The 1,127,722-nt window shown below is 43.4% G+C and overlaps 2 protein-coding genes, 11 long non-coding RNA genes and 1 pseudogene across 23 annotated transcripts; 8 read left to right on the forward strand and 6 right to left on the reverse strand.

Annotated features, from left to right (window-relative positions):
• Positions 1-122,132: 122,132 nt before the first annotated feature.
• LOC146895606 (uncharacterized) lies at positions 122,133-140,355 on the reverse strand. The gene is made up of 2 exons (XR_015000549.2): positions 139,904-140,355; positions 122,133-128,649 (listed from the first exon to the last, which is right to left on the reverse strand). It is a non-coding gene; the product is annotated as an uncharacterized LOC146895606 (long non-coding RNA).
• Positions 140,356-145,896: 5,541 nt separating this feature from the next.
• On the reverse strand, positions 145,897-149,589 carry LOC146895605 (uncharacterized). The gene is made up of 3 exons (XR_014997484.1): positions 149,391-149,589; positions 146,688-146,824; positions 145,897-146,519 (listed from the first exon to the last, which is right to left on the reverse strand). It is a non-coding gene; the product is annotated as an uncharacterized LOC146895605 (long non-coding RNA).
• A 2,539-nt stretch (positions 149,590-152,128) lies between these two features.
• Positions 152,129-156,506, forward strand: LOC125413199 (uncharacterized). Its single transcript, XR_007235882.2, has 4 exons — positions 152,129-152,172; positions 153,579-153,779; positions 155,697-155,768; positions 156,358-156,506. It is a non-coding gene; the product is annotated as an uncharacterized LOC125413199 (long non-coding RNA).
• Positions 156,507-163,792: 7,286 nt separating this feature from the next.
• LOC146895604 (uncharacterized) lies at positions 163,793-168,803 on the reverse strand. Its single transcript, XR_015736689.1, has 3 exons — positions 168,605-168,803; positions 166,698-168,198; positions 163,793-165,577 (listed from the first exon to the last, which is right to left on the reverse strand). It is a non-coding gene; the product is annotated as an uncharacterized LOC146895604 (long non-coding RNA).
• A 12,772-nt stretch (positions 168,804-181,575) lies between these two features.
• LOC125412953 (uncharacterized) lies at positions 181,576-182,456 on the forward strand. The gene is made up of 2 exons (XR_015735203.1): positions 181,576-181,911; positions 182,139-182,456. It is a non-coding gene; the product is annotated as an uncharacterized LOC125412953 (long non-coding RNA).
• Positions 182,457-213,873: 31,417 nt separating this feature from the next.
• Positions 213,874-811,624, reverse strand: Lpp (LIM domain containing preferred translocation partner in lipoma). 11 transcript variants are annotated; one of them, XM_087901836.1, is made up of 13 exons: positions 811,489-811,624; positions 750,394-750,489; positions 651,759-651,823; positions 602,364-602,565; positions 542,149-542,261; positions 522,579-522,653; positions 519,880-520,002; positions 444,878-445,564; positions 364,946-365,072; positions 322,550-322,719; positions 235,666-235,844; positions 230,251-230,371; positions 213,874-227,813 (listed from the first exon to the last, which is right to left on the reverse strand). In XM_087901836.1, exons 4-13 carry the CDS (start codon positions 602,554-602,556, stop codon positions 227,685-227,687), a joined length of 1,917 nt encoding a protein of 638 aa, XP_087757962.1. In that variant the 5' UTR covers positions 602,557-602,565; positions 651,759-651,823; positions 750,394-750,489; positions 811,489-811,624; the 3' UTR covers positions 213,874-227,684. The 11 variants fall into 11 exon arrangements, with proteins under 11 accessions (XP_087757962.1, XP_087757965.1, XP_085541494.2 ...); XM_087901839.1 differs by lacking the exon at positions 811,489-811,624 and adding an exon at positions 811,313-811,396; XM_085685368.2 differs by lacking the exon at positions 811,489-811,624 and adding an exon at positions 807,981-808,047.
• LOC146895603 (uncharacterized) lies at positions 264,676-266,753 on the forward strand. Its single transcript, XR_015000545.2, has 3 exons — positions 264,676-264,814; positions 265,233-265,564; positions 265,722-266,753. It is a non-coding gene; the product is annotated as an uncharacterized LOC146895603 (long non-coding RNA).
• On the forward strand, positions 803,111-812,547 carry LOC125412951 (uncharacterized). Its single transcript, XM_087897836.1, has 4 exons — positions 803,111-803,229; positions 804,614-804,798; positions 811,038-811,736; positions 812,053-812,547. The coding sequence occupies exons 1-3, from the start codon at positions 803,111-803,113 to the stop codon at positions 811,697-811,699; spliced, it is 966 nt and encodes a 321-aa protein (XP_087753962.1). The 3' UTR covers positions 811,700-811,736; positions 812,053-812,547.
• A 2,017-nt stretch (positions 812,548-814,564) lies between these two features.
• Positions 814,565-858,801, forward strand: LOC148123005 (myosin light polypeptide 6-like; annotated as a pseudogene).
• A 91,024-nt stretch (positions 858,802-949,825) lies between these two features.
• Positions 949,826-952,618, forward strand: LOC125412949 (uncharacterized). The gene is made up of 2 exons (XR_007235765.3): positions 949,826-949,927; positions 951,597-952,618. It is a non-coding gene; the product is annotated as an uncharacterized LOC125412949 (long non-coding RNA).
• Positions 952,596-959,956, reverse strand: LOC125412948 (uncharacterized). The gene is made up of 3 exons (XR_015000543.2): positions 958,341-959,956; positions 957,761-957,915; positions 952,596-957,601 (listed from the first exon to the last, which is right to left on the reverse strand). It is a non-coding gene; the product is annotated as an uncharacterized LOC125412948 (long non-coding RNA).
• A 12,115-nt stretch (positions 959,957-972,071) lies between these two features.
• On the reverse strand, positions 972,072-976,839 carry LOC146895602 (uncharacterized). The gene is made up of 3 exons (XR_015000542.2): positions 976,670-976,839; positions 975,300-975,418; positions 972,072-974,661 (listed from the first exon to the last, which is right to left on the reverse strand). It is a non-coding gene; the product is annotated as an uncharacterized LOC146895602 (long non-coding RNA).
• A 64,314-nt stretch (positions 976,840-1,041,153) lies between these two features.
• On the forward strand, positions 1,041,154-1,058,864 carry LOC146895600 (uncharacterized). The gene is made up of 2 exons (XR_015736705.1): positions 1,041,154-1,041,291; positions 1,058,123-1,058,864. It is a non-coding gene; the product is annotated as an uncharacterized LOC146895600 (long non-coding RNA).
• A 55,006-nt stretch (positions 1,058,865-1,113,870) lies between these two features.
• On the forward strand, positions 1,113,871-1,114,599 carry LOC125413236 (uncharacterized). Its single transcript, XR_007235896.3, has 2 exons — positions 1,113,871-1,114,160; positions 1,114,390-1,114,599. It is a non-coding gene; the product is annotated as an uncharacterized LOC125413236 (long non-coding RNA).
• The last annotated feature ends 13,123 nt before the right edge of the window (positions 1,114,600-1,127,722 follow it).

Genomic DNA, 1,127,722 nt, shown 5'->3' on the forward strand with positions numbered 1-1,127,722 from the left:
GAGACAGGTTCTCTGTATATCTTTGTTCTGAAATAACTTTGTAGACCAGGCTGTCCTTGAACTCAGAGATCCATCTGTCTCTGTCTCCCAGGCAAATCCTACTGGCGTGTGACACCTTAACCGGCTACTCTCCTTCTTTCTTTTTTATACTACACCCATATTCCCAAAAATGGACTATGGATATTTTCTTTTTTCCTTTTTCTTTTTTAAAGAGTGTGAATTGGTGCAGGAGAATTGTCTGTATTCTGTCAATCATGTTTTAAATAAATGCTGATTGGCCAGGCAGGAAATATAGGCGGGAAAAACAGACAAGAAGTTGAAATGATGCAAGGAGAACAGGAGAATTCTAGGATGGAGGAAGCTGATTCCTCCTACTCCTGCCCAGATCACAGAAGCAGCAGGATGTGATCTGCCCCACTGAAAAAGATACTGAGCCACATGGCTAACATAGATCAGAATAATGGGTTAATATAAGCTACAAGAGCTAATATGTACCCTGACCTAATGGGCCAATCAGATTTATAACTTATAGAGATCTCTGTGTGATTTTTCTTTGGGGCTAAAACAGCTGTGGGAACCAGGCAGGACATAAAACACAAACAAGCAAGCCGCTCATGTTACACAAATATGAAAGACTGGCATGAGGCAGTGAAGCAATATTTTCCAAATGACCAATTCATAGTGTTACAACACTATGTATGGAGGAAATACTCATTTACAAGGCAAGGTGGGCTCATAAGCTGCAATATAACAAATAGGAAATGTTCTCCAGTCTGCCTGGCTCCAGATAACTCAATGCAGCCAATACTTATGTGGCTCTGTCTCATGGCATTTTAGTGTAACAAAAAAAACCTTGCCTACAAATACCTCAAAACATTACTAAAAATTCTACCTTTTTTCAACTACAAACATGTATAAAGCAGCAGTTCCTTTATTGACTTAAACTAAACAAAACATGGCTGCAGACTGAATATCAAAGAAGGCAAGAGATTTGTCTTAAATAACTCAGATTTCAAGAAATTTGCAAAACGTAATATAATGCCATGATTAATAACAAAAATAGGTAACTAGTCGATTTCCTCCTTTTCTCAAAATTTCTGATACATTAAATATGAATAGGTACAAAATGGTAAGAAAAAGCCCCCTGGCATCCAAAATACTTTTAAAGTTTCCAGGAAGACTGAGGCAAGAATATTTGAGCTTAATGTTATAGACTGTTGACCTTGTTTTGCTTTTTTTTATTTTTTAGATTTAATTATTTTTATGTGAATGACTCTTTTGTCTGTGTGTATGTACATGCACCATGTGTGTGCATAGTGCTCTTAGAGACCACAAGAACGTGCTGAAAAGACCAGAATTGAAGTTATATATGGTTGTGAGTCATTTTGTGGGTACCGGTGCAAAAGCAACTAGCACCCTTAACCACTGAACCATATCTCTAGCCCCTGTAGACTGTTTTTAGAAGAAGGAAGGATACTAAATGTGATGCACATTTACCAAGCATCCAGTGAATTGAGACCAGTGACAGACACCATGAGGGATCACACTCTGAGCTCACCATGGGGTGATGGGAGGTAGGACATACCTAACAATAGCCACTCTGTGCACAGGAGTGCCACAGGAAGTGACAATCTGACTGCTCCTAGAAATCCACCTCAGACGACATTAGATAAAGAAGCGTTCCACTGGAGGGAAATGAGATACGCACTGAAGTCTCCTGAAGGAAACCTCTCACACCGACGGTCTTCTGTAAATGTTTGCCAGATGAATACGCTTATGTAAGCAATGAATTGGTAAACCATGCGTAGTTTTAGCTCTGTATTGCCCGTTTTCTGTAGTATATAAGAAAAATCAGGTAACTTATGTCAAGTGCAAGTCAGATACAGACTTGGACCCTGACCAAATGCCATTTGCTGACTCTACATCTTCCTTCACCAGACAATTTCCTCTCAAGTTCAGTGTGTCCCGACATGAGAAGGACACTGGATGAAAAAGGAGGGATCAGACTCAAGTCTTGAGATTCCTCCTATAGATAGCATCTAGATCCTCACTCTCTGTTTACCTCAGTGGGGATTCAGAGCTGAAAAGAAGCCAACTGTCCTTTCACCAGGAGCAATCTGGAGCCTGATATAGGAAGCACAGGTCTTCCCTAATGCAGAGCACAGCGCAAAGCCCACCCATAGTTGGTGAGTTTTCCCAGAGGAGAAAGCGAGAGAGCCTAGCCAGTTTTAAAGAACGGATGCTGATGGAATAGGAAACACTCAAAAAATTAAAGGCTCCTCAAGAGCACTGGCTGTCTTATTTCCACCTAGGTCTCCAGCAGTCAGCATGGCAAAAATTTTCCCTAAACATCTATATGATAAGCTACTCAGAACACAAAGACAAGGAAAGAATATGCCACCAAGTCACCAATGTCTGTGACTCCACACTCATTTGCCTCAATTAGAAATCATGTCAGTCATTGGTGCAGAACCTGCCTATATCAGGCAGCTGCTCCTAGGACTGCAAGCAAAAGGTAAGGGAGTCGAATCGCATTGCTCAGAGAGACTTGTAGGCGTCCATGACAAATGAGGCAGCAGCCAGTGTAGATCAAGTCTCTGTTTCACCTTGATACGGCCTCTCTTCCATCACCCTCTCTCAGCAGAGAATGCCCAGAGGCGTTGTATTGGTACCCTAGTCCCAAGCTAGTTTTACTGTATGGAAGGTACAATCAATACACATGACAAGACTAATATGTCTAGGAAGTGAGGGAACATCTACGCAACCGATAGAAGTCATTTTCTGAGGTTTCCCAGCCTGTACTCCCACCACCCAGAATGTCCACAGTTGCACCCACCTCCAACTTCAAAGGGAAAGTTTTGGGACTGAGTGACAGCCTAAGGGTTCTTTTCCTTTATAAGGGATGTTAGGTAGGTCTCACACCTCTCCGATCTCCAGCATCACTTCTCATCTCTGAAAGCACCCAAGTCTAAAGCACTTCCTCTTTGAGGGATTGACTGCCAGTAGAAGTGGCATTGAGGAAAAAAAATTAATTATGCCTGGGTGGTCCTTTGTACCACTGCTGACAGACCTGCATCAGACAAATGATGCAAGCCAAAGATGCAGACAGGGTGGTAAGGAGGTGGCAGGCCTTCAGGATGATCAACTGAAAGTCCTGCTCCAAGCTCAGGCTTTAGGGCACCTGTGTCAGCCTGGACCTAACTGAAGCAGCATTTAGTAGAGAATCATCGAGCAGGGAAGATGATGTCATATGCAACAATGCTTTAAATATGGGATGCAAAGGGGAGGGTAGAATGGGCTGGGGGAACAGTTATGGAATATCTCTGGAAGTCTAAGAAAGGCCAAACGGTACTGGGAATTGCTCTTTATCTTGGGTGGTCTGGAAGGAGTGTTGCCTCCATCATGGACCCCAAACAACCATTCATTCAGAAAACTCAGGCCCAGTGAGGTCCACCTCTGCTAATCTCATCCCATACCTTCCCCGCCCCCACGTAGTCCATACCATCGATTTCAGTAATCTATTAACTCTGATGGTTTTGGGGTCCTGAGGTAAAGCCTATGTCAAAGCATACAGTAGATGGAGCTCAGCACATTTAGGGGCTATATTGTTAGAAAAATTCAAACGTTAAATTGATAAAATGAACATATCACAGAAGAGAGAGGTAGACTGAAGGACAGAATCCCAGAGCTGTCTGGACCCCATCCTTTCTCTCACTGTTTCTTTTGCAGGAAAAGGTTTTGGTGAATTCGGACAACTAGGACTGCATGTCCTTTGCAAAACAAATACCTCTATTAAAAGGAGAAGTTGCTTTTTAGAGTTTGGGCTTTGCTTTCCCAAATGTAAGTAATTAGAAATCAGTAACATGAGTCCTAACGCAGAAAGCTCCCCTGTCTTTTCACAATTTATCCACATCCCCAGGGGAAGAGACCATGTGAAGTTTACATCCAATTCAAGTATTTAAATGATTGTTTCTGGGCATCTGGATAAAGCTTATTTACTAAAACCCTGACCACCCACAAAATAGGAGATAATTTTATTCAGCTCACAGAAACAACACACACAACAGGGAATGGGAATGGAGCATTTCTTCAATAAACTTAGGAAACTCCACTTCTTTGAAAACCAAAATTAATATTCTCCCTGTTCACTTGGCTCTTATCTGTAAGGTCACCTCGGCCAGAACTCTCTGAATGTTAAAGCCTGCTCAATTAATCTTGTTTGTAGAGCTCCTGAATCCTTTAAGGAGGGTCAAAAACTAAAACTGAACTAGCTGCAGCTAAATTTGCCATATGGAAATTTTACCTTCACTCATTTCGCCATTGTCTGTTTACTCAGCTTGCCTTTGCCAACTGCCTACCCCCATGTCCCTCTCTTCTCCTATGTCCCTTCTCTTCACTATACAGCTTGGCTCTAAAGCACAATGTGTTTAGACTGTAACATAAGGGTTGCTGTCTCTAGACTGCCTCTTGTCTGTGACTTCATCATTCAGCTTACTCAGGGATGTAGAGAAAGAAAGTGTAGTCAGCAGAAATAAATTGCGTCCATCTATTTAACAAAAGTAGACCAAAACTGAGAAGGAGAAACAGAAAATAGAAGTAAGATGTTAAAAAACGTTATAGTGGTTGATGCACTTAAAATGTTGTCTTGCATGAAGTGATTGTGGGATTAGCAATTTTGTTATTTTCATATTAATTCTTATGGTTTATGTAGGTTTCCCTCCATCTAAATTGGGATGGGCCTTTATTACAACTGCTTTAAACAAAAGCAGTATAGGCTATGAAAAGAGTTGGAGGATTCATAGGAACAGACAAGCTCAAACATGCAGCCAGGCAGAACAAGGGCTGCAAGTTAGTTCATATCTATACTATGATTTTCTATTTCTCTTTGTAGACACCGAGGAGTTGAAAGTAATGGTTACAAGAAAGTTACTTCCCTTTTCTATCATCACAAATTCCTCTGTTATAAACAAACAACTCTGGAAAGCAAAAACGTAGAAGAAAAGAAAAACATGGAATCCATGCCACAAATGGCAAGCATGGACTTATCACTGCCTCCAGCGTCACAGGGCTCAAAGGGAATTCACTGCTGACTCTGTGGTGTGAAGCATAAAGAAAATAAGTCAAACACTAAGTAATATATAAGATACATGAATGCAGGTAAATAGAGGAAATAGAAAATCTAGATTATATATAGCTCCTGCTGCATGATCCCTACATATTTATATCCACAATCCCAGGTTTACCAAGTGAAAGGAAAAAGAAAAAAAAAAAGAGGATAGTTTTACTTTACTAACAGGAGTTAAAATTATTGGATATATGTAGATAGTTGTGGCAAATATTATACCACAAAAGATCACAGGCTATGGTATTCTATTCACATGAAACTCCAGAGGAGTCAATTCTAAACCATATTGACTATTCTCTGGCAATGGCCACTGGGCACTGGAGAGAGGTGGGAGGTGAGTTTTGGGATGTTATTGAATAGGACATGGTTTGTGGGATTTAAAACTAGAAATGTTCTTCACCTCAATCATGGGATGAATCTTAGAAAAATTTATTAAAATATGTCATTTAAAATGACATGTGAATGTTACATGTAAATGATACATTAATAAAGGTGATTTTTAAAAAAATGTACATCAAAACCAGTAAGATTGACAAACCCCATCCAAATTAACTAAGAGGAGGAAACAGAAGATACAAATTAACAAAATTAAAGATGAAAAGGAGGACATTACAACAAATGCTGAGGAAATCCAGGGAATCATAAAGATATGTTTAAAAAAAAAACCTGTACTTCTAAGTGAACAGTAGTACCACATGCCTTTAGTTCCAGCACTAAAAACACAGAGGCAGGTGGCTCTCCGAGTTTGAGGCCAGCCTTGTCTAAAAGGCCTATTCCAGGACAGCAAAGAATATACAGAGAAATCCCATCTCAATAAAACAAAACAAAGCAAAAAAACTGTACTTTACCAAATCAGAAAATGTAAAAGAAATAGATACATATCACCCACCAGAGATAAATCAAGGTAAGAGAAGCAATTTAAAGAGACAAAGAATCCCTAGTAAAATAGAAGCCGTGATTAAAATTCTAGCAAAGCAAACAAAGCAAAGCAAAAGGGCCAAATGGCTGTTATCACAGATTTCTGCCAGACTTGAAGGAAGAGTTAATGCCAATATTCCTCAAATTATTGCACAGAATGGAAACAGAAAGAACTTTGCCCTAATTCAATTGACAAAGCCACAGTTACCCTAGGACCAAACCACACGAAGACCCAAAAAAGAAAGAATTACAGACCCATTACCTTTATTTACCTTTATAAACAAGGTTGCAAAACTTCTCAATAAAATACTTGCTAACTTAACCCAAGAAGACATCACAAAGATCATTCACTGTGATCAAGAAGGCTTCATCACAGAGATACAGGCATGGTTTAGCATACATAAACTAATAAGTGCAATCTACCACATAAACAAGCTAAAAGATAATAACCACATGGTCACCCCATAAGATGCAGAAAAGGCTGGTGTAGGAGTTCCTTCTTTTTATGTGTTGCTTTCACTGGTTAATCAATAAAGAAACTGCCTTCGCCTAGTTGATGGGACAGAACGTAGGTAGGCGGAGTAGGCAGAACTGAATGCTGGGAAGACGGGCAGAGTGGTAGATGCCATGGTTCTCCTGCCTGAGACAGACACTGGTTAGAATCTTGCCCGTAAGCCACAGTCACATGGCGATACACATTAATGGAGATGGGTTAAACTAATATGTAAGAGTTAGTCAATAAGAAGTGAGAGCTAATGGGCCAGGCAGTGCTTAAATGAATACAGTTTCTGTGTGATTATTTCAGGTGGAAGCTAGTCGTGCAGCCAGGAAAAACAAAGGGACTCCACTCTCCTTGTAAAAAAGGCCCTTGACAAAATCTAACACTACTTCACGATAAAAGTACTGGAGAGATTAGGGATAGAAGGAACATATTATCACATAATAAAGGCAGTTTACAGCAAGTCCATAGCCAACATCAACTTAAGTGGAGAGAAATGCAATTCCACTAAAATCAGGAACAGGAAAAAAATGTCCATTCTCTCCATACATATTCAATATAGCTCTTGACACCCTAGCTAGATCAATAAGACAACTGAAAGAGATGAAGGGAGATACAAATTAGAAGGGAGGCTGTCAAAGTATCTTTCTTTGCAGATGAAACTACATCTACATAAACTACATAAACTACATAAATTAACTTAGAAATGCCAGCATGAAACTCCTGCAGTTGATAAACACTTTCAGCAAAGAAATATTTTTTAAAAAATTAACTCACAAAAAATCAATAGGCTTCCTATATTCAAATAACAAATAGATTGAGATAGAAATCAGGAAAACAACACCCTTCACAATAACCACAAATAATATAAAATAAATTTGGGTAACTCTAACCAAGCAAATGAAAGACTTATATTATGTAAAAAAAGCTAAGATTTAAGAAAGAAATTGAATAAGATATCAGAAGAAAGAAAGATTTCCCATACTTAAGGATTTGTTGGAGCAATATATTAAAATTCTCCTCCTACCAAAATATATACAGATTTAATGCAATCCCCATAAAAAAAATCCAGCACAATTACTTACATCTCTTAAAAGGACAGTTTTCAGCATCATATGGCAACATAAAACACATAGAATATTCAAAATTTAAAAATTCTGAATAATAAAACAGCTGCTGCAAGAGTCACTATCCCTGAACTTAAAGTGTAATACAGAGCTATAAAAACAACCTGGTATTGGCACAACAGATACTCTGATCAATAGAATAGAACTGAAACCCCAGACATGAATCTACATGCCTATGGACACCTGATTTTTGATAAAGAAGCCATATATACACACTAGAAAAAAGACAGTGTCTTCAACAAATGTTGCTGGCAAAACTGAATGATTCCTTGAAAAAGAAGCCAAATAGATACTTATTTAACACCCTGCACAAAACTCTGAATAGATCTAAGACCTCAACATAAGACCAGATACACTGAATCAGATAGAAGAGAAAGTGAATTCATTGGCACAGGAAATGACTTTCTGGACGGAACCCTGTTGACACAGGCACTAAGATCAACTTCCATAAGTGTCTCCACAGCAAAGAACACAGCAATCGGACAAAGTGGCATCCCACAGAATGGAAAAAGACTTTTTTACCAACTACACATCCAATAGAGAGATAACATCCAAAATATATTTTTAAAAACCTCAAAAACTAGATACTGAAAAGCAAATAGTCCAACTTAAGAATGGGGTTCAGATATAAACAAAGAATTCTCAAAAGAGGAAACTCAAACGACTGAGAAGCACTTAAAGAAATGTTCAACATCCTTAGCCATCAGGGAAATGCAAATCAAAACTACTTTGAGATTTTAACTTACACCTGTCAGAATTTCCAAGATTATTTTTTTTTTAGAAAAAAAAAGATAGCTCATAATGGCAAGGACATGGAGTAAGTGGAACACTCATCCATTGCTAGTGAGAGTGCAAACTCATGCAGTCATTATGGAAATCAGTGTGGCAGTTCCTCAGGAAGATGGGATTCAATCTACCTCAAGATTCAGCTGTACACTCTTGGGCATACATGATTCTTCATCCTGTCACAAACACACATTCTCAGTCACATTCACTGCTGCTCTGTTCAGAAGAGCCAAAGATTGGAAACAGCCTGGATATCTGTCAAGAGATGAATGGATAAAGAAAATATGGTACATTTACACAGTGAAATATTACTAGTTATTAAAAAATGTTATCATGAAACGGGTGGAACTAAAAAAAAATCATTCCAAGTGAGGCAACCCCGACCCAGAAAAATAAATATGGTATGCATTTGCTTATATGTGGATGTTAGCTGTTAAGTCAAAGATAAGCTACAATACACAGAACCGACAGAGGTTAGTATAGAGTAAGGGACTAGAGGTGAGAGACAGCCCTCCCTAGGAAGGAGAAATAGATCATTATGGATGGAAGCGGGAGAGACTGGAATGGGAGGGTCAAGTGGGGGGAGGGATAGAATATGGGGATGGACAGCTAAAATTAAGGGCTATTTGAGGAGTCATATGGAAACATAATACAGTAGAAGCTTCCTAAATTACATACACATATAAAGATGATCTAAATGAAAACGCCAAATAACAGGGGAGAGACAGCCCCCAAATGGGCATCTCCCATCAACAAATGAAGTTTCAGTACTGGGAATAGATGACACCTAACTGTGTTGTTGGTAATGGGGAGTCACATGTATACCCCCAAACAACCCAGCTGTTGCAAAGGCTATCGGTTGCTCTCCACACACTAACAGCAAGGCCCTATTGCTGAAATAGACACAACAACTCATTGGACACAAAGAAGTCAGGAGCTGATGCCTGCCTAGACCTTAACCCCTGTGGGATAATGCTCTTAGTACCAGAAAGTACTCTATACACTGCCAAAGGAGGAACATAAGCCCCAACCCAGGCACTGAGCCTCTGATCCCTAGCAGTGGTTACTTGCCCACTAGAAATGCCAGTGAGATGGTCGCACAAAGCATGTGGGAGTAATCAACTGATACCTGATTCGATTGAAGACAACTCCACGGAACCCATATCTGACACTACTTGAGTGACCAAGAACCTGAGACTAGAGAGCCCAGAAACCTAGAGGAGAACCAAATACTAATGGTCTGCAAAAAGACTGTAGCAATGCAATCACTCCTAATGACAGTCTTCTAGATTCACTGAGGCACATCACAGAAATCACAGGGATGGAGACAGCACACACAAGGCTGCACGAGTCTGCACCAGATGGTGCCCCAGGGCTGACAGGAGACATGTCCCCATCCCTAACTCAGAATCTATCGCCATTTGGTAATCACTTACAAATGAAAAATAAGTTTTCTCCAAGAGAGTCTTATTGAGGAAACAAACTACTTTAAAGTGTAGGCCTCATGCCACTGCAAAGAGCCAAGAGAAAAGAAATAAAAATGGAGTCTTTGGAAGTTCCTTGTCTTATAGTGTTAGATCAGGACTTTTCTTTTTCTTAAAAAAACAAACAAGCAAACCACACATTTACTTATTTGTTCATTTATTTTGAGCACCAGGTTTAGGGTATATGGGTATATGTTATTTATTTGCTTATTTATTATTCACTTTGCCAGCAGGGTGTATATATATATATATATATATATATATATATATATATATATATATATATATCTTTCAGTTTTATGTTTTTACAGACTACTGAAGGTATAAAGGAGTATATTTCTACATCTATATCTATATATTGTTCCATTTGGGGGCTCTTTACTTCTGCTTGTTTTGTCCTATTCCGATTTTTTGTTTTTGTTCTCTCTTATTATATTTTATTATCATTACTTAATTGCCTGTTAATTTTCTAACAAGAAACGGAAAGGGATGAACCTGGATGGGAGGAGAGGTGGGAAGGAGCTTGGAGGAGTACCTCGAGGGGGGAAAAATAACCTGAATATATTTTACAAAAAAATCTATTTTCAATAAAAGAAAAACAATATACCTGATGTACACCGGAAATTGCTATAATAAAAAAATTTGATGCACCATTTCCAAAAACCTTGAAGAAAAGGGATAGAAATAAAGATTGGTTCAACAAACAGGAGTGGAGTGTCATGACGATATAGCCTTGGTGACTTGGCTCACTCTTTGCCAGCACTTATGGCTAGTTCACATGTAATAATCTCCCAGATCCCAAAAACAAATAAATAAATTTGGTAAATGAAACATCATTACAGTCACTCTTATTCTGTTGACGAGAAAACTGAGACTAGAAAGTTAATGCAGCTTCGTAATATCAAACAGTGGGCAAGGGCAAGTGAGGGTTTAAGCAAGGCCATACCACAGTTATCACGCTGCCTCTTGTCATAAACAGGAAGTAATTTTGAGACACAACTGCAAATGCCATTTATCAAAGGAAAGGGATTGGAACCCCTAATCTTACAATAAACCAGAGACTAAGAAGGCATTAATGAAAGGTGAAGTTTAATTATGTGTTATTTACAGAAGAGGTATCCAAGGCAAAAAGACCCAGAAAGGTTGAAACTGGAAACACTATAAAAATATGCCTGGTTAATGTCTAAAATGGCAAATGTATTAATGTTAATATATGAAGAATAATTCATGGCACCTGAAAGTATCAAAGAAGAATAATTTAAATTGACAACATAATTAACAAAGAAAATAAAACTATGATTACTGTACGTTCCTAATTAACACAGGTTCTAAACACAGAAACAAAGACACTGAAAGATTTTAATTCATCTCTGTCAGTGACATTTTAAGTGTCCCAAGGCAAACAAGGACCTGAATAATTTAACTAATAAGAAATATGTATTTGCATACATATATATTATTTTAAGTGTTTTTCATACTCACAAAAACATGACCTTTTGTTGAACTACAAAGAAATGGTAATATATTTACTAGTACAAAAGAAAAAATGACATGAAGATCAGAATTTTTTTGATACTATTAGTAACTAGTAACAATGGATGACTGTCATCTCCAAGATGATCCACTTGGAAATATTAGGGTCCTCTATAATCAAAAGCCAGTTATAAATGACTGACTTCAAGAGTTTTACATGTCAGAAGTGATAGGTTGTAGCCAATGTAATAAAGGGCATTTGCATGTTCTTAAAAGTAAAGAGTATTAAACAAGAAATACTGAAAACAAATTAACTATTAATCTCACTTAAAATGCTTTGAAATCACAGTGAAAACAGACTAAACAGGAAATAAGCATTAAAAATGCAAAATGATAAAAATAAAACCCTTAAGAAGTATTTCTTTGAAAAGACTAGTAAGTTGAAATTTTGGGGAAGAATGGAAGAGTAAATCAAAGCATGTGAAAAATAATGTGCTTTTTTTTCTTTTTTGTTTGTTTGTTTGTGTTTTGGCTTTTGGGGGACAGGGTTTCTTTATGTAGCCCTAGCTCTCCTGGAACTCGCTCTGTAGACCAGACTGGCCTTGAGCTCACAGAGATCCACCTGTCTCTGCCTCCCGAGTGCTGGGGCAAAAGATGTGGACCACCACCACCTGACATGGATTTTTATTACCAACAGAAAGGAGATCTGCAAAATGTTAAGATAATACTATTTATAAGTTCTAACAATGGATTTGGAACTCTGGACAAAATTTATAATATCCCAAGGAAATAAAAAGAGTTCAGAATTTCACCATTAATCTAATTTCATGTGATTTTGCAGATGACTTATTCTAAATCTTAGAATAGTACTGTTATTTTATTGTTTGTTCTGGTGCTGAGCATTGACTCCAGGTTCTTGGACACTGTAGGCAAGGACTCTACCACTGAGCTACAGCTCAAGCTGAACCATGTCTTCAGTAGATATAGCATCTGATACGATTGTATAGCAGCAAATACTGATATCAAGTCAGATGGCTGATGTGGGAGTCCCCTCTGTGTGTTGTTTGTATTGGTTACTGAATAAAGAAACTGCCTTGACCTGATAAGGCAGAACTTAGGTAGGCTGAGAAGACAGAACTGAATTCTGGGAGGAAGAAAGCAGAGTCAGAGAGACGCCATGGATCCACCAGAGAGAGACGCTGGGAATTTTACCCAGTAAGCCACTGTCATGTGGTGATACACAGATCAATAGAAATGGGTTAAATTCAGATGTAAAAATTATCTAATAAGAAACTAGAACTAATGGACCAAGCAGTGATTTGAGTAATACCGTTTCTGTGTGGTTATTTAGGGTCTAAGCTAGCCAGGCATCTGGACAAACAAGCAGCCTCCTTGCAACAGATGGCAGCCTAAGTGTGAGTCCTCAAATCATTCATTTGAGCTAATGGACAGAAATCAAGGGTCCTAAGTCAAACACCTACATCGTGTGCTTTATTCAAGTATTAGGTATATAAATTAAATTCTAGTAAGATCGAGCAGTGCAGCTCTTTACAGCCTTGGTTTACAGCTAAGTCCTCTCTGACAGGCTTCAGGTAATGCCGTATATCTAAGTACAACAGAGAAGAGCTGGCAAGACTGTAAATGCTAGGCATGGCGGACAAATCCTAGGCAACAGCATCGTCCTTGGGGCTGAAACATAAATGAACTCACAGAGATTGTGACAGCATGGACAAGGCCAGCAAAGGTTCAACCAGACAAAGTCCCAGCACTGAACAAGGAAAGGAGACACAAAATTCCACCCCTAACCAAAAAGATATTTGCAACTAATACATGCTGGAAAGGGAAAATCAGTTTTTGCCAACAGAGTGCCATTTGAGTATATCAACAACACTCCCCATACCCATTAGTTAGCCAACACAAAAAGGACTCCATGTTTTTCTTTGTGTAGTTATTTTTTTTTCTTTTCTTAGTTTCCATGCTTTGATTGATTGGTGTGTGTGTGTGTGTGTGTGTGTGTGTGTGTGTGCGCGCGCGTGTATTTTAATAGAGGGTGAAGAGTACGTGAAGTTGGGTGGGGAGGAAGATAAGAACCAGGGAGGAGTTGAGGGAGGGGAAACTACAACAAAGAAAGAGAATTTGCAAAAAAATTCTGGTAATTTTTTAAAAATGTGACAGAAAATATAGTGTTAGACCCACATCTGAGGAAAAGATGACAGTTCCGGGAAAGACAGGAAGTTTAGTTAAGGAATAGCTTTCTCTAGGGGCTGATTAGGAATGAAAAAAGTTATATTTAGCCTAATTAAAATTAAGCAAAAGTTGCTAATTAGGTTGGAATTTTTGAGCTGCAAAGGTAGGGAAGACCTCTGGACTTTCTTCAGATTCCTGTCAGAATGACGCAGGAGAGGGTGCAGACTGGAATGGAGGCATGGCGGAGCGTGGCAGCTACGGAACATCATGTCTTCAGACCTTTCCTGGGTCTGTGACAGCCAATACCTTGAGGAGAATTTGGTTCCCATCCTTTTGGTAGTAACCGTGTGTAGTTCTTGATATTTCTATTTGTGTATTTTATCGAATGACTTTTTTAGGCACGAGTTGATGGCCTAGTAGAATACCCCCCTTGGATCCACAGTAAGAGCTGATGTGGTCCACAGTGGGCCTCCCATGTTCTTAAGCTGACCGGAGGGTTTCTGTGCCCATCCCATGAAGCTGCGGAGCGCAGTGGAGGATGGCGTCGAGTCACTCAGCTAGAGAGAGACAAAACTGCCATCTGCAGTTGGACCTGCCAAACCCCACACAGACTATGGAAGCAACTTACCATTTCATGACTAGACATTAGCCATAGAAATTAGACATAAGCTCTTGAAAATGTTTTCTTGCTTGAAAATGAAGTACTAACTGTAGGGGTTTAATACTATTAGAGTTAGGAGGACCGGAATGCAAAATATAGACCTAGAAAGGGAAAATCACTTGCTCTAGGCAAACATCTCGGGTTTCACGGCAAAGGCACCTAGCTGTTCCCAAAGTCAGACTGTGCCCAAGGTGAACAGACTTTCAAGTCAGCTGCAGTGATCAAGAAGCTACAGTCCTGGTCCTCCGTCTCCTCCTTGGCTTCTGTTAGGCCTCTGGCCCACAAACCCTTAGGAGAGGGCTCTTCTCCCCACTGCTGCTATCCACCCTTAGACGGCAACATTCAGGCTACAGCCATTCAAACTTTCGAGTCCTCAGCCATCAAGGCTGTGCTGGCTTCCATTGCTGCAGCAGTGGGAAGCATTTTCCCTCTCCGACTACTGCCAGCCTGGCTCCTCTGTGCCCCCAGGGTCTGTGCATATGCCACGGAGCTTACAAAATATTTTTGAACAGGTCTGCCAGGTTCCACACCTGCCCCACCCCCACGAAAAACAGGCAGCCACACCCTACCAGTGGCAAAGACGAAACCCAGCCATGCACTCTTTTTTTCTCTTACCCTTTCTCATAGTCTCTGTCTCCGCCCAAGCCTTATCTCTTTCCCAAATGTGAAAAGGCTCAATTCTCATGAACGGGCACAAATACGGACAGCTCCTGTCCACGCATGCGTGTGCACGCACGTGCTCGCCCACGTGAAGATACACCGGGGAAGGACTAACCAGGCAAAATAGTCTGCTGTGTTTGGAATCGGCTTGCTGGCCTTTAAAGTGCCAGTCACAGTTTATGACTGCTCCAGCTGCATTTATAAAATTCTAACCGCTGGAATTTGCCTCTCGGGACTTGAGAAATTCAAGATAAATTGTAATGCTTGAAATGGAATCAATCGGTTTGAATTGCAGAGAGCGCCGGTCATCATAGAAATCGGTCTCTGGTCCTCGAATGTCAGGCGTCACAGGTCTTGTCTTGGACACGGAGTCACTTGTGAGGGGCTCTCTTAGCAGCTGTGCGCAGATAAAGTCCACAAGAGTGTGCACAGACTTTAAGAGGTAGGCGTCAGAATTTGCAACACTTGCCTGGCCTCTTGACAAGATGCCTAGCATAGTTCTACGTTTTCATCCTCCCCAGCCCCCCGAATGAAATATGCCTCTAAAATTAAGTCAAACACTTCTGTACTGAGCCAAGCATATGTGTGCACACTTCCGATTTCTCTTGGTTAATCTGCCTCAAAACCAGAAAGGTTAATTAACACTCTGTCTAAAGTCACACCCCCAGGAAATGAGAATGCCAGGCAAGGACCGGGTCTCCTAACCCAAACAGCATGCCTCTCCAGGACAGGTACTGACATGCAAACCCCCTTCCCGTGTAATAATGCTCCTTCTATGTTTTCACCTGTATGTCCCCTCTGTCACTCATCACTGATGGATGGCCTTCTCTTTAGAGAGCTTTATAGTCCATTGGTTCTACTAAGCAGAGGCAAGCTATGTCACCTAGTACCAAACAGCCACCAACTCCTCCCCAGGGAGGTTTGCCTCCCCCTGAATTCTGCTTTGCTCTTCACACAGAAATAAATCAAGCCTGTAGAATTCTAGGCAAATCCCCATGCTACTGTAGGAGGAGATTCATCCCCTTAAACTTAAAACCAACGGGACTCTCTAAAAATTTAATGTCATTAATGTTCTAGGAAAGATTTCTGATTTATGTTCATGTGCATTTGTGTTTTCTCAAAAATTTTATCTTGCTCCTTCAAATCTCAGAATTCAAAGTATCCTTTAAGACTTACTCTCTTTGTTTTGGGAGCCCACCCATACCCGCCCCCAATTTCCTCTCCTTCCCCTCCACTCTATAGGATGACTAGGAAAAGAAGCTTCCATGCAGTCTAGAGCAGTGTGTGAAAGGCTCAAGAGGAAGAGAAGGGGGAGCTTCTAGATGCGTGCATGAGTACATAGAGGGTGTGTGGTTGGTGAGTTAGTTGGTGGGTTAGTTGTGATGTTTCCAGCAATGGTCACATCTCCTTTACGTTACTGGCCATTGTGAGAGTAAGCTTGGCTTCTGAGCTATCTCCACTCTCTCTTCCAAGAGCAGTTCTTGTTTCCTGTGTTGCTTTAGTGAGTGGTTGCTGTTGGATTTCTAAGCTCTCCTTTCATAGTTATGACCCTCTTGAGGCTCTCTCTATTTGAAAATCTACCATAGTATCTGTCTCCCTGTCCAGACTTAAGGAGTTTGACACAGAGAGCATTCACATCTTTTCTAGCTCTGATACCATGTAGTATGTTACCGCGAGTCACCCTTTATTACAGACTGGCTGCAACTGCATGATGATTTTTTTCTCCCTTATTAATTCAGCATGTATCTTCTTTGCTATACAGCACACACACATAGGCACATCCAAAACTGGACACTGGAGGAAGACTGAAAAATGTCACATATAAAGTATTCATAATCTCAATGACAGGGAAAGGACCCACACATTAATCTAAGGTAATCAGACCCAGGTTGAGTGCTGCAGCCCTGTAGACAACACCTGATGCTTCACATCTAAGTCTTCAGCTTCAAAACTGAGCTCTTCAAATGTGACTAAAGGACTGAGTTCACAAACAGAAAACCAATAACAAAAACTGGCTGATTCGGTTATTCTTTTCGTCTCTCTCCAGTGATTACATGCTCTAATACCCAGACAAGGAGCATATGTGTCATCAATTAATGTCAAGAGAAGCCAAAATGTTTTAAAGACCAAGACTCAATCACTAAATGATTCTGTCTTAAATTATCGTATGTTTTTATTGTGTTAACACTGAGAAAAGATCACAAAAGTAAAAAAAAAAAAAACACATTTATTTTTAAACTATGCTACTTCTAGTTAAGAAATACAGACATTATGGGGAAGTTAATAATCTAGCTTGGGAAATAGACAAGAAAATAAGCAATAACAGCACTGCCTTGCAATAATAACTGTGCCTGCTTGCTGCTGAACCGCCCCTCTTGTTGAACTATTTAATTTATAAACACAAAACTTCTAATGTATTTTTTATTACCACATACAAATAAATAAAAATAGACCCTGAGGTAATAAAAATGTGTTCGATGTGATACTTAAACCCAAATCTAGCTGACTTCAGAGCCAGGAACTCTTAGCTATGTAACACTGGCTAATTTACCTGTAACCCCAGATCCCTGCCCTTCATACATCCCTAGACTCTCACTATTGAAAACAAAACTGCGGAGAAGTAAGAAAAAGAGCAGAAAAGTTTAGACTATACTTTGGCCTTGCTAGTGTGCTTGTTAGGAAGCTGCTTTGCCAGTTTCAGGGTTCTGCTCCTCCCTCTTTCGAAAGGAAATACATAAAAGCCCCAAAATGCATTTTCAGGACAGCCTAACTACAGAGCGTATTTTTTTTTCAAGGCAAAAGATTTTAGGCAAAGTAGTCCTGGGAGACCAACAGAACTCTTAAAAGCACGCTGCTTGGGGCATAGCAGTGAATCAGCTAGGAAGAGCCAGTGGTTTTACCTCTGGCACACTGCATTTGAGTCCTCTTACCCTGGGGTCTGTTTATATGCAGAACAAAGTATGACTTCTCAGTCCACACACACACACACACACACACACACACACACACACACACACACACACACACAGACCTTAAGGAATCAGTACTTTGCATTTCAGTGTAGATATGGCACTATAAATCACAGTTCCAAGCAGTGGACACAAACTATACCTTCCAGATTCTGGAATGCATCCATTGCTCTGTTGATAACTTTTAACTTAGGCACAGTGAACGCACAATAAACTGCACAATTAAGGAACTACAAGGCATGTCAACAAATAGCACACTTGCCTCCTCCCTGAGAATCTGAGTTTGATCCTCAGATCCCACGTTGCAGGAGAATGGAATCCCTCATACTGTCCTCTGACCTCCATATGTGCACCATGCACAGACATTAATTAATTGAACATTTAATCCATAGTTCCTAACTGTGCAGTTCCACGAGTGTGAAAACCCTTATTCATCTGTATGCCCATCGTCATCACCCCATAAGGTCCCTTGTGTCCTTTTCTAGACAGCTGTGTGGATTAGTCCTGTTCTTAACCTTCTAATTGAATATGTTCACAGTATATATTTCTGTTGCATCTACTTTCTCCAGCTTGCGTATCTTTGAGAGTCGTTCATGCTCTCCTATGGACATTCACATTGTTTCTAGGCTTTATTTCTCCTTAGTAAGACAGCTAGAAGCAGTAAAAGCCTCCTGGAGAGCTTTCATATGTGCTGAATAAACAGATAGTAGAATTGCTTGGTCACGAACACACTTGTGTTTATAAGAAGCTGCAGAGCCCTTGGTGGCTGTGTCCTGTCACTCCTCCCAGCAGTGAGTGACAGTCCTAGTTGCTCCATGCCACCACTAGCATTTGGTGCTGCCAATCTTCTTGATTGCTATCATTGAGAGTGCATCGTCTCCTTGCAGATGTGATTTTTCAGCATGAATTTTTCTCATATGTGTATTGGCTATTTGTATATATTCTTTTGTAAATTTTTTTTCATTTTGCAAAACATAATGTAATTTATTTTCCAATTAGCTCATCAAGTGACTATGTTTAGCTTCTTATTTGAGAATCTGATACTAACTGTGACAGGTTTGCCAAGATGCTGTCTTCCAGAATGTCAAGGACCACAGTTTCCTTAGTTACAGTGTCTTGCCCTTCTCAGCTACACTCTACAGATTTCAAAAGCTGAGGAAGAGATCATCAAGCCTAGGCCTAACAATGTCACCTATGGGGCCACCAAGTCATTGAACTTGCTGGTCTCAGTTCATGGCCAATAAACCCTTACTGTTCTTATATGGAGGCTTGACACAGTCTTGCATATTTTTTCAAATATGGCATTCAATCAACAGCCAGCGGCTTGATAAGAATGGAACAAACTGAAGTTACTCTTAGATGACCAGGACTGAAAAAGTGCTTAAGGCCACAGAGTGCAATGTTCTACTGAGATGTAGGATAAAACTTCTCCTGGGAGGTGCAGCATGCACGTCTACTCACCCCAGTTAGGGAGCCTAGAACAAACCAAACTATGGATACTACCAAAGCCCAACTTGGTGAGCCAATGAGTTTTATTGGGGTACCTCCAGGACTATGTGAAAGAACCCGAATCGGCACAGGGCCACCCAATACCAAATTCTCAGCATAATGAGATTTCTTTCCTCCAGAGGAAAAAAGGGCAGGGAATAAGAGATAAAGACAGGAGACAGAGGTCAAGGAAGAAAAGTAAGGAACAAGGGAGAGGAGAAGGGATATTTGCCCCAGATGGACAAAGGACTACCTCTGGATAGAGAGGACACAGATGTGTCCCATAGGCGAATCACAGTTTATAAAGGGAAAGGGGCAAACCCCATGTTTGAATGGGTTGGTTAATTTTGATTGAACAAGTTAATTAGGTAAGCCAAAGGATGCTTTTGACTGCTGGATCTTAGATCTTAACCCTTTGATAGCTGAACCTTTGTGGTCAGCCTCAGGAGGAGGTAATCTACAGTGTTTAGAAAGGGAAAGAAGGATAAAAGGCCAACTCTGTCAGCACCATGTTTGCCATGCTCGGGGCTGCTAAAGCCTTCAGTGTGGGTAGGAGGGTTCTTTACGGAAGTAGACATGACTCACACCTACGTCATCTGGGTCCACTCTAGTATGGGTGACCGCTCACAAATGCTGGGAACCTGGAGCTCGGGGCACAGCCTGCAGGCAGCACAGCCTGAAGCACAGGTTGAAAAGTGTCCTTTTCAAGTGACTCTGGCCTAACCCTGTACCCGGCAGCTCAACTGATTTCTGCTACTTCAGGGCAGCTCGTCCAGAGTCCACTTTGACGCTTCTCTCCTCCAAGAATCTTCTTCACAGCTCAGCTTCCTTCTGCCTATAGAAACGAAGTCTTTCTAACTAGAAAAACACAAACACCAATAAAATTAGTAGGAGTAAATCTATGCCCCTGTCCATTCTAATACATGTGCAAAGCTTCAAGAGAGAAGGTGGAGGGCCAGAAGGAAGACGGTTCGGTCCATGAACTGCCCTGTCTACTATGCAAGCCTGAGAACCTGAGTTTGAATACCCAGCACCAAAGCAAAAGGCAAGGTGTGTGGCTTGTACCTGTAGTCCTAGCTGTGGAGGGCGGGGCACAGATGCGTAGATCCTGCAGCTCACTGGATAGCCTGTCTAGTCAATCTGTGCACCTACGAGCTCAGAGTCAGGGTCTCAATAAATCAGGTGAAAGCTGTAGAAGAAGATGTTTGAGATTATCTCTAGCCTCCATGTTTACACGAACACACATGCATGAGCACTTTTAGCTTTTACACACACACATACACACACACGCGCACACACAGAGAAACAACACAGACACATAAACACACAAAACATTTTAATTATTAAATTTTAAAACCGAGAAAGCAAGATTCTAGAAAAAAAGATAAAATCCTACAAATTAAAACAAAACAAAACAAAACACTGATTCATCATCAGCAACAATGGGTTCTAAAAATACTAGTGAAGGATTTTTTAGCATATTTTTTATTGATTCTTTAGGAATTTCACATATGCACTTTGTGTGTTGAAATCTGAGGACCATGCTGAGGCGGTGCCACCCTTCACAGGCACTGGGAGAGACAGCTTCCCCCCACCCCCACTGGCCACTATAGGAGGATCTGGTTCCTATGACTCCCTGTGGTGACGTGGGCCAGGTAGATCTACACAGACACTAGCTGGAGCAGAATTTTTAAACCACTAAAGGAAACCCAATGCACAGTTTGAAATCCAGCACACTGTCTCAAAAATCAAAACAAGAAAATAATAAAAATAAAAATTAAGGAAAAGACCTGGGGATGAAGTTCAGGGACAGGATACTGAGTCAGCATCTGCCTGAGTTTGACTCCCAGCACCTCAAAAAGAAAAATGCATAAAAAAAATAAGGAGAACCTTCTGAACTCACCCAGAAGCATAAAAAATTAATTGCAAAAGATTATTTGGACCACATATATTGACACTAATGCACGCACACACACATATCATGCATAGCTTTGTGTGTGCTTTGCATTGAAAAAAACACATTTTTGCTTATTTTTCTTTAGAAATATATTGTAAAATTATCAAAAAATGAAATAACATACCTGTACAGAGTGAACACGGTAGTAGAATAAGACAGTTCTTGAAGCACACACTTTTTTTTTAATGTTTTGACATGTGGAAACATGTTAATGATCTATGCATTCAAAACATAAAATTAAATCACAGAGATAAGAAAGGAAACACAAACACCAGAACTGAGTACAACAGAAACAATTGAAAATCGTCTTCCTTGTCAGACACAACCCGCTAGGTGCTGGGGAGAACGACTCAGGTAAGTCCCAATCCTATTCTTTCTCTATGGACATTCCATCTAAAGAAACACAGATGAGTTAGGAGCAAATTCTGATTCTTCCTGGCTGCTGCACTGTCACAGGGCCACAGAGAACCCTGAGTGTGGCACTGACGTGTGCTTGCTGGGACCTGGGCTCTTGGAGAAAAGAAGAAATGGAGAGAAACAAGCAAAGCACCTATAAGGCTGGAATGCAGCTCAAGGCAATAGTGAAGCTCAAGGCTCCGCATAGATACCTCCTTCCTAGGACTGTGTGCTAAACGCTCATGAAAGTGATGACACTGTTGCTCACCCAGCAGGGATTAGGTTAAAAACTTGGCAGTACAAGAAGAGCATGGAAAATGTTTGTGACAGAGAATAATGAAATTTCTTTATACCCTTGAGAGCATGTAAGATACATAAAGTTTTAAGAAAGTCACCAAATTTAAAAGAAAAAATGTTAGGCACAAAGAAAAAATACTGAGAATGAAAGCCAAAGGGGCATCATGCGCCTCAGGATGTGGAACTTGTAAAACATACACTATCATTTAATGGAACATGTAACCCATAAAGGAACAATACACATTTTTATCATGAGAAACTATCAACAAATGCATACAAAGAAACTATATTTACTGCAACTGATTCAAGTCACTGGGAATATTTCTTAAAGCACTGTGTAAGTCAGTGTGAATATTCTTTAACACACTATGGATAGAACTATCCTGTGGCCCGGCTGTACCATTCTTGAGTATTTTCCTGAAGGAAGATCAGCAAACACAGAGATACTTGTCTATTCACGTTGATTGCTTGCTTTATTCACAGTGGCTAAGAAAGAGAACCAACCTAGATGCCCAGCAACTGGTAAATGGTTAAAGAAAATCTATTACATTTACACAGTGGAATTTAAAGCAGCTGAAAAGCAAGCATGACGTTTGCAGGAAAATACATGGAACATGACTCATTATGCGAAGTAAAATAACTAAGACTAGGAAAGATAAATACTGCATAGTTTTCACTTATGTAGACTTGTGTGTGTGCATGTGTGTAGGTGGGTATTGTGTGTGTGCATGCGCAAATATGTCTGTGTATATATGTGTCATGATAATAGAAAAGGAACTGTGGAAAAGAAGGAAGAGATCTTAAGGGAGGAGAGAACACAAGAGGTGAAAGCAGAAAAGAGGCCTACTTGGGGAGACAGGTGGGCCAACAAGCAGGAATCAGTAGAGGAGGAAGATGAATACAAAGTATAATGGCACACATGTATGAAAATGTAGTAACAAAACTCACTATTCTATATGGTAACTTAAATTTAATAAAAAATACAAAAATTAAAGGGCAGATTTTTATTTTCCAAAATTGCCTGTGACATGAAAAGCAAAACAAAAGTGTAGGTACCATAGGATAAAAAAGAGAAATGATAAGTAAATTCAGCTCAAGGGCCTGAACTGGATGTGAAGTGGGGGTAGGGGAAGGGTTTGGGGGAGCATTGCTGGGCAAGTTGGCTACTCTGGGTGATGACCTGTATTGTGCCAATGTCATCTTTCCTCAAGACATAATGAGACAAAGCAAAACCTTGAGCAGCGCACCATTTATTATCCTTCTTCCTCCATATATTTAGGACCAAGTTCAGCAGGAATATTAAATGTTTTTCCATCACCATTCAGCTGCCTTGGTTTCACATTCCCTGGTCACCAGTCCTCAGCTAACTGAGACTTCGTGTCATCCTCCAGGCTTATGTCAATGGGAGGAGAAAACCCGAGTCCCTAACTGTCTGTAGCCTGCTGAACCCAGCTCCATGGAGACTCCTTCACAAGCATCTAGGTTATAGACTGCATTTGTGGAAAATAGAACAACATAGAACTGAACGCATATGTCAATAAGCAGATTCTCAACCTTAGAACCCTTCATTATGTTGTAATCCTACATCATCTTCTGACATCAAAAATAAAACTCTGGTCATCATTTTTTTCAATGAACATATCATTCCTGTCTCTTAATAGCCTCAGGTCACTGTATGACAAAAGGTATCTATCAGGGGATGAGTCATAACATTTTTGTTCAACAGATTATCCATGTACATGCATATGCCACATAATGACTTTTCTTTACCTCTGATTCTCTCTCTCTCTCTCTCTCTCTCTCTCTCTCTCTCTCTCTTGTAAGTATAGATTTGCTCTGGAGCTCACTGGTATGAATTTGAAGTATGTGGACAGCCCTATATCTCTGTAGTTAAGCCTCATGGTTGCTATAGTACTGTGTACGTACACTGATAACCATAAAATGGATGAACAGGCATCTCTTTCTTGTGGATGGATGCTTAAAAGAAATTCCACGCTAGTTCAGAATTGAGAAATAGATGGTTATTTATTTAGGGCTAGACCCACAAATCAGAATCCTCTCTTTGAATGGAGATCAGAAAACAAATCCCAAAACTAAAACAGAGAAGTCAGAAAAGAGGCAGGACATATGTTCTTCATTGGCATATATAGTATAGGAGACCATGCCCCAGTGGGCAGGTAATCACTAGCTGTAAGATTTCCTACAGACCTCCCTATTTTGTTTAAATAAGAGAGTTTTAAGCCTAATAGAAAATTATATACAATAAGAACAAATATATTTAATAATTATCCTATCCTAACTAGTTTAAATCTTGTATAATAAATAACTTGGCCACGTCATGAGAGGAAAGTAAGTACAACTATCTATCTTCAACCCCATCGAAGATCTGAGAAGGAAAATAATATTACTTGAGTAAGCAGGAAGTGCAATCAAGCAACTTCCAAAATTGTGAACAAATGACAGAGACAACTGGCTACCCGGGCAATCACCCAAAGTCTCATTTGCATTATTGAAGAAACCAACTTTGGCTAAGGCCTAGAAATAACTGAAGTGCCATTTTTAGAGGCAGGAAATTTTTCAAACCCATCTTATCCTGTCTTCGCAAGATTTGACAGTCCTGCTTATCCATTTCCAGATATCATGTATCTTGTCAGTGGTTGAGGCATGGACATTTCTTTACCCAAAGGCCAGTTTTGCCAAGGAGAAAACAAGTTCCAAGTGAAGTGTCTTGGGTGCTCAACATTTACTTGGGAATAGATCAGTGCTGTGAGGAGCAATTGTGTCTCACTTTAACAGAACCCTAAGTTATTTAAATGCCATACTCTACAGCTCTTTGAAGTGGTTGAAGATTACCTATCTATGCAGAATATAAGCTCTATGTATCTAAAGAACCTGATTAGTCTAACTATAAGTATGACAAACATAGATGACTATTGATCTATAACCCTTAATACCTATATAACTTAAAAACTAAGACTCATAGTAGAATATTATACAATAAATAATTGTGCAACAAATGAGGACAATGACCTCAAAATGTAAACAATATGTAAGTATCTTGATCAGAGGTAGAAATGTACATTGCAGTATGATAAATACATATCAATGTATAAAAAATGTTTTAAGCAGATGTTGAAGCATGCATGTATATAATATTGAATGCAATTTAACTTTGTATTAATATATAAGAATCTATACCAATGTAATTACCTATAAATAATAACTTACAAGTATTTACTTTATTACTCACTATTATTATTATTATTATTGTGAGTAAGCAAGGGGCTTCTTGTTCCTCTTGGCTGCCCAGAACTGAAATATACATGCTGGTTTAGTTTAGCAGCCCATATAATGAAATGTCTCTCTGTACTTAACTCCTTTACAGTCAAAAAATGTAAAGAAAAAACAAGAATATACATAATACAGATTCTCTGTGAGTTTTTTTTATTTTTATGTGGCTTATTATTTTTTACTCCTCTTAATTTATGACTATTTTTACTTTGTCTCTTTAAAGACTTTTTTTTAAATGATTTACTTTTTTTTCTTAACTTTTTATACTCTTTTTCTCTCTCTCCCAAGCCTAAGTACATTTATCTAACACTGTGACCCATCTAGAGTTCTTTTATGTCTGAATCTGTCCTACTGTGAATTTGTAATCCTTTATTGTCCAGGAGCACTTCTGAAAATGTTAAGTTCTTCTTAAAAACTTAAATTGTGTCAGTAGTAGTGGTCTGGCCCCACATTGGGCGCCAAACATGGATGGTCACTTAAAAGAAATTCCACACTAGCAGAATTGAGAAACAGCTGACTATTTATTTAGGGGTAGACTCACAAATCAGAATCCTCTGTTTGAACGGAAATCAGAAAACAAATTCCACAACCAGAACAGAGAGGCCAGAAAAGAGGCCTGACACATGCTCTACATTGGCATATATACTATAAGAGACCATGCCCCAGTGGGTGGGTAACCACTAGTTGTAAGACTTCGTACAGCAATTTCTTACTAGATAAGTCTCTTTAACTGCAAAAGGTTGTTCTAAGATAAAAAAAAAAAAACGTATTCATTCATCTACCTAACATTTTCCTGACTAACTTAAATTTCATATTGGAAAGGGGGAAATAGGCAGCTATGCATGGTGAATAACGTCTAAAAGATATCCTTTAAAAAACACACACAGGTTGGGGATTGGTTTCTGGCCTCTGAATCCAGACAAGTTCTGTAGTATTGTGCATATACTCTGTACATACAGCCAAAACTTGTTTACAGTCAGGAATGCTCCAAGTACTGTGTTAGAATCCAGAAACTGATTTGAAAATTTCATCCTTCTAGCACTTTAACTTCAACTTTGTGCCTGTCATGGCCAAAGGACTCACAGAAATAGCTACAGAAGGATTCTCTTAAGTTCTAGTCAAACACCTCCTTTGTGTCTTGGGTTTACATCTTTGACCACAATATCTATAGACTGGGGAAACTGATTTTTCAACAATATAAAGTTCTAGACTATCTTAGGTTTCAAGCCAAAAACACAATGAATGTCTCTCTGTGTGTCTCTTCCTCTCTTCCCTTCTTCATTCTCTATCCCTCCCTCATTAAATGTCACTTGGCTTTAAAACCCATTACTTAGGCTGCTATTGATTCATCTGTAATCATAAAAATAATGCAGCATATCGCTGTGACATTGCCCCATTCCCGCAGTGCAAATACTCTGAAAGCTATATCATAATCTGGGTATTTACTTTGATATATTATGCTGAACTTAACTAAATTTACTGATATTAATTCATTCAATAAAAAGTTTTTTCTTGCACTCATCTCTGTGTGCACTCATTTTGTTCACACATGTGTGTATCTGTGTGCTTAGTTTTAGTCATTCTGTCAACACAAACTCATAACCTACCACCTCACAGAAGATACTCAATTGTTACATCCCAAAGCATGCTTTGTGTTAACACCTCAAAGGCAGTCCTTATATAATAGGACATTCCTGTCCACCTAATTTTAAAAAAGAACACTTACAGAAATCTGTAGCTAAAATCATCAATGAAAAATTAGACGTTTCTCTTTATGCTCATGAACAACACAAAAATACCACAACACATCACTCTTTTTTAATGTCATACCAGATATCACAGGCAATTTAAAAAAACAAGAAAATGAATCAAAAGTATAAAAACTAGCAACCAGTCATGGTAGCAAATGCCTGCAATGCTGGTGTTTGGGTAATTGAGTTAAGAGGCAAAGAATTCAAGTCAGCCTGAGTTACACAGTAAGAATTTATCAGAAAGAAAAGGTGCATGGAGGAAGGAAGGAAAAAAGGAAGGAAAGAGGAAAGAAGGGAGGGAGGGAAGGAAGAAGGGAAAGAAAATAACAAAAAAATGAATCAGATAAATGGCAAAGATACCATCATGTTCAAGAATGACATAATCAGCTTTGTAAAAATCAGAAACAAATCAGCAAAATATATATATATATATCCTGGAACTGATAAGGAATGAAGCAAGGTTGCAGGATAGAAAGTTAATACACAATAGATGTAAAGTTAATGTAGCATACACTGTCAATAGCAAGTGAAATTTAAAATGTAAAGCACATAACATGACTTGCATTTGTGCCCTAAAAACAACATACTTAAGTACAAGTCTAACAAATTATACACTGGAATTTTATGATGAAAATCACAGAAACTGATGAATCAAAGAACTCTGATGTCAGAAATCAAAGAACTAGTAACTATGAAACATTCTTCCAGATTTAAGTATAGATGACTCAATGTTTGTGAGACCTGAGTTTCTTCTATTTTGATCTATAGAGTCAACATTCCATCAGGTCTTTTTGTGAAAAGTAACAAACTTTTTCTAAAGCTCATATGAAGAAGTCAGAAATGCGGAGTAGCCAATCATAATCTTGAAGGACGAAGTTGGAGAAGTGGCACTGCCCAACTTCAATTCTTATCAAAAAGCTGTATTAATCAGAGTGAGATGCTGATAGGGCAGAAAATTCAGTTGGGGGAACACAATGCAGAGCTGCAAAGCAGGTCCAACAAATATATTCAGCTGGTATCTGGGGGAGAACGGCAAAGACGATTCAACCAAGAAAGATAGTCTTCTTCATGAATATCATGATGCCTAAACACCAGGAGAAAAGAAAAGAGGGAGGAGCAGAGGGAGGGAAAAGAATTTAGGTGTAGATCTTGTACTAACACTAATATTATCTCAAAGTAGACAATAAACAATAAATGTAAAACTGTACAACTCCATAATATAGGAAAGATTTCAAATGGTTGGTGATGAACATGAGACAGCAGGTTGTTATTGGTATTTACTTTTTAGATATGACACTAAAAGCAACATCATGTATGTTATAATGAAATAAATAATAAATTAGACATCATTATAACTGAAAAGCTGTATTCATAAAAGACACTGTCAGGAGAATGAAAACACAAGACTAGGCTAGGAGAAACTATTCCTGAAGAACATATTTGATAGAAGACTATTATACAATATATACAAAGAATGCTTAAAATCCAACAATAAAAATGAAAAAAAAACCAAACTTTAAAATGAGCAAAGATGTTTGAACACACACCCCATCACAAAGATACAAATCTGGCAAGCATAACTATTAAAAAACATTCAATATCATAATTATTAGGATAATTACAAAATTAAACTGTGATGAGAAACCACTGCACATCTGCTATAATGACCAAGCTCCAAAATGCTGACAAGACAGCATTTTGGTGGGTATATGGAGCCACAGGGTTTCTCATTTCTTGCTTGTCGGAAAACAAAATGGTACAGCCGCCCTGGAAGACAGCTTGGCACTTCCTTACGAAACGAAATGTACTCTACCATTAGATCCAGCCGGCATCCTCCTTGGCACTTGCTCAAATGAGTTGAAAACATATGCGCATACAAATGCCTGCACAGAAGTGTTCATAATAGCTTAAGTCATCATTGCCAAACCTCAGAAGCAACTGAGATAAGCTATAGTAGGTGGATCAACTGTGCTACTCGATGCAAAGGACTATCACACAGGTTACAAAGAAATGAACTACTGAGTCACAAGAATGGGAGAAAAAACTTTCCATGCAGTCTGGTGAGTGAAAGAAGCCAAGGGAAAGACAGAGTAGTCCAACTCCCAACAGACAACAGTGTGGCAGAGGCAAAGGATGGGAAAGATCGGTGCTTCCGGGAGGATTTCAAGGCAGCCAAACTCCTCATCATTATATGTAACATGATGGGGGCTGGCTTGTTTGGATTTCTGTCCTGCCCGGCCCCCCAGCTGTTTAGTCCCAGAGAAAAATCACACATGAGATCTCTATAAGTTATAAAGCTGATTGGCCCTTTAGGTCAGGCTTCTTATTAGCTAACGCTCACATCTTGATTAACCCATTTTTCTGATCTATGTTAGCCATGTGGCTCAGTACCTTTTTCAGTGGGGCAGCTTACACCCTGCTGTTTCAGTGATTTGGGCAGGAGTGGGAAGAATCAACTTCCTCCTCTCCAGAATTCTCCTGCTCTCCTTGCATCAGTTCCACTTCCTGTCTGGTTTCCCCGCCTACACCTCCTGACTGGCCAATCAGCGTTTATTTAAAACATGATTGACAGAATACAGACAATTCTCCCGCACCAATTATACGCTTGTAGAAGCTTAGACGGTGAACTCCTAGACAGCTCCCTACCATAAACTCTTCATGGGGGCATGTAAAAGATGTGTCAGTTGGTTACACTGGTCAATTAATTTCAGTGACTAAAGCAAATTGCAACAGCGGTTTGGAATGCTGACTTGAACTTCGGCTACAAGCATGAGTCAGAGAGCAAGAATATGAAGACTTCTGCTCAGCTTTGCTGCGCCCATATTTAGGTGGTTGTTTCTAAGTTCCCTGTTCCATTCCCTTGACCTAATCTCATCATCAATACCACACAGTCTTGACTACTAGATCACATATAAAAATAATACGTGTGGTGATTGCTTTTATTTTTTTCTCAATTGTTTACACAATTTTAGGATCTATTATTTTCCATATAACTTTTGGAATGAGCTTATTTGTGTCCCCAAAGTAATCGTTGAGATGCTGACGGAAATGATATTAAGTCTACAGATATCATCCTTAGCATGCTGACAGCCTGCAGGAGAAATATCTTTTGGGTGTGTGGTAATTGAGGCACTCATGACCTTACTGCAGCTGTTCAAGACTGGGACCACCATTTCATCATGGATGGGTGGGAATCCATGAAGCCCTACCCCTCTCTGAGAGACTATTTGCACTCAGCCGTTGTTGTGGGAGGGGGCATCATGGTCTTGCGCAGTATGACCATTGACGAGCTGCCATTACTCCAGTAAATAACATCCTACCCACCCTCAGCAAGAAACCAGTTAAATTCAGTGGCCCCCACACAAAAAGAATGCGTGAAAATAGAAGAACGCCTTGTTGAGAAGAAGGGTTCCACTGGGGAAAGGGGATGAAAACACTAGAATTCATTACATAGATGTAGGAAACGGTCAAAAAATGTCAAAAAATATTTGATATTCCATTAACATATGTATTAACATACTTATAAATGGAATTTCAGAACCAGATAGGTGGATAAAGCATGAGAACCTGAGTTTGAAATCCGCTACACAAGTAATGCTGGGCATGCTCATGGCTCACCTGTAATTCTAGTACTGAGAGAAATCCTGGTCTAGATCCCCTCCTGTAGAGGTCCTGGCTTGGAGTTGGTCTTGCAAAGGTCTCTGGTTCTGGTCTCCTCCCTCCAAGTTCTCAGGCTTGGGTGCACCCAAACCCACAAAAGACCTGGCTTAGGCTTACTCCCTCAGAGGTCCCAGACACACACACGGACCCACAGAGGTTCAGGCAGTCAGGCTGAAAAGACAGCCCCAGGTTCAGTGAGAGGTTATGTCAAAAGAAGAAGAAGGATAAGGAAGAGGAAGAGGAAGAAGAAGAAGAAGAAGAAGAAGAAGAAGAAGAAGAAGAAGAAGAAGAAGAAGAAGAAGAAGAAGAAGAAGAAGGAAGAAGAAAGAAGAAAGGAAGAAGAAGATGATAATGATGACGGGAATGAGGAGAATGTTCTGTGTTTAAATTGCTTGCTGTGCAAGCATGAGGACTTGAGTTCGGGTCTTCAGAACTTCTGAAATGATGGGTGGATGTGATAGACTATTTGAGTTTATTATTTTTCATATAACTTTTATAACAAGTTTACCTGGTCACACATGGTAATGGTTGAGATACTGATAGAAATGATACTATGGTGTCCTGGGGGTGAGCTGGCATCTTTAGCATGCTGACAAGCTTGCAGGAGAAATGTCTTCTGGATATGACAGAGCTGTTGCACAAGAAATCAGAGGAAGGGGATTTCTAGAGCAATCTGCCTAGTGTGAATAGTCAAATCACAGAGCTCTGGGTTCGGCGAGAGAGCCTGCCTTGAAGAATATGGAAGAAAGGTTGAGAAAGATTCAGGATACTAATTTCATGCCTTGTCTTTGTTTGCTTCTTTTTATGACTATTATTTAAAAAAAAAAAAACACCACAACCAAAAACAACTTGGCAAGAAAGGAATTTCTTTGGTTTGCAAATTTGGATCACAGCCCATCATTGAGGGAAGCTTGCTGTCAAGGGAAGCACCATCCGCAGTGAGTTGGGCCTTCCATATTCATCATCCGCAGTGAGTTGGACCTTCCATATTCATCACTAATCAAGAAAGCACCCACACATACTTGTCCACAAGCCAATCTGATGGAGGCGTTTTCTCAGCTGAAGTTTCCTATTCCCAGATGACCGTAGCTTGTGTCAAGCAGACAAAAACCTACCCAACACAGGGCCTTCACATGCATATGAATACAAATACACATGTACTCCCACATTCATGTAGACATACCACACACATGGACACATGAGAAAATAAAATTTTAATAAATAAATAAAATCAGAAGCAGAATGATGGAAGAAGACATCTGAAAGCCTGTAGCCTCCATTGTCTGCACGAGCAAACATATTTGTGCACATGCAAGCTCACACATGCATAGCATACACACATACATAAGTTTAAAAATAGCTAAATAAAAGGATATGTCTCATCTTGGCACCTCTCTTTCCTTTTGTACTAATCAGATCATAGATCGCTCCCTACTGGGGACCCCCTAGCCTCCTACATGCCACAGAAACACAGGTAAATCACCTGTGCTCCTCAATAACAACCCCTCCCAACTTTAGTCCCTGCAGCTGCATGTGCCAAATCCAGCCTCCAGACCCAGCCAGGTCTTTTCGTCCTGTGTTCTGACTAGCCTATTGAGCCCTCACCCTGCCTGCCCTCTCTTCACCCCTAGATGACAGTTTCTGTTGAGAGAGGAATATAGTTAGTCTTTCCCAGGTCTAACCAAATCATTAATACTGAAAACATAAACATGAAACCACCGCTAAATGGACTCACTTACATATTTATTCCCATATCTATGCAAATATAAGCAGCATATATATGCACCCAAAATAATTCAAGAAAAACAAAGGTCGTGTAATTGACAGAGAGTAGAGAGAGGTTCACGGATGGGGTTGGAGTGGAAGAAGAATAGGGGAAATGTTATGATTACATTTTTAGTAAATATCCTGTGACTTTTATAGATGATACGCCATCTTGAAGTAGGAAGGGCAATAGAACACAGGTGATATGAAGGAAGAACAGGAATTAAAAGTAAGGGGATTTAAGTGGGGAGAGAGATGGATGGGAGAATAGGGCAGAGGAAGAAGGCAGTAGGGAAGGAGTAACTAAGGCTAAGGAAGTTTGCAAAAAGCCATATGAAAGCATACTATCTTATTAGCTTCCTAAATATACATTTATATGGGTTTTTCAATAAAAGAATTTAACTGAAGTTACTCTACTCAAAATTGTAGCCATGAGGCAAGCAGGCCTGCTTTTCATCCTGCCCGGCTCCTGCAAGGCTAGTTTAGTCCCAGAATAATTACATGGAAACTGTAGTCATTTAAACACTGCCTGGCCCATTAGTTCTAACCTCTTATTGGCTAGCTCTCACATATTGATTTAACCCATTTCTAATAATCTGTATCTCACCACGAGGTTGTAGCTTACTGGGAAAGATTCAGCATGTCTGACCTGGCAGATTCATGGCGGTGGCTCTCTGACTCTGCTTCTTTCTCCCAGCTTTCTGTTTTGTCTACTCCGCCTATCTAAGCTGCTGTCCTATCAAAGGCCAAGGCAGTCTCTTTATTAACCAATGAAAGTAACACACAGACAGATGACCCTCCTACATCACAAAATGATTATGCTCATCCCAGAATCCTCACATTGCCAGATAAAAGCCCTATTGACCAGGTATGGAATACTGCCTGAAGTTGTTGCTCTCAGAGATGTCCCAGAGACCCCCAAAGTAATATGGACTGGTGCCTTTGCTCTTTGATGGCCAGTAGGACCTAATGGTAATATCCTCTTGTTGAAGGTGCCTCACATATCGGTCACAGGACACGGAGAATTTTAGTAGTTACTGACCAGAAAACTTCCTCCCTGCTAGGTCTCATTTTACTAGAAAGTGATATGTGGGCTATTGGTGATGAGGAAGTCAATAATCTCAGTCATCTGTGAATTCTGAGAACTACAATAAGGACCGCTATGACAAGGTATGCTTATGGGTACAATTGTGGCATGAATATTATCCTGGTAACCAGCCAATTTCTGATTGGCACACTCAATAGGAGGAATCATGGGAATTAGGGTTACTGAAAATTTGGCCAATAGCCCATGTTTGGGGTGTTCACAGACCCAAAGAGAAACTTGAAAGTAACTGTTAGTAGCAGCTAGATGCTAAATTCACATCTCTCTGTCTACAGATTGGTGCTGTTATCCGACCCTATCGGAGAAGTTTCTTTGTGGAGTAGGTGGTTGTGAACACAGAAATTCATAGATGGTCAGCGTCAGGAGAAAAAGTAACTTCAAAGTACTCAGCCACAAATGGGATATCTAGATCATACCCTTCCCCAAGGCTCAGGGATCAGTGCAAATGAGGGTGTAAAGAGTGTAAGATTTAGAGGCTAGGAGGACATGACCATTGACGGCATCAGGAACAGGGAGAGTCAGTTTAAGGGTACAGATCCTGATAGGCCAACCACACCTCAGTGGATGGCTCACATTCAAATAAATAGATGCTTTCAAAAGAGAACATAGCCACAGCATTTTGGGGTTAGTAGAGAAGTGGGTGGTTCCTCGAGGAGTAAAGGGGAGGCATTCTTGGGTGAAAAGAATAAAAATATGAAAATTCTCAAAAAACTAATAAAATACTTTAATTGGCATTAATTTCCTTTCAGTGTTTTATATTATACTATACTGAAACCACTCTGGCATCAAGATAACTTGATTTTCATTGCTGTTAAAGTAGAAGGACCATTTTATCTTGGTTAAGTTCTGGCAGTGTCTGTGTTTTGGGAACCAGTCCATTTATTTTTAGCTGTTGAACAGCTCACGGTCATAAGGTTTTTCCTGGTGTCCCCCCTTTCACAGTGCCTCCTCTGATGTCTGTGATGTCTATGCCTGTTGACTTCTACTATGTTCTCTGTTTCCTTCCTTGTACTTTATTCTCCCCCTCCTCTTCCTAATCTTGCTCCTCTTCCTCCTGCTCCTCTTCCTCCTCCTCTTCCTCTTCCTCCTCCTCATCTTTCTCCTGTTCCTCTTCTTCTTCCTCCTCCTCATCTTTCTCCTGCTCCTCATCTTCTTCCTCCTCCTCCTCCTCCTTCTTCTTCTTTTCCTCCTCCTCTTTCTCCTCCTCCCTTTCCTTCTCCTTCTTCTCCTCCTTCTTTTTCTTCTCCTTCTCCTTCCTTTTTATAGTCCCCTGGTATGAGAATTCATACTACTGATTGGAAATTTTTCCCTGTATGCAGGAAAGAGTTAAATTAACAAGCCTGGGTTGTTTAAATTTTGCAAATTTTCATTAAAAACTCGTATTGTGATATTTCCTTCACCAGGTTCCTGGGGGTTGAGTTTGTAATATTCTAACTGTTAAGAATGTTCTAAGCTCTTGGGACTTTGAACCACACTGTGCCAGTTTATCTAGTCAATTTCTGGAAACAATGCCATTTGTAATGAACTGCTATCTTTCCCCTGGGGCCCCAGGGCTGTCTATGGCCAACCACAAGAAAGCTTTGGACTCCTGGACTTAGACAAGATAATATTTTACTCCTGTCACAGTTCATTGCTGGATAAATTAGGTAGATGCAGTGTAACTAGTAAGCAGACGTATCCTTGAAGCTTGTGTTTAGCTCCTCTAGACTTTCATCCATTCACTTATTCTTTTTTTCTTATTCTGATTTTGCTTGAGACCTTTTCATCATCATAAACCATGACCATGCATATAATAACTCCTAAGTTCTATGATCCCTTCTAGTAAATCACCAACTCAAACATGGTCTTGCTTCATAGTATTTAATGCACTAGACTTGCCTCTCAAAACTGCTTTATGTATTGTATATATAAAGCATATGTATATAATTAATGATATATGTATACATATTACTTTATATATCCTACACAGTACTTTATATAATACAATAATTAATATTTACAGCCTAATTTGGTTTAGTGTGTTTTATATTTCATTTAAAGTTTCCTTTCAGAAGAATGAAATATTTAAAAATGTGTCAAGTACTTACTAAATAGTTAATGATTTTCCCATTGACTACTTGTGTATCTCTAATAGGATTGCACTGTGATCTATGAACATACATGGGATTATTTCAATTCTTATTAATGTGTTAGAGTTCATTTTATAGACTGTGATGTGGTATGTTTTAGTAGATCCTCCATGGACACTTGACCTGCTGGCATATATCTATTTATAAATGTAGAAAGAAAATAGATAAATATTGCAAGGCCTTGCTGGCTAGACAGAGGTTGAGGTCTATCATGGTCTGGCAGCTTTTTCTAAAAGCTTGGCAACATGGAGACTCCCACCCTTCCCAGCAAAACTTCATGCTCTCTACCCACCCTTATCTGGAGAATGTCTCTGGGCCCAGAGGACTGACCTTACCTGAAAGCTGTCGCTAAATCAGATGCCTGATTTTTCTTTAGCTTGGCCCTTGGCACCAGTTCCTATTAGAAGACTCGTGCTAGGAGCTCTGTTCTAGGAGCCTACAGCCACATACAGAGCCATGCCACTTAATGCAAATTAGGGTTTGTCCCTAGGCTCCCCAGTCCTATATATTCCTTATACTCTAGAATAAAACTGACTTGATTCACTAAAGTCTGTCTCCCAGAAAGCTGTCTCTGTCACACCAATGGCCGTCTGAACCCTGTTCCCTGCTTCTGCCCCTTCCACCCTCATGGACCAATGCAACTCAGGATCTAGAGCAAAAAGAAGAGACACAGATAAATAGATAATAGGTAGGTAGGTATGTAGGTGATAGAGAGAGAGATGAATATATAGATGATAGTCAGGTAGGTAGGTAGGTAGGTAGATAGATAGATAGATAGATAGATAGATAGATAGATAGATAGATAGATAGATGTAAATGGAGACTGCACTTTCATTTCCCAGCAACCCAGACCCAAATAATCACACAGAAATTATATTAATTACAACACTATTTGTCCGATGGCTCAGGCATGTTCCTAGCTATCTCTTACACCTTAAATTTCTATTAATCTATGTATTGTCACGAGGCTATAGCTTACCAGTAATATTCTGGCATCTTTCTCCTTTGGTGGCTACATGGTATCTGTCTGACTCTGCATTCTTTCTCCCTGTGTTCAGTTTGGTTTTCCTGCCTAGTTATATTCTGTCCTGCCATAGGCCAAAGGAGCTTCTTTACTGACCAATGGTAATAAGATATATTCATAACATACAGAGGGGAATCCCACATCAAATAGATAGATAAATAGATAGATGATTGATAGATAGATAGATAGATAGATAGATAGATGATAGACAACATTGATTGATTGTGTATTCTATATCTTTTGTATACTGTCAGAATTTCTAACAATAAATTTTACTAGTTGCTAAGAGGGAATGTTAAGGTGTTGGGCTATAATTTAATGTTTGTCTATTTCCTCCCCCAACTCTACATCACGTATTTAAAAGATCTGTTATGTATTATATGCACATTAAAAAAAATCAGAACACCACCCTAGTGAATTGATCCTTTTATCATGAAATAGTGAATTTTTTACCCTAGCAATTTTTCTTGCTCTGAGGCCTGTTATTAGACATCACATTCACACTTTTTAAATTTATTGTTTACATAGAAACTTTCCAATTCTTTCACGTTTAAAATAATATACCATCGAGCTTGAAGCAAATCCTTCTAAACAGCACCTCTGTGTAGCTTGATTACTTTTCACTCTGGGAATCTCTGCCTTTGCTTGTGTGCTCAGAACAAGAAAACTTTTGCTTTGAAGGAGTCTGATCTGTTAACTCTTAATAATGTTAGTGTGTCATGTGCCGTCCTGCTTCTGATTTTTGCTGCTCCTTTTCCTCTTCCCATAACCCAATTTTTAAAAGCAGTTTCCTCTTATTTGAGGATTTATTCTTTAGCCAGTATTTAAGAATAGATCCATCAAAAACAAATTACTCTATAGTTTCCTTGCATATGAAAATGCCCTGTGTCTTTATTCTTCTCTATAGAGGGTACTCTCAGAGGTCATTGTTACATAAGTCTTTGATAGATTTTTCCTTTAATACTTGAAGGACTTAGTTCCTCTTTCTCATGATCTCAGATGAGCTATTTACTGCCAATCAAACTAGTGTCTCCCCACGTGATATACTCAATTTCATTCTAACTGCCTCTAAGGCCATTATTTAGACTGGAACCCGGAGTGCAACTTAACTTTAGAGCACTTGTTTACCATACGCAAAGCTAAGTGTTTGATTCAAGCTCTGTGCACACACATCTACACATGCATACACTCACGTAAGCAAACACACACAAACAAATAAAGTACTTAGTACAGACTTATTTGTGAAGCACATGTTCATTTAGCTGGTGATTTTGTTTGGTTGGTTTACTTATTGTAAAATGGTCTGATGTTGCCTAGGCTGGACTCAAACTTTTTATATAGCTGAGAATGATCTTAAGTTCCCCATCCTCATCCCTGATTTGAGGGCATTCATTTAACAGTGTTTGTGTGGGCTGGAGAGATGGTTCAGTAGGTAAGAGCACTTACTGCTTTTCCAGAGGTCCGATGTTTGATTCCCAGCACCCACAGTCACTCACAAAATACAGACATATATGCAGGCAAATACACATAAAAATAAATTTAAATTATTTTATATAATTCTATAAAAATAGAAATTTAAAAGTGTTTCTTCTGATATTCTGCTTTTCAGTTTTATAATTCTATTTGATTCCTTTTATGAAATTCTGTCTTGTAGAATTTTTTAATTTTTTTATTTGTTTCAAGAGAATTTGTGACTGGTTGTTGAATCATTTTTATGTAACTTCTTTAAAATCCTTGACAGATATTCCAAATGTGATTCATCTTATTGTCATTGAGAGTTGATTATCTTTTCTCCTACAAGTTGTGATTTTCTTAATTCTTGGTACAAGTGATTTATTATTATACCCTAGGCAGTTTTCTATTGTGCTGGAAGAATCTGTGTCTTGTTTAATGACTTTGTTTGGATTTAGCATGCTCAAAGACTTTTATTCTGAGCTGTGATTCGGTGATAGGTTAATGTTCAGAGCTTTGCAGGGTTATGATCATCAGTTTAGTTTATCTAAAATTATTAACCTTCCCACCTGTCTTTGATGCTGCCACCTGATACTATGGGCCAGTGAAAATCTCTTACTTGAAGAGGGGAGTCAATTGTGGGCCTGCGGCCACAAAGAGGCTCCCCTAAGCAAGAACTTATAATGTATTCACCATTTTTCTAGAATATAGAAAGTGCCTCACAGTCTGGGAGTCTTTGTGATGGGTACGCCCTGCAAGTCACTTGGTGGCTCTGGAGACACCAGAGATGCTTCCTAAGTTGGCTTTTCCTTTTGGGCCAGTCATTCTTGTTTTTCCACACACCCACTTGATCCTGAGGGCAGGAATGGAAGTGCACAAACTGAGAAAGAAAGAAAGAAAGAAAGAAAGAAAGAAAGAAAGAAAGAAAGAAAGAAAGAAAGGAAGGAAGGAAGGAAGGAAGGGGGGGAGGGAGGGAGAGAGGGAGGGAGGGAGGGAGGGAGGGAGGGAGGGAGAAAGAAGGAAAGAAAAGAAAGAAAGAAAGAAAGAAAGGAAGGAAGGAAGGAAGGAAGGAAGGAAGGAAGGAAGGAAAGGAAGGAAGGAGGAAGGAAGGAAGGAAGGAAGGAAGGAAGGAAGGAAGGAAGGAAGGAGATCAGGCTCTCGTTGACCAGATGTCATCAGAGTAATTCTCTTTACTTTGAGGATAAAGTAGTCGACATGGATTTCTTGCTGTCCCCTAAGTTGGAGGTCGAGAATAGAAAATCTAGGCATAGGTTTCACTTTTCAATTGTCTTTCCATAGAGCTGCCCCACCAGTCACAGGGGTTCTAAGCCAGCCTGCACTATCAGTTTCTTTTCCCTCTTCTTCCTTTCTCCTCCTGTCCTTTTCTCATTTCTTTTGCACCTACTGTACAAAACAGTGGGTTTCCTTCTGGCATTTTTATGTCAATATTATTGTTCTTTGTTCACACTCATTTCTGTTACCATCTCCTATTTTCCCTTCCCCTCCAGCTGGTCCCTGCACTCTTGGTTTGTATCTAAATGTGTAGCTAAATCTAGCTTGCTCGTATCAGGGAAAATCTGATGCTCATCATCCTGTTTGCCCACTAGTCTTCCTCAGTCCCCGTCTCCCTCGTACACCATGGCCTCTATTTTCATGTCCTATTCCAGTTTCCTCATATGGAAGGACATATTTGACTTCAGCATCTGGCTTAGTTCACTCACCGTGATGATCATTTAAGCCTGTCAATGTTTTCCTGCCTTTTAGAGCTTTCCTTTGCCTTCCTTTTGTCTTAGTTATGTGGTCTCCAGCTATGCTTCGAGTGTCCAGGCATCATTCTCTTTTCAGTCAGTTTTAAACTTGGCTGTTTTCTTTCTTACTAAGCTGATAGAGGCCACACAATAGAACCAATAGATTCCTGATTTGTTCAAGTATTCTACGTATCTTAGAACAGTATTGGGGCCCTCTCTGCCTTTCATGAAAGTTCCTCACTCAGGATTTTGTGATGGGTCACTTGCAACATCTAACTCCCTGGATTATTTCAATATGTCCTAAGACTATTCACTGTCAATGAAATAATTAGCTCTTTTTTAAATCTTCTTGTAATAAAGGGGTTTACTCACAGACTTGAAGAATGATATATTAAATACACAACCCCAGACGTCTCAAAACTTCCCCAAGAGATAAATCTGCCTCACCCCTGAAACAAATAGACAAGAAACATTTTTTCCATTCTTCATTCACATTAAAACTCAAATTACTGGAAAAATGAGATTTTAATGTTCAAGAATGCATCTCTCAACCAATAGAAAGAACAACTCTTTGAACAATGATCTTCAGAAGATTGCAACTGGTTAAGATCTAATTCTCAAAAATAGTTTCCCAGTGTGCTATCATCTCTCTTGCACACTAAATTGTATTCTGTCTAACAGTGATCAACTGTGCAACCATTACTCTAAGTTACAGCTTCATCTTCTCATACCTTAAGTATTACAATATTCCAACTGATGTCAGCCGTCAAGGTTCTTTACATTGGCCATGAGGGTAATACAACCCAAATCAATATATACAAAATATACCATTACTTAGATAACAAAGAAATAAAAGTTGCTAGACCTAGGCCTTCAAATGACGTGATTGTAGCCTAACCCTTCTCCCATCGCTTGCCTCTTTTGACTTATCTTCAGTCTGTAGGATATGAACCCAATACTTTTCCAGTGTCGTATTCTACACTCTGTGACTCCTGCTTCATATCTTGGCATCTAAATATATGCCCCCCCAAAATGCCTTGAACAAGATGTCTACCTATTCCTATTCACACACTCCTCTAATGCCCACTTTCCTCCAAAGCTAGATGCAGCTTCCTGTCTTTGATGAATATTTCTTATTATTTACTAAATAAGAAATGTCGGACTGTTTCCTAGTTTTCCCTTTGATGTTGTTCTAAGCATCCCATAATAGTAAATGCAATGGCCTCTGGAGTATTCTTCAAAGTTTGAGTCCCGTGTCTAAAACTGCTGGCTTACAGGAATTTGAGCAAATTACTTAACCTTCCCACCCCCTTTGTCTCAAGTTCTTCATCTTCAATACTGAAACCAAAGTATTGCCTGTCTCACAGATTTTTCTATCAAATTGAGTTACTCTATGTGCAATACTCAGAACCACGCTGGTAAATAGAAATGTCAGAGTTAATATTTGTTATTATTACTGTTATTGGAGACCTCCATAGAAACAGATACACAAGACCACTTACTACCTCATAGAAACCTCATCGCAACCTTAAGAATTAGATATCATTGTCTATATAGTCAACACTAGGAAACTGAAATTTTAAATATTAAATAATTTGTCCAAGATCACTGAACTAATAGGTAACAGAACTCATGCTGGTACATATTTGCCATGAGACATACTAATGACTATTTGAGACTTTATGCTAATATTCAGGGGCATAAAACTAGGAATACTTAACAAAAGAACTTTGAATGGCACATTCTCAGGCTGAAGTGGCTTAACCTTGCTTGATAAACCATTTATGGTCATCAGGAACTCTCTTGTCCTTCTGAGGATGGCATGTAGAAAATATATTTTGAAGTATATTTTATCAGTTCAACATGAATAGCAAAAATATAAATCACACATCTCCCCAGCTTCCAGGATAAAGGCCAGTGTGTGTATTGAACACAGATGCTATTGGTTAGCCTCATCCCACACAAATCAGCCTGCAAACGACCTAATGCTTTCCCAGAGAAACAGCTTTAAAAACAATATTAAGGATTATTTTTCTTAAATACATTTTCAATGCCAGATTCTTGGTTGGGAATATTACTCATGGAGACTATGTTAGTCCTAAGCATGCCTTAAACCTTCAAAATCTTTTGATCCATCTTTGGGAGTCTCTCCCCATAAAGAGATAGCTTCATAGTTATAAAATAAAAAGATAGGATCAGAATGGTGCCTCAGTGGGTAAAGGATGGTTTTCACCAAACCTGATGATCTAAATTTGATCCCTGGCATCCATATGGTAGAAGGAGAGAACCCACAAGTTGTCCTCTGATCTCCACTGAGCTCCATACATATGGACATGTATGCACACAAACACACAAAAGTAAATAAAATTAAACAAATGCAATACAAATTTTAAAGATAATCAGTTATTTGGTGAATGTGACAAAAACCAACTGCAGTGGTCTAAGTTAGAACGGTTGCCATATTTGAATATTTGGATCTGTTTAGGAAGATTAAGTTAGGAGGTGGCCTTGCTGAAAAGGTTAGTCACTGGGGGTGGGATTTGAGGTTTCAAGAGCCCAAATCAAGTCCACACTGCACTCTCTGCCCACTTCCTGCAGATCAAAATGTGAGCTCTCAGCTACTGTCCCAGCACCATACCCACACTGCCCGCCATGCTGAGCATGGACTTGCCCTCTGAAACTATAAGCAAGCCAATACTAAAATGCTTTTTTCTATAAGTTGCTTTGGCTTTGGTATGCATCACAACAAGAGAATAGTATTTAAGGTACCAACTTCTTTTTTTAATTCCTGTCTATGATGGTGTCAGTTAAGGCCAAACTATACTATGAGGACTTCTATGTCCCCTCTATAGTCCTTGATCACACAGAAGGTTAAATCTGTAGAAGATGCTTCAAGAGGGCAAAACAGGGTAAGAGGAAGACTTAAAGAGGCTGCTTCAATGTCTAGTCCCTAACAAATGTTTAACTACCTGTCCTCTCCGAGCCTCACTCTTCCTTCATGGGGCAGGTGGTAAGGATGTAACAGGTGTCTTCAAGGCCCCTTTCCCTGCTTGTACATCATAGCAGGCACAAATTTCACTATTCAGGAAAGGCAGCGCAAAGTGGCTTCTATTAACACAGGGCCCAAGCAGATTGTGAAGATCTGGAAAAAACCTATTTTGGCATGTCAACATATACAGAATCATATAAGGTTTATTTCAGGAGTACATATTGTACCTTGATGTCTAACATGAGCAGGGCATTTTCTTCTGATAATATATACATATATATATATGTATATATATATATGTATATATATATGTATATATATTGCTTCAGTGAAGACTTTACCCACAGCTGTCAATACTTTCTACCTTGGGCCACGAATAAAGAAAAGATTGGGTGAAGAGTCTACAAAAGGTGATGGGGCTAGAGGAAGCAGGCTAGGACATGTTTTTAAAAAAGCAATGATGCCTCTGCACGAAGTGCATTCTTAGCACGTAGTTTCTTATTATCATCTCTGATGATTCTTCTCCTTTTTATTGCCCTGTGTCTAGACAAAGTAAAATTTCCAAGGATTTAGAAAATGATTTGGATTGCCAAAAAAAAAATCTTCTTTTGCATGGTACAGCCTGGAGGGGTTATTTTCCACTTTAGTGACTTAGACCTGAAGAGATTGGGTACCAATATAGATGCAAGCAGGCGTTTCATGGCTGAAGCATACATCATATGCTAGCAACATGAGCAGGAATAAGCCTAGGGCCCCAAGTGCTGCTATGGATGAGATATTTTTGGATTCACTCAGTGATTCGCAAGGAGGATTTTCTTTCTCAGCATGCACTGTGTTGCCAGCAACTCCCCAACCCTAATGGGCCTTAGAAATCCTGGAGAAAACATGATAGATGTGATGTCAAGCTATTAGTCTAGGGGTGCTTCAAGTGGGGAAGCAAGAGTGATAAATTCTGAGAGTTCAGGATTTTCCTCCCAGGGATAAAGGGAACCTCAAGATATACTTGAAAGAGTAAGAAGAAAAAAAACCTTAAAATTGTATATTCACATACTTTTGGATGGTTCCCAAAGTTTTAGCCATTATTTAGATTAGTCACATGAAGCAGTGTAACCCCAAAGGGGTAGGTGTGAACGAGAGGAGGACAATGAAAGCCACACCCTGCATCAGAACTAATCGTCAAGCAGCTGATCGGTCAGCATTGAAAGATTTTCTCCTGATTACAATTAACATTATCTGAACTGCCAATATGTTTGAAGCTTCCACTAATCCCTGTTACGAGAAACCCAACATGATTCTTGACCTTTCAGAGCTTGCGATTGATCAAGAGAATTAGAACATGCATGTAAGCAATTACGATTCAAGGAAAATGATGGGATCCGGGAGACAGGGATGGAGCCTTGAAGTTCTTCTCATTGATTCACTCAGGAGTCACTAAAACTGTTCAATGGGCCCAGCACTCTGCCTGGCAGATGTCAGAGACAGACAGAGAGGGGGAACAAACATCTAGAACGTTTCTGACAATACCACAATAGAAGCTGATACGAGATGATTTGGGAACTCATGGACTGAGGGAAAGTCATGGTGGAGATTTCCTCACACAAAAGGTAGCAGTGAGCAGACCAAGAAATAAGGGGCAGCAGGGAGGAAAAGGAAACCATTGCATACAGAAGAACCAGCTCCTGTGGAGGCAGAAGGCAGGTGGGCCAGAGTTCAGCAGAGCAGGAGATGTTGGACCAAATCAGAGAGGTGGCATTTTACCACTGAACTGCATTAAGACACCAAGCATATCCACTTAGAGCTCTCCAAAGTCATGAACTGCAGCTTCCTGATGGCCCGGCTCGCACCTGTCACCTCACAGTTGTGAGAACTGTTTTCTTGCAGAATTTAATAAGGAAGTGTTTGCCTATGAGAAAACTCAGAAGTGCCAGGCACTTACCATCCTCCTGTCTTGATCTGGACCCTGGTCTGGAGGCGAGGACTGCCTTTAGCAATGACTGGTGACTATAGATGGATGCTGCAGTTCTTTTGTACCCTGTGTAGTCAACTCCGAGGATCCGTGTACATTCTCCCAAGGGTATTCCTGTAAAGATGAACTTGACCTGTTCTTCAAGGCCCCCCTGATATCAGTTGTCCGTTCCTCCAGAGTCCCACTTCCTTTCTGCTCTGCTGGAAGCCTTTCCTTAAGATACAGTTCAGGGCCTCATAGTCTACTTCTAGAAAACTTAATATAAAGATCAAGCACTGGACTTAGAAAGAAGATAGAACAGAACGGAGCTATGGATGAAGACAGCGGACTGACCACTGGGAGATCACTTCCTTCAGATAGTAGGAAATTTTAGAAAAATACTTAGTTTCTAAACATGCCCAAAGGTGAGCCTAAAAGCACACAAACAATTTGGTGCAGAGGAAATATATAACAATTAGATTTCATATGTAAGGTAAGTAAGAATAAATACATTATCTAAAAATAGGATGATAGACCAATGCAAACATACAGACAGACACAGAGACATATTTAGAAATATGAATATATATTTAAACAGCAGAGAATGCATAGTGCTAGTCACTTACTTTGGTTTCTATTTTTATAAAATTGTTTTTTCTACTTGGCCAAGGCAGGAACCATTCCAATAGTTTCAGGAAAAGTCAAAAAGTTAATTGGATGCCGAGATTTTTGTCTACATTAGACAAGGGCCTATTGCAATATGTTTCCTCTTTTCCTCTGTGTTTAATAAAGACACATATATTTTCCTATTAGTCTTTAAGGTGGACGAAATAGGTCAGAGAGGCACTTGAAAATGTTGGCTAACCAACTTAACATCAAAACTATCTTCTCTATCTGGGCAATTTCCACCACAAGCAGAGCACAGCGGGAAAGTCCCTTCACCCTTAAAACTTTACAACACAAAACCCAGTAAGTCTTCTAGAGCGGCCTTCAGACTTCTCTTGTCCTCATAAATCAGATGCATCTCTTTTCCTTCAGTCACATTTTAACTAGGTTCTGGGCTTAAGGAGGTCTCAAATACTTCCTCCCTATACCTCAGGCCTGGAAATGCATTTTCTAGACACCTCCCAGGAAAACAGCTGTTCAGTGCACCTCAGACTTCACCTGGAGGATCTCAGGACCAAATTGTAAGAAGTGAATCTGATGATCAGAACCACTGAAGTGGATCACACTGGCGAGGTATATTGTAGAGGAGCAAACAAAAGAAACAGAGAATCTACCAGGAATCTGTCTAGGGACCAGAGAACTCGAAAGGCAAACCCTGCTATGACTGATGTAACAGTTGACTACAGGTATGAAGAAACATTGATAGCTCCCCCGACACACACACACACACACACACACACGCCACCACCACCACCACATACACACACAACTTGGGACGGGGGGGCTTAGTCAAATCTCGGTGTAACAAGCACCTGAGATCATCAACTTATCATGAGAAAAGGCCTGTTTGGGCTCATGACTTCAGAGGTTTCTGCTAACGTCTGGCTGACTTGACTGCCTTGGGAAGACAGTGTATCCTGGTGTAGGCATGTGACACAGCCGTAACACACACCTCATTGCCAGGAAGCCAAAGTCAAAGAGAAATAGTTTACAGATATACCATGCTGATGGCACCCCACCCCATCTGATCTCAGAAGCCAAGGGCAGTCAGGTGGGCCAGTGTTTGGATGCAAGAGGGGGGAAGGGTGGTCCCCACATTCTCCATCAGGGTTGTATTCTGAATTGACCTAAAAACCTCCATTAGAACCCACTTCTTCAAGGTTACGGTCTTCAAAGTGCACTATCCTGAGACAAAGTCTTTATCATATGAGCTATTGGGAGACATTTGGAACCTAAAATATAACCAGGCTTTTTCTTAGTTCCCTCGGCTCCCTGGTACCATGTTCTGCCTCTTAGCTAAGAGTCGAACTTTGCTGAGCACATCCTTGTCCATTCTCCTTCTCAGGACTGTCCCGTCTCTACGGCCCTGCAAACTGCATCTGCCTCTGCCTTGAGGAGGCCAGACAGCCCTATTGTTAGGCTTCTCCTCCTCTCCCCCACCCTTCTACTCAGACTCTCCTCTCTGACTCCAACCCCAGGAAGACTGTGGAAGAGATATTATGCATTCAAAACCAGACCAGCACCTGTATAAACACCAGGTACTGTAGCCAATCCCTTCAACCTCCAGCCTAGTCAGTCCAGGCCTGTCTCCTCCTTCAGTCTGTGTTGGCATTACATCCAAGCAAGCATAAGAGCCCAATGCTGTTACAGCTATAGTGAAAGTATTTTATCATATCACATATATGTGTGTATACAGCTATGTGTGACTCATATGTGTATAAGTGCATATATACATATGTATATATGTGTGTGTATGACACACATAAATGAATACATTTTACCATATGACATATGTATGCACACACTTTCTATATCTAGAAGGAAAATATAATATCAATAATAGGAATTATTAAAATAGAAATATTTTACACTTTTTCTGTGCTGGCATTTATTACATATTGAATTCAGCTATTTTCCCTAGCTTGCAGATTAGAAGGCAGAGGTTTAACCTACTAATTTAAAAACAGAATTTAACCAATGGAGGGCATAGTTAAAGAAATTCTACAAATAATCTTTGCTGGTGTTAGATAAATTAGCTCTTCCAAAGTAGAAGGGTTTGAGCCAGACATTTTCCAGAAATAATAATAAATGTTCTGATCAGCTGATCTTTCATTGTCTTCCCCAAATTAAGCAGTACATTGTAACATGAGGGGAGCTGGGCCTGCTTGTTTGTGGGTTTTTCTGTCCTGCCCGGCCCCCACCACCAACTGTTTAGTCCCAGAGAAAAATTACACAAAGAAATCTCTATAAGTTATAATGCTGATTGGTCCATTAGGTCAGGCTACTTGTTAGCTAACTCTCACATCTTGATTAACCCATTTTTCTGATCTATGTTAGCCATGTGGCTCAGTACCTTTTTCAGCTGACAGATTACATACTGCTGTTTCAGTGGTCTGGGTAGGAGTGGGAGGAATCAACTTCCTCCTCTCCAGAATTCTCCTGCTCTCTTTGCATCATTTCCACTTCCTGTCTGGTTTTCCTGCCTACACCTCCTGCCTAGTCAATCAGCGTTTTATTTAAAACATGATTGACAGAATACAGACAATTCTCCCACACCATTTCCCCCTCTTTTTTAAAAAAACAAAGGAAAATATCCATAGTCCATTTTGGGGGAATGTGGGCGTAGTATTCCAGGCTACTTCCAGCTGGTTGGGGACGCTGATAATCTTATGGAGACCTAAAGAAAATTTAGAGTTATGATCAAGTCCTGTAAGTCTTCATCATCTCAGGCAGCAGTCTTGAACCTGTTCTGTATGAAGAACTCAGACATCTGGGTCATCTGTTCCTACTGGAGATTGCTCAGGTGGTCTCCCTTGGTCAAAGTTGATTTTTCTTAACTCCAAATAAATCCAGAGCCTCTCATTTTCTGTGGAAACAAAAGCAAAATCTCTTCTCCAAAGTAATATACCTTTTGACTTCAATTCTGAAGCCAAGGTATTTTCAAAATACCTATCTTGGATTAATTCTGCAGCACTTATAAACAAATATCTTTTAGCAGCTCTTGCTCCTTCCTCAGCATTCAAACAATTTAAAGAGAACATAATAACATACAGTATCAAGATTCCCTGTGTATTTTCCATCTTTATGTGGCTTTATTTTAACCTCTATTTCTTTTATTTTTACTTTTAACTTTTGGCTTTTTGAGACAGGTTCTCTGCATATCTTTGTCCTGGAATAACTCTGTAGACCAGGCTATCTTTGAACTCCCAGAGATCCGTCTGTCTCTGCCTCCCAGGCTACTCGTTCTTTTCTTTCTTTCTTTCTTTCTTTCTTTCTTTCTTTCTTTCTTTCTTTCTTTCTTTCTTTTTTCCTTCCTTCCTTCCTTCCTTCCTTCCTTCCTTTCTTTCTTTCTTTCTTTCTTTCTCTGAGAACTTTAACCTTTACCCTGTATATATTTTTAACACAATGTAAACCATTTAGTGGTTTTCTTACTCTTTGAATCTCTCTTTACTGTAGTACATTTCTAAAAGAGCTAATCAGTCCTTCTTCTAAAGCAGAGGTTCCCCACCTTCCTAAAGCCACGATCCTTTAACACGGTTCCTCAGGTTGTGGTGACCCCCAGACATAAAATTATTTCTGTTGTTGCTTCATAATTGTCATTTTGCTACTGTTATGACTTATAATGTAAATATCTGTGCTTCCGGATGGTCTTAGCAACCACTGTAAAAGGGTCATTCACCTCCCAAAGGGGTTGCAACCTACAGGTTTACAACAGTGACTCTTAACTAAGCCACAACAATCTTTTCCTGTTGTACTGTCATAGGTCACATAAGTCAGTATCAATCTGCTCTTCCCATAGCACGCCCCTCAGAAACTCCAGCAGCTATCGATTTTCTGTAGTTATCAAAAGTTCATAAAGTCAAGTGTCTTCCTGGAAATTTTTTTTTTTTTGCAAATTTCTCCCCCACTTTCTAGACCATTCTTCTTTTCTAAGCCAAAATGTTGTCTCTCTGAATTTGCTAATGTGAGTCTGAACCTTCACATCCCCCACACCAACTCTTCAAGAGTAACACTAGAGACAGCTGTCTTTGCAGATGCTGCTGAAATTCCTCTTTGTTCCTGGGGACCCATCTGACCTGGAGATCTCTCAAGTCCCTAGGACACTTATCTCTTTAATATACCACAGGCTGATGTCTCCATCGGGTTTATGAATGTACATTCCTGTTCTCTGTGTGTGTCCTTCCCTCCCCTTCTTCCCCTCTCTCTCTCTCTGTCTCCCTACTATGCTTCCATGTGTTTGGCAAACACAGATGCCAATAAAATATTCATATTGGATTACTAGGTAGAAAAAGACAATGTGGAAAAGGTTAAGCTCTGCCTCATAGTCCCAGGCAGAACTCAACCACTGTCAACAGCACTCAGGATTCAAAAGCCTCATGATTCCAACAGACCCAGGCATGAAAGCCACGTCTCCTAATGACATCCTTGTGGAAACTTTTGGGTCCGGTCAGTTGCCATCTCTGGATCATAACCCAACTGTTAGTTTCAAAGGGTGACTCAACCACTAGCCCGAGGCAAAAATGTCAGAGTCACCATGCCCTTAATAAGTTCAAAGGGAGTCAAGGAATTCCAGCACATCACAGTGTGCAAGCGGAGGTGGCGAAAAGTGTGTGCTTCACAAGCCAGACCCTAAGGCCAGTTGTCACCCAAAACGTTCAACAGAATGAACCAGAGGATTCAGCTTGGTCACGGTCTGCTTCCTAGTAAATCAGAAAATTATTCTACCCGAGGGTGACAATTGGAAAGGGAACACTTAGTCATGGGAAACCAAATCTATAAAGAGGCTGCATAATATGGATTCCAACTGCATGAACATTTCCCTAGCTAGTTTAACTTGTATAACACAAATTGCCCTGGAACTCACTGTGTACTCTAGGCTGGTGTCGAACTCATGATCTTTCTACATCAACTCCTCAAGTACTTGGATGACAAGCCTAGGCTACAAGATCTGCTCAACTTTGCAAATAGAAATAAAGAGCCTTTTTTTTTACATAAGATCACAAAATATGTCAATCAAAGTGTTGGAAACTTTTATTCTAGTTGGTGTCCCCGACCCTTATTCTCAGTATTAGGACCTTTGCAGCATCTCTGTACTCGTCAGCACTCCATCTGCATTGCTTCCCAAAGGAAAGAATTATGTTTTTCTAAGTACTCAGATGCCGTTGTGTTTGGTGTTCAGGACAGTATTTTGTGCATCAGGATCGCCTGATATGTGTTTTGAATTCTGTGATAGTTAATCTTGATTGTCAATTTGATGAAGGCTGCAAACAACTAAGAGACACCTCTGGGTACGGGAATTTCCAGAAAGAATTATCTGAGTGAGGAAATGGCTCCTTGCTTCTCTGTTGCCACCCCCACTGCTTCCAGCATTCTCCACTGACATCCTATTACCGTTTCTTCTCTTGAATTTCGGTTTTTAGTTATGTGCATTTGTGTGTAGTGGTGACCGGGTGTGTGTATTTGACTGTAAGTGCCTACAGAGGCTGACAGAAGGAGTGAGATCTCCTGGAACTGTAGCTACCGCTGGTTAGAACCACCAAGGGTTACTGCTCGGAACCAAACTTGACTCCTTTGCAAGAGGAGCTAAACCATCTCCCCAGACTAAGAGTCCAGCTTCCCTGGCCTTCTAATGTGAACTGAAGACCAGAAACTTCAGCTCCAGAATGGGACTACTTGAAACATCCAGCTCCAAGAATTGGGGCAGCTACTGGATTCTGGTCCTCCCCTGCATGCTAGTGATCATATCAGACTACCCAGCCTCTATTATGTAAGTCAATTTAGTGAAGTCCCTGATAGAATATGTACCCATTCTATCAGGCCTCTTCTTCTGGATAACTGTGTCTAATACCAGGGGTGGTTCTAGAGAAACTGGCTTGTAAGGATGAATTTCTCTATTGAGTGTGGTGGTATCTGGATCTGGCTTTCCAATTCCACTGCACTTGAAACTGCTAGAGTGTTCCGGAGGAATGGAGAGCACATATTTCATGATGTGAGCTTTTAAAAGCAGTGGTTCTTAACCTGTGGGTCACAGCGCTTTGGGGGGAATCAAATGACCCTTCACAGGGGTCACCTAAGACCATCAGAACCATCGATATTTACATTACAATTTATAGCAGCGGCAAAATGACATTTATGAAGTAGCAACAAAAATAATTTTATGGTTGGGGTCACTACAACTGGAGGAACTGTATTAAAGGGTCCCAGCATAGGAAGGTTGAGAACCGCTGCTGCAAAGGGTTATTCAAGTTGAGTGCATTTGATATTCTTTATTCACCCCAGCCTGTGAGAAGTGAAGAACTTAGTAACTCGTTTGAACATTTCTGGAAAGCTAAGGACTATAACAATGCTGATTCCGCTTAGTTTCTCTGAGCAAAGTAATAAAGAAAAAGGAGCTCAAAGATTAAATTTCTCAGCTCCAGATTCATAAAGTCTACACTTTCTAAGGGTGACCCGGAAGAAACTCTCTCCAGAAGCTGTAAGACTCAAGTTGCCAGAAAAACAAACCCAAGCCCATAGCAGAAGTCTGTAAATTCTGGCTGACTTTACAACCTAAGTTGAAGTTTCAGCCTCACAAATGTTCTCCAGACAAAGTGAGGGTACTGATAACTTAAGGATGGGATTTGTAACTTTTGGTAGAAATGTGTGAGGGAACCCTAATGAGACAGAGAATACTGAGCTCTCTGATTCTCATGGTTTTATTTTACCTTAGTAGGGACATCTCACCACCCTTAATGGCAAATTCAGCTCCACCACTGACTCTGCATCGTGCAGTATTGCCCTGTCCTCTCTCGTCAGGGGGAATTGACAGTGATAATCTTTGAAAAATATGTCATGTGAGACAATGGTGATGTCCCTCAGCAGACACCCTCAGCACCTGTCTAAGACCTGCCACCAGGCTTAACCCTCAGTAGACCCTAGAAGCTAACAATGACAAGAGGTGCTATGCCTCTTAAGAACTTACCCAGTTTTCTAATTCACTGAAGCAGATGTCTGGAGGATGCTTGTGGGGATGCGGTTCAAGGGTAGGAAATAATGTTAGAAGGGAAGATAAAGCTGTAACAATATGAATCCATCAGCAAGAGATTCTGGGTTTAGTTTCGCTTCACACTGTTTCAAAGGATCTTAACTGTTTATTTGACTGATTAGCTGAAGTATGCATGAAAAAAAATGACCTTCATTAAAAAACGGCCTTCTATGAATGAGTGGGGAGTACCTGATATCCCTTGGCTTAATGTTGATGAAGACATTTAAAGGCTCAGGGGAAACTGGCATGTTGGAATAGATTTGTAATATAAAACCTCCAGAAGACGTGCCCGTCAATAAATCCCTAGGGAATGAGCTCGTGCGAGGAACACCAGCAAAACTAAATGGTCGTTGCTCTTCATTATATGTCAGATCTTCGAGTGGAAACCACAACTTCTCAACTTGGTAACGTAAATGCAATGTGTCTGACTGGTTACCGGTGGCAGCAGTGAATCACAAAAGGCAAGATGCGCACACTTTCTGTAGCGGACGACATAAGCCGAACAGTGGCTGAAACAGTCTGACTCGTGTAGACCTATGGCAAGGAGAAATCAATGTTCCTTGTTTGCGCACCTTTGCCTGTTACAATGAGTGTTTCCACCCTATTGTTGCTACTGCTATCCTCCACTGCCATCAGAAGCCAGATTCTTCAGCCTTCCAACACACTGACAGCCAGCAGCCTGTCACAAATCCCACAGGGTCTTCAGCACCGGGTAGTCTGCTGTGCATTCAGTCTTGTGAACTGAGCAGCAGCTGGCTTCTAGCCATTGTTGGACAATCCAGACAATACAGTGCAAGCCGATCTAAGAGATACACACACACACACACACACACACACACACACACAAATATATATATATATATATTTGTGTGTGTGTGTGTGTGTAAATATAATTCTATAGGTTCAGTGCCTCTAGAGAACCCTGGCTAAGATATAAGTCTAACCTTTATATAATCTGTTTCTCTTCTTCATTTTCTGGACAGCACTCATTTCATTGGGTTCCTAACAATTCAGATAAAAGCAGAAAGTCCATCAATTAGTATTACCACAATAGTCGCCATTGCTTGATAAAGTATTTGGAGACTGAAGAGCAGGTGACTACTATGGTAAGTATCGCTGAGTTACAACTGATGGCTTGATGCAGCTGCTTCCCTCAGCAAGGCTGGAGGTTGAAACCACAGTTTTGGTGTTGTACCAGCTGGTATAGCACCGTGCAGCCTCACGCATGTAACAGTATGACTCTCACTCTCCCCGTCTGGAAAATGAAGTTCCTCTTAGGATTAATAGATTCCATGTTATAATATAAAACTTTACCAAAGCCCCTAAAGAATAGTGTCCTATCCTGCAGCACACTTTTCCTCAAGCCTGATTGAGTTCCTTTTGACCAGACCCCAAGTACACATTATAAAGAAGCATCAGAAAATGCTTGTGAGGGCCGGTACTGACGTTGGCTAGACCAGGGTTATACTACTGCTCCCAGGCTGTATTCATCAGCAGACACAACACAGCACTTCCACTGCTCTTCATCTCAGACTCCCACTGAAAAGCTATCATAGAGCTGGGCTGGTGTGAGACATGGAGAATGCGACAGATTTCTACAAATTACCAACCTCCTAGAGATGGCAAATAATAGCAACACTTTTATCTACCTCTGACTTAAAACTTCTTGCTTATCAAACAGGTCTTATATTCATTTCCTTTCTGTTGTCATAAAACACTTTCCAAAAGCAAGTGGGGAATGGTTTACTTCAGCTTACAGGTTACAATCTATCATTGAGAGAAAGTAGAGCAGGAACTCAAGAAAAACCATGGAGGAACATTGCTTATATAGATCAGTACCACCTGTCCAGGGAACAGCATCACCATTAGGCTGGGCCCTCCTACAGAGGTTAACAACCATGACAATCACTTACAGATATGCCCACAGGCCAGGCTAATCTGGGCGTCCTCCTCAGGTGATTCTAGGTTCAAGGTGTCAAGCTGACAGATAAAACTAAGTAGGTAAGATTGGTGTGTTTCAAAGGGATATAAAACACATTCGAGCAAACTATAAAACAGTAAAAATCAAAAAAGAAAAATAACAAAGATATTTATTCATGACAATTCAAATATCCTAAAATATAGTGAAGGTATCATCCTATGGAGATACCCATCTTTTTTCTGATACCAATTTTATAATTTGGTATTTTTTCAATGTCTAAAGATGATGGTATTTTAACTTTTCAATATTTTAGGCTCCTTGTGGATTCAGAAACATCATTCAGCAAAAATAATTTACCTTAAGACCTCCATGTAGCACTCCCCATTGGTTCCAAAGTGGTGTTGGTCTCAACCATACAAGATGTCAAGAGGGAAGGAAAATTGATGATTGCATCAAAATCCTAGCTGAGGCTCGAGGGATGACTCCATTCTGGTATTTGGTACTGGGCATTTGGAAGAAGAATGTGGACCTACAGCACCAGAGTTTTAGCACGAAAATCTAAGCTCCTCCCTGCAAGATGACGGCAGAATCCACTGTGCTTTCTCCATCCTTTTCCTCATTCATTCTACTCCCAGCAGAGGGCTGGGGCAAAAGCTTCTGCCCCTTAGAATACAAGAGGAAACACATTGGTTTAGGGAGTGGCAGTGGTATGTTCTCTGTGGTCCATGATCACGGGTATTTGACTAGGTTCACACTAACAGGCATGACGTCCTTCCTATGAAGCAGTCTTAAGTATCATTAGACATTTGCTGGTTATCCCAAGCTACAAAGACTGCAATTGTACCCTTAGGTGTAGTTCACAGAGCTGGTATGGCTGTTGTTCTCAGCCATGGCAGCTGATCGGGTCTATTGGTGGCTTCCCCGTTCCCCTTGACATTTTCAGATACTAATCAAGTTCGTCCTTGGGGAGAAGACTTCCAAGTCAGTTCCGGTTTGCTTCCTCCAAGTCCTGTGTCCCAAGTATGTGGTGAGTTTAGAAATAGTCTTTCTTTGGAGTTAGGGGAGGCATTCGCGTGCCACCGTCATGACCTATGTTGTTTGGGAGTCTCTTGAGCTTCCCTGGTCAGGAACTCTAAAGAAGAATTCCCATGCCTGACAGTGAGAATTTAGTAAGACAGTCTATGGCTCCTGGTGGTGGAACTTCATCAAAACCCTTTATTACATAAATATAAACTACATATTATAAAATAAGGAGAATTTTTTTTTCTACACTATGGCTTTTTCAAACATCCTTAGTGTTCTAGTTCCTTCCTCCCTTCCTCTACTCCCGATCTTCCTCCCTCCCCAGTTGAAATTTCCCCATATTTTCCATTGATGCTTTCATAGTACCTGTGTCCCAATTTGACGTCTTCTACAGCTCTTTCTGCCGCTCTCCACTCACATAGCCGCTCTCTTTTTTAATTCTTCTCTCATATATTACATCCCAATCACAATTTTCCCTCCCTCCCCTCCTCCCAGTCTTCTGCTCCCACTCCATCAGATCTACTCTAACTCCAGAAAAGAACAGGCCTCCCTGGGACATCAGCCTAAAAGCAGCCAAGCACATAGTGTCACATCAAGACTGGACGAGACAACCCAGTAGGAGGAAAGGAAAAGGGTCCCATAAGTATACAAGAGTTAGCAACCACCCCAACTCCCATTCCTGCTCACACTGTTAGGAATATGAAAGGAACACCAACACAACCATAACATATATGTCAAAATGTAGAGAACAACCAACTGTTGGGTACCCAACCCAAACTGATGTATCTGCAATATAATCCTGTTGAAGGAGGCTGCTTGTTCACCCCAGCTGCCCAGAACCAAAATAACAACACAGAAACTGTATTAGTTAAATCACTGCTTGGCCCATTAGCTTCTTATTGGCTTGCTCTTACATAATTAATTAAACCCATTTCTATTAATTTGTGTATTGCCACATGGCTGTGCCTTACCGGCTAAAGTTCCGTCTGGGTCAGGTGGGGCTATATGGTTTCTCTCTCATTCTGCCTTTCTGTCTCCCAGCATTCAGTTTAGTTTTCCCCCACCAATTCTGTTCTACCCTATCAAGCCAAGCCAGTTTTCTGTATTTATTAATCAATCATATTCATAGCATAGAACGGGGAATCCCACATCACAATCCCTATGTGTAAGGCTCAAGGAACATCACAGCCTGGAGACAGAAAGATTGTAAGAGCCAGATGACTCAGCTGTCTTTACAAGGTCATGTGTTCTACATATGACAGAAAAGTTCACATCAATAAAATCTCAAAAGTGTGGTCACCTAAACAATAACAGAATGATGTTAATACCACTGACGTGACAGCAAGAATTGGAAAATCTCACAAAGCTGCATTCCTAGATGGGGGGCACAGGCAATTAATGGTTACTGAGACAGGGAAAGACAATTTTCCCCAGGGACAAGCCCTCCGACAGGCTGTCCAATCCCAAGTGGTTAGTCCTAAACACATACACATACAGAAAACACTAAATGGATTTGGCAGGTGTGTGTGTGTGTGTGTGTGTGTGTGTGTGTGTGTGTGTGTGTGTGCGTGTGTGTGTGTGAATAATAAGAAAGAGGAAAGAAAAAGAAGTCATGAATTTAAGAGGGGGTGAGGGAGACATAGGAGTTGAAATGAGAGAAAAAGGGTGGAAATTATGTAAATATAATACATATGCATTCTCAGAAAATTTAGATATAGAAAATAATTAAGAACTATCTTAATACATAAGTTGAGTATTTGGCTGTTGATCAATATGCAATAAAGCACAGGTACAGATCAAGTAGTTAATTTTTGATAATAAATTAAAACTTAACCTTTGTTTTCAGTGAACTCTTGTAGGTCATACATATTAAGTAACATACATAATAAACATCTGTTAACTGATGAACCAATATCAGCATGCTAAGTAATGTTGCTGAAACATGAAGAAAGGTGTTAAATTGAGAAACATGCTCTACCTCCCAACAGAAGGTAGAAAACCAGAACACATCTCTCTCCCCCTCTCCCCTTCCCCCCACCTCATCCCCACCCCTGTGCTCCCAACTTTTGCCTGGAGATCTTGTCTGCTTCCAATTTCCAGGAGAATCTATTATTCTTCACCTTATTACTTAGGTTCTCTAGGACCATGGACTATAGGCTCAATGTCCTTTGTTTATGGCTAGAATCCACTAAAGTGTGAGTACATACCATATTCACAGTTTGGGATCTGGGTTATCTCACTCAGGATAGTGCTTTCTATTTCTATCCATTTGCATGCAAAATTCAAGATATCATTGTTTTTAACCTCTGAGTAGTACTCTAATGTGTAGATGTGTCACACTTTCTTTATCCATTTTTCCATTGAGGGGAATCTAGGTTGTTTCCAGATTCTGGCTATTACAAATAATGTTGTTACGAACATAGTTGCACAAATGCTTTTGTAGTATGATTGGGCATCTCTTGGGTATATTCCAAAGAGTGGCATTGCTGGATCCTGAGGTAGGTTGACTTCCAATTTTCTGAGAAACCGCCAAACTGATTTCCAAAATGGTTGCACAAATTTGCATTCCCACAAGCAATGGATGAGTGTTCCCCTTAGTCCACATCCTCTCCAGCATAGGTTATCATTGGTGTTTTTGATTTTAGCCATTCTGGCAAGTGTAAGGGGAGAGGGGGAGAGAGAAGGGAGAAAGGGAGGGTTGGGAAGAGCTTGGGGGAGAGGGATGGTTGAGATGGAGGAAGGATGGGTATGGGAGCAGAGAAGCAGATATCTTAATTAAGGTAGGCATTGTGGGGTTGGCAAGAGACTTGACTCTAGAGGGGTTCCCAGGTGTCCACAGGGATGTTCCTAGCTAGGACCCTGGGCAGTGGAGGAGAGGGTGTCTGAACTGGCCTTGTCCCATAGTCAGAGTGATGGATGACTATCTTGTATATCACCATAGAACCTTTGTCCGGCGATGGATGGAGATAGAGACAGAGACCCACATGGGAGCACTGGACTGAGCTCCCAAGGTCAAGTTGAAGAGCAGAAGCAGGGAGAACATAACCAAGGAAGTCAGGACCACGAGGGGTTGGTCCACCCAATGAGACACAGTGCCTGATCTAATGGGAGCTCACCAAATCCAGCTGGACTGGGACTGAACAAGCACGGAATCAAACTGGACCCTCTGAATGTGTCTGACAATTGGGGCAGACTGAGAAGTCAATAATAATTACACTGGGATTTGTCTCTACTGCATGTACTGGCTTTTTGGAATCCTAGTCTATTTGGATACATACCTTCCTAAGCCTGGATATAGCGGGAGGGACCTTGGACTTCTCACAGGGCAGGGTACCCTGCCCTCTCTTAGGACTAGAGGGGGAGGGAGGAGGATGAATGGGAGAACAGGAGGGAAATGGGAGGAGGGGAGGAAGTGGTATTATTTATTGGTTTTGATTGGTATTATTTATAAAGTAATAAAAAAGCAGAAAAAAAAGAAAATCATAGCACAAACATAGACCATGGCTGACATGTGTTTCAGGATTGAATTCTTATGGGCTAATGAAGAAGATATGCCTACATACTAACTGCTCTAGAACATATATAATGTCAGCTTCACAATAGTCTTGTGAAATTGGTAGTATTGTTAGTCTCACTTTTAAAATAACAGAATGAAGATGATAATAGTTAAACCATTTGCGAAATTGTATAACTGGAAAGAACATTCAGGGTTTTCTTCTGAAACTTTTACTTCATAGGTCAAATTCGTAGCTACATTGCTGCATGTTTCCTCTTATCTGTGTTATGCCCACAACTACTTGTGTATTGTCCTCACCATGGTGGTGAGCCTAGAGAAATGAAAGGCCCATGCTAATCAGATTCCAGCTTAAGAAGTGATCCCCTTTGAGGGTGTAAGATGGGCCCTTCTTAACCAAGAGGGGAGGAAACAAGCGAGAAACAGAGGAGAGCCGAGATAGGTGGAATTGGAGTTATCCTAAACAGCCATGGTGGTGAGCTTCAAGCAAGCCCCAGCTCTGTTAGTCTTCATCATATTTAGAGCTGGGGGTTTATGCAGACAACGTGTCAAAGATCCTCAGTTCAACCTTCAGTCTCTTTCACCCTAGAATTTTGATGAGCCAAGGAAATCCCAGAATATCCAGAGGCATGAGAGGCCCTAGCGAATGAGCCAGTTTGGGGAATAATTGCCCAAAATCATATGGAAAATGTCGGAAATAACACAGAAAATTACCGCAAAACTAAAGAGAAGAAGACACCAAAACCTTCACAAGTACTTCACCCAGCTTAGTCTCAAGCAGCTTGGGCCCAAATTGTGGGGAAAGTGGATATATGGATTGGGGTATCTTTATCCATTCCTTCTTCGATGCTTAGGGAGTAAGGGGTCATATGACTCAGGGCTCAGTGTAACAAACAAGTACTCAGACTTGTGATAAATGGAAGCATCCTAGTCCAGAAGACATCAGCAAAGTTAACATCAGGGCCAAGGCGGTACCAGTTTTAGCTGGCAGACGTAGCTGTTTTCTTAAAGGTAGAAAAGAATGTTATGTGACTCTAATGACGGGTGCCAAGAGCATCGCCACAAGGCAGAGTAGTGGCCGAAAGTGGTCTTCTTAGTCTAAGACAGTGGTTCTTAACCTTCTGGACGCTGCGACACTTTAACACAGTTCCTCGTGCTATGGGGACTCCCAGACATAAAGCTATTTCATTACTACTTCATAACTGTAATTTTGTTACTGTTATAAATAGTAATGTAAATATCTGGCATGAAGGATATTTGATATGGGACCCCTGTTGGGGTCTCAGCCCACAAGTTGAGAACCACTGGTCCAAGAGCTATGTGATGACCTTAGCACAGCTTCCTGAGGATGCTGCAGCATATAGCTTCCGGGAGCCCCAGCTGCAGTAACAGGAGTGAAAGGCCCAGGACAACGGGCACTTTTAGCAGCCCACACCACTTATCCACTCATAAGACCTGAAAAAAAAATTCCCTGGGATTTTTTTTTGTAGGATAATGGTCAAGAATTTCTGCTTTCTTAAACTTCTGGTGAAAGAGAAGAGGCTATTTAATTTTTACTGAAATTAATTGGTTTTAATTAAAATATGCTCCTTTACTCCCTGCCATGAGTCTACACAGGAGAGGACAACACTTTAAAAGTGCATTTATTCTATATTTTGCCCTTTAGGTTAAGCATTGTGTCTGCTCTTTGGTAATACCTACTCTTTAAAGTGTTAGAAATCCATTGACCTTTTATCTTTTTTTTTGAGACAGGGTTTCTTTGTGCATCTTTGGAGCCTGTCCTGGAACCAGCTCTTGTAGACCAGGCTGGCCTCGAACTCACAAATATCCGCCTGCCTCTGCCTCCTGAGTGCTGGGATTAAAGGCGTGTGCCACCACCGCCTAGCAACCTTTATCTTTTATGCACGCATATTCCCACTTTTGGTACAGGCCACTGATGATCGGGTTTCGCCTGGTACAAGACTATACCTGGGACTTAGCAGTATTCTGAGATTATTGCTGCCTGGGCAACCATGGCTCTCACTTAAAATTCAGTGAAGACTCCTGAAAGCCCAGAGAGCGAGCTGTGGCTTCGCTGTGCCCTGCTGTCCTCTGCGTGTTTCCATAGAGAGTCCCTCACTGCCTGTGCACTGCTGTCCTCTGCGTGTTTCCATAGAGAGTCCCTCACTGCCTGTGCACTGCTGTCCTCTGCATGTTTCCATAGAGAGTCCCTCACTGCCTGTGCCCTGCTGTCCTCTGCGTGTTTCCATAGAGAGTCCCTCACTGCCTGAATGCAAATGCTCTGATTCTCCTCCATTAGGCCATGCGCGGTCCTGGGCAAGTTCCTCTGAGTCCAGAGCTAGAGGACTGATTTGCTGATTTCCCGAAGAGCTCACCAGCTTGCATTCCCACAGCTGTGGACAGGCAAACTCATTTCTCCACCTCCGTCCCAACACGGCACCTTCTGACTTTCTGGCCTTTATTAATCCTGTGGGTGGAAGTCGAGTCTAATTCAATTGTAAGCTGTATCGACCTAATTATCTTGGTGTTGAGGATCTTTCCATGAGCATCTAAGAAGCTCGACTTCCCCTTCTCTGAGCTGCCTATTCAGACTCTGGGCCAGTTGCTCTCCTCTCATTGATTTGCTGTTGGTTGATTCATTTGGGGCTGAATTCACAGCAGCCACTCGTCCTCATCACTCCAACCAGTTATGAATGTCTGCATTAACCTAAAGCTAAGGGCAAAAAATTAAATACTCAAGCAAAGAAAACCAGCCTACAATTCACAATCCCAGAGAACTTAGACAACAATGAGGATCCTAAGAGAGACATTCGTGGATCTAATCTACATGGGAAGTAGAAAAAGACAAGATCTCCTGAGTCAATTGGAAGCCTGGGGACCCTGGGAGAGGGTTGAAGGGGAGGAGAGAGGAGGGAGGGGAGCAGAGAAAAAAGTATTAGCTCAATAAAATCAATAAAAATGTTAAATACTCAGAAAGCCAGTAGTAGTTCATTTAGCACATCAGCACTAGACTCTCTTGCTGACCAAGTTTGCTGTGCCAAGGCATGTATTCCCCACTCCGGAGAAGGCCTCGAACACAATGAGGAAGTGATTTGCTATCTCCCAAACAGTCATGCCACTATTGTGTCAGTAGGCATACCTTTACTGGAAGATCAGTATTACATGCTAGGTCAACATCTAGGTAAGAAGAATGCTGTCTCTCCTATGTCAGCCTGCATCAGAGTGACAGAAAGGCTTTAGGGGATGGAGGATGGAAACAGGGGTATGAAACATTATCTTCTTGATATGACCTGAACATTGCAATCATGACTTCACAGTAACGGTGGTTACCTATGAATGAACTGAGATTGTGCGCGCGCGCACACACACACACACAAACTCACCAAAGTTGAAAGGGGACAAGGTAGAAATGTCATCATCAGGAGTAGGAGAGGAAATCATAGGAGTAATGGGAGGTGACTATCACAACCATGCATTGTATAAATATATGAAGTCATAAAGAAGAAAGAACTATACTAATTTCATATGATGTAGTGGAGAAGATCATACTCATCCCGTAAATGATTATATCATCTCACTTCTCTCTTCCAACGTTAATAACACATTGTGTTTCTTATTTAATTATAATAATTATGTTTTCTATTAGATTAATTAGTAGAAGTGATACAAGCTTTCATGTCTTATATGAAATATACCTAAAACTTCTTTGCTTAAAAAGATGCTTTGTGGTCCCTACACCTCTCCTGGGCAGCACAGGAATGCTGACCCTGCTGGACGGGCACAAGTGAGCCTGCCCTGAGGTCATATGAGTGGGAGAGCCGACTCTGTACCCCGTGTCTGCCATGTGTTAGTCTGGACAAGGGAAAGGATGCTTTCTGCCCTTGTCCCCTGCTACCTGTGGTGGGCACGAGATCTGAGCCTGCCCCCCTCAACTGGTTGTGGTGCTCACTCAGAAGAGTGGGCCCTGTACCTTGGCTGGCAACACAGTAGCGCTGAGCCATTGATGGGGCGTGGGTGAGCTGGCCCCAGGAATTTGGGCATGAGAGATCTGGCCTCATCCCACATCCCACATCTGCCATATGGAGGTATGAGCAACCCACCCACCCGTCAGTGTCCGAGGCAGGAGGAAGAGCTGGCCATGAGGTTGTGGTAGCTGCTGAGCTGTTCCTACCCCTCACCAGCTACAGAACCCTGGAAAGTTGAGCCCTGTACCTCACCTGGGCAACACAGGAGAGCTGGCCCTGGTGGTGTAGGTGAGGGGTAGCAAGCCCTGAGGGTAGGAAAGCAGGAGAGCTGGCCTCACCCTTTGCTGCAGGCTGCATTGAGTAGGCTGGTTGAGGCAGTACTGGAGAGCTCACCAGGTAGTGACAATGAGAGAAACCTGGAGGGCTGACCAACCCAACAACCATCCAGGCCCAGAACCAGGCCATGAGTTGGCCCACCCCAACATCCACCCCACCTATGATCTGGTAGAGCATGTAAAGAGCCAGTCCTGCAGACTCAAACTTGCAGGATCTCCATGACACATAGCAACAACAGGATATCCAAGAGGATTCCCAGCAAGGGCCCAGTGTTGATAATGTAGCAGAAACCAGAGGCCCAACTCATTGCAATGAACACTCACAAGTAAAGACATACAGACTAAAGTGTATACTGTGGGACTCACTGTAACATACTACAGCTTCCACAATGAGATTTTTCTTCCTTTTATTCTTTTATATTATTTTTTAAATTTCATTTTGCTTTATCTTTGGGGAGTGTTGCAAGGGCAGAGGGTAGATACAAAGGGACAGGGAGATGAGTGGGGTCAAGGTGCATGATATAAACTCCATAAAGAATCAATAAAAAGTTAAATTTGGGGGAAAAGATGTTTGGAAGTTTGTTTTTTTTTTGTTTGTTTGTTTTGTTTTACCATATGTTTTAGTTAGTGAAATTCTCTTCTAAGCCTAGTTTTGGAAAAATTGTATAAATGTAAATTAAATTTTACCAAAATAACTTCCCACTTCTGTGACATGAGGGCCTGCTTATTGGGATTTCTGTCCCACCCAGTCCCCCAGCCATTTAGTCCCAGAGAGAAATCACACAGAGAGTCTGCATTAGGTTATAAACTGATTGACCCATTAGCTCAGGCTTTGTTTTAGCTCTTGTAGCTTATATTAACCCATTATTCTTAACTGTGTTAGCCACATGGCTCAGTACCTTTTTCAGCGAGGCTGGTCACGTCTTGCTTCTTCAGTGATCTGAGCAGGACTGGGGAGGAATGGGCTTCCTCCTTCCCAGCATTCTCCTGTTCTCACTGCTCCACCTTTACTTCCTGTCTGGTTGTCCCACCTATACTTCCTGCCTGGCCAATCAGCATTTATTTAAAACATGATTGACAGAATGCAGACAATTTTCCTGTACCACACCTCTATTAAATTAGGCAGGATTTATTTCCTTAGTGAATTAACATTGTTAAATTATTGGTTGTCTGATATGGAAGCCTTCTGTATAATAGGACAAAATCATACATGATTGTAGTTTGCTACCACTGACTTCCCTAAGATTTTCATATGTATATCTGGATATAACAATAGCCTGTCATTTTCTTCAGGGAGAATATTTCATATAGTAAAAAAAGATCAATATGAGACAATGTTTAGGTATGTTGACTTATCAGTTTTTTCACTGCCTGAGAAAACATGTTAAAGAAAGGGATCACTGGGCAACCATGAACAAAACATATCATATGCATGTATGAAAATGTCAACATGAATCCCACTGTCTTGCACAATTAGTGCACACTGGCTATAGGGATGGATCATTTTTTAAAGTGACTTTCAAGATGGGCTTGGGAAGGTTGATGGTAAAAACAGGAAGGAAGATTTCCCTGACAACTATATCAACTTATTTTATACTTTTCTTATACTTTTTAACCCTTAAATTCTTTTCTGTTTCCTGCCAAATATAGAGCTTCTTACAAATACTGATATGTTCTATCTAGGATTATCAGCTTATGGATATTATTAATAACATTTGCTGTCCCCATCATATCTGAAATCATTATCCAGTGTCACTCCTTAAACACTGCACATGTAATCACTACCTGTAGTCCTGCCTTCTCCTGATTTCTGTTGTTTGATCATATGCTTGCTCTTCCGCTTTTGTATCTTGACAGATACTGCCAGCGTCATTTGGTGGCAGTCCATCATATTTATCTTTCCAGCTCACACCTACCTGTTTCTTCTTTTGTACAAAATGCTATTATTTTTTACAGCATTAGCTTCTTCTCGGTGCTTTAATGTCCCCTAAATTGTATGAGATAGTGCTGTACTGTTGATGTCTTATAAATTCTTCTATTGAAAAATCCTTCATTTTTATTAGTGAAGGTGCATTTAAAGCCCCCACATACCGTTTTAAATGCTTTCATTTAAATCTTTTATGTCTTTTCTCTCTATTTGAGCTAATAGTTTTTTATTTATTTATTTATTAAAAATTTCCGCCTCCTCCCTGCCTCCCTTTTCCCTCCCCCTCCCCACTTCCCAGTCCCTCTCTAGCCTTAAGAGTAGTCAGGGTTCCCTGCCCCGTGGGAAGTCCAAGGTCCTCCTCTCTCCATACAGGTCTATAAAGCTGAGCATCCAAACAAACCAGGCTCTCACAAAGTCAGTCCATGCAGTAGAATAAAAACCCAGTGCCATTGTCCTTGGCTTCTCAGTCAGTCTTCATTGCCAGCCACGTTCAGAGTGTCCATTTTGATCACATGCTTCATCACTCCCAGTCCAGCTGGCCTTGGTGAGCTCCCATTAGATCAGTCCCACAGTCTCAGTGGGTGGACGCACCCCTCGTGATCCTGACTTCCTTCATGTTCTCCCTCCTTCTGCTCCTCATTTGGACCTTGGGAGATAAGTCCAGTGCTCCAATGTAGGTCTCTGTCTCTATCTCCATCCATCGCCAGATGAAGGTTCTATGGTGATATGCAAGATATTCATCAGTGTGGCTATGGGACAAGGCCAGTTCAGGCATCCTCTCCTCTGCTGCCCAAGGAACAATCTGGGGACCTCTCCTTGGACCTGGGAACCCCTCTAGAGACAAGTCTCTTGCAAACCCTAAAATGGCTCCCTTAATTAAGATATTTACTTCCCTGCTCCCATATGCACCCTTCCTCCATCCCACCCATCCCATTCCCCCAAGCTTTCCCCAATTCTCTCCTTTTCCCCTCTCTCTACCCATCTCCCCTTACATCTATTCCCCACCCACCCCCCCTGTGCACCCAAGTTTTGCCTGGAAATCTTGTCTACTTCCAATATCCAGGAGGATAACTATATGATTTTCTTTAGGTTCACCTTCTTATTTAGCTTCTCTAGGATCACGAGTTATAGGCTCAAAGACCTTTAACTATGGCTAGAATCTACTTATGAGTGAATACATACCATATTCCTCTTTTTGGGTCTGGGTTACCTCACTCAGTAAAGCGTTTTCTATTTCCAACCATTTGCATGCAAAATTCAAGATGTCATTGTTTTTTACTGCTGAGTAAAACTCTAATGTGTATATAGATCTAGGTGTTCCACACCTAGATTTTAGGTATTGACTTATTCTATCATAGTTCAATTGGTTGTATTTCATATATTTTGAAGATACCTTGGTATATTAGAAAAAATATTTGCAATTGTCTTACATAGTTGGTATGTTGTTTACGTATTAGTTTGAAGATAGAGAATATTAATAACATTGGTCTTTGTTGTTCCTAATGATAGTTTTAATCTTGTCAACTTTGAAAATGTTTTACTGGCTTACTGTCTGTTCATACTGTCTCCATTTTATTGTTGTTTACTTTATTCATATTTACAGTAATAACTAGCTTGCTAGAAATTCTTTATGGTGGCGTTTAGATGAGACCCAGGACTCCAGACACGTCAGTCAGTGATTCCTTCGACTGCTGAGCTCTTCCCTAAGTCTTGTTAGAACTTGCTTCTACCAACATATTTTATGTTTCCTGTTCATAAAACTCCTGTTCTTTTCTCCCAGTACAGCTTTCATTTGCAGAAAACAGACAAACATTCTCTAGCTACTTGGAACTCATATTTTCTGTCATTGATATCCTATGGCGATTCTGACATTATTAATATTCATCTCTACATTTAAGTCACCGACATTGTAAAAGTGAATAAATGCCTCCGCCTTTTGTCAACCAGGCAAGTGTTATCTGTGTGACTTTTATCGTTCCTTGTATCTCCCTCACCTCAGCATCACTAGTCTTCTGAGCATAAAGCACACGAGCGCTGCTTTTCTTTCAAGAGTACCAAGTTGGTAAGATACTAGCTTAACTGTCTCCAGTTCCTTCTCAGCCCTTCTTTGATCAACAGAGCTCCTGGCTTTCCATTTGGCAGAATGCCACACAAGAAAAGAGGTTTTCCAGTTGCTCACCTCCCCCATAGCATGGCCATGTGATAAGATTCTGCTCAAAACTATGTGAGACGTGATGTGTGTGATATCTGGAATATTTCCTAAAGAGAAGAGATCAAGCTTTTTTTTTCATCTTCTTTCATCCATCTGCTTGAAACATGTGTGCTTGGGAGACATTATGGACCACAGATAAAAGCAACACCTTTCGAGGGAAAGATTGCCAAAATACAAACAGTCGGGATTCTTGGCAACCAGCAAAGCAAGCCCTCAGAGTGGCCCCGGACCACCTATTATTTCATCCACATGTGAGAGAGAAATACATCAATCTATGACTATTTGTTTTCCATGTTTCTGTAACAGCTTAATATTAGTGACCTAAGTTAACTCTAAATGAACTTTACACAGTTCTAAGAGGGTCCTTAAATTCAGGGTTTAAACCAAATTTTATTTACACCAGAGTTCCCAGAGAAGACTCTCTTTCACTTTTTACAGCATATAAAAGTCCCCTGCCCCCTTCATTCTGTAACTTCAGCCTTCATTTCAACATTAGGGCTTCTTTTCTAAACCCTGGCTGCTCCTCCTCCTTCCTAAAGACACTTGTGACTATATTAGGCTCAGAAGATAGTCCAGGACAATTTTCCTATCTCAAAATCTAATCACGTAAGCAAACTGCTTTTGACATGTAAGGTCACATATTTCTGGGTTCCAGAGATTAGCAGTGGATGTGTTGGGGGGGCATGATTCTACGTACCACACCTTGTTTAAAGCACTGTTCCTTTAGCTAGTCTCATTAATAACTATTCCTATTACACTAACATTCTCCTGTTCGCCATATGCCATTATTTTCTTTTCATTGCTCATTTTATTACTGTTATTACTGCTGTCCTCATTAATACAGTTCTTTGAAGAGTGTTTTCAAAGAAAGTCTTTGCTTGAAAAACATTTCAACATGCTGTATATACTCTTTGTTTCCTTGGTCTGTGAGTAAGTATTATGTTGAATTTCTTTTCTTGTTTTCAGAGACTCTTCCACAAACACCCAGCACAGTGCCTGGAACACAGTGTGCATTCATCAGAAGTTAGCCCATGAAGCCCTCCATTGGCATTTGTGTGATTCCGCAATTAAAAAAAAAAATAGTACAGTCAACCAGGGAAAGGGTGTGGAGAAAACGGTACAAGACAAAACGCCCAACCTGCAAGATAGTGTCGCACATCTTACCGACAAAGAAATCCACATCTGCTTAAGTTTGTCCTAAATTTATAATATTTAGAAATATATGTGGCATCTGTCACACACAGATCATGTGCAGATATGATATGTATCCTATAAGATGCAGAGGAGTTACTGTGCCCAATTTTCACCTTACAGATGTGACAGTTCCTTTTAAGTCTTTATTGAGGATTTGTTTCCAGGCATTGCTAATAGAGCTCAACACTGAAACTAAACACTCTATTACTGTGGCAAAACACTCATGCTGCTGCCGGATAGTTGGTCTTTTGGTCCTGGCTTTGCCTCTTACAGGCTACATGATCTTACACAAATTATTTAGTATGTCTATGCCTTTATTTCCTCATCAGTAAAACAATAACAGTGATAATGTAAGGCTGTTAACAAGGCAGATGAATAGGAAAAATGATTTGTTTAGAGCAAAATATGTATCCAATACTCAGTAATTAAGAAACTGTATATGTGCTACCTATTATATAAAATAATTTAATATATAAAACCTAGAACCAAGATTAAATAACAAGTTAAATCTTCTTTTTCCTTTATATCACTGTGCAGTGTGTATAAGCAACAAAAATATTAAATGCATGCCTCCCTTACAAAGAGAGTCACCAATGGTAGAGGCCTGTCTGCCATTGCCCCTGGTACAGGATCATCAATGATGAGAGACCTGTCCTTGTCCCAGAGTAAGATTACTGTTGGTAACCTGAGACTGACTCTGTCCTGGTTCTGAGAAGGAAGGTCTACTCCCCCCCTGGAAGGAACACATAGAAGTTGAGTAAAATTTCCTAGGCCTCTCGTTTTTCTTTGAATTGACTACCTACATTTTACTTGTACCCAACTTCATTGGGTGCTGGGACGAACGAGAAAGTGAATTTGGCTTTACCTGAAAGCAAATTATTCTCTGCTCTTGATTAACTGGGCTGGAAGGTGTGATTTTCTGGTTCTTGAGTCCAAAGACTAGTCAAAACTTCTGAGATCAGCGTGTGAATAAAGCTGCAAAGATAATGTCACCGGAAAAAACACAGGATTTCCACTCATTTTACTTCCTGGTTGCTGTGATAAAATATCCTGTCAAATGAAAATTTGAGGGGCACAGGGTTTATTTCATCTCACAGTTCTAGGCTACAGTTTATCAACAGCATGGAGTCCAATAGCAGAAGCGTAAAAAATAAGATAACATCACATCCATAATCAGACACAGAAAGCAAGGAATGCATTCATGCTTGTGATCAGTTTGCCTTCTCTATCTCTATAGATTTCAAAATCTGCTTCCTACAGAATGACATCACCTATAGTGGGCAGCTCTTCCCACCTCAATTAATGTAATCAAGATGATCTCCCATATGCATGTCCCAATATACAACTCCTCATTGAGATGCCATTACCAGTGATTCTAGGTTGTGACCACAATGAAAGCTAAGCCAGGAAGACCCTTACCTCTTGTCAACAAAACTTCTAAAATCACTTCTAACCTGTTATGGTCCAAAGTCTCAGGCTTACCTCAAATATAAAACACAGTATAACTTTAAAGTCTTCATATTCTTCAAAAGCCCAACATGTGAGACTGGAGACAGAGTTCAAGAGTTTATATTGTTTACTGCTCTTGCAGAGGATCCAGTCTCATTCCAGCATCTGCATAGTGGCTCCCCGTGACTCCAATTCCAGGGTATCCGATGTCTTCTCCTTGCCTCCATAGACTCCTTCATGCATGTGCTGCACATTCCGACATGCAGAAACACACCCATATACATGATATCTTTATTACAATACACTAAAAGTACAAAGGCTCGTCGTTATGAGCTCCTATAAAATAAAAATTAACTTAGATACTTCTAACATGTAACGAGACAGTAAATATTAGTATCTCAAAAGAGAAGAATCAGGGCATACACACACACACACACACACACGCACACACACATACACACACACACCCAAAAAACCCACTAAAACAAAATCAAAGTCTAGTACTGAAAACACCAAGTCCTGGAGCTCCATGTTTGGTACCTCCATCTCCAGTATCTTGGAATCTCTATTGCAACTGAGATTTCATCTTTTTCTTTTTTCAAGACAGGGTTTCTCTCTGTAACAGCTGCGGCTGTCCTGGAACTCAGTCTGAAGACCAGGCTGGCCTCGAACTCACAGAGAGCCACCCACCTCTGCTGAGGTTCCATTGCACAGCTATGACAATGACCTCACAGGGCCTCTTTTCAGGGTTTCAAAGCCCTCTGCATAATACTTGACCTCAGCTACTCTCCTTGATGCCTTCAATCTTGCTTCCCTGCCTTCGAGTTCAGCACCATGTGGATGAATCTTATGACATTGTCCAGTTATGCTGCCAATTCAAAACATGTTCAAAAATGGGGCTGGGCATGTTCAATTTCATCCCAAGTTCATCACAGTGGCCCCACTTCTTGGTACCAATATCTACCTCTGTTTTATTTCTTGTTGTTATAAAACACCTTGACAAAAGAAATTTAAGGGACAAAGGGGTATTCTAGCTTGCAATTCTTAGTTACTTCTGTAATGGTGAAGTCAACATGGTAAAAACATTAGTCTCATGACATCCATAGTCAGGAACAGAGGGCAATAAATTATTGCACGTGTGCTCATACTTAGAGTTGTCCACTTTACACAGCTAGAGATCCCCTGCCTGTGGAACAGTGATGCCCACTGTGGATGGGTCTTCAGCTGTTACAGCCCAGGTATGTCTCCCTATGCTTGGTCTCAGGCCAACCTGATCTGGAAAATTGACCAGCCATTGACTCTTACTAAGTGAACCTAGTTGTAAGTCGTCACCCCAGCTGAACGGAAATGTCTGTTTCACAGAGTGTTTTGTTTCTTCAGGTTAGCTAAATTTTGGGTTTAGTTGTCTTTTGCTAAATTTGAAAGACCCATTCAGAAGCCTGAATAATTCTCTCTCTTAATTCTTTCACTTAATGGTGGGAAGCAGAAATAAATGATGACATAGTCTCCCTCCTTTAGAGAACAAGACTCGGGCCTGACTTCTCTTCTTGGGTGAAGCATAGAGCACATCAGGAGCAACAGAAAGAGTAAAAAGGAAGAAGAAGAAGGAGGAGGAGGAGGAGAGGAGGAGAGGAGGAGGAGGAGGAGAAGGAGGAGAAGAGAAGGAGGAGAAGGAGGTATCAGGAACATAGTACAAAAAATAAAAAACCTTCTTCAAATTTAGAATGAAGCTTCCAACCCATATTCACAACTCTACATTACCTTTTTTTGTCTCTCTTCCTAAAAATCATTAACCAAAACAAACAAACAAAAAGTCATTAACCCATTAATTAAGATTGTGTGTGCCTGTCAGGAAAAGTTACTGAATTGCTTTTGTCTGTTCTACAATGAGCACCAGCAGGGTGACAGGTCGGCATTAATTATGCTAGAGCCTTGCTTGTGTCTATTGATGTCAGCTCCCATTGGCAGGTTTCTGCCATCGACATTCAATAGTGTTTATTCCGTGCTCTGTTTATGAGCAGCGGCAGTGGCAGCGTGAAACCCTGCACCTCAATATGCAATCCATTTCCAGGCGCCTGTGTTTAGCAGTGGAAGTCACATCTCACCCACTGTTTTGTTGGTGGTGGTTTGTTTTGTTGACCCCTTTGAACCAATTTAAATTTCCAAAAGAGGGGATATTGTTTCCTTAGCTCTCTTATTATGGGGAGTAGAAATTATCATATTCATAACTGTAGAATGAACAAATGAAGCTCAGTGTGCATTATACCTCCTCCCAAACTGTGTACTGCACCTAAAATAAATCCTCCCATCCAGCTTACCAAGTCCAGGAGAAAACGTTTACTCAGTTCCACCTCCAGTAAGAAATAGACCATGACTAGAGACAGGGAGAAAGTTAAGTCTGTTCCCTGGCTCCTCTGTTTCCAGACACTTGGCGCATTCACTTAGTTTAGCATAATCATCTGTGGGGGAAAGGTGTTTATGCATTTCTAGCCTTGCCTGCTGGACTGGGGATTCCTTGAGGGTGGGCACAATGCTGTACCGTGGCTATTACAGGCATAATAAGTCGCTACCATTCATTGAGTGTTCTGCTGCCTACAGACACTAATGATCATGATACCAATTGCTGGGCTTGTCATACTTCAGGCAATATGTTCCTCATCATACCCCGGTACATGACATCAGTGCTGCTGTGAACGAAATATTAGCACACCATATTTATGGGTAAAGTAAACACGAATGAGGCTTTCAAGGGAAGGTGGCTATAATCACAATGGCTGGAAGTTGCTTGGAGTGAAAAGTTCCTTAGCTGTGAGTTCAAATTAGGAAGATCTCAAAACAGCAACCAGAATCTTCTTTTCCTCTAGCCACCCTGGAAAGAGTTAACTCATGCTTGGGTGGACTTAACCAGCTGTCCTTCGGTGACTCTTTCCACCTCTGTAGGTTGATCAGGAAAATATTGAAGCCTGCTTCTGATGCTATGACTTCCTGACACTGAACCTCAGTATCCCCTTTTGTAAAACCGTGGGTCGGATTTTATTATTAAACCTCTTAGCTGTAGCTTTATCTAGCTTACGAGTATGTGAAGCTCCCGAAGTACCACAGAACTGGCACACACCAGGTTCTTAGTTATAAATAGTTAATAACATGATGAATAAACAAAAGCTAAAAGGCCCTCTCTTCACTGCCCAGGATCCAGAAAAAAAAGGTGTTCCTTCACTTTAAGACAGGAGAGAGGATGCAAGCTCACTGTTCACAATGCTAGCACTTTAAGCTTTCCAACACACATCCATCTGGCCCTGATTTTCCATTTTCCCAATTTGGAACAACTTTTCCCATCCATTGGAATCACTTTCTTTTTCATGTTTACAAAACACACGATTTTGGGATTTTACATAATTCATCCAAACACAGACTCACTCAAACTGAGTCCAAATACCATCCACCGAAAGCATGGATTATTGCCGTGATTATATAGAATTGTGAGTCGCTAAGTTGAAAGCTTCATGAAGAAGAACTTCAACTTGACAATATTTTCAATCACAATAATAACACCTCTAATGGCTTCTTCTTGCATGCACTGTGCATGTGTTTATATTCATACACAGATTTTATAGTGTTTTGGTTCATTACAGTCTAGTTGTTCAAGTGAATGTACAAAAATGAGACTTTTAGTATAGTTTCAGCATTCTATTTAAATACCTTATTTAGTACAGATGTAAATGTGTTGAACAGCTGCACGCCCTAGTCAAAAAGATTTTATTGATTACCTATAGGTATTTTTGAATACTGGAGGGTTATTCTAGTTTCTCTTGACAAGGTCAAAAAGAGTCAAAGCAGGACAGTCTGTGTGGAAAACCAATTGCTAACAAAAGGGGGAGTGTCCGAGATATATAGTGGAAACCTCAGGATTCATTGGTAAAAACTTTTATTTTAAAGTTGGTCGAGACAAAAAGAGCATGCCAATTTCACGGTTTTCCGTTGTGATTCTCCACCTTCACTATATAAGCAAACAGCTCCACATCACTGCATGCCAGTTATTTCCTAAATGCCTTAGGTATCTGGGCTCATTCAGTCATATCACTTTCACCAGCCCATGTTGCTCTAAAAGAATCAAAAGCCCAGAGAAATAGTCATTTTCCTCAAGCTACTTGGGGATTACAAGTGGCACAAGTCATGTTTAAACTCACACAACCTGAACCTGAAGTCAACACACTTGGGAAGAAAAGCAACTGCCTTTGGAGGAACCTATCTTTGATGACTCAGTGGCCTCCCCACTGACCTCCCTGCCTCTTGTCTTGAACCCTCCTCCTCCAACACATCCTTCAGTAGGATGAGCTTCTGCAGGGCATATTTTGCCCATGTCATTCTCTAGACCAAAAAATTTCAGCGTCTCTTAACTACTCTCAAGTCAGGTGGTCCTCATGCTGTTTCTTTAGCCATGAGTTTTTCCCTAATCTCTCTTCTCAACCTGCTTTCCTAAATCTCTCTGTGAATCACATGCTCTGGCTGAGCTTAAACACAACTCACCATTCCCAAAATTTGGTTTTGATTCTCTTGTCTCCATGCTTTTGTACATGCCCTAAAAACATGTCCTGATACCAGAGCTTGGTATCCACCTCTCTTGCCTCCTAATGGCAGCATGTGATCCTTATTAAGAATTTGACCATATATTTCCAAAATTCATATGTCAAAACTCAATATCCATGTGTCTATACTGAGTTGAGCTTTTAAAGAAGTTTGAAGTTGAATGGGGTCAGAAAGAGGGTCCATCAGTCTGATAGGTCTAGTGTAGAAGACCCACCCTTTGAAGAAAAGAGCTCATGTTGGGGAAGGGCTGTTCATTCATTCCTGGCTGCTCAGACCATGAAATAATCACTCAGAAAGTATATTACTTGTAAAATATTGTTTAGTCAATAGCTTAAGTGTACTGCTAGCTAGCTCTTATATCTTTGGATAACCAATTTCTATCAATCTGTGTATCATCACGTGGCTGTGGCTTACCAGGTAAAGTTCCATTGGTCTCCAGCATTCGTCTCCAGTATATGTCTTGGGCAGGGCTACATAGAATCTCCTTAACTCTGCCTACTCTCTCTCCATATATTTATTCTGTTAAGACATTGGCCAAAAGCAGCTTCTTTATTAACCAATAGCAATATAATATATTCATAGCATACAGAGGGGAATTCCACATCACCTCCCCTTTTCTGTCTAAATAAAAAGTAAGGTTTTAAGTTTAACATAGTAAAATTCATATAACAAAACAAGTATCAAGCAAGAATTAAAGTTACAATATTTATATCTACTTTATTTTTTATCATAACTAAGGAAAACTATTATGATAACTATCTATTCTTCAACTCCATCAAATACTCCAGAAGGATATAATATTACCTAAGTAAACAGGAAGTACACTGTAAGCAACTTCCAAACTCTAGAATTGACAGAGACATCTTGCTACCAGGACAGTCACCTAAAGTTCTTCTGTAACATTGGGGCATCCATCTTCAGCCTAAAGGCCCATAAAATCCAGCAGATTTTCCATGAAACAGGAAATTTCAAAAACAGTTCTGCCTATATTGGCAATTTGTCAGTAACTTTCTTCTGTGTCCTTCAGAACATCTGGCAGTCTCCTTCATGAAGCAGGAACTCCAAAGGACTGCCTCACCTTTAGGCAAGTTCAGCAGTCAGTTTTTTTGTGGGCCCTGCATGTCCAGTTCATACAGCATACCATCAAGCCGTCCAGGCAACAGCAATTTCTTGCTCAGTTGGCTAGCAAACTCCATAAGGAGCCTCTTCTATGCCCATCATCCTCTTGAAGTAGACTGGTGCTGCCAAGAGCTTATGTATCTTCATTGTTATGAAAAGTCCTACGTCCTTAAGAATTTTAAATGCCATATTCTGAAGATCTTTGAAAGATTTGAAGAATCCCTGTTGATCTGAAATATATCTCATACATCTAGAAAACCTAACTAACATGACTACAAGCTTGACTATTATAGATGACTATTTACTAACCTTAATTATACATTACATTTTTAATGAGCTGTACAAAAACTATACATAAATCAAGAGTAGAAATATACATATTACAAAATTAACCTTAAATTTGTATCAATAAACCAAGATCCATACCAATACAGATTCATCTCTATGCAATTAATCTCCATGCATATTCATCTCTATACATATCCCCCTTTAAATGTAAACAAACATTTATAAACAATATTTGGGAATTTGGGCATAGCTCTCTCCAAACTGCTTCCTGATTTTTGTTGGGCAAAGTAATTTTAGGGGTATTCACAGCAACCTTTTGGGAGGTGTTGGTCCATCAAATCTCTCCCTTGGTTGACAACTGACTGATACACTCTCCTTTGTTGCTTGATATAGGGATTCCCAGGCTTGTGTTAATGACTATTGACCTATACATTTTAATGAAGCACTAAACTATAAACCAAAATAAAAATCAAACAAACCTCTGCCACAGATGAGCCTTGTTAGGAAAAACATAATCTATGTTTCAACATCTCCCAGCCATTAAACTCTGCTGGCTGTCCAGCATGGTGTTACTGGTTTAGGTCCAGGTACAAAGATAGGTATGGTTGACAGAGCTGTCATTAACATTGCAAAGTATAGTTTACACTCCGAAAATGAACCCGTGCTTGATTGTGTCCTGTCTCTTCCCACTGTGTCAGTTGACTGTCCCGGGATTTTCTCCTTTGTTCTTAAGAAATACAAGTTAGTGGAGGAAACCCACTGTCATACCACAGTTCACTGTGATAGTCTCCAGTTTCCTCTGAACTCCAGAGAGGGAATAGCAGCCAACTATTTTAGTGCTGACACTCTGAGAGTAAGAATATGATATTATAGATGAATAATAGGAATAAATACTAAGTGTATTTCTGTTCACAAAGAACCCAGAATTTTATTTATTTTTTCATTAATTTAATATTTTAATTTATTTTATATCCTGACCACAGTTTCCCCTCCCTCCCTCGTCACTTCCCATTCCATATCTCCCTTCTACCCCTCCCCCCACTCCTCCTATTTTGCTGTTCAGAAAGGGGCAGACCTCCCAGGGATGTCAACAAAGCATGGTATATCAAGTTGAGGTAAAACTAAACTCCTCCTCCCTTTGTATTAAGGCTGGGCTAGGCAAGCCAGTATGGGGACTAGAGAACCCAGAATTTCAAATGACAGAAACAAAGGGCAAAGAGGTATTAGTATAAAGAGGAAAGACTGCATTCTCTATTACCGGGACTTCTATGATGAGAGTTGAGAGACACACTAATCTCTAGGAGTCAGACTAATACTGTGTCCATTCCACAGAAGAATAGTACTGGGTTCTCCTCCCCTGAGGCCTGTGATCTGTCTATCCACAGGCTGTTGGCCCTGATAATAGTGTTGGGCATAGGTTTCATTTTTGTGGAACTAATCTACCATCAGGACATGGTAGGTTATGCGGAGACCTACAACTGTTCCAGGTGCAGATATTAAGAGCCACAGGCAGTGGGTGACTAAAAGGAAACATATATTCCAGGCATGACCGCACGCTTACACAGAAGAATTCACAGCAGTTGAAACGGCATGCATAAGAGCTGGGCAAACTCAAGCCAGACAAAATCCCAGCACGGAGGAAGGAGGTGGGTACAGAGTTCCACTCCCTGTTAAGGATATCTTGGCAATTGATAGATTCTGGGAGAAGGATAGTCAGTTTTCTTTAAGGGAGTGACTCTGGTAGGTCAACCAGGTTCCTGTACCCACATATTCAAGAGTATATGGGCAGCATAAACTGTGAATTTGTAAAAACCAAAAAAGAAAGAAAATGGGAGCCGTTGGGGTGAATATGATCCACATGAATTGTCTGAAATTCTTAAAGAATTAAGAGAAATATTTCTATACATGAGAAAGAAAAGGAAAGCAAGCTTATAGAATGATTGTAGTAGAGTTGGTTTCACTAAATGTTTCCCTGAATTCTCAGGTTTTCTCTGATAACCCAGAACCATGTTTAGATTTGGGGTGGAAAGCAGGAAGGAAACTTGCAGAGAGTGGAACCCACCCTATCTATGCAGTCTCCCAGATTCACCCTTAAAATATAGTAACAGGCCTGCCTTCCCCTGCAAGCTTCAGTCTTGTTCTTTTTCTTCCTCTAGTACCTGACGCCCCCCCCACAAGCATCATTTAAATCTACATGTCAATTTCCTTTTCTTCTAAGCAGTCAAATAAATTGAACATATTAATAGGAGCTAGTAGGTTAATAGGGTTATGAACTCTCTAACTTTTTAACAATATACTGGGATTGTAACCAAGCTGTCAGAAATCCTGAAAAGTTTTGAACTCTTCATCTCTGGTGACTAGCCAATGGAACATAAAAGATGACTGTGACCAGACTAGCCTTCCTACTTCTATCAAAAATACTGTCACTGATTCAGTGGCCTTACACTGAGTGCTGGAGTAAATAAAATTACTCTGGGGCTGTCCCATGGAAATCCATAGCTCAAAATCAAATGGCAGAGGCCTCATTTATTCCTATACTCCTCTCTCAATCACCTCTCTGGCTCCCTCATTCTCTATCCAGGAAAAGAGATACTTATCTTAGAGATAAGGCTGGGTAGCAAGAGGTCTAAGAGGACAGTGTGCATCAATGCCTGGGGGCTCTATTCAAACAAACCTGACATTTTGATTTGTTTCATTGAGTTCTACTTTGTAGACATTCAATCCCAGACTGCGTTGTCCTGTGCCTATTCTCTTTTCCATATCATTTTCATTTTCTCGAGTTCACAAACTCTACACTTCACTGCGGATAGTCTCCCACGGCGGTCTCCTATGCAAACAGCAAACCCAAATTAGAATAAAATGAGTTTAGAGCCTTCCAGGCATTTCACACAACCCAGAACACACAGGAAGGGAACAGACCGCACTGATGACGTCTCATTGAAACATTCCAGTGTTTAGTTCAATAATGCCAGAACTTGAGTTTGGAGTCATGTTTCAAGCACCCAAGTTAGAGTTCTTCCCATCACTTATTTGAAATCACTTGTAGCATTTAGCAATTACTAATGTTTGGTTGAACCCATAAATTTTCATGTAATGAGTTGGGAATTGCCTGGACATCAAGAGTTCATGAATTGCTTCCAAGTGGTTTCAAGATACAGCCATGCGGGCAAACTACTGATCATGTAACACTGTCTTTTCTTTCCTAGTGACTACTGGTAACAAACTAGACTCCACCAAGAGTAGGGAAGGGAGTAGATGGTGCCCACACTGGTCACCCAGCCTCCTCTCCCTGACCAACACACATGAAAATATATACTTAACATAATTCATATATAGCAGATGGTTGCAACCAGTTGAGAATGACTGCACTTGGGTGTTAACAATCTGAAAGTCATAGAGTAACATTGTTGTTTTTTAATATTAAAAAAAATGCTAAATACATTTCTGTTAACAAAGACGTCTGCGTTAAAACTGAGTGAAAACGTGGACCAGTGAAGCTCTTGCTACACAAGCCAGAAACTCAAGTTAAAGATAAAAGGAGAGAAACAGCTTCACAAAGCTTTCCTCGGGTGCATGGGGGGCGGGGTGGAATGGTTGTTGGAAGGGGAGAGGGTTAGAGAGAAGGGAGTAGGGGAGGAATGGGGAAAGCTAGGTGGACTGGGATCGGGGGAGGGAGGAAGGATGGATATGAGATCAGGGAAGAATATATTTCAACTAAGGGAGTCATCTTAGGGTTTACAGGAGACTTGATTATAAATGGGATCACAGGTCCAAGGAGATCCCCAGACTGTTCTCTGGACAGAAGAGAGGGTGCCTGAAACGGCCTAGGCCCATAACCATACTGATGAATATTTTGCTTATCACCATAGAACCTTCATCTGGCGATGGATGGAGATAGAGACAGAGACCCACATCGTAACACTGAACTTAACTCCCTAGGTCCAAACGAGAAGCAGAAGGAAAGAGAACGTGAGCAAAGACGGCAAGATCAGAGAGAACCTTCATCCCACGATGGAAGGCGATACAGATGGAGACCCACATTGGAGCACCGGATTGAGCCCCCCAAGGTCCAAATGAGGAGCAGAAGGAGGAAGAAAATGAAAAAGGAAATAAGGACTGCGAGGGATGTGATCACCCACTGATACAAGGGGACAGATCTAATGAGAGTTTACCAAGGCCAGTTGGACTGGGACTGAACGAGGACGCAATCCAACCAGATTCTCTGAATGTGGCCGGCCGGAGTCTTTCTGAAAAGCCATTGACAATGGCACTGGGACTTGTTTCCTCTGCATATACTGGATTTTGTGGATCTAGTCCATCTGGACACTCACCTTCCTGGACCTGGAGGGAGAGGGGAGGAACTTGAACTTCCCACTGGGCAGGAAACCCTGACTGCTCTTAGGGATGGAGAGGGAGGAGGAGAGGGAGTGGGGGGAGTGGGAGGGTGGTGGGAGGAGGGGCGGAAATGGAAACTTTTATAATTTAATAAAATTACAAAAAAAAAGCTCTCCTCTGACCTGCACTGTAGCATGCAATTGCACATCACACATGTGGAGGGCCGGACCACATTCTCCATTGCTTCTAGGAACAAAGGTAGAGATTGACCTCTGTGACCTCAAGGTGTGGCGGTACACGCCTTTAGTCCTGATGCCTGGGCGGCAGAGGCAGATTGACCTCTGCAACCTCAAGGCGTGGTAGTACACGCCTTTGGTCCCGATGCCTGGGAGGCAGAGACAGGCAGACCTCTGTGAGTTCAAGGTGATATAGCACACGCCTTTAATCCCAGTAGGCTGCGTCCCTGCCTACTTCCGAGGCATCACCTGGGATAATGGGCAGCGGACCAATCCAAGAGTGACACGTCAGAAGCGAGGACTGTTTCCTTTATAAGGGCTGGGTTCCCCTCATTCTGGGTCTCCGCTTTGGAAGCTGATGCTCTCCCTCTCAAGACGTATTAAAGCTTTACTGCAGAAGTATCCTAAGTGCCCCGCGTCGTTCTTGCTGGCGAGAAGGTAGCGTGGGACACACACACACACACACACACACACACACACACACACACACATGCATGCACGCACAAATGTATGCATGCACACATGCACATGTACACACACAATAATAAATTTATTTTAAATGAGTAAAAAGAAAGGACTCAATAGACTCGGCAGTAAGAGGAAAGACTACAACGATTTTAGTTGAGTTGTTCCTTTAAAAGATAATTTTTCTGTATTCTCAAATTTTCTCTAACAATGTAGCATTCATTTTCAAAGTGAAGAGGTAAGAATTGAGAATTTCTCTTCATGAATTATCTTTTTAAGGAATTGTCAAATTTCCCCTTACCTTGGGGGACATTTCATTGCTAAATACATATCTATATACCCAAATCAGTCAGGTAATTGGATTTACTCCACGTTAATCCAGTACCTGTTAGCTTAAAGGCTCCATGCAATGCGATGAAGTGTGGCACAGCGAGCAGACACATGCACAATGGAGAGACTCATAAATACACGTGCACAGACGCAGAGGATCCTGGGTAATCAACATTCGTCATTTATAAACACGTGTACAGACGCAGGGGATGCTGAGTAAACATAGCCTTAGTGAGACATGATTCTACAGCATGTTTGTTAAAGAGCAGTAGTAAAGATGGCGGGTGGGGGGGGTAACAATATAGTCTGTTGCAACTACTCAATTTCTGTTGTGGCAGACCAGAAATCATTGAAAGTATGGAAACAATGTTTCTGGCTGCAGTCTTACAAAGCATTATTTTAAAAAAAAATGCTACCTAACCTAGAGACTTAAGTTTTCTCGCCCCAGTGTAGACTCCCATACACGTAAAGCAATTATTGGGACATGGATAAATGTGGTTCTGCCATCTTGAAAATGTCACTAGACTGTCTACTCATCAGTAAAGACTGTTGATATAGGATGCTTTTTCTCCTCTTCAGTTGAACAGGTCCTCCCTTGAGGCAGAAGCCGTGGCTGTTCTCCAGGTCCATTTCCACAAACGTTTAGTTCTGTCCCAACTCCCCAAAGCCAATGCCATTACCTGGTGGACACCTCCACCTTCTCCATTCTTGAGGGGCATCATCTCTTGCCTTTTACCAGTCGTTTGGTTACAACACCTGTGATGATCGTCACTCACACCGTCACTCACACGTGCTAAGATGGAAATGCTAAGACTCCACAGACACCCCCAGGCACATTCTAGACACTTGCCTAGACCCTGGGGTGTACAAGAGTTTGGGGTGGGGAGCTGTGTAGGAATTCAAAGAAAACAATATTCAAATCACATGGCAGTCTGTCTTGCAATCTTGAGCAAGTCATTTGGCTGCTCAGAATTTTTATTTCCTTAACTATAACGATGTCGCTCCTTTACAGGGTTATTTTCAGCATTGACAATAATAGAGTTAAGATTCTAGACATTAGCAAGTAGTGGATAACGGCAGCTCATTCTGTTAAAGCTGCTCTGGCAGATTCCCTAGGACTCTCTCCATTTGCCGTATGTTTCTGCTCTATGGCTACAAGTCTTATCATACTGAGCACAGCACCTTTACTCTAATAGGCATTCAATTAATGTTGAATTAATTTAATGATTGGGTGACATAGGTCGGTATTTAAAAGTTCCTTCTACCATGAACCTATTTTGAAACCATGAAAATATCTCCTAAAGAAGAGGGAAATGAAACGATTCCTCTTTTAAAGGAAAAAAAAAACTCACAGAGAGAATTCTTAACTCAAAGCGATTTTGCTCAGGCAAGTGTACCTGCTCAGAAACACTTTGGTACCCTACTTTGAGCAGAAGAACATCTCGGCCTGGTGTGCACTGTGAAATCCCAGACACTCAAAAGGTTGAGGCAAGAAGAAAGAATATAACCCATAGGAGATGTATCTTCCTGGTAGAATAATAATTGTTTAAAAATCAAAGAGCAAGCTGTAGTGCTTCAACACTGGGAGATCGAGACAGGAGGATCAAGAGTTCAAAGCCATCCTAAGTTACATAGTGCTCTTGAGGCCAGCTCAGGCTAAATGAGAACATGAATCCAAAAATTAATTAAAATTAAAAATAGATGTACTCCAGGATGCCAGCATGAATTTTATTTTATGTTCAACGGTGCTTGAGACGTCAGACATACAGCATAACTTTCTCCATACTGTAAGTTTTGCTTCAAGGGCACCTCAAGTGCTACGAGAAGATGTTCTAATACACCAAGACCTCAACCTCAGAATGAGTTTTCTCGTCTGTGTTAAGGAACACTACCCACATTGACTTCTCATCTGCTTGACTAAGAAATCAATGACGTGCTAAATGAAGATGTACTGTACACCCAGGCCATACTGGGGTTTTCTGGGCACTGAAGTAATAAAAAAGACAAACTGATCTGCATGGTCAAGCAACTGATCGTCTGTTGAATGGGGCTGGGGTGATCGTCTATTGAGTGGGGACAAATGCAGGATCTTGAAATGCACTTTAAATACAGTAGGTGATAAACTAAGAAAAGATGGAGAACCCTTAGGGAAGCATATTAATTAGCAAGCTAATTTCAAAACATGACTTTTTAAAAATGAGTTCAAACAGAGGGACATTCTATGGGTGGACAGTATCACTCCCAGAAGACATGGGTTATTAAAAAAAAAATCACAGCACAAGGTGTGGGACACTGTCCTACGATTTACTGGCAAGGAAGGCTCTAAACAGCCCAGGTTGCTGCCATGGCTCTTAGCTTCCCACAGTCACTACATGATGAGATTCTATCGCTGAAGTCACCACGTATTTTGTTTGCAGAACATACAGTTATCAATTCCACACTGACAGAAAAGCATCCTTCTTCTTAGCTAGCTTTCATAGTGATATAAGTTATACAGGCTTCTGGGTGAGAAAGAACACCAATAGTCTTACCCAGCACTGGACCAGGCATGCCACAACACCAATTTTTCAGGCAAGAAGTGCCCACTGACACAATAGTGACATGGCTGTTATGGGGTGATAACTGCTTTCCGATTGAATTTGAGGCCTGTGCACAGGAGGGAAAGCCATGCCCTCTACTATAATACTGATCAAATATCCATGGCTATAGAAATCATAGACACTAAGTTAGAACTTGGTGTTATTATTTTTCTAAATGACCATGTAGTCAAATTTATTTCTGTATGTATATTTTAAAGGCTTGCCTTCTTTTTTCATTTTATTTTTATGTGTAGGAGTGTTTGCCCACAAGTACATATGTGCCCCACGTGTGTGCCTGGTGTTCACATAGTCAAAAAGAGATCCCATGGATCTAGACTTACAGAAGGTTGTGAGCAGTCATAGGGGTTCTGGGAACTGAACCTGAGTCTCTGCAAGAGCAGCAAGTATTCCTAACTGCTTAGAGTCACAAAACTTGTCAAAGAACTGAGAATAAGACACTGAGTGCTCAGTCCTATACGCAACAATTTTATCTCTTGCCCAGCCCTACTAAGACTTAGGAAACATCATATAAAGAGGGCAAGAGAACATAGGATCAGGAAGGGGAGGAGCAGAGCTGTGAGTGTTGCCTTTTGGTCACAGCATGGCTATTTCACTCACGCAGCTGCTGTTACCTGCCTAAGGCCTACCCAAGATCCAGACAGCCAAAATTCCAACATACAGAAGGCAAACGACCTCTAGTCCCACCCCTTACTGAGGGTCTAATGGTAATTAACAACCAATGAAGAAGGGAAGACAGTTTTTATTTGAAGGTATGGCCACTGGCCAGTTTCCAACATTCCAGTGTGAATGAGCCAACACCTAGAAACACAAGTGCACCACTAATCAGACTTAGGGAAAGAGGAGGAGGAGAAAGGGAATGATGAGGAGGAGATGAAGTTAGAAGAGAATGTGTTGGAAGAGATATGGGAAGAGACAGGAGGGAGGAAATGGAGAGGGACTGTATATGGTCATATTTCATTGTACACGTGTGTGAAAGGTTGAAAGAATAAAAAGGGAAAATGTGTTAGGCGTGGACTTCAAAGCAACCAGTGTGGGCTGCAATGGGAATGGAATGTTTCCCTAGGTAAATCCCAAGTCAGGATTTTGAGTGATTCTTATAGCTATGTTGAGCACCAGTGACCGAGCAGGCATGGAATAAAAAGGACTAGTTGGTAGACACTAGAAGAGAAAGCCGCTTTAACCATCGAAAAGGAGGTCATTAAAGTATGTTTGTGAAGGACTGTTTGTCATCCAGCCTAACCTATGACATTCCTGTCCTCTAAGCCAGGGGTTTTCAACCCATGGGTTGACCCTTTGGGGTCAAGCAAGTCTTTCACAGGGATTACATATATATCCTGCATATCAGGTATTTACATTACTATTCATAGCAGTAGCAAAATTACAGTTATGATGCCACAACAAAAATAATTTTATGTCTGGGGGGTCACCACAACGTGAGGAACTATGTTAAAGGCTCATGGCATTAGGGAAAGTTGAGAACCATTGCCCCAAGCCCTTGGAGCTCTCTGCATACAGCAGCAAGTACTGAAAAAGGAGCTGGTCATATGTGAGGAGACATGATCACCACAGCACTGTAGAAACATCCTAAGAAAGGGATCGTGTGAGGACCGAGACAGTGTGAGGACCGAGATCATGGACCATGCCCAGGCAAGGGCATATTACTTCCGCTCCTACTTCACTGACCATAATTTAGTCATGTGATAACTTTTATAACACTAAAAATACTGCTTTGGGTGTATACCCAGAAAAAGTGAGAAAATCTATATTAAAAGGAACACTGGTAGGCTTTGCTATAGTGAGTCATTTTGGTCTTTGGCAAACATCACTGTTTTATTTTTAGCAGAATGTTGGTTAATAATGCAGCATAAATCATAAATGTCTAATCATTGCACTAAACTCAAAGCCCGGGTTGTCCATGTAACATCCACTCAAGTGTTTCACTTGGGCTCTCCAGATGAAAAGAATCATGTGTATGCGTTTATGTTTATCTATTATGTAATATATATGTATCTATATGTAATCAGAGTTTATTAAGTTAGCATTAAAATAACGACAGTCACATCTGGGATGTTGATTACTTGGTACCCAATACTTAAGGCTGAGTGCCTCAACAGCTGCAGCAGTCCCAGAATAACTGTCTCTCACTGGGGAGCGATGACCAGCAGTTACTCAGTTCAAAAAGTGGGTTCATCAGTACTCCCAATCTGTCAGCAGGAGCCCAGGAACATCCTAAAACATCACTGGTCTAAATTCCACAATGGTAGCTGGGAAACCGGTTCCACTGTCAGGGAAGGAACCACCACCAGCCGCAGCAGCAGAAACAGGGAAAATCAATCCTTTGGCAAGGCGGAAAGTCAAGCAAGTAAAAAGCAAGATTAACTTTCTTCTGAAATAGCCTTTTAATCTGGCTGCTACCAGGGGTGCCATCCAAAGCCTTGTGGGCCTCCCACATCAATCAGGACAATGCTTCAGATGATGCTCTGTATTCAGCTGATTCTAGTTTGAGTCCAGATGACATTAAATCCAAGTATAGTATTACTCTAAATATGTATCTTCTTTAGTTATGTGCAACGCATTATGATGAAATAAGGAAATCTTACCAAAACAGAAATACCAACCAGAGATGGGAAGGAGAGGTGAACAGAAGGTGATTGGTCTATATTGAGTACTATATCTCTTGAGGGGCATTTTTGAAGGCCTTCTTCTAAAGATGTTGAGGAAAGGGACATCAGTTATCACAATGGTGCTCCTTCTGCTTTTGCTCTTGTCAGGGGTCTCTTTATTTAATTTATTTATTTTATCTTACCAACAACAGTTCCTCCTCCCACTCTTCCTCCTTACCCCCCTACCCCCCGCCCACCCCCTACACCCACCCTCCACCTGCCCTTCCAAAAGAATAAGGTCTTCCACAGGGAGTCAACAAAGCCTGGAACATTAAGTTGAGGCAGGACCAAGTTCCTCCCCCCACCATGACAGGGGTCTCTTGTCTGTTCCCATGGTCCCTCACTCCATCTCTAAATGGTTCTTTGTCCACTGTCTTATGTGCTTAAATCTCAAGTCAATATCATGCCCTTCTGGTAAACTCCAAATTGTGTGCCAATATCCTGTAGTGCAAATCTGAGGTCACTGAGAAAATGCAGCGTCATTTCATTCTGGATCAAAGTCTTTTAGACAGTAAAGTGCACTTGGCTATTCCTGGGCAGTGACCAGTTTCCTCAAGTAAGAGCCCAAAGTCCTTTGTAGATGGAAGTCAGCGTATCAGTGAGCCCAGCTGAGACCCACTTAAATACCCATTGCACAAACATGTGGAGAGTTAAGAATGTGCATTTTTATTTGCATGTTAAGTCAAAAAAAAAGAGCACTTGATGGTTGGAGATGTAGCTCCATGGTAAAGCCCTTATCTAGCGCACTTGTCTATTATATGTGCAGCCTGCATTTAAGTTCCAGTGCTGGGATGGAAAAGGATGGAAGCAAACATAAAGAACAAGGGAAAACAGAGTAAATGGGAAAAGGGGTGGGAGCTAGACCTTCAGTCTATGTCAGTTAACATTGGTTATTTGCAACATAGATGCAAAATGCCATTTCCCGTGTTTGAGGCATAGTGATTGTTCGCACAAGCTTGAGGAAAAACTGCCATGCACACACATTTAAATACCCTGTCTTGTTTTGTCACCTCGGTAGCCTTGGTTATTCTTCTGCTTTTTCTCACGTCGGCTTTCACCAGATTCTATTCTGCCAAAAGTGTTAGCAGATTGAAGCAGTCAATAGTCACGTGATCTCACTCATCCCTGTGTCTTCTTCATCTCAATGTTTAAGTCTCCCGGAGAGTAGATGATAAGAACTAAGCTCATAACTGTCACAGCTGAAGAGATTATCATGGCAAGGACTCTCTTAGTGAGAGTTTCTATTAAGGTGATGAGACATCGTGACCAAAAGCATGGGAAGGGTTTATTTCACTTTACAACTTTCAGCCCACACTTCCCATTACAGAGGTGAGTCAAGACAGGAACTCAAAGTAACAATCTGGACGCCTGAACTGAAGTAGAAGCCGGGAGAAATATTGCTTACTAGTCTACGCTCCCTGGCTTGCTTGGACTATATTTTTACAGCACCTAGGACCACCTGCCCACAGGTGACAGAGCCCAAAGTAGACTGGGCCCTCTCACATCAATCTCTAATTAAGAAAAGGCCCCCACAGGCTTGCCGATCTCATGTGTATGTTTTCTCAGTTAAGAGTCTTGTCTTCTCAGATATGTCTAGATTTGTGCCAAGTTAACAAAAACCAACCTGGACAACAACATTAGGAAGAATTGGATATAAATACTGAACGATGGTACTCTCTAGCACAAACACACACAAAGACTTTTAAAAGGCAGCATTGGATAGACAGATAGACAAAGGATTTCTTAGACAAATCTACACGAGCAATCTGTAATCCAGTCCACCTAGTGATCAAACTAAACCTCTATCATGTATCTGGTCACCAAAGGTAAAGAAAGAAATTGCATATCACAACTCAGCCTTTGAAGTGAGCCAGTTTAAGACACACAACTCTACAACTGCACTCTATAACTGTCAGATGCAGTAGGGCTTCAGAAATCGGAAACAGGATCTCAAAGAAGAGAAACTCAACTTTTTCTCTATGCTTCCATAGACCAGAACTGGAACACTAGGCAGATGTTCCAAAATTGGGTTTTGTCCTAAGTTAATAAGGTTCCAACACAACTGGCTGTGGGCATGATAGATTGGTTTGCCACTTTGAGGAGAGCATGCTATAGGTTTCTGAAGTCGTCCTTGTTGGAGATGCCATAGGAGGTCCTGAAGCTAGTTTCTACGTCCTTTTCTAGCCCAAAGCCCTGTAACTCCTTGCCCCCTGAGTGACTTTGATACACTTTCATTTTCCCTTTCTTGGTCCCTTGATCTCTAGCCCAAAAGTCATGGTATGGAGCAAGCTCTAAGAACATAGCTCTCTTCAGCAACAGTTGACAGACACACATTGGGTGGGGGAATGACACTTGAAACACCTCTAAGCTGTAGGGTGCTTATTTTAGATTTCGTTTCAGGCTCAAAAGCCATAAAAATTACCATCTAATATTTATTGAGTTCTGAACTATATATAAGCTAGATGTGGCTTAATGGTTTTTATATATTAAATCGCATTATCCTCCCAAAGAGGTAGCCTTTAAGTAAGTGCGCAGACAATAAACAAGGCATCAACAGGTCAGTAATGTAAAGAGGTATAAGACAACGCCTGCATTCAGGTCCCTGGGGAGGCCAATGAGGGTTTACAGCAAAGTTCTCATAATGTCTTCAAGTACTCTATTATTTTGGAGGATTCTGGCTCACTACTCATCAGATGAAGAGCAGTGTCTATAGACATGAAAGATGAAGATTCATAGAAGCCCCCAGGATAGTCATTTATCAGCACACAACTCCAGGGAGAATAAAGTGAGCAGATTTTCTTTAAAGTTATAAAGTTTACAGATGAACTATGAAAGCCTCATAATAAGCATTCTGTTTCTTAGCCACGATGTTAACCCTTTTTAGGATACACCTGAAGTCCTTAGTTCTAGCGATTAAAGCTAAAGATAAATGTGATACTCTCTACAGTTCAATGGCTCATAGCTAAAAATCACAAATAACTTCAAACCATCAACTCTTAAGCAAGACTTTAGAAACTAAACAGAAAAGAAAGATAACAACAAGGCACAAAAATCAGAGATTCACAGCTTCAAGTCAACGCCTTGCCACTTGTAAGTCAATAGTCCATGATAGTCAGACTTCCTTTGACTTGCCAGTTCCCAAATAATGACATGGAGACTTTTTATTAATAATGAAAGCTTGGCCTTAGCTTAGATTTGTTCACGACTGGCTCTTAAACCCTAAATTAACCCATTTATATTGGTCTACATTCTGCCATGTGACTCATTGCCTCTCCTTGATACCATATATCCAACTTCCTCTGAGCTGCCTGGCTGGTGAGTCTCCCACTTCAGATTCTTTCCTAGAGTTCCTATCTCTCCCCCGGAAGCCTCGCCCATTCTCTTCTGCCTAGCTATTGGCCATTCAATTTATTATTAAACAAATCAGAAGGTGCCTTCGGCAGGTTAGGAAGTACAAAGATACATCTTCATGGAGTGTATGAATAGATAATCCCAGTAGCCCACAGACACAGTATTCAAAGCCTCAGGTGAAGGGTGTATGGAACCAAAGCCTTGATCCTTCTCTGAGAAAGATCCTAACAATCCACATGCTGAGATTTATTTCACAGATGGCTTTGAGTTGTCAGATGCTTGAGATTTGGAGCTCTTGACCTAAAGGACTTTCCTCTTGGTGTAACTCACTTCAAAGAAACCATGGACACTCTGCTATAAAACTGTACTGGTTTGGGTCTCATGAACTAGAATAATTCTGATGGACCATTTGGACCATTTTGTTTCCAGAGCTTCTCAGCCTTTTGATCAAAGACACCAGGAAATAGTATTTCCTTGCTCTGGCTTCCTTTCCTTCTCTATGTATTTCGCTGCCTGCTTCATCCTGTCCATAGGCATCAACCCTAAAGCTGCTTCCCAGTAAGCATCTTCCAAGCTAACTTGACTTTCTGAGCTTCACCATTCAATAAAACTAAGACTCATACATTAGATCAATCTTAGATGTACCTCTTCAACCATCCTTTCCATGTCTATGAAATGGAGATGCTGCAGATAAAGACTGTTCTCTGCTCCATAGAATCTACCCAGTAGCCTGGCAGAAAAAGTACTTCCTACAGAAATAGTGTGGATCCAGAAATCAGAATATTTACCCTGACTAAAACATTACCTTTCAAGCTATCATATTTCTGTTCCATAATTATATTTCACATCTCTTAAGAGCAGAGATATCAGCAAGCCCATGTGAAATTTATAGCTTTGTCAGGTCTTTTCAAAAACATTGAATTTCCTTCTAGATAAGGAAAATAGAATCAAGAATCAAGAATATTCGCCTTTATAGAAGAAAAAAAAAGTTAAGAGTTCTGGAAGGTGTGTCCACAATAGAACAAAACTAGAAATCAGTAACAAAAAAATAACAAAAATTAAAAGACATATGGGTATTGAATAAAACACTGTTGAATTATGTATCATTAAAAATGCAAGAAGGAAATTTTTGAAAATTTCAAGAGTTGAATAAAAATGAAAGCACCACATATCCAAACCTATAAGATATAATGAAAGCAGTTCTATGAAAATTTATAGTTATAAGAGCCTACATTACAACCCAGATGGTGCAGGAGAATTGTCTGTATTCTGTCAATCATGTATTTTAATAAAATGCTGATTGGCCAGTCAGGAAGTATAGGCAGGTCAACCAGACAGGAAGTAGAGGTGGGGCAATGAGAATAGGAGAAGGCTAGGGAGGAGGAAGCTCCCTCCACCATTCCTGCCCAGACCACCGAAGAGGAGCATGCAACCTGCCCAGCTGAGAAAGGTACTGAGCCGTGTGGCTAACATAGATAAGGATAATGGGGTAACAAAAGTTATAAGAGCTAATAAGTAGCCTGACTTAATGGGTTAATGGGCCAATCAGTTTATAACCTAATGTAGACTTTGTGTGATTTTCTTTGGGAGTTGCCGGTTGTGGGGTACTGGGCGGGACAGAAACCCCAACAAGCTGGCCCTCATGTTACAGATGGCGCCCACGTGGATAACTGCATCCACAGAAAACCTGAGAAAGCTTGGGAAAGAATAGAGTAAAGCAGGTTTTGTTGGTAGCAGCAATTTCTCGGGTCTGCTCTGCTTGCTAGAGGCAAGCAAATGCTCTCATCTAAGAGAGGCTTCCTGACTCAGCTTTAGCTGCAAAACCCTTCCGCTCTTTTAAGAGGTCCTGCCACGAAACACTTAAACGGTGTTGATGAAAAGCTGAACGCATGCTTTTCGGATTTCAGCTGTAGCAGGAAAAAAGCTGTGCTGCTGTTTTAAAATGCCGGCTTTCTGGGCTGTCCTGCCAGGACAAACTCTGACTCTTGCAGGCAGGCCGTCCAACTGAGTGTGGTCTGTAATCAGAATGCTGCAGCTTGCTTGCTGGCAGGGACCTTGAAACACTGTAGAGTTGTGATGATAAAAATGGCTCTGGCGGTACCTCTGCCATGAGGCTGGAAAGCTAAGGAGTGGGCTGAATCTAGCCGTCAAAGCCACAGCTCTCCATATTGCTTATTAAATTAAAGACTCATGTGGTCAGAAAAAGAGAGATATACAGTAAAGAGAGATTCAAAAAGGAAGAAAACCTCTAAATGGTTTACAGTGTGTTAAAAATATATGCAGGCTAAAGGTTAAAGTCATTAAAAATAAAAAAGAAAGAAAGGAAGAAATTGGGTGTGGTGGTACACACCTTTAATCCCAATGCCTGGGAGACAGAGGTATGTTGACCTCTGTGACTTCAAGGGGCAGAGATAGATTAATCTCTGTGACTTTAAGGTGTGGTAGCACACACCTTTAAACCCAATGCCTGAGAGGCAGAGACAGACAGATCTCTGAGTTCAAGGTGTGGTAGCATACACCTTTGAGCCCAGCACTGGGGAGACAGAGACAGAGGGATCAGAGATCAGAGTTCAAGGACAGCCTGGTCTACAGAGTTATTCCAGGACAAAGATATATACAGAGAACCTGTCTCAAAAAGCCAAAAGTTAAAAGAAAAAGTAAAAGAAATAGATGTTGAAATAAAGCCACATAAAGATGGAAGATACACAGAGAATCTTGATACTGTATGTTATTATGCTCTCTTTGAATTGTTTGAATGTTGAGTGAGGAGAAACAGCTGCTAAAAGACTTTTGTTTATGCTGCTGAACTAACCCAAGATACGTATTTTGAAAATACCTTGGCTTCAAAACTGAAGTCAAAAGGTATGTTACTTTGGAGAAGAGATTTTGCTTTTGTTTCCACAAGAAATGAGAGGCTGTGGATTCATTCTGAATTAAGAAAAATCAGGTTCAATCAAGAAAGACCACCTGAGAAATCTCCCATAGGAACAGATGGCCTGGATACAAAGTTCTACATCCAAAACAGATTCAGGATTGCTGCCTATGGTGATCAAGACTCACAGGATACTCCAGTCAGGACTTGATGATAATTTTCTTTAGTTCCCCACAAGATTATCAGCACCCCCAAACAGCAGGAAGTAGCCTGGAATACTACGTCCACATTCCCAACAAATGGATTATGGGTATTTTCCTTTGTTTAAAAAAAAAAAGAGGAAAATGGTGCAGGAGAATTGTCTGTATTCTGTCAATCATGTATTTTAATAAAATGCTGATTGGCCAGTCAGGAAGTATAGGCAGGTCAACCAGACAGGAAGTAGAGGTGGGGCAATGAGAATAGGAGAAGGCTAGGGAGGAGGAAGTTCCCTCCACCATTCCTGCCCAGACCACCGAAGAGGCAGCATGCAACCTGCCCAGCTGAGAAAGGTACTGAGCCGTGTGGCTAACGTAGATAAGGATAATGGGGTAACAAAAGTTATAAGAGCTAATAAGTAGCCTGACCTAATGGGTTAATGGGCCAATCAGTTTATAACCTAATGTAGACTTTGTGTGATTTTCTTTGGGAGTTGCCAGTTGTGGAGTACTAGGCGGGACAGAAACCCCAACAAGCCGGCCCTCATGTTACACCCAGAGACATCAAACAAATAACAATTCGCTTTAGGGACATGGAAAACCAAGAAAAAGTCAAACTAAGAGTCAGCACATGTAAAAATATAATTAGGGCAGAAATTAATGTAATAGAAATCAAAATATGTAAAGAATCAGCAAAGAGTTGGTCTTTGAAAAGAAAAACAAAATCCATAGGCTCTTATCTGAACTAGCCAAAGGAAAAGATCTAAAAAGGGGGAGAAGATCTAAAATTAATAAAATTAGAAGAGAAAAAAAGGGGACATTACAATAAAATTTGGATAATCATTAGAATTTTTCTTTAAAATTAACATTCCAATAAATTGAAAACTAAAAAGAAATGGATGAAATTCTAGATATGGGTCTAACAAAAATAAGCAAGATGTTATGAATAGCTTAAATCACTCTATAACAAGCAATGAGACTGAAGAAAATAAAACAGCAAAATTCTCCCAACTAATAAAAGTCCCACTCTGATGTATTCACTGCTTAACTTCATCAGGCTTTGAAGTAACACTAATGCTCCTCAACTATTCATTAATACAAAATGCTGTGAAATAATCCTTCTGTACATTACAAATATGCATTACCCTCATTGGTTAATAAAGAGCTGATTGGCCGGTACCCAGGCAGGAAGTATAGGTGGGACAGCCAGATTGAGAATGCTGGGAGGAAGAAGGGTTGAGTCAGAGGAGTCCTCAGTCAGAAGGAAAACTAATCAGACATACAAAATGGGTTAGTGGTAAAAGTCACGAACCTCAGGGCAGTACATAGATTAGTAAAAATAGGTTAAGCTGTAAGAATAAGTTAGTAACAAGCCTGAGCTATTGGTCAAGCATTTATAAATATTCTTAAATTTCTGTGTTGGTTATTTGAGAGTGGATGCTGGCACAGGAAAACTCTGCCTACAACAAAACTCTTTACAGATCCAGTAGTGGGAAAATTAGGTACGGACACAATCAAAACAACAAAAAGAAAATTATAAGCCAATTTCCTTGGCGACAAGAGGTGAGAAAACTCTCAATAATATACTTTCAAACTGAATACAAGAACGTTCCAAGAATTCAAGATCATTCACCATAATCAAGTTGACTACATTCCAAAAATGCAAGAACGGGTCAACATACTCAAATCAATAATATGCATCACATTAAAAAAACTCAGGGACAGAAATCCTATGATTGTGTCAACAGAAGCAGAAAAAGCTTTTGTTAAAAAAAAAAAAAAAAAAAAAGCACATCCCTTCATGGTAAGCACTAGGAAACTAAGTGTCTCAATTACTTTTCCTCTCCCTGTGATAAAATACCCTGGTAAAAAGCAATTAAAGAAAAAAAGGATTTATTTTATTTTGATTCCATCACACCAAAAACACCCTGGTGTCAGGAGTTTGCAGAGGCTGATGACATTATGTGCACAGTCAGGAAGCCGGGAACTATGACGGCTAAAGTTGGTTCCTTAGAATGGTACTTGTATGTGTATGGTTTCAGGACTGAACACTTGCAGGGTTCTTCCCTGGGAACACTATTTCTCCTCTCAACATTCCTGAGTTGCCTGTAGTTCTTTGTCTGGGGTTGGGGTTCCCTGAAGTTCCCCTTTCCATCTCACCGTGTCTACTGGTGTCATTCTTGTTTGGGCAACCATGTTGTTGAGACATAATGGATGTAGCTGCACTAAAATTTGTTTCTAGGAGACACAATGTCACTGAAGACGTCTTGTTTCTTTGTCTGTTACAATATCTTTACCCCTTCTTCCATGATTCATTAGTTGTGTTTGGGCACCAAACAAACACTTGTTCTCTGAATTTTGTTCAATTGTAGTTTTCTATATTGGACTCCATCTATTGCGAAGTGAACTTTCTCTGGAAAGAAATGAAGACTATAATTATCTGTGGGTAGAAGAACAAATAAATATTTTAAATGTAGTTAGGAATTATGTTGATTTAGTAAAGAGGCAGTTGTGGGTTCTCCTCCAAAGTCCGTAACCTCACTAGCTTTGTGTAAACTGGCAAGGTTTCCTATACCAGGCATGATTCTCCCCATCTTGTTGAGCTGCTCTTAAGTTCAATTAGAGAGCTGTTGATTACTGCCACTGTATACATACCACTATTCCATCCTCAGGAACATTGTACCATGCTCCTCATTACTGGAGTTCATAGGCACCATAGCTGGGTAGGACTTCTGGTTGCTTCCCTCCCTTGGAAGTGTTCCTGGTACCTTCCAGTACCAAGAAAGGCAACCAGGGGCAACAGAAATAGACTATAATGTTTTAGGAGTCATTTGAACTCCCCTGACAAACAACTCATTATGGGGGTCTTCTGTGCTTGATGCTTGTAAAAGTCTTTTGCATTTAGAGGTAGCAAGGTCAGCCAAGATGGAAAATTTTCATTTAAACTATAAATGCATATATGTGTATTATGTGTAATTCTAAGTAATTAGGCAGCAACATTATTCCTTATGACTTCTTTGGAATCCTTGTTATTTCATCTTCCTCCCTCTTTCTCCTTCTATATTGGACCCCTTTTCTAAATAAAGGCCCCTTCGTTTTCCCATTTCCCTCCCTTTTCAAACCATTTTCACCCTCTCTATTACCCCTCCCACGTACTGCTGTCATGGTCCATTTTTACTTGCCTGACTTATGTGGTTACTCTAAGCTATATACTTATACCTGAAGGTATAGAGACGGAAACCACAGATAAGAGTAAGCATGTGGCATTTGTCTTTCATTTGGATTATAGGACTCGATGGTTACCTTTTCTGGTTCTATTTCATTTACCTGTAAAATTCATGATTTGATTTTCTTTACCAGTGAATAGTATTTCACAGAAATCTGGAGAGAACATCCCTATTGTTTGTTCATCAGGGTCTTCCCATTTTCTAGCTATGGTGACTAGAGCAGCCACGAACACAGATGAGCAAGCTATCTGTGGGGTAGAATGTCCAATCCTACGACCATAAGCTAAGGAGCGGGATAGCTGAGTCATATAGTAAGTACATTTGTTTTAGCTTTTTAAGTGTTCTCCACATCTATTTCCAGAGTGGCCAAATCAAGTGTGAATGAGGGTTTCCTGCTTTTTAATCTTCTTGATTGTCACCGTTCTGACGGGAGTACAAAGAAATCTCAAAATTGTTTGGATTTTCATTTCCCTAATTGCTTGGCATAATGACGAACATTTTTTGAGACAATTCTTAGCCACTTTATATCTTCTTTGGAGAACTCTCTGTCCAAATTCATGGCCCATGTTTTGAATGGGTCTATCTATCAATCATGTTTGTCTCCTCAATGAACCAGATCTTAAATTCATTGGTCCTTGGTTCTTTGTATTGCTTCCTTTCTTTCTATTCCACTAATTTCTGATCTGATTTTTATTATCTTTTGCCGTCTACTGGATTTGGGTTTTGTTTGTTCTTCTTTTTTCAAATTTTTGAGTTGCAACATTAAGTCTTTTATTTGGGCCCTTTTAGATTTTTTTTAATGTGGGCATTTAAAGCTATAAATTATCATTGCAGAACTGCTTTCAATTCATCCCGGAGGTTTTGTTGTGTTGTGTTTTCATTCTAATTTAGTTCTGGAATTTTTTGTTTCTTTCTTGATTTCCTCTTTGATCCATTCATGATTCAGTAATGAGTTGTTTAATCCCCACGAGTTTGGATACTTATGAGGAATTTGTTTGCTGTTGATTTTAAGATTTACCACATTATGGCTACATAGGCTATACACAGCAATTTCTATTGCTCTGAAATTAAGATTTGTTTTGTATTCCAGGATATAGTTTAACTTAGAAAAACTATTATGGGGTACTGAGTAGAATATATGTTCTTAGGTGTTTGGGTGAACTCTATGGATATCTGTTAACTCCATCTGATATACGATGTCATTTAATTCTGATGTTTGTCTGCTTAATTTTTGCTCAAATAGCATGCAAATTAGAGAAAGCGCAGTATTGAAATCGCCTATTGTCTTAGGGTTTCTATTGTCGTGAAGAGACACCATGACTATGGCAACTCTTAGAAAAGAAAAAAATTTAATTGGGCAGCTTAAAGTTCAGAGGTTTAATCCATTATTATGAGGGTGAGCCATGACAGCCTGGACATGACAGACATGGTGCTGGACAAAGAGCCAAGAATGCTACATCTTGATCCAAACTCAACGGGGAGTTGAACTGAGACTCTGGGCATGGCTTGAGCCTATATGAGACCTCAAAGCCTGCCCCATGGTGACACACTTCCTCCAACAAGACCACACCTACTCCAAAAAAGCCATATCTCCTAATAGTGCCACTCCCTATGAACTTATAGGGGCCAATTACCTTCAAACTACCACATTCCACTCACTGGCTCCCATAAGCTTGTAACCATATCATAATGTAAAAAGCATTTAGTCCAAACATGTGGCAGAAGCTGCCAAGTTCTGCTGCCGGCTGGAGTTGGAACACTGTCCTCTAGTTCAATTGCGTTTTTTTTTTCCAACTTCCTGTTTTTGATGGTTTCCTTCAGTGCCTGAGCTTGACTGTTCTGGAACTTGCTCTGTGGTCCAAGCTGGCCCTAAGCTCAGAGATCTGCCAGCCTCTGCCTTCTGAGGGCTGATTTTAAGGGTGGGCGCCACCACACACAGTTCTAAACTTCTCTTTAATTCCTTTTCACAGGCTGGAAACGTAGCTGAATGGGATCTTGCCCTAAGGTCTGTTTTGTTTTGTTTTTGATTTTATAGGGATTGCAGTCAAGAGATTGCATGAATCTCAGAAGAGATTTTAAACTTTGGACTTCAAAACATTGTTGAGACTGTTATATACTATGAGGACTTTTGAAATTTGGGGACAGTTGTATTCAAATTACCACACCTATAACAAGTGGGCTGATGTTAATCTATGTCTTTAATTCTAGCAACACACTTTTTAATAAAACTGGCTGTACCAGAGTTTGGTACAGATATGTTTAGAATAGTAATGTCTTCTTAATTTTTCCCTTGATTAGAATTAAGCCTTCTTTCTTATCTTTGCTGGCTAGTTTTAATTTTGAGCCTGTTTGGTCAGACTTCATATAGACTACCATATTAGGATAGCAACACTTGCTTGCTTTCTGGTCCCACTTAATTGGAATCCTTTTTCCATCCTTCTTAGAGACAACAGATAGGTAGATTTTATTTCTTGATCCATTCAAACAGCCTAAAGCTTTTGATTGGAGAATTGAGGCCACTAACATTTAAGTTCATCATTGAAAGTTGTGGTGATTGCCGTTGTTGTGGTGTGTGACTATTGTTTATTTTCAGTGGTACTTTGCTTTGAACAATTATAGCTTCATTTGTTTTCTTTCTGTAGTCTCTTGGTTCTACTTCTTCCTCTCATCAGCCTCAAATGTGTTTTCTGTATTTTCTTAAGGTTTGGTCTACTGGGCATAATTGGTCTTTTTTGTTTGTTTGTTTTGGGTACTTGTATCATTAAAAGTTTTCCTTTCCCCTTCAAGTATAACAGATGGTTTTCTTGGATACAGTCATCTAGGTAGGCAGTCATGGTCTTTTAGAACTTGGAGTATATTGCTCCAGGCTCTTCTGGCTTTCAAAGTTTCCACTGAGAAATCAGCTCTTAGTTTGATGAATTTTCCTGTATAGTAACTTGGTTTTCCTCTTGAGGCTTTCACTACTGTTTCTTTGTATGTTTGATGTTTTATCCATGATGTACCATTGGGGATTGTCTTTTCTACTCCTGGCTATTTGCTGTTTTGTATGCTTTTTGTATCTGTATAGTTACATTCATTAATTTCTGGGATTTGTCTTCGGTGATCTGGTTGAAGATCAGAGATCTGGTTGACCTGGGATTTCTCCCTCAGCCATGCCTAAAATTCAAAGGTTTGGTCTTTAGACAGTTCACCTCATTTTCTGCATTTCTTTCCCCGTGTTTTACTTTTTAAAAATTTTTCATAGTCTTTGCTTGTTTATTTTACTTACTCTACTTATCTTCCAGTCCGGCTATGTTATCTTCTGCTTGATTCATTACGCTTTCCCTTGGGTTATTAAGGTTTTCAATTTCATCTTCATTTCGGTTCAATTTCTCCTCAATGTTTCTATCTATGGAATTGTGCTTTCAGATCCTAGATTGTCTTTTATCTTTTCCATGAGCTTATGTTTGTGTTTTCTTGATCATCATTCAGGCATTTATTATATTTAAGTTCATTCTATTTCAAGTTCATTGAACTATTTCTTTTGTTTCTTCTTTAAGCTCCTTGAATTCTTTGATGAAGCTTATGGCTGTTCTTTTAAATTTTATGTCCTGGAGTTTGTGTAGATAATTCTCAATGGAGATCATTTCTATAGGACTAGAAGATTTGAGGATAGGAAACACTGCCTTGATCATTCATGCTGTTTATATTTATATCATGAGATTCAGGCACATGGACTTCCTTGGTTAGTTCTGTGTTTATGGCCAGAGCACTGTGATACAGAGAATAGGAGGGAGGAGACGGGGCTGGAAGCTAGATGTGGCTTAGGTGGAATGAAGTTAGGTGACCATAATGGGCTAGACTGGAATGCCTAGACACAGAAGCCTGTGCCTTCTGCTCCAATCCTGGAGTCGGGGGATAGATCTGGGGTATAGGAAGTGTGGGGGTGGATTCACTTGGCCAAACCATGGCACAAGATATTGAAGACCCGAGGTGACAGAGCTTAGATGTATCACAAGAGAGGTCTGTAGGTTGTTGGCAGGCAGTAGGGTCCTTGGCAGAGCCTTGAAATTGGGGGTGGCACAAGCAGAGATGGCCAGACTAAGTCAGAAACAGGATGTGGGACCCTGGCTACATCTGGGGATTGGAAGATGCATGGAAGGAAGGATCAGTGGGACTAAAGTCTGGCATAAGATGTACAGACCTGGCTGAGCAGAGAGGTTAGGTGTGCTGTGAGAGGGTTTCCAAAGCCTTTGGTCCCTTTAGTTGTTTCTATTTGTATTGGTTTTTAAATACAGAAGCACCATATTCTTACTCCCACCTTGTTTAATATTCTCTTATCTCAAAATATGTTATTTATGATATTTAAATCAACTTCTGCTATGTTTGCTTTGTCCAAGTTCCTGTTTACTAAATTTATTCATTCAATAAATAAGTTATGCTTTGTGGCATGTTTCCTAGCCTCCCCCTTCCCCATGTGGATTTGGACATTTCTTTTGTCAATTTTTCTTTTAGTCTGAGAGTGTTTTGCTTGTTGATATAAAATAGTTTCTTGCCTATTAAGGAACCGTGCTCTTGCCCGGTGTTGGTGCGCTTTTAATCCCAGTACTCCAGAGGCAGAGACAGATAGATTTCTGTGAGTTGAAGGCCACCCTGGTTCATTGAGCAAGTTGCAGGACAACCAGGGATACACAGAGAAATCCTGTTTCAAACCATTCACACACACAAAGAAAAAAAAGGAAAATGAGCTCTCTGCCTCGCGATGGCAATTGTGTTCCTATTGATTAACCGACTGTTCTGTTTAGACAGATGTGTAGAAGAAATACAATTATTACATAGTTAATTGTAGGAATTATTTTGTCTTGAAAGTTTTTGTAATACACAAACTTTCTGAAACACAAGGTTATATTTTTTAAAATGTATGGTTTTCTAGAATTTTAGCACTCTATTTTTGCATTGATCTCATTAGTCCATCTGGAATTAAATTTGGTGTAAAAAATTAACTGAGGCAAATGTTCCACTTCATTTTTCCCAAATAGCTAGGCACATGTCTGAATATAATTTATTGAGAAATTCACTAGATTAAAATGTCATTGGTATCAATTAGGAATACATTTGCCTGAATATCTTAGAAACATTAACAAAGTTATTGAATCAACGATTTTGCACTATAATTAAGCACAGTGTCAAAGATTTAAAAGTTCCAAGCTTCCCTTTGCAATGTTAGGACCATCCCAGACTCTCATCTTCTGAGCCTTATGACTTTATGGGATCATCAGCTCGGAGTGCATTAAAAAATGCTTGAGCCTGTCACATAAACTCCACACATTCAATGAGAAATAAAGCAACAAAGAGGACAAAGAAAGGGGGAAAAAAGCAGAAAATGGTGAGGAAAAGGAAAATGTGGTGGGACAGAGTGACGAGGATGGTTGCTCTGCCCTAAAGACACAATTAACCGATCCCCAGTAGATAGGTACACACATTTTCTCAGTCAGACTATGTAGTGGTTTGAAAGAAAATGGACTCCCAAAAGAGGTGTCACTATTCAGAAATGTGGCCTAGTTGAAGTAGGGGTGACCTTGTCGGAGGAAGTGTGTCACTGTGGGGGTCAGCTTTGAGGTCTCCTACGCTCAAGCTTACCTCAATGTAACACTCAGACCTCTTCCTGTTGCCTACAAGATATAGGACTCTCAGCTACCTCTCCAACACCATGTCAGCCTGTGCATTACCATATTCCACCATGACAATAATGGGCTGAATTTCTAAACTGTAAGCAAGCTACCTCAATGAAATGTTTTCCTTATAGGAGTTGCCATGGCCATGGTGGCTCTTCTCTGCAATAGAAACCTGAACTAAGACACACTGTTTCATGAACAGTATTTGTTATAAATAATGTAAGGTGATAAATAAATAGGTTAACATTTTAAATTTCAAACATGTTGTTGACCTGGTTAAAAAAAAATACCAGGCTTTGATTAGCAAAAAGAGAAATGAATGATGGATTTTAGGATATAGATCTCTTGGTAGGATAATAGAATGTTGTGTTTATACCTGGTGGATGACCTTGTATGCTTGACTGTACATGAATTATGCAGGGTATTCTAAAAAACTGTTGAAGCATCCAGGAATTGATTATTTAAAGTAAATTTTCAAGTAAGGCAACAACTATTGAATCTCTGGAATACAAAACTCTGAACAGCAATTCACGAAATAAGGGTACATATTATCTCAACAAAAAGTTTGACTCCTATCATGGAAATCTAAACAGTGATGTCTTTTTGACTTAAGAAGAAAGGCCATTTCATATATTACCAGTTAAGTTCCATTTAAGATCCGTTTAGGATCCAGATTACAATATATCAAGAAACTAATAATGGGAATAATATCACAGACACTTTGAAATTAAGTGTCATTACACCAATTAGAACGAATCTAACTCAACTCTTTCCTCCAATATTCCTGGCAAGTGAGTGCTTGACTTGCACTTGAGCACGCCCACATATAGGGAGCTCACGGCTCCTCTTGACAACCTCGTCCAGCCTTGCATAGCTCTAATCAACTGCTGAGCCATTCTTACGATGAGGTTAATGTCCATCTGTTTTGATTTATTTGTTCTTTCCACCTAAAACCTATAGAATGCACCCCATTCCTCTTCTATGAAAGAAGCAGACATCAGTTTTTGAACAGCATTATCAATGATAATACTCTCTGTTAAATCATTTTCAGGCCCACTGGTCACTTTTAAATGATGCACTCTCTTATTCTGGTGATATGTGGGACACCTTGAAGGTACTTCACCCTGTTTGTGTCCCTCTTAAAACATGGCAACATAAAAGAAATGAATGCCAGGTGATGGGGGAAATATGTGAGAAACGAGGTTTCCAGATTGCATGTAGGAATCATGATATAGTGAGAGCATCCTTCCTTGTCCTCTCTTCAGCCTTTTTGGCAAAAGACCTTGAGGGAAACTGTGCATTCGATCCTCTAACTTTCTTTAATTCTTTAAAACTCTTATTAGTTCTTTAAAACTTCATGCAACGTATTTTAGCATGTTCCCCACACTTTCTGACATCTTCTCAGATCCAATCTTCCTTCCCTATCCACGTCCCAGTTATGCTGCTTAGATTTCTTTATAATGTGTAGCCTTCTACTGGAGTGCAGTCAATCTGACAAGGGTTAGTGCTTTATCAGACACATGTCCCCATCCTCTATCTATACAATGTGCCAAAGTCGAGGCGTAAAATTGGAGAGATAGGACTGAATGTCCCTCCCCCTCTTTCAGGAGTCAAAGAGGAACCATAAACGAAGTCACTGTCCCATGGTCCCGAACATCAAATAACTACTGGATGAAGCCACTTTCTGACACCATATCTTAGTCACAAGGAGAAGGTCTCTCAAGTCTCTGGATTTTTTTTTATCTGCAAGCTCTGTCAGTATTCTTTCCTTCCTATCTCCTCATTTCTGCTTCTCTGCTCTCATTCAGAGCACACTGATGGAAGTAGCCCGCCGCGTGGCTTTCCTTTTTGCCACTCCACTCTCTCTCTCTCAGGAAATGTGATTAAAGAACTTGGAGTGGGATGTTTTATGCACAAATATTCAGACAGTCTCTTAGCAGTAAATGGCTGTCGCTTCTATTATCTGTCTGGCTCTGAGTTCTATTATCTGTTGTGAATTGGTGCAGGGCTCTGTAAAAACCGTTTTTAGGCAGCCTCATTACTCCCTTCCACACATTCTGCTCCATCTGAGAGCGCTGCTGCTGTGATTGCTGGGTAATGTTTGCCATTAGACAGGGCACATAAAGGAATCAAGCTATGACTAATTCACTTGATGGCTGTGTGCCCCGTGTCATACTCATTAACACATCTCCACTCCGTTATTAAAAGGAATCACAGAGCAGACCTCACATTCAAGTTACAGGCTATCTTTTTTTCTGAGTCACATTCTTATTGTCGACTTGCTCCAAGAACCCTCACCTTCGACCCAAGTCCTCAGCATTAAGGCTGAGCATGGCATCCCACCATAAGGAATGGGCTCCAACAAGCTGGCTCATGTACCAGGGTTATATCCTGGTCCTGCTGTCAGGAGTTCCTCAGAAAGTCCAAGTTTCACGATTATTTCCCACATAAAGAGGGCCTAGTTCAGGCCCAGAGAGGCTCCACAGCAGTTAGTATAGAGTTAAAGAATGGCCATGAGCTTGGTTCAGCTGTCTCTGTAGATTTCTCCATCCTGATCTTGACCGCTCTTGCTCATATATTCCCTCCGCCCTCTCTTTAATTGTATTCCTGGTGCTTGGTTAAGGATCTCTGCATCTGGTTCTATCAACTACTGGATCAAGGCTCTATGATGATAGTTGGGGTATTCACCAATCTGATTACAGGGTAATTTCTTTAAGGTTCTATTTCCTTTGTATTGTTCGGCCATATTGTGTAGAGATGGAAGTCCAGAAATGTCAGTGAACACACATGAAAATGTATATATAACATTCCACTAAAGTCTTTTCTAGCTAGCCTAGGGTCTTGATAGTAGAAGACAGGACACTTTTGATGCTAACTATTTTAAACCATCCACCTAAATGTCATAAAACAAAGTACGCCCCTTTCTACCCTCACCCAGCTTTAATAAGGTACCTCATAACTGTGTGGTTAACATTTGACAAGGCCAAATTGGGGCTGGAATTTTAATGCCTCCATTAGCTAGCTCCATAGCTAGACAGTACTTTTCACAACCTCAGCATCAAACATTCATGGGAGGCTGGGCTTCCATACCTGTTCAGTAGAAATGCTGGACTGTTCTTATCCTGTTCTGGAGTCAGATAACAAAAGATCTACTAGAGAAAAGTACTGTCCCTTCCCATGGAGCTAAGAACATTCTCATCCTCACGACTGGCCAGTGGGGCAACTAAAATCAGTAACATGTCACTCTTGCCTCACCAAACCAAACAGGTAGCTCCAGAAAATCTCACAAAGGAACTGGACTTCTCAGCTCATTCCTCACCAGAAAGAAAAGGCCGCCCATCCTCTTTTGTGTTGATGGAAGTCCACCTGGCAAGGAAGCAGCCACTCTCATCTACCCAGCAAAGTGTCTCAAAAGCAAGCTGGAATTAATTTCAGATACAGCTCCTCTTGCTCGATACCCTATGTGTCCAGAACGCAGGATGAAGATGCTCATACCCAAGTACCAAGAGATCTTAAACTGAATGCAAAGCAGAGAATACAAAATGTCAGCACCAATGTGGTAGCGATGTTAGAATAATCTGTCGGCACTGTGAGGCAGCTGATGTGAAAGTGCTTAGAGAATCATTGCAAACATTTCCTTACAGGCAAGGGAGAACGGGAATGAACTCTCACCAAGAAACATAAAACCAATCCAAGAGTTTATAAAAGTAAAAGCCACAAAACACTGGAAACCAAGAAGGAGTAACAATGCCACATGTCCATGAGAGGAAAACATTCCACGAATAGTGGACTGCTCATCAGAAATCAGAGGCCAGAAGAAAAGCTGTTTTGAATACTAACGGAAAACCATCAGTCTCAAAGCCAATAGTCAATGAAAACTATCTTTCAGAATGATGCAGGAAAATTAAGAAATTAAAAAAACCTACAGCAGAATGGCTAAGGGAGTCACTAAAGAAATAATCTTCAAACATTTGAAAAGAAGGAAGTGCATAAGCTTAGAGAACTGTATCTACATTAAATAGACTTTTCTTTTCCAAGTACTCATACTATGTTAGTTGATAAAATATAAAATATTATAGCAGTGTCTGATGTAAATATAAATGAATGTAGAGTAAATATTTCTTAAAATTATGACACAAATGATAATGGTGAATAAATGCTAATGAAGCTATATTATAACATATTACTATATATTAAAGATATTAAACTATAATGTAGCTTCTAGTCCTCACTTGAACTGGCAAAGTAATGGTACCAATAAATAGCAACAAGTCACACATATATAATATCCAACATGTAACAACTGTATAAAGACTAAAGCCAAAACAATTCCATACAGAGTTTAAGATCTCCATAGGACAGTAGGAATAAAAAAATAACAGAATTAACTAAAATCTAAATCACAGACTTGATTCTGAGAGGTTATCATATTAAATATAAATGATCTAATATATCAATTTTGAAAACTGAATCTGGACAGACGAAGAAAAAATCTAAATATAACTATTCTCCCTGATTCTGAGACTTACATTTTATGTGTACAATAATCAAGACAATATGATGCTAGCAGAAGAAAAGACACATACCAATGGGTTAGTTAACTACAGAAACCAAAAAAGGCTCACAAATATACATAGGTGAATTCTTAACAAAAATGCCAGAGCACTCAATAGAGGAAAGATAGTCTTTTCAAACAAGTGTTGGAATAGTTGGATATCCACAGACAGAAAATGTACCACAACCTAATTTTCATGCCTTGCGAAAAAATTAACTCTAAATGAATCAGGGACTTGAGGAGAACCTCAAAACTATAAAACCTGTCCAAATAATCATTAGTAAGCATCCCTTGAGTATCTTAGGACAGACAACATTTTTTAAAATGGGCGCTATCAACCTTCTTTTAAAAATGTTTTTATTTTTTCTTTTAACAAAACATTCATATCATATTTATTCCCTATTACCATCTCTTTGATTTGGGGGGCTTGGGGTTTGATTTGTTTGAAACAGGGTGCCACTTGGGCTACAATTGTCCAAAACTCACTCTGTAGGCAAAGATGCCCCTGAAATTCTGATGTGCCTTCAGTCTGGAATTCAGACTCAGTTGGTGCTGTGCTGGAGACCGAGTCAGAGCTTTATGAGTCCTGGGCAAGCATGTCATCAACTGGGCCACAGTCCAGACCCCCAAACCTCTCTTATCCCCCTCCCCCTCACACTAAAACCTTTCATCTTCCCATCAAGTCTCCCATCTGCTTTTCTATATTTTTGTGCTTTGTGTGTGTACATGTGTGTGCATGTGTGTGTGTACATGCATGTGCGTGTGTGTGTGTGACCCCGTGGATTTCATTAGGGTTGTCTGTATGAGTACGAGTGTAGGGTGATTTCCTAGAGCACTGGCAATTTATCAGTGGCTGCATCACTGATGAAAAGATGATTCCCACTCCTCCAGAATTCAGTCATTGCTAGTGGCCCTTCAAGGAGAGGTAAGACTTCACAAGTTCCCTCTGCACCCATGATGGGACATTTACAGGGCCCATTTTACAGAGGTCTCATACAAGAAACCACGGTTTCTGCGAGTTTATGAGTGTAACAGTCATGTCATGTCCAGAATAGTATTTCATATTCCTCATTCCTTCCTCTGGCTCTCCCATAATGGTTTCCTGAGCCTCACAGTGGCCGACAGAGATGTTCTGTTTAAGGCTGAGCGCTTAGGACTCACTCTCAACATTCTGATTAATTATGAATTTCTGCACTAACTATAAACTCCGTCAAACAGCAGCTTCTTTGACCAGGGTCGAGAGCAGCACTAGTCTATGTGGGAATAAACACAAATGTTTAGAAGTCAGTTTGACAACATGTTCATACATTTCCCCACAATCCTTATGACCTTCCCAGCCATTGGCTTTTAAGCAGGTTTACAATACCAGGCATGAATTCACTTCTCTGGAGCATACCTCAAATCTGGTCAGAAAATGGTTATGCCCATAATAGTCATGCTATTATTGCACCATTAAACACATGCTGGCAAGTTGCTATTGTAGCACACAGGGTCCACGGCGTTCTGTGTTCTGTATGTTGTCTTTAGCAGGAGGGTCCAACCATCGTTTATGATTGGCAACAAAAAACAACAGCAATATCTTTCATTCCTTCAGGGGCCTCCGAAATTCCTAGACAGCATCACATTGGGGAATACCCACATCTAGCATCAAAATTTTCATTTAATAATCAATGCTTTCTCAAAGCAGCATTGTCTACCCATGCAAGGTCCCTCCAATTAAACCCTTATTTTTAAATTATATTTTAATTAGTTTACAATATAGTAGATTTTCCTATGACTTTATCATATATCCTTAACTTTGATTAACCCCTCATCCCTTCCCACCATACCCTTCCTCCCTAAAATTTTTTATCCCAGTATTTCTCCCCTCTACTCTTACGTCACATGTATTCTGTTATCCACCCTCCTTCAAGACTTCGCCACCACCATCATAGGCCCTTTCCAACGCCTTGGCCTCTGTAGACATTCTAAGTTAAACACTAGTTTAAAGTCTCAAAGCTAGGATCTTATATGAGAAATCATGGGATCTTGTCCATTTGGGCTTCTTTCAGCATATTTTCCAGTTCTATGCATTTTCCTGAAATTGTCATATGGTCACTTTCCTTTACAGACGAATACAAGTCCATTGCAAGCTCCCATCCCAGCTCCCATCCAGGTAAAAATTCCTATATTTCTCCCTTCCCCCGGGGCCATAAAATTTCCCCAGCTCAGCTGCCTTGTGAGCTGGGCCTGGGCTGTAGGCGCATCCCGGCAGGAGGCAGTTCCTGGGTCTTAAAGGCCTCCCTGAGGACAGGTGGACCAGGTGCCAGCTCAGTGATATTCCTGACCAGCAGGGGCCCTGACTTCTAGCAGAGGGCCATCGGAGGGGTGAGTTTGCTTCAGGCCCATGGCAGGGGCCCGGTGAGGAGGAGCTCAGGCTTTCCCCGACTCCATAGACTCCCAGGTCACCCTGCAGTGCTGGCTCCCCCCTCCCGCCTGCCATCCCAGCTCCCATCCAGGTACAAATTCCTATATTTCTCCCTTCCCCCTGGGGCCATAAAATTTTCCCAGCTCAGTTGCCTTGCTAGCTGGGCCTGCATTGTAAGCGCATCCCGGTAAGAGGGAGTGCCTGTGCTTCAATAGCCTGCCTGAGGAAAGGTGGGCATTCTGTCAGTGAAGTCCCTGCCCAAGAAGAAAACCTGACCCGGTACCAGAAATTCCAATAGAGAGCATTTGAAGTAAGAGATGGGCAGACGCCAAGGCAAGATCTCCTCCAACAATCTGAAAAACAACATGAAAACACCAGATCCCAAGGACCCTACAATAGAAGGACTTGAACATCTTAACCCAGAAGAAGTGGAAAAAAGTGCCATTATGAAAGCAATAGAGTCCCTTAAACAGAATATGAAAAACTCCCTTAAAGAATTGGATGAGAAATATAACAAAAAGTTTGAAGAAATGAGTACAGAAATGGATGAGAAATATAACAAAAAGTTTGAAGAAATGAGTATAGAAATGGATGAGAAATATAACAAAAAGTTTGAAGAAATAAGTAAATCCGTGAATGATACCCTGAGAAACCAAGAAAAAACAATCAAACAGGTAAAGGAAACAGTTCAAGAATTGAAAACTGAAATGGAGGCAATGAAGAAAACACAAACCGAGAACCGGCTGGATATGGAAAACCTAGGTAAACGAACGGAGACTACAGAATCAAGCATAACCAATAGAATACAAGAGATAGAAGAACGAATTTCAGATTCTGAAGATACCAAAGAGAAAATAAATGCTCTGGTCAAAGAAAACAGCAAATCCAACAAATTCTCTTCACAAAACATTCAGGAAATCTGGGACACAATAAAAAAACCAAATCTAAGAATAATAGGGATTGAAGAAGAAGAAGAACTGCAGATCAAAGGCCCAGAAAATATATTCAACAAAATTATAGAAGAAAACTTTCCCAATCTAAAGAACGATATTCCTATGAAGGTTCAAGAAGCATACAGAACACCGAATAGAGTGGATCAAAAAAATTCCCCTCGCCATATAATAATCAAAACACAAAACATACAGATTAAAAAAGAATATTAAGAGCTGCAAAGGAAAAAGGTCAAGTAACTTATAAAAGTAAACCTATCAGGCTTACACCGGACTTCTCTATGGAAACCATGAAAGCCAGAAGATCCTGGATAGAGGTACTACAGAAACTAAGAGACCATGGATGCAAACCCAGACTACTATACCCAGCCAAGCTATCGTTCACTATCAACGGAGAAAACAAAATATTCCAGGATAAAAATAAATTTAAACAATTTGTAGCCACAAATCCAGCCTTACAGAAAGTAATAGAAGGAAAATCGCAACCCAAGGAATCCAACATTGCCATCACTGCCTACAATAACCCAAGCATTTAGCGACCCTTCACAACCACAACTCAAAGAAGAGAAACACACAAACTCTACTACACACACACACACACACACACAAAAATAATAACCGGAATCAACAACCACTGGTCATTAATATCACTTAATATTAATGGACTTAATTCACCTATAAAAAGGCACAGACTAAGAGATTGGATACAAAAACAGGATCCAACATTCTTCTGTTTACAAGAAACACACCTCAACCACAAAGATAGACATCTACTCAGAGTAAAGGGTTGGGAAAAGGTTTTCCAAGCAAACGGACCTAAGAAACAAGCAGGTGTGGCGATTCTAATATCTAACAAAACTGACTTCAAACTAAAATCAATCAGAAGAGATGGAGATGGACATTTTACACTCATAACAGGAACAATTAATCAGGAGGAAGTCTCAATCCTGAATATCTATGCCCCTAATATAAAAGCACCCACTTATGTAAAAGAAACACTTCTAGAACTCAAGACAGTCATCAAACCACACACACTAAAAGTAGGAGACTTCAACACACCTCTCTCACTAATGGACAGGTCAATCAAACAGAAACTCAACAGAGAAATAAGAGAATTACTAGAGGTAATGAATCAAATGGACTTAACAGATATCTATAGAACATTCCACCCAAAAAGGAAAGAATATACCTTCTTCTCTGCAGCTCATGGAACCTTCTCAAAAATTGACCACATACTTGGTAACAAAGCAAACTTTCATAGATACAAAAAAATATTAATAACCACCTGTGTCTTGTCAGATCACCACGGAATAAAGTTAGAATTCAATAACAATTCTAACACCAGAAAGCCTACAAACGTGTGGAAGTTGAACAGTCAACTACTGAATCATCCCTGGGTCAAGGAAGAAATAAAGAAAGAAGCTAAAGTCTTCCTTGAATTTAATGAAAATAAAGACACAACATAGTCAAATCTATGGGACACAATGAAAGCAGTGCTAAGAGGAAAGTTCATAGCACTAAGTGCCCAATTAAAGAAAACGGAGAAAGCACATATTGGAGACTTATCAGCACACCTGAAAGCTCTGGAAAAAAAAGAAGCAGACTCTCCCAGGAGGAGTAGAAGACTGGAAATAATCAAACTGAGGGCTGAAATCAACAAAATAGAAACACAGAAAACAATCCAAAAAAATCAACGAAACAAAAAGTTGGTTCTTGGAGAAAATCAACAAGATTGACAAACCCCTAGCCAAACTAATCAAACGGCAGAGAGAGAACACTCAAATTAATAAGATCAGAAATGAAAAGGGGGACATAACAACAGACATAGAGGAAATTCAGAGAATCATTAGATCTTACTATGAAAGTTTATATGCCACAAAGTTGGAAAATGTATGAGAAATGGATTGGTTTTTAGATAAATATCATTTATCAAAGTTAAATCAAGACCAGGTGAACAATCTAAATAGACCTGTTAGTCGCGAAGAATTAGAAGTGGTTATCAAAAACCTCCTGACCAAAAAAAGCCCAGGGCCAGATGGTTTCAATGCAGAATTCTACCAGAACTTTTAAGAAGAGCTGATACCTATACTCCTTAAGGTATTTCACAATGTAGAAACAGAAGAGTCATTGCCAAACTCTTTTTATGAAGCTACAGTTACCCTGATACCAAAACCACATAAAGAAACAACCAAGAAAGAGAATTACAGGCCAATCTCACTCATGAACATCGACGCAAAAATTCTCAACAAAATCCTGGCAAACTGATTCCAAGAACACATTAGAAAAAATATCCATTATGATCAAGTAGGCTTCATTCCAGAGATGCAGGGCTGGTTCAACATACGTAAATCCATCAATGTAATCCATCATATAAATAAACTGAAAGAAATAAACCATATGATCATCTCATTAGATGCTGAAAAAGCATTTGACAAAATCCAACATCCCTTTATGATAAAGGTGTTGGAGAGATTGGGGATACAAGGATCATACCTAAATATAATAAAAGCTATTTACAGCAAGCTGACAGCTAACATCAAACTGAACGGAGAGAAACTCAAAGCCATTCCATTGAAATCAGGAACAAGACAAGGCTGTCCACTCTCCCCATACCTCTTCAATATAGTACTAGAAGTTCTAGCAATAGCAATACGACAACATAAGGGGATCAAGGGGATTCGAATTGGAAAGGAAGAAGTTAAACTCTCGTTATTTGCAGACGATATGATAGTATACATGAGCGACCCCAAAAACTCTACCAAAGAATTCCTACAGCTGATAAACACCTTTAGTAATGTGGCAGGATACAAGATCAACTCCAAAAAATCAGTTGCCCTCCTATACACAAAGGATAAAGAAGCAGGGAGGGAAATCAGAGAAACTTCACCTTTCACGATATCCACAAATAGCATAAAATATCTTGGGATAACTCTGACCAAGGAAGTGAAAGACCTATTTGACAAGAACTTTAAGTCTTTGAAGAAAGAAATTGAGGAGGATACCAGAAAATGGAAAGATCTCCCTTGCTCTTGGATTGGGAGGATCAACATAGTAAAAATGGCAATTCTACCAAGAACAATCTATAGATTCAATGCAATCCCCATCAACATCCCATCAAACTTCTGCACAGACCTTGAGAGAATAATAATTAATTTTATATGGAAAAACAAAAAACCCAGGATAGCCAAAACAATCTTATATAATAACGGAACGTCTGGAGGTATAACCATCCCTGACTTCAAACTCTATTACAGAGCTACAGTATTGAAAACAGCTTGGTACTGGCATAATAACAGAGAAGTCGACCTATAGAATCGAATAGAAGACCCAGATATTAACCCACAAACCTATGAACACTTGATTTTCGACAAGGGGGCTAAAGGTTTGCAATGGAAGAAGGAAAGCATCTTTAACAAATGGTGCTGGCATAACTGGATGTCAACCTGTAGAAGAATGAAAGTAGATCCATATCTATCACCATGCACAAAAATCAAGTCCAAATGGATTAAAGACCTCAACATTAATCTGACCACTTTGAACCAGATAGAAGAGAATGTGGGAAGTAGTCCACAAGACATAGGCACAGGAGACCACTTCCTAGGTAGAACCCCAGTAGCACAGACAATAAGAGAATCAATGAATAAATGGGACCTCCTGAAACTGAGAAGCTTCTGTAAAGCAAAGGACACCGTCAGTAAGACAAAAAGGCTACCTTCTGACTGGGAGAAGATCTTCACTAACCCCTCATCAGATAAAGGCCTGATCTCCAAAATATACAAAGAACTCAAGAAACTAGACACTAAAACTCTAATTAACCCAATTAAAAAATGGGGTGCTGATCTGAACAGAGAATTCTCAACAGAAGAACTCCAAATGGCAAAAAAGACATTTAAGGTGATGCTCAACATCCTTAGCGATCAGGGAAATGCAAATCAAAACAACTATGAGATACCATTTTACACCGGTCAGATTAGCTAAAGTCAAAAACACCAATGATAGCCTATGTTGGAGAGGATGTGGAGAGAAGGGAACTCTCATCCATTGTTGGTGGGAATGCAAACTTGTGCAGCCACTGTGGAAATCAGTGTGGCGGTTTCTCAGGAAACTGGGAGTCAACCTCCCTCAAGACCCAGCAATTCCACTCTTGGGAATACACCCAAGAGATGCCCTATCATACCACAAAACATTTGTTCAACTATGTTCATAGCAGCACTATTTGTAATAGCCAGAACCTGGAAACAACCTAGGTGCCCCTCAATAGAAGAATGGTTAAAGAAGGTGTGGAACATATATACACTAGAGTTTTACTCAGCGGTAAAAAACAATGACATCTTGAATTTTGCATGCAAATGGATGGACATAGAAAACGCTTTACTGAGTGAGGTAAAACAGACCCAAAAAGAGGAATATGGTATGTATTCACTCATAAGTGGATTCTAGCCATAATTAAAGGTCTTTGAGCCTATTATTCGAGATCCTAGAGAAGCTAAATAAGAAGGTGAACCTGAAGAAAATCATGTACTTATCCTCCTGGAGATTGGAAATAGACAAGAGTCCCAGGTAACCTCGGGTGCATGGGGGGGGTGGGTGGAAGGGTTGTTGGAAGGGGAGAGGGTTAGAGAGAAGGGAGTAGGGGAGGAATGGGGAAAACTCGGGGGACTGAGATGGGGGGAGGGAGGAAGGATGGATATGGGATCAGGGAAGAATATATCTCAACTAAGGGAGTCATTTTAGGGTTTACAAGAGACATGATTATAAATGGGATCCCAGGTTCAAGGAGAGATCCCCAGATTGTTCTCTGGACAGAGGAGAGGGTGCCTGAACCGGCCTTGGTCTATAACCATACTGATGAAGATTTTGCTTATCACCATAGATCCTTCATCTGACGCTGGATGGCGATACAGACGGAGACCCACTTTGGAGCACCGGACTGAGTCCCCCATGGTCCAAATGAGGAGCAGAAGGAGGAAGAACATGAAAAAAAACTCAGGACCGACAGGGGTGAGATCACCCACTGATACAAGGGGACTGATCTAATGAGAGTTCACCAAGGCCAGTTGGACTGGGACTGAACGAGCAAGTGATCCAACCAGATTTTCTGAATGTGGCTGGATTCTCTGAATGTGGCTGGCCCAGAGCCTTTCTGAAAAGCCATTGACAATGACACTGGGACTTGTTTCCTCTGCATATACTGGATTTTTGGGATCCAGTCTGTTTGGATACTCACCTGCCTGGACCTGGAGGGAGGGGGGAGGAACTTGAACTTCCCACAGGGCTGGAAGCCCTGACTGCTCTTAGAGATGGAGAGGGAGGAGAAGGGGGAGGGGGGAGGGGGAGGGTGTTGGGAGGAGGGGCGGAAATGGAAACTTTCATAATTTAATAAACTTCGAAAAAAAAAAGAAGTCCATTGCAAGTATGGAGCAGATGTGACGGAAGCAGACGTGGACATGGACGTCTCTCTGTGGTGGAATAAAGAGTCTTTAGCGTGGACATCAAGGAATACAGTCACAGCATAAGATAGTTTCATTTTTGCTTTCTGAGGGATTTCCATACTGATTTCCATCATGGCTTCAGTAATTTGTATTTACCAAACTGTAAATAAGAACTCATCTTTCCCCCACATTCTAGCCAATGCCTGTTCTCATTTGTTTTCTTGATGACAGCCATTTTGACTTGGGTGACATGAACTCTCGAAGTAATTACAGTTTACCCTTTCATGGTGGCTAAGAACATTGAATGCTTTTTAAAATACCAAATGGCTAGCCCTGAAAATATACATACAGATATCATTATACAGACTGAGCAGGTCACATTTAGGAATATATGTCTGGGGGTGTATAAAACAAAATAAAATAAAATAAAATATGCCATGAATTTGAGAGAGCAAGGAGGGATAGAATATATGGGAGGGCTTAGAGGAATGAAAGGGAAGGGGAAAATGATGTAATTACCCACTCAAAACATAAAAGAAAATCGTATGCTTATTAGTATACATTCTTCGGAGAGCTCTCTGTTCAGTTCATAGCCTATTATTTGATTGAGTTGTTTGGTTTCTTGAAGCTTAGGGTTATTTTTAATTCTTTGTATATTCCAGATACGGGTTCTCTATCAACTGCACATCTGCCTGACAGTTTCTCCTACTCTATGTTCCTCTTCTCTCCATTGACAGTTTCCTACGCTGTACAGATGCTTTTGTAATTTTATGAAGCCCATTGTTCAATTGTTGGTCTCTTTTCCTGAGCAATTGAAGCCTATTAAAGTAGCTACTGCTAAGCTCTCCATCTTGGAGTACACTCCTACTTTCCCTCCAGCTGTTTCTGAGCTTCAAGTTTTACACCAAGGTCCTTGATCCATTTGGAGCTACATTTTGTGCAGGGCGAAAGATAAAGATTAACTTTCGTTCTTCTACATGTTGCCATCCATTTTGTCCAGAACATACTTTTCTCCAACTTTGTTTGGTGTTTGTTTTACAAAAATTAAGTGGCTGTAGCTGCATGGGTTTACATCCTGGTCATTTATTCTACTCCATTAGTCTATGTATCTGCAATATGCTCTTTTCATTACTGTGGCACTGAAGACTAACTTGATAACAATGACCGTGATATCTCCAGCATTATTCTGTTTGCTCAAGCTAACCAAAATCTTCTGTGCCTCCATAAGAATTTCTGGAGTTTTTTGTCTATTTCTGTTAAAAAAAAAAAGCATTGGAATTTTTATTTGGATGTCATTAAATCCACAAATTCCTTTTGGTAGAATGGTCATACTCAGAATATTAAATTTTCCACTTCAAAATCATAGGAGGTCTTTCCATCTTCTACGGTCATCATCAATTTCTTTCTTTAGTGTTCTAAATTTTTCATTATAGAAGTCATTTACATCTTTGGTGAAGTTTCTTCCCCCGTGTGTTTTTCAGGCTGTTGTGACTGGAATTGTTTGGAATTGTTTCGCTGACTTCTTTTTCTGGTGTGTTTGTTCATGGTATACAGAAAAACTACTACTTTTTGTATGTTAATTTTGTATCCTGCAACTTTGGCAAAATGTGTTTGAGTTCTAAGAGTTTGCTGTGGACTCCTTAGCAGTCACTATGCATAGAATCATATTATCTTCAAATAAGGAACCTTGAGTCCCCTGTTATTTCCGAATCACCTAAGTGTGCTAACTAGGGCTGTAAGTACTATAGACAGTAAGAATGGAGAATGTTTTGAATTTTTCCCCATGTAATATAATATTGGCTAAAAATTTTTATATGAAGCCTTTATTATGTTGAGATATGTCCCTTCTGTCCCAAATTTCCTCAGACTTTTTATTGTGAATAGGTGTGGATTTTGTTGAAAGCCTTTTATTTATGGAGTTGACTATGTGATTTCTATCTTTGGATCCACTTACATAATTTATATAACATTTATTGATGTGTATGTCTTGAAGCATCCCCAAATCTCTAGAATAAAGTCAACTTGGTCAAGTTAAACAATCTCTTCAGAGTGATCTTCAATTTGGCTTGCAAGTATTTCATTGAGAAACTTTGCATGTATGTTCATAAGGAAGATTGGTCTGTGATTTTTCTTTTATGTTAGTTATTTATGTGGGTTTTGGTATCAGGATAATACCAGATTCATAAAAAGAGTTTGGTAGCATGTCCTGCTTTGTGGGATACTTTGTGGGGTTCTTGGAGAAGCATCAATGCTAATTCTTCTTTGAAGGTCTGGGAAAATTCACCAGTGAATCCATCTGGACCTGGGTGTTTTAGCTAAGAGAACTTTAATTATTGCTTTACTCTCACTGTTGGTCATATACTGTTTAAATTGTTCCCATTATCTTGCTTAATTCTGGTAGGTCATATCATCTAAAAGCTTAACCATTTTTTTTAGATTTTCCAGTATAGTGGAACACGCTTTCAAGGCATGATCTAATGATTTTCTAAACGTTAGTGGGCAGCTGTCATAATAGCTCCCTTCTAATCTCTAATTTTACTTACTTGAAATCTTTTCTTACTTCCTTTTGATTAATTTGGCTAGGGTCTGTCAATCGTGTTCATCTTTTCAAAGAAATGACTCTGTTTTTTGATTCTTTGCATTATTTTGGGGGTTTTTTTCATTTCATTTATTTCTGCCAAGATACTAATGATTTCTTCAATGTCCACTGACTTGGAGCTTGACTTGTTCTTATTTTTCCCAGACCCTAAGTTGTGTCATGAAATTATTCGTGACGAAACTCTGACTTCTTATTTTAGACACTGAGAGCTGGGCACTTCCCTCTTAAGACTTTTTGTTATACTCATGGATTTGTATACCATGTCGTCATTTTATTTTCCTTCTACAGATTTTTAATTTCAACCTTGATTTCTCCAATGTGTTCAATTTAACCTCCATAGTTTGCTTATGTTCTACATTTTCCCTTGGTGTTAGCTTGTTTTATTCCTTTATGATCAGATGGAACGAAAATTGTCCTGTGCTTGTTGGGATAGTTCTGTGCCCGAATATACTAAAGAAAGAAAGTCCGTTAGGCTGCTGGGAAGAAACTGTGCTCTGGACTATCTCGATGGAATGTCCTGTAGATGTCTTCTAAGACCATTTGGTTTATGGTGCAATTTAATTCAGATATTTCTCTGTTTGTTTTTAGTGTGAATGACCTGTCAGTTGGTGAGAGTTGGGCACAGAAGTTATTTGTTACTACTGGGCTGGGTTAATCTGTGGCTTTGCATCCAGTAGTATTTGTTTTATGAATTTGGAAGCACTTGCGTTTGACTTATAATCCTCACTTGGCAAATTGTTCTCCTAATCAATATGGAGGGACCTCCTTTATCTGCTTATCCTAATTTTTATTCAAAATTTATCTGGATTAGAAAATTGAGATAATTAATATTCAAAGTCATTCCTGAAAGGTGTGTACTGATTTTTGTTCTTTGTTAATATTGTTTGTTGTTGACCTCTTCTTCCCTTGCTTAACTGTTTCTTTACTCTGGTTTATTCTATTCTTCTGGGAAAGAATGGATTTCTTTTCCATTTTGATCTGAAGAGTTCCCTCAAGTATCTTCCATAGAGCTGATCTAGTGGTCACAAATCACCTTCATGTATTTTTATTATGGAATGTTTACTTTCTCCTCCAATGATGACAGATACTTTGGCTAAGTGGAGTCATCTGGGTTCATAGTTGTCTTTCAGAATCTGAAATCCAAACTTCCAAGTGTTCTTTGCTTTTGCCGTTTCAGTTGACAAGTCTGCTATTGCTCTGATAGACCTGCTTTTATGTGTTACTTGATGTTTCTCACCACTTTCAATATTCTTTACTTGTTCCATCTATTTAGTGGCTTCATTATGATGTGTTTAAGTATGAGGGGAGTTATTTTCTGGCCTGTGGGTTTGGTATCATAAATACTTCTGCAGCTGGATTGATACTTCTTTTCCTACTGTGAGAACCATTATGACTTTCTAAAACGTCTTCTATATGTCTGTAGAACTACATTCTTCTCCTTCTGTGCTCATCATTCATGGATTTGGGCTTTTTGTGGTGTTCTATTTATTTTAGAATTCACATTTATTCTTCCTCAACATTGTATCTTTTTCTTTGTGTGATTTTTTTCCCCTAACTCCTCCACCTTATCTTCAAACTCTGCTCTTCTGCCCTCTCTTGGATCCATTCTAATACTGAGGCCCTCCATGGAGTTGTTTGATGTGACACACTGTGCTTCACTTCCAGCACTTCCGGTCTGTGTCTTCTTCAGTATTTCTATCTCTTTCGTATCTTGCATCGTGTTTCTTATTTCACCCAACTGTTCTAAATAGTGTGTGTGTGTGTGTGTGTGTGTGTGTGTGTGTGTGTGTGTGTCTGAATCCCACGTGTGTGCAGGTGTCCACAATGGCCTGAAGAGTTACTAAGGTTAGATATGGGAGGGAAGTGGGACACTTAAAGCTAAGGAGTAATTATTAAATCAACTTTGAAAGGAAAAAAATCTACATGGGAAAAGTAGCTGGGAGGGGAAAGTTGAGATACTGTTGGACTCCACAGAATTTTAGAGACTGTTAAAGCTATGGGTGATTACAATTAAAAAATAAAAAGAGGAGACAATAAGGATATATCAATGAGGAAAAGACATAGGAAGAAGAGAGGAAGTACATCCCATCTAATCAGGAACTTGACACAGGAGGGTTATGAGTTCAAGAACAACCTGAGCTACAGAGCAAGATCCTATTTTAAAACTGAAAAATAAATAATAAAAATTAATCAAATAAAATGCTTTTCCCAGGTACAACGGTGATATAAAGCTTAGAAAAGAAATGTTATATGAAAAATGTTTTTTAATTACTTATGAACTCAGCATAAAAATGGGTTGATGTTACAATGCATGTGTAATTTAGGCGATAGCTATGGTCATCTGGCTCCTTCAAAGTTTGCTAAAATTGAGTCAAACACACACTCCCCTCTCCCTTTCAATGCCACGTGAAGACTCAGATTACTCTGGTCTCTCTATGTACCTGGAGGTAAGAGCAGGGAGTGATCCAAGCTCTCCAGCTTCTGCAATCCCGCTTGACTTGCATTCATGGCTCATCTGCCAGCTCTTCTCATGGGTGGAGTCCCAGCACTCTATTCTCTTGGGATAGTGTGTGCCATCGAATCATGAACAAAGGAGGCTGCATGAGGACAGCACTCCATCACATTAGAAAAAAGATATCCACAGTGTGTGGGCGGAGGCCACTCAGTTCCCATCCGCCCAGACCTGAAATAATCACTCTGAAATTATATTAATTGCAATACTGTTTGGCCAATAGCTTTTCTAGCATTTCTAGTTAGTTCTACATCTTAAATGAGCCCATTCCTATTATTTTATATTTTACCGTGAGACTTGTGGCCTACCAGCAAGGTTCCAGCTGGCAGCTTGTGTCCTTTTTTTAAATTTATTTATTTTTCATTGAAAATTTCCACCTCTTCCCCCTTCTCCCACTCCCCTTCCCTCCCCCACTCCCCTTCCCACTCCCTCTCCAGTCCAAGGAGCAATCAGGGTTCCCTACCCTATGGGAAGTTCAAGGTCCTCCCTGCTCCCCCCAGGTCCAGAAAGGTGAGCATCCAAACAGACTAGGCTCCCACGAAGCCCGTTCATGCAGTAGAATCAAAACCCAGCGCCATTGTCCTTGGTTTCTCTGTCCAGCTTGTGTCTTTCTCCTCTGATGGCTGCATGGCTTCACACTGACTTCACCTGCTTTCTCCCAGCAATCAGTTTAGTTTTCCTACCTAGCTCTCTTCTGCCCTATCACAGGCCAAAGCAGCTTTTTTATTCATTAACCAATAAAAGCAACACATACACAGAAGGACTTCCCACACTATTAGTGAACACCAGACTTCCCTATTCTAGGAAGCCCTGTGATCCTTCCACAGCTAGCTCTATTGCAGTCTCTTTTTCTCTGAAGTCTTTAATTTCTCATCATTACCTCTCTCTCTCTCTCTCTCTCTCTCTCTCTCTCTCTCTCTCTCTCTCTCTCTCTCTTCTCTCCCTACACACTAGATTAATCCTCATGACTCAAAGAAATGTAACCTTCTCTTGTTACCATGGCTCTTGGTAACCTACAACCTTGAACATAATTATTCTAAGAAGATGTAAAGAATCATAGTGAACAAAGAAATTTTCTTCCTGTAAAAAAGAATAGCTGTTGTGTCATTTGTCAACCATACCCATTATTTGTGTTGCAATTCACCTGCTACCAAACAATATACCCTCACTTGGTACAGCCGCCTGTGTCAAGAGACCCATCTAGAGGCTGAACTGAAAAGTTGTCTTGATCTCTCGGCTTATCTGCATCATTTCTAAAATTGTCCTCTTCAAAAGTGGACATGTCTGGGGAGAGTGAAGATATCTCAACAACTGATCCATCAAAACATCACCATCACCAGTAGGACTCTGTACATCATCATCACCATACAAGACAATTATGCACCAATTTCCTTCACTGTTGCCTAAGTGGCAATATTCCAAATCTCAGTAGATTGCTAATGATGGTTATTCTGGAGTGAACTGTATCCCCATCTCACTCTCTAAAAACCAGGTCACATCCTAAGTCCCACTACCTCTGAATAATAGAATGGAGTCGCTAGTATGAGGTTTCATCTACTAAGACTGGCATCTTTATGAGAATACAAGATCAAGACACCGACATACACAGAGGAAAGATGAAATGAAGAGACAGAAATAACAGCTATTGTGTGATGTTTTATTCTTTTGGCTTTTTGAGGGGGCCCGCCACCCTGCTCCCAAATAAATCACACACAGAAGCTTATTCTTGGTAATGAATGTCTGGCCTTAGCTTGGCTTGCTTCTTGCCAGCTTTTCTTAACTTAAAATATTCTGACTACCTTTTGCCTCTTGGCTTTTATCTTTCTCTGTTTCTCATACCTTTCTTTACTTCTTTCTCTGTGGCTTCCTACGGAGCTGGGTGACTGGCCCCTAATGTCCTCCTTTCCTTGTTCTCTTGCTCCTCTTCCTCCGTTCTCCTTTTATTTACACCCTCTGCTTGCTAGCCCCGCCTATCCTTGCTCCTGCCTCACTATTGGCCATTCAGCGCTTTATTAGACCATCGTGTGTTGTAGACAGGCAAAGAATCACAGCTTCACAGAGTTAAACAAATGCAGCATACACAAAAGTCACACACCTGAAAATAGCATTCCCCAATAGACAGCCACTTGCAAGGTCTCAGAGGTCAACCTCAGCAACTCCTGACTCTAATGCTTCTAGCATCCAGAAACAAAGAGAGAAACTGTTATTAAAGGCACACATTTTGTTATGCACGTCACAGCAGTACTAGCAAACTTAGACAATGGCTCTAAACAACCATGGCAATTTTGGTCTTTCAGGGTTTTCTTTGTGGCCTGTTACAGAGAATGAGATATAAAGGAGTCTTTCATCCTTCAAACGTGCGTCTTCTAGTGGGGCAGTGGTGGAGCACACCTTTGCTCCCTGCATTCTGGAGGCAAAGGCAGGCAATCTCTGTGAACTCTAGGACAGTGTGACTTACAAAGCAAGTGCCAAGTCAGCCATAGCTACACAGAGAAACCCCATGGGTGGGGGAACCTCTTCTGTTTTGCTATAGACATTATTTTATGAAGACATGTTGTCTAGAGCTACAGAAACTGTCTTGAAACTTGAAGGAAAGAAAAAGAAAATCTCAGAAACATTGACTTTCACTTTGGATTGTGACAAGTGATTAACCCAAAGCCCAGAACTGCCTTCCTCTTAGATATCTTCTTATCTGCCCTCTGATTAGCAGGTCAGACCATCAGATCTGTTCCCCTCGAAGCATCACACTCGTCATTTTCCTGTGAGGTCAATCTACTTCTCTATCTGAAATATGGAAGCATCATTCTAAGAGGTACACAAGTGAATTTAACACTACAAGAAAACTAAAAGGAAGTGGATGGCAGGATAACCGGGAAAAAAAAAAACCTATTAGATGGTACCTAAAATCATCCAGCAGAAAGTACTCTTTCTCCATGCCCTGGTGTCTTCATTCCTTTAATCAAAAAACATTTATCATCACAGTCTATATGCCTGTCAATGTCATTGCCATGAAACAGAAAAGAAATCACGAACCCGAATCTTGTCCTTAATTACTTACTGTAAAATGGATACTGCGATCATTTCCCTTAGGATAGAGTCAATGGAATAAACTGTTACCTCTGGCCCCAAGTGTGCCAAGACATTGTACTTTCAACTTTCTGCCCCATACCATATGTCTTAGTTAGGGTCTCTATGGCTGGGAAGAGACTTCATGATCATGACAACTCTTATAAAGGAAGAACATTTAGTCGGGGTGGCTTACGTTTTCAGAGGTTTAGTCCATTATCACCATGGTGAAACATGATGGCATGTAGACAGACATGGTGCTGGGGAGGGAGCTGACAGTTCTACATCTTGCAAAGGCAACAGGAAGTGATCTGTCTCACTGGGCATGGCTTGAGCATATATGAGCCCCCAAAGCCTGCCTCCACGGTGACACACTTCCTCCAACAAGACCACACTTACTCCAACAAGGTCACACCTCTCATTAGTATCAGATTCGGGTGGGGGGGAATCCTTTTTTATTCAAATCACCACACCATGAGAGTGAGCCCTCTTTCTATATGATTAAACAACGCTTGGGGGAAACATCAGTAAATGCCACTTGGTGGCCACAGGAAGCCTATGTTCTGTATCTCTCTGTATCTGCCTGCTGGTACAGGGCATTTCCTGTGGGGTCGTCACAATGTAGGAAACTTCTCTGGTATCAGGGGGCCACAATCTATTGCCCCCTTTCTCTTAAGCCTTGTTGCTCCCAGCTTGACTGAACAGGAGCAACAGCTGTCGTGATTGGTGGCAAAGTAAAGTCACCTGATTGCACCACACAATTCTTAACTAGCGTGAGGAGGAGCAAGCAAAATAAACCTTGAGTTTTGGGGGTTTTTTTCTTCTTCTTCTTTCTATATTTGTGTTATTTACAAGAGAGCCAAGAAATCAGTATTTTCCTTCCAGGTGCCCACTAGCTGAAAAGCCACTTTGGAGGGTGCCAATGCCACCGTCTCAGTATTGTTTTTGCCTCATTGGAGGGTAGGTCGGGACTGGCAGTTAGACAGACTGTGTTTTAATTGGCCTCCTCCTAGAAGTAGAAGAGCCAAACGTTTTTCGGGCTGCTTATTCAAGCCAGTTTCAGAGCAATAAAAGTGCATCTTTGATACGCAGAGTTTATGCTCTTCATAAAAATGCTAATTGCCATCTTCACTGAAAGCACTGGTGAGAATGCTTCTCCCCTCGGGCTCTTTAATATGAATATGGTTGTGCTGTGGCTGTGACCTTGTATTCTTTAAGGGGGGCAAAGCTTAAGGAAGCCCTTGCAGCCCCCACACTAAAAGTTCTGCCACGGGGATTCAAAAACATTCATCCGCTTCATGGAAAAGTGGAGAGCAATGTATTTGTTTCTTCCTTTCTTTTTAAATCTCTTACTACAAACACACAGAGGGAGATTACAATATTTTTTCCTTCTGTGTGTTTTTCCAAGGTCAGTTCGGAGAGTCTTCCTATTTGGCTGAGAAAAACTGAAGCCCCAGTAACTAACTGTGTTCACAACCCTCTCTGTGGCTTGGAAACCTTCCCCACCTACAGATGCTACAAGAAGTGGCTGATGTTTTTCCAGGGCCCCACTGTTTGCTCCTCTGCTACAGACAAGGGAGACAGAGTGATGAGTGAGGTTTTATTTGTCCTGTGGGATGACTCAGGCAACAAGAGTTTCCAGCGCAGAAGGCTGGGCTCTCTTTGCTTTGCCTGCCCCACCCCCATCCCTTTGACATTTAGGTCCTTGGGCTGGTTTCCACTCACCCTGACAATCCCCTCACTCAAATCTCAAACTATAACAAGACTCTTTTTTTTTTCAAAGCTTCAATTGCACTCAATTTACTCTGGGAACGTGTTTAAAGGGCAAGGGTTTTGAAACATGAACAACAAAATAATCAGTTCTGGATTACACTAAAGAGCATCCTTCCAGATGGAGCCAAGCCTTAAGAGGAAAAACAGCTTCCTGCAACCCTCCCTCCGTGAATGTGAATCTGTGTCTCAAAACTTTTTATTGAATATTTCCCAATGATGCCTGTCTTTCCAGTAGGGGAATGTGCAGTCTTTCTCAGAACTGAGACTGACTCTTCCTCGGTCCAGCTGTGGCCAGATGTTGCGCAACCGTTTGCTCTGTTCTCTGATGAAAAATGGCATCTCTAGAGCAGGCATTCTGCATTCCTACAAATGGTGTGTTTTTGTTTGTTTGCTTATTTGGTTTTTATGGGTAGGGTGAAAGAACAGTTAATGTGAAAGAATAAAAACATAATTGAATAAACCATGATTTTCAGGGCTTGGGAAATGGCTTAGTTGTTGAAGTTCCTGCCAGGCCAGCATGTGGATTCAAGTTCATATCTGTATTACCTACCTAAAAATGAGGCCCTGCAGCACACCTGTAATCTCAATGCTGGGAAGTTAGAAATGTGTGACTCTCCAGGGTCCACTGAACTAGTCAGCCAAATTGGTAAGCTCCAGGCTCAGTATGAGACCTTGTCTCAGAAAATAAAATGTAGAGTGACTGAGAAAGACAGTCAGCACTGACCCCTGGCCTCCACATGAATGCAGGCATGTGTACCTACACACTCATATGCGTGCACATGTGCCACACACACAAACACACATAGAAAGAACCCAGGATGTCTCCTGTTCCTGTTATCTTTTCTGTCTCATTGCAGCATAGACAACGCTCAGTCATTTTGCTCTTGACATTCCAATCTACAAACCGAAAGAAAAAGAATGAAGGACTAGAGAGACGGTCCTTGTTATAGGGTTGTTACACAGTACTCTGCTCTTTGATTCCGGATCACCTAAGAATCCCCTACAGGAAGCCGTCTCATCTGACGGCTCTGCGAACTGCATCTTAAAGAGCAACTGTTACAATGTTCCTCCAGAGGTCTGAAGAAGGAATGGTTACTTGATGGGTGGAATGAGGGGGACAGAGAATAAACTAGCAGATGGGGTCACAAAACCTTCTAGGAAAAGTAGAAAGGTCTTTCCAGTGGTGTTGATCTTCATTAATCTTCATTAATCAAGATGCCTCCCAATTAACCCAATAAAGTACAGCTAGGTAAGAAGAAGGATGCATAGAAGAGGGGACAATCTTAGAATAGGGAGACAATAAGTAGCATTATATGAAGAAAAAGTGCCACATTACATCCAGGTGAAGAATGAATCCAGTCAAGCATGACCAGTGCCCGGAATGCAGCCTGAGAAGACACCATCCGGTAACTTTATCCTTGCATGAACAGCACGGCAATGAGCCATATACTCATAGAATGGGACAACCACAAGGCCACTTAGGTGACATCAAATCATACCATGGTAGTATCCACAGACCATAAGGGACCAAAATATTGCTTTGCGACACAATTTAACCATAGATGACACGGAATTAGTAGACGTCAGTGAAGGACACTGAAGGAATTTGAGAAGGGAGGTCACACAATCCAGTCGATCAGCATCGTGCAGCATGACCTTGGAGAGTCAGAAAGGAGAGAGAACTAAGACTCCCCTTGGTTTTCTTCCCTATGGTCACACCCAAAATGTTAGTTTATCATTAAAACTTTTGGTGTGTTTCTCCCGTAAGAATAAGTGAAAATTCTTTTGCATTCTTTTTCTCTTCTCCGTCTCTAGGGCCTGCTAAATGTTCAGCATTCTCTAGATATGCAGTCAGTAGAGAAGCTAAGTGAATGCGTACATGGGTCAATGAATGGGTACCGTGTAAAGAAGCCGGGGCTGATGATAGCAGGAGTAGAAACAAAGACATGTACACAAAATTATCACGAGCTATTAAAAGCAGCGGCACTTGACAGTAAGCTGTATTGTGGGCATAGGAGGGTCTTCAACACATGGAATAGATTTGGTGGTCGTATGTCTGGGAGAATGATGTAGATTTGGGTGGGAATGGAAGAGTCTATTTACAGAAGCAAGAGTAGGTCTAAGTCCAGAAGAGGATTGACTAAGCTAACTTTCACCCTGTTGAATTAAGACAATGGTAGCAGTCTTGTTTAAAGGGTCTAAAAGAGCGGAAAACACAAAATGGGATTTGGAAAAGAAAAGAAAAGAAAACTAAACAGGAAGAGTTTACCTTTGAGAGGTGTCAGGTAAAGCTGTGGGCAAGGGTGAACATGCCCAGGATGGAGGGCAGAGAAGAATGAAACAAAGACTGTGCCCTTAGGGAGGGAGGCAGAATGAGTGCCATCTCTTTGGAAACCGTATCTTAATCTCCTGAACCAGTCATTTAAGCTCTTGTTTGTCCAGATGGCCCAGAAAATACTACAGATCCTTGTCCTGTCTGGAGAGAGGAACCTTTAAAGGCGAGCTGTGTCCCAGCCATTAATCCGGATCACCAGTTCCTGTATGAGCCATCAGGAGCTCATGAGTGAAGTGATCCAGGGATTGCCACTCAGCCTGTACACAGTAAGCTTATGCTTCCCTCTGATGCTATTTAGTTTGTGATGGTGTTATTAAAATGAAAGGGCTTTCTTTAATGAGCTGGGAGGGAATCCACTTAACCAAACTGTTCGTAAACGACATAAAGCACATCAAGACTTTGCTTTACACCAGTCTCCCAATGCAGGATCCGGCCGTCGCAAGAACCTTCTCATATAAATATTTACAAGGAGAAAGAAAAAAGGAAAGTGGTTTGGGGAGCTACCAGAAGGAATAATACAAGAATAAACTTGAATGCAGTCCAAGTGGGCTCCACCAACAACAAGGGAAACCTGCCAGCACCTGGGAGTCAGGGCGACAAGAGAATCCAGAGTTCAGAGTCAAGCAGCTCATGAAAAGCCTCTCTTGGGGCTCGTTTCAGCTAACCTATAAAAACTAGATTTTTGGGTTTATTAAAATCTTCAAAACCTAGCTTGCCATAAACTCCCAAGTGATATTTGTGATTAATTCATTACCCATTGCTTTTCTCTCAACCATCAACCTTCAGTCTCTTCCAGGCCCTTTCAAAAGATGTACTGTTGGCGCTTCGAGCTTGTCGCACAGAGAGGACGCCTTCTCCCAGGTTGTCCCCAAGCTAGTCACTTTGCATTTCATTTCTGAAGCTGCAGTGTCTGCTTATGTTGCTATGCGTGGAGCCTGTGCATCGCCCACCATTTCTATCTCTCCATCTGCCTCGCGTATCCTAAGTACAAAGAAAGGCACATTAACAGAAATACCAATTATATAATGTTTTGCAATTGCTCTCCAGCCCTTCCCTCCACTCTCACTGGCTCCCCTATGCAACCTTCCAACTCAGAGCAAGTTTGAAGCAAACTTGGCTCACAATGCATTTTGCAAATAGACCACAAAATAACACGATTGTAAAAATGTTAGCTGCAAAAGTAATAAATAAGGAAATAAATAAGTGTATAACCACAGAGCCTTGTCTGACTCCTCCACTCCCTGACCACAGTGGCCCTCTGCTGTCTGTCCTCACTAGGGGACTGAATGAGAAGCCAAGAAAACAGGAACACACACACCCCTTGCTTGCCCAGGGCCCTCATAGGTGGAAGTGATATTTCTGTCCTTGCAAGACAGAAAGTTCTATACCAGAACTATCTAACAACAAATAAAGTAGAGAGGTTTGGCTCTATGCCACCCTGCATTTAGATGGTCTATCATTTTGTAAGCCTAACAGGGTCAGGCTCTGTGCCTAGATACATTTATGGGACACCTCATTTCCATCCTTAGCAACTCTAAGAAACAGACATAATTTGTTCCCACTATGCAGATGAAGAACGTGAAGCTTGCAAAACAAATAGCAACTGAATCACATTTCCCAGATGCTATGGAAGCTCTACAATTATTGGAATGGAAGGAGAAAGTAAAGGAGAAACATACTATGCCTCCTCCCTGCCTCCTTCTGACCACTTCTTTCAAGCCTGGCTAACATACCCTTGTTTTAAGAGAACTGGGGACTAAAACGTTAAAGTCTAAATAGCAAGCTTGTCAGTTCCTTTGCTTATTTTCTTTGAAACCTTAATAGCCCCAAACCCTTCTTCATCAGAAAATCTCTGGCTGAAAATATTCTCCCCAGTGTGTAACTAGTGCTGCCCAATCAAAGATGGAACAAGAGCCTAAAAGCTGGACCCAGAGTTCAGTAACAGTGCAAAGGCACCAATTTAGGGCTAGTGGTCAACAGTAGTTTATGTGCAGGATAGGACTTGAATATCAAATGTGGAAAAGAACCAATGTATACAGACAACAGAATTGTAGACCTTTGAACAGGGCCCACTACATTGCCCAATGTTAGAGGAACCCACTTACACCGTTTCATCTATGAGCAGTAGATACATACCCTTCTCCAAAGGAACCTGCTTACACCATTTCATCTATGTGCAGTAGATGCATACCCTTCTCTAAAATTGCAAAGTGCATGTGGCCTACGGAGTCCTTCAGAACAGCTTATTTTCCAGAAGAAGAAAAGTGAGAAGAAATTTGGGACAGGAGAGAGAGGAGGAGGGGGGGAGAGGTGAGCAGATTGACGCATATACAAAGAAGGATGATCAGAGGTTATAAACACCATGCATGGGTTAAGGACATAGCAGCTGCCTAATATCCAAAGCTTTCTTCCATCCACTCACGTCTTTGGTTTTGGAAACATCTGCATAAATAAGGGTCATTATCACCATTTTCCCAACGAGAAAACAGAGGCTTCTCAGAGACTGAGCCCTGACTTTTCCAAATGTCATGGGAAGCCAAGACCAATACCCAGGTTCCTAGCCTCCCCCTCAGAGTTCTTCATGTCCTTTACTGCCATGTTGGAAGTTCTGGAGAAGAAGTACCGCAGATGTCAGTGTGAAAGACTCAGGAGAAGCTCCTGAAAGCCACAGTCAGGACAGAAGGAGGAGGACATTCAGGAATATGGGTGGAAGAGAGGCATCGAGGACAGTGGAAAGTGCAAAGGCCTGGAAGACAAATGAAATCTTTTCTTCTCTAGGACATAGCATTCCAAATGCCGGAGTCCTGTGGTTCGAACATAAACATTATTTTAATTCAGTAGGAATGGAACTCCTTCTAAAACTTATCATGCATTTGTCTATAGTCTAAAACAAAGTACAAAGAATCTAATTTAGCCTTTTAGGGAGACTAGACTGTATCCATGATGCTTGCCATTCTAGAGGACTCTAAATTTAAAGGAGCCATTGGACTCCACACTCAGGTTGAGTTGCTGTGGCCTCATGGCTGCCAGGGATTTGTGGTAGAGTTACTGCTTTGCTTTGTTTCCTGCCTCATCTTTCCTCATCGGGCCTATGATCTTGTTCATCTTCAGCAGGCCTGCCTATGGCAACCCCTCCCCTCACTCTTAATGTGGTGTTTGGAAACGCACATGCGTCTGGAGCTAGCTGAGCAACCCAAGTCTGAGTCTGGAACCTCAGTCCATTAGCAAAGCGGACAGAACTGAGACCAGCTTGTAACTTTGTTCATGTCCTTTCCTCAACCAGGGTCATTTATGCTTTTTCCAGTTTGTTGTCCTGAAGACTTGAATCAAATAAAAATCTCCCTGAGGAAATAGCCTAGGAGTACCAAGAAACGGCCTTGCTAAGAAGTCTTCAACAGAGGAGGCCATGGTGGGGTGGGGGGAGGTGGTCAACACTGTCTTTCTTGGTTTGATACTGTGAACATTTAAAGACAGGATTTGCCTTTTCACTTGGCTTTACGTGTGTGTCCCTCAACCCGGACTTTGTCAGTAAGGTTAGAAATGCTGCCCTCAGTAACATTCTTTCTGGAAGGGGGCAACTGTGAGAAAGAGAAAAGGGAGAAAAGGTTGGTTAGAAGCCTGGGAAGGAAGTGGGGATGAGGAATATGAGAAAGGGGGCAACGGGAGCCGGAAGGCCCAGTGTTTCTTAGCCCCACCCATTTTCTCGTGGCAGCAGTACAATCAGGATCCATTTCTGAAATCCCCCCAGCTTCTCCCTGGATTCTGCCAAGGAAAGCAGAACCAAGACTGAAGGCTCCAACAGGGTTTCAGATGAGCCCTCTTCCCTGTCCACCCAACACACACACTGATGATGCCCCCAGAAAAAGGCACCAAAGGTCAGCGAACCTGGTGCCTGAGTCCTGTGGGAGCAGGGAGCAACCCAGCTGGCAGGAGACAATGTTCTCCTGTGGCTGCGGGCCCTGCCCCTTCCTGCTCCCGGCAGCCTGGCTCCAAAGCACCAAGCGTGTCCTTGGATGAACCCTTGACGGGCCCTCCCGCTGCTAGACAGGTATTCAAATGAATGCAGGTTTTATTTTAAAAGACTTTGTTTAAAAATATGGTCTCAGAAAGTTCTCTGTTTCCCTTGCTCATCAATGCCAGTATAAAAAAACCTTACAGTCAGTCTGAAATGAACAACATGAAAGCAACTCAGCGTAGGTTGGACTCCCGATAGATGACCGTCCCTGATTGGAAATTACTAGTTTTTCTTCATTTGGACCTCCTGTTGAGTCCTTGGCGCCCCTCACAGGACACAGATCACCACAATGCATAGCAGCCTTGACCCACTATGTGTATCCCTAAAGAGACACATAGACTGACTTTTTCAGCTTCTGTATGTGTGTACGGTTACACATGGTGTCAGGTATGTGTGAGATATGCGTACAGGGATATGGTAATATCTATGCACATGTGTGCCCATGCACATGGAGGCCTGGGATCAACAGTGGGTGTTCTTCCTTTATCACATTCCACCTTTGCTTTCTGAGACAGGTTCTCACACCGGACCTGAAGCTAAACAGTTTGACTAGGCTGGCTGTTCAATGAGCTTCATGGATCGATCTTTCTCTACATACCTCGCATGCTGGGGTTACAGGCCCCACCATTGTGCACAGCTTGGTAACTGTGTTCTGAGCATCCAAAATCATGTCTCCACACTTGCTAAGTAGACAACTGACTGACAGCCATTTCCCCAGTCCCTAAACTTACATTGTTGGTAGAAATGGAGAATCAAATCCGGGTCCTAGTTCATGCTCGGCAAGCACTGAACTATAGTCTCAATCCTATCTTAAGTTCTTAAGGTTTTGATTGAAGAAGCTGCCGAGACAGGTGAAGTAATTTGGATCTTTCCAGCATATTCTGAAAATAGTATCTCACTTTTTGTTCAGGAAACCATCCAGTCTCAATCAATGTGGTTTTTGAGGGAACAATCTTGATCTTGTGGGCTTCAATGGTAGAGCAGGTCCAGGCTGGCTTTTGAGAACATAAAAATAGCCCAACAGCCAAAGTGGCTGAGTGATAGGCACATACCAAGTCCATGGAGAGTTAATTCTAAGATAGCCATCAGAATTACTTGGACCAAAACACCAAATTTGTTGTTACGTGGATCAAACTGAGAAGTTAAACCTGTGACTGCTGAGAGACCCCAGGAAAAAGGCATGTTTAATAAAGAATTCATGTAGAAGAAAACCCGATAGGAAAGAAGTGTAATTCTGTTCTCTTGTTTGATATATGCTGTAATCATTCAATGATGTGCTCCAAAGGCTTTTCATAGAGCCAACTGACACAGGACTTACCTTAACTGAAATCAGGAGAGTCCCGCTTAATACAAATACAAACAAAAATCAAATGTAATATGAAATCGCAGCTTTGGGGTTTTATAGCTTGCCAAGTGCCGGCATAGGCAATGTCTCATTTAAAAACACAAGCATTTCAAGAAGTCCCGTTATCATGTTCACACATACTTTAGTGGAGGTTAAATAGTTTAACCATGTTCCGGTGACCTATGAGTACCTGCGCTAATGCTAAAATCTCAGATTCTGACTCCAAGTCTAATGGCACCATCCCACCTGAGGAATTATCAATCCAGTACATGAGACGAGTGAAGGCCAGGGATAAGCTTAAAAGCCACCCAGGCAGGCAGGCAGGCACTTCATATGAGGGTGAGATTCGTCAGCACCACTGCTGGTTACTCAGGGTGAATGCTTTGGGAGTCAAGGGGGAAAGCATGCTGAGACTTGGTCAACAAGGGAAAAGCATAAGAGGGGCTGCACTGTGAAATTTCCTCAGGGGATAGTAAAGTGACATTGCATGTCATATGAAGAAAGGCCTTTCTAAAAAACCCAGGCTAAGGATTTCAGAGATGGCTCGGTGGTTAAGAGCACTGGATGTTCTTCTAGAGGACCCAAGTTCAATTCCCAGCACCCAAATGGTAACTCAAACGATCTGTTCCTGGTGATCTAACACCCTGTTCTGGCCTCTTCAGGTACCAGGCATGCTCATGGTGCACAGACAAACATTTGGGCAAAGCACTCATACACACAGAGCAATAATAATACTTTTATACTTTTTTGAAAATCCAAGGATAACCCCATCTTTTTTCTAAGAAAGAAAACAACATGGGGTGGGAAAGGGCTTGCCGTAAGTGCTGGCTATTAGTTGATTATCTGCCAGTGACCAGGCTACTCATATGCACCCTTGCCAGTGCTCACAATGGCTTCCCAAGCTGGATATTGTCTTTATTTTTAAGATTTGGAAAGTAAAACTTAAATTTTCTTTCTTTGGTTCCTTTTAGAGACTGTACTCACATTTCAAGGGCTCTTCCGTTCTCAAACAAATGAGGAGGGCCTACTTGTCTCTCAGATGCCTCCAAAGGCACCCAACTTTTCCACCCTTCTTTCCTGTGCTCCCTACGCTCAAACATCAAGTTCATTCGACTAGGAAAGTCTCCTTTCTACATCCGTGTGAGGTCTGTGAGTTCCTTGTGGAACCGGAACAGATGAGAAGAGAGAGAGAAAGCCGAAAATACAGAGGGCAATGGTTTTGACTTAGGCATGTGGCCAAAGTTATAAAGAAAGCAAGGAAGGTGCTTAAAGAGGCAAAGGCCAGTCTAAGCCATAGCCAGACTAAGCTGTGGAGAAGAGGCCACAGCCTGGGTACGGCCAGGCTGATTTGTGATCTGCTCTGAAGTCCTGAGAGGGAATGACCAGGAAGGGCAGGTGGAATTTCTTGTGAGAAGAGCTGTCCTTTTCCAGGACTAGAGATGCCCTATGCTGTTGAGCAATGATGGAATTAGATTTCAATGTCTAGTGTTCCTAAATGACGCGAGTCGGAAGATCGGCGTGGTTTCTTGTTTCCATCTTCAGAGCGGGGACTGGTTGGGTCAATTTCACTCTCATGAGGAAAACCTAGCTAGCGCAATGAAGGAATATTTCTTACACTAGAAATATTACAATTTAAAAGCGAAGCAGAGGCTGGGTCACTAGCAAGCTTTATGGAGATTTCAATTTACGGATGATAAGTTCTGAATGGAATACTAGAAGAAATGTCTATCTCCTGGCCTTATCTCTTGCAGTCAAGGCACCCAGGCCATATAACAGCTTGTATTCTACTATCACTATCCAAGATGGAGGTCTGGTGGACTAGCCTTGGGCCTGTCCTCACAGCTAGAAGAACAGTTAGTAGAGGACCAAAGTTCTCATCTCCGCACTTCTCTGTACTAGATGTTCAGCAGGGAAAAAGCTTTTGCTACTGTGAATCTCAACTTATTTATCTGTGAAGTAGGTAGAAGAAAACCTTCCCGATGGTTGGTGTCTGAAGCAATAAAATACTAATGTGAAAATTTTTTTTGAAGACTGTAATGCACTATACTAATACTGCAATCTACCTGAATGATAGAAAATTTCTTCTTCTCGATAAAGATAAAGCATAGAAATAGACCCAAAAAATTACAACTCCAACTAACTCACTTTTTTCATTTTCTTAATGGTTAGTGTTCATTAACTCAGTGTAAGTATCTTCTGGGATAAAAACTCCTTTTATAGCCCTGCCCAAAGATGCTGAATAAATATGATATACTCAGTGTTCTAGATGCCAGTGCCATGAAGCAAACAGTGACAATGGTGATGGTGATAAATACCCAGAATTCCTTGGGCACTTTCCATGTACCATATTCGACATACTCTAGATCTCCAATCTCTTAACACCACTGTGAAGGAGACATATTTGTTACCTCACACCACCAATGAGAGAAGATGATTTAATGAGACTCAATAATTCCCCAAATGTCACACAGGGACTTATTAGGAATGCTGCTGGTCTCTAACCCTCCACATGTTAATAGTGTTCTACTGCAACAGAGACCATGGTCCTTGCTCTCACAGAGCTTACAGATTCATGAAGGATGCAGACAGAGTACAAGATCAGTATGCTAAGATGAGTACCTTCAGTCTTCAGAGAACAGACATCTCCTAGCCTGTGGGTCATTTCCCAGGAATCCAGGCCAGATGTGTATCTGTACACCAGGAAGACACAGATAATTTTCTCTGGACCACTGACAGCCAACCTTAAGTATACCTACTCATAATATCAACCCTCCCATTCATCAGCGCATGTTTTCAAGATTTTGGACAGCCATTGTCTCATTTGATCCTCCCGACAGATGCTTGAGACAAGTGTGTAGGGGCTATTATACCCAGTTTACCTGAGGAAACTGAGGTGTTAAATAGAAGGCCTTGCGGTAGATAATTAGACCCATGCCCGGACCTCCCTAGCATTTAACCTCAATGACATGTCCTCTAGCGTAGAATCCCACAGCTTTACTAAAACTGACTTCTCTCCTAGACAAATGTGTAAGTGTTTCCAAGGACACCTTGAATAGGACTGTGAAGACCTTGCCTTCCACAAAGGTGGTTTTCACCCCCAGTCAGCTACTTTGGATTTACAATAGTGGTCTTTCTCCTTCATCTCAAAGTACATTCAGCTTTGAGAATTTGGTACCCTCGGACCTTTTTAATCACTGGATTATGCTGTACTTTCCCTTGTATAATTTGAGCATCTAATGTGATCGTTTTGGTCATTCAAACAGCAGTTTAAAACACAGCCAGTCCCAGTTAATATTGCTTAAGCATGCCCGGTCCAGACATCCTGTTGGTATCGGATACACACCACACCTATTTTCAGGGACAAGGAAAGCCGCCCACACACATTCTCTGCTAGTCTAAGGAATTGGCATCCAGGTACTGTGAAAGTCTTCAGAGGCTATGACATTATTCCCCCTGCCACCTATCGCCAACATGGCTGTAAACACTGGGAGGCACTTTTGTTTGTTTTCTTTTTTGTTTGTTTTTATGAGGTTGGCGATTAAACCCACAGCCTTACTTATGCTAGGTTAGCCCTGCACTTAAAATCTTTGGTGTTCTGAGGCAGAATCATGCTAGGTAGCCCAGGCTGCTCCTGAATTCACTATGAATTCAGGCTACCCTCAAATCTGCAATCCCCAGTCTCTTGTGTGCTGAGATTAGTGGTATATGCCTCCATGCTCAGTCCCAAGGATATTATTTTATTTCTCCCACCAGTCTTTCTTATTTTTTTTCTCTGCTTCTCCAGAAGGTACCCTGTGGGGGCCAACCTTCCTGTCGAATGGCACCTGAATAGGGGAGTAAAGATAAAGAAAGAAAAAGACAGAGTGTAGAATCTGGAGGGCTCTCGGTGAACACCGCATCAGCTCCGAGTTTATTTCCCATAGCCCTTTTATACCCAAAGCAAAAAGGGGAGGGAAAAAGACTTCTTTACCATGGTTCAAGGAACAAGCAAGAATAATCACCTCCTTAATTCTCAAAACATCTTGTAACTATGCCTTTGGCCAAACATCCTATTATTTGACCCTGAGGAACAAAAACAAGCTTGAACTCTCTGACTCTAAGTCAAGATAGAATGGAGTCCCTGTGGTCTCCCCACAGTACCCAACTTTCTAGCCAGGGACAACTCCAGACAGGCAAAGACTTTTAGCATGATTATCAATTGGTAAGGGACCAAAATGGTTACAGCTGACTCATGTATGTCTCAAGTGGTCATGAAGGGTAAGAAGGATATAAGTGATGAGATTCTGTACAGTCCTGGAAACTCAGTCACTGACTTAAGGCCCATTCCTTGCTAAGTTTCATCCAGGGTTGCTAATGTGACGCAAGCATCCTTGAGTTTGGTTTCTGGTGTTCCAGGACAGAGTAGAAGATTTGTAGAAATAAACAATGCATACCTCTTTTGGGTATACCCAGGTGGAAATAGGTTTTGATCTTACTGATCAACCTCAAAATTTGTAGATGTGACTTGACATGCCTTGGCAGGCTCAGCAAATCAGAAATCCAGTACAACCTGTAAACTCTGGTCATGTGATTATCAGCAAGAGGAAAGAAGGGCCGAGGCAGGGAGACTAACCCCATCGCCATTTGAATAGACCTCACTAGAGAGTGTCAGGGCAAGCCGCTGGACATTGCAACTGTATTGTTACATCTGCCCTCCACGGGATGCTTCCAGAAACACAGCTCAGACTATGCCACTGTGCAGCGTATAATTCATCCTTGTCGTCTCCCCACTGAGTAGTCAGTGTTGCTCCCTGTCTCCAAGCTGCTGCATCTACCAGACCTAGAATTCCCTGCTCACATTGTCTCTCCCTTGCAAACTTGTACTTGGAGTTTGCTGACCATGTTTGCTGACTACACGTTTGAATAGCTGCTCCTTCCTCTGTACTTTCCTAGGGTTGCAATAAACATGTTGCTCTGCAGCCATTTTTATGGTCTCTCTGCTATGGTGTGGATCTAGAATGTTCTCCCTAAAACAAATGAGTCAGAGGCTTGGTCCTCAACTTAGCTATTAGAAAAGAGTGGAAAGGTGGGAGGTCTCCTTACAGAATGATGAAAGGCTTGCAAAATGGTAATCTATCCTCTCTCGTTGCTTCCCAGCCACCAGGAGGGAAGCGGTTTCTTTGGCTGTGCATTTCCCACCAAAATACACTGTCCTGCCACAGTCCCAAAAGCAAACAGACCACTGAGTGTGGACTGAGAGCTCTGAATCCATGAAGTAAACTATATATAAATCCTGTTTTCGAGTTGCTCTATTTCATGTATTTGCTATACTAGCAGAAAGCTAGCTAGTGCATTTGCTTTCCAGGCATCTGATAGCAGACACGCCCCCAGACCTCAGTGTCTTATCCAGTGCACAGCTAAACACTCGGGTCCAAAGAAAAATGCTAAGAGAAGCAGAGGAGAGAAGGGAGGTGGAAGATGCAAAAGAAAGAGAAGGCAGAGGGAAGGATAGAGAGGGGAAGAAGAGAAGGAGGAGGATAGAAGGGTGGGGGGGAAGCCAAGGGGAAATGACAGGGCAAGGAGACTTTGCCAAGTGCTAATCCTGTAGGAAAGAGGAATAACCTCTCCACCATCTCCACTCACAGGACACTCATATTCATTCCACAGCATCTCAGTCAAAGTCCTTACTTGGATCTGATAAGACATATACTGACACTTGCTTTTCTATTGATTCCGAAGAGCCTCCTAAGAAAATTTAATAAGAGTAGGAAAGATAAATAAATGTACAGGTAATAAACTCTAGATTACATAAGCAAACATTACTCAATTACATTCCTATTAATATATTGACTCTGTGATGAATTTTTGAGGTATTTAATTATCAATTTGACAAGATAATCTAGGAGTAGTTAATGATTATACCAGTAAATTGTTTTTTTTTAAAAAAAATCACTGACAATTATTAAGTCTCATAACAGACATCAAATTAACTTGCTAGAGCTGTCTGGTTAAATAGACAGCCGTTAATTATGAGGTACTTACACATGCTTCACATTTTAATATGCAAGTCTGTTTAATGGTGGAGCATTGCCGGCAATGTGAAAAGGAAGAGTGTGCACGCGAGGCATTTACAGATTCCATGTGGTGTGAGCCCTGAACAGCCAAGAGCATGGCCTGGCACACCGAGCCAGCTTCTGCTTTTCATCTGAGATCAGAAAACTAGGAATTCCTAAACAAGACAAACTGTCCGGGCTATGTACTCTCCGCCCTGTCTTTCTCTGTGAGTAGTCAAACGGTAAATAATCTCACACCGCTATTCAGGCCTTCTTTAAAATGTTTGCTGAGGGGAGTTGGTCTGTAGTTTTGTTTTGTTTAACTCTTTGGGGCCCATCACCCAGCTCCCAAATAAATACATGGAGACTTATTCTTACTTACAAAACTTTAGCTTGCTTCTAGCTAACTTTTCTTAACTTCGATTATCCCATCCTCCTTTTTACCTTTCTCTATCCTATGCTTCTTTCTTTCATTCTTACTGTGTGGCTGGTTGTGTTGCTGGGTGGCTTTCCCCTGGACTCCTCCTCCCCTCCTCTTCTTGTGCTCTCTCTTTTCATTTCTTCTCCTATTTATTCTCTCTCCCTGACAACCCCGCCTATTTCTGTCTCCTGCCTAGCTGTTGGTCATTCAGCTCCTTATTAGACCTGTCAGGTGTTTTAGGCAGGCAAAGTAACACAGCTTCACAGAGTTAAACAAATTCAGCATAAAAGAAAGAAACACATCTTTGCGTCATTAAACAGTTATTTGACAGAATAAATGAATGGAACACATCTTTAACTAATATTCCACAATAGGGGGCAGCAGGAAATTATACCACAAAGCCCAGGGTGACTTCATCTTACCTTAGGATGGCAGCTGAAGACTGGTGTCTTAACAAGTTGAGAAGAGATTGAGGCCAACAGGCCAGTCTTGATCCATTGGCTTCTCGGGGATCCGGAATACCTTTGCTTCAGCTCAAGGCCCACCTGGAACCTATGGTTCCAGGTACTCCCTACCTGCTCCTGGACAGACAAGACTCCATTCCATAAACAGCTAAGAGAGGTTTCACAGTCCCCTTCTGTTAACCCTTAAAGCTCTAGATTTTACTTTTCTCTGGAGACAGCTTCCCCATCCCCTATCCACCATCATTTTTGTCCATGACTTACTCTTCCTCATCACTATCTAAATGCCCTGGCTCCTGCCCCCTCTCCGGTAGCTCTTTCAGAGCTACACATGGTAGCTGTCAGCACAAACAAAATGTTCAAGAAAGTATTTCTCCACTTGAGATGAAGTAAACTGTCTTGGGTTGGATTGAGTCCAACTGGAGTGAATGGGCCCTCGTAAGGAAGAACAACAGAAACCAGAACTCCTGACTCTTTACTTTTGATTCAAGCCCTTGAACTTACAATCGAGCAGGAGAAGGGTCATTGGTGGACTCTGCATCTCGATGACTGCGTCTGAAACCTCAGTGCCGTTACTTGCTATCTCCACGATGTGAGTTCTACTGTTCAGCCCGGCTGTACCCCCTCTGAGAGCAGGTTAAGACAGCCTGCCTCACATGACCACTGTGAAAGTGAATTACTAGGTGCTGACTTGGCCCCTGAGAGAGCGCTCGGTCCCCGGGACAGGCTGGACGTGTTCAGGAAGACAATAACTTCAGAATACAGTTACCACCTTGGATCGCTGCCCTCTTTCACGCGCAACAACTTACATCACAGCCTACAAAGTTTTGTCACAAGAAAACTGTCCCATTTATTCAATAAGACACCTGAGGGCCTGGCAAGATGACTCACTGACCAGAGGCGCTTGCTGCCAGGACTGACAGCCCTTGGAAGCCATGTTAGAAGAAAACCAACTCACAAAACTGTCCTCTGACTTCTACAGATGTGTTGCGGTGCAGGAGCACACATGCTTAAAATAAGTAAATGTGAAAAAAAAAAGAGAGGAATATGAGGCTCTTAAAACAAGTGAAGACAAGAGCTCAGGTAGGACATATGAATTTGTGGGATTGAGCCTTCCCAGGAAGAGGTTAAGTCAAAATTTCAGTTTAATCTATGCCCTGAGAGTAGTTCAGTTATGTGATCCTGTTAGCAGTATGCGCCATTGGCCACTTGACAGGCAAGACTGAGGCAAACTTTATCTTTGACACTATTACAATTGCCTTTTCTTACCCACTCCTAACCAAAGCAAAGGGTGCCAGCATGAAGCAAGCTGAAAGACCTGCGTCGGAGTGGGCGAGAACTTGCCCTGTGGGGAAGTCAGGAAGTCAGAATCCTAGCCAGGATTCAAACTCATTATAACATCAGCAGCTAACACTACTGAGAACTTACCTTGTGTCATGCGCTGCCTCTACCTCACTTAAAATCCCCGACAAACAGCAGGCCCGGCTTCTCTGATCATCATATTTGGCAAGAGACTTATGATACGGGTAAACAATTTATTCAAGGTCAAATTGCTGATAAGTTGCGTTGCGCATCTCAATGACCTTAAACACGCATCTCCCTGAGGCCGTCAGAAGTGTACTCTTGACTAATTTCACTCCTCGAGGGGGAGATAAAGTGGTTTTAGGCAGCTCAAAGTCAAACCCCAGACATTTCAAAGTATTCCAAAGATAACAGACAGCAAATCATTGAGCATGGGAAGTTTTGTAATAATTACATAAAATAAACGCACAGTTGGCAGGAGACAAAGATCCAGCTCATCAATTTCGCATCTTCATTTGTTCTGTTTGTCAACATGACGTTCACGCCACTTTATAACTTTCTCTCTTCACTTCATAAATTATACTGATCATCTTTCCTTATCGCCACTATCCGTAATTACAATTTTCACAACTGTATAAACAACCAGCAATAACTACCGAGTGGTATTTGGCCAAAACATCAGAATAAAATAACTTCTCTGCCACTAAATGCCTAAGGAATGTTTGGTGTGTTTGCTGCCGATGAACCTGCCAGAAGCACGCTAGCACATGCTAGCACAGCGCTCCTGTTTCAATTGCACATACTACCCAGAAGATAGGAAAAGGAAAGCGTGAGGCCCATGACAAGGACAGCTCAATACCGACGCAAAAGCAGGCGTGCCGACCAGAGAGACAGTAGCTATCCCAGAGAAAACCTGCACGGTACGATTACCTCAGTTTCTCTTGTTTTCATTTCATTTTGTTTTGTTTTAAGACAGGGTCTCTTGGCATAGCCCTGGCTGTCCTGGAACTCACTAAGTAGACCAGGTTGGCCTTGAACTCATAGAGATCCACCTGTCTCCACCTTCCCAGGGCTGGGATTAAAGGTGTGCATCACCTAGGTTTCTGAGAAAAATGCCAAAAACATACACAAGGAAGAAAGATAATCTCTCCCACTTGTAGAAAGATGGGATGAGACCTGTATCTCTCACTCCACAGGAACCATTTCAAAGTGGCCCAGACACCTTCGTATAAAACCTGAACTGCTGAACCACGAGAGGAACACATAAGGAATACACTTCAAGCTGCACTTAAGGGCTAGACCTTTCTGAACAGAATTTCAATAGCACAGGAAATAGCTCTAAGAATCAGCGAACGTGACTACATGGAATTTCAAAGGTTCTACACAACAGAAACTTTACAGTCTACAGAATGAGAGGAAACATTTGCCAATCATACCTCAGACAAAGCTGTTGATACTGACTATAGGGAAAATAACTGTAAAATCAAACAACAAAACCCCCATCAATAATTGAGCTTATAAAATAAACAGCCGGTTCTCGAAAGAAGAAACACAAATGGCCAGAAAGTGTTTTTAAACCAGGCTCAGCTTCTCCAGCCGCCAGGCAGATGCAAATTCCAACCACTTTGAGATTCCATTTCACAGGATTTGGACCGCTAAGATCAAAACTCACATAACAACAAAGGCTGTCAAGGATGTGGGGAAAGCGGGATCCTGATTCACCGCTTAAGGGAGTGCAACGTTGCCCAGCTGTTATGGAAATCAGCACGAGGAGTCTCGAAAAACTAAAAATGTAATAACCATATGTTCCACCTGTATGATTCATGGACATATAACTGCATATCCTAGCACAGAGATACCTGCACTCCATGCTTATTTCTGTGTTCTGCACAGTAGCAAGGAACTGGCTGCTTACAGACACAATGGAATTTTATTCGGCCGTTAAGGGAAATGCAATCGTGGAATTTACAGGCAATGGATGACAATGAAAAGTATTATGTTAAGCAAGATTCAGAAAGGAAGAAATGCATATTCTCTCACGTCTGTACATCCTAGCTAGCAACGCTTAAACGGATGCCTGATTGGGGGACTGTAGAGTGTATTGGCTAAAGAACTAGAAGGAAGACCACAAGAGAGGGAGAGAAGTATTGAAGAAGGGGCAGGGTACAGGTGACATCGGAGCAGAAGAGAAGAGATTGCCGTGGGTGGAGAGGTGCAAAGAAGGCAGGAGGGATGAAAGAGAAGAGAAGAGAAAGAGGACCCCAGCAAAACAAGTTGTGTTTGAAAATGCCATGATGAAATTAAATCTTGTGTAAGCTAACTGAAAAAATAAAGATTTAAAAAAAGAGAGAGAAAAGAACGTGATGCTGGGGCTGACCTCATATGTTCCTGCACTCTTGAATTCTTAAGACATCAAACATTGAGAGTTTGCTAAAGTGAACAAGCATACATTGCCTGCTCAAAGCTCAATTTTGGTGTCTGGTTCTGGGGCAAAGTTTACATGATGTCAAGAGGTCAGGGGTCTCCTGTGTGAAATGGCTGTGAACACAAACCTCCGAGGAGAAGAAAGAAAGCAATCAAAGCTCCAGGGAGTAGAGCTCAGGAGGCGCTGAGTACCACTGGGATGTTTGGCTCTCAATATTAAGGAAATACTCTCCGTGAAATACACCCACTGTCTACCTGTCTGTGTCGGCGAGGAGCTGACTCTGTGGTTCAGATGCTAAAAGATAATGGGATCTGGAACTCAGAATGCCTGCAAGCCTCCCGCGCTGCACCTCAAACTTTATTGCAGAACCGCTAGTGTGAGGGCAACACATTCAACCATTTGGCTCAAGTTCTGTACATGTAAAATGGATAACTTGTCATGCATGGCGGCCCATGTCTGTAACCTCAGATCCCAGGTGGCTGAAGCAAGAGGCTCAGGAATCCAAGATCATCCTTAGCTATAGACTAAGTTCCAAGCCAGCGTAGATTATAAAGCAACAGAAACAAACCTATAAGCTGATTTAACTAGAAAATTTATAGTGTTGGCTTTCAGTTTACAAGTGAAGTCTTGATTTCCTTATTTTCTTGGCCTTTCCCCCTTTAGTCCAACACAAAGACAGGGACCACTAGAGATCAGGCTTTTTTACATTGTTCTCCTTGAAGAAAGGAATTAAAGGCTTGTGTTAATTGAGAAAACAGGGGAGTCATCTATCCTGGCAAGTAGAGCCACACTTAATGTCTGTTATAAACTGTCCTAATCTCATAGATTTCTAAGAAACAAATGTTTCATAATTCTCTGTCATTGCCTTGAATGTCTTCTCAATCTCTCTCCTATTGCATTCTCCCAATGGAAATGGCTAATCATTAACTGTGCCCTCTGCACAAGAATCTGCTGGAACGCCATTCCTACAGCTGCAAAGTAAGAGTCTAATTCAATAAATAAGCAAGGGAGAAAGACTCCAGGCTAAGTAACCCGAAATCACATGGCCAGGAAAGCCTAGGATGGGGATAAAAACTAGACATTACATAATTCCAAAGTCCATACTGCACACTCCACAAAACATCAACTCTTGCATACTTCCAGATTTGACTTACTATGAAGAACCATCATTCACAAAGGAATGGGATCTGGAGGTGAAGAGAGATTCCCCCAAGGATATCATGAAGGACTTGACTTGGCCATGGGCTAAAGTTAGCTCAAGAAGCCCTTGGCTACTCTCAGGGCAAGTTTCAACACTAAGTCGTAAGAGCTAAGGAGTTGGAGGACAGCAAACCCCAAAGCAGTAAAAATTAAGAATGTTCTGATGTGTTGAATCAAAACTTGGGAGCCTCATATGCTCCACCCTCTCCCCAATAACAGCTGCAAGTGTTTGTTTTATTCCACTAACATCTGGACGGCCCGCGTGTAAACAGAATGGAGGTCAGCGTAGGGAAGGGTCTGAACGGTCTATTTCTAGGTCTCCTAAGGATACGATGAGCTGGGACCAGAGTCTGCGATCGGGAAATTCTTCTGTGCTTTTCTGACAGTGTCAGCAGCTGTTTCCAGCGGTGACTGGCGATCTCTTACTGCCAGCCCGTGACTCCACAGAATGGGTTGCTTGCAAAGAAGATGCATTTATTCCTCACAGTTTGGAGGCAGAGGGGTCCAAGGTCAAGAGGCCACACGTGCTGAGGACCTTGCTGTTGATGGAGTCCCAGGGTGGCACTGGATGTCACATGACATGACAGAGAAAGCTTGCTAGCTTGAAATTTCTCTTCCTCGACTAGTGAAGCTGGCTCCGCAGTCATAGCCTCCGCCCCGAGAACCTCATCTACCTATCTACGTTAACTCTCATCAGCACCACTTGCCAACACAATAGACATGACTTAAAGGATGGTTTCAATATGAGGGTTGCCTGCATCTGATAGCTACACCTTAGCATTTACCTGTAATGCCCTTTCATGCCAACATGGGAAAACCAAAGGTATGGTTGGGTGATGGCCAGTGCTCTAAACAGTCCAGATTCTAGTCTGGGCTTCACCAATGACTGGTCATTGGCAATATCATTCTTTTGGGGTCTCATTTTCCCATGTGGGTCTTGAGTTTCATTGAGATTGACTATTCAATTTTTAGTCATAGCTCTAGCAACTAATGCACAGGAATATGCTCACCCTATGAGGATGTCATTAGTCACTGCTTCTCTTGGTCCCCTGGACATGACACTTTAATGATTATCAGCCCTCCTAGTCCCTATTTTCCTAACACTACCGTCAGTGCTAAAGACGGAATTCTATCTACTAGTCAAGGCTTGTCTTCAGAAGACTACTGAAGGAAGGCTCTCTCCTTACTCAAAATCACACACAAAAAAAGATCATCGGCCCAGCCATGCTTAATGTAAAACATGACTTAGATATTCAAATATACTTTTAAGGTTCTTCAGTGTATTTTCTTCTTCTAAAAAGTGCGTTGAGGTTATGGTCTTATTTGAAATAAATATACTTAAATGAAATGCAAACACAATAATGAGTCACTGAATTTATAAACACACCTTGAATTCCAAAGTTCTTTCCTCAGTGTGGAAGACAGTGAATCGCTGATGAGGAGTGTAACCGAAGGAGGCTCAAACATGAACATAAAAATTGAGCTATTTTATGAAATGATTTTAGTAATCCATCAAGTAAGCATCAGTAACAAGGAACGTTCTTAATTTATTCTTATTTCAGTGGGCCTTCATCCTCTCCTTTAATTCTTATTCTTCTTATTATTTTCTTTTTAAACCATGTGATGATCTTTTAGGGTTAAGTGAACACACTGAAACAGAAATGGAGAGGCATTGTGACCTCGTGGATTGAGCGCATCTTATTTTAGGATGGTGTTTAAAGAGAGGTGGCTCAGAGGTCCCCAGTGTAGAAGTCTCCCCTCTCCCTCTCTTCCTCCCCTTGCATTCCCTCCCTCCCCTATTCCCCTTCCCCCTCTGACCTTTTTGGGGTTTTTTTTATTGTTGTTGTTCTCTCAGAACTCCAGTTGGCTTCCAAGAAGACTGAGACTGTTGGGGGTCTGATGTCATCCAGCAGAGGGCGCTCTTGGAGCAGATTTGGGTATGACCATGGAAAACTCTGGGAGGGCAAGGAGGACAGCTTTCTTTACCAAAGGGTGACTTTGTACTATCTGGGTTTCACGCTGACCCAAAGGACAGCTCATTGATCCTCCTTGAATTGTCTGAAAAAAAAAAAAAATCCTGCTTGTAGTCTTCACAAAACTCTCTGAAGATCGCCTGTTTCAGTTCTACATTCAGGAGGACGGTGTGGGGAACTTATCGTTTAAACACAAAAACAAACAAAAACAATAGAGTCAGAGGCACACCAAGGCAGCTGCACAGAAAAACCACCGAGGATGGGGAATCCCACAAATATCAATCAAGGTAGAGGAATGTGTCAGAGACAGCCAATCTGCTCAAGCTGACCCAGTCTGCTTCTCCCTGTCTCCCCAGGCACTTGACGGCTGCTGTTCTCTTAAAGGCAACAGCAGACATTATGAGCAAGAGTTCAATTAACAGCACACAATCTACACTGGGTCAGGAATGAATAGTACAGATCCACAAAATTGTCAGAGTCCAAGAACACGCTTAGCAATGCTCTAATCCAGAAAAGATAGATAGATAGATAGATAGATAGATAGATAGATGGATGGATGGATGGATGGATGGATGGATGGATGGATGGATGGATGGATGGATGGATGGATGGATGGATAGATAGATAGATAGATAGATAGATAGATAGATAGATAGATAGATAGATAGATAGAGATAGATAGCGAGCCAAGGACCAAGCTCCAACATGTAACATACAAACCAAACTGAGTACGAGGAAACAGTGGGCATCTGGGACGTGGCCTTGGCTCTAAGACTTCCTGGCTCTGTTATTTGGTCAAGTCCCATGGGTAAGCTTTCGTAAGCCCCATTGTCCTTGTCTAAGTGAACAGAACTGTAGGATCTATGAAATGCCACTCATGTGTTATGTTCTAAGCTTTGAGACTTTAACATATTGAATTGAAATTGAAAATTTCCTTGGGAAAGCCATACAACAAAAGGCTTGGCTAGCCATTGACATGTGAAAAATATGAACATGGAGATGAAGACTTTCATCGGAGACCTCTACCACACCCCCTTCAATCTTTTGCTACCCTTTGGGTCATCAACAGTGTAAGGACATCGTTTCTTGCAGGGCACATCATTTCTTGCCTTGTTGGTAGACTCCAGGATAGAGTGGCAGACTGTCACCCGTCAATCAACAGCAAAGCTGACATTTCTGAATGAAGAGCAGAATGAAGGAACCAGGAGAAACTTCAGCACCTGACTTCTACACATAATTTCCCAGTACGTAACGGACCTCAAGGTCATAGAGTAAATGGAAGAGTGAACCTGGGACACAGGCTAGATGGACCTTCCACCCTGCCCCCTCCTCACAATCCCCATGACCTGAATGGCGCTTCTTAGGTTGTCTTTTTCTGGTTGACCTTGGTTTCATGTGCTGCGTCCTACAAACACAGCTCTCCAAACACAGGAACAATACCTGAATGATTTCTGTGGAAGCTGATAGCCATTGTCAACCCATGGTTGGTTGAGGTTGGTTTCAGGTCAGTTCAATAGCCCATAGAATTCCTTACTTGCTACACTTACTTGGGTCCAGCTGCCATCTATTCATTCCCTTGCTTGTGTATGTAAGCCTTCTGGAAACGATACTATCTAAAGCACAAGTGGTTTTGATGCCAACTCTAAAGCAAGTCGGCAAGCGCAATCATTCGTAAACCCAAGGAAACCAGCGTAAACCAAACACTTCCATGACATTTTTACATGAATCTTTACCCAAAGGCCTTTAGGTAACTCAAGAGATTCTCTCTCGACAGCACCTTTACAACCTCCTACATAGGATCCCCGACAGACTTAGGACATCAAGATGGACTTCCAAGAGACAGTTTCAAGGCCCCCAACCCATGTAACTATAGTTTCCTGGGACTCTAATGCAGAATGTGGTGCTAAAGAATGGTTGGTTAGAATGGAGGCACAGCAGTCTTTTCAAACATAACTGTCTCAGATGGACTAGGAAGTAGATCATAGGCAGGCCAAGACAGGTCAGTGGCCAGGCCTTGAAGTGCAAATGTGCCGTGCCTCGGCCTAGGTAAAGATCTCCATGCTCCAGACATCCAGCCATTCTCCTAGATCCACCTAAGATCTTGAGCTCGGCCAGGCTTCCTCCCCAAAGAGCAAGGTCCAGGAGTTGGTTTTGTGCCTAACAAGCCAGTTACCTCTTTCCTAACTCTGCTTCTATCCAAGGACCATGCACATATGCAGTTTCCCTGTGGTCTTCACTACATAATAACGCCATGGCAAAACCACCAGGGATCTATCGCGCACTGTAAAAAGGAGGAAAAATAAAGTTCAAACGGAGCAAAGTTGCTTGGGGTGACAGTCTCCAGACAATGGCTGCCCTGCATCCAAGATCCAGCAGCTCACTGACACACACTACAGATCTTGCCACAGCCCAGTTCAATGACCGGTGTTGACATCCCATAACCCTCAGGAACAACTTGTTGGCCCAGCCTAGAGAGAGCACTGTGGTCCTCCGCACTCTTCCCGCATCCCTATCCCGTATTTCTCTTCTTGACCTTCAGGCTCCTCACCTCCTCCGTTTCTTGCTCCCAGCCAAGTAGCCCCGATTCCCTCTTCCCGCCTCCACATGCAGAGCGACCCTCATGACCATATCCGGTTCCTAGGATGTTGCTGCCAGGGAATCAGGCGTCCAGAGGTGACAGCAGTAGCCCAAGGGAACCTCCCCTTCTAGCTGTGCCCTGCCAGAAAGCAAAAAGGAAAACATACTCGCAGCTTATTTTTGCTTTAATAATATTTTTGTGTAATTATCAAGGACTCTCAAAGCCTCTTGCCCCTCCTGTGTGGTAGGAATAATAAACACGCCCATTTTATAGGGGAGACGGGGGAAGTGTGGCCTAGCACGCAGGAGGGAGCATGACTCATGCCCAGCAAGCCGTGAGTCAGATGAAATGACCCAGGCCTTCTGACAGCGGAGCTGGGGGCCCATTCACAAGGCCAGGCATCCTGCCTACTGTTACTTCCAAACATTTAGTGTGGTCCTTGGCTTCATGTTCCATGCCCTAGCTCACTTCTGATTAAGTGTCTACCATGATGCAAAACGGGCCTTGGTCTTTCCTGAGTTCTAGCAGAACCTGTAATGTTTTACTAGGAGCCTTAAGCATCCAAAAAGGTGGGCTTCTTAAGCAAACTTGCCATGGAAATTTGGAAGAGTGGCCCTGTCTGAGAATATTGGGCAAGGCCAAACATCCAGCTGAGGTTGGAGACCGGGTGATGCTCTTCTCTGGTGGCTGATTCCCTCGCTCTAACACCTGGTAACAATTTTGCTCTGTAGGGACTGAGAAGCATAAGAGGTGCTGTGATGAGCTACTTCTTGTGCGATCAGAGTAGTTTGAAATCCTGGGAAGACCTGTCACAAGAAAGTGGTCATGGGTCTTCCTGCAGGCCATCCCCAGGGAAGAAGAAAAGGAATAAATGAGAGCCTGCCTCCAGAAGGCCAGTAAAAAGGGTAGGGGTAGGGTTGGCAACCTCAGGACACCCTTTAAGGCAATCCACCACTTTTAGTAAGCCAGGTACTTATATAGAGACCTTCAGTAGAGTCACTGTATAATATATAACCCAAACCAGGCATTTTAACTAGTGGCAGAAGCTACTCATGATTTATTTTAAGATGATACGTCATTATAAGAGGATAGAAGGCGTAAACAAAGAAGGCGACTCAGTACAGGCAATGGACGGACGGCCTTTGCCATCAGTGTTGAGGATGACAAGGAATGACTTCTGCCCAAGGAGCAACAACTCCATGTGAAACACGGGCGCAAAGGATACAGAGGGACATAACCCAAGCCTGCCTGGCTATCCGGAGACATTAGAAGGGAAAAAATCTCTAGGAAGAACTGAAAAAGAAAGCGAGATAGAGGTGTGGGCACCTGAGCTGGCATTTGAGGGCTAGAGGGGCATTGAACTTGTGGTAATAAGAAGTCAAATGGAGCCCATCAAGGGCAGAGAGTATCAGGAGGCTCAGGTCCTCTGTAGGATGCTCAGAGAAAGGCAGAGTCAATTTGATGTGACTGCAGTAGACCAGGGCAAGAATGACAAGAAGGAGGTCCAGGGCCAGGTCGGTTTCGGTTCTAATTACCAGACACCGACATGGACAAACGATCCTCCGTTTCTAAGCATCGTTGACCAAACCAGCGATTCCTGCCCAGGGTTTGCTTTGTGACCAGCCACCGCTGGTTTCCCCAGGCCAGTGGTCCTCGCCCTCCCTCAGTAAGGGTCGTCTGAGGAAGCGGCCACCACTCTGGTCACTTCCAAGCACTTTCTCTCGCTAACCACTGGAGAAGTGGGTTTGGATTTTCACAGGATGTACCATTTTGGCAGTCCAAGAAGCCCAGAAAACTGAAAGAGGTGGCTTTGAGGGGCTCTCTCCTTTTACATATTTCACCTTAGAAGCATCCTTGTGAGACCTCTCCTCTTGCCTCCCAGCGCGTTCAGCCTCCCTTTAGACCTTGGGGGCTTTCGGAGACCTGAAGGGTCACGGGATTACAGAGGGACTTTCTCCTTTGGTCCGTAAGACCTCGCTGTTGGTGAAGTAGGTTAGGAGCGAGTAACAGGAATTGAAGAGCAGAGAGATGATTGACAGCTGCGACAAGCACATATCAACCAGGCCCCGTATATGGAACGCAAAAAAAAAAACGTTCCATCCAGCTCTCTGAAAGGATAGAGGGAAAGAGGGGAAGGGACGGAGTAGAAGAGTGTCCAAGGGCTTCTTCAGAACTTTCTTCTACATCCCACCTCCAGCCTTACCCCCTCTCTTATTATTTCCTCGCAGCCCTAGAAAATGGGTCTAAGGCTGTGCGGTAGGGAAGGGCTGCGGGTGACATCTCCACAGACGCTGTAGTTTGGTCCTGCAGGATTCCTGGACCTTTAAAGGGCCACTTGTAAACTCCTGGTGCCAAGCAGAGGCAGCGGGAGGAGCTGGGGCGCGGACAGTGGGGAGACTGGTCTGCCTTCAGTGCCTAGAAATCAAAGCAGCCAACCTTGGGCTTTTTCTTCCCTTCACACTGAGGCACTTTTATTGGCGAGATGAAGGGAGGCAGAGAGGGCCTACAGCCCTCGCTTCGCTTTTGGAGGTTAATGACCCAGTTAGCAGCTCTTGGCTGAGTTTCCGACATTTTGCAGACATCAAGCCCCGCGCCTCTGCCAAGTACATTCTGTTCCCTGGAGCTCGTCCAATGCATCTCAGATTACTATGTAATGCGACAAAGAGGGAGAGGTGGCTGGGAGGGGCCCGGAGAGCTGGGCGGGGTGAGCGGGCGGTAGCCGCGAGGGCAGGACGCAGAAGCCGGCTGGCGGGTAAGGGGGACGACTCTCTAAATAGAGCAGCTTCCCGGGAGTCGCATCCCTCGAGGGGCTTCTTAGCAGGAGATGAGCCCGATGAGGGTGGATAGGTCCTGTCCTTCTGGAATCCTGCCCCGCGGAGCCCCGCAAGCTGGGGGTGGGGTGCAGGAGACGGGGCGGGACGGCCCGAGGAGGAATCCGAGGGGCGGGCTTAGGGGTTCGACTCCGCCCTCGAGGCTGCCCCACTCCCACCCCAGCAGCTCCAGGGGTGAGCAGCCTGCGAGCTAATTATAGACCTGAATGGAAAGCGGCGCTTTTGAATGATCTTGTTGCTCCCACTGCCTTTCGAGGCTGAGGAGCAGGTGCGGCCCTGCTAGATACAAAGTGATTCATTTAAAAGCCCTCTGTCACGCACGCTGGCTTACTGACACACAGGAATCCTTGTGCGCTCCACCACCCAGAGGATTCCAGAACTGGCTTAAAAGGATTTGAGCCCAGGCATGCAGGACAGAGACCAGGAGACTTCTCAAACCTCCTCATCACTCTTTGGTAATCTCACCGAGTATATGGGAGAGTCCTAGGCCTTCTCAAAATCTTTAAAAGGAGGGTCTTGTTTTACATTCACAGCTGGAGCAATGGAGGCAGGGACATCGTCTGAGAAGTGTCTGTGGGAGAGCCAGGGAGTCAGTGTGAGGCCAAAGGGAAGTCTGAGGTCCTGTCAGCCCCTTTCTCTGTCTGATCAGATTGGAGTCTGAAGTCTCCAGATCCGAACCTCTGGCACAGCATGGCACTTAAGAGTACCGTTTCTCCCCAGGTGTGACACCTACCCATTGTACCCCCTAGACCCAGTCCTCCCAGTAATCCAGTTGAAGCCAGCCGGCAGTTAGGCGATCTGGGAACAGGCTGGGCTGGAAAGTGCCCATTTCCCGGTGTGCTGTGTGAGTAAATCCCATAAGGCTCTGCCAGCACAAACCCAGATGAGGAACTACAGAGGGGGCAAAACATAGCCATTCTTCCATGTCAGCATCTTATGTCCACCTTGGGTTCATAGCCACAGTTAGCCAAGACTTTTCATGACTGGATGACCTACTCCAGTCTGCATAAGCCCCATCAAGCCATGTTCCCATTTGATGGAGTCCTTGCAGAAATGGAGTCTTGCAGGGAGGAACTGACTGGCTCACAGTCATCTGACGATGAGTGTCTGTGGAGAGAGCCCAAAACAGGCCTGACTGGATCCTGGGATGAAGTCAATACATTTCTTTCTTAGGTCAAATTGTAAGCCCACTCAGTCACAGAGAAAGATTGATGGAAGCAACCTGGGTATTTGCTCTCTGGCCCCCAGCCTTCCCCCTCTAGGTCTTCCACATCCCCATCTCCCATTCTTGTCTGCGTTGGGCTCAGAGAGCTGTTGCTTTCCCTAGGTGAAAGTCTCTAAACTCAGTCAGTGCGTCTGACTTTAAAAAGTGAGTCCACTGCATCACCTGTACCAACCAGTGCCACCTCCCCTTTGCTGACCATCTTGGACCTAACCTCCTTCCCACTGGCCACTCCAGGACTTCCATCAGTGCCAACGGATCAAGAGGCAGCGTCGAGTCGCGTACAGAAAGAAACAGAAACTGGGGGTAGAGATTATTGTAATTGCTTTTCACTTGCTGCTTACAAGTTCTAGATTGCGGGCTTTGTACGTACCCACCCTCCCCAATATCCACTCAGTTCCATCCAATCCTTTGAACACAGCAAATGAAGAACTACAATGATAAAAATCTCACATGGCAGCGCAGTACTGTATGTGTCTAAGCTGGCAGTGGTGGCGTTTCTCTGAAAACAGGCGAATGTGAGTGTTCTCGTACCAGTCCAGGTGCCGCTCTGATCTGCAATAAGCACTGTTCAATCTGTCCAGGTCTTGGCTTTGTTCTCTGTGGAAATGGACATAGCATGCCTTATTGAGGCAGAGCTTCAGGGCTGACTCAGGAAGGAACAGAGGGCTCAGAGAGTGTCTTCAATAGGAGTACCCAATTGAGGGTCTGAATTCTATTTTTTGTCTTGGATACACTTTTAAGGTTTTATGTGTCTCGATTCCGTAAAGTTCAAGAGGATAACAATAGTACCCACTTTGGAACTATGTGGATGAAATGAGTTTAAATGTAAAGGGCTGAAAGACATGCCTGGCTCATAGTTAGTCAGTAGGATGAAGATGAAACGTATATAAAGGGACCTCCAAGAATAAAGCCTATCAGAGAGAGAGAGAGACCATGCTCACTAAATAGCCTCTGTGTGTTTTTCTTGTTCTTAGAATGGAATTCCCCCAAGATTAAATTTGAATATTGTATACGAAAAACACGTGGGGCTCTGTAAGATGGCTCACAAACTACAATATTAACTTTGTAGTTAGTGCACTGATTTAGCAAATATCATGCATTAAACATGTGTGATCAAACTTGATATGTAGAGGTAAATAATGTCCATACCTTCAAAGGAACAATAAGCAAGTATGGACCTGCTATTAATATACAGATATCTAGTACCAGGGAAACCTGGTACTCGCTTTGACTAGCACAAAGCGCCAAGTGTCGTAAAGCATCCAGAAGCAGAAGCCTAGAGGTGGGATGAGGATTCAGGAGGAAATGCAGTCGTGGTAGAAAGAACACAGTGCTTCCTGGGGGAATTACCATAATCTAGGGGACTGAAGAGATGGCTCAGCGGTTAAGAGCACTGCCTGCACTTCCAAAGGTCCTGAGTTTAATTCCCAGCAACCACATGGTGGCTCACAACCATCTGTAATGAGATAGGGTGCCCTCTTGAGGAAGAGATCTGGTCAGTCATCCTCATGAACTTAGACCATGAAACCCAATATGGACAAGTTCAACAGAACCGCCACACATGGGCTGCCCATGCCTGCTGCAGCATTGCCAGGGCATAAATTTCTATTTCAATTTTTAGACACTTAGAGATGACAACAATTCCCAGTTTTAGAAACAAAAAGTAGAACCCACCTAGGAATGGGAAGAGCACATTCGCCACACCGCATGATGGCCAGTGTTAAGAGAACACAACCCAATCAAAGAAGGGGCAAAATAAAGATAGCAGACTAAAGAGGGAAAACCGGGAGACTGAGTGCTCCAAAGAGACCAGGGATAACCAGGAGGGTCCCAGAGGGCTTCCTTGTAGCACACTGTTTCTGTATGCCTCTGTTTCTCATCTGTGAAAATTTTGGAATAAAAAAAGCTAGGCATGTTTGTGCATGCTTGCAATCCCAGCGTTTGGGAGGTGAAGGGAGGAGGATGGGGAGCCTGAGGTCGACTATTACTTTTATAGAAAGTTTAAGGTGAATCTGAACCCCCAAGAACAGAAATGAACAAAATAAAATGTACATACTACAACACATAGTAGGTGCTATATGAACATTCACATATTATTTTGTAGAAGACATTTTGAATGTGGTGTGTGCTATTTTAGATCACACCATTCAGATTATATAACTTGAGAATGTGAGATATTATCAATCATCTTCACTATATTTTTCTGCCCTGCCCTTTTAGTCCTAGATGTCTTTGACATGCTTTCTTCTCTCAGAGTGTTGGCTTCCAACCTGGAGAATTCAAGCAGAATAGGTAAGGCAGGATGGGTACTGACTCTCTCCATTAGTGTGGGAATGCTGAACGAAACAGTTCAAACCCAACAAGAACAACTCCATGAGCTCACAGATCCAGTCCCAGGGCCTGGGAGGCTGTCCCAGCCAGGGACCAGGGCACACGAGTTGGTGTTGGAAATACCCAAGGTAGGAAGCTCACGCAGTGCTGAATCATCAGAGCAGGGTCCACCCGGTTTCTAGCAAAGACAGACCAGACTTTAGCTAGGAGGATAAGACTGGGAAGGTAGATCATCAGGAGAAGAACATAAAAACCAGGGCTTAGAGCAAAATCCAGGTAGAAAGGAACAGAGATTACAACAAATCTAGGGGTTCAGAAGAGGATAGACGTGTCTTATTCACCTCTAATTACAAAAGCCAATGAGCAGCACAATAAACTTGCTTATGGATACAGTAGGTTGGGGGGAAAAAGTACAAAGCCATTCATCGGGATGATGTCACCATATTCAGGAAAGCTATCTCCTGTGTAGACGGTGCGAGGTGCCAAGGAGAGGACGGGGACACGGAAAGAGGGGGCTCTAAGTCTGTGTGTTATGTTTGATTTCCTTCAGGAAAATGGAGATCTGAGGCAAAGAAGAAAAACTGTGAGCATCTGCTCTTCCTGATGATAAATACATGGCATCTGTTATAGCCTTTCTGTATGATTACTATTTAATAATTTAAAATAAAGGCATAAAAGTAGTAAATATTTAAAATCTAATACATTTTATTAATATCTGTCACTGTAGAAAAATCTGGGGATTTTATGAATAAAAACATAGGGAGGTAATGTCTTTTAAGTGCTCCAATGTTGGCTACCGTGCATGGTAGTTCCAAGCATGGGAACTGGTCTGGCTCCAGTAGGACCTTGGCAGAGGGTTTGTATGCTGATGCCCACACATATGTGGAAGGAGAACTTCTGGTTTCTTTCAGTCATTTGGCCAGCCATTCCCTAACTGACCTTTCTGGCCGGAAAGTCCCATCCCATTTCTATTTAGGAATTGGGATCTTGCATTCATACATACTTACACACACGAGGTGGGGGGGAAGAGAGAGAGAGAGAGAGAGAGAGAGAGAGAGAGAGAGAGAGAGAGAGAGAGAGAGAGAGAGAGAATTTGCTAACGGTCAAAGCTTAACGCTACAAATTCTACACAATAAAATTTATGGATTTTATCTGGGCAGACCAACAAAGCTCAACCAGCACCATCAACCAGGGCACCTAGCGGCATTTATAGAAATTACCCAGCAGCAACAGCACCCATCCCTTCCAAATGTGCATGGGGGCGCATTCACCAGGAGAACCTGTCCTGAGGCCCAACAGCTGTAGCTCCCTTGAAGCAGAGCTCCTCGGGTCCTCCCTCAAAAATCAGTTTCTTTTCATAGAAAAGTTTGGAGACCTCTTGCCTCAGACTTCAACATGACAAGAAAGAAGGCTGAATTGTGATGTGATAACAGAAACCCATCAATATGGCTAACGGCCAACCCATTTGACAGCAGGCAGAAGCAGCAACATGAGGGCCCGAGTAGAGCATTCTGGGACCATGTAGTTATGGGGGAAACAATATCAAGTCCAGAAAGACCTTGGAGAAATGTGCATTCTATGCTAGCCAGCTTCATAGAGAGAGGCTTCAGAGGCTTCAGCTGAGGAGGGTTCTGCCTGCTCCTTACCCACAAGAGGCTGTGTGTGAGGCTGTTTCACTTCCCCTTCCTGGAGATTGACTTCCTCTTTGGGCAAAACTGAGTCACTAGAATCTAGTAACTCGATCTCCAAGATAATTTCCATTTCTACCTCCCTGTTACTATTTTTGTGTTCCTTCTAATTGCCTGGGCCTTCAAACAAAGGGTACCAGACATCAGAGGCCTACAGAGACTGAACTGTTTTCCCCCACAGTCCCTGGATATGTTCAGACATATCCCAAAGGGTTTCACGAGGACATATTTACAAACAGCTTCCAGCAGGCAACAAACTGATAGAATAAGCCTTGCAAGAGAAATCCTCTATAGCAGACAATTTAATTCTGAACAATAGACCACATGAGGGGGTATAAATAACTAATTATACTACCCAACATGAACAGTTTTTTTGGACGATTGCAAAATTGGGGAGGAAGGAAATGCAATGGTATTTATATATTTGGGCTTCAGTCAAAGATTTCATCTTCACTCTTAGGCAATTTTACATACAAAATTAGCTCAGACTAGAACATGGTCAAACAGCCCAAAACTGGCAGCAGTCTGTTAGCCTGGGGAACAGTTTGTGTCCAAGCATCAGGGAAATAGAATGGAAGGTTGACCGTGTTTTCCTGCAGTTCCTATGGGATGCTCTGAAGGTGGTACCTTGGTCCCTGCAGTGACCTACAGAGGAGACAGCAGTAGAAATACAACATATTCCAGGATGAAGTCCAGCTTTGATATACACTCAGGCATACTCAGTTCCACCCTTTTCCCTGGGTTCTACTGTCATCCATGGCTATGCCAACCCTTCCAGATGCAGAAACTGAGGTGTTCGTGTGTCACTGCATGCCCAGGGCCTACTTCTAAAATTCATTGTTGGGCCGATTAATAAAATGAAAAAGTTATGGCCTACCCAGGTATAATTCCTTGGCCTAAAGGATGGCAGTTTACCACAAACGATGTCTTATACATATCTTTACGGAGATACAAGGCTCTTTAAGCACAGAGGACAGAGTTCATTTTAACCGTGAAGACTGTCAAGGGCCTTTACTTCCTGCATGCCTTTGCATACCCATTTTCTCATGCCTGGCTGTTCCTTAAATCCTAGACATAGTGGAAAGGGGAAAGATAGCTATGAAGACAGACGTTCTCTCATAGTCTCTTGCAGTAGCAATTTTTAAACAAGTGAATATAAATATTAATGCTGAGTTGTGTTATGGATTTTGAAGAAAAAGAACATGTCATTTAAGTTAAAATGAGGCCAGGTCACGGAGGAAAGGATGGTGTGAACTTACATCTAGGGACTTAGGGATGGCCTCTTTAGAAGTGGCATAACAATGAACAGGGTCCAGCTATGATCTTCGGGGTATATTGCAAGTGCTTTGCACTTATTGAATAAATGAATAGATCTTTATAAATGGAGTATGACTTAAGAAGAAACTTGAAGATTCTGAAAAATAGAGTTAGGGGAGAAGAGATTTCCAGGAGGACAGAACAAGTAAACCAGAAGTAATAGGAGGGGAAAAAACCAGTATAGCTAGAAGCAGCTAAGTAGATGTGGATCGCTCAGTGTGTACCCCAAGTGACATGCCAAGGGGCAGCAGCAGGGGTTGACCACGGGTCCCGAGAAGAGGTCAATGAGCAGAACTGCCTTGCGGAAAGGTGTCTCTGGAACAACTATAAGGGATTTATGGGTGGGAAAAGAGAGTGGGGAAAATAATAAAGGGTTAGCGGACTGCAAACCTGGTCCAGGGTCAGCTAGGAGAGCGGCGGGGGAAGCAAAGTGGCCTGACGGCCTAATGATTTACAGTTGAGTGGGAGGGGGAAAGAGAAGCCAAATTCAGCAATACATCTCAAGTCTTTGACTCGAAAGGTGTGTGAGGAGGGAGAAGCTCGTGGTAAAGATTACATGCAGAAAAAAGGAAGAAGACTCGGGGCGGAAGGGAGCATGGAAGATACACCTGATACTTGAGGTTTGCAGAGCCCCCAGTGAGGACTATCCAGGAAAGAACGAAATACCCCAGAATGTCCCAGGTCAAACTCTTCTACAGGTTTCCAGCACAGAAATTCAACTTGAACCTGAATCAGTGCAATGGTTCAGAAGACTAATTCTAGAACTCTTCAGGCTTCTAAGCCCCTGCACCTGCTGGCAGAGATGTACTTTGTATAGTATTAGACTACCGCGACAACCATGAACATTGCTATCGGGTCATCATGGTGATTGGGCCAGCATTGTTCAATCACTTCTCTGCTCTGAATACGTTCCCAATCGTCCTTCTACTGTGCCCATTCTACTGTGACATGAAATTTGAGCTAACTCTCTCCCACTCCATATCCCCAAAGAGCCAAGACAATTCTCCCCTGCTCCACTGAATCTTGCAACCAAATTTAAAGCCCAGTGAAACGTGGAGGGGGGTGTTCACACAGAGATCTAGGGCAGGAAATGTAGTGAATGCAGAAACCCCAGTTTTGATGGATAGAAAAATGGCACATCTAAGTGTTTCTGAACATAATTAATGAGGGCCCCCGGCCAAGCCTGCTATGGAAGATTACTCAGGATAAAGGGTTAGTTGGCTAGGCAACCTACAGAGGGAACATTGTTCCTCAGCAACCCTCTAGTCAAGACTGAGAACAGATGAGGCTAGAGTGATATCGCCATGCTCGGCTCTCAAAGACTTTTTCCTAGAAAGCGGAAAACAAAGGCAGGATATGGGCCTCGCTGCCTGCTTCCTTGGGAGCCCTGCAGCAGAACTGGCCCCTCACATAAGCCAAGAATGAAGCCTTCAAATTGCTACCAGGGAGCGCACAGGGTCAGAAGTTCCTAGAAGCACTTCCTATTTGAATCAAAGCCGCGCGGGGTAGAGCGAAGTCTGAGGTCAAATGCAAAGTGGTTTTTAACTCTGACCTACACGCTCATCCCCTTGATGAAACACTTAACTACTTTGGGGTGGCTACAGATGGTACGGCAACAGCCCGCAGCGCCGACAGGCCTTCAGTTCCTTTAATCTGTCAGAGGGTGTTGTCTGAAGCTTTCTCCTCTTTGGTTAGTTTGTTTGCTTCTTTCGAGAACAGGATCTCTTGAACCCAGGCTAGTCTCAAACTCACCAAGTAGCCGTGGCTGGCCTGAAGCAGACTAGTTCTCTTCTCTCTGCTTCTGAAATATGGAACACCAGGAGGGCACCACTATACCTGGCTAGAGTCTGAGCCTTCCTACAGAGCTAAATAAATATATGACTATAAGACAAGCAGTCCCAGAACAGACCACATCCCTCACCTACACTTCTGAAAGATGTACATAGTAGTTTTTTTACTTTCAAAGTTACTCACCTTGTTTGTTCGTTATTTTGTTTTGAAACATTACTGTGCAATTCAGGCTGGCCTCAAACTGAGGAGTCTCCTGCCAGAGCCTCCTACATGTTAGAATTACAGGCGTGTTCTACCACACTGGATATTTATTCTGTTTCTACTGTTGATATTCTTTCCTTTCCATTTCTTTTCTTTTCTCTTCTTTTCTTTCTTTTTTTTTTTCTCCTTACAGGATTTTTCTGAATAGCTCTGGCTGTCCTGGAACTCACTCTGTAGACCAGACTAATCTCAAACTCAGAGATCCACTTTGCCTCTGCCTGAGTGCTGGGATCAAAGGTGTGCACCACCACTGCCCAGCTTGATTTTATTTTCACCATTAGAGACGGCAGCACTGAACAAGAAAAGACCCAAGTTCAAAACCAGCCCCTGGGCCTCAGCCAAGTATCAAAATAAGAGGGTGTTCCTAAGTTATCTTGGGTCTTATGATAGATGATAGATGATAGATAGATAGATAGATAGATAGATAGATAGATAGATAGACAGATAGATAGATGATGGATAGATGGATAGATGATAGATAGAAAGATAGATGATAGATAGATAGATAGAAAGATAGATAATAGATAGATAGATGATAGATAGATAGATGATAGATAGATAGATAGATAGATAGATAGATAGATAGATAGATAGATAGATAGAAAGATAGATGATAGATAGATAGAAAGATAGATGATAGATAGATAGATAGATAGATAGATAGATAGATAGATAGATAGATAGATAGAAAAGGCTTTATGACCAATATGTCCTCCACAGTGTAAGAGTGAAGTCTTCACTGACTAAACCTGTCAGGTGGATTTTCTCCAGTCCCAGTCACTGCTTCATTTCCCAGAGGACCATGAAGCAGCTGCTAAGATGCTATTCCTTCCACTTCTGTTGTCTACTATCTGTCTCTGTCTCCATCGACAACGAACTAACTGTGAATCGTATCTGAGGGACACAAGGCAATTCAGCACTGCCAGTCTGGGAAAGCCTTTTGTGTTAGAGTAAACACAATAGGAAGAGAATGCGGATTTAGCTCTTCATTAATAATCCATCAGAAGGTATAGCCAAACAGATACAGAAAACTGGATCAACCAGCCTCGTCTAGAATGTTCTCAGTACAAGGGAGTGTTTTTATACCTCATTTGAATTTGGGGCTCGATCTTCCTAGGTTTCTGTCCTGACTCAGCAAGGTCAGCTAACTTTTCACATTTGCCTTCTCAACCTGCTATAGCTAATAAGGACAATTTATGAAAAGGTATTAATATTAATTAGAAGTGTCATAGAGTAAGCCCTTAAACATATTTGGGCTCTTTCCTTCAACGTGAGCAAGAGAAATGAAATAATAATAACAATAACAGTAATAATAGTATCTTCACAGTGTGAGTGCTCTTCAGTTAGACCCTGTTCTAAGAGCTTTGCCACTTTAACTTCTAAGTCTTTCAATAAGACAGACCAGTGTTTCCATCCCCACATGACAGGGCTCACCCCAGGCCATCTGCCAACGAAGCACACTCACCCAGCAGACAGCAGTGTGGCCATGATTGTGGGCATTAGCTCATAAAGCCTTTCAGCTTTGTATTCTGAAGCCTGACCCAAAGGCTTTTATCCCCTTATTACTGTGCAATGACTTCCTAGAAAACATTCACTTTTGCAATATGGTACAAGGTTTTTCCTGTCGTTTAGGATGATTCACCTTCCTAAAAGAACCTGGTAGTTGAATGCTAGTTTTCCCCACCTAAACTGCCCTTGAGAATCCCCACACACACGTCACACGGTTCTTTGTGCTCTGAGAATAAGTACCATAAATAGACACTGGAGTTATAATGCACAGGGATAGACTTGATTTCATTGACTAGGTATGGGGAAATAAGAAGGTGTTTGGGCATTCCGAAAGAAGCCCAGGGCATGGTGAGATGGCTCAGATAGTAAAGGCACTTACTGACTGGCCTGGGAACTGAAAACGGAGTTCAACCCCCAAAAGTGCATATGGTGGAAGAGGAGAACTAACTCCCCAGGTTATCTTCTGATCTTCATATGTGGTGGGGGGTAGACATGCACACACACACACACACAGAGACACACACACACACACACACACACACACACACACACACACACACACACACACACACTGGGTGAATGGATGGATGGATGGATGGATGGATGGATGGATGGATGAATGAATATTTTTATAAAACCAAAGTTCGGAACTGGTTCTGGGGAAGCTCGTGTGTCTCTGTTCTGGAAGTCTATAATCAGCCTTTCTTCCCAAGCTGCCCACATGTGGAAGAGAAAAGGGAAGTGCCCCGTGTCTGCTTGCTTGTGACCATTTCATTTCTTCCACAGGTGGATCCTGGAGACATTATTGTCTACAGAACTAGACAGACCTCAGGGCTTCTGGCTTCCGCTCTGTCTGGTGCTGGTCCTCTTCTTTGTGGCTTTTTTCCGTCAAACTTCAGGCCTGTGGCTCTTCCCTCTGTGCTTAGTAAGCTTCCCACTGCAGGGAGAGGGGTCTGTCTGCAGGGAGAGGGGTCTGTCTTCTAATCCACCAAGTCTTCAGGACTCTGGTTTAGCTGTCCTTTCTCCAGCTGTATGTCTCAGATAACCCTCACTTCAGAATTACCCCTTTCTTAATGGGTTTTCTACACCACAAAAGAATCTTTCTACTTTAGAACTCGGTCCCTCATCATCTTACATAAATTTTATGTGTATATCTCTGTGCCAGCAGAGAGATTACCTAATTGGTTCAGTGAAGGTCACGTTAATTTCTGAACAGTCCTCCCAGAAGATGCTGTTACTGAATTTTGGGTTGCTTTGATTGCGTTCTTATATAGCAGGCTAGAAGTATTTTGGGGTCTCCATTTTGACTTGTGATCCTACCCCAAAGACTAAGCCAGCCAATGAGTTCCTTTCACAGTGACTGTATGGCAGCACAAACTCAGAGCCGGGAGGGAAGTTCAGTCATGAGCATTTCAAAGTTTATTCAACTGAAGAATGCATCCCACCAGAAAGCATGACTGTGATTTTTTTTATTATCCAGCATATGAATAGGAATTACTATAGTGATTAATTAGTGGCAGGAATCATTTATTTTTAGAAAGGCACAATGAAAACATTATAGAATCCCATTCAAGCTTTCTTTACACATACACTCTCCTAATAGCTTGATGGTGCTTTAGAGTTGATGGATTTCTTCATGGCTTACTCTTTATATTTTCATGGAAGTTAGGCTCATTGCCAGTTCACAAAGAAGAAAGCCGAGGTCTAGCAAAGAAATGTCTGGCGATTGGGTGCTACATCTCATTCTCAAAACCTGGACCCCTCACTCCATCGCAAAATCTCTGCTTCCATACATTGTTAATGGGCACAAGAACCTCCCAGATGGAGTCTTCCAGGGGAACAGGTTCCTCTCTGGAGCTGTCACTGCCCCGTGTGCTGCCCCAGTCACCCTTGAACAAAGGCTTCTTGGGGTCCTCAGCGCTGAAGAACTGTGGCTCCAGCAGGATCCAGTGTCCAGAAACTTCCAGACCTCTCAAGCCACTCCAAAGCCTCGCTTCCAATATCTTAACTGCTTTCTCTGCCTTCAGAAATACCCTAGGTTCTGTCTGTTCACCTCCTCCCCATCACCTTGGTCCTGCCTGAGAAAGTGCCTTACAGATTCTAGATGAAATGAGTTAGATAACCGGATTCACAGGAGGAGCTGCTCTAAACGAACTGAACCCTCATCTATTTCAGTTGGGCTTCATGACTACATGCCTTCCCAGTGCTTCTAACCCAGCTCGGCACGTGCAAGGGGGTCCATACACACTGCTGCAACAAGTTATAGAAGAGGAAGTAACAGCGAGCATACTACTGAGAGTGATGGAAATCTAGAACAGGAACTATCGGCAGGCCTTCTCTCTGAGGTAGTGAGAGGGGCTGGAATTGGGAAACAGACACTGCCGCATGCATTCTGGACTATATGGCTTTGTGTCAACTGAACCCAAACTGAAGCCTTTGCTTATCCGTTCTACTTGAAAATGCCACCCACCGTAGAGCACAAAGGTACTATGACTGTTTTTATCATGTATCTGTGGATTATTGTAATAAAATTCAAGCACTACATGCTTGGCAAATGGGTTTTGACTTCATGGCATCTGGGCTGCATAAGCAAAGGAATCAAAGTCCCTGGCAAGAGGCTTCCCCTCCCTTCTAACTGTAGCCTAGGACGACCTAGGTAAAAATAACAGAAACCCACAGCGCGTAATTAGCAGGGAAGCCCATTCCCCCTCCACTCAATACTGTCTTTCCGAGTGACTTCTCGATCCACTCTTGATCAATTCTCTCCTGAAATCGTTCCCGGAGCACAGGGAGACTACCGACTGACCACACCACGTGTCCTTTGGTCAGCTGAGTCTCAGGTCCTCAGATGCTGGGTAGCACTACCCAGAGCAGGGGGTGCAGGGAGAGTCAGGGCGGTCTACTCCAAAAGGCACCTGTGTGACAATGGGCTTGTCTGGTCTCTGCTATGAAAGGCAAAGACTACTGGACTAGAGCCGACATGCTTGGACATGATTGCAGCAACGTTCACTGCCCGTATTCAAGCTTCCGTTGAAGGAAAGGAAGCAGCAAACAGTGGATGAAGCAAGGTAAAGAGTGCTGTGGGCTTGCCTCCGTGGCCAGGTGACCTGGGTCATCAAACAAGGCACTTCTCTGGACCCCACGCTGCTCCGCCACGAGATAAAAATAACCGTGTCTTGTCAGTTACGTAGAATACTCGGGAGGCTAGAAGGAGATCATGGAGGTGGGAAAGACTTTTTAAAGAGTCTGTAGCTTTGTCCACTCTGAGCAATTTTTGTTAGCATGCTTTGGGTTGGAAAGACAGGGAGAAATTGTTTTGTCTCCTTCATCTGGAACTTTGAATCATAAAACAGCTAAGTCAGCAGCTTTGGGGCACACCTAGGGGAGGAGCCCTGGATCCCTGCCTCTTGTCCTAGCTGTTAACCATCAGCCCATTGCTCTAGAGTAAAATATATCACACAGATGGGGCCTGGAAAGCCAAACCGGAGGGCCATGTGTCACTCTCTGTAGCCACTTCGCTCCAGACCCCAAGGACTTTAACTCGTGCTCTCTCCTCAGGCCTGACCTTCAGAAGCCGGCTCGGAAAGGAGGCCTTGAGGCCTGACTGCTTCTGGGAAATGCTTACTGGCATGTAGTTGAGCCTAGCTGTCTGTTAGGGGACGTGTTCACACTGTGCTTTGAAGATGAAGCCTGGGTTGGGAGAGGTAAAGTGCATGGTCCAAGGTCCAGAACTCCTGTCTGACTAAGCCCATTGTCCTCGTGGGTACTGGAAGTGAGATCTTGCATGGCCATGGCGATGTTAAGAACTTAGCTATAGATTAAGCTGGTCCAGAGGGGTAGGCCCACCAAGCCTCACTCTCTAAAGCATTTACCCCCTAGTAAGGTTTTAGAACTCTCTCTCTCTCTCTCTCTCTCTCTCTCTCTCTCTCTCTCCCTCCCTCCCTCTTTCCCTCCCCCCTTCCTCCCTCTCCCTCCCTCCTCTTCCTCTTCTCCCTCTCCCTCTCTCCCTCTCTGTCTCTGTCTCTCTCTGTCTCTGTCTCTCTCTGTCTCTGTCTCTCTGTCTCTGTCTCTCTGTCTCTCTCTCTTGGTGTGTGTGTATATGTGAGTGTATGCGTGTGTGTCAATATGTCTCTATAACCCAGTAACTACAGTGGGACACCAGCAGTGACAGATTGAATAGTGAGCCTGTCAGGTTTTGCCTTCTCGCATCCACGCTTAGCTAGTCTACTCCAGGGCACTTCCACAGGGGCCTGCCAGACCCAGGATGAATCTTCACAATCCCCCATAACAAAGCTTTCCCACGAGTACCACACCCACCGCTTACCTCAGCCTTGCTGAGGCATTGTGGGGGAGACAGCCATGGCTTCCTCGAAAGGATCATGGTTCCTCGTGTCTTCTTTGAACAACTATGGTAGGTTCCAGAAGGGATGGCGTCTTGGTCTATGGTAAGGGTGGGTCACAGAAGAAAAGGTCACAGGGCAGAAGAGGACCATCTAGGCTCTCCGAAGCTGTGTGGGTGGTCTTTCCGAACCCCTTTTCTATCTGCCACAGTGGGAATACTGGCCTCAGAGCCCCCGTAATGTAAAGATCTCAGTGCTAGGATCGATATTCTAAATGGGTGTTTCTAGTGAAGTACTCTGTTCTTTGATGGAAGCAGATGTGCCCCATGGGCCTTACCTGCAGCTCTTCCCCCGCTTCCCCAGGTAGCTGCACCTCTTACAACAGTGTGCTAGGACTACCCCAGGGTCTTCTTGTTCCAACTTGGAACTTCGGGGACCTACATAAGTTCACATTCCTCTCTGGCCTCCCCACCTGTGGCGTGGGGAGCAGGGAGGCTGCTGGTGTGAGCTCTGGGAAGTCTGGCTCCTTGGTTGTAAGAGATTTAGGCCCGTAGGCTAGCCTATTCTGACCTATATTAGTCACAAAGACCTGATTCTTTTTCTGTGACCAGTCTAGGCTGCCCTGGAGGAGGAAGTGCAGACTACTGCCTAGCTGGCTCTTATGCTTCTCTCTTTCAGGAGAAAAGCTCATGGCCTCTCTTGGCCTCTGGCAGCAGCCAGGGGGATGCAATCCTGGCACTTGTTATTCTGAGGGGGCAGCTAGATAAAGTAGGGCAGACAAGGATCCTCTTTGGGATTCTATGTGCTGAATCTAGGGTGCCTCTCTCTGGAGCTGGATTTGTTCTTCAGCAGGGTGATAGTCACAGTCCTGGGACACGGGGAAAAAAAAACATAAAACAAAACAAAAAACATGGTCCTAGAAGTTTAGATCTCAGGGTATTGAGATGCCCTGGAGCATTCTTGGCAAGTGGTGGTTTGGTATGGATTTTGTTGCATCCAGACAAAGGGAAAAGATTCAGCTATCCCTGTGACATGACTAGACTTGGCTAGACAGCTGCAGTCTGTGGAAACAGACCAGTGTGTCTCATCTGACGTCTACCGAATCAGACGAGCCTTGTCCAGCGAGCTTCTTCTGACGGAGAGTCTAGGAGCTCACAGTTGGAAGGGCTGTGGGACTGGCTTAGAGCAGCTCTCCTACACGGACCTGAGAGCCTGAAATATCCAAGCACAGTTAACCCTGCTACCTCCACGCCACTTCTCCAAACACTTGTGCACATAAGTTTGTCATGGGAACAGCTCTGGACAAAAAGCGGAGCTAGTAGTTTGGGGCAAGACTGCCCTCGTTGGGTCCTGAGTGATAAGCAGAGCATACGTGGTCAGCATAGTTGGGAGCAAATGAGATTCAGGCAGACGTGGGGTGACAAGAGCCAGGAGTGGGTACTCATCCTCATGACTGGATCAGACTCAGAGGCAGGGCAGGTCCTGCTGGTGTAAAAAATAAAAGTGAATTCTCTCTTCACTTTATGTCAACAAGAAGGCAGGAGCCCAGCCCTGGAGAGCTCATACATGAAGGGGACTCAGGCACAAGGGGATTGGGAACTAGGGTCCCAGGTCTGAAGAGAAGAATCACCCCCCCCCCTTTGGACTGGGAGTTGGGCTAGCAGTCTGACTGTTGATTTCCTTGAACGGTAAACCTAGTGCTTCTAAAGCCTTTTTCCTTGCTGAAAATGAGATTTACTTGGTGCTGAACCTAAAGCAAGACAAAGTCTTTCCGGGGCCCACATGGAATCCAAGACAGACTAGGAGAAGGGGAAGAAGAAGAAAACCAAGGGGGTCTCTAAGCGCCCCAACTCCTCCCTGGTTTCCTGCCACCTCCCTGAGTATCAGTCACCTCATGTGTTACATAGTGGCATTAGATCACAGCAGAGGTATCCAGTCTGTGTTCTGCGAAGTCCAGAGACCCCCAAGCAGGGGTCCACAGGCTCCATGGGAAACTCATACAGGCGGAACAGAACCTTGATCCACAGGAGCCTGGAGCAGTTCTGCTTTTAAGTTTAGTGTGTTGGGTTTCCCTATAAGATTTTACTTGGAAGTCCTAGTAAGAGGGAAAAAAAATAAAAAGGTAAGAACAAAAGCCAAGGAGGACAGGAGGTTGGAGCATCTCCAGCCCATTCCAGGCCGCTGTTTCCTGACTCACCCTGGTGTTCTCCTCCGCACACTTTCGAGAACCATTTCTCTTCCTTTCTGCCATCATCTCAAGGAAGAATCCATACGTAAGCCCAGAAAAAGCAGCTGCTTAGATCACATTTCCCAGCGCTGAAGCGTGCTGGCTCACAGAGTAGAAAATTGGGGGTTTTTGTGGGCTGAGCGGGAGGAGCTCTGAGGCCCCGTGGCTGTAAATCAGGCTTGGAGGTTTGGATTCCCAGCAGTGTGACCTTCAGACACCCTCCTCTCCCCCCAATACCTTCACGCTCACACCCAGGCACGGGGAAGCTTGCCCAGCTCCTAGCTGCCCCTGGAAGCCAGGCCCACGTGGAGGAGCTGTTTTGATTTTTCAGGAAAAGCTGCTCATAGCCAAACCTCCCTCCCAAGAACAACACCGGCAGGGATTTCCTACGTGCTTGAAGGAGGAAGACTCTGGAAGACTGCTAGCCATTGCCCGGCCCAAAAGGCCTGTACATAACATCCCCATCAGAAGTAGTGAGGGCCATATATAACTCTATTTGTGTTTCCCTAAATATTTCCCGCTGCTGCCAGCCTCTGGTCTTCATGACATAGACAGCCCTGCTCTCCCATTGCCTGCTCCAGGTGGCACTTCTCTCAATGCCCACAAACACAGGAATTCCACAAGCTTGGGGAACTGGCACACCAGAGGAACTGAAGGTTTCCATTGCACTCACAGAATTACCCTATCCAGAGAGTGCATCTCTCTCACAGGGAAGGAGTTGGCTGAAGCTACCGTCGTGTGGGAGTGTTGCTATGGGCGTCAAGGGTGTCCCAGCCTAGACTCTCCGGCTATGTGGTCTCCAGGAATCACTTCCTTCTTATTGGCTGATTTGAAGAAAAGGACTCCTCCAATCAGGCAGTTCAGGCCTGGAGAGATGGCTCAGCGTTTATGAGTACTGACTGTTTTTCCAGAGAACCTAGGTTCAATTCCCGGTACCCATATGACGATTCACAGCTGTCTGTGACTCCAGGATCTAATCAGCCAGTTTGTATTAAGGATTTTTCTTGACCAAGGTCTTGGGGTTTGTTTGTTTGTTTGTTTCATTTTGTTGTTGTTGCTGTTGTTCATTTTGGTTTTGGTTTTTGGTTTTTGATTTTTCGAGGCAGGGTTTCTCTGTAGCTTTGGAGTCTACCCTGGAACTAGCTTTTGTAGACCAGGCTGGCCTCAAACTCACAGAGATCTGCCTGTATCTGCTGCCCAAGTGCTGGGATTAAAGGAATGCACCGCCATTGCCTGGGTGACCAAGGTGAAGGAAACATGGAATTTCCATTTCCCAGTAGAAAATGATTCTGGAGGTCACTAAAACATCCATTGTCTCTCTGTAGTGGCGGCACACACCTTTAACCCCAGTCCTTGGAACGGAGAGGCAGACAGATCTCTGAGTTCAAAGCCAGCCTGATCTAACAGAGTGAGTTCTAGGAGAGCCAGAACTACACAAAGAAAACCTGTCTTAAACAAATAAACAAACAAAAAAAAATCCATTGTCAAAGCCAGTCTTGCTTCTGGCAGCAGAACAATGCCCCATTCCCTGAAATCTCAGGTGATGAAACAGAGAAGGTGAGGTACGTGGGGATCAACTTAGAAGGTGAAAACTCTCAGCACAGTTATCCAGCAGGTATGGGTAGATCTGGTCGTGGAGCACAGACCTTGGAGGGCAGGTCTAGGAATGGCTCCCAGGAGAGGTCCCACCTCAACTGGGATTTAAAGGCTATCAGCTTCTTTGACAAAGTGGAAAAAGAACACAGAGGAAGGAATATGCAAAGGAGAGGATTGGGGGAATTTCAGAAAGTTTTCCCCTGATGACTAGACACTGTGGGATGATGGAAGGGGCAAGAAGTGGGATTCCCCAGAAACTTGCATGCTAAGCTGTGACAGTGATTTTCATCCTCCCTAATGCTGCGACCCTTTAATACAGTTCCTCATGCTGCGATGACCCCCAGCCACAGAATTATTTCTGCTGCCATTTCATAATTGCGAGTTTGCTACTGTTATGAACTGGAATGCAAATATCTGTGTTTTGCGATGGTCTTAGGTCACCTCTGTCAAAAGGTAGTTTGACCACCCCAAAGGGATTTCAACCCAAGAGTTGAAAACCGCTGGCTTATGGGGTTTACATTCCCCCCTGCCCCAGGGAAAGCAATGAGGAGCTACTACTGGGAATCGTGTAAGCAACCATGTTTGTATTTTAGAAATCTCACTCTGGCTGCCTTGGAGGACATGATTTTGAAAAAGAAAAAATAGCAGACTAGAAGGCAGAGAGATCCTTGGAGAGGCCAGAAGCAAGAGGGGACAGCACCCTGTGCCCAGCACAACCTCAAGAAGAAGAGGAAATGAAATCAAAGTGTGTAGTAAGGGCTGTTCCTGAATGAGCTTGCTCATCTCTAACTTTCTAGGACTCGGCAGCTAAAGAAATCTGAGCAGGCATCTCACCTCCCACTTTTACCCGTCCCTCCTCCCACCTCCCACATTCTGTGAAGTCTGGCTGGCCCCTCCCACTCCTCCCCTTCTCAGGCGGGAGGCTTAGATAATAGGTGTGGCATCGGGCCCAGGCCTTCCCACCATCTTCCCCACCATCACATTCTGCTGCTCGAGCAGTTGGCCGCCTCCATGAGTGTTAATTGGAGAGACATCTGAAGTGACCAGACTGGTTCTGCAGCCGCCATGATAGACACGCTCCATCTGCTCCAACCAGGCACTTCTCAGCGCACAGGGAGGCCGGCCCGATTCTTTGGGCCCAGGGCTTGTTAGAGTTAGATTCCAGGGCTGTGAAGTGGAAACTGCTTTAAAAAAAAAAAAAAAAAACAAAACCAGAAAGAAAGAAAAGAAAAAGAAACTTTGAGTACACACCTTTTGGCTTGGTAAGGAGTAGGTTAAGGCCCAGTCTTGTCCTGGGTTAGGCACAGAGCTCACTGTCAGATTTCCTGACCAGTCATCTGCCTTTCGGTATGCGTAGGGTGTGAAGCTGCCACTGCACCGCTGTATCATGAGCTGGCCGATTTAGATTCCTTCTCAAACCATCCCTTATCTATGAAGCCACGGTGGCTTGACTTTAGAATGTCATTTTCCCCCAGCAACTATTAATTTCTCTAGCTTTTTAAACTGAAATCATTCCATTATGTAACAGGGGACAGTAGAAATCATCCGGTCTAATCGCTCTGGCATGTTTTAAAAATGTGCTTTGCTTAGTCTTGCTTTAGCGGCAGAGCGTTTAGCAGCTAATAAGACAGAGGCTAGGAACGGCCTGGAAAGGAGACCGCTTGGGTGGTCGGAACTCTGAGCAAGTGATACTGACAAGGACAAGCTCCCCTAACTTCCCATGCATCGTCTGCCCCAACCGTTCTCACAACTCCACTGCCACCCAGCCCCCTCCTCTGTCATTAGTAGGGTTGACTAATAAAAAATAATGAAAATATACCTTCCTTGTTTCAAGCCCTAAAATCTCCTAGTAGAATCTTCTACCATGACCTAATCTTGGTACAGAACTCCCTAGTTACCAACACATATGATACATATGCTGCAAAGCAATTTGTATACGCCCATTTTGCAGAGAAAAGAGAAATAAATCGCCACACGGGCAATAAGTGGCAGGGCTGAGACCCTCATCTCCAGGTTGTGTTGCCCATTCCAGAAGCAGTCATCCACTGAGCCTGGCAGTAGCTGTTCATCCTGGAAGCAATAATGCAGGGTCAGGTCATCTTCTGAACTAATCATGACTAACAGAGAAACCCCGTTGCTAGGCTGCAGCATTTACAAATAACACCGAGCCGTTGTTGATTGTAGTTCATCAACAGGGGAGATGGGAGTCATTAAGGAGGCCAACTCGGGACTTGCAATTAAGTAGGAGCAAAAGTACTTTGAGGAACTAACAACAGGAGAAAGAAGTCGGACTTTTGAAAGTCACAATCTACTTCCTCGGAGCCTGAGAAGGTAAATATGTTTAGTTAGACCGGCCATGTCGAAAGGATGGAGACATAACCGTGTATGACCGACAGTGAATTCTAAAAAGGTCTACAGATTGAATAGCATGGGATCCAACAGCTGATCCTGGTAGGACCTGGTCGCCTACTGCACAGAGGCAGATCCTCTCCACCTATGTGAGAGCGATAAGACCATTCCTGCAGAAGGCTCAGAACGAGTCATCCCTTCTGTGCTCCAGTGAGCACTTTCACAGTAGATAAAATCTGCTATCACGGTCCTGATGGGAAAGATGTACTGTTTATAGGAGAGGGCTTTGAGTGCATCCTGATGGAGCCTGGTTTTTTTTATATTGTGGCAAGTAAATCACTTGACAAATGACAGCTGCCTCGTTCTTGGAAGCAAATAACAACGTTCCCATGTTAATAATAGTGAGAAGGCAATAAGAAAAACAGCAATAATTATTCATGTAAATATTATATTAAAATAACTATTATTACTTTAAGGGCAGCACATAAAAATAGCTTTTAGTCTGCAGCATCCCCATACATTATTATCACGTTTGTTTCCACAATACTCCTAGGAGGTAGGCAGGAATCAGAAGAGACTGGGCGGGCATGTGCTAAATCATACAGTGAATTAGCAACAGAGCAGCCATGATTTGTGGTGAAGAGAGTTTAATGATTTGGACCCACTAAGTGCCAATGAGAAGGGATGCTGGCTTCCTCTGGAAGGGTGACCTTGTGTTTGTCTAGCTAGACCGATGCTCCTCAACCTTTCCTTTGATATAGGCTATCATGGTGTGGTGACCTGCAATCATAAAATTATCCCATTGCTACATCATAACTATGATTTTGCTACTCTTATAAATTATAATGCAAATATCTGATATGTGACCCCGGCGGGGTCGTGACCCACAGGTTGAGAAGCACTGATCTAGACCATTACACTGAAAAGTCACACTGTTGTATGGGAAGCCCGAACCCCACCAGTACATTTGTACGGGTTGAGTGTAGCACCTCAAGGGGAGAAAGCCTGGGCCTTGCATATAAAGCAAACAGCATTCATAGTTACCTCAGTCTTGCCTATGCAATAGAAGTTACAGAAATGATGAAGAAGAAGATACATACTTCTGAAATGTACAGCTTAGCATAGATCTCTGAGGGTTGGTATTGTCAACAAAACAGAATCTAGAATCATCTAAATGATGGGCCTCCTGGACACAACTGTTGAAGGATTAACTTTTTAAATTATTTGTTTATTAGTTATTTTGGATTATCTTGATTATATTATATTAAATGAGGTGGGAAGACTCACCCATATTCCATATTGGGTTTCATGGTCTAATTTGATGAAGATGACTGACCAGGTCTCTTCCTCAAGAGGGTACCAGATCTCATTACAGAGGGTTATGAGACACCTTGTGATTGCTGGGAATTGAATTCAGGACCTTTGGAAGAGCAGGCAGTGCTCTTAACCTCTGAGCCATCTCTCCAGCCTGGGAAGATTGACCCACTAAATTGAATTTAAAGCAAACATCTTGTTTGTGGGTATCTGAGTGAGGTCTCAGAGCTAGATTGAAACATTACACATGCAGATCCTCATGAATTTGATAATACCACAGAAGGGGTACAATGCCCTGCCCTGAGATCCTGGACTGTATTATAGACAGAAAAAGAGAACTGAGCGTCAGCAGGCATTCATTTGTTTTGTTTTCTGGTTGTGGGTGGATATGACGAGCTGCTTCAAGTTCTGACTCACTTGACTTTCCCACCACAAGGGACTATACCCTTGAACTATGAGCCAGAATGAGCCCTTTCTCCTTTAAGTGGCATTTGTCATAATAACAGAAAAGATGACTGAGGCAAGATCTAAGGTCATAGTTACCCCTCCACCTTGTCTACCTTCTCTCCTTTTTCTGATGCATACGCTTTGATGTCCAATACATTACCTGTTTCTTCTCTGATTCCTTATTCAAGCCATAGAAAAGTCTTGATAGTTGTTGAATTTGTGTGTGTGCGTGCATGTGCATTTGTGTGTGTGTGTGTGTGTGTGTGTGTGTGTGTGTGTGTGTGTGTGTGTTGGGGGAATGAGTGAATGTATTGAGAAGACATAACTGATGAAAGACAGGAGACTCACTGAAGGTAGCTCATAGTTGAGATAACCAGTTAAGACCATGGTCTTCATTTTTTCTGACCAGGATACTCACATATATTTCTGTGGAAAATTAAAGAACAAAAAAAAATACAGAGTATCAATGAGGTAAAATAACAAGCCCCAAAACATCATCACTTTAAGATGCTGCTTAATGAATTTCTCACCACTGCTGAGGCCTGGGTCTGGCAGCACTGCCCATGGAAAGACAACCAGCTGAAAGATGCCCATAATGTGTGTCAGCCAGCCTGGGTTTGCAGGCACTACCATTTCAATCTAGTTATGGAAGGTCTGATTTTGTTCCAACTCAAATATCCCAAGTATGCCATTTGCTTTACACTGAAAGGCATATTAAGAATCTCCATGTGCAGATCCTTGGGGCAGGTACCCAGTGGGCATGGCCATCAATCTGATCGATCAACCTCATTCTAGAGGTGTTTATTGTTTAAAGAACAATATAATAAAATACAAATAAGCAAATACAACTCGAGTATATTAGTTGGCTATTAAAGCGTAAACAAGCTACTACCCAACTTAAAGCAACACCAAACGGCTACCATATTGTTCTGGAGGGTGGCATGGCTTCCTCCTTCCAGAGACGCCAGAAGGGTATATTCTGCTTACTTCTCTCATCTTCTGGGGCCACCCACCTTCTCTGACTCCTATCACCTTGTCCCATCTTCAAAAACAGAGGCAAAGCATCCCCCTCTGACCTTCTGCCTTCTACCTGTAAGGACATTTGTGATTGCACTGGGCCTATCTAGTAATGCAAAGTAATTTCCTCATTTGCAGATCCTTAACCTAATTACACCTGCAGATCTTTTTCTAGGTATAAATCACGTATTCAAGGTTTCAGGGGATGATGATGCTTGTGATAGCGGGTGTCATTATTCTATTTACCACTTAAAAGAACAATTAGTGGCTTGGAAAGCCCAATAGAGGCAGTTGTGAGAGACTTTTCCTGGGAACACACACACACACACACACACACACACACACAGAGCCCCACTCATCACAGAAAAGGAACCCAAGACAAACTAAAGTAACAATTACACCAAAGTCTGACTTGATGAATCAATGAGTTTGTCGGGACTACTTACAGGAGTATTGGTGAGGGGTTATTTGTAGAACCAGGAATGACTCAAAAGCAGCTGCATTCACGAGAAGCGCATCCCGATACCAGAACCTCACTAAAGTCGCAGCCCTGGAGATCTCTGCAGGGTTTTAAGGCAACTCAACAAAGCCAAGGATCTCCTTTCTAGCGGCTGGAGTGGTTCTAGAGAGTCTTGACACCCCACATTTGTTACTGCCTGTATAACCTCTCTGGGGTCTTGTGAATCTTGCATATTTTGTCTTTCTCAGATGTATGAAGTTCATATGCTGAGGCTCAGTAGCCTCTCCCCTCTCCTCTGGAGGGAATGTTTTACTTGGAAGGAAGCTGAGAATTCCAGTGCAAGACTTGGGATCAAGAAGGTTGTCACAAAGAGTGTGACACTTGTACTACCTTGAAGGATCGGTAAGATTTGGTTGGGCAGTTGAACAGAGGGAACAGATCCTGAAATGTGAAGAAAATACAAAACGTGTGGGGATTGTATCCAGGCAACAGTGAGGAAGACCGTGAGTGCCCTCTGAAACCATTTGTATCCTGTGGCCCTTTGAATGAGAATGGTCTCCATAGGCTTGTACATTTGAATGCTTGGTCACAGTGGTGGAAGTGTTTTTGAGGATTAGAAGGATTAGAAGGTGTATCACTGGAGCAGGCTTTGAGGTTTCAAAATCCCACATAGTTCACAGTCTCAAGATACAAATTCTCAGCTACTGCTCCAGCACTAGGCCTTCCAGCCTGTCCGCTGTCATGGACTCTAACCCTCTGAAACCATAAGCCCCAAATTAAATGCTTTCTTTTATAAGATGCCTTGGCCATGGGGTTTTTGTCACAGCAGTAGAAGAGTGACTAAGAAATGTTCTCTGTACAGAAGCAATGTTATGGGAATATTTCATCTTTCTGAAAAGTCATTCCAGCAACAGCGAAGACAATGTCCAAGAGAAGCAGGTAGGGCAAGATGGCTATCTGGAAGTTGCGTAATAGCCCGTGACAACCCTAGCAATGGGACAACAAATGTGGGAAAGATTTACACACTGAAGCTATGAGTGTGTCAGGCTCTGGCAAGTCATTGCCTGTAGATGGTGAGAAAGCAGGAAAAGGAGTGAGAAACCAGATATGCAAAAGGAATAGCGTGATTTGGTGCCCTAGCTTCAGTTGCTAATTGGATAAACAATTAGTTAAAACTTGCATGGGAAAAGGAGCGGATCTGGGGGAAGAAAGTGAATGAAATAAACTTAGCACATCTGCTGGGCCCAAGCAGCAGAGCAGGGCTGGGGTGGGGGATGGGTATTGAGAGGGAAATGCCAATAAGAAGGTGGAGTTTTAGATCCTAAAGGACCAACATCTCGATGAACCTGAAGATGAACCTGAAGAGATCAGAGCCTTCATCTGGCCGTCTCCTGTTTTGTTTTTTGTTGGTTTGTTTTGTTTTGTTTTGTTTTGATTTAAGGGTTATGGCTCACAGCATCTCTTAGATGAGTTGCTGAGAACAAATATCATCCTTTGGCCAAAGTTCTGGCTGTTAGGTCTGAGCCGAGTTTGACAAGAGAACCAGACCCCCAAACATGACATTTCCTTGTGTAGATCAAGGGTGCCATTGTGGGTGCTATCTTCAAAGAAATCCCCAGCAGTGCCATCTGTGTCCTTGTGCCCAGAGACAGCTTGTGCAGGACTGAGGCCTATGGAGAGAGGCACAGAAGAATTTGTTAGAGACAGAGACATGTCCCTGCATGTGAATGCATGCGGACTCTGCGACATCCCTGCCTCAACCACATTTCCTTCCACTTAGAATTTGCTAGCTAAAGGGGCAAAGGAAATATTTACTGGAATGTTAACAGAATATAAGATATCTTTAGAGTGGATATCTGAACCTGTCAAGATTTAGACAAATGCTATCCATCTGAAAGTCTCCCAAGATTCACCTTCACGAAAATAGCATTCTTTCCTTCTATTGCCTTATTTCTTCTGTGAGTCTCTGCCTGTAGTGACGATTATTTGCATTATAATCATATGCTTATTTGCATTATAATCACATGCATATTTAAAGTCCTGTCCTCATCACACCCGGAATTTCCTGACAGCACAGATTCCATATGATTGATTTCTGTGATCCCAGTAGCATCATTCACCTGGCTATATACTGTCATTCTCCCATATATTCGTGATGACGCAAAAAAGATACTTGATGAGTACTTAAAAGCTGTCTATGGGTCCTTTCCCTACATCTTAACAAACAGACTTTGTGGGACATTCTCAAGAGTGCACATTAGCTATTACTGACCTCACCAAGGGTCTCCCCCGGATACTTTTTGAGTAGTCAAACCCAGTCACTGTTGAAGTCAGGGGAGGTACTGTGTAACTTCCAGTATGGACACTTAGAATAATCAGTCTTGGGATATGATTGTTCTGAACAAATACCGAAAAATGGGCCATGAGAGCTTGCTGACAAGTTGTCTTTGGCCCAGGTTAGACGTGGAGAAACTCCCCTAGACTGCTAAGAAAAGAAAATCTGAGCCTAAGCAAGGAAATCTGGGTTGACTGAACAGACATGTGAGTCCTGGCTTCAGGAGAAAAGCAACTTGGTTCAGCGGGTCCTGCAGGGGAAGACTCTAGGCCCCGTTACCAGGCATCAAGGAGTGTCTGATTGTCTCAGAGACCCTTTCCCCATGGCTCTCATTATCTTCCTTCCAGCTTCAGCTAGCGCCACCTGCTCAGAGAGGTCTTACATCACCATCAAATCTTTCAAAGCACCACGCCAACCCGCATGATTTGCTACACCCGTGGAGAACATGAATCTACAGGTTTGTTTCTATGCTTGCTTCTTGGTTCTCCCATCACAACGTAGGCACAGCGTGGGGACTCTGTCTGTCTGGTCGCATTCTTAGTCAAAGACCCATAGCCTTTTATTTGTGACAGTCCATGGAGGTGACTATTATTACCCCTCTTTTGGAGGTGAGTCACATGACTGTGCTTGGCAGAGCCAATGCCCAGCTCCAGGTCCAGCGATATCGAAGTGCATTCTTTCCCAAAGACTCTCGTGCATGCTGTACACAAGTATGACAAAGTCTTGCCCTCGATGAGACATGGTTGGTGAGACTTATTTTCTGCTGTGATCCTGGCCGATGAAAATGGGTGAGCTGGATCATTTAATTACTTTCTCCTTATTCATGAAAATTTAATGTAGGTATACAATGAAATATGATCACATCTACTCCCAACATTCCCCCTACAAACTTCGTGTGTGTGTGTGTGTGTGTGTGTGTGTGTGTGTGTGTGTGTGTGTGTGTTTAATAACCCACTGTGCTTGTTTTTTGGTCAATTTGATGTTAGAGTTGGGACAAAGGAACCTCAGTTGAGAACATTCATTCATAAGACTGGACTTTAGACATGTCTGTGAGGCCTTTTCTAGATTGCCCACCCCATTGTGGGTAGTGTCACTTCTGTGCGAGTTGTATGAGACCAGGAGAGCAATCTTCCCTCTGCCCATTTGAAGGGGCTCATTTCTGTCACCTCCTCAACTCAGGCTCACCCCCACGAGATTACCGGGAGTCTGTAGAGCCAAGCTGAGAACAACATCCATGAAGGACCTACCTTGTGAACCCCAGATGTAAACAGCACCCGGGAATGCATGGTGCAGGAGAGTTTCTCTAAACTCATAGAGAAAATGAGCCCCCATCCTACCTCTCTGTCATCTGTAGAACAGGCCAGACAGCAAGAAAAGTCAAAAGTGACTTTGTGTATGGTAGACACAGGGATATTAAAGCAATGTTTTATTTGTACTCCATAAAGCAAACTTCTTTATCCATAAGGCAAGGAAAAGTCTGTGTTGTGCTTGGGTTTTTGGTTTGTTTGGGTTTTTTGTTTGCTTGTTTGTTTCATTTTGATATAACTAGTAACTATTATTTTCTCCCTTAGATTCCAAGGCATTTTATGGAAAATCCATGCTTCCCAGTTTCTTAAAAGTATCCAGGGTCATCCTATGGCCTCATATTGTGTGAACAACCCATGAGGGAGACAAACCAGGCTCTCCTTTGTTCTTTCAAGAAGACTCCACTTTCAACAAGGAGCTGAAGAAAAATTTTGGGTAAAATTTTGGCAGACGAGAAGTTAGGAGCCCAAGAGATGCCCACATGCAGAGGAATGTGTGAGTGGAGACTGAAACTCAAGCCCAGCTCTCCAGAGACTCGGGCTTTCCCTGGTCTGCACACACCTCCTCAGCCATCCTACCACATAGAAATTCGCAGCAGCGCCTGCTCTTCTGCCGGGGCTCCTTCCTTCTTCCTTTCTTCTACCGATTTACATATTGCTAAATGATGAAATTATACAGCACATAATTCCACAGCAACTCCGCTGCTTTAAAAAAAATTTGGGAATGGAGTAATTAGCCAGAAAGGATTCTCAATTAGACCGTGGGTTCTGTTTCTAAAGCAGTAAGTGGGGGAAAGATTTAAAAAAAAAATTGTCTCCTGAATATATTGCCATAAGACGCTTGCTGCCTGAGAGGGCAGAAAGAACGGCGGGAGCTGGGACACCACACCGACTTGTTCTGGATGTCAAGGCTGAGAAGGCAGCACCTCCAAAGAAGGGCACCTTGCTAGGCTGAGTATTCTGAACTCTTTAGGAGCCTCAGAAGCAGGTTTTTAACTTTCTCTTGTCTTCTGTCTCTTCTCTTTCTTTCATCACCAGGTGACTCAGAGAAACCTGGTGTCTGTCCCTAAGGTGGACCGTGGAAACTAGAACCCCTTCCCTTCAAAGCAAGACACAGAAGCTAGAAAGGCCGTGTTCTTGCTGTTTCCTTTCTCTCTGAAGCCCCTCCTGTGACAAGTGTCTTGTCTGCACCTGCAAAGAAGGAATGGTACACAGAGCGACCTAAAGGAGTCTGACCAAGTCCAAGCCCAGTTTCCCCTTCAGTCTGTGACGACTCTGTCAAAGTCTTTTGTCCAGTCACGTTCCGACGTGGTTGTCCATTCTTCTTTGAGTCTGTATACGAGAGTTTTTTTTCTCGGCATTTGGTGTTCACTTCCAAAGACTCCCACAGCACAGACACACAGAAATGTTAAGTGTTCTTGCTGTGTTTGTCTCCTATTACCTGTCATTTGTCAGAGCAGTGCCATTCTGCCCCTCATGACTGACAAGGAAAGGCTGACCCCTTAATAATTTGAAGCTAACCTCCTATGTTAGAGTCTCTAGCACCAGGGTGGAGAGTCGAGGTCCCTGTTTGATCCTTGTCCATCTTCTGTTTCCTTTGCTGTTAGGAGCTGGAGTATGTGGATTTGCAACTGAACTCTGAGTCAGTTCAAAGGAACTCCGGCATGAAAGCAGACCGGATGGTAGTCTGGAGAGAAGAGAGACCACAATAGGGGGCGGGGAGAAGGGTGTACAGGAAGTTGGTGAAAAGGCAGGTGGGGGAGACAGACAAGAATAGGGTATGCATGAAAGTGGCAAAATGAAACCCATTACTTTATCCGTGAACTTTAAATCCGATTTTTAAAAACCTAAAATGAACTCTGCCCTCAGCCGGCTTCAGAAGGGATTTTTGTTTACAATAAGAAGTTGATATTTCAAAAGTGTACAGTCTTACAACCTCCTGCGTATGGACCAATTACTTCTCTTCTTTTCCTTCTTCCTTCTCTTCCTCCCCTCCTCCCTCCCTTCCTTCCTTTTCCTCCTTCTTTTCTTTCTTTGCTGTACTAACCAGAAATTCTTTCTTTTCTATTACCATAGGCAGAGCAGAATGTGTTGGAAGGATCCTTCTGAAATATGAGTTCAGCTGGTGTGGGATACGTTACTTTGCAAGGTAACATTCCATGGTTTCTTCATATGCTGGTATTTCTATGTGCACGTGAAGAGAGTTCTCATTTCCCCTGAAGGTGAAAAGAAGCGGCACTTAGTGATGGAATCAGAGAAGGGGGTGTTTGTGGAGAGGATGTAGTATGAGCGATTCCTGCAAGGTGGGCACCAGCCAACTATGTCAATAACATCTGATCTCCAGATCTGATGTATCTGCTATTCCATATCTCTTAGAGCCTTTGTTAGCAGAGAGAAAGGATGCCAGGCTGACTTCATGCTGAATGAAGACATGTAGAAGGATGAAATCATCCTCTGGAACTGGGTGACAAGGAAGACAGAAGAGAAAACGGAAGTAGGACTCTCGAGAGTCAAGTGACAACTCAGAAGCATAAAATTTGTTCTTCCTCTAAAATCTTGCAAAGCAGTGTATTTATAATTCTATGAAGGGGTAGAGACTTGGTGTTCTGTTTGATTGTTTGTTTGTTTTGAGGTACATAGTCCAGAGCAGCATTTTATTTTTTCCCTTTGATTGAAAATAGATTCTTGTCTCAATAGTGTGTCCTGACTGCAGTTTCCCCTCCCTCTACTCCTCGCAGGCCCTCCCCACCTCCCTTCACATCTGGATTCCACTCCCTTGCTGTCTCTCATTAGAAAAGAACAGGCTTCTAAGAGATAACAACCTAACATAACAAAATAAAATTCAGCAAGATAAGAACCACTGAAGTTAGACAGGAAAACCAAAGGAAGGAAAAGAGCCCAAGAGAGGGCATAAGAATCAGAGACACACTCGCTTACCCACTCAGAAATCCTAGGACAACATTAAACTGAAAGCTATAGTATGTATACCGAGGACCTGGTGCAGACCCACGGAGGTCTTGTGCTTGCTGCTGTAGTCTCAATGAGCTCATAGGAGCTTTGCTCATTTGATTTACAGGGCCTTGTTCCCCTGGTATCTTCCATCCCCTCCGGGTCTTCACTCTGTCTCCTCTTCCATGGTGTTTTCTGAGATGACATCCCATTTAGAGTTTAGAGTTCCAAGCTCTCTCTCTCTCTCTCTCTCTCTCTCTCTCTCTCTCTCTCTCTCTGTCTCTGTCTCTCTCTCTCTCTCTCTCTCCTCCCTCACTCTCTCTCCCTCTCCCTCTCCTTTTCTCTGTCTCTTCCTCTCTCTCTCTCTCTCTCTCCTCCCTCACTCTCTCTCCCTCTCCCTCTCCTTTTCTCTGTCTCTTCCTCTCTCTCTCTCTCTCTCTCTGGGTAACATCTGGCTGTGGGTCTCTGTATTTGTTCCCATCTCCTGCAGAAGGAAGCTCACTGATGATGGCTGAATAAGGCACTGATCTAAGATTACAGTGAAATAGCAAAATATCCTTAGGAGTTTTATTAATGCTTTTTTTTCTTCTTCTAAATACTACAATATTTTGTATTGCTCTAGATCTGTGGGCTATCTAGTCTCTGGTTTTTGGTCACCCAAATAGTGCTAGGTATGGGCTCCTGTAGTGGTATTTCATTTGTATTTTAATAAATAAAGCTCACCTGAAGTTCAGAGAGTAAAACAGCACTGATCAGCCTTACAGACCAGGCAGCGGTGACACACACCTTTAATCCCAGTAGCCACACTAGTTTGCCATAAAATCTGGGAGATAGTGGTACATGCCTTTAATCCCAGCACTAGAGAGGAATATAAAATGGGAGGAGTCAGCTCTCACACACAGACTCATTCTGCGACTCCTGGAGGCAGGATCACTTTTTTTGAACTAAGGTAGAGGTAAGAGCCAGCGGCTGGCTGCTTTGCTTTTCTGACCTTCAGACTGAGTCCCAGTTTCTGTCTCTGGGTTTTTAATTAATTATGCTAAAGGCTCCATCTCCTGGAATGGGTCTTAAGTCGAATCAGAGATTGGTTGGTTACTCCTACAAGTTTTATGCTACCATTGCCCTGGCATATTTGTAGGCAGGATAGCATTGTAGATCAAAGGTTTTGTGGTTGGATTGATATATACATCCTATATGTGTATACACACACACACACACACACACACACGCACACACACTCTTTTTGTGTCTTGAAAAGTAACTGCCCATAACAAAGACACTAGAACCACAGGGGTGAACGTTCTATGTAGGCTTGGCGCTTTATTTGTATAATAACACAGGGCCAGTTAGCCCTTCAAAGATCCTGATGCTTAATTTCAGCCTTGGTAAAAGTTCATAGCAGTTGATCAGTGTTATCCTCTGAGGGCTTGCCAGGTTCCATAGTACTTGGAAGCTGGAGAAAATTCAAGGAAGTAATTGGCCTTCCTAGGGTTGGTCCTGAATCCCTTCCAAGGTACCTCCAAGGTGGGTGGCCTTTCAGAATTCCATCTTTCTAATTCCTGATGGTTTAAAGTACGTGGAGGTGTATCTAATCCCATAGCATAATTGGAGGATGAATGGGAGGTTAATATAAACTGTAGAAAAATTGAAAAACAATTTCTTTAAAGAGTATTTATCTTCTACTTAGCTTCACCTGTTAACTTGACACTGCCCAGAATTATCTGAAGGAGTCCCAGTTGGATCAGACCAGCCCGAGGCGAGTCTGTGAGGTATATTCTTAACTTCTAATTATTATTAGCGTGCCTAGCCCACTGTGGGTGGTGCCATCCCTAGGAAGCTGTGGGGGAGGGGAGGAGAAGAGAGTAGGGGGAGGAGGAGAGGAGCGGAAATGAGAGGGGAAAGGAGAAGAGGAGTGGGGAGGGGAGGGGAGGAGAAAGAGAGACTGCGCCAGTAAGCACTATTCTTCCAAGGTTTCTGTTTCATTTCCTGCTTGAGTTCCTGCCCTGACTGCTCTCAGTCACAGACTGTGGCCTGGAAGGGTGAGCCAAATTAAACCCTTTCCTCTCCCGGTTGCTTTTTCCCGGAACATTTTGCCACGGCAACAGAAAGAGAATTAAAATAGTTTACCATGTTCAAATCAAAAAAAAAAAAAAAAAAAGTTGCCATGAAAAGAAGGAGCCAGATTTGTTGATTTCGTTTTTTCCTGTGTGGCATCAGAGGATGCAACTAAAATGAGTGAGTTGGAACTGTAAGTCAAATATTGCACAGGGGCAAAGTCAAACTATTTTAGAGATGCCAACGTTGAATTTATCTGGGACGGGAGAGGGCACGGGGTGAATTGCTTGACAGTAAAGATAGTCGAGCTTGGGCCTCTTGGGAACCAGTGTTTCAGAAGGATTCCAGCTGCTCATGAAAACCGAACGGTTTGATCTCCTGTTCTTTTCTCAAATGAAATGCTGTTTAGTGTGGTCACTGTTTTTGCAGCAGGGAGGGAGAACAGTAGCTATCATTTGGCATGTGCAGGCTTGAGTTTGACACCAAGGAAAGAGCCATTATACTAAAGCTGACGACGCCGTCTTCCTCCTTCAGCATTGCCACTCATTGCGTCAATAGGAGTAAGGTTCAGTTTTGTCTCTGAGCCTTCAGTCCCAAGCAGTTGTTACAGAGCAAAAAATCATGAGGCAGATAGAGATTGAGGGCAAAGCCATGGATTCCGTGGAAAATAAGATCTTATGAATGCAATACAAAGTCTAGAAGCCCACCATAGCTTCACAAGGGAGTGCCGGCTTTACTAATGTTTGCTTACTTGGTTGCTCTCCGGAGAGATGAATCTTTAGTGTGAGCACCCGTGTGAGGTCTCTGCTTGCTTTCCTAGATTCTGTGTGTTCTATGAGGGGCTCTGCCTTTGCCATACTTGCTGGTTAAATTTGACAAATGCCAGGTTTAATGATTAAATGCCAGAGAACCCAGTGTATGCCTGTCGCCAGTTACCAACCCTATGAGGTTGCCATAGCTGTACCTTCTCATGCGAAGCAGAGTACATGATGTGAAAACCATTGACAAGAGCTCCCGTGGGGGCACAGGCGGCATAAATTTATAACGTGGCTAGTTAAACATGTATAATGTGCTGTTTTATAGTTCTCTACATTTCTATGATTCCCCAAGAAGGGATCACAGAACCCATATGCAAGACACTAGGCCAGTGGTTCTCAACCTTCCTAACACTGCATCCCTTTATACAATTCCTCACGTTGCAGTGACTCCAACCTTTATTTTCATTGCTACTTCATAACTGTAACTATTTGCTACTATTATGAACCGCAATATAAATATCTGATATGCAGGATATCTGATATTTGACTATAGGTTAAGAGCTACTGCAATAGACATTGTTGGAGCTTTGCCGAAAGTGGTTCAGTCCAAATGGTTTTAAAAACCATACGTGTAATCTTATTTTGAGTTATTTTAGTTTTTTGAGACAGGATCTCGCTAAGTACCCTGGTTTGTCCACCTACCTCAATGCCTTGAATACTGGAACTATATACATGTGTCAAACCTGGCTAAAACACACCAGCTTGTCCTGGTACTTGCCAGTGGAAGACCAGAAACAACCAGGGGAAAAAACCTAAGGCAATGGCACTGGGGTTGCTGTCCTCTGGATGTGGCTTGAGTGTCCCTCTAAGGTCCATGCTGTGGAACTTGATCTCTAGGCTGGTGAGACTGGGGCAATGGACATTTATGCCTCGCCTCTTTTCTTCACAAGTGTCCTGTTTTGAGTATTTCCTCACAGTCACGAAACACTGATGATACAGGACATGGTTCACTTGGGGTCATGCAGTGGGAGAACTGAAACTGAGGCCTTATCCATTTAGGCGGGAAAGCCTGAAAGAACTGACAAAAGAAAACACGGGAGGGAAAACCCTATCTTTGTTCCCTCTAGAAGCCCTGAGAGTGAACCGTGACACACTGCAGTGCTCGAGCCCTGATCCGGGACATCGGTTAGAGGACAAAAAGATAAAAACCCAGAGCATTAGATGAGGTTTAAGTACTGACGTGGTCAGACACGAGAGGAACTGGATAGGAGCAGAAGCACAGCAGCCGTAGGGAAGGAGGCAGCAGGCGACAGAGGGGACCAACAGATCCTCCGCGACCTCTAAGAGAGGCAATCAGCTATACTTTGCATGCATTTGAGTGGATCTACAGCTTCCAAATCGTCCACATTCTGTTGGCAGTTGAGATTTTTTTTTTTTAAGTGAACAGGGATGGTGCCATTATCCTTACTTTACAGAAGGAAATCAGGCATGGAAAGGCTAAATCACATGGCTATGGGCACCATTCATAAATGCTAAGCTCTCGTATGATGGCTACGTTGAATCTGATGTGGGAAATAAAAGGGAGGGTAAGAGAACTCCCTGAGAGCATGCACAGAGGTGACTCTGGACACACTGGAGAGGTGAGTGGGGATAGGCAGAGGTCCACCATCCTCACGGTGCCCAGACACAGAGTTCTAACATTTCTCCTCTGGCTCTCACACATCACCCAAACAGCCATCAAAGGGCTACTGCCTTCCGTACCATAGCATATAACGACTTCAGAACATACAGCTATATTGAAAATCTAAAAAGTGGATAATAGATATTACATGCAAATATACATGAGCAATACATTCAAACATTTTACAGGGCAAAGTAAATAAAATGTCTTATAGTTTTAGATGAAACAATCAACAAATTTAATATATGTCTTTTTTTCAGTTCTATAAACAAACTTAGGCTCTTGTACCATGTCAATAAATAAAAATTTTATGTAGTACCTGTGAATAATTGCTAAGTGCTAGATACTAAACAAGCATTGTACTCATTAATAATCCTAACAGTTATTGTTCAAAACAAGTCCCCTGTTTGACACATATCACACAGCCCCATCTTAAGTCTGGGCCCATGATTTCTGTCCCTCAATGGTCTTTTACTTATCTTTGTCCAGTTCTCATTTTTCATCCATCAGCCACTATCAGAGAAGCCGACAGGGATGACTCACTTCTGCCCCGACAGACAGTACTGTCCCGGGTGTCATCGGACATATTTCACTTGGTTCCACACAGTTGTACTGACCCTGGCAACAGACTGAGGCCAAATCCTCAAGCTGCCATCTCAAGCTCAAGCGAATATAAGGTGTCAAGAGCGCAGACACCATTCACGGATTTGCTCTCAAGGCGTCAGAGATACTTGGTGCTGCTTTACCTAGGTTAAGGTAGTATAATTTCCATGGGCCCCAAGGTAAAGTGACATGGAGCTCCTATACTTGAAGCCACCACTCCTTTAAGGACCTGAAGCAGCAGGATGATCAGAGGCAATTAGCTGAGAATGAACATCCCTTTGCCTTTTACCATTGTCTGTGGACATGCGTTGGGAGCTTCTACTCCCAGTCCATAGCAAATCTTCCTGGCCACCATGGCACACAGGCACCTGCTGACCTACCCCCAAGACTTCCCTGTTTGTCTCACCTACCATCCACTCAGCCTAGCTTTACAGCAATGTTCTTACATCGGGCAGGAGGGGGACGATTCACAGGTAACATACTGAGAAGTTACGCAACCTGGACAAACTGGGAATGCAGCGGAAATATGAATTAACTAACTGTGGGGCAGGATTTTAGGCTCTCAGGTCAAAGTAGCTTCCTTTCTGACAAGCAATGTGCAAGAAAAAAGTAGGCTGCTTCAGAAGCTCGCAAGAGGCGTGGGATGCTAGTACTGCATTTTCCAAAGATGAAACGTGTGGATGCCACCGAAGTCGAATTCATTTCCGTGATTCAGATGCTCAGGCCAAAGGCTAACGAGGCAGCCCAAATCCTAACTGCGCTCCGGCCTCTCTGAGGTGAATCCTCTGACCTCCTTTTGCTCTCACAACAGATGCACTTACAGGCCCATTCCCAGAAAATTGGCCACCAGCCCAATCCCACAAAATGTCTATGGAATTCCGAATGGAGGTTATGCTCTTGGAAAATTAAGAGGGAAACTCCTTAAATAAAAAGGGCCAAAGAGCACTAGATCACTTCCTGTGTCCTCTTCACAGAGGAAGGTGATATTTCAGGAAAATAGACACTTTACACGGACATTTCCCACTTAACCTCTGACCCCCTGCTGCTGTAAACCTGATGACTATGCAGGCTTGTCAGCCCCCAAACCTCATTCTGCTGCAGCGTCCCACCAGGAACGGGAAAAACACACACCCCAGGAAAAGAGACTCTTAGGCAAGGCCTGTGTCCCCTCTGTTTCTGTGAACAAGGTGTCCACCGTGGGTTAATGAGAAGCTGTAGAGACGTGGAGAGGGTGGGAGTGCACCGACAAGTACAGATGTGCCCACCTCCTGAATTACCATCGCTCCACTGAACACTTCTTTGCAAGGCCTTTAGAAGAGCAGACATTTCTCTTTAAGAATCAGGTCTGTGGTTGAAATGATAAAGACAACTTGGTTTAACCCTCTGTTCTCTCTGCCTTAATCCTCTGTTCCAAGCTCGACTCCTTAAAGACCTATTCAAAACCAACACACTGGACACCAAACCAGAGTGAACCTAGTCACTACTGCTATCTGGAATGTTCTTCTCTGGTGCAAACCATAAACCAGAATCTACAAAGGGACACTGCCTACCTGATGGAGATGGGATCTGGGCACTGGAATTGATGACTACAGCTTGCTAGCCTGGGGTCAGCCAGCAGAAGTGTCCTCTGGCAGTCGCCGGGCAGAGGTGGACCAGAAACAGATGTTCTGATTGCAGAATAGACTACAATGTTCTGCGTTATGGCAAAGGCATGTTGCAGGATCCCAAGTGTCCCACGGGCTCCTTCCTATCATTTGCATCCCATTTCCAAGTGAAATGATACATCTCTAATGTTTGGAGCACCTCTTATAGAGTCACCCAATTGTCCCTGTGCTGTGCAGTGAAGTGTGTTCAAATGAACCCTGGAATGATCATTCGTTTTATGTATCAAAGTGTTTTGGATCAGTGATGTCCAGCCAAACAGTATTTTAGGGCATGTTTGTGACCATATGCTGTGGTTTGGATATTAGATTAGCTATTTTTGTCTTTACCATGATAAAAATACCTGACAAAGGAAGCCTAGGGAAGTAAGGGCTTGTTTGGGCTTAGAATTTGAGGGTCCATTGTGACAGGGAATGTAGCGACAGGTGCCTGAAGGGGCTGGTCATATTGCATCGATAGTCAGGAAGCAGAGAGATAAATGCCAAAGCACAGCTGACTTTCTCCCTACTTATTTATTTTTCCTTTCCCTCCCTCCTTTTCCTCCGTTCTCTCTCCCACCTCTTCTTTGCACCCTCACCCTCCATCCATTCCTCCCCTGTTTCTGTTCAGAAAGAGCCAGGCCTCTCATGGGTATCGGCAAATCATGGCATATCAAGTTGAGGTAGGACTAAGCTCCTCTCCTTGTAATAATACTAGGCAAGGCCACCCAGTATGAGGAATAGGTTTTCAAGAGCCAGCCAAAGGGAACCTTTTAGGGATAGTTTTTGACTTTCTCCTTTTTATTTAGTCTAATGTCCACATTTAGGGTGGGCTTTCTCACCTCAATGAACCCAATCTAGAAGCCACTTCACAGCTAGGTCGAAAGGTGTTTGTTTTATAGGGCACTCTAGAAACTGTCAAGTTGATCATATTCATGATTAAGATGTGTTCCTTTAAAAGTATCGTTGGTGCAGTATTACCAAATAGCATTCTTAAGCAGCGCTGAAGTCATGAGGGCTCAGCTCTCATTAATGGGATTCAGAACACCTATTAAAGGACATCACCAAAGGAGTTGAGCCATTCCTGTCCTACCTTCTGTGATGTAGGAGCTGAGGTACCCTATGAAGACACACAGCATCCTTCGGCAGAAGCCAACACCTTGATTTCAGACATCCCACTCATTATAACTATGAGAAATAAATTTCCGTTCTTTCTAAAATGTTCATGTCTTTAGTGTTCTGTGGTAGAAAAGGAAAGTGGACTTTTGGATAAGCATAGTGTTCCACAGTGGACAGAACTATCCTCCCCAGCATGCTTGAGGTCATTTGATTTGCTGTGGTCCTGACTGGGAAAAAAAAAAAACAAAAAAAAAAGGCCAATTGCTCTTCTTTCTACTTGAGCTGCATCTTCTGCCCTTGGATAATAGAGCTTCTGAGGCTTGGGCCTTTGGAGTTAGACTAAATGGTGCTACTGCCTTTTCTGATTTCCCAGCTCACAGACAGCAGATGGCAGGACTTTTCAGCCTCCATAATTGTGTGAGCCGATTCCCATATATATATCTATCTCCTATTGGTTTTGCTTTTCTGGAGAAGTCTGACTAATACACTCAGCTATAAATCATGCGCCAGACTGAAGGATGGTGAAATGGAGCGAGCCCCACTTGGACTCCTATAGTAAGCCTGTGCTGAGTGAATGGGGTTTCTGGACTCTTTCCTTCGCTCTTTTATGTCTTCCCTCATTCAGATTTTGACTAAGATCTCAGGCCACCAGCATAGACCTAGGCTTGGCCTCAAGATACACCCACTGCCTAGTTGTGTAGGATACACGGAAACAAGAAATGTAGCATATCATAAGCTGTACATATATTGGATATTGAGACAGCCAGGAGTGGAATTAATAAGCTCCTCATGTTGGAGAAGCACTACTCACCTCCAGGAAGACCCAGAAATGAAGAGAAAGACCAAAAAAAGAATGCAGATGTGGATGGTAGGGACTGGGAGACTAGGGGTACAGCAGCAGATGGCTAAATAGGACCAAATATTAAGCAATATTGGCACACATGCGTATTTTTTTTTATAGAGAGAAGCAGTCCGGGCAAAAAGGAATGTACAAGAGGATCAGAGTATGTACGACCCAGCTAGGACCCTGGTAACAGTCTGACCTCAGCAGCAAGCCTGCAGCCACAGTTGTAACCCTCGGCTGGACTTCATGGATGCTGCTGGCCTCGTTGTTGACTGGACTTGATCTGGTGCTGTTGTCAAACTGCCCACATTTGGGGCACATCTGACTACCTCGCTTTAGAGCTTACCAAGGCACATTTGTGGCTACGAGGGGACCACAGGACTCTACAGCTCCCCTCTGTTGTCTGAGGACTCCCAACTCTGCAGATGGAGAAGCCAAGGCAAAGAGCTCCGCTGAGTGTGGTAGGGAAGTAGAAACCAAGCCGACATTTGGTGTGCGGTAGCAATCCCAGCTCTGGTTTAACACAAGCGATGTGTTTCACTCACAAACTGGCACCGAGAGCTCATTTACATTTAAATAAGAGGCTTGTTAATGCCAGCAGGAGGACGCTGTCAATGCCAAGCCTGGCTCAGGATTCCTGCCAAGGAGTTTCTAAGAGCATCGCTCTAGGAAACTCCCCCAGAAGAGAAGCAAGCATGCTTTCTCATTAAGACAACTCTACCACGGTGACATTTGCCTCTGAGCGGCAAGCCTTTGGCTGGGCAGGAAGCAAGTTGTTGAGTCTTGGAACATTGTCAGTTGCTAAGACGGTTGCTTAGTTCATCTTGGCTCCTCATATACCCAAAGACCACCTGGCGTGAGGTGATCTGATGGGGATCACAGCAAATTTCTGCCCTCTGGCACCTCCCAGTCGTGTGGGCAAGACTGAGGTTACTAAGAAGTGTGTGAAGAAGAAAACTGTGTTGCAACGTAAAGTCAAGGTCAAGGTCAAGGTCATCACCAGGCAATTCGCTGCTGGGAAACTCTCCTCCCGGCATAAGTCAAATTGTTTTCTTTCTACAGATTCTGTACCCCAATGGCTGCAGATGCTAAGTAGGAAACTAAGCATTAGTGAAACAGGCTGTTGCTAAAACCTGCAAACATAGCTAAGATTCCAGTAATCTGGAGTATGCCTGTCTATTCGAAAGAGGACAGACTACTCAGCAAGAGCTGGTCCTGGGTTTACAAGTTAATTAGGAGTGGTGCCCTGTTTTCCCCACGGATGACTGGGGCAGACAGATAAGGAGACACATCTGGCAACACAGTTTGTACGTCCTGCTTGGCGACGTGGAAGCTACAGTGGAGGCACACAGAGTTGTGACAGTTTGTCGCTGTGACTAAACCCTTGAGAAACCCAATTGGCGCTTTCAGAGGTCTCAGTCCTCGCCTGTGGGAAGGCAGAGTCACATAGTGGGCACACCACGGCACAGCAAGGTGGCAGTGGGAAGCAGGAGGCAAAATGCCCTTCTCATTGGCTTTTCGCTGTGACCCAATCGCTCCAATGAGGCCCCACCTTCAAAAGTTTCCCCTCCTCCCAATGACAAATTATGCTGCGAGCATCACTTGATCACTCCGTGGATAAGGTCAGAACCCTCTTGGTCTAACCACTTCCACAGGGTACCAGTGCATTTGGATGAAGACTTGAACAAATGAACTTTTAGAGAGCAGATCAGAAACAAACTCAAACAGAAACAATGGGGTCTCATACAACAGAACTTAAGAGTCACAAGGGAGTGGCATTTAAATTCAGTCTGAAGGAAGAGCAGAAGTCACCAGACGAAGATGGCGGAGAAGAAAAGGCATAGAGCATCCAAAGACCCTGGGGTAACGGAGCAGACAACTTTTTATTATTTTCAAATGAAACAGTTAAGACTATATGCTGAAAGGAACTATCCATTCTGAATAAGGGAAGATGGAGATATAAGCAGAGACCAGATTAATAAGAACTTTCCAAGTTTTGGCTTTTAACATCTGAGCAACGAGGTTGCCTACATCTCATAATAGTTATGTGCCCTAGTTCTGATAAAGGGAGTGGCATCACCAGTTAAAAGAATATGGGATTCACAGTCAGAAAACCACGGGCTTTGATTCTTCTCTACTACCCTGTGAACCTTGGCGAGCCTTATTTCCCATAGAAATGGGAAGAGCATACAGCATGCTGGTGAACTAACAGAAAAGGTATCTGTTATCTCTGCTGACTACATAATAAAACAGCAAATTATTACTAACGATTTCTTAGCCAGCGTTTGGACAGTACATATCAGAAGTCGTCAGAGCTCTGTTGACTTCTACTCTGCAATTCCGTTTTCAATGTTCCGTCTTAGAAAAGTGAAGGATATGTGCTAATAACGTGCTCCAACAGTGATCCATCCAGCATTGTTTCTAAGAGCAAACCTGAAAAGGTCAGTTTTGCTTGCCTGATGACTAGGCACTCCTCAGATGGCTTGTCCTAATGAAGTCATTCTGGCCTCTCGTGCAAGAGTCCTTGTGACCTCAAACTCAGGATCTCTGGTGACTCTTGTTCTGCCGGCAACTTCTGTTCAGTCCTCCATTTCTATTCCGTGTCTTTCCTCACTTCAACCGTCTGTTTTCTGCAACGTGCCCAACCCTTAAGAGCCCACCCTGATATGTCCCCTCGCCCAGGTACCCAGGCCATGGGCAACAAGTGTGCTGAGCTTATAATGAGGGTGTGCGCAATGGAGATGTTGCCATCCTACCAGAGAGCGAGCCACCTTGATCTTCTCTCACCATCCACTCAGTCTAAACTCACCCCTTCCCAACTCCTTTGCCCTTTACTTCCCAGGATTCCTCATCCTTCGCTTCCATTTTCACTGCCCATCTTTAGTTGTTTCTCTTCTCCTGGATTTTTTTTTGATGTTCTTCTGACTTCCTATTCTTGACTCCTAGCCACAAACTCCCCAGCAGGTTCCACTCAGGTTCTCACTGCCCTCCTGAGAGCAGAAGGAGGGAGCAGCAGGTTTTGACTAAGGAGTCTTCCCGGCTTCAGGCTCCCAAGGACCTTTGGAGGCAGAAAGCAGTAAAAGGGTGTACTTGCTTATCCCTATGAGCCATGCTAACCTCCCTTCCACCATGTAAGAAAATTAGAAGTTCTTCTTATGACTCTAGAGAGAAATGGGTCAGAGGTTAAGAGCATCGGAAGCTCCTCAGAGGACCCAGATTTGATTCCTGACACTCACAGGGTGGCTCAAACCTTGGCGTCTGTAACTCCAGTTCCAGGGGATCAGACCATCTATGCACAGGGTACACACATGCATGCAGGCAAAACATTCTTGAACAAAAATAAAAATAAGTCTGAAAATATGTGTCTGTGTTTTAATGCTGTAACTGACTGTGACGTTTTTCTTGGTGGTCACTTTGGCTACCTCTGAGATCAACCAAACTGTAAGCAGCAGAGCACCCCTGTGAGGGATTTTCCTGATCGGACTATTTGCGGTGGAAAGACCTGTCCTAAATCCTGAGCGTTTAATATCAGGAGACCTATAGTAAATGTGGGTCCTGCTTTCTGGTAATAACCTACAAAAAAAGAACAAGGGACCTTTTGAGTTTTGACTGCTTGCTCTCACTCTTCCACTGCTGAGGAATTCCTTTGCTGGTATGGAACGTAATTTTTAGGATTCCAATGAAATGTTGTGGTCCGAGGCTCCAAGTCTACCCAAGCAGGCACAAGTGGTTATGCAAGGCAAGACTGAATGCAGGGCAGCACAAAAGAAGGAGGGAAGGAGAGGGGGGACTGATCAATCAGGTCGGCGGAGCAGACTCTCACGCTGAACTGCTACCCCAAATGTCACTTGAAGCCAGTTTTTAAGTACAAAAATCACAAACGTTTGTTGCCAGGACACAGCTACAATTTTCACTAATCGGGATTTAGAGATTAGGGGCTTCCTCGAATGTTCCATCATTGTCAGTTGACATACAACCAATCAGATTCCTTTGTTCCTTCTGCTGTTAGGAACTGCTATGTTTCTAGAGAACTAAAGATGCGTAACAACTATTTCTATGGTTTAAGAAGGAGGTGGGTCAGCTACTGGAAGGTTCCCAGATCCTCTAGGGCTTGGGAACCTGAACTTTGTTTCACCCTACAGCTAAAATGGAGTCTGAAGATCAAATGGGAGCACTCAGGGTAAGGTGCTTTTTGTCTGATCCCAGCAGTACACTGAAGACCAGCTGAGACATCCAGACTCAAGGACTAAATAACCACTGGGCTCTTAAAACAGCCATTGCTAGGCTAGTGAGACCACTGTAAACCACTCTAAAAATTCCCATACATGTACATATGTGCACATACATCTGTTTATGTGGGGGGGTGCATGTGTGTCACAGTGAGCATGCAGAAGCCAGAGGACAACTTGTGGGAGCCAGTTCTAGTATTCCACCAAGTGGACTCTGAGGACTAAACTCAGGTCATATATGTTATATATGTACATGTACATATATACTCATTCATTCTGTCATTTCTGTTCCTCTAGAGAATCATGACTACTACATTGTCCTTGGACATAATGTCCATCACTGGATATTAAATAAACTATGGCAGAGATGTGCAATGGAGCAAAACAGAGCCATGAGGCTGATGTCATAGAGCAGATGTGGTTGAGAAACTGTTGAGGGAAAATAAAAATACAAAATAGCAGCTCTACTCTAGATTGTTGTAGGCTGGGAGGGGTACGGGGAGGGGCAAAAATGGCATCACTGTTTCTGTCTAGACTCTGGTGGTCAGTGAGCATGCTTTTACCTAATGACTTTTGTGTCTGGTGACACATTTTGGTTGTGGAAAATGAGAAAGAGTCTACTCACTGTACCCAGGGAGTAGAGGCCAGGGGTTCTGCTAACTGTCTGCCAATGTAAGACAGTCAGCCTATGATCTAGTCCAAAATACCAACACGAGCCTGTTGAAGTTGTTACTGTAGATGAGGAAATCACAGAAATCTACAACTTTCTTTTTGCTGGTTTGCGTTCTCTATTTTTCTATAACAAGCAAACATATTTGGACCATTTTTTTTAAAGGTACATGACATATTCTGAAAAGACTGGGTAATCACCTGTAGTTTTGCTAGGAAATAAGTCATGGGAAAGAGCTCCAGCCCTCACACAGGTTTTTGTGCCAGGACAATATGTCTCCAAATCTATTTAACTCACTGACTGTGTTCCTACTTAGGCTCTCGGATGAGGCCTGAGCATTTGGACATAGCCAGGCTGTCATAAACCCAGTGAATTTTCTGTTACACTTTTCCACATGTGGTGTCACATGAGGTCCTGTGAGGTGTCTTGCCACAACCAAAAAGGTAGCTCAGGTGTCTGGCCGGAGGACACAATGTGTCTGGGTATTGTACATCTACAGTCCTAGGCTACAGATCTGCCACAGATAGTGGCTCCTCTTCGTTGTCTCAGAAAAGCTTTGTAAGAGAAGGGCTCCTGTGGTCACTGAAGTTCAGTCACTGAACTTATCACCCCCACCAACTTATCACTGTGGCTTATCACCCCCCCGCAACTCATCACTGTGAACATTAGACCTAATTTGTAGCTGCAATAGGAATGACTTGGTGGAGCATCTGGATTTGATGGCTGTGGTTTCTGGGCCACCAGTTACAGTTGAAACACAAAACAATCATCTCTGCCTTGAAACGAATCCTTTCTCCCAATGCCCAGGGAGCTAAAAAGTCCTATGAGGGCTAGATTTTCCTTTGACCCCCCAAACGATTGAAAATTCAGATGTTTTAGATATGGCCCACCATGAGAAAAAGAAATTCCAGAGCTTCAAGGGACTTTTGGTTCATTTTCTGAGGTGTGTGCATGCGGGCACGTGTGTGTGTGTGTGTGTGTGTGTGTGTGTGTGTGTGTGTGCGTGCGTGCATGTGTGTGTGTGTGTCCCCTCTAGACCACTTTTCTTTCTGAGAGAATGAGAATGGCAGAAGTCTCAGAGAGAGAGTTCCCCCTTGTCAAAGGATAACAAGCTTTCTATGCCAGTAGCAAGGAAGAGTTGAGCCTGGCTGCTGCTGGATTGTGAGAACCAAAGGGGAGCTGAGGCTGCTGCTAGTTTAGAAGAAAGCTTGCTGCAGATACCGGCAAAGGTAGCAGGAAATGGGTGATGTATAGATGCACATGTGTATGCATGTATGTATATGTTTATGTGTGCATGTGCCTATGTGCTGGTGGCATTCAGAGGAAAGCTTGTGGGCGCCAGTTTTCTTCTTCCACCCTGTGGACTCTGGGAAATAATTCAGGCCATCAGTTTTAGAAGCAAGGACCCTTACCTGCTGAGCTACCTTGGTGCCTTCTGGCTATATTTTTTGTTTACCTGTAGCAGCAGTGAATTGAAAGAAAGAACCCATGACCCATGCAATCTCCCCAAGGCAACTTTGAAGAAAGGCAGCCTCCATTTCTAACCATGAAAGACATTCCCACTGCTATGGTTTGGCTGATTCCTCCATTTTCTGGACAAAGTCGTTCCTAACCACATCTCTAGTGCTCTAGTCCACAGGGAACAAGTGTCCGCGCCTCTTCAGAGTCCGCAAACATCCCTATGTCCCAGAAGACAAAACAGAGACGATCTATAAGGAGGACAGCCCAAAGGCATGAGGATTTGGTTTTGAAGAAATAGCTGTTGGGAGAGAGAGAGAGAGAGAGAGAGAGAGAGAGAGAGAGAGAGAGAAAGGGAGGGAGGGAGGGAGAGAGGGAAGGAGGGAGGGAGGGAGAGAGAGAGAGAGAGAGAGAGAGAGAAAGGGAGGGAGGGAGGGAGAGAGGGAAGGAGGGAGGGAGGGAGAGAGAGAGAGAGAGAGAGAGAGAGAGAGAGAGAGAGAGAGAGAGAGAGAGCTCATTCACATGCAGCCTGAGACTCCTGGATCAATGTCTTCACAATCCTGCAGATCTCAGGATGAAAAGCGAAGGTGCAGAACCCTCACCAGTCCACACAGGCAAAGTCTGCTCCAATTTGGGTTTCATAATCGTTTACTGCTTTTGTGCATATCTCAGAACAATGAAACTCAAGAACCAGCATCTCATTGCTAAACTTTAGAGTACCCTTGGAAGCTTGGATACCCCACTCTCACACCTACTGTTTTCAGTCTTTGGCAGCCGTGATGTGAGGAAGTCGTTTTGTGCAGACAGTGAACTTTTCCATGGTGCTGAGGTAGAAAAATAAAATGCCAGAGGAAGTAATATTAGTCAGTATTTAGTCATGTTGGGAACAATGGGATAGTTTAGATTGGCTTGACATCACTCGTTTGCATTTGCTATGGCCAACAGGAAGCCAGTTCTGTTGTGCAATTTCCTCCATGTTTGAAGAACTCGAGAGCCCCTTACACTCCCCACCCATTACAGCACAGCCAAGACCCCTATCTCCCATTACAATGCAGAATATAACACAGTTCTTCACAGCCACAAACGAAAATACTTTTGCATACAAATTAACAAAGATTAGGGGTCGGGTGGGGATAATGCAGCAGAAAATATCTCAGAGGTGACAAAAGACAAGGGTGTATTGATCCATCTTGTTTTCTTCCTGCGAAAATGTAATTGACTTCTCTCTGCTTAGTGACTTCACAGGAGATAGCGTCCGGACCATCCTTACTCATTCATACATTTATTTATTCATCCACATATCTAGTAGCACATGATAATTCAAGACCTCTTACGTATCTGGTGTACAGGGTTGATTAAAACACAGTTAGTCTAGATGGAAGTTTAGAAGTAGAAAATAGTTTAGTTTTTTTCTAAATATGAACAGGCATACATAAGTTGCAAGACAATATGTAAGAGTTACAATACTGCCATGGGTTAATATATCTATCTATACATGCTGTAAGCCACGAACATTTTCTCATGTAAAGAAAATGCTACAAAAAAAACCTGGAAGATTTCAGGCCATGAGGAACTTCCATGAGGAAGTTTTTTTCTTATACTCTAAAGAGGGAGAGAGTGAGACAGAAACACAGTACACATATACATACATACACATGCAAAGGTGAGTCATTAATAATAGGAGAGCAGCTGGGCATGGTGGTGCATGCCTTTAATCCCAGCATTCAGAAGTCAGAGGCAGGAGGATCTCTGTGAGTTCGAGGCCAGGCTAGTCTATATAATGAGTTGCAGGACAGAGAAGCAAAATAACACTAATGCTAAATAAGAGAACAGTGGTTTCCAGTTCGTGCCTTGGAAATTCCAGGCTGGAATTCTTGTATAATATGCCAGAGGCTGAGGAGCATGGGGAGAGTTAGAAAAATGCAGAATTTTGTGACCCACACTGAAAGCTTTGCTTATTTTTTAATTGCTCTTATTCTCATTTACAAAAGCAACTGCTTGTAGGACGATATATATATAATATTCACAGAGGTTAGGTACCTAAACTCTGTGAATATTCTAAATGAAACACACATATTTAAAGCTTTAAGTGCTAACGCCCACATATAAGAGAAAACATGCAATGTTTGTCTTTCTGGATCTAGGTTACTTCAGTCAGGACCAGGGGGAAGAGGGAATCTTCCAAGGAAGGAAAAATAAAATATAGTGTTATAAAGGGAAAATTAGAATAGGGAGGTTAAATGGGGAGGAGAATGGGGGAGGTGGGTAGAAGAGGGAAAATTGGGAGGGACAACTAACATCAGAGACCTTTTGAAAATCTATATGGAAACCTACTATTGTAGAAGCCTCCTAAAGAATACACATACATAAAAAAGAGCTTAAATAGGGTTGCTATATTGGAGGAGGGGGCAATATCCCAACTAAGTATCACACGCTACCCAAAATCCAAGACCAGTAATTGGAAACATATTTTTGAGTTATTCGCCAACGATGTCCCAATTGACACCCACCCAAATATTATAGGCTACTGCCAGTGTAATTGGTTGTCTTCCATAATCCCATAATTGGTGAGATGTTAAGATTCTATAGTTGAAGACATCTTATATTTATGCCACAATTATATCACAGAACATGGAGAAACAAGCTGGTACTCATCTGGAATTTTAACCCCTACTGACTAGCACTCATAATGCTGGAAAGTGCTATCCACGACACAGGAGGAAAAAATTAATCATCAGTACCACTAAATTATAAACTCTGTGAGTGACAAGAGTGACCCACCTGCAGGATATACACACTGGTGCAACAGTGACAACAATGTTAAGGAAGTCGTTATCTTAGTTACTTTTCTATTGCTGTGATAAAACACCACAACCCAGTAAACTTTTTGCTTATTTATTTTAGATTTTCAAGACAGGTTTTTTTGTGTAGCTTTGAAACCTGTCCTAGAACTCACTCTGTAGACCAGGGTGGCCTTGAACTCAGAGAAAGTCACCTGCCTCTGCCTCCTGAGTGCTGGGATTAAAGGCATGTGCCACCACTCCCAGTGACCTAGCAAACTTGTAAAAGAATGTGTTTAATTGGGCTGATGGTTTTAGACGGTTAGAGTCCACGGTGGCAGAGGAAAGGCGTAGTGACAGTTACTGTGGGACAGTACCCTGTAAAGATTTGTTGCTTGTATTGGTTTAATAAAATGTTGATTAGCCAGTAACTAGGCAGAAAGTACAGGCCAGGCAACCAGAACAGGAGAATTCTGGGAAGAGGAAAAGCTCAGTCTACAGTCAACACCCAGATGCAGAGGAAGCAAGATGAGAATGCCTCACTGATAAAAGGTACCAAGCCACATGGCTAACACAGACAAGAATTGTGGGCTAATTTAAGATGTAAAAGCTAGATTAAAAATATGCCTAAGCTATTGGCCAAATACTGTTGTAATTAATATGGTTTCCGTGCTATTATTCGGGTCTGGGTGGCCAGGAAACAAGCAAGCAGTCTCAACTTATAGCAAGTAGGATACAGGGAGGCAAACTGAGAATGACACTGAGTCTTTTGAAACCTCAAAGCCCTGTCCCAGTGACTCACCTCCTCTGACAAAGTCACACCTCCTAATCCTTCCCAAACTTTTCCACTAACTAGGGAGCAAGTATTTAAACATATGAGTCTATGTGAGTTACTCTCATTCAACCTACCACAGTAACTAACCATTCCATGTGTGTAATCCATACCAGACACTGCTAAAATGCCCAAAAATTGTTAAGTCATGAGTCCTAGGAGAAAACCTTCTACTGTTATTCTGCTAGGTGAATGAAGAAGTAAAATGACTCCTAATGACATATTGTTATACACATAGATCAATGTACCACTCAGCCTTTAACACAGAAGCTTCTAGCAGCAGATGGTAATTACTATTGAAAGCCACACCTGGACAATGTGTAACGTGTGAGATACTTTGGAGTTTTCAACTCTAAATGGAATGTCTTCATCAAACCCATCCCCTCAAGACTTGGGGATCTGTGCAGAAGAGGAGGTGGAAAGACTGTAAGGGCCAGAGGTGGAGGATGACTCCAAGGAAACTGTCTTCCAAACGTAGGAGAACTGATGCACATATGAATCAAAGGACCCGTGATAGTACACACAAAGCCTGCCTAATTTTAAGCCAGACAAGATCCTGAGGAACATTAACAAGAAATAAAACAGAGACAGAGCAAATATTTGGGATAAGGTTTTTTTTTCCTCTGAATTTGATTACTATAAAATAGCAATTCAATTAGTTATTTCATTACTTTACTTAAATATTTTACTTACTATTCTACATACAGGTAATGCATTTGGAGAAAACCTGCCCATTCAGACCTCCCCTATTCTCCCAGCTCACATTAGTTTTGACTCCATTTTCCCAAAACTGGCTTCATTTTCTTTCCTCTCTCAACTGGCGATGTATGCTGCTTCTCCCGCAAAGTCTTTGTGGCTATTGTTCTATTGAATTTTCTTTGTCTTAGATATTTATTAATTTAGTTAATGAAAGGACAAAAGTTATTGACTCCTTTCATTAACTAAATTTCTTACCTTTCATGGAGTTTAAACTGTACATTCTCTCGTCTACAGCTTTTGTAATTTATATTTTGTTTAAGAACTCCTTTGTGACCCGAAGGTCATAATGATTTTTAAGCCAGGTCTTTGATTTGTTTACATGCGTTAAGCATTGGGTATGTTTGTTCCCAGGCAGACACTCTCATTACCTGCCCTTTCCAGGGCTCAGGAATACCTTCCCTGGGAGTGATGAGACTCATATCAGAACTACACTAAGTTTATGGATAATTTTATGGAAATTATAATCTTGTGGTGTTGTCTTCCTGTCCTTGAACATGATGCACTGAACTTGTTTCTTTAGTTCATTTCAGTGTTGTTTTATCATTTTCTCCATTAATGACTTCTACATTTAAAAAAGATGTTGATAGGTACTTTACATTTTTGTTTCTTTTGTATATAGTTCTTTCAAAATGCATAACAAGGCCTGTAGTTGTTTTGTCCATAAAATTTTCACCTATATACTGACATGGTTTAATTTGCATACATTGTATACAGTAAACTTGATAATCCCTTTTAAATAGCTCTTCCATATAAATATTTGTAAATTTTTCTACAATAATAACACCTATAGTGAGCAGGGGTTTGGTTTCATGCATCCCATACATATTTGTGCCTCTTACAGTGTTCACAGATTATAGTATTTAATTCAAGATTGAACTTGTGTGTGTGTGTGTGTGTGTGTGTGTGTGTGTGTGTTTTCTGAGAAAGGCCTCCTCACCCATTCCCAGCTTTTTTCAGTTGCCTACAGTTCTTTGCCTAGGGCTGAGGCCTTGTGGACTTTTCTTCATCTAGTTTTGGCACCAAATAGACAAGTCACAGAGATCCTGAGGCTGTATTTCCACAGGACCAGTCTCATCTGGCCCTCCAGCAGGTCAGAGATGGGGTAGATGGTGGGGTAGGCCAACTCAAAGCATTGGATGTTGGCCTGACTGGCAGCTGAGGTGGTCAGGCTGGGCTTCCACTGGGACCACCTCCTTTTTGGCAAAAGGCAGAGCCAGCTCTCCAGGGCAAGCCATTAGGGTCAGCTCTCCTGTGCCTGTGGTGAGATGTGGGTGGAGCTGCTAGCAAGTGGCAGGGAAAGATTAGCTCAGCAAGGACCTTTAATTTCAACATGCTTGGTTTGCACCCTCTCACTGCCCCAGACCCCAAACCCTTTGTGCTGTAGGACCATGGACCCAGATGTGGCCCTCAGCAGCTCAGGTCCAGATGACACCATGGCCTGCAGGGCAGGCCACCCAGATCTGCATAGCCCTGGAGATGGCCTGTCCCTCAGGCACTAACTTGGCCACAGGTTGAAGGTGCAGATCCTGGGCCTTCCAGGGTAAAAGGAGCCATGGGTAGCAACGAAGACCCTGGCTTCTGTAGAGCCATGGACTCAAACATGGATGGCCCTTGTCAGCAATGCAGACCTGGATGTCACCATGGTTCCTGGTGGCATCACAGGTCACTTAGAACAGCATGACCCCGGAGGCAGCACAGTTCTCAGACACCAACGTGGCTGGCAGCCCAGACCTGGACATCTATGTGGCCTTTGGTGGTGACACAGGCCATTGATATCCATGCAGACCCTGGCTGTGGCAAGATCACAGACCCAGACATGGCCCTCGGCAGCAGGCCAGACCGGATATCACCAAGGTCCTGGGTGGCAGCCTCAGCCACCCACATTAGCCTACTCCTCACCATCTTCCCTTCTTCATTTCTGACTCTACAGAACAAAAACCACTCTGCTCCTTTCTCTCCCATCTCTCCACCATACGTTTGCTCATGAAAATGGAACTGGCCCCCTGAAGGGCAAGGCGAGCCTGAGGGTGCTTCTGTAGGTGTCTTCAGTCAGACCTGGCCTCAAGGCACTAACCAGCCTGTGGGTGTCTCCTGGGTCGGTCTGTGAGCGCCGTCCACCCACTCAGGCTGAGCAGATTTCAGGTAGGCCTGATTTATAAGTTTTTAATCTACATACTCATAAATAAGTCACTTACATATTATATATTAGGTAATAAACCTTTTTCTTTTTATCTTTTTTTTTGAGACAGGGTTTCTCTGTGTAGTCCTGAGTGTCCTGGAACTCACTCTGTAGACCAAGGTTGACCTTAAACTCAAAGAGGTCCATCTGCCTCTGCCTCCCAAGTGCTGGGATTAAAGGCTTTGCCACCACTGCCCAGCTCTCCTTTTTTTCTAAAATAATTCTAACTTAAAAGACATGACCAGTAAAATTGATAGCTAAACTCACATTTCACATTTTTTAGGTTAAAAAAATTATCCACTAAAATGCAAATAAAATGCACAAATATAACTATATTTACTAATACATTTTGACAACCTGAGTATGGTTATAAAAATAATTGAGGTTGTGAAATGAAATATTTCTAATGCAAAGTTAACATTTCCATAAAGCTTTCCACCTTCTTCCTTGCAGACAATAATGATTGGGAAGATAGACTAAAAATATTTTATTTATGAATGACTATTTATATGTGCATGTGTTTGTGGCATGCGTGTGTGTGTGTGTGTGTGTGTGTGTGTGTGTGTGTGTTACACATGCGTCCACCGGTTCATGCATGCCATGGAGCACATGTGGGGTCAGAGGACAGGCTTTGGTTCTATCCCTCCACCCTGGTGGGTTCAGGGACAGAACTCACACTGCCAGGCTTGCCCAGCAAGCATTTCTACTTGCTGGGCCATCCAGCTGACTCCACTTTTGATAAGTTTTAAATTACTAATACAATTCAATGAATTGTAATGCATCGTCCAAGTTTGCTGTGGGAGCACATTCTGCTCCTTCAGCCTTTAAGATTCCAGCCCACTTGGGCATGGTCTCTTATACTCTAAAAGCAGCTGTAAATGTGCGCCCTCTCTCTTGCTTCTGGCTGCTAGACTCTGTTACTGTTCATACAGAGGACTGTTATCTAGGACAGTGATCTGTAAGTTTTCCCCTTAAATAAATAACCCTTTTATTATTCATAATTCTGAACTGGTGTGGGATTGTTTTGTGACTTACATACATCACAAGTTGTTTGTTTTTGACTCATTTTTGCTCAGCTAGTTTCTTAGGATTTTTGTTTTATCTGTTTTCAGATTGCTCATGATTCCCTCCTGTATCAGCTTGTTGCTGCATCTGCAAATAAATATTGTTTATTTATGGCTCCTTTTTTTTCCCTTGTTAAGCATTTCTTGACACTTGTAATTACTTTTTTGGAACTACCTGATTTAGATTTATTTTACAAACCCCTTTTCTGTGGTGTTCTCAGCTCTGTAGTTTTTATCTGCCTTCTTATGTTTGGGGATTTTGTTCTATTCTTCTTCTAACCTGTGAGGAATGACAAACTCATTCATTTTCACTTTGTGTTTTTTATTTAACCACTTAAGGATTATATTCTTCTAGAAGCCATTTGAACTAATGGCTCCAAGTTTCCCCCTCCATAGATCTCTTATTCAGTTAGGATTTCCTTAAAATAAACTATTCCAAGGATATTTACAACTTTTTTTATTAATTAATGTCGTTTACAATTTTGCAGATATAGTGAACCTGACCACCCTCACCCCAACTCTCTATCCCCCTATTTTCTGTCCACCCCACCCTTCTTCCCTACAAATGCCTCTCACATTCCCGTTGGCTAGCTTTGTTTTGTGACTCCCTGAGTTCTAGCAGGACCATTTGCATGAAGGTGGGTTTGGAGCTCTCTGTTTGCTCCAGCCTAGTGGGCTAAGCTGTGGGTACACAATGGAAGACAACAACGCCTCTCACAGAATCGATACAGCCAAGAGTTCAGCAGTGAAAAGTAGGACCCCATGAGCCCCTCAGTCATCCATAACAGTCTTGTGTGGGCCTAGGGTAGGCAACTCAGTTGCTGTGATTTCATGCTCGCAATGGTTATGCTGAAGTCTAGAAGATAGAGTTTCTTAACATATCATTTTATCAAACCCAACAAGAGAGTGATTGGTTACGTCATTGTTGCACATGTGGGCCCATTTGCCCAGCAAGTTGATGTTGCAGTTTTCGGGGTCCCTAGTAGGGTAGGACCACTGGTGTCTTCACTTCCCAAGTAGCCTGCACAGCATCTTCTGGCACTTTGAAAGCTAGCATACAGGGAATATGTTTACAGCTCAGTTGCAGCTTACCTTTCTCTATATCTTGCAGCCAATGTACATCTCCTTGGCAACAGTGTTTAAGCTTCTAGTTACAAGGAGAAACCACACTGATAAGAACCTCCACTGTTTAAAGCACCTCTGTCCCATTGCCCCCCCCCCACCAGCCAACTAAGTCCTGTGGAGGTATTCCATACCTGGGACTGGAAATTTTGTTCAGTAAAACGCCTGTTTCTACCTCAAGGTTACTGTCTTTAGTCTCTTTTGTGTTCTTTATTTGGAATACAAGAAGATTTCCATAAGACTTGTCCATAAACCCTTGGTCTCGATTAGTCTTCAACCCCTTATTCCCTCCTCTATCCAACTGCCCAGCCCAGCATCCTCCTTCTCTACTTTCCTTTTACCTGTGTTCTCCTGACCCCCTCTTTCACGGCAACCCCTACCTCTAATAGTTTCCTAGACTTCCAAGATAAATAAATGCCACTAGGATCTGCAAATGAGGGGGGCACTGTGTTCGTCCTTCTTGGCTTGGCTTGGCTAACCCCACCCCAGATATTTTTTCAGTTGTACCCATATAGCTGCTAATTTCATTTTTCTTTATAGCCGGATTGCATGTCTGCTCCATGTTTTCCTTCTGTATCCCCCAGCTGATCGCAGCTGAGCTGCTTCCACTTGCTCTTGGGAGCAGAGCAGCAGTGACGATGGGCGTCCGGATATCTATGCAGCATGGTACAGAATCCTTTGGGTGTATTCCCAGGAGTGGTATGGCTGGGTCACACTTTACTGTTATCTCTAGGTTTTATAGAAAGCTTTAGACTGATTGCCAAGTTTGCGGAACAAACCCATACTGTATAAAGGTTACCTCCCCCAACATCCAGTCCAGTTTATTGTCATTTGTACCCCGGATGCTCACTGGGGTGAGATGGAATTGTAGAGTGATTTGAATCCGTGTTTCCATGATGGTGGAGGTTATTGAGTACTTTTTAGCATACTTACTAATTATTTGTATTTCTTTTTGAAAACTCTCCGCTTAGTTACACGGCCCATTGTTATTTTAATTGTGTTGTTATTTGATGTTTTTTTTCTTTTAATTCTCTGTCTAGTTTAGATATTATACCTCTCCCAGAGAGGTTTTTCTCCCATTCTGTGGATAGACACTTCTGACTGACAATCTCTTTTGCTTCCTAGAACATTTTCAGTTTCATACCATCCCTTTTGCTAATTCTTGGTCTTGTTTCCGGTGCTGCTGGAATCCTATTTAGCAGGTCTGCGCTTGAGCCCACTTGCTGAAGGTTGCTCTTGTTCCCCTAGCACTTTCAGAGGGTCGGGTCTTGAGGGCCCAGATTCATTTGGAGTTGGGTTTTTGTTTAAGCTGAGAGACACAGCTTCAGTTTCAGTCTTCCATGTGCATCTAGGCAGACTTTCAAGCAGCGTTTGCTGAAAATGCTGTCTTTTCTTCAATATCCACTTCTAGCATCTTTGTCAGAAACTCTGGTAGCTGGAGTTATAAGCACTGTATACCTTGGTCTTCTAGTCTGGTTCATTGACCTACGTGTCTTCTTCAGGCCAGGGCCATGCTGATCAGTTATGACTCTCAGACATAGCTTCATCTCCAGAATGGCAATGCCTCTTGCAGCATTGATTTAGGTTTTCCAATTTCATGTAATATAGGCTTCTAAAAGTGTCTCATTTTTTTCTCAGTGCCATTGGAATTTATTGTAATCTCTTTTGCATCTCTAATTTTATTAATTTGTATATTTTCTATCTTTTGGACATCTTGGATAAAGGATTGCTAATTCTATTTTCCAAAGGAAGAATTTTTCATTTCATTCATTCTCTGTATTGATTTAATTAACTTTTGCTTTGATCTGAATTGTGTCTCCTCACCTATGGTTTTGGTTTTGGATTGGTCTTGGCTGCATCATTATTTATTTGAAACCTTCTATAACTTTTTTTTGTGGAGGCATTTAGTACTATGAAATTCCCTCTTAGAACTGCCTTCATAGCGTCCCATAGATTCTGATATATTGTGCTTTCATTTTTATTCAATTCTAGGAAATAAAAAAACTTCTTAATCTATTCAGTCATCTACTCATCTTTCAATAATGTGCTGTTTAATCTCCATGCTTTAATGTATTTTCTATAGTTTCTGTCGCTATTGAAATCTAGTTTTATTCTGTTGTGTTTAGATAGAATATAGGATGCTATTTCAATATCCTTATATTCATTGAGGCTTGCTTTGTGACATAATGTGTAGTATATCTTGCATAAAGTGAATTTTTATTGTGTGGATGGAATTTTTTATAAAAAATATGCTAGGTTCATTTGATTTATGGATTCATTTAACTTCAATGCTTTTTTCTGTTTACTTTTTGTTGTGCTGACCTCTGTATTTGTGAGAGCGGGTTGTGAAAATCGCTTGCTATTATGTGTTGGGGTTATCTGTGACTTCATATACAGTAGGTATGTATTTTGTTAAGTTGGGTTCACTTGTGTTTGGGGCAGAAGTTTAGAATTTTAACATCAACCTGATGAATTGTCCTTTTAATGAGTATGAAGTTACCTTCTTTAGTTCTTCTGATTATATTTGAAGTCTGTTTTTTTTAAAAAAAACTATATTTTATATGTAAATATATATTTATGTATTCAGCTATATAGAATACAATGTTATATAAGTTATATGGAATATTATATATATGTCTGTCTGCTTGCTTTTTAGTCCCATTGCTTATAGCAGCATTTTGTTCTTTTCTCACAGATGGTGTCCATCTTTGACGGTGAGATAATTCTTGGAAGTAATGAAAAGTTGGAAGTTATTTTAAAAATCTAGTCTGGTAGTGTGTGTTTTCTTATTGGGTAGTTCATACCATTAATACTCAGAATAAGTTTTGATGTTCATTAACACCCATCACTTTTTATTTTCTACTATTCTTTTTTTGTTTTGTTTTGTTTATCAAGACAGGGTTTCTCTGTAGCTGTGGAGCCTCTCCTGGAACTCACTCTGTAGACCAGGCTGGCTTCAAACTCACAGAGATTCGCCTGCCTCTGCCTTCTGAGTGCTGGGATTAAAAGCATGTGCCACCACCACCTGGCTCTTAAACTTTTGATTAACTGTGCTGGCACTGCTTATCTCCTTACTCCCCCACTGACTTTTGAGATTGTTTATTCTCTTTTCAGTCCAAACTGTTTCCTCTACTATGCTCTGTGAAGCCGATTTAGTGATCATATATTCTTTGAGTTCATTCTTATCACGGAAAAGTTTTATTTTTCCTTCAATTTTGATAGATAGTTTTTCTAGGTTGATAACTGCTTTTGTTTGCAACTTGGAATCCATCTTTTCAAACACATCAAATTTAAAGACCTTCTATCAAAATCTTAACTGTTTTCCCGAAACTCTGTCTTATATGAGATTTTTGTCTTTCTTCCTTGCAACTTTCAAATCCTTTTTGTTTGTTTTTAGTATTTGGTTATAACACATAGTGGACTATCAGTTTTCTGGTCCTGTCTGTTGGATGTTTTGTGGGCCTCATTTACCTGTATGGATCTCTCTTTCTATTTGGGAAAATGTCTTCTATGATTTAAAAAAATATTTGCCTTGGAACTTGTGTTTATGCTCAGAACTTATAATAGTTCCTGCACATTCTGTTTTTAGATGCTTTTACTGTATCATTTCTTTGGTTGTGTGACCCAGTCCCTCTACTTTGTCTCTTGGCCACAACAGTCTCTTGTCTTTCTGTGTGTTCCACTTTTTTGGTGACACTTTCACCTAGCTTTTTATTAAATATATTGAATTTTTCATTTTCTGTTCCAGTTCAGTTTGGGTTTTCTGAAGTGCTCCAGCTTATTGATTAGATTTAATATTCATTTCCTGGATTGTCCCATTTATTTCATTTACTTGTTTGTGTTTTCTTGGATTTCAATAATTTTATTACTATCCTTTTCAAGTTTATTCAGGTGTTTGTGTTCTTTTTGCAGGCTTTGAGCTCATTAAACATGTTCATAATGGTTTTGAATTTTGTGTCTTTCCTAAGTTGTTCTCCTTCAGGAACATTATAACGGGACTTGTGATGGGGAAGAGTGTATTGGTTCGATTTAACCAGACTGTGTTTTTGTGATGGGACCCACACACCTGAATTTAGGATATTGATTATCTTATTAAAATTGTAATTTAAATACTATTAAATCACTTCACTTCCTTTTCCCTTTTCTAACCCTTCTCATGTCCTTTCCCACTTCTTCTCAAATTGATGACCTGATTATTCACACACACACACACACACACACACACACACACACACACACACACACAGGCCTATATTTCTTACAATCTTTCCACTCCCTCTTCCACAGTATTTCCTTAACCTTAGGTGAAAGAGTTGTGTTGTGGAAACATTTTGGGCCTGGGCTCTCTATGATCAGTTGTTCTCTCCATGATGACAGTTGTAGCTTTTTGTAAAGGTCTCCATGCAGGTTAGCTTACTTGCACATCCGTGAATATAAAGTCTTTAGCTTTCAAGGGGCTAGGGGTGGGATCAGTGCTGTGCAGTTGGCTTCTCGGCTAGGGTAAGTGTTGAGGAAATGGAGATCAGGTGAATGTGTCCAGGGTGGGGCCAGGGTCTATTATTGGGCTTGGAGCAAAAGTCCTAGAGATCTTGTGGAATAGCTGGAGTGCAGATGTCGGGACCTCTTACTGGTGTTGTCTTTGGAGGTGGAGTTGGAGGTACAACTAAATCATGAGAGTCTGAGATGGGCTAGGGAGGGGCCAGTGTTCACTGCTACTGCAAGAATGTTAAAATCTTACAGCTCAACTTTATTAAATTGGAACTATTATAAATCTTATAATATTTGACCTATATGACAAGGGTTTGAGCTTACTGATACCCAGCCTAGAAGGTAATTGGTGGACACGTGCACTTCAAAATGGAGGGCTTCATCTTAATGTGTGTGTGTGTGGGGGGGAGCTTTTTATCCATTAAGGCAAGTTTTAAAATGTTTAAATCCTCTATGTCTTTAGTGATTTAAATCTTATAGATGCTGAGGGAATTCTGTTAAAATCCTGTGAGGAATTTGAATTCATGGGTTTTCACAGTAGTTTTATAGATATTGAAGTGATGTCATTAGACTCAGTCAACTCAGAACATGTGTTCTTGAACAAGAGAGGTGGCGCAGCAGGTGAGGGTGAACGCGAAGCCACTCCGAGGCCCTGAGTTCAATCCCTGGAACCCACAAAATGGAAGAAAAGAACTGACTTTCTAAGTCTTTCTCTGACTTCCATTTGTGCACAGTGACAACTGCCTTCCACAGAAAAAAATAAAATAGAATAAAATGTAAAAGAGTATGTATTTTTTCATGAAATTAAACTTTCTTACCAGAAATTAATACCTCAATCTAAAATTTTTCTTTTGTGTTAAGATTCCCTTTTCTTCTTTTTCTGTTTCTTCTTCCTTTTCCTCTTCTTCCTCCTCTCCCTCTTTATTCTTTTCTTTCTCTTCCTCCTCTTTCTTTTTGATACTAATATGTTTATTCTAATTTATTTACTTTCTGGAAATACGTATTGATCAGGTATCCATTCTTTTACTTTAATCTGTGTCTGGCTCGTATTTAGGCATGAAGCAGGATTTCTACTATTAAAGAATGACATTTAATCATAGATTCTAAACCATTTCTATGTATTAGAGTTATCAGTACTTACAAATTCCACGCCTTAGAACATATTATCTCTGTGTACATTTCTCTGAATTCCGGCTTCCACAGCTTCGCATGTCTTCCATGTGTTTCTTTTGCCTCTTTAGAAATTTTACTTTGAGGCAGAGGATGGAGTTCCATTAGTTGAGCATACATGAAAGTCTGGGTTTAGTATTCCACATCGCATAAACTGCCTATGGTGGTGCATGCATGTAATTATAGTACCCAAGACACAGACAGAGGCATCTGGAGTTCAAGGTCATCTTTGGCCACATTGAGAGTTTAAGACCAGTGTGTTACCATTTTTTTTCTTTATCCCTGCCTTTCTCCCATTCCCCTTTTCCTATTGATTTTTATCTATACATACTTGCTTTCTTTACATGGTAGCTACTGAAACATCTACGTATGAATTTCATTTTAAAATCTGGTTAACCAAGTGCACCATTTCCCTAAATCTACAAAAATCTCAAAGTTTGAATTCTTGTTCTCTCAGCCTACATTCTAACATTGTCTAGTACTTTAGCTCTGTTGGTTGATCCCCTCAAGTAAAAAGATTTCTCAGGCTAACAGTTTGCTCAGATTTAACTACGTGGTTGCTATTTTCTCCACGAACCATTCGTTTTATACTGCCGTTCTTCCATGTTTTTTCTTTCTTCTTGAAATATAACTTCTTGATTCTTTAATTGGGGATCTAGTGACATTATACTCTCTAGGTTTTGTTCAACCCGTGGTGTCGCACAGTATTAAAGAATCTGTATAATAGCCCTGGAGTAAGACAGGTCTCAAATCCGGCCTTATCCTTACTCTGGACCTTGGGAAATGCTTTAATATCTCCGGGACTTAGTGTTCCTTGTCAGGCCATGGTAACTGATATCCTAGGACCCTTCTAGCTTTCATGTTCTATGTGCAGGACAAAGTATATGACCTACAACACTAGACAACAGAGAACAGAATGGGGTTGTCAAAGATTATGGGTGACTGAGAAAATGAAGAGGTGGGAATGCAAAATTATATCATACATGCCCTTTTTGATTACAACGTTCCAAATTTCCCCGAGAATTAGTGCCATTCATATAAGATATGCCTTCTATATGGCTGCTTCATAAACAGCCATCTCTGGGAGCCTGGGGGAGACCGCACTCACAATTCTCAGATGTTTTACCTCTGCAGGTGCAAACCAGATGCTGGAGAGAGGACTGAGGCCTGAGTGCCAGAGAGAAGCCATCAAACAGGACTAGGGGCAAAGTTTGAAAACATGGGCACTCTTTCTTGTATCTGATTCTCCCATCCCTTTCTCACAGCGATTTGTACACGCTTATGCATTCAGCCCCATCATTATACCCGCATTCCTCAAGGTACCCAGCAAAGAGAGGACTGTGACTGTTTGAGAAATAGAGTACAAGTGGAGAAAACGTGAGTTGTTGAATGAAGACAGAGACCCTACCAATCCCACCTCAAAACTGGAACCGGTATTAAAGGGGCCCTCCGACACACACACACTTTCCAGAGTCCAGAGGGTGCTGAAGAGGTTTGAGAACATGACGTCAGAAGTTGAGCTCACCTGTGTTGATGGGGTGGGGCGCTGCATGCTCTTGTGGCATCTACGCTCTCCCATGAGGCATTCCCGTTCTCAGAGGACCATATGGAGAGCAACCGGTGAAAAAAATGAATCGTCGTACCCGGGCTTACGAGAAAAGGAGACAGAGATCATCTGACCTCAAAAGAATTCCACACATAGGCAAGGAAGTGGAATGAGAAGTTTATTGGATATCTAAATATAGAGTAGTTCTTTTACAGAAAATAAAAGAATGTGATTTTTGAATTTATTCTCAGAGAGCACTGGGAAGACATGATCAAAACTTATAGAATGTCAATAAAACATGATCTAATATAATTGAACAATATGTAAATACAAAAGCAATTACCCAAATCACAGTCTTATAACACAACTTCTTCTCCCTTTCATTAGGAACCACGTGTGCTGCTGTGGGGATGTCAGGGGTAGTTGATGAGGCAGTGCACCCATACAGTTTGCTTACGCTGTGGAAATGGCATGGCACTATCAGCATCACACGAATGAAAAATATCCTATGCTATATGCTCTCGTGTAGCTTTCCCTGTTGGAAATATTGCTGCAGCTCCCAGGGGCTGCTGGTGGGGCTGCAGTTGTGATCAGCTAAGAGGACGGGCCTGCTCCCAGTGGGCACACAGGGCACCAGAGAAAGCTGACTGCTCTGCTCCCCTATCCTTGCCCTGTACCATTAGACAGGACTTAGTTCTCACACACAGCTATCTCTTGTGGGCACGAGTCACAGGGACTCAAACCCAGAGAAAGGCCACATTGGGCCCATGTCAGTTTGTCTGTCCGTTCCCAAGGAAGAGAACCTATGTATCCCAAAGACTTGATGACATCACACAGACACTTTGGCATTCTTTTCTAGCACTTGAAATCTGATCACGTCAAAAAACAGAAAACCTACTAGTGTTGAAATGAACAGAGATAAAAGGATTGGCAATGGGAGAAATATTTTGGAGGGAAGTACCGCCCGACTCTCTTTGCAAAATCCCCTTGGCTCCAATCACAGGCTCTTAAAGCAGCAGGGACATCCTCCTGGGGCTGCCCCCAGGGCCCTATTGCTCCCTCTGCTCCTATTTGGGTTGCTGGGCTCCTCTATGGAAAGTGGAGCGGCTGATGACCATGGTGCTATCAAATGTATCTTCCACAGCTCGTCACCTTTACTATCCCTTGGCAAAACTGCGTGCGAGTGGTGGCATTTCTTGGTAACTCTGTGACCAAGAGAACGTCACTATGTGTCATTTCAGAAAGGCTAAGTGGACACATCTTCTTGTCCTCAGAGGCGTATCGGCGGGAATGCAGAGCCAAGTGACTTAGAAGGAAAGGAAGCGACTTGGCAAGTGCGATCTGCCAGCTGGTTGAGTCAGACGACACATTGAGAACAATCTTTTTTGGAACCATGTCCTCCCTTCAACCCTTCTACAATCATACAGTATCTCTATCCACCTCAGCATATTTACCTGGCTCATCTCCTGTTGCCACCACTAGGCAGAAACCCACCCTTCCGGGCTATGCTGCGGGCCTCATCACAAACACCTAGAGCTCCTCTGTCGCTGACAGAGCTCCAGGAACAAAACCCCTCAAATAGCACGCGCTAGTATTCTTAGGAGCTGGAGGGAAAACGCTTCAAGGATCTGGCAGGGACACTTGGCCCCCGGAGCCTACATTCCCTATAGCCAAGACTTTTCTTTAGTTTTCTCTGTTAGCCCGAGAGAGCAAAGAAACCTGCTGACACGCTAAACTTAGCAATACTTAGTTTATAAACACACTCATGACATATATTAATTGCCTTTTTCTCCCCCTGACTAAATGTTTGTGAGCAAATTATTTCCACGGAGAACAAGTTCCTCGGCAGTTTGCCTCCATCCCAGACATGTAAGCGAAGAGAGGCTGTAGGAAGTGCCGGGGACTCTGTTTCGGCCCCTTTCATGGTAGCCACGGTGGGGGAGGTCGGAAACGAGCCAATTCCTCCCCTATCCCAGCACCTACTCCTTTGGATGGTGTTTCCGAAAGGCTGCACAGCGTGACTCCGGGTACCGTGTGTACATACATATGTAGGAATAACGTTTATGTTTCTCAGAATAGGCACTTTTTGAAGGCAGTACATCTAAAAGTAAAGTTAATAGAGCCTATATTTAGCACCCATATTCTCACTTTGCTGATGTGTGTGCTGAACAGAAGATCACAGATTTGAATCAGTCTCACAGAGGCCGGAGTCGGCAAATGGCTATATTCAGAGCTAGGGAAGTCTTGCCAACTCAACAGTAGCTGTTAAAAAGGCAGACTCGGAGAAGGTGCAATCATTTTTTTTTTTCTCAAAGGTGATGGCACAGAAGGAGAAAGGCCTGTGACAAAGCCGTGAAATAAGAGCCCGTGTGTGCAGTTCAGGCAAAATTACTATCCGTGGGCTCTGCCTTTGTGCCACAACTACTTGGTGGCACGGGCTCAGTACTTAGAAAGTTCAGCTCATAATTGCACACATTCCCATACTTAGCAGTAGAGGAAGAAAAGCCCTGAATCTGTTAAGGAATGATAAAGGCGTAGATTCAGACAACCCGGAACCAAACCAAACCAGGCTAACTATGTACAGAGCCAGAGTTCAGAGTTCCCAGCAGCCAGAGTTCAGAGTTCCCAGCAGAGGTACAAACTTGGCTTCTAAGTGTAAGGTTTTGTGAAAGACACGCAATTTCATGTGGCAATCTTATCCATGCTCAAGAAGCAGATAGTCACGTGCCATGCTTAACTCTATTTTCCTCCTTGACGTGTTTCCGGAAAGAGAGTGCAGAACACAGCCAGCTGATGGTGGCTCAAGCCTTTAATCCTAGCACTTGGGAGGCGGAGGCAGGCGGATCTCTGTGAGTTCGAGGCCAGCCTAGTCTACAGACCGAGTTCCAGGACAGGCTCCAAGACTACAAAGAAATCCTGTCTCTAAATAAACAACAACAACAACAAAAGAACAAACAACCATACAGAAAAGAACAAAGAGGGAAAAACACAATTCTGATCCTCAGAGGGAACTATTCCACCTTTCGTTAGTGAGAAGAGAGATATTGGATAATTTGCTTATCAGGTATCCCCAGTGACACAGTGGGTAGTAAAGGCTAGTCTCTGTAAGAGGATTTCGCTACTACGTCACTGCAGAACATTTATGATCAGACAGTTTCTGGAGTCTACATCTCCTCTAGGACATTTCTCAGGTCAGACTCTTTCCTTGAGGTAGAAGGAGGGTCCAGGCTAATTCAGTTTGCCACTGAGTGAATGAGGTCTATGGCACTAGGACTTTTGATGATGTAATCCCACACACTGATGATAGATTTGACACTCTTCTAGAAATCAAGAAGAACATACAAGATTACTATAATGTACATATCACCCAAATACCAGTGCCCATTTTACTATTTGCTAGACAAAATGAGACCATTCCCATGGTTAGTATTTAAATGGTGAAAAATCCCTTTCCTCCCAGACACTTCACAACCTGGCCAAGTTCCAGCCCTTTAATTACTAAGCAAGCATCCTGGCTATCCAAAGGCAAAGAGAAATGAGGAGGAACTAGGTTGTTTTCCTTCCACAGGATTTCCCCTAAGAAAGAAAGCAAAAAGCGGTTGAGAGGGGATGTAGATGTGAAAGCCAGCTCTGCCTGTTTTACATTTTCTGACTGAGAAACGGAGTGAAATAGTTTGGTAAGCAAAGATATTCAGGTTTAACATTTACTCCTCCGTGATGGAGGATGTGGGTTTAAGAAAGCAGATATGAATTCCTACAACTCAATACGGAGCAAAGCAGATGTTACGGGAAATGGCAACACGGTGCGTCAAGAATGCTGGTGCCTTATTCTTTCCCCTTCCCTGGCAGAAACAGAGAGACTCAAGGAAGGGCGATAAACAGCTCGCTCTCCACTCCTGCATCAAATCGCTTTGACATATTTTAAGAGGTAAATAGATCCACACAAAATTTAAGTGGCTTTCTGTTTCCTTTTTGGCAGTTATGGAAATGGGTCAGGTCTATAGGAATTTATTAATTTCCTGGCCTGAAGAGTTGAAATGTTTTAAAATAAGATTTCTTTTTGGAGAATCAGCTTTCTTGGTGAAGACCTGTGTGTGTGTGTGTGTGTGTGTGTGTGTGTGTGTGTGTGTGTTTCCAAGACAATTTGCTTTTTCTAAATCTTTGGGTCAGGTTTATAGGAATCATTAATTTCCTGGCCTGAGGAGTTGAAATGTTTTAAAATAAGATTTCTTTATGGAAAATCAACTTGCTTGGTGAAGACGTGTGTGTGTGTGTGTGTGTGTGTGTGTGTGTGTGTGTGTGTTTTAAAGACAACTGTGCTTTCTCTAAATCTTTAGGACTATAGTATATAGGGTGGAAGAAGGGAAAATTTCATCCCTCCCCCCCTTCCCTTTCTTTACATTATATGAAGGCAAATCAGGATTTGTGAAGCTATCTGAAAAGTATTTTCATGAAGGAGCACCCTTATACCTTCACCCCTTTACTGCCCCGTTGTCTAATGAGACGGGACAGCTCGACAGTGGCAAGTCTCTCCTCCAGAAACTCATCTGGGAATTCTGAGAAGAGCTTCAAGGTTTCACTAACCTATAGCTTGGGTGGGCTCCCCATCTGTGCCAGAGGAAACGCTTCCCAATCTACCGGCCATAAAACCCATCTAATCACTCCGAGAGTTAAGGCACCTTTCTTGCATAGGGCTGTGAGTGTTCAGGCAATGAAGCCAACCTTCTGGTCCTCTCAGTGTCCTATAGTTCTCCCATGGGAAGACTGGAAAAGGCAGGACGGCTATCCGCTGGTTAACTTGCCTCTTCCTAATCTCAGGGAACAGGCAGATGAGTGGCTAGACGGAGCAGAGACTTTCGGGAGAAAAATGTCGAAATTACAAACTAGGACACTTGAAAGGCTTTCTAGATTTAGTGCCGATGTCCTGTGGAGAAAGGATATTTTAATTAATCAGTGGATTTCCACTTGTAGCACATAACCAGAAGGTAGACAAGACAGAAAAAAAGAAAGCCCTGACTGCACATGGGATGAACAGCTTCTCAGTGAGTCAGCCACAAGAGGGGATTTTTTTTTTTTGTAAGCTGTGATGTTGGCCGACTTGTAGAAGGTACCTGGGGTCCTCCTAGTAGGATTGTTGTTAAACACAGTGCTAAGCTCCCTGTGATGAGGGTATAAGAAGTACCGCCTATCAAATGAAGAAGGCTAAATTTCAGAAAGGTCATTCACTCAATAGCAATGGTTTAGGCATTTCAAGGCCTTTTGGGCAAGGGTTTATTGGATCAGAAATTCCTGTTGTGTCAGCAGACTCTTGGCAGGCTCTACATAAATGTGAGCAGACAGAGAGACTAGTATGTTTCTGTTTTTTTTTTTTTTTTTTTTTTTAACTTATAGCAGCTTCTGCCTCTGTGGAACGTACATCATGGCCCACAGGACAGAGGGCTTTCCTAAAACTCAGGTCACCTCTGCACATCACTGTACTGTAAATGACATGGTCTCAGTTGATATGCCGAACCTGACAGGCCCAGAGAGCTTTGTGGTTAAGGGAAACCAATGCCCTCTGGGGAAATTTGCTGCAGTGTGCTTTCTGCACAGCGATCTGCTCTCGGTGACCTTTACACCACAGGCTCCCTCCCAGGGCTGGTCACGAAGACCCAGGGCTTCCCACAAGATGACATTGACACGGGCAAGCTCTTCCTGATGTACAATACTGTAACACACATGTACACCTGCCACAGATAACCAAACGGCCCCTGTGAATGTCCATGCTATTTTTGAACAGGGCCTTCAGTAACCTGTGAGATGTGTTGGACAAGGGCTGGGTAAATGCCCAGATCTCACACTTACCAGCTCTATTGCTTCTGGCAAGGCACTTAATGATTCTCAACCTCAGCCTTCTCTTCTAGGACAGGGCTATTAATAACCATCTTCCCAGGGCTGTTCTATGTGTGAAAGCAGTTTGTAAGCTCTCTCAGGAATTTTATTATTTTACAGCTCAGAAATTTACCCATAGGTGCTCCCTACCCAGGGGCGGAGAGCAGGCTCTTGCCACAGGGCTCTCAGAGTCAAAGCTGGTGTAGAGGGGACACAAGCCTGCCCTTCCTAAGACTAATGATCGCTAGCTAAACTCTAACCCAGGGCAACGGTGAGAAAATTTTTATGTTTTTACATAAAAGGCACCATCACTATGGTTAAGGATGGTGGACTTTTGTGCTGAAGAACTGATCAGAAGTGGTGAGTTTGCATCGCTACCACCGTATTTTCCTCTCGACTTTTTCCTTCTGCTAGCGGGAGGTTACACAGTGAGGTTTCCCAACCTTTTTAAGGTCATTGTTATCAATGGGTCACATAAATGGAGCAAACTGTTGTCACTAAGGGAGGACACGAAGCTACCTGACCGCTGTCAGAACAGCGGTGCTTCGTGAATAGAAAAGACAACCGACCGCACTCAGGCAACATCTAACCCGTGATTGTCAGAAATCATTTTGGTCGTTTTTGTGGCTGGGTAAAGCATTTCTGCTCCTCAGCTAAAAACGGAAGTTGTTTTTAAAATAATACATGACTGAAAAAAAAACAAAACAAATACAGTGGAGGTAAAAACAAGGGGAAAGCCGGCATTTTATTATGTTGTGTAGGTTTGTTTTATGGACCCAGGAAAACATAATCCCCAGACTGGTTCTGTTTTAATGACAAGGACAGCTGGCATGAAGGGACTTCCTCACTGGGTGATAAGTTCCTTGACACAGGCACTACTTAAGCAAGCTTCACTGTGCAGGAAGGAGTCCTGATAGAACGGGAACACTAAGGACGACAGATGGCGGGGAGCCCTAATTGTGTTCCTAGAAGAATGGAAAAGTAGACAAGGCCTACTTGTTCCTTTTAGAGGGCTCAAAAGACAGGCACATGTGCTGCAAGAGCCGAGGATGTAGCGTGCTTCAATAAGAATCAGAGTGACTTGTTGCAACAAAGCCCACAGGAAGCTGTTCCCTACCCATACTGTATGGGTTGGGTGTGTCTGGCCAACCAGCCCCTCCTCCAACTATAATGCTGATGGGGGGGATTAGCAGTTCAGTTTTCTTGGATGCCTTTCCTCCTTCACTGAGCCTGAAGATATAAAAGCTTCTCCTGCTGTATTAAGGCTCCAGAATCCATGCATCATGGCCAATGCATCTATGCAGGAAGAAGCCTATGCTGTCCAGCTGGGTCTTAAGGACTCTTTCCTCCAACCCCCAAATGAAACCAGTGGATTAGGTGCCCTCACACGTCCTCCCCAACCCCCACAAAGGCCATTGTGAGGAACTAGTCTTTCCCCGGGCCACACGCCTTTCTAGGAAGAAATACAGACTATTTGATCTTATTGCAGTCAGCCTGACTCTATAGAGTTATTAAACAGTGATCAGTAACCCAAGATCAGTTAAGGAATAAGAATATTAAGAGGACAAAACGAGATAAATCATGAACTCTAAAAAAGAGGATAAATTCATCATGGAGGGAAGCTGCTTGCTTTAGACACAAATATTAGAAATGAATGGAAGAGTTTCAAAACCAAGGCTACAACTGATGCAGACCTTACCAAGTGTCAAGAAGCTTTTCCTCTATCCGTCATGGGAATACAGACAAGTGAGCTCTCTGAGAAGACAAGCATAAAAGAAAAGGACACAAGATACTTTATGAGGCCAGACAGCAGGACTCTTGTGGATGGAATCTCCCTTAGTTCACTTCCTGCCTTCTCAATGACTTTGATTCTGTCCGCATCAAAAGCAACAGCAAAACAAGCTAAACAAACAAACCAACCAGCACAGAAAATAAGAGGGCTGCTTTGTATACGTGGCCCCACCACTACTGGGGACTTCCTTTCCAGGGAGGTCTTTGCTTACCTTTGAAGGATTCTTATTTCCTTTCCTTTCCACGCCAAAAAAGTGCTTTCTCCCACCCCCGCAGACAGCCATTGCTGAGCACAGAGTGGATAGGAACAGAATTAGGAGACATTGGGGGTAATGTGGACACTGGTAGCGGGAGAGTGACAGGCACTGTCCTTGTCAATCAATGAGAAGTTGAAGGACTCAGTGAGTCAAACCACAGAGAAGAGAGGAAAAGTCCGGAATCTACAATGGTTTTATGTGGTTTTCCAGCTAGCCTGGGTTGTGCTGAGTAGTATTCCACACTGGCTGTACCCAGGAATAAATATTATGGTCTTGGGCACGAAAGCAGGAGGAGGCAGATCTTTATAAGGACGCTAACACTGTTCACCCAGGCACAGCATCGGGGTATGTCTGTGTTCCATAAGACCTCCCAGCGCTCAGGTAGAGCACGGGGTGACATGGTGACATCTGTATTCTTGGCAGAACATTCTGCTTCTCGGATTGAGAACGAATTTAGAAGTTCTGTTAAAAGATAAGTTCATAGAGTGCATTTGTGGCTATTTAAACAATATTCGATTGGATCACAGGAGACGGCTATCAGAGTCTGATAAAGGAAGTTTTCGCTTGCTGTAAGTGGATGGGCATCTTGGAAAACTTAACTTAGCCATTCACTCTAAATATTATAAAAGAATTGTAATATTTGTAGTATGCTGATTTTTAACAAATGCTAGAAGTAGAGATACTTATTCTGCTTAGATAGTGCTATAAAAGAAACAACAATCAGAAGAAGCAAAGAGCAAAGATTGGAGCATTTTCTTTCAATCAGAGGGATAAAAGTGTGTCTTTTACATAGCTCTCCACAATTGGTCATCTGCATGGTGGCTAACTAAAATATTGTCTCAAATTTTTGCATAAGGAAGGAAAAATTAGAACAGAAAAGTAAATTAGTATCTTTCTCCTCTGCGCTAAGGGACAATATGCCTGCAAAATAATCTACATTTTAAGGAAAATCCTAGTGTTAAACTATCCCTTGCAACTAGAGTCAATGACTATTATTTAATATGGACCACGGGCTAAGCCCTGCAATGTTCAAAGTTAGTAGCTTCCCTTTGCCACAAGGAAAATTATCAAGTTCATTTCAAAGGGACAACACGGTGTTCTATCACTAAAAATACAAGTATTTTCTGGTCAAAACGTGCGTGCATTAAAAAGAAATCCCAGCCTAGCTTTAGAAAGATCACTTTGCATGCACATAAGCGAAAGCACTGGGTCCGTTTTAAAGGAAGAACTCTACTACCGAAGTCCCCCCCCCTCCGATAAGGACCGATTAAGTTATCGTGGAAAGATGGCAGCTCCCTCTAGGAACAGACGCAACGGAAGGAGTACGCACTGGTAAAACAAGTTTTGTCTGGGTGGTAAGCATATGTTCTGGTAGCCTTTCTCCTTTAATGCAATTGCAAAGTTATAGTGTCCTAACTAACGAGATGGGCCAACTAGGGCAGCATTAGTAGGTACAAGGGAAAGAAGGAATGGAGGGAGAGAGGAAGGGAGGTGAGAGAGGAGAGAAGAGGAGAAAGCAAAGCCTAAGCACTTGCATAAATCGCAGTAGCTTTGGCCAGGTTAATCATGAAAGATCTGAACTACAGCGATGCTAGCCAAACCTACTGCACCACAAGCACGCCCACCCCAATTATCAGTCAGCTAAATCACTTGCCTGGAAATATCCAAGGTTGTCCCACAAGCATAACTTGCTCAATAATCAAGGCTGCTCCTTATTAATTCCAACAAATAATCCAATTTAAAGGTGTGTGTGGTGAATGGGTATTATTATCCTAGCAAAGCAAGAGGAAGATCCAATCACAAGCACTTAGGACACCCAACATAGCCCCTTGGCAGGGAGCACGCTCTCACAGACGCCCATGAGGTCCCTCCAAATGGAAGACAGTACACTAAGATGGAAGTACTACAATTCTCCCTCTCCATTCCCCTGTGTCTGTGTGTGATATTGTGAAGCTCTGGGGTTTAGTATTTCTATCACTGAGCAACAGTCATAGTAGTGTAAACAGATTATTTAAGAATAAGGCACACTTACGAGTGGCTTCTGATTGTCTCTCACGAAAGTGCACCCGAAGCGCCATCCCAGGACATGGACCCAAGGCACATTTTGCGGAGGTATCTTTTTCGGTTGCTGGCTGTCTACAGATGGCTGAGGCAGGGGTATGGGACATGCTGTCATATTTCATTCATAACACACATGTACTGTAGCTCGAGGCAACAGATGGACAATCACTTGTTTAAACTACAAATGTGAAATACTAAGGTAGAATGGCAATATTTCTAGACATGTATATATATAAAAAGGGCCTTTCCAAGCCAAGAGGGATGGTGAGAGGCTGGGAGGTGGCATCAGTGTTTCCCTGATCTCCTTAGCAGCTGCCATAATTTTTCCGACACCCTTCAAAACTTGATAATGGAAGGATCAGGGGGCAACCGACACAGAGCTGACAGGAGAAGCCCAAACCATATCAAATAGAAATAACACTGTTCTTCCCGACTGGTTCACATTAATAGGATTTGTAGTAAGTAGGGAGATGGTTGACAGTTGTGTTGGCGGAGGCCTGTCTCTGGTGCACCAACCGCTCTATTGCAGCCACATACAGAGTGTGTTCCCCCTCCCCTGGACCCAAATACAAAATAGCTGTTCATCGTCATTAAGGTCCGTATGTTTTTAACAGCCCACCATAGACATATCTGCAGACTTTCCCATAGAAAACAGTTAGTGTTTTTAAGTTCATTTCATTAATCAGCATATAAACCATGTTGTCATTTTGATTAGAGAAGTCATTCCGACAGGGACAACAATGTGCTGGTGACAGGGGTAAAAAAAACCCCACATCTTTGAGCTGCAGAGATGGCAATATTTCATTAATGCGGAGGCCTTGAGTTAGGACTCGTGATGACTTATTTATGAGTTTTAAAGGCGATTTTGTTTGCCCAACTCCATATTGAGCCAGTCTGAGATGGGATTCCAAACAGTTGCAAAATCTTGTTCTGGATGGGAGGCTTAGCTATGGTAGAACACTCGTCTGTCTCATGCAAGGCTTAGAGAGCCATCCCCACCACGCTAGAAATAGAATTTTATTTTGAAATGTTCTCTGCAGAGCCCATGACAGTGGGGTTTTTTTTTTCCCTGTCCTATGTATCATGCTTTATAAAGAAGAACCAAGTGTTAGTGCTCTCGATATTTAAACAATTCAGATAGCATTTTACAAGTTTTCAGTTATAGACATATTTTTTCTACTTATGTGTTTAAATGATAGCAAGGCAATATATCAAAAGACAGTGTGTATAATCATTAAAGTAATACGATTTTTATATCTCTACAGTAGGCAAAACTTTACGTAGCTATCAGAGTAACAAGTAGAATGACTTGGTATTGCTGAAATCAAATGCAGAGTCAAGAAAATATGAAAGCAAGGCAAATCATATATTAAAGAAACTGCAGAGTGAAGTTGTAGGATCCTTTACATTGGTTAGACCTTGTGAAAGAAAAACATCTAATTCTAAATATTTCTGTATATGTGTATGTGCACGTTTGTTATTATAAAAGTATACGTCTATATTAAAAAGAAGTTCACTTTAAAAATCTTTGGTAAAGCTGCTCTGAGCTTACGTGGTGAGAAGGCACGGGGAAGGCTGTGAGCAGGCAGAGCTCTGCCCTACGACCTCAGGGGAGAAACTGGCGGCAATCCCTGTAACTCTTGCACGGAAACATCTGGTTCCAGAAGTAGGTAATGATGTTATTGCTCTATAGTATAAATATTACATAAATTCTTCCTCTGGTGTCTAAACTTATAGCAATATTACTGCATTTCTAGACATAATTCCTGCCCTCATTAAACTGGACCCTACTTTTGGCATCAAGACAATTTCCTGAATTTCATATTGAAGATTTTGGTCAGTTCAAGCAGACAGTATTGCCGCCTCGACTGTCCGACAGTCAGAGTTCTCCAAGGTCACTGGCACAGCTGAGCCTCTGAACTGGAACACGGGAATTCAGGGATAGAGCCACCACCCACCAGATCCTGAAATCCACAAGCTGCCCTCCGTGCATCTCCAGAGAAGAGAAGCAGGTAAGAGCAGGCAGTAGAGGGTGCCCCCTGAAATCCAGCTTTAGGGGTTCTAGCATGCAAACTGTTTGGCGAGGAAAGTAGAGAAGCCCCACATTGACCCAGACGAGCTGAGTGACAAAGGCTTAAGGGATTCTCTTAATCGCTTTTCTGATGACTTCTATTCAAGTAAAATCAACTTTATAAAAAATTCCTGAGGCATGGGTTTGCAATTTGAAACATGCACAAGCAATTAAAAATTTTTTGGCTCTAAATGTTAAAATTAAAACTGTCAGACTAGAAGATCATCATGTCATAAAGATTTTTAAAAAATAAAATAAAAAGACACAGAAGGGCTGGGGATGCGGGAGTGGCATGGTGCTTGCCAACACTTGAGGCCCTAGCTCAACTCCCAGCACCACATAAAGAAATAAAAAGGTATGTTGGGATTTAAGGTGGCTATATTTCTATATTTCTAGGACTGGGTGTTAGCTACAGAGGGATTCATTATATTATTATTTATACCCTTCTGTATATTTAAAGTATTCCATAATTTAAAAGTATATATTTGTAGAAGATTTAAAGAAAAGGTTGAGAAATCTCACCCCAAGATAGAGAACTGTGAGTTCACAAGATGGCCAGCTGCAGTTGCTAAGCGAAGTGTCTCCTCTCCACCAAGCAAACTGGCTCCAGTTGGCAAGCAAGCGTTTCACTGGCTAATAAGAGTTCGCATAAAGATTCTAGTCAGCCATTCTGCGTATTTTTAGCTCAGAAAGACAATTTTGTTTTCAGGGATTGTCTTTGAAAGTGTGGTGTAAATGTCACGCTGAAGATAGGAAAATGTCTCCTGCAATATGTACTGGAGCTACAGAAGGATTATAAGAATAATAAAACTCTGGTTTCGCAACCTTTTCCCAGCTTTTCCTTCTTTTTCAAAGAAGAGGAAACGTGGTTACGTAACTTCATTTTATGGGTCCAAATTTGTAGTTTTCAAAAAAAATGGATTTGGGTTATTATAAAATGAAAGAGAATAATGTGATTCCTTTTAATACATATCTTTCCGTAGACAAATTTTAATTGTAGTAACCATGCGTGTGTAGTAGGGGAAAATGCACAGTCCTTGTAAGATGAAGTGTCAGACAGAATTGAAAATGCACCAAAAGCAAGTCTGTCTCTCTTATGTCCAGATAGCACAGAGACGAAAAGCGCAAGGTAGAATTGTTGGAAAATATACTGGGCTTTTCAAACGCTTTGAAATTGCTTTCAAGCAGTCCTTTGGCTAGCATTTCCCATGTGGTTTCTTTAATTCAGCAGTGAAAGGTGCTTCTATCACTTATTAGATATTGGCTAAAAAATACCTTCAAATGACTGCTGACCACAGGGCACTGCACATCTTGAATTTGGATAATGGCAAACTAAATTCGGGCTCCTGTAAATTTATGTATTTTCTTCAAGTACATTCTTTCTAGCCTAGCAGAAGGATGTGCACTCCACCCCACCTTTGTTTGTACCAGGAGACACGAGTGGTACAGTACAGTGGGAAAATCCACCTTTCCAACCCCTGGCAACAGAACGGCTTGACTTCTGTGGCCACGGCCAGAGGGAAAGGGGACAGGAGGAGACGTCAAGCTAAAGGTACCTGCAGGCTGGCACATCCAGCCAGGAAAAATCATGTGACAGCAAATACCACATTAAAAAATCTATTCAGCCAGATGAAAAGTGAGACCAACACAGGAATGCAGAAGTGAATGGGACGGAGCATAATCTGTGCAAAACTGTGGAGGTCCTGACAACAAAGGCTCATCAAGGCCTTACATGATTAAATGTGAAATGTGTATTTGGTAAGAACTTAAATCTCATCCTGCATGTGCTTCTAAAGAAAAGGTTAACAGCAGATGAAGAACAGAGACCATCCCAGGGGTTGAGAGCTTTGCCTCTATTTTTCTATTTCTTCTCTTATCTTTGTCTTGTGTTTCATTCTTCTCAGCAGCCAAGCGGGCAGCGGACTCTACAGGTCAGTGCTTGCCTTCGCGGTCAACACCCTGATGCGGGCGGAGTTGCAGGTCTTGCAGAGGATGTGTCCATCCAAAGGGTAGCAGCCTTGGTTGTCTCCTTCAGACAGAAGACCACCACAATCCTAGAGACATGAAGGCAGAAGGAATAGGAGTGAAACTGTGAGTCATCTTGACAAGGCTTCTGTCTTGTGCCCGCTGTCCTGCACCCTCAGTACGTGACATAGCAGATCGTGAAGGACACTGACTTAGAGGTTAATCACATAAGGGCAAATGGGAGCCAGGAGCGGTGGTGCATGCCTCTGATCCCAGCGTTCAGGAAGCAGAGGCACGTGGCCCTCTGTGAGGTCGAGGCCAGCCTGATTTACATAGCAAGTTCTAGGCCAGCGAGGACTATAGAGACTCAATGTCCAAACAAAACAAGCAAATTCAAATAGTAGAAAATGACTTTTCTAGTTCCTGAATACAAAAACATGGTACAAGGAGGAAAGAGTCTCTAGCTCTCAGCTCCCAGGGGTTAATTTGCTCTCCTAAGCGACAGCAAGGGAAAAACATGGTCCCTAATGCACACTACCCTTCATCAAAAGAATGAACAGGGGTAAGAATGGAAGTTTATCATCGCTATTTAAATCAAAGAAAGGTGATTTCTATCATGTAGCAAGGCTGCCAATGGCTTTTGCATTATTTACTCAATTGTAGCAAGGGCACAAAAATATGAGGGCTGGGAGGACTAAGACTTTGTCATTTTTTCTAAAAGGGCTAGCATGGTGGAGAGGGATGGATCACATAACTGAAGACAAGCTCCCCGGGTGCCACTGTTAGGTTTGTCACTGTCTGTACAGGCTACACACGAGACTGAATGCCATCCCCAAAATAATTAAGGCGATTTCTGCCTAATCAAGCTTTGGGGATGGTCAAAGTTGAGAAGGGACATGAACACACTCTGTAACCAACGCAGGGTCGCCTATGTGCAAAGGTTCGCACTAGTGGTGCTACCAGGGAAGGCCCGCTCTGTAAAACGTTAGGTAGCACTGAAAGGCAGTCCTGGCCTTTAAAAGAAACACGGCTTTGCTTGGAAAATCAACAGAGCCATAGTTAGCACTGTGTGCCCGGTTCACTTTAGAAGTTGTCACAGGTCACAACGACCGCAAAGCTCCCCACTCTGCTCTCCAAGAGGAGCGAGGAGATGAATGAAGCCATGACTACAGCCGACAAAGAATAAACTTCCTGGTATAAACAGGGCTGACCCAAAGTACCGTAGCAGACACAATTATGATCCACAGGAAGTTTGGCCTTGCCCAAAGGAACCAGTGATATATTGGACTGTGAGATGTCTTTAGGAACTGAGTAATGGAACTCAACAAAAGAATGATTTCAAATCACAATGACATCATTCATAGATGGGACAGTTTTAAGTCTCTGTATGTGTGTGTGTTGGGGGAGGGTCCTTGGAGCCTCGGTGCCCGCTGTCAAGTGTCCTCGAAAGGATCTCTACACCCAGTGGCCTCATCACTGGGGCACTGGAAAGATGACGGCTGAACACTGATGTCCTCTTTTCCTCCCAGGTCACAGAACTCACATTAGTCAGTTATTGTATTTCTTCGTGTTGAGCTTGGAGAGGGGCCAATAACCTGGGCTTTACGGAGGAACAGAACACAGGGCAAAAACAGGTGGTCAGTTATAGACCAGGAAGTGAATAGTGTGGACACATTTTCTGGGGGCCTCAGAGCCTTGACACTCTGCAACCTTTGGCATCATTCTGTTGGGCTGTGAGGATAAGGGAGTGAATGAGGAAGCCTGCATCCCACATGGATAAGGGGAGGGGCTGGAAAAGGGGCTGTATCCAGAAGAGCTAGTAACGACAGAGAAAACTGGAAGGAGGGGCCTGGGTAGCTCACAGCAGACGGTAAAATATTTTCAAACCACTTTCTCAACGCAGTGTCCTTTAAAACTCAAACGATGAGGGGAAGGACCTCTGCCCTTTGCTGGATTATTGCTGCATATCCCCCACACACACAGTGTCAGCGAAGCCCCTCTTCTCACTTCTAGGCTGGTTCTGGGTCTGGGTTATGGATTCTCACAGCACCCTGCCCTGACTCTCACATAGCTCTTAACAGTTGTGACCCCTTAAGCGACTTGGAAGCCAACTGCTATATAAATAAATCTCTTCCTGCACCTCTGAAGTGAACGAGTTCTTGTCCTTCTAAATGGGTGATAATGGTCCCTCTGCCCAAAGAAGCAGTTAACTACAACATAAACTAAAGATTCATCACCACCACCACCACCATCATCATCGTCGTCGTCACCTTTCCTCTACTTTAATAGCTTACAATACCCCAGGCTAGGTAATTGTGTGTTCCAGTCTCATAGCTACATCTGGAGGGGTAAGAATTTGAGGCATTTGTACAGAGACAGGGACTGTGTGGAGTGGGGTAAGCTGTGTGACATTGCTGCGTTAACTGTCTGTGTCCGAGCTGGATCCTGTCTGTTAACGCTAGGGTCTTTGTGAGGCACCAGGGTCTCCAGGTTTCAGGCCTGTCTGACTTTGGGGATGCCACTGACCTCACAGCGGTAGCAGTGCACGTGGAAATCACGGTCCAGGGCCACGATGCGGACAGTCTCCTCCTGGCCTGGGGCGGGCATGATAGGCTCCTTGCACACAGAACAGCGTGGGGCAAATTTCCTGAAAAGAGACAGAAAATGATTGAGAGGTCAAGCACAGAGGCAGATGGAGTGGGGCACAGGCTGACACCTGGTCTGCATTTCCTGTGTGACCTTGACCTAAAGACTGTGACAGTAGAGGCCTCCACAGGTGGTGCGTGATATGTATGTGACAGGAAAGAGGGTGGGAACTGAGAAGAGGGTGGGAACTGGTTTTTATAGAGACCCTTCAAGGAACTCTTTAGCAGACAGCATGTGCTATGCAGGAGTCCTGTGTAGAGAACCACACTATTCCCTAGGCATGACCTAGCTGAACACAGGAGACAAGGTCCTTCCTGAACATGGATGGACAAACGTCCTGGTAGGTTCCAATTACCTTCTGACATGCTTCTAGATGTTAGGGTGCCTCCCTTCTGCCCTAAACAAATCCTGAAATTAGGAATCTATACAGCTTTCTCATTTAAAAATGTGTCTTCAATTTCACCAAGAAGCCTCAAACACACAGGTTTTACCAATTGGCGGAGGTTGATGCTTTTACTATATATTTTATGAAAAACTCACAAAGGCAAAGTCCATGTTATCTATATTTTGTCTGTATAAGAAATTTTAGCATGATCAAAGTCTAATGTACAAGGGATTTTAGTATGGTCAAAGTCTATATAAACACACATGTATGCACACATGTAAGGTTTCGAAGCTACTGGTGAAGAACTTTAATATATTTCTTAATTTGTTGTTATTTGCTAATAGAACATTTTGTCTTATCAGATTAGGGGGCTGAAAAAATGGGTTATGAACCCATCTGAATTTTCTAGAATTGAAGGATAGCATTTGTGAAGGTGTGAAATAAGACATGATTTGGAATGGATACAGATAAGAACTGAAGGAAACCGTTAAAGGACACAGCAGTATGTCTGAAATCCTAATACTAGAGAGGCTGAGGCAGGGGGATCACCCCAAGTTCCAACCAAGCTACCGAGGGAGCTCCTGTTTAAAAAAAACTAAAAACCAATGAGAGAGAGAACGGGATATAGAGAGAGATACTGAGCAAGCTACTAAAGCTTCTCATGGAAATGGTTTTAAGATTAATGATGTTAAAATCTACTTGTAGTAAGACTTAAAAGAAAATAATGATAGTCATCTAATCCTCTGCAGAGCACTTCCTGGTTGTCAAAGCATTTTTACATACATTATACTCTCTATGTACATTTTAATTTTCCTGGCGGCACCCAAAAGGCATCTGTATGGCTGTAATCTAAATAAATATGAATTAAGTAGCAGATCGATTGATTGCTGTGAAAGAAAAATTAAGAGGATCATGGTACAACTGCCGTGGTAATCAGGGCTGTTAGAATTGATATTTTATGCAAGAAGTTTATATTCAGTGGCAAAAAAAATTGCTTTGGATTACCTGATTATTTTTGAATCTGGGTCATCAGTAGTGAAATGCACAGGTTTCTGATATCAGCTGCAAGACTTCCTTTTCCCCAGCTCCTAAGACACTGTGAGGGCAGAAGCAGCCTCAGCCTCTTCAAGTTGTCCGGGTAGATGTATTCCTCTGCAGTACAATTTCTGCTTTTCTTTTTTTACTTTACTTATTTAGTAGTAATTATTTCTGTCTTTGGTGACAACTATATTGGTTCATACAGGAAGAATTTGAGCAATACTGAATGGCATGAACCACCTGCTATATTTTTCTATGAAATAGGCATTATTAGATTTTATGTCTGGTCTCATGGTCCCTCTCTAGACAGTCTGAAGCTATGTTCTCACTAACCAATCACTCTCCCTCAGCAAAGTAGAGAGGCAGGAGCTGTCACTGTGGTCTCATGATCTAGGTGGTATTTTCCAGTGTTTAACTCGCCAAGTGGAAAATAATAATAATAATAATAGTAATAATAATAAATAGGGTGAAAACAATTTTGATGGTTATTGTTTACTAAATGCTTGTTAACTGCCAAGTTCTGTTAGGCACTGTGTACATGTTAATATTTTCCATTGATAGCCATGATATTAGGAAGTATTTCTATGATTTCTAGTCTCCAGTCAAGGGAGCCATGAACCCAGTCATTTCATAGCCAGCATATTTTTTGGCAATTAACAAACAAATGAATGCTAAATTAAACAACCAAATGGATCAGTGCTACGGTTCAGATATGAAATGTCCCCTTCAGACTCATATACTTGGTGCTTAACTGCCAGTGAATAAACCTTCGGGAGGTGACGGGATCGTGGCAGCTCTGACTCCAGCAGATTCATTCATTATTAGAGTCATAGTGCAATGGTGTCATTGGGGTGCAGGGGAGATGTAGAAGGTGAGCCAGTTAGAGGAAGCAAGTCAAGACAGCATACTGTTCAAGGGCACATCTTGTCCCTGGCAGTCATGAGGTGAATAGCTTTGTTCAAGCATGCCTTTCTTCCACTGTAGACTGCCTCACCACAGGTCCAGAAGCCGAGGACCAGCTTACTATGGGCTAAAAATTCTGAAAACCATGTGCTCAAATAGACCTTTCTTACTCAGGGATTTATCATGGGGCCAGGAAGCCTGCCTATCACCACAGATGACACCTCTGCCGGGAAAGCACAGGTCACTGTATATACCACACACACTAAGAAGACCAGTGCAAGCCCACTATCCCCGGCACAAGGAGGACAGATTCAGATGTCAGCACAGACCTGACAGGGGATTCTCCATGCTTCTCTATTTGCTTTAAACTTTTATATATAGCTTACCTTCTTGCAAAGATGATTTAAGTTGTTTACTGTAAAAATGTATTCACATGTATAGGTCAAGACAAACCAGGCAACACCATAATAGACTTACAAAATTGCTCAAACATAGATTCAAAAATAAATTCAGAACTGGGGATGAGGAGAGGCAAAATTAAAGAAGTCTTACTAAAATAGTAAGTTTAGCCTTTAAAGTGTGTACAGGGCCAAAAACAGTCACCCTACAGGGAGTTCTCAACAGTTACTGGTGAGCATGTCTGTGAAGGAGGTCAACCTTAACCAAAGGTATTTATAAGGAAACGGCCCATTGGCTTAGCCTCAAGGTTCAGCCCTTCAAGTGACAGGTTCTGAGATGCCATTGTAGAGACTTTGCCAGTGGCCAACCCCATAGCCTCTCTATCCGCAATCCTCCTGCTTCTCACTCGGCACACTTCCAGTCCTGCTTGCATGAGGCCTGCCTGGATCCCGGAGTCAAAGGACCCGCTCGGAAGCAGACAGAGCGACTTTCCTTGTGCCTACCTCCCCTCCCAGCGCCACCCTGTCTGCCCTGCGTCCCTGTGATGCTGGCGTATTCTGCCTCCCTCCCACAAACCCAGCACCGACAACTACCTCCGTCCGGCTCTCTGTGTCCAGTGTCTCCTTCAGCTCTCAACACAGATGCTGGCCCATAGACGCCTGTGAACGTGAGAACTGAAGCAAAATGTGTTTCCTAAAAGCCCGCAGTAGAGACCCATTCAGGAAAGCCAAAGAGAGAAGCTTTCCCACAGTAGAGAGGCAGGCTCTGCCGCTCCGTTGGTCCCCCTGGCTGTGCAGTATGCACCCCGGACTGGAAGGCTGGCATCCTGAGACGCAAGACTAGCCACTCTCTATCCTTGTACTGTCCAAGCTACACGATGAGAGCTCTGCAGAAAGTTCTTTTATTTTCCTTCTAAAACTCCCCGCCCCATAGCTGCTAATCATGTAGATAACATTTTTTTTTTAAAAAAAAAAATTAATGTCTTTTTCATGTGCACTGAAAGGAAGAGAGAGTTGGGGCTTGAGATATGTACCCCCCACACCTTGCAGTTGCTCAAGGCTGCTTTTTTAGAGGGTTTAGACCCACACGTTCATGCCACCCGTTGCCAGCCTCTAATTACGCTCCCCACCACAAGAAATGAAAGGTGAGTGGCAGAGACACAAACTTCCTCTGTCAGCACTGATTTCCTCTTTTAATTGAGGGGTGTAATGGCTCAGGCTTTCCCGGCAGCACAAGAGTGTGTGCCCTGCTTACATCTACCTGTCTTTCTTAGACGGGGAAACTCTTAAAGAGGAGAGAAACGGTGACAGAAAACCACTCCTGTTGGTATCTTTTCGCTTCCCTTAAATAGATGAGGGTTTTTTTTTTAAATGTGTAATTACAAGCTAAAAATAGCAATAATGTGAAGTACGATTTATGCTGTGACTGCCCTTTAAAAGCAAGCCTTTTCTTGTCGAATTCAGGTTGAAAATTTCTGCTTCTGGGGTTTTATAATTCATTCAGCCTCACGTCTTTTGGTGAGGTTTATTTTGCTTTCACTGCTCCTTGGGAGAGTGGTCAGGAAGTTCATTTTAAAAATACGAATCTCAGGTCCCCAAAGTGCTTGTGGAAAGTCCCTTCTGGATGTTGACAATCAACAGCGGTGAAAGAAACCCACAGGCCCATCCTGAGCCTCAGAGCAGAGCCCAAAGTGGTCAGCAATGTGCTTCATCTTTTGAGAGCCTTACAAAGCCCTCTTAAAGCGAGTGCCTGGCAAATGGAAGCAAGGAAGCCGCCCTGTCTCGCGTTAGCAAGCCGTACCTGCCACTTTCTACACAGACCGTAATAAACACGGGCACTGATGCCACGAACCAGTTAGCCAGCAAGCCAGCACAATTAAGAAAAAATACAAAGCTATCGTTTTCTCAAAGCCTCCTATAGCGGAAGAGAGAGGCACTGTAAGATCGGAAACACGAAAAAGAAAGGCATGTTTCTAGGCCTACCTGTGGTTTAGTAGACTTGACCCTGAGAGTTTTCTTTCCAATCCTTCGTGCTGCACTAACCACTGTCATTAGGAAGCATACGGAGGTACCAAAGCCCTTGGTGGGGAGGAGAGGTACCAAAGCCCTTGGTGGGGAGGAAGCTAAGGGAGAATGCGGATTTGTTGGCTATGGCATGAGGCTGCCTCTCATGCTGGACCTGTATGACAGAATTGCTGTCTGCATCCCTACACCTATCTACCAGCAGTGCTTCCTACCCGTTCAGTAACCAGGGTGCAGAGGTTGCAAGAGTTAGGAGACCATTACTTGAAGTTAACTACGCAACGTGTCAAACGCCATGCCCCTTGTTGAACTGAGTAAACGGTTCATTCTCTATAACTGCACAAGGATGTCATGATCGATTGCAGAGAAGAGGCTAAGCTGGATAATGTCGGGGATCCCCAAATATCAAGCCCATACTGGAGACAGACAACTCTTGGAATACATCCCTAGATCCTGGGGTATGTCTCTCAGAAAGAATCATGGCTAGTGGCAGGCAATCGGAGCAGACTTCAGAGGGCTAGCAGGCTGGAGGTGAGAGCGGCTGCTTACTTGTGGAAATCCTCAATGCAGTGGATGAGACCAGAGGCATCGACGGTGAACGGGATGCCATCCAGGCTACGGTGGCACATCACGCAGGTGAAGCAGTGAGGGTGGTAGGCCTTGCCGGTGGCACGGAGGATCCGCTCCATGATGGGCTTTGAACACACGTTGCACTGCTCCAGAGTGTTCTGAGGAAAGAAAGAAAACTGCTCAGCACAACACCGTGGCTCTGGCGTGTATCCCAGCCCTCCAGGGAAGGCGGTGGGCAACAGTGAGAGACGCACACAGGCAGGTCGAAAGGGATCACCCAGGCAGTAGGCAGCACACCCGTGTTTTTCAATACCCGCTGTCTGCCTTCTATGGCATTCCTTGCTACTTCACCAAGAGTGAAGACACATTTTCAATAAAGGCTCAGATAGCAAGGACCCTTGGTACTGACCACTCAATTTGCCCACACAACGCAAAGGCTACCTCTGAGCGCACACAAGCAGAGGGCCTGTAATTCAGTAAAGCTTTATTGACAGAAAGAGGGGTAGGCTGGATGTGTTTGCTGAGCTATATCACCTAGGTTCTTTACTTAGAAAAACTGCTTTTTGTTACAAGTAAAACTCGACTCAACACTAAAGACCTAGTAAGGGCAGTGAGGCTTCTTTGTTTATATCACCTCCTGAAATCACCTCTTCGGCCTCTTCAAGGATGACCAATCTGCTTCCTGAAACACGGATGGGACCAGGTGTTTTTCCTGACAGCACACCTTCATGGCACCGTAATGTAGAGGAAATTCCCTCGAGGACATTTTATTCCCTTCTCTAGGCTCAGCTCCTCATCACTCCCAGGCAGGGTGCTTCACTCTCATTCAACCCTCAGATTTTCTGCCTTGACTCTTGACCGTATGAACTGTTGCAATTTGCCATTCTGACCTTCTCATATACACAGCTCAGAAGGCTCTCTGATGACCCACCTGAATGCATTACTTCTTTCACCTTTCTCCCCTGCTTCTGTTTAATTTTTTTAAATAACACTAAACTGTATCTACCTCATTACGTTACAATGCTGTGATTTCACAGAAGGAAGGGATTGTTTCTTAAGAATATATTTCTCTGTTTCAGTAGATGGCTTGGGACAAAAACAAGCTGGGGATGAATGCCTACAGAAAGAATGAATGGCAGACAGCACTGGTCCACTGTCTCCGACAAGCCATTCCCAAGATGAACTGGGAAATCCATCACCACCATCCTCCACTATGAGCTGTGGCTGCCTGAGGTTCTGTAGCGGCCTTCGGTCACAGTCTAAACTCACGGAAACTATTAACCTACTTTCCCTCCATTTTGAAGTGGTGAAATTAAAATAGCAGAGGCTCACGGGGCAAAGGTCCGGGGCCAATGATGGTCTGGAGAACGCAATCCCGCCTCTTTTCTCCTCTGCTGATTGGAGCTAATGTACTCAAACCATCTTCCTGGGGCTTCTGCTTTGCTTCTCTGGAGGCTTAACATTTTAAATCTTTTTTCTTCTTAAGCCCAGTCTGTAATGGAGTTGAATAAGCCAGAAAATGCCAGACCAGAGAATGTATTTGTTTGCACTGAGGCTTGGCTCTGAGCAACATACAAAGCTTAGTTTCTAAGGGAAAGCATTATGGTCTGTGAGTGCTCTATTCACAAAATGGGTAAACTGGATAGTTCAACAATGAAGAAAGCTTTAAATATGCCTAAAATTAGCCTCACGAAAAATGTCCCCAAAACAGGAAAAAAAACAAAACAAAACAAAACAAAACAACATTTCCAAGAAAGTAGCTGGCTTCGGCACAGGCCATGGGCACCTTAACCTCCATTAAACAACTCCCTTTACCGTACACATCTGTCCCCTTTTCACACTGTCAGGATTAGGGTGCTAGCACTCCCGCCAGTCCAGGCTGTCATTTCTCAGGTGAGGTTCCAGACTCAGAGCTGTCTGGCTAACTGGGTCACTGAGCTTATGAGGGTGCTGAGGCTGGCACTTCTGCTTTTTTGACTCCGGCCTTTCAGAGGGGCCTGACAAACTCCTGTGTAACCATAACAAGAGCAATGTAGTATATAGGAACATGCCACATTGTCCTGGCTTTGACAACACCTACAGTATGATCTTATGGACATCATATTTTAGAACAATTTCTTCTGCGCCATTGCTTTGCTCCAGATTTCAGGTTTCTCAAACAAAGGTAAATGATTAATCCCAATTCTTCAAATTTATAATTATTTATTAGTACCAACAGCACAATTTAGATTTAGACCAATGTCCTTTTGGATCCGTACTAGAAACAAAGGGAGAATCCCTTGAAAGAGGTTTGAAAGCAGGGCTCCCATGTCTGCTCTGTCTCCCCACTTGAAACTTTTAGAATTTCTAATCATAAAATTTTAAGCACAACAATGGAATGCTTTATATCTTTTTATACATGGCTATTTTTAAACAAAAAGCTGGGCTCATCATGTATATATTGAGCTTTGCTAAAGTAGGGTAGAGTGGAATGTGAAATAACAGTTTTGAAGAAAACAGACTTCAGTAGAAGCAGTGGAAGAGATGCCTCTAAGTCTGTCCAGGTCACATCTTCTATGCGGAGCAGGCACCACGTCTGTCAGGCAGGTAGGCAGCAGAAGAGCACACTACAGCTTGGGGACTCCTGCAGGCAGTGGTGTGCCTTGTGACTTGGCTCCTCCTCATCCTCATTCATCTCACACGTGGGCTTGATCTTTTAGCCACCACACTGAGTTCATTGCTACATCTTTTAGAAACAGTGCCCATGCCCAGGACACCGTATACTTTTCCTTTCCTAGAAAATATTTTATTTTTCCAAATCAATCTCAAAGACCGCTTATTCCAAAAAAAAAATTTCCTGATCTTCCTTCTGTTATGCTAAAATCAGTCACATTTTTGCTACCATTGGATTTCTTATGAAATGTGTTCCCTAGGAGATCTACATGGCCAAATAGCCATCTTTCTTCTCTTTCCCCATGAAACTCCCATCCGAGCATGTGTTGCCTGTGAAATAGATTCTGAAACAACTTCGCACACAGGAAGCTACTGAGCAGTACCCTTGTGTTCGGCATCGATGTGGGATTTAAGGAGCAGCTCACTGAGATCTATAATGTCGCTACCACAAAAACCAAGTGGGGCCACGGAGGACGTGACAGCTGGGAATGACATGCACAACTGTCTTTCCATGAAGCTAATGATGAGAGCCTTCATCGCTGCACCTATCAGTCAGTGGACACAAGATGATCGCCAAGAAGTACATGTAACGGTAACTGAAGTGGTTTCCTTCTGTCGATGAGCACAGAGGGACCTGGCTATGAGCCTTCGCCAGTCCACATTCCCAGCAGCTGGGGCAAGAGAGCCTCAATGTTGAGGAGCCATCTGGGCAACACACACTATACCATCCACACAAATGGTCTTCCTTGCCCTGGGCCTGCATAGTTCATGGTACCAGGTAGGAACTGGTACTGAGCCACAGGAGACCTTGCCACATAAGCTCCGTGAAGAATGCCTATTTTATTAACTTTACAACAGACACGACTTTGGGCAGTTACTCCAATCACAGTATGGTTAAAGATTTGAGAGTAGCAGAGAAGAAGCAGGGGCTAGGTGGTGGAAAGGCGCAAATGAACTTCCCTGAAAGGATGAAGATCCGGCTGTGATTAGAAACCGAAATTTAACTGAAGATTAAAGTACAAATCACAAACAAACTTGTACTCAAAACTCTCCAATGCAACTGTTTTTAAATCTGAGATCCAATCTGGTTGTAGCTTTTATATCCTTGGGTGTTATATAAATAACTTCGCTAATTCCCAAGCAGAAGAGCTGGAAGGAGCAGCTGAATATAAATGAAGCACCCAGGAAGCACAAACACTAACAGCCAGTGCGGGAAGCGGGAGTGTTATTACAGCTAGCTCGGCCGACAGCAGCATACTGGTCAGTGTGCGCACGGTCCACCAAGAGACGTGAGTGTAAGACGCGTTGGAAGACTAGGAAGTTTTGCTAAAACTTTTAAGCTTGTCAAGTTAAAATGCAGTCTTCCATTTTTTTGGCTAAATGAGCAGTCTCACGAAAACAGGAAGGATTTTAAGATGATGGGGTGACAGCTCATGTGTTAGAGGAAGTTTTGGTCTTACTGTGATAAAAGGAAAAAGATAAGGAGGGTGAAACTAATAGAAGATGGTTGTCATTGTAAGTTCTCCGGTCTAGACTTTACAACCTTCCGTGTCTGCCTCCCTTGAAATTTCATGTTTAGAGAAGAGATACCAAGGGGCCCATCTAAGAGAGCTCAAACTGACTGGCAGATGAGGAGCGAGAAAGGACAGAGGCTGGGAGATGCATACTACACTGTTTACAAAGCACCAGCGGAATCAAGAAACCAAGGCCTGGATCATGAACGTGGCTGGAAGCAGATTCACACCTCCTGGTTCCCTGTGCAATGGGGAACGGTTCCAACGTTCAGACTGTACTTAGTCTGTATTTTTGTACACACACTTTCCATTGCAACCAGAAGGCATTCGGGCTTACTACCTGCAAGCTACATGCAAAAGAAGTGAAATCAGGAAACATCGCGCTCTTCAGACCATCTGTCCCCCCAAACTCCTCCACTAGCAGACAGAAAACTCATTGTTGGATCCCAACACTTACAATAGTGTTTCCGCATAAAATTGATGCTTCATGAATTTTAATCAGATGACAAAACCAACAAACTGGGGAGCATTTATTTAAAATAAAATTATTTTATATAACCAAGTAAAACCTGCCAGACCGTGAACTCCCAGTGAGTTTCAGGTGTTCTGTTTTTGAGAGGGCTGTGAGGGACCAGAGGGTTTCAGTTGCCCTGAGGCATCAGCTGGTTAACAGAGTTTCTGTTCCTTCAGTGTTCTGAACAAATGCCATCCTTCTCTACCTGAATCGCCGGTGAGGTGGGAACTCGGGAAGCACACTTCAAGTGTGTTGCCCACAGAACGGCAATGTGGTTCGGCAGAAAGGGTCTTGCTGTGACTCAGCAAATTTCTCTGGAAGCGTCAATGTAATTACTTAAGTTAAAATAATTCTATTGTCTAGCTCACTCATGGACCGTAAATCTGTTCTTGAGTCTGATGAACAAAAATGCTTCAAGAAAATGGTTATGCTTTAGGGTCTCATAGGCAAAGAGGACTAATCTCCAACATATACGAGGAACTCAAGGAACTTGACATCAAAAGATAAATAATTCAATTTTTAAAAAAAATGGGCTACAGACCTAAACAGAACTCTCAACAGATGAAACTCAAATGACTGAAAGACACTTAAGGAAATGCTTGACATCCTTAATCATCAGAGATATGCAAATCAAAACAACTCTGAGATTCCATAGTACACCTGTCAGAATGGCCAAGATCGAAAACACTGAAGACAATTTATGCTGGAGAGGATGTGGGGTAAGGGGAACACTCTTCCATTGCTGGTGGGAGTGCAGACTTACACAGATGCTTTGGAAATCAGTATGGTGATTCTCAGAAAGTTAGGAAACAACATACCTCAAGACCCAGAAATACCACTTTTGGGTATATACACAAAGGAAGTTCATTCATACCACAAGGACATGTGTTCAATGATGTTCATAGCAGCATTATTTGTAATAGCCAGAACCAGGGAATAACCTAGATGCCCTTCAACCAAAGAATGGATAAAGAAAATGTAGTACATTTACACAATGGCGTACTAATTAGCGGTAAAATATAATAACATCTTGAAATTTGCAGGCAAATGGGTGGATCTAGAAAACATCATATTGAGTGAGGTAACCCAGAATCAGAAAGAGAAATATCATATATACTCACTCATAAGTGGCTCTTAGATATAAAGCAAAGAAAAACCATCCTACAGTCCACAACCCCAGAGAACCTAGGCAACCATTAGGACCCTAAGAGAGACATACATGGATCTACATAGAAAAGTGACAAAGACAAGATCACCTGAGTAAATTGGGAGTATGGGGGTCATGGGAAAGGGTAGAAGGGGAGAGGGGAGGAGGGATGAGGGAGTGGAGAAAATATTTAGCACAATAAAAACAATTTGAAAAAATTTCAACTTTCATTATTTTGTATGAAATTCTGGGTATAACCCTTTGCATTGTTGCCTTCAATTCTTCAAATTACTTACCAAGTCTGTTTAAACAAACGCTTCATATATTTCCTCTAATAAACCGCCTCCCATTTACCCTACCATTGCAGAAAGCCCAGGGAGCAAGTGTCTAAAATCCTGGGTGGTGCAGAGTCAAAGAGAAGTCTGAGATAGCACTCTTTCATTCACAAATTTCCACCACAATAGGAGAGATAAGCACATCTACAAACAACTGATTAAAGGCAGAAGATGTAGTACGTTGCTCTCAAGAAGAACTGAGCAGACTGTAGTGGGACACAGAGAGAGGGGTTACTCGAGAAAGGGGGAGAACAGGCTGATTCCTGCAGTTTATGACTGACTAACCCATCTCTTTTTCCCGGCGTTTAGATTGGCACTTGAAAGAAAACTTATTTTAAAACTCTTTGACATTGATGTTACGTTATAACAAGAATTTTCGTCATTATCAAAGCCCTATTGAGAGATGTCTCAGATAAGCCTGACTTCAAACAAAACTCACTCTACCGGTAGAAGACTAGAGCAAAAAAACCTGTGAACTGATGTGGGAGAGGCCAGTATTTTCAGGGATGAACATGCATGTGAACAACTGAACATATAAAAGGGACACAGAACTATTAGCGTAGAATTATGAGGTAGAAAATAAGAATTTTGTTTATATTTCGACTATATAAATTGGCTTTAAAATTAAGAAACAAGAGAGCTGGAGAGATATCTCATCTGGTAAGGGCTTGTCAGGCAAGCACAGAGACCTGAGTCTAATTACCAGAACTCACATTAAAGAGAAATAATAAAAAAAAAATAAATAAAAAGGCCAGGTGTGCTGAACCAGAGTCCGGAAAGATAGTTCACCGATTAACAGCACTGGTTGTTCTTCCATAAGACCCAGGTCCAGTTCCCAGAACCCAGATATCACGGCTTACAACCTTACATAACCCCAGTTCCGATAATCTAACACCTACTTCTGGTTCTTTGTGGGCACTGCTGGAGCGTGGTGCACAGACATACACAGAGCTCAAAAACCATCCACATAAAATGAAATATAAAAAAAATTAAAATGAAAATCCCGGTGTAGTGGTACATGCTAAGGGAGAAAGAAGTGGATTCTTGGAGCTCATTGGCTAGCAAGTCTAGACTACTGGGCAAGATCCAGGTCAGGGAGAGACCTACCCAGACCTAAAATCAGCAGACCGTTTTGGTTAAAAGACATAGGTATGGCTACACAAATTCCTTCTGGGTCAGGGAGGTGACTTTCACCTGAAAACATGTAAGCCATGTTGATTGGCAGGCCTTCCACGGTACTTTTCTTGGATGTATCAGAGTCCTTGAGAAACAAGAGGAGGTGATGCTGCTGACATTTATGTGTCAGACCTGCATGCCAGGGGCAAATGACAAGAGCACAAAACTCCAGTGAGACTATCGTGAGAGGGAAATAAAGACAAAGATTCCTCTTCTTCCAAGCAAAGTTCCATCAGAGATCTGTCTTTACAACATGAATAAGTCTTATTAGGGCTTATTCAGGTGAGAGCCATAGCGGGTCTGTCATCAGGTCAAAGAAATGGTGATGAATTCGGGAGGCGGGGTTTCAAGTCAAAGAATTAACTGACTTTTCTGGCTTTTGGGATTCTCACCTATTAAGACTACGTCTCCATTGACGTGTTTCGATAGTTAAATAATGTCCCATGTAAGAAAGGACGCACTTAGCACCTGGTATGTTGTGCTAGCTTAAACATTAGTATTAGATAACATTTATTAATTAAAAATTATTTTCATTCCTTTATCTACCCCAAACAAAACTTGGCAGACACCTGGACGCGTTAAGTGTGCATACACAAGACCTCAGCTATCTCCACGACAACAAGGCACAGGCAGGCAGAAGGTGGAACTTCTATGCTGCGCCTCAAAACGTTGGATTTGAATTTATGTCCTCCGAGTCAAGGGCGAACAAGCTTTGCTCTAATTCACACTTTCTGCTACACACTAAGTTTCTGCTAGTTCCCTGTAATGGCAACCCCACAAAATGCCCTTGCTCATCTCTGGCATTCTGCTGTTCCTTAACACCTCAAAATGAATTTGGAGCTTCCTGTCCCCTTTCGCCCTATGTGTCAGGATACTGCATCCAGTGAGGTGAGGTGGGTTTTCCCAATATTATCCCTATTCGATGAAGAGGTAATGGAGGGGGTGTGAGGACTGTTACACACTGATGGAGTGGAGGGGTGTGAGGACCGTTACACACTGAGGGAGTGGAGGGGGTGTGAGGACTGTTACCCACTGCTGGCAGTGGATTGTCTGGCCTGGAAGTATTGACTCTCCTGACACGATGTCTAAATTCCTGTCTCATTCCTGCCAGTTCAGGCTGTATTGTTATTAGCACAAGGCTATTGAAGACTGCTACACCTGCAGCTTCCATAGTAGTAATATGTAGTCAGAACAGACTTGGAATAAGTATTTGTTGTGTGAAGAAAAAAATGAATGCCATTGAGTCAAGTAACATCTGAGTGTGTTTCGGACCTGCGCTTCATTGTTTTCATCTCAGCAAGAGTATTTCTCAAAAAAAAAAAAAATTGATAAAAACTTCCCTAAGACCATAAATGATCTGAAATTATTCACACACACACACACACACACACACACACACACACACACACACACCACACAGCCAGTAGGGCATTTTACTTAACATCACTTGATTATCAAGGGCAATTGACCCATCTAAGGGACATTCTTAACCATGAATCTAAGCAAGAATCCTCCAGCTTTGTGTACACACAGTAATGACCACCTACCTGGACATCAGATCAGAATTAAACCACCCTGAATCATCCATTAGATTCGGCATCTGCAAGCAAAGACTAGAACTTTGTACCACTCTGCTCACGTGTCTGGTTTCTGAAACTCAGCCCCGCCCCAATCCTTCGTGTCTACCTGACGTTATGGATTGCAATTACTTACACCACAGCAAGCCGCAAGAGGCCAGAGCCAGTAACCAGGGTCGTGGAAGGTTTCTCCTTGGATTTATGCATACGACAGAAAAGCGTCTTTGAACTAAACTTGATCGACTTTCAAAAGAAAGGGAAACCTGTAAGCCTCTAACTCCTGGGAGTGGCAATGAGAACAGCCAGAGGGCGGTGAGCTCGCTCTGAACTTCTGGAGATCACTTGAGCACATTTGGCAATCATTTGGCTTCTGCTGCAAACAAGGCCTCCTAATTGCGCTTCTGCCAATGGAAGACAAAAGACAGAGCTATGGTTTAGAAAGGTCACGATGACACGCTAGTGCCGCGAGAGTGATTGTGGTTTCTTCTGAGGACAGGCCTGCTGATGGGTCTGCCATATACCCGGCTGGGGAACCCATTCACGAGAACGGAATCGCACGAGGACCGCAAAATGATTTACTGTTCTCCTAAGCTGTCTCTTGCCTGTAATATTTTCTGACACTAGAAATAAAATAATAACATGTTTTGGTTCTTCTTCCTGCACTTCCCACTACACCAAACGTGGTTTAGACGAACTAGGTAGGACAGGCACAATGCGTACAGGGTTTTTCCAAAGCCACAGGGTTTTCCAACCGCCTCAAAGACAAAAGAGACAGACATACAGATGTTTGCGCCCCACCGCGCAGAGTTGTGGACTGACTCTTTCAGTGTCTCTGGAATGCAAATTTTCTTTCACAGTTTAGCAGTCTTTTTTGGATTTCAGCACAGTGAACTAACACTTTCCTGGATTCCAAGACCTCCAGAGAACCAGATGGATGAGAGGAACTGGGAAAAAGAACCCACACTGTTTGAAAAAGGTATGAATTTCGCACTCTGCATTTAGCCAAAAAGCTCTGAAAACTAGAAGAGTGAAATCACTTTTGGTTTGTTCAAATGCATGCCATCCCAGTTGTTGGTGGGGTGTAAGAAGAAAAAAACTCCAAAGTGATTCGATGGTTCAGAGTCTGCGTTCAGTTTTAGCTGGGAAGCCAATTTTAATAGAGATGGTATGTTTACTATCAAAGGCAGGAAGAAAAGTAGAGAAGGGAGATTGCTTAACAGATCATTCCGTGTGTCGTGTTTGTGCTCGGGAGCCAGGGATGGCTTCCCACAGCCAGCTCTCCTAACTGGCCATCGTGGTCCTTCTGAACACTGTGAGATTTTTCTCTTTGCAGACACACATCAGGTCAGCGTTCACGCCTATCAGCACAAACTTTTGCACACTCAGGATTCCTGCTCCTCAATCACTGAGACCTTTGCCTTGAATATTTTCTTTTTCCTTCCCACCAGCCTTAGATTTGGAGGTTCGCGGCTTTGGATGTTACCTCTGTGACTGGTTTTATCTGCCTATCCTTCTGCCTGTCCCACAGTGGTCATACAATCTTTATGGCAGGGACCTGTAGAGAGTTTCCTGTATGTATCCCATAGCAAACGGAAATCTCAAAGAGGAACACGTCACAATGGACTCTGTCCTCCCATGTGAAAAGCGGCTAAGCAGCAAGAGCTGGATGAGCCTAGCAAATGGAGTTGTGGGTGGAGTTTGGATGATTCTCTGTGGCACACACAGAATATGATAAGATTTTCTCTCGAAGTTCTACACCAAAGTTGTAATGATGGAGAGACCACATTTAGTAGAGGGGGGTGGATGAGAAGGCCCACTTGTTCCACACGAGCTGACCAGTAGTCTAGGCCTCTGAGAGACCTCAGTTTAGAGCCCTCAGAAGTGTCTCCCAGCTGGAGCTGGCTGACAAACTAACAGATCCCTGGTCAACTAGATGTAGAAGACAAAAAAAAAAAAAGATTGCTTTACAAGCCCAAATTTGTTATCAATTAATTATGGTGGCAGTCATATTATTAAAAAGCACAGCTCCCATATGTTTAAGAGCTTTTCAAAGATAAGAAATTTAAGCTTATTTTATGTTGGTAGCACTGTATATGTTTCATAAAACACAGTAGAGATTGTTTTGGAAGTCCCTGAATGAATGATTGAATAAAAGAATGAATGAGTAAGATATTTTGGACAGTTTCTTCACCAATGTACTGTAAATTCCAGAAGAGAGCTTTATTCAAAATGATTGGGCATGCTGAGTGAAAATAATGACAAGACCAGAGAGTAAGAATACAGAATAGATTTTCCTTCTCCATAGAGTAGGCAATTTTCAAGTCCTACATTATTTATTCCTACTTGCCACACGGGCGCATAGGAAGGCACAGAAAGATGTACACACATGGATGACGGATGCACAGGAAGGCACAGGAAGATGCATATATGTGGATGATGGACACACAGGAAGGCACAGAAAGATGCATATATGTGGATGATGGACACACAGGAAGGCACAGGAAGATGTATATGCATGGAAGATTCATTCTCTTCCTGAGTAGCCATTGCTATTCTTGCCACTTCTATATGAAAAGACAAGTTTCTCTTGTATGATTTTTGATTAACAAAAGCAATATATTTCCTTAACCATATAATCAGAGGAATTTATAACAGCTAAAACTTTAGAGAGGATCATGGAGAAAGTATTGAAGTAAGATATCGGTCCCAGCCAGCATGGTGGGTAAATTCCCTATACAGCATCCTTAGCTGGTCAGGGCTTATCCAGCCAGGAACTATCATTTCCAGGGACAGTAGACTTTCTTGGAAGGTATCCATTCTACTGGCCCACTTAATTGTTAGAAGATTATATTTAATCTTCCTTCTGTCCTCCATAGGCAAGTCTGTTGCCTTTTCTATGCAACAGCCCTAAAGAGTACTGAAAATATTGTCCCTTCTGAGCCTTCTCTTGGGATAACTACCTGGCCGCTTTCCATCCTTGCTTATGAGCTATTTCTGTCTCTTATCCCCCCCACCACTATTCTCAGCACAAGTTCCAGTTTGTCCTGGTTCCCTTCAAGGCATGGGGCCCAGAATAGAACACAGCACTGTAGTCTCCGTAGCTTCTGCGAGCCCTGCATACACCTTCCTAAAGTAGTGCAGTCAAGGGCATCATTTACTTTTCTGTGATCTGATATGTTGTTACTATGGTTATTGATTTTCTGGTCAAATTTCTTCTCTTAAGGATTTGATTTATTTTTGGCAAACATGTTGAAAGTTGTTTGACACGAGGTCAGCATCAGTTTTCCTTCTCCCTCCAAGTACCATTAATTTTTGTCAGAGAATATGTAATTTGCTGTCACTGTCTATTTCCCACACGTTATCCCCCCATCTCCTCGGAGATAGCCAGAGTAAAGGCTAACATGTCACTCAGCCTTCCCCTACTGACACAAACCTACTACACCAGACACATCGGGACAGCGCTAAGATCTGAAGATTTCATTTGAAAACAATGGTTTGTGAGCCTATTTAGTCCTTACTTTGGGGTGAGGAAGCCAGGCACCTCCAGCACAGTTCTCTGATAGTTTGACAGACTGGAAAATTCCACTAGGGATTTCAGAAAGGTTAAGGGGCTGGTCTCCCTTTAATTTCCTTCAGGGAATGTTAGATTGTCTTGGGGTTGAGGAGAGAGATTTGTAGTAATAGATGCCTGCTCTATTTTAAGTACAGGGTGTGGCTCTTTTTACCAAATCAACCCATTAAATCCTCAGAGGAACACCAGGATCAAATATTGCTAAAATTTTATATAAGAAAACAAAACATAGATTCTTCTTTAGTTACACGTATCCAAAGTCACAAGTTGGTAGACAGGAATTGGACACAGTCCCGCCTGACTCGTATCTCCATAACTGGTAAAAAAACAAATATTTCACAAGAGAAAGGAAACACTGAGAAATGTGGACACACATGATGACTCTGTATGTATGAAGTGTTCGTAATTAAAGACTGCATCTTTGAGATGTCAAAGTCCACAAAAGAATAAAAACCTTAGACTTGGGTAGGACACGGATTCCGTCCTGGAAGTGCTACTCATTTGCTAGAGTGTGTCTGAGTAAGCGCTGCTCTCCTTTCTTCAGAAACTGGAAGTAGCTAAGCACACAGCTGCCTGGAATAATATGTACTTCCTGCTGCCTTGTATCAAGGAGACTTGGATAAGGGCACGAAGAAGCATTCTCTGGAGGAAGGGGCAGGATGTCAGCACAGCGGGAATCCGGAACCGGCCTGCAGTGCCCAGGGGCATCGGCTTCCTCACCAAGCAGAAAATGAACATGCCTATTGTCTTCTCCTTCTCGAGCTGAACCTTGTCTTCACAAATGCATGTACCTCATGGTTGGAGTCCAGTTATTCCCCAGCCTTCGGTGTTTAATGTGCATAACAAAGCTTGGATACAAAGAACCTTGGATACATTCCAAATCTTCTCCAAGAATGAACACCAAGTAGGAAGGATTGCATGTCTTTCCTACTGAGGAGCCACACACAGGCTTCCCTGTGGCAAAGCGGCACCGGTGCTGCCGGACACACACCCTTTCCCCTATGATCAGCATGTTCTCTAGGTTCCAGCCAGAGACTCCCAGGGGTTCTCCGGACTTGTCTTACACATTGCCCTTCTCAGCTGCTCTGTTAATGTTATTCTTCTCACCAACATCTGCCTGGATGCTTTCATACTTTGATTATGAATCCTCCCCTCTAGATACTTTTTTGGACAAGTCTCTCTCTGATAGAACCTACTGTTCTTTCTTTATTTATTTATTTACTTATTTATTATGTATACAATATTCTGTCTGTGTGTATGTCTGTAGGCCAGAAGAGGGCACCAGACCTCATTAGAGATGGTTGTGAGCCCCCATGTGGTTGCTGGGAATTGAACTCAGGACCTTTGGAAGAGCAGGCAATGCTCTTAACCGCTGAGACATCTCTCCAGCCCAAACCGACTGTTCTTTAATTTTATTTCATTTTAGTTGTTGGGCAAGGTGGCAAGGGCAGAGGGCAGATAGGAAGGGGTGGGGAAATGAATGGGATAGAGAGGCATGATGTGAAAGAAACAAAAGAATGAATAAAAAGAAAGTTAAAAAAAATTGTTTTGCAGGTAGAAACATGCCCTTGCAGTCTGTTTCACTGTATTCTTGGTTTTGTGAGTGCTGTACTTTGAACTTTTGGGTCCATGGCTTAAATTATCTTTTCAGTTTCATAGCTTGCAAAGTGTCTGTCATCAGCGGTAGATATATAGTGAGTGACCTTGGACGATGAGTGAGTAAACAAAATGCAAAGAGTTGACTTTGGTGAAGTTAACAGGGAATCCTCACCTCATTTAGGAGACACTAAACTTCATGGGCCAATGCAAGTTTCACCGGGAACAGGGATGTCTCGGTCAATTGCTTCTCCTCATCAAGGGGACATGGCGTGTGCACAGAGGAGAATCACAGAAGAACCTGGCTGCCAGCTGTCTTCAGAAATGCTTGCCACTCAGTCAGGTCCAATCAAGGAGAACAAATCCCAGACACTCAAGAAAACTTGAGGACAGGATTATTCTAAATTTCTAGGTAACTATGTCTCTTAGAAGGGAAAATGTGTTTTCCTGGGTAGGTTCTTTTGCAATTCAATACTATGATTGCAATTCATGCTTCTTAGAACTCATTGGGTTTTCAACCTCTCTCAAGCTTTTCCTATTACCCCACAGCCTCTAGTTCTAGAATTTCTAGGTCTGGGGGAGGTGCATGCTCTCCCTGCAGCAGCCTAAGCCCGCACACACAGGCTGCTTCTGCAATGCCACTCAGTGGGCGCGCTCTCCAGCAGCATTCTGATTATGCCTTTATGGACTATGGACTGGAGAACGGTTTGTGTGAGGCCTTTGAAACACAGATTGCTGGACCTAATCATAACTTGATAAGGCCCCGTGTGTCTGAGGATGAAGTGCACACTTGTTTTATAGTGCCAAAGTTCGTGTTTAAAGCTTAGCACGTCAGTAACTATTAAACGATATGGTTTTGGTGCTATAAGTAACACACATTGCAGTCCCCCTGGGGATATATCACCACTCAGCAGCTTTTAGAGCTTGCATATCATCAATTTACATGTATTATCTAAGAAACAGTAGAACCTAAAGGGCTTCATCATCTCCGCTTTTAAGTCTGTGTTTTTTTTTCTACCCCATTGTGCTGCGAAGAAAACGTTAAAACGTGAAGTTCTCTTAAGTCATCGCAAAATTTATCTTTAAAGCAAACAAGCCAACAAATAGCACAGAAAACCTGCCCTCTGTGTCGAGGGAGGGCCATGGCTGTGTGACAGAGGCCTTTTATTCTATGAGAAGGAATATTAGATACGCCAAGTCCTAAAGTAGAATGGATATTGCCAAACGAGTATCAACCGATGCTACTCGATATGCAGGTAGGTCAGAATGATCCACTACTTGGTATCTAAATACAGATTATACAAATTCCATAATAAACTAGAAGGAAAGAAAATAAACCGATGGCTTAAGCGGTGCCTGAAGCAGCAACTCAATAAGGGAGGGAAACAGGAAGGATGGACTCATCATGTAATTCTGGATTTTGGCAGCAAGTACAGTAAAGTACATTGACCACCATTGGTTTTGCAAGTTAACAACATCCTGAGAACTTGAAAATATGAAAATTTAGGAACTTAAAAGTTTTCCTTGACACATGTTCTTCAGACTCTGAATGTAAAACACAGGCCTGCAATGTGGGAGATGAAGAGGGACCAAAGAGGCTATCGTCAATAAGATCCTAGGGATGCCTCACCATAGAGATGCAAAGACGGATGGCAGTAGCAGCTGTGAAGGGTGTGGTGTTTGTGGGAGGGATTTTTAGAGGCCAGCTGGATTCCAGAGATGAAAAACCTGAAGGAACATTCCAGTCCACAAACGCAGCAATCGAGCTGGTGACAGGTGATAGCTATACAGGTGATAGGGCTGCCATGTGAACGCAGGTCTCTCTCCAGTCCATGGTCTACCTACATTTTCTTTTCTTTTTACTGTTGTTTTTATTGAGGTACATATTTTTCTCCGTTCCCCTTCCTTCCTCTCCCCACCCCTCCTACCCTCTCCCACGGTCCCCATGCTCCCAATTTACTCTCTACCTACATTTTCATAACACCAGGAAAGGAATCAAACTGCAGGGCCTCTTGGGACCTGAGGAACACGGAGAGAAGATGCATTTATCCCCATATTCAGTACTCGAGTTCCCGTGTTTTTCCTTAAGTAAATTCACGATATAATAAAAATGGGAAAAAAAAGTGGAGAAGAATGGATAACCTAATTATAGCACAGTGTGGAATTTGGCATATTCATGGAATACTAGACAACAAAAAGAAACAGATGGCTGATACAGCAACAGGGATGAATGAATCTCAGAAATACAGTCTGAATGAGAAAAGGCAGATTACTGAGAGAGGGAGAGGGGCAGAGACCGAGACTTATCGGAAGTAAAGAAATACCATAAGAGAAGCTGAAAATCAGTGCCTTCTGAGGGCAATAGGTGGGACTGGATTTGAAAGGGGCAAGAGAGAATTTTCTGGAGTGATATATACAATAGTCGATTCTCATCAAACTGAGCACTCATGACCTGAGTATTTCCTTTGTGTAAAATTATGTCTTAATAAAAACGAGGACATTGTAAGAAAAAGGGAAGCAATACTAGAATTGGTACCATTAATAAATATAACATGAATATACAAAACAGAAGTAGACATATTCAAAATAAGCCGAGAAAAATGCTGTCTAGAGTCCATTTGACGCAGGTAAATAAATGGGTTAGCTAAGAAAAGGCGTGACGCCTTAAATGAAGACAAATGAAAATTTCACTTTTTTAAAAAGGCATTGTTAGAAACGGATCTATTTCTTTGTCGCTTAAGTAATTCCTATTCACAACAGACGTTTAAAAAGCCCTGCGATATGCAGTTGTTCAGTTAGCTCCTTTCACAGAGCAGCGGAGAAAGCAGCCTCTCGAAGAGCGGGTGAACTCATCAGGAAACCCGAGTGGGCTATGGGTTTCTGAGTTTCGGGACGAGCTCTGCTCTCACACTGGCCCACGTTGTCAGGGTTGCTCACATTTACCCCCTTTACATGCCCACGCCCACTAAGCCCTGCCACTAGACCACTGGAGGTGGAGAGGTCCTAGTTTCCGAGGCTGGTTTCTTAAGGTACTTTATCAAGTTGTAACTTCATGGGCTGCTCTGTGAAGGGCCCACAGTATAGCCAGGGACGTTCTGGTCACTCCTACAGAGGAAACAAAGCAAGTCCCAAACAGAGCCGTGTGTTTGCAAGCAGAGCTTGGGATGGCGGTCGTATCACATTGCTCCGTCATTAGTACCGAAGGAGAGACTGAGCTTGCTTAGGAGAGCGGAGCGCAATGGAGGAGGAACTGCTTGGTTACAGGGCAGGGGAGGGCATTAGCCCTGCCTCATGGATTTTCTGGCACAGACTGATCACTCTGCTGACCCTCTCCTCGCCAGTGAAAGGAGGTGTCGATGAGTGATGACATCCCTTTGGTGAGGCTGAGAGAATTAGATGTCTCGGGGGCAAGCTCAGGTTCTCCTGCTCTCAGGGCCCGAGATTCACTGTTCTGAGGTCAGGCATTCCACACAATATGGCCAATGTGGCTTCCCCTTGCATTTTCAAGATTTGGCCCTCTAGATCTGAGTTGTGAATGTACACAATTCAGACTACTCACGTTCCAGCAAACCCCAAGGGATACAGATCCATTCCTGAATACATGTGTACAACAAAGACTGGAACATATCACTGTGTCTCTTCACCAGCATCTGCAGGAAGGAGGAAGGGAACCCTGGGAAAGAGGAGAACAGAGGCCGCGCTGCAGAACACCTCTGATGAATGTGGTAGCGCCGAGCATTGTTATGCTGGCACTCAGAAGGCTGAGGCAGGGGATCAAGAGTTCAGAGCCTGCCTAGCCGCCTCTTTCTGGTGATAAATCTGTCTCTGGATATTTTGAGACTGGGATGACACCGTCTTCTATGAGAAGCTGCCATGTTTCGCGGTTTATGGATATTGCAAGTGAAGTTCATTGAAGGATGTAAATGGCTGAGCTGTGTGCTCCGACTGCTCTGGCTCGGTCCTCCCTGGTCCATACCCTGCCCTGAGTCAATGTACTGCTTAAATAGCCCCTTGCCCTGATTGCCACATTTCTGCTTGTCTCAGGATGAAGTGCAGAGTGTCTGTGGGAGAACAATCAGTTATTCTTGTTGATAAGACAGGGAGATGTAGGCCTGGAAGCCTAACTTAAAGTTACAATCGGGGCTTAAAGGGAGCTTTTACATATTTAGATAAGGTGCCATTAAAGCACCCATGCAGACATTTTCTGGTTTATGCTGGCTACTTTGGAGTCTAAAGTGGCTGAGTGAAGCTGCCATACCGTTTGCTGCTTGCAGGCCCAGCTAGGGTCTCTTTCCCAGAGAATCTTAGTCTAGAGGGAAAATGTCCCTGATGATTCTCAGCCACGTAAAAGGTAAGAGTGAGAACATCACTGAAAACTGTTGCTCCCCATTCTGACTTCAACGTCCAGCAGCGGAGAACAAGTTAGATTTCTGATTTGTGAATGAGGGATGAGAGCCACCAGTATGGATAGAACTGCTTCCATCAGCCAGGCTGCTCGCTTTCGGCCACCAATGTTGTTTCTAGATTATTCTGGAAGAGAAGGCAGTAATGGGTCAGAACTGGCTAAATCAAGCTCTTTGGCATTGCCAGTTGTGCTAGATGACTAGGATCACCATAGCCTTAGAGGAAAGACATGGTTCAGAAATGCCAGAGTGTGTTCGTGGGTGGTCTTCCATAGAATCTAACCTACGCCCCTAAATCCTTTATCCTCCTAAAATCTCTTATTTCCAGTTATAAAGTAAAATATACCTGGAAACTAGTCACAGAATAATAGAGTTAGAATACCAAAACAAAAATAGAGACCTTATCATCAGAATAAACAATTTAAATAGCTAAAGTTATGATAGTATGCAAGTGTTTCACAAACCTGGTCAGCTAAAACTATTGAGCATCCTTTGAAGCTGTTACTAACCAAAATATACCTGACCATACAAAGTTTGACCCAGACTTCTCGAGATAGTGCTTTACAGAAGAACATTAGGGAAATGAGGCGGTTGCCTAGAACAATCCCTAAGCTGTTCCACCTCTTCCCATTCCAGACACAAGGCTTCCAGCTCTCCTGAACTGCCAGAGCTAAAAGCTTGTACTGCTAGGATCTCCTTGGCTTGTTACATCCCGATTTCCTGTCTTAATCCTTAGGCAATGATGTCTTTGTATTTCCTAACTCAGCCTTGACTGGCTTCTTTTTTCCAAAGTAGCGAGTCTGCAATGTGAAGAGTGTACAGGACTTAAACAATAGGACAGGAGCTCAGAAGCTAGTGACCAGGCAAGGCCATGAAATCTAGAAACAGATGCTTCGTGAACTCAGTGCCATTTGCGCAAAGATAAAAAAAAATATATTACTCTATAATTAGAAATGATTTAATTTCTGTTGATTTGGGTTCTGCTGAATGTATCAGAAAACATTTGTAAAATACTAAAAGGCATAAGTAGATACAATTGAAGTTTTATGAAAACCTAGGCAATACATCTGATAGAACTAAGGTACTCAAGGAGTCAAACCAGAAGATTCACCTATGCATTCCTTCATGCATGTAGCCCGTGTTGTGTAGAAAGCAGGGTGCAACTGGCAGGGGCAGAGTGAAGCCCGGGATGTGGATGAGCCCCATGTCGGGTGGCTCACACTGCATGGGAAAGCTGTACAGCATTGGAAGGGTGACAAGACTGAAAACTCATGGTACACCAAATACTTGTTATGTAAGGCCACGGCAAGCATGACAGCTTTAAGACCACATCAATTATTGTCATAGAAATATGAATACCCAGGAATGTTTCATCACTGCCCTCCTTCAAGCCTATAGACTAAAGATAATAATCTTTCACTTTATGCCTAAAGAGCAACATCAAAGACTGCAAAGCTCAAGGGTATAGGTGCCAAAGCACACACAAAGAGAGCTCCAAGCAGCAGGCTGCCAGCGCAGGCTTCTTCCTCCAGTCTCTTCTCAAAGAAAACTAAAACAAACATTTCCTGGAGGTTTGCAGAATCTAACTTGATCCGACAGAAGTGGCTCATGGAGTTTTTGTGAAATAAAAGGCAATGAATGTTGCCTGAAAGTGCTTATAGATCCCTGCAGACAAATGTGTACATCAAATAAAGTCACGGACTCTTTGTCAAAAGTAAAAAGAATTATGTAGTAAGAAAAAGTGCGCATGAGGCAATTAGAAAGGCTCACGTTCTTTGCTCTGATGACAGGGCAGAACGCTAGTACAGTGTTGAGTTCCTACCTGCTGTCTTACTGATGGCTGATGTCCTGTAGTCAGGCTCTCTGTCCTTTCCCCACTGGGTCACAACTCCTGTGCTACCTCTACCACAGATGCAGTGTACCCTCCCCTGGTTTGCCACTGTCTTCATGTTTTATTTTGCAATGGCACTGTGACCACATGAGCAATCACGGCTCGTGTTGGATTCTATCTGCCTCCGTGGGGGTCATTTCTGCATACAGATCATTAACGGGTACGTCTGTATTCAAATGAGGGGGAAAAGTACAGAAAACACACGGAAGTAGGCGGGAATCAGCCTTGTCAGAAATTCCTCCTAGGATACTTGGCTCGACAGGTCTCCCAGGGCTCAGTTGCCTCATCTGCAAACTGGGAAGGAAAAATGAATCTGTCCTACTTTGGGAACTGTAGTGCGCCCATTCATCTGTGACGTGGTAGCTGCTGGCACAGGGTTCCACTGATTACACAAGCCCTCTTCCTGACAGCCGTGTCAAGCACTAGGACTGTAGTATCTGACTTACGGGAAAATGGAACTTAGGCACAGCACTTGCTTCAGGAATCAGCAGCTAAAGAAGGCCACTTTCCCTGAGATCCGTGTCATAAGATGGACAGAGCCAGAGGTCACCCTCCAGTCGGCAGACGGAGGCGCCAACCCAAGAAATCCTCAGTAGGACGTTACCACCATTGTTTGGGGGTAATTCCAAGGTCACAGATGGGGATGCAGGTGACTTCCCTGATGAACAAGGCTGGCTGATACATCTGAACTACTTGGGTATTTGACCACTGGATGTCCAAGGAACCATGCTCACATAGTTCACACATAAATTCAAGGTCAGACCTAGACGAAAAAAACCAAAATGCAACAAAACCGTAAGTCCTACAAAACTCAAAACCAACCCAACTCAACATAGAGAACAGGCAAACAGCTCATAGAAACCTTGGATAAAAACTAGGTTTGGTGAAGGTTCAAATTATATTACCTGCTACCACCATCTATTATCACTAAGACATGTATCATACTAACAACAAAACAGGCTATATGCAAAGGAGGATAAAAACCAGACCAATGGAGGTAACCTTTGCATAGGACCAAATACAGTAACAGCTGGATGGCTATGGAAACTTCCTTAACGAAAGCTTGTAGAAGACTTTGGTTTTAACAATTGGACATTGATATGGTCGTTTCCTGAAGTAAAATAAACCTTCAGTGAGATGGAGAAACATTTAATATCCATGTGAAACATCCGTTGGAAAACATATTCATGAAAGCATGCTTTTCTCTTCCCAATGAGGAGAATGAGAACCTTGGAACAGCCTACGTTGAAAGAGTTAGTAAGCCATGCTGCTGGGCATCCCTGCACAGATATGTCAGCCACCCTACATCTTCTCATGTTCTTGGGAATTTAATTCTTTCTGGGTTGTGGTCACAGAAAGGACGAGAGAGAACGAGATGAATTTGGAATGATGGGGCGTGAAGAGTGGCTGGGTTCGTAGCTGAAGACGAAAGGCTCAGTGGAATCTTTCGTCAGAAAACTGCCAACGCTCTAGCAGCCTTCAAGGGCGCAGGAACATGTCCAAGCGAGTTCTGCCTGCAGACAGAGGGACGTTAATTGCTTTCCCCAGATTCTCTTGAACCTTCTCGCATGCAGAAGCATAAAAATAGCCAAGCTGTGTACACTGCCTCTAGGATCCAACCCTCCACCTGCAGAGAGGAATTCGTGTCTCAACGCTTGTCTCTGCCACAGGTTTGCTTTGGAGCCTAATTACCAACTAAGTTTGATGACAACGTAACTGGCTCCAGGGGCTTCTTGTTCCTACCAAACAAAACAGAAAACAGATTCCTGAAGCAAGTCCTGCCAGTTCCTCTGGGAACCCTGAGCCAGTGATGCAACAACCGAACTGGGGCTGCTTCCTTCCTTCCCTTCACATCGGCAGATCCCTGGAGAGTCCGTCTCCATCTAAGCGGACCAGTTTCAACAAATATTTACTGACAAATGACTATGATTTTAATAATAATAATTTCCAATCATTCGTTGATTTGCAGCCAACAAACATGCTCATAGATGCTATCTCCACATGATGGCCACAATTCCATGAGGAAAGTACACAAAACAGGGCTCATTAACTTATTTAAATAGATGGAAGTTTACATTGCTGGCAAGATCTAGTGTAAGGGACTGGTTACATGAATTATCCTCCAATCTTCCTTCCAAGGAAAAGCACTTGGGACAACCTCGAAACACAAGAATGAAGCGCTCCTCACTAGCCTATCCGTGAAGAGTGTGCTATCCAGTAATTCTGGACAACATGCAGACCTGTTTAACACAGAAATGACTGACTGTCCCATGAGAGCTCCCTGTCACTGGAGGTGGTCCAACAGAACCCTGAAAGCTACTAGAGTATGCAGAAAACTATAAAGGGGGTGCTTTGTCAGGGCCGTGGCCATTCAGAACAGAATTTGTTTAAACGTGGTAGCATTATATTAGTGTTTATTGCCCATCTTACCTTATCTTACGGAGTGAAGATAATGGGAATCTGTCATCTCAGAGCTTCTAAGGGTCTTTGGCTGTATCACAGGGTGTGTCCCAAGGTGCTGGGGAGATGCATTCTTACGCTCTTCCGACTACTGTCACAATCTATTTCCCTACAAGTTTACAACTCCGGGCCAAGAGCTTCTGCTGGCTAGTGACTGAAGGTCAGTCTTTGGTCCTGGAGCCCACGCACATCTCTGTGCCTGGGGGGCTACTCTGTCTTCGATCTGCTGAGGTGGACCCTTAGATATGTAATGTGCCCATGGTGAAATCACACTCCACATGTTCATGTTCTAGTCACTGGACGCAAATACAGGCTCACATGTCAGGACAGTACACATATAAAAGTCTAATCACTAAGAAGGACAGACCACCGCCGTCTGCCTTACAGCCTGTCCTGTCCAACAGCCAACTGTAGGAGACTTGTAGAGAAAGGTCCTTGCCATTTTCTCTTCCAGTCTCTCAGAGTAAACACTATTCCCACCTATGTGGGCGACGAATATTTTGTACCATTTTCCTGAGATCCTCATTTTATTTTATTTTCTGGGATGACAGGCACTAGCAATGCATATACAGATGATGGAGACGTATTAGCCCTCAAGGTCCCCAGGCACCATTCTTATGATGTATAGGAAGATACATGGAGCTTGATATATTACACAGTAGAGGGAGACATTACTAATTCATCACAGAGGGAGAGTCTGTACTGGCGACTCAGAAGGCATCAATTCTTACATGAGCTTATTGTATGATCTTGGGTGAGTCATACCTAGAATACTATAATCCCCAATTTCATTCTAGAAAATGCCATAACAGTAGGGAATCTATCTTGCCTGGGTCACAATCCAATTCACACAGTGTATGTCTAAAACCAATTAGAGGTGTTAGGCAGTAAGGCCCATGGGGTTGGCTCCTGTGGGATTCCCCACGTGGGAAGTCTGTCTGTCCTTGATGGTTGACAGAGAAGGGAACGTACTCATGTACTTAGACAGACATCAAAAATGTTATTTTCAATCCTGACAGAGGGAACTGTGGTCAGTCTTGGCCTCCAGGCCTAAAGGATTCAGGAATCTCTAGCAGTTAGCAGGGCGCTCGTTTATCTGCTTAATACTCCAAGCACTGTCCCTTGAATTTATCCTCCCACCCGGTGAAGATCCTAGGAGTCTCTGCAGACCACGGGTCCCAGAGAGCTGCAGTGTCTGCGGGGATAGACAGCTTATTTCCCTCAGTCCATTCTTGTCAAATCGGGAGAAGCTTAGCACTGTTTCCTGGCAAATTCTTGTGCTTTCTGGGGAGCATAACAGAATGTCAGTAGAGAAATCTCGATAGCTGCTCATGAATTATTGTTTTCTGTAATATAAACTCTGTAAGTCCAGTGGGCATTTATTATTCAATATGAAACACCGTAGGATTGATATTTCACAAAATTCAAAATGATATCATTATTTCCAGTCACAAAAAAAAATAGTTAATTTATAGAGTAACATCCAGTTCAGCAACAGTTCAAGAAAATCATGGAATGTGACTAGGTCCCTGAAATACATGATTCCCTTGGCCCATAATACCAAGCTCCCTATCATATAATATAAGTTTATGGGGCACCCTTTAACATCACTGAGTTGTATAAGAGGATCCAGTTGTATAAGGCTGTCCCAGTACACTGGAAGTTTCTCAAAAAGAAAACCTTCTTCTCTATTTTCCTAGTATACTTTCTACAAGGGGGCTACTGAAAATAATATTTAGATGACAGGAACTATAAATATGCCTAATTTTTAGCTACTTAAAATGTAACTTCTTATTTAAACCTATAGGTTTAAATGTGACATGTTCTGGATTATTTGCAATCAATGTAATCCATTATTCAGTTCTAAAATTATTAGAGAAGTCTTATTTTTGCAGTATGTATGTGAAGTATGTGAAGAAACAGCAAAAAAATAAAAAATAAAAAAAAAATCATGTCTATCCTCCAAGAACAGGCTGCCCACTGTTTACTCTCATAGGCCTTATTCATACCCTGTGACTTTACACACGACTTATACTTTCTGAAATTATTTAACCGGTCTTTTAGTCATGAAACTAGTCTCGTGAATGAGGAGGGCAAGAGCTTCTTAATTTTACAGATGTGGGGGCTGAGGCTTTAAGGCCCCGTTAGGTCATACAGTGGCACAGCTGGGTGGAGAACTCGGCTCAACTCAGTGCACGAGCATTTTTGAGCCATTCTGCCACTTCAGGGAACACAGAGCAGGTGCTGACTCTACCATTTTTAGTTACAAATACTTTGACTTCTCACTTCACCTTTTTGACCTTCTTTTCTGCGACAGCGATACAGATCTAATTTTAAGGGACGTCTGTAACTGACATGGAGGCTCCGAAGATCAAAGGCGAAAGCTTGGCTTCAGTTAGGAAATGGTCATGGAGAAGGATACAGCTGCTGGTGAATGTGCGGAGATACATGGAGAGGGACACAAACGGTTAGGATGGTGTGTGAGCAGACAGCTATAGAAGCTAAGTGGATCTGAGAAGCTCCATGAAGGAGCAGAGGGGAGGAGGAGCCAGTGAGACAGGATGGCCATTCTCTCCGAGATGTGGCAATCATGCTAAGTAGGAGGGAGAGAGACCAGGTAAAGGAGAATGTAGCCTCCATTTAGAGGCGACACAAGAATCACGAGGTTCAGAAGAGGGCTCTACAAATCGCCATGCATATACAGTTACTGTGCCTAGAAAAGAAATATCCCAGCATCTTCTGTGTGCATGCACCACGGAGGGTACTGAGTCAAATGGGATGTGGCTCCTGCCTTCAAAAGTTCACAGCCGATAAACCTGTAGAAACTTTGCAAAAAATGGGAAGGCAGCAGACACAAGATTAGATGGTAAACCTATAAACAAACAAATATATAATCTTAGATGTAATTTAACATGTTAATAATAAAAACAAACAGGATAAAATTATTTGTTGAACATGTTACCACATCATTTAATTTGCATAAGACAACTCAAGGAGATATCGGCATCCCTTAGGATTCTTGATGTACAAATGAAAAAAACCCAGGGCAAGTGAGATCTTAGCCTTCCAGGCCACTCGTGACTGGAAAGGATAGTGCTGGGATCTCAATTTCAGCAGAGACCCTGAGCCCATTTTCCCCTATCAGATCCTATTTCCTCCTGGACTAATACCAGCTTCCAATATTCTGTGCATACTACACACAGATCATTCTGCTTGGCACCTCCTCCCCAGGCTGTAAGTTAGAGTTTCACTACAGTCTCCTCAACGATCAACAATACAGTTGTGGACAACAAGACCTAGAAGGCGATGGTAACAGTTGCCTAGCAGAGCAGTGAGTGTTGCGATCACTTCACCTTGCTGTGGAACATCGGGGTCAGATGGAAACCCTCAGAAGAGGGCCGAGGTAGACCAAGGAAAGGCAGGCAGAGGCAGGAGGACAGAGAAAGCCCTGTAGAGAAAAGCAGGTGTTCCGGCAGCAGATGGCAGAAGGGGTTGGTTTGCAGGTCAGGGGAGAAGAGGAGAAGGGATTTACAGTCCACATTCCAGCAGATACTCAGCCTGGACCGCACTACAGGCTCCGAATTCACTCCCATGACGTTGCTCCATAGTTTCGGAGAGGAATCTTCCCCTTGCCCTACCACTGGCTGTGTACCCATCTCCTAGGCCGAGGCAAGGGACTTCTCCTTTCTCTTTCTCGCTGTTTTCAGACTCGTGGCCAGCCTTCAGTCCAATTTTCCTTTTGCACAGTTAATGGCTTGTCAGCCATTATGCCTTCCACAGAGACAGAGCAGAATTTCTCTGCTCGCTCAGTTTCCTGCTCTTCTATACAGAATCACCACATAAAAGAAATAACCATGCTTCCCTCTTAAGTTGACATTATTTTGTCTGAACTATTTATACCAGCAGACAAATAACTCTATAGGACTATGCGGTGGGAGATTGCCCCCTGGGATGTGTCTGGGCAATGGAATGTAAACATCACATGATCGTGATCTTATTTCAAAAGGACATGCTGGGCTGGTGGCAGCTCTGGGGTGCAAGTCTTAGCTCTATTATCTTAACTCATGTTATGACCCAGCAGACCCGTGTCTGAATCTTACTTGAAAACAAAGAAGGGTTCCTTGAAGCGGCAGTACCTGATTTGCTCTAAAGTTCACACCAATTTTAATATTCAAATCTGTTAAAATTATTCCAATCCCGGAGATAATCAGCCTACTTTCATTAGTCTCCGCCAAGGGGCCTGTCTGCTATTGCATTCTACATTTGGTTTCTGCCGTTTGTTTGTTCCCCCACCCAGTAAGCACTCTTCAGCCAGATGTAGTGTGGGAGGAACTGTCTTCAGACCAACCAGAGGGGGACAGGGCAGAAAGGACAACACCTTAACATTATGACAGAATTCTGACAGCTAGTGTTAGATCCAAGACAGCATCAACTACACAGTGACCAGGAAGTGACCGAGAATGACTCAAGAGGGAGAGAGTGGGGAAGATGTTAGGAGGAAGATTTACCTTCAGCGGGGGCAGGCGGGGCCGACCTTTTCAGAGAGAGAGAGAGAGATTTGAGTTGGGTCACGAAGGGTCGGTGCTGGTGATGAGGAATTCCAGGCAAAGACAAAACATTGAGTGTCTACTGCTGACATGAAGGAAGGGCGTTGCCGAGGCCATTAAAAGTGAGATCACAGTGAGCCTGGTGTGCCAATCTAAGCTCTCTAGACAGGCCTTCTTAGATAAGAACATCCTGCACCATACACTAAGCCACATTCCTCTCCATCGATACTCTTCTGCCTATTAAAATTCTATCCTAAACACACCGGAGAGGAGCCCTTGAACTTGAGGGTGGCAAGATGTCTCTGGTAAGGACATCTAACCGGAGGGCCCTGAATGCTTTCTTATCTGTCCTCATCTGAAGAAAGTTTAAACTGGATCCACTTTTGTAAAGTAAAACACAATACTAAACAAGCACCCGAAAGACCTTCGGTGTTTCAGGGCGCTTGAGCGGCATGCTCTCTCTGGAGGCAGCCTGTCTACTGGCGCACCGGGGAGTGTCTGGAGTGGAGTGTTTTCTTCAGTCACTCGGCTGGCAGCTGCTCCTGAGACAGAATAGATGAGAGCCTATAGAGGACAAGCTGTACGCTCTATAGAGCAGCGCATAAAGACCCAGGGGAGGAGAGGGTGAGAGGAGAGCTGAGGGGGCGGAAGGAGGGAAAGAAAGGCTAGGTATGATTATGCCACCAGGTATCCTTGGCAACCAGAAAACATCTTGTACATTCTGTCGGAGAGATCAGCAGCACATGGAAGAAAAATGTGCCCTGCTTCTGTCAACATCAATAGCACGGGAACAGGACATCTCTGAGCCCGAGTCAAGGTAGGAACAGAGGGACCCAAGGTCCTTCAATATAAGCAGCAGGCAAGAAAATAAATATGAAGTTGGGGAGTGTGTGCTGTATGAATATTGAGGAGGATATTGGTGGTTTAGAAAGCTTGCACAGCACAGGCATTCAGTCAAAGTACTGTGAAGCACCGGGCATTGCTGTGAACTTGTTCTGAAGGATACATCTGATTAACTAAATGATTGGTGACCCACTTAGAAGGGCAAGACTCAACCCAATGCCTAGAGTCAGGAGGACGCATGACTATAATGAAGACACCTTGCCATCATACTCAGTTAGGCAGTCTATAGGAGTCTGGGAGAAAGTATAACAGAGTTTGTACGTCTTTGCTCAGGAAGATGCAGCGGGCATCTGGAAGAGATACCTTCTGAGCCTGAGTACACACAGGCTCAGCCCACTGCCTCCTTTCCCATGTCTTTGCCACATGCAGATATTCCCCATAAAGCACAGCAAGGTTCCCTTCAGTTGCTGAAGAATTTGCACACCTCATAACAACTATATTTAACTATTAGCTCCCTGTCAGTGACCAGTTACAGCTAACTTAAAGTTAATTCTTAAATAGCACCTATGAGGTACAAGAAAACCATTTTAAGTGACATATATGTATATGATCTGCTCTGCAGTCATGTTTTTTTATATATAAATATATGCATGTATGCTCACTGGCATATATGCATATGTAAATGTTTATATCCACACATACTAGAATTCCAATTTTACCCACATTCCAAGTCTGTCGTAAGAATGCTTACTATTCTTGTTTTAGGTAAAAGTGCTAAAAAGTAATGCATGCCAAGACTACCGAACCCGTTCACGGTGAGACTGCAGTTCGAAAATAGCCGTCTGTGGTGCAAAAAAAACAGGAAACACTGCCGTGCAACAAGGAAAAAGTCCTACCCGCAAGTGAGCAGAACGTGTAAGCATGCAAACATATGTGTGTGCATGCATGTGCCCAGGCTGAGAGAAAGGCTGGGGCTTCTGCATCTACTCAGGGCTGAAAGGTAGACGAATAAGGGTCCTAATCTATGAGTGTGTCATGTCACTAAAACCAGACATGATAGTTCCAGTAAGTACTCCAGAATGTCATGATGTTGCTCATCATAGACTTCCACGGAGACCGATGGGCAGCAAGTCACAAGCAGAGTGAGCATCTTCTGCTTAGGCTGCAGCTGCTCCTGGCCAGGCAAATTGAATTTCTGCCAATCCACAATAGTCACGTGATTCTTACATGTTCCTTCTCCCGCCCCCATTCCCAACACTACTATCCCATTCGACTTCAGGCTTCTAAAGCTTTGCATGTTATCACCTTTGCCTTTGACAGCTAGATCTACGATGACGATGTGAGGTTCCACTTTGGAACTGAGATGAGGACGTAAGAATGTATCAAGGATGACATTGGACATAGGGCACTTAAAACTAATTGTAAGAAATTTCAGAAAAAGCATGCATACCCGGTGGCTCCACATCTGTGCCGATATGCCATTTGGCAGAAAATAGGCACCACTTCCAAATACCGAGTCCACAGTATTGCACACACCCAAAGGGAAGACAGGAGCCTTTGAGAGTGGGAGTGTTCCAGAAGTCTCATGTCCATCTCAAGGAGAAACTATCCAAACTTCAACCCCGGGTCTTTGGAAGGAGTTGGTATTCCAGGTCAGTACCAATTTGAGTTCAGTTCTCTCCAATGATGAGGCCGTTTCTTCAGGCAATATCCACCGGGGCACCCACCAGCAACACCTCATTATGGAGGATGTAAAATACAGCTAAAGAGCTTCATTTCAAATGTCATTTGCTTCTGTTTATCTTACAGTTAAATAAACCACAGGAGGACCCATTTCAAGATCTTCCTTTTACTACCATCAGGAGTCATCTCACTTAAGTCTGCCACCAAGCAGGTACATGCCTTTTCAGAGAGCATAGGTGCTATCTGGGAATCCTCGCTGCTTATAACCATCCAGCCAGTCAGACAGCATCCACAACACATGCGGGTACAACATGGCCTTCTCCATTCGACTCCTTCCACTTACATCCACATTTCCGGGATGACGGTGGGACCCCAAACAGACCCCGGAATCAAATCATGACCATTCACTTCTTATTATGGTACACTGACAAGCCAAATAACTTCAGCAATCGGCAACAGCAAGGCTCTTCCAGAGGCCGGCCAGATGCACACTGGGCAAGGCAGCAGAGCTTTGGGCCTAACAAACAACGGGCTGATTGGAAACATAATTTAGAACCCCATGTTAAAAATTATTAACAGTACATTTTTTTTTGACTCATAAAAGCCATGCCAAAGCAAATCCCATTAGAATCTGTGGCGAACAACTAATACAACTGTCCATCATCCTCCTGTCGCCCCTGGGATTTCCTTTGCTTCCCTTTTTCTTTGTCTTTTTATACTAAAGCCGTTATAGATTGTCATAAAATCTAAAAGTATTCTGGAGTCATGGGAATGCAAAAAAGCCTCAGCAAAACAAAACATTTTAATTTGTTTTACTTGTTCTTTTTTATTAACATTTACAACATAGTTGTTGTGTTTGTTTTTTCTTACCCGTTCCCGCCCCCCCCAATCTGTACCCAATAAAAAAATGTTTCCAAATTGGGACGCCAAGTTTCCATCCAAATACCATTTTGTTTAATATCCCTGGATGAACCCTCCCTAGAACAAAGATTTGTACTGCCACTCAGGGGACTTTATGGTTGAAAGAGTAAGCTAAATCACACTGGGGCCACAGGAGTCCCCCATATATACCCTGCTTTAGAAGGAGACCTCACAAAGGATGAAGGCCTGCTCAGCAGTCAGTGGTACCCCCTCTTGGATACAAGGGGAGATTTCTTATTGACCCCGAAGCCATTCATTTTTATCTGTATCTTCCAGAAGAGATGGAAAAAAGTCTATGTCCGATGACTTTGATTGGGACCCAGGCTTGGTCTTCTGCGCCTTACAGATTGGCTGGAACACTAAATGAGATTCTTGCAAAGAAGTAAATGAATGGTAAAGGTGCAAAGCAATCTAGCCTGTGCCCAGCTTTCTGCAAGGTACGGTCCCCTCCCCAAGCAGCTACTCTACTCCAAAGTTTACTATTTTCTGTATCAAAAAATAAAACAACAACAAAGGATGAAGGGACTTACTTTGGAGAGATTTCATGCTGACATAGAAAAGATTTCCTGTACATATGGTACCCAATTTTAGACACAATGCGTTTCTGGAAATTGTATCATAAAGCAGATCACTAGACAGGAAAGCTGGGATGGCCCATGCTGCTTTCACTCAGCAAACATATCCCAAGTGCCCACTGTGTCCTAGGCAGAATGACAAGGTCTGCCCTGTTTGTACAGTCTAAAAAAACAATCCAAACTAGTAAAAGTGTAAGGGAGAAATTAATGTTTACAAGGCTGTGCCAAGCGAACAGGGCAGCACCTGAGGAGAGAGTAGAGAACTTAATCACATTGCCCCCAGACCGAGACAGAGATGATCACTCCTGCCTTACTTTCTGCGCTGGTTTAGACTGTAGACATCCCTTAATGACCCATGTAGTAGAAGCTGAAGGTGCTTTGCTGGTAAACAGCACTGCCTGTTCTTAAAGAGACTTGGTTTTCAGAACCCCATGAAAGTCTACAACTCCTTGTAACTTCAGTTCCATGGAATCCACAGATGCTGGGCATGCACATGGCACACATACATGCATGCATGCACTCATGACTACATAGAAGAAAGTAATATGAATATTAAGGGGAAAAAGACTTGAGCTCGCAGGGTGCACTAAGGGGAAGTGGTGGAACTTCTCTACTGCAGTCCGCACGTCACAGAGGACAGGTCCTGGAAGAGGAGCATGGGACCCTGCTCACATTTTATCCTCATTTTCTTTGTGAGGTGAATGGTTTTGGGGCGTTACACCATGTCACCATGACATGTTAGAACGGGCCTTCCCGGCCAGATCAAAAAGCAATGGGTCAGCTTGACATGGGTTGGAATTATCAAGCTTGTAGGCCCTTTGATCTCTATTAAGTGATTAGCTTGGGCATCTTGTTATTAAGACTAACCATGCCATCCTATCATAACATGTTGGTTGGGTCTTCGCTGCCAGACCAAAAAGCAATGGGCACAACTTAGAGGCCCCAGATAACCTTACATCCCTATTAAGTGACTACCTTTGGCATCTTGTTGTAGTGATTAACCTTCCTTCCAAACATATTGTGTGTAGTGAAATCATACCAGTCTGGGATTAGGCACTCTAAGTCTCCATGGAGTCTCAGCACTACCATTCATGAGCTACTACCCCATCACTCTCCTGTCCCCTTTTCTCGGAGTTTATATCAGATCTTCGTGACCTTCAGACACCTAAATCGGGATTATTTCAAGTAGCCCGAGCAGACAGTTTCTACTTTCTGTATGTGAGAAGAGAATGCTCTGCCATCCTATTTGTCTACTCCAAGAAGTCCCTGCCACCCTATCAGGACCACTCTGCCTGTCTCGGATGGACCCAATCCTTTCCAGGAACACGTGACCAAGTAGCTGTGGCCGTGTCACTCCACAGCTCTTTCTTATAAACTGAGGTTTCAGGAACAGAGAAAAGAACCCTATTTCACAGGTCAGGAGAAATGGGACACCAGGAACAAGCAACACCATGAGGACTACTTGTTCCTTTGTGTGGACAAAACTCAGCCCAAAGAGAAACAAAGAAATCAACTATGTCCTCTCACACGAAGACAGTTGCCTATGAGTGCTTTCAGTGTGTAGCAATCAAGGATAGATTAAAGAATAGTGCCATACTAAGAAACATTACACTACTACTAAAATCCAGAGAATGTTATACACAAATCTATAAATAGGTCTAATATATGAGTGAATGTATAATTGGATATATTTTATATATGAATATATAACCGCAGTATTATTTTCAAAAATTAAAAAGATGGGCTGGAGAGAGATGGCTCAGTAGTTAAGAACACAGAATTGTTAAATAAACACTGATTGGCCAGGCAGGAAGTATAGGTAGATCAACCAGACAGGAGGTAGAGGCAGGGCGATGAGAACAGGAATATTCTGGGAAGCAGGAAGCTCCCTCCGTTGCCCAGACCAGACCACAGAAGAAGCAACATGTGACCTGCCTCACTGTGAAAGGTACCGAGTCATGTGGCTAACAAAATAAGAAAAATGGGTTAATATAATTACAAGAGCTAATAAGTAGCCTGAACTAATGGGCCAATCAGTTTATAAGTAATGCAGACTCTCTGTGTGATTTTCTTGGGGGCTTCCCGGCTGTGGGGTACCAGGTGGGACAGAAACCTCAACAAGTCGGCCCTCATGTTACAAACGCTTACTACTCTTCCAGAGGACCCAAGTTCAGTTCCCAGGATCCATGTCAGGTGGTTCACCACCTATAACTCCAACTCCAGGGAATTTAACATCTGCTTCTGGTCTCTAAGGGCACCCACCCAAAAGCAGCATAAACACACACACACATACACACACATACACACACACACACACACACACACACACACAAAGAGAGAGAGAGACAGACACAGAGAGAGACAGAAAGAGAGAGAGACAGAGAGAGAGATAAAAATAAATAAAGCTTTATGGGAAATGAAGAGGATGTGTTGGCTATTTATTTTAAAATGCTAATGATTCAAAGTATATGATGAGAAAACACATGACTTGAAATGTATCCTCTCAGAAATGTCTACTGTATCCATGAAATGTATCCTCTCTGGAATGTCTACTGTATCCATGAAATGTATCCTCTCTGGAATGTCTAATGTAACAATTATGGAAACCACACTGGAAAATACTGCAAACAATACATTTTTGGGTTGGGATTACCCAGAGAGCTTTAAAAAAACGAAAGTAACAGGCTAGATGTGATGCCTGAACATCATCTCTGAAAAGGGCAAAACCTAAAAGGGAAAGCAACTTCAGCGAGTAGGATGTGGGGAATATGTACATCCTGCTGACCAGAATGATGTGAGATTAAAAACATGAATGACGTGGGATTACAAGCATGTTCAAGAATTAGAACAGCTTGTGAAACAGCACTGGTGAGGTGAAAATGAGCCAGAGCTTCATGGGAGGCTGGAGAGATGGGTCAGAGGTTCAAAGCACTCTAGAGGACTCGGGTTCAATTCCCAGCACCCACATGGAGGCTTACAAGGGTTTCCAACTCCAGTCTCATGGAAGCCAACACCCTCTTCTGGTTCCCATGTGCACAAAGCACACAAGTAGTGCACAGACATAAAGGCAGACAAACACTCAAACACACACGGGAGATAAAGAGATCACACTTTTCTCAGACCTACTCTGCTGAACACTTCACAACTTGTAGAGACATTGTTTATCTAGGTTTGTTTGTTTGGTTCTGGTTTTCGAGACAGGGTTTCGAAGCCTAGAACTCACTCTGTAGACCAGGCTGTCTCTGCCTCCCAAGTGCTGGTATTAAAGGCATGTACCACCACATCTGACTTGTTTGTTTGCTTAAACAGAAATTTAGACTTCTCATAAAAACTAATGGAAAATTGTTAAATTTGAATTTTGTGATTTCAGTTTAGTGGTCTAGATTCGCTCCAGGAGAAGCTAAATTTACTACAACTACTCCTACTACTAATGCTAATAAATGAATCCTTCAAGAATACAGGAAATAAAAACATAGTCTTTTCACTGGACAGCTGTACACATGAATAATGGAATTCAATCCTGACTTTGGGACATTCTAATACGTCAATTCTAGGAAAATCAACTTGAGATCTCTTGGGGTGAGTGCATTAGTGAGAAAAAACAAACGCGATCAGAAAGTATAACAGTCACATTGGCAAATGTGAGCACAGGCTCCATCTTTTATACTAGCCAGCACACAGCCTTGCCCAGACACAAATAGAAGATGTGGGCACTTTGCTTCTGCATACTTCTAAAGTCTATTTTATAAATATTTGACTTAATGTGATAACACGGAATCTTCTGTGCCTCTTCTGGTCTTGTATCTGTTGAATTCACATACATTACACACATGAACATGCAAATTTACAGGACAGCCAAGCTTTCCAGTCAGCATAATAATGAATTTCTAAGGGGAAATTTTTTGACCTTTTAACACACAAGCAATGATTCACCGCTGACAGCACTCAGTGGGATGGATTTAGAAATGTGATTACCACACTTCCTTGGGAGAATCTGCTCAAAACAAAAACTCACCCCATTACACAAGAGTGAAAATAAGTCCCGCTTCTTGTGGAATTGCACACACAGCTGAAATCACGATGCGCAACCTCCTAAGACCTTTCATCCACTGCAAGGGGGACACAGAAACTTCCTTTTCCGACAAAATGCCTGAAGATTTCACCCTTCAGTTTGACCTGCTTACAGCTTAGCTGCTGCAGGTAGACTTCTGTTCATGCCTGGCAGTGTTCTCGAATGTCACCATTGAGTTTGCCACTCAAAACCCACTGTTAACCGGTCCTTGTAGGCTTCCTATGTGTGTCTTCCATTCCCTCTCTCCATTCTTGTCCCGCAGGTGGATTACTACTGCCTACACGCCAGTCTTCTCCATCTGCATGTCTTCATTCAGGTCCTTCATCCTTGTCTCTCTTTCCCAGCAACATCACCTGCCAAAGACCCTGATCAGTTTTAAGACCCGGCTTCTTCTACCCCAAAGAATTGACAATTACCCAGTTAGAATAAATGCCTTCTGCATGGAGTTTCTGTATCTACTATAATTGCCCTCAAAGCCAGCTTTTATTTTTATAATCTTTTAAAATGGGTTTCCATCTGATAAACTTTCAGAGGGCCAGGTGTGGCTCGCAATAGATTTTCAGGTACCTTAGAAAATTTCCAAATCAAATGGTTATTTAAGACAACAGAGAGAGAGAGAGAGAGAGAGAGAGAGAGAGAGAGAGAGAGAGAGAGAGAGAGAAACTGAAACTCCTTAGTGATAAGAAAGACACCTTAAAATTAACATTAGCTGAATTTCATCAATGTCCGAACTCATGGCAAGTTATTTTTTTTTCCTTGTCAAAAGTCAACCGAACTGAATATAGACATAACCCTTTGGGCTGGGAAGAAGGCTGGCACACAGTATTGCTCACAAGGATTTGGGTGCTTCAAGGTCAATACAGTAATATGTCTCTGCGATGGTAGTATAGTATATTATCTCCCTTAACCTGTTGTCTGAAGAGAATGATTCTCAACAGGTCAAACAGTCTGCCCAAGGCACACTATTCCAAACAATAAAGTGGGTACTTAAATCCCAGGGCAACAGAGCAAGTAACTCTTCCATCCCACTAAACTGCCTCTCACATATAACAAGCTTAACAGTTTCACTGCAGACAATAACCAAGTGATTCCCATACTAGTTTCTATTTTTTTAAGCCCTTTGGAATAATATCTGTCCAGCTAGCAGGAACTCTGAAACTCTTGACAACTATTGGGAGGTTCAAGAAAAGAAATAACGAAAGGGAGAGAAGTAGTCATTGAAACTGTTACAGACACAGATGAAGACGCACGACCCTGTCAGCTACTAAACAGTTGTCATATGCTACACGCATTATTATTCATAAGAAAACGATACTAAAAAAAATTAAGGGACATTTGTTAAAAATTAAGAAATTTGATATTCAGTAGAGTAGGCAATGAATCTGCTGTGGTATTTTCAGCAAGTCATCCTGCGTGCTCGGCTGTCAGCTGTGTCTCTCTGCTCACTGAGTACAGGGTTGGACAGCAGGGCCGCTCTAAGGGTGAGGCTAACAGCAGACCCGCGGGACCTCACTGGTTATTAAGAAAGGTCATTCATGTCTGCAATGTTACCTCATGTGTATCAAATCATGATCTGTATCATTTTCCTAGAAATACCAATGGCTTACTGAAAAGAAGGAGGAGGAGGAGGAAGAGAGAGAGAGAGAGAGAAAGAGAGAGTCCAAAACCCAGAACTGGTACTCTCTTCTGGGCTTCCTTTAAAGTGAGTCTGGACACCGTCTTGCACTATTGTGTGTTCCTTCACTTCAGATTAGGTTTTTGGAATTTTAGTTCTCAGACAAACACATGATCTGGTTTTCCATTTTTGTTCTGTCTACACAGCAACCCTGCAGTCTTTTCAGATGCCTCTCTCTTACCACAGCCCACAGGAATCCCAACAGGATTGGGTGTCGTTTGGGGGGTAGGAGAGGCAGTAGCAGCACAAATACTTGTAAAAAGGAAGAAGGTGTGATATTCTTCAGAGAAAAGGATGCGCTGCCAGAGGCAGGAAGAATGGGACACTTGGCATCTTACTTGGAATGGCCGCAGCAGCGGATTCAGCTCACTGTATTCCCTCGAACATCTCTATCCAAACAGAGCTAAGCGCTTTAATAGCCCAGTAGAAATCCGGGGATAGATTTTTGCTTTCAGAGCTCGGAATTGGCTCAACCTAAGTCTTGCTCAGAAGGGTTATCTGGCAGGTTATTACCCACTGTGCTGTGTAGTGTGGATGAAAGCTTGACAAGGCTGCACAACACCACACAGGCTGCCAGGAAGCAGAGCGGACCCAGTCTCTCTTCAGCTTCGCTACTTTGGCAGCTGGTGCCCTTACCGCACGTACTTCTATAAGCTACCTCAAAGAGATGACCTGAAGAGGGCCCAGTGGCTCCAGAAATCCTGTGCTGACCCACAGAGACTTTCCATGTAATAAAGAGGCCTGCCTTTTGAAGGTGTCACATTCCTTCTCCTCAATTTATAAACAAGCATTTCTATGCAAAAATCAAAAAGGGTTTCTCTCTTGTTTTTTACACAGGAAAATAAGGTATCACTTCTTGCTACTTGAGGAAAGAAATAGGGTATCATTTCTTGCTAATCTTGAGAGAAGAAAAAAGAAAAAAATTAACCTTTGTTGATGTTTCCTTTGACAATTATTACTGTTTTGTAAACAACTTAAACTGTAGTAGTTTTATATTCCTATTAGCTGCTCAGTGCTATGATAAATTTGGGGACTCATACAAGATATTTTATAGCAATCGGGAAAAGAAATTAGTTTTTTTCATACAACTTGATCTATTTTTGCCCAACACTTCTAACTTCTTTTTACTACTTAGCAAGAAAATACAAACTAATTTGTTTGGTACTCAGTCTGCATGGCAGAGGATTTCAGAAAAGATGGAAGGGAGGTGGGAATAAGAGGTAAAAGGCCACATTTCCCTAAGAAAATGGACTTGACTGTGATGTATGTCGAAGGACATATATAGGCTCTGCCCTAACTTAGGGACTGAGATCGGGAGAACCCATCTGGAAAAGCCCCAGAAGAGCGCCACAGGTATTTAAAGTCAGGCGCAGATGAGGGGGAGAAAGCAACAGCAAGTATCCACACAGCCTCTCAGTTATAGCTTCTGATTTCTTACCAATTATTTCATTGGAAAGAAGTCAACCAGGGGCAGCAGTTTTACACAGGGTAAAAAGAAAGCGTGAAAGAAACAAAGCACACGAGCCTGATCCGTGTTCATTGTTTCCTCTATAAAGTTTGCATGTGGAGTCTCCTAAGAGAAGGAAAACAAGACCAGCGACTTGTTGACACAAACACCCTCAGCGAGAACTGCTTCCTCACTGCCTGCAGGAGCCTGCCTGCAGCCCAGTGCTGGCTTCAGGTAGAGAAAGCAGTTAGTCTACACTCAACAGTTGCCAAGGGAACAGCCAGCGTTTTATGACATTATGGTCAGATTAGGAGGAAATAGTCTGACCCTGTAATAACGCCTGGAGAAGACCAGCTGCTTTGGAAAATTACAGTGTTTACCCAGAATCTTCTCTGGAAACACATGCACAGCAGCAGAACGTCCAATGGACACACATATCCATAGAACAATTGTTTTTTAATAAACAAATCTTCCATGGAGTTTTAGCCCACGTGTGAAAGTCAATTCCTGACTCTTTTTTTTATAGGCAATTAGAATCCCATTACTGTATCTCATGCAGCTATAGTTCCAAGTTCAGAATGACATTATTTTCACCAACCATCAAAAGGAAACGCGTCAAAGTTAAAGTGATTCAAAAACAAGCAAACACATAGTGTTATAGTACTCCAACATCCTTCACTGCAGAATACAACCACAATCTGGACCATCTAATCATGCCTGTATAAGTGTGTTCACTGCCATGCCAGGCACTTCCCTAGGTAGTCTGGGAGCTGACTTTAACATAGGAGGATGGGGCTGGCTTTCAAATTAAGTCCAAATGGTATAATAAAGTTTTCTTACCCACATGGTAAACAACAGTACTGTATTGGGGATACTAAATCCTACTCAGCTCCAATGGGCTAAGCATTTATTCTGTATCTAGGTCTTTGGAGATACTCTACGCACATTAGTGGTCATTAAGCTGCTACTCTGTGTGAGTCACTGTGATGATTGACACACACTTTCCCATCTAATCACAAATACTCATTATTATTGTCTCCATTTTAGAGATAAGAAGACCGAGCCTTGGAAAGGGGGAAGCAACTTGACCAAAGATACCCAGTTTAAAGTAGGGCAATCTTCTAGACTCTGCCTCTAACCAATCACTGCAGTACCTCTTAAGGCTGATAAATGAGAGCAATGTAAGGTTTGTCTTGGAATGGTGGGTAATAGATGAACCACACATTTGCTCACACAGAGCTTCTGTAACCAGTTGTCTTGAGTGTGTACATGTAAGTGTGAAAGAAAGAACGACAGTAAGTGACCTGTAACATGAGGGGGCCTGCTTGTTTGGGTTTCTGTCCTGCCTGGTACCCCACAGTCCGGAAGTCCCAAAGAAAATCACACAGAGATCTCCATAAGTTGTAAAACTGACTGGCCCATTAGTTCAGGCTTCTTGTTAACTCTTGTAGCTTATATTAACCCATTATTCTCATCTATGTTAGCCACACTGCTCAGTACCTTTCTCAGCAGGGCAGCTTACATCTTGCCTCTCCAGTGGTCTGGGCAGAACTGCGGAGGGAGCTTCCTGCTTCCCAGAATACTCCTGTTCTCATCGCCCCATCTCTACTTCCTGTTTGGCTGACCCACCTATACTTTCTGTCTGGCCAATCAGTGCTTATTTAAAACATGATTCACAGAATACAGACAATTCTCCCGCATCGGTGACATCATCCAAGTCTGAACAAACATTGTAGCGCAGGAGAAAAAAGACTAGTTTGTGGAACAACAAAAGAAGTTCTAACTCTACTTGACCCAAAAGAAACTCTTTAATGTACTTGAAGGAAAATACAAGATAGATAAGGTCCACATAAGAGAGACACTTGGATGGAATCTCAGTTATTCAGATTGAACTGAAGAGGTTAAACCCCTCAGATCCATTTCTATGTTCTCAAAGGTATAAAAAAGAGAAAAAGATTTTATTCTATGCCTGGAATACCAATTTTCTAACATTGTTTTTTAAATTGAGTTGGTATCTTGTAAATACTGATAAAGTGAAAGTTGTGAAATTTCTTCCAACTTGACTCCTTTCTTTCTTTCTTTCTTTCTTTCTTTCTTTCTTTCTTTCTTTCTTTTATTTCTTCTTTGTCTCAGATACTGTCTTTGTGTTTCTTTGGGGCAATCTTCTCATCTTCTAAACCAGATGACCCATAGATAATTGCTCTTTAAGATATCCTAACACAATATTGCAATTCATTGGGTAGGACAGATACTAAATGAATGTTCTGCCAACATAATTCCCCTAGAATTAGTTTCTATAAGCTAGATTTGTTCAAGTAGGGACTGAAACTCCTCAAAGGCATTCATTGTCTTTCTGAAGTATGACAATTCCAAAAAGGCATGTTAAGATGTCATGTAGTATGCACTATTATTTAGCCAAGAACCAATAATGATCATAGAAAATATCTTACAACTGGCTGACACATAGAGTTTATCCATTAAGAGACTCATTAAGCATGCGCTAATGAATACATAAGTAACCCAATTCTGTGTTTTGGGTTTTACTGCTTGGTATAAAATTCTGTCATGTCTTATTAGCTTTCTCAACTTTTAAAATATCAATTAACAATAATAATAATCATAATTCCCTTACTAGTTTCTCTTGATTTGGGTCATTTCTCTTCCTCTTTCCCTTATTTAACTGATACTTTTTAAATAACACACAACAAGACAATAAAGAAGTATAAATATTTGCTTCCGAACAAACTCTTCTTAGATGTGAAGAAGCACAGAGCAAGCACTTGGCAAAGCTGTCAACAAGGGGGGAAATGACAACCTGAAAGTAGAACAGGATTGATCAGGAAAGATGAAGTTGAAGGGCTGAGGGTGAAGAAAGAGGGGGGAAGGCAAGAAAAGGAGGAAGACAAGAATGATGTGTCTAGAGAACACTACCTGCTTGTTACAGATGTTGCAGGGAGACCCAGTAACTTGTACAATCATTGTATGTTTATAGTCATAATAAAAGAAGTAAGATTGATTAAATATTCCAAAAAGCTGGGATAGTATAGTTAGCTCTTTGGTAAGCGGTAGAAGTTTTCATTACTGATGGATAAAGGGGAAAATGCCACACTGGGGTTAGTCCTGTAAATGATTTAATGCCCATATCTACAAAGATCACGGTGATGCAGTCCATCAGTGAAGATTTTGGGAAAATATTTATTTGGTTTTAAAATATAATCTTTTGAAAATCTCCACTATGCACAAGAGAAGGGGAAAAGTAAACACAGATGTGAAAGAAACAAATGGAATTGTGCTTTTTTTTGGGTCCTCCTTGTCAGTTTAGCAAATTCCTTCAAAGCATGCATTTAGATCTTTTTATGTTTGGGTTACATTCATCACTAAAACACAGGGTAAAACCCACCAGTGCTATCATTGTGGAACTGGAGGCTGGTGCTAGAGGTCTGCCTCTGGAATTCTCTGGTTGCATGAAGAATGCTGTCTGCCCACTGCTCTGCAAGGCAGAGAAATGAGGATGTCCCTGCTTGCAGTCTCCTCATCATCACCCATATTTGTGTAACATTTGTATGACCTCATTTGATTTTTATTTTGAGCTGAAAATTTCAGACACAATGGTCCTCAAGGATGCAATGCACTAGACATGCTTAATGAATAGTTATTTATTCTAAGGTAAAAGAACCATATATCGGTAATCACTATAACACAAGGTTAGACATTCTATTTTTTTAAAAAAAAAAATATGGGCCTGAGTATAAATATGTGCGTCACTTGCATGAAGATGGGTGGAGGCCAGAAGAGGACACAGATTCCTGGGAACTGGAGTTACTCTGACATCAGCCATCTGTTATGGGTTCTGGGAACTGAACCGGGGTCCTCTGCAAGAGTAACAAGTTTTCTTAACTGTTCCAGCCCTTACTACCCTTCATTCTTAATAAGGATGAAGTTCTGTGAAATCCCTGAAATGATTCGAAGGCAAAATTGATGTCAGGTGAGAACTGGGATGGTGGCGCTCACGCTAATGCTTACCGAGAACTGACGAGATGCATGGTGCTGTGAGGGTTTCTTTGCGGTCAGTGTTACTGTTATTCTTTTAAAGAAGGAAAAAGTGAGTGGTTTACCCAGCTGGGGAGCATTGGGCCAGACGTCAAGAACACATTTTTAGATTCCAGTTCTCAGCTACCTTTCATCAGACTGGTAGCTGTACTTAACAATCCATATAGAATAACTCTTTCTGCTTCGTGTGCATGTTTCTCTTTCCCTTCCTTCTTTCTTTCAGTTTCTAGTGGCTGTGTTCCATCTTTCAAGGTTTTCAACAGACATGGCTTCTTTTGCCTTTTGCTTCTTAACTGCTTACTCTAATAACAGATTCTCAGCTGCTTCATTTAAATTTTAACATGAAACAATCTGTCTTAGACAGGGAATAAAGCTCAATGTAGGGCACCTGCTTTGAGTGTGTAAGCTCCTAGGACCAATCTCCAGCAGTGCAAAACAAATAAACACGCACTGAAATTGTGCATACATAAGCCACACGTATTCTATAGCTCACTGATTCTAGTCTATGTTAACTCTGAGAAATATTTTCTGAGTGCATCAAAAGACATACACTTTTAGAAACATTCCCTGCGGCACTGGATCCAATCCTAAGTAATTCCTCAATAATTTCTCTCTCTCTCTCTCTCTCTCTCTCTCTCTCTCTCTCTCTCTCTCTCTCTCTGTGTGTGTGTGTGTGTGTGTGTGTGTATGTATGAGAGAGAGAGAGAATCATGTACATGCACGTGCGCTTCTGTGCAGCGTCACCATGTTTGGGCTAGAATGGCTGGCTAGTGAGCCTCTGAGCTGTAGCTCACCTCTTCTATGTACTGAGGCTATAGATGCCCGCAACTTCACATACAGGCTCTATGTGGGTGCCATGGATTTGAACTCGAGATCTCATGCTGGCAAAGAATGAACTTTACTCAATGAGTGATTTCCCCAGTCCTTGTCACCTTTTTAACAAATAGCTGGAAATGTTATGGTATTTTCTTTTGAGACAGGGTCTGGCTGGTCTCAGATTTACTACACTGAAGACTTTCGGGCCCTCCTGTAATATGCTAAAGCATGACACGAACTGAAAATTGAATGACTTCTACATAAGATGGAGAAAGATGAATGCGTACAAACTTATGCCAGACAGTTCAGAAACCCACAATTTGATTCCAATTCTATGGAAAGCTGGGGCTGCACAGCTGAGTTTTAATTAAAGGCCAATACCTCTAAGAGGGGAAAGGCTGTATTTGCTTATATGAGGAAAATGACTCCAAATGCCATATTATCGGTAAAAAGAGGAAGTCAACTAACATTGACACAAGTCAGCTGCAGAAGGTCGCCTTCGCACAAGTCTCAGGAGATCGGACCCTTTCGCACGACAGATAAAACAGACATTCAGTTTATACTCTTCACTACAGCCCCCATCCAACGCAATCAAACGGTGCCTGGCAGAGGGCAGGAACCTTGACAAAGTCTCTGCTGCCATGCATGTTGAGAAGCTAGAAAGAGGCGGTTACAGGGAAGGCTCGGAGACACACACAGTCCTTCTACACAACACCGGAAAGGTCTAATAGAGGAGAACGCATGGCCAGTTCTAGGCACAAAATATATTTGCCATCTATCTGTTTTCTATGGAAGATATCCGGCCTTTCAATGAAGATTAAAAGACATACAAGAAGGCAAATATAACAAACAGGGAAAAAAGCAGACTCAGAAAGACCACAGATGTTGGAACCTTGGAAAAATAAATCAAAATAAGTGTGATTAATGTTACAAGCTTTCACAGAAAAGGGAGAAAACACACATTATCATCAGAGACAGAGTATGTCTTATTATATCAAATCACAGTATGTCTTCTTACTGCTTTATGAGACTAAAACGGAAATGCTAGAAAAGAAAAGCGGAGTCATAAGAAGACTGTTTCCAAAAGCCACCCAAGGTCCCATCATTCCTTTCACTTTGGACATGCAAACACATAGCAATCTGTGGGACTGTCAGATCACAACTGCGGATGAGAACATGATGGAGACATTGCTCATCTCTGGTGAGGGCCTCATGGAAAATGGCATCATGAAAAACCAGAGAGATCATGAAAAGGAAAGGAATGGCAAGAAGATGAACAAGAAAAAAATCTCAGGGTGGTTCTAAGCCCACATAGAACAATAAGGTTGAACAGAGCCATAATCCTAGGCATTACCAGGGACATAAGTGTGGACTCTGGTGGTTTCCTTTAAAACCTAATTACCTCCCACTAGGCCCAACCTGGAAGGTCCCACCTCCTGTCAGCATCACACCGAGTCCCCGGCACGTGAGACTTTGGGACACACTCAAATCACATCCAAACCGTAGAAACACTCTTCATTTGTTACTCTGCACATCTAACTCTCAGGCTGTTGTCACGTCCCTCCTGCCTGGAAAACATCTGCCTGATACTTCTTCTACAACAGTCTGCTAGAAATGAATTCTGTCTTGGCTTTACTGGCCTAAAGGGGCTCTAACTTCTCCTCCACTTTGGAAAATACTTGAAAAAAAAATACCAAAGAGAAAAACAGAAAGGATGGAAGAGTAGAAAAAGCCTGTAGAAGATGGTGAATTTTATCAAGCTCTATCAATAATAACATCAAACGTAGTCTAAGTAAACAAATAAAACAAATTGTCAGAATGAATACAAAAGTAAGGCCTTGCTATTACTCATTTCCAAATAACTCACTTCAAATACAAAAACAACAATAGAATAAAAACAAATGATTTGGAGAAAATACTATGTTAACTAATCAGAGAAAACTACATTAACACCAGAGTCCAATAAATGAGTATTTTTAGAGTCAAAATGAGTACAATGTAACACTGGGGACACCAAGAAAGTACAACCCGTTCAAATGTGTATTCATTTAATAGCAAGGCTTCAAAGCTTATTAAAATAGACAAAAACCACATAATTAGAAGTTAAACAATAATGAACTTACAGTTATAACTGAGGGTCAGCAATGTGTTCTCAATAACAGACAGAAATAGGAGATGAAATTAGTGAGGAAAGAAAATCTGCATAATATGGTCATTAAATTTAAGTTTCCTGACATTTACTAAACACGTCCTTTGAAATAAACAACACAACTTACATAGTTGGGCATTAACACAAACCTTAACAAATTGAATTTGGAAGAAACAACACAACTTACATAGTTGGACACAACACAAACCTTAACAAATGTAATCGAATTGAAGTTATACAAAGTGTGTTTTCAGACCTCAAGGAAGTATGCCGGAGTTAATGACACACAGGCATTAAAAGTGGTCAAAATGTGGTAATTAATGATCCATGGGACAAAAGGAGGATTAGACAATATTTAAAATAAAAGCAAAGAAACAACATAAGAGTTTGGTAAGATAAAGCAATCTTTAACTATATTTTTATATTAAAATGATCAAAGATCTCAGGTCAACAGTTTAAGCATGAACCCTCAAAAGCGAAGAACATATTAATCCTAGAGCAAGCTAAAAAAAAAACAAAGCATGAAATAAAAGCCACAAAACTAGGAACTGAGTTTAATACAGAAAATTCAGTGAGAAAGAAGGCTGACAAAACTGAAAGCTAGATTCAGATTTTGATTGGAGGGGGGAATACGACTCAGGGCATCAAAACCTGAATGAGGTAAACACCACAACCATACTTACCTACATTCAATGACAATAAGGGAACACTGTTAAGTTGGATGAAATCAACAATTTCTTGACAAACACAAACTCTCCCAGCTCTTAAGAAAAAGTCTATAAGCCTGTAATCCCAACTGCCACAGAGGGCAAACGCTCACAAATCCGAAACCTATCTGAAGCACACAGTTAAGGATGTAACTCAGTGGCAGATCACTTCCTAGTATGTGTGAGGTCCTGTATTCAATCTCAAGCATGTAAATTCAACAGATTGAATCTGCACCCAAAAATAAAAGCCTTCTGATAAAGAAAATTCTTGGTCCAGTTAACATTGTCAGCAAATTTTACCAAGCACTTAAGGAATAGCACTGATTAAACAATGTTTCTAGAACAGTCTGAGAAGAACACTGCCAACTTCTTTAACAATGCCAGCACTTCTCTAATACCAAATAAAGTCAAACATATCAAAAAAAAAATCTGTGAACCAGTGTCCCATGACACACACCCAATCCCTTAAAAATGATTAACAGGTTAGATCCAACAATAGTTGAACCGTCCAGTCAGCTCATTTTAGGAACATAATGTCCCTACTGTACTTAAAAAAAAAGTGTGTAGTCCTTCATTTTAGGAGATCATGGAAGGAAAATGCTATTTAATCAACAACTGATATTGAAAAGCATCTGACAAACTCCAATCCCTTATCATGACTAAGATTCTTAAGAAAAATAGAAATAAAAAAAGAACTTCCTTGCCATGATGAGATTACCTATGACAATCCCACATCTAACACAACAGACAACAAATCCTTAGTGTTTCCCCAAGGCTGTGAATGAGACAAGGAGGTCGTTCACGCCTCCTTTGGTCCCTGCCTCACTGCAGGTCCTAGCCAAGGCAAATGGAACACAGAACAGACATGGCTCAGATTTAAGAGGAGAAAGAAATAATAAAGAAGGAAGTCTTACTTAGAGAAAGTGTTCATAAACATCTTCCTATTTTTAAGTTAGAACTTCTAGGGGCTGGAGAGATGGCTCAGAGGTTAAGAGCACTGCCTGCTCTTCCAAAGGTCCTGAGTGCAATTTCCAGCAGCCACATGGTGACTCACAACAATCTGTAATGATACCTGGTGTATATGCAGGCAGAACACTGTATATATAATTAATAAGTAAATCTTTTTTTAAAAAAAGTTAGAGCTTCTAGGATAAATAAATTTAATAAGTTCACAGGATACTGGTATGTAAAAACTAATATTAATTTTATATAGTAACAATTACTATTTTGGAACTGATTTTTTTTAACCCAATTCTGTTTACAAAATCCTCTGATCATAAAACACTTACTAAAAATCTTACAAAATATGTACAAGATTTCCAAGCTGAAATAGAAAACAGTGATTAAACAAATTGAAAATTCAAGGATAGAAAAAAAAATCAGTATTGTAAATATCTCATCTCTCCTTAGACCAATCCCTAGATTCAACACAATTCCAGTCAAAATCCCAGCAGGATTTTTTTTTTTTTAAAATTGACAAACTAATTAAAGACAAAGTAATCCGAACACCCAATATAATTTTTTTTTTAAGTAAAACACAGTATAGCACTGGATTTCAATCTTTCCTCCACAACTACCGTGAGGACAGCATGAGGATCCGAGGGTGGACAGATACACAGGCGGACGAACAGGACCGCGAGTGCTGAGACACACACACGCTTCATACGGTCCACATGCTGGTACCTAATTTACAAATGGTGCCGAAACAATCTGGGATCCATAAGGAGAAAAACAGGCAAAAACTGAACCTTGTTTACTATATAAAGATGAACATGACATGAGAAAAATCTTCCAAAATCTACAATTATAAAACATCTACAAAACAAAACCAAAGCAAAATTATGACTCTACCTCAAGTCTTAAAAGGACTTAACAACACAGAACAACCGAAAAAGAGAGAGAGAGAGAGAGAGAGAGAGAGAGAGAGAGAGAGAGAAAAGCAACTGCTAACAAGCCAATGCTCAAGTGTGGTAAGCATATAGGACAGTAGCCAGCACTAACATGTGGTTAGCAAGTACAGCAGCAGTCAGTGGTAATGTGTGGTAAGCCTATACAATAGTAGCCAACGCTAAAGTGTGGTAAGCATATGTAACAGTAGCCAACACTAACGCAGGGAAAGCGTATACAAAGGTGTGGTAAGCAAACACAATAGTAGCCAATGCTAACGTGTGGCACTGTTAGGTATGAGTGCTGGTCTTCTAGGTACGGAAGAAAGATATAAAGTCAGACTAGCAAGAAGGAGGCACTGATGTACGGATAGCGATATCTTCTCTTCAGAGCTGTTTCTAGAGTATATTCACTTTGTAACAGCTGAGCCAAGGATACACTGATACAGAAATTTATTTATATTATACACTAAAACTATCATTTTAGATACTCACTGGTATCATTTGATAATTGGTTTTTTTTCCTCCTATGCTCAGTCCTTTGTGAGGAGGTTCAACTACAATATCTTACTGCTCTTGACGAGAGTGGAAGCTTACTGAGCATTTAAGTGGAATTTAGTTGGTCAGTAGCCATTAATGGACTGGTAAACAGTCGGTATTTCTGCCACTGAACTCTGCCAGTTAGGACGAAAGTTCAGCTTCACATAAAGTGCACCCTCAATGACTGCGGAGTTATTATTGAATGAATAATTAAAAATACTGAAATTAAAATAGGGTCACATAGCTTTTCCCTCTCCCTTTTCTCTTTTCAACCCTTCTCATGAATCTTGTCTGTTCTCGCTCAAATTCACTGCCTCTATTTCTTAAATTTTTGTTACAGACACACACACACATATAAATATATAATCCAACATGTTCAGCCAGTGTAAAGTTTTATATATACATATATACATACATATATGTGTATATACATACATACATATAATCCAACACGCTCAGCCAGTGTAAAGTTATATACATACATGCATACATACATACATGTGTACATACACACATACACACACACACACACACACACACACACACACACACTTATTTATTATCCAGGGATGACCACATAGGATTGACTAACCAACTGGAGGCTCTTCTTTGGAGAAGACTACTTCTCCCACTCTCAGCCCCACGTGATCCACCCACAAACACAATGCCTGCACTTAAGGCTTGGGAATCACAAGACAAGGGGATGTGGGTGGGAAGAGTGGAAGAGCCAGAAGAATAATGAGTCTGCCTGAATGACTCTACCTAACTGAAAATTACAAGTTAACAGGAACTCGTGGCGTGCTATGACAACCTATTATTACATTTTATTTTACAATAATCTACTGCTTTCCCATTTTTTAAAACCCATTTTAATAAGTCTTTGGCCCACTTTATTATGCCTTATTTAATGATTGAGCCAGTACGAGGAAATCTGTAGACGGCTGCTGAAACTAGGACCTTAAAGGACAGAACACGGAAGGAAACATTTGGAAAACTGTCCCCGGGCTACCCCACCTTGATCAGTTAGCCATTCCTTGGCTTTTTGTGGTCATGACTTTTCTTATTTCAGAGAAAATGAAAACATTAAACCCACAGCTATTTCTAAAGAAATGATCTAAAACTGGAAAAAAGCAAGCCCACAAAAGTAGAGACTTAGAGATGAACCATCAACACGGTTCTACATGATAATTTAATATGCTAAAATAAAAACATTAATTGCTGCAGTTACAATTGAAAGTGATCCTACTGTTACTACTGCAACAAAGGGCTAAAGCTATTCAGATAATCACTTGGTTTTTTAAAAAATACTAAAGCTTATTCACAAAAGTAGAAACCATCATTTTCGGCTAATCTCCAGCCCAGTCAGGATGTCAACACACACATGATTACTACAATTGAAAAAGAGAAGGAAAAAGTGCAAGCTCAGGTAAGATGACCTGCCCCCAACTACCAGCAGTGAAGGGCCGAGAGGAAAAGTATACTGCTCCAGGGGTCAGGACACTATGGCTGTGGGCAACTCTCCAGTATTAACTGCTTCGACATTCACAAAAATTTACTCAACCTAAAGAATGGAAATCTTCAGTCAGATAAGCTATACAGAGCTGTAACAGATCTACAGGCCCTGAGGAAGCAATGAACTCAAATAAATATATCATGGATGCACTAAATAAAGTGGTACATAAAAAACACACATGCAAGTATCATCATCTTAATCATAAGCCCCAAGAATTGCTTATGGACATGGGAGTATGTCATGGTTTGAAATACATGTTGAAGCTGTGGTATTAATCACAGACCTGTATTATAAGCATATCAACTTATATTAACTATAGTTTATGTTCTATTGGTGCTTGTAATAAAACAGGAACTAAATTAAATCTCTAAAGTGTCCTCCAATTTTTAACACTGAGTTGTAGAGCCTGGTCTCGACAACATCTCTTCATGAGAAAAAAGTGACATTCTTTCCTCAAAAGCAATGCTCTCAGACCCTTTTAGGCTCAGAAACTTTTGTTTAATCTTAATTTTAAAGGCCATTAGGAATTAGAAGGGGGAAATGGAATATTCTGCTTGAACAGGGTTTGTTTGTGGCTGCAGTAGAGAAAAGGGTTTAGTTTATGTTTATGGAGAATATATCAGCCAAGCTGTCTCTCCCTACCCAGCTTGCTCTCCAAGGAACTTGCAGCTCTGAAAAGGGTTTCAAATTAACCATTAACAAAATGTTAGAATTCATCAAGCTTCCAATACAAGTCATTAGGGAGGCATGAATAATCCAACCATAAAATGGAAAAAGAGTGGAGGCAAGTGTCTACTAAACACTGAAAATGGCACACACACACACACACACACACACACACACACACACACACCAGAATCTTAAGATTTCACTTTCAGGTAAGTTTTCTGGCAGACGTTTGAGGTCACAGAGAATGAGGGGAATCAGACATTGTCACACACTCTTGAGGACAATGAAGTGAAGTCTCTTTGTAGGTTCTATTGCAGTAGGCAATGAAAAGGAAGTACGCGCGCGCGCACACACACACACACACACACACACACACACACATATTTGACTTAGCAAGTCTACTCCAAAACTCAACCCCGAAGAAAGTTTTAAAATCCAATGTGCATAATTGCATAAACCCTTAGAGGCAAAATCAGAAATGCAAACTCTTATCAGGAGGAAAAGGACTTAGTGATGTGGTCCAAGCAGCCAACTGAATGACGTGCCGGCATTAAAAGAAAATATTGCATTGCCTTGTAAACAAAGACACTAAGCACACGCTGTTGGGGTAAAAGCAGAAGCAAGACATATAGTAATATGCATTTGCTGCATGTATTTTATGCAAACACACATGGTTTTATAGTATATATAGGATGCAGGAAGTAAATACTTAAGCTATCAACAGTGACTTCATCTAGAGAGAGTTTTGCAAGAATTTTGTTGTTTATTTTCCATACTGTTGTATGATTTGATTTTGGACTACAAGCTGAAGTACTTCTATAATAAGGAAATTTAAAAAAAAAATCAAGACACTACTGTGTCACACGCTGAGGTACATGGAAGTTGCTTGAAGGAGGAAAGTGAATCCCAAATTACAAATCAAACTTCCGTGTTCAGATCGGCACTTACACACCGTTCTTCTGGGAAGGCCTATAAAATTAGGACAGCCAGGAACACTTTATAGCCAGTCAGACATTTAACGCATTCCAAAGACTAAAAACATGAAATACTTCTCATAGTGGAAAGAATTATTTCAACCATAAAAAGGGATTTAGTGGCATTAATAAAGAACATCCTTAAAACAGCAAGTCACTGTTAAAATAATTAATAGACCCCAGTACATGGCAACGGAAAGCAGTCAGTGGTAGAGGGGGGAAGTGAGTCGGGACCTGCGTGTCATGCATGCTTCAACAACTGCAAAGAAACCTCAGAAGAAACGAATCTGCACAGCAGTCCATAAAAAAAGAGCTTTAAATTTTAAGTGGCTTTGGTATTCACTGTGAATAGAAAGGTTAAATGGGTATTAAAAGAGCAATAATTCTTTCTGATTACATTTTTTTTTTAAAATTCAAGAATAGAGTGAAATGTTCAAAATGAAGTCCAGACTTCGTTAGCAGTTGCTGGAGCCGCCGTGCGAGTTAACGATCTAACCGGCTGAGTGGGAGACTATCTGCAAAGCAAGAGGCGATACTGTAACAGATACTGTAACATCGGCATCTCCTAGCTGTGGCGGGCTGAATGGCAACGTTAAAAGGCAGCGGACGCAATCTGGATTATTTCTTTTATTATCGAGACGCACTGGCTGACACTGGAGACAAGAAACCAACTACACACTGTAGGGCCCTGAGCTACAAAACTCACCAGTGGAGAGGAGGTTCGTGTTCATGAGATCAAAGCCCAGAACCTAGAAGGAAACTCCCCAATTTGAAACCTCCCTTCTCTCAGTTGGCACTCACCGTTTCTACTCAGCACCATCCCAGGCTCTCGTCCCCCAGCTGCTGTGAGTGCTTGACCAAGCTGACATGTGGTACATTCAGGCTCACAGACATATTTCTCAACACTAGGAACTATGTATCACTATTTTTCCCATCTCCCTAAGTCATATCTCCAAGAACCATATCCTGTACTTTATGATGTACATAAAAGAACTGGATCCTGCCCAGGACCAAGCAATGGCGATGCTCTAGGCATGGCTGTAAAGCTGATGCGGAAGGAAAAGTGGAGTGGACTTGGATGATCAGCCTGGAGGGGAAAGCAGCTTGGGGATCCTCAAAGGGCTGGGAGAGCAAACAGAGGCCACTGTCCTCCTGTAGAGTGCCAGGTTTAGGATCTGCCTTATCTGCTGAGCTGGGAAACCACCAGGAGGCAGTGTCAAGCAGGCAGGTCCCAGAGACTGAGGCCAGTTCCAAGCTTCTTAGAAGCTATGCCAGGGACTACAGGGAAGGCTCAGTGACGGAGAGCACCTGCTACTCTTGCAGAGGAATTGGGTTTAGTTCCTATTACCTACATGGTGGCTCACAATTGTTTGTAACTTCAGTTCCCGGAGATTTAATAATCTATTCTGGTCTTTTTGGCCAGGTGTGAGACAAATGAGAACGTGTGTGTGTGTGTGTGTGTGTGTGTGCACCCACATGTGTGTATAGTTGCAGGCAAATACTCATAAAATAAAAATAAATCTTCAAGAAAAAACAACCAAGTTAAATGGAAAAACGATCACTCAATCTAAGCCTCGGTTTTCTGCTTTGTTAAGTAAGAGGATGCAATGTGAGCCACAAGCCTGTGTTCACGCCGTATTATGGTGAACATTGTTCCTTATGCTTTATGTGATGTGAATATGAAAAGCTAAGCACAGGGACATAGGTGCATGGAGGGTGTAGAATGCTATTTCTGAGTTGAAGCACGATTAATAAAAACTCCAGAGTCAGAAAGTGGGGTTCACCCTGAACATCTTAAAAGTAAGAGGGCCAGCACTGGCTCTTAACCTCGACCTCAGTCTACAAAGGGCGATCCTGCCTCTGGGAGTCTCCGAAGGAGACTGCATCTGAGAGCTGTCTCGCTCTGTCTTATATTCCTCTCTAGGGCTGGGATCAAAGGCGTGCACCACCCAATTTCTATGGCAACTAGGGTGGTTACTGGGAATAAAGGTGTGTGTTACCATAACCTGGTCTGTGAGGCTGACTAGTGGGACTGTTTTACTCTTAGACTTCAGGTAGTCTTTATCTATCAAAATACATTTGAAATGCCACTGCACTGAATACTTAACCTGAATTAAGTACTGGAGCATATCCTCACTTAGTTCATTACTACTGAGATAGCTCCACTCTCTTGGAGTAGAATTTATGGGGCTCAGGGAGGGTAGCACATTTGTCCAAGGGCATAAGGACAGTAACAGGTCTGTCTAAGTCCATAAGCAAATGCTTCCATCAGAGCTCAACTTGACCTCGGTACCTTCTGACCTTGGCATTATTTTTCCCACCAGCAAGAGCTCTAGGAAACAAACACAAAGCGAGTTACTGGTTCTTCCCTCAAAAAATACGTTCTTAGGGGGAGTATGTAACACAGACACAAATGTGTGGGTTTGTACAATAAGATAATCTGTGTCAGCAGGAAACTACCAGGCTGCAGCCATGCAACTTCAGTAGTAACCTCAAGGGAGGACTGAGATCTCTTTTGTATCACCGAGTGGTACAGAGGGACAATCAGTTTGAGGGGCGAGGAGTTAGACCGAGAGAAAGGCTATAACTAGGTAATAAAAGGTAGCAACATTCCAAATGGCTTCTTCCTCTCCAAGATGGCTGGCTTCTTCCTTACCTCCTTGACACAAAAACCTGGGAATGTAAAACAAAGGGCTGGAAGGCTGTTTCTCTTTAGTAGATCCTCAGGACATGCTGACATACCAATTGTGGGCCAGTCACCCTGATTATACTGACCAGCCCTAAATTAGGGAGGACCCTTCAAAGACAAGATCTACCCAGTCCTAGAGGGGAGGCTGGGCCATTCAGGCTCCTGAGTTCCACTCTGCTTTAAGCAGGATCTCTCGCACTCTCTTCTCTTCATATGCTAGCTGTGTGTGTACACATAAGTGTTTCCTTACCCTTAAAGGAGTATGTCCCCATCACGTGACTCTGTCTTCTGTGTTTGCCGTTCTCCTCAGGGTTATTGCTCGCTGCTATGCTTTTGGGTGTGCTCTGAGGGTTTTCTCTTAACTCCTAATAAAATAGTCTTCAAGTTTGGGGCGGGGGGAGGAAAGGAGGAAGGAAAAAAGGAGGAGGAGGGAGAGGAGGGAAAACAGGAGGAAGAAGGAGAATAAGGAGAAGAAAATAAGGAGAGGAGGAGGAGAAAAGAAGGTGGAAGGAGAAGAAAAGAAAGAGGAGGAGGAAGAAGATGAAGATCGATATCACAGAACAAGCAGGACAGAAAATGATCACTTTGAACAAAGGGGAAATTCAAGGACAAGACAGCACTGGAATTGTTCACTTAACAGTTAGACATAAAAATGTGACCAGGGTATCTCAGTGCCAGGCTCAGAATGCGAAAGGCAAGGTTAGACATGACCTCTTGGGGGAATGTGAGCAAGGTCAGCATGGGTGTAGCAAAGGATACATATGGTCAGACAATTTGGATCAAATTCAAGCCTTCTTTTTTTTTTAATTAATTTTATTGAGCTATACATTTTTTTCTGCTCCCCTCCCTTCTTCTCCCCTACCCTTCAATCCTTCAATCTTCTCCCATGGTCCCCATGTTCCCAATTTACTCAAGAGATCTTATCTTTTTCTACTTCCCATGTAGATTAGATCCACACATGTCTTTCTTAGGGTCTTCTTTGTTGTCTAGGTTCTCTGGGACTGAACTGTAGGCTGCTTTTTTTTTTTTTTTTGCTTTATGTCCAAAAACCCCTTATGAGTGAGTACATATGATATCTGTCTTTCTGAGTCTGACTTGCCTCACTCAATATGATCCTTTCTAGCTCCATCTATTTGCCTTCAAATTTCAGCTGTCATTAATTTTCTCTGCTGTGTAGTACTCCACTGTGTAAATGTACCACATTTTCCTTATCCATTCTTTGCTTGAGGGGCATTAAGGTTGTTTTGAAGTTCTGGCTATGACAATCAATGCTGCTATGAACATAGTTGAGCACATGTTCTTATGGTATGATTGAGCATCCTTTGGGTATACACCCAAATGTGGTATTGCTGGGTCTTGAGGAAGGCTGTTTCCTAATTTTCAGAGAAATCCTCATACTCATATCCAAAGGGGCTGTGCCAGCTTGCACTCCCACCAGCAATGCTGGAGTCAAACATAAACCTTCTAATTCACAAAATTTCCACATGTAGAGGTCTAGATGTTTTAATGATTTTAATCTGTGAGCAACATTTAATCTGTAGGAACAGTCACTCATGAGGCATCATGGGAGAGACAGATAGGACTGTCTTATACACCTTATGGCTACTTGAATTATCCCTCAGTCCCATGGAATGTGGCAGTCTGGGGAGGAACAGGCTGAGAGCCTGAGTCCGGCTTTCTAGCAAATTATGACAAAGATAGACTTCATGCCCTGCCGACTTCTGTCCTGCTGGGCTCTGCCAAGTCACCAAAGCCCACAACCCTCGGCTCTGAGCCCAGAATTGTGTCTGTGTTTCCAGGACAACTAGTTAAAGACAATGCCTCTTGAAGTTGCTCTATTCCTTGAGGAGAAAACATGACCAACAAATTTGTTGTAAGGGCAGATGTATGAGGTTGGCAGTTTTGAGATCCAATTTGAAAGCTTGGCCAAATTTTGGAGAGGAAATCCGCCATTTCATTGGGAAGAAAAGAAAAGAAGATTAAAGAGATCTAGTTCAGTCAGGAGGGATACTTTTAAGATTATGAAAACAGGAGCCCCATAGCTCATCCTGTAGAGAAAAGTGGAGAGTGTTCTGACCTAAGCACCGAGAGGATTTACACTGGACCTCTTTCTAGACACAGGAGCCAGAAAGCCATCTGTAATAAGAACTGGCTACCAGACGAGAAGAGAGATGGCTCCAAGTTCAAGGTGCCTCTCCTAAATCATGTGGTAGGAAATGGAGCTGTGTTCACATCTGGGACAGGAAACACGGCTTACTCTTGAGGTGGCGTCTGAGCCGAGCCATGTTTAATCTGAGCCCGGCTTCCTTTTCTCTTAAGAAAGTAAGGCGAGCCGGAGAGATGCGAAATACATGGTGTGTGGCTAGAAACCACAACACTTAGGAAGATGATTCCCTGCTCGCTCACTTACTCACGGGGCTGCTTCCCCCTCGCCCCTGCTGCCAAAGACCTTTCAGGAAAAGCGGGTAATGGATGAGTGTGTAAGGAATAATGAAATAGCTGAGCCGTCTTTTCCTTTCGGGAGAAAGGCCAACATCCTCAGCAAGCCCTCTATCCATCACAAAACCTATCTTCCTTCATGCCGCTCGCTCCATCTCTGACCACACTGGCCTCTTTCAGTTCCTCAAGTCAGCATGTTCCACTGTCTGAGATGTCTCAGTGCTTGCTCATTCCTCAGAGCTCAGTAGGGTATCACTTCCTCAGGAATGCCTGCCTGACCCTTCTATCTAGGTCAAGATCCTTTGTCCTAAATCTTTTAGGACAGCACCCGCCCTTTTGCTCTGAAAAGCTCTGTGCACCTCCCTTATTAGAAAAGAAAACCCCCAGTCCCTAGGTCCTTTGTCTCTACCCAGTCAACATCCAGAGTGCACAAATGTTTAGCAGGCCTCCAGATGAGTTTTGTTAATAAAGTAATAATACATATTTTAATAGACACTTTCTTCCTCCAAAGTAAGGTAACCCCCAATTTCCAAGCGAAGAAATTAGAGGTTAAATTACCTAATTGGGTAAACCAAGTATATGTTTTAGTCATTAATCCAAATTAGATCCTTATAAGAAAGATATATAGGAACAAAAACAAGCTGTCCTTACACGTGCTTATTTTCCTTGGAGAAAGCTAAATAAGCCACAGAGCTTGCTCTGCAGATACCGGGAGGGTTTACTGTTTCAGACTGAACTACACAAGCCTGGCACGGAAGCGATGACAGACAGCATAGCCAAGACTGGCGAGCCATGCATCAAAGGACCCTGCCTTTTGGGCACAACTCAGGCACGTTGCCAACCCCTTCTCGGAAGCATAGCCTTCGTCCCAGACTATGGAATCTGAGCAGAAGGAACTACATTACTCTTCCAGGTTGACAATCGGCAACAGCACCAGCTCTTCGCAAGACCCTGGCTACTGTCTTTCCTGAATCTGCAGCACAGGCCTTAGGGCTCTAGGGAAAATGGTGGAGCTAGCAGCTAAGTGGGGTCGAGTGCCTGAACCCACAAGAGGAAGGCACCCGGGGGTCATGACTGAAAGAAGCAAAGTGAACTACGTATTGTGTTAAAGCACCAAGTTTCTTAAAAAAAAAAAAAACTGATGATGATATAATATCATAAACACATATACATGTAAATATAGGTTATGGAATACACTCCCTTTTCACAGTTATGTGGTTTAAAAGGTAAAATTCAGACCACCACATTTTGCAGCAAGAGCATTTACCTGTTGAGGCATCTTGCTGGCCCCATCACTTTTTCTTTTCTTTCTTTCTTTCTTTTCTTTCTTGTTTCTTTCTTTTCTTCCTTTCTCTTTTCCCCTCCCTCTCCCTCCCCCCTCTCTTTCTCTCTCTCCCTTTTTCCCTTCTTTCTTTCCTTCCTTCCCTTTTCTTAGTTAATTTAAATCAATATTACTGTGTTTATATGTACACATACATACACACACGATGAGCGTGTGGCGGTCAGGGGATAACTTTTGGGAGTCTGTTCTCTCCTTTACCACGATTCTGACCCTGAGGTTATTAGCCTTGTGCAGCAAGCACATTAACCTACTGAGCCCTTAGGCAGGACCTTGCTGGCTATCTAGTTCCTTTCTAATATAAAGGTCTCAGCCAGATCATCAACAACCTAAGGCTATGATTCCTGTGGGGTATCCCCCCCCCCATAGATTAATTACTGTCACATTTCTTCTTGTGCAGTGCCTCAAATCTCTTCTGTGCTTTTCTCTGATGAATCTTCTTCTTCTTCTTTTTAATTGCACATTAAAATGCATTTGGAAAGGTTGCTTTCTTTTATTTGCCCTCCTTGCCCTATGACACGAGCCCGGCAGAATATCAACTGGGAGTCAGAGATTGGTGGGATACAGAACCAGAGTCACCCAACCTCTGCTGGAGAACATGCCAGAACGTTTGAACATTCGCTTTAAACTAGTGATGTCTGGGGACTGGAGAGTTATGTTCTCACAAACAGGCCGCTAAGAATTTATGTGACATTGTTTCTGATTGTGTATCCTGTCATCTCAGCACTCCAAAGGCTGAAGCAGGAAAATTACCACATATTTTGAAGCCACACTGTGAATTTCTCAAACAGGGTTACACTGGGAAACCCTCAATCAACCTTAGCCCTGGTGTGGGAGGTCCCTCTGTCTATGTGTTGTCTTTATTGTTTAATGACTAAAGAACTGGCTTGGCCTATAGCAAGGGAGGAGGAAGGTGGAGTCAGGGAGACACCATGGAGTCGGATATGCCGAAACTTTGCTGCTAAGCCACTGTCATGTGACAATATACAGATTAATAGAAATGGGTTAAATTAAGATGTAAGAGTTAGCCAATAAGAAGCTAGAGCTAATGGACCAAACAGTATTGCAAATAATATAGTTTTCTGAGTGGTTATTTTGTGGCTGGGCAGCCAGGGTGAACAAGCAATCCTTCCCCCAACATAGCCCTCCAAATAACTTTTGTATAATATTTGATTATTGTGTGATTCAAAACAGTAATAAAGTGCCAATGTCTAGGCCTCACTTTGGGAGATGATTTTATCATTCTGAGATTCAGACCTGGACACCAGAATTAAAAAAATAAAAATTCTCTTGGTAATTCTAATACACAGCTAGAGGTCAGAAACACTGGACTACACATTCAAATATCTATCAACTATTAATAGCAAATATCCACGTGTGAGTGATGTAGAGGGAATCCCAGGCTTACAAAGACTACCCAAAACCATTCTTAGAAAGCAGCCTTAATGTATTTCCTGAATGAAGCTGCCTTTTCTTGTGATTTCTGCCCATTACATATTCTCAGCAGGAGGCTCCTAAGAAGTCTCTGAGAAGGGCCTGGCTGGGTATCCATTAAGACAAGGACGCCCATCTGGGTACTGGGGTGCATCCCTGTAATGTTAGCATCCACTGATCTGGGCTGAGGAAAGAGGATTCTGAGTTCTAGACCAGCCTGTGCTACTTAATGAGACCCTGTCTCAAAAAACCAACAACAACAAACCAACCAACCAAATAAGTAAAAAAACAAATTAACAACAACAACAAAAATCAATATCAAATACAACAATAAAACGGAAGAAAGGAAGGGAGGGAGGGAGGAGGGAGAGAAGAATGTCTCTCCTGTTCTGCAAAGGAGCATGTACTTTGTCACTTTATCATGCAAAACAAGAGGAAAGTCCCTAATGGGTAAAGGAATCTAAGTTCCTTGAAGGCTCCTGCTGCGCTCAGGATCTACCAGGTTGCCCCTGCACCCCAGGGTCTCCAGCTGTGCCCAGGATCTATCACATTGCCTCTGCAGCTCAGGGTGCAGCTTCACAAAAATTTCTCGACCTGATTGGATGGGAGGCTTCCAGGAAGAGGGCAGCTTTCATGAGAGCCCTAACATCCCTTTGCAAATTAGTGATCTACATGCCGCCCAGGATGAGGCGTCCGTGGAGTGGACTGCTGGTCACCACTGCTTCACAACAGCAGTGACTGACTGGCTACTCCGCCTGTGAGTAGGCTGTGTTTCTCTCTGGAGAATGAAGTAAGGCCTGAGTTTTTAAAATTTGCTGTTCCATTCCCCGCAAAAGAAACGTTAAAGTACCTCTGTCAGCTAGCCCCTCCAAGGAAGCCAATGGCCGCTACAGCTGGGCTGTTTGTGATGTGGACCTGTGCCCACCAGAGGGACTAAAGGCACATTTCACAAGCAGTTCCTTACTTTCCCTTCGTGATTCACGGCTGGCACTATAGAATAGATCTTTAGCTCTGTTTTCTTGATGAGCAGCTAGCCTCACACCAAAAAGTGAGGGAGTCTTAAATGTCCTTTATTAATAAAGTTTGATCTTTAGTCATTGATTTATTCTAGTCTACACAATGTGGGAGAGATGGAGAGAATATAAAAGCAAACTGAAAACAATTTTGGCAACGTGTGTGGGAAATCACTAAGATGCTGGGAGCGCGGGTTCAGGCTGCAGTGTTGTGAAGCATTTGCCAGGCACAGGGCCACTTACCTCACAGCCTCTCCTCGGGATCATGTGTGTGTGTGCACGTGTGTGTGCCTGCATGCGTGCATGCCTGTGTGTGCGCACACGTGTGTGCCTGCATGTGTGCGTACATATGTGTGTGCGCATACGTGTGTCTGCATGTGTGCGTACCATGTGTATGTGCACATGTGTGCCTGCATTTGTGCATGTGTGTGTGTGTGTGTGTGTGTGTGTGCACGTGTGTGCCTGGAGGGGGTAGGGGATGTTCTAGTTCGTCAGTTCATATTCTTTCAAAACTCCTCACTTCTTACCCCTTGTAAAACAAACAAACAAACAAACAAAACAACCCACTGAACTCAGGGGTAGAGTGCTTGCCTAGTATGCAGAAGGTCCTGGGTTTGATCCCCACTACTGCCCAAAGGAAACAAAACAAAACCTGAGTGCTTCTGCCCCAGGGGGAGTTCATTACTGACTGGGTACGCGGCAAACAAATAGGTAATTTAAATAAAGGCTCCTAGGTACTTGGATGGGACCTGAGACAATTGCTGTTCTCTTCTCCATTTCTATAACGTCAGGTACAGAAATCACCAGAATCACCAAGCATGAAAGCTTTCTGGAGTTTGACCTTTCATTCAGCATCACTTTCCTTGGTTCCTTTTCACTCCCGGGTGAGAAGGCTGAAATATTCACCTGTTGAAGAACTTACGGAACGGTTCCCGGCTGGGGCTGTTAGGAACAAAGCTGCGATGAACATAGTGTTGAGGAAACACAAGCCTTCGTTCTTTCCTGAAACAAATGTTTTGAAGTATAACTTCGAAGTCAGGCAGTAGTGGCAGATAGAGTTCCAGAAACAACTCCTGACTGATCTCTGAAGTATCAAGCCATTTGACACTCTTCCTGCAAAGCATGAGCTACCCAGTTTTCAACATCCTTTCTAGCACTAATGTTTAACTATACTCACTACTAGACAACTGCAAACTTAACCTCATCAGAAAACTATCATAAACCTATCAGAAAGGCTAAGATAAATGCATAGTACCGTTAAGGTCTTTATTTGAAACAGGTCAGCATTGTGAGTGAGCATTGCAAAGCTGGGAAAGAAATAAGACTAACGAGACAAATGGAGTCAATAAGGAATCCACAAGAACTGATAACCCAGTACATAAACCAGGAAAGGAAACTAAGGGGAGAAAATATGGGAACCAGGAGACGGAGAGTGCCAAGACGCTGGGAGGAGACCTTGGATGAAATGACCATCCATCACGAAGATCTATCGTAGTAAAAGAACACTGATTTAGATCTATGTCTCAGCAACACGAGAGTCACAGATGTCCTCTCAGGCAGTGTAATCATGTGGGCGTGACGGGGAGGGAACTAGGAAGGAGGGAAGATATGGGACAGATTTTTAACAACCTACTTTTAAACGTTAGCTGTGAAGGAGTGCGAAGACGTGTAGCCAAGAGAAAGTCATGAAATCGGTGAAGCAAAATATAGGTCATAGTAGAACACATCTGGACATCATTGAGAAGAATTCAACCGAGGGAGAAGGAAGAAAACACAGGATAAAGAATGGATAATATGGGGAGTAAAAGGCCTCGGAAGGCAGAAGAGAATGGCCTCGAAACACAGGCTAATCCAACAAGCAATAAGGAACAAAAGTTTGATATCAATGGCTGTGGTGGTTTGAATGAGAATGGCCACCATAGGCTCATAGATTTGAAATCTTAGTCACTAGGGAGCAGCACTATTTGAGAGGATAAGGAGGTAGAGCCTTGGTGGAGGAAGTGTGTCCTTGGGGGTGGGCTTTGAGGTTTCATAAAGCCCATTCCAGGCCAGAGTCTCTCTTGTCCTGCTGCCTGCAGATCCGGATGTAGAACTCTCAGCTCCTTCTCCAGCAACAAGTCTGCATACATGTTGCCATGGTCCCTGCCATGACAATGGGCTAAACCTCTGAAACAATAAGCAACTCCAAATGAAATACTTTCTTTTAGAAGAGTTGTTATGGTCAGGGTGTCCCTTCACAGCAAGAGAACACTGACTGAGACAGTAGCTGAGGAAGTTCCATCTAGAAGTTACCGTTTCCACGGTGACAGATGACATCAAACCATCTCTTGAGCAAGGAGTAGGGACGGGACCGGCTAAAACTGGGCAAGACTATAGAATCTACCAAACGCTTGGGAGCAGAAGGCAGGAATGCGGAGTGGACTGAGGCCCAGATCTAGGGTGGTCAGAATGTACAATGACATCATCATGCTTGGCTGTGTGGTTTGCTCTCACAATAGTCAGCTGCTTTGGCAAGCAAAGGACAAGCAGTGCATTCATCCAGACTGAAGTACTGCCAGGAAAGTGGACCAGGGAAGAAAAGCAAGGGAACGAAGGAAGAGGACATAATATAAATGCTCACAGTGTACTTACAGTCCACTTGCCAGAAAATAGACGTTGTGACAGGCATCTTCAGGGCCAAAATCAATACAGGGAGTCATCCAGGAGGGTGACACTATGCTAGGCACTTAACATAGATGAGTTCATGTAGTATTTCTGATACCCTAACAAAATTAGAACCTCTTTTTTTTTTTTTATCAGCCTCCCTTAGTAGGCATAAATACCTGCTTTAGGAAGCTGAAGGACCTTGGTCCCTATCATTTCAGTTTAGAAATAGGAAGTAGCAGGGCGATGTGTCTCCGATGTAAATGCTGGACCCTGTATACTACCAGTGAGTTTTAGGCTAGGGAGACTGATTCAAGTGCCAAGAATGATGCTGAGTATCACAAGCTACTGATTTTGATATTTACTGATGGGGATTTCTAATTGCTGGTAAAGCCAACCTCTCCCTAGATGTAAGAGGCACAGGCTGGTTTGACTGTTTCATTTCTGCCCAGGATAAATTAACAACTCGGACCCTTTGCTCAAAATTCAGGATGAAACACTGGTAGATGGCATATTATTTCAAAAAGGTTTTGTTTCCATTTTGTTACCAGCCAGAAAGGCCAGCCCTGGTCCTTTTATTCAGCACCCATCCTTGAAAACACTGTCTACAGCATCTCTGAGGCATATTCATCTTAACTCTTCTTCTTTTTCCACTGGCAGGATAGCAGGGGTCTTAGAGTTTCTATTTCTGTGAAGAGATACGAGACCTTGGCAACTCTTATAAAGGAAAGCATTTAATTGAGATAGCTGCTTACAATTTGTGAGGTTTAGTCCTTTATCACCATGGTGGGGAGCATGGCAGCTTGCAGGCAGACATGGTGCTGGAGAAGGAGCGGCTAGATGCTGATATGCAGGCAACAGGAAGTAGACTGTGATATTGGGTGGTATCTTGAGCATAGCAGACCTCAAAGCCCACCCCCACAGTGACACACTTCCTCCAACAAGGCCATATCTCCTAATAGTGCACTACTTCTTATGAGATTATAGGGGCCAATGACATTCAACCTACCACAGTGGCTTACTCATAAACCTATCCTTCTTTGAACACAGCACAAATTGTAGGAGGCTAATGAGCTTACACTACTGACACACGTCATTATCCCAAATTTAAGTCTGTTTGATATTCAGAACACGTCTGTAAGTATAGTGCTATAGATAATATACATCAGGAAGAAAGTGAGAACTCTGCTTATTTTTCCCAGTAGGTTCTGACAACAGACAAATGCAAGATCCCTTTTACTCCAAGGCTCTCCATCGTCTACTCTCAAGAGTCCCGGAGGTCCTTTAACAGCTAGATTGATGCTCTAAATACTTGATAAGAAGATGGCCCATTCTTCTCGGAAAGTGGCTCACTCCTAATAGAACTTGTCTCCTCCATTACCGGAACCAGCTGCCTATCCTGACATGGCAACAGAGAGCTGTTATTGGACACTTGATTAAATACGTGAGGGATATGGCTTCATATGAAAACAGGAGTTTTATAAATGGGGTGTCCAACAGCAAGTCAGGAGGCTTGATGTAGGAGGGATGTGGGAAGAGCTACGTGGGTGGAGTCAGGAGGGCTGCGAAGAGGAGGCTGTGTTTCACTTGCTGGGAGATAAAGAGGATCGGACTGATCATATGAAGGCCAGAGTAAGCATCTGTTGGGGCTCGAGGAGCTGGCAGAGATCAGAAGCATAAGATCTTTCCCTCAGAATTCAAACAGCTGGAGAATGTGCAGAGTAAGACACTTTGGAGCACTCAGTCCTAAACGGGATGCCTTCACTAAACTCCTCCCTGAATTCAAGGCTCACTGATCTCTCCAGAAGGGATGGCTGAGGGACTGTAAGAGTCAGACAAGGTGACTGACTCAAGGAATGGATGTCTTCTAAACGTACCAGGACTGATGCTCACACGGACTCAACACCAGGCCTGCACAAGTTGAAACGAGACAGACAGAGCGAGAGAGAGAGAGAGAGAGAGAGAGAGAGAGAGAGAGAGAGAGACAGAGACAGAGACAGAGATAGAGACAGACAGAGACAGACAGAGACAGAGACAGAGACAGAGAGAGAGAGAGAGGCATAGAAGCTGACAAAAGTTAGGGGAGGAGAAATAGGAACAAAATAGAATGTATGAAAACGCTTTAATCAAAAAAATCTTTCCCTCAATCTATGAGAGTCACTTAGAAACATGACACGTACTAGAACCCCGCTTCTCCCACTTGTGCTGATGTAATTTGGTAGAGGCAACCTCCAACAGGGAGTCCTTCAAGGGGTCCCCCACTTGCAGTCCCAGTTCCTCCCCCCTAGAATACTTTCTTTCGTGTGTTACTGTCCATTTGTACTGTCAATCACGGAGCCTGCAAGGGCCCACAGTAATGCTGCCCTTACAGCTTCTAGAAACTCAAGGGTTTGATTTCAAAGGTGGCCCAGGCTCCCTGATCTGAGTAACACCTTTGTTGGGAGCACTGAAATCAGAGCTGTGCCTCTTATGCCATTCTGCAACTGTACGTTATCCAGGTAGAGCAGAAAGTCACACAGAATGGCCTTACAGATGCGCACATGTAATCAGGAGGCTTGGGAGCCACAACGCTGTGCGATTTCCTGAGTCTGCACACTCGCTCTGTCGTTATTCATGGGCAAAGTCCTTCACGCTCTCTCTGCCTCAGTTTCCTCATATTCTATTATTGAATAAAAATGGTTTCACCCGCTCACCTGCCACAAGTGTGGTTTGGAGAGCATCGAAGTCACTGCTCTTTAACTGCTCTTTAACCCCAGAACTAAGAAGGCCACCTTCATCCGAGCGGAAAAGGTAAAGAATGAATAAATCACCGCTGAAAGGCGACAAAACATGCACCTTCATGTCAGTCAGAAGGTGATAAGTGCCAGCCCCTTCCATTTCCCTTCTGCTGAAATGCGATTAGCGAGAGCACGGCCAACTGTGCCAACCTCGTTTGCCTCCACTTGAATTAGGAGATGAGGCAGAAGAGTTTCAACTTTCAAAGGTCACATGTGTGCCAAACTGATCTGATCTTGAGCTCACTGCCTGGCTGAAGATGACCTGGAGTGTCTCACCCCCCTGCCTGCACCTCCCAAGTCCTGGGATTATAGGATTAGGTGCCACCACACAGCTGGAAATCAAAACCTGGCTGCAGAGCAGGCTGGGCAAGCGCTCCCCCAACCGAGAGCTATTTCAGCAGCAGAAAGGGGTCAAGGTCATGTGAGGTCCTGATAGACAAGGAAGGAGGACAGAAGCAGAGCTTAGACAAGACAGGTGAAGACACAGACGGAGTCAAGCACTTGGGACAGGGCTGGGCCAGATGACTGACTGTCTTCTCTGAGCAAAACAAGGACTTGAAGAGGTTGAAGGGCATAAATTTCTGTTCCCCCAAAGAAGGAAACTATAACTTTTGGAGAGTTCAATGAAGCAAAATGGTGGCTTCTTAGCCATGTCGGATGGCTGCAATCCCAGCACTTTGGAAAGGGGGTGCAGTCAGGAATGGTGGAGATCAGCAGTCATTGGCTCTGTTGTTCCTGTCTTATGTAAAACAGTGGCTTCAGGCTGAAACTTTTCCTGGCGGATTCCATTTTTCCAGGGCAGCACTAGGCTCGTTCTGCTTGCAAATGTCCAGGAAGATGACCCTGCACCGTGCTGTGCATGTAAACATCACGAGTCCAGCACCACCCACGAGGCCCAAGCTGACTACACGTCTAATGGTAACACATAAACTTACCAAAGTACACTGTAAGCATATGAACACACGGGCACAGGCCTGAGAACTTACTGAATACTGCAGACCAAGGAAGGGCACAGCCCTCCCACCTAGACCCTGGAAAGTAGAGAAGATCATCAATATGGTGGACAGAAGAGCTCCGCTCACTGACTTGTCATTGGACCACCCAGTATGTGCATCAGGGACCCACAGGCTGAGGACTACTGACTGGGGACAAGGGGAGGCTTCAGGTCATCAGGATCTATACGACACGACCCATTAGAACTGTCATTCCAAGTACATCCGTTTATCTTTCTGGACTTAGTTCTGTGCTTTGCCTGGAGACTGCACCCCATGGTTCTGCTTGACTCCACAGCTCAGCTCTGCACCTGCTTCCCCAGTAGCTCACCTAACCTCCTGCAGGGACTCTCTTTGCATTTGCACCAACCTTCCACCTCTGCTCCTGAGAAAACATCTTTGAACTCAGCAGCCTCTTTAACCTTTCAGTAGTCATTCCACAACCGACAAATATACATATAATTACCGTAGGAAGTGCAATGTGGGATCTGGGAATTAATATCAGTAATTATGAGTGGAATAAAGGAACCGTGTTTGCCAACTGCTAGCTATCATGGGAAATTGGGTATACTTTGTAAATTGCAGCCCAGGAAATTGACGCTGTTTGTCAAATCAATAGATTTTAGCAGCGTGGAAAGGAACAAATATGTTCTTCTATATTTCTGGTAGAGTGTGCTCTCGACACAAGTTCAAGGCCAATCTGGGCTCCTGGGCCAGCCTGAGCTACATATTGAGAACCTGTCTCAAAACCCCCAAAACCAAACAATAAAAGAACTAGCATGTTTCCTATTAGCAGAATTACAATTATTTTTTTTAAATTACAATAGCAAATTTACTGCCCCAAACCAGCAAACCAACCACCCTAACTGCTGAAGACTGCATAAATATCCCTCCTACCTTTGTATATCTTTCACTTGGAAACAGGCAAACAAAGGAAGGCAACTTACCTATGTAAAGGGGAGCTAACGGCAGAAGAGGCACATTTGAAGGAACCATTTCACGCTCGCTCCATGGGCCTCTCCTGTCAAATATTCTGTGCTTGAACCTGATTTGAGCGCTATATCCCTCCCCAATTTTCTGTTGTCAATTTTACCACATGAAATAAGTCTTTGTCCATGCAGTCTGCTCTATGATCCACTTCTCCCCCTCAGCGGATGTGTCTGCAGCCACTTCTCTAGGACCCCCCCTCCCGTCTCCCCAACACTCATCATCAGATACTTGCTCAGAAGGGGCGGTGGCAATTACTTCAAACCGCATGAATCTCTACAAGTGCAATAACATTCTTCGGTTTTTAAAGGGCATCCATTTTTTAAAAATTGTCATTTGAAACTCTTTGGAAAACATGCATAATAATCTTAATGATCCCATTGAGTAGTTTAAATTCAAATTGTGGAGCATCTGAAATACCATGGTAGCAGCACTTTCCATAAATTACTCTCGGATTCAATACATCCCTGCGCACACAGACGCGCACACATACACGCACACTCTCAGAAGTACCATGCTAAAAAAAATTTAAATTACAGTTTCCTTTTTTCTTGTCCCACTTAAACTGTTGCTTGCTTGATAAATTAGTGCTGTAGTGTCTGTTTATAAATTTGCATGTGCTTTTTCTAAAAAAAAAAAAAACTCTTTTATGAGAAGCTAATTCTTAGATCCCTTGAATCAGGATGATAGGACTTTGTTTCCCAGTGGATCTGGCTTCATCATGTATGTGCTCTTGTGCACATGGGTGTGTGCCTTGGCAGTTGGTACTTGCAACCTTTTCTACTAATTTCTTCTTCACTTCATCGTGCACATTTGAAAAAGTGCTAGGAATGGGTTTAATGGGTGACTTCTGCCAGGCAACAGATCAGTGCTCTCGCATGTTCAGCAGACTCGATCCGTCACACTTTACAATCTCTTCCCATGCAAAATCCTTGCCGTTAACACTTTGGAGAAACATTTGCTCAAGAAGGCTGCTAGAAAGAGTTCAGCAAATGGAAAAGTATAGACATGAGCTATCGGATGTCCTAATAGTTCTAAATGATCAAAATAAAGGAATCTACAATATGGTCTTCCCGTAGTAGAATTCCAACCTGTACACTTGACAAAATCAATCAGAGCTCCCCTTAAGGAACGCCACCCCCCTTAAGTAGGTGACAGGGATGCTCTCAGCCACTAAATCCTATTGAAATCCATTCTTTCAGGTGAAGGTTTGGGATATGTGACTCTAATTACAGAGCCAATAAAACAAATAATGAGATACTTGGCAATAATTAGACGGCTGGGGCTGACTAAAGGCTATTGTGATCCGTTAACTGTACCCAATGGTAGTAACAAATCACTGACTTAACAAAGAGTCCCTAAAAGTACAATCCTCTAAACTGCAAAATGTCTTTGGTATTAGCTGCTTAAAACAGAGCTATCAGTGTGTTGTGTAAATTAATATTTACAAACTATCAAAGTTATTTACTTTCCTTGTAAAATTTTAAAGCATTAATCCAAATTCTTAAATTAAACCCTGCTATGCCTAAGGGTCAAGAGAAAATCTCAAAAGTGATGTGGAAGTTGGAGTGGGGGAGGGGGAAGCCACAGCCTCAACAACGGAAGCAAAAGGAATGTTAGCAGAGGATAAGGCCTGTGCAAGCAGCTCCAGGCAACACCAGGACAAAGACCAGGGCAGCACAGGTGCCCTTGGCAGACTGCCCTGCTTAGATAAACTGCAAAACGCAGCCCCTCAATCTTCCACACCCCTGCCCACTGGCCAGCTCTGAGGATCAGTTATACTCACATGCCATAGAATTTAAATTTCAACTACCCATTTGTATAAACCACACCCAATATATAAACCATATCCAAAGTATAAACCATACATTTCTCAAGGCCTGCTGTATCTTTTAAAATTTCCACTAAAAATCTAAAGTACAGAGGATGCTTAGTAAGTACGCATTATTGACTTCAAGGGATTGGGCCACTTAGGCAGGCAACCGGGCTAAAAAGGTGAGAAAAGTGGCCTCACCTACTTAAGGGGGATGGCGTTCCTCACAGACAGACAATGAACATCAAAGCCTCATCTCTGTGGATTAGCTATCTGGGGTCCTTTCTCAGAGCCTTCGTTCCCATTCATCTGTCCCAGACAACATCGGCCTTATGGGATTGCTGTGCATATCAAATGCAAAACAAGTAGGAAAGTTCCTTGGGCACATGCATTTAAGTATAAGATGCTATTATTCTAAGCAATTGGTACAGGTGTTATGGGTTAAAGGTGTTAATTAACACAGATAGAGAACAAGTTGTCAAAGTTGGGGCTCAGGAAATGATGCCCCAAATTATGGTGCTTGGATAGGCTTTGGACTGGATGCTTCAAGACCACACTGTCCTCCTCTTTCCCTTCTCTCCAAAGCCCAGGTCAGTCTTTTGCTGGTTTATTTGTTTTAGTAAACTTAAAAGGAAGACAACAGTCATGAGTGGCTCCCCTGGGAATCTCATTAACCAGAGAATACAAACAGTATCAAAGGAACAGAGACCAGAGGTCAACAGAGTCCCACAGACAATCAGGCTAGTCCCCATTCTTCTCGGAGTTTCTTTCTTCCTCTCTAGAACAGTTCGTCTCTAATGAGCAGCCTCGATCGCCTCCATCCTCTATAAGAAAGGTATAGAAGTTTCTCCGGGTAGTCATTTTTCTATTCTGTGATATCCCCATATAGTTAATAAACTTGACTTTCTTTTGTTCATCTGTAACATAGACTGTCAGTTTATGTCACAGACACAATTCTCAACCATGGGTAAGAAGCAACTCTTTCTCCTCTAAACTTAATACTATCCAACAGTAATTGGAAAGCAAGTTATTATTTTCTGAAAATATTGGATAATAGGTTCAGGTCAAATGGTCAAAAATAGCCCATTGGGGAGTTCTTTGATGCTGGTCAGTCCTTCCCCTGACCTCAGGGCAGGGTGTATACTTTTCTCTGTACACTCAGCAGGGGCTAAGTCTCTCAAGCCTAAATCAGATAGCTTTGCTTTATGTAGTGCTTGTCTGACCCTTCTGAGTATCCAAGCGCTCCTCCGCTGGAGCATGGCCAAGTCTGCGGGGCTCTGCATTCTCAGAACACGAGCTGTCCTGGCTTTATCCTGTGCCCTCACAGCTGGCACCCAGTACATTCTTCAGTTCAAAACTTGCACAGAAAATCCACTTGCTCCATCCCTCAAAGAAGTGGAGACAGTCTCCCACCCCATCCTACAGTTCCCTTTATAAGAACTCTAACATCCTTGAGGAAACTCCAGGAACGACACAAAACGACCTTCATTCTAGTACACTTTGAACTTAATAGTAATGCTTAATCTGCTCCCCTTAACTACATTGGCAAACTAGAGATGTTTATTGATCTAAGCCCGGGGAGTTAATTCGATAAGATACTTTGACAAAGAGCACTTTATGGGCGAACACATCATTATGGCAGCAACTTTGCTGAAATGGCCAGTAGGCACTGTCCAGCCAGACTTAGGCCAGTTTGGCTCCCTGCCGACAGTGCCAATTTCTCAACAATTTAATAGTACCCGGAAATAATTCTCTAACAATGTCTTCCTTGTTTTCTTCAGGATGTAAGATCTAGTGAGTAAAATATATATATGGAAAGGAAAACATAGCAACAGCACAGTATCTTAAGATCAATAGCACTGTCATGGCGTGTTTAAAGTCAAGAACGAGCTCAGGAAGTGCTTGTTAAGCCATTACTCTGCTTTTGTGGCGAGGAAGGTAGGGTTCTCATTTCTACCCCATCACAGTACAGATAAAGCATCTATCGACCTAAGTTAACTTCAGTTAGCTGCTACATAGTCTATGTGCGGATTAGTTATTTCCTTTGCACCTCTGATCAGCAAGCTTCACAGGGGCAACTGAAGGAAGGGGAGGTTTGCTCTGGCTTAGGGCTTCTGTCCATTATGTAGCAGGGAACGCCTGGTGAGGGGTGGTCCTGTCTGGTGCCTGGAATGTGTGCCAGTGGGTGTTCACAGGGCAGCACCCCAGAGAGTGGAGAGAAGTAGCACATTTAAACTAGTGAGTGGGCTTAGCATTTAAAGGCTCCATAGCCGTCAAAATCATGCAACACTCTCTAGAGAGCTTGCATGATAGCACTTGCTGTAATGGTCTGTCCTGTCCCTTTAAGAGACAAGCCCCTTCCTCCTCAGCAGGGAAGTATAGTAAAGAGGTCCTGAAAGTTAACTAACCATTGTTTACTGTTTGTTTATCTGAACCTGGCTGTGGGAGGAATTAGCCTGTCCCACTCAGAACAGAGGAGGACTCTCCTCAGACTTCCTGGCAAGTCTCCTGCAAGGGTAAATCTGTGTGCTTGACCTTGAGAGTCACAGACTAGACAGCTGGCTTCACTCGCACCTTCCCTCTGAATCTTTCATCTTTACGTTTCAGCGGTGACTCTGCTCCTAAGCTCCTGTTGCCAAGTTTTCCTGCTCCCTTCAATCTCACCGTGAGTCTCAAGTCCAAGCGCACTAAAGGGCAAACAAACAACAGATAAGCCAAACCCTGGGAGGAGATTCTGACTTGAAGCAGGTCCTCTTCCAACCTCCCTAACTCTCAGGGCAATGACAGGGTTCCAGGCTATGATAAACATGGCAAAAACCAAAACAAAACAAAACAAAAAAACCCAACAGAGGCAAATCACACGTGACCTTGTTCCCTTTATAGACCCCTCAAGGGTTCATATCATCAAAGAATATGCTGAGACGCCAGAATTTTTATACCTGTTGTATCAAGGTTCAGCCTTATGCAATTGCTGGGGAAAAGCTATTGTATGTTTAAGAAAAGTCACACCTGGTTGAAGAACTTCCAAACAAGGTTGTTTTTTTAATTTTATCTAATTTTTTTCCCCATATAATATATTTTGAGCTACTCTGTTTCCTTCTCCCAATTCCTCCTAGATCTTTCCTCCCTCCCTACCCACCCAATTTTATGGTCACATTCTATCTTTCTCTCTCTCTCAAAAACAAAAGAAAACAAAACAAAAACCCAGGAAAAACAACAAAAACCTGAAAGTCTTGTCCAAAAAAGTTGTTTTTTTTTTTTAAGCCAATTCAGATATTTAAAGGACAAAGATGGTAAGAGACACAAGGGAGGCAGAGCAGGGCAGAGGGACTTCAAAGTGGAATGTCCCAAAGAGGCCACTGGGAGCAAGCGGCATCACAGCGGTGGGGAGAAGGAAGGGAGAAGATCTTGGGAGCCCCCTCTTATTCAGGTGGAGAAATAGAGTAGATCTCAGACCTTCAAGCGCACACCAGCTGGAGGCCATCCCCAGCCTTTAGCCTTATAGAAGGTGCTAGGTGCATGCTCTGTGTAGGAACTTTGAGGGCTTAGAAGTATGTGTTTAAGGAGGATTGCCAGTGACTGAAAGCAGGCGAGACTTGTTGAGGACACCAAACGTTTGGAACCTCTGGCCTGCCACCCTTCCGATTCCCTGAGCTCTGAGACCAGCTGAGACTGAGGTGCTCCAGGGAGCTGCAGACTCCACTTAGAAAACAATCCCTTCTGAAGCCTTTGTGTACGTGCCTTGGCTCTGGCCTGGTGTGATTACCCAATACTCCAAAAGCACTTACGGATTCTAGCTTAGCCCCCTCCTCTCTTGAATGCTCACTTAACCATGTGACCATATGAGGGAAGAAGAAACTTTCCTTCTGTCTGTTTAGCAATCAAAGCTAAAGAAACCGAGCAGATACTGAATGTGAGCTGGTTGGGCCGGTGGTGATTTGAATTTCCAAATTTTCTCTCTAGAATCACGTGCTATTGTACCCATCCCTCCCCCTGAGTGAAAGACCATATTACTGAGAATCTTGGAACTTATTTTCAGATTTAATTTCAAGATAGAATTTTACAGCAGCATGGTCCTTCCTACCTCAAAGCCCACCATTTTCTTTTTCTTCTTATAGGAAATTTAAAACTATGGACAATTTTGTTTTCTCTGGAGGTGTGGAGCAGTTCAGCAGACTTCAGGAGCACAGACTGTATGCTGTAGATGGCTAACTGCTGTTCTTTTACCCGTTAAGAGCCGTAAGATAAATGCGGAGAAAACAAGGACTGCATGGGCTCCTTTCCTATTCTCTTTCCATCCTTTATCTTTAAAGGAGGAAGTTTACTGAACCACAGCCAACAATTCACTCAGCCTAATGAAGTGTATAAGTAATGGGATTAAATAATCTTAAACCATTATTGCACTGGTCTGATGCTGACATTCATCCAAACTCTGCCAAACACTGGGTGGTGAGTTCATGCTTCATTTAAGAGTAAACAAACAGGGGCAGCAGGAAGGTTCTAGCAAAACCTTTCAGAGGCGCTGAACCTGGAAATACGAGACCCTTCATTCTGGTGGGAGCTAAAGCAATGCTGTCCGGAATCAAGGTGGCGCTACCCAAGTAGGCCGGGCCCAGCTTTCCCAGGGATCTCTGCAGCCACAATCACACCCGTTCAGTTCTTTCAAGTCTCTTCCAAAGAAAACCTTCTCTGAAGGCACCACCGAGTCTCACGGTCTCTATTCTTGCTTCTGCCATGAACAAACACTGTGAACTCGGGCAAATTGAGAAACTTTCTCTAGCTTTTAGCTTTTTGGATCCTAAAACGACATTACTGAATTAAGGTTCCTTCCGGCCCTTGAACATTCTAAGTCTAAAACACAAGTTAGATGTTTGGAGAGGAGTTAGCAGGAAAATGTAATATTCGACTAGGACTTACTGCTGCTCTGGGCAACCAACTAAGAGGTCTGGACCTCAGCTTCCTTGACAGTAAAGTGCTGCCTCAGAGGCTGGGGGGGGGGGGGCGGTGAGAATGTGAGCCAAGATCCGCTGGGGGACAGAACTATGTGTCATTAGCAAAGGACAGTGTAATAGCCACAGAGCTGGCTCGCTGCCAATGGTGAAGAATGGGCGACTCTCAGGACGGCATCCAAATGGCAGGCGTGCTCCAAAGCGTCTTCAATTCCTTCCCACAGATCTACAGCACGCCTCAACTCCATGGCTGCTCGATTTTCCTTACGGCTTCCGTGAAAGACTTATTTCTCACGTTGTATTCTTTAAGTCTAACCTCGAAACTGGTGTCTTGTCCGCCTTCGAAGCTTTGCTCTACTACTTGAGGTTTAATCATGTTTTATAATGTAACTCTGCCTGTAAATATTTATGTTCCATATTTGAAATTATGAAACACAGCATGTAAACAACACTATGTATGGTTAGAGATGTGTTTGAGAAACCCACAGATATGACAAAAGGAAGCTTAAAACAGCAGCTATTTTTATAAGGTAGTTTGGGGAATTTGATCAGAAGGAAGAATCCAATGCAATTCAAAAATTTTTATTTCTTAAATTTGGTAACAGGTATGTGGACCTTTATATTACTGATTGGTGTGGGAGGTCCTTCTGTCTATAGGTTGTTTGTATTGGTTCATGAATAAAGAAACTACCTTGGCCTGTTGACAGGGCAGAACTTAGGTAGGCGGAGAGGACTGGACTGAGTACTGGGAGAAAGAAGGATGGAGTCAGAGATGCCACGGATCTGCCACCAGAGATAGACGTGCTGGAACTTTGCTGGTAGGCTATGATCTCGTGGTGATACACAGATTAATAGAAATGGGTTAAATTAAGATGAAAGAGTTAGTCAATAAGAAGTTAGAGCTAATGGGCCAAGCAGTGATTTAATTATTACAATTTCTGTGTGGTTATTTCAAGGCTAAGCTGGCAGAGCGGCCGGGAAGAACACGAGTCCTTCTTCCAACAACTCATTATATATGTGTTAGAAATAATATATAAAATACTACAAAATAATTATATATATATATATGCACGTAAGCATGCATTTAGCCTTTTCTTTGTTTTCTAATTTCTACTTCAAAAGTTGGCATCTTAAAAAGATGTGAATACAAGAGATAATCCCACATATTCCCAGATCCAGGGGCAGGAAGGCTGGCATGGTAAAAAAAAGTCTTTTCAACTAACCAAATTTTCTTATTGTACCTAGAGCTTGCTTTGTGTTGGGATTATTGCTTTTGTTTGAAAAAGAAGGTGTGACAGCCTGATAGAATGGCTCAGCTGTTCTTGCAGAGAATCTGGGTTTGATTCCCAGCACCCCACAACAGGAGGCTTACAAGTCCACCTATAAGTCCAGTTTCAGGACATCTGACACCCTCTTCTGGAATCCAACAGCGCTGCATACGCAATTCTCCCCCGCCTCTCTCTCATACACACACACACACACACACACACACACACACACACACACACACACACATAAATCTTAAACAAAAAATTTGTAACAAATTTTATGAAGTATCATTTCAGTGAAAACTATCTACTGATACAGCTACAATCATATTCTCTTTCCCCCTAATTTGCTATAAGAGTTTGACAAAATATTTTAAAGGCCCCTAACACTGCACTCATCTAATGTTAGAATATTTTATTATGTGGCATTTAATTTACCATTCCTACTATGTAGCATTTAACTCAAAAACTACTTTCAGGATTTCTATACATGTGCAGTTATATTAGCATAGTACTTTCTCCTTGGGGCAGGCAAGGTTAGCTTCTGCCATCAGCATCATGCTAGTCTTAGGGATTGGAGAAGTTCTTTGCTGGGCAGGCTCTAAGGGCGGAAACACTGGAGGCATCATTTGTTCTTTGAAGATATGAAAAATCCTGTTAGTAACATTTCCTTGCTTTTTCTCAGGTAGCAGTTCTGACTTTCATCCACACTGGTTGGGGTTATTTGAGTTTCTTCTTGCATGTTTTAGATTTCCAGTGAAAGTATACCATCCATGAAAAGTGTAATTTCTGGAGGGGCTGGGTGTTCTGCATCCAAGGCTGACCTTGAACTCCCAATCTCCCTGTCTTCACCACCCCCACCAGCTGGGATGACAGGTGTGTACTGGCACATCTGGTTTATATGGTGCTGGTATTGAACGATGTTAGACCAGGACTCTACCAACAGATAAAGACCTTCAGCCAATTTCTATAATTAAAAAAGTTGACTAGGGTTAAGAATTTTGCTGAAACAGTCCTGGGTTCAGTGGCGAGGGAGGAAGGTAAAAGGTGATTTCTTTTTTTTTTTTTTCTTTTTTTGGTTTTTTTGAGACAGGGTTTCTCTGTGGCTTTGGAGGCTGTCCTGGAACTAGCTCTTGTAGACCAGGCTGGCCTCGAACTCACAGAGATCTACCTGCCTCTGCCTCTTGAGTGCTGGGATTAAAGGCATGTGCCACTACCGCCCGGCAAGAAAATAATCCATTGCAAATTCTAAAAATGCTAGCATTGCTTTTTTCAATTGCCAAAACCTTTTTGCGAACGCGCTCTTTCTTTAGGTAGCTTCTCCTATTGGTATTAGTTATTTTTTTGTAGTCTCTCCTTACAGCTGGAAATGTTGTGACTTAGACTCCAATCCATGTCCCTCAGCTCCTGACATGCCTTATTACCTTCCTCCCATCTTTGAAGGAGTCAGCCCCACAGGGATGCCCATTTGTTTATCTTCTCATTCCTTGTTTACTGTTATTCCTTGTTATCTTTGCTGGTCAGTTACTAGATTTATCAATAATTTCCTTTTAGATTTTTCTGATAGCTTTTCTCCTTTGGATAGGGCCTCCCTCTATAATCAAGACTGACGATGAACTTGCAATATGCCTGCTACACCTCCCAAAATATAGAACTAAATTGTGTAGCTTGTGGCTTTCTTTCAGATTTTGATATAGTAAATATTTTTCTAAATAATTCTCTGGATATCTAGGAAGATTAATTTCATTATTATATAGATTTCATCAGTCTTATTAATGATATTATCCAACTCATGTAATTGATTGGCCCAACACCGAAAGACAGGTGTTTTCCAAAACCATGTGTCGGCATTTCATCTCGCCTTTCACCAACATTGTGTGTTCTACATTTCAGCGTAGTGATGGGGTATGAGATGCTTACCAACATCATCATGTCCTTTGGTTAATCTGATAGTTTTGTCCTGAATTGTACTTTGCTATATGTACTATGGGATACCTGATATTTGACTTGAGATAGAAGTCAGGGCCTTGCACATGGCAATGCTAAGCAAGTGGATGACCACCGAGCACACTCTCAAACCCCCTACCCCTCTCCTCCTTTCTTTTTCTGAGACTGGGTTTCTCTGTGTAGCACTGGCTCTCCTGGAATTATTCCTGCAGGTCAGGCTGGCCTCGACCTTAACAACCAGCAAGTAGGTTTCCTGGCTCAGTCCTTACCACACTTCCATTTGATCTTGACCTCCCTCATTCTGTTTTCATTCATGTGTTGATCTAATGGACCATTTCTCTGAGTCACTGTCAGAAAGGGAATAGATTCTTCTAGAATGCCCATGGAATTTAAGAGATTATTTCTGTAAAAAGCAAAGCATGATACACTGCTATACAAGGCGAGCAGCTGATCAGATGTAAGAGTGGAGCATTTGGCACGGGCGTGGCCACATCCATAGTTATATCCACGCATGCAGGCATTGAGGCAGAAGATGGACAGACATTCAGCAGAGTGCAGACATTTTTACATAGAAGGATTTGATATTTTTCTTTTGCTAATTTTCTCTAATGAGCATACTAAAAGGGTGTTCTTAAAAAAGAATTGCTACCATTCAAAAAGATAATTCTGGCCTCCACATTTCTCTACAATGCATAAAAAATAAGATGAAGTCTATATCTCTAAAATCCAGCTTGAATTAAATCTTAAAAAACAAACAGACAAAAAAAATCCAACTGAAACAACACCTGGAAAGGTGAATGGAGCAAAAGCAGCCAGGAAGAAGGGATCTCAGCAACAACAACTGAGATTTCCAGTGATATATGTCAGATAGAAAGATTGGGACATAAGATCAAATGTCAAGTTCTACCTCCGACCCTTGTGAGTTCTGGAAATGAGAGAGAGCAGGGTTTTTCTGATCCTCAGTTTATTTTCTTTTTCTTTCTCTTTCTTTTCCTATTTCTCCCCCACCCCCTTTTTTTGAGAAAAAAAAAAACAACTCGCCTTTCCCCTTTCTAAATACATTTTTAGTTATTTAAAACAATTTTTTAATTTAAATATATTTTGACCATATTCTTCCCCTCCCCCAAGTCCTTCTTCTAATCCTCTCCCCCTTCGTGCCCGATCAGTTCTTTGTTTTTTGTTGTTGTTGTTGTTTTGCTTTGTTTTTTTTGAGACAAGGTTTTTTTGTGTAGCTTTGAAGCTTGTCTTGGAACTTGTTCTGTAGACCAGGCTGGCCTTGAACTCACAGAGATCTGCCTACCTCTGCCTCCAGAGTGCTGGGATTAAAGGTGTGCACCACCACCGCCCGGGTTTGCCCTACCAATTTTAAGTCCTTCCTCAAAAGAAACAAACAAAACAAATAAAAACCCAATACAATAACAATCCCACCCAAAAGAGGGACATAAAAAAATACCTCCCAAAAAAGAAAAGAAAAGAACAACAAACTATGAGCGAATAAAAGCACACACATACAAAATTGGAGTTTGTTACATGTTGGTCAACTGCTCCCAAACATGAGACCTGCCCTGGAGTGGTCAATATATCCCCAAGTATATTGAACTCTATTGAAGAAAACTGATTTTTCCCTGTTTCATAAATGACAGTTCAGTTGATAACCTTTACCCTAGTGGCTAGGTTTTCATTCATTCATTCATTCATTTTTTTTAAAAAAAAATAACAAAATAAAATATAAGACAAAATCAAAACTCTTACATCGAAGTTATACAAGACATTCCAACAGAAGGAGAAGAGCCCAAAACAAAATATAAAAACCAGAGACCCACTTGTTCGCACTCTCAGGAACATCACACAAACATTAAACATGAAGTTAGTGCAGAGGACTGGGTACAGACCCACGCAGGCCCTGTGTAAACTGCTTCAGTCTCTGTTAGGCGTTCTGAGCCTCAGTTTCTCACTACTGGAAATGACAGTGAAACGAACTAGAGCTATTTGCAAGGCTCCATTGAGGATAATGGAAAAAAAAATATTAAAAAGCAAAACTATACTGTCGGGCAGATGCTATTTGTCACTCTGACTACACTTAACTCTAAACATAAAGTCATTTTTTTAATATATTGAGATTCCAGGCATCATGAGCACAGAGATTTGTGAACATTCAAGGAAAGACCAGGGACGGCGGCTTTTCACCTGTGACCTGAATGACACAACTCAGGCCAGGGGTCATCAATTAAAATCTTGAGAACAGAAAGCCTCATGACTTTAAAGTAGGTAACCAGGGGCTGGCAGCATTCCTTTTCAGGAAGGGGAATGCTACTTATCAGGGTGGTAGCATGGACCTTGTGAATAAAGACCAGCTCAGAAGAAGACTTTCTGGTCTTTACTTTGTCTTTTCCTTTTGGTCACATCAAAGCCTCCTTTGTAGCAGGGCCTAATAATCTTCTTTTGCCTATGGTAATTCCAACAGGCACACCATGTCATAACAGATGCTCAAGAATGGGGGATATAATACCTGGGGTGCCTATGGTCAAACCTCCTATGAGAGTGTTTTAAAGATGTTTCTCGTTCTTGAACCACTTTTCTTATTATCGGGAGAGTGCTGGCGGGGTGACAGTAAGACACCAGGAACGAATGTGTCTAAGTGTGTGGGTGGCATGTGCAGGTAGAGATGAAGGGAGGCAGAAGGAGACGACGCATCACGGTGAGGAGAGCAGAGGTGGGCGGTCAGGGAAGAGGGATGTTCGTGTGGATTTTTCAGATTTTGTCCCAACTCTTTGGTTCCTTTTCCAACGCCCACACAAGGCCCTGGTTCTAACTGCTTTTAAAACATTCCATTAGGAGGAACTTGAGTACATAAAAGGACAGCTTTCCTGCAGAGGCACAAAAACTACCTCTTAATGGAGTTGAAAATTTACACTGCTTTAACTTGGCCATTTAATGACATAAGAGAGAAAAAGGCTTCTAATGTGTAGGTCATTAACGTTTCAGGTCTGGTACCTTCAAGTTTGTCTCCAAGGAGACTGGCTTGGCACTTCCAGAGGTCTTGCTAGCCACTAGGATTTCAATTCTAATAAAAATGCCTGTCCTACCTTTCCAGCCATTTTGTTCCAAACTCCTGAATCACTGTTTCATAAATGGACTTTGGCTGAGGATTTCTGATCGCTGCGCCCAGACTGAGTGCTAAGAAGAAAGCAAGTGTCCCTTTGTTAGGCTCAGGAGTACGCTCGTCTCAGAGCAGAAGGTCAAACAAATAGGAGGCCTTGTTGATGCCCTTCATACCTGAAGACACAAATGGCTGTAAGCAAAGCACTGGTTTCCTCATGTGCCCTTGTGTTCCTTCTATGAGGCCAATTGCTTCCAGCATTTCTATAAAGCAGCTAAGACACGCCCCATTGTGTGCTACAGCTTCTCTACGGTATCACAATGACACGGTCACTTATCAGACCCATCCATTATGCAGCCAATAGTTTCATGACTCAAAAAAAGTAACCCACTTGCTCATTCCTTATCGATGATATTAAGGAATTAATATGTAACTTTATTTTTTAAAAAAAGAGCACTCTGGTAGTAGGAAGGTATATGATGTACCCATTGCTTTAATCAGAGAGTTAGGGCCAAGATAGAAAGATTCTATTTAAATCATTTTACTTCCTAATAAAGTTTAGTGCTCTTCGTTTTAATCTGTTTATTATTCAAAACTATACGACTAATCAAAAACTGATCATTTACAAGATGTATTGACTTTACTACCAACAATACAAGCAGCAGTTAAAATAATTAGGATGTGGTGTACTTATCACAGTGACTCCAGTGAATAAATCTATCTAACAGGAGAGAGCATATAGTTTAATAAATGAACTCGTTGTTTGTAATGGTCTTATCAACCAGAAACAGCTTTCTAAAGAAATACGTGCTAGGCATGGTGGCATGTCCCAGAACCTACACAGCTGAGGCAGAACAGCTCTAGGATCTATGCCTTAAGTTTTAGGTCAAAACCGAGAACTGTAGGAAGGTAAAGCCAATGCACACAGTATTACATCATATTATTACCTGAGCTGGAAATCTAAATTTAAAAATATGCTAAGACATTTGAATGACATAAATATTTCACTCAATGTTCTTTACGCATATTTCAATGACAAAAGACTGGGAAATACATCTGGCTTTAGAATGTAGTCCATAAACACGGGGTAAACCTAAGCAGGTTAGAGGCTAACAGTGAAGACCGGTGCCGAGGCACACTGCACACATATTCATACTGGGTTAGTAAACAGAAAACAAGGGAAGCACACGTGAAGAGAGCTACAATACCCCAGCGAAGCAAATCCAACCGGCCAGGGATGCTGGTGCACAACAAACAAGAATTCAGAGACCTGAGGGATATTCTAATGTGCTAAAACAAATCTGAAGATATAACCGGGAATTTAATGTCAGCGTATACAAATATTAAATATAAATGTGATCATAGGCTTATCAATAACTGATTATGAAGAAATTGAAGGTTTGTTTTACAGGCTTCACTCCTGGATCAAGAGTCAGACAAGAGTGATTGGTCCTTACACAGAAATAATTAACTAAGCCACAGACTTTGATGTTTCTATTCCTTCAGTTAAGTAAAAACAACAACAAAGAGAAAAGAAACTCCCGTCTAAATGATGCCCAGGGACTTAATTTTCTTGGCAATCTTGACAACTTTTTTGGGACACTCATGTCCAGCAGTGAGACAAGAGGCTCCCTGGATGAATCACATAGACAGTATCCCTTATTGTAGAACTTTAGCTCCTGGAAAGAGACAAGGAACCCTAGTGATGTCCATTTGACCAAGCCTACCTTCAAAACAAGCTTGTCCTAATTAACACTGACTTCCTTTTTCTCTGTTCTCTCTGTAGGTTCAGCATGCAGCTTATTAGAACCGTGAAAGTTTCGCAGAAGTTGAACTGCTAATACTTTTGAGGGCACAAGGCCTGTGTTGAACTCTGGAATCAATTTTGGACAGGAGGTCTTTGAGTAGAGTGGAACTGAATTCTGATAAGACTTAAATTATCTTTCCAAGTAGCTATGGAAAGATGTCATTAAAGAAGGGCCCTGACTACAGGTTCTCATGATGGGACGAAATCACGGAGGAGATAGTAAGGTTCATTATTTGAATTCACACAGCTCTTCCAAGTGTATGATTGAATATCTCCCAGATAGTCTTCCTGGCTGTAAGTGCTGTGCATGATACGCGACCGGAGCAGAGAGTTCCAGCATCCTAAATAATCTCAGATAGCTTATCCTTGCAACAGTCTGCATTCTGAGCCGATGCACTACAGAAAATGATTAAAAATACAAAATTGAAGCCTTGTTACTCACCCAGGAAAGCAAACATTAAGGAACAGAAAAAAGGAAGATAGGTGGATCTCAGAAGCAAAAACAGCTTCCTAGAGCAGAGGGAGTCTGAGTTTCATTGCACATGTCAGGGATGGTAAATAGGTCACCAAATCTAATTATAATTAAGCTCAAATGTAATGTTTGTTCAATAGCTTTTCCTGAGTAGACCAAGGCTGCTTACAAAGATGACCTCATTCCATCTTCAGGAGTCTTATGGGAAACCAGTGCCACCAATTCCATTATATGGAGAAGAAAACCAAGGCTTAGAAAGATCAAGTAACTTGTCCAAGACGGAAAGCTTTGACGGAATCCAGTCCAAATGCATGTTCTCTGCATACCCTTACATGGTTTCTTAGTACTGTGTGTGAGACTCTTGCTCACAAAGCATAAAAATGAGCAGCTGAAGAAGTCTTCCACAAAAGCATTGCTACAATAGCAACAGTCAGAGACACAGTCAAAAAAAAGTACCAAACAGGAACTATAAAAAAGTAACTGCCATTAGATCAGTCCCTGGACTGAACGAGCATGTGATCAAACCGGATTCTATGAATGTGGCTGACATGGGGGCTGACTGAGAAGCCATTTGACAATGGCACTGGGACTTGTTTCATCTGCATGGGCTGGCTTTTTGAGCATCTGTTTGGATGCTCACCTTCCTAGACCTGGAGGGAGGGGGGAGGAACTTGAACTTCCCACAGGGCAGGAAACCCTGACTGCTCTTAGGACTGGAGAGGGAGGAGGAGAGAGAGTGGGGGGAGTGGGAGGGTATTGGGAAGAGGGGAGGAAGTGGAAAGTTTTATAAATAAATAAACAAAAAACCAAACTAAAACCAAACCAAACCAAACCAAAACAAAAACCATAAAAAGCCAGAGAAACTCTGTCTCGAAAAACCAAAAAAAAAAAAAAACAAAAAAACAAACAAACAAACAAAAAAAACCAAAGTAACTGCTCCATGTCAGAAGCATGCTAGGGCTTGCTGCTGCCAAATTTGCAGCAATGACAAGGGTTTCACAATGGCGTTCTGAATCATTAGAAAGCACAGACCACTTAAAAGAGGTCAGACTTACAAGAGGCCTTCCTCTTTTCAACAAAGATTTCAAAGGGTGGTGCTTGAGAGGAATGACCGAAGAGATGAGATCTTGCAGATTAGGCTTATTTTATAGAGACGATGCTGCTTCCAGAACAACATGGCATTTATGGTCTGAATAACTAAATACAACCAGTACTGCCCAAATCATAGGACCAGAAAGACATGTGGCTAACACAGCCCTGGCTGTGCCCAGGGGTAGGCAGAAGGCACCTCTCTCCGGTGTCTCTATTCTCCATTCTAAAGAAGCTAGGCAAATGAACTTAAATTGGTTTATTTTCTCTTTTTCTCCCACATCTTTAGCTGATGACATTTATAATGATGCTACATGTGTTTACGTTGCTCCCGGAAGGAAAACAAAATAAAATCGAACCTACGAGTTGCAATGTAATATTATATGTATGTACATATATATATATATATATATATATATATATATATATATATATATATATATATATATATATATATATATATATAAAATCTCAGTCATGGAAAACTGAGCTCTGTGCTGCACATCCCTGCGTTTCGATAAGCTCAATGGTCCAGAATACTGTTAGCAACTGGGCTGGTTAGTTTTGTGTCAACTTGACACAGGCTAAGGTCACTGAAAAGGAGGCAATCTCAATTAAGAAAATACCTCATAAGACTGGGCTGTAGGTAAACCTGTAGGGCATTGTCTTATATTTAGTGATTGGTGGGGAGGGCCCAGCCTGTTGTAGGTGGGGCCATCCTGAGCTGGTGGTCCTGGGTTCTATAAGAAAGCAGGCTGAGTGAGCCATGGGAGCAAGGCAGTAAGCAGCGTGGCCTCTGCATTAGTTCCTGCTTCCATGTTCCTGCTCTGACTTTAGTGAGGTATTGTAACCTGAGAATATAAGCTGAAATAAACCCTTTCCTCCCCAAGTTGCTAAAAGTCATGGCGTTTTGTCACAGCAATAATCACTCTCATTAAGATATCAACTGAGGCAGAAATGCCAATTAACTCTGAACTCTGGAGATGTGCAAATTTCTGAGTCCAGTACCTTGTTCTCAAGTTTTCTTTTCTTTTTCTTATTTATTTATTTATTTATTTATTTATTTATTTATTTATTTATTTATTATGCATATATAATTCTGTCTGTGTGTATGCCTGAAAGCCAGAAGAGGGCACCAGACCTCATTACAGATGGTTGTGAGCCACCATGTGGTTGCTGGGAATTGAACTCAGGACCGTTGGAAGAGCAGGCAATGCTCTTAACCACTGAGCCATCTCTCCAGCCCCTCTTTTCATTTTTTGGCTTTTCGAGACAAGGTTTCTCTGTGTAACAGCTCTGGCTGTCCTGGAACTAGCTCTTGTTGACCAGGCTGGCCTTGAACCGACAAAGATCTACCTGTCTCTACCTTCTGAGTGCTGGGATTAGAGGTGTGTGCCACCACCGCCCAGCTTCTCAAGGTTTCTTTAATGTTGGAAGGGCTTGGCAGTGGGGACAACCAAGGCTGTTTCGTAGGTTTGCAAAAGGTACTGCTTTTCCCACAAATATGTTCCACAGATAAATCACAGCCAGAAAGACAGCAAAGGAATTTACTTTGGACAGGAAATCATTTTGTTATTCACCAAACCACGAAATCAGAAGGCAGCTTAGTAGATTAAATAGCCATGGAAAATGTTGAGAAAATGTGACGTATGTTCAATCACTAAGCATAGGTTTATTCTTTTAAAGCAGAGCAGCCTTACTACCTTAAGGTACTCCATGACAAAGAGGTTCTCTACATCTCAGACAACCTGGGGGATTGGGGAACTAAAAATAATTCTGCAGAGATCATTAGTCCAGAAGTTTGGAAGACCACTGATAAATTCAGCCATCTGCAAAGTCTTTTCAAAAGTACTGGGACTTCAAATGCAGAATGAGACTGAGTAGCAGGACCTAGGACTCTGCCAACGAGGAACCTTTCGTATACATCACAGAGAACATGCTGTTTCTACATAGAGGCCAGGAAACCTTTCTGGTAAACTACTAATTGAAAGGTAACGGTCCCCCAACACATTTTTCTGACCTCCTATGATGATAACTACACACACACACACACACACACACACACATTTATAAACATAGTATGACAATTTATGCATGTACACATCTTTTGAAGTTCAAAGCATTGACAGTGACATTTATATAGAGTAACTGGTGTTTTGTCAAAGAAGGCAGAGCAGATGAAGACCCAGTGTGGGGACTTACAATGTAGCAGGGCTCACAATAGGCCTTCTTCTCCACGGCATAGAAAGGCTGTCCTCGGAGCTTGTTGTTACAGACGATGCAGGTGAAGCAATCCACGTGGAAGACTTGATCCATGGCGGTGCATCCTGTCCCTTCTCCAACCACATTCTCCCCACAGCGAGCACAGCGGCCTGCAAGATAAAGGGTTGCTTGTTACAGAGGAAGTCCTGGATCATCCCAAAGAAGCCAAGGTGACGGAGGCAGCAGGTTCATCCTATAGCAGCTTGAGACACAGCACTAATGGTATTACTACACTCAACAGTGACCCCACCACAGTCTCCACTGCCATCGCTACATTAACTGGCTTTATGGATGGCTAACATTTCCTGAAGCTCTTGGATCAACTCATTTCCTATTCATGGCACTCTATGTGGATTTACTATTATTCTTCTTACTCTAAAGACAAGGAAAGTTAAGACACAGAAGATATTTAACTAATTTCATGCCCAAGCAGCCTTGCCTGAGTAGTGTCTACTCCAACCCCATGGCTGCATTGCCTGTTCTGAGCTCTGTATGAACATCACTGCGGATCTGGCATTATGGAACATTATGAAGTGACTTCACACTGAAGAAGGCTTTCAGCACCCCGTCACATTGGACTGACAGCCACTTCACACTTGAAACTGGGAGGGGTAAATGTTTCAATAAGAAGAGGTAAATATATTTCTCTCTGGTTGTATTTGGTCCTGGAAATATTCCTTTGGATTCTGTTGCAGGACTGGAACAATCTTTAAAAAAATTAAACATACAAACTTGAAGCATCATCAGTCAAACACTGGGAATCAAGTCTTTAAAAATGACTGCTTGTGTTCTGGTGGTGTTGCTGTGAAATTTCAGCATTGTGTTTTTGATTTTAACACAATTATGATATTGGTAATATGGTTTGTAGTTGTTTTTCAATAAACTTCTATCCAAGAGTTCCCTTACAAATATTTTTAGCATTAAACACAGAATTAGAAATCCTCCTTCCAAGTCATGTACCTTTTCTGCTCATGGTAAGAAAGCAAATTTCTTTTATTGGGCACAATTTTTGTGATTATTCTGAAAACAACAAAAACCATTCTCCAAACATTATTGGTTTACTAAAAAACAGAGTATGCTTTGAAAATTGATGATATACCTCTGAGGATTTCATGCCAACAAATGACATTTTATTGTAGAAAACAGACTGAGAGGTGGGACAAATAGACCAAGCCATATGAACATTATTAAGAACTTGCTGATTTCCCTTTGAGAAGTATAATTTTATAATATAAATAACGTATAAGTCAACACACTTATTTTTCTATATTAACTTTTCTCTTTCAATAAGTCAAAAGATCACTTAATAGGATGCTGAGAAGCACAAAGGATCTACGAAACATACTTTACCAAAATAAGGATGGGATCGTGTGATGGCCATGGTGGCTGAGTCGGCAGCAGAAGTAGCTGCTTGGGTCTTGACCATGAATGTTCTAAGTGCAGTACAAGGAATAAGGAGCCCAAATCCACAAGGTATCTGCAGAGCTGGGCAGCTACCTTGGGCCTGGAACAACTTTAATCACTAGCTTACAAGAAAAGCCCACTCTAGACAGGAATGTTTTGGTTTTCAATCTATTTAGCAGACTCCAAGGGTCTGCTCTTTGTCCAGTACAACAGTCTGCTTTTGTGTGACAGCAAGAAGTGGACCAGTCACCATCCGTGCTTCTCACAGTGATTGTGGCAGCTCCCTATGTCCAACAATCCATGACAACATGTGTGGCATGCTGCGGAAGAACGTGCTATAGAAATATGCAGGGGAAGTCACATCCAAGCAAGCTTTCTGAAAGTTTCCTGAGGAAACAGGCAATTGAATTTGACCTTAAAGGAGGGAATGTTGACAGGTAGAGGAGGAAGGGAGAAAAACACTGCAGTTTTCCCCCAAAGAAAGGATGGATGTCTGTGGCTTAGTGGATGCAAAACACTGTAGTGCTTGGTGATGGCAAAAGGTTTTGTCTGCTCGCCACCAGAGCAGATGGCCTGCATTCCCAGAAACAATCCCCTCTTTATGTCTGGGCAATATTCTCCCAGAGTAGGTCAGGCTAATGTGCTGGACCCAGACATGACCAGTTCCCTCACCCTCTGTATTGTTCCCGTTCTTGGGATAAATTAGGGACACCAGCCTCAAGGGCAGCCAGTCTGGCACCTTACGATTCACAGGCACAGAAAAAAACCAGCAAAGAACAAAAGTTAAAAATAGCTCCACAAACCAGCAGCAGAGAAAAGGTACCCACATGTTCCCCCTTTACATTAACAAAATTGTACAAACCGTTCCTTGAAGAGGGCATTCAGAATGCAAGGCGAGCGACAAGCAGAGGGTATCCTTTAAGCTACCACGACCTTAATGCCCATCTTTTAGATAAAATTATCAGTGCTTTAAATAGGCACGGTCAGAGGAATGGTTGACAGGCTTCAAGCCATCAGGGATGAAGGAAGCACAGTTGACTAGGCAACAGGGAGCAGGAGCTCTGAAACAGGACCAGCACCCAGAACTTCTGAGCAATTCTTAGCAAAGCAAATGAACCAAGGGCAGAGGATCAGGGAGCCTGCACACACAAGAGATTTCATTTATTATTACTGTCTGTGCAGGCTTTGGAGCCTGTGCCCTTCTCTCCGGTTTCCCATGAGGGGCAACTTCCTTAAGGTTGATGAAATCAACTATGTAAACCAGGTTTCCTTAGCTTGGGAGACTACAAGGGCTTCCTTATTGCTCTGAACCTGTGATTGTCTTACTGCTACAAATGGAAAGGCCTTATGGGAGTTTTAATAATTGAGCTAAACCCAAACAACCAGACTATTTCAAATAAATAATAGACAATATGTCAGTAGAGAAGTGCAGTCTAGGAAAACCAACAGGCTAAGCAAGTGCAGGTATCAGCAAATAGAATTATTTTCATGCTTGGAGGTTGCGCTCACTTTATAACTTGCGAATAGAATATTTTATTTTAAAATACTTTCCTAATACTAATAACCACTGCAAGGAAAGGGCATTTTCAAGAAAGTGTATAAGAACTTTGGTCAGTACCTCACACTCTGCTGCGTCTGCCCCCTCTTTCTAGCCCTTTCTGCCTCTTATTAATTCCTTTGCTATCAGGCTGGCTAGTTTTATGTCAACTTGACACAAGTCATAGTCTGAGAGGAAGGAACCTTGTGAAAATTCCTTCATACTATCATGCTATAGTGGAACATTTTCTTAATGAGTGATTGATGGGGGAAGGTGGGTGATGCTACCCCTAGGCTGGTGGTCCTGGATTTTATAAGAAAGCAGGCTGAGCAAGCTGTGGGGAAGAAGTCAGGAAGCAGCACCCCTCCATAGCTCCTGCCTCCAGGCTCCTGCCCTGCTGGAGTTTCTGCCCTGACTTCCTTCAATGACAAACTGTGATGTGGAAGTGTAAGAAAAACAAACCTTTCCTCCCCAAGCTGTATTTGGTCATGATGTTTTATCAAAGCAACAGTAACCCAAAGACAGCTAGCCTAGACAGTTTCACTTCTATTTTGCCTGTGTATGTGTGTGTGCAAACACACACACACACACACACACACACACACACACACACACACACAAAATCAAGGACCCACGAGTGAGAAAAAACATGAAATATCTGTCTTTCTGAGACTTAATTAGCTTGATAAAATTATCTCCAGTTGTATCGATTTTCCTACAAATGACATTACTTTGTTGTTGTTCTTTTTTTAAGTGAAACATAGGCCATGCAGGGAATACTGCTTCCTGGGTTGGTCCCCATTGCCTGATTTCCTTTTTCTTTTTAAAAATATTAATTAATTTCTACATTTTAATTAAAATATAATTATCCTACTTTCTTTATCCTTTTCCTGCCTCCAGTCCCTCCCCAGTCCAGCCCACTCTCATAATGATAGCCTCTTTTTCTCTATTACTGTTTCACACACTGCACACACACTACACACACACACACACACATGTGCGCGCGCACGTGCGAGCGCGCCATCTTGTGTCCATTTTTGTTTGTGTTTTGTGTGTGTGTGTGTGTGTGTGTGTGTGTATGTGTGTATGTGTATGTGAGTAATTTCAGAGCTGACCACTTTGTATTGGATAATCAATCAGAGGCCAAGCTTGGGAGACGCTGGTGGTTCCGCAGCTCTCAGTATTCATTAGAGGCCTAGAGTTCTTTGTATTGTAAGGCCCTCTGAAAGTGACATTCTTTACTCTTCTGCATTAGCAATTCTACTTATAGTCATTGTTCAAGTCTTATTTGTTTCTCGTACATAGGTGTTTAGTTTGCATGAATGTCTGTGCACCAGACGGTGTGCCTGGTGTCTGAGGAGACCAGAAGAGGGTGGATCCCCTGGAACTGTAGTTACAGGTAGTTGGGAGTCACATGGGGTTGCTGGGAATCCAACCTGCGTCCTTTGGATTAGCAGTCATGGCTCTTAATCCTGGAACCATCTTTCTAGCCCCAACTTCACTCCTTCTCTGTTCAGACACCTAGGCTCATTGCATCAATTCAGTGTTGCTAACAGTGCTACCATAACCCCCGATACGCACGTGACATGCTGCCTTACAGTCCTTGAGATAAAGTGTGGACAGCAATGCAATAACCATGGATATGCAAGTATCTCTGTGATCTGCAGTCTTTGAGGTAAGTACCGACAAGTGGGCAAGTTGTGTCATTTGGTACACATGTTGCCGTCTGAGAAACCGTGGTACTCATTTTCAGAACGGGTGAACTACATTGTATTCTCATGAACGCTGCATGACATCTCCTTCCTGCTCACATCTCTTGCAGCACTCACTGTTATTTGTCTTTGCAATGACTGCATTGGGACAGAGGTAGAGTGGAATCTCAGTGGAGTTTTCATTTGGGTTTCCAGGATGACTGGTGAGGTCGAACATTGCCCACATTTATTGTGCATTTGCGCTTAAGTTTTGAGAACCGTATGCTCGCTGCCTTAGCTTATTTATTGTTAGTATGTCATTTGATTTCTTATTATTTAGATTTTTGCGTTGGCTCTAAAGTCTAGATACGAATCTTCTGTCAGATGTATAGCTCTATCATATCGAAGAAAAAAGTGGCATGGCCAGATTCTGTAGTCTCAACCTGAGAGACCAGCATTCAAAGTTCCATCCGAGCAGTCTAGCGAGTCTACCCACCTAGCTTGGGAAATATAAATTCCTAAACACACGTGGCCTGAAAGAATGTTCATGAAACATAGAACACACTTCATAAAAATAAAAACACTAGCCTGTCTTTTGGCCAATGCAAGGTTCTTCTAGAGTTAATTTTTACACACAGGCACTGTATAGTCCCACTTTTCGTTCTGAAGACATCCTCTTTAGCATGAATTCATGGTTGATCTGTCGGTTAGTGAAACCGACACTAACAAGTAGAATAGCAATCGTGACTGGAGCATTTATTTTTGCGGTGTGGTTGAATTTATCCCCTGGTTTCTATCATGAGAATCTGTATGACCCTTAGCTCCTCCATTCAGAGGTTAAATGGGCCCATTTACTTTCAGATATTCTAGTTTCCTGTGGTTATTTCAGGGCAAGCCTAACACTGTGGTGACCTCTGGGCATGTTTCTTTGCAGGCAGTGTGTGTCTGCCCAGGACATCAACAAGTGTTCCTTACATTAATATAGTGCCTTGTGGCCTTCAGAAACTTTCTTTCATGTTGACGCAGCTGATCCTTCAACAATCTTTTAGGGCGAAATACCAAGAGTCACCCTTGGTTACTGAATGAGAGCTGAAATGGCAGTAAGTTTAGTGCCTAATGGAGCTAGCTAAGTGTTCAATGTGGCATATAAGACTACTGGAACTCATTTCTCCAAATCAGCTAAGGCAAAAGAATATCCTACAAATGAGGTGGGGCCTGTGTACGTGACCTATAATAAACACGCTGACATGAACAGGTGAAAGGAAGCACTCTTTACAGATGGAAAACCAGGACTCACCTTGTTAAAGGGAATTAGGTTTTCCCAACTGTCCTTCTTATACTCCATTTCACAAAAGAAAGCAAGCACTGAACACATACACACATACATACATACATACATACATACACACACACACACACAAACACACACACACACTTTGTCAATTAACTTACTGGTTGATTTTCTTCAAAACTGCTTTCTCCTTTTTATCTTAGACATATTTTATTATTATTTATTTACTATATTCTCTCCAAAACTCAGGTTTAGCCAATGTGATCATATTAAAAGGTATGGCCTTGAAGAGATGATAAGGTCACAAGGGCATCTCCCTCCAGCATTTGGGAAGGCCCTTAAGAGGAGGGTTTATGCAGCAAGCTACTGTGTAATGGTGCACTAACAAGGTACCATCCTGGAAGGACACATGGATCTTGACAAGTCCACAACCTTGCCAGTGTCTTATGTTCGGAAAGCCCAATCTCTAGATCTATAAAGACATCTCTGTGCTTTACAAATTATCTAGTCTCAGTAATGTCGTAGCAGTCAAAAACAGACTATTAACATTGTGTGGCTACTAAAAGATTTCTGCCTTACAGTCCCTGCTCCAAGGGGAGATACAAATTTAAATCACAAAAGGCAAAAATGCATGTTTTAAGTACAATCTTTTGAATTTCTGACTCATGTGGAATTGTAAATAAGACCATCTCTCCCTCCATCAAATGAGCTGGCACGGGAATAACCTCGTGAAAGAGTTGAGAAGTGGGTAGCAGAGTTGACCTTTCAGGGATCCAACAGTGATCTATGAGTCAGCTAATATGACCCTGACATACAAGGCCAGCACCAGTGGCAGGTGACAGTCTCAAATGGCACAATCTCCGTAGGAAGCCAATTAGTTTCCGTGTCTACTTGGAGACCCAATGTCCAGAATGTGCTCCTGGGAGGCTTCAGACAGGCCCCGAATGTGTAGGGTGTTGATTATCTCATTCAATCTTCTTATTAGTAACACAGAACAAATGCTAAGAGAGACACTGACTTGAGGAAGATCCCATGGCAATCAATGGCAGAACCAGGATTGAGTCCCAGGTCCTTGCGATCCTTCAGGCTGTGCACACTCACAGATATGCTACATCCTGCCGGGGTGTCTTTGACCCATCAGGTGCGATTTCCTGAACACACGCAGTTTTCACACAGTTTTTCCCTCTCTCTGATGAAAACAGTTTTTTTGAGCTACTGCCTGGGCTGCTGCTAAAGTCTACCAGAATGATTTTAGAGCTAGTGATGCTCTTGGCCCATCTGCACCACCACGATATTTTCATTTTTCTCAGAAACAGGTTGGTATGCTGCAGACTTATCTGCTGGGTTCTGAAGCCTGAAGTTATGGGAGCAGGATGGGATGGAGATCTGAGTCAAGAGCACAAGTTTCCAGGCCTGGTTCGGCCACATCTGGTGTTTGAACTGCTTTACACAATGTTGTTAAACAGTTACTTGTGTCTTCTTTTAAATGAACGTAAAGTACAAGAGTAATTGTAAATTTCAGGGTAGAAGAATTGGGTTATGTCTGGATATACCAAACATGACCTTAAACAAGCTACTTCACTTACTGGAGCCCTATATACTACAAGAATTTCAACCTTAGTCGGAGATATCTGAAGGTGGTATGGAGAAGAGGCTCTCTTCCCACCTTTTCCTTCTCTCTCCTTTTCCTCCTATATAATATACACACACTCACTTATGTGTATTCTAAAATATGAATTCCTCTAAGATATTATGTTATAAATATGAAGATAGAACACATATACAAATGAATAAAATGCACATATATATCTAGGGCTTCCATTAGGGGATCACATTGTAAGGAAAGACTGCAAAAACCATTGCGTGAAATGTTGGGATGATGAGACAGATTTTGAAACACTAGCGATGTCATTTGTATTCTCAGTGGATGGAGTGGGTCAATGAATACCATGCAGAGCTGACAGAAGATGAGAGACCTATGGGCATGGAGTCTCAGGCCCTCAGGCCCTCGCACGCAGGCATCTCTGTAAATTCCTCTTTGCTGAACTGCCATCTGTATCTGATTCCATCTCCAGCACTTGCTTAGCAACACGGAGCTCTCCAAGTGCTGAAGTGACGTCTGGGGAACAGTTATTAATATCCGTATGTATGCACACAGTATGTGAAAATATGCAGGATTCAAAGTGATTAGTGTATTACTGGGAGGTAATACTTCCCACCGGGACCAAGCTCCTGGAAAACGCCCCCCTTACGGCTCCTGCTTGCCGTCGCCCGCTATCACTCACTGGAACATTTGGGACAAAAATGGTATCAATTTTAAGGAAACACACTTCTCAATTTCTTTGTTAACATCTGAATAAAACATGAGAAGGTTTCTACTTCCCCCTTCTCTTTCATTCAGAGTCTAAGGCCCTTCACAATCTTGCTTTGGATGTGAGAGAAAATAGCTGTCCTTCTTTGCCACCTTCAGACTGGCACAATTGCTTGGTTGTAAATATAAAAGATGGAAAGTATTCTAATGAACTCTGCTGGCACTCGTATTTCCTGAGCTGCAGACATTTACTTTATAGAAGAAAACAGAAAGAAATCGCCAGAACTGACCAACCTGCAAGAACGTCAGAGACACGTGCAGGAAAAAGGCACAGATACAAATTGTCTGGGAAGGACTTGGTTGGGCCACAAGGAACGCTTTATGAACCACGGGAAAAGGAACATTTCCTAGGAATCAACTAGAACTGGCCTGATAACATCCGCTCTGTCCTGCTTTCTGTTGCTCTGGTAAACAGAGTGACCAGGAGCCATCTGGGGGAGAAAAGGGCTTACTTCATGTTGTCGTTTACAGTGTATCATCAAAGGAAGCCAAGGCAGAAACTCAAGACAGGAGCTTAAAGTGGGAAACTTCCGGGCTTCAGGCTCAGTCTCTGCCACTTTTGTGTAATAGCTTTTATCATCCTGACACAAACCTAGACAAAGCTATCTAAGGAGAGGAAGTCCCTGTTGAGGAACTACCGCCATCATATTTGCCTGTGGGTAAGTCCAGGAGGCATTCTCTGGTGTAATGAAGGATACCTGATGGCCCAGTGCACTGTGGGTGGTGCTATCCCCTCCCCCACCAGCTCAGGTGGGCCTGGGCTATATAACAAACTGAGTTTACTGAGGAAACCAATGGCAGAGCAAGCCAGTAAGTAGCACTCCTCCACGTTAGACTGTAACCTGCAAAGCAAGTAAGCACTGCCCCCTACCCGGCAAGTTGGTTTCATTTTGGTTAGCAACAGAGAAACAATCTGGAAAGTTTCCAGGTTTTCTTTCCTTTCTTTAGACAGGGTTTTACTATGGAACCCAGGCTGGACTGGAACTCATTAAGTAGACAATGCTGGCCTTGAATTCGCAGGGATCTGCTGGCTTCTACTTCCTGTGTATTGTGATCAAAGGCAGGCATGACCATACCTGGTCAGCCCAAGGCCCACTTGGCTAAATGACAGCACAATACGCAATGCCCTCTAAATCCATCCCCGTCACCGAAAATATATACAGGAATCAAGAGCTTTTGAAGGGCTGCTTCTTACTTCAGCTTTTCATTCCAAGGTACATTTTGTCAGAAAAGCACACAACCTGAATTAAATCAAGACTATCCCAAGGTACAGAGAAAATCAGTCAGTGGCAATCTCTGCACAGCCTTTTGAGACTCCACATTTTTAAAACGTTATGGAAGTTATGAAATTAAAAGCAAGCAAACAAACAAAGAAGAGAACCTGGAAACGACTATGTTCTACTGATATCAGTGAAGGACTTCTCAGCAATCCCTCCTGTGCTAATGCTGTTCCCATCCCTGGGCTATCATGTTCAGTAAACACAGCTAATTTTATGAGATGACTAACACCCATGTGCCTAATAGCTAGAGAGCCAAATCAAAGGTCCTCCCTTCCTGAGCGTAGATGAAGCTCAGAAACTAGGGAACGGGGAACACTACACAGAGAAACCGGTCACGGCTTTTTGTCTTACTATGGGCTATTATTTGAAGTTCATCTTGGGCAAGAGTTGCACACAGGGAGTACAAAGTTGAAGGTCTTTAGTGACTATTTGGACCGTCAACACAGCGTGGCACTGTCAACATTCTACCGAGTTCAAAGTGGAGACAGTTACAACAAATACAGCTTGCTTTATTTCTGAAACAAACTGCGCACATATTTGTGGCCACACTACTAATTAACCTGTGGATTGTTCCTTTCATCTTCTCGCTGTGTTATTCTCCCCTAGTTACAACATGCTGGGGTTATTCTGTTGCCATCTGGAATACATTCAAACTGCTCTCTTATAGGCGCTGGAGAGAACGGTAGGAGTGATTAAGGGACCGACGAGCTTGACTTTGTAGAAGGATTAAAGGAGCTATCTATGCAATGCGACGAGGCTGGAGGATGACTAAGGAGTACCATGATGACGGTCTATAAATATTCGAAAGGTGTAAACACCGAGGAATAATTTCGCTTGCTGCAGGTGGTACAACCAAGAGAGAGGGTGTCTCAGGAGTGAGACATGATGTTTATTACAGAAACTTCACGAGCTTCAGATGGGATGTGCGAAACTGAAACCGGATGAACAGCTAGCGTCAAGAGCAACGAGATGGGAGGCTTGGCTCTATCATCCAGAGAAAGGCGGTCATTTGAGCGCCTGGAGCCACTGTCTTGCTTTCGTAAGCTAGTAGGTGACCAAGGAAGATTCAGAGGGTTTCCAGTGTTGTTAGAATGATGGCTCCCAAGGATTGGGAGGTCCTACTATCTGATAAAGGAAAAAGGAAAGATCGTACCAAAGAGAGAGGTGAGCCTCTTCATCCATCTTGTTTACGCCATCCCTTTCTTTAGGATAGTTTTTGAGGACCTCACCAACTTCAAAAGTTTTAATAAGAGATTTACTGAGTTAAAAAGTTTGAACAATTTAATTGAAACAAGTCTTATTCGAAAGATCCTAGACTATTTAGAATGGCTACTTAAGTTATACTTGCATGAAATATTTATTGACCTATTCATGCGGCAGGCCAGCAGACAGCAGTGACCTCCTTCCACGGCTTGGAAAGGGGGTTGTAAAATGCTTCCCTCATTTTCCATGTATCCTGAATTTCCCGTCTCCCTACTAAACCCTATCTCATTAGCATCTTGGGCCCAATCCAAGTCAGCTGTTTGGGAGAATTTCGTTCTTACCTGACTCTTGTCTTTTTTATGTGATTCTTTAATAATGCCCTACATGTTCCATATTGCTACTCTCCCATAAGTGCACTCAAAATACAACTCTGAACACAGGCTTGCTAAAAAAGCACAGAAGAATAAAGGAATACTCATTCAATTTCCAGTGAGATTGAAAATATTTTAATAGAACAATTATTGGGCATGTAGCAATCAATCTTAAAGACATGTAGATGGAATAGACGACATAGAATATAAACACTCAAATTAACAAATACCAAGTGATGATGAACAGGCCAGGCACCAGAAGTCACCAGGAAGATAAAGATAAATGGAACCTGGCATCTACCTGTCCTAGAACACACGGGCACACAGATACAACCAAATATAAGGAACCAATCAGATAAGGCTTAGAAGAGAGAGAACAGACCCTGACTTTGAAAACAAAGTGGAAAATTTAGTAGAAGGGGAAAAGACGGAAGGCACAAAGCACTTTAACAAATCACACAGTGAGTGGGAGCACCTAGCAGTCTGGACCGATTGGCGTGGGAGAAGGGAGGGACTGGGCTGCAGCCATGGACCCAAGGCAGGCCAAGGAGGGTTTCCTATAGCAGACGAAGCAATACAAAATTACCATGTAGCCAAGTGGATATAAGCGGTTTTAAGTCACAATCATACATGACTATATACACGCTTTAATCACTCTAGATTTAAAGAGTAAGAGTGACTACATAGGAGTAGACGTTGAGAAATGAGTTTAAAAGCCACCGTGATATTTCTGTAGAGAGGAAATAAAAGTAGAAGAGAACTGTTTTACTGCCTTTTATCTGCCTACCTACCAGCTAAGGCTTATCTCCTTTAATCTGCAGACTAAGACAAAGGAGGCCCCAAAAAGTTAAATGTCATTTACCAACACACGGTCAACACAAGCAGAGCCAACACTTGCTCATCAGTCACTCAATGCTAAAAACCACAATGTCTATTCTGCCTAGCAATACAGGCTGGTACCGGAAGCTGGCAGCGTGGTTGAGGAAGAGGGAGTCACGTAAAAAGTATTTCAAAATATACAGGGCGAGGGGACCGACTAAATGGGCAAAGAAGGAAAAGTGAGGGACAGCTTCCACATTCCCATTGTGGACATAGCTTTGTGGGCAACCAGAGAGGTGAGGATGATTAAGGGCCCTCACCTGTGCATTTGTTGGTATGCCTTTGCTGGTGAGTATATGGGTGTAAATATAGGTAGGTACACTTCCGAATATTCACGGCTGTTGTGGTGTGTGCACGGTGGTAGATCAGTAACTGTAAGTATAATATTAAAACTCACCATGAAGAATGTTATTTCGAAGAGAAAGCAAACCCGATATCATCCAGTTCTCACTAGTATGCAAATGCCTTCGCACTACCCCAATAGTTGGCAAGTGTGGAGGACACACACACACACACACACGCGTGCGTGCACTCACCCCAAACAAAAAGACTGACCTGACCAGATTCGAATAGAAATCTGATCCTCAAAATAGCTTAGGTACCAAAATGAGGCTACATCAGGACTGGAAACTGGTCACTTAAATTCGCCTACTCACTGCATTCCCATCTGTGACTGGCTTCGCTTTTGTCCTCCATTCAGCAGGAAGGATTGCAGGCCTCTGGAGATGTTGAGCAGAGCGCTGGGGATGTTACAGGTGGGATGCTGCCTCAAGGGAAGCTATAGGGAATCCCATTTAATTAAGAGTCTCTTCAAGCTTTGGAATTTCCATGACGAACCCTTTCTCCTGTGTGTTACCGGCTGCTTCTTAGGGAGAAACAAGAGAGAGGCACTGTGCCTTCTACCTAGCCAGTTCACCCCTAACACACACACTAGGCGGTGGGCCAATAGTCTACTGTTCAGTAGACCTGCATACTTTCCCCTTCCAACAGACCCAATCAAAGCAACTTCAACACAGGAAAAAGTAAGACACGGTCTCCATTTACACTCAAAGGCCTCTTTAGCCACCTGCCTTTTACAGGGCATAACCAACCAACACCCACGGCCTCATCCCTGCTCCATGAGCTGCTGGAATCACTGCATTTGATCCCAAATCTGTTTCCCTGACAGTTTGAAGCTACTATTGCAATTCTGATGAACTCAGCGCAATAAGGGTCTCAATCCCAAGCACTGGGAGGAAAAAAGAAAAAAAGGGGAGTGAGAGTGAGTCAGGTTCTTAGAATCTAAGCTGAGCGGACTAGAATCGTTTCATTAAGATATTTCACTTAGGAAAACTGTTCAATTGGGTTTGTGCAAGCGAACTTTAAAATATTAGAGGGAAAAGCATAAACATCTCAAAGCAAGGTGCGTCACAACATCTCCATGAATGTCTTTAAGTTCTTCCTCCTTTCTAAAGATGGTCCAAGCGGTGTGAGCACATGAAGCAATGATTTAGTATGGTTGGCTCACACTGAGACGAAACCGATAACCCTCACTTAAGGTTATCAGTGCTTCTGCCTTCTGCAAGACACATCGGAAAACTATACCGCATGCTGTTTATTTAAATAAACTAAAGAATTAGAATTTATTTTATTTTTGTGCATGTGTATGTGCCTGCTTGCATGTGTGTGTTTATCATGCCCATGCAGGTGCCCCCAGAAGCCAGAAGAGGGCATCAGATACCCTGGAACTGCAATTAGGAGGCTGAGAACAACTCAGGTTGAGTTAGGAACCACATCTGGGTCCTCTGCAAAGAGCAGAAAATTTTCTGAATTTCCGAGCCCTACTGTACTTTTGAGTATACTATACATGTCATGACTGAGCCCACTTTAAGTGAGCATTCTAATTACTTTTAATAAGTACGTAGGCTATGGCTATCACCATGCCCAAGCCAGAGCACACTTCTATGAGCTTGTCATTGCTCCCAACCCTCAGCAAGCCACTGTTCTTTTGCATATTATCACCTCATTTCCCTATTAGAGACCTGTCCTGCTTTATTCTGTAAATATGCTGCAGTTCATCCTGTCACCTACAGATGGAGCTGTACTTGAAAGGCCACTGCCAGTTCTTGTCCATTACGAACAAAGCTGCTACCAACTGTTGCGTGCAAATTTATGTGAAAATAGTTTTTGGTATGCTTCAGGCCAACACTTAGGAGAAAATCTGGGTCATACTGAATGTGTGTTTAATTTTTAAAGCCACTACGGAGGTGTTTATAAAGTATCCATCGTATTGTGCTCTCCCCAGAACTGCATGGGAATCCCAGCTGTTTGGTGTCTCTGTTCACACTTGGGATTGTCAGTGTGTCAACTCTCCTCCATTTGAATCTGTTACTAATTCATGTGCGGGGACTCCATAGGAATTTGCTTCTCTAAGACCATAGATATGGAGCATATTTTCAGTTGATTATTACTTTCTCCAGAAAAGTATCTGTTTAAGCATTTTGCCCACTTTTTAGATGCACGCATGTGTGTCTAGATGCATGACTTGGGGTTTCAGTTTTCAATGCTTTCTTTTGGAAAACAGACTTGAGAACTTTCTGCTTTTCCTTTTTTGAGAACAGGGTCTTCTTACACAGTCCAGGCTGATAGGGATACAGTTTTTGGTCATCTTGTTTCAGCTTCCCATGTCCCGGGACTATAGGCTTAATGCACCATGCCTACTTTTTAGAATGTGGATGAAATAGAATTCATCCTTTTTCTTTTATGGATTTTTTAAATATATCATATATTAAATCTTTTACTGCCCTGAATTCAGAAGAACTTTCTGGGAGTTTTTATTTCATAAAAACTTTATAATTTTGACTTTTATATTTAGTTTTTGATTCAAAAAACACATAAGACTTCTGTAATTTAAAGTAAAAAATATCACCGAGCAAAATAAAAGAACACTTAGATTAAGGATTAGCTACATCATGTTCATGGTTTGGACGTCCTTTTAAGGAGTTAATTCTTCTCATTTGATTTATGTGAGTAACTCTATGGGCTTTTTTTTTAAATTTTGATATAAACTGACAAGTCACTTCTAAAATGCAAAAGGATACAAAATAGTCCAACCAAATTTGACAAGAACACAGAGCTGGAGAATGTTTTGTCCTCAGCCTCTATCTCCACTAAAAAGAAAGTCAGGCAAGGAGTTGCTGCTCAGGCTGGTATTGAACCTGTAACATTGTTACCGTAGCTTCAAAAGTAGCAGAGCCGCACCCCTACCTCCAGTTTTCTAGAGGATGTAAGCTGCAGGAAACCAAGGCACTGACAACTGAGACACAGGGTACTGACTTGCACAGACAAGGCAAAGTTTCAAACCTGGCAGGTGGCAGTGACAAAATCCCTTTAATCCCAGCACTTGGAAGGCAAAAGCAGGTGCATCTCATGAGATCAAGGCCAGCCTGACCTTCATAATGAGTTCTATACTCACAAGAGCTACACAGTGAGACCCTGTCTCAAACAGATGAAAACCAACAAAAAAGAAACACACTGTGGCTGGAGAAATGTCTCAGGGGTTAATCATGCTCGCTGCTCTTCCAAGAGGACCTGTGTTCTGTTCGCAGTACACTCATGGCAGCTGCTAACTGTCTGCAACCTTGGTTACAGGAGATCTGATATCCTCTTCTGGCCTCTGTAGGCACTAGGCATACACACGGTGCACATGGATGCATGGAAGTGTACCTGTATGCATGTAGGCACACATAAATAGTATAAAATAAAAAAATTTAAAAGTCTCACATTTGATTAGATAATACTCTCCAAATTAATTTTTTTCTCAAATCTGCTTATTTCCTAAATATAATTGTGTATGGTCATGAAAACAGACTAGTGAGAGGATCAGCAACAGATTTTATATTTTATCAGTAGGCAATAATTAATACTTCATTTTTACACTAAACAAACATAAAAACCCACACTATTTTTCTTTAATTTGTCTATTTATTGACTTAAGTTTTTTTTCATACAATATATTTTGATAATATTTTCCCCTCCCCAACTCTTTCAAGATCCTCCCCACATGCGTACCCACACAACTTACCAAACCAAACTAAAACAAAAAAGCACACAAAAAATATGGAGTCAATTTTGTGTTGGCCAACTACCTCGAAGCATAGGTGCTGCCTCTGAGGCTGTTTGATATACCTAGTGACACCCAATAGGAGCGATTTTTCTCTCCTAGCTGCTATCAATTGCACATAGCTTCTTTTTTAGGGATGGAAATGTGTGGTCACTTTATGGTCTTTGTGCTGGGATTCTGTATGGCTCGAAGTTCTGTCAGTTTTGTGTGCGCTGTCATTACAGTCTCTGTGAGTTCATATGTGTTTAAGACCTGTTGTACCTGGAGATACTGCTTTCTAAGAGTCGTCCACTGCCTCCGACTCTAAAACTCTTTATGTCTCCTCTTCCGCATACATTCCTGTGACTTGAGGGAAGGGTTTGATAAAGACATGTCATTTAGGACTGAGTGACTGAAAAATTCTCTCACTTTCTACACACTGTCAAGTTGTTGGTCTGTATGTTAATTAGCACTTATTGCAAGAAGAAGGTTCTCTGACCCGGACTGAGTGATGCGCTGATCTATGAGTATAGCAAAAATGCCATCAAAAGTCTTTACACTGCTATGTTCCTTTAGCAGAATAGAGTTGTGGGTCTTTTCCTATGGTACATAACTTATCCAGCCTTAGTGTCAAGTTCAATCAGAAAGTTGTTGGTTACTTCTATACCACTTGTGCCACTACTGCACATTAGATCTTGCTGGTGGGTCACTGGGGTAGGTCACAGGGTTTGTAGGTGAGTGACATTGATGATTACTTTTCTTCTGGTAGCATGTGAGGTACCTTTCAGCACCAAGAACAGTAGTCAGGAGGGATATAACTTCGAGATGGACAACAGCTTGCTGTCTCCATGTACAATGACATAAGCAGGTGTGTTCTGCAACACCATACTAGTTTTCCTAGAGGTGGGAAATGACAAATCAGTCTGTAACTTACGCTCACTAAAACTGAGAAGCATTTTGTCATGATGATGTCACCTTTCTTGGGTCACCCCAGATAGCTAAGAATCCCACATCCTGTTGAGTACATCATGCAGGTTTAACTGTCTGATGACAACAATATGAAAAAGAGATTTGAAATGGTTCCTGTCATATAAACTCAATCTTTGTTTTTATTCATGTTATTAATTATGCCTGAAAAAGTTTGAGTAAGTTATATAGTCCTAAGTTATAAACATACTTTTGGTAATGATGTTCTTTATTAATAAGAAAATACAATTTATCTAATATAGTGAAATAAAATGTTCATAGTAGATTAATGTGGAAGAATAGCTACACAATTAAATGGAATTTTTTGTTAAAACTGATATAGAGTATTTGATTTGAATCAATATGTTTTAATGGAAAAAATGAATGTAGCAGAGCATAAGACATGGTATTTTCTTGAAGGCCGAAATTGTAGGTGGAAACACTCTTGAAGTTCACATGTGGGTCCACTTGCTCATGTTTCTCATTTGCCCAGGTTTCCCTAGTTCCATGTCTTAGTTATTTCAAAATTCTTGACACCCTGTAATCCAATTTCACTACTCACAGGCTACATTACCATCTAAAATATGTTTCAAATGTTGCCTTTTACAGGAAACCAGTTCCCCATATTTTCTCCCTTCTTTTCTTACCCCATAATCCCCTTTCCCCTCTTTCTTTTTCTAAAAAATATTACAATGTTTCCCTTCTATAAATTGTCACTTGTCATGGTGAGATTTTTTTGGTTTACTTGACTTTAAGCCAGGGTCATATGGAAGGAAGGAATCTCAACTGAGAAAATGCCTCCATCACCTTGGCCAGCAGACAACACTGTGGGGCATTTTCTTCATTAACGATTGATGTGGAAGGGCCCAGGCCTCTTGTGGGGGGCACCTTCCTTGCACACAAGGTCTTGAGTAATATAAAAAAGCAGGGCTGAGCAAACCACAGGGAATAATTCAGCAAGCAGCACTCTTCCATGGCCTCTGCTTTGGTTTCTGCCTCCAGGTTCTTGTCCTGCTTGAGTTCCTGCCCTGACTTCTCTCAGTGATGTACTGTGACCTAGAACTTTATGATTAGCAAACCTTCCCTCCCCAGGTAGCTTTTGGTAGTAGTCGTGGTCTTTCACCATAGCAACAGACAGCAAAGCAGGGCAGCTGTTTACAATTCTGGCCATTTTTCATTGGGTTGTTCATGAAGCCCTTCTTCCTACCCCTAAAGCATATGTAGCTTCTCTCTTCACCACATTCCTGTAGACATTTTAAAAGGCAATCAAGTGAATTCAGGGCATGCTGAAGATAATCATGCAGACATCTAGATCAACCACTAGTCCTGGAGTTAAGCTTACAATGCAAACTGTTCATATACTTATGTACTTAACGGAGATCTCAGTGCCTGGTATCACAAAGCATTCAAATCAGTATGCAGGGGGGAAAGCCATCATTTCTGAAAGGTATTTAAAAATAACAAGACAGCCATTTTTAAGAAAGGAGTTTGACACTTCTACCCGATAATGTTTTCAATAGTAGGAGTTGAAAGGTCCATTATTACTTGATTTATAGGAAGTAAGCCTTGCTGTTGTCAGGGGAAGGCATAAATTAAGTAGAGCTTTATAAGAACAAAAACCAAATACAGGGACTAGAAAGATGGCTCAGTGGTTAAGAGTTTATTATTGCTCTGTCAGACAACTGAAGTTTGGTTCCCAACACCCACATCAGACAACTCACAACTGTCTGTAAGTTCAGACTCAGGGTATCTGATGCCCCCTTCTGACCTCTGTGGGTACCTGCACCAAACCAAGTCCCCACTCCCCCGTCTCTCCCTCTCTCTGTCTCTCTCTCTCTCTCTGTCTCTCTCTCTCTCTCTCTCTCTCTCTCTCTCTCACACACACACACACACACACACACACTCAAACACACACTCATTTACTCAGACACATACACACATACGCATAAACAAAAATAAATCTTAAAGAATCAAGTGTAGATTCTATACATATGCATGTATTTTAGGCAGCTTCTGCAGTAGCAGGCTCTCATGAACATTTGTAGGTGACCTTCAGCGTTAGCTCTTCCGCATTTACCCTGCTCCCTGTCCCCTTCCTCAGTCCTCCTTTTCTAGTTTCTCCTTTATTTCTCCATAACACTATATTCTAGTACCCCTTCCTTGGGAGATCTCCTCTAAGAAATGGAAACACGTCCCATGCTCATTGACCAAAGAATCCTATTTCCATTTTTGTCCATACCACCCATTTAGCAACATACCTATTGGGACATCATATCAAAAAGAAAGTGGTCCTAACTTTTCATGGAATGACCAGAATAATACAAGTTACAAAGCAATCTTGAGGGGAAGAAGAAAGAGATTCTACATGCTGACTGTAAAGTTTTAGTAAAAGTAAAAAAATCATACCAGTGACATCAAAACAGACACAGGGGGCAGGAGAATAGACTAGAAAGGACTAGAATGAAGCCCACACAGCATCTTCCCTGATGGGTGTTGAGTATTAAAGCATTGCAAAAGGACAGATTTTTTTAATAAATTTTACTAAGAAACTGGACAACTATATATTTGTAAGGCTGAAAGCAGACTCTATCTCACCAGTCACAAAAGTGAACTGAGTGCTATTAAGGACTTAAATCTAAGACCTCAAACTGTGAAGCCACCAGAAGAAAGCATGGGGAAGCACTTGAGGACATGGCAGTGGGAAGGGGGTTTTAGATGAGGCCCCCAAAATACAGGAACTAGAAGTAAAACTAAACGGTCATGTGGTATCACACTAAAAAGTTTCAGGAAAACAATGAGGCAATTTTGCTGGGCATGCTGGCACACACCTTTAATCTCAGCACTTGGGAGGCAGAGGCAGGTAGGTCTGTGTTCTGTTTCAGGACAGCCAGGGCAATGCAGAGTGACCCGATCTCAAAATTAAAAAAAAAAATAGTAAAATGGAATAAATGTTTAAATCATTCCTTTGTCAGATTTAAGAATAAATGGCAGTAGAGTTCCTATGTTCAGTAGAATTGAGGAGTGGAGCTTTCAGGTCTAAGGATTTACCTGGTGGGTCTACTAGTTATATGAGCTGCTTTCCTTGTTACCCCAACTAACAAAAACCAACCTAAAGGAAGGGGGGGTCTTTTGGTCTTACAGTCTGAGAGGATCCAGTTTATTGCGGTGGGAAAGAAGCAAGCTCACCATGTTTCAATGTCTTTTAGGCATGAGTCAGGTAAGCTATCTGTTAAAAGAGGATTCAGTTATGACTAGCAAAGATTCAAGCTACTCCAATCTGAGTCACGTGTGCATATAATCTTCAAGTGTGTAACAACTGATCCCTGGGTTCACAAAGTACTCTGGAATTCAGGCTATCAAGTGACACCAAGAAGTTACCGTTTCGAGAAGGGCTCAATACTGTCAGGCTTGTGACCATATAGCCCCAAATTTGGTGTTTCCTCAGGTCTCTTTTCAACCTTCGCAAATATATCCCTCCCGCTGACATCATCAGAACCCACCGAATCCACGCCATCTTCCCTCAAGCAAGCTTGCTATCAAGAAACGACCCTAGACAAATGGTTCTTCACTGTTTGAGAAATTCCCCAGGGAAGTAATTTCCAGAAGTTCTCACAAGAATTATTTCTATTTCTTCCAATCACCTCCAGGATGCTGACTCCCAAGAATCACAGGTGGCAAAGAGGCAACTCTTTTTCTCTCCCTAAGGAATTGGATGTTGTCCAAATTAGCCATGGGGCAAATGCCAAAAGTCTCCAGGACCCCCAAAGCTGCTCTGAGGTGGAAAAATACCCAGTTAAGGAGAGGTATTCAGTGCTCCTAACTTACAAAATACCAAAATGAGCAATTGAACTGGACCAGTTTTTCTTAATGCCCTGTCAAGAATTCATATGTTGAAAATAAATTTCAAGTGGTAACTTTAAAAGATTCAAAAATACATAAAAAATCATAACTGAGAAGTTAAAAATAACTTGAAAACAAATTTCTAAATAATTCCCAGATGGAAATATGAATCATAAAATATTTTAATAAGTAAAATAATATTAAAACCCATGGGCCACATATAAAGTTAGAAGGGTGTGCTTGAATTTAAACATAATTAAACTAATGATGTTGCAAAACTGAATGAGAAATTAAACCAAAGAAGTAAGGTGCAGGAATTAAAACAAATATTAAAAATTATGAGTTGGGAAACAGTCACACTTTGTAAACCTTTGTAAACACACACACACACACACACACACACACACACCCCTTATGAATATTTAACTCAGAAGGCAAATGGAAAAGCCATCAAAGTACATTAGCTACACAAACAAGAAAGACTGTAAAACTGTAAAGGACAAACATGCCAACATCAGCTAACACAGGTGAAAACCCTGATAAAGTTCATTACAACTAAAACAAGCCCCCCCCAACAGCAAAACTTTCAATAATCTAATAATCAGTGAAGCCAGCAAAGAGTTGGTCACTGATGCAGTTCAGTCGGTGTTTGGGTGCAGGAGCAGCTGAGGGCACAGCGATCTTGCCACCCTAGCAATCATCACGGAGAAACGGAAACAAATGCAGACTGTACAACAGCAGTCAAGCTATCAAAAAATAACAATAAAGGTTATGAATTCAAAGAAAGGAAGATGCGGTATTTTAAGAGAGCAAGGTGAATTTGAAAATTGATTTCAAGCGCTGTGCAGGTGGCTCTTTAAGGGTCAGGCTTGACCATTTGTGCTTATAACCCCAGCACTGGGAGGCAGAGACAGGGGAGGGGACCCTGAGAGCTCACGGGGAAGCCTCTAATCCAAAAGTCAGGCTTGACCATATGTGACTCTAACCCCAGCACTGGGAAGCAGAGACAGAGATCTCTGAGAGCTCACTGGGAAGCCATCTGATCCACATGAGTGTGTGGTTAAGTGAGGAATCCTTTGTGAACTAGAAGAATTTGCCCCTCTAAATCCTGTATGCTCACATGGATGTTCCCACCCTCACGGCACACCAGCAAAAGGGAGAAGAGAGAAATCAATTTCCACACAGATTTACTAGACAACACAATAATAACAAATTATTTTTCCTAAATGTCACAGATTCCTCCTGAGTTTCTATTGAAACACTGTAGCATTTACACATACATGTAAATATATAGAACATGTAAGCGCGCACGCGCACACACACACACACACACACACACACACACACACACACACACACTTGTCTTTTTGGTGAAGGAAAACACAAATTTCCTAAACTAGACTGTGGACTCAACTCCAAACCCATTTTCCAATGCAGCGATACAGGAGTGGTCCCTCATAGCTCAGGTCCACTCACAGTCACAAATGAGTTTGTATGTAGAATTGGTCTACTGCCCAGGGCTCAGCCCAAGTGTAACATATGGTGACCAAGACTTCAGACCCAGCCACTTTCAGCCCATTACCAAAGTGTTGTTCCCCTAGCGGTTCCCTCACCCAAGCAAACAAGGGGAAAATCTTATCTTTAAGGCAAAATACCAAGCGAAAAGGACCAGGCTGTAGAGTGCCCGCAACACTGGGAGCTGAACTTAAAGAATATTTTAACTTGTATTCTCCAGCTTGATCTGGGCACCAACATTCTAGAGTGTGCACGGTCTCCTTTTGACAATATAATCTGATTCGGGCATCTTAGAGAAGTTTATTTTTCCTCTCTCAGTATTTTGTTAATGACCAATCTTGCTTGATTTAATGTTCTATTCGATTGGCATTACAACGGTAAGGAAATCATTGCAGCTCATGGGAGAGCGGCTTCTGAACCGTCAATTGGAGCTCATCTCTGAGCATGACGCACTCCTCGCTTATCCTCTCTCGAGATCTTAAGACAGCTCTATTCATTTCTGAACTCCATCTGACCCGGTTTCCATTGCTGGAGAGAAACATTTCAAGCAGGGAGCCACGTTTGTTTTCTCCTCAGAGGAACTGCGCTGTGACGCGCGTGTCCTTTCTGACTATCACTCATGCACCCCTAAGTCCCCTCCAGTCTTCCACCAGACTAGAGCTTTCTACTGCTCAATTCTAGAACCCGACTTCAAGGTTCTCAGGAAACAAAACTGACTGATAAGACAGGATGGGGGCGGGTGGGCCACAGCTGCTACCTATTACCTCTTCCTACTTAACACATTTACCTTCGCCACCTCTTCATCCCCCATTCTTCATCCAGACCCAGGGACACTCCGTTAATAAAGAAGGGGGGGGGCGGGTGATTACGATAAAGGGGCAGAGGAAAGGCCGAGGAAGCCAGGGCCATTTAGTGGGCAACAGGAGGAGAATGAGAAATGCTGGGGAAAGGTATGGTAAGGCCTCTACCCCAGGGTCTTATCACTTCCAATGCTCTACTAAAGAGATCCACTTTACTTGGAAGCTTCGATTTGTTTTAGCGTTGACCGGGCTTTCCTGTTGAGTTAGAATGTTGTCTTCCACAGCTGAAGCACCATCAGAACTTGTCATCAAACCAGAGGTTTTTCTTTATTTCAAGATGAATGTTTTCAGCAATAATTTAGCCTTTTAACGAACAAGTCATACTGGGACTCCAGCCTATCTCCAAGGACCAAGCTGGCCTTGCTATCTCTAGGTCACTGAGGGATTTACTGGAAGGCCATGGCAGAAGCATAAATCCCCTAAAGATGACCTTGTCTTAATGCTTGACACCTCGGTTCTGGTCCTAGGGATTTGGTAGCTAGGATGACAGTCTTAAGCGGGGGAGTAGCTGAGGTGACCTAGGTGGACCCAATCTGATCCCACAGGTCCTTATAAACTGCAGAGTCTTCCTAAGATGTCATCAGTGGAAAGAGAGACTAGGGAAAATTCATCAGAAACACCATGGGGGGGGGGCTGTGAGAAGCTCCAGGGGAAAGAAAGGGCCAACAGGAGTATCCCTCAGGTGGAAGAGAGCAATGTAGCCTTATGAATACCTTGAACTCTGACCACAGAACAGTAAAATAACAAATGTATGTTGTTCTAGGTCCTACATCTGTAACAATTTACTGCATCCATAGGAAACTACTGTAGGCATCATAAACCAACACTGATACAATCTTCATCATCTGTAATCTTCCTCTTCCATCTTATCAAGCCAATTGGAGACGAAGGGAGAAGGCCCAGGGGATACTGCTGTGATGTACTCCCCTTCGAGAGATGTCCCTGTCCAGAGATGATTGGAGATCACCTAGCCCACCTTTTTCCAGGCCAGAGCCACTGGCTTCTAGAAAGACAGCTGCTGGGAGGGAGGGAGAGGAAGGGAGGGAGAGAGGGAGAGACAGAGAGAGAGAATACAAGTTTTAATGACGGATATAGATGCTTGTAGGTTCCTCGTCCTCCAAAGGATGGCCCCACATTAATGCATGTATGTGGCAGTGCTAACTGGACAGAGAAAGGGAGGTAGGGAGGGAGGAGAGGAGGGAGGGAGGGGGGTATTACTGTAATCAGAACTTTTGCAGTTTAAAGTAAGATAGAAAAGCTAGCATGAATTCTCTTCTTCACATTTTCATGGATACTAAGATTTGTTTTTCTGCAGAGTTGAGCAGCCTCAGCATCTGGGTTTTTCCCCTTTCCCCTTGCACTTAAAGGAAGCACCTGCCAGCCTGTTTGGCCTGTCTGAATTAGCAGCACCTCTGTTTTTGTTCGGGGGCCACTGCTAAGTGGAAGAAGGGTTACTGAGCGTACACACGCCGACAGTACAAGAGTCTGCTGTGCAGCGTGCCACCAAGTGCCCAAGCAACAGGTGTCATGTGAGGTGGATGACAAAGGCCCAAGGGAGGGTGTGCGTCCCAACCGTGATGAAGAAGGACAGCATGCGGCTTCACCACATTCCCCAGAATGACATACAATCCAACACTATGATTCGTTTGTTTCTAGAATTTTTCATTTCATATCTGTAAGCCACGATAGTCTCGGTAATTGAAACTGTATTAAATACAACAGGGACTGGTATCAGGGTATCTCTTGGGATAATTTACTCAATTCATGACTATGAAACACTTGATAAAGAAACAACACAAAGAGGAGGCAAGGATTCCACACGAAAGAATCAAATTTTAGCTGTGTTCTTAGACATTATGGCTGTAATGGAGGCTATCGCTTCTCGTAAGTATCATTTTATGTAAAACAAACAAACAACAACAAGAACACTTGGAGATGACTTCCAAGGTCCTTCCCATGGTAAACACAAACTCGTTAGCAGGCCGCACTACCAAACAAACCCAGGCAACAAGAACATAGAAGTAAGAAAACACTGTAAGGGTTTTCTGACAGCTTGCCTATTTGTTCCATCTTAGAAGTAATGTTCAAATCTAGATGTATACACATTTACACTTCTAAAGATGGGGTGATCCGCCTCCTGCTGAGTGTGGTGGAATCTTCACACAGTGGGATCCCTACAGTGCTGCTGACCTGCAAAAACTCAAGGGCAGGGAGAGCATGGCTGACTTCATGTGAAATGCAGGCACTTCCTGTTTTGAAGTATGAGAAGAAGATAGCATTGTCATCTTTTTGTCTCCTGGCAAGTCTCTACTCTCTATAAAATCACCTGGGCCACCAGCAGTGTTATGTGGCGACAGAAATGGCTTTGCCCTCCTTTACCAACCACTGATAAGGTAGCAGCCACTGTCTCAGCACTGGACCCAGACTGTCTCTCCTTCCATACCCCTAAACTGGCTCATCACTATGCTAGTAATGCCGGGACATTCTGCTAGCACCACCGGAATTGGGGCATTGTCTCCACCTTCCGGGCTTTCCTGCCTCTCTACCTCGTACTTCATTATGCCTTTCTTTACCTTTTCTATTGGGGGGAGGAATTAACATTTCCTTAATTAGCTCAGGTGTCACCCCCTTAACCTACCAAAATTTTCCATGCCCCAAGACATTCTTAAGTCATATGTATAGTTAATTTCTCATGTTATCTATCTCACAGGGGAAGAAATATTATATGTTTTTCATTGTCTAACCTGTGACAGTCTATAAGTTTCTTGAGGGCAAAGACTTCCTAATGTATTTATCTTCTCTCCACCTTAGCTATTTTGTATTGCAAAACTAATCTACTCCAAATAAACTGTGATGGACAAATAGGTTTTCCCACAAACATCCACTGAAGCACACCACGTAACCTTCCAATCTCCTGTGTCATTACCAAACAGACTGACTCACTGAAAAGGAGAAATGACAGTCTAGGAGATTAATTGTGTAGGTTTCACCATCTCTGTTATTTGTTCAGTTATCAAAGGAACAGAAATTGAAAACAGACACACCAAAAGGCGTGCAGCCCACAGACGTACCCACTGTGAGAACGTGCTGACGAGCTGTGGCTAGGGTGCAGGTGAGGATCCGCAGCAAACCATGAGCACACTCTCCCTCACCAACTGATCTGTATGGGAAGCCAGGCAAACTAAACTCCCCTGCCTGCTGGCGTTTGTGCCACCACGACCATGAAGCAAGACATAATGTATCCCAGAAATAGAGTTTTGTGAAATTAAAATGAAAATCGACAACCAGCAAAAGTTGGAGAACCGGGATTCCTTATGCAGATGTGTCTCAGAGGACCTTCTGAAAGTCATCACCAATGTTTTTCTGTTTTTAGCTCTATGATGTGGACCAGATGAAACTCGATAAGTAACTCTCAACTGAGTTTTTAATTCCATTATACATAAGAATATGCCAGAGTCAGCTAAATTCTGCCAGTGGGTGCGGGTCTTAAGATGTATATACGCCCACAGTGTTGTCTCATGGGAAAGTTATTCCCCTGGGTGACTCTTAGTCTTCATACTCGGAACCAAGAAACTCAGGATGCTCCCCATTCCAATGCTCTTGGTTTTATAGTCCTCACAGAAACAGTGCCGCAGAAAGGACAGGGGTGTAACAGGGTAGCTGGTTTGCTCATGGTCACTGTGGCAGAGTCAATTCTTGACTTGGATCCTAAGCTTTGGGTCTCTCTGATATGAGGCCTGAGGAGGATCCCCACACAAGCTTCTAGAAGGCTCAGTGTCTGACATGCCTTGGCAACAATGACTTCCTGATTGCTCTCAGGTTTCTCTGTTAATCTATTACAAACTGTGACCCTCGTTCTCCGCTCCCCCCCAGAAGAGCTACAAAATCAGCTCAAGGAATGGCACTTGGTCATGCCAAATTGTACGGCCACCCTCGAAAGGGATCTGAATTAAATCTAGGGGTCTTTTGTGTGACTCTTTAATTGAAACTCTAGCTTTAGAATAATAAGGATTAGTGTCTGAGGGATTTTCTTCCCCTTCTTCTCTTTTTATATTTTTCCCCCCTGGCATATATTATATTGGTAACATAGATTACTACATACAGATAAATGTAATTGCAATGCTTGCATTGTATATTTTCCTGTTTGGCAGAAAGCAAGCAACTTATAAGACAATACAACAACACAATAGAACAATATTGGACACAGCAGATCTCATCAAAGAGACCTCAAGGTTCCAGCTGCACCACCACTACCAAATTGCTTCCAGCCTGATTCACCCTCATCTGTTTTGCATGCTATCATCGTTTTCCTGCTGGTTTTCTATGATGCTGTACAACAGTGATCCCCACCCGGAAGGTTGTGACCCTTCTCACAGGTGTTGCCTAAAACCATCAGAAAATGCAGATATCTACATTATAATTCATGACAGTAGCAAAATTACAGTTATAAAGTAGCAATGGAAATGATTTTATGGTTGGGGTCACTATAACACGAAGAACTGTAATAAAGGGTCACAGCATCAGGCAGGTTGAGGATCACTGCTCTATAGAATGTCGTTCTCTATGCATTCACGTACTATCTCCACTCACCAGAACGTGAGCCTCACAGCAGAATTCCATCTGCTTGACTCCCTGCTGTCGTAACAATGTGTGGATGCATACAACAGGTGCTCAATGAGTACAGATGCATGGAAAGTACACTATCTCCCAGCGGGAAGATCGCAGTGGGCTCATGGCAGGACTACTACCAAGCTTTTGTTTTCTCTTCTTACTTAATGATATCATTTCCCATCTGAGATAGAAACAACAATCAAATAAAGACTTCTGGATCTAGGTACTGGTCAGTCTGTAGTCTCATTTCTCTTTCCTGGCAGCTTTCTCTATTCATACTGCACTTTCTGTAATTCTCTATTGGTCCTCTTCCTTTCCTCCTACTGAATTGTTGTGAGTGTCCTTGAATGCATGGGTTACCAGGAAAATCCAGGTATTATTTAGTTCCAACATTATCTAGATCAGCTAACTATTCCCGGCTCTTTCAATCCCAGGCAACAGTTTTTCTTTCCATAGTATCAGCAAACTCTAGTATTTGTCATACAAATTTCTTTCTCCTTTTTCTTTTTCTTTTTGGTAGGCATTTCTGTCCTCAATTTTTAGATCAATGGTTAGTAAAATGCTCAGCCCATGGCAGGTCTACAAAAACCATTCAATAAATAAATAAATGGACAAAGAACACTTAGGCCTCTGAACTAGAAATCATTGTCCTTCCTTCCTACTTCAAGCACACTTATAAATAAAAACCAGATTCCAGTTTCTTACCAGCAGAGTCTAGAATGTTCCTAGTCTTACCTATATACATCCTGTGGCCTGTACTAGGGTTTCTCTTCCCTTCACAAGTACTTCAGTGTTGAAGTCATCTCTCTCGTGGGCATCTTCTTGGGTAATCTCCAAGAGAAGGTCCACCTTGAGCCCAGTACACCAGAGAATGCAGGCAGTGTGAATGGTCTGGCAGGACATACCTGGTACTTCCTAGAAATGCCAGGATCCAGAAGCAACTGTATATCCATGGCATCTGCCACGAGAGATGCAGAGAATCCAGGAGAGTAGGATGTGGGGTAAACTGTGCCCAGAATTGCTTTAGAGGCACAAGCAAAGTTTTCTTTAGAAGCAGAGTGTCACAACAGCTGCCTGAAGACACCACACATCCAAAATTAGGAGTGGGAACCAAGTTGAATAATCAGTTAATCAGTGTCTGGCTTCCTGAACCACCTTAATGAAACAAAATGCCCAAATTCACAGATACATTGACACTCCTGCTGATGACCTAAAATAGCATCAACTTCCGACCGAGCGAGCCAATTGCTAGCTACTGCATTGAACTCCTTTGCCTAAGGACATGTCAACAAGGGCAACCTTGTTTTCAAGATGAATTCCTTTCCCTTGTTCTCTCTTTTCCAGTTTGCCAGTGAAGTGGAGTAGCTTTTCTAAGGCTCCCTAGCATAGAAAAAAAAAAAAAACAAAACAACACTCTGATGGACTGCTAAAAATCAAGTTATGGCCATTTGTGAAAGAGGATAGCTCTGGCCTGAGACAGTATGTGGAGTTTCTGAACATGGAGACTGCTAAAAGCACAAATAACCAGATTCAGTCAAGCCTAAGATGAGAAAGGGAATGGGGACAAGCATCTCAGGTGTCACTCACAAGAGGAACTGCAACATTGAACACTGAGTTGGTGTTTAAGTAGTTCAGCTGAACACTATTGTGGATGAGCTGACTCCTCGTCTCTGCAGTCATTTGGTAGAGTGTAACAGAGTACTGGCATGTCTCGATGCCCACCTAACGCTTGGTCACTGGTGAGACCACTCAATGAGAAGAGAGCAAAGCATTCTAAGAAATATCCTCCAGAAGAAACAGAGGGAGACCCAGGTTAGGATTTGAACACAGAATTTGTGGTTTACTGTGCCTTGCCTCCCTTCTGCCAACTGTGGTCATAGTCTCAGTATATGCTGGGGACAAAAGTCAGGCTGTGGGTTCAAATTATAACTATAATTGCTATACCTTAGGAAACCTCTTTAACTTTCATATGCTTCTGTTTTATCATCTGTAAAGGAAGAGCATCAAAGGGGCAGAGTAAAGATATATAAGCAACACAAACAAAGTTGCCAAACAGAGGGCATGCTCACTGGATGCTAGTCCCATTTTATTGAGAATCAATAGAGAGATGTTTTGGAGTCAAACTACTTCAAAGAACATGTACTGCAAGCAAAAGACCTGAAGGAGCAGCATAGGGACTTAAATCAAACACCCCCCCCCCCCAAACCACAGTTCTAGGCCTCATTTTGCTCTTTGAAGAAGAAACACCAACATAAGGATATGTCATCTTTACTGGGGAATCTTAGAATACACCAATACAGTAGGTAGCAACCCCAGGCACACACATACACACACACACACACACACACACACACACACACACACACACACACACAACTGTGATGAGACCCACAACAATTGTAAATGAAAAAGAACAACTAGAAAAAAAGTGGGAGTTTTTCAAGTGCGTCTTAATTAATAAAGAAAATTTATGTAAGTTACATTCACAGGCTGATTGACAGATCATAAGTCTGGACCCCAGAATCTAGAAGAACAAAGTCTGTTCTACTTTGAATAACCCCCTCAATACCCCACAAGAGGGCTATGCCTCAGGGAGCAGGTTCTGACGATCCAGCCCCTGTCCTGGCCACCTGGCAAGCTGCTATGGGGACCATGCGTTGAGTACACAGTCAACTTTCTGTCCCCTAATTGCTCAGTTGAGATTAAAGGTGGATTTCTGAATGGTATAGGCAACATATGTTGATGGGAACAGAACCCTATGATTGGCATGCTTGAACCAAGGACATAAAAGACCCTTTCATCAGGGTGTCGGCAAAGAAGAAAACTAACTAGGATTTTGTACTACCTGCAGCTCTCAGCTTGGTAGCAATGTGCTCTCTGTTCTGGTGAAAAACAGGCTGTATTGATTATGCTGACGCAGACGGTCAGGCCGTGTGGTACTGCACTTGCTTTATTTTTTTTCTTTACATCTTAGATAAGAAAGAAGGTTATGATTCATCCTGCACCATCTGAGTCAAAATTCATTTTGTCTTTGTCTTCAATTAGTTTTTTTGCATTCCACATTAAAAAGCAAGAGTAGTTTGCTCAGCAAATGAGAACGTTGTGGTGTATCTTGGGGTGTCGCTTTCTCACACAGAATGACTAAGCCCCGTGTATTAGATCCTGTAATGATATTCCAATAACAAGATAACACCACACAAAATCACAAAGCATTAATTCATGAAAAATATCGGAGAGATTATCGTATGCTAATCACAAATGACATAAAGCAAACCAGATGCAGCCCTGGGAGACAGTGCTAACATCTCTTTGAGATTCTGAGTCTTCTGCTAAGGGTTTCGAACACATTTCCTTATTTAATTTGATTCTGGAAATAAGCATGCACAATAGATTAGAGCCAATGCTCTCCTGTTAAATAGGCGAAATAATGGAAGCTCAGGAAAATTTTTTAAAAATCCTATGACAAAGCCTTTCCCCTCACCCTCTCATCTGTCCACTCTCTGTTTTGATTTGGGGACTGAGCCCAGAGACTCAGGCATCCTAGGCAATGCTTCCTACCATTATGCACGCGCCCAGGCCTAGTTACATCTCTCCATCTGTCCTTAGATAAGCTAGTTTTTCGGCAAAATCCAACAACTGCTAACACAAACATTCTTGATGACATTTAAGAAGATGATCTAAGAGTAGCACCAAAATCAAATGGCAGTGGTGCCAGCAGTGGTGCCACAGAGAAAAGGGCACAGGCCTAGGCTGAAACCCTCAACTCCAGCTCCGGGGCTCATTCCACTGTGCCGTCAGTCAAATGATGAAGTGGTCATTTGTACGGCTGTGCTGTATCATCTACATTAAATACCAATGTCACATTGATGGTCAGCAATATCAGAAGCTCCTATTTACACCAAGGACCATTAGTAACACTGACCCCCAAAACCCTGAAGCAGAGTAGGGTGTGGCATCAATCCCACGCTTTGTCATAGTCTACAACCCTATTGTAATCTGATTACTTGGCACTTGAACTTTCAGTGCCGTGAACCTCCTCATAAACCCCAGGGAACTAGGGTAGCACCAGATAAGAGCACAAATGGCCTTGGAAACTGACATGTGGTACTAGGACTCTGAAACAAACACTGCTGTAACTTTATACGGAACGGCCTGTTTTCTAAGCCATCTACGTTTTCTTAGTATGCAGAGAACAAACTATGAAAAGTATCTGAAGCAAAGGAATCATGACGTTCTAAAGATGTCAAGAGATCAAGAGGCTTAACCCCCTAACACTGCAGAAAACAAAGTGGCCTAACTTGTTGTCATGGGTCAGTTAGACAGAAGGACAGTCTGAGGCCCTGATGGCCCCAAAACGCTGGATGCCAGGAGCAGTACCCGCATTCTCCCGCCTCTAAAGACATGAATTTGTCTTCATTTTTTAAAAATTTCTACCAAACTGTATTTAAAGTTTGAGAGCCAAAGAAACAAATGAGGACTGAGTTCAGAGCTGGAGATAACTGAGGTGAACCTCGATGGGTTTAAAGCATCATGGTGGCTATTTGCCAGCATTTGGGACAGTACTGGGGTAAGGTCAATTATGGATATTACTAACATATGTGAACAACAAAGTAGATTAAAAGTTAATATAAACAAAAACACATGGCAATGGATAGTTTATAAATATGACAAAATTATGAACATATCCTATACAGAATGACTAATGGGAAGTTCACAGGCTAGATGCTTTCTTGGCGCCGGTCTACCTTTGCCAAGATCGGAAGGCCAACCATTCCCATGATTCCTGCCTGCTGCATCTTCATAGTTTCCTTCAGCAAGACATTCCTGGACAATGCTTCTGTTAGCTTGTCCCGAAGTCTAACAAATGATGTTCACAGCCAGGCGAGAGTGGAGCCAGGAACAGAACTCGTAAATGAAAATTCTGCCAGAGATCCAAATGAGATCAGGGCTATGCAGCATGATATAACTGTAGAAGAATTTAATGCAACGTGGCTGACATCAGTCAATGTTAGGGTCAGAATGGGGACAATGTCACCCGCTTAGAGCTGTCTGCGGGACTTCGTGTCTCCCGGGGCAGGTGCTGTCTGCTAGTTCTCGATAGGCATCCAACTGTGTTCCATGCAGACTCCGCCAACATATCACACATCAGCACACCATTTTCACCCTGGGAATAGTTATTTCTTCCCTGGGACTTCTTCCGAATTCCACGTATTTCAGTGCTGCGGCAAAATTTCAAGAACTTGGTGGGAAAGAGTGCTTTTCCTCAGTCAGCTGTAAACTATGCTCTACATCAAAGCCTTTGGCAGCAGAGGATGGAACAAATGGCTTTCCTTTTTGGTCACTAATGTACCTAATTTCCATTATCACCTAGGGTACACAGTACAGTGATGGCTGTTTAGTAGGCACTCAATGAATATTTGTAGCTGAATGAACCTGCTCAATTAAAAGCCCACCAGACGCCCACTTCAGCATCACTCTACAGATGTTCAAACAATGGCTTTGCTGATGGTAAATGAATTATGTCTTCCAACAAGGCTGATGTCATTTCCAAGTCTGCGAGGAGATAGTCATCAGGTGTTTTCAGAGAAGGTCAAGGGGAAATTTCAGGTTGTAGGGAGGAAGGGCAGAGTGCAGGGGAAAGACAGATGTGTTCTCTGTGCAGCTTGGCTGGGAGTCAAGGTCAGAAAATGCATAGTTAGCACTTGTGGCTTCAGGACTCCGCTCTACCCTCGTCTCAGTACAAAACAGCAGACGATGGAGGAAGCGAGACTTTCTTATGCCACACACCATGTGTGGCTCACCGTGCTTTCTCTCTGAAATTCAAGTTTGCATGCACAGTTTACGGTCAAAGGATGTTGAATTATGAACTAGGAGCATCTTTTCTACTTTCTTCATGATTCTGATAAGATGGATTCTGGGAAAACTAATCACATGACTAGGTGTCTGCTGTTTGGATCAAGCCCATAGATGTGGGCGGCAGTTCACAGCACTGGAGGGGCTAGGTTAAGGGTGACCTTTCTGGACAGTTGCTGTAGACAGCTATGTACATATTGGTGCATATTTCTTTCAATTTGAGAGCCTGTCTTCTGACCTAATTCTTTTAGAACAGAAGCAAATTAGAGGCAAGAATCTCTCAAGGGAACCAAAGGTTATGAAGGAAACACAGTGTAAAGTAAAATAGGATATAGTATTTTAAATGGAAAATCTCAACTATGTATGCTTTCCGTCGACCAGTGTACCCGTGAATTCCACAGAAGACATACAGAAAGGAGATCAAGTCCAAGGGTGTCAGTCCAATTTAAACTCATAGAATGTAGCAACCACATCTTATTCTACTCATACATTCTCCAGTGTCTTTATATGATTAAAAAGGAAGAAATGAGAAAAATTTGGGTTATAATTCATGGCTCTGTCATTAAGTGACTTGTGACCCTGGGGAACTGATTTCATCTTCTCCCCAAATGAGGCAGATTCCTAGGCTGAGATCCCTTCCATGATTAGAGTTTTATGGTTCTCAAGGTGACAAATGAAGAAGTGACTGGCATATTCCCGTCCTGTAGTGACTGTCGGCTGATCACTCCCATTTATTCGTTGCCACTGGGATAGGAGCAGAGATGGGGACAGCACTGTGAATTAACCACACTGTTCTCACTCCTATCTACACAGTAGTGAGGAAAAAAAATATATGCTTAAATAGAGAGATTATAAAAAACATTTTTTTATTTGAAAATTAAGGATATATATATTCTTTAATTATAGACTTTCTTTCTATATATATACATACACACACACACACACACACACACACACATATATATATATATATATATATATATATATATATATATATATATCCTTTATTTTAAGGGCAAATGCATTCTTAACTAAGTATAGCAAAGGTCCAGGTCTTAGTTTGTAAAAATATCAAGTCTAGCTTACTTCTTTACCTTTGTAATAGCTCCATTCCCGTTTCCACCATAAGATTAAAAAAAATAGTCATTTTGTGTGTGTGCACAAACATGCACACATGAATATACAGGTGCACACATGAAGGCCATAAGAGGATGCTGAGTGACTTCCATTATTTCTCTCTGTCTTATTCCCTTGGAATACGATCCCTCACTGAACCCAGAACTCGCTACTTTGGAGTTGGCTGGAAGGCAGCCAACCACAGCATCTCTCCTGTCTCTCCCTTCATAGACCCACGCAGCACTGGGGTCACAGGCATGTGTAATTATGACCAGAATTGTACATGAACGCTACAGATCCTCATGTTTACATAACAGGTACGAGTGCTAACCAAGCCGTCTCTCTAGCCGTAATGTCTACCCCCTTTATTCAGAAGACATATTGTATCTACAGTTTTCAAAACTCTCAGTTCTATGACCTTGACCTTGAATGAATCATTTGAGCTTTAATTTCCTAGAAAATGAAAAATTATTTTACATAACTTCAATCACCGCATTTTTTGGTAAGACTATAAATTTTGGGTTCCAAATTAATGTGTAAAAGCACACTGGCTGAATGTACTAAGAAATAACATATGCTAAGAAGGAAGACATAAAGAACGTGGGGTTATTTATTTAGTGCCGTAAACACATACTGCGCTGAGCCAATACTTTACAAGAAGTTACCACCACAAAGGAAGCCTATCTAATATATCTAACTAAAAACACTGTACTCCCATGATCCATGGCTACCTTACCTAAAACGAGAGAGAGAGGAAAAAAAAAGAGGAAAACCAAAAAACCCCAACTTTCCCCTCTAATCGATACCACCTTTTCTCTAAACTACCCATTTTCTATTTTTTTCTCCGAGGCTGTGGTTTTGGGGTTTTTACTTAATTAAGTTATTTGTGTGTGAAAACAAGATCCCCAAGGCCCGAGGTTCCATCTTCACTAAGAGAAACTGCCCACCCGGCGTCAATCCTCATTTTGTAATCAACGGGGACACTTTGGAAATCATTTTCTTGTCACACAACAATAAAGACAATCAACTTCACATCACCCGGCACCTTAGTTAAGACCCGCGAAGCAATTTCCAAAGCAATCACCCGGCTCTCGGTGCAGGTCTGAAAGCTCAGACACAGCACGGTAACTGATCTAACTGGTCCGTGAGAGAGCAGAAAGAAGAGCAGAGCGGAGACTGGGGTCTGAAGGTCTGAGCCAGGGTCATGCTGCTCCTTGTGGGCTCCCTGACAGTGAGGGCAGCATAGTGTCCTGGAGAGCAGGGGAGCTCATTAGCATCTGCTTCCTGGGTTTCCTCATCTATGGATAGAACGGAATTTACTGCCCTCGTATCCACTCTGCTGTCTAGCTCAGATAATAGAAGAGGCATGCAAGGGTTTTAAAACGTCTTTATAAAAACTTTAATCCGACTCATTACACACACATACACACACACACACACACACACACACATACACACACACACACACACACACACACATACACTTTTCCCCCCCCTGAGACAGAGTTTCCTTATGTAGCCCTGGATGTCCTGGAACACACTCTATAGACCAGGCTGGCCTTGAACTCAGAGATCTCTCTATCTCTGCGTTCCAAGTGCTGGCGTTTAAACTAGATGTAATGGACTCTTTCACAGGCCCATCTACTAAGGGTGACTTTAGGAAACTAAGTCGCATAATGTCAGAGTCGGGCTCAGGATGAAAGATGGAGTCACCATCAGCTTCAACATCAGAGAGACGATTCTTCAGCTACATTCCACAAGGATTTCGCTTTGTCTGTTCAAAAAGTTAGCTCTCCATACTGACTGAGAATTTCCAACGTTCCCACGCCATGCCTGTGGTACTATTGTCCATGACCATTTCACGGGTTACTTATTTTTCAGCAGTTATCAGGCTGAACCCCTGATGGATTTCTTTCCTCCAAAATTTCAAATACACCTAAATCATGATCCCGGTATCCTAAGCATCTCCAGCGAGTCTGTGGGTATGGTCACTTACTGAGTGACCCAACTAGCACAGGGAGGAACCGAACCTCGGTTACAGAGCTGTTTTGGATCATGAACATCATCTGACTTCCAATTTGATCTCCGTTGAGTAGATGCTCATCACAAAGTTGGTGAGCAGGCGACATCACTACAGCAATAACAGTACATCCCTACCATTCTTCCTTTGGGGTTTACCATGGGCCTCATCCCTCTGCTGCCTCACAGCTCCCGCTTCTGTCCAACCATCCTTCGGAAGGAAAGTAAAGCCTAGTTCCAATCAAAATTCCACTTCCATGCAAAAATTCCACCAACTGTCCTCAGAGTTAAGTATAAGATTCTCTTAGATAAGAGTTGACCTTGAACTGCTCTGAAGGCTGAATGATTCTTCAAATTGTCTAGCAAGCAGTCTTGAAATTCACAAACATCAGGTTTTTTTTTCATAAGACATCATATAAACAATGCCAAGATACTGCAGGTTTAAAAATACACTGTCAGAAATTTTCAGTTCACTCTCAAATACAGTTCGACACCCACTTTCAGAGATTCTGTATCCAACAGTTTGTCTTCAGGTCCTAGGAGCACAGAAGGCTGAAACTTGGAATCATACTACAGTCTGTCTGTCTGTCTGTCTGTCTGTCTGTCTCTGCTTCAAAGGTAATTATGTTTCCTTTCGAACTGGATGAAAACAGAAGTCTTGGGAGTCTGTGATCTCAGTCAACATAGAAAGCTCTCAGATAACTTCAAAGAGCCAATTCCAAGACTGTCTAGGGCGCAACTTTTCCTTTACATCTTTCTTGAAAACGACTGGTAAAGGGTTAGTCCAGAGTGACTCAGTAGCCAAGCTAGCTGCTCCGTTTTCTAGCAATTCACCCTCCATTATTTTATATCTAATTTTAAAGTTCTCTTTAAAGGATTTCTAGTTCTTTACCTTCACTGGAGCCGAGACTTCCTTCAAACGTAAACACACCAAACACACCCTTCCTTCAAATGTAAACATACCCTTCTAGCTTTTCCCCAGGACAGGTAAGATTGCAAGGGATAAGATCTTGAGCCAAAGTTTGCATCCTTGCGCCTAATGAGATGGTTAATTGAATTTTCTCCAGTCTCCAATGCCTTGTGGTCCTCTCAACTCTCTCTGGACAGACAACAACAAGAGAGTATTTTTCTCTACCACTGTTGGCCAAACACTGATACTTCACCTCCTCCCTTCCATCTTCAGGTAGGCATGTGGGTCCTCTCTTCTTTCACTCACAAGGTACCATTGTGCTGACAACTGTACTGAAATCCTCGGGGCTTCTGCCTGTGCCCATCGAAGGCACAACTTCTCTGCAGCAGAGAGGGTGATGGGACAACATGTTTAAAGAGTAGGAAAGTTCAGGCAGTTTTGTAATAAGTACTGTCGCTCCTGACTTTACGTTGCTAAGCAACATGAGCCAAGATGACATTCAAACTATGCTCTGAGGCTATGCTTGTGAACAGTTCCGATGGATAGTCCCCATGGCACTGGGGGTCAGCAGGTGACTCCTTAGAGCAGGTGAAGTCCAAAGGCCACAGTCGGGGCTTAGAAACCCTTTGAACCTGTTTCCATTGACTCCTTCAAGGCATTGCCTGATAACTGCCATGGGGGCTTCTATTCCCCTATCTCCCCCAGGACCCCCGAACTTTGTGTCAAAAGTTTCCTCATCACAAATGGTCCCACTTCTCTAGGATCTTCCTATTTCCCAAGTTTAATTAAACTAAGTATAAATCCTCTCCCAGAGCTTAATGACTCCATGATTATCTTTCTATTGCTGCTTCTAGATATGCCTTCTTTCCCTGAAGTTTCCCAGAATGGTGGCTGAATGTAGATGAAGTCACGTATCGCTTTGCGTTCTTGTTACAATAACACACCATAATTTTTCACTGGCCCCTGTGGGATGTAAACATTTTCCAAGGGAAAACCCAGGCCTGTGGCAAACACCACCGGATTTGCCTGCCCAGAACCACGCCCAGGTTTCCACACGGTTGAGGCATCACTTACATTTTGTTTATTTTATTTATTTAGAAGAGGGTCCTCATTCTTAATTGCCCATCTCTCCAAAGGCAATCTCTCCACTAAACCCTTCCCTGAGTTTACCATCTAACTACCCCATCTGAGGGCATCGTGTTCAAGGATATGGGCCTGGTGCAGTTTTCAATGCAGTTCTGCAGCCCATTACTTGGTGATACTGGGTAAACACTTACCATTCCTGGTCCTTAATTCTCTAATGGGAACATGACAGTGACATCTACTTCACAGGATTACATTTCTCCATAAGGATGAAATAAGCTAATTTCTGAAGTTCATAAACTAGTATTGCCACAGCACAAACACTCAGTAAAACCCAGCCCCTCCCCAGCTCGCTCTCTCATGGTTAGCAAACTCCACTTGGCAATGATTACTTTGACTGTTAGTGACGCACCTTTTACTTTTGCTAGAACTTAAATTTAAATCAAATGTTATTGATGGATTTTTTAATAGGGATATCTTGTTTTCTTAAATAAGCTGCAAGTCTCTGGAGCTTTGGTGAACTCTGATTATTGAACACATTCTACATGCCAAGACCTTGGCTGAGTGCGCTCTATAAATGTTTCATGTATTGCTCACAAGCACAGTGTAAGACAGCTCTTGCTTCCACACTGTGGAGGAAAGAGCACCGGAGGAGGCCTAGAAAGAGTGGGCTCCAGTTATCTAAGCTAGTCTGTCATTAAGCTACGAGAGCTCTAATGTCATTTTTATCTGTTTTCTGAGTGTGTAGCATTTGCCCATTGATCCAGTTGCTCAGTTTGCTTGATTTATCACTGCAGATTTTGTTGCACAATAGCTGGAACACACACACTTAGAATTGAGCGTTTCACTTTTAATATAATATAATTACAGATGGCTTACGTTTCATCATTAACTTTTTCTTCAGTTTATCGTGGATGCTAATATGCACCCTCCTCCTATGACAATGAGAAGAGTTCAATAAACTTTCACTATCCCCTGATATAAGCAGATACCTTTGCTTGTTTCTGTCTTACTATTTTCCATGCGCTTGTGCCAACTCCCATAGTCTCATGTATAGCCTCACCATTTTACTTCATTGGATTGACACTGCTTCCACAGTGAATTTACCAGTGTTGAAAGAAACACAAGGGAACGTTGGTTCTATACATCTTGAATCACCAAGGTGGGAAACAAGGCTCAGGCAGTAGAGGGACCTGCTAGCAATACTTAGCTAGTCAGGGGCACAGTGGAGATCAGAATCAGATTTCCTTTTTTATAATTTTTTTAACATTTATTTGCTTATTTAGTGTGTGCAGAGGCTCAGGGAATGGGGCCTGAGAGATGTATGAGCCACAGTATGCTTATGAAGGTCAGACGACAACTTGGAGCAGTCAGATCTGTTCCACTATGTGGGTCCTAGGGTTAAACCGTTACCAGGTTTGGGGGCATATACCTTTCAGCAACTGACATCTTAATTGTCAGCTTGACACATTAGAAAAGAAAGAACCACCACTAAAGAGTTGTATCCTATCAGACTGGCCTGTGTGCTGATCTGTGGCCAATGTGTCTATAGGTAATGTTCTTGACTACTAATTGACATAGAAGGCTTAGCCCACAATTGGTGGTACCATCTCTAGGCAGGTAGGCTTGGGTTGGATAAGAAAGGTGCCTGCAGGCCTGAGAGAAAGCCAGTAAGCAGGAGCATTCCTCCATGGTTTCTGTCTTGAGTTCTTGCCCTGACTTCCTTCAATGATGAACTGGAACCTGAAAAATGAAATAAGCCATTCCTTCTCCAAGTTGCTTTTGGTCATGCCATTTAGGGAGAGTAACAGCAGAACAACCCAGAACAGGAGCTGAGCCATCTCCCAGGCTCAAGAATCAGAGCTCTCTATTTCCACCTCATACCGTTTAAGCTAAACTATAGAAACATCTGTGTACAGAAGTGTTTGCTTTCCATATACCAGTCACACCTCCTCCATACACTTCCAGCTTTGGGCCAGGGGCTTCAGTTTTTCTTCCTCTGTGTTTTCAGTACTACTACGTGTGTTACGGTCCTGTAGCACCTGTACTACATGTACTACGGTACTACGCCTGTAGCTTACTGCCTGCCCTACAGGATGGTTCACGGCCAGGCAGGGGGCTTGAGATTGAAACACACCCAGACACAGAGAGACAGGGGTCATCCTTGAAACAAGAATACCAAGAATGTCCCCTTGAATCAAGAACGCCAACTTTATTGTGTTCCGGGGCAGCTTATATAGGGTCTTCTCTGACCAATGGCCACACCCTAGCTTTCAGGATCCTTCAACTGCAAGCCCACGAGAAACCACTCCCCTGCCATCAGGGCAGCTGCAAGCTCAGGAAAACAAGCTGTTTACTCCATTGGGCAAAGGGTCATAGAAAGTTCTGGGTCTGGGTGTCCACAGTCCCCAACAGAATAGGACGTTAAAGAGAAGTCAGGAAGACAGGAAATATCTGAGCATGCAAAAGCCTGTTCAGGTCTCTGCCTTGGAGCCTTTACTCATTACTGAGACCCACGTGGCCTTTCTCTACATATCCTTTGAGAACCTACTCTGAGAGCATGTGATGAGACTAACACGAAGTGGAGAAAAAAATGTTTAGAAACTATTATATCAGCTTAAGTGGGCAATTTAGTGTCTCTTAAATGTCATGATAAAACTTCACCTCCGATTTCACAGTTTAATATGTCGCAGTTTTAAATTTATTTTCCCAGAATTAATTTACTTACATGCTACAAAAATACCATTTAAAAAAAAAAACCGAGATAGAATGGCAAACAATCTCTACATTGAAGACTGGTTTAGAGGCTTCAGGTTCAGGGGTGACTTCCTGTTCTTCAGTGTTCCCAGAGAGTACAGAGGACTCCTTGATTTCCCCCCACACAATCACTTGTGTGTTTGTGTGTCTCATTTCTCCTGCATCACAGTTCCCCTGACTGCCCACAGCATCTCACAAATGACACATACCTCCAACTTACACTAATGGACTGGGAAGAATAACACTAACTAGTCATAGCTATTCACAGTTTTGAAGAGGGAAGAAGTGACAAACAAGAAGAGGTATTTCTTCCTCCTGAATTCAGTCATGATAAGACTCGAGAATACAGTTAAGCCATATCAATTTCCAAGTTATTCATAAGTATTTAGAGCTATATGGACACACAAGATGATCTATGATCTATTTTTGCCTTGTGCGAAGCTAATAAATCGTTCAAAGTGTGTCTTGATTGTGCCTATCAAATAACTTTAAGAACCAGTGAGATTTTGAGTACAAGTGGACTGCATTTCTTCTTCATGGTGGTCTGGTGAGAAATTCACAGTGCTGTGTGCATACACACTACCTCTCATGCACTGGATGCAAACACGGCACCAGTGCAACTGATCATAACTCCACTTCCTCAGTAGGGAAAATGGAATGAGCATTTCCTTAGGAATTCTGCTCCGAGTCCCACTCACCAAAGTACTCATCAGAAGGAGGGTTTTCCATGTCATACAGCATCTTCTTGGTCAGGTGCTCCAGTTCATCTTCTGGCCGGAATGATGGGGCAACAGAAGGAGGCCCCATAGACCCAGGGTGTCCGCCCTGGAAGAAAACATACAACCATTTATTGTAGTCTAAACACCCACTACAACAATCTGCTTGACCATAGAGGAAGCAGCACGGGTTGATCCATTAGTAGACTCATGTTGTGCATGCAGATTTACTACTTACCCAGTCTGACCTTTGGCATTACACTTCATCCACTCCCCTTTTCCAGATGTGTCTATCACACTTTAGAATCTGTGTTTCCAATAGTAAGAATCTAATTTTTCAATAACTGCTCAGCAGTTGCCATGTTACCGTTAGTGTATTAATGAGGAAGATGATGAAAAAAGAGTATAGAGCCTAGAGGAAAGTCTACAAGCACATCAGTAAAGACAGAGCCTCTGGAGAGAGTGCGCTGTCAGGGGCTAAGGAAGCTTCCTAGGGGAGAATGCAAAGAGAAGAGAAAAATTGGTAAGACTTGTTATACCTAGGTGACAAAACTCAGGTACAATAAAAAGCTCCAAGGCATTGTGTTTTCCTGTTCAAATACAACATTTGGGATGGTAAATGAGATGAATCGTATTGGTTCCTGGGATCTAGAAAGCAAAGGGTTTTTATTCCAGTTAGGGAAGCTCAGCAACATTCCCCCCTAGACCTGTGAGCAGGCAGACATCAAATGGGGATGAGTGGCCAGTAGAGTTCAAGCAGGCAGGTGAGACCGCAGAATGCCACGTAAGAGACCAGAAAGTCAGGCCAGAAAGTGCACAGCCAGTCAATGTTCCAAAGTGTGCAAAGAAAGGAAGGTCAGATGGTAGAGGAAAAGGAGCTTCATGCTTCAGACATGAAAGGAAGCTCACTAGGTCTCCCTTTCTTACATTTTAATCTGCCATTGTCAATAGCACCCCATATCTTTAATCGGGAAATTATAAATTAAAAATGCTGTTATTAGCAGTTTAGAAATGTGGACAGCAATGGCCACTGTCAATGGGAAGAGAAGTGGATAGAGTGTGTGCTTGTTTGGTGTTTACAACTATTGCAAAAGTCGGGTGAGAGTTCCCCTCTTCAGGCACAGCATCCTGTAACGTATCCATCTCTTTACAGATGTTACCACTCCTAATGCCGATTTGACTTGAGTGATGTCTAAAGCACAGAATCTAGGATTCTTGACACAAATAAGACTTCATTGATAGTGTAGTCTTTCACCTGTATTTTCCCAGTTTTGGAAATATACGTAAGTGTGTAGTGGAGACATGCTGAAAGTAAAGAGCCTGAGAAACTTTTGTTGGCCACTAATCTTGCTCTAGCATTTTATTTCCTGTTGGGATATTTGCATCAGAGATGAGAAAGACAAGGGCAGACTTCTGCCAGTTGCGTGATCTCCTCTGTGTGAGACAGGGAACAAGAAATGCCAAAAGATCAGGACAAGGCTAGTTATGAAAAAGTCAGGACAAGAGTCCATTCTAGACTAATTCATTTATCCAATGAACATCAAACATTATATCTAGAGAAACTTTTCAACGGCAGACATTATTTCGTCATAAAGGGTTGTTGTGTGCCTTAAAGAAATGATGGGATCATTAGGGTTTTTTTTTAGTTTATTAATTCAATTTTCTTTTTTCTCACTTATATTAGTTGAGAACTTAGTATATTTTGATTCTATTTACTACCCTCCAAATCACCCCAGATCCATCTCTACTTCCCTAACCATCCAACTCTGAATACTCTTTTCTTTAAATCCATCAAATAAATTTGTGCTGCCCATATACCCTTGGATGTATGGTCTACCAAAGGAGTGTCTGTGACCTACCAGACGCTACACAGCTAAAGAAACAGACCCACTTACTCTAAGCAGTCATTAGCGGAGGGGTGAAACTTCATGTACACCTATCTTCTCCGTGCTGGAATTCTGTATGGCTTGAGGTTGCACAGATCTCGAGCATCCTGTTACAACACGGTGGGTTCTTACATGCAGCACGGCAGAGACACTGTTCTTTGTAGTCACCCACTATCTCTTCTTACACTCTTTCCCTGCCATCTCCCTCAGTGATGCCGCAGTTTTGGGAGGAGGGATGTGATACAGATGTGCCGTTCAGCACTGAGCATTCTGCAATCTCTTTTCTGCACTTTGGCTCTTGGGAGTCTCTATGTTAACTGCATCTACTGAAAGAAGTTTCTCTGATGAGGACTGAGAGAAGCAGTCATCTAAGGTCGCAATAGTCATAGATGTTGGTCGAGTACTATGTCTATTTAGCAGAGTAGGAGTCGTAGTAATATAGTAACAGGATAGTAGTAGCAAGATTTCATCTAGGACCTAGGAATTTGGTATGAGCTGTTCATATAGTCATCGGTGTGAACCCATCCACCGGAGTGTGGCTGGCTTACCAGGAGCGTTATCCCTAAATCTTCATCAGAAGCCACCAGCTGCCCGTAGCTCCTTAGGAGTCGGGGCTTATGAATGCCTTCCTACACTAGGCTACCATGTTGACTGGCTTGATTCTGAGCAGCAACTGCAGCCACTGAGTTCAGGAGTGCAGTCATCCTGCCACGTCCAGAAGACGCGGATTTAGTTGACTCCTCTCTGACCTCTGGCATTTATCATCTTTCTGGCCCCCTTCTAAAATGACCCCCTTCTAAAATGACCCCTGAGCCTTGGGAAAGGGAGAGGTACGGTTGTCCTGTTTGCAGCTCTGCGCTCTATAGCAGTGGCTCTCACCCTTCTTAATGCTTAGACCCTTTAATACAGTTCCTCATGTTGTGCTGACCCCCAACCATAACATTATTTTCGTTGCTATTCCACTACTGTAATTTTGCTACTGTTGTGAATCGTAACGTAAATATCGGCTATGCAGGATATGTGGCCCCTATGAAAGGGTCATTCGACCCCCGGTGGAGTAGCGACCCCCAGGTTGAGAACCACTGCTCTAGAGTCAATTATTCTCTCCACTTTGACCAGCTGTGAATTGTGGGTGAACCACTATCCACTGAACAAATAAATGTCACTGACCGTGTCTGAGATCTATGCTTTTAGACGCGGCTTTAGAGGAAAGTTTAATACTATGTCCACTGAGCAAAATAATAGCATTACTTTATTGACTAGATTTTCAGTACTGGCCACTGTTTTGTACTGTGCAGAGGATCTTAAATCCAGCCAGAAAGCACTTGTTTAATCCCCATAATATGAATGCCAAGGACATATCTTATCACACCAGTCATTACTGAAGTCCAGGGTTCATGGCAGGGTTAAGACAGCGGGTGGATTTATTTTATATTATGTAAATGCTACTTTTGAAATTCATGAGATGGGACTTTAAAAAAGAAATCCACAATAACTTCAAGTGATAAAGATATGCTGGATACTCCTAAACCCCTGGAATAAGTTTCTAAATAATCCGTGCCAAGTGGAGGATTCCAAGAGTAGCGAACTGGCAGAGTTGAGAAGCAACTTTGTGTGAGTGGAAAAACTACAAACGGCGCGATGTTTAAAAGTGGAGTAACGAGGACACACGGGGACTTGCGGTGAGTGCTGTCTCATGACACTGTGGTGCCTGGGGCTTCTCTTCGAGTCAGAAGCCCATGATTGAGACCGCGGATAGTTCTACAATGATGACACAGATCCGACCTGATCTGATGTCCTCTGGCAAGCCTATGAACTTTGGGTAAGTTCATATTCCCTCCGTCATTAAGAGGAGCACAGTGAGCTAACCTGCAACTCGGGTACAGAGGACAGAACACTTCCAGAACCCTGTGAAGAAGGGACTACCCACTTCAGGTGGCACAACAGACAGCAGAGGTGGCACAGGAGCAACTGCTTTCTTCAGGTGTTCAATAAAAGGAGAGGAAGAGCCTAGTTCATGCATGAATCTAAACCCAAATGGTACCCATGCATCTTTTTCTCCCGACCACACATTGCACATGACTTCCAACAGAAGCACTGGAAAGCACCGACTGTCATGGCTAAGAGCACTAATGCTAGCTGTTTTAATTCACTCAATGGTTACTAAAGAGCACATGATAATCCTGCTTTATTATTGTCTCAGGCAGACCAGGCATCTGATACAGGGCATTGTACCAGGGCAATGTAATTACAATAATAACAACAATAAAAAAGAACAAAAAAAAAAGAAGGTGAAGGACTTGAGTAAGGACACACAAGGTTGTACTCTGGCCGCTACACCCATGTGCATGCACACATTTGAGTGAACAAGCGCGCGCGCGCACACACACACACACACACACACACACACACACATGCACGCACACATGAACACACACTAAAAATTCACCCAGACATGAGGGTATTTCTAGGCAATTTGCTAACTAATACAATTTCAAAGTTCTTTGGTATTTACTCAGTGTGACTAATTACCGACTTCTTTCTTGTCTCTGGGCACACAGGAAGTATTGCTGATTCCCTGTTTCAGGTAGAAGTTGCCATTAAAGACACAAGAAGGTGGAGGCTTAGTCCATCAGTTACTGGACGAGGAGTTGGCCTCTACTCCGCAGGCCGAGCCTCTTCACACTAGAGGGAACATGGAAACTAGCATCTTCTAGGGCCAGTGCTGAGAGTCATGGGAAACTGAGGGATGCTATTCTATTTATGCCGTTCTGTAGCTCCCTTACTTTAAACATATTTTTTTTTTCTCAGATAAAAGATCCAAGTATCTACATGTTCTGGTCCACATTAATAAACTGTTGCCCAGGTAACTGCCACTAGAAAAGACATCGTGGTGCCAGATATGCAGTCATATCCAAGTCTAGGTTTTTCCTAATTATTACGGCTGGTGCTGTGCAATCATGAAGAGTGGATTCTGCAAAGGAAATGCAAATGACAGAATCCTTGATGAACAAGGAAATTTCACCATATTAATAAAAAGGCAAATAGCAAATTCCACCTAGCAAAGTCATGTAACATTTCACGATGCTTGGAGTGTTTTGTATATTCTTACATAGGATATAAAGACATTATTACATGGCTAAAAACTATCTGACTATTTGGAGCCCCTTTAATATTTTTTTCTGTCTTTAACTTGACTGAAGACCTTTATGGCGTTATTTTTAATTCCGGGGCCTGTTTCTTCATTTATAATATAACTCTCTCAAAGATTCCTTGATTTTACTCCGGCATGTGTTTGTGACCATAATAAAGTGTGTGTCGTTGTCGACTTTGAGAGTGAAATCACATATATCTATATTTAGAGATATTTTGTAGTCTGTAAAAGTAAACGCACACTGAGTCAGTGGAAACCTCATTAATACAGAGGTTTCCATTATAAGAGGACGTAACCGACTTGTCAGCATCCTTTGAGGCATCCGAGCTTCATTCAGTGCTCTAAATCTGAGTAAGCAGCGGGCAGCTCGCAGGGCTTCTGCAGCCTACTGAACTTTCACTTACACTTGGGTTACGAAATCAAGAAGCTATGAAAGTTAACCACTTCATCCCCCATGCCCTGTCCTTGGGTAGAGAATGAAAGTTTCCACCAACACTTATTTCTGGGGAGGCGGGGGGGATGGAATGGTGGAGTTTGCTATGTAGACAAACTGGCCTGAACCTTGCTATGTAGTCCAAACTGATCTCAAAACCATTGCCCTCCTGCCTTGGCCACAAAGGTGGTAGAAAGATAAGTATGAGCAACCACAGCCCCAGTACCTTTTCTGAGGAAGGAGGATGCATGATAAACAGCCCTCACTAAGATACAAATGGTGAAGGTTCTCAGGCCAACACTCAGTCCCTTTAGCGAAGGTCCCTTCAGGCCATGTAACTCAATGTTCTAAGGATCTGTGCTGCAAAGTGGTCACTCAGTAACCATTATTGCATCAGCCTCTCAAGTTACTGACAATGACCTTGCTTTGGGTCATTTTTCTCCTGTGCCCTTACCTGATGCTGAGTTCTTATCCGCAAAGAACCTACCTACTTGAACTTACTGCAAGTCTGAATCTTATCAGAAAAGCACTCCCAGGCAAATAAAACACCAGGAAGAAGCAGCCAAAATCTTCGGAAAGATTCCATGATAATGAACACTCTATCATTTTGGGTAGCAGAGACACTCATTTTTCTTGTCCATTTGTAATGATGTACAAGAGGTTCCTTCTCTTAGAAGGAAAATGACTTCAATTATGTGTTCTTGTAAAAAGAAACATTGAAATTATCTTCTTTTCAAAAGGTAGAATTAGCCCCATTTTAGAGCTGAAAGCCTGCCAGAAAAAAAATATATTTCTGATAGTACCCCCCCTCCCCATCCCATCTAGCTGTGTCAAGCTTGCGTTTTGCAATTTTCTGTGGCTGCTTTTACTTCTGGATTCTTCCTGATTGTCCCACTCGACTCTTAATGCCTCACAGTGTAAAGGGATGAAGTACGTTTTCTGGCCGAGGGCAGAAGCTATGCTGGGATACCTGTGGTGTTTCAGGCTATAGAAACTGACAGCAAGGGCCGTGGAGGAGAGGGGGACCCGCCTGACCATTCTCAGTGAGAACCCACACCTCTACTTGGTCATATTCTTGTCCTCATGCCGTGAGCTGCTGTTTCTAAGCCACAGCTCTTAAGCCATAGTCTTCCAAGGAGAGGACCAATGACCCCGTGTTTCAGCAAGAGCGGCTGGTTGAAAAGCTTCCGAGATAAACGGCCGGGCATCCATGAGGTAGTGCAGTGCTAGCACACCAAGGTTTCCTGACACTCCAACAGAGCCCACAGCTAACCAGTCTCCATGTCAAGCGTGCGTGCCTACACTCACTGACTTTTGAGTTCCACTACCTTTGAACGTCTCCTAGGGTTTTGCTTTTCTAGTACTGACTTTCTTATCAATCAGCTGAAGAGTAATGGAGCTAAGCCAGAAAAAGAAGCACTGTACACTACCAAAAGTATTGCTGTTACAGTTGCTAGGGAAGAAACTGAGCGCTTACAGGTGCTGTAAGGGAGCGGAGAGCTTGCTTACTGCTTCTGCCAGTAACCCACCATCTTCCTATCAGCGTGCTATTTCTGATTTTCACAGATTGCCACAGCAGTTTATATAATCATCACGACTCCTTTTGACCATAAGTCTCCTAAAACTGACAATGGAAAAGCCATGCTTTGTTGGTCCTCCGAAGTGTTGGCACTGAGACCAAAAACAGTGACATGATGCTCATGTTAGCTGGAGCGTGGAGTAGCCCTTCCTCTCCCTTTCCTGCCTGGATGCAGCCCAGGCACATGAGCCACAGTGATGACACACCACCGTGGAGACAAGAGCCGGGGAAGACGAGCAGGCACCTCAGCCGACAGTGGCAAAGTGAAGCCACAGTAACGGCCTGACGGCTTCCTATCTTGGCCCTCCCAGGGCTGTTCCCCCATGAGCAAGCAAGCTGACCCTGGAGTGAGAGGATGCCACTCAACTTGTTCTACCTGAGGCTAACAGTGGCTGTTTCCAGAATACTGTGATGCCTAAAATATACCTGTTGAATCCGGCCTCTTTGGTTGTCTTTTCCTCACAAAGATGGACAACACGGAAGTTCGATGAATGGAATAAACTTAGGTTGCTGTTTCAAATTAAATTATATCTTTGCTATGCCTCGCCTAGGTGGTAGTGGCTTTCTAGAGGAAAAAGTTTCACCTTAATTTGGTTGCCTGGGAAAATGCAATAGCTATTTGCTCCTTTGTTTGGAAGAAATGCTTCATGATATCTGTTGTTCCTTTGGGCGAGAGAGAAAGCTTATTGATTAGAAGGTCTAACCATTTATTCATTTATATGGAGACAGGGTGGCAGATAATCTTGGCTGGTGTTGACCTTGGCACACAGTGAGGCTGACCTTGAACTCCTGATCCTTCACTCCACCTCTCAAGCGCAGGCATTACAGCCTTTTATCACTGGGCCTGGGGAGAAACTACACTTTGAATAATCACCTCAGTGTGTCTCTTACCTGGTTCTGTTTCTAAACCACTGTCTGTTCAAAATGAGGTTTCTGCAGTCATTTATTATTGAGCACATAGACTGCTCATTGCTTCTTACTATTAGAATTGTCAGAGTATATTAAAACAGTGTATAGCGTAGATGCCAAACTGACTGCGAACATAAAAAACAAACAACAAAACAGACACGAGGTGAAGTCCAGCAAAGTTGGCCGGATGGCTGGATTGTAAGTAGCTTATTTTAAAACACTTTTAAAGTGTCTACATAGAATAGAGGAAAAGGAGTGACTTTTAGAAAATAACAAATATGTTTTTCGAACCATGAGGCTCTAGTTTCCTTAGTGTTTTCAGTAGGAAACCAGGAGAGCAGGGGGCATCTGGAGTGTGGACAGGCTGGGAAACACAGAGGGCCTGAGCTTCTCTGTCTTCCATGCACAGAAACACTTTCTCACTGCACAAGCTGTTTCTAGCGGGTGGGATTGACAGATGCCTGAACGTAACGCACACGACACTGAAATAACATGCAAATTCGTTTTCAGTTTTAATATGCAAATATGCTGCTTGGCACATCACTTTCCATGGCTGAGGTAAATTTCTGTTTTTGAGTTTTTCGTGGGAAACGCAAACCAGCAAACAAATGGTTAACTCCCCATCATTTCACCCAACACAAGGCGGTTTTCATCTGAGTCAGAGAGGGCTGTCTTGCTCAGCAATCCAAGGCACCTGGGAGGCAAAGAAAGGGCCAGTGCTTAGTTCTGTGAAAAGGCCACCCTGTCCAAGCAAGTATGCCCCTGACAGGTGACCACACTGGATGTCTGGGACTCTTGGGAGATAGGTAGGCACAGTGCTTAAGAGTGAATAACATAAAATTATTATTATTTTTTTTTTGGTTTGACTCATGGAAAACAAACTGAAGAAGCTCATCACGTTGGGAGGATAGGCATCCTTATAGACAAAATGAGGAATTAGTCAAAAGTCCTCATTTATTCCTAGGGTATGCAGGCAGTAAAGGAAAATGCAGCCTTTAATTAAATCCACACTAAATTCCCCACAAATATTAGTGACTAATTCGGTGTGAAGGCAGTCATCACAATAGCTGTGACACATCCAGTTCAACAATTTACAATTCCGTCAGGAAATCAAGGCATATGAAGGAACAACAAAGGAACAAAGCAGAAAGCTGGCTATAAGCAGTGTGACGGAAATGCTTAATGTTTGAGTTCTAGGCTCTCCTTGGGTTTAATTCCATATCCATCAATCAACAATTGGCACCCAGGGCAAGATACTTATTTCATCAAATATATCCCAGTTGCTTAAAATATAGGTGTGCGTTCACAGTACTTATCTCATGAGTTAAGCAAAATGGCCCAGATCAGCCACTGCAACCTGTGGTGGATGAGAATTAATGTCACTGTTCGACGTTCCCGGGCTGTCTGACTGCTATGCAAACACATCATTGATAATATGGATTCAAGAGGACAGAAACTGTCCTTGTGACCAATACTGAGCAAGAGGACCAGGGGCTTAAATTAGGACTTGGCGCAACAGAGTTCAGGGACGATAAACTGCTGTAAGATTAAATTTCCTTTGATTTCTTTGCTCCTTCATAGTCCATAAGCAACCTGGCACAAGGCTCACAAACACCAGAGTTTTACTGTCACAGGATGAGCCTGGGGTTTCCCTTCCCTTTCCATTTTCTTTCCCACCCCCCCCCCCGCACCTTTCTTTCTTTACTATGAAGAAAGAAATCAAATCAGTGGCTTGTGAACTGACTTATGGGGGAGTGATTTAGAGAGAGCCACACCCATGGGTGGCAGACTCAGGAGTTAAATGGGAGCCTGCTGCTCCTGGCTGGGTGTTTTTCCACTGATTTACAGCTATCTTTATATATTCATTTAGAAATATGAAACTTACATGATCTATCATAAAGGTTAATCAAGACAGTCAACCTTGCTGATTAAAGCAAGATGCTAATTATACCAGAGGTTGGAGACTAATGTGGCCCCTTTTACTTTCAGAAACACTGATTGTGGTGTAATGGAGAAAGTGTGGGTTTTGGAGGCAGAGCGATATGAAGTATGTGACTTACTCTATGCACTTCACAAGGTTTTCTTTTATTTTTTTAATCTTTTTCTTTTGGTTAAACTTAATAACAGCTTCTTCACATAGAAACGACATGAGGGGCACACGGGGAAAGGGTACAGTTGCCCTATTCCAGAGCCATCACAGATGACACATGCCATGTGCTAGTATTTAACAGGGGCTCATGATTATTTGTGTTAAATGTTCAGACAACTTGTCAAATCTGAGCTATGGATGTCTTTCAAATGTGGCAGGAAGGTGGGCGATAGAACATGAATGACTTAGTGTCATTCAGCAATGCTGTAGTGGGGGAAGAAAGATCACGCTCTGATCCTGAATCTAAAGGCAAAGGGCACTGCCATTTCTGATCAATCAGCCATGCAGTGTAATGCCGGTTCTACCAAAGGGACGCTTTCATGAGATCTGAGAGGTAGACATGCATTGGTTTCATTTACATATTTATTGATTTGTAACTTGGAAGACTGAATGCAATTAAAGTGTACTATTTAGCAGGTGCCAGGTAATATCAAAAAATATTTCCCATTAAGTAACTCATTTAATTACCAAGCAACTTTGACAGGCAGACACACTGATTTGCCAAGGGGGAAACTGAGGCATCAGTACCTTGATAGTAAGTGAAGAACCTGGTATGGACCCGGGATGGGCACCCTAGAAACTGAAGCTTATCACGACGAAGGTGTCCAGCTTGCTAACCTGTCTACATTTTCCCCAGTTACCCTTCGTTCTTAAGGACTTTGATTACATATTACAAAGTAATATCAATGGAAATTTTCTTAGGAGAAAATACTACTTTCCCGGCGCAAAGACAATAACCAAGAGGTGAAAAGCATCTACGCAGGTTTGGGTACAGAAGGAAAGCTCCCAATTCTAAGAAACATGCCCAACTTTAATGTCTTCATTCACAATTAAGCACAATCAAACTGTTGTTCGAAGGCCAGCCCCCTTATCAAAGTCAGATAAAGGGTAAATGTTAAACCTCAGAAGAGAAGAAAATAAAAACCACAAAAGTCTTTTATATTAAAAGCTCAAGTTCAGGGCCATTCCCTAATGACCAGTATGAGAAGATTTCCTACTGGGTTCTGGCTGAAAGATGGGTAAAAGATTATGACAGTACCTCATTCTCCATAATAAGCAAGGGCTCTCTAAAATTCAGGAGACACTTTGAGATTCACTGCACTGTCGTTTTTCAGAAACAAAGCACACTGGATATCTTTTGCTGGTTGATGAGATCTCTGGTTCCTCCACATCTCTCTCTCTTTTTCTCTCTCTCTCATCTATTTATTTAAAGAAAATTTCTGGTCTATCTATCTATGTGTCTATGTATTTATGTATGTATGTGTGTATGTATGTATGTATGTATGTATCTATCTACCTACCTACCTACCTATCTATCTATCTATCTATCTATCTATCTATCTATCTATCTATCTATCTAAAGAAGATCTCTAGTCTATCTATCTATCTAGATCTATCATCTATCTATTTATTTAAAAGAGAGTTGAGGTGGGAAGCTGTGTGCTTAAGGTTATCTAAACATAGAGGGTGGAACGGAGAAGAAAACCCCCGATCAGAAAAGCAGGTCTAATCCAAAATCGGTTTATTCTTCGTTCCACCCCAGAAGGCTCCCTCAGAACAGTGGCACACTCTGCAAAGCCTGCCCATTCTTGGCCAAAATCTCGGGAGCCCTAAACAACATGGATGCCTTCTTCTGAGATCCAGAGATGGAAGTTGCTATAAAGTGAAAATCATTGCTGTTATTCTTGGCGAGTGTACACAGACCGGCAACAGCTGGCACAGACAGATGTGGTCTACAGTGGATTCCACGTCGGGCTGTGCTGACGCTATTCCTGGTACAGTTTTCTTTTTCTGGATCAGTGAGGGGTGTTGCTCCTCAGTCCATGTACCCTATCCATGGGCTGAATGCCATCAAGGTGAGGTTAAAACCCACTGCCTCCTCCTTTTTCCATTGCTATGTCCCAATGACTTGACTTTCTAAGAAAAACACTACTGTTTTATGGAAAGTATTTTCTTCATTTGGGACCTTGTCTGCCTGGGAATTGCAACAGTAATATTTATAAAACAACAACTTTCACATGAATTCTTTCTTTAATCCTTGAAATAAGTTAGAGAAGGAAATATTTTTGAGGCTTAATTTATGTTACTTTTTGTAGCTTTTAAAAAGTACATTTCAAGTTCACATGCAAATAAACTTCATTACAGCATCTTCACACACACACATATCATGATTTTACCTTTATTGGTTTCTTTTTTCCATCTGGTTCCCCTTCTCCGTGTGTGTGTGTGTGTGTGTATGTGTGTGTGTGTGTGTGTGTATGCATATGCAGGTGAGTGCAAATGACTATGGAGACCAGAGGTGCCAGGTCCCTCTAAATCATTGGTTTTCAACCTGTGGGTCATGACCCCTTAGGTAACATATCAGATATTTACATTATGATTCATAATAGTAGCAAAATTATAGTTATGAAGTGACAACAAAATAATTTTATTGTTTTACAGTCACCACAACATGAGGAGCTGTGTTAGAGGGTCACAACACTAGGAAGGCTGAGAACCACCGCGCTAGAGCCTGAGTCATAGGTAGTTGTGAAATGTGACTGGTGGGTGCTGGGAACTGCACTCAGGCTCTCTAGAAAAGCAGTTTGGATTCCCAACTGCTGGGCCACCTCTTCATCCCAGTCATAATGCTGTTGGTGCTACTTTATCTGTCTGCTTTCTTACGCCATGCATTCCATTTTCCATGAGGAGTAGCTTCATACCTCATCTCACAAATGAGGAAACTGAGAAATAATAAGGCTAAAGAAATGGTTCAAGATAACAGAGCGGGGATAAAGAGGAGACAGGATTTATAATAAAGCACACTGACTCCAGAAACTTCTTTACTTCCAGAGATCGGGATGGTGATCCAGCGTATCAGTGTAATCAGAATCAAATATATTTGATGCAACTCAATCCCACAAATACAGTTAGTATTACATCATAATTAAGAATATCACAGAAGTCTATATGTTTTACCAGATTCACCATTCCATTCCGAGTAAGAGGTAGGAACCATGTTATCACAGGCTCTAGTGTGCTGACTTACAAATGTAGTTCAGCTGACCCAGGTCTTTCAGCCCTACTGAGCATGCTCCATGTTGAGTCCCCAGCTTCTGGTGCTTCTGGATATTCATGGAGGCTCTCGGAGGAGAGCCGAAAGCATGAAGTGTGTACACCACACTGTTTCAACTTGCACGATTCTAATTCCAGTGAGCTGGCTGTAAACAACAACATCATTGTAAAAGTACCAACCACAGGCCTATTGGTGTTTTTCTAACGAAACTAATGAGATACGGGTCTTGTCCTCTTAGAGAGAAGGGGAAAAATAAATGATAAAGGAATGTCTACAGATCCAAACAACAACAACAACAAAATGTAGCTACACGCTATTCTCCTCTACAAAAAATGGGGTTTGCAGTTGGCATGAGTAAGAGACACTCAAAAAGAGAAAGTAACATTTGAACTCTGTCTTGGAGATTGGAATTAAGACATCTAGAGATGTGGGGAAATGGTATTTATAGAAGAGAACGTTTGGAGGAAGAAGTGCATCAGTCTGGAAGCATCCTTCCTTTAGGTCAACACAGGGCCAGGCTCCTCACTGTCTCTGTGTTCCTCATTTGCTTCATTGTCCGTGCTGAGTAGGAAGATGGCAGTGTATTTAGCGAAGGGGTGGAAACTGTCTGCTGCCAGCGTCAACCCACACACAAGGCTGCTGAGCGAGCTGTGTGCAGATCACCTCAGGACCGTGGCACAGCAGGCCAGCTGTTCCAGACGAGGCCAAACATTACTCACTGAGATGCACGCTCTTGCTGCTGATTTTAAAAGTGATTGCTTTAATGAGAGGCTGGAGAAAATGAGCTTGCAACAGGCTGTGGAGATGTCTGATACCAACAACTCAGCACGCAGAGGAAGGCTGAGGTGAAGATCTGAGTGCCCGGGGACTTCACCGAGACGGTCATGCTTCCACATGAGAGAAAGAGAGTGGTAGCGGAAGCTGTGTTGCTTTTAGTTTTTTCCTTTGGCGGTTTCCATAGATTCGTGAAAGTATTTATGTGCTGACTTTACATAAGGGCTTAGCTGAAGCGCTCCCCATCTACCGCTTAGGCCCCCACACTCCAGTGGACGAGGTGACACTCTCACAAGGGACAGTTTGAAAAGGTTCAATGTGAAAAGCCTCTACAACTGGATCTACAGTTATAGGCAGTAACCAGGATTCAGGGATTTCTCTTCTTCTTCTTCTTCTTTTTTTTTAATTTTTTTTTCAAAGAGATAAGTACAGAAATGTACAAAGTAAGTCCGGCAGCCTGGCCAGTAAGAATTAATTCTAAATTCTTCTTTGCTACAAATCTCTCAAATGCTACTAGACAGTGATTTCACCTCTTGAGGGTCCATTTCCCTGTTTTTAATCTTTATCCCCTTGACACAATTTTTTTTCTTTTGAAATAAATTATGGAGCAGAAGCAACATTATGCAAACATACAAGATGCACAGCAATCCCAAGCCTCCTTCAACATGATAGCAAAATGTTTCAAGATTTATTTATTTCATGTGTATGACTGTCTTGCCTGCATGTATGTATATGTGCACCATGTTCATGACTGGGGCCTGTGGGTGTCAGAAGTAGGTATGAGTTCTCCTATTACTGGAGTTACAAATGGTTGGAAGCCACCATGTGGGTGCTAGAAACTGAACTGAGGTACTCTCCACGAGCAGTGGGTGCTGAGCCATCTCCCTAGAACCATGCCAGCTAAAACTGACTTAAGAAAAGCTCTACTCTAAATACTAGTAATGCACCCATTTTTCCTGCTATCCCCATGGAACCATGGCAGCTAAAACTTGGGAAGGCAAGCTCTACTCTAAATACCTGCAACGTACCCATTTTCCCTGCTTATGTATTTCCATTTTGCCCTCATGCAGCAATGGGAACGGAAGGTATCACGAGCACTGTAGCTACTACAGCCAAGTCCAAGGCAGGCTTCAGTCCCGGACTTTAGCCCAATGTGGAAGACTTTAAGTGTGTCATTGCCGTTGGCATCTGCTTTCCCTTGTCTATTCCCAAACTCTGGGCCACGTTGTCATACTGCATTCATAACTGGAGGTGAAACTTCGTTAGTCCAAATTGCACAAACCGAGCAGACAGGTGGCAGATACTGTACTGGTCGACACTTGAATGAAGAGGTGAGCATAAGGCGTGAGGTAGAATACTCATGGCTCAACAGTTTAAACTGACATTAAGGTGCAGCTGATACTATTTCTCAGTAGGAAAATATGTAGATTCAAGAGTTTTAAATGGAGAGGAAGATAGAACTGAAATAAAGAAACAGGACAGCATATTCAAACAGCCAGCTGAGGTCTAACTAGCTATGCAGGAAGAGCAAGACTCTCATTCCTGTCTGTCTGAGACTCTGGCCTTCTTGTTCATAACAACCAAAATAGGTCTGGAAGGAGGAGAGAGAGGCAGCAAGCAAGGGCGCGGAGATGGTCATCTCCTGTATGGGACTTTGACTACTGAGATCTGGGTACATATTTATAGAAGCCATCTACATTCCCGACAAGATATTTATCACCCTTTAGAACGTGTTATTACTTCTGATAGGAGGGAATGCAGAATTAGGCCAACTTCTCTCTTTCAATTTGTAGATGGAAAAAAAACACTGAATAGATTATTTTTTATAAGAAATTAGAGGTAAGCCCCGCTAATACGTTTCTTTAAACAAATGGAGCATATCCTTTGAATAACGTGTGGTTTGTTTTTGCATGAACAGATACTTCATGTTACTATGGAGAACTTAGACTCTGTTTTACCAGACTGTAATTCTCAAACAGCAGACAGCAGGGAGATCAGGTCCTGAGACTGAGACACAGTGTAGTACAAGAAAATTGGACTCAGAAAGCAGAAGGCCAGAAGGTAAGTCCCTAATCTGGCATGCTCTAACCTCCCTACATCTCACCTTCCTATTCTGGACTATGCTGGTTCTATTCTGGATAGAGTAGGTTTGGATATGACTGGCCACTGGGAGCACTATCCAACTACTTAAGAGCTTGTTAAACATAAATATTGACAAGACGCTGAATGGAAGACAATGCTCATGACAGACAAGGTTTCCTTTATCAAAATCACAGGAACAGACAACAGTATTTCAGAAGCCAAGGGAGCAACCTTTAACACCCTGTTCTGACTTCTCTGAACAACAAGCCAAAATAGAAGCTCAGGGCTCCCAAGGTGTTAGCCAGATGAAAATTAGTAGCACTTCTCTCTTTCAGTTTCTCTGAGTCTTTAGCAGAGCATCCATGAACAGGTAGAAAGACAAAGAGCTACAGAACCCCAGGCTAGTCACCAACTTCTTTGGGCCTTAGTCATGCTTCATAATCCAGTGATAATCATGAAGGGTGACAACTACTACCACAGGGACTTCAGAGCCTTTATTGGGAATGAGTGAGCAATAAATTGTAAAAATGCTCATAGAAATTAAATTTCAAGCACAGACTAGAGGCAGCCAACACCTCCCCTTTGAGACACTTGTGAGAATGACTGTCACTTGCAAATACAACCTATTACATAAGCCCAATCAAATCAACTCCTTGTGCCAAGGAACTTGGTTGTCCTTGGTGAAATAATAGCATTTTGGCCAGAGAGGGAATTTCATCATTTTCTTTTGACTTTGGTTCTGACTTTTGCAAGGTGCATGCCTGGGATTCAGAGCCCAGAGTCCATAGCCCAGAGCCCAAGCCTGGCCCTGGCTGTTAGTTTACAGCCTAGAGAACATGAGTTGACCAAGAAGAGAAAGGATCTGCTGCCAACCAAAACTAGGCGTCAGAGAGATCTCAGCTTTAACTCCTCCCAACCCCAAGGCACCAAGGGATGAGCCAGGCAACAGCAGATCTACTGGGCATCAACAGTAACAGGCAGAGAACTGTGTCAACCTGTTTCTTCCTTTTCTCATTCACTCTTTCTACGTTCCATTCCCTAAAGAGATCACATAGCTGGAATGATTCTAATAAAAGCAATAAAGCAAGGGTTGCAATTCAAGCTAAATTCCGAATCGTATATACCTTTTCAGGCGAATACAAGTGCCTGCCCTCCAGGAGCTCACAATCTAGTGGGAGAATCAGAAAGATAACTCAATAGACTGTGAGCTCCTTGAGGGTAGGGACCATCTCTATTCTTCCTTGTCTTTTCACTAAGCACTATGCCTGCCATGAAACAGGTTTTCAATAAGTTCTTACTGAAGAGATGAACCATCGGAATAATTTCTTTCTTTCTTTTCTTTTTTTTTAAAAGCCCAAATATAGTGAGGTTAACAGTGTTCTTCCCAAGCCTCCTCCCCTCTTCATCAACATGCCAACTATTGCTTATTAAGTGCACGACCGCGCTGCTTTCCCAGTCCCCTCTTGCACATGCTGTGCACACTACTGCCCTCCTCTTTATCCTGGCAGGTAGGTGCTGGTCAACAGATGATGGCATGAACAAGCAAATGTGAGAAAGGGCACACCTGCACTGTATCTGAGTCATAAGTAGACCACCTTCTAAATTCCAGAAGCAGGTCAATCCAGCTGAGGGCATCTGTAAGGCCTCACAGAAGACAGTGATTGATTTGGGCCACTTTAAAATCGCAAAGGCTAAATGACATTGCATTGGGAAAAAATCCAATCCTCTTTTCCATTAATTAGGCAGATGACATCAGAACAAAACATTTTTCTTTAAGCTAGAATATGAGTTATGCCAGATTCTACCTTCTAGAGGATATGGGTTTCAGCCAAAAATCCATCATATAGATTATTGTTTTTCTCCTCTTAAGTACTTAGAGGAAATTAAGTCTTCTTTGGCATGCAGCAATTCTCAGCAAGGTCATGGATCCTTCTACAGTGCTGTCAGGGGCAGTTGAGGTAAGAGCATCGTCAACAAAAAGGAGACATGTCAATTATCCTTAAAGATGCAAAACCCGTTAACCAAGATGGTATGGGACCATTCTAAGCTACTCTAGAGATCTCAAAGGGTCAGGAAGAAAACTGAGGACATGCAAAAGTTGGTCCTTATGTCTCTGAACTCATCACTAGACTGGTGCAGTAGACAGGCAGCCAGGAGATCGGTCTCTACTGTGATGAGAACTTGGCATCACAATTAGCTCATCTGCACAATGGACAAGGTAGAATGGAACTAGAATATTCATTCCCCCTAACCTAGAAAAGTAGAAATTACCGGGAAGCATGGGGAAGAAGGGGTAAGCATTACTAAGTAAGGAGTAAGCATAACTAAGTATGTCCATTTGTTTCCTTTGGTGACACACTGAAATTAACCAGGGCTACTGGTCTGACCATGACTTTGGAATTATCCTGTGGCCTAGTAGGTTCAACAGTTCTGGACCATAAACCTAAAGACCAGCAAAGCTAAGAGTGCACTTTTTGGAGAGCTTGACACTGAGGCCTGTGTTTCTTCAGTCAGCACCATGTTTTCTCCTAACCACACACAAGCCAGCTTCCTTTGGTTTTCCCCTCCGCTCAAGTCTTGATGCCTAAGACCTGCTTGAATAGGGCAACTTTCACATCCTTGGTGCTGTGGTTCCCCCTTCCTTTGTTTTGCTTCAAACTTCCTGCAAACACCACACAGATAAGAAAGGTAGCAGAAGCCAAGATTTAGCTAGTTGCACTCTCCGTCAGTCCTTGCTACACAGAGACTGTGTGTACCACCACAGCCACTTTCCCACGCTCTCCAGCCTTGTCTACCCTCCACAGTGAGTTCTTTGTGCTAACTGCTCATCAGAGTCCCTTGGGGCTGAAGTCACAGCAATACTTCCCCCAAGACCTCTGCCTCTAGGTGAGGACCAGGAGGTTAACAGGATCAGAAGGCTTCCTAGCTAGTTCTGAGGGTAGCTAGCGAGGACCACAGCTGCTATTTAAACACCAGAAGGCATGAGCTATGCCAGCTTTTCTTTCTTCATTACGGATTGTCATTCTCATGGGTACCACCCCGTGATTTGCATGAGGACATTGAACATTACATCGATCATGATTGGCATTTTTGTTCAGGGTTATCTGACGCCAGTCTTGGGCATACTAGGTAGGCTAAAGGGATACCTGGACATACTTGGCTGTATCAGAATATTCTACAATATTCATTATATTCCCTCCTAGAAACATCTTGCATAGATTAGCCTGCAGAATAAGGCATGGTGATAAGTCCGAGTTTCTCCTTTAGGGAGCCTAGAATTTTCTGTGCTTTCTATTGTTGTCATTGGTAGATGCTGGCAGCTATAGAAAGAACAAGCACAGGACATACAAGGTTCCTTGTCAAGAATCATTATCAGTATTTCATGCTATTAACCATCATCATAAAGGCGACATTTATTGACACTTCTGTGCAGGGTACTGGACAAAATATTTTAAGGAGATTATTTTATTTAATTTAATAACCAAAACTTATTTTGAGGCAAATACAGTTAATATCCCCATAGTATGGATTAGGAAATTGAGTATCACATAGGCCATAAATGATACTATTTTGACTCAAGGCTATCTGACCCCAGTCCTGGAAATACTAGGCCTAGGGGATACGGATCTGACTCTATCAAAATCATTACCACATAGATTGTGGTGCACGGATATAGTGTTCTAAAGTGATAAACCAGAAATTATCTACAGAAAAGCCAAGAAAGTTTCCCAAGAGGGGATAGAGGATGTAGGCGACCTGAGTTCACTGCCTACTAAGGCACACAAGGCTTAAAGTAAAGGACTGGCTGGCAGAGACGGTCTAGCTTACTTGGGTTTGCACACTGGGCATTCTCCTAGGATAGCATGTTCAAGCAGCTGTTTTCTGACCTCAAATTGAATTCTGCTGTGGACATCAGGCATAATCTTCCTGCTACACTGGTCATACCATCGCTTGTCTAGTGGTGCCACTTAGATACCCTAGGTAAAGTGGATGGAGGCTTTGCTGTCCTGACTCTCAAGGGCTTCCAAACTCCATCTCTAAGCTTTGCTTACATCACAGTTATTACCTACCTTCCCTGCTTCAGCCAGCTCGCTTCATTCTCTCAACACTGTCTCAGAGAACATTTGACCTCAGGGCCACCCATTCCTCACATAATGCCCATTATGTACACCAAGAACCAGGCATTCCAACCCCTCCCCCCCGCCCTGCCCTGAGCCATCATTAGTTGGTCCATTAGTCTTCAGGTTCTATTATGAAAGTCTGTCTTTTAACCCATCAAACTCATTATAATATTTTCCAGTTTGTTTTCAAGGAGTAGAACATGAGGACATAGTCCAGAACTCACGTCCTGAGCAATTATTATTGACTGAATAGCCTTGAACAACAACAACAACAAAAACAAAAAAAACAAAAAAAACCTCGCCTTCGCTATGGTTAAGTTTCCTCTAAAAATAGAGATAATTTTAGCAGCCACACATGCAAGGGCTGCTCCAGGGATGATGTAGGTAGCAAGACATATGAACGGTGATTGACATGGAAACACCTCATAAGAAATAGACATATCTCTCTGAGGCACCAATCACTGACCAGCCCATTATATAGCTCTGTGCCTTTATCACACTATACAGGCACTTGAATGCTTGTGTTCCTAAGGGTACCTGCATGTCTCACAGCGGGAGCTCAGGCGCTAATCCCACAGTCTACTGAACTGCATTCTGTGAGCTGGCTAATGACCAGCAAAATGACATTCCTCTGATTCTGTAGCAGGCATACCTCAGAAGTAGTCTTTGGCTAAGTTTGAGCATCTTTATTATCTTATAGATGTTCCTTACAACACATTAAAGAGAACCAGCAAAAAAAAAAAAAAAGAAAAGTGTGTTTTGCTTTTAGTGCTGTATAATTTTTTATTTCATATTAACATGCCTCAGGGAATAAAATATGTATTTACATAAAAATTCTAGTAATGGCATTTTGAAAAGTAATTTAATGAAGCATCAGATTCTATTTGCTGAGGGCTCTAATACTACGATATGACAATGCCCTGCTCTTCCTCCACACAGTCCTTATTCTCGAGCTACCAGTGTGATGCCAGCTCAACTACATCTTCTGTAATACCAACCATGTCTGGGTTGAGGCTGGTGTGTTCATAAAGCCGAAATCTATGCTTCCTTCTCCTTCTCTGTTAGTCTTTGACCAATGTCCAAGGGAGACTTTATCAACTAGGCTCTGAAGTCTTAGAAGCCAGACAGGTTCATTTTTTATAACCTGCTGTCCATATTAAATGTGCTGCATGGAAATTAAGGAGTCAATTTCAAAACTTTCAAAAACTTGAAAAGTATATACATATAATAAAAGTATTACCTTGGAGGAGACAGTTCATTGATAAGATATTGGTTAGGCTTCGCCACACTGTTTGCTTTGAGGTAAATGGTCTTGTTTTGTAGCTCAGGCTAGTTTTGACCTCTGGATTCTTCTGCCTGGGATTAAAAACCTTTGCTATGATGTCCCAAACTACAATTCTGATGGTTCAATACCTATGTAGCTGGGAGTATAAGAGTCAGAAAATGAAATGTAGAATTACCTACTAAGTCAGTTTGGTCACAGAGACTCTAGCACAAAGGATCAAAATTCCCAAGGCAATAATAGGAGGATGGACGTCTCATAGACAAGAGCCAGCCTAAAGTCAAACAATTCATCTTAGGTTCACAACTTCAAGCTATGTTACAGCTGACTGGGAATGGTGTGCAGGAAGAGGTCCCCAGGTTCCTGTTCACACCGTAAGTGTAACATCTCTGGACACATCCCAACGATGTACTTAGACTAACTTTATCACAGTGGCTATAAAAGTATAGACAAGTAGAATCACACACACATGTGCCATGCTCCGCACTCTCACGCACAACTCAGTAAGTGCTCGCTCATCTCCACAAACTTCCTTCCAGCACGTTTCAAGGGTTTCCCCTGCATTTGCAGCCCTGTGCTTCTTTTCCCGATTAGGAAATAATCAGTGTATATAGTCAAAAACCCAGGCAGGCAAGGCAGATGGACACAGCAGCCCGTAGAAGCCGTTTCCCTAGGAAACCAGGCAGAAACAGGATCTTAACCAAATGTGGAACTGGCAGCCAGAATTTGGAACTAGAAACTGAACTGTGGACTAGTGGGAAAGCCCAGGAATCCGTCTCTGCAAACCGTGTACAGGAGGTGACATCAGAGGAGGGACATGTTTCATGGGGGAGAGACCAGGAAATCTCAGAGAACAAGCATTTCCTCACTGATAAGTCCAGGGCAAGAAGCACAGCGGCTTCCAGTGAATCTCCTCAGTCACTTATGAGAAAGAAAACGGAAAAGAAAGGAGTCTGCATGGAGAAACCATGTCCAAGGCCTGACTCATGGTCAAATGCAGAACCAGACTTGTGAATTTGCATAGACTAGACATCCCATTACCTTATTACCATCTGTCTAAGTGAGCATAAAATTAGGCTCTACAGAGTTCCTGGGCTGCTCACTGGCATTGCCACAGACTCTGCAGCAGCCTCCAGGACGTATGATCACTTCCTTACAGTTTTCGGTGACTCACCCCTACCCACATACATCAAAAAGCCAATGCTACTTCTGCCTTGTATCTTCCCATTTTTTAACGTCCTGTATTCGAGACAGAGAGACAGAGATGGGGGTGGGGCTCAGGAGGGGGAGCAGATGGGAGAGGGGCACATGAGTGGGTACAAGCGCTCACAGAAGAAGGTATCAGCTTCCCCGGGGAACATGGTTACAGGCATTCGTGAGCCACCAGAGCCCGGTACGAGGAACCAAACTCAGAACTTCTTCAAGAGCAGTGAGTCTGAACTGCTGAGCCACCAAAGCCTCCTTTTACCCCCAGAAATCTTTTTTAAGGTTTTTAAGTGTGTGTGTGTGTGTGTGTGTGTGTATGTGTGTGTATATGAGAACATGCACACGTGAATGTGGTTCCCTTGCTTTTTACTTTATGATCTCAGGGCACTGTATACCTCATGTTCCCTCACAAACATGCTTGACGTTAAAGAGAACAAGAGAAGCTCCTGAGAAGAGAACGTGTCTGTGGCCACACCTCTTCTCTGCTGTCGCTGTCAGTGTAAGAGTTCCTATGTTCTAGGTGGCAGGGCTAACGGGCTGCACTTTTTGGTCCACTCTGTTTGTGTCCTCTCTCTCTCTCCAGTGCACTGGGGCTTCCACGTCAATAGAAATGGTATTTCATCAGGGTTTCACTGTGATTACTGGCACGCTGGAATATTCAGTTCGATTTATTCCGTGGTAGAGGTGTTTGCTCCTCCTGCGGCACAGGGTCTAGTTAAACTGAATACCGACTTCTCCAAACCACTGGCTGAACGAGTGTCCGGTTCGACACTAGAAAAGTCAGCTTTACCTCTCCCCTCAGCCTTCTATACTTTCTATACTGACACCCCTACAACAAGTGTGATGTGGTTCACTTGGAAGGTACCTGGCCTGGCAGAAGCTATGAAAGAACCTGTGGAGGAGTTAACACGAGCCTGGAAGATTACCAAGTAGGGAATGCACAGTGTCCATGTATGTTCACTGACACATGCCAACCAATAAGGCAAGAGAATGGAAAAGAAATCCCACCTCCTCCCAAATCACACACACTGCATTGCCACTGGATCGAAAAGTCAGTCATTTCTTGTGGATGCCTCATGAATTTAAATTTGGAAGCAATTTTTCCTGGTGAGACATTTCATGCTTTGCTATTAATGCAGAAAATTCCCAGAAGCCGGCAAAGAAGGAACATGGAAATAGAAAGCAGAAATCTAAGTTTTCATCTGGCCAGGGTCTACCTTTCCAACCTTGAGTAGGTCCCAGGAACTTCGTTTTTCAACTTGCAAAAACGAGATACCACGTGGACACTCCAGGCACTTTAGCTGACTGCGGCAAAGACTCATCAGCTAGCAGATCTTCACTGAACTCTTCCTTCTTGGGAAGTACCTACCGCTCAGGAAGCGAGGCTGCGGCAGTCAGCACAGCACTGGCTCCCCTGCAGAGCTCAGTTTCTAGATGAATCTGTGAGTTTGTTCAAAGTAAGCAACACAGAGACACAAAATGGACACACACGTATACACTATACACTGATGTACACAGTATCAAGACAGTCCAGGGCGACACAGAAATACATATAAAAGAACTTTGTAAACAACAAAAAGAGCATGTAAGCCAAAAGTGTCTGTGCATTCCCACCAAATTGGAAAGGTTCAGAGTCTAGGATTTGGGAGGTAGAGGTTCAAGAATTATGAATTCAAGACCAGTCTGGGCTACATTATATCCCGTGACAAGCAATATTTGTAATATTATATAACAGTACATATTATATATTATAATTTATATATATATCATATTGTTATAACAATACTGTTCTATTAGGGCTTATAATAAAGTCTTTCCTAGTAGTAATCCATCCTCTCTCCCCTCCTTTGCCTTTCCCTAAATATTAGTTATGTTTTTTTAAAATAAATATTTATATTTATTTATTTATTTATTTATTTATTTTACAATATTCTGTCTGCAGGTCAGAAGAGGGCACCAGACCTCATTACAGATGGTTGTGAGCCACCATGTGGTTGTTGGGAATTGAACTCAGGACCTCTGGAAGAGCAGGCAGTGCTCTCAACCGCTGAGCCAATCCTCCAGTCCCCTAGTTATGTTTTTAAAGCTACATTCGGGTGCAGAGGCCTAAGTGAAGCAGATAAATCAGAAGCAGATCTGGCCTTGAGAGGGTTTAAAGAAGGCACAAAGACAAGGCACCAGATCAGTTCCCGTTTCCTGTGATGTAATACCAACACAATGAAAGTCATCTCAGAGAAGAGACTTCTGGAGAAAGAGTGAAGAACTGGGGCCAGGGAAGACGGTCCTGGCCATGGAGGAAGGAGGACTGGAGACCCTGGGTGGGTCCCAGGGTACAACATAAAAACACAGACATCCGGGACGGCGTGGCATCCCTAGCTCAGCTCTCTCTACTCTAGCAGGAAGTCTCAGCCAATGATGAAAATCTCCCTGCTCCAGCTAAAGGAGCAAGATATGTTTTTTTTTGTTTGCTTATTTGCTTGTTTGTTTTTTTTAAAGATATTTTCTCCAATTTCAAAGAAGTATCTGGTAACTATTACAGAGACTTCTTTTTGGTAATCAACAGCATGGAGACACAAAGACACAAGGAGGTAAAATGAAAAGTACCTTCCCCCATTGAGTGTCTGCTCCAGTTACTTCATTAAAATAAAACTGTAAGCAAACTGAACCCTTCCCTATAGAGTAAGCAAAGTATTGGTTTGTTTTGTTTTACTTTTTTCCCGGACCGCGAGAACATCACTGTCATTTTTCTCCTGCAGAATCAGTGCGATGCTGCGGCAAGTAAGGAAATATTCCCTAATTCCAACAAGCATTTGAAATCTGAAGTTTGAGAAGTATGCTTCTTGGCTTCATTTCAAATACCCTTCTTATTATGAAGGGTGTGAACTGGAAATAAAGATGTCTTCGTTCATCAGAAAGACTGCGAGCACTCCTGCCTGATAGTCCAAATAAATGGCTGCAGGCTGCCAACCGTGTACAGCATGAAGTCAGTGTGCTCTTAGAAACACAGAGAGCAGAGGCAATCAAAACTGTCTGCTTTAGACACGGCCTCAAGTCGTTATGATCCCATACCACAATCTGAGCAGGCTGAGGATTAGAGTACATAGTCACAGCCTACCTGTGCAGATGCCCAGAGAGCTGGGAACAGAAGGAAAAGAAAATGATGATGAAGAAAGGGGAGGAGGTGGAGAAGGCGAAACAGCAGGGGGCACAGCCTTGGCAGCTCTATTTGTAAAACAGTCAAGAGAAAGCCTTCCTGGGGAGGGAAGCTCTGCCTGACTTCCCTTCATGTTTCCTGGCTCCTATTCACCAATGTGTCTAATGCCAATTTTGTTATTTCTTTCTCATGCCAGAGGATATTGGAATCAATAAACATTTGAAGGTGGTGGGGAAGACTGCAAGAGGCCGCTTAGTCACAGCAGAAATGGCAGCTGACAGTCCGAGGGGAAACGAGAAGAGAATGCCCGCATTTCATCCAAGCGTATTAATAGACGGCCATGGTGATGACCTTGAGGTAGCAAGGGTTTCAGAGGCTCCGAATGTCCTGGTTGAGAATGCAATACATTTAATGAGGGGCTCATTCAAAGCTGTTACTATTATTAATTTTGTGTCTGATGGAGGAGACAGCTTGAGCATCATGGTACAAAGTGACCATATGGAGTACAATAGAACACATTCACGGTCATATGCAAATTCATCAGCTTCTCTGAGTGGCTAAATATTTTCAGACTTATTTACACATAACCATACACACACACACACACACACACACACACACACACACACACACACACTCTTCTGGGTTAAAGTCGGAAGTCAGCACTTCATATATTTTTCTACTCTTTTCTCCCAAGCCAAGAAATTACTAGTTCCCATGTTTCCTATGAGGAAAAGTTAAGTGACATCCCTGTATCAGCAAATTAATCTCTCTCTATTGCTTCTAGTCTTCTTTTAAGCATCTTTTTCTTCCCATAGGATTCAGGATATAGCTTAATCTTTTTTCCCATGATGCCGGATTCCAGGTCTCATTGGTCGGCATGCCCTTCATGATACCTATCATATTGCTTAGGACACAGTGGTATATAGACCATATCCACAGCTAACTAGATGTATAATATACAATGGAAAGGGAATAAAGTTCATAGATACTGGGATCCTACTTTTTTCTTGGTATTTCTGGGTAGAGCTCTTGGGTAAATCTTTGTGACCTTCTCAAGTTCTCTACTTATTACTAGGACAGAAGTTTGTGGTATACTCTGGGCCTATGGAATAATCAGGATTTGCTTGGTTAAGTTACATTCCAATCAATTTCCCCACATTCTTTGGATGCTCCATTCAAAAATGTTTTAGTTATAGTTAGGAAAATGTTAACGTAGAAATCCTAAGCACATATACTAGACCGACTGCTATATCTGGTCGAAGTGGAGAAGAAATTCATTTGCTATACTAATGTATAAAGCATCTCGGCCATGCCTTCCTTCTCTCTTTCTTCATTCAAAGTAGAGGAAAGCCTGTTATTGCATGGCAACCATGTGGTGGGAACTAAGGCTTGGAAGAAGATGGCCTGCACTCATCCTGGATCTGAAATAAAGGACAGTATACCAGAAACTAGAATGAAAAGTATGAACGATGGGTTTGGGACATTTTCAACTAGTTCTTCTTGTTCCAGTTGTTTGTCTGAGAACAGTTCACAGTCTGGCTGGGATCTCGTGCAGCACAGGGGATTCCTCCATCCCCCAAACATGCTCCAGTCTCACAAGTCATCCCAGAATCTTGCCCAGACCTCTGAGAAGTGGAAGATGCGGCCTCTCTGACCCCATCACCTTAAAAACTTATTCCTGATTGACTTGAGTATTAATTTCTAGGTGTGCCTTCTACTTCATAAACTACTTAGGAAATGGAAGCAAACAGTAGGAGGTGGAATACTCTTGAGGCTTGAGGTAACCATCCTCTCATTTTGGCATCCTGAGCTACCGAAATAACATGTAGCTGTCGAATAATCTGCAGCTCCCTCCCAGTAATTATAAAACAAGATTCTGTCTTTGAGTAGGTCTCTTCATGAGCTGGATTCCACCAGAATATGGCAGTCACTGCCACCTTTTCTCCAAAATATTTTTCCTTTTCTATACTGTTGGTTTTGAGACAGGGACTGCCTATATAGCCCTGGCTGTCCTGGAAACCTCTCTATAGACCATGTTAACCTCAAACTCACAGAGATCTACCTGCCTCCGTCTCTTAAAGGTGTGTGCCACCATACCTGGCTATTTCCTGTCTTTTCTAATGCATTTTCCTCACAATTATTTTCTATTCATCTAAGTATCCCAATAGAAATTCCAACCTAGAGGCTAGTAAGCCTTTCTCCCTGGAGAATTCTTCCAAGATCAAAACCCGATGGCCATTACTGAATATGTTACTGGCTTTGAGTACAGAGAAAGCGCTGTAGCAATGGACACAAAATGCACAGAGAAAAACCTGGAGCCAAGAATTGAAATATATAATTCTAGGGAGTTTATACAACAAGGCGAGGCTTCCACACCTTGATGAGAAAGCATACACCTCACACCTCTTGCAGGGTCTCTTGGCTGTCACACTCTTCTGTAATTCAAAGAGACAAAACTTACTAAGAACTGTAGAATCCTTACATGCTATAGAGCACCTTGAACATGATGTCCAATTCCTCCAAGTCCAGCAGGGAAGCTGCTGCACAATAACTCACTGGTGGAAGCAGAGCTCCATTTATGTGAATTGGCTTCTATGTTTGACAGAGTTTACCACAGGATTTCTAAATAGAGAGTACAGGACACAGATCTGAAGCATTTCCACAGTGTGCCGGGGCCATTCTGAGGTAGATTTTCTTACTCTTTTCTCCCTTCCAGCTTCACGTTTCTTCCTTTGAAAAAAAGTTGTTCTGTTGAGGACGTCATAGCTAAGCACCCCATCTACATACTTCAGTCCTGCCCACCAACTCCTCCTCTGCCACCCATGCCTCCAGGTTCAATTTTCTTTTCTTTTCTTTCTTTCTTTTTTTTTTTTTGAGACAGTTTCTCTGAGTAACAGCCCTAGCTGTCCTGGAACTCACTTTGTAGACCAGGTTGGCCTTGAACTCACAGAGATCCACCTGCCTCTGCCTCCTGAGTGCTGGGATGAAAGGCATGTGCCACCTCCGCCTGGCTTCCTTTTTCCATGTTTACATTTTAAGCAGAAAAACAAATTGAGTGATGAAACTCTAGATACAGGCTACCTGTCCAGATGTAGCCCACTCATGCCGCCCCATCACCAGGGCATGCTCCCTATACCAGAGCCACGAGTACCACAGTCTGAAGCAGTATTTTCAATTCTTCCATCTTTTTAACGAACACAGAGCAGGGTGACTTATTTTCTTTCATGATAAACAAGTTACTCATCTATGATCCTAAACCTTGACATAGTATCTGGGAAGAGGGAGCCTAAGTTGAGGAAAGGCCTCCATCGTATCTGTTGGTGTGTACACGAAAGGATTTCCTTGATTGCTAATTGGTATAGGAGGGCCCTGAGCAGCGCAGGCAGTACCATTCCTGGGCAGGCCAGCCCCAGGCCATATAAGAAAGACGGTTGGAAGTGAGCCTGGGAGCAAGTCAATAGCAGCGGTCCTCTGTGGTTTCTGATCCTAGCTCCTGTCTTTTCTTCCCTTGATGAACGGCTATTTTCTAAGATGAAATAAACCCTTTCCTCTTTACATTGCTTATGGCTGTGATGCATCTCACAGCAAGAGAAAGCAAAGGAGAAGAGAAGTCTTTCATGCTGTGTGGAGATGCTGCTTTCTAGATCACATTTAGAAGTCGCGTAACAGCTCTAGCCATTAGTGTCAGAGGGCACAGGAACTCACTTTGCCAGCAACTTCCATAACGGCGTTCCACTCACTGGCTGTTCTGACTCAGCATCCCTGCTGTACCACTACAAAATCCGAAGTAATAAACAGACGGCAGCCTCTGGAGGGCCCGTGCTTGGCTTTCTCACGAAGGGAAAGAGCACAGAGCTCGCAATCAGTGATGCTCAGAGTTCAAAGCTCAGTTATCTTCCCACACGGACACACGTGGTGAATATTTCTGGTTTCAGATTTGACATTACAAATAGAGATGGCACTCTACTTAGTGAAGAAATTGGAACCGATACAAGAAAGCCTGCTCGGCATGTGATGAGAAACAGCTGCTCATTTCGTTACTTTTCCTTCTTATTTCTTTTACTAATAGCCCAAGATTTAGTTAATTCAGCTCCAGTTTGGGTACCTCAGCGTTACCAAAACCAACTGAGGTTTCAAAATGAAAAGCTTCCTGAAGGAAATTATACTGCAGACTGTGGTGTGTTAAATGATGTAAATGCATGACTCTACCCAAGGCAGGCAGCGAGGGTGGAAAACCAGGCCGTTTTCTATGAATAAAAAGTGAGAGGGTAAAAGGGACCAAAATTATTCATGAAATGCTGAAATGTGGGGCCGGGATGTAGCTCAGAGGTAGAATGTTTGACCTAATGGGTAAATAAATGGTCCTGCATTTGATCCCTAACACCTCAAGAATCAAATAGCAACAATAATTACCAAAAATCGGTGACCATTTACCTTAAGTGTTCCCAAAAATAAAATGGGGAAACACCATGTTTGAGAAGAGGAGGAAAGAGTATGAGGAGTCTCAAGGGCAGGGCCCTTTGGGCAACAACTGGGGGACAAAGTTTCCGGTGATATACCTTGCAAAATCATTGCACCCTTAGTGTCCCAGAGGGTACCATAGGTAGACTAGCCAAGCATCATTGCTCACACATAGAACAACACAACTGGTATGAGAACTTGTAGGTAAATTCAGAAAGTCAAGGACACCTTAATATATTCCAGGAAGATCCTGTGTTTGTTATGGCATGCCTAGTGAATGCTCCTCTCTACAATGAACAGAGACAACATGCAAGGGGTCATTTTATTAGTCATCTCCTGGCAAGACAATATGACTCAATCTTCAGTGTCAGCAAATAAAAAAAAATTAATAAATGATAAGGGTCTCTGTCTTTGGTCAGGAGTTGTGGGTTGTGTTCTAGATGGTCTTTGCTTCAGCAAAGCACACTTGCCTTCCACTTCTCATCTTCAAAACAGAGAAGAGCAATTGGTCCATTTCCTCTCTGCCACCAGGGCAGGAAGGGGCTCAGCATTCAAAACTACAGCCTCAAAGAGGGAAAGAAGGGGCACAATCCATGGTTTCTAATACCAGCTGGCAAGGAAATCCTGCCAAATGGCCCCCAACACCACAGTGTTTTCAAAACCACAGAAAGACCTAAAATATGAGTCTTATAATTTTTAATATAAGTTTGAGAGGGGAATATAAAGTTATATGCCAGTTATTGAGACTGCAGAATATTGAGCAGTTTTATAACTATTTAGTAACGTAGCTAATGTTGAAGTGAGTGGACAGTCTTGACCTTTCTCTCACACTATTGTACAGGGTCCCAGTCATTTATGGAACTGCATAACCATTGAAGGCACACAGGGCCTCGGAGCTATAAAAGAAAGACAGATTCTTCAGAATTTGCCCAGCCCACATTACATTTCTCCTAGCTAGAAATATACACCCTTCCACTTGGAAAAGCAAACACAGAAACAACCAAAAAATCCACAATAATTGAGAACATGTTCATCATTCATAGGAACGATATTGACAAGCTACTTCCTTTACTTGAACTGTCAGACCCTGCTGTATCAAGGATTCTTAGCAAATAAGTACTGAATGGATGGCAAGCAAAAAATATCAACGAATTAATTAAATGAATTTAGTTCTTTAAAATTAATTTATTTATTTTATATCCTGACTACAGTTTTCCCTTCCTCCTCTCCTCCCAGTTCCTGCTCCCATCTCCCTTCTACCCTGTCCACCCCTGACCTACTTCTCCATTTCTGTTCAGAAAAGGGCAGGTCTCCCATGAACTTGGTTTTGTCTACAGGTATGGAAGCTAGTATGTAGATCTCACACTATGACGCAGGCAGCAGCTCCTACTTTGCTGACTTAGTTGCTGTAGCTCCAGTCTCTCCAGGTCCAGATCTCTAGCAAACAAAACTCATTTTATAGCAGCTCTTGAAGTAACGTTGTACTGTGCTGCCCAAGCAGCAGAGCAGAGAACAAACTTGGTAACAAAGTAAGCAATTCAAGAGCCCTATGGTCCCCAGAGGCAGAGGGAGAAGCACAGTTAACTCACTGCCTCCTTCAGGGGCCATCTCTGCCTGGGACAGGGAGCAGGAGATAGCTAGACAGACCAATTGGTATAGATTAAAAAAAAAAAATCCCACCTCTGCTCCCTCTACGCAGGAGGACAGAAAAGATAAAAAGTGTCTTTACTCAGGTTCTTTTTGTTTTGTTTTGCTTTTTAAATTGATTTATTGAGCTCTACATTTTTCTCTGCTTCCCTTCCATCCACCTTCTACCCTCTCCCATGGTCCACATGCTCCCAATCTACTCAAGAGATTTTGTCTTTTTCTACTTCCCATGTAAATTAATCTATGTGAGTCCCTCTTAGGGTCCCCACTGTTGTCTAGGTTCTCTGGGATTGTGATTTGTAGGCCAGTTTTCTTTGCTTTATGTCTAAAAGGCACTTATGAGTGAGTACATATGATAATTGTCTTTTGGGGTCTGGGTTACCTCACTCAATATGATGTTTTTCTAGATGCATCCATTTGCCTGCAAATTTCAAGATGTCATTATTTTTTTCTGCTGTGTAAATGTACCACATTTTCCTTACCCATTCTTCAGTCGGGGGGCATTTAGGTTGCTTCCAAATTCTGGCTATGACAAACACTGTTGCTATGAACATGGTTGAGCACATGTCCTTGTGGTATGATTATTTACTCAGGTTCTTTAACTCCACATCTGGCCAAATGGTAAAAGCAGTAATTCCAAAAACTAAGAAAATCATTGCATACCGAAAACCAATCTAGAGCCTAGAAGATAATGCACCAAAGATGGAGGCTGAGTCTTGAGGGGTGGATGTAGATATGGACATGCTTACAGATTTTCTCTCTCTATGCTCCATCTGGTGATTTTAAATAACATCTATAACAACTGAAAAATTAAAGACAAATGCTACAACCAATAGCACTGGGAGAATTGCCACTTCTTAGCACCATAAAAGCTTATAAACCTGAACTCTGCCTTCCAGGAAAGCAAATAGCTTCCGCATTTCCACTCCTCCCAGTCCCTAGTGAAATTCTTGTGCAGATAGTTCAGACTGCTTCAGTCCCTTGACACTCAAAGTATAAGCAGCAAAACACTTAAAATGCAAAGATGAAGATTAATGGTGGCTTTTCAGCACATGCATGTGAACAATTGGTAAAGAATATCTTCTTAGTCCCTTGTGGCAGTGTTAAATAAGACCACTGAAGAACATTTATTTCTTAATTAGATGCAGTAAACAATGCAAAAACAGGATAATATTCAGAGTTGTCATTTGCTATTAAATGATCAGTCTGTGCCATATTCAAATGCTACCCCAAGTACTACAGCCAATTTGGGATTGAAGTTACCATGCCGCTATGAACACTGGGGCCTACCTCATTAAGAGTTATGAACAAAGACCTGTGGTCACCCATGCAACATGAACCAGTGAGTAAGCAACAGTCACATATCAAAATACAATAAGAGAAATGGTTAGCAGAGAAGTAGGCCTTCCCCAAAGAACATGTCTCAGAATCCATGACTTTATAAACAAAGCAGGCAATGGAATAGATTCTGAAATTAACAAAAGTGTCTCCTTAATAATGTCAAGATATAAATGTCCTATAGCAGGATCAGAAGGCATTAATCAATTGCTCTTATATTTTTCATATAGAGCATGGCTGCATTTGGAGGGAGGAAAGGAAAGGGAGAAACGATGCAATTACATTATTATCTTAAAACAAAATAGTAAAAATCTTACTAATTATTGAGACCTTATAAATCAAAGGAAACGTTAACAATTCTCACTCATTCATTGTCAACCTTTTAACAGATGTCAGTGTGACTGCTAAGGAACGCATGAAACATTAAGCTAAAATAACTTGTTCCTTATAGACCTATTAAGCAAAAGGGATCATTTCTAAAATATGGACAGTCACCTCCCCAAATTGTCAATGTACAGTGTTGAGATACGATTAGTGGTCAAGACAAAGGACAGAAGTACCATAGAGAAGGTAGAAGTCTTGTTTCAAACGTGTGGTACCCTGACCCAACACTGAAAAATGGAAACTAAACTACATAAGTATGTGAAAGAAACACAATTCATGTGGACTATGTGGGAGGAATTGCAACTTACCTATTAGGTTAGAAACCCACAACTGCCAAGAGACAGCAATGACATCCAAGACCAAAATGGCAATAAAAGAAAATACCAGAAACTGAAGATCACACGAGGATAGCATAAATCAGGGCACTGACCAGGATGAAAATCTGTTTTCAGTAGATGAGACAATTTACAGTCTCAGCTACATATTGGGACCCCAAATTTCAAGTTATCTAATTGCTGATAAAATATATTCAAACGTAAGTGGAATCTTCAAATATCCGTGTGGTGGAAGCTGTAACCCTGACCACATATGTTAAATCCAGTAGTGAAATTATAAAGGGAAGGAGAAAGCAGCATTTGAGTCAATGGAGAGGCGAGTCTAGTTCAACATGAGATCCCTGTCTTAAAAAGGCCCTTGTCTGGAATCGGTTCCAATCCCAAATACGGCCTGAAGTGGCCTTGGGTATCAGTGACCATAGGCGTGAAGGCAAATGAGCGTAATCATCTCTTGGATGGAGAAATAAACAACCTGGGTTTCAATCTGAGTATTTTCTTAAATAAAGCCTGAGGTCTCTGAGACCATAGATGCAACTTTCCTTATGTGGACTTGGATCTTCTCTGTCCAAGAAGAAGCTCTTTGACCCTACAAGACTTAGGGTATGGCTCGTGTCTTTGCCTTCGGTCTTCCGACTTTCCATGCTGCGTGCTCTCAGTAAGCGAAATGCTCTCTCTCAGTCTCAGGAGAGACATGAATGTGGAATGCCTTGGTGCCCTGTCCCTATGGCTGCTGCCCAGAGTCAGAAGAGAGCCACTCCACACCCTGCTTTTCACTGTCCCTGCACTATAGGCTGTGTACAAGGCACCCGAAGGTTCTGCGGGACTTGGGCTTGCATTTCTGCAGAGCTTAGAGCCTAAATTTTAGAAAACATTAGTCACCTAATAAATAATGGCGGTGGGATAGAATAACAACTACAGTGTCAGTTTTTGAGCAGGCTACTAGGTTACGGTTACCAAAAAGTTCTAGAAAAATCTTGGAGAAGCAAAGGAGAAGCAGCAAGGCGACATCTCAAGGACTGTGCACTGCTCCTCTCTTTCCTTGGACTTTACTTTTGGTCATTTCCAGCATTGCAGCAGGAAAGCAAGAAGTGACTGACCATGCAAACAACGGCACACTGCTCAGTCCGTTGATCTTGCCCTGCTGCGCCAAACTGCCACTCCCAGCTAAACATGTTATTCCTAGAACCACACAGCATAGAGAGAAGAAGGAAGCATGAGGATCGAAAGGCCATTCTTGCCCCTCATGCTCAAATATCCACTAAGAAAGCAGATTATCTTTTGGCGGCTTCCATGCCACTAGAAAGCCCAGAATTAGAGTCCTTAAGCTCCAAATGCACTATACTATACTTCCCAAATCTGTCCTTAATACCTGAATATTTAAGGACACCCTACTACATGGGGTAGCCTGGAATTCAGCAACTGCTATTGCTAGACACAACTCCCAACACCAATTCTGCATGTCATGTGACAGATATAAACTAAACAATTTCTTATTGCGCATTGTTCTTGACACAGGCATAAAGTCATGAGAACTAGAGTCTACAGAGTGAAAAAAAAAATCAAATAAAACCTCCAAACCCAGGAAATTGGGAGAAAATAAAGGAAAGAAAAAGAAAAGAAAAAAAGTCCTAATTTAATACATCATTTTTAAGAATAAATGAGGTTACAAACCCACATTTGGAAGAACAGAATCTAGTCCATATGTACCAGATACCATTTTTTTTCCCCAAACTCAAATTCCGGATTTCAAAATGTATACTCTCTCTCTATACTGAGGTAACAGCTTGTCAGAGAAATGTGGCAAGCAACAGCAGGCCTACCACAGCAGATGGGGTATATTTTTACACCGGCTTTAAGTGATAATATGAGTTTACATAGGGTCATCCTAAATATTGTTTAAGTGCATGAAATGACTCCAGTCACTGTCTAACCTTGAGTAGGCTGTTTTGCTTTCAGTTCGTCTCAATTTGCTGCCGTCAAGACTTCATCAAGACAAGTCTCTCTTTTCTTGGGTACAGGAACCGCACCAATTTGTAAGATCCTCTTTTCAGAGTCATGCACAGATTTTGCATGGCCCCTAACAAAGAGAGGAGACAATAGCCGGCCAAGGATCGCATCTCTCTTGTGAGCACAGTGGACTCATTCCGTCTCTGTCAATAGGTCAGAAATGGTAAGTGTGTGAGGAGTTAAAACACCAAAAGGGTGAGGTGGAGAGGATGTGACTCTACTGCTCCTCTTAGCTGTTCTACTTCTTGGCTCCAGTAAATCTTTGAGTCACTGATTCGACATCTGGAAGACACGCCTCCTAATAACTATTAGAATCGTTGGCGTGGCAGGTATAAAGAGGGATCCTATGTAAACATTTATTAAAGAGTTCAGGGTTGCCATCCTTTCCTGCTATACCACAGCATATTCTACTTGCTGATGTAAATCGAGAGGGCAAGATGACCTCTAACTCTGACTTTTAACTATCTAACTGATTTCAAATAAATTCTATATAACCACTGCAAATTTTTCTGTGTTCATTTACAAAGAGAGCATGTACACTAATTTCAAAGAAGTGTTAAGGAAGCTTAAGGGATGACAGTTTGCATGGATGTCTTCTCTGTGTGCACACGCACCCCTAAGGGATGGAGCAGCTCTGATGGCTTCTGTTTGGGGAAGGCTTCTGCAGTGCGGAGGGAAGGGCCAAACAAGGACTGGACAGGTATTTGAAGACATCATCAAGGTATGAGGCACTATTTCCCCCTTCACTCTTCAATGTCGTGCAATTAGCACGTGAGTATCCAGAGAGCAGGGATTTTTATTAGAACTTGGTCTTAGTTTCTAGAGGAGTGGCTGGTTCACAGGGTACTCTCCAAAATATATGCAGAAGTAGTGGTGCCGAATGATAGGCCTATCTGAACACAACCCTTCCTCCCTTCTTTGCTCAGAAATCACATGCTAAAGAACCCTATGCAAATTACTCTGCATCCCAACTGAGCAAATACTGTGTCTTGAATTCAACGTCTTGCTTAGCTTGAATACCCAGAGAACAACGAATGGCAAGTGGGTTCTCCACTAACCTATGCTGCTGTAATGTAGCTTCTAAAGTCCAGAAAGCGATGCCACCTTATATGAGCATGAACAAAGCTGTACAAGACTTTCGGGTTCTTCAAGGTTCACTCCTACAAGGAAAGCGGCAATGCAATAAAATACCCAACCAGTGACGGGACTGAATGAGGTGAAGTCAGGTTAGAGAGGAAGAATTCAGTCTTAAATCTTTAGAGTAGGAGACACAGACAAGCTATGTGTTTAGTAGAAGGTATTATAGGAATACTAACAATTGCTGACATTGGGATTAGTTTATAAGCTTCTTGAGCCACAACACTCACACTTAACTTATATGTTCTGGATGAATTGGCTAATACCTGAAAGAGGCTGACAGAGCTGGTTGGCATTCTGAGATAGAACTACTAGAGGGATGAAGAAAATGATAACAAACTTATGAGGAGGATAAAAGGAAAGGACTGAAATTCTGCTAAAACATTAATTTCTGCTAGGTTGGGTCAGGTCCTGCTAGCTAATTTACAGGAGATGATGCAATTATGCTCTACATGCAAAATTTCCCTAACATGTAAAATTCATAATTCTCCAGTTCTTAAAGAATTAGGTCAAGTTATTAAGTTAAATCGGACTCAAAACTTCTTAACTATACTTAGTAACAAAGAGATGGTAAAATTGTTTAGCAAGAAGCCAATAATTTTTTAATACGACAAAAATTACAGGAAGACAATAAAATAAAGTGGTTTATCAGAACTCCCCCTGATCTCTGAATACTAAAACTTCATTCTTTTAGATTATCTGGAAATTTTACATTTTCTAGAAAGTTACATCGTTGTGGGTCCTACGAAGTACTGAATGTTTGTGGCCCTTCGGGCACAGAAAAGGGCTTGTACAAATTACAACTATCACTGGCGATCAACTCCAGCATAAAATGAAAGTAATGAGGTCAAAGAGTACACATGAAGCAGCCACCACCTACCCCCTGCAAACAAATTTAAACAAACACACCAAAAACATTGGACATAAGAACCACATAGATCCATCTCAGTTAATTACAAATCTAAACAGTGGTTCTCAGAAGCCAATAGGACTGAGGACTCCGTTCCTTCCCAGGGCTTAATGCTGGTGGTGCACAGGCACTGTGAGGTGGAAACCAGGCATGAGTGCATCTCACCTGCACGGGGCATCCCCTCTTACAGCAAACTCTCTAGCATAGGATGCCAACGTATGGAGTTTTAGCATCAGCTGGAAAGCAGCAGACTAGATCCCAACTTACTTCTCAGTTTCCTCCATTTTGAGCTCTGCTAGCATTTCTACACCCAATGACAAGAAGAACCAATCTTTTGACACCAAGATCACTTGCACAGAATCCAAAACAGAAGAGCCTGACGGCTTCAGAAATATTTCAACATTTTTACTGCTCCACAGAGCTAGAGAGGTAACCAGTGATTCAGTCCTTTCTCATGTTTCTCTCCCCATCCCTCCTTACTGTCGCCTTTCTCTTCCTCTTTCCTGTCTAAGGACTAGTGACAACTTTAAGCAAAATGATAAATATGACAATTACTTTTTTTAAATTTTTTTATTTTTTTTAGTAATTTGATTAAATTATAAAAGTTTCCATTTCCGCCTCTCCTCCCACCACCCTCCCACTCCCCCCACTCCCTCTCCTCCTCCCTCTCCATCCCTAAGAGCAGTAATAATAAGATTAGGCCACCAAGTTAATTACAAAATATGTAAGACATCAAAGTTTACAGTGTTTAATAAATGTAGATATGGTCTAATTGTATCCTCATCAAACACAAAACCACGGAGCAATAAAAAAAAATTAGGTAAACTGGAAACATCACTTGTGACTGTTTTTCATTCAGAAAGGTTTTATGCATGTGGCAGCAAGCCAAAGCAAGGCCATAATGACCACACTTCCCAGAGTCCCATGACCAAGAAGGGTGCAAACACAGGCAATCATATCAATATGAAGGGGGAGATTTCCGTTCACAGTTATGATAACATGGGAACAGGAATTCAGGGAGGGAGTGATCATCTACTCAAGGACCTGAAAAGACTCACAGAGGAGGTAACACCTCACACCAAGATAAGCCCAACACCCCTTTGGCTTTGTCCAGTTATCACAGCACACATGGCTGGTAACAATTCAGTGTACATTCCAGGGTCTGTCTACACAAGTGCAGTATCCACTTCCTTATACAACCAATACCCCCCAACCGTGGTCCTGAAAATGAAGCTATCTTGACAACAGTATGTGTATATAGATAGATAGATAGATACATAGATAGATAGAAAGAAAGATAGATAGATAGATAGACAGACAGACAGATAGATGATAGGTAGGTAGGTAGGTAGGTAGGTAGATAGACAGAGCAATATTTTGCAAGTTCTCACTTCCTATTTTTCTTAGTGTCAGAAAATGGCATTAGCTGTGCTTTCTAATATCCACATACTGAATGTGTGTATTCATACCAAATGTAAGCAGTCATGCTACAGGGTCTACATACTAAAGAAAAGGTAGCTGGGAAATCTGGTAGTGGAACTTATTTAAAAGAGTTTATCTTTTGTTTGTTGGGTACAAGATTTTAAAGGCCAAAAATAAAGTGGCCTGTGAAATACGACATTTCCCTAACTGTTTGCACCCTTGGCTGTGGATGATCTTTTACAAGACACTTCTCTCTGTTTGCTCTTGAGTTTCTATCTACCATGAAAGTAAAGGTCGCCAACTGGGGCTTTCACTAAGCCACGAGACTCCTGGTAGGAACCTACCACTGGCATCCACATATAGGCATGCATTTCTGCGATTTCCTTGTGCACCCCGACCCCGCCATGTACAGTGGGCTCTGGGATTGACTTTCCCCCCCTCCTTTCTGCTATCGTATTTGTCCCTTCCTTTGTGTTTTTAGGAGATTTGTACTCTCGTCTGTTCTGTTTGATGACACTTTGTCAATTAGATGCATTCCATTCAGTACAGAAGTTCATTAAATTCAGATAACACACCATTCTTGCGGGCTGACTGATGTTTATTAATGTAAAATGTGACAGGAACAATCCAGCAGGGAATTGGAGCTCTTTGTTGCATCACTCAGACATCAGAATAAAACAGTTCATCTGCAATTCATCAGGGGCTTTAATACTATTTACAGATTTAAAGATTTCTTGAAGTCACACACCTTTGAGAAATTCAGTACAGTGTGGATTGCGGGCAGATAAATCATATATAGGCAATATGCTGATTCATGCATCCTCAAACAGCTTTAGAGTTTGTGTTCTTTACGCAAGTAAGCCTGGGCTCATAATAAGATATTTGTGGTTAGGAACAGCTACAATAGCATTAACCTTTACATTTGAAGAGTTAAGTGCAATTTTCAAAGTATTTTCTCCCGTTTGTTATCGCATTAGGCAGGATTTTTTTTTTCAATAGAGCTTTGGGAGAAGAATGAAAACAAACACATAGGAAACAAATACTAATTAACCAGACCTCCGTCAGGCATGCGGTCTCCCCAGCAGGGCAAGGCTCCAAGTGCATGCTTTGAAAGCACTGGAACCAAAACATGGCAGAGTGTGCAGTACTGAAGCCATTAACGAGAAGATGAGAAGCCCACCGATGTTGGGTCACTTCAGGATAAACAAGGCCAGCGAGGGTCATTCAGGAAGCATTGATGAAGGGCTCACCATCACCGGACACTCCTAGATCCCGCCCCTGACATGAATCTATTTAAAATTTTAAGGGGCTTTCAGGGGAGGAAGAAATAAATTAGAAATGCTCTGTATAGTAGAGGGAATTGATTCAAGTATTTCCATTGTTATATTTAGAAGACAGAGTCAATAGTTTTTCTTTGGCACTGCTTTCTCTGCCTTCTCAACCACTAATTTTGACATGTGCATGTCAAAAAAAAATGTTTTAGTATTCAAGAATGACCAGAATACACTTTTTAAAAAATTTATTTATTTTTATTTATGTGCATGAGTGAGTGTTTTGGTTGAATGTACGTAAGCACACTGTGTGAGAGTCTAGTGCCCGGAGACGCCAGAAGAGGGTGCTGGATTCCCTTGGAACTGGAATTACAGACAGTTGAAAGCCACAATATGGGTGGTGAGAACAAAATCTAGGTTGTCCCCAAGCATAACTAGTTCCCCTAACCACCGAGCTACCACTCTAGTCCCAGTATACTGTGTTTAAGCCCTGAGCTGTTATCAATCTCTAGAAAGAAAGAAAAGGAATGGAATGCTCTCCTGCAAACCAAAACAACTGCTCTCAACTTAGAAAAATGCCAGTACTCTATTATGTACGAAACATGTGTAAGTATACATGACCCAGCTTGAGTGTGGAGATGAGAAGACAACCTTGTGGATTCACCCTCTAACTCCAGCTTTGCATGGGATCCAGGATTTGGGAGTAGAATTTAGGTCCTCGGGCTTGTGCAACAAGTGCCATAGCATCTAAAGCATCCTTCCGGCCCAAGCCTACACCTCTGAAAGTCCTACGAGCAGACACTCTAGCAGAGGAATGTGTCAAGGAGGCAAATATAATTGGCCCAAACCACATCTTTTTCAAGGGAATGGGAAGATAAGCAATGTGTTTTTATGAAACATTTCCAAAAATATAATGAGGAACTGTTATTCAAAATCGGCAAGAAAATTTTAACAGTAGGAGAAAATGCACTTAGAATGGACCATGCACTAAGCAGACACTTCACTGCAGAATGAATATGTAGCTGCCCAGTAGTGTTAAAAAGATGCTCAACAATAATCTCATGTGCTACCAGGGCACCATGATGGAGAACGGCAGGAATGCATCCTTAACATGTAGTTGGCCATATAAAAACCAAATACTCCTCTGGCTCTGAGGCCAAGAGACAAGGGAAACTCTTCCATGGCAGGTGGAAATGCACGGTGGTACAGCTACTTTAAAACACAGGCAGCTGACTGAAGACTAGCCACACTATCACATATGATCCAACAGTTGCATTTTTGCTGAATGAGTGGAGAACACGGTACATACAGCCACACATGAGAAGTTCATGTTGGGAAGAACATGCTTTGGTATTTATTATTGGGACCTGAAACAACTGAAAGAAAAATTTTCAAAAAGTGTTGAATATGATGACTTGGTTAAGCTTAGCTATTTAACAATTCCTACAGTCCTATATCTATAGACTAGTACTAAATATTTAAAAGGAGTTTTGCGCAAAGAGAATTAAACAGTAGACACATATGTCCCATGTACTTGAAAGGATGTACACATCAGCATGTGAATGATTCATATGTGGACAGGAATGGAAGCTTTCTTAAAGAGTTTTGAGAAGTGTCTCAGGTTCTCTCTTTACATATGAAAATACAAAACAAATACATATGTTGTTGGGGGAAATAATCTGGAGGGAAGGAAATGATGACCCTGACCAGAGGGCTATACGCCAACCATACTTCATGAGCAGGGGAGGATGTTGAGAACACAAAAGAAAGGACCAACATCCATGCGGACAGATGTCTCGACATTAGATGTGGTTTTTCACTTCATTATCCTCGAATCTTTATGGTTTAAAACATCATGACACAGCTCATAATAAGCTTATCCCTATAATAGGAAAAGAGAAAAATGAATTGGAAGTAATGAAGACTGGTGGGGGTGGGGTGGGGAGGGCTGAACAATAAGGTTCAAAAGACTCTTCCAGCTTTCCAATCCTGTGGCTAGTCACAGGAGAATGTATTTGTGTGGCACAGAACTCAGACCACAAGCAAAACCCTTAACATAAAATGAAAACAAAATAAACCAGTCAAACATTGATCTGCATAATGAGTTTCTGTGAGGAGTCTTGCCAGGGAACAGGGATTTCTGGGAATATAGGGGAACTGAAAAGGAAGACCCAATGGGCTGTTTTCCTTGTCTGCTGGGGCTCAATCCCAAGCAAGTAGTTCTGCCTGCTTGCCTGATAGATTTTCACTATACAAATCAACTTTGGAATACAGCCAAAGAAATATTCTTAAATAAATGAATGACACAAGAATATATAGTATGTCATCCAGTCCCTTTGCTGGTAAACGTGAGCTACAGAGCTATGCAGATAGTTGTGTATAACACTAGAGATCCTACGCTACAGATGCAAGGCTTCCAAGCAGATACAATGTGTGAAGCTTGTCCTGCTAGAAAGTATTGTTGGCTACATGGTTCCTGGTTGTGATCATATGTTCCACCCTATAGCATATTCCAGTCATTTGACTCCATGATCATGAAACCCCCATGAAAAAGAGACATATGACATACGTAACCAATCAAGACTATAGAAAGAAGTACAACTAATGACAAAAACGTAATTTTATACCATAAACATGCCATTAGGAGATACTGCTTGGTAAACATTAAGCATCTAGATTATACTTGGAAATACAAAGAAGAAATGCAGGGTGGCTGCCAGCTCTGTGATTACTAAGAACACCTCGTATTTCCTGAAAGAACAGCACAAATCTCCAAATCGCTCCACCATTATTTCACTAAATCCTCTTGCAAATTTCAAACCTAAGAGCTATGTGGAAATGGGGCTCCAGGGGATTATCAAATGACTCTTTTGTCTTCAGGGTGACATAGGTAACCTCAACCACGAGTTCAGCAGGCCAGCAACAGAGCCAGCAGGAAGGCCCAGAATGTCGCAGCCTCTTGCAACATCATAAGAACCTGAAGATGTCTGGTAAATATTGAATTTCCTGAGTTGGGAGGGTGCAGGGGCGTAATTAAGAAGAGTCCTTCATAGGCTCATGTGTTTGAACACTTGTATGTAGCCCACATGGTAAAACTGCTTTGGGACATTATCGAACACTAGGAGAAGGCTCCTACCTGAAGAGAGGACCTCGCTAGGAGGTGGGCCCTGAAGGTTTTGTCTTCTTTCCCTGCTTCATTGTGTTGATGAAATGTGACCAACCAGATTCTTGCTACTGCCACTGTGCCATGCCATTCCTGTCACTATTCCTTTTTTATTTCAGGCCTCTTTTTGTTTTTAATTGATTTTTGTGGAGCTATACATTTTTTCTCTGCTCCTCTCTCTGCCTCTCCCCTCCCCTTCAACCCTCTCCCCATGCTCCCAATTTACTCAGGAGATCTTGCCTTTTTCTACTTCCCATGTAGATTAGATCCATGTGTGTCTATCTTAGGCTCCTCATTGATGTCTAGGTTCTCTGGGCTTGTGATTTGCAGGCTGGTTTTCTTTGCTTTATGATTAAAAACCACTTATGAATGAGTACATATGGCAATCGCCTTTCTGAATCTAGGTTACCTCACTCAATATGATGTTTTCTAGCTCCATCCACTTGCCTGCAAATTTCAAGATGTCATTATTTTTCTTTGCTGTGTAGGACTTCATTGTGTAAATGTACCACATTTTCCTTATCCATTTTTTGGTCAAAGGGCATTTAGGTTGTTTCCAGGTTCTGGCTATGACAAACAATGCTGCTATGAACATAGTTGAGCACATGTCCTTGGGGTACGATTGAGCATCTTTTGGATATATACCCAAAAGTGGTATTGCTGGGTCTAGAGGAACGTTGTTTTCTAATTTTTTCAGAAAACGCCATACAGATATCCAAAGGGGCTGTACCATCTTGCACTTCCACCAGCAATGCAGGAGTGCTCCCTTTACCCCACAATCTCTCTAGTTTACCCCACAATCTCTCTAGCTTAAGTTGTCATCAGGGATTTGATCTTGACCATTCTTACAGGTGTTAAGATAGAATCTCAGAGTTGTTTTTATTTGCATTCTCTGATGACTATGGATGTTGAACATTTCCTTAAGTTTCTTTCAGCAGTTTTATATTGCTCTGTTGAGATTTCTCTGTTTAGATCTGTACTCAATTTTTTTAAATTGGGTTATTTGTTCTTTTGATGACCAATTTCTTTGTATATTTTGGAGATTAGTCCTCTGTCTGATGTTGGGTTGGTGAAGATCTGTTCTCATTCTGTAGGCTGCTGTTTTGTCTTGTTGACCATGTCTTCTGCTTTACAGAAGCTTTTCAGTTTCAGGAGATCCTGTTTATTAATTTTTCTCTCAGTGTCTGTGTGCTACTGGGGTTGTATTTAGGAAGCTGTCTCCTGTGCCAATGTGTTCAAATGTACCTTCCACTTTTTCTTCTATGAGGTTCTGTGTGGCAGGCTTTATGTTGAGGTCATTGATCCATTGAGACTTGAGTTTTGTACATGGTGATAGATATGGATCTATTTCATTCTTCTACATGTTGATATCCAGTTATGCCAGCACCACTTGTTAAGTATGCTTTCTTTTTTCCACTTGATTTTTTTTTTTTGCTTCTTTGTCAAAAACCAGTTGTTCGTAGGTTTTTGGATAAATATCCGTGTTTTCAATTCGGTTCCATTGGTCCTCCTGTCTGTTTTTATGCCAATACCATGCTGTTTTCAGTACTGTAGCTCTGTAGCAGTTTGAAGTCAGGGACCGTGATGCCTCCAGAAGTTCTTTTATTTTACAGGATTGTTTGGGCTATCCTGGGTTTTTTGCTTTTCCATATGAAGTTGAGTACCGTTCTTTCAAAATCGATGAAGAATTTTGCTGGGCATTGCATTGAATCTGTAGATTGCTTTTGGTAAGATTGCCATTTTTACTATGCTAATTCTACCTACCCAAGAGCATGGGAGATCTTTCCACTTTCTGGTATCTTCTTCAATTTCTTTCTTTAAAGATTCTTGTCATACAAGTCTTCCACTTGTTTGGTGAAAGTTACTCTGAGATAGTTTATGTTATTTGTGGCTATTGTGAAGAGTGATGTTTATCTGATTTCTTTCTCAGCCCATTTATTATCTGTGTAAAAGAGGGTTACTGATTTTTCTGAGTTAATCTTATATCCTTCAACATTACTGAAAGTGTTTATTAGTTGTAGAAGTTCCTTGGTAGAATTTTGGGATCACTTATATAAACTATCATATCATCAGCAAACAGTGAGAGTTTGACCTCTCCTTTTCCGATTTTGTATCCCTTTGATCTTCTTTTGGTGTCTTCTTGCTCTAGCTAGGACCTCAAGAACTATATTGGATACATAAAGAGAGAGTAGACAACCTTGTCTTGTTTCTTATTTCTGTGGGATCACTAAGATTTTCTCTTCATTTAGTTTGATGTTGGCTGTTGTCTTGCTATATTTTGCTTTAATCATGTTTAGGTATGGTCCTTGTATTCCTGCTCTCTCCAAGACCTTTATCATGAAGGGACATTGTAATTTGTTGAAGGTTTTTTCAGCATTTAATAAGATGTTCATGGGGTTTTTATTTTTCAGTTTGTTTATGTGGGGGATTACATTGACAGATTTTCATATGTTGAACCATCCCTGCATCTCTGGCATGAAGTTGACTTGATCATGGTGGATGATGGTTTTGATGTGTTCTTGGGTTTGATTTGTCAGTATTTTATTGAGTATTTTTGCATCAATGTTCATGAGTGAGACTGGTCTGTAATTCTCTTTCTTAGCAATGTCTTTCTGTGGTTTGGGTATCAGGGTAATTGTAGCCTCATAAAAAGAGTTTGGCAATATTCCTTCTGAAGAAACCTATCCTTTCAGTGGCTTTTGATCATGAGATTTATGATAGTAACAGAAGGGTAACTCATAGCAGGACTGGATAAATGTCCCCCAAGGTAGAAGGAGTTTCTCAAAAGGCTAAGATACATATGGATCTCATACTCACAACTTTCTATTATTAAATCTATAGATAATGTTTGTGATTCAGGAAGGCAAAGACAGAACGTGTGCTGCTGTGAGACAATGGTCTTGTACCATGTAAAGATTTGCCACTTATACTGGTATAATAAAACATTGATTGGCCAGTAGCCAGGCAGGAAGTATAGGCAGGGTGATTAGACAGGAAGTATAGGCAGGATGACCAGAATAGAAGACTTCTGGGAGAAGAAAGGTTCATTCTGCAGTCCTCACCCAGACAAAGAGGAAGAAAGATGAGACTGCTTCACTGATAAAAGGTACCAAGCCATGTGGCTAACACAGACAAGAATATGTACACACTATGTTAATGTAAGATATAAGAGTTAATAAGAAGCTTGAGCTAATAAGTCAACCAGTTTATAATTAATGTAATCCTCTGTGAGTTTCTTTGGGATTGAACGGCTGTGGCACTGGGTGGGACAGACAACGTGCATTTTCAGTGTTATCAGAATATGGAGCTGTGCATATCCAGGCATGTGCACCCAGTAGCGTCCTTCCTGAACTAGGACTTGGTGAATGGAGCAGGAACAGTGCAGAAGGGATAATATTTGTCCTGTACCACTGGTTTCTATTAGCTTTTTAAAGACAGAGCACACATTAATGAGGAAATAACAGGAGAAATACAGAACGCTTATTGATGATTGGGTGACAGTAACATTGGTTCTTCATTCAGCACTGCTGTCACTGTGCTGATTAACTAACAAATACTTCAGACACCCTTGGGACCTTCAAGGTTAATAAGAGCACAGAGACTGAATATATCTGTGCTTGCCTTGTGATGGTTCCCCACTTGAAGAACCATTCCCACGATGCCAATGTGACAGAAAAATGGAGTTGCAAGCATGCAAGGCAGATATGGTCCTTTCCAGCTACAGGAGGCTGGGAAACATTGGTTTTGTAAATCAGTCAAGTTAAAAATTTTGTAAAGTCATCTCTATAGAGGAAAAATTTACTAGAAGCCAAAAGAAATTTATTGTGCAGTGAAATAAAGGACAAGCAGACAAGCTCTTCCTTTGGGATGGCTGAACTCTGCAAATTGTGAAGGAATACTGGGAGAGAATTCTGCAAAGGAGATAACAAACACTCTCTAGAAGAGAAACTTGCATCTATAGGCAAAGGAAGCTATTAAAAGATAAACTAAGAGATAGCAAAGTGTCCAATCCAAAATGAAAACAGAATATAAAACGCAACAAACTGGTGGTGAAGTCAATTGATCGCCACCACTGATCAATATTTGGAACAACAAGGAAAGCCAAGGATAACAGAAAAAGGGCCAAGGCTACAGCTGACATGACAGCCACATAGTTCTCTGTCTTTCATCCAGACCAAAATACAGGTGATAAACAGCCTGTCCTCCCTGCTTCTGAACAACCAGACTTTGCTGGCTCTTAGGAACTTTCCATCCATCGTTACAGTACTCGGAAGAACAGGTACACTGGAAGAAGGAGGGGAGGAGATGCTTGCATGAAGGAACTATCTGATATGATAGCCTCAGCCAATTTAAAATCCCCCAAACAACTCAGGAGTTAAAATACCAGAAGGCTTGCAAACTATTCAGAGAAAAAAAATGGGGCAGTGTATACTTTATTTGGAAAGCCCTGTGAGAAATGAGGGATCAAGTATTACCTTCAAAGCACGAAATGTAATCCCCGTTTCAAGAACCGCTGAGTGAGTGGCTAACAAGAAGCAGGATCACATGGCAGAGAGAACACACAGTATTGGGAAGCTCAGATTTGAGTTCTCTCTTCACAATTGCCTGGTCTTGTGATCCGGAGCTTGTTTCTGGGATCCAGTTTCCTCTTCTAGTTCCCTGAGCTGTTGGGAACCTCTCACCCCGTAGCACACGGCACACGAATGCGCGGTGCTCTTGTGAGGTGTTAGGTACTGTTGTTTGCTTTAACAGGTTGCTTTCAGTGACTCTTCGTTCCACATGGAGCAAACAAGGCTGATGTCAGCGGGAAAGCCACATTCAGAGTGAGGGCTCCAGAGCCCCTCTAGATTTAGTCAAAAGAAATCATTCATCTGTCAGTAGCTTAGGGACACTGCCTGGCGTCACTTGCTTGTAATTTGGCAAAACCGACAGCTTTGCCTCAAGGCCTTGGCAGGTAGGAAAAAGGGTTGTTGCCGTTTTTTTCCAGTACTGTGTTTTTAAATTTAATTGTTTGCTTTTCCCTGTCTGCATCTACACAATGTGCTCTCTGATTTGGGATCTCGGTTTGCAATTACTGCACAGCTTGGAAATCTACTTTACAGAACGAAATCACCGGCTGTCACATCATCGAGACAGCCAGTATCTGAAGACAGAAGCGGGGAGATCCATAGACTTAGTTTTTGAAGCCTGGGAACTATACCCAGGCCTTCTTAAAATCCGGGAGTTCTCTAGATAGAAGACTTTCATTGGTTGCTATTTGTACCAGGATAAAGCCATTGTTCCAAGATTAATACAATCAATATAATGTTACCAAAAATTTAAAACATTACATTACCTAAACTTGTGGATAGAGTAATTCTCCCTAATACCCAAAAGGTTTATCCTCTCCTTCAAGAAGCACTTATGAGCATTACGAAAATTTTAGCTTTTTGTTAAAAAATTGTTTTGTTTTGTGAAGGTATTCCTGTGTGGCCTTGGCTGTCCTTGAACTCACTCTAGAGACCAGGCTGACCCAGGTTGACCTTGAATTTGCAGAGCTTTGCCTGCCTCCACCTCCCCAGGGCTGGGATTAAAGGCAGTGCCACTACTGCCTGGCAATAAAGGTTTTTTTCTATGTAAATTATGTACATTTTGCAATTGTTCCTCCACAGGTTGCTGACCTACCACGTGCAATTGTTAGACTGAATTTTCTGGTCTCTGCGCATGAACAGAAAGAATGATTAGAATTGTTTTCTCTCTGCTGGGTACGGCCAAGTTGCAACTGTCTTTTAATTTCCGACTTAGCACACGTAGCAGAGGCTGCAGTGACGGAAGAGTTGTCCCTGAAGGGATCTACACACGTGGAGAAGCAGAATCTATAATCTCCAGCAGCACGTTACAGAAGAGAACGGCTCTCCTCCTGATCCTGACGTGGAACCTCAGCAGGACTGAGGGATATTGATGGGCTTCCTCACTCAGCTGAGTGTAGTGTTTAAGCACAGAGTTATTTGCAGAAAATTGTGGGAAATTGCTCCATTTGGCATTGTCATCGATTTGTGAAGACATGTGGGGTATATGTGTACACACATACACACAACTCAGCCAGAAAGAGTTTAATCATCTGAATTTTAAGGGTTTTGTTGATTTTCGCCAGAAAGTATGTGGGAATCTTGCATGAAAATCCGGCTAAATTAGTAACGTAGACCACTTCAAGGCATTCTAACAAACAAACAAGAAGTTTCCAGAACTCCCACCTCCTTGTCTTCTCGTGCTCTCTCCTGAATGGGTCCTCTGAATCCCGTTAGGAGTCCTGCGGCCTAAGCTCAGGTAACAAGGCCTGATCGGCAGCACTGCCCTTCAGCATCCACCTCAGGTCCTAAATGGCAGCGCTCTCTTCAGTCTCCAGCACTCTGGGCTTTATACACCCATTTGGAAATAGAGTCGCAGAGCAGTGCCAACACCTTTCAGATTTACCTTTACATAAACTAGGGTCTTCTTCTTCTTCTTCTAGGTATGATGGTAGCCATCAGGAAAAAAAAAATCTCCCTTGACTTTTATTTACAAGTTGAAAATTGGGGTCATGGACATTAAAGCAAATAGTGAAATTGCTACATGAAAATCAAGTTCGCCAGGGTCATTGGAACCTGTCATGGCAATCCCTCTTAGAGAAACGAGCCATGGGGAAGGCGGACAACCACGAATATAACACCGTCAACTAAGTAATGGTCAGTTTTACTCATGAACAAATAAGGTCAAATGCAAGAAAGCAAAATCAAGGCCAAAAAAAATGGCAGCATAAATGAAGTGAATGAAGCTTGCATACAATAGTTTACAGGGGTAGATTCACCAGATGAGCCTGTGAACACTCTGGGGAGGTATTGTAAGGTTTAAGATAGCCTGATTTAAAAGCCTAGTGAGTCCAGGTAAGCCTGGACGACAGAGTAAGAAAGACTAAACACGACCCAGGTCAAAAGAAATGGCCATGGCTGCAAACGGCAGCATAAAAAGAACTGCATGCAAATGGGGCTGGTGGCCCAGCTTAACTGGTCTACACTTGCCTGGTGCGCAGGAAGCCGCTAGCTTCAATCCTGGCACTACAGACAGAAAGGAAATATTGTCAGAGGAAAAGAGGATCCTCTGCATATGACAGAACCACCCCACTCACACAAGTGTTTAGTTTACCTTTACAAAACTGGCACAAGATTAAGCCAGCCAACCCTTGAGTACAGAGTGGGGAAGGCTTGACATGCCCCACCCTAATTGAGGGGCCATAAACAGCTGGCTTCTGGGGGAGGGAGGGTTAGTTTTCTTTAAAGGTCTGGCTCCTGAGGGGTTGGCCGTGCTCCATGGCTAGTCTCACATCTAGAAGGAAATGCTAGCACAAACTGGAGTGGGGCGAGGTAATTTAAAAAAAAAAAAAAAAAAGGTCATGAAATTGAGAGGTAAGGAGGTGAGGCTAGATCTTGGAGAAGTTAGGATAAATACAATCAAAATATCATATCATATTGTATGAACCTATCAAAGAATCAATTCAAAATATGGCAGCTGTTCAGTTGCCTCTCACCATCAGTTCCCTCATCAACTTAAAAGATCTCCAAGACATTCCTTCAAACTCATCTGCCTGGAATGAATTCGGGAATTCATCCTCTTATGAAAACAGCACTATAATTGAATGTTGGGATCATAAGCTAATCCAAAAATTCTATTAAACCCGTAATTATGTTAACCATGTTTTTGGAACCAAAAATAGAGACATGGTATGACAAGTTCAATCACAAGAGGAAAATGATAATAATGATAATAACTGAAATTTACAGTTAGGAATGGTTCTAAGAGCTTGAACATGTGAGTATTTCATCCATACAAGCATCCAGCGAGGAAAGTACATGTAGAATTCCTGTCATAGCTGATGCCCACAGAGGCTAGGAGAGGTGCTCAGCGTTCAGGAAAGAATGAAGCCACGCGAACAGGAGCCTGAGTATAGACGCTGACAAGATGGTCTCACACCATCTGTGCTCTTACGTCTAAGAAAGAGCTGAAAGCCCCACCCAACTTCTCTAGACCACACTCAGTGCTACAAGATGGTAGTTAGCCCAATCAATCTTTCCTCCAGCTGCGGAAAGGCCGCTCGGGAAGGCGGCGCACTTCCAAACCACTACCGGAAATTTCTGTGATCCATTGCAGGGAAAAACCAAGACAAAACAGGCTTGGCGGGGTAAAAAGCCTTATCTTTGGGGGCCAGGGATCTAGAAAGAAGACAGCTCGTCTATGTGATAAAAACACCGGACAGGGGGCTGGAGAGATGGCTCAGTGGTTAAGAGCATTGACTGCTGTTCTAGAGGTCCTGAGTTCAATTCCCAGCAACCATATGTGGCTCACAACCACAGGTAATAAGATCTGGTGCCAACTTCTGTCTGCAGGGATACATGCAGGCAGACCATTGTATACATAATAAATAAATAAAAACAAAAGACTCCGGACATTATGCAGAAGGGCGATGAGTATGCAAGGTGGAGCCTCAGAACGGGAAACTGTGGGGCTCAGTGAGTGCTGGGGCCTGGGCCCTGTTTCTTTTCTTTGCTCCCACATTAGGAAATGTAGACATGAAGACCTCCTCCTCTCTCCTAAGTTCTACTGTGGAAGAAAAACTGTGATGAGAAGTTAAATGCAGCTGCCAAGGGTCCATGGCTGCTCTAACAACAAAGAGAAGAGAAGGGGAAGTAGAGAAAGCAGCAAAGACACTTATAACAAAACATGTTATAGGACATGTCTTAGGACATTTAATGAGGTCAGTGAGGCAGTAGGGAGGCTGACGGCATCCAGACTCGTGTTGATGCAGCCAGCAGAAAGTGTGGTGACATTAGGGGAAAATCTAGAAAGCAAAACAAAACATGGCAGTGTCTAAAACTAGACAGTTCATTCCAGTACAGTTACAGCCGAAAGCCTTTCTCTGCTGGACTGAGGACTCATTACAAGGTCAAGGGCATCTCTGTAGACTGAGGCCAGGAAAGTTTGACCAAAGAGACAGTCCTATAGCTTTGGAAGGATAAATAGTGTTGGGCCAGTTTTGCTGTTTATAAGCAAATTGGAACGTTTAGCAAATCACATCGCTGCCAGGAACAAGATTTTTTCTTAATAAAATGGAGACAATGATTATAACGAAACTCTACTGAAGAGACAAAAGAAATAAAAGTTGTAGCAGTATTTCATATGCTGTGAATTTGCTATTTCATATCAAATTATTCACTAAAGACATGAAGTGCCTTGAAAGCAAACATTTGGTTCTGATCTTGCCCAGCTACAGTGGCTTATTTTCCTTTTCCTGTGAGATCTTTCCTGGAACTCATAGTCCCTGTGTGTCCAGCCTCTCCTTGGTTCTTTATTTCATGTCCTAGCACAGGATGGAGCAGTATTCCTAGATGTGAAGTTCATCTTTACCAGCGGTGAGGAAATTCTAGAAGTACACTGTGTTGCCTTGTGCCAATACCCTTACATCTTACAGACTCACCAAGACACAGAATATCTGCATAAAACAGTAACTGACGAAGAGGGGGATGGTATACACTCCTTTTTCATCACCTCTTAGCTAAAGGCATTGTGTATATGTGTCTTCTGTTCCGTTTTAATTTTTCTAGATCTAATGGAGAGATTCAGAATTACATGACAGTAAAATTTTCCTTTGCTTTCCACTGATTAGTATTGATTTCAAAATATTAATAGTAGATATCAAAGACCAGCAAGCATTTTGAAATAAAGAGATAAACAGTTAATACTAAAGAGGTTGTGGGCCATTTAACCCTTTGTAATGACTCCACTTTGAATGTAGAAAGGTCAACTCTAGACAAATCACTTAAAAAGTGTACGATTACACTGTAGCAGAGCTATGTCTATGATCAGTGCCATAGACTAAACTTGTCCCACGGGCCACTGTCTTCTAGTACTATTGGACAGCTTTAGATTATTTGTTGGAGGATGACGATGGCTAGCATAAAGAAGATGGTAGCCAAGCAAACTACAACTGAGATGTATCCCCAGACTCCCTTTCTCCTGTTCCTAATATTTCCAAGGCACTGTGAGAACGCTAAGCATCAGTTTTCTCAATGATTAATCATAAGTAGCAATTAACGTTTCGGACCTCTGGGAATACTTAAGCGTCCTGGTTTTTAACCTCTCACCGATGTCCATTGAAACCCATCCACAAGAAAAGAGGATAACGGAAAGGCAGGCATTAAGAGTCATTGTGTACATCCTTCATCTATGGCAGGCACAGAAACACTTCTACTCACTTAGAGAAGCGCACAGCATCAGGAAACAATGCCTTCTACTGTCTGGAGGCAGTATGGCCTTCTTTACACCAGTACAGAATAAATGCATAGCAAACACCCACTGAACAGTGGGCGTAGAGATTTAATGCTAGTTCATAGGCACCGTTCTTGTATAGAATAGGATGACGATGGCAGCCGTCACAGCCCACAGCACTGTTTCTTTAACGCCCCTAGAGCTCCATAACATCTTAGTGGCGGTTTTCTCTCTGCTGTTGAATTGTATGTCAGTGTCTAATGGAAATCTACATCGAGGTTGCAGCACGTTCTCATGTAGACATGATTATTTCTTGTATAATGACTGAATGGATGGGTGGAGGAGTAGAAGTACTATCTACCAAGTGAGACATCTAATCTGTTCTTTCGTACAGCATGAGCTGGAAAATATACAAAGATACGGACGTAAGGATTAGGTAGCCTAAGCAACGTAGTTGGACAAGATGGAAATAGAGGAACACAGTATGACATCTGGCTGAGGTCAGATCCTCCGTAAATCTTTCACCAAAGCCATCGATGCATTTCATCATCTTTTTGAAAACTGGCACAGGGCATTGAAATCAGGTTTTACACATCAGTCTCCACTTCCTAAATATGAACATTTGAAGACAAGAATCATACTGCACTCAGGAATTTCAGTTCATTTATGTTTCTCCGGTTTCCTGTCTTGTCTCATTCCATCTCCTCTTCTTTCCTCCCCCCCCCCATTTCCTTTCTCCATTTCTGCATGACTAACCAGAGGGCTTGATAAGGTAGAAACTTCATTATCCGCTTGAAGACTGAAAAACTGGATGCCAGACAAGGAACTATTAAGTTTTTGCTTTTACTTCAGTACTGAAAGGATGGTTTGTAGCCAGACCACAATTTTAGCTATGGTTATTACTTTCTACAGCAGTACGAGCCTCACTACGGGGACTTTGAGTACCAGTCGGGTCAAGGCCTGTCTCTCTGTAGAAGCTGAGAAGAAGGCTGGTCTGATTGTAAGTGCTGAAACTAATTGAACCATAGAACCACAATCATCATGCTAGGACAATCATACAAGGACACACACACATACATACACTCACACACTGTGTAGTTACAGTGGAACAGTGGCGTTAAAACAGAGCTATATTAACAGTGATGGGCTCAGCTTTATCCTACAAATGGCACTATCAGAGCATTATACACTGAGGGTTTTTAGAAATATAAAATTAATGTCTTCGTACTGCTTTTTATTGTGTGTAAAATGTCCTTTGAATGTGGGATAACCTTGGTACAAACAGAACATTCTTCTATTAAGTTCAGAGTGACAATGACAAGAAGACTTTGACAAAATAACACAAATGATAAACAAAAGTAAGCTAAGACTTAATTTGCCAGAATTAGAATCAAGTGAATAACCTCTCCTCCTCCGAAACATTACAAACAAGGAGGGAAGACCTTTGCAGAGAGGCAGGAAAAATTGTTTTGACATGTGCAACTTCGCCTGGTTATAAGCGCCAAGAAACCAGTACAGCCTAGCAACATGCTGGTCCAAGCTGGACACCAATAAAATTGAAGGGGAAAAACAAACCTCCGGGGCTAGATCCACCAAGTGGAAACTTCTTAGTCTTTGGGTACCAAAGTCTACACAAAATGGAAACATTCCCCAAATACCAAATGAGACCTGGATATCAAGATAGAGAAACACACTGGGGAGGGGGTAGTGGAGGGTGGGCGACAAGAACACAGAGTTCAGGGATCTTGCTGCAAACAGGCCATAGGTAATGTTCTGAAGGGAAACCTCAGAAGCATTAACCAACATCAAACTTTCTATCCTGACTCAGCATCGTGTAATTTCTGTGAGTTCAAATGGATAGTCTGGGAGGCTTCGATTTACCTATGTCAATCAAGCAGAGTCTCTTACACAAGTGGGTCAGAGTGGAAAGAAACCATCCTTGGTATGGCCTGAAACCTGCAGAATCACACTAGTAGCTCGAGATTGTTCTAGAGACACTTAAGTCAAGTTTATCATAACATTACCTATACCACGTGCTTAGACTAAACACTACGATAATGCAGAAGACTGTAAGAAAGGTTTGAAAATTTGTTTTCCTATTTATCTTATAAGTTATTATCTACAGAGACTTTTCCCATGATCCAACTTTTAAACCTCAACACAGCAGAAGAAAAAGATCCGATATAATTATAACAGACTTATGAATCAAAACATTTAGATTCCCAAATACCAAACGACAACTGGAGTCCTATCTTTGACCACAGGCTCTGCGTGCTGACCGCATCAGGCCGTCCCTTTACCTGGTGCCACCTCACGCTTAGTTATAAAACAGTGACACTTTTTTGATGAGTGGAAAGTATGCTAGTGTATCCAAGGTGAGAAGGATCAGGTCGGGACAGCGGTGATATTTTAGGGAAATGACCGGCAGTGACCCTTTGCTTGAAGGAATGTGCTGGAGGTAAACTCCAAGCTCAGATGGTCTGAGTTAATCCCGTGTGGACAGGATGGATGGGATGCCTGCTCTGTGTGCCTCATAATAACTGGGACTAATGTGAATGCATTCCCTGTCTCACATCTACACCGCTTTTGTTGTCAGCGAAAGGTGTCCAAAGAGTCTGAGGGCTTGGATGCAGGGAAAGGTTTCTCTTAAGCTTGGAAGGGCTTAAGTACTGACCGTGTCCTGTGGTGTAAACACACTAAATCAAACCAAACCTAACAGAGGGCGAAAGAAAAGGAGTAAGTGAATCAAGTCTTCGTTTCTGTTTATAGTCTTTTCTGGGAAATGGCTTGTTATAAATAAAAGATCCATTCATAGGCCCTATCTAATGAACACTAAGGTCCCAACTAACAGGCACCAAGTCAACCCCTTAGTTAATTGTGCTGAGTACCATACATGTACAGGAAGCACTATATGAGGACGACTGAAGATATCACAAGATAAACAGTGTCATTCATGGGACAGGACCAGAGGCATCAACATGGAGGAAGAAGTATGTCAAAGCACCCTGTTCAACTCCACTCCCTTCTGTTACTAAGTCAGCATCAGGGAGCCCAGAACAAAACAGTACGAAACAGGAGCCCCAGCTTCAGAAGAGGAAAGAAGAGTGGAAAAGAGTGGATGAGTTGAGAACTCATCTGTGGTATAGGAAATTCTTCCATGTGTTGCTTTCATTGGTTGAATAAAGGAACTGCCTTGGCCTTTTGATAGGGCAGCACTTAGGTAGGTGGAGTAGACAGAATTGTATGCTGGGAAGAAGGGCAGAGTGGCAGACACCATGGTTCTCCTGCCTGAGGCGGACGCTGTTTTAGACTCTTGCTGGTAAGCCACAGTCACGTGGCAATACATATTAATGGAGATGGGTTAAACTAATATGTAAGAGTTAGCCAATAAGAAGTTAGAGCTAATGGGCCAGAAAGTATTTCAATGAATACAGTTTCTGTGTGATTATTCCACGTGAAAAGCTAGCAGGGTGGCTGGAACAAGGGGCCCCACATCTCCCTACAACACATCAGAGTACAAAAAAATAGGTGAGACACTCACATGATGTCTCGGTTTAGATGTCAGTACTCAGATTGGTACATGGCATCCTCTGGAAGATTCAGGGAGAGTAAGGAGGTAGTCCAACACAAATGCACAGACAGTGAAGAGATCTGAATCGATACTGAAATACTTTAAAGATGACAACACATTTTCGGTGTAAACACACTAACCAACTGGGCACCAACTATGCAGATGCCAGGGACTATGGCCTTCAAGCTTCCAAGGTTTGTGCTGCTAAGCTTCTGCATAACGTAATCGAAGAGACCATGTCTAGCTTGTTTGTGGCCTTCACTTACCAAATGGGGAAGAGATAAAGAACTAGCTTAGGAAGACTTCAGCTGTGGTAAGGTGCCATTTCTCGGCAATTCCAGGGTTTCTGCTTTCTAAATGTATAAGAGAATGGTTTTGAGATTGCTCCCCACAACAAACCAGGTTACCACGGATAAAGCTACTTTATCACCTTTGCTTTCACGCAAAGGTGTCGGTAGCCTCATTAGTGAAACTGAGACCATAGAAACGCTGCCTTAAGTCATTCAAAGTTATAGAGCAGATCAAATACATGTATGCAATACCCTAAAAACAATTATCTAAAGATATTACTAGAATTCTGTGGCTTAAAGGGCTAGTCTGTAGGACTGTAGCTCTAGTCACTGGAATTCCCTCAGCATACAATATCTGGGGTTTGTTTTGCAGTAAATTGCTATTGCAGGTAACCAAGTGACCCAATATTCTAAGCCAAGCCCTGAAGGGAAACCGAGGGAAGACCAGACACTTATATGAATGGCCAAGAACAGGGCCATATCACTCCCATAGTACTCCCTTTGAGCAACAAACCTGCTATCAGGAAAGAGAATTTTCTGCATGAGTGTGGGGCCTCTACCTAATGTAAAAGGCCAGCAAACATCTTAAGCAACTTTGCTTTTTATTTCTTTGTTTAAACTGACGAAGGCTGAAACGCATCTCCTACGATACACGCGATGGTGACAGGGGAAGCTATTGTGCCCCTCACCCGAATGGCAGGAAACATTTATTTTCCTATAAAACTTACTGAATTTATATCTATTAATCCGATACAAATTATTTTAAATATCCTTCGTGAATCCTTTTCAAAAATCTTTTTCTTCTCTTTTGAAAAATATTTTTAAGGAACTGACCCAGGATACTGAGGACAAGGCAAGGCTTAAATCCTATCAGGAAAAGAATGCATAAACCAGCTGACTTCCAAATGGACTGTTCTACAAATAATTCCTCATGAGCGAATGAGGAAGGTCAAGGCGCTCTCCATTACAGAGCACCACAGGCACACTGGGTGTTACCAAGACACAGCTGTTATTGGCACTTGGCATCTCATGAAGTGCTGCCTTGGTAAAACCACAAGTTCAGGGGACAGCCCACTGGATGCACTGGGTTCTCAGATACTGTTAATCAAAAATTGCTCAAGGCCTAAATTGGCTATTTAAGGAAGACTGAAGGCATTAGCAATTTTTTTTTCTGAAGTATTTGACACGAAAGCTGTATCTAACTTCCCTGGGTCTGTGAATTGTAGCACAGTTATCCTTTACAGCTAATGTCCACTTATAAGTGAGTACATAGCATTTCGAAGTCTAGGTTACCTCACTCAGAATGACCTTTTCTAGTTCCATCCATTTGCCTGCATATGTTATAATGCTATTTATTTTTAAGAGCTGAGTAATATCCCATTGTGTAAATTTTATTTATCCATTCTTTGGTTGAGGAATTTCTAGGTTGTTTTCCAGTTTCTGGATATTATGAATACAGGAGCTATGAACATAGTTGAGCAAGTATACCAGTGGAAGGGCAGGGTGTCTTGGATATATACCCAAGAGTGGTATAGCTAGATCTTAAAGAACTTAGATTCCCAATTTTCTGAGAAACCATCACACCGACTTCCATAGTGGCTACCCAAGATTGCATTCCCACCAGCAATGGAGGAGTGTCCCCTTGTTCCACTCTCCAGCATGGCTGTCACTTGTATTTTTGACCTTAGCCTTTCTGACAGGTGTAAGATGGAATCTCAGGCATTTTGATTTGCATTTCCCTGATCACTATAAGTGTTTCTTTGCCTTTACAGATTCCTCTGCTGAGAGTTTCATTTAGGTCTGGACCCCATTTTTTAATTGGATTATTTGTTTGTTGATATCTAGTTCCTTAAGTTCTTTATATATTTTGGATATTAACCGTCTATTGGAAGTGGAGCTAGTGCATGTCTTTCCCCAATCTGTAGGCTGCCATTTCGTCATATTCACAGTGTCCTTTGCCTTACAGAAGTGTCTCAGTTTCATGAGGTCCCATTTATAATGTTGATCTTAGTGCCTGTGCTATCGGTGTTGTGTAGGAAATTGTCTCCCATGCCTATGTTCTGAAGGCAACAATTCCCTTTTTTCTCTTCTATTCAATTCAGGATGTCTGTGTTTATGTTGAAGTCTTTGATCCACTTAGACTTGAATTTTGTGCAGGGTGATAGATACAGATCTATTTGCATTCTTCTACAGAGAAGACAAGTAGGGATGCATGGATCTCCCTGGGAAAGGGAAATGGAAGAGACTTTGGGAGTGGACTGTGGGTAGGTGGGAAAAGAACAAAAGGGATTCGGAACCTGTTTTGCTCAATCCAAAAGCAGCCAATAGAAGTAGCACTGCCTGCAATTTGGATGGGTCTTTCAGTCTCAGTCAACCTGTTCTAGAAAGTTCCTTACAGGTAAGTGCAAAGGTATCATTTTCAAGGTGATTTTAAAACACATCAACCAATAGTGACTTTGCAGTGGATACATCGGTTAAAGAGAACGATTTTACTGATCTATAGTTATACTCAGGAGTTGGCTATTTTCACTGACACTGATTTTTTTTCCCTTCATGATTCTTTTCTCATAGCAAAACCCAGAACATTTTAATTCCACATCACACAGATACAGCATTTTACAATGTTCAACTACAAGTTCTATTTTAGAAATACTTAAAATATAAACTTGGAACAAAAAATAAAACACTTACAGGGAGAACACTGAACTCTTGTTAGGATGTATACCAGGAATGCTGAGAAAACTCCGTCACAGTGAGAAGACACTGTATTCAGGTGTTCTTCCAAATCCCAAAGAGTATCACCTTTTGTCTTAGTTAGGGTTTCTACTGATGTGAAGAGACACCATGGCCACAGCAACTCTTATAAAGGAAACATTTAATTGGGGGCTGGCTTACAGTTCAGAGGTTTAGTCCGTTATCATTATGTCGGTACATGGAAGCATGCTGGCAGACATGGTGCTGGAGAAGGAGCTGAGAGTCCTACACCTTGATCCGAAGGCAACAGTAAGTGGTCTGAGTGTCACACTGAACTTGAGCAAAAGAAATCTCAATGTCCACTCCCAACAGTAACATACTTCCTCCAATAAGATCATTCCTATTCCAACAAAGCCACACCTATGAGCTTGTGAGGCCATCCAAATTACTATACTTCCCAACGTAAGTTATTTCTGTGTTCTGAGGCCACATTCTCCCAAGTTTCTCCAGGGCATGTGAATATATTTTTTATGACACATTCTGTAAGGTGAAATCCATTAATCAAGTTTCCATAGTTCTTCCCCTAGAACCTTCTCTTGTAGCTACATCTTCTATTCATGCCAATCATGGAGATACATTTTAATTCCCCCCTCTTTGCCTCCATTTGCTAAAAATGAATTGTAACTCTTTCTCTACTGAAATCTAACCTACTAAACTTCAATGTGGAAATTTAATTTTCAGCTATCCCATTGGAAAATGAAGCATACTATCTCATTCCTCTATCTACTCACAAAATATGAATATTCTTTTAAAAAACATATTTATTTTACATCCAGGCTACAGTTTTCCCTCTCTTCTCTCTTCCATGACTCTCCCTGCATCTCCCTTCTCCCTCCAATCCAATTCAATCTGTTCATGAAGAGGCAGGCTTCCCAAGGATATCAAAGAAGCACGGCATATCAAGTTGTAGTAAGAATAAGCACCTGCCCATTGTAGTAAGGTTGGACAAGGTGACCCAGTAGAAGGAGTGGGAGGCCAAAATCCTGCAAAAGAGGCAGAAACAGCCCCAACTGTGAATATTCTAATGGGAGAAATGATCTAATTTCTCTTTCTTAATATAAACACTTGCCTTACAGCTGAGTGTTCAATCGATATTGGATAATGATACATTACGTTTTTCAGGAAAATCTTTCAGAAAGTATCAATCAGTAATATTTTTCCTTTCTATAAATATTAAAGAACTTTATCTCTACATTGGCACTACGTTCTGTCAGTGTTTCTGTTAGTTGCATTAGTTATAGTTGCTTAACGGAAACAGCTCAACAGTTTGCTTGGTATATGTGTATGCATGTGTGCATGTGTGTGCATACACACGTGTCCAAACATAACCTGGAACATTGATGACACTTAGTAGATAAACACTGAATCTTACACAAAGACTGAGTCATTTAAAACAATAGTTCAAGTACGTTTTAAGGTATTCTTGGGATCCCAAGTTAAAGAAACACAGAGTTGAAGCTTCAACTCTAAACTCTTAGGCTACTTATACTAATACATTCAAGGAATTTGTGTTTTTTTTCCCCCGTGGAGGAATTCACAAATTAGTTCATTTCTAATGAAAATATCAGAGAAATTCATTCTCAGGCTCACGTGGTGTACATTTGGCAAAACACACAACATTTCTATATCATCCTATAGTGGGTATGTGATCCCCAGCTTACTGTGGGACAATGATCTTGTACCCTGTAAAGATTTGTCACTTGTATTGGTTTAATAAAACACTGATTGGCTAGTAGCCAAGCAGGAAGTACAGGTTGGGTGACCAGAATAGAATTCTGGGAAGAGAATAGGCTCAGTCTGTAGTTGTCACCCAGATAGAGAGGAAGCAAGATCAGAATGCCTCACTGATAAAAGTTACCAAGCCATGTGACTAACACAGATAAGAATTAAGGGTTAATTTAATATGTAAGAATTGGTTAATAAGAAGCCTGTGCTAATAGGCCAACCAGTTTATAATTAATGTAGACTTCTGTGTGTTTCTTGGGACTGAATGGCTGTGGGACCAGGTACAACAGAAACCTCTGTCAATGCTGACTGATGAATTCCCAGGTCTGGTCCTTGTCTTCATCACATTTCTCATGGCTATGATAAGACACCGTGACTAAAACAACTTAGAGGAGAAAAGGTTTGTTTTGGTTCACAGTTCCATGGTTCAATCCATCACAGAAGGGAAGGCCTGACCGCTGGTTCCACGGCACCCATTAGGAATCAGAGAACACTAGCACTCAGTTCTCTTTCTAAGGCTGTTCAAGAACTAAGACCAGTGAAAGGGGAAGCTTACTTTTAGGGTTGGCCTTCCCATTTCAGTCAACCTAGCTAGCAATATGTTTTCCGGCATTCCCAAAGAGCCGAGTCTCGGGTGTTTCTAGTCTCTGCTGATGACCCTCATGAACTGCTGTAGTAAGTATTTAATGGAATCCAACAGCATAATGAAGATGAACTGATGAGATGAGTGGGCTAGACACCAGAATGTTCTGGACTCAGCATAAATATTGGAATGAAAATGCAAGATTCGTCTAGGAAAATAATCTGATTACAATTTGCCACGATGTAGCCATTTTGGCCCTGGATATTCCTTAATTTCCTGATATTTTGATTTCTGTCCTCAGCAAAATCCTAGAGTAAACTGAATGGTCGTCAACTTCTGTCTCCACTCAAAACTTAAAGAAAGGAACAAATGCAATAGAGAGAGAAAAATTCCCCTTATCCACTCTTAACTATCAAGCTTGCTTATTTTCATACATAAAATATAGGAAAAAATATTTTCAGTGACCAAAAGGTCATCAGTTTTTCTGATATTTTCATATTATTATAACTGAAACTGAATTCCAGGGTCAGCTTTTTTGCCATCTATCTACAAGGAAGACCTTTCCTTCCAGATATTAATATTTTTAGTTAAAAAGGGATTCCTTCCACACAATAGCCCTGAAAGATGGGTCCACCGCACTTCAAACCCTTAGCATTAGCAGGTTACTCGCCTCCAGCATCGTTTTACCAAAAGCTGCATGAGGCCATTTATTCCATTTCTTCGTCCGGCACCGTGTGTGGCTGGAGGAAAGTTGTTGACTCCTAAATGTTAACCAAACATCCTATTTTTAGAATATTTAGCCCAATCTTTATAGTGTCTGGACTTGTAACTAGCCATTTCTTGAACATTAAGCTGAGCCACATAAGAAAATTACTACAGCGATAATATTTCCAGGACACAATGAGTCACTGTCCAGCATCTAAAATGGGAAATAAATAATTTCTGAGGACTGGTTGGTATGATGAGAAGGAGGGGGTAGTCTACCATGGGTGTCCCATGGTCAACCTTATGATGTAACACAGGGATGATGCTTTATGCCCTAAAATGTAGGACTCTTAAGCCTATGAATAAAGAGGGAAGCATGGACCAATATTACCAATAACAATCAGACTTCACCGCTAGAAAAGCAAGGGTATGGACATGACTTTTGGATCAGGGTCACCCCACCTAGTACCCAATCAGGAGAGAGGATGAGGATCAAAGGCTTCTGGATTTAAACCCCAAGCCACACAAAAAAGAGGTTTCTATCAGAACAGCCAAGTGCCACAGCTATTGTGGGAGACTGTGTGGTCCCCACGTCAATTAACAGAAGTCTGTCTGTACTTTGGGGTAGTTAAAACTTCTTTACTTCCAATTTTACCTCGGGGGATGGCGGGGAGGGAGGCTAGGAACCACAAAGAAAAGACAAATAAAAGCAAAATATCCACCACTGATTCCCGAGGCTGTTTAAGGACGTGTCTTCATTGTGGCCAATACTAGTTTGATCAAGCCTACGTGTTTTAATGATCACACCCAACACATATTTTTCTACGATTTTGATCTTTTCATAGGTGAAGAGAATAGATGAGATAAAAGAAATATTGGCCAAAACACTCTTTACTCTCCCGGCAGAGCTGCAAGCTATAAACAAAAATAACGGTTTTGCTCTTATATTCAGAACCCTTGCCGGGCTGCTATGGAAAATAATGCTGCTACTGGCACGGTAGAGTCTTGCAAAAAACATGTAACGAAGCCACAATACAATGGGACACTTTCGCTGCTGCTATGATTAGACCACTTCTATTCAACAGGGCTAACTAACGACTTATTTTTTTCCCTTTGGTGTTTTGAGGCCTATTACTGTGTTGAACATAACAAGCCTCATTTTGTTTCCCTAACCATGCTTGTCTCTCTCGCCGGAGACTACAATTTGATATTTATGAAATCATATAAGAATACAGTATAATCTTCCTCACCCCCTCCCAAATCGTATCACATTATTCAGCGGACAAAAGAAGAATGTACACTTCAGATCCTGTGTCCTTTTCTGACAGTTTCTCTCTCTCCCTTTCTCCTCCCCCTCTATCTGGCTAGAGAACACCATGTACTCAGGAGATAATTGACTGTGGAATATGATGATGTTTATTCAAAAACAGGTCACACAGCCTGCAGTGTGAGCGTCTCCCTTTACACTCTCACTTCTTCCCATCTAATGGAAAGGCACAGCGCTGTGTGCTGCGAATCAGAAACGTGGGGCCTTAATGACTTCTTTAGATGTCACCTGCTGAGACAAATCGACTACAAATGTGCCCTCGTCCCTGGAATCATTGAGTTTGGAAAACTCACCCCAGAGTGCTGATTTAGAATAAACTGTGGTGCGAACAAGCCCACGCGGACACGATGTTAACAGTACGGTCAATGGCGTCGAGAAGCGCACAGTACAGTAATAAACTTTACTTGCTCAGGAATAAAACAAATCAACATGAATTTATGCGTGGCAAGGTGTGATTTTTTAAAAAAAATATGCCATTAATCTTTGTCATGGTATAGAAAGCAATCCTGGTCTTCGCCCTGAGGTCAGAGTTTCTACTTCCTGTGGCCAGGTCCTGTCATTTTGGCCAATACACAGAAAAAATGGAATAGCATAAAAGAGACCCCTGGGAAGCCAAAGGCAACACGCAGCAGAAGTGCATGTTATGCAGACTGCTTTAGTTAGAAGAGGCACACCAGTATCCTACAGGTCTGTCACTGGGAGGTCATTAGGATCTATTATCCATGAATCTATAAAGGACTCAACTTCCCTTTCTAAGTCTGTTTCAGAGAGTTGATAGAGCTGGGGATTCTAAAGACATACTGTGCCTAAAAGACAAGTAACCAACCAACCAACCAAACAAACAAACAAACAAAAGCAGAGTCTTTAATTATAAGCCAACTGCCAGTGTAATCCCAACTCAGTGTGTGGTAGAGCTTCCTTATATCCTATACAAGGGCTCCCCGTCTCTCTTTCCCCTCCCCATCTCTCTCTCTCCCCTCCCCAAATTGTCTTCTCCCTATGCCCCATCAGCATCAGCTTGGCCACTGAACTCCCTTTAGTACTGAACTAAATCAGGAATCAGCATTCGCTTTAGCAAACATTAAGAGCTTATTGTGTTTTTTGAGAGATGCGAGAAAATGAACGCTCATTATTTCAAGTGAAGGCAACATCATTTCTCCGCGCCCCAGGATATCGTCTCAGTGCTCACGGTAACAAGTTACACAACACGGACCTTCTGAATTTTGCAAATAGAATGCTGATTTGCTGGGGCAATTTCCAAGCTCACCCCACCCCACACAGAGACAGAGCCCCTTTGATACTCACACAGGATTGTCTGTCTTTCCCTTGTGCTTGGACATACAACCCTAGATGGTTCAAAACACCCCATCTGAGCACATCAGCATAATCTGGCAAAGCTTGTTCTCACATTATTTGTGGGGAAAGCAGAACCAAACGTCCTGGTAAGATCCCGAGAACAAGGCGTCTTGTGAGAGTTATGTTTTATGTTTCACCATTCCAATGAAAGGGGATTAGAGACGCATCCAAACCCTCGGTGCCTACTTAGACGCAACCAGTCTTCCCCGTCACGCCTGCGCAATGGGAAGGAGCAGCACTAACAACCAGCTCCCTACCAATCCAGAAAGAGAGGCCGGGGTTTCTGCTGCAATCTTAGCAATGTCACGCTTACTCGCCCTCCTTCCAGATGTCACTGGACCCACTCAAAACCTCTCATCGAAACAGAGTTAATCCTTGGAATCTGGGAGGTGTGCAACAAAGTGCAGAGCTTGCTTCTGTCTGCTTCTGGAAGTCTTGGGTTACATGGAAGGAGCCCTGAGATTGCTGAATCAGAGGGCAGAGAGGAAGGGGTTGCTGCTGCTGCTTCTGCTCTGGTTTATCCGATCCTCCACACCTAGGAGGTCTTAAGTAAATGAGCCAAGAGTTAATCCCGCCATGTATTTCTTTCCCTACCACCTTTGAGGGCTGGAACATCATCTTCTCCTTTTTGTCTACAACACCAAGAAAAAGATCTGACATAAAGAAGTGGCCACTGAGTGCCTGCGGGACAAATAAGAAAAATAAGGAATATGAAATACATGCTACATAAACTTCCCTATCCTTCAGGATGGTGACCTGAATGTCTGAGAAAATGGATGAGAAAAAAAAGAAACTTTGATTCCTGAATTTAAAGCACTAAGTGCTTCCTAGTGCTTGATTTTTATTTGACTCTATTTTCTATGGTTTATATAGGCACAGCTTATACGGAACATTTCCATTCGGCCTTTGGATAGACCGCTGCCAATATATCTTGTATTAAACCAGATGGAAGAAGCCAGTGTATGCTTTTGGACTAATCAAACTACATAGCTCATCGAAGAGTTCTTCCACAGAACCAGTGAGCCATGTCAGGAACAATGCAAAACATGGGATCAAAAAGTTTGAAGCTTCCAAATTAATGCCCTAGACTAAAATCAAAAGAGCAACCAGAAAAATTCCTACAGTCTACAATATATGAGTTTGCATCCACCAAAGACAGCCCTGAGAATCAGACCGACAAGCAACAACAGCAATGACATGCACACGAATTTTCCAGTTCTCTTTCTGCCATTTCACCTGTACGTTTTATAAAAGTCTATACCTGTTTCTGGCCAAAGGTCAGCAGGTTCTTTGTGCAAGCATGCTGGCCCTCACCCAACCTCATTTGGTTTTAATATATTGATACCATCAGGAAAATCACCGCGCCAGGTGATTAGGTGTTAGGAAAATCACCATGGGCCACAAAATCCTGCAAAAGCTAATGTTCTAAACGGAGGGACTCTTCACTCTAAATAGATGATCTGGTCTGGGATAGTCGTTCCCATAAGTACTTTGAATAACTCAGTACACAGATAGCCATTCCCACAAGAGGGCTGCGCTAATACCCTTACAAGCCTGCTTCTGTCAGTGCTAAATGTCTTCGGGGCGGTTCGTCCACATGGCTGCCTATCCTTATCTCCCCATCAAGTTACAGCGAGAACAGCTGGGGAAACCATGGCCCCACCCATGCAGGAACATTTTCAGAGCCACTCTAAGGAACTGTACTTAACAGTATAGTGGGCCATGACCCCCAAATCCTCTGGTTAGATTGGTGGGTGTCCTTGTGTTATCAGACAGCAGACAGTAGTATGTATTACTGTCATCCATGCCCTAAGTGGTTTAGAAGTCAATAAGCTCGCAGGAGCATAAAGCACATCTATAAAAATCAAAATACTAGCAGCCTGGTATAACCAGAGATAATTATGCGAAGTATAAATATTCAAATGGCCCCATTGGTTCTGATCACACTGGGTAATGCAGAGCCAATGACTTGCCCGGGATTGCAGGCAAATGTCTGGGCCAAGGAAAGCTCAGTAATATTGTCAGCCACAGGCTGACTTCTGCAGTGATGAGTCGAAGGAGTGAGAGCAAACGGAGAACAGGAAAAAGAATAGCAAAACCCGAGGGAAGCTCAAGACTAGAGAGAGAACACAGGAACAGGCTCAAAGCAGGTCCAACATGTATTCATTCTCCCATGGTTTTAGCGCTGAAGCAAGAGGTCTTGGATTGAATGTTACTCAGATTTTTCTCAAAGAAATGACTTAGAGTCTCCTGAACAGATAGGTGATTTGATATTCTCAACCTGTTAAGTCAGAGGACATTAAACCTTAGAGGCATTCCCCTCTAGCCATGAGGTGGTTACCGATCTACGGGCTTCCCTTATTTCACTTGTCTTGCCATTGTATTATCCAGGAGAGTAGAACTGTTGCAAACCCAAAGGAAGTCCTTAAGAAGTGATGCGACGCCCAGCACCACACCACTGGGAGACATCTTCCTCTCCCCAGTTTTCACAGTCTCAACCACACTCCTGTTAGGCAAGAACAAAGGGAACTTCCTAGAGAAATCTTGGCTAAGCACTCAATTGAATGTAAGAACGAGGTCTGAGGACCCTCTTGTTTCTGCTGTCAACACCATCATGGGTGTTCAATCCCTCAAATGGGGTACACAACATGGCAGGCACTAAAAAAAAGGGCTTGATGAAGAAGTAAGAGCAAGGGGGAAAGAGTAAGTCACAGAAGGAATGACTTCCAAGCCAGTACCCAGAGTCTAAAACCTTTAGACAAACATGGCTGGAGAAAAGGGAACAGGAGCATACAGGGCGTACACCTACACTGGACCGCGATGAAGTCCCGAGAGGGTCTTGAGCAGCATGGCCATGGATGCCCGCCCAAGCTCATGGGAGGCTGTACCACTGTGATCATGAGAATGTAGGGGAGAGACAAGGGAAATGAAGGAGGTACGATTATATTTCTTTTGCTACACTTATTTTACTGTTTTTATTTATCGTTATCGTGTGTCTATGTACATGCACACATATGTATATACATACATGTGTATCAGTGTTACACATACACACGTGTGCATGCATGTGTGCATCTGTGTGTGTGTGTGCATGTGTGTGTGTGAGTTCAAATGTGTCAAAACTTCACATATGAAGGTCAGAGAACAACTTGAAAGAGTTGGCCCTTTTCCTTCCATCATGATGGCCCCAGGAACTGAACTCAAATTGTCAGTCTTGGTGACAAGTCATTTTATCCACTGAGTTATTTTGCTGGCTCAGGGACATTTAGTCGTATGTAATAAGCTACTTTAATATGATTTGCTACAATATGAGACCATGCCACTGCCGGTTATCATATCATAGAGATGAGTTCCCAGACTGTTTCTAATGGTCTCGCTTCTACGCTCCATCTAGTTCATCCATACAGAGAGTCAAGAGTGCTGTGATATCCATGTGTCCTGCAAGAGCCAGCATGGGGCTCATGCTGCAGACAGAGACAGCAGGCAGGGCAAAGACCTAGTGCCCCATGTTAGAACTGATGTAAAGCTGGCCACGCACATGGGGGATAGTGGCTGAGACACATGGAGATCATTTTCTTACTCAATACTGTGTTGGGAAAAATTACAAACACACTCCAGTGTAATTCATTGCAATGCGGAAAGCACAGAGCAGAACTGACCAGCTCTGACCTGTGCTAATAGTACAAACTGTTTGCCTCACAAGATTATGTTTATGAAGTAGGACAAAATAATTTATGGGTGGGGGTCCTCACAACATGAGGAACTGTACTCAAGGGCTGCAGCATTAGGAAGGTTGAGAGCCGCTGGACTAAATGTTGAAAAACAAAGAGACAGCCTGATATCCTCTGCTTGGAAACTAACTAGGAAGCTCGCCTGGCTGCCACTCTGCGGCTTCATATCAAGGAGTGACACTCAGTACCTTAACACACAAAGCTTGCTTGACATCAAAAGAGAAGCGATTTCACAACTGTTGAGCATTGCTGAGCATCTTTTACTTATTTTATAAACAGGCAGTAAAAGTGTAGTAGGAAAGTTAGGGCAGGAACTTTGGTTATTCTTTGGTGGAATTCTCCCGAGTCTCAGTTTTCTAAAAGGTGAAAACTCAGGGTCTAAGTAGAATCCACGTACACTGGCAGTGTGACTGAAGGTCAGAGGGACCACACAGGAAGTCCTGATCCTCTTGGATGCCCTTTGGTACTAGCCCCGAGAGGTGGTCTCCTCAGAACCCATTCTTGTTTAGCATGAGATAACTTATATCTGATTCTGGTGGAAAGAATCCAGTTCCATAAAAAATCGATTTAAAAAAAAAATAAAAAGAAGGAAGAAAAAAGAAAGGAAGCAAAAAAGGTGAGTCACTAATGAATCAGGAAGAACAGGTGAGCAGATTGAGTCCTGAAAGATTGTCAAATCTATAAGAAGGATTATATTTTGACAACGGCATCAACATATCTGGCATAAGCCACTCAACATTAGCAACCTCCTTTGGTCACAACTGCGCAGGTTTGTGCCCATCACACCAAGGAGAGTGTCGGAGCAGAGGTTGGGCAATGAAAAAGCGGGTACTAACTGGCTTTCTTCTTCCTTTCACTTCACCTGCCAGTCTAGCCTAAAGAACCCGAGCATGCTGCCTGCCTTCTAAGGGCCCTTCCCATTAGGCTGTCTTCTCTAGAAAATTCTGCACATACTTCGGTGGGGGGAGTGATTTCACCAATCCTTCCCTGACATCTGGGCAGGTGGTGTTCCAGTGCCATTTAACTCCATTCTCCTCCACGGACGGCTTCACCCTCGCTCCTTCTATCCCTGTAAATGGCAAGCTTGGAGGACTTGGCATTGCCCCTGTTTCCTTAGTCTGTAATGGCTTTCATTCGGTCCTTAGAACTTAGCTCATTCTCTTAGCATTGGTCCAAACGTCAGTGATTCCAAGACTCACCCTAAGTCGGCTATTTCAATCAGTAACCCTGGATACCACCCAGCTCAAAAAATGTCACCAATGCAAATTCAGCTGAGGAATTGGACATGGAGAAGACTGAGGGCAAAAGGAAGGGTGAGTCAAGATGACTAGACAATTTATACTAAGAATATTTATATGAATCAGATGGTGTCTTGCTGCCTGCCTCTCTCCAATAAACAGAATTTTATACTAAAAAAAAGAGCTTATAAAGTAATTTTATCATTTTCTGAGTCCAATCCTGGCACCAAATCATAGTTGGATATTCTGATTTTTCAAGGGATGATCTTACGATGTGCAAGTTGACACATAAGTGAGCCTTTCTGTTTTAATGGTCACCTATGTTTATATTTATGAAAGCTCATAAAATGAAATCGGGTACAGTACTTGATCTCTGTCAGTTTTGTTATCTGGAGGAGAATCGGCTCATCTACTGAACATGCTAATGAGATAACATGAGTCAATCCACATAAGCTCTTAGCACGGGGCCTGACAAAAGCAATCAATATCGGCAGTTATTAATCCATAGAGCTTTAAGACATTTAAAAGATTGTCTATCATTTAAAAATCTTAGGCCCTATTTTTAGTCTAAGCCCAGCAGTGCAGGAGAACAATTCGTCAAGCTGAAGTGGCATTTTAGAATAAAAAGCGCCTCGACATCTATCACCACACTGGAGGGCACAATCTGTCTTCTCCTTTGAAATCCAAAGTCAATAGACAACACACGGAGTTACAGTAACTGCTGGTGGCGGAGGACAAGATGGAGGCAGAGAGGAGAAAACTCGTGGGATACCTCTAGGAAGTGGGTATCACACATGGTGACATCAGAATCATATGGCCTCCCCACTTCTCAGAAGACACTGTCACAACATGGCAGAGATACCTGGATACAACTTTAGGGAGGGGAGATTTTGAAACCAACGCTTGCGTGTTCTTTGGTTAGAAATGAATTTTTTTTTTCACTGAGAACTCGCTGTGTTTAAGTCAGTTAGCTATGTAGCAGTTAAAACGACAGACACACACACACACACAACACACACATACACAAATCTAAAACACAACATCCCGTTCTTCTCAAACATTCCAGATGGAACTAACAAAGACTAAATGATTAACATAGATAACAAGAGGTTAGGAGATAGTTCAGTCAGAGAAGTGCTTCTCCCACAGGCCTGAGGACAACAGTTAGATATCCAGCACCCACGGGCGATCAGGACACGTGAAAGCACTTGTAAACCCATTACAGGAAAGTAGGAGCCCTGGCGGCTTGGTGGCCACCCAGTCTAGCAAAATCTGCAAGCCCCAGGACCCAGGGAGAGACTGTCCCTTTAGGAACAATGAGGGTGTCTCTTGAAGAATACCACCCAGAGTGCACGCACATATATAAACACATACATAAACATGCACATGTATTTGCATAATACACAAACTGTACTCAAACATACCTGACATTCTCTATACACACATAGATAAACATCACACACATACATAATCCACATATGAAAAACCTGTGTTCAGTGGTGATAAATATTACAGGGGAAAATGAAACAGAGAGGAGAGCGTTTACAGGGTTCCTTTGGCGGACTGGTGAGGAAGCCTCTACTAAGTACCATCTCAATGATGTCATAGAGGATGTACAACATTGAGCCATGGAGATACCTTGTTAGACCATCCTAAGTAGAAGGAGGCAAAGTCAAGGCCTGTATTCAGGTGCATGGCAGAATACAAAGGGACCGCTGAGGACGGGGGTGACATATGGTAGGTGAGACCGTGACAGTCATGAGTGGACAAAGAGACTGGCAAGCACAGTTCTGATCTGTCTTTATCCCTGGATGGTATTAGAGGGGCTCAGCAGCACAGCAAGACAGCACTAAGATAGCACGGCTTCTAGAGAATCACCGTGGAGACGAACAGGATGAAGACAGACAGATACAATAGGAATCAACTATGGCTCAGGTGACGTGATGGGGCAGGCCAGCCCGTGGGCACTGGAGTACTGGGCAGTTGCAGATTCCATACTAGGTTTTAGGGAAACACAGAAGAATATATTATGAGGAAAAAGAATAGTTAAAAAATGGCTTCGGGTTTCAGGCCTGAGTTTCTGGAAGAGCAAAATCAACAGTTCTGAAGAGATGAGGACTGTGAGTGGGAGGAGCAGGCTGGAATGGGAGGGAGAGTGGGAAGCAGTATTTCCATACTGACCCTTGAGCATGAAACCGGCTTCACCCCGACAGGCCAGGGGTAAAGCATCTCAAGTTAACGTAGCGCAAAGAAGGAAAACTGCAACGGTATGGAGCCGGGAAATTCACCTCCGTGACTAAAACAGACTGCAGCCAGTGGAGATTAATCTGTTATGACACAAAGTAGGATTTCAGGAGTGGACCAGACTGAAGAGCAGAATTGCAATTAAAGAAGAGGACATTCATTTAAAATATACATTAAAAACCCATGTAAACAACTCACGAATCCATGGCAATCAATAAATACCATTTCACTTATGATTGCTTTATTGATTTGCTCAGGACTGCCTGACTCGGGACAGGTACTGATTGTGTCAGAGAGAAATAAAGGAGAGCACATGGATGCTTCCTGCTCCCAAAGAACAGGCCTTTCTACTTGAAGGGAAGGTCATATAACAGGAGTCGGACCAAATAGATACGCCCAGCACTTGGGAGGCAGAGGCAGGAGGATCACAAGTTTGAGGCCTACCTGAGCTACAAAGCATGGTCTCACCAAAACCAGCTAATTAATTTAAAAAGTAAAGATTTCTAAATCAAATGAGGTTTGGAAACTACAGAGAGGCAGAGACCACTGCACATCTTACGTGGACACAAACAGTCTTGGAGAACAGTCCTGCTGCTGCTTTGGAAACCTGTCCAGCATTACCTCACAATGCTCACAATCACTAGGCAGTTCTACTGCTAGATATATATGCAAGACAACTGGAAAGACATGCCCCAGAAATACAAAAGGAAAGCAGGAAAACATTCAATGCCATCAACTTGTTAAAGAATAGATAGGATTTGGAAAACCGGTGAGCTTATTACTCAGTAATAAAAAGGGAACAGACTACTCATCTACATTAAAAATGGATGGAATTTGAAAATACCAGACTAATGAGACAGTTATATAAGACAATATATGATGCCATGTCAAAATCGGTCTATGTGCTGACGGTAATAGCTGAGTTACTATGTGCTGCTGTTAGGCTCGGGGCGAAGCTGCTAAAGACAGGGTTTTCTGTAAGGGGTGAGGAAGCAGCAGTGGCTGTGAGGAAACACAACCTCGCTCTCACAAATGCACACAACTGAAAATACACATCAGATGCAAATGATCTCAATCAAGATACTATTTTTATAATGCATATATGATGAAGATGTAATAATATATAATATAGATACAATAAGATAATAAGATATGCCCAATAAGCACATATCATAGCAAAGAATTGAAGTGACACCATAAAAATTTCCGAGAACAAGCTGATCATAGGGAAGCTGGGTGAATGGCCAAGCTTCATCGACACCCAGATAGGAAAACTGAACAGGAGTATTGCATTAGGCTTGGAAAAACAGGGAAGGCTATTGGAACCATTCTGCAAGCAGTGGGATAATCTCTCACTTACATTTTATAAGTGAGTGCTTTGCCTGCTTATATGTTGCAATACATGCAGGATTGATTCCCACGAATACTGGGAGAGAGTATCAGATTCCCTGGAACTGGCGTTATCGTGGGTCAAGAACTGCCACTTGGGTCCTGGGAATTGATTTCTGGTCTCCTGCAAGAGGAACCAGTGCCCTTAACTGCTGAGTCATCTCTCCAGCCCCTATTTTTCATTTTTATATTTACTTCTTTTCACCCTAAAAAGTCCAACTATGGCAGCACATTCTAACTCAAGGTTCAAAAAAAAAAAATCAGCACACAGGAAGAAGTAACATAATTTCAAGCTATCTTATTCACTTAAAAAATTTATTATTTAATTAGGGAGAGGAGTGTGTGTGCAGGCACGCGTGCATGTGCACACGAGTGTGCTCGCACATATGCATCTCTCTTTTCACAATCACTGACCTGAGGAATTCAGGCACTATAGAAGGACTCTTATCCACCGAGCCATCTTATTGGGCTCCCAGCTATCATGTTTTTGATAAAGTATCATGGATCATCCTCTGTTAGTGACATACAAATCATGTCTTAAGCTATGCAGGCCATGAGATTTCCGTGACACCTCGTGGTCCCTGTTGAGGCATAAAGACATCATGGACATTATGTGGACGAGTGAGGATGTCTGTAGGTAAATGTGATTTGTAAAACAAGGCTAAGGAGAGCGTTAGCCCGTGAGCCATCATAGCATGGTCATTTTCTATCTTCTCGAGGCAGCTTTCCGGGAATTCTTTGGGACCCATTATTCATTGTCCTTGCAGAGACCACCTGCACCACCTGTCCCCTAGATAACTCTGAACAGATGTTTGTCTTATGGATGGCTTAATAGCAGGGCTTCCTCAGATAAATTGTAAGTGACTTCTACTATATTCCAGATGTTCACAGCCCTCTAAAGGCTGCTTATTATACATTTGGTGCCCAGTTTGATGCTATTTGGAGTTAACAGAACTACTAAAATCTGGGATCTACTGGGGGTAAGGATCATCCTTCAGTCCTTAAAGGCACGCCACAAAGGTATTGTCAATCCCAAGTCTCTTTCCATTCTCTCCCTCATGTCCTGGCCATGAAGTAATCAATCTTTGTTTTGGAAGTATCTCTCTGCCAATATGCTTCTTATGCCATAGCAATCCTTCAAAAGAAGTAAACAAAAAACCAGCATTTTCTCAATAAGTTGATGACCTACGATATTTTTATAATGATGGAAAGCTAAGACATTACCTAGGGTAATTCTATACAAACTGACATTACAGAATACTTGTATGAACCATGAAGAATAATGAATGAGGAGCACTAAGAATCTGACATACATTTTATTCTTTCCTATCTGAACAATCCATAGATTCATAACAACAGAGATAAGAATATGCATGATATTTGTAAAAACAGAATGAAAAAAAAAACCAGGGCCTATTATCTTGATTTTAGATTTAGGGTATAGTTTCATCTCCTCAAAACTTGACAGATATTGGCTCTTTAAACGGTAGGTCCCAGTAAGACAATGCTAAATATAAGTGTATAAGCCACTAGGCCCAAGGAATATTTTATGTTTGGACAACTGAACAATGAGCTAATTACATAAACAAAGACATCCAGGGATGGAGGCAAACATCGCAGTGGAAAGAACGTTGCCAGGCAGGCCTTGGCGAGTGACTACACATCTCTCCTCTCGTGCCCAGAGTTGGCAAAGACACTAGAAAGGCTAACTCTGGACATACTGCGTGTGCTCCCTGTGTGTGAACATGCTTAGTGCACTTCATATTGTGTGTTTTTTAAAAGTTACATGCTATTTTATGCAGTTCAGTGTCGTTTTTAAGTAAGAGTCAGGAAAAAAAGAACCATATTTTCTAAAGATCATTCCTTAAATTCCAAGGAGGAAATGGGGCAAACACATCATATTATGGGCTAGGGGTATTTATAAATTTGGATTTTCCATCTTCCAGAAAATCAAAGATCTAAAATAACAAGTAAATCTTTATTTTTGGAACAATGACACAGAATTATACTAGCTAAAACAGCTGACTTAACTGGGCAGAGAGACTCCTGCTTATAAATCCTCGCACTTGGGACACTGAGGCGAAAGGACCTCTGCAAGTTCAAGGCCAACCTGGGCTACATAGTGAGACCTTGTCTTATCCCTCCATCTTTGTCCTCTCCACCAAGCCCCCCAAAAGTTCTCGTCCACTGTGGGAAAAATCCTAATATTGTGTATTTAAATTAATTTGTAATATTCACCACTGATCAATAAAGGGCCCATTTCTGTTCTCAAGGAAGAGAAGAACCATAGACTCGCCTCTGAAATTGGGAGGTGTTAGGCTTTGCCTCGGCCAGGAAGGAAAGAAAATTTCAAAAGTACATGTCTATAAGCCAAGGGATTTATTTTGCTACAAAGTTACAATGAAGCAAAATGATGAAATCAATAATTTGAAATAGGTTTTTACTGTGAACACAGAAAAACCACATTGTTATAATCAGATGCTACAATTATTTAATTTTTCAAAAATCATTAGAGATGTGAATTTTCAGGCACTGTAACACATACAAGGTATAGATGAAAAATAAAATTCACAAATCTCTCTTAAGGTACTAGGACAGGGCTCTGGAAACTAGCATTTAATATTAAGGGTGGGCATGGGCAGAGCTGCAATTAGAAAACACCTATAGTTCTTTAGAGAGAAGCAGTTAGAACAGCCATTCTTGGGCTGTCGGGCTTCACTGCAGCTTATACTTCCATTGCCAATCATATTTCTATGTGCTCACCTACAGCAAACCAGCAAACAAATACAAATGAAAGCAGAAAAAAAAATATGACAGGGTTAAAACGATAGGAACGACAGTTTTATAACCTCGTTCCTGACTCCTGTGCCCATCCCCTGGTTCTCATGTTTCTTTATCGCCCAGTATTTACTCTTCCCTGTTCAGCTTACATTACAATTAAAATTGGCAAATTTTTGATGAAAACTAACACAGGAGACAGAAATAGGAGTGACCAACACATGTGTTAAACGTGAGCAGTCAAAAGAAAAATGTAAATTTAAACCAGAGTGGGACAGGACTAAATCCCAGAAGAGTGGCTAGCCAGAGGCCTGATGAGAAAACACTGGGAAAGTGAGCAACTGCTTGACCTCTCCCACGTGGCTGCCCAAGTGCAAAACACTACGCTGGGGAAAACACTTGAAAACTTTCTTTTCTCTTTTCTTTCTTCTCTCTCTCTCTCTCTCTCTCTCTCTCTCTCTCTCTCTCTCTCTCTCTCTCTTTCTTTTCCCCAGAGCTAGTGACCAAATTCAGGGCCTAGAGCGTAACGGGCCCAATCTCTACCACTGAGTTAGACTCAGAGCACAGCACACACAAATGAGAGAAGGAAACAAACTCAGGAGTAAATAGAAACGATGTCCCTACTTTTAGACATAAACTTGCTGGCTGTCAAATACCTTCCCAGGCCCCTTGTCGGGATGGGCTGACCCCCCTCCTCTGTGACAGGGAGGGAAGACAGGTACACAGCTCAGGAGGTAGAAACATGTCCTTGAGAAAAGTGAGAAGGAAAAGCTTTTCCAAGAGAAGTTCCTACCGCTTACCATGATATAGAAGTGTTGGGGGTGGGGTGATACATTGGGACACTACTCTGTGCTGGACATTTTGGGTCCTCTAGCATCCTGCTTCAGCATCCCAGTCAATTTCTGTTGGATGCCTGTATCATCTAGTTTGAAGATGTCATGTCTTCCTGCTGTTACATGTTCTTTTCTTAAAAGCTGGGAACGGCAGCTGGCTATCTTAAAGGGGTTTCCCCAGACAGTTTCTGCTGCATGTTTGGAGCCTCCAATTTGATGATTTGTGCATTTGTGTCACCCCCTTCTCTCTTTTTACTTTCGCTTGCTAAACATGATGAATTCACTTTTTCAAATCTAAAGTATGGCCATCATGTATCATTCCATGAACCATAAGGGACAATGAGGAATGGAGAAGAGAAAGTATGGTTAGAGGGATTTAATGGGGATCCCCCCACTTCCCCCAAACTGCTGACCTCACTCACACTGCAGCCCAGCTGCCTAAGCTGGAGCCTGCGCATAGCACACGGTAGCCCAGGCCACTGAAAGCCCACGTACAACAGCATGGATATGGAACGTCTGCCTTCCAAAAACCCAAAGATGCCAGGACCCAGGTCATCACTACCCTGACACGTGACACAGGCAAATGATTCACGAATGAGGAAGTATAAAGTGTGGACTTGAGTTCACCTAATGTCCACAGTCATGCAAGGCCACAAGGTGGTCCTCAAGGGGCATGACCAATATCCGTCACTGTCCTCAAGTTATTTGTTTGACCCTTGTGGCCACTGTAGTAACAATGCTGCTTGACTTCTTACCCCCTAGCATGGGCTTTTCCTGTCAGTAGTTCATATGATTGCCCTGGACACCTCTCACCCATAGACCTGGGAATCCCTTGTACCTGACAAAGCATGAGATATTGCAATAATATCCAGATTCCATGCAAGCACAACATGTCTGAAGATGCTTCTGCACTACCCAGAAAGGGATGCTGTAATGGACAAAATATAATAAGTGGAAGATGAATTTTTTTTATTACTTCCCCCAGATCAGATTTTTCTGAGATATGTGTTCATTCGGGTTTGGAAAGAAAATCCTTCATTACTGAGCAATTGGTCGCACTGGATGCTAAGCAGTGACTATATTGGTACTGAGCAAACAGGACCACACTCAGCTTCCCTGCTTCCCTCCGGGGTGCCATCTGCTAATAGAAAGAGACACACGTGCATGTCTGTCTTCAGTGCTGCTCTCTAGGGAAGGCAGATTAAGCAGATAGTTCCTTTTTCCCACTGCTATGTCAGTCAACTTCTTACCTTTGGCTGCAGTGGTGGTGCACACTGGGCTGGCGCAGGGTCTGTGATATAGGTCTTCTTGGGACCACTGACAGGATACATCCCGGGAGGGTTCTGATTCCCGGCTCCTGAAGCAGCATACCCAGGTTCCCGCTTCCAGGTATTCGGCTGAACTTGTTGTTGTCCATAAGAAGGATCCGCATCATTTCTGCCCCCATAACCAGGCCCTGCTGCATAATAGGGCTCATAATAGCGCCCTTGGTTGGGGGTATACCCATATCCCGGCTCAGGCTGATGCCCTGGGGGTGTAATATACGCATAGTCGGCCCCAGCACGAGTTGAAGGAGGAGGACACTGTCCTGACGGAGGAACTGGTTGAGTGTTATAGCCTTGAGGCCCTGGGCCATATATTTGTCCAGCAGATGGGCCAGCCATGTAATGTGGGCTGGGCTGGGCCGACTTCACTTGCACATTGAAGGTGGGTCTTGAAGGTGTGGATGCTGTAGTGTAAGAGGCTGGAACTGGCTGAGGCTGCGGTTTGAGAGGGCCGATGGGAGTCACCGGGATGGGTGCAGCCTGGGGGGCAGGCTGTGGTTTCATGGTTGACTTTTTGGTTGCCGTCAGAGGGGGCTGGTTTGGAATGACCATTCTCTTATGTCCCGTGACGGGAGTCGACACCGGAGGAGAGGATGTTACACTAGCAGAGCCCTGAAACGAAAGAGAAGCATGATAAAAACAATCCACAATAAAAGAAAAATCATACGCAATAGGGAGAATGACTAATTAGTTAAAAATATATATATATATATAAATAAGACATGGCCTTTCCTTAAGGAACTCACCAACTGAACATCAGTCATTGTGTGCAGCACCAATGAGATAAAACACCAGGAATGTGCTTAACCAAGGCACAGGCTACTCACTGACTGAAAATGAAAGCAGTGAGGAGAATAAGTACGTAAATAAATTTGGAAAAATTCAGGTCTAGCGTGATACTCATCAAACCATACAAATAGAGCAGTTCTTTATTTCACACTCAGATGGGAGCAGAAAAGACCACACACAGCCAAACAAGTCGTGGAAAGGAAGAGCAAAGCGGAATTCATCCCACTGCTGATTTCAAAATATTTTGCAAATCTTAATAAAAGGAATGTTGCAACCACATAAAGAGAGACCTAGGATGGAAGGAACAGAAAAGGCAGTCTGGAAACAAACAAACGCATATAAAGTTCACTTATTTTCTACATGAGTGCCAAGAACAAACAGTGGAGAAGGTACAGTGTCTTTTACAGATGGTGTGGGAACACTGGGTTTCATCAACCAGAAAACCAATTAGAGACTGGTCTTATACCACCAACTCAAGGTGCTTCTAAAGATGGAAACACTCAAGGAGATAACACATATACAGTTTAGGAGAATTGTCTTGACAATGATGTAATGGATACAGCACCGGAAGCACAGGCAACAGAAACACAATGAACCAGGGAAACGATATCATATTGAAAATCTCTACACAGCCAAAACAACAGAGTGAGATGCAAGCCATGAACAGAAGCAGATGATCAGACATCCCGGTGAGGGGCCAACCACCAAAGTCGCTAAGAAAGCCTTACGTCACAGTACACAGAGAGAAAGAGGGGCGCAAGAGAGGACTCGGTTCCTAGAATCCACATGCCTGCTTGCAACTACACATAACTCCAGTTTCTGGGGATCTGATATTGTTTCGGGCATTCATGGATGTCAGAAACGCACGGTATACATGTATGTATACACACAAATAAATGTCCATAAAATAAACATAAAAAATAATAAAAAGGAACTTTTAAAACCCAAGCTTAGGATTTAGAAATAACAAAAAAAGTACTTCCCTAAATGGCGTACAAAAGACAAAACATTAAACACTTTTTGTTGTGGGAGTAACTTCCGCTGCCCCAACCAATAGTCGCTGAAATACGATCCCACAGTGCAGCCGGGAGCGACTTCAGCTCCGTCAGCCAATAGCTGCTGAAATACCAGCCCACTGGGGCATGGTATATTTCTCTTTTAAAAAGAGAAGCAGATCCGGATTAGGCCCTCTTGGTTCCGGCTCTTGGTTCTGGTGCTTGATCCCGGCTCCTGCTCCCGGCTCCTGCTCCAGCGACTAGGCTCCCTTCCTGACGGTTTATGGTGTATGTAAGTTTTACCCCCCAAAATAAGTAACCCCTTAAAACATAACTGGTATGGGATTGATTCACTGATAATTGGCGCTGTATTCTGTCAATCATATATTTTAATAAAACACTGATTGGCCAGGCAGGAAGTATAGGCGGGTCAACCAGACAGGAAGTGGAGGCAGAGTAATGAGAATAGGATAAGGCTAGGGAAGAGAAAAGTTTCTCTGCCATTCCTGCGCAGACCACTGAAGAGGCAACATGTAAGCTGTCACACTGAGAAAGGTACTGAGCCATTATGGCTAACATAGATAATGATAATGGGGTAATATATGTTATAAGAGCTAATAAGTAGCCTGACCTAATGGGCCAATCAGTTTATAATCTTATGGAGTCTTGTGTTTGATTTTCCTTGCGGTATGCCGACTGTGGGGTACCAGGTGGGACAGATACCCCAACAAGCCAGCCCTCATGCTACAACTTTTCAAAATTACTAATATAGAAATGCAAACCAAATTCAAATGAGGAGTCACATCTTTGTCAGGATCTTTGTAACCAGGCAAAGCCAACAGGCAAACTAGTGCTGGCAAGAATGGTAGGGTCTCTGCTTGCTGCCGCTGGGGAGGCAAAGTGACAGCGCTGAAAGGAAACACAGTAGGGAAGTCTTGAAAATATTAACAATATATGACCTGGCAATTTCCCTTTCTGGTACATATCCAGTATTAACAGAATGTGGATCTCCAAGAGAATGTGTCATTTTTATGTTCATTACAGCACTGCTTACAATAACAAGAAAAAAATCTTAAGATGTTTATCAGTAGATGAAGGATAAAGAAAAGGTACCGACAATGAAATAATATTTGTTTCTCAAAAGGTAAATTCTACATCATATATCAACATGGATGAACCTCGATGATACTAGAGTATGAAAGATCAGTCAGGTACAGAAAGACAAACACTGCGTGATTTTACCACATGAAATGTTGAAAACAGTTAAGACTCACCAAAGCCAAGAATAGAGATGAGAGGGAAGAAGGGCTGGTGTCTTAGTTAGGGTGTCTATTGTTTGGATGAAACACCACGAACAAAAGCAAGTTGGGGAGGAGAGGGTTTATTTGACTTCTGTTTACACACCACTGTTTATCAGGATAGGAACTCAATCAACCCAGGAACCTAGAGGCAGGAACTGATGCAGAGGCTACGAAGGAGTGCTGCTTACTGGCTTGCTCAGCCTGTTTTCTTGTAGCACCAAGGACCACAAGCCCAGGGAAGGCACCAGCACCAATGGGCTGTCTCCTCCTCCATCAATCACCAGTTAAGAAAACGCCCTACAGGTTTGCCTACCACACAATCTTACGGAGGCAGCCTTCCCAGTTGAGACTCTCACCTCTCATATGACTCCAGCATGAGTCAAGCTGATGGGGGGGGGGGTGGATATTAAATAGGGCGTTCCCAATCAATTGATCTATTCTCAGTCAAGCAAGATAAGCTGCGAAGGTCTACTGTTCAATAGTGCACTTCCTATCATCAATAATAAATTGTGCAATGAGAGTTTTGTCAGCAGAGACAGGAAAACAAGAAGCTATCCTGACATGACCAAAAGGGAAGGCAAGGCCCGGCTCCTAAGGGAGGACAGGTCAGGGCCAAACCCATGTCTTCCTGTCTCATGTGCACAGCAATTCCAACTGTGTTCGGGTGAAGAGTGCTACCTCAGCCCCTCATTAGCACAACAGGGCTTCATTAATATACACCGAAGACGCCTGGAAAACGAATGGCAGAAAAAACAGCACATAAAAAGATACAAGTCTCAGAAAAATCACACATACATGCATGTATAGATGAGTGTGATATTTAAATGTGCTCGATTTTCCAAACCGAAGTGTTAAATTATGACAAAAATTCAAGAGTTCGTACAAAATCAAAAATAAGATAAAATGTCAAAATATATTCTTGGAACCACCAAATAATCCAGTAAACAGAAAATATTCGGCAACATGACTCTTCAATTAACTGATTATGTGGACCAGATAGATAAGCATTGGCACAGCCTTCTTTAACCATGGAGAACACAAATACATACACTTTAAAATAATTATTCCTGCTCTTTTTCCTTTCACATCCAATAAGATAAAATATGTAAAACTTGGGAAGAAAACTGTATACACCAAAATATACTAGTTTTAAAGACACTTATGATAAAAATATCCAAACACGTGCCAGCATACACGCAATAAAACACACAGTGGAGACAAGGGGACATGGGGGAGGTTTGCCTAGGGAATGCTTTTCTTTTTGGTATTTAGCAAAGTAATGGGTTTATTATGGCATTTTCATACAGACTCTTTTTTGGGGTGGTCCTCCTTCCCCCTGTCCCTGTCTCTTTTCCATTCTGATATCAAACACATGCTATTAGTACCCTCTTATTTCCTTTCCTTCAACCCTCCTCCCTTCTCTTTCAGTCCCTTTCTAACTCTAGGAGCGATACCAGCATTCACACCTGCACACATGCAAGCACACGTAAGAATTCAAAATGAGGTCTTGCATACAGGAGAGATCACATGGAATTTTAGACAAGCACGCAATGGCTCTGAAGATGGGGCTCTGAAACCATCACTCAAAAAATGTGGGAGAGAGAGAGGAGAGAGAGAAAGACTGCTTATCGAGAAGAAAATTAGTGAATTGTTTCTAAGAAGTGAGGGCTACATTATTGCACCATTTAAATGCAATTGATTGGCGTTAGTTTCCAAAAGATATGGGGCTTTAGTCATCTGTTCTAGGGCTGAGTTTACAACTATAATAGAGAATGAGACTTCTGTTAGGCCAGTTCCTCAGTCACTGGATGTATTTATTGTCGAGTCTGTAAGATGTGCAAAGTTTGAACTAGCCGGGCAGTAGTAGCGCACGCCTTTAATCCCAGCACTTGTGAGGCAAAGGCAGGCGGAGCTCTGTGAGTTCGATGCCAGCACGGTCTACAAGAGCTAGTTCCAGGACAGGCTCTAAAACAACACAGAGAAACCCTGTCTTGAAAAACCTAAACAACAACAACAAAAAGTATGAACTCTATGTTGTTGCTGATGAATCACCAAAGAAATCAAAGCTAATCCCTTCTGCAATCAGTTTCACCTCTCTGACATGTTAATGATTGACATTTTCGACTGGGGGAAAAAAATCTCAATTTATGGTTTTTCTAGGTTCAGTTTACTTTTCCATGTGGTCTGTTACAGAATGTCAAGGTCTTAACTGGGTCCTTCTTCATTAATGCCTTCAGCTCATATATTCTACTAATATACTGCTTAGTTAAACATACTCCCCCACACACACACCCCTGTTCCAATTGGACACTATGAAGATCACTTTCACCTGAACAAAAAGGAACCCTTCACCTATCTAGCAACATCCAAAATGCTTGGGTTATGACAGTAAATGACAAGTTGTAAAATTAAACAAATTCTGTATTCAACAGAATCCTGTAGGGAATCAAATCAGGAATTTAAAATTAGACCTTGTATCTTAGAATTACAAGTTCCCCAGGAAACCATACTTGAGAAAAATAATATGCTGGAAAGATAGCCTTAGGAGTCAGGCTCCTCCAAAACAGGACCAAAGAAAAATGACAAGAACATGCTCCAACCAGGCATTCATGAAGAACTGATACATCATGTACACGGCGAGCAGGCAGGATCAGAAGAGTGACCTGCAACCTGCAGTGAGGTAAGCATCATCTCCTCTAGGCTGGAGAGGCTTAGTTCTGAGGGGTGAGGAGTGTAGTCATTTAATAACCAAGAAGGGAGGATTGCAGAAGAGAGAACTCAGACAGACCTGGGCGCCATCCTTGACAGGCTGGTGGAAAATTCAGAGTCAATGAGCCACTGGCATCTCTCAAGCAACATTACTATCACCTTGGGTTTACAACTGATGTGTTGGCTGCTGGTTCACTCAATGTTGATAGTAGCTCATAATAATCATGTAATCAAATGTCTATATTAATTTCCAACCTCACCCGGGTCAGTAAGTGTCTCCATTCCAGCTGAGAACCACTGGAAATGAGACGGTAACCTAATGGGAATGTTTTCATCTTTATCTCTTGTTTAATCTAAGTGTACAGAAAGGTATATACCTATGATATGGGATGTCCTTCTGTATATGTGTTGCTTTTATTGGTTCATAAATTAAAACTGTTTTGGCCTATGGCAGGACAGAATGGAACTAGGCAGGAATTCCCAGCAGAGATAGACGAGGAAAGAAGGCAGAATCAGAGAGATGCCAAGTAGCTGCCAAAGGAGGTAGACACCATGTAGCAGTTCAAGAAGCAAGAGGTAACAAACCTTGAGCCTTGTGGTAAAATATAAAATAATAGAAATGGGTTAATTTAAGATGTAAGAGGTAGGAAGAAGCCTGAGCTAAAAGGCCAAGTAGTGTTGAAATTAATACAGTTTCTGTGTGATTATTCGGGTCTGGGAGGCCAGGAGAGAATGAGCAGTCTCTGCTTACAAACCTGAATTAAAATACCTAAGCTTCATATCATTACAAATAATTTTTTCATCTTTACATAGAATTAATAATAATAAAAATGGTCAACAAGCTGGTCAAGGGCCCTCAATCCCCTATGTGATTTCTTTTCCTGGTACTCTTTCCTCAGGTCCACGTCCAGAGCTTGAAACATGATCAATATCACAAAAATACTCAACAGATCTGTCTCTAGGGTTCATCTGTATTCGGACCCTGGACTTAGACACTCAAGTGATTACTTCATCCATTGACTAAATACACAGTTACATTAGATACATGCTTAACTATAGTAGTGTCGTCAGGTCCCTCTTTCTCTAGTTTAATGACTTTAAGATAGAATTCTTAATACTATTATCTCTCCAACAAGCATTTCAGGTAATACTTTTTTTTCTGTTTGTTTTAGAAGGGGTTTTTTTTTTATCATCAACTAGCTAAGACTGGCCTTGAATTTACATCGGACTTCTGAGTTCTAAGATCACAGCTCATACACCAGGACACTGGGCTGCATATTATCCTTTTAATGATCACAGTGCCAATGCAATTTCTAACTTCATGTCTTCTTACAAACCCTCAGGCAAAAGTTCTAGAATAATTTTAAATGTATTCACGGGGCATAGGGAAAGGAAGTTACAGCAACAGGATTACCACAAATTCAGAGCCAGGCCAAGATACAGAGTGACTTTGAGGCCAGCTTGGAATATACAGTAAAACCCTGTATCAAAGGTTAAAAAAAAAAATCCTGGTGGTAGTGCATGCCGTGAATTCCAGCACTTGGGAGGCAGAGGCAGGCAGACCTCTGTGAGTCCGAGGTCAGCCTGATCTAGAGAGCAGGTTCCAGGACAGTCAGGGCTACACATAGAAACAATTTCTCAAAACAAAACAAAAACAAACAAATAAAATGAAAAGATCAAATAATAACTTGAAACATGGAAATAATATATTCCATGTATATCCAAAAATACCACTAATTTTTTATTCAATAAACATCCATTGTAAACAAGCCCCATGTCAGGAACTGCTAATTGTTAGAGTTGCAAGAAGACGAGGACAGTGGAGATTCTTGGCAAATGCATGCTTACTGAACGTAACGTGAAGAATGTGACGAGCTATACATATGAGTCAAAAATGAATTCTATTTAGGATGGAAATTTAGGAGACAGTGGTAAAAGGTAAAGATCCACATCTAAACAGCAGCATCATACTCAAACAGCCACATTATATCTTGATCAAGAAAAGCAATGACATAAAAAAATGCCCAAACATAACTGTTAAAAGGAGAGTAAACTGTGAGATCAGCCATTTATACAACATAATTTAAGGGACATGATGATATTTCCACATAGCCAAGAAACAAAAAACTATGTACAGAGGGATTCCTAATTGACTTGCTAAACAATGGGGACGGAGGATTGTCGTTCCCACCACATTTCATGACAACGGCCACGTGTTATTTGACAAACGTAATGTTTTCTTCTTGTGGTTATCCATGTTGCCTTCTTTGTGTCAGAAAACAGAAATTAAAGGACTAACTGGAAATTAATCCATGCATTATAACAACTAACGCTTATACAGCACTCATTTCATGTAAATATCGTCAAGTGCATTTCACACACAATTCTCACAATCACAATTGAGAGAAGAATGACAATCGTAGTTTCTAGATGATGGCGGTTAAGCCCAGGTTGTCTCAGACTGCAGCCGGGTGTTTAAAGAGGAGACTATTCCAAGCTAGGCATGAAGATGCATGTCTGTAATTCCAAAACCAGGGAGACCGATGCAAAAGAACCATGAGTTAAAGGAAAGCCTGGTCTATATAAAGAGACTTCTGTCTCAAAACTGAACAAATCAGAACCAAAATAAACAACAACAAAAGCAACCATTCAGTTCTAACACTCACTGATAAAAAGTAAAACATACCAAATCAAAACAAACACACCCACACCACCAGCAGCACCACCAGCACTAACAAGCACCACCACCGACACCTCAAAAGCCCCTTTCAGACTATCTACGGTTTTCATATTTCTACAACCTCTGTGATCATGAGATAGACACAGAAATTACTTTTTCCCCCCAGAATAGTTGTTCTCAACCTTCCTAATGCTGTGACCCTTTAATACAGTTCCTGTATTAAATTATTTATCAGGTGTGGTGATAAATAATTTTATCCTCCAAGCATAAAATTATTTTATTGTTACTTTATAACTGCAATTCTGCTGTTATGAATCATAATGTATATATCTGATAAGCAACCCCACAGGGCCACGATCCACAGACTGAGAACTGCTGACTAGAAGAAGCAAATGAACAAATGAACAGGTGGGTAACGGTACTCAGTGCCAGCGTCCAGGAAATACTAATGTCTATCTTAAGAGGCACTTCTCAAATCTCACCATACAACAGAACCATTCAGGCCTTCAAAAAACATATCATAAGCCAGGTGGTGGTGGTGCACACCTTTAATCCCAGCACTCGGGTGGCAGAGGCAGGCGGATCTCTGTGAGTTTGAGGCCAGCCTGGTCTACTAGAGTTAGTTGCAGGACAGGCTCCAAAGCTATAAAGAGAAACCCTGTCTCAAAAAACTAACAAAACAAAACAAAAACATATTATAGGCCCAATCACTTAAGAGGTAAAAATATCAAAAATGAATATTATTTATCAACATATATAATCTGTGTAACAGAATTTCTCACCTAGAAATCTAAGCAAGTATATGCTTAAAGCATATTAAGTAAACATTAGTATAACAAATACACAAACAAAAAACAACAAAAACAAAGGTTTAATATATTTTAAGGGATTAAAGTTTTACATTGGGCAATCTAATCAAGAGACACTCGTTCATTCTTTCCTGTGTTTTTGTATATTACTGGGGAAAGTAAGCTCATACGTGGTTCCGTAGTGATAGTTAACATAATTGCAAATATTTCTGTCATAATCAAAACAGATGTTTTCAACTGGTGCCCTAGGACACTCCCAACATGGGACAGGCCTAATACACACACACACACACACACACACACACACACACACACACACACTCACGCCTTCCAAAGTCTCTACAGACTTCCTGCCAGAGAGATGCAGGCATAAATATCTTGCTTCTGTTGCTCACATCCACACTTGTTCATTTCACAGTGCTGTGCTCTGCAAACACATACTACAGCTAGTGATGGGCTATTCTTAATAACTTCTGAGGCAGAAATAGCAGAAACAGTATGGTCTGATGTGGCACTCTAGAGCAGTTGGTCTCAGAAGCTTTTCCATTTAATTAATTCTTTGCCACCCTTCCGAGAGGGTATAAAAGACTGCGAAGACAGGCAGCTCCCTGGCTAAGGACGGCACCGATGCCAGTATGTCAAGTTGTTTCTCAGAAGTAAAATCAAGTCAAGGGGGGCACTCAGATCCTCCCTTGAAATTGTTCTTTTTTTTCCCCCTCTTTGATTGTTATACAGACAAGCCAGAGGTCAGGTGAGGCCTACATGCTCACATTAATAAAGTGAGCATCCCCAAAGTCCAGAGGGCCAGCACTTTAAGGAGCGCCTCCGACCTACCCCAAACATCTTCTAAAGCAGACATCATCAGTTTGAACTTCGGAAGTCACCAAGGCTTCTAATGGAATAAATACACACGGCACAGCCCACGAAGTCCTTAGCATGCATGTGTTCATACCTGGATAGAACACCATTGGCACGAAGCTTTATTCAATTTAAGCAAGCTATTGTCAAGGACTGCAATAAGAAAATAGCCTATTTCCATACCAGAAAATCCTGTTAACTGAGCTATCATCCCCCCAAGGCTTAGCAGGGTTCTCCCATCAGGCCAAGAAAATACAAAACCGATTTAGGGGGAGAACAGAAAGGTTTATTTTCCCCTAATCTGCACAAAGAATACCAGCATGATTCCTTTAGTGGGCAACCTTGCCGTGAAAAATAATTAAGATACACATGAATTATTTTGTTTATAGGATTAAAAATGAAGAGAAGAATGGGGAAACTATGGCACATAGATATGGGGAATGCTATAAAGCTGAAGAGGAAGGGCATGCAGCAGAAATGTTCATGGGAAGAAAGGGTCTATGTGGACTGACAAAGATTATGGAAACCAGTTATAAGCGAAGACATGATGGAATGCCACAAAGATCTCTACTTGATATTCCTATGTGCTAATAATGGTCCCCGTTTTCTACATGAGCTTTCTGGTGTGCTCGTCGGGTTCACTATCACCAGTGACTGAGAGTCTAAAATAAATAAATGTACATTTAAATATTCATCACTTATTTACCGATGATAGCATCCAGCCTCCCTCTGTGGGAATGTGGATGTATTCACAGGTCACGGGATACATGTGGAGATCAATTACAACTTGTAGAACCTAGGTGTCTCCTTCAACTATGTGGGACCTTTCAAGGAAAACTGTCCACGTTTGGCAGCAAGAGTCAAAGATATGCATTGTTTTGAAGTCACTGCTTTCCTTGTTGATTTTGGGTTTTATTTTGTCTTATAGTACATAACTGTATGCTGGCACCAGAATATTCTGAAGACTCATGCCTTTCTTAAACTCCCTGGAAGAACTTTAGTGTCCATAGGATGGATTGTTATCTAGCTGCAAGCTTGACCTTGCCCTCTTACATCTGCCTGGATGAGAACACATTCCCATCCTTTAGGTTTTGAATAAAACGATGTTTCTGGGATGCCAGTCAGCACTGCATTCCCTGATTGTTCAAGGTATCCAGTGATAACAGCTTTTCCACATGCCGCTTTAGAGCATCCCGGATCTGCCATTATGATTTAATAGGTGCTTTCCCTGAGCTTCATGCGGCCCATGACTTTGTCTTTCAAGTTCAGCATTCCATCTGTAGGCCTAGGAAGAGATATTCAGTAAACACTCAACATCACTTCAATCCTGTATCAGTGATAAATTCCCTGAGAAAATCAATGCAATAAACTAATGTTGGACAGTTAGCCAAATCATAACTGCCCCTAAGTCTTCTCTACCCTGCACCAGAAGTGCTAGGCCAAGACGTTAGTCATCGATCTAAGGATATTTGGGCATAATGAAGAGTGCTCTAACTCAATTTAGTTTTGGAGAACTCCGAGTTGATGAATTCTGGGTTTCTTCCTGTACATGGTAAGTAGTTTGGCAGTCTGCTTTTCCTACAACAATAGCACATTGTTTGATCTACTATAATAAGAATCTACTATAGTAATCAGACTACTTCTGATATTCGGAAACCATCAAAAGAAAAAGGACAAAAGCGTGCGATTCATTCCGGCTAGAAAACCCCAGCACTGCAGCGTTTTGTGTGTGTGTGTGTGTGTGTGTGTGTGTGTGTGTGTGTGTGTGTGTGTTACTGTATTAGAGGTTAAGCCATGAGTGCTGCCGAAGCCAGAGTTTGAAAAGGGTTGTTTGAAACGGTATATTAGGAATGGATTTTCAATAACGAAAAAATAAAGACTATTTCTCATCTATGAAAAACTGAACCAGATGACAGTCTTCATAGCATCATGGTGCATTGGATCTGAACAGAAGGTGGAGATCACAGATCTCCACTGAGTCTCCTCAAGGAAACAAAGCTGGGCAAGACTCCCTCAGAGAAGGCCTGTGAGCATCAGGGTCAGAAGCACACTTCTCCAAAACTGAAGAGCACAGCTCCAACCACCACACCAAATGACCAGCCCTTCTAATAATCTACAGAAGACAAAAAGTCCTGTTTATGATTCCAACCAAAGCAGACCTCTGGGCTCAGACACCAGGCAGCAGTGTGGAATCAGTGGGGACCAGTTGGATTGCTGTGTTTTGATACTGGAATTCAGCCAGATAATCCATGCATGTGAGCAAGTGGTTATGTGTGATTCCCCTTCACATACACAGAAGGAATTTGGGTACCCCAAAACAAAGCAAAAACAGAAAAGGTAATATATTTCAGACCTCAGAGAATCCCCTGAACAAGGCTTACTGAAACTAAAACAGAAATAAACAACACCTAGTGAGTGGGTCATATTCACAGCAGAGTCACAAGACATTTGCTCAGGACTTTTCTTCTTCCTTCAGAGAAAAACACGTTCATTTCAAAGTGATCACTGTATCATTATGACTCGAATCTATGTCAATCCCATTGTATATTCAATCTCAAAATAAGGCTTTTTTTCCCTACTAACATGTTTGTTCTCAGAAAAACAAGCAGCTTTTCCACAGGCTATAGACAAATAAAAGGGACAGACTGAGAAGGACAGAGTTTCTGAGCAAAGAGCGCATTTGCCCCAGAGTAGGAGGAAGGGTGGAAATGTTTTCATAAAGAGCGACTATTAAGGGCACAGAAGAGCCCTATTCTGCAAACCTGCACACATCCCTTTATCCTCGTAAAACAAGTCATGGAAGCACAGGGTGAGGAACTGTGGCAAAACTGCTCACATTTTAACTCTGTATAATCACCAAAATGCTTCTGTTATTTTAACCCTCCACTTTCAACAATCCTGCACTCTCAAATTTTTTTTTCTCAACCACAGCACAAATGGTTACAGCAAATGAGTGTACCAGGCACGTCTGCCGTCCCAGAAAGAATTCATTTTCCCATGCCAAATTCATGCCTCCTGGAAGAAATCAAGTGTAAGCAGGTTCAGCAAACACCCAGACGAACCCCGCAGTGACCACATGGACGGATTCATTACTGCAGTAATGTGACTTGAAAAGGGTGAAAGAGAGAGAGAGCAGAAGGTGGGAAAAAGGTCTTTTATACCTCACTTGGACAATCACTGAACTAAAAGAAAGAAAAGGAAAATGATTAAAAAAGGCAGGTCACACCAGTCTCTATCTATCCTAAAGGAAAAATCAGATTTCCTTTACTATAACCTCAGAGGTAAAAGGCATTTGGCCACATGATTCACAACATACCTACAGTATTCTTAATAAAAACAACATCTCACAGAATAAAATAGTGCTTGCTGACGTGGTCCCCTAAACACCCTTTGCTATTTTACCTGTAGTTTTGACAACCTGTCTGATAAAGCCTATTTGATAATTTAGATCATGCACTATAGTAATGCCACAGAACTTGCACAGAAAGTTGGTGATCGTCATGACTGATGCCCACTGTTAGCCAGGAATCTATGGATGGTTAGTAGGGCACTCTGCCATGATGCAGTAACAGGGAACTATGGAGAATAAGGGAACGGGGCCTTCACTATATGCACAAAAGGATCAGCAAGAAGGTAGGATGTGGTTTCCTCAAATGGGGACGTGAACAGTTGAACTCAATTATTTGAGATTAATTTCTCCAAAGAAATGAACGTGAAATAAAGAACTAGTTCATCTCTTTCTCATTCTTTTTATAATAGAGAACAATAGCAAATCCAGATTAAATATCCTTTGGACACACTCTTTACTAGGAACAATGATTGAAAATAAGGAGCTTGAGAAACGTACTTCTAGTCTATTTAGGAGTTCACGTTAGTCTTTACAGAAAAAAATGATTTGGTAAAACAGATTATTGGAAGGACACCTTTTATCACAGATAAATCTGGTAACCAAGGTCCTTCGACACAGACTATAAAACGACCAATCTCATCTGAGCATATTTTCAAAATTTCTTTTTCAGAATCTCAACGTAGACTGGCTATAAAATGCTAATTCCCTTACAATGCTATATAAGATTATGAGAAAGTGACAAGAGAGAAACTTGTATATAGACCATGATTAAAATCCAATACCAAGAAAAGCACAACAAATGCTTTGGATGGTGACTATGGAAAGAAGAAATAAAGACATTGTGCTTCTTCTTCTACAATTTTTTCTTTTTAGTTAACATTGTATTTATTTGCAAAGAAAACTAATCATATCTCTAAATATTTCCTTCGGACAGCCCATTACCTTTTCCCAAACTACCCCAAAGCAAAGACATATACTTTGCTGGCTTTTATATGTATGATTGTAGAATTCCCTTATGAATGTGCTGTCATTCATACTCAGCTACCTTTGACTGAGCACATAATATCAGCAATGTAGCCTGCTACAGAGGGAATTGTCATTCCTTGGTGTGGGAAGTCCTTCTATATATGTGTTGCTTTTGTTGGTTAATGAATAAAGAGTGTGTCTTCGCTTCTGATTGGTTAGAGTAGAGCTAGGTGGGAAAAACTAAACTGAATGCTGGGAGAAAGAAGGCGGAGTCAAGAGAAGCCATGTAGCCCCTCAAAAAACAGACACTGGAACTTTACTGGGTAAGCCACAGCCTTGTGGCAAAACACAGATTAATGGAGATGGGTAAATTTAAGATAGGAGTTAGCCAGAAATACACTTAAGCTATTGACCAAATAATATTGTGAATAATAAGGTTTCTGTGTGATTATTTTGGGGCTGAGAAGCCAGGGACAAACAAGTGGCCTTTCTACAACAATTCTTGGCTTCTGTGAGCCCACAGGTAGTCAAAGAAGCAGGCGAAGAACCAGTGAAAAAGTCTCAATTGATTCTGACATGTGGTCTACTCGCACGCCAACCCACTTACGCTCTAAACACACGCCAGAATCCCTTAGCCAAAGGATGCTGGCTTCAAAAGCAGAGAGGGCTTTCATTCTATGCTGCATTAGCAATGTTTTTAGGCATGCTCTTGTCTTCGTGACTTAACTCCCTCTTAAAATCCTAAATAAAAAGGTGCTTTCTTAATTTCATACAACAGCAACAGATTTCAAACATGAGTTTCCCCTCCATGGAACTCAGATGAATGTACTTATGTAGAACATAAATAAATGTCCGGTTTGAAAAGCAGTATTGGTATTAGTTATGTCTGCACTGCAGTAACTAGAATGCCTGATACAAACTACGTAAGGAGGAAAGGTGGTGTTGGCTCAGAGTTTCAGATCATACCATCCATTGTGTCAAAAAAAGCATGGTGGTTGTTTCCATGGCAGCAGCGTGGAATGGAATTCCTCACGTGACAGACATTTGGCAGGATACTTGGGCTAAAACCAGAAGTGGGTATTACCTTTAAGGATCCATTCCTGTGACCTAGCACAACCTGCCAGGCCCCATAACTCTAAGAATTCAAAAACAACCTCGAACAGTACAACTCAGCAGGGAAATAAGCATTCAAGCACACAAGGCTATGGGAGAACATCTCAGACTCAATTCCTGAGAGTAGATTGGTATTGTAACTGTGAAACTCTTTTTCCTACCTTATGCTCCTTAAAGCAAGTTAGCACGAGGCCAATAAGACAAAATTAAGCACCAAAATATCCCTGAGAAGTAAATAAATAATTGTTAGAGTGAGTGAATATATTTAAGCACAAATTTCTTCCTAATGTCCTCGATACTCTCCAATTTGTGCCGATCTGGAGGGGAACTTCAACGGGTGCTTCAGAGAAATAGAAAAGCATCATCCACAGCAACAACTATGATAACATCTAGTAAGCAGACTGGAAAAAGAGTCACAACAGAGATGAAAAGGAAGAGGCCAAGAGATGGAAGGACCAGCAAACGATACCTGGATGCACAGGCACATAGGAGACCTAGTCGTTCTTGGTAAATTTCTCCCTTGAGGCCGCCAGCAGGAAAGAGTCAATAAAAAGAACAATGAAATAGCCAAACACACAGTTTCTCCATGAAGACCATCCAAAGAATAGAAAGCAATTCTATTCAAGATTTATTTTTTTTATATATATAAAAAATAGTTCAAGGTTGGCTCTATGGGTATTAAAACCACCAGGAAATTTATCAATAAAAATCTTTGGTGATAGCAGCCTAACATGTAGTCATCTTATTTCAAAGCCTTTCCTACACCGTCTATCTTTATATGGTGTATGTATGCATGGTTGGGGTATGGATATGTGTCAGTGTTTAAATATAAACTCCATTGATGTAAAGTTTTATATCTTATTTTTCATTTAACATTAGACAATAGATGTTTTAAAACTTTTTGAAACACTTGAAGCTACTTGTAATGTCCCAATTGGCTTCAGCAGATACATGTACTCAAGGGCAACAATTGCTCAAACATATTTAACTTCATGATGAGGACCATAATGCGACACGTTAAGGAATTCTGGCAAAGCTATGAATTATGCTTCACTCTCTTTAAAAAGTTGTTTCTGAAGAATGAGAAGGTTCAGTGGCATACCAAAATGCCAGAAACACACTTCTAACAAAATGTCAACTGATCATCTATCTACCTTACTTCCGTACTACAGCAACTTACCAGCCTCTACTGTACAGTAAGCCAGACACAGGCCAAATACCTCAATATTAAACTCTCCAATATCGAATTCCTAAAGTCTCTAATCTCAAAACAGTGATATATGGGAAGAAGCATCTAAAAACAGTCACAAATCAGTGATTTTATTATTACTAGTGTTGTTGCTGTTGCTTTCCCATCGCCCCCTTTCCTACTGAGACCCCACTATCGGGGAATCCACAGCTACGGCAGGAGAGCATCACTGCACTGTGGAAAGGTTCACTGTGGAAAACCCTATGTCATGAACACCAGAAAGGGATTACAAAACCCAGGCAAGAAAGGAAGGCATGCTAAAGGATAAGCTACTTGGGCATTAGCAAAGATGCTGAGAATTGCAGAGATTCTGTCCAGCAAAAGTCTTTCTGGCATTTTTCACACTGTGCAATGAAGCTTCCTCATGTGAATAGGTAAATGAGATCCATGAATGTGACTGATTCAACAGAAGTCAAGAACATATGTTTAAAAGTCTTTGTTAAGAAAAATATAAACTAGATAATCAGAAAAAAAGTGGAGAAAAGGAATCAGGAATAATTTTCATGACAGAAGTGGAGGCCTAAATTCAGGATGGCAGATTAAGTGATCTTCACATTCTCTAGTCCAAGAATCTCTGGGGGAGTGATTAGAAGCTTTCATTGTTCCAAGCAAACAGTATTAGTGCGTATGCCTTAACAACGCGACAGACAACTCACTTAAAGGCACACACAGTTATCTGTGTAACATGAACACTCTTGTTCCTAGTAAAAATGAAGACAGTCTCATTGCTACTTATGAAATCAGTATCTGCTTATGGGAATTCCTATGTGAGTGCTTAGGCAGGAAGGGAAGAGAATTAACAGATAATAAATGGCATTGCTTAATACTTACTTGACTTTTAAAAAAATAGTTTATCTTAAGGGCAGAAATCGCCCTTGGTTTATATCTGTTAAACTACTAAACTGCCAAGTGGTGTTGAATTTCATACACGATGTTCTTAGAAATCCTGGGTCAAGGAAACAGAACTCTGCTCTAAGGACCTAGTAACAGGAGTCTACACTTTCGCCCTAAGCCTGAATTCAAGCTAGTGAGTGGATGGATCCTCCAGAATACAATACTCCTGCCATTCCACAGCATTTCCTCACCAGTGGCCAGCGCTCAGTTCAACACTAATGCTATTTAGAAACTAAAGATCACTATATGGATATCTAAAATCACAAAAGATATATGCACATTTCCTATAAGTACTACATATAAACAACAAGCATCTGCAAAGGGCAACAATCTCCAAAACTGCCATGAAAGAATTACATGTTCATCACATGTTCGTCAGCTTGCTTAACTAGATCCAAGATGTCACAATTACCAACATCAATTAGGGGAGACCTCCCCTCGTTCAGCACTGCAGATCCACAGAAATCATTTTAGCCTATGTCAAACAGTGCTGAAAGAAAAAAGATCACAGACATTGCTAACAGTACAAAGAAAAAACAAAAAGCAAAACCCTAAACTAAAACATCAACTATAATACCAAAAACAAAATCGAATCTGACATCACTTTGAAAAGAAAACAATTATTTTCATCTTTTCCAAGAGTTATATAAGCCTTTCTTTGCATGACTTTCACTAAAGATATGCTTTTTAAACGAGTCTACATTTTTAAATTCAATAAAATATTACCCAGTAGACTTCATGAAACTATTTTTGTTGTTTTTATCTAAACACTGAACTGAATAGAATCAATATATAAAAATTTAGAAAAAAACTTTGAGCCTCAGAAAACGTTTCAAAGGTTTATAAAACAACAACTTTTATAAATGGTATTAAAATGTCAGTTTTGAGCATGTTTTTACAGACATACAAGATTTTGATTTTTTGAATATAGCCATATAGCCATTGTTCAGTAACAAATGTTTATTTAAACATTACCAACAAAATTATGCAGGAGAGGTATCTTCCACAGTGTCTGTAAACATAGTATCCATGTGCATAAACCAAATGGCTATAAGTGCTGCTATCAACTCACTTCTGATAAAGATGGGCACACATATGTTGGAAGTAGCAAATCTGTTTTCATTTACCTTTAAACAAGGAATATGTTAATTTTTTTTTTTTTGCAAAACATAGAGCTAAATAAAGAGAAAGGCAACTAAAGCAACTTACTTATTGCTTAAACTAAGGCTATATCCATTTCTTGAAAGTTCATGTTCTCCTATTTTCTGGACCTCTAACAACCCCCAGAAAATGTGATCATGTGTGCATATGTGTGTACATATGTGCATGTGTGTGTTCCTGTAGCAACCTCCACCTTACTGTTTGGAGACAGTCTCTCAGTGAACTGCTACTGTATCACTTCAGCCAGACCACCTGTCCAGGGAGTCTCTAGGATCCATGTATTTCTACCCCACTCCCTGTAACCCCATGTGCAAACTTGTTTTTTTTACATGGACTCTGGGTATCCAAATTGAGGTCTCCATGCTCATTTAGGAAGCTCTCTACCCACTATGTCATCTGTCCAAACAGCCACAAGTTGTTGTGATGTGAAAATAAGAGACCACATCAAGAACCGTAGGTGTAAGCGCTATGTGATTGCCTAGGGCTGGGCACAACACCATCAGTTGACCTCTGTATTTGGACCAGTTGTGGTTTCTGTAATGGTCTCCAACTGCTGCAAAGAGACGCTTATGCGATGCAGGGCAAGGGCTAGACTTATCTGTGGGTATGAGCTCAAGCTTCAGAATGCAGCTAGGGATTCTGCTGGTCTACTAAAGTGGCAGTACTAGGTTCCACCCTATGATAGATGACCTTACTGACCTGATATCAGGCGTGATTTTCCTCCTCCTAAGTGAACCCCAAGTCCAACTAGACAGCTGTTGGTTCCCTCTAAGATATAAGCACCACTACTGTACCTTTAGGGGTATTTTGTCATGCTGGTCATTGTTGGGTTCACAGCCATCACAACGGGATAGCACTGATAAACGTCCATTCCACAGCAGTTGAAACAGCGCTTTCTGTTACTGTAAAAGCTAGACTCTAGGAAGGAGGCCTTCAGGTTAGAGCAACCAGCGTCTTCCAAGTTGTGTCTGAAGTGTGTGGTGCCTTCGACAACAGGGACTTACCTCCAACTTCTGAGAGACAACCAAGGGCAACAATAGCCTAAATTGTTTTGGGAGACACTTGGATCACTGTGACCAACAACTCGACTTTGGGTTTCTCATGACTTAGGTTTAGATTGTTGTTGTTATTTTGCCCTGTTTTGTTTTGAGTATGGTTCAAGGAACACTGCAGAAGAGAGGTCGGTTTTAAGGGCTGGAGGAGCACAGGAAGACTGCTAGTGTCTCCTAGAAGTCACAGGGAAGCTACACCCATGATACCTTAACAATATGGCTGCCCAAACAAGAACTGGACAAAGGGCAAGACCACTAGGCATGCTAATGTGTAAAGAGAGAAACATCACAGGGCCTCTCACTCCTAGACAAAGAATAGCAGGCAAATACTGAGAGCCCAGGGGAGCAGTATTAGTGTTGTCGGGATTACCTCCCATGGGGACCCAAAACAAAGCGATCAGCCCTGAAACCACACACATAAAAATAACACTCAACATTAAATTGTTGAAGGAGTGACTAGAACGAGGAAAGGGAAGACAGAAAGTGTTTTTATTTTAATTAAAATAAAAAACAGATTATACCATATATACATACATAAGTAAATAAGGTGTAACAACTTATCTCAAGGCACTGGGAGAAACTGAGCACAGATATCCCCAGCCTTGAGAGCCTATATGTCAATAAAACTGACAGAATATTTCTAAGTTCCTGCAACATACAACTCAAAATGCTAAGTGGCATAGAGAAATTAGTATATTAAGCTTTCAGATGGATCATTCTCAATCCAAAAGGCAGAGACGCGCTGATCTCTGTCTGTTTGGATGCTCTCGTGTCTGCGCGCACACACACACACCTACTTTGGAAGTGAGAAAAAGTGCCTTGTTTTCAGTATGTACTGTGACCACAGTCACGGAGACAAGGTCAGGGGATATTTAGAGAGCATTCAAATGTCATTAACTTGGATAATAACAGACACATATTACGCTAAGTCTCATGAAAATGCTTTCCATAGGGGTGAGAAGATTCTATTTTTGTCTCTGCTTTCACAATGAAGAAAATGAAGTTCGGAGAGTTGCAAGTTGTCCAAGACCAGAGGTCCTGTTGGTTCATATTATAGACTCCATGACTCCACTCTGCCGTCAGCCACCTCTCTACAGTATAGGAAGACGACTACACAATCAGAGCAGGACAATTTGGGAAGGGTAGCAGGTGCCTTTAATTTTACTTGATAACTAATCTGATACAATTACGGGACACATCACAAGGTAAATGAAGGGCAAGCTGGAGACAGTGCTAAAAAAAAAAAAAAAAAACCTCTTCACAGGGACAGCAATTACCCTCTGCAGAGAGGGGCTGCTTTCTTCATGAAGAGTTAAGGGCACACAGACTTCTGATGCAAATTACTTCAGTTCAGCTGAAGGTGGGGGTGACATTCCCTACAGTCTTTAAAAGGACAGCTTGGTAAATGTTACTTTATTAGAGCCCATTGTCATACCTATAGACACCGCTCTGAACCAACAGATAATCTCAGTTTTCCTGATATTATTTTTATTATTTTTTTAACACTAAATTTTTTTTTTTTTACATGTAGGGCAATTTAAATTTTTTTCTTCACAGGACAGCTAGGGAAATTTAATTATCATGTTAACACATTGTGAAAATTAAAACACCACCAAGAACAGCAAAGAACCAGAAGCCCGACCTCCCATTCATTAGCAGCCATCACAGCACAAGGGACTGGGTACTGGGATTAGCGCTCTTTGCTTTACACAGAGTTTCTAAAAAGAGTCAGAGGAGGGCAGAAGCACAAAGCAAGTAGGGAATCATTCTCTGAGCCTCTGAAAGAGTGAGCACACTGAGGGATGAGGAGCTATTTCAGTCTGAAGTTTACACATTAATACTAGATCCCTTCCTGAGTTACAGTCATGAGTCTATTGTACCATGCAATTCTTGCCCACAATCAATTAATCTAAATCCAAAGCTCAACAGGCACAAAGTACATAACCACTTTAGTAACGGCTGTTTCAAATCACTCTGCCTTTTTATTAGCCTATCATTTGAAAATTATGTTAATTTCTTAATGAGGTTAAAGAAACAGATCACATTATTAATTGTATTGCAAATAAAATATTTAATTAAAGATGCATTATCTGGTGGAGTTTAGCATCTGGTACTCTGGTTTGCAGACAAGGGTCGGGTACTGGGAAGAAACAGCCGCAATAGCTGCCCTCCTGTGCTCAGCGCTTCCGTTGATTCAACTTTCTCTGCAACATTTATAGCTCCTTCTATTTGGCAGAAAATATCTGTGATGAGGGGACAAACTGGGCATATCACATATTACACTGCCCATTCTGGGGTTCATTCTCTTAGGAAGTGCTCGTTAAGAGGTAGGTGTTAGTGGAACAGGGGCTGCTCTCTGGATGTTTCCCAACCAAACAACCTAGACTGATAACGACATTCCTTACTTCAACACCAAGTTGTCTTCTGTGTAATTCCCAAAGTTTTCCAGATCCCTTCCTAATGTCAGTAAAACCCAGTCAGTGTGGACTAATGAGTCCTCCTCAACAGCGAGCCATAATTTACTGCACGTGCACCGTTCCCTGCAGAGATTTTTCTCCCCGACGAAACCACAATCCCATCTCATTACCATTGCTTCGCGAATACTTTTTGGTTTAAATTTTGCTGTTGGCATTTAGCTATGAAAAAGGCTCTTCCATAATATGTATAGAACCTTTCTCTCTTAAAAATATCAAATCAAAATGTCTCCAACTTAAAAGCACTGCAGGCAATGTAAATTAAGACAGCTAATCTCCATGGCAATAATAAATAATACCACCACAATGAGGGCCCCACTCCCTTCTGGAAGAAAAGTCATTCCCTTGTGGCTGTAAAAACTGAAACAGACCTACAAATAGATACTTGTTAGTTGCAACCACCTTGTTCTATTAAACGAAGAACATTAGACGTCTTCACACTCCATCACCCCCCAAAGAGACCCTTTTCCAAACAATGCATCCTTTATTGCACAGGCTGCCACAGACTAAGCCTTATAACTACTAGAAGCAAAAGGAATGCCCAATAGTGTCACTTACACGGTGCTTGCCCAGCGGTGCATGTACCTGTATACATATATATCTATCCATGTGTTTACATGTAACACTTTGAAAACGTTCAATACAGTGATCTAGGTGATACTATATAAAACACGGGCACCCGAATGTTCTCCCCTTTTCTTTCCTGCTCTATCAATAGGGATCTGTGTACTGCGAGTTAGCAGGTTTCCAATTGTAAATGGTTCTGACACTTTTTTTGTTTGTTTTTTGTTTTTTTTTAAACTTCAGAATTCTAAAACCTAGAGAGGAGGTTGCAGGGCAAAGTGGTATGGATAGCTAAATTTCAGGGCCAAGAGCAACTCTAAATTCCCACATCAGATCCGTTCTATTAAAGGACATTTCTGTCTCTCCTCTTGGCTGGGGGACAGCACTGGGAGAGTAGAGAGAAAATCCTCTCCACCCTACTCACAGCGAATGCACTTGGTTCTCAACTGGATGATGAGACGCACAGGAGGTGAGAAGGGGAAGGAACCCAACAAAGCCCCAAATAACACGGTAGGCTTAGGGGTGGAAAACCAAAAGGAACAGGGCAAAGGCAAGGCATTGGGAATCCATAGGAACGTGTCTTTAAAAAAAAAAAAAGGCCACTTACAAAATCTAAAGGCAAATTGTGGGCATGGTGAAGAAAGTCTACATTACCAGAGTCTCAAGAAAAACAACAGATAGGCCAAGGCTAGAAGTTTTTGGCCAGCCTGGGCAATATTAGCCTGACTTAAAAACAAGACGGCTCAAGGCAAAAAGCTCTCTGCTGGGTTATAGAAGAGTTAGAGTATGTTAGAGATGGATGCATTATCTCTTCAAGTTGGAGAAAAAGGGATGTAGAGTCCAATCAAAGATCAAACCATTATTTGCCTGCCCTCAGCAGGAAAATGACTTTTAAAACAAAATATGAAGAAAAATTCCAAGAATGGATATTGCGTTTCAATCATATTAACAACTTTGGCCCAAGTTACATGTTGCAGAAACACAACAGGAACAAAATTTTTCACAGAAGAAGCAAGTTGCATGATTTTTTTTAAAAAAAGAGAGATTATATTTTTGAAATAAATCTCTATAGCTGCATGAAATGCATTCAAATTGCTCTCCCACCCATCCCCGACTAACATTCTCCACTTACAACAGACCCTTTGCGCAAATATCCTTCTTCTTGGTTTTGTGACCCACTGTGTCCAGTGTAGGCAGCAGTGTGAGCATATTTTACTACTTCTCATATCAAAAAGGAAGTCTACTCAAGAAATCTGGCTCTCAGAAGTAAAGACTCAAATACAGAAAGCAAAAAATAAACAGGAGAATGGGGTGTAGAAATTAATAGTTTAAGTGCAACAAGAAGAAACCGGAAAGGTACAGTTCCGATTCAGACTCCTTTAGTCATTCCAGGTCACGATCAGATTCAGGCACATACACCCCACTCCAACCCAAAAATGGCATGGAAACATTTTTCCTCATCTAAAACTGGAAAGAGTAGCCCACCCATTCCATTTTCTCTGTTATCAGAAAGCCTCTTCGTCAGTTCCAACGGGAGATTAATCACTTTTGCAACCTACAGAAAGAGTTTTCTGGAAAGCATAACCACCGGCAAGTGTAAATGACGGGATTATTCTTCCTGCGGCTTGGCCGCCTACAAATTCTCTCATCCATGAGTCAGCATGAGGTAAAAGGAGCTAATGAAGAAGGCCAGGCTTCCTTTTAAAAATTATCAACTTTCTTTCATCATGTAGAACTGTTTTTTAAATCCCTCAAACTAAGGTTGACAATAAAATACAGCAGTTTTCCTTGAATATTCATACTTCAAACACCCAGAAACATCTTCAAGTTCTACTAAGTAGGGTACCTGTCTTGCCGCTACCAAAACTGAACTACTATAAACAATAGAGGCTGGTTTAGAATTCTCATTGTCTGTGTTACATTGATAGGAGTCTAAGGTAGCTGGGCAAAAGAATGGAATTTGCTTTGCTGAAATCAACATCTGGCGAGGGAAGACCAGTCATAGCACTTTGAGGACTAGAGAAAAAAACTGGCCTGGTTTTCCTCTTTGGACAATGTCCCTTGATTTGATTATCCAGACAGCTCTCTAAAAGCAGTCAGCTTCTCAAGAAGCCGTCGCAGAAACAAAGTTCTATTCTACGTTTTCTCCTACGAAATGAAAGTTGTGATCAGTTTATGGGAAATCCCAATGCACTAAATGAGGCAGTCACATTATGATCATTTCCCAAATCTTCATCAAGCGCCTAATCTTTGCTAGACATGGCCATAAGCACTGGGCAATAAGACGCAAGCTTAACAAGGTGCGTATGGTTAATAAGTTAAGGGTCTTACGGCCCTTACAGTGGGTGTCGTGAGAAAGAACCTTACTAGCAGGAGACAAACACTCACACAGCTTGGGGAAATTTAAGAGTAAAATTACAGAATAATACCCCAAGGCTGTGAAGCTTGAACGAGGCAAGAGGAGTTGAAAAATCCTAAGAGAACTGTCATACATGATAACAGCAGTGAAGGGCTGGGGGTGTAAACAGGGTTCCTTGCATAGAGACGAGCATGAGAATGTACAGCATCAGCCCCGTGTGTGTGGTCAGAGCAACACTAGGGCAGAAGGAGAAGAATCTACAGAGATATACTGCCTGCAAACAGGTACTACAGGTCCTTGTCTTTCACTCATATGAAACGTGAAATCCAAACCTGTTGCTATTGACTTCAGGGTCTGCTTTCCTGATCACTGGAGTGCACTACAGTGCTGTCTACTAGTGTAGGACAAAGTGTTGTGAGGATGAATGAAGCTGTTTTGCAGTTGATTGGTACATGAATTGGAATGCAGCTCAGGGGAGGCAATGGGGTACAAGGAACTGATGTAGAAAGGTATGATCCATGGTTACTATCAGATAGGAAGTATTCTCACAAACAGCTCCAGTACTGAAAGCTTAGCTAATAAATTTTGAGAAGTGATGAGATCACAAAATGCTAATGACATCTATGGACTGATCCATTGATTCAGACCTGGATGTACAATGAGGAAGTGGGGCCCAGGAGGAAGAAGTAGGTCAAATGGGTTAGGGAGTGGGATCACCTCTCCTTTCACCTGGGGTGGTTTTCAAAGAAAATAGTGCCCAAAGGAAGTGGCACTATGCAGAGGTGTGGCTTTGTTGGAGTAGTATGGTCTTGATGGAGGAAGTGTGTCACTGTAGAAGTAGATTTTGAGGTCTCCTATGCTCAAGCTACTCCCAGTGAGACAGACCACTTCCTGTTACACGTAAGTCAGGAGGTAGGAATCCTATCTCTGTCTCCAGCGCCATGTCTGCAAGCATGCCAGCCTGTCGTACCATGAGGATAATGGACTAAACCTCTGAAAATGAATGCCACCCCAATTAAATGGTTTTCCTTTACAAGAGTGGCTGTGGTTATGGTGTCTCTTCATAGCAATAAAAGCCCTAAGTAAGATAGTCCCCTTCCATGACTTCCTCTGAATAGCTGTGCGCTGCCATGCCTCCCTATTGCCAGGATGTTCTTACCCAGCATAGGTCCATAGCACTGTGGACAGACAATCTGTGAAGAAATGTGGCAAAACAAACCCTTCCTCCTTTAGATCAGGCACTTTATCATACTAACAAAAGGCTAACAAATGTACCCAGGGTCCATGGGATGGTACAGTGATCTGAGATTACTGACCAGTGGTGAAGACGGAGGAGACAAGAAGCAAAATGTTTAGGAGAAGGAATCTCAGAGACAGTGGAGCCTAGACAGAGAACCTAAATGTCTTGCTCAGAGACCTGGCTGAAAAACAGTGCCACTGTAAACCACAGAAGAAAGAACTCTCTGCAGAGATGAGATTTCTTTTGAACACACAGAAACTGAGATTTCTGTAGCATATCCAAATATACTTTAAAGAAGCAGAGACAATCACCCACATCTGAAGGGCAAGAAAACAAGTAGAATACAGTCCATAACAATACAACAATACAGGGAGCCGAGGCCGTGAACAGGCCCTATAAAGGATGCTCTCATTAGGAGGAAAACACCATTTGAGAGGCACAAAAGGAACAGCTAAAGAGATTCCTAAAGAGGGACTGTGCAGAAAAGTGGGAAGAAAACCAAGAGGGTGGTGTGTGATGACCTTAAATGGCTGTTGAGAACTGAATGAGCCACAGGTTTGCTTTGAGGTGGGCATGTTGGGAAACTCTAAAAACAGACTACTGAAAAGGGAATGAGAAGGGTCAAAAGAACGGAGCCACCGATTCTGTGTTAGACAAGCAAAGAAATACAGACATAACTGATGGGAGATAGAAGAAAAGTTGAGCATAGGTAAACATGTTCTAGAAGCTGGGAGGTGTCTAAGGGAGAGAGTTGGAAAAATACCGGGGTGTGCTGTGGGAATGAGGCTAATTTTATGAGTACAGAGTTAAAATACGGACCAGCAATTACAAGATTCAGGATGTTAATGACTACAGCTGGGTGGAGTGGCAGAAATGACAGAACAATAGGTCAAGAGGCCATCAAACAGGGCCCTGAAATGCTCTAACAGGACTGGATGCAGGAGAGAAGCCTTTGGCCCTGTGCTCAGGGAGGTAAAGAAAATGTTCCGGCGGGCAACAGCATGGAAGATGGATACATCTACATCGCAGCTCCTCCAACTATGTCACAGGGAGCTTGGCGGAAGAGGCTGGAAAGAGTCTAAGAGCCAGAAGGCCAGGAAGTGGGTTCAAACCCTAATGTGGAAGGGGGAAAAGTTCACAGGGTTCACCCCTAGACAAAAATCTATAGACAACTAATAACTGCTCTGAGCAGGAGAATGACCCTCTCCCACGAATGCGCTTATCAATACAAGTGGTCAGTCCTGAAACCATATACACAGAAGGGGTGTGTGTGTGTGTGTGTGTGTGTGTGTGTGTGTGTGAGAGAGAGAGAGAGAGAGAGAGAGAGAGAGAGAGAGAGAGAGAGAGAGAAGAACTCCGCAGGATGTATTTATATATTTGTGCATTCATATGTGTGTTTGTAATAGTAATAATTAAATAAAAAGAGGCTACCAATTTGATATTGGGGTCACGAAAGGGGCAGGAGAAAGAGTACCTGAGAGGGGCTAGGAGGAAGAGAGGGAATGGAAAAAAGTGAGGTATTTAAATTAAAAAATTTTTAAAGATAACCTTTCAGTTCATTTGTTATACTCTGAAAACAGAATATAAGAAAAACACTAACTAGAATATACGAGAGGCAACAGCCAACAATGCAGTTTGCAAGGTAGAACACGTACGTACTCTTTGACAAGTCATGCTTCTCCATCTCAGGTCCCAACATGTCGCATGCTGTAAGCATACTGGCATTTTCATTTATTGTCCTTGAGACCAAACATTAATTGGGGATATCTCCTAGATTTGATTAAAATCCAATCAAGTAACTTTTATTTTGTTGTTCTGTTTTGTTTTGTTTTTTTTGAGACAGGGCTTCTCCTAGCTCTTGTGGACCAGGTTGACCTTGAACTCACAGTGATCCACCTGCCCCGAGTGCTGGGATTAAAGGTGGGCCTGAGTCAGTCATTTGTAAGGCAGGCTGGAGGCTTTCAGGGGGGGAAGAAATGCCACTGGAGAGCAGCAGGTTCAACCCTTTGGGGGCAAGAGAGCCAACCTGCTGCTATTACCCTCCCACGTGACCTTCTGATTTCCTAGGTGGCCCACAGAATCACTCACCATAATATACTCCCTGCTACTTCTGTTCCTTGACTCAGCTTTCTGTGGGTATTATCAAGCACACTGACCTTTGACCGGGAATAGAAAACCAAACACACACCACGGATGTCCCAAGACGAGTGTGCTCTCTCTCATGTTACATCAAGATTTTCACCATGTAAGTAAACCCAGCCAGACACTTCTAAGAAGCAGGCCTTCCTCCTCCTACGAAGAAAAGAACAGGAATGCGCCTCCCAGGGGCCTTCAGAAGACAGGTGCGGGAATCCTCTTTCTGGGTAAGTGCCACAAAAAAGAGGGGAGCAAGCCCACAAAACAAAATTCTTCCCCACATGTCAAAGATAATAGGGAAAGTGTTTAGAATTTTTTTTTTTTGAACTTGGAAAAAAATTATTGAGAAAAGTGCTTCTTTTCGATAGCACTGTTCTCTTGGACCGCATAACATGCTGGTGGTTTTATTTATTTATTTAATATTTATTTCTCTATTTATTCCCACAGTTGCCATCGTTCAGACAATGGCTGCACAGCAGTTCCATAGTTTATAGGAATTGATATTTAAACCTAAGTACCTACCTCATTGTGGTTTTTAAACTTAATATTTTGAAAATATAAAATTAGATTTTACATAATCAAAATTATTTTTTTCCACTTTTTATTTGATTGTTTAGTTTTCTAAACATTTTTCTCTTGGTCATAGAGACATGACGAACACACCAGTTTTTTCCGCGCTGAAATAACTGGAAATAGAGAGTGTCAAGAATTTAAGATCTTACTACGGTATCTTTATTATGAACATGATAATAAAGTGAAAGGTGGGCAGATAAACTTTGTAGGGTTGGGATGAATCAGGACCAGGTTTAAAATGCAGCCTTCCTATCTTCTCCCGCTGCTGTTCTTTCTTCTACATATTCCTCCACAAGGAAGGTTTGAAGTACATCCACAGGCACACCTCCATCTCTCCACCCCACCCCTGGCCCCACATCTCCACAGAGGCCCGAGGTATGCTTTTGGCAGGGTTTTGAGACTGCTCAGGCCATAGGAATCCATGTGGGAATGCTGACTAGCCAAGCTTGCTTTTTGGTAATATTCACTCAGCGAAGGCCAAGTATGCATGAAGTCTTACAAACTCAGGCTTTCTCTCTCACCACCTCGCCCCTTTCGGTAAATGCCTGACTAAGAGACACAGGAAATACATTTCACTGAATGAATTTTGCAAAGTCAAGACTCAGTCTGGGCTGGAAATGAGACAGAGAAATAATCACTTATAACATTTATGGCAGCTTCACTGAGTCACTGAAAGAGCCCCCACCCTTTCTCCCCAGGCTGAACCTTTGCTACAGGCACTGAAGATTCAGGTAGCTGCGGCATTCTTGGTGACTAAGTGGACCACTTAGGGCTGCTGCAGAGGTGGCTGAGACTGCTACAGCAGAAAAAGGCCTTAAAGCCCAAGAACTCCATGGGGGATGGGTTGCTAAGCCCCCTTATGGTGAGAAACTATTTCCCCCTTAAAAACACTAAATAAAAATACTAAAAGAGCTGAGAGTAATCAATGCAAATCCTGATTGCTAACAAAGCATTCTCTGGGGGCGGGGGGGGGGGGGTGGCAGGGAGCTTCCACATTTAAATTCATCAGGGAAGAGTCCCAGAAAAGAGGAAAATTAAGTCTCATTATATCAGATATTTAAAGTGTGTGTGTGGGGGGGGAATAAGACTTATTAGCTTTAGATCTGGTGACCAAAATTCCTGTATGAGAAGAGGCAAACCAGTCAAAAGTTTCCAGACAAGGTAAAGTGAAGAGATCCGGAGAGGAGGAAGTGGAAAAGAGAGCATGGGAAAGACAGGAGGTGACAAGAAGGGAAGGGGAAGGGAGAAGCGAGTGAGAGAGGGGGAAAGGAGGGGGCAGGAACGCAAACTAACTGTCCTTTCTGGTCAGGACAGTGGTGAAGGAGAAAGGACTGTTCAAAAAATGCTGACATTAATGTTTCAAATAATAACTATACCTTTGTTGTTAATATGCTGGGTCAAGGATTTCTATATACAAGGGCAAGCTACTTCCTGTAAAACGAAATCTCACCTCACTTTTCAACCATCCTATATTTAAGGCCTAGGTGTCACAGTTTCCGCTGTGAAAGGTACCAGGCAATGATTTTCTGGAAAGAAGGAAAAGGAAGAGAGAGAGGTAGAGAGCTGGGGGGTGCTGAGGAGGAAGGGATGGAAAGGGCCAAGTGAGAATGGAAATTATAATATATCTTGACATATATCGTGAGTTCTACATTGTCAAATATACTGTGTGCATCTACAATATATACATACACATATACATGTATACATATTGCACCACACAAAATATTTAAGTAAATTGGTTAAATATATGTTAAACTATATATTAAACTATACCTGTTTGCTATAGTCTGGCTCTAGAATGTCCCTAAATGCAGCATACATTAAGGCATGATCCTACCATTGGTTCTGCTAGGAGGGGTAGGGCCATTAGCAAGTAGAGGTTAATGGAATGTAGTTACACCCCTGAAAGCATGCACTTGGCGGGGCATAATGGGCCTCGCACTCCATCGTCATTTTCATTTCAGGCATGAGGTAAGCAGCCTCTTCTTTCTCGTGTGCTCTGTGATGTGACAGTGCCATCATGACAGGTCCCAAGCAATAAAACCAACCAATGCTGAACTCAAACTGCCATAGCACTCTCCTCATTATAGGTGACTTTTCTCAGGTACGCTGTTACAGTGACAGAGAGTCCACTGACACTATACACACTACGTAGACATTGGTAAAAATCTGTAAAAATTATATAGAATGGTAGCCAACAGGCACATTATAGAAACATTAGGGCTATGTATAGATATAAAGAAAGGTCTCCATGCCCCTAAGATCTTACAACTATTAGCATATATTTCCTCTTCATTTATTAAAAATATGAGTGGGTAATACGCATGTACACTAACATGGATACAAGTCAAACAGCACCAAGATTCTATACAGAAGGACACATTAGCTGTGGAAGAAGGGCAATGCATGTGTACACTAACACGGACACAGCAAGCAGATTATAGATGGAAGGATATATTAGATGTGGAAGGAACTGAAATGGTGGCGCTCACATCATTCAAGAAATTAGAGTATTTGCTAGTATCAGAAAAAATAAAACAGAATTTGATTCGATAGTTCAAGAGTCAACCATTAGAGATGAGCTATATAAAAAAATAAATAGAAGCCGATTAAATCTTAACCAGATAGAAAGCATAAGCAAAGAGGGGAATGTGAGAGAGATGGCGACCTTACATTTATTCAGAATGACAAGGAATGCTGGGGACCGACAGAGGAGCATTACTGAGTTACAGGCCAGCCGCTGCACAAGGATCTCAAGCTATCTCGACAGCAGAAGGCTAGTGCAGAAAGTACAGTGGTTTCTGAAGGCGTGGGAGAGACCCTCTTTACCAACTTGAACTCCTGTGTCTGGAAGTCTGGCCAGGGATGACAAGGAGAAAACCGGGAACCTTCGCTCTCCAGGCCACAGAAAGATGCAGCCTCGCCTTCCTCTTCCCCAATTCTTATCCTTTCACACAGTGCTCTGCTAAAGGAGCGCAGTTTGCAAGATGATAATGGTTCTAGATAAGAGTAACAACTTCAAGGGTTTAGAGGCAGTATTTCTGACCCTTTCCAGAGAAGAGAGTCAAGACGCGGAATCACTAATCATTCAGTGCTGAAAAGAGCGCTGAGCTGTACAGTGCCCAAACTCATCGCTAAATAGCCCTGCAGGTTAGCAGGACCCTGCTGATAGCTTCAGCATTAGACAGTCTGAGAAATAACTTACAAAACTGATAATAATAACAACGAAGCTGATGACATTCACCAGGTAGCAGGGGATGAGGCCGGCACAGCACGTTGTACAGATGCAAATACCTCAACGCAATACAAGCCTGCCTCATGCAACAACAGGGTGCTCACAAGCCACGGGCATGAATCAAGGGCTTTCCAGAAAGCTGGTACTACAAGACAAAACTCTGGCCACACAGACTGGATTGCTTAACCTGTGTAATTTAAAGGCAAACTATCAAACAGTCTGAACCCAAGGAAATTCTTGGTGTGTGAGAAGTCTCTGAAGGACCAGAGCCTAAGGGAGCGCTATGGCCACTCCTGGACCAAACAGGACCTTGAATCGACAGCAAGAAAGAGAAACAGGGACTGCCCATGAAGTTGTAGCCTCAGTAGATACAAGCACGGCCAGAGTCAGCAGGCCTTTGGGCTGGGGATGGATGCAGTGTGAGGGGAGGCAGAAATGTGTCCCTGGCCTCTTTCCTTGAACTGGCAGCTCCAAACCTGACAGAACGGGGCCAAATGGATAGTCCCCGTTCAGTTCCTAAAGCTAATCCATCAGAAAAAGAACATGTTTTGGTCTGAATTTGAGGTATAGATTAAAGTGACCCCTCATGGCTTGAGACATGGTGAGAATCCAATTCTCAGCATCTTTCAATCAAAAGTCTACGTCATTAGCAACACTAGTTTAATAAACCCGGGTGATGGTGCTATAATTGGATTGCTGTTCTAGCGAGCGAGTTTCCAGGGTAACCATGTTCTTACCCACAGATAAAATCCACCTGAGAGCACAAAATTGAAGGGCTTGGAAAGAGTCAGCAACAAACAGGAGGTCAAGAATTTCGGCTGGAAAGAGCTTTTCCAGCCGTACATTAGTCAGGGTGGACAGAGTGCATCGGTTCCAGCTCCGCCACGCGCAGCTGTGAGATTTGGGGAAACTTAAACTTCTCGAAGCTTCACTTCTGCATCAACAAAATGACGGTCATAAGACAGGAAGTGGAAGAATTGCCAGCACATTTTTTTAAAGGAGACTAATGGTAAAAAATAAGGCAACCACCAAAACGCCAAGCCTAAACATCCAGTGGTCAGCAAAGAAACAAATGTGAGTTGTACTTTCTCTTTAATACACATTACTGGAAGGAAGGCCCCTGTGGAGAGCGCCGGAGGTGGCTCTGAAAGCCAAGTCTTCTTTGCTGAGGCACTTGTTTCTGCCTCTCGGGCCTTGACTTCTGGGAAGACATTACACATCAGGGGCAGTTCTGTTAGAATTAATTGAGGAGGGTTGCAGCTTTTCAGGCCACAAATTAAGGATGGGGAAAGCATCCTTGCTGAGGGTGTGACAGCTATGTGGGATGTTTCATAGTCACAAATACAGGGGGCCCATTAAGTCCATTTTCCCGCAGGGGAAAGATTCAAGCTGCTAAGGAGCCTCCACAAGTAGAGATGAGGAAGACAGAAAGAAGCCCTTTGAATAAAGCGACAGAGGGGGTGTGGAAAATGATTAAGAGCTTATTTGACAAACTTGCTTTTAGGAGACGGGGGTTCTCTGCTCTGTGTTATTGTCAGGAAAGGTACCCAAAATGCAGCTGGCCTCACACGCAGCCATAAAATCCTTCACGCTCCACACTCTGCCCCCAGATCAAGAATTAAGGAGGCACAGGAGAGCAGAATGGAAGAGAGGCATCTACCTGCACCCAACACACACGGCCTTCAGTCAGCAAACAGGCAGGCGGTGAGGAAGATAAAGTTTGAGAGCGAGCATCCACACACGCTGAAAGTTTCTGTTGTCCTAAGATTAAATGCTGAGGCAGGAAGAGATACTATTCTTGAATCAAGTGCGAAAAGATGGTGAAGTGCGATATTAAAATGCAGCACGCTGGAATAAGTTTGCCTCGATAAAAACTGCTATGTTCTGTATGTGATTTAAATTAATGCCTATATTTGTGGGAGATAAAATTAAAATGAAGATAAATGCGGCCAGCATAGAGCGTGCTCGCTGGAGCAATAAATAAGGCACGAAAGGTACTTTGCATTTCAGTCACATCTACCCAAACAGGGAGCCTGAAGCACTTGAGGAACATTTGCTAATTAAATGCTGCAAGAGATTCGTGAGCAAGGCACACAGTTACTACACACAGCTTTTAACTGAGTTGGATGTATAAGGTGGCCCAGGGACCTCTGGATACTGTAGGCTTACTTTTGGGACAGCTGCCATAAATCTCTTTGGGCATTAGGGCCTGGAGAGCCTTCTTTCCCTGCTGTGGACCCATGGTTGACCTCAGGAGTCTCTGTTTATTAACTGCCGATTTCCATTGAAATGTTCAGTTCTGTGAAATTTCTCACACACGTAAAAGTAGCTGCAGTGACTGCTGGGCAGATTGGTGTGCTCACTCTTTATTGGATGGCATGAGGTCATATGACATCTTGTCAAGCAGAACTTTTTTTTTTTTGGTTTGGTGAAGTTGTCCTTTTTTTTTTCCTTATTTATTTATTTAAAGAATTTCCACTTCCTCCCCTCCTCCCAATACCCTCCCGCTCCCCCCACTCCCTCTCCTCCTCCCGCACCATTCCCAAGAGCAGTCAGGGTTTCCTGCCCTGTAGGAAATCCAAGATCCTCCCCCCTCCCTCCAGGTCCAGGAAGGTGAGCATCCAAACAGACCAGGATCCCAAAAATCCAGTCCATGCAGACAAAACAAGACCCAGTGCCATTGTCAATGTCTTCTCAGTCAGCCCCCATGTCAGCCACATTCATAGAATCCGGTTTGATCACATGCTCATTCAGTCCCAGTCCAGCTGGCCTTGGTGAGCTCTCATTCGATCAGTCCCCTTGTATCAGTGGGTGTACGCACCCTTCATGCTCCTGACTTCCTTTGGATGGTACCATATTCCTTGGCTTTGTGAGACAGGGCTAACAGAGCTGGCTGACTGCTAGTGATCAGCTGGTCATGTAATGCTGAAATCGGGTGACTTTTCCCACTAGGACAGCACCATGCCACTGGCCACTAACTACTGAAGACTCCTGAAGATGAAATGGCAAAGGGAAGAAAGCTAACAAATGCTGGGTGCTTCTAGGTCTCAGGCTGAGACCAAGCGAAGAACCATGTCACATTCTAGGCTAAAGACAAATGGATCTTCTTAGAAGACTATAGGAATCACGTTGCTCACTGTTTAATTTTTAGGGGGAAGAATTTTCAACTGTATTTGTTTCTTTTCCATAGGTTAAAAATAAATGCCAGAAAGATAATAATAATAAAAAAGAACCCCAGTATCATTAGCTATGGCTCTGTAAAGGAATACTGCCTAACATTCCCAAGGCTCTCGATTGAACCCCTACCACCACCACCACCACTGAGATAAGAAAGGACTGAATCAAACAAAAATTCTGGTCCACTGTAAACTGAAGCGCACAACTTTACAATCGCTGAGCAACTCGCTGCCTGCTACTCGTGAATAAGTTCATTGATCTTTGGTTTCTCACCTGCCTACTGTAGACCATGATGATGCCTGAAGGACACGATCTACACAAAACATTTGTTTTTTAGTTCTTATTCTTGACACCTTCATTTATTTTTTAAATATTGTTTTGTTTTGTTTTAAATATATCCAGACCAATGTCCCCTCGGTCCTCTCCTCCCAGCCACCCGTCTTCTCCCCTAGATCCACTCCTCTTCCGTTGTCGTTCAGAAAAGAGCAGGTCTCCGAGGGAAATCATCTGGACATAGCTTAACAAGATACAATAAGACTAGGCAAAACCCTCCTATCAACACAGGATGAGGCAACCCAGTAGGAGGAAAAGGGTCCCAAGAGCAGGCAAAAGAATTAGAGAATCCACCTCTCCTCCTGTTAGGAGTCCCACAAAAACACCAAGTTAACAACTATAACATATATCCAGAGGACCATTGCTGCTTCAGTCTCTGTGAGCCCCCATGAACCCTACTCAGTTGATTCTGTGGGCTGTGCTCTCCTAATGTTCTGACACTACGAATACACAGGAAACGTTCCAGGTTGCAAGCCATTGTTAGCACATCACTGCCTCTGCTGAAGCCATGGGTGTTCCATTCTAAATATGTCCAGCTTCCTGACAGCCTTAGACTAGAGAGGTCTAGGTAAATAGATGCAGCAAATGAGCTGTGAACCAAAGGGGTCATTGCTGTACCCAAGTAGCACAAGCCATTGCCTTTTCCGCATAGTGAACTTTCATTTGGGACAGAGATGATGGCTCTTGAGAGAATGTGCCAAGGTCCTTTCTCAATGTGTGATGGTGAAGCTGCAGAAGAAATGGCTGAAGTCTGCTGTAGGCAGATGTGGTGGTCTTTGATGACCAGAGTCACCAGGACTCTGACATAGGCCTCCTACTTCAGCTATAGTATGACTTCCCTCTGTCATTCAACTAAATCTTCATAATCCAGAAAAATGATAAAGAAACTAATCTTTGGGACACATGAATTTAAGCCCAAGCCTGTGTAATAACTGTCAAGGATACACAGGGCAACACACTTATAGTCAGAATTCAAGTTCTTCACACTGCTGATAACTCCCAAACCTCCCTTTATAGCGCTCTTAGAGTCAAAGGCCCAAGGGCCCCTTCATCCTAGCAATATTAACCTCTAATGTGGAACATAACATTGTGAATGATTATTGTACTGCCTCAGCAGATCACAGGCACTGCTTCTAAAACATACCCTCTGCTATTATAGTTCTGGAAACAAAAACTGTTGTCATTTAAATCATGGCTGTTCCTTCATTAAATTTTTATTAGATACTTGTTGAAAGACATGGCTTGAAATTATGTACTTACATTGGTTTCATTAAATCATGTGTCACCCCCCTGCAGTTAGGAACAAATGCATGTGAAGCAGACGAAAGCATTTTTAGGATTCTAAAGAATTCTTCACATTTAGAGTTCAGTCCTTGAGTCAAGTTTCAGCTGAGAGTCGTAATACTTCTATTGTTCTCCATAATATTGTCACCAAGGCCAGCAGGAATGACAACAGCGGTATATCCCGCTGTCACCAGGGCCATCCTCCACGCTACCGACGTTCATGACCTATTTTGATGATCTTGCACAGACAGTGACTACTAGATCATGACTGCCACCTGACCAGTAGGAATCAGCTGGAAACAAGAAGTAACTCAGGAAAAAAGGGCATAGAAACACTAAGTATCACACGTGAGACATGCTGGCCTCCACAGTTCCATAGTTCCATGGCCATCATGGTTCATGCCCACAACTGTTTGGGATTAAGACTTAAAGCCTATACCGTCAGGAATTCTTTCATGAAGCATCTAGAGATTAAGACACTTGCTGAGCACTGCTGCCAAGTGATGGGCAGTGTTTCCTCTAAGAGTGTCTGACAACTGCACAACTGCTCATAAAGGCTGTTCAACCTTATATCGATATTGCACAGCTTCTCTGAATGGCAATTAGTTCAACTTTTATTCTTTTTTGTTTTACTTTTATTTGCCTTGGTGGAGAAAATATAATGGCAAACACAAACGCAAGTCCTCATTCGTTGAAGTGTCCATATTTACACCCTTATTTATTCATCCTGTTTAAAGAAAATCAAAGGAAAGATAACCCCAATATTACTGCCAACTTGGTGTTAAAATGGGTGGACAAGTTGAGGGATTTGGGGTTGTCCTTCCTCTGGGAAGTTCTGTATACCTTCTTATTTTGGGAAAAGCACAACTGTTTTGGAGTGGAGTATACATATAAAGAATAGGTCCAGATACAACCAGGCAGACGTACACACATATGCTCACTAGATAGCAACACATAGTTTCAATTGCATTTTATTGTTCTCTGTGTGTATACATGGACATTTTCTTTGGAAATGCAGAACAGAAAAAGGGTCATCACTTACAACATCTAAAGAACAAAATGAGCTTGATCCCATGGAGCGTGAAATTAGCCCTAGTCTGTGCTGAGGGGGACTCTGCCACAATGGTTGACTTTTTTAGCAGCTCTTCGACTGCCCTTTGTACAGGACAGTTAGAAAAATGGAGCAATTACTGAAGAGGCTCACTACAAAGCTTTGAATGTAGGTTTTTATACACTTATCAAAAGCGTGTAATGGTTTGCTATAATTCTCCCTCCTGATTATATACAGTAGCTATTTCATTCTCTAAATAATGTCTTATACTTTTTTTTAGAAGTTGGTTAAATTGCTTAGGAGGAGAATATTAGGCTCAGTTTCTTTGCAGGGTAACATAGTAGGAGTGACTGTATAATTATCTCTACCGGGCTTTCACCCACCACACAATGGCGTCTACTATATCTATTGCTTTCCCGTCGAGAGCTTGAGCTAATCCCACTAACTAGCACGCAGGAAAATGAGGCAGGCGAATTTTATTTTTAACTCGGGACGGGGAGAATAAGAGAGAGAAATACTAGGATTGATTAAATCTGTTGCATTTGCGATTTTTATTTTAAGGCAATCTAGAACTCTGTGCTTCCAAGGAGGCTCAGCTACTCGGGCACTGCAGTGACATTTCAGGGTCCTATCTGATGTTCCCTGCTGAGACCAACTGTCCACCAAGGTCCTCTACAGCACACATTCTTTTTTTTTTTTAAATATTTTTTTATGGTTTATTTTAACTTTATTTTATGTGCATTGGTGTGAAGGTGTCAGATCCCCTGCAACTGGATCTTCAGACAGTTGTGAGCTGCCATGTGGGTGCTGGGAATCGAACCCGGGTCCTCTGCAAGAGCAGTCAGTGCTCTTAACCACTGAGCCATTTCTCCAGCCCACAGCACACATTCTTCATACGGAGTGATTACTTCTCTACTATGTACAGAGAACATTATTTTACTTTAAATTGATGAAGAATTAATCTTAAAATGGCAAACATTTCATTATTTCACCGATATTGAATATAAAATATCAGTGGCTTCTGGGAAAAACACAAGCAAACAAACAAACAAGAAAACAAGCCTCTCAACTAGCATATCAAAACTTAGTAACATTATACAGACTGAACAAGTTGTATTTATATATTTAGAAGTACACACACACACACACACACACACACACACACACACCGTCACTGCTGCCACCACCACCAATTAGAGACAAAAAGGCTAAAAATTTAAACAGGGAGTGGGGTCCACGGGAGGATTTGAGGAAAAAAAGGGAAGAGGGAAATGACATCATCATAACCGCCCAACACTGTGAAAAGGATCATACAGGACTCCTCTTCTATTTCTAAATCTGCCCTTCCCAGGAGGTTTGCAGAGAACTCGAGAGATGACCAGGGCTGCGTCCTCTCCTGACAAAGGGCTCACAGACCTTTCATTTCCTTCGCTCCAGGCTAACCCAGGTGCACTAATTTCATCCAGAGAACAATTCCTAGTTCACTCAACAATAAGCTCCTGAAATTAGTGAGGTTTTTATGCTGCAACAATGCAGAAACAGACAAAGACAAACTAAACTGAGATATTTATGTAAAAGCTTCTTAACAACTAAGGGAGTTAGTTGTCTGGAGCTGGCGTGAGATGTGGCGGACAGGGGATCGAGTTGTAAATGTTTTATCAGCTAGACTAAGTATGGCATGAGTGCATCATAGTATAATCCTGAACTGTTCAAAAGCAAAGTAGGAGAACCTCTTTCCAGGATCGTTCTATATGTCAGGTTGTCAATTCATGTATTTAGATGAAGAACCACACCGTCTTAGCTTAAGAACCACATCTGTGCTCATAATAACCCAGTGGCTTGCACCTTTCTGTTAAAACTTCAAGAGTAAAACATAGAAAAATGAATATTCTTACGAGTGATTTGACTAATGAAAGTCATATTGAAGATTCTTAATAAATGTCAGTTGTTATTTGATATCTTATTTAAGTATAACTTCCCTAAGGTAAGGACTACGTAGCTACTGCTGCAGAAAGGCTAAAACGAGAGGGTTTATATAACATTCTGCTTGGATAAACCCTGCCCGTGAACAGGAGGATGACCAAATTTGGCTTTCACTCACAACACAAGGCCCTTCCAATTTAAGTCTATCACAAGTCACCTCTCCACCGCACACCACCTTGTTATCACAAACCTTCAATCTTCTTGGGTTCTTCTTCAGGCATGTCCCTACTTTCCCCAGCAGCCTACAGGACAGGGTGCACAATACACAAAGTCAATGCACAGCACTGAACCCCCTCTATCACCAATGCATTCTTTCAGATGCATTCTTTCTCCAGACTACTTACTCCATTCTCCAAGCACGTCAAACTCCTTAAAAGGGCAAAAGCACCAATCTTTTGTACACATCTTACTCTTAAAATTGCAGGGCCGTCTGCGTAGGTCAACTGCCTAGACTAACTGTGGCAAAGTCCATGACCCACACGCCATGACATATCCTGCAGCTGGCCTCTCCCTTCTTAGTGACCTCATAGAGGGCACACTCACACAGGGCTCGCTGGAGGATAGCCGCTCCACCCACAATGCTCAGCAGCTGTTGTCCCTCCTACCTGTCACTTGGTCGGGCGTCTTCAGCTACTTTGAGCCGCCACACATTTTCTCCGAGAAAAGATCGTTCTTCTCCATTTCCCAGACTTTCCGACTACAAATGTCACCATAACCCCTCAGGAAGACGTCTCAAAGAACTCCTCAAATCAACAACATTTGACTTCCCTGTATTCCAACAGGAACACACAGCAAACGACACTGACCCTCAGCACTTGTATTTAAACCCGCACAGAACATTGTCAATGTAAATGTCATTACAAACTGGGTTGTAAGTCTAGCACATAAAATGTCCCTGGCTCATGGCAGGCACTCAAAAAATACTTGTTAATTTAATGTATTGTTCAACTCCTTAAAAAGCTAATTTGATTTGCAGATGTCAATTGTATATTGAAAATATTTAAAAAACCCTTAGTTATCAAATCATCTCCATACAGTTTAATCTCTCAAATGAGTTATATGCTTTGACTCTGCTGTGCCTTAAGGGGAACAGTTATTTTGGTGATAGTAAAAATATATACATATAAATATTTATAAATAAATAAGCACAACTGCAAGTATATATTAATACAATATATGATATATAATATATACATATAAATATATAATATAAACAAAATATATATATTAATAGGATATATTATGTATTATTATTTTATATTATAACATGAGTGTTATGTTATATTTCATATTACATATATATATATTTCCTCAAAGGACTAATTTATATGTGATTCTTCAGCAGGTAGAGCAGTAGTTATATCATGGAAACCTACGGCAGCTAAAAGATACACTCCTAAAACCAGTTACAAGGATCTGGTACAGAGAAACTAACTATTATCAACAGAATCTCAAAGGCATGCCTTCTTATGAGCAAAGACTACTACATGCTCGTTGTGGCACCAAAGCCATATGTAGAAAACACAGGTCTGTTTTTATTATTTTTAATTTCATGTGTCACATCTGAGCAATATGTGGCTGTCTGATGCCTGTGGTGGCCAGAAGAGGGCATCATATCCCCTTCTGCAGTTAATGACAGCTGTGTGGCATAATCCAAGTGCTTGGAATCAGACCTGGGTCCTCAGGAAGAGCAGCGAATTCCCTTAATCATTGAGCCATTTCTCCCACCCAAGTATTGATATTCATTAAAAGAAAAATAGAAATATCTTGGTTTGATGTAAGAAGCCTTATTTCAAGGCAGAAGTAAAAGTTCTTAAGATCTAGTATAAAAAGAAATAATACAAAGAATTATAGAAGTTGAAATAGTCACAATGATTTCACTAATAGAACAATTCCATAGAGTATAAAGAATATTCATTTAAGGATTAACAGCATTAAAAATTTGTATTTGGAAAATTTGAAGCTTTAAAAGGCCCTCCAAAACTGACATCTAAGTAAGTATGAGACTCAACTAGATATTAATAATCTTATGTGTCATTAAAAAACAAGAGAGCCATACGGTGGTGACGTTCACCTTTAATATAATATACTCGGGAGGCAGTGGCAAGTGGTTTGCTTGTGGCCAGCCTGGCCCACAGAGTGTGATTCAGGACAGATAGGACTGTTATGCAGAGAAACCCTGTCTTGAAAAACCAAAGCCAACCAACCAATCAAACAAACAAAGAACAACAAAAATCCAAGAGGAAGCCTTTCTCTAGCTGCAGCCTCCAGTGTGTTCACCAGGTAAGCAGGTCAAAGATTTGTGATGGCTGGCCCTGTTCATGGGGACATGGAGCTATCAAATATATCTAAAGCTCAACTTTGTAAGCTTTAGTACTAAATCTTCTTTTGCTCCTCAAAGAAAGATTTTCAGTGGCTACTATCTGAACCCTAATCACTCTCTCCCCTTAGGAATATAGCCATCAATTGTTCCTGCTTCACACAGGCTCATGCTAGCTCCAAAAATGACCCAAGTTCATTCTTGCCTTGGAGCACATGTCTTAACTACCAAGGGTAAGTTGCCATGGAGACCTTAAGATTTCTCTTCAGCAGCCAGCTGCTCAGAGGAGCCCTGGACTACCTTCTCAGCAAGCACACCGACATGTCTATCTGCACGTTTGATGCCCGTCACTACAGACGGTGGGTTACTGGCTTACTGCTTCAGTCTTTCTGTTTCCTTAATCTCTGTTTTCTCTAAGGTCATATAAACAAACTCAGATGCCTGAGTTCTCCCTCAGTCCTCATCACTAGGGGTCACCTGACATAGGACTCGGAAAGGAGTATGGGAAATAAAAGAAAGAAAGAAAGAAAGAAAGAAAGAAAGAAAGAAAGAAAGAAAATCATGAGAGAAGTCTTTTAATTGTGTGCTCTGTGGAACATCCTTCAGGTTCTAGTATCTCAAAAACAAACAAACAAACAAACAAACAAACAGGGATCAAACTATCTGCTTGACAATGTGGTAGCCTATAGGGGTTACCGCAGCTATGGATACAGTGCCATGAATTTTAACCAATGACAGACAGCAGAAATATTTTGGAATATTCCGTAAGTCTCTATAAGTGTGGTAGGCACTGCAGAAGGAACCACAATCACAGAGGCCATCTGTGAATGGAGACGGAGGAGGAGGAGATGGGGAGGAGAATAGATGGGAAAGGACAGGGGAAAGGAGGAGAGGAGGGAGGGGAAACTGGTTGGTATGTAAAATAAATTTTTAAAAAGTTATTTAAATAAATAAATTTAAAAACAGAAGTTAAACAAACACAAACATGATACGCAATGCCTTAGGTTATGTGAATGCATGGACTTGAACATTTCTTTCTTAACATGAAGAAAGAAATAATATTGCCAGTTTATCTGACTGATTTCGTTCTCTAAGAAACTGACTTTCAAAGGTAAGATACTGGGGCCTTGAGAGATGGCTAAATGACGAAGAGCACTTGTTGCTCTTGTAGGTGACCGGAGTTTGATTTCCGGTATCCACGCGGCAATGCACAACCCACCTGCAACTCCAGTTCCAGGGGATCTGACGCGTTCTTCCGGCCTCTCTATATTCACATGTGCTGCACAGACATACGTGAAGGCAAAATACTCGTACGCATAAAACACTAATTAATTTATAAATAAAAAGTAGATACTTCACAGAATAAGGATACAGCATTACCTATGTAACACTCCTCATGACCTTATGAAATAGCATCTATGATCAGATCCATTTTACAGATGTGGAAATAAAGGACCAGAGAGGTTAATTTATATGAAACCATAGTTAAAATGATTAGAAAATTTTCAAAGAGATTCATATAGATGAATAGCTACAATTCTGGGAAGTCCAACAGACACCAAGATACTGAGCTGGAAGACAGATCAGCCAGAAAAGGTGCTTGTAGCTGAGCCTGGCTACCCTGAGTCTGATTCCTGCCACCTACATGGAAGGGGAGAGAATCAGCCCTCACAAGTTGTTCTCTGATGGCCACGAATGCCAAGGAGTGAGTGCCCCTCCACATACACATGGACAAGGAAATAAATACTTTTAAAATGGAATGATGTTGTGAAAATTAAATCAACACTAAAAGTGAGGTTATATTCCTCTTCATGATGTCATTTAACCAGTAAAATTTTCTTGACTGAACTCTATGATGCTCAGAGTTCTGATAGTTCATGGGGCAAAGAGCTGGGAAAATAAATCTTATTAGGTTTGTTTTGTTGTTTCAAATGGCAGTTTTAAAAGATGTATTTTTTTAAAAATATTCTTCTCTCAGAAAAATTACCCCAAATTCATCAAAAACTGTCTGCCGATTTCTGATTCCACACTTAAGAATCGAGACATATGAAGTCCCCAACCACGTGCGAAAATCTAATGTACGTATTAGGGGAAGGAACTAGGAGGGGAGCCTTTTACATTGCCTTGGAAACATACACATGAACACATGAGAAGTAAGGGCAGGGTACAGTGTGCCAGTATCTGCTCATCAAAACATTAGAGAGCTGAAACATTGAGGGTAGACAGCTAAGGCTGGTTTATATATATATATATATATATATATATATATATATATATATATATATATATATATTCCTCCTAAATGAAAAATTCAGTTCTGTTATAAAACAATAATTCTCACATGTAGATTCTTCTGAAGCCCTTTGTTCCTAAGCCCTAGAAGATGCTATGTAATCCCCACCCCCATATGTAACATCTCTTTACAGGACATAAAGCTAACTTGCATTTCTTACAAGTAAAGTGGTCCTCATTGCAAGAGCTTGAACGTTTCTCAGTAAAGGGATTTCTATATATTTTGCTAAAGACAAATGTTTAAAAACAACAACCTTGACGTGTAGTCAAAGTTTCCTTGGAGGCACCAAATTTTAAACGTTTCTCTTTATTTTAAGTCTGATGTTTTATTGTTATTTAAATTCCTTAACCAAAGGAAGATACATTTAAAAATGTTATGTTTTATATAAAAAACAACAAATTCCCTTTCAAGAACTTTTGAAATGGTTTGAAATGTCACGTTGAACAGAAACTGAGCAGCACAGCTAGAGACCCAGGAAGTGGCGTGTGAGCAGGCCTTCCAGCAAGGACAGCTCTGAACCACGAAATCTCAACACCGTGGCTGCTTAAAGGCAACCTTTGACATGCCAGCGTGGGTGGGGGAAAATCATAGGGTCCCATGCTCGATGAAGACTGACAAGGGACTGGCAATTTCTGAGAGGAGAACTAGTCTCACCAGCCATGAGCCCCTCACCCAATCAATGATGGTGGTCAGTCTTAGGAGGACATTCATGCAGGCAAAACTGAACAGACTCAGCAGGTTATAGTTGTAATATATTCATTTACATGTCCACATGACAACAATGGCTATAAAGGAGGAGCCAGCGGAGTTAGGAGATGGTAATAACGCAGGGGGTGGAGGAGGAGCAGGAGGGGGACATCGATATCCTCATATTTTCACAAAATCAAAATGGATGTGAAAGCCCCTTGAAAGTAACTGGAGCCCTGGTATTTCACCTGTCTAATGTGCTCATGCCTGCGTTAATCCCATTTTCAAAAATTGATTAGTAATGCTCAGACACTGAGAATTTGTATATTTTAAAGTATATTGTCACTTTGGAGGAATGCTTTCCATGGACGAAAGGTTTCGTGCCACAGATATTCAGAGGTGCACGTGCTTACAAGGGTATAGTCTACCCACCTGAAACGCATACCTACCATGGGAGGGCAGACAACGGAAAGCCACCATGAGAAGAAGCTTTCATTGCTAGGATTCGGTACATGAACGTCCACTAGACTTCTATAAATACTGTTTTGATCACCAGTGAAAGGAAGAACATACACACTTACTGCTACCCCTTATAGGAGCCAGTAAGATGTGGATTTTGTTGGAAAAGCAACCCTTTGCAGTGATCTTTTTATATCATAATCCTGTGAGAAGAATCTCATTTGAGAAACAAATTTTGTCAAGAAATCTAAATCAGCCAAAACACTATCAGCTCCCCTTAAGATCAATGAAGGTGGCTGTATAACACTGCAGATGAGGGGTAAGGCCGACCGTGACACTCTTGTCCAGGCCCTGGGACCCTTACGTTAACTACAAGACTAGCTGACACTATTTTGTCCGTCTAATAGACAGTACAAGAAGGATTCTCATTTTTTAAAATAAATTCAAAGTGCAATCTAAACACAAATGGGAAAATGTGGATCTACTGGCCAAGAGGAGAGGCAGGAGGAACTGGGAGGGGGGGCATTCTCTCAGTTACAGAGATCGGCAGGTTGCACGACTGAGGGGAAGCAAATCTAAGCTCTACCTCACACTGACTTTAAGTCCTCCCTCTCCCCTGACCCTCTGACCCTTGACGGCCAGTAAGGGATGCCCACCGCTTAGTCCCCTCACATCCTCATTGACCATCCCAACAGTATAATTCCATACTCATCACCCTTTAGCCTCCTTAACTCTCTCAGCCTTCCAGAGAAACTGCATAATTCTACTTTCCTCTAGTCTACGGAACCTCTCTACTCGTTTGAGGAAGAAGGCTAGATATTTACAGGGACATCTCGAATAGCACTATGGTTCCATCACAGACGGGAAATTCTTCCTGGATTTTCACAGGACCGAATCGTCCAGGGAGACACAGGTGTTACCCGTCTTCCCTTCACTCACTGCTCTCAGAAGAAGCGACATTTACCTGGTAGTGAGCCTGAGAGGGGAGACAGGGCAGTTCTGGTTCAGCCCTTTGCAGGTAGACTGGACTCCAGCCTACAATATCACACTTTTCTCTGTTTCTCTAACTCCTGAAGTGTACAAGAGGCAATCTCATGACGGGAGAGAACTTCAGCTCACCAGTAAGGCAAGGCTATCTTTGTAGAAATAAAGTGTTTTCCTTTGACTCAAGGCCAAATCCATACATTTCTGATAACGCTAGGCTCAAACACTGAAGCCATCTGCCTGAAGTCTCTATATATAGACAAAGGTGGAGACCTACGCAGTCTATTTTCAGAAGTCACAATCAAAGTTCTGCTAAAATTTGTTCCTCTGTTTTTCTGCTAACCTTAAATCAGAGATGGTGGCAATGTGCTTTGAACTGTCTTGGAGTATTGAGACAGACGAGAAACATAACACAGACCTGATTATGACATCTTCTGCCAAATCCCAGAACAACAACATCATTTAATGGATGTGTGCATTCCTTACTTCAAAGAGCCCATCTCCATCGCCTCGGCATCTAATTCATCCACACTCCCTGATCTACACAGAACACTGAGCCCTGCTTTTGAGGAAAGTGATTCTATGCAGAGGAATTCTTTTCCTTCGGTTAGTCTCTTGATAGCTACCTACCGGTGTCTATAGATACACTCATCTTTTCTCCAGGAACACAGGTACCTGACATGGCTGAGATCTATTTTTTGTTTTTTGTTTTTGGTTTTTTTTCAAGGCAGGGTTTCTCTGTGGAACAGTCCCGGCTATCCTGGAACTAGCTCTTATAGACCAGCCTGGCCTTGAACTCACAGAGACCTGCTTGTCCCCGCCTCCCGAGTGCTGGGATTAAAGGTGCATGCCACCACCGCCTGGCTCCAGCTCTATTCCTGGTCATACTCCTCAATGCCTACTATAACCCTTGCTTCTCTCCATTCCCTAATAAGGGCCTTCTCTTCCAGAAGAATTGCTTTCTCCTGCAGAGAACAAAGACAGAGGACATTCAGCATTGCAATCACCCCCTTTTTACTACAAAAGGACTAAAGCCAAAAAGAACCCGTTTGCAGAAATTTCCATTATTAAACATGAGACGTTGAATGTCGGTTTTTCTGAAAGCACTTTGTTTCTTTGGATCTTAAACCTCCTCAATTTACCCAAGTTTTAGAGTCTCACTATGATAAAATGTGGAGTTTCTCCACACCATGCTTAAGCAAAGAGCCTCTAGGAGCGTTTGCTTACTTTAATAAACGCATCGCCACAGCTGTGTAACAGGTAATTCTGAACTCTGGCCACAAATAATTGGGCTGGAGACAACACCACAGCCAGACCAGATACCCATGAGCTGTGTTAGAGGATGAATCCCTTCCCTATTTGGACTGGAGAAAAACCAGCTAAAATAGTGGCCTCACTGCCTTGGGCACTTGAGTGCAAGTATCCAGAGCAGGAATAACCACGGACAGGGATGGACTTGGGTAAGGCAGATAGTACAAAGAAGCCACAAGGCCACAGAAAGACCTTCTCCTCCTGTCCACAAGAAAAATAAAGAGAACCACCAACAGTAAGAAGGAAAGAGGGAGGGAAGCTAAGTCCTTGTCTAGGGACCACTCATTGTGGACCTGGAAGTTGATTTCCAAGGATAACAAAACTAGCTATGTGGGATCTTCAGTTACATGCCAAGTCTCCATGAAGCCAGGTGTTCTTAACAAATACATCATTGTTCCTCTTTTGTACATTTTACCTCTTTGTCTATCCACTGTCAGTCATCTTGACCTCCTGAGTATAACAAGGGCGCAACTAAACAAAGCCGATGAACATTTCTTTATTCTAATAAAATGCCAATAAACAGAATTCTGCATCATAGGGTATATGATTGCTTTTAAAAATGAACAATTTATTAATATAGTGTATAAAAGATAGAATAAAGAGATGAGAGCTTAGTTTTCATCTCTGTGTTTGCTAGGGAACAGCAGATCATCTCTGGTTCGGGGAAATGCCTGTGGGAGATTCTCCAATTCACAAAACAATTCTGAGCACAGGGCCTCTCAACTACTTCCAATATGAGCACATGGAATGGCAAAGGAAGCAGGGTGACTTGGGACATGGAAGTCACTTTCTGGACATTCAGACCCCATACTCACTACTGAGAACTCAAATCTATAAAAATAATGGCTGATTATGTGAGTCCGTTCTTCCTTACCAATGAATAAGCTAAAGGCAGTGCTACAGTAACACATTTAATGATGGGAGCTATTTCTACTGTACTAAGCATCTTATTCTGTCACTGGAGAGTGACGACTTTTAAACAAACCAAACTATGAAAGACTACCCTACTCTTCTACAGCGAGTAGCTCCATCCAAACTACAGGGCCATGGAAAATAACCTCCTCCAAATTTTCTCTCTTGGCCACAAGTGTCTGTTTAGAGAAGTGCCTGAGCGACACGTTCCCAAGCAAGCAACTGAGTGGAAGCCTGGACGGACAACATGAGCTATCATGAGGACTGAACCATTAGTCAGGCTAGACCGCAACTCCAAATTCACTTCCACACCGAAAGAGACCAGCAAAGAGGCCCATCTTTGTATCTTGTAACTACTGAGAAAAGGTGAAACCAAGCATTATGATACATTACATAATGTTATGTTTTGCATTATGGAGTTCTGTGTAAGCATTAAAACATATACGCCTATTCCTTCTAACTGACAAAGACAGAAGGGGAAAGACTGAATTAGAGACAGCAGATAATGGAGACACTTTATGATGTCACAGTCACATACTTACAGTATGTATTGTGTATATTAGGAACACACTAATGCATTTCCAAGGACCACTCATTACTACCTGGGCAATTAGCTTGTGGAAGCAGTGGGTGGGGAAGGAAAGACATTTCTGTTCACCTCCATTTCTTCTCAGACACTCTAAGGCAGCTGTTCTCAACCTTCCTAAAGCTGTGACCCATTAGCACAGTTGCCCAGGTTGTGCTGACTCCCCCACCATAAAATTATTTTATTGCTACTTCATAACTGTAATTTTGCTGCTGTTATAAATCATAACATAAATATATGCTATGCAGGATATCTGATCTGCTACCCCCGTGAAAGGGTTGCTTGAGCGCCAGGTTGAGAGCTGTTGCTCTACTGGAAGGAGAACTGAGTATTTCATACAAAAGTACGTTTCAGTAAAGCTGAAAGATGAGGCCGTGCACAAAGTACCCTACTATATCACATATGCGCCCAACGAGTGGGCCTGACAGGACGTGTGAAGAATCACTAAAATTGATTGGAATAGGGTTGAGGAAAGCTCTGCCACTCAGAATTAGAACCTGACATAGCACAGTCCACTGGTGTGTGAGCAGGGTGAGCCTTTTGGGCCGGTCATCAAAAAGCTGTAGCCATAAAACAGAAGCCTACTCTATGCAAGGCCAAGGACCACGTAAACCTCAACAACCTCTATAAACGCTGCTCGGATCATCCGACCTCCCGACCGCTCGTGTAGAGACACTGCTAAATGATGTTCAGAGAGCATTTGTTTCCAGCTCCTCACTTGAGCCATACTGTTTTATCTTCTCTGTATTCTTTCACCAAGGTCTGAAATTAAAACAAACATCAAACAAGGCCGTAGGATTTTATTTTATCTGCCACATATTGCTGTCATTAAACACACTTGAAATGAGTGGGTTTAGTTCAAGTAAAACTGCTTCTTTCCCAAACTCAACAAACACGAAGGGGGGAGAAAAGGAAGTGCACGCTGAATTGAATTCAGAAGTGCAGCACGTTACATTTCAAGGAGATCCATCTGGCAGGCTGACGCGGTAATAAGTTCTTGTAATTGTCAGGTCAGGCAGATTACAGATCCAGGCTGTCAATTCTGCTTGAGTTCTATTTTGTTATGGGTAGCTCATTAAAAGACACACACACAGAGCCCTGTTTATTATTCTACATAAGAAAACTGCCGGCCTTCTCCGGGAGTCTGATGAAGGAGGGCAGAGAGGCTCCTCTGAGCACTGACCACTGAGTTTCACCCACAGGGATGCTACAGTATGGCAGCTCAGGAACCAGAATGAAGTTCTAGCTCACAGGCAACTTCAACCCAGAGGACGATTGGATATTTCCAATCCCAAATGACACTCAAGAATCAAAGACATTGGAATGACTGAATTCTCTCAGTTGTGACCACCCTTCTCAGATGTATGGACTTACTTAATTTCAACAGTCTATAGTCTGTGAAATGAAGTGATCAGAGCAATAGGTAGTCAGGCCGTTGTGTGTGTGTGTGTGTGTGTGTGTGTGTGATGTGTGTGTGTGTGTGTGCGCGCGCACGCGCAAAATGTTCCTATATTCTTTGGAGTGCTTGCAAACTCAGACCTAAAGACCCTTCCCCTTTCCTCTCAACAGACTGCCTACCCACACAGGGCAGACTCGAGAACCTTCTGTTCTCAACAAATCAGCGTCATTCAGGTGCCATATCTACGCCCCAAGAGTTTCCTCATTGAGAGAACCAAACTTTGATCTGCTTTTATTACTTCAAACAGAGACTACTTTCTACAGACCTGTGGTACACGGAAAGCTTCCTAATCCTGCATACGGCAGGTATTCCACAGGGGAAAAAAATTTAAAAAGAAAAACACAGTAAAGTAAAAATTACAACATGTTTGGGAAATCCGCACGTTTAAAAAAAAAAAAAAACCTTAGAAATGAAGCAGAAGAATGCATTATTACAAGGAAGGCTAGATGTTCAGAAGTCATGGCCCTGGCTAATGTTAAAAGATTAGTGCAAGAGACTGGCTAAGAAAACTTTCCTGTATTTTAGCTGTGTACTCTTTCTACACTATAGTCTTTCACTATATTTTTTAGTAAAATAATAGGACATATACTGACATAATCAGTGAATTAATAGCTATGGGAGGAATATCATGGATGAGAGATGAAGGCTGCTTATTAGTGAAACATGCCTTTCATAGTGTTTGGGGAGCAGAATAGTGCCGAGGAGAAGCAAGCATCGGTGAACTTTTTAAACTGATCGTAATGAAAGTTTTACACCAGGCTCCACAAAAGCCAACAGCAAATGTCTACACGTGAACCAAATGCCCATTAGCTTGACAAAGAGTTGAAAGATGCGATGGAGCCATCCTTCACTATCACAGGGAATTTACCCGGAGCCTCCCGGATACCAGACCTGTGAAAGGGACACAGCACTTGCACTGAAATGGTGTGCACTCTCCTGGGCATTTTGAGTCATCTCCAGATTATTTTTAACGCGTAATGGGACATAACTGTTACTTAAGTAGCTGTGTTGTGACGTAGGTAGAATGACAAGAAACAAGTCTGGACTTGCCAAGTGCCAGGGCGGTTGTTAACTCAAGACCCATGTGGCTGGAGCCACTGACAAAGAACTCAGAGAAACAAACGACAGAACAACAGACTTTCCCACGGGCTAGAGGAAGTGATGGAAAGTTGTACTTCATCTTCAGGTGAGAAAACACAGGTTTATTTAAGAACTGATGAGCCTGAAGTTAGACTGGGCATTCGCTTTCAGTTCAGACAGGACTTGGGCTTGGGAAAGGGACCTGCTTAAAATCCAGGCTGCAAAGCACCAGTTACAATATGTGGACAAACCAACTCTCAGATAGATTCTTTATGTCTAAACCATGGGAAAGAATGCTGTATCTTTATGGGAAATTTCAATGCAGCAGGTAAATGACCATTGCAAACAGCAATCTTAGGTAAATGCACTGAATTATGTTTATCAATCAGAAAGGCCAGTCCTCAAAGGCAGGACTCCTACATCAGCTGGACACATAAAAATGTGGCAACCTTGTATTCTGGTAGAGAACATATAGCTTCTTATTCTAGAATAGAAAGGAAACAGAAAAAAGAATGGCCTTCATTTTGGAATATCTAGTAACTCAAGTCTAAATATGTGGTCCTCAGTAGCCTACACAGCTCTGGGGAGACCTAAGGTACAGGAACGGTATTTAAATATGAAGAAAGTAACGATACAATGTCAGCCAAACAGTAGGCTAATGTGAGAGACAGAGTTTGAAGGCAGGTCTAAGGGATCCCATTTTAGATATTTCACTTACACTACATTGATTGGAAGACTATAAAACCACAGAACTCTGAGAAACATACAAACCAACTAACACCACAATGGGACGGAGCATGCTAACAGAGCCAGTGCCTCACTAAATTGGAAACAGTCCACAGTGATTACCAAAGACTCCTTCTGCTGTCTTATTAGTGCGGTGAAATGAGCTTCAGTGGTAGCACAGGCCAGAGACACTCTAGGGAAGGAGCAGAGCTCAGAGACCCTGGACCACACAGAGGGAAGGTGAAGTGCATCGACTGGTGTCAGGTAGTATACGAGAGACCCCCTCCATGCGGCTTCACTCCTAAGTCTGGCCTTGTGAAAAACCAGATGTTCTTATTCCTGCCTGGCTTATCAGGGAGACTCGCATCTGGAGACATGAAGCATTCTCCAAGAACTCCCACTGTTCCTGATGGGGGAAGTAGAATCTGGGTCTAGGTACAAGAGAGGAACTAAGGGCTCTTTCTGTTGGTCAGCTGGTTGGTGCTATTCTATGGTCAGACCCGGCAGTTGGGAGGGTCTCGGGGCCTGGGAGGAGGAGGTCACGAAAAGTGCTGTGGACAGCCAGGATGCAAAGAAGATGGTTTGAGGAACAGTGCGACATTCAGGTTTTCTAAAGTGGGTTTATGTGAGAGGTGTTTTTCTTTTCTCTAATGAGAAACTGGAGTATGGTTGGTACCTTTTCTTAAGTAAAAATACTGCTCTTCCTGGCACTGACAGAGAAAAGGAATAACCAAACATTGGCAAAGGCAATGGCCTGCATGAGGATTCCAAGGGGCTTGGACAGATGAACTAAACTGAGGCCTTGTTATTCAGTTTCGGTGAAACAGTGGATTCTGTGAACATGGAAATAGAAAAGCGAGAAAGAAGACTCTCAAAGGGCTTGTTTTTGTGAATATGCGCTGTGTCTGTAGCTCATAAAAGCCCAACCGCATCACTGGCTCCTCAGTCCGACCTCTTTCATCCTCTGCACATCTCGTCCTTTTGCACTGTGATGGGATTCCAGAGGCCACGACACATACACTGCTGATGGGGTATGTAGGTCTCACTGTTCAAAGAGCCTTGTGGAACCCATACATTCTCAATGTGTGAACAATGAGATGCCTAAATTCAGCATGCGGGTCAGTCAGGAGATGGAGACCAGGCTACCTGTTAGCAGAGGAAACCTCCCATCGACTGCACTCCGAGCCCAGAGAATGCTGGCAACCGACTACTTTACTTCCCTACACTACATCTGGGAAGACAGAGGCAAGGACATGTCTAGGGTAGAGGAAAGCAAAGGCAGAAGTTAGGCATATCATTTCGTTGTCTATAAAATACCCACCTATCCTTACTATGAAAGCAATACTAATGCTCTTTCAAAATGAAAATCCCTATTTTCCTCCCACTGTATTTAAAAAAGCGAGGTCTTGCTGTTCATACAAAGATAGTCATATACACAGCAGACAGCATGGACCCAAAACAATTCGCATAGCCATGTTATCCTATGCGTTCAGATTTTGATCCAGCTCCCTCAAGGGAGACCCGGAGCCCAGAGCCCTGTGTAATGACCAGGGATGGCTTCCGTGTTGGCTGCACCGGGTCTTTACCCTTTTGGCTCACAAGTTGCACCTGTCATTCCAGCTGTTTTACTTTCTGACCAATGCCAGTGCTGGCCATGACCTGTGACGGCCAGTCTGGAACAGGCTCTGACATATACTCCATATCACACATCATCATATCCCAGAAGGCTTTGCTCCAATGCCACCTCCTCCTGAATCCCATGTAAAACAGTAACTAGCAGATCATCCCTTCCCCTCTTACGTTTTATCTTCTGTTTTCCCTCTAGCATTTAATTAGACTTTAATATTTAATAATCTTCCTTTTAATTCCTCCCACAGGAAAATGAACTCCTTAAGGACAAACAGTTTGCTTTATTTGTGGCTGTACCCTCACTGCCTAGAAAACAGCTTGGCACCCAACAATGTTCAATAAGTACACCATAAAAAGAGATAAATGATTCCTTCGGTTAACTGCTGTTGGAAGGCTAGAAATAAGATATGACTGGAGGGATTTAATAGCATAAAACTCACTCGGCAGTTCAATCAGTTAGAAAAGTAGGTTGCAGATTTACGATAAAAGCAAAATAATTTATGTCAACATAGATTTGGATTGTGAGGCATGGAATATAAAACCTGGAGTCACCTGTGCTGAACCAGAACAAGGGTAGCTAGGTGACGAAGGTTCCAGTCCTGGCATGCCACTCATGTGCCGAGGGACAGCAGAAAGAATCCCTTCCACGTGGGACTTCCGACTTCTGTGATTTGGGATGAATTCAACTACCGCTCATTCAGAAGCTAGTCTTTAAGGGTTTGTTTACAGGACAGATTTCACTGTTGTCAACTCTATTCGCAAGTTAAGAAAGAAGTCACATTTGAAATTGTGTGGCATTCCCAGAAAACATCATGCCACATCACTGACGCCGAAAGTAGGGATCGAAGCTTCTTCCTCTTCACACGCCAGTGGGTGTGAGATGGCATCAACGACAACAGAGAAGGGAAGGGATTCAGGATGCTAAACTCTTCCAGAAAAAAAAAAAAGCCACATTCACACATGAAGAATAACTCGCAGTGTTCCTTTACGGCGTTCATTTCCGATGCTCGACACCCAAGCTCACAGACGCAGAGGATGTGACACTCTGTTTTCTCCCGAGTAGTAGAGATGACCTTTCAGAACGTACCCTTCCTGATCCCCCAGCCTGCAATCCCATAGAGATCAAAGCCAGCTTGCTATTATGCAGTAACATTTCTGTGATCAGATACAGTGTGGGCTCCACGATTCTATCTGTGTCAAGATCTTTTCACGCTAGTGACTCACATGGCAGAGGCTCAGGCAGGGCACACCACACCGACACCGTCTCTTTTGAGGTTGATCCCACCTTGGTAAAGCTACCAGCGAACATCCTGTTTCGCTGCTTCGCTCTGCAACACAACAGTGTAATTGGAACTGACTGCACAATACATCTTAGCTTCCCCATTCTATCAGGAGGATCTTTCAATCTATTTCTGTGCTTCAGCACATGTGGGTTACAAGTCATTCTTAGACAAGTGTACAAGTTAACCACCTACTCCTGCATTAAAGGCATCAGGAAACAGAGGCAATTATTAGACTTCCTAGAACTGTTCCACATCCCAGGGAAACTGGGTATTGCTTCTGTGCTGAATGTGTGGAGGTCACACACCTCCTCGGTGTAGGCCAGCTCCAGGGTGCTGCACTGGAAGACAGGCACATAATCGCTTTGTCCTTGTCCCGGCTACAGGCTGCTTCCAAAAGCTAAGGCGAATGTTCACAGCATCGGCAATCTGGTTTGCATACAGTTTACCATGACCTGCTACAGTCCGTAAACTGGAAGTTTGATCAACATGGTACTATTGAGATGGAGGAACCTTCAGAAGGTGGACCTTAGTGAAGAAATTAGATCACTGAGTGAATGCCCATGGGAGCAAACCCTTTCTTCAGATGTACTTGGAGGAGATCTCTCCTGTCAAAGTACTTCCTCTATGAAGTCATTGACCATGAGGCAGGGGCCAAAAATTTTGACTGTGCTTGTTAACAGAGCCATGTTTTTTTGGACGTCGACTTCCAAGACTGTTTTTCAAGCCTCTGGTATTTTGTTATAGTAATAAAACATGGAAGAGCAGAAAGTAAAGAAAATTTGGAGAAAAGCTTTGTGCTATGAATAGCATTCCCTCGGGGCCAAGAAAAGCCAACCGAGGAGAAAGAAGAGAGAAATGATGCAAACATTTCTAACATTCATGATTCTGAACTATGTTCCAAGACAAGGCTGGAAAACAATGCATTCCATTTTCACACAGGAACTGAGGAAAGTAACTGCTGGATCCCGGGGACCTGCTGTTGGCCTCATGGAGATACTGCCCAACAGAGAGAGCGTACCTGTACTAAATGCATGAACTCCCTGTTACTATCAACATAACCTTGGAATGAAAGTTTTTTTTTCCCCCAAGTCAAAAGCAGCCTTCTCGCTGATCCCTCCATATACTATAAAGCCCCATAGCCAGGCCGGTGGTGAGTAGAATAACACCCTCATGATAGCTGAATTCTAATTCCTAAATCTGTGGACACATTACTTTATTTGACAGAATGAACACTGAAGATGTGATTAACCGTAAACCTCCAAGATGGGGAGAAAGACCGGAATTACTCAGTTAGACCTCATCTGATCCCAATAGGCTCCCAAAGCAGAAACGCTCCCAGTTATGGTCAGAAGCAGTCATAGCAAAGGAAGCGTAGACAAAGAATTGCTTAATTGCATGTTTTCTAGACAGGGGAAGAGGCCATGAGCCAAGGAATGTAGGCAGCCTGTAGAAGCTGGAAAAGGTAAGAACTAAAACTCTGCCTACTTCTACACATACTTTGGCTCTAATTAGAAATTCATTTTAGCCCTTTGATACCTAGACTAAACTTATAACCCCCAAAATCAATAAAAATTAAAATTAAAAATATTATATTCTTTTATGTAATTAAGTTTCACCTACATACCAATCTCACCCTACTGGCCAGATGTTTCTCCTGGGTCAAGAGCATCTACTGATCCTCTCAGAATTCCATACATACTGTCCAAGGTTTATCAGCTGGCATTTAAATAAGCAATGGACATGATTTTCCAATGCCAATATGTACACGAATTCCCCGTGCCTGAGTTTATCCCACGCTAGGTGACTGGCCCACGGCATGTAGAAACAGCTCTTAGGTAGCAATCAGTCCAGCCCTATGACACACATGCTTAGTAAAGATCCTGAGTGGCAGGATGAGATGGAATAATTCAGTATAAGGCAATGGAGGGAGAAACAACTGTAGAAAGGATGAGTAAATGCTTTCTTTGAAAGATGGGGGGGTCACTGAACCCTGTGAAGGGGAAGCCTTATGAACACAGTGTAATAATTCTTTGCATTACTGGTTGGTTATTCAATCCATGCGCATAAATTCTGCCATATCATTTGCAAAGATTTCCAAGTCGACACCCTAGGTTTCGAGGCTGTACATTGATCATTCTTAAGTTCTCATACCCTGGTTTCTAATACAAAGCTAAGCTGTTCGTGGTTAGTAGAAAGGGCTTACGCTGGCTATCTCTGCCCCCAGCTCCCTCTAGCTAGTATTACTGAATGCTTATGCTTGAACGGGCAATAAAAGCCAAGCTCATGCAAAAAAATGATCTCTTCACAGACAGACAGGAAGGCAGAGGAGGGAATGAATCTGCAGAAGCTACCTACCATCCTCTCAGGCCTGACTCATGACATTTCCTCTCACTGCCTAAGCTTCACCTCAACCAGGCATTTCCAGTGCTCATAACCCATTAGCTTAGATGTCATCAGATAAATGCTTCAGAATCACCGTGGAGCATCATCCTCAGCGAATCCATCACCTTGTTCACGAACCCAGCTTCCATGATTACCATTTGTCCCATAATTTACACATCGACTTCTTGTGTTAGAAGTCCAGTACAGCATTGGGAGGGCTAATTGTTCATTGTGTTCCTTTGAGTTTAGTCCGAATCCCCTGAATAACATGAGATTACCATCAGCGAGATTGCTGAAGAAATGAGTCATTAAAAGAAAAATAAATTTAGCGACTGATTGAAACACTCCAATAACTGTGGGTTTTCCTATTTGTGAATCAGACTCTAGTTAAAAAAAAAATCCAGTACCAAAATGGTAATTGCTTGAAGATATCATCAAGTGGAATACAAAACAGTTAAGCATTTGCGAACAAGAACTGACACTTTCTCAAGTTTATTAGTTTCCAAAAATAAGTCATTATTTCCCATTTTCTTTAGTTTCACCTAACTTTAATTACTCAGCTGCCTTCCATAAATATCCGCAAGTGACTTTAAGCATTTTACGTTAAGGGTAAAATCATTATGCCCCCTGTGAACTTGCATAGGATCAGTGAAATGGTAACTTCCTCCTTTCCTTGAAGCCTCCAGGCAATGATCTTGAAAATGCCTGGGACAAACTCAGAGTCATCATTCCCTAAAGCAACACAACTGCTGCAAATAATTAAGTTCCACCCATGCTGCTGGCAAGACAAAAGGATGGAGGGGGGCAGGGGAGAGCTGAGTGATGGTACAGTTGTGACCTGGGATACCGAAGAGACAAGACAGCAGAGATCTAGAAGAGCTGAACACGTGGGCTCAGAAAGAAAGATCTACATCCAAATTTAAACTTGGTCCCTTGGGAGCTGACTTACTCTCAGCCAAGGTACTGAAGATTTCAATGGCTTGTTTCTATTTATAAATATACAGTTAAGGTCCTACGTACCCCGGAAAAAGTGCTTCTCTGACTTAGTTTTCTCCACTAGCACACGAGGGCATAAAGTGGGGCAGCTGTTGATGGCTGGACCAAGGAATGGAGGAAGGGTCTTCACTTGTAAAGGGTTCTCAAAATCCTGCGTACACAATAGCATTGCTTCGAAACTCTCCACAGAAATTCCTTGTACTACACCCCAGTCCAGACCTACTGAATCCGAAAATGGGTAGGGGCTAGCAATCCCTCTAAACAAGCCTGATAAGGCTTTTGGATGAATAGCCTTTAATCACTGCTTTACAAGACTTAGTATCTGGACAGTTGAGACTTCACAACAGGCCAATGATAGACTTACTAACTTACGGCATGATCATAATCTATGACTCATGATTTTAGTTTTTAAGAGAACTTTGTTCACTCAACAGAAAAATTACCTTGTAATCCACAAAAACAGATGGAGTGACTCATACATTTGTCAGAATATGGTACAAGCTCTGGCTTTTGAGACCATGCGTTAGAAACCAATGACACAGCCAAAGGGTTTGGACAAAGTCTACAGACAGCTGGATCGTCCTTGAAAAATCTAAGAAGGATGCCCAGCTCAAATGAGTGAGATGAACCATTTCAGACTTGGATAAAATGCCACAGACTAAATTTATATATCAATATCTTTACAGAAAGGCAATAACAATTTAAAAATAGGCATTGGGCTTCCAATAAGATTTGCTAATGTATATAGTGCTAACTATATGCCAAACACTGTTTTAAGTGCTTTGCACATTGAGACTCGTTATAAACTACTATTTTGACTAATATTGTCCTCATTGCTATCCTAGGAGATAGGATTATCTCTTCACAGAGAGGAGAAAACTGAGGCACAAGAGCTTTAAGTAATTTCTTCAGGTAACATCTAAAGAGTGATAGAGGTAAGGATAGCAGACAAAGCATGCCAGTTCTACAATCCATTGTTTTAATTATATGATACATTTCAATAATTGCATAAGGTTGGATTCATCGTATGTTTTTATCCCCATGAGTGAAGACAAAGAGGCAAGTAGATCTCAGGGAGTTCTGGGCAAGCCTGATCTACAAAGGGAGTTCCAAGTTAGCAAGGGGAACACACATGCAAACATACACATGCATGTGTACACATACTTCATGCTAAACATAATGAATTTGGGGTCAAATGACTGTCAAGAGCATGAATGGCTCTTACTGCCTCTTTCAAATATCTACCTCTGGTTGTTTAAAATGAATCCCATCAACTACAATACCATCTTAAACAGTATCACCTTAATAAAATAACAAATGCTCAAAAAAATGCCCATATTGGTTTGTAATACGTAGCAAAACAATACTCATTCAAAGTCATCATGAGTATGAAAGGCTGACGATGGCATTTCATAATACATTGGGCAATGAACAATACTGAATTTGAGTGAGGGTTAGTAATCAGCTACTAGATTCTTTTAGCCCATCCTGAAAACATCTTAAATCAGCAGTTCTCGACCTGAGGATGGCCACCCCACTGGGGGTTGAACAACCCATTCACAGGGATCACATATCAGATATTTACATTACAATTTATAACAATAGCAAATTTACAGTTATGAAATCGCATTGTAAATAATTTTATGGTTGGGCTCAACACAACATGGGGAATTGTATTAAAGGGTTGCAGCATGAAGAAGGTGGAATGAAAGCCTGTTTCCTTCTGCGAGACCCTTCGTGCTGCATCTGGACCCTTTTATATGTTTTTATAATGACTGCTACACAATACGGCTGTCTTCTGAGGTCACTGGAGGTTTCTGTCTGCAATAATTCGAATAAGTGAAGCACCCACAGCAACATCATGGCAAGTTACAAGGCCATGATTAAGTTAGGGGAGTGTTTTGCCTTTGTCCAAGAATAGCCAACTAGAGACCTGGAACAGAATCAACGATATCTATCCTTCCAAGCTTTATAGCAGGGAACAAAAATTCTAAGAATCAGAGTTCCTAAAGATGTAGAGCTAGACATGAGAAAACCCCGAAATTTCAGATCGTTCACATCAGCTCTTCCATCTGCTGTCTGGATTTCTGTCCTTGCACTGACACCAGATTCTCTTGATAATGAGAGCAATAGGAATAACGGCACACATTATATAAGACTGGAGGCATACATAAAACGATTGCCTATTATTCTACATGGTCCTCATGTCAACTCTGAATTATTAGCGCAGATCACCAAGAGCTTATGCATTATAGAGAGCTTAAATAATTCATTTAAAAATGTCACCACAGATGATCATCCTGCCATACTCTAAAGTGAGCTTCACTAAACTCCAAGTGCCAGTTCTTTAAAATATACAGCATTTTAGATTGTTGATGGCCCTTGCTTGGCTTGTAAAACCATTGGTCTTGGTCATGTTTCTGGAAGTGGAGGGAAGTCAGAATTTTTTGTGTAGCTGATTCTTTCCAATAAGGGATGATAGGAGGGATCAGGGGTTCCTATGATCTTCTGGGAATCGTTCTTCATCCCTGGGTTCATAGCATCCTATGTGCTTTTACATTCGGACTACACTGTTCTAAAGGTATTAGCTTATACCTTGTTTCATAGACTACAAGCTTCATGAAGGTAGCTTCATTTTCCAATGCCATGTGTGTATTCTGGAAACACTGTTCAAACCAATGTTCCTAGTAATGTATTTTTAAGTTTTTGGGTACAGTAATTCATATATCATAAAAAATCTATCCTTTAAAAATAAAAAAATTAGGTCTACCGAGATCAGTTAGCAATTAAGAGCATTTGCGGCTCTTGCATTCAGGTAGCAGCGCTCAGATGGTGGCTCAGAACCATCTGTAACCCTAGTTTGAGGGTATCTGACACATTCTTCCTGACCTCCTGTGGCACCATGCACAGACACAGTGCATTTACACAAGAAAAACAGAAATAAAAATAAATATAATAACCTATAATTTAAAGGACTAATTATATTTTAACAATTATGCAACGTATCCTACTATTTCTAGAATAATTTCAGTCTTCCCAAAGTACATCAGCTGGGTACTAGGAGTTACCCTACTTGCCCTTCACCCCACATGCAGGCACACAATCAATTTAGCTATTGTGAATCACGGTGCCATGCATACCCAATGGAGGCAGTTTCTGTGTGGCCATGAGATTGAGTTTGCTTTGATAACATGCACACATGTCAAACTGTATGATTATATGGCAACTATTTTAATGCTTTGAAAGCAGTCAGACTTCTTCCGGACTTACTCACTTTTCACAATACACCAGCATTATCTAACGATTTCAATTCCTGTCCCCTGCCATCAGCCCATGATGACAATGACGATGACTGATATTTTAGTAGGCATATAATGGTATCTCACAGTCACATTGATTTGCATTTCTCTGATGACAAATGCTATCACAGCCTGTCCTTGTTAGACATTAATTCGTGAGAAAAGTTCATTCAAATATTTTGCCCAACTTTGAATTAAGCTGTCATCTACGGAGGTAGATTCATTTTAATACATGTTAAATATGAATTCTTTTTTTTCTTCAGGCATGTGATCTACAAGTAGCCTGTTATGCCTTGCTCCATTATGAGATGGAGTCATCTGACATACAGGAACACTTAATTTCAATGAAGTCTGGTTTATCTGTATCATCTCTGTTTGGGAGCTATATGCCATATGTAAGAATCTGTTAATCTTTTACAAATGGATAATCTAGTTATACCAGCACGATTTGTTGAAAAACTAATCTTTATATCCTTCAATATCTAAAATCCATGTTTAAAAAAATCAATTAATGATAAGGATAGATTATTTCTGGACACTCAAATCTGCTGTATTAATATCTATGCTTAGGTCAATACCACATTGCCTGGCTCCTTAAGATTTGTAATAAAATCTGAAATGGTTTGATTATTCTAGTATCCTCTGCCTTTTTCTGAACCATCTTGCACTTCCAAGTTGCTTGAAAATGCAACTGAATTTCAGGGTCAGCTCATCAAATCCTAAAAAGAACCCATCTGGGATTCTGAAAGGGTTTTCTTTGAAACTATTAATCCAATTACAAGGTATATTACGTTCCCCATCTAAAATGTTTATCCCTAAACAATGAAAGTTGGATATCTTTCCATGTAATTAGGACCTATTTTGCTTGAGAAATTGAATAGGTTTATGCTTATTTCGTAATCAAAGAGAAAGAGTTCAAGAGTGAATCGTGCAATCCCTGAGGAAGTAGGTGAACAATGGCCACTGTTTTAGCTCTCAGGTTCTCTTTGAAGGTTTTTCTTCTCAAGGTTGATGCCACTGTGCTTTAAAAAATCCATTCAAATATGAACCATGGTTTACATTCCCCCTTTGCTCACTTCATCAGAGCAAAAATGGTAGAAAGGTGAGGGCCATGAAAAATTCACCTTCCTCAGTCCACACCCTTCCTTCTGACTCCAAGGAACTTGATAGTGCTGTAAACAAAACATCATAATTCTTCCTGTGAGATCAGATCCACAAGTCATGGGGAAATTCACTTCCTCACACCCAAAGCCAAACCTTAGAATTCTGTTTCGTATAGCCCAGTTGATGGGCTCTACAACTGGAATCTGAGGAAATACTAAGTCATCTGGAATGCTTTTGGAAGCAATAACCATAAATCTATTTCCTGATTTGGGCTGCCCAGGAAGGATCAAGTTACATAAACCATCTATTTGGGGAGCAAACTATGACTTTGTGCATGCTGAAGAGATGGAGAGGCACAGAGCAGGAGCCTGCTGAGAAGGAGCCTAGCATCTCTACCAGCAACTAACAAGTAACAACTTCACTACATTCCCACGGGCAGTCCACATCAAAACGGAATTAAAACAAGTGCCAGACACTATATAAATGACTCACAGTGTGACTATGAAAAATCAAAGGATTATAAAATATTGAATTCTTGAAATAATCGAACCATTTCATCCTTTAATCCACTGAAATCTGTACATTTTATTTGCACTCACAGGATGCCATTTCAAACTTACTGATTAATGGCTATGTACTCAAAAATCTAGTTAGGATTCAATTCTTTTTTTTCTTTTAACATAAAGCCTACAGGTTGTACCTTTGAAAATATTCATGAGCTTGTACACGTAAATAAAATTATTTCTACTTAAGGAGCATAATAGTGGCACAAGTGGCATGGGAGTTACCAATCACTCTCTGACTGAAGGGCCATTCCACAAGATGAAACTCACAGTGGCATCACTATGGGACTAAGACACGCCATGGCTACACAGATCATTGTTTCAAGGAGAGAACCTACAACTATATTCAGAGTATCTAACCAACTCCTAATGACTTATCATTATAACTCTAGATTCGTACATCACTTTTCCCTTGTCAGAGGTGCTTCTGTTTTTAGTAGATGGCAATCAACACAGAGACCTACAATTGGTGAGGGTGCAGAGACTAAGAGACTGGAGAATGTCCTCCAAAAAAGGAACACATCGATCGTACCCACTCCTCCAAAGGTTTAAAGGTGACTGCAGGAGAAGGGGTAGAAAGGATATAAGAACCTGAGGCAATGGATGACCATGAGAAAAATGTCTTCTGGGCACAGCAGCGAAGCTGAAAATGCAAACTCACAATGGGTGTGAGAGCATACACAAGACCTGTGCAAGCTGAAGCCAGAACCAAACCCCATCAGGGAGACGGAAGCTGGACACGATGCTCCACTCCTAGCTGACCAACTATTGGTAATAATTAGCTGTTGGAGAATAAGGGTTAGTTTTCTCCAAGAGTGTAGCCTCTCATAAGTCCACCATGTTTCAGCAGACAAGAGAATTTAGACAGTACAAATTCGTCCTAAGGGAGGGAGAAAGACAAAAACTTGGGTGGCAAGGAGAAATCTGGAAGAGTTGGGGAAGGGTGTGAATATGATCAACACACATGAAATGTTCAAAGAACTAATAAAAGCCTGACAAAAATATAGGCAAGTAATGCACGTTCAAATGGCACAAACATCACACACACACACACACACACACACACACACACACACACACACACACACAAATCATTTTGCCAATACTAGGCTGCAGCACCAGAAATAAACTCCAGCTAAGAAGGAGACCAAAAGTAGCTGTTCCTACAACTGTGGGCTGCAATATAAACATATTTCGTAGGTAGTTTACATGGTTCTGGCAAAGAAAACCTCACCAGGTCATTGGCCACTTAAGTTTTGGTTTCCTGTCAATGAGTCCAAGAAATTCATCACATTGGTGGTTGCTCTGAAATTAGCATGAGATGGCCTCATGTAGAAGGGGCAGGGTCAGTACACCACACACACACACACACACACACACACACACACATATACACACACAAGATTTTATGTTTGTAACTTTTGTCATTCTAATAATAAGAGAATGGGTATATATAATATTGAATTATAGTTCACAGTAAGAACATGTTCTCAAAATATCCACGGCCTTCAAATGATACAAGCTATTGTTAAGAAAAACTGAGAAGTTCACATCAATCAGCGGCTGCCATTCAGTTGCCCTTGCAAAACCGCTATTTACCTAGAATACACTTTTATAGTACAATTATACGTTCATTATAGAAGAGTCAAAAACAGATGTGAGACTGGTGCACTAATTCCACGTCAGCCTGAGACAAGATTTCTAGAACATTTCTAAAGGGCAGATGCCTGGATTTGATGACAGCTTCAAATTGTTTATCGAACAAACATGAATTTGAGTGCTTCTTTTGTGTCGAGCCAGGTGATAATCTCGATCTTGCCTTGGGGTCTTCAGGAATTTATCACAATCATTTTGGATAATTTCTCAAATTTAAGGGATTTTATAATTTATACTGACATAGTAATGCATATTCCGTGAGGCAAAATGTCTAGAGATTTTACTTTTCATTTGAATAATTTGTGGTTCAATATAATAACACACTTGGCTTTTCTTCTGTGCTGCTAAACCTGAATTTGACAGTATGGTTTACACAAGCACTTGCGTGGGGGCTCCGATGTCAGACCTGAAAGATAAGTTCTAAATACACAAATAGCCTCACCTCCATTCACACATGAGAGTCAAAAGGACAATGAATATTGAGGCAACAGCACCGTGTGTCCAATTTGACCTTATAAGCCACTGCAAAATCAATTCATTAGTTCTGTGAGGAAATAGGTATGTTCAAGCAACAAAACATAGATAACCGAAATTTCATGTTAGAAATAAACGTATCAACTGAAAGAAAATGTTTGATTTTTCTCGGTAAATTTCCTATGATGTGAAATAACTTTAGTAGTTCAGCCCTCCCGTGGAATTTTGGATGTAGAGCCAGCCAGTCACTTACCACGTCTAATAATGTTATATGTAAAGTAGGTGATTAAATGCCTCCAATCGTTAGTCTATACATGCCATAACCATTATTATACTTGGCTATAAACCTGGCTATAAACCAAATAAAGTAAAGGGTCTCCAAATGGACCAAACAACGTGGAGACACAGCTTTTTCTCTTAAAGTACACACACAAAATATAACTTATTTTCTGTGGTTATGTCTAAAAATCTTACATGAAAAAAAGGCTCAATTGGATTTGCCTTAAATTACTTATTTGCTGATTTAAAAAGGAAAGGGGGGATAAAAGGAGCATGGTGTGTCTGAGCAAGGCATTTAAACAGTGGGAGAGGAAGAAATTAAGCAGAGAGCAGTGCTAACAAGAGCGCTCTTTAATTTTGCAAATGTGCTGTGTGCTTCTGCATGGACATAGGGCTGATTATGCCCACTAAGATGCTGTTATAAAATAGAAACATTCAAGAAAGACGTAGCTTTGTCTGTTTCCTGTAAGCCAATGACTGGGTTGAGCGATTCAGTGTAATGGAACACTTGTTCTGGGCCAAGAAATCACCAAGGTCGAGCAAGTAAATTGCAGCAAAAGGCTACCTCTTGGACCACAGCTGAGCTGTCCCAGATGGACCAACATCTCCTAGGCTTGGGCAGAGTGGGTGCTCCTTAGCACACTGCACAGCTATCTGCTCACTGTCGGAGGAGATGCATGCACTGGAGACTTTAAACTGGCACTCATGTTTGTAGGGTACAGGCAAGGGGGGACTAAATTTTCATTCTAAATATAACATTTCGTAACATTCTCAACAAAATCTAGCAGCTAAGTTTGATTTTGTGGATCACGTATGACAGAAACGTAAGCATCATCTTTTTAAAAAGAAAGTGGTATAAATGTTATAGAGGTGCAATTATATGCAATCTAAAAATTAATTGCCCGTCATCAAACCCATAGCATGCAACTCTGAGTCAGCTAACCGCTTGTCCGCCCCCACTTCATTGTTATTTGACTTTAGGTCTTCTGGCAGGTACAGACTAGTTCAAAATAACCCAGATCCTCTAAACACAGGCACTGCAAAATGCCTATCTGTTTGCCTCCTAAAGGACTATTTTTCACATTTTATTGTGTTCCAGCTACAATATTCCACATGACATTTCTAAAGTGTTTCATCTTTAACCACATTCTCAGAGAGAGAGCTATAGTAAGCAGACCATATCAGCATGCAGAGAAACTGACTCTCAGGAGATCAGGGTCCGCTCCCGGATGTTTCACCAAAAACAACGTAGGAAGAGGAATATGGTGATGGTATTATCCCAGTCCTTGCTTCAACAGAGAACACCATGCTCAAGAGGGTGCCCACCCCAAGGAGGTAAAATCCTTGGTCTGCAAGAACCACATGATTCCTCACACAGTATGAGCATGCTGGGGCTTTGATGGTCCAGTAAACAGCATGTTTAGATAGCACTGAATAATACAAAATATTGCATTTTCAATTACTAATAAATCTCTCTTGCAGCTGCTCTCGCCTTTTACAAGCTAGAACATGGGAGCACAAGAGAAGAGACGATCCATGGCACCACAGGACTCCACCTTGATGACTGTACACAATACCTCCAGCCACCTGAAGTCTTAATAAACAACCTTCACTGCAACACAGGCATCCATGAATGGACTTCTCGGGCTGCCTCACAGGCAACCGTTCTATGACATGAAGCCAGCGTGGGAGGGCTGAGGTTGCAGTTCAGGCTGTATCCATACCGACACGAAGCACCTATGTACTCAACCGCCAAAGAGGCTAAGAAGTTTCTGTACTTTTCTGTCCCTGAAAGGATGAGGTGATATTTTTCAGTACAAGGAATCTTCAGAAGGAAGCAGCCCAAACTCCAAAACGCTGACTTTGAAAGCAAACTCTAGACATGTGCTAATAACCTCAAGGACAGCAGTGAAAGCTGTCCTACCCAGATCAGTGCTGGAGTGCAGTTACTGTCAAGGGAGATCTTTCTGGGGTGTATCCCACGGCAGCGAAAAAGCAGTACTCTTCTTGCCTTGCAGACTCGGAGACAAAGCAGCCAATGGTAGACCCATGATAACCTTGGCATCTAAAAGCTCTCCAACTGTTTCTTGTTAGATGACAAGGAAAACACACTTATGTTCTCTGAATGTATGCCTCACATAAATCTTCACTTTGATAACCATTTTCTCCCTTATAGGTCTATTCTCGGCCACCAAGTAAATATCCAACAGTTCAGTTCTGACACCACCACCTCTAACCACGGCAGACCCTCTAATCCCCCAGGCTGAGCACAGTCACATGCCAATGGTAAGTACTGAGCATCGGGTTATTTGTATTTCCGCATGACTTGGCTTCAACTTGGTGATCCTAGCAAAATGAGGTTGATGATTTGCCAGAGTGGCTCAAGGAACTTAGTGAGTCTTCTCTTTACATTGGGCAGCGAATTGTAGAGGCCACAGTAAAGGACACAGATAAAAAGATGTGGAAGAGAAGTGCTGAGCTGGGTCTAGAAAGGACCTAACTGCAAAAGCTTCCGCCCCGTGTAACCTAGGACAGCCATCCCCCAGGTACTTGGACACCTTCACCCACTAGCAAGTTCTCTGACCTCAATCTATTGGGATTTTTATAGCTTTCATTAAAGGCATGGTCTATTCAATGTCAGTTCTTCTCCCTGCCTCTGGAGATGGAAGACAGCCGAAAATTCCAGTCTTTAATTGACAGCTCTGCCTTTTCAGTGACCCCCAGCCAAAAGCTCTTCAAGAGTCACCTCCTAAAGAGAAACAGCAGTGTTATCAATGGCGAGTGCTCTGGGGTTAGAAGGCCTGCATCAGGACCAGAGTCAAAGCGAAGATGGTGCTAAACGGAAGCTGGTCCTCTGTCCTGTCACCCTTAACACTCTTCAGTTTATGAGGGTATTAGGAAAACTGTCAGTCGGCATCATGGGGTGCTGGCTCTCTCTACCCCTGCCTGTCTCTCTTTTACTCTCTCTCAATCACAACTAACTCTATAATAAATCTGTAATAGTACACTAGTCTAAATCAAATCCTTCTGGGTCCACATGTCAGCACGAACTCAGGGTGGCTCTACCTAGGCTGCAACTCTCACCAGAGATGGGACTGAATAATGGAAGCATACCATCTGACATTTTCTGTTTTCCTTTGTGATATCCTCTTGGTACATCTAATCCTTTGATAAATCACCAAGATATTAAAAGGGAAGTGACATATAAAACAGAATTTTGGAAATAAAATGAAGATATTAATGGAAATTATGCTTGCTGGCTGCTGTCATCACAAAGAACTGCTCTTTTATGGACCAGAAAAGAAAAAAAAAAAAAAAGAAAATATATCCTCTGCCTGCTACTAAGTGTGCCTTCCAGAGTCACGGTCCTTCCTTGTGTGGACAAAAACTCTTTACCTATAAATTATGAGTCTGACTACATGACCTAAGAGCAATATAAGCCCTGATATTTTTGGATCATTTTGAGATGCAGTTCACCTCGAATCCCTTTCAATTCTCATGTGTATTCTTCTAAGATTAGTCTCTATTAACATGAAAGGCTTGTAAGCTCTGATTCTAAACACTAAGATGTTTAATCATATAATTTCATGCAGTGTCATGAATATGTTTGTATTTTTGTGTGCTTGAGTATCCATCATGTAAATTTTGCAAAAGGTGGTTTATATATATAATTTATATGCAATATATTATGCATATACATTAATTATGTAAACTTTAACAAATGTATTTTCATATTGATTTTTATACTTTATATGAAACATATAATATATATGATCTATACCATGTAAACTTTGCTAAAATATTTTATAGGTTATGCTATATCAAACATTATAGACACATGTAATCTATATGATATTCATACACACATACATAAATCTATCTTTGTGCATGTATGTGTGTGTGTGTATACTTGATGTAAACTTCAGTTATAGAAACACTGTTGTTCTCCTTAATAAATTATTCTTCTTTACTGTCAAAGTCTTAAGCAGTAAAACTGATACTAGGTCTTAAGTTCATCTGAATTTCTGAAATCTGTCATTCTCCTTAACAGGCCACATACTTTATTTTGATGTTTGAAATAACCTATGCATTAGACAAGACATTCCCTGTCATCACCGTTGTAACTTCTGAAATTCAGAGAACTTCCCAGGACAGATGCAGTCAAGAGCATACATGGCTGTCTGTGTGGTGGGGTCCCCCTGGCTCTGAAATGCACAATTCTAACATCTGTGTGATTTTTTGATATAGGGTCTCCGAACAGTTTCAGTACAGGGTGGGGCACATGGCAATAGAAAGAGCACAGTGAGGTCCTTCTTTGTGTTGCTCCAGACAACTTTTCTGTCTCTTGCCTATAAAAGGCTTTTTTAAAAGGCTTTTTTATTTTTTAATATATGGAGTTCAGCTGCATTGTCCAAAGAGACACAAAAACCGGGCAACATGAGATGGGAGATCCTTCTTTAAAAAGGGGAAAAATGCTTTGGCAAAATCTAACAAGAGCAGAGAAACTTTCGGAGTTGTTATGTGACTTTGCTCTCTGGGACCTCTTCCTGCATAAACATTAGACATTACATATCATTTTTTGCAGATCATGAGTCAAAGTGGCCATACAAAGGTAATTCAGAAACAAGCTGGTAAGACACAATGAGCGCTTGAGAAGTGAGGGACCACAGACCTAGTAACCTACTTGAGGTGCTCAGGTGACTCACTAGGTTGTAAATTTGAAATCTGGTTTGCCTCAAAAACAGAAAACATCAAAGTTAGAAATGAAAGTCTATTCTTCGAGGACATTTCAGGTGTCTTGTAGCTACAACACAACACGGTCTACAGCAGACATCATCTGCTCTTGGCACATATTTTAATATTTAAGTGTGTGATTATTGTTCTCACAGCATATAATTACGTTAGCAATAAATACTAACGCATTTACTTCAGTTCCACGGGAGCAAAGATAATTCAGGAGGAGCTGGAGCTCCTAATTAACTCTTGCTTTCCTAAATTAGAATAATTGAAAAGAACAGACTAGACCAACCTTTGATTTGAGTATGGAACAGACACACTGAAAGTAGACTTCAGCCTCATTATGAAATTATTTAACTCAGAGGTCATCCTAATTATTATTTGAACCTCATGAATGTTCTTCTTTTTTTATGGGAAAGCGATTCCTAAGGAACAATGTCACTTATATGACTGACTTCATGATTTTTTCCAATAGTAAGATAATTAAAAATAAATAACCACCAAAGTCTTAATACTGTTTTAGAATATACAGTCAAGCAAAAGTCTATGGTTTTGGGTCCAGATGTATTCACATAGTAGTCAAAAACCTAGGTCATTTACAGGCCAAGTCTTGCTTGCTGTGTTCACAGAACAAGTGCACTGCCTGTGCCTCCGAGATGTGGCGGGGCATGTGCGGAGTCTTGGGTATGGGCTTCACCATCAGTAACCTGCTGTTCACATTGTCAGCAATTGTGAGTGTGCGTGTATAGTAAGACCATTCCGACAGGAAGACCACAGCTGAATGAACCAATTGAAATGCACTACTTTTCATGGGAGGCATGTGTAGGCACAGACCTACGGAAGAAAGACCATGACAAGGAGAATCCTCTCAGCAGAGTCTTTTCCATACAACAGCTTCTTTGTCTCATAATGTTTTGCTGGGGAATTTCTGTCTCTCTCTTCCCCCCACCAACTTACTAGTTATTTGCATTGTTGAGTTTTTATGGAATTCCCATGTGTATGTGTGTGTGCGTCTTTACTATGTGTTTCTTGTGCTTTCTCTTCTTTTTGTTTGTTTTGCTCTATTCCAGTTTGTTTGCTTTAGTTTTATATTAATTTTATTATTATTCTTTAGGGGCCTGCTTGCTCTCTAAGGACAGAGAGAAAAGGGTGTGGATTAAGGTAGAGGAACGGTGGGAAGAATCTCAAGAGGAGTTAGGGGAGAGTACATTGTAACCACAAAATTATGAGAAAAACTTTCAGTATAAAAAAATGGAGGGGAAAATTAGAAGTCTCCAGAAGTGAAAAACAAAGATTAAACAAAACCCTGCTTAAAATGAGTGCAGAGAAGCATGTGGCAGAAGGTAGCTGGTCTAGTGGCAAGGCATGGATTTGTGATCTTGAGAAACCAGACATGTGACATTTATTTGATTGGCTAGAATTATAAATCGGTTAAGGTCAGATGATAATGTACGCATCATTTCTAGGAGGGGCTTCTGTCTCTCCCCCTGCGTCTTCAGAGTTGATCTTGTTTTCAGCATTTCTGTTCAGAATAAATTTTAGCTTTCCCCTGCTAAAGACCCTTCAAGAACTTTCCATTCTCGACCTATAATTGACGAGCTAAAATATCAGTTGAGCATCAAAACTCATCTAGGGCCTCAAAGTCCAGGCAAGTCATTGGTGGAGTGCTTTCCTTTAGCCTCCTGGGCTTGAAAGTCCCACCCCGCCCTGGATCTCCAGTGACATGGCTCCACTCAGTCTCTGACTGTATTCACATGCCGATGGGTAAGACTGTTCAGGTTCTGCCACCTTCTTAAAAATCTATCACTGTCTTCCTGGGCCCTTGCCACAGTAGCTGCGGTTTATCTCACACAGTGCCAAGAGCTACTAGACAACTACTGAGTACTTTGACTCTGCTCCCAACACTTTTCTTTCCTCTCAGTTCCCCGCAAAAGCCTTCATGCCTGCTCTTCACCCAAAGCTCAGCCAATGTGTAAGACATAAAGAACATGCGCGCTGGCAGGACTGGTGAAGCCAACACAGACACAAGAGTTCGTCTTCTGTCTGTTTGGCCTTTTGTTCCCAACATAACTGCCAGTCCCATTACATGAGTAGGGAGGGTGATAGGGAACGAGTCTAAAGAGGACACTTGCATCTTAGGTGAAGACAAGCAGCCAATGATTGACAGCACGGAAGCTGGGCTGCTCTAGAATTTGTTAAGGGATCACTGACAGTCCCATGACCTCTGTCCACCAAGAAGAGTGAGACACACAGTGGTGCATGTGCTGTCAATTAGAAAAAGCAAAGCATTTTCGGGTCAAGCCACACAGGGACTAAAAGGACCCACCTCACTTTGACATCTAGAGTCTTTCTGAGGACACAGAGCCCTGCAAGGGAGTTCACCCTTTTCATATTTAGGCAGGTGGAGCATGTTGTGCAGTGATGGAATACCAGCTCCAACAAGGTAGATGATGAATGAAAATGCAGAAAAATTTTCACACTCTAAAGTAAGCAAAAATAAGAAAGTTTTTAACAGTGCACCCATTAGCACCAAAAACACAGTAACTGATTCTGCTTCGTTCTTGTGAATCCTAGGAGAAACTGACATAGCTTGACTTCTGTGCCAGTGCGCACACACTTACAGAAGGCTAGGTTTGGTGGCAAATCCCTTGAATCCCAGCACTTGAGAGGCAGCTCCATGAGTTCAAAGCCAGCCTGGCTTATATAGTGAGTTCCAGGTCAGCCAAGACCTAGTCTCAAAGAGGGAAGAGAAGGGCGTGGGGAAGACAGGAAAAAACAAGGAAGTCAGCCTTTCTCTTGTGCGTGGGAATCACACTGGTAGAAGTCTCATGTCCCTTGTAGCATTTGTCATTACTACTAACAGCCACAAAAGCAGACGCTTCCTCAACATGCAATATAAGGAAAACAAGACAGGCCCTCACTAGAACCTGATACAGACACGCATGCCAAGTCATATATGTAGAGACCGCAACAATGCGTAGGCGGATATCCACAAAGACAGGTTCAGGAAAAGGGCACAGCAATGAAATGAGCTGTGCTTTCCTCTAACAACCCTGAGAAGCAGCACTGCGTCATTTTAAAGGAAGAAGCCACCAATGCACATTTAAGAAGTCACTGTTGGTGATCCAGCAAGAGCCGAGAGTTAACAAAGTCGACCCGTTGTCAGCATGGAGGTGCATGCCTATCATGGATGCACTTAGGGGGTGGTACAGGAAAGTTATGACACAGCGAGGTCTTCTCATATCAGGGGCTAGGGTGCATCTTGGGCCACCGACTTTAAGAAGTTGGAGAAAGAATGGAAGGTTCTAAGACACACTTCATTCTCCTGATAGGGTGAGGACCACAGCTGGAGGGATGCTGTGGACAGCACCTACCTGTGGGGGCCGAGGTTTGTAGGGAGAGCTGCACTCCAGATCAGCCAGGATGCTGGTCAAGGAATCGATCTCGGCATCTAGACTGGACCGCCTTTCCTCCAGGGTCTTGCCTCCAGGATTTCCCTGATAAAAACATACACATTAAAATTTAATAAACCTCCCTGGATAGCATTATGAGTTCAAATCTTCCGTGCTATAATTTGCTCTTTTGTACTATTTCCTACATGGATTTTTTTTAAGGTTTTTCATCAAATGTTAATAAGGTAGGCAAGAAGAAAAGTATCATCACTTTTTGATAGGTAAGAAAACAGGAAAAAAAGTGAAATGTCTTTCTCTAGAGTTATATATTTAGACACTCTGATGAAGATTTAAGTAGAAGAAATTAATGTCCCCATGTCTACACTGTAGGATCAGAATCTTTGAGGCCCTCTGTACTCAGAAATCATCATTGTTGATGGTTTACTGCAGAAGCAATGGAAATGGAGGAGAAACAGTGTCCGATAAGAAAAATCAACTCCAGGCGCCACGAAGTGTGAAACTATTTATCTGCTCAGTAGTCGACAGGTAGAAGTAGTGTATGTAAGGGAGCCCAGCACAGCTCATAAAACATGAAGTAGAAAGAGGTGACTTAGGACTGAAGCCACAGAACTACACAGGAAGCAGGTCACGTAGGACACTGGCCACAGAACTACATAGGAAGAAGGTCACGTAGGACCCTGGCCAAAGAGCAGCACAGGAAGCAGATCACGTAGGACACTGGCCACAGAGCTACACAGGAAGCAGATCACGTAGGACACTGGCCACAGAGCTACACAGGAAGCAGATCACGTAGGACACTGGCCACAGAACTGCATAGGAGGCAGGTCATATGGGACATGGCCACAGACCTGCACAGGAAGCGGGTCACGTGGGACACTGGCCACAGAGCTGCACAGGAGGCAGGCATAGCGCGCCTGTGTGAGGGAGCTGGGAGCAATGGGACATAGCCAGCAGTGGCCCACGTTACCTGCCCTCAGAATGAAAGCACAGCAGCAGGATTATCACAGGCCACGTTCAGCAACTGTGCACGGAACTGGGGAAAGCAAGCAAAAGTCTGCCTCCAGCTCAAAGCAAGGACACACACAAGGATTTAGAAGAAGAGCGATGTATTAACTTTACAACTTTGAATCAAATATACTTTCTTACAAACCAAATGGCATCAGGAACACTACAGAGCCCAACTAGTTCCCTTTTTCTTTCTTTCCCCACTTATTTGTTTATTTACTTGTTTATTTAGAGTGATTTTTCCCACCATGCCACTGCAGAACCTGACTAAATTCCTATTTTTCTTTTCTTTCTTCATTTACTTACTTACTTACTTTATTTATTTATTTTGAGTGCTTTTCTCACCACGCCACTTTCCCCAAGTCTTAGAAGTTTTTTACATATGGTGAGGTAGCATGACTGGACTCTGATGTACTGGTTGGCCCTGGGCAAAGACAGTCAGCACAAGTTAAGCCTCCAGAGACCTGGGTTGACACCAGCAAAACCAGGTTATCAGCTACACGTATGTTGGAAGTTGGGCATCCATAGCTCCTACCCTAGATGACTGATCACCTTGCTTCCTTGTGTGTGAGTCCTCTTTAAAAATGAGTGCCCGTTAGCACATTGTCTAAAGTAGGTATTTTTGCCCTTTGGGATATGCTGCCAAGACAACTCTGTCCCTTTATCCCCTCGATCTGCCCTGTTTACTTGGCTAGTCATCTTGACCACCAACGGCGTGCTGTCTTTTATATCCATTTGTATATGGCCCCTTCATGCCTACAGCAATGCAAGACTGATGGAAATAAAGATGCAACTCGTTTAGGTCACACTGTGCCCCACAGTCTCCTGCTCAGGGCCTGAAGTCTATGAATGTTTCAGTAGGCAATCTTCTTTTTTAAAAAAATGCATTGGTGAATAATGACACCGTCAGTATTCCAAGGATTTTCGTTCAGGGCCTTGCTTGTATCATCATCTTCCAGGTACTGAACATGGCATATATACCAAGAAGCTGGAAATACTCTACTATATGATGAAAAAAATGAAATCAAATGGTTCAGACTATGCGTACCTGTGAGCACCCTGACTCAAACGAGCAGCAGGATGGAGAGCACAGCTTCCAAGACTGGATTTATGAAACTGAAAAATTACTCTCAGAACTCTTACCCCAGCCTGCACTGGAAAAAGAGTGGTATGTTAGGTAGGCTGTGATTTTGTCTGACCCTGATATTCAGTCTTATTCAACTTTTTAATTTTATATTCTTTTATTTATTATTGGCATGAGGGGTGCTTATGTGTGCTTGTGTGTGCACATGTGTGCACACTTGCACTTTCATGTGGGCGCAGGCACAGGCAGGCACCAAGAGGTCATAGCCTGTAGTACTGATTCTCTCCTTTCACATTTATGTGTCCTCTGAGAATAGAACCCAGGTCACTGGATGTGCTCATCAAAAACATTTAACCACGGAACCATCTCACTAGCCCATGGCAAAGCTATGAAGGTAGATGTGTTTTTATTAGGGAAGTAATACTGATAGATTTCTCTATCACAGAGTCCCATCTTTCCCACACAATACAACCATATCAACATCTCAAAAGAGTAAAGACAAAGACCTCTGAAATATCGGAGAACATTCTGCATAGACAGAGTTGGCACTAGGTGAAAGGGCAGGACATACCACTCCAGGATGGTTAGGTGAAAGGGCAGGACGGCTACTGAGAACCAAATGAATTTGGTAATCCTGTGTGTGGACCTGAAATTATAATGAGCAAAAATTTGATAGGTGCATCCACACACACACATAGCTAGCCCAGCAAATTAACAAGGACACCGGATCAGAGCCTGGTTAAATGCTTCCCAGAGCCACAGTTTCTTCATCTGGAAAGCACGGAGATCATCGCCCGCCCTGCCTCAGCAAGGGAGTTGTTGAAGGCGCAGATAAGAAAGTGGATGGGAACATACTTTGTAAAGCACTATAATTATGATGATTTTCATAAATAGCATTAATTATAGTAACCAGTAACTATAAATTAATAGGCATAATATAGCTATTGTTAATTCTTCTTCTTCTTGAGGCAAGCATCACTCATTAAGTGTTCCCCTGGGGTAGCAGCAAAGAGACAGGATATAATCAGGTCTTCAACTTCTATACGTTACTGTAACACAAAATACCCAACTGCTTATGGCCTGAGTCACAGGATTCTAACCACCGGGACCCAAGTCACAGAATTACCCTGAGCTATACAGTGAAACAAATAATTAGAGAAGGGGACGAGCCTGAGCTTGTAGCCCTCCACTGGCTCCAGTCGCCTATGCTCTTGTCTAAGCTGGGACTGATCCCCAGTTCCCTTTCTCAGAATAGGTTGATGCAATTGACTAACGAGCCCCAGGCTCACTCAAGTGGCCTTTACAGGAACAACCCCAAACTGCCTGGCCTGACCTGATATAACAGCATTGTGTCTCATCGTGGTCATCATTATGAACAAGGAAAGGATGCTTTCTCCCTCCCCGATGTCTCTTTTGGATCTTGGTTCTATCCCTGGAATACTGCCCAAGTTCCCACACCCCTTCCTTGAAACTCTCAACCACGCTCGGTACCTTTGGATTCATACACTCTTTTGCTCCCACAAAACAGTCTTAAAAGAAGCTGGATGAATCCTCCAGTCTTAAAAACATGTCTCCATGGCATACTCTAACTGTGGCTCACTGTCATAGGATGGGAAAATAACTTACCAGAGGCTGAAGAGCGCCGAGGAAGAGTCTCCTGATGCTCTGCCTGAGGTTTGTTCTAGATACCATGGGCGCTCAAATAAAGTGGCCATTGTAATAAGCTCCCACACTCTCCAGTCATAACTAGAAAGATCCCATTGTCTAAGGCTGGCTTCCCTGAGACACAATGCCCTTGACACAAGGCCAGCATGCACGTTATTTGGGGAGTCAATGCTAAGGGTGAGTGCTGAGGGGACAGGAAGAGCAGGGGAACAGGAAGAGTGCCATTCAAGAGGGGTCGACTGAGCTCATCAGCAGTGTGTGCAGCTCATCCATCCTCTTAGTACTTGTTCTGCAAACCGATCTCTAGAACTCCCAAGCAGAAGGATGAAGAGAGATGCTTCCTCTCAGGCTTCTTGGCCTTTACTCCTTAGCAACGGCTATAGGACTTCAAACTTCCCCAAGCATGAATTAAAAACTAGAAATGGTTATGAAGAAGGTCCAGCACAGAAGGTGAGGAGAAAGGATTGATGGGATGTCTCCCACCGCATCACACCCATGCAGAGCTCGTCACGGCAGCAATGGCTAGAATCAGAACACGAGAATGAACTAGGAAGAAAAAAGTCCGGGCTAAAGAGCAGTATCCCATGATGCAACTGTTCACAAGACCTAATCTGCCACAAGAGGTATTTCCATTCACCCCTAAAACACATGGAAATGACTACACCCCAACTAAAACTACATGTGAGGCTCATTATACCATTTGGAAAACAAAACCTTAACCTTCAGTGCTGCTAGCGGAGTTACAGGGAGATGACGCCATTGTGGCGAGAACATAAAGAGAAGATCATGAGACACAGGCCCCCAACTAACATACAGCATGTGAGAAAAATAAAGGCAAACTACACCGACAGACTAATGTAGATGAACCAGCCTTTAGCCCAAGTGTTACTAACCAACTAAGGGCAAAGAAAGGGGGCAGCAGCACTGAGGAAGGCAGAGATGTTATATTTATTTATTCATTCCTCACACTTAACATGTTTACTAGAAATTAAAAATGTTTTGGAAAATAAACAAGGAATTCTATTCATTTATCTATTCCCAGGATTCGCTATCCCATCACGTTTGCACCCCAGTTCTGTGAACCCTATCAGATGCCGCAGTTAAATCCTTGATGAAATGTCATCTCACAGGCTAGTTGTGTCCGTCAGGCCGAGTTACCTTATAAAACCTGAACGAGGTGGATCTACCTGATTCTTCAACTGAGATCAGACCAGCTGAGAGAAATGATAAGCGTGAGGCATGCCTTTCTAACCACATCCCACCAAGAAGCTTGTCGGCTCACCTAGAAACCCCATCTTGTAATGTTAACTTTGATGACTGACATAAGCCAGATGGTTTCCATCAGCTTCCACGACTGTAAAAGTATCCGAGGTATTAACAGGTTAATATGTGAGAGGCAAGGAACCTCCACCAATAATCTGCCCGCTAAAGACCTTCTACCCACAGGTCTCATTGGCCATGCGTAGTCCTTGCCTGAACTGATGCTGGCTTCACCGGCTGCACACCAGTCAGGCGAATCAGCATGCATCGATGGAAATGAACTGCTCTTGTTTTGCACGGCATAAAAGCTGCAAGCATTCATTTCAGTGAAAGGTGTGGGAGCAGGATGAATCCTGGGAGTGAGCATATCAGAGTGTTGGGGGGCTCCTGGCTGCTGATGAAAACAGGAAGGAAGGAGAGAGGGAGAGAGGAAGGGAGGGAGAAAAGGAGAGAGAGCGGGAGGGAGGGAGAGATGGAGGGAAGGAGGGAGGAAGGAAGAAAGCTAGGAAGGAAGGAAGGGTTATATATGATCAAAGAAAAAGAGTTCTTGAATTTGAGAGAAAAAAAGGAGAGATGTATGGGAAGGAAGGGAAGGAAAGGAGAAAAATGATGCAATTACTTTATAATTTAAAATAATTTAAAGAACATAGTCACCTTAGAAATTTGGTTTCCTAGAATTACAACCAACATACAACATTTACGCCAAGAATACAAAAGTCACTGGAAGTCCCCAGAGTCTGATTAAGCATGCTGACACATCACATAAGAGGGACTTAACCCAGGTGTGTATGTAACTGTTCAAAAGTAGAAACAAAACAAACCAAAAATTTCTGAAAAAAAGGAAGCTTAAATGTGTGTGTGTGTGTGTGTGTGTGTGTGTGTGTGTGTGTGTGTGTGTGTCAAGCTTTAGAGGCCTCCAGAACCTTTTTAGGACAAGCTCATACAAAACGAAAAAGGGGGTTCTGTTATGCAATGACCTAGACTGCACTTCCCTTGTGTGATACTAGAAAAAAAACTCCCTTCCACACAACTTAGGAATAGAAGACATTGGAAATTCAGGAAATAAGTGACAAAAGCAAAGCATACTTATATATGTCATTGTTATGGTCTTTTCACATCTATTTTTCAATGACTTACATGAAAGCAATTTTTCCTATCATAATTATTAAAAGTCATAATTCCCCAACTTACAGTATCAGTAGGAGGAAAAGATGGTCAAAATATATCCAAAAATGAATAAAAAGGCATAGTTTTTATGATCAACAAAATTAGAATGTTTATCTAATTTAGTGATTACCTGTATAATATACATCACACTTCATGATGTATGTTATCTGAGGACATGATCATTATATGGTCTATTTCTTTTTAATTAAATTATTGCCCCCAAAGACGTGACACAAAAATGAATACTGACAAAGACTCTAGACTCATACCATGAGAATTAGGTATGCAGACGTCATATCTGCTTGCTTTGTAAGTTTAACTTATTGAACTTAGATCCCCATTCACATCATAAAGCTGTAAAGATTAATAAATTCATACTTGCTGAGTGCTGCCTGATAAATATATGCATAATAAATACTTTGATCACAGTAGCAACAAAATTAATAATGCTTCGGCTTGCAACAACTCAACTGCAGATGTAACATTTAAGCATATTTTGATCCAACACAGTTCAATAAGCTGGGTATGGTAAGTCACGTTCACACATTTTTCAGGGACTGAATATTTATAAGCTCGATGCTGGGTGGTTCTCCCACCTTTTGGCTTGAGTTCTTTCTATGACCTCACTAGCAAAACATGAAATCAAGAAAAACTATTCTGCCCCATGTCAAGTAATCCAAGCTAGGTATCTAGAACTAAGACAGAAGGAACATGCCAGACAAGAGAGCCAGAGGAACTCCTGGAAACTCCAAGCTCCTATACCAGAAGCTAACACCAGGTATGCCTAGCTTTCTGTCAACTTGACAGAGGTTAGAATTGTTTAATAGGTATGCCTAGCTTTCTATCAACTTGACAAAGGTTAGAGTTGTTTAATAGGAGGAAGCCTCAACTTTGAAAATACCTATGAAGACTGCATGTAGCCAAGCTATTGGGGCACTGTCTTGATTAATGATTGACCTCTGGACTGATGGCCCTGGTGGACAGAGAGTAGAATGAGGAAGCCAGGACATCGTGTTCCTTTAGGGTTTCTCCTTCAATTCTTGCCTCCATGGTCCTGCTTGTCTTGAGCTTCTGCTCTGACTTCCCTTGGTGATGGGCTGTCACCGAGTCAAGGATGAAATAAACCCTTTGCTCCCAAGGTTACTTTAGTCAGGGAGTTTTATCACAGCAAAAGGAACTCTAGCTAGGACAACCATAATCAGGGTGTGCAGGGAAGGCATAGTCACGAGAGTGATTGACAAGGACTAGCACAGAAGAAGGCCGGCAGGTTAATGAAATGTTAGGCCTAGAAGGCAAGAGGCGCTCAAAGAGCTCTTCCAACAACCTCTTTCGTTCAGGATAAAATTCTCATAAAGAGATGATTTGACCTGTCTAAGATAACAGCTCATTAACAGTGCCGAAAGGCTAGAAGGTGCCCCCTCTTCCCCACACATACTCTGAAACATCTCTAATGCCAAACCACATAGATTGCATCAAAGGACCATTTCAGAAGCCTATAAAATAAATGGGAAAGTTAATTTTACTCCCTCTTTCAAATGAGAAAAATCTTGATAATAGAGGGACCCAAGATAACAACATTCACTGACTGCCAGTCTCGTTGAGGGGATAGGAACAGCAAAATAAAGGAAAAAAGAGCCCATCTTCAAGCTCAACTACAGCACAATATACACACTGCAGAAATCTACCATCCGTGTCTAGAAAGCCTTACAGTCAGACTGTGGGCACCTACCAATATTTTCTTTATTTAATAAGGAAGTAAAAGCTTAGCAGTCACCTAGTCACGGGATAACCACGAGACATGCAGACCTGCTATCACAGGTCCCTAATTCAATAGCCCCACTCAAAAGGAAAGGAGACACTGGCTGAGACACTCATAAGTGAGCTACTGTCAGAACATGAGCAACCATTTAGATATTTTACACCCAAATATGACACTGTCTACCAGTCAACCTCAGAACTCCCTGAGCAATCGAGACAGACAGGGTGCTAAGCACCACCCTGGGCATCTCATCCTGGCTCTGCCATCACATACAGGGGAAAGCTGGGCAAATCACTGTCCCAGTCTAAGCCTCTTACCAGCATCATGAGCTGGGACTTGTTCTTTCTGCTTCTTCCAAAAAGGAATTGATGCTCTGTCTAGTCACATGACTGCAGTCTACATGGCAATACAGAGGCACAAAGTGTTTCAGTTAGTTTGCAGTGTGTCTTGTTTTCACCTATAGCCCCCTTTTCTAACTACACTGTTCTGCTTCCATTTAGCTTACACGTTGCTTTGATACGTGGAACTCTAGAAGTTATAGATTCAGCCTGATATATTCATTTCAAACAGAAGCAGTGATAACATTTTTCTAGAGGAAGTTCATTGTTTGAGAGTCATCTGCTGCTCGAAGGAAATAGAAGCAACAAGGTGAGAATGGCTAGATTCCAGCAGGCAGTTAGGCAGGGAAAATGCAAGACACATTACATATTATCACAAAGACCTAAAATGGAAGTCACGTTCATGCCGAAGAATTGAAAATTAGAGAAATCGTATTTGCTAGCAATAAAAGGTAGATGATCCGCCAGAGAGGCACCCAAGTCTAGATGCTATTTTATCCTTATCAAACCTCTTTTCCCTTCCGAGAAGCAGCCTTTGGGTGTGCAGCAGTAATTACCCAGCGATGCAGCTCATGTGCCCGGCCAACACAGACACTTTTACACTGTCATGGTCAGCAGATGCAGTTACACTGAGCAAAGCTTCACATACTTCTCACTAAGTATCCCAGCAGCCTTAGAAACCTGGAGATCTTATGATCCATGCTTATCAGAACTGGATTCCAAAGATCAAAAGGAGACTGCTTCTGACCATCCATGCAGGAAGAGAAAGAAAAAGGAAGAAAGAGAAAAAACTGGAATTCGAGCTACAAAAGTCTCTCTGCTAAGTCCTTACAGTTAGTTTTATGTCAAAGTGGAAAGTCGAACAGGGAAGAGCCTGTCCACAGTCAAGCTAAGATGAAGTGAACTTACTAAATGACTCAGAAAGAGGTCATAGATAGAAGCGCACAAAAAGACAAGCTTCCAGGTGGGGGAGATGTAAGTTGGTAAAGCACTTTCCCGTATCTTAGGATTGGTACTTTTGTGATGAAATACCATGAGCAAAGAAATGTGGGGAGCAAAGCCTTATACTTCTACAGCAGTGTTCATCATTGAAGGAAGTCAGGGCAGGAACACAAACATGGCAGGAACCTGGAGGCAGGAGCTGATGCAGAGGCCATGAAGGGATGCTGTTTGCTGAATTGCTCCACATGGCTTGCTCAGCCTGTTTTCTTATGGAACCCAGGACTACTAGCTCAGGGACGGAATCACACACAACAGACTGGGCCCTCTTCCATCAATAACTAATTAAGAAAATACCCTACAGCCAGGTCCTATGGAGTCATTTCCTCAATTAAGGTCCCCTCCTCTCACATAATTCTTTGTGTCAAGCTGACAAGCATACCCCAGAAGACCGGGGACCTGAGTTCAGATTCTCAGCACTGATCTCAAAGTGGGGAATGATGGTAAACACCAATAATCCCAAGCCTGGGGTAGGGCTGGGGGCAGATACAAACAGATTCCTCGAATTGACTGGCCAATCAGTCTAGCTGAAACCAGCCACCTCTGGCCATTACACACACATGCACACACACTTGCATGTGCACCTGCACATGTGCATTCTCATTTCCTGCCCACCTCACTCTCAAATTTCAAAACGAAACCCAAGCTTTGATAACAATCTCATTTGCCATCTAATCCCCTCTGTGGGATAGTTTCATTCACTTTCCTATAAAAATGCTATGAGTTATTAAGAATATACTGACTGGTACAATGGACAAGAAAGTAGATGACAATGGAGGAAGGGCAAACAAAGGAAAGAGAGGGATGGGGAAGAGAGCCAGAGAAGGAAGGAGAAAGCAGGAGGGATCAGTTCTCTCAGGGTGGATTTATCTACAGATCTCATTAGAAGGCGGAGTAGAGGCAGGCCAGTGTAGGAGGCAAAAGACATGAGAGAAAACAAATCAAAAACAGAGAGAACAGACAAAGAGTAAAAGCAGACAGGGCTGCATGGATAAAACACAACCGGGAGGACCTTGGATGGAGAAGAACATGGAAGCTGTTTGTTTAGCTGAGGAGCATGAGGATGCTGGAGGAAGAGTGCAGTGTACGCAAGCCCGGCAACAAGACTGTTCTTCTGGAAAGAACAAAGCGAGGTCAGACGCGGAGGGCATGGGTGATCACGCCATACACATGTATAGATCTTACAAGGAGCTTGGCCCTGCTCCCAGATGTGGCTGGTTAAAGGATAAACACAGCCGCATGACGAAGCAGAGAGTGGGCATGGGTAATTGCATCCTGGGACTCGGTGTTGATGTGGGAACAAACACATGGCATGAATCACATATATTTTAGGAAGTGCTCAGATAGTTTACGTTAACACTCCCAACAGGAATTCCTATTTTTATGCCCAAGGTTACCATTGATAAAAATTGAGTATGAGACAAAATCAGAAAACCACTGATGTTGCCCTAGTCGGGAATAGGCGTGATTCTGCAATGTAACAATCATGACCTAATCAGGAACCTATTCTGTGGGTGTATGACAATTTATCAGACGGCCATGACAAGTGATGTCAGCATCCAGAGGATGAAGAAATTCGGTAGGTGACAAGGGATGATGTCTTTTCAAGTCTGACTATTCTCATTCCAACTTAAAAAGCCTTCCCCTAATCCAGACTTCTGCCCATGGCTCATCACAGGCCTCGCAGACAAACACTTTCTTGTTTACTGCCCCAGAGTCAATGGTAATCAAAGACCTACTGTGCCCTCAGCAAGGGCTCAGTGCTGAATCTGTGTGAATAAGATCACCAAACAAAGGAATAATGAAAATCTGAACTGGTCCTCCTGCCTTGCCTTCCCACCTCTCCCCTCTTCAGATAAGAATTGTATCTCAAAGCCATATTTCACTTCAACCAGGTCTAAAGGTTTTATAAATGACTTAAGACTTTCTCAGTCTCTAAAAAGTCTCTGATCTGCGGTTCAAACTCAAAAGTGAAATCTAAGTCCCAACTGGATTTAAATGGGAAGAATTTAAAGACACACACTCTTTAATGAACTCATATGCTCTTCACTTTGGTTTCTACTTAAGAAACAGGAGAACAGTATCACAACCCCAGAAAGAAAAGTTGACTACCAGGTGAAGGAAGGGACACACCGATCAGAAGGCTGGGCATGCGACAGGCCTTCTGCAACTGGCAACAGGTAATGCTTCTGGAGGAGGCTCACACTTGGTAAGTTCTAGGAGACTGTTAATGGATGAAAGAAAGAGTCCTGGCTCCAGGGAAAGGTTGTAGTGACGAAAATAGGCTGGAATTAAGCATCAAAGGGAAGGTACGCTGTCTTCGATGCAGAAGATTTGGAGACATCTGTTAACAGGTGCAGCTCTAACACCTCCCCTGGACTGAACAAATCTAAAGTTGTGAGCTTTTAGATTTGTGACCAAATCTAAAGTTAAGTATTCAGTCTCTTTCCAAATTCTTTTCATCACTAAATTTGAAATATAGTGGCATGGTTTGGCAGCCTGTTGGTAACCGAAAAGCTAACAGTAAGTGGAACACTTTAATTAAAACCTCACAGCTCTAAGCACATTTAAGCATAATTCCTTAATAATACATTCTAATCCAAACCCTAATGACGGAAAATACTTTTCTCTACTCAATAGTTCTTGGATGTCATCCACAGTCCTAGCAGGGTTGAGCACAGCCTACTTCCCTTATCATTTGTAGAAAGGGTAAATATGTTTACGACCTCCGAGGGGTGCTGTGACTTTCCATTTATTGGTGTTTATAAATCTTCTGAGTGTTCTGGAAAATTAACTATAAGTTGACACTATTTGTAAAACCCTGTTGGAGCTTAATACATATTCAATTAAAGAACAACGACAACAATATGGCAAAATCTACAAATTAGGAAGGCATTATTTTCATCTTCCCGCCACACTATCTGGAGACTGCCTAGAACCCCTCATTAATGAGGGAATATTATCAACATTTCTTCTAGTAATACACACTCACATTGGCCTTGAAGGATATTCTCATTCCAAAAACACAAAAACATGCCTAACCATCCACCCAGACGAAAGTGAGACTTCTGCAAAGATCATGCGCCCTGCTCCGACTCCACCACCTGGTCCTGCCTCCCTTCACACAGCTACTCCTTCATAAAATGCTCACTTTCCCAAAGCTCCCTTTGCCAACATCCGGGTGCCTACTATACATCCAGCCACAGTCCCCTTCAATGGAGGCCAAGCCATTCTTCCATTGCCTCTTCTGCTCAGCTGAGTGCTGTGGGACAAGGGTCTTTTATCCTGTCACTTATATTACTATAATAAAGCACTGACTGGCCAGTAGCCAGGCAGGAAGTAGAGGTGGGGCAAGGAGAATTCTGGGAAGAGGTAAGACTCAGTCTGCAGTTGTCACCCCGATGCAGAAGAAACAAGATGAGAATGCCTCCCTGATAAATGTACTAAGCCACGTGGTTAACATAGACAAGAATAACGGTCCCATTCAAGATGTAAGAATCAGTTACTAAGACATCTGAGCTAATATGCCAACCAGTTTAGAATTAATGTAGTAGACCTTTGTGTATTTCTTTGGGATGAACGGCTGCAGGACTGAGTGGGACCGAAACCTCAGTCAGCAGCTGAGGCCTACCCTTTGGAGGACCCAGTAGACCATCACAGGCACGAGCATGCAGCTTTCGATGGTTCTCAAATAATCCATCAAGCTTTAAATTAGAAAACGTCTTCAAAGCCAATCTTAACTGCGGGAGAGAATCATCTATTTATCAGGGCCGGGGGCAGGGGTTGTGGGACCCCCAAGGTAAATGTTGCCATGGAAAGTTGTAGAGAAGGGGTAGTGTTAGGAAAAGAACACAGCAATTTGTCTCCATGTAACCAGTGCTGAGCCCCCGTTCAACAAGGGCCACTCCCTCTGTGCAAAAGGAAGCCCACTGCATATGGAGCAGCAGTGCCAGTGGCTCCCACTCCCTGCAGCACTGTCCCTTAAGGGCTCTATAGCACATCTCATTATACTGGGTATCACTGGCTCCAGTCTTCGGCTCTAGGGGCTTTGCTTTGACATACATGGCTGAAGTTGAGGAATCTATTTAGTTGGGTTGAGGTTGAACTAACAGAACAATGGGAAAATCTATGTGACTTTACTATTTTCATGACAAAAAAAAAAAAAAACCAAACAAATTTATTTCCCCCGTTTTGAAACTGCACTAAGGAAACACATGCGTGGCTGCCATGAATGGAGGCTGTACTTTCCAAACAGTAGCAAAAGACTAAGAATAGAAAACCTTGATTTGCTCAAGAAGTATATAACTTCCTCTCCCGTTTCCTTTTCTTACTGCCCTAAGCCGACAGAAGCAGTACATGGTGAACTCTTGGCAGGCTCACAATAGCATCAAACAGATAAGAGTGGCACATATTCCATAGTCTACTTTCCAAAATTTCCTACTGTCAAATCACAGAATCACACACCTGATCCACACATACCATCCAAGTTGCTAATCCATGTCCTCAGAACAAAAGTCAGAACTATGGATCATAGAGGAACTGTGGTACACATTCTAGGTAGGTACTAAAAAGGAAATGAAAAGGGAAACAGTGGGAGGAATAGAAAGGCAGAACTACCAAAACTTCTCACTGAGCTAGTTAGTGTTCAGTTTGCCTAGCAACTGTGTTGCCATGGACAAGTGGTCCAGTGGTCCAGTTAAGAAATGTGGGCCTACTATCTCCTCATCATAAGCACCAGTGGCGGGAACCACTCAAAGGAACCATTCAAATCTAGTGATTTATGATATTAAATTACTTATACATGAGTTCTCTATACTATGTTGTACTTATGGTTTTATGAAACACAGCTGAGAGGCAGGATTAATGTACTTGAACTCATTGCATCACCCCCACAAAGAGGCATACTTAAGATGATGGGAACAGGAAGAAGCATTAAATGATTATCACAGTAGCCTAACAGATTTCACCGTCGCCTTCACAATGAGAAAGAAATAGGAGGGTTTAATCATGAAGTCATAGGACATCAGGAGTGTCAAGGCAGGTGCAGAGGAGCCAGAGCACTGGGCAGATATGAGAAAGAGTGTGCAATAAAGCACCATTTTTTTTCTTTTAATGAAAAGAATGACTGGCCAGTCAAAAGGAGGAGGAGGAGGAAGAAGAGGAGGAGGAGGAGGAGGAAGAGGAGGAGGAGGAGGAGGAGGAGGAAGGGTCAGCTAGCAAGAATGAAATAGGGAAAACTAACTTGGCATTTGTTAAGAATGGAAGGACCATATTAAGAGCAAAGGTCATACAGAGAACACACTGGGGTATGAGTAAGGTTGGCCATGGCATGCTCTGAACAGCTAGATGAGAGGAGAAAATTCATGTGGCAGAAAGTAAAACAGCCACAGGAATATAATAATAATAATTTCTGGACCACTAACTGTTTAGGGATATTCAGTTAGAATATGAAAAAAAATAGAATAAAGGTGATGAGTCACTTGTAATATGGAGAAAGAATGAGCTAAACTGATGGGCGATGAAATAAATGAACTGGAACAAAGTTGAGACTCACTCTTATGCCCAAAGACCTTGCTGATAAATACGGGGGGGGGGGGGGGAGGAACAGGACATAATCAGAGAACCACAGGGTTCAGAGTGTGGGAGAGTATAAAATATGATGGCATGTCAAACCAAATGGACATCGTGTAATAAGATGATGAATACACGTTCGGGAACACTGGGAATGAACAGAGAAATGGCTTTCCTGCAGGCAACAAAACCGAAGGATAAGTGAGGGTCCCTACAAATGTCATACAGAGCAGGAATCATAACCAGATCCAGTCAGCAGATGAACAAGGACTGAGTTGATTCTCCTAACATTCTTGTTTCTAAAGGGAGAAGACAGAAGGTCAAAGGAAGACATTCCTCTGGGCACCAAAAGGACCAAAAGGAAGAAAGAAGATCCAGTAAGGGGAATGTATCAGGGGAGTCAAAGGACAGACAGCGGGTTCTTGGAAGCTGACAGGATGGGAAGCAGTTAAAGGAAGTCTGCCCTATCCACTAGACAAAAGCAGCAAAGGCATCGCCTGTATGATGTGACAGAGACGGAACTCCAGAGTCTACTGAAGGCTTCCAACTCCCAGGCAGAAGCCTGGATTGTAAACTGTGGTTAATTTAGGTTAATTTCATTTCTGAGTACAGTCCCTACTAACCAAACCCCCAGCTTGGCAAGCAAGCATGCAAGTCTTCCTATTGTAACTCATGGTAGGATCTGGGAAGGCAGGGAGTGCTTCGCGTTCCAAGCACCAAAGATCTCTGCAGTGATTCGGTTGCTTCGACTCACAGAGGCAGCTGCCATGCTTCCAATATGGTGTTGTGTCTTCCCAGGTTTTAAGGGCAGCCACTTAAGATTTCCCTGTATATGTGTCACTGTTTCTTATTTTGGGTGGACACACATTGATGACGAGATCATTGATTTGAACATTGTTCAAATCATAGCATACATGAACGAAATTAGTAACCTTTGCAACCCTGCTCAATTCTCTTAAGGGATACAGGACAGATCTTCATTATACTATTTGGGTATGGTAAATGTGAATCTATCATCATACTGTTAGATAGGATTTTACTCAGAAATAAAGTAGTATCCAATACTGAAAAATTGGGAGGATAGAACACTCATATAGCCCTCCATAAAATTACCTGATGAAGCATGACAACATAAATAGTAAGCACATGCAAAAAAAAAAAAAATAGAATTGGGAAGAAGACTGCAGAAAGCAAACACAAGCCAGAGGACAGTATAGGCCTGAAAGGGAGAGAGCAGGGCGCTGTGGTCACACAGTCCAGCATAAGGAACAATAATGCTAAAAGTTGCTCTCAATTAAAGCATCTTAATAATGCACGAGATAAAAGGAAAACAAGTTCTACTCAAGATTTACTTCGTCTATAAAATGTAGAGCATACTTATTCTTTGATAAAAAAAATACTTGCAAGACTTTCATCTATATTACTTGATTTCCTTACATTACTTCTTATAAGTAGAAAATATGCAACACCCACTTCAATGAAAAAAAATATATCGTTCAGCCTTGATGAAGCCATTAAAATTAATGATGGGAAAGACAAAATGGATATGAACTTCCCAAACTTCAAAAGGAGGCAACAACAGGTTCATATTCCTCTGGCCCAAGGAACGTGGCTGGAGGACACAGCATAAGAAATCATTCCCTACACACAACTCTGGTTGAGAGTCAACCACACTGCTTAACTCATAGTCAACAGAACTGGGCAGGACCAACTTCCCCAGAGACTGTTTGACCACGGATTCGCTAAGCTCCCATCACTAACAACACAGACATATCCTGGATTATTTCTGAAGGTAGCTGGCTTGGTAAAGTTGGGTACATCAAATCAAATACCAACAAATCAAATCTAACAGGTTAACTCTTATGACTTCATCATTTGTTTGTTTTGACTTTGAAACAGGATCTTGCTACATAGCCCAGGCTGGCCTGAAACACAATTCTTCCTTAGACTTAAAATTAAATTTAAAATTAAAATTCCTTAGAGTTAAAATTCTAGGTGTGTAAAAGTACACCCAGCAGAATAAATGTAACAATAGGAAGAGACTGGTTGTGGATGCTGTGAACCAGTACCATGGCAAGTATACAGCCCAGGACTTGCTTCCTGGCCCCGTGAAAACGGAAGACAAGTGAACAGGCAGAGGAGGAGGAAGGCACCATGTGAAAAGGGAATATTCTCCAGGAAATATTAGAATAGCTGCCATCAGCACTAGACTCGCTGTCCACAGGAGTTTAAAAGAATACATTTCCACCATCTGCCCCGCTCACCTAAATGCCCAGCCAGAGGTCAAAATCACAACAAAAATCAAACAGGCAAATTATATTGACCAAATTCAGAAACTTTCAAAGAAAATGCCAGTCTGGTTACACACACTTGCACACACACACACACACACACACACAGAGAGAGAGAGGTGGGGAAGAAGGGAGGTAGAGAGGGAGGTAAGGAGAGAGGAGAGAGAGAGGGAGGGAGGGAGAGAAAGAGGAGGGGAGGGGGTAAAAACACAAACATACACGGAGGAGAAAATCACAATGCCAGCCACCCTGATTGTTGCTCTTCAGCCAGGACCACTATCTACAAATCAGTTAGGGCCCACTGGCCTAAAAGGAAGAGGGGGAAGGGTGACGCAGAGAAGAACATGCCAGCCTCTCTCATCATTTCATGCATCACATGTCTCTATAAGATCACCCTAAGGAAAGGGCACGTGGCTTAGAGAGGGTTGGAGCCTCTGCTGGCCAGTCTACTCATGATCCTGCAACACACTCCACTACAACCAGCTGGGGCTTAGGAGCCTGGATCTGCTTCTGTGTGACTGTCCTCCTCCCTCATCATATTCATAGGCAGAGGAAGGGGAACCCTCTGTGATAAGAGCCATTCAAACTATGGTAAAGGTCAGCTGCTAGTTTCTGTGGGCTCACAAAGGAAGGTGGCCATAGCTGTGGACTTGAGGTCATTATTCCTAAACTGTGAAAAATGGAAAAATAGGAAAGTATCAGCCATCATACACACATACATACATTGGTTTTAAATATATATTGGTTTTAAATTCTCTTCAATAAAGGTGAGTTTGCTTAAAGGTGTCGAATCTCACTTTAAGAAAGGAATTGGGGGGCGGGGGTCTTCTTCCTATGTACTGGTATTCTGAGGCTAGTTCACAAGACAGTGTTCAGTTTAGCCTTAACATGCCAGCCTCTCTCCACAGCTTTGGTGACCAGCTCTTTGTGGTACACTGGCCCCTCCACCCCGCCCAGCCCCACTGACCCTTTGTGCATCATGTTTAAGGAGTAAAGTAAGAAAGGTATGAAAAATAAATGCTAAAGGGGAAGATTGCATTTGAAAATGAAAACTTGAACAGTGAACCAATCAGGGCTTGTGTGTATATGTAAGCACTGGCCTGAGTAAATACGAACAGAGAAAAGACAACCGATTGAAAGTATTGCACACCAGGAAAGGAGAACCAAGCTGCAGAGTCAGGCCACAGCCAGGTCAAGCCAAAGGTAGTTTCCGGGAGGTCATGGAAAGACCAAGCCAAAGCGTCACATGCAGGGCCAATTAAGGGAGCATGGGAAGTCAGCAAGCAACTCAGAGTTATGTGCACGTGGTTTGTTTCCTCTGTGTGTGGTACAGGTGCATGAGAGCATATTTGTGCGCCTGTGTTTGTGTGTGTGTGTGTGTGTGTGTGTGTTACACCTTCTCTATCAATCTATCTCTTTATCCACTACCATACCATTGCCTCACTTGTGACCTTTTCCTTACATACATTAAGACAATAGCAAAAACCCTACCAACTAAAGAATAGAAAGACTTAAAAAGTCTGATGTCAAATTTCCTGGAAAATAAGACCTATTAAAAGGTATTTTAAAATACCTTACAAAGGATATTCTGTTGTCTTATTCAAGTGATAAGCAATGCTGTGTACCTGCTCTTGGGCTGACTGAAAGAATTTACAGACTATGACATCAACTAAGAGCAGAGTGCCAAGGTTGAACTCCTGGACTGTCAGACCGAGGAGGCCAGGTTCCGAGGCTCGCCCGCCTGGAGCACAACGTGCCTAGGTACTGAGTACATTCACTTTACTTTGAAAGAGGGAAGAACAATGAGAGCAGGGACCATCAAGGGACCAGTGCAAACTTTACAGGCAGAAAAGTTAAATGGATTCTGGCAAAGAAAGCAAATCAAATCTCCCATTTGTGTTCAGATTCATCTTTCCTATATAAAAAAAGTGAATTCTCAAGACAAGAATACTTCTCTGCAATAAATATTTATTAGTTTTTGTATGAAAGTTTATGTAACATATATCATAAATGCAGAGAGCCAAGTGAAACTCCAGCAGCACCTGTTCTTGCCAGATACAACATTCAACTTCCTACTCTGCATCCGAGAGCCTTACAGCTTAAGAGAATACTGAGACAGGCCAAGTATAGTATAAAAACAATCAATGGGGGTGGTGGGGGGTTATGGTCAAGGTGAGAGTTCTCTTAGAACCACAGTATCTACAGACACCTCTTGAGTCTCAGTCTCCCCATTTTCAAAGAGGGCAGGAATTAATTCCATCGGTGGGGGTTGGAAATTGCTTTACTCTAGACATCTCGCCCGAGAGTTGAATTCAGTGACCACCGAAGTCCCTTTCAGCCCTGAGTATCTTGCAATAGCCCTACTTAGTAGACAGTCTTCTGGCTCTGAGTTGAAAATCTGGCTGGAAATATAAACAGACTTCTACATAAAACACACATTTACCAGCTATGATTCGGAATTGGCAAGATGAGGCTTTACCAGAGTTGAGAGGAAAAAGTGCAAAATCATCCCCAGTGATTACAATGTTTCAGCTGCACTGAGCTCCATCTAAAGGTGCTGATGCAAGGCCAGAGCCGGGTCAGCCGCTGTCACATCCAACTCGCTCTTGCCCGACAGAGGGACACGGGCATCATTTTTAAGTTACCAAGAATGTCATATGAAAAGCTTCAAAAACAACTCCTTCTCCCTACCAGATTTGTCCTTTTCCATTTGGCAAACATTGCTTTATTTTTTCATCATGCGCCCTTCTGTTTTACAGAGAACATAAGCCAACATGGCAACAGGCTTCTTGTTTATTTCCTTCCTCTTCAAAAACAAAGCCATGGCTGGAGTACATTTAGCAGAACAAAGTCCACATAGAAAGGGACTTTTTTGTGATTTTCGTGAAAGCCCCAGGAACAGGGCAAGGACACCACTTTCACTGCTTCTGTTCAGCACAGAACTGGTGATCCTGACAGGGAAATTAGACAGGACAAAGAATTAAAGGGAGTCCAAACTGGAAAAGGAGGAAGATAAATTGTACCTGTTTTCAGAAAAAGTGAACATACACGGCCAAGTTCAAGTATATCTATTAAATTAATAAATTAAAAAATTGCAGAATATCAAATCAACCTATAAGGGCAAGTAGCTTATTTATATTAACAATCAACTCTGAAAAAGAAACAATCAAGAAAGAAGTCACATTCATAGTAGCCACAAAAGCATAAATAAATTGAAATATAATATTTTAAGGATATGAAAGATGATTACAATGAACTATCCAACACTGATGAAAGTCAAGCAAGGGACAGTTAGTTTAAAGAGTCTATGTTCAGGGGTTAGATGATTTTTAAATGGAACCCATGGCAAAACTTATGGTCACTGTGATTAGTAACTTCTCATAGTAACAATCATAGCTTTATTTTTATCAGCTTTGCACAATACCTATTATAATCTAATTATCATTGTTATTTGTTTTACACAATATCAGCAGGAATATCAAAATATCATCTAGCTAGTACATTGAAGCACATTGGTACATTATCAACTTTTTAAGGACAGCTAGGACCTGATGTCCTCTACCCACAGTCACTGCCTTAGAACATACTTCTCAACTACTTTTCAAACTGCAGACATTCAGCTGGTCCTTGCAGCAGAAATATTCAAAACATACCATAATAGATTTAATAACAATCCAGGAATGAAAACAGAACAGAATTTTAAAATTATGCCCATTAACCAATACACAAAGAAGCATCCCAGTAATAAACAACAGCATATAAAAAGCAAGTAGGAATATTTTATTAAAATATGACTAAACCACATAAAAATATACTCCACATGAATCCATCTGGCTTATAAGGCCTTTCTCCCTTAAGCCTCTGGTTAGTGGCGCTATCCTGAGGAGGTCCCACTCACCAAGGCCACTCTAAAAAGCCACCCTGCGCCTGCTTCCCCAGCACATACCCCACCCGAATACACAATGCCACTTGTACTCTGCTTGCTTGCAAGGTCCGCAGCTTGCAAACTAGTCTTGCCTTTTGTGCCATAAGCTCTCCAGTGCTTCGACAATATCTACACTGGAATGAAGACTACTTGGAAATAATTGAATAATTTTTGCTTTGCTATCCCAACCTAAACTTCAAGAGAAAGGACAACAGACCAGACCCGAGACAGTTCTTCCTTACAGCTTCCCTTCCATCCCGTTCCTTGGGGGACACTGCAGACACATACGTGGGCACACTAAGTATCAGAACAAGCCACACAACAGTCAACATTAACACAGTGTCTCTGTGTTGTAACCCATAGGTTTCTAATGCTTGCCTGTGCATAAGCAAACACCAGACACCATGACATCTCATCTGAAAAGTCAGGATTTCTCTAAGACAAGTTCTATATCGTTATCTTCAGATATCTACTTTAACATCACCTCATCTGGAAATGGCAATTTTTATAATTTTAAAATTTTTCTGTGCTGACATGATGTCTTCAAGCTTAAGTGGGGCTGCTGGTCACAAATCACTTTTGGTCAGAGCAAAAATGTTTTTCTTGTCACTCAACATGTAGCTGGAGTTAGTTACTTCGTAACCTGTACTCTCCTGAGCACAAAACTCATATATCACTGATACACATCTATAATATTCATCTCTGAAAACCTAAAACAAACAGCCCTATGGTATCTTGCTATTGCTTTCATGGAAACAATGTTGCTGCCAGTGAGAGCCCACAATGAATAAGCAGAGCCTTAAATATTACTCTTACTTATATAGAATACATAGCCTAAGGACAGAGAGAAAAGATACTTTTTAAAGGCCTGGGTTTATTCCAAAAATAAAAAAAAATGTAAACTTCTCAACACATTTCTTTAAAAAAAAATCACCTTAGGTTTTAAAATGAAATTAATACGTAAAAGTTTTCCTTGGCTTCAGAGTGTAAGCCAGTAGAACTCTGAGAACCATGGCTTGGGCATTTTGCGTTAAAGTATGTTAACTCCTTGCAAGGTGCAAAGCTCTCGATAGACTCGAGGTAAATGCTCACCACTCAGAAACCATTGGTGAAGTCACAGGCATCCTAACATGTCTTATCAACCTGACATCTCCCTCTGCTCTTACCTGCACTTGGAAAGCACCTTCATCCAATGGTGGAGGAGGAGGGAAGTGTCCAGGGCCAGGTGGAATGGTACCAGGATCATCTAAAGGTGGAGGTGGAGGTGGGAGAAAATCACCTAGAGAAAGGAAATACATATGAGATGTTAAGAGGGATGCCATTTCATAGTTTAAAAGATCCATCAGCTGACAATATACTGTAACTGGTTTAAACCCAGTGTTTGCCTTATAGAAAAAACTTACCTTACTCAGCTAACATGGATTTAATTAATAGCCTTAGCCATCATAAAAGAAAAGGCCAAATTTGATATTACAAAATGGCATAAAAGTTAAGTGTAGAAGGGTCAAGTACATTAAGCAAAGGCAAGGAGTATGCTTGAGGTGGGGACTAGGGACACTGAAATGAAAGACTTCAAAACTGGCATTAATAAAATCCTAACCAAGCAGAGGAAGACAAGATTTGTAGATATGTAATGATAACAAGAAGTTCAATTTATGAGAGGAGGACAAACCTTGGGAAGTTAGCTAAAATAAAGCTTGCATACAGGTAAGGAAGGCTGCGCGATCATTACCTTCACCTGTACGACCTGGACAACAGACTCACTGTAGGCAGCAAGAGAATCCCAGCATACAAGTCACGTAGGCTACAACATGAACAAAATCAACTACAGCATAGCAAAAACCATCGGAGTCCAAACAGGAGAAGTAAGACAACAGAGCTGGGTGCTAAACAGCTAGGTGAGTCACACCCAGAAGGAGTTTAGCTTTCACCGTGGAGACAAAAAACCGGGGAGAAGATGAGCGGACACTTCACCACAAAGTACATAGTTCAGATATCTAAGTACAATACACTTAAGAGACAAGAACGTCCCCAACCTCTTCATCCAGCAAGAACGCACATAGAACAATGATGTGTGTCTACTGATGTCTGGGGCAAACATCCAAAGCTGTATGACATGTTATGAAATATTTAAAAGGGTTTTAAAATGAATTTAGTTAGGAAATAGGACACCAGGGTTGGCTTATTTTTTTTAGCCATTTTAAAAAGCATTTTTGTGTTCCTTTACAAATGCAGTTTCGATGCTCCACTTGGATGTATTCTTCACATGTGAGTGGCTATTCCTTGCATTTCAGCTTTTGAATAATTAGTGAGCTATAGGCAGCAGTCTTCAGAAGCAGATCTCTAGATAATACCAGAGTGTCACAACACGGATACATGGATGGAAAGTCAGTCTAGGAATGGACAAGAGGAGTCCTGTGAAGGACAGAGAGTCAAGGGGGCTTTGAAACACCTGGCCTCCAATGTCTTTAATACCAAGAGTGCTATAATGGGAGGGACAGCAGAGAGCAGCCAGATCTAACTCTGCCACACTCAGCCACTGAGACACTGTCCCTTGAGTCATCCCATTCAGTCTAATAGGCTGTCCCTAGGCAGCTGGCAGTGGGTTGGTTGATTTTCATACCTCCCTCCCCGTCATGCAGTCATGCTCTATGAGAATGCTTCTTCCTTCACAGTTCATCAGGACCTCTGAGAGGTACTGGAAGATGCAGACTGCTGGGCTGCACTCCCACAGACAATGACTGAACAGCTCTGTGTGCCGGGGGAAGGGGCACCAATGATTTGCTTTTCTAAAAAGCCCAGGCAATTCCAGTGGCCCAGGTTCCTGGACCATACTTCAAGTTTAACTGAATTTTCCAGAGAAACTTCTATACGTGCGTAAGAACCCCAGGATTAGAAAGGCTCCAAAACTTCTGCCATATAAGATCTGCCTGCATCTCTGACTCTCTCTTGAGAAACACTTTTTCTTTCTTTCTCTCTTTCATTCTTTCTTTTCTTCCGTTCTTTTTTTTTTTCCTGAGATAGGATTTCTCTGTGTAGCTTTGGTGCCTGTCCTAGATCTATCTCTTATAGACCAGGCTGGCCTCGAACTCACAGAGATCGCCTGCCTCTTCCTCCCGAGTGCTGGGATTAAAGGCGTGCGCCACCACCATGCTTTTATCCTGTTGGAGTTACAACTTTAAAACCTCTTATCAGTTCCCATCCATTGGCCACAACTGGAATCTCCCAGAAAGACACCTAAAACTAGGAGTGTCCAAACTCTCTCATATGGATTTGATTCAGGGAGAATCCTTGGGATTGGACAAAATGAGAGGCGCCAATGTTTCTTTAAAGCCTAGGGGACTCAACTTGCAGCAAGAACTGAGAAAGTCTGGTGTGGTTGGACACCTTGTGAAATTCTACCTTATATCAGAATGAAGGAGAAAAATGTGTACAAGGTTTTACTTGATGAAGTCATGACTAGGTTATTCCCATCCTAAGTTTAGATTCTAGTGTTCTCTGGGCCTATCTTCTGACCTCCTTAAAGCAATATTCTGAGAACCTTCTGATTCACGAGATTCTGTGTGACAGTCCAAATTATCAGACCACCATATACACTATTAAAGTTGACAGAGTTCCTGGCATTCCTATCATACAGGGAGAATAAAAGGCACATAAATAGACCAAAATGTCATAGAAAATTAATTAGAAAATAAAGGTACAGTACTCTGTCTCTGAGATCCCTTCTATGGACATTCCTCCTCACCCCATTTCTCTATAAAAATGAAATATAGAGATGAACAGGCTGGAGATAACCCTGAAAGGATTACACAGACAGAAAACTGATTTACTTAAAAAAATGATGTGAAAACAAAAAAGTTCCTAATCCTTAGCAAGATCATGTAGGTTTTTAAAACCCAGCTGATAACCTTTCAACCATCAATTACTAATTCCCATCATTCGAATTACTAATTTCAACCATCAATTACTAAGTCCAAACATTCAAAGGCTGGTTAGTACTGATTAGTACATCCTATACTGGGACTCACATTTTAGAATTATAGGTAAGAACTAGTAAATATCATGCTAATAGGGCAAGGGGTGGGGCACTGGGAGCAGAAACACTCTAGAGGCGGGGATGTACTGAGAGGGGCTGCATAAGCTGCAGTATCCAGAAAGAACTTGGACAGCTTTTGAAATCAGTCTAAGAATGATGCCAATTCTCATGTGTAGATGAGCAGCCAGCAGACAAGCATGCTCTGTACTACACACGTGATATGCACACACAATATGTATTCTCAGGGAGATCCTTGACAATGATAAGCTGTCTTAAACTGAATAAAGGAACACAGTGGGAGCAAAGTCTTCACTTCTTGTTGCTATAATCATTTAGGTTTTTTCCTCTTGCTTTACACTGAAAGAAGGGGCACCCAGTTCCTTGTCCTTTCCTCTCAAAGGACTCCTATGTTTGTGTTTCAAGTTTGGATCTCACCATCCCTAAAGAGACAGGGAGAACCTTTGAATGCCATAGTAACCATGTTTCCACATCCACCTGAAGGCAGAGGGAGAGAGACTGTGTAGGCATGGACCCGGGAGCCCCAGGGATATTGAGAACCTCGGTCATTACCAAATGGTGAGCTGAGCAGCGCTTTGAAAACCATCTGAAAGGGCTGTGACATGGCAGGCCAAGAGAAAAACCGAGGGTTTGCCTCATTCAAGGAATCACTGTATCTGTCTTTTCAGCCTGTAGACTCCTCTGTCATAACCAAAAATATGAACCCATGCCTTCTCCTGGAGATGAAGCCTTTTCACATGCTTTCCCTGGAGGGTGGCTATTCTCTGACAAGGGGAGGTCGCCAAACTCATGGATCCAGACACTCCTATGAGGATATCGGTCTTCCTTCTCTCCTTTCCTCTTCTTTGGGACATGGTCTCTATAGGTGAGCTTGAACTTGTAATCCTCCTCACTCAGCTCCCTGTGTGGATCGCTGTGCCCCATGGATCTCAGTCCTAGAAAGAAGTATTCCTGGGAGTGCTTTCTTGAATCTCTTGTTTGAGTGTCTGTTTTCTGGGTCTGACTCGACAACTCTAAAGAACAGAACACAGCAGAACTTTCATAGCTCAGTGAGTGTGTTGGCTTCCGCAATGAGGTTAAGCAGAGAGGAGGTAGGAAGAGAAGTATGTTTATCACCTAAGTACACCCAGAGACCCATAGAAGATGGAGCCCTCCCTCACAGAGCCCTTATTACTTAGTGTCTGGATTCCCGCTCTCTCAGTCTACCGCTCTTTTGAGAACTAGCTGGGGCAGTGCACGCTACCAGTATAAATCATTGGCAGTCCCGATTGTCCATCTTCATCATCACAGAATCGGCAACAGCACCTCCCCCAGGGAAGAAGCTTCCACTGTGAATAAGAAGAGATGCGACACCGGCTGAGGTGCTTTTAGCTGTCATCCGGGCAGCCTCACATTGGGGCTCCTACAGATACATGACAAGACACTGGAACACTAATGCTGGATCCTTTTTCCATCCTCATTTTCTTCGGGTTAACTAAATAAATTACTAACTCAGAAAGTACTTAATTCTCAAACAGAAAATTATTTTTAGGAAAATACTAACGTTAAAATTACTAATGAAAAACATGTCTCAGGTGAGAAATATGCTAATTACCCTGTTTTGTGCCTACTTTCACATATGCATATATCAAAAGTTTACATTTCACATGATTACATAAGTTTCTATAGCTACCACCCAGCAATTAGAAATATCATACATGTAAGCATAAAAATACAGATGACACCCAGTATTCATCAACATGCAAAGACCTGTGTGTGGTCCTAGCAGGAACAGAAGTAATATCAGCGAAAACATCCCTTTAAAATACACTGCAAAGGGTAGCAAGTCCTTAATCGTGTTTACAAGCTTTAATTCGGGAATATCCACATTTAATAATTCATCGCGTGACAAAGTAACAAAAAAACGTGCAATAAAGCAGAGTCTGCATCTTCAAGACGATGCAATACAGAGAAAGCCATCACATTGCTCACCAGTACAGCCCTGTTCACAAAGAAACTGCAGCAACGGTTCATGGGAAAGCAGGAGAGCGTCAGGCTGTTGGTGTTTGTCACTTCCGTATTGTATTCATCAACTCTGCCCTCTGTGCACCAGGTATTACTCTAGATCAGTGGTTCTCAACCCTCCTAAAATGCTGCAACCCTTCCATACCACTCCCTATGTAGTGCTGACCTCCAACCATAAGATTATTTTCGTTGCTACTTCATAACTGTAATTTTACTACTATTATAACCTGTAATGGTAATATCTGCTATGCAGGATATCTGCTATGAAATCCCGAGAAAGGGTCATCGGATCCCCAGGTTGAGAACCACTGTGCTAGACCCTAGAGCGTGCAGGTACAGACAAGAAAAACACACAAAAAATAAAAGATGATGTTCCCAGAGAACTTACAATGCCTCAGGAAAAAGAGGGATGATTAAGAAACCAACAGCTAATATGAGCTGGATGTCACGTGGCAAGAAACATACTGAAGACACAGAGTCAGAAGGGGAGTTGGTAGGACGGTGGTGGGATGCTGCAGCTTTAAAGAACAGGATTGAGAAATGCCTCACCAAAGTGGCATTTGGGGAAAAACTTAAATGGAGTAAGAGAGTGAGTCACGGAATATCTGGGGGCAGGATAGGAGGAACGAGTATGTTACCAAGTGGAAGAGACGGGCAGGCTCTGTAGAGGGCTGCCAGCACGGTGCTGCCTTTCTACCCGGCTGGATGGAAATAGAGATTGGCCGGAGCTTATGGCATAACAAATGCTGTTTTGTATCCCCTCTCCTTCTTACTTAATTCTATACAATAAATATGAATTGTATCCTTGCATTTTTTTTCCAGAATCGGAAGGAAGATGCTTTGAAGTGAATCGCAGAATCTACTCAGACCCAGAGTGTAATTTTAATGCATCACTATATTTACCCAAGCTAAAATTTAATGTGCTATCATCTTTCTAAATAACTTAGCTCGAAATGCTCTTTGAGATTCTCAAATTAAAAGCAAGAAGACTTATTATCTTTCAAGAGGATGACGTCTCTCCACTTTCAAATTGGACCGTCTCACTCCATATTTAGCTAATACCGAACTTCGGGGACTTCACTGTCTTCAACAGTCCTCTGGTTTAAATTCCAGATAAATTCTCTGTGCAGCGGCGACCACCAGTGTGCTCTTCCTAACTGAGCATATTATACGTCTCTAACCCATAGCAGTTTCAATTTGCTGAAAAAGAAAAATCATTTTCCTCAGTTGAAAACACGGAATGGATTTCACATAATACGGAAAGTGAAGGAGAATTTGGTTCTGAAAGACGAACTCTAACCAAAGGCACGTGCTAATTTATCAAGTGCCACTTGTCTGACAAAAGCATAGTAATTGCGATCCAAACAACAAACCATGTCCATATATTTTGACTTTCAAATATGAGAAATAGAAATAATCAGGACAATGGGTTAACCTTTTTGTGCTGGTCTTCTAGCAGTTAGTAAGACACCCTCAGCCCCAATACTAAAATGTGAAATCCTCAGCGTGAAGAAAACTGAAAAAAAAATAAACGTCATCATATGGGCAAAGATCAAATCAACATCAAAAGAGAAAAAAATATCTTAATTCGCAACTCAGAAAAGAAGCTGGCAGTGAATGCTGGCATGCTGAAAGAGTCTCCGCACACTATCCCATCCCGTTAGAGACAGGCCTGCCCCAGTAGCACCCATCCAATACAGAAGGTTCCCTTCCCGTCAAAGGCAACCACAGTGTCTGAGGGGGTGTGTTTTCTCAACACAATGTATTGGGTAACTGAAAACATTTTGCCTCTGTTGATTCTTACTGTGGATGACCACCACCCATGACAATGTACTGAGAACCACCACAGTACAAATTATGATTCTAGATTAACTGCCTGGCTATTTGTTTTCCCTACTAGACTAGGTAGGAGATAGCTAAAGATGGCTTTCTGGTTTTTTTGTTTGAATAATTTATCATCAGATTATTTCTACTTACTGAGAATGTGTTTTCTAAGCTGCATGTAGATATTAGTGAACATGTATTATATACACTCAAATGAACTGTGAGTGAACACATATATTTTTGTTATAATCAAGTTTGGTCCTTTCCAATTATTGATGGAAGACATAGCACAACTTCTACCTATGAGACTAGGATCAGGGATGAGAGGTCTTTTGTGGCCATGGCAGCCAGGCAGGGAACGATTCCAGTCTCAAAGGACCTGTCAAGTTTTCTTTTGCTGCTGCTGCTGCTGCTGCTGTTGATTTATGTCTTCCTGTTTGTTTACACCTTAAATTACTGAGAGTCTGCCAAGTGTAATGACCGAGTCCTGAACCCTAAATTACCATCTGGTCTGGGGGTATTTCAGCATCCAGAAGGGTTGCAACTATCTTCATTGCACTGGATTTTTCTTCACTGACCAAAGATCCGAGAATAGACACTCGCGAAATCTATAATCAGTAGGTCTCCAGAAAGTTCTACAAATCCCCCTAGAATTTCTGGGAAAAGATCCTCATTTTGTAATGTAGAGACTGTGATGGAACAGGGAATAGAGGTGAAATACAATTCCCAAACACCACTGCTAGGGCTGGAGAAAAAAAATCTGACTTTTATATCTTATTATTTACTTTTTTATTTTAAACACTACTATACAAAGAGTAGCAGAAAAAAAAAAACCACACATCAAGATGTACCATCCCCACACTATACAGTTCAATGAAGTTCTATGCAGTTAGAGCAGGCATGCAAAGTGGAAGCGGTGGAGCTCCATGCTAGATTTTATACTCTCGCCACTGAACATATTTTATACACTTATCTGGTATCAGAGGTCCTTCTGTCTATGTGTTGATTTCATTGATTAATGAATAAAGAAAACTGGTTTTGCCGATAGCATGGGAGGAAGAAGGCAAGTTAGGGAGACACCATGGATTTGCTGCCGGAGATAGATTGCTAAAATTTTAGCCAGTTAGCCACTGCCACGTGGTAATACGCAGATTAATAGAAATGGGTTAAATGATTATGTAAGAGTTAACCAATAAGAAGCTAGAGCTAATGGGTCAAGCAGTGATTTAATTAATACAGTTCCTGTGTGGTTATTTCAGGCCTAAGCTAGCCGGGCACCCGGGAACCAACAAGTGGCCCTCTCTTCTTACACTTATCTACCTCCAAAAATGAAAAGCCCCTGAGAGAGTGAGAACCAGGAAATCAGCTCTATGTCCCCCTTTGCGACAACTCCTGTTACTTGCCTGCATTCAGTCTCTCCTCCTTCTCCAATATTTAGCTTCTCTTCTTTCCTTATCACACTTTACTCAGATGTACCTTTGTTTACATGCTGTGTCAGTTGGGTTTTTTTTTGCCAGCCTGACACAAAAGCCAGAGTATCCTGGGAAGAAGAAACGTCATATCTGTTGAGCAATTTCTTAATTTATGATTGATTTGGGGCAGGGCAGTTTAGCCCACGATGGGCCATGCTGTCCCTTGGCAGGTTGTCATGGGATATTTAAGAAAGCAACCTGAGAGAACCAGGAGGAATAAGGCAGTAAACAGCATTCCCCCATGGCCTCGGCATCCGTTCCACCTCCAGGTTCCTTCCCTTCTTGAGTTCTTGCCCTGACTCCCTTCAGTGATGGACTTTGTGGAAGAGGTATAAGACGAAGCGACCATTTCTTTCCCAGGGTGCTTTTGATCATGATGTTTTAGCAAAGCGATAAAAAGCTAATGTACACATAAGCATACATTACTGGTTTGGTTCTAAGAATAGGGATGCATTAATGAAGTAATAAGCATTGGAATCTGTAACATGAGGGGCCGGCTGGTTGGGGTTTCTGTCCCACCCAGCACCCCACAGTCGGCAAGTCCCAAAGAAAATCACACAAAGTCTACATTAGGTTATAAACTGATTGGCCCATTAGCTCAGGCTTCTTGTTAACTCTTATAGCTTATATTAACCCATTATTCTGATCTATGTTAGCCCTATGGCTTGGTACCTTTTTCTGCTGTCAGCTCACATGTTGCTTCTTCGTTGGTCTGGACTGGAATAGCGGAGGGAGCTTCCTGCTTCCCAGAATTCTCCTGTTCTCACTGCATCACTTCTACTTCCTGTCTGGTTTTCCCACCTATACTTCCTGCCTGGCCAATCAGAGTTTTATTAAAATATATGATTGACAGAATACAGATAATTCTCCCACACCAGGAATCTCCCATATATTGCCACCTATCACAGGAACTCGAAGCCACCAGTCTAGAGTTCTTAAGCTGGAATCTTTGCAGTGTGAAGCCAAACACAGGTATTTTGCAAAGCATCCTGGAGATTCTGATGTGTAATCCCACTTATGCATCATTGATCAACAGGGACGATGCTCAGAGGTTACAAATGGAAAAAAACAATAAATGAAACCCAATGCTCAACAGAATTGAGATGAAAAAATGCATATTAGGATAGAAACTGATGAAGTCTGAGGAAGTTCTACCTGTTATTAAGATGTATATGACAACTACTTGCTTTAGGTAGGTTTACACTGACTACACAAGATGCAAATATTTGGGTAAAGTAAGTAATAAAGTATCCTTGACACAAGTTTTTGAATGTTTCTAAAGTCTGCAATTGTTCCAGAATAGCATGTTAAAATTCGCTTTTAAATGACAAAAATTGAACTGTTCAGAAAATTCAAATGATAAAGACTGAATAACCAAATCATTTCAAGCTATTAGATGGAGAAATTTGGTGCCCGTATGGTGGAGAGCTAAATAATGTAGAATAAATACATATCCAACCCAAACTCCCCTGAGCTCAGAGTTCATATTTGAAATGGTCCATGCAGATTTGGGGTGAGGATCTGAGATTTCTGGGGAAAATATGAAGAACAGACCCTTCTTACAACTCCAGAAAGCTGACGACCACTGGAACGGGTCCCCCGAAGATGGTAGGAACTGAAAATAAAAGTTCAACAAAAAGCAGCCTAAATGCTGTTTGCAGTATGGGCAGGCTGGTAATCCATGCGCCCTAACTTTAGGAGCAGGAACCCACTAATCGCTATTTCTCCATTGTTCCTTCCCCTATTTCAGGAACATGCAGACATGAACGGCTACATGACTAGGAGCCTTCTGCAATTTCTCCAGTCTTCATCTTTTATGCACTTCAAGTTCTTCTTGCTGAGAAATTCTTGTTACTATTTATATAAAATGATGCCAACTATTACTCACTCTCCTTCAACCCTGCCATTTATTTCATCAAGCCTGAAGCTTAGCAAATGCATAAATGCTATAAAAATAATCAAATAGAGACACTCATTTCATTTCAAGGTGGTTGTTTTTTGGCATGCATTTCCCCCCACAGGAATACTGGAGCTGACAGGTACTTGCTCTAAAAATTTACTTCACCACCTGCTAGCTGAAATATTGCTTCCTTGGATTTATATTGTATTAAAAGGTCACTGGCTGTTTAAGTCTTAAACAGTTTTAATCATTCTAAAAGTCTCTTAGCAGTAAGAAAGGAAGCTCAGAACAAACAGCAGCGGGGACTCTAATTAAAAGGGCCAATTCATCTAATTTTATTTGGGGTTAATTATTCAGGATTCACTCTTTGATGTGTAAGGAATAGCAATTAGTAATTTTAGTGATTTGAGAATCATTGGAGGTGTAATCAGTTAAAATGAGTGAGTGTTTACAACACAAGATGGTGAATTAGTCTCTCTCAGCTGGAGAACAGGAACATTAGGCACTGGGAGATGAAGGCAGAGGATTTCCAACCCTAGTAAGAACAGTCACTTCAGAAATCAAACACATGTCAACAACCACCTAGCACCATTTCTCTGAGCCGCACTAAGCTGCAGAAGGCTCCCCAAACTGTCTTCAACCCAGGTCACCTTCGCCACTCTCCCCAACCATTTTCCTGATTGCCTCATTGCCACCATGGTAACAACAAATGTGCACCACAAAGAAGAAACTCTAAATGTGTATGCCATTGACAAGCAGTGCAAACTCGATGATCCCATTTCATGTTCCTGATAACTGAATCGTCTGAGCATCAACGACTGACTCTCTAACCCAATACTCAAAATCTGACTTAGATATGCTGGCCACAGACCAGCTGACCTCATTCTATGCCTTCTATTTTTTGTTCATTTTATCTCAGTTTCTCCATACCAAATGCCTAATTGTTTTTGTCCCAACCGTCCGATCTGAATGCAAGGGAACCATATTAAATTACCTTCAATGTTTTTTATTTATTTACTATTCTTCATCTCTCCTGCTCTGTAAATATTATACTTAATGCATATTTACCTCATGTTTAAACTAAAGAAATGGTCCAAAAGGTTCCATTCTTCCCGAGCTAGTCCTTTCCAAAGTACCATCTATACTAGCCAAAACAGAGCCTCCCAATGAAGCCCTTAAGTACCACCAAAACAATTCTAAAAGAGAAGGACTCTACTTCCATATTTCACAACTTGGCACAAAACCATAGTAAGAAAAACAAGCTGGTTCTGGCAAAAGGGAAAACATATCCTCCAATAGACAGAATGGATGGGGCAGACACAAGCCCTCAGACCTGTTACAGACAGATCCTGTGTCCATCAGGGTAGGTTTTGGGGAAATAGTAGAAGCCTGTGAGTAGCCTTGTTTGGAGTTCCCCAAGATTTGACAAGATCACATTCTGGATAAAGGGAATTCTGTAGCTTGATGAAGACTCTTTAAGAATACACAAGAACTGTATTCTTGAGTCCAGCATCCAAATACACTGGCCAGTTAGCATCTTTTAGATGTGAACAGTTTCTCCGGAAGTCAAGTTCCATGCACGCTTCTTTTGGTTGATCCATGACAGTGTATATTCATAGGTACACAATAACCATACATGTGTATATAAATGTAAGTGAACAGATCAGGGGAGTTATCAGCTTCACCTCCTCAAACCTAAATCATTCCTATGTGCTGAGAACTTCTGGACCTAATTATTTTAAAATCCATCAGAGATCACTGTAGACTGTAACACTACTGTGCTGTAAAGTATAGCTATACTTCGTTGAGTCCTACCCATCAGGTTTGCCTATCATGGGGCCCTTCCAATTCTCTAGTGACCTCATCCGGCAGACTTCTTCTTTGAGACTAATTTATTTTAATTGTTACAAATGACCAAGAATGTGTATTTGCCTTATTATATCTCTTTGCTGAGTATAGTTTCTAATCATATTGCTGTAAAAGATGGGGTTTCATTCGTTATATAACTATTCATGCATGCAGTCACTGGCAAATTCCTGGTTGAGTCTGTAACTCAGATATTGTTCAATAAGAGTAGAGATATCTCCCTGATCCAACAATTTCATTATCTTTGGAAATATATTCACTAAAGAGATCTCTGGGTCATTCTTTACTTTAAGGAAATCATAACATGGCCTTCCTCAGTGGGCGTATCAATTTGCACTACCAGCAACACTATGTAAAGCAGACGTTCTGCCATAGTCTCATCACCGCCCATTACTGCTCACCTATACCAGCCACTTTAATAGGTGATGTGATTACTCACTGTTGTTCAGATTTGCATTTCCCTAGTGATGAGTGATGTGGAAAATTATTCTGTATATTGGTTGACCATTTGCTCATCTTCTTGACAAATATTTAGTAATTTTATATGTTTTTAGTGGGTTATTCCTATCATTTTCTTGAGTGGTTATGAATTCTAAATATCAATCTCTTTCCAGATAAACAGCTGTAATGTTTTTTCCCCATTTTTCTGGATGTCTAACTCTTCACTTCATTGACTGTTCTTTGTTGTGTAGCCTTTGATTTTGAGATTGTTTTAGTTTTTCAGTTTTACTTTTATTGCCTTTGCCTTGGGGGTTTTATCAAGGAAAAAAAAAACTTTGCTTACACTAATGTGTTGAATTGTTTCACATATGTTTTCTCTAGTAGTTTCACAGTTTTAAATTACATATTTAGATCCCTGACCCAATTTTATTTGAATTTTTTAACGTACAGTGAGAAATCGAGATCTAGTTTCCTGTGCACACACACACACACACACACACACACACACACACACACACTTTTCTTGCCATCACTTACTGAAGACAATGTCTTTTCTCCAATAGATGTTTTTCATGACTTGTGACAAGCATCAGAGGGCTCTCTCCTCTGTTCCCGTGGTCTATGGACCAGATTTCCTATTGGTGCCTCTGCCATTGGGTCACCACAGCTTGGTAGCTGGTTTTGAAGCGAGGCACTGTTCACTTCTACTCTGGTACTTCTGTAAGAGTGTTTTGGCTATTTTGGATGTTTGTGGTGAAACATAAATTTTAGCCTTTTCTTCTGTTCTGTGTTTATTAAGACTGACATTTGTATTTTGATGGGAATTATACTGAACTGAAGACTATTGAGTTGCCACAGTAATTTTGACAATATTAATTTTCCAACCTATAAACCTTTAATATTTCATTTTGGTGAGTACTTATGAGTTTCTTTCATTAAAGTTTTATGAATTTTTTTGCACATTTCAAACACTTTCATGCTTAAATATGTTCCTAGATGCATGTAAATTTTGCATCCTTATCGAGGAGGATGGCTTCTCCATTTACTCAGCCACTCTGGTGGTTTGCACAGTTGTGTCTTTTCATCTCCAGACCCAAAGAACCTGCTCATTCACACCTTCGTATCAGCACCACCCAGTCGGCTGGGCTTTTGTTTGTTTGCATTTATTTGCTCGTTTTTCATGTAGAAGCTTACATTCTTCCTGAACGTGCAGACCACACAATCCTACACTGATATCCTTAGTTACCCCAAAGACTTTCCACCGACTAATTCTCTACAACACATCTACAGCATTTAACATGGGCGCTATATGAAAAATATTGAGACATTCACCCCACTGCCTGTGCCGTCCTTGACAGCAGCTAACATATGAGCTTCATAATCTATCCCAACAGCACCTCTTCTGATGACTTATACAACTGAGAGCAAAAAGACTTGATTTTTTTTTTTTTTTTTTTTTTTTTTTTTTTTTTGCTGAGTGTGTACATGGATTCTTCTTCCCCCTCCCCAAGTTGAATCTCAGCCACCTAAGTTAGTCCTTAAAAAAACAACTTGAAAAAAGTGCAAAGACACTGGTCTAAAATCTGTGGGAATGTGGGAGGGGAACAGAGAGATGAGACAAACAGAGGAAAGGCTGAGGGTAAGGTGTGGGAGAGGATAGTCTATGAAAAGCCTCATCTGAGAGTTCAGAACTGCCCCAGGAGAGTGTGCAGTCATGGGCTTTCCCTGAGATCAAGTTTACTCACCGGTGCATGCTTTCCCCACATAAGACTTTCCAAATAGACCTGACCAAGCGTTCCTAGTGTGTTGTGTTCTTATAAGAATGCAACACAATGTTCTATCTAGAGGGAGAAGGAGAAGGGGACGAGAAAAAGGGAGAAAAAAAGTGAAAACTAAGCAAGAGGCCCAACAGAATAGCTCATGAGACAGCTCTTCCAAAGGAGGTCCCTTGCCTGCCCATGCCCAGTATGTGGGGACGCAGATACAGAACACAAGCAGCCCTTCATCGGGGGGTAGATCACGTGCAAATCAAGCTTCAAAAACTTGGGAAAATCATGAGATTCTAAGTCTATACTCCTTTGCAAAATAAGAATAACAGTTTATGTTTTAGATACTACCTAGGGTTGGACATTAAAATTTGAATGTCCTATACAAATATATATTAGATTTAACTATGAGGTGGGTTTTTTAATGTAACTTAATGATCACCCTTTCTTCACAACTATTTAAAAACTCAAATATAAAAAGTGTAATTAAATATGCTAAGCTCACTAGGAATGGTCCTTACTTCACTGAGTTCCATAGACACAAGGACAGAGTTGAAGAGACAGAAAAGAAAAAGAAATGTGCAACTAGAGACAGCCAGAGGAAGACCTCACTGCTGATAGCTTGCTTCCCCTCAAAATATCGGAAGCAGAAAACTCTTCTGTAAGAGCCAACGCTGCATTCCCCTGGGCTTGGGTATCATCAGGCGACTCATTGTTCTTATTGGACAAACTGTTCTTAACAGTTTGTAAGATATAACAAGGAAATGTGACAAATAGCAAGAAGAGAAAAGATTTGCCCTCAAAATCAAATGTATTAGCCAAACCAAAACACAGACCAAATCTGGTGACCAATATACACAACCCAATGTTCACAAAGAACACTTGATCTCTTTCCCCAACCTGCTCTATAAACCATACCCAATATCTAAACATGGTCAAGTCCTGTACCCAGTAGAAACTTGATAGAAAGTCCAAATTCCATTAAATGCTTATCATCCAATTGTCAAGATAGAATGAAGACATCAATAATTAGGAAATTCCCTGGGAAAAAAACAAGTTTTGCCCCTAGCAAGGTACCCCTCCATTTCATTCACTTCGCTTTCCTCACTCAGTCCCAGAGGTCCTTTGATGGAAGATAATTCCAAACAGCAGTGTCTGATGACGTATTCTGGGCACCAAAGTGCAGGCACCTTGCTATTTTAGCAGACTTGTTTCACCAGCCCAAAGTCATAATTTAGCTGAGTGAGGAATTCCTTCCTTCCTTTGACTTCATTTGGCCAGCGGTCTCGAGAGGTCTACCATTCCTTAGCAAGACAGATTTATTGCACCCTTATACTCTTCCAGCAGTAGCTGCGGTTCTCAGAGTCTCAAGTTCAGTGAGCTCAGCCTTGGCATTCAAGGGGTTCCCTGTGTCTCCTCCTTAAGAGCATTTGTCCCAGGTTCATTTGCCAAGGACATGGTAGCAGTTCCCTTCCTGGCACTTATGTCTGCAAGTATTACAGGGCTTCTTACAAAAAGATTCGCCTGTCAGTTGAGGCCGGATATAAGTCCTACTGACACTTCCACAGCTTAATGGGCACTAGGCTACATTATAAACCTACCAAACAATAAGGTTAGAAGGAAATTAGAACAGAATAAGAAAGTTCAACAGACAAACGCCCACTTTCTGCTTTTACAAATAAAGCTTTATTGGAACACTGCCACAACCATTCAATTACTTATTATCTATGGCAACTTTCTCATTCCAATGGCAAACCTGAGTAGAGAAAATACCACATACCCCTAAAAGTCTATATAAAGTGACTGTGAGGACTTATAGAAAGGCTTTCTGATCTTGATCTTATTCACAAACTCATTTTATATGAAAGAAAATTTAGATTCAGTAAGGGTACACTTATCAAAAGGCCAAAAAAATATTTTTAAAGCAAAATATCAGACATTCTATACACAGACTGGGTAAATAATAGTTCTGACTGATCTCTCAGGGGATTGTATGTCCCTTTCAGATGGAGTTGTGTTGAGATAACTGTTTTAAGACATTGTAGAACTAGAGAAATTCCTTTTCCAAAAGGAGAAGTAAGCAAACAAACAATTTCAGTGTAATGTGGCCTCTGGTAGTTTTCCATTATTGCTATAGCAAAGTACCACTTTAGAGTTTAAACTAATGGAAATTTCTGGTCTTATTGTTTTATGAACAAAAGTCTATCGTGCATACTAGGGGATTAAAATCAAAGTATCTACAAAAGTGCTTTATTTTATAAAATTTCTGCAGAGAACCTATTGTCTCAGCATGCCCAGCTTCTAAAAGTGGCCCTCCTTCCTTGGAATATGGCCCCCTTCCTCCATCTTCAAAGCCAGCAAACACTTTTGGATTTTCTCTCAGTCTCTATCCAACATCTCTTTGCTGCCCTGCACTGACTTCTAAGGAAATTCCTGTGAATTCTGGGCTCACCCTAAGACTTCTTAGCCATGTGAACTCATTTAAATTCCCATTTATGAATTCCCATTTGCCATGTCATGAACCTACTCACAGGTTGCAATGATCAGGACCTGGTATCATCCAACCAACTGTTCTACCTGCCAGAGAGTGCCATGAAAGAGGAGGCGGCACAAAGTATGAAAAGATGAGAGAACAATTCCTTAGTACAGAGTGAGTTCCCTCCAGATGGGACATGGAGTGTCTGAAGCTCCCAGAACTTCCTAAGAAATCTTTCCTATTTCAGGATATTTTCTAAGTTTAGACATTACTTAAACACTCTATTTTGTCCATCCCACATTGTTCTTCTCTTTGTATCTCTATAATTTTCAGCTAAGACAATTCTTGACTCTACCTGTGGGCTGCTCTTCTCTATCCCACTCCATCGACTTAAAAAGAAAAAGCTTCCAAAAACTTTTTGAGGCTTCCCCAGAGGAGGATGGTCCATACCAGAGCCAAGGATCTGAGAGTTACTTTGAGCCTTCTAAGCAGAGGCTAAGGAACAAACCACGGGCAGAGCTATGCTCAGCAAGTACACATGAGATGCTGAGAGGGAACTGTAACTGAATTCACCTCTTCAGACATGCGCAGCACTGACGCTAAGAGATGCAGAGTGATCAGCCTGTGCTACTGTTAGGATATAGCTGGAAATACTAAATGTCTGTTTAGAAAAACTCTAAAGAGTTCCAGGGAAACACGGGCAATAGTGTCAATACAGTGTAACTGCATCTGTTAAGGCCCTGAGGCTTGAGAGTGAAACTCATCTAGAAAGTAGCTGGCTGGACAAAGTGCAGAGAGCCACGTTTTCAAGTTGGGGCCAGAAGGCTACTCACAGGAATCCTGTAATGCAGATTACAGCTCTTTAAGTGTGAGGAACTTGCTTAATAGCTTTTAAAGACCCTTTCAACACTGATGGTTTACAACTCCATGACTCAAAAGATGACAGTCAATTAACAGCCAAGAGACTCAGACTTGTTTTTAACTGGAGTAGCCAGAAAATAGCCCCTGATGTTATGGCAGGGCAGTTAGCTCAACTGCATGAGGGCACTCACTGAACGTTATACATAAAACATAATTCTCTAGGCAAGATCAGACAAACAGCAACCAGTAATGTGCACTGCCAATGACTGACCCCAGCATGCCCAGACGTCCCGGCCATACTGGAAATAAGCTTCCAGTAGTTTTTTCCAAAGTGATGTCCTGCCTGTCACCAGCCTTCCTTTCCCACAAGCACCTCAATGGTCTCAAGAGAATAAAGAGGACTTTGGACCTTGGGAAATTCCCCCAGGAATCCCTGAACTGGCTTCTTGGAAACAGTTTAGCCTTCATGCTCAGTGGTTCCAGAAAGGTTTGGTGGGTAGAAAGGCATGAAGACGGGCGAGTCCTGGTTGACCTGGCCAAGAGCAAGGGAGCTGGGAGGGATGATGCAACGCGGCACCTGAAATGAAGGTGTACACATCTCCAGCCTTCACAATAAAACCCAAGGAAAATACCAAATTACCAAGACGGAAAATTCCCACCATGAGCAACGAGACTTACCCAGAAGAGAAAAACAAGCTCCGTAGTCACAGGAGCCATATCCTCCTCCTAAGAAAACACACACACATTCCCACGCGGAACCCTTTCCCTCTGAATAGAGCTAAAGGTGCAGGAAATAGCTCGATGGAGACATTATATTACCTAGACAAACCTGAACTGGATTATCTGTTTGCTTATTAGATTATGGCTTTAGGCTCATTGTTCCACGCTAAGAGCTCTTGACATGAGCCGACACACACATTCTTTGGAGCGAAAGCTTTTGTGATTGTGTTTTATGGTGCTTAGGCTCTTGAAAAGACTTGTGAAAGCAGTCACGCCAGAGGATTAAATCCAGTCTCTGGGGCCACCTCATTAGGAGGGTCCAGTTTATTTCACACAGCCTTAAAGAGGACATGTGAGCCTTTTTGCACCCAACATTAACTTATTCCCTGTGGAATTTCTCTTAGGAACCCCCCCCCACCCACTGCTCTTAGTCACAACGCAAACACCAGATCCTACGTGCCAATGAATGGAAATCAAAGCACCGTGCTCTGGAAATGAAATTCAACTACAGTCCGCTTCTTGTCTGTCCCCAAAGGGGGAATTACTGCCCTGGCACATCTGTCAAAACTTCATTCTTATGAAAATAAATACCAGAACATACCAACCACACCTTCTGATTCCATCTAACAACAACAACAACAACAACAACACCATCATGGCATTGATTTACATTATACTTGGTTGACCTTTATATTTTAATAGTCAAGTTTTTGCTTTTCGGCCTCAGTTTGGATTTGAATTAGATGACATTGTAGAGTTCCACGATCCTGATATACGTGTCCCAACATTTAAGGGTCCACAGCAGCGGTTTATCCCAGGCCAGCAGGGTATAAACAGGAGAGGAGCACATTTCTAGAAACAGCACTCCGAACAAGGAACTCCAACACCTGTGGCCTCTCTTTCCCTGATACTCTCGGTATTGAGCTGCCTGGCAGTCTTAATCCTCTGAGTTATAAAACAGGACAAAGTGTCGCTCTGTCCGTCTGTCACTGACACACTGAGAGCGCAGATTTCTTTCATCTGTGTCTACCACCAGTGACACTCACGCACCTCAATGTTTTACTGATTATCAATAAAGCGAATATTGCTTGCACTAAAGTTAGAGAAAGCTGTGAGTCACGGCTCACCACAATTTCTCCCTTTCCTGACACTGCCCTTTATCCCTTTATGAAGTTATTTCTACCGACACTAGACAACGCGACCTTTTGAAACACTGGAATATTCTGAACAGCCCAAGCATCTGCTGACTGATATTCATCACCTGATATACAAAAAAGTGGGTAAAGCTAATTCTTAAATTGCATTCATCTTAATTAATATAAAGAAAATTCAGAAGCATATGAATGGCAACTTCCATAATGGGAGTCAGGATTTATCCCTGCTACGTACACAGGGTGCTGTATTCCATTTCCCAAAGATCACAATAAGTGTTAATAAAGCATGGACTCTTTCTCTTTCAAAATAACAACATCAAATAGAATGTAGAAGAAAAGTCCAAGACCTGAGCATATTCTGGGCTTTCTTTTCATTCCAATGAAGCCATGCCAACAGGGAAAGTCATCAGGCCTCACTTTCCCTCAATACCTCAATTCAGATATCGTATTAAAGGCAAGTGAAAACTGGGAACTAAAACAGCCACACAGTACACAGAGAAACACTGTTGAAATATGTATATAGCAATGCTATGGAAAGCCCCAAGTACTGATGCTAACTAGCCCTGTCATGGAGGTTCCATGAAGACATTCTGATAAGCAACTGGCCCAAAGGCTGGCCAGGCTTCTCAGGAGAGTTTCCTACAGATCATGCAATGAGCAAACATTTCACAGTCTGCATTCGGGGTGAGCAGAGGTGGAGAAGGAGAAGCAGAGGTGCTAAGCAGGATTGTTTACACTTTAGCACACACAGGGCCAGGCAGTGACCACCAAAGAGGCAAGCAGGCAGTACCATGAGGGAAGGCAGAAAGGGTAGTCCTCTGTACTAGTAAAGAAACTGCAGAGATGGCAGAGAAAGCATAAGGTGAGAGGGGAGGAGCTACACAGGAAGAGCGGTACGAGTGGAATAAACTGACAGCAAACACACAGGGAGAGCCAGCGAGAATTAGAGAGGAAACACAAGAGACAGTGCATTTGAGAATCGGTTTCAATCTTCACCCTTCACCAACAGGTTAATAAACTAAAAACAAACTGGAGTGAATTTTATTTTACTTGCAAATTTCAACAAAATTAAAAGACACTCCAAATGTAAAGATAAAACTAATATATATGTACATAAAATACACATGCTCATGTATGCTAACATAATCTCTGTCTCCCCCCCTCCCACTCCTTCTCCCCATCCATCTCCTTCCCTCCCCACACATCTGAATCAAAAAGAAATATGTATGTGAGGTGAGACAACAAGGTGGCAAGGGCAATGGAATAGGGAGAAAAATCCCAAACAAGGCGCTAAGTAGCTTTGTTAAATCACTCATTTTCCCCATCTGAACAATGAGAATGCAGACATTAACAATACTAAGATGCAATGTTTATAAAGAACCTGCACGACGCTAACTGTACATACCAACTATGCAATCATTTTATGAATATGGAAAAGTTGCCGTATTAATAATTCAAGAAAAAGCATTCCATAAAATTAACAGATTAAGATTACTATGAACATATGGTTAGAAAAGCTTATTATGTACTGATAGAATTATAAATTGGTGACTTTGGTGTAAGAACTTAGAAAGATGAATCCAATTACCTTAAAATGTATAGGATTACTTGACAATTCCACATATGAAAATCAATTTGAACTACTGTGTGTAAAAGAATAAAGGGGTACAGTAAATGAAAAGAGAGGGTGATGAACCCAAGACTTCAGTAATAAAAAACCAGAAACAACCTAAATTTACAAGTCAAAACACTGATCACATGACTTTTCAAATTCTATCCCTAACACCTTCATGTTATGTTTTAGACTAGACTATAGAAAGCTACTGAACGCACAGCTATTTAAACCCGACACACACAAACAAATGTAAATGATGAATTAAAAAGGCTTGATAATGCTATATGGTTCTTTTCAATTAAAGCATGAAACTGGCAAAACTAATACAAACTGTAATATATCCCAATCCTAGCCTCCTTGTGGGAGGAAATCAGTCCAAGTGACAGGTGAATTTCTAGGTTTGTTCAATTTGGAGAAACCACGATTGACCCATGCATTAGCACATATGAATGATCCTACATGTAAGGCTACCCATGTTTAAACGAGCCATAACAATTTATTCGTCATTCTATAAACAGAACCTATCTTCTATTTAGTGTTAATTCTCTTTTAGAGGACGGTGGCTGAACTACATAAAGGCAGAAGCTGATCTCTCTTGCGTATCTTGGCACTGTCAAGGGACTCTATCCTCCTCTGAGACTGGCTGAGCCTCCCAGAGAGCTAACTCTACCTCTGGGTCATGTTGCCACCACTATTTCCATACAGAATGAAGATGTGCTTCTGAAGATCCCATTTACGGCATCATCTGGTTTCCTCCGATGCTCCTGTGGCACATGATCCCTGTCTTCTGACCACCTCAGCAGAGCTTGCATCAGGTCCTCCGGAGAACGAACACTCCCCATCATCGGAGGTTTCCAGGTGCCTCTAGCCTTACAATGGGATAGTCCCAACTGAACTCCACAACTCCTGGTTGAGTTTCAGCAGGAAAACGGAGTCTTCGACGAATGGGCCTTCCTTACTTCATATGGCTGCCTCACGCTGAGTTCATGCAACAAAGAGGATCTATGCCTCGAACAGTTTTTGACATCACTGACGGGCTCTTTCTGATCCTGATCTACGGTCCCCATTTTCAACTTTACAATTAGTTTACAAATTGCAAACAATTGAACTGGAAAATGGTTTCAGAAACTAGGTTTCCTGACATCGTATCATGCTTGCTAAGTCAGAGATGAAGGTACAAAATGGAAGTCTTAAGAATAAAATCAATGCTCATCATGTGAGCAGAAGACTACGTTCTAACAACAGGAACCAGACAGGAACAAGTCAAGTCATGGGCAGAAAGCAGACTCTGGCTTGCAAGTTCACTGTCCCCAGAGAAGGTGTTCGGTGTCCAGGTTAGCCAGCCACCGTTCTGAGGGGCCAACGGTGTGGAGCAGCAGAACTCTTGCCTAGTAATCCTAAGGGAATGGGATTGATCCTCAGAGTTGACAAAACAGGTAAGTCTTCAAAGCCAAAGCCAAAAAGAAAGGCAAGAAAAGTTTGATCTTTGGCCTACGAAGGAGGAAAATGAGCACGAAGCAGAGATGATGTTCTCAGGGATGCATGGCTAATCTATAAGAAAACCCAAACTCCAGCAAGTCTAAGACCTTCACAAGCTAGGGTTTTACATCTTAAAAAGCCAAAAAAAAATTACAGGAAAGACAGACATAAAAAATTTGATGTTGTGTAGGTGGACAGAAATAGCATGTTTGTCACCAAATGAGGCAATTGCTTATCTTCTAAAATTTTCTATCATGGGGTATGCAAAACTAAAGCCAGACCAATTTACAAGCTGACTAATTCCCTCGGTGTGCAGGAAATGACTTCATCAAACTGCTACAATGAAACCATCGACCCCCTCTTCAGCAATAGCTCCTGAACAAAGACAGGCAAGAGAAGGAGAAGTGAGTATGAGCGAGAATTACAAGAACCTGGCAATTAAAACAAAACATGGACACATAACCAGGGACTTCTCTGTACTCAAAAGGAGAGCTCTGCAATAGAGCACCAATGCATTTGATAGCAGGAAGCAAGCATGCCCGGATGGTAATTCTATTATTAACAATGGGGTATTAAGGTCTAGATCTAGGCTTGATGTGAAAGGCTGTCTCATTTTTGGTAGAAAATTTGTCCCAGTAGACAAATAAGTGCTCATGAGAAAGTTTTCTGAGACTTTTTCCTTTTCATGGTACCATCATTAGAATATGAAGCGCCTCCACCAAATCCTTTTTGAACCTTTGGCCCTAGTTTATAGAACGATTTTAGAAGCTATGGCGCCATGAGGAACGGGGTCCTGACTAATGGGAGATATCTCTGGTGATGCTCTATCTCTCTGCATCATGGCCAGCAAGGGGGAAGAAAGTCTAGCAGACACTACCCAGCCTGAGCTGTATCACTGAGCCTTCCCTGATGTAATGGACTGCCAGCCTCCCTGTGCAAAGCATGAGGAAAAATCAACCTCACCTCCCTTAAGCTGTTACATTACAGTGTTTGGTCACTGTGACACAGAACAAACTAAAATCCATAATTGCTTTTTGAAAGATTCAAAGTGCATCTGAGAGGATTATTTGAGAAAAGTGCACTTCTCCCGGTGCCTGGGGAAGTCAGTGTTGAATAGGAAACACACTGATCAGGGTGAGTGGGACCGAGCACACACTCTTCTCCCTTCCCCTAAGAGGATTACTCTGAGGTACTCTTGACTTGGGAAGCTTTTGTGGAGATGTGGCGTGAAAACAAGCAATTGGGGCTGTGCAGTGTCTGTCTGTGTGCTCGGGCTACGGTAGATGCCCCACCCCCTTACCTGTGCTTCCTTGGGTCTCTTCAATCCAAGTATATAAAACTTTTACCTCCATCTCCATTTTCTAGGTAAGCTGATCAAAAGCAAACACCTCATGGGCTTACCACACAAAGACTTATTCCCCATACTTAGGAAATCGGAGAAATCATTCAAATAAAGTGTTGGGCATATACACCTGTGCTTCTTTCTGTACCTCACATTCTGTACCTTCTGCACCTTCTTTCTGTACTACCAATACAAGAGGATCACTAATGATAATATAGCTTATTTGACTAAACATTTTAACCCTCTATAATAACTACAATTCACACAGATCACCTTATAAAACAAAAGAATTCACTCGGAATTAAAACTTTTATTCTGTGACATTCCCCAAGCCAAAAGCCACAAGATCAATAAATACCCTGCAAAAAAAAAAAAGGTAATCTATGACATTATTTACAGTTGAGAGAAGTGTTTTAGACACACCTGAGGAGGGTTAAATTTTATACTAGCATATGGTATGATACCTGAGATCATCCCCAAAATAATTCAGGAGGGGAGGACTGGGGTGCACACAAGAAGGACAGAATACTGTGCAGAGGAGACGGACTACACAGAAGGGAAGGGGTAGAAAAACAGACAAGAAAATGAGCCAACCATTACTGAAGATGGTGGTGTATGCAAAGAGATATGCTAAAAATAATTGTTACATCAAATATTTGAAAATTTCCAAGACAAAAATTTAAAAAGAGTATACATATTTTCAAAGTCATGGAACAAGTTCAAATGTTCAAAGGCTAAGACACACACGCCTAACACATTTCCCTGTTAGAATGGCACAGGCCTCATGAGATAAAGCGAACATAGCTCAAGACATCCTTAGCCGAAGTTCCATCACTGACGGCCGGAGGGCTTTTAACCTGTACTAAATCTGTTAGATGCATGTGGTGTTTCACCCATATCCAAGTCCCCTTTCGATTTTCTCTTCAGAAGCTTAAGGAGGTGTCTACTGGATGCAAAACTAATAGCTTCCCTGTGGCACATGATGACTTGTAACTGTTTACACTGGCAGTCTAGCTTGTGAATGCCCGAGGTAGCTGTGCAAGGAAAATATTTGTATTTGCCTAAGGAAATGAACTAAAAATATAGCTTCTGCTGCTCCATACACAGCTCATGGTTTGAAGCCAGAGTGTTGCACATGGCTGTCAGGAATGGGGCCATTGCTATTTGCATACCATTGCAGGGCTCCAAACAGGTAAGGGAGCACTGCCCCGAATTAAACTCCCACAAGCACCATCAGGAGTCCAAGTGCTGAAGACCCGACACAAGTTAGGACTGCAAGTAAGGCAGCATTTCCTGATGAACCAATCTGGGTGAAATGAAGGGCCACTCTTGGGAGGGAAGTATTACCTATGCAAAATCTAGTATGGTAATGACTTTATCAGTCTAAAAAAAAAAAACAAGATAGGATCGTGGTTAGATTGGCACTCAAGTATCCTTGCAGGACAGTAAGGTAGGTTCTCTTTGCTTATATTTTCTTATTTTCTCTGGAAAAAAAAACAAACCAAAACTCTTAAAAAGTATTGTAGCTTACTATACAAGAAGATAGACTGTAAGGAAAAGGGAAGTCAGAGAACAGAGAAGATCTCCATGTAAGTGGAATACAATTCACAGTTATCAAACATTTGCCAGTCTCCATGGACAACCTCAGCACATTCTGGGGAAATATGCCTAACTTCTTAGGATCATATCTAAGATGATCCTAGCACTTTGAAGCTAGTACTCATGCGCTCTTAGGCATCTCTTTAAAAAAATCTAACTATTGTGCACATTGTGTAGGCACACATGTGCCATGGGGTACATATAGAGGACACGGGGATACTCTGTAGAGTCCGCTGTCTCTGTCTATTTGTACAAGGGTTCAGAGTATTAAACTAGGTTGCCAGGCTTTTGAGTCAAATGACTTTAAATCCAGAGTTACCCCTTGGCCCTCTAATGGTTTTCAAAGATTCTGGTCTGGCTAAAGCTCTCTGCAACTGTTAAATCCCCTTCTGCCACAGACACCAGCCTACAGCCCCAGAGTGCCCACAGAGTTAATGCAACTACCAGAGCCACCCATGTCCTGTGAGGATTATCTTCTTTTGTTTGTTTCCAAACAAACAATTCAAAAGTCTTCCTGCCTCTGCCTTACAAGCAGTTGGATCCATACTCAGAGGAAACAAGAGTGGTTTCCTAGAAATCATTAACCTAAGCACTTTGGCTTCTACTTTCCTTGACTATGCAGACACTCTTCTTCAGGAACATCAGCATGGCTGGTACCTCGTTCTCCCTCCTCGCCAGTGCCCATGGTATTACTCCTATTATTACTTTCCAAAAGTCAATAACAACAAAAAAGAAGCTATCCACATTAACAATGCACACCTACCTCACCGATACAACTGTCTGTCACTCTCCTTATTTAGGGCTTAAGCATGACTTTGTCCCAGCTCAGATTTTTCAAAGATGAACAGAAAAACAGTCATTGACTATTGTAAACGGAGACTGTTCACTTCCCAGCTGCCCAGACCCAAAAATCACACAGAAACTATATTAATTGTAACACTTTGGTCACTAGCTTAGGTGTATTTCTAGCTAGCTCTTACATCTTAAATTAACTCATTTCAATTAATCTGTGTATCACCATTAGGCTGTGGACTACCAGAAAGTTGTCAGCATCGTTCTCCTTCAGTAGCTACATGGCATCTGCCTGACTCCACCTTCTTTCTCCCTGCATTTAGTTTAGTTCCCCCTCCCCTACCCACCTAGCTCTATTCTGCCCTGTCATAGGTCAAAGAAGCTCCTTTATTAACCAATGAAATAAAACATATTCCCAGGATACAGGGGGGAATCCTACATGAGACTATTGCTTGCATCTTACTTGTAAAAGGAATGCTTCTCCAATTCTCCATATCTAAGAAAAAAATTGTTTCATTAATAGCTATAGTTGATATGTTTCATATCACCTATGACGTACCTGAGGACGAGTAGTTAGATAGTTCTTATACAAAGCATGCAAAAGTAAACTAAGAGTAAAGTAAAAATGATTTCAAATAATACACACAAATGATTCTAGCTGTGAGAAGGAAAGAAATAATAATTAGTTTATCTCAAATTGCAAATTTCCTAAGTCCAAAAGAGAACACTAAAAAATATTTAAGTGATAACACGTATATAGAAGAAAGGCTTGGATTCTTTTGTGCATGCAATGAGGAATGTAAGAGCTAACAACATGGAACTGAGCATGCACTGACAGTCCCTGTTTACCCAGAGCACAGAAGAATGGTCCAAAGCACAGCAATGGAGCCAGCCTGGTTGTCAGGTGCACGCTGCACAGCTGTGGACAAATTCTACAACATCACTGGACCTTTCTTTTCTCATATAAAAAGAGGAAATAGTAATGATAATTGTTCCACCATTTTTATGGAAAATTAGGTTAAGACAGACACCCCCATACATACACACACAAAACACATATATCATGGGTTATATTAAGCTTTTAAAAGTTAAACTATAAGTCCATTCATTCTTGAGTTTCTATAATCCTTCAAGCATAAATACATAGAAAGAAAAAAAATGTGGTACAATAGAGCAAATATGATATTTCAGGTAAAAATGAGAATTTAGACTATACAGCTTTGCTTACTGTATTTGTGAACTAAGAGAGTCCCAACCCCTCATCTACAGAATGCTAGGATAAAATAACAGGAGTAACCCATAACATATGATAAAAACACAGACAAAATTACCTTTCAGCTAAACCCTCAGGGGAGGTTTACAAGAAACAGTACTACCGTTCTGATAAATATTATATATATCAGATACATGGAAGGAGGAGTGTTGAAATATTACTGGACACAGAGTGACCTTAAGGGACAAGATGAGGACAGGAATGATGGTGCCTCTTAGAGACCAGATCATGCTCTAATCCATGCAGCAGCAGGGAGCTGAAGAGAAATTGGATTGGAGACTGAAAAAGCAGAGGGTACAAACGATGGCTCCCAGTTTCCTAGCTGAATTTGGATCTTTTCCCCACAGCATTACAGAATCATTTCCAGGATTTAATAAATATTGTACATGAAACGGAGTTCAGGGCATGGGAAAATGGCTCATTGGGCAAGATTGCTTGCTGCACATGAGAAAGAACATCAGCACCCATATAAAAGGCCTAGCACAGCTATACACACCGCTAACTCCAGCACTAAGGACAGAGAAATGAATCCCAAGAGATCAAGGGCCAGCCGTCCTGGTACAAATAGGAACTTCAGATTGAGTGAGACTCATACATAAAATTGTTTAAGAATTCTAAAAAGCAGATAAAGGTAGAAAAACAGAAGACAATTCTTAGGTACCAAAAATGTTGGCCCCAGCTAAGGAAGAACTATCAAATTGAGGTGTAGACACGTAAGGAGTGACTATAAAATGGCCAAAGGGGTCCTTCCGGGTACACAGATCAGCTCCCTCTAGAAGAGACAAGGAAAAAGAGGTTGTTCTCAATTCATGGGCTGTTTTTAGGTGCTATAACCCCTTCACCCTTCAAAATGTGAAGAGGTAATAAAGAAATCTCCACGGAAGATCCTTCAAGGGGGTGAAGCAGACGGCATTAACTATCAAGGCAAGGGTTTAAAGGTCAGGAATGGGTAGAAAAGGAGCCAAGGTCAACCCATTTATTGCTGTTATTTTTCAGACTCCAGAACATGGGAACACAAAACTGAAAATAAGTTTGAGTATGTGATGGGGAGCAGGGAACAACTTTTAGGAATCTGTACTCCCCTTCCAACATGTCAGTCTAGGTAGCTGGGCCAGCAGGTTTAGCAGGAGGTGCCTGTACCCACTGAGCCACTTTGCAAGCATCCAAATGAAAATATGGAAACCAGATGAAACGAGTCAAAGCAATCCCATCTTCCTGTTTCATGGGCAGGTTAGCGCTCTTGAGGCCAGGCTGGCTTCTCTCTTTCTATCCCCGATTCTGCCTACTGAGCATTGCAATTATGGGCGGGCAGGGTCACACCCAGCAGCCATCCAGCTCCCTCTGGCCTCTGTCTGAATGTCCTCCCCAGCTTGGGATGGCTAATCTTCCTTGCCAATTCAAATGCAGCTGGAATTACCTAAAACATATATAGGGGTTTCTTTAGCAGATTGAAGGAAGCAGAAAGACCCTTCCTAAATGTGGTCGGTTGGTGCCTAGATGAAAAAGCAAGGAAGAAGGGGATTTTGCTTTATGCCTACTTCCTCTCAGTATCTCCATTAAGCATTCCTTCACAATTATTAGAACCAACTTCTTCGGGATTCCAACACAGACTGACTCTTCAGGAACCCTCCTGGCCTTCAGTTCCAAACTGGCATTGCTGATACAGTCAGCCTCACAGCCCGGGCACCTCCAGGATTCTTGGCCTCTCCAGTGTAGAGGTAGAATACAAAGATTATATCCTTATAAAAAATCCCCTCTAATTTATTTATGTCTGTCTCTATGTGTCATTTATATAACTTATATATGTATGAACATATTCATTCATTCTATATGTTCTATTCCTTTAGAGGACTTTGATTAATCCATTACTACATTAACTTTCCCAGCCTTTGACCTAAAATCACCTTCGCACGAACCTTCATCAAATAGGCATACACAGCAGCCAGTGACCACTATTAAGACACCATAGTTATTCTTGTTTCTCTTCATAGCAAATGCCATGGTTTATAATTACATATTTCCATGAACATTTGATCACCTGTATTCCCAACTCAATTAAGAGCCTTATCAAACCAAAGTCCATGCTTATTCTGCTTACAACCATTTTCTCAAGGACCTGAAAGAAATGATTGTCACACAGTAAATGCTGAAACAAAAATAATGGAGGGTCCTTCAAGAGTATCAACACAATGGCCTATCATGGCCAAGACATTATTTTCAAAGGACTTGGTTCCCGTTCCCAAAATCTGCCTAGAGGCCATATGACTCCCCACAACTCTGGTCCTAGACAGCTCTTTGACCAGAAAAGTGCACTTTGCCCACATGAGAGAGACTTCCTCCCCACGGTCGTTGTGAGACACTGAGTGAGCTTTTCTCATCTAGAAACAGAATCCAGAACTGGGAACAATTACTGTCCCCATCATATTAGCAAAACTTACAATGCTTCCGTGGTACCATGGAAGCCAGGACAAAACAAGACAAGCATACGTTAGTAAGATACACCGACCCTCATATAGTCTGTAGGCAAAACAAACCAACAGAAGATGCTAGACTGAGCATGTAGATCCACGACTTTCAACCCCACCCTCAGTCTGCCAGTCCTGACTGCATACAGATGCCCAAGCAGCTCAAGTAAAAAGGCCCAAGGACTTAGAGTACACACCTAAATCACTCTGAGGTGTTTCAATGGAGACAAATCATAAAATACAGTGAGCACACACGATGGGGCACTCCTGTTGGGAGCAGTAAGCCTTTAGATCATTAGAAGGCTGGAGTCATGCAGACAGAAGCCCATTAATACGCTTGTTTAAAGTCATTAGGGAGCCTGAAGCAGTGGTTCCTGTCGTGTGGACAGGGAGGGAACCAGAGGCCCCGCTGGGTTGCTTACCAATGTGTGTTCATCAAACATTATTTGTGTCTAAACATATCTTGCACAAATCTGACCAGTTAGTAAGATAATATATTAATGTTTTCACATTATCAAGATAATATTAATATCTTAGATCTATTCAAATTAAATAAATCAAACAAATATTCATCCTCCAAAATGTTATTTTTCTATGTTATTATTGATAGCAGTATTAACCTATTGAGTGCCAAACAGTCTTTACTAAGCAATCAGCATAAATATGGTGAGAAATAGGAAGGTCCAGGCAGACACCATGTACATGTGATGCCTCAGATAAAGGGTTCAAAACAGCCCTGGGAGCCACAACCTGCCTGACTGATTCTGAACCCCAACTCAGCGTCTTGCTCAGAAGACACCTCATATTCTCTTCCCTTATTGGTCCCATCTTTCAAACCGAAGAGCCTTAAAATTATATGTCAGGACTGCTAACCGTGGATACATTTAAAAGCTAGAAAACACACCTGAAAAGGTGGAAATGTGGCCAAGAAATGACGGCTATGTCACTTTAACCAGCACGATGTATTTCCAGAGTATACTGTGTACTTAAAGGCTTCCATAAACACATTGGAGTAGAAATCCATAAAGTAGAAAGGAAACCAAAATATTCCTTGAATATTCAAGCCGCCTTCTAATATTAATCCCTGACACTCTCTTTGGGACTCTACACATTGAGTCAACAGCTTAAAAACCCGGCCTATGTATAATAGTAAACCCTCTGAGCATTACATAAACTCCAGTCTACTCTCCCATATCACTCGATTTCAAGACTTCTCTATGCTCCATAGGAGGAAGATTGACAGTTAATAATATATATTATATTATATCATATCATTGTACAGTAGCAACAGTATTGACTCTTCATCAGGAGAAAAGCATTCTCTACACCTCAGGCCATGGGTACCATAAGTCATTTTTGCTTCAAATCTTATGTTCTCACCAAATCATATGCTTCTCAGCTCTGTCTTCACAGACTGACATGGAAAATGTGAGGAAGGATGTGCAAAGCCTGTTCTGCAAAGAAATCCGAAAAGAGAGGCCTGACGTGCTACACAGCAGCTCAGCTAAGCTACTGCCATGGCAGATGCACAGTCATTCGAAGGTTCCATGCCCTGCATAGCAACGTTGCAGCACTCGGCTTTCCTGTCAGTCTTTCTCAACGGGTGTTCATGATGCTCTGTGGCTGTGGATTAGCATCGGGGGCTCTCCAGCTCTAGGAGCTCAGACAGTCTCTCCAATGGAGACAATGCCAGGAAGAGAAGGAAGCTCGTTCTCCAGCCCTGGAGCCATCAGCACCTGCTCTCCAGAGCACAGCCAGGACAAGCGGCAAACAGCAGGTGTTACGTAGGGAAAGCAGCTTTTCTAGAAAGCTGGAAAATAAGAACAGGGGTTTAAAAGAACGGAGAGAAGAAGCAAAAGGAAACATAAAAGCAGTCACTTGCCACCTTCCCAGTCTTCTCACTGCCATGTTGAAAACAAAGACAGCATCAACCCAAAGGGTGGCAGAAGCTGGGGTAAAGCCTGGAGAACACTAAGGACTGAGAGGCACCAACCAGTACCTGGGAAGACCTAGATGAGGCACAGTGTTTCCATATATCAGTATAGACCAAAGGAAACACAGAGAAAAGAAATGCGAAAAGCAGAGTGGGGATAGATGGTCAAAACAGGCTACAGATAGCACGGAAGCTAAAGGGAGAAAATGTCACCCACAGCCAGGCTATAATGATGCTTTTCCAAAGGAAAATAAAATGAAGATGACCAACAATTCAATTCTTTATGTCTTGACCATGCAGCCTGACTGGCAGAGTCAGGAGAGCAGCAGAAAGCGACATATTTAGAGAAAACAAAAAGCCACTGCTGCTTTCCCCGGTCTAGGAGCGCCCTGTGAGACAGAGTCACAAAATGAAGCTGACCCTGCACAGCAAGGTAAAATGGCGGACATTTGCATATCTGAGAGCCATTACAGACATTTCAGCATTGGTTCAAGCTGAGCAAAGTACTGTGAAGAAAGTCTCGTTGGCATTATTAAGCACAATGCACATACACAAGACGTGCCTTTATGTTGGTGGAGGGCTGTTTATTGGTCCCGGCCACCCAGAACTAAAATAATCACACAGAAACTATATTATTTAAATCACTGCTTGGCCCATCGGCTCTAGCTTCTCATTGGCTAACTCTTACATATTAATTTAACCCATTTCTAGTAATCTGTGTATTGTCACATGGTTGTGGCTTACTGGGTAAAGTTCGGTCATCCATCTTCGGCAGAGCTACATGGTTTCTTTCTGACTCTGCCCTTCTTTTTCTCAGCATTCAGTTTAGTTTTCCCCGCCTAGCTCTGTTCCCCTATACCTCTCCTACAAGCCCAAAGCAGTTCCTTTATTAACCAATGGCAATCACAGCATACAGAGGGGAATCCCACATAACCGTTATGTAGATGTTTCTACTGAAAAATAAAAACACTGGGTGGAAAGGAGATTAAAAACATCCCCATCCCTGCCCAATGGGACGTGGAAGAAGAGAAATACACTAAGAAAGAAGGTTTTAAGCCCTGTGTGGTGGTATAAGCCTTTAATCCCAGCACTGGGGAGGCAGAGGCATGCATATCTCTGTGAGTTCCAGGCCAGTCTGGTCTACAAAGTAAGTTCCAGGACAGGCTCCACAGCTACACAGAGAAATCTAGGCTCAAAAAATAAACAAACAAACAAAACAGTAACAACAACAAAAACAAGGCTTTAAGAAAGATAACTGGCAGAAAATCATTATAGGTGTTATCTAGTACAAATGGTGTGTATCTCTTTAAACTGCTGTATAAGACAGAGAGCCAGAGAAGTAGAGAAAGGAGAAAGAAAAGAGAGAGAGAGAAAGAAAGAAAGAAAGAAAGAAAGAAAGAAAGAAAGAAAGAAAGAAAGAGAGAGAGAGAGAGAGAGAAAGAAAAAAGGGAAGGAGGGAGGGAGGGAGGGAGGGAGGGAAGGAGGGAGGGAGGAAGGAAAAGTTTGTTTTACTACTTTATCTGCTATGTATTAATTTCTTTATGGTCTACCTTCTCCAGTTACAATAAAATACCGAGGAGGTCAAAGGCCCTGAGTCATACTTATTCTTAAAACAAAAACAGTGAATGGCCCATGACAGCCGCTCAAACATTGTTTGAGTGAATGGATACATTCAGGAATGCATCTTCTGTACTGAACTGATGCTTGTATCTTTTTTAAATAAAATCCTGAAGACGCTCTAATTTATCTAGAATAGACATATTTTCCTCTTTAACATATAATCAAAGAACCAGAAATAACTTTCTGCTTTCAAATTTAGACATTCAGTGCACAGCTAAAGCTCCAAGGCTGTTTGCTCTAATTGTGTCCTCCCAACACATATATGAAGAAATACAAAGCTATACATACAATTGATCACTTATTTTGAGAAGACTACAACTAAACTAGAGGTAGGTTATGGGGGACAAAAGTAAGGCACACACATAGTGTACTGTATTAAAATCATTTAGTTTTACTCTTCAAAATAAGGAAGGAAACTCTGAATTGCAAAGATGAAATTTCCAGTTTGGAATATTTCAGTGAAGGGAGAAAAGAAATGGACTCTGAGCAGGGTTGAGGCAAACTCAAGGTGTGTTTGAAAAGTATGCATCACTACGTAAAATATCATACTCGTGCTGTTGAAACAAAGACCATGCCACCCTTGCTGAATAAGTGGGTTAAAAGGGTGTGAGCCACTACCATGGGTGCCCCAGAGAAAAGGAAAGGCAGGGAAAGTGTTTTGTCAATGAATCATGTTACCTGCACTTTGAACGTTTTTCAGTCAGAAAGATTGGTAAGTCAGATGGTGATTGTGTGGCACCTCTTCTCTGTCCTGTGCATGGTAGAGTTTTTATGGAACACTTCTTTCCATATTAGGGGCCGAGGTGGATGGACTCGAGGCTAAGGTTCCCCACTGCTAAGTAGGAATGTCATAGAAAGTAGTTCTGAAGCTATGGGGGTCAAAATAAAAAATAAAAAAAAAAGAAAGTGCAAGCTGTCTGATGCATCCTACCTATTTCTCTCAGTCAGAGGGAGATAACCACAGCCCTCCATACATGTTCAGTATTTCAAATTCACCACCATCTTTCACCTAAATACAATGTTGGAAGGGAAGCAAATGCAGGCTAATATTTTTTCATCTGCATTTGCTTCATGGAGAAACTCGGGTTGGATAGGTTTATATAAGGTAGGTCAAGTGGCCTGCCATAGATAGAGCCAGGCCGCAATGGCAGGCAAGGGCTGGATGCGTTTGTACTCTGTTAGCCAACTCCCTTGCAGCTATAACGTCTAACAAGTTCAGTTTTTATGTATTGTGTTCACTCACTGACAAGAATAGTCACTTCTGCAGTTGAAGAGACGGCTAAATGAGCAATTAAATGAAGTCTGAGTTTATACAATTTCTTTCCCTTCTGGAACACTGTGTGTGTTTCTTTCTCTATTCAATAAGCCATTAAATCATGGAAACCTGAGTGCTGAGAGGAGAGGTCACAAATATCCTGTGAATGATTTTTCTATCTATTTCTGTCCTTTCTTGAAAGAAAAGGAAGAACTCTGGGCCGAGAGCATTTTCATCATCTCCAGAATGGAAAGGAAGAACTATAGAGCTAGACCATTTTCATCTCCAGAATGGCTTTAAAAGACAAACATCTCACATCTGTTGCTCGGTTTTAGACTCCAGGTCCAGTGGTTACAGGAGTATACCACAAAAACTGGCCCCTCCAACAAGCTCTGAAAAAGACTCTAGAAAAAAAAAAGGACCCAGTGCTAACTCCATCAGTTTCCCTAGGGTGTTTACTTCCTGGGAAGGTGGGGGGCATCCTCAGGGCAAAATACCAGCACCTTGATGGAACTGTTACTAGAATAAAAGGGCTTCTATTGAAAATGTGCACAGTTTGAGTCCTAAGTTTAGAAAATTCTTCACAAGGAAGACTGAACACGGGTGTCAGAGACGGCTCAGTGGTTAAGAACGCTACCCATTCTTTCTCAGGCCCCAGGTTCCAGCATCCACCGGGCAGCTTACAACCATCTGTAACTCCAGTTCCAGGAGGTCCAACACCTTCTGACCTCAAAGCAATACTCACACATGGTTCAGGGAGAGACAGGCAGTCTAAACAGCCATACACATAATGATTTTTAATAGACTGAACTATAAAAAACATAAAAATATATAAAAACAAATGTTAAAAAAAAACAACAAAGTTTCAGACATAGCTGAGGTTACATCTTACTTTGTCTCATGCGACAGATGTTAGGGGGTATCATCTTTTTGCCCAGGGAGTCAACAGGACACATTACTATGCACAGAACATTAGTCTTACAAACCATCACCAAGTATTCAAACTGTGACAAGAACAAGGAGCAAGGGAAGACGGCAGCATAGACAGTTGAAAGAAGATGTGACAGACGCAGTTTCTGACGGAAAGTGGGAAACCATCGCCATTGGCATTGCATAGACTTTCTCAGCCTGGACATCAGCTCTCGAAACTCTCATTGAGCCCTGCATTCAGAGGTTCTTCCAAGCTGATCCAGCCACTTCCTAGCATCGCCTCTATCCACAGAGAAGCTGTTCATGAAAATTCAGAAGAAATCTGTCTTCAGGGAGGCTTATATAATGTCTACAGTCAGGAGAGGAATATCCCATCTGTTTGTTCTTCCCAACAAACTTTGCCTAGATTCTGTCACCTTTAAGACAGTCATGAGAAATTATCAGGCTTTGGGATAACAGGCGCCATGTCTTCCTTAAGAATGCAAACTACCTGTGTCGGTGACCAGAACAGGTGTGATTCTCATTAACTTAGACTAAGAAATTTAAAAAGGTTCTTCTACTACTACATTAGACTGTTCTACATCTGGGTAACTTAAGCATTTGCCATTTTAATGTCCAGGTGACTTAATAATTTGCCAGCAATTACTAAGCATCTACAGGCTGCTCAGCATTGTGGCAGACCTAACGTGGGAACTGGAGACCCGCGAAGGTTGAAGCTGGATACAGGAGGAAGACAATGCTCAATCTGTTGCAAAGAAGAAGGTAATGAACAAACGGCTACCCATATACTGTCGACACTGTGGGAAGTGTTCAATGGTAAGGCAATTTAAGGGATGGGAGCCATTCCATTCAACTCTGATATCGTCCTGTCCAGGGACCACTTATCAGAGCACAGAGACAATTGTAATAAGAAGTACTGAGAAGATTGCTAAAGATGGAGCGATGCAACCCCACTGCAGCTTTACTTGTACTGGGGACTTAGAAGTACATCTTCCAACTCTGACCTCCAGCCATGCATGCACATTACCTTCTGACGACATGTTCACACATCATAGAGCATCCCTTGATTTTGAGAACACTGACTGTGGACTCTGCCATCATAAGACTCTGAAATCTAAGCAGCACCATCCACAGAGGTAACTAGTAGACACGTAACAGGAGAATTCTGAAAATTACATATACAAAAATGCATCCACCCAAATGTATGACACATATATAAGCGTATAAACATGTTCATGCTTGCATTTGGAGGGATGTAAGGAGGTATTTCTCATTACAATCCTTTTCTGTAGCAGTAAAATTTCACCTTTTATTAAACAAAGTTTATATGCTAGAAGAAGAGATGGAAGGGAAGGATGGGGATGTATAAGTTGTTTCTTCACAGTTAGAATGGAGAAAAGATCACCACTAATGCACAAAGGGCAAGCAGGACCATTAAATGATGACAGTATTTAATATCCTAACTTGTAGAACTGGTGTCAGCAGTATCAGATAAACGTCTGTGACTTTAATGAGACCCTGCATTGACATCTAAGAGAAAATGATAGCATAATTGTTACTTAATGTTTTGTCAGCAATCACACAAGAATATGAGATGCATGCAACTGAAACAGCATATTTACATCTGGCTTCCTATATAAAGAAAGCTGACACAAAATCCTAGACCGCATGTCTCTTCTCTATCCATCATAAAGGACTATAAGAAAATCCTAGAAGGAAATGCCATGCGGCTGCTTTATAAGTAGCTGAAAGATCATTTATTTATGATAGCATTTAGTAAGTGCTTACTAAGTACCAGGTACTATTATAAGAATTTTAAATATAATATCTAACCTTCACAAGAAGCAGGAGCTGTTAGTCTCCCATTCCTATAAGATTCAGAGAAGTTCACTAACTGGTCAAATGCCACACAGTTGGCAAACCCCAAACACAATGAACAGGTACGATTTCTCGCACAATGTCCTGGGAGAAAAGGAGGACAGGAAGGGGGAAATGTCAATGATTCAGGAAAAGGTCACACAGTGACACTACCCAAAGAAACATCTAAGAAAAAATATAAATTAAAGAGAGAGTAGAAAATAAAAGGTCCATAGAAATACGCAGTGAAATTGCATTGTTGTGCTTAAATGAATGAGTGGTGAGGGAAGTCTAAACTCTAGATGAAGCTGAGGCCGAATAAAGCATAGAATTAAATGGCTTAGCTTACTCTACACAACCTTATTTTCATGTATGTAGAGGTTGGTCTCCTTTAGGATGAGTTCATGCTCTGAAATTCTTTGACTACAGTTCACTATGTAATAGTCACAGTAAGGAGAGTGGCTTCCAGAGAGAGGTGCTGCGTCCATGCTGAGGACGCTGACTAGAACACAGAGATGCCAAGTCACAGGGAGAATTCATGTGATAATGTGCCCATCTGGTCATCAAAACGGGAGCAAAGGACCCTGAGCTGGCACACACCTAATCTACACTGCAGGTTCTGATCTCGAGTTCCTACCTGACGAAGTCACTACCCTGGGGTATAACTCTACAAGGATGGGTTCCTAGAAGATTTGTTTGGAGTCAACTCAGACTTCTTTTAAAAGAGGCCATATTACCGAATGAGCTGGGCCAGGGTTTAAAGAACACTGAGAAGTAAAACATGAACTTTGGTGTATTCCCCCACCATCACAGGAAGCGCAGAGTCGACCACAAATACTGTATTTTCTAGAAGTTTCTGAAGAACTGTAAAGTACCTGATTTGCAGAAGTCGTTGACTCTGCGCAGAGGGACCGGACTGTTTTTGCGAGATTGAGGAAGCGAACGGCGGGCGACTTCCTGGAGTGAGTCACGACTGTAACCCCCTTTTACTGTATTAATAGAACGGGGGGGAAAATTTCCAGGAAACATCTATTACCACAACCACCAGAATAGAACAGGTGGCGGCTGACTTAATCACCAAACAGAAAGGGCTCGCCCCCTGTCTTCACCAGAGCAAGAAAACAATAAATCAAACCAACAGACTTTGAAATGTGCTAACATCTTTTCATAATTCCAGAGTTAGGTTTTATGGCTAGACAAGATTTTGCATTAGCAGAAATGCCATACATGATGACACATGATCCAAATTCAGAGGAAATAAGTAGTCCAATCGTTGGCTATTCATTTGTTCCTTTGAATCTGAAATTAGCAGTGGAGACCAACTGTGTGCCAGATTCATGGTCCTCAGGAAAAGAGCTGGAGAAAACAGTCAAAGTTGCAAAAGAAGACTGATCCCTACCGGCTGTTACAGAACTGTTCTTCACCCTGCTTTGGGACAATCCCATCACGACCGCTAAAATTTTAGTTCTGACCTGTGCCTCCGGAGCGCACCTCTGTTAAGTCTAATAAATATCAACACATAGGAGGCCTCAGTCGAACTGCAACGCCATGGCTACCGCCTCTGTTTCCTTGCCTCGTACCTGGAAGGAAGCAGTGTGGCCATGATAAGTCTTCATCCTGGCCTGCATCAAGTGAAAAACTAACACACATATTTCTTAAAATCAATGTGAGAACCGAGAGAGGTGAACAAGATTTGGAATGGTGTTGAGCACATAGGTAAAACTCAAGAATCTTGATTACAGGTCTCATTAGTATTATTACAACAGGGATCCTAAGAAGAGGAGTCTCAGTCTGTCGCGGGGACAGAAGCAGCTTTAAGGACATACGTGCCAACTGATCTCTGTCAATGTGTTCACTTGTGATCCATCACCTACCGCAATGAAACTATGTGGGCCACAAAAATGAAAACGGTGTGCTTTTCCTTTGGTTCACACACTCAGTGTGGGGTTTGAACCCACAGCCTTCTACATGCTAGGCAAGTGCTCTACCACTGAGCTATATAGACTCCAAGGCCCCCAAAGAATGTTATTTCAGGTGCTGTCATCAGATTATACCTGGTTTGATGAGTTTATTGTTTAAGCTCTGTGAATATGACGTAAAAAAAAAAAAACAACAGGGGAGCCACCTCTACTCCTTTCAACACATTGAACACTTTCAACTAATAGTTCCCAACATCTTATCTTGACTGCCATACATTGCAGAGTACTGGTTCAGGGAAGCAGGCAGACACATCTGAATTCTTCCAAGGCATTCCCACACAAAATTATACCTACAAAGAACCTGACTATGGTATATATGTTTGTTTGTGGGTGTGTGTGGGTGCGTGGGTGTGTATGTGTTTTTTTCCTATATTATAGGAAATACATGGCCAGTACTAGGGCAATGGTGGTAAAAATTAGTATGCCACTTCAATAACTTTAATAAGCTATGGCTAAAAGTGATGAGATACATTGTTGTTCAATCATATTAAATCAAAATGTAAAATGATGTCTATTGCAAGTTGCATATTATAGAAACTAGAGACCTGGGGATAAAGCAATGAGTAGTTACAAATTCTTCCTGTTCCTGAAGAAGACTAAGTTTGTTCCCCATCTGCCACATTGGATGGATTGCTCACAATTACCTATAACTCCCAAACTCCTGGGAACACCATATTCCTGTGGACTCTGAGGGTACAAACACTCACATATGCACATACCCACACATACACAGTTAAAAAGATAAACCTTTAAGAAAATTATAGACATATAATGACAAGCAATGATTATAAAGAAATGGAGCTATTAAATCACCAAAATAAGATGTGGGTTTATTTAAGTCAATTTCCTTTCTTGATCTTACAAAGTCATTTTTTTTATCTTATAAAGTCATTATATGATTGAAGAAAAATCTTCAAACGTATATAACGTCCTCAAATGAAAGAATCCAAGATAGAGTTATACCACTAAAACACTCAAAAACAGAAACATTTCCTAATAACAGAAACTTTTCTTCTTAACAGATACATGAACGCGTGCCACTAAACATGCCTCCCAAAAACAGGGAGCTGGAACAGAAGCAGCAGGCTGCTCAGAGTCCAAGCAGGCAGAAGCCTGCAGAGGCAGCACTGTGCCAGAGCCGTGTTCAGCAGCAGCCTGGGGAAGTGTGTCTGGGACGGCTGCTCACAGAAAACATTGTCATGTTTTCTACTTCTGATCATGTGAGCGGTAGTATAAATGGTGAAATGGGGTATGGCTTTTAACTTTAGGGAGTTTATCTTTAATTCACACTCTAGCACAGGTTCCAGACTCTGCTTCACCCCAACCCTTCTGGTCCCTGGCTCTGCATTGTTACAGTCAGTGGTATTAGGGGAAAACAGCTGGGGACAGTCAGCTTAATCTCCATAAAATGAGCAGAACCCTGGCATTTAGATTTCAAAGAGTTCTAAAGATCAAATAAAATAATGCCTCTCCAAGTGTGTTAGAAGACACCATACAATATTCAGACAGTTTATTGGCCTCTGTCACTGTTAATATTACGTTTGAGACAAGAGGACGCATTAGGGCTCTGTGGGAATGTTTCAGAAGGGATTTGTGCCAAGGAAACAGGACAGACAACAAACTACAAGGAAACAATAGACCTTTCTGACATTATACGAGGGTGAGGGAAAGCACCAGAGAGTAGAGTAAGATGTATGTGTGCCTGGAGCATCCGCAAACAAGGGACAAACGTGACATGCTTCTGCTAACTCTCCCTTAATAACAAACCTCAGCGTGGCTCAGACAGTGACGTCATGGGTGAGCATTTCCAGCATACCCAACAAGAGGGTATTTCTATGGCCAGCAACTTCCTAAAAAGTGCAATCAAATTAAATTCTTGCCTTAAGGAAAAAGAACATTACTAACAAAATTAAAGTGTTCTTTGTTACAAACAGACAATAGGTATTAATTTCTATGTCCTTATTTATTTTCTTCCAAACCTAAGGACACATACACCTTAGTTTGATGGAAAGAAAGTTTTCCCAAAGCCAATCATACTGCCCAGTACTGATGAAACTTCACCTAGCCAGCAAGCAGTTGGCAATGGGCTGTGCTTGCTAGTGGGGGAGAAGAGGCAACTGTAAAATGTATTTTGGTGATATAGGACAATGGGAGACCACTGAAGGAAAAATCTAAGTCAGGAGAGCAGTAAAGACTTCCTTTTCCAACCACAAGTATCTACCTGCAGTGATAGCGCACCATGAATCTCATCCCCAGAAACTGGATACAAATGCTGTCTCCGTCTATACCACTGGTTCTCAACCTGTGGGTCTCGACCTTTTTGGGGTTGACAAGCACTTTCAGAGGTCATATAGTATATATCCTGCGTATCAGATATCCTGCATATTAGGTAATTTTATTATGATTCATAACAGTGGAAAAAATTGTTATGAAGCAGCAGTAAAATAATTTTATGGTTGAGGGGATCACCACAACAGGAGGAATTGTATTAAAGCATCTCAGCATTAGGAAGGCTGAAAACTGCTGGACTATGCTAATACAACCAGAAGTCATTCCAAGCCTCTTTCCAGAGTTGTTTTTAATGCTGAATTCTCCATCATCCATAGTTTTTAGCAAGTTGGATCTTTTCTTAAAATTTATATGTAAATATAAATGTATATATATATATATTATATACACATACACACAGAATATTCCTCTACTAAACTGGAAAATTTAAATTTCAAAATTAAGAAACAGCCTTATGCAAATATCAGAAATATCAGTTCGTAACAGCCTTAAAGAAAGTCAGAAATTGATCAATGTTCAATTTTTAGACCTGACTCTTAGAAACAGTTGTTAGTGTGAGTGTGCGCACGCGCACACACACACACACACAGCTCCTCTTCTCCCAGGTCCTATCTCAGGAGACAACGTTTCTTTAGTCCTGCTCACCATTTCTCTCTCCCTGTATCTTGGGAAGGGGGTGGGGAGAAGGTGGGGACAGAAGGGAAGGGAAAGCGGGGCGGGGGGGGGGGGGAGATTTCAATTTCTCAGATTTTTTTGTTACTAAAACTCCCATCACCCTGCCACCCTGTCTGCTGCATTAAAGACTGAACCTGAACCTTTTCAGTCTTTCAGAACATTTTTCTTTCTACTTCCCTGGCTGAACGGCTTGGTTTGAGTAATTTTCTCTTTCTCCTGGGGTTGGTTGCTAAGAGACACTCTATTACTTCTCTTTCTCTGATGACCCGATTACTGTGATCAGCAAAGACAGCATGCAGACAACATCCTGACACGGCTCATACAAGATCTCTGGGCCTGTTACAAACTGACGGACTTGCTTAACCCTCTCACTCCCACAGATCACGATTCCCGGAGCTGTGCCCCATATGAAGTCAAAGGATTCACCCTGCTCTAAAGCTGTGGCTACGGTAGAACGCCGGTCCCCACCACGGTAGCAGCTGATACACCTCAATGTGCTTCTTTTAAGAGTCCCATGCTACCCATTATAAAGATAGTTTCTTACTTCACCAATGAGAAAGTGATTCAGAAAACACCATTCTGAATCCATCTCCAGCTTGGATAAGGACGCTAATGATCTTTCTTGGCCAGAAGCTTGAATTTCTTATTGTTTTTCGGCTATAAACATCCAGGGCAAAGGTCACACCTTTGTGGTCCCAATCCCAAGCCCAGCTAAGAGCAGAAAACCTAAAACCCCATGTGTTTGCTCAGTGGTTGTAGGGTTGAGTGATGAGCTTCAGCTCTTCCCTTGAGTTTCCTAGGCAGCCCGCCTACCCATCTACTTCGGGGGAAAATACTACAGGAAAAGTTGGGACTTTCTTTTTAAAAGAGACCTCAGAACAGACCAAGAACCAAGCATCACAGAGTAAGTGTGTAAGAAAGAAATAAAGATTCCCAACAAGGATCATTATTGTCCTCAGTTGATATTTCCTTCACACAGCTTGGAAGAGACAGTCACGTTCATCCACTTATTCTACCAACTTCCCCATCACAAAGCCAACCTGGAACTTTTCTTTGGGGAATCACAAGATGGACTCAGGAGGTAAAAAACACCAAGCCTGCTGACCTGAGTTCAATCCCAAGAACCCAAAAGTTGAAAAGAGAACTAAATCCTATGAGTTGTATACAACTCTCTCTCTCTCTCTCTCTCTCTCTCTCTCTCTCTCTCTCTCTCTCTCTCTCACACACACACACACACACACACCACAGTTGAAACTTTTTTGAAAATAAAAATTCTTAATAAATTTTTTTTTAATTCAAAGCAAGTTCACATATGATCATCTATGACATTTATACAAAGACATCCAGCCTACCGGGTTCCTTCCCCATCAGTGTGAGTTTTTATTATTCAAATTTCATTCATTCCTATTAAGGATTTGCTTTTTATAAAAACTGAAACCCTGCTAGCAGGATTCCACTATAACATACTTTCATAAACAATTTAGACATCTCCCATTTACATAGCTAACTACCTATATAAACACAGTTATCCAAAGTTTGGTGTGTGCCCATTCAACTAAAATACTCTCACAAAGACTTTGGAAGGCAGAACATTAAACTATGGAATTGTGACTTAGACATAATAGCTACGCTCAAATCAAAACCTCATTCTTTATCAGTCACAAGACCTTGGATAGCTTGTGTTTGAATTTCAATCTCATTTGTTTCAAAACAAGAAATGTCAGTTTCAAGTTGTAACAATGCTATTAAAATGACAAAACAAGCAACGGGAACATACTTGATGAGGGATCACGTGTAAACTAGAGACACTTAAGATCGTGAACATATGCTCCTCATGAACGTGGGTGGAAGAGTATGTACAGCATTAGCCCATAGCCATGCTTAGAGGGAACACAGAAAGGAAATGCTAAGATCTACACTATAACTTGACTAAATTCGTGTTTCATGAAGACAATTTTACTCTACACCTTTCAGCAGTAAACAGTTTTTCACCATTTCCGGAGCTGAAACACACCTTCTCGCACTTTAGAGTAGGATGGAAATGAAGATGTGTTGCTCAGTCACACTGATTTTACCACTGAGAAAACTAACCCCACTGTTTAGTGACTATTGTGACTGGGCCTGTGCTCTGTCCATTTTCACACTCTTCCGTGACCTAGCTCCTGCTCAGTCTTTCTGGCTGCATGCTACTCCTTTTCAGTGTGGCTCAGACCAAGCCAGTATTAGCTCTTCACAGAATGACAATGAGATACCAGGTGGCAATAGGGCAGGCTTATGCTGCTAATCTACGTGGTACCCATCTTCTACCCACAAGCCTCCATCTTCTTTTGTAGCTCTAGCTCTATTCTCCTTCCTTCTCCTTATTCTCTTATGACAGTCTTCCAAATTAGTAACATGACAACGGGCGGGAAAATAGTTGTTCAGGAGAATGAAGATTCTCTACCATCCCCAAATACAGACTCTATCAGTCAAGATGTGCACTCAGTCTCAGGTTGCCTGATTTGAAGGATGAGGGACTATAATGCTAGATGGCAATTTTATTAAAGAACTGGTAACATCTATATATGGACTAATTCAACACAGAGAAACCTTCTCAGAAAAACAAAAACAAAAAAAAACCTTTAAATTCAACACTAACAAAATATGATGTCTCAAAGTCATTAATTAAGTGGGATGATGTCTATAGTTCTATGAAAGAATAAAATCATCCAGAAACCCAGAGACCTTACAGGGAAAAAACACCAACTATGAAATTGTTCAACAAATAACTTGAAAATTCTGGAAGATATAAAATCTACACACACCCCAGAAGACACACAAAAAAATATGAATCCAGAGGATGCTATAAGAAATTATCCAAGTCATCAAGCGTATTCTAAAAGTATCTTCAATTCTAACACCTTGCGGTTATTTTACAGTCTTTGAGTTATGTGTCTGTCTCCACAGGTTGCTATGGAGATGTCCCCACAATTAAGATGATAACCTCATCAGTGCTTCTGCTCCAGATGTTTACAGATGGGAACCACTTGGGAACACACGAGGTAACAAATCATCAAAGTGTCCAAGGGCAACTGCCACTGCGGCTTCCACGTTGTAAGCATGGGAGCTGTGAGGATTTGGAGCACTGGACACAGGTCCTGGTGCTGTACAATTACAACGTAAACATTAGAAATCATTGACATAGACAGAGGGAAGCTATAATTAGCATATTTTCATAAAAGAAATAACAAAAATCAAAGAACTAAAAGATAGCTAAACTCACAAACAAGATGAGCTAGGTCAACTGTTAAACCAAAAGCTAACCACACAAGCAATTCTGAAAACTTTCTTAAGTCTTACTGAATGCTAATTTTTTCATTATACTTATTTGGGTTCCAAATTATTTATTCAGAAAAATAATTTCTTAATCAATTCAAGTCACAGAAAGTGTTTAACTTCATTTTCTGACTTTAGTAACTATATTTTTTAAGGCATAATCAATAAGGTTTTCAAATTTGAATGTGTGATAGTCTCATAACTCTATATGAGATATATAAATATAAGAATATACATGTATATTCTCTCATATCTATATATCAGATAGATAGATAGATAGATAGATAGACAGATAGAGAGACAGACAGACAAACAGATAGAGATAGATAATAGATATGAGAGAAAAATCAGCCACAATGACAACATATAGGGCAGTCCCATAAGTGAGAACTCAATATATAGAAAATGAACAACTGCTTCTTGGCACTAATTGTAAACAGGAATTCTCTGAGAGCTTGCCATTTTCTATCTATGTTCAGTACCATTCCAAGCAGTTCTGGAATATCATACAAAACTTTCAGGACAAGACAGATTAAATCATTGATGCTTTAGAGACCTTGCAATGGAACCACCCAACTTAAATCAAAGATGATAGGACGCGTTTGAAATACCTAATGAGCTAACAAAAAGAGCTTAGGTCTGTGTTTTGCAATCTATACAGGCAGGACCAAAGATAGATTTGGATAGCAGCAGGTTTCAATAAATATGGGGGAAAATGTTCAATTTACTTATAACAATGGATAATGTTATAAATTAATTATGCTCTCAGCTCTGCCATACGGCCAGGGCAAACCAAACTCAAGGCTGTGTAAAGGTGCAAGTCTTTGAGAAGACTTCCTCCATTTCTTGGTTACTATGGCTATGACGAAACACCATGAGAGGGAAGGGCACATTCCACTAACACTTTCATCATAGAAGGAAGTCCGAACCAGAACTCAAAAGGGCAGGAACTGGAGGGAGGAGCTGACGCAAGTGCATGGAGGAGTACTGCTTACTGGCTAGTTTAGCCTGCCTTCTTATAGAACCCAGGGCCACCAGTCCAGGAATAACATGACCCACAATCAACCACTAAATACGAAAATACCCTCTGACAGCTCGATCTTACAGAGGCATTTTCTCAGTTGAGGGTCCCTGCTTTCAGATGGTTCTAGAATGGGTCAAATCATCATAAAACGAGCATGGACAGCAATGCATTCAGTTCCGTGCATTGAGTTGCAGCTCTCTGTGCAACAGTCAGGTCGAAGTGCGAATTTTAATGTTCCCTCATTTCAGACTATCCCCACCCTACGGTGTCTTGTTGTTTTGCTATTCCTTTCTCGGAGACTGATGAGCAGAAAGTAGAAGAGAGTTCCCAAGTGGCAAGGTCTGGGAAACAACTGTTGAGATGAGAACTGAGTGAGGAGGTTTTGGTTCCGATATTGTTTTTGAATGGTGGATGCTTGTAGCTTTAAGAAATAACCAAACGCACGGCCAACAATTGTTAACTTTCTCAATTGGCCTGCCTATGTGTAGCTTTGTAAAAAAGATTTTAAAACTTAATGGTCATCCCAAACTGATGATATTAGAAATGAGGGACATTGACCAGTTTGGATAACTGCTTTGATTTTGCTGCCATTATCTGGTAATGACGCAAGGATTGACTTCTCTATACAGTGCAGGTGATAAGCCAAGTATTCTACAACTGAGCAGATGGAGCTCAGCCCTCAACACACATTCCAGCTCTCAAACTAATTCTGGTTAAAGAGTCGGTACACAATTAGATCCCCTGTATTATGTATAATGCCTGTATTATTCAGAGTTTGCAGACTGTAAGCCCGTCAGTAAAAGTAAGACATGGGAAGGGTCACTGTATAACATTTTCTGTGTTTGGGAGGTCATCAAGGAAAAATTCCATGGCATCAAGACTGGTTATAATTAAGTATTTCAAATTTAAGACACACACCCAGAGAAAGGCCATGACTATCCAAATGGACAAAGGTGGAGGAAAGTAAAGACATTTATTTGGATAGTAGAGAGACCCTTATTTGATCAAGTTCCACATGGAATAGCTGAATTGAACAAGCTGTGCACTTCACGTTATTGAAAGTCCCCATCCCGTCCTTCTGTGTTAGCTAAACCTTTCCCATTCGCTCTTCAGAAATCGGACTTAGCCTGAGGAGTAGTTAGCAAACTTCACTGGGCCTTTGGGAATGGACAGCCCAGTATAATCAGAGGGAAAGCTCTGGCTTTGTTCCATCAACACAGCTGTGTCAAGGTATAAGAACAAAAGCAGGTGAACAAAGCCCTCAAAGGCCGCACAGAAAGTCTCTAAGCTCAGGTAGCACAAGACCAACACAAGAGAATGACCTATTTTTAGGATGCGAGATTGTTTTTAGAGAACCACTACGCCAGGGAGCCTTGACTGTTGTTCCTATCACACCCCGTTCGCTCTTCAGCGGTTGCTAACGCTCCTTCCCAAGATGACCTATGACGAAGGAGAAAAGCACAAGCTGAGGAAGGTAAAGACCACCCTCGACCTTCAGCGACCCAGAGGAAGAGAGAGAGAAATGGGGAACAGAAAGGAAAAGGCGTCAGTCGCGGCCACGGGGAGCACCCAGGTCAGCCCTGAGAGGGAGATGAGGAAGTCCTCACTCTCGGCATCTATTGCAAACCACCAGTTTCTCTCACTTCCCATGCCCACCGAGACGACTTTTGCCAGTGGAGGAAGAACTAGTTTCATAAACAATGATCAGAAGAAGACACGCGGGTGCGGGTGGGGTAGGAGAGGCTAGTGAACACGGCAGACTAACTTTTGAGTAAAAGATCAATGCCAAGCTTTAAAATGACAAGGGTTTGTTCCTGCAATGTCACTAGACCAGTTTATCAAACAAGCACATCAGAAAGTATTAGCTGTGTTGATTTAGTAGAATCTTCATTCCAGGACACAAAGGGCTTAAGGGTAGTTAGTCAAGAGGTAAACTTGAACCTGACGAATGAACTTTCAAAATGTGAATGCTGTTGTAAGGGTCACACAAGCAAGTCGGACAGAACAGCAAAGCGATGTTCTGTGCTTATTAACTCCCATGCCACCACCGGTATTGTTATGTAACACGGTAGCATATGGGGAACATTAGGCAGTGTGTTTCCAAAGCTTCACTGCCCAAGTGGGTGAGGCAATGGCCTCCTTGAATCAAAACCTATTGCTCCTTAAGGCCTGCATAGCTGCCTTGATTAAACACAGCAGCAGGCTCCAGTTGAGGGGACAATTCTTCTCTTTGGAGGGGAGGTAGAACAGAGTAATTGCCAGATGTTTGCAATTTCAGCTATAAAAAGATGGCTGCTTTCCATTCCCGAGTACGTTGGATCTTTTCTTCTTTCTACCCAAGCTATTGTGGTTCACTTAAATAGGCCACTGCACTGATGAATCATCATTCAAAACTGCAATAATGGAGCAGAAAAAAAAATATGGCATTTGAAATTCCCGTGTAAGAGGAATAAATTAAAACGTACAGGTACTAGTTATGTGCTAAGCAACCAAAATCACGCTATTGCTTAAGACGCTCATTTTGAGTCAGGAGCACTATGACTATTTCCCACTGTCAGGACGACATACAAATGTCTCACCATTGGGCTTCAGTCTGTTCTCCTGCAAAATGGATGGAAGCATCGTTTCCTAGCCTCATTCTCAGAGGAAAGTCTCTGGGCACATCCATTCCCACCCTGCCTTGCACAAATAAGCACAGCCCAGAAGAGGTTCTTCAAGGGAAATGTTCTTCAAGGGAAAGAGGGAAAAAAAAACATGAATACGTTTAAAACCCACATATCGTAACTACATACGCACATATACCTGGAGGCTTCTAACTGGGAAAGTCCATTACCAGCACCTTTTCACAGTCCTCTTAGCATAGACTGTACACTAAATCTTAGGTATGGGGAGGGGAAAATAGAAACCCAGTTATTATTGAAGCAACACTAATATAAGTGGCTTGAGAGTCCGGACGACTTCGGCAGGGCATGGGATCTAAGCGTCTGGGGATCTGGGACACACGTGAGCGTCAAGACGGCCATGGAGACTGGCTGAATCTCATCGCATAAGAGAACATTCGACAAGACACATCTACCTGTCATAACGCAAAGAGAAACCAACCCCAAAGCAATCTGAAAGTGCCAGGCACTACGTATGCAGCACTTACAAAGGGATACTGCAAAAGATTCAAATTGCCAGGAGGACCTACGTTGTGGCATTTATGAGTTAAAACAGATAGACAGAAATTATGGATTAAGAGCCCGAGGATATTAATGCTTTATTTTTAATATTCGTGAAACTGTTGATACACCTTCCTTAACGTCCTATTGTTCAACAGCAGATGTGGTGCTGATTCAGCACTGAATGCCCATAACTATGGGAGATCCGTACATCTCTAGGGCACAGTTCCAACCAACAGTATGAGAGATACTCAGTCCAGCAGTCCAGTTCCCAGAGAAATTAAAGCGTGAAGCCGAAACTGAAGCACAGAACTGTCTGACTCAAGTCCACACACCCAACAATGGCCTACCCCAAGTCTGTTTTCTTTTTGGTCTTTCAGTGGTTTAAACTCAAGAGAACTCTTCATTCTGAATTTCCTGATAATTAAACATGGAGTCAATCTCCAAACTAAGACTTTTTTTAAAAAGCTTAATATTCTTAGCGAAATGGTCATTTTGATATATCAAGTTTCTCCTGAATATAAAAAGTATTTCTTAGGGATTTGGAATGGCTTAACTTATAGTTACATATCCTTATTAAATGAAAATAGCATGAGAGGTGGGGTGTGATGGCCAATGACATTGATCCCAAGACGTGGGATACAGAAGCAGGTAGATATCTGTGAATTTACGATCAGCCTAGTCTATATAGTGAGTTCCAGACCAGATAGGACTATACAGTGAGACCCAATCTCAAAAAGAAAGGAAAAAAAAGCATTAAATAGATCTGAACTGAATTGAATAATGGAACGGGCATTAATTAATATGATATTAAGACATGAAAAAGTAAAATATCCATGAGAGGTCCTATATTGGGTGTCATTTCCAGGAACAGCTGATATAAACTATAGATTTATTTTACAGACAGTAATTTTTAAAGAGGAAGTACTTAATAAAACTCAAATCACTACAGTAGAAATTAACAGGCCAATATCATATAACGACAGGTTAAAATGTCATTTTAATTTTATTCTAATGTCATTAAAACTACTAGTGTCATCTAAGAAGTTTAAGCAAGATGACACAACCCATTTGAATCAGTGGACATTTGAAAGGGCTATTCCCAAGGCTATCTGCAATAAAGTCTCCTTGGTAGGAATTTCAGAGTCCTATGGCTGGTGGATACTGCCCTACCTCATTCACAACCAAGCCGAGGCGATTCTAAGTCTTACATTTACATGTTACCTTTCAAGGAGCTCTCAGTAACAATCATTGTGGAAAGTAACAGTAAAAATGTTCTTTTTAAATAGACTAAATAACAAAATTATTAGTGTAGACTTTAATATAACATAAACTGCCTTAGGATGAGAGAAAAAGATTTACATCACAATTGTGCCCTGAATGACTGTGTTCGTGTGTGTGTGCGTGTGTGTATTGTGGTGGGGGGAAGAGACATAGAGAGAAGCAGAGAGAGTCAGAGAGAGAGAGACAGAGACAGAGACAGAGACAGAGACAGAGAGAGGCAAGCTACACGTGTCCTACCACTGAGCTGGATCTCCTGCCTTCTGCGATCTCTACTATCTGCAAGTGATAGCATCTTTTACAGCAATGCTAGAAAGGTACAAACAAAATAGAAATGGATTCCACATGCAGTAAAGATTACACAGCTAATAAAAGGAATTTACATTATGTATATATTATTCATGAGAGAAACTTTTTTAAGAGTTGAAGTTAGTGGACAGAGCTTGGATAAGGACTCAAAGATAGAGTACTTGCTAGCATGTCTGATTATTATACTCAGGCTTCTGTAAATTACTAATACAAGGAAACACTAATACTTGATCGCATGTGCCTTCTCCATGGCTAGTCTCACTGCGGGTCTCCCGTATCTTAGGTTTCTCACTTGTCACTAGAAACAGAGATAATGTAAGGACAAATATAAAGCTTCAAGGCCCTGTGGCAACTGAACTAGGTGAGACTGTGACATGAAACTGCATTTGTATACATGATCTTTAAAGAACTAAATAATATTTTTGAGATAAACCCTATTTTTTCACTTCTTTTCTCCAAATCATCCCTGAGTGTGTGGATAACTCCGAAAGTAAAGAAAACAAAAAAGTTTAGGTTGGATCAAATCTCATATTCTATAGGGTGTATGTTTGAAAAAGTCAAAGTCTATCTTTGGCTTCAGAAAAATGACTCTCCTTTTAACATCTATATTCACAGAAGTACTTCATCATAAGGAAAAAGAGATGTAGTAAGAGCTGTCAATAACACTTCCGGCTAGCACCACGTGCTGCTGACCATGCTGTGTGACGGGCATGCCTTCCTTTCGTCCTTTGCTCTCTGTGCGAGCTGTTCTGAAAGGAAGTGATGAGATTACTGGGAAATATGGGTTGACCCACAGTGAATTCACCCCATTTTCATGGCAGAGAAGCCCCGGGAGTCTCTGTGTGCTTTTGAGGAACATAAGCTGAACCCCCTACTTCTGCACACACGGGTGCTATAGATTGATGTATTCTGCCTGATACAGCCTGAACTCTTTCTCCAAGCAGTAAACCAAATATCCGTCCCCATGAGGCATTCCCCAGTGTTCCTATAAGGGATGTTTCAAACTCTCTTATGACACTAACTATAAATAGTGTGCCATTCTATATGAGATAACTTTGACTACAGACTATCTAGCCTGCATACGCACAGCAACACACAGAAAATGTGGGAGACAGGTCGTCAGAGAGCTTGTTGACAGGGGAAAGTGCTGGGAGTCCCAGAGAGCTAGATCAACTGGAATATGCCCTCACCTGCCCCAGGTTTTGCTCTCAACAGCCCAGTCCATGAGTATTTTTAAGAAAGGACGACAAAAATACTATGCAATGATTATTTTTATAGCTCCTTAGGTCAATCATTATTCTAGGCCATGATTTCTCAATATAGTCTATTTGCCCAAAGGCTCAGGTGTTAAGTTTTTTTTTATAGTAGCCATAATGAATCCATTTATAGACGATTTACATAGACTTGCTATGACCCAAAATCAGCTGAGATTTCAGACATTGCTATATGAAGTTAACAAAATAGCAAAAGACCTGGGAAATAAAATGTTGAGTATTCCTGAGCAATCTTCAAGGAAGCAATCTCACACTGTTCATTTAAAACCTTCTGCTTTTATATCATAAAGCAACATTCGTTGAAATGATGCATGCAAAAGCCTGGTATTGTAGAAGAGAGTACAGAGGGAGAGCATTAGGAAGAATGACTTCGGTTCTGAATGATTGCTCCCAGGAGAACAGATGCTCAAGACTTCAAAGGCTACTGTCTGTAAACTTGAAAAGTACATTGGGATGCACACTCTAACATAGGAACACTGGGCCTTGGTGGTCATGGAATAAACTCATGAAAATCATTGTTTGGCTGAATACCAACCAGAATTAACTGGTAATACTACTTATTATTTATACACAAGTAAAACAGGACATGGAATTTTTCTCTGTCGTCTTTCAAGTTTTTGGAAAACCAGCTACCACTGAAAACTAGAAGTTTAAAATAGATGTAACCGTGCTCATGAAATGAACAATTTAGGCAACAAAGCACTTTATGAAATCATGTACTTATCTCATAATCATTAAAAATTTACTGGAAATATGAAATAATAGTAATTTCTAAAAATAGTATAAAATCTATGGAATATTTTACCTTGCTTCTTTCTATGGCAACAAAGATCAAGACCAGAGACTGTTTACACTAACACTGGGTGAAGGTCATCCTATTCCAGAATTCTTGTGTTACACCCTCAGCATGCATGTGTATAGTTCAATGCAACAAACACACTGCAGGATTAGACACACAGAACTTCCGCACACAAGAAGGCTTCTTCAGCTTTCTCTTGGCATGCGCACCACACTCTGCCTCACTCTGCTTGACTCTGGCTACTAGTAATCGCTCATCTCTGCAGTTTTCTCCTCTTTGAACTGCCTGTGGAGAGAGCCATACCATGAAAACTCGTCCCCGTAGCGAGGCTTTCCCTTCACCTGTCTGGGGACTGTGTAGGTCCACACTGGGTGCTCTCGATTTTTATTGGTGAAGAGAAACATTTAGCTATTTGAATTTAAAATATAGCAGCAGTGGTATATATTTCTATATTTAAACATGAAGACAGGTTTATAACATGCCAATGGAGTACACATTTTAAAGTGAAGATGAATAAAGAGGACCTCCCATACAGATCAGTATTAATCACTGTTTTTCAAAGCCTGTAAGAATCAGGATTCCATCACCTTATTACACATTCATTTCAACAGTTAATTAGGCTGACAGGCTACAAAATAAATGAGAATTTTGTCACCAATTATGTGAACACCTCTTTGTTCTCAAACATCTAATCTACGCTGTTCGTGTGTATTAGTTCTCAGGGTAGCTTCCAAACAAGTCATCTGCAGTGCACAGCTACGATAACCATGGAAGAAATCCCAGAAGTCCGAGGCTCAGCTCTCTCACTTACTGTGATATAATATTGAACAAGGCACTCAGGACTCTCGGTGTCCCTGATATCTGGGTAATAACCCCTGCCTGCACTCAATAGTCAGTCACGCTGGACAGCAAGCATTCCTGAGCAAAGTTTGCACGTCTTCTACGAAGATATCTAGGAATCAACTCTTGTTAAATAAAAAATGAAAGAATGTACAAGGTAAGTTCTAATATTCTGCCTGCCTGGAGCTATAATTTTTTCGGTTTGTACCATTTCGGCAGTGTGATTTTTAACACTATAAGCTTAGTAATAGTTATTGGGATTTGTGGATGCCATAAATAATTATTGGGACATATAAAGTAAGTAGTTGTTATCTCAGTTTGTAATTTAGAATTACTTGCAATAATATTTTACTACTATAACTCTATTTGTAATATAAATTCTACTTCATAACTTTTGCAAGGTTACTAAATATTAGTACCTTCATTATTAGTAACTCATGCTTATTGTAAAAAAAAATACATTCTCTCAGCAAAGGGACTCCATCTTGCTAATTGCCGTGACTTCAGCTCCTAGAAGAGTGTCTACCACAAAATCTGTCTGATGTGAGTGTTGAGCATACAGTAACAGGTCCCTGAGGGTCAGAAGCACTCTGCCTTTTAAAAACATTTCATAGTTACCATTATAACTGACCCTCAGAAATCTGAAAAATAATATTTCCCGATAGTTCCCCTTGTAAAACAAGACTGTAAAGAAGAGATGTATTCTGTGTAAATTCATGGTAAAACTAACATAGACCATCCACCCAGGGCTGTGTGGTAGAGTGGGTGGCAGGGAGGGTTAGGAGCACCTGGTGTGACCTGATAACATCCCAGGAATTGCAAGTTCCTTCTTCTTCAAGATGTAACCATCAGTTTAACACCATTAGCATCTGATTCTGGAATGAAGAAACAGCTGGTCCTCTTTGGCCAAGAGGATCTGAAAATCCACAGCTATGTCCTGTACGCCAGGGTGACTGAAGAGTGTGAGGTTCTCACGAGGCATGCCAGTCACCATGGCTCAGAGGCACTGCTGATATTCTGCTGAATGTTGAAGATCCTCAGAATGCACTTTGAAATGTGATAAACAAGATCTAATACACTGTAACTGCTTGACTATGGTTACTGATGATTTATGAGAATGGGTAAGCACATGAAAATAAGTTTGCTAACTGTAGTTCCAAAGTCAAATCCAAGATGACCTTATTGGGACAAAGGTAACAGAACTCTAGAGATAGGATTGCACTTTATGGGTGCTAGCCCTAGTTCTTTAGGGTAAGGCTGTGCTGTAGTATGGTGCTTGCCTAGTATCTGGATGATGTATATACAACCATCAAAGGGAAGGACTACGCAAAACAATTCTCACACCCTTCCTGTTTCTAACACTCAAAACAACTTGATATTAATGTGTGCAAAATTCCCCAACTATGAACACAGAAAAGAAATATGCATGGATACATATTTCTGGCAGGGAAACTCAGTTCTTAAGGCTATCAAGGCATTTTGTTACTAACTATGCCTGTTTAGCAATGTTCTACAACTGTTTCCTCTGGATGGAGTGGAGTTAATGACATCCGAGGACGGCACAGAAGAACGGAGAAGAAAACATGGTGGCCTACGAATCCCATTTGAAGTCATTCATCTGCTCTGCCTTCTTAGACTCAGACCAGTAAAAGTACAGGCATTGTTCTTGACGCAGAAATGCCCAAGGTAGTATATTTAAGAACAGTTTGCAGAAAGGGTCAACCTTTGACTCTAATTGCACACAAATATCATGAAATACTAGAATAGTAGAATTATATGAAATACAACGTTGTATAGTTAAATAGTCAAAGAACATAATACATTAAAATCTTAAAATCAGGTACTGAACAGATGGCTCAGGGGTTAAGAACACTGGCTGCACTTCCAGAGAACCTGGGTTCGATTTCCACCACCCACATGGTATCTTACAGTTGTTTATAACTCCATGGGGGTTTCCAGGTAACATGAGGGCTTCTTTGAGCTTTGCAGCCAATGCACACACGATACACAGACATACATGCAGGCAAATACACAAATAAAATAAATGTTCTTTAAAAAATTTTTTAAAAAAATTTACAATCAGTAGGAATGTAAAAACAAAGGATCACCTTCATTGTTATATGATGTGTGTCTTCACACACACACACACACACACGTGTGCATGTGTGCATTTGCATGCATATGTGCGTGCACTAGGTATAGTACTATATATTCAGCCCTGTTACATCATTCTTTAATAAGCTCTTCATTTCTGGTGGTCTAGCAATCAGTAAAACGGGAAGAACATCTGTTCTGTTGGCCTGAGAAAGCGACAGTAAAACTTATCTTCTGAAAATTAAAAACAAAACAATGCAATGCAAATGCTGAGCCAACCATCAAGCACTGTACCACGTGACCACCCAGAGTCGAGAAACTGCTGAGTCCCTTGTCAAACATAAAAAAATGTTTTAAAAATGGAATTTTAGGGATTACAGAAAGATAATTCTACATCACAAGGCAACTCCAACTTTACAAACTTATCAAAGTATGGAGAAACAGAAAAAGAGACAAAGACAGACAGACAATAACAGAATAACCTCAAAGCCATTTCAAATAAACAGTCCCTTAGGAAAGATGACATACTTCATTGCCTGTGACGAACAGAAAAAGAATCCCACTTTCCTGTACCATCAAAGCTTCAGGTTTCACGTTGTTGGCTCTGCTTGTCTGTTTTCTTAGCTGTTCTTAAGGCAGAAGCCAGATACAGGATAAACAGTCCTGGAAGGTGGTACTTTTTGGTACTTTTTGGAAGAAAATTGGGCTGTCTCAATTCTCTTGAGGAAAAAAATCATAATCCATATCAAAGAGGTTTATAAAACATTCATACACAATAAAAATATGCATTCTATAGCAGATAACAACAACAACAACCACACACACACAGACACACACACACACACACACACACACACACTCACATGTACATGAGGGGCTGGGGGCTACCTCAGCATTCAGTGCTGAACACACATGATATTTGGAAATGTAAAGGTATTCAACCAGCTGAGGAACTAAAAATTCGTTTAAAATTCTCTGAGAATCAAAGGGCCTAAGGCTTAAAGAACCACTGACTGAGAGAAGGCACACCCACCATGTGTCAAAGCCCTTTAGACAAAGATTATTACCATAAAGATTTATAAGGAAAATTTATAAGGAAAATTATAAGGAAAGGAAAATTTTCTCCTTTCACAGTCAGAAGTTAAAAGTAAGAAAGCAAACCCTAGAGATCACAGATATAAACTAATGAGAGAAACGCAGTTGGTAAGTTGAAGGCAGCCTTGTTTAGACAACTCCTCCAATGAAAACGGGAGAATGACAGTCACTGAAATGGGCAGCTTGAAGCCCCACGCTGCCTATGAGAACAGCCTTGACACAGAAAACCCCTAGCCAGAAAACAGTGAGGCCTGTCTCCTCTCTGGGAGCTTCAGTTTCTTGGGTGTGGGTGTGGGTGTGGGTGTGGCTACTTTGTAGGGTTCCATGAAACGTCCATCCAATAGAGATAGAAGAATGGGGTATATACTACATGTTGAGTGAGTGACAGAGGGCAAGCAGGAGCAACAGTAAAAAGTCCAGAAATGTGAAAGTGAGGAAAATGTTTGCAGAGGAGGAAGGAATAACTTTGGATTTAGGGTCCACCCCACATTGTCAGGGAAGTGGGACAAAGGCAATTCCAACAGGTAACAAACGCAAGCTGGGTGGCAAGAGACAAGGAGTTGTGAGCTCAAATGGAGGCAAGCAATTTAGATTACACCACTGTACCTGAAAAATCAATAGGTTGCCACACAGAGTACAGGCAGGGGCATCACAAGCCAGGGGACACCAAGGGCTTGTCTCGCTATGGATGACTCCTAGTGCTCAGGAGGGAAGGAAGAACATCACTGCCTGTGTCTCTTCTCGTGATGGCCCACGTACTTTCTATAGAACCCACGCACAAACGACCCTTTAACATCTGCTCAACTGCCACGCCCACTAAAGCTCCCACACCACAAGCCTTTTCTGGGCAAGCCTCTGTCATTGTCCACTCCCTATCAGCAGGAAGTCTGTTTGAATTCCCCAGGTAGGAAAGGAACTAAACTAAGAAAACAAACCAGGAAGCCAACATATGGCTCCCCTGCTCTTGAGCAAGAGTGCTCCCCTCCCCCCTCCCGCTTAATCATGTATGAGTCCTCCACTCTCTAGAGCAATGGTTCTCAACCTTCCTAATGCAGGAACTTTATTACAGTTCCTCAGATTGGGGTGACCCCCCCATAACCATAAAAATTCTTTTGTCACTATTCTATAACTGTAATTCTGTTACTGTTATGAACTGCAGTGTAAATATCTGATATGTAGGGTATCTGACATAGGACTTCAGAGCAAGGGTTGTTTCATAACCCCAAAGGGGTCATGCCCCACAGGTTGACAATCGCTGCCCTAGAGTCAGTGCAAACCAGCTTCACAAAGACGTTAGTGAACTGCACAAGTGCCATCTCTTCCAAGGGTGATGAAGCTTCCAGTCCTGGCTCTGGTGTCAGGGAGTATATGTGCAGCCTTTACTTTTCCCAGAAAAGCATACTCATACACTGGCAGTGACTTTTCAAGGAAGGGACCATAGAAACCCACAAAGATCCACAGCTCGAGTATGCAGAGAGGCCTAGCCTTCCTTCCCTTATCCTCTAGGCCTGAAGTCACCTCCCAGAAGGTACCATGGTTATGACACAACTCTTAAAACACTAGCAGGCCGATGGAGTAGCTAAAGAGACAGACCAATGGTGTGGTTCCTGGGAGGTGGGGAAGACTCAAGAGAAGCCAGAAAGTAGAGGCAATACCATGGGGTATGAAATAATTCCCGGCAGCATTGCGGTAACAAACACAAGGATGTCATCCAAGAACCTAAGGGAAAGAACCCTGGAGCAGAACAACCATTTGTCAAAATTCGAATGGCCCAGAAAAGAGAAAGAGCATGCATTTCATTCTCGGCTTCTAGAAGTCTCACGCTACTCTGTTTGGTTTTAATCTCTATTGCTTCATTGACATGAAGGAGATTTTGACAGTGATTGGTACAGATACAAAAAAATCTTTCAAGACCAAGACACTGCAGTGGCCAAGTTTGCCAATGTGAGAGGGCATGGAAGATCCACACATTGCATGCTCAGCTCATGGAGACATCAAAATCTACTTGATGTACAAAGAAGGCATTGCTACTAAAAGCCCTGGAAGTGAACCGGGGCTTTCTCTGAACCAGCTGTAACTTCAACACACACGAGTGTCATGGACAACTTTGTCTGGCAGGAGAGAAGCAACATAGCACAGGGACTATTGCAGGGCTTTGTGTCCTATGGCTTTCTCATTAGACCACTGCTTGGTGCCACTCTGACACTTGTATGATGGCAACAACGAGAACCACCGCGTGGAGGACACATCCCCACAAGAGGATAGGGACGGTGACCACGTCTCTGAGCTATAAACAAAGAGGCCATGTTTCTATCTGAGCCACTACTGCTTTTTATTACTGTAAAACCCCAGCCATCCAATGCTGTGAGGATTTAATCTCCTTGTTTCTAAAAGGTAGTTGGTGCAGATGACTATGGGAGCTCATTAAAATGGGGCGGCTCATAAACTGTGGGAAATATACCGAGAAGCTTCCTACTCTGACCCACCCCTAACTACCAATCACATCTCTGATGCTGACTTCTTTCCCACCCCAGGCCCCACGACTCACCCTCTCCTCCGGGCTGCTTGTACGGGTTGTACTTGGGCTTTGGAGCAACCACTGGTGCAAACTTCTTGGGTGGCTGTTGTGTCGACACGGAAATACTGGGGGTCCCAAAAGAATGGGTGGTCTCCATCCGTGCAGGAACATGGCCAAGAGGCTCACCAGTGCTTTTGGGTGGCAGCCAAGATGGGTGAGACATGGTTGAAGTCTGCAGTTAGAAAAACAGAAGAACAGACAATATAATGTTCAGTGTGGCTGGAGGGACGTATGAGGAAGAAGCCGACCAGAAATCTAGAGTGGGTGACGGGGCCCAGGAGAAAATTCTGCACAAACACGCGGGCTTAAATTTATCCAGTAGGCATTAGAAAAACCAGGAATATTTATTTTCTTTCTTAGCAGAGGCATGGCAGCATACTTCAATATGTCTTCTCAACAAGGCTAGCTGCCCCCACTACCCTGAAGAGGCACTTGGGGAACAGGGCAGAGAGGTGCTAGTTACCAAAACGTCTGGAACAAACAGACATTTATTAGAGAAAGAATGTTCAACACCATGAAAGGATGGCGCAGCAAATCAAAGAAATGGCCGCGAACACCTAACTAAGCCGGAAAACGATGAAAAGGCTACTGTATCGCCATGAGGGAGAACCAGTCCAGCCCAGACACTGCTGTAACAGAGTATGCATACTGTGTGAAGAGAGACTGGAGTTCTCCGTCAGGATATGCCAATCACTCCTCCAGGTAGCCTGCCTGCTGGGAAAGAGTCTCACAGACTTTCTGAGGAGGGCCCTTCAGGCCTGATTGCAAGAGCCCTCTAGCACAGGGAGGCCGGAAGGTGCCCTGCACCCACTCCTAGCCCCAAATACACCTTGTAATTTATTAATTGAACTGAATTAATTAAGAGGGCGACATGATTACTTCCAGATGTCTATAAAGACAAAGCACGGAGCAAACGCAGGAACAAATGGAGGCCTCAGCATGTGGCTGAGCAATCAAGAGGGAAGACAAACTTGAGAAGCAGTATTCTGAGAAATTTGTATGTGCCCACGCCACAGGCACACAGAATGATATAGGATTCCACTGAGGACAGGGTCAAAAGAATTATGATTTAAAAATTCCAGGCCACCTTAACTCATGGAGCTTTTATGAAAACCAATTTAAAATATATCTAAGGAGGCCAGGCAGTGGTTGCACACACCTTTAATTCTAGCACTCAGGAGGCAGAGGCAGGCGAATCTCTGTGAGTTCAAAGCCAGCCTGGTCTACAAGACCTAGTTTCAGGACAGGCTCCAAAGCTATAGAGAAACCCTGTCTCAAAAAAAAAAATCAAATAGCTTTATGATATACCATCAATTGAAATAAAAATTAAGGGAGAAATACCTGCATTCTCACAGAAAGTGACTGAGAATTATAGATCATTTTACCCAGAGGGAAACAGGCATGATTCTTTCCAAAGATGGTGATAACTCTATGGATCACCAAAGGGAAGGAAGTTGAGATTAAAGATACAGGCTGTTGAAGCCAAAGATGACACTGGTGTCCCTCAGGTCTCAGAGCCCTTCTTTTCCTTGTCCTCCTCTGTGTACGTGACATATATACTTGAGAAACTGTGAGCTTATGAGGACAACGACTGTATTTTAGATATCCATAAATTTCCACACTAAGGTATGCCACAAAACCAATAAAGAACAATAACCAAGAAATATCTATTTTATTTAGCTGAGAATTTAGAATCATTTAAACAGGCTTAAGTACCCAAACGCAAACTAAACTTTTCTCTAAGGTAGAGGGGGGAAAAAAAAACCTTTTTCTTATTAATTGAGCCTCTCTTATGAAATTGGGATAACAATACTATCTTTACTTTCAGCACGACTAAGGTGAAGAGGAAACGGTGAGTAAATGAAATCCATGAGGGATTAAATGTTCCAAAGCCCTATGCATGCTTGTAGTATCAATTTTGATTGTTTATCTTTAAACTGGTTAATAGCATCCCTGTGCCTTTGCTGTACATCTAGCTACTCCGAAACAAAAGCCTTTCAGTAAGAACTAATACAGCCTGTGATGGCCTTGAAGACAAAGCCACAGTGCTGCAGAGCCAGCCTGCACTTCTTACCAGCTGTGCTGTGCTGGGTTAATTAGCTACGCTGCAGACATGAAGGAGAAGGTAACCGCTGGAGCTGTAGCAGGAGGAAGAGGGTCAGATTCATGAAAACCAGAGTCAGCTCTGCACCCTCTGCCTTGTGAGCTCACGTGAAGCCCTTGGAGCTTGCCCTCACAGAGGGTTCCATCTGCCTGCAGAGGGCCAGCACAGCACCTTCTAGATGTCATCAGTGCTCCAGGCCTTAGAATCCTCTGTGTTGCTGACCCTGTCTTTATGGTGTGTCTACCTCCACCAACTCCATTTTCCTCCAATCCCTGGGTATCAGGCCTATTGTTTTTATATTGCCCCAACTCAGATGCTGGGCTGCGAATGACCCTCCTGGGGGGGGGGGGCGGTAGCAGCATACTCTTTTACTGGATTCTTCTAGTACTTCTACATGCTAATGTTAGTTTACTAGAAAGCAACTTATCAATCTCCCGAGCTGCTGCAATGACTGGGAAATTGCTGGGTGGTGTCACTGTGCTATCCTAAGATACAGACAATTTGAAAATATCTGAAGCAGGAGTGGTTGATTAGCATATGTACCTCCTCTGCAGTACTCACAACCGTACAGAGGCTCCACCTCCCCATTAGCATTCATTGACACAATTTCTTTATCTCTCTTAACTTAGTATGTATGTATTTTGTATGTATGTATGTACGTATGTAAGTATGTAATGAACATGTTGATATGTTCCCAGATATTGAAACATCTTAGTAATCCTAAAAAAAGAAATTATAAAATACAATTATAGTGTTCTGCCATCCTATTGATAAATTCATCTTTTGTACTGACTTTCGTGCATGGGGTCCTAAGGTCATTAGGCCCTTGGCCACTTTCCTTTTCATTAGCAGACTTCACTCTCAGAGGCTCTGAATCCCAGTGCAGTCTCAATTAACTTAATAAGGACCCTGAATAATCTGATCTTCAGAGGTTCATCAGAATTCAGTGACAATACTTCTCCATGTGATGATACTTTAATAACAGATACTAAGCCTATCTCTAATACCTTTATGAGAATATTCCTAAGGTGATGTGACAGCATTAACATCTTTTGCTCAAGATTTTATCACTGCACCCATTCAAAAAAGCTACCTCTCAGTTACAAATAATTTCTCACCCATAATGCATCATTCACGCACCAGCAATTACTTCCTGGTGGTTCTTTGGACTGTAAACCATGCATTTAATCCTTTGTCCAGGTTGGATACCCTGTTCAGTCACAGTATTACTGCCCTGCTGTCATACACTATCACATGACTAGCAGCACGCCAATGTTCCAAAGTCAAATCTCCAATGCTTGAGAGCAGAACTCCTATCATATTATAACCCCAAAGTCTAGTTCATTATAAGAATGCAATGAAAATACCTATTAATTTAATGATCAAATAAACGTATGCCTATCACTATTTCTCCAGATGAATCTGGATGAATCAGAATCTCCTCCATGACTCAAAAAGTATAATGTCTGGGGGAGTTACATTTATCTAAGCGCAATGAAGGGAGTCACACAGAAAGGAGACAGGAAAATGCGAGGATCTGTCAAAAGGAGGAGAGCAGGTTTAGAGAGGCTGCTCCGATCAGGAACTGGAGAGCCGTGAGATTAGGAAGTATAATAGAAACAAGAACAATGGCAAGAATGAACAACACGGGCACTGAGGAGAAGATTCAGTGGCTAACGCACTTACCATGCTTGCGGAAGGACCTGAGCTCACATTTCCAGCCCTCACATAAAAACTGAACACAGTAGTGAACATCTATAACCCTAATGCTACTACAGGGAGATTGCAGCTAGGGACAGTATCACTCCCAGAAAGTCTAATTCAGCTAGCCCTCACAGTGGAAAACAGTGAAACTCTTCCTCAAAAACAAGGTAACAAAGACTGACACCTGAAGTTTTACTCTGACCTGACATAACACACAAACATGGTGGGGAGGGGAGGGAGAAAATAGCAGAGGGAGGGAGGGAGAGAGGGAGCAAGAGACAAACAGAAACAAACCAAAGTATGTGCAAGGGATGGAGACAAATTAGTTCATGCAAGATGGATCCAAGGAACATGGTAAATGCAATGCTTTCAACATGGAGTCCCTCTGGCCCTAGTTTGAGTCTCATTTAAATTAGAGAGGTCTTTACAAGAAAAAATGTGCACCTGCAAACTGAACATCTGTAAACTTCCAAAAGCTCTAATGTTTTATGACTGTTTTCTTTCTCTACATCTTCAACTTGTTTTTGATAAACGAGTTCGAGGAATGGGTGGAATAGGAAATGCCTGTAGAGGCCCCTATTAGCTTGTCAGGGACAGGACCAGTGAAGAAAACACGCAGGCAGGGGTGAGAGCAGGCTTTGCTGTCCCAGCCCTCACCTTGCTCTTCCTTCCTCTGTCTGTCGGCTTCTTCCTTCCTCTGCCTCTGAGGTAGGTTTCACTCTAGGCTTATGATCATCTATCGTGAAATCGAGAAGTGAAACAGAAGACCCTTCGCCCCCGCCCCAGACACTGAAAATGAAGCTGCAGCACCAGGAGAGAGGCAAACAGGAGAGAGGGCCCTGATCCCAGCCACATGGCTGCTGCTAAAAGAGTTAAAAACACTGTGTCCTGTCCCTTCAGGGTCTGGGCTCAGTGCAAAGCAAGTAGAAAAAATGTACATGGTTTCACTGATCACCGTCTCTGTGACCCTCTTTGTCATCTCTCCCCAGCAATTATACAGGTACAGTACAGCCACAGATAAACAAGAAATACCGAGTGTCTTCTAAGAGTTGAAGACACTATATGTGAAATGATGTCTAAGGACTGCAGAGTCATCACAGCATGATATGGGGGTGCATTATCATGACCCACATCTTAAAATTCAAGAATATAAGGCTGAGGATGGGGCTATAGCTCAGCGGCAGAACACTTGTCTAGTATGGGTAAGGCCTTTGATTTGACCCCAAGTACTGTTCCCTGTCCACCCATCCCCCAAAGAAAAGTTCTAAGAGGTTGCACACATTGATTAGGATATACAACCACCAAATCACAAATGTAAAAAAGCTTCAACATAAATTCTTCCTGGAAGTCTGCATCTCTGGAAATAGTGGTCTGTGCTCTTACCGTAACTGTCCCAATTCTCAGATTGTAGTGGTTATAATACAGCCTTTCTATCATACTCCACAATCAAAGACTGACAAAGCCAATATCCAACAGACCAAACTAATCAAAAACACAGAGAAGACAAAGACGTTGATGATGATCAAGGCGCTCCCTGTATAGGAAAGAAAACTGAGGGCCGCAGTAAAATGAAGAACCCTCTCCAGGAGTCTATGAATGCCAATTCACCGGCATCTGTGACAGAGAACAGGCTGATAGTGGATCACGATTTCCTATTGCTTCCTCCAAATCAATACTGAATTCTATAAGCACTTCTAAGATTACTGAAGAACAAGCAACTGTTATACGGCATCATGCAACATCTGGTGCTATAAGCTTTAAACTGCGGTCTCTAAAGCCACCTCCAAATGTGCTCATGTGGGATCTGTGTACGTTTCTGATTATTCACCTTGCACTGATGGGTTGCACAGTTTCTAGGGTGTGGCAAAGCTAGTGTTGCACCGCGGAGATGGCGCCCTAGCATCTTTATGTAGACATTCTGACTTCAGGACTGAGAGTTAAGTGGCACAAAGGATTCATATTCATCTTTGCCTTAGTCCCTCAATAATTGCTTCGTCAGTGTGATGAATAAGTTGATGGTGTGGAGGGAGGGCACAGAAATTAATACCCACTAATTCAGTGATGTAGGAACTGGAGGCAGGGGCTGTGGTTCAAACATGAGAAGTTGATGGAAGATTTCAGTTTGGCATTCATGTCCACCATCATCAGGTTTTTTATGTGAACAGGCATTTAAGACTCAAATAACATGCTCTTCAACCATGAAGGGTTTCTGTTAGCTGACCTCTGCAGGTCAAAGTCAGGGCCTTGTTCGAATTATCAAACTACTGCAGTAAGAGTCTCGTTAGGATTATTATTTACACAAAAGAGGGATTTCATTAAGACATTTCCATACTCTGAACGTGTTCAACCCTCCTGCGATTCTCTTGCCCCGCCTCCTTCTGGTCTCCTGCCTCTTCCCTAATAGCTCCCTGCCTATTTTCACATTTCTTTTCCTACTCCACATACATAAAAAATGTATTTGTCTTTATGAATCTGGGTTCTGTACCTTAAACATGTATGCTCTCTAGTTGCACACATTTTTCGGCCAACAGTCTATGTTGGTTCTGCTTAGTAGCTGAATGAGACCCTACCTCGTATACACATTCCGTTTTCTTTCCCCACTTGTCTCTGGTGCCACAGAGCCTGATTCCATAACTAAATCAATGGTAAATAAGTGAATGGTAGATAGCAGCAAAGCTTCTTCTTCTCCCATGTCTTTATCAGCATTTGGTGTTCTTGTTTGAGGACAGTCATTTGGGACCTGGAGGGATGGCTCATCCATTAAAGGCTAGGCTCACAACCAAAAATATAAGAGGATAGTCATTTGGACTTGAATAAGGGAATCTCAATGAAATCCAAAGCTGATTTCTTCACGCCTTCCTTCTCCTGTTCAATGTTCCCCTCACTCCCCTCATCCCAAGCCAGGATCTGAACACAAGCCACCGTTCAGCTGAGAGAGTCCTCTTCCAGGCAGCTACCGATCCCCACCGCTATTGCTATCTTTCCAACTGCAACAATACACTTCCCAAGTGAGCGCACAGCTATCCACCCCGTACTACACGCCGATATCTGGCTGGGGGCTTTCTGACCTTCGAAGCTCAGAATCAGCCTTCAGGAGTAGCTCAGACAGGAGCCTACAGTGCAACTTTACTTCTCTGGGAGCAAATGTCCTCTGAATACGCCAGAGTTGGATTGGGAGCGTACTATACACGAATCTCCTCACGGGCATCATGCATTTTGAAAAGATCCTGACAGCAAAACTATTTAAAAAGCAAGTAAAGTTAGGTCTGAAGATTCCCAAACCAGCTATAATTTTCCTCTCAGCTCAGCAGAGAAAATACACTGTCTTTCCACCCCACCCCCACCCCCACCCCCGTTTCCTTGTTACCTGTTTTCCTAATTCTGTGACCCTTCCCATTATGGGTGGGAGTCTTGGATTAATCTCAGTGATTACCAAGGTATCAATCAAGACTTACTATGCAGAAGTAAATAAGCACTTTAGGCAAACCTTTTCCAAACAGCGCAGGTAAGTCCCTGCCAGGGTAATTACAAAGCAGATAGGCTGCAGCGGGTGAGGGAAGCGTGGGAAGGCAGCGCTGAGGAACGAGGCAGGCTGAAAATTACACACAATTGCTAGCGGAACGGCAAACTCAATCATGTTCGGAAGCATCAGGTCACACAGAACAGGAAGGGTAAAGCGGGACCAGGACCGGGATGAAAATGTCATGTATTCCCTTAACTTCTCTCTACAGACAGCTTTGGAAGGATACTGGCTATACGCCCCACTCCCTGCATGGACAGCTGGCATTGCTCAGAAGGAGCAAGGAGAAGAACTCCACAGAAATGCCAACCCTTTATATAGGCTTTCTCAGAGACGCTGGACACACTGGAAGCAGCACCAGACTTAGACACAGAACAGTCGGCCACAACTGCTCGCTCAGTCACTAATTGGCTCTTTGACTTTAGCCCCGTACACCTTTAGAACCCAGTTCACGGCTCCTTAGCTGGGAACTAAAATGAGTTTCCTGCAAACACTGTCCAACAACTCTCCTGTCCCATAGTTCCCCATGACTAGCTGAGTCAGTTGAGGGTTTGTATAAAACTAAGGTCTAATTACTAGAAATTCCAACCCCCGCACCAGACTGAGGAGGTATTGGGGGGGGGGGGTAGAATAAGAATCAAGACAGATTCTTGACCTGCCTGGCACAGAAAATAATGTACTTGATGTGCTGCTTGCTGCTCTTGGCAACACTGTGGGAAGCCAGAAAAATCAGACTGCATTTGAAAACCCCAAAGGAACCCAGCAACAGCCAAAGGAAAAACAGCAGGTCCCGGGGAGTAAAGGCCCCTACAAGGCACCTTGCCTTCAGATTCACAGTATCACTGGAAAAAGAAACAAGGAACTGATAGGCTACAAACAGCCCTGAACACCGGGGCTCCGGAAAAGGCCAGAAGAGAGTGGACTAGTGCTAGGCAGATTCCGTTGCCACTTTCTTAGCAGTTGTAGAGGAAGGAAAGATGGCTGACAGCCGACAAGATACGCTACAGAAAATAGAGAGGTCACTGGGAGTCCCACACACATTAGAAATTAATGTTCTTCTCATTGGACTGTAACATGCAAAAGTCCCCAGCCATTTAGAGAAGCTCAAGTGGCTGCCCCGATTTAACAAAGCAGTGAGAAGTTATCAGACGCAGGTTGCAGGCCCACATGTTATGCCAGAAAGAACATTCATAGTGAGAAGCTAGACTAGGTTAGTCAGTAACATTGCTCTTCATTGGAGGATAACCAGGTGAACTGGGTAAAAGACAACTAAAGTAGTCGTGAGAATGAAGCACCTTTCTTCCGAAAGACTCAGTCCTGATACCCAACCATTCACTCTAAGTCACATTCAACAGCTCTGTCTGACACAGAACAAGAAAAAAAAATTATCTCCAGATTCAGTTTCACCAGCTCTAAAATCAATTTCCTCCTATTGCGTTTTATACTCTCTGATAACATTGTTCTTCTGGGCAGTTCCTGGGCTTACATAAAAATGTCGTCCCCAGAAGGCTACTTCTGAATCTCTGATGCTGACAGCAAACTTTTGTGCATATGTGGGAGCAGCTAAAAGCGAGGAGCAAAGATCTATTTGAGTTCGTGTGCACTCGGAGAATTTACTCCGATGGAAATCGGGACATACAACCCTAAGATGCTGTGTGCCTCGTTGACAAAGGTTTTGCCTTTCGAAGGGGTGAGAAAGTGATGATGGGAAAAGCCAACAATATAATCCCTAATAACGCTGAGGAGTCTCTTCAGTGGTTATCTGGAATCTCTTCCTGCTAAGCCTACCAATAAGTGCTCGGGTCTGCCAGTTAATTGCTGCTCCCTCGTCTGCGTTCAGCAGCGTGTTCAAACTCGCATTAAACGCCACGCTTTAGTTATCTGTTTACAAGTCTGTTGTACCCATTAGATAGGCCGTGGAATTTTAGTAGCACTTGAGGTATGTTTTAATTACTTTTAATTCTTTAATGCCTTTGTTTGTATCCTAACAAAAATAGGGATAGAACAACAAAGCCCATCTGACTAATAACTTGAAAAGGGAGAGATGCTTAAATTTTCATGAGGAGGGTGCAATTGGTGTACTTCTGTGCATAACACCGCGTGTCTGTGAAACCCAAATACCACAGCCACTGTGCAAAGCTATCCCATAGCTTTCAAGTCAGTTTGATCGCTCTCATTTACTGGAGTTAACATCACTGGCTTTAGATGTTAGGAGAAACTCTGTGGTGTAAACCACGTCTCCACTTGTTATTTAAGCTATTTTAAGTTTCTGCTTTTAAAAGTGAAATAGAAATGAAAGTTAACATCTTAAATGCCCAGATAATGGAAACATGAAGTGATGGTAACGGTGATAGAGATTTTCAAAAAAGATTACGAAAAGATTTTAGAAGACGAGAAGAAATAACTCTATGCATATATGTAAGTAAGTTTTAAAATAAGAGTTTTGATTAATTAAATAGTTAAATAGATTGTGACTCCGTGTATGAAATGGTATGAAAGCCAGGCAAGCTTTGGCTATGATGCATCATTAATTCGGGTTGCATAAGGAAGGCCACATTTGCAGTTACTCAGGCTGAAACAACAGGGAACACTTTCAACGGTAGACCATTCTCCACAATGCTGGAAACTGCTCAGTCTGGTGAGCCGCTGACCAATGGCAGCGGAGCAAAGCCCAGCCTGGATGATCCAGCAAAGGGGGTCAGTCCTTCTGAAGGCTCTCCAAGACAGTACGGGTGTTGAGCTTCTGAATTATTTCTTTAAATCACAATGCTAAAGAACTGAAATGTATAAAAGCCACACTAAACTGGCTAAATATTCAAGGAAAATATGAGACAATACACACATACAACACACACACACACTTTTAGATAAATTTAAATCAGTAGCTAATAACCATCACCAGTACAGAAAGCAATATCAATGAGACATAAAAATTTTAAAATATTTCTATTGTGCAATGCAAATGCACCCACATGTACCTCCTTACATCTTAAGACAACCCCTTCCATAACACAACTATGATGGCTGCTATGAAGTTCTTCCTAGCTGAAATCCATACATAAGGACCACGGGCCCATCTCACCTTTCACCCTGTAATCACAGACTCGCTAATGCATGGCGTTCCTTCAAGCAGGTAACGCTAAATTTTCCCTGCTCAATATATATCTTTCTCACAAGTTCGGTCTGGTTCTCTCAAAACAAGCAAACAAAAAAATGGTCTTTGACCTTCAGAACACATTTCACACAGTGGAATTCAAAGTTTTCTTCCACACACACACAAAGTGCTTTCTGCAGTCTGTCTTAAAGGAGATACTAATTATGAACTATACAAATTGAGAAAAAACCCACAATTATTGGAGCATTTAACTCGTGGTACCTTAGTCAAGGGCAGTCAATGCAGGCAACCTTGTTCATGAACATAAAAGGCATCCTCCTTGATTCCCCAGTATACTATGAACTGAGGTGGAAACTCACTACTTCACAATTATTGGAGCGGTGACAATGAGTGAATGGCCAACACTGATGTTATGTTCCCTAGTTTTCTTTAAAACACCCAGAGTCCATCCCATAATTGCTCAACCAGAGAGGATGACTACACACACACACACACACACACACACACACACACACGCACACGCACGCAAAATCATAAAGGTTTGGAAATATTAAGAGTTAAGTTCTAAGTCTGAATCATTAGGTCATATGCCAGACACTATTCTCCATGGTTCCTCATATCTACGAGTGACTGTAAATTCAGCTTATGCCTGCTGTTTTGGTTGACATACCCATTAACAAGAAGCTGTTCAAAGTGGTTCCGATGGGATAGTAAGTAACCTGGTCAAGGAGCTGTGATGATGTCTTGTTCACTTGGCAAGAGTGAAGCTGAAATACAGTCAGCTACTGATCCAAGGGGTTCAGAGAGCTATGAACCTCTCAAGCTTGGAACTGTGTTTACAGGTGCACAGCAGGAGGCAAACTTTAGGACTGCCTACTCTGGAGCATCTGCCCCCAGTTAAGAAGGAAAGGCTGGAGAACAGAGAGCTGGCTCAGCAGTGAAGAGCCCTGGCTTCTCTTGCAGAGAAACAGGACTCAATTCCCAGCACCCACATGGAGGCTCACAAGCATCTGCAACCCAAGTCCCCCAAAATCTAACACCCTCTTCTAGCCTCTGTGAGCACTGCACTCATGTGGTAAACAGACATTATTCAGGCAAACACTCATAAACACAAAATAAGATTGAATGAAATCTCAAAAGAAACAAATAAAAGACGAAAAGAAAGGATAAGAAAATCCCAGTCACACAGAAGGAAGCAAAAGAGCTCAAACTTTACCTCTTTTCCTAGCATAGCAAACACTGCCTGCTACAAAGACAAGCTGAAACGCTCAGAGAGCATTTGTACCATCCATCTTTCCCATGGCTGGTACTACCAGTAACTATAGTATTTATTATCTTGTAAATACTGCAAAAAAAAGTTTACCTGGGACTTAATTTAGAACATGAAAAAGAGCATCTACCGTGTGCTTCCAGCAGTTCACTCGGCAGCCATGAGTAGTGCAAGCAGAATTGCTAACAATTTTCTCACATTTCTAAATCAGTGTTATGGAAGTATATAGAAAGAAGTTGAAATAATTACTTGTAGGCCAACAGGTCATTTCTCTATATGATATATTTTAAGTAAACTGTTTTGTTTGATTTCCATTGCAAATTCTAAGTAGTCATTTAAGGCTGGGGAAGGAACAGGGCAGAGTTGAGAACCCAGGGTGGGAATCTGGCAACCTTTGCTTAAGACAGAACTCACCCAGACACAGTGACCACGACCGTAATACTCTGGGTCTCCTTCTAGGACTTTCCAAAATGTTGTAATGAAACAATTTACTCTCCCAGGTCAGGGCCTTTCTTTCTTTGGCACTTTCTCTGACAAACAGGAATTCCCCCAAAGGATTTCCCTGAAGTAGGTGGTTATATAATAGATACTGCCAAACAAAGACTTAATAGAGTGCCCCATCGCAGCGCTGACCACACATTCAAGCCCCACAGAGTTCGGTGAAGTCCCTCAAACTCACTGTGGTGGACAGTGAGTCAGCACACACACGGGCCGCAGAACACAGGGGTTGCACTGGTGCTAGGCATGGACTATAAAAGAAATGTTGCCAAAAGATAGGTACTGTCTTGAGATTGGGAAGGCTAGTATGGACAGAGGTCATGTCTGAGGCTCTGCCTGTTTCCTATGGGAACCCCGTTGGAGGGCAGGGGGGCTGTCTTCTACATTGACATCCTCATAACCATTCTTCAGCATGAGGACTTGTTGGCAGCAGTTGTGGCAGGCAGTACCTGGATCCCATGTCTCAGAAGCCATTACCACCTTTCTGATCATGTCTCTGAGTGTATATCCTTGATGTCAATAGTTGAGAGAACCTTGGTCATTTTTCTCTTTCGTGACTATAAAATAATGGGGTTAGTTGTAATTCTAAGGTTCGATTCGAGAAGATCAATCTAGCATCAACTCCATGTGGAACTTTTGATGGTTTCTTAGCTTCTAAAGCCCTGTTGAATCTCGTCTACTGAAATCCCTGTAACAGCTAGCTTCTTATAGCAAAACCCCTACTTTAAAAGAAAAACAACACCCCCCCCGCAAGGTTCCAACAATTTGATTCACAAGATGGACAACAACAATATGTTAAGAGAAAGAGACATGCCCAGGTCATTCAATATGTCTGTGCAGAGCGATGGGCCGTCCCAGGAAATGAGCCACGCAGACAGCAGCCAGGCCTTCTTCTCAGTGCTTGTAGATTCTGGGAAGACTAGATTTCAACCCACAAAGCACTCAGTGCTGATGATGAAGCCAATTAGTGCCCAAAACATCTCATCTCAGCATTCTGCTCTGGGCTCCATTGCAGGCTGCTTCTCTAACCAAAGACAACAGCCGGGGGAAGCCCCTTGCCTCCGACATTCACAACTCAGTCTTCATGCTTATGAGGGAATTTACTTAGATTCCTGTTGTAACCAAGCTTCCTAAACTTTCAGTTCCCTCAAAGATGAAGGTGAAGAAACAAAGGTCACAAAAAAAAAAAGACCAGGCACACCTTAAAGGGGCAAAGGAATCCCTGAGCACGAATGTTCAGATGCTAACAATCTACAGTTAGAATGCCTTAGAGAGATGTCGAGGGAGTCGCTGGGGGACTGCAAACATGCCGGAGCAGGAGCTCAGTCTCTCCACAACATCTCTCTTTGGAAATATCTCAGCATCTTGAGAGAAGGGAAGGGGAGAAATTTACACAGCCTAGATGCTCTTGAAGTACAGAGATCGGCAGAGAGCAGGAGAGAAATATGACCAAACTCAGTAATACTGATGTTGCTCAAAAATAATCACTAATTCACTTACGCCCCAAAGAAGAAAATTCTAGAAACTCATGAGATGGAATAAGTTTGATAAACAAGATGAAAAATAGTAAGAAGAGCCAAGAAGGTGCAGTTGCACCAACTCCAGCACTGAGCTCACACGAGTGATTTCGGGCACCGTGGGGCTCACAGGCCTCAGTTTCCTCAGCTGTAAATGAAAACACTACTCTGTGACTGGCTCAGCAAAACTGAATGAGCATTTTGTTGTGTGTGTGTGTGTGTGTGTGTGTGTGTGCGCGCGCGCGCGTGTGCGTGCACATGTATGTGTGTGTACAGGAAGGAAAAGTATTAGCAAAGGCATTTCAAGGAAAGTTATAAATGAATATTCTCACGTCAGGGTAACCAAAGGGAATTAAATACAGCAGTAACGTTAACATGTGATGGCTGAGGAAAGACGGTGATCAGAACTGTTTCAAACAATGGTGTCTAAAGGAGAAGAGAAACCAGCTGAGGCTGTCACAATCCTCTCAGTTCCTGTAGCACACACAACAATGGAAAGATTGCAGGGAGGGGCAAGTCAAACATTTCAACTATGACACACCAAGGACGTGGGACAGGGCCCTGAGAAAATGACACTTCTACCTCGCCATAACCATCTCGGCAAATGTGCTCCTTAGAGTTTCTAAGTCTTGGGAGAATGAACAGTGAACGGGGGTGTGTCTTGCTAGCATACTTCCTCAGATTTCACAAGAAAGAGCCAAGCATGGTGGCACATACTTCTAGCCTAAGTGCCAAGAAGGAGATGGTAGAGGAAGACCTGCCAACCAGTTTGCCCTAATCAGTGAAGGCCAAACTAAGTGAGAAACCTTGTCTCAAAAACAGGGTGGACAGCCCCTGAGGAATGACATTCAAGGATGACCTCTGGCCTCCATATGCACATGCCCAAATTTTCAAACGCACACATACCCAACACACCTGGTCAAACATGCACAAAAGGAGGCTGGAGAATGGCTTGGTGAATATGAACGTGAGCTGCCTCTGGAAATGAATGAGTTTAGTTCAGAGCAGCAGGCTAGGTGGCTCACATCAACCCCTAACTTCCCTCCAAGGGATCCATTATCCCTTCAGCAATCCACATGTACCTAAACACACATGCAAATACACACACAGATAGGTAAACACAAAAATTTGAAATAACAAAATACTTTCTTTGAAAGAAGTCTTGTGTGAATGTGACTTCAGGGTTGCCCACATTGGAATTCTCCCACCCTCAGCAGACTAAGTTGTCTGCAGTTCTTTGTGTAGGGGCAAGACAAATGAGAACTCCTTTTTCTGCATTAGCTTGATTCCTGGTGTCATTACTCAGGTCTCATTTAGCCACATTCACAGACACAGCAGGCAACATGCATATATGTATGTATTTTATATATGTATGCAACAATAATAATCAAAAAGGAGATCAATTTGAGGGGCATAGGAGAAGTAGAACGGAGAAGAGAGAAATGCTATGATTAGATTTTAATTCAAAAGCTTTTAATGAAAAGTCTTTATTTTGTTGTTAATTTTCTAAGTGACTTATACAAGTGTCTTCATCTATTTCTCAGCTCTACCAAATAGAAAACAGAAATGACTTAAGTTAAAAGTAAAATAGAATATTGACAGTCCTTTGAAGCGGCCAGCCTGGAGATCTGTTCACCTAGATGGACAGAAATACAAAAGCAGACGTTATCCACAGCTGGATTTCAGCATTGAGACGGCATAGAAAGGCAGGTTCAGAAAATACCCAGCGGATTACCAGTTCAAATACTTCCAAGAGGGGCTGGAAAGCAAACAGCTGTGGATAGGATGATCATATTAATTCTAACACTCCGTGATCATGGCAGGTTTCTCCAGTGTTCAGATCTTCGTCAGAGCAGAGGTCTCCATTCCTTGGTTAGGTTGAGTCATCCTTTTTTGAAGCTATTGTGAATGACAGTGTTTCCATGACTTCTGTCTTTGTGACCTCTATGCTTGGCGTTGGTATACAGAAGCGTTTGCATGTTGACTGGCATCCTGCCACTTTGCTGAAGGCATTGATCATTTCTAGAACTTTTCTGGTAAAATTTTCGGGATTGCTAATGCATAATATCATATGGCCTCTTTTATGCATCATATCAAACTATCTGCAAATAAGGATGAGCTGATTTTTTTTCTTATGTGCAGCCCTCCCCTCCCCCTTTCTATCTCGTTGCTCTAGCTAGCGCTTCAAGCACTATATTGAAAAGAATGGATTTAGTGAACAATTGTCTCATTCCTGATTTCATTAGGATTTTATGTTTCTCTGTTTAGGAGAACAGTGGCTATTAGTTTGCCATATATACACCTTTTATTATAATGAAATATGCTCCCTCCAGTCGGACAGTCTCTAAAGCTTTATCATGAAAGCATGTAAGATTTTGGTCAAACGTCTTTTTTCCATCTATTCAGATATCATGTGGTTTTTCTAAGTCCAATGATATGATTTATTACATTTACTGACTTACATATATTGAACTAGTCCTGCATATCAAAGACAAAGACAACTTAATCTTGGTGTACATCTTAAATACGGAAAGATAGATAGATAGATAGATAGATAGATAGATAGATAGATAGATAGATAGATAGATAGATAGATGCAAATCTGTATTTAGTTTGCAAGCATTTGATTCAGAATTTTTGCAACTGTGCTCATCAGAGAAATTGGCCTATAATATTCTGTTTGTTGATATCGATCAGTCTTTGCCTGTCTTGGGTAGTAGTGTACTTACTACTGGCTTCACTGAAGGAGTGAAAGACGGGTAGAATCCTTCTGTGAATCCATCTGGGTGCAAGCAAAACTAAATCTTGACATTTGCAGGTAAATGCCTGGAACTAGAAAATATTAGACTGACTGAGGCAATACAGGTCCAGGAAGACAGAACACTGCATACTCTCCTATTTGTGGATCCTAGCTCTAACTCATCATATGTGAGTATGCAACCTGGAGTAACTGCAGATATCAGGAGAGTAAGAGGAACCGTTGGTTAGGGGAGATACCCAGGGAGTGGCCAAGCAGGATAACAGTTGCCGCGAAGGAAAAAATTGGGGGAAAGGCAGAGAACTTTAATTGGGGTCTTGAGAGGGAAGGTAATACACAAGGATGAATGTTTGGAAAACCATAGAAAATGTTATTTTATGTTTACATAAAAATACATTATATATGCCAGGCAGTGGTGGCACATGCCTTCAATCCCAGTAGAGGCAGGCAGATTTCTTTGAGTTCAAGGCCAACCTGGTCTACAGCCAGGGCAACACAGAGAAGTGCTGTCTCAGGGAAACGAAAAATGTTTTGTGTGTGTGTGTGTGTGTGTGTGTGTGTGTGTGTGTGTGTGTACATGAGGTTATTACCATCAACCTTGATTGCCCCCCAGAACTTCAAGTTCAGAACCTGTTGCTGAAGACACCACCCACTTCAGATACATATGGGAGGAATTAATCTGAGAACTAATGTCACATACATATGTATTTAAGGAAGCAATATAGCTGAAGGAGAAGAGGGCATGGACTTTAAGAGGAAGTGTGGAAACCAGAGAGGAGTTGGTGAGGGAAAGGGATGGGTGGGAATTATGTAAATATAGTACTCATGTATGAAGTTCTCAAAATATTGAAAATTTTAGTTTAAAAAAAGAAATTCAAGAACACTTGGCTTGAAGATGTGTTCAGATCACAAGACCTGTAGGGGGTAAATGACCACTCGCCAATCTGTACATTTTTATTTTAAAATAAGACTCTCAATTTTTTTCACAGGACTCACTGAATGACCAAAAGAAAGTTCTAGAATTTCCTTTTAAAAGAATTCATAATGCTTATTAAAATATTTACTTTTTGTTTTGATATGAATGGGATCCTAACTTTACAAACTATTCATTTTCAAATGAGATATGAAATCTTGATTAGGCTTGCTAAATGTGAAGGCATATTTAATCTTACAATAAACAGGAAATTCCAATTATACATACACATACAGAGAGAGAGAGAGAGAGAGAGAGAGAGAGAGAGAGAGAATGCTTAAGAGTCACACATTCCTGTGGAAGAAACAGAAATGCCACAGAGAGAAAAAGATGATCAACAGATATTAAGAAATATAAAATGCTACCCTCTGACTCCTGCCATCCCAAACGTTCGATCTCACATTTGAGATTTATGCGGAGCTAAGCAGTATGTATGCACAAAGTATTGATCACAAGACAATTTTAAAATAATAGAATGCTTAACTAAGATAAATAAAGCCATTCAATGAAATTTGGGTGGGGAGTGTTGTTTGTTTTTTATATTTGTTTTTTGTTTTTCATGACAGGGTTTCTCTGTGTAGCTTTACAGCCTGTCCTAGAACTCACTCTGTAGACCAGGCTGACCTTGAACCCACAGAGATCCACCTGCCTCTGCCTCCCTCCCAAATGTTGGGATTAAAGGCATCTGTCACTGCTGCCTGGTCACTCAAAGAAATATTAAGGAGATATTAAAATGATAATCATTTAATAAAATGCAGCAGTAGGTGAGATGTTTAATATAAAGAGCTGAGGTACACAGCACCCGATAATTTATGCTAACAGAAGAACCCCAGAAAGACAATCACAAAGTGATAACTTGAAGCTGTATGAGGGCAAATTTATAAATGATATTGATTCATCTTCAATTTTAGCTGAGATACAAGGCTGAAACTTTATTCAATTAAGTTGAAGTGCGTGTGTGTGTGTGCAAGCACAAGCACACATGCGCATGCATGCATGTGTGTATAAACTATAGAAGGCAGAAAATCTTAGGTAACCACTAGATCGTAACTGTATAAATTCAAGGACAGTATGGTGGCTTATCCTGTAAACTCAGTACTCGAGAGGCTGAAACAGGTAGACTGCTCTGAATTATAGGCCACCCTGGATTATATAACGAGTTACAGGACAGCCTAGGCTACCAAGAGAAAGCCTGTCTCAAAAAAAAAAAAAGTGCAATTTCAGCATGGATGGAAAGTGTGGAAATGAATTAAGTGATAGAAAATGTCTCTCCTGAGACCCTCAAAACAGAAACAGAAGTGAGATGCGATCCAAGTCTCCTCCAGGTTTAAGACATAGCATTAATTTTCTACATAGCATTTTGTTCCCTTGCTTCTCTACAGGTAAGCCGACTCTGGAGAGTGTAGTGTTTTAATGTACTGTACGTATGTAATTGAAAATAGCAGTGTTCAGTTACATGTCAAAGACAGCAATTGCTTTTAAATTTTCAGAAAATGCTATGATGAGCTACAGTTTGAATTAAACTCCTCTTTAAATATGGCTATTCAACAAAGCAGCTGGCATAAAAGTATGCATTTTCTACAAAGCTTGTTTTTTTTTTTTTATACACTAAGAAACAGCCTTTTCTAAAATTTTAGCATTAACAAAAACACAAATGGAAAAGTAAAGGTGAGGCTTGGCTCCGGGCATTAGCTTTACAACCTAAAGTCCATTTCTTCAATATTATCACCCTTGGGGGGGAATTTTACATGAAATTCAAGCGCTAATGAGAACTATTTCCTTGACTTTTCCTAGCAGCAATTTGACAACAAACTGGGAAGCATTTTCTACCTGTGTGTGCAATGGACGTCTATAATTAGTGTCTAACATTCTGTGAGAGCTAAAGACAACACTGGGAGCCCACAACTATTCTTCTGATGTTCTGTACATTCGCAACAGCTGTAATTAGGTCCCAGCGGAGGTAATATTTAGAAAGGAACAAGGAAAAAAAATCATCTTTTATCTAAAAGACAGCAAGAAATGGTGGGTGAGGCGGGGAGATGCATACAGTTGCATGTTTGTGTATATGTGCCTGCAGCCTAACCCACTAAGAGTTCTGAGCCACCACCCTCTCTGGTCAGTGGTCAAGGTAGGTCTGCATGTCTGACCCGTCCTTAATGCCTATAGTTTCCTCGATGTTAAAATTCAAAACAGCCATCTCTGAGACCGTTTTGTGAGGTTTGTCGTTTGGCTGTTGCTGGCCACGTTAAAAAGAGAATCTTATATTCCCAATATTCTTCAAGTCATAATAAAAATAACAGCCAGGAGAATGGAAGTCAAAAATCACAAACAAAAGCAGCAGGCTCAGCAGGCAGGTGGAATTTTGGATTAAATCCATCTTGAGAGGAGCACACTGGCAACTTTGTACAAGTAAAGTAGTTTACTTTAGTTTTTTGCTAAAGTATACTTCATGTCCATAGTAATGATACTCTTGTCCAATCTGGTATCTGAATGATCACATTAAAACGGCTGTCTTCTCAATTAGATAGGTATCTTAGAACAGGCCTTAGTCATTTTTGTTGGTGATAAATATTACTAGTGTGTAAAAGGCATAGCACACCTTCCACTGTGTGGCCATGGTGCTTGTACCAGCCTGTGAGGTCTAAGTCAGCCCGTGGGCTCCAGATTGGTCTGTGGGCTCCCAGGACCTGCAAGTATAGCTCACCCTGACTTTCTGGCCCTGCCTTGGGGGAGGGTGTGATTGAATCTTGCCTTCCTCCCACATTGCTTACTCAACTATGCAATTAATATGTAAATCCCATATTCTAAGAATATAAGAAAACTACTCAAGGCTACAACTAATCCACAATAGGAAGGTAAGGAGTTCAAAGGGAGATTGCTGTCACTCCTTACTGGAGGTATAAAGCAAGCACCCAGACCGAAAGACATCAGAGTGAGGACCATGTGATGTGTAGCTACCCCTTCCTACCGACCTGGGTGGCTCAAACTATACACACAAGGTCATCTCACTCATCTAGCACAATCAACTGTGTCTCAGAAAGCCAAAGGCTCTTCCTAAATCCTAGGATCTGCTTCACTTACACTGCCAGTTTCATCTGTCTCAACATGTCCATGAATTCGTGAGTCTACGATTGATTCTACTTCAGCCATTCCAATACAACCATGGCTGTTCGTGAAGCATTCTCAGAGGCTGCTCTAATGCATCGTTTTGCGGTTAAATGGCTGGGATTTGGATAGGATCTGAGTGACCCGCAATGAGCCATGCTGACATTTCATCACTGCTGTAAATGATCACAAATACGGGAGTTTATCCCAAAGACGGTGCTGAGAGGTTAGGGACAGTAAAAAGGGGCTGGAGTTAGAAAAGGTCATTAGTGAGGAGCGTCGTGATTCACCCCCTGCTGTTTCAAAGGACGAGGACAAGGGAGCACACAGGAATGCTCCACTGAGGCCACCTGCTGCCAACATTCTCAATCAGGAAGAAATTCAAAGCCAGCTACCATCCCTTGCCCTCCTCAGACCCTGAGTTAAATAACCTGCTTTTTTTTTTCTTGCAAAGTCAGCCTGTTTCAGATTCTTTGTTAGAGTAAAACAAAGGTAACAACTTCCATTCTCTACCCTCAAAAGCCGCCACATGGGTCTGGACAGCAGTATAATCATTTGTGGTTATTTCCACGTCTGGCTCCAAAAATAGCCTGTTTGTGCTTTCAGAGAAAAGCAAACAAGCTATACATTCCTATACCCAGCCCTCTGATAGCAGCTAAGTACTTCTGTGAAAACTAGAAAATAAACAAACAAAGCAAAAGACTGGACCTCGTGATACATAGCAAATGAAGACCACGATTTTTGGCCAGTTTGCAGGAGACAACTTAAGCAGGTATAAGCAGGACCGCTGGCTCTACCCACTCTCTTCTCTTCTCCAACAGTCCAGAACACATGCACATGAGACAGAAGAAACCACCACACAATGAAAAAGACTGTTCTGGAAATATGTCATGCATGAAGGCATCCCTGGGTGGAACAGAAGTCAGGATTGTCTGTCTGTGTCTGTCTCTGTCTGTCCCTCCCTCTCTCCAACACAGCTACTAAACATTCCTATGTAGATGATTGATAATTTCAATGAAGGCCATTTAATTGGATTTAAAGGCTATCTCTGAGGTGTTACTGGAGAAACGTAGGCACTGAGTATGTGAACAGGAAGAAATATGGCACCAGGAGGAGACTTCAAATAACTCAATGCAGAGAATGAAATCTGCACTAAGATTTCCAACAGCTTCCTGGCTATCCAAGAGTAAATTCTCTCCTGGGGTTCACGGGTATGACTCTGTCACGTGCCATTCCCTGCTACGATCCTGTGCTGTCTTTGGTCAGCGTGGCAGAAAACCAGATCCCTGGAAAAACGCAATTAAACAAGGACAAAGCAAAACAAGACAGCAACAACCCAGAAGACGTTAGTTGAGTTACACGGAGAACAATCAGGGTGAACATACGTGCCATGTGGAAAACAAGCAGGCCACAACTTGAAAGCATGCTTCCCCTGGGGAGAGACTAGTTTAGAAGCACGCCAGAGCAGCCTCCTCAAATGCCCTTCCCCGCCCTGCATGGGGCAATGTGAACCATGGCTCTGCCAAACCCAGCTCTGGTAGATGCCAGCAGCAGCTCTGCCTGAGGGGCCCAGGGAATCAAAAGGACAGACAAGAAACACACTGCATTCATCCGGCAAGACATGACCTCCTAGCAGCCCTGATCAGTGCTGGGAGCACACACTCCAGGACAGAAACCCTGCAATCAAGATGCCGGGAAGCTAATTGTGAAGTTAAGGAGAGGACCAACCGAAAACCTAAAGAGCTGGCTGATAATCACGCTGCTGATTAGATGTGGACAGATGCTAACGACATCACACACCTGCACTGCCAGCAAGCCATACAAGTCTATCTAGCTGCCATCAAGAGTCAGGGTTGAAGGCTGGTGCCACTAGTTACTGGCTGTGCAGTCTTAGAGAGCTGACAAGGGAACTCTGCTTCCCAAACTCCTTATCTGTGATTATCGGAGCACACAGTTAAAAGTGAACTCTGATGAACTAGCAACTGGGCCCGAAAGACCCAAAACAATCATTTGAAAGACTCACATGTGTCTAAGGAGAAGAAGCCGTACAGTCTACATGTGCCTATTGCTCTGTCTACGAAAGGAATTCTCAGGCCAAGGAAGAGAAGGGCTGTGCCTAAAAGCAAGCAGTAAGTCAGTCACTGAGACACCTGGAGCCAACAGCTTCTGCTTCACAATGCTTTGGAGGAATTCACTGAGGAGAACTGCCGTCAGAAATCAGAGGTCTCCAAAATGCCAAGTGCTTAAGACAGTACCACGTTAACAGGCAGCAGTGTGTGGTTGCTACTCCTGGCAATAATGTAGCTTTCATATAGGGAATTTTCCATATCTATTCCCTTGTTTAATACCTATAACTACCCAGGAGGTAGTTAAGACCAGGATCACAATTGCTGAAGCCAAAATGAAGAAACTGGGCCAAGTGTTGCTGAGACGGTTCTTGACTTTACTGTACCTTTGTTGCTACTTCAAGAGACATCCAGCCCCTAACTATTACCCATGCCTGAGGGTGAGGCCCCTTCCATTCACAGAATGCTACATCAGATTAGAGTCCAAACCAACTTTTTAAATGGGGAATTTAAACAACAGCTCTTGCCCATGATCCCTAACTTCTCAAATATTTCTATATGTGTCAAGAAAACCAAGGCACGTGTTAATAGATTTCAGGTCTGCTCTAATTTGATTAAACTTAGCAAAACAAAAATCTCCCCTAGAGCTGACCTTCCTTTTCTATGGAAAGTTAGACCCCAGCTTTCAACGAAGACAATGGAGCTGGAACTGGGTAGAAAAAAAAACCACAAAATGCATAAGTAAACAACAGCCCACCAGACCACACACTTAGCAAGTATTAAATTCCTATGGCACGCGTTAAAGATAACACATTGACACTCTATCATAAGACAGATGGAGAAAACACAGGGTATGACCACTATTCCACACACTTCTTTTTAAGTGGATTAGTTTTTAAAAGACTGGCCTGAGGTCAGTGCAGTCCTTTTAAAGAGGGAACATCTGAAGTCCTGTGGAGACTCTTCTCTAGGCAAGGGAATGTTCCAAACACAGATTGCTATCTATCTGCCTACCTCCTAATGATGTATCTACAACATAACCAAAGAGACAGTTGACTCATCCTGGATTCGGTGTTTAGGTTCTGGTTTTTTTGGTTTGGTTTTGAGGGGCATAGAAGGGAAATGGCAGAGAAAGCTGATGGTTCCTGGGCTAGCATTGTTACTAACAAGGGACCCAGAAGAAAGGCTGCCAACTAGCCTCAGTTTCTCCATCTGTACACTGTGGGATTCTGCGAAATCTTAAGGATCTTTTCCGAACTAAACAGCTAAAATTCCAAACAAGCAAAGAGAAAATGTCATGACGGTCAAACCAACTATTTCCAAAGACTTAAATAAAGTGCTAATTCTGCACAAATTCTGAGACGGAATACACATGCAAGCCAGTTTAAAGTTCCCCGAAGATACGTGTTTCTTGCTGTTTGTTTGGTTGGTTTTGGTTTTCCTGAGACACGGAGTTTTTGATAGTGAAAAGGCTAGCACCAGTAAAGAACCAACGTTTGCTGAAAAAACAGGCTGCATTCAGAAAGCCATCTGGGTTACAGGTCAAGGTCACACATTGGTCTGGCCAGTGCAATGATGTCTTTTCTCTGCTATTAGCCAGACTCCAAATGGGTTCCTCCACCTCACATTTCATGTAAAGACTTAAACAAACCTGTAATTTCTCCTGTGGAGAGGAGAGGCAGGGAGAGGTCTACAGTAAAGCCAAAAACAACTTCCTATTTCACACCAGATTGCAAGAACACAAGTATGCACCTTAAGGATTTTAACAATGAAGTCAAGGTAGCCAAAGAATATCCTAGAATCTTGGAATATTATTGAGAAACCAATTCCAATATAATGTTAATTTGATAAAGTCAAAATTGAGCACAAGAAGAAGGAAGTTGGGTTCATTTGTTTCTTTGTTTTGACCTTCTCAAAGCTAAACTTGGTAAACATACAGGTCATACCCCAAAATGGATGGACTGAGGAGCATGGGCTGCTGAAGTGAGGTTGCCATATGTGGAGCTGGCACTCTGCTTCGCCAAACGTATAAAGTGACTGAGATAGGACATGGCTTTCCATCTGATAGCACCCCATCTCAAAATTAAGCTGAACACCACATTCATTGAGAACTGCATGCTCAACTATTTCATCAGGACTATATTTACATATCAACTAGTACGTTTAAGGCTTTTTTATATATAGCAAATCCGTCATAAAATTCATGGGTAACATCTCGCTCCAATCATTGTCAGCTAAAACGACTTCTGTTTCTTGAGTGTTTCCTGAGACATAAAAGCACTCCTGAAGGACTGGTTCTCCCTCTACTAACGATATGTGATATGACAGGAGACAAGGCCAAGGGAAATCTCCCTTTCTCTGCTGCTTCTTCCGCCTCCTTCTTTATCGCCTCTCTCCTTCTTCTCCCCACCTTCCTCAAAATAATTAACTAAAAATGAATCAATTTTCTTTATGGAAGAAAAAAAAACACATGACAACGCCAGGCAAAGAGTGAGCAAGGGAACAAAACTAAGAGTCCTGTCCAATGGGAGGGCCCTGCAGCACATGTGAGGATTTATCTTGGGGCCCCAGTGTTCTCACATACATGAGATATTTTTCAGAAGACACCGCTGTGTGATTGCGAGGGATGATGAACTGTTACCACTGAAGACAAGTCAAAGTAGAGTATCATCACAAAGAACACAAAGTTAGCAGTGCTTACCCCTCCCAGAAAGCAATCTGAGGAAGAATCCATACGCGCAAATACCTGTAGAATAGCAAAGGCATCCAAGTGGCAGACTGCAGAACACAGAGCACAGAAATAAAAGATGACAGGAAGAAGTGGGAAGGCCATCTCCATTTCCTGTGCACTGCTCCCAACGCCTGCAAAGCACAGTGCTAGGAGATGCGGCCCCCAGATGAACAGAGTTGAGTGAGCATCTGCTGGACCTCAGCGCCACACCTGCTCTTAAGGCAAAAGGAAGTTCACGGACAAACACTTCCAATATTCCCAATGGATGGACGGACCCAAAATCAACCCAGTGTCCACTGACGGGTGCTGAGATATGAGAGGGAGGGGGAGGGAAAGAGGGAAGGAGGGAGAGATGGATGGCTGGATGGATGGTTGGCTGGCTGGCTGGCTGGATGGATGGATGGACAGAAGGAGGGATAGATAAGTGGAGGGAGGAAGGGACGGAGGGAGGGATGGATGGACAGACAGACAGATTAGAGAGGTAGATAGGTGATAGACATAGATACACACACAATTAAAATAGTTCAGCCTTTAGGTCGACAAAAAGGTGGTTGATCCCATCTTAAAAAAAAGCAAATATAAGTAAATTTCTAAAAGTTCATTTCTTCCATTTTTGATAATATGGATGGGATCTGGAGAAATCATGTCCACTAAAATATTCCAAGAACGAGAAGAAAAAAATACCATAAGTCATGATGTTAATTACATGTGGGGTGTAGGAATTAGCCAAGGAAGCAGAGAGAATGCTGGTCCCCAGGAACTAAGGGGGAACAATAGGAGGCCACTGATGACAGTCTAGAGCAACTCAGGAACTCAAGGTGTGAAGTCCCAGAATCCAGCGGACAGCATGAGGGCAAGGTTAACACTGCCTTGTACACCTGATAGTTGCTAAGCAATACCTTCAATGCCGTCAGTCCCACGTTCCAAACAGCCACTACGCGGGCTGACAGATCTGATAGGTAGCTTGACTGTCATCTCCATTTCACAGTGTAACATGTATATCAAAATATAGAGCCCATCTTAAACATACAAACTTCTCCTATCCCGACTATAGAAGAAAAATGATGGGAATGTTTTTAAATACAAATAAAACTTTTCAGAGAAAGAGAGGGAGGAAGAATTCCAAGGATGTTTTGAACAATGGCAGCAGCTCAGGGGTTGGTGTTCCTATGTCTGCATTCCGCCCACACAGAAACTGCTGCCTGATTACCTCCGGCACTTGCTGCTACATGCTCTGGGGTGTTGGCCACCACGACGGCCTTATGATTTCACAGCTATGGCATAGAACGTGTGGCTAGCCGCAAGCATATTTCGGTGCCTCATCACGGCATTTGCTAAAAGTGACAGTAAATTTAAAACTGCCATTATATGTAGGGAGGAGAAACAGCACGAACAGAGCTAAAACACACTGGCCATCCAGTGCAGAGCTGCTGGGAGCATCCTAATGTGTGCCCACAGCAAAGGGGCTATGGCATCCAGACCTATTGCACGGCACGGGCATTCCAGGACAGGCGCTCTTGCCTATACTCAACCCAGGTCACTTTTTAATGGCAAAGGACAAGAGCAGGTTAGTGCTGGTGCCCAAGAAATTGAAGACATATGGAATAAAATTTGATATTTTTAATTTGCCTTTTAATTTAAAATCAAATTATGTATTCACACTATGTTTTAAACTCATGGAAAAGTAGATAGATAGATGATAGATAGATAGATAGATAGATAGATAGATAGATAGATAGATAGATAGATAGATAGATGATAGATAGATAGATAGATAGATAGATAGATAGATAGATAGATAGACAGACAGACAGACATAGGACTGGGTAGTATTCCATTATTAGTTGATTTAATCCTCTGAAGAGGTCTTTCTCACTCCAGTTCCTCTACACACTGCCACCATTTTCAGCTTTTGTCCCCCCCATAAAAGTCTGTCTCTCACAGAAAAGAGGCCAGCCCCTTTCAGGAGACATTCACTAGAATGTGCCAGCAACTCCTTCCTGTCGCACCGTATTCATGGAAGATGAACAAAACATCCCGCTCCAGCTCATGTGTTTGTTTCCCTGGTCCTCAGATGGGGAAGCAGTTTTGAGAAACTGGAACCTTTGAAACATGAGCCTCGCTTGGCACACGTGGTCTCTGAAGGTGCCATGTCTCTGCTCTAGTTCTTGCTTTCCTGCCTACAGCTACAATGGGACAGCCACATGCTCCCTCTGACATGACCTCAGCCATCCCTACTGCCATGTGGTCCCTGTCATCATGAACTGAAAAGCTTTGAAACTATAAGACAAAAAAACAAACAAACAACAACAACAACAACAAGAAAAACCTTTTCCTCTCACACTACTTCTGCCAGATATTCTGTCATAGTGACAAGGTGACTGCTTCATTCACATTTCACATCCCCCGAGGCTGGAGCCTTGGTGTAGCAGGCGATGCCTCTCCACAGCACTGACCATGGTAACAAAAAGTGAGTATGAGAAAACAGGCTTAACTCACACCCTTCACAGGCTAGAAATCTTTTTCCCCTCCTTTGTGAGGCATGTCAAATTCAAAGTATCACCAACATGCTGATGATACTTTAAACCACTTCTCCTTCTAGAAGGCTCTATTGGAATATACATGTCTCAGATACCAACCAAAAAATTACAGTTTCTGTCCTCTGATGACCATAAATCTTTTAACCAATATATCTAAAAAGTTCTCAGGTCTATCTCCAAGAGAAGCTGCCTGTATTGATTGCCATCAAACGCATTTTTCCCAAATGACAGACCTTTAAGGGAGGAGGCTATGTAAACTCAGTTCAGCAAGTATGAAGATAACATTGGAGCTGGAGATAGTTCAGTGGGAAACAGCACTTTACACCAAACCTAATGGCCCGTGACCCCCACAGCACCCACAAGGCAACTCCCACAAGTTGTCCTCTGACCTGCACATGCATGTAGGAGTGTGTGTACACACACACATACCCATGCAGAAACCCTCACACACAACTAAATAAATGTAATAAAAATTAGTCTTGAAAAGATAATATTGGATTAAAGAATAATGCAAATAAATATCATACGGGAAAGACTCTGTCAAAGGCAGTAAGGCAAAGAGCGCCGAAGGATTCCGGGTTGGAAGCTGAGCAGTAGACTATGCGATAGAGAAGACATGCCTTCAAACACAGAACAGTACATTTCATACAGGAACAGCTAGAGGTGGGCCTGAAGTGTGAAACCCTGGATTTGAGCCCCCAACAGCACAGGACAGGAAGAAAGGGGAGGGAGGGGCTGGACGGAGGGAAAGGGAAGGGGAAGGAGTGGAAAGGAGAGGTAGCTAATATCAACAGAGTGTCAACCATGAATGAGAATTTTCCAGTACTAACTCTGACATGCACCGCAGCAACTCTTAAGAATCACTGTTTTTGCCTGAATTAGATAAGAAAGGAATGAGGCCTGAGGTGCACGGAATTCATGTCCTTGGAGAGGAATTAAATCTTCAATCCTAAATTGAGGGATTCTAGCTAGCATGTCTGGCTTGTACAAAGGGTGGCAAACATCTTACCCAGTAGAAGGGGGGAGCATTTCCTAGAAGCAGACTAAAAACAGTTGTACGCAAATGACGTAAGAAATTAAGGGTATATCGAAGTGGGAGACAATAGGAAGATAAACATGACTGTCCAGAGAGCTAGTCTGCCTCCTATGGCCTTCTGTGGACACACACATGCCCTGGTGCCTGAGAAGGGAGACCAACTAAGCTGAAATCTTTACTAACTTGTCTTGTTTCTTCAAACCGGAACTTACATAATCTTCACTGAAACAGAGAGCCTCCAGCGCTAGCTGTGGTACTCAGCGAGTCCAGGGCCCGCGGCTGTTACCTTGACTATTACCATTATGAGAGCTGAGGCTCTTGTCCACAGGCAAATCCCTGCCAGAGAAGGCAAAGGGTCTTTTAGCAAAGAAATCGAAATCAAACTCGAACAGTGAAAGAGGGCATCTTGCGGCCAATCTTAATGACACTTAATTCTCCGATGAGGAATTCTGTAGGAAACAACCTCTTGATTCTATGCAAAACATTTTTAATTTCATGGCCTGCTAATCACACAGCTGCTAAATTTCTCTTCCCATCAGTTGTAGAAAAGTAAATAGATAATAATTGTAATAATAATTTAAGAAACAGTTGGCCTCAAATAAAATTTGAGGCCTAATGAATTTTCCCATCTGGAAATAATAATGTAGTGGATAGCAAAGTTTCCTTGATCCAGTTCATATAAATGTTCTTGCATTATTATAAGTATCAAAATATAATGTTCTAAAAGCCAAAGGCCTGCTGATGGGGCCACAGAACACAGTCTCGACTACATTCTCTGACAAGACTCTGATGGAGTCTGACGACACCCTTTCTTGTGACATCTTCATCGCCTCTCATCAACACCAGGCACAATACACTCACAGCTGACTACATGTGAATTTGTGAGCCATGTGACCCAGACACCAGTGAGTAGAAAACCAATGTCTTCCTAGAATGAACACATTGACTGAACCAACCGCAGGGAAACAAAGCAGAATCTCCTGTGAACGCTGTGAACAGAAGAGCTGTAAAGGATGGAACGTGGTTCAACTAAATAGCTGAAGCTGAAAAGGAAAGTCCAAGAAACAAGGCAGTATGGATGAGCTGCGTGGGGCAAAAACGAGGGACCAGTAAGAAAATTATGGGTGAAAAGTAGCCAAAGAAATAGTCTACAAGTAAGTGAGAAGAGAAAATACAACGAAGACAAAAACCATAGTAATAAGCACAGTCAAATGGCCGAGAGCATCAGCAAAGGGACTGCGGAGGAGATATTCCTCATTTCTTTGCCCACAGCCTTGCTTAGAAAACACTAGGAGGAGCTCAAGGTACCAGCACTCTGGCCTATTCTGTGCCTTGAGTTCATCTGCTGAAACTTGTCAACCTTGAAAGTGACCTCAAATGCCATCACCTCCTGCAGCCCGAGTCCACTTGTGGGTTTGCATAGCCTTCTTACCTTGTCGTTGTCCCATAGTGAACTGGGCTTTATACGAGAGCTGCTTAGTCTCCTACACATGGTGATCTCCAAGATGAAAGGGAGTCCTCTGAGCAAAATGTACTCCTTAATGCCAGGCCTTGATTTTCCAGCGTGGGAATTTGTCATTGTTACTATTGTCAACATGACAGGATCTAGAATCACCCAGGAGATGAGTCCCTTGACATCCCTGTGAGGGAGCGTAAGTAGGGTAGCATATCTACCTTAACTATGAGCAGAACCGTGACTTGGGCTGAAGTCCCTGACTAAAGGAAAGAGAGCAGAGTATCACCATTCAGCACCCACTGTGGTGACCTGCTGGCTGCACATGCAACGTGACACCATGACCTCCCCGCCATGACAGACTGTACTCTGTAAAGAAAAGGCAAAATGAACCCTTCTTTCCTTAACAGGCTCCTGTAGTTATTTTTTTCAGCAATACAAAAAAAAAAAAAAAAACCTACTAGCATCCTTGAGGAAAGGGTGCGCTGTCTTGCACAATTCTAGAGGACACTTCCTCACAATGTATCCTGACTGCAGACAATGTATTTTTAAGGAACCCTGAATTTACTCACAACGATAAGCTTCCAAACCTATGCATGACAACGATCAGGGAGAAGTCACTGCCTCACTGCCTGCATGTACATTTGAGAAGTTCATAACGGAAACAGAAGCAGCAGTAGGCACAATAAGTCTGCCCACCAACTTTCAGCATCATCTAGGAGATGAACAAAAATGTAAATGACCCCCACACACACAGTACCTGAGGACCCTAAATCAAGTCAGCAGAGGGCAGGATTCACTATTATTTCTAATGAATGGGTGTCTGTAGAGTGGGCTCAAGGCTTAGGTAGAAGCTAGCAAATACAAAGAAGCAGACACACATCAGGAGGAAGGGAGCTGACAATAAAAATGAGACATTGAGTCAAGAAAACTCATGATCTATTAGGTACATCTCCTTGGCTGACAGGGGACTTTGGAAAGAACACTTGGAAGGTGGCCCTCCGCTGCAGCTTCTGGGCTCAGCAGTTTTAGACATCTGTTATTACGAGCCTGTCTCACTATAAGACCTATACGAAAGAGTTCAATGTTTGTCCAAAAAACAATATTTGGTCATTCTTTCCCATGTGGACTTCAGTCATTAAAATACAGTACTGAATTGATTCCACAATCTTATAGCTTAAGGAATGTAGTCATAATGCTTCAATATCTAGGAAATAGCTATTCATCTTTTTCCCAGATTTCATGTATTTCTTTTATTCTTGAGAAATTTTTTCTTCAACTCAGTTTTTTTCTGTTTTGTTTTATAGTATATTTTCAAATGACAGTAACAATGCACTACCTTTATTGGGGCATGAGACATCCAATGTCATAGGGCCTTAAAAAGTAACAGTTCAAACAGAACTTGTAATTGCACAAAAGTCATACAAAGCATTAAGAAATGTTCAGCGAGATTGCAGTTTCTGGATTCTGGTGGGTGCAGGCTCTGTGGGCCCGAAGTTCAGTGGTGACCCCTGACCCATACAATACTGACAGTAATAGCTCCTCAGCAGCCACAGGAGGAAGAAGCCCAGAAACCATGACGCTTGTGACCACAGGATTCTGCTGCATTTAGGAGTTAATGATGTCCTCATCATCACCGGCCACTTGGACACCCATTTAAATTTCTTTCTATGTTTGTTTGTTTGTTTTTGAGACAGGCTCTCTCTATGTAACTCCGGTTGTCCTGGAACTCACTACATAGACCAGGCTGTCCTGGAACTCAGAGATCTGCCTGCCTCGGTCTCGGAAGTGCTGAGTGTGCCACCACTGCCTGGCTTAATGAGTGATGCTTTCATTTACAGTCTTCTAGTAAGTGCTGGCGATGGTTCCAATTCAAATCCCAACTTGCTCTTCTCGATACTTACTTGCTTTTGAAAGTTCTTATCAATTCAAGCCTACAATCGCCTTGAGTGCTGACAGTCTCCAGCCTCATGTATCATTCACAGATTTAAATTATGCTACCCTGCCGTATCTGAGGATATGGGCAGAAAAACACCGTACAAAGAGGCTTGTGGTGGTGCCAGGTATGTCTGGAGATGGTGGGAGAGTGCAGACAGCAGAAATCAACACATGAAATGGTTAAGGAGGGACCAGTAACAACAATTTTGAGTTCTGAGTATACATCCTTCTCCCCAGATAGATAGAAGTTTATTAAGAATAGAATTCATGTCCTGCACTAGAAGCAGACAAGACAAATGACAAAGTCCCTACATTCTTGGGATTCAGGGACCATATATTTATGAACTGTAACAGTTCAAAAACTGTTGTGGTTGAGTGGTAGAGAGGTTCCCCATCATATAAAAGGAACTGGGTTCCGCCCTCAGCAAAATAGAAAGGAAATAAGAGCTAAAATGAAGCAAAGACTAAAGTCAGACACAGATGACGAATTCCCAGAATTCCACAATTCAGGACTCAGGGTGGAGAATTCTAACGTGAGAAAACTTACACAGGGACCAGAACAGATAGGAGCAATTGGCGCTGATGTCCACTAGCAAGCTGCAGGGGACAAACCACAGAAATCAGAGAACACGCTACCCTCTGCCCAAATGGATTGGCTGGTACCCACAGTGTACAGCTCCCACCTCGGTGTGATTGCACAAGAGAGTAGACACTAACAAACCAAGACCAATGCACCCAGGCTTGCCTGACCCGGAGGACCAGTGCCCTCTTCATACCGTCTCCTAGAGAGCCTTACGTCTCCAACCTTAGCATCCTTCGCGGAAGCATTATAGCATAAAAAAAAAAAAACTGATAAAATCAAATGTCACCCTCAATGACTCTTCAGAAGAGACTGAGGCACAGAGAATAAATGAGTGGCCGGTGGGAACAGAAGTAGTAAACAGCCCAGATGTCCATTTTCCTAAAAGAAACCAGACTGCCTTTTCCCAAATTCAGTCCCTGTAGAAGGATGACTTCGTTGACATAAACAATGTGCCAAGCAAAATTCACACCTGCATACAAGGTCAAGGAGTGACCAGCGACAAACACAGATAGTTTCTGAGACTTAGGGGAAACCAGCTTGGGAAAACTCTAAACACCCATTCTATATGCTCAAACCCCAGGGAAGGTTCTATAGTGAAAACAGAAAAAATAGAGTAAAGTTAAAAAAAAAAAAGCTACTACTCATAAATGTGTCACTCACAAAATCAAATGTTTGAAACGATGTGAAATCCATTCATTTTTAAGTACAGAAAAACATAGCCGCCTTTGTGAGGTACAGGAGACACGCAACCCAATTGCGCTCCGTGGGTGAGTAACTTGAACCAGGAATTCACCAAGGGAGTTTGAGGAGCCACAAGACACAGCGCTGAGCAGAAACCCTTGTGAGACACAGTGGATGTAATAGTCATATGATTAACAAACTGTCACATCAACCATATCTGAAACGTGGGAACACTCTGGCACTTCGTATTTTTAAAATTGACATTTTGATTCATTACTGTAAATAGCACTTTGGGTTAAATATTGTGACAGGGAACAGATCATATAGACGTACATATATATTCACTCTATATATTACTACACATGTATCTTTGTCTAGCTCCGAAACAGTGTATAATCTATGAAAGCGTCCCCTCCACTGATGTTTGGGCTAGTGTATGCACTGGCTACTCCACTCCTGAAAGATGTTCTTCTTTGGCAAGAAGCCTGAGGCGTGGGAAGATGGGGTGACTGACAGGAGTGGCTTGGGAAGAGACTCTGGAGAAGTCTTCCCGCTCCCACAAAAGGTTTCAGAAAGACTCATTAACTTCCTGTTCCCACCTCTATGAAGCTACTGTCACAAGCATGTTAAGAGAGCTCCTGTCTTCAGGGTGCTGCATAGCTCCAGAAGGAAATAGCAAGCAGGAAAAGCCCAGAGGGAGGGGGAGGTAGGAAGAGAAAACAAGCAAAGCGATGCTTTGGGGGTTTGGGGTTTTTGCCTTTTGGGGTTTGGGGGTAATTTTGTTGCTTTCCTTTTTCTTTTCTTTTTCTTTCTCTTTTTGCATTTTCCTTTATTTATTAGGGAGAGCAACTGTTCACACGCAGTTTAATACAACTAAACAAGGTATGACTATCACTAGACAGTAAGAAATAAAGCAAACAACATGTTGAAATCTATGACATTCTTTTCAGAGAAAGCGTATTTGACTTGCATCTCATACTAACACCCGGGACCTTTTCCCTTTCCCTGAAATTCTTTATTCCCCCTTTTTTTAATAATTGAAAATAGATTCTTCTCTCATACAATACATCCCAACCAGTTTCCTCTCCATCTACTCCTCCCAGCTTACCCCTGTATCCCCCTCTCCCCTACATCCACTCGCCCTCCCCTCCATTTCCATTCAGAAAAGAGCAGGCCTCTGAGAGCCTACAGCCATACAGGGCAACACAAGATATAATAAGACAAGGCAAAAGCCCTCACACCAAGGCTGGACAATGGAACCCAACAGGAGAAAATGAGTGCCCCAAACAGGCAAGAGAGTCAGCCTTAGCCCTGCTCCTTTGTAAGGAGTCTCACAAACACCAAACTAACAACCCTAATGTAAGTGAAGAGGCTCTGGTGCAGACCTATGCAGGCCCACACTTACACTTAGGTCACCGTGAGCCCATATGGACCCTGCTTAGTTGATTCAGTGAGCCACGCTCTCCTGGTGTCCTCCGTCCCCTTTGATTCTGACAATATCCTCCTCCCTCTTCTAAGCTCCAAGGGGAGGAATCCAGTAGAATCCTCCAATTTAGATTCTCTCTCCACATGATGTCTGGCTGTGCATCTCTGCACCTTCTCCCACCTGCTGCTTGAGGAAGACTCTCTAATGACAACTGGACAAGGCATCAGCCTAGCGATACAGCAGAATATCATGAGGAATCCCTTCATTGTGTTGATTTCTTTTCCATTCCTATTTGGTTCTACTCTAGGTCTCTGGCTATTCATTCTCTTGTTACTGGCCATCTGAACAGTGCCGGGCATGGGCTGGTTTTTGTGGTGTTGGCCTCAAATTAAAACAGACACTGGTTGCCTGCTTCCGCAAGTCCTGCACTACCACAGCCCAGCAGATCTGGCAGGCAAGACAGGTTGGAGGTTGTACATTTTGTGGCTAGGTTGGTGTTCAGGTCAGTGCCTATATAAAAAGACTAGAGAAATTTCATGCTAACTACTTAACAGCATACCAGAAGGCTCTAGAATGAAAATAAGTAAGCCTACTCAGGAGCTTAGATGGCAGGAAAGAATCAAACCGAGGGCTGAGGTGCATAAAAGAGAAACAAACACAACAGTACAAAGAGCCAATGAAACAGAGTTGGTTCTTTTAGAAAATCCACAAGATAGACAAACCTTTATCCAAACTAATGAGAGGCTATACAGATTTACAAAATTAGAAACGAAAAGAGGGACATAACTACAGACAGCAAGGAAATCCAAAGAATCTGTAGGTCATGCTTTCAAAACCTGTACTCCACAAAATAAGAAAATCTAACAGAAATGGATAATTTTTTCAATAGACACCACTTGCCAATGTTAAATCAAGATGAGCAATTGAAATAGGACTATCACCCTAGTAAAATAGAAAACAGTCATTAAAGGTCTCCCAAACAAAAAACGCTAAGGCCAGACAGTTTTAGCACAGAATTCTACCTGACTTTCGATATAGAGTTAATGCCAATACTCTTCAAACTATTCCACAAAATAGAAACAGAAGAAACATTGCCCAATTCATTTATGCCCAATTAAGGCGACAGTTTCCCTAAGACCCAAACCAGATAAAGACTCAATAAAGAAAGCAATTATAATTTCCCTTTGAACACAGATGCAAAAATACTGAAAGTGTTTACAAACCAAATCCAAGAACATATCAAAAAGACCATCGCGCATGATCGAGTAGGCTTCATCCCAGATGCTGGGATGGCTCAACACATGAAAACCAGTAAATGAAATCTACCATATAAATAAGCAGAAAGAAAAAAAAGCACAAGATCATCTCATTAGATGCTGGAAAAAAGCCTTTGACAAAGTACAAAACACCTTCATGCTAAAAGTCTTGGCGAGATCAGGAATACAAGGAACAAACCTCCCTGCAATTCTTAACTGTTCCTCTCTCTAAAATACCCGAGCTTCAGGAAACTTTCTATTTATTGATAATTCCAAGTTTATTCTGAACTTCCTCACTAAGACAAATTTAGCAAACAAAAATAATCTCATCACACACACGCAATATTAGACCAGCATATAAGTATACGGGAATGTACACACACACATGTACACACACACACACACACACACACATACACACTACAATCTGTCTTGTGTATTCATGTGTATTCAACTTTCTCTCTGGACTCTACACTGTTATTACTCCACTTGCTGTCCTCCAAACACCAGAAAAGGCAGAAACACCCGAAAAGAAAGAAACTCAAGAGCTATATACAGTCAGATGTACACTTACTACAGATTAGTTTGACTCAATACTGCTTTAAATTAGGCACCAATGTTCTCTCTCTGAGTATGCTCTATTTTATAGAAAAGAAAACTGATCCAGTTTTGTGATCCAGGTTTGTGAATTCTCAGAAAAGATGCCAATGCCATCAATAAATAAAATGTTATCAATAACTCATCCAGGCTCAGTGGGTAAAGATGTCTGCTGTGTAGGCCCAGCAGCCTGAGTACAATCCCCAGAACTCGGCAAACGAAGGAACTAACTGCCTCAATAAAGCTGTCCTTAACATTCATGCATATTACTGTACATATGTTTACTTACACATGCATGCAATATGAACACACACAATATAATTTTGAAATAAAAGTTATCCAGAGTCTAAATTCCTTAGGAAAGCAAAATTAACACCATTTAATAAATAAGGCCAATATTGAATAAAGACTTAAATGGTCAAATTCAAAAATTCCTATATCCTTCAGTAAACCAAAAAGGAATCTAGTTGCAGTATGTGTTTCATTAATCGAATCGTGCAGAGCAAAAACCCTGTATAGGCCACGGTTAAAAGTTAAAGGAGTCACATAAACTATTTCCAAAGTTGCTGGAAATTTTAGAAACCATCAACAGAAATGTAGTCCTGTTCCCTCGGCCTACTGAGAAAACACATTAGTTACTATACCCCTCAAAGTGGAATGGCTTTTTTCAACTTGGGCCTTATCATTAACTTCCCAAACTCTTAAGGAGGTAGACCACAACCCTCAAAGTCCAGAGCCTCCTCAGTAGACGCCTGAAGCGCTGGTGAGGAATGAAGCCTCTAAGTGCTAGGGCAGAAGAGAAGTGACATCACAGCATACAGCAAACGAATTTGGATGTCAATCAATTCTCAGTCACTTACTTTTTAATACGTATTCTTAATCTTTTATTTATTGTCAGAAGTTTTGTCTGCATGCCTGTCTTTGTACCACATGCATGGTGACCACAGAAGTCAGAAGTGACTATCAGATCCCCTGGAAGGAGAGGCAGAGAAAGTTGTGAGCTGCCATCGGCTGCTAAGACAAACCTAGGTCCTCTAGAACAGCAGGAGTCAGTGCTCTTAACCCCGGAGCCATCTTTCCAGCCACAAGCACTTACTTGAGGTCAATTTTACTTTCATATGTTCATTGCAAAATGAGGACAATAAAATTATTTTGGCTGTTATGAATATTAAATAGCATACCAGAAGTCTTAATAAAATCTAAATTGGTGAGAACACTTTTCCCCAAAATCCAAATTTGCCAATAATCAACAGCAGATAATAAAAATATTAAGAGCTCATGAAAATCCCACTAAGTTCAATTCAACAAACATGTACTGTAAATGCCTGACCTGTTGGTTTAGGTCTCTATTTAATGCCAGCATTGAAAGTCAAGGGAGGAAAGGAAGAAGGAAAAAGAAGTCATCCAAGTCACCATTTTGGTCCCTAAGAACTTTCACTTATTTTACAATGTGACAGTGAGCTTTTAGAAGACACGTGGACTTGGACAAGAAAGTACAGAAAGAAAGCCTGGTACTGGTAGGGAACGGTTTCTGTGCGGCTTAGGGATGCTGGACACGGCAACAGGAAACGGCTCTGACAGCAGAGGCCATGCCTTTAGTTCTTCCAACTGAAGATGTGGAATAGGACAGGCAAGTCCAGCCACCATGGCTCTGCAGAGGGCACTGGCTGCAGTTCAGCACCTTTGGCAGTTGCTCTGAGTGCATTAATCCTCATCTGAGTCCGTCTGAGTTGATCTAACAGGCTAGCTTATACTATGCAACAAAGAAAGAAAGGAAGGAAGAAAGGGAGGAAGGGAGGGAGAGAGGGAGGGAGAGAGGGAGGGAGGGAGGGAGGGAAGAGGTTTACCAGGACTGCGGTCCTGGGGAAATCCAAGAACAGTGTAGCAGCATCTGATGGGGGCTTTGTGCCATGTCATCTTGTTGGTGCTAATATTTTACTATTTCCTCTTTCAGGGACCTGCCACCCAGCTCCCAAATAAATCACACACAGCATCTTATTATTATTTATGAACACCCAGCCTTAGCTTGGCTTGTTTCTGGCCAGCTTTCCTTGAATTATTTTGTCTTCCTTTTGTCCATGGGCTTTTATCTTTCTCTTCTGTCTTACTTTCACTCCTTCCTCCACATCTTGCTGCGTAGCTGGGTGGCTGAGCCCTGATGCCCTCCTCTCCTTATTCTCTTGCTCCTCTCTTGTCTGTTGTTGTTGTTTGTTTTGTTTCCTTTTCTTGGTTCTCCTATTTATACCTTCTGCCTGCCAGTCCCATCTACCCTTGCTCGTGCCTTACCATTGGCCACTCAGCTTTCTTAGCACAATCAGGTGTTTTAGACAGGCAAAGAATCACAGCCTCACAGAGTTAAACAACTGCCACATGAACCAAAGCAACACACCTTAAAATAATACTCCTCAACATCATGTCATGAAAGAAGGCAGACGGGCAAGAGAAGACCAAGGCAGGTGAGCCAAGGAGGAAGCTCCAGTCATCATACCCCAGGAGCAAGACGGGAGAGCTCACGCTATCATAAACCGCATGAGTAAGAAGGGAAAGGTCATGTTATCATAACCCTACTTGGAGACAACTATGCCGTTCCTGTGATCACTCATTCACGGTGGCAGAGCATTTCTAGTCTAATCACCTTCTATAGGAGCCCACTGGCCATCCTGCTGCACCAGAATTAGGTTTCAAACTCATCTAAGCTCTACCATGGTGCTGCGTTTCTGCCTCTATGCTGAGCTACTGTCCCAGTTTTGAACCTTCTCTGGCCACTCTGCGGAACAGTGATATCCGCACCCTGCTCCCTTCATAGTCGTCAGAGCTGAAGTAGAAGGCGAGGCAGGGCTCGATATGACAAGGAGAAGCATCACCTGGCTGGGAATCAGACCTCCAGCCACTGACACTCAGCAGCCGCAATCCCTACTAACGAGCAGTGCTGGACCATATTTACCAGCTCTTCTTGCTCCTAAACGTTCAATGTCTGGGCCCCCCAGTTTCCAAGGGACAAGGGAGCTCAGCAGTCATATGGGTGCTCTGATATGACCACGGTGACAATTTCCAATTGTGGGGAAGGTTAGGGGCTCCTTCAGAAAATAGCTGATCTAAACAGAGCCCAAGGGGTGTCATGGTAACACCGCAAGCGAGCTGCCAGAGGTAGGGAGGAACACAGCCAATATGCGTGCGCAGCTGCCACATTTCCAAGCAGCGCTCAAGCCTCGTTAATATCATCTCGCTTAATACTGAATCCCATAGATCATGAGCTATTTTTACTGTGGGCTTCGGAGATCGGCGACTTCTCTTCTCCGCCCGCACCTCCACGGTCTGAAACAGAGGACTGCTTCGGTGGGAGAAGTAGAAGAAACAGAAAAGAAGTGAGTATTAAAGAGAAAAGATTCTGAATGGGACCAAAAGACAGCAAGGAAAGGAGAGCATGGTGTAAGGGCACACGAAAGCACGCTAGGAGCTGCTCAGTCAAACACCGTGCCCTACCTCTTCAAAGACTCAAAGATGTACATGGGCAAGAAACTGGGCAGGCTGTGCCCTCCTCCCTCCTCACCAGTCACGACCGCTGACAATTTTCACCCGCCTCCATAACCCTCACCTCTTCTAGCAGGCACTCCACAGAGCCCCGCACCCGTTTGGTACAAGTAAGCCCCTAGGCGCCATGTATTACTTTTCAGTGCCTACGGTGCTACAGCGCTTTTGCTAACTGCCCTATTGCTAAGCAACCTATCTCCCTCCCTTGTGGAGGAAAGGGAACTCTAGCTTCTGGTAACAGCCGCCAGCACAGGACCTGGCACACAGCAGACACCCAGTGGTGTATGATACAGACTTGTACCCATCTGTGAGGTCCAGCATTGAGGCCACCTGTACCACATTATTCCTCATGGTCTCTCAAAGAAGCAGAGGAGATAGCCAAGGCCTGCTCGGTGGTACAGAGTGACTTCGAAACCAGCCAGCTCTCTCGGGCTTTGTAACATTGGGGCTGAACTTCTGTTCCAGGAACCAGACAGATAAAGCGGGTGGTGGAGGCGGGGGGTAGGGGGGCTGCAATACACAGATTATTTTGAGTTCTTTTAGGCTTCTAAAACTAGATAAGCGTGTAAGCCTCGTATACCCAGCTCAGATACAGGCAACAGCAGAGGAAAACATTATTGAAGAATATAACTCTGTATTCTGCTTCCTAGAAAACTCTGTCTAGTGAAACTCAGGAAGCGGGGGGGGGGGGGGGGGGAGACAGGGACAATAAAGACAGGGAAAAGCGAAAGGAAATGTAGGTATAAAAGACAACTGAACCAGATGTAAAGGCATGTGTCTTTAACCTCAGCTCCTTGGGAAGCTGAGGCAAGAAAGTCAGTTGAGCCTGGGACTTCAAGACTAGCCTGCGTAACAGACTCTACCCCAAAGGAAAAACTAAAAAATAACAAAGTTAAATGATAAGGCGATTCCAAAGCTAAGCGATAGACACAGATGGCTTCCCTAGACAGAGGGACAGTCCGTGATATAGTACTAGATACACACAAATGGTGGTCAGGAGGTGTTTCATAAGAGCTAGTCCCCTGCAGCAGAGAGGCTATCAGTCTCACAAACTGGTGAGATTAGTGGCCTCCCATCTTGGGTCACTCTAACAGTCTGAATTTCCTACACTGTGACATAGACTAATGAGCACCCTCCCAGCCACTGTAAGGCAGAAAGAGAGGCAGCAATGAAGAAGTTCACGTGGGCTGCGGGCTTGCTCCATTGCCATACTAGCACTGTAAGTTTAGCTAAGGGGCTTATTGGGCTAGAGAAACAAGAAATCTTAAGAGGCAGAGTCAGGCAGATCTCTGTTAGTTCGATGCCAGCCTGGTATATAAAACAAATTCCAGGATAGTCGGGACTGTTACTCAGAGAAATCCTACCTCAAAAAACCAAAATAAACAAAGAAAAGAAATCTTGTAGAATTCCAGATGGTGTTCAAGGTGTCTGAAAATTATCTTGTCCAAGGCTCAAGACTTAAAAGACTTGAAAGTCATCACAAAAAAAGGCTCTTATCAAGAACGTATTTCTGTGATCTCCACCAGTTTCTCTGCCATTTCTAATGTTTATCTGCCTCAAATCAACCTTTCCTTGTACGCCAGGGGCTAAATCTCCAACTCCTTTTATTGCTCTATCAAGATCCAATTAATTATCTTCAAAGTTAACTCTAGTCTCTGGGCATCTAAAAAACCTCTAAGAAAAAAAAATAGCTTCTCCAAATCCCTTCACCCCACAAGGCTTTGCTGGGATTACACATCACTTCACAAGCTATCAATGGGCTCACACACTGCCCTGAATCCTGACTGGCCCTAGATCAAACTCAACTCCATACACTTTCTTGCTTTATCCGTAGAGCTAGGGTAAATTATTTTATATAGGTGATGCATGAATGTTCAGGGACTTGACTTGACTAAAAAATGTTGGGTGTTTTGGTCACTCAGCCAGGTACCATCTGAAGCGCACCATACTGCCTAAGAACCTTACAAGCCATCATGTATATAATCAAACACACTATTTCCAATCACCTTCCAACCTACCGAATGTCTTAACACATTATGGATGGAGCAATAGAACTGTAGACACAGACTGCAGCTTGGCTAGGCAGCAACGCACATGAACAATCGGGCACCGATGCTACTGTGCCTCTTTAGAAGCAAGTACATCACGATGCGGAGACAGAGAGTCTTCCCATGGGACTCACACAGGGACCCTTGTGGAATGGGACAAGGTACTGTTTGCATCATGTGCTACCGTGTTGGGTTGACAAACTCTCAATGTCCCATCCTTAGCTGAGCAGGCTCACTCCATCTAGTGTGCTGAAATAGAGACATCTGCCAAGGGAGCCCCATTGCAGTCACTTGCCATAAAGGTTTTGCACTGAATCCACACTCAACCAAGACTGTCTGAGTGGGGAGGATCTACGACACAGAACTCCGTAACTCCCAAAGCAACAAGGCACAAATCAGACGGGAGGCTTTAGAATCCCTTCGGCAGACAAGGTCTCAGACGCCAGCACACGTAGTATAGGCATGGCCCCAGCCAGACAGCCAAGGCATATTGGCACAACCGTAATTTGTCCATCCACCAATATGCTCCACAAAAAAACACCCATATGCTTTCTCTTAGCTTCCATATGCTTTTAGAGCGAGGAAACTAAAATATTTCATTAGTTTTGAGTAATTAATAATTACTTATTTCACAATACTCACCCTCATTAAAAAACGAAAATAACTGATTAAGCTGCAGGATCCTGGCTTTCAGCGCAAGCTTTTTGCTGTTTCTTCTTCTTTTTTGTTTTTTTAAGTCTTCCCCCGTAGGAATTGAGGAATAGAGCGGAGCACCAGTGTGGCACATTACAGAGAACGAAGCCTGATCATACACATCACCCTGCATTCCTCTTGACTGAGACATTACACTTTAATAAAAAGAACATGGATTGGGGGATCAGAAAAACTCTGGAATCCACTCGGTTTGGCTTCTGTGAACGGTACTTCTGAGGAAATGAAAGGTGTTGAAAAGATAAAGCCGTCTGGATCCCTTCAGCCCAGTTCTCTCCTATTCCCAAGGAGTAAACTCATGGTGTCCCCGCCCTCTCTCCGGAGGCCTGGGTACCACATGCCCCAAGAATGCTGGCAGAGAGCCAGGGCTTGCAAGCAGGCCGTGGCCTAGAAGAATGTCCCTCATGTGCTAATAAGCACGGGAAAGACCTGGGGATTCTGTAACAATGCAGACTGATTCAAGATATGGAGAGTAAGGTCTGTGATCTGTTTGCCTTTCTAGGAGACTCCCAGGTAGCATGGGCATTGCTGATCTCTGATGGGCCAGGACCTAAAACACACCATAAGGAAACAGAACAGGTAACAACGAGGAAGCCGTGTCTATCTCAAGAAGCCATGAGGATTACTAAGGACTTACATCGTTAGTTCTCACGCTGTGGGCTGTCACCCCTTTAGGGGGTCACACAACCCTTTCACAAGGGCCGCTATCAGATATCCTACCCATCAGATATTTATACTGCAATTCATAGCAGTAGAAAAAGTACAGTTATGAAGCAGCAGCTAAAATGCTTTATAGCTGAGGACCTAAGGGCCACAGTGTTAGGAAGGTTGAGAGGGACTGGTTTACAGGACTGGTAATGAGGGTATGCTTTCCATTTTAGAGGTAACAAAGCTGAGGGTACCAGATGGAATCAAGTACCCTTGCAAGGGCGGTGAGGTAACAGAGCAGGTACAGCGGCCTCTCAGTGAGGTTATGCCAGTGGAAGACAGGAAATACAGAAGGCATTCCTGTACACAGTTGCTGTGGAAACTGTTTCCTCTCCATTCTTCCCAAGGAGCTACTAACCTGCTGCCTGAACCTTGCTCTGTTGCCTCTGCTCTCTCTGCCTCCACTTCCCCACCTGTAAGGCCAGGGTGTTGCCCCGGCAACCGCTGAGGCCTCCTCTGCTTCTGGCATAGGCTTTCATGTTCTGGCTCCCACATACACTCACAGTGGGTCACCAGCACTAAGTATGGGGTTCATCCATGTGGCAGTCATTACAACTTGGCAGAAACCAGATTCCAGCTGTTCACATCTGGAATTACGTGGAGATGCGTATGGACAGAAATCTGTCTCTGTAAGAAGCCCCATGCCCGAGACAGCAAAGAAGAAAGGACAAACTCTTCCCTTAGCACCCAAGTCCCACACCTGTCAATAACTCAGACTCTTCAGGACGCCGTGACCCTAGCTGATTTTTGCTCTCCCTCCTCTCACAAAGACAGCCATACCAGAGGTTCCAAAACCAAGGGAAAATGATGAGTTAGTTATAATTCTCTGACGTTCATTATTCTGCCCAAAGGTTGAAATATATAACTAGTAAGTTATCACATAAGTGAGTCAGAAGGTGTGAGCTTGCTCCTCGCCAAAAACCTCAGAATGTCACCCCGTATTCGGATGAGGCCCATTCACCATGATCTACCAGGATTCCTGCTCCTACTCAACACCATCTCCGCAATGACTTGTGTTTTGCTGTTGTTCTGGACTGAAATTCAAATCTGGCTCTTCACTAGCCACACTGCTTTGAACAGGTATTTCTACTTCCTACGATTAAGTTCTTTATATGGGGGAGGGGTGTACAGCTTGAGTTCCTCATATGAAAAAAAATATTTTGAAAGTAAATAATTTACTGTATTGAAATTATAAGCAGTTAGCAAATTCCCGAGTTAAAATTCTTTATTTTATTCTTACTGAATGAATAAATTAACAAATGGGACAAGAAAAGTAAGAATTTGGCTGGGTGGTGGTGGCGCACGCCATTAATTCCAGCACTTGGGAGGCAGAGGCAGGCGATCTCTATGAGTTAGAGGCCAGCCTGGTCTACAGAGTGAGTTCCAGGACGGGCTCTAAAACTACAGCGAAACCCTGTCTCAAAAAACCAAAAATTAAATAAATAAATAAGTAAATAAATAAATAGAAAAATTTCAAGGTTAAAACATCACTTAATAGGTGTGTGTGTGTGCATGTGTGTTGCCAGATGGTAGTGGTACATGCCTTTAATCCCATCACTTGGGAGGCAGGAGCAGGCCGATCTCTGTGAGTTTGAGGTCAGCCTGGTCTACTGAGCTAGTTCCAGGTATGTGTGTGTGAATGTCCAGAGTCATGGTAAGGAAGGCTGGCAGAGAAAAATAACACAGGATCTATGATTAAAAACCCAAGAAACATGATGCATGAAACAACCAAATGGAAAATCCAGCTTCTTACATACAGAAAGATCATTTGTCTACCCTAGAACTCATGTAGATACAGCCTTCAGAGTATCTAAAAAGCCTTCAAGTTATCTGGCATTCTTGGAGGATGTGTATGTTTGTGATTGGTCATAGTTTCATACGTGTCCCCTTTCTCCTCTCCTGTTTCCACCAACCTAAGTTGTAGCAATGCTCATATTAAACAAGAGGGATGCTCTGCATTTCGCTCCTAGCATGGCTGAAAACTTGCTAAGAGAGCAGAGGCAAACTGAAAATTCAAGAAAATCAGAGTTGGGAAACCTTCCCTAGCATCTCTAACCAACTCTCAACTCGCTGAAGAAGAATCAGAGGTTCAAAGAAAAGTCCGGCCCTTCCTAATGTCACCATACAATGACCAGAGCAAGGGTCTGAACCATGGACAGTAAAATAATTCCCAATCACCAAATCTTAGTATTCTTTAAAAAACCCTCCTGTTTTGATATTCTGACTTGTCTTAACACACTAGATAATGCGAACAACAGACAAGGGACTAACCTTTATTTACTGGTGTTAGTAATGGGTGAGTTTACCAGAACCTCAAAGATGAGAACACACAACAATATCATCGATAGAACAGCAGTTCTCAACCTGTGGGTCACGACCCCTCTAGCAAACCTCTATCTCTAAAAATATTTGCAGCAGCAAAATTATCGTTATAAAGTAGCAACAAAGCAATTGTATGGTTGGGGGTCACCGCAACATGAGGAACTGTATTAGGGGTTGCAGCATTAGGAAGGTTGACAGCCACTGACATAGACAGCTGACCCTTTTCTTTTCTAACTTGAAATTGCATGTTATTGGAGCTTGGGAGAGCCAGGTGTCCAATATCCAGTTATAGAATCCATATACTCTAAAATTCCCATCAGTAACTGTTCTCCGTCAGATCAAAGAATCAAGGGTTAAACACAATCCCAATTTTCTACACAAGGCTCTCCAATGAAGTCACGGGATTGTGAAAACAAGGCAGAAGGGAGAAGGATGATATTCTAGTCACTAGAATATTTAACTGAAGAAAAACCTGGATCAACTGCTCCACCCTTGCCCTTCAGCAGATGCTGGGATGGTCTCAGAGACAGACAGCTGATATCAAGACGAGGGACAGTCACAGGCTCGATCCTTTCAGGCCACACACCACACAGAGCATGCTGCTGCACTTCCCAAAGCAATGAGAGTCTATCCAGGTAGCCAAGGAAGAAACCCACACATGATTATCACTTCTGCTCCATGTCAAAGAGAAGAAACAATAGCTGATTAGCTTTATTCAAGACAGACCAAGACAATTTTCCAAAACTGAAAATTTAACATTGCATGTAGGCAATATAAACAAGTCCATGGGGATTAATCTGGTATTATTCCTCTAATGAGTCACCATGTAGAAAATGGAGACAGCCAATGGTCTGCAGGCGGCCAGAAGTCAGCTCTTGTTCTAGAACAGAGACCAACGATTTGGAAATGATACCTTATGTTCTTTAAGAGTAAACAGGGTGTACAATTTCAAATCCCATGAAGTGAGGCTTTAAATAGATTTGGTTTGGAAACGGGACAAGGAACACACAGTTGGTGGATCAACATCAAAAGCAGAGGAAAAACAATGATTACACTCATTGATATCTGCTGACATGTATACTGTCAAGTCTAATTACAGATTTAAATGGCTATTCTTTATTATTCCCACTAATACCCATTTCTACAAGACTGTTTTACATGTGTACATCATGTTCCCAGAATATTTATTCTCCGTCTTCCAAAGATTGAGATAATTCTATCTCTTATTCCTCATGAGCCTATAAATCCAGAAGATAGGGATTACATTGCAGGATATATAGATGACTGACAGACACACATGGATGGGTAACAAACAGATGTGTAAGTAAGCAAGCAAGTAGGGAAAGGGGGGGGAGAGAGACAGAGAGACAGATAGATATAGATAGATTGGTAAATTGATAGCGGGGTAGGTAGGTTAGTACATGAAATTTCCCATTTTAAATAGCAATTTTATAAATTTTCAAGGTTTAATTAAAATATCTTTTTTATCCTGAGTGGGATGTCAGTAGGGAGAGGGGATGCAGCTAACTAAATAACCTTCTCAGCTTCTCCTACCAGCATTTAATAAGTGGAAACTAGGGGAATAAGCATGTGATAACGGCAGTCGCTAAATGAACAACTCTCTCAAGCAGATTTCTGAAGTAAAAAATTTAGGTAGATTCACTTTTTAAACCCCCTTTGCTTTAGGCATTCTGACCTGTCCTACTTGGTCTAATGATTCACCCAGCATAAGTCAGAGGACAGGCGGGGATACTCCTCTTCATTAGGATGATGACATTGGGTGAGCTGGCTAAAGTCCCTGAAAGTTAGACCCATACTGATGTCAGAGAATAGTGGAAGGTTAACTCTCTTCCTTTCCAACTTGAATGTACGTGTCATGGGGTCCATCAAAAGCTGTAACAAGAGATGTCGTCAGGAAGTTCTCTTTTGATATATTTGTCCGTGACAATGATATGTTAGACACAAGGCTTTGTGCGGAGATTTTGTATGCCATAGTATGACTGAAAGAAACTTTCTTGCATCTTTTTTGGCATACACATCTCTTAATAGCATTTTCTTTTGTAAGGCTAAGAAAAAAACTCACCTATACTCACAACTGAGCTAATTCAAGAAGTTTCTCAATTCATGTCACCCACCTGTTACATATTTAGTATATTTGATAAATACTAGCTTTGAAAATCATATTAACCTAAAACTATAATTCCCACTTGATTCTAAATTAGTAGTTCCTGTGCTTATGGGGAAATACCAACCAATTTCAGGTTTTTTAAAAGAGAACTGTGTGAAGTCATGTTCGCAATTCATCATCATGGAAATAGTACACCAACGTTATTAACAGGATGTTCTGTGGTACAAACGTTTATAGCAATCTAGATGACTCCAAATCTTGGGCTGCTTTCTCCTCCAAGCCCTCAGGTCGGGAACATCCTATTGATGACTTCACCTCCTGCTAAAGAGGATCACACTGAACACAGAGGTTTCACCGGGAAAGGCAAAGGCCAGCAGGCTGGCTCTCCGGAACATTAGAAGAGCTGAACCACAGGTGTTTCCTTTTCTCTTCTAACAAACTCCATTTTCTCAGTAATTCACAAGCAGGTTCTCTTCAATGACCTCTCTGGCATTAGCAATGGTCCGTCAACAGAGGGGCAAGAAATTGCAAAAGACTAACTCACTCTCTGAGTTCTTATTTCATTGCAACCTTGCAGTCCTTGGTGTGGGACTAGATGGCTAGCAGGCAGATAGAAGCATTCTCTAGTCCATTCAGAGCCAAACAATTCTGGCAGTATCGTATAGTGAAGATTACACTCAAAGAAGGAAAGCTGAGGAGACAAGGTTGAAAGCCAGTCTGTTGTACATTAGCCGATAGCACGTTAAAACCATGGAAAAGGCTATCCTAATATATAGCACCACTGTGGATTCTCTAATGTTGATTAAATGTCAGTTTTCCATATTGTCCAGATGCTTCCCTTTTGGTGCTAAAAGAGCAGAAATTGAAAGGGAAAATTAAATCAAGAAGACATAAAGGAAAGGAAGGTTACCACCTTGGATATTTTTCCTGATTCTCGAGAACATAAAGTACTTTTCTGTGTCTTCCATTGCGAATCAACCTTGAGCATCATAGGTTTGGGTGCCTGTTAGCATTATGTAATTGTGAAGACTCCAATTCTCTCTTACCTCAAGCAGCTTCTGGCTTTTGGAAGGGACAATGGGCAAGGCTCACCCAGACGATGTGTTAGTCTCTGTAAATTAAAACAGGCAGAAGTTACTTGTGGGCACTGAACACCAAGTGTACTTTAACCCATCCATAATAACAACCTTATATCTATGCAGCAGTTTGTTTTGAAAACATTTCTACATTCATAATTTCATTTCACCCACATGAGCCAGATAAATAAATGGGAAGAGATTATTCCATTCATAAGTGAGGGAGGTAGGACCTCATAGAGGGGCAGAGAAAGCCAAGCGAATTGGTAACTCTTGTAGAGAAGTTCACAAACAACATTAAAAATTGCCTTCAGTTCAGAAATGATGACTTGTCCAAGAATATACAGTACAGTACAACAGACGACAGAACATGAATTCAGAAAATGGGGCTTCTCCACTTCCTTAGTGATCTGCACTTTCTGCCTCAGTTTCTCCTACGTCACGACAATAAGGAATGCAAATGACTCACTCACTGGATCTTAAGTCATGGTAGATGAGGATACGAAAGTCAAAAGAGCAGTCTGACTGCCCTGCTGAACAGGAAAAGCACGTGTCATTCAGAGCCTGGCAACTGACTTCCTCTCCCCAATGACCTTGGGAAAGATACCAAAGGTCTCCATCAACTTTCCCATATGAAAATGAAGATTATCGGGGCTGGGAGAAGGTAGCTCACATTTTTAATCCCAGCACTTGCGCTCAGGAGGCAGAGGCAGGCGGATCTCTGTGAGTTTGAGGCAAGCCTGGTCTACAAGAGCTAGTTCCAGGACAGACTACAAAAGTTACAGAGAAATCCTGTCTCGAGAAAAAAGGAAGGAAGGAAGGAAGGAAGGAAGGAAGGAAGGAAGGAAGGAAGGAAGGAAGGAAGGAAGGAAGGAAGGAAGGAAGGAAGGAAGGAAGAAAATGAAGATATCTGTATTGTCTAGTCAAAACTGTCCTCAGCTAAACCATTAGTGGGGCAGGGAGATTTTCCTCTGTATTCACAGTGGCCGTGCACAAACTGCTAATATTTCTTTGCATGAGCTAACAGACACTGCTAGAGCACATTCTGAGATGGCTATTTCTGGAATTTGTGGTCCTAGTTTTAAAATATAATAAGATCATCTATGTCATTTGTTTGTTTGTTTTCCAAGACAGGGCTTCTCTTCGCAATAATCCTGGCTATTCTGCAACTCACTCTGTAGACCAGGCTGGCCTCAAACTCACAGAGCTCCGTCTACCTCTGCCTCCAGAGTGCTGGGATCAAAGGCATGCACCAACCATTGCCTGGTAATGTCTACTTTCTATGTCAATCTTAAATGGCCTCAGTAGACACACACAAATGCACATGAGCATACATGCACACACAAGGCAACAAAAATTAAAATAACATTAGAAACTCAAGCGCCTTACTAAACTGCAAAAACTAAAGCTGGAGCTTTAGGTAGCAGAACTGCTCCAAGTTTGCAGCCTTTCCAAGTCTGCGCCGATAGCACTGCCTGAGGCAAACAGAGAGAACTCGTTGGATATTTTACATAGACGGCAAGAAAACTGGTTCGCTGAATGTCCACTTTTAACAAAGCACTCCAAATGCAATCGGAAACATGGCTGGTAAGATGTCCTGTCAAAATCTCATCTCCTAGCCGTTAACCATTCTTTAACATCGTATTTTATTTTGTAGTCTAGAAAATGTACATGCTCATTACATCCTAAAGCATGTTCGTTATATGCTCAATGAGTCCTTATGGCTCCAATTTTACAAATCTAGCAACCCAACTTCAAAGGTCACAAACCTAACACAGAGCAGATGAAAATTTAACCTTGAACCCTCATGCCAAGCATTTGCCTCTTATATACGGTGAGAGGCCTCCTGATTTGAGAGAATTATTTAACTTCAGGAACTGGAAAACAAGTATGTAAAACAGAAATTGAAATTAAGCAGAGAATACAAAACTCAGAGAAATAAATATCTCCTGTTTTCTCATATATACAGAATGAAAAATAGAGATTTTAGAATAAAAAAATGAAAGGAAGGAAGAAAGTGAGGAAGGAAGGGGGAAGGAGGGAGGGAGGGAGGCAGGGAGGCAGGCTTGAAAGTGGGGAACTGATGAAGCAAAGGGGGCCAGGAGTGAATGAAACATGAATGAATAGAACTGAAGTACATTGTATAGATCATGATGAAAGCCAGTATCGTGTACAAATAATAAATACCATCTTAAAAACGTACTAGAGTTTGGATTGTGCCTTAGCACCAAGTAAAAGGGCAGAAACAACAACTTCCCATCTGTGGTCTCAGCAGAAGGTGACACACGACTAAGTAACGCTGTGTGCAGTTCTAGGTGACCATGAACACTTTCTCAGACCACCTCAGTGAAGTTTCACAGATGCGTTGTCCTCATCCAAAGTGTTAAAATACAAGGCACTGAAGAAGAATCTGCAACAGTGGCTTTCATGAAGACTTTCATCAAAACCTCTCCTCACAGAAGTGGAAAGGTTCCTGACCATGCAGTCACCAGCCTGTGTGCATGGTTTGAAGGTGACGTGTCCTCTACAGCTCTCAGGTATTTCAGAAGGCAGTGAAACTCTCCATAACCCACACGGGGACACGACAACTGGCTAACCCAAGACAACCTTTGGCAGTGAAGCTAGATATCCTGGGTTACTTTTGTGGATTTTAGGCCTACTGACCCAAAGGAAGAGATAAATCATTTCTTAAATGATCTTTCCTCTCCCAAGAATGCTCTCACTTCCAGAAGCAATTTCAGCCAGAAAAAAAAAAAAAAAAACAACAAATGACCAAAAAAACCCTATACATTCAAATTCAAACTTGTAAATTCTCAACGTATTAATTGGAATTTATGTAAAGATAGATTCAAAACCTAACTGAAACTAAATTAGCATTATTAAAATATTATTTTATTCAAGATAAAATCAAGCAGAAATTTAGAATCTATGGTGAACAATGGGAGAGAAAGACAAGAAGAATGTCTGACAATAAAGGTAGGCAAACACGTGCACACACCACACACACATGCACACATACCACACACCACAGTACACAACAGAGATCATTTCAATGGGTGTTTCACAAACTATGGTTCAAATCTATCACTTCAAGCAATAAAAATTCAAACCCTAATGTAATAATGCAAAAAAATAAGAACAAAAAGTTTAAGTAGCAAAGTCTAAGCTAGCAAATGAGCAATCAGACAGAGCTTTGTGAGAAAAACAATTCTGACATCAAGTCAGCCCATCACCCCAGACATCTCTGAACAGGGATTATTGCCAAGCAAGGAACTCTGCAAGTAGAGTTCTAAACCTAGGGGTCCTATTTATCTTGTGAGCACCTGGGCTCCTACGGAGCTCTCCAGTCTAATGGCTAAGGTTTGTAAGGAAAGATATATATTTGAGTTTCTCTTCTCAGAGGTCTAGACTACGGCTGCCTAGAAACCATTTAGAGAATTCCAAAAGTTATTTTTCTACATTTTTTGTACTTTCATAATTTTCAAGTGGCAAAAAAGATTACTTATAGTAAGAGTTATTTAAAGTAAATGATGTTATGATGTAAATTTGGAATTCAGTCCCCAGAAGCAAGTAAAATGTTAGATTAGGACAAAGGCATTAGCTGACAACTATGGATGGCCCCCAACTCTAACCATCAAAAGCCAAGTGATTTTTAACTGTGCTATCCCAGCCACCATTCTAACATACTTATCAAGAATACAACATATTCCACAGCTTATAAATGATCTGGTTGTCTCATTAAGGTAATGTTTGTCAGTATTTAATTGCTTCCCTCCCTGATTTTAATTTCCTCACCTGTCAGCATCGATCAGAAACAGTGAAATCATCTGACATACTAGTTGATTATGTTCAAATTAATCAAGATTTTTTTTAAAAGTAAGATTGCTTTGGCCTACAGGTAATGCACAACTTTATAATGTAATATTTAGGAGAGGTCTGCAATGGAACAATCTAGAAATTAAATGGAAGACTTGGGAGTCCCGAGGAGAAATGTAAGTTATTTTCACATCTACAGATGTGAACATTAAAAAGCCAAGACTATCTTTAAAAAGAAATTTAATTAACTAGTGTTCTCGGGACAACAGTCGACCATGCCTGCCTGCAGGCAGGAAGAAGCGTGGTGATCTCAGAATATTTGGGAGACATGTCAGGGAGGAATGAGTAAGTATGAACTTGCCTTAAATAATACAACTTAATAGTGTACATATAATATAACATTAAATATAATATATAATAGTCGATAATAAGCTGGCTACTCCGAAGTTGCCATTGATATTGATAACTGTCAACAGCTCGATGTATGCTTCCATGCAGATTAATCAGAGCAGAGGACCTGAGGGGGCTAGGATTGGTGCTATCAGTAATAGTAGCCATCTTTGCATGAGACAGGAAGCAATGCTGAGGCTCAAACAACAAAGGAACGCCTAGATTTATTTTTTAAAGCGTATAGGTGTTTTGCATACACATAAGCCTGTGCACCATGTGTGTGACTGATGCCCACAGTCCAAATGACATCAGATCCCCTGGGGAACTGGAGCTACACACAGCTGTGAGCAGCCATGTGGGTGCAGAAAATCCAACCCAGGTCCTCTGGAAGAGCAGCCAGCACTGCACCATCTCTCTGAATACAGCAGAACAACTGTTAGATACCTAGTAATGGCCAGGCCTGGTCTCATGGTCTATGTGAACTGGGCAATGCACCACAATTACTCAGCAGAGAGGACAAAATATAAACCTTCCATATATAATTCTTCAGTGCTGATATCTATCAGAAACAGTGTTTAAAACACACTTTGGAAACCTTGAGCCCTAAACTCGTTTAGAGAAAATAAATGAAATGAAAGGAAAATACCCTGCACGGCTTCCTGGCACGAGATTGTGTTAATACACTAATGTTATTCCTACCTAGAAATAGACACACGCATGAATGTAATAATAATTGGGTCCCAAAATGAGCCCATAAGAGTGGAAAACTTGCATGTGAAGTTACTCTGCACTTATCTAGAGACTCTTGAACAGAAGAAAGGAAGCCACTGGGTGCGGACAATGGGGGTTGGAAAGGGAGCTGGGGAAACAAACATAAAGGTTAGGTCTAAAATAGCAGTTTTGGAACCCAAGGTAAACCAACCCTTGGTATGAGATGTGTCATGTCATTCTTGTAGACTCTGGTCCTACTAGACTTCAAGTGTCTCCTTTAATACAAAGGTTTTGGGGTCCTGAAAAGTTTGACGAAGCAGACCTTTTCTTCCTAGAAGTAATTTATTATTAATATTTAATTAGCATTCACAATATGTCTCATTATGGCATCTTCAAACAAAGCTTGCCTTTGTTCATTCTCCCCACTTCGCTCTCACACGCCCCAAACCCCCTTTATTGTCTGATTTCCATTCTTGTGCCACTTGTATCCTGTTAGGGTTTTCAATGGCTGTAAAAAGTCACCATGATTGTGGCAACTCTTATAAAGAAGACATTTAATTAGGGTGGTTGGCTTATAGTTCAAAGGTCGGTCCATTATCATCATGACAGGAAAAGCATGATGGCCTGCAGGCAGGCATGGTGCTAGAGCAGCAGCCAAGTGTCCTACATCTTGCAAACAACAGGAAGCTGACTGACACTGGGTGGTATCCTGAGCATAAGAAACCTCAAAGCCTGCCCCCACAGTGACAGACTTCTTTCAACAAGGCCACATCCATTCCAAAAAACACAGGCCTCCAAATAGTGTCACTCCCTTGCGATTATGGGGGCCAGTTACATGTAAACTCTCACATGCTCCTCAACACTGCATCTTCCCCCTGGCTACTACTCTTCTTTGGAGTCCCACAGTCAAAACCCACCCTGACCTCCACTGTAAAAAAACAAAGACTATAGGCTAGGGTCTGTTCCCATGTCCTTAGATATTTAAACTAAAGATAAAGGCATGATGATTTTATCTTTAAGTCTTGGGTTACTTCATTTAATATCCTATTTTCCAGATCCATCCATTTACCCAGAAAATTAATCCTTTCATTTTACCTCTGAAGCCAAGCCTCTGCGTTTTTCCTGAAGCCTGTAGTCTAGGCTAGCCTAAAACTGGTGACCCCACTGCCTAAGCCTCTCACAAACCAGCACTACAGAACAAAGATACTGTGCCAGGTCATTAGAGAGAAGACTACCTCGGTGCCCAGATTCACATACCAAACACCAAAATCACAGCGTTTGATCATTTCTTATTGATCACACACCTTCAATAGAGCTAACAAACTTACTTTATTGAATTCTAACCCACGGCTTGACTAAGGAAACAAAAGAATGACAGAAGCGGGGAGTAGGGGGGGGACAGATTTATTGGGAAAAGATAAACAAATGAATACCTATGTGAAGTCAATGATTGTTTTCCATAATGTATTTAGAAAATGTTGTGCGCTGTTTTGTCAAATGTTTTAACAATCATATATGTTAGAGAAGGGCAACACCAAATACTTCAATTGTGGCTGTGGTTTGTATTGTATACATCCAAATCAGGATTTTCATCTATTTGGTAGAAGTGTTATAAAGATAAGATAACAAGCAATCAACACTATAATCATAACATAGCCTGATGTGCAATGGATAGGTGTATATTATTTTGTGTTCCATGCTCCTTCGTGTCCCCTTTAGTTATCTGTCACTTCATCTTGAAAGGCTGCCTTCTAAAGAATGCCAGATAATTTAATCCTACAATCTTTCTTCCCTCTCTTCTGCAAGATTCCCCAAACTGCACCTAATGTTTGGCTATGGGACTCTGCATTCATCAGCTTCTGGAAAAAGCCTCTCCGAAGTCAACTGGGCTAGGAACCAATCCCAGCACATTCAGTATGCAGGACAGACTGTAGGTTGAAGATTCTGTGGCTGGGCTGGTGTCCCAGTCCCTCCAATGGAAGTCTTGCCTAATCCCAGGCTAGAATCTTAGCTGGGGTCCTCCGTGTAGATTCCTGGGAGCGTCCCTTGCATCAGGTTTCTATCTGGCAGGTCTCTTCCTAATCACCTCTAATTGCTTAGCTCCAGCTGACCAGCATCAAGTACCAAAGCAAAGCAAAGCCAAGTTTTGCTTTAGCAGTGCTGGTATCTTCTTAATCACAGCCCCAGCTAACCAGAACCACAGGGTCTTAATTCAGAATAACAAATGTGCCTGATACAATCTTTACCCTTTCCTCTGAAACTCCACAAGCCAGGCCTCCATTCTCTACACTGCTCTCAATATTCTTATCTTCCAAGCTCCCAGAGAACATCCCAGAGAGTTCTTAACACTCAGTGGCTCTTCCAGCCCAAAGTTCCAAAATCCTTCTACAATACAATCCTCCCCAAAACATGGTGAAGTCCGTCACAGCAACACCTCAAGACCTTAGTGCCAACTTGGTAGGGTTTTCATTGCTGCAACTGTAAACAGAATGAGCATGAAGCAGCTTGGGAAGGAAAGGGTTTATTCTGCTTACACTTCCACATTGCTGCTTAGTTTACTTCACCTTCACCCCCTCCCCAAACCTGATCTCTATGTTCCCATCCCTACCTGCCACCAGTTCACCCACGAAATCTATTCTACTTCCCCTTCCCAGGGAGATCCAAGCATGCCCCTCTTGGGGCTCCTTGTTATCTAGCCTCTTTGCACCTGTGCATTGTAGCATGACTATCCTTTACAGGTAATATCCATCCACTTACAAGAGAGATGTAAGAGATGAATATCCATCCACTTACATACTTTGTTTGTCTTTCTGGGTCTCGGTTTATCTCACTCAGGAATTGTTTCTAGTTCCATCCATTTGCCTGCAAATTTTATGATATCATTGTATTGCTGAGTAATACTTCATTGTATAAATGTACCACATTTTCTTTATCCATTCTTCAGTTGCCGGGCATCTAGGTTATTCCCAGGTTCTGGTTATTACAAATGAACATAGTTGAGCAAGTATCTTTGAGGTATGATTGAGCACCTTGGGTATATGCCCAAGAGTGTTATAGCTGGGTTTTGAAGCAGATCGATTCCCAATTGTCTTAGGAACTGCTATATTGATTTCCAAAGTGGCTGTACAAGCTTGCAGTCCCACCAGGACTGTTCCCGTTACTCCACATCCTCTCCAACATGTGCTCTCACTTGTGTTTTTGATCTTAGCCATTCTGACAAGTATAAGATGGTATCTCAGTCATTTTGATTAGCATTTCCCTGATGGCTAGGGATGTTGAACATTTAAGTAAATCTTGGCCATTTGAGAGTCTTCTGTTGAGAATTCTCTGTATAGATTCGTGCCCCATTTTCTAATTCTTTTATGTGGTTAGTTAGTATCCAGTTTCTTTAATTCTCTCTATATTTTAGAAATTAGTCCTCTGTCAGATGTGGGGTTGGTGAAGGGTTTTTTCCCTATTCTGTAGGCTGTCATTTTATCCTTTTGACAGTGTCCTTTGCCTCACAGAAGCTTTTCAGTTTCATAAGGTTCCATTTATTCACTGTAAATCTTAATGTCTGCACGATTGATGCTCTGTTCAGGAAGTTGGCTCCTGTACCAATGTATTCAAAGCTAGTTTCCACTTTTTCTTCTATCAGGTTCAGTGTATCTGGATTTATGTTGAGGTCTTTGATCCAGCTGGACTTGAGTTTTATGGAGATAGATAGATATGGATCTATTTGTATTCTTCTACATGCAGACATCCAGTTATATCAGCACCATTTGCTGAAAGTGTTTTTTTTTTTTCTGTTGGAAAATTTCAGCTTCCTGGTCAAAAATCAGCTATCCACAGGTGTGTGGATTTAGGTCTGGGTCTTCAATTTGAACAGATCCACCTGTCTCAGGCTCAGGTTCTGCAAGTGCATGTTTTGATAGACTTTCTAAAAGACAGGCCAAAAGAGTCTAGCATTTCAAGGAAAACAATCAGTAACATTTGTTATTAATAACAATTCAAGTTTTAAAGTAAAAAAAAACAGAATTCTGAGTCTGAATCATAGCACTGTGCACTTGATTTTCCAGGGTTTAATTTTTTTTTCGATAAAATTGGTGGTGAAATTCATAAGGATCACTTCTGCTACATGGAATGAACTGTGGGAACTTTGGGAATGTCTGAATAACTCAGTGAGGGTGCATCCTCCTGCTGATGGACACAGGAGGCTATGACTCTCAGGAGACCCAGAGAGAACAGGCCAGTGGGTTTCAGTAATATGTGTAGACGTTTTAGTATGATAATTTCAGAATCATATCAGAACTAACCTCTAAGAAATAACCACATCTCAGTAAATATCGAGATTAAGTTTTGGTATAGCATCAAAGAAGAAAACTCACAATTCCTTCTTCTTTTATTTCCTTTCCTCTTCCTTCGTCTTCTAACTAGAAAGCTATTTTGAGACTGGGTTTTCTTTGTAATCTTGACTCAACACAAAGGACCACAACAGTGAAATGCAGACCCCAGACACTGCTTTTCTCACTCTTTGGTTTGTTCTGTTCTGTTTGGGGTGAGGGAGATGGAGTGGCAGTTCGAGTGCCTGTTTCACAAGGAAAAGGTCTGAAGTTAATTCCCATCCTGTGTCAAATGCTGGATGAGTACAGTCACCAACCTGGGATGCCTGCCTTGGAAGGCAAGAAACCAGAGAACCCACGAGCATGCCTGACTAGTCTTACCTTAAGGGTGAGCTCTGGGTGTGACTGTGGTGCCCTCCCTCAACAATAAAGTGGAAGAGTAACTGAAGATTCCCACTATCAAGTCAGACCTGCACAGGCAGGTGCACACAGATAAATGCACATTCCAACAAGCATATCTGTAAACAAAATGCATGTTGACAGATACTGCAGGCACACGGAAGTGGGGTTAAATGTACCTCTTTTGCTTACTCTGACAGCACATAAACAGAAATGTACTTTTTCATGCAAACGTTTTCATTAAAGTTATCTTCTCATTTTAAATTTCTAATATGAAAGATAACATTAGATCTACCACAGTTGAATAAAGTTTCATTTCCTATGAGTTTAAAGGAATTCAGAAATTAAATCACTGGACTCGGTGGCATTTAAGCTCTCCCTACTCAGTACATGTCTTTAGATTCTAAAGCCAAGATGAAAGAAATCCTTGCTATCTGTTGATCCTTAGAAAAAGGCCATGTCACTGAGACCCTGGAACAACAACTCTGTACACACTCGCCATGGAGTAGACCACTCCTAGGTAAAAATGACCACACACTCTACATCTTCCTTGACACACTGGATCAGAATTCAGCTCTCACTATCACTTGATCTATCCTCTTGGTCTCCATTTTGAGCTGCTTCCTTCTCGTAAAGTAAAAATGATGAGGATGCCTTGTAAGAAACAATGTCGACCCGATGACTAACCCGTTCGATCCAATATGCTCATCATCTATGATGCAATAATGCCATATCTCAAGAAAGCTTACAGGCAATGTTCTCAAGACGAATAAAGACTGTCTAACCATCAACATCCACAGGCCCCTGATGGACGCCAATGTTGAACTCATTGGGATGGATACAGAAGAGAAACCTATTCCTTTGCACAATGAATACATGCAGAGACTATGAGGATGATCCTGGAGTACTGGTTTCTCACTTATGGAACAGAAGACAAAAACATTTGGGCTGAAATGAAATCAGAATTGTGATTATGACCCAGCAACTATGTCTATCCCAAATCTTATATGATCTAGTGAGCAAGTAGCTCAAGCCGTGGTCACTCTCAGAACTTCACAGACAAGGACGGAAAGGAAGTGAAGATTCCAGCCAAGTTCATACTTCGATAAGACAGAGCTTTTTTCCCCTTTTTCTGTGCCTGAACGAAAAGTCTTACTCAATACTACTCCTATACTTCAATTTAAGTCTGAAAATTAAAAGATTGCAGAACATGGGGCTGTTTGTCTATCCAAGGTCAGAGCCAAAGACAAAAAGATGTTCTCATTTTTCTAAGAATAGACTGTAAGAAGGAAAGTGAGGAAGAGAACCCTGATAATGCCCTAGATTAGAAATATAATGCTGGGAACCAGACATACAAAATTCACACAGAATTCAGAGATAAATATATAAAGGGGGTAATCATTAAAGTAATTATATTAGTCAGGCGTAAAGTTCACGTGTAAAGAAGAAAGAGCACGGCGACCTCTTTATTTGACTTTTCCTCACTAACTTAAAGTAAAATCACTTCAAGCAGCATCTTCACAGCCTGTGGGGCCTCAAGGGCTGATTTAACAGGACGATATGTTCAACTTGTAGACTAATGTATAGAAATGATCATCCCCCTTAACAGCACTTGGATCTTCAATCAGGAAATTCAATTTTAGCTGCAAAACTATGTTTTGGCAAAAGTGCAATTGAACTCAGTGTACTTGTCACATTTCTAAATATACTCCGGTCACCATGACAACAAGGGAGACTGATGGATTGCTTAAAAGAGTACGGTATATTTAATTGTCAGCATTTTAAACTGACTCAGAAAAAAATGCTGTGTGATAGGTCTACTCACCATGGTTACGGCTGGCTGAGTCCATAATAATAAAAGGTTCATATACGCACATCACTAATGTGCGCAAAACGAACGTAAAAATCAGAAGGTCTGGTATTTCCAGCCACACCAAACACCAAACTGGAGGCATAGAAATAGTTTGTGCCCATTCAAGTGCCACTCTCCCAAACGTTCAGGTGAATTCAGGATCTTCATCTGTATCCAGGGCCAGAAAAGTAAATCCTAGATCCAGATTCCAGCACCTGTTACCCTTTCTTAAGACTGAAGAAAAGAAAAAAAAATGGTATTTTCCCCCAGAGACATACTACCTACAGTCAGTGATGAAAGAGATTCTGTGTCTCCTGTAGACCTGCTTTCAGGGGGTGTTCTCTTGGATCCGACCATTTCCTAATCAAGCACTTCCTAAACAAACTAACTATGATAGGGGACTTTCTATAAGTGATGTGGTATGGATGTGATTAAGCAGACATAGGCTCTACCCTGAAGGAGCCGACATCCTTAGGACAAGAGGAAGACAAAAATACAGATTAGCAATCCATTAATGAGAATGGAACAATCAAGTTCATTGATAATCTGTTCGCTGCAGAGTATATCCTATATAAGAGAAAATCCTCCTAGAACACATACCTCCTACCAAGAGTTTGCCAAGGGAATAAAGGAAACAAAAACACCCCCAGTACTAATCATGCATTCAGAGAACCGTACGCACAGGACAGGATATAAAAACAACACAGTAAAAGAAAACATCAAGGAAACTCACGATGCTGGAGCTCAAGATAAAGGATGGTCTTTTAAAAGTATGACAGTTGAGGTGCTTACATCATGACTCCATGTCAATTTTATCTAAGAGTACCATTAGGTGGAAACAAACTTGGTGTGTACGCTAGGCCAAGGACAAATCTGTATGTCTAGAGTTCTCTGAATAAAATCATAAGATGTGATAGCTCGCATATATCCTAGGGTCTCAAAGGCCATGGAAACATCCATTAAATATTTGCAGACACAAGAAAATCCACCGTGTGGTTTCCAAGGGAAAGCTGTGTTAATATGATGCACTCAAATATTTTCAGGAGAGCTCTCCATGAGATGCTGAAAAAGACCACAGCAGATTTAGTGCCAGAGTCCAAACAATAGTTTGGATGAACTGAAGAGGGCAGGGAGATCATTCACTGTCTGGAAGGACCCCGGAAAGAGGATAAACATACACTGGCAAGCGTGTGTTAAAATGAGTTAGACAAAGGCCCTGCACCATGTGAGCAAACACAACCCGTGATCCAACAGCAGGTCTGGGTAAGAGTTAATGCGAGTCCTTTCTAGCTAGCGCTTAGATTTTACTCTTGCTCTGTGGACCACACTCAGTAAAGTGCCCAAGAGACTACAGAGGCAACAATACCATTAGGATGGGAAGGAAGAAGAGTTTGGGTTAGAGCGGTAACAGGCAAATAATGAAAAAGAAGGGGATGGAAAGCAAGGGATAAGAAAATATGTGAAGCTAAAGGAAAACTAACATGAGTAGAAACTAGAAAAACAATTGAATTGCTGAATCTGAACTTCACTGACACTTTCCCACTAAATAACCATGTAGTTTCTGTCTCTCCCATGCACAATACTTTCACAGCCAATATTTCATCGAGACAAAAACAGAGAGCCATGAGAAGTGGTTATAGATAATAATAAAAACAGCAGCCATTTGTTGAGAGCTTATTTCCTGCCAGTTCCACGTGTGCTGTCTTCTAATCTGACAGGAACTGCACGCTTATTTAACAAATGTCAAACTGATGCTCGCAGAGATTACGTAACACTCAGAATCACATCAGTATCTGCCGGACTCCTTCATGCAGCAGACCCTAAAGTCACGAGCCCATCTTTCCCTTTGCCTAGGACACTGGATTTAGGGGGCAGTGGTCGGCTCACTTGGAACACTGATCTGCAAAGTCAGGCTTCCCTTTTCCTGTCACTCTGATTTTTCAAGACCACACCTGACAAATTCTTCCACACAGACTCTAGCAGCCATGGCGTGAGGAGCTGAAGGCAAAGCAGGTGATCTCGTGGAGACTGTGATTCACTGCAGGCCTAGAACATCGCTGGAGCAGGGCACAGGCCATTCCGTCATTCCCTATACTCATCAAAGCTATTGAAAGCTCCATTCTCCCAGCACAGGACTCTGCTACAGCCCCACACCTGACTTCCAACTTTTGTAACATTGTAACATTGTCTGCCCAGAACGTAGTTGTGCCGCTAGACGGTTTGCAGCGCGGAGGTGAGAAAGAGGCCTGCACTTTTGAAGATGCATGGTGAATGGCAAGAGATATTGACAAGACATCAGCCGCCAAGAAAGATGAGCTCGGAAGCTTCTCCCCAGCATAGGAAGTGGGTAAGAAAGGAGCCGCACGATCTCCCCTCTGGTCCCCCACACTGTGCGTCCCCGAGATGATTCACAGGTATGGTTCCACAGGCCTGACAAAGGAGCCGTCTCAGAAAGATGAAAGGGATGTTTTTATGCCTGCTCCCTCTCTCCCTCTCTCTTTTTTATTTGTTCCTTCTCAAGTAATAACTATTAATTGTGCTATGCGGGCAGCCCTGAGATCAGTCTACCGGGAAGCCAGCACAAATCCATCAAGTGCTTTTAGGCCAAGCTTTTTAGAAGCAATTGCTTACCACATTTTCACTGTTCTTTTTCTCACAGCTAGAATTAAAGTGCATTTTACCACACAGCCACTCCAATGCCCTTCTCTCCCTCCTCCAAAGGGAGGATGGAAGAGGGTTATTGGCCTATGACCCGCAAAACCGGACATATGTGGGAAAAAAAAACTATTAATTTAATGCTTCTAAATCCCAAGTATTAGCATGAGGCAGGTATCCTACATACATCAACAAATGACGATACCCTTGTAAGGCAGAAGATACAAGCCAACTTGGACAGGCGAAAACAATGAACGTTCCCTGGCAACGAGCTGTTTGCCTCGAGTGATACCACTAGCAAACAACAGACCCTGGAAGCAAACCGGGTCTTGAGCATTGTAGCTCACAAGAGTATCCATTATCGTCCATTCTGCTCTACAGCGGAATCAAGGAGGCTGTGCCTAAGAAGAGGCAGAGAATAATAGGGCTACAGTAGATTCTGGAAGGATGGCCTCTGAACAAGACCACACTGAGCCTGGTTTTTGGGTGCCCTTAGCTTTCCTGGAATCATAGAGGCTCTTGAATTTACCCTGACAGTAGAATATTACACAAAACCCTGTCCCTCACCAAGTACTAGGCTGCACACCACATGAGCAAGAGTCAAACGAATGTAGGGAGTGAAAGACTGGGGGCCTTTAGTTCAGAGAGCACTTGCCTCATTATAAAGTCTAATAAAATAAAATAAGGAGAGAAAAAGTCAATTTAGTCTAAGATTAAACTCGCTCTTCCACTATTATCCACACCTCCTCCGACAGATAGGCACGGGAAAGGATCAAAGAACGGGAGACAGGAGAATAATCTAGACTGGAGGCATTCAGATAGAACATCTGAGCAGAGGTAAAGATTAACATGTGTAGGCAGCATCCTTTTCTGTCTCCCTCACCCAGAGGGGGTGGGAGGTTAAGTATTTTGAAAGATTCTTTATCAGGAGCTGAGCTGACAGGGACACCTGATGAGAATAGTAATTAAATCAGGAAGTAAATAAACACTTGCCTCCATGTTCTGTATTTTTGGTGGCTGTCTTAAGAAAATGAGTTGCCTTTTGAAGGTAGACACTTCTCTTTCCCGTTAAATATAGGGTAGCTTCATAAAATGTTCTCCTTTTCAAAGCCTTTTAGTTTCTCAACAAGCAGCTGATTGCCTGGCATGCATGTGTGTGGACTTTCGGGCAGTGCCAAGGATGCCAACAAGAGAAAAGGCTTGGTCCTTACTTTCCAAAAGCCAAAATCTAATACCTGAGGCCAAGCACAAAATGTTGTGATTCTTTTAAAAGGCAGCAAGCTATGTTCTCAATTATGAAAATACCAAATGTCAAATTCTTCTCCAGTCCAAGCAATAACATAAAAGCAGCCAATTCTCCTGAACCAGAATATTTTTAATGAAAATTATGACTGTTGAAGCTTTTCCTTCTAATGCCAATTATTATTAGAACTCAGAATGAGAACACAGAGCATTTTACGGTAGTCTATATTACCCCCAGGCTCTGACACAGCAATGTTCAACAGACATGTAATAAAAGTGATATGCATGACTTCAAATTTTCTAGTAGATATGCTTTAAAATACGCTAAAATTTTATTTTACAAATATATCCAAAATATAATCCTTTCAACACATGGCACTAGTCACATCGGAAGCACTCGGTAACAACATGTGGGAATGGTGGCTACTATACTGTACAACTCATCTCCAGGTCTCTACCAGCTTCATCCTCCCAGCCTAGAAGCAGACCATAGCATCTGTTGAAGATACGAAGGTAAACTGAGTAATAACTGTCAAGGTTCAGATATGGTTTCTCTCAATTGTATACCGTAGGACCAAAAGCCTGTAATACACCATGATGGTAAATTGCCATGGCTACAGAATGGTTCCATCAGTATGTGAAGATGAGGAAAGCAAGCAGGGCCAGGGGATACTGACAAAGAGGCAGTGCAGACAGCATCACACTTGAGATGTGGAATTTGACCCACAGGCCTTTGTGGCTTGAAACCATGCTCCTGTTCTAGCTCTAACCTCCAACACTTCTTCCTGCCAACCCTCTGTCCATCCTTGGAAAATACCACAAAGATGGAAGAGTTCAACAAAAAGTACAAAGGTTCAATGCATACAGATAACTAAAGTATTGAGAAAACATCTTTTATCTATGCCTTTGATCTGGAGCCCAACGGTGAAGACACTTCTGTGCCCTTGTCAAATAATACTACACTCTCCCTATCACCCTCCATCATTTCTTCCTGGCTCACGGATGAATGGGGATACCTATTAAGCCATAATTAGTAAGGAACGGACATTTTCAGGAGTCAGAGTGAAAGACAGACATCTCTCACTCCTTCCTGCCTTCTCTAGTGTAACCTTTCCCACTGGAGACTCATTCTGTACCAGCCCCTAGGTCATGTGCTATTCACTGACGAGGTGCACACAAACTCAAAATTACAATTCATATCTATCCATCGACTGAGCTCAGGATTCAGGCTTGAAGGTTATGAATACCAAGCTCCCACATGGTTTTTAGTTATAAGCCATGTGTTCTAATTGAGGCTGGGAAACAATGTGCTTTTGAAGTCTAGGTTCTCCATTATAAAACAGTATGAACAACAGCCAGTAATTTGCAAAAGGGCCAAATGTTAATGGTGCAAGATAACCAGTCTTCCACTATAACGGAAAACAAAAAAACAAAACTGGCCAACCCTATATCACCAGTCATAAGTCACATTGAGCCCATATACTCAATGACACAAATCAATAAAAAGCATTTTGATCATGTAATACTCTACTCCGAAATACATAGCTGCAGTCTAATCATGGGAAGGCATTTAGTAAACAAAAATGAATAGCGATTCTATGTTGAGTCAGGCTTGGAAATTTGGCACTTCTCAAGTGTCAAGATCATAAAACATGGTAAGAGCTGGAAAACAGTTAAAGACATGATGACTACATGCAAAGGAATATCCACAACTGGATGCTGATACACAAAATACACCAGTAAAAACTGTGAAGAAAATCCGTAGCTTCAATAGTCAGGTGACACCAATGTCAACTTCTTAGCTCCAATAAGCACACCTTGCTTATGTGAACTGGTAACATGAGAGGAATCTGGGGAGATGCAGAGAGAGCTCTTTATACTGTGTTTATACCTCACCAAAATCAACAGAGAAATATTACTAGGGGTGAACACACTCAGACCACCTCAAGACCAAGAAAAACGCCATCAGTAAAAGAGCCACTCACGCTGAACAGTGAAGGGTATTGCACAGCGTTAACCTGGGCTTTGTTCTTCTTACAAAAATTAAGAGTTTCTATGATTCACTGAAAGGATAGATAGATAGAGATAGATAGATAGATAGATAGATAGATAGATAGATAGATAGATAGATAGACAGACAGACAGACAGATGGCTGAATCCAACAGTTTTCCAAATAAAATAAAATAAGTAGTTAATTTTAGGCTTGGATTGGCGACAACGAAATAATAATCACAGCTGAGTATATGGTCCACATTTGTGACCCCAGCTCCCAAAAGCCTGAGGCAGGAGGGTTCTTTTGACGCCAGATGAAGCCAAACAGCAAGTTTGTCTCAGAAAGCAAAGAAAGAACCATCTTCCCAAACCACCTGAGACGGTTTCCAAGAATACAGGGTCCTGCCATCCTAAAAGGAAGTCTCTCGGAGAGAAAGACTGTCAGGCAGCATACTGACAGAGATCTGCTGAGATCCGGTGTGCCCAGGTGTTTAAGTTCCCACTGGAAATGCCATCAAACTATGCAGTCTCCTGTTTGGGAACAATCCTTCTAAGTGAATTATGGAATTTTGTCTCTCAAAATTTTCCATGATAATTTAGATTTTTATTTTGAAATTTCAGTTTACTTAACTCATAAATCACCCAGAAAGAAAAAAATGAATGAACAACAGAAGGAAAAATTAAAAGTCTATCATATTCTATATGTCAATAGACAGGAAGAATAAAAACTAAAATCATCAGCTGAGTTTACAAGCTGAAGTTTTCCACCAAATAAAAGAATTTAGAAATTATTAGACCCCCCCACAGCAATATAACCAAAATATCTACCTATGCACCAAATGATTTTTTAATTATAACATTTAACCATAACCAAAATCTTTTCCCTTAGACAGAGAGAATGAGTATCATAGAAGTATCATGGACCCCAAAGTGTTCCAGAGGAGCAGAGAAAACCAGAATTTCTCCTTGTTAGCTTTTTCCCATCTAGAAGCCCTCTTAATAATTTCCTTGAGTGCTCAGACCTTGAACAAAAAGGTAGCCCCCAAATATGTTTAGAACTAGGCAGGAAGCAAAGTACACAAGTAACAGGTGCAAAGAAGACTCAATGAGAGAAGGCTGTGTGACAGCCTGGAACCCGTTCCTGCCTTCCTCAGAGAGCCTTCTTGGAGAAGACTCTTTTTGGAGGATGCTGTTTTTCCCAAAGCCACCCTGTGAGTCTGCCTGTCCTCCCACACTCCAGATACATGGGTCCAAAGACAGTGCTGGCATTTTTCTAATTGTCTAATTGCTCTTGTTGCCTCCAGAACTTCACTCCACTAACACACACTCGAGCCACAGGCACAAGCTCTGTTTTCTTCCTCTTGCTCCTGCTCCTGCTCCTCTTCCTCTTCCTCCTCCTCCTCCTCTTCTTCTTCTTATTCTTCCTCTTCCTCCTCCTCCCAATTGAGACTCTTCATTCCCGAGATTCACTTTTCTCCCTAAGCACCAGCTCTTTTTGGCCCTAACTTTTTCCCAGTTCAAGATGGCAGTTCAAAGAAGAGCCCTTTAAAACAGCACAGCGCAGATAATTTTGGTTCTCCATCTATCTTGACTCCCCCGCTCCCAGTATTGGTTTCATATAGCAATCGGCCTCCAGTTCTCACACCTACATTCCTTGGTTGTACTTCACTAAAAATAACCTTAATTGGCTAAGTTGGCAATAATGCAAAAATAGCTTGAATAACAATCCTCTTCATTAGCGGTGTAGCCTTAATGAAGCATTCCTTCCTTACGACCTCATTCGAGTCTTACAATCCTAATACAAGCAGTACAACAGAACTGGATGCCCATTTAAGAGAAGACGAGGTACAGTTGTAGAGACCGGAAGGAACCTGTACTAAAATATCACTGGGTATAGCTGGCACTGCTCGACTCTGATGTCAAATATTTTTGTGTGTGTGTGTGGTATAGTGTACTCTCGTCATACCACATGTTCAGAGATGTACAATCATCTAAATGAAAAACTACATGCTAATCATGGTGATCACCAATCTTTAACCTATACCAGAATTGCACCAGCATTTTTGGTAGACTTAGAAAGAAAGGGAAAACATTCAAGAGATTAAAGAGGAAGGAGAAAGAAAAAAAAATTCCTCTAACTGATTGTGGTAGAGACGATTAGTGAAAATATCTTGCAAAAAAACGTGGGTGTCCTGGAAGACTCATCGCCGTCCTCATTATAAATTCTAATCATGCTGTGTGGGCAGGTGTCCCTGTAGAGAAACACCATTGGCACCCAGATTAGCAGCTTCATCGGGAGACTAGAATGGAAGTCTGCAATTCTTAGACCTCGGAAGCTACATCACAGATTCCCCTCTGCGATCAGCAAGCACACAGCCTGTGCCTTAGCAAGGAGTGTTGGGTCTGCCAAGGGAAGTAATCAAATGTCAAGTCCCTCTGAAAACGCACAGTGGGGCAAGATGTAGAAGGCTCCCAGGGAAACTGGAAACAGCACTGGCTGCAGAGGCAGAGAGTCGGTGGCGGAGTCTCTCGGGACGGCTCTATGGCACTCAGAGTGCTGCAATCGGTGGTTTTCTTTGTATTTCCCTTCGCACTTTAATCTGAAGCTTGAGTGCTGAACGAAAGCTGGCTTTGGAAAGAATCGTGAGGGAAGGGCTGAAGAAAGCTGGCCGGCAGCTGAGGTTCTGGCCTCCCCAGCTCTGCACTACTTCCTCCCCTAGCACGGGTCTGTCTTTATCATTTCAGTGCTAGAACTGGGCAGCATGTCTAAGGCCACAAGGGTCACCAGCATCCTATGACCTCTGCTATTCCACCTGTCCGGTTCCCTGATTCTGCCAGAGTACTTTTCCCTCACGGGTTAATCTCTTAGAAAGATTATCCAGGTTTATTTGACATAAAAGAAATTGTATTAGTAGAATTTAAAAATAAACCTATTAATATGCTCTGAAGGAGTGATGTGAAGGGTGCCTACCGTTACCTTCTGCCCCCACAGCAGCAGATACCTAGAGAGAATGTCTGAGAAAGCAAGGATGAATGCATGCAATGCAAGGGAAGCAGCCCCAGTTCCAGTAACTCCTTGAGAAATGATGCTCTTACATGGAAAACATTTCCTTTTCCTCTCTGTTCTTCTTTATAATCATCGGGTTATTAGAAAAGCTATCTCGAAGGACACAGATGAAGAAATGCATAGGGAAAGGTTTGGGAGGGGCAAGCAGCTACATTCTCTGGGCATTGCCAACTCCGACTAACGTCCACATGATCAACTCTATCTGAAACGCTCAAATATAATTTTAACTTTTTATTCTGTTATTCGGGTTTGTGTGTGAGCTTCAGGTGTGCGCTGTGCTACAACTATCACGAGGAAGTCAGAAGGCAATTCTGTGGAGTCAGTTCTTTCTTTCCACTTTCCCATGGGTTCTGGAAATCAAACACGGGTTACAGGGATTGGGCAGTAAAAGTCTCCACCCACTAGCCTAAGAAATTACAAAATATTTTACTACTTAATACGTGGAGCTATATGAAGTACATTAGCAGCACTGTGAAAGACATAAGTCAAACAGACAAGGTCCCTGTACTGTCTTATCATGGAATCTGTATACCATTCAACTGTCCATAGCCAAGTCACCCACTGAAAAACACAAAGTACTAAAGAATATATCATGTATTGAACTCCTCTTAGAACCTCTTAGAGGAAATTTTATAGTATACTGATATTAGTTAAAAAACAGAACTAGGGCTAGAGAAGTTGTTCAGTTGGAAAAGGGTCAAGCATGAGGACCTAAGGTCAGATCCCCGATATCACTGTCCTGCGGTCCTAGCCCTGGGTGAGGACGGGGGTGAAGACAGAGACAGGCAGGTCCTTGAAGTTCATTGGCCAGCCAGGCTCACCAAATGAGTGGATTCAGACTCACGGACTAGAACTTGTCTCAAAATGTAATGCGGCAATTGGTGAAGGAAAGATAACCCTATATCGCCTCTGCCCTCCAGTTGCACACATACACACCCACATTCACAAGAATACACACTACATACACACAGCGCAACACACACAACCAAAATAAAATTTAAAAAAATCTAAAATAAACTCAGGCAAAATGGGAATTGAGATTTAAAAAGGAAATACAAGTCTAAGTCAATAAAAAGATGGAAGAACCAAAAAGTAAGACAGAAGTTGATTTTTTTTAAATAAATAATTAACTTTGACTGGATCAAACAAATGGGGGAATAAATACAGCAAAAAGCCAGAAACTATAAATTGTAAGATGAAAATAAACAAATACAAATCACCCTCAAGTTATTAAAGTCAATATAAATGAATTTGAAAAATAGATTTCCTAAGATGGAAGAAAAGGGCCACAGAAATATATGTAAGCAAATCTATTCATTATTAAAGAGATATTAAAAAGTTTAAGGAGAATAAACCTACACATATACATACACTCACACACACACACACACACGCTCAACAAAGCACCAAGACAAGGTAGTTTCAGGGGGGAATTCTATAACGTTTTTAAGGAAAAGTTGTATAGATGCTCTTTAAATCAGTTTTTAAAATGGGGGAAAAAATCTTTATTAACGTACATAATTTAAAGCACAACGCTGATGCTAAAACTTAAAAATGCTAATAAACACATACTGCATGCAGAACGTTCAAACAATCTGAAAAAAAAATAATATAAAAATCACTTAAAAATTACTAACTTCCGGAGTCTAGCTACATGTTCTCACATGTGCGTGCATGCACACATACACACACATATACATATACAATATCTGAGAAATATGAACATATCATATTTGAAATTTCATTTATATAATACAGCAAATGTACAGAATGAAAAAATAGCCATTTTCTTAAAATGTATGATTTCCATTTTTAAATGGGAAAAAAACTAAAAAAGATTCAGATAGGCATTTAACAACAGTTTCCATTTTAAAGTGAAAACTCTCAAAATAAGTATGCATGCTTTTTAGCATAATATAGATGATGCCAAAAGCCAGCATCACAATTAATAACGTTTCCATTATAGTCAAGAGCAGTAGGATATTTACTCTCAAGTAAATTCTTCTGGATATAGCAACATGATTAGAAGAAACCTATGACATTCTACAATTTTAAAGAAAAATATAAATTAAGAGTTTGGGCATATCATGTGATGGCTTAAAAAATATAAAGAGATATACCTAAATATTTAATTAAAGTAAAAATTTGGTAAAGTGGCTGAGAAGAAAGTCATTATACAGAATTCAAGACTTTAAATCCACATACATACAATTAAATGATAGAATACATAATTATAATTCTAACAGGCAGAAATACCTAGGAAAGCAATCATGTAAGAAACATGCAAGGTCTATCTGAAGAAACATGCACATGTTCCTGGGAACATACCAGATTCCAAGAGGACATAGTTCAGCTGTGGAATACTTGCCAAGCAATCGTGTGACACTGGGTTCAATCCCTACATCACAAAGAAAGACATTCCCAGATAGAAAAAAAAATAACATAGTATAATGTACTGTATATATGGAAACTGCGTAAGTGGAAAACAATGCCCATAAAAATATCACCAGAGATATTTTAGAATTAGACAGGTGCATTCTAAAGTTCATGGAAAAATCAGCAAGGACCAAAACCAAAGAATTTCCTGAAAAATGCCTAAAGAAAGTAAGGTGACCCCATCAGACAGTAAGTACATAATACTTTCATAATTTCATTTGAAATCAATGAAAATGGGGATGGTAATACATGAAGTGGCCTGGAACAAAAGATTCAAAAAGCCATGCGCATTTCAAAGCATTAAAAGACTAAATACTTGGCTCTAGAGGTGGCTCAGTGGTTAGGAGGTTATAATTCCAGAGGACTGGATAAATTCTCAGCACCCACATGGGAGCTCACATCTGTAACTCCAGTTCCAGGGGCCAGGAGATAAGCACCCGCTTCTGGCTCCTCAAAATGAGTATGCATGCTTTTTAACATTATATATATATATAATGTGTTATAATATATATATATATATATCAGGTATCTCATATCTGTATATGTATATACATATCTGTGTAGATATATATATATATATATATATCAGGTATATATATATATCAGGTATATATATATGAGATACCTGGTACAAAGTCATACATGCAGGCGAAACGCTTACAGTAAAAATAGATCAATAAATAAAATTTAAAGACTAAAAAAACAAATATTTAAGCATTGATGAATTCATGTGTTGAAAACATGGCTTTTGTTTCTAAAGCTCATATTTCACTTATTTTTGGGTGCATGTCTGCGTGCCTGTATCAGCTGCTGTATACCGCCTGAGCTCAGGAGCCCTTAAGACAAGTGGACATTGAGTCCCCTAGAGCTGGAGTACAAGTGGCTGTAAGTCACCGCCAGGGTGCTGTGAACTAAGTCACCAGCCAGAGTGCTGTGAACTAAGTCACCGCCAGGGTGCTGTGAAGTAAGTCACCAGCCAGGGTGCTGTGAACTAAGTCACCAGCCAGGGTGCTGTGAACTAAGTCACCGCCAGGGTGCTGTGAACTAAGTCACCAGCCAGGGTGTTGGGAACTAAAACCCCATGCCTTCTACAAAAGCAGTAAATGCTCTTAACCACTACTAAGTCTTTTCTCTAGCCCCAAAGATGACTTTTCAACCAACAGAGGAAACGTAGATTCATGGAGACCTTGACACATACTACCCGGAAATTTATATATTAAAGAAAATACCAACACAGCTACCTACCTTACAGCTTTACTAAAAGAAAATGTCACTGGATCAGAAAGGGAGAAGGGAGAAAAGAAGAAAAAGACAGAGGGTCAAAAAGGAAGGAAGGAAGTAGGTAGGTGGGAGAAATGTCTAATAATAAAAAAAAAATAGGAAAGCCATTTCTGAGTGGCCTGCAATACTCGAAAGTACAAGTCAAAAAATTACTGGTTTCCCGAGCACTGCATTGGTGGTGGTAAGGTACCTGTGTGTGCAAAGACTGCTCCCCCAGCACTGCATTGGTGGTGTTAGGGCATCTGTGTGTGCAAAGACTGCTCCCCCCCGCACTGCATTGGTGGTGTTAGGGCATCTGTGTGTGCAAAGACTGCTCCCCCAGCACTGCATTGGTGGTGTTAGGGCAGCTGTGTGTGCAAAGACTGCTCCCCCCCGCACTGCATTGGTGGTGTTAGGGCACCTGTGTGTGCAAAGACTGCTCCCCCAGCACTGCATTGGTGGTGTTAGGGCAGCTGTGTGTGCAAAGACTGCTCCCCCCCGCACTGCATTGGTGGTGTTAGGGCATCTGTGTGTGCTTATTTTGTTTATTTTCCTCTCCTGTTTTTGTTCTTGAAAAAGACTCTGATATGGCTGCTATCAATTCTCATTTGAAGAAACAAGGACACTGGTATTAATAATGAAACAAAAGTACTCCATTTTACTCTCTGTGGTCGGCAAGAAGTTTCACATTTCACTCAACTCAGAACTCCACATTTTACTGATGTGAAAGTATGTGGTTTCGTGATAGCCAAGTTCTTCTAATATTTAATTTTCTGTTGTTTCTTACTTGCAATTTACAGTAAGTGAATCCCAACTTTTCCCCTTTGTCAAATCGCCCATTTGCAAAACAACCAGCTACCTCACCCGGGGCACGTCCCATGAAAATTAATCAGACACAAACTCAGACCCTTGGCTGAGCTCCACGGCTCAGCTCTGAATGAGAGTGACTTTCTCTTTGGAATGCAGAACATATGCATGTTTTCTAGAGAATGACAGAAAAAAAAAACAAATCCCACCTTGGGCACCTCCTGTGAGCCTTCAGAGGAAATTTAAATGGAAAAAAGCATGGCTCATCAGTCTGTCTGTCCAGGAGAGAAAAGCCCCCACGCTCACTGCCTTCACCAGGATCTGCCTATGACACACACGTCAGCTCTCCACCGCTCTCCAAAGAGCTCCATCAGCCTGGGAAGGCTGTGAAGTAAATGAGGCAAAGCTGGCTGTCTCCTGTCATCCACGAGGCAAAGCAAGTTCAGAAAGAAGCAAGTGCTTCACTGAGCCGCCACCAGCAACAGGTGGGAAGACCAGGCGCTCAAGCCAAGCTTTACCAATGCGGGAAAGGCTCTTTCCACTCTTCTCTGTCTGGGATAGATGTCTGTGCATGTGCTTCTAGCAATACCTCACACATCTGTGACTCTTAGCTGCTGCATCCTGACCCACCAGGACTCCATTGACAATGGTGAGGCAACCAGCGAATGGGCAATGGCGCCAGTCTAGTCATCGATGCTTGTTCACTGCCTGGGCGATATTAGCAGATGACTGTCTGCCCTGTCACCTAGGCTCAGCAACTGTCCGGTGTGTCACAGGCCAACTTGTTGCAAATAGCTACTAAAGTCCTAAAGTTCCAAATGATTTCTTTCTTCTCAGAAAATGGTGCTCTACCTAAGCTACCCCTGTACAGCGTCGCTCTGTTAAGTCAGCAGAGCAAAAAGATGAGTCTCAGATTCTTCTACGGTGACGCCTTGCTTTGACTTACCAACCTTCCATCCTAGCCCATAGTATGTTTAATATAAATGCTACCCATCCTGAGTGTCTTGGATGAATCAAGGTTGAGAACAACTTCTATACATGGTAGGTACAAGGTGGCCAGCAATGCTTTTCTGGAAAGGCAAGAAAATATCTGAATTCCACGTAGACTGGAGAAAATTCTACTCTTGGTACTGAATGTGTTATATGGATTAATACTTGGCTGATAAAATTTAGAATGTTCTACTTATTACCTCTAGTTGCCTCACTGAAAAACTGTATCCAAATAGGGAATAAGAGCGTGACCCCATTGCCCAAACACACACTCTCTCTCTCTCTCTCTCTCTCTCTCTCTCTCTCTCTCTCACACACACACACACACACACACACACACACAGAGTAAGATTAGTACACAGCACTTAACAGATAAACAGCGTTTTGAGAGTCAATGAAGCCATCTTGAACACTACTGTTAATAGTTGATCTCACAGAAGCAAGTATGCATGGTCTCCCTCGTGGACTGCAAGCTCCCTGTAGAAAAAGCATACTTATTCAAGTGAGTATTTAATGGGCACCTCCAATATGTAAGGCACTGCTGTACCAAGTGAGGATCTGCATTGCACATCCCGAAAGGAAAGGTAAGACTATTGCTTCTGATTCAACCCAGAGGTGTAGAATACCCATACTGGGGTCTCACCCTGACACTCTCAATTTCATGAGTTTGAGAGGGAGCTTGGACAGCAGCCATTTTAAGGACATTCTAGTGATCCTGACAAACCATGGGGATTGAGAGATGTTAGTACACATGACTTTGAAGGAATTGCTGGGAACGCTGATGACAGGCCATCCACGTGGCCTCAGAAATGATGCTTAATCTCTCTGAGCTCCCATGTGCTGTATCCATAAAATGAGAGACCACTTTGGTTATTATGGGAACTCCGTGACATAGGTAATCGTAGAGAGAGCCTAGTAGATGGAAAGGGTGCAGTGTTTGCTGTCACCTACTGCAAAGCAAGAATATGATGAAAATTCTAAGCTATTCATAGTGCCACGCCACACTTAGCTAATAGGCATCGTCAGCAGAGCCCCTCCCATCAGAAATTACGGGTACTTGCACTGGGGAGGTGCCTGCTAGCCAGTCGAAGCAGGGAGCTGAGGTATCCAAGCAATGTTCCATTGATGGGGACAGAGGCTGTCAGGCGAGGCATCATATTCCTTGAACCCCAGCAGTACTGAGGGGGGTGGGGGCAGTGCAGTTCCTGGGCAGCCCTTACTCCTTTTCACCCCACCCTCACTACATTCCCTATTGCCTATTTCTAAAGTCGCCTTTTCTGTTGATAAATCTCAAAATTTAATTTTATTTGAGAATTTTTTTTTTGCTTTTAAGTAACAGGTGGATTGAAGAATATTTAAATTGACTTTCTATTATGCATAAATATTTATATTTTATCTAAATAACTGTGCCGTAACAAACTTTGTGTCTGTCAGCTCTCCCCATGGCAAGTTTCCCTTGGCATAAAATGCACTGGAGTCGTTCACTGTTGGAGGAGGAGGGGGGAGTGTGGCCTCCGTGGTCCGCTCGCTCCGTGCTCCTCCTCAGTTCCAGCTCTTTCCTAGGGACCAGGCACTCCTAAGGCGGGGTGCAGGTCCTAGACTTGATCTGAATAAGTGGGGTAGGGCATGACCAAAGGGGCCAGTTCTCACTTTTATTTCCTCATCTCCACTGCCCCTTAAGCTAGGTGGATTTTCTCTTATTGACAGAGTATTTGATAAGGAAAACACACACACACACACACACACACACACACACACACACACACACACACACAAAACACCCAGCCCTGCCCTTTGTGCTCCATCCCCTATCTGGTAACAGCAAGAAACCATTAACCAACAAATTTCCATGTTCCTTTTGCAACCAAAGGGACTGACTTTTCATATAATCAAATGTGGTGTCTTAGTGACTTTTTAATAATGTACATTTTTTGTGAATTTACATTTATTTCTTTCTATATTTTTAGGACCAATCTCATTTTTAATAAGGTTTTAAAAAAGAAAAAAAAAGTGTAGAGAGAAAAAAAAAACACCTCGCTTTTGCCATGTGATGTTCCACAGGTGCGGCTGTAGAAAGTGCATGTCATTGAATAAATCCACATTTGATAGAGAAAAAAAAAAACCCAGAAGATGCAAACTGGGTTCTGTCTGGAGCAGATAGGGTGAACTTTCAAAGGATTCTACTGCCATTTGGAAGAAAGTTTGGCATACTGTGTGATATCACTGGCTGCTTTTTTCCCTTGTGGTGTTTTCAAAACAATTAAATAATTAGACAACCTTTGATTTTTAAACAAATGATTTTTACAGAGAACCTCCCAGAAATGAATCCTTCGTGGCAGTCATTGGCAGGCCTGGACTGCAGCCACCTCTTTCTGAGGTGGTCCTTGCCCGCTTCCCTCACCCCATCACATCCTGATGCTCCTTCCCCACTCACCAGCAGAGCGAAGCCAGGAGCCAGCCCTGCACCAGTGAAGCCTGCACTTCTCCCTAAGGAAAAGAACAAAATAGTCCCCGTCCTCAACACTATGCAGGGATGAAAGGTTCCACTGGATAAAGTGCCTTATGTTTCAAGACTCTCCTGGCTCTGCAAGCATCTGACCTCTCAAGTTTTGAGGCCAAAAGAGAACTCTGCAGATGAGTGCTCCTTTAATCCCAAAATTCCTGAGGCTGTTTTTCATTATCACCTTTTCCAAGGATAGGGAAAGTGAGCCTTGCACTGGATAAGCAACAACCCTCAGTCACAATAAACAGGAGAGTGAGGCTGACTCGCCTTTAATTCCAGTACTCAGGAGGCAGAGGCAGGCGGAACTTGGAGTTTGAGGCCAGCCTGGTCTACAGAGCAAGTTCCAGGACAGTGTATTATATACACTGAGAAACCCTATCTCGAAAAACCAAAATAAACAGAGTCAAACTGGTGGGCCTCCAAACCAAAACTTCAACTCCTGTAAGAACAGGACAAGAAAACCCTTGGGCGGGGGCGGAATTCATCACCAAGAGAGTCTCGTTCACGTCACTACTATTGCTGCTATCTGTTCATGCAGCCCAGTCATTCAGGCCTTAAGAAAGCCTCAGATGATGTCATGAAACCTGCTCTGCTCCTGTCTCACCTCATGTGAAAATACTCTTAAATCCGTAGGTGAACTGACTGCAAACATAAACTATCACTGTGTTCATATGCATAACTGCTCTTATACCGACAGATCAAGATCAACACCCAGTACACTAGAACACACTAAGACGTGTTTCAAATGCTCTTTGCTGAAACCTCTCTTGATTCCCATTGCCAGAATTCACTGACTCCTTATGGTAGCATTCCCACCAAATTAACCATGTCTTTCTGTGCTTCCACTAGTCGATGTGAAACAGTCTAGCTATGCAGGCCACGATGGCCATGAACTCTGTCTTCTAGGCCTTGCCTCTCGAGTACTCAGTTTATGAGCAAGCAATCACCCCGCCAGACAACATCTGTGTTTATTCACTGTGGGTTCTGACTCCAGATGATCCCCACAACCCACGCTGGGCACAAACTATGCAAAGTCAGATGTTCAATAATGGGTTGCCGAACTGAGAACTGCAAAATAAAGGTGGATTCAGCATATAATTGGCCATTTCTAAGGGTATTCCCTCAAGTAAACATATTTTCCAAACAAGGGCAACACAGCCAGATGTCTGTAGGATGCAGAGATAAATGTTTTAAGTGCTTTCACTTCAAAGAAATCATCATATATTGGAAGGAACAAAGGCCCAATAAATAACCACAATCAAGAGAAATAAAAACTACATTTCCTAAGATATGTACGATGGATGATCTTAGTTGTCAACTTTACACACTTGAGGGAGGGAAACCTCAACTGAAGAACTGCCTACCACCAAACTGGCAGTGAGGCATGTCTGGGAGCATTTTCTTGACTGCTAATTGATGTAAGGAGAGCCCAGCTCATTGTTGGCAATAGGCCATGAGCCTGAACGGTACAGAAAAAAGTAGTTGCCCCTAAGCCTGAGAGCCAGCAAGTAAGCAGCTCTCCTCCACAGTTTCTGCTTCAAGCTTCTTCCTTGGTGTCATGGGATGACAGACAATAACCTATAAAATTTAAAAAAAAAAATCTTTCCTCACCAAGTTACATAAACCAACATAACCAAATAGACCAATATGGGACCAAACAAACAAAAAAGTTTATCAAAGAGGAGAATTTTCTTGGTATTTTCCTATAAATTTAAGGTCAATTGTAATATATCCACCTAAGTAAATGTGCAATTTCGTTCTCTGATAATTTGCTGACATTTCTTTTTGAAGTTGCTGACATTTAACGATCAGAAGAGCTGTTAAGAAAGGTCTCAGCCAAAATGGGGAATTTAACTTCTTTCTAAAGGAAGTTTAAGAGACAGCACCTTTGTACTTCGGAGCTCCTGGAAGACTGGCACTTCTAACAACAACACTGCCAAAAGGAGAGACGCTCAGGGCATCTCAAGTCTACAATCACCGCTAGGTGCCAGGATCTATGCTATGCTCTCTGGAGAACAGAGTTCAACCTGCAGAGGAGTAACAGGAGCTTACTGGTCTAGGAGACAAGATTGAGATGTAACTTCATGGGGTTAAGGAGATAGTTTCATGATTAAGAGCACTTACTGTTCAACCACAAAGACAGGAGTTCAAATCCCGGCACTCATATCGGATGACGCAAAAAAGTACGTAACTCCAGCTCCAAAGGACCCCATCTCCTATTCTTGCCTCTACAGGCACTTGTGTGTAGACACACACACACACACACACACACACACACACGATTCTTTAAAGAATAAAACATAACTTTGTGGCAAGCAGCCAAAGGAAGTGCAGACAAGACAAAAGGCTATCTGAGATTCAAAGGGAGGAACACTCATATAAGTTGTGAGTTTCATTCTAAAAGGGGCATGATGCTACAAACAGAACACGAAGCTGAATAACTTCACATCAGCACTGTAGTCTGTTGATAATTCAAACAACTGACAGCCCACCCTTTAGCAGTCATCTTCACAAAGGCAGCCTAGATAATATTGTCCTTCCAGGGCACTACAAAGAAACACAGATTTTAAACTACCCTCTGAATAGAAGGTGTCATTCTAACTAGTTTCCCATTTCATATGTTTCCAACCAGAAACCCAAAACGATTAGATCTAGTAACTACACATAACTACACCAAACTTGATGCTGTCGTTCAAATCGACACAACCTTAGCTGACTGACTCGATATGTCACTTCCTTACAAAATGGCTGCTAAGCTCCCATATCTCAAGGAATGTCTAAAGACAGACAGGTAAGACTGAATTTCCAACGAGGTGCTCTGTCCATTCTGTGGCACAGAAGGGACAGAATTAACCATAAGTCTAGACACCATTTTTCAATACAGGTCCTCTTTATTGGAAAAGTTAGAATGTTATTTCCAAAAAGAAATGGTTCCAGCGTATCTTCTCAGAATCATGCTCCTTTTCAAGTATTAGTCAGCCTTGCCTGACAAAAATCAAAGCCTGTAAGGAGTACAAGGAAAATCCAGGTTAATAGCAACTGGCTGTGAAGATCAGGTAAATTGGAAACCTCAGATTAGAACTTCTGATCTGTTCATTATTCAGTGGGACTGTCACCTCTTTTGTCTCTTTTGAGAGCTGTATCTGCCTGCAATGTGTTTCTCCCATCTCTACCTGGTGACATATATTAACCTTCAAGATCTATTCCAAGAACCAGGCAATTCGATTGCCAAACAATCCTCCTCTTGCTTTGTACAGTCTTTTACACTTTCTTAAAGTGTATTAATTGCAAATCTATATTTCCTACACCTCCCATTTGACTGTGAGTGTTTAGAGATCAAAGCAGGGGTTTCAATGCATTCACTCATGAATTAATATATCCACTCAATAAATCTGTACGAGGCACCTATCATACACCAAATAAAGTAAAAACAAGGCAACATCTGTGCTCTGGATTGATTTCTGTGGTAATTGCTTACATACTGTTTCTTGTACTTTATGTACTGTCTGAGAGAAGAGTTGGTAGCCCAATACAGGCAACATGGACAACAAAGGCAAAAGTCATCCCTTGCAGAAAAGTGAGCTGACCCTTGTTCTAGTACGTTCTTGACACACAGCACACATGTGGGCACACGGTAGACAGCTGACTGTTTAAAGAGTAAAATAAGAACTAAACCTTGGAATAAAATCACATAAGATGAATTCTATAGCAGAATATCTTTGTCATTTCCTTCTTCATTCTTAATTGTGCCAAAATGAACTCCTACCCAGAATAGAGCGTTGTTAGCAAAGTTACAGTTTAGCATGATTGAAAAAAAAGGGAGGGGGGAGGCTTTCAAACCTATGGGAAGTTAAGAACTAAATGTGCTATGATTTCAGAAGCCATTACTATTCCGGGCTCATTTGTGAGTGTAACAGCTGTCCTGGCATAAGACATTACAATATCTATCTTTCTCAGCTTCCTAGAGCTTACCAAAGTTTGAGGAAATGTTCTTCGTTTCAATGATTTATTAACCTTTCTAGAATGTACCTTGTGGAGAACACCAATGTGTCTTTGGGGTAGGATTGGGGTAGGGAATTAGACTTTGGTTAGGCTAAAGATAAATAGGAAGAAACCCTTATCATGCCAAATTTCGTAGAGATGTTTACACATCCAATCTTTTGTCCATATGCTCCGCGCTGCCTTTATTATGCTCGTATAAAACCCTCCAGTCTCCCGGGAAAAGAACTGAAAGCTGTGCTGTCTGAGGGCTCCTTACAGGGTTGAACTGCTCTAAGGTTCGAAGCGGAAAGCTGGCAGGCAAGCGCAGCACAAGATTCCGAAGTTCTCTGCGCGGTTTCTGTGTTGTTGACTGCAGAGAACAAGAGCCAGAGAGTCAAGGTACTCTCTGCTCCACGCGCAAGACGTGTCAACTTGAACAAATCATACAGGTCTCCGTCTCTGCTTTCTTATTCAAAACTGGGACCGAGAGTCCACTGCAAGGCTGTAGGGAGGATTCCACAATACGAGAGCAGCTTTCCCAGACACAGGAGGGAACTGGCTTTATCAATGGCTCATCAGGTTCCTTCCATTCTGGCCAACATTTGTCCAGTATCATACATCTAACATTCTGAAAATATTGCAATATGTTTGTTTTAATTCAATGCATTTGAAGACAAGGCCTTTGGGCATATCTGCAAATTTTTCACTTGACGTAAACAGTTTTTTTTTTAATTCCATGTCTTGGTGACTGATTGCTAGAAAAATGTTATTTGGAATGATATTACCCAAAATGCATTCTCCTAAGAACATCCTGGGAACATTAGAGAATGGGTGTTCCAGTCAGTTCTGAACATCCTTCTGGATCTTGAACCAAAACAAAAAATGGCTCTTCTTGCCATTTTCACTTTCTGGTTCCCATGAGCTTGTGCCCATGATGCTCTAAGTCAAATGTAACCGAGGTTTATCCATGAAAATCATCCATTGACCTGGAAATTGATGGCCGGCTTGAGCCTACATAGACAAGGATAAGCGAATCAATATAAACAAGTCACAAATAAGGATGGACAGTAAGATAGTCAAGTGGTGGATGAACAGCCAAGGACAAGGACAGGCAGGCTTGCAAGGTGCTACCCAGATGTGCAGGGAGACAGGAGTCGGATCCAGGATCTCAGGCCTGCAACAGCAGAGGGGCTCTCTCAGAGCTAACCTCTCCCCTAGGTTTTCACTAATACAAGTTTTCAGAGCACTCTCTTCATGTCAGGCCATGTACTAACGAGACGGTAGCTACAATTTTAGACATTTGTCCAACAACAAGAAGTGTAATCTGCTTTGCCCTCTTAAAATGAGAAAAGGAAAGGCCTTCCAGAGGTCTACGGGGGCGTGCCTAACGCAGCACATTCACAAGATGACTGAATGATTTGCCACTGTTTTTCTAACTAATGTCACCTTAACTAACACAACAAAGGGCACCACATTTCATCACGAATTTTCTCTACAGTATCAATTCTATACGTATGAACTTTATCCTTCACCAAGCTCTTAGCCAAAAATACTGCTGAACTCCAGTCTAACGCATGAGATGATATCAAATACTTCAAATTCCTCTTGTATAAAAATATGGTCAAGTGTCCATACCTCATTTTAAAGCACTTTCATTCATGGTAAGGAGCTGTCCTTAAAAAGGAAGTGACAACCTGGTATATCACAATGCATATGATACATAATTCAGCATCACACAATTAAAGCACTTTTTTGGAGAATGTTATATGGTAGAAAATAATTTAAAATTAACATTAAAAAAGGGAAAAAGAACAAAACCAAGTGTGTGTGTGTGTGTGTGTGAGAGAGAGAGAGAGAGAGAGGTAGTTATATATGTTGACTGAACCAGTAGTGCCCCAGAGAGAGAGAGAGAGAGAGAGAGAGAGAGAGAGAGAGAGAGGTAGTTATATATGTTGACTGAATCAGTAGTGCCCCAGAGAGAGAGAGAGAGAGGTAGTTATATGTTGACTGAACCAGTAGTGCCCCAGAGAGAGAGAGAGAGAGAGAGAGAGAGAGAGAGAGAGGTAGTTATATGTTGACTGAACCAGTAGTACCCCAGAGAGAGAGAGAGAGAGGTAGTTATATGTTGACTGAACCAGTAATGCCCGAGGGGGGGGGGTAGTTATATATGTTGACTGAACCAGTAGTGTCCCAAAGTACTTGTGTGTCAGTTTTCCAAAAGGAGCCTCCGTAACCTGTAATTGAAGACTCGCATCCACGACAAACGAGTGTTCAAGTGCACAAAGCGACAGAGGCCGGCCTAGCTTCCTAGCTCCCTGCTGTAACACAAGGTCTATTCACTCTGCTCAGAAATGGGGTTTGTTTCACTGTTCTCTAAAAGGACACCGAAACAGTTTCATTCCCTTCTCACCTCACAGTTCTACCATCCTGCTTCGAAACAGAAAGCCGCACATTCTCTCCGGCCTGCCCCTGAAGCCTCATCCCTCCTGAAGCACTGCTGGACTTCTTACTGTCGCGATTGTCAGTAACCCACAATGCCTGTGGGCCTCACAAGGCCGTGTGGCCCCTGCTGAGGACGTCCCGGCACAGGTTTTTAAGAAGACACAACTGCAGCAATCTAGACAGGAGAGACTCAAAAGGCCTTAAGACGACAATCACACCAAGGAGACTTAGAGCCTCAGCACAGAGGCAGGCAGGCAGGCAGCTCAGGTCTAGCTGCTCTCTCAGTATGAGCCGCCAAGGCTGCTTGTGACGCTTTCCTGTCCCTGCAGCAGGCAGCTTTTTCAATTAGAATTTACTGACGTTGTGTTCCCCACTAAGGCAGTAGGAGAAATTCTACAGTTTTCAAGTAAGAAAGATGTGACTGCAAAGTTACAATAAGACCTCCGCATGGTGTGCACAGAGAGGCCAGGGAGGGTCCTGTGCTGGGGCAAGGACAATGGCTTCCTCAGGGAGCAAACTCAGTGTCTGTCTGGTCGGCCCTTTTTGACAAAGAATTAACAGATTCTGAAAACAATCTAAAGGGCCCCTGCAGGTGTAAGGACTGGTTCATTATACAGAGAACATGTAGAGAAAAGGGTTTAGTCTGCAAAGGGCTCCAGTTCAGAAGAAATAGTCAGATCATTAGGAAAACACTAAAGCCTATAGAACAGGACCCTCACAAAACCCCTTAAGTTAAGAATTGCCCTCAGTCTGCTCCTGTGGACCAGAACCCACAGTGCACACATCGAGTTGGGTGAATTAAAGACAGACTGTGAGAATCAGCCTATGGCAGAGCAGCAGCAGGTGGTCAGGATGCTCTCCTCCTCCCCTGTGCCTCCTCTAGCTTCCTCTCCAGCTGGGACCACACCCGATTTATGACCTTTGTGGCCATCTCACTCTTCCCGTGTTCACAGAATGTCTTTCTCTTTCAGGCACTTTAAGCAGGTATAACTTGATACGGGTTGAAATTCGATAAATGTTGACCGGTATCCATTAGAATTACCCAAGAAGGGTTTCAAAATGCAAATGTTGTAGTCCACACCCCCAAAAATGGGGAAATGCAGAACGAACAGACTATTGGCTCATGTTTTGAATATCTAATAGGCATCCCTGTTTTCTATAACTAATTTACAGTTCTCGTTGCATAGCCTTGATCTATTTGATTATTGATTTGTGAGCATCCCCTCTGCTTTCCTCTAACTTTCAAAACCTGGACCCTGTCAATTAAATACCCTGAACCAAGGTTGCTAAGAAATGAGTCCCTTTTCTCCTCGAATTTCTTACCCTGTGACAGACTCTGGGAAGATGCTTGGTAAGGAGACCCAGACCTGATGCTGAAGAGGTCTGTCCCAAGTTTGGCAACAAGGAATGCTTCTTTCTGCCTGGGAGCTGACCCTTGGACCACAGACCTTGACTGCATTGCACAAGATTTGTTTGCTTAAGTCTCCGCTATCTAAGTGTGGCCTTCATGAGCAGTTGCATCAGTAGATTAGGCAGCTTAAGTTACAGACCGAATCACATCAGTGCCTACTCGGAAAACCATGCCCGGTTCCTCGCTTCCCCAAGTTGCCCTTGTCGTTCTGTTCTGCCCTCCCAGTTTTCCCATAAAGGAACTGAATTGACACTGGAGAATGTGGAGGGCAAGAAGCCAGGCAGTATCAGAACATCTCCTGCCCTTCTGGCCTTTTCCCTTTCTGCTGGGATCCCTCTGTTCCCCGCAGGAAGGGAGGCGGTGAATGACAGGATTGTCTGCTGTAGAAAAGAAACCAGTCATGTGCAAGCCAGTCCCTTCCTCCGAACCTCTGCTGACTACTTGGAGCTTCTGCTCCCTGATCTGCAAGGTTGGGCGTTTTCAGATGTAGCGCCTTATGGAGGAGGAATTGCCCAAGAGAAAGTCAAATGACTCAGGTTGCTATGTTGCCAAGCCCGCTGAGCCAAAAGACTTAAAACCTTTCCACAATTTCCATACTAAGCTCTCTCTGTTCCTGGCCTCTGCATCAGCTTCAACTGGTTTCTAGTAAGTCTGAAAGAACAGTCAGGACAGCAAATGGAACTGGAATGACTCCTGGTGGCCAAGGGCAAATGGCAACCCACTGTCAATGGGACACCTCGTTCCCCGTTGGTCTCCTACTTGAACACACTGAATGCTCACTGCCTTGGACAGCCATGCCTCTGCCATTGCTCATACTCACAGTTAGCCTGCCTTCCCAAACCCTCACCCGTGCCTGCCCCAGTCCCTCGCCTTCTTCTCACAAGCAGCCAGTTTCCAGAGTCTCTTTGGTCTTTAAATTCTCACTGCACACAATCTCTTCCAAGTTTCTGTCCTGTCACTGACATCATATAGACATTTCAAGTCCAGCATAAATCCGGTGGTCCACAAGCACTGAAAACTACTGAATTATCCATGACTGAAGCCATTCATCTCCAAGTCCTCTTCTCCAGCCCTCTTCCATTTATCCAAGTTACTAAACCTTCTGAGATCTTATGTGACAGGTCCCAAACTAAGACTTTATATGGATCGTTGCCTTTCCCAGGAAGAAGGTATAATTGTCAGTCTCCAGACAGAACAGGGCAATACCCACAAAGGCTCACCATTCCAAGATCGTCATGCTGTTTGGGGTGTGGCCATGAGAGTTTATAGGCGGAGGTAGACCAGCAGACACAGATGGAAGTAGGCTACTGGGATGCTAATTCAAAACAAGGGCCTCTAGGTTTTGAGGAGGTAAAGAATTGCCACTGGAGGAGTGGGGGCGGTCACAGGAAGAAGGCAGGAAACAAATGCGCTAACAGGCCATGTGCCAAAGGAAGCCTAATTGATCAATGTGAACAAGCCTCCCAGCCCCAAACCGACTCTGAAAACAGAGGTCTGCATGCCTCTGGTTGTGTCACTAGATGAATAACAAGCCCTGAGGATTGCTAGAATTACAAGACCCAGACCAGATCCCCTCAGATAGAGCTGGAAGCTTTCTAGTAACTAACCGTGCATGGGCAATGAGCTCCTCAGAGAAGTGAGTCACTTACTGGAATCCACGCTGCCTACATTACTCAGCTGATATTAATACACCCACTTGTTCATTAAAGTTTAATTGGAGTTCATGTGAATTGGTTTCACTGGATACTTAATCAAAGAGGACTGTTTGTGTACAAACTGTGCCCATGCAGAGGTAGAAAGACAAGTCCTCTCTTGCCTCCGCACACATCCACTAGGGCAGGACAATGACCTATAAGGAAGAGGAGGGACAGCTGTCTAGATTCACCCCAAAACAAGAGTAAATGAACCATCCTTTGTTCCAGTCTGTACCAGGTACAGACTCCAACATCACAGCAGGACCAGAATTCAGCCAGGACTCAAATGCCAACACCTAAACTGTAACTTGTTCCTTCTAAACCCTTTCTGGAATTCAGTGACAGGGTTGCAAGTCTCCTTTGCACCTCCCGGGCACCTGTCTTCCAGCTGAATATCTTTATTTTTAAAATGGGTGGATAAGAAAATTAACCATCATTCAACATAATCACACCGTTCTCCTGTGCTGACAAGCAAACCACGAACACAATCCCAGACGCCTATTTATACAATCAGGGCTGTCAGTACCCTGTTATTTCTTATCGGATAGCTCACTAATCAACATCTTAGGAAGTATAAATTTTTAAAGCTCTTAAAACAGGCTATGCACAAAGTAAGGGAGAAATGTATTTCAGGTTCGGTGGCTCTGGTCGTGTCACCAAACTTTTCCAAATTGTACTCATTATTAAAGGATGCAAGACAACTTTGACCCCAAACAAATCAAGGTGAGTTTAAAAAAAAAAAAAACTTGGCAATTTATACTACTTTGATTTCCTAAAGGAACTCGAAAAGATTTTCCACTGAAGTGGGGACTGATTTTCTTCATAATCATAGTGAGAAGTAATTCGGATACAACATAAAGTCTAGATACAGTTTTTGATAGTCACAGACCTGTTTGACCATCACCAAAATCTAATCTATCTTCAAAGTATGTTCAAGGCTCCCAAAAGAAACCCATACCATCCGTTATCAGTCCCTACTACCTACCCCAAACGTGCCAGCAACCACTAATCTAGAATACATCTTGATAGACTCTGAACTTTTCAGAGAAATGGAATCATGGAGCATGGTCCTCTGTGACCTCCTTCCACTTAGAACAATGTTTTCAAGGTTTGGGCATGGTGTAATTACAATCAGCATTTTATGTCTTTTTATTGCTGAACGATGCTCCATTTTAAAGATAGATAACATCTTGAGTTTCCACCAATTGACTTTTTAGAATCCAACAACCTCCATCTACAAAAACAAAAATGAACAGTACCTATTTTACACCCAAAACCACGCGTGGTTTTCTCACAAGACAAGTGACTGAGGAAAGGGCTATGTTAGGTACTTATAATGTGTGGGAAGAGGTGGCAGAGCATTCTACACAGATATCAGGAGAGTATAAGAGTTGGTTTCTAAGCTCTCCCAGTCGGGATAGCTAGATAGTGTGCCTCTAGGCATGGGCTACAGGCACAGGGCTCTGAATGGACTACCTTGAAACAGAGTAGAAAGCCAATATGCACCACCATCTCTCTGCACCCAAAAACCACCTTTTCAGTTTCTAACATCAAGAAGCCCAATGACTTAGCAATGAGCATCATTGTGTGCCACATACAAAGTGGTGATCAGGACAGGACACCTGTCCTCCGGGAGTTGAGAACTGAACAGAGATGACACATGCAAAACCTGATTCAACAAAAAAAATGTGAGAAACACGGAGAAAATCCCCCATTATCCTCTAGTGCCTCTCCAGCCACACTAGTGATTTCATCCCTAAGCCTCTGTGGAGAGGTGGAAGAAAGGGTGTGAAATACACAGCCTCCTCTGAAAGGAGAGATTCCACAACTATGTGACCTTGAAAGGCACAGGCTGATCCGTACCTGATGCGTCAATCACATTAAAAAGGATTACTAGACTACGTAGACTACAAGAAAAACCACCAAACACAGAAAGTCAAGGAATCAAGAGAGTGAGGCACACAAATGCAAGCGCATTCTGTCTGCCTCCACTTCAGGAGTGCGACATCGGAACACTCAGAAGGTGCACCTAAGAAGCTAGGCAGTATGAAGGAAGAAAATAATAATCCAAAACACACAGTCTCTGTGCTCGACTTCCGGGGTACCACTGACTCTGAGGAACTCCCAAAGCATGTGTCAGAGAGAACTTAATCCTTTCCAATACCAAACAAGCAGTATGCAGAGTCTGAGTCATTAAGAAGTTCAAGAGCATCTCTGCCCCTCTGTTCTGCCATCTGAGGACCTGCTGAACTCCCCAATTAAAACACCGTGTAATCAGAACTGGATCCTTGAGTCAGGCTTGGTTGTTTCTTATGTACTCAGATCCAACTTAGCGAAACAGCTTCGTTTTCCCCCCAAACCCAAAGTAATTAGCATGCTCAAGGAGAACTTGTCTCATTTAACAGTTCTGCCAGCATGAAACCCCGTGAGGTGCCCATCCAGGTCTGGCATCAGCATGAATGCGCCTCTTTAAATTCATACAGCAGGTTCACACATCCTGTTTCCTAATCACCATGCAAAAAAGGAGTTTTTCCTTCACCTCTCCTGTTCATTAAAGCAAGTTTCAGGAAATACATTGACATTTGATTTTTGAGAAACACATGCTGGTTCAACTGGAAGTCCTAGAGATTTAATTCTATTTATACTTAATTCATAGCCAATTACAGATAGTTTTAACCAACCTACTTGAAGAAGGAGAGTAAACGTTAGCATCACCAGGATAAACTCCCACTCTCTATATAACCTGGTAGCTCTTGGTAAGAGTGAGCTCAAAGAACTCAAAAGCAGGGTAGCAAAAGAGAACCCACCCCAGAGTCCAAACGCTGTAGGTTTACATACATTAACGCTGTAAGGAAACTCACTGCACCTCGATGACCCTGGGTGACTTACATAGAAGGGAAGCCCTGCCTTGCCTGCTTCTCAGTGACACCACGAAACACACAGAAGGAAATGGGTTCAAGTGCTTTAGAAACCACAAAGCCCCACGCTCCGTGTGAGGCTTCATCTTAAGGTCCTTTCCTACAACTCTTTTTAATGTTATGAGCAAAGTAGGCCATTTGAGTAGGTCAAAGAAATGCCCCCAAATCCACATTATCAATTCCAAGAAATCACACACACACACACACACAAACACACAACTGCACAGCTGCTGTTTAAAACAATAAGACCAACAAAGCGCAGGCGCCTGAAGAAGCCTCCATCATTGTCATAGCGTTCACCTCCACAGGACACCTGTAACACTGCCTACAGTGACTGGGTGATGAGTAGGTCATCTCTGAAAAGTGCCTACCCAGCCTCTGGTACTTTCAGTTTGTCGATGCTTTCTAGAGAAGAAAGATGTCAGGACAAGACCCAGGCACGTACAGTTCAAAGAAAGAGAGAACCTGCCAAGAAGACCTGGAAAAATACCACTTTCGGCTCATCGTTGGCCAGCAAGCTGACCTGTGGCAGCAACAAGGCAACTTGTCAGCACAGTTTCTCAGGCGTAGAGGTGTGTTGCATCCCACCCATCCTCTGTCACCAAAGGTTTCTTGCTGCTTCCACTATCTGCTCATACCAAAGGTCAAAGAGAGAGAAACACAAAGCTCTCCCAAGGATGTCGGTGGCTGTGTAAATGCAATTCCTCCCTCCAAAGCTAAACTTGTTCACTGTGCTTGATGAACTGGACAAGAATCCTATAGGATTCTCTTACCACTAGAGCACAAGGAAGCAGAAAAAGCTAACACTGTAAGGGCTTGTACGTCCTAAGTACTATTCTGTATACTTTATTTTAATCTATGTAATCCTCACATGATGCTCATGATCCTAAGGAGTTTATTTTACTGATGGGGAAAAGGATGCACAAATAAGTTGTTTTCCAAGGTCACATATTATGAAGTATAATGGACCTAGGGAAAAAAAAACAGCTTTGGTGGCTGTCCCTTACCAGCACACAAAACTGCTTCCTCTGGGACAATTGAGATGCTGGACACTCAGCATGAATCATGCTAGCTTTCATATGCCTTTTTTTCCTTCTGACAAATTTATTTCCATAATGACACTAAAAGAGAGAACTATTTCCATTGTGGTATTAAGAAAGAGATTTAGGGGCTAGGCATGGTGACACATGCCTTTGATCCCAGTACTCAGGAGGCAGAGGCAGAGGACCTTTGTGAGTTGGAGGCCAGCCTGCTCTACAAAGCAAGTTCGAGGACTGCCAGGGCTGTTACACCTGTCTCAAAAAATCAGAGAGAGAGGGAGAGAGTTGTTTGAAGCACACTAAGAAGGATCCTGCCCAGCTTCAAATTCATTGCTCTTTCAATCTCAAGGTTCCACATCTTGTACTATAGCTCATCTGTCGCCCCATTCAGTCCCCCCCCATTTACTTCCTTCCTTTGCCAAGTGGTGCAATAAGATGTATGGGAGGCAGAGGGTGCTGTGGGGGGGGGGTGCTGCAGGATGCCTCTGCTATTTGTCAGGTGTGTGACAAGGTCAAATCACTTAGGCCCTCCTCCCTAAGCTTCCTCATCTACACACTGGGAACAAAACCAGCAACTACAACTACCAGTTTTTACAACAATTAAAGGAGATGATGCGGGCAGCACAGCAAACTGTCTGGCACAGAGTGAATGCACCGTGGACGCTCACTCAATGAGTAGCTTAACGCAACGTGAAAACCCAAAGTCCTAAGAAAGCATCTTAGCTGAGCTCCTACTATACGACAGGTCCTCAAGGAGGAGAACGCTTCCATTTATGGTCTCTATCCCTTCTGAAAGTAGACACGTGTCTTCAGTCTTCTGCCCCCAGTTGGCTTAGTCAATCAACCCCAAGTGGCCTGCACAAAGTCTCCCATCAGACTTCTCAATTGGCGATGATCGTCTCTCCTGGAACTTACCGAGCAAACAAAAGATGTTAGATGCTCCAATAGCTTTTCTTAAAGTTTATGAGCTTCAATTGCCCACTTTCACCACAAACTTTATCTTCAATTTGAAAATTATTACCATAATTTCAGCCTAAACCACACTAAAAAGCATCAATTTCATGTTCTTTTTCATTTCGGATACTACATTTCTCAAGAACTACAGATGAAAAATGACTTCTAAATCCCCACCTCTGAAAATTCGATCCATCTGCTCTGAAAAGCTGACACGCTACTTATAAAAATCATTTCTCCTGGACCAGGCCCTTGCCAGGTGGCAATCACCAGTCCTCTGCCGAGTCATCCAGAGAGTGAGAACGACAGATACACACGGCCAGAGACCGAGACTTTAAAGACAGAGAGTGGAAGACACTTGAGTTGAGAGAAACTCGTGCGGCAGAATTACCTAAGAAAACACAAACGAACAAGGAATTCAAGACGGCTCAGTGAGTCACACAAGCAACAGGACTTGAGTATGGAACCCCAGCACCCAAATACAAACCAGGTATCGAGCGAGGCACACTGTCTGTAACACCAATAGAGTAACACTCAGGCAAGTCCCAGAGGCTCCCTGAACAACCAGTCTAGCCAAATTAGTGAGCTTCAGTCTGAATGAGAGACCTTGTCTCAAAAAGGAAGTTGTGCTGATAGGACCAATGGCCTTTGTGTGTGCCCACAGGAATGAGGGTAACCACACACATACGCACACATGCATATAACACGCAAATGGAAAATAAATTAAAAATTTTTGGAGGGGGAAAATATATGTGGATAGATATGTTTGCGCATAGATACGCATATATGTGTGTGTGTGTGTGTACACACACATATACAAGTCTGTGTGTGAAGATATATTTATGTACATTGCCTGCCTGTCATTTGGTCTGTCTATGTATGTGTGCACAGAACAACCTAATGGGATACGGCCAGCTGAAAATCCTACATCACACAGCAGGGTAAATAATACCCAAGCCAGGAACTGGGGGCACCGACATGAAGCGTCACCATGCAGAGGTGTGCATAGAGGCTGGAAGAAGAGCTCTTGATTGGCTGTGCCACTGAAATGCCTCGACTGGCAAGACTGATGCCAACTCAGTTCCTTACTTCTAAGAACGGAGGCCTCACAGAACTGGTATGGAATTCAAGCAGCAACACATATTTGAAAGTGTTTTGAAAATGTCTGTACAAACAGGAAGGGACATTTCTACTCATTTGTTCCAATGCCTGGGAGAGCACCATCTTGTCTGAGCCAACATGCCTCAAGTGGAGTCTATTCCCAGCACAGCCTGCATTCAGCAAAGGAGGACAAGATGTGGACAGTTTTCCAGAGAGGCGAATCTTTCTAATTCCTCTATTATTTCTAAAACAAAAAATGAAAACTCTTTTTTCCCTCTTTTTGTTTTTCCAAATAAAAATAAATTATAACCCTTACTTGCTAATAAATGCAGGCTGGAGCTGTCCTTAAGTAAAAGCTTTTGATAACAAATTGCCTGCACTAACTGCTATTTTACTGCTGAATTTTTTATTGTTGCTTAAGCACGGCAATTATGCTAATAAGCCTGGGAGGATGGTACATAGTGTATTGAATCTGACAGATAAAATACTCAATAAAATGCTAATCTCACCTGAAAATTAGAATCAGACAGTCTTATTAGTATTTATGGATATAGCATCCGAAACATGATTTTTTAAAGATAGATATATATGAAATCGATGTCTCCAAACACAGCCTGCCATTTCTAGGCCTCTGTGTGCTGAAATTCAAGGTGACGACTACTCATTACCTTTGCCTTGCTTCTGGCGGGAGAAACGAGAGCTTATTGGACACTTATGCCACATAAAGAATCGGGCAGATTGTTTTCCTTCCTCCACCTGCCTCCACTTCCATCATCGCACCCTCCCAAAAGAGGGAAGGTAAGAACTGCCTGTCAGAGCAGAGAGAAAGGCAGATTTGACAGCAACAAGAACCGTTTGTCAAACCATCTGGTTCTCTCTTCACCTGACAGCGGGGAGGAGGGATGTGTTAGAAAGAGCAGAGAACCAAGGATGAGCGCAATGGTTTCTAGTCTTGGCTTTGCTATTTCCCCAACAAGTGACCTTGCTAGACCTCCACTTGTCAGAAGGAACCGTCTGCCATGCGGTGACTATGTCTTCGTGAGAAACACATCTCCATAGGTTGCCTCAAATACGGGGTCCGGGGTCAAAGAGATGGCTCAGTTGGAAAAGGCACCTGCTTTTTAGCCGGACCACCTGTGTTCAATCCCCAAGACCCACAAAGCAGGGAAATAGACTCCCTCTCTCAAGCTGACCTCCAACCTCCACATGTATGCTTTGGCACACAAATGAACACATATGAGTTGGAGGGATTGTTTTTTAAAGTGGGGCTGTCAAGTTCGTGGATCTACGGCAAGTGAAACACTGGAACCATGGTGGGTGGAGGCTGGAGGAAAGATACTTGGCTCCCTTTGAATCAAATAGATAGCCCCAAAATGGTACCAGCTTAAATTCAGGGACCACTTTCCAATTGCCCTCAGGTTTAACCTGATTTTCTTTAATAATAAAATAATTATTTTTATTTAATAAAAAATAAATTCTTTTATTTAATAAAAGAATCAGAACATTTATTCAGGGAGGCAACAAGATATAAGTTACTTCTTTTCTTTTAGCCTTGTATGTTAAGGGAGCAGGGCATGTAAGCCATAGTGTAAAACTCACAGAAGACAATTTCTGAGAGTTGGCTCTCTCCTTCCATCATGAGGATTCTGAGGCTCAAACTCAAGTGACCAGGCTTACTGGCACACACCTTTACCCACTGAATCTTCCTACTGGTCCCTAGATACCCCTCTGAAATAGCTTGAGCTCTAAAGAGTACAGGATTACATTTAAAATAAAAGTCTTCTTGATTTCCACATCAACCTCATATAAGGCAGTAATAGAGAGAAGACTCTAGAAGTGACCATGGCCATGGAAGGGAAGGTTTGGAGACTGTCAACCATGCAGAGTGGGTGGGTTCTACGGTTAGAAGAAGTAGCTTAGCCTTCTGACTAATTTTAGGGTGCTGCCAAGCACACCACAGGGTCACCAGTGTGTTTGACTCATTCAAACCTAAATAGCCAAGGAAGGAGTCACTGGCACACATGGGGGAGGGGAAGGAGAGCCTTCACATCTGAACAGCACCAACCAGAGGTTTCTCCTACTTTCTCAAGGATTCAGAAGCTAAATAACCCTGAAATCTCTGTCTTCTTCTGTGAAAGACCTAGGTAGGGGGTAAAAAAACAGGTTCACAATTGTGGCATATTGTGACAAGGTGTGGCATGGATCTGAGTCCAGGTCATTCCAAGACCCTTAGAGAATCCCCTCCCCCTTGATGTTCTCCCTTTCCTCTTCTGACCAGTAAGGTTTTTTGAAAACTAAGGGAGTTCTAAGCCACTAGCAGCAAGCATGGGAGAGCTCACCGATCTCTCTAGTCGACGTACTCATACAGGCACAGGTGAGTTTATTTAAAATAATAATGATTATTATGATCAATGTGCTAGAAACTCAGCAATTCTCCCAAGGCAACACAGTAAGCTAAGAAATTCTAGACCTAAAGGGTTCTTATTCCCTAACTTGGAAATAATAACTTGGGAAGAGGACGCTGGTGGCAGGCCTTTGTCAAGGGTAGAGTGGAACCACACGGTGGGTAGATTCAACCACCACCCTCTAAAACAATTCGTGTATATGGGTAGGTGTGTAGACATACACATGTGTGTACACATGCACACATGCATGTACTCACAAACACACAGCTCTTATATGAGGGCCCTGCCACGTCCTACAGACGTGCACAACGTCCAAGCGCTGGTCACTTCCTCGCTTCCAGTGCAGGTATAACGAAAGAGAATTTGAGTCCTTACCCCCTGAATCTTATTGTCATATGATCCATACTCAGTTTGCAAAACACTGCCAGAATAAACTTACCACACAGAAACCACCAGCCTCCGATTTACAGGAGACAACTTGCAGCAGCGGCCTGCCCTTGTCCAGTGCACACGCACACAGGCCTCCAGACCCCCACCCAGGCCTCCCGGCGTCACAGCATTAGGTATTTTGCTGTGGTATTTGTTCATTTGTTTCCTCTTGTCCCCATTTGACTCTGCTACCTCTAAATTACCCGTTGTTACCCCGTCTTAGTAAACAAGCACAGCAGAAAGTCAGCTCTGAACTGAGACCTCTCCCAACAGAGGAACGACTCAATTCATACTTCGAGGAACAGCTTCTGGGAAGGCAGAGGAGGCGATGCCATCAAATACTGAAACTTCAGACTCCTACTCAGAGCTGCCTGGGGGACAGGAAACGGGGCAGAAGTCCTCTCCCTCGGAGCTCCTCCGACCATTGCTATCACTCACAGTCATTACCAAACTTAACTCACACGAAAGCTTTTTTCCTAGCTTTACGGCCTTGGGTAAGTCCCTGAGCTCACCGGCCCTGGTATTCATACGCACTTACGCACCGATATGCAAACACGTACGTGGGGCACGGACTAAAATATGGTCCTGCAGAACGCCGCAGCTATATGCTGCAAGTCTACAGTATCCCAGACTCGATCACAAACCCAGACCTCAAACTTCAGCCTCTCGCTTGGCCTCTCCTCTGCCCACCCTTCCTCCCAGCCCTCACCTGCCACAGTTCTAGACCAGGCCTGGTCACTTTTACCTACAGTGAACACAAACTCGTCCTCACCATCACCAGCCTCAACCCCTCCCCTACTGCCCTTTCGGATAACGCTCAGCCAGGTTCTTCAACAGTCCTTCATCAACCACTTCTGAACACCCCTCCACCAGAGTTGCTGCCTTCCCTATGCACGCTGTGGTTTGTAGCTTCCTAAGATCAGCAACTCTAGGACCAGGCTGTGCCAAGGTCTGGGATTCTAAAGAGAAACTGGGGCAGAGCAAGGCAATGTGGCCACAGAGCTGAACAGCAGCCAGCACGTGTGAGTATGCCACCCCGAGAGGAAGGCCCACCATTCGGGGGCTGACCCTGTCAGAGGGTCGTGCGCCAGACACTATTCTAGGCCCTGACAGGTATCCTCTGATCCTTACAACTCAGCACACAAGGCATATTTATCCCTATTCAGTCTTGCTGAAGTCGGGCACGTCATTCAGGTACAAGAACCCTCAGAGCTCAGATTGTCAAGTCTGGACATCTTTGCTATGACACCGCTGGGCTTTGTTCTGTTTTATTTTAATTTTCTTAAGTATGTTTACTCAGCAACAATGATACAGTTTAGAATTATAACAGGCTTTGAAAAAAAAAAAAAGCAAGTTTCTCAGTGCTTTGAAAACCCTGCCGTGCTACCCTTTGAGGGGCAATAAATCAGCATTCACAGAGTTCTCCAAATTTTCCAACATTATGATTTTAAGGATACTTCTAACACTCTTCACACTCTATTCTTTGGATAGCCAGTATCTCCATTTAAAGAGTAAAATGCACTAAGCTTAGAACTTACAAAGAACCGTAGCTAACAGGAGTGCAATAAGAAACAATTCAAAATTCAGACCTCCCAGTCTGGGAACAGCAGTAAGATCAGCATTTCTGTAACTGGGTCGGCACCAGGGTCTGGGTTCCAAAAAAGAAACCAGGACAGAGGAAGGCGATATGGCCATGGAGGAGGACTTGTGGACACTGCCCACTTAAGGACAGTATTCTCCTAGTGTTGGAAGGGCCCAGCACGCTGAGAGGGGCTCCTCTTAACTAAGCCCAGAACACTCACAAAACAACCCTTCCTGATGACTGGCCCCATTTCTCAGATCACACGTCTCATCTGGTGCGGGCAGACTGGGAACTGTATCCCGGGCTTGTTCTTTTTGTACGGTCCCTGCCGCATAGATCTTCATTCTCTTCCATTCTGGGTCAGGAGCGTTTAAACATAAAGGATTATTGCTTATGAGTCACTCGGAGCAGCACTCAACTGCAAGTCAGGAGAAGATGTTTCACCGGCAGCAATCCAGTTAAGATCCTACCGGTGCTGGTGGGAAGTGGATTTATCGAGGACATCGGGGAGCAGTCTGACCCTGGACAGTTGCCAAAGGCCAGACTCACAAAACAAAGCTGTAATTTCCCCAATTTCACAAACACAGCACCTTGTCTGTGTCTGCTTTCCTGGTAATAGGGTGAACACGCAGTCTTTCTAAAAAAGATAAACGATCGGAGGCCGGGGAAGCACCTCAGTGGCAGAGGTGGGTTCCAAGATGCATCCCTGGTGATACAAACGACAAAGAGGGGGCAAAACTCAAAGTCAGACAGCAGGAGGTCGTCATGCAAACCACTTCCTTGCTCGAAAGGGCAAACGTTTCTGATAAGAGGGTGATCGCTAAGGACCTGAACGCTGGAGGACAGACAATGTTCTGACCTGACTGCAGCAGCCCAGTGTCCGGAGCAGACATGCATCTCTGCATGTCTCTGCGCTGGAGAAGGGTAATGGTTAAAGACACGTGGGGTTAAAAAAGACGTACGTAGAGCTCGGCCCCTAAAACAACTTCCCAGAGGCCTTTCTCATTCCCTGGACTTCCCGTTCTTAACCTGCTACACCTCAGACTTCCGCAGTGTAACCCAGGACACCTTCAAGGCCACCCACTGAGCCAGGTTGGAAAGGTGTGGTATGAGGGGCCACCAAGAAGAAGGGTTCCTGAAGCGCAAGCACAAGGTGGAGGAATCGCTCCAAATGGAAAGTTAAGGCTCAGGGTACGTGGGACAGAGCATGTGAAGAGGTGGTGGGCAGAGAGAAGCTGGAAGGAAAGGCAGAGAGAAGTTGGAGGCAGGGCTGTCACTCCAATGAGGCACATGAGGCTGCCAAGGAAACACAAGACAGGCTCCTGACAGAGGTTCTGAGCTCACTGCTCTTGGGATTAATGGAGATGAAGTCTATCCTTCCAGCAGCCTGGGGGAATAAATGTATTCAAGCACTTCTCCTACCAGCCTGCATACAGGATAAGAAACTGCACAATTCATGTATTGATCATACCCCGCCACGGTTTCCTAGGCTGCAGAGTTGACTCACGTGACTACAAAACAGAGTCCTGGTTTTAAGGCCAGAAAACCCATCTCCACTACGGCCAGGGTTCCAGATAAGGAAGTGTAGTTAGTCACATTAGTGGGGAATCTGGTAATACAGAAAAAAGACCAGACGGCCATAGCCTGCTTCTCCATGGGTTCATCGCGTCAGAAATGGCTGGTCATTGCGATTCAGGTTAAGTCGGCAAGAGCTTTAAGTCTGTAAGGAAGACAGTAAGATAGGTAGAAAGCAAAGGAGGGACAGGAGAGAACAGAAAGGGGTGGAGGAGACAGTTTGGGTTGGGGACAGTCAATTTAAAAAGGGTCAAAGAAAGGAAAAGGCCAAGTCTCCAAAGCACAGGTGTGAGAGTGAAAACAGTTTACACTGCGCTTGTGGACACAGGGATGACCGTTCACAGGCCAAACAGCACTGCTACTCTCGGTGACAGTTCAACACGCAGTCCCCACAGGGCATGCAAAAAACAAAGGGTGCAACTTCATGTAAATGACTGCTGAAGCCACTCAACCAAAATATGTTAGGTAGGAAAGTCTTCTGGGAAACTAGACATATACCAAATATTTCTGGATGATTACTTCACGGGAGAAAAAATGTATAAGAGTTGAGTGAGTTAGTTAGTTACTTAGATGGGGTTAGTAAGTTGCAAAACATAGTCATTAATTCTCCTCCTTCCTGCATCTTCCCTGTATATGCCTGAAACATGACTTTAGATCTTCTCTCACGAAGATACACATTCTCTCTCTACCATACAACTACTGACCAGTACACATGAACCCACAAACTCAGGCACTGTCTATTAGATAACCCAGTTGACATGTTCCTACCTTATCCATAACTGTGTTAAAGACGGTTGAATGTTTTAGTTCGTCCAAATACCTTCTGAAAAAAATAAATAACCATAGCACCATTGATTAAATGCTTAATATAAGCACATTATCCTTGAAACATTTCACATAAGCTTCACGGATGCCTTTGTAGGTCCCATTAGCCCTCTGACAGGGGAGAATGCTAAGTCACAGAAACGAAACCACTTGGCTAAGGTCATGGGGCTGCAAAGCAGAGACTCCTGGGTTTAAAACCCAATGATGAGCCAGCACTGTCTCCATTGTGTCAGGATGCTCCAACACTGCTGCTAGCGAAAGGTTAAGTGACCCTGCTGAGTCCTGGTAAAAATGGCTTCTCTTCAAAACGCATAAAGCGTTTGTGTAATAAGTCATTCTAGAACTCTACCAGGGATCACACTGAAGTCAGCAGATTCAAAACTCTGGATACCTGGCTCTTAACTGTACCAGGGATCACACTGAAGTCAGCAGATGAAAGACTCCAGATACCTGATTCTGAACTGTACAGATTCGAGACTCCGGATACCTGGCTCTGAATTGTACCAGGAAGCACAATGAAGTCAGCAGATTCGAGACTCCAGATACCAGGTTTTCTGATCACTGCTCTCTATGTCCTCAACTTCTGGCATTTCTGTTGGTTTCCAGGTTTCATCAAAATGACTGGCAGCAGAGCAGGTCCTCACTGAAGGTCTCTGTCCTTGGATCTTGAGATGCAGCAGATGTGGCCCACAGGGCCTGGGATCATCTAGGCAAACATCAAGGCTCTCTTCCTCTTCCTTATGGGCCCTGAGCATCAATTTCTCATTAAATGCTAATTATCTATCTTGTGGCCTACCTTTCTCTCCTTGACAGAGGGAAAAGACAGACGCAACCTCTGCTTTCTCGCTGTATTCTGGGCCATAACATCACCCTTCCAAGGTTAACAAACTGCTAGGCATCCCCAAGAAATGACTCCCCCTCCTGGAGCTCAATGGAATCCCACCCAGGGCTGAGGTAACTGGAAATGGAAGGATGTGATTGGCAGCCAATGACGTCACAGAGACCTGATTAAACTCTTAATTATTTGAATGCCACTTGCTTTCTACACCTAACTCCATAGACAAATAAATAACCAGAAAGGGAACAACCGAAGGTGAAAGCCGTAATAAACTATAGCTCCTGGCCCAAGTAGGAGAGAGGAACCATTTGCCAGAGTCACCTGTCACTAAGGACAATCCAGTCACCAGGTGGGGATACATAGCTCTCTATATTAAATTAGAGGAATGATTCAAAGGGGACCAGTTTCAGCTGACAAGAGTAAAAAGAAAATCAATTTCAGGTTGCCAGGACAACTAGACTTTGCCTGCAAGAATAAATCTGATACAGCCCTAAAACCTGACAACTAAATGTTTCCTCGCATTACATCACATCCCTAAAACGCACGTTGAACCAGTGAGATAATCAAGACTGCTAATTACTTTCTACAACACCCAGAAGAGAGAGAATTGATAGTTCTGGCTCCAGCCTGGCTTCTCACCAGCAGCTCCACTCACCACTCACTCTCTCAGTTTTACCATGACCAGGACAGTGTGTTTCTTAAAATAAAGCTAAAGGGACCTCACCGGCAGCCCTTGGATCCGAGAAACAGCAAGGCTAGCATCTTTGGAATACAAGGTCTCCAGTGACTTAGATCTATAGTTACCTTCCCCACTCTATCATCCATGAGCTGCACCAGGGCTCCTGAGAAAAATTCCAGAGGCACTGAATCACACCTAACACAATCCTAGCACTGACATGACCGTGCGGAAAGAAGCCCTTGTTGTTCCAGTGAATGAGTCTGAGACATGGGTCAGCAAAGCAGCTGCGCAGACTCAATAGGGTCAGCCAACAGTAGAGGCAGGATTGCTACCCAGCTCATGCTAACAGCTCCTATCCCACATCTTCAAATAGCTGGAGTCATTCCATCTCTGCCTTAGAGACTCTGGGAGCCAAAGTTAAGTCCATTTGATCCCCTACTAATCCACAGAAGACAGTGACCCCAAATGGCCTTATCCCAGGAGGTCAGAGTCCTGGACCCAGATCCAATAATATCAGATGAGATGAGCCTACTCTATGCATTTATATTCTCGGAAGGCTGAATACCAACTCATCTCTGGGGGCTATTAAAAACAAGAACAGCTAATAAATCACTGGAAAGCACTTTGCAAATATAAAGTAATACAAAAATGCTAAGCACCAATACTATAGTGCCTGAGGCCGAGGCTGCTCCCTGGAGAGTGTGGGGATTTCGCATGCGCCAGGATGTACTATACAGCCTCCAACACCATCCACCAACCGAAGCAACGGCCAGGCCCCTCCAAAAACTTCATTCTTCCTTCTCAGGCTGCTCCCAAATGCTCAGAAACGTCTCTAGACTGTACTGTACCATGATGTATTTATTATAAGGGCCATGTAAAAAAGATACATCTGTACATCACCCCAGACTACAGACAGGAAAGCAAATATCAAGCTGTCCCCAGTCGGTGCTAAACCGAGCAAGCCGTGAAAAATAATGAAGTCATTAGAAGGTATTTTGTAGCAAATTTACCCTTGACAGCCAATCCAGGGTCTGAAGAGTCAGATTCTGAATAATGGATACTGAGGCGGGCTCCAGCAACAGGCGCCATGGGAGGAAGAAGTAAGGGCAGAGCCCTCACACAGGCCTCAGTGAGAACCTTCTCCAAGCAGGGACAGGGTGGGCAGGGGGGAGAGCAAGAAGAAAACAAAGGTGAACACAGCATTCACAGATTAAACTCTTCTGTCAGAGAGAATTCTTTCTAACCCCGACCCTGACCCTGCCATGACAACGTGCATAACCTTGGAGCATGCGAAGCCATTTGAATCTGTCCAGTCACTTACCACTCGATATAAAGAACCTACCTGCTGCCCAGGTTGGTTTTGAGGATTACAAGAAATAAGGCACAAGAAGCACTTTACCACACTGCCTGGTGCACACTGTGTGTGCCCAGTCAATGAGCGCAATCATGCCAGCACAAATGACCTCAGCGTGCTGGGGGGCTAGTGTCCGGCATAGAGACAAAGACAAGAGAAGAAGCACGAAGTCAGAGGTCTATGCCAAGAGGATAGAGAAGGAAAATGTTGGTTCCCAGAGGAACAACTTGGGAACAATTGCTGTCCTTACTCCTCAACATTTAATCCATGGTATGGGCACCGGTAGTGCAGGGATGGTCAGGCAGGCTCAAACCTCAGGCTCTGGTGGAAGTCAGAGAAGAGCATGGCCTAATTCCTGGTCAATAAAGACCTCAGCTTTCAGAATTCTGCCATTGAAATCTCGGCCTGAGTGTCAAATGTGGCCCAAATTTTCATCCCAAAACAAGGCGGTAGTCTTCACAGGAGCAGACTGGTCCACGGTCCTCTACAGCTAACATGTGGACTTGCTCCTTGCCTCCTATGGAACTTGTTAAATAGATATGGTAACGTGAAACTAAAGAACACGTTAGTTCTCTCTTACTGGGCATGGTGGCATGTGTCTTTAATCCTCTATCTGAATCTCTGAGTTCCAGGCCAGCCTTGTACAAAGCAAGTTCCAAGATAGCCAGGGCTACACAAGAAGACTTGTCATAGATAGATAGATAGATAGATAGATAGATAGATAGATAGATAGATAGATAGATAATAGATAGACAGATAGACAGACAGATAGAATATAGATAGATAGATATAGATAGATAGATAGATAGATAGATAGATAGATAGATAGATAGATAGATAGATAAACAGACAGATAGATAAGAAAAAAATAAGCTGATTTACATCTTATTACTATGCTCTTACCTATCATTTATCATTATTACTATTAAATAATTTCTATCAAGTGTAGCCATCTGAGTCAATAAATTCTGTGACATTTAGGCAACCAGGCCACAGCCTTTGGAGATGCCACCATTTCTTTAAAGGAATCCTGTAAAGCAGCAACCCTAGATGGGCCCTAAGGTCCCACGGCCACCAGCCAGTCTCCCCTCCAGGTTCTCAGACTCTCAATACCCACTTTCAATCCAAGCCTGGAGCACGGGAAGCAGCTAGAGAAAGCTGAGTTTCAGCCCACGTCTACTTCTTCCTTGTGCAAAAAGTCCAAGAGCCCAAGGGGACAAACAAGACAGAGGGCAGGAAGCACGAGAGCCTGGGTCACGATGCCCTGTGACTGCCCAGGAGAAACACAGATCAGGGAGTGAAGAAAGGCGCAGAAGAAAGGCTGGTGAAAGAGATACCATCAGTTTCGCTTGTTATATCTTTAACCGTACTTCTTCAGATCAATTTTTTACTATCCAACTCCTGTCCAGACTTTTAATTTTGCTATAAGGAATTTTCACTGACCTACGCCTATAGAAGTTCCTGGAACATCCTGGGTCCTGCCTGACTAAATCTTTGCTGCAGTCTGACTGGATGCAGACACTGCTGAGGAGGAGACGACTCTCAGGATCTGCAAGTGAAAGATTCAGTGGACGCTTCTGCTTTCTGGCATTGAGATGAGAAAGTCCTGCTAAAACTGTCGTTCAGGACTCGTGGGTGATGACCACCATCCAGCCACCTTCACACAAATGACCTTAGGCATGCAGTCTCTCAGAGGAAATCTCAAGGACAAAAGGGACCTGTCTAGGGCCACCATTTAGCTACCAAACTTGACACAGAATGGCATGACCATCATTGCCAAAACAAAAGACATGCAATTCCCTAGATGGAATCCCAAGGAGAAAGGGCCTGTCTAGGGCAGCAGGCAGGAAGTGTGGGGAAATGGGCCCTGTCCGATCAACCAGTATTACTCGGAAACTAATGGTCCAGAGCCAAAGGAGACCCTGGTGGAGCCACTGACTCCTTTGGAAAGTGGTGCAAACATCCACCTCTTAAGATAACCATGAAGCTGAGCCTGTTCTGACATGTCAATAATCCCAACTACTCATGAAGAAGAAAGGTCTGCCTGAACCACAGAGTAAGTTCAAGACTGTCCCGGTCAACTTAATAGAACCCTGTCTCAAAATTTACATTTCAATTAATAAAAAAAAATTAAAAATAAAAAACGCTCACAGCTGAGAACTGAAGCAACAAGGATGACAACCAACTCCTGTTATTGGAGATGGGGACAGGATATGGGAAGGGCTGGGTTCCAGTTCTGACTTAAAAGCTTGCCGGTGACTGCTTCCTTCAGTTAGACTGCCCAACCAGACCTAGGAGTCAATTCCTAGAGAGTTCAGAAAATAAACACTGCTCACAATGGGAAATGTGCTATCACTTGGAGGTGAGAGTGGTAACCACATAATGATGATAGGGCATCGGCTTCAACCAACCACCCTTCTACCATAAGGTCTAGCTATGGCCTGCAAGGTCGGCACTTTTATCTGGGGCTGGGCCTCATCTTGAGAAACCATTATTATTTATTACATATGAAGCACTTTCTATCTGCAGAGTGCTTCGGAATTAGTTTTTATCAGTTACTCAGCATTCTTAAATCTAAACAAAGCACAAGCCCTTGGGGCTTGGAGGAAGGCAAACCCCAAGATTCCCTCATTTATCACACTGGATAGGTCCACACCCATCCTCCCAGGAAGAAGCAAACAGAACAGTTAGAACAAGAAACACAACGCAATTCAACACTCGCTGAATGGGGCCACCGGGCACTGGGCTAGCTGTTTGGAGGTACAGTAACTCTGAACCTCAGAATTTATGCTCCCGAGCAATTTGAGAGGGCTGTCATGGTCCCCTCTGTGGCTATAAAAGTATAAACAGGTTTCACATATCATGTGAAAGGATGTGAAGCATGTTCCTACATAACTCCAGACCTGAGCCACTGTATGGCTGTAATCCCACCACCAAAAGAAATGGTATCAAAGTGGGGAACACAGAACGGCTTACTTCTCCAGTCTACAGTGTCCAGATTAAGTCAGGCAGGAAGTCTCAAAACAGAGAAGCGGGACTTTTTAGAAAAATGAGAGCTGACAATGGGAGACACAGAGACAGAAAGAACGAACAAATCTAAGAAACGGTTTAAGAAGAAAATAGGAGTTAAAGAGGAAGACCTAGTTCTCCTAACACTCTTGTGTCGTTGTGGGTTCCCGTTCGTGAAAACCAGGAATTCAATGCATAGCTCTAAACAGAGAAGGTTACAGCCACTCTCCGCTGCAGACGTCTCCCAGAACAGCCCAGCTGTACTCGTTACCAGCCACAAGCTCTGGGACAGCGCCTGAAGGACAAGAGGGAACCGGGGCATGCTCGCTGGAGCAGGAGGTGACAGACCTGAAGCCACACTGGATTACACAGGGAGCCCTTGTCCTTAAACAACAACACGGAAGCAGAGGCAGGAGAGCCCCGCCCAGAAGCTCAGTCTGTCTCTAATCCCAAGACTTAAGAGTCAGGGGCAAGAGGACTGCTACAAAGTCAAGGCCAGCCTGCTCTATGGGAGTGCCAGGCCAGCCAGAGCCACCTCTTTACACTCTACACATTTTCAGGTCCTTCCCAGGCCTTGAATTTGTAACCACAAATTACTTCTGAAGAGCAGCACCCAGCCCCAAAGGCTGGCACAAGAGAAAAGTTTGAGAACGGTTAGTTCTTTGTTGCCCTAAGTGAAAGCAGGCACACGTGAATGAACATCAGCAACCAGACCTCCATAGCGCCATTGTCCAGCAAGGAGCCCAGGACAATTCAGCTGTGAAAGGAAACTGGCTGACGCATAGCTCTGCCAACCACAGAACTGGCTCAGCACACATCATCACACACAGGACGCAAGACTAATTAAATACCATCCCCTACCCTCCTCTACTCTGTGTACAGCTGTGTACGGGGCACAGCTGAATGTGTGCCCTTATCCTCCTTCGTAAGGAAAGGCGAGCCTTAAACAAAAGTAAAGGTACTTGCCTAAAACACAAGAATCTGTCCTGCCACCTGACCACAAGATGCTCTATGAGCCTCCCTGTGGTCATTAGTAAAATGGAGGTAAGATTCCTAAGTCGGCCACCTTACGGACAAGTTACAGGGATCTGATAAATTAATGAGTGTGAAAGAGGTTCGTCCATTGTAAAGGGCTTATATGCCTACGTGATATATCATACTCCCCAAAGGATTAGTCATGGTCAATAAATTATTACTGTTTATACGACTGGTCTTTCCTGTGGTTTTCTCATAATAGCACCAAGCATTTGTAACCATTAAAATTTATGCTTTTACTGAAACAGAAGATGCACTGGTCTCAATATCCTGAAGTTTCCCTCTGAACTCTTTGTAGAGTCTACTCCAGGAACCCAGACATCCCGATTGCTCTCTACCCTTCAGTTCTAGGCCTGACCCAGAGGCTGCCATGCCAGTGTTCAGTGTCCTCATTGTTCTTCACATTCCTACCTCTACAGTAAAAAGGACTCACAGTTAGCTCAACTTAAAGATGATGCCACACAAGCCAGCAAATGATTTCCCTCGGCTGGCACCATCAGTTGGTGCCAAGGCAACAAAGAGAGTCAAATGTTACACTGAAGAATCTGCTCTCCGTTACTGCACTGGTGCGATGTATACACACAAGGCAAAGGCATGGCTATGCAATGCATACATAAAATGCATACATACAATGCGAAGGCGTGGCTATGCAATGCATACACACAAGGCAAAGGCATGGCTATGTTTGGACTCTGTTCGATGTTAAAAGTGAATAATGGTAATTTGTTGCAAATTGACCTTCTTGGTATTTCAGAGGAGAGCAAGAAGGGACAATATGAAACACAACGAAAGAAACTGGACACGCACTGAGTTCTGGCTTTAAGACTAGAAGAAACGGTCGAGGACTGACAATTCTCCTTGTCACAGAAAGAAACGAAGATCACAGCGAGGGAAGCACCGTGATTCCGAGTGATTCTGTGATTCTCTGGCACAGATTCATCAGACACAGATCTCTCATCTCTCTGTCTCTCCGGAGCAATCCCCTGCTCATAACAGCCTCATCTCTGCCTTTCCCTTCATCCCGGGATCAGGCGGCTGCTCTGTAGCCAGCCTGGGGAGAGGGAGCTGTAACTGAGAAATGGACCTTCTACAGAGTCCTCAACAAACAGAAGGAAGGGGCACTCTTAAGCCACTATGATTTCCTCAGAGCAGTAACCTTCCAAAGTTACTCGGGACAGACGAGCCTGGGCTACAAGCCACCACTGAGATGGTAATAACCACAGGCTAGGAAACCGGCAAGGGGCAAAGAAAATTCCTTTAGATCGTGTGAGAAATATACTGTGGAAATGAGAAGAGGTCAACTTTGACTATTACCTTCTACCTAAAGGACAGTAAGTCACAAGTGCTTGTAACAAGGCCGTAACCTTGGTGACAACAGACTGCAAAACCCAGAAAGATGAAGAACATCTGGAGCCTTTCACTGTCTCACAGTCAGGCGACTCAAGTTAACTCTCGGGCCAGGGTTCTGCGATCCCATTTCTTTTCATCTTTAACATCTGTGACAGTCAGGGGCTCATCCAGTTACCGACTGGGAAACTATCTCCTGCCCAGTTCCACCTTGGGTAGGGTAAAGAAGCAATAGGAAGGAACTGGTCCCCCTTCTCACACAAAATAGACTGCATGTGTGTTTGCAGTAGACAGTGGGCAGCGCCATGGAAAGACTGCATTGACTTAGTGTAAACCTGTCCCACCGTGGCATGTATTGGATGCACCCTCCCCTACACGCACGACTTGTCCAGCAATAAAAGGATGAGGGTAGCCGGTAAACCAAGGCACACAAAATGCATCATGCGCCTAAGAGCAAGAAGAGGTCTGCCAAGCAAAGGTGACAGCATGCCCAAAAACACTTAAGGAAATCACAAAGGAAGATGCGAGATCAGTATTTATTTTGTCTTTTCTATTCAAGTCACAGAAAATATCTGGAAGACTTTTAAAACGCTTTCTTTGGGGAATTCCACAGGAAATGAAATTATCTCAGGCAAAATTAGAAGTCGGGCAAACAGTTAGAGTAGATATCTTGCAGATCATCACATCCAAGCCTGCCACTTTACCACGGAAAAAGACATGCCAGGAAGAAAGTGAGCTTCACAGTTGAATGGCAGTCGAACTGGGCAGAAAACCTATGTCTGCTGGCTGTAAGAATCGCTTCTTAGTTCTGATCCCATGCTTGCACTGACTTGAACAGTAACTGCATTAAGCCAACTTGTGTCTGAAAAGCCAGGGAAAATAAACTATTCCCTGTGGCAGATGCCTGGGACACTGGCTTCTTTCTCAGAACTTCACAGTTCACGTTCTGCAAAACATGGAAATCAAGGAGGGTCCTGTTTCTTCAGCACCGCATGTGTATTTCTTAGGAATGTGCTGCCGCGTCTGGCATCCTCCTCGGCTCCTGCCCCTGCTCCTCTTTTGACCATATACGGTACTGAGTTCCAATGTCTGGGTCCCAGAACACACTCAGGCTGTGGGTAGGAGAATACAATCTGCTCCCTTAGCTGTTTGTCTTTACTGGAAACCCACTGCGTACATCTAGGAAACATTCGGTGAAATGCAGAGGGCAGGGAGAAGTGATTCATACCCTAAACTTAGAAAGGAAAGAAAAGGCTGGGCTTTGGTTCGTTTTCTCAGGCTCACCTGAAGGGACAGGAAGCAAATCTGAAAGGGAAGGTGGCAAAGGTTAGCAAGTGTGAGAGGCCTCTGTCCTCCATTGCTGGAAAAACGTCCACGGCTGACACCGTGGGAGGTGATTTCCAAGACCTTGGAAGAAGACAATAAGACAAGAGTCTTGTGACCAGCTTCTTCCAAACACAGAACTGTTCTTGGAATGTGTTTCATGTTCCTCCCAGGTGTAGTGGACAGGCCTGAGCTGACTTCAGCTGGTGTCATTCATGTGTCTCTATGGAAAAAAAACCTGTTTTTGTCATGAGTGGCTTGTCCTTGTGACTGGACACTTTACTGGGAGGACTCTTTTTACCCTCCAAGCACACACTGTCTGATGCTCTGAATAAAGCTGGTGATTGCATGAGACTCATTTTTACTCATATTGAGGTTCAGAGAGTCAACTAGAGCAGTAAACACAGCATAACTGTGTGTGTGTCTGTGGGTGTGGGTGTGTGTGCAAGAACACAGTCAAGCTTATGTGCTTGGAAGGGGGAGCTGCTGTAAACATAAATGCTAGGGGCAAAGAAAAAAAGAGAAAAAAAGGTAATTCAAAAGAAAGCAAAAGGCAACCAAGTAGCAATAAGAACCTAAGTTGAGTTGAGTGTTTGTCTTCTTGCTATGACACAGATATTTCAAGCGGTATCAACTTTCAATGTTTGAAAACTGCATTTCCGGAGCAAAAATGTTATATGAAATATCCCTGATACTAAAACAACATTTTAAGGATCTGTAATTAAGTTCAAATAACACTTTCTTAAAGCACTATTCAAATCCAATTTACACATCCTCAAGTCATATAAAACTTAGGAAGGGTTTGAGCAGGAAGAATAACTATTCTATTCAGAAGAAAACAAGGTATCAGAAGTGGAAATACCTTGCCTGGTATACAATTCTGAAGAGTAGAAGATTAATAATTTCATTAGGGATGTATAAAATATTAATTCTTTTTAAAAAGCAATCAACAGGATGACTATTATAAGACATGGTAGCACCCAAGAGAAAAGGGAAAGAGAAAAAAATCTGACTGGAAACCCTGAGCACCATGTATGTGATCACCCATGAGACACCTTTGCTAGTTTGGAGGTTTCTATTTTTTTTATCTTCCTAATGAGGACCAAGGATGGGCAAGGATCACATTCTATGTTGGAAACCACCCCCCCACACACAACCCGAGGTGATTCTAAATAGAATCTTCAGTTCTGTAAAACTGAACAGTGAATAGCGTATTATCTACCATATAATTAGGCATTCTTCTGCAAACTGGATATAATCATTTCTACCTTATAGTGTAGTGGAAAAGATTAAATGGGCTTTTAATGAAGTATCTTACAGTATTGGACATATAACTAAGCACCAAGTCCACCGAACCTTTCAATAGGATTTATAATTCCTGCTGTCCTGCTGAATGACAATGGTTGCTGAAGTGCAAAGGCATGAGCCAGCAAGCCTAGGTTCAAATTCCCACAGTTCTTTGCCACCAGTCAACTTGGGCAAGCATGTATAATCTTGTTCAGTTCAGTCCCCATTGCCTCAGAGTTGCTATAAGACTCAAGTCAGACATTAGCCAGACAAGGTCTCTGGAAATCGCCTTGCAATGTAAGAGTATGAAATGTGATCACAAAGGTCAGAACAGCGCAGTCCACATGAACGCGGGGCTGGAAAAGCATCAGCAAGCTGCTGAGGAGAGAAAAATCCATGCTGTAGCTTCCACTGACCCAACTGATTCTGCCTGATGTTTTCCTAAAAACAACTTAGAACCACTTTTCCTAAATGCTCTGATGACAGAGGCCTTTGTCCCCAAGACTCAACACTAGGTCAGGAGCTTCCTGAGAATGTCACTGTCAGGTCACTGCAGGGTTATGAACAACTCAGAAGGATGGTCCAGCTGCCCAGTAGTTGCCCAGACACGCAAGTTCAGACTGAGGTATGAAGGCCTGAGGAATGCTGGGTACGGAACCTACTGAGAGAAATGATACAGAAGGGGCAAGCAAGGACTCATGCTAAGCCCCTGTGGAGTCTGCCCTCATCTGCACAGATGCCATGTTCTCAAGCTTGAGAGATGGACAGAAGCCAAAGACTTTCAGAAGGCAGAGCACAGGTTGCAGGTGAAGCATTAATACAGTGGTTTCCACGGTGGGTTCCATGGAGACACACCAACATGGACAGCTGGTCTGGCCCAAGGTAGAAGCTGACTGGATTTTTGTGAAGAGTTTCTTAAAACAGATCTCAGTAAGAGAAACATTGAAAACGCTGAGGTCAAAGGATTTACTGCCCCTATCACAGCCAGTCAAAGCCTTCAGAATCTGCATGTTGTTCAGGAAAAGGCCTCCTGCCTGTTGGCAGGACCCTAAAGAAAGGGGCCAAGTAGGCAAGAGGAGACATGTTGGACTCCTGGGGTGCTTTGGTGAAATAGTGGGGGAAATCTCTCACGGGTAAGGGCGCCTAGACTCTTCATTCCTCCTTCTATGCCACAGCGGACAAGACCAGCTATAAACTCGTGTGACCATAGGGCAGCCAGGCCTCTTTAACCTGCCCAGTAACAGCAACAGAAAGTGATAAATAAGTGAGTCAAGAAGTATTTCCGGCAGTGGCACTCAGCTGGAATGCACGGCGAGCCACCCCACTGCAGCCACTGTCAGGCACTCTCAGGACACGCATAAGCCTGGGTTTTAAAAAGGACCAGCCAGGCAGATAAATAAATAAACGGAGATCTCCCAGTGACTCAGGCAAGCTATTAGGAAGAAAGTTATGCTCACAATAAAAACTTGATATCCTCCTCCCCCTCTTCCCCCTCCCCTGCCCAGAAGAAACCAGCAGGAGAGGGGGAAAGAGAGTTCCAGGGACAGGTGCCTGCTGCCCGCCCTGTGGGAGCAGGGTGTTCTGTCACTGGGGAGGGTTTTGATGGAGGGAGGGGAGGAGTCATTGTTACAGACCTCTCTGAGACTTTAATAAGCAAGGAAGAGAGAAATTACTCTTTCCCATCCCCACCCTGGTTTTCTATCTCATCCCAGACACATTTGGTCGCGAGCACTTTGTTACACATCCAAGGGAGGCGTCACAGTCCCGGGCGCTGGCGGCACAGCCATTCCATCTAAAAACATATCATCTGTCTGTGCGGCAGCAAGCCCTTGGAATAAGCAAGATCTGTGCGTTCAGCTAGAAAGCACCTTCTTGTGCTCGCTGTCAAAATACTTCTGTATTAAACTTCTGGGATACGTGACTAATGCGCCTGGAACCTTTTCGAGCGGCTGGCTTATTTATTTTAGGGAGGGGAGCGCTGTGGCTGCAGCTGCTGGGGGTGGCTGGTGAGAGAGAGAAAGGAGGAAGAGAAGAGGAGGGGAGGGAGGGGACGAGAGCGGCAAGGGCTTGCACAGGGTGGGCCCTGAGGTCTCACTGCAGTGCCAGGGGCCGGCCTGCCGCACTTCATTATCAGGAGCATGAGAAGGAACGGAGCCAGGCAAGAAAGAACAGGAAAGGAAAGGCATATAAAGACAGGCAGGGCACATTCCCCAGAGGTACAGTTGCCTAACAGTTCCTAAAAAGACAGAAATTAAGAGAAAAAAAAAAGGAAAACAAAACATAACACACATACCCCAGAGTAATCTTAGAACGGTTCTTCTCCAAAATTCCACAAAATTCCCCACAGCTCTTAGAAGCAAAGCCCCAAACACTATAAGCAGGCCCTGGAGAACTCAGGGATGGAAGGCAGATGCCTCACCTCCACGAGCCTTCCAGGCTGGGCCTGCCAGTCCCAAATCCTGCTCCGTATTTTCAAGCCTCTGCTACACCCTTTGGCTTCCAAATTTCTCTTTTGTTTATGAAACTACTGGAGATCTATGAGCCACTCTGCCACCTCCCACGCAGCTGCACGGGCAGAGCACGTGGCTCTGCCATGGCACTGAAGACTCTGCAGCCTGACGCCAAGGATGCTCCACTGTTGAGGGCACCAGTTCACCTCCCTGTGACCACTCCCAAGGTCCTTCCCCAAAAGCCAGGCTCCCAGGGGCACTCCCAGCAGGAGCTCTTTGCCTTCCCAAAAGTTACCTCAAGGCCTATAGCCACAGGCAGTCAGCAAGCACACGCCCACAGGGAAGCTTTCTTCTTCTGTGATCCTAGGGCGAATCTTAAAATGTAAGAAAACAAACAAACAAAAAAAAAAAACCCTGAAAAACAAAGTAAAATGAAAAGGCTACAGATTCAAGTCCTGCTAAGTCTCCAGTGTCAGCTCTCCATCCATAACTGCTGGCTCTTTTCTCCCAAACCAGCTATACTACCCACTGCTGCTCTTGGCCTGAAGTTAGAAAATGAGGAAGAACTGAGGCACTCAAGGGGGAAGGGAATTGCAGCCAATAGAAAACACAAATAGATAAGCGGAACAGGTACACACACCGAAGGTGAACTTTTGTGACCTGGCAGTGAGAGCAGGTTGAAATCATCTGCTTACAGTGTAGTTGGTTTTGGCTTTTGAGTCACAGCAGCCACTAATTGGAGTGGAGTGGGAGGAAAGGCAGAGGGGAAGGTAGGATTGTGGGAAAGCGATCAGGATGCTCAAAGAATGAGGGACCCACCGCCTCAGCTCTACCTTGGTAACCTTCTTCAGTGAAGTATCTGTGCGGAATTATTGGCAAAGGAAAGTTCCAGAAAACGATTTTCACTTTCTTTCCACAAACCCCACCTCCCTTCCTCACCTCAGACCCACCTAGGTTCACATTTGATATCACTTAAGGGAAAAGGAATTCTGGAAGCGAATGGTGAATAGTCCAGAGGATTTTCTGGCCTCATTCCGTTTCTGAGACCCCACAGCTCCCCTCTCCTCTGTCTAGTCTTCCTTTACCATGGAAGTGGTTCTTGGCCGCAGACCCACCCTCATTCTTTTTTTTTTTATTTCTCTTATAAAGGAAAACATTTAATTGGGGCTTGCTTACAGATCAGAGGTTTAGTCCATTATTAGCATGACAGGAAGCATGGTGGCACACAGGTAGACACGCAGGAGGAACTGAGAGTTTTACATCCAGGTCACAGGAAGAGAGATTGACACACCCTCATACTTACTCCAAGGTTCCTCGACCCTCTCTTCTCATCTCCTGTCTCTTTCATGAACCAGTATTTCTATCAACCATGCCTTCTTCAAAGGTAGTAAAGCCCTGAAAGGGGTAACCCTTCCAAAAAAAACATTGCCTACTTGGCCAGTACTATACCACTGAGCTACATTCCTGCCCCCTTTGCACTTTTTATTTTAAGACTGGCTCATCACCATCTAAAGATGACCTTGAACTCACTCATCAGTAGTCCAAGCAGGCCTTTAACTTGCAACCCTCCTGCCTCCACCTTCAATGAGCTGGGATTACAGGCCTGCACTAACTGCCTTTTTAAATAAAGAATAATAAACACCTACTAATATGCACCTTACCTTCCATGGACCTTATGTCCTCGGAGGAGAGACTGAACAAGCCCGTCGGACCGCTACAGTAAGTCTATAGCGACCAGCAACAATACTCCAGACAGACCTCAAGTAGTAGCTCAGAGGACTATGAGAGGCTCCCTAGATAATGACCCTGGCACACAGTAGACACCCTCACACAAAAAGAAGCCTGTTAAAGGAATGAGCAAATATGCAAATGAAGATTAAATGCATGGAGACTCATTAGACAATGGATAAAGATTGGTAAGACAGAGACTCATTATAGAATTGGCTGAAGAAGAGGTAAGATGGAGACTCATTAGACAATGGCCAAAGAAGAGGTAAGACAGAGACTCATTAGACAATGGCCAAAGAAGAGGTAAGACAGAGGCTCATTAGACAATGGCTGAAGAAGAGGTAAGACAGAGACTCATTAGAGAATGGCCAAAGAAGAGGTAAGATGGAGGCTCATTAGACAATGGCTGAAGAAGAGGTAAGACAGAGACTCATTAGAGAATGGCCGAAGAATGGTTAAGACTGGGCAGACAAAAATCCAAGAAAGCAAATGATAGTTCAGGGTTAAGGGTCACAGTTACAGAAGTGGGAAATGAGAGGTGTGTCCAGAAACCTGGCACAAAGGAGAAATACTATCAGCCCCAGATTAGGAGAGACTGTCATAAACTACCAGTAGTTTCTATGCAGTAGACTGTGAACTCTTTAGAGCCTGCTCACAGATTAACTCATCTACACCTTACAGAAACCCTATTTCCAGGATACAGGAGACAATGGTGGCATCAGCAGGTGAGATGCATGTTGGTTCTGGAGCAGCCTGCTACAGAAACTGGCTGTTATGACCCTCTCTGTAGATGTCATGAGTTTAGCTGGGAGGCAAGACTAGCTAGAGAAGATTCTGTGCCACGTGCACAAGGAAGCAGCTGAAGGTACTGGGGGCAAAGCATGACCAGGTTTAAGTAGAAGGAACGATTTGGGGTTTGTATCTAAAGCAGACGGGAGTTGGTGAACGTGCTGAAGCCTAAATGGTAACCAGACCCTAACGCCTCCCCCACCTCGACTCAACACACTCAGAAGTCACTCTTGCACCGAAACGTACTTGGTCCGACAGCGCATGTGCTAATTTATTTTCTGTGTATTCTCACTCTAAAATTGGATTTTTTTTTTATTGGAATAGTTTGTTCCCATCTGGTTTCTGGGCCAAGGATTCCATGGAATCTGCCATGGAGGAACAGCACGGCTTCAGCCAGCAGTGAATGGGCTCTCAGTCTGGCCAGAACACTCCAAGAGGCAGCATTGTACATGTACTGAATAGTCACAAAAATAGCTCCGCTAAAGGACACTCTGAGAATGGACGTGTTTTTCCCGTTCTCCCTCTGCCACTGCTCCGAAGACCTCGCAAGACGGTGTCACTGGAGAGTGGAGAAGTGGCAAAGGGACTCAATGGACCTGGAATTGAGTGCATGCAACTGCCACTTCTGCTTTTCACGTCATCCAGGACAAGTTCTAGTCTTCTCATCTGTAAAATGAGGCTGATTCTCACCCAGCATAATTTTCCCCACTTGTGTAGACCATTTGTGTGTGTGTGTGTTTGTGACTGTGTATATGTGAATATATATATATATATATATATATATATATATATATATTGTATGTGAGTGTGTGTAAAATGAGCATGTGTGCATGTATGCATGAATATGAGTATGTATGAGTGTGGGTAAGTATGTATGTGTGAGTGTGTGAGTGTATAATATGTGAGTAGGAGTATGTATGAGTGAGTGTTTTGGAGTATGTGTGTGTACACACGCACTCGCGCACACACAGGCTCACACAGAGACAGACAAGGTAAGAAAGCGTATCAAAAATATACATGTACCATTTTAGTTGAGATCAGACTGTTTTGCTTTCTTTTCAATTCTTAACAGTGTTATATAAGCTGGGCTGAGAAGATGGTTGCAGAGGGTGAGTTAAGATATAACGGCCTAGGGTCCTATCGCCAAGTTAATTTCTACAAATGAAGTGTACAGTAGCTAGGATCACAGATAAATGTCCTTTCTTTTCCACATGTGTGTAAGTTCCAATCTTACACGTGAGCTCATACTACATTTCTGTAGGCGAAGAACAGAGTGGAGACTACAGCCATCAACTCCAAGCTGCCTCGCAGCTCCCCACAGCACAAGCCACTCTCCTTTACTAAACATATTTATTACATGTGTCAGTATGACGTGTGTGTAGGCATGCACATGGCTCTGTGGGCATATGGAGGTCACAAGCCAACTTTGGGACGTTTGCTCTCTCCTTCCACCTTTAATTGGATTCTAGGATTTCACCTGATCCTCAAACTGGTACTGTGTGGCAAAAGGAGCCTTTACCTACTGGCTCCTTTTCTTTCAGTGTACCTGCTTCCCTTGCTTAGGAGCCTCGAGAGGGCAAGAATAAGCATATTGCACACTTTTCAGTCCTAGCACCCAGCACAGCATCTGCCACATTCTAATGCTAATTCAAGTTTCCTAAATTAAGAGGAATTATTTCAGTAGCAAATGTACTTAATATTCAACTGTAACTGAACTATTGTTTTAATTATGAAGATATATAGAACTGTAAATATTACCAATAGTTAAGAAAACCATACTTAAAGTTTGGGGCAAAATATGAAATCATTAAAAAGGTTACATGGATGGATGAATGGATGGATGGATGGATGGATGGATGGATGGACGGACGGACGGATGGATGGACAGAAGGAGGGATGATAGACAAATAATATACATATACATGTATACAGAGAGAAATGTACGTACATATGTACATACATACATTCAGGGAGGAAGAGAAGGACTTTTTGTTCAAGTGCCAGGCATGACAACAGGTACCCATAGTCCCAGTTAATTATGGAGGGGAGGAGATGTCAAGACGGAGGCAGGAAGATCACTTCATAACAGGAATAGAAAACTCACTTGGGTAACATAACAAGACCATGTCTTAAAAGGGGAGGAAGGGGGTTTGTAAAGAGAAGAAGAGCTGGCAGGGTGGGAAGGAGATGGGGGAATGTAGCAGTAAGAATAACCAGAATGCGTTATATAATGCAAGAAATTGCCAAAGAAACATATATAACCTATAACACATGAGCCACTGAGTGCCAACTGCTCCCTGGCATCTTCTTGTCCCGAGACGGGTACCACCACTTCAGCCCCATCCTCAACAGCTGATTATTTGTGCTTCTATGTCCTCATGTCCAGTCCATTAACAACATTTCTTCTGTGACAACTCAGAGAACTATATTTCGTTGACCGTACCTCAGAGCAGATGTACCCAAATCTTCTTCCTCTACTCCTCTTCTCGTGTCCTGCTTGCCTGTATTTGGGAATCTCCCTCTCCACACTGCCTAGAAGGTCCTTTGAAGGCTGGTGACATCTCATCAACCAGAATGCCTACCATGCCTCTAGAAGTACAACTTCTCATTTATTTATTTATTTGTTTGTTGCCTGCTTTCTGTTAGTTTTGTTTTTCAAGACAGGGACTGTTTTTATTACCTCATAATCTTTCTACACTTGAACATACAATGTTATATATGTAACAGAGGCTATTCAGATTTACAGAGGATTTTCTAAGGGGCTGGAGAGGTGAATCAGAGGTTAAAAGCACTGGCTACTCTTCCAGAGAACCCGGGTTTGATTCCCACCACCTGGCTGCCCACAACTATCTGTCACTTCAGTATCAGGGGATCTGACGCGCTCTTCTGGCCTCTGCAGGCACACAGTGCTGCAGGCAGGCAAAACACCCACAGACATAAAATACTTTTTAAGTTTTTAAAGAAGAAGAATGTTAAAGACATATCAGTTGTCAATCACATCAAAGCTATGGTTATTTATACAAACTGTACACACAGTCATGCTCGCACCTTTATATGGTTCTCAGAGAGAGCGGGAAGCAGGGACGAAGCAGAGCAGGCTAAAAAACTCTCTTCCAAAATTTAACAATGATCATTAATGCAGAATGCATTGAGGGTAAATTTTGTTTTCTACTTTGTACTTTCCTGCCCTGCTCAAAATCAGTATAGGGCTTGGAAAACATTTAAGTAATAAAACTGTCTAAAAATAAGGGAATAAAGTAAAATGAAAAATAACAGTAAAAACGAAAGAAAGAGGAAAAGCAAATATTAGTCCTCTTTGTACAGCCAAGCACCTACAATCACAAATTTCACTACCCATTCCAGACATGTCCAGGTTATATGACACACTGAAAAATGGTACCCTTTCTTATTTCTTTCTTTGTGGTACTTAGGATTGATTCCAAGGCCCAAAGAGGCTCTGTCACTTAGCAAAAGCCTAGCCATGCAATGTTCTTTAAAACTGCCCCTGCCGCTTGTTTCCTAGCTTAGCTAAGATCCATTACTATAAATGAAGATGGCATGGAGACAGCTGTAGGCTTCTAGAAGCTTCCCCCAAAGGAACAAAAGCTCTTGGATTCTTTTAGGAGTCCAACGAGAAAGAGAAGGTACGCCATGCCTTCCCACCACCTCCATGTGGCCTGCCATCTGCCACACCCTGCCCGTCGTAAGACCACCACCCCATACTCTACAGAAACTGTCTTGTTAAACTTTGGTCCCACTGATTTCTTAGCTTGTGCTTAGCTTGTGCTAAGGTGCAACCCAGGCATAAAAAAAAGACACCCAATCCTTTTGAGATACAGGAAGACAATGAAAACAGTCCACCTATGGGACACAGTGGCCTTCTTCATCAGTTGTTAGTGCCACAAAGAATCAACCCACACATATCAGCACAGGACACCACATACCGTCATGCCTATTAAACCAGGACAGGCTTGAAGCAATAGCTAGATGCACTCAAAGTGAATTTTATTTTCTTTTTGAGTCCTGGTCTGCATTTACTGGATTTTCTACATGAGAATTCACTGTTTTCGTACTTAATAAAAAAGAAAAAAAGAAAAGGTCCCTTAGGAAGACCTGTCAACAACAAGCCCCTTAAAAAGGAACCATCTCCCTCAGAGCTGAGGCCGGAGCCTCCTCGGAAGCACGGATGCAGGGAACGGGCTGTAACTAGGTCACTGGATTTTGCTTCCTCACTGTAGACCTTTTGCACATGCTCACCAAAGCCTCCAAGAGCTCAGGAGGCTAACTCTGTACAACCGCTGAGATGAACTAAAAGCAGCTCCGTCACTCATGAAAACCACTCTGGAACGCTTCCCATATTCTTGGCACGGCAGAAGGTGCCAGAAGTAAGCAGAGGCCACCCCACCCTCCAGACGCGGGCAGTGGCAGACGCTCGAGGTACAGTGTGATGAGTTCTCCGCGTTCCCACTCAAAGCACTGTGTGGCTCCAGCGAGGGGAAGATTATTTCTAGCTGGGAGAATGACAGGTGGCTCCAGGACAGTCAGTGTTCCACCACCAGGAGACACCGGAACAAAGTCGGATGGGACAGATCCAAGGCCAGGGTACAGCTCAGCTGGCTGGCACCCAGGGCAGCAAAGGATGACCTTAATTCTGAAAAGAACACTCAGTGCCAGGCTAGGGACTTTGGGTATTTCCACAGCAACAAGGCAGACTGTCACTGTACGCACAGTGTGTGCCCTAGGGAGTATGACAGTTGAGGAGGATCTTTATGTGTACCAGTAAATTAAAGCTGTTGGAGAAAAAAAAGGGGAAGAGACTATAAACAAATGTCTAAGTTATTGTAAACAATCCATAATATGTTCTGGGGGAAAACGGTTGGGAATGACTGCTCCTCACAACTGGAAAATACATCCTTCCGGAGTTGAAAATCTGGTGAGGAGGGAAGATCATGGAGGGGACACTGGTAAATGCCACCACTCTGCCGTCAGGTGGCTCTCACCGATCCAGTCCAGATGGTTCAGTCCCCTCCTTGAAGGCGACAAGGTTCAACATCCACTCATGCCCATGGCTGTAACATCTTTTCCACAGCCGTGGCCACCCGCAAAAACTCTCAGTCAGTAAATCCTACCCTTCGATGGAATGATAACATCGTAAGATTGAGGGTTTGCTGGTTTCAAAATAGAAAGTCCACCACACCAAAAAAGGGATGCAAACAAGAAGCAGTTGTTCTTCCTAGGCGGGCGGGCTCCAGCCCAGCCCGATCCGATCAGAACCCAGAGAGCGAAGCCTAACCATGCTGAGGGACGAAAAGCTACCAGGTGATTTTCACACGCAGCTAGGTAGGGAGGGATGGGGAAGTGGAAATGATCACAGGACAGCAAGAACATGGGGGAACCAGAAAGGCTGACCATGGAGCATGAGCATCAGGGTAACCCTGGGGAAAAACCAACTCACTTGCAAAGTCTGTTTCCCTGGCATTCCCTGAAGAGTGAGCGTCTTTCATGGCAATGTCAGGATCGGCTGGGCCTATCAGCAGAGGCAGGAGTTATCGTGGAAAGAGCACCACACAAGGGTGTCCCGCAAATGGGTCCCGGAGTTAGCCTTGTCACATTCCACCCCACACCATGACAGGGCAAAGGGAGACTCAGGCAAGCCCAATCCTAGCCCTCTGTGTGGAAGCACTGTGATGGGTAATTAAGATCCAGGATTGGCAAGGAGCTAAACAAAACAAGTAAACAAACTCCACTATATTCCAAGGGGATGCAAGCAGGTCCCCTCAACCTCTCTGAGACTCAGTTTCCATATCTGCACAATGGAAATGACAGAGTATGTCTTACGTGTTCCTTCCCCCCCCCCCAAGATCCGGCATGATGTTAACATCACCGTGATTATCAAGCAAATAAATTAATATGAAAATTTGAAATATTCTACCAATCTCCATGACAAGATTATCTGCTAAAAATAAAGATGCATGAAAACATGCAGGAGAAAAACAATAGATAGCTCATGTACATACATACATATGTCACTCCCATAGACCAAAAACAGTTCTCTCTAACAGAGGAAAAAAATAATTCTCTCATAGATGATGAAAAGAAACCATTTATAAGTAAACTGATAGGCAATAAATGGGGATTCTCCCCCAACACACTGGTGCTTGTACCTCCCTATACAAATAAGTGTTTATTGCTATAAGAATTGATCAAATACCAAATGGCTAAATGTTAAAATCAGTATTCAGTCAAAGACAGTGCTGAACTCCATCACTGTCCCCATCTGAACTCTTACAAGAATAAACAGAAAGCTTCCTGACCCTGACCCAAGTTCCAGGGAATAGTGCAGCTATTCCATTTAAATCACTAGATGTGAAATTCTTAAGTAGACTTTTTCTTGAAAGATTTATTGCCTTCGGTAAAATTAAATAATTAAAAATTTAAAATACTTCTTAATGGTCATTCTGTTTAATGATTTCATCAAGCAGTCCTAAGACAATTATAATTATGATATAATCTAATCTCATAAAAAAATATTGCCATTCTAATTCATATTTCATTATCACTTGATGGCTTCAAAAGAATGTAATTTTCCCAGGAACTGAGTTCATGTAGTCTAAGATTTAGCTAGTCTAAATATATGTGAACCACCAATTTAATACTTTAACCATTTCAAAATGGTTAATAAAGTGTTTTATCCATCAAATAGCTCGCATGACCATCATAACATTTTACTCAGAATATTTATGTTAATATTTCAGCTGACTAATTAAAGAGCATGAAGACTTTCAAAAGATTTTCATTGCATATTGCATGAAAAATGCTCACCTACCTTCCGAAGGACGTGTCTGAGTGTCAATAGCAAGTCTGAAGTACTTGTACTTATTTGGTCACACTGCTAATGTTTTTGTGCTCACAAAAACATGGTAGCATCTCTGATCATACATGCACACAATGATTGCTATGCACAAATTCAAGCGACCAAAATGTTAATGGGGGTGAGAGTCGGGCAGCTTTACCCTCTTAAGGCTGAAAGCAGATGTCTACAAACAAAGCAGGTTTTACTCAAATACTAAAGCACAAGACAAATCAGGGCACTCTTAAATTGGGTTACCTAACTGTACGGACCCGTGTCCACGGAAAGGCAGCAACTACACCATGGAAGAGAGAGTGGCATTTTCGATGCGTATGTATCAAATAGCTACAACCAACTAGACAGTCCAGCCAGACATCTAAAAGAGCTCACACCTCACACTAAAGACAAACATGCACACAACTGACCGCTGCGATGTTCATGGAGTGCGTAGTGGGGGAATGGGAGGGGGCCAGAAAAATCTTCACAAGACTTCAAGCCCTAGACTATAGCTTGCTTGCCCAGACTCACGAACAGCTCAGAGAACGAACAATCCCTGACAGGATGTGGCAGGTGACAGGTACATGGGAAAGCACACATTCCAAGGCTCTCTCAACATGATTGAGCCTCAGTTCTGGGAATGCTGACCTGGAGAACAGCATGGTCGCGACACCTAAGTTTCTGCAGCTGTCCTAGAGAGCAAATGTATACAGAGTACATCTTACATCTAGCAGGGGCAGCCAAGCACACGCTTTGGAAAAGTTCAGTTTCAATAGTCTCTTCTCTGCCACTTTCCCAGGATGAATTCACACAGAAGGTGAGCTCAGAATACTACGGTTCTATCTATCACCTTTTGACTTGACTCACAACCTCAACCTCGTGCTGAACCAAAGAACAAGCTCCCAAAGCAGCGAGTGAGGGAGCTGCAGCAGAAGCAATACTTACACAAACCACTCTAAGGTTTTCCAGCTCCCTTACACAGGATAAGCAAGGCCTCCCGCAGCTTCAGGTATCTGTGCTCTAATCTTTCATCTTGGAAGCATCATGTGTAAGTAGAGTATAAGGACTTATCTTAGTTTACCAACGATTACACAGAGGAAAACGATATAGTGATTGGCAATACAACCCATTTAAGGTCTCCAGGGGTGTAAATTCCCATGTATATCTGCTGAGGACATAACATGCAGGAAGACAGCCCTATTTGGGGAGCTGGTTTAGAAAGGCCATATATCTTTCGGCTAACAACCTGCGGAAAGGCAGTGAAGGATTTCTCTCCCTTGCACCTGATGGCATGGGATGCTGGTGCCTTCAGTTTGACGTCAGTCATCCTTCACCACACAATGACTCTGACAACCCACTCCACTTCTGAAGCCTCAAAGGCACAGGAAAAACACCAGTGATGACGCCAGCAATGAATAGAATGGAATGAATGGACACTCATGCTCCCAGACGCCCGCGAACGTTGCATCGAGCTGATCATAGGCTGCCTTATACATCTGATTAATGCAAGCCAGTTCCCATCAGGGAAATCCTGATTGGCTTTTTTAAAGGGTTATCTGGTCCTAAAATGATAAACAACAGCTGCAAACATCACTGACCACGCAGCACAGGAGGTCCTGTCTCAGACCATCAGATAGCTCCCAGGCACCAAAGGCAGCACCTACCACACTGTAAAGTCTGCTTCTTCATGTCCATATAAGGGCCGCTTCGCTTGCCCTGGCTCTCACCTTTCTTCTGTAGTTCTGGAACGCATCATGTGCCAAGTTTAATTTCTTAAGAAAAGATGGGCAGGTATTTTTCCAGCTTAATGTGTACTCACTTAAATTTATCAGACACTTTGTGCAAAACCACTATGTAGACAGACAGCTCTGGAGCGAGACCCTGGGAGTACAAAAGTGAATTAAGCCACGGTCACTTTACTGGCATAGCACTGAGTGAAGGTTATCTATTGAGCATTGCAATACCAAACTACTGTAAATGTCCTTTCCATTAAAGTCCTTAAAAACAGAAAGGGTTTAAAGGGCAAACACCAGAATAGCAGTTCATAGTGTGCAGACAGACAGACAAACAGGCAGACACACACACACACACACACACACACACACATACACACCTTACTAACATTATGCACTATCTGTCATTTAGGATAACAAGATTACAGGTAACTCTTCCTTCCATCTTCTCTCCTCTCATTCCCTTTCCAGCTCCTCCTGCGTCCACTGGGGGGAAAGGAGTATAGCTGGCAAAGTTTCTAAAAGAAATAACTACATGTATTATCTTCAAAGAGCACCAATAAAGGTCATTTTGAATAAAAACAGTAATACTCCAGGGACAGAAGTTGAGAGTAAATGAAAAGGGAGATAGCATGCTCAGAATTTTGAGTTCTTATATTGTACATAAATAACATAGCGCCCTTCGCTAGAAGATGCGTGAAAAGGCGCACATGTGTATATGTGTATGTGTGCATGCGAGTGCATGCATGTGCACCCATCCACACACACATGCACAGGTGAGACTAGATCCTTTATCATATGTCTCAAGCATGGGATCCTGTTTGGATGCATTATATGTTCAGGGAAACTGGACGATTTCCATGAGACTGACATTCAGCTGGCAGAGCCTCGGGAAGTAAAACACATCCGAATACATGCTGAATAGAGCCACAGAGGTGGTTCAGTATTTAAGAGAACTGGCTGCTCTGTCAGAGGAGTCCCAGCACCACATGGCAGCTTCCAAACCACCCGTCCCTCCAGTTCTAGGAAGCCAATGCCCTCTTCTGGCTTTTTTGGGCACGAGGCACATGTCTGCTACACAGATAGACATGCAGGCAAACACTCAAACACGCGAAATTAAAGAAGGAGTGGAGGACACCACACACACACACACACACACAGAGACAAACACACACACACACACACACACACACACACACACACCTCTGCACAGGAAAAGAGGAAAGCACTAAGGAAATCGAGAGCAGAGTCCAACCAACAGACATCCCCAAATGAACAGCAGGATCAGCCAGCATAGGAGGTGCTACTTAAACTATAGCCAACTCTAGGTGCTCATCCAGGGCAGCACACAGCTAAGCTTAACCCACGTATCTATGTCTATTACTCTATCTGTCTACATATTATCATGTATTACATATCATATATTGTGTTATATATAATTATAGATAAGTATAATATGTCTCTATTATACTATGTATTCCTCTGGGCCTATCTTAGATGACTCTGGGCAGCAGTGAGAAAAGGTGAAGCATGTCTATCTGTGTGCACCTGCTCTGGGTGGTGAGCAACAGTAGTCAACGCATAGTCAGTGACTCACGGTTAAGCCTTACATCCTTAGGGAGACCAAGAAGTTACATATACAAGGCTGAGTAAATATGTTTATTGATTTTGTTTTGTACTAAAAGTAAGAATCTGTTATTTAAAACATCTACATGTAGGAGGCAGAATCAAAACACACACATTTCAATAAAACTAAAGGAAGGCTAACAGCTTCACACTCAGGAACGTTCAATATTCACTGTTATGAAGCAGGCTGTGGGGTGCAGGTACGCATTCATGTGGTAAACAGATAATCTGCCTGCAGAGAGCTTCACTTGGAAAGAATTTATGGGGAAGATAATAAATTAGGGGGCAGAAGGAGTCCCTGCATGACAGCGTCATCACCTACAAGTTTACCTTTACAGACCATAGGGAGCTCAAGGCCAGCCTGGCCACACAGGAAAGCCCTGTCGCATAAAACCAAGAGTCAGGATGTGGCTCAATGCTGGACTTCTTATCTAGCATTTGCCAGGTCTAATCCACCTCCACTACCACCACCACCTTGACCAAGAGCACCACAGCCTCCACCACCACCATCACCACCACCACACACACGGGCCAGGGAGGAGAGATACAGAGAGATGGATTCATAGAAAATATCCTGAGAAGTCCAACAACAAAGAAAAATAGTCTCAATCTGCTAAAGTAAACATTTTCCAAATATGCCTGTCCACAAACTGACTCCTTTTTTCATGGAAAACTGATGAACAATGTCAGGAAGATTAACAGTATGTGTAAACACCTTCATGTTATGGGGAAACTATTTTTGAAGAGACAGTAAAACTTATGCTTTCTATAAAAATTTTAAATGTCTTGATTCTTCAAGGTCAAGAAACTTATGTATTTGGAATTTCACAATGCCAATATCCTGGAGCAAAGATACTTCTAGTTCCCAACTTGCCAGGGAGCTACAGACACATGAACAGCCCCGTCCACTACTTCCCCTACCTACCTAACTCACACAGATCATCAAGCCCCCAAAGTTCTCTGGTCAGCTTCTCACGCAGTGTGGCTATAGGTGTCCTATGGGCACAGGCCCCACTGAAACAGCAATCTGCAGCAAAGGGTACAATGGGGACTTAGCACAAGGCAGGGGTAAAAGACACTAAACTCTCATTGCTGTTGAAGATCCATGCAGCCAAGTTCCCAGAATGCACACAGGAAGGCCAATAAGGGGGAAGGCAGAGGCAATCCTAAACCAGTCTCTGTACCACACTCTTTCCTGTTAATAAAGTTCACAGGAAGGGAGGGAAGGACGGGAGAGATGAAGGGAGGGAGGGGGAAGGACGGGAGACATCAGAGAGGCAGACTTGGAAAAGGTCAAGTATGCTTAATTGATATAAAGAGAGTTCAGCTTTCATCTGATTCCTGACATCATCAAACCAGGAACAGATTCTCCTCTAATTTCCCAGCTGCCTCTGTCGCTGTCCTTCCTCCCACCTAGTTAGAGCTCGTGTTAAAATGTGATAACCAGTAACGGGGGATGGTGGCAAGCACCGGTCATCCCGGCTTACTGGGATGCGAAGGCAGAAGGATACCTTGAGCTCAGGATGTCTAAACCAGCCTGGGCAACAGGGCAGGGACCTGCCCACATCTGAAAAAAAAGAATAAAAAAGTAATGACCAATTTCAGACAAAATGGGCAAAGATGTTTTCACAGTTAACCTTGTGAGAACATAAGTTATTGTTTGGAAAAAGAAGCTAAAATTAGATCAACTTGAACCTGTATACACTGACCCCAAACTAATCAGGTCTGAAGGTAAAAACTCAAACTTTTTGGCTAGGAGGAGACACTAAGATGGATGAAGGGGAGCTCACATCTGCAAACCAAACACCAGAAAGGCTTCAGTACTTGGGAAGTCCACTCGAGTTTGCATTCCAAGCTAACCTGGGCCAAGGGAGGAGACTCTGACTGGACAATATCGTGATAGTGGCGATAATAACAGCAAGCAAGGTACAGACAATTCACAAATTTGAAAATCATAAAATAAATATGATCACTGAGACACAGAATAAAGATATCTGGGTTTACTTATACCAGGGTACCAGCAACTCCAAACTATTTCTCACCCATCCTGTTGGCAACAAGTGAAAGTTCGACAGACACTGGCTAAAGATGCTGGTGGGACATTCCAACAAGGCAACTGTCAGCAAACAAATAAAACTGATCCCATGACCACATACATAACGTGCATGTGTATGCATCATTTCCTAGAAAGGAAGTTACCAATAGCAACGGGCATACCTGGCACTCGGATACTGGTATCCAGTGACACTCTCCACTCGAAGGAAGGAGGATACAGTGCGGAAAAGGTATTCAGAGGCAAGACAATGAGGGCAGATGAAACCGGAAGGCTTTTTTTACTCCCAACAGCTACATAAACACCCACAAAATATGAATAAGACATGCACCAAGCTACTTTATTCTCACTGACTAAACCTGGAGCCGACAGAGGAAGAAAACTGAAGCATGGCAGTCCTGGATCCTGAAAACTGGGACTCAAAGTCCTAAGAGCCATGTTAGCTAAGGGAGGAAGGGTGGCAGGGAGAGCATAGTAAGAGACTCTGCTTAAAGCAGATGTGGAAAGAAAACATGCAGGAACAACGAAGGTGGCAATGCCATGATCCTTACTAGACAATTTTCATAGAAGCAAGATTAAAGTTTCTCCTCATGGATTGCTGAGAAGTTGCAAAGGGCAGCCAGGCGTGTCAGTACATGCCTGTAGATCATAAGCACTTGGGAGGTATAGGTAGGAGAGTCAGGCGTTGAAGATCAACCCAGCATAGTGAGACTCCAAAGAAACCAAAATAATAAACAGAGTGCTGACAATAAACACAAAGGGCAAAATAATAGCTATATAACAGATACATCAAAGAACATCTTGGCAAAGCGACACCAATGCTCACTCTGAGCCTCCCATGTGACACTAAGACATGTAACAGTCACATGACATCCTCTAGAGAATGCACAATTCAACTTAAACATAATAGCTAGCTAATATAAAAAATAAATATTTTAAACGGGGTTCTGATGTGTGCAGACATGCCAGCACCGTGAAAGGATGTGGAGATGTTCCAGATCGAAGGAGACCAAAGAGAAATAAGAACTAGATGACAATGAGGCTATGCCTGAAGGAGAATATAACCGGGTTAGGGGATGAGAGAGGACGACAGACCTGCCTGGTAGTACTATGTCACCACACAGTGACAGGATGAGGGTTGTCACCTCCCTTACTTGTGGGAAGCATGTGCTGTATCCAGGGGTAGGGAACCACGCACATTTATGCAACTTGTTTGCACTTGATCTTACCCAAAGCTTCAAGAAGCAATGCATACTGATCCTCAAAGCCTTCAGAAGAGAATATGCATCTCAAGTAGGGGGAAAGCGGAGACACAGGTGGGGAGATGATAAAACCAAAACTAAAAACAAAAACAACAGATGACTCCGCAGAAGAGATACTGACTCCACTTGCTTCCAAACCATTTACACTGGAATTGTTTATAATAAAGGGCTTCAGGGAAAAAAACAAACACGGGGGAACAAAATAAAAATGTAACAATTGAGAATTCACTCTATTTTTTTTAGCATGATTTGAAAATGATTTTTAAATTCAGCCTGAACTATGTCATTACATATACTACTTATGTATGTGGCTGCATATGGACACACAGATCTTTTTCTCATAGTTACCTAAAAACCTGTGTATAATTTCTTAGCACGAGGGGAAAAAAATCCTGTTTCTTCCTAAGCACCATGGGCAGACCATCACCCATGTCCTAAAGTACAGTGGGAACAGAACTCCATCTACCTTTCTAAGACTTGTAGGTCAACAGAAGCCTCTGAAATTCCAGCGCCCTGTGTCTGTAACCTGAGGACTGTTTCCCTTCTAGAAGAACAAGTTCAGAGCTGGAAGATGAGCTATATCTAACAGCATCAATTTTTAAAAACCTATTAGCGGTGGCCTTTGGGGTTAAACACTGTATTGCTGAATGGACTGGAGGGGGAGCAGAGAGCTTCCCTCCTCCTAATTATGGATTAGGTCATATGTGCCGTCCTCCCACACCTGGATCTCCGAGAGGAAACAAGTAGGAATCCAGACCCCTTCTTGGGTAAGTGTCAAGAATCACCAACAGAACTGAACTCGATGCTTATGTAGAAATGGGTTAAATCTCAGGGAGAGCCACAGACCCTTAGTCTCGGACTCCAAGGCGAGCTCTGCTGCCTGAAGTTACAAATAATGAAAAGTTATGCTGCAGGATAATACGTGGTATTGTTCCCTTCCAAAGAGCATTAAAATATAAAGGTCAGTTAAGCTTAAATGGTATTTTATTGCATCCTTTAAAAGGACCTTGAACAATTAAAGCAATGAAATACACTACTTGCTATCAATTTTAAACATTCGCGGAAGCATAAAAAGGCAGCACATTCCGATACTGGGGGAAAAAAATGTTAACTCCTGCTCTTCCTGTACATGCTGACTTCGGGCCAGGTGGCTGTCTCAGGGAGTTCCTGCAACGCTCTTGTGGGTGTGAACTCCTGACTGGAGAGCAGCTCTCACATGAGTGTCAAGAGGGGATAACCCAGAACCGCAGCCTATCAAGACAGTAACTAAGATGCTATCAATGCGATGGCTGGAACTCAAGGCTAGAGAAGGGACTAGCCTGGGGAAGTGACTGTCACTCGAGTCCCCGCTATGGACCCTGGGATACAGATGGGCAGTTTAAGGACAAATCGTTTGTTTAAAGTTCTTATGGAGAATTTAACAGGGAGTCAAGTTTGCCAGCCATGAATTTAAGGGTTAAAAACTACTGTTCAGTTGCTCAGTTGCAGGAAAAGTTTCTACCCTCTGATGCTATGGCCTTTAACCTCTTGACTTCCACTGATAGCATCATCTTACTTTTTCTCTTACTCAAATTTACAAAGCAATAAAATATCAAAACAAAGAAAATCAATTTTGCCACTCCAAAGAAGCAATTAGTAAAGTTTCACCCACTCCAAATACATCTTAGCTTCATTAGCTTCTCTACACTGAACTGTATAAACTATCCGTTACATTCCAGAGCTATTGCTTTACTACCAATTAGCTAACAAATGAAGGCTTTAACCTTTTAACCAAAGGACCTAGCAACCAGTACCGTGGGAATATGATGAGCTTATTAAATTACAGGCCTCAGGAAAAACAACTTCTCCAAAAGTCACCAGGATGGCTCAGAGCCCCATTTCAAAATGGTTCTAGTGAGGCTCAAAAGATTCAAGTGACTTTCTCGTGCACACTCAGGCCTTCACACTGGACTTACGGGTCTTTATCAATAATAAGGTGGGCCTGAAGCTATGGCTCAGCGTGATAAGCACCTGATGCTCTTCCAGAGGACCCCAGTTTGGTTCCCAGCGTGTGTATGGTAACTAACAACCCTTTGTAATCAGTTCTAGGGTATCTGATGCCCTCCTCTGGTCTCCATGGGCACCAAGAATACATGTGTACACATCATATATTCCAATAAAACACTCAGACACATAATAGAAATAAATCTGAAGAAAAAGAGGAAGAGGAGTCAGGCGGTTGGCGATGTACACCTTTAATCCCAGCTCTCAGAAGGGAGAGGCAGGTGGATCACTGTGAGTTGGAGGCCAGCCTGGTCTACAGAGTAAGTTCCAGGATAGGTTCCAAAGCTACAGAAAAACCCTGTTTTGAAAAACACCGCACCCCCCACCAAAAAAAAAGAGGAGGAAGAGGAGCAGAAGCAGCCACCACCTCACCAGCCTTGCTTTGCCAATCTCTAGCAAATGGCCTGAGATCCCATAACTTTTGGACAGAAACCTTAAAATCAAAGAAAAGTTTCAGACACCGGTAAGGGACAGAGCCACTCACTCGATTAGAGTGTTTAAGCAAGTAATTTACTGCTATTAAGATTCCATTTCCCCATCAACAAAGTAAGAAGACTCTCACACAAACTGAAGAATTCAGGGAACCTTCTTGAGGAGCATTCCCCCCCACACACACACGCACACAGTGTGTCTTCTTTACATCACAGGTAAGGAAAGAGTGGATTTGTTGACACTGCTGACTTCCGGGGCTCCCAGGCTGTCACCCGTTTGCAGAGACTAGTGAGACCCGAGCAGCAAATGCCTGAAGCAGAAAGAATATTTATAAACCAAGTCCTCTTTACACTGTTAAAATCAATTAAGAGGTGGAAAGCCAGCAAAGGGTTCCGAGTAAAAGGAATGGCACACGAGTGGTACACAACTCCGCGAGAGGAAGGAATGCCCTAGAATTAATTTCAATCAGTGAGTCTGGGATATGAGAAAGGGCAGAGGATGTTCATCACAAACAGATTAGGGAACAAATTGCAGGCCGGCTGCTTCCTAGAGGCGTCTGGGAGATACTGAGCGTGATGGGTCAACATTCCTGCTAAGGGGCAGGAAAATGAATTAGACACCTAGATAAACCTGCCTGATCCCAAAGCCCTCAGCCACCGCAGACTCAATGTTTTTGAAAAAATAATAAAGGAAATTATCTTGTTCAATAACCACATTTTATAGGTCAGTGAAGATTAGGGGTTAAAAAAAAATGCCCACAAAGATAAAACAATTAAGACCACAAAGAGGATATCCCAGGAATAGCGTGAGTGGGTACTCTCAAAGCGACTTAGGGGACTCAGACAAGAAGGTGAAAAGTTCAAGGCCAATCTGAGCAGTTTAGTTATCCAAGGAATAAAGTAGGAAAACACACAAAATCTACAAAAATCTTTTTATTCTCCTAATCAATTGAAAAGCAAAGAAACACAAGGACGCTGTGGTTATGTTAGTGCACGCTATAACAAAGGACTGGCCCAAACAAGCTCAGGAGGGAGCTGCTCTGGCTCAGTTTGAAGGTGCGGCATCATGGAAAAGGCGCTAGGCCAGCAATAGCAGCTCTGGCCATGGCCCCAGAGGGTCAGGCCGTGGTCACATGCAGCCATGGCCCCGGAGGGTGAGGCCGTGGTCACATGCAGCCATGGTCACGAAGCAGAGACAGATGGATGGTCGAACCCAGCTCACTTGCTTTCCTTTCATTCTGGACCCCACCCCATGAGGCGCTGCCACCTACATTGAGAGAGGGTCTCCAGTCCTCAGCTCAAGAGCTCTGAAAACACCCACTCAGACACGCCCATAGGTGTCCTCCCTAGCAGAGTCTCAGAGCAGTCAGACTGACAGATGTCACGGATGCAGAACAAGAAAGACAATACAGCACAGTTTCCAGTGTTTGACCTGGGCAAAAGCGGGGCCTATCAAATACAGAAGAACTCTTACCAAAAGCTAAAGTGAGGCATTGGAAGAGCCACGTTTCTCACTTTTTCCACACTTGTTTAAAACGGGGTCCATGTGTAGATGTCAAAGGGCAACACCAGACCTCTCCTCCCATCACAGGGGACCCAGGGATCAAGCCGAGTCATGAGAAACGAAACGTATGGCTAAGGACAGAGATGAGAGCTGGGAAAGAAGCAGCGTACAGTCTGTTCCCATTGACTTGTTCCGTGATGCGTTGAAACTCGTGAAGAGATGAAAAACTACATTTCTGGAGAGCTACTCAAAGGGAGTGTCTGTGAGGCTGTGTCAACTGTCACCATGGCATTTCTTATTAGGAAGTCTCTTACTGTCATTTTTTTGTTATTTTAATTACAGTTTGATCAGCGAGGAGCTATTTTGAATCTATGGGACTTTCCTAACCAGATTGTTTTGGCATTTTAAAGTCACTCAAATTCAAGGCCTACACAATATGGCAAGTATCTTTTCCCCCCTTCTCCCCTTTATACTCAAAATTCTAAACAAAGGAACCATCTGTTCCCTCTGAAAACATCAGCCCTTGTTTTCGTTTTTCCATTAATAATAGTGCCTCAAACTTATATAATATCTCTCTCCAACTTGCTTATTAAAGCATTTTGTAGACATTGCCTCATTCATCTTCACCATTATATTCTACAAATGGGAGAAAGGGGAAATGTTTGCCAGTTTTCAGTTTGATAAATAACTGTTGGATCGTTAATGAATTTGTGTGAGAGACTGCATGTTAGCATCCGAAGGACCCTTCGCTGATCCTCTTGTCCAATTCTGGCTCTCGCACGTGAAAAGAGAGACTGAGAAAGGAGAAGTGGTTCCGTGGCCTATTTGTGTACATGGCTCTCTGCTCCTGAGGGTGGGCAGAGGGGTCAAAAGCGCATCTCACATGTTTTTAAGTCTCCAGAAGCTGGTGTCTAAAGCGCTCATTTAAATACTTGTTGAATGAATGAGCGTGTCCGTAAATAAACACAACAGGTGTTGCAGAGTTGGGGTAAGAGCTCAACAATTCTGCCCCCGGCAACCTAAATTCAAAAAGAACCAAGTAGAGAAGAGGTGAGAAGAAGATATACCCGTATAAATACGAAATTCACTGAGCAGATGCAATGGCTTAGCCACTGGCCATGTTAAAATTTAATCTACATCAAGGCAACCATTAAGGCCAACTCCCCAGATGTTCTGCACTCTCTGTATGGTCCCTATATTTGGGAGTTTGATGGAGCTACTCATAAAACATTACACTACTGGAAAAACAAAACAAACAAACAAAAAAAACCTACATGTCAAAACGCTAAAGGACAGTATGTCTCCATAGCACACATTAGCCCAATAAGGACAATCCTCTGTAACTCAAGGACTCTCAGCATTACGTCATGAAATCTAGCAGTGCAGAGTTCTCCAAGGAGCAGAGAGGTCACTGGAATGAAGATCTTTCTTTCCATGAAGTCAGCAGTGCATCTGACCTCTTTTTCTTATGTTTAGAATGCCTTACTCCCCGGTGCAAATCCTTCTTACTGGACAGAAAACTCATGGTTCCCACACCTGAAACCCTACCATCCAAAATGCTTAGGAGGTCCAACACGGTCAACAGTTCCCTAGAGATCCTTCAAAACAGGCTGTCCCTGTAGATGAGAGGGGTGGGTGTCTGGAGAACAAAGGGGATTTCCTTTCCACTGTCAGGGGAACCAGTTCAGGACCTCTCGCACACTAGGAAACCACTGCCACTGAAGAGCAGTCTGGAGCTGAGATCACCTTCTTTACAGCAGAGAGAGGAGGAGAGAGAAAGGAGGAGGGAGGGAAGGAAAGAGAGAAATAACCAACTATGCTACCATGTGATCTCACATAGGGTGAGCAGAAAATAAATTCTTTTCAAGTCAACACAAGTGGAATGTCAGTTCTGAGCTCCCCGCCGGACAAAGGAGAGGCTCACAGAGATGGGGCGAACCAAGGAAGATACCTGGATCCCTGGGGGGGGGGGGGGGGGTCGCCTGTCTCACATGCTCAGACACAGTCAAGAGCAAACACCAAGAAGAAGCGTGTGGCTCCTGTCTTGCAGTGGAGTCAGCCTGAGATGCATAGAGTAGGTGCTAGGGGGTGCACTGCAGTAGTGGCCTGCAAGGATAGGTCGCAGCAGGCCCAGCTCTGGCTGCACACAGTCCATACTTAAGGCAGCAAGATTCCCAGGACCATTCAGTGTTCCCGCAGAAAGTACAGGGAATGCTAACCCTTCCTTTCTCATACTCTCCAGATAAAGCTGCCCTTTTACTCACATGGGCATTCTTGTCATAAAACAACAACAATGATGATGATGATGATGATGATGATGATGATGATGATGATGACAATGATGACTTTGGTCTTGGCACACAACCCTCATTATTTAACCTCCTAATTAAATATTTCATGTTACAGTAAAAGGCCCCGTATTCACCACAGAAAAGCCCTACCAAATGGAAATGAGTTTCATCTCTGAAAGCTTTACTTTAACATAGCTGCTGAAGAGGTCCATGATCCCAAGAATTTATCTACTCTCTGAGTATGTGCCTGCACCAGCCTTCAGGGACCAGAGGGGCCTGCCTGATTCGGAATTTTCATGGCCCAGATCAGGCTCCTGCTTCAAAACTTGCATCTGGTAGCGGAAGTCCCCTAAGAAGGCCGACGCTTCCTCTCACATGCACACCCCATTAGCTAACTAGTCAATAAGATCTGGGGGTTACAAACATCCTTTTCCCAAATAAAAACGCCTATCAAAGGATGCTGCTGTTCTAAATGGACACCCATCAGTTAATATTGGGTGGTGTTGGGCTCAGCCACTGAGGGCATCAATCAGTCTCTCCTTTTGCAGAATAAATGGTCAATTCGAGGAAGCACTTGACTTCATCTAAAAATTCAGTACTTAAAATGAAGTTCCTATTTCGGGAGAGTTTAACCTCTCCTGCTGGGAAATTCTGCCCACTCTGATGCCCCTCCCCAACACACACACACACACACACACACACACACACACACACACACACACACACAGACATACACTATTCTTACCTAATAATCAACTTTTGTATGGCAAGCTCCAAACAGTTCCCACTGCCTTCCCCTTCCCTACTTCTTTGCTTCAAATTCAATACAAAACAGGCTTTTCAATAAAGGAAAATGAGACACAGAGGCACCAGTGAACACAAACCCCACCTTAAGGTGATGATGATACCCTCCGCAGGATCAGCCTCTCTTCATCACTCCAAGCCATGGAAACAGCCATGTGCTGTCTCCTCCAACCTGATCCCGTGGAAATTCGATAACAAATACAAGCGAATGCCGAATACCAGCAAATGCCGCCTTCCATCTATCTCCTGGGGTTTCCTGGCACCTCCTCTACAAACAAAAGCTACTTTTTGCTTGGTGTTGTGCGATCAGTAGTAACAATGCATCAACAGGAAAGAACACATACTTCTCATTTGTGTTTGTTTGTTTATTTCCAGGCTAAGGAAGCTTCTGCATCACCCACCAATGGCCTTTGGAGACTCTATGTCTCTTTAGCATAGCAGGCCCCAAGTTCAGAAACTAAAATGATGAAAGCAAAAACCACACGATAAAATTACAGAGCCTATATGGAAAGAAAATTATTTGGGAAAGAAAATTAGCAGCATAGCCCTATTTAAAACTTCCTAAAGGAATAAAAAATAATAATGGCTAAGAAAAGGTGAGAGAAAACAAAAGTAAAATTGAGCCCAGAAAAGACTCATTTGCCTGAGATCCCTCTCAGCCATGCAATAGAAACTGACAGCAGAGAAAATAATATTCACGTTTCTATTTGCTACCCCCAACTGACATGGTTGGCCGTTTGTTTTGTTTTAAATAAAATGGGGAAGCAACAAATATATTAAATCCATCTGCAAAAAAACCCACATTTGCATGTGGAAAACAAATAAGTGAGTGCCTGAGTGGGTGATTAGGCCTGCAATTGCCCATCTGCACGGGCCGAGCATCCTCGCAGGTGTGCGCCGCCGAGGAGCAGAACATCTGAACCGAGAGCCTCCTCCCCCACCCCCCACCCCTGCCACATCATGGAGAGCTACAGGTGGAGGCAAACCAAAACTCTCCGGTTCTACATTGAGCCACCCAGAGTTACAACCCCACTTGGGCAAATCTTTTAGTTACATCTCCGTGGCTCCTTTAAGGGATCGACGCAATCCCCCCTTCCCCCAGAGTACCCTCAAAGTGTGCTTGATGGCATCTGCTGGCACTCTTGTTATTAGACTGTACGACCCCCTCCTTCGGTCTCAGCTCCAGCTGTGCCGGCCTAGTCTTTTATGGACCGAGAACACTTCAGCCTCGGGAGCTGTGCAAGTGCTTTCACTCATTCTGAAACACTTTCTCTGTCGCCATTCTGGTCTCTTTGGCTTTCTGGTTTGTCTCATTCACAGCCCTGTTCACACGTGCTTCTATCATCTAGAATAGAGTCTAGCACATAGCAGGCGTTTGCCCAAAAGGTCTTAAATTCAGTCACCATTAGAATGGTTTGCTCTGTCAGGCATCACAGGACCTCTAATGAAATTAAGGTAGAATTCAGTAAGTTTCAACCCAGTGGAGAAGGAAACATTGGTGATGGGTTAAAGCTACAGAACAAAGCATCATGAATGTTCTACTGGACAAAGAGACAAAGCACTTAGGTAACCAGTAGCAAATTGCTGACGTGAGTGGAAAGGGTGGGAGAAGGCCAAAAGCACATGAGCCTCTGGAACTTTCTTGAAAAGAAGAAAAAAAAAACACCCACAAAAATACAGTCAGTCCAAAGAAGTTCTAATGAACTCAGTTAGCTCCTTGTGTTCCTTATCAATAGCTCTACATGCGATAAGACTTCCTTACCAACAGCACTGTGTGCACCTGCCTGAGCCCTGTCAGCAATTCTGAGTGCCAACGCCTGCAAAATGAAGAAGAAGCGCTGTCTCCGAGCTTTCATCCTACCAGGGAATTTTAAATACACGAAAAATTTCGTTTCAGAAAGTTTTAGATTAAGACAGTGGAAGCCTTCCAAAAACATACTAAGAGTGGAGCTGGAGAGATGGCTCAGTGGCTAAGAGCAATGGCTGCTCTTATAGAGGACACAGGTTCAATTCCCAGCACCCACACGGCAGTCACAACCATCTGCAACTCCAGGTCCAGGGATTCTGATACCATCTTCTGGGCTCCATGGGTACCAGGCACACAGGTGGTAAACAGACATACATGGTGCCAAAACACTCATGCATATAAAATAAAAATAATTTGTAAAAGGCAATAAGGTTGCTCATTGAGAAAGACTCTAACTTGCTCATTCCCCTACTTAAACAACTTTAATGATGGAGCTCTTTGACTCCCCATTCCACCTCCCCCAAAAACTTCTAACTGGCTTGTTCTCCATATTGAAAATGCAGCCCCATGCTGTCTTTCTGTTGCTCCATCCACACCCCCAGAGCTCCCGCTGAGGTCAAAGGGAGCTTAGTTCATTTCAAATTAGAGTTCCATGAAAGTTCACTCTCCCCTCTGTGCACTTCCCAGTGATCCCTTCCAGCTCCTTCTTCGCTCTCCAGACTTTTTCCACGCACCTCGCCAGTGCAGAAGGAGATCACCAATGAGCAGAAAGGGTGGGAGACAGCCACGTCAGTGGCCTCTTCCATCTCCTCTTTGCCTCTCTCACTATTCCATGACATGGTTTTTGAAATGACCTAGCACACAGACAGTCGGGCTCTTTGCCGAGAGCTAAGCACTGTGCTGGGAGAGGCAGTGAGGACACAAGATCTAATGACATCAAGGAGCAAGGTCAGTCCAAGAATGACTCCAGCAGCATCAATTACTTCTGTGACCTGGACCTTCAACTGCCATCTTCAGCATAAATTAGAACATTGTGGGACAGCAAAACAAAAACAGACAGAGCCAACTCCTGGCCCGACTTCATGCCGAGACACAGGACTTAAGAAGTCTTGCAACATGCTCCTGAAAGTAAGGAACCTTCTACTCCCTGTCCCAGTTTCTCAATTCTTTCAAGCAGCATATACAGTTAAACTTGAGAGTAGAGGATGGAACTTTTAGCCTCCCCTACAACTGAGAATTGAGTTGAGTGCTACAATGTGCTATGCGGTCTCAGAAAAGACACTTAAAAGTCAACAAACCAAAGAATATCAGAAAGCAAAACAAAGAGAGAATCTCATTTTTCCGTGTTTATTTGCTGTCTGGTGGCAACTGTGTAAAGGCCAGAAGACAACTTGGGGTGTCCCTCTTCCTTGTCATCATCTGCCTTATATTTTAAAACAGGGTCTCTCATCGAGCCAGGGCTCACCAAGCGAGCCAGGCTTCCTGTCTCCCCAACACAGGGATTGCAGGTAGACACACCACCATGCCAGTTTTTGCTTTTTCTTTAAACGTGGGTTCTAGAAGCCAAATTCGGGTCCTCAGGCTTGTACAGCACGTACTGCACTGAATCCTCCCCATAAGCCCAAGAGAAGCTTCACACCGTCTAGGGCCAACGGTCAAGCAACTTCCTGTATGCCTTTGCTCTCACTTCTCTGCTTTAACCACAGGAGAGTCTTTAAATGGCCTCGGCTAAACAGCATGCAGTCAGGGGGTCCTTTCCACTACAACCCATCCAGAATACCTTACCACTATACCAGTGGACCACAGAAAATGAAATGCAAACCACCCATTCCTCAGACCAGGAAAGATGAGGTCCATGAGCAAGCCACAACCTGGATCAACTTCAGGATGAAGAGCCCAATCTAGAAGAAGAAAGCCCGCTTCCTCCACTAACTCTGCTACTCCCCGGTTATTCCTCACTACTGCGTTAAGCTATAAGAAGTCCGCATCAAAGGTTTCTAACGAGGCGGGGCAGAAGGTTCTGCAGGGCTGGATGGCAAAGATGCCCGTTAGCCCGTAGGGCACAAGTGTCTATGTGCAGAACCACCAACGTGGAGCAGCTATGCCTAGCAGACTGCATTGGCATGGGAAAGCGAAGGAGGGAGGCTGCAGGGAGAAGCACAGGAGCCACGGAGGACAGCAGTGGTCAGGGAAGCAGGGACTGGGGAAGACGAGGATAGGAGAATAAAGCAGACTTTGGGCATTTCATGTGACCCTGGTGAAATTAACTGAATGGCTGGAAAACTCAAAGCAGGGAGGCAGGCTAAGAAAGGAGTCAAGGGGACCTTCAAAGCCTGTTTCCAGCCTCAACATCATCTGGATAACAGGAATAGCTTCATTATGTAAAAGCCCATTTTGTTTTCATGTCATTCTTAGATTACATCATAGAGTGGCTACAGCCGTCTCATACCTTATCATAAATAAATCACTAGCTTAAATCAGAGAATGAGCCAGGCCTACTGATTTAAAAGGAAAATATTAGATCACTTTTAATAACCGATATAATTCAAGTCAGTTGCCATTGAGGCGGTGAGGTAATTCTATGCTACACAGGCCCAAGGAGGAACCAAGGAGGGTCATCACCGGGCAGGTCTAGAGACAACACCATGTCGAGATGCAGAGTGGCCACCAGAACTTCCATGAGCTCAGTCCTCATATCAGAAAAACACCACTTACACGCTCTTGGTGCCCCCAAAGCCTCCCTCACCAAACAGTTTACAGACATTCTCCTCAGAACCAAAGATGAGCATCATGTGGTGTCTGAATGTAGACCCCCAGAATCCACTGGAGTAAATGAGCAATAGTGAAGCTTTCGGTTATTCAGGAAAACATGAAATCTGGGGTGACTGACATGCCAGCATGGAGGCATCCCCCCAACCACGAGGGCACTGCAGGGTGAAACGTGGAGACAAAGGTGGACTAGAGAAAATGACTAAGAGTGACTTCCAGCTGAGATTATACGTGCCCTAGGAAAAAGAACACTGGGGCCGGAGAGATGGCACAGCAGTCACAAGCACTGGCTGCTCTCACAGAGGACCCAGATTCAGTTCCCAGCACTTAAGACTGGCTCACAACCGCATTGAGCGACAGATTCAGGAAATCGGGTGCCCTCTTCTGGCATCTGCAGGCACTGCATGCATGTGGTGCACAAATATGCACACAGAATACACTCATATAAGATTAAAATAAATAAATCTTAAAAAGAAGAAGAGACAAAGCTAATGCTACATCAACTACATGTTCATGACACTCTGGAGGACAGAGATCTACGAGGTAGGCACTTTATGTCCCACAACCAGATGTGAAAGCAGGTTTCAAATGAAGACACTTAAGTAAGGTTCTGCACCTAAACTCAGCTTTATTGTGTTGCCTTCAGCCAAAGAACTCGATGCCTTCCTATGTTTTCAACAAATGAAATCCTGGGCATGGAACACTCTGAATGCACTGAGAGTATATTAAAAAAAGGACAGTTGAAAGAGACCATCAAGCACAGAGTAGTGACTTTCTGGCCAGGAGCATTTTAAATGACTCCAGCTACCCTTTCCTCTGTCTTGGGCACCAGAACTACTAGTAACCTTGACCCTGATTTTAAATCTCTCATTTCCATTAACTTTGAGAGTGGTGATTAAGGTGAGCACCATAGGAACCTGACACCCACCTACGAGGTGACCTGCTGAGACTGCTCTTAGAAGAAGACTATTTGGGTCGGGAAAAGAGACGGATGTCCTGGAAAGGAACTCTCTGCCAGACAAAGGCATTGGCTGAGGTTTCTTGTCTGATCCCGTCATCCCCGTGGCACGGCTGTGCATCAGCCTCTGTTCCTAATGCAAATGGTATTCATAACTACAGAGACACACTGTCTGAGCCAAGAAACCCTGATTTATTCAGCTTCCCAGGACACAGTATGACCCAACAGAGGCAGTGCATCCCTGAGACATAATGAAAGGGACGCGATGGAGGCTCAAAGAGCCAATTTTAACCTACTTTGACCTAATCCATTTCTGGAAGCGAAGAAAGGTTAGAAAAAGAAATGAAAACATGCCTAAAGGCTACATGGAGTCATTTCAAAGAGCCAAGGTGGGCAGGAGGGAAAAAAAAATATTGAGAGGAATTTCACGAATTCTCCCTGCACTGCACACTGAGGCAGGTCTGTCCCCTCCCCGGCTCTTGGCGTCTCAGCTACCCAAGGGCTCAGGCCAAGAATTCCAGCCATTTCCACCAAAGCAGCTCTAACTGCGGACAAAAGTCAAAAATGGAGAGGTGGGAAAGGATGGCGTTCGCTGTGAGATTTTGCATTCTATGCTGTTGTGTGTGTAGCAATGTCTTCATCGCAAATTTCTAATGGAATTTTCCTTCAAAAAGGTTCCAAGGCAAATTGATCTACAAAGATGCTGAGTTTATTCGGTAGCTTCCGGTCATCCAACTCTCAGCATATCCTAGGCAGCCTGGAAATCTGTACCCAGCAGGCACTCAGATAGTCCTCTATAATCCACGACCTGGAAGTCAAGTCATTTCCCTACCGTTCCCCCATGTGAAACACATCTCACACAGAAAATAGTGCATCATTTCCAGGGTTGGTAATAGTAATAAAATAAAATAAACTTTAAAAAAATTAAGACCATGGCTTACAACATGGACAAAAAAACCTTTGACACTCAGAGAAGTCAATTGCCTTGGAGCTTGCCCCATGGGCAAATCTTCACAGCAAGAATGAAAGCCCCCAGAGCAACCTGAGGGGGTTAGTTCCCCCCTGCAGCAGTCATGTGACTGGACTTTGTAGAGAACCTACAGAAGAGACCACAGGTGTGGGAAAGCTCACCTGCAACCTCAGGAGAAGGCCTGAGGAACCCATCTAAGCTGCCAAATCTCGGTCCTGTAGAAACTAGGAATGAATAGATAGTTCTTTTTTCTGATTTTGTTTATTTGTTTATTTCTTGTTTCTTTCCAAGACAGGGTGTCTCTGTGTAGCCCTAGCTATCCTGAAACTCACTCTTTAGGCCAGGCTGTTCATGAAACTCAAGAGATCTGCCTGCCTCTGACTCCTGAGTGCTGGGATTAGAGGTGTGCATGGCCACACTCCAACTCGAATGGATGTTTCTTGTTTTAGCGAATAATTTGGGAGAAATGTTACATAGAAAAACAGTAACTTATAATACTGCATGATAGTTTGGGACATTCAAATTCTAGAATATTTTCATGATTCATCCCATTTTGCATTAAGCCTAGGAAACAGATCACCAGGGTTCAGTATCAGGAACTCTGGAAAGAAAGACTTTGGCTCAAGAACACAGAGTTGCTGTCTACCTTTGAGACATGGAGCCAGGCACATCCTGGCCATGCACACATAACCGTGAATATAACAGCAGGGTATAAAAAGTCAAGGCAGCACTTTCTGCTGAAGCTTGTGATTAGAGATGAGCTGGAAACAGAATCACACATGAAATGTTGACGTGTTCAGTCAAATTTTTATATTATCCACTTCCATCCTCAGATACTGACCAGCCTCTGTGGCCCAACTATGGTCACAGGCTCACCATACCATCCCCTGGGCGTTCCTTAGACATAAATCTTCTCCCTGGAAACTGTCCGTAAGATCCCAATCCTCTTCACTCTCCACACCCTTTGTCTAGACCCAGGGAGATCTGGGTCTGTGATTTACTTACTTCCATGTCCCAATATAGTAAGGCTTGAAACACATTTTGTGACAAATAAAAATACTGTAACCAATCATCTTCCCAGCATGTGGGATGTCTTTTCTCTGCATCTCTTCCCACTGTGTGTGACTCTCTTCTCTTTGCATCTCTTCCCACTGTGTGTGACTCTCTTCTCTCTGCATCTCTTCCCACTGTGTGTGACCATCTTCTCTTTGTGTCTCTTCCCATTGTGTGAGTGAGTCTTCTCTTTGCATCTTTCCTGAAAGTTACAAGCTTCTAGAGATCAGGGAGTGAGCCTAAGGAGTCTAAGACTGGGCTGAGCATGGAGCTCAGCGCAGCTTGCTCCTCATACACAAGGCCATGCATTCAATCTCCAGGACTCCAGGAAGGAAAACAAAAAGACTCTGCAGTTGCTAACTCTCTGACAAAGACTAGACTCAGGGGAGAAAATACCTACATACAGTAGAACGAGAATTAGCTGTGCAGCAACAGGACAGCACACGTAGCCGCACAGACTTTTGACACCTTCTACCACAAAGTAACCAATGAAAAAGAACTCCTCAAAACAACTCTGATCTCCTAGGTCCATAGCAAGGAAAACAAGAGGCAACCCCACTGCACCAAAAGTCAAGAAGGCTGCAAAGGGATTCCTCTGCCTTTTCTTTCACAGCAACCCTATCTCCTGTAAGCAACCCTCCCTGCATTACAGGAAGACCCACTGACTCTGGGAGCCTACACGGGCCTCGGTTCCCACTCAGTAAATTCCCTTGTAATCTGTGAAACAAGTAAATAAAAATGAAACCTGGCTTAGCAGATGGTGACAAAGACTCAGAAGCCACCTGGCCAAGAAACTGCAGGGAGCCAAGACACACACCTCTACCAGAAATGACCAATGCTTTGCTTCTGGCAGACGCTAATACCTGGTAGCTCTTAAGACCAAAACGGAAATATTAAAACTGAGAGGCCTTGGCTACAACAATTGGACGTGGATATCCAAAGAGGGAAATCATTTCCTCCCTGACTCCCACTGGGCCAGGCATGCTTGGGGCAGAAGGCGTGATTACGAGAACAAAGCAAGAGGCCCACAGGCTAGACTACAGCTTCTCTGGGTCTCTCAAGTGCTCAGTTTCCTAGGTCTCTGCATCTACCTGCTACACCTCTTCCTGCTTTAGGTGCCAACTCTAATTTTTAAAAAAAAAAAAAAAAAAAAAAGCTCCAAATTGGATTTCTTGCCAAGACTTGGAATGGGTTACTGCTCTCCCAGTCTTGGTGAGGATAGGGTCTGGGTGTGGAGAAGGACGAATGGCAAGCATAAATACCATGTCCAAGAGTGCTAGACGCAACCTTCACAGTAACTTGCTTCCCTTTTAGTTCATTTTGAATCTTGAAGGAGAAAACAATTAAAACAACTTATGAAGGGACCACACTTGCTAAATTACTACCAACAGGCTTGCACAAGGCAAACCTTAGAGGCCAGCAAGACAATCAAGGTGACCTCCAATTCTGGGGTCCAGAAAATGAAGGCATAGAAAGGCTAACGTTTGGTGGGTTTTCTGTTCGCCCATCCTGCCATACTCTGCCATTGCACACACTCACAGTACATGTCTAAAGCTACGCGGCTCTCAAAGCCTCTTTCTGTACAGTCATCGGTTTAGCCCGCATAAAATCATGCTATCCAGATGTAAAACAACCCTAAGAGATTTAGTCAGGACCTGGTAGAGCAAACTTGGGGAAAGGGACACTCACAACCTTCAGATTTATTCTTCTATCCATGAAATTGTGTCATGTAATTTTTATGCCCCACTAGACTATGGGACACAGGCAGAGAGTGTCCTTCTTCTGGCTGGGTATTATATTTTTTAAAAAACCTTTTTTTATTTTATGTTCATTGGTATTTTGCCCGCATGAATGTCTGTGTGAGAGTGTCAGATCTTAGAGTTTCAGATAGTTGTGAGCTGCCATGTGGGTGCTGGGAACTGGACCCAGGTCCTCTGGAACAGCAGTCAGTGTTCTTAACCACTGAGCCATGACTCCAGCCCCGTTGGTATCATATTCTTGAAGGTCAAGATCGTGTATGCCCCAGTATCCCGCCTTTTCCAATCGCACTCTTGTACGTAGCTCTTGACGGAACATCATCTTGGTCTTCTCAGAACCTCTGCAGAGTCCAGCTGACTAACATCCTTTCCAAAAGATGGTGTGAACACTGAAGCTAGTCCTTTCTCCCCAATGGTATAATTGCTCTGAGGAGCCGCTTCATCTGTGCTGTGTGACTGCCGTGAGGTCTGAGTAGGACAGTCTCTGGTGTGTATATTCCAAGTAGCACCGTCTCAACCTTTCGGCCTCAGTGACAGGTTCATCACTGGGCAGTAACCAAAGCCTCTGTAAATGTGGCAACAAGGCTGTCTTCTCCTCCAAACAGGTAAGCAGATGTCTTCAGCCTGGTCACTGGGCAGCGATTTGCTAACCATAAGGCAAAAACCTTGAGGATGAGAGAGTTGGCAACCAAACAGGGACAAAGCAAAGAACACGGCAGAGCATCAGAGATGACATCCTACTCAGGTGGAGCAGAAAGTCATCCCCCTCTGAACCAGGTCTTCTGGGATTGCAAGGCCAGCCTTCTACCTGGCTCTAAATAACGTACGCCCAGGCCACATCAGAAGCAAGAGTCACCATTGAATCATAACAATCTAAGGATGACAGAAACTTCCGAGTCCCTTCCAGCTGTCTTGTTTAAGGCAGTTGTTCCTGTTCTGCCATTACACCCCTCGAGTACATTAAACCCAAGTTCAAGGCTTCCACAATTTCATCTTAAAGACTGAGAAACTCAGAACGTGAAGCAGGTACTATAACTTCCCATTGATGCTGCAACCATAACCTGGGATGGGGGGGGGGATATTCAAGTCCATGTTTGAGATTTTAAAAAATACTGCAAAGTCAAAGATGAAGAGTGTGGGTTACTGATGCTATGACCACCAACCCTCCGAGGAAAGTAGTCAAACCATGATGAGGAAAACAGAATGACAAGACACAAGGATGCAGTCAGTTACACTTTCAAATCAAGTTGGCTTTTTTCCAATCACAACAACATTCGCTGTGTTTTGAAAAACTTCACAACACTCATAGTGGGATATATCATTTATGGAGTTTAATGTCAATCCTTGTAGTACATAGGGATTGATCCTCATCATGAAAACCACAGAACTACAGTCCGTAGAAGCAAGAATCCCTGAACTATTTCCCTCAGCTTGTCACCCAGGCGCCCCAGGTCACACCGTATCCATCGTATCCATCGTACCAATGCGCCTATGAATTAGAGAGCCGCTGCAAGACAACGCATCTTTCACCATTTTCCTTTCCGAGAGAGATGGCAATAAAACCCACACTCAATTAGCACCAGAGCACTAGCAGGTCGTTAAAACCAGGGCTTCCTCACTCTGCCAAGGCTAAGCTGGCCCTCTCCACCTCCAAAGGTTGATGGGAAAATAAAATGAGACTGCGAAAGAAAGCAGCACATCACACAGGAGCAAACAAGGAGCATCAGCTTGTTCCCTGTCATCTTCATGCCCGTCTCTCAAGTTCAATGACACTCCACTTTCTGCCAAAGGAAAAAGAAGGGAGCCACACAATTACTGTGTGTAATTAATTGTGTAATTGCAATGAAATCATTGCCACTGAGTTTTCCTCCAGTTTCTCTGTACACCGCCTTGCCAGAGGTGAAGCCCACCTTTGCTTTGCCACAGATTTTATTGGCATTGTTATATCTGGTCTGTTGCCATGAAACCAATTCAGATGATGATGATGATGATGATGATGAACATTTTAGAATTATCCAGTTCTCAACTCTTGCTCCAAGAACCTGGTATTTCTAAAAACTGATCAAAACATATATTTTGCTATTAAAAAAAAGAAGCATAGTTCTGTGTAGCACTCACCAGCTAAGGGAAAATTCCTCCTCTCCGATGAGGGAACAGGGAACGATGACAAATGCAGAATCAGCTGACTCTCTGCTTCTGTCCTTCAGTTCCTACCTGCAGAAAACAGAGAGAGGAATGTCTGAGGCTCTGGGCTCCAACCAGCATCAGAACAACTTCCTAGGCTGACAATGTCCCTGACTGGACCATACTGGATGATGTCCGACTGACTTCCAGACCTCCGAGTCCTCCAGTCAGTAACAGGTGCTCTTGTTTGGCAAGTTTGTCTCACAGGAAGTGGGAAGAGAACGCTCCCACTCTGCGTCTCCCAGCACTCCTGAAAAACAGACCCCCTAAACATCAGAAGTCCAAGACAGAGCAATTAAGGAGGAAAAATAAAACATGACGTAGTGGCCCTCTGAATGTCAATTTCCTTCCCTGTAATATGAGAACAAGGGAGCAACTGAGAGCTGCAAAGTCTTAGTATTCCTTGGTAAATCCTCAATACAGACTTATCTCATTGAGAAATATGGCTCTTTACTTAGGATTATAAAATGTATATTCCAGAGCTGTGGACTATTGCAAAGGCTCATGGAACTGAAACTTACCAGGAAACTCCACCCTCATTCTCATAGAATCTTTGAGCATCTTCTAACCAATCATATAATTGCTCCATGTCCCTGATTATCAGTCTTCCCATCTGTGTATAACCTTAGAGTTGGGGGGAAAATTCCTCAAAGTGACTTTCCCAATTCTTCCACCACAAGAGAGCCAGGTACCAGGATAGGGAAATGGCCATCACTAGTAACAAGGGAGGTAGGGCTCAGCCCACTACATATAGTTACTGGCCATCTTTAATGGAGACTAACTAGGCCAGGAACCTGCCTTAGTTCCTATTCACTTAAGTATACCTCAACAACAGAAAGAAATCCCATAAGGAAAATGGAATTCACTCAAGATGAGTCCACTGAAGCCATTCACTCCTGAGAATTTGAGGTCTTCAGAATAATAGAAATCTCAAAAATCATTTTTACCAGGGATATGACATCAAATGTGCTGAGAAACTGATCAGTAAGAGGCCAACTTTACCACTATGGACAGGGAAATCTGACAGAAAAAAAAATACCTCTAACCCAAAACCTCATAAAATCAAAGTTCCTTATACAGAGCAAGGGGTAGGGGAGAGAAACCCAAAACAGTTTCTATGAGAGGCAAAGGGCTTCTGACTCCCCAGATTTCTAAGCCTCAATAAAAGACGTAGCCCTCTAGCCTTGGTCCCGGGGAGGTCACATCCACCCTCCGGCTTCCTCCGGTGTGCCAGTGTAAGTGGCCGCCCTTTCCCATAGCCAACTTCTCTTCTAATAATTTTCTTCTCCGTTGCCATAAAGAGAACAAGCCGCCTTGCTAAAGGGCTGCTGTGAAATGATTGAAGTTCCCATGCAAACAAACCATTAGTAGAGTTCAAATGCAATTTAAATTACCAGTTGTTAAAGTGCTCCTCAATTTCCCAGTAAGTTTCCAAGGAGAATTATATGCTATATACTATTTAATTGGTTGTTTTCTATTTTTTAACATCATTTTATTCCCTCCACCCTTATATTTCAGAAGTGTCTATAAGAGCTTCCCTTTAAAAAATTATACATTGTTGAAGAGATTAAATGTAAAGATTGAAAAGTATCAGAGAAACAGCTGCAGGAATGTGCAGCTCAGCAGAAACTCAGGGCTTGGAGACCTTTAAAAAAATGTGGAAATTGAAAACCTTAGAAATCACCAACAGGGCCAGCACTCTTACCAGGTGAGTAGGCTAAGGCCCTGAGAGTGAAGGGAGAGGTCGGCCTGAACCCCTATCCCTGGAGATATAGTCAAGGAAGACAGCTCCCAATTTCCAGCCATTGGACATCTTTTTCACATAGCGTCTGCAGGTTCCAGAAGATGGTGAGAAACACTAGTGACTTTGATTTGTCACTTAAATGTTTTAAAGGAAACTATGGAACCCTCTTTACATAGCCTCCTGGCTTCTGAAGTGGAAATGACGAATGTCTCCCCAAAAGGGAGGAAGAGAAGCAAAGACTGAAGAACGAGGGAGAAGAAGCAGGGAGAAGACACATTCTTGGCAGCGAACACCAAGAAACTCATCAGGACTCCTCACTACCCAAGGGGCCACCGCTTGATCTGGTCCCAAACCAGGCACCGCCGTGGTGAAAGAGGACAGAGAGAATAAACGAAGCCAGGCAGGCCATGGCACGTGTGTAAATAAAAGAGTTTCTGAATGCCATCAGCAGCACAGCTGCAAATCCGGGGCTTGTGAAAACGGTGGGAAGTTCTCCGAGCTCAAGTTTCCTGTCAGCAAAACAGGGCCAATACCACCTGTCCTTCAGGGTGCGGACAACCATTTCCCTGAGTTCTGCAGTCAGCATAGGCACTGAAGAGGCCATACATGCGCACTAATGCATGCTCACCTCTTCCAAAGGTCTCTATCACTTCTCAACGACTATGGATCTACAAATATAAATTATTTTGATTAAAAACTTAATATAGATCATTTGTGTTCTCTAAGATATGTGATGGTCCTCCAAAGCAAATTCATTGACGTTATCATTTTCAAAAATAAAATACATGAACGCTTTACATATACTTTCCTTCTAACCCAAACTGCTTAAAAAAAAAACAAAACGCTACTTTCAAAAATATTTCCAAACCTAATTTTTAATCGCACATTAATCAGTTTCACAAACAAAATCTTCTTTAAACTCTGTCAACACTGAGAAAGAGCTCATGCCTCACAGAAGAACCTAAGCAATGAAGTGCACATCAAAGGTTTGGGGGCTTACAGCACCAGTCTTAAACCAAAGTCTTCAAAAACCAAGCTCTGTGAAAAGGGTTTTATTAATTATAGTCACAAATAGAATGTGGACATTTATTCTTCTTCTCGGGGCAGAAATATACCTTTTAAAAAAACTGCCATTTTCACACTTCGAATTGCTTTGGTATAAAAATAATGGCTGCATTTTTTTTTTAACGTTCATGTAAGAAACCTGCAAATCTGTTGTCTATTCTACTTTGCTGTGAAGTTCTTAAGTAAAAAGCTCAGAGGCCTGGCATTAATCAGCTACACCTATAGGAGTCCAGAAAAGGCCTGGGAAAGGATAGCCAAGAAACACCAGAAGATCAATTCGAAAACAGATTTCAAACGGCCGTGTTCTTGATCAAACAAATCCTGAGTAGCCCTGGTATCGACTTCTGAGGCCCCCTGGGACAGCTGTAAGCTGACATGACGGCAGATTCCCCGCAGTCAGCGCCCAGAAAACAGACGTCGACCAGTAGTCGGGCTTTGGTGAAGCAGTGTGGACCTAGCAGGTTCAGGTGCCGACATGTGTCTAGATTCCCTGAATGCTTGAACATGCAAGACTGGGTGAAAAGACCTTAAAAAGAAGTCCGTGCCATGCTCTGCTGAGGCAGTGGCTTTTCAAGGAAGCCTATAATGAGAGAGAATGGGCACAGGGGACCAAGGCGCACAGGCCTGGAGGATGAAGCCAGGCTATGCTCAGAGACCCTAGTGAGGACAGCAGCACGTAGCTAAGGGAACACGGTGAGACATAAAGCTGGAGGCCGATGTTACAGCCAGAACATGGAGGACTTGGTGTCCTGGCCTCAAGGACTTGAATTGCAGACTCACAGTAGGTGCTGCGTTTGAGGGCATGACACAAGAGAAAGCTGAATGACTGGACCATCATTTTAATAAAGATGCCCTTCCATAGTCAACCTTCCATCACAGCAGGATATGAACATGGAAGGGATTTTCCCAGAGAAGATGGTTTTTGAGTGGACTCTTAGCCACAGCTCCACTAACCCTTCCTTCTAACTCTGCAGCTCTTACAGGAAAGAAGCTAGGTCATGCCCAAGCAAGACACCCTCTCTGCCATGAGGGACAGCCAATCCTATGAGCTCCCAAGAGACTGAGATTCCCTGCTGGCTGAGAAGCCCAACTGGCTGAGACTCCCGACTGACTGAGACTCCAGATTGGCTGAGACTCCTGATAGGCAGAGACTCTTCCCGACCTCTCAAGAAGCAGTATCCCACCAGATCTATCCCTGTGAGTGCTGAGAATCCCACAATAGAAAGCTCCTTCCCAGCCAACCTAGCAAACCAAAGCGGAACCTTCAGTTAACAATGCCAAAGCTAGATGTGCTCAATTAGGATGTATAGAATTGCTCTTTCCTTTAAAGGAGCCCTGGCAGCAATCCCATCCGTCCACAGACCCAGGAAATGAAATACTCTCTCTCTGCCCTCAAGCAGCTCCGTATGAAAGGAGATGAGACACTTAAAGAGCGAGATCTGAGGAAGAAGCACAGGCTGAAGCCCAAGTCCCAGAAAACACTATGACACGGGGTGATCATCTACTTACACCCATGTAATGAGAAAGAAATTCAGTCATATGTTTCTGGCATGTTTCAGCTCACAGCTAAGAAGTACCATAGCCAGGAGCCAAGCCGGGATCTTGTGTTTCTAAGCATGAGCCTATATACTCGGCTGCCTTGCAGCTACCTGGTGCAGGTAAACGCAGCAGAATCTCCAGTTATGATTCCAGTTATGAGAGGTGCTCAGTAGTCGGGACAAGAGTATTGCTTAGAACTGTGACTACTAGGGAAACCACACATCTCAAAGAGAACCGTGGCACAGTTTCAGCTTTCCTTGGGATTTCATGTTCCAAGGTGGGGCGGGGAGGAGTGGGGAAGCACATAGTGTTTCAGATCTGGGCCAGGAAACAAAGGAGACCTCGGGTTTCTTTGCGCTGATGTAGAGAAGGATGCTGTATGCGGTTTTGACGTTTTAGGGGTAGGAACATCCTAATGTTGAGAAAAGATACTAGTGGATTCTGGACCCACGTAAGTGCCCAGGTTCTCTGAACACAGCATGGGGAGTGGGGTGGAAATAAGAATAAAAATAAAAATTCTCTGCTCCACTCAGTCAGGGATTTCTCCAGTCTTACCCGCAGTATTTAGCAAGTCACCTCCTTTAAAAAAGAACACGGTTATAAAATGAAAATGATACCTGGAGCCATGTTCCAGTGAGAACAAGAAATCTGTGAGGCTGACGGTGAGGACATGTGTTCTTGCATGTAAGCTGACATGTGTGTCACAGGTGCTCCCCCTCCAGAAGGCACCGCGTTGATACAGTGTAGCGTGAAAGCTACCCGGTCCTCCAGGAGAAGCGGTCTAATCTAAATCCGGAGTTGTCAACAGTTTCGTCTCCTGCTGAAAATGGAGCTTTATTCCCCAGGCGAAGCCGTTACATCTTTTTGTGCCAAATTGTTTTCATCTTTTAAATGACCCGGTAATCCCACTTTGGGCAATATACATCAGGGAATAATCCAGAAGGAAAAAAGACAGGCAATTTGTTCGGAGATGTTATTCAGACTGCTATTTCTAGTTCTTTATATATCCCTCTATTATAGCGCTGATCTCACCGCGCTGCAATTATCCACTCCCCTTCCATACGCCTCCAAATTATCTCTGAATCAATCCCCAGCACCTAGCACAATGCCTGGCATACAGTAAGAACTCAATAAATGTTTGTTGACTGAATGGGTGGTATGAAAGAAATTTTGAAGGGAAAAAAAACCCGAATGAGCACAAACAAAGCACAGTTTTATAAGAAATGGTGTTAAACTGATTTCTTTTTCCCTTTTTAGAAAGCCTGGTAACTTTAGACTGGAAACTACTGGAAAAGGACCGTGCAAAAAAGCCTCAGGAATGGCTATCCACAGACTTAGGACTTTTTGAAGGATGTTCAGAAACAGATAGTTTTAGGATAGGTGGTGAAGGGTTAACCAGAGGCTTAGGACCCATGCAAGGTCATTTTGGCTTAGTGACTAGAGGTGAGGGCTTAGTCACTGCAGCTTCTCAACCTGATTCTGACATTATTTGTTGTGGGACTTTGACTAAACCACTGCCTAACCACTCGGAGCCCTTTCTCTATGCTGCAAAGCAGGGGGATTTTCTGGAAAGCCCAGCTCATTCAAAGGAAGCCTGGGGAGAACCAGGCAAGAGCAAGCTAAACTCAAGTGAAGACAGGGAGGTGGCCTCCTTGACACAGCCACAAGCCACAAGGGGTTTTGATGCAGCAGCCCCTCTGGAATCTTTGCAGATCTGTTTTAGACGACAGAGAGTGTGTTTGTTGCTAAAGGTCTAGGAACAAGAGACAGAAACCTCTTCATGAACAGAAACACATTGAAAAAGACCTGGAGACATAGTTCAGTGGCAGAACATACACTTACCATGTGCTGGACAAGACAAAAAGAGAACGTGATAAATATAATCGCTCAGAAGGCTTAAATAAGGAATACTTTATTTAAAAAAAAATCCAGAGAGAGCAAAGGCAGCTAGCTACACATTCTGAATGTCTTGTTTGGGGGCATTTTTATTGCTCTGAGGTAGGAGTCAGAAGCCAGAAGCCACTGCACCCTCAACTGCTTGGCTAGAGGCTGGAGATTTGAATTCAAAGTTCATACTCTTGGGTCTGCAGTTCTGGTAGCTTTTCCACAAAATAACACTGATGTGTCTCTGGGTCCACTCAGTCTGACATTTCTCCAAAGGAATCACTCGATCAAGTCCTGAACTTCTCCCTCCTCCATCCCACTGCCACAACACTGCTCCAAGGCAGCAGCACCCCCCCTCTCCACACACACACACACACACACACACACACACACACACACACACACACCCCTGGAATATGCCAAACGTCTCTAAGCTTCGTGCTTCCACTACTGCCCTCATCTTTCAAAGACCTCCTCACACAGCTGTCAGAAAGACATTCATAAAAACGTCGTGGGGGAAGGGGGGGAGACCTAGCAGCAGACCTAGACCTGGGGACTTGGAAGCAAACACAGGTCCCATGGTTTCCTCGCACCAGTCAGCACCCTCCGGCTCCCGCTCGCCTCTTGCAGCTTTGGCACCTGCAGTCCTGAGCTGCTGGTACAGCAAGCCCGAGTTCACCACACGTGAACCCCTTCCCACTTTTTCCTGGCTGCCCACTGCCTGCACACAGGGCCCTCGCCTCTGTCCTTTCCATGGCTAGACCACGTCACTCAGATTCAATTGCAGAGCCCCTCCCCCACGTTCAGCCCTTTGTGACTCTGGATTACTGATTACTTCCCCTCATTTCCAGGTTTATTTCTTATCTCCTCACCCAGAACACCCTTGCTGTTCTGCATATGTAATTATGCAGGCCGCACCCTGTCCTGGGATAGACACTACCTGCAACAGAACAAGGCACAGGAGTAGAGACTCTAATGATCAATAACGTTAGGAGACCAAGGATATAGCTCGGTCAGTAAAGGACTGAGTCCAAGTACTAGAACTCAGGTTTTAAAAAGAAAAGCATGGTGTCACACATTTGTAATTCAAGTACTGGAGTGGTGTTTCGTGAGTTCCGGGCAAATAAGAGATCCTATCTTTAAATTAAAGAAAAAATTAAAAACTGGACAGCTTCTAAAGATGTCCTCTAGCCTACACACACACACACACACACACACACACAATCTCACACACACACACACACTCACAGACGTGGGAGTTAATAAGGTTAGACGGTTGCATGACACAGAAGAAGCCTGCCAGATTAGTGAAGGGAAAATGCTAGCCTTGCGCTAACCCCTGGCCCTCACAGTCAAACCGACCCAGATCACTAAGCCTGTATGCAAGGGCTAGGCAGCTTCTCACACTTCCTTAGGTCTTGCTTTCCTTACAGGCAAATTACCTTCTACCACGGGAAAATGAGAGGTAATTACAGACTGGTTACTGTAGGGCTCGGCACAGACGAAGTATCTGTTGTCAACAGCACGTTCTCCAGGCAAGATTCAGAAAGCAGCAGTGTGCTCCCGGAGCCAGACACAGATGAACAGCAGTCAGTCAAGTGTTCCCTCCTGTACCCTCTTCCTCCTTCTCCCAAGCTGAGCAGAGCCATTCATTACAAGGGCCTCTTCTGCCTTGCTCATAGAACAGCACTGGGTGCACAATTGGGGGGAACTGACTGAGAGACTCTGGATTCTAACCCTGCAGAGTCATCTACCAGGACAAGTACACTCTCAAGGCCGTGTGCAGCACAACAGATGGCCTCACGAAGGGCTGGCTCTCTGCAACACGGGCAACCCATGCTAGCCACACACGGTCCGACATGCAAAGTATTTATTCCAGACTCTGTGGACCACAGGAATGTGACACACCAGTGTGTCACACTTCAAGTCCAACCATAGCTCTGCTCTGCAGGGTAAGACCGCCCCTCCCCAAGTTCCCACGCACATCCCTTTTGGTCCGAGCTTTCCCCATAGTAAGCAGACAACACTCACAAATTATCTTTCTACCCAACTGAAACTAGGCCTCAGGTGGGAACAAATATCTGTTTAAGTTTGTTGTCTGTTGGTGTGGGTTTAGAAACAAACAAAAATTTTCCTCTGGATGACCCCATTTCTAAATCTATCCATGAGAATTGCTCCCCTGGGAAAGCAGCTGTCCCCACTCCAGACGGAAGCACTCATGGGCCTTACACTATTTCCCACTGCCGCCATCCCTGAGCCAGCAAGCATCCCAGGTCGGCTAGCAGAAATGCCATTGGCAATAATGATGTACTCACGTGAGGAGGTCAACACCACGGCGGGGGGCCTTCACTGCCCTGGCTCCCTCTCAGGAAGCCTGAACCAGGACAGAACCAAGCAGGGATGTGCTCCAGAAGCCTGAGGGGAACTGAGCTGAGGTGCTCTCTCTTCAACCTCCCAGAACAAGGGGCAGAGGCACGGAGGGGGAAGGGCAGGAGGCGGGGGAGGGGGCTCCACTTGGTTTCTGGAAACGAGAATTCAAATCCTGCTTCTCCCAAACCCTGAGTCACCTCCTTCCCTTCCAATAGATGAGTGTGGTGGGTAAACATTTCCATATATGGAGAAGAAGGCTGGAGGATGTCAGAAAAATCAGCCTTCTCTCTGGCACTTCAAGAACATGCCCCACACAAGGCAGCCCTCCTTAAGCTGAGTAAATCATTAACCCCCACAGACATGGAGTCTCAGCTACTACTACTACGACATACAGACGGATAGGGTGTATCAACTACTACTACTGCTGCTTCAACACACATACACACATACACACACACACACACACACACACACACACACACAGGATCCTGTTCCAGGAAAACAGTCTCCCACCCAACAGAGGAAGTAGCTCTTTTGAAAGCTTATAGTCTACCTGAGAAATGGGGCTGTCCAGACTGCCACAAAATGCCTACCGATTGGGAGAAAAATCTTCGCTCATCATTCATCTGAGAGAAGATTCATGTCTAGAAGAAATGAAGGACTCAACAAAGTAAGCAACACAAAATTGAAAAACCCAAACCATGAACGGGCAGATGACACCAGTTTCAAAAGATGCAACTCAATGACCGACAAGCGAAAGATGGTCCACGTCACCAACCCTCAGACGACTGCGTACGGAAACTACATTGAGATTCCATCTCACACCCATCAGTACGTCCCTCACTCTCTATCAACAACTGCTGTGTGTCTGTGGACAGAAAAGAGCACCTAAACACTGTCAGTGGGATGAAAACTGGTCCAGCCACGATGACGACCAGGATAGAGGTTCCTCACAAAGCTAAACTCACAACTACCATGTGATCCAATCATCCTACTCCTGGGTACTTACCAAAACAAAGCTCTCAGCCAACATGCCAGAGAGATACTCCAACACCCATGTGTACGACACCAACACTGACAATAACTAAGAACCAGAGCACACAGGCATGGATGAAGAAACTGTGACATATATGCATGACGGCGTATGTTGGCATTCATAAAAATGAATAAAGTTATGTTGCCTGCAGGAAAACAGATGCAGCTGGAGACAGTCGCATGAAGTGCATTATGCCGGTTTCAGGGAAACGTAGAATGTTCTTTCTCCTTTGTGGTCCCCCAACCTTACATAGACACAAAATCATTTATGTATATATAGCATGGAGACGGAAGAGAAAACGTGTCCATGCGGACGGCAACTAATTCAAGGTGGGAATGGGGAGGAAGGAAAGGGCAGGGTGGGGGGAGAGCAGACAACATAATTGTGTTGAAGGGTCCTAACACAACCAGGCACTGTGTACAATGATTATAGACAACACTAAGTTAGAATGAAAACAAATCAACACCTTACACATAATAATACACATAAAAAATACATGGCATTTTCAGCAGCCCATGTGACAGAGACACTGAAAAAAGTCTCCACAGACCTCTGGGCTGGGGAGCTTCCTGAGCACTTGGTTTAGCGTGAATTCTCGTCATGAGGCAGACATCAGGATTGCTGATGCACAGTCAAACTGGACCACTGGCAGAGCATGATTGCTAGGGGAGGAGAAGGCAAATCAGATAGTAAAATGTGTAAATCAATTCTAGCCCCGAATTCTGTGTCATGTTTGATGACTAAATCGGAGCCGTAAAGATAATCAAGAATGAATCTGGTCTAAGGGACTCAAGGCCAAATCAAAGGGGAAAGAATGAGAGGCAGACGTGAGAATCAGTGGGTGCTGGTGGGGACTATCCTCCAGTTGTTCACGAACGTACACAGCTGTGCCCATCAGTTCAGCTCCGGTGGCTCACATTTCCTTATCCAAAATCTGAACAGCTAGCCCCAAATTACCCAGCTATGTGCTCGAGAAGCGGCTTCTAGTTCTTCAGTCCAAACAGTCCCTCCACGCTTATTTTGAAAACTCGCTACTATTTTAATAAGCATGTGGTGGTGTGGGAGAATTTTCTGTATTCTGTCAATCATGTATTTAAATAAAACGCTGATTGGCCAGGCAGGAAGTATAGGCGGGTCAACCAGACAGGAAGTAGAGGCGGGGCAATGAGAATAGGAGAAGGCTAGGGAAGAGGAAGCTCCCTCCGCCATTCCTGCCCCAGACCACCAAAGAAGCAACATGTGAGCTGCCACGCTGAGAAAGGTACTGAGCCGTGTGGCTAACATAGATAATGATAATGGATTAATATAAGTTACAAGGACTAATAAGAAGCCTGACCTAACGGGTCAATCAGCTTTATAACTTATAGAGATCTCTGTGTGATTCATTCTCTGGGACTTGCCGGTTGTGGGGTACCGGGCGGGACAGAAACCCCAAGAAGCCGCCCCTCAAGTGACAATGTGGACACAAACATAAGTGACCCTGGACACAGGGAAGACAACTGGATCAGAGCACCAGCAACCACACACCAGAACCAGAACTCAGTACTCAGATTCCAAGCTGCAGCCCTCCCAGCCCACCCCAGGAAGGATGGAGGGGAATGGAGTGTTTCTGGTTCTGTTTGGAGCACAGCTTCCGCTCATGCACAGATGGGAGCATTTCAGAGAGAAATAAGACGTTTCTGCTGTAAACACTTCTGAGGGAAGGGCTGAAAGTTTCCAAAACCAAGTTCCAAGCAGGGAGGCATGAGGATAAATATGAAAATCAGAACAAAAGACTCACATTTATGCTCTACTTTGCAAACATTTACAAGGTAGTCCCCTAAGCAGTCAAGAGATGTTTCACGCCCTTTGTATTCTTTCTTCCTCCCAGCCATGGGGCGCCTCTGACCCAATATGCCTGACTGTTCATGAATCCCCCTGAGCATCCCCACTGTCTCCCATGAGACCAAGATCATATTTCTTACAGCTGTTAATTCCATCTTTGCACAAGAAAGTTCTTCCATATATGGAACCAAACTCTGACGCCCTGGTCTTCAACCTCCGGCAACCATTCTGCTTCTGAGGACCATATGTCAAAGCTTAGCTCACTGGTGTGGAATGTTTGTAGGTAACTGCGTATATAGAAACAAAGCTATCCAAGCCCTCAGTCCACAGTCAGCCCTACGGTTATCCTGATCCCATCATCATGCAACTGTTACCAAGATGAAATCCATTCTTTGGAGTGTTTTCCAATGTGTCAATGCTAAGCAACATACTCTACAAGTACACTTCTATCCTGTGACTCAAAAGTGCCCTACAAAATCCAGTCTCTCCTCTCCTTCACCCACCCACCCACCCACCTCTCTCTCTCTCTCTCTCTCTCTCTCTCTCTCTGTGTGTGTGTGTGTGTGTGTGTGTGTGTGTGTGTGTGTGTGTGTGTAAGAGAGATACAATCAAGCTAGGCCAGTGCTCTGCCACTGAGCTCGATCACCAGTCTTCTTTCCCCTCTTTCCTTCTTATTTGGAAACAGAGGGTCACTAAGTGGCTCAAGATAATCCTGTAACTCACTTCTATACCCCAGGTAGACCTGAAGATTGAAATCCACCTGCTGTGGCGTCCATAGCACCCTGGATTACAGGGTTGCGCTACCATGCATAGCAAATGAACGTTGGTTCGCTGGGAAACCAAAGCCAGCAAACCTTGAAGACTAGCTCTCCATCCGCCTCTACTCCAGCCGCACTGCTACAAGTCCATCCTTCACGGATGAAGTCTGTAATGCAGATCCCACGCTTCAGTATTAGAATCCAGTCCTGCCTGACCCCAAAATGCACCCTCTAAGGCTCTTCCAAAGACCATTAAGGATGAATTCTGTAGCAAAGGAGGGTCGGCACAATTCTTGGAACAATACAGGTCAGCAAGTTCAATTTGCTCATCACAGGGTTGGAGGACCTCACAGATGTTCAGTGGGGTGGGGGACTACAGGACTTCACGTTATTCGTGTGGTCCACCATACATAAATGCCTCCCAGGTGGTCTCATTGACGCTCTACTCAAAACTGTCTTGAGAGCAACATAATACCCACTGTGCCAACAAAAGGCAGCCAGAGGCTCTGAGCTGGCACGTCTACTTCCGAGGTCACTGCAACAGAAGAGTAGGCAAAGGAAGCCAGCAGCCCTGAGACTCTAGGTCTGACTGTCCCGGACTCACCGTATGACCTCCGGCTTTCTATTTAACTTTTCTAAGCCTCGGTTTCTACACCTGAAAATCGGAGATTAAAGCAGTGGCTCTGCCTCCCTCTTGGAGCAGTTATAAGGATCAAACGAGCTAATGAGAGAGAAGCCCTCTGGAGGAGAGGTAGGCATTCTCCAAGCGTGAGGGATTACTGGGTGATTACTTGTAAATGACTCTGCATTCCATTACAAACACAAAAAGCAGTGAGGTCATTGACAAGACAAAGAAACGCTAGGCCCTGGGAATCAAGGGAGAACCATCCATGCTCTACAGGTTCCGTCTATAAGCTGCTCACACTTGGGGCTCAGCAGCAGCTGTCAGACTCAAATTCCAAGTCACATACATCTACAGGGCAGCTCAAGACAAAACACCTCCCTTTTTCAGCTAAAAGCAAAGGCTGGGCAAGAAGGAGGTAATCGAGATGGACGTCTGGAAGACCCCTGAGAGTCTTGGCTCCGGAAAGGTGGCCTTTGATGTTTTCCTTGGAGTAGCTGTTAGAGACACTGGCTCCAGTCTCTCTGCAGTAAGCCCGTGGGGAAATAGACGTACAGTAAGGAGCTGTTTACCAAGGAGCCCTGAGGAAGCGTCCAAGCATGAATTAATCAAGGGCATAAGACATTTCAAGTTGCAGATACCAAAAGGATAAGGATCTCCAACCAGTTAACCCTTCCGGCTCACAGAGGCTCCACCTGGAGTCAGGCACACGTGCACGTGCACAAGTGTGTGTGCACGCGCACACACATACACACCCCGAGGCGGCATACAGCCAGCAGCAGAGTGAGCCCTTACATCTGGTCCCTTTACATACCAGCCTTCTGACTGGGGACCACTGTGAAGAGGGGTCCCAAGCAGCTCAGAGAGCAAAGCCTGCTGTCTGCCTTCTCAAGCCTCTTCCAACAGGCTAGTTGTCAGGATTCTCTTCAGGTCCTGCAAAGAATCCAGCACTCGCTGTCATTTACGGAGGGGCCATAGAGTCCCCAGAAATGCACCCCCAGACTGGTGAGAAAACAGTTCAATACTGTCTCCCCTGCTAGAAGGAAACTCCTGGGCAGGGCAGGGCTATCATTCCTAGATTCCCTCCCAGGGGCTGCGTCAGATATAGGGCTAGGTATTAAAAGTGGCTGCAGCAGAAAGCAACCACGAAGGTGCAAAGGACATAGTAGATAAAAAGAAAGCTTCCGCCGTAGGCACTGAGAAGATATGGTGGGGACAGCAGCCTGCTGGAGTCAGTCTACAGGGCACACAGGTCACTGGTGAGGGGTGTCCAGGGAGGTGGACAGAAACAGAGGCCACACAGAGCCCTGAATAAAATCAGCTGTTCTGAGATCAAAGAGCAGGGGTTTGCTTTGTTTGTTTCTGTTACAGAAGTCAAGCCCTGATCACACCACTGATAAGATTTTAAAAAAGAAGCATTGGCTCCCCTCTGAGAAACACTACCAGCAGTAACTAGAGTGTGATAAAGGTTTACTTTATGTTAGCAACTGTACTACAGTTCCCATGAACAGAGATTTGTGCGGGGTGCATTATTTAACGGCAGTAATAACCATATGAGCTAGGCACTCTCTTCTCATATTGCAGAGGAAATGAATGCTAAAGGCAACCTATTGAAATTCCAGAGATGATAAAAAGCAAGAGGCCAATATTAACGTGTTCACAGTACAAACTTGACTTCTCGCTATCCCCTAAGTTCCCTATGTCCCTTTTCTCCCCCATTCTCCCTTGTAGCCCACCTCCTACTCACGTCACTTTCCTGAGATAAAATATGCTCCCTGTAACACACGCATAGTAATCCCATGTAGCATAGCTGCCTCCAAAAGTAGGTGACAATAACTGTGCCATTGCCAGTGAGCACTCAATGGCTGTGTGTTCTTCAATGGGCACTGTCTTCGAAGGCTGGGTCAGGAAGGTAATATAATATAGGCCATAACCGTTCTCTTTTTTCCTCGACAGAAATTAAACCAGTCAAAGCAAGGCTGCCCAGGTCAAACGGGAGACCTAGCGGGGGTGACAGGCACAGTTCAAGGACACTGTGCATGTGCACAGGGCAGCCTAGCCAGAGGGTTCTGCAGCTGTGCAGAGCTGAATGACCCTGAACCTCCAGCTGCTGTTCCCAAGACCTCAGAGGGAGCTCAGCAGATCAAATACTTCCTTGAAAAAGGCAAACAGCCACATCCCACCAAGACTGGAATGTGAGTTCAAAGAGAGGGTTTCAGCTAGGTGTCAGGGAGTCCAGGCCCCGCAGAGCTGGGTGTCTCTGCCCTGCAACCCTCACAGCTAGTAGCTACGCTAAGCCACTTGGCCTTGTAGCCTTCATAAAGAGTTGTTAGGCTACCATGGTGATTTCCAACCTCTCATCTCTCAGCACAATTCTTTCTTTAAGTGAATACTATGGGGTGTGCGGTTTTTCAGGCCAGGGAAATCAGAGCTGCAAGCAGGCTTCAAGCCTTCCTCCCCCTCCACTTCTCACTTCGTTGGCAGCCCAGCTCTCAGACCGCACTGGAACCTCCACCAGGGCTTGAAACCCATCAGCCTTCTGAACTCTTTAAGGACCCTCCAGCTCTGATGTCAGTAACGTCAGGGATCTAAGAAGTGCCTCCTTCACTGTTCTGTAGTTTTACCTGTATGAGAAGCACACACAGTATGCATGCGGCATAGCACAGGACAAAGAATTCCCAAATAAAGAACGTGGGGTAAGAATCCTACGCTCACGGCTGTGGTGACACACAACTTGAGTCACTTGGAGGCAGAGATAGGTGGATCTGAGTTCGAAGCCAGCCTGGCCTATAGTGCGAGTCCACGAAAGCCAGGGCTACACAGAAAAACCCTGTCTCAAAAGTATCCCCTCAAAAAAAAAAAAAAAAAAAAAAAAAAAATCCTGTTTTCCCAGAAGTTAGGAGCTGCCTGAGATTTTTTTTTTTTTTTGTCTAGGGATGGGACCCTGTGAAATAACACTCTGTTGATATTGACAGCCTTGAAGCCAACATCACCAACAAAAATGGATCCAGCAGGTTGTGCTTTTGTGTGGCTGTATACATATTATGTGTGTGTCCATATATAACAACAGTAATCAAAGCAAAAGTGACTATCGACTTGGGGGGGGGGACATGAAGGGTTAGAGATAAGGTGTCACAGCAGAACTGAAGGGAGTCAAGTGGGGAAATGAGGTAATGCTATTTTAATTAAAAAAAACACATTTAAGAGAATTCTATCATTTCTCTAAATCTCAGTTTTCTCACCTATAAAAGAGAAAACAGTCACCTCAAAAAGCCTTCAAGACAATGAATTCACCTAACAAGTTAGCAGAATACCACAATACAGGCTGCAATGATTATCAATTAATTGTATCCTGGTCCATATATGAAAACGAAGATAATTGCATGCCTTTGTACACTTGTGGACATGCTCAACCCAAACACCCTGGCCGAAGTAAAGAATGAGCAAGAAAGAAGAATGTAAAAGCTGGAGGGTGTGGCCATTGGGAGGTTTCCAATGCTTGAGTGGGTGGCCCCATACCCGTGTAAATATGTCACTAATTGGACTTAGTGGGTTATCAGAGGGAGGAGGCATGGGGAGAGGTTGGGGGGAATATGGGGGAAGTGAATGTGGACCTTTCATTGTATACATGTATAAAATTCTCAGAGTTTTCTTTTGTAATTTAGTTTAAGAAACACAGTTTGAGTCCCAAATTCTCGGGTCTTTGTGTTCTGACAACAACCAAGATGGTCAAGGATACAGAAAGAAAATGTTTGGGAAAAGCCACTGTTCCAGACCAGGAGAAGAAGGGAAAGAATTAATCTCTGTCTATTGACACTAGCATCCAGTGGTTAAGTGACCTGAGAAGCTGCCCTCTGACCTGCAGGTGCCTGGTGTGTACAGATGGGGTGAAGACAATCCCAATACACACAGAACAAAGGAGTCGCAGGCACCTGATCTCCTCCTGGTGCTGTACACGTGACCCCTTTGGGATGTGCTGTGACTGAAGTGTAGGGACAGGAGTATTTTCACTGACCTACACGTTCGCTAAAGCTGGGCCCACCAATGACCAGCGCACAGACATCCAAACCATGATCGGAATGTTTCTGTAGTTCTTCGCAGTGACAAAGCTTTTTGCGTGCCTCCCTTGTTTAAAGGCTTCTTGGCAGATCCAACCACACTGTCCATCTTACATACTCCTCTAATAAGTACTTGAGCCAGAAGTCACGTGCCCCACTTAGGACCTGCAGCATTGTGCACTGAACTAACTCCCACAATTAAAGGGGCTGTGGAAGCCCAAGGCCAGCTCACTCAGGACTCTAGACAAGTCATTTTCATTCTTTTAATCACAGTTTCTTTATCCATAAAAGGAGATTCACCAAGCCACCCTACGCATCCACGTGCCCCTTCTATGTTACCCTGAAAGCTGTCAGGGATGAAACCAGGTCTTGCCTCACACACATAGACATATTTGGTCAGTTCCATTCCTGAGATTTCCCTGCCCAACCATCAAAGCCATAGACAACCTATCCAAAGTGTCACAAACCCACCAGGAGCTCCAGAACCGCATAGGGAAGAGCCTGCAGCTGCCACCATCCCGCAGAGCAGCAAGTCGCTCCCCAACAACTGTGGTCATCGTCACAGTGCACGCACTCTCGTCAGCAAAATGCTGGTCTGAGTGGCAATAGCAACCAACTCAGGATGCAAGAGCATTAATATGAAGGACACAGTATGCACCTGGCATACCTCAGGGCCGAGAATCCAGGCCCCTGATGGTTTCCAAGGGGGAAGAGAAAACAACACACTTTTCCCAGAGGACTCTTGGGAGATCTGCTTCTCTGGTTAGCGTAGGCACCTATTGATACCACCTGACCACCACATTCCTGTTTAGCTATGAAGGCGATATTGACGTGAGGGCCAGCACGTCCCCTATTTATTCTACAAAGAGCTAATGCTGACTGTCAGGATCTCTCCAGACTACAAGACCCTAGACCTGGCAAAAGCCAAGGGTCACCTAAGCCAAGTACTAGAAACCATTTGTCTGGGGCACTCAATCACGAGGAAAAACAAAACAAAACAAAACAAAACCATTGCTGATGTTTTCATATAGCACATGGTACATGAAGGGAAGGTCTGTACTCGCGAATACCCTGCTCCAATATCTTACATGGCGTTGTAGTTCCTAAAGACCGCAAAGTCCCAGGGTTTTATGTAATAGCTCCAGTGTCTCCAGAACCCAGCCTCAATCTTCTGTTCCAGGGGTCAATACATCCACTGCCATCAAGACGCATTCTTTAGGGTGAAGTCTCAGCCCACAAAGTCCCTCCTATTGCTGTAGCCTCCAACCAAAGAAGCAAGCTCTACATATCCCTCAGGGAATACTAGGAATTCTCAGCAGGGTGGGACTGCCTTAGGAGCAAGGAAGTTATTTATCTACTCTTTGTCCTGTACGAAAGAACATCTAGCACTCTTGGACATGCCCTCTAAATACCATTGGTGACCCGGCCTCTGGGGACTAAGACAACAGAACAATTCCGTGCCTTTTCTAATCCCCTTAAAAAGATGGTGCTGCCTCCAGTTCTAAATCGCTGGTCTGCAAAGGCCCTCACTCCCAGCCTTTCAGTGTGATCCTCTTTCCTGGATTTGCCAACCTCTGTAGAACATCCATCACAATCTTCCTTATACTATTCTTACTTTGAAATTTGATTTATTCTCCTTCCCAGTATGGGCTCCCAAAGGAAGAACCCAGGCTAGAAGTCTCTCTGCAGTGCCAAAGTAAGGCTCATGGTCAGGTCTGTAGTCAGTGTTTATTAAAAGCCTGAAAACAAATTATGCAAAAAAGAACAATTATGCTAGGTCACAGAACCTAGAAAGAGATTAACATGAACTAGAACATCACAAACAAACAGCTATGGTCAAAACTAAGAAAAATGCAAGAAACTGAATGTAGGTAAACAGCCTACTCTTTTGGGATATTAAGCATATTAATTTTATATAAATAAACTTAAGTAGTAGGTATTACACTTAATTATAAAACTACGATATTAAGATGAATTACAAACATTAAGTATTTCAGGATAATAACTGCTGGGACTTTTAAAGGAACGTGTTGGGGTCACAGAAATTCTCTCCATTGGCTAAGAGTCCATTTCCTTGCCCTGAGGTCCCTTGCACTACAAGCATTCCGGGGCAAACGTCACAAGCTAGGAGATGGGGCTCCATCGCTGAGATGCACCTGTGTGTGACAGGGAAGCCAAATCTCCCTGCTGCTCTCTCTGTTCCCAAAGGGTAAAATGTAATCAGAGTCAAACAGCCTCCGCACAGGCAGCCAACCAGTCATGGCCAGTCACCAACCAAGGGGGCAGTGGGACAGCCAAGTTTCAAACAGCTCCATAGTGGCTTTTCCGAAACCCACTTTCACTGCCCCTACGTCGTGGCAGTAATCAGCTTGGGAACTCAACAGCTCCAGATGCCACCTTCTGACTCCCACCGCTCGCATCTTTCCAACAATTTTGTTAGCACCTCTGTCTCTGAATTAATTCCTTTCTACTTAAAGTATACAGAATTCTTCCCCCAGTGGTTTTCTAATAGATACAGAAGGAAAAGAAAGAAAGAAAGAATTGGTTGCTTGACTGCACCGTCCATTTCTCTGTTTCTCATCTGTTTCTCATCTATATCCTGAGATATCTCCTCTGTACAGGCCAAAATTCCTCACTTTTGTTGCAATAAGCCAATAGAGCTAGAACTCTCAAAGTGACATAACAGGAATAGTAATCTACAATTACACAAACAAGCTTATGATCAGTGTGAATACCAAGTCACACAAAATAAAGCATGCCTGTGGCATGATTATTGGCCTACTTCTGAAAGCTCCTAGTTTGGACTGTTTTCTAGATTCGTTCCTCGCGGGCTTGCTGGCTGCGCTCCTGGGCCATCTAGCTCCACACAGCCCCACAGCACAGGACTTGAGAAACATCTGCTCCTTTCTCCTCTTGGTTAAAAGGAGACTCTCACTCTATGCCCTGGAGGACCACCCCAGAAATATGCCCAGAGTTTTGCCACTGCAGCAAGACTTGAAATCCCCTCCCCTGAAACCTGGTGACTCGGGGACTTCTACAGCCAATGGAACAGAGGGACACAGCTTCTGATCAGCACCTGCTGCCAATACAGGTTGTCAGTGTTCTGCTCTCTCCCTCCATCCCTCCCTCCTTTCCTCATCCCTGTCCCTGTCTTCCTCCCCTCCAACCCCCATCTTTCCTTTCAAGGCTTTTAAACTAAGCGCGTGCTGGGAAGAAATTCTTACATGGAGAAGCACACACAGACATCTTGACCTGTGACCCATCACCATGGCAAGCCTCTAGTGTCCAGCCTGACATCTCCCAGCCAAGGCCACAGGCCTCGTACCGGTACCGTAAAGGTTTGAGCATGGAGAAAAACGTCCCTGTTCTTCTTTGATCCACCCAAATTCTTGACCCAGAAAACCCATGCGCATAAATGACTCTCATATGCCCTAAGTTCAAAGATAATCTGTTATAAATCAAGAATGCACACAAGACAGCCTGCCACTTCTTTCAACTTTCTTTGTCCCCTGCTCTGACCGTTCAGATCTGCCTGGCTTCACTGATGATAGTGTCTGTGGACAGTGGCCCCTCCAGGTGGTCAGAAACGAGGTATGGGCTCTATCTGTCACTGCAACTCTGGGACACAGGGATTTAGTGGAGGGAATAAAGATGAATAGACACAGGCTAAGTAGATTTGGCCAATTGTGTATCTATTTAGTAAGTGTGTTGAGAAATACGGCTTCTCCAGTCCTCTGTTTTCTCATCTGTAAGATGGGTGAACATGGCTGGAAAGGCAAACTGCCCAAGGACTTGTGAAGGTGAACTGAGAGAAAGGACTGAGGGTACTTCTCCCCAGCACCTAAAATCTCAGGCACTAAAATAGCCCTCTTTGTAGCTGTAGGCTGCCCACAGCACGCCCTCCCTGCTAGTGCAATCACATTTCCAACACAGCACAATTGCCTTCCTGCACTCCTACTCAGCATGGAACCTAAGGCCACAGACACAGCACGCCGGTGAAAAACACTAAGTCCTGACTAGAAACGAAGCAAAAACTCCTATCGCTTCAAGACCACCAGCTCCAGGGGCTAGGAGTGTACACCCTGGAATCTCGGGCCTACGTTCAGTTCCCATCTCTGTCAGGACTGGTTGGTGGCCTGACCTCCCTGGGCAGAGGTTTCCTTATGTGTCAAACCGGGACAGAAACGACACCTTCCTCGCAGAACCAATACGGATGAAGCAGCTACAGCAGTGCGGCACACAGCGTCACTTCCTAGTGTCACCAAGTGTGTGAATGGAGGAACAATCTGAGGACACAGAGTTAAGTCCTGTCTTACGAAGAGACTGAGACTCATTCAACTGTCACACTTGTCCAAAGCCAGGCACCTACTGTAAAAGGTAGAGGGGCAGGACTCAGGTCCAGTCTCCCAGCAGTCTACCAAATCCAAAGCGCTTCCCATTCGGCTTCCCAACAAGCACATTTGATGGGAAATGTGTCTAACTGGAAGGGGAAGAACAGTCCAGACAGAGCAGGGCTGTACCTCTGGGCACAGCAAGATGAGACGGCCAATGTCAGAAGCCCTGTCTTTCAGCACAGTCAGCTCCTGTGGGTAAAATTAGCTCAGTGCTGCTCCAGTGCCAACCGGAGCCCCAAGGCAAAAACTCACCCGCGGCAAAGCATGACCTCACCTGACCCTCACTCGCGGAAAGGGTCCCTCGTGCACCTCATTAGGGGCCTGCGATGATTCACTTGGCTGTTTCCTGTCTCCCGGCTGCTGAGGTCACCTCTCTGCTATCCAAAAACGCGGCTCCACAGGAGAACTAGAGATAAACGCAAGCAGCCTTCCTGGCTTCCTCTCCCCCAGGGCAGCTCACAGCAAGATCTGAGGAGCCCGCCTGCTATGCCAGCTAAGTGCTGAGAAAGCCCTGCTGGGTGGTGTGAGCCAGTCCACAGGCGAAGAGCGGGCACTTGCCCAAAAAGACCACTAAGGTGACCGCCTTTAGTTTACTACAAAGAGGATAATGTTGGCCAGAAGACAGGCCTCTGCAATACCCTTGTGTCCTACATAACACCGTAGACTAGACGACCATGAGACTCCCTTCTGTATGTACGTTCTCACCCCAGTACCCCCAAGGCAGAGCTCAAGGGTCACCTCTCCTAGGACCCTTCCCCGCCACACTTCTACCTAGCTAGAATTCCCCCCAACTCACTGCACCTCTACTCTTTACTCTTGAGCATATACTTGTTCAACAAATACCTACCGAACACCTATCTTGTACCTAACTATATAGAAATGAAAAGAATGGCCCTTTCCCTTAAGGAAAGGCAGCCAAGTTCGACCAACAGCCTAAAATGGAGGAAGTTGAGATAAGCAGGGTCAAAGGCGGCAAGGGAGTGAAGTCCTGGAAGGCGCACCGGTGCTTGAGAAGAAACATGAGTGTTAGTAGCGGTTACAGAGAATCCAAGGGTACACCTGAACACACACCTGCCTCCTGCCACCTCTCCCCTCTAAGAGATGCAAACGATTGGGGATTTTACCCTGGGCAAAGTTGGAGAATCTGAAAAAGGGAGGTGAACATCAGCAGATTTCTGAGTCCACAGCTCCAGGCTAGAGGGACAGAGGACACAAATGGGAAGGGTGGGACCAGGAAAAGAAGGCCAGGCCAGCTGAGTGAGAAGGCTAAGCAAGAGAAAGCCTGGGCTTAGGAGGGGCACCGCAGGCCCAGAGGAAGGAGTGTGGAGAGGCTGGTACCCCAGCTGACATGGTACAATCTGAAGACAGGGAAGCAGAGCAAGTACCCAGAGCGCCCCCCCCCCACAACCCCGTTTTCAGGCTCCAGTGACTCAGCAGATAGGCGCTGAGATGCTTTACACAGTGACAATGACATGCGGAGTCTCAGGTCTTCTTAAACATTTCCAAGTGTCAATTACACACACGGGCCTACAGCTCGGGAGCTCCAAACCAGGAAACCTATAGCACCGTGGCACACCAAGACACAGAGATAGTCCAAGACCAAGTTCTGTAAGCCCGACATCTGTGGTGTGAGCAGGATGGAAGTCAGCAAGGAGATTTTGAAAAAAGGCCAGAGAGGTAAGGGATGCCAGGGATACCAAATGGCAGGACCACTGCAGGAGCCAGGAAGAACGGAGCTGAAAAGTACCGGAGCCGGCATCACACACTAGAGTGGAATACCTCTCGCAGGACTGAAAAGGGGCATGGCAAAAAGAAAAAGGGGTGTAGACACCCGTGTAAATGTAAGGAAAGAGGAGGGCGAGCCGGAGCCCAGAGACCGGCATCCCCAACAGACGGCATGTCTCCCTCCAGACCTCTAGACTAGCCTTCTCCTCAGGAAGCAGTGCGCACCACACGCGTCACTGAGTATTTCCTGGCAGTCGCATTTTTGAAAAGTAATAGACCGATTTCAAGAGCATACTTCATTTAATACAACATATAAAACAACATATCCATTTTAAAAAGGCACCAAAAAATCAACTTTATTAAAAAAATATTTTATATCATTTTTGTACTAAGCTTTTGAAACCTGATGAGGATTTTTCATTGACAGCTCACGTGAGGTATACACAGTTTGAATTCACTACTGTCGCAAGTCATTCTGATTTAACATGGATGAGTCAGGGCTTGGCAGGGTACCTGACATGCTGCACTTTTTACAATATGATGAGAGAGAGATAGGTAGGTAGATAGATAGGCAGATGATAGATAGATAGATAGATATGATAGATATGATAGATAGATAGATAGATAGATAGATAGATAGATAGATAGATAGATAGATAGATAGATAGACAGAATGGATAGATGAGCTACACTGTCATTTCATTAAGAAATTCCAGGTTTCTTCACAATCAACTATACTTCATTGTTAACACATACACGGTATCTGGTAGATGCCAGGCAGTTTCCTACACTTTAGAAATACTTGTTCATTCCACTGTCCCCGCAATCCTGCGAACCAACTACCTCCATCACTGTGCCCACTCTCCCGGTAAGGAAACGGAGGCAAAAGCAGGCCCAGCAGTAGACTGTGGCAGAGCAGGGGAACAAACCTAGGCCATCTGACTCTGTGATCTTCACCACAGCTACACTGCCTCTCTGTGTATCCTTGTTTGTGTTGTCGGTGGTGGGAGCGTAGGAAAAGATCCACCTAACGTATAGCGAGAAACCAAGAGTGTGCGTGCACAGCGCCCAATCAGCCTTCTCTCCCTATAATGAAGCGACAGGAGAGGCCAAATCTTTACCAGGAACCATGCCGTTGATGTATGCCAAAAAACAAGTCCTTTTACACACCAGAAACACCCACCATCCATATGATCAGCACATTCCCTCTGTCATCATCAGGATGTTGTCTAGGGGAATGGAAAGTCGAGTCTCAGGGGCAGAGAAGACAGATAAACGGAAGCCACCGCGCTCTCATGACTGCGGTGCAGAGAATGCACAGACACCCTGGAGCTGAGGTTTCCTTCTCCCTTGGCACTGCCAGCCTTTGAGATGAGAACTTTCGACCCCGTTCTGTAGAAAAGGGTAATGACACCTCCACTTCCCCTTAGCACTTAAGCTTCTGTGTAAGGAAAAGCCGCCGCGTTTCTCGCGGATGCCATGCACACAGATGGACGGGGTAAGGAGGCAATGTGGTCGGCAGGTGTGGAACACGCAGCCTTCATAGTCCCTAAACCTGAGTGCAAGTGCTGTGTCTGCCAGTGTGCGACTGGGTCCAGGTTCTGAGCTCCTAACCTGCAAGGTGGGCAAGGTGGAGGAAGGATGAACATTCCTACCTCGTGGGTTGTTGCAAGAGTGGGAGCAATACTTACAAACTGCCTGACTCCTGATGCATGATAGAAGTCATTTAAAGTAAAAATAATAATAAAACACCACCCCAACATTCCTCCTTCCCTCTATCCCTCCCCCCTTCTCTTTCTCCACTAATCTTTGAAAAGAATAAAGTGGATTATTTTTTTCTTCAGTGTTTCTCTTTCTTCACTGTTCCCTCAGGGGATACTACTACACTCGAAACTACCTGCACTCAAATTCCCAAAAGGCTCAGCTTAGCCCCAACTCTGCTCTTGCCTCTTACCTGATCTCTCTTCTTTCTGGATTTCCCAAACTCCTTATTACGAAACCCAACTGGAGCATCAGCAACCCCATGAAACCTTCAGGCTACATCAGTTATCATATTGGTGACACCATGAAAGAGAAAAACCAAGAATTTAAGCTAACTAGGACACAGAAATATACTAACGCCAACGTAATTTTCCCAGCCCCTTCTCTGGAACCCCTTGAACCTCCACACACCAGCAAGAAAGTTGCCCTGGCAGAACTGGTGATAATCAGTACAGAGTACCATAGCCATTCAGTACCATCTCAGTCCATGTAGATAGAGCATCTACCAAAGCGAGGGCCGATTCACTGTGGGTGGAAAGCTCCTTCAGACACAGAGTTCATTACTCCCAGCATCCAGCACCCTTGGCTCTGCAGGCGCTAAGCTGATTCAGTAGCTCATGTGCCTCCCTGCTCAGCAACAGCCTGGCACATCATAAGCCTCAAAAAGATGTACTCAGCAACTACCCATGCATACAACTGCGATGCCAGACCCAATCTGACTCCAGGCTCTACCATTTACTCAGTTGACCTCCTGATCATGGACCAGGGTTCCTCTAGTCCATCCTCACCTCCTTACAAAGCTACAGCCAGAAAGCCAGCCTTCTGTTTAACACATCCAAGGTCCTCTGTCATCGCCAACCAAATCCAAACCTGCTCAAGACAAGCAGCAAGGATCCTCCTCTCTCCCTCATTCCAGGAATAAGAAAACAACCAAAGGAAACAGTTGTTTCCTCCAAGTACACAGAAGGCACTAAATAAATATAAAAATAGCCCTTTGAAAAGTAACCAAAGCTGTTGAAAAATTCAGTTCCTTGTGCGCAGATAAATGAAGGTTGTTTTTAAAGTGGATACTGAACCACTTCGCCTCCATTATACAGTGGTGTTACTCTAACAGGGAGGTGACTTGCTGGAGCCACACAGTTGGTATATCTTATGGCTCAGGAGAAACTATCATCCCAAAAATCTCAACACTGCGCTCGTTGGCTTCCTCAGCCTGGTGCATCTCCACGCAACATCTCAGAGTAGAAAGTGAAAATGTGCCACCATTACTCCCTGGCTCCTAGAACGGTTGCGTTCTCTTGCTTAATACATTCACTATACCTGAAATACGTAGTTCCTTACCTGGTTCCTATCTTTTTTTACCCATGAACTTGTAGCACTGTGAAGCTCTGGGCTACACCTGCCCTCATTCTCCCCAGAACCTGGGAGAGGGCAGGGCACAATCCTATCAAGCCAATATCAATTCCCTCCTCCGTTACCAGTCGCGGAGCCACAAATAACCAGATCTCTCCACGCCTCAACCTCATTCTCTTTAACATCCATGGTCCAGCCCGCTGCTATTGGGAGAAGAAAAGTGCATGAACCCACAGGGCTCCTCTATCAACCGTGGACCACTCCTTGCCTGCAGCACCAAAAGCCACAAGCCTGCCCTTCTCCACTTCCCACCGTCATTCCCTCTGCCTTTCTGAGGCAGGTGTCTACAAAGGGCAGACCTCACAGCTGGAGATCACCACACTCTCACGTCTGCCAAGCCCTGACCTACTTCCCACCCAGACGAAGGCAGGTGATGCTGCAACTGATTCAGCAAGGTCTTTTTTTGCTTACTTTTTACCTCCAAGTTATCTTGGATATGGGACCTAAGGCAGAATCACAAAGTTAAAAAAAAAAAAGGAAGGAAGGAAGGAAGGAAGGAAGGAAAAGAAAATCAGAGCAGAAGAATCCCTACCAGCCTACCAATGTCACCCTCCTATTTTGTAGACATCAAGTATGTGAAACAGCGAATACAGGCGTCTTGCTCAAAGCAAACCTCGAGTATCCCAAACATTAAAAACAACAGCAATTAAGAAAGAGCCCTTCCTGCCACTTTACCTCATCTCGGAAATGGTTCCTTATGTCTAAGCTTAAAGGCCCCCTGTGGCCATCCCAGCCATATGTCCGCTCTCCATTTAATGCACCACATCGCCCTAGATGAAAAAGTTCTAATTTCTATCTTCGCAAAGTACAGTCCACATAGAGGAATTAAGCCGCACACATTTTAAAATCCTAAGAGGTGGTGCAGGAACTGAGCAGTGGAGACAGAGACGCCTGAAGTCTAGCACGGGGTGTGCCAGTCACTACTGACCCTGACTGAGCTGAGACCATCTCCCCCATCCGGCCCCGCTTCTCACGCCGGATCACATCCACGCCAAGCGATCCCACTTGAGCTCTCCGTGTCTCGCCATCACCTCCAATACAACATTATCACCCCGCATCTAAAATAACCAGACTGTGAGTCACTAAGCTCAGAGCTTTCCTCCAGGGCAACTGGGTATACGTCCTTCGGTATCTGTGTGCAGTGTTCATCAATGAGTTAACACAGTCTCATTTTTCTACCGTTATGTCATTCAGGCTTCTTTGGTAACCAAGCTGTCAAAGTCGCCTGACGAAGTTTCGTAAGGCAACAGAACATTAAGCTTCCTTCATATACCAAAGCATATGCTTCCCCGGACGAGGGCTTTCTTAACAGCAGTCTGTTGATTCTAATACCAGCCAGTCCTTAAGTCTCTTCCTGCTACACCAAGTACATAAGCAGTTGTAAGTCATGTGCAATGTGCTGATGAGAATTCTTCTTTGCTTTTTAAGAAAGAATCACGTTTTTTTCCAGCAGTCACTGGGAAAGAATTCTAGTCATTATGGGTGGTGATCCAGCTGGAGGTGTCAGTGTTGTGATATAACTGACCACAAAGTTGAGGGTGAACGAATAATCCTGGGCCTAATTCCTGGTGCATGACTATCCAGACAGCACCAAGACCAAGACTAGTCATAATGCATTTTCCTGACTGAGGCCCCCAAGAGATGCTGCCCTTCTCCCAGATCCTGCTGATCCTTTCAAGAACGAAACTCTTAAATGAGGCATGTCATATGATCCAGTAAAGCCCATCACAAGTGCCAGGAATGAGAGCGGTACCCAGACATGCTGGCAACGGCACCCACATGAAATCAAGCAAAGACAGGGGCTCTCTGTCCAGGGATGTCCATAACAGCTCTGTGTGATCTCCGTGTGATCGATAATCAACAACCCTCATCCAACAATATGGAACAAACAGCACATCCATGCACTCCGTGCAACAGCTGGACGGCCTCTATAGACACCCGAGAACCGTAAGCTAAGCTGGAAAAGCCATGAGTATCCCAGGAGGGGGTGAGGAGCAGACGACACCGCTTAATAAAACCATGATTAAGAAAAGAGTTGGAGAACATTATTTCAATTTATCTTCTCTTGAAAAATAATGACACAACTCAGGAAGTCACGAAGGATACCTCGGTGACAGACTAGAAACAGGAGTCTCCAAGACGACCGGTCTTCAGATAAAAGGAGACATTGTGGTATAGATGTACCATCACAGTGTAAGGTAAGTCTGTTTCTGTCCTGGAGAAAAAGAGGTTACAGGCTACTTGTTTGGAACTGAAACATTCCCTCCTGGCAGGAAGAGGGAAGCTCTTAAAACTCATGAAAACTAAGGACTTACAGGACTCCAGGAAGGCTCCAGAATATCAAAGACTGTTAGCAAACTGAGGAGACCATAGGTAAAGTTATATAAACAGCAAACAATCCCTGGAGAACAGTAGACTCTGCTAGAGTTGCCTGCAAGCAGGGCAGGGAGCTCCAGGGAGGAACTTTTGTGAGCTTTCTCATGATGGGATGCTGGGGAGGCCGACACCTTTCTGTCACAAATGCTCCTGTGAGCAAACACTATCAATTTGGTGCGCCACCAATCTCGATTTGGGTGGCATTAATTCTCTGGTCTGACATCAGCACCATCTGAAGAGAACGTGTTGATAGTTGAACGTTTCTCCCCCAGAAAAGTCACACGACAGGAAGTAACAGCAATCTCCAGGGAAGGAATTCTGCATCCGTGAGAAAGCATGCCCAAATATGCAAACCAGGTCCAAGGGTGGGTGGATACAGGAAGAAGAAATCATGAGACAGACAAAAGACATAAAGGATGTGGTTCGACGTGGTTAGTTTCCTTTCCCCAGCCAGAGAAACAAACCTCAAACTCCAGGAAAATAAGTACATCATAATAACCAACCGGTTCATTGTAGAATTAAAACCCAAACCTGGCGTGATTGTGAAGAACTAGAGGAAAGCTAGACTTTGACGTAAGGAAAACATTAGTTCCCTGTGGGTGGCTTAAAGGTCATGACCTCTAAAAAGGAGATGGGGCCCCAGCACAGGAGCTACCCCTGTAAGCAGCAACGTCACCTAGATCATAATGTACATGACACTGTTTTCAACTTAATGCAAACCACAGACAGAGCCGGAAGCCCTAGATATTGCTGCGAACGCCATATAGGTGTACATACAGTCCATTATAACCCTTTAGGATACCAACAGTAGCTGAAGTCATTACTGACAAGTTCAAGGGTAAACTAGAGGACACGATGGCTGCTGAAGGACATGCCAGCTGTGTGAAGACACTATGACAGCTGACTCAGCAACCTCCACTACGCAGGTGACATAAACTCATAAGGAAAACAAAGGGTTAAAACAGAGTCTAGGCTAACAGCAAGGGACTAAGGGAACTAACTGCATGTGTGAACAGGCTATAAATAACCAACCCTTGTCTATCCTAGAGCAAAGTCAATAGGCATATTTCCAACCAATAACTCAAGAAGAAAAGATGGGAACATGTTTTTCCCCCAGACATGACAGTAAACACAAGAAGGATTAAACAAAACTGGGTACAAGCAGTTGACTATTGGGAGTGAGATTGTGTTTGGGAAGAAATAGGACAAGAAATCTTTATTTTATTATAAACACTTCTGGATTGTGTTTTATTTTAAGTTACAGCATTAAAGACAAAGACGAGCGGGGTATGAGGGCATGTGTCTTTAATCCCAGCACTCAGGAGGCAGAAGCAGGCAGATCTCTGTGAGTCTGAGGTTAGCCTGGTCTGCAGAGAGTCCCAGGACAGTCAGAGCTATGTAGAGACATCTGGTCTCAAAAAAAAAAAAAAAAAAAAAAACAAACAAAAAGAGACAGAAGAAAAGTATCTCAATGTGAAAAGGAATTGCTTGGGCTGGCAAGAAGGCTCAAGAGGGGAAGGCACTGCCCTCAAGTCTGCTGGCCTAGCAGGACCCCCAGAACACACAGTAGGAGAGAGCTAACTCCAGAAAGTTGTCCTCTGACCTCCATATGTGCACATACATACACACACACACACACACACACACACACAGACATATGCACACACACACATACATACATACTCACACAAAATAAATGTTTAAAAATATTTGTTGCTTAAATATGCTTAAGTTATACTGAATATATTTAATAATAATAATATTTTAAGATACCGTGGCTGAGGGTTCAGAAAAAAAAAAAAAAGAAGAAGAAGAAAGAAAAGGGCTTTTCTAGGAAAACGTTAACTAAGTGTCAATCTTCTGAGATCACTCAGTGAAGATGAGGTCCACACAGGTCACGTGGCCTTCATTTAAAACTGTCCCCTTCCTCCTCGCTCCCCAAACTTGCCATCTTTCCGTTCAATTTTAAACACTCTTTGTCCTTCAACTCTCTTAGCTGGCTTCCAAACCCAAAGGTGTCCCCAGTGAGAACTTAAAAATGTAAAGAATCCGGGAGGAAAGCTGGGACTCAACAGCCAGCGCAGACGGCAGAGCTGTGGCCCAGAAGCACACAAGGCCTCGAGGTTGGAGCTATATTTAGCAACTTCAGGGCAGACAACAAGGACTCCTGTTCCCTGGAAAGGAGGTAATTAAAGGAGGCAGATTTCGGCCTGGGGTGGTAAGTCTCAAGGATCTGCAGCTCCAGGCAGTCACGGCCTGCACCCTGAATGAGGAAATGGTACCCGCAGGCCTGACATCCACTCCTCAACCATTTTTACTTCTCCTCGCAGGTTTCTGCAGCCGAGGGGATGAACGTCAGCCATCAGCTCATTCTCTTGTTTCTGGAGTGCCATGAGTGTCATCTGCGAGGGACGTACTGTGCACCCAGTGATGCGCTCAGCTCTACAGGGCAAGCAGCAGTGAGCCAGCCCTGACCTCTGACCTCCAGGCAGCTTGTTGGTGAGATGTCACCAAGTAAAAAGTGATCCAGCCCGTGACAGGATAGGAGAAAACCACTGCCTGCTGAAGCACCTAAGAAATCATCCAGAGGCTTGACTGTCCTGAACTTACAAGACTGCTTTTTCTAATCAGCAGCTATTGAACGAGACACAAAGCCAGAAACCTACAGGGCACGGAGAAACCAAGAAGGACCCACATAGCTACGATGAACGAAGGTAGAGAAGATGAATGTTTGTGTCCCTGAGTTACAACTTAGCTTGCTAGGTCTAGTCTGACTGCGTGTGCCACCAGCCTCCCCACCATGGATTCTTTACAAGCATGTTGTGCCTTGTCATGTATACACAGGTGCACATGGCGGTATACATGTGTATGTGTGGCATCCGCGTTTGAAACAAGGTTTCTCACTGGCCTGGAACTCACCAAGTAGGCCTTGCTGTCTGTGACAAGGTCCAGGGAACTACATGTCCTTACCTCCCCAGTGCTCATCTCCCCAAAGTGCAAGATCCATGAGCGCTTTGTTTGTGAAGGTTCTGGGGCTAGAACCCAGACATGCTTGCACAGCAAACATCTTACCGCCTGAGCTACTTCAGAGGCCTCAACATGATTTCTATGCACGTCTCCCCCATCCCTGCAGCCCACGTCCTACACAGTGTGAACAGGTCCCCTCATTTTACAGTACAGAAAGCAGAACATCTTTCTCAAGACCGAGACTGTGGGATACTGACAAATTCCAAGGCAGGCCTCTCTGACTCAGACTCCCAAGTCTTTTCTACCTCTACCACAAAAAGCAGTGGCAAGGAAAGGCATCCTTCAAGCACAACAAGAAGATACGGCAATGGCCATAGGCAATCCCCTCCTCAAAGCTCAGAGCATCATTCGGACCTTCCTTGTAGCAATTCCCCAAATCCATACCCATGTGTTGCTGGGGTCACCCAACAACTGAACATCCGTCTCAAAGCTCTTTGTGATCAGAATGTATTCACCTTACCTACAAGATCCCCCTGCCAGAAGGCCCTGCCTTCCCAAGCTCTCCGTCAAGCTAATGCTTACTTCTTGGAGATCAGCCCCATTGCTCCAGCCACAGTAACCACACAGCAAATACTTGATAACATGGAAAGAGGTAAACCTCCTCTGTCTCTCCCACCATCCGCAAGGACGGCTGAACAGCAACCCATTAAGTCTGGGAAGAAACGAGAAACTCACTTGGCAAGGGTCTTCAAGGGTCTTCGCATAGGCCAGCTAAACATAGTGATTCAATGACATCATCTGACAACCTCAACTACTGCCATACAGCCTTCAAAGCCCAAGTTGTGCGTAATGCTAAAAAACTATTACAATAAACTCCATTCTCATTGAACTTAGCTACACACATACACACACACATACACACACACATGCACACACACATACACACACACACACACATGCACACACACATACACACACACACACACACACACACACACACACACATTCCTGATACTCTCTGGCCCTGACCAGCTGATCATCTTTCAATGGGAGGTTATTTTCCATGCCTTCCTGAACAGAAGGCTCCATGTGGTAAAGGTCTGACGCCTGGGGAACACCAAGCACCCAAGCATGCATGGTGCACCCCAGGAACCCAGGAACTGCTAATAGCACAGCTCTCAGGGTCATCTAAACACAATACTTTCACGCTTCCCCCATGTCGAGCCTATCTAACTTTGACCTAATATTGCCCCCTGAATGGACTGTCGAATAAAATGACACATGCTCCATCAGACCCGCGATACGCCTGCGTCCCTACCACGGTGGAGCTTAAACACCTCCAATGAACAGCACCTTTTACTACTTCAGTGTATTTCCTGACATCTCTGACCACATCATTAGACTCTGAGTTCAATCCGTCGCCACAGGTTTTCTGGTTAAATCCCTGGGAGTGGCAGCTGAGATGAGAGGCGCTGAGCGCAGCTGGAGAAGCGGGGTATCAGGACTTTGAAATCAAGCAGCAGCAGTGAGTTCACCTCCCAGCTTACCACTGAGGAAGTCGCTGGCCACCCCATCCCCTCCCTCATGGCTATTACAGGATTAAGGGAAATGATGCAGGCGGACTGCCTGGCAGAGTGAGCACTCAATAAATGGCAGCTATCATGGTAATTAGTTCTATTCCTGTTTCCCATTCCGGCCTGCCACACAATCAAAGTGTTAATCACACCCTTGGTCTCTGTGAAGTCCATAAGCCCTTCCATGGGATGTCTTTGCAAAGCCTCAGCCAACATCCCATTTGCCTTGCTTCTGACTAGACATGACAGACCAGAAACAAAAGGCTGTCTAGAGTTCCCATTAAAATCTCAGACACGGCGGCAAGGGGAGCCACAGAGAAACTACAAGAGAACACAGTTTCTCTTGCCCCTGCCTCTCAGCGTGTGGCTCACCACTGCACAAAGATGAAAGAGGACTCGGCCGTTAGAGCAGGTACCCGGGTCAAGCCTCCCCAGCCTCTCCAGCCTTGACCCAGGTCACCTGCAGCATTTTGATAGTCAGGCTTAGAATCCTAAGGCAAGGGCTCTTCGTTCAAATCAAAGAGCATGTTTGCTAGTCAGGTGTTCCGAACTGCGCCCGGAGAAAAGGGCACAATGATCTAGTTCTGGCCTTGCTGTTAAAATTCCCGTGACCTTGGGATGTCAATGACCGCTTCAGGCCTTGCTTTCCTTACTTGTACAACACTGACCGAGACTGCTAATCCTTTAGCTAGCTCGGCAGAAATGCTAAGGCAGACTTCTAAAATGCCAGACCTGTTTCTCAGAGATTCTGAATCAAGACCAGGGTTGGAGCTGAATTAGCATCCTCAAATTCTGATATTTAAGAATGACAAGTCTTACAGACCCATATGTCCCCTCAAACTAAATGGCTGTTTCTTCCATCAAGACACCGCCACCTTGACGAAAGTTCCACTAGGCAAGAAAACAGCCGGTACCACTTGGGAAACCGAGGACTTCCCAGATGAATTCCTGAGTTAGCGAAAACAGACAGTCCATTCACTGGAGGCTCTTAGTCTTAGAAAGAATGGGGCAGAGTAAATGCCCAGTAGAAGGGAGGTGAGGCCCAGGCTGCTACTCTGCAGGCAAAGTTTGCAAATGAAGCACTCGAGGCGTGTGCTAAGCTGCAGACTCTGATATGGGGCTGCATTTCTAACAGGCCCAAGATGATGCTAGTCCACCAGCCCAAGAATTAGATCTTTTTTTTTTTTAGTGAATCTTTTTTTTTAAATATTTATTTATTTATTATATATACAATATTCTTTCTACGTGTATGTCTACAGGTCAGAAGAGGGCACCAGACCTCATTACAGATGGTTGTGAGCCACCATGTGGTTGCTGGGAATTGAACTCAGGACCTTTGGAAGAGCAGTCAGTGCTCTTAACCACTGAGCCATCTCTCCAGCCCCCCAAGAATCAGATCTTGACAGCAAAGTTCTGAATGCTAGCATTTGGCCAAGGTAAACTTGAAGTCTAAAGCAACCTTATTACACAGATTTACTGGGCATCTACTAAGTTTCGCTCAGGGGATGTGCCAGGCTGGGAAACCAGACATACCAAAGACACAGAAAAGAGACATCTCGGTGAATACCTACAATAAAAAGTGCTGTAAGGTCTGGATCAGAGGTGGAAGCACCAGGACTATCCCGGTAGGAAGATATTCATTCTCTTTGGCCAGCATGAAACAGAGCCATAAGGAACAATGGTGACACAGTTAAATTGCAAAAATGAACAATTACAAATCAAGTACAGAATGGTCCTGAGGCAAGAAAGAAGGGCAGAGACAAGAGCCCATCACCAAGAAGTCTGTTGAAACCTCTGGGAGTTCAAAGTCAAGAATTCCAGCACAATTACCAGAGTCTGGTGTGGCACTGTCAACATAGAGAGACAGCCTTCCTTCCTACAGAGCTATCTCCAGAATACTGAAAGAGTCGCCATCCACACCTAAGGCCGAAGCGTTCACAGCTACGGTTGGCCTCTCTCTCTCCCCAGGTGTAAACCTTTCATTCTCTAGGAACCAAGTGTGACTGTAAACTCCACTTTCAGTAAAAGACAAGCCTTATTCTTAATCCCCTTGGGCAGCCTTTGTAACCCATGGTTTCAGGTAGTAATCCTACCCAAGGCCCCTCCTTGGTGATCTCATTTCACAAAAATAAAAATAAAAAGAGGAAGAGGAAGGATAGAAAAGGGGTCTCCTAGAAACCGGCAGTCATAGTACAGCTATTCCCCAGATGATGCCGAAATGGCTGTCCTGAGAAGCACACGCCCACACTCAGGGTGTGCTCTAACACCCATGCTTGAATCGATGTCAAAAATCTCTTAATGAAATCCAGCTCTGCCTCACGGTGACTCATCCTGAGATTCTCTTGTACTGCACAGTCAAGCAAAAATCCTGATTTCACCTGAGTGGAGTTCTCTAAAAAGAACCCCTCAAGATGCCACAGGAGAGAACCGTGTCCCCAGCCCCCATGCACAGCCCCATGTTTGAGAACGAGATCCCGCAAACGGTATTTATAGCTCTACTCCCCCAAGAATAGTTAGTGCATCTCAAAAAGAACGGAGAAGAAAGAGCAAGAAGAGAATGGGGAGGAGGAAGCCGGGTGTGGGGGTGCAGAACTGGAGTGCGGGGGAGGCAGAGGCAGGCAGATCTCTGAGAGTCGGAGGCCAGCCTGGTCTACAGAGCAAACTCCAAGACAGACAAGAGAGGGAGGAAGGGAGGGAGGGAGGGAGGGAGGGAGGGAGGGAGGGAGGGAGGGAGGGAGGGAGGGAGGGAGGGAGGGAGGGGGGAGGGAGGAAAGGAGGGAGGGAAGGAAGGAGGGAAAGAGGGTGGGAGGGAGGAAGAAAGAGAGGGAGGGAAGGAGGGAGGGAGAGGGAGGGAAGGAGGAAGGGAGAGAGGGAGGGAAGGAGGAAGGGAGAGAGAAAAGGAGGGAGGGAGGGAGGGAGAGAGGGAGGGAGGGAGGGAAAATTAATATACCGTACAGAATCCAATATATTTTTTTAGAGCATCTAATACATTTTCAGTCTGGCTCTTTAGAAACAATATCTTCAGACCCCTGGAGTAAAAACAACAGGCAATACACAGACTCAATTAACATCCAACTTCACATTAGTCACTACAAGTAGCCATAGGTGGGTTTTGTTTTCCTCTCTGTACATTCCCAGGTGTTTCTAGCTTTCTCCAGTGGCCATCAGTTTCTCTTGAAATTAGGGTTCGGAACAGTTCTTGCCCTTCCTGTGTTTAAGTGCACCCCCTAATAATCTAGCTTAAAGAGCAGGAACCAGTGATGATAACAAAGGTATTGATCACAGCGCTGTGGAGCGGCAGAACACAGATCCCCAAGTCCTCTTGTGATGGCAAAGGCTGCAATTATCACGTATATGAAGGTTTTGCGCCATGAAAAGCGGCTCACATCCCACTGCTCGGTGAGGGGACATAAAACCACACATCCAGCAAGTCTGAGATCAGTACAACACAAACGCAGAAGAACTAATAAAAGCAAGGACTCGCAAAAGAATATTAAAAACATAAACTGTACTTGCCTCTAAACCCTGAATTTATGAGTGATTTTCATTCTCTTTATATGGTTTTGTTTCTTAATTTTTCTATTATGGGCATGTGGTACCACTTTTATTACAGAAAAATACAACACATAATAAAACTTCTTTGGGGCTGTTTTTGCCTTCATTCCTCCCTGCAGGAGTTAGATGCCACTCTGGGAGGAGGATACTTCTGTGCAGGGCTTTGAAAGATGAGCAGGCATTTACCTGAAAAAAGGAAGGGGCGGTCCCTCAGGGTTGCAAGGAAACTGACACACAGAGGGATGCAACTCAGTGGGACCAGCAATGCTATTGGGGGGGGGGGCTATGATGGGGGGCAGAGAGTGAAGCAGGAGTGCATGGGGGGAATCTTGGGCATAAGCAAAGTCAGGTGCTGGCAAGACTAAGGTGTGAGGATAGTAACTGATCCACAGCCAAGGAAGATGGGGAGGAAGAAGGCAGGAAGCCAGCTGGGAGTGGAAAGAGAAATGCTTTCTCAAGTGCCCTTAATCACAGCAGGAGTGAGGCCCACAGAACCAATACTGGGCAGGGCAGAAGAGACCTAAGTGTCCTGGACCCATTTCTATTCACGAATGGTTCCCTTTAATTTTCTTCAGACAAGGCCCGACAAACATTTGCATCGGGAACTAAAAGTATTTGTTCTTGTTCAAGCATTTTCTAAAAGACAATCTGACTTCCTCCGAAAGACAAGAAAGTACGTGGTGGCCGCAGAAGGAACCTGTGATTGCTATGCACAGGTAGCGAGCAGAGACGTGGTCTGTGGCTGTCGCTGTCCAGCTGTCCAGCTGTGGAGCCAAGGCAGGATGAGGCAGTGCGGAAGTGGAAAAGGATCCCCCCCACCACCACCACCAGGCAGCGGAGAGAAGATGCTAGAAACTAATGGCTGGTCTCTGCGAGGTGAGATGAGGCCACCATGTCACTTGTCACAGCCAGAGGGCACAGTCTGGGAGGCGACAGGAGGCTACAGAGAGTCTGCTGGTGCCCACTCATGGCTGGATTCCTAGCAGGATACCAAGAGGGGTTCCAGTAAGCCAGAAGGAATGCTGCTGGCAGGAGACACTCAGACCTCTCAAGAGGGCTTTAAATGGAAATGTAAGAGCAAGGGGAAACTCTAACAGCAGAAAATGTACCAGGCAAACAAGAGTGGCCCAGATATGGGTACCCCAGAAGGGAGGGGCTCTGGAGTCTCAGGGAACCAAGGCAAAGTGGGTCTAACCAACTCTCCAAGCACGGGAGGGGGAGTGGGGGGGAACGCGGGATGGCAAGAGGAGAAGTGAACTGGAGAGGTGAGCACAGGGGCCTAGGAGGAGGAGAGGAGTATGGTGGAGGGCGAAGTGCCACAGAGGGCTGCCGGGAAGGGTCATGCACATAAGGCAAATACAGAAGCTATACTCAAACGAGACAACACTAAAGCACATGACTGCTGAAGACTAAGTGTGCAGCCATGGCAGGGGGTGGGGCGGGCAAATTCAAAGGGGCAAATGTTTTCATGGTTATTAGCTAATGAGGAAGGTTCTGAATAAGTAGGAGCCACATCAATGTTTTGAAAATCTCCATCTATCTCAATCTCTCTCTCTCTCTCCCGCTCCCTGCCCTAACAGGTCACGTGTCCATACCACCACCAAGCTCCAATACTAATAGATTCTCTCAACTACTGAGCAACTTCTTCTACATGTAGCACATACACAACCAGAGCAGGCCTTCAAGGCTGGCCTGATTTCTGCTTGCATGTCTCTTTCCTGTGCTGACCACAACCCCCTGTCCAGGCCAAAAAATGATACTTTATGCACCTGTACCCATTCTCTGGAATGACAGACAAGAGGGCAGGGTCAACAAGGGTCCTTACCGCTCCACAAACGACTGTTAATCTTCTTCAAAAGGCACAACCTCTTCAGCTTCTCACTCTGACTAATGAACAGTGTGACCAAGACCCAAGGGAACCAGAGGTGAGTGGTGGCTAAGGATACAATATCGACCAAGGAAAGGCAACTGAGAAGGGGCAGAAGATAAACCATTATGGGAACGAGATCGTGGGGCCTTGAGGCTGTGACCCAAGAGAAGATTCCGACAACACCTTGGAAAATGGAGTGGCCAGCCACCAACCAGGTAGTAGCTCCCGGACATAAGAGAAAAGAGAGAGTGGAGCGACACAGATCATCAGCGTCCGAGGGACTCAGCATGGAGGGACAACGAGGGCTGCCAAAGAGAAAGGAGAAGAACGAAGCTCTCATTTGCAGGAGCCCTTCCTCAGCCATGCAGTGTGTTCACCGAGGGTCAGGTTCCCAGCGGGCATCATTCCCGACCTAGGAAGTAAGGTGAACCACTGAGGTCTCACTGTGAAGAAACAAGGGCACCTGGGAACCCCAGCAGTGCCATCACAGCCCTGACACCCTACTGGAGCGAGACCACAACAGCTCCATCCATCTCACGCTTATAAACCAAGAGTGTCACCTTCTGGGTCTCTCAGGTCCACCCATGCAGCAAAGAGACAGATGTGGATGAGAAAGAAAGACTATGGACCATTGGGCCGGAGCGTATGACACTTGACATGGACTCTTAACTAGGACCCCAGAGTCTGTACAGTCATCACCCCAGAGTCACTGTCCCGCCTCAGTCAGTAGCTACCAAAGTTCTCTCCCAGACAGATGTTCCAGAATCCCCTGAGCAGCTCCTTCTGCCCACCTCACAACCCTCCCCAGATCTTCAGTACAGTCATGTGAATGGAACACTACGTACTTCTCTGGGATCTTACGAACATGAAATGCCTTCCCACAGCCCAAAGTTCTTCAATCCAACCCAAACGGAAAGACCCATTACCACACCCCACTCTCCACACGATGAAGCTGAAGTTCCTGGAACACCTTCACTTTATGTTCCCAACTTCTAGCCCACTTCTGGGCCTCCCTGTGCTCCTATATCCACCACTGAAGACACAGCAGTCACGGCCCGTCCCTCTGGCCCAATCCCGTCACTGCTAAAGGGGCTGCCCTATATTGCACAGGTTAGAGCAGGCCATTGGGAGATGTCAGGCACGAGATGAGGCAGGAACCTGCAGGCCAAAAGCATGGAGGAATGCCCCTGACTAGCCTGTACCCAAGTTCGTGGCCAGATACCTTTCTTATACACTCCAGGCCTACCTTTCCAGGGATGGCGCCACCCACAGTGGGCTGGGCCCCTCTCACATTAATTAGCTCTCCAGAAAACTGCACCCAGACATGCACACGGGCTAATCTGACGGAAGCAAGTCTTCAACTGAGGAGCCTCCTTCCCAGGTGTCTCCAGTTTATGTCAAGGTGGCAAAATCTAAGTAGCACAGGTACTCGGAAATCAAGGTGCCAAAGTCAGTCCAGATCTGAATCACAGAACAGTCTGCTACCCACTGAGAGTCTGGGATACAGAATCAGGGAAGATTCTCAAGGCCTGGGTCTATGGCAGATGCCTCCACCAAACTGCACAGATAGTTTAACTTCGCTTCAAGGAGCCTTCCTGCCTTCTTTGGCAGTAGCCTTGCCACGGAAAGAAGACTTCCTCTCTTGAATTTGGGGCAAGCCTCTCCTGGGGATGGGCCACCTACTCACCTGTCAGTGGATCACCCCTAGGTCTGGCTGCCCCTCAGATGCCAAGCTTTGAATACCCAGGCCTTCTACCAAGATCCTTCTCCATCAGAGCAATTCCATGTCTGTCTGATCCTCCATATCTGGTAATACTCCTTAGGCTGGAGAGATGCTCCACCATCGAAAGGTTCACAACCTCTTCCCACTTCCCACCCTGCCTCTTGCTTACGGTGCTACCATCTGGTCTCTATGTCCACCTGCTTCACATTACGGTTCAAGCGCGTGCCTGTCCAGGACCAAACCTGAGCTTGATCCCAGCGCTCTGAATTCCAAATGTGGAGTTTATGTCCCTAAATCCTGGTTGTCTCCTCCTGCTGCACCTTCCAGGAACCCACCTGTGCACAGGGAGGATCCAAATATTAGTGGTGACTGCTGCTGAGTAGAGGGAGGACCCTGCCCAGGCCTCTACCTATACCCCTGGGAGGAAAGACTACCCTTGCTGTTGGGTTAGAAATTGCAGAAGGAGGTGGGGGAGGGGAGAGAAGGGAGGCTGCGGGTAGGATGTAAAATTAATTAATTAACTAATTAATTTTTAAAAATTTTTAAAAAGAAACTACAAAACTAATTACTGACAGTCTGACCCGTAGTATGTACTAGAGCACAACAGTGCTTTGTAACCGTTAGTACAAATACAAATCCGGGCAGGTTAAGTCCCTTTAGACACTTAGTTGTGGAGAACCAAACAGAAGGCCCTGTAATGACAACCAAATGAAGTAACGTTGGTGAAACTGGGTTTGACTCTGAGGGTGAGCTAGGATTGATGTCGCTCCGTAAGGAGCACTGGTGACAGCAGGGCGTGGTCTAGAGCCAGCCCCTGTGAACTGACTGTAACTGACCAGACAGACCAACCCTTTCCACAAAACATCAGGGTCTAGTTTCCCCATCTACGTACTTTTTAATAATAAACAGAGAGAGGACTAGAAGCTAGATTAGACCAGGAGTTCTCACCAGCACTGGAGCTGCCCGTGAACTTGTTAGAAATCCGAGTCTATGAGCCCTACTCAATCACCATGTCAGAGGCCACAAGGGAGGAGGGGAGAATCCAGCAAACCTAGCTGATGCACCTACTCTGTCATGGTCTCAGGATCCTGCCAGCTCAACCACTTGAGTGCCCAAAGCTTTATCAGCTTGGAATTACCAACCTACGCCCATGCACTCATATAAACACACACCACTACCACCATCCACACACAGACACCACCAACACCTCCACATATATACACACACCACCAACACCCCCATGCGTGTACACACACACCACCACTAACAACAACACACACCCCTTGTGTGCACATGCACAAGCACGCACACTCACACACACACACACACACACCACCACCACCACCACCTCCATACATACACACACACCAACAACAACACCCACACATACACAGCACCAACATCCACACACACACATACACACACAACAACAACAACAACACACACACACACACACAATCTTTCCACTCTGACTTTGATCTGGGATGAACTTAAGTCAGCTGGGTAGTTCAAGTGACTGGCTTTGACAGCTTCCTCCTGAGATGAATACAGAGGACCACAAGACATAGTCTGTTTCCTCCAGGGAGCATTATTCCATTTACCACCTCAGCGGTATATAGTCTGTCACTGTATTTAAAAAGAAAAATCAAACCACAAGGAAGGAGGACCAGCCTTTGGAACACAGGTGTCGGGCACTATCTTTTTTAAAAACCTGTAAGGGGGTTGGTTGATTCCTGGGCTAAGTCAATAAGGAATTACTCTAAAACCCGAAGAAATGGGGTCTTGGTAAACACAGTGCTCAAGTTTTTAATACAAGCCCACATAAATGAATTAAAGCATTTGTTTTGTACCGCAGGGATACATGTAGACATAACAAACCATTTCTGGCTTGATCCTTACATATCAAAACAATAAAAATAACCCAAGCAGGGCACAGTAGTGTGTGCCTGTAAACCCCACTTTAGAGAGGAAGAGGAAAAAAGGATCAGGAGCTCAAGGTCAGCCTCAGCTACATAACAAGTTCAAGGCCATCCTGGGCTTCATAAGAATATCTAAAAATAAGCAAGAATAAGACAAGCCAGGCAAAGCTTAAAAGTATAGAAATATGCCACAAAGTACCATGGACTGTTAGTTCCGATAGCTCTTATCTACTGCCTAAAATTACCACGGAATGAAGGAATGAACAAACGAACATCTTGCTCTAATTATGGTATTAGAAGGTGCAGACATGAATAAGTTAAAACCCCTAGTCTAAAAGAACTAAGTTTGAGTTGAGTAAGAGCAACATCAAGCCTACCTTTCTGTCCACCCATCCTTCCATCTATCCATGCCTACATGCAGGCATCCTTCAAGGGTATACTGTACGTCTGCCCGACCCCAGGCAGGAATGGATATTCTAAAGAACTTAAAAGCCGAAACTGAGGCAAGTACAATAAAAGAAAGTGCCCAGCGGTAAAGATAAGGGTCATGGGAGACGAGAAACAACTGTTTGCTGGTTTAGGGCAGATGTGCAGGGATCATGGCTTACTCTATGGAGATGGTAATATGCCGAACCCTGGAGATCAATTTGGTTTCAAAGGGACAATGAAGGGGAAGAGTGATTTAAACTACGGACATGCCAGGACAAAGACAAGAATGAGAAGGGCTTCATGAAGGTTCCGAAAGGCAACTAGCTGGCCCCATTCAACAGCAAGACCAAAAAGATACACAGAGGCTTTCCTGCCCAGCAGTTCAGCTTCCATCTCCCCCTGGCACCCTCCCCGGAAGGACCCCCTCCTCCAAGTCTGCTGGCACTGAGGACAGAGCTGCGCACCTGCTGCCTGCTGAGGCTGCCTGGCTCCCATGCCATCCCTGCTGCCTCACCCATGCATTCCTCTGGGCGCTAGTTAGTGCCCGTCACAGGCTCCCCTCTTCTTACTACGCCATGTCTTTACACTTCTGTTTTGTGTAATTTATAAAACACATACTGCCCACGAGTTTGTATTTTTAATTCTTGTAAGAAGTTTTGGGATCCAATTTGTGCGGAAATCAGGCTGCCACAGAAGGTTGTATTGTATGATAAAAGCCTCCAGGAATAAAGCAGACAGCATACCCTGCTTATCAGCAGCGTGAACACTGGTTCCACCGCGTGTAGCACAGACTTCCTCATGAATGACTGACTATTCCTGCTTTCCCAGGGTCCCTTCAAGGAGAGAAAGCAGGAGCAGGGGGAAGAGTGGGTCCTATTCCACTCCATCCTTAGCCAGGCCACTTTACTCATTAGACATCACGGGCTGTACCAGACTTTCCCATAAAGCATCTTCTCAATGGCAAAGACAGGGCAAGCATTAAAACCACTCTTGACTGGGGAGAGATGAGAACCACATGTAACATGCTCCGCAGACTGTATCTTGGACAAGAAGAGGAACTTCGTGGAGAACCTGGTGAAGTCAACACATAGTGGGTATAAAATGTGGCTCACAAAAGTGTACCCATGTCAGCATCACAGTGATGATGAATACCCAATAACATACATGTCAAAGCTACGAACATGGGGGTGAACTGTGTGGAAATTCACTGTACGATGCCCGCAGCTTTTCTTGCCAGAAAAATGTACACTTATTTGCTGAGAAAACAACAAAGTTCTGTACTCATCTAGGTGTTCTCTCATCTCCTCCAAATCACTGCTCCAAGAAGCAGTAGGGAGAAGACATAGCAACAGCACCTAACATGTATGAACTAACTCCTTTATGCTGCCAACAACGTGAGACACAATTTTCAGAGGCTCGCTTTATGGATGAAGGAACAGAGGCCTAAAAGGGCCCAGGAACAAGCTGAGACATTCGCATAGAGCCAGATGCAAACCTAGGCAGGTTAGCTCAGAAACCGACACTCTTCGACACTGCCTATCTAGACCAGAGTTTTCCAAATACTTTCAGAATTTTCAAGTGGCCCGTCCATCTAGAACTACGAAAAGACTGATCATAACGAGCGAAATGTGAATACCACACGTACTGTTCACACGCAACAGAAAGCTTCTTAAGGCAAATGTGCCAATTTGAAAAACTCTACTGGAGAAGCAGGCCTCACTGCTATCATCAATGACCTTTCCACATTTAAGCATGTCCCTGTACTCGCCCCGTAGCCTGCCTTCTCCGGACACTGTTCTAGGAAAGCTGGAGTCTTCGGTCACAGTACGACCTCCAGTCTGCCATCCGATGGTACTGAGTTCCTGAAGTGTCCATTTCAGAAGACGGTGAAATCAGACCGACATTCCAGGGTCCGCCATGCTAAGTGATGATGTGCAGGTTGCTGACTGGTCTAGGTACTTAAGGGTCATGAGAGCACCTATAAATACCTTGCCCCATCGGAAAAAGGAAGATGTTCTCCTTACATAGTGGACACACTGGTCTCACTCACCCAACAATGATGCTCAATAAATAATGGTTCTCAAGAACTGAGGGTTCTCATAAAGCTTAGTGGCTGCCCAGATCCTAAACTCTCAGTCTCTCCCAAATTTGCAGCTACTTGTCTTTGCTTTACAAGGTTCCCAAGGAAACACCTTCCATGGGCAGACACTGAGCACGTGACAGAGGTGTGACTAAAAGCCAACATAATAATGACATGAGACCTAACAGCAGTGTGGAATTCATGGAATGTCAGCCTACTATGGGTAGGAAGGCAGTTATGCACACCTACTATGTGTGGGCATGCAGCTAGGCTCACTATACAAGATTTGTCATTGAGCCACCCTCAAAAATGTTGTCTGATCAACAATGCAGGTTTACCACAGCGTATATTGACTTAGTAAATGCTAAGGTTCAACAGTTTCTATTTGAAATATACCCTCTCAACTGAAAAGGCCTTAAGTGCATCAAGCCTAATACTGACATTTCACTGATGGGTAAACAGGTTCAGAGAAGGGAATATTCACGCACAAAAATAGAATGAAGAAAAATGCTCCCCTCCCCCAGCTCTTCAGCCTACGCCTGTTTCCATATATGTGTGGAAAGGAGGAGACTATTCTAGAGACTGAAAAGATGCAGCCTGGGGCCACAACCCCAGCAAGATGGTGGACCACATTTTGTAGGCAGATTGTCTCCATAGCATCTAGCATTTCCCATTTGCTGGTTTCTACTAGAACGAACATTGGTAGAATTATTTGGGATGAAGGAGGAAACAGAATATATGAAAGAAGAGCTGGTCTTAAAGGAAAATGATCACACAGATCAAGATCAGAAAAAAAGATAAGTGATTCACCAGAATAGGAAAAGCTGGGGAGGGCGGAGAGATGGGGATGTGATACATACCAGAACAAATGAAAACTGGCTGCAGTGATGAAGCAGCCCACCAAGGAGTCATGACTGACTTCCAAGCCAGGTTGTAGATTCTCAAGGGTGGGGGGCTTTGCCCCAGGAAGGCACCAGAATGCCTCCCTTACAGAAGACTTGGCTATCACTTCAGCAGACGGCAGTTGCTCAGATGGAACGAAACCCAAAAAACAGAGTTAGGTACCAGTCTCCCGTTTCTTGCCCTCCAGATACAAGCTGTCATAAAAACTAATCTAAGGTATGTCACTGTGTTAGGATGTCCACCCAAGCAGCTCAACGATTATGTGCCTCCCAGCATGTACTCTGTTCCCACAATCTTCACCTGGAAGACCCACCTCTCACCATGAGGACAATCTGAGCTCAGATTCTGGGTCTGAGGTCAGAAATCATCTCCAATAGCAGATGTGGTTCTCTGTCGTAGCAACTAGAATAAATTCACACTCGTCCTTGGCTAGGAGAGGTGGAAGACAGCAACCATAATCCAAAGCAGCTTTACCACTAGATCATCAATCCTACAAAATGTTTGGAGCGGAAGAAAGGAAGAGGGAACACACTCACTGGGAAAGCAATCCTCTTGCAAGTTTAAAAAAGTTTCAGGAAAGTTCAGGTAAAAATAGCCACTTATTCTGACTTAGTTTGGACTTTGCCATACTAGATACAGAGAACAGTTTAGCACGCTGGGAACCAGGGTCTCGAAGACACACAGCATTCTAAGACACTTTCCGACGCGGCAGCTCCCACCCTAGACCGTATGCCCTCCTTAAGGACAGAGGCCTGTCTGATACCCCTGAATACCCAAGAAAGTGGCCTTGCTCGCTACAGTTCATCATTGTATCACGAACGAGCTGAACCAACTCCTCTCGATTAGATGAGAGAAACCCAAAACGTCAAGACGACCTTCACTGTTTCTTAGTGTTTAAAAGCAGAACACACACAGGAGGCACTCAGTAAGCCTTGCAAACTGGAGAGGCAAGGCATCAAAGGGAAAAGTGTCTCGGCTGTACGTCAACCAAAAGTTCCCAGAAAGAGCCCTGCTTTGTCTCTCCCTTTACTCAAGGCCATTGTCAATGGGAAGGCAAACAAAAACTGAGAAGAGGAAAGGCAGGGGAATGTCAACTGTCCTTCATGGGCGGCTGGGGGCAAAAGTTGGGGGACGCGGCACAAGGAGAATAGATGGGGCTACACAAGACCTTTCTATATTTAATTTAGTCTTAATAAGATAGTTTGCTGAATGTTAATTAAATACTCAGTGGTTGTTACTAACTGTGGTGATTAACTTAATTTTGAATTAAATAAGCAATAAATGCTTAACTGAAGTTCTATTAAATTTCACCCAGCAAGTGAGGAATATGAGGCTCTTAATTGACTTTAAACAAGATAGTTATGGCAAGTTAGTTGAATTTTTATTACCTGATGATAACTGCCTTATTAAATCTAAATTGACTATTTCATTTGATGGGGAAATATGTCATCTGTCCTTCCAATTTACCAAAAACATGCCCAAATGGGTTCACAATTAATCCAACTTACTTGGATTATGAACCTTCCGTTTTCTGGTCCTGTTTTACTGTTGACTTTAAACATAAGTAAAAAATAAATAGGGCAGCGAGGCATGGCGCTGTATGCCTTTGATCCCAGCATTCAGGGAGGCAGAGGCAAGCAGATCTCAAGGCCAGTCTGGTCTACAAAGTGAGTTCCTGGACAGCCAGACACTCTTATCTTGAGATACTGAAAAATTAAAAATAAGAAAAAAGAATGTGGCAACACACACACACACACACACACACAGAATATAAAAAAATAAAAAGAAACACAAATTAAAATAATAATGAAATAGTGTTTCTTTTTGTTTTTGTTTTTCAAAACAGGGTTGTTCTGTGTAACAGCCCTGGCTGTCCTGGAACTCACAAAGATCTGCCTGTCTCTGCCTCCCAAGTGCTGGAATTAAAGGAACCACCGCCCGGCTGAAATATAGTTTCTCACATACTCATTTAGTAAAATCAACTTGTCAATTAAAAACTGGTGCCATTATAAAGAAACAAGGTGATTCAGACACGACGAAGGACAACAATCAGTCACCTTCTAGAAGCTGAATAAAAAGTAAAAGAAATACATGGGACTTTAATGCCTCTAATTCTCAGGAGGAGGTTGAAAGTATTCCACCAGTCAGGACAGGGTACACTCTACAGAGAAAGCATGGGTGTCTGTAGCTGGTGGTGAAGACAGGCGCCCCCGCTGAGAAGCATGGGTTGACAACCTTTGGGACCAGTCTACGGCAGACTGACAATACGCTGAGGAGAGCATTGGGTCTACAGCCGTAGGACAGGCCCCATCATCCCCCTCTCACAGCTGAGCAGCTGGAAGGTTACAGGAGATAAATTCCCAGACCGGATCCCACTGCTAGTGACTGACAAGCTATGATGAATCCAAACCTCTGATGCAGGAACTAACCCTGAAGTTCTACCTCATCCCTACAGGGAAAACAACACGTGACAGATGAAGTGACGAGGGAAAGGAGAATTATGCCAAGGACATAATTATCTCCAGGAAATCACTCAGAAGGGACCGAAAGTTCTCTGTGCATTGATGACTCTCCCTACATTTTTAACGATAGGGTTCATATTTATTTTTCACAGTCAAACCTATTCAAGTGCCTATCTACGTGAGTGATGGGCACACTAGAACTTACAATCTAATCTCAACAAATTGGTCACGTGGTCAATGAAAGAAATACCTTTTATGTTATAATTGTAAGTGGAAATAAACATCAGACACACACAAAAACGACTCCAAACACTTTGGAGGAGTCTCCATTCAGAATACGACCCAAGAGAGACCAAAGGAAAGTATCCTAAGGAAGAGAATGGGCATGGTTTGGGTGTCTGTGAAACTGAGTATGTGAACTTTAAATAAGTTAATGGTGGTAGTTTGAATGATAATGGTCCCCATATGCTCATATACATGAATACTTGGTCCGCAGTTGATTGGACTGTTTGAGAAGGATTAGGAGGTGTGGCCTTGTTGGTGGAGGGGCGTCACTGGGGGTGGGTCTGAAGTTTCAAAAGCCCATGCCAGGCTCAGTGTGGCTCTCTTTGCTTGAAACTTGGGACTCTGATGTGAGCTCTCAGCTGCTGCTCCAGCACCATGCCTGCCTGCCTGCTACCACACTCCCCACCTTGATGGCCATGGACTCACCCTCTGGAACTATAAGCAAGTCCCCAGTTAAATGTGTTCTTCTGTAAGTTTCCTTGGTCATGGTGTCTCCTTACAACAACGGAACAGTGACTAAGATGCCCTTCTATGACACTAGACCGAAAAAGACTGTGGTGATACTGTCTTTGTGCTATAATAAATAAAGCTAGTCTGAGGATCGGAGTGTGGAACGAGTCACTAGTTAGCCATAGAGACCAGGCAGTGGTGACACACACCTTTAATCCCAGCACTTGGCTGGCAGAGGCAGAGCGATTTCTGTGAGTTCAAGTCCACCCTGGGCAACATCAGCCAAGACGTGGTGGCTCACACCTTTAGTCCCAGGACTTGGGAGGCACAGGCCTTTAATCCCAACACGAGGGAGGTAGAGACAGGAAGAACTATGGCTGGGTGGAGAGAAGACTATAAAATGGGAGGAGACAGGAGCTGGAGGGATTCAGTCTGAGGACTTGTAGATACAGGATACCCCATTCAGGCTAAGGATTCATGGAGACATGATCTTGGCAATTTTGATCTGAGGATTTCGTAGAGCTAAGAACTAGTGGCTGGCTGTTCTGCTTCTCTTCACCCCCTAATATCTGGCTCCAGGTTTTTGTTATCAAGAACAATTAGAACTTGCAGGACAGAAGATAAGGGCACTTCCGAGTTGTGCTGACACCCACCATAAATGCAATTTTCCCAGATATCACACAGTTCCTCACCTAATGTCTCTGCCCAAGTTACTTCCACCTACAGAGTGTCTCTCTTCCAAGTTACTTTCCCCTACAATCTCTCTTTTCCAAGTTACTTCCCCTACAAGGTGTCTTTCTTCCAGGTTACTTCCCCCTATAGTCTCTCTCTTCCATGTAATCTCCCGCTCTAGTCTTTCTCTTCCACGTTTTTTCCTCTCCACATTCTCTCTTCCCCAGCTCACCAAATTCCCACTGCGACTTCAATGCCCACCCAAATAACAATCTTTCGAGCTGCAGAGTCCCCTGTGAAGGACCCTTGAGCTCGTCACCAGCCAATCACAGCCAGCAGACATTACCTACACAAAGTTGTAATATGTTCCTCTAACAAAGGTTCTTTCTGTTTAGAGCCCAGGCTGACCCAGAACTCATGATCTCTTCCTGCCAAAGCCTCCCAGGTACATACTGACTTGACAGCTGACATGATCACCTAGACATGGGCACTCACTCAGCACTCAGGCTGCCAATTCCAAAGCCATGCTTGTCCCACTGTGCTTGCTGGTTTTTAATCAACACAAACCTAGACGTATCTGAGAAGAAGAAACCTAATTTTAAAAAAAAAAATGCTCTGTAAGATTGGCCTGAAAGCAAGTCTATAGTACATTCCCTTGATCGGTGATTGATGTTGGTAGACCAATCCCATGGCAGGAGAGAGGAAGTCAGCTCTGGCAGAGAGTCCTGAGTTGGAAAACACTGGATAAGAAAACAAGCTAGGCAAACCAACAAGCCGCCTTGCTCCATGGCTTCAGCTTCAGTTCCTGCCCCAAGTTCCTGCCCCGACTTCCTTCAGTAATGAACTGTGACCTGGAAGTGTAAGCCAAATAAACCCTTTCCTCCGCAAGCTGCTTTTAGTCACGGTGTTTTATCACAGCAACTGAGATATTCATATATTTGTAAGGTCACCACATGTTGTTGAATTAATGAATATACCAGATCAAACTGGTGGGTAAATTGCACTATACTTTTAGGCCTCTGTCCAACCTGCCAATACTAATACTCTCCAAGTGAACTGGCTAACCTCCAGATGAGAAAAAAAAAAAAGACTCTTAGGGGTAGAAATACAAACTACTAGATGCTGACCTCCATTTCACCTCTGTCTAAGAAAAGGTACCACTTACCTGCCTGGTCAGCGTACAGTTTACCTTTCCCATGAGTCAGAGAACACTCTGCCCTCTGGGTGGCTACACCTGTCCCTAGTCCCTGAAAGGGATTCCTTTCCATACCAAACAAGACAGAAGTTGCAGGTGCCAACAAAATTGTTTTCTTCCTGGAAGGTACACAAGGCGGCACTTGGCGGAAGCTCACATGAATGGGTAAGTGTGGGTGGCGCTGTGACTGCCTGGCACTTGGTTCAGTACAGTGCTGGGCTCCCACAGTCACACTCAGGGATCACTGTCAAGGTGGATCACAGCACGGAAAGCACCAGACCCAGGAACCCACCTCAAGCACGCAAAGAGAGAATCCATCTCTCTTAACTCCGAGTAGCCAGAGCAATTCCGGCTACCTGGCGCATCTAGGGCTAAGCCTTCCCACTCCCGATGTCTCAACAAGCCCAGCATTCCCGGCAGGCTCCTGCCCACGCCCCAGTCCACGAGGCCACTTCAGCACCCCCACAGCACTTTCACATATTCTGGGTAACCTGCTTCTCGTCATCCAAATGAACTCAGTGGTTACAATGCTGGCACCCATCACCTGCAAACACCCCGAAATTCGGCCTTTCCATGTTCCGTGGGTGCGTAGCCCCACCCGAGACAAGACAGTAGATGTTTGCTGAATCCTTAATTCAGGCTTGCATCATGCACGTCACTTACCAGGCCCCATTCAATCTTCATGTGGAGACAGGGCAACCTATAAGTGATCCTCCAAATCAGAGCACCGATAAGAAGCAAAAGCAAAGGAGCCAGGGCACAGGCAGAAACGAAGGCTGCTTCACCCGAGGCAGCTGGTGCTGCTGCAGATCTGCTTTTCGTCAATTACACGTGCTTACTTATTTATTTACCTTATTATTTATGTATTTGTTGTGTGTGTACACACATGCTCGCATGCTGCAGCACACATGCAGATGTCAGAGCAGGTACTCTGACATGGTGAGTCATCTCACCAGTCCACTGCAAACGTTTTTTTATATAAGGAAATTGAGGCTAAGCTTAAAGATAGAAATATTTAATATACAAAAAGAAGATGCGTTTCAGCCAGGCCTGGTGGCACCAGGGAGTAAATATCAGCTATTGAGGAAGCATCTTCTACGCACCCACCCCAAAGCTCTCTGCCGGACGGCACTGAACTGGGAGCTGCCTGAATGAGCATCAAAGACAAAGACACACAGGGAACCGCTTCAACAGAAAAAAAATTACGTGCTGGGAGTGCTGGGCCACCAAAGGTCAGCGACCTGGCCTGGCCTGATCACCTAGTTTACGTGTCAGCCATGACTCTGTGGAAAGCCTGGCTCCACCCTTCAATGATAGCTTTCCATCTTAGCTACTGAGAGCCATCCTGGAGTGACGTGAGGCCACATCACAGTCAGTGACTACAGAAGTAGCCGGTGGCTAGAAAGATACAAACACGACCCAAAGAGAAACGCAAGCTAGAGCAGGGCAGTCACGGCAGAAGGCGGGGCCTTGCCGCAGCTGAACCCTGAACATTCTGCACAGCTAGAAATGCCTGTGAACATCTGAAGCGCTCCCTCACTTTTAGAGTGTTCCTTCTATGTGCCAGAGGTCCCAAAGTCAGGCCTGGAGAGAGTCCCCCTATTAAATGGTACAAGTAGAACTTGATCACAGAGGTGCCAACATCTAAATGTCATCTCTTCCCATCAGGGAGAGGGTCACCCCAGGAGTCAGAAGCCATGCTGGACATCCTGAACTGGCCACATCTATATATTATCTGGGCCCTGCACAGAGATCCAGGACCTCGCAAAAGAGCTGTGAGGTGAGTTACAAAGACACAGGACCAGCGCTCCTGAAGCCATGCCACGGGAATGCCTCTGACCTTTACAAGTGCATTCTGATACATCATATGATCGCTTTGAAGGGACCTGAAGCTCAGGAATGTTTCAGAACTGACTGAAGATCACTGAACCTTTGAGTGACACAAAGGCACGTCTTGTTTCCCCCTCAACAAAAGTCACCGGTGATGGCACTGTCAAAATGACAGCCCACTACAGTCCAGAACTTTGGGCCCAGCAGTCACAAGTGTCACCTTCGCCTAAGCTTTCAAAGCCCCACACAGGCAGCTCAAGCTGCTGCGAAGTCTCTGTCACAGCGAAGTAAGTCACTGTATCCCGTCTGTGCCTCTGTAGCAAGGGCATGCACAACAATTATCTCACGTTCCCACGAAGAACTTAAGGAAGAACACAGAAAGTTTGGGCATGAGTCCAATTCTCACCCTGTCACTCAAAGCCCTGGGCCTCAGTGGCAAGGTTTCTTCACCCATGACTTCTTACCCACTCTGCCAGACAAGACAGATCTTACCAATGTATCTCTTGAGTTGCAACCAGGAAATAAGTAATAAAAATGATTATAAAATGCATGTGTCACAGAGCAAGTATTACTGAGGGCAATGCAGTACTCATGGGCTGGGAGAGGTAAGTCGTGCTACGTGGGTTTAAAGGGACGAGGAAAAGTGTTCATGCACCCCAGAATGGTGGTCTACACCTTTAATCTCGGCAATCGAGAGACAGAGGCAGGAGGATCTCTGCAAGTTGGAGGCTTGGCTGGTCCACATAGGGAATTCTAGGCCAGCTAGGGCTATATGATGAGACCCCCAGCTAAATAAATAAATACTTAAATGGTGGGGAATGGCAATGACGAGGGCTGTCTCAAGAACTGCGGAAGCTAGCAGAGGTTCGGGAGTGTGGTTCTTGCCGGCCAGTAGCAGTCATCTACAGCAGTAGAGTGAAGAAATCCCAAACCAGGCAGACTGCATAATCACACTGCTTTCAAAGTACAAAGGAAGCCTGAGATACAGTGAACTCCAATTATGACTCGGGGGTGGGGCGGGTAGAAGTGAGGTTGGGATTCTGGTCCCCGGACAGAGCAAACTGAGTATTTAAAGACCTTGCAGGAAAGGCCTGCCTGGGAAGAAGGGCCAGGTGCTACTGGGCAAATCTGTGCCTCTCCTGTTTCATCTGTGCGACCTCACGTTTCATCACCTGTGACATCAGAGGCTGCAACGCTCACTGCCACGACCCGAGCCCACGCTTCCAAGGCAGGCCCTCGCTGCCAGCTTGGGCTTCCCCTACTGCCTGTGAGCTTTAGTCACCATGAAATAGTTGTTTCTCAATCACGACCGAGAAGCTGGCAAATAGTCAGAGACAGGAGCAGGAACTAAGCAATTTGACAGTACTTATCAGCAAACAGCTCCCAGAGTCTGCTGCTCACCCTCTCTCTATTCTAATCAGCTAAAGGCCCATCTTCCCTGGCCTGGAACATCTCAGCAGCCTCCTAGGCTGGGTCCCCAAGGCTAGCCTTGACTAGCCAAAGCTCGGTGGAGCGCAGTTCGAACCACCTATAATAGAAACCACCCACTCCCTCTGCCACAGACGCACCAGGTCAGCTTCCAGACCTGTCCATCTCCTCTTCCCTGACCACTTCCATCGCTCCCAGTTATCTATAAACACTTTTTGATTGTTATTGCTCCAATACTCCTAGGTCTCAGGCTCGGGTACATATTGTGACGTTCCTCTGCCTACGGGCCGATGAGACGGCTCAGGCTCAGTCAGCGAAAGCACCTGCTGCCAAGCCTGAGTTCAAACCTTGTGGACCCACACAACAGAAAGTAAGAATCAAACTCCCCCAAGCTGCTCCTTTATCTTCTGCCCGCCACACTTACACGCGTAAGTACAAGGCACACACACGCAAACCGATGAAGAACAATAATGACAAAAAGTTTAAAATTCCCCCAGCAGCCAAGCAAGCTTTTCCGTCTCTATTATGAGAATGCCTGTTCATTCCTCAAGATCCGGCACAAAGGTCTTCTCTGCCATGCTCTTTGCTGGGATTCCAAACGATCAGCCATGCCTTTCTCAGGGCCCTGTCTGGCTGCTTTCCCCCTCTTCACTGGGGCCCTAGGCTGCCTACGTGGGTCTCCTCAAAAACATAGACTTCCCTGTACGTCAGCATGCAGCATGTCTGCCTGACATGGGGTAGTCTAATCACACAGGACACATACAAGATAGGAGCTATTAACTGTTGTACCTACCACAGGGTAAATAGCGTAAGCAAAAAAAAAAAAAAATCAAGATATTTCTTCATGGAACAAAGTGGATCTTGATCTCTGGTCTTGAGAATCAGGTTTACAAAAGGCTGAGTCTATGAACCTCGGGTGAGCAAACCGAGGTGTCCATTCAAAAAGCAGAGGGGCACTCAATAATAGCCGACTGCCCAGATGCACGCGGGAAAAAAAGGCAAGAGGAATTGTTCCTGTAATAATTCTTCATCATGGATAACCCAGGAAGTCCCTTAGTCTTCACCCAGTGACAACATGACTGGCCAGTGCCACCTGTAGCAGGTAGAGACAATTCTCAACCCAATTCCAGGTCTCTGCACGCCCCAGGCAATCAAAACACTGGTCCTTTTCCAAGTCTGCAACCTGCAGTTGTAGTTAACAATATCACCCCCTCTTTGGGCAGAAAATATTTCCAGAGCAGCTATCGCATGGCAGGTGCTCTTCCGGGCATTGTGAAGGAAGCCATTTGTAAAGCAAGCTTTTCCTTCTTGCTGAGGATTGAGCCCAGGGTCTGCAAAGGCTAGGCAAGGGCTCTACCACTGAGTTACATCTCCAGCCCACAAGGACAGTCGAAGGCAAAGAAATCCAGGTCTGACGGCAAACACCTAGAACCCCAGCACTTGAGAGCGTGAAGCAGCAGGATAAAGGAGAGTTCAAGACCATCCTTAGCTACATAGTGAGTTCAGTCCCAACGTGGACGGCAGGAGACCCTGCCTCAAAAGCAGAGCCAAAGCTGAGCAGAAGTAGAAAAAGCAAGCCTATCAAGTGGCTATCATGATATTATAAACCGTTTATTTACTTAACAGCTACTTCAGAGTATCAGAGATAAGAGGAACTTGAGAATGAGAAAAAAAAGTTTTATTAATTTTCCCAGGTTCCAGGCTGGGCGCTGGGGCAGGCAGGGGTCTGTCTGTCTTTCTCCCACAGATAATAAAATAGCTCCTATAAGTCTGTGACCGGTTCTACTGCCCACTAGACAGGACCTAGAAAATCTACGAGGCGAGGCTCCAGTCACACTTGTGAAAGATTATCTTGATCATGTTAAGTGAGGTGGGAAGACTAACCCCCCCACCCAAGTCGGTGGTACCATTCAAAGTGCTGGGACCCGAGACTGAACAAACTGGAGGACACCAGCCCACCAAAAGCATTCACCTCTCTTGCCGAATTCACCACTTACCAAATGTGGCTGCAGACGTGACCAGCTGCCTCAAGCGCCTGCCACCATCCACCGTGACCACAGGTGACTTCACCACTATGGCGGACCTAACCCTTAAACTGTGAATCCCCAGCCAAACACTTCCGTAAGTTGCTCTCACGGAAAGTTCCGTAAGTTTTTTCAGGGTTCCAGGCACAGCAATCAAGGCAGGGCTTTATCTCTGGGCCATAAAACACGAACTGTGCACCTGAGGCAGGAAGGTGGCAGACAGCAGAAGAACTGACCCCTGTCAGTCAAGGGGCACAGCTATTTAAAAAGGGTCACAGCCTCCGGGAGGGCAAGAGCCAACAGGAAGGATACAGTGTACCACCAGAGTACACCCGGGGTCCCCTGGAGGAGCCATAAAGGTAGGGAAATGACAGGGAACCAGTCTCCCCAATATTGGATCACTTTTTTATTGCCCCAACTGCCTCTCGCCTAGGTGCATGGAATCCAGATGCACTGCAAAGGCATGGGACGGGAGACACAGTGGAAGGGGCATGGACTTGCTGGCTCCATTTCCACACAACGCAGCTTGGGAGAAGGCATGGCAGCGTGCTGACAGACTGAAAGGGTCTGTGGTAACACCAGCATGGAACCCAGAAGCCCATTCGCCCAGGTTCATCCTCAGGCGCAAATCCAAAGCCCAGTGCACAAGCATCTGGATCTCTAGCTTTCTTGATTGTGAACATAGACAATTCAGTGAAGAGGCCACAGACCAGGCAAGGGCTTAGAACTAAACATGCCACGTAGCCATGCAACCTCATTTCACCAAACTCATCTTCTCAACTGTAAAAGGAGACTGACAAGTCATCACATCAGGCCAATATTAGCCCTTACCACCCAATACCTGAGACTGGGGACCATAATAAAGAAAGGAGGCCTTTTTAACTCAGGGTTCCTAGACGCTCAGGGCACATCACCAATGTCACCTCTGATCTGGTGAAGGCCTGGAGGATGGCACAAAAAATGGGAGGGTCTACGGGAGAAAAATCACACCACTCAACAGGAAAACAGAGAGCCAATGAGGAGTCAGGCTCGCTTTTCCGTAACTACCTGACCGAGTTAGGTTTCAAAAAACTTCCTTTAAAGGACATTCCCTTAGTGACCGAAAGAACAATCCACTAGGCCTCACCTCTAAAAGTCCCTCCATTCTGTGCGTACTTGGGAACCAAGCCTTGAACACTGAGTCTTCAAAGGACAAACCACACCCAAGTCATGGCAATCAAATCTTAGGGAAGCACTGTGGTAATCACATGCGCATACGCTAAGCATTCAAAATATTTAAATTATGCTACCAAAAAAGGACAGGAAGATGAACATTCTCTAGCCACGGCCGGATGGCAACCTTCTAAGTCTGTCTACCTTTAACCCTCAGCTAGTGACCAATCTCATTCCTGTGACCTACATTTGCAACAGCCCAAGCCTTGAGGCAGCTACAGCAAACTCCCACACCAAACTTCCACTGCCCCTCACGGGCTCGCCCTCGTGTTCTGTTTTCATATGCGCCTTCAGACAAACAGATTTCTACCCAGGTTCTACCTTCACATGCACAGCAGCAACAACCACTTTCTCCGCACCCCCCCACTCCTCACCTCTAGTGAATTTAGGCCGAGCGCTGCATTCCAAAGCCATATTCCAGGAAATGTCCCCACCCACCAATGCACACATCCAGCTCAGAGGCCCTCCTTACTGCGCTGGGTCAAAGTCTCAGGTTCCCTTATCCACTTATGAAAAGTGTTCTTATGCCTTCGGCCTCGACATCATAACACTCGATCCCACAGCAAAGCTTCCAGAGGCCCTGCCCAGCCTTGTTATCCTGTGAATCATGACTCTCAATAGGATTGATTAATGGCCCCCACAGCTGCAAAACAAATATAAACTATACTTCAGGAAAAAAATAATAAAGTCAGTCCTCCCTTTCAGGGCAGCCGAAGAGGCTCCATAGGCAAAGGTAGGTTCTTGCAGTACAAACATGGTGCTTGAGTTTCTGGAACCCAACAGACGCCACAAAGTTGTTCTCTAACCTCCACAAACATGCTGACCCTTCAAAACACAGCTAAAATAAACCGCCCTGTCCCCTGCCCTTACACAGAGGCTCCTTTGTCTAGCAGCTCCATCTCAGGCCTTCCTTCCTCCCCTCACGCCTCTCTTTCTTAGTGCTGGAGATTCAGTTCAGACAGCACCCATCGACGGGGGTTTGCTTCCCTGTAGCTCATTTCCAGCCCACTGTGGAGCCAAAACACTGACCACACCCTCCATGCTTCTCCACGTTCGCACACACCTGGTGCTCCCCTGGCGAAGGAAAAATGGTCTCCTAAATTTATAAGCCCAGAAGCCTGCTTAGTGTCTCTCTGGTCCATGGGGGAACAGGCCTGAAGCATGCTTCCACACTGGGTCTCCTCTTTGCTCCGCCTTCAGTCCCTGCTGTACCGAGTTCCCCTGCAGTTGGTGCCCAGCCCTTCCAAGTTAAACAGTTGTTGGTTTACCTGGTCCCAGGACCCCAGCACTGTAAGTCATAGTTCTGAAGGCAAAGCTAACCTGCATCCACTAACCCATGCTAGATCCACTGTGGGGCAATGTTACACGTTTCCACCAAGAACCCCAAGTTTGGAATTAGCACTTTCATGTACCCCTCTAATTAGCTCCGTAATCTCAGGTAAAAGGTTAAAATGGAGAGGGCCTGTCACCATGCTTACGTCTCAAGAAATTCCCATAGAATATTTATTGGAAACTTTTTTATATAAAATGCAAAAGTTCTATACATTTATAAAGAACCTGGCAACCAAGTTTTATCAGATTTAAAACAGCGACTGTAAGATGCGCATCATCACCAACTTTAGAAGAAAACCTTGTTCAGCTAGGGCGCATCTGTGATTAAAAGACCATCACACGTCCGTGGTAGTAAGACGGGGAGAGGGTGTAGTTCAGAACTCACTTAATAAAATCTGCCTCAATAAAAAAATAACAACCATATTTGACAGTGGTTCTGGTGCATAACAGGCGTTCAGCAACACATGCCAAGCAAATGAAACAACCCGTGATCATTTTCCTTAAGCCAAATTATCACCTCTCTCACTGAGCCTGGGCAGCAGGAGGCTTCTCAATGCCAGTTCTCTAAATCATGTTTCTGCCTGCTCGAAACCCTCAAAAATCATATGGCCTGGCATTCCTTAAAACCTTCCAGAACCAAGTCTCCTCTCCTACCTATCACTATCTGGAAATGTCTACCCTCTCAGAGAAGTCACCTCCTTACCAGAATGTCCCTCCACGAAGGGACACTCAATCCCAGCAATAATGACCATGCCAAGAACTGGCACCCCTCCCACTTTCTAAGCCCAACTCCAGATTAGAGCTGCTTACGAGGAATTGGGGGTGGGGGAGAAGAGGAGGATCAGGAGATGCAAGACAAGATACTGTCCAAGCCTCAGGACCCCAGGCATGTCCCTCTACCCTTCACACAGCGAATCCTCACTAGACAGCATTCTGGACTCCACAGGCTGCTTTCGAGAGATTAAATACAAGATACATAATTTCCTCTTTAAACGCCCCTTGGTACTGGCAAGAACCTCGCCAGGAGACTCTTGGGACAGGAAGAACCTTACTGAGTTTCTGTAAACCACCACCACCACCCTCCCCCAAGCACACACCTCAATTCACCACTATCCACCAAAGACTACAGGGCTGGCACTCAACTTCTGCGGATCTGGATTTGTTTTCCTATTTGTAAAACTGAAGAAAAGCGGTCAGGCAGAGGTTTACATATTCCACAGCAACCCCATACACTTTACCTCCCTTCCCCTAAAGGTGTTCTAAAAAGTTGCTTGGGCGGGGAGTAGTGAACCATTAAGTCACCAACATCTTTGAAAGAAAGTTTTATTGCGGAGGCAAGCTTGCAAAGGGGAGAGGGGGTCCAGACACAAAACACTGGAGTCTCCTGAGAAAGTCAGAAAGGATCGCTGGTGAGGTCTTGCTAGGCCTTCCTTGTGGGGGAGGGGAAGCAGTGGACCCCTTCCTAAACCGAACTGAGGTTAGAGACATTTTACATCACCGTCCGGTCCAAGTACCCAAGCCACAACTCCATGGCTATGGTCTCCTGTCATACTCCCACCTCAAAGCCATCAGCGCAACGTCCATTCCCCACCCTTATTTAGCTTTCTCTGGTCCGCAGTTGCCTCCCTAACAAGGAAGGCCTTGCCTTCCTTCAAACTAGTCAATCGCAAGCACACACAGCCCTCCAGGACCACTTCTGGCCTCTTCACAGAGATCGAAATATGCAGCCCCTTCCCGAGAAATCCCCCTAAAAAAAAAAAAAAAAAGCCTGATCTTCGCGTTCTCCCCAGCCTTTGGCCCTTCTTCCTACTTTGGGTCAGGTTTAGCTCCTGCGTTCCAGGGAGCTCTCCCTGGGGGCAAAGTCTGGCCCGAAGTAAACTACAGTGCTTGAAAACTGTGGGGACTCCAAAACAGCTTACAGAAAAAGGCGGTCGGGGTCCTAAAGGCACAAGTCTTAGCCAGGGCTCCACCTTCCAGGAATGACTTCCAGGAAAGCCCGCCTCTCGGTGCCTCGCCAGCCCTGACTGTAAAATGGGAAGACTCTCGAGTCACCGGGTCCCTAGGCCCTTTCCGCTGTGACAACTGAGATTCCACGAAAGCTCGAAGCAGCCGGGCGCGGCCCCGCCCCCCTGGGCACCCAGAAAAGCCCGGGCCGGGGGGCGCTCGCAGAGGACGCCCGCAGCGTCGCCCCTCCCCCCACGCCGTGCACCCCGCTTCCCGACCGGGAGCCCGCACTTCCGCGGCGAGCAGGGCGGAGCAGGGCGGTCTCGAGCTCCCGCCACCGCAGCGGCTCGCCCCGCGAGGGGAAGAAGATCTGGGGTTCGAGCGGGCACCCGCGGGCCGAGGCTGCGGGAGGAAGTATTCGCTACTATACCTGGGGGAGGAGGCGGACGGGGCAGCGGCGGCCGCGACGGCTGGAGGCGGAGGCTCGGGCGGAGGAGGAGGTGCCGGGCACTCCCCCCTCCCATTGTCCCGGCCCGCGGCCCGCAGCGGCCCGCTCCGCCCGGCCCCGCGCCCTCCCCATGCCCGGTCCCCGCTGCTGGCCCTTACCTTGCAGCGGCCGGCTCTTCCCGCCGCTAATGCTACTTATCCGGGGAACGCTCGGAACGGGGCCCGGGAGCGAACCCACAGACAAAAAGTGAAACTTCGGCAGGCCGGGAGCGGCTGCTGGTTGGTGCTCTCCCCCTCCTTCCTCCCCACCCCCTCCCCGCGGTCTCCTGTGCGGTGCCCTGAGCGCTGGAGGCTGACGTCAGGGGCCTGAATTCCTGACTTTGCCTGCACGCATTTGTCCATGTAAGGTATGGGGAGGCGTGTGCCCGCGGGGCCGCTGTGCTAGCCGAGCGGGGAGGGGGCGCGACGGGCAGCGCCCGATCGAGGTGGGCGACCCAGGGCAGTGCACTTCCTGGAGGAGGGGACACGGGGGTGCAGGGAGCATGGGAAGAGGAAGGGAAAGAGGGATCTGCCTCCACTGGAGGAAGAGGAAGGAGATGCAGGAGGAAGTCGAAAAACCGGCACACTAGGGTCCGCTCTGCAAGCGACAAATTGGAAGGCTGAGTTTGAGCGAAGGGATCCTGCCACGGAACACCCTCTCACCCCCACTCTCCCCACCCCAAGAGTCTTGTTGGAGCCCCGCCCAGGACTCCAGTAGGACTCAGAACTACGGGATGGTGGAGAGCAACTTCGGTTCACTTCACACGTGAGAGCGCCGAAGGTCTCAGGAGCTGCGACCGGACCCAGTCGTACACGGTGCAAATCTAGGAGCAGATCCCATTCTCCGCTCCCAGCTGGGTTTCCGCCTCCAGGCAGGACCCAAGCTCCGAGGCTGTGAACTCAGAACCGAGTTAGACCTGGCAGATGACTCGACCACCCACTGAAGTGACTAGCCCCAGTTCCTGGAAGGTTGCGGTTGACAAGCCTTGAGTAACAGTGGCAATCAGGGCAACTTCCTGTTCTTTGTTCAGAACAGAAACGAACCTTTGGAGTTTAAGACTTGCTTCCCAACCCTGCTCTGCCGGAATACCAGAAAGCTTGGTCTTTTCTTAGAGCTTGGAAAAGAAAATACACAAACTGGGTGAACTGGTTTGAATAAAGACAGGCCTGTTCTTGGAAGGTTGGGGTTGGATTTTTTTTTTTTGTCTTTGATATTTGTAAAAGTGAGCAAAGATGAGAACCCCATGTACCAGATGAAGACATGGAGTAGGAGGTACTGGAGGCCCTCTGGGCCGCAGTATTGGAAGTTTTTAATTCCACCACTAGGAAGGAAGTCTATGTGGTCCCTGTCCCCCCCAAAAAAACAAAACCAACTTATGATTAGTTCTTTTTGTCTGTCTTTCCTGTTCCTACACAAAAGAAATGCCTCACCTTGGCCCATGCTGATGGCAACCCCAGCCCACCCTAATGGCTCCCCCACCCATTTCTACAATCTCAAATGGTTTGGATGGGCTAAATGTGGTAAAGTGACCTGAGCAGACTCCTGAACTCTTCCGATCTGAAGCCTCTTTCCATCCACCCTGTGGTCCCTGACCTCCTGTAGCTAAGCCAGTCATGTGCATACGAAGTACACCAAGAGCCTATGGGTGCAGGGAAGCTTAAACGTGGCTCTTTTCGGGTTAGATTTCGATGACCCCATTTGACTAAGAATTAAACAAATGAGTGTCAGAGTGCATATTCTTGTGCTTAACAGTTATTGAACAACGCCTCCCCCACAGTCTTCAAATTCAAACACTTAACCCCTTTGCCCCGCTCCACTTTTCCAGCTACACGTTCAAAAGTCGGAATGCAGCAGAGAAGATCAAGAATGGCATGCATTCCACGCAATAATGAAATCTTTTCTCCTGATAATTAACCTGGTATCAGACGGGAAGCTCCTGGCGTTCAGACTTTGAAAGATCACAGTCTACTCACTCTGTACTAAGCTTTTCAGCCAATCTGTGTCCTGTGTGCTATCTACTACTGATTGTGAGGGAAATCACCTAGTGCTCATTTAGACATAACGGAACTTGACCGGCATTGCTTGCTTGCTTTTATTCCCTTCTCCGTAACCCACTTATAAAGAATAATAGGGTTCTAATGAGGATTAATAAAATTTAATAAGGTATAATTAGAGTCATTCATTTCCCCCATCATACACATTATAAGAGTGCTGTGTTGATCCAGAAATGCTGCTAATTATGTGGAAACTGTTCCGTGTGTTAGGGAAGATCACTCTACTGCTTCTCCTGAAATGCTGATGAATTGCTCAGGTAGGCATGAACGTTATAGAAAGTTAATCACAAAAGGTAGTTGCAACTCCTGAGGTCCTCCCCAGGAGTGTAAGTGACAAGGTCATAAGTTGAATGTTTGGTGAACCACAGGCCGGGCCATCAGGAGTCCTCACCCAAACCAGAAGCCTCATTCCGCTTTGTTGTTCTGCTTTCTTTCGTCCCCTCACGTGCAGTGTGCACAGACATGGGCCAGATCAAAAGTTTGCTCACACTTGCAAACACGGTGCAGTTTAAATACCGATTTACCATAGCAGAGAATAAAGGCAGCCCAAGATTTCAGATGAGGTCGAGGGTGTGGCCCTGTGGCCAGAGAACGGCTCAGGGGTGCTATGACGTTTGTCCCTTGTCTAGTGACAAAACACAGGCAGGCTGATGGATTCTGTTACCCCATTGTACTCGCCACCTTCCTATACCCGAAGGCCTCTCAGAAGTCATAACCCTTTTTCTGGAGTCTGTGCCAGCCAATAGTGTAAGGCCTTCCTGTGCAATTCACGTAACCTGCAGCTCCCTTGAAGGGGCTGATGTTATTTCTGTAGTTGGAAATGAGGAAACGAAAGCCAGAGGAAGCCAAGCAGCTTATTCTTAACACTAGCTTTCGGGAACACGGAGAGTCCACGAGGAGCCCAGGAAGCCTGGCGCCTGTCTTCGCACTGCAGAGTGGCCATCTGCTCTCGGTGTGAACAGTCCATTGCAGAGGCTCATAATCCGCAGCCACGGAGAGGAAGAACGCAGGGGAGGCTACAGGCGAAATAGGAAGGGTATAATCGCCAGGGAAGATGGGAGCTGGTAGCAATCTGATGCTGCTTCATCTACGCCGGACTCCACTGCATGGTTTGCACAGGCCTTGATGATCCGGTACCGGCATGGGCCTTCTGCTGCAGTTTTGCAACCCTCCAGCTGTATGTAGCCAGTGGAAGTTAGAGCAGGCTCCCAAGCGCCGGCGCCTGCACTTTGCGCAGGTTCCTACTCTCCGCAGCTTCTACTCTTCGCAATAAGCTTCCTTCTCCATCCACCTAGCAACCCTTCAAGCTCCTGTGCAGTCCCATCTCCCCTGAGGACTCCTCTACCCCCTATGCCACCTCCAGAACACTCCCTGCTCTGTGGTTAGGACCTCAGACACTGCGTAATGTATCCCAGAGTCCCTAACATTATTCCTGCCTTGGTCATTGTAGGCTTTCAAAACTTTATTTTTTTCCTTTCTGTTGATTCTGTCCAAAGATAGAGGAGAAAAAAGAAGGTGGAAGGTCTGTGTGTTTAAATTAATCATCAGAGAACAACGCCAAGAAATGAGATCCAGATCGCAGCAGGCCAATGGGAAAGTACAGAAAGTCAAAACTCCAAAAACTTGGAGATAACACCAAGTCTAGCTCATGGTGAGGAGAGGAAGCGTCACTGGCTCTGATTTACTTCCGGGTTGTTGCGCAGTCTCTTCAGGAGTCTCCCAGAGTCACTTCCTCCACGGCCTCAATTTCTTTCTCCCATGCAGTTAAATTACTGAATTCGATGTAGCTCCCAAACTTGATTCGGCCTTCTCATCAGTAACCAAGTTAATTTCCACAAGGCGTGGCATGACACTTTAACTTACAAAGTTAAAATATCATTGAACTTAAGTGCAGACCCTTCCGCTGCTCTTTTCATATATCCTGAACAAGGCCTTGTGGGTATTTTCCAAACTGTAGGCTGTACATCCATCCTCCACCACCGCTAGCCCCTTCCAGGTCAGTCTATCTTTTCTGCCTCTCCCCCGCCTCCCATGAGAGAGAGGGGAGAGAGAGAGAGAGAGAGAGAGAGAGAGAGAGAGAGAGAGAGAGAGAGAGAGATTCCTTCAAGACCCATCCTTACCAATGCAGATTTGACCGCCCTGCTGGCCTCCCAGAAGGTCTGGTCTTACCATTGCCTAGCCTTTCACGTGACCTCCATTGATAATGAAAGTAACCTTTCAGCCTTCTAAGAAAGATACATACTTGCGGTATCCTACCGCTCTATCTTTTTCAAATGAGTTGGAGCCCTTCCTTCTGTCTTAGTCAGGGTTTCTATTGGTGTGATAAAAAATCATGACCAAAAGCAAGTTGGGGAGGAAAGGATTTATTCCGCTTACCCTTCCACCTTGTAGTTCATCATTGAAGGAAACCAGGACAGGAACTCAAACAAGGCAGAAACCTGGAGGGAGAAGTTGATGCAGGGGTCACAGAGGAGTGTTGCCTACTGGCTTGCTTCCCATGACTTGTTCCATCTGCTTTCCTGTAGAACCCAGGGCCACTAGCCCATTGATAGCACAACTTACAATGGTCTGTGCCTTCCCACATCAGTCACTAAGGAAATGCTTTACGGCATGATCTTATAGAGGCATTTTCTCAACTGAGGTTCCCTCCTTTCAGATAACTCTAGCTTGTTACAAGTTGATGTAAGACTAGCCAGCAGGCTGTCCCATGTAAATACTTGACAGTAGTTTTGTGTTTTCCATTATTTTCATACTAACAACAGTTACCCTGCGTTTATAACTAAATGTCAATGAATGAGGGAGAAAGAATCCTTTATGATTTCTAGAAAAGCAACCAAGTATCTTCTCCTGAAGCTTGGTGGTGTACCCTAGGCACAAGACAAATCAAAAGGGACATATGATGGTTGTCTGTCAGGGACCAACCTCGGCAAAATATTACTTGCTAGGGTAGGGACGTGGGGATTAGAAATATAAGTAAAGAGTATGAAGTTGCAAAAATAATAAAATAGAAAGCATAGGATAGTATCAGGAGGGAGTTCCAGTGGATGCTGAAATTGCCCACATTTAATTTCCAATCACTTAAAATACCCTGACCCCAAAAGGTAGGAGTAAGATTTAAAAAAAAAAACTGCATTAACACAAAAATGAAAAGACCAGTTGAAGGTGGCAGGCTACATTTACAGTTAAACATTCTCTTTGCTAGAACAAAGCAAGTCATACTCACACCCTAGACCAAAACATTCTGTAGGCAAACCATTCTCTGGGTAGAATCTCCTTAAGGGGATTGGAACCTTAGTTGGATCCTTTGTTTGAGGTCGAAACATATCTACTTCTCTATTCCTGAAATACAAGGTCTGGATATTAGCCACACCTGTTGACAATAACCTTGACCTAGCTCTGACATAAATCTAGGTGGGACCTTTGTTTGAGATAGAAACACAATAACCTTGAAGGAATAGAGGTAAGTTCCAACTCTCTGACCTTTGGTCATTTGGTGGAAACAGTTTCACATTTTTGGGCTTCCATAGTTGTCATTTGTTACATAGTGTTCTTTGAGCCCTTCTAGGACTTTTAACTTATTCTACACACAAATTTTATAAATTCGGTATATAGGTCTGTTTCAAGAACACATCTGTAATAAAAGCAATGACTATCGTACCACTTCACATCAAATTTGTCATAAAAATGCCAAGTCATGGACATAGTTGAGATACAGTCCGCCTCCTATGGGTACACATGTTAGAGAATTGGTCCCCAGTATGGCACTGTTGAGGTTATATGATCTTTAAGAGATGGGGTTTTATGTGAGATCACGGGGTCATTGCAGGCCCTGTCCTTGAAAATGTTGATAGATAAGGCCACTCTCCTGTGACTCCTGGGTGTTCCTCATTAGAGAATTGGTATAAAAGTAGCAATCCTGCTCCCTTCTCCCCTCTCTGCTTCCCAATCTGACATGTGACAACTTGTTCCTACCATATGACACCCACTATCTTAGGGTTTCTGTTGCTGTGAGGAGACACCATGACCCTGGCAACTCTTATGAGGAAAATATTTAATTGAGGTGGAAGCTTATGGTTTCAGTTTAGTCCATTACCCTCATAGCAGGAAACATGGTGGCATGCAAGCAAACATGGTGCTGGAGACATCTTGATCCAAAGACAACAGGAAGTGAACTAAGACACTAGGAGTGGCTTGAGCATATGAGACCTCAAAGCACCCCTCCACAGTGACAGGTTCCTCCAACAAAGCTATCCCTACCCCAACAAAACCACACCTCCTAATAGTACCACTGCCTTTGGGGGCCATTTTCTTTCAAACTACCACATTCCACTACCCAGCTCCCAAAGCTTTGTAGCCATATCATAACGCATAAATGCATTCAGTCCAACTTCAAAATTCCAATAGTCTAACACAGTCTCGAACTTATTTAAAAGTCTTAAGTTCAATGTCTCTTCTGAGATTCATATTATCTCTTAACTAGAATCCTCTATAAAATCAAATTCAAAAACAGATCACATACTTCCAATATTCACATCATGGATATATATTATCATCCCAAAACATAGGGAAGGGAGCATAGTGAGGAAATACTGGAACAAAGCAAGACGGGAAACTGGCTGGGCAACTCCACACTCTATATTCCCATGCCTGATGTCAAAATGCTCTTCAGATTTCCAACTCTGTTGTGGAATATTAATTTAAAATGTGTCATATTCTTTTATGGTGTAGACTGTTTAATGTTACAAATATGTACTTTTTTTTAAAATTTTTTTAAAATTTGTATTTTAAAAGAATACAAATATGGATTCTTTTATGTTGCATTTATTTAACTCTGTGTACCTGTGTTATTTTGCCGGTCTGAAACACCTGATTGTTCTAAAAAAATAGCTGAATGACTGATAGCTAGGCAGGAGAGAGAAATAGGTGGGGCTGGCAGACAGAGAGAATGGAGAATAGAGAAGAGATGAGTGTGAAATGGAGGAGAGAAGGATACTGGGGGCCAGCTACCCAGCCACCCAGCCACACAGTCCGACATGGGTTAGAAGGAAAAAAAATATGCAGAAATAGAGAAAGGTAAAGGCCCAGAGGCATAAACTGGCTAGAAATAAGCAAAGCTAAGGCTGGGCCTTTATAAGTAAAAATAAGTCTACATGTATTTATTTGGGAGCTGGGTGGCAGGTCCCCAAAGAATCAATGAGTAAAAAACCAAACAAACAACAAAAAGCTACACAATTCCTTTCGGCTTTATTGACTGCAACATACTTCTTTCTCTTGAGTTGGTTCTGCTCCCTGATAGCGGCTCTCCTCAGCAGGTGTCCCATAGCTCTGGCATCTCCAACATCTTGGGTTCTCCAAGGCAATCAATCCAGGGTTCACCTTCATAGCATCACACAATGGCCTCTCTACCAGGCCTCCATCCAGGGACACCCCTGACACATGCCTGGCCTCAGCAGCTAGAGTCCATAAGGTCCCAGGAGCTCAGGTCAGTTGTCTCATATGTTTCCCCATCATGATCTTGACCCCCTCCTCCCTTTTCTCAACTGGACTCCCAGAACTCTGCCTAGTGCTTGGCTATGGATCTCTGCATCTGTTTCCATCAGTTACGGTATGAAGGTTCTATGATGACGATTATGGTAGTCACCAATCTGATTACAGGAAAAGGCCCATTCAGGTACCCTCTCCACTACTGCTAGGAGTCTTAGCTGGGTCATCCTTGTGGATTCCTGGGAGTTTCCCTGGTACCAGGTTTCTCCCAAACTTCAAATTGGATCCCTTCATCAAGATATCTCTTTCATTGCTCTCCCTTTCTGTCCCTCCTCCAACTCGACCATCCTGATCCCTCATGTTCCCATCCCCATCTCCTCCCTTCTACCCATCTCCACCCACAGTTTACCCAGAAGATCTCATCTATTTCCCATCCCCAGGGTGATCATGTGTCCCTCTTAGAGTTTTTCTTGTTACATAACTTCTCTGGGGCTATGGATTGTAGGCTGGTTAGCCTTCGCTTTACATCTAATATTTACTTATGAGTGAGTACACACCATGTTTGTCTTTCTGGCTCTGGATTACCACAGGATGATTTTTTTCTAGTTCCATCCATTTGCATGCAAGTGATATTATTTTTTTACTGTTGAATAATACTCCATTTGACCATGGCAACTCTTATAAAGAAAACATTTAATTGAGGTAACAACTTATACTTTCATAGGTTTAGTCCTTAATCATCATGGCAGAGAGCATGGTGGCATTCAGACAGACAAAGTGCTGGAGAACTCTACACCTTGATCCAAAGGCAACAGGAAGTGAACTGAGACACTAGGAGTGGCTTGAGCATATGAGACATCAAAGCCTTCTTCCACAGTGACATACTTCCACCGATAGAACCACCCCTACTCCGACAAAGCCACACCTCCTAATAGTGCAACTCCCTTTGAGAGTCATTTTCTTTCAAACCACCATACTTCCTAAATATAGGATTTTTCCCCTTAATGGTACAAAGATGTTTCATCAGTGCATACTTTCTTCACTGTCTTTAAAGAACTGGGCCAATGATTTTGCCTGTACTGGGAGTTTGACACATCTCACCCCATGTTCAATGAATGGCTATAGAAACATCTCTGGTTATAGGATAAGATTACCTGGTTCAATTTGGCCTAAAGTAGGTCAACCTCCTATGCTAGGATTCTGGCTTCTCACTGCAGGTGAGTCTAGATCCTAGAAGGGCTGTAATTATCGCTAGAAGTGATAACCATGAAGACCAATGTGTAATATTGTTAACCAGAACTTTATTTCTTCTTGGTTTGTGTCCATTGGAAAGAATCTGAAGCTCAAACACCAAAACACACCATCGGTGTCCCTTTTTGATGTTTTTGTTGTTGTATCAATTATCTACCATCTATCTACTGTGATGGTTCTTCTTGATTTGACATACCTGGGACAAGGGAAGCTCAGTTGAAGAATTGCTTCCTTCAGACTGTCTTGAAGATATGTGTATGAGACATTTTCTTGGTTGCTAATTAATATATGAGAACCTAGCCCACTGTATGTGGTTCCATCCCTAAACTAGTAGGTTTAGGTTGTATAAGAAAAGTAGCTAAATATGCCAGGCGGGGGTGGTATATGCATTTAATCCCAGCACTTGGGAGGCAGAGGCAAGCAGATTTCTGTGAGTTCGAGGCCAATCTGGTATACAAGAGCTAGTTCCAAGACAGGTTCCAAAGCTATAGAGAAACCATGTCTCAAAAAAAAAAAAAGCCAGAGAGAGAGAGAGAAGGGGGAATATAAACCAGCGAGTAAGTACGCCAGTAATTAGACCTTTATGGTATCTGTCTTAAGATCCTGCCTTGAGTTCCTGCTTTGGGTTGCACCAATGATAGACTATAACCTATAAGACGAAATAAACCCTTTCATCCCCGAGTTGCTTTTGGTCATAGTGTTTGCCACAGCAACGGGAAAGCAAGCTAAGATACCCCTAACTATTACTTTGGAATGAAGAAAATAGATTAAAAAAAAAGTAAATAAAATCACTATCCTATATGTTAACACAAAGGTCTGTATGATTGAGGGATCTGTTGAGACAGCTTGGAAAGACTGCAGCTACTGTGAGTCCCTCTGATGATGCTGGATGAGTCTGGAGATGCCTAGTTCCCATTGGGAAACTCAAATGTAGAACACATTTCTGTTTGCATACAGCAGCCCCAGAAAGTGGAGGATGATGTCCAAGGATTTGCTCTGTATAGCCAAGGCTTCTATCAGTAGCATCACTAATCCATTTAGGATGCTTTTATAGAAGACTGTCTACTCATACTTAATACCCAGGAGTTCATGGAATAGGCCTACAAAAAAAAACTTTGCTGATGGCTGTAATCCACAGTATCATCCACGCAGTAGCCATCACAGACCTCAAGGTTGTAGCAGAGACTGTTCTTCATTTCCCCGACAGAAACTATATTAATTACAATACTGTTTGACCTATTAGCTCAGGATTCTTATTAACTAACTCTTACAACTTAAATTAACCAATTTCTTTTTTTAATGTTCTTTTTTTTATTTATTATGTATACAATATTCTGTCTGTGTGTATGCCTGCTGGTGAGAAGAGGGCACCAGACCTCATTACGGATGGTTGTGAGCCATCATGTGGTTGCTGGGAATTGAACTCAGGACCTTTGGAAGAGCAGGCAATGCTCTTAACCTCTGAGCCATCTCTCCAGCCCCAAATTAACCAATTTCTATTAATCTGTGTAGCAGCACGAGGCTGTGGCTTATGGTAAGGATCCATTGTCTGTCTCCTTCTGCAGCTACCTGGCATCTCCCTGACTCTGCCTACTCTCTCTATATATCTCTTCCAGTCTGGCTATATTCTGCCCTGCTGTAGACCAAAGCAGCTTCTTTATTAACCAAAGGTAATAAAACGTATTCGCAGCATACAGAGGGGGAATCCCACATCACAAGTCATGGATTTTTATTTTTATACTTTTGAAAAAGGGTCTTTCTAAACAGCACTGAATGGCCTCCAGCTGAGCATGTGGTCTGGGATGACCTAAAGTTTCTGATCCTACAAGTGCTACAATAACAGGCATGTGCCATCACACACACATGGCTCAAGACAGTTTCAGACTAATAGAAAATAAGTGATTGACAGATGACACAGATATTCTCAATATATATGATTACCTATAAAATGATCCCTCAATTAAACTAATTTATAAATACTCTACATACATATGTAGTTTAATTGAACTATAATTTTTTATCATAAGATTCATGCATTTGAAGCTTTAAGGTGATTTTAGTAAATCTAGTAGACTTATGAATTGTAGACAGACTCATTGATGCATTCCAATATTGGAATTTTCCATCTCTTCAGTAAGAAACCTAACTGCCCTTTATGGTCATTCTTCAGTCCTACATGGAGATCTAAACAACTCTCTGCTTTCTGCCTGTATAGATTTGTCTGTTCTAGACATGTCACATGAGTAAATCATACATATTGCATGGTTTTCTTAAGGTGCTTCCTCTCACTTAGGATAATGTTTGCTAACTTTCAAGGTCTGCCTATGTTCTGGCATCATGTATGGATACCTGTTGATCATATATCGATTAATTGTGATGACCAAATAATACACTACTCTGTGGATATGCCTTATTATGTTTATTTATCTGCTAATGAATATTGGGATTGTTTGCTTTCATATGAAGGCTGATTTGACTACGCCTATACCACTACCTGCACAGTCGTGGGATTGTCTTGGCTGGGGCGACAGGGAATGAAATGATAGGCACACATGCAGAAAAACTGGAATCTGATGAGCCATGTGCTCTAATGGAGTTGCACCAACAGCAAACCGGAAACTCAACACATTTATTATATAAACACAAACAAGGTCAAAGGGTTTACCTAATCCCAGCAGGGAGTCTCTATAGGGAGCAGTCCCAGGCTGCAGTCATCTGAGGGAAGGAAGCTGTGGTCGATACTGCCTGCACACACTGTCATCATATATACTTGGGCCAGGAAAGACTTTGCCGTTCCCATGGATTTGAACGTGTTTGTTTTTTTTTTTTAAACAGACATGGCTGTGCTCATGTCAATAATCCACATTCATCTACTTCCCACATGCATGTGTGAGTTTCACTGTGGACACCTATTTTCATTTCTCTTCATTATGTTGATATTATAAAATAGAGGAAAAGCATAACAGATTTTATAGGTGCTCCAAACTCTGAAAAATATTTATCTTTAAAGGGCAGGATTATTTTTGGTTATCTAATTTTTCTCATTTTCGTATACAAAATGTATCACTTAAATCTTCCTATGCATCTCTAATAAGACAAAAACAATATGTCTTTTTAATATTTAATATTTGGAAGATCATCACCTTGCTCTTGAATAATCCTAGCGATATGCTCCTGCTAGTTTGAAATAGGATATTATCTCAAAAGGCTTAACAATATATTTATTTATCCACATTGCTAGCCCTGCCCCTTTGCCCACGTGCTTCCACTAAGAAATAGAAGTGCATTCTCATAAGGAGTAAACTAGACCACAAATTGAATGGATCTGGGTCTCTTACTTTGCAACTAAATGCAATTTTAACTATAAACTGTACTGGCATTTCACTTGTATTTTAATTAATAAAACTTGCCTGAGGATCAGAGAGTCAAACAGCCCCACTGGTCAGCCAGACCTGCAGTGGTAACACACACCTTTAATACCATTAGTCATGCTAGTTGCCATAGAAGCTGGGCAGTGCATAACTTTAATCCCAGCACTAGAGAGGATTATAAAACGGGAGGAAACAACTCACAGACACAGCCTCACTCTGAGATTCCTGGAGGCAGGATCGCTATCTTCGGACTGAGGTCAAGGTAAGAGCTTTGCAGATCTTTAGGTTGAAGCACAATTTCTCTGAGTTTTTATTAATCGTGCTTCAGTAAACCCCTGATGTGGATAATTTTCCCATTTTTGTTCTCTGTGTAGATGTCCTCTGGGTAAAGCTTATTAAAGGTTGCTTATCCAACTGTTATTTAAGAATCATCAAATTTATTATGGCTTAAAGTTGTACGTGCCGCAGCTCTTTCTCTGTGCCTTCTCTCTCCCCAGTCACAATCCGGGGGCCTCCCTCTCATACTGACCCCCTCCCTCTGCAAATCCAGTGTGTGAGCAGTGCACACAGCAATGGAAGCCCCACTGGCAGTCAGTCCTCTCACACAAGGTTTTTGCTTTTTAACTTTATTTTGTTTTTTATGGTTTTTGTGAGATTGGGTCTTACCGTGTAGCTCTGGCTGTCCTGGAACTCACTATGTTGATCAGGCTGACCTGAAATTTCCAGCCCTGTTGGGGTTAAAGGTGTGCACCTCTATGCCTGGTACCACAAGGTTCTTACAAACAGAGACCAAAACTACTTTTTACAACTTTACTTGTTTTTCAGAGTGTTCTTTTCTTACTTAGTTGAAGGAAGTGTTTAAATATTCCCATATTTAATGGGGGAGATAGTACCCCAGCTTCACGTCTTATGCTACCAAGTATTACCTCCAGGACTAGGAATGAGTTATCTCTTGTTGAGTCAATGGCCAAAACATGATGGTAAGGCCCTATTGTGGAAGACCAACTTACTTATGATATCAAACGTGGGCAAATCAAACTGGTGCCTAAATAAAAATTTCACCCCAGTGGCGAACATTTATGATACTAGAAGGTACTACTGGATAAAAAAAAATAGTCATCAATATCACCCATCTACAAACCTTGCAACCTACAGCAGCAACGGTGGCACAGATGTTATGGGAGTAACCATCTACTTTGGGGGCTAATTTTAAGTCCCGCTCCATGAGAGGAACTCTATCCCTGACACTGCTCATGTGAGAAAGAATCTGAGACTAGCAAGGTGGTGGCAGCTCACACCTTTAACCCCAGCAGTCGGGAGGCAGAGGCAGCAGATGTCTGTGAATTTGAGGCCAACCTGGTCTACAGAGCAAGTTCCAGGACAGCTAATGATGTTACACAGAGAAACCCCGTCTAGGAAAAGAAAAAAAGAAAGAAAGAAAGAAAGAAAGAAGGAAGGAAGGAAGGAAGGAAGGAAGGAAGGAAGAAAGAAAGAAAGAAAGAAAGAAAGAAAGAAAAAGAAAAGAGCCTGAGACTAGAGAAGTTACCAGCCCAAAGGAAAAACCTAATGCTACTATTATGATAAAGGAACACAACAATAATTCCTGATGACATATTGCTTTATCATTTGGTAAGTGTATCACTCAGCCCTCATCAGAGAAGCTCCTTTCAGTGGGTGGTAATTAAGACAGAGACCCACTACTGGGAAATGTACAGAGCACTCAGCCTTAAAGGAGATATCTTTATTAAACTATTCCCCTCAAAATTGGGAGTCTATGCAGAAGAGAAGGAAGATTGTAAGGAGCCAGAGGTGATGCATAGCTTCAAGGAAAAAGCATCGTTCAGATATAACAGGTCTGATACTCATATGAACTCACAGACACCGTGACAGCACACAAAGTGTCTATACAGGTTTGTGATGTCCCATCCTGAGAAGGGAGGTGGAGACAAAGTCCCACCCCTAACCAAGAAGCTGCTTGCAATTGATGTCTGCAGAGGAAAGTCTCCAATGGAGTGTCCCTGGAGACAGTCACACTGCAGGGCAGGTCTCACGGCCAGTCATGGTTGGACAACACAAAATAGATATTATGGTGTCAGAACATGCTCCGGGAATGGGGTTGCATGAGAATTCTGAGTAAGTATGAAAACACTCCAAGAAAACAAGAAGACTCTTGAGGCCTCAGTTTCTTCAAAAACTTGGAATTATCCTTGGAATGTGTTTACACGTTCCTTCCAGGTGTATTGGAGAGGAGTTGTGTTTACTTCAAATTCCTCACTACTGCTTGCTGTTGTTATTCAATGAAATGCTTGCATACCTCTACAGTAAAACTTATTTTTTGCTACTTGCAGCTTGTGATTGCCTGCAGCAATGAGAATTTATGAAGACATGACTATGTGACCTTTTTTAACCCTCGGAGTATAGACTGTCAGGGACTCTGGATAAAGTGGTCTATCGCATGTGACTTTAATCTGCATCATGTTCTGGCTCCACTCTCCCAGATCCCGCCTCCTCTAAAGCTGTGTTATTATGGTATTTTGTGGACTTTTTGTTTTGTTTCGGTATTTTCCTCTTAGCATTTTTGTTTCCTTGCTGTTGTTAGTTTTAGATTTCATTTTTTCATTTTTGACTTTTTGCCATGGTTTTCAAAGAGAGAACTAGAGAGACAGCATTAAGCTGAAGTTGGGTGAGTTGGGAGGAGTTCGGGAAGGAAAGAATATGATCAATATATTGCATAAAAATAGTTAAATAAAATATTCCCATGTTTTATTCAACATGGCCCCAGCTAAAAACTAACTGCTGCTTCTAGCTCTCAGCCAGGGAGTAGTGAACAGTCCTAAAGTCAAAGGGAAAGAGAGCGTGGTGGGCTCAAGAGTAATTTCAAGAAAATAACCTGTTCTGCATGCTTCCATTGAGTTTGCTAACACTGGCATCGGATAGGACTGTACTAAATATTTACCAGAAAAATTGAAATGTGGTCTGAATATGCAATATTAATAATGCTAAAATAAACAAACTCGAAAAAATGTCTCCTATAATTAATGATGGAGCAGTGACTTGCATTTGCATTTTTAATTTTAGTTTATTAAATTTTATGTGTGTGAATTTTTGGCCTCATATATATATGTGTACCACATGCACACCTGGTTCCCCGGGGAGGTCAGTAGAGGGCCACAGATGTCCTGGAACTGGAGTGACAGACAAGTTAGCTGCCATGTGGATGCTGGAAATTGAACCTGGATTCTCTGCAAGAGTCACAAGTCAGAACATAGTCTCTATGCTTTCATTCTTTTAATGATCATTTTTAAGCCGAAAGGGCCTGCTGTTTTCAGTTCCCAGGATGCTACTTCTCTTTACGTGCTGACTCCCTGGCAGTGAACGATCGTTCCCTCCGCTCCCCTCTAGCTCCAGATCCCCACCTGGTTGCAGCCTAGAAACGGAGTCACCAAGAAGACTCTGGCCTTCTAGCTTTCTTTGAGCAAGATAGTTTACTATCAGCATTCAATTTGCCCAGGACACATCATGTGCTAAGAGAATCAGAGAAACACTGGAACCCTTCAGGTTCTCCTGAATAGATATATAAGCAGCTCCATAGCATCTATAAATGCCAGGTAGGATAGGTCACAAATGGCAGGTCCATGTGAAGGATGCTCAGGCTACCATGGTGGAGCCTTGTGCTCTACTCTGACTCTGCAGATGAAGGTGTGACCTCAGGTATTTCTTCTCCCCCATCCTTAGTCATCCATCCAGTCTCTTATTCATTCATCCGACTCCTGCTCCACCTTCTTTTGTCTCTTTATGGCCTGAGTAAGGCACATGAAGGAATATAAAAGCGTGTTGGCAACTGAGCACTACGCAGATGCAGAAATCGTTGGTACTTGAGTATACAATTTTTTATTTCTTTTGAGATAGGCTGTCATTATACTATATAGCCCTGACTGGCCTGCAACCTGCTCTGTAGATCAGACTGACCTTGAACTCAGAGAGATCCCTCTGCCTCTCCCTCCCGAATGCTGGAATTAAAGGTGTACACCAACATACCTGGTGAGTTTATGATTCATAACTACTTCTTTTCTAAGTTCCACCCAATAGTCCTCTGCTCAGATTTAACCTTGAACTTTCTCTTGTGGTATATTTAGCCCTTCATCGGTCAGTCTCTAACTGGGAAAAGATACCCCAAACCTCCAACTGACCTGAATTCAGTATATACAAGCCTTGATTTCCCCAGAGCATGAATAATTTTCTAGCATTAAGTTCTTAAGATAAAGGTTTGATGTCTAAATGATTCACATTGATGTCTAAATACCCTGAATGTTTTTCTTTAAGGAAGAAAAGTGCTCGCTACACTGGGATGAGGAGAGAATCCCTAATTAGTTCTTTAAAGCATATGTCTTTGACATTTTATCCTACCTTTGATTACAGTTAAAGGATTACACTTGATCACCCTGGCAGATGCAAGAAGAAACAGATTTGATTTTGTTTCTTTCTATTTTATGATGACTAATGATTAGAACTCACAAAATGATCTAAATTGCTGTGTCTCCTATGGCATGCGTCCGACTTCATCAAAAGGCAAGCAGCTTTCATTGGTGCAAAAAATAGAGCCTTAAGACTCCTGGGCAATTATCTGTCCCTGTCTCTAACTCCCTGCTTAATAGTTGACTATGAAATAATAAACTTTGGATCTTTGTCATTCTAGAGAGTGGATACGATGCCTGAAACTTCTCCTCAGTCTTGAATCAACGTCTAAAACACAAATCTTAGCTGTAATTTGTTAAATAGGGTGATCATATGTGGTTGGTAGCACAGATGTGCTGCATAGTCTTGGGTCAACTTGACACAAGCTAAAGTCATCTTAGAGGAGGGAACCTCAGTTAAGAAAAAGGCTGCAGGCATTTTCTTAATTAGTGATTGATAGGAGAGGGCCCAGCCCATTGTGGGTAGGGCCAACCCTGAGCTGGTTGTCTGTGTTCTATAAGACGGATCCATGAGGAACAAGCCAAGAAGAGCAAAGCAGTAAGCAGCGCTCTCCAGGGCCTCTGCATCAGCTTCTGCCCCCAGGTTCCTGTCCTGCATAAGTTCCTGTCCTGACTTCCTTTCATGATGAACAATGGTGTGGAAGGGTAAGTCAATTGGTCATGTTACTTCATCACAGCAATAGAAACACTGACTACGACAGTTACCCTTCTCAAAAGTAAACAAATTCAGGGAATCGAAGTCTTGCTTATCCCGAAGGATAGGGCTTCTTCAGACAAACCTCTCATGAGTGGTTATTATCGAAAATGCTTCCAAGCATAATCTTTGAAGGGGTCATGCATCCTACTGTTAAAGAAAGAAGAAGATATGAGCTACATACAGATAATTTACAAAGTTATTATGTTATCATATGTTAATATAACGTTAATCTAGGTATTATATTTGAAAGTGCTATGCTGTATATGCTTCAAAAATAGGAAATAATTACATTCTTTTATTTGTTTGCTTGTTTTTTTTCTGAGACAGGGCTTCTCTGTGTGACAGCCTTTGCTGTCCTGGAACTCACATTGAAGACCAGCCTGGCCTCGAACTCACAGAGATCTCCCTGCCTCTGCGTTTAACTGGGATAAAAGGCGTGCACCACCACAACCGGCTTCTTTTATTTTCTTAAATATTTCAAGTACCTACTAGGAAGCAGATACTTGACTAAATATTGGAGATTTACCAGGAAACTATCCGTTGTCAAGGGGCTGCTCCAGATTAGTTAAAACTTTAAGCACAAATACGTTCAATTACCATCGGGAGTGATATGTGTTAGGATGTGTGTCAGATGGGGTGTTATGGGAGCTCAGAGGTACACATGGGTGTTGGGGAATAGGAGGGTAGACAAGTGCTAATGAAAGAAGAAGTAGGGCAGGAGAAATGGCTCAGTGTTGTCTTGGAGGGCTAGGTTTGTTCCCAGTGCCCATATTTGAATTTGTCTCCAGGACGTCCAAGGTCATCTTCTGCCTCCCACTGACAACTGCACACACATCACACACAGAAAATATTAGAACAACAACAAAAGAAACCCCAAAACAACAACAACAAAAATAGAAAAGAAACAATAGGTTAAATGAGACCTAAAGGCAAAGCAGTCAGCATACTCACAAAGGTACAAAGACTACTAGGAGACCCTAATAGAGTCGGGGTATTCAAAATAGTTCATTGAAGCCAGCAAAGAATGTGGGGAAAAAAATAAGAAAAAGTATGAGCTTCCACAGGCAGAGGCAACAGAAGTGATATAATTTGGGCTAAAGTAGGAAGGTGATGAGGCGAGGATGGAACAGAGCGAAGCAGGGGATATGGCCGAACAGTAGGCAGTCTGTCCGAGACATTGTCTTTACAGGTCCACAGTGGTTTCTTGGATACAAGGTGGACTTTGCAGACCTGTGCTCAAGATACTTGTCCTAAGCAACAATGCTAACATGATGCAAATCCACTTCATACATCTAATCGATCCACAATGCCTCTTTACCTGCATGTTACATGCATGGACATAATTTATAAATTAACAGAATCCAGTGCCCTGGGTTGATGGGCAAAGGAAAGCTAGACCTCTACAGAAGATGTTTTACTAGCAGACTCTTATGCAATCATCTCTTAGGCCACTGGATCTCTGTTTCTGCTTTCCCAAACTAGACTACAGCAGCTCCAGTCAGAGACAGGAAAGAAGCCCGTAGATTCACTGGATTAAAGCAGAAATGGAATATGATGTTCAGCTCTCCAATGGGAATGGAATTGACCAGGACCCACATGGACAGGGTAGAATAAAGGGTCAACCACACTCTAGGAAGCAGATGATCAGTCTTTGGAAGAAAGGTAATTGGAAAACAAGGCAGCTATGGTGTCTATTTAGTATACATCCTAACACCAGGGAGGCAGAGGCAGGCAGATTGTGCATTTGAGACCTGCTTGGTCTATGTAGTGAGTTCTGGGACAATCAGGTCTATGTAGAGAGACCCAGTCTCGAAGAAAATAACAAAACAAACATGCACACTGTTGGGCAACGTTTGCCCTTGTAGGAAGTGAGCTGGGCTCTAACAACAGAAGCAAGAAATAAAGGATTATGGTGATATTGAGTGACTTTTAGAGTCTACGATATGACATAAAGCTATTCAACTGGCTAATGGGGACATTCCTGGCACATCTGCAGCCTATTGACATCACTATACCTCTGGAGTCCCCAGTTCTCGGTGCTACCTAGAAAAACAAGAGGTTCTGCTTTGTTTCCTGGAGCACTCGTCAATGCCGGGAGTAGACACACTCTCCCATGGCGGCCAAGAGCCCTGGTCCTGTTGTTAGATGCCAGGAAAACTCCTGTGTGCTTACAATCTAAGGAACACTAGCTTACTGTGTGGATAAAGGTGGGAATCACAATTAAGAACACGGGACTGGAGAAGTGATGGCAAAAATGACCGACATAAGTGACATAAGCCAACTGCTCTGTGAGCAAATCCCTCCCTTGTCAAGAGGCCTACAAGGAACATGCTCGCCAATCGAGGTCACCCACACAGACACAGCACAGGATGCCTTGCAGGGCACAGAAAGAAATCTAAGCCCTCTCACAGTCATCTGGGGAACGCTTCCACAGCTCCCACTGTGTTTATGAACACGTAACAAAACTAACCCTGTAGTTGGACACATATGCTTCCTAAAAGACTTAGATTGTGCGTGAATCAGAGAAACTCAAATGTAATTAGAGTGTAGTTGGTGGTGTTTCAACTAATATACTCAGATCCATGAAAAGCATACTGGAAAGAAATAGAGCAATTGATTTTTTTTTATTTTTATTTTTTGTCTTTGAAACCAGGCCTCAATATGCAGCATTAGTTAGCTTAGCTGGGACTGATCCCCAGATTTTAGTGATCCTCCTGCCTCTGCCTCTTGCATACTCACATTTTAGGAATGTGTCACCTTGCCCAATCAAAGCAATTCAGAACAATTTATTGTGTGATGAAAAATAGTACTTGTTTTGAAATCTATTAAGTACTTTTAATTAAAATGATATAGGCTATAAAGACAGGCTATGTTTATGTTTTTAAAAGGGTTTTGAACATGGTGAAAATACCTAGACAAGGAGGCAAACCATGGTTCGTTTCTGATGATTTCCCTAAGTCTTTCTTCCCAGTAGTGGCTCTCAACACTCCTCCTCCTGTGCTTTATTCCACTGACTCTAGCTCACGTCAACGTCTGTGTTTACTAGAATAGCCCCTTCTTGGGTCTACGGAGATAGCTCATTTGGTCAAGTGCCTGCCACACAGCATGAGTACCTGTGTTCAGATCCTCAGCACCCGTGTGAGTAGCTGGGTGGCTCACATCTGTAATCCAATGCTGGGGTAGGGTGTGGCAGGCTGATCCACAAACTCATTGGCCATCTAGCTTAGCCAATAATTAAGTTTCAGACTCAGTGAAAAACAAAAAAATGTGTAAGGTGATCAAGGAAGATAACCTCTAGGCTCCATATACACTGGCACACAAGTAAATACATATTACTGCATGTAATGTATGTATATATATATGACTCACTTGGGGAGGGCAGTCGCCAGTCAGCACCAAGGTATGCAAAAAAAAAATTCACGAATGCAGCAAGGCTAGACTTTTCTATCTGATGGGATACCCCATAGCCCTATGTGTATATGTGTGTGTGTGTGTGTGTGTGTGTGTGTGTGTGTATTATAGTGTGTATCTAGTATCTATAGTACATATGTACAGTATATGATAATATGGTATATAATAATATAGTACACATAGCAGTAATATATGTTACTATAACACATAAACACATAGAAAAAAATTCCACCTTCTGGACTACTCCAAATGCCTTTGAAGACAAGTTCTATGGTCCTTCAAAGCCCGCCCAGGTATTATCATTCATGAAGACGTCCCTAAAAGTTAGATCACTGCTATTGCACCCATCTCTGTATCTATATGCCTCTTAAGTTTCTGACTAAGCACAGTAGTAGCTGTAGCCATGGTAGTATCGGTAGTAGTACTGTATGGTGAACTCCTGAAGACCTCTTGGTGTTTTGAAAACACCCAACAATAATACGCATCAATAAGAGGTAGTGGATGATGGATCAATAAGTGGATGATGGCTCATTTGTCCTGGGGTTTCAGCAGATACTAAAGGGAAAGCCAGAGTATGCCTTTTCTCCTTTTCTCTGCCAGTGCTGCAGCACCTCTCCACCTCTGCCAGGATAGCAAGACAGTGAGGACCAATAGCTCTGGGAGGTTAAAGAGGAAAAACTCAAGTAAATACATTTTAAAAAGAGTTTCTTTTTAAGGTTTATTTGTGTGTCTGTGTGCATGTGTGTATGTCCATGTCTATATGCATGCACCTGGGAACAGGTGTCTGCCAAACCAGAGAGAGTTGAATCTCCTAGATCTGGCATTTCAAGTGGATGTGTGAGCCCCCAAATGTGGATGGTGTAATCAAACTCTGATCTCTGGCCAGAGCACTAGAACTGTGTTCTCAATCGCTAAGACGTCTTTCCTGACCCTCAAATACTTCTTTCTTAACTACAGTATTTACTTGTTTATTTGTCTCTTTTTCATATTGTACATTTTGTTTACGTGGTCTGTAACATGAGGGGCCGGCTTGTTGGGGTATCTGTTCCCACCCGGTACCCCACAGCTGGCAAGTCCCAGAGAAAATCAACCACACAGAGATCTCTATAAGTTATAAAGCTGATTGGCCCATTAGGTCAGGCTACTTATTAGTTCTTATGACACATATTACCCCATTATCCTTATCTACGTTAGTCATATGGCTTGGTACCTTTTTCAGCTGGGCAAGTTACATCCTGTCTCTTCAGTGGTCTGCGCAGGAGTGCGGAGGGAGCTTCCTGCTTCCCAGAATACTCCTGTTCTCTTTGCTCCACCCCTACTTCCTGTCTGGCTTTCCCGCCTATACTGCCTGCCTGGCCAATCAGCATTTTATTAAAATATGATTGACAGAATATAGACAATTCTCCCACACCAGTGGTCCACTGCATTTCCTTTTGGAACTGATACATTAAAGTCGTAAGTCATTTTACAAACAGGCATACGCACACACACTGGCGCACGTGCACACACAGACACACAAACAGGAACACACACACATACTCACACGCTCCTACCTTAGGAATGTTACTTCCTTGGTTCTAGAAGAGCAGTTAGTTCTACAGTTAGAAGAAATGAATTTGGATGGAGGTAATTCTAAGGCTTATTCCAAGTCTGGCCATCTACAATTCTAAACTGATGGTGAAGCTATGCTTTGCTTTCAGAGGCCTCTGATGCTGTCCATGGTCCAAGCGCTATCATGTCAAAGTACCACAATTATTAACAAAGCTTAGCAAGTTACAGCAGAGTTCAGTCTGATTCTCCATCCACTTTCAGACCATCACTTTCCTACAACGTTGGGTAGTTTTTTCTTTCCAGGAAGACTTAAAGCCAGAGGTTTCTTCTATGAACTGCTGACCTTCTCAAGTGAAGACAGGCTTTATGCAGACACAGCTGTCCCCAATCATCTCTGTCTCCATGACCAGGCATGACTCAGCATGTCATGATCAGGCATGACTCAGCAACCCCAGCTTCTGGAGCTTCTTCTTGTGACTAGCGATCCTTAATTGCATTTTCTCATGAAGCCATTGGAAGTTTAGGAAAGCTCTGCTTTCTTCAAAGTGTGTGTCTCCAGTTCCTGTTAAATGACCAACTTCTACATTCAATAGAAAGTATAGGAAAAGTCTATTGTGTTTCTAGCTATATTATCTACTGCATAGGTTATACACACCATCAGACTTACCGTCCATGTAAACATGGATAATTACCATCCATTTACAATGTTATAAATAATGGTTTTGACTTATCTATGTGGTATCTTTATCAATGATTGTTGAGTTGACTTTCTTATGTGCTGTAGTTGAAGAGAATCAAGAGAGGGCTTGAAAGACGGCTCAGCAGTTAAGAGCTGTACTGCTTGTTTGGGTGGAAGCATCACCCCAGCCCCTGACATCCATAGATCCAAAGAGTCTGGAATGTTCCGGTAGAAGTTCCATCCCAAGACCCCTCCCCTGGAAGTTGCCTCAGTCCAGACTCCACCTCCAAGAAAGTCCGCCAAACGATGACCCCTCCCCAGAGATGCTCAAGACCACTCCCACAGGGTATTTAAATTGTACCCCAGAGAACAAGCACATGGTTTTCCACTCTTCCTACCCTGTCTCCTCTCTGGGGAGCTGGAAAACCACCTGGGAGCATTGGTATCCATTAAACATGAACTTTTTCTAATTCAGTTTGATTTGGTCTGATTTGGATTTTCACATCAGCAGAGGGGCCTATTGGGCTGCAGAAATCCAGAGTTGGTTCTGGGAACCCATATCAGGTGGTTCACAACGGTTCCAGCTCCAGGGAAATCTGATGTCCTTGCTTTCTGTAGATACCACACTTATGTACATATAATCCCTTCACACACAAATAAGTATGTTTTTTAATCTTTTATAAAGGGAGTATCACTAATCATACTCTTGACACTTTTCATACTCAATAATGCTGAGTCTGTTAACTAGAAATATTGCAAAGATATTATTTATTTTTTTACCATGGGTGACCACTTGTGTTCTCATAAATTATCTTAGCTGCCTACGTGAAAAAATATCTCATTTTCCTTTTTCTGTATAGCCATCTAGATTCTCCATGTCTTCCATTTGGGAGCTGACTGGCAGGGTAGAGAAAGACTCGCTACAGCCATCTGTGGGATGGCTTGCCTGAGTCACATTTCCCCCAAGAAGCAAAGGGCAGAGTGATTAAGAGCCAAAAGCCGTGGGTTAATAAACAAAATTCCCAGTGCCAGGGGTGGGCTACCTCCTAATGAGTTGTCAGTGAGGGAGGTTAGAGAGGAGGCCCTCGAAACACTGTAGGTTTTGTCATTGCTCTTGGTTCCCCACAGGAACTAAGCGGTAAGACCTATTGCTGAAGACGTCACACACCTAGGAAGCATGAGACAGAAAAACCAGACTGAAAGAAACTAGGAAGGAAGCTTCCGCCTGAGCATCTGGCTCTCAGGGGGCGCTGTGTAGGAGAAGAGGCATCAGTGTCCTGCGCATATGTGAGCCTTATGACCCATGAGGCCATCCTGCCAAGCAAGCAATGCTCTCTATGTAATATTGGGACTAAGGTCAGGGGAGCATTGGTTTTCTGACTGGATTTCAGATCCACTCCACAGTGAGGAGAATTCATTCTTGGTAGTGTAAGTCTAGTCCAAAACCCAAGGTTGGGGGAGAACCTAAGTTTTAGCAAGGAGCAGAACACTGTTATTTAAATAAGCTGACGTGGTGTTGGGCAGCCTTCTGAGTGTTTGCTTGTACAAATCCTAAGCTCAGGTTTCATCGGAGAAACCTCTCCTTGCAGTGGGTGGTGGAGAACGCAGAAACTCAGTGGTGCCCAAGGTGCTAAGGGATAGGTCAGTGAGCATCCACCCCTCAACAAGGCTTTCATTTATATTATTCCCTCTAAGGCTCAAGGGTCATTGTAGAAGACAGGGGAAGGAGGAATACAAGAGCCAGAAGAGCATTCAATGTCATATCCTTGGCGAGACACAGTAACTACACTCCTGGACTTAGAGCAGCCGCTGGGCCCTGTGCTGAGTCTGAAAAAAAAAAACCAAAAAAAACCCCCCCAAAAAAACGGGTCTATTCACAGCCAGGTCTGGGTGAGGAAGAGTAAGGGGGGGGCCCATGATAGATCCAGGTGCAGAAAAATAAATGTCTTAATGTCTTACATTTCAAACCTACCAGTAACCCCACCAGGCTAGAGTGGACACCACTTCCTCCTCCTCCTTCTCCTCCTCCTCCTTCTCCTCCTCCTTCTTCTCTTCCTCTTCTTCATCTCCTCCTTCTTCATCCCCCTCCTCTTCCTCCTCCTCTTCTTTTTTGATTTTCTGAGACAGAATTTCTCTGTGTAGCCCTGGCTGTCCTGAGCTCACTCTATAGACTAGGCTGGCCTTGAACTCAGAGACCTGCCTGTCTTTGCCTCCCAAGTGCTGGGGTTAAAGGCGTGCACCACTGCCATGTGGCTTTCCGATGGGCACTTCTAATCCAGTGACCATAGATGACCACGACTAAACTAAATGGGCAATGAAACAAAATTAAAAATCATAGAAGAGACAGACAGGGGAAAGGGTAGGGCTGATAGGGGTGGTAGGATATAAGAGAGGATGTCAAGGGCAGAGTAATCAGAATACATTAATAGAGATGCATGAGGTTGTCAAATAACAATATTAATTCATCAATACTAATTAATTTTGAAAAATACCCAGGTATTGTGGCATGTGCCTTTAATCCCAGCTTTCAGGCACAAGTGGATCTCTAGTCCAGCCTAGTCTACATAGTGAGCTCCAGGGAAGCCAGGACTGGGTAGTGAGACACTGGCTTTGAAAAAAAAAAGTAATGATAAAAATAAAAATTAAATTAAAAATGGAATCTAGCCTTATATGTATGATATCATATGCCTATAATCCCAAAAGTTAAGAAACTAGGTGGGGAGTAGAGATTGTGAGTTCAAAGATATCTTGAGCTTTTTTTTTTTTTTTTGTCTAATAACTAAATCAATCAACCAAACAACAAAAGAGTACGGTCATAAACCTGCCTGCCTGCCTGTGCTAGCATCCCAGCTCTACCACTTAACTTTTGACCTTTGGAAACTCCTTACAAAGGAAAGCATTTAATTGGGTGGCTTACAGTTTCAGAGGTTCAGTCCATTATCATCATGGCAAGACATGGCGGTGTGCAGGCAGACATGGTGCTGGAGAAAGGGCTGAGAGCTCTTGATCTGCAGGCAACAGATCCTCCACCCTGGGCCTTGAGAAAAGGAGACTTGAAAGCCGACCCCCCATGGTGACATATTTTTTTTTTCTCCGACAAAGACACGCCTCCCAACAGTGCCACTCCCTTTGGGGGCCATTTTCTTTCAAACCACCACAGTATAGTCTGAGTATAAAAGACCATCGGTGGGGGTGATGCCATTCCATGGCTGGGATCCAGGAATGAGAAAGGAGAAAGCAAGTTGAACACCAGCATTTGCTTCCTTCCGCTCCTCGGCTGCAGAGGCCCTGTGACTAACCACGTCACATTTTGCCGCCATGCTGACTACACCTTCCGACTGTGAAAGAACACAAGCCCTTCCTCCTTTGAGTTGCTTCTGTCAAGTATTTTGTAAGAGGGGTGAGAAAAGCAATTACTACATCAAGGCATTGTGACTGCACAGGTTAGACCTAAGTAAGCTCTCAGCAAAGGGGATAGGAAATTTTGAATTTATTTTCACATTCTTTATGACTTGCATATGTTTTGCTTCGCAAACTTCTTTTTTTTAAATGTACTGTACTTTGTTGAAATATCAAGGAGTAAAAATAACAAATTTAATCTTTAAGCAAAAGTTGGCATTAATTTGGGCAATCGTACATTTACATAGGTGGCAATAATAAACTTACCTTACCATATGTACATATCTTCACAGTATGACTTTGCTATTTTTCTCATAAAAGAGTGAAGTTTACTGATCTTATAGAATCTGGACTGGTGTTGTTTGGAGCACTAGAGGAAGATAGCAAAATTGGCTTGGTGTACTTCTGATCTTTGGTGGTGAGGAATATTGTGGCCTCTGCTCTTACATACATAACTTACATACGAAGCCTCTCCTACATATGTAACTCAGTCACCACGTGGGAAAGCCTATGCTATCTTGCTAAATGACAGAGACATAATATCTAGCTGGCACAAGCAATTGGCCATAAACTGACCTACTGCTTGTAGGTGACTGTCTGAATATATGAAGGCAAGTTCATCAGAATGGCTATGCGACTTCTTAGCTCAGATTACTAGTGGGGCAATAACTGTGTTTTGCCACTGAGTTTCACACTGGCTGGTTACACAGAAAATGCTAACTGATGTATACAATGAGTACCATTGAAGGCCCTTTAGTTTGGTTAAATTGTCCAGGCCATTAACAGCTTCCTAGACTTTTAAAAGAGAGTCTGGAATGAAAAGGGTCATTATGATGCTTTGGACACAAACTCACCATAGAAAACAGTATAGAAGGCTGGAGTTTTCATGGGAGCTATTTTGGCCTTTTTTTCCCCCAAGGGTGATACTACTATATGCTTTAGACTTACAAAGAACATACTTCTCAATAATCTCTATACTTATTGTTCATTTCATATTTTACTAAGCATTTTCAAACACAAAGTCACATATGGTTTGGAATCAGGAGTCATTATAATTGGTCATTACTTCTAGAAAAGGTCCCACAGAGCTGAGTAGCCAAGGTGTGTGACTTCACCGAGGACCAGTCCACAGAATTCAAGGAGGCTCGCTAGCTGTTTGACGGAACAGGTGATGGCCTGTACCTGTACCACAGATATGGAAATGTGATGAGGGTGCTGGGCAAGAGCCCTACCCACACCAAGGTGCCCAAGGTCCTGGGGAACTCCAAGAATGAAGGGATGGGTGTGGAGGTGCTGAACTTTGAGCACTCCCTGCCCATGCTGCAGATTGTGACCAAGAACTCATGAGGATTATGCTGAAGGTCTTCATGTATTTGAGAAGGAAGGGGACAGTATTGTCACGGATGCTGAAATCCTGGCCTTGTCACATTGGGTGAGGGAGGAGATGGCTCAGGAAGAAGCAGAGATGCTGGTGGCAGATATGAGGGCAGCAATGGTTTCATCAACTATGAAAAAGCTTGTCTTGGTGGTGCTGAATGGCTGAGGACATTCCCATTTCCTGAGCCTATGACTTGCTCAGTGTGGGATTTCTCTTACCCCAGAGGCTTCCTAGACTCGTTGTCCATCTTTGTTTTTGTCTTTTGTCTTCACCAAATACATATGCTTTCTTTTCTCTCTCTCTCTCTCTCTCTCTCTCTCTCTCTCTCTCTCTCTCTCTCTGTGTGTGTGTGTGTGTGTGTGTGTGTGTGAGTGAGAGAGAGAGAGAGAGAGAATTGTTAGAACTCAGTTCTAAGATCAGATATTCTCCAAGTTCCCATCACAGTCCTTAGGGCCATTATCCCAACTCTCTGTGCTATCTGCTTTTAAATTGAGATTTCATTTGCAGAATGTGTGAAATGGTAACCTATGCAATTCAAACTGTTCATTCACAGAAACTACAAATGCAACAATCTGCCTTCCATACACATATAAAAGCAGGTTTTGTACCTTACTGTGAGCTCTAGAACTCCACCACAATCTCTATTTCCTTCCTGTTTGGGAGCCTTGGTTTGGGATCAGTTAGCCTGCCAATGCCCTAACACTGGCCTATGAAGTCTAAGCTTGATCTTCAACCTTGACAATGGTGTTTGGGAGCTTATAACTCTGTTAAAACTTAAGCCACAGGTGTGTGTGTGTGTGTGTGTGTGTGTGTGTGTGTGTGTGTGTGTGTGTGTATGTATGTATATATGTATGTATGTATAGTTGCCCACTTGTTGTCATGGTCACCATAAACAGATTCCTGGTTAATTTTAGAGAGTGAAATGGTCTATGTTTTGATATTCTTATATAAATCTTTATGCACTAGTATTAAAAAAGCATTGGCATTTTTCCATCAGTAACTGACAGAAGAGAGACAAGTTTGTCCTTGTAACTCCAGAGGGATAGAAATAAACTCAAAAGCTAGAGGTAGCTGAAAACAGAGTGGAGCTTAAGTAAAATAATCATATCAATAGTCTAATCATTCTACAACTGGTGGCTATGTTAGAGGTTGGGAGCACTTGCTGCTTCTGCAGAGGATCCATATTTTATGCCTAACACCTATATTGGGTGGCTCACAGCTATCTATGACTCTAGCTCCTGGAGATCTGATGTCTACTTACAGCCTCTGAGAGGATGCACGTGCTTGCACATATGTGCACAATTGCACACACACACATACACACACATGCATGTATGCATGTATGCATGCACGTATGCACACACGCACAATAAATAGTAATAAATAACCAAGATAAGTCTTTTAAAAACGGTACAGACTGGATGCCTGACTAGTTAGGACCTTAAATAATCGAACATCTATCACTTTATTGGCTCACAGCAAAAGAAAAAAAGGAGGCCTCTCTCACCAGTCACACTCAGAACACCTCATTCAGGGTTCAAGAACACAAAGCAATTTGCCCCGCTAACCTGGCACCCATAACTCTTCAGTCGTTCATCTGTGCCAACACTGTACCAGAAATAAAAGTCTGGTCTGCAAGGGTCTTGGCTGTTTTTGTGAGAATGCCCTCCATACTCAGAGTACAAGAGCTAATCCAAGGAATAAACAAACCCCATTGGTTTGCCAAGTTCAGTTCACACAGAAGCAACAAGATGTAATGGGTGGAGCAGAAAACCAAGTGACGCATGTGACATTTCACTCATCCTGGAGTTTCTGTCAGGCATGGGGCTTGGAGTTTTACCAAAATTATTTCTTTCATCCTCAGGACAATTAGGTAAACGGCGGGGTCCACTCTCGTTACCTCTCACACAGGTAAAGTGAAATCTGTAGGTTACCGGGGTCCCACACCCCATTTCTAAAGAGGTGACCTGGCGTGAAGCCTGCCCTTGTTCTCTCACACTCACGAAGGGTTTAGGCAGCAGGATGTGCTTCTCTACTGAAGTTTAAAGGAACGCTGATTTAGTGTCTCCAGCTACTTAATTTGTAGCATCTGGGCAACACCGCCCAGCCACCTCCCCCTCAGGGAGTCCGGGAAGAAAAGAGCTATTCTGATTTCCAAAGAGAAATCATGGCCAGATGCGCGCCTCTGCTCAGCACTGTGCTTACTTGTGCCACCGGAATTTAGACGACTCACGTGTTAGGCCCCATTTCTAGCTCTAAAAATGTGCCTGGGCTCAGTCAAAGGAAGCACTCATTACCTGAGAGATGCGCGTGTTACGGAATTTCTTTCGATAGCAGAGAATCCCTATTTCCTTGAGTTTTATTTTTAAGTTTTCTGTTCTGCTCACATGCAGTTTTGGTATGATTAGAAGGTGTTAGAATCGGGGGCCTTTATTTATTGCCGGGGTGTTTTTGGCATAAGCAAGAACCGCTGTGAGAGCTTCCCCCACACATGCGCGTCACAGACACCTCTCCGAGGGTGTGAGCAGAGCCCTCCGCAGGCTTTGCTGAGAAGATAGCAGCCTGCCATGTGGGGTTGGAGGTGATAGGGAAGGTGATGGGAGCCAGCTGGAAAGAGCACGGTGTTAAACATCATGAGATTCCATTCTAGATGGGCCCCGAAGTCATGGTGTGGGGTGTGGTCCTCTTGGCCGGCTCTGAACCAGGCAGTGGGGTTGACAGCAGATGGCTAAGGACTATTTAACATCTCTCATTGACTGGGAGTCTTCAGTCCTTCGGAGCTAGATGTGAAGCAATTCCTTTTGCATTTACTTTGTTCCTCATCCATCCTCTTGGACTGTGTCTACGAACTAGCTTCCCGGTAGACTATCTGACTCAAGGTTCCAACCCTGGGACCAGATTTAATTTTTCTGTTTATATAAAAGCACATTTTTTTTTAAGAATGTGCAGGATTGCCTGGAACAAGCACTCAGAATTCATACAAAATGACTGTGTGGGGAGTTTATGTACTCATCGTTGAGCACAGGACCCACTGTCCCTCACAAACAAGCCAACAATGGATCTAGACTACAGAACTTAGTCTCAAGGAGTCCAGGGACAAGTGCTCGACCCAGGCTTGCATTCCAATGCAAGCCTTCAGCCTGAAAGCCTTTGGTTACAGTGAACCAGAAGCACAGAAAACACTGTCTCCAGTACATAACTGTTTCGTTAATACCTGATGTCTGATTTCTTGTCCTTTCTCTTGCTAGGGACAGGAATCCGCCAGGGTAGCCCTGACAAATGACTCTTTCCTCTTTGTCTCAACTTTCCTGACAATGGAAGTCTGTAGCATTTGGGTAGTTAACAGTTCCATTCTTGAACAATAGTAAGTCACAAAGTTATACTCTAAAAACGTTCTGTCTGCAATGCAGTAGAACGTATTTAGAGGTGGATGGGAGGCTGGGGGTTTAGCTCAGTTGGTAGAGTGCTCATTTAGCATGTATGAAGCCCTGTACTCAATCCCCAGCACAGTCATAAATTGGGCATGACAACCCACATGTGTAATCCCAGCAATCGGGAGGCAGAGGCAGAGGCAGAGGTAGGCAGCTCTCTATGAGTTCAAGGGCAGCCTGACCGAAATAACTAGTTCCAGGACAGACAGACAGACAGACCATCAGGGTGGTTATACAGAGAAACCCTGTTTCAATACAGGTATAAAGTCCATTTATCTAGAACGTTCTAAAGGATAAATCATCTCCTTTTAGGATCATTGGCTGTAGGACTCTGATCCTCTCACCCAAAAAGGGATATTGGGGTTCATTGATAAGTCAAAGAGAATGGACTTAGACAGGACACAGAGATCAGCACTCAAGGTCATATGTCAGGAGCAGTCCGGTCCATTGTCGTTGCTTTGAATGGTCTTACTATTTGATCCTTAGTCCTCGCCAAGTCCTGGAATGCAATGGGTCGAGCTTAAGCGGTGTGGTCCAAATCTGGCTTTTTCTTCGAAAGAGATAATCATTCACTGTTGTCAGTGAACAGCTAGCACATATATGTGGCTTCCTGTTTTATACCACGATGGTACCTTCCAACGACCCACTCCTGTCCTCTAGAGGAGAACGCAATCATCCTCTGAAGGATTACTCTGTAAAAGTGAACACATTCTCCCATCAAATCCAGTTGCAACCTCCAGCAGCTGGTTAATTTTGCGTATGGCTGTGCCCTTCCACAATCTTCACGAAAGCCTCCCAGTATCGCTTAATGAACTTTTTAATTGACTCTTTAAAATAGTAGTGCAATCAGCCTCCTCATTTGATTCATGAACAGAAATCTCCAGAAAGGCAGAAAGGGAGAGTATGAATCATCGTTTGCAGAGGTGCTTTTTAACTGTGCCATAAGACAAACAGGCACATTCATCAGGACAGACTCCGGGGCATGCCACATACCTATATAGTGGGAAGAGAGCTGAATCCTGTCTCACCAGGGACAAGGGAGTTTTGAGCCTCTCATACACGATGCCATTTTGTTTTAAGAAATGACTGCTTCTAAGAACAGTGAGTCTGAGGTTTATTACAGGCCTTCAGGGACCTGAATGTGCACGAAAGTGCACTCTGGATCTACAGAATGCATGTCAAATGAAAATGAGATGGAAGCCGTGGTAATGCGCGGAAAGTCCTTCAGGAGACACCTGGTTGAGGAACCTCAATCGTTAACAGAGTGAAGACTTGAAAATGGTCTTTAGAAATAGCACAGTTGTGCTCTTACCTGCCCAGAACTTAAGAGGAAGTAAAGCTGTGTGGCAGTGGAGGGGAATATCCCCGGGTGTGTGCTAGGACGCTGAGCGCTGAGCGTTACAGATGAAGGACAGCAGCTCCGTCACCGAGGAGGTTTGAAGGGATCACTTGGGTGCAGACAAGGACTTAAGGAGTCACGTGTTCTCTTTATTTCACTGTTGTGGGAAACTAAGGTTGTTGTGTGAAAAGTGAGTGTGTTTCTTCAGAACGAAGACCATGTGATTGATCACTAGACCTTTGTTATTCATCCCTACCCACTTTGAGTTGTTCTTTGCACAGGGGTATAGGTCTGGTCTTACTAGGCCTCAGGAAGGAGACAAAAGATTATGGCTCCTCCTCCCCCAATAATGTTGGCCTAACACACACGATATTCTCAGTATGTGTTTACTAAGCGAATGAGTTGTGAGGCAGAACGAGGAAGGCCCAGGGGTCCTTCTGGCCCAGGAAGAATTACTCTTATTCACCTTAGCTTTGCTAGGAAATTAAGAGGTCAGATACAAGCTACATAGTGGATGTAAATAGGTTTCGACTCTCATATATATATATATATATATATATATATATATATATATATATATATATAATGTACTTAGTCTCCTTTGGGAGGGCTGTCTATTCAGATACTGTCTTTGGCTAGATTGTATACTGCTGGTATGAGTAAGAAATATTCTGCCTCAAAGAAAAGAGATTGGACATTTTGAAATTTTTGTACACCTGATGATCTTTCTGCCTAGCTCAGTTATAGGTTGATGGGTACATAATTTTTCATGGAATGAAGAAGAAATAACTTGTGAAAGAAAATCTTAATAGCATGCAAAAGTTGTGAGTCACCACCAGCCTTTTATCTAGGTAGAGTCTTACCAGCTCCCCCACCCTAACAATTCCCTAGAAAAATTATGTTTCTCAAGTGTGTGGGTAAAATCAAGGCAAAAGAGGCTGTGGTGTACTTGGAGTACCAGATCCAGACGGGAGGAGCCCACTTCTCTGACTGATTAAAAAAAAAAAGAAAACCACTTAAGATGCTTGTTTGGGATACAGGCTCTGAGCCCCACCCTAGAATAAATGACTCAAAACCTCAAGACTGAGACTTGGAAGAAACATTTATACTAATAAAAAAAAAATATTCCAAGATGCTTCTGACACAAAGCCAAGAAAGGCAAGCACTGTTTTTAGTGGCTGAATCATAGCCCCCAAAGCACCTGAACAGGGTGAAGTGGATGAAATAAGATACCAGGAACAAATGTAAACACCTCAACGGACCAACAGCAGGAACTGGAGAAACGGAGGCTGAGAGCTCTGTCTACTGAGCTTGCAGGGTGTAGTGGTCTCTCAGCATGAACCAGGTTTGAGAGGCAGTCCCCCAAAACAGCTGTAGCCATGATGGGCTGATTCACAGCAATGTGATTTTCAGAACAAGAGAGGTCTACTTTCCCCAACCTGCCTTCTCAGGAGACAGCTAGGATATGTTCTGATTTAATATTCCCATTAGTATCTGTAGTAGTAGCAGCGAGCCGTCAGCGGTAGTTGCACTAATTTTTGTACAGTCTATCGTTTGTAAGTTTCCTCCGTAGAACATCTTACTAACCCTACAGAAGACCTTGATTGCATACAGAATGGAACTTGTTGGTGGATGCCCACACAATTCATATGTGGTTCTTTTAGCCATCCTGCTTGGAGAACTTAGGGTAAGATCCTCGAAAACCCTGCCATCAGAAGCGCTAGCATTCTTTCTCCTGAAGCAGACCAAATGGCTACGTCTGTTATTGCCAAAGGCTTGGCCTTTCTTAGAGAGAAGGGCAAGCATTGTTGAGCGAGCCCTCAGAGGCCAGAACTTGCCCAGTGGTAAAGGTTACAGAGAGACAGACCTTTGGATCACACCAACCCAAGATAGTTCTTCAAAATCAATGTCCCTTAGAGACAGAGCCACCTCCAGGGAATCCGGGAACTTGTTGAGTAGGAATGCTTAAGACCATCTTGAGTGGGTGACCTCTGAGGTTCTGAAAGGAACTGGGCTGTTAGGAAGCTTGGCCTGTAGAGTGAGTGTTGGGCTGAGTACGGTGACTCGACAGGCTGGTGTGAGGACAAGGATGGCTGTCTCAGGCTTGGGAGACTCCCTCTCTAAACCCAGGGCGCCAACAGCTTCACTCTTACCCTTTGACTTCCACTAGAAGTCCCATCCCTTACCTTGAGTTAGGCCACTGGTGTCCTTTCTGCCTTTAAGAACCAGGCTCCCCTTTGATGTTGGTTCTAGGAGACTGGGTTCAGTCATAACTGCAGACACCCAGCGTCCACTTAGGGCGCTCAGCCCAGCTGACATCTGTATAGCTAGCAAAAGAAGCAATGGCCTATGTGATTTTAATCATACACATGAAATACTGGAGTTGGACAGGACTCTCGGGCCGTGTCCGATCTCTCATGCTCTTTCACTTCCCGGAGGAGTGATTGCCGAAGCTCACGGCGAGTGATGCCGGCAAGGAGCGTGCACCGCTCCGTGTGATGTCTCTTGGGTTAGACAGTTCACCTCCTGTTTCCCACCGAACGTCTGCTCTCTCTGTCGCTTCCTCCAGGGGAAGTATTTACGATCTTGGGTGTCAGAGGGGCCAGAGTGAGCTCACAGAGCATTCCTCCTGTCTCTTGACAGTGCCAATGGCTCTGAGAGTCTGCCCTTGGGGTCGTGTTCAGCACCATGAGAACTCTGTGAAGAGGAGACTGTAAGCCCACGACATAGCTGAGGGGCTTGACTAGCTGGGACTGGGGTTTGTAAATGGACACACTACACACTGCCCTGGGTGATTCTGCCTGGTAATCCCCCTGTGGATTGTTTTCATGTGTGGATTATGTGCTCAAAACCAGAGTTAGATTCATGTCTGGAAAATAGAATTTAGAGTACAAAAGAATTTATGTTACCCCTACCACGTGTGTGTGTGCGTGTGTGTTTGTGTGGTGTGTGTGTGTGTGTGTGTTATGTGCCTGTATGTATAGAGGGATTCGTGCATGTGGAGAGGCCACAGGAGGACATCAGGTGTTCTATTCTGGCTGTCACTTTCCACTGTACTCCCTTAAGAAAGAGGCTGTCGCTGAACCGGGAGCCAGACTGACAGCCGGCAAACCCCAGAAACCCTCCTGTATCCACCCCACAGAGAGCTTGGGTTCCAGGGCGCAGCTAGGCTTGCTGGTGAGTCAAACTCAATTACTCATGTTTGTGCAGTCTTTCTTCTTATCTGCCGAGCCATCTCGCTGGTCGAAATGTGTCCTTTCAGATGCCGTGAAACAATAATCACAAATGGGCCGTTTCCTCCTCACCTCCTATCCTTTCCACCCCACCCCCTCATTTTCCTTTCTTTTCTCCTGAGTCCCCCAACTCAGGATTGCAGGAAGGAATTTGCTAACTGAAGAAAGAAGCTCCTTACTTTGCCAGCTCACCCATACCGCTCTCATTTAGGCTGCTCTAATCTGTCCTGCCTCTTGGCTTCGTTGCTGAACAAGGATCAGAACTGGGTCATCAGACTTAGGTCCTCGCGAGAGTCTCTATTCACGGCAAGCCCAGAGTGCTTGTTAAGTCTGAGGTGCATGCCAATCTGGTAGGTAGGACTACTTCTGCATTTGCTGTCACAAGCACCAGAGGCTCCCCGAGGGCCTGCTTACCCTGTGTCAAAATTCCTTTTGTGATGGCTCACCACCTCAAGAAATTTTCCTTTCTTTCCTGGAATTTTCCACAGGATACTCTACCCAGAAGGTGAAATTTTCTACTGAGGAAATATAAATATCCCATTTACAGATAAAAAAAAAAATGTTGTGAGTGCCACTTTTAGAAGGAAACTTTCTCCAATCAGAAGATCCAACTTCTTAATATCTAACTGCCCCCTAAAAGGTGACTCTCTAGGCTAAGGACAGATTTCCCGAAATGCATATAAGCCAAAAAGGTTTTGCAAGCAGTGGTGGGAATGGAAGGCGTTGAGGGAAAAGAGTGAGCAAACAGATCAGGGCTGTCAGGCGGGAGGCCACACACATCTGCCTATTTCTGTTTTCATGCGTTCATTGCTGCCTGGGCTCTCAGGCTATTAGCAGACTGCATGGCCTAGCGCAAGTGACTTGGACCCCCTGCAGCTCACATGATGCTATAAGACCCACATGTTTGCTATAAGAAACAAATAAGCAACTAAATCTATGGCCTAATGCATGGCTTCCCTGGCAACAGAAGTACTAAAGGAAGTTAGGGTGAGCGGGTGTGGCTGCTGGAACAAGGAGAGGACTCACTCAGCATCTATTCTGGACCCAGCTGTGACTAAGAGCAGCAAGGGTCAGCAGGAGACCAAGGCTGGCCTGACCCGTACGCTGATGGTCTTAGGAACGGCAGGCTAACCAAGGGCGCAACAAGAGATGCAGTTCTCAGCTGGGCCGTGGTAGCGCACGCCTTTAACCCCAGCATTTGGGAGGCAGAGGCAGGCCGATCTCTGTGAGTTTGAGGACAGGCTCCAAAGCTACCCAGAGAAACCCTGTCTTGAAAAACAAAAAACAAAGAGAGAGAGAGAGAGAGAGAGAGAGAGAGAGAGAGAGAGAGAGAGAGGTAGTTCTCAGAGGATGTAGTGGAATTCACACCTGGAGGTGACAGAGTGGGGTTGATGGCTGGGTTCAACCCCTAAGACCCACATAGTGGAAGGAGATAGCTGCAAGTTGCCCTCTGACCTCCACGTGCATGATATGTATACACACAGACACAGACACATACACACACAGACACATATATACACACACAGTTTTCAAGATCATAGGCACTCATTTGCATTTTTATCAGGGATCCCAATCTTATTTCTGTGTGTTAAGAACTTAAAATTTAATTTGACTGTCGGCAGGTAACTCCCTCTGAGGCCTAATGCCCATTTTCTTAGTAAGGGAACCATTGCTAGATTCCACATCCCTCCTCTAGCGGAGATACCTAGAAATTTCTGGTTTATGGACGCTCTCTTTAGTGCTGAACCAGGAGACAAAAGCTTACACTAAATGTACTTCTCAGGAAAACAACGACAAGGAGTCCTGATGATCTCCTGGAGCAGGGGAGCTGCGCCCCGTTTCTAGGAATTCCTGGCAGGCACATCCAGCAGAAGCAGCCTGCGTCCCCTCCGCCGAGTGCTTGTGGAACCGGAGATGCAGATTGTAAGTGGAAGTCGCCATCTTCCTGTCTCCCTGACAGATATATCTGTCAGGGGACACGCTGAATATCTTTGAATGTCTAATAAGGCATGGGAAAAAAAGGAAATGACATTTTATGTTAATTTTATTCATGTCATCAGCTCATGCCAAGTACACACGATGAGCCTATGTGTATGGCCCGTGGAAACCCCACTTGATTTGGGTCCTGTAAGAGCTTCAGAGTGGTGGAGGAGAATGAGATGCGATATAAAAATCTCTTTCACGAGACTCACTGATATACGCCTTGGAGAGAGGCTGAATCCGCATCTCCTGGGGTTAGTTTGGAAACTCTTCACATTGAGAGACAGGACCCTGAATGTTCAGTAAGAGACTTGAGGAAAGGGAATTCCAGGCTATGACGACAACATGAGAACATTGATGCTATGAGGAAAATCTGTTGGAATTCTAGGGCCATGTTTCTGAAACATATAAACATGGGTGACCTTGCAGAAGGAGTTAGAAAAAGAGTATTTTCTTTAGCATTATTTTCCTTTAGTCACTTTAATTTTAATTGAATTTCCTTGTGGTTCTTACTAGAGAACTTTACCCAGTATTTATTGACAGAATGAAGAACAAAAAAGAAAATGCTTAGGAAGATGCATTTAAAAACTCCATAAAGGGATGACCTGCCAATCAGGCGACCAAAGTCATACAGAAATAATAAATATTCCTGAGAGATGGATATTGGTTTTAGTTGCTTTACTGACAGGAAGAGGTCTGTTGTGTCTGTAAGAAGACTTGGTGAGTGTGGTAGGGGTCTTGGACAAGATTTATTGTCTTCCAGGTCAATAAAGGGGATTGTTCAAAAATAGAACACACGATCTGGGCGGTGGTGGCACACGCCTTTAATCCCAGCATTTGGGAGGCAGAGGCAGGAGGCTCTCTGTGAGTTTGAACTCACAGAGTTGAATCTCTGAAATCTAGGGATTGGAAAACACCGTGGAAATCTGCCCCCAACGGTGAGTGTCCTTGGCATGGGGGGGAGGCAGTCTCCGTTGGGGCAGCTTACACCTTAGGGAAGTTTTCTTTGTTGGAGTCAGGTCTTCTCCCGTAACCTTCCTAACCATTAGAGTCTTCAGCAGAGCCCCTGGGAGTCACCTAAGGCAAGCTCACAAAGTCTACACTCAGCACCTAGATGCACGCCACTCACTGAGTATTCTGCCACCTGCATCTCCCTACTCCAAGGGGATGTCAAGATGGGGTGGGACTAATTGTTAGGAGAGATGTGTCTCTTTCTCTGGTAAGTGCCCCCCTCCCCGCAAATAACATTTCCTCTCTACTACTGAATCTTTCAGTGACTGTGGGTCCCACTGACTCTCTGGAATCTTAACTTCCTTGGCTCCTTTACTGCCCCTTTGACTGCTTATCAGGGACGTGGGATTACATTATTGTGTTTTCTTCAATGAATTATCCATTAAGTATTTCTGTTTAAACTTTCCCCCTTGGTTTTCCTCCCCGAAGACCATACTCACAACATTTATCTCAAATAAATAGTCACAGAAACCAGGGGGACAGAGGCTTTCTCAGAGAACATTTTCCAGGCCCCTCCCCATTTATAAATGCTCTATTTGTCTTTCTTCAGGCTCTGACAAGGGTCCCACCTTGTCCCTTTGTCGTGCTCTGCCTGGTCTACAGGTCTGTGGCTATATATAAAAGTCATATGTCCTTCTTGTCGTTCTAAGTCTTAGGTAGTGTAGCAATTATCACCCACCTTCAACTCAAAGAATCTGTGGTTAAGCCTTAGCTAATGATTCTGCTGACCATTTCTGGACGTGGTCAAGGGATGGGAAAGAAGCAGCATCCCCCAGCTTACTGTCCCAAGAAGATTATCTGAGCATCAGCTGCTGCCACCAGCACAGGTTAGAAGACATGTGGTTCACGTTTCTTGCTTCATTTCTGGCATCTATTAGGAGAATCTCCAGACAGGGATGCTTGAGGACCAAATGAAGCACCCGTGTGGTGGGGCCTGGATCGTGGTTGCTGCTGCATTTGTGTGAGATGCGGCAACCAGGGTAGAACTAGAATTCATCATAACCTCTTAAATGACAGAAGTTGGCAGGACTCTGGAGGACTGCGCTTGAGAAACAATGAGTTCTCTGTCAAAGGAATGGCCAAAAAATTAATACTCAAGAGAAGACACTGCCACTAATTTTCAAAATAAATATCAGAGCACTATACATACAGCAGGAGGTAAAACGCAAAGAATATTAAAGTTAGAAATACCCCACATTCAGGAAGAGTCAGGGATGGATTGCTATCAAAATTCTTTAGACTTTTCTCGTGGTTCAGTGTCTCAGTACTATAATGGCTTTGTCTAAGCAAGACCATATGCATCAGAATCTCTTCAAGTGCAAAATCTAGATGTGTTGAAGGCATGATATCTAAGATTCTACTCAGTTATGAAATTTGGTCCAAAGCATTTCAGCTCACTATATATATATAGTATATTAGCTGTAGCTATCATAACAACAACAGCCACGATGGGTAAACCCACCACTTTTAATTAAGAATTGTAAAGAGCATGAGAATTGTAAAGAGCATGAGAAATGCCAGGGAAACTGGTCTCAATACTAGTCCCCAGCCATTGGAAAGGGTGTAGGGGTAGATCGCCTCCTACCCTTTCTACTGAAGGCAGAGACAGAGGGAACTGACTAGAAGCGAATGAGGTCTTTCGAATCATCAGAGACTTGCAGTCCAGAAAATGACCAGAGGCTTTGAGAAATCAGGTCTTTAAAGAACAAGCCAAGTCAGAGGCTTTAGGATTGCACCTTCCCCCAGCCCAGCTCATTGGCTCCCCACCGTGTGCCTGTCCTGGGCTTATCAAGCACTTCCTGTTTCTGTCCACCTTGCAGGTCTGTCTCTGCTTCCTCTCACTTTTATTTACTGTGACAAAGCTGAATGGACAGGTGGACTCAGAGCCAGCTGGGCAGGCAGGATCCTTCCTTGCTCCATGATGTCAGCAGCATTTAAGGACAGCATGCATGGCGGTGCAGAGCTTTGGAATGCATCTCGTTAGTTGTCCCTTTCGATGATGATTTTTGAGCTGTTGTCCCATTGCTAAGATGGAACAGCTGATGCTCATAGAGAGGAAGGTCGAGTCATAACATCAAAATGCAGACGCTTCTTTCTGGTTGTTGGTCTTTAACCAGCTCTTCTAATACTGTAATGAAGGGCCTCCAGGTCACCAAGTGTCCTCAACTGGTGCTTAGGAGACACACGCAGTGAAGAGTCAGTGGGGGGCAGGGAACAGGGGCACACATGACAGAGAACTTGGCTGTGGTAGGCTCGAGCTGGGAAGAGGGTACAGACATCTAGCAGATGCCTTACACATCTGGATCGGGACAAAGGAGAACGGGGCCCATCTGGGCTGAGGCTGTGATCCACTCCCTGTAATAGCATAACTAATGCATCCTTTTTTAAAAAGCAAAGGAGGGCTTGAAGCAGAATGTGATGCAGGCATGGCTTCAGAGCCGTGGTTCCCGAGCGACCAATGCCGTGAACTTGCTGTGGGACTTCGGATCACAGCTCCTGCAGGGCTCCATTTCCTTCTTGGCGCATATGCAAACCTTTAGGCATTGGGGCATAGGAATTGTGGTTAGCGCACAGGATGACCTCTTTCTGGACATGTAGACACAAGGGCAGATGCTGGACAGAAAGTGTATGTGTCCTGCCGCCAGAATCAGCAGACCACCGCAGCATTGCTGGGGAAGACTTGTGGGAATTCAGTTGATACACACTGCAGAAACGCACAAGTAACACATGCCTACAAACAATGGCTTGGGTCAAGAGAAGTTGGTTTTGTCACCAGTGTAGTCTCGCAAAGATGTCCTGGCCCAAAGCCCTGTGGCCTATAAATGAGTTAGGTTATGGGCCAAGTCCCAATTAAGGAAGATCAAACTAAGTTTGATCTTAATAAACCGACTTAAAAACAGATGATTTTGCATTACCTAGGCAGGACAGATACAATCCCAAGGGAAAGAGAGGCCAGAGATATAATGGCCTAAGGATTGGCTGGACAAGGTTTGCTTTGATAGTAGGAGACAGTCCAGATTCAAGGAATATGCACAGCAGGCTTCTAGAAGCTAAACCAAAACTAGGAAACCAGCCCCACCCCGCCACTGCAACCCCCAGAAAGGAAGACACACAGCTGATACCTTAATCCTATCTCTTCGAGATCCCTGCCAGACTTCCACAGAACCTTAGGATTAAAACAGATTGTGCCATGTTATGCCGACAGAGCAGCAATCAGAAATGAACATAAACACCTGAAAGACATCTGGAGCACGCGGCATGGGGTAGGTGGCTCCAGTCTCCCGTATCAGGGATCCTCTCTTCTCGTTCTGCTCTGTGATTTTTATTCACAGAACAGCCTCAAAGGCAACGACAGTTGCCAGAGCTCCTGCCATCACATCTTCAGTTCGAGAAGAGAAGCTCTTTAGAACCCCTTCCAGGGAGTTTCTGAAAGCCACACTCAAACAGTTGCTGCTGTCTGACTGCCAGGAATTGCTCCCCGGAGAATAGTGAGCCAAGGAAAGGCTAGGAATGGAGAATGTGACTTGACGCCCTTCGTGCCCAGCCAGGCCCAGGATGGTTAATGAATGGAAGAGATTTGGGGCAGCAACTAGCACTTCCTGGGACAATGATGACAGGGTCTTTCTCTCTGTCCAATCAGAACTGCAAGGCTTGGAATTTCTGGAGTCTAGTGTGAATGTGGGTTGGCGCCAAGTGGAGGTCTCATGTCTCCTGGTCCTTCCTGGCTGATACCATCCTCATGGTTGCCTTCTGCTTAGCAATGCTTTTGATTACTCTCCACCTTCGGGGCTGCTGTTCTGATTCAGATGGATGCTACCCATTCCGTTAAGGTGGACAGAATGGAGATCATTACCCTACTCTCTCCAAATGAGGGAGGTGGAGAGGAGGATAGGGTGGATGCTCTCCACTTTTAAAGTGGATGGAGTGTATATAGTTACCCCCACTTCTCTCTTAATGAGAGAGATGGAGAGTGGGGTAGACATTCACCAGTCTTGAAGGTGGACGGAGTGGTTATGGTTATCCCCCTCCTCGCCAAATGAAGGTGATGATGGAGAGCAGGGAGGAGTTGGAGATGAAGAGCACACTGTGGTCTTCCAGCCACAGGTGGCAGACAGCAAGTTAGTAGCAGTTGCAGCAGCCTGCTTGCTGGGAGTTGCCTGCCTGATCTCTCCAGAGTGAGCCGGCTAAGCATGTGCTGGCTCTTGTTTTCTCACATGTCAAAGGCCACCGGGGTAGTTTATAGTCTGTGTAGTGTTGACTGGGAAGCACAGAGGAAAGCAAAGTGTGAGAACACAGAGGGAGAGAAGGTTAGTGATGCTCTCCTCTGTAGCATCAGAGTGAGTATGTTGCTATTCACAAGGGGAAGTCTTGAATAGCTTCAACCCTCCTTTCCCAAAGTCTCTGTGGTATTTCCCAGGGTAGAAAAGACTGGAATCATCTTTATGGTCTCCCCCACTATCGTCTTTCCGGTTTTGTGTCCTGTTTTCATGGCTGGATGGTGTCTGATTATGCACCAGTATGGTCTGTCATTTCCACTGCAATCTCAGACTGGGTTCTCTCAACGTGGGAATTCACGTTGTAGCCAAGCTGACCCTGAACTCTACCTGTCTCTGTCTCCCAAGCGCTGATATTAAAGGCATGAGCCAGCATCTCCAGCCTCATTTTGGACTGTAAGCTGCATAGGGGTTGCTTCTCTTCCATCTAACCTTTTGCCCTGCGTCAGCTCACACTATCTCTTCTTCGTGGGATTTCCTTCCTTTATGAAGTCATGTGCGCCTTCACTCCTGAGTGCCAATGGTGCTTTATCCATTAAACATTCATCCCTTTCCCCATGAACCCAACAATCCGAAGTCCTTTTCAGGGCACTATTTTGAAACACAACTTAATTGTGTCCCAGCAGCCAATCTCATGTCTTCTAGCCTGGCCTGTGCAGCTTGTGTTAAATTTGTAGTGGGGTATGAGTTTCTTTGACCTTCTCTCTCTCTCTCTCTCTCTCTCTCTCTCTCTCTCTCTCTCTCTCTCTCTCTCTCCCGCCCCCCCCAGAAATATATATGTGTGTGTGTCTGCACACATATATTGCATATATTGGGATAGAGTCACACTGTGCAGCACAGTGTGATTTGAACTTGCAATCCTCCTGCAGCAGCCTCCTGAGTGCCGAGGCAGACTAAATTCTTCAAGGGTTCAACTATACTGAACTGTGTGTCTCTGTACCCTCTGCTCCCACCCATTCCCTGTGTGTGCTGTATACTCAGGAAGCAAACAGCAAATGAACTAAATATTACAGAGAATTACACATGATGAACTTAGCAAACGTCTTTGTCTTCCTTTGCCGAGAGTATATTTGGTCTTAAAATATTAAGATGGTGCCATCCCTTGCCTTTGTTAGGGAGAACTTTTTGATAAAAGAATGCTTAGTTATTTTAAAAAAAAGGGGGGGCGGGGGGTAGCATTTCAAATTCATGACCAACATTTCAAAAAACAAGCAGATGGGCCCTGCAGGTAGCATTAACTGACTAAATCGGACGCTTTCAACTTCCCAAGCTAAAATCGGCGCTGGAGGCTGATGTCTTGCTTGTCCTGTCTCATTAGAAAGCCATTCTCTTTCTAAGATGTATTTCAGAGAAAGGCAAGAGAGAAATGAGAGGAGAAGAAAAGACAGCTGCCAGGTAACCACGGTGGGGAAACTGTCCAAAGCCAAGGCTGTAGCTGGAGAGAGCCTGGCCGCCTCACCATTCATCTCTTTATTAACTCTGAGGCAGAGCATCAAACTTTTCGTCTGATTGGAGCTTTACAAAGGAAGGAGCGCGACCTTTCTTTTGCCTCTAGGAGACTTCCAAAGGCTCCTCTGTTCTGCTCAGCTGCTAGCTAACTGAGCAGGGTGCGACCTGGCTCCCTCCTGCTGTTCCGAGGAGGAGCTGACAGGTGACCTGCCCGCTGCGGCAGTCGGGGTGCTTTGCCCAAATTAGCATCACTGGGAGAGCTCAGAGGCATCCCTTCTGGCCTCAGAGTGTGGTTCTGCAGCTGAGGTTGGGCAGGGGCAGTGTGGAAGTTGGACTGTCAAACTATAGACGGAGACGGAGAAAGCAAACACGGCAGGAGACAGATGACAAGCCCAGGCCCACATAGCAAAGCCCCTCCCGAGCCCTGGGGCAGTGCTCGTTTGGGGTCTGAAGGGCAAACGTGGGACAGAGCTTTGTTAAGCGGCAGAGTGATAACTCAACCCACTAGTGAGAACAGAGCTTGGCTGGGATGTCACTTGGGCCGCTTACCGTGGAAAGAACACAGTGCAGGGTTGTCTGACAGTTGGACAAATCAGTTTCTTCCTTTCCGGAATGATGGCTTGTGAGAAAAGGATTCAAAACCTGAAGAGCTTATCTGCTCTGCGTACAGGCCACCTGCACCTTTCTCTTTCAAGGCGCTGACAAGGGGAAGACAAACCTAACTTGAAACTGTAACTTAAACTCTAACCCGGAAAGAGATGGAGAACACGGAGGGCAGACATCTGGGGACAGGAGTGTTGAGAAACGATCTTCACAGCAGATGTCGTGCCAGAGAGGGGCGTGTACACTGCGCACAGGCAAGTCACACAGAAACCAGCAAGCCAGCAGGGGAAGTCACAAAGGAGGGTCCATCCGAGAGCCGTGGAGGAAGCTCTTATCCCCTCTATAGAGAATACAGACTCTGTAGATGAGGAAAGAGAAAGGGCCTAGTGTGAACCCTTTGAGGAATCTTGTAAAGTTCAGTTCACCTCCAGGCTGCAAAAGGCGTTCATTTGGAGACTTGTTGGCGAGTCTGGTCTGCGTCATCATGGGTGTCTGGTCGTTTTGGGCATAGATGGAGCTCACAGGGCCATCTCCTTCGCAGAGGTGGCTGCATTCAGGGGGGCTGCGATGCAGGCTACTCTTCCCAGATGAACATCCTGTTCATGCACATGCACTTGTACATGTGCACGCACACATGCTCACATACACACACACACGATGCACACATCTACTCACATACTCACACAATGTGCACACACGCACACTATACTCACACAATGTGCACACACACACTATACTCACACACACATGCACACTTCCTGGTGAAACGAGCCCCTGGGGAAGGAGTGCTGTGCACTCACCAACCTTCTCCCTCTGACATTAAGCAGGAATAAGTGTTCCCCGACCTTGATTCATCTGTCTTAGCCTGTTTTTCAAGCCTTCTCTCATTAAACAACAGTTCCGAGTTTCATTCCCACTGTAGACTACTAGGAATCATCACTCCGTGGGAGCGTAGGACGCCAGCGAAAAGGTTCTGGGCCTCAACATCAAGGACTTCCGTTAACCCAGACAGTGCACTGAAGGAGGAAATTCTCTACTCAGACAACATCACGTATGAAAATGGAGCCTCTTGTGCATTTGTTTATTAGCTGCTGCCCTCAGACTGGTGCAGTGGCCGCTGCCTAAAGGCCCGGATGCCAAACCGACTCTCTGAGTGTGAGTCGAGGGGCCTGAGGCGCAGCTCCGGTAATGTGCTATAGGTATTCCTGATCATTAGTCTAATCAAGGGATTGCCACCCAGTTTCTCTCTTATCCCATGTGACAGTGTCCACGAAATGATTTTGAGTCGTATAGGGACAGAGTTGTTTCACTTATCTTGAATGTTACTAGTATACACTTACATCTTTGTTACCCAAATATCATTCACATACAATAAGTTACCAATTTGAAGTTAAGAAAAAAAAAAAGAAACAAAGAAACAAAACCACACTGTCCCACTTGTTTAAATAAAATAAAAATAAGTACTTTAAGCACTGGCTGTTCTTCCAGAGGACCAGGGTGCAGTTCTCAGCGCCCACATGGCGGCCCACAACAATCTATCACTCAGACTCTAGTGGCTATGATACCATGTTCTGGCCTCCATGGGTACTGCAAGCACGTGGGGCACATACCTACATGAAAGTAACCCCACGTCCCAGAAAGATGTGTATTTTAAACAAACACTAATGATTTTGTTTGTTTGTTTGCTTTTAGCGATGTATGACCATGGAAGACCTCACCCTCATGGCCTGAGCTGGTGACTAGTTTCAGCCAGCCCACTGGTCTACCAGAGAGGCAGGCAACAGAGAAGGCACACTTCTTTTAAGCAAGGCCATCAGAAGCTGGGTCTCAGTACTTCTGCTTGTACACTATTGGTCGAATCTGTCATAGGGTGGGGTCAGAGGCAGACAATTTCCCAGCATGTGCAGGGCCCTAGGTTTGATTCCCTAACACAATCAGTCAATCAATAACAATAAATAAATAGCTTCACACGGTTATCCAATGTTAGAAAAACCCATATACACCAGTACATATCATTTTTAAAAAATATTATTTTATTTTATGTGTATGATGCTTGGACTACATGCATGCAGTGCCCATGCAGGCCAGAAGAGAGCTGCTGTATTCCCTGAGTTAGAAATTGTTGCGAGCCTCCATGTGGGTGCTGGGAACTGAATCCTGGTCCTCTGGAAGAGAGTCCATACTTAAAGGACACATCTTCCCTGACACACCAGCTCCATGCAGAGCCATGTGGTTGGTTAGCATGGTGCTGGGTCTTTCCCAGGATGCTTGCACAGTTGCTGAGTTGCCGTTTGACATTTAGACCCTCTCTTCCTCGTTCTCTGCAGTGAATATCCCTGACTGCCCTCCAGTGGACCTGTGATGGGGACTTTTTCTATTGTCCTTCACTTTTTTAGCACAGGTTCCCCAGAGACCAGAGCTGAGGCAGATGAAATACACCGATTAGAGAAATCTTCCACAGACGAAGGCAGGAGACTGGGGGAGAGCCCACGTAAAAATAATGACTGAGCTTTTCCTGTTAACTGACATATTAATCACCAGTTAACACATCTGGATTTCAACCTCACCAAGGGCCCTTCAGTAGCCACATTCCTGCTAGCACTGCCTTGGTAGTGAAACCTACCTGTCCGACTTAGACTGTTGCAATCAGATGGGAATTGACTCCCCCTCCCCAAACACAGACACTTCATCTGTTCAGCACCTCCACTCTATATTCATGAATGTTACAGATGGAATTTGTAAACAGGTATCTTGGTGCACATGATCTCCACACAAAAGTGATCTTCCTTTGCTTAAGCAATGATGTTCACTCCCTTCAGCCTCAACGTTAAGGCCTCTGTTAAAAGTGATCCGACCCCTACCGGATTCCTAGCATTCTCCCCTCCCAGAGGCTCCTCTCACCCGGTGCATTCTGATCCCAGAGGGCACCCCTGAATGCAGGCATGACCATTGTCATGACTGTCACACATTCCTGTCACAGGCATGCACATACTGACCTGGTTTAACTTCTGAGGTCTCACACAATACACAGGGTGAATTAGGGAGTGCAAGAATCCAAAAGAGAAGCCCACGGTACCCCAGCATAAACAAGTCTGCTCAGAAGCCATGTTAGGACCCCATTTCCCTATCACTGAGGACCCTACTTTCCCAACATCCGGCCCAGACAGGTCCTCTTAGTTGTTGTTACTAATACAATTCTTTGTTCTGCATTGTCGTTCTTTTTTAGGTCAAAGGCTTTAAAGTGAGTAATAGATTTAATTCATTGAAAATTAACTTGTGATATTTTAGGCTAAACAGAATGAAAAGAATATCTCTGAATTCTTTAATTGACATTAGGGAAAACCACACCAGCATACTGTCACTACGGTTCTAAGTTTTTAGGTAGATCAACCCAAATGGTGGATTGGGTAGACTTTTCATTTTCCTATATAACAGATCAATTATGTGTTTTGAGAATATATCAAGCTGATAAAACCACAGTTACTTATAAATTAACCAGTGTACTCTAGGCACTGAGCTGGGCAAGGAAGAGAATAAAGAAGCAAGCACAGGTGTGACCGCTGGACTTAGCAGTAGCCAAGAAGCAGGACAAGTGATCAGAGAGTCAGGAGGGGACCCACAACACAGGACTATTTGGTTGAGTGGGGAGGGCTGGAGACCTGTGTTACTTGGAAACGAGGTTAGCAAAGTAATGACGGTTGAATCGGTGAGCAGGGTGGTCTGTCATGCATTTGTTGATCTGTTTTTGTCTCTCTCTCTCTCTTTCTTTCTTTTCCTATTTTATTTTATTTTTTGAAACAGGGCTTCGAACCTATGCTGGAACTCACTTGCTCTATAGACCAGGCTGACCTCAAACTCACAGAGCTCTGCCCACCTCTGACTCCCGAGTGCTGGGATTAAAGGCGTGTGCCACCACCACCTCACTGATCTGTTTCTATAAACATATTTTACTGTTGTTGTTTGTTTTGGGGATGCTTGGAATTCAACCCAGGGCCTTATGCTAAGCAAGTATCCTACTGTTAAGCTCCAGTCCCAACACCCTTTAAGTATTTAGCATTCTTTTCCTTATTAACTATTTAATCCTCTTTTCTTTCTTTTCTTTTTCCCTTTCTTTCTTTCTTTCTTTCTTTCTTTCTTTCTTTCTTTCTTTCTTCTTTCTTTCTTTCTTTCTTTCTTTCTTTCTTTCTTTCTTTCTTTCTCTCTTTTTATTTATTTTTTTTGAGACAGGCCTCACTATGTAGCTCAGCTAGCCTGGGACACCCTTTGAATACCAAGCTGTACTCATCAGAGATTGGCCTCCCTCATAAGTGCTAGGATTAGGCTCTTTGGTCACCACACCCCGTTTTCACTTAGTTCATCGGCACATATTTATCAGGATTGTGACAGACACACTTTCGAAGTCTGACCTCCATTCCACGCCTTTTGTTCAAGTCACCTTCCCTTAGAGCATGGCCATTTGACCTAATTTTAGCTAAGACAGTAAAAGGGTAAAACAGATCTAGGGATTCTTAGAAGTGTGACATAGCTGTTACACTTTCCTTTTAGCCCACCCCTGAGACTGTGTGTGTGTGATGGTTGGTACTGGAGGCACTAGAATTCAACCTCCAGTCAACCAAAGTCTAGAGAGTTTCGACTGTACACCACTGCTGTCTGCGTATCGAGACATTGCATGCCACAAGCAATCCTTCTGCAGGAGGTACAACAGCGACTTGCTGGAAACTTCTGACGGAAAGAGGATTATACAGACTGGAGAGAGCTGTTGGCCAGAACTTGCGTTTCATGATCTCTTGACAAAGTTGTCTACGGGAAACAATAAAAAAAGAAAAGAAGAAAGAATGTAGAGCCAAGAAAAGAGGAGGAAAAGCAAGCCAAGCCAAGCCAACCACAAAGGGGCTGGAGACAACATCTCTTCGGTTACTCCATTTTCCTTCACAAATGAGGTATAGGGAAGATTTATCACTGGGAGACCGGGACAAGAGTTATAGGTGTCTAGCCTCCTGTCTTTGCACCACCGTATATTTCTTTAATGAAGTGTGAGACCAGAACTCCATAAATTCTCATAGTAGCAGAAGCAGGCAGGAGCTCGTCAGCGGAGCTATTCAGGGAGCCCAGCATCACTCTTTGCGTATTAGAGAAGTTCACAGCTGGTTAAAAATAGGCTTGGAGAGAAGTCACTTTTAGACCGCAGCTCATTTTGGATTTCTCTGGAGCCCCATTCTGGGCCACAGTGTATTTCCTTTTTCCTTTCGTTCTAGTAAAGAGCACCCAGGCGGGTCAGAGACAATAGCTGCATGGTTATCTTTAGTTCCACTGTGCGCTGAAAGCAGAACTCTGAAGAAATAACAGTAAGCTCCCCGCATCCCCCCTCCCCACCCCCTGCCGCCCCTTGGGCGCCTGAACTGCCACAGCTTTTTTAATAAGCACTAACATGAATTGAGTCTTTCCAACATCCTGGTCACTGTGCGTGCCTTAAATTCTCAAAACAACCCCAGGAGAGAGAGAGAGAGAGAGAGAGAGAGAGAGAGAGAGAGAGAGAGAGAGAGAGAGAGAAAGAGAGAGAGAGAGAGAGAGAGAGAAGAAAAATGCTATGAATAGCCTCCCATCTCTGCCGAGGAACCAGATTCAGAGCAGACAAGCAACCAGTTTCCAGCCAGCCACAGATCCCCTGGGTGTGAACCAGCGCCAGATTCTCTTCAGAGCCTGGGTCCGTGGTACCACCCTGTGAGGGATACACAGGCTTTCGGAACCACTTCAGTGGGACTCCTGGTGTGGGGCGATCAAGAAAGCAGAGGGGATACCCCAGGGCCTTCTCAGTGAACAGTCCACAAGCATGAAACGGGGACTTGAATCGACTTCTGGCTTTCAGTTTCAGAACCTCCCAAGGCACAGGTGTCTCGGTCATGGGAGTAGGTGCGGAATCCTCCCGCAGGATGAGTTCTGGGGCTCAGCGGCCGGCCCTCAGTCAAGGAACCGACTGGCCCAGGGAAGCCTGGATTTATTTGGGGGTCTGTTAAAGACCCATTCCTCCCTTACACATTTAGTGAGCGATGTCTGTCTAGTACTTGCCTTGAAGACCTCAAATGTAATATTGTTTTCACAGTTAATTCAGCCATCCTTCAAACCGCAGGAGCTGAGAGTGAGCAGGAGCGGATGGATAGGTAACCTTCGTGGGAACGCGGCCAAGTGAGCTGATAAAGCTAATACCAGATTTCTTTGAACATTTAAATTATCTAGTGACAAGAAAACTGAGACTAGCTTATAAGGGTTGAGGGCAGGTATTGTGCATGTGAATATTTTTTTTAAATACCTGAGTTTTGAAAAATAAAAGTGTTCTGCCCACATTTTCAAGCACAGTGGTAGTCAAAAGAAACCTCTGCAGAGGTAATAATACCTTGTATTTTAAATACCGCTTGTCGCTGCAAAGCTCAGAGTACTCTATAATCATTTCCTTATTATCATTCTCAAAACTTCCTGGGTCAAAAGGTTACAAAGTTGGAATCTTAACAAGCCAGCCTCAGTTTCCACTGTGGGCAGAAGTGGTGGATGGTGAAGCTGCTGTCGAAGAACTGCCACTTCAGACTGCTTTCCTACTCCCCCTCACCCCTCGCCCCTGCCAGCCAGCTACCCTGCTTAGCTCGATATAAACCGAACAAGGCAATCTCATGGCCTAGAACTGATGTGGGATTCCCCTCTGTATGCTGTGAATACCATTGGTAAGTAAAGGAACTGCTTTGGACCAATAGCAGAGCTATAGGGGAACAGAGCTAGGTTGGGGGAGGGGGACTAAACAGAATGCTGGGAGAAAGGAGGTGGAGTCAGAAAGAAGCCCTGTAGACCCGCCGGAGACAGATGGAAATTTAGCTGGTAAGCCACAGCCACATGGTGATACACAGATTAATAGAAATGGGTTAAATTAATATGTAAGAGTTAGCCAATAGGAAGCTAGAGTTAATGGGCCAAGCAGTGATTTAATTAATACAGTTTCTGTGTGATTATTTTGGGGCTAAGCGGCCAGGAACCAACAAGCAGCCTCCTCCTTACAACATAGTACTATGGAATATTTCAGTAAGTTTCACACTGGTGGGGTGGAGGCAAAAGAAATGGTTTCAGGTGGGCAGGAGCCAGAGGCCATGTAGTCAAGGTGGCTTTCATGGTATCAGATTTTACATACTTGGGAGATTTTATTTTTAAGGAAACATTCTGATTTAATATTTATTAAACATTATTAATATATAAATATATGATATGTAAATATTATAAAATCAACTATATTTGATATATATTAAATATAAATAATATAATATTATATATAAAATATATAATTGAGCAATGCGATCCAGCTCTTTCATTTTACCGAGGCTTTGCTCTCCTACTGGCTGTATACTACTCCCCATCCTTAGGACAAACTCACAGCAGAGGGCTCAGACCCTGAACTCTGGAATATGTCCGACAGAACAGTCTTCCTCTTAGAGAGCGAAAGGGCATTATTCTACCTGGGCGCCTTGACTAGAATGTGCAGCAGAGGCAGGTGCAGCTAGTTAATCAGCACATGCTGTCTCCAACTTATCCCCAAATGGTTCTCCACCTCAACCAGGTCATAAAGGAAAAGAAAAAGCTAAGCGCGCACACACACGTTTATGTATCTACTACCTAGTACCCTCCAGTGAGCTCCAAGCATACGTCTGTATACATAATCTCATTGGTTCTCCTGGTCGTGACCGTCTCATCTGTCTGAGATCATCATACAGAAGCATAGCTGGTCTCTGCTTAAACCATCACCTGCTGGTGACACCAGGAATGAGGTTTTTGTATTACGTTGCTCTTTAGCTGAAGAGGGTGAGAAGCCCAGGACGTGGCTCTACTTTCACACCAGGCTGTATTCCTGGACCCCTGAACCAGAGCTCCCCAATCTTAGCTTCGGTTTCCTCTAATGATAACTGGATAGAGAAGGGGTATTGGTCATTTTCTTTCAACAGCTCCCTTTATTGTGGGGAGACCGAGAATCACAGGACTTGGAGCTGCATGGGGGTCACTGTTCCCATTCTCAACTCGGGGCAGTCCGGCTTCTGAGGAGTATGTGGTCTCATAGATGTGTTAGTCTCTGAAAAGCAATACACAGGAAGGCTGCTCCATAAGAAGAACCTGGGTCTTAGCTGTCTGTACCTGGGGCTGGGAATGAGAACAGATGGGTTGATATGGGCCTAGGTGCCAAAGCATTGAGGGCAGAACAGGACATATAGTTGTTAGTAATGGTTCTGCTATGAGCATGGCCTTAGGGAGGTGGACTTGAAGCAAGATGAGGAAGAGACTGACTCTATTTGGGCCCAGGTGTGACTGGGTACTTGTAACTGTTTTAAGCTGTCTTGGGGCTTTATTTCCCTTTTGTTTCCCCAGAATGTTAGCTATCCTATTAAGTGCTCCTTGACATTGCTCCAAGGTAGCACATGAAAAGCTACCCAGCATCTTTAGTCACCAGGGGAATGCAACTGAAGCCATCATGCCACCCCACATCCCATGTCCCACTTATCTAAAGGGCTATGCTGCAGGCACGTACGATGCAGGAAATTACAAACGTTGGCAAGTGTCTGGAGAGATGGGAACCTCACCCATCGCTGGTAGGAATGTATAGTTGTTTGGCAGTGCCAGAAACAGTGTCGCAACGCCTCAAGAAGTTAAAGACAAAAGCACCCTATAAAGCCAGCTATTCTATGCCTAAGCATAAACACCAACGAGCTGAAAACAAGGCTCAGAACAGATCCCCATATACACCAGTCTTCATCAGAGATGAGCAATTCAGAAGATAGAGTAAACTCAGTGTCTCCTGACGGATGAGTAGAGAAATGAGTTGTTTCCATAGACCTAGAATAGCACATTATTCAGCCACGAAAATGGAAAGACACTAAGTAGAAGTGTGCAGTTAGCTGATCAGACTCAGAAGTAAGGGGAAGAGAAGGAACGGGGTGGGGTCTGCCTTTTGCATGTGTGAGGTGTGGGCTGTGAAATGAGGTCTTTTGATCTGTTACTGATCACAACTCTGTAGGCACAGGGTGCTCATATTCTGTGACCTCAGAGCTGAAGCCTCAGAGCAATAATTCGAGGCAGATTAAGCCTGAATTTTCCTTGGCTCATGTCCTCGGGCAGTAGAGGAGCCCTCAACTGGAGGACAGCCGGTTTGAGCTTCCAAGGTGCAAAACCCAGTTGGAAAGTCTAGAAAGAAAGACTAGAGGGAGCTGCGACCGACTGAGGACAGCATGGCAGGCCCCTGTCTGTTTCTCACATGAACCTCATTACAGCCCGAGAAAGTGTTACTTGACCTGTGTGTACATCGCATGGCGCTGATGGGGTCAACCTTGGGTCACACAATGAGTATAGTGCCGTGATTCTCAGTTTGGGTTCAAAACGCAGGACAGCAGCGGTGTCGCTGCTATCAAAAGTCAGCAGAGTTTATGCCAGCCAGAGGTGGCGCACGCCTTTAATCCCAGCACTTGGGAGGCAGAGGCAGGCAGATCTCTGTGAGTTCAAGATCAGCCTGCTCTGCAGAGCGAATTCCAGGACAGGTTCCAGAGCTAGACAGACAAAGCATGTCTCAAAAAACCAAAAAAGAGGGGGGCTGGAGAGATGGCTCAGGTTCTGAGTTCAATTCCCAGCAACTACACGGTGGCTCACAACCATCTGTAATGGGATCAGATTCCTTCTTCTGGTGTATGCATAAAGTACACGAATAAATAAATTAAAAAAAACAAAAAAAAATTCAACAGAGCTGTTCAGGGGCTTCCCTTTCCACATCTGCTCAGTAGTGCGGGAGAGCCTTTCGAAGGCTTCCTCTGCTGTCCCCTGGCCACCCAGAGCACGTGGCTTGGGGTTTCCAGGAGTTCGGGTTGACAGCCTTGCCAGTGTGTCACTACAAAGCCCGGGACCACACAGCCTTCTGTCTAAAGACTTCCGCTCAGCACAGCTGTGAAGAAGGTACCCTTGAGTTCCCTGGTAAACAAGGCAGGGCGGTTGCCTTGGTGTCTTTCCATCCCTCTCTGTCCCTTAGGAGATGCTCACGGTCCAGACCCGAGAAGCCTCTGCGCAACAATGAGACAAACGGAGCCAGAACTACTCTGTGCTCTTCCCTTGCTGAACCGCCTTCGTTTGTAGCAGGGCTTGGCTGCCTTGTTTGGGAAAAGGCAGAAGGTACACGCTTCATCTGATGAAGGATTTCACATGTGTTATTAGAGTTGCATTTTTAGCCATCGATCGGGGCTGTTGGAGTTTGGAAGGGTGGAATGTGTTACCTGGGAGGGAGCAAGTTCCCTGGAAGTGTGAGTTTTAGACAGATGAGTAGAGACTTGGTAGCACATTTGGAGCTTTAAGAATGAGATGGTCTCTTAAGTACATCTTAGACTGGTGACTGGGTTATAAATATTCTGTCATTGAACTCAAACAAAACGAGCTAAAACCACAAAAAGTCACAGGTTGAGCCATTATAAAGGTATGGTAGAGCAAGACAGGAAGGCAGCATTTGAGTTTTGATTTTGGAAAACTTGGGATTTTCAGATTCTTTGCTTTTTTTTTTTTTTTAAGAGTTACATAATAGTCACTGAATGTATATGATACTGCTCCTGTGTGTACCTTCTGGACGCTTGAGAGGACCATAGCTCCTGGCTACCTGTGGGTGGGGTCAATGCACTGTGAGTAGCAGTGCCACGTGCCACGTCCACCAGTGTCGTGTTGTTGAGTCTGATCCCCCAGTGCTTTCCTTTTCTGCCGTCTTCAGTCCCGGCAGTGTTTGAAGCAGCAGCTGGTCTGTCAGCCTGAGTCTCAAATCCAGGGGAATAAAGATGGAGCGGTGACTCTCCGGCTGCCAAACCAAGGTGTGCAGAGGGACTGTTGTTTGGCAGACCCAGCCCATTCTGACTAAGGGCTGGGGGGAGCAGCAACAGGCTTAGCTTTCAGGAGTGCTAAGCTAGCCGTGGTATGCAAAATAGAATTCTTTAGAAATCAGAGGAGCAGAGTGGGTGAGAAAGGCTAACCAAGAGAGCAAGTACAGGAGGGAGCGAAGGGGAGCGGAAGAGCAGGGAATTGAGCAGATCAAGTGACTCTCAAAAGTATTTTGAGAGAGGAGGTGACACATAGGACCTAGAAGACAAGGAGATGAATCTGCAGGCAGATTTTCAGTTTCACATCAAGGTTTTATCTGTTGGGTTTTTTTTTTAAGTGTGCATGTGAGAGAGTCTACCTGCATGCAGGTTCTCATGGAGGCTCTGTGGCCCCTAGAGCTCTGGTTATAAGCAGTTGTGGGCCTTCTGACGCAGGTGCTGGGGACCGAATGCAGGTCCCCTTCAAGAACAGAAAGTGCTCGTCTTCCCATCCCTGCCAGGGAACAGTCAGAGTTCTCATTGTCTTACTCGGCTGTAAGCATGCTTACCCAAAAACAGTCCTGGGCTGTCACTCTCCGCTAGCCTCCTTGGAAGGAAAGCACCATCGCCCTTCCCCAGCAGGACGAACAACGCTATTACTCAAATTCAGCTTCGTTCTCACACTTCCACACCAAATTCGAATAGATCTGGAAGAAGGCGTCTTTTCCTGGACAGACAAGGGGGTCTGCTCTGGAATCCAGCTTCCTAGGAGTCCCCGAGGGTTAGGTTCTTGGCTTTCCCATGGAGTTCTTATACACTGTCACACCCGCTAGCACGTGAAAACCCGTCAGTCCACTGTCGCTCATCTCCATAAGCTCATGACCTTTCAAACCACATACCCTCAGCCAATCCAAGAGGATGCCTTGGCCCCAGCAGCCCTCTCCCTCCCTGGAACAGTTTCAGAGTTTTCTAGAGTGTTCTACACATCATCTACTGCTGACTTTTACCCTGCAAGGCTTTTCTCTTTTCTTTTCTTTTTTCTTTTTAACAAAACCCGAAATCCCCTAGCACCCCATGCTTTGTCAGCCACCCTGTCCGGAGCCCAGCTGCTTCTGCCTGGCAGGTGTGATAGCTAGTCATGCGCGGTGAGCGTGTACCCAGGACTTACGGTTCCCCTCTTCAGACTGCTGGGGTAGGAGGATAGACAGGCGGAGAGCTGTCAGGCGATCGGCGGACCCCAACTCAACCAGGAAGGCCGACACATCCGGATTCTAGCCAAAGCCGTGCTCAAAGTGGCACACAGCCTTCCTCCCAGGTCGGCGGGCCACCCTGAGACACTGACTGCATTCAATTGCTATTCCCCCTTTGCTTTCGATAGGGGATCCATATTGTTTGGAAATGGCTGATGTGCACATTTCCAGTTTTAACCCCCAGCCTCTGACTTCCTTGAGGAATTCTCCAAGGTTTGTACATCATACCTGTGAGTTGGAACCAGAGATGTTCGAGTTGGTTCTTTGGAGTTCTAGGCAAACATGTTGGATAATGTTTCCAGTGGTCACTAAAGCCCAATCTCACCTCTCTAAAGGTTTGTGCCCTATAGCCTGGTTGAAGCAAGGAATGGTTGCGTTAAAAACAGTAAGACAATAGTAGTTATATAGGAAGTTACTTTTGTCTTTTTTTTTTTTTTTGGCAGCAGGGAGGGGGATGGAATCTTGGGACCTGAGAAAGACAGGAGATGAGGTTATTGATAAGAAACTTTTGCAGAATTTCTCACGGTACCTTCTGGGTGTGTTTAAGGATTGTTTGAGGCCGGTGAAGTGTTTTCTGTGTACTATCTAATTTCACTAGAAAATGAAGGCCTTCCTCCGCCTTTCGCTGGAGCTACAGCTCACACTGCTCTTCGGGGTTGTCAGGCTGAGGGAGTAGTTAGTGTTGCAACTCCTGAGAAAAGAGAGGCTAGGGCCAGTGGAGAAAAGAGGGCAGAAAAAGCCAGCCAGAGAGGATGTGCTTGTCCATGGAAACGAGCGATCTCCTGAGAGGAATGAGCCCTGGGAGGTGGTGAATGAAATGGGGTGGGGGCTGCTACAGCTTCAAGATCGCTAATGGGGAACAGGAAGTGGACAGATAGCCCCAGGGCCAGCCGCTTTTGTCGGCGCTAGTCAACTAGAAGTCTCAGGTGTGGGAACTTGAAGAGGCTGTGAAGTCAGTGTAGGTGATGAGCAAACATGTTTCTCAGTCACCGCAACGGCAACGTCATGGGAGATGCAAGGGACGGAGGCGTTTGATTTCTCTTTTCTGACTTTTCCTTCAATTCACTCACTGTGCAGTAAGTGGCCGCTGGAAGAGAGAGTGGTCTATACGTCTGGGGAGATTCTCTTACCCAGGCGTGGTGTAGTGGCCACTCTCCCACGTGAGTTCACTGATTCTCAATGATATCTGTAATTATTTTTTGCATGCACCCATATTTAGTTGGAGAGATTGTTGGTGGGTAAAAAAAAAACAAAACTGCTTTTTATACACCATGCAAGTTCAACTTTATACTCAGGAACCCTAAGGACACTTTGTGGCTAAGTTTCCCTTATTTATCAAATCAAAGCTACTATTGCCTTTACTTGAAAAGAATATTGTTGCTGAGAGGGGTGGGGTAAGGGAGAAACTAGTCATGCAGACATAGTATACATTAGAACAACCTTTTAAACATTTAATCTTTGCATGCATGCGTGTGTGCGTGTGTTGCAATGGAGATAGCCTGTGTGTAGAGGCCAGAAGACAACTCTGTGGAGTCTATTCTCTCTTTCCATCTGCACACGGTTCCAAGGACTCAAACTCAGGTCAGCAGGCTTTTGCAGCAAGCACCTCTACCCATTGAGCGATCTCATGAGCCCCATAGAGTAACCTCTTGTCTTTAATAGTGCCTTCTCCTCTGGTGTGTGCTGATGCTTGGTCTCATTCCCTCTGCTGTTTGGAGGAATGTTATCCCAACAGAACTGGCAAGACAGCCACATGGCCCAGAGTTGGTTTCCCTAAATGTGTCTTATGTCTATTAGGGGTGGAAGGGCTCTTCCTTCTTCATTCTCCATTCTGACAATTCCCACAAAATGGGGTGCTTCCAAGGTAGGGTACTCCTGACCTCTTTCTGCTCTCTATGGGTGGAAGGAACAGTGGTGACTTCTGTTGCTGGGCCATTTGGAGGTGAGTCGACAGCCTGGACACCTTCTAATCTCCACTTCCTTTCTCTCCTGATCAAATCTGCCTTTAAGGATGGTCCAGAGTAAACACAGCAAACATGACCATGGCCATAGACAAGCTGCGATGCTCAATGGGAGAACACCTGCTGAGCATGTGCAACGACTTGGGTTCAATCCCAGCATCAAATAAATGAAAACTTCTGAGGGGAACCTCGCCTGATTGATCACTGCTGATTGATCAATGCAACAAGGTATGTAAGTCACCACAATCTAGCATTGATAGTGTAGCAGAAACCAAAGGTCTGAACCAGACCAGTGACTCTCTGCAATGGACAAGTGCAAGTGAAGATAAATGGATACATGGATACAGGGTTTACTGCGTGACTCACTGTGTCATACCACAGCTGCCATGACGAAATCAATTTTTTTCTTTTTTTTCTCTTAAATTTTATTTTGAAGGGGAATTTCCAAGGGCAGAGGGCGGACACAAAAGGACAGGAAACAAATGGGATCAAGATGCATAATGCGGAAGACACAAAGATGAAAAGAAAATTTAAAAGAAGAATCACTGAACTGCAAAATATCGCCGTTCAAAAGCTCCAATTTCTCCTGCGAGGTGCTTTTCATATCTTATTTTGAAAACTGTACGCAAATGAGCTGCCGCAGCCTCTCCGCTCCTGTCTGTGTTCTCTGCACGACGGTGCAACAGTGTCTGTTTACTATAGTCTATTAACAAATACACATCCCAATTTAGACTTAGCAAATCATGCTTGGATAGCCGAAGTCTTTTTTTTTAAAGTTAAAAACAAAAATTGTAGATCCACTGATTTTGCCTTTCTACAATTATTTTTGACTTGTTATAGTGCATTAGAATATTCAACACCAGATACTGCAGGCGAGAAATGGAGAGTTTGAATCATTGTGAACTCTTGGAAGTAGGCCGGTCTCTGCTTCCTCTGTTCTTGGTAAAGCTAGGTAAACTTGGTAAACAAACAAACAAACAAACAAAAACAAGAACAAAGTCCTTTTCTGGGCCTGTATCACTAAGTTGCTGGAGAATTGAGAAAGAGATTAGCTGGGGTCTTCCAAACACAAATATATGGCTGCTCGGAAGAGCCCTGGAGAACAAGGGACTCTGCTAAGTGCCTCGTAATCATGTAAAAAGTTAATTAATTCAACAAGCACTGACTAAGCCCCCCGCCTTGCGTCACACACTGTTACGGGGATACACAGATAAGAAGCCTTACACACTTGTCAAGTTAAGGAAAGGTAGAAGCGCAGGCAGACTCACGGAGAGACCCGGGTCTTTGTTGATGAGTTCGATTCCCAGCTGACGGTTTGGCAGGGTGTTCTAGACGAGGTGGAGGTGGAGCAGGTCCCTGGGAGCCTGACCCAATAGTCTGCTCTCTAGTGCCTACGGTGTGCCTGAGCTTCTGGCTTTAGTGGAGAACCAGCATGTGGTGGGGACCCATTAAATACTGTGGAGTTAAAGGCAGGTCGTATTTTGTCTCAGAGTATGCAGAAGTGGTTCAGTCTCTGAGCTTGTAAAGACTTCTTCCCAGACCCCAGCTGGCTCACTGGCCACTTTGCTCCTCACCACACTGGTTGTGCTTATTGGCTGCTTGCTACTTAGTAGGTCTCTGGGATAGAGAGCCAAGCTGAAAGAATAAAGCAGTTCTCCAAAAGCGTGTGGGGGTGCCAGCGGCGATCATGTGAGACTTGAGGCTGGGGAGGTTGACCATGGAAGCAGCCATTATTGCCTTTCCTGCATAAAGCTAAACAGAGCCCATGGAATAAAAAAAGTAATGGCTAAGCAAAGGTAAGCCTCTTAAGTCAAGGATTGCTTCCTAGGGCACTTTAAAACAAGAGGTTAATTGTCATCGTAGATAGCTAGAATTCTAGGGTTATCCAGGGCTAATAGTGCAATTATGGTGGCATGCTAAGAAATGGAGAAATATATCGCTGATTGGTCCAAAGGTTTAGTATAGAGAGCTCAAGGTGGGATGTCACAGTGGGCTGGCTAGCCCCAGAGTGGTATCCACACAAGAAGCCTTTGTTTTCTGTGCAGTGGAAGTAAAGCCTGGGGGTCAGGCGGACGCTCACGGGGCTGTGGCTTCGTCTTTGCAGGAGTCTTTCCCAGGCCTCTCCATTTCTGATTCAGTCCTATTAGTTAATTAGGAGACTCGGGGAAGGTCACAAACCTTGAATAAACTCATCAGTACAGTAAGATGATATCTCATTTGCCTGTTCCACGGTGTCTCGATGGCATCAATTTTGTTAGTACTTACGAAACGCTTTGCAATGTGACTTCCTGCCTCATGTTCCCTCTGCCACAACTCACGCCTCTAGCATCACTTTGTTTTTCCCACCGTGATGAGGTGTGCTTCCAAACTCCGAGCCAAAATAAACCCTCCCCTCCTTACGTTGCTTTGCCAGATATTTTATTGCAGAAATGGAGTAGGTTGTTGCTATGACAAACCTGGCTGTATGGTTTTTTAAGTCTTCGCCGACAAATGTGAAAGACCTTGGGAAGGCGGGATAGAGGAGCCCAAGAATTCTGTAAACACACTTCCTAAGTCATTTTTTTTGTGTGTGGGAATTTGGGAGACCAGAATGTGGAGAGATATGCACACAGCAGAGCCCCGACTTGTGAGGCTCTGGAGTGAACAAGCACTAAATTGGACTTGGGGGTTTTGACCCCTGTTAGAAGTGTTAGGGTTTAGGGGACTCTCACAAATGAACAAAATGCATATTGTATTTGGAGATGTCTGTGAGCCTTTGGGGATCTGAGGTGGGTTGTTATGATGAGCAGTTGTAAGAAGTGAGTTTTTATGATGGGTTAGTCTTCGTTGCCAACTAAATGGGATTTAGATTGACCCAGAAGACTCATGTCTGCATGTGTCTGCGGGGAAATTTCCAGAAAGGATTAATGGAGGAGGGGGTGTGGGTGGTACCATCCCATGGACTTGGGTCCTAGAATGAATAAAAAGGAGAAAAGTGGGAAGAATGCTTTGTAGAGCTGTAAGATGTGATATTTGTGCCAAGACCTGTGTGTGTATCACATACTTGGCTTCCCACGTAACTCTCTCATACAAGCTTGAATAGTCTCGAGCATCCCTACAGAATACTGGTATGAAGACTGGAAATATTTGGTAGTTATAAAAACCCAGTAAGGCCTTTACTGACCTGAAAATTTGAATTGTAGGCAGGCCTGATTTTTGTTCTCGTAGAGGGAAGAATTGTTGACCTTGGTTTTTTACAGGATTACAAGTTGTCTGCTGTTCCATATTTTCCCTACTAATTCCCCTCTAAGTGAAAATCACATTCACTCCTGATTTCATACTCCAATCCAGGCATGAAGGATAGTGAAGTGTCCAAAGTCTTGTGAGAAAAACCATGTGCCACACAAATACTTATACTCCAAGTAAACCATGGAGAAGGGGAAACATTAGCTTTCGACTGTGTGTGAAAGGTGAGAAATCGCATCTAGCTAGGAGGCCAAGGAATGACTCACGGGAGCCCCCCTCTTCTGAATTTTGGACATAGTTTCCTTGATATGGAAACCTTCCAGATCTTAAGGACCAGAGTAGACTGTTTCCTTGACAACCTTTCTTTTTTGGGGCCAGATAGCAGCACTGCCTCCCTGTGAGGCCGAAGCTTCTGTGGCTAGGTTGGAGATTCTCCACCTCCTAACATCCCAATGGGTAGCCCTTGGGCAAACCCCTTAGACTCTCTGTTTTCTCATCTGGAAAATAGGTGTCATAATATTTACTTCAAGGGAATTTTGTAATATTTAATTGATGTTTGCAAAACCTTCTGAGATCTACAGATGAAAGGCCTCAGAGAAACACAACACAGTTATTAAAGGGAAGTTAATGCCTTTGTCAGCTCTTGGGAGCGATGCGCTTTTTCAACGTGTGCCCTCTTTGGAGAGTATTGCTTTGGCTGTATTGCTAGAGGCAAGGCATGCTCACAGGAAGAACCACGTTTGCTTGGTTCCCGGATCGCCCTCCTGGACTTCCTCAATTTAGTGTTATCCTAGACAGTCCTATCTTCCTGTCTTTTCCAACTTTTGAGGCAACAGTCTTGCTGTCTCCCTTCTGGCCAGAAGTCTTCCCAATTGTCCCCTGGAGTGTGTTGTGAGGAGACACCCGCTGGGTGCGAGCTCCTTGATTTCAGACCCTGCTTCCTGCTTTTTGAACTATGGTACACACCACCACACTCTGGTACGTACTACCACGCTCATCTCGGGTATCAGTGATATCTTCATTGCTTTCAAAACACAGGTCTGTTGTCTGGAGTTTGAGATTCTTTGTGTCTCTGTTCTGAAAATTTGATGAATTCTCACTGAAAAGTCTCTGATTGTTTTGTCGGTGGTGGTGGGGCTAGGACTCCACCCTGTTCTGATTATTCCCCTTTGTTTTGTCATTGACAACATCACTTGAGTTTTGCTTCTTTTCCCCTGATGGTTCAAGAATAAAATGTTGATCATTTATACGTGCGTTAGTTTTCTCAAACGGTTACCTTGAGAAGAGTGGGGTCGATTGTAGGAGACTGCTTTGCAAACTGTAAAGGATGTACAGACACAGTTGGGAGGCAGAAAACTACCTGAGGCACAATGCAAGAACAATTAGCACAGCCGATGCTGTACTGTATAGCTTTCTATAGATGGGTCTGGAGAGAAAGTTAACGCTGTAGCCTTAGCACTCCTCCCCCATTTCCAAATGACTGCAGAAATCTCATTTGCAAGCTCCTGTCTGTTGATCGTCTGGCCTGTGAACACCTGCAGCAGAGGGGAATTCACTACCCAGCCCTGCAGTCTCTGTCAGTGCTCTCATTGATGCAAAAAAAAAAAAAATCTTTTGTCAAAGTGGATCAGCTCCCAGAACTGGCTTCTGGTTCCTGCTCCTGTCTTCCCTTTACGGGGCTTTGCGGTTTGTCTCTTGCGCATTCTCACTTGAATCTGCCTCTAGGTTGCGCAGGATTCCAGAGGTATTATCAGTGCTCTGTCCAACGACAGGGTAAGCAGCCTGATTGGCAGCAGAGTGGGTGGGAAATGCTGGGTCCCAGTGTTCTCAAGGCTACAGGGAACAGCACGTCTAGGACACATTTTATCGTTTAGATGAGAGGCAGCTCTCCAGGCGCCCAGTGCTGCTAGCGCCTCGGACACAGTTGGAGCACATACTGTGACTGGAGAAGCGCAGTGAAATCTTCGCTGTGTGTAGGAGATGTGTTTTTATCCCTCCACAACACTGGAGTTCTGGGATGTATGCGCTAACAGTTTTGCACATGAAATAACATCGTGGAAAAAGCACACGACTTTCTGTTGCTTCTGCCCCGAGAAGTAGGGGATCCCGCTGAAGTTTGCCTGCGAGCCTCAGACTCCAGGAGCCTATGACACTAATTGGAGTTTGGTTCTAAGAAGGTGCCACCATCCCACTTTTTCCTTCAGCGCATCCCATACCCAGTCACCCGATTACAAAACATTTAGGCATTAAGCTGTGGTTGTAGGGGTTGGAGAGATGGCTCAGCAGTTGAGGGCATTTAGTGTTTTGCACAGGACCCAAGTTTGGTTCCCAAGACCCACATGGTTGCTCACAACCATCCCTAACTCCAGTTCCAGGGAATCCGATGGCCTCTTCTGACCTCAGTGGGTACCAGGCACCTAAGTGGTGCACATGCATACATTCCATCAAGGCACACATGAACATAAAATAAATAAGTATAGATAGAATATGTGTTATTCTTCTGTTGTCACTTTAAGAACTAACCACGCCCACCCCAGCCACTTCTGACCTTCCCCTTCGCCATCTCTCTCTCTCTCTCTCTCTCTCTCTCTCTCTCTCTCTCTCTCTCTCGTGGTTGTCTCCTGTCGTGTGCACACGTTTCTCTCTGTCTCTGTGTCTTTATGTCTTTATATTTGTCTATCTCTGTCTCTCTGTTTTTCTATTTCTTTTTAAGTAATAAATATTTACCCTTATGTTTATTTACTATGTCTTGTGAGCCTTTTATCCGCCGTAACCGCCCGCCTGAGTCCCCCGGCCACATGGCGCTGCCACCCTGGAGACTAGAAGCTGCTCCGCAAGCCGCCGGGGGCCATCCCATCATCATTATTTTTAAAAAGAACAATAATATGTATCTGTAACTGAGCCACAGGTTCACATGGGAGAGACACTGGGTATAAATCAGTCCAGTGCAAGCCTGATATGCTCGCCTTGACAGCAACACGGCCTGGCTTGGTGACATTTGTCAAGAAGCTATACTATAACCATCACTTGGCTGCACGTTCACACAGAAAATCATGCACTCACTTCTCTCCTCTCTGCAGGGAGGCAGATATTGCAAGTGCCCTTCCCAATCAAGAAATGGAGACAGACATCAATACTGTGCATCCATCACTATCTCCTACCATTTCCAAGGCAATGTGGATTAGTTAAATCAACAGGTCCATGAATCTCTCAGCAATAGATGCCAAATTCCTTCTTTCAAGCCTGGGAATCATTGCAAGGGATCTCTGCATCAAGATATAGTCTTGGGATTGCTTAGAACTGCGAACAGGCCTATTTTACTCACTGCGTTTTCTCAAGTATCCATGGATGCAATTATGATGAAATGCAATGCAGAAATTCTGCTAAAACACGGTGGGTTTTCTCACTATGCATTTTATTAATTATTAGACCTTTCATAACTATATCATACTCACGAGGTAGTTTTAGATGTACAGACATAATGATTAGAGAGTCTACAGAGTTCCTTATCCATCCTGTCTTTCCTTCCCCATGTCTCTTCTTGCCCTGTGTTGATACATTATGACCAACAAAAGTCTGTAGTATTTACCATGCCTTAGGCTTGAATTTTTGAGTTCAATGAATTTTGACAATTGTGTGATGACAAATACACGACTGCAAAACACACAGCGTAGGGGCTGGCGAGATGGCTCAACTAAGGGAACCTGATGCTAATCCTGATGATCTGAGTTCAGTCTCAGGACCCACGTGATGGCCAGAGAGGACTAACCCCTGCAGTCCACTTCACTACTGTCCATCAGTGTATCCTGCACTCTCTCTCCCTACTCAGGTACGTTGGTACATTGGGACTCTTGATTGTTCTGGGTTAGATTTGTGCAGAGGGCAGCATTTTTCAATTGACTTTTTTTTCATACTTATTAGCAATTTGTGTTTTTTCATAGACTAGCGACTGATTTCTTTTTATTGTTAAATAACATTCCATTGTATTGATGTACCACAGTGTTCAAAGAAAACCCAACCTCCTCTGAAACGGTATCTCAGCTGTTTCCAAGGTTTAGTAATTATGCATGAGGCTGCTATGAGCATCCACATGCAAGGTTTTTATTCCTTTGGATGAGTAACCAGGGATGCTTTTGCTAGATAGTATCATGAGTCTGCATTTAATTCTGTAAGAAATTTCTGAATTGTCTTCCATACTTTGTTCCATTTTGCAGTACCGCCAACTGACTAAGAGCCTCGATATCCCACATCTTCAACAGCATTTGCTGTTGTTAGGATTCTGAGTTTTCCTATCCTAAGAGGTTTGATGTCTCACTGTTGCTTGAACTTGAAGTCTCTAATGGCACATGATATCTGGGGTCCTTCCTTCCTTCCTTCCTTCCTTCCTTCCTTCCTTCCTTCCTTCCTTCCTTCCTTTCTTTCTTCCTTTCTGAAAGGGTTTCTCTGCGTCTTTGGAGCCTATCCTGGAACTAGCTCCTGTAGACCAGGCTGACCTTGAACTCACAGAAATCCACCCGCCTCTGCCTCCTGAGTGCTGGGATTAAAGGCGTGAGCCACCACCACCCTGCTTGGGGTCTTTTTTATGCTTATTCATATCATCTGGCTATCTTCTTCTCTGAGGCACCCATTCAGATCTTTTGCTTCTGTGTTAATTAGACTGTTTGCTCCTGTACTGTTGAGTATTTGTTTGTTTTGAGACAGGGTCCCACCCTGAGTCTCTGGCTGGCTTTGAACTCCTTGCAGAGACCAGGGTGACCTTGGACTCACAGAGACCCACCTGCCTCTGCCTTCTGAGTACCAGAATTAAAGGTGTACTCCACCACTCCCAGGCTTATTGCTGAGTTTTAAAAGTTCTTTACAGGTTATGTCATGGTTGTTAGCTTGGTGTTCTTGTGGGACTCCTGACAGTGAGAGGAGGGAGGCCTCTGACTCTTTGCCTGCTCTTGGAACCCTTTTCCTCCTACTGGGTTGCCTTGCCCAGCCTTGATATGAAGGTCTGTGCTTAGTCTTATGGCATCTTGCTATGCTGTGTTTCCTGTGAGTCCTGCTCTTTTCTGAAGCAAAATGGAGGAGTTGAGTCTGGGGGAGGGGGGGAAGCAGCAGTGGGGGGGACAGTGGGAGGAGGTGAGGGAGGGAAACTGGAGACCGAGTATATTGAAACAAAACAAAACAGAGTTCTTTATCCTTTATCAAATATCATTCAAATATTCTTTTCCTAATCAGTGGCCTGTGCTCTCAGCCTTTCAGCAATGTCTAGAGAGCTCCTTATGCATCCTCCCCTTCCTCCCCCATTTCTCTCCTTGCATTGTGTTGATACGTTGCTACCAACAAAAGTCTGCAGTAGACCTTTTGAATTTTAAGGAAGTTCAGGTGGTCATGTCTTTGATGACTTGTATTTTTGTCAAAAATCTTGTGGTCATCAGGAGCCTCGATGCTGCCTCTAGGGAGCCTTAGTTTTCTGTTTTCAACTGAGCTTGCTTTTGTGGTAGGTGCTCATAGCCACAAAATAATTTGCTGAGATGTTTCTTCTTTTCTTTCAAAACAAAGTCTTACTATGTCAGCAAAGCCGGCCTCCCATTCGTGACTCTCTTATCTCAGTCTCCCAGGTGCTGGCACTGCAGGCACCTCTCAGCATGCCCTCCTGTTCCTGGGGATCGGGCTGCTGTGATAGTGAATCTTAGATCAAGGTGGGGAAACAGTGACATCTTGATAGTGCTGAATTTTCAACTCTCTGAAATATCTTCCCATCTATTTAGAATATAATTTTGTCTGTGCACACATGTTCATGTGCGTATGTAGATGTATGTGTGTGCCTGTGTGTGTGTGTGTGTGTGTGTGTGTGTGTGTGAGAGAGAGAGAGAGAGAGAGAGAGAGAGAGAGAGAGAGAGGACCAGACGTTGCAGACTAAGCACTTTAGTGAATAAACTATCTCTCCAGAATCTGGATCATTTGTTATCTTTTTTTTTTTAAAATCACAAGTGGTTTGTCATTTTCCTCACAGAGGTCATGTGCACACCATGTTCACATTTTACTAGATTTATGTCTACATAATTTTGGTGCTAATGTTCAAAACATTTAAAAATGACATTTAATGGGAGGTCTGGGCAGGTCATAATGTAGTTCATTCATGTAGGAGATAAGAAATATCTGGTCACATAACACTGTACACAAAGTAACTGATGGCAGGTCTCTAACACTTAATGCCAGTGGGTGTCTATTGATGCTACCAAGGTAATGCCACTTGCAGACCTAAGAAGGAAAAAACTTTTCCCAAACCAAAGAGTTTTAAAGTCTTTTCCCTGGCTGGCACACACCCCCATTGTCAAAAGATGCCCAATGAAGTCACAGCCTCTGCAGAGAGCACTCTTTCCAGCCGAGGCAGTGATTTACTCTATTGCCCTTAAGACACAGCAAGAATTCCTAACCCCCAGGCCTGTGATGCTCTGGCCTCTACTAGTCTCTTAAACAAAACCTGTCTTCCTCCTCTGTGTGGCCACAGTAGCCATACATCGTATATTAGCTTCTTCCACGGGGCCTTTACATGTGTGGTTTGTTTCCCTAATTCCCCAAGGCTAATGGATACCACAGACGCGATCCTCTCAGGCACCAGCTGTCTTGAACACTTACAGTTTTCTGCCACACAGTTATTCGTGTGCTCAACTGACGATGTGACCGTAAGTTTCAGGAGGGCAGGCACTGTGTCTGGATTGCCCACTGCTGTGGCCCTGGTGACATAATTGCTGAAGGCAACAATGACTGACTGGATGTCCTATAGATGCATCACCTATAGCTCTCATTTAAGAGTAAGGGGTCCATCAACTACTTTGTTGTCCTAAAGACTCTTGAGCTATAAGCTGAACCATGAAGACTACAGTGTGCCAAAGGTTTGAGTGTAAGCAAAATGTAACAAGTAAAAAATATCCATATCCGGCTTCATGTACAGGTCACAATCAAAGCACATGTAGGCTGGAAATGTTGTATAAAATTACCTTCTGGATGTATATGAAGTGACAGTGAGATGTATAAAAAATTATGTTTATTTTTGGGTTCCTATCTCCGGGACATCTCATTATGTCCGTTCAAATATATCAAAATGCAAAAAGAAGTAAAACATTCAAAAATATTTCTAGACTGATGCATTTTGGATAAAGGATATTTACCCCATATAATGATATCAATAGCTAGTCAATATAGGGTGACTTTCACCCTGATAATATGATCAACATTCGGTTTGCCAGAATAATGGAAGCTGAGCTCTAGATTCCTTTACAGATGCTCATAGCATTTTAAGAAAAGCACTTACTCAATTTTAAAAGCTTCTTTATGTTTATAATTTCAGATTTTATGTTAAAGGCAGGAGGATTGCCAGGAGTTAGAGGCAAGCATAGCTTTTAAACTAGCAACTTGCCTAAGATGCTATGAGGTTTTGTGGGAGACCGCTTGCTTACGTGTTAAAGGCCTGCGTTTGGTCATTTCCACTACAAAATAAACAAACAGAAGAAATGAACACTTCTTCCAAACAACAGACAATGAGAACAAGAGCACGGAGACCCTCAGTCACGGACTTCACTGTAGACTGGTGTGATGTTGGTTCCGCGCAGAGTGCGGTGCTCAGGAGTCGAGCCTCAGTTGGGGCTGTAAACGTGTCTGAGGGCCAAATGGATTCAACCCAGTGCCTGTTTTAGTCCATTTTTTGTATTGGCTGAACCGCCATTTGGGAACTTTTTTGACCCGAGTGGCGCTGGCAGTTCCTGCACATTCTGTTTTGTTTCCTGCCCCTCCCTACTGTCTCCTGCCTGGTTTGGAATTTCTCCTGACTCCACCGCCTGCCTGCCGGTCCTCCAGATGCAACCCTGGTCCAACCCTGGTCCAGTCTTGCTTTGAGTCAGAGAGGGGGACTGTTTTCCACATTACTGTTTTGTGCAAACTGTGCCTTAACATCCAAGAACTCAAAGTCCACTCAAGTGTTAGGTATTTCTTAAGACGAGCCTCTCCACCAACGCAAATAATTCCAATCGGACCAAATTAAACCCAATTAAAAGACACCCACGTTTGATGCAATGCTCTTGGGTGGCACCAGGAAAGCATGGAGAGGGGAAGAGAGAGAAGCGGAGACCACATGTTCATTCTCTGGGGGGCAGTTTAAGTAGCCTGTGGGAGTGGTCTTGACCCTCCCTGGAGACGGGTCGCCGGGTCACCGTTAGGCCGGCTTTCTCGGAGGTGGAGTTTGGACTGAGGCAACTTGAAGGGAGGAGGCTTGAAATGGAGTTGAGGCGAAGCCCCCAGACAAACAATCCAGACTTGAAGGGGTTAGGGAGCTGGGGTGATGCTTCCGACCAAACATCAAGTGGACAGACAAAGTGGACAGACTATTCTGAGCCTGGGGGGGATTACGAAACGGCTGTGTAGAGGGACTGGAGAACAAACTTCTGATCCTTGTGTCTGGTGGCTCCTGTCCCTGGAACAGTGGAGGAGCAGGACAAAACGAGGCAAACTACCATGCAGGTCATTAACTTGTCCTTAATGGCGACATTAACGGTGACACAACTTTATCTCTTGGAATCTCACTTTCTCCCACATAAACCGTAAACAATATAAGGCGGTAATTGACCTATTTACAATGTTTGAAAAAAAATGCCCATGAGGCCACTTTGCATGTCTCTTTATTTAGAAGAGACAACCAACTCATGTCAACACAAATCTTGCTTTGCGGAAGCATCTATAGAATTGATTGCAGAATGTGTTGGCCTACCTTTCTTAGAAAACCTCAATAGGGCTTGGAACAGCCCATATCCCTATCCAGCCATCAGCTGTGCAGAACATTTTGTGCTGGTTGCTGGCCTGGCCATGTGACCTCTTGTCTTTCTTGGCTGTTCCCCCTGGCAAGCCCTGAATAACCAGAGGCACCCTCCACAATACTGAGGCCTTTTCCCAAAGAGCCCAATGGGGAAAATATTCGGTGTGCAAAGCCGGTCTGTCTTCTGGAGCCAGTTCGACTGAAGATACAGGGTACAAAACTTTTGTGTTTGTCAGGTTTCCTCCCACTCCGTTGGTGGTCACTGAAGCCATGCTTTCCCATAATAAATGAAATGTTTACAAGAGTCAGTACTTGACAATTTCCGTGGTCGCAGAAGCACAGTCTCGGAAAGTAAGGAGGAAGGCATCTTGAGCCTTATTATTTGTCCCATTTCAGTAGCTTATGGTGACAGAACCCAAGACACAAAGAGACAAAGCTGAGAGCCCCTGCTTTCCATACCTGGCTTCCGCTTCGATCTGATGCTGCCCTCTGTGTGAGCGGAGAAGCACAGCGTGTTCGTGTGCAGACTCCTCACAACATCTCCGAAGAAGCTTTCTGGGACGCCTGTGTTCTGGGGAGATAGGATCTGTGTCTGTGTAACAAGAAGTCAGGTTATGTAGGGCTGTGGCGGGTCCTGGAATTTCTTTTCTCCTCTCCCATCTCTCAGCTCCTCTTTTTATGTTGGCTCAATTCTAAGACTCTCCTTTCCCCAGGAAGGCTTTCAGAAGTTTCTGGAGCAAAGTCGCCTCCAGATCACGTGCTGTAGAAAACCTGGAAAGTTCTCCAGTCCAACCTTCTTTGTAAAAACTGAACATTTCACTCTGATTGACCTTCTTGTGTGTCATGTGTCCTCCCGTGGGCCAATCACAAGCTGGACAGTACACAGAGCTAATTACATAAGCCTAGGTTTTGTGCTCCCCCTGGGGGGAAGGGGAGGAGCCCATTTAGATCGTGTGGACGCTGTATGGATTAGGATTAGGATAAGTAAACAGGACTCTGGGGAAAAAAATTTAAACATCTTCTGTTGCTTCTTTAGTATTAATAGGTATAATACACTCATTGTGTAGGATTTATCAAATTTTCTGTGTCCTCGGTTTTGAGTGTTGCACTTCCTAACAGTACAATTATGACAATAGAAATATACTAAGAAAAACATTCCCATGGTTGAACTGTGTTGAGATCAATATTTCACAGCTGTTGGTTGCCGCACACAACTGTTGAAGTGCATTTTAAAAGCTATTCATTGTGGTACACACCTATAATCCAAACACTAAGGATACTGAAACAGGGGGATTGCTGAAAGTTCAGGGCTAGCCTGAGCTGAATAGTATTAGGATAAATAGAGCTACATAACAGGAATACCTCAAAAATCAACAACAACAACAACAATGCACACACACACACATGCATTCATGCATGCACGCACGCACCCACATACGCACACACTCATACAACGCACATGCACGCACACACACGCACACACTCACACCAGGCAATCATCATGAAAACCTCAAAGTTTAATCTCTTAGATCGCTAAGAAAATGTGGCTGACTATATTGTTATTGAGGATAGGAGCTCATGCAGTTGTGAGGAGGATGGGGTATGCTCCCTCCTGGCTGAACTTCGTTCGATCAACTTCAGGAACTGGGTGCCAACCACTTCGGAAGCAAGTCCATGCGCGAGGCAGTGCACGAGCTGAGACCACTAGCAGTTTGCCAGGAGTCGGTCCCTGGCCTTGTCAGTGGCACGACTCAACAGCCACCTAGTGCCTTCACTCCCAGTCCCTTCACTCCCAGTCCCTGCGTCCTCTTACTAGAGGCGGTTACCGCTTTATTTTCCCACATTAAAGGGAAATGTCAAAAGAAGATGCAAACAAACCTAAGCACTACATGTTCTTCTTATTATCAAGTTGAAAAACGTCTAGAACATTGAGAAGATCGCATTTTATCAAGAAGATGAGAATGCAGCTTTTCTCTTCTCTCCGGTAGATTTGTAAAAACTGAAAACATCTTCCCATTCAAATTCTTTTCAGAAAGTTCTTTTAGTTTTTGAGATTATAATTACATCACTTCCCCCTTTCTTTTTCTCCCTCTGAATCCTCCCATGCACCTCTCCTTGCCAGCAGTCATTTTAAGAGTTAATTGTCTGTTTCTAAAGAGAAAAACCAAACTATTCATCATAACAACGATTAAAATAAATTAAAGAAAAATAGACAGTGCCAACCGGTCCACACAGGGGCTGGCTTATGGGAACTGGGACAGAGACACTGCAGAGATCCAGCCCATTTGAGGGTCATTGTACATCTATAGTAGCTGGTGTAGTTACCACAAGTTTTACTTAAGATCAAGTCAGAAGCAAGTTCCAGCATGGGGCTGGAGAGGGTCTCCTGAGGCCCCATTCCTACCTGAGGAGTTGCTGGCAGTTAATGGTGGCTGGAGAGGGAAAGTTACTTTCTGTGAGAGTGTGACCACTGGTCAGTTCCTCATGTCCCAGTGAATGGCCCATGTCCAGGCGCATGTGAGCAGCCTCAATGAAACTGTGGATTTAAAAGGTTTTGTATAAAAAAGAGGATATCAAGTTAGGAAGGAGGCAGGGAGGGATTGGGGACTTGGGAGGACTTGGAAGGGTGAGGGTAGATATCAAGACACGTTATATACTTGTATGAAATTGCTAAGGAATAAAGAACAATTCTTCAATCTGTAGTACCATCATTGAATCTGGAGATCACGAAATAATTGGCAATAGTAAAATGTTTCTGAATACACTAGGACCAAAAATTAATTCAAAATTAATGTATAATGATTTCAGGGTGTTTCTGGCTGTGTTGGCCCACGTTGCTGTGGGGACTTTACTGCAGATTGTGTTCTGAATGCATGACTTTTGCCATTTGTACTGTGCGTAAAAAACGACACATCATCAATGAACCCTGCCCAGACATCCCTTTGAGACCCGAGACGCCTTCTGTCACGAATGGCAGTGTTTCTACTGTAATACAAAGTTTACTGTTCTTACAGAAACTTAACTGTTTGTTTATGAAAAATAAAAGACTTTTATTTTTATTAATAATATTATATTAATTATATATATTATAAAATGATATTTTATTTTTAACATTTTCTTACAGTCAGCATGCATCAAGTTAGGAAATCTTTGGAGTATAGCATGTGGGAAATCTTTAAATTTTTTTTAATTGCTTTCTTAGTTGCTGATTTGAGTTCTAGTTTTGTAAACATTGGATGGGCACTGGAGAGGTGGCACAGTGAGGAAAGCACGGTAGACTCTTCCAGAGGACCCGGGTTCAATTTCCAGCATCCACATTATGGCACACAACCACCTCGGGAATCTGACTCCCTCCTCTGGCCTCTGGGGAGCCAGGCACATGATGTATAGATATGTGAGCAGACAAAGCACTTACGTGCAATGAATGGATGGGTGAATGAATGAATGAATGAAGTGATTTAAAAGCATTAAATGAGTTTGAGTTTGGGATTTCGACAGAGTTTCTAACATCCTCTGTAATGGCCCTAAACATATTTATGCCACTCTGTGCTGTATATTTATGTGAACTGGTATTCTCAGCATTGACGATTATGAAATAAAAATACGATCAACTCTGAAAAACATTGAAGAAACTCCATATCCTGCAGAAACAAACATTCAGCCAAAATTTAATTATTTATGCAAACAAATAACATAGCCATTTTACTAGTATGCAAACCTGCCTTTGTCTTTAGTATGTAGTGAAACAATATGCATATCCTACAACTAAAGTTTAAAATGAATTTCTTTATTATTTTTTATCAGCAAATGTTTGATTTGTATGCCTTTTAAAATTTCTCAGGGTTGCATACAAAGTTCTCAGGCGTTAAATTGTCGAGAGTGGAGGAAATTTCTGATGCCCAGGGCCTAGGAGATGTTATCTGTGGTGGTTTTCACGTTCCACAGTAAGGCCGTATTTGTATTCTTTTATAATTTAAATATTAAAATATGTTCTTATCAAAGTAATATTGTGTAATTTAAATTAAGACATATTTTGTTGGTTGCTAAGTTTAAGAGAAAAAGATATAGATTTTTTTTCCAGAACGTTCTTCTCTGACTAAATACGTCTTGCAAGCCCTCTTAGCCTCATGACTTTGACCTTTGACACTCTGAATTGCAGATCTACAGACGTTTTGTGCAGGAAGAAGATAGACCTCACTGGTACTCATAGATGGAGAAGTAGCCCACTGAGGACCACAGTCCTGTTACTGTCCCATTTCATCTCTGGATGAGTCACCTCGTCAGTCTAGGGTCACACATCAAGGTTGCATGTGTCAAAGCCTCAGGTCCTGGCTGTGCAGTGTGGAGACATCGGCCTCCTGCTACCTTTTTTCTTTCTTACAACAACGGAAGCAATCAGTGATGATAAACAGACTAGGGAGCTATCAATCATGAAAAAAACGATAGAGGCTGATGTCATTGCTCTCGTTTCCATTTTCCCAAACTTTCACAAGCCGAAAGTGACTTGTCCGAGGACAAGCAGCGACAGGATCAGGTACTCCGGGCTTTGGGGTCTTGGTGGCACCTTGCAAAGATGGGGTATTGCTTTGTACATTCCTGAGAAGCTGCCTGCTCCCCCTTGAGGCAGAAATTTGTGAAGTCAGAGGGAAGAACCTGCTCACCATCTTACCCTGCACTGCTATCAGGAGTGTGAGCTGCATGGCAGGCTTGAATCCTGGGCCTTCCCTTCTTTAGATTAAGCACGCAGGCACTCTTGCTGAAAACCTCTTCAGTGCCAAGAGTCTGTGACTTTAAGATGGAAGACTACTCCAACCGCACTCATCCTCTCTAACCAGATGACCCACTCCCCTAATCCACTGAATCTTGGGAGAGTCAGCTGGGGCTGGGGGAGGGTGAGAAGCACGGGGATCAGCCAGCCCTTTCATGTGGGGCAAGTGAGAAGGCTTTTGTAGGAGCCTTAACTGTGGTGTCCTGGGCTGATGTGGGCTTGGGTGTAATAACACCTTGCGCTTCTGCAGCTTTATGTTTCTGAGGAGCTCAAAGAGCTTCCCAGACATTATCTCATTGCTCCCACCATCTTCTCGGGAGGATGGTTGAGGACCGCCCCATCATTCCCTTGTCCACCCCACACCAAATGGATTAAGAGCTTTTTCCCACAATCATATCCTGCCTGAGTCAGGTCCAGGATCCCGGAGGCTAGACTTCTGGCCTCCCATCCTGTTCCTTGCCTCATGTTCCTTTCAGGATCGATTAGCTGCTCCTGAGGCTAAGATTTACTGTCACGATTATAGCGACTGGAGAGATTTGCAGGGGAGCCCGGGGAAAGGAGACTCCTTCTTTCCAGCAAATAATACTGCTGATGGATAAATTGATTAGAGAGAAATATTTGAGCATAGAGTGACTCATGCTAAAGAGGAATCTGGCAGGAGATAAGAGACACGTCTAGATACTGGGATGCTATGTGTAGGATCGGGGGAGCCTAGTGTGGCCATCTTAGTCCATCTAGCTCACCGTGGGTTCAGTGAGTGTTGTTCTTCACCAGGGCAAAATCCTGAACTTCAGGGGGATCCTCTAGCTCACTCCAGGGTTATTTCCTAACTAGTAAATCAACATGGAAGCCAAGAGAAAGGACTGGGCTTGAAGAAAGAAAATATGTGTTTCATTCACACTTTGTGTATTTTGGTACAATACAAAAAATTAATTTGTTAGGAAATTACTTAATTTATTTGCTCATTAATTTCCCCATTCATGAAGCAGGATAATACTTGCTTCATCGGTTTGTCATGCAGAATTCTTGAAGAAAGGGCCTTTGAAGTCTTGTTTTTTACAAGTATTTGGGTGACTTCATAACTCCTAGGGCATAGTCCAAACCACGGTGTTTCTGGGATTCCAACTTCACTGTATATTTTGGGAGACCTCAGTTTCTATTAAAATCAACACCCAGGTTTAGCACAAAGTAGTATGATCAAATGGTCGTATACTTTAGAACGAAAGACAAAACGTTTAAAAAGAAGTTTCATCTTATCTTGGAGTCAAGGTCATGACTGAGATTTTATCTCCACATCTCACTGAATAGAATTCCCTGTTTCTTTACCGTCAGGTACTGCCAGGAGTCTGGGAAGACTCTTGAGATGTGTTTGCCTACCAGTCCATTCCTTTGGTTTTCCAGAGTTGTATTCTTATGTCAGTTTTGTTTACTTACATCATATTAGTTCACGTTCTTTTAGCGAGGTCTTTACTCTTCTCACCCCCTGAAAACATATTCTTAGCTGTTAAGACATGCCAATATAAAAAACGCCTGTATGGAAAATGATTCTACATTCACTAGAAACCCATTGCTGAAGAGCTTGTCTTTTTGGCCACTCAGTGCCTCTTATGTAAGGAGGCAGAAGAAAAAAATTCTAGCTGAAGCTCTCAGTCCAGTAAGAGGCTGCTTCCTCTGAAGAATGGTACCAAGCCTTCTGATCATGTGATCACAGCCAGGCAATTCATCACTGCCCCATTTTGCAATGGCTGTCAGAAACCTCCATACTATTTCATTTTTCTATTCCATATTATCGAAAGAAACAGCTCTCACCTCAGAGGAAATAATGGCTTATTCCAGAACAGATGTGAGAGATCACGGCTAGGGAACCATATACCTAGGTCTCCCCAAATACAGTGTTCCAACATGGAAGCAGTCTTGTGGGGGTTTATAGTAACAGAATGAAGAACTCCATAAGTCAAAGCAGTTTGAAAATACATTTGTGAGTGTGGCAGAGAGGAGGGTACAGGGAAATGGGGGAAGCTCTCCTATTGGCCTCTGGTGCTATCTGATGATGGCCTTAGCTTTTGGGTGGTGGAAGTTCGTGATAGGAGATAGGAAGAGATCCCAAAAGGTTTTTTATTTATTAGTCACAAGGTGTTAGTTCTGACTCAGAAGTGGAGAAGGAATGACTATTTTGGGGCTTAATGTAGTTCAAGGTAAGGTAATTGGGCTCTGGACTGGCAGCATTCTAACCTCTCCATAGGGCTGCAGTTCTAATCCATCCAACAATCTTTGCAGAAGCGGTTTCTCTCCAGGGATTCACACCATGTAATGACAAGGACGTGTGAGGTTCCTTGGATAATCATTTCCTTTCTTCTATACAATGATGTGTGTGTGTGCACGAGCACATATGTGTATGTGTGTGTGTGTGTGTGTGTGTGTGCACGTGTGCATGTGCATGCATGTGTGTAGTTTCCTTTTAAAATAGTTTTTAGATGTGTGGGTGTTTTTTCTTCATCTCTATCTGTGCACCATATGTATACAGTGTCTGAGGAGTCCAAAAGAGTACATCTGACCTCTTGGAACTGGAATTACAGAGGGCTGTTAGTTTCCCTGTGGATGCTGGGAATGGAACCAGGGTCCTCTGGTGTTGTGGAATATTACTTTAAGATGTGTTGCACTTGTTTATGTTGTGCAATATTGGTTTAATGATGCAAAGATGTGTTACATTCTTTTATGTTGCATTTGTTTAACTCTGTGAAACTGTGTGACTTTGCCTGTCTAAAACACCTGATTGGTTTGATAAAGAGCTGAGCAGCCAATAGGTAGGCAGGAGAAAGGATAGGTGGGGCTGGCAGGCAGAGAAAATAAATAGAAGGAGAAATCTGGAAAGAGAAGATTGAGGAGTAAGAAAAGGAGGAGAGGAGGATGTCAGGGGCCAGTCACCCAGCTACACAGCAAGCCATGGAGTACGAAGCAAAGAGGGGAAATATAGACTAGAGAAAGGTAAAAGCCCAGAGGCAAAAGATACATGGAATAATTTATGTTAAGAAAAGCTGGCTAGAAATTAACCTAGTTAAGGCCTGGTATTCATAGGTAAGAACAAGTCTCCATGTATTTATTTTCAAACTGGATGGTGGGCACCCAAAGATCAAAGAGTTAAAAAAAAAAAACAAAAATAAACAAACACACAAACAAAAAACCCAGCAACTACACTCTGGCAAGGCAGTAGGTGCTCTTAGCCACTGAGCCAGCACTCCAGCCCTCAGGTCTACATATTTAAAACTCTAGTGCTTTAACTATAAATTCCCTACTAGGTATTTCCATTTGGATTATTTTAGTTTTTCTCTTTTGAGATGGATAGAGGTTAAATTACAAGGAAATCAATCCTGCTATTATTCTATTTGCAAGCAAACACAAGAAGTATTGAGATGTGTTGGTGTGGGAAGTCCTTCTGTTGATGTGTTGCTTTTATTGGTTAATGAGTAAAACTATTTCATCCAGTGGCTTAGCAGAACAGAGCTAGATGAAAAAACTAAACTGAATGCTGGGAGAAAGAAGGCAGAATCAAGGAGAAGCCATGCAGCTGCTACCAGAGACAGACATGCCAGAACTTTAGCCAGTAAGCCAAAGTCATATGGTGATACAGAGATTAATAGAAATGGGTTAAATTAAGATGTAAGAGCTAGCCAATAAGAAGCTAGAGCTAATAGGCCAAGGAGTGATTTAACTAATACAGTTTCTGTGTGGTTATTTTGAGCCTAGGCAGCTGAGAACAAACAAGCAGACTCCTACAACAAATTGGCACACCAACTTGTTGACTATATCCACATAAAACCTGAGAAAGCTTAAAAAGTAATTCTAGACACAAAAGGACAGAATTAAGCATGGCTTCATGGTAGCCAGTAATTTGCTGGCTGCTGGCAGCATGCCACGCTTTCTTTAAGAGAGGTCTTCCTGATTCAACTGTAGCAGAAAAAAAAATACTGCTTGGTTTCAAAACAGTGGTTTCCTAGTTCACCAGCATGGATGACTCTGACTCTTTTTGGAGGTCCAGCTATGGAGCATTTCAATGGGGTCTGTGATCAGAGTGCTACAATTTGCTTAATGGCAACACAGACCTGCTGTGTGCCTAAAAGTATGACCGTGAGTATGGTTCTCAGAGGCAGCGAACATGTCTCTGCCATGTTGGACTGGGTGGAAACAAAAGGTAAAACAGCCTTAGTCTTAGTAATGATGCTTAGCCGCTTAACATTTTAAGAAGCACTTCTGGGCAGAAAAGGATTTCAGATGCACAGTAGTACAGATTCAGGCATAAAAGACTTCTAAATGAGACACAGTGTGTTTAAAAATGTACATAGGCTTGGGAGAGAGAAGAAAAAGAGTAAAGAGATAATAAATTTAAAATAAAAGAGTATATAGACAGTCATAGATGAAAGGAGGAAAGATAATAAAATAAATATTAAACTTGTAGAAAAAGTAATAGAGTAAGAAAAATAAGCTATGTAAAGATGGAATATACACAGAGAGTTTGGATTATGTATATTATTGTACTTTCTTTAAATTATTTGTCTGTGAAGGAGCTAACTACAAAGAGACATATTATTGTATTGGCTGCTAAGATAAACCAACATAAAGGTATCTTTGGTTCAAAATTTGTGTTCAAGGATTTGTTGCTTTGAAAAAGAGGTTCTTCTTTTGTTTCCACAGAGAATGAGAACCTGTGGAATCCTTCCAGACTAATGTGGTTTTATGAACCAAGACCCTCCTGAAAGACTGCCATGAACACCCCAAACATTACTTTGCCCAATAGACAACAGGAAGTAGTTTGAAGAGAACTATGCCCAAATTTCCAAATATTGTTTATAAATATTTGTTTATATTTAAAGGGGGATATGCTATACAGATGGATACTTTGCATTGGTATGGATCTTGGTCTATTGATACAAATTAAGATCAATTTTGTTATATGTATATTTCTGCTCTTGATTGAGGTATTGTGTTTGTGTAGCTTATTTGAAAATGCAATATATAATTAAGAAATATAGGTTAATTGTCTTCTGTAATAGTCAAGCTTGTCATGTTAGTTAGGTTTTCTAGATATACAGAGATGTATTTCTGATGGATAGATATTCTTCAGATCTTTCAAAGACTACAGAATACGGCATTTAAAAATGTTTTAATAACTTAGGACTTTTCATGACATGAGACACGTCTGCTCCTGGCAGCACCACTCTACTTCAAGAGGAAGGTGGGCATCGAAGAGGCTCCTTAACCATTTGGGCAAGGAACTGCTCTTGCCTGGACTGCTTGATGTTATTCCATATAAACTGGACATGCAAGAAAATGTCCACAGAAAATGACTGTTGAACTTGCCTAAAGGTGAGACTGTCTTTTGGAGTTCCTGCTTCATGAAAGAATTTTCCAGACATCCTTCAGGACACAGAAAAAAGTGACTGACAAATTGCCAATATAGGTGGAACTGCCTTTGAAGTTCCTGCTTCATGGAAAAGTCTGCCTGATACTATGGGCTTGTAGGCTGAAGATGGGTGCCCCAATGATATAAAAGAACTTTGGGTGACTGTCCAGGCAGTGAGATGTCTCTGTCAACTCTAGAGTTTTGGAAGTTGCTTATAATGCACTTCCTGTTTTCTTAGGTAATATTATATCTTTCTAGACTCTTTGATGGAGTTGAAGAATAGATAGTTACAATTATAGTTTTCCTTAGTCATGATAAAAGATAAAGTAGATATAAATATTATAACTGAAATTCTTGCTTGATTAACTGCCTTGTTATATGTAATTTTACTATGTTAAAGTTAAAATCTTTCTTTTTATTTAAACAGAAAAGGGGAAATGGTATGGGAATTCCTTCTGTCCATGTGTTGCTTTTATTGGTTAATGAATAAAGCTAATTTAGTCAGTGGCTTAGTAGAATAGAGTTAGGTGGGAAAACTAAACTGAATGCTGGGAGAAAGAAGGTGGGACCAAGGAAAAGACATAGCCACTGCCAGAGACAGATGCCAAATGGATCCTTGCTGGTAGGCCACGGGCCTCATGGTAAAATAGAAAATAATGGAAATGGATTAATTTAAGATATAAGAGTAAGCTAAAAATATTCTTTAGCTGTTGGTTAAACAGTATTGTAAATACTATAGTTTCTGTGTGATTATTTCGTGGTTTGGACAGCCAGGAATAAACAAGTGGCTTCCCCCAACAATGTGCATTTAAAGTATAAAATTAGATTACTCCAGCGGTGAGGCCTAGAGGCAATCTGGAGAAGGATCCTGGGTTTGCCTCAAGAATTTTTTTTTAAAAAAAGGTTTATTTATTCATGTACTTTATGTATGTGTATATGTTCTGTCTTCATATGTGTGTGTGTGTGTATGTGTGTGTGTGTGTGTGTGTGTGTGTGTGTGTGTGTGTGTATTCTGTCTTCATGCACACCAGAGGAGGGAATTAGATCCAATTTACAGTTGGTTTGTGAGCCACCATATGGTTGTTGGGAATCAAACTCAGGACCTTTCCATCTCTCCAATCTAACCTCAAGACTTGTAAGCAACCCAATTTGACAGTATCTGCATAGAATCATGTTTTCCCCACCTCATCCTCAACAGGAATTTTTCCAAGTCTATTGTTCTACCACTTCCATCCCTCACTCAACATCCTCGGGCCAGTTAAGAGTGCATGTGGGGGACCCGTGTCAATAGACATCCTTGACAGAGTGCCACTGGGGGCCTGGCACTGACAGATGTGGGCACCTCACACTGACATGTTTCTCAAATGTTTCCACACAAGTATTCCTGAAGAGTGGGGCTGGGACCTAAAACTATTGTGTTAGTCAGCTTTCTCTCCTGGAGAAAAAAAAATCTGGAATAATCAACAATATGGAGGAGAGACTTATTTTTGACTCATGGCTTCATGCTTGTGGTCAATTGGCTCTGAAGCTCTGGTACTTGGCAAGGCAGAACATGGTAGAAGCTTGAGGTAAAGCAGAGCTCTGGCCATTCTATCAGAGAGAGAGGAGAGGGGAAAGAGAAGAGAGGAGAGAAGAGGAGATGAGAACAGGGAGAGGAGAGGAGAGGAGAGGAGAGGAGAGGAGAGGAGAGGAGAGGAGAGGAGAGGAGAGGAGAGGAGAGGAGAGGAGAGGAGAAGGAAATATGGGGCTGGAGCAACTGTCTCATTATATTTGTAAAGAGAGGTCCTGAAAGACCTTTCTCCTTTAAGCCCTACCACCACCCCAGTATCTGTAACTCTCTAATAATGACACGTTGAGGTCCAAGCTTTTAATGCACGACCTCTAAGGGCCATAACAAATGTCACTCACTATAACAAATGTCACTCGTTTATTCCATCCCTGGACCACCCTTTAGAGTAAAGTGGAGTTGTGGAGATGTTCTTCCTGGAGCTATTAAAGGTCACGGTCTGGGCCTCCACAGTCCTAATAAGCCAGGCTCAGACACCTGTCCTTAGTAAGCCAACAAAACAAACAAGCATTAGTGAACCACAGGAATAAAAAAATATATGAGTCCTAGAGTTGTGATCTTTCCTGGGTGTGAGCAACCAGGGAAGAGATAAGCTATGGCCTGGAAGTTGACTTTGAACCGCTGTGTGGGGGCGCTTCAGGGCCCCAGGCACTAGAGATTCAAGATGTGCACATCTGTGTGGTCTTGTGTGCTTCTCACCTGGCAGGCAACCGGCCTCCCGACTCTTGAGGCATGGAGCCTGCATTAGGAATGGAAGTTGGCTGATTCTACTGCTGTCTTGCAGCTCATGTGCACAGAAACCTGCTCGGTGTCCTATTCAGTCCTGGGACCCCGACATGTAGGAGCTGGATGATCACGGTGGCTACCTGTCCAATTCCTCATTTTAAAGATGGAACTACCAAACTACTGAAGTAATGAACCTCTCAAGTCTCATATATTGTATATTAACTGCCCATATAAGATCCCCTCCCAGCACAGGCTTAGAGCATGGAGAACAAGAAAGATTTGATTTATGTGCTGGTGATAGCCAAGTCAGGTCTACTGCGTTGAATACATCTGCAATGAGAAACTCCTAGAGGTCTTGACACAAAATGTGAGAAATATGAGCAAGGAGGAGGAAAAGAATATAATCGAGTTGGACTGTTAGAAAAAGTAATCCCCTCCCCAGCCCCAGATATATTGCACTCGCTCCAATCCGCTTTTGTGGAGCAGAGATAAAAATTAATAGCTTTGTTTCCTGTGATCTCTTTATCAGACGAAGTGCAGGACTATGGCTCTCAGTTACTTTAATGGAAAAACTGAAGTCGTATTATCAGATGATAAGGCTGTGTCAGGTGTTATTTTATTCCCTTATCTTCCTTGTTCAAGGTGAGGTGCCGGAGTCCTGACGGATGAGCTGGCCTACTGCAGACTGTGGAGCCTTGATCTCACTCTGCCTTTCAAGATAACCGCGGCAGGTGAGAGAGGCCTCCAGGCCAGCAGATTCTGATCACAGGGCCCAAGCAGGGGCCTTGATGGCTGGGGTCCTTGTCACAGGACAGAGGACGTGGGGCGCTGTGCAGACGCAGTCACGCGGCCCAGGGTAAGCTGCGCTGCAGTCACTTCAGGACTCCTGGAGAGTGTGTTCGGCAAGCATTAGCAGGTGATCTCAGATGTTCCTTGTGCTATGTTTGATAACAATGAGTCATGCCAGTCCCTGCTACCCTTGGGAAGCTCACAGCCCAGAGGGCAGAAGGCTCGATCACAAGGGAAGGAGGCTTAGTCACATCCTCGTCCTCTGGGCTCCCAGAGCCCTTTGTGCCTCTCTGTACTTCAGCTGTTGTTATTGGGTGTGAGCCGTTCTTTTTCTGCAAGATTGTGGATTTTTTTTTTCCTATTTGAAGGCACGCTCATCAGCAAAGGGTGAAGGCTTAGATATAGTCTCATGCGCATTGTTTAGCACCAGAGCTGAAATATAGCCAATAAATGTGACTTATTAGTGTATAAGATAGCTAGTGTGTAAGATTGTTACTTAATGACTGGGGTGTGTTTCCTCTATAGCATCCCCTCCAATCCGTTCTTCGCCAAATGTCGTACGTGAGTCTCGAAATCAGACAAACCTCATGCCTCAGCCCCCTAACCACTCACAAAATGGCTCTGGCATCTCATCATTCACTAGTGCGAGTGGTGGATGAGGACTGACCGTGGACCAAAAGTCTGAGGTCACCAGCGAGGTACCACAGGTTTTCTGATTGCTCCAACTCTCCACTGAGCTTGAGATTAGGGAACAGGTTGTTCCCTATCTAAAAACCTCAGTTACTTTATCTGGGATTTTTTTTCCATCATAAAATTCTGTCTGACATGCTTCAAAAGGCTGTTGAGGTAGAAGTGTAAAAACACATGCAGAGTACTTCCAGGTAAGGTCACACTGCCTCAGTGTGACCAGGTGAGAAAAAAAAAATTCAAAACATGGAAAAACTGCACCGAATTTGAAGAGGAGAAAGAGGAAGTGATTCAGAAATGTACAGAAGTAGTGACAGGATTCCCAAAGAGTGCAGAGCCAAAGGCAGGCCTTGCATGAAGAGTAAGTCTTGCCAGGCAGAGCACCAGCTGTGCGGCTGCCTGAAGGGGGCTAGGAGGCACATTCCACATCAGCTTGCCCATTTTCCTGGTCTGTGGTCACTGGTGTTGTCGTTGATCATTAACTGATCTTAAGTCTATGCCTACATTTCTTGTCCACTTGGTACCGATCCCATTCTGACAGCTTGTTTTCTCCCCACTGACTGGTACTGGAGAGTAAGCCCTCAAGAGCAGATTACTCAACAAGAAAATTCCCAAATCAACTGGATGAGATGTCCAACAAGTGCAAAGATCGTACCACAGAAACACAAGAGACACCAAATGACAAGGTGACAAGCCTCCTCCCAAAGACCACAGCTCCTTAACCATTGAATGAAAAGATGCTAATACAGGTAAAACATTGCATAAAGACTTTATAAGTTTACTAGGAAAAATGACGAAGAATCTTAAGGAGGATACACACAAGGCAGGTCCTAACATGAAAATCGGCAACATAGAACAGAAGACGTCAAGACAAATGAGAAGGTGAGGGATATGGGTGGAAAAAGTGAGCACCATGGAAGAAGAATTCAGAAAGGAAACTGAGGTTTGGAAAAGTTAAACAAAAAGATAGTTTGTAAATGAAAACATTCAACTGAGTAGATGAACTTTAAAAAAAAGTGGCAACAAGATCTCCAACATTCAAGGGCTCTAGGATAGTCTCAAGAGACCAAACCGGAGAATCCAGAGGCTAGAAAAAGAAACTGAGACAAACCCTAAGAGTAGAGAATCTATTTGGTGAAATTGTAGCAAAAATTTTCCCAAATTTAAAGAAATGGATGTCCAAACATAAGAGTCAGTTAGAGCACCAAGTAGACACCATGAGATGAGATCTTCTCCAGAACATTCCAAGATGTGAAGAACGCAAAGCAAACAATTATCAAAAGCTGTGCAGGAGAAACGCCAACTCAACCACAAGAATAACACCTCAGGATAATTTCTCTCACAAACAACTCTGAAAGACAGGAAAACATAGACCATAAATCACTGCTAACAGAGATTGCTACATCCAGCAAAGCTATCCTTTAAAATTGACCAGGAAATACGGACATTTTGAGACAAGCACAAACTAAGGCAGTTCATGACAACAGAACTCGACTGCAGAAGGTACCTGAAGGAATGCTACACACATAAGGGAGAGAAAAAAAGTCAGCCTTGGTTATTGTTCTTTTTTAAAATAATGATGATGGGATGGCCCGGGTGGCCTGCAAGCCAGGCAGAAGCTGCCGCCAGAGCAGTACAGTGTCCCCGGGCGAGCGGCAGAGTCAGGCGGCTGGATGCGGTGGACGGCAGAGTAAATGGACATAAGGCTATACATAAAGCTAGACATTTATTACTTAAAGAAAGGGGGACATAGACAAACATAGAGGGAACAAAGACACATGTACACACGACATGAAACAAACACACACACACACACACACACAAGAGAGAGAGAAGATGGCAGGGGCGGGGAGGTCAGAAGTGGCTGGGGTGGGCGTGGTTAGTTCTTAAAGTAACAGCAGAAGAATAACATTGATAATAAGAACAAAGGAAAGAATACAGCTATATAGATATAAGGGAAGCTGTATCCAAACAGTAAATGAGAAACCCCCTCATGCTAATGGGGAGAAAGGAAAGAAGAAACAAAAATCTAGCCACAAGAAAAACAACCAACAGAATCACAGAGCTTAGTAAACATCTCTCAATAAAATCTGAAGTATTCCATGTCCTCAGCCCATGGTAACAGACTGGCTGCTGAGATAAAGAGCCTAGATATAATTGTCCATTGTCTCTAATAAAATCTCACTGATAAGGACACCCAAAGTTGAGAGTCAAAGGTCAGAAATCAATTTATCAAGCAAAATGAATCTAGAAACACACTGCCATAGCTACTGTAACGAATAAAGTGGACTTCTAACCAAAATTAGTCAGAATAGACACAAGCCATTACATACTAATTATAACGATATATGCAGACCCATATATTGAGATACTCTATCTTTAAGAAGCAAGCATCCAAGTCGAAGGTCTGTCAGGTCCTATATGTCAATAGTAGTAGCTGACTTCAATACCCCAGTCTTATCTTTAAATGGGTTATTAATTTGGAAGGGCAACAAAAAACATCATTAAACTATACTATAGAAATGAAATATATATATATGTATATATATATATATATACATATATATATATTTTCCTCAGTAGTTCATGGACCCACTAAAATAGACTGTATCATAGGTCATAACATATGTCTCGACAAATTTAAAAAAATAGTGATTTCCTATATCTTCTAAGGTCATGGAGGATTCAAACTAGAAGTCCAAGGTGGGAGGGACTGCTCAGTTGTTAAGAGCTCTTGATTTTCCCGAGGACTCAGAGCCCCAGCACCCACACAACAGCCTACATCTATAGGTGACTTCAGTTCCAGGGGAGCTGATGTCTTCTTCTGACCTCCAGGTCACCAGGCATGCACATGGTGCAGAGACATGCATACAAGCAAAATACTCATACACATAAACAAAATGATCAAAAAAAAAGCCCTAATAACAAAAAAAAAGAAGTCAATAAAAAGAGAAACTACAAAATATATGGAAACTAAGTTATATACTCTTCAACTAACAGTGAGCCAGTTAGAAAATTAAAATGTTCCCAGAACAAGTGAAACTGTTGGGACCCTCAGGGCACGGAGAAGACTGTTTTGAGTTGGAAGTTAACAGCCTTGAGTGCCTATACTTACAAAACACCAGAGAGATCCCAAATAAATAACCTAATTGTATTAGCTACTTCTCTGCTGCCTTGATAAAACACCAGGGCCAGAGGCACTTTGGAGGAAAGAAAGACTTATTTGGCTACATTTGCATCACAATGAACCACTAAAGGAAATCAGGCTAGGCATTCAGGGCCGAAACTAGGAGTCCTGAGCCACTGAGAGAAGCTGCTTGCTGGGTCACTCACTGCTTTCTCTGTGGCTCACCCATAGGCTCATACTCAGCTAGCTTTCTTATTTTATTTTGTTTTAATTTTAGACATATGTATGTGCTCTGCTTTATGTTTGTAAACACGTATGTGGGTGCCCTCAGAGGTCACGGAAGGTTGCCCGATCCTCTGGAGTTGGAGCTGTAGGCATCATAAGCCACTGACACGGGGACTGGGAACTGAACTTGGGTCCTCTGCAAGAGCAGTACAAAGCTCTTAACCACGAGACATCTCTCCAGACCCTTGGCCAGCTTTTCTTACAGCCCTGGAGCCACTCCGTACAATGGTGCCACCCACAGTGGGCTTAACCCTCTTAGATAGTTAAAATGACCAAGACAGTCCGTCACAGATATGTCCATAGGCCAGCCTGATGGAAACAATTACTCAATTGGTCCTCTTTTTCTGGCGAGTCTAAGCAGTGTCGAGTGGACAGCTAATGCTAACTGAGACCCTTGAAGCAACTCATGACTTTAGAAAAACAAGAACCAGCCACACCCAAATGCAGCCGGTAACACACAATAAAGATCAGGACAGCATTAAAGGGAGAACAAAGAACAGTGCACAGCAAACACCAAGTCCATTGGAAAGATCAACAAGACCGGCAAATCCCTCGTCAAACTGACCAAAATCATTCTCCAAGTAAAAACTGGAGATGACAAGGGGGCAGTTGTAACAGTTTCCCTCTAGGGATTGCTAATTAATACTTTGAATATTTAGGCCACCTAAAACTCAAAAATCCATAAGAAATGGATAAATTCATAGACACAGATGAGTCATCAAAATTAAATCAAGAAGACACAAGCAATGTAAACAGATCCTTAACGAGCAACGAGACTGAAGCAGTTGTAAAACCTCTTTCCATAAAGGAAGCCCCGGGACTGAGTGAGTCACTGCTGAATTCATTTTTCAAAACTAACACCAATCCGCCTCAAACAGCATCACCAGAAAGAAAGGGAAAGAACACTAGGGAACTGATTCAACCAAGTCAGTACTGCCCTGTCACCAAAACTGGCAAGAGCAAGACGAAGAAATAAAACATAGACAAGTCTTCCTGATAAATCCTCTCAATAAATTCTTAAAAATCATAGTTAAGAACACATCACAGAAAAATCCTATATTATGATCCAGTACCTTGGTGGAGGTGGGGGGTAAGAACTGTTGAACAAATAAGTTAATAAATATAATTCAACATGGAAATAGACCTAAGGGCGGAAATCCCAGGGTGAAGTTAATAGATACAGAAAAGGCCTATGATAAAGTTCAACATTACTTCCCAATAAAAAACCAGAAGAAGCCAGGGACACATGTCAAAATAATAAAGACTCTCTATAGACAACAAACCTCTAGACGTTATCCTGAGTGGAGAGAAAGTGAAAGTGTTTCTCCGAAAGTCAGAACAAGGGAAGGGTGGCTCCCGTCACCACTCGTATTCGATAGAATAATCAAAGTCTTAACTAGCGCGATAAAACAAGAGAAAGAATTAAAAAAGATAGAAAAGAAGAAGAAAGAATATCCCTGCCTACAGATGACAGGATCTTACTTCTAACATCCCTCATGACGCCACCCGAAGACTCGAAACGCTTTTGTCAAAGTAGCAGAATACAAAATGAACACACGGAAATCAATAGTCCTTCCCTGTAAAAACTACCTTGCTAATAATCAATAAAAAAACCTCGTTCACACCAATTAAAAAAATTACACAGAATTTCTAGGAATAAACCCAACTTAGAAAGTGAAAGACTCCTTCAGTGGAAAATGTAAGACGGGAGAAAGCAATCAAAGACACTAGAAGGAAAGTCCTCTGACGCCCATGGATCCGTGAGTCAATATTGTAAAATTGGCCGTGCCACTAAACGCAGTCTGAAGACTCAGAATAACCTCTATCAAAAGTCCAATTTTCTTCTTTACAGAAACAGAGAAATAATCCTAAAATTCACATGGAAGCACAAAAGGCTCCGAGTAGCTGAAACAGCCCTAAGTGGAAAGAGCAATGTGGAAGACGTCACAGTCCCTGAGCTCAGGCCAGGCTACAGAGCCGCAGGAACAAAAGGAGGCAGACCAACGGGACAGAACGCAGAGCCCAGAAATCCACGCACACAGCTGGAGATACCTAATTTTGAACAGAGATGCCAAAAACATAGATCAGAGGAAAAGAGCCTCCTCAATGAGTGGCAGGAAAATCATACCTCTACCTGTAGAGAATGTTACAAACTCTTTCTCCCCATCCGGGAAATAAATGCAAATGAATTAAAGACTTGCATGCAAGACCCGAAACTTCAAAATTGCTGGAAGAAAACAGATCAGACACATCAAGATCTAGGCACAGGGAAGGCCAATTGTGAGAAAGAACCCAAAGGCACAAGGAATACGCCCCCCTCCCACCTGAATGGATCTCATCCGATTACAAACCTTCTACACAGCACAGGAAACCAATGGCAGAGTGGCTAGGCCTTGATTTAGACATAGGTGTGATCTTTCTCCTGGTGCAGAATATGAAAGTAAACGGGGAACGGAGAAGAGGAGGGAGAGACCTTTAGTAACGGGCAGGGGGGGACAAAGAGATTAACAGCAGAAGTGTGACATGAAAGAAAATGGGAACCTATATGACAGGAGCCAGGGAAGCAGAAGGGGGAGGCACAGGAACCAAGGAAGGGTCATAATAAAGGGGCATCAAATAAGAGCAAAGTAAAGCGATGGCCAACACAGCAAACGAAAAGCATTTAAAAATCTTATCTATAGTTTTATATAAAAGGAAATGGATGTGAATGGTAAAGTCCACACAAAAAGAGGAATATGATTAGGCTTCGGGGTGGGGTTTCTTTCCACCCCACTCGGGACTCTTCACGTGTTTTGGGGAAAAGGCTTCTAACCCAGAACTCAGGAGGACTCTCCCTTCTCATATACACATTTATTTCTCTAATGGTTATGTTGTGTTATGGTGTCTGGAGGAAAGTTTTGGCAAGCACTGGAACCAGACTGCCACACTGCCACCACAAAATAGGATCCACATTTCCACCAGGGCTGAAGGAGCGCATTCCCACCTAGGCTTACTTGTGGGACTGAAGAGGCCAGCTAAAAGACAGCGCTTTGGAAATACAATTCTGAAATTTCCTTGCTCCCAGGGAATGGGGATTGAAATGAAGACGTTGCTTTATTGACGGTGGTGAGCCAGTACTGTAGAGACCGGGGCCTTGGCATGACTTTGCAGGGCTGGTCTTACACGAGCCACTGTCTCTTCAGGTTTCCAGATACTCACCTGTCTTCCAGCTTTGCCAGTTTGTGATTCTACGATATCCGTTCCTACGATTTCTGGCTGCCGTGAGTTGGCTGTACAGGTGGGGAGCCCTTGTCTTATCATGTCCCCATCATGCCTGTGAGCAGCCAGAGCCTCATCTCAAAGCGAGGGCTCCGGGTGTTCGTTTGCAGCACCTGGGGAGCCAGTAGCAGCCTGCTCTGCTCTTCCATCCTGACCCTGGGTTAGCATCCACCTAGCATCCCTGTTGAGTTTAAGCTTCCCGCTACTAGCCTAAGAGGACCAACTATGCCTCAACTCTTCATGGCTAAACTCCAGTGAGCCTTTTTCTATGAGGCCTTCTAAGAACGCCTCCTGGAAGTTTCTCTTTCTTGAACATTCATGGCACCATTTTGTACATTCCAAAGACACTTAATACTTTCTACGTGACTCTTTAATTTAACCAGATGTGCTCCGTGGTTGTCTATAGTCTGTGAGGACAGTGTGACAAGAAAAGTAGTCTTGTTTCTTATAGGTCCTGGTAATTTTTTTTTCTTACATGATAAGCTCTCAGTAATCAATGATCTGAAGAGTTTGATATTTAAATTTTATTATTCTCTTCCTTGGTTAGTTATGTTCAACTAAGGATCATTGATGTACAGAAGTCTGTTTAATAGTAATGACTGAAGGGGGCATTAAATAGAATTATTTTAGCTGTGAATGATAAAAACCAAACTCGAATTGCCTGTCAGAAAAGAAAAGAAAAGGTGTTAGCAGAGTTTTCTTTCCAACCCTCCAGTTCCCAAATAACTAACATGAAGAAAAGACGTAAAATTAATTATGAACGCTTGGCTAGTAGCCCACGCTTATTATTAACTAGCTCTTACATCTTAAATTAACCCATATTTTTGATCTAAGTTCTACCATGTGGTTCATGGCTCCGTACCTCATTTTGTACATGTTCTGTTTCCTCTCTATCTGGCTCGTGACTGCCCTGACTCTATGTCCTTCTTCCAAGTGTCCTTACTTTGGTAGTCCCACCTATACTTTCTGTCCGGCTACTGGCTAGTCAGCTTTTTATTAAACCAAGTCAAGTGACAAATATTTACAGTGAACAAGAGGGTTATTCAACAGCAAAAAGAAAAGAAGAATAGATAGACCAATTTACTTTTGGAGACAGAGCTGACTTCTCCTGATATTCTGCTATGGACTGGTGTTGGTCTCTGCTCACCACTTCTAATTTTTGCACTCATGTAAGTTACTGCTGGGGCTTACCGCTGGTCTTAGTCACTCACCTATTGCTGGAAGAGACACCATGACCAGGACAGCTCTTATAGAGAGAAAGCATTTAATTGGGAGCTTGCTCACAGTTTCACAGGTTTAGTGCATTATCATCGTGGTGGGAAACAATGGGGACATGCAGGCAGGGTCTGGAGCACTAACTGAGAGCTCCAACCTGATCTGGAGAGAAAGAGAGAGAGAGAGAAACATTCGGCCTGATGTAGTAGTTTGAAAACATCAAAGTACACATACACACACACACACACACACACACACACACACACACACACCGCCCCATGATACTTTTCCTCCAATATGGCCACATCTCTTGATCCTTCAAATGCTACGAGAGAGTTCTACTTCCTGGTGACTAAGCTTTCAAGTATATGAGCCTTTGGGAGCTGCTCTTACTCAAATCCCCACAACCTTCATGGTGGCAATATGGCTAGCAAAAACTAGTGGAAATGAAGGGTCATTTCTTCTTTAAATTTTCAAGAGAGTTAGCTTTATCTCTCAAGCATCATCAGTTAACAGTTTTTACAGCCAAAAGGAAACTAAGGAGTGATGGGGAGATGGTTTCCTAAAGGAAATGTGGGCACTGCCACCCAAAGGGGGATTGATCTCAAGGCAAGGCCAATCAGGCATGGCAACAATGCTTTCAGTGCTTCAAAAAACCTAACAGAACTGTCCCATATGAGATGCCATGTTGACAATAAAGGTCTAAAACACCGTAAAATGGGCCACATTGATAGTGAAGGTCTAATAAAAATCTGCCATCCAATAGGATATAGGTGTTCAAGGTCTATAAGCTAAAGGTCACATTTCTTTGTTTTCTCTGAAATTGTATCAGTCCAGTTTGGGAGCATTGAATATCATCTCTTGCTGGTCATAACTTTGTAAAGGAAAGAAGCTAACTTCTTATAGGTCCATTTAACAGTGCTGGTTCATTATAACTCTACTTTTTCTTGAAGCATGTATTATATTACATCACAATAGTTCCAACAGAAACTAGAGGGCTAGTGCATATTCTAGTCAATGAGAGCCAAACAGCTTGACAAGACTCAGCCACCCTCTCGTGGCTCTCAGCCAATAACCATGCCAGTGTGCTTTGAGTATTGTCTTTGACAATTTGTGCTTTCTTTCCCTCTGTAGACAAATATTTTGTGCCTTAGCCAAGAACGTTATCTTCTTATCTCATGAAGGATATAGAAATAAAAGAAGGATTTGGAGAAGATGAAGAAAAAATGGACTAACTGCTGAATCTTAAAATACAAGGCTCAAGAAACCTTCAGAGAAACAATCCAGAGGCTCCAGAGAAATGCTCACGGGTTAAGAGTACTGACTGAAGTTCCAGAGGACCTGGTTCTGTTCCCCACCTACATGGCAGCTCTCAACCATTTGTACCTCCAGTTCCAGATGATACGACATGCTCTCCTTGCGTCCATGGAAGATGAAGGTGCATGTGGTACAGAGACAGACACGCAGATAAAACATCCATGCACATAAATAAATAAGTAAATAAATAAAAATAGTCCAGAGTCAACATGTAGAACTAGGGGTTTATGGACGTCTTCAACTTTGGAAAAGGCCGGATGAGAATAGCTGCACCCAGAAGGGAATGATGGGCAATTATAAATAGGGACAAGTTTTAGTTTTAGGGCATTGAAAAGAACTAGAAGACTTAAGTCCTAGAGTGTAACATGATGGGGCCTGCTTGTTGGGGTTTCTGTCCTGCCCGTTACCCAACAGCCGGCAAGTCCCAAAGAAAATAACACAGAGTCTGCATTAGGTTATAAACTGATTGGCCCATTAGCTCAATCTTCTTTTTTTTTTTAAAGTAATTTTATTAAATTATAAAAGTTTCCATTTACGCCCCTCTTCCCAACACCCTCCCACTCCCCCCCTCCTCCCTCTTTGTCCCTAAGGGCAGTCAGGGTTTCCAGCCCTGTGGGAAGTTCAAGTTCCTCCCCCCTCCCTCCAGGTCCAGGAAGGTGAGTATCCAAAGAGACTGGATCCCAAAAATCCAGTATATGCAGAGGAAACTAGTCCCAGTGTCATTGTCAATGGCTTCTCAGAAAGACTCCGGGCCAGCCACATTCAGAGAACCCGGTCACATTCAGAGAATCTGGTTGGAGCTCAATCTTCTTATTAACTAATTATTACATCTTATAGTAATCCATAATTCTTGTTTGTGTTAGCCATGTGGCTCAGTACCTTTTCCAGTGGGGCAGGTTACATCTTGCTTCTCTGTGGTCTGGGCAAGAATGGAGGAATGGGCTTCCTCCTTCCTAGCCTTCTCCTGTTCTCATCGCCCTGCCTCTACTTCCTGTCTGGTTGGCCCGCCTATACTTCCTGCCTGGCCAATCAGTATATTATTAAAATACATGATTGACAGAATACAGATAATTCTCCTGCACCACTAGAGGATCCAGAGTTTTATAAATATGAGCCATATCAGATCAAGCTATGGCATCTGACTCTCACTGTTCTAAGGATTGCAAATGTTAAAGGAAAAAATTGAATTCGCTACATGGATCCATTAAAACACCCAAGGGAAGAGAAGGTACTACTCACCTGCGCTGTGTTTCCCATCTTTAAGGAATTCACTCTTTTCCCGGGGTTTAATTGTTCTGAGCATTTCAATTTGACTCACCTGGAACATCCTCCTGTGGGGTGAGCTGGAGGGAAGAGGTCCGATGGGCTCCAGATCTAAGAAGGAAGCGTTTTAGAGCGATTCAGTCCACTTCCCAGACACGCCTGCTTGGGACAGAAAGTGGGTTGTGCAGGTCCTGCTTTAGGAAGTGAGGGTATATACGGGGCCTGGTGTGGAAGAGAGTAACTCACAGTCAGAACACTGTGGGTGGCGCGCAGCCTGGAGGAACCAGCTGGGAGCCCTCAGCCGCCGCACCCTTCACATTGTGTTCTGCATAAATGATCTATCTTTGAGTCAAACGTTTCCATAAGCACATGGCCTCTTTGAACTACCAAGGCAACTGGAGGCAAGGGACAGCCAATTCTCAAGTCATTAAAGCTCCGTCGCCTGAATCAGGGCAGAAGCTCAAGAGAGGATCCTGGACCAGTACTCACCCGTGGAGAAACAGGCAAGGAGGAAGAGCAAGTGAGGACTGGCCGGGTCTGAGAGCTTTCGGCTATCCCTGTGTGTCTGGATGAGCTGGGCATGAGTGCTGGAACGCCAGTTCTCAGCTGCCCTCCCACACTGAGGAAATGTGATGCTCCGGAAGCGGCCCGAGAAAAGATTCCTTGGGTGGCTTCTAGACACTTCCAGTGTGAAGACCACTGGTCAAGGCTGTTTTGCAGCGGACTCTGAAACAGAAGCGCTGAGTCGATTTCAAACTCTATTCTTTGACACAAGTGGAAGCATAAGACCGTGGAGACAGATCAAGGGAAGAGGGAATTATAAGGAGCCATATTTTGCTTCTAGAGGGATCCTTTGCATCTTCTCTGACTGGGTGAAAACAAAGGAGCAAAAGATTTCTGCTGGCCATCAGGCGCCATCCCTTTCAAATGCACCTGTCCTGAAATGCTGCAGTTATTCACCACATCCAGGTATCCACCTGGTAATTGAACAGGCCCTCACAAACAGCTCTTATTGTCTCTTGAGTTCGTGCCCTCCTTCAGTCACCACGATTCACGTCACCACTCACAGACTGGTGGAATTCCTTGTGCGACTTTTAAAAACAGATTTTAAGTTACCCCAAAATGATAAATCATCTTACTTATAGATAGAAAATGAAAATGATTCATTATCTGGCTTGTTTAAAATGACATAGCCAGAGAGTTCCAATAACATTTACGTCTTGTTATGAGCAGGTATAGGCTTTCATAGTTCTTCCTGCAATGACTTTTTTTTAATGTTTGAGCTGATTCCTTTGGGATGCTCAAGAACCTCCATGCTCCTGCAGCTCACTTTACAAAACGTAATTCTTTTCAACTACATATAGTCATAAGTAAATCACCAAAATACATACAAAAAAATACGGTGAATTTTAACAATGAGTTTGTGTAGCTTTTTAATTTTTTTACTCTTTGAGAGCCCACTACTCAACTCCCAAATAAATGCACAAAGACTTATTCTTACTTATATCTGCCTGGTCTTAGCTTGACTTGTTTCTATCCAATTTTTCTAGCTTAAATTATCCTGTTTCTAGTCTACATTTCGCCTGTAGGCTTTTTTTTTTTAAACCTTTCTTTACTCTACATCTCTTTCTTTTCTTCTTACTCTGTGGCTGGCTGTGTGGCTGGCTCTTGGTGTCCTTTTCGCCTCCTTTTCTCGTTCTGGCTTTTCTCTCTCTAGTCTAGATTTCTCACCCTATTTATTCTCTCTGACTGTCAGGCCCACCTATCCGTCTCCTGCCTAGCTATTGGTCTGTTAGCTCTTTATTAGAGCAATCTGGTGTTTTAGACAGGCAAAGTTACACAGCTTTGCAGAGATAAACAAATGCAACATAAAATAACGCAACACATCTTTGCATTCGTAAACAAATATTTCACAGCATAAACAAATGTAAACATTCTAAACTAATATCCCACAACGAGTTTACATGTTGCTATAGAACATTTAACTGGTGTGCAGGGCAGTGCCTAAATGCTGAGTCCATAGAACATTCTCCGTAAACCTGGACAAGGCGCTTGCCTTCTCCGGGCTCAGGTTCCCCCCTATAGACCAAGAGGCTCAAACTGGTGACCTCTGTAGAACTGTGAAAGCTTCAGGGCAAAGGACTACCGGGTTGTGAAATGTTGCACGGTGTGGGAAGGAACAAACATGTCATGACTTTGTTCCAGCATGTTTCACATTTAGTATAGTCCAACCTGTGAGAGGTCCTGTGGGACACAGATGACTCACTTCCTGTCCTAAGTGTGTCTTCTCTGAGGTGCGGAACAGATCCTTCAGATATGGAGCCAGCAAAGGGGGTCAAGTCAGTGGGCCTCTGGGCAAATTCGGTAAGCTCTTATCTGTGTCAGAATAAAGCTGGTAATCAACACGCGTGCATGCGTGCATGCACACACACATACACACAGAAACACACACACACACTCACGCACACTTGCGTGCCCCACACCTACCCACACACACGCTCACTGTCGTTTAAGGACAATGTGGTTTAGAAGACAGATATCCCTGAAAAGTGTGCCCATCAAGTTCCTACCAACACAACGACATTTTAAGCTCAGTAGAGCAGTTGGCGATTGAAACGGAGTTTAGATCTTGTAAGATAACCAATGCTTTCTGCTAAGTAATTCTGAGCACTGAAAAATTCCAGTGCATCTGTCACTGCCTCCGGGGAGCCTCCCCTGCTACTGAATGCCGGTACCTTCTTTACCCATTCATTTACTTCCCTTCTACTTGACAGGGGATGAACCGCACCAGTAAGTAGGAAAATACACCCTTAAGCCTAGAGGCTTGCAAAATGTTAGAGCCAGAAGAAAACCATTGAGTTATTAAAGTTCTTCACTTTGCCCTTAACTTACTTAATTCGTTCAATTACGAGAGAGAGAGAGAGAGAGAGAGAGAGAGAGAGAGAGAGAGAGAGAGAGAGAACTGGCAGACTGATGGAACGGGGAGTAGGGTGGGTAGAGAGAAGGAACTGATGATGACAAATATTCAGGGACAAAGGGAAAAAATTGGAGGATAGTTAATGGTGAGCAAGGACGCGGAGGATGGAAAGGCCTCAAGCTGGAGGGGGTGACAGAGAGGCTGGCAGATAAGTGCCAGACAACATGGGAGGAATAAAGCTTCTGAGATCCGTGGGAAGCCCTTGGATGGGAAGAAACAAGGAAGTAAATGACCTAATTTATGGTCTTAAAAGATCCCTCTGGATGTCTTCTGGAAAGTGAGTAGAGGAAGTTGAGCAGGCAAGCAGAAAAGAAACAAGCAGGCCTGTGGGTGAGAGTTAATGGGCCTATTTGGGGTTGTTGGGTTGGGTTGCAGGGAACTAGACCTTTTAAGGCAAACTTAGGAGTTGGTCATGTAACATTTATGTCTGGGTGGGAAGAAGAGACTGAGAAGGACTCAGGGGCGGAGCTTTCCAGCTGGGAGTTGGGTGGGGGGAACTTAGTAGTGGAATACCATGGACCAGTGGCTCTCAACCTTCCTAATGCTGGGATCCTTTAATACAGTTCCTCATGTTGTGGTGACCCCGACCACCCACCACCATAAAAGTATTTTGTTGCTACTTCACCACTGCAACTTTGCTACTGCTATGAATCATAATGTAAATATCTGATATGCAGGATATCTGATATGTGACCTCCGTGGAAAGATTGGTCGCAGCTCACAGGTTGAGAACGGCTGCTGTAGACTTTTGGAGGGACTATAAAAATCTCGTTTCGGGTATAGGAAGTTTGATGCTGTCACTGGATCATCAAGTAGAGATCTGGGGTAGGACTAGAGAGAGGACTCCGTGTTTAAAAGCGCCTGTCAGTCTTGCAGAGGACCCAAGTTGGGTATGCAGAATCCATGTCAGTTAGATCCCAGCTATCTCTAACTCCAGCTCCAGGGTATCTGGTGCTCTCTCTGGCCTCCGAGGCCACATGCATGCATGGGGACACACACACACAGACACGATTTAAATGAATCTTTAAACGATCCATTTATTCTAAAAGAAAAAAGCGAAGCTCGTAACCTAGTGGTGCCATCATCTGCACTGCAGCCAGGGTTGATAGATTGCAAGCTTTTGCAAGGGCAGCCAGAATCCTGAATTTTAATGAGGAAATTCTCAGCTGCTAAATGTTGACTTAAATTTTTAAAAACTCAGCATGGCCCAAACAAAACGCTGGCCCTGTCTTTGCAAGACCAAAAAAAACTACCAGGGTTCAGCTTTATTTTAAGTTTCCGTCCATGACCGTTCATTCATCTTGAGGAGAATGATGAGAAAACAGCTCTCCTAATAACCCTGGATTATGAGCTACATCACATTGATTCGATCATAAAATTATTTTTAGGTGCAAACGCTACTCTTTAGCATGAGGGACCAAGTGCATGCCAGTTGTGTTGTTGCTGTTGTTGTTTTCCACGTGACTATGAACTCCCAGGAGGCAAGGGCTAGCATCTGCATCCTGCTGTCTTCTGGGTGCGTACTTCAAGGACAGCCAGTAGGCACTTGTTTTGGAAGGAGCCTAAGAGATATCTTATCAGGTTTCCAGAGAATCTGAAGCTTAAAAAGCTTAAAAGGAAGCCACTTGTCACTGTTCTCAGCAGCGAACAAGAGCTGGGTAGTAGAACCCACGCCTGGGTTTTATCAATGAAGGATTTAGTAGTGATGGGTTTTAGTAATAAAGAGAATCGTGATGCTCAGGGAATATTTGCTGAATGAACAAGAGCACATTCGTGTACTAAGAAAGAGAAAAATGAATGAGTGTGTAAACAAGTAGACACAACTTGACATTGTGTCTTGGTTTGGTGCATAGTTTAAAGAACCATATGAGTCGGCATCTCTTCCCCCAGTTGTGGAAACTGTAAAGTTAGTCCCATAGAAGAATGGAAAGTATTAGTGGCTAAGAGAGAGTGGGAAAGGCAGGGCGCAGATGGACAGACAGAAGCTGGATAAACAGTTAGTGTACCATAAAGATATGTAAATATTATGTCTCCATTTTTCAAAATGCTAAGGAAAAAGGACCATGTGAGTTTTGAGCTGGATCTAGTTTCTCAGTCAGGTCCCATGCTTCTCTAGGTCCCATCTCAGTCAGGTCCCATCCTTCTGGTCCTGGGATTTCTTATCAAAATATTATTTTTTTCTTTTCAAAAATATTAATTTTATTTTATGTGTGTGTTTGACTGCATATATGGACATACGTGTACCATGTGTGTGCTTGGTGAGTTCCGTGGCACTGAAGTTGCAGATGGTTGTGAGCCATCATGTGCGTGGTACTGGGACTCAACTCCAGGGCACCTGGAAGAGCAGTCGATCCTCTTAAGCACAGTGCCATCTCTCCAGTCCTGACAGCTTGTTTCTTGATGATATTTCAAGCTAACATAAAGCAACAACATTGGCCAACACCCCTCTATGTGGTGTAGCAGGCTTGATAAAGTACACAAGGGGTTTTGTTAATAATGTTTATGATAGTCCTATGAAGTCTACACTATTTTTATGGCCTGTAATTTAAAAATGAAAAAACTGAGGTGTGTGGGGGCCCACATCTTTAGTCCTAGAGCCAGAGAGGCAGAGACAGACAGATTTCTGCGAGTTCAAGGCCAGTCTGGTCTGCGCAGTGAATTCTTGGACAGTCAAGGCTGTGCAAAGAGACCAAGTCTTAAAACCAAAACAAAATAATAATAATAAAAAAACGAAAGGAAGGAAGAAAGGAAGGGAGATAGATAAGGAGGGGGGAAGGGAGGAAGGAAGGAAGGAAAGAAAATGTCAGGTCTCAAAGAAACCCAGGACAAATGGCTAACTGAGGTGCTCATCTAACACATCAAAAATGACAATGGCCACTAGGTCCTCAGCATCACAAGGACTTGGTACAGAGTCCTCCTGGCCGACACAACCCACCGCTACCCTAGCCTCTCCAGTCCCTGAGCTTCCCTTCCCCAACTTTTCCGACTCCCATGTAACTCAACCATTTGACTACAGGGTCCTTTGGTTTCTTGGTGCTCCTGGAATCTAGATGTGCACGAGATACAAGAATCAATCTATGTGACAGACTGTAGATGAATAGAACTGGGTTACTTAAAGTTATAAGAGCTAATTGAGATAAGTTTTTAAAATTAGTAAGAAGTCTTCATGTCATTATTTTGGAGCTGGCAGGCAAGACAGAGGAAGTCTTGCAATAGGTGGATGCAGAGCAAGTAGAAATGAGGGCTGCCAAGCCCACCTGACTCCACCTGTCTCTGAAAGGAAAGAGACAGATCTGATGTCGTGGATCCAAACCTTCAGCTCGGAACCACAAGCTAGGCTGTTGGTCCTTAGGATGAAGCAAACCATTTGTGTGCATGCTTTCGGGATTTCTCTGTTCCACTTTCTGAATGATTTAAACGTAAACAGCGACACTGCTGAGTGCCCTAGAGTTGTTCTTATATCTTATAAGAACAGTTCCCTGCCATGGTGATCACGTCACACCTGCAAAGGAAGGAAGGAAATAAATGATCAGGCCTTAAGAAAGGATCACTGGAGCCATATGAATTTACAAGCAATCAACTAATGGGGCCACACCACTAATGCCTCTGATTTACCCAGGATCTCTTGTCTGTGCGGTGACAAGTGACACGCTTCTTTGCTTCTTTCTAGCTGGCACAGGTAGTCCCTTGCCGTGGTTGACAGATGATCGCTTGCAGTGATTGACAGCAAGGAAAAGGAGTGGAAGGCAGAAGGCATCCGCTATTCACTGACGAGTTGTGATGATCAGGCTTCTCCCCGGCTGTGGTTCCCGTGAGATCAAAGGGTAGAAGAGAGAATGATTCCATTCAAAAGCTCGCAGGCGTTAGTTAGAACTGTGAGGATTTCAGGCATTTCCTAGCTCAGAGCTTCCATTACAGATGAAGACGTTAAAGTCCAGAAAAGGTAAATGACATGGTCTGAGGCTGTATGACAGAGGAGGCGTTTGTCATACGAGCCAGAATCCAAGTGCAGAGTTCACCCCTTTCCAAATGTCCGTGTTGCAGCAACGTTGTAAGTTTCTTTTTGCTTTGCACTCCAAGGCTCTGGTAAGAATTTTGAATTATGGACGCTTTACTGATTAGTAAATTGCATTATATTTAATCTTTGCTGGAAATATGGGTGTGGACGGTGTGTGTATGTGTGTGTGTGTGTGTGTTTCAATATGCTAGGCCAGTGGTTTTCAACCCGATGATCATCACCTGCACAGGGCCATATATCAGATATCCTGATTCCTAACAGTCGCGAAGTTACAGTTATGAAGTAGTGACGAAATACTTTTATGGTTGGGAGATGACTGCAACATGAGGAACTATATTATAGGGTCACAGGATGAAGAAGGTTGAGAACCACTGCTCTAGACCTAAATACTCTTTAATTCTCATCTTTCCAAGATAAAAGAATCAGAGTAGCATGCAATTCCTCTACTTTAGAAAACTAAATCATAATTTTTGGGTCCCTGATAGGGATTCTCTCCTGTGCATACTTCTGTTGGGCTGACAGACCCTAAGGGAATGCTGGAGGGGTTGGTGATCTGAACTCTGTACCTGGATCTGGGTCCTGATAGATAATTTTGTACAAAACAGTCTTAGGGCTTTGGCTTCCTCGTTTCCAATTTAGTGTATTCTTAAGGTTTTAGTCATCTTTAGGCCTCAGGGGTCCTTTAAAAGAATCTGCCTAGGCTGTCACAGTCAAGGAAGAAGAAGGAACTTTCTAGGTGCAAGGGTCCTGTGTTGAGCTAGTTCGCATCTGTGAATCAAGTTCCTCCCTGCGAACATAGCCCAGTAAGAGGCACACCCCCGGTATCAAGACACTGCGTTTCCCACAGGGATGATTCTTTGATTTTCCCTAAGTCTTGCAAAAAATCGAAACTGAGTGCAATACCCACTTATTACGGAGGACAGAAGAGGTAGATGTGTCTTGTTACACGCAGAGTTTTTTAAATTTAGACTTTGTACTGAATGACGAAGAATGGCGCAAAGACAATCTACAGGATCATTATGTGGCAAAGAGGACATGGAAGAAACAGTTCTCCTCTCCTTGGGATTATTTTGTTTTTATGGCAGCGCAGGCCAAAGCAGTGCTCCGTGAGATGTTGTGTGTACTTGTCTTCTTGAGAGAGTCCTGTCCATAACCATCCTGGTGTGATTACCAATATTATAAATTTTTGTTCTTAGAGCTGTTTCTGCATTGGCCATAAATTACCTAGCTAGCCTAAACTTGTGCACTGCTTGTGTCTAAATTCTTCATTTTGTTTTTGAGAGATGACGGTTCATAGAAATGACTTCCCAGTTCACCTCTTCAGTCTTCCCAGAGGCCAGTTGGTACACTCCTTGTCTCTGTATTTGGGAAGGAAGCAGGGAGGACCATAGTGAGAGAAGGAATGGTTCTCATCTTTCCTCTGCAGGCTCCTGAAGCAATTCCTCAGCAGGGGCCCTCCCCCAGTCACCTCCATTTCCTGGAAAGTTATCAGTGCTGACAGGGGTTTCAGGGGCCATGAAAGAGTTGGGGGAATGGATGTTACAGGAACTGAGAGAGGAAAGCACCGTGTGTTTGTGTGTGTGTGTGTGTGTGTGTGTGTGTGTGTGTGTGTGTGTGTGTGTGTGTGTTCAGCAGCCAGGAGAACAAGCCCAGAGAGAGAAGCACTGTCCATTAACGTAATTAGGTCTTGTTTCTTCGCACTGCCCTAGCCAGGATCCTGGCTGGTTTAACTCACTGTCTTTGGAGGGGAATGCTTGGTGACATCATCACTAGCCCTATGCAGTAGAGAAAACAAATCCCCTTCAGACAATTGGCTTGCTTTAGGCTTCCCACTGAGCACCAGAAATGAGACACAAATTTAATCTCCCATCTCCTTGCTCAGTGTTGCCTATGTCTCTTGTTCGCTGCAGAGTTGGCTCTGAGGCATTTCCAGGGCATTCTGCCCATAACAACAATAACAAGGTCTCCTTTTGGTTGGGCCTCAAGGCAGACCCTACCTTGTGTTCTGACTTTGGTTCTGTGGATAGTGGTGTCAGAATATAGTTCATGATCAGCTGGTGCTGCTCCACAAACACCATCTTTGCATCATGAGTACATGGAAGAAGAATAGGACATGTGAGGCGTAAGGCTGGCCACGCGGCAGTACCTAACTGTGCTGCGCTTGAGGACCACTGGCCTGGTGACTTGCAGAGTCCTAGGTTCGAAAGATTTGTCCCGTGGAGACTGGAATTCCTTATTTGGAACTCACAGCAGCCCGGCGCCTTAAGAATCCAGCTTGATGAGATGCAGGTCCATCCATCATCATGGTTGCAGAATGGACACAGGAGTCAGACCCCAGATAAGGTCTCAAGCCATAGCTGACCCATGATGAAGGCACTTTTTCAAAAGCGGGGCTTCATGTTCTTGAATGCCAATGTTGAAATTGCATTAATTAGCGTGCAGAAACTTCAAAGTCTCAAGATTTTCTTTTCTTTTTGGGAATGCTATGGTAAGCCCAGCATGTGTACCAGAAGTGGGGTGGGCAACTCGGGGCCCCCTTTTCCACTCACTGTGCTGGCATATGGCAGCCATGGGCTCCAGGGCAGAAATGGTGGATGGGTTCCTTTAAGCCTCCAACACCAGGCTTCTGGGAGCTAAATAACGACTCAGAGATAGAGATTTCCCCTTCCCTGAAGACTTGTAGGCAGTTCGGAATTCAGGATACAGAACTGGACAGATGAGGCAAAGGTTATAGAATATAACTAAGTGTAAAATCTGAGATTGAGTGTCCCCATCCATCATGCTATATGAAGGGGCCCTTCACTATATTGCCTGCCCGCTTGTGCACAAAACTTAATACTTTATAAAATATTTGCACAACCTCTGTGTCTTTTGGTATGTCAGGCATTCGTATAAGGGCCTTTCATGAAGCAGTATGAAAAACTGTGAGAGGTACATACAAATATTGGGGCGACAAAGCAAGGCGACCCATGTCTTCCCCTCTCAGGAGGGGAGAAAAACATCAGGAGAGAGCAACCCCGTGAGGATAATTCCCTACGAGGATAAACGAGAGCCTTTTTGGTGGGGAAAGCCACACACCTGAAGCTGTGGAAGCCCTAGAGAGAAGAGAGAGAGAGAGAGAAAGAGAGAGAGAGAGAGAGAGAGAGAGAGAGAGAGAGAGAGAGAGAGAGAGAGAGACGGGCAGAGAGATCTGAGAGGAATTAGGCCTTGTGGGTAATTAATACAGTATCAAGCAGTGAAGTCAGGCTATAGGCTAACTGGTTAGTTGGATACTCATTCTCCAAAAGAGGAAACAGGCTCCCAGAAGTCAGGACCTTTGCCGAAGCCACATTTATGTGTAAGGTAACCGCAGGACAGGCCGGAGCGCAGCACTGAGACTGTTTTTTGCTACCCTGTGCTGCCTCCAGCAGGCCTGAGCCACAGCGGGCCATGCGTGGGAGAGGCCTCTGGGCTGTTTATCCTGAGCCAGTGGGGCTGGCTCTGGCAGAGAGTGGAAGTGGGTGGGGTGGGGGCTGTGGAGCAGAGGAGGGGCCTGACAACAAGGGCTACATTCAAGGCCTGCACTGGAGCCGGTCGAGGAGAATGGAAAGCTACAGTCTCTTGGAGCCGTCCAGCCTTGGCAAGGCAGCCCGGGGCCTTATAAGGAAATGTTGTTCCCTGTCAGCCAGTGGGACTGGGATAGAGCCCCAGGCCTGCAGGACAGAGCTGCCCTTGTGGCGCTAGGCTGGGGGTGCCACCCGTGAAGCTCTCAATGGACCACTTCTGCCGGCTCAGCATTCCCTCTCAGTCCTGACACTGTAGCCCCCACTCCTCATACCCACCCACTCCTCAGCGCCCAGCGCTGATTGGAGGAAAGGGGGGAAAAAACAAAACAAAACAAAGACTTGGCAAGGTCCCTGGCCTCTTTGCTTTTTGACGCTGAGTTACCCAGTAAACAGAATGAAATCGAATTCTGTCTTTTCCCTGAAGGACGCATGAGTAAAGGAATCCCGCTTTGACCTCCTGGCCTCGCCAACAGCTTGTCTCTCTGTGAACACAAGAATTAGTGCTCTGCTCAGTCTGGTGAAGAAGGGCCAGAGGCTGAGACTTATGGACGGTGCGGTACGCCCAGTGAATTTGCCTTTCCTACCTCCCATGGGAAAACAGTAGCCTTTGGAACCCACGGGAGAAAGGTGACTCTCCTCAAGCGCCTCACCTGTGCCAGATAGGCCAGAGGGCCTGCAAGACTCAGAACTGTGTTGAGGAAAAACACGGACTGCCCAGACTGAGAGCTATCTTTCTTTGGGCAAGAACTGTAAGCCTTGCTCAGTCCTCGGAAGGAGGTCTTTTCTGCAGCCAGGCGAGGGAAGCCCGAGAAGACCTAACTCAACTTGACATTGAACTTGGCAGTGGGGTGAAAGCAGAAAAGATCTTTAATGTGGCCTTCGGCATTGATTGTTCAGACACACAGAGATTCATGAGAGACTTGAACCAGCCTGCCAGAGCAGCTCTCCTTCTAACACAGGGAAGTGGTCTCAGGAGTCTTGACTACATCTCTTAGTCAGAGTTCACTGGTGTGCTAAAACATCAGTGACCAAAATCAACTTGGGCAGGGAGGGTTTACTTTATCTTATACTTCCCGTTCTTCACTGGAGGAAGTCAGGGCAGGATCTCAGGGCAGGATGCTGGAGGCAGGAACTGATACAGAGGTCACAGAGTGGTGCTGCTTACTGGCTTGCTCCTCATCGCTTGCTCAACCTGCATTCTTATAGCCCCTGGGACCACCAGCCCAGGGGTGCTACTGCCCACAGTGAGCTGGGCCCTGCCACATCACTCAGCAATCAGAAGGGAAAAAAAAAGGTACCATAGGCCAGCTTGCTTGTCCATGGTCTAATTTGATGGAGGTATTTTCTGAGGTGAGGCTCCCCCTTCTCAAATGACTCTGGCTGATGTCAGGTCGGCGTAAAACTAGCCAGCACATGAGGTGTTTGGAGGAATAGAGGAATGGATCAGTACAGGTACTGTAGAAAAGATGGCATTTGGGGAGCAGGTAAAGGTGGGGAAAAAGCTAGGATTGGAGAAGTAGCATTTTGAGAGAGTGGAAAGAAGGGATTTAATTTCTACAAGAAGCAGCTAACTTTGGGAAGACTCAGTTGAAGGGAAGTTTGAGGCTCAGACAGTGCCTGTAGAGAGATAGGCATAGCTGGATACAAGGGGGAAGGAAGGACTTAGGACTGGGAAATGGGCGAGAAAAATACTGTAGAGGTCTTGAATACCAGTGAGGAGAGTCAAGAGATAGGCAGGAGCCACAGGGAGCACTTGAGCGTTCAGTAGACGTGGCTATAGTTACTGTAGGTGTAGGGTAGGAGCTTGAGATAGCTTTGGGCACGCGGGAAGAACTGGGGTGGGATATGGCCTTCCCCATTTCTCTACAGTCAGGGTGAGCTCTTCCTACAGTCAGGGACGCTGTTCTCAGGCTGTCCACCAAGAGCATCCAGCGACGCGGCGTCTTTGCGGGAGGTCTGAAGAGTTGGTAATGCTTTCCTCAGGAGTGGGTGGGGATTGGCTGTTTTGATTCCTTTCTCTCTTCACTTTGGGGCTCTTCACACCCCAGTCGTACCGTTCAGAGGTGTACTAGAAATCTAAGCGTCTGTTCTTTTGGATAGAAATATATATATATTTCTAGAGTTAAAAAGGAAAAGACACTATGATGCAGCCTCCTACACGTCTGTCTTTTGTAAGGGGTCCACTGCCTACATTTCTGTACTTGCCTCATGTCTTCTGATAGTAGAGCTGTTGCCTACACTCCTGCTCCCCACCGGCATCATGGGATTCCCCCCTGCCCTCCTCTCTCTGGGGTACTGTTTCCCTACAGTGCTACCACTGCACCTAGAAGACATGGGCCCTCTGCTGAGCGGTTTGGCCTGTGTTGGAAGAGGCACAGGAATAATGTTTTACCCTTCAGGCAAACCCAGCATCTCTAGAAGAGAGCAGAGAAGTCCCCCTCAGTGTCCCAGACCTGTCCCACTGCACAGCACGTCAGACTCAACGTGGGCAGACATGTAGAACTGAGCTGAGCCTCATATGCGGTCATAAGGCTATATAGAAGGATGTCCCTGAACAGTCGATGCGCCACACCTTGGTCGCAAACATTGTCTGCCATCAAACTTCTTCCTTGACATTGCAGACACTGCCTCTGCACTAGAGGTTCTGATTATGGCTCATTATGGGTTTTTAGGTGATAATGAGTTTAATTCTCCTTAAAGGGCTGTATATGATCATTTTATGATGTGGTGCTGCCGTAATTGTAAAGAGAGCATTTCAAGGAGTAGTTATCAGCATGATGATGGAGGTCCCATAGGTGCAGCAAACATTTGTTGTTGTCTTGGTGTTTCTCTTCTTAGTTTTTAGTCCCCCACCTATGCTGTCCACTGGCTAGTCTCAGCCTCTAGCACAAGGGAATGCTGTTGACAGTTCTGCCCTGAACGTTTTCATTTTGTTTGATTCCATCTAATGGCTAATTCATTATTCACACAGTTATCCAGCGTAGTGATGGAGAGTTTGAAACCTCAAATAGTACGAGGCCAGTTCAGCGCGTTCTCTTCTTCCATTTTGCCCTCTTCCTTCCTCCCCAAAGCAGTGTGTGTTTCCCTTCTCTGGTGCATCATTCTCTGGGATATTTGCAAACAAACGATCACCAGAGGTTTTTCCCTGACCAGCGTATCCAGGATGAAGCAGCGCTATTCACACAGAGTTCTCTGGGGGCATTTGTCCTCCCAAGTGTTTCTCCTCAGAGTGCAAAACCCTGCTTCTCCATGCTGGAAGGTTTAACACAGGCAAGCCCAGAGCAACCCTGGACCTCTAGTTTGACCCCACTTGAGGATTACCTGAGGGAAATCTGAGCTTAAGATGTGGAATGGCACTTAAATGTTGCTTCGGCAGGCGCTTAAGGAACCTCTGAATGAGCCGGATGGGGACTGTCCTCTCAGGTTTGGGGCCAGTTCTGGAAGATTTTGGTGGGGAGTAGGGTTGTGTGTCATAAGGGTAGCTGGGGGGATGGGGAGTGATGTCTTAGCATTCTTCTCTCCAAGTGTCTTGTCTTTAGCTCCCTCCATGTACTGGGCTGGACTGAACTGGATATCGTTTGTCATACCAACAACAGGTTGTGGATATTTTCTGATTCTGCTTGCTCTGCTTTTGCTGGTCCTATCTTCCCCACTGATGCTGTGGGGTTCTGCCTTGCCTTCCATCCCACTGAAGCCCTTCTCCTGTTGTGTGACGATGCTGGACCACTGTATTGCTTACTAGTAGTACCGGAGCTACACTTTCTCCAAGAGGATCAGGATTGATCACGTCTGGAAGTTCTCCTCTGTGCATGCTGGTTTCTGGGAAGGCTATCTCAGGCCTATTTGGTAAATAATTCTCTTTTCCAAACAGAAAAGGTATCTTCCGTTTGTAGGCGTCACGGCCCTTTCAGGGCTGCGTCACTGAACATTCCCCAAGATCAGCAGCCTGGGACGCTGCTTCTGAGCCACCTCTTGCCCCGTGTCCTACGGGTTTCACTTACAGAGTTAGCAACAAGTCAGCACAAACAGAACTATAAATATCTTGATAGCGGCAGATGTATGAAATCCAACTGGATGGGGAAAACAGATGCAGATACCCCGCTGGGTAGGAGCACAGGTTTGAACCCTACTGAAAAACTAAGCAAAGTACATCAAGGATAACATTAAAGAAAAACTTACCTGTTTGCCTTTCGTCGTTGGTGGCATTTTCATTTTCTCTCATCTCATGCGTACACAGTATATTTTTTCTGTGGTTGCGATCATCATGCAAATGCTATTCAGCATTTTGTGTTCCCACTTAATATCATACACACATGCCATATTGCTCCAATCTTCATTTTATGGCTCCGGAGATGCCATTGTGGTGATTCATGGGGAGCGTTCCCCTTCTTACCTATAGCTGGAATTTTATGTTCCCAGCTGCTTAGCATTACGGGTAAGTTTTAAAGGAACATCTTAGCCTATTTAGTTTTGTGCTTTTATGGATTTTTCTTAAGATTGGATTCAAGGAGGGAATGGACTTGGTCAAAGTTTGGAGCGTTTCACAGGCAGCAGCGTTGCCTCTGGTATAATGCCAACCGTGTCAGGCAGGGCTCTAAGCCGCGTACTGATCTTATTGGCTCGAAGCTCGTGGAGCCAGGAACTAGCCTGTTACCTGGCAGCAGAGCATCAGAGAAGACATTTGCTGAGTCCTCAGGGAAGCTGTTCCCACACAAGTTCTTTGCTGGGGACAGCAGTGGTGGGGGAGAATTGTCTGTATTCTGTCAATCATGTTTTAAATAAACGCTGATTGGCCAGGCAGGAGGTGTCGCAGGAAAGCCAGACAGGAAGTGGAAATGATGCAAGGAGAGCAGGAGAATTCTGAGGAGGAGGAAGTTGATTCCTCCCACTCCTGCCCAGATCACCGAAGCAGCAGGATGTGAGCTGCCCCACTGAAAAAGGTACTGAGCCACATGGCTAACATAGATCAGAAAAATGGGTTAATCAAGATATGAGAGTTAGCCAGTGGGAAGCCTGACCTAATGAGCCAATCAGCCTTATAACTTACGGAATTCTGTGTGGGTGATTTTCTCTGGGACTAAATAATTGTGGGGACCTGGTGGGAGGACAGAAAAACCCACAAACAAGCAGGCCCGACCTCTTCATGTTACACAGCAGGATGTCCATGGGGTGGGCAGCGATGTGTGTACTCCAGGAGTCCGTGGTGTGCAGAGGTTATCTTCCCTGTGACTGCCGCGGGAAGGGACTCTGAACCCAAACTGCTTGACAGCGAAAGGAAGGTGGTAGCATCAGGAACGAGGGCTGCCCGGGGTGGAAGGCTATGCATTCACTGTATTCTTAGTGAGGGGATCCTCCGGCCCTCAGTGACACCGCACCCGGGCACACATCCTGTGGCAGATGTCTAATATGTATAGCACCATATACTTGCCGTGAATGCCCATAGGACACGCATCGCTGGCACACAGCCCTCTGTCCATTGGAGGACAAGACCCAGTGTCTCTCTCGGTCTTCATAAAAACCCACTTGCTCCCAGACCTTTTTGAGTTTAATAACTGCTGAAAATTTGGGATAAGAAGAGGGATTGTCACAGAGCGGCTAGCTTTTGGTATTATTTTCTTTCCCGCTCCTTTTTCTGAACAAGAGGCAACTGAGTTCTTCTGTCTTCTTCACAGTAGCACCCCACAGTCAGGCCCCTCCTGTGCCCACCCAGGTATTTCCCTAAGCTGTACCTGAAATAAAGTCAGGCAGAAAATATTTCTCCACTTCACCGCCAGCTGCAAATAACCTTGTCCTTACAGGTGTATGGTAGGCAGGCAGGTATACCCTGCAGGTATATGGTAGGCGGGCAGGTATACCCTGCAGGTATATGGTAGGCGGGCAGGTTTACCTTATATGTATATAGTAGGGAGGTAGGTATACCTTACAGGTATATGGTTGGCAGACAGGTATACCCTGCAGGTATATGGTAGGCAGGCAGGTTTACCTTACATGTATATTGTAGGGGGGCAGGTATACCTTACAGGTATACAGTAGGTGGGCAGGAATACATTACATGTATATGATAGATGAGCAAGTATACCTTATAGGTATATGGTAGAGAGACAGGTATATATTACATGTATATGGTAGATGGGCAGGTATACCTTACAGCTGTATGGTTGATGGGCAGGTTGGTTTGTTTACTTCTGGATAAAACATAATAAAAGCTACTAGGGGGACAGTTGCATTCAGGCCTCCTGGTCACCACAAGTGGTTAGATAGATGCGCAATTGATATCTATCAAAACTCAGTCTTTACTATGAGGCCGTCAGGAGGTAGTAACTTGGGGAGGCCTCATATTTGGCTCATGGTGCAGAGTGCTTCTGCATGGGATTAGTGTCCTCGTAAGAGAGGCCTGGGGAGCTCTCTCACCTTCTACCACTCTAGGATGCAGCGAAGAGCTGGCAGTGGTAGCCTTGAGAAAACCATCTTTGAGTAAAACCGTCACCAGAACCTCACCATTCTGGCTTCCCAACCTTGGAAATCCAGTTTCTAGATCTGTGAGAAATAGACTTATGTTGCTCTTAAACCACATAAGCACGATGTAAGTGTGCTATTGCACCCCAATGGATTAAGGTCAAATCCTTATCCTGGTTTAGAGGCAAAAACAACAGATCCAGAGACAGGGAGAAGTTGTTTCCAGCCTCACAACTGGTTACAGATGTGTGGAATGGGACGGCTGGTCTGAGCTGCGCAGCATCCTGCCAGCCAGCCCCGGGAGCCTCACCTGCCAGCCAGCCCCGGGAGCCTCACCTGCCAGCCAGCCCCGGGAGCTTCACCAAGCGTTGTGCATGGTGGGCATGCAATAAACGCCTGTACAGCAGAAGGGCCTGAGCCCTCTGGGTGCCTGGATCAAGTAGTGCAGGATTTCTTATCACCCCAGTACTTGACCTTTAATCAAAGGCAGATATGATAAAATATGTTGTATATGTTCAAAATGGAATGTTATTCATCCATCATAAGGAAGAAAATGCTGATACATACCACAACGCAATAGACCCTGAAAACATTACACCCAGAACTCCAGACTCCAAGCCACAGTGGTCTAGGATTCTACTCACGTGAAACATTTACACAAGCAAATCCACGTCAAGGGGAAATAGTCAGGTGTTGATAGTCTTGGAAGAGGGAGAGGTTGGCCGTGCAATTGAGCAGGATGAAAATACCTTGTAACTGTCTGGGGGTGGTGGTTGTGCAGCAGAGTGGGGGACTGCAGGACGCTAAACTGTGTACCTTAAAAAGGTTAGCTGTTTTGCGATGTCACTGTCGCTGAGAGCCCATGAGGACACTGAGGAAGTGAGAGTGAAAATGAGCTATGCCTTTCCTCTTTCTCCAGTGAGCCTCAGACGTCCTTGCATGACTGGAATCCATGGTGCTGCGTCACTGAGCCGAGAATGGCACGGACTTGTCCTAACTTTGCTTACCGCTGTCTGGACACCGGGATGTTTAGGCCTCTCTCTGTCCCCCCACCCCCACCCTGAGTCTATAAGAGGAAGACATGGTCCAGACTGTGTAACATGAGGGGGCCAGCTTGGTGGGGTTTCCGTCCCGCCCGGTCTGTATTCTGTCAATCAGCGTTTTATTAAAAGATGATCGACAGAATACAGACATTTCTCCTACACCAAGACTGTACCTACCGCCCATTCTGGAGTCTTTGGGGGCAGGGATCCTGAGAGCAGAAGCCCGAGGAATCACATTAGAAGAGGAAGTGTTTTGTGTGATTCTGTAGAACCGTCTCTTCCCAGTTCATGGGATGCTGTGACTTTCAGTATCCTGTCACCTGGTCTCAGGGACAGTCACAGAGAGACCTACCTGGGCTCCTGACCTTGATGGCAAGGCTGGGGCTTTCTCCCACCGTGCTTCAACAGCAATGTAAGTCTGCCACCCCCGATCATTCAATAACAACCAATTACCTTCCTGTGGTGTCCCAAAGAGGAGAGCAGCCCTAACCAGATCACCAAGACTTGACCTGAAGCAGCATTTTCAACTTTCATGGGACATTTAATTGGGCTGTGATTTGGAAACTCGCCATGTATGCATCAGTGTTGAGACGGGAAGGGCCCACTATGGAGTCCCTCATTCATCCTGACCCATTTCCTGCCCGTCTTGCAGCGCAGGCACTTTGCTAGGCATTAGGAAGATGTAGATATGCTCAAGGAATTTATTTTCCACCGAGGAAGACAGCCCCGAACAGGAAGACAGGGCAGCAAATAAATTATAAAGTAGACAGACAGGCAGAGTCATTGAGAGACACAATTGAGTTCATGGTAGGGAGTGAACGGGTAGGTTAGAGCGTCGGAGGGTCAAGGGAGGTGGTGCTTAAGCTGAGTTCTCAGGGACAAAGTGGGAGTTCCCTGTCCCAGTGGTACCTCAGAGAAGGTGGCAGTGAGAGTCCCCTGTTCCGACAGGAGTCTTTTTTTTTCTGTTGATGATTACAATTGCTAGTGCTACCTCACAATAGTGGGTGTATCTCTGTTATTAGGGTTTAAAAATTCCCCGGGCTGCGCGGTAGTGGTGCACACCTTTAATCCCAGCACTTGGGAGGCAGAGACAGGTGGGTTTCAGTAAGTTTGAGGCCAGCCTAGGCTACAAAGTGAGTTCTCAGACAGCCAGGACTGTTGCCCAGAGACGACTTGTCTTGAGAAACAAATACAAATCCCTTGGAAATATTTCTGAATCCTCCTTGTAAAGTACTGGGAAGAGAGATTTTCTTGTCTCACCTCAGGCCCGGGTCCCTCCCTTCCGCTAGACCTGAAGGCATTAACACTTGAGTCCTTGCTTAGATCCTCCAGTGTCCTGGCATCTACTTCTAGTCCCTCCTGATTGTCTCTGAGCAATCAGCCTGCCAAGGGCAAATGTCTTTCAAAACTCTGTTCCACTGGCTGAACCCCGCTTTTTCCTCTGGCCATGCTCGCTCTGGATTCTCTTCAAAGGAGGGCAAAGCACCTGGAGGCTGGTGTTGGGCATTTGACTTCTGTGTCTGCGGGGCTAAGTCATGCTCTAGGCATGCTCTTTCGGGAGTAAATGTTTTCAGGGTCTGTGATCTGTGAAGCTGGAGCCCACCACATGACTGAGCTCACTTGGCCTGTGCATCACAGCCTTCCTGGGCAAGTCCTCGGGAACTGATATGAAGGACAGAAAGCTTGAGATGGGCTTTCTTACTAAACCCATTCCCAACTGTCTCCTCCCCAGCCTTCTCTTGTAATAGGAGGTGGTTTTGACTCCGAATTTGGTGGTAAGAGGAGTGATATTCATGCAGCCAATGCAGCGCCCTCGTCCCTCCTAGTCTTGCACCCTTCCTTTGAACAGATCGTGTTGGAGTGCACAAGCATCTGGCTTGTGTTGTTTCAGAATGATCATCCAAGCAATAATGAAAACTCTCTTAGGAGGTTTCATATGCCTAGCCAGCTTAGAACTACCAAAATCCCTCTCCTGAACGGTGATCATTTTGAGTACATGGATAAGAGTATGTATTCAGCTCCCATCCTACTACCTCCCTCAGGGTAGGCTGAAGCCAGCCATCTCTCAAAGGGCGTGTTTGTCATGGGCTTCAGACATGGTACCTTCCAAGGGGAAATAATTCTAGATATTGACTGATTAAGTTATCTAACGGAGATAGCACAGGGGCCAGTGGTCCAATGCAAAAGGACATGGGACAGTGAGGTCTTTAAGGCTATAAATTCTACAAGGAAGAAAATAGCCCACTGGGGTTGCCAAGGAAAGAAACTCCTTTTGTCGGATGCAGTGTAATGGAGCCCTCTCTACCTCTCATTGTGTGGACAACATGAGTTGTGTGGTTAGACTTAATGCGACCAAGGAAAAGACAGCCTCTGGCTACTCTGTTGGGAGCTCCTGGAGGTAGTTCCTTTGGAGGAACACAGGCCATTGCTGCCATTCCAGGGCCCTTCTCCCCCATCTCAGTTTTGAGCAGCTGATGCGGAAAGCCTGTGAACAGGGAGTACAGATGTACCCTCATCTCCTTTCTAATTGGTAAGCAGTGTGTTCCCAGGCTCCCGCTCTGTAAACACCACTTTTGAGATCTTTGGCGAGGCTGCATAACACCTGTACTATAATTGACTTAATATTCTCTTTAATTTGATTTGCATTATAATTTAGTTTCACCAGAAGAATAATATCTTGGAAATCATAGTTTTGATGTGATAATTATATTTTTTCTAATATATTCTAAAACACATCTATAATTATTCCAATAAAAATATTTGCACATTTACGGTCCCAAACGCTAGTATCGCACCAGCGATGCGCACGTTTTAGAGAAGACTATGGCTGAGCACAGAGAGCCCTGTGCAACCTGCCCTGTCTTTGCTTTGGGTTTGTGTTCTGTCCTCTTCCTCTTCCATGTGATCCTTCTCATTAGCTGTTTTACCTTTTGTTCTTGAAGTCTGCCAATCTTATTCCTACCTCAGGGCCTTGGTTATTCCTACCTCAGGATATTGGTTGTTCCTACCTCAGGGCCTTGGTGGTTCCTACTTCTGTCAGGAATCTTCCTGTATAATTTCACATGTCCGATTTCCCAGACATTGAAATCTTAGCTCAGATATCTCTACCTCAAGGAAACATTCTATCCCACCTGAGACTGACTCTACCGCCCTGGGCTGTCCCTTATAGGAACCCTTAGCTCAGCACTTCTGCATACCTTACAAGACCTCATGTGTTTTTTCCTAGGATTCATTTACAATCTCCTACCCCTAATAAAATGTACATTTCAAGCGAGATATGATGGCTTGCGCCCTGCAGTTCTGTCCCTTGGGCAGGAAAATCACAAATTTGAGGCCAACCTGAGCCATGTAGTGAGACTCTCTCTCAAGAAACCAAACCAAATCCATAAATGACCACCAAAAAAAGACTCAGAGTAGGGAATCTCACCTGTTTTATTTATTTCACCTTTCTCCAGTACTCAGTCATAGCCTGGCGTTATTCAATAACATTTGATAAATGAATACAAACTGAAAAAAATTAAAAAATTAAAAAAGTTTATCGGCTATATTAAGGTTTGCTATATATTGCTCCGTCCAACTTGGACATGAGACTCTTTGGGGCCAGTGTCTGGGCCTAAAAACTCACAGGCCTCCTGACTAACCTGGCCAGCCACAGTGGCAGAAGCTGGACAAGGGAGGGAAGCAGACTAGATCATCTACTAGAGAGTTCTGAGCAGACGTGCAGAGAGCAAAGGGGACAACTCCTCCAAGCATGAGGCCAGCCTCAGAGCTCCAAGGAGCCCGCCCTCAGGAGACTGTCAGCTTCCGTCACACCACAGGAGAGGGGTGGCATTAAAATGAGACTTGAAAATCCTCAACACGTCTGTTTCACAACTTAAAATGGGAAAGGAGGAGTAGATTGGAAGGCTTCCTGTTGATAGAATTATGAAGATGGTAGACGTTGCTTCTGTTGCAGACTAGAAAACAGCTAACAAAATAAATTGGAGAGGAAGAAAGAGGCCACCATTTCCTAATTTCAGCTCTCCAGAAGCATTTGTCATGGATTCTGTGATTCACCTCCTTGATCCCCTTCTGGATCAATGAACTTTTTCTTGCTACTCATTACTACTGTACATTATAATTGGTTTCTCCCCAGGAAATGTTCTAAAAGATGCACTTACCCTAGGGGCAGCTTAGATTCAATGACTAAAGAATAAGAGGGTACAAAACCTTGCTCCCACTCCAGTTCCGAAGGGTAGGACCTCCTGGGGCCCCATGACACCACTTCTCAATTTCTCCTGCTGCCTGAGCCCTCTCCTCTCTCACACTCTAAGACTCTGATCATAAATCTACATCTCCAGTCTTTCCCAGGGAGCCCCAGGATCGTGTGTGTCAAACCCAAAATGTCTGTGTCCTCATCATCGTGACTGTGTTGGCTAAGAACCAAACTCTTACCAAGACCTTTACTACATTAACATATTGCTCTTCAAGGTATGACAGACCGCATCCAAATAAATGGTGCTTGGTGCATGTGAAGGAATCAAAATGACTCAGATGGGCAGGGCATGGTGGAATGTGCTTGTAGTCTGAAGTTAGGGGACTCATCGTGGGAGAGCAAGGCTGGCAGATCTATAGAGCAAGAGACCCTGACTCAGAAAGGCAGCAGACAGATAGGCAACCCTTACGCAAGACAAAAGAAGTTAAAATTATGACCTGGCTGTAGGGAAACCAGCGCCATGTATGTGTGGTTCTATTTGCTTGGTCTACCTGCTCCCTGGTCTTTAGATTGCTCAAGAATGGAAAACTTCAAGATGTCTTCCACCACTGTCAGATATGTCTCATATGCCCTCTGACCCTTCTGAAGAAGGAGCTGGCCTGTAGCCTGGCCTCTCAAAAGTCTCCTGCCAGGGAACTAACACAATTCAGCCATTTTGGTGTCTAGGTGTGACCCACTGGTATTCTTAGCTTACTCTGAGGTATGAGTAGAGCCAGCTTCGTCATTGGCTGCCAGAAGCAGCCAGGTGCTCCACACAGGAGTCCATGACAGTGAATTCATGGTGTGATGAGTGACAGGACCTGGGAGGGAGGTGACTTATAGTCTTTCTTTCCTTCTGGTTCCTTCTAGCTCCGTGAGTGTGCTGTTATGTATGGCACCAGTTCCTATGGCCTCCATCACGGGTCATACTCCCTGTGGGGGTGAGAAGCACAATGCTTGCCTTCTTGAGCTTCTTTTCCTCATTTACTGCCCTTCCCTTTACTCTTGTTCTGCTACCATGGGATCTAGCACCCCCTCCTCCCCAACACACAAAAGGAAAGCATTAGTAGGTACACTTTTATAAATCTTCCCCTCTAAGAAAACCCAAGTGAGGACACTAAATTTTATTTATTTGATTCTCACTAAATGTTTTATAGAGGGAGGCAGTAGCTGTTGCCCAAAGCTGCCCTGGAATCAGTAGATTGGGATATCAACCATTGTTTAGCTCCAAACTGGATGCTCCTCCTTACACTGGAACCTAAGTTTCATGGAGAGCCTCAGCAACTAACTACGTCTCTTTCCCTGTAAGGACAGTGGTAGTGGGAGAAACAAATGGTGATTACTAGAAAGGAAACTGAAAGTGCTTCAGAAAGGAGAAGAGGAGCTGGGACAGTGATGTCTGGCGACTGAAAGGAGGACGAGGGAGGGGGTGATGACCGTCAGTCAGCTGACCTTCAGAGCTCTCTTCCCCTCATTAGTTTCTACAGGTTCACAATCAGATGCTTAAAACACCGAATGCCGTCATTCACAGTAGTTTTCTAGGTCTGCTATAATAGCCACAGCAGGATGACTTAAAACTACAGGAAGGCTGGAGCCAGGTTGGAGGTCAAGGGGCCCCATGAGGCTTCGGAGAGGAATCCATCTCTCTCCTCTTCTGGCTTCCAGTGACGCCAAGGACCCTTGACTTACTGGCCATCTTCTTAGGTCAGTCTTCACGGGCCAACTGCTCAGTGTTCTTTCCCTTTGCTTGTCGCTTGAGAGTGCTAGTAATGGATTTCTCACTTGGTCTACGATGCTCTCTCCACCTTTCCCAAAAGGCAATTATAATTCCAATGGTCAGAACTGGTGGGGTTTGGGGGCTGTAATGCAGTTCACTAGACTGGGTTACAGTGATATGCCTGGATATGTTGGCATATCCTTCAGCGTGTGTTAAGCACTTGTGAGTGTTTCTTCGCACGGCATCATGGTCCCTTCTGTTGGTGCAGAGGGAGGATTCCCAAGTTACACCGCCAGCCAAAGCAAACTTTCTGCTTATTCAATTGTTAGTGGCCCCTGAATGATATGTACCATGTCTCACCCTCCCAATCCAAGGTGGAGAAGAGGAACCCCCTTGTGGTAACCCCTTCTATGGGACTTCCTAGAGGAAAGTGTGGTGCCCCTACTGGCAGACCACTATGGATCCTTGAATTGCCTTCATGAGTTACACTGATACCAAAAATTGCATTTTCCAGAACTGCTTTGTGGTAAATTTAAGAGCAAGAATCTGTGTGACCTCCCCATCCCCTTTTAAGAGGAAAAGAAAAACCTTTTATTGATTATTTGTGAATTTCACATCATGCATTCCGGTCCCACTTATCTCCCTCCCCGTCCCCTCGAATGTGCCCTCTGCCTTTGCAACCCCCGCCAAACAAACCAAATTTAAAAGAAAAACCAAACCAAACCAAACAAATACATAGAAGGAGGAGAAGCATCTTGTGAAGCTGCGGTGTAGCCCATTGAGACACAGTTTACCGTTTAGTCCGTTCATCTTTACTTGAAAGTGTTCGTTGCTAAGAGTCATTGATCCGGCTTGAGGTCTCTGGTTTCTGCTACACCACTGATATGGCATGGGTGAGGGAGCATGCCGTCCTCTCTCTGTCCCTTACTCTCTGTGGCAGACTGGAAACCTGGCCCAGGGGTCATGGGAGTGAGAGAAGCAGCCCAGCTATAGCACACCCTGCACCCCATCTGGGGAGCACACTAGAAATGACCCTGTTGTCAGCATTGCAGGTGAGCCATTCCTGAGGGTGTTAGAGAAGGAGAGCTGATCCCACAAACTGTGACCCCCCCCCCCCAACCCAGTTATGTCCCTGACAGCAGGAGAGAGGGCCCTGCACCTTGCCTGGGCAAAACAATAGAGCTGGCCCTGGCAATATGAGTGACCCAGATCTGAGGACCCGAGAACAGGAGAATTTGCCCGCCTCCTTGCTGTAGGTTGTACTGAATAAGGTCACCTAGACAGTGCTGGAGAGCTCTCCTAGGGAAGTGGCAGCAAACGGACCAACCAACCCAGCCACCACCCAGACCCAGAACCAGAGCTATGAGCCAGCCCTCCCCAGCATCCACCTCATCTATGAACTGCTGGAGCTTTTGAAGGGGATGAACCTATAGATCCCAAACTTCAGGCTCTCCATGACACAGGGTACAACAGGCTAACCGACAGCCCCAGTGGGAGCAAGAATCTTTGGAACCACAAACATTTGGTGCTTGACCTTGCGGCACTGTGGCCAGTGGTGTTGAAAACAGCCACACCCAGCCTCGAGACTCCCATCACCACCACGCTTGTCTGCATACTGAAGTCCTAGCGGAGATGACCCTGGGTGCCAGAAAAACAGTACAACACGTCTGAGCGCCAGGTGCCACATAGAAAGTCTTAGCAAATGGCAGCTTCCTGCGATCTTTTCTTAGGCCACCACTCTTCCATTTTCAGGGGGCTACATTTACTTAATCATCTCCCTCTCAGGTTCCCCACCAAACTCCCAACCCACTGCTTCCTACCACGTAAACTTTTGAGAAGGTCAAAGCTATTTAGTCAAATCTCTTCAAGGCAATCTATCCCCCTGTTTCTCCCAGATTGAGGGCGTTTCTGTTCCGCTTGTCATCCCCAGGAGCATCTGAAGCCACGACTGCCTATGGTATGGCTGGTTAGCCTTTTGCTCTCTCTTTCTTTTGTTCTCTTTCTTGGCTTCTTCTTGTTTTGTGCAGGATTAGAGATTAGATCCAGGACCTTGTGCAAGTGATCTGCGAAGAATAGCTACCACAGCCTTAGGCTTTCTTATCGTCCCTGTATCGTAGCGCTTGCCTTCTTTCTCATAGCATCCCTGTGCAGATATCACTGATGTCATAGAGCTCACCCCACCAGGTGTACTCTAATGTTTCCTAAACATGCCATATAGGTCATCTAGATCTAATTCTAGAATATTGCCATCAAAACAAAAGACCCCAACTCCAACACATTAGAAAGTCCTGTCCTCCTTCTGTCTTCTTATCTGTGCTACCCAGCCCCAGGAAACCACTTACCTGCTTTTTGTGTCTTGAATTTTCCCATTCTGAGCATTTCATATAAAAAACTCATATTTTAAAAAATTGTCTTTTGCATCTGCCTCCTTTTACTAAATGCGATGTTAACCACCTTGTAGCATATATTAACGCTTTAAAGTATGAATAATAGTCCACCACATTTAATTTGCCTATTTATCATGGACGTATACCTAGAAATAAAATTACTGGGACATAAAGTGTTGTGATGGCCCCCCACATCTAGAAGCAGCTGAATGATGAGGGCTGTGATCTAATCGATGGGTTGACCCACTCACTGTTAACTAACTTGATGGCGTTATTAGGAGGTTGTAGAAACTACGGAAGGTGGGGTTACGGTATTGGAGGGAGTGATTGTGGGGTATGGCTTTGAGTGATACCCCTCTTCTCCCTGTCCACCACGAGATCAGAAATTTTCTTCTCCCATCGCCTACTCCATGGTGGTTCATTCTCACCCCAGGCATGTTATGGATCAAAACCTCTGAAACTATGAACCAGGAGGAATCTTTCCTACAAAATAAAAAGCAAATGCCAGTTTGTGTCAAATCTCTTCTCACATATCCTTGTCACAGAGAACACAAGCTAGCTAGCAGAAATATGACTTTGCAGCCAACACTCCACTGGCAAACGTTGCCCAAATTAACTGTACTGTATTACAACCAGGAAGTCATTCAGTTTCCAATTCCACCCTGGAGGAATTTAAAGTCTGTTAGGCTGAGAGGAGCGAGCCTGGAGTCTACCTGGTGCTGTCAGAGGTCCTGTTCATGCCTAGTCAATGAGGGGCAACTATGAGCTGTCAACAGATGGGAATGCTTGGATGCTGGCAGGGTATATGTACACGGAGACTGCTCATTCATTTCCCAACCACCCAGACCCGAATAATCACACAGAAACTATATTAATTATAACACTGTTTCGCCTATTAACTCATGCTTCCTTTTAACTAACTCTTACATCTGAAATCAATCCATTACTGTTAACCTGTGTATCGCCACGAGGTTGTGGCCTACCAGTAGGGTTCTGGCGTGTCTCTTTCCTTCAGCAGCTACATGGTATCTCCTTGACTCTGCCTACTCTCTCTAATCTCTGTTCTTGCCTGGCTCTATTCTGCACTGCCATAGGCTGAAGCAGCTTCTTTATAAATCAATGGTAGTAAAGCATATGCACAGCATACAGAGAGGAGTTCCACAGCAAGTATATAAGTTTTTCCACATTCTTAAATAAATGAGTCCACTGCATCCCTTACACAGGATTCTCAGTGTCTGTGAACGTTGACGTCATGCCTTCTTACCCTCTCTCCCGAGGAAGCCGTTAGGACCCAGCTACATCTGGATCTGGAACAGGGACTTTTAGCGTAGGTTTTGAGTTTGCCTGGTTAGAGTCCTCTTTTTTTGTTGGAGCTGTAATTTGGGGATTTTGCCGGAAGCAAGTTCTAGTTGTCTCCCTTTCTTTGACCGCGGTGCTGGACAGTGCCCCCAATACAGTGTATTTTCAGTGAGAAGACCCCTTGATGTTGTGAGGTCTCAGTTTCTTTGGCAGGTAAGTGTTAGGATCTTCATCCTTTCCTTCTTTTGTGTTGTCTGTCAGGTTTGTCTGCCCGTCCGATTAGGAAGGCACCTTTTTTTTTCTGTTACACAATTTTTCACCCCTGTTGACTATTGTCTCTCTCTACAAAAATGGGTAACCTCTCTGTTACCTCCACCCTTCCATGTCTGATCTCTCTATATCAGATGAAGAGGAGACAGTTCAGACTTGAGAGGCCTGCTGCGGAGAGTGCAGCCACAGTTAAGGCTGCGTATGCTGCTTCCCAGTCAGCTCCGTTGCCAGCGCAGAAGATACACTTCTGCTGCAGTACCCTTGAAGTGGCTGGTGGGGTTGCGTGGCAGCAGTAGCCCCCATTGGGTGTACGGGTGGTCTGGGCTGGCCTTGCTGCAGCAGAGAACCTGCGGACGCTGGGGCACTCAGCCTTGAGCTCAAAGTGGTCAAGCTGGCCTGGTTGGTCATGGAGGTGGGCATGGCCCTTGTGAAACCGCTCCTCTTCTCCTCCCCCGCCAGTCCGTGAGGCCTGTCATTATTCATGTGCTACTGGTGTGGCCACCTTTGGCCCACGTTCACTGCTTCGCTGTCCCAGGCCAAGTCAGCTGTCGCCAGCAGCCTCTGTGAACCCCACAGACCTCTTGGAGGCCTGGACCCTGCTGAGCTCCTACTCATGGGCAGCTACCTGGGCAAGCCCAGCCCACCAATGGGACCCACGGGAAGAACAGTGATCATTGAACAGAGTTGGGGAAGTCCCAAAGTAACAAAAGATGGGGGTCACTGTTGCAAAGTCAATTGATTTGAAGGATAAATACAAGATGGTTGGAGCTACACTTGTTCAAGATGTTGCCAATAGCACAATTGAAGAGGCTGGGGATGGCACTACCACTGCTACTGTTCTGGCACATTCTGTTACCAAGGAGGGTTTTGAGAAGATCAGCAAAGTGACTAATCCAGTAGAAATCTGGAGAGGTGTGGTGTTGGCTGGTGATGTTGTAATTGCTGACAGGGCCGTTGGCCAGCACCTCCTCAGACTCCAAATCTACAACTGCCTTCCTGGGGCTGATTCCTGCTGCATCTGCAACACCATTCACTGACACCAAGTCCCCTGGAGTCCCTCAGGCTGAGCACCCTGTCATAACCCCAGCCTCCATGGCTCCCTTGCCTACCCCAAAGCCCAGCATGCTGTTCAGGATACTGAGCACACCTGCTAACTCTTCCTCCCTTGCTATCTCTGGTCCAGCTTATGCTTCTCCCTTATTTAAGTCCATTTTTTATGGCCATTCCTAAAAGTGAAAATAATACCCCTTGCCATCTAGCTCCTCAGCTCCAACTTCATCCAGCATGTATGCACTATAACTCTTTTACAATCTTAAATATGTGCATGTGATAACAGATACCTGTTCCTCCTTTGTTCATGCCTCACCTTTCCTGGGGAGAAAGCCAACAATGCTATCAAGGCCCTCAAGTTAGCCATGGTAGTTATGGGGGTACCTTGGGCACTTAAGACTGATAATGGTTCAGCCTATGCAATTCAACAATTCAATAACCCTTCTGGGGTCCTGGAAGATTTCCTATACCACTGGCATCTCTTGCAATCTGCAGGGAAAAGACACTGTGGAAAGGACCAACAGAGCTCTTAAGGAGCTGTTGGCCAGGACTATCTCACCAGATGCTCGGAGAGATCCTCATTTGACATTAACAAAGATCTTTTTCCATATGAACTTTCTCAGTTTTGATGTCAAGAGGCTCAACCCAGCTTACAAGCACTGGGCATCTCTGCCAAGGAGCACACTCCTGCCCCTGGTGAGATGGAGAGATTCTTTCTCCTTCCAGTGGTGGCCACTAGTCCCCCGTTAACCTGTGGGAGAGAGTATTTTTGTGTTTTTCCTCAGACCGCCATGATGCCAAAATGGGTCCCAGTAAGAGCTGTGTGCCCAGCCTTGGATCAGCCTGCTTCAACCAATGAGGGAATAACCCAGGATGGGTAAAGCTTATCCTCCCCTTGCTTGATTTCATTGCTCCCCCAAACAAATTGATTTATTAAGGACAGAAGTTATGACTTTTGACAATTCATTTTTTTTGAAAAAGTTTGGCATAATGTAAAAAGGCTGTATGATCCCTCCTGGATGCTCACATATGCATTAATTGGTGTGGTGGTATTGTTAATTCTCTTTAAATGTCTCCTGCAGCAGATTCAACAGCCGCGGACAGCAAATAATACGGCTCTTCAGGTGTTATGACCCTTAGGCGTCCTTCTCACAGTTCTTCACAGGAGGTTATGTTTGACGGGTTATCTGTAATTCAAAAGATTACTGCCTAGTCCTCCCATCCTGGCAGCTCTCCTGGAATGAATGCTCTTTGAGGACTGGTAGTCAGTGATGGGTAAGAACTTATCCAACAGGTCAACCTAAGACAGACACAGTCCAGTTGCTGAGCCCTCTTGAGGCGGGGTCAACAAGGCCCGAGCAAAAAACTCTGGCTCCCACTGAGCATCTATGTAATAAATAATAAAGGGTGGGTATGTAGGATGATAAGGCCTATTAGGCCAAGAAGAGTCAACCAGGAGTCTGCCTGGTGCTATCAGAGGTCCTGATTGTGCCTAGGCAATGAGGGCCACACACACAATATTATCTGAAGGCCCAGCAGCAGGCACCATCAGAGATCCTAATCATGCCTAGCCAATGAAGGGTGACCATGTGATGTCAACAGATTAGAATGCCTGGGTGCTGGGAGGGTATATAAGTTCCCCCCATTGTTAAATGAATGAGTATGCTGTATTCCTTTTGCCAGACTCTCAGTGTCTGTGTCCGTTGACATCAAATCTTCTTACCTCCCCTTCGAGTAAGATGTTAGGGCCCAGCTATACCTCTCCACCTTCAGCAATGTGTGTATTACTATTTTTTTTATATATTAACCCCATTCAATGGAAATGACATGCCATTTTCTTGATGATCCCTAATTGCAAACCTCTCTTCATGTGGCGTTCTATTATGTGTCCTCTTTGGAGAATATCTGTTCCCATGTTTTGTCAACTTATAGTCTGGCTTGTCTATTATTGAGTTGTACTTTTAAAAATATTTTCTTGGTGTATTAGTGCCTTACCAGATTAATACTTTGAAAAATACATCATTCTACTATATAGGTTTTCTGTTTTTTTTGTTTTGTTTTTGTTTTTAGCTTCCATACTTTTTGTATTTACTTTCTTTTCATTTTTATTTTCTTGTGTTTCTAATAGCACACATGCTTTTACAGTTTGATAAAGTTCAATTTACTTGTAATTTTGTTGCCTATCTTGAAAGAAGGTCTGAATCCAAAGGATAAAGATTTATTTTCTCCTTACTTTTCCTTCTAGGAGTTTATATGTTTTGTTCTTATGTTTAGGTCTGTAATCCATTTTTGAGTTACAGTTTTATATATGGACTAGATTAGAGGGCCCAAACCACCGTTTCGTGTGGATATACTGTCATCAATTCTTGAAAAGGTTATTTTTCCCTATTATGTTGTTGTTGTGAAAAGTCACCTGACAAAGGTTTTTGTTTTGTTTTGTTTTCTGGGTTATCAGGATTGCTTCATTGACCTGCAAATCTATATATGCTAGTGCATTCTATCTTGTGTACGGTGGCTTTTGATTGACCTTGAGGTTAGGATGTTCCCATCCTCCAGGTTTGTTTGTTTTCTGTAGCCTTCACTTACCTGGCTCCTTCACATTTCCATCTGAGCTTTGGGAGCAACTGCCAGTTTCTGTGAAGAAGCTAAATGAGCCTTGAAAATGGTTCAAACTAAATCTATAGTTTAGGGAGGGTTCCTATTTTAATATTTAGTCTTTCCTGTTAATTTTAGATTTATTCATTTCCTTTTATGTGTATGAGTGTTTGGTTTGCATGTGTATACAGAGCCCTTGGAGAAAAGGACATTCGGTGCGTCTTGGAATTAGAGTTAGGGATGATTGGGAGCGACCATCAGGGTGGTGGGAATTTAACCCAGGTCCCCTATAAGAACACCAAGTATTCTTAAATGATGTGTCATTCCTCCGGCTTGTTAATTAGTCTTTCGATCCATGAACATGTGATAAATCCATTTCTTAGCTTTTTCTATAATTATAACTTGTGGTTTCCTTTGTACAAATATTTTATGTAGTTTGTTAAATTTATTCCTTAAGTATTTTATTCTTCTTGATGTTCTTATAAACAAAATAATTAGTTTTAATTGCTGGAATTTTATGTTCAGTGCATGGAAGTATAACGAGGTGTTATTCTGCAAATTGGCTATGATTGTTATTAGTTCTCCTGTGAGCATATATGTGTGCACGCGCGCGTGTATGTGCATATGACTGTGTGTCTGTGATTAGGTTTCCCTATATATAAGATCATGCCATCTATGTGTAGAAATACTTTTACTTCTTCTTTTTCAGTCTAAATTTGCTTTATGTTTCTTGCTAAATTGTCCTAAGAATTCTAGCACACTCAGTAGAAGTGGCAAATGGGCATCATCCTTTGATTCTTTATCTTAAGAACTCATTCAGCATTATATCATTTTGAAGGACATAATAGCTCTGCATTTTCATGGATGCTCAAAGAGTTCTCTCAATTTCTAGCTTATTGAGCATTTTATTTTAATTTATTGTGAAATAACATTGAACATTACCAATTTTTTGTGAATATTGAAATTATCATTCTCTTTTATTCTATTACTACCATTTTCACATGTTATATTGACCTTGCACCTCTGGGATGAATCTCACTTGGCCGGCTGTGATATACAGAATCCTGTTTATGTATTGTTAGTATACATTGTTGATTAATTTCTTTCCTTTAATGAATAAATAGGATGAAGTTTGTTTTGCGACACCGGTAAGACAATGTACCTTTTAGGTCATGCAACATTTTCTCTTCTATAATTGTTTAAGTTTTGGAGAAAGTTGTCCTCTTTTTTTAGCATGATATCAATTCATCATTTAACCATATGGAAATGCTTTTGTTGATATATGAAGGGCTTTCCAACTGCCAAAGTTAATGCATACTTTAGCCCTTTCTTTCTTGGCTTTCTATAGCATTCTACAGTTTACCACTTCCTTCCTCTTTGAAACTTTCAAATCTCTAGTTGTCTTTCTATCTTTTTGATGACAGCATCTTGGTCTCCTTTGAGGATACTTCTTTTCCATACTGTTGAATACCGGTGACCCTTAAGATTCTGTCTTTCAAGATCTTCCGAGTAAACTGGGAGCATGGGGACCATGGGAGAGGGTTGAAGGCGAGGTAAGAGGCAGAGAGGGGAGCAGAAAAAAATGTACAGTCCAATAAAATCAATAAAAAATTCTGTCTTGGGGCTGGAGAGATGGCTCAGAGGTTAAGAGCACTGGCTGCTCTTCCAGAGGACCCGGGTTCCCAGCACCCACATGGCAGCTCACAGCTGTCTGTAACTCCAGTTCCAGAGAATTTAACACCCTCACACAGATATACATGCAGGCAAAACACCAAGGCACATAAAATATAAAGAGAAAAAAATAAAAAATAAAGTAAGGATTTGAAAAAAAATTCTGTCTTTAGGCATATCTCATATTATATTCAGCCTAATGAATGCCATAGCATCTCAAATTTTATTGCTACTTGTATGATGATGAGTGTTGGGTTGTTAGCTTTCTTATATCCGTTCAGTTGTGTCCGGTTACTTCCTGAACATACTCTTTCGTTTATTTAAAATAGATTTTTTCCATACAATATATTCTGTTTATAATTTCCCCTCCCCTGCTCCTCCTAGTTGTTCCCGTCTCCCCTCCATTCTGAAGTCACACCCTTTCTGTCTCTTGTCAGAAAACAAACAGGCATCTCAGGAACACTAATAAAATGTCACGTAATAAGATAAAACAAAACCAAGCAAATCAGAATAGGACAAAACAACCAAACAAGAAAAACAACAAAAGGAAAAGTGCAAGAAGCACATATAGGCACAGAGGCACACACACACTCACACACACACTCGCACACACACACTCGCACACACACACTCGCACACACACTCACACACACGCACGCACACACACACTCACATACACACTCACACACACACTCGCACACATAGGAATCCCATAAAAACACAAAACATAAAGCAATAATATACACACAAAAGGACCTGTAAGGTTAAAAAACAAACAAAAAGCAAAAGCAAAAACAAAACAAGAAATGACCTGAGTTAACATTATGAGACAAAGAACCTCCAAAGATGCTGTCGAGTTCACTTTGTGTTGGGCATCTACAGCTGGGCATGAGGCATACCCTTAAGAAGGGTTTGTTTCTACCTTGGAGAAAGTTAATTTTTCATTTGCAAATGTATATCACTTGGCAATAGCTTTTCAGTTTGGGATGGGACATGTGTCCACTTCTTTCAATTCTAAGACCCATCTTAGATCTGTGCAGACCTCTGTAAACCCTGTGCGTGCTGCCACAGACTCTGTCAATTCCTTTGTGTGCCAGCCCTGTTGTGTCTAGAAGGCCTTGGTTCCTTGGTGTCCTCCATGCCCTCCGTGCCCTCTGTCTCTTACACTCTTTCCACCTTCTCTTCTTTGAGCCCTGAGGGGAGGGATTTGCTGAAGATATCCCCTTTAGGACTGAGTCATCCAAAGTCTCTCAGTCTCTGCATATTGTCTGGCTGTGGGTCTCTGCATGTATCCCCATATGCTGTAGGAGGAAGCCTCTTTGAAGGTAGCTGAGCAAGACACTAATCTATGAATGGAACAGAATGTCTTTTTATTGCTATGCTCCTTTAGCAGACCAGTAGTATTTGGTTGTCCCCTAGGTCTCTGGCCTATCTAGTCTCAGATTTTGACCATTCAAGCAACATCAGATATGGGTCCAAATCTTATGCCAAATCAGATATTGGTAGGTTACTCCTTCAAGCTTTGGGCCACTATTGCACCAGTTTATCTTGCAAGCAGGTCACCATTGTGAATGGAAATGTTTTTGTAGCAGGGTTGATATTTACCTGTCTTCTTTGGTAGTGTTCATTGTATCTTCTTGTAGCATGAACACTAGTTTACTACTTCACCCCTTTACTAGGGGTGAAGGCTCTATTTACACACCAACTCCGCCTCTCCCTGTTCAATGGGATGTATAGCTGTTGTCTTCAGTAACAGAGCCTTGCCATCCGTTTGTGGAGAGCTACCAGTCACCTTGACAGGAGCCTGGGTTGTTTTCTCAATATATTTATTTGAGAATTCCGCAGGCTTTTCACATCTAAAAAGTCATAGCAACACTATGAAGCTTTTTAATCCTCCCCAACCTGCTCTTCCAGCTTGATATAAATACTGGCACTCAGAAAAAAATATTGAGCTGTTTCCTATATGTGGTAAGAAATATCTCTGTTTGTAAGACAGTTGATTGTCCCGCCTCTTCATTAGGATGAGATACAGAAAGACTGGACACAGATGGTTGAATTCCTTGGCTGATACAGAAAAACTGAGAACCGAGAGAGACAGAGAGACGGAGGGGAAATAAATGTTCAGCAAAGTGGGTCTCAGCACTAAGATTCTTAGCTGCCTGGGCTGCTGTCAGGACTGATACTCATGTGCACCAAGGAACATGTGCTTTGGTGTCTTTTGTGGGAGTTTGCAAGGGTCAAGGTGGAGGTAAGAATATGCAGTGCCATGAATGTCACATGGAATATTTGACATTTGTGTATGCAGGGAAAATGCTACTGTTAATTAGGGTGGTGGCATGGTTCAAGCCATATTTTAAGAATGTTTGAGGAGTCCTGCTCATTTAGACTTGTGTGTTTTTTCCCTCTCTGTTTTTAAAAGACGTTACTGGATGCGTAATAGTCTGTTGTGTAAATGTGCCATATTTTCTTTATCCATTCTTCTGTTGAAGGACACAGGTCATTTCCAATTTCTGGCTGTTATGAATAGAGCATCAATGGACACGATTGAGGAAATTTCCCTGTGGTTGTCTGAAGCATCATTTGGGTGCATGCCCAAGAGTGGTATAGCTGGATCGTGAGGTTGATCTATTTCCATCTTCCTGCCGCACTGATATCCATAGTGGCTGTACAAATTTGCAGTCCCACCAGCAATGAAGGAGTGTTCCCCTTTACTCCACGTTCTTGCCAGCATGAGCTGTCATTCGTGTTATTGATCTTAGCCCTCTTGACAGGTGTAAGATGAAATCTCAAAGTAGTTTTGATTCGCATTCCCTTGATGACTTAAGAAGTTGAACATTTCTTTAAGTGTTTCTCATTTGAGTTTTCTCTTTTGAGAATTATGTTTAGATCTTGAACCCCAGGTTTTTTTTAGTGGGTTCTTTGTTTTCTTGATATCTAGTGTTTTGAGTTCTTTATATATTTTGGATGTTAGTCTTCTATCAGATGGAAAATGGAAAAAAAAACAAGAAAGAGTCATCCCAAGTGAGGTAACCCAGAACCAGAAAGCCAAATATGATCAGTGCCTTGCTCAGCCATCATCGAAGAAGTTTTCTTTGGCAACTAATGGGAAAAGACACAGGAGCTCACGGCCAGACAGTATGCAGAGTGAGAGCCCTTGGAATACTGAACCCCAATAACTATGTCTCCGTTAGATCCCCCCCTCAGGGCTCAGGGAACCTGCAGAAGAGGGAGCAGAAAGAGTGTCCTTTGGACATGAATATAGATGCTTGTGGACACCGGAAGGTGCTGCTGCATTCTCTGCAGCCTGAGTTCCAAGAAGCTGTGAGCCACACAACTTGAGTACCATTATTATTAGCATGAGATTCCAGTCCTCTTCAAATGCATGAAGCAAACATTCTTCGGCGTTGAGCCAGCTCTCCAGCTCCCTTTTTAGTAATGAAGTTGGTTCCTTGATAATTCCATCCATGTATAATGCATTGAGATAGGATGGTGACCTATGTGAACACCAGAGAGACTGAAGAAGGATTGAGTTTAAAGCCAGCCTATGGTATATAATGTAGGAAAACCCTCATATTTTAAAAAAGATAAGTAATTTGGATTGTGTATATAATATATATATATATTCAATATATTCATGAACAACATCAATGTACATTGTCGCAGTGATAACCTTTATATAGATACGGTGTTCAAGTTTTCCAAAGCACTTCTATTTGTCTGCACAAAATAATTGCAAAAGCATCCAGAAGCACCTCCCCCCTTGGACGTTTTATGGGGTTAGATTTGCGTCTGTAGCCCTCGCTGACCTGGGACTTGAGCAATTCCCCTAAAATGGGTAGGGGCAAGGTCAACTTCTTTAGTAAAAGGAAATCCTACAGTGAAAAGAAACAAAACCAAAACCCAAAACCAGACATTATTGGGTACCTTAGAGTCAGGGAAAGGTAAAAAGTCCTGGGAGAACAGTTGCCATTCTCTGGAAAGTGGAATTCATATATATAAAGTAACAGATCACTGGTGTGGGGTCTCTCCCCTTAGTAGTCAGTGAGCAGAGGCAAGTGAATCTCTGTGAGTTTAAGGCTTTACATGGGGCACTCCAGGCCGTGAAGTGTTACATAGTGAGACCCTGTCTCAAAACAACAGCAATAATAGCAACAGTATCAGCACACAGAGAGACACATACATACACACCAATAACAGCATTATGAGACACCATCATTATTAGAAATATTGCAGGGTTGATTGATAATATTTGAATAGGCCGGGTGGTGTTGCACACACCTTTAATCCCAGCACTCGAAAGGCAGAGGCAGATGGATCTCTGTGAGTTCGAGGCCAGCCTGGTCTACAAGAGCTAGGTCCAGGACAGGTTCCAAACTGACAGCGAAACCCTGTCTCGAAAAAAATATATATATTTGGGTGATATTTTTGTATTCCCCAACTGCTCCAGGGTTGAGTTAATGAAGTTCAGCCTTTCCTACTAGAGGAGTGTCTTGTCCTTTGCTGTGGTAACGTACTTGCTGAAGCAGAAATGTGTGTCATGATGTCCCAAAGGCAGGAGGGAACAATACACATGAAACAAACAAGAAAAAAAAAGACAAAAGCAAAACCCACCAACAGTCACACATGGCAGGTGTCCCCCAGTTGGCCTCTCAGCCCCGACATCCTGTGACGCTGTTGCACCTGGAAAGATCTGGGGGGCAGGAGAGAGGCTCCCTAGGGCACAGAATTCAACTTTCTTTTTATTCACCATGATCTTGTCCAGGGTCTTCTTGTCCCTAGACTAAGTCACCCCCTTTGCTCTCCCACCTCCAGTATAGATGCTCTCTTTCCCCTTTTCCTAGGTTTCTTTGAGTTCTTGAAAGCTGTGTTATCCGGTCCTGTTCAGCACAGAAGGGACCCTCCCTCGGGACAGCAGTCTGCAGTGCATCTCCATTGATGTGATGTAAAACACTATCTTTTGGAGAGTGGGAAGAAAATTCTAGAACGTCTACTCATACTTATTTTCTATCCTAAACTATAAAAGAAGTCAACCTTTATTATTCTTTATGGTCTAGATTAAAGAGTTATCACATATGAAATATAAAAGTCTAAACAAATGCTTTGGTATGACTTTTTTGTGGGGTTGATTTGAAATAATTGGGGATCACTCCTCCAGTGTTGCCTTCATGATTATTGCTTCAAAAACCAATAACTCAAAAGAGTTTAGCTCTAAGTGGGAAAACCCAGTACCCAAGAAAACGCTAGGGTATCTGTTTGTTTTAACCAGCAAGTAAATATAACTTTGCAGCCCATCCTGTGTCTTGTCATTTATAAGGCCCTGAGAGTTACTTTGTTTCTCAAAGATAAACATCAAAACATCATGCTTTGATGGGGAAGGATTTCAAAGAAACTGTAACTCGAATTGCATCATGTAATAGCAACAACTGGGCAAGGAGGCTTTGGGGAGCTGGGTGCTCCCTGTCTTCTGGAAATGGAATTCAACACCATTTTTTTTCTAAAGGATATCTTGATATCAAGTCTTGATATATCAAGACTTTAAAAAATACCCTGCCCTTGCAAAAGCAGGTCTATGAATATTTAGCAATTTGCATATACATATATTTTAATCCTACAACACAGTCTATTGCTGTCATTCTTGAAACCAATTCAGACAGACACAGAGACGCTGGCAAGGGAAAAAAAAGGAAGAAAACTGAAGGAAAACCTCTGGACCAGCAAGGCCACTGTTAAACATCTTTGAAGTTTAAAGATTTATGTATATATTTCCCTATACGAATGATTATTACATTATTCCTAATACTAAAAGTCATAATCAACCCTAATGCCCAGCCATATTCAACACTTGATACATTTTATATCGATTCAGAGTAGCATGAGTCAACCCTTAAACTTGATATGCAGACACAGATTACATTGAGAGGAAGCACTGCAATATTAGAATGGATTCCACGTTGTGTAATACAGAGTGAGTCTATCAATATAAGGCTGGATAGGAATGCCCTATCACATTCAATGCTTGATACATGTTTCATATCAATTCAGTGTAGCATGAGCCAACCCTGAAGCTTGATATGCAGACACAGATTTAATTGTATTAAAAATCCGTATTGTAAAATTAGAATGGGTTCCATGTTGTGCAATACAATTTTATCAATACCAGGCTAGATAGGAAAAACATACCTGGAGTATGGTGACTTCTTAAGTTTTATTCTTAAATTGATATAGGGTGGAGTCCAGTTTTCTGAGTTTTAGTAAGATGAAGGTTTGTGTGAACACCACAGCAGTCAGAATGGATGGTCATCACGTCAAATCCACCTTGTGCTACCTGTTAGAGTCACGTGACCGTCTGATCCTGCCTTGCACTTATGGAGTTCTCTGCGGCTCTATTTCCCCTTTCCAGAGGGTTATGGAAATGGGCTCATGCAATGCTGCCGAGCTTTGTCCCTAGCCCTCGGTTATCTGTTTATTCTTCTCTTTAAGGAGATTCAAGGTGTTTTCTCTCAAGGGCACTATGATCATAACTCCTATCATACCTGGATGTAGGTTTTTATATCAGCACATACTTTGCTAGTCCTGTGGCAAGGGGATTTTCATTTTGTGCGAACCCGTCAGACTGTGCCCTTTTAGTGAAGGCTATATTGGACACTTCTTAGCACTTGCTATTGTTAGCTTTTAGAAATGCTTTCATATTAGTGATTCACTCAGAGAGGAATGCAGCAAGCGCGGTGTTTTTTGCTTTCATTTCCCAATGTTGAGCATCTTATATACTCACTTTCCGTCCATGCATCCTCAAAGATGAAACACTTATTCATAGCATAGGTGCATTTTTTTTAAAAAAATTGGAAGAATTATTTACCCTTAAGTTCTGTGCGTTATTTATGTAGAGACAGAAATGCCTTCTTAGACATGGTTATCAATGGTCCCCATTCTTTACCTTGCTTTTTTTCTCTGAACAGAAGGATTCATAGAGAAATGAATTTAGTTTATTTAGTTTGGATGAACATTTCAGTCTTCTACACATTGTGTTTTCTCTCCAGTATCAAACGCCTCTGCACGACAGACCATTCTGAGTTAGTGTTCACGGGATGTGATGCAAAGTGGTTCATGCATTTGTATGGAGAAATCCGGTTCTTACAACACAGATTTTTTAATTTTTAAATTTTTGGTTATACGCATGTACGTCTATGTCTGGGCTGTGTGCTCCTTTTCAGTGACCCCTGTGCTCATCTATTTTCTAACACAGCACTGTCTGAGTACCTTGCAGAACACTATGAAGTCGCAAAGGTGGCTCCTCCAATCTTACTCTTTATGTTTTGTCTCGGTTATCCTAACGCCCTTGTTTTTACACATAGACCTTAGAACCACCTTCTTCATTAATAAAAAAAAAATATGCCTTTTTTTGTTAAAACATTCTTAATTACATATAATTATATGAAAACTTATAAGGATTGCATTTTAGCCTAGTGGTGGCTTACACATATAACCCCAGAACCCTGGAGGTAGAGTTAGGAATATTGTGTTTGAGGTCAGCCTAGGCTTCTTAGTGAACTCCAGGCTATCAGGAGATAGAGGTCATGACCCTGTTTCGAAACAAACCAAAATTAAAAAAAAAAAAAACAGCTATTATCTTAATTGAACTGAATTTTCCTGTCCGTGAGAATTTTCTGTCTCTCTATTTGCCCTGGTTTTAACTAAAGTTTATGATCATTTTCTGTTTATTTTCTTCTTTGAAAGTCTCCTGTTGAAGTTTATTGCTATTCTCACTTTGGAAATCAAAAGACTTTTCTACAAGTAGAAGGAAGGCTAATCCAGAAAACAGTGGAGCTACAGATCAGGGAGGCCAATCGCTGTAACCTAGGGGCAGCCCTAGCTGCTAGTGGACGGGGAAAATCTTGCAACAGATGTGGTAAGGGGATCTTGTGGGGATCAGCAAGGACCAGGGAAAGGCAGGCACTCCCTAGTGATGGGAGAACATCACATCTGGACTCTGGTGGCATCAGAGCGTCAAGGGGGGGGGATCAAGAAGTGGGGTCCTAAAGTAGGCGATACCCAGTTTTATAAGAGTAAATCCCATCAGCAGGAGCCTCAAAATGAGTAGAAATTGTTCCAGATCTGCCAACAGAAATACATACAGGAGAAGAACCAGACAGAAATTCAAATCTGTGCTCAGCATTTTCCTGGGAGCAAAAATCAGATGCATAAAAATGCTGCATTGTTTGGGGGCCTAGACCATAGCCTCTGATATTCTGTTCAAAGAAGTCTTGTTTAGCCTGAGAAGTGACAAAATATTCGGTCTGCATTCAGGTGGCCTCAGCTGCAAGAAGAGGAGGGATGCTAGGGTACTGAACCAGGTGAATCGTTGGTCATGCGTTCGCTTGTTTACCCATTTACTATATGAAAGGCATTCTTACTGTTATTGCTACAGCCTGCCTGAGGAATGAGCCAAACATTATGTTAACACATGCGTGAACACACCCACCCATTCACACACACACACACACACACACACACACACACACACACACACATGCTTGTAGATACACACATGGGTGGTTGCACAGGAGGAATGGTAAGCATTGGTCATTTGCCAGCTGGGAAACCCACAGCACTCCTGAGCCTTGGGCGCCGGGAGCTCCATGGATCAGTTCACAAGGTAGCTGCCAACATCAAAGAGGGACAGTTTTGTTTCAGAACCCCAGGTCTTGTGCCTCCAGAAAGTAAGTTGACACTTTCCCTTAGAATTAGCAGAAAGGAAAGAAAAATATTTGAGGGGCCTTTGAAGAGCTAAAGCCCAAGTACAGGATAGACTGGACAAAGAGAGCACCTCGTTAAAACGCAAATTAGTTCTTGAGGTAGTGGAGTGGGGCTATATTTTTCCAACTAGAGAGCTGGCCAGCAACTACTTTTCAACATCTATGAGCAAAAGGACAGTTAGTTTGTTGAGCTTGAACCTGCTTATTACGCACTTTTATCAGAAACCATCGCGCTGTGTGTATCGATTTCTAGCCAACCATTAACTAGATCTGACCTTAGAGCTTTGATAATAGCTGGGGAATTCACCAAGGAGAGGGAAGCCTGCTAGTGTGGACCCCTCAGCCTTAGGTGAGTACTTTTCCATCCAGGTGGCATAAGAAGTTGCCAACAGCCCACTGGACCCCCGAGCGGCAGCTGGCGCTTACCACCCGAGAGCATGAGATGATCTAGACTTGACTGAGAATAGCTTCAAACCTGTGATGCTAGCTGCTGGCTCTGAAGGGTTAAAATCCATTTTCATGCAATAAAATCACTGATAGTCATGGTCTTTAGCTGGGTGTACTTTGCACTTGACAAAAAGTATCCATTATCATGACAACTTTTTCTCCCTCTGAGTCCATTTATATAAAGTTCAAAAATAAACACATGCAACCATGCTGTTTGGAAATCTATGCTTAGGGGAAACCGTAAAGCGTTTCCAGTAAATGGCAATGGTGACATCAGGGCATACCAGACCCCTACAGAGAAAAGACGTGTGACTGGGATGGGGCGTAAGAACCTTTTGGAGTGCAGGCTCCACTAATTTTTAACTGAGTAGGTCTGACACAGGCATTAGACTGACACTCAGGTGTTGAGTTGTGCATTCATGACTTGTTTCATTTGTACACAGGTGTTTGATTTTACATATACAACAAATAACCAGGAAAAGGTCAAGAAAACTGGCTACTTTGGGCTGTTATGTCAAAAACTGACTACTGAATGTCTCAGTAATGTTGGTAAATATTTTCCTAAATTAAATATATGTTATAACATTTTTGATATTTAGGCGCATGGGTGTATTTTTGGAAAAATGAGCTACAAAAGACAATACTAGAATAAGTATAATATACAAATTAGACGTGATCACATAAATCAGAAATGTAATAAAATGTTTTTTTAATTCCCCACTCTAAAACACCTGCCCCTAAAGTGCACAGCTTATTATAATCTAATCTGTAAAGGCATCATTATTATGTCATTCTAGTTACTTAATTAATTATGGTAAAGGTTAAGGAAAATGCTTACTGTCTTCATGAGAATAACACTGTTATGTTATAAAGTCTGCACAAGCACACTATCATGTATTCAATAATACAGACTATATTTTATATACATTTATATATGTGTATATATAGTACTAAGATGTTAGACACCAAATTTATGTATTAAAATTGGTTATTGGTTATTGAAGATCTAGGCTAGAGGTTAGAGATGACTCAGAGCTACATAATGTACAGCAGTAAGATTGCCCTTGGTAATAATTAAGATAAATATATGTTGAGAAATTTACTTGATGAAGTAAATGGTGAAGACTCCATTTATCTGTGGACAAATTCTTAGAATGTAGTTAGGGATTATGCTGATTTTAAAAATTGGTAATTTTAAGGTAGTTGTGGTGTTTACAGAGATAAACCTTGTTTAAAAAAAACCCTCAAAAAATTCAGAGAGAGAGAGAGAGAGAGAGAGAGAGAGAGAGAGAGAGAGAGATTGGTAGTTTTAGGTCCTCCTATAAGATTGGTGACTTCATTAACTCTGGGTAGTTGGTTAGGTTTCTAGTAGGCATGTTGAGCAGGTCTTAAGTTCAATTAGAGAGTTGTTGGTTGCTGCCAAGGTATGTGTGCCATTACTGCATTCTGCACGTTATTGTGCCACACTGATCGTTGTGTCTCATCGAATTCATAGCTGTGTGAGATTGTTTTTTGCTTCCTTCTTTTGGAAGCTTGTAATTATTTCTCTTGCATCAGATGGAGGCCATTAAGAAAACCACAACCAATCAAAATACAGAGTTGTGGAGGCCAGTTCCAAAAGATATGTTTACAACAACCCCTACACCTAAGGCTCAAGAATCACTACAGAGAAGAGCAGAAAGATCATCAAAGCCAGAGGAACAGGGAGATTGCTGTTTGGTTGTGTTTCATAGAAATGTCAGAAGCTATATCCATAAGTCTCACTAACATAACTGCCTATACATGAGTTGAGCAAGACAACAGAAAAAGACATGCAAACATGGATGAGGGAAAATTCACAAGGTCTCAGTGTTACACAAGATCTACAGACAAGTAAGGAACACTGAGAGTGGGAGAAATAATTGTTCTCTGGGACGAGCACTCCAATTGGTTATTCAACTCCAAATGTTCATCCCCGAAAAAAAATGCACATAACATTATCCATACTGAGCAAGTTGTACTTATGTATGTAGGTACACACATGAATGCATGCACACATCATATGTAACAACAAACAGAAAAAGAGTCTGTGAATTTGAAAGTGAGCAAAGAGAGGTATATGGGAGGGGTTGGAGGGAAGAAACGGAAGAAGGAAGTGCTATAATTGTAAAATATTCTCCAAAAATAAAGGGAAGAATTAAATAATACACATTGATCTTTTGTATCACTTGTTTTTCAGTTATCTGTGAACCCAGAGCTTTCCAGTCTGGAGCTGTGGTCTAAGCAGCACCAAGAGACCTGCTCCAGTGGCCTAGGGACCACTTGCTGATCTCATGCACTTGCTGATCTCATGCAACCGTCTGGCCCTCTATCAGATGCTACCCGCTTTTCCAACTCCACAGACCTCTTTATTTCAAAGAGAACCGAGCAGAGATTCTGGGCTAATTTTGGAACTGTTCATTAGTTGTCAAGCTTTCTTAAAGAGCAGTTTGGCCCAATAACAGCTAGAAAAGTCAAAGGCAAAGTTTTTGATTAGCTTAGCCCTTCACTCAAAGCCAGTGGGAGAGATGGGCTCATTTTCTTAGTAACAGCAAAACACTGAGAAACTGAAACTTTTACACATGAGTTTAAGTCTGCTTTTGACATTTTCTACACAAGTGTGTTATATGCTTATTAGAAAATTCTTAGAAGAGTTCAGAAGAGACTGATGATGGAGAGAAAAGCCACCGAAAAGCCTGATTTCCAGAGAAAATCACTGTTGAATTTTCGTGTCTTTAGTCTATGTTTGTACGGTGTTCCCAAAATGGGCATCCTACAAATACCGTTTTGCAGCTTCCTATTTAATACTCAGCATCACGCTATGGCTATTTTTTCATAGTAACAATTCTTCAGTAACATAATTCCTATCGCCTCTCTAACATAACATTGTATGGAATAATAATATAACAGTTTAAAGCCATTCGGCTTGTTGGCTATTTGTCTTATTCTACTTGCTGCTGTTATAATGTTTCAATAATCATCATTGTGAAAAAATCTTTATACATACAACATTATCGTCACCTTAAAAAAAGCTCCTAGGAGTAAAATCACTGGGTGTGGGTCAAAGGGTATGCCTACTTTGAACGCTTTTGCTAGTATTTTTCAAATTGCCTTTCAGAAAAATTGCCTCAATTTATACTCCCACAAGAATACATAAATGTATTTCTGTAGTCAAGCCAGTACCAGATGGCCTAATTTAAATAAACAATTTTATTATATTAAGTTTAATTTTTTTATTTTTTTAACCTTTCTGTTGATTTGATTGCTTTAGCTGTGCAAAGTAAAATTTTACGTTATTTCTCCTGCTAGAGCTATAATGATAGATGGAGACTTGAAGCCTCAGAAGCCTCGGTATGTACACATCTTAACAGTTTTCCAGCTAAAACATGAAGGGGACCAACTATTAGGAAGAGAGAATAGATTTGTCTGCATTAGTGTTGCGCCCCCCAGGTCTCTTGTTTCCCTTAAGGAATGCCCCACCAGGTGCTAGCACATGCATGTGTTGTTAAAGTCCCTAACAATCCTTCACAGAAATGAGTAATCCAGAAAACCTCGTGAATCGATTCGCCAAATCAACAACTCCTTGGCAATCTATTTAGAAGACCCTACAGGGGACGGCTGTGGGCAGAGGTTAGACGGCCCATTAGCCTGTGCAAAGAGCTCCTCATGCGGCAATCACAGTCGGTTTGCCGGCCCCTCAGACACCGGCTTCTCTCTTTGAGGTCAGGGTGGTGGAAAACTTTTTACCCTGCACTCATGGGCAAAGCACTTAGCAGCACAATGAAGAAGTTAAACCTGGAGGAAAGGGAGATTGCCGCAAAGCAAACCTTTCTACAATGGTGTTGGGCACCAGGCGTGGAATTCTGTTCGCTTGAAATATTTTTTTTACATCATAGAATCCTCACACAATGAAACAATTGAGACAACGCTTTGGCACCTTCTGGTGAGATTTGATTTGTTAGAGATGGCTTGACTGATGAGGCTTCTGGAAAGAACTGTGATCAAAGTAGCCTGGAGAAGTTTAGGGGAAGGTCGGATTTGTCTTTTGTTGTTTCAGAGCTCCGGAGGGTCGAACTGAGAAGGTTAATAGGTGTAAGCAACAGAAAGGCTGTTTTTAGGAGGCCCAAGGAAAGAGATTTCTAGCAGTAACAGTTGTACCAAAAAGTAGAAAGAACACCTTTTCCAATCTGTCCCTGGAGACCGTTTAGGACCATGGATAAGCCATGGCCCTTATCTTGGGGTCCAAAGTGGATTGGGTGGACATAAGTTACACTGCGTGGCTCTGCCAATGACTATGCACAGAGGAGATTTCAACTTACTAGTCTCCAAATGGCTTATTGGCATTTAAAGATCAAACCAATTAAACATGGCTCCAGCAGTAAGAAACCATTAGGTTGGCCTAGGCTGGAGCAGTGGTTCTCAGCCTGTGGGTTGCCTATGACGGTAGGGAAGCACAGCTATTTACATTACGATTGATAACAGTAGCAAAATTACAGTTATGAAGAAGCAACAAAAATAATTCAATGGTTGAGGGGTCACCACAGTGTGAGGAACTGTATTAAAGGATTGCAGCATTAGGAAGATGGAGAACCACTGGACTAGAGTGCTAGGTTAGATTGTTCTGAATTATCGGAGAATTTCTTACGGAAATTTCCCTGGGAACTACACAGCTCTCCAAGGTAGCCCCCCTTCAACTAGCAACAATGTCTACTTTAACTGGCACCTCCAGTTCTCAGCACTTAGCTCCTAGGGCCTGCATGACAAAGGATGCCCGTTCTAGTTAGCTTTCGGCTGCTGTGACAAACACACCTCGTCCAAAAGTAACCTGAGAAGCAAGTGGCTTATTTCCTTTAATCGGTTACAGTCCACTGTTGAAGGAAGTCAAAGCAGAAACTCAAGGCCAGAATCGGAGGCAGAAACCATGGAGGAAGGCTGCTTACTGGCTTGTTTCCAGGTTCCTCTTCAGCTACCTTTCTTGTGTAGCCCAGGCTCACGCGCCTGAAGGCTGTTCTGCCCTCCATGGGCTGGGCCCTCTTACATCCACTAGTCATTAAGAAAACGCCCCCCAGACACATCTACAGTCAATCTGATGGAGGCAGTTCTTCAATTCTGCGTCCGTCTTCCAAGCCATCACATCCACTTTTCTGGGCTTTGCTTGATGTCACATCTACTTCTATCTTTTGGCTAGAACTAGTCACATGGTCTTTTCCGGTACTGAGGCAGAGTAGCAAATATGGTATTCTGTTCACTCAATGAGACTCATGAAATAAGTCTTATCCTATTGTGGGAGGACACAGTGATTTTTCCTTAGTATTCTGCTTTGGTGGAAAGTAAGCGAACTTCATCGCATCACAGAACAAATTGTACCTTGATTTATGCTTTGCCACATAGATAACTGATTTGATCTAGTTTGGGCAATATTTTTCTTCCTCCACAGTTGAAAAGAAGTTTCTTTTGTCTGAGAAATTGGGGTATGTTCTCTGCATTTGTATCCACATCCTCACTTAAAATTATTGTCATGCTTAATACTTGTAGAATGTATTCTACATGTGTAAGTGATTTTATTACAACTGACATTCTGCACATACAATATGTGGTGAATTGACTAAGAATGGCCCCTCTCTAGGCTCAGATGTTTGAATACTTGGTCACCAGGGAGTGGCACTATTTGAAAGGATTAGGAGGTGTGGTCTCGTTGGAGGAAGTGAATTACTGAGGTTTTTAAAGCCCAGGCCAAGTTGAGTGTTTTTCTTCCTGCTGCCTGTGGAACTGGATGTAGAACGCTCTGCTCCTTCTCTGGCACCATGTCTGCCTGCCTGAGTGCCTCCATGCTCCCTGCCTTGATGGTAATAGACCAAACCTCTGGAACAGTAAGTAAGCCTCAATTAAATGCTTTCTTTTACAAGAATTGTGGTATCTCTTCATAACAGTAGGACAGTGGCTAAGACACAATGTGATTTCTGCACATTCAACTCTTAACCTTTCTCACAGGTAGTGCTGGGCATCTGCTTTTTTTTGCTTTCCTTGCTACCCCTCCCTGCCATTCCCAGTAGACTCTTTAGTTTCCATGATTTTTTTCATTTCTTCCCTGCCTGCTGGCTTCCTGTCTGAGAGAAAATACACACTGTTCGTATCTGTGGAAATTCTTTCACTTCCAGCCTTCATCTTACTCCTGTATTTTAGGGAAGGAGTGCCAAGGGTAGTTTCTAAGGTATAAGTCTAGTTATGACTTAGTCCTGGGATCTCTGGATACTCACTGCTCAGGACATGGCTGGATGAGATATTGAGACCATATGCTTGGTGGTTTGAACAATGAAATTCTCTCTCTTGTAGTTCTGTAGGCCAGAAGCCTAAGTTCAAGATGTCAACAGACTTGGGCCCTGTGAGGACAATCTGTCCCAGGCTAACTTCTGAGCTTCTGGTGTTTTGATAAAAATCTGGCCTTCCTTGGCTCGAAGAAGAGACATTCTGATCTCTGTCTGCTTCATCTACATATGTTCTCTTTGTGTGTCTCTTGGTGTCCAGATTTCTCCTTTTTATAAGGACACTGAGCATATCTGATGAGAGCCCACTCTGATGACTTCATCCTAACTTGACTACCCCAGAAAAGACATGATTTCCAAAAAAGGTCCTAGTCTGAGGTCCTAGCAGAACCAGAACTGCGCCGCATAGTTTGAGGGAACACGATTCAACCCGTCACAAGGGAAACAGTGTTGTTCTGGGCACAGACTTTGATCAGCAGCTTAGGCTGGCACCATGCCCACATGTGCCCACACCCGTTTGCTGCCCAGCAACACGCTGCCCTCACTGTGGATCCGGGGCACAACTCTTCAGTGGAATTGGGGCCGTGTAAGGACTAAGTAGGAAGGATAAGCCCTGTTATTACTTCAAACATCAGGGAACGAGCGACAAGTTTCTTTGCGTGGTGAGCTGCAGGAGAGGGTGTGTGGTGTCACAAGTCCCTCACTGCTGTTTGTGGCGCTCTGCTCTTTCCAGTGGCACGTGTGTAGTCCTGGGATAGCAAGAGAACACTGGGGACAAAGAAGCAAGAGACGTGACTTTAGATGCCCACTTTCTCTTTGGACCTTGGCGGGAGGTGGGCTGGAAGCCTTAAGCTCTAGAATACATTGAATTTCTGAGTGACAGTTGGTGGTGTTAAAATAGACAATGTTAATAGAGGAACCTACCTGTGACCACAAAGGTCTGTGTGGCTTTCTGGAACTTCGGTGTGGCGTAGGATGTTGAGAGAGCTCAGAAGCCATGACTTAGGAGCCGATGGTGATGGCTGTGGCTTGGACTTATCTCCAGGCCCATCTGAACATCTATTTTCTGTCACCTGTCACCTAGCTATCTATGTCTTATATTCACACACGGATGCACACGGCTTTGCTTTGGTGTGGTGGAGGGAGACATTTTTAATAGCCAGGTCCTTACTCTTTCTTTTGTTTTTTTTTTTTCTTCCTGGAAAAAGATGAAATCTTCCATTTATTCTATGCCAGTTATAAACACTAGAAAGCAGAGGATCCGCCGAAAGTTTGGTCACAAATAAATATCCAGTGAGGGAGGAGGAGGGCGGGAGGAAACTGTTATTGATCGGCTTTGTAAAATCTGCTGCTGAATCGATAGCAATTTCTGGAAATGCCAGACATTAATTTTGTGTGGCTTGAACAGCGGAGATAATAATAAACGTACTACAAAGTGGGCCTCCTGACACCATTTCCTTGAGCCCCTTAAAATAACGCATGTGCCTACTGCCTACTGAAGCCCCAGGAGACAGAGTGAATATACGTTGACGGGAATCCCAACCGAGCTGGACCCCACTAATGTCCCTTCTTTGCCAGAGGTGGCACTTGGGTAGGTCTCCTCCATTATCGAGGTACAGCCAGCTCGGTTGTATGATGAGGTTCACCCACGCGAGAGACATGTTCTCAGTCGTGGAAAGCTTGTGCTGTCCTGTTGTTCAGGGAAGACCGTCCCACGGTGACGCATTCGGATCCGGTTTGGCTGCTCCGCACTTCAGGGTCTGCACCCTCACCTGCGACCCACAGTCGCAATCAAAGCTCCGGCCTTTCCTTCTAACAAGGGTGGTTGTGCTGGTGTGGACGCTCCCTCAGCCCCGGACTTCATCTTCAGCTGCTTCCTCTCCATGCTCAGGGCTTTTAGAAATCTTGCCAGGGCCACTAAACCTAAGAAAATTCAGTAGAGCTGGAGGAGGGGGAGGAGAGAAAACATTCAGTGTGTCTCAACAGACTAAAAGTAGCCGCTACCCACCGAGCACCAGCCTTTTACTGGGTGCCTCGTGTCTTCCTCATCCAATTTTTGAGTTGATGTTTCTAACCCTCTTCAGAGGACGCTGATGCTCACCAAGGCTGAGAAGGTCATGCAAGATCGTAAACCAATTAGGAGGTGAGTCAATTTTGACTTTAGGTCTGTTCTATATTAGATCTCTTCATCTTGCTTCTGCATGGTTGGGCCTCAGCAGAAAGAGAGGGGTTAAGCGAGGCATCTGGACATTATTCCTGTGAGACAAAGGATGTAAGAATGTTTATTTGAAGGTAGAGATGGGGGGACAATCCCAGGTAACCTTGAAGGAGATGATGCTGGTGTCTCTGTTTGGACTGCACTGATACAGGGAAGCATAGACTGCGTCCATGTAGTAAAGGATATGGCAGCAGGGATAGCATGGAGAAAAGAGGCTCATTTAGGAAGGGCAGCAGAATGAGGTGGGTCCTCACAGTCTCAAGGATAGAAAACTTTTGCCTTTCTCTCATGTTTTCTCATCACTGCCTCTGCCAGTTTGCCTGTTCCTTCCTTCTGGTTTGTGATGGTGGATGAGCCAGTCATCCCCAGCTCAGACCTCTTTCTGGAAAGCCAACTGTAATGATACTATTGCATGTGGCTCCCTGCAAAGTCAACTGCAATGATACTATTGCATATGACTTACCTGCTGAACTGGGAACAGATAGAAGTCACTTTTCCATACTGTGCCTTCACTTGGTTTGTCACGGTCAGCAAGAATTGGGAAATCAAATTGCTACTGATTTGAACAGTGAGAAAGGGCGTTGGTTCTATTAATCAGACGATTTCTTGTTCTCTTGCTATGTGCCATGATTACATAACACTTGCAGTATTCTGAGTTGGCATGGTGTTGAAAGGCAAACCTTGTCCTCCCATAGTGCCTGGCTTGGTGAAGTGTGATGCTTTCTCTCCAACAGTCAAGAAACCATATTTAATGAGTTAGTCCTAGAATTTTTTTTTTTTGAGACAGGGTTTCTCTATAGCTTTGAGCCTGTCCTGGAACTAGCTCTTGTAGACCAGGCTGGCCTCAAACTCGCAGTGATCTACCTGCCTCTGACTCCTGAGTGCTGGGATTAAAGGTGTGCGCCACCACCACCTGGCTGAAATATAGTTCTCTCAATACCTGAACTTGAGAAGTCCAAGAAACTTCTTGGTTGAACTAATATGTGGAAAAAATTTAAGTTAATTATTCAGCTACATTTCTTTCTGTATACATTGTTCCGGGGCCTATACAGAAGGCCAAAGTGTCACTCCTGGCTTCATGTCTGTCCTAGTTAGTGTTAACTGTCAACTTGTCACATTCTAGGACCACCTGAGGAGTCTCAGTTGAGGGACTGTCCAGATGAGATTGGTTCATCCGCTTGTCTGTGTGAGATTGTCTTGATTGTTGACCGATGCTGAGGGCCAAGTCTACTGTGGGCTGCAGCATCCCCAGGCAGGTGGCCCTCAACTGTGTAAGAAAGCAATGTGCATAAGCTGGCCTGTGAGGAAGGCAGCACTCTTCCCTGATTTCTGCTTCAAATTCACGCCCTTTGACCTCCCTCAATGATGGATCGTAACCTGTAGGCTGAAACCAATACTTTCCTCCGAACTTGCCTTCGGTCAACAGCACAGGAAACTCGAACACTCCCTGAAGGAACTCACAGCCTGTCCATGGAGATCAATTCATGCTCACAAATTGCTTCTGCGGATGTAGGATGCATTCCATGGCACAGAAAGGCCACAAATCATTCAGCTCATGAAAATTGAAAAGGAAGCCGAAAAGTTCGGCTCCATTTTCTGAGTCGTCAGTCCATAGATGTGGAAGAAAAAAAAAATGAAACGTTGAGTTGTCTAGCTGTATGGAGTGGCAGAAGGAAGAAGAGGCAACAAGAAATAGAAGCTTTTCCAAGGAATATGAGAGAGGTGGGAATCCCAGAGTGGAGGAGCCATACTGAAGAGGGGACGGCTCCAGAGAGGGGTAGTGAATGCTTTACACATCATGTAGTAGGTCTCTATGCTGTTTCAGAGGCTTCAGACGGATAGTGAATGCTTTAAACATCACACGGCAGGTCTCTACGCTGTTTCAGAGGTTTCAAGATGTCACAAGAATGAAAACGGCATGGTCTGTCAGTATTTTGGAACTGATATCGCAGTCTGCTGGGATAAAACACCGAGTTTAGCTATTGCAAAACCATTTCAGATGTCAGCGGGATACATGCTCCTAGAAAGATGGGTAGACACTGTTCTTTGCATTCATTCCTCCTGCTTGGGAGCAACTAAACACCCTGGAGAATCAACACAAAGCCAGTATGAGGGTATTTTGATATGCAGAGGAAAGGAGACTAGCTAGGGGCCTCAAGACCTGAGGAGGTGAAGAATTGTCAGTTGTCCGATGACACTCTTGCCTTATCCTTCCAAATGAAGGGATTAAAGTTTGGGCTATCACTGCCTGTTTCAGTTACCTTCCTTCCTTGCTTCCTTCCTTCCTCCCTCCCTCCTTTCTTTTCTTCACTTCTCCCTTCACTCTTTCCCCTCCCTCCCCCTTCTTTCTTCTTTTCTTTGACCTATAGTTTTGGAGCCAGAGACACCAAAAGTCCTAAGGACCTATGGGCACAGACAAAACAAGTATAAATAACACAGCCTTCTACCACAAAAAAATCTAGTTTTTCTGATCAGAGATGGGGGACGGGGCAACAAACCAAACCAAAAACATTTGGGTGAAACGGTTCTGTCTCAACCAAACTCCACAAAAGCCATGGACTTTCTTCCACGAGTGCCAGCAAAAGCCAAGAAAGAACCCATAGAAAGCACAGATTTCAGGGTGGTGAGCTGATTGACCGTGTGAAGGCACTTGCCACCAAGTCTGATGACTTGAGTTCTGTCTCAAAGACTTAGAAGGTTGAAGAAGAGAACCGTTGCTCCTGCAAGCTGTGCTCTGACCTTCACAGACACACCATGTTGTATGCATGTGCTCCTCATAAACAAATAAATGAATAATGTAACTTTAAAATTGAAAATACAGGTTCCTCAGGAAGCCAAGCTGTGCCCCCAAATTTGTCTGAACATTGGGTTAGTGCCAGGAAGAGCAGCTTTGGGGGTCCATTATTTGTATCTTCGCTGAGCCGAGGGTTGATGTAACACCCTTTCTGACTACCATAGTGTAAGCTGAAACCAGATGTATGTTGGACCCTGGATGGTTGCTCTGAGTCTCTGTATCCTTCCCAGCTGGAACATCAGAGCTTTGCTGCTCTCTGGGAAGAGGCCACACTGGCGGTGTCAGCGAGGCCTCCCTTCACTTGTGAACTGGGAGGTTTCAGTGTCGATCTTCCTGGGGATGAACTCCGTCCCGCCCAGCGATAATGCAGATCCTGTCTTAATGTCAGCAGGGTCTAAATACACAACCTGGTTCTCCACTGAGGGTCTGCAGGGACAAAACACTCTCCTTTCTCTGATGAGCCCCGTCAACAAAAAATTATCCCAAAACTTCCACATTTGGCAAAAGCCAGGTTCACAGATGGGAGGCAGCTTCAGGTAGAGCAAACTTGGGCGATTTCATACCAAGGTATACCATACTCCAATTTCTTAGACATCGTTTGAAAGCAGTCAGAGAGAAGCTGATCCTTGACTGTGGGAAGAAAGCAGCTCACTGGCTGATTTCCCATCAGAAACCACAGAGGCCAGGGAAAAGCAGCCCTGCGGTGTCCAAGTTCTAGAGAGAAGCGAGTGAACCCAGGGCCCGGCATCCCGTAGCATCACATCCTTAAAGAGTGAAGGGAAAGCAAGACATGTTCAGATGTAGGGAAATTGCCAAGCACGAGGACAGGAGGATGCCTGCCTGGGCTGCCACTACTACTTGGGAGGCAGAGGCAGGAGGAAGACTCAGAGGATATGCCAACAGGCACTCTTTAAACAGAAGGGAGTGAAAAATGAGAAGGCTTGCAAGACTGAGAATGAAAAATACAGTGAGTCAAAGTTCCAGCAAGTGCAAATGACCTTCTTTCAAGTCTTCCAATCTGTGCTTGAAGATTGACACAAAGCATACGGCTTCCTAACTCTACCCCAAACTATAGCGAGAAGAGATATATGTAATGCTGAAGGAGAAAGAGATGATAAGGTAGGTAGATTTTTTTTAAACTTTAGGAAACTAAATCATGGCATGTATACGTGTTATAAAGCCTAAAAAAATTGATTGTTTAAAATAGTTTATTAGGTGATATACTCAAGAACTATATGGATAAAATTAATGGAATTTTCCTAAAGTGTTCACGTAACATTATAAAAGTCAGGAAAAAGCAGGATAATAAAAATAGACCATATAGAAAAAAAAAAGAAAATGTCAGATAACTTCTATTATATTTGTAATTTTGTTGTATGCTAATGATATGATTATGTATATGTATGTCAACTAAAAGATGGAATGGAGTAAAATATGTGGATCTATAGGTTGTGTATAGTGGCACACACCTTTAATCTACACAATAGGAAGGCCGAGGCAGCTGGATTTCTGTGAGTTCAAGGTCAGCCACACTGTAGAGTGAAATGGTATCTAAAGAAAAATAAAAGGATGAATGAAATGTGAAAACATACCTATGTATATAGATACAAATCTATGTAAGCTGCCCGCAGGAATTTACCACACATACATAGCTGGCAAAGGGAAAAGGACAGAAGACAGAGCATTCAAACACTGCTCAAAGCACACATGGCTGGTTAATATCAGAGAAAGTTGACCCTTTATTTTTTAACATATTTTTTACTGATTCTTTGGGCATTTCACATCATACACACTAATCCCACTTATTTCCCAGTCCCTCCTTATCTGCCCTTCACCCTTGCAGCTCCCCCCATCAATAAAGGAAAATAAAAATATTAATTAAGAAGCAAGCAAACAAAAAATACCTCTCTCTGTCTTTCCTGCCTCTTTACCACCTCTTCTTCGGTCTTGGTGGCATTGGGAGCTGCGGTGTGTCACGCAGTGTGCCCTTTTGTCCAAATAGCTTTATTTGCAAATGTTTATTGCAATGAGCTGCTGGTCTGGTTGAAGGCCTCTGGCTTCTGATACACCATCAATCCTGGACCCTCACCGAAACTCCTCTCCAGTATCCTTCTGCTGCCTTGAGTCATGGAGATCATGCAGCTATGGTTCTGCGGGACCTGTCCCAGCAGCTCATAGATGAGTAAGACTCTTGGTGACTTTTTTCACCTAGTAGTATATAAAAAGCCTTTCAGCACTGTGAACGGTAGCAGGTAGGAATGAGGCATCTGGTAGATACCATCTTGATGACTCCATATTCTATGACTCAACTGGGTAGTACCTCCATAAAGTTCTAGAGGGTGGCCAAGACCAATGGAAATAGTCTTTAATGTTGGAGGAATGCCTATAGCATCCCACTAACCTACAACTCAAAAAGAGGCAATCTATACTCAACACCGGGCTTTTATTTTGACAGCCTGTGGTGTCTGAATGAGGCACTGCCTTCCCATTCCAGGCTGATTCTATTTAAACTTTTTATATATGTCTATGCATATACTTTAGGAAGGGTCTAAAGTAATAGTTTTCTCTTTGGCATTTTCAAAGGTTTCAGTATTAGATCCCTCTCTATCCTTCTACCCCAGCCTTCCAGCCCCCACACCACTCAACCCCTCCTGTTCCATTATCACCCACTTTCCTCTCCATCTCATCTGCTTTCTCTCCCCCTTCTGTTGAAGTCTCTACCCTTATGAGATTCCTCCCTTCTATGGGTTTTCCAATTTAAACATAATCTAAAATTTAAACACATCTAAAGATTCAAAGAGAGAACCTATATGTGAGAAAGAACAAATGTTTGCCCTTCTGACCCTGAGTTACATCTCTCAGAATAATTATTTACAACTCCATTCATTCCTCTTTAAACTATCATCATGACCAGCCTGGCAAGAAATACCCATGGAGCAATAGTGGCATGGATGTTACAGGAATAACTAACTACTTTCTGATTAGGTTAAAGCCCATGCCCAAGACAGAATTCATGCCTACCAGCTGATTCATGGCTCTGAGTACCTACCTGTTGCTAGGTATAGACCATAGCCCCTAGGGAAGAACCTACTATTTTGTAGTGCAAATTCCAATTGGCCTTAATAATAAGAACCTGAAGTCAGATATTGGGATTAATGCTGAAAGATCAGAGAAGCAGTGTGGCTTGCCACTGTTCTTATCTCTACTGAATTCTCACACCAAAGGGGCGATCCTGTCTCTACAAACCCTCAGACAGAATACCTTGAGTTCCTGTCTCCCCGCCCATTCCCCTGTTTTCCTCTCTCTCCCCAACCATAGTCCTTCCTGTCTCTGCTGGGATTAAAGGCCTGTGACTTCCAAGTCCTGGGATAAAAGGTGTGAGTCGTCACTGCCTGACTCTGATTTCTCTTTTAGACTGGATCAAGAGTATGTAGCCCAGGGTGGCCTTGAATTCACAGAGATCCATCTGCCTCTGCCTCTGCCTCTACCTCCAGAGTGCTGCAGTTAAAGTGTGTGTCACCACTACCCAGCCTCTATGGCTAGCTAGTGGCTAGCTCTACACTCTGATCTTCAAGCAAGCTTTATTTGTTAAAACACCAGCAAAATATCACCACACTGCTATTGCTCTATTAAATAGACAGAAGGTTACACCAAGCCCTAATGTCTTATATCTATACTTCTATCTAGGCCTCTTTAAACCTTCATCGGAGAAGCTTCTTGATTAAAAGCTTCTTGATTAACACAGAGACCCACAACTGGCCAAGGTGCAGAGCATAGGAGACAACAGAGTGCTCGGCCTTTACATCTCCTCTTATGCCTCATGGATGATTGTGGGAGAGAGGGTGGAGATAATTGCAAAAGGGAGAGGAGGTGAATGACTACAAGGAGACAGTGTTTACTGGACACATCAGGGCCCTTGTGCATATGTATTCACAGCAATTGCGACAGGATGCATAAGACCTTGCAAGAACAAACCAGAAAAACACTGCTGTATCGAGAGTGGAGGTGAACATGAAATCTCATCCATAGCTAAGTAGCTACTGACAATTGATAGCTGTGAGGAGAAAGGGAGAGCCAGTTTTCCTTAAAAGTGTGGCCCCTGGTGGGTTAACCATGTCCCAGTGGGAGGCTGCATATCTAAGATTAAACATGCATCCCAGATTAGTCTATTAGTCTTGTTAGGTTTATTTTACAAAATAATACAAAATTGGGGGGAGGGGAGGAAGTGTCAGGAGAGGGGATCTGGGAAAAGAGGGGCTAGGGGAAGGGACTGAATACCATTAAAATACATTGTACAAAATTCTCAAAAAAAAAAAAACCTAATAAAAGCGCACTCCTTTAATCCCCGCATTTGAGAGGCAGAGACAGGTGGATCTCTTTGAGTTCAAGGTCATCCTGGTCTACAAAGAGAGTCCCAGGACAGTCAGAGTTGTTACACAGAGAAACCCTGTCTCAAAATACCAAAATAAATAAATAAGCAGATAAATAAATAAATAAAAATAAGAAAAAAACAAACCTCTCCAAATCATACAGTATGAAACCAACGAAATCAGTAAAGACATTCCAGAAAAGATTACACACAGCTGGCAATGAAGAGAGATTTCAGTGTTATCCATGAGTGGGGAATCCAAGTTAAAAATGGGAAGCACCATATCTCTACACCCATCAGAATACCAAAACAACAACAACAACACAGTGACAACACCAAGCCTTAGCAAAGTCTACAGAGAAACTGGCTCCTCCCCCCTACCACCACCTTTCGTGGTTGGTGAGAAGGCAAAACAGCACCATTTCTTTGGAAAGTAGTTCAGGAGTGTCTTTAAAAAACAGAGAAAATGAAGCCAGGCAGTGGTGACACATGTCTTTAATCCAGGCACTCAGGAGTCAGAGGCAGAGTGATCTCTGTGAGTTAGAGGCCAGCCTGGTCTACATAGTGAGATTTTGGACAACTAGAGCTACACAGAGAAAAACTAAAACAGAGTATCTCCAAACCAAACCAAACAACTAACCAAACAAACAAACAAAAAACAAAACAAAACAAAAAACAACTGTAAAACAAACAAGCAAAAACCCCAGAGGAAATGACGCTGGTTGGAGAGCAGCTCGGTGTTTAAAAGTGTGGACTGCTCTCACAGAGGACCTGCGTTGATTCTCAGCACCCACATCAGGTGGTTTGCACCCATCTTCAAGGGGTCAGATGCCTCTGGGCTCTGGCTGTACCTGCATCCATGTGCATATGCCCACGTGTAGACGGGCACAGATACAGAATTAACAGTAAAATAAATCTGAAAATGAAGCCAAAGGAAACACAGCTTTCATATACAAAACAAGTGTATGCCGAGTATTTATCCTCGAGAAAAGAAGACCTGTGCTCAGGTGAGACCCTAAACAGGAAAGTTCACAGTAGCTCCAGAAAACACTGTGAAATTCCTAATAGCCCCAAGTCCCAAATAGCCTAGGTGCCCTTCAGAGGGTGGACAAACTGAAGGTTAAATCACAAGATTTAACCCAGCAATAATCAGCAGCTACTGATTAGTATTCTGGATGGATCTCCTCTTTACAACGGAGTTTTTAATTTTTTAAAATATTTTATTCAGGTGACTGTGAGGTCCTTGGAGCCAGGCAAGAGGCCCTGCTCCTGTGCTGAGAGGATCCAGACAGAATCTTCTTGGTGACAGATGGAGATAGAGACAGAGACTCACATGGGAGCAAGGGACTGAGCTCCCAAGGTCCAGTTGAAGAGCAGAAGGAGGGAGAATATGACCAAGAAAGTCAGGACCACGAGGGGTTGATCTACCCACTGAGACAGTGTGCCTGTTCTAATGGGAGCTCACCAAAATCAGCTGGATTGGGACTGAAAGAGCATGGGATCAAACTGGACCCTCTGAATGTGGCTGACAATTGGGGCAGACTGAGAAGTCAATAATAATGGCACTGGGATTTGTCTCTACTGCATGTACTGGCTTTTTGGGATCCTAGTCTATTTGGATGCACACCTTCCTAGGCCTGGATAGAGCGGGGAGGGCCTTAGACTTTCCACAGGGCAGGGTACCCTGCCCTCTCTTAGGACTGGAGGGGCAGGCAGAGTGAACAGGGGAGCTGGAGGGAAGTGGGAGGAGGGGAGGAAGTGGAAATTTTCATTCCTATTATTAATAAAGTTTTAAAAAATTTAAAAAAGAAAGTAAATTAGGTACAAGACTTTGAATTCATCAAGTTATGATACATATGTAGTACTTTCTCTGAATTTGTTAAAATCAAATAGACTAGACAGTGTGCTGTCCTTATTGCCTGTATATATTGTATATAGTCTTTATACTTATTGTATATAGTTTTTCTTATATTAATTATAGCCTTTTTATTTTACACACACAAAAAATATTTTGTTCATGTTACTGAGTGTGCCCTGTGTGTGTGTATGTGTGTGTTTAGCAGTGTCAGAATGTGTCCATGTCTCCGTGTGAGTGCCTGCCCTGGATGTTCAGATGTCCAAGAAGGCCAGAAGAGGATGCAGGATCAGTTGGAGTTGGAGTTACAGGTGGTTCTTGGTCATGCAGTGTGGATGCTGAGAACTGAACTCTGGTCCTCTGGAAAAGCAGAAAGTCCCCTTTACTGCCAAGCCATCTCTCTGGCTCTTCGACAAATCTCTTATTAGAAATTAGCCTATAAGGATAGCACTGGTACTAAAATGTTACTCTTGCTCTACTCCCATTTATATTATATTTTTAAGTTGAAAAAAAATTTACTCAAAGAAGGGAATAACAGTTTCCAGGGTTCCAAAGAGGTGGGAGCAAGAGAAAAGTGGGTGTGGATCCAATGAAGCAGTAATGAAGGATTCCTTGGCAATGGGTGTTCGCTGGGCAACACTGTTCCAACATCAATAATTGATCACGGTATTGTAGTAGAGTTTGACAGAAAGCTAACATCTGGGAAAGCTGGGTAAAAGGTGTACAGAATCGCCATATAATTTTTTCACAGCAATCATGTTGACATAAAAGGCTGCTTTCAAATAAAAGTTCAGAGTCGACCCCAACGGTGACGGTGGTGGCAGAATGAGCAGGCTGTCTGTAGACATGCATGGGTGAGAAATGTAAGCCAAAGAGCTGCTTTACCTTTCTCATTCTCCATCATGGTCGTATCTCCCGGCCGATCGGGTGCTCTCAGGCCTCTCTCTGGAGGACAGCGTCTCTCTCCTTTACTCCTTGCTTGGTGACAACAAGGGAATTCTCCACCCAGTGTCCATTGCTGATCCGGAGTTTGTCTGCTCTGATCTCTGGACATTGTGCGGCAAAGCAAACAGACGCTCACGGAAGGCTTGCAGGGGCTGAACTGCGCCACTCATTGAGACTAAATTTGGAGAAGCTACACAAACATACTTTTTTTTTTTCACAAAATTCTTCAAGGTAGGAGGGAGGTGGGATGGGCAGGCTGGGGTTGAACTGAATATGAGCTTGCCTGAGAAACCCAGGGGATTAATAAAGAGAAGGAACAAAAAGTGAAGGAACATTGGCTTCTAGCGTGAAGACATTGTTCCTCGCATGTCCTTCAGACCGTATCCTCACCACCCCTACGCCCACGGTGAGTCTGGTACAAAGCAAGGCCGTGAACCCTTGGGCTTATGGAGTGAGCCTTTGCAAACAGAACTGACGTCGTCAGTTGCTCCCTCCTTCTCCTGGGACCTCTTGCCTGATGCTTGTTATGGGCTGTCCTCCAAAGACAAAGATAGGCAATCTGAGAAATCTGTGATAGGACCGAGGTTTTCCTTTCGCCCTGTAGCCCTGACAATCTGCTGGGTCCTGGGGCCCAGCTGAGACGAACCTCCCTGGAATCTGACGCTAGTGAGGGGTCTCCTTCTGCTGGCCTTGTAGACAGCTCCTATAGCAATGGGCTCCAGGATTTGGATACTGGATGAGAGTGAAGTCCAGCTTGGGGGTCAGAGAGAGGACTATAGCTACCACATCTCTTCTTTTCTCTCCATCCCACCCTTCCTTCTTCTTCCCCATCTTCCTTACCAACTGCAAGTTTCCTCCATGTGCTTTTGTGGTGGTTGTCGTCCATCTGGGGCTTCTCTTGGCTTCTTCTGTCTTTCACGCTTTTATTTTAGGCCGATGCTAGCGGTTCTGTAAGTCAGCTCATGGGTCCCACCTCACGCTGTGTCTTTAAGCTTTCCCCAGTTCCCTCTCCACTCCAGTCATTCTTGATTACCTTCTGCTTCTTGAACACACCACTGGGTACTGGTCTCAGGGCCTTCATCCACGCTGTTTCTGCTGCTCCTATGAGCTCATATCGCCGCATGCCTTGTTTTCCTCGCTAGAGCCTACTTTTAAATGCATTTTCAAAGACACTGTCCCCACCCCTCTCCCAGTGCACTCACCCACTTCCCTGCGCTCTCTGGTCCACAGAGCACATGGATCCCTCCAGCTTGGTCTCCTCTTGTCTCTTACTCAGAGTCTGCCCTGCACAAACCAGACCACAAGCTTTATAGAGGGCAGGACTCGGTGTCTGTTTCTCTGCACTTCTGAGCGTATCTAGGACAGAGCCTGGCAGGATAAATGGGGTAAGAGAGCAAATATGATTCTTTCTAGTGATAGGTAAAACACACACATATACTATTTTACTACTATAAATTAAGTCTATTAAATATTTTATTGGTTCAATTGCCATCATTACCTAGACTTGAGATAAACACATTAAGTGTTTTATAGATGCCCTTATTTCTGCAGCGCCTGTGACTTTGCAGAGGCTCCTGGGTGGGAGATTTTGAGGATCCAGGTCAGGCGAGGCTGCTTGTAAACCACGGACAGGACAGCATTCGCCCTCCTTGTCTTGATGTGGTATCTGGGCAAGTGAAGTGGTTTGCACACTTCCAATGGACTTCATGGGATTACTGGGCTAGTTTAACAGCACCTTGACACAGACGTGCCAAGACTCAAAGGCAAGTCACACACACATGTGCAAATCACTGCCAGGTCAGAACACTGCCGCTAGTTCTGTTCCACACCAGGAGGGGAATCGTAGAGCGGGCTTCTCTTAGTAACAGAGACTCCTAACAGGACAAGAAAAGCCAGGGATTGTGTCCGACTTAGTCTTCATGGGGACTGGGAGCTGCTCAGAGAAAAGGGACCTTATGAAATCTGAATGCTATTTGGGACTTATCAGTAGGGAAAGGCGAGCAGAGGCCATGGTGTCATGGAATATTCCTTCCTTTCTTCCATTCCCCCAAGCTCTGAGCTGTCGTATCTCTCGCTGGGTATTATTGACAGAGGAAATGCTGATTCATGGGCCTGAGTTACAGGAAACCTTGTTTCCTGGTGAAGAAACAAGCTTGGCGGAGCTGCCAGCCCCCTCCCTGCCAGTTGCTGCTGCTTGCCCCCGCTCTGGGCCCGCACCCAGGCCGTCTGAGGAGGGGCAGGGCCCACTCAAGCTTAGCCAGTGAGGTCACTTTCCCTGGCCCAGCTCCTCACCATGCTTCTCTCTTGGCCTCTCTGCTCTGACCTCACAGCACCTTTCCAGCCCATCTCCCTTGCTCCCTGCTTGCTCCATCAGCTGCTGTCACGAATGAGCATGCCCGGCTCGGGGAGACTCTTGGATGTCCCAGTCTGTGCCATGGCTCCTCATGTCCCCAGCCTGAACTGGCCCCTCTGTTGGCCCACTGAGATCCGACTCCTACGTCAGCTCAGCACAGCTGCTCTGCTCCATGAGGCCTGCCTCACTTCCTCCTGTTTATTGGTATTCTCTCTAGTAAGGGTGTTTCCAAATCTTCGTCCATTTGCGTAACTTACCAGGTCGAGCAGTTACCTGATTCCTCCTAAGAAGCCTCAGCTTCTCCATCTTTGAGCTCCCCGCTACCTCTTGTAGGTTTGTGCATGTTACGTTTCTTGAATTGAACACAGAAGAAGGTCGATCGGTGGCTTTGAACTTTTCTCTCGACTCGCCGTATACAATCAAGACTCGGAGGCCAAACAGGCGTGAGCTGAGCTTGCCAACCTTACGAGATAGACAGCGGCAGGCTGGGATCAGTGTTTTTCTGAAAGGCCTCATGGTCTAATTGAAAACGGACTCATAGTATCATCTGAAGTTCAGGTTACATTATTATTAAGTGTGCAGGGAATAAATAAATGTGATTGAATGTAGGGAATGAATTAAGTGTGTAGGGAATGAATAAATGACTCCTCCAGCCAGCTGATAGACATAGGCTCAGCACTGGACAGTCAGACCTGGGCAGTTCTTTCTGTGGTCTGGTCTGCTCTGTTTTCTGACCCCCACCTGTGGCAGGAGATAACTGATTCAGAGGGTAAGAAATCCATCTGATTATAAAAACCCATGTGAGGCAGTCGAAGCTTAAATTGGCAAGTACAATACAATCGTGTTTTTTCCTGCTGTTGGACGATTGTTGTTAGATTCAGATATTCAGCAAGGAAGAATCAAACCGCTTCTGAAGTAAATCTTCTCTTACTAGTTGGGAAGAGAAATGAGGAGAGTTGGGTGTGTGTACTTGGACCCTGGAAGGCTGGGGACGAAGGCCATCTGCCAAGACCAGAAGCTGTTGCCAGGGTGGAATGGGGGGTAGGTGAAGTAAGGGTGTAGGTTGGCTTTTCTCATAAACACAATTCTAGAAAAGTGGAGATGCTGTGACCAGTCCCCTGACCCCAGTCGTTATGCCAGGCCCACCTCTTCCAAAGGATGAGAGTCACATCAGTGCCTAGGTCACATGGGGGGGGCACCATCACTAAAATAAGGGACTAAAATGGAACTTGCAAGCTGTGAGGGCCCGTGGGAATCTGACTCCCCACGCTCGGCCTTGCTTCAGCACAATAGTGTACCTGACAGCAGGAGGAGAGGCTGGGAGAAAAGGGAGCAAGTTCGGAAGAACAGCTTGCTGGTCACAGTGCAGTATGAACGAGAGACCTAGGTAAGGGTACAGCTAGGGGAATCCTGGAACTTCTGTGCTTTTCCCGGGTCCTGGTTTTCTGTCGTTACTTCTGAGGAGATGGTCATAAAACCCTCCCAAAGAGAAAGCTGCCCACGTGCCGGGACTGGGGATGGCAAGTCCAGGCAGGGTTTGTGGGAGGAGTTGGGTGGGGAGAAAGTGTTCAGCATTCCACAGCAGTTACAGTTACAAAGAGAGGGGAATAGGTGGGATTTGAGAAACCAGTGGGGGGAGACACGGGCTTTAAGATTTAACTGGTAGGAATTTTCATGGATTGGGCTGTGGGGAAATCTTTCAAGTACAGACAGGAAAAAAAAAAAAAAACAGCTTCTCAGAGAAGACTCATGAACCCCATGACAGACGGGCAGGGTTCCACGACAGCAGAGAACTGTCAGCTCTCAAAACCCAGCAGAATGTTTCCTGGGGAGGAGACCCACCCCGCTTCCTGCTGCTGACAGACCACAGCTCTCATCTAAAAGGAATAAGAGACAGTTTATTCTGGAACCATTTTGAGTAACCATGGCGTGGAACACAGATTTCGGTTACCCAAATTCTGTGTTCCATTGTGGAAGCTGTTACAGAGGGTTCTCATAGATTTATAGAACAAAGACAGTCCTGAGTCAAGGCACATTTAAAATACATTGGTGGGTACACCATAGGTGGGGACAGCAAGATGGGGAAGCTGTTTTCTAACCCCAAGATGCTACCTGATGACATTCTTAGCTCTCTGAGTGGCAGAAGCTAGAGTTCTGCTGAATCAATAGCTTGTAAGAGGTTTTTCTTTATTATCATGAGGTGTTAGGTCAGATACAAGGTGAGCCAGGGAGCAGCTGTTCCAGAAGGTTAAAACTAGCCCAAGATAGAGTCATTAGCCTCTGAACGTACAAAATTCCAACCTCTTCACAGTACTGAAATTCCTATTGGGTCATCAGTCTCTGCAGACACAGAAACGCCTTCCAGGAGTTGTAGGTTTCCAGGCAGACGCAGCTGCTTTCCAGGATGTCATTCCCACCGTCCCACCACTCACAGGTAGCACACCTATTGATTTCTTTAATAAAGTTTTTCTCCGGGAGGACTGGCTAGTAAGTGTGGCCTGGCACTGGCACTAAGTGTGGCCTCTTGAACACTCCCACCACGGTCCTCAGTCCAGTGAGCCTTTCCTGAACACCACAGAGGAGAGGCCCCTGCTCTCCCTCCAGTCTCCTCCAGGAGCCGCAAATTAAGCCGAGGTTTGCGCTCCCACGGTGCTTGTACCTTAGCACATGTGTGTTGTTTGGAGCTCTCCCAACCGAGAAGGAAAGGCAGGGCTTCCTTTTCATCTGCAAAGGATTTGCCTACTTCCATACAGCTTTTACTGCAGGAGCTTTTTCCAAGGCTGAGCCGAGGCATTCCTGGAATGGATGGAACACGCGGTCACCGAGAGCTTTTTGATGGAGATTTCCATCAGTGCTTAAGGGACGACCTGGCCCTGGAGAATGCATCCCCAGGAGGAAGAGTCAGTGGGAGGAAGCATTTGGGTTGTGTTGCCTTGATCTTATTAGTTGTGGGGTTAATCCTGACGTTAATGTACATTCATTAGCCTTTTGGTCTTCTGTTGTGATGTTTCCGTTTCTTTTTTCAGTGCTGGGGGATTGAACTCAGGACTCCACAGATGCTAGACATAATGCTCTAGCACTTAGTGGCAACCCAATTCCTAGTTCCATTCTCAAACCGAGGGTTGCTCTGCAGATCTTGATGAGGATTTAGCATTATTTCCACTGAATTGCAGGACTAGTCTGTGTTTGTAAGTTCTGAGGCCTCCTCTTGATTGGAGTTGCAAGTTCAGGCCCCATGATCAAGCCCGAATAAGACAGAAAACTGTCAAATATCTATCTTCACCTGTGATCCTGTAAATGTAAACACACTGCTCTTGAGGGGCAAGTGGCTAATTCACAGTGGGGGTGGGAATTTCTTGCTTTTGTCTTTATTTTCATTTTGTATTGCATATGACCCCCCACTGTGGCTGCTCTCAAGCTCCCAATATGATAGCTACTGGTCACTGCGAAGAGGTGTCAAGAGCCAGTTCTCAATAATTGGTAACAAATGAACCCTAGCACAAGACCTGTCAAGAGTCAGGATAGACAGACATACAAAGACTCAGTGGGAGAAAGCAGAGGAGGGGGACTCAGATGGGGAGTTTGGTAGGCATGTGTGTGTTTGCATGCGGGAAGAATCGGCAGTAAGTGATAATTGGCCAGGCAGTAGCTGGCAGCAAGTGTCCAGTTTGTCTAATTAATGTCCATCCTTAGGAAAGTAGCAAGTGTTCATCACACAATGCTATGTGATACTCTGTGATTCAGAGTCTATATCCATGTCAATTCTTAGAGACCCTCTGTAAGGACACTTTCCTTGTTTGACAAGCCAGGAGATTGAAACCTCATCAGATAAAGATGAAGCAACTGATAATTCAAGCCTGGGATCTGTGACCATTCTCCCGCTGGGTTGGGGAGCAAAGTGCTGGACCAGGCTGGCCTCTTAAATACTTCAGGCAAGGAGAACTGGTGGTTTTACAGGACTGGAGACAGGATGAGATAAATCAGTGACTCAGAGTGCATGGGAGAAAGGGAGGAACTTGAGCCCAACTTCTTAAATTCTTCCTAACCCAAAACAAAGTCAAGGCCATGCACCCTGAAGTAGAGCTGAGCACAAAGTTAGGATGAAGTCAGGATTGCTCTAGACGTCAGCCAGTCAAAAAACGAAGTTCTTGCCGAAGCAGTTGAATTTCCGAGATAGGGACCAAGGTAGAATGACTCCAGATACACATGTTGCGTCTACAGTGCTTTGAGACAAAATATAGTCTAGGAAGCTGCCTTGAAATTGCTCAGGTGTACCTTGTTAATGTGAATCCTGTGGCCAGGCATCGTTCCATGGTATCGTGGAGGCCCGTCACAGCTGTCTGCAGTGTAAGGCATGAAAACTGAAGGAGGGGGAAGTAGAGCAGTAGTTTTACAGATGGGGATCCAGGTGAGCTAGGTATTGGGAAAGCGGTACGCCGAAGTAGAAACTCCATGGCGAGGACCCGAGCTATAGGAGAGAGCCAGAAAGACAGAGAGAAGGCCATGAAGTCCTGGGAAGGCCAGTAGCTTCCAGGAGGAGGCTGAGAAAAAGGCTCGGCTCTGGGAAGAACCTGGAAGCCCTTTAAGGAGATTTCCTCTTCTGTCGATAAGAAATGTATAATCTCTGCTTTTCCATGTTTTGCGTGTTGAGTTTCAGAGGAACAAGAGGAACTTAGGCTCTCAAAAAAAGAAAACTTAGTGAAGCCTTTGGTGGCGGGATGTTGTGATAAATAGCAGATACTCCCCACCCCCCGACCCCTCCGCCCCCCCAACCCCTCCACCCCCCCAACCCCTCCACCCCCAAGGCCACAAAGGGAAAACCCCACTATCATTCTCCATAAACCTCTGATCATGTGACGCTTGTGGCCAAAATCTGTGCCGGTTATACCAGGTGGGGATTTCTTTCCCGACAGCTCGCTCCGGGTATGAATGGTGGCAGTGTCCTCGTTTTAAATATGTGTCAGGGGACAGGCATGAATCTCTGACACTCTGCAAAGTCTGAGCCTGTATCGTTGAAGCTCACGGAATGATGTTTTAAATTTGAGATTGAAGTTTACTCTTTCAGAGGACCCAGTTTCAACGCCCAGCACCCGCATGGTGACTCACCACTGTCACTCCAGTTCCAGTGGGTCTGTGGCCCTCTTCTGGTCTCCTTGGGCATCAGGAATGCACATCGTACAGAGATACACAGGCAAAGCACACATGCACTCAAAGTTAAAAGAAAACTGAAACAATGAAAGAAAAATTTGAGGTAAATGTTGGTAGTTCTTTGCCACTTGGCTTTGACCCTCTGGCTACTGGAAATGACCCAGCAGTAAACATGACCTTCTGGCTGCTGAGAATGAAGTAAACAGATGTCGCTGCTCCCGAGGACAGAACAATTGACCAGCTGGAGCTGAAATGTGGAGCATTGCCTACTGTAGCACATGGGACACCAGCAATGGGAAAGGAGCGCTCAGAGGCAGAGCGGATGAACTTGCAAGGTTGTCAACACCGCAGAAGTGACTTGAATGATCTCTTTCGGGGGTGGCCACTCAGATGGGCAGAGACTTTGAGAGGGATCCCCCAGCGGGCAAGCCTCCCAAGGAGGCAGCATGCTTCTGTGGAATGAGTTTCTAAGATGGCCCACTAAGATGGCTCTCCTTAGTAAGTGAATTTACTGCTCACAGCTCAACATCGTGGCTCACAGTTGAAATCTGGGGAGATCAAATGGTGCTGGGGTAGAGGAGCCAGTGCTTGCTCTGGCTTCTTCCACTTGCTGAGCATGTGGCTTCAGGAGTATCCCTTCCTCTTCCTACGGCCCGTGTTTGGCGGGCAGGCCTGGTCCTTCCAATATTTTCTCTGGCTAATGAGGAGAATCTGAGCAGCTCAGAGATCCTTGTGAGCCTTGAAATAGTGCAAAAGCATTGCTGGCGATGGGAGATAAATTGTTTAACTTCAAAGGTAGCAATGCGCTGCCTAGTCAGTAATTCCCCCCCAGACTCGGTGTTGGGGGTAACAAGAAGGGGCCCCAGAAAGCATAGGAAACAGCCCAAACCTGGCATGCCTTGTATGCAACCCCCCACCTCAAGCGTCGGCTTCACCTGCCACTGCGAGCGATTAGCACCAGGCCCACCACCATTGTGGGTTTCCTGCTCTGCTGCTCCAGAGCAGGACCCCTCCCAGCCTCATTCTTAGGGCTGCCTCTTCATTCCCTGTGAGGAACAGCTGTGCATAATCCCCTCTCTCCTTCCTGCCCCTGCCCAGGACTCCCACCTGCCCCTTCTGATTCGGAGCCAGCAGCTGGTCAGTGAGCAGGGGCCAAATGTGCTGAACAGATGTGTACAGCATTGGCCGGCACGTGCAGGGAGGCTGGCTGTCCAGCCCAGGCCTAGTGATGGCTTCCTGTCACGTTCAGGGGCCCTGTCGGAGGAAGCCCGATGCTACACTGGTTTGGTCCCTCTCCCTGGTTCGCATTTCTCCCCACTCCTTTTTACCTCCTTCCACTTTTCATCCTGTGTTTGTTTCTCTCTAACTCTTCCTCCTTGATCAAGCTCCCGAACGTGTCAAGGATGATATTTTTTAAAAGGCTAAAATATAGACTTCGAAAAAGGTTTGCAGACTCGGTTCTTCCAGATTTATAGAAGACATAACAATAGGTCAGAAATTCGCCAGCACAATAACAGCTGGGCTTCACCGCAGCCCGCCCCAACCTAGGTTCTTAACGCTATCACTTCCTTCCTTCCTTTCTTAGTCAGTGGCATGCAGAAGTCAGGGTGATTCTCAGAAGCAGGTATCCATGCCAGCAGGCAGCTTTGGTTTTCTAGACAATTGGCTAATTCTCCTCACTGCCTCCCGCCTCTCTAAGTGGGGACGACCTAAGAACAGCAGCAGTTAACCAGAGAGAGTCCTGAGACAGACCAGAGCCCCGATCAAATCCTTGTTGAAAACAAAATTAGGAGGCCAGGCATAATGGTTTGAAGGTTGTTCAGATCTTAGGTTCTATGTGCACTTACCTCATCGACACGAGCGGACCCAGTTGCAGCCACCACAAAAATGAGAAGCAGTGGCATCAACAGAAGTTTAGTGATTTTTTTTTTTTACAGGTGCTTTCAAACAATATAAGGCCTTGCCTGAGCAGTGGTGACACATGCCTTAAATTCCAGCAGTTGGGAGGCAGAGGCAGGAGGATGCCTGAGTTTGAGACCAGCCCGGTCTACACAGTTACTTCCAGGGCAGCCAGGGCTACAAAGAGAAACCACATGTCAAAAAAAAAAAAAAAAAAAAAAAAAAACCAACCCAAACCCCCAAAAAACAAAAACAAAACAAATGAACGAAAGAATATGCCTCCTTACATTACCCATGACTTCATAGGCACATATAACATGCCTTTTACAGGTGTTCACTGAACAGAAAACACAAGTAAGACCTAATCTGGATTTTTGTCTACTGCATTAGAGGTCAAGGGCATATTTATGAAATGTTAAATTGTAGGGATGGGTTTCTTATTTTGCCCTGACTTCTAGGAGACTCAAGGGTGAATCTCATGCTCAGTCCAGTAATGATTCTAATGTTTGCTATTGGCATCTCCTTTGAGAAATTTTATCAAAATTTCTATGTCCATTTTTTAATACCCCTTGCATATAACTCGTTTTGTGATGCCAACTGACCAGTGTTCTTTATAGAAAAATTAGATGACATAATAAACAAAGGAAATCTCATAAAAAAGCCTTCAACTAGTGGTGGGAAGGATTTCTAAAGCCCCCTCTCTGCCTTCAGTAGGTTGTCAGGGTCTTTATTGTCCGGTCCTTGTGATAGTGCACACTCCCTGAAGGCAGAGCTGCTCATTTGCCTCCCTGGGACTGCGTGTTTAGTGAGTTTCTGTTTAAAAAATACAGCTTTAGGGTTAATTTTAGAGGCAGCAGAATGTGGTTTTTCATCCCCATTTCTCTTTTTAAGGAGACTACTGATTAAGCCTGCAGTTGGGGCTCCCTGATTCAGTCGGCCGCCTGCTTCTGTGCTGATGGGTGAGATGTCCTGTGTTCCTCTTTCCTCCAAGAAGCCTGTCATAAATTTTTTCTCTTCCTCTACATTGTTCTCTCCCTCTTCCTGAATAATACCCAGTAATGTTCTCCTACATAAATAATAACCACTTACATTTACATAAGCACTGCTAACATTGACGCATTCTTTCCAAAAAGGATTGAAGATGGACGTCGTAGAGGATTTTTAAGTTTTACAATGCACTCTCAAATGTTATTGCTGCCGTTATTAACTAATAATTTATTGTGCATTTACCATGCGCCAGGCACTAGGCAAGGGCTTTTTGTGCACTTTCTAATTTAGACCTGCCGGTAATCCTATAGAGAATCCACTCACATTACTCTCTCTTTGAATGCAAATAGACAAAGAGGCCCTGGGTCTTGCCCATGGTCATACAGCCAGAAAGGGAGCAGGGCCCCAGGTTAGAAAGCCAGGAAACAAAGTTCTGATCTTTGTATCACAGTATCCCTTTGGGCCATTGCTCAACCCTGGGAGCAGAGCAGAGAGGCTCGCCTGGTCTTGCTATTGAAAGGAAAGGGAAGAGGCATTGGGGCGCGCTTAAAGATCCCTTTACTCCTTTCAACCACCCTAGGAGGTAGACACGGGTTTCTATATCACCAATGTGGGGATAGAACTTACCAGTCCTAAATTAACTCACACAGCCACTCAGATGAGAAAGCAATGTATCACTCAGGGTCTATTTGACTCCAAAGTCCTTATTTTTACTGCTATTGATTTGGAGAAACTGACCCAAGCTCACTGTCACATGTTGGCTCTCCAAAAACACCACCAAATTTGATCAAAATTGACTTTCTTCAAGGTCTTTGTACAAATTCTGGCATTCTGCTGGGGGACTTTTCTCCATGTGGCCTTGATGCTGGGGGACTTGACTAGGCAAAAGGCAATTGAGTTTCCATCTCTTTCAGAACAGAGAGCTAGCAGCGCTGGGGACAAGGCTCGTTTGGAGCAAGGGCTCCTGCAGCTAATTAAAGCTGCACCGGAGCTGCCCCCTTCATTTCTTAAGAATGCTCGACCTCATTAAATAGGAAAAAACAAATGGAATTTTCTGATTTTTTTTTCTGCAAATTCTTCAGAGGATGAGAACGACGAACAAGTTAGAGACGTTCCTAGAGCTGCCAGCCTGCATCCTGTCGAGGCATTGCTGGAGCAGATGGAAGCTCATTCGTCTCCACTGCTTCTGCAAACAAACCAACATTATCAACTCTTGTTGACTCTAGGCTCCAGGTCTCCCATCTCCTGTATTCTCTCCTCTGCCACCACAGAGATGGAGAAATCATTTAAAAGCTCAAGCACAGTGGACAAAGAGGTAACTTGGTTTTGTTTTGGAGACAGGGTCTCACTACATCACTCTAGCTGGCCTAGACCTCACTACGTAGATCAGGCTGGTCATAGAGCTCCAGACAAACCTGCCTCCCAAATGCTGGGATTAAAAGCATGTGCCACCGTGCCCTGCCAATCAGCTGTTTGGAGGATAGCACTCTTCTTTTCGTTGATTTTCTCAGACAGCGTTTCTCTGTAGCTTTGGAGCCTGTCCTGGAACTCACTCTGTAGACCAGGCTAGCCTCAAACTCATAGATAATATCTGTCTGTCTTTGGCTCCTCAGGGTTGAGATTAAAGATGTGTGTCATCACTACCTGGCAGGGTAGCGCTCCTGTGGGCTTTTTCTCAGATACCTGAAGCAAACCGTAGGTCATGGTTGCAGGGTTCCAGGCTGGAAGGAACAGAAAACTTGATAGACTTTCCACATGACCACTAGGCAGAATAAAAACATTATTCTAATATTTATACATGTCTAGATGTTGTGCTTGCTTCAGGTGCCTGAGACAATCAACAGTAGGCCAGGGACCATGTGCCCATACCATGAAGATGCCTAGAATTTGGGACATGGGGTATGAGGGCAGCTGACTTTTTTAATTTGGGCTCAAGGTCCACTTGTAGGCATACGGTGGTCCCAAACACATTCTTAACAGCTTGGCATGTATCATATCTAATGTTCCCAAGGACCCTATAGCATAGCTATCATTTCCATTCCAGAGGGGAGAAAGGAGAGGTCCCAAATGACTCTCTCCATGCTATCCATGGCTATTGGTTCTGGCCAAGTTAATGGAGTACAGTAGGAAGAATTTTAGTTTTTCAGGCTATCAGAACTCCAAGAAATAGCGGAGATCTTGTCTATCTTTTGAGACTAACACTGGAAAGAGATCAAAACTGGGACTGTGCATAAGTGTGCTTAAAGCCACAGAGTAGACCTAACACATCTTGCCAGTCCTCTGGGCCGTCCCTACAGAGTGAATCAGCTTTTACTCTTAGTAACAAAAGGTGAGCAAAGAGATGAAACTGCCATCTGGGATGGATGGAACAAACGTCACAGCCTGCTCTAGCTCCAAGCAACCATTACCATTGACATGACATTTTCATGCCTTACTTCCAAATGGGGAGAGTGGAGTCTTGATTGTGCCTTGGTCTCTGTGAACAACACCTCAAGCCTCTCAGAAGTGGGGCTCAGAAAGCAAGATGTCCATAATTTTGGAGTTTCATCTTAGCGGTCATACAGTGATGAATCTTTTCGAAGCAGTTATCAATTGCTTTTTTCATCCTCGATTTTCTTCTCTTCCAAAGTGTTTGGGGTTCCTGAGGCAAGGTCCTTTCCAAGTGCTCTTGAATTAGCTCACAGATCTCTCGGGACTGCACTCATGGCCAAAATGATTGCCTTGACTCTGTAAATCAGAAATCAGACAGGATGCCTTGTGAGACACGGCTGCAAAACACTGTATGAGATAGTTGAGAAACAACAGGGCTGACTGACAGGGGTGACGGAACCTATATCAAAAGTCACATGTCACTTGTTCTCCATGTGACCATTGACCCTGAGAAATTGGCCCTGTTACTATATTGGCAACCAAAGTCATTTGCAAGAACACAGAATAAGTGGTCTTCTAAATGTCAGCTCGAGAGCGGCTTGCTATCGCTGACTAATGACCGCTTTGCGGTGATCTATCTGCTTCATAGACATCAAAAAGGGATTTGAAGCTCAGCATTTCCTTATACAGTCAGTGAAATCTGTGCGTATGATTTCACTGGCTCCCAAAAGGGCCTTTGAAGTAGATGGGAGAGTGATCTGCCTTATGTATCAGTCAGGGCTCTATTACTGGGATGAAATACCATGGCCCAAAGTAACTTGTGAGAAAGGTTTTACTTGGTTTACATATCCCAAGTCACAATTGGTTGAGGGAAGAAGCCAAGGCAGGAGCACAAGCTGGGTGGGAACCCAGAGTCAGGGGCTGATGCAGAGGCCATGGAGGAGTGCTGCTTATTGGCTTGCTCCTCATGGCTTGCTCAGTCTGCTTTCTTATACAACCCAGGACCACTAGCCCAGGGTGACACCACCCAAAATGGGCTGGTCCCTACTGCATCAATCACGAATTAAGAACAATGCTTCACAGATTTGCCTATAGCCCAATCTTATGGATGCCTTTTTTCAACTGAATTTCCCTCTTCTCCGATGACTACCGCTTATGTCAAGTTGACATAAATCTAGCCAACACCGTGGACCCTTGTCAACTTGACACAAAAATACACCACTGTTAAAACATAACCCCTCCTTTCTTGTTTATCTCTAAAAATCACACATTACTATCAAAGTTACAATATAAAATATTTTATCCACTTAAGTGTCCCGTAGCCTTACACATTCACACACTTTAAAAGTTGTCTCTTTAAAAATATCCAGTGTCCTTTTAAACATAAAATCTCCGTAAAACTCCAAAACCTCTTTAAAAGTCCAAAGTCTCTCAACTGTGGGTTCCAGCAAAATCAAAAATAAATACTTTCTTATTCCAAGAGGGAAGAATCTGGGCACAGTCACAATCAGATCAAAATCAAACCAAACTCTGCTAGTGTAAACAAATCAGTGTTCAATGTCTGGGATTCACTCATGATCTTCTGGCCTCCTCCAAAGGTCGCTTCTCTGGCTCCACCCTCTGCTGCGCACACAGATTGTCTCGAGTTCAGGCTGGCTCCATTCGAAAGCTGTTCTTGGCACTCGAGGGTCATCCCCTGCTACTGGCATCTCTAAAATTCTGGGGTAGTCTCTTGTCATTGAGCTGCACTTTTACCAATAGCCTCCGCTGGGCTTTCTTCATGGTGCCAACTGCTTTCACGACCCCTTCAATCCCGGGTCTTCAACTGCTACCAAGGTTGCACCAGTGGCCTCTTTCAATTGTATGGAGGCCTTTTCCTAATTGAGGCTCCTTCCTCCCAAATGACCACAGCTTGGGTAAAGCTGGCATATAACTAGCCAGTGTAGGATCTTTATTCTCATTCTACAGATGAGGAAATCAAAATCCTTGCAGGTGAAACACCCAGTTCAGGGCCATAGATACAGGACAATGTCTCCTGCGTCTCAGTCCAAAGTCCTCCCTTCTGTGTGGTAAGGTCATGTTCTCCCATGACCTTACTCCCTAGGGACTACGAGGACCTGTGCTTCCTTGTTGGGACTGTCTGTGAAGGAATTGTTCTTTTCTCTTTCTTCCCCTCTCTGCATGGCAACTCTTCCCTCAATGTAAGGCCAATACCAACCACATCCACTCCCTGATAGATTTCCTGTTGTCTTCATGGTCTCTTCAAATGCTTCTTCTGCTCCAGCTATCTGTGAGCCCTGATGTCTAGCTAGGTGCTGTTGATAGAATCACAAAAGAGAAAGAAACCAGTGACTGATCATAGTGGAAGTATGTTGTGTCAGGGATCAAATCTTTGTATTTTGTGTGTATGTGTCCGTCATACAATAAACAATCAGTAAGTGACGGACCAAAAGTTGCTTATGCTTAAAAATCAGGCTATTCTGAAAAAAAAAAAAAACCAAGGTGGTTAAGAAATGGAAAGTAAGTTTTCAGTTTTCGATATTCCGGGATTTCTTGAGGCAATGGATGGCTTCCCAAGCCCTGTGAATCATGGGATGATTATGAATACTTGGGAGGCAAAGGGACTCTGGGAAGCTCTTTGTAAGATGGGTCTACCAGTACTTCTTGTTCTCAGTGTGCCTAACCTCCCCTTACGGATGCCCTGAAGAGTTGGCATGCATGCACAGTTGCTTTCGTCCAGATTTTTCCTCTAACCAAGTGTCAAAAACAACTCTAGATGGAGAAAAATGAATTGGGTTAGGAAAAAAAAATCCACGAGTCCCAGAATAACCTCCAGTTTGGTAATGATTTATCCTGTCCCATTGTTAATTTTGCAATTAAGCAAGAGTGCTTTATATGCCTGAATGACCCATGGATTGTATCTTAATCAAATTAATGTGTCTGCAACATCAGACCGATCCAGTGCTCAGCCATTAGTATGACAAATGGACAGAGCCCGTGTTTTCTTTCTCCTTTCTTTCTCTTCTTCCCTTCAAACCCTCTAGCGTGAAAGGTCAGCTACCAAAAGGCTGTTGTGCTGACGGCTGCCGTGGAATCCTATTGGTTAAAAAAAAAAATGTGAGAAGCCAGCCCACCCACCCCCAAGCCCCATCAAACCAACTGTAAATGTGTGTGACTCTTGAATTTGGATGAAAAAAACATGTGGTTAATTCTTCGTGTTGTATACTTCCTGCCACTGACATTTGTCACTGTGGCTGTGTAATGAGGTTGAGGCTGTGTAGGCGAACCCAACACAAGTGACCTATATACGCATCCCTCGTTGTCACCGCTCCTCTCCAACATCAGTCCTGGAACACCTGGGAAGCAGAAAAAGGCGACCAGGAATTTTTACTTCCTTGTAGCAACCCTCTCAGACTTTTATGATCTACGTTAATAAGACAGCTGAAAATATGATTCAGTTTAATAACATGATGCGCATTTTTAAGATTATAAATCATAAACAATTGTTATTTGATTTAGATAAAGGGCCTGCGGTTTGGGTCAAGGTCACTCACTCTTGAACCTTCCTGTACCTCTACCCAACAACTTCCTGCGAGGATGTAGGTAACAGTTTCCTTGTTCTACGCAATCCGTTTTAAGCACTAGATGAGACCATTTAAAACAGCATGTTAAGAGATCAAGTCACGTTACTGCTTGAGACCCTGACGGCTTCCCACTGTCCTTATCACCTGCACAGAAGTTTAGCGTTCTTCCCAAGGCTTAGACGGCCCTTGAGTCTAGGCTCTACCCTCCCCAGTGATGCATCTGTTTGAAATTCTTCTGCCATTCCCTTGAGAACTTCATACACGTGTACCATGAGATGTGATCATACACACTCCTCCCAGCTGCCTCCTAACTCTGAGTCCACTTCGTTTTTAACAGTGTCCATTCCCCCCTGTAGTGGACACCTCGCTTTTCATCCTCAGAAGCTTCCCGCGGGCTGGCACTTCTCCTTTTCACCCTCTTTTTGCTTCAGAGTAATGAAGGATATCTCTTCAGACAGGACTCGTCTCTCCCACCCTGAAGAACCAGGCCATCCCTTGGTCCTTTGCTCTTACATCATGGCCTCCTAACCTTGTAAGTGTTTCTGTCTTTCTTAATGTCAGCTTGTTCTTATATGCCTCATATTGACTCTGTTTGCATCTTTCCCTAGTCCTGGGTGTCTGATAGGCACTTAACATCGACTTTCCTAATACTTGAATTCCTTGGCCCTTAAGTTGGAGACTTTTCATACTGTCCTTATTCAGCAGGTAGCCATGATATTCACGCCGATGCTTGCTTGGTACCTTTGAGATGCTGGGATGTCAGCAGGACGTGCAGGACACGTGAGGGGTTCTCTCTCTCTTTCTCTCTCTGTCTCTGTCTTTCTCTCTCTCTCTCTCTCTCTCTCTCTCTCTCTCTCTCTCTCTGTGTGTGTGTGTGTGTGTGTATGTGTGTGTTTTCTTTTTCTCCTCTGTTCATAGGTCAGGGAATCGAGTATCAGAGTTTAGGAACTGCTGTTGCTTTCACCACATTCCAGGCCAGGCTGTCGGCACCACCGCTGCAGTGGATCTTCCTCGGCCTCAACAGTTGATGTCTTTCCCTTCCCACAGGGGTAAGGCACACAGAACACTCATGTCAGCCATTGGACATGCTTCTCTCAAGGGCTTCCTTGTCCTCTCCACAGCTTTTGAGAGGGTAAAGGAGATGCTCGGAAACGGCTGAGGAAGGTATGTGGGACATCACTGCTGTCCCATGCTCTTTCTCAAATCCCAGGGCTCTGACTTTGTGTCCTCACTTCCGCCAGGATACACCGCTGTGTCAGTAGTTGCAGGAGCGCTCCAGAGCTCTGTGTTTTCGGGAAAGCCAGTGATTCTCTCTGTAAAAGAAGGGTCAAGACAGCCTTACACGTCTTCAAGACTAAATTAAATTGCATACATAATATTATTATCTTTCAAGATTTCTTACTTGACTCTGAACAAATGTCAACTGATTATTGCTCTGCCAACCTTATAGTCCCTGTGTTCACTCTGCCCCCAAGTCCATGTGGTCAGACCCAGGATCAGTTTCCGTTGGTTCACATTGTCACAGGGAGCGCTGGCTTATAGTGGATCATCTAGGAGCATTAACCTCACACCGCAATCTTTGTCTCAGCTCTTCAGACGTCTAGCTTTTGACTCCCAAGATTCTAATATGTGAAGGGGGTGAAGTGGTAAGCAAGTTCAGCCGACCCTACTCATTCACAGCCAGCAATCCAGCAGACAGTCTTTGGTTAGAACCATGCCCCTGACTGCTTTTATAGGCATGTGCCTTTTCCTCTCCCCAAGGAAATACAACCGGAGAGAAAATGGGAGGTGAGCAGGAAAGAAGCAAAGAAGTTGTTGCTCCGCTCATGAGCAACTATCAAAAACAAAGTAGAACTGTTTACTTTGAACGTTGGACCTGGAAGTGCAGTTTTTAACCAGGAAGGCAGTTGCTACCGTTGCTACTTTTTATAGTTGGTCCCTTAAAATGGTGGCGGTTTCCCTGACTCTGAAGAAGGTACATGGATAGCAGACATGAAAGGACACCCAGACATGTGCAATGGCACCTGCCTGGGAGGCCTAGTGCGACTGATAACTTTAGAAAGAGCCTGGCTTCACAGCTGCTTCTGTCTGCTGCCTTCCAGCTGGGCTGGGCTTTGGATCCTGCTGGCTTTGTTCTTTTTTAGGGTACTACCAAGGTTCTCGAGCTGAGAGAGAAAGTGTCCTGCTCTATGCAACAGTCCTCTTTCGAGATTTCCACTCCTTGAAAGGCCCTAGCCTAGAACTGCAAAGTTCGCCCATTTGAGTTGAAGAGCGGAGCTGATGCTCCCTCCACCTTTGCCACGCCCAGCGGTGGGAGCACAAGTCAGTCCGTCCCATTGCCTGCCTGGTGAATTGTTCCTTCATGGGACAGTAGAGAAGGGTCCCTGTGCCACAGAGGAGGCGGGATAGATTGCCTAAGACACCTGCAAAGTGCCTGGCATGAGTCATTAACCAGTGGAGGCTGACCAAGAACCTCAGGAAAGGAGGGTGTCAGGAGACTTTGAGAGGCAGAGGAGGAGCTCTCTTATGGGTGGGTTTGCGAGCGAAGAGGCCTCACGCTTGACATTCGCTCGCGTAAATAGGTATATGGTCTTCTGAGAGTGGGAAATAAAATCGCAGTGGTAGATGAAGGTTCTAGTGTGTATGTATGTGGTATTTTGAATACACCTAAAAGTCCAGAGGAAGATTTCATTCTTAAAAATGTGCAACTTTTTTTCCCCTATTTTGATTTATGTTGAAAGCGGTCTTGTCATAAAAAGAGCAAGACTCTGGGGGTAGCAGGTGAAGAGTTGGGACTGTATTAATAGGGGATAGCAGATCCATGCCTGGGTTATCAGATTCTCCAGCAGAGAGACTGGGATATTAAGAAATAAAAGGACATTGAAGAAGTGTCATGAGACAGGTGGTGTTTGCACCCTGAGAACATCCTGCAGGGTGCTGAACCCTTGGAAGATGGGGGTTGTTAGCTGTGGTCAGGAAACACTGCTGGAGAGAGTGGCCTCTGAAGAGAAAATAGAGAAACCGAGGCAGAGTCAGGGGAGTGCCCCAGGGACAGAAAGCGGCACTGTGCCCCAGCCCAAGGGGCACAGACCACCGGAGGATGTCTGCTTGGGCTGGAGTGGCAGTATAGGCAGGGGCTATTAGGAAAGTAGACAGGATACAGTCCAGGAGAAGCCACGCTGGGGAGGGGGGAGTTAGCCTCCAACCTAGAACCTCCTAAGTGTTTTGCTCAAGGAATGGTCATTGTCAGCACTGCTGAGCAAGAGGACTGTCTAGACACAGGACAAGCCAGGGGGCAGAGTGGTCAGGACTCGGCTAGCCATGATGGCGAAGGTGGGGAGACGAGAAACACCGAGATGTTTTGGCTGCACAGACTTTGGCAGTAGGGCAGCGGGATAGATGCTGGGTGCTTGAGGAGGAAGGGACTTTGGAGTCTGACCCAGGAATTTAAGGTGGGAGCTGGGTGCCTGGAATGTGGATGCTGAGAACCAGACAGAGAGATAGGAACCTAGGGAGGAAGGAGCAGCTGTTGGCAGAGGGGGGATTTAGAGTGGAGATAGAGTTGGGGGGTTGTCGGCATGCATTGCTTCTCAAAATATTTATCAGGTGCCTCCTGCACCACACCCACCTGTGGTACTCAGTAAGGAGGTTGTCAGGGGTTTAACCCCAGTTAGCTAGACAGTTCGTAGGCACGTTATCTATGAAGTGGGCACCGAGAATACAAGATGGAGCGTTCTTTCAAAACAGTAACGGGGCCCGAGGGTTTTTGGTGAGAAGTGTGTAGGCAATGCTGAAGGGATGGGAGAGGGTTCTTGCCTTTCTCTTGCCTCAGGTTATCGGTCAGCACTCATTTGCCCCAAGCATGTGTTAATTTGTTTGTATTGGTTTTCTTGGGGGGGGGGGGGCGAGCACAGTACAAATAAGGGCCAGCCCATTCTTTCTTTTCTTTTTCTTTCTTTCTTTTTCCTTTTTTTTCCCCTTTTGCTTTAATTCAAGAGGAGGGAAGAGGTTTCATCTAAAGACCAGATGTCTTCTGCTGTGGTCTTTTGTGGTCGTTTCATTTTATTTCATTAAAAAAAAAGAAAGAAAGAAAGAAAGAAAGAAAGAAAGAAAGAAAGAAAGAAAGAAAGAAATTCTCTTGCACACGAAGCTCATTTAAACATAATGGCAAAACCACAAAAGGCTCCATACAGAGGAGCTCTCGGGCTAGGCTGGGCTCAGCCGAGGAGACCAAACAAGGAGATGGCCTGTCCTTTTGGCTCCCCCCCCCACCCTTTCAGGGGGCCAGAGCAGCTGCATTTCAGATGCAGATGGAAGATGGGGAGGAGGGGGCAGTGGGAATGCTCAGGAAGCTGGCGTGCAGGTGCTGAGGATTCCAGACACCACTCCAACAACAGGCTCCGGGAACACAGAGCCTTCAACAGGCTTGAGCGTGCCCGCTTGGAGGGCTCAAGTGGGCCCGCAGCTGCACTGGGCATTCCTTTCTGTGGTCATCAATGGGCCCTGTATTGAATGTATGAGAGGGAGCAACTGGCACGTTGGGAGAAAGGAAACGCTTAGGAAAGGGAGTGAGCCCTGGGCTGTGGGGGCTTCCCCTTGGCTATGCTCATTATCTAGCCTGATGCCTGTGCATAAAATAGATATTTGATATATGATATTACCGCATCTGAGGTCTGGAAGGAATCCTGAGAGTCCTCCGGACCACCTGTTCCTAGAGATGAGAAAGTACCCACCCTCTCAGGGGTCAGTGACTTGCCCAGGCCGCACCTTGTGTCGTGAGCTAGAGAACACAGTGTGTGTGGGGGGTCATGTCATGGATTGGACCCTCTCTGTCCTAGAGAATGTATTTTTGTATAATCTACACAGGAAATCTATGAGACTGGCTTCATAATTTCTTTCTTTTTAATGTGGGGAAATTGAGACTAGTTAACTTAAAAATTATCCCAAATCAGAAAGTGAATGAGTAAGTAAGGATTTAAATCTATGTATTTATTTGTTGGTATGTGTGTATGAGTGTATGTATGTATGTTTTACTCAGAAATTCATCCCTTTCTTGATGCTTTATTCCTGACTCCTAGGCAAGTGTTGTTTTCTTTCAGAAACAACACACATATCAGGACATATGCAAATATTGTTTCTTTTCCCATATGTGTAAAATGCACTAACCTATATTTAAACCTCAAATGTAGAGCATTTGTCTTCAAACATATACATTAAAGTGCTGTGCTATCAAACGCAGTATAAAGTAGTTATGGCTGTGGTTGGTGGTGCTCGCGTTCACACAATATGTGCCCAGTAGCTGCTTGGATTTTAGCTTGTTTTTTTCTCTGAAAGGCTACTCTTTCTTAGAGACAGAACATGGTACCCACTAGCCTTATTATTACTATGAATCTTACACATTTGCACTCTACCTGTGCTCGTGAGACGCACTGGAAGCTCTGGTTTGATGCACCTTGGTTATACTAGGAAGGAGTTAGTAAGCAAAGCCCTCATTGCTATCCTATAAATAAGAAAACTGGGGGCCTGAGAAGATAATAATTCTCCCAGAGAAGATAATAATGCTCAGGTCTTCTCAGGAGCAGAAGCGGCTCAGTGAGGGGCAGACTGCTGAGAGAGCCTGGAAAGCCAGAGCCACCGGCACTGCTAAATTACACTTGCTTCCTTTCGAAAGACGATATGGTCTGAAGCGCAGAACTGCGGGGTCTGCAGACAGACAAGCTGACTCTGTGTGCGTGCGTGCGTGCGTGTGTGTGTGTGTGTGTGTGTGTGTGTGCGCGCGCGCGCCCTCTCAAGTGTGCTTTTGTGGGTGGCACCTCAGAGTGTGGGTGGTACTGGAAAGGGAAGGGATGGGAGAGCGGTGACCTAGAAGAGGTGAGACTCTGTGGGTGGCTTTCTTTGCACATAGCTATCACCCTCTGTCTGCCTGACTGCTGTGGCAATCCTTGGGTGCTGTCAAAAGAACACCCAGTGGGTAGAGGCCAGCCATGTTGGTGGCATACTTTGAATCCTGTTTTAAGGTGGCCCAGGTTCTGGGTGCTAGTGTTAAGGAGTTTTGTGACTTCAACCTGAGTTTCTGAATGCAGTCTTTTTTTTGCTGTGTAGGTGAACCCACAATCTTTCCTTGGGAAAAATTAACTCAGCAATCTCCTCGACTGACTGATAAGCCAGAAGTGTGACCTGCCTGTTTGAAGAACAATACAGCCTGAGATCTGAGACTGCAGTGGCTGTCTGCTGCCTAGGTCACACACCTATGTGATGGGTGGAACACTGGGGTCCAGGGGCTAAACTAGGCTTTGGGTCTTCATGCCTGCCTTTGATAGTCCGCACACTCAACAGACATTTGTTGAGTGGGTATTTTAGAAAGCTGCATTCAAGGATCTCTTGATGTAGGGGAAAGAAAGGCATAATCAAACAGGTGTAGTAAAGGGCTCCATGGGAGAGGAAATCCAAGTCAAATATATAAGCTAGTTTGGCTGAGACGCACATCCCCGTGAAGAGGAGTAGCATGGTCAAAGATTCAGACTTGGGAAGAGGGCAGTGTGAGCCAGTCCTAGGGCTGGCTGCAATCTTGGGTGTGGTGCTCTGCGCCTGAGTTTTGGTGTGGGGTTCAGTTGACCAAACCAGCAGGTAGAGAGGCGTCGGATGATGAAAGGCCTGAATCTGGACCATCCTATGAGAACTGGATTGGAAGATGGCAAACCGACGCACAGCAAGATGATACGTGAAATCTGAAAGCGTCATTCCACACACAGTCTGAGAACCAGGCTGAGGCAGGAAGAGAAGTCAGAAAAGGTGAGAAGCAGAGAGTGAGTGTGATGGTGGTGAGTTGTCCAGATCAACCGCAAAGGGGAAGGAAAGAGAAAAGATGTGCGAAAATCCTGGGGCCGGTGTTCGTCTAGACACAGGCGTGATTAAGAACACAGGGGGAAGAGGAGCCCAGAATGTGCTGGGGTCGATCTAGCCTGAATAACGAGGTGGATGGCGGCACAGTCAACCAGTGGAGGAGACGAATGTGGCCGGATGAGCTGGTACCTTGTGTTCAGGTGCAGACCTGCTGCTTGCCCAATGCTCAGGGATGTCAACGTGTAACTGTGGGGCATAGTCTGTGGTCTAGCTGGCTGTCGGGATTAGAACTGATACACTCTGACTTGGGTGATACAGGATGTGTTTAAACATCCAGCAAATGTCCAATGTCCAGCTAACTGTCTCTGGAGGATTGGGGATGCTCAGCATTGGTGCTGAAGAGCATACAAAAAGCACACCTTGAGGTGAAGTAGAAGAATACCCAAGGAAGAGCTCAGGCCCCAGTGTGTTAGTGTGGTTACAGCCCGGACAGGGACCAGATCAGATCCCCTTATGTTGGAGCCAGCCTCCATCAGATAGAGCGTTCACTCATTTCCTCTTCGCCCCCACCTGCTTCCCACTACCAGTACCTCCTTGCCTTAGTCACCGAACTGAGTCATCTCTGAGACTATTCCTGTCACCCCTCCCTCCATCGGGGTGCACAGAGTTTGAGAAGGTACTACAGGGCAGAAGCATTATGGGAACAAGAGAAAGGGTTTCTCACTCTGGGCTTTCAATCCATGGAACAGTCTTGGACTCCCAGAAGTCGCTGTCCGTGACTCTTAGGGGAAAAAGGAGAGGAAAGCATGATGGATATAGAGTCCATCTTGGATGCTCAGCAAATGTCGACTTTGTCAGCATCCACTCCCTCTCACATTGGTCACAGGCAGTGGCATTCTCCTCAGTGAGGTTAAGCCTTCTCCTGTGACTACACTGCACGTTCAGCTGTCGTACTTCAGAGATCACGGTTTTGTACCACATTTCTCTGCCTCCAGGGACGAATGATTTTCAAGCCGATTCACCATGACTATCTACCCTGTGCACTAGCCTACTACTACACTCGAGGGATTTCTATAGGACTTGAGCTCTTGAGAAGCTCAGTGTCCCTTAAGAGAGCCTTTCGTCCTTTGACTTATCCCTTAAGGGTCTCTGAACCCCACCGGTAAGTAGCGCCATTTTAGAAGATGTTTAGGTAGGTGACCAGAACTGCTTTGCCACCTTCTACTACAGTCCACAGGATGCCACGGAAAGATAGGATGGGCACTGAATACTCTCAGTAAAGAGTTCAAGGGAGATAACTCAGCTCCTTTAGATATATCTTGGAGTGTGAAGCTTCTGTTAAACATGGAATCTGGGGCTGGGAACCAGGGTCATGGCTATTAAGTGCATTGACGTGGGGGACTATGGGAAATGTCAGGTGCCAGGTTAGATGTGAAGCGGCAGCAGAATGGCCGTGGTCAAGTGATTGAAAGAAGCCTTTAGAGCAGGAGGAACAAGAGACGAGTTGCTGAAGTTTTGCATACTTGTTTTTTCTAACAGATAGTCTGTTGTGTGGACCCTCGGTTGCACATGCTAGGCCATTGATGAAGTTATGGAAGTGACTCAGAAGAAAGAACTGTCTTGACTTTGAGGAGCTCAGAGATGCATGAAATGGTCACATTTCAATGATGGTTTTCAAAACTTGTATAATGTGAACAGTGGTAGTGAGTCCAGAGAGTAGGGGAACTGGTACTTTGGGAGTGGTAAGAAATGGCATCAAATTTGAATCCGAGCGAAAAACAGGAGGTTTCGTGCATGTGTGCGTGCGTGTGGGTGTGTGTGTGTGTGTGTGTTGAGAGAGCAGTGGACACAGGGAATAGCAGCAGGGAAAGATGTTCTAGAATGATGACCTTAATGAAAGGAATCAGATAGTAGGAGAAGTAAGCCAGTAAATTAACAAGACAGAATGGTCTGGAAGCCAGCCACACTGTGCTGACTTCCTTGAACTCTGTTGTCGGGGTCATGCCCTTGAGTTCATCCTGAGAAGCAGTTGCCGAGCCCTGGTCTTGGCTTTCACTGGTTTTCATTCTTGGATTTTCCTCAGTAACCAGGACCTTCATGTATCAGCATCTCCTTCTCCTTGAATGCAATAGAACACATGCTCTGGTACAGCACAGAACTTGTCTATAGATGCTTGGTTGATGCAGGAAACCAAGCACTGCGGTTGATGGTGAAAGCAGAAAGAGGGCACTGTAGCTGGGTAGCTGGGATTGACCGTGTCTGTAGCTGGGATTGACCGTGTCTGTAGCTGGGATTGACTGTGTCTACAGCTGGGATTGACCGTGTCTATAGCTGGGATTGACCGTGTCTGTAGCTGGGATTGACTGTGTCTACAGCTGGGATTGACCGTGTCTATAGCTGGGATTGACCGTGTCTGTAGCTGGGATTGACCGTGTCCGTAGCTGGAATTGACCTTGTCTGTAGCTGGGATTGACCATGTCTGTACACACATAGAACCCAGGAGGTGCAGCGTCTGTCTCCAGTGAACAGGTGTGACGTTTTCTTTCCATGCCCACATATACCTAAACAAAGAGGTGGCCTTCGAACAGATGCAGGGCACCAGTGTCTGCTTGTGCTCCTTGGAACACTCTTGAGAAGAGAGACTTGCCTCCGTTTGTCGTCATTTCTAGGAACTGTCTTCCAAGGGCCTCAAAAGAATGTCAGGGTGGAGCCAAAGGACATCGTATACAAGGATCTCCGTCCCAGATGGGGCATGAGTCTAGAACTCCACACTCTTAGGTGCCACCTGCTGAAAACTAGGTCAAGTCAGGGTTTTCTGCTTTGTTATGCAAGAGCCAAAGGATGTTTAGATTCTCCAGCATTCAGAGACAATTGCAGAATGATTTCCATGGTACTTGGGAGCTTTATGTTCCTGGGAACCTTGCGGACTGTGGCATTTCTCAGAGTGTTGATGAGCTATGTGGACACCAGCTCTCAAGGCATGACAGAGCATTTTGTCTTGGCTTCACCATGTATTCTCTGATGACCTTTGGGCATAGCTGCTTTCCCAACTGTAGCCCCATTTTCTCATTCCTAAGACAAAGCAGTCGGTGCACAGCTACTGAAGGCCTTGTAGCTCTTGTAGAAAACACTGGGCAGCATCTAAAAGGATTCGGGTCACCTGATTGGTGGACCGGGTCGTTGGCTGGTGACTGGATTGTATACTCCATGGACCGGAAGGGCCCACTCTTGTTCTTGCCGATACACTGCTGTCTGAATCCAAACTGAAAAGGGTTTCTTCCACACATGCAACACTAGCATTTTATGGATGCCTTCTACACACTTTGAATAGCTTTTGGTTGGTGAGGCCTCTGCATCGATGCAAAACAAAATGTGATTTAGAGTCGCAGCAGTGAAGTGTTCAGCTGTTGCAATCCTGGGGAAAGATGGTGGCTACCATGATGTGGCACAGCCAGGGTGAGGTTAGGCACACTGACTTGGTCCAAACCAGCAGCCCTTAAACCTGTCCTTTCACCCCTGCTCTCTAGCCATTTCCCTCACCCAGGAGACTAAGGGTGAATTCCCCTGCCTGCTAAGATTCTGCTTGCAAAATTTAGTATTTTGCCTATTTTCAAATATTCACAATGGTGCATGTTCATATATAGTAGATTTATGATTTGATATCTGCATATTCCTTGATTGCAGTGTCTCTATTTGATCTAGATAATCCCTCATGTATCTATTCATTTGGTTTGAAGCAGGGATAAAAAGTGACAAGAACTTCAATCAATGTTGTAAGGCAGCCAGGGAGAATCTGACTGATTTGTCCTGGGCTAAAACTGTTTTTTAAAAGTGGATTTATCCTCCCCACCACTCAACTTGAATTTGTGTAACTTTCTTATATAATTTCCTTAGCTATCTGGGCATGATGGCACAAGTCTTTAATCTCAGCACTTAGAAAATAAAGGCTGGCGTATCTCTGTGATTTCAAGACCAACCTGGTCTGTATAGTGAATTTTAGGACAGCTGGGGGAGGGGGAGACAAAGAGAGAAGGAAATAGAACCCAAGTGTAATAGGTAGGATTCGAGGAAGGAGCAGGCTCGGAAAGTAACTTGGGTAGCAAAAGCTGCCTGCTGTGACTTTATGGCTTGTCATTCACAGTAGTGGCCCAAGGTCCTGGGACCTCTGGAGCTGACTCTCAGGTGCTGCTGGGCTTCCATTTGGCTTGGTTCTGTAAGTGACTTGGACAGATGCCCATCACACAGTGGGCTTCCATTTACTTCATTATGAATGTCACCACGCTGGCGAGACAGTTTTACTCATGGTTCACACGTCTCTTACTCTCTGCCCCTTTGAAAGCCTATTTCATGGTTCACTAGAGCAGAGTTTCAGCCACTAGCGCTCTGACTTGGTGACTTCCAAGTGCAGCTCTCATCCCAGCACAGGCTCCGGCTGGGTTTCAGGCGGTATTACTTAACAGTCTGATGACTGAGAGAAACGCAATAATGACACAACAGTCAGAGCTGGTTCCAAAACCTGATGAGGCCCCAGTCTCAAGCTGTAATAGAATGTGCGTTTGCAATTGTGAAGAATTCCTGCTTTGTGTTTCTTTCCCTAGATAGAACATGGGACCAATTTCATCACGGACTAGGATGCTACAAACTTGTGATCTATAGACCACCATTAGAGTCCATAAACCAGACTGAAGGTGAGCTAGAATAACGAATTCTAAAATTACCCCAGACTACCTTCCTTCTACACGTCTGGACTCGGCTAATAGCTAAAGTGTATGACATTCCAGTTTTTCTTCTAAGCATTCATTCAAATCCCCATCTAGCTCTGGTGCCTTGGGCTCTAAGGTCCCCAGAAATGGAGTGTCCTAACTTGTTTCTGTCCCATTTCTAGGCCAGTCCTGGCGTGAGGACCCTGAAGTGACGAGGCAGTAGAGTTGCAGATTTCAGTACCCTCAGATGGCCCAGGAAGAGAGTCTTCCTTTGTGGTTCATGTCAGGGCAATGCAAACTGAGCTATGCATTTACTGTAATACTAATCAGATGATTCTATAATTGGAAGGACACCAGTGGCATTCTGTCTTTGGAGTCTTCTCCATTAAGCAACTGAACAAGGGCCAGGGGACCTTTGCTTGTCCCAAATGCAGATGCTGATAGAGACTCTGGGATGTGTGTGTCATTTTGTTCCATTCTATTATGGGATCATGTTCCTTCATCTCTCTTGGTAAGATTATGAAATGCAGGTAGCAGTCATTTTCCATATAGTCTCAATAAATTTCTACTAGTTGTCATTCCAACTATGCAAAACAAAGAATTAAAATCAGTGTGTGTGTGTGTGTGTGTGTGTGTGTGTGCACAGAAGCCCATGAACACGCATTTGGAGTAGGGTATGTCTGCAGGTATGTGGATAAACATTTTAGGTAAGTATTTCTGAGTCTAAATCATAATCATATTTGGCAATAACTATCTGAAAATAACAAAAGTAATAAATAATAATTGGAACTTACAAATCTCTTTCAATATGTAAAGGAGAAACAAAGAGAAACATTATGGACAGAGGCATTGCAGGACAGTTTGTGATAGGAGCATTCCAAAGTGCTGTGAGAAACACAGAAATAACTCAGGTGTAGAGCTCAGCTTGAATTGCTAATGAGAGAGAGAGAGAGAGAGAGAGAGAGAGACTACGATCATAAAGTCCCATAATCTGAGGCAGAAAGTTCAAGGACCTGGCATTTGGACTTAGAAGAAGACGAGACCTCTAAATGGCAAGAGCTGGTTGGATTCTTGCGGGAGGTGAGATTTTTAAGGCAGTCTTCACTGGATGGGAAAGATTTAACCCAGGGAAAAAAGGACAGAGAAGAAATTGCAGGATCCCAGGCTGGTACAGAAACAGGAGGCCATGGAGCTGGTGAGGGTTGCCTGCAGGAGTAAGCCAATAGTACAGCCGGTGCCTGCGGTCTCATTAAAATACAGTTCTGATCTAGGGCAGTCTGGGCGGCCCTGACATTCTGCACTCCTAATGAACTCCCAGGTGCTGCTTCTGCGGCGTTCTGAGGACCCCTTGTCGCGACAGGAAACCTTTGAAGTGTCTTGATTGTAGGACAGGGTTTCTGTTCTTACCTCCAGCCTTAAAATGTCTCTTTAGGTACTGGTTCTCAATCTTCTTAATTCTGGGACCCTTTAATACAGTTCCTCATGTTGTGGTGAACTCCCAACCATAAAGTCATTTCGCTGCTACTTCGTAACTATAATTTTGCTACTGTTATGAATCACAATGTAAACATCTGATATGCAGGATATCTGATATGGGACTCTTGTGAAAGGATTGTTCAGTCCCCAGAGGGGTCGTGACCCACAGGTTGAGAACGCTTTAAGTAGACATTCTGAAGTTGGGCACACATGGCAGCAGGCACGGCAAGGGGGCAGGTGTTCCTCTGGGCCTTTGCTTTGTCCCACCTTCCTCTTCTAGTGAGCTGAAGAAGCCAGATGGCAAAAAAGTACAGTGAGGGTTGGGGAGGGGGCACACACACTCAAGACCTGGATTCTAGAAACCAGACAATGGGAACTACAGTGTAAATGCTGCTTTAATTTCACAAATGACTTCTTCCCCTAAACTGTTTACTGAAGGGCAGGGGTGAACTGATTAGCTCCTGTGCCTTTGGCAATGACTTAGAATACTGGCCCTCTCTCGCTTGATCGCTAATAAAATATTACCCCAAGCTGATGATATGTTAACTGTATGTGAGGGGAGAACGGAAATTAAAATCAGAAATCTGACCCAAGGTTTTCAACCTTCTTGCCTTCAGAAGCATGTCTTCATCTACAATAAGGGAGGTGGAGCCTATCCCTAGCCACCCCCCACCTGGCCTGCATGAAAATCAAGGAGATAACAGGCATGGGGATACCCTGGAGGTTATGAGTCTTACAGCTGTCATGGTCCCCTCTTCTTAAGCACAGGGATATTAGTCTCTTCTCAGATCTTGGGGGTTTCTAGTGGAGCAAGTTCGTAGCTGTAGGGAAGGAGTACCACAGCCTTGGGGGCCAGCTCTTCGGCAGCGTGACAAGAGTTTGGTTCCCCTTCCCCTTCAAATCAGGCTGCCCCTGTGGCTGCCTGTCAGAAGCACCCCTGTTTGTGGCTGTGTAGCCTCCTGCAGTCTCTGGGGAAATGTTAGCAGCAATATTGCCACTCACACCCTCCCCTGGGAGTACCTTGGGGGTTGTAGTCAAATGCCACATCTGTTTTCTGAATTATGACCTTTCTGCTTTGCCGCCCCTCGAAGGTCTTTTTGGCCATGTCCCAGAGCAGGTATGCAGGTGGGTAGGAGTGTTCACCAGGTAAGGGCGGAGGCGGGACTAGAGGGAAGACAGCAGTGACCATCTTTTAGGGACAGATGGGCCACTCAAGAGGAGTCAAGGAAGAAACTCCATGAAGGCGCCCCCAGCAAAACCAACACCTGGGTCAGAAAGATCAATTAGGGAAAATTCTATTGCATCTCATAGTTAATAGAATTGAGTGTTCTTCAGCTAGCAGCCATTAGAACAATGGAGGTCGGGTTGAATCCTAGAAACATAGGCCTATATAGAAATCAAAGCACTTAGCAGAAAGGTCTTGCCCTGGTTACTCTGAATTAAGAAAAGACACCTGGACGAACCCCCCCCCATTCCTTGCTGTTTGAGGGGGGGTCACTATTTTTGCCCCTCCTGTTTCAGCTTTGTGGTCTGCAAACCTGAGAAAGCTTCCATCTGCTAACACTATTCTCCTCCATCCTGCAATGGGCAGGTACAGAGAAAGTAGGCCTAGAGAATCTTCTCACCTGAGTCGCTCCAGCATCCCCTGGGGGTGGGAGTGGGGTGATTGCAATTGTGCTCAATCCCTGCTCAGAGACTCAGCTGCCTAAGGAAGAATCAGTTCCTTCAAGGAAGAATCAGTAACTCTTCAAGCAGTTAACCGCAGGATGATGCCTAGGCCTGTTTGCTCAACCAGGTGCTCGAGGAGGGAAGTTGTATGAGTCACTGTCGGCCAGAAATGTAAATCTGGCCCAAGGTTTCCTTTGCAGTAAAATCCAGGTCATTAATAGTAGTGACCATCTGCATAGCACGTTACAGGCACAAAGCGTTTTACATATGCATTTGCTTATCACAACTGTTCAGAGATGTGTTATTGTTGTGCCCCGGGTTTACGGAGGCCCTGGAGGTATTGCACCATGCCCAAGGCGAGAGGAAATTTGAGTGACAGGGTTAAGTCTTTGCAGGTGATAATCCATGGTGTTCGTAGGCTTTCCCTTTTGTCTAGTCATCCTCCGGAGCTGTAAACAAAAACAAGGAAGGTCAGGCCGCCTGGAGCCATTTGCTCCAAGTCCTCGTTTGAAGAACAAGGGGCAGTCACCGTGTCCACGTGGTGTGATGACCTGACGTGAAGTCTATCCTGACTCCTCTTATTCCAGCCATTTGAACTCTCTGCATAGTCCCTGCAGCCTTTTAAGGAAACAAGCAAGCAAACAGACAAACAAAAATAGCCCCACCCTTTGTAGCTTACTTCTTCCCAGCCTTTTCTCTCTGTAAATGCAACTCCCATCCCAAAGATGTGTTCATGTCCTGTCCATGTTTGGCTTGCTTATACCATCAGCCTCCAGGACAATGTAGAGCACTGTTTTATTATTCAAAAATTTCAGAAATGATATAATACCGACTGGTTCTGAAAATTGCTCTTTTTCTTCTAACCTTGTTGCTTTAGGCATACCAGCACCGGTGCCTTAGCCCGAGTTCATTCACTTTAACTTCTGCCTCCATAGCATCTCCTTATGTGGGTATGCCACAAAGTCTTAAGGAATTCTGTTCTGGTGAGGTTTTAAATGACATTTCCCTCTTAGGAGCAACAGTGCAGAAAATGTCCTTCTGCAAGGACCCTTTGTGTATTTATGCAAGGATTTCCTTGCTTGTACAAGCTCGAGTGGAGCCTCTCAAATGCAGAGTGTGCCTAGCCTCCCCTAGGGGGTATTGCAGATTTCTCCCCACGGTGGGTATACCCATCTAGAGCTCTATCAGCTTTTAGTTGATTGTCTTTATTGCTGCTGAACATCGCTAACTCTTCCTGTTGTCAGATGTAAACCATTTTGGCTAAAGGGACTGGGGCAAAATGACAGTTCTTGTTTGCACAGTAGCCTTCCCTTGGCTATTAGTGAGGGCATCTGTATGTGCCGAGGCCTCGCTTCCTTCCCCAGCTCTGCGTGTCGATGCACAGTCTGATAGCTTTCTCCTGTTTTCCATTCTGTGGATATTCTCCCTCCTGTATTCCCGGCGCTCGTCCTCTGACAGTCACCTAAGCTAGGAATCCACTCTCTGTATTTGACTCATCTTTGGTTTGGTTCCCTGCCCAGTCACCTTGGCTTGCAGGCTGTCCATTGTCTCTTGACTCTTTGGATCATAGCAACTCTGTGGCAAGAAGTGCTGGGAGCTGTGCTTTGGAAAGCCTAGTTGAATAGGTGCTCGCCGACACTGGAGTGAGCTGAGGACCTCGTTCCTGCAGGAGAATCAGGGAAGGACCTGTTGGCCTGTTAAGAACTCTTCGTTTGCTAATACAACTGTGTAGTGAAAGCAAAAGAACTAAGTGTAAGTGGAAAAAAAACACCTTAGTCATTGAGGGTTGTTTGGGCCTGCTTAATGGCTACTGTGGTATGTGGATGACTTTCCCCAACACAGTGCATCCTGGCACAGTCTGCCTGGGTGTTTATACGTGGTGCAGACCTGGTATACGTGTGAGAACACCTGAAGGAGTTGTCAGACTTGGTGTTCTCTCCTGTCCCCACCCATGATGCCGGCAACTAGCCAACAGAAGGTAGGACGACACAGAGACTTTGAAACCCTCTCACCTCTGCAGTGAGAGTCACCGTAAGGCTTTGTTTATCTCTGGGTGTCTCAGCCGTCCCCAAAGGAAAAAGCGGAGCTCAGGACAGGAAGCACAGAGCACCCAGAAGGAAGACTTTAAAGTGTAGTGCTATTTCTGCCTCCAGTTGCGTGTCCTCTATACTGTCCCGTGGGGGTGGGGGTGGGGGTGGGTGGGGGCGGGCTGTGATGTGCAGGTGCTCCGAGTAGGGAGGGCACATGTGTGCCATCACTCCCTAGGAAGCCAATGCGTATACGGGAGCAGAGCTCTGGGATCAATTATGTTGGTGATGCTACAGAGGCCAGGAGTGAAGCAGAAGCTTTGTGGCTTTGTAAGACTGGGTGAAAAAAAAAAAAAAAAAAAGACCTGATGTTTCCAAGTGGAACCCTGTGGCCCCTGGGGGAGGTGACCCCAGCTGTCTGGTTGGGCAGCCAGAGCACCAGGCCTAGGGAGCCAGGACACACCTTCCGTTCCAGTTGACTCACTTGAGTGGCAAATTCTTTTCTCCCTCACCAGCCTCTCATCTTCAAAGGGAATTCATTAAGCCCTACCATGCCATCAGCACTTGGCCAGGTGTCACACTGGCCCATTAGGTGGACACGGGCCATAGCCCCAGGGAGCATGCCAAATGAGGTGGAGAAGGGCAGCTGAGCCCTGTTGCCATCCCGAGATAGTTCGCGGGCCCTTTCTAACACCCGCCCCCAGCTGTTTCAAACTCTTGTATGGCGCTTCCCACACACCCTGTGTTCTTCCTACCTGCTGCTGTAGCTCACCCTGTCCCCTCTGCCTGGACTGCTCTCTGACTGTCTGCTTTACGTACTCAGAAGCTCACTCCGGAGTGGAGCCTTCTCTGGTAACCCCGGGGTGGAATTACCACTCTAAATTCTCATATTCCATAATGCCCTGTTTATCTAATATAGCATGTGCCCTCTGGGCTGGGGTCCTGCTTGTGCCACTGTCTTCCCTGAGTTCTACGTCTTCCTCCCGTTCCCCCAGGCAGAATTTGGTGGACACTCAGCGAATGTATGCTGAGGGAAGAGAAACAGCTCACGGTTTGCTTTGACTCTGCCTAGAGGTATAGGTGGAAGCAGGGCCCTGTCTTTTTGAGTCTGGGTTTCCGTTCCTGCAGAGTGAGTGGGGTGGGGTTCAATGAGAATAAAAAGGTCTTTGGAAGGTTATCTGGCCCTACCGCCTGTGAGTCCTGTCCTCTATTGGAGAACAGAGTTCATTAGTCTTTAGAAACCAAGATGATCTTTGACTAAACCCAGTGTCTTCCTCCCACCCCTGTCTGTCACCTTTCAAAAACGTGTACACTAGCCGTTTTCAAAGGTCTGGCTAAGGTTGCAAGAGGCTTGTAGAACTGATTGATTACCGAAAGTTTGCACATTTTCTCTTCCCTGGGAAATAAAATGGTGAAACAAATTGACTCTTGGGAAGGAGTTTTTAACTATTACTTTCTAGTGAATTTGTCAACCTGGATGTTCGTGGGAAAGGGCCACTGTACAGCTATGGCTGTCACCTGGAGTGTCTTCTGTCTTGTCCCCGTGCGGGATGTGAGGCACAGTTACCTCAGTGTGCCTGCCCTTATGAGACTACTGTTTCTTCTGATACCACTTTGCCCCTTGAATGACAGGTATCCAAGTCTTAATGACACCTGACCATGGTCTTAGACCTTCACATCTGTCTGTGAAGCAAGGCTGGATAGGGCCATTGCTGACTTTACGTCTCAGAGAGCGTCGGTAAGGTCACATCTGGTCCCATGGCTTAGAAGAGTCACTTTGGGGATTGAATAATTCTTTACAAACTTATTTATAAATGGCTGTTCTTTTGGTTTGTTTGTTCTTTGTTTCTCGAGACAGGGTTTCTCTGTGTAACTGGCTTCCCTGAAACTCACTCTGTAGACCAGGCTGCCCTTGCACTCAGAGATCCGCCTGCCTCTGTCTCCCGAGTGAGTGTTGGGACTAAAGGCATGTGCCACCGCCACCCAGTTTATAGATGGCTGCTTTATTGATGGGGCTTTCAGGTTTCTTGTCTGGTTCAGATGAATTCTACTAGAAGGTAAAGAAAAAAGGGACTCCCAACCCCAGGCTGACTATGTGGGGGCAAGTGGCCGCATATATTAGTGAGGGAGGAAGTCAGCTTAGTTGAATCCGGCCATTTGGTGGCTGCTGTTATTAGCACCTCATCGTGCCAGTAAGCGAATTGTTGAAGCCTGAAGTAGCGCTTCCTTCTGAGAGCCCGCGAAGACTCTGAGTGCTGGGCACTGTTGGGGTACATCACAGAGTCCAAGGCCTCCTTTGCCTGCGCAAACAGCGAGAGAGAGCACAGAGCACGGGCGTTTGACAGCCCTCCCTAGGATTCCTTTCTGGCTGTGCGAAGGGGTAGTCAAGTTTCCTCCAAACTGCCTTGGAAGATACTTGCGAGGGTCGGGCCTTATGATGGCGGAGGTGGCGCGTTCTGGAGTCAGAAAGGGCGCTATTTTTCCGCTGCTTCCTTCCCACTTTGGATCCGAGGAAAGGCGCTGAACCTCCTAAGCCGGGCCCGAGAAATGCGCGAGAAACCACGCACACCTTTAAAGGTTAAATGACTACCATCCCTGACCCGTGAAGATGATAAAGACAGGACCCCATTTCTCAATTACCAAAGTCACCATTGTGATGTCTTATCTACCCTCCAGCCTAAGGGTACACCGTATAACTCAGAAGACTTTATCCAACCCTTCTGCAGACTTCTCCAGTCACAGCGCAGCCTCATCTTGAGGACCGTGTGCTCCTGGGGCTGAAAGAGGAAGGCCGGCTGGGCTGGAGCCCCCCTACTCTGGCCTTCCTCCCCATACTTTCTGGCAGCCTATTTTGCGTCAGTGTTTCTAGTTGTCTGCAAGGATCTGTAAACTTCAGACTTAATTTCCCAAGTCGCCTCAAATGAGACATTTTCCAAAGTGCGCTTGTTAACTTCCCTCTAAAATTGGCCCAGCACCCCATGCTCACTGTCTTAGTATCACACACACATGCAGGCCACCCCGGGGACTACTCCTGCCCACCCATACCCAGTCTGTCCTGGAGACTCGGCTTCTTCACTGACAGCCTCCCTCTGCCTTCAGCCCATCCCCACTGCTGGAGTTCAGAGGGCTGTCATGGCTCACCCGAACACTGTCGCAATTCCTTCTCAGCTTGCCTTGTTATTTCAACCTGGCTCCACACTGCCTCTCTAGGAACAGTGGTCTTTAATTTTTTTTTTTTTTAAAGAAAGCAGACCTCATCTTTCTGAGACTCTTCCAAAGGCCACACATTGCTTTCAAGGAGAAATCTACACTCGGGGCTGGGAACATGAACACGTCCACCTGCCTAATTCCAGCCGCATCTGCTGGCACACGCCTTACAAATTCTCTGCTCTAGCAAGGCGGGCCACTGTGCATGCCCTAGGTGCATGCGATGGCTCCTCCCTCCTTGTTCGGCACTTGGAGCATGCCTTGTAAAGACTATTCCTTCTGCATAGAAGTTCCTCTTCTCTTGCAAACCTGAGTTCTGTTCTAGGGCACTTGTTGGTTCTCCTTGCAATGACACCCAACTAGGCTACTCTTCCTCGGAGTACCACAGAGCCTGTGCATCTCAGACTCATCACCCTCCACTGTGACTCTTGGCTTAGTTTTAATCTCCAGCCCTTCAAATGAAATCGCACGTATGACATTTCCAGCCTTATACGCCTGCCTAATGTAGCTGGCATCTGATAAAGCATGTATTGATAATGCAGGTGGATACAGAGATTAAACAGTTTTTGTTTGTTTTTGACAACGTTTGTCTACATAGCCCTGGGTGCCCTAGATCTTGTTATATTGACCAGGCTAGCCTCGAACTCACAGGGTTAAAGGTATCCTCAGCCTCCAGAGTGCTGGAATTAAAGGCATGCGCCACCACACCCGGCTGAGGTTGAACAGTTTTGGGTGTGATGCCTGGTGGGAGAGGTAAGACACATTGTGTCTACTGCCAAAACTTTCCTCTAAGGAGCCTGGAGAAATGAGTGGGTGAGGTTTGTGTTTTAGGTAAAAGTGTCTGACATCCTCTCTTTGTTGATGTTCGCTAAGATCTAGGCAGGAGGGAGTAGTTTGTTCTTTACAGTGGTCAAGTATGCCTCCCTGGGGCGTGGCTGTGCGTCTTAGCCATCCTGTGTGTATGTGTCTGGGTGGATAGAACTATTGATTTGCTAGTAATGAAGGAAGAAGAAGCCTACCCTGGCAGAGTGTTACGAGGGTTCCCACTGCACAGGCAGGGTTTCCCCAGAAGCTCTGTATTCTATTGAGTGCTTGGGCCAATCAATAGAGAATCCTCCCTTTATTCTGCTCCATCAGCCTTCGGATCATGCAGATTTTTTTTTTTGCTTCAGTTCTGCTTCTAAGTGAATTAATGTGACCACTTGTTTAAAATGTAGATTCTCAGATTCTTATAATTCTGAGGCTTTAAAGTTGGCTGGGACTGTGTCCTGCTCTTGGTGGTTATGATTAAGTTGTGTCTGTCAGAGCTTGGCCTGCATATTGCTTTGAACCTCCATGGATCACTGGTGGTATGAAGGCTTGTGGCAAAAGCAGCTCCCAATGTCCCCTGGCCCGGGGCAATACCGCTCCCCGGCTGCCCTCAGGCTGCTGTGCATGCCTCACAGCCCTTCTTGAGCACAGCTATACTTAGCAGAGGACACTTCAGGGGCTCGAGCTCTAGAAATAGGATTTGAACTGTTGGGCAGGGCTGGGCTGCCCCAGCACAGGTTCCTACTTATCAAAAATGAAGTCACATGGTCCTGCTAATCAATGCTGGAAGTAAATAATAACAACAAAGCAGAGCAAATCCGATCTTGCTGTTCTCAAAACTCCTGCCCTTGTGTTAGTGTCTCTGGTCTCTGAGTTGCAGCGCCATGAAGGAGGCAAAGGCAGAGCTGATCCCACTTTACAGAAGGAGCCTGGGCCTCAGAAAACAGGCAGCGTGTACAAGACCTCACCGAGAAGGTTACTGATGGTTCCAGATTTCTCAGACTCCTCTTCCCTGCATTGTTTCATTCTACCCTGTTGGTTCAACTCCTCAGTCATTGGATTTGAAAACCAACGGTGATCTCCCCCAACCCCACCTTCAACAATGTCCGTTCTGTAGTTTAGGGATCAACAGTTTTGACAGAGGCACAATTAAAATTCTCTGTAACAATGACCAATAACAATTTAAATAAAAATAAGAATTCCCATCTGAATATATATATATGTGTGTGTGTGTGTATATATGTTTATATATGCATATATATATGCATATATATATACACATACATATATATGTGTAAAATTTATTTTTGTTTTATGTTTGGTGTTTTACTTGCACGTATGTCTGTGCGAGGGTGGCAGATCCCTTGGAATGGAACCATCACATGGGTGCTGGAAATTAAACCTGGATCTTCCAGGAGAGCAGCAAAGCCCTTAACCCACGTCATCTCTCCAGCCCCCACCCCCTATTTGAAGCAATAGAGGAGGCGCTCTAGAGACTGTCTCTAATTTGAGTGCCGTCAGGCTCGCTAAGTATGCTGTACTAAGCAGTTTTTTTCAAGTTTCCAGTAGGGAGCAGAGTTCGAACTGGCATGGGCCTACACGTGTGGGCGAGCTGTGGGCATTTTCTCCCCACCTCGTGGTATTGACGGCTTACTGATACTGCGAAGTCAATAGGCCATGGTGCACGGACTTACTCAACAGAACCAGGCCAATCTCACATTTCAGGGTTTTGGTCCCCGCCGCAGGACCAGTTGTTAAACATTTACCAGCCACCCAAGCTTGCCACTAACTGTGACTAGCACCAACCGGCACTCAGATGTTCCCTGTCATCTGCACAGGCTCGTCTTCAGGGTTGGTTTTGATTGTAACCACAAGTCATACCTGAGTGCCATTCCTTAAATGGGAGAGTCTTTCCATCTGAGCTTGCAAAATCACCCCGATGGGTTCCCGCCAATAGTCCTCTGCGACTGTGCAGCTTACAGGGGTGTTTCTAGACGCCTCGTGGCTTCTGAGCTTCATGGGATCCCGTGGAGCAGATGCCTCCTCTCCTTGGTGGAAAGGAAAGGCCTCGGGGTCTGACAGGTGACGTGACCACTCCTGCAGTTAGAGGCCTTGCAAGTAGCACGTGGGACTTAACCATCTCCAGCTTCCTCGCTCTGTGAGCCTGCCTCCCTTGCCAGTTGCTTTCTTCCCCTCGGACACTTGGAATGCTTGGATGTTAGGCTGCTGTCTGCAGCACAGAAGTGCCCAGAAGTGAGCTGGAGTTACCTCTGGTCTTGGACCTTGATAGGATAGCCTAGACTCCCTAGCTTGGGGGTACGAGCATAGGCTGTCCTTTCCCCTGAGCCCCTGCAAACAAATGCATCCACTTTGGTTCCTCCTTCATGCTTGGGCCTCTCTGTGAACCCATCAGCCACTGTTATGGGGGCCCTGTGTTTTGGGGTCCTTGCTCTCAGCAGGAGTTAGATGCCTCTCAAATGACCCAGCACAAATGCTCCTCCGCTTCCCCTCTTGCACAACCCCCAGCCTTGCTACTGCCCAGTGGCGTATTGATTGGAAAGGCATTTCACAAGACATTTTCAAAACATGCCGAAGGTCGAGACTGAATGACTCACAGGCAGTCACATTTCTTTCTGCTTTAGTCCCACGGGGCTTCATTGGTTAGGTTGGCTAATGGAAGCCCCTAAAGAAACTGAGGCAAATGTTAATTCTGTCTAGTCCTAGCCAGCAATAGCATGTGGCTTTGCAAAATAATTCCCAATCATGTCTGTGGCGACGGACCCGTGGAATCTTGTTGGTTTTGGGTGTCAAGTCTCTCAAAGAGTAAGAGAAAGTAGGAGAGGGTTCCTGAGTTCATTTTGCCTGCTTTGGATAGCAGAGTATCAGAGAGCCGGGAAAGTCAGGTGAGCAAGTCAGTTCACATCTGGCACGCTTCTGTCGCTCTACATTAGTCTGCAGAACTCAGGGGTATGACCCTAGTTCGGGCTTGCAGAAGTGCCTGCCAGAGACCAAAGAAGGCTAGCCTGTGGAGTAAAGAATGCCTTGGAGCAAAGTAGTAATGGATAGTCCCGGGTCAGCAGGGAAGGATGCAGGCTGGAACTCACACAGCCTCACCCCCACTGCGTGTTAGCATCTTGATTTTCGACCCCCTGATAAAGGAAGGCCTTGATAGCGGCTTAGTTCTCAGGGTTGCTTCGAAGAGCACGTGGAAGAAAATGTGCAAGCGTCTCAGGTTGGGGAAAAGCCTACCGTGCGGTTCCTCGAGGACGAATGACAGACCGCTTTATTTCTTTTCAATGTTTACACGCAAGCTTTCTGGATCCTTTTTTTTCCCTCTAAAAGGTAAGTTGTCATAAAAATTAAAAGCTCCCAAGTGAAGCTTCTGTTTAGCTAGATCAGTCTTGGGGTTGAGGCGTTCTTGGTGGCCCTCCTCCCCCAGGATTTTATACCTTAAGTGTCTTGCAGGTCCTTGCTCTCTAACTCAGCATAAGCCCAGAACTAGTGTCACACAGCTAAGGCCATACTGCTGTCTGCAGTCTGTCTCCCCAGCCTGCCTTTCCTCAGTCAACTGTCCTTGTGATGCATCCTGCAGCCCTGCCAGCCGCAGAATCTCACGCCTGACTGGAGAGCGAACAGACTAAAACCAGCACATTCCATCACGTAAAGTATATTCCCCGTGAGGAAAGGACACAAAGTCTTTCTGTCCCCCTGGGATTTCCACACACGCCACGCCGGTCTGTCCTTTCACCAGGAAATGTTAAAGATCTTGGCGATCACCGCGCCAACCTCTTGAGTTTAGAAATGAACAGCCCAAAGCTCAGAGAAGTGAAGTGCCTTTACTGGGGCCATGCAGGCCACATGTGGCAGAGTCAGGATGTGAGCCCCAGATTTCTCCTTGTCCCATTGCACCCAGACACTAAGAGAACCCAGAGAACCCAGAAGAAGAAAGAATCAAACAGGCCTTTGTGGCGTGTGTTGGACATCTGGCTTTCAAGGAGAGTTTATATTAAGTAGCAATGAGGCCTCCAGAGCTATGGTAGCTAGCGTGAATGAACTTATGTAATCAACATTTATCAGGAACATGTGTCGTCAAACACCTGCCAGATCTGAGTGTTGGCACCAAATCTGCTTTCATTGTCAAAGAAAAGAAGGGAGAAAGGAACTTGGCTGAACAACGTTGGCAGACGTTTTTACTAGAAAATTCAGAGATATTTTCTTGAGGAAAAGGAGGATACTTTCAACATCTTAAAATTTATTTCAACATGACAGGGTGACTGTGGTTGTCAGAGAATTAAAAAAAAAACCCACAGATGAATTGATGCCCAGAGTAACATCCCAGGTTGCTGATCTCCTAGACAAAAACACCCCAAAGTGCTTTTTGTTTTCATTGGCGTCTCTTCTCGCTGGTACAACATAAGCAGGTCAGACAGACAAGGAACATTGTCCAGCCAAACTGAGTCCACGTCTATACAGTAGAGCTTGTAGTCATTGAATCTGAAACGTCGCCTATAGACTCATGGTTTGTATAGTTGGCTCCCAGCTTGTGCTACACTACTTTGAAATCTGTGGAGTCCTGGGAAAATGGAGCCTTACAGATAGAAGTTTGTTACTAGGGGTGGGCCTGGTTGGCCTTTACTGGTCATAACCAACCTTGATTCAGGTTGTAGTTTCTGCATCCTGTCTGGAGCCATGCAAGCAAGCTCCCTGCTCTGATGCCCCCATTGCTGTGAACACCACTGTTCCTTCCTCTCCCTGGTGAACAAAAACCATTTGAAACCATGAGCCCGAATTAATTCTTCCAACTTTAACAGGTTTCCATTGGCGTTTTGGTCCTGATGATAAGGCAGCTAGTTCAGGAAATTGGTATCACGGAGGAGGATTCTAACTGTAATCAAGCCTAACGACATGGTTATAGGCTTATGACGACTTGCATTAAAGATTACAGCAAAAGGCTGATGGAGCCAGGGAACGTGGAGCATGGATCGATGTCTTGCAAAGAGGCCCTGAGAAGCCAGTCTGCGGATCTATTAAGGTGAAGTCCAAGAGGCACTGGGGACCTTAAAAAGTTAGAGATGGCAGGACCATGAAACACCCGCCAAGGAAAACTGCAGCCCTAAGAGAGAGCCCACCTGGACTGCAGATAGAACCCAAATGTGTTGGAGTTGGTATCGTGTCTTCATGTGTACCAGATCCCACCCATGGAGCCCTCAGATTGAATGTGTGTCCTGCTGGGCTTCAGTCTTGCTTTGGTCGAGCCTTTTCCGGTATGTTCCTTTTCTTCCCTTTTGGAATGGGGATGCTTATGCCACTGTGCCTTAAACACTTGGAAGTGTTTAACTTCAATTTTTTTTAGAGGGACTCACAGTTGAGTGTTTATGATAAATCTCAGAAAAGACGTTGGACTTTTGAACAATCTTGAGACTACCAAGGCTTTGGGGACTCTTCAAGTTGCTTTGAATGCAGTTTTCATTATGAGATGGCTAGATCCTTTAGGAGCCAGGGGAAGATTATGGTTTGAATATGAAATGTCCTCCTTGGCCAGGCTTGCATTTTGAATGCTCAGTTCCAAGCTTCTGAGGTGGAGCCTCCTGGTCAGAAGTTGGTGACTGTGGGCTGGCTCCTGAAGGTTACACCTAGCCCTGGTTCTGACTGGACTCTGCTTCCCATATGTTGCCAAGTTAGTAACAGCTTGCCACAGACTCCCATCACCATGAACTCCATCCAGCAGGCTTTCCCCAGTGACAGACAACAGCTGTTTGGAAGTGTGAACCCAGATAAACATCTTCTCCCTTGTCTCTATAAGTATGAATACGTTGCACACTGGAGGTTGAACTTATGATCGTCCTCTCTCAGCTTCCTGAGAGCTGGGAATCAGATAAATACTACACCCCACTAAACTGGCTATTAGTCCCTAGGGCTGTGCAAACCCCTCCAAACTCTTTTTTATAAATTATTGATTATGTCCCCCCATTTTAAAAAAAAAGATGCATGCCTGCCTTCTTCAGTAAGCCTCACCATCTCGTTGATAATTTCCCTTTTGCTGAAAGTGCTTTGAAATCTGTTTGGTTCTGTCTTCACTCATCATGACCTGAAGGCAGGAGAGTTGAATCCTGGACCTTATAGGAAAAAAAAGAGATGGAAAAAGGGAAAAGAAAGGAAAAAATTATGAGATTCATATTTTCCTTAATGGGATTTTTTTTTTCTCCTTTGGCTAAAAATTCAGGCTCTGTGTAACCTGGGAAATAAGTGTTTTCATTCTTTTCTCTTTCAGGTGGTCAGTTGGATGTCTTTTCAGGGATTTGTGTCAGAAATCAAATACAGCGAGTCGGAAGTTTGACAAAATTGAGAACAATGCCGTCACATAGCAGGGCAGAGGGGGAAGTTAGGTCATGTATAAAGGGCAGCTATGCTGAGGATGTGGGCAAACGAGCCTTCAAAGATTGTTGGCGGGAATCTAAGTTAGTCCAGCCATTATAGAAATGAGCATGGAGGTTCCTGGACAGAACTAAGAACAGAGGTGCTCTGTGTGACCAAGCTATACCACTCCTCATTAGACACCTGAGAACATCCAAATTGGCACACTGCAGGGGTGCCTGCCCATCCGTGTTTACTATTACACTATTTATAATAATAGCCAAGTGATGGAATCAGCCTAGACAACGGCCAATAGATGAATGAATAAAGAAAATACTGTATATTTACACAATGAGAAATTATTCAGTTGTAAAGAAGAACAAAATTTTGCCATTGGCAGAACGATGGACCAAACTAAATGTCATCATCATGTTCAGTGAAATAAACCAATGAGAAGGATAATTATCATGTGTTTCTTCTTATGTGGATTCTAGATGATTAATATCAACATGAAAACAGAAGAGAGATAAACCAACAGGAGGCTACATTCTACATTTAAATAAAACAATGGAATAATGAAACACATTGATTTTTACAATCAGTATTTCCTAAATAATAATAATAATAATAATAATAATATAATAATGATAAGTAAGCTCAGTGCTGGCTGGAGTACTTGCCTGGCATGGACAGGGTCCTGGGTTCAAACCCCAGCATAGCGAATACACTTCGAAAGGCAATGAATCTGAAGTTAATGATGGCTTTACCATGTATTTGTGTCAGTAAAAGGATTCAGTTAACAGCAGCTGATATGAATAAAATAGAAACCAAAATAAATAATAAGGCACAACCAGGAAAACCACAGGATGAGTCTTTTCTTTTTGTAGGAAACATTGAAACACAGGCGCCTCCTGTATTTCATGAAATAGAAACTCTCGTATTTGCAAAAAAAATCGTTACAGCTAGAGATATTGTCATGGAATGAACAGTAATGTCTGAACACTAGAGAGAAAAACAATCACGGATCGCCGCATAAGCCACTAACTTCCAAACATCTCAGTCGATCGGGAGAAACCCCAGAGAAAATCTGTGTACATACTTTCTTGCCCAGCTTAAAACTCTCGGGGGCCTAAGTAAGCCACAGAGCCATGGACTCTTCCAGACAACGCCAGAGAGATTTACCACTCACCTTGAACATTGAGAAAACATCATCTTTCTTGGGAACACAGACAATGTTCTACCCAAACAAACAAGCAAACAGACCGAAGCAGGTCAGTTTTCTCTCTTTGGCATGGGGCAGGACCATATGTTTCCAGAGATGGGAATTTAAAAATAGCCTGTCACACAGCTCGCCCTGTAGCCCTGGGACCAGGTGGGGGTGGGAAGGATTGCCTCACACTCAATAATAGTGACACTTCACTCTTCTGTCTGGTTGCTTTTTCAGAGCAATCCGAAGTAATTTTCAGCAATGATTTTTTTTTTTTTTGTCTCTTGATAAAAAAAAAAAAATTAATCATCTCATCTCGCTGATGTGGTTGAGGAGGAAGTAACAGGATTCTCCGCTCCTCGCAGAGATGGCAAGTGGGGCTCCTACAGACCACGGCACTCAGAGTGATTGCTGGTTGTCTCTCTCACTCTGTAGAGACCAGAATGGCCACCTGCGGCAATATCCTGAGTGAGCTGTGGCTTGATCGGTCATTGCCTCAAGAGCTTGTTGCTTCTCATGGCCGATGTTGAAATGCTCTGCCTTTACCTGTGAGAATTTCATCAGTTTCTACTCTTGAGGCAGATTGCTTATGGGCCGTGGTGACCTATATTCACTGACATTTGAAATCCAAACCTCGCACCAGTAAGAGCCTTGGATTTGTGTGCAGTGCCTCCTTGCAGCGTCAGGCGAATCCGGTAACTTTCCCGGTCTTCTAATTTCTCCCTCTTAACGGTTTGACATTTACCATCTCATTGGATCTGTACACCAAACTACAGTTTGGGTTGGGTGGTTACCACAAGAGGGAACAGGTCCAGAATGGGAAAGAACCCTGTCCATCTGCTAAATGCCACAGAAAGTGACCCCGGCCCAGGTCTTCTCCCAGCAAGTCTGAGGTTCTCTCCTGCCAACCACATTGCCTCCCAGGTCTGAGGAATGCATGAGATCTGGCTACAAAGCACAACCCTGACGGGGGAATTTTGAACCTGACAGGGTCCAGGGGAAATCAGGAACAAGCTTCTTTATAGCGGGAAAAGGCAATTGTGTATTCTAATGGGTCCTGGCAGAGAGCGAGGCTACATGAGCAGCCCATTGGTGATGGCTGGGTTCACTCCTTACTCCAACCCGCCTACTCTGCTTCCGAAACTCACTCTCCAACCATCTCAGTTCTCCTGCAGGGGTCCCTTGAATTGTGCCTGGCAAGCCTCCCAGCTGGCAAAACACCATGCCTCTTGCACCTTGCCAGCGGGCTGCTGTCAAAAGCAGCAGAGACAATACTGACTGACTCCCTTTAAATACGTGATCAAACACTTCTATGGGCTCACCAGGTGGGCCCCACGTCACTTCCAGAAAATTATCTTTTCAGGTTCTGGATCAACTTTCCCACGTCTCGGCCCCCTGCTATTCCCCACACACTCAGCCCCACCCTTGTACCTCAGGGTCATGATGTTTCTTTCTCACTGTCAGAAAAGTATTTCATCGCTATTGACAGCTCCTTAGCTTGCCTGCGTCCGTTCCTCCTGCAGCTGCTCCCAGCTCTATCTAATAGCATTGACTTCCATCTTCCTTCTAGATCCCACCTCCTTTTCTGTCTTTGTCTCCTGTTACACAGCTCTCTCTGGTCCTCAACTATATACCCCTCTGGCCCAACAAATACACCTTTAAAATAACCATTAAAAAAAAGTCAGTAACTCTCCTCTGACCTGTATGTCTGTCTCTCCACTCTGTTAACTTCGGTGCTGTCACAAAAGTTGATTGTTTGTTTGTTTTTTAAATGAGATCTACATTTCCTGTCTGCACTTCTTTCAGCTCCCAGTCTTGTCTCAACTCTGCTCCAATTTCCTTCTGACCCATCATCACGCCACGGAAGCAGCCTTTATCAAGGTCACCAGTGACCTACATTCTTCTAAAGCCAAAATGTACTCAGCTAACCGGGCTCTTGAGCACGGCGTGGCAGCATTACGACTTTGTGCCTCCTCACATACGTTCTTCTCCAAACTTCTGGGATCCCGAGTGACTGACGCCTCCTTGCCTCTCCGTCTCGTCTCCTCATCAGCTCTCTCTTGTACATCACAGTCTGAAGTGCTCCCAGGTTGTTCACTGCGTACACACTTCCCGGGGGACCTCTGAATTTCATGGCTTTACAAAGCCACCTATACCCTGACAACTGCAAACCTCTGTCTTTACCGGCTCTGCCTCGAGCCCTGAGCTGAGAGCTGTTTTTTATCAGTACTAGGCATTCCGTACACACCTAGTGGGAACCACACCACACTCTGGGTCAATTCCTCCCCGCTCCCATTCCTCTTTCTTGAGTCTTTGTCACCACGACGAGTCAGGTGTCTAGCCTGGCAGCAAACAGAACAATTATTCTAACTTTCTTCCCTTTTTTCAAATTCTATTTTAACCAATCATTCAAGTTTTGTGGACTTTACATCTGAAATACCTGCCAACTTAGATGGTGTCTCACCATTTCTCCTGGTGACTGGTTTATTCCCTTCCGTCTTCATATTTTTCCCGCCCCCTTTCTGACCACCTCATAAAGCCATATTTTCATACAGCAGTGACTGTTTTTTCTCCTCATCCCAACCCTCATTTTTTTACAGTTGTTTTGAGACAGGGTTTCATTTTATGGGCCAGATTTTTATACATAATCCAAGCTGCTCTTGAATTCAGAATCCTTGTGCTTTTGCTCCCTGCGGATACAGTACTAGGATGACAGGACCGTATTACCCCATCGGATGAGTTGTATTCCCAGCCCACTGCCTGATTTTTCCCAAGCTGTCAAATCGCCCATCTTGCTGAACTGGTCACCATGAACTATGCAGGCCTTTCTGGTCTGGCCATGACACCTTGCTTAGCTTCATCTGGCCCTCCACTTCACTTGAGCTAAGTCACTAAAACCTTCCTGCAAATTCCAACCGTACTGCTGAGGATGACTTCCAGTGAGTTGAATTTGAGTGATGAATACCTCCACCTTTGACAAGAACTAAGTTAAAATCTTACTGGCTTGCCTCTATAGCTTTGGCTTTTATTGCTGTCAGTCTGGGAACATTTGTGTGAAGCACCGCATGGGGGCCCTGAAAAGGTTTGTTTCCCTTGAACTGGTGATGCCACGCCGATTTTTCTTTTTCTTTTTTGGGTTGGATAATATGACACTCGGAGCCAAAGTTTTTGGTAATTTATTGCAAACGTATTATCTGTCTAGACACCACTGCCCAGTAGAAATTCCTACAGTGGTGGTGGTATTCCTGTTTGCAATGTCTAGCAGATAGTCATTAACCACATATCACTACTAAGCCTCAAAATATGTTCTGTGAGCTCTGATATGAAATTTAAGCCATATTTAATTTTAATTAATTTAAAGTCGATAAACTCACGGCTATCACAGTGGCAGCATGGCCCCAAATACCTTATAGTCTACTTTTATGATACTGGGATGGCATTAATTGTTCTACACTCCTCACTGTGCATTATTGCATTTTTCTGTAAGTTGCCTGAATTCTCTGTGGCCAAAGGGAAACAGAAGGTAGGGAAGGGTGAGCCGCTGGTTTTGTCTTGGTTGGCTTGCTATTGCGGTGACAAACACCATGACCCAAAACAGCCTGAAGAGGAAAAGCCTTGATCTCAGCCGGAGCTCAAGGCAGTAACTGCAAAGTCAGAACTGCCAAAGAGACCATGGAGAGCCGCTACTCACTGGCTAGGCTGGCTTGTTTTCCTGCTCTCTTATACAGCCACCTCTCTTACACAGCCCAGCACCACCTGCCTAGGAATGGCATTGCCCACAGCGGGCTTGGTCCTCCTCCATCAAGTGGCATTCAAGAAGGTGCCCATGGGCTGATCGGAGTAGGAAATTCCTCAGCTGAGGTTCTCCCTTTCTAGGTGACTCTAGGCTAATGTCAAGTTGACAGCTGAAGCTTACTCTGGCAACAACGAAAAGAAGAATTGAAGTCGAAGACCATGAGGCTATTCATTGTTTGGGGGAAGCAGTCAGTGTCTTCTCCCATCTCTCTGGAATTCTGGGAAACTGCACCTGTCTGGTCTTCATTTTGATGTTGTGCACAATATCCAGAGGTACAGTGTGCTCATATGTAAGATGAGACCTCTGGATACACGACCTGGGAGCTTTGGATTTTATACCCGTCAGCCACTTTACCCATCCCTGCTTCTTCTCAAGTCAAGGAAGCTGACATCTGACTACACACTTAAAATACAAGGCAAATAGGTCCATCACCTCATTCAAGCCGCTGTGTTTAGGCAGGTCGGCCTCTAAACTAACTTAAAACAAATAGAAACAGCCCTAACTTCTAACTATGTTCTGGGAAGGGAAAACGTTGTGAAAACTCAGGAACCCAGTGCTTGTTATAAAGAAAGAAATAGGGTGCTCTATGAAATGTAGAATCACAGCATGAAAATCAGGAGACTTAGCCAGGTGTGGTGGCTTGTGCCTGTTCTCCTAGCACTAGAAGCTGAGGCAGGGGGCTTGCTGCAAGTCTGTGGCAAACACGAGCTACCGACAGAGACGCTGTCTCAAAATCAAAACTGAAGTCCTAATCACCGCTACTCGGAGAGATCTGTGCGAGAGTCAGAGTTTCCTATTGTTTCAAGTGCGAGGGGCCAGGACCAGATGACCTTTAACTTCCTGTCTAGTGCTGGAATAGACGAGCCAACTGTACCGAGCACTGAACACCAAGGCGGGCAGTTACCTCATCCTGGGCTGTGCAGGCCAAACAGCTTCGTTTCCTTTTCAGAGACAGGGCTTTGAAGTGCCCCAAACCGCACTGGAGGGCAAATGGGGGTTTCTATCTGAATCCCAGGGCCTGGCTTCAGGAGCCGCCTCTTATCTGTTCTATCTGTTCTTCCAGTCTAAAAGTTAAGTTTCTAACAGGTCAGCATGCCATGGTTTTCCTGGATAGTCAAGGAACCGAGATCTTTAAAGCAGGGCTTTCCAAACAAATTCTGCCCAGCACAGTCAGAATCAGTAGGTAGGTTGCTAACCAGCGAGAATAAACGTGTTTGTTTTCCCAGTACTCTGGGCAAATGATATTGCTTGCTGGGAAGGCCGCTGTCTGAAAAATGTGGGAGTGTGTAGCTGGAACACAGCACAACACACTCACAGAGCTTATCGTGCACGCCTCACAAGTCACATCACACACGTTTCACAAGATGCCATCGGAAAGGGATAACTCACTCGAAAAACAAAAACAAACCCTCAATAATCGCTTTTTGAACTGCTTTCTTAAATCTCCTTGTACTGCTAACGTGTTGGTCCCATAGCATAGCCCTTACTACATAACTTATTTGGTATCGATACAGCAGCACTCCTAGGCTGCTAAGTATCCTCAAAATGCACAAACATAGGAACTTCGGAAATTTTAAGTCTGACCTAAAGGAGGTGAAGAATTTTCTCAAAATCAGTGCCAGAGCCGGGAGTAAATTCTTGGTCTCTGTTGTGTGCTGTTCAGTGTTTTTCCCCCCACATCAGATTGGGGATGAGATCTGTTTCCTTGGGAGCCAGGGCAAAAGAAACAACTGGAATTTCATCTCACCCCTGCAGATGCCGGGGACAAGGTGGGAGAGCAGAGGTGGGAGAGCCTATGTCCCCCGGCTACAGCAAAGCTCCCAGACCTGTGTAAACCATCCAGCCTGCTCTGAACCACATGCCTGGAGGTCACAGAGGCATGCAGGAAAGTGAGAGGAAGTGGAAACGTGCTACCCGAGGGCTCAAAGCAACGTGCTCACCACCGGAAAAAAAAATAAAAATAAACACATTCAGAAATAGTGTAACTGATATGCAAAGGAGATCAAAACAAGGTTTAAAATATCTGGGCTGATTTAGAGTTGGTGGGGGTGGTGAGTGAGTAAGGGTGCACATGTGTTGGGGTGCTGGATAGGCCTCTGAGTTCGTCACACTTTGGGAACCCTGGGCCCGAAGGTGAAAATAGGACATTTGCAATGTCAAAAAAATTGAACTCGCAGAAGCAAAGAGAATGGTCATTCCAGAGGTCATGGGGTGAAGGGATTGGGGAGATGTTGGTCAAAATAATTCAGAATTTCAGTTAAAAGAGATAAATCCAAGAATCCCATTATGCATGGTGAGTAGATTTGATGTATAGTAATAATAGACTGTCTTCTTCAAACTTGCAAAGAATTTCTTTTCAGTATTACAAAAATGATAAGGTGATTCATATATTAATTAGCTCGATTTAGTCACTCCGTAATGGGTAACGATAACAAAACATCATGCTGCATGTCTTAAGTATGTGAAATTTTAATTAGTCACTTTAAAGAAATGACAAATACATAAAACAAATGTGGGTGGCACAAAATCTTCTGGCTAACTCAGTGGCAGAAATTAACTTTAGAGCAGTAAACTGTGGGTTCCTCAGTCCCAAATTCCTCCCTCTCCACCCTCCTGCTGTTCCCGAAGACTTGCTCCATTTGGAATCACCGGCATTTGTTCCGGGGCAGGCAGGGCATCCAGCCTCAGACAGCCCAGCGGGAAGGCACCAGGGAGTCCACCCAACTTGGCTGAATTTCAACGCTCAAGTTCTAGTTTGGAACTAACATTCCTAGGTTAGAGACCAAGGCTGAGCTAACTCAGGAAAGATGAACTACCCGGTCTTACGATGACAAACCCCTTTCTCTTTCAGTGTGTTGTGCAGAGCTGCCCAAATGCACTGGATTTATAAAAGCAAGCAATTAGAAATTGTTTTGAAACTGGCTCCTGAAATGGGAAACCAAAAGGTTTAGTGCTGGCTGTGCTGGCTGTTTTTAGCCTCCCTCTGCCAATTTCACCAAACCTAATAATAGACCAAGCATCATGGGGGCATTTCCAGCATCAGAAGGCCACAAGTTAAGAGCAGAGGTACAGAAGGCAGTGTTTGCTCTCTGCAGATCCCAGCACTAGGGGAGGCCACAAGGCAGGTGCTCCAGCAGGTGCCTGGGCTTGGGAAGCCAATCACCTGTCACACATGTGTCTTAGAGCAGTACTTTCACATCTGTGTCCCAGAGGGATGAAACGGGCGAGGCTGGTCAACATTTTCCAATGAAAGAAACTGAGGCTCCAAGAAGCAATGATCCAAGGTCCCAAGTATGCCCTCAAGAAGCAGGGTGGGTTTTATAAAACCCTTCGGAACCAGAGACAAGAATGTCGTTCTTTTTAAACCTCAAGTATAGTCCCCCAGCTTGTTTCCCTCCTGTCCTTGATGAGGAAGGGTCATGGGAAGGATAATTTTGGTTGTTGGTTTTTCTGCTTCTGTTACTTCATGAGAGTAAAAGCCTTGCTCAAGTCAAGTCTTAATATTGTAGTAGATCATCACCATGAGATGCTCAGAAGCAACCCTTTCTTGGCTTACCAAGCCCGGCCTTGGGCCGAGGTGAAAGATGGTGGGTATCCTATTTTGCCTTCTGGTCCTGTGATGAATACCATGATCCAAAGCAGCTCTGGAAAAGAAAGGACTTACTTGGCTTCATACTCCCACATCACGCTCTACCAGGGAAGTCTATCAGAGAAGTCGGGGCAGGAACGGAAGCCGAATCTGGGGAGGATCACTGCTTGTCAGAGTGCTCCCACTGCTTTGCCCAGACTGCTTTCTTTCTTTGCTTCTTCCTTTTTTTAACCCTACAAAATGACTCATTTATTAATAAGCTAGATAGCAGAATAATAATAATAATAAGACAACCAAGCAATCCTTCATGACTAAGAGTTGAGGTTTCATTTTTTTAAAAAAATCAATTTTTATGTAATTTTTCATACATGTTTTGCTTAAATTCTTTCTCCACTCCCCATTTCCCCCCAGATCCTCCCCACCTTCCCCTCTCTCTAATTTCATTCTCTCTCTCTCTCTCTCTCTCTCTCTCTCTTTCTCTCTCTCTCTCTCTCGTTACGAAACAACTACAACCTAAAAATCTAAACACAAAAAAACCAGCAAAACAACAACAACAACAAAATACCCAAGCAAAAAGTGCTCGAAAGACATGAGGTCTGTTTGGTGCTGGCCAGCTACTCCTGGGCGTGAGGCCTGCCCTGGGCTGTGGTGGATATACCCAGCGGTACTCGGCTGGAGAAAACTCCTCTTTCCCTTTCCCAGCAGGTGTCCATCCCCATAGCTTCTTAGTGAGGAGCCGGACTTTGTGTCCTCTTCTCCTGCTCAGAGCTGGGATTTTGTGTTTTAAAACTATGTATCTTTTATACGTCCAGCCTCCCACAACCCAGGACCACCTGTCCTGGAGAGGCACCTCCCACAGTGGGCTTGGTGCTCTCCTATCCATCATTCATCAAGACAAGGCCCCACAGATACGCCCGTGGGCCATCAGATAGAGGCCGTTCCTCAGCTGAGAGTCCCTCTTCCCAGGTGACTCTAGTCTGGGCCCGGTTGACAGAAGCTCCAGCTCACAGGCAGAGGCAGTTTGCCTCCCTGCCTGGTGTTCCTCTTCCCTGCAGGTTCAGAGGGCCAGTGGTGAGGCAAGTTCAGGCTTTGGGACTTCTGAGGAAGGGGTCACTGTGAGCTGGGGTGAATCCAGAAATGTTTTAGCAGGAGGGATTTTTTTTTCATTATTTTTTTAAAATTTATTTTACGTACTGACCACAGTTCCCCCTCCCTCTTCTCTTCCTGCTCCCTCCCCAGCCCCCTCGACCCATCTACCGACCCCCACCCACTCCTCCTCTGTCTCTGTTAAGAAAGGGGCAGGCCTCCCATGGTAGTCAACAAAGCCTGGTGCATCAAGTTGAGGCAGGACCAAGCAGTAGGAGGTAATCTTTAATGAAGGGTAGGTCTGCACTGAAGTGTAAGGAAACATACGTCAGGGGTGGGGCGCAAGAAGCCCCATCCGGTTAAAGCTGTGGAAATGATGTCGGAAAGGCATTCCAAAGCCACACTGGACATGGCCTTAGAGAGAAGCCAGTAGTAGAAGGCTGTAGTTTTCACTGTTGCGTGTTTCGGAGTTGCTGAGGCTGTGTGGATGGGCCAGTAGTCTGAGAAGCACAGTGTTCTAGAAAGCTTCTTATTTAATTGGACAGGCGAGATGAATAAGAAGAAAGAGTGCCTAGTAGCAGAAAGATCACAGGGACACCAAGCGTGGAGTCAGGTGGACTCTACCGCTCTCTTTAAAAGTTTTTAATTAACTAATGAATGTTTATGTGTATGCACGTGTATGTACACATGTGCCTTCTTGTGCTCGCAGAAGACAGGACAACCTGTAGGAGTCGGTTCTCTCCTTCTACAACGGGGTCCTGGGGATAAAACCCCGGTTACCAGGCGTGGTGGCAAGCCCCTTTACCCGCTGAGCCATCTTGTTAGCCCCATGGCCTACCTCTTTCTAACTGTAACCTCGGTTGATACAAATCCAAATATAAGGATAAATATATCTGATTGCCTCCCCTCCACTGTTCAAACCTGTTTTGACTCTCCCCCAGGGAGGTGCTGAAGTGTCCATCGCAAGGAGAAAGGTTAAAAAGCACTGTACACAATAAAACTACAGCACAAACATGAGAAATAAAGAAATGGCCAGGGCAAATGTGATGAAAAGCTGGGGGAGGTTGACAGCCCTGGGGATGGAGGAGAGATTGACGGAGGCCAAGCCTGGTCTCCAGGGTCATCCTCCCATTTTCTTCCTCCCCAGTACCCCCTAGTGTCACCTGTATATGACTGGAAGCAAGTGTGAAATGGAGGCCTACTGAACGTCAAGAATCCAAGAACCCTACATTTCTAGTAACTCGAGGGAAGAGGAAAAAGTACAAAACTTCCTCTTCAACCTTAAAATAAATATCTGGGCTGCCGGCTTTTAGAGTTGCTAAGCCATTATGAAGGACAAAGGCCTGTCAGCCTGCAAAGTCTATGGCTCAGTGGCAATGTGGGTAAGTGTGAGAGGCAATTGTCCTAAGGACAAAGCGGGAAGGAAGACAGGGCTTGCTCTTGGGGAGGAGAATGGTTAATACAATCCAGCAGGGTGGGAACTGCTGAGCTGAGACTAGGCTAGGAGGGTTGATAGAGAAGCATCCGGGCCTGCAGCCAGCCCTGGGCTTCAAGTGGAAGCGTTTCACAACCTCTTTTCCCCAGGGGTTATGTCCTTGGATTGAGCAGCCATGGGGGCATTTTGAGGTAGTGGAAAGTGCACCGGACTCAGAGCCAGAGAGCTGCATTCCAGACCTTGCTCTGTCGCTGCTTGCTGGGGTGGCCCCTCCTTTCTGGGCTAGGGTTGAAGTCGACTGGGTGATGCTTGGGGTTTCTTTTAGATCCAGACCTCTTTCTGACTCTTGTCTTTTTCAAACCAAGATGCAGAAGGCTAACAACTGTGACATGACGCAAACCGCAGAGCAACCAAATTCTGTGACTTGGCTCTAAGTTTGGTCATGACAGCAGCCTAGAGAATTTCAAATACGATTGTCTTGGGGTCGAGGCAATTGTGTAGGTCAAAGGACTAAGAAATGTGGGGCTCCTCTGAGTTTCTGCTTCCCGTGCTGTGAGGTTCTGTGGACCCAAAGGAGAATTTCTTATTCAGTATCAAGAATCAAGAATCTTTCAGTCTGGGATCCCAAGGCTCAGATCAGTTTCCTCCACTCTCATTTTCCTGCTTCTGTTCTTAGAGAGTAAGATCTCCACCGTTCTCTTCCCCCATCTCCAAGCAGATTCTCGGTGACAACTGAACTTTCCCTCTCGAACTTGCTTACTGTCAATCTTCCTGGCCAAAAAGAACAGTATTATTAGTTCTGACTTCTGGGTGCTGGGATGTGAGCGTGACATTCACCAAGCAGACTACTCGGTCCCTTGGGCGGCCCAGGTTAGAGTGTGTATCCATGGAGGCAGAGATGTTTCATAGCAAGTTGCTCTATCTGAAGAGGGAACCCCCATTCCTCCCCAGCACCAAATGCCTCTAAGCCAGAGGTTCTCAACCCAGGGGTTACAATCCCTTTGGGGGTCACATATCAGATATTCTGCCTATTAGATATTTATACTACAGTCCACGGTAATAGCAAAATTACAGTTATGAAATGCTAATGAACATGATGCTGTGGTTGGGGGTCACCACAACACGAAGGGTTGTATTAAAGGGCCACAGCGCCAGGAAGGTTGAGTACGGCAGCTTTGGTTGCACAGTCCAGAGAAAAAGCTTGTGGGAGCTTCCAGATCACTCTCGGGTTAGGTGAAGAGCTCAGATGTGGAACTGTCACCGTCCTACCTTCAAGGGAGGGAGCAGAGAGAGTGAGCAACTCACTGAAATGTCCTGCAGAATGCAGGACAATTACAAAAAAAAATACAGGGGGAAGCGGCTCTGTTGGTAATGAGCTTACCATGTAATCACAAGGCTCTGAGTTTTGGGTCCCCATTAGCCACATAAAGCAAGGCAGTGTTCCACGTCTGTGCCCTCAGCACAGGGGGGTGGGTGGGCAGGGATTAGGAGAGGCAGGGCACCCCTGGAGCTCATCATCTAGCCAGTCTAGATGAATAGGTGAGATTCAGCCTCAGTGAGAGACCCTGCTTCAAAAACTAGTGTGGAATGCAATCAAGGGAGAAACCTGGTCCTGGGGTTCAGACGTGAGATCACAGAAGGTCTTTCCAAAGAGATGACATGCGATAAGCCAATGAGCGATGCCTTTATTATTTTGATTACTGTGATCTACACTGACTTTTTCTAGGGCATTATGTGTTCATGATACTGTGTTCTGCGCTTTCATTTTATCTCAGTTCCTCTTCATGAAAGTCCTCTGCAAAAAAAAAAGGCTTCAGATAATCCCATTTTGCAGATGAAGAAACTGAGGCCCGAGGAGAATAAATAACTTTCTCTGAACCATCAGAGAGGAAAGGATCAGAACCTGATTTTGATGGAGGATTCCTGATGAGATACTCTTCGTGGAGAGTGAAGAATAAACAGTAAAATTTGGGTCCAGTGAGGGGGGACTTAAGAGTCCCCCTGTGGGGGTTAAGGCCAGTGAGATTTAAGGGCATTGAAAAAAAAAAGTTAGGAAGGCGACCCTTGGGAGTTAAGTTAGATGAGGGTGGGCTCGGAGACTGGAGTATTGACAGGTCATGGGGATTTGAGCTAGTGGTGCTGGCCAGGGTCAGAGAAGTCGCAGACCAGGGCTGAACACCTGCCTCCTCCTCTCTTGCTCTGAGCACCAGAGTCAACACTCTTCGCTGGTGCAGCTGCACAGGTGTCCCCAGAGCTTCTGGCACTCGGTCTTGCATCACAAGGCTCGCCTCCCCTCCGCCGTCCTCAGTGAGAGCGCCCCCTCTAGGATAGGACGCTTTGTAGTCAAGTAGATTGTACCCTTTCTCAACTGTTCTTCATTCCCCAGGCCCGGAACCTGAGAAAGGCAGTGGCGAATGAATCACTGGGTTCTTTTTATTGGAATTGAAGTCTGAAGGAGAATACCTGGGTGGGACTGAAGAGAGGCTGTTCTGAGTCATCAGCCACCCCAAGAAGATCAAACAGAAGAGATCAGAGATCAGAGAGACAGAGCAGGGCGAGGGTGCCCAACAAACTGTTGAGTCCGAGCCATCTGACCAAACGACCCAGCGAGCTCATGCCGGCAGAGTCTTTTCCCAAGGTTCCAAGGGGCCTCGCAGGACAGCAGAGCCCATGGCTGTAGTGACTTCTTTCTTGATGGAGAGGGTCTGCCTGCTGAGGATCCCATTCTGCCTTGGCCCATTCTAAGAGCTTCTTGGGCACAAAGCAAGTACAGGGTGGTATTTCCAGGACCATGGTCTGTGACATCTTCCATCTCAGTAGAGGAGGGGGAATCTGAAGACCCTCATCCAGCCTGCGAGCTCCCTGGCGGAGATTTTGCAACATGACTGTCACGTCTCTTTCACAAATAAGGAAACGGAGGCATGGAGCCGTGAAGCAATTTGGCCGATGCCTCACAGTCGGCGACAGAGCCAAGCCCAAGCAGTTTGACTACAGAGTCCAATTTCAGAACGCCTTTCCCCTGTCACCTCTTATTCCACTTAAGATCACCGTCCCTGCAATAAAGAAGGTCAGACAGCTCATTTCTAACACCATGGTGCCGTCTTTGGAATCTTGAACCCTCTATAGTTCAGGAGAATCTGTGCAAAATTAGGGACAGGTTGCCGGCCTTCAGTTGGCTGTTAAATACGTGGCGGTTGTGTCACGAGGATCTTGCCTCACAGATATCAAAAATCCCAGTGTTCTTTGGTTTACTGCCTCCGAAAGAGAGAAGCAGGATCAACTGGGTCTCCAGAGTCTTTGGACCCCAGGCTTTCACACGGCAATTCGCACCGATTTGCCAAACAGGCCTCATCTAAGCAGAGCAGAGAAGAGATCAGAGATAAGGCAGTGGCCACTGAAGAGCGCAGTGGCTCAGAAAGATAAGAACAGGAAGCTGGAGTTGGAGCAGGGCTGTGGGAGAAGGCAGGGAGGGACTTCAGTTTTTCTCAGTCAGGAGAGTGAGGCAGATGGTTGATAGTAGCGAGAAAGGTTCTGTAATAGGGACAGTTTCCAAACTTCCTGGCTTGTTTGAGCATTCACTGGGATAAAGGCTAAATGAACACGGTAGGCAGGAGGGCTGTAGACAGGGAAGAATGCGGCCGGTGTTAGAACGTCTAGTTTACAGCCCTCCGTCTTCCAACAAGGTGAATGGCCTTAGATTAGCCTGTGTGTCTCTCCTTGGCCTGAGATTGCCTCCAATAGCAGTGGCCTTTCACTGAGTATTTGTACGGCTTGGTAAACAAAGCCCGAGTAGTCTTATCAAAGTCTTTTAGAGGTTCTCTACAGACACTACAGCCCAGAGGTGGAAAAGACAGCAGCTCAGAGAGGTTTTATAACTCAGGCAAGGTGGCAGAGTGGGCAGAGGAGCTGGGAGTCTGTCCCAGAGTTGGTACACCTCCTGCCCCCCCCCCTCCCCCGCAGCACAGAGACAGATGCATTGCGCCTTTAGAGATTACTGACGCTCAAGATAGGGGCTTTTCAGACCTCTCAGCTCAGGGCTTCGCTTCTTTAGGACATTTGTGCTGAAAATGGCCCCTCTAGGCACAGCAAGCAGCTCTGCTCTCTGGCTTAAGTTTGCACCTCAGTTGAGCCTGTGTCCTGATCGCACGTGTGTTTTTGTCACCTTGGGCTTGAAGGTGAGGATCGAGCTTTGGGACTCCTTGAGATTAGAACTGTGGGCCTCAGTGGGACGGCTGAGTAAATGCAGGGAGAGACTGAGACCCTCCCCCACCCGCAGGGCAGAGCAGCAATCAAGCGGCAGAGGACACAGAAGCAGAACAGGGTGAGCTCAGTGGTGTGTGACATGTGCCCGTCTAGAAGCTGGGGCCCTTCGCAGAGAATCGGGGCTTGCCTTCCAGTTTAAGATGTGCTGCACAGCTCGGGGTCTCAGGATAGCAAGACACAGTCTAGTCTTTCTTACTCTTTGGGGGTCTAGATTTGAATATGTCTGCTGAAGACTGTTCCCTAAACCATCGACTGAAGGAATGAACGCTTTACGAACTGAGCGCCCCGGAGATCTGCTGAGCCCATTGTCTTCTCTAGACTGTGGTTCCCGCCTGCGTCTGACCGGGGTGTGTTCTCAGCCATCCACTTGCCATGGCCTGAACCCGAATCTTTGCCAGTGTTATCTGTCCCTTGTCTGCACTCCCAGAATCCTGCTCTCAGCCAGTAGCTGAGTCCTATAACTGCTCCAGTGAAATACCTGCTGCTCTCGGGGATTCACGCTGTCATCCAGGTGAAGCATTCACCTTTGACCTTGCCCTCAAAGACCTCATGAGTGATGAGACTTTCAGGCCCTGGGCTAGAAACTGGAAAAATATGTCCTTATCCTTCATCTCACTTGATTCTCAGATGGGTAGGACCTGTGACGTGCAAGGATCACTGTGTCACCGTGTGAGAGGGTCCAGCCGCTGCCCTGTGGGTGGGAGGGGGAGTCATTACTTTACAAGAAATGGGATTAAAATAGATTGAAATTGTAACCTAGCAGTTGATTATGCGTTTGTAGGAGTTTTGTCTGCAGGAGGCCACGCCCTTTTAGGCTTTCTCTAGCCTTGACTTCTTGAGATGCAGGTGTGGTGAGCTGTGGTCTGCAGAGGGCAGATGAGGTTCAGTTCCACCAGGGTCATAGAGTACACATGGTATTTGTTTGTGGCTCCCCACACTGTATCCCCAGTGTGTCACATGTCATCTTCTTCTGCGGGAGTCAGCACAGAGGTTATTAAAATTGCCTCTTGGGATAGAGTAAAATAGTCAGATTGGGATTGAAACCCAGGGCTGGGACCCTGCTGAAGCTCATGGGGTTCTTGGATTCCTTGGTCTGGATTTTGTGAAGCTCTCCCAGTCTGTTACAGACTGGCTTCCAGAGAGTTACAGCAGAGCCCAGGGAACCTTATTCTGGAAGGCCAGAGCCAGCCAGCTCCCCGACTTTGCACCATGGCCTCTCCACAAACCTTTCTCCCAGCCTCTCCAGGATGCTGGATTTCGTGGATACTGATTGGAAGGGTCCCTGGCCGGTTACCTCCTGCTGGAGTCAGATGAGCACTGAAGCTATTGCCAGGCTGGCCTCTTCCACACCTCTCCAATATTCCCTAAACTCAGGGACCTGCTTCTCCCCTTGCTCTTTCAGGCTCAGGACTGGGAGAGCCCCCCTCCTCTCTCTCTCTCTCTGTCTGTCTGTCTGTCTCTCTCTCTCTCTCGGTTCTTGGAAGCCTCAGGATGCTTGGCCGTCTCCTATATCTTCTCCATCATGCCTGGACTTATGGGAATCACCTTTAACTTCTCTTCCTTCCTGCACTTTGAATGTGTTCCTTGTTTCCAGAACCACGGATACACTCTACCCCATTCGTGTTTCTGCTCTAAGAACATTAAAACTGACTCCAGTTTTTCGAATTTGTTTTGAATTTTGTGGGAGGATGTAGGGGTTTGGGGGGAGTGGGTATGTGTCCAGAGTGCCAGAAGGATCCCACGGAGCTGAAGCTACAGGTGACTGTGAGCCATCTCAAGTGAGTGCTTCATCTCTTAAGTATGTTCTTAACCCCTGAACTATGTCTCCAGTCTGATGCCAGGTTGTAATATGGTCTAAGGATGCTGTCTCTCTCAGTGTTTTGTTTTTGTTTTTAAAGCATTATAGAAGAAGCAAAGGCAGGAGTTGATGGGAGTTGCTTTCTCACAGTGTGGCAAAATAGCAGAAATAAATAATTTAAATGCGGAAAGAAGTTTGGATCCATCGTCACCTGGCTCCTTTTTTTCCCCCCAACCATCATGGCAGGAAAGATGTGGAAGAGAAAATTGCTCATCTCAAAGAGATAAAAAGGAAAAGTTTGGGGGGATGTGGGAGGGAGGGAAAGATGGAAGAAAGAGGAGACTAGAACAGGGAGGGAGTAGAAACAGAGGGAGACCCTGAGATAAGATCTAGCTACCAAAGCTACACCCTGAATAACAGATCCTACTTCCTCCCTTCATCACCTCCCAGTATCCCATCAGACTGTGAACCCATCAATCAAGGGATTAAGTCATTGATGAGGTCATAGCCTTCATGATTCACTGATACCCCAAAAGCCCCATCTTGGAAGATCAATGCTATCAACGCACCGGGGGCAAGAATTTCAACATGGGAGGACATTTTAAAACTAAGACATAATAGGGCTGCAGAGGGTTATGACAAAGGCCTGAGGCTAGGCCTGGGAGCTAAGTGACCCAAGTGGGACACATACTAGGTGTGTCATATTGTCTCCCCAACTGACAGGAGTGGGGACAGTCTTTTCCCATCTTCCTCAAGGGCCTCCTGGAAAAACAGAATGCAATAAGTTTAGAGGGAATGCTCTGTAAATGCTGAAATGCTTCCCAAAGGGCAGGTGCTGGGATTGTCTTAACCAGGCAGAGCATCCAGGTTAAACCTTCAAACGGCTACACACTGCGTTTTCCAATGCGCTCACGTATCCCCTCCACCCGAGGCCTCCTGGATCCAGAGACCTGGCCTTTGTGGAATCCAGGATCAATGTCCAAGCAGGGCTGGCGAAGTTTGGGCCACATGACATCACTAAAAATACTCCTGATCTCAGTGGGAGCATTTTGGGACCCAGAGGGAGCCGATTTGGGGGATTGAGGGTTTAAAGAGGGAATGTGACTTCCATTAGATGGGGTTAGGAGAGGTCAGGGGGAGGTGGATGTTCCAAGGTCCTCCTTAGAGGGTGCCTGCCAGAACTGTCTCCCCCACCGCAACCCTCTTCTTTTTCTGCGTGTGCTCTAGCAGTGGCAGGTGTGGATGGGAAGGCCTGGCTTGACCTTTTGTACTTCTCTGTTGGAGTGAAGGCTATTCCTTCGGGCTCTTCCTCATGGCAGAGCGCTTAGGAATTTCCCCAGTCTGCCAGTTGGACAATAGATACCCAGAGCCTGGAGGAGTTAGGGAGGGGTAAGCAGAAGAACCTGGTGTGGAGCTGGTGGAGAGGTGCCATCCAGAAGCCTCTCATCTCCGGGGATGAGGGGTGGGAGGTTCCCTGCCCTCAAGACGTGTAGTTTTTCAAACTCTGTAATTAGACCTCCAGGCCTTTGCTACTTAAAACTGGGTGCACAAGTCAGCACCTCCCATATTAACTAGGAACTTTCTAGAAAGAGAGACTCTCGGCTCTTGTTCCAGACCTGTGAGGCTCTAAAACCAAAGCCTGCACACAGACATATCCACTCTAGACACACATGTGTACTCAAGTGTGGAATGCACTGCTCTTGGACCTCTCTGAAGTTCCTTAGAGGGCCACCGAGGAGTGGGATCCAGTTGTATAAGTCAGGCCTAATTTTAAAAAATGGAATAGGACAACCAAGGGTGCTGAAACACGCCTACAGTCCAGCACCTATGGCTACGGTGGAAGAATTACTGGAACTTTAGGGCCAGCCTGGGCTATATAGTGAGTTTCAGGACAACTTGGTTCATGCAGTGAGATGAAAAAAAGAAGAAGGAGAAGAAGAAGAAGAAGAAGAAGAAGAAGAAGAAGAAGAAGAAGAAGAAGAAGAAGAAATGAAAAATGAAAAAGACTATATTTGAAAATTGTCTTCATTTACATTTCAATGATTAAAAAGTTGAAAACATTGTAGCCTTTCTCTTCTTACCACAAGTGAGGAAGCTCTGTTTACATTTAGAACCAGCAGTCTGCTTTTCCTTCAGAGCCCTCGGGTGGCCACCCCAGCCCTGTCTTGCTCCTTAACCCTTCCGGTGTCTGAGTCCCTCAGGACTAGCACAAGCCTGGTTGGGAGGGGACACCTCCATCAATGAAGGTCCCTCTTAAGAGACTGGGGAGTACTGGTTAGTTTCCCAAGCCAAGGTATTTCCAGCCCTGAAGGAGCAGCCGGAGCTGTGCTGCCTGATGAGATGCCCATGGCACTGAAAAAGAACCTGCCAGGAAGGGTGTGCAGGATCTAGCCCCGTTCTCTGCGAGGGGAGGGCAGAACTTTCTCCTCCCGTAGGCGGAATTATGCAGGCAGCTTAGTGTTTGTTGTATGAAGAACATCCTGGCAGCCTGGAAAGAAGCGCCAGGAGCTGAGAAGAGATAAGCCTGCTTCCAGCTGGGATCTGGGCACAGCCCTGCAGCAGGCAGCAGGCTTTCAGGATTCCAGAGGGAGTGCTTGGCGGCTGAGGCAATGTCTTTTCAGAGCCTCACTTGGCGCCATTATAAATAACTATGGTTTGCATTGCCTTTGCGCGCAAGCCTGGGGAGACCTAAGCGTTCCCGGCGCGCTCCTGGCCCAGCTTTCCCCTAGTCATCTATGGAGAACACTCCTGGCTTCTGCTGGACAGAAGGGGACACTGAGGCTTTAAGAAACCATGCCACTTATATCTGGGATGGAGTAGGACCCTAAGCCGGGAATTCACTGAGCAGTCCGGTATAGCCTCAGAGCTCCCCGGAATGCTGGCCTGTCTCTGGCCTGAGCTCCATCGCTCCCTTCTTGTAGCTTGCCCGCTGCCCATCATCCACCTGGCTTGCCTGTCCTGGATGCTCTGACTGCGTGCACATATCCCTTTTTCCTATTCGCTGACTTCTTAGCTCCAGACAGGCATCTTTATTTCCCTCCTGTGACCCAGTTACCTTCCCTTGATCAGACTTGATGACACGCCCCGTTGCAGCTTGCTCACCTTCATAGCCTTGACGACCAGGGAGTGGCCCAGCCTCTTGGAACCCAGCGAAGTGTTATCCTTGGGAAATGCTTGGGGAGGGATGAATACACCAGAAGACTAAAACATTCAAGCTCCAAGCTTGTGGCTGAGGCAGAGTCTGTGTTTATAGATCCCTGGGAGGGAGAACGGCTTCTGTTGTCCAACAATTCTGTCCTTGAGGAGGGCAGCAGGACCCGCTCTGAAAGACCCGGAGCGGAAGCTCCAGCTGTCCCTGAGAACTGCTGTGATCAGAATGGTCTTCACTTGAGTTCTCCAAGGTAAAACACTAGGTTTCCTCCTCCCCTCTTTCTTCCTCCTGTAAATAGAAGTCTCCTAACTTCCCATCCAGTTGTTAAGAGGAGAAAACAAGGCAGGCACCTTGTAAAGCTATCTTGCAGAATTGGCACCCACCAAGCGTTTGCTATAGTGCAGTTACTAGCTAGCGCAAGGGTCTATCATTGCTTCTCTTTGGAGCCAATTAGTGCCTAAGGACAAAAAAGGGAGGTAGGTGGGAAACCCCAGATTTGGACTCTGGACTATCTTCTCCGTGCATGAATGTTGTAAACCTTAGGAAATGGTTATTGAGGATTCTACAAGATGATAAAAAAAGAAAAAGAAAAAAAGAGTGCCTGATCCAGCCCTGGGCTAAGCAATTCCTTCTTCCCAATTATGTAAGTATTCAAGAGTAATTCAGGAGTCAATTGAGTCTAGTCCCTGGGCCATGGACTATGTTCTGGCGAGCTTCCTTTTGGTTAGCCAGGGGTGTAAGGGTGGCAAAAAGGAGAGGCTGGGAGGCGGGATCCTCCCAACCTGGACTTATCCTCTGACTCATTCTGTGATCATGGACCATTGGTTCTCCTGTGAGAACCAGTCACACGAGGAGACTAGCCCGATGTCCCGGGTGCTCAGTCTGACGTGGAAAAGAGGGCATCCACAGCCTTTCCTCTCCTGCTAAGCTTTCTCTCACTCCCCTCCATGCCTGCGTGTTTTCGAGAGTGGGGTGGCAGTCGCCAGAGACGGAGTCCGGTGATTTCTCTTTGTCTTGCCTCCACACCCTTTCCTAGCTGAAAATCAGCCCAGCAAAAGCAATAAGGGATATGTCATAATTCCCATCTTCTAGAATAAAACTAAGGCCCAGAGAGGGCAAGCGGCCCAGGATCCCCTTGCTCAGCAAAGGGGACAAAGTACTTGTCTCTGTTCTGATTTTCTTGGCCAGCGAATCTTAGGACTAGTGGTGACCTTGGCTGAGTTGGCTCCTTTACCAAAGTGAGGCCCTTTACTCCTCCTGATCTGGTTTCCCTACCCATTTAACTTGTTCCTCTTGCTTGCCACCCACCCCACCCCCACGGGAGTGGGCGTGACGGGTTGGATGATGGCGGGTCCTCTAATCAGACTGCCATTCTATGCTCGATCGTTCCGCAGGTAGCATCTTATGAGGAAACCTTTCCGTGAGGACCCCGGGGGCTTCATTCTACTGTACTCTTCCTGGGACTCGGATGCAGAGTCCTGGCAGGGCAGACAGTGCCAGGAGCAACCGAGGCCAAGTGTGACAGCGAGACTTCTGAGCTGTATGGTTGACCTGCTCTGAGGGCTTGAAGACAAGTAATTGGGCAGAAAGTCATGCACCTGGAGGATCAAAAGATAAGCTTTCGAAGGGGGCGGGGCAGGGGAAGGCGCGTGAGTCAAGGCCTTGGAAGAATTCGGGCCACTGTGTTGAAACCGTTCTGGGTTTCTCATTTCTATGTCTTCCCTCCAGTCTTCACTGCTCCCGCCCTCTCGTGTCTCAGAAGGCTTCCAACTGGTCTCTCTGCTCCTTGCACCCCTGCCTGCATCTTGCTCCAGTTTGAGCACGCAGCGCTGTGCGCGCGCCAGGTGAAGCTGCTCATGCTTCCTTCTCCTGTACTTTTCCACTGGTAGCCTCCTCCTGTTTCCCAGTCCAGTGAGTGCAAACCCAGCTTCAGACTTTCGGTCCCTTCCAAATGCACCTTGGGACTAATCCCCGCAACCCTGAGTATGTATGTGGCCGTCTCATCTGCTCTCCTAGTTTGAGGGTGTTTGTGGCCATTTGCCTAATGCCACAGCTACTTTTCGGCGTGGTTTACCTCCTGAACACATGGAAATCTTACTGTTAGGAAAGCGACCACATTCAAATTTGTATTCCTCAGTATCTTGATTGTCACTTAGTTTTTCGATGAGTTAATAATGACGTGGAGGAAGGGAGAGCTCCAGAATCTAAGCTTCAGTTGGATGAACCATAAAACCCAGAGTAAACTGAGATCTCTTCGGATGGACATGCAGATAAATACCTTCAGAGGGTGGTGAGCAGTGGAGGCGGGGGGAAGCCTGGCAAGGGAGTTGTAAATCAGGGAACCGAGGAACTAGGTATGAGGTGGCACTGCTTGCCTAATGCTTGGTAACAGAAGTCAACAGAAGCTGGAAGAAGCTTCTAAGGGTGGGTCCCAAATGAATCAGAAAGTTTTCATTTCGCCCTTATGCAGCACCGTGCATCTTCTCAAGCGGAAGTCATGGGGGAATGTGCCCAGCACGTTACTGGGCTTCTGCAGCTGCTAGAGTGCTCCGCGTGAGCCAGGCCAAATCAGAAAGTTCATAGCCTATTTGGGGAAAAACAGCACCATGTCAAAAGTCCTGCATGAGCTCAAGAGCTCATGTTTCTTCACGATTTATCTAACACAGCCGCAGGAAACTTCCACAGGGGTGAGGGGAGCAAAGGCACGTGGCGGGAGAACAGAGGTTGAACCTAGAGTTAGGTGGCCTTAGCTCCCTTCCGAAGAAGAGCTCTGTGAGGACTCATGTGTCAATAGACATCGAGAGTCTGTTAAGGTGACAAGCCTGGTTTCCTCAGGACCCAGGCAGTGTGGGCTTAGCTTTCCCAGGGCCACTTGACTGTTAGGATGGCCCGAAAGCCCATTTCATCCTCTCTGTGCCTCTTTCTGTTTCTCTCTTTCTCTCCTTTCCCCCTTCTTCCCCTTCTTCCTCCCATTCCCATCTCTTTCTCTCAAAGGCATAACAAAATTATGGAGTAGAAAACCCCACTGAAAATGGAAAGGAACTTCTCCATCCAGACTCATACCATGCAGGTGATTCAGGAAGAGGGGATGAGAAGGGGGCCCTGCCTTGATCTCTTGTCTTCCCATGATTCTGGGAAAATCAAGGCCAAAAGGAACACAAAGAAGAAGTCCTTTCCTCTTTAGTGGACTTGCTTATTGAAGGACCTCATCTGCATATGTAAATCAGAGTAGTGGGCCCTGCAGCTGCCCACACTGGAGCACTGGGGAGTCCCTCAAAGCACTAGGCTACTCACCCCACACTGCTGGGGGCTCATTCATTGCATGGGAAGAGGGAGTACAAATAGAAGGGAATGAGACACCACTTCAGAGAGGGGTCCTGGGTATCACTTATGCAAAAACCCTACTTCACACACAGAGAAACACAAAAGCAGAGAGTTGGCCCAGTTAAAAATCAATTGCCATCTGAACTGTGTAGGAATTGCATCTCCTGACCTGGGCACTGGGAGTCCATTATTTTTCTTTACAAAACTGGAGTGGAAGGGATGGACAGAAACATATAGCCAGAGGCAAGGTGTGAAAAACAAAACAAAACAAAACAAAACAAAACAAAACAAAACAAAACACGGGTATCCCAGGAGACAGGCTGGCACATCCCCTGTATCAGTTTCTGTCCTTCATTCTCGGTCCACACTTCCATCCTCTAGGGTCACAGAGCGGTCTGGGGGATAAGATTCTATAACACAGACATTCACATATCCCATGAACTCAGCAAGTTGATTTTGCTGTTTGTTTAAATTTTAGTGGAATTCTTGAAAGTTTTTTCAGTGCTATTTTGTGTGTGTGTGTGTGTGTGTGTGTGTGTGTGTGTGTGTGCCTCTGATAGGTACTAATTCTCTCTGAAGGCTTCCATTTGTGAAAAAGACGAGTATTAAAAAAAAGTCATACTTGTTTCCAAGGGTACCTTATATATTTTTTTAAAGAAGGATGAACCGTGTTTTATTTTAACTCTTTAAGGTGGACAAGCTGAGAAGCATCTGTGTTCTAAACAGAAGACCAGAATCTTGATATCAGAACACCTGATATACTTTTTTCTCTAGTGAAATTCATTTCTGTTGTCAACGAGTTGGCTTAGCAGGAAAACACACTTGCCACCAAACCTGAGCTTGCTCCCCACAACCATGTGAAGGTTGAAGGAGAAAACCGATGCCACGAGTTGCCCTCTGATCCTCCACACCCACACTGTGGTAGGCATGCCTCCCCCATGCACTGTGCTCGCACGCACACAATAATAACCAATTAGCTAAAGCGCCGAAGTCCCTGCCTCTTCTCCCCAAGTTAAGGAAAGAGGACCAGAGAGAAGAGCATACTTTGGAGAGTCTAGCACAGTGTTGACATGCAGAAGTTGCATAAACCACACACGTAAGATGCTAAGATGCCAACACAAGACTGGGAGCCTTGCTCGAGTCTTGGACCTGATCCTGTGACTCTCAAGATGCTCCAGCGTGCTGCCCTAGACCTTCCACAGAATGGTCATAGTCCCTCCGTTTCCCTGTTCTTAAGTGGTTTCCACATACAAAGACACTTGTCACCTGAAACTCCTATGCTTTACAAGATCACTGACCAAGATCAAGATCACTGACCCTATACTTGTCTATAGAATGGTTCCTGTCACATGGGTCAGATTCAAGTTCTGTTTGTTCTGTCTCTTGAGTGACATCTCTTCCTGACCTCCCTCTGGTGACTAGTGATCGGCTTAGTTGAAACAAAGAAAGAGGATCCAATAACTCTGCCTTTCTTTGGTGGACTTGCTGTCAAAGTCTTGGAAGAAAAAGGGGAATGAATATGTACCACAGTGAACAAAATGTCCACTTGACACTGGTGCATCCTGGGGGATTGGATCAATGCCTTCCCAGTGGTGGGTGATACTTTGAAGGGATTGTTTGGAGATGTGGCCGTGGGTCTCAAAACCACACAGATTAATAGATACAAGCCAGAAGGAAAAGTAAACACTACTTTGTCCAGCTTGTATTTTGCAGTCGGTACTGTGAATAAGACAAGTGAAGTCCGTCTGCTGATCGATGGCCGACGTGGACTTCAGATAGTCACAGAACTGTCAGACACCCAGGTTTCTTGAGGTGTTGTAACAACACTTACCTCTCTAGCCTCCAAAAATCTCAAAAGGATAATTAATACTCTTCCTCTAGTTCCTAAGATTCCCTTACGCATTCACTCAGTGTATCAAAATTCTGCTTACAGCACTGGCTTTAATAAATAGGACTGAGTACAGAATCTAAAATCTAGAGGATGTAAAACATGAGCCTCATATTTGTTGATTGGAATCTCAAATTCAAAAATAGAGCCCAAACGGATATAATAAGAATAATTGTAGAGGGAGGTTTTGCTGAACGCTAAGGAAGACTTTTTGGCACGGAGCACTATCAAAATCTAAATGCTGGGCCGTGGAAGTGACTGTTTTCTGTGAGGGGTGAGCAAGCAAGGCCTTAGGAGGTTGATACATTGTCTGCTAACTTTCATGGTCTCACGCGTCTTCGCAGACCCATATGGGCTGAAGCCGATCTGAGTGTTGAAATAATCACCTCCTAAGGCCAGCTGTGCATGTGTGCGGCCAAGCGGTTGCTCTCTCTCACGGAGCTCGCCATCTACTGTGCAAAGTAGCACTTCCTTTTATTGACTCTAAAATTAATCCTGGCAAACTTGGGGGTGAAGGAGGCTGCTGTTGTGAGATTTGCTGATTAAGTGCACAGTTCCATGCGATCATGCGTTGTCAACTCCTCACTCAGCTGGCTCCTTTTCGGTTGGAGAAATATACTTCCACCTGTGTACCAACAGGCTTCCATCATACGTGTGACCTGAACAGTTCTCTGTTTCTTTTCTATGTCCCTGATCCACTAAACTTTCCTTAAGGTCCCGAATAGGACCTCCCTGGTTTTCTTTTCTGAGCCCACACACTGCTGTCCTGTGCAAAGGGTGGCTCACGAATTTTCTATAGTTCTCATTGAACCTGGAACTTGGTGTTTTGGCTAGGCAGCCAGCTCTCAGGACCCACTAATTGACACCCTCACCTCAGAAGGCTTGGTTGGAGGTGCACATCACCAAAACTGGCTAGTGCCTGAATGCCGAGTATCTGCTCAAGTCTTTATACATGTGTACCAAACATTTCACTCCCTGAGCCATCCCCCCAGTTGTGAGCAGCAGGCCTGAAAACAAACAGATGATTGGTTAACAACTGAAAACAAGTCAAACAAACAGACAAACAACAGCTCCCAACAGGAAATACTCAATGCTGCAGCATTGAGATCACAGAAATGCTTGACCTGGGACACAGAATTTGAGTCCACTTGACTTAAAATTCAGATCTTGTCAGTTTCTAACTGGTGATCATGGACAATTTGCTGACCTATTCTCGGTTTCCCAATTCAAAGGAAGAAAGGAAAACACCCTACCAGCATAGGATTGTCGCAACCATAGTTCAACGGGATGTACAGCATGGTTTCTGAAGGACATTTGGGTTGATCTCTGGTCTGCACTCAGTTGTACACACACATACACATATACCTTCACCCAGATATGCACCCATATGAACACGCACATACACACATACATGCACGCGCGCGCACACACACACACACACACACACACACAGGTGAACACACACTCATGTACATGGATGCACAGCCATGAGTAGCTACATATACGCAGACAAGCATACACATAGGAAGTAAAGGTTTTACTTCTTAAAAAGACAGAAAAAGAATGATCCATACAAGTGTATCGAATGGTATCTGCCAGGAAGGCAGTGTTCAATGTGTTTATGGAAGAAAAATGAAATACCTTTAAACACATGGAACATATTTTGAGTTTTGGTCTGCTGGACTCCATAGTGTTAGAAATAGGGATGTCGTATGCTTTTCCCAAGACTGTTCCATATTTGCCCAAACTGGACTCAGTTGTTACCCCCTTTTTTTCTGTTTCTTCTGAGACCTCTATGTCCTTGAGGTTTAAAGCCAGGTGATTCCAATGTGAATTCCTTTTCTGATTTATTTGGTCTACAATCTTGATCAATTAACATCTTTCAGTTCTCTCTCTCTCTCTCTCTCTCTCTCTCTCTCTCTCTCTCTCTCTCTCCTGTGGCATTGAGATCGCAGACATACTTGATCTGGGACACAGAGTTGGAGCCCAGTTGACTTAAAATTCAAGTCTTGTCAATTTCTAACTTGTGGCAACAGAGAATTTGTTCAGTTTCCTAATATGAAGAAAGAAAAAAAAACCTACTATTTCAGATTGTCCTCTTCATAATTCAGCAGGATAACCGTGCACAGCACTTCATGCAGTCCTGGTTTCTCACAGGGGCTTGCCTTCACACCACAGAATCATCCTGATACATACCAGCCTTAGAGATGTGCGGTTCCTGGTAGCGTCCGTCCACACTGCACAAGAGAAAGAGGAGGTTGGAAACCAGGTAAGATTCGAGTGCCCTACGCTTTGGAAAGCTGTTGTTCCTGGCTGTGTGGGTTCCCCGTGTCAAACGTGGATGGACAGAAGGCGTCTCCCTGCTTACCGACCTCGGGGAGTGCTTTGAGGGTTTCTGAGAGTGAAGCGGTGACCCTACGGTGAGACACTATGACAAGTATTTGGAAAAGCGATTGCTTTATGTCTTTACACTTCTTCCGATTCATTTCTTTAAACATAAAGGAAGACTCAACTCTGATCTTGCTGATCCCAGATATGTGATTTCTGGAGATCTTTGATTATTATCCTCCGCATGGGCAGGGTATCACACATTTTACCGCACCGACACCATTCACGAGCAAGGCACCATGCCAAGCAGTTCTTTGTTATAAAACACCAATGGCAGACACCTTGCATTACTTAACATTAAATTCTGTGCCAGTCATCCCGTCCTAGGAGCTTAGTTCTGATTTCTTAAAGAACAATGGCTCGTTAAAGTGCACCCGTCATTTTGTATATTATAGGCGATTCCATGCTAACAGTCTTTCTTATAGTATCTTATAGATAGTAAAGTAGTATTTTATCTTATAATGTCCAGGTAACCCATCATTTGGGTGGAATTCCATGGGGAACGGGACATTTTTTCCTGGTTTATAATATAAAATTTTTCCCGTTTACAATAAAGACTATATTCTGTACAATAACCCCACCCTTACTCACAACTTCCTCCAAAATCCTCCAGTGCATGCTACCCAGGCCTACTGATTTGGTTTGCTCACTGTATTTGGTTGGAAGAAGACGTTTACACAGCCTTGGATTGAGAGGCAAGCAGGACGGATAACTCCTATTTGCTAGTAATGTCCTAGATGAACCTGAGCGAAATGTCTGCTTCCCCTTGTGACGGAACACCTTCATTTGATAGTGGAAGGGGTGAAATAAAATACCTCCGCCATCTCTCCCAATTCTGTCCATTTGCGATGCTAAAATATGCTGTCATTCATAATCTTCCATGCAAGTTCCCCGATAGAATTGCCTGAAACACCTGATCATATACTTCTCTTCTCTTGCCAGCACCCAGAAGCTTCTTTTCAAATATTATTATTATTATTATCTTTTTTTTTTTTTTTTTTTGAGGAAAGGAACCCTTTGTTAAGCAATCCTGGATACTGTGAAATGGAATAAGCGTCAGGGCTCCTCAAGCCAGGCAAGAGCTTACAGGAGACAATGGCAACTCGTTCGCATTGATTTTGTATTATTTAGATAAGGTAAACAGTGCTGGTCTACTTTCCTTTCTGACGCGGTGATAAAACACTTTGTTTGACCTAAGGCAGCTTGCGGGAGGAAAGGGTTCATTCAGTGTACATGTCTGGGTCAGTCTGTTGTTGATGGAAGTCAGGGCAGGAACTTAAGTGAGAGCTTGAAGCAGAAAATTGTGGAGGATTGCTGCTTCCTGGCTTGCTCCAGGGTCATGCTAAGCTAATTTTGTTATGGAGTCCAGGAGCTCTTGCCTTGGGAATGCTGCCACCCACAGAAGGCTGCCTCTGATATCAAGGCACACCCCAGCCTCATAGACACCATCACAGGTCAATCTGATCAGGATCAGTCCGCAACTGAGACTCCCTTCTTAGGTGACTGTAGGCTGTCAAGTTGACAATTAAAGTTAATAGGATACCTATCAGTATAATTTGGTATAAAAGTTAAAAGAGAGGTTGCCTTACTGCTGGTACTGCCCTCAGTCTCAACAAAGGCCTCATGTGAGCAAAGGCTCACACATTAGATACACTGCTAGGGTCTATCTTGATTCTGGATGGTGGCCTGGGCAGATCTGCTATCTCTGAGGCTTTTATTTGTACATGTTAATGAGTATCTTGGACCAAAGTAGGGCTTTTCAACGTAGAAGGACCACGAGAATGGTCTTGTTTATAACGCAGATTCTGATTCGGAAACGAGGCAGACATTTTACTTTGAGACACAGAAAGGAACACCAGAGAAACCTCAGGCGACAAAACTGCAAGTGTCCCCCGCAGAACAGCACACCGCACGTTTGCAGAGAACTGCAATCAATGTTTTACAGGTATTGTCCCGCGTGCCCCATTGCTTCCCTGCAAAACTGGGTGGAGCACCGCTGTAGAAAATAGGTGAGGGAGAAAGAAAAGGACCAGCGATGTGAGCCCCGAGAGAGGGGAGCTTCCTTCTGGAGTCTGCGCAGCAGCTCCGACTTCCCAGGTAAGGTGCTGCAGCCCTGGGGGAGTCTGTGCCTGGGCCTGCTGCAGAGGCTGGACCCTCAGGAGCTGCCTTGGGCAGAGGTGTGGGGGAAGGAAAGTGCTTCAGCACACCGTCGGTTTCACTTCCTGCCTCAAAGCCAGAGAGCCCTTATATAAATATCGACCTCAGCAGCTGCCGCTCTCACCCTCTTCTCGCTATTACTCCTGAGGCTCAGCTCTCAGGCAGGCGCCTGCAGCCTCTCACTTTCCCCAGGTCCCACAGCACTTGCTGCAGGCCCCTCGCCAGGTGGGCGCCCGGGGCAGAAATGAATCACAACCGCTCAGTGGCCCTCCAGCCAGCCATGCCCAGAAGCTTCTTGCCTGGCTGAACAAGAGAGGGTGTCCTGACTAGTGGCCCACGTTAATCAAATTCAATCCTGTCCACAGATGTGACAGGCCCTCTCAGCCCTTCCCTGGAAGACCGCAGAACGCACTGTCAGCACTCGGCGCTGGGCGCGCTTGGGCAGCACAGAAACTGCCACCATGATCACCTAGATGTACTTCCCAGTCTGTGGAATGAACTAGAGTCAAGACTCTCAGTCATTCTCCAAGGCAGCAAGGCAGTATGGAATAAGAGGTAGCTGAAAAGAAAGCCCAAAATGTCTCCCAGTCTCCAGTTTTTGTTTAGTGACGTAAACAAAAACGTCACTAGCCTTCAGCTATAGGAAACTCACCTTTGAACACCGGATCATTTTTAAAGTACTTGTACGTTTGAAGATAGTATTTAAACAAACAAATGAGTAAATAAATGAATCCAGCTGGGTCACCTGACCTCCCTGAGCCTCCATATCTGCCTAAAACTATTGAAAGGGAGTCCTAGAGAGATCCTCGGTGGGTAAGAGTGCCAGAGCATGAAGACTTAGGTTTGGGTCCAGGAGCGCACGTGACAGCTGAGTGTGGCCAAGTCCCCCTGTAGCCCCAGGGCTGTTACAGATCCCGACAGAAGCATCCATTGCTGGCCTGCTCAACCGCACGTTCAGAGAGAGATTCTACTCTCTCTCTGATTTTATTGTCAAGAAATAAGACAGAGAGTGACAGAAAGGAACCTCTGACCCTCCTTTGCAGACGCAGGTGAGCACACCTGCACATCACACACTCAGACACACACACACACACATGCACGCGCACACACACACGCACTCAAGCACATGCACGCACGCACTGTAAACACAGAGAAATAAATAACAGAACAAACTAAGGGTGGGAGAACTGCCTCTCTTCCAGGGTTGATGTGTGTCATGAAGGAGATAGATACCACTCCCTTTCTGCCTGCTGAGCACACTTGGCGAGGACTGGTGTCGACTAAGTTGCTATTCAAAAGTATTTCAGTTTCATATACGTGTGAAATTATATCTATATTTAATTTACAAGATATATTTAAAATATAGTCAATATATTTCATATCCTAATTGATTGATTAGATCATATAATGTGTAATAATTATATCATGTATATGATTTCGTGTATATGAAAAAATATGTGTGTATATACTGTAGTGTGTGTATATATTTATATGCGCAAAGCAGACTATCATGATCATAAGCAGGACTTCTCACTGAGGACACACATATATACATACATATGTATATGTGTATATATGTGTCTATGTGTATATACATATATATGCATATTTGTGAATGTATATGTGTGTATATGTATATGTGTGCATATCTGTGTATATATATATATATGTATCTAGTGTGTGTGTGTGTGTGTGTACACATTGCAGTGCTAGGGAGTCAACCCAGGGCCCTCCACATGCTAGTCAAGCACTTTGCCATTGGGTTGGATTTCCATCTCTTTTTACTTTTCATTTTAAGACAAGAGCTTACTCTTTCTCTGACTGTCCCTGAGCTTCTTCTATAGCACAGACAGACCTTTAAATCTGTAATCCTCCTGCTGTAGCTTCCTGAAACTGGGATTATAGGTCTGTACTATCAAGCCTTACAACTGCTCACATTTAACAACATCAGTATCTTAGTCATTTTAGACAGGAAATCTCAGACATAAGATGGTAAATGGCTTCCCTCGCCCCCTGAGAAAAACAGTGGAAGGCACTGTTTAGGAATCTCAAAGGATTAAATGCTGTCAAAGTATTATGTTCATTCTCTCCTTTGGTATATACATCAGGTTAGATAGTTGTGATTTACCATTAAATGAAGGAAAAAAACGAAACATTTCCAAGCTGTTTGTTGAGGATAAATTTATTAAAAAAAATCATATATACCCTTTGACTAAGAAGATTGAAAAGTGAACACTCAGCCAAGATGTTAACTCCTGGTCATCTCTAAGTATGGTTTTAGGATGGGTTGGATTTCTTTCTTTGTGGTCCTTTGAACCATTCCAGTTGGATAAAGATTACCAGGAGAGAAACCAAGCAGAGGTTAGATGTTCTTAGCTTTTCCTCATGCGTGCCTCAGGTGTCAAGTAGAGAGAGTTCTAGCAGGTCACCATGATGACTAAAAACAAGACTTCTCCCTGAGGAGACTCGGGGGTGAATTTTTGTCAGATTTGTCTCTCACAAGTGTCTGATTACTGTGCTCATAAGTCTTCTATTCATCCAGCCCATAAACATATTTCATATCGGAATATGTGGAGCATAAAAGAAGATGGCCCGCTGGTAAGAGGCCGGCTCCACATCCCACCACCATTTTCCCAAGGCAGGCTATAAGCTCTTTCCTCCTCTGAGCCACATGAAGTTCTCCAAGCTGTGAACGTGGGGCTTGTGTCCCATGAGAAGGTTCTCTGAGATCAAGCCAGTTGTCAGCAGTGTTTAACTGAGAAGGGATTTCTGGAAAGGGCCAGGCCCAGAGCTAGCAGTGGAGAGCTGAGGTCTGCGTAGACAAACAAGACATTCTGGACAAGCCATGTGAATATCAGCTCTGTGCATTCTCCCTCTGATTTGTGGGTTTGCTGTCTTCTGGTATTAAAGGCAGGGGCCTCTCACACGTGCCACGGCACCTGGCTTTACTCTCAGCTTTGTATCTGTTCCATAAAGGGTTTATTAAGACAAATTATCTCCAAGTCTTCAAGCTTGGACACTATAAAATGAACTAAAATTTAGGTGTGTAGGGGGGAACCCTGAAACATACTAAGGTATCTACTAGCAGTTGATATGTGTCACTGGATCTTTTAGACAGTCTTAGAATTCCAGAAACTCTTCCTAGATCTGCCAGTGCTGTTCTTGAGTAGGACCCTCTGATGATCCATCATGTGAGGAGAGAGGTAGGGAAGACGCCGTACATGGTGAGTTGAAATCCACTTGTAACTCAAAGACAATAAACAGAAAACCACGAAATGCCCGCCATGCCTTTGCCTACTGTGAGCCTCACCGCCAATGAGCAATTCCTCAGATCTCACTGGGAGTCCCGAAGGGGGAGGTAGAAAGTGTCAACAGTGAGTGATGAACCCTGGCCTGGCAATCTGCACCTCAGCTTGGGCCTGGCTGAGAGGACAGTCATTCACTGGATCACTTCTCCAGGAAGCATGTATGAAGCGCCTAGCATGCGGCAGACGCATGTCTCATCTGAGACAGTGAGTAGGAGCAAACCAAGCTTCGTGCTTCTGGAAAGCAGACCCAGCCTGTCCTTATTTCCTCAGCATCTAAATGTGGCCCTGCCCCGAGGAGGAGCACAGACGGGAGTGGAGTCCTTGGGCAAGTTATTTCTTCTCCTTAGCGAGTCTGTTGTTACGTGGTGTCTTGCACGGAGAAAGGTCTACATACAGACAGCGCACAAAGGTCACGGAACTATCAGCAGCAGAGGTGAAATGAAACCACGAAGCCTCCAGGGAGTGTGTGAACCAGCCCATCCCCGCCTCCCCAGCTGACCCAGAACTGCAACTGATGTACGACTCAGGCTCAGCAGGAACCAGAACGAGGCGTTGGGTCTGCAAGGACCTGTATGGAGCTCTTCGGTGGAGATGATGTGCCGGACAGCGTCCCAACTGTTCCAGCGCTTCAACCTTGGAAGAGAATGTTGATAGCAGTGTGCATAGAAAACCAGAATCATTCAAGTCTTGTCACCTTCCCCGCCGCCCATGCATTACCTGTGTTACCCAAAGGCTCAGACAATAGCAACACCTACCTCGCATTTAACTGGGCTGACTGAATGTGAAAACTCATGTAAGAGGTCTTGGTAAACTCTAAAGTGCTTCATACATGGAAAATAGAATTATTATTCATGGAGGAGGGAGAGATAAAGGCACATTAGGAAATCAACAGTCACAACCCGAGTAGATAGCTGTTTAGCTGGCCCAGAAGAGAGTACAAAACCCAGCTCATATAAGTCTCATAAGGCTGGACCATCACTGCTCCCGACCTATACAGGTGCTTTGAAGGGCTAGTGCTTGATTAATGTCTCCATCAGCCAGTGGCAAAGCTAGGACTCACATGAAGTAGTTCACTTTCAATGTTCTTGGCCAGCGTGCTCTTCCATTTCCTGTAAGAAAAAAAAAATTGACTTCTACCCAGTGAAGATCATCTGAGCACGCACAGGACAGATGACAATGAAGCCCCCAGATACACTCCAAGGCACGAAGGTTTAGATGGCGGGAGTGTGGATAGTATTGGAATAGTGTGGAGACTACTGTGGATACGAGGGAAATGGGAATTTTAGAAACCCCACGTTCAGTAGACTAAGGAGTGTGATAGGAACGGGCTCAAGGTCAGACTCAAGGCTGATGTGGTAGACTTTCATGGCAAAGGGTCGTGAATGCCGTACTAATTACATGGGACATTAGCCTACAGTCAGAAGGGGATTGCGACAGGGATATGTGTCATCATGTGGAGTCTGAAGAAAATTGAGTTAGAAGAGAGCCATTTGCCTCAGGTCAGCACTGTTACCGTAACCTGAGAACTGAGGAAGATGAACAGAGATGAAAGGGAAGCTTACAAAGCAGACCTCTTACACAGAAGACAGGGAAGTGAAATTGCATGGATTTGGTATGTCCGTGATTCTAATGAAGCGTGGAGGGACGGAGAAGACGGGGCTGAAGGGACACTTCATAGCGATCCTCTCCACCCCATGCGTGACTTCCCAGCCTCATTATTGATGTGGTACTTGTCTTCTGGGAACTTCTCCAGTTGTCGAAAGTTTTATCTGATCAGACAGCCGCCCTCACTGCCCTTCAGAGAGATTCTACTGCTAGAATGAGCTCCTGTTTGCTTTTCTTTCTCCTATTTAGTTCCAAGTGTTTAGACTTTGCTTTATGCAAATCGAAGCAAGCCTTTCTCTCAGTATCCCTCTATTGGCAACCTCTTGGGGCCCAGACCTTCCTTAGGTGTCAACTGAGAAACTGTAAAGTGATCAGAAACACTTGATCTGGGAGGCTCAGGACTGAAGACACCAACACCCTAAAGAAGGGCAAACTAAGGTAGTTTAGGGGAAGGAACCAAGTCAGGTAGGGGATACCCAATATTTGTGGGTAGAAGATGTGAGGTTGCTGTACATGTAGTCTCATCAGCCAAGCTAAAGAACAGAGTTTTCTTTATAGCCGGTTAGGAAATGAGAGAAAGGACCCAAATCAGCTCTCGTTCTTACAAGTATCTGAGACCTCACAGATCACACAAACAGTACATTATTGGTGTTAGGCGATGAGATTCATAAGTAGATTAGGTGGGACTCCTGCTGCTGACAGGTTCACACTTCAAGGAGGAAGAAAAGGGAAGCTACATATGTGTCATATAATTATAGATTGTCTTCAAGTGTATACATGGGGAGCCACCAATTTATGTAAGCTACATGAAATCATCATTACTTATGGTTTTGGATACAACACTCTATCTCTTGTGTTGAGAAGAGGGCCTGGGACAGCTTCAAAAATATTTATTATAATATATAAATGAGTGGATACAAGGATAGGTATCTGATAATAGCTGGTATAAAAGCAGAAACACGTTCTTCTGCCCTTCAACAGGACATGTTACTCAGTATGCCAAGGTGAGCCCCGTATTATAATGACTCCAGTGTGAGGCTCGCCTAATTGAGGATACCACAATGTCATTTCCTATTTTATATGCTAACACTGTCTATCCCAGTGCTAGTTTTTTTGGCTACAGGACAGGAGTCTTTGACTCAGTCTCTCAAGAGCCTGCCTGATCTTGGAAGGAAATGACCTTATCACAAACCCTGCTCATCTCCTTAGCCATCCGGGCTACTTGGGCAAGTCATTGCTTGTCTCTGAATTTCAATTTCTTGAATGTTGAGGGAACGAAACATCACATCTCCGTGGCATAATTGCTAAATCATTTCACTCTGGGCAAGAGACTGATGTTGTTGAGAAAGGCTCTAAGTTCACTCACCAGGCCTCATTCCTAATGTGACACCATCTTTACCAGCTTTCATCTTGAAGCTTCAGCTGGAGAGAGCAGTTGATGAAGTGATATTTGAACCTGGGAACTTTCAGCTTAAAAGTAAGAGTTCACCTTCCTCTGGTGTTATAGTGTTGACCAAGTGTGGCTGTGGTACCCTGCCTGTGTCGAGGACCGGAAACCTCACATCAGGCTGCACTCATCTGATAGAGGCGCCTTCCCTAGTTCCACCTCCAGATGTTCCATGGGGGTTGATGTGAGGAGGAGGAGTTAACCCTACCCACCGTGTCTGATGAGGTCAAGTATGTGTACCCATTTGTGTGCATGCGTGTGTGTGTGTGTGCTTCGGGTGGGAGTATTCCAGTCTGCCTGCTGATTCAAATCAGGCTCACATCTACAGGGTTTTATTAACCAGAAGGAAAAGGCCCTAGAACCGCACACCAAGGTTTCTCTGTGAGAACGTTTAAGGTCATTGCTTTTTCAGAAAACTGCCAGGGTTCCCCTGTCAGCAGTAATAGTTCAGTGACTTTTGCACACCTTCCTGGTTGGGCCACCCTGAGCAGGGCTTTGCATTGATGGTACTTATGCAAGGCCTAACCTTTCCTTAGGAAGGAGCATTCATAACCAAAGCCTGCACATAGAAGTCGCAGACTGGAGCAGATAAAGATGTAAGTCACATGACAATTTTGCATGTGAATCGTAATGCAAGAGGGGCATAGCAGACAACTCAGAGCTCTTGAAATACTGCCATTGGCTAGAATCTTCCCAGTGTTTACCAAAGCCTGTAAATAAATGACTTTCCAACTAAGAATTCTCTTTTTTATTTAAAAAATTTTTAATTTTACTTACTAGCCCCAGTTTCGCCTCGCTCCTCTTCTCCTTCCACCCCACCCCCCCCATCCACTCCTCAGAGGAGGTAAGGCCTTCCTTGGTGACTCAGCAAATTATGGTATACCTAGTTGAGGCAGGACTAAGCCCCTCCCCACTTTACCAACAAGGTTGATACAGGCTGAGCAAGGTAGCCCACCATAGGGAAAGGGCTCCAAAATACCAGTTCATGCACCCAGTACGTCCTGGTCCCACTGGCCAGGGCCCTCTCAACTGATCAAACCACATAGCTGTCATCCACGTTCAGAGGGCTTAGGTTGGTCCCATGCCGGATCCCCAGCTGTCAGTCCAGAGTCCTTGAGCTCCCACTAGCTCAGGTCAGCTGTCTCTGTGGTTTTCCCAATCATGATCTTGAACCCCGCCCGCTTGTTCATGTGATTCCTCCTCCCTCTCTTTAGCTGAACTCCAGGAGCTCAGCCCAGTGCTTGGCTGTGGGTCACTGCTTCTGCTTCCATCAGTTACTGGTGGTAGGTTCTATGATGACAATTAGGGTGGTCACTAATCTGCTTATAGAGGAAGGCCAGTTCAGGCCCCCTCTCCACTGCTGCTAGGAATCCTAGCTGGGGTCATCCTTGTGGATTCCTTGGAATTTCCCAAGCATCTGTTTCTCTCTAACCCCGTGTCTCCCTCTATCAAGATCTTTCATTTCTCCTCCCCTCTGCCCCTCCCTAAGCTGGGCCATCTCGAGCCCTCATATTCCCATGCCCCATCACCTTCCTTCTACTCCCCTTCCCAATTGGCCCAGATCTTAACTCTTTCCCTCTCCTGGATCCCTCCACACATGCCCTCTTCCCTTTTCCTCAGCTTCTCTGGGGTTGTGGATTGTAGCCTGGGTATCCTTTGCATTATGTCTCATATTCACTTCTGAGTGAATCCATACCATGTTTGTCTTTCTGGGTGACCTCATTCAGCATGGTATTTTTTAGTTCTATTCGTTCGCCTGCAGATTTCAAGATTTCATTCTTTTCTTTCTTTCTTTTTTAACCACTGAGTAATACTCCACTGTATAACTGTACCACATTTTCTTTACCCAGTCTTTGGTTGAGGGGTATTTAGGTTGTTTCCAGGCTCTGTCTATTACAAATAATGCTGCTATGAACATAGTTGCACAGGTGTCTTTGTGGCATGCTTGTGTTTCCTTTGGGTATATGCCCAAGGTTGGTATTGCTGGGTCTTTACATTGATTGATTCCCAGTTTTCTGAGAATCCACCATACTGATTTCTAAAGTGGTCCGCGAAGAATTCTAATGCCACCTTCCATTCCTGAACACAGCACATTTCCTCCTAGCGGGGATATTTGCTTAGTTTACAAATATCTTTGCTTCCTTGTAGTTCTTCGCAGTTACCCTCCATAGTTACTCAACAGGTATTTTAAATGATTTATGTCATCTACCAGAAGGAATTATTTCTCTCAAGCCATTGGTTTCCCAGGTAAGCAGAAAGCAAACTCCTTAGCTTTTGGGCTAGCAGCATCTGGAAGCTGCTGTCTTTTTGATGTCACTTCCATCACTCCTTTTCATAAGCTTTGTTCTATCGAATGAAAGCCATCTGGGTCTACTGGTTTCTTTGTCTTCATCTTTGGTTCTCTTCTGGACCCCTATTAAGTGGCCTTCTTCAGTGTCTCTCTGAATAGTCGTATCTGTTCTGAAATGCTTGAGCTGCATGTGATTGCCTCCACGAATCCTTCCTGATCCCCCTTACCCATGCTTACCAATGTATAACACAAACTTTAATTGTTCTTAGTAATAAAAGCCCAGAGTTAGATATAGGAGTTAATATTGAAAGATCAGAGAAGCAGAGGAGCCAACCATTAGAGAGTTTTTACGTCTACCAATGCTCAGACAAAGGGGTAATCCTGTCCCTACGAATCCCCAGACTTCATGCTCAGGCTGAATCCTCAGACTGCATCTGAGCTCCTGTCTCCTTTCTGTCTTTTTTCCCTATGTCTCTTCCCAGCCATATCATTCCTGTCTCCACTTTCCTAGGGCTGGGATTAAAGGCATGTAATCCTAAATCCTGGGATTACCTTTGTATGAGCTCTGTTTCTCTTTTAGACAGGTTCGATCTCGTGTAGCTCAGAGTGGCATTAAACTCAGAGATCTGCCTGCTTCTGTCTCCTGAGTGCTGGGATTAAAGGTGTATGCCACGACCACCAGGCTTTATGGCTAGCTAGTGGCTTAGCCCTAATCTTCAGGCAAGCTTTATTTGTTAGATTAGATTACAAACAAAATATCACTAAACCATATTCTTTGTTTCTAAATGATCTTGTCATGAGTTAGTCTGCATGCCTATGCCTTATATTCCAATCTGCTTCTTGAAGGCAGGGCAAAAGTAATGTCTGAGCCAGGCAGTGGTGGCACACGCCTTTAAGCCTTTAATCCCAGCACTCGGGAGTCAGAGGCAGGCAGATCTCTGCGAGTTCAAGGTCAGCTGAGTCTACAAGAGCTAGTTCCAGGACAGGCTACAAAGCTCCGGAGAAACCCTGTCTCAAAAAACCAAAACAAACAAACAAACAAAACAACAACAACAAAAAAGAGTAGTGTCTGAATAGGATGCTATAAAGTGCTTTTTGTCGAGGTGGGGAGGGTACCTGTACATATTATCCCAGCATTCTGTGGACAGGATGATCAGAAGTTGAAGAATCAGCCTGGGTTACACAGTGGATTCTATGTTAGCCTGGGTTACAAGTAAGACCCTGTTTCAGTCGGGCAGTAGTAGTGCATTACTTTAATCCCAGCACTCAGGAGGCAGAGCCAGGTGGATCTCTGTGAATTCAAGGCCATCCTGGTCTACAAGAGCTAGTTCCACAGACTACAAAGCTCCAGAGAAACCCTGTCTCGAAAAACAAAAAAATTACCCTGTTTTAAGACAAACATAACTCTTGCAAACTATTGAACATCTGAATTTGTTCTGAAAATGAACCAGCAATGATTTGCTGCGCTTTTTTGACTCTGTTCTTGTGAACTCACTTACTCACCACACAAAGTAACCACGATGATATTATTATTGTTGTCACCCTCAATAGATGAAAGAACTGAAGTTCCAAGAAGTTCAAGAGCATCACCTGATGTTACACAACTGACTGATCAATAGGCTGGTTCTGAACCCATTACTGTCGAGAGGTAGCTTCCTCCAGTTCACAAGAGCTGACTGGTAAATTTCAGAGGCTCAGTCAGTTGACTTGAAAGAATTATTTGAAATCATAATATTAATTTACAATAGTTAACTCACACAACAAAAGAATTAGCAAAGCAACACTAAATGCTTACAACTTGCTGTTTCCTATTTATTTTGACTTAGTATTCGTAGGTATACACTTGATGTTGCTTACGTTATCAGTCCTTGGTATGCTGGAGAGAGTATACAATGATGGACAGCTTGTGTATCTTCCAAACTTTATGTTCAGAGATGTGCCATTATCAACTTGAACTTGGCCATTGTTGGAAGTGTTTTCACCAAGGCCAATGGCAAACAGAAGCAGATGAGGGCTTCCTGTCTGTCTGTGAACTGGTTACTAAACATTTGAAGCACACCGCTGGCCTGAAAGGCAGCTTAGACTGCAGTGGGCAGCAGGCTTTGAGCCCAAGGCACACATAAGCCCTTGCATTTCTTGGCTTAACTTTCACCCAGTCAGGCCCAACTTTGGATCGTCACAGACAAGTTGCCTCCTGAGATTAGAAAACCGCCCTTTACAAGGCTTAGTCAGCCTTCAGGATTGGGTGAAACATAAATCTGTGTATTTAGCCTATGCCTATGGCCATACTTCCCAGACCTCTATCACAAAACAGTTGTACATTCACCACACTGTCCACAGGAATATCTCACGCAGCTTTGATAGGGTAAACGGGAGTTCGGAAACGTTAATGTAAATTTATTTACCCAGATTTATGTTACTACAATGACCTGTCTTTTTTTTTTAAACTTAATCTCTTTATTGATTCTTTGGGATTTTCACATCACATACCCCAATTCCACTCATTTCCCAGTCCCCCCATGGCTGCCCTTGTAGCATCCCTCTCAAAAAATGAAAATTGAAAAACCAAGCATTAAAGTCAAACCAAAGCAACCAACCAAACAAAAAGCCCATCTTGCTCCTCTATATTTCCACCTCTCTGACACCTCTTTATTCATCTTAGAGGCATTGGGAGCCTCAGTGTGTCACGTACTAGACCCTTTGGTCCTCCCAGCTTTGCTAGCAAATGTTCACTGCAATGAATCACTGGTCTGGTTCAAGGCCTCTGGATAGCCCATTGTTTTATCAGTTAACCTCAAATCTCGATTTCACGCAGTTTCCATACTGTGCATATTTTATGGGATCTTGTGAAATGAGAGGCACCCTTAGGCTCAGAGGTTATGCGAGTGTCAGCAGTGGCGCTTTAATTCAAGAAGTCCATCAGCATTGGGCCTCCATTTCTTCATCTATCCAAAGATAAATGTGGCCTAGATGCTCTTTGAATATCCTCTGTTTCTAGTCTAAATGATCCCGCACAGCCATTCTCTTCTGCAGAGCTCAGTTCCTGCGCTCTACACGATGGAACACTGAAGTTAGAAACACACTTTTGAAATTCTTCATACCTGATCAATCTTGTGGATTAGCATGAAAGGCCAGGTTTTGCAATAAATGTATCATTTCGATCAGATCGCTTCAGCTTTACCACCCCAAAATGCCAGTGTACCTGCCGATTACCCAGATCTCTGGTGCCAAGAAGACACTTGAAGAACAGAAAGTCTTTCTGGTCAGCCGCTTTGATTGCCTTCGGGGCAAACTACAACTGAAGTCAAGTCAAAGGGGAAGGGCATGGATGGGGAGAACTCCATCCATGAGCTGTTTCCCTTTCACAATCTACAAGAGTGAGAAAGAAAGGTTGAAATTTGAACTGGAGATTTGATTTGACATCCTGATCGGGCCTTCAGTGAAAAGGAAAGGCATAAGATGGAAGGCAGACACCGCCTCCTATTGGATTAGGAAGACCTGAGGGGACAGGATGGTAAGGGAAATGTTTCTGTGCGAGCAGCTGGCGTAGCTCTCATGGTTAGGAGAGCACACACAGAAGCTCAGAGAGAACACCTGCCTCTTTACATTTGTTGCTCTTGACCCTGAACCTGTAGATCATGTGTGTCTTCATGGGATCAGCAAATCCTCATGTCCAACGGACCGGTTCCTTCAGGTCCTCGGTTTCCTAGCGCCTCCATCTACCGATCCACAAGATGACTTTGTGAACTAAACATTATAACTTACTTGTCTGACTAAAGAAAGAATTGAAGATTCCTAAAGGGAATTAAGCCAGACATGATGGTGCATGTTTAATCCTGGTATTCAGGAGGCTGAGGCGAGAGGATCACTATGGGTTTGAAGGAAACAAGGACTCCAGAGAGAGGTCCTGTCTGGAAAATAAACGAACAGGCCGGGAATTAACTCATAATCACCCGGATGTTGAGCTGAGATTCAAGCTGAGCTTGCTCCTTTGACTCTACTCTTGGGGTGCTTCCAGTGACCGCTACCTGGTTCTGTCAAAACTGTTAGCTGAGGTGAGAAATTTTTAAACTGCTGCTTGCTTGAGCAAGCACAGCACCACATTAGAGAAAGACTGGGCAAGCTCGTGGGTTCGGCAAAGCCTGCGAGTAGAAAGGGAGCCCCTTCAAGTTTCAGAAGGAGAAGTGGAGTCCCTAGGGAGAGGTGTCATGTCCAAAGTCACACAGAGTCAAAATCAAGGCTGGGACACACAAGTGGGCCTCCTGTCTCTGCCTACTTATCACTGTTGTCTACCCAGACATTCGTCGTTCTCCCCCTCCTTCAGCCACCAGCAACAGTAAGGAAAAAAAAGCCTCTATTCACAAATCCTTGACCATCATTGCAAGGACAACGGAATGTTTTCTGCCAGCTTGGGAAGGGACTAAAGAAGAGGGGCAGAGGCAGGCAAGCATGTCCCAATCTCTGCGGCCACTCTGCATTTCAAATACCCTGTGCCAGGTCACTGGATTTATTGCTGGGGAGAAGGATGACTCATGTTCTTCTGGTGATGCCAACCAACTAATTCATCTCCCCATGCCTTGGTAGGCACACGCGTTGAGTTGTAACCAAAAATAGAGGCCACCTGTCGTCCAGTACCTTGGAACTCACCCTCAAGCCTGAGGTCTTACTCAAACCCATATCAAACGCTTCGCCCAAATATAACCAGACCAACTTTATTTTTTTAGGAATCATCATTTTATGACACAGTGCCAGAAATTAGAAAGGGGTAACAGAGAGAGGCGTCTCATTTGGGAGTCACCTGTCCTGAGTTTATTCCCACTTAACTAATTAAATTAACTTACCTTTTTCTTTCTTTTTTGTGGGAGGGAGGGGCCTCTCTTTGAGTCACATCATCACTCTCTGTTGGAAAAGGCTAAAGTGGAGAAACCTTAGAGGATTATCTTTATTTCTTTAAAAAATAATTTTTTTGTTATTTCTTAGAAAATTTTATACAAAATATCTTGATTATATTCGCCCCAGCTGTTCCCCGTAACTCCAACCAAGTCTACTCCTTGCTGTCCCTCTTTTGTGCCCTATTTTTATTTTTCTGGCTGTCACACAGCAGATGTCCGGGTCCCCTGACTCTTAATATTTTCCAGCCCTCTCTTCCGCGATGCTCCCTGAACCCTTAAGTGAAGGGATGAGTTGTCAACGTATTAATTGGGTCCGGTCACCGCATGATCAGTTGACCTCTGCATTGGCCAGTTGTGGCTTTCTGTAATGACTTCCATCCACTGCGAGAAGAAGCATGAAGGGTCGGAGATACCCTTATCTGTAGGTACAGGGAGAGTATTTAGAATGAAGTTAGAAATTACTCTGGTTTTGCAAAGTGGCAGCTTTGCTTCCAAGGCCCCACCTTAGTGGTGATTGTCATTATGATAGGCTCGTTAGCTGGTCATATCTTATCAAAGGCACCTGCTGTATCCTTTTCCCGTAAGATTCACATGGTGCTGGAGCCTTCTTTATGCAATGGGAAAACAGTGTAAATTCAATATGGCTTTGACCAGCACAGATGTCTACTATTTGACATCCGTCCATTTCTGTGACTTAAGGCGGAGGCTTCCGTGCTCTTAGAAAGCTTCAGGCAGTTTGATGGTTAGTGTTAATTGGACATGACTGTGGGGAATTATCTTGATTTCATTACTTAACATGAAAAGACCCTTCTTAATTGCGGGCGCCATCATTTCCTGAGCAGAGGATTCTGGGTTTTATAAATGTAGAGAGGGAACTGAATCATGGCGTGCATTCAGGCCTCTGTGTTTCTCAACTGTAGACACGATGTGGCCACAAGCTTCCAGCTCCCAGGACCTTGACTTTTCTGACCATCCATGCTGGACTGGACCTTGAGCTATGCTCGAGCATAAGTTGCTTTCACTAGTTTGTTTTGTTTTGTTTTGTTTTGTTTTGTTTTGTTTTGTTTTATCACAGCAGTGGTGGAAAATGAAGACAGGGCATTCAAAAGAACCTGAGATTCCATCTCGCTGAAGAAGCATATATGGGGTTGTGACAATGGTCAGATGAAATTTTAATTCAGCGAGAGTAAAGGAACTTGAGAGCTTACCCCAGTGTCATTCACCTTTTGAAAACAAAATCTGTAAAATGGGCTGGGAGCATCAGCTTCATAGCCTTTTGTGTACAACTAGGAAATCAACATGCATTACTGCTCTTACACAAAACGTCCCGAGACATTTCCTTCCTAGAACTTGAATGAAATTGCCTTCAAGGTCCTTGTAGTCTCACAAGAGGCTGTGGAGGGAGAGCCATGATGGGTCAAGGGTTTGCTGTCATATTTTCTCTCCCTCTGCCCGACAGCTTTTCTCACTCGGACTATGCCTCAATGCACAAGCACGAGAGAGACAGAGACAAAGACAGACAGAGACACATATACACACTCACACATGTGCGCACACACACAGATACACAGACAGACAGACTGTGTCTCAGTTCACAAACACTCAGAGAGACAGGCAGAGAGATATATATATACAGAGACATGCACTCTCTCTCTCTCTCTCTCTCTCTCTCTCTCTCTCTCTCACACACACACACACACACACGCATACGCACACGCACACGCACACACAATTCCTTTCTGTAGAAACTAGACTGTTTATCCAAAACTCCTAGCACAAGAGTCTACCAATGCTCTTTGGAAACTGAAATTGCTCTGAAGATAATAGACTCAAGACTGTGGGTGTAAAATACAAATAGTAGGTAAGTTCATACTGAAATCTTTACTTGTAGGAGTCGTGGGCTTTCCTTTTCAACTTTTTTTTTCTTTTCCAAAAGCGTCATCATTTATGTGGTTTGTAAATGATCTTTCCTTTGGAAATTAGCCATCACAACATAAAATGCAAAATTGCAACTGATTAAATTTATGAAAAGCTCAATTACTTTTAAGGTGGATTAAGTCCTGCTTTGGGTACCACAGCCTACAAGAGCAAATTTGCTTTGAGTCACATATTTTACATAAACCAAAGAGGTTACCCCTAAGAATGACTGTCTGGCTTATTGTTCCCCGCCCCCACGGTGTCCCACATTCTATAACAGGAAGACATTAGCAGTTTCAAGACTTGAACTTTCTCTCAAATTTTTCTTCACTTAAACCAAGCAGAGTTTCTACAGAAAAAAATAGTGATTGCCATGGTGCTTGTCATGAGTGGCCATGGGCTGTTTGTCCTTTAGATTAAAAGATAGTGCCTGGATATTTTTCACACACCAAAGGGTGCTGGGCAGTGAGGAAAAGATTGCTCTCTTGGATTCGACTTTGTTTCTTTGATTCCTTGGTGATAAGGGTTTGCAGTTCCTTAATGATAAGGGTATGCAGTTGCTAGATGCTGGCCAAGATTAGGTTCTTAGGGATTATCTTAGTTTATCCCCAAATCTCTTCATGATTATAGAACAGCAGAGAGAGAACAAGACTTGCCAATGTCATTCAGGGATAGATGTTTGAATCACAGTCCAGGATTCTGATAACAGGACAAAAGGTTGAAACTCTCACCCATAATAATGACCTCAAAAGCATCAATGTGCTCATAAAATAATTAAAACACGATGGTGTGATGCAATAGTTTTGACCTGACAAGGTAGATTAATAACTCAATAAAAGTGAAATGTCTGTGTTAAATCTTCAAGAGCCAAATGGATGAAAACACCGCAGAACCTCAACTCAAGGAAAAGTGAAAGCCAGGTAATTGGTTTAGTTTTTGTTTGTTTTTGTTTTTTTAATAAGACAGAATATCCAAAGTTTTGTTTTGTTTTTGAAACAGTGAATCAAGCATCACAGTTTGGTCTCATGAACTTACTTTATAGCTATCTTCCTGGCCACACCTCCTGGGTGCTGGGATTATAGGCATGTTCTACCACATCTGACATGTGTGGTGCTGGGGTCAAACCCAGGACATCCTGCTTGATAGGCAAGCACTCTACCAACCAAGCACTAGCCCTGCTTTGGTGGCTGGTATAAGGGTCTGTGTGGTACAGCCGTCTTTCATCCAGAAGTTTCCTTTGCATCACCCAGTCCTAGATCCTGCACAGCACAGTCTAGAACTGAAGCTGAGTTGTGTGTCATTGTGTCACTAGGTCGAGAATCTGCAACCACGGGCCAGTTCTGTCTAGGATCAGAAGTAGGAACCCGAGGAACACGACGTTTTCCTGTGTTGTTTGTTGACCAAGGCTCACGTCTCAACTTTGAATGGAGGCCCCACGATGTGTGAGGTGAACAATATCTGCGACATCCCGAAGACTTGCCCTCCAGAGCAGATGAGATCGGAAGAGGGAGTTAAAAACGAATGACAGGAAGGTTGTGGATCTGGAAAGGCTTGCAGCTCATTGGACCTTAAGATAATGGTTTCAGACAAAGGGGGAACCCTGACAAATTGGAGACCAGACGTTCTGTACGTTCCGGGTATAGGATCGGACTTGATCAAAGCTAATCGGAGGGGGAAATTGCTACTATACAGATGACAGTTAAGAACTTCTGAAAAACCTAAGCTGATAGAACATGGAACTGCACTCCTCTGTAGTTAGTGAGAGTCTCATCCCAGAGGCCCTCCCACAGAGGCAACAGAGGTGCTAAATGGGAAGAGAAAGCAAGACAGTTGCAGGAGAGGAAAATGTCCCAGTTGGTTTCTCATGAATTTCTCCAGAGATCTAGAATTCCTTTCTTTGAACAGGGGAAGATTCTAGAACGGTAATGGGAACAGAATGGCAATACGTAGACCAGAACTTAGGCAAGCTTATCTCTCCTCTCCCGATGAAGGGGAATGGTGGGATTCTGCTCTCTATACAAATAAAAGGGCTGTAAAGGACCAAGACAGCACAAGGCACTGTCTCTGTTCCTGAACTCAGGGGGCATGTGGAAATCTTTGCTTTCTGATGGCTTGTGGGTTTTCTTTCTTTCTTTTTTTTCTTTAACACAAAGCTTCTGTGGCCGGTGTGATAGGATCCAGATTGGACAGCTGGATTCACTCAGCTTCCGGTAGCACTGGACTCGGAGGATAACACTGCATAGTCTAGAACGTGCAGCATTAGCAGGGGGGAGTGTGGGGGTATATAGGCTGGAAGCAGTTCTGAAATCTAGATCAGAATGTATGCTGCTGCTTTGAGAGCCCAACGGGATCGTCGGGGATGCTTTATGGCTTGTCACAATAGCACCATGGAATGCTTATTCCAGGAGATCCAGGGTCTAGGGCCAAGTCGGAGGAATTCTGCACGTATGTAGACCCTCTCATAGATGTGTGAAGTCTGAACAGGACTGAAGATAAGCACCGTTTTGAATAATGGTTCTTTTAATGAACTTACTTTGCCATGGAGGTCAGGTTAGCATGTTTGCCCAACAGCACTACCATTCTGGGAACTCACACTCCAGAGCAAACGCTTTGAATTCTGCAGCCACTCATGCATTATCCACAGAGTGTTTGAAATGAAAGCAACACTAAATTTAATACCATTTCTTCATCTTTTGAGTAATGAAAACTGAGGCCTAGCAAGATTGGGTCAACGTAATGACCGAATAGCCAGGAAGCCAGACCTGTAAGATCCTGAAATTTAAGAAGTCGCCAAGTGCCTGTAGCATTAGATTGTGGGCGATGGTGCAATACAGCGTTCTATGTAAGGTTAGATGGAAGTAACCGGAACACGGGGCCTAGGAACCATAACCCTGGTGCCTCTGGAGTTCTCACTGTTACTGCGCAGGCCCAGCTTCCCACTCTCATTAGCATCGGGTCCCGTCATCTCTAAAGTGGAGCGGGTAAGGCTTGTGTGACTGATTTCACAAGTTCTGGTAAGAATCAAGAGAGAGAAAGGATGTGAAAGTTGTTTGTAAAGTTGTCCTGGGCTATGTACGACAGGAGTCCTTCCTCCCGCCAGCAGGCTGATGCTGCAGACAGCACCTAGAGGATGTGTCTGTTTTCCGTTGCCTCATTCTTCCTGAGGGTGCTTTGCATGAATCTGTCCGCAGACTCCATCCTTTAACCGCTGTCACGAGTTAATGAGGTGGCCTGCCGCTCTCCCCAAGCCACTTATCCCCAGGCATGGGACAACTGAACACAGGCCCGGCTGGCCACACTCGCAGATAGCTGAGGTGACTAGCAGGGAAAGTGGAAAGTTCTGAGCTTACCCATGCTCTCAGCAGGTGTTTGGATATTGAGCTCCAGGTCATAAACACCATTGTGTGGGGGGCGGGGTAGCTGGGGAGACAAGCCTTCCACACAGTCTGTGCTGCTCAGACAAAGAGTGGGGAAGTTGAAAAGGAAGAATCCTACAATAACGTAGCAAAAGAAAAGGGGTGGTCAGGGGAGACAAGGACTGGGCCCGTGAAGCGTTAGTATCTTATCTCTGAAATGTAATTGATGATCTGAGTTTAGTGTGAGATCTTAAGTGAAATGAATCGGTGGTTTCAGTTCCGGATATGGTATGCAAAGAAAAAAAAAAAGACTCGCTCTTTGAAATTCAGCACTTCCTCGTCTGTGCTTCAGGAAGCCACACGCCTGATGTTGAGTGTGGAAACTGACTCATATCTGGCCCTTTGAGATTAGCCTCTCCAGCCCCCAGACTGTGGGCAGGATCTGGGGCCTAATTGGAAGCCAGAATGGGGTCTAGCCTCATCTAGAGAAGAGGGATCAGACACAACATCACGGATGCACGGGTTTCCAGATGGTTCTACAGGCAATGGCTCCTCTGGACCATCACTAAAGCATTTCACCAAGTCCTTGGCGGTGGCTGAGTGACCTGAAATGACAGAAAACAGAATCACGAATGCAGTGCCTCCCGACACCTTGTTTTCAGAGTCACATTTAAAGGAAACCAGCCAACTGAACCACTTAGTGGAACCATGTGACCCTGAGATCTTATCATGTGTTTTCTCACCAAGAAGCCCCAACAACTCACAGCCATTCTTCTCCATGACTGTCCCAACCAGCTACCATATGACAGTTAGGTGTTGGGGAAAGCTTATCGGAGACTGAAAGATGAAACCCTGGGTAACAGTGAGCTCAGGTCTTCTCCAGGGAGCCATGAGTGGTTTCCAGACATTTCACAGGCCATCTCAAGATGGGAAAGATCTGCTAAGATAGCACATTTGTTTACTTCTAGTTGACGTGTTCAAAAAAACTTGCCCAGAAATGTTGAGAAGGTGCTGGCTTGGTTGAGAAGTCGGTGCGAAACCGGTGGTACCGAGGGAAAACTCCAACAGAACCCAGCTTAGCATTAGAAGGTCCAAGCTTCTCCTTGACCTCTTGCTGGGCACCTAATCTCTTAAACTTCCCTTTCCCCAGTGCACTCACTACTTATAAAATGAGATCATGCATGGGGAAGTATTTGCCTTATAGATGGAACTATTCAAAGATTCATCATTGTGCCTTACCTATAGACATTTGAATATTAATGGCTAACCAACCTGTGCTGGCTGGGAAGCGCTAGCAAACAACCAGAGAATACAGATTAAGCATCCCAATTTTCTTATCTGGAAATCTTTCATAAGATTTATTAGCCTGAATTTTTACCTGCAGAGTCCTTATTTCCAAAAAGCATACAGTGATCACTAAGGCATGGAGAAAAGCTTCAGACCTTGTCATGGGAGAGGAGAACAGTTGGAGGCAGAAAACCCACAATAAGAATAATTTTAATGAGGCATGCAGCATGATTGTGAGGTCCCTAGCAGCTCGGACGAAAGAAAAGGGGGCGGAATGCATTGTGCAGCTGTCTCTCTCCATTAAAGAGAGAGGAGTTATGGATCAGGGTCAGCCGAATCCTTCCTGGCCATACTCGAGCATCCTTGGTTAAGGGGTATCGAAAGGAAAATGAGAGGACCTCCGGGAGACACAGTGAGGATGCTGCTCCAGTCTGAGCACGAGGCAGCATTTCCCCTTGCGAATCACTGTGTGCCTTTCCAGACTACACAGGCAACAGGATGATTGCTGGAAGGAGGGGGCTGCCTTAAAAACATCAACAGACCAGCCATTAAAAAAAAACAGTGGAGTGAAAGTCAGCATGCTTGCTCCGAGGTTGGGGTGCTGCTGGCCAAGGTGTTTACAGAGGCAGTCGCTTATATTTTCGGGGGACAGCGAAGTAGGCAAGGCAATACGAGGGATGCCTTGCACAAGGTCACCTGACATCTCTGAAACTGATTGTGTATTCTGAGCTCCTCGGGAGGGTTTTGTAGGTCACAGTGTTCTAGGCAAAGCTCCCTGCTGATGTACATCTCTCATGTAAGATTTAGATCACCTCTTTTTGGGCAGAGCTCCATGGAAACACCGCCCATGATTTCTGAAATGGAATCTGATTGGGTCCCTGTAATACCTGGCTGCCGTGGACAGCAATCCTGCGACTCACACACCACTGGACAGTTGGCAAGTCAGAGACGGCGACTATCTAGTCACCGTAGGCTATTATCATTCTGATGGTAAAGCAAGTCCCTGTTTACAGCTAGCAGCCAGGGAATGGAGTATTCTAGGCAATGGAAAATTCTGGTTCATCTGATTACCGCCCATATCATTTGAGATGCTAGGTTTCCAAAGAAGGAGTTACAACACACGTCGCTGAATGCGAAAACGATAGTGTGACTTCAGCTTTCTTCGGTGATTCACAAGGTGCTCCAGGATCTGTCAGCACCAGGTGGCATCATTAGCATCGAGGGTTCTCATTTTCTAGGACCCAGAGTGAAACGTAGAAGGTGTGGAAATCTGGGCGGCAACCGTAGGACGTCCCTAACCAGACCGTGGAGATAGCTGGCGCTGCCGCGGGTGGTAAAGCACTTGTCATCCTGCCGTTTGGGGACTGGCAGAAGTACAGCAGCAGGCTCGCTGAATATCATCGGGTGTACAGTTGGCTATTGCATTGCCAAGAGTCGTCTTCTCGAGAATACCAGAAAAGTTGGCCACAGTGACTCATGACTGTGATGGCAGCTCTTGAGAGGCTGAGGCAGGAGGATTTCCAAGAGCGTAAGGGCAGTTTGAAGTACATAATGAGTTCCCAGCTGGAGTTCTTTAAAAAGGGAGGTGGAGAGATAGATAGATGATAGGCATATAGTTGGATGATGGATGGATGGATAATTGGATGGATAGATAGATAGATAGATAGATAGATAGATAGATAGATAGATAGATAGATGGAAAGGAAAGGCTAGGGGAAATGAAACAATCTGATTCATTTACATCTCCAACTTGATGTTTGAGCAAAATCAGTGAACAGAGTATCAGTTGTGCCAGAGGTCGTAGAGAGAAAACTGTAAGGGTCACCATTTTATTTCAGTTGTTTTTTTCTTTTTAACATTTACTGATTTATTTATGCATGTGTACACGTGTATCTGCACGCCCGATTCCACACCTAAGCGTGTGAGCATGTTCTAGCATGTGTGCCGAGGTCAGAGGACAACTAGAAGGTGGTTGATCTAAAGCCTTATGGGTCCCAGGGATCAAACTCATGTCAGCAGGCTTGGCAGCAAGTGCCTCTACCGACTGAGCCATCTTGTGGTCCACCATCATTTCATACAAGGGAAAACTCAGGGATAGAGAGGGTCTGTGAGTCCTCTACAGCCTCATGCCCAAGTCTGGGTTACAGTTGCTGATTTAATATCACACACACACACACACACACACACACACACACACACACACAGAGCCTATCTGCTGAGGCCTGGCTAGGGCTATGGCAAGCAGAATGCCTCCCACTCAGGCACAGCGGAAGATGGTGGTGAGCCCACACGGGACTTCACTCTGGGGCTCTAGGAACCCATCATTCTCGCTGAAGGTTATCAAGTCCTCTTCTGTGTGAGCACCCTCAGTCCAGACCTGAGAGAGTTCTCAGAGGAAGGGATGAGCAGAGTCCCCAGGATTCAGTCAAAATGAAAACCTTCCAAAAATAGCGAGAGAGCCCACATCTGTGAGAAAAACTTTCTACAAGCCACTCAGGCAGGTCTACATTTATGGTTGTCTTGCTTTGCCTGTGTTCTGAACTTGAATCATCCCTGTCTTTACCTCCTGGGCACTTTAAAAAGAAACCCTGTACTCACTGCCTTTCTACAATGAATTCACTGTGGCTCTTCCCTATGAAGGAAGGGGAAGAAGGAAGTTGGTGATTTCCATGCTGATACACTGATTACACGTCCCCTCCACTCCCCCGAGACAGGGCTTCTCTGTGTAGCTCTGGCTGTCCTAGAACTGGCTTTGTAGACCAGGATGGCCTCGAACTCACAGAGATCCGCCTGCCTCTGCCTCCCGAGTGCTGGGATTAAAGACGTGTGCCACCATGGACAGGCACTGCTTACGCTTTTAAGGGCAGGATTCAGTCTGTTTGGCCTGGGCTCTGGTGGTCTGAACATAGTTTCTCTTTCTGAGTTCCTGAGCAAAGGCCCTCTGCTCCTCAGCTCTTATTTCTCCTACCTCTGATCCTGACTGAGCCTGGAAACCTGCTGCTTGTGGGAAAGACGAGAGGCCTGGATCACAGTTCAGAGTGAAGGCAGCCATCTGCAAGATCCCAGGGTCCGTGGGACCCCGCTGCCTGCCATGCCAGAGCCGTGTATCAGGCATCCAGGCTTCTAGATTGTACCTTGGCAGTTTCAGGTGACTTCAGGGACATCTGGATGTGTGTCTGGGTGTAAACATTTTCCTATTTCCTACAAATTCTTTATGTTGGTTATAAAGATACTCTATCACAGAATCTCGTTGGAAAAAGGCCAGAGAGGTTTTGTGTCTTGCTCTCCATGTGGATGGGACTACTACCAAGCCTCTTCTGCTAGTGGTCATCTGGGTCGAACGGGATGCAAGGTCACACAGCTCTTTAGTAATCTCCATTTCCTGCAGTGTGTTCTACGATGTGGGTGTTGGTATTCAGTAATAACAACAGGGTCTCGCAAAAACTGGCACCAGATAATTTTTTAAAAAATTAAGTAAGGAATCAGATCTTCAGAGGTGGCCATTCCTTCTTTCTCATATCTTCAAACATCATAAGATAAACATCCTCTTTTATTCCCTCACCCACAGTTCGCTCTTCTCCGGTGTCTGTGCCCAAGCCCTGAACAAGTTTGTTTAAGCAGTTTTCCTAGCTGACATGGTGAATCCCTGTTTCTCTTTGTTGAACACACTTCCTCTCCCCTTCCTCCTTCAGGACTTCATCCGCATTGCTTCCCCTCAGTGCTGCGTATTACATAGTGGCGCCATCTTGGCATGCCACTGATATTGTGAGCGCGTAGACTCCCCAAAGACTGAGGCATTGCATTGTTCCCTGTGTCCTCCATTTCATCTAAGACAGGGCTTAGCACATGGCCGCATCAAGGTGGGGCCTTGCAGATGCACTTATTCTCTACTCAGGCAGAGAGGGAATGCTGCGTCTTCACCCTCCCCAGCTGGAAGCAGATTTAGAGGCTCTGTCTTGACCTCTGACTTAAATCTGTGCAAGTTTGTTTCAAACTCTGTACCCACAGGACCGAGGAAAGGCAAAGCTACCACTAGAACCATGGAAGCTGTGGTACATATACATCCGATCAAGACCTCCCACAGCCCTGGAAAGTTACAGGAATGTATAGCCGTGCTGTTTCTGAACCAGCCCAGAACCTGTTTGGCTAGAGGTTTCTTCCCTGGGTAGGTATGTTGATGTATTATGAATGTTGCCAACTGGGACGGGAGGACATTCAGCCTGTGCCCAAGCATTATTTTTTTTTTTTTTAATCCCGGTATAGCTGTCTTTCAGGTCAGGAGACTGCATACTTTTTGATCTCTCTACTCATGAACCTGGAAGCCCTCAGAGTTATCTCAAGCAATCAGGCTAAGGAGGATCTCTGATTTCCAATGACAACAATCCTTTGTGATTTATTGACTCTTAGACCCAAGGACATGAGATCTGGAAATGAGCTTTAAAGTCACCTCATCTCTTTCTTCTCTTCCAAGATTGCATGTCAGACCACAGCTGGTTTGCTTGGAAAATGCAACATCAACCGTCTTTCATGTATACAGTAGTAAATTCCACCTACCTAGCTATGTATCCATTTTTTCGATCCAATGATCTAGTAGCCTGATCGATCCTTAAATACTCACTACTGCTAGGCATGCAGTCTGTTCCTAGGTCTAGCTATAAAAACCTGAAGATGCGGTGCTTGCTCCCCAGCAGTTTATTCTATGCACACACACAAATGCTTATGATTCAATCTGATGTGTACAAGCGTGAACCAAGCATGTTTGGAGCACACAGAAGTTGGTGACTAATCTCCTAGTCTCCTCTGCCTGGATAAGTGAGGAAAGAGTTTTAAGAAGTGACACACGTGCACACACACACACACACACACACACACACACACACACTCCTCGGGGAAGGAAGAGAAAGGGTCCTCTAAGCCAAGAAGCAGAGAATGGTGATAACAGAGGCGGATGCCCCATCCCAGTACCCAGTCGGAGATAAGTGCTGCATTCCGCGAGAGCAGGGAACAGGAGGTGAGCATGCCGAGGAAAGCTGAGACTTGGTCCAGAATTGGTCCTTTAACTGGGAAGGCCGTGTGGGAGGCTAGTGAGGAGCCCTTCACAGTTGTGCTGAATACTAGGGTATTAGCTAGGCACTCACAAGGATCTTTGACAGTTTCCAGAGGGGCAATGTCCTATCTGTGGGATCCAAAAGAAACTCGGGACAGAAGACTATCTGGGGCACTCACCAGTACACTAAAGCACATGCTGGCCTCTAGACACCCCCAGTATCACATCTACCCCTGGCTCTCCTCAGCTTTTCTTATCCCTGCCTCAGGCTAAACTTCTCCAGCTCCTGGCATTACTCTGTTCCCTCCCCTCCCCTCCCCTCCCCTCCCCTCCCCTCCCCTCCTCTCCCTTCCCCTCTTGTCTTCCTTGGCCCCTCTAATCTTTTTCTCCTCTCTCTCTCTCTCTCTCTCTCTCTCTCTCCCTCCCTCCCTCTCTCCCTCTCTCCCTCTCTCTTTCTAGCCTACACACTCTCTACTTCTCTTCCTCTTCCTCTCCCTCCCTCTCTCATGATCCTGGAAGTTCTGCCCACTCGGTTGAATCTACTACTTTCTCTGCTCTGGAGTCTTCAAGTGTACTCTTTCCCAATCTACAATAAAAATCTTCCCATCAACCATGCCTTGGAGCAGTCTTGTCCTGAGCTTATACCATATCCCATCTAAATTTTTGAAAGACCTCTTTGGCTACAGTAAGAAAAGACGGAAAGCGTCGCTGAGGGGAAGAACAGCACTGCTGTGCAAATGCCCTAGAAACAAAAGCCCCAGAAGTGTTCAAATGCCCACACCATGTGCTTCCTTACCCATGACTCTTCAGATCATTCCCAGTGCCCTCCTGGACGATCTTCCTCACTGGTCTCTGTTGACTTTCTTCCTTTGCTTCTTGATGAGTACCCATTGCTATCGATGGGAAACGCCTGATTTGTTTGTTCTGTCTTCCACTATAAGGTGAGACCACCATTGCAGCTTCAGCCTTCTAAGCCTCACTCTCCACAAGATCTCCAGGCTTCACAAGTGAAGGAGCGTTCATACAGTGATTGGTAGAGACAACTTGACCTTGGGGAGTGTAATGAGACTGGGATGTGATGGCCTATCAAGGCAACAAGCCACTGCTTTCCATACTGAGTATACTTCATTTTTTTAATCACTTTTTTTCTCTTTTTATTGATTTTTATTGAGTTCTACATTTTCTCTCCCCCTCCCTGTTTCTCCCCTCCCCTTTCAGCCCTCCCCCAAAGTCCCCATGCTCCCAATTTACTCAGGAGATCTTATGAAATAATCTGGAGCCACAGTTGAACCCAAGGATGAAGTGCAAGAGTAGAAACAAGTAACAAAGATCTCACGGGCCCAAATCAGTATAGTTCTCTTAGAGTGTCTCCTTGGCCTCCTGTGCACTTCCATGCATAGATCTACATTGTTCAGTTTTAGCAAATGTCCTACTGTATCAGTTTAGCTCATCTCCTCCCACATTATATGTTTTATCAGGTGTTCTATAAATCATGCTCAAGATCATGTCTAATAATCCTGGCCTCGCTTAGTGAGAATCCTGGTTAGTTTGACAAGAATCATCAACTGTGATAATTTTTCTAAAAAGTTTTCTATCCAATGCCCCTGAGTATGCTGAGCGTACTTTATGAATAGCTCTAGCTGGCCATAGTCAAGACGGAAAGAGTCCCTTCTCACCAGCATCATTTGCGGCCCACATCTGAGAACGTCTGGCCCGGATTTTGCTAATGTCCTTCATTTGTGTTTCCACACATTGCATTCTCTGCAATAGAATCTTCCAGGGCCCTTCTGCCATGTGCTCCTGTGTTTCAATCCCAAGTCTGTCACTGGCTGGCTAGGGAACAAAGCAGCTGCTCTTCTCGGAGCTTTATTTGTCTAGTTGTAAAATGAGAGCATTAACCGAGGACATAAAAGATGGTATCTTACATGCCATGGGTTTGATTTTTTTATTCTAGCTAAGGTAAGAGTTCATCTGTTTTCATTTTCCTAAAAATATGCAATAGTTATACACAAAATTTCAATAATTTTTATGTTTCTTCATTATGTCTCAACGTTTAGCTTTATTTTTTTGCCATCAGAACATATGTATAGACAAGAGTTCCACTGTACCCTTGAACATTATTCGCTATGTGTCTTTCATGTTGCCACAGAGTCTTCTCATTTATCATTTTAATGGGTATATAATTTTCTATGGAGCTAATATATCATAAGTTATTTAACCATCTCTCGGGGAATTTGGTTTCTTTCCAGGTTTTGCTATTTGAAGCCGCTCTGAGCATACAGTTTTCTTTCTTCTTCTTCTTTTTTTTTTTGAGACTTTTGCCTTAGGGTAAATCCTTAGGACTGGGATCACCAGAGGAGTTTTATGGTTCTTGAATCGTATTGCCAAATGGCTCTCCAAAAGGATTGTTTCAATTTGTGTTCAATTTCTGTTCAACACAGAATGCCAGTTTCAAGAAACCTTGTCAGCTTGTTTTGTGTGTGTGTGTGTGTGTGTGTGTGTGTGTGTGTTTTGTTTTTTAATCAATTTCCTTCATTTTTTCAAGTTCAGCTTGTATGCTGTGAACTTTCTGATTGTTCCCCTGTGGGGATTATCATCAGCAGGGTTGAAGTTTTAATACAGCACTTGGCAAATAGAAACACTCAACAGTCAGTCTACTATTAAATGAGGAGCAAACTTAGGAGACACAAGCACACCTGTCCTGCCCTTGAACTCAACGTTGTCCTATCCCTTGTCTCCAGTTCAACTTAGGCCAGTGTTCCTCCTTTGCCCTTAGTGTGGCCTCCTGTAACAGCGGCAGCGGTCCCTCCTCGTTCCAAACCGCCCAACTGTCTTCCTGGTGGATTTTTTCTTCCTCTTTGCATATTTAATGAGAGTATCCTCAATAGACATAGGCTGTCCCTTCTTTTCCCAGGGCTTCTCATGTTCATCTGAAGCCTTCGAGAGCTAGCTTCTGCTCACCGTCCCAGACCCAGCCCCTGGCTACTTAAAGACAATAATTGCTTCCCCAGTGAGTATTTTGTCTAGCTCCTTCTTCCAATTGGAATTTATCTTTCATTCCACAAAATTTTTTGTCATTCCACAACCCAGGTTGCTCCCTCCCTGAGTGGAAGCTCTAATTAGTATGTTTTTCCCTCCAAGTGCTAGACCCATTCATTTATTACAGTACACAAAAAGGTCATCCCGGCAGCAATCGGCATACAAAGATGACCGTGATCTATTCCTGCCTCGGAGCCTAGTGGGTGAGAGAGAAGCATAAGCCTTTGTCTTTAGAGACTCTTGAGCAGCTGGCTCAAACGTTAGTAGGTCAAGGGATGAACAACCTCAGGCAAATCTGGTGTCTCCTTTGTGGAACCAGCCCTACCGGTTCATAGGTAACGTGACGATTGTCCTACCACGTCCGAGCTTCCGTGTGCCACCTGATATGAACGCCGCTCCTGTTTAGAGTCTGATTTTATGAACCTTACACCAAGGAAAGACTAGCGAGTAGAATAGGTGGTGGCCACTCTTTGGGCAGAGGCCCATGATGCTCTAGGCGAAATGAAGGCCTACACGCCTAGATATCTTCCGAAGTGAGACTCGTGGCTGTTGTAGGAGGTGGTAGGAAGCTAAGACACGCCCTTGTCTCGGGCAGAAAGAAGAATGGGGAAAGCCGAGCTCTTCCTCTGCGATTGTTTGATAACTTGGCTTATTCCACTCAGTTTCTTGAGAATGCAGCTTGTTTACGTATAGTCGTGTTTAGGGTTGGGCGGCTTATTTGATCTGTAGAATTTAGTATATAGCTCTTATAACCCACGATCCATAGAGCAGTAAATGCTGATTGGCCCCTCTTAATGTCTCCAATCCTCCTTTACCTCTCCCTGAAAAGCATGGCAAAGAAGGTGACCTCACTGCCCACGGCAGATGTTAGAGAGGCCTCTGGGACTCCACGTTCTCAGATCACCAGAGCAATGGCAATCGTGCCCAGGCACAGCTGCAATCAGTTGCTGGCAGGATTTGGCCTGTAGCTGTGACGGCTTGCTTCCTGTCATTAAGGCAAACCGCCATCTTATTTTGTTTTGTTTTCCCCTCATGTTTTGAGTTTGCTGCTCCCCGGCGCTTGTTATTAGAACAGACATAATTAATAACTCCTGGCACGTGGGGCAGCCAGCTTGGACCCTCTGCCTCCTGCTTTCTCGAACAGTCTCCTGAGCCATCCGAAAGCCTGGATTTATAGCCTGGACTGAATACAGTGGATTGTTTTGTAACCCAAAGCAAACATCATAAACTCACCACACTGACAGATGAAAAAATAAATTCTCTTTGTAGTTCTTAGTAGATGTTTTACCCAGCCTCTTCAGTTAAGAACTATAAGCAATCCAGGCATGGTGGTCCATGATGTAATGCCTGCGCTTTGGAGGCTGGGGCAGGAGAATTGCCAATTGAAAGCTAACCTGGGCTACAAAGTGCATTCCAGTACAGCCTAGGCTGCACAGTGAGAAGCTGTCTCAAAAAGCAAAACATGAAAATAAAAATAAGTAAAAGTAATAGTTATGTTCTTTCTTAAATTCTCATTAAAAGTTGATTCTCTACCTTTCTTTGGTTACAAATCCAGAATCTTCCATTCTGGGTCCTTAGGATTTAGTTTCTAAAATCTAACCCATTTAAGCCTAGACCCATTTATCTTAGAAAAATTAAATCAGAGAAGACTCATAATTCTTGGCTTAGCTTTCATGTGGTGGTAGATAAGTTTCCATCCTCTCTTTTCACTGTGTGCAGCCACAACTCCAGAGCCTTTTCTACTGAGGGGCTTTTGTCCCCACATATACACCATCTCAAGCCTGCCGTCTGGACTCATTAACTTGCCTGTATTCATTGAGAGGCTCGAACCTAAGTAAATCAATGCAATTATTTAATAATATTTTCTGTGCTATTTCTTTTGTGTGGTTCTGTGGAGAGCAGAAATTTAATAAAACAATTAATTTGCAATTTATAACCAGTGGTGTATTAATAATTGCAATACAGCGTTTATTGTGTTTGAGTTACGACATCACTGTAAGCCACTGTTTCCAGGATGTTTCTATGTATTGAATCTTGGGGGAGAAACTTATCAAGATATTAAGGGCTCATACCACCCATCAGCGAGTTCAGGATAATGACACTGGATGCACTTTGGGACCCTGGAAGGGTTAGAAGATCACCAGAGGGCCTGGTGTGCAGACCGTTTGGGAGACTGTCGGCATCACGGAAGCACTGGGAAATGCAACAAAAACAGGAGCTTTACTACAAATTTTATAAATGCTTCCCTGGAGCCTTGAGAATAAAATTCCACTAAAGATTCTGTTTACCTATAGGGATGAAGGTGTTAGTTAGTTAGTTAGTTAGTTGTAACTTTGCAAATTACAATGCAATTTCAGTTCTGGCTTGTTCATAGCAGCTCAGAGGTCGTAGGTGACTCACTCTGTCTGCAAGGAGCAAGGGCACAGACATTTTGGAGGAAGAAGGGCACATGAAGGAAGAGGAGGGAACTTACGGGAGTGCGGAGTATTTCTGGCTGAGAAAAGTGTGGGGGAGGGTTTGCAGGATGGGGGGCTCAGAGGAGACTAAGGAAAGTGAGTGAACTAGCTCTGAAGGAGAGAGACAGTCTTTGTATCCGAAAGAAAGAGAGTTCTTCCTCTCCATCTAACCTTCTCAATCAAAAAAAAAAAAAAAAAAGACATGTTCATCGAAGTCCTGGCATGATCTAGAATACAAATCACAACACAATGACCAAAAAGCCAACTTCAGTCATATCCCACCGACTCATGCTCCGGGAAAGGATGAGAGACTCCCCAAGCTCAGCATCTCAGCAGAGTGCACGCCCTCCCCAAGCCCCCCTGAGAACGAGGAACAAAGGAAATGAGGAGGAACTGTGCGCAATGAAAGGTCAACCGTTGGGAACTGGGTGTGAAGAAGACAGTTCTGGAAATAACTTCTCTTTATCTGGCAATCTAGATCTGCCCGCATTACCATTAATTGCCTTCAATGGCCCCATTGTACTGTTTGCTGATGTGGAGACTGGTATACATGGAGAATCTTGGTTTCTTGAGTTCTGTCAGGGAGCCTGTGGTTGACAAGAAAGAAGCAGCCCACATTTACAGATGAAGAACGAACTTTCCTGTCTACACTGAAAAATCACAGGGAAAATGCCTCATAATTTGTGAGCAGCCCGATGAAGAAACTATAGATCTTCTCCGAACAATAACAAGGTTGTAAAATCTAGGCATTAGAAGAGGTTTGAATTTCATCTTGCCCAGTCTTCCTTGTGTACCAAGTAGGACACGAAGGCCAGAGCAGTAAGCTTGATCTGAATAAGGTCACTCAGCAAGACAGAGATTAGAGGGAAGGGAAATTAGATCTCTTGTCTCTTAGTGAACATTTTCCATTAAAAAGATTGTTTGGATTTTTCAGTCTGGAAGACTGTGGGCTTTCCCTGGGTGACAGGTTATCTTCCAGACTTCTGACCTTTGGCTCTTGTCTGTGGCATAGCTGAAGAACCTCACACATTGTGAACCAAACTTTTCAGCCTAACTTACTGAATTGCCATTACTTTCTCTTGAATATGTATACACCTATAAACATATATATGTATATAAATGTATACACATACATACAGTCTTAATTGGAAGTGGAGGGTAAGGCAGAAAGATAACTCCAATCCTTTGGGACTATTCTTGCCCATAGCTCAGGATTTAACATTTGTTGTGTATACACTATGGTTTCTAGACTTTTCTCTTTGAATTCTCCCAGTACCAATGTAAGGTATGTGCTATTATCGTCCTCATTTTATAAATGGGGAAACAGTGTCATAGGAATTCCCTAAATTGCACAACTGGAGGAGAAGAGGTGAAAGCCAGGTCGGGGCTGAAACTGGGGTTCAGGCCCCTCCCACTACAGAGTGGATCTTTGGAATCGCCCCTCCTGGAGTAGGAAAGCTCCCCACATTCAACAAAGGCCTCAGCACACTGCTTCCCCACAATCCTCTGCTTTTTATTTTTTAGAAATGACTAATTATTTCACTCAGAAAGACCTCAACTATTACCCCAAACAACTCACTTCCAAATAATTGACTATTTCCCTTGTTTTTAATGTGTGTGGGGGGGGGGAGAAACCTAACCAGTTATTTTTCTTTTCTGCTCCAATGCTTTACTAGAACAAAAACAATCACAGTAAGATGTCAAAAATAAATTTTAAATGTGCAAATGTGGGAGGGATAAAGGCACCTCTTCTCTGAGACGCTCCAAAGACATTTAAATAGAACTCATATGTGTTCTTGGTGTGAAACACAGTGGCCACAGTTCCAATGAGGCTGTTAGCAGGCCAGTAATGAGAATGAGCTGGGGGACAAATAAGGGATTGCAAAATATGTTCACCAAGTTGCAGCCGGGAGCTGGCGGGAAATCTGCAGTGCCGTGTCCTGGCGATCCACGCTGACCCCTGGAGACGTCTTGGGGTTTTTCCAGTTGCTCCTTCCGTTCACCGGTAGACTCCGGGGCCTTTCCAGTGTCTATCCCCCAGCCAGACACAATGAGGAAGGGAGCAGTAAACAGTTGGTGTGCTTAGGGAGTGTCTGCGTGGCTCAGGAACTTGACTTCGGTGATAGTGAGCAAAGTTTACACTCAAGAGACCATTGGAGTTCGTAATTCCAGGGTTAGGGTTGGGCATGGTAGTGTTTCCCTTCAGCCTCAGCTCTTGGGAGGCAGAGGCTGGTGATCTAGTCTATACAGTAAGTTCCTGGCCAGCCAAGGCTGCATAGTGAGACCTTGCGTTAAAAAAAAAAAAAAGTTATTGAGGCAGGATAAATTTCATGGCTGTATGGTTGATGGAGCTTGCCACCTCCTCAGGGATACGAGTGAAAACTCATTTCTTAGAAGGGGGTCCCAGGGAGAGGAAGGGACCATCCAGAGTAACACTCCATTGCTGTTAATGATCCTGTCTATTCATTGGATTTTATATTCTGTACTTTACATACTTTTCAGTACTTAGAGTTAGGTATTTAGAGATGAAGAAACAGAACTGAGAACTCTTGCCCACCCTCCTCTGTGCAGTTTCTCAAAGAGGTAAGATCTGAATTCCAGTATGCACATGTGCCTGAAAAGTTCATCTTCCTTTTATTAGATCCAGAACTAGCATTCACAGACCCATTTCATTTCACTGAAAGGTCTTTTTTTTTTATCACAAAGAACCTCTGAATGTGCTTGCTAATTTATAATTATAAGGAATTAGAGGGCTGACCATGAGCAAATCCGAGGACAGCCAAAGGAAGCGCAAGTTGTGGGACCTCCCGATCTTAAAGCACACAGAATGGCTTACATATGAAAATAAGAATTACAACAGAATGCAGCATTGCAGACATCCAAACAATTGCCGTGGGCTATTGGAGCAGCGCGTGCGCGCGCGCGCACACAGTCTGGCTGGGAAAGGGGACTACTTTACAGGGACGGTGCAGCATCCTTGAGGTCTTGAAATACAATCGAGCTTGTCAGTCCAGGACAGAAGCACATCCCAGGAAAATGGACAGCCATGTGCAGCGCCTCCCTACCCCCGAATGGTGGAGGGAAGTGGCGTGCTGACTTCAGAGCTCTCAGGAGCTGCAGGAGGTGGCAGAGATGAAACGTTGTCAAAAGGGATGTGTGCCCAGCCAGAACATCTTACCTCAGTTTTGTAGGCAGTGGACCAGAAGGGGATTTTCGATGCAGGAGTGTACCTTGACTATATTTGCTTTCTAAGGAGATAACACGAAGGGACATGGGCCGTAGGTGATGCAGGGGTCCTGTTAGAGAAAATGAGGACTTGAGCCAGGACTTTATGGGTGGAAGGGCAGGATAGCTGAGATCTTATCTTCTGAAGTTTAGCCCTAGGGATTAGTGGTTGGCATGTGGCCATCAAGGGAAAGCTTGCCCTCTCGCTCCTCCGTGGAGAAGATGCAAATGGTACTAATCAGGGCCGAGCACAAACAACCAGGAGCAGATTCAGCCCCTGGAATGAGAGAATGGAAAAGGAGAACTTGCTTTGGAGCACTTTCTTCTAAATGGCAGCGGGAAGCCCTCCACCGGAGTGGGACGCGAAGGCTGGTGTTCAGGAAGGCAATTCTAATGCTCGGGGGAGAATTAGGGGCAAGTGGCATGGGAGTTTGGACACATCAGGATTTGAAGTGGATCTCGAAAGAATCTCAGTATTGACATACACACATCAGAGGATGGACAGTGGGGGACCAAGAGAGATGTTTAAGGCCCTTGAAGTGGGGCTTGTAGCTCAATGGTACAGTGCTTGCCTAGCAAGGACAAGTCGCTAGATTTGGTTCCCAGGACTTTGAAGGAATGGACGAAGCAGTTGTTTTTGGTTTTTGAATGAAAATGCTGTTGTGGGTCTGAGAATGAGGAAAACTGCAAAAAGAGTGACTTGGCAGTGAAGAGTCCCCTGGGGGACCACAGAGGGACCCCAGAAAAGGGGCTGCAGTGGGGAAGGAGGCATGGGAAGGGCCTTCTGAAGCAGCCATAGCACAGTAGGAGCAAAGTGAGGCCACGCCTGGCCAACGTGAAGTCCCTTGCCAGGCTAAGATTTTGTTTTCAAGTCGTTTTCTAAAACAGTTAATCCAGTAACAATTTATGGAGTGCATACCGCCCAGTGGGGGTAGAGCAACTGTCTCTCTCTGTCTTCATGGAGTTGTTTGTCTAGTATTACGGAGTGAAACAGCAAATTAAACAGCAGAAAGTGTGAAAATGCTTAGCAGGTGCCCAGCATTTAGGTGAGAACCCATTTTCATTTTCAATTCGATAAACATAAATGAGAGCGAAAGGGTACGGAGCGCTCTGGTGACAAAGGGCTTCCTAGGTTTGGCTAGGGGCTTCTCTTCACTGTTGTGTTTTAAATAAGGTCTCACTTCGAGGCCCAGCCTGGTCCTTAACTCAACAGCAATCATCCTATTATGGTCTTCCAAGGGTGGAGACTGCAGGCACGTGCCACCTCATTGGGCCAAGGAAAGGCTTCTAAGAAGTTAATTGTGACCATGACATTCAGGCGGGATCTGAAGAAGCAAAGGCATGGATTATTGGGTTTAGGGAACATTTCAAATGGCTGGAACTTGCATGATAAAGAAATGGATTTTTTAAGTGAAAGTAATTATTGATAGGGGCCAGAAACAATTTACCACCTCTTTGGTAGCAATCCAGTACCAGATCCATGATTCTGTAAGGCTAACTACCAGAAGCAACACCCGTTCCTAAGAACAAGGGCCCGAGACGAGTCTTCCCCACCCCCATTCTGACTCATTGTGGAACTGACTTGGTTTTAGTACTTCATTTCCCTTGGTCAAACCAAGACCATTTGAATGCACCTGCCTCCCTTCTGTCACCCCTGCCTGGCCCAGTGAGTGTGGCCATTGTGAAGGGCAGGGAGCACTTCCTAATTAGGCTCCTGTGGCCAAGGCGCCACGTGAAGGCTTTTGGCGGTCTCACTCAAATGAAGTGGGGGCCGGCTGACTGCGCCGCCACATGTGGTGGCCAGCTTGGCTAGTCCTCCAGGTGAACCCCTAGTTTGGTTTTGAGGTTGCAAATTTCAGATGCTGGTGGCTATTCTTAAAAAAGGCCGAAGAGCCGGAGGGGTGCTGAAGTGAAGTTCCACCTGAGAAAGAGCAGTCAGGACTTGACCACAGTCCATGGTCCCCGTTGCCCTGCATCCTGTCAATCTGAATTCCTCCTTTCCAGCCAAGTAGTCGGCCTCGAGATACCTAGCAAGTGGCCTTGAAGGGAAGAGAGAGAGAGAGGAAGAGAAAGGAGGGGGAGTGATGGAGGGAAGGAGAGAAAGAGAGAGAGAGGGAAGGAGGGAGGGAGGAAGGGAGGGAGGGAGAGAGAGAGAGAAAGAGAGAGAGAGAGAGAGAAGGAGAGAGAAAGGAAGGAAAAAGGGAATAAAAGGCAGCGGGCATCACCATGCACCGGGAAGGGCCACAATAAAGCCATGTGCCCAAGGACTCCTGCTTCACTAAGCAGCGAGCCACCTTGTTTCAGGGCACGAGAGCTTGGCTACTCTTATCAGTCACACTTGGCCAACAAGTCACAGCACCCTTAGGTGTATTAAAACAGCACTGTTCCTAAGGACTACAATATAGCAGGGTCAATAAAAACAGCGCTCTTCGTAAGGACTACAATATAGTGTGTGGGGGAGGTCAATATTCCAAACAGAAATCAAGAGTTTTCACCTACTGAATGTTCTTGGTCTCCAGAGCACAGAGGGAGAAAGTGATGGTGATGGTAATGGGGGGATGGCAGAGAGGACGGGACTGTGTCAGGGGTCACTCTGCATACGACAAAGGACCGAGACCCTCCTAAACTCACTTTCTCTCAAAAGTGTGTCTGAGATCCCAGGCGTCATCCGGGTTCCTGCTGCAAAGGAGCAGTCACTGCATCGAGCGAGGTTAGACAAGTCAGGCTTGTTGTTTAGAGCTGAGCACAGTGGAGGCTCGGAGTTTTGCATTGTGGTCTCGTCCTTACCAGCTGGGTGACCTTGGACAAGCCATTTCACTCCTCTGAGCTTCAGTGTCTTCATATGTAAAGCTGTGTTAATAATAACTGTCTCAGAAGGTTATTGTAGGGGTTTAATGATTTCATGTAAATAAAAAGGGACACTGTAAACTCTAAAGCATTATGCAAATATTAATTACTATCTATACGAGAACGGGCTATCTGCAAGAATGAATGCCGGGGCTGAGAGGCAAAGTGTGCTTAGCCTGAAAGGGCATTTAATTTTGACTCAGAAGACACGGGTTCTATTTTGGTCGTGCATGTCAGGTGGCAGAGGAGAGTGACTTTCAACAGGCAAACACAACCAGCGGTGCACTTGCCAGCACCAAACAACTGCCACCATCCGCCTGTCACCTTAGCACCTGTGATAGGCTAAACGCTGACCCTGGAGATGCCCACGACCTAATCTCCAGAGCTGTGAATGCATGCTATCCCCTACCTTCCCAGACAGGATTAAATTGAGAATTGAGAGGTGAAAGACCATCATAGATCTTCCAGAAGGGACCACGGGAGCACGGGGATGTTTAGAACCAAGGTGAGGGGAGAGTTGAGGTTGATGCCATGCAGATAGATCTGAGCAGTGGGCTTTAAAACCTGAGGAAGAGGCTCGAATCAAAGAGGAGAGACTGACGAGACAAGGAAAAGAATCCTTAGATTTAACGTAGACTTCCGAGACTTCTAGAACCTTAGGAAGATAACTTGTGCTGTTTGAAACCACAGCGATTGTGCACTTCCTTTGAGCAGCAATCAGAAACTCGCACAACAGCTCCTTCTCATGGCCCTCAGTTCCAAACACCCCGACTCTGGTTTTCTTCTAACCCTTATCCAGCTACCACAGGGGATGATCACGCTCAGTCCTTTGGCGGGCTACTATGGAGCTGCTCTTGCTGTCTGTACGGGGCTCACACATTACCAGAATTTATGACTGAATAAATTCTTCTGTTTCACGCCTCCAGCTGCTGGAGCTCTGTGTGGTGTTTTTTGGGCTGAGGAAATGAGACTTCATGCCTCTGGATGAGTTATTGAGACTCCTGAGCTCTCTTTTTTCTTATTTGTCATTTGGAGATAAACAGTGTTTCTATGCCTAATTCATAGGGTGGAGCCTTAAAAGAAATGATAGCAAAGAAAGACATGAGACACAAATGTGGACCACTGTTATTATTATCATCATCATCATTACCTTAATTTTTACATATATTTTTAAGTGTGTGTGTGTGTGTGTGTGTGTGTGTGTGCGCGCGCATGCGTGCACATACTAGTACCCTTGGAGGCCAAAGGGTTTCAACTCCCTTGGAGCTGGAGTTACAGGTAGCTGTGAGTCACCCATTGTGAGTGATGGGAGCCAAGCTTAGCCGCACTGTAAAAGTAACACAAGTGCTTAACGGGTACCGCGAGTCCCCCAGTCCCAATCACCATTATGTTAAGCGTGAAGACTCTTCCAGCTTGAACTCTTCCAACATACCTCGCGATAATTAGAAAGTGCGCTGATTTTAAACAAGTGAAAATCTTTCCAAGGCCACCACCCTCAAATATGCGAACCCTATGCTGTCAGTACGCCAAACAATTGAGTGTTTAATTCTGCCCGTTTGAAATTGGTAAAGTATGTCACATTTCACTCATGGAACAACAAGAAAAAAAATACCAGAAATGACACACGCTGATGAGTAACAAGTTCATTTGAAAAGGAGCCTTAAAAATACCTTTGGCCGCAAGACTGCCAAGAGCAGAGCGTTATCCATGCAAGCCCGTCCTTGCTGCATCTTGTCAGTGGGAATGAGCATTTCACCAGTCTGTGGTTCTTTCCCATTTGTTTAGACCAGGTTTTACCTAAAACCCAACTTCAGCCCTTAGAAGAACCTATGACTTTGACTTCACTAGTCAGGAAATAAAATCAACAATTATTTTCTAAATTTGATCAGAGTAGTAAAAATTTTAAAAAGCAAAGAGAAAGGGCTATGGGTAGGGGGCAAGATAACATTTATCAATCACTTAGTTTGAAATTATTTGTGTTTAAAACAACAGGTGATGGTGGCTGGCACACTGGCTCAATCGTTGAGTCCATATTGCTCTCGCTAAGGACCTGAGTATGGTGGAACCGTTTCAGGTGGCTCACAGCCTTTCTCCTAGCTACCAAATTAATTCTCACTTTAGTTCCATCATTTGGCTATTAATCCCCATTTTAGGGACCAGGACGCTGATATTAGAGACATTAGCTGTCTAGAAGATCCCAGCACCGTGTGTCCTACCTGACTTTGCAGACTACTTTTTGTTGATCCTTTTTTTAAAAAAAAAGGACAATGAAAGAGTGTTTGTCATTTTTCCTGGAGTCACATTCTTGCATACTCTGGGTTCTAAAATTAAACTGGTCTTGACTCTGTTCTTTAAAACTGTCCCCAGAGCTCTCGATGTTCATAAATCTAGGAAAACCCAATCCTTAGACCCAGGTTCGGTGCTCTGGGCTGCTTTCCCTAGTGAAGTTTATGGCTTCCCTTGGAGGTGAAGTCCCTCCTGTGACTCTGCCTGGCTTTGTTTTGTGGTGACCAACATTCACTGGGACCCATGAGGAGAAATGTTGCTAGCGGTTTAGCGTGCCTAACGTAAGAAGGAAAACAAAATTTGTCTTCAGATCAAAGTACCGGAGGTCAGGAGCTTGCTTACCTGTTTTCCACTGTGCAATGTGAGAGTCAGGGGTGGGGCTGGATGATGCCCCTGGTCTGCATTTCTTATTGCAGGGCATTCTGTTGATGGACTTGCTTGAAAACTTGGATGTATGCGATTGGTAAAGAGGGGGTTCTAAAAGTGGCTGGCTTCGGTCTCCTGGAATCTGCGCTCCTGCTCTACTCAAGAATAAGCTTTGAAGGTTTCTTGGATGATCCAGCAAGATATGATGGGGCTGTGATAAATGCGTATTTACCAGGTAGATGGTGCTAGAGACAGGAAAGAGGGTAGTTGAGTGCAAAAGGCAAAACTAGAATAGAAAGGAAAAGAGAACAGATAAAGGAGAGAAGCCAGTGAGTACTGACGATTCATGAGGGGTCTAGCTGAGAGCCAGGGTCCAGAAAGCAAAAGGAGCTCCTGGCTTCTGTCAAGGAGGACGATGTTTCGTGTGCTTCCATGAGCTGCTCAACCTATCCTTGTCATTTTCCTACTTGTACAGCTACCCCACAATATTGTAACAAAAACAACAAGGAGGCGGGGTATTTGAACTGTGTTGGTTGCTTTTCTCTTCCTTGTCACCAAATACCTGACAAGAGCATCCTAAGGGACATAGACTCAGGTTTAGGGGTATAGTTCATCTTGGCCTGGATAATGTGGCTTCTTCTATCTCCACAGGTCAGGAGAACAGGGAGCTTAGGCCAGGGCTGGCCTTTCACCCTTAGGCCCTGTCCTGGGTTTGTCAGGGCCAGAGCAGGTCTTTCACCCTCAGGCCCTGCTCCCAAATTTCTGTATTTGTCAACTAGACCCTGTGTCCAAAAAGGTCCCACCGTCTTTCAAAACGGAGCCACTGGCTCCAAATGTTCAAATACAAAAGCCTATGGGGAACATGTTACGCCTAAATCATACAGGGACACTCCCAGGATGGTGTGGAATGTTGCACAGTGAAGTTATCATCATTTGCTGTAGAGCCCCCATGAACTGTACTATTAGCGGTCATTGTATCTATTATTATTATTATTATTATTATTATTATTATTATTATTATTATTATTATTATGCCTTTGAGACAAGGCCTTAAGTTGAGCCAAGACTCACTATGTAACCAAGCTGCCTCAACTCAATTACAATCCCTGTGTCGGCATCTAGGCAGCAAGTCTTGTTCTCTATCAGATGAGGGAAATAATGCCTCAGATACCTTTGTAGGGGTTTTATCAGGCAGATGACAGAGCCAAGGCTCAATGCCACTAGCAAAGAGAAGAAGGAAGGGATATGGCTGGACAGTGACATGCTCTACCGTGTGTCTGTGATGTTGAAACAAAAGAAGTAGCAGCAGGGTTGTTGTAAGACAGAACACCCCAGACCAGACTGGCTTGATCTGTGATCCTGGACTCTGTGAAGGCTCCGCTGGGCATTTCTGGCTCAAGTAGCTCCAGCGATCATAGTGTCGGGGCACAGTAGAGTTGGCAAGAGAATACTGGAGGCTGGGGTGAGACTAGCAGTCAGGCATCTCCTGCGACCACTCTTGAGGTCTCTCACAGTGGGTCACTGAGTCACCTCACTGCATGGATCCTTAGCGTGGGTGGACTGCTTACTTAGTGTCTCTGAGCTACATGTACAAGCATTGTAGAGGACAAGAAGGAGATGGTAATCACTTTTATGTCATACCTTCAGAAATCACACGGGGTCCCATACATTTAGAGGACGCTGAGGGAATTACCACTGTGCCCAAATCACTCAAAGGAGACCAAAAACCTTGCCTAAATTTTAACCAGAGAAGCACAACTGTCTAGACAAGCAGGTGGGATGAGTGAAATTGTTTGTGCCATCTTCTGAAGAACCATCTGCTCTAGGGAGGAGAGACTGCAACCATCAGAGGAAGATTGGGGCTGAAACCTTGTGAAGGGGCCCAGTTTTTTCTTACCAAAGACACTAATTCTCAAAGAGTCTCCTATTGACACACAAGAGCTCTGGTGAGGAGAAGCTGATCCAAACATCAGCAATGTTGTGGCCTAACAAACGAAGGCCACAAACTGGCAACAGGGTGGGGGAGGCATACCAGGGAAGGGCCTCAGCTTCCATAAAACCTTTTAAAGTGTGGGCATCTCTGTGCTCTCTGGCCCACCCCTACCACACAGCCCACTTGACAGAGAGCCAATAGATTCTGAAAATCAATCCAAGACCCCTTTCCACCTAACCACCATTGGGTAGGGCTGTTTTAAACAACAGGGAAATAGCAATTTATCTATGAGGCTACTCTTTACTTTAACCATTTTCGTGTTTCTCAGCTAAGGGCTTACCTTGTGCCAAGTCTCACACTTTCTTCTGATGCAGAGAGATATCAGGGGGCAGGGGCTAACCATGCTGTCAGAGGAGGGCAATGAAGCAAGGCTCGAAGGGAATTGTGACCTGAGGGCACAATCCAAGGCCCAGGTAGCTGGGCTGAAGAAACGTTGACAGAGGCAGTGTTGAAGTCTGCTGTATATCTGAACAGGCTTGAAACTGGCTTCAAATATGTGGCTGTTAGAGTCCTGGAGCCAACGCATAAACAAAACAACTCCCCAAACAAACAAAGAAAAGAAAAGAAAGAAAAGGGAAAAAAATGTTAGCTCTCGGCACTTGGTGGGCTCTCAGAAAATTTGCTGCTGTTATTATTAGGATGGATTAAGACTTCTGATTATTTTACTTTTGTTTATTAAAGAGTTCAAGTAGGAGATCCTCCATCACAGACTTCTGACTACCCGTGAATATCCGAGTGCGCCACTAAATCCAGCCTGTCGGTTCACGTCAGCAGTAGCTATCACTTGAAGGATGACTTCCGGTGTGCAAATCACATCTTCAATTGTTCTACCAGCCCTGTGATCTGGGAGGTTGTGGTTAGGTCCCCACTTAACATTCCCAACCTTAATATTCAGGGTGGTCAGCTGGCTCACCTGGTGGGTCCTAGCTAGGAAGTAGCCATGTGGGCATCTTGAGCACCGTCATACACCATAGCCAACACCATGATCCTGCCATACTCTTTCTAAGTTGCCAAGTGACCTTGTGTGCACCTTCTGCATCCCACCATTCACTCTGGACTCTGATTTCTGCGCTTGCAAAGTGAGAAGCCGAAATGAAATTAAGGTCCCTTTTGGGTCTTAAGGTCTCTGATGAAAAGCCTGTGTTCCAGCCCTGCTCCCGCTTGCTGTCCTGCTCTCTGCACAGCTTGGATCCAGCAGGGCCTAGATCTGACCCTATTCCAGAAGCACAGGCCTGGCTTTGGCTTCCATCGTTGCCTCTGAGTAGCTAGCAGGGCAGAATTCTCCTGAGGACCTAGATGCAATCTGGCCAACTCCCGGTGGCCTCAAGTTCTCCTCTGACCTTGGTCTTCTGGCTATCTGAACTTTATTAACCACTCAGCAATTGTTACACAATCTCTCTGGTGACTGCTTCGATTTCTTACCCTCATGCCAGGCCTCTAACAACAGAGGACAGGAACTGGAAGGTAGGCAGTCTGTGTAACCTTGCCCTCGATGCTGCCCTCCCATGTGATGCGGGGCAAGTCACGTCAAGACTGGGCACTCTCAAGAGAGCTGCCTTGACCAGGGCATATATGGAGTCATGTGGCCTTTTGAGGGGAAAATGAGAGACCTGGGTCACATATGACTAAGATAAGGACATCATCCGATTTCTAGTAATGGTTGGGAAACTGTCCAGGGATGGTCCATTTTGATTCACGCCCATTTCATTTACTAGTTTAAGGAGTGAGATCATGTGCACATATATGTATATATACATATGTGCATATTATACATGCATATGTGTGTATATATGCATATATTCAAAAATGGGTATTGAGTGTATCTGAGACTCTGTTTTTAAAGATATGAAATCTTAAAACAACCTCACTTTTTGTTTCTTCCATTCCTCCCTTCTTTTGTTTTAATTTAAATGCTTGCTTCCATTAGTTACTTAATTGAAATTTTTCCTCTTTATTTTTCAAACTATCTAATCTGCAATATCCTAGGGAGACCATTGAATGGAGTAAAGGCCTCCAATATAAGAATATACCTAGAGGACATGAAGCATTTATTCTAAATCTAAAATCCCTGTCTTGGTACAGTGCTATCTTCAGACATTCCTTGTAGTGCTAGGTAGGAGATTTTTTTTTTTTTGTAGGAGATCTTAACGTGTAGGCTTTGCTCGCTTGGCCTGTGAGTGAGGTTAATTCTAATACTTAACCAACCTTAAAAATGAGTGTGCACAGAGGTGTTTGTGCTTTTTTTTCTTTGATTGAAAATAGTTTTTTTTATACAATATATCTTGATTAGTGTTTCTCTTCCCCTACCACTCCTAGTTCCTGCCCACATCCCCTCTCATCCATATCCACCTCCGTTTTGCCTCTTATTAGAAAACCAACAGGTACATAAGGGATAATAATAAAATAAAAAATAAGATAAAACAAAACAAAATCAGAACAGGATAAAAATAAGCAATAAACAAACAGAAGGAAAAAAGCCCCAGAAAAGATACAAAAAAGAGATATAGGACCCAGAGACCCACTCATTCACACACCCAGGAATTCCAAAAAACACAAAACTGGAAGCTATAAAATGTATGCAAAAAGACCTATTGGATTAAAAATAAAAAAAATTAAAAAAAGAAGAGGCCGTGATATGCCCTTATGAGACAAGGAACCTCCAAAGATGCTGTTGAGTTCTTTTTGTGTTGGTCATCTACTGCTGCACAGGCAGCCTGCTCTTAGGAGTAGCTTGTTACTCCCGTGAGACTGCTTTGAACAAAAGTAACATTTCATTTGCAAGTGGCTATGAGTTGGCGATAGTTTCTGGGTGAGGGATGGGGCATGCGTCACTTCTTTCCATTCTAGGACCCCATCTGGCACAGAGCTGTGCAGACCCTGTGAGCCCGTATGTCCATCAAACAAGCTCTTTAGAGAGGGCCGTATTTCCTTGGAGTCCTTCATCCCATCTGTCTCTTACATGCCCTCTGCCCTCTTCTTCCAGAGGTTTGCCTGAAGCCCATGAAGCCTGAGGGAAGGACTTTGATGGAGACATCCCATTTAGGACGGAGTGTCCCAAGGTGTCTCGCTCTCTGCATCATGTCTGACTGTGGGTCCCTGTATTTGTTCCCATCTGCTGAGGGAGAAAGGTTCTCTGATGGCGGCTGAGCCTGGGTGCTGATCAGACCTGTTTTGGTTTCATTTTAATAGGGAAAGGGAAGACGACTCCCTGACCCATGTGCCACTTTCAGAATGTGTTCAGGCTCCAGCGCTGCCAATCGTCTCGGGGGTAAAGAAGAGGTCAAGTGTGACAGCCCGGGGACAGCGCTTGCCCAGGTCAGCCCAAGGTTCCAGGACCATGTGGAAGAGACGACTCCAGCCACACGGGCAATGGACGAAAACCTGGCCTTGGCTCTAGTGACAGCTAGGCTACCACCTCACTTCAAAAGAGCTCCATCTGCTTCCTCACCCGTCAAACTCGGGAAACAGAAGGCTCTGTAGAACAAAATCAAATTTCTGTTTGAAAAATACCTTTGGTATCATTTACTGCCTGCTGGTTTTACGTAGGTTGGAGACTGGGTGCCAGAGATGGGGAGTTAGTACCTTGCCCAGGTTCACTTCTAGAACCTGGGAGGTCCCTCTCATATCCAGTTCCTGCTTTCTCTTCTAGCTGCTTCTCAGGGTTTTTCCCTTCACTCTAAAGATGGACTCCCTCCCAGCTGCACCACAGACTTATTCTTGCATTGGTCACTGGAGGATCTTCGGTTCTTTTGATGGCACGCTGGGCACAGCTTCTTCCTTCTCTACGGCTTGTCAACTTCAAGCAAAGCTGGACAAATGATCTGCACTGCCAGGCTCGCAGAGGGCACACTATACCACGTGCTTGAGCACTCAAGGTTAAGTCAGGTCGCGTCTTTAGGCAGACTCTTGGGCAAGGACAAGATTGGCTTGGCAAGTTGACATGGTAACCGGGAACAAACCTCACCCTCCACTGAGGTTCATTTTCCTTATATTTGAAACAAGTCTGTTGACTGCGCTGATCCCTAAGGCACTGTTCAGCTGCGTGTTCTGTTGCAGAGTGTTTCCTAATCTTTCTATTCCTGGGGGAGTTTTAGTTAGAACCTAGGGGGATGTTCTTTACCACAGGAAACCAAGGAATGCCTGTCAGCTTTGGGATTACAAAACACATTTAAGAATATATTTTTTTGGTCCTGCACTTCATGTGCCTGTTTTCTAAGTTCCACACCAAATGCTCACAGCCTAACTGTATTTCAGTTTTTTTTTTTATGATGTGTGCTTTATTGGAATATTTCTGTGTTTGCCGATGTTGGGGGACGCGTGATTAGAACCTCAGTTTTGTAGACCTTGATCCTATTAGCCAAGAATTTATCTACCAGGGAGCTCAGATGTGTATATAAGTAACTTAAAGTATATGGCATTTCGTGGCAAGGGGAAAGAGAGAGCCTGTTAGGGGTATTGTAAAAGCGTTCTTAAAGTGGGGGGGGGGATAACATAAACAAGAATAGAAAAAAAAGACACCATGTGAGGTCTAGTGAATGCCTGTTTGCCTGGCTTGGGCATAGTGCTGTAAAGAGGTCATATTGCAGAAGATTAATTACATGCAAATGTCATCTTTTCCTGATTGGTATATAAGTTTTGCTTGTAGAAATATTTGTCCAATTCATCCTTAGTTCCTTATTGGGACGGACACAAAAGGCATCCCTCAAAACCGGTTGATGCGTAAATGGGCTATAGAATGAGTCACTTTCTCCCAAACTTTCAAAAACGCTGTGTAGACACAACCTTATCACACACTCTTGGGAGTGAGGTCGAGCGTGACACTTATTTTATTGACTGTCACAGGTGTGAAGGGCTGTGCCTCAGCTCTGAAACTGCAGATAAGTTATCTCTCACCTGGGGAAAGACGTGGTATGGCCATCAGCTCCTAATAGCTAAGATGTGACACATATGTGACAGGAACATGATGCTGGATTCCGTGACTGATAAAGAGATAAGCACACGAGCCACAGATTGTAATGGTCCACAAGACTACTCCAACAGACAACAGAACATCCCCGGAATTGCTCCTGCACATCCCCTAGAAACAATGCGCTGGCAATTGTGCTCACAACTCTTCTTGCTATTACAATGAAACACCCAACAAAAGCCATTTACACAAGGAAGGGCTTATTTTGGTTCAGGTTTGGAGGGCAACGGATCGATTGTGGTGGGGAAGTTGCGGAGGGAGGCATGGGAGGCAGCTGGTCACATTTCACCCACAGCCAGGAAGCAGAAAGATGAATGCCACGCTCGGACCAGGATCTCGGACTATGAAATGTCGCTGCCCACGGTTAAAACGCCTGCAACTAGTTCCATTAACTTAATCTAGATACTTTCTCATAGGCATAGCTGGAGGCTTGTCTCCTAGGTGATATCACATCCTCTCAGGTTGAAATCAGTGTCAATCATCACAGCAAAGATGTGTCCAGACTGTGACCATATGGATAAAAAAGCAATCTAGACGTTTTCCTGTGTCTGGATTCTGGTTACAGTTAACACGACAATGCTTATGCTAAAATTTCATAGCCCTAAACAGAGATGCACAAACAAACACAAGCAAATGAAGAAATTTAAATAACATAGATTGTATCATGCAGGCATGGTAGGACATGCCTTGTAGTTCCATCACTCGGGAAGCCGAAACAGCAAGATTGCTGCAAATTTGAGGTTAGCTTAGGCTACACAGTGAATCTGATGTTAATCTGGACCACATATGAAGACCTTGGTCGTGATATAGCACTATACAGCCACAAGATGTTAGCACTGGGGAGACTAGATCAATGATGGCTAAGGTTGCCTCTGTTTCCACTTGCACCTGAATTAAGGCTACAGTCACCATGATACATTTTTCTTTAAGGGTGGGGGAATCAGATGGGTTTACTAGAGAATTTTTAAAGAAAAAAATTATGCCAATTCCCTTTCAGAGGATAATAAAACTGGAAATACTTCCCAATGCATTCACTGAGACCACCATTGCCATAATACCAAAACCAGACAGTCAACACAAATAAAGATGAATTCTGTAGGTCAGCATTGCTAATGAACACAGAGGCAAAAACTCTTGAGCAAAATAACAGTTGAATCAAGCAATGTTTTAAAAGAATTATACACAGGGAGCTGGGGAGATGGCTCGGTGAGTGAGAGCATTTGCTTTGCAATCATGAGGACCTGAGTCTGCCTCTTAGCACCCCAAAGTGAGCCCCACCAGACATGGCTACCTAAGATTGTCATTAGCACTGGGAGGTGGAGACACGAGGAGCCTGGGAGCTCACAGGCCAGTCAGCCTGGCTAGGAAAGGTGAAATTAGGGTTCAGTAAGAGACCCCGACTCAAGAAGGTAAGATGAGAAATGATAGAGGAAGACACTGACACCCCCTTCTGGCCTCCACAAGTGTGCATATAGGCACACACACACACACACACACACCAGTCAATCAATAATTATGTACCACAGTCAAGTGGCGCTTATTCCAAGTGTATAAAGAAAAGATAGTTTGACACTCTCAAACCAATTAATGAAAACATGTGGTGATAAGTTAAAAAACGAACAATACAGGAGTCGATTAATAATACAGGAAAGGCATTTGAGAAAATCTAATACCCATGCATGATCGACAAAATAATACATAATCCTGGTAGATAACCTGGCATATTTGTCAAAACCCAGAGAACAGACAGCTCCTATAGTGAACGCCAATGCAAACTGGAAGATCTGAGTGACAATACTGTGTCATTCACTGCAGTGCCACCACCTAGAGATGTTCCTCTGGGGTGTAGGTCATCAATGGTAGGGGGTTTGTACATGTGTAGGGACAGGCTATATAGAAAGCCATTCATGTCGTTCTTACCTAAAGCAGCGGCAAAAAAGAAAGTTTATGATAATGACAATGAATAAGTAGCATAAAAAGCAAGATCAGTTATAGACAGTGGTTCTTAGAGTGTTGTCCTGGAGCCCCCACGGCTCTCGGGAACCCTGTCTATTGGGCAGAGCTAATTTCACAACAGGGATTTCATAATGGCACTCGCACACTACGCTACTTGTTTCTCTCACACGCATTTAATCACGAACGTGGATGGAGTTTTCCAGAGGCGACATGACATGTGATGTTGCAACAGAGGGCATGTGGCAGCAGCAAGGACAGTTCGGCTGTCCCCAGTTAGGCAAGACACTAGAGAGATTTTGCAAAAAAAAAAAAAAAAAAGTTGTTAAAAACAGTAATTGTCTTTCTCACTGCATCTGTTTTGGTGAGGAAAAGAGTTCTGTTTTGTTTTTAATATTCCATTTTAACATGTCATGAGTTTATTACTATTTTAAATAAGAGATCATATTTTCTTTATTTAAAAAAAGGAATGTGACCAGTTTGCTCCTTTGTGTAAGAGATTAACACACAGGAGTTACAAAGGTGCCAGTATGGATTATCACGTCTGAATGAGTGAGTGTTGAGGGAGCTCAGAAGTCAGGAGCCTTCCTCACAAGAGTAAGCAGAGGCTCCTCCTTAGGGGAGGGGCACCTGATGGAGGGTCTAAACCTGAGGAGCTTGTTAAGGATTGAGAAGATGCTGAGCAGAGTGTGCAGACACAGTTCAAGTCCAGTCAGCCGTAAAGCGAAGCCCAAGGCACAGAAAATGGAAGCTTAAGCTGGCAAATAGGATAGGTCAAAAGTGTGTGTGTGAGTGTGTGTGTGTGTGTGTGTGTGTGTGTGTGTGTAGAGAGAGAGAGTGGGAATTGAACTGAGAGGCCCAAGTCCAGTTCAATAAAAGAGATTGTTCTTTTGCTACATTGCTGTTCCAAATCAGGTTTATGCAGTTATAAATTATCTACAATAATTGCCTCCCATCTTTGTCATCTAATTCTATGCATTTTGGCATCTATGAATATAGATGTCTAGACAATCACAATCAAAGCATAGAACAGTTTGATGAAAAGAAAAATTACTTTTGATCCTTTTTCATCAATACCTCTCCTATCCCAAAAGCCTGGTAGCCAGTGTTGTATTTTTTTCTTTTTAACAGTCCTACATTGCTGTGTGATAATGCTCTTGTACCCTGTAAAGATTTGTCACTTGTATTAGTTTAATAAAATGCAGATCGGCCAGTAGCCAGTCAGAAAGTACAGGTAGAGTGACCAGACTAGGAGAATTCTGGAAAGAGGAAAGGCTCAGACACAGTTGCCACCCAGACGCAGAGGGAACAAGATGAGAATGCTGCACTGATAAAAGGTACCAAGCCACATGGCTAACACAGATAGAATTATGAGTTAATTTAAGTTGTAAAAGCTAGTTAATAATAAGCCTGAGCTAATAGAACAAACAGTTTATAATTAATATAAGTTTTTATATATGTGTGTGTGTTTCTTTGGGACTGAACAGCTAAGAAGCCGGGTGGAACAGAAACTTCTGTCTATACAGCATAAGTGGAATGAATCATAGAATCACTTTTTAGAATTATTTTCTCTGCTCAGACTTCTCTGGAAACTCATGCCCACAGACTGTATTTATTTATTTTGGCCAAAGATAAGTTCATTGTATGGATTTTTTAGTGCTTTAGTCATCCTCCAACCGATGGGCGAATAAGTTGTTTCCAGTGTTAGGTGATCATGAATAAAATTTTATACATACTAATTTCTGGGAAATTCGGTGAACACGGGTTGGGGAGTTTGTATTACTTGAAGGGAAGGTGGTAGAAATGGTCCAGGAAGACAGCTGAATAGTCTCAGCTCAAGCAGTATGCCTACCCTTGTTATATTCCGATTGTAGGTGACTTAATGACCGTTGCTGCAGGATTTCTAAAATCAGTTATTCTAGAGTCAATCTTACTAATAAGGGATATGAAACTAGCAACCGAGGCTAATTAGTCTAGGCATCAGAGCTTCCCTTCAGGAGGCAGGAAACCAGCAGGACAGACTAGACAGACAAACAAACAAGATCCCATGGAAATTCAAGAGCAACCCTGGGTCTTTCTCTCCACCCCCGTCGTGGTGGTGAGTCAAGGTTATAGTTGATGCAGCAAAACATCCAGACCCAAAAAGTGATCACCAAGGACTGACGACAAACTTCCGCATCACCAAAGAGCTCGCATGTTTACCGGTCTCTAGAATTCATTGAATGCATCTTAGATGCATTGTCATCCGGGTAGCAGTTCATCAGAGAAAGGAAGCATCTTTTACTGGTGGAGGCTCTGTCTATAAGCTGGAGAACAGAGATTCTGTCGGAAGCCTCTGAGAGTTGAATCCCATGTGGCACTGCACAAATCATCCAAACAGACTATAATTGGTCCTGATGCCATCCGTCGTGAATGGGTTTTCTGGGAACGTGGGAAATGTGATAGAATTCCATGCATATAGAAACCCGCTCTTCCCAGAGTACGTTCTGAGGACCTGCTGTAGTCAAAGCAGCCATCCTACTAACTTCAAATGCCAAGGTCCAGTCCTGAGTGGTTTCTCTATGGGCCGAGCCTTATGGATGCTCCCTTTCTAACTTTTTGTGTTCCTGGGGTGGGAGAGAAACTGAAATTTTTATATTTAATTATATTTAATTGAAATATAATTACATCATCCTCGCTGCTTCCACCCTCAAAGCTGAAGTTTTTGAGGTTTGTTCAAACCAAGAGAGTGATCAAAAAGTTCATCCAGTTATCCGACACAGTCCCTCCCAAGGTTACTGTTTCCCCACCCCCTCAAAACCTAAGTCTTTCCTGTATTCTATAATGACTGAATTACTTTCTTAGCTTTCATTCAAACCTCATATTCTCTCTGAAGCCCTTCTTGGTCAGAGACTTTTAAAAAGTTCTCCCTGTGACCCTGTATGTCCCCTCCACCTCTGCTGGAGCCATTTGTCAAATCACTCTCACTTTCTCTTGCTACTTCCTTGACTTGTGTTTGCTGAAGACCAATAATTCGGTTGTCTTCATTCCCCACAACTTCATTTCTTTAAACAGTGCCCAGCTTGTACCCAGTACCAATAAACAGTGTTTAGCCAACAGTGACTCACTCGCTTCCCAAGCAGCCGGTTCCATTTGTCATTTGTAAATGGTTCTAGCAGAGCCATCCTCGTTGTCTTCCTCCTCTTTCTCCTCCTCCTCATTTTCTCATTCTCCTCTTCTTCCTCTTCTTTTCCTCTTCTTCCTCCTTCCTCCTTTTTCTTTCTTTCTTTCTTTTTCTTTTCTTGCTTTTTTTTTTTGAGATAGTTGGGTCTCGAACTTACTGAAGACAAGTATAAAAATGAACTCTTGAACGTGCAGGTACCGTATCTTAAGTGCTGGGATGTCTGTGTGTTCCATCACCTGGAGTTGAAAAGTCTTCTCTGCAGTAAACAAAACCAGGTCCAGATGATGCTTCTCCGGCCTCTTGGTGGTAGTAAGTGGGACCTTTGCAGGGCCCACACCCATATTCCACCTGCATGTCTGAAAAAAAGCTGTCATGGTCATCTTTGAATCTTCTATTTTCCCAGTGAAATTCTGCCTGTGTCTTTACTTTGTCCGAATTAATGTTTATTTTATCTATGTAATTAAGGCAAGAGAAACCACATTACAAATGCCACCAGAATATCGTAATTGGCATAGTGAGCTGCAATTGGGAGGCCTATCACAAATCATCCACGCTGACTTCTCTAAATGATTCCTATTGATGATTTCTTAACTCTTCTTTATCTAAGCGCTGAGTACTCCTGTGATTCTGAGGTGCGTGACGGGCGAGATTTTCAGCTGCACGATGCCTCTTCCCAGGGATCACAGACGTGTATCTTTCGAAGCTGGGATTTCTTGATGGCTTAACAATGGCCTAATGAAAAAGACGTGTGAGGCACAGGAGAGACGCTCTCCCCTCTGGCTTCATACTTTCATATTGGCAATGCACCAAGCAACGTAGATGGCTCAGCAAACAGCCAGTAACTACAACAAACAACACAAGCTTACTCAGCTTCGCGCATCGGGTTTCCCAGGCCAAAGCAGCACCATCGACAACAATCCAGGGGCTCATTTAAAGATAGTCCCAAACTAAGGTTAATCCTCCTCAAAACTGTTTGTTCATTTATTCTAAAAACCACTGTTATAGTCACCCCATGTTTAGTTCCTCAGCAAAAAAAGTTGAGAGTGTAGGGTTTGCTCTGAAAACTGATATTCCCTCCACAGGTCAGAATGTTTATCTGAACATTTGATTATTCACACGGTGTAAAAGAGAAATAAACAAGATGACAAGATGCCAGGACACACTGGAGACACTACTCACTTGGTCTGAGACAGTCATGAAGGACGGTATGGGACAAAACACTGGAACCCACCTTAGTAATATTGCACAGACACAGCACTTGTAAAGATGAGCAACCAGAGTAGTTAGCGTAATGAAAAACGTCACCAACAAATAAGCAGAGGAGTCCCTTTAAATATTATTACAGGTATTTGTTTTTGTTATTTGACTGAACTCTTACTATTACTCTCATGAAGTTCCTGTATCCACCAAGTACCGGGACAGAAACAAACATGAATAAAGAGACACAGGGTTTGCGGCTCACACACACTTAAGGAAGCGGAAGATGCAGATCGCTTGAAAAGGGCATGGGCTCCAGAGTGACAAGAGAATCTTAGTCTAGAGCCAGCTCAGGCTCTGTTTACTTATCCAATATTTACTGAGCAAGGCAAACACAATCCCTCAGAGCTCACAGACCGAACACTGTCACTAGGGGCTGTGAGCAGTCATTTCTCTTTTCCAGGGGATGTTTCACTATGAGCAAAGGGGTGACTTGACTTTCACTAGTTCAGAAAGTAAGTCTTGTCTCTTACCATCTTCTCCCTCAGCAAATGAACCAAACCAAAGATAGACAGAGAGAGAGAGAGAGAGAGAGAGAGAGAGAGAGAGAGAGAGAGAGAGAGAAGCATGGACTGAGACTGAATCCACCTGTCTCAAAACACTGGCTTAGGCAAGCAGCCCTGATCCATAGGGAGAACTGAACTTTCCTTCCCTTCCAATGACCTGTTGACAAGTAGGATTAAGGTGGGTGGGGTATGTTGTTGTTACTGAAATTCCCAGGCAAGACGTACTACCATGTTGTCAAATGGTCGTTTCTGCCCCCAGTTATTAACATATGCAGATTTCAATAAGATTGCCCCCAATTCTGCCACTTGCTCTGTATTCTTCCCTCCTTCTATTTTCATGTCACGTGTGTACTCACCACCTCTTTCCCTAAAGGCCTCTCCCTCCCACCATGTATCCTTTTACAAAACTCAGAAGTTAGGCTACACACAAAAAACAGGGCTACAGTGTTAGCTGCCTGAGCCTGGGTTAGCCTATTCAATACTTTCTAGAGACTGTCTACTGCCTGCAAATTTAACAAGTTTCATTTTTTCTTTTTTTAAAAGAGTTACTTATTTTTATTTCATGTGTATGTGTAGTAGGGAGGCTGCTTGTTGGTTCCCGGCTGTTCAGCCCCGAAATAACCACACAGAAACTGTATTAATTGGCCCATTAGCTCTAGCTTCTTATTAACTCACTCTTACATCTTAAATCAACCCATTTCTATTAATCTGTATTGGCACGAGGCTGTGTCTTACTGGTAAGGGTCTGGCATCTGTCTCCTTTGACTCCGCCTACTCTCTCTCTATATCTTTCCAGCCTGACTATATCTTGTCCTGCTATAGTCCAAAACAGCTTTATTCATTAACCAATAAAAGCAAAACATCCCACATCAGATTATGCTGGTGTAGTAGTGATTACACATTCTCCCGCAAGATCCACAACTTCCCAATAGCCACGAATAGCTGGCTAGGTTTCTAGTACCAGGCATGATTTTCCACTTTTTGAGCAGGGGACAGATAAAATTTAAACTCTGTATTATAAAATGATTTCAGGCTTATAAAAGAGTTGTAAATATGGATTATTTGTGAGTGTCCTCACAGCATTTAGTCAAACCAGGAGCTGGGAAATTAAGGTTGATAAAATATTAATGTTAATCTATAAGCTTTCTACAGATATCAACATTTGACCCACTGAAGAACCTTTTCCCTGCCAGCATGCTGACAGTAGTCTCCAGAAGTTCTTGTTAGAACATCTGCCTGACATTATTCCTTTTCTTTTTCATGGGGCTGTAGTGTTGTTGATTAATAGCATTTTGTAATATTTGTTGCATAAAAGAAGAGATGTCATCTTTTTTTTTATCATTTCTGCTAAAATTGAAAACCACTGCTTTAACTAATTCCCTATGGCTATTTCAACTGTTTTCAGAGTCTTATATTCAAGCCTGCTATAGTAAGGAAATGTCTATATCCATCTCTTTATCCTATAAATATGTGGCTATTTATGTGGATAAATGCAGATAAACAGACAAGATCATCGGAAAGTACGTCGTTGAATAATGCACTGACCCAGCTACCCCCATAGACATTGTAAGGATCATTCTTGTTCTTGTATCCTAGATAAATATTTATTCCCAGCTGAGCAGTTTCCAAGGTTCAGGAGATGTACACAAATCTGGAACGACATAACCCTCCCCTCCCCTCCAGCTTTCTGTGCTTTTTATTGCTATGCATCTGAGGACAACTTCCCTCTTTCACGTCAGGGAGATATTACAATTTTAAACAAGCTCTGGGCCTTACACAAATCCCCTTACAATCTCTTATCATTTGGGAGCTGAAGGGCCATTGCCTGTACAGCTGGCAGTTTGGGCAGCCTGGCGAGGTCAAAGAAGCAAAGAAAAGTTAGCATGCACTTGCATGGCCCAGAAGAGGTGAGCATCTCCAGCAGGTAATGTCACCTCTCCCTTTCACTCACTTTCTGGGACACTGGGTACAGATTGCTTGATAGAAACATTTTCAGGGCGGGAGACGACTCAGTGGTTATGAGCACTCACTACTCTGTCCGAAGACCGGTGTTCAGATCTCAGCACCCATATCAGGTGACTCACAAATGCCTATAACCCCAACTCCAAGAGATCTGACACCCCTCTTCTGATCTCTGCGGGCACCCTCACACACACACATGTGCACATAAACACATAGAGAGAAATAGAATGAATCTTAAAATGTTTTGCTTTCAAATAGTCCATGTTTTTCTTAGTATGATACCCTTGGAAGGATCCTGTGGGGAAAGGTGAAGGATCCCACGCTCCAGGAAAGAGCACTATACACGGAAGAGCTGAACACAGCCAGCCCCAGACCAAGGAACAGTTATACCTTGCTACTCAAAAACCTGCACACGCAGTCTCAGAATTTTAGAACTGAATGAAGAGTTGTCCGTTTTCCAGAAGAGGGGACTGAACCTGAGAGAGAAGACCACCTCTTCCAGGTCTCAGAGTGGCCATGGCCGTTGTCTCTTAGAGGACCACCAAGTGACCCATGGAGTGCCGGAATGCTAGCTCTCCTGGTTACAGGATTTTTGAAATAATTGTAGACGCACGGGAAGTTGCAAGGCCAAATCAACGGTGGCTTGCTGCACCCTTCACCTAGTTTTCTCCAACTGCCGTCCAAAATCAAACCAGGGAAATCAGCACGTTTGCAAGCCACAGGCCTTCTGTTGAGTTCACACATATTTACATGTGCTCCCTATGCGTGTGTGCTTGATTTCCCCCCCACAGATATAGATTCATGTTCACCAAGAAATTCTATTTGTGTTTTAAATCTTAAAAATAAAGAAACCTTTGCCAGCTTATATGTGTGTATATTTCGTAACATTGGAGCCAACTGGGAGGATGGGGATTGAAGGCTGTCCCAATCCACATTTGTTCTTTTGTTGTTGTTTGGGTTTATTTGTTTGAGGCAAGGTCTCATAGTGTTGCCTAGCAGGCCTGGAACTTACACATGGACCAAGTAGGACTTGAGCTTGGGACACCTGTCCTAGCTCTACCTCCTGAGTACGAAGATGACGCTTGTGTCAGAAGACGTGCCTTGCTTCCCCACATCAATTCGTTAATCCATTGACTCTCAGTGTGTTGTGGCTGTCTTAGGATTTTGACTTTAATTTTGATTGCTACCATGAAATATCAAGATCGAAAGGAGGATGGATTGGAAAGGATTTATTTGGCTTACATTTCCACAGCATTGTTCATCACTAAAGGACGTTAGGATAAGAACTCAAACAAGGCAGAATCCTAGAGGCAGGAGCTGATGCAGAGGCCAAGAACAGGTACTGCTTACTGGCTTGCTCCCCCTGGCCTGTTCAGCCTGCTTTCTTATAGAACCCAAGACCAACAGTTCAGGAATGGCACCACCCACAAAGGGCTGGGTCCTCCCCCAACGATCACTAATTGGGAAAATGCCTTGCAGCTGGATCCCATGGAGGCATTTCCTTAACTGAGGCTCCTTCTCCAATGACTCTAGCTTGTGTCAAGTTGACACAAAACCCTCCAGTACAGTGATATCCACTACCTAATAGGCACCCAATCAAGTGGATCTGCAGTTTGTATTATCTTGTATTATCTTTTCAAAACGGACTTCAATGTGGTAAAATGATTTCTCCCTTAAAGAATTTGGACAACTAGCAGATTGACGAGCATATCTATGCCACAAGGAGAATCAGACAACAAGGAAAGAACAGAGTTGCCTGTTCTGTATCTTCTAGAACTTTCCCTGGCTAAGGAGGAAACTCACTTGCTAGAGTGCTTGTCTAGTATTCTTGAAGCCCTGACTTCAGTCCCCAGTACCACATAAGCCAGGTGTGGCACCTTACACCTGTCCTCCCAGAACCTGGAGGTAAGGGCAGGAGGATTAGATGCTCAAAGCCATCTTTGGTCAGACAGTGAGTGAAAAGAACTTCTTTCTACCAGACATATTACAAGTGAAAACGAAGCAACTATCCAACACACGGCAACAGGCAGTCAACCACAGAACAACTGCTGGCATCCAGGGCTGATTCTGAAAATAGATTAACAGTCACACTCTTTTCCACAAAAGAGTATGTTTTGTTATGATATAGTCAAGGGTGTGAAGAGGCCATTCTGTGGACACCCTGAGCATGATGGGAAGCCTTAATGTGACAGCAAATGAAGCACAGATCCTTCCCTTGCGGAACATCTGTATGATGCTGGCTCTCACGCATGACCTCCTGATAGGATCATTACCGATCAGGAAATAAAATATGTGAACACACTTTGTAAACACCGAAGTCCTGTGTAAATGAGATATCACTTACTTTACTATGGGATTTTAGAATTGATAGAGTAAGATTTCCATGAACCAACAGGTAAATACTTGAGCAGAGTGTGTTCGGGTTTTGTTTTGTTTTGTTTGTTTAGTTTTTGTTTCTGATTTTTAGTAACGTGAGTAGAGAAATGATTCAAGGGACAAAATATAGTTGGGATAACATCACCAACCCTCGGCCTTGCTACAGAGATGAACTTGGCCAAGACAATGGACACAAAGGTCTGTTTCCTCACTGGGATAAGCGGACGATGTAAGGCATCTTGTCGAGCCACAGTGAGGGTCCAGTGAGATGGCATATGTATGGAGGCTGGCATGGCGCCTGGCACACTGTAGACTCTACAAGCATGCTCATTCTCTTCTCCTTCCACTCTCGTTCCAGGGAGTTGTGGAAACAGCCAGCAGAAAGCTCCTGGTAGATTCTGTCATTCTGTCCATTGTTTGACATCCAAATAACACAGGACTTTGTTTCACAGGTGGACTGATTGCTCTAAATTTGTTTTTTCCATTCCCACCCCTCCCCCACAAAACATACTGCATTCAACCATTCTATCGTATAATAGATATAGCAAAGTCTTGTTTGATGAACAGATGGATTTAATGATCTCTAATAAGGGATTAATTTGAGGCCTCAAGCCAAGATTTTTGGTGTTAGGAGTTCAGATACAAACTGCTACAGGATTCTTAATAGAGCGCTCCCCAATCAGAATCCTTCACAACCAGGGATCATATACATGCAGTAACCTCTTTGATTTGTACAGAACACTCCACCTTCCAGAGTGCTTTCACATCCGCTACCCTATTTGATCTTTACTATAACCATTTGAGTGACCTGGGCACATATATCTAAAGGGAAATTGTAGACCCATGAAACAAAAGTTTATCTAAGGCTACACGGCCAGGCATCTGACAGCACTGGAACAGGCTGTACCTGGAACATCAAATACAATTTGTTCATTGCTCAAAGTTCCTATACTCAACTTCTATTGACACTTGGAAAACTATACCCAAACTCAGAGACACAAAATAAGTTTACCAGGAGTATGAATTCCCTGTACCAGGAATCCAAAAGCCCATAAAAGAGTCAGTTTGCTTTTACTTCTGGATGCCTGAGCCTCGGCTGGAAGAGGCACAGGTTGGAGGTTTATAGGTGTAGATTAGAATCATCGAGAAGTATTTCCAGTCCTAGAAGTTTATACTGCCTCTCTGCTCAGACTAGAACACTAGAAAGTCACCTTTCCCTATCAACGAAGTTCCCTTCCAGCATGGTGGCATCCAGGTAATGAGCCTCCTTGCTTGTGATGACCAAAGGCAGGAGATAGGTGACCTTTTTGACCTAGCACTGAGGTCCTGTCCTTTGTATTCTTTGTTGTGTAATTTTGCAAGTTCTGCCTTCACTTGCACTGCGGGGGTGGAAGTGGGGATAGGGGACGGGGAGTGTAAGTTCCACTCCTTCAGAGGGAGAAAGCAATGAGATGGCAAGCTGAAAGTTTGGCCTGTGTCTTCCAGAAGTTTATACTTTGGAACTTTAATTACCAATATAACAGTCATGAAAGATGGACCTTATGAGGTGATTTGGTTACAGAGGTGGGGCCCAAAGGAATGGACCAACACTATTGCTGCAGAAGCAAGCCAGCTCTCAGAGTGAATTGTTCTAGGGTGAGTTCAGCTGGCTCTCAGGGCCTCTTTTACATAATTTGGGTTTTACATTCTGCCATGTTGTGATGCGGTGTTGGAAATCCTCTGCAGAGGCAGTCTTTCTGTCCCTGAATTTCCAAGTCAGCACAACAACAGGCATCCTAGGACATTTTATAACACTCAGCTTTGGTCAGTGTTTCCCACACCTTGCTCATCTCCCCCATTAGTTTGATCTGTCTAGCACTTGTACCCTTCTGCCCCACCCCCACACTATCCTTCTGTCTTCAAGTCACGTGAATTCTATTACCTTCCCTATCCCTTTCCTTAAGACTCTTTTTCTTCTCTTATGGGCCCCTTTCTAATTGCATGACTTCTGTCCCCACCCATTCCCACACTCCCACATAGACACACAAGTATAATATAAAAATTGGGAGCTAGGATCTGCACATGAGAAAGAATGGGTAGGGTTTGTTTTCCTGAGCCCGGGATACCTCAACCAAAATAATATGATCCAGTACTATTCATCTTCTTGCAAACTTCACAACTTCATATTACTTTATGGGGGAATAAAATTATTACCCAGTCATCGAGTTATGGACATCTCGGCTGCCTTAACACCTTTGTTGTTGCGACTAGAGAAGCAATAAGTGGACATGTAAGCACTCAGTGTTTGAACACGGAGCCCTGTTCAAACATGCATCAAGAGGCGTCATTGCTCTCAAGGTAGATATATTCTGATCGGTTTACTTTGTTTGTTGCTTTTGTTTGGGAGCCAATGCCACCCGGACTTCCATGGTGGCTGCAGTCACCTGCGCTCATTCCAACAGTGACGGAGCCCTTTCGCTCACATCTCTTCTAGGATTTGTTGTCCTTTGTTTTCCTGGTGACAGTCGTTATGGTTGGGTTGAGATTGAATCTCAAAGTAGCTTGAATTTGCATTTCCCTGATGGTTAAGAATGCCGAACATTAAAAATAAAATAAAAAAACCCACAACTCTTCATATTTCTTCTTTGAAGATTTGTCTGATAAGTTCACTGGCTAGTGTATTGATTGGTGATGGTGGTATTTGTGATGTTTATTTTTGTGGTTTTTTTCTAAATTTCAAATATTGCAAAGATTTTAAAGAAATATTCAGTACCAACACTTTTAAACGGATCCACAAAATACCAAATTTATCCTATAAAGCCAGCATTGCCCTCATACCAAAACTGGTGGAATCAAAAAGCAAATGACAGATTAATTTCTCTGTCGAACATGCACTCAAAAATCAATGACAAAAGAATTGCAAATCAAAGTCGAGAACACGTTAAGGAAAACAGGCAACTTAACCAAGTTGCTTTCATTCCGGGGATGCAAGGTCAATTCAATATAAAGCCCGGCAAGACAAGAGAACGCATGAACAGAGTTAGAAAAGACTTTTGATAAAGCCCAGCACGGCTTCATCATGGAAAAACTGTCTTGAAAAACTGTGAACAGACTGAAAGTAACTCAACATAACGAAGGCTGTATATGACAACCTATAGCTAATATTATACAGAAAGGGGAAAAGGTTGAGCCATTTTCTCTAAAATCTTGAATGAGACAGGGATGGCCACTCTCTCCATGTTTATTCAATATAGTACTCAAATTCTTAGCTATATCAATAAGATGAGAGAAAGATGTGAAAGAGATAAAAAAAATTGGAAAAGCAGTTAAAGTTCTTTAATTCACAGTTGGGACAACTCAATACATTAAGATTCTACCAGGAAAACTTTTAGATCTAATAAACAGCGTCAGTAAAGTTACAGGATACAAAACGGACATATGATGATCAATAACTTTTTATATGTTAATAATTAACTTGCTGAAAAATAGGGAAGATATTTCATTCACAATAAGTAAAAGAAATAAAAATGTCTGGGAACAAATCTGAGAGAGGAGGTGAAAGACGCCAGTGATGTAAAGACTTTCCACATTCCTGTATCGGCAGAATCAGTATTGCGTGATTGGGACTACCCAAAATAATTTACAGACTCTATGCAATTCCTATTGCCCAGTGACATTCTTCACAGAACTAGAAAAAAAACTCGCAAAAATATATAAGGTAACACAAGAACCATGGATAGCCAAAGCAATCCCTAGTAGAAAGAACCCAGCATCCTTTGAGAGGCCATTTCTATAATTTGTTACTCAGGAAGAACACAGCAGGGGGTTATAATATCTGGCCTTCAACAATACTACAGTGCCAGAATGACAAAGACATCGTTGCACTAGGACAGACGCAGATTCATAGAACAACTGGAGAGGATCTAGAAATAAAGCCATACAGCTATTACCCCCTACTTATGGGGGGAAAGTATCAAAAACACACCCTGGGGCTAGTGAGGTCGTTCATCGGGTAAAAGTGTTTGCTATCAAGCATTACAACCTGAGTTCAAAGCCCAGAACCTACATGGTGTTAGGACAGAGTCAACTCTTGCAAGTTGTCTTTTGTTTTCAATAAGCACGCCATGAATAAATGTACAAGAAATACACCCTAAAGGAAAAAAAGTCTATTTAATAAATGGTGCTGGTATATCTGAATATACCCATTAGAGAATGAAATTACATATTTATCTCTCCCCTTGAGCAGAAATCAATTTAAGGGGATTAAAGACCTTAATTTAAAACCTGAAACAATAAAGAGAAGAGGTTCTCAACCTGCAGGTTGCAACCCCTTTGGTGAGTGTCACACGACCCTTTTACTAGGGTTGTATATCAGATATCCTATGTATAAATATATATATTACGATTCATAACAATAACAAAATGACAGCTATGAATTAGCAATGAAATAATTTCAGAGGTGGGGAGCACCACAGCATGAGGAACTATATGAAAGGGTCTCAACAGTGGGAAGTTCAGAAGCCCCATGCTAGAGGAAAATAAGGCATACAGTTCCAAACACAGGTAGAAGCAGGGACTTTAAATAGAAGCGGAGTAGCCAAGGAAACAGTCTAAGAGCTCACAAGTGGGATGACATGAAATTCAAACTTCGGCCAGGCAAAGGAAACTATCTACAGGATGAGCAGCTTGCGGAATGGGAGATAATCTTTCTGAGCTCTGCTTAAACTTCTTTTCTTCATAAACTCCTTGAACTAAGGTGTTCTATGGTGTTCTGTTACAGCAGCAGGGAACAGTCACCATAGGAGACAGTGTGTCCTTATTTGGAATAATGCATTCTTCCTAAGCGTATCTAAGGATGAGGAAATCTGAACTCAGATAGGACGAGAAAGCGCTTCTCATTCGCAAAGCTAGAGTCGTCTCTCACCCAAAGGTTAAATTTTAAAGTAAGTTTAAAAAAAGTTGTTCATGTTCAAAAGTGCCTTGGAAACCCTTCAGTTCGTTGCTGAAGGGCAGAATGGGTGGTCCTGTGTGAGCCCCAGGTTCCAGTGTGTCACCTCCCGGCTGCTGAATTACATCTACTAGCTTAATGAAACAGTGGGCAGAACCATCTGCACTGTTTGTAAGTGGTTCTCTCATTAATAATATTTTAATTCCCAAACACTTGATACATTGGGAAAGAGGGATCAAGAATTTAACACATGTTGGTTTAATTCCAAAACCTGAGTTCTGTCCATACAGCTTGCTGCCTAGAAACCATGCCTAGAGACTGGTCCCTCTGATCCAGAGGGACACCTCCATAGCCAGGCCTACATTTGCTCCTGCGAGGCAATTTGCAAGCTGCAGGCCTGGCTTAGTTCTCCGTGTTTGTGTCAGCTGGGTTTTCCGTTACTGTGACAAACACCCGAGAGAAACTAGCTCATAGAGGAAAGTTGGTTTTGGTTTTTTGTTTTTGCCTGTTGTTCCAGAGATTTCATTCCTGGTTCACTTGCTAGAATGCTGTAAGCTTAAATTGAGGCAGAACACGATGGTATCACAATTGTGGGGCAGAGAAAACTACTTAACTCTTCAAATCCAGGAAATGCATGTGGTGGAGGGGGCGGGTAGGATGGGGGACATGGACACACACATTATACAACTAAAAACAAGACACGTCTTTGCAGAGTCGGGCCTCAGAGGTCCAGCTCTGACATATAGGCTCCGCCTTTTCCTATTCCCATAATGCCAAGATATTGCAAATCTATCAAGAGATGCATCCATTGGTTTGGTCAGAGTCCCCAGGAACAAACCACTTCTCACCAGCTAGCACCAAGGCCCCAGTGCTTGAGGTTTGGGGGCATATTTCATATTCAAACCATTGTTGTTTCTTCCCAGGTATTCAAAGAAATGGCCACTGAGGAGCAGCAGGAATGGCTCAGTAATTACCACAAAAGCCTGGTGAGTTTAGATCCCAAGAAGCCACAGGAAAATTGGGTGCACACACATCTGTGATCATCGTGTTCCTGGGTGAGTACCTGAGAACTCCTGGACAGCTAACCTGAAGCACACAGTGGGGAAACAGTGAAGAGACTCGGTGTCAAAAAACAGAATGATGTGGGATTTTCCTGTGTATGCTGTGATTACCATTGATAAATAAAGGAACTGCTTTGGGTCTATAGCAGAGCTATAGGGAACAGAGCTAGGCGGGGAGGGGGTGGAATTAAGTTGAATGCTGGGAGAGAGAAGGTGGAGTCAGAGAGAAGCCATGTAACCCCAACGGAGCCAGACAGAGCTTTACCCTGTAAGCTACAGCCACATGGCAATACACAAATTACTAGAAATGGGTTAAATTACAATATAAGTGTTAGCCAATAAGAAGTTACAGCTAATGGGCAAAGTAGTGATTTAAATAATATAGTTTCTGTGTGATTATTTTGGGGCTGAAAGCCGGGAACCAACAAGTGGCCCTTCTTACTACAATAGAATGTGAGGGCCAGAATGTGAGATTATATTCCCACCTCCATGCTTGCATCATGGTACATGTGTGCCTGAACTCACACATATGAACATCAGCTCACACACATCATTAATACACAGTACCACACACACACACACGAGAGAGAGAGAGAGAGAGAGAGAGAGAGGGTGACAAAGACAGAGATGGTGCGAGAGAGAGAGAGAGAGAGAGAAGAGAGAGAGAAAGGCAAATGAGTGAAAAGTGAACTGAGACTTGAAAATGAGGAGAATGCCAATAAAATGTGAACCTGATCCTTGTAGACAGGATGATATGGACAAAAGCCTAGGGCAAGTGTTAATGTGTAGGTCATGAATGTTCACAGTCAGGGTGTAGTGACAACACAAGCTACTTCTATTTTCTGTAGATGGAAATCATCTAAAGGCCTGATTCCAGAGGAAACGACATAGCGAACGCCATCTGGTCAACCTTGCACTTCACAGTGCTCTGGAACGCTAAGGTGGAAGACTGTAAGGAAGAGCTGGGCTGAGGACGTTCATTAGGCTACTACCCCTCCACAAGCCATGTGCCTGACTCTGGTTAATGTCAAGGTATCTGAGCAGTGCAGTTAGGTATTTTGCCCCTGCTCTTTAAAACACATTTAAGGAACTATGTAGGCCTTCAAAGGCAATGAAGCAAAGGTCATCAAATTGTTCTGACTCAGATGGCTCTACTACTAAAAACCTCCCCCTTCAGGGCCTCAGTGCGTGAGGTCTGCAGTTTGAAATATACATATATACATACATACATACATACATACATACACACATACACACACACATATATATACATATACATACACACACACACACACACCCATATATGAATAGGAATACTCACACAGACACAGGAACTTAAGACTAAGTTAGTCACAATTTTTGCATATGTAGCCTTCAATTTACTTAGCTGATTTAGTAAACACTCACAAAACATCTATCTGTGTAAAAATTAGGTCTTTGACCACATAAACCTGTGTGTTCTTCTATTCTGCTCCTGCCCAAAGAATCTGCTGATATGAACTGTGTATTTCTCATTCCTGGTTTTCCTTTTCTGCACAGTTTCTTTCTTACCTGCATGTATTTATTTTAAAGCATGTCTTATTAATGTTGTTCTTAACATTGTTTAAAGAACCTTGTGAGCAATTGGCTCTCAAATATTGTCCCTTTTTAACCAGGATTGTACTGTGAAGACTCATTTACCTACATTGCTTCTTACAGTTCACTCAACTTTACTGTTGCTTTGTGAGAATGTCCTGTAGCATAGTGATCAATACGCCTATTGAGTGGATTTCTAAAAGCTTGTTGGCATGTGCAGTCATTCTGTATACGTTCATTTTCATATTTCTGGTCTACACATGTGAAGAGTTCTTTGAAGCACTGTTATGTGTGTAGAGTTCATAACGTCCATAAATTCTCACTTTTGCAAGACAGTGTCAAGTTGTTTTGTGTGTGTGTGTGTGTGTGTGTGTGTGTGTGTGGTTTTCCAAACTTCTAGTTCTAACCGTGACTGTGCCTCTTATGAAAACCAACTGTTAAACTTGGTCAAAGTCTATGAGATAACAGAGTGAAATCATGGAAGGAAGCCAAATCAGGCAGAAGTTGAGGCATTACTATGCTAGAGTCATGGGAAGCTCACAAGGTCTCTTCTTTCCTTTTTCTTCCCCTTTCCACTTCAGTTGTGGGGAAATAGAACCCAAGTAGGGGAGCTGAGGGAGAAGCACGCTGGCAGGGCTGAGGAGAAGAGGGAGGAGTTCTGACGGGCTAGATAGGCCAGAAAGGTAAATTCTAAAGAGGAGAGGAGAGGAGGGGAGGGGAGGGGAAGGGAGGGAAGGGAAGGGAAGAGAAGAGAAGAGAAGAGAAGAGAAGAGAAGAGAAGAGAAGAGAAGAGAAGAGAAGAGAAGAGAAGAGAAGAGAAGAGAAGAGGAGAAGTAGAAATTTCTCTTTACTTCTGCCCAGTTCCTGAGATACACATGCAAAGAAATCTTCTAAGCTGAGCCAAGCTGTCAATAGCAGAAGGTATTTCAGGCTCAGAAGACAGAATGTAAGTTCTCTCATGACAAAGGACCCTAGTAGGTCACATGGGCATTCTGTTAAAGCTCACGAAGAGCCACAGCCCAGAGAGGAATGACACAATTACGGAATGAGGGCCTTGCAGGAGGTGAAGAGGGACTGAAGGGGACAACGTCTCACAAAGTCTAAAACCAGGCCATGTGCTCATTGCTTACCCCCGGCAGAAACAAATTCCATTTTCTTTATATAAAAATAAGATATCCAAAAGTTTCTGAAGTTCACATTTACAGTGTTCAGTATTACATCAAAATTTAAAAGGCACACTAAAAATAATGACCAAGTAACTGCAAACTAAGAGAAAAAATAGGTAGACTCCAAAACTCAGATGTAAATCATATTCTGGAGTTAATTTATCAGGGCTAGAAGTGTGTGATTATTAAATTCAAGAAAACACAGGAAGCATGAAAAGCTTAAAGGAAGTTCATTTTATAGTATTATAGAATCTATTTTAAACACTTCAAATTCTAATCGTAACTAAGGATCAAAAATTCTTTGAAAGTATATAAGATCTTACTGGACCACTAGAAGACAACATATTGAATTTCAGAACAAGCCCTGAAACCAGGCTTGTTCTGAAACCAGAACAAGCAACCAGGTGGTGTTGGCGCATGCCTTTAATCCCAGCACTTGGGAGGCAGTGGCAGGCAGATCTCTGTGAGTTCGAGACCTGACTGGTCTACAAAGCGAATTCCAGGACAGCCAAGAGTGTTATCCAGAGAACCTCTGTCTCGAAAACAAAAACAATAAAAACAAAAGAAAAAGGCCTTGATACCCAACAAATATATTCTTTAGAAATAAAGCCATTACCATTTTAAAAAGTTTTTTTTTGGAATCTGTGTACCAAACAACACATTAAGCAATCCCAGATGAAAGCATGAAACTTCACAGAGGAAGGAATGAAAATTGTCCTTGAATCTCCAATAGCTTATTCTATTTATCATAGAAGTCTTGCCTATCATTGGTACCTACCTTTCCCCTCGGATTTGATATTTTCTGGTATTTCTACAAAAGATGTTACCCTTAAAAATGATGTTTTCTAGTTGCTTTTTGTGGAGAATGCAAGTGTCTTTTTCACCTTCCTGTTCCTCCCCTCTATGCCAGATCCACTCCTCCTCTGTTTCCTTTCAGAAAAAGGGTAGGCTTCCCAGGGATATCAAGCAACTATGGCATGTCAAGTTACAATAAAACTAGGCACACCCTCTTATATTAAGGGCGGATGAGGCAACACAGTAGAAGGAAAAGGGTCCCAAAGGCAGGCATAAGAGTCAGAAGCAACTCCCACTACCACTGTTAGGAGTCCCACAAGATCACCAAGATAAACAATCATAACATATATGCAGAGGACCTAACTCAGACCCACACAGGCTCCCTGAGGCTCACTTCAGTCTCTGTGAGCCCCTACGAGCCCTGTTTAGTTGATTCTGTGGGGCTGTATTCTTGTGGGGCTCTTCGCCCCTTTGACTCCTACAATCTACCTGCCTGCCTTCTGCAGGATGCCCCGAGCTGCACATAATGTTTGGCCATGGTTCTCTGCATCTGCTGCCATCAGTTGCTGGATGAAACCTATCTGAGAATGACTGTGCCATACTCCCATCTGTGAGTATGGCAGCGTATCATTAGGAATCATGTTGTTGACGTTGCCCCCCGCCCCGTCCTGCCCTGTTGTGTTTGGTTTTATCCTAGGTCTCTGGCCTATCTAGATTCTGGTTCCAGGCCCTCTAGGCAGTGCCAGGCATGGGCTCCTTCTCATGGCATGGGTCTCAAGTTGGACAGGCACTGAGATGGCCACTCCCACAGTTCTATGTCACCTTTCTCTTGGCACATCTGGTAGGTGGGACAGATTGCAGAGCGAAAGTTGGTGTCTCAACCCCTGCCCTGGAAGCCTTGCCTGGTTGTAGAAGATGGATGGATAAGGCCCATGGATTCTTGGCAGTTTCCATTGCACCTCATCCCTGAAATGTGCCCCAATTCCAGTCTCTCTTAATACTCTCTCCCTCCACCCCATGACCTGATCCCTTCTTCCCAGGGAATCCATGTGTCATCCCTCCCCTTGAGACTTCCTTATTAGTCTCTGGGCCTGTGGATTGTAGCATGGTTTCCTTTACAGCGAATGCCCACTTATAAGTGAATACAGACCATGTTTGCCTTTCTGGGTCTGGGTTATGTCACACAGGACTTTTTTTCTAGTTCCATTCATTTGCAAATTTCATGGTGTTCTTCTTTTTAACAACTGAGTAATATTCCATTGATTAACAATTTTATTTTTATTTTATGTGTACTGGTGATTCGCTCACGTATGTATGTATGTATGTATGTATGTCTATCATGTGCTTGCATGATATCTGGGGAGTTCTGAAGAGGAAGTCAGATTCCCTGGAACTGGAGTTCTGGATGGTTCTTAGCTACCTTTTGGGTGCTGGGAACTCAACCCGTATCCTCTGCAAGACTAACAAGTAGTTTTAACCACTGAGAGATCTCTCCAGTCCACAATTTTTCTAAGAAAAGAAATATACCCTCTGCCAAAAAAGAAAAAAGAAGGCATTTATTTTATCTCCTCTTTTTCATTCATTAAGCACCTAATTTCTTTTTTTCCCTTATTTACTGGTAATCTTTAGTTTATAGGATGAATTATGTTTATAGCTTTTCTAATATTAAATTATCATGTACCATTGGATTTGTTCAGTGTGCTAAATTAAAGAAACTATTAAAATAAATTTATTAAAATACTGTTGAGCTGTGATCTCTCTCTCTCTCTCTCTCTCTCTCTCTCTCTCTCTCTCTCATTTTAGTCCTTTATTATTTTTGGTGTAAAGTCTGTAATCTTCATGCTATCTGATAATAGTAACTGATGCTGTATTGAAATAAAAGCCCATAAGGGGGAGAGGGTTTATGTTGGCTCATAGTGGCTCATAGTTCCAGGGTACAGCTCATCACGGAGGAGAAGTTCAGGCACCAGACACTTGAGGCAGCTGAACAGAGAGCCATAAATGCTCCCCACGCTGCTCTGTTTCGTTTCTGTGCTTGCACAGTCCTGAATTCCGCCACCCACAGAGGCCTTACTTTCTCACCTCAGTCCACATCATCATGATGATCCTCACAGGCGTGCTGAGAGGCCCACATCCCGGGCTATTCTGTATCTCATCAAGTTGACAACTGCTCTACTTATTCTTTCTTATATAAACATTTAAATAGTATTTTCAAATATATATTGCTTTAGAATGTGTGTAGTGAAGAGCAAATACGTGGATTTATTTTTTATTTGATGAGTTGCAGGTTTATATCTGAGGTGGTTATTCATATAACCATTCCTATTACTCCAGCATGATATAAATTTTCTACATGTCCGTATGCTCTTTGTCCTCTTTGGATTATGTTCTATAAAGTTGTCCATATTGTCACTCATATAAAACAAGATCTTCAATGCACTTTCACTATCCCTTACCTGTTACCCATGGGGATCTTATCAAGACTTTCAATTCTTGGCTTTTTTGGACATGCTTTCACTTCCTCTTTTCGTTGGTCTCTCAATTTGTTTTTTAAGATGATAAGAAATTTACAAAGGCATTTGGTCACGTGACATGACATATCTCTTACACCAGCCTCTCATTTGTTTCATTGGAAGTTTTCTACATATGGTTGTTTGCGTGTCAAGCTTTCAAAATTGCATGTTTTAGAGCATTTTAGCATGCCTTTCCACTTGCATGAACATTCAACTGGATACAAAATCCTGGACTTTCAAAAATTTGGTAACATTTCTTTATGGTCTCCTTACATCCTCACTTGCTCCTGAAAAAGTTTAATACCATTGTTGTTCCTTTGGGTTTATTCTTTGGAACTTTCATGCATGCATACATACAACATATCTTGATCACATGCATCCCTCACACCTCTTCATATCTCTCCAGGAGCTCACCACCCATTCTTCCTCCCAATTTCAGGCCCTCTTTTTAAAACCAAGTACACATCTTTCTTTCTTACATTGAGTCAAGTAGTGCTGTGCATACACACTTAAGTGTAGGGTCATTTGCTGGGGCAGGGGGAACCCACCAATGATGTAGGATAAAGAAAAGTGACTCTTCCTGCCTCAACAGCCATCACCTGCCAGGGCCTCAGGAACAACTCCCTCCTGCATGCTGGAATCTCTTAACTGGCTTGATCTTATGCAGGTCTTGAACAGCTGCCGTGAGTTCACATGTTCCATAGCCATACTCATTTCCCAGCATTCCTCTACCCTCTGGCTCTTTCCACTTCCTCTGCACAGTGACAGTCTCTGCACTAACACGGCAATAGGCAGCTTCTTTGATTGAAGCAGGGAGCAGAAGTAATTCATAGATAAAAACAAATATTTAGAAAGCCATTTGTCAACGTAACTGAAAGCACCCCAAGCAAGACCAAGTTCTCAGCACAAAGGAGATTTATTTTCTCCATCAGAGCAAAGGACAGGGAATAAGAGACAAAGACAGGAGAAAGAGAACAAGAGAGAAGGGAAGAGGAATAAGGAGGGGAGAAAAGGGACAAGGGAGAGGGGGAAGGAATACTTACCGTAGAGGGACAAAAGACGGGCTCTGGAAGAGAGGAGACAGCCGTGGCAACTGGCAGTTTTTAAAGAAAAATGGAGAAATTCTGTGTTAGGATGACATGCTTAATTTTGATTGGGAATATTAATTAGGGTAGTCAAAAGCCGGCGTTTGATTTCTGGACCTTAATACATTGATAGCTAGACCTTGGTGGTCAGCCTCAGGAGGAAGTAGTGGCCAAATAAGGTAAAAGACATTGGTGACTTGCTCTAAGGGTGTAATCTAATGACTTTTAGCTAGGAAGAAGAAATGGGGGAAGGGCAAGGCCTGCCAGAGCCATGTTTGCCATGCTTGGGCCTATTAGGGCCCCTTCAATGACCATTTACAAAAGAAATATCAGTAAGTTCTATAGTAGAGCCTATGCCCTCCCTAGCCATGGATTTTGACCATGTTTACAGTTTTTAGGTGTAAATTTCGTCCTGGGATCAGGCTTCAAATGCAATGAAGAGAGAAGTTGGTTACCCCACTTATAGTCTTGACAATATTGAACCAGTGTGAAATGGTTTTCTTTATTTTATCTTCTTCTATGGGTTTTTTTCAGTCTTTGAACTTTTACCATTTATTATCTCCCATTATTCCCGTAAATATTTCCTCTTCCCCATTTTTAAAAAAATTTAGGACTATCGTTGGCTTTTATTGACTATTGTTGTGTAAACAAGATTTTGTAGGGAGGCGAACACGCACATCTACTCACTCCAGATAGGAAGCCAGTGACAGACCAAAGTCCAGATACTATCAAACGTCAGCTTGGTGAACCAATGAGCTTGACTGAAGTTATTTACAGGAATGAGGGCGAGGGGTTATTTACAGGAGCAGAAAGGACTCAAGGACAGCTGCATCACCAACATCCACCCCAGGATGGGTGACAGTTCACAAAAGTGGGGAACCTGGAGCACACAGCACAGCCTGCAGGTATCTCAGCAGGTTAGAGAGTGTACTTTCCAAATGACTCAGTTGGTTTTAGACCTCTTCCAGGCATTTTGGTTGGTTTCTGCTTCTTCCAGGCAACTGGTCTGGCCTGAGTGTCTTACTTGTATCTTGGTTTGTCTGAAAGTGACTCTGGGCAGTCTTTATCATTTACCCTTGGGAGAGAAGCCCCTGGTGAATCTGGTCAGTTTCAGGAACTTCCTGGAACTCTTTAGTGTTGGTTATCTTCCAGCTTAAGGAGCTTTCCCTTCAGGATGGAAAGTTTCAACCTTGGAGGAAGCTGCTACACAACATCTACATATGTTCTACTTTTAAAATGACTTCCTCAAGCCAATCTCCCGGTTTGCTACTACGTTGAACTTACGAATCTCTGCTTCTAGGTGCCACCATTATCAATTTTCTCATACTTTTAAAGATTTTTTAATTTATAATTATATGCATATGTGTCTAAGAGGCCAGAAGAAGGTTTTGAATACTCTGGAGCTGAAACAATAAGCAGTTGCTGTTCAACAATAGCCCACCTGACATGGGTGCCAGGACTGAACTGAGTCCTTTGCAAGAGCAGGACTGGTTCTTAACAACTTAACCATCTCTCCAGCCTCAAATTATCATTTTTTTACCCTCAACATTTTATTTGATTCTTTCTATGACTCCTTTTATATTACTAATATGACCCCTTTACTGTGTGTGCAATTTTTTCACTATCACATTGGGGTGGGTAAACCCCACTTATATTTATCCGTTGATAAATTCAGTTGATCCTTGTTTAGTTTTATTTTCCACTCCAGCCACTACTTTTAAAGAATCTTTTTAAACTTTTATTCTTCTCTCATACATTACTTCCTGAGTTTCCCTTCCTTCCACACCTCCCAGTTCCTCCCTTCACACCCCCTCTTCCCCAGATTAACTCCTCCTGTGTTTACTCACCCCCCCAATAGTCCATCGCCTGGGGATATCCACAGAACATGTTCTAACAAGTTACAACAAAACTGGGTACAACCCCTTATATCCGGGCTGGATGACTCAACCCAGAAGGAGGAAAAGGTTGTTTGTAATTTCTTGACGTGTCGCTTTTAATACCTTCGATTTCTGTGGAATTGTTCTTTTCATTTGGAAACATTTGCTTCTTCTTTGAGCCAAGAGCTTCCACTTCTTAAAGTCAGTGATTGGTTCTGTTCAGCAACGATGATGGCAGAAGATGAAGGCAAGACTCCATTACACAGGTACCGAAGAGCTCAGGGTGGAGCTTGGGGATGGAAGATGAACCCAGAGTGAGGGCTGATAGGTTTTAGAAACCAGAAATGAGCACTCTTCACCCCACCAATCAACTCCTCAAATGTGCCCTTAGTAAAGAAAAACTTATAATCCACCAGCCTTGGAGGTTTAGGGGAGAGCATGAGGCAATGAGAAACGAAGGCTGATCCATCTGGTGTTTGCATTTCTCTCACTCAGGTACCAGGTCTCAGCATCACCCTGGCTTCATGCCTCAAGAGCCCTTGTTCACGAATTCTAGGTTCCAAGGCAATGGGGTTGAGAAGGAAGTGAGAGATGGAGACTTGGAGAAGCAAAAACAGCTGCAGTCCGGATACTCTCTGCTTTAAATCGGGACCATTCCAGATACATACACCCCACTGTCAAAAATAAATAAGATAAAAATGGTAATTTTTTTGTTTCTCTATGGTTCCTCAGATCCAGCAGGTCAGGCAAGCTCAGCCCCTTCAGAATCCCACCTTGCCTTTTCTTCTCATAGCTTGCACACTGTCTGCTCCCTTTTCCCCATGTGTCATGTAAAAAAAAAAAAACTGAGTATTTTTGAGAAGGGCCATGCACCAAGTACTCATTGAGAAACATATGAGGTAAGTGCTCAGAAGAAAGAGGACGAGCACTAGTCAGAGGCCTCACTGTCCTCCTGGTCTCTGTCTGTCTCTGGACTAGTGGAGGAGCCTTAAACAAGACACTATCCTTGCTTGAGCCTCGGTGATCACTTCTGAAATGTCAAATTAGCAAGAACACCAGCGTAATTAGGGCGACAACAAGATTCAGATGCGAGCCGAGTGTGGAAGGACTTTGTCAAGTCTTGCGGTGCTCTTATCCATCAGCTGGGGGGAAAGGAGCCTTGGGCTAGATGAAGAGTGACTTTGCCAACTTCAGATTTTTACTAAGTGTTGGCCCTGCTCAAAAGCCTGATGCAACTGAACATTCTCTTAATATAGAGAATGACGAATCTGTGTTTGGTGCCAGGGTTGTCACATTCTTCCAAGAGTGCAGACTTTTATGGGTCCTTGGAAGCTCTGCCGGGCTCTATTTCTGAGGATGGGAACATTGTGCCTTGCTGGCAAGGCTTGTTAAACCGAGGCCACTTGTGGTCATTGAAGAATCTGGGTCTGTCTTTGTGACGCTGGGGAGAAGCTAAGGTATTAAAGCCGCTCCGCTGGTTTCCAGTTTGGATGCAGGGCTTCTGCGCAGTTTGGTGCCTTTGGCTTCCTTGTGTCATGAGGGTCTACTTCTTTTTCCAGTCTAGTTAAGGAATGAAAAGTAAAAGAAGGTGGAGCAGGTCCAAATCAAAGACAAGTAGCAGAGGTGGAAAGCAATAAGAATAATGTGTTCTCTGGGAATTTATGCAGGGACAAAGCTAATGAGACTTTGTTTTCAATAACTCAGAATGTAGCTTGTCACTGGGAAGATGATGTAATGTCTTTAAAGCAGAAAACAAGCCAGAATCCTACACCATATCCAACTATTTGTATTTCTGCATATTCTTATCTATTTCTTGTCTTTTCATCATATGCATGCATAATGCATATTTCATTTTATGGCCTGATTTTTTTCACTTAACGTTACATAATGAGCACTTCCTTTTAAAGTTTGCATTATAATGCCTAGATAATATAATCTGCATGATGTTTTCTAACTAATAAAATCTTGCTCTCACTTTGAAACCTCCGAGTTGCCTTAAGTTCTCTCTCTCTCTCTCTCTTTTTTGGTGTTTGCTTTTTAAAAATTATGATTTCATGAAGATCTTTGTGCATTTTGCTTTCTGCGTTGTTAAGCTCCATAACCTTTGCTTGGATCCCAGAATCCATTGAGGAGATGCCTGGGAAACTGTGCCCAGACATCTTATGACTTCCATACTGTTTTGTATATAAAAAAGTGTTAATTCAAAATTCTGCTAACCAACTTAACCTCAAGTCTTCCAAGTTTTCAGCTTGCTACGTAAAGGGTTTCTCTACTTTAATATGGAAACGCTTCAGATTTGTTTGCGCGTGTACTTTCTGCTTCACAGCAACGTCTGATGCTTTCCATGCGTCCTCACTTGCTTCTAGCTCGTGCTATTAACATTATAAAATAATCTGCCGTGGAATTTTAGAATTTTCGAAAGCTCCCAAGAAAATGCTCCCAAAAATCCCTCCTGCGGAACTCAAATTTCCAAATTAATAAACTAGAAGTGCTTTTGTGGCCCGAAAGCAAACTGTCCAGCAAATGTGTCTTTCATCTTCCAGGTTCCTTTCCTATCCGATTCATCTCGCCAGGAGTGGGTTGAGGGATATTGAAAGCAACATCAAGACGACCTCTCCGCCCCCCCACCATGTCAGAGTCTAGAAAGCTACTGACTCGAGAGTTACAGGATTCAAAAACTGCTCCTCGTTGTCAGAAAAGGAAAGAACGAGACTTGTGAATGTTTAGAGAATGGAGCAATCATGTCTCCAGCTCGGTTGGAGGAATGTGGAGAGTCAGGGAATGCTTCTGGGAAGAAACCATATCTGAGCTGGGTGAGCAGGACCTGAGGTAGACTCTATTTTAGGGCTGCTACGGGGCGGGGATGGGGTCGAAGCCTTTCACCTAGTTTATGTGAGGGAGCTCCTGGGATTTGGCTACGTCTTCTAAGTTACAGATTCTCTCACTCAGTGGGGAAATTGAGGCAGGCAGTGGCGGGAAGTTGGTGCTCACTGGTTCACAAGGAAGAGGCTCACACGTTAGGTATTGATTTTAGAAGCAAAGATGGCAGAAACAAAAACCTGGCTGGTTTTTCTAGTTCCCATAGTGTTAAGTGAACATTGTATATTTTGAAAAACTTAACATTTACTGTGAAGCTCCGTGGGTCATCCCACACCCACTCCCAACTCCACACAGAGATCAAGCCATGGTATTACTATCCTAGGATAGGCAGCAAAGGGCACTGATTACTGCAGGCAAATGGCCCTGAATCCTAGGTGCTCCAGGTACAGAAAATGGAATGGATCAACTCTGAGACTCTGAGAAGTCAAACACTGCCTGGGACATTCTATAGGTGATTAATAAAGTCAACTTCATGATTTAGCTAGAATAGCAGTGCCTTGGGCCCCCACAGCCAGGAAGGAAAAATGAAATCCGTGGCTGGTCCTACCCTCACCAAGCTGTCAGTCATGGGACAGAGATATTTTTTCCATTCTTAAATGGGAAATAGCACACTAAAACCCTGGACCTTTGACCAAGACATATGACTCTGAGTTACCAGTGAATAGCAGCCTCCACTGTCGCCTTTGCATGAAATTTTTCTCCAGAAGCGATCTCACCATTAGAATAAGTGTAGAGGAGAAAATATCACCTCTTGGTTTAAAAGTAATCTTGAAAGATGGTGAGCCTACCCTATATCCTGGTGAAATAGTCCCGCCATGATATCCCCGATAAGCCGTCTTCAGCTAGGAGCTCAAGTTTCAAAATCATCTAGAGACAGGAAGGATTCCCCGTGTGACAGGACCACATAAAGCAGAAGGTATTTTTTCACTGTCTGCTCGTCTCAGTTCTAAACAAGGGATCCCATGATGCTCACATCCCAAGCAGGCAGAAAGACAGTACATAGATTTCTTATAGTCCCCATTCAACACACAGAACAGTTTGTCCAAGTTTCTGGTTCCTTGCTCAAACTCTCTCTTACTTCACATATTGTTTCTACCTGCAAGGATGAACCGGTTATCTAAGAATGGCGATAGTATAGAGATGTGGGGTTATAAAAACAACTCAGAGAACGATTTTGCATATTTACCAAACAGGTTTGCATGAAAACGTTTTTCAGAATTGCCCAACTGGCTCCAGTCCTTCTGTGGGTAATCCCTAAAAGCCTCTGGGGCGATGCTGTGCTCCTGACTAAAGTTCTTCTAGCGGCCAGGATTATCTTCCAGCTTATGGAAATAAAGCAGCATCATGGACCGAGGCCACATCAAAGGGCCGTGTTTCAGCACTTCAGTGGCCCGTGTAAGCGGGATGCAGTTTTCCAAGAGCTCTGGCTGGCCCCTCTGTTCTTGGAGGGAGGTGTGGAGTGGTCGATCACTCCAGGGCAGAAGTCAGAATTTCTTGGTTCTCCTTCCAGATTGTGGCGAAGCCCTGGATACACGATTTTTTCCCACCTCAGTTTCTCTGGTGAGGCCCTTTGCCATGCATTGGGGCTTGTGGTCAAATGGAAATTCTTGAAAGACGGCCAGGTGGAAATGGGATTTAGGCCTACTTTGCTAGGCCCTGAGAACAGAACCGAGATCAAGAAGACGGCCAGTGACGCCAAAGGGATTTAGATCGTACATAGAGTCGAATTGTGAAAAAAAAAGTCTTCTTAATTACTTAATGGCACTTCTATGGGATGAGCCACCTCATCTGAATTCTCAACTTAATTCTCTCAACAGCCCAATTCTCCCAAGTCCAAAGGTAAATATTATTAATTTTATGAACCAGGAAACTAAGACTCAGAGAGGGAAAATAACCGGACTTGGGGTACATCACTTCGGAGTAAGCCAAAAACAAAACTTCAATCAAGCCAATGCTTAATCCCAATCATTTGTATGGAACTGCCTCATGAATTAAAAAAGCAACACTCCCTTATTTAAAAAATAAGGGGAAAAAAGGCTCAAAATCAAACATTTTTTCAAGCAATAAGTTGCTATGGGATTCCTGAGTGATTAATGTGAGCTTGGTACACAGACAATAGAGACTTGTGGGGGACAGTAATTCTCCAAGAAATGATATACTGTACAGGAACTGGTCACAAATAGCTGATCAGCTGACCAGCAAGAGAACTGAGGGGTGTGTGATTAGGGTCACTGTCAGCAGGCTTCCAAACTCTTTCTGAGAATCAGCGCTCACCCAGACAGAAATGGCCGTTCAGCCCCTTGCTTGCTCATGACATTCTGGAAGAATGGATGTTGTGATTTCCAACCACGCTAACAGGAAACTCAGACGAAGGAGGTGACTTTCCCTAGGTCCTCGGGCAAACAAGGACAGGCTCAGCACAGGCGCCCATGGCTGGCTTCCAAACGTGTAGAGGTTCTTCCTACTGACCTTCACAGCTCCCCAGGCTGGTTCGGCGATGATTTTGCCAGGACTGGGACTCCATGAGACTGAGCTCATCTCTCACACTCGCTTATTTTCCGTCCCCACATCTCCACTGGTCTCGGGGACTCGCACTCGCTTCCTTAACGTGAGTCCCACTCTTCCTGCGTATGGAGTTAAGGTATTCAGCTCATCTAAAACTTAGCTAGAAATGGAAAGGGGCTCAGGGGTCATCTCACTGAACCACTGAGTTTTACAGATGAAAAGTAGGAAACGCAGATGTGTGTGGGCACCCAGGTACTGATGAACACTGTGCCAAAGGCCTTTTAGGTGTCGCTTCTGATGTTGAGGTGTGCCAGTTGCTATGACAAGTCATGAAAACCAGGTCTCTTCTCTCAATGAACCTACAAAACAATTGAGTTGAAAGGACACATAACTAAGATAAAGAGGAAAGCCGGGATTCCTTGATCGGGGTGTTCTCTAAAGTTCGGTGACGGGAAACTTGAATCACGGTGGTCTCTTGGCGATGTTCGTTTCTCCGGTGATACAACAGGGGAAACTTGAATAGAGCCTCAAAGAATCAGGAAGCACCAGAGTGCATTTGGCATGGTCTTGAAAAGTTCCACCTCCGCCCACGTGCTCCCAGTGTTGAGTCAGGGAGGAAGCTCTAGGGAGGAGATGCAAGGATTGGGGTAAGGCGGGGAGTGGTCCAGGATACTAGATCGTCCCATCTCTTTCTAGGCTTGATATTGCTGTAATCAAAATCCGTCTAGCACTGCCTCACGGCTTATCAAAGAGACTCTCCCTGAGTGATTCACTTCCTTTGGGAAACTCCCTTTGTCTCAACTTGCTCCTGTGGCGACCTTGACATTGTTTTCTGTGCAGGGCTCATCTCTCTACCTGCCCCTTAGCTCCGCTTCCAAAGCCGATGACAATAGACCATGTGCTGCCTTCTCACCTGCCGTTTGTGAGTGTGCGCTCGTCCACTCCTCTGTGCATCACTGCAACGTGTGTGTGGCAGTGATGTGGCTGAAGCTTCCTGTAGTGAAGGAAGGGTCTCCAGCGTGTCAGAGCCGTAGAGGGCTGTTCCAGCAAGAGTCGAGAGTCCTATCTAGGGGTACAGGCTCCAGGCCAGCATGCTTTAGGTGAGCCACAGACACCTAAAGGTAGCTCTTTAGAATTTTGAATTCTGTTGCAATGCGATAGCATGTCAACCTGATGATAGCCCTCTCCATGCGGCCACTCTCAGCATTTCTTCTCATTTTCTGGAGAAGGAAAGTGGGTCCTGGGCACCCCAGATATTTAGGGGTCTCAGAGGTGTACAGCAGTGCTGGACCTCACCATTTCCTCACTTTTTCCTTAATGACAGTAGCGAGGGATGGATCTTTTCAGGAGTCTAAGCTTTACCTGCACGAGAGAGACTGAAGGTCTGTCAGACACTTATCTGCTCCTTGATGTGTGTAAAGCGGCAAAGGAGGACAAACGTGTGTCACGTTGTCGGAGGGAAAGAGCAGCTACTACAGTTGAGAGCTACCCTGCTGACAAAAAATAATAATTCAGGGTACACTTTTAGATCATATAACTTATTCACACTGTTCCACAAAATACCTGTGTTTACTTTCATATTAAACCAGTAGCTAGCATAGAATGATGCCCAGTAAATATTTTGTTGAACAAGTACATTATTTTTTTAACGAGAAAAGAATATTTTCTGGGTTCGTGTGTGTGTGTGTGTGTGTGTGTGTGTGTGTGTGTGTGTGTGTGTGCATGTATGTACAGATATATGGGAGGTACAGATGTGTGTACCTGCACATGGAGCCCAGAGAGCAACCTCAAGTGTTGGTCTGTAGAAGTTGTCCGCCATGTTTTCGAGTCAAGGTCTCCCACTGGGCCTCGGCATGTTAGGTTAGGTTTTTGAGACACATTCCAGACATCTAGCTGTCTCTGCTTCTTCAGAGCTGGGATTACAGCTGTGTTCCACCACACCTTATTATTGACTGTTATAATTTATTTTTATTTTCTGTGGATGATTGTTTTACCTTCATGGATGAATTCATACCATGTGTATGTTTGGTGCCCAGCGGATAGAAGAGGATTCAGATACCCCTGGAACTAGAGTTACAGACAGTTGTGAGCCACCATGTGGGGGCTAGAAACCAAATCTGGGTCCTTGAGAAGAGCAGCAAGTATTCTTAACCGACTCTCCTGGTCCAAGGATCGAAATCAAGTCCTAATGCTTGATTAGCAGGTACTTTATTGACTGAGCTATACTCCTTTTCCAACTGTCCCCAAACAAAGTTTTAAAGCCTTTGCCAATAGAGTAAAATTGAAGTTGCAAGGTGATCCACCAAAGTGGCTACGAATCAATATGTTGCCAGGGTTTGTCAGTACAACATGAGACCGTGAGGCAAACAGAGCTAGGTCCATCTGCAGATGGAAGATCTAGGCTCATTTATGGGAGGCATTAATGCCAAGCTAGTCAGAGGTCCAGGTCTCCTAAGTCCCACCCTAGCCCACACTCCTGAACCTTATTTTATCTACAGGCATCAAGACCCTACCCTCAGGCTTTTGGCAACTCTTAATCCCTGTTGTTTGGATCCCTGCACCCAGTCCTGGGAAGTGCAAATTAGCGAGAACTCTCCGGACTGTGCTGAGGCTGTGTTTCACAATTTTGATAAATAATCTTTGCTCGTGTTTGATTTTGGAATTCTCAGCAGTTAATTTTTGGAATAGTTCGATTTACGACTGCTCTCTTTCTCTCAGTTTTCGTTCTGAAGGCGTTTCAGTGGGGACTATTTGGGGTGTGCTTTGGAGAAAACTTCCTTAGCCTGACTTTGTCCTGAAGGTAGTCCAGAGTAAAGAAAACCTCTTAGCCAGATGCCTGCCCCGGACTCGCAAACCGTATCGTATCGGGTGCCTTCCGTAGACCCACAACATGCCAGTTTTCCTCCTTGGGTGCCGCATGGCTCACAGTCTGCTCAAGGAAACCTTCTAGACCTAGACACCCAGTTCTGCTACCTCAATGACACCTCTCTCAAGACAGTCTCTTCCCAGCATACCAAGCATTTCCTTTTTCTCTCTTCCCCCACCCTTTCCTCCCTCTGCTGGCTCCGGTCCTCTGCTCAACATTTCCCTGGCTGTCAGAACTTGTCTCTTGTCAGTCACTTCTCTCGAAGCCTCGAAACACCCAGTGCAGTGCCCTTGACAAACACTCTGTTGAGGTGACGCAACAACCCAAGGTGTCAAAATAATTAGGTAATTAAAGCCGAGGAAGGTCAGAGTTTCCTCCGTCTGGAAAGACAAACACAAGGGAAAAAAAAGGCTAAACGAAGAGATCGGTTTCTCCTCTCCCTTTGCTTCTCTCCTTGTTCTTCAGCTTTGCTCCTAAAACCCAATACCTGGACTGGTCATGTTCCCGGCACATTGCACCAAGCACCCATCCGACTTAGAAGGCGTGGTCAGCTTGAACCCTTCAAAGTTTCAACACACTGCTTGTTTTTGTCTTCCTTGTTTGTTTTCGCACCAGCCCCACCCTAAGCTCCAGTTGGTGCAATGGCTCCAAGTGGTGGCTCAATGCCATGGATGGGATATTGCTCAAAGGGGGCTGTGGGTGCTGGGGACAAAGTCTTCTCCCAGGACATGAGGCCCTCAGGGTCACCTACCTTTGTCTCTTTGTTCGTTTTATTTTTGCCATATTACAAACCAAGAGCCTGTTTTTGTTTTTGTTTTTAATCGGGAATTGTGTGTGGTGGGAGCAACAAGGATGCAGGGCCTTGCTGTAAGTTCGAAACGTACTCCCTGGTGAGAGAGTGGACACAGAGGAACCGTGTGCGCTATAACTGAGAGCTGAAGGCACTCCAGAGGTGGAAGAGGATGGTGTGACCAGCCCCCGATGGGTGATGGGTGTGCATCAGGAATAAATGTTGAGTGTGCCATTTGAATTACACGCTTTCTCCAGACAGGCAGGAAGAAAGAGGGCATTGTAGCTAAAGGAAGAACACGTGAAAAGGCCGGAGGCAGTTGGGGGTGGGGGCAAAAGCCCAATGTTTGCTCAGATAGAGGCTCTTCTGGAGGTTGGTGGGAGTAAAGACTCAGCTACATCAGTTGCTTGGGGCGAAATGAAGGCATCTTTAAGAAGATAGCAAGGAGTGATACCTGCCCTGCAACACCATGGAGAATTAGAACCAGGAAAGATGCAAGTAGACCTGTGTGAGGGGAGAAGCCACACTTCCATAACCACGCTCCTGCTCGAGCCAGTCCCTGCCCACTCTCCACTGTCACCCCTACTTCAGCCGTAGGGGTGCTTCAGGTCACCTTCATCCCTTGGGTGACTAGCCCTGGAGGGCTGGAGACTCTCCTGTCCACAAAGTAGTTAGAGGGGTGGGGTAGAAGACAGTTACACATAGAGCTTTGTCGTCAGAAAGTTCTGCTTTTGCACTTGGGTCTGTTGCGAATCAGCTGGGCTATCCTGGGCAAACTACTGAATGCCTCCAAAGCCTGGTTGGTAAAATGGAATGAAAGGACCACCGTGCTTCTGTACTGAGGCTTCTAGCCGAGGCAAGCCGAGCACAGCACTTCCGTGAAGTGCATGAAATTGTTCATCAATTGTTTGGGCTAGGTCAGACTAACCAACCAACTCCACGTAACTGCTGAACCAGCATTCAGCAGCCAACAGGAGAGCTCCTTGCTTTAGGTCGCCCACTTCACCTCTCAAGACAACCATCCCTGTGTAGCCTGAGCACAAACAAACATGAATCTGGAAGAGGAGGTGAAGCCATTTGGGTCTTTCAGGATCTGCTTCGTACCCCAAGCTGTTTGTTTTGTGACAGGCCCTTCCAGGTCTTCAGATCTCATTTGTTCGATGTCTCAGACACAGCAAGCCACTGGGAATGGGTGGGAGCTGAGCTCCTTGTGGACTTGGGGAGATGGTTAAGGTTTTGGAGAGTGAGGTTTGAGCACTGCGGGGAGAGGAATAAAGCAGTCTGTTAGTGGGTACATTCTTCCTATTAAATAGCCCAGCTGTGTAAATGTGTGCTGACACTAGACCTGAGTGCCTACTTTCTTTCTCTCTTTATTTTCTATTCTATGGCCTTTGAGGTGGTCATGAGTTAGCATGGGTGTCCAACTGTTCCACGAGGCAGCTAAGGGAAACTTTGCAAATTAAGCTAGTCCTACTCCTTTCAAAGCAATGAGACCTGTATAGCTGGTATGATATAGATCCGTGACATTTTCAACTAAGTAGCCATTAGAAACTGGGGCTGTTAAGCTGTTCAACTTGTTTAAAGAACAAGCTAAAACAGATTGAATTTTCAAAATCTTAAATTTAAAACCTTGGCTTTACTCGAGGAATTTTTATTTTAAGACATTGTATCATTTAATTATAGTTTGTTCATAGACGTCCTAGGAATCTTAATTCATCATTTTTAATATTTAAAATATTTTCGAAGAAATGTGCATGAAAAGTAATTTTAATTTGCTCTTTTACGTTGACTTTCATTTACATTTCAATGAAAATGTAGCCTTCCTCCTTAGATCTGCGTTGTCTACTAGAACTCTCCGCCACCATGGAAATGCTCTGTGTTTGTGTCTGTCAGCACCCCAAGCTCAGACAAGGCAGATGGTGAACTGAAGGTGGTCATCCCATTTCATTTTACTAGACAAGGGTTTAAATGCTGGCCTGTGTCTGCGGCCACCCTACTGCAGGGTAGTTTTAGATCTTCACAAGCAGAGCCGGTACAGTTGTTGAGAGAAATAGGGGAGCCTGAACATGACTTTAAGGAGAACGAAGCTTAAAGAGAAAAGGAAATGACCAGGTGAACTGGCTAGTTCCTTAACAAATGGCTCTGTGGGCAGAGAAGTCCAGGTGGGATTTTGGGGACAGATGGGTGACTCGGGTCCTCTTTCCCTGGCAATGGGCTGGGCTGTGAGCTCATTGTCATGAGCTAAAAGTAGACACCTACTTCACTGAACATTGCGTCTCTGAGACATAGACCTTCAGAGTGCCCCTTGTTTGTTTCTTCTTAGGATTTTTCATTCATAAACACATTCTGGTTTTGCCCCACATAAAGAAAAGAGAAATTGTTGGTTGGGAATGGTCAGACAAACCATAAACAGCCTAACTATTTGATCCACCTTCTCAGGGAGTTTTCTAAAGCCCTGGACTCAGTGGAAATCATTTGGAAGGGAATCGAAATGTTCCAACACATAAGACAAATAAGAAAGAACAAGAGTTTTCATTAACAAATTGACCTAGCTTGTTCCAGGGGCAAAGTTACATCAAACAACTAAGAACGCGCAAGGACATCTCTGACCTACACCAAAGAGAAAATAAAGATGTCAAAATGAGCCTCACTGGTTGCACACTGGGGGTGGGGCAGGGGTTGCAGGTTTTGATTTATGTGTGAAGTCAAAGCAGCTGTCTTCAGTTTTATTCATTTATCTCAGAGCTTGGCTAAAGCAAGACTATTTTATCAGTAATGGGAATGTCAGCAAGAAAAGTCTCTGACCTGGAATCCTAGGCCCAAAGTCAAAGTGTTTCCTGTGTTATCTGTGGTCTGTAAATTATATGGTTATTGCAAGATGAGCTTCAGTCAGAAGCTTAAAAGTCTGAAATCATATATGTCAGGGCAAATCCGAGATAATACTTTCATATATTTCTATTTGGGGGTTTGACCGTGGATCTTAAAAAAAAACAAAAACATATATTTGGCCTGAGAAGCATCTTAGATACCCAATGGAGAACTCTGTTAAGGCCATTTTATTAAAATTGATGCAAGATAGGTCTGTTAGAAGAAGCAAGCAAAACTAGAAAAGCTTCAAAAAATTGTGGTCTTTGTTGAAAATAACATTAATTTTGAATTTATACTATCTCCTGTTATTTACTTATAAATTACTGATTGTTACTAATATTTAAGTTGTATAATACTGCAAAGAGAGCAAATTTTAATGCTTTTTACTTTTAAAGCTTTTAGTTAAAATACCTTTTCCGAATTAAGACATTTAGTCAAATATGCCAAAACGTGGTAAAAATGCGAGAAAATTAGAAGAAAATAAAGCATTTTTGAGATTGTGAGAGAGATAAGGTATTATACATAAATAGCCTTCAAGCTGTAGAATGTATTTTCCAGTCACTGTGGGTCATAATGTGCTCTTTGTTAAACAAAAACCTGGTTTTCTGGTTGTGTTTTAATTATCAAAGTACATTAGAAAAAAACTGGGGGAGACTTAAAAAAATACTGTGTACACTAGAATTTCAAAGCTTTCTGAGAATGATCATGACATGCATAATTTTCTCATATGTATTTCCTAACAATCCTTGGAAATGATACATAAAATTATAGATCATTTTAAGGTATGTGTTGGTATAATAACTTTATTGATGACTTCAATTGCCAGAGAGTTGAAGACCTAACCTGGTGTCTGGGCTTTTGGGAAGGACCTAGAATTTCTTTGTGATAGCTAGAGAAACAGGACCTCTGGAGACTTGAGGGGTGGAGTAGGGAATGTCTGGGGTTTGGCTGTGATAGTTTCCTTCATACTGACTTTGGTATTTAGGGAGAACACAGACCTTAGTCTTGCTGAGATGAAAGATATCTGGGTTTTCAGATTGCTAACAGGTTTAAGGAAATACTGAACAAAGTGACATGGAGCCCTGCGGGTGATAGGGGGTGTGGGTACCTGGGGATCATCTGGAAACAAGGCCAGAAATGTCTTCCACGGGCATGTCTTAAACACGGTCCCCCTTGGTTTTAAATTCCCTTGCTTTTGCCAGGACACCGAAATCCATACATTCATGATCTCTCCCGATCATCCTGCAGAGGCATAATTTTGCATCAGACATTTGATGTGAGAGGTCTATGTTTGAAGGAAGTTCTATTTAAGTCTATGTCTGGATCCATATCATCTATAGGCCCATCTCCAGTGCAAAGGATTGCATCTCTCACGAGCGCGATTTCAAACTTGTTGCCCGTGAGGGAACTCGCCACTGGACTCAAGCGTACAAAGTCCATGAGGAGCAATCTGAAAGTTAGCTTCTCCAGGACGGCGTCGGTGTGCGGCACATTTTCGTTAAGGTGTTATTCTTTCAAGTTTCTGATTAACATAAGTTTTTTTTTAAATTATACAAAAACATAATACCATGATTATGGAAATAAAAAGCCACCCACAGGCTTACTATCTTTACAAACCATCTATTTTCATTCTTTCCTGTCTTTTCCAAAAAAGCATTACCCCCACCCCCAGTGTTGGACATAGAGCACAAAGATGCCTTTGTGTTCTGATCTTTTTTGTGAGCCTCACACAATGAGTAATACCAATGTGGTCCTAAGAATAACAGAGGCAAGTGACTTCAAAGCACTCATTATTTGACATATCCTAACTTATATCAGCATTTAGATGTCAAGGTGAGACGTTTAAGTTACCTGGGATTCACTTTTGTTTTCAATGAGACCTCGTTTCTCCCATTTCCCCTTGATTTTTCACTATTTTC

This window comes from Myodes glareolus, chromosome 2 (genome assembly GCF_982192425.1).
Source record: "Myodes glareolus chromosome 2, mMyoGla1.1, whole genome shotgun sequence".
Taxonomy (NCBI): domain Eukaryota; kingdom Metazoa; phylum Chordata; class Mammalia; order Rodentia; family Cricetidae; genus Myodes; species Myodes glareolus.

What these genes read in the sequence shown, in the direction of transcription:
- Lpp (XM_087901836.1), bottom strand. Translation starts at nt 602,556, where the DNA reads ATGTCTCACCCATCTTGGCTGCCACCCAAAAGCACTGGTGAGCCTCTT. An exon ending in AAGGTGCTTTCCAAGTGCAG is followed by an intron (nt 522,654 to 542,148) that starts GTAAGAGCAGAG and finishes TTATAATTTCAG; the next exon opens with GTCCACACACAGGATTACCA. An exon ending in ATTGTGAGCCCTGCTACATT is followed by an intron (nt 235,845 to 322,549) that starts GTAAGTCCCCAC and finishes TTCTTTCCTCAG; the next exon opens with AACACTCTGGAGCAGTGCAA.
- LOC125412951 (XM_087897836.1), top strand. Translation starts at nt 803,111, where the DNA reads ATGACAGCCCACTACAGTCCAGAACTTTGGGCCCAGCAGTCACAAGTG. An exon ending in GAAGTCTCTGTCACAGCGAA is followed by an intron (nt 803,230 to 804,613) that starts GTAAGTCACTGT and finishes CAATACTCCTAG; the next exon opens with GTCTCAGGCTCGGGTACATA. An exon ending in TGCCCGCCACACTTACACGC is followed by an intron (nt 804,799 to 811,037) that starts GTAAGTACAAGG and finishes ATTCCACGAAAG; the next exon opens with CTCGAAGCAGCCGGGCGCGG.